This window comes from Eublepharis macularius, chromosome 8, assembly GCF_028583425.1.
Source record: "Eublepharis macularius isolate TG4126 chromosome 8, MPM_Emac_v1.0, whole genome shotgun sequence".
Taxonomy (NCBI): Eukaryota; Metazoa; Chordata; class Lepidosauria; order Squamata; family Eublepharidae; genus Eublepharis; species Eublepharis macularius.
Window position 1 is genome coordinate 32,641,573 of NC_072797.1, and position 1,144,920 is coordinate 33,786,492.

General features: G+C 42.9%; 3 protein-coding genes across 15 annotated transcripts; all 3 read right to left on the reverse strand.

Moving 5' to 3' along the window:
- Nucleotides 1-74,164: 74,164 nt before the first annotated feature.
- PDE4D (phosphodiesterase 4D) lies at nucleotides 74,165-815,482 on the reverse strand. Of its 9 annotated transcripts, none has more exons than XM_054986992.1 (16): nucleotides 815,379-815,475; nucleotides 700,096-700,331; nucleotides 226,755-226,946; nucleotides 220,087-220,123; nucleotides 218,603-218,676; nucleotides 217,104-217,153; nucleotides 146,311-146,423; nucleotides 95,888-95,981; nucleotides 90,740-90,912; nucleotides 90,271-90,369; nucleotides 90,012-90,176; nucleotides 88,697-88,796; nucleotides 81,122-81,276; nucleotides 80,516-80,638; nucleotides 79,839-80,021; nucleotides 74,165-79,467 (listed from the first exon to the last, which is right to left on the reverse strand). In XM_054986992.1, exons 1-16 carry the CDS (start codon nucleotides 815,418-815,420, stop codon nucleotides 79,039-79,041), a joined length of 2,265 nt encoding a protein of 754 aa, XP_054842967.1. In that variant the 5' UTR covers nucleotides 815,421-815,475; the 3' UTR covers nucleotides 74,165-79,038. The 9 variants fall into 9 exon arrangements, with proteins under 9 accessions (XP_054842967.1, XP_054842969.1, XP_054842968.1 ...); XM_054986994.1 differs by lacking the exon at nucleotides 815,379-815,475 and adding an exon at nucleotides 791,167-791,330; XM_054986993.1 differs by lacking the exons at nucleotides 700,096-700,331; nucleotides 815,379-815,475 and adding an exon at nucleotides 555,460-555,778.
- Nucleotides 815,483-981,160: 165,678 nt separating this feature from the next.
- Nucleotides 981,161-1,044,514, reverse strand: DEPDC1B (DEP domain containing 1B). The gene is made up of 11 exons (XM_054986788.1): nucleotides 1,044,441-1,044,514; nucleotides 1,030,003-1,030,268; nucleotides 1,015,393-1,015,528; nucleotides 1,015,021-1,015,148; nucleotides 1,013,934-1,014,064; nucleotides 1,010,417-1,010,464; nucleotides 1,007,167-1,007,307; nucleotides 993,087-993,253; nucleotides 988,276-988,452; nucleotides 986,207-986,392; nucleotides 981,161-983,414 (listed from the first exon to the last, which is right to left on the reverse strand). The coding sequence occupies exons 1-11, from the start codon at nucleotides 1,044,486-1,044,488 to the stop codon at nucleotides 983,253-983,255; spliced, it is 1,590 nt and encodes a 529-aa protein (XP_054842763.1). The 5' UTR covers nucleotides 1,044,489-1,044,514; the 3' UTR covers nucleotides 981,161-983,252.
- Nucleotides 1,044,515-1,047,171: 2,657 nt separating this feature from the next.
- On the reverse strand, nucleotides 1,047,172-1,117,281 carry ELOVL7 (ELOVL fatty acid elongase 7). 5 transcript variants are annotated; one of them, XM_054986724.1, is made up of 9 exons: nucleotides 1,117,173-1,117,281; nucleotides 1,067,919-1,068,015; nucleotides 1,063,849-1,063,912; nucleotides 1,060,243-1,060,433; nucleotides 1,058,480-1,058,560; nucleotides 1,057,924-1,057,980; nucleotides 1,056,860-1,056,965; nucleotides 1,051,950-1,052,086; nucleotides 1,047,172-1,047,912 (listed from the first exon to the last, which is right to left on the reverse strand). In XM_054986724.1, the coding sequence occupies exons 2-9, from the start codon at nucleotides 1,067,937-1,067,939 to the stop codon at nucleotides 1,047,703-1,047,705; spliced, it is 867 nt and encodes a 288-aa protein (XP_054842699.1). In that variant the 5' UTR covers nucleotides 1,067,940-1,068,015; nucleotides 1,117,173-1,117,281; the 3' UTR covers nucleotides 1,047,172-1,047,702. The 5 variants fall into 5 exon arrangements, with proteins under 5 accessions (XP_054842699.1, XP_054842700.1, XP_054842702.1 ...); XM_054986722.1 differs by lacking the exon at nucleotides 1,047,172-1,047,912 and adding an exon at nucleotides 1,050,358-1,050,439; XM_054986725.1 differs by lacking the exon at nucleotides 1,063,849-1,063,912.
- Between the last annotated feature and the right edge of the window lie 27,639 nt (nucleotides 1,117,282-1,144,920).

Sequence of the window (1,144,920 nt, forward strand, 5' to 3'; positions counted from 1 at the left end):
GCCATTGTTCAGCAGGCACTCTGCAGAAAGAAAGAGAGGACTGAAGGAAGAAATGGATGTTCTAGGGCACTAGTTAGAATGCCATTAAGGACACACATTACCTTAAAGAATTAATTTGGGTGCCTTTCGCTGTAGCCCCACCCCCCAGAACGAAGCTCAGGATTTAACCACGAACAATCATCAGGGGCACCATCCTTCAGAGGTGTTAGGTAAACTCTGAAGGCCTGCCATTAGATACATTCTGAGTTAAAGATAGTAGCGATCAAGCCACGTATTCTGAGAGCATCAATTACTATTTTCTTTTTAGGCCTCACAATAATTATCCTGTTGTTTCCCACAAGAATAAAAAGAGAACAACAGTGCATTCCTCTTTTGGGGATACAAAAAGGGATTTGTGCTTCTGGTATGCACACTTCCTCAAATACATGCCAATTTAGTTGAGGGTAGAACCAGTGAATGTTTAGAACCAGTCAACTGGTTCCGATGAACAACAGAGTAGATGGAGCAGGCGTCCCACCTCCCCTCCCCTGGTCACGTCCCTGCTAAGGCAAGGGAGGCAAAAAGTTTTTCTTTTTGCGGATGGCATTAAGGGTCTGTCAATATATTATGCACAAATGCGCATATTAAAGCCTGATTGTTTTTTTAAAAGGAAAAAGAAGCTTCTAAGGATGTGATTAAGAGAGGATAAGCAGCCAGGAGGGAAGCCAGCCTTAACCCTCTCCCTGCCAATTTTTTTTCCGACTCCAAATCCCCCTTAGTGCCCCCCACAAGGTTTCTGTGTATTTATTTGCCAGGGCGATATAACAAACAAGGCAGAAGGTTCTCAACCTTTCCTGCAGCCTAGAAGGCTTCATTTTCCTACATGCAGAGAGGGGTTTTTTTTGTTAAATTAAAACATCCAGTCCTTTTCTACACTTCCTACATGAAGTGGTTCAGTTCAAAACAAGCTGTACCATCTGATCTTTCTGGTTATATGAACTGGCCCAGAGTTCCTAGATCTTCCCCTTCTTTTTCATAATAATCCAGTCCTCACTGAGGCAGATGACCCTTCTCTGGGCTCTGCCACTCCAAAATACAGGGGTTGGGGGGGGGCTCAGATTATTGACTGCTCCACCATGCAAGAAAAATCTCTTCCCAGACAATTAGATGTCTGGGAAATGTATTTTAGCTTAGTCTTTTGCCAGGCATTCTAATTTTCTACATGTCTGGAAAGTTTGCTATGGAGGTGATTCAGTAATACATCCCGAAGTGGTGTCTCAGATTCAAGTTGATCACCTCAGTGAGGATGAAGGTAAATGTGACCTTGGTAAACCGTACCAATGCAGCTCCCATGCCATTGAATCCAAGGGAGCTGTTCAAGTTGTTTCTCTGACTTGATTGTAAAAATGTCCTTCTCCCCAAGTAAACCACATCATAAACATCTGCATAATAAAAAATGGGAGAATTAGTATTAGTCTTGCCATGTGCTTAGCAAATGACAGCTTGTAAAGTGTAGCAGGACTATAGCGGAAACCCAATGCAGAAGTTCAATCATACATGCACAGGGGAATGGGATCTTGCCTACTGCCAGTGTATTCAACATGAGATCTCCACAGAGCCCTGTCTGTGTATAAATGTGCACACACAGGCTATTGTGCACCACAGAGACCAATGCAAAAAGCAGGGTTATTGAGTGTATGTCTAGAACATACATGCACTACATGTACACACACAGGACTCCATGCAAGCCTGCCATTGAACACATGGCTGCAATTCTGCTTCCCTGTAGATATGTTCCATTGATGTACAATCAAATATCTGCACAGGGCTAATGCTGGGGATGGGGTGAACCTTTTCCGTTATATTTGTTTATGTTCCTGTATCAGTTTTGTGATTTTTTTTCTCCCCGGACTTAAAGAATAGAAAACTGTTTTGAAAACTTTAGGGATTTAGTGTGCTATTTTAAAAGAATCAATATAATTCTCAACATGGGTCCATCTGTGGATACTTAAATCCAGAGACTGGAGCCATGAACAGACAAGCAAGATCTTTCTATGGCCTGAGAAAAACCTCAGGTTTGCAGAAAAATGTGAAATAAAAAAAATACGTAGGGGGATTAACTGCCCCCCATGATAAAAGGAGCACCTGCAACTTTAAGAAATGGATGCCCTCTGTGGTTATTGCTAGGCAATTACAACAGTTTGGTGAACCTTCAAACCTTAGTTTCTGTTAGAATAAGGCAGAGAGAGGGGGCAGGGCCCTTCCTAGGGCTATTTTGGCCTCTGTGGGAGGGTTAGGCTCTGGGAGCCCCAGATTCAAATCGCTACTCTGTCACAGAAAATTGCTGGGTGACTTTGGACCAGTCACACACAGCCGAACCTACCTCACAGGTAAGGTTGCCAGGACCCCATCTCCCGGTGGGAGGGGGGCCTCGGCACTTACCTGCAGATTACTCCCAGCACTGTCTAGGAAGTGACATCATCATGCCAGCAGCGGGCATGCTCCTGTGCTTTGTGCGGAGCAGGCCCACTGATGGCATAGTGACGTCATTTCAGGAAGTGACATCATCGCATCGCCCCTGACGTACTGCATGCTGCATGCTTGTGAACAAAGGTGGAGAAAGTGAAGATATGGGGGGCTGCCAGAATGAGGGACAGATGAAATAGTGTGGGTATGGGTAGGGGGACCCAGGGGGGAGTAAGGCTCCTCCTACAAGTCCTTGCAGATTTTCCAGTTGCAACTGGATCTGGCTCAGCCAGGACTGTGCAACTTGGCCAGAGTTTTCACAGGGAGAGGCTGCCAGGGGAAGAGAAGGAAAGCTGAAGGCAAGGGGGCAAATAAAGGTAAGTTAGCTGGTAGGAAGGAGAGAAGGAAGTAGGAAAAGGGAAGAGGCTATGAGGGCTGAGAGAAAGAGGAAGAGAAAAGGGTGGTTGAGGAGAAGTGAAAAGCTCCCTTTTAAAGTTTTTAAACTTTACTTTGTCTACCTTTTGGTGATTTTTTTTAAGGAGAAGGAGTCATTTTTCTTTATTTATTTGAAGTAATTGGTGCAACAGAATGCAGCCAAAAATATCTCATTTCCTTTATTCATATTTTACTAGTTATTTCTTTCAGCGGCCTTTACTGTTCACTTCTCTAGGCAAAATCCAGAGAAAGGTAGACCTGTTTCCAATTAGTGGAATGAAAGTTTTGATTTGTGCTTTTAGTGCCACTGAACCAGCTTGCTCGAAATCATATTCTCAATCTTTTAAAGTTTTAAAAGTTCAGAGAATGGGAAAATATATTGGACAGAACAGTACCTATCAATTGTTCTGGTATACTTGACTGTCCCTTGCCCCACATACGCACAGCGAGCTAAAAACAAGGAAAAAGTGGGGGGGACAACAACATTTCATATTAATGGCAGGTGAAATTTTGATAAAAATGTAATTGAGGATGCCCTTACTTCCTTGCGTGGGTCAAGCACTTTGCTTGATGCTTAAGCAAAACATTGTTCACGAGTTTCTGCATATTACTGTGTGGAACACAGAGGCATGAGTTGAATTTTACAATGTCCACAAGCACGTACACCAGTGGACCATATCACAGTGGTCTTGTTTTATTGGTGAAGTGGCAAATTTGTGTCTTGATTGAGTCAGTTATTAGGTACTTGCAAAGTAAGGAAGGTGAGGCAAGGAGCGATTCCCCTGGGTATGTTTCCAGCATGAGAAACCCTCCTGCGTACCATTACGTGCGTACTGTGCCGTACTTTAAAATGACAGTCTTGTCGCCAGCTAGTCAGGCCACTACAGTTAGAACAGCTGTCTGGAAGCCTGATACAGAAGTGCTACTGGTTCCTGCTAGCTAACGCTCATGACAGCACTGATTTTGAGCTATACAGGGCCGTTTCCAGACGGCTTACCGGTCCCCGGAACGTCGCGCCACATTGCGGGGAAAACGCGAAATATTGCGTTTTCTCGTGCGAGTTTTGCGCGAGAAAACGTGATATTTCACGTTTTCCCCGCAATGTGGCGCGACGTTCCAGGGACCGGTAAGCCGTCGTGCGACATCGCGCAAAACTCGTGCGAGAAAACGTGATATTTCACGTTTTCTCCGCAACGTGGCGCGACGTTCTGGGGACTGGTAAGCCGTCTGGAAACGGCCCAGGTTTTTCCACTACCCATACTGGCACCATGCTGTGGCCCTAACATCATTGCTCAGTTTGGAAATACGGGACTCATCAGGAGCCAAGCCAACTACTCAGAGCAAAGTGCTAGGAGCTCCTGATCTTTTGAGCCTGCCAAGAAAGCTCTCAGTATGCTTGAGGCTGCTTGACCAGATTAAGGGACTCTCTGAACTTTGTCTTGAGAGCTGAGGCAGATCCATTTTACCCAATGTGGCAAATCCCACTTTGCAGCTTCTGTGCCCTCAGCTTTACAACCTAGACAACACATCATCCAGCTTTATTTTTAAAATGGAGTCGGGGGGAATAGGGTCATATGCCCTCTTGAATCAATGTTGCCCCTCCCTGTTATGTGTGCACTGGGCACTTCACTGCCTGTGAACTAGAATAAAGCCTCAGTATCCTACAGGGAGAAACTACCTGAACAGCTAGATCAACGTGGCCTTTCCAGAGTACGAGTCTGAAAGATTAGGCCTTCTCTCCAACCAGGCTCAGCTCTGTTATGTCCAGCTGTCCTGCCTGCACCTTGTTTTAACAATGGAGTGCTATTTAATGGTGCACCATGTTGACTGAGGTTTGATTCTAACGTGCAGAATGGTCAGAATGTTGTGATTTCTTGGAGACTACCAGTGGTGCGAGATTTACATCCACTGACAACAGGTTTTGTTAGCTGCAGCAAATTATTAGAGCTAGCTTTACATTGGCATGTTTTGTGATGGCACTGTGCAAACAAAGGTCTTGTTGAATAGGGAAACTTTTCCCATAAAACACGCATTTTTACATGGATCAAACCTTGCAATGACTGTGTCAGGATTTGCATATCCCACTAAAACCCATCCTAGACAAATACTAAAATCTACAGTAATTCTGGACTGCCCTACAGTGATCAGTGCTTAATTATTATTATTATTTATCATATTTATATCCCACCCTCCCCGCAAGTGGGCTCAGGGTGGAATGGGCAGTGGAAGAACTCCTGCAGTAATAAGTAATAAGCAGTACTTTTGCCTTGATGGAGAGAAGCCAATGGCACTTTGTGCATCTCTTCAAACCTCTGCAGTTGTGGAGTCTGAAGGAATTAAAGTTCATCTTATGGAATGTGTTTCCCCTAGATGTAGATTTAGCTGTTTTTATGTTAAGAGGTCCAGAAATAGTTGGCTGTCAGGTAGCTTTGAGGCAGTAAAAATACAGACTCTCCTATTTAATAGCTACCAAATGGTCTTCAACATAAAGTTTCCAGAAAGGGGATCAATTTCCTTTAGCCTAACTCCTTTGGGAATCAGTAGAGTACAGGTGGATTCATGGCATAAATGAACTGGTGTCCATCATTCCTAGTTCCCACGCCCCCAACAGTTTTATTTATTTCTATCAGACAACACAGAACTTCATTTTGCCAGTTTTCTGCTTGAATTCAATACACAAGTCAACATAAATGTTAATATTAAACATTTTCTCCCATAAGTCAAATGGATTTTTGTTCTATCTCTGTTAAAGCAGCTGTATTTTTATCAGCTTAATATTCACTAGACCAAAAATCTCTTGCACTTCCCACATTGACACGCTCTATATACTTGATTAGCTAAGACAAAATTTACTCTTCTCCCTCACATCACCTTCTCCTTTGTGAAATTTGCCAAGAAATTTACCTTGTCACTAACAAAGTGCCTGAAATAATTTTTAAAAACGTCAAACTCATACTTAAAATGGCAGCAAGAACAGATGATAGTCTGCTTGGGCACAGCCACCTGGCATCATAGTGGAGAGAACACATCCTAACCCTCCAGCAATTTTATATACCTACCTAAAATGTGAAACAGAAGCTAGGACTTGCTCAAACTTATTGTGATAAAGCAACAGAAAAGGGTAATCCTGACATGTACCTGCATACTTGTGTTAAATGGAAACTGTGCCGTAATGCCCGTTCAATATATTGTTGGTAATGTCAGCTGTGTCGTGGTTCGGTTGGACTGTCAGAACGTGTAAACTATTCAATAGTGTTTGTGAAACTGAAGTGTCTTAAATGTTGCATGAAAATGTTATAAAAATAGATTTGTTTTCTATTTTTGAACACCTCGAACCCCGAGGGATCATGGGCCAATAAGTGCAATATTTAACGACTTACTCAGTGTATATAATCTTGTATGAAAGAGAGAATTGTCGTGAATGTGTGAGATGCTGCTACTGCTGCTAGCTGAAGACTGTGTGGCTTATTTAAAAGGTTTCTAGTTGCTGTTAAATGTCTGATAGTCCCATTTATACCGTATAAATGCTTTTAACAGTATAGTGCAAGAGTGACCTCTTCCTGAATCTGTTAAATTATTTTCCCTGTTATGAGATAATGATAAATGATGTCCATATGTTCGTTTGCAAGTGCATGTCAATTTTACTTCTAGAACCAAGTCTTTAAAAAAAAACCAAAAGATTGTGCTATAAATAAAAACAGTGAAGAAACTTATTTTCAGTCAAAAGATCTTAGATGTTTCTTAGTCAATTTGTGCACATTTGACAGGCATTATCTGTAAAAAAAAAAATAGCAACATATAGATTGCGCGGAAATCTCATTTCCCCAGATGCATTGTTAGTTATGTACTCTGCCAGTTTTTAGAATAATAAAATGTCTCTGCTACTTGTTTCTGTGTTCTAGGATATAGCTGAGGTGGCTCAAACTTTAAGACTAAACAGAATTCTCACAGTAAAGAGTTTGCTTGGCAGTGTGATTTGATTTGAAAGCAGGGGGTAAAAGTGTGGGGGGGATGGGATCTTCAACTTAGGAGAGTATAATCAACGTTTTTGTAGGTAAAATTATTCTTTCTAGCAGAAGAAGGCCTATTCCAAATTATTTCAAAGGGCTATTTCTCAAGAAATGTTCGTGTTTATCACTATATGCACTACAGAATCACGATCATGTTTGGCTTTCTGGAGCCGGTGTATGATTCCAGATACATACCTCCCCTTGAAACACACTGGAAAGATGTCTGCCACAGGTAAAGCAAAACGGCATGGTAATAGACTTATGAAGTTGAATGGCCGCTTCCCTGTAATTTGAGGACTGGTTTATATGTTGCAGTTCAGAAAACACAGCTTGCATTGTATTATTATTTTTAATCATTTCTATGCACATCTAGGGCACCAAGTACTCATCTCAATCATTCTCAGAACACATTAACATAACTAAATTACAAAAGGGTAATCAGGGCTGAGAGAGAACATCCTAGCCAAGAGCATCCTTTGAGTATGTGGCAGAGATGGGATTTGAAGGCTGGTCCAAGCCCTATTAGCCATGCTAGCTACAGGGAAAGGTTTTATAGTGATGCTGACACTTCACATAGGAAGTGCTAGATTGTTTCATAGGGAAGAAGAAACGACTTTAAACTGATCAAATCAGTTGAACGCTCCATGTGTTAAAATACGGATTGTCTCAAGCAGCAATTAAAGTCTTTCCTTTGCTGCTCTTAGGGTTGGGGGTTCTGGTACTTACCCCCTTTTGTGTGTGTATGTGCTTCAGGCCCCAGCATGATGATGTCACTTCCATGACATCTTCACTGGAGACCAAGAGGCCTGGTGGGTTGGTTGGCCAGCCACCCTCAGGAGCATGCCACACAGCAGTCTGGGCAGAGTGGGCCACCCGCTCCCGGGATGCGCAGCAGGACGGGCAGGCAAGTGAGCCAGCCGCTCCCCAGGTGAACGGCAAGCCAGCCCACTCACTTTCCCAGGAGCACCCCAGGTGCGCACGCAGCTGTCTGGTATTTCAACTATGAGCTAAGTTACAAGTGACGAATTACACAAGGAGGGGCACGTGAAGGGAGTTGCAATGGTAGCCAGGAAGCTGAGTTTTAAAAGAGATTGGAAGGCTTTGTCAATTTCCCCTCTCTACTGAGCCAGGGAGATCTGCTCAGAGGGTTTGTTTATTTCCTCTTTGCCTCCTAGAGGGGAGGTGAAACTGACAGAGGCAAAGAGGAAAGTAACAAACCCTCTGAGCAGTGTCCTAGTGTAAGTAGTCTCTTTACATGATGCTACTTACACTAGGACACTCAAGTGAAGGGAGATGCAATGTTTACCAGAAGCCAAGTTCTAAAAGACAGATCAGAAGGCTTTGTCAATTTCCCTCTCAACAGAGCAGGCAAAGAAGGTAGCTTCTTGGAGGGTTTGTTTATTTCCTCTCCGCCTTCCAGAAAGGGAGGTGAAACTGACAGAGCCTTCAGGGAGGCAAAGAGGAAATAAACAAACCCCCTGAGGAGTGATCTTTGCAGCTCTGTAAAGAGGGGAAATTGACAGAGCCTTCCGATCTGTCTTTGAAAACTCAGCTTCTGGGATAAAATTGCAGCTCCCTTCACTTGAGTGTCCTCGCGTCAGAGGTCTCATGTAGAGAGAGATTATGTTTTGGGTTCATTCTTAAATAAATAGCCCTAGTGCAATGCCATCGCTTCCAGGTCACCCCAGAAGTGACATTATCAGCCAAGGACACAGGTGTGTTTGCACCCATTTCTCAAGCCAACTGGCCAATGATTAACTAGAACATCATTATATTGATATACCATTATAACCATTATAAGGAATTCCCAGCTTTCATTTTAAAAAAGTGTCTAACAGACCCCTCCCTTGTGGAGATGTAAGAAAAAGGCATATCTTTGCAAGGGAAAGAGCTAGGGACTTACTCTTTTTTAATGAATGCCAGGGATTCACAGAGCCTGCTAAACTTGTAATTACAACAGAATGTTGATATAACAATATTCAAGTGCCATTTTTTTTTAGTTGCATAAGACCTGTTGGCCCAGGGGAAGAGAGGTGGCCACCTCCAAGGTATTGGGGAAGGAACATTCTGAGGAAACCTCCCTGTGGAAGCTGCTGTGGTTAATCTTCAGCTGCATTAGCAACAAGGAAACCTTAAAATCCCATATCTGTGCAGAAGACACCAAAGAATGGAAGGATAAAGTCAGCTTTTCTCATGCTGTTTTCATCTCCTTTATCAAATGCACTACCACCTGGGGGTGGGGGGGAACCCTTCACTAAACGTGGAAGAGAGAGCCCTGCCGCATCATATTGCAACCACCAGAGTGAACAAAAGAATGAGCTAGAGTCTTTTAATAGCTAAACAACATGCGCAGTGTTTTGTGTGTGCATTTCATTAATGTTACATTAATTACTAATAATACTTTCATGAGTCCCCTTTTTGATGAGACATTTCGCGGACTCCTTGGACTAAACCTGTTAGCTTTCCTTTCCTTTCCATACCTGGCCAGAGGCACGCTTTCATGTTACGCCAACTAAATGTCTTGCCAACTGCAGAGCTCAGAAGGCACTTCACCAAGACTGCGCATTCTGACCATAACTGTGGCTGTGCACCTAGACTAATAGAGACCATACACCACCTCATCTTATCCTGTGGCTGATGGATGCCACTCAGAGACCTCTGGATTATGCCTATCCTAAGTAAATATCAGCTGCCTGTTGAATCTTGTGTGATTTATTTTTGTCAGCAAATGGAAATAATGTGTTCTGTTGCCATATTTCTAGCGCTTGTGATTTATTTAAGCCATTGTAGAGATGGGTTTTAATTCACCATCACTACATTCCTTAAGATTGCACTGCATTTTTTTTGTTTTAATGCTTATAGTTCTATATTTTAATTTTGTAATTATATCATTTTGTTCAATACCTTTAGTTAGAGACGCTTAATAGGCAAGGCAAGGCAAGGAAAGGAAAGGCAAGGAAAGGAACTTTTAGTCAGGCTACCTAAACACTGATGCACCGATCCAGCTAAAGTAATGATGACTGAGGTTGCAATCCTTACAGAACACCATGCATAGGATTGCACTGTACATTACAGTCTAACTGAGAGCCAAAACACACGTTAAGAAATACCTAGGTTCAGCACGTGTTCTCTTACCTCAAGGTTTGCCGGGATCTGTAGGCGTCCTGGAAGCTTAAAGTAGGCGTCATGGAAGCTTAAAGATCTGTAGGCGTCCTGGAAGCTTAAAGTCCTGGAAGCTTAAAGGATCTGTAGGTGTCCTGGAAGCTTAAAGGCGTCCTGGAAGCTTAAAGCTTAAAATACAGGCGCCTGTATTTCCCTTCCCCTTTTTGCTGCTCTGTAAATGCTAAACTTTAAGCTTCCAGGACGCCTACAGATCCCGGAAAACCTTGAGGTAAGAGAACACGTGCTGAACCTTGGTATTTCTTAACGTGTGTTTTGGCTCCAAGTGAACAAATTACATATAACTACCAAAACACACCTACACACACCTCATAACTACAAGTAGAGCAGCACATAATATCTAAGTTCACTGAACACATGTAATTTTTCCAGTTGCCACTCACCAACCTATAAACTGAACTGTTTGCCAGAGACATTGTTGGAACTCAAACTCTTACCCTGTAGCCTAGTGACTGTGCTTTTATAAATATTAGTTTTAAAATGCTGCTGGGTAATAAATGTTGTGATTCTTCATTATGTCTACAGGAGCCCTTAGTTGAGCATCAAGTACCAGTATTATCCATGTGCAGGTTTTTAATTCTATGCAGATGTAAACCCTACATGTAAACTGTTGGACATTCTAGTTTAAGCTAGTTCTGTGTAACAAGTGAACCTCCTCCACTTTGTCTTATTTCATTACATCTGTTTAAAAAATCCAATAAACATTTAAGAGGCTATATTCATGAAATCCTGATGTGTCAAGGTGATTTTCTACTACTTCTTAAAGTGAATGAACACAGTACAAAATCAACACTCTTTATCAAAATAACTTCTGAGGAAAAGAGGATAGTTTAGGTAGGTAGCCTCATTGGTCTGCAGTGGAGCAGGGTTTGAGTTTACTGGCACCTTAGAGACCAACAAGATTTTTAGTGTGTAAGCTTTTGAGAGTCAAAGCTCCCTTCTTCAGACACCAATGAGGTATGAGGAAAAGAGTAAACATTTGCTTTATGTAGGAGAGCAGGGAAATGTGTTACAAACAACCTGGGCCTTTTTCAAAATACTAGGAAGCTTGAGTCAAGTCCCCCCCCCCCCACTTCATATCACCCAGTTCACTATTGCCCTACCCCTTGTCCCCATTACAGTGTCTGTTTTCCTCACTTACCACCCAACAAATGCAAAAGAGGCTCCCTCTGTAACATATTAAGCAATTGAAACAAGGCCAAAAAATGTATCCATGTGTCATGTTTCTCACATATTATTACTTACAAAACACATTTCTGCAACAATATAAAAATCAAAAGTTCAACATAGTCCTAAAAATCTAGATTCTTAACAACCAAGGATGTCCACAGAAATAATTTTAGAGGGGGTCAAAGACACTTGAAGATTACTCATGCTAGCAGAGTTGCCAACCTCTAGGTGGGTTCTGGAGATCTCCCAGAATTACAACAAGATCCGTTCCCCTAGAGAAAATGGCCGCTTCGGAGGGTAGACTCTATGGCATTATACCCCAATGAGGTTCTTCCCTTTCCCACCCACCCCCAGGTTTCACCCTCAGATCTCCAGGAATTTACTAACCCAGAGCTGCTACTTGCTAACTAGTTAGAAGTGTGGATGTGTCTGGGTACATTAAATAAAATCGGTAAATTTGAGATGGGGAAAACACCTCTTGTAGACACATATGTTAACAACCTTCTCTAAACAATGCACCCTCACAAATAGCTCAAATATCTAACTTGGAGGGCTGGACTGGTTGTGTAGTCAAGCCTCCAGAGTCTTCTGAAGAGCAGCAAGGGCCTCCGGAGAGGGCTGAAGAGCGGCAAGGGCCATCGGAAGGGGCCAAAGAACACTGAGGCGCGCTCCAGAGTGGGCCAAAGAATGTCAGAGGCCTCCGAGTGTTGGAGAATGTTGATGACTCAGGGAGTTGCTGAATCTGAACCAGTCGAAGCAAGATTGTGAGGAATTTAGCATATTAGGCTGGGAGCATTGAGAACTAAATTGAATTTTAGTGGTTATAGTGAACCATCGGGCTGTTATGGATTTTTATACCACAAATTAAACTTTTTATAGCCTGGTTTTAATTATAGGAATCAAATTATATGTATATCTGGGGACAGGATTAGGTTATTGATTTTTGGAAGGTGGCTGTTAATCAATTGTTGATAGCATTGATTAGCTTTAACTCTTATGAAATTTTATTGCCTCCAGTATTAAATGATTGCTGACTATGCCAATAAGTCAGTTTAGTTGTGGCCCTAATTAATAGAGAATATCGAGAGATCTTTTCCTGAAATAAATGGGGGGGGGGGAAGAGTCTTCCTGCAAATTGGAATTTATCAAATTAAATGGTAATTGTCAGGATTGGGAGATTGGAATGAATAGGTGGGGGCGGGGTTATTAATCAAGAATGAGTTAAATTGGACCATGGAAAATGAATTAAACCCTGATTTTATAAGATGTTATTACATGAGGTGGAATTCACTCTATAAGAAGTTCATCAGATTGGAGTTGATGTTACCTTCTGCTGCTAGGAGGCTATTGCGATGTAGGGAGGGCAACTGGGATAGGGCCAGGGATCCCAGTCCTCTGGGGACGGGGAAGATATGGCGATGGGACTCGGTCAATGTGGAGAATGCCATAGAGATATGGAGAGGCTCAGTGCCCTTCCAACCTACGTCCCATCCCAAGACATGCAGGTGGTGGAGCTAAGAAGTTAAATCTCCCTCCAACACTGATGTTGTGCAATGCCAGATCCATAAACAATAAGACCGGCACTCTGCATGATATTTTTGCAGCAGCTAGTATGAACCTGGTATGCATGACCGAGACCTGGGTGAGGGATGGTTAGACAGTCGCCTTAGGTGAGCTGACCCCCGCCCCCTTGGGATACTCGGTCCTTCATCAGTCTCAAACGGGGTGTCAGGGGGGAGGGGTGGCAATCCTTATCCAAGAGGCTTTCTCCTTCAGACCGCTTCCCATCCTGGAGATCTCTGACATTGATTGTGTGGGACTGGTGTGGAGTGCCGAGGAGAGTTTGGCTGTTTGTCTGGTGTACCGATTGCCCAGCGCACCGGCAGACACCCTGCCACATCTACTGGAGGTGGTGGTGGGGTGTGCCTTGGAGTACCCCAGGCTGATAGTACCGGGGAACTTCAACGTCCATGCTGATGATGCCACCTCTGTACAGGCTGTGGCCCTGGTGTTGGCCATGGCAACACTGGGACTTTCCCAGTTTGTATCGGCCCCCACACATAAAGCAGACCACACACTAGACTTGATCTTTGGGATGGGATTGAATGTGGTTCTGGACAAAGTAGAGTCAATGCCATGGTCAGACCATGAGGTTCAGGAGGCTCGGTTGGATATGCCCCCGCCCCTGCAAGGGCAGCGAGCAAATTTATGCTCGCCTGCAGAGACTTATGGATCCAATTGGTTTCAGATGCTCCACGGCGGTTCATTGGATGAGCTGGTGGGGGACAGGCAGGGCCGACTCTCCGAGGCCATCAATGAAATCATTCCCTGTTATCCTCTTCGTTCCCATAATCACCCCTTGGTATACAGAGGAACTACGGTAACAAAAGCGGAAACTAAGATGACTTGAGCGCATGTGGCGGCGATCTCATGATGAGGAAACAAGAACATCTCTTAGGCTGCTTATGAAATCCTATAAGATGGCAGTGAAGGCTGCGAAGAAGGAATTTTATGCAGCTTCCATTGCATCAGCTAGCTCATGCCCAGCTAAACTGTTCAATGTGGTACGTTCACTTGTGTCCCTTTCAGGTGGAGACCATCAAAATTTGAATTCGATCATAAGCTGTGAGGCTTTTGCAAGCTTTTTTGCTGATAAAATCCTGTCTCTCCGCCATGAGTACCGGCCACAGTTGATACGGTATGTGAACTAGAGGCCCGTTGCCCATCGTGGGGGGCAATATTTGATCACTTCATCCCTCTTTTCAGGGAAGAGGTGGACAGGACTCTGCAGGAAGTGAGGCCTACCACATGTCTCCTGGACTCATGTCCGTCATGGCTGGTGAAAGCCAGTGTTGATGGATTAGAGGATTCCCTGGAGGCCATTGTCAATTTCTCCCTCAGTTGTGGGGTTTTTCCCAGAGCACTAAAGGAGGCAGTGTTGAGGCCCGTTTTAAAGAAACCATCATTAGATCCCACCGACCCGCTCAGTTACCGCCCAGTCTCAAACTTCCTGTTTCTGGGAAAGGTGATTGAGTGGACGGCAGAAAAACAACTGCAGAATTTCCTGAAGGAGACCTCGGCCCTAGATCCCTTCCAGTCTGGCTTTTGGCCAGGACATGTGGTAGAGACATTGCTGGTTGCCCTCACGGACAGTCTTCACAGACATCTGGATTGAGGTGGCTTGGCACTGCTGATTTTTTATTAGATCTGTCAGCAGTGTTTGATACGGTCAATTATGATCTTTTGACCCACCACCTCGCCGATGTGGGGATTCAATGGACAGCACTACAGTGGCTAGTCTCTTTTCTTCATGGTCGGGGACAGAGGGTGGCTCTGGGGGAGAAGGTATTGTCCCGCCGGCCGCTAATATGTGGTATGCCACAGGGGGTGATATTTTCCCCATTATTGTTTAACATCTGTATGCGCCCCCTCACCCAGTTGGTGCAAAGTTTCAGGCTTGGGTGTCACCAATATGCGGATGCCACCCAGCTATATCTGTTGATGAACAGCCAGCCTGGATCGGAGCATGCTTTTGAAGCCATGGCTGGATGGTTGAGGCAGTCGGCTGAAGTTAAACCCTGCAAAGACGGAGATCCTGTACTTGAGTCGCGGAAACATGGATCTGGGACCCTGGCTCCCTGCACTCAGTGGAGCGGTGCTCACACCGGCTCCAAGAGTTAAGAGTCTGGTGGTGATCTTGGATTCCTCCTTGACAATGGAGGCCCAGATCTCTGTGGTTGCCAGGTCTTCTTTTTTCCACCTCTGACAGAGCAAGCAACTCACCCCTTATCTTTCGTCCCACAACTGGACTACAGTGGTCCAGGCAATGGTCACCTCTAGGTTAGACTACTGTAATGCACTCTACGCAGGGCTTCTTCTGAACCTGATCCGGTGGTTACAGCTGGTGCACTATGCGGCTGCATGGGTCATCACAGGAATACTGATGCGTGAGCATATAACGCCGGTATTGCATCAGCTGCACTAGTAACTGGTGGAGTACCGAGTCAGGTTCAAGGTTTTGGTCTTAACTTATAAAGCCCTATGCAGACTGGGACTGGTGTATTTGCGGGACTGCCTCTCCCCATATGAACCCCAGAGGACTCTCCGTCCTAGTGATAAACATCTGCTAAGGGTCCCTGGCCCCAGCGAGGCCTGCCTGGCATCGACCATGGCCAGGGCCTTTTCAGTCCTGGCCCCAGCCTGGTGGAACACTCTTTCTAACGAGACCAGGGCCTGGAAGGATTTGTTATCCTTCTGCCGGGCCTGCAAGATGGAGCTGTTCTGCCAGGGGTATGGGTGGTGCTAGGCGGAGCCCCCTGACCGGTAGATTACAGAATATGCCCTCCCTACTAGCAACTACCTCAGTCGAGTACACAGTCCCCACTATGACGCTCTGGAGATGGGTGCAGGTCGGTCGGTCGGTTGCTGTGTCGCTACAAATATGTATATATCAGTAATTTTGATTGTGTAATTTGGATTTTTTTGGTGGTTTTAATATTTAATTGTTTTAATTGTACATGGTTGTAATCTGTTCTGATCCTGCTGGTGTAGGGAGGGTGGAATATAAATCAAATAAATAAATAAAATAAAGTAAATAAATTGCTCAGGTTGTGGGGAGGACTCAAATTACTTGTTAGCATGCCAAAGTCTATCTGTATACAAGATTCTTAGGACTGTATTGTGCTTCCTCTTTCATACTAGTAGGTGCAGCTAAGTGTGGGCACACATGCTGTGGAGGAATAAGTTTACACAGAGCCTGTTTTGCCTTTAGTCATGAAAAAGTAGTTCTTTATTGCAAGGAACTACACTTTGGATAGGAAAGAGTAGAGATAACATTCTACACTAACTGTCTAAGTTAGGATGCCAAGAGGTGCAGGAAGTGCATCCTGCTCTCATGGCTGCAAGATGGAGAAAAGGAATGAGGAAGAGAAAGTGAAGACGGAGGGAAGAAAGTCCCTAAGAGTATCAGTTTGCACTTCAAAGGGATAGCCCCAGGATAATAGAAAGGAAGGGTGAGCAGACCCTTAGCCTCTCTATCTTGCTGACTCTTTCATTGTCCCCTTCTGAAACCTGAGACTGAGAAACAAGGAGACAGCCTAAAGTCCTCCACTTACACAACATATTTTAGTTAAGTGCAGCCAAAGCTATCATATACAAATCCTGGAAATCTAAAGTCTCTCTCAATTCAAACATGGTTCAATAAAATGTGGCAATATTTCACAATGGAAAAGATCACAGATCGTATCTCAACTGCTGAAAACTAAAACTTCCAGTCCAACTTTTACGAGAGATGGTGGCCCTTTTTAGAATTTACCAAACACCATTATGAATGTTTGAAGTCGGTTCCAAAAGCTCTAAAAATTATAGCAATTTATTAAGTTGAATAATGTAACCTATTCTTTTTCTTTTAGATGACCGTATACCTACCATTGTTAAAGTTATTATTTAAATTGTTTATGACTATATATTAATACTGTCCAGAGTAGTTGTTTTGTTATATTATTGTTATATTGTTATGAAAACCTTTTAAAGTAATTTTTTTTAAATGTATGTTTGTATGTAATAAGGGCAATATGATACGAGGATATATTTTTTTCCTCTGATCTTACTCTTTAAGTTCTCTACCATCACTAACAGAGGCAGGGAGACACATTCTACTGTTGAGACAGAGGGTAAAGTGAACGACATCATGGAAGGGGAACATGAAACGGTACTGGCTTTTCAGTAGCAGCCCCATGTTCTTTATTACATGCTGTTTCTAGCAGTCTATCAGTCAAGAGTTACCACCAATTCAACATTATAATGGATTCAGTTCCTTTTCGCTGAATCCAAGCTAGACTTTATTGTGGCTAAAAAAATTAATTTCTCACTATGACTCTGAAATTTGAACCCTTATGACTGTGTTTAAGAAAAGCGTCACCATTCAGCTGTTGGCGGGAGCGGATGCTATTCTGAAGTGTCCATTTTCTGGTACTTTAACCCCATGAACTCCCATGGCAGAGGAATTGCAGAGCATGTCCTCACCTATCATTTCAACTAGAAGATGCCACTACTAACTCTGCAAGGATCAGAAACCACATGGGCCGCTGACTGTCATATGAGCAACTCATTCATAGAGTAGAATCACAGGCTTGGAAGCGTCCTCTAGGGTCATCTAGTCCAACCCCCTGCACAATGCAGGAAATTCACAACTACCTCCCCCCCACACACACACACACACACTGCCAGTGAACCCTGCTCCATGCCCAGAAGATTGCAGAAAACCTCCAGGATCTCTGGACAAACTGGCCTGGAGAAAGTTGCTTCTTGACACCAAAGTGGTGATCGGTATTACACTGGGCATGTAAAGAGAGGCCAAAAGACCTAAGCACTGATGTAACCCTTCCTTCACTCCCTCTCATGATCTGCCTAGGTTCATTTCTCATGTACAGGTCAAGTTTCTGCCAGACTGCTTGACCACCTGCCTTCAGGTCAATAGCTACAACTTCTTGTATCTTCGGAATTTTACTGAAAAGCCTTTCCCCCAAAAAGATATAGGCTTTCACTCAAATCTAGCTAAGAGCAGAACCACAAGTGACAAAAGGCACAGATTGGACACTTGTCTGCTTCCCTCAAGTTTTGATGGGAAATGTAGGCTTCCTGGTCTCGCAGCTTCGCTCTCCGACTGCTGTCCAATGGACTTTTCAACTGTCATTTGTCCAACATTCCGCCAAGCTGCCTACATTTCCCATCAAAACTTGAGGGAAGCAGACAAGTGTCCAATCTGTGCCTTTTGTCACTTGTGGTTCTGCTAAGCATACATGAGTAGAAAGATCCAGAGGAGTTAACCGTGTTAGTCTGTAGTAGCAAAATGGCAAAGAGTCCAGTAGCACCTTTAAAACTAGCCAACTTTACTGGAGCATAAGCTTTCGAGAACCACAGTTCTCTTCATCAGATGCAGTTCTCAAAAGCTCATGCTACATGAGTAGAAAGAGGAGCTTTTGCACATATACCCTCACTGGACAAGGACCTGTTTAGATAGATGCTACATATGCAGCTCCTAGTTTGATTCAGCAGGTGGGGCTGAGGACAGCCCTGGTGGGGGGAAATCAATAGCACCAAGCAGGTGGCTGTGTTTACTCCCTGCCTCCTCCACCTTCCCTCTGCAATGAGCAGCTCATTGAACAATGGCCATTAAATGAAGCAGACTAGGTTGCATTTTTCCAAAGATACAGAAAAATATTTGGCAGCCGTTGTCTGCCTTTAGTACCTTCTGACAGTACACTATTATTCACAATTATTTTTCACAATTCCAAATACTGCAGCCCTGAGCCAGTTGGTCTTTTCTTTCAACACCTGAGGTCAGGGTTTGTATATACAGCTTTGTATATTATCCTTTTTCGGTACTGTGTGTAGAGCAAAAAAAAATGCAGCATTGCATAATATTCCATGCAATCATAAAACAATAGCTGCACTAGGATTAAAAAAGAGAGTGACTAATTTTGGAAAACATCTGGTTTATCTCAGACGTGGAATTTTCGTTGAGGTCGTTTTAAAAAAAAACTCCATTAGGCCATATGAAAGTATTCATTTCTATGCAGTACAAAACAAAACGACAGCCCTGTTTTCAAAGTGAACAAAGGGTGAGTTCCACAAATGCAATATATAAGTAACCAAATACAATGTGAATGTACATGTAACTCACAAGCAACTAAAAAAAAAACATGCTCCAGTTTATGGAAAGGATACTAACCAACTCAGTTGTGATAGTAATTTTTGGCTTGTCAAGGGGGATACAACTTGCCTTCTTTGAGCGAAACCTTGATGGATTGTGTAAAGCACACAGTAATTCCAGTCTCTGCAATATCAGATCCTCAATACAACAAGACCTGAAATTTCTTCTTTCCTTAAGAGTTCTAGACATGACCACTCCTTTGGGCGTTTGGGCATCCCCGGGAGGAGGCACACTCCCATGCCGCAGGAGTGGGCCGTGACGGCAGCAGTAAGAATGGGCCATGGTGGTGGCAGCAAGAGTTGGCCATAGCAGACCACTCTTGCCACTGCCGTGGCCCACTCTTGCCACCACTGCCACTGCCACCCACTCTCGCCACCTGCTCTCGCCGCCTGCTCTTGCCGCTACGGCCCCTTTGTGCCAAACGAGAGCGGGCTGCAGCAATGGTGGTGAGAGTAGGCCACAGTCACAGTGAGAGCAGCCCATGCCAGTGAGGACAAGGGCCCCCTTTGACCTTCATCACGCGAGCCAGGAACACGTGCATGCTGTGCGCATGAAGAAAGAAGCCGGGGTAAGTGCCATCCTGCAATCCCCACCCCCCAGAGAGTCCAGGGACCTGGAAATCTCCCATTGAGAGACTCCAGGTCCCTGGCAGCCCTAGTTAACTGGCATGCCTGAGACCTGTAGCCCTCTCTACTCAGCCCAGAGGCAGTGAGGGTGAGCAGAACTGCCAAGCTGATGGTGGCTATTCCTGGGACCTGCTGGCCAGCAGATGCGGCAGTGAGTAGGTTGCAGCAAAGCAAGCTGTTCACCTGGGCAGGTGGTGGTGATGCCCTGTAATCATAGCTCACTTTACCACTGGCAGCCCCCCTTAGCCATGGATTCTGTTTAGCAAAGCTTTCACTGTAATGGTTTTTTAGAAATTGGCAGCAGATAACCTGCAATGAAGTGGTTAGCAAAATTATTTGGTACTATAAGGAGCTGTACAAACTGGGAGCATGCCCGGCACGAACATTCAAATACTAGTGACAGTACCCAAACATGAAGGAGGGTATGTTTTACTGGACAGGGAAGGATGGTAGCTTGGGCTTCAAGTCCATTACCAGGGCCGTTTCCAGATGGCTTACCTGAAGCCGCTCCATGCCACAATGTTGTGGATCGTGCCGGGGAAAACGCAAAATATCGCGTTTTCTCGCGCGAGTTTTGCATGACGTCGCACAAAACTCACGCGAGAAAACGAGATATTTCACGTTTTCCCCGGCACGATCCACAACATTGCGGCATGGAGCGGCTTCAGGTAAGCCATCTGGAAACGGCCCAGGGCTTTTTTTCTGAGAAAAGAGGTGGTGGAACTCAGTGGGTTGCCCTCAGCGAAAATGGTCATGGAGGGTAATCTCAACTCCCCTCTGTCTGGAGATCAGGGGGCGGGGCCACCAGCCCATGTGACCATTTTCAAGAGGTTCCGGAACTCTGTTCCACCGCATTCCAGCTGAAAAAAGCCCTGACCATGGTATAGTCTATTTATGTCATTTCAGAAACAAAATAACTGTCATGAAATTGTATGGATAGAATGGGAAGAAAGGGCAGATTTATGAGCGACCCAGAGAAACAATGCTTGGGTCCTGGCCAGAGGAGACTACACAATACACCACCCCTCACAACACAGGCCTCGAGTGGGGGCAGTAATACTTCTCTGCAACACCAATTTCTCTGCCTTCTCCTGCAATGCAGGAGGATATACTTCCTGTCCATATACAACCTTGGCAAAATGGCAGTGCTTCTGAATGAAGGAAAAAAGACCTCATTTCAGTTTTCCAGGAGATAATAGGTGGTCAAAAGAGGCAGTTTGGAGCCTCCACTGTTAATAGACAGCTGTGCAAAAATTGTATTTATTTTTTGTGCATGCCTTGGTTTGAGGCAAGTTCTCTTATGCTTCTAATAGAGCCTTTTGTCAAGACTGAAGCGGCTGAATTAATATTTTTGTCACGCAATTGCTATTTTTACATTACTGCTTTTTTATTGGGCAGTTCATGCTCTTTAACTCCCCAAATCAATACTAGGCACCCTTTCCAAATACAGTAACTTTTTCTAATTTTCCTGAAAAATCTATTTTGCTTTCAGGTGGTTTGCTTGAGGGAAAGGCATTCTTCTTTCCCCCTCCCCACCATAGTAGCAGAAGAAGCAGGTAATTTCCAGGCAGCCTGTTCAATGTCTGCATTAGATAGCCCTCTAAAGTATGCATGTGGTAAGTGCAGTTTCTTTCAATGTGGCATCGTATTTTGCCCAAGTACAAAGGCCAGAGTTGGTGCCCATGTCGCTATAATCCTGCAACCACTTCCACCAAGTTCAGTGGGTCTGACCAAGCTAAAAGATTTTTTTCCAGAGGTATATTTGTTGATGCCAAAATATGGCACTAGCTCCTATAGGAGATGTTTGCACCGTAATGTGTTCCATTTCAACTGTCCAGAGCAAAATAAAAGATGGCAACCGAGGACTGCCTTAAACAGCTGCTGCCCTGTTTATCATAGGGTTGCCAGTCTCCAGGTGATGGCTAGAGAGCTCCTGGGATTACAACTGATCTCCATTTCCAGAATAAAATGGCTGCTTCAGAGGGTGGACTCTATGGCATTATACCCTGCTGAGGTCTCTGCCCTCCTCAAACCTCACCCTCTCCATACTCCACCCCTCCCATACCACAGTCTCCAGGAATTTCCCAATCTGGAGTTGGCAATCCTGTGAAAGAACAACTGCTTTCAGACAGCCTGGTATGTTGTTACTGAGAGTGAGGGAGACCAACAAAACAACTTCATGCCATGGTTTCGATTCTATACCACGGCAGTAGAAGGTATGGCAGAAGAGGATTCCCCTTACCCCAGCAGCCACCTGTTCCAAAATCTCACATGTCTGTGGCAGCACAGCTGGAGAGCATGGATCCAATTCAATCTGGTTTCCAGCCTGGTTTTGGAACAATTGTTTGGATGGCTCCATGTTGTAATGTTTCCATTCCTTCCTTGTGGGTAGGTTTCAAAAGATGATGTTAGTGGGCTGTTTCTCTACCACAAATCTATTGGCTTGTAAAGTTCTATAGGTGTCATGTCTTAGCCCCATCCATGCCAATACTAATGCTGGTTCATGCTGTACCTTAATATCCTATTACCAGTGCCATAAATGTTTCTTCTGTTCAATTCTTTCACAGAATGATTGCAGGTGTTTATCTAACAAACTGTAGAAACTTTCAGTCCTCATGACCTTGCATACTACTTACTTCTGTTCATTGCTATGTCTTGCTTTCCAGGGACTCAGCTTGATAGTACAAATATGCAAGATGTTCTCACACAAAGTGCCCGCCAAAATCATGTTTATTGTTGGGAGGGGGACAGAGCAAACGTATGTGTTAAGAGGAAGGGTTTTTCCTCAACTTCCCATTCCTGTCAATTTCTTGCTCTTACTGCTTAGATGCTTACCTTGCTTCTGAGTAATCCTATGGACATATATATGGAAATGATTTGATTTCTGAATAAAACCATTTAACCAAGAGCCTGGACTTCCTGTTGCAATGGTACAGGGATCTGTCTGCCATATCCTGTCATCCATAGCCTGACAATAGGTTCCATCTTGCCTCCTGTACTGATGTAACATCTGTTTGGATCATCTAGAGATTTGGGCTTTGCTCTCATCAATATGCAGATGACATCCAGCTCTCAGTTCCAACTAATCCTGAGGACGCGGAGGAAGCTCGGATCCAGTATTCAGTGATGGAGCAGGTGGTTAGGAAAAATATTCTTGGTCTTGGTGACCAACATGAAGGTACTGGCTACTGTATCTTGGTCATACGCCTCTACAACTTGAGGTGGGGGAGGAGAGTGCTTCTGGGGTTTTTTTCATTATATTTTATTCAATTTTTTCAATTTTTTCCATTCAACCTTTATAACAATAACAAAGAATAACAAGAAAGTTCACTTAACATCATGAGAAAATTTTCAAGATTAGCAGTAACAAGTGAAGAACCACAAATTTTATACTAACAACAAACAATAACAAGCAAACAAACAAACCGACAAACTTCCTATCTCTAATTCCTAGTTACATTCTCTGTTTGGCCTTCAAATAAAATTGTCTGAGATAAATTTGTAAACTTGTAGGCTTCTGGATTCGTTACTGTTTCGAGGAGGTGAGACACGTTTGAATGAATGATGACTAGACAATAGCCTTGCCAAAGGTGAGCTCACTGCACCAGCTGCATCCCTTCTTAGATCAGAGGGCCACAGCTGCTTAGTGAGAATCAGACTAGACTACTATAAAGCACTTGTGGGGTTTCCTTTGAAGAGCATCTGAAAACAGCTGTTCATGCAGAACGTGACTGCTGAAATATGAATCGGGGCCAACTACCAGTGGTTTCTTCCTCCTATTTTATCTACACTGGTTGCCCATTCAAAATAAAGGGTTGACTTTTAAAATCCCAAACTGTCTGGAGCCACAGTATCTTAAGGATCACTTTCTCTTCTACCTGGGGATCTCCTTATGCCCATATCCTCCATATGCCCCCACTGTACAGTAGGTGATCACTAGAAGAGAAGGAGGGAATGCCATGTCTGCCATCCTGACTCTGAGGACATGGTAGGATAAAAATGTAGGGGACTTCTTGGTAACATGCCACTGTTGTGGAATGAACTTGCACGGTGGTTTGCAAGGCCACCTACGTGCTTGCCTACTTTGATGGCTGTTGAAAATTACCCTTCTGAAAACAGCCTTTCAAGACTGGGAAGCCGGACCGGATTTTCTGGTTTAGAGCAGCTGATCGTCCCCGTTTATGGTTTTTGTGGGACAATGGATGCTGGGATTGATAGCATGTCTGTATTTTGCACTGGCTGTTGCTGTTTTCTATTAATTGTATTGTACTCATTGTTCTTTAATGGTTTGTCCTAAGCCATTCTAGGGAACCTACACAGGATAGGTGGAATAGATACATAAACGGTGATGCTGGGGCTTTTTTCTCATTTGGCATTATACAGAATTGAAAATCACGGATACAGCAGTCACTCAAACAGAATGCACAAACCCCATGCACAGTGCCATCCCAAGAGACATTTAATCTGGCATCTCTCCTGCCAATTATCCTGTGCCCAGAAGACTTCACTCCATTGCCCCCCTCCCTCTTCCAGATGAGCTGTATGGAGGGGCGGGGTGAGGGACTCTTGCTTGTGGCCCTAATTAGCCTCCACTGAGAAAGGGAAAGAAAATCCATTCTGTTCTGCTCCATTTTTGCTACAGGCTCAGCTGATCGCCAGCTTCTCTTTCTGGTACTTGACCCAGAGGCGCTTGGAGAGCATGACACAGGGTTGCCTAGCAACTGCAACCTCGCTTTGTCATTCCCAGGAGCTGGTAAAATAGATGGACTTGCCTTGGGCACATCTTCTCCTTCCCAAGAGTATGTGGTTGAGCTGGAGACTGCTGGAGGGGAATGGTGAAGGCAGCATGATTGCCTCGCTCCCCCACCCCTCCGCCCAATCATGCAATATAGAAACTGGCAGCTGACTTCTAATTTCAGAGATGGAGAAGCTCAGAAGCACTTCCCAACTTCTTTCTCCAGTGGAGTTCGAACAGAGAGCCGGAGCTCTGACGAGAGCTCTTAGAGAGAGTTGTCCCAAACTGATGTCAGAATCGGCTTTCCTGTCTCTTCCTGTGTTTTAGTATCAACACATTGGTGGGGGGGACACTTTATTCTTAGGCAGTATGATGTTCTTCATAGGCCAGTTGCCCAGCACACTCTCGATGGTGCTGTTATAATGACCTCTCTTCTGAGCCAAGCAGGAGCTGAAGAGCTGGCTGTGTCTAAAGCCCTTTCGTGCATTTGGTGTGTTGACTTCGGGTCTCTTGACACGTGTGCTAAACACAAGTTTGATTGAAAACCCAACTCAACTTCCTTTTAATGTGTGACATAAAGCATGTCTTTAAAACAGTGGGGGGCACAAATCGGCCCCCTGTGTGTTCACAGAGATAGGAAGAGTATCGTCAAGCCTCCAGGTAGTGGCTGGAGATCTCCTGGAATTACAACTGGTCTCCAGGCCACAGAGATCAGTTCACCTGGAGAAAATGGCCGCTTTAGGGGGTGGACTCTATGGAATTATGCCAAGGTCTTATGCCAAGGTCTTATGCCAAGGTCTTTTTCCTCCCCAAACCGCACTTTCTCCAGGTTTCTCCAGGTTTCCCCCCCCCCCAGATCTCCAGGAATTTCTCAACTTGGAGCTGGCAACCCTATGTTTGTCTTACTGTCAGTTTCACATCTCTGCCCAAGCACAATTAGCCAATTTCCCCCAATCAAACTTATATTTAGCACACACATATAAAGTTCATTAGTTCTTTTCCTGCATGTTCTAAATCCATGCTGCTGCCAGAACAATATGGGCAACAGTCAGCCATTTTATCTTTGGGAATGAAATCTTCCTCATAGATGAGCTAAGTAAATATAAATCTAAAGATTTAATCTTCATATTGAGAAATTGCTCTTGCATAGGGAACGTGGCCATTTTTGCCAAATATATGGGAAATAAAATAAGCAGCTGGGCAGTTGTATTTCTTAAAGTGAACACCAGAGAGAGCATTTGAGTAATACTTAAGTGCCTATGCTTCAGAAACTAGGAATAGCCTGGCTTGATCATACTTAGCATCTGTCCAGCACAGAATTCTGTTTTCCTCAGTGGCAAGCCAGGTATTTCTTGGAAACTCACAAGCAGGACCTGAAGGTCTCTCCCACCCTTTGAGTATCCAGTGCTTGATCGCTAAGCACTGAGAATTTAATGGAGAATTTGGGGCTGCCATAAGTCAGAAATGATAGCTGATTGATGTGCCAGTAATTGTCTTAAAGAGGCTACCTGCAAACCTTTGTCTTCAGCAGGCTGAAATCAAATTCCAGTATTTCTGGAGTATCTGCTGTTGTCCTAGCAGAGTGGAGAATGGGGTGCTTTGCTCTCCTGTGTTTAATAGCTACTGGACTGACTACACAGTTAGCTCTCCCTCTCTCTCTTCAAATTCCTAGTCTAATGTGCAAGAAGATATCACTGGAAGTAATATTTTCTGGATTCCAGTGGCTTATTCCTGGAATGCCTTTCCTCCAAGTCCAAGAAAAATCCAAGATGGAGTCTCTCCTGGAAAGAAATGCTTTACCAAAGCAAACAGCCAACTCTGGTCCCCCATAATGGCCATTTTGCAGAAATGCCTGCATCAAAGACTGCAAGTGAAATGTAATGCGTATATGTAATGCTTACTTTCTTATCAACTCTGAATTTATTTTATTGCTTTAACACAGTACAGTTTTGTAGGCTAAGTAATACTTATATATGGCATATTTATGACCTTTTCATCTTCTGCCAGCAAAATTGCAAATATACCAAATATTGGAAAGGGGCACTTGGCAAAACACAGCCTCCTATGTTGCTTTAGCATATGTATCAATTTTTGCCATCTGTGTGGGGAAGGGGAGGAGTTTAAAATAGAAAACAAAATTTTATAGTAAAACAAAATGTATTATTGGATAGAAACAAGCTCATACAGTCACAATAGGACTAGCAGGATATTTATATATGAAGTTAAACTTTATAACATGAAAAACCATTGAACTCTTCTATAGTGTATTATCATAGTACATATTAAAGTTTAATTGTGGGTCAAAATTATTCAGATTTAACAATAAACATTTTGTTGGAAATATGCTGATTATGTCCACAGCATGCATAGGAATTGCTTTATCTAATGCTGTAGGCTGTATGACTGACTACACATTTTGACTGAGTAAAACTGGTTTTGTGTTTTTCTGGCATTCCCTCACTGATTTTCATTGATCCTCATTTCTGTTCATGTGTTTGTTTTGTATATTTCTATATGTTCTGACCTGGATGGCCCAGGTGAACCTGATCTTGTCAGATCTCAGAAGCTAGGCAAGGTTGGCCTTGGTGAGTAATTGGATGGGAGACCTCCAATGTAGACCAGCGTTGGAGAGGCAGGCAATGGCAAACCACCTTTGTTAGTCTCTTGCCATGAAAACTCCACCAGTGGTCACCATAAGTCATCTATGACTTGAGGACACTCTTCACATATATCTATATATGTTTTTAAATTTAATTTTAAAAATTGCTTGTATTACATACTTTCCAGTCCTCTGGTGAGCCTGTTTTAGTAGCAACTTGCATATTTTTAGAAGATCCTCACTTTTACATCTGAGTTCTTTAAGAACACTCAGGTGTGTATCATCCAGACCTGAGTACTTGTTATATTTAATTTGTTTCCTGGCCTTATAACTTCACCTCTCATGACCTGCGTTTGATTTTCTTCTTCACTCACCCTTCTGAAAAAGAGCAGTTTGGACCTGAGTATATGTCCAACATCTTCTGCAGTAAAAACCAATGAAAATAATTAATTCGGCTTCACTTACGTTCCTTATGTTCATTTTAACAATGCTCTTATTTTAATAACTTTTAATTGCCTAAAAGCCATCTGTATCTATGGCTGGTTTCTTGCTGCTTATTTAAAGAAATACCTACTGTGCATTAATGCTTTTAGTACCGTGCTCTTCACATTCTCATTTTGCTTGTCTTTATGTCAACTTACACCTTGCTAGAGCCCCTGAGTCTTGTTCCCCTTAGGCAAGGCTTTAACTTTTTAAAGGAAGCCTTTTTGCCTTTTGTGGCTCCCTTGGCTCTGTTTATTAGCCATATCAGCATCCATTTAGACTCATAGGCTTATAGGGTTGGAAGATACCTCTAGGGTCATCTAGTCCTACCCCCTGCACAGTGCAAGAAATTTACAACTACCCCCTCATACACCCCCAGTGACCCTGCTCCATGTCCAGAAGATGGCAAAACACCATCAGGATCCCTAGCCAAACTGGCCTGGGAAATATTGCTATCTGACCCCAAGGTGGCGATCAGCATTACCCTGGGCATGTAAGAAAGGGCTATGAGAACTAAGCGCTGATGCCACCCTTCCTGCCCTCCCTCTCATGTTCTGTCCAGGTTCACAGAATCAGCATTGCTGTCAGATGGCCATCTAATCTCTGCTTAAAGAAGGCGAGCCCACTACCTCCCAAGGAAACCTGTTCCACTGAGGGACCGCTCTATCAGGAAGTTCTTCCTAATGTTTAGCCAAAAACTCTTTTGATTTAATTTCAACCCGCTGGTTCTGGTCTGACCTTCTGGGGCAACAGAAAACAACTCCACAGCTCTTCAAGTATATCACCTCTCAGTAATTTCCTCTCCAGGCTAAACATAATAAGCTCCTTCAACCTTTCTCCATAAGATTTGATCTCCTCTTAATTCTGATGTCCCTTTTTCTAATTGGTAATATGCATGCTACCTTAGCTGCAATTATGGTGTTCTTTTAAATGCCTTTCAAGCATCCTAAGGAGATTTAACCCTCTTTACTCTCCCGTTCAGCTTCCTTTTGACTAATCCCCTCATTTACAGTTTTCCCTTTAGAAAGCAAGCATGACCGTGTTGGACTTCCTGCGCAACTTTCCAATTAGCACCAATGGTCATTATTTTCCAGCAGTTCAAGAACCTTTATATCCCACACTGCCTCCTAGGCAGTACTCAAGATTAAGTCTCGTATTTCTCTTTCCTCCATTTTGTCCCAGTTATCCCAAGGCACAGCAACTTAGGGCAGCTAAAACAATCTGTCTCAAACTGGCCATTTATTTACCCTGGTAATTTGAGGGTAATTGAAATCACTTATTACTAAATCGCTGGCTTCCTCCCAGGTTTCCATCACAAGCCCATCCTTAGAGTTTTCATTGGGTGCATGTGGATGGTAATAGTATTTCTCCACTATTGTTATTTTTTTAACCCGATATTTCACCCATAACCATTCTGTGGAGCTTATTCCTCTTAGATGTTCTAGTTTATTGGATTCTATGTCTTTGACATACAGAGTAAAACTGTTCCCAATATATACTTGAGACATACAGACACATCCCAAAGGCTATTCAATCAGACACCAAACAGATGAGTTCATCCTTCATCTTCTTGTCTTATAACTAGAAGTTTGACACAATCAAACTTTCTGTGTGAAGTTGGTTTTCAGACCATTCTGTCATTATGATTCTTGGAGAGCAGCTGTGTTTCTCTAGGTCTGCCCATAATCTGATCACCTGGGCATGAGTCAGTGAAATGGGTCAGCCACATGTCATATTGGAAGCTCGGCTGAATTACATGTGGCCCTACATTGTCCAGACAATCTGTGAAGTCGGAAACCTCTACACGAAAAAGAAGGAAGCGCATACTGGTTGAGTGATTCCTATTCCAATTTTCTCAGAAGTGTTGGAAAAATGAAACAATGAGTGAATTTGATAGGATTGCTACTCCCCCCCCCCTCCCTCACTGACACACACAAAAGAATGTTTTCTTCTCCCATAATATATAACTTGTGCTTCTGTAGGCTGAGAGTCGACATGTTCAGTATGCTGAGTGTAGCATTGCGAGATAACCTATATGTGAGAATAAGACAAAGCAGATCACTACCCCCTAGCAGGGCTTCCACTCTGTTCCACTGGAAGTCAATGGGATGTAAATTGTTTGCTTTGCAACTCGGAGCAAACTCCAACTTCCTCTGCCCCTTTGCCACAGTCAGTTGATTCTCCAATCTTCCCACCAACATTCCTGTCCATTTTCACTTTTTCCAGCCACGGAATATATGTGCTGTCAATCAGACACCGAGTGGTGCAAGTGACTTATTGACATGGGTGTCTGTGGGAACAACACCTCCAACCTTATGTGAGCTTGTGATCCGTTCAGTGGGAGGGCGGATTATCCAACAAGGTTGCTGATCCTCGTCCTAACCTTGGGAACAGCTCATCAAGGGAAGTGGTAGATATTACAGATTTCTCTGCATATTCAGAGCCAAGTGGTACTGATAGTTGCACATTTAAGGCAACTAAAGGGAGGCACGAATGAGTCTTTCCTGAACTGGAGCAGTCACTAGAATCTTTGGGTGGGGTGGGGCAGCAAAGGTGTGAGCGCTGCAGGGCAGAGAACCTGCATTAACAGTCAGGGTCAAGCTAGACGTACAGGTTTTTAAAGGTTCTCTGCAGCCACACAGCAGCCAGGAACAGCTGCTAAAAAATAAAGGAGAGCCCAAACGGCTTAGGAATGCCACAGCAGAGGAAGGAAGTGCTCCTTCCGACCAAGGTGTTTCAGAACACTCTGCATGGAGCTGCAAAAATAGAGATTCCTCCCCACTCACTATTTTGGAAAACAGCTTGAGGGGGGAGCCCTTCCTCCCCCAACAATGGTGTTCTGATGCTGTCTCGCTTTTATTTTTTAACAGCCATTCCCCACAGCTGCTGTGTGGCTGCTGAGAACCCAAACTAAGTTTGGGAAACCCAGATTCAACTCCTTAAAAACCTGCATGTCTAGCTTGACCCTTAGAAAGGAGTCCAGGCTTCCAAGGAGACACCCATAAGAAAGAGGAATTCCCAGGCCTGGAAATTACACATTCTGCAAGATTCCAGGGATGGTGCCTGCCACATTTGAGGACTCTGAACTCTTCTTCTGAAAACAATTAATTTGCAAAACACCCATACGAATGCAACTGCTGTGGACATTACTCTTAAATTTTACAAGTATCTTTAAGGTAATGTGTTTGGAAAATGTTGATGTGATGTTTCATCCCTGATACTCATCTGTGTTCGTGGAAGGCTGCAGTTTGTTTTTGTTCCTCAAGAACTGAGGGACAAATTGATAGATGGTTTTGATGAGGTCAAGTGTTTTTATCCCTAATTATGTGGCCACTTCTTCAGGTTTCCTCTAGGATGCCAGACGGTGCCCAAGTGAGTTTGGAAGGTGGATGACGCAGGATGCAAATATTTTTTGGCTTCTTTGGGTTTATTTTAACATCTTTGTTAATGAACATCTGTAGTGCAAAAACGTAGCTGGGGGTTTTCTGAGGAAGGCACAAATTTAGCCTTCATGAATTGTACTAAGATTTGTCAGGAATAGATTTACCCTTTCACCAAAGATGAGACATGACAGTTGAATGATACGGCAGCTAACTAGGGATGCTTCTGAAATTCATTTCCAAATTTGTTCCTGGATTTTGAAGTTGTAATTTACTTGGACTTGATTCTGTAATGTCACTAGGAATCCTCCACCTCTTATTTTTGCATTTTGTGCCCAGTACTGAACATACTCATTCTGTTACAGCATCCACTTGCTTTGTGATTTTCCCCTTCTCTACATTACTGAGGTCCATTGATAAAACACTACAAGAGCAATGTTCTGTATATAACTGGGACCTAAAGGGGTTTGCCCCCTTATTTCCACTCCTCTATTCTATCCCTACAACCATATTGAGAGATGGGTTAGGCGGAGAGATCGTGCCAGACCCAAGGTCACCTGAAGAGCTGTCCCAGGTTCTGGTTCAACACTCTGCCAAACAAGTTCCAAATGCTCAGTTCTGCCCTCCTCGTCTACTTAGATTGTTGAGGTTTTCATACAGTTAATGATCTGTGGGAAAGCAGAAAAGAGAACTCCAAGGGAAAGAATATTGGGTTTGGGAAGAGGATACTTGAGAATCTGAGAACCAGATCTACGATTTGAATTTTTGTAAGCACAAATGCTTTTTAAAAAAAGTGTTTTTCTTGGGTAATCCTAGTGGGCTGTTTGCAAGAAGAGAGAGAGCAGTGCCTAATCCTGCAATAGGACTAGGGTTCCCATTCCCCTGGTGGGAATGGCAATTCAAGTTACCCCCCCCCCATCAGTACTGAATCTCAGTAAATATCTTTTAACACATATATGGTGATCTTGACATTGCAAGGTTTGGGAGGGGGTCCATTTCTGGTGATTTCATACATTGATGTGAGTCATGATCTTTCCTTGATGTCATTTCCCCTTCCTCTTCTGTTCTGATTCTGAACAATACTCCAGCTTATCTTTGACCTCTCTTTTGCCATCCAAACTCTTCCTAATTGTTCAGCTGAAAGTTATTTACTAGCTCAGTGCTACGATTATCTTGCTGAGTTAGCCCCTTATCTGCTGTATCTATTCAGTTCTCTTTCTTAAGGCCTTGGATTTCCTTTTCTAGATGTATCTTTCACCCATATGCCATTTTTCTTATTTTTTTAAAAAAATAACCACACAATTATTTTTTGTATAAAGATATAAAACGTCTTTCCAAAAGTAACAAGGTGTATACCTTTATTGTTCAATCTACACTGAGATACCGAAACTGGTATACTGTAGTGACCGAGCTATGAATCAACACACACACGCAAGCACACCAATTCGAATCCTGCCTCTGCCTTGCATTTTCATGATCTTAGGCAAACTCCTCTCTCAGTCTCTTCTTTCAACAGTAACACTGAATACCTCACAGGATTATTGTCAGGATTACAAGAGAATATATGTCAACTGTTCCAAACACTTGGGCCATAAAAATGCTAGTTCTCATTTTTTTTAACCTTCATTGATTCATTTATTGAAAAGAAAAGCCGCTCTCCCATTCATCTTACAGTTGCCCAAAACATTCCCCCCAGTTACCTAAAATGAAATACGCTCTATAATAATATATTGTCGAAGGCCACACATTGACAATGAGAGAATTCTGTCTTTCGGTGCTACACCTCTGAAGATGCCAGCCACAGCTGCTAGCGAAACGTCAGGAACTACAATGCAAAGACCACGGCCATACAGCCCGGAAAATCTACAACCAATCTATAATAATAATAACAACATTTGATTTATATACTGCCCTTCAGAACAACTTAATGCCCACTCAGAGAGGTTTACAAAGTATGTTATCATTATCCCCACAAGAAAACACCCTGTGAGGTGGGTGGGACTGAGAGAGTTCCTGGAAGCTGTGACTGACCCAAGGTCACCCAGTTGGCTTCAAGTGGAAGAGTGGGGGATCAAACCCCGTTCTCCAGATTAGAGTCCCACGCTCTTAACCACTACACCAAACTGGCTCTGGGCTTTATTCTATTAAATGTAACTCTCAGCAGATGGAACATCGGGTGACTTCCAGCCAGTTGTGTTGATGAGGGGAGGGGAGAAATTGGGAAGCACCTACTAAGTGAATAACATCTTCTTGAGTTTGTTCTCCCTGCACACTGGTACTTGAGGCCTAACCCAGAGACTGGAGCCCTTGGGTACAACCTGAAGGACAAGAGCCAATGTGCTGATAGCCTGAGGGCCACCATAGCCTTGAGCTGGGCAGGAAATGAGCTAGCAGAGACAGAAGATCTGTTTGACACTCACAACAAGCCTTCTCCTCCTGTCCCGTTTGTTTCTTTTGTTTTTTCCCCTCGATGTCATTATTACCCACTTTGGGTAAAAATAACTCAGTGGCACCAAAGAGCTATTCCTTAACAAAAATAGCATGTAGTTTTGTTCCCAAAAGCAGCACTCCCATGAAAATCAAGCTATTGCTCCTGGGGTTCTCTTCATCATCGAAATCCTATTTTTGTAGGCGACCTTGTACTATGTCTGCAGGAGTACGCTGTGTGTCCATTAAAGCAAACCATAGTGAGGCCCTGAGTCTGATCCCAGCAGGACATGAATAACTGAGCCAGCAACAGCATCAGCTAAAATAAATCCTTTCCTTGCTTCGGTATCGGAAGAATGTTTGCTGTGGGCCGTGGCTTACAACTATCATGCATCAATGTAGGATGGGCTTATTTTATATCTTGCATGGGACATTATCCCTTATTGACTGCACAACGTATAAGTGTATACATACATCCATTGTGAATATTGTGTGTATAAATAGAAATGTCATGCTTTTCCCGTTTTGTGGGGAAATTTTTTTAAAAAAATAATCTAGCATTGGCCAAGAAGTACCACCAGATGTCTCCCTGAAAAGCTATTCTGGAACATCTAGCAGTTTTTCCTCTTGACGTCAGAATTTATTTTGTCCCTTTTAAATCCTTCCTCCGCATATAAAAATGTATGATATACATACAGCTGAATACTCATTGTGGCTTAAATTCAAAAATCTTATTTTGAAACATACACATTGCAGAATATTTGTTTTTATGCCTTTCCCTTTGTTCCAAGGTTAGTAGGACAAAAGAATAAAAAAAAGTGCAGTGGGGGAAAAAAACCAACTGTAGTCAGTTATCCGCCCTTACATGTTTCGCCTGCACTTCTTCAGGAGGATCTATCAGCATATGAATAAAAACAAGAATAAATATATTGTCATTGAAATGATTTAAAGAAATAATAAAAGCACACATGGAGCATGTGTAAAGTGCAATCAGAAGCCCTGCAACTCCCACGACTGGAGGACCTGCCACCACAGTGGATCTGCCACCACAGTTGGGCAGGCTGAGCAGCAGTGGCCAATGTGGTGCAGTTGGAGGGTGCAAGTGAGCTGAGGAAGAGCCGCCGCCACCTTGATGAAGCTGGGAAGCTGTGGGTGGGCTGGGGGGAGCTACCACAACTGCAGCACAAAGCTGGACGGTTGTGGGTGGGCTGGGGGGGAACCACACCCACCATGGCAAAGCAGGGGGTTGCAGGCAGGTTTGGAAGTATGAGCAGGCTGGGGGGAGCCAACCACCATGAAAAAGGCAGGGGTGGGTTGAGGAGTAGGAAAAGTGGGCACGGGAGGTGGAATCCCCCTGTAATTCTCGCAGGTTCCCACTTGGAATCAATAATGGCTCCACAATGTCAACAACAGAGTATTATAAAAAAGGTAAAGGTGCAAGCACTGAGTCATTACTGACCCATGGGGGGACGTCACATCACGATGTTTTCTTGGCAGACTTTTGTTACGGGGTGGTTTGCCATTGCCTTCCCCAGTCATCTATACTACCCCCAGGAAACTGAGTACTCATTTTACCAACCTCAGAAGGATGAAAGGCTGAGTTAACCTTGAGCCAGCTACCTGAACCTGGCTTCCGCCAGGATCGAACAGAGTATTATATCTCCCAGAAAATATAGTGACATTTTAAGGAGACATTTAAAAACATTAAGACAGAAAATATAATGTTCATAATTAAAGAATCAGTTAGTAAAAATATGAATAAGAACATAAAGCATAATTCATAATGATTGGAAACAGCCTTTAAAAACAAGATTACAGTAAAAAGAGAGGGAAACAGCTAATGTTATTGGTACAGCCACTTAGAATTGAATGGTGTGTTATAAATAAATCAACACAATTACAAGTGCTCAGGAAAGAAAAGCGCAATCGTCTCCAAAATTCAGGGCATGAAGAAAAATTAACAGAGAGATCTAGAAACAGTGGATGCCCCTGAATGCCCCTCACTAGAAATTCCTCTCTGAATGCTCCTCAGTAAAAAGCTGCTGCTATGAACTGCAGGACACTCAGGAACAGGGTGGGATGCAGCCCAGGGGGTTGCACAAAAAAAAAGGAAAACTTGCCAGGCTATCTCCCCTTCCCACAAACACATACCTCTCTTGAGAGCAAGAGCCAGGCCCAATTGCACCTTAAGGACCAATTAGTTTTCCAAGATATGAGCTTTTGAGAGTTAAAATTCCTATGGTCAGATTGACTACAGACCGACATGGCTACTATTGTATACTGAACCTGGAGCTCAGAATGATTTCAGCCCTGAGTGATTTCAGCCAAAACAATGCTCTTTATTGCAAGCCAGAACAGACAGACAACAGCAGACACCAGGGCTTTTTTTCTGGGAAAAATGGTGGTAGAACTCAGTGGGTTGTCCTCAGAGAAAATGGTCACATGGCTGGTGGCCCCGCCCCCTGATCTCCAGACAGAGGGGAGTTTAGATTGCCCTCCGCACCGCTGAGTGGCGCGGAGGGGCAATCTAAACTCCCCTGTGTCTGGAGATCAGGGGGCGGGGCCACCAGCTATGTGACCATTTTCAAGAGGTTCCAGAACTCCGTTCCCCCACGTTCCCCCTGAAAAAAAGCCCTGGCAGACACTACTCACTACTCAGACTGAACAGAAGCCCTCAATATATACATAGAAACCCTTCCCCAAGAATAGCCAACAACCAATAAGAACGTGTACTTTAGAACACTATCATTTGCATGAACTATATACAATGTAGTGTGCAGGCAGGCCCATGATTGGTCTTTATTTGAGAGGACCGATTGGCTGCTGCCCCCGGAAAGTAACCAATGAAGATGCATATGAATGTACCCAATGAGGATTAAGTGCAGGCAATGTAACCAATGAGAATGAAGTGCGTTAGGAACCTTGACATGTTATGGAGCTCAGTGAATTACAGTAAATACATTCCATATAGCAATTACCTTAAAGGGCTTGTTTGGCCTAACTCAGCCCAATACACAACAGCTACCCACCTGAAAATACCTCTCTTGAGCAATCTCTTCTGAGAACAGACGATACATGTGCCATAGAGAGTGATTTTCTGTCAATGTCCCTTTCCCATTTCTGGTGCATCCCCACACACATTGTGTTCTTTCCTCAAGGATTCCCTGACAATTGCGAGCAGTTCAGGAGGGTGTGGGAAGCTGCAGGGACAAGAGAGACGGAGCCGTTCTGTAAAGACGTTCTCTTCACAGTTCATTGGGTTCAACCCACTGTTTGATTTTAATTATTAAATACTACATTGGAAAGCAGAACCACTCTTCCTAATGGTTATAGCCCTTTATTATCCTTACCCAGCAGGGCTCCGTGCCTTTCTCCATATTACTCAGCTATGCCTCCCTTGAACTTAACAGCCAGAAGAAAGACATTTTATGTCAGTACAAGAGAAATGCATCAGCGATTCCTGTTTCTCAGCCTGCATTCACAGTATGGGAGCTGGAGTTGATTCTTATGTGGTGCTTGATGTATTTTATACAGTGGGGATTAAAGTTTTGCACAGCTGAACTTATGAGGTGAATTTTCTTAACAGTAAACATCTGTTTACTGTTTACTGGGGCCTCACAAGCAGCTTGTTCGTGAACAGCAGATTGGGCTGTTCGTGGCTTTTTTTTTGTTCGTATTGCTGTTTGTACCCATCTCTAGTCTTCACCACTATGTTGCCTTACATATTATCTGTTGCTTTAAATATGTACTCCTATGTACTACCTGTGCTTTACGTTGCCTAATGTTAATCCTAGAAGTGATTATGTTCTGTTCCAGTATTTCTTCTACTTTGCATTGGATTCTTGCTAACGCTATGTCTTTTTAAACTTGTATCTATTCACCCTATGGCATTGTTTATGGAAATATCCTTGACACGGTATGTAAATGTACTTGATACTGTATGGAAATGTACTTGACACTGATTGTACTAAGCTCATACTGTTTAATCCGTATTGAGTCTCAATGAGAAAGGCGGACTATAAATGACATACATACATACATACATACATACATACATACATACATACATACATACATACATACATACATACATACATACATACATACATACATAATTTATTTTATAACAGCCACAGTTGCTGTGTGGCTGCTGAGAACCCAAGTTGGGATCTGAGGAACCCAGACACAACTGTTGTAAAACCTACACATCTAGTTTGACCCTTAGTCATAGACAGTTTTATGTGTTCTTGCTTTCCACCGACATTTCAGATCTGCTTAGTTCATCAGCAACTATCTCATCGTCAAAGGCTTTCATGGCCGGAGAACAATGGTTGTTGTGGATTTTCCGGGCTGTATCGCCGTGGTCTTGGCATTGTAGTTCCTGACATTTTGCCAGCAGCTGTGACTGGCATCTTCAGAGGTGTAGCACCGAAAGACAGAGATCTCTCAGTGTCAAACACTGAGAGATGCCAGTCACAGCTGACTGACGAAACGTCAGTGTCAAACACTGAGAGATGCCAGTCACAGCTGACTGACGAAACGTTAGGAACTACAATGCCAAGACCACAGCAATACAGCCCGGAAAATCCACAACAACCAATTATCCCATCACATCTACTTCCCCCTTTTTTTCTTCTGAGTCTGGTAGTTATCATCTTCTTTGCACCTTTTCTGCCATTTCAAGGCAACTTCATGTTGTCAGGGTTGAAGTGTATGTATGTAACCAAAGAGACTCCATATTAATTCTTTCAGTATTCTAAGTGCTTTGTTCCCAGGTGCCAAGATGTTCCCAGCAGCTATCTCACGGAAGAGGATTGTTTTGGCTATCGCTTCTCCAGCCTTGGGAAACTTTCGCTTTCTCAGCTTCAAAGGGATTGTTTTGAGAACTATGGGGGGAGGTTGGGCCTGCTGGGTTCTGTTACTTTGTAACTCATGCTTTGCCTGTCATTCGTAACAATACACGTGTACCAGCCTGGATATTGTATCTAGGCCCGTGGACTATAATGAATTCTTTCTTCAGTAAACTTTTGAAAACAACGGGCTTTTGTCTGATTGCAGAAGGTAGTCTGGAGTAAGGACATTATCTAGCCACAGTTCTGACACATGTTTCCACTTCTCCTTGTCCTTCTCCCACTCTGAGTGGGCCTTACAAAAAATGAAAACGGCCACCTGGCATCTTCCCTGGAACTGCCACTTCATACCTTCCTATGTTTACACTTTTCAGTGACGTATGGGGGAGGACCCAGCAGAGCCCTAGCAGAGAGCTGCAGACTGAGGCTCACCCAGATTAGCTACGGAGTAAGAGGCGAGTGCTCTGACCTGCAAGAGCAAGCTTTCTATATGTACAATCAAGTGGGTGTAGCAGGAATATCCTCCTTGAATTGCATAATTTAGGATGTTTATCATTAATAAGAGGGTCAGGAGCCATTCTATCGTGTTCCCATATAGCTAAAAGTAATTTCAGAATGAGCACTTCAGTTGAAGAGGCCGAAAAGGAAAAAGTCAGGCAGGTTGCTGGATAGTGGGTGGATCCTACCCCTCCACTGGGCAACATTTGAAGCCTTTCTCCAGCCTTAGGAGCCTTCCTCCAACTTAAGTTAAATTACTTTAAGTTAAGTTGGAGGACATCCTGGCTTGGATCGCCCAGGTAAGCCCGATCTTGTCAGATCTCAGGAGGAGCTACGCAGGGTTGGCCTTGGTTAGTAATTGGATGGGAGACCTCCAGCAAAGACCAGGGTTGCAGAGAGAGGCAAAGGCAACCATCTCTGAAAACCCCACTAGGGGTTTCCATAAGTCAGCTATGACTTGACGGCACTCTCCACCACCACCTAGTTGGTGGACAGTTCATTGGAGGATATCTGGAGGAACCACCCAGATAACTCCTCTGTATTGAAGCTGGTGGAAACATATTTCCAAACTTCTTGATAACTCTGGTTTGATTGTTTAGTGGTTCCTCGGCCACATTGTGGCTTCTTTACGCTCAGGACAAAACTGCAATCTTTCTTCCTGGCCATCTTGATAGAATTTGGTAGAAATGTTGTTGTTAAAATTGATGCTTGGTTTTGCACCCGTTGCATATAAATGGCATCAAAAATGGTATGAGAGAAACAAAAACAGGACATTTGCCAAAGGAAATAGATGTGACCAGAAGAGGTCCTCTTGACCATGCTCAAAAATTAAAAGAACATATGAACATAAAAGAACTGTAACTTCACATTGTTCAAGAAGATCTCATGAAGAATACAGGAAAGGAGAACACAAGGGAAAGATAACTATTAGAAAAATCTATTTCAGGTGTTAACTGTATGTTTGAAATGAGACAAGTTAGGACTGATTAAGGGAGTGCTAATCCCTGCACACACGCACACATGCACACACACACACGGTTTTGCATGAGCATCATTTGAATGAGTCATTTGGGGATTTCTTCCTGCTTAAAGTTGCCACAGGCTAAACTGATTGATTAAGCATTTAAACTGGAATGAGGGCATGCGTGAACTAATGTGCTCATGAACAATAATGACGGTAAAAGGTTGACTGTACAGTCCTAAGAACACTTTCCTGGGAGTAAGCTCCACTCAATAAATCTGAGTAGGATTTTGAGTAGACCTCCTTAGGATTGCTCTCTAGTGTATTCCTGAGAAGAACATGCAGAACTTGGAACTATGGCAAACACATTTGATGCTTTGGTAAGAAGAATTTCCAGCATTTTCCTCTTAGATCCTTGCCTGTGAAAGAAAGATGGTGAGGGGATATTTTCAGGGGAACATTTGCAAGAGTAGAACATTCATCCATGAAACCGTTGTGGTGTGTGGTGCTTTTTCCCTCACGAAGCATGCCTGCATTCTTTTCTGTTCTTCTTTTCATATGAAGATATTTTGATTTTCTTCTGGTATTTGAGGAATTCGTAGAGATCTCTTGTCGCTTTATTCACTTTTAAATTTTATTTTGTAGTTTTGCTTGAATGTGTTTTTAAATTGTTGTAAATTGCCTTGTGAACAGAACTTGACTGTCAAGCGATCTAAATATGCAGTTAAATTAATACACATCATTGCACACAGTCCTCTTCCTGTTTTTTATTTCCCTGGTTTTTCCCCAGTTGGCTTCAAGACCTGAAGTAAACCTTACTAGAGATGTTGCCGGGAAGAGATGAGGCAGAGGAACCTTTAGCATTTCCCCTTAAATATTGATTTTTCCCTTTCAACTCCCCCTCCCCCATTACTATTAACTAGCAGGTATTTTGAGAATGTGCTATTATGAACTTTGAATTCTCAACTGGCTCTGTCCCCTGGGTAGGACCTGGAGATCTCCTGGAATTACAACTGATCTCCAAACTACAGAGATCAGTTCCCCTAGAGAAAAAGACTGCTTTTTGAGGTTGGACTCAATGGCGTTATACCCAGCTGAGGTCCCTCCCCTTCCCAAACGTCATCCTCCCCAGGGTCCATCCCCAAAACTCCAGGAATTTTCCCACCTGGAGTTGGCAACCCTATGTGGAGGAGCTACAGCATATTATTATTTATTATTATTTATTAAATCTATAGTCCCCCCTCCCCGTGGATGGGCTCAGGGCGGATTACAACATACAGATAAAAACACATTGATAAAATGGTACATTAAATAATGATAAAAGCCAGATTTAACAGCATAAAAACAAACTCTGCGCTATGTTCTGTCTCTGCACTATGTCCCAGGTTCACTTCACTCTTCCCTGCCAACCACAAGGGAAGAGAGGGGTGGGGAAGATGTGAGTTGGTGCGAGATTAGCCACCATTCCTACATGAGGCAGATGACTCAATATAGCCCCCCACTAATAGGAGACAGGCAGGGAGGCCAAACGGTGGATCTGAGTACTGGCCTCAACCAAATGCCTGGTGGAACATCTCTGTCTTACAGGCCTGCCGGAAGAACACAATGTCTTGGCGGGACTGAGTATCATCCGACAGAGAGTTCCATCAGGTCGGGGCCAGGACTGAAAACGCCCTGGCCCTGGTTGAGGCCAGTCGAGCCTCCCTAGGGCCAGGGACCACCAGTAGATGTGACAAAAGATATGACAAAAGAATGGTGATGTTTGCTGTAGACATCATCTCCACAGGTTATTTGCTAGGAAATGACGCCATCGAAGCACCAATCTTCTTTTCTTATTCAGTCGGGGCTGAGAGGAAGAGGGTGGTATATGTCTCTATAAGTTAAGAAGCAGCAGCAGCAGCACAGAAACAAGATGGAGAGAGTGAGGGTCAAGTTAGAAGTGACGAATTACAGTTGAATGGCAAGTGAACAGACTCACATGTATTCCTCCCTGTTCACTTGCGCTCCACTTGCACTCCACTCAGTCACTACAGGGAGGAATACACGTGAGTCTGTTCACTTGCCATTCAAGTGTAATTTGTCACTTCTAGCTTGGCTCTTAGTTGGCTGAAGCTCCATGAAGTGCAGGGCCTCATTCTCTCACATGGATCTGATGGGGCATAGCAGATTTGCTGACCTGTAGGAATGCCTCTTTGCCTTCACAATGCCATAAGTCTCCAGTCCTCTCATCTCCAGAGGGAATCAAACCAGGGAGGCACTACCTCTGTAACCTCATTGCTCGGAAGCTAGGTGCACATAACTAGGGTTGTCATCTGCAACCCTAAACCTTTAAAAAAGGGGGGGGCTGAATGGGTTATTATTTACCTCCATGCCATGAAAAGCTTCAACTGCTTTCCACACATTAAGTCTCTACTGAAGGAACAGGATGTTTTTCTCCAATTCTGTTGGCAACTTTATGGCTTACTTTTAATGACTTAAAAAAATACTGTGATGTGGTTTTAATTGTAAGCCATCTTGAACAGGACTCTAAAGAAGCAGCATAGAAATATCCTAAATAATAAATACATAGCATCGTCTTTGCCAAGGTAACATATAAGTTCTGTGCTCACAGTACTGTACTTGGTTGCTTCTCCAGTCTGTCTGTTGATCCATGCGTGTAATGTATTGAAGTTTGGAAAAGAAGGTATAAGCAGCAATATTTGAGTCACCAGTGTATTGGGGACCGTCCATGTTTAATCGTGCCCAGGAAGAAGTATGTAATATACGAAACGGGAATTGTATAAATATGCACGCATAATCCCGTCTTGGACTGGAGTCACCCAGCATCCACATCAGGACTCTCCATTTACAACCTTGCATGCTGCTAAACTTCCATTATATACAGTTTATGGACATTGATCTCCAAAAACCTTCTTCATAATGATTTGGACAAAATATAAGTAATTTTTATCATATTTATTGCACGTTGGGACAGAGAAATCAGATTGTATTTATTGTATATTTATCAATTTGTATATTTATATAATTGCACTTTGCACCTTTGCACTGAATATAAAGAATTGATAATTTAATATTCCCGGAATTGTCTGTTACAAATTAAGACTTTAGCAGGGCCGGCGCCACCATTGAGGCGGTGAGGCGGGCGCTGCGGGGCTGGAGGGGGCACCGGAGGGGGTGCTGGGGGTGCAGGCGCATGCCACAGAGCTGGTGTGCCTGGCTCGCAGCTGCTGCTCCAGCCGGCCAACCCCGCACTGCTGCCACCACATGCCCCCTGCTGGGCACAGCAGCCACAGGCCAGGCACGGCAGGTGGCCGGGACAGCATGCGGAGCACGGGCAGCCTCCTCGCGCCGCCCCAGCCACCCACTGGCCAATGGGCCCAGCTTTGCTACATGGTGACATCATCATGTGATGATGTCATCACGCAGTCTGGGGGCATGCGCGTGTGCTGCATGCACGCACACAGGAGGATGGCCACAGGTTTCAGAAACCCTGATGCCGGCGGTGGACTTTAGCTATATCTAAGTTTTGACTTTCCCAAAATTTCAAATTTTGTGTGAACTTCCACTGCAGATTAGTTTCAGTAACTTTGCATCAGATGCCATGGAAGGATTTGTGTCCCAGAGAGAGAGGCTGTTTTTCTGCACCTCAGGAGCCTCACGTCTTAAGCAAAGCCTACAACGCCTGGAAATTGTAGGCATTGGCACCACCCAGCTGTGAGCCAGCTCAGCAGTGGGAAGGGAGCCTTGAAGAAGGGACAATGGTTCCCTGAGCAACAGCCAGCTGCTGTCTCACTGTAAAGGGAAGGGCCTGAGGCAAGAGAGCGCTTCATTGAAAGAAAAAAGGCATACCCATAGATCTCCAGGTTGGGAGCCAGTAGGGATGACCGGGCTGGGAAGCAGGGTAAAGCCATATTAACCCTGCTTGTTTGTGCCAGAGGCAGATAAATCCTCAGCGGGATGGTACTTTCTTTTATTCCCCCTTGTTGCATTGCAGCCTCTTAACTGGTGGATTTGTCTTCCGAGAAGCTCTATAGCACTAAGTGGTCAGCCCCTTGCCTGGGGTTGCTAGCTCCAGATTGAGAAATTCCAGGAGATTTGAAGGGGGAGGGTGCTTGGAGGAAGCAGGGTTTGGGGAGGGGAGGGACTTCAGCAAGATGTAATTCCATAGTGTCTACCTTCCAAAGCAGCTGTTTTCACCAGGGGGATTAATCTACGTAACCTGGAGATAAGTTGTAATTCCGGGAGATCTCCAGCAACCACCTGGAGGCTGGCAACCCTACCCTCTCCATGTTTTCCAGTGCGGCATCCATGCTTTAGCTGCCTGAGCAGAAAGCACAGAATACTGAGCTCATTTGGGGGTCAATTCCTGTGACAGTCTAATGCGCTTTGGGATCCGGGGAGAAGGGGCAGGCTTGATGAGAGGCCTTGTCTGAAAGGCGCTGGCCAAATGCTCATACCAAACTCCAACCTTTGTGGAAGTACCCAAAGGAATAGTCAGCAGATGGTATCAGTAAGGGAGAGGCATGTGAGAAGCAGAAATGTCAGGTACAGAGGAGGATGTGAAAGTTTGCAGACACACCAAGGCTGAAGTGTTAAAAAAACAGAAAGCTACAGCAGACAGTACCTTTTCAGTGCCATTCACATTTCCATTTCTCAGAACCTGACCACACTAGATACTACTTGAGGAGATTATACTACAGACAGACAGGCAATCAAACACCGGTTGAGAAACTATGATTGAGAGACTGGAGAACATGGTTCTCTTGGGACTATCAAGATAGAGCTGTTGTTTCTAGTACAGGTACCATTTCGGCAATAGTGAGATGGTATTTGGGAAATTGTCGGGCGACAATATTTCTTCTGAAACTCTGCACCTCACTGAGGTGAGGGTGCTTTGACTAGGGCCAAGTCTGGGACTATGTCACATCTAACTCTCAGTTACTGCAGATAAACTCTGCCAGGCCTGAAAAACAGCCCAGGGAGAATAATGTCAACGAAGAGATTGCCAAGGAAGAATCAAAAGCTGATGGGCATGCACACCGCCTAAAATGAAGCCTGTATTGGGAAAAAAACATTTTGAGAGAGAGTAAAAGAATTCGGATAAGAGGTTTTTTAAAATATCTTCAGATAGTTTACAACTTTTTTTACAAGAAGGTGATCTGGAATTTGGGAGATTGTTACAAGGCTGATAGAGCTAGAATGCAGAGAAAGGGTGGAATAAGATAAGATCCAGAGAAAGCTGAAGCTCAGTTTTTGAGCATCAGGAATCATTGCTATGGTGGACATGCTCCTGATAGTAACACATGACTTGCCTTGTTCAGGGGTCTCTTACTGTCAGGCTATCAAAGGAGCTGATAGTAGGAATGCCTTGTTGGGTTTAAAGGAGACTTTTGCTGCCCTTGCTGAATAAAATGGAATTTATTTCTAAGTAGACATGTTTATTGGGTTGCCAATGCTGGTCTGGGAAATTCCTGGAGACTTGGGGGTGGGTAATGCCTGTGGAGAGGGGAATTTGAGAAAGGATTTCACCTAGAATTTATGGTATACCATAGAATCTCCTCTGTGAAACTGCAGTTTTCTCCAGAGGAACTAGTCTCTGGAGCTGTAATTCCAGGAGGACTCCAAGCCCCACCAGGAGGCTGGCAACCCTACCTGTCTAGGATTATTCTCTTGGAGTGCTAAACCCATGTATTGCCAAGTACGCACAAGGCTACAACTCAGGCACAGCAACTCAGGCACAGGTTGCCATTCCCCTGGTGAGGGAGGGGGATTTTCCACTCCCACCCTCCGCCCCCCTCCTTCACCTCTCATCTGGCCAGTGAGGGGACAGGTGAGGGAACAGGCATCCTGGGAGCGCGCCTGGGGTTGCATGACCACACTCCCAGGACATCATTGCGCAGCCCAGGAGTGCTCCCGAGCTTCGCATAGGGCCAATTTAGCCCCAAATGGGCTGAACAAGGATCATTTGGGGGACAAGTTAGCCTAGAGCATTGTGCATGCATGCTCCTAGGCCTGCACAATGATGTCATCTCCCAAAAGAAAACACAAGAGGCGAGTGCTGTGTCCCCCCTCCCACCAGGAGGGTAAGGGGACTGGGCAACCCTAAGTATCTGAGGTTCCAGTTTGATTACTTTTTAAAGATTTGGGATCCTGCCAGCCTAATTCTGGTTCCTTACTATGTACCACCAGGACAGCTGGCCTAAAGAAGGCGCTGAAGGAATATCACACCAGCTACCCACCACGAGGCTGTTCATTGGACGCCATGTCCCTAGGGTTGCCAGGTCCCTTTAGTCCCCTGGTGCAAGACTGGGATCCTGGCACTTATCCAGCCCCAGCTTTCAAGTCTTCAGTCACGTGTGCATGCTGCATGTGCACGCGTGCTCCTGGTGTACGTGATGATGTCACTTCTGGGAAGTGATGTCATCACGTGGGTCAAAGGGCGGCCCAGGAGTGCTCCTGCACTCGCCAAAGGGCTGAATTGCCCCCGTGTGGGCCCAATTCAGCCCGAAACTAGCCTGTTGCAGGGCGCTGGAGCACGCCGCACCGCCAGGGGGTGCCTCGGGGGCATGCCCCCCCCACTGGCCAGGTAAGTGGGGGTGGGGGGAGGAGGTGGAAGCAGGGGATCCCCTGCCCCTGGCGGGGGAATGGCAAGCCTACATGTCCCTGCTGATGCACTAGGCTCTAAACTGATGCTTAAGCTTGCCCAGCTGGAGAACTTCTCTTCAGTCAGGAGAATCAAGGCACTGCTTGATTACTTTCCCATGTACATGCTTGCCTGCACTCAGCCACATTGACTTTGTTTTATGACATGTGTCTGCCTTTCTCAAAAAGATTCAAGGTAAAGCACAATTAAAATATTTAAAACCAATAAAATAATTTTTAAAAGCACTCCAATTACCAAACGTTCATTCTAAAAAGTTCTATTTTACAAAGTCTACAGAAGGACAGCGGCATGGAGGCTTCATCTGGTAAGTTGTTCCACCAGGTAGGAGCCAAAACTGAAATGGCCTGAGCATGTAACCCCATCCTTGCTTCACATTACTGACTGCACATGGCTTTGACCCTCTGCCTACCTTCTGATGCCACTTCCATTGTGCCAGTCTACCACCATGACGGTCTGTCATCAACAGCCATCTTTTCAGAGTCCTGAAGGTTGGCTCTCTCAGCTACCTGATCTGACAGTCTGCTACATGGTACTCTCTAGGAAATCATACGACATGTGCCTGTCATCTTATCAAGAACATATAAGTTTTTCCTACTTTTCAATCTTAAAAGAATCACAGAGTCTTAAAGTGTTAGGATTAAATTTTCTACTTAATGCTGCTGTTGAAGCCCTTCATTTAAAAAAAAGCTCATGAAACGCCGACATGATTTGTACTGTTTTATTTTTAATATAGTTATTTTTTGTCTGTTTTTTTTTTTAAAGAACTGAAGAAACAACACAAAACATAATTATATCCTAGAAGATGTTGGCTTGATAAACAAAGAGGATTTAGAATTCAAAGGAAAGCTTTTAAAAAAAGAGAAATGATAATATGTATAAATAGAGGTGTGGAACAGAAGCCGCTGGGAGTTATTTAGTGCTATATGGGGAGCGATGAGCTCATTCAGGAAATAAGGGGCTCGATCCCAGGCTCATGAATCACTTGTTGTCCTGGCCCTTATCCCAATATTTATTTTGTGTATTTATTTATTTGCTTCATTTATACCCCACCTTTCTCATCAATGGGAGCCCAAAGTGGCTTACATTGTTATCCCCTCCTCCATTTCCCCAATATGCCTTTCTATGGCCCTCCCTGCTTTACCCCACGTACGTACCCTGCACAGACCGACTGTTCTTTTCACTGCCACCAAAAGTCTTATCTGCACGGAGGTTGGGCCGCTGGCTCAATCACAGAGCACCCGCTTGGGTTATAGAAGCTCTTTTCCCTTGCCTCGGGCTCAGAATCTTCTTCCTCTCCTGGCCTGGTCTCTTATGACAAGGTCCATCCAGGTACCCGAAAGGCACATCAGTGGTGCACCGGTGTTGGGAGGAGCTGTCCAGCAAACGTCTTGCCTCAGTGCTTCCCACAGCAAGGCTTCCCCTCCCTTTTAATACCCAGCCAATCTCAAGTTAGCATTTACAGCTTGTTACTGTTTGGTACTTGCTGTCTCTGTTCAGTAAAGGGCATTCAACTCAACACAAGATGACAGTGTATTTTACTGCATGCGGTAAAGCAGGGGGCAGGTGTGGATGCTTTTTAAGGGACTTTTCTGGGGTTGTGGGTTTCAATAGTGAGTGCTCTAAATATGCATACAAGCAGCATTGGCTTGTTCCGCTGTTTCGTCACCAGGATGGCAATTTTCCTTTCTGGAGTAGGGAGGGCAAGGGCTAGTGATGAGTCTAAGACTGCCCCTAAAAACATCACTTTCTGGTGGGGAACCAGAGATGACTTTTCCACACTGACCCTCAGGCCCAGCTGGTATAGGACTGCAAGAACCAGAGCCACGCTTGAAAATTGCCATTTTGACTGTGTTGATTTGAAGTTTGTATGGTGCTCAGCTTAAATATGTTGGTGACTATTGTTGCCTTGTGAATTTTCTGGATAGGGCGACATCTCGCCCCTGAAGAGGTCCTGGTGACGAAACAGCGAAACAAGCCGGTGCTGCTTGTAGGGCGTTGTGGCTCTTCCATCATTATATGGACTTTACTTTGTTACTAATTTATATACTATACATTGTACTTACCTGGTGAAAAGTGCTCTTGATATAGCACCTGGTTGTACTTACCTGCATTACATTATTGCTTTGACTTTTGTTCATTACTTTGATTATATGTGACTTCATTATATTTATACTTTATATATTTATTGGTTCTTTGACTTTGCTTGTACCCTTCTCTTGTGTATTCACCCATAGATTTACATATGTTTGAATGGGTTCCTCTTTTGTTTCTGCCTAAATATGCATACAACATGCTTCTGCATACAGGCAGAAGCATGTTGGGGCATAAATATAAGACCCGGGGCATATGCATTATCCACAGCATCTTGTATGCCTTAAGGCAGACACTTTGGAGGGAGCTGGTTAAGTGTGTCTGGGATGGGGAGAGGTTGCACTAAATTAGCAGCAGAAGTTTATTTTCATGAGGTTTCAAGAGCCTGGCAGGTTCCTCAGCTAGCCTTAAATGGGGGCTGGGAATAGGACTGCCAAACTTCAGGGGGTGGCTGGAGAGATCCTGAAATTAGAACCAACCTCCAGGCCACAGAGATCAGTTCCCTTGGAGGAAATGGCAGCTTTGGGGAGTACAGTCAATGGCATTATATCCTGCTGAGGTCCCTCCCCTCCCCAAACCTCACCCTCTCCAGGCTCCACTCCCCCCAATCTCTGAGAATTTCTCAGCTTGGACCTGGCAACTCTAAATTGTTACCGGAAGGAGTCTCCTTGCAATAAATAATTTGTGGGGGAATTAGCTAGCAAGGAGGATGGCTATGCAAGAGGCCAGTAACTGCATGGATCAATCACCAGCTTTAACTGAGTCCCCTCCCAAAATAACAAATGAGGCTGGTTCTTAATATCAAGCAACAACTTTTATTGAAGGACAGGGATTCATGCACATACACACAAAGTTACTTGGGGGGAAATAATGACACACACACACACGCACACACAGAGTCATAGGAAGCTTAGCCAGAAATTGGGAATAGAGAGAGGGAGCAAGTATATCTACCTATCCTGAAGAGTAGTCCAGTCCACGGTGAAGAGAGAGAGAGAGAAGCTTCAAACGTCCAGTGTCCTCTGCCAAAAGAGCAAGAGGCTCAGAGCAAACCTCAAGGGAACAACGCTTATGAATCCGGAAGCGTGAACAATTTGAACGGGGCCAGAGCTCTACCTTTATAGGTAAAATGTGCCCTGAGGTGGGAGAGCCCACCTAGCCATTAGAACAAAGGCTCCAACAGGTTCCTGGGTTAGACAAAAGGCTTGAGTGCTGGGGTGTGTAAAAGCAAATGCAAAACGTGTTCTAGAGCTGCACAAAAGGGATCGTTAGTTAATTCCAGGTTGATGGATTTTAGGTGGGGACTGTACTTTTCCAGAAACATCTGTATATACTTATGAATGTCATTTGATTAGCTCCTCAATCAAGGAAAGGAGATCTCATCATGGAAGGAGGGAAAGGAATGTGCTAAGTGGGGATGACTCTGCGAGGCCTTTGTTGCACTGATGCAGAGGAGTTAGCCGTGTTAGTCTGTAGTAGCAAAATCAAAAAGAGTCCAGTAGCACCTTTAAGACTAACCAACTTTATTGTAGCATAAGTTTCAAGAATCACAGTTCTCTTCGTCAGACGCATGGAGGGCAAGAAGAAACTGGTCAGATATATAGGTGGAGAGGGGAGGGAGGAGTAGATGCAAACAGTTGCTTCTGATATGGAGATCAGTTTGCTTCTGTTAAGGAAGTCAGTTACTTCTGATAATGAGATAACCATTCATAGTCTCTATTCAATCCCAGCCTGACTGAGTCAGATTTACATATGAATTCCAATTCAGCAGCTTCCCATTGGATGTTGTTTTTGAAAAATTTCTGTTGAACTACAGCGACCTTTAAGTCCTTGATGGAATATCCTGGTAGATTGAAGTGTTCTCCCACTTGAGAACTTTTTTTTCTTTTTTAATATGCCAACATTATTTTATCTGTAGTCTTGTTATCTTTATAGCCTATGGCTAAAATAAGCAAATGGGATGATGAGAACAACTTAATGGCAAGTGATTAAGGAAATGATCACATTTACATCACACAATTTTCAATAACAACTTACATTTACAATCTTAATGACCACATGGCATAGTCACTGATATTTCTGCTTTATTACTTTTTGCTAATGAATTAATGGACTGATACCCATGACTGATCAATGAAGCATCAGGTAGTGACTTGTGTGTCTGAATGAGGCATCTTGGACCAAACCCCTTAGGAAGAATTTCCACCTTTCTTTGCATCATCTCAAACGCAAAGCTTTTCAGTGCAGTTGGTTCACAGTGATGTGTAGTACAAACCTACGAGAACCACCCTCATTATTCTGTAGTGTTTGGTCGTATTACTTAAGTAGGGAATGTATATGCATGTGTTAGTATTATTTTTCATGGTGACATACTGAAGCATTTATCCATCTTCTTATTTTGCAAATGAGATAATCATTCATTGGACTATTGTATGTGCCTCACTTCCCCAAGCAATCACAATTTCCAAGGGTTTGGATTTCTTTGTGTAAGAGAGCATTAGAGATATATAGCATTTTTGTAATACTTGCCTTCTTTTCAAATTCACAAGCAAAGGCTAGTCAAGGCAAATTCACCCTTATATATTCTATAACAACAACAACATTAACAACATTTGATTTATATATCACCTTTCAGGACAATTTAATGCCCATTCAGAGCAGTTTACAAAATGTGTTATTATCCTCCTCACGACAATCACCCTGTGAGGTGGGTGGGGCTGAGAGCGCTCCAAAGAGCTGTGACTGACCCAAGGTCACCCAGCTGGCTTCAAGTGGAGGAGTGGGGAATCAAACCCAATTCTCTAGATTAGAGTCCTGCAGCTTTTAACCACTACACCAAACTGGCTCTCTACTAGAGATGGGCACGAACCAGAAAAAATCTGAACCATGTGGTTTGTGGTTCGTCAAATTTCACGAACCATGAACTTTCATGAACCTGCCCCTGGTTCACGAACCAGTTCATTTGGTTCATGAAAACGTCACATCCGGGTCAGAAAATCATCACTTCCAGGTCAACAGAAGGTCTGCAAGTAGTCCATCTCCTGTTGCCTAGGAAACTGATTGATTGGCACCAGGCTGCCTGCAGTGACGAACCAAAAACTGAACCAAATGAACTAGCCTAAAAGTTTGTGGCGGATCATCAGAAATGGGATCTGATGAACCATGGTTCACAAACCACGAACCAGCCTGGTTCGTGCTTAATTTTGGTTCGTATTTCGGTTTGTGCCCATCTGTACTCTCTACTGGTAATTCTCAGCACCTGGTGGTGATGGTCTGCAGAAAATCAATGTGATAAGGTTTCCCCCCCACCCATACCAGTCTTCTGTTTCAAACTACAGCCTTGATATAATCACAGAGTGACATGTAGTAGGAGCAGTTGTAGTTAACTAACATTTAGTAAAAGGCAATAACTGTAATAAGACGTGTCATGCTGAGACCTGCTGACTTCCTCTGAAAATCTGATTCATAAAGTCTAAACTTAGTAGAAATCTCGTCCCTATTTGTGCAGACATGAATACATGAAGCTACCTTATACTGAGTCAGATCCTTGGTCTATCATAGTATTGTCTGCTCTGACTGGCAGCATTTCTCCAGGTTCTCAGGTAGAGATCTTTCACATCACCTGCTACATGATCCTTTTAACCGCAAGTGCTGGGAGTTGCATCTGGGGCCTTCTGCATGTAAAGCATATGCTCTACCACTGAGCCATAGGCCTGCCTGACAACTTACCTTTCCTGACTGATCAGGCCATTGCCTGTTCCCAGAAGGACCTGTTTGGGGGCTTACGGGGCTTTTTGTCTAAATGCATTCGTTCTCCTAGCTCTATCTGCTTCCACTCTGTTGTTTTTCAAGAGTCCCAATTGTTCCAGTCCCTCCCCCCTTGACTTCCCTTTCTCTCACCTCTGGATTCACATTATCTCATTTTAATGTGACACACTTGTTAAAACTTTCATTTAAAACAGGCACTTATGATTCACCTGGTACTCAGCAAAGCATTTCCTTCTGCACATAAAAAGGTCCCAACGAAACCCTTGAAATAATTTCCAAAGCTTCTGCCCTTTTTGCAAGAATATTGGAATTGCAGGGGATTCTTAGAGCCCAAAAGTGTGAGTTAGACGTACAGCTGCCATCCTCCAGGTGGGGCCTGCAGTTCTCCCAGAATCACAACTGATCTCCGGACTCCAGGGATCTGTTCCCCTGGGGAAATGGCAGCTTTCAAGGGTCCATTTTGTACAATCCATGCACCTAATGCCTTACTACACTGCCAAAGAGTCTCTTTAAAAAGGCTGTTGGGTTTTGTAGCAAGGAGGGAAAGACATCGTACAAAATAAGCAAACAAAGATACTGTTAACAATGTAGATAATTTAGCAGGGTGATCATGTTGATCTGCAGTAGAGCAGTAGGATTTGATCCCAGTGGCACCTTAGAGACCAACAAATTTTCCAGGGTATAAGCTTTCAAGAGTCAGGAGAAGGGAGCGCTGACTCTCAAATGCTCATACTCTGAAAATCTTGTTGGTCTCTAAGATGGCACTGGATTCAAACCCTGCTGTTAACAATGTAGAAAGAGTACATACCAAGGCAGTTTCCACACATCCTTAAAGGGACGACTCACTCACCGAATGCGGCGACTTTCCCCCTTGACTCCAGATGTCTCTGTTTTCAAAACAGTTGCAGGTTGTTTGGCTGCCGTTTTTTCTGCACCTTTTCTGGGACTGGACTTTCCCTGGTCTTTTCTTTTGGCATTGGCTGATGAAGCACTTCTTCTGTCTTCTTGAGCATGTGAATAGTTAAAGCACTCTGAAGAATTATCCAGTCCTTCTTGGAAACTCTCAGCATGCAATTGCATATGTGCAGAGCAAAAAAATATTTGAAAGGGAGGTGGGTGATGATGACGAAACTGCCCCACCTCCCCTCCCAAACCGCAAGGTAAGCATTTTGGGGAGTGTGTGTGGAGGCTGCATTTTTGGAGCAACTCAACAAAGCACACACAAAAAGCAGGCAAAGGGCGTAAACAACAGGCTGTGGGGAAATGGTCATATACTAAGTCGTCATGTACTAAGTCAGACCATTGGTCCATCATTGTCTACACAGAGTGGCAGTAGTGCTCCAGGATCTCAGGCAGAGGTCTTTCATATCACCTGCCATCTAATCCTTTTAACTGGAGATGCTGGGAATTGAACCTGGGACTTTCCATATGCCAACCACTGAGCCATAACCCCTTCTCAAAGCAAAAGCTACAAGATTTTGTTCTGACAAAGAATTTGTGGTCATGACAACAACAGCAGATTTTTATCAAGTGAAATCAGCAGTCTTCCAAACAATCCCAGATTTTTAAAAAAAGACTGGGGGCTGCCACTGTTTGCAATCCAAACCAACTCTGTCCCTTGATGTAGCAAAAAAAGAAAAGGCACAACAAAAACATTTCATATTGTTTTCATATTTTGAGACAAGTTCTGTAAAAAAAACCCTTATCCTGGCAGTGAATTCATATAATTGCTACTAATTCAAAATTCCTGGTAATTTACTCTTGCCTCCCTGAACGTAAGTGGACCTGAGCTCACTGAAAAACAAAAATCGTACAATGCCACGAGTCTCCTCTGCCTTCCTTTAGAGTCTGAAGAAGCTGCTCGTCGTTTGGAGGCAAAGGCAGCGTGTGCATCCACGAAGCCATGATGGCTACAGGAAGCACCCATGTTCAGAAGCAGTATACCTTCAAATACCACTTGCTGGACTTGGGTTGCCAGGGCCCCTGGGGTCCAAACCAGGAGGTGGGGGGGGTGTCTTGGGGGGTGCACTTGGGTGCTACTCACCATCCCTGATTTTAAGGAAAATACCTCCATGGTGTGTGTGTGTGTGGGGTGGGCCCCTTCATTGTCATGCCAGGAATGATGTCACTCCCAGCACAACAACAAAGGCTGTGGAGCAGGCAGGAATGCCCTCCAGAGCTCCCAGGCTCCTTTCCCGCACCTTTTCCTCCCCACCAGCCAGATAAGAGGCAGCAGAGGGAAGAGTAGGGCTGCCAGCCTCCAGATAGAGGCTGGAGATCTCCCAGAATTACAACTGGTCTCCAGGCCACAGAGATCAGTTCGCCTGGAGAAAATGGCTACTTGGGGGGGGGGTGGACTCTATGGAATTATGCCATGCCAAGGTCCTTTCCCTACTCAAACCCCACTTTCTCCAGGTTTCTCCAGGTTTCACCCCCAGATCTCCAGGAATTTCCCAACTTGGAGCTGGCAACCCTAGGGAAGAAGCTGGGAGGCAGAGAGTCCCCGTTCCCACTGGGGAACGCGGAACCCTATGCTGGACACTAAGAGCAGAGGAGGACTATTGTATTTGTGCCTTGCCTCTAGGTTTTCTTGGGGATTCCTGGTGGGCCCCTATAGAACTGGATTGCTGGCTGGAGGCACCTTTGTCTGGTCTAGCCGGGCTATTCTTGGGCAATTCTGTAGATGTGCTTGTAAGAGAGGAAGAGCAGTAGCAGTTCCCAGAACTTCTCTGCAAAGGAGAAGTCAGATGTTCTTTCCCACCCCAACTTCTGGCGGTGTAATCCTGTGTTTCTTTGCCAGGAGCGGTAATTGTTTCTGAGCTCAGTAGCACTTCTAAGCACGGTGTAATGGTTTGTGTTGAGCTTAGATGAAGGAAGACGGGGTTCCACTCCCTCCTTGTACTAAGTAACCTTTAGCTTTGTCTGCCTCACAGGGTTGATATGTAAGGCTAAATCTGGGTAGCCCTGTTGTCCTCCTGGGCCAGGCTCCTCAGGTAGGACATAACCTGGAGCAGAGCAACCCCAGTTTATGTTCTGGGCAGCTTCCCATGTCGTACTTCATTGATAAGAACATCTCTGGTTTTCCAAGGCTCGGAGAGTCTCTCTACACAAGATGTCTTACACAAGTAGTGTGTAATGTTGGGTGAAAGCCCCAGTTTAGCTGTAACCATGGCTAAGTCTATGCGGATGAACTGTTTTAACAGTGTGTGAGGAATTAACTAACAGACAGCACATTCTCAAAGCTGATGCCTGACAATTCTCTTTCCAGAGTGTCTTCCAGCGCTCCCACCTTTTGTGATTGTTTAAATAGATATATATGATTTAATCTCACTATGATTTTGAAACTGATTTTACTGTTGGGTAAGCCACTCCTCTTAGCCCCAGCTCTGCAGCTGTATTGTGGGAATAACAACATTGATTTTGTTCACCGCTTTGAGTGGGCATTAATCTGTCCAGAAGAACGGTATACAAATGAACTGTTGTTGTTGCCGTCATTATATTATTATTTTGACAAGACTGGTATTTTTTCTTATTTATGTTACCTGCTGTGAGCCCCTCCGTGGAAAGGGGTGAAGAATAGAAACCTTCACAAAAATAACATGCCATTAACACCTCTGGCAATAACATCTATAGAGGACACACCCTCTTCAGTGTAGTGCACACCCCCTCTAAAGTAACTTCATGTCATTGTCACATGATAGAACTAGTCCAAGGTTGCTCCAGAAGAAATGATAGGTCAATTGCAGCTGTAAGCTGTGGCTAGCGTTGCCAGGTCCAGGCTGGAAAATTCCTGGAGATTTGGGGGTGGGGACTGGAGAGGGTGGGGTTTGGGGAGGGGAGGAGCCTCAGGATGGTATAATGCCATAGAGTCCATCCTCTAAAGCAGCTATTTTCTCCAGGTGAACTAATCTCTGTCATCTGGAGATCAGTTGTAATTCCAGGAGATCTCCAGCCACCACCTGGAGGCTGGCAGCCCTAGCTGTGGCTTCTCCCACATGTCATTCATTAGTTCCAAACTGGCTCATAATGGTGGAAAGTTTTGTGCTGCTCAAGGAAGTATGAGGGGGAAAAATCTCCCTTCTTACATATCAGGGCCAGCTGAGTAATTCAACGAGGACAACAGCTCATAGCGGTTGATGACTCTGTTGAGCCAGTTTGGTGTAGTGGTTAAGAGTGGCAGGATTCTAATCTGGAGAACCAGGTTCGATTCCCCACTCCTCCGCTTGAAGTCAGCTGGGTGACCTTGAGTCAGTCACAGCTCTCTTGGAGCTCTCTCACCCCCACCCAACTCACAGGGTGATTGTTGTGAGGATAATAATAACACACTTTGTAAACCGCGCTGAGTGTGGCATTCAGTTGTCCTGAAGAGCGGTATATAAATCAAAAGTTATTATTATCGTTATTGACTTTTCGGGGGTCTCCTTTGTATCGAAATGCACATCATTTCTCATGCACATCATGCATTTATCAAGTTTCTCTGTTGGGCCAGAGCAGAATTGAATGCAGCCTAAGTAATCTGGCCTGCCAAAACTAGAGTTGCCAACCTCCAGGTGGGGCCTGGGTATCCCCTGAAATTGCAATAAATCTCCAGCCTACAGAGATCAATTCTTCAAAGAAAATAGCTGCCTTGGAAGGTGGTTTCTGTGGCATTATACCCCGCTGAGTTCCATTCCTTCCCCAAATCCCACCCTCCCCAGGTTCCACCCTCAAATTTCCAGGAATTTCCCAGCCCAGAGATGTGACTCTATCAAAAGCATGCAAAGGGCGACTGGCATGGCCCAGCTACCAGGGAAGCTCAGGTATCTTGGATCCCTCCCCCAGTCCTCACCATAAAATAAAACAATACCTTTTAAGCCCCAGATTGTTTGGAAACCATCCTTTCACCTTGAGGATTATGATCTACATTTTTTAGCTTTGCCAATTAAAATTTAAGAAAGAAGGGAAGAACTTTTTCCCCCCTGTCTTCCCCAAGACCTAATCTCCCATTCATGAATCCGAAAGCAGGGTAGACTGTGAAGTTCTAAAAACATTCTTTGCCTTCCTTTGTCACCAAAGACAATGAGAAAAGATTGCACCATTTCCCCCCGGGGGATTAATTATTAATGAAGCCCTGAGTACTATTCAGCTGGAAAAGGACACAAAGGGGCTGTAGATGATTCACTGCCAGGCTTGCGCACCCAACTCCGACAGGCTGTTAATGCCTTCAAATTGATTTCTATATTTACAATAGCCCACAATTTAAACCAAGTTATTTGTTTTTAGCAGGCACAAGGCAGTAGCCTCTGCTTCGAGGGATTTAAATGTAATGATTGCGTGTGGAATGCCTAGTGAGAATTCGAAGGGCAATCATAACAGGCCCATCTGGCCAGGACACACATGGCAACATGGTTTACCATATGGGTTCCCCATCAGGTCTGGATCGATTTCAGTTTCCCTTTTCTTCCTTCAATCAGCTCAGTAGCTAACTTGCTTCCTACCAGAAGGCCAGCAATGGGTAACACATTAAAAGCAAGATATATTTTAAACAAAACACACAAGTAAAAATAAAACACTCAATTTAAGTTCTCTGTTTTCTCTGTGTTCTTGAATTCACCAAAAAAAATGTTGTGGGTATTTCCAGAAAGTATATTATACAAGTTCAATAGACTTCTAGGGGAATAGAGTTCTATGATTATGGGGCAACAGATGAGAAGAAACTCACAATTATTCAACACACGGGGCCCACTAAAGAGAGGACTCTCTGCTTTTTTTTAATAGTACTGAGGAAAGAAAGCCCCCTTGGAGGTATTCTTCGCTCCAAGAAAATATATCTTTCAATGGAAATGCATGAGTTAATGCAATTAACATAGGACTACAAAAATAGAATACCACATCTAAGTGTATTTAGAATTTGTTCACCTACATTTTGATATTTGGAATTTTGGTAGGCCCAACTTGTCCTACAGGAATGAGAAAAGCTGCTTTTGTTGCAATTCTTCTATGTAATAAAGATATAGGAGTCTTTTCTTTAGGTGCATAATAGTCAAGATTATTACTAAGATCTCCCATCAAAGCCTAATGTTTTTATTTATTAAAGTGGGGGCGGGACTGTACTCATACCCATTTACTTGAGAGTAAGACTGGTAAGATTAAGGGCAAATCCAGAAGTTATGGTGTCCACAGTTTGAACCCATGGATGTCATTTTTGGTCCTAAGAGTGCTACTAGATTAAACATGGGAGATGTGTGATGGGATTTCCCAATGTAATTTTGTAAGGCTTAAAAGCAGTGATGGAGGTAGAGTCTAATTCATAATCTTTGTGGTAGTGTTCTCCACCCCACACACCTACTGGCAATCAGCACCTGGAAGAAATGCAAGCTTCCAGACCTGCTGTGGAAGGGGGGACATGTGCCTGTAGTCCATCTGGAGGAAATTATGATTGGGAATCCTACCAGAAGCTGTCCTGCGGGGAAGCTGTGCAGTGACCCAGCCACATTTGCAGAGCTGGCAAAGATCCAGTAACAGAAGCGGAAAAATTGACTGAGCAGAACTCTCCGGCTTTAAGGCCACCTGAGACAAGATACTGAAAGCCAGTAATTTAATAGAACGTCTTGCAGGCGGCAAAAACAGCTTCCTAATATCTTTGAAAATGCAGTAATCACTCCTGGCATTTGTGTACCAACACATGCACCTGCTGTTGTTATCCTTTATCAAAGTGACCCTTTCAAAGTCAGGCTTGTAATCTAGATTTTATTTTGAAAGGGTGAGATGGAGGGATTTGTGCACTGGCAGTTATTTATTCAAAGAATCTGGTCAAAATAAAGTATATCGACCAGAAATCTAGAAAAGGGAAAAGAAACAAGCCATCTGAGTTCATATTGCCCTGTGACATATTCTTGGTTCTGCCTTAGATGGTAATGGTACATGCAATTTCTGTGTTAAATGTCTTTTTGTGCTGCATCTGCAGCGTTGAAAATGCCCTGTAAAATGCAGGATCGACCCTGTTTGACAGGGGGCTGATTGCAATGTTTGACGTGCTTGTCGGGCAAAGTGTTTCTGACTGTTTTGTGATCACGAAGCTCTTTAGACACCGTTGGATATTAAAGGCTATTGATTGACTCTGAAGAACATGTGAACTGCCTATGCTGGATCAGACCAGAGTCCAAGAGTCCAGCAGATGCCTCTAGGAAGGTCTCCAGCAGGCAATAAACATTTTTGATTGTTTCTTCCACGGATTAACTAGCTCTGAGCATTGAGGTTCCATTAACTAAAGTGGCTAGCAGCATTTGTCGGAATTATCATTCTTAAATTTGTCTCATTTCAAAAATTTTCAAATTAGATGCTAAATCTTGAATTTTTACAATCAGATTCAAAATGGCTGATGAAAATGTTTCATTAACAATTTTAACTGTAAGCCGATATTGATAACAATACCAGTTATCAATGACAACAACTGCTCTTACATACCATTCTTCTAGACAGATTACTGCCCCACTCAGAGCAGTGAACAAAGTCTGTGTTGTTGCCGGCATGGGGACAGGGATCCCAGTCCTCTGGGGACGTGGGAGGTATGACGGTGGGAGCTGGTCTCAGTGAAGAAGGGCACGGAGATATGGAATGGCTCAGCGCCCTTCTAACCTGCATCCTACCCTGAGAAACGCTGGTGGTGGAGCTAGGAAAAAGAACCTTCCTTCGACACTGATGTTGTGCAATGCCAAGTCCATAAACAATAAGACCACAATGCTGCAAGATCTCTTTGTGGTGAGTGATGTAGACCTGGTATGTGTGACCAAAACCTGGAAGAGGGAGGGTGAAACAGTTGCCCTGGGAGAACTGACTCCCCCCCACAGGATATTCGGTCCTCCACCAGTCCCGAATAGGAGGTGGGGGGAGGGGTGGCAATCCTTGCCCGAGAGTCTCTCTCTTTCAGGCCGCTCCCCACCCCTGAGATCTCTGGCACTGAATGTGTAGGCCTGGTGTGGGGTGCCGAGGAGAGTTTGGCTATCTGTCTGGTGTACCAACCGCCTAGCACACCAGCAGATACCCTGTCGCGCTTGCTAGAGGCGACATCGGGGTGGGCCTTGAAGTACTTCAGACTGATGGTGCTGGGGGATGATGTCTCCATGTCGATGATGCCTCCTCTGTGCAGGCGGTGGACCTGGTGTCTTCCATGGCAGCACTGGGACTCTTCCAATTTATGTAGACCCCTACACCTCAAGCAGGCCACACGCTAGATTTGATCTTTGGGATGGGGTTAAATGTAGATCTGGAAGTGGTAGAACCGGTGCCATGGTCAGACCACTCAGTCCTGAAGGCTCGGCTGGGGATACCACCACCCCCTCGCAAGGGCGGTGAGCTGATTTATGCTCGCCTGCGGACACTTATGGACCCGATTGGGTTCCAGAATGCTTTGCGGGATCCAATGCTCCACGGTGGTTTGTTAGATGAGCTGGTGGAGGACTGGCAGTGCTGGCTCTCTGAAGCCATTGACAAAATCGCCCCCCCCCATCGCCCTCTTTGCCCCCATGCAAAACAGGCTCCCTGGTATACAGAGGAGCTCTGACAGAAGAAGTGGGAGCTAGATGGCTTGAGCAAGTGTGGTGACGATCTTGGGACAAAGAGGCAAGATCATCTTATAGGACGTTTATGAAAGCCTATGAGGTGGCAGTGAAGGCTGTAAAGAAAATTTTATGCAGCCTCCATCGTGTCAGATAGTTCATGCCCGGCAAAATTGTTTAATGTGGTTCGGTCATTGGTCTCCTTGCCAGAGGGAGGCTGTCAAATTTTGAATTAGGATATTAGCTGTGAGGCTTTTGGGAGCTTTTTTATTGATAAAATCTTGTCTCTCTGCTGCGACTTGCCAGCCACAGTTGATTCAGTGAATAAGCTAGAGACCCCTTGGCCATCTTCGGGGACGATATTTGATCATTTTAGCCCACTCTTTGGGGAGGAGACTTACAGGACCCTGCGATCAGTTAGGCCCACCAGATGTCCCTTGGACCCATGCCCATCGTGGCTGCTAAAGGCCAGTGCCAACAGGCTGCGGTCCCTGCTGGAGGCCACTGTTAACCTATCCTTAGGCTCCGGGGTTTTTCCTGGGTCATTAAAGGAAGCCGTGGTGAGACCTCTCTTGAAGAAACCATCGCTGGACCCCACTGACCTGGTCAATTACTGCCCGGTTTCAAACCTCCCATTTCTGGGAAAGGTGATTGAGCAGGCGGTGGTGGAACAGCTTCAGGGCTTCCTGAAGGATGTCTTGGCCCTAGACCCCTTCCAGTCCGGGTTCCATCCAGGACATGGGACGGAGACATTGCTGGTCGCCCTCACAGACGATCTTCATAGACATCTGGATTGAGGCGGCTCGGCGCTGCTGATATTATTGGATCTGTCAGCAGTGTTCGATACAGTCAATTACAATCTTCTGACTTACCGCCTCGCCGATGTGGGGATACGAGGGACTGCCTTACAGTGGCTTGTCTCTTTTCTCCACGGTCAGGGACAGAGGGTGGTGCTTGGGGAGAAATTGTCATCCCACCACCCTTTGGTGTGTGGGGTCCCACAGGAAGCAATACTCTCCCCATTATTGTTTAACATCTATATGCGCCCCCTTGCCCAGTTGGTGTGAAGTTTCGGACTTGGGTGTCATCAATATGCAGATGACACCCAGTTGTATCTGATGATGGACGGCCAGCCTGGCTCAGCCCCAGATGTCCTGGAACATGCTTTTGTAGCCGTGACTTCTTGGTTGAAGCAGAATTGGCTGAAACTGAACCCAACAAAGACAGAGGTCCTGTACTTGAGCCATGGGGGATTAGGTTCGGGACTCCGGCTCCCGGCCCTCAATGGGACACCATTAGTGCCAGTTCTGAGGGTTAAGAGCCTGGTGGTGATCTTGGATGCCTCCCTGAAGATGGAGGCACAGGTCACAGTGGTTGTCAGGTCCTCTTTTTTCCATCTGGGGCAGACCAGGCAACTTGTCCCTTACCTGTCAACCTGTGACTTAACTACAGTGATCCAAGCAATGGTTATCTCTAGGCTAGATTACTGTAACTTGCTCAACATGGGGCTGCCCTTGAGCCTGACCCGGAGATTACAGCTGGCACAAAATGCAGCGGTGCGTGTTATTACGAGAGTGCCAAATAAGGCACATATAACACCGTTCTTACGCGAGCTGCATTGGTTGGCAGTGGAGTACCGGATCAGATTCAAGGTTCTGGTATTGACCTATAAGGCCCTGTGCATACTGCGATCAGCGTATCTAGGGGACCGTTTCTCCCCATATATTCCCCAGAGGACACTCCAATAAGGGGACAAACAGATGTTAGTGGTCCCTGGCCCCAAGGAGGCCTACCTAGCCTCGACTACAGCCAGGGCCTTTTCAGTCCTGGCTCCCATGTGGTGGAACGCATTGTCTGCTGAAATCAGGGCCTGGCAGGACCTACTATCTTTTCGCCCAGCCTGCAAGACAAAGTTGTTCCGCCAGGCATACGGCTGAGGCTGGGCCTCCGCCGGCCTGGAAAAAAGGGGTGTATAAATCTTAACCCTCCCTGTGAAGGCTGTCCACCATCCTGTTTTAAATGTGTTGTTTTTAATTAACATGAATTTTTAATTGTATTTTTAATATGTTGTTATCTGCCCTGAGCCTGCTCGCGGGGAGGGCGAAATACAAATTTGAAATAAATAAAATAAATACATAAATTATTCCCACAATGCAGCTGGGGAGCTGGGGCTGAGAGGAGGGGCTTACCCAAGGCCACCTGCAGAGTTCATGGCAATAGGGGAGTCAAAACTGCAGAGTGCTGATTGGCAACCCAACCCAACCCAATACACTGTGTGGGATGTCAAATTCAAGTAACCAGATCTCTCCATGTTTTCCAGCTAGCTTCCCTATGAATTCCCTGCTATAGAAACTTTCTATACATGTATTTAGCTAGGCTGTCAATGAAAAGATGGTTCTGGAGGTTGTTAATCCACAGGGTCGCCATAAATTGGAAGCAACTTAACGGCACATCACACATACTTTTAGTGCTTAAAGGAGTGTATGCAACCATATGAAAAAGGACTGTTAAAACTAATTAATACTGTTACATGCAGCTCACTTTCTACAAGCAGTGAGACGTGCAAGGTTGGCCTTTACCCAGGTACTGTTCTAACAGTACATTTCCCAGCTCATGTGAATGATAAACAAGGCAGGGAGAAAATACTTTAAAGCATGAGTCATGCCAGAATAGGTCAGATCTGACAACCGTTTCCAATCAAGGGCTGTGTATGTCCCAGAAACAGAACTGAGAAATCCACCATTATAGAATCTCAGATTTTACTCCCTCCGCCTCCTGCCACATAAAATGTACTGCACAGTCTGAGAGTTTAAGTTTCCAGGCTGGATCTCCCATCGTTTATTTTAACATTAAAAAGGAGCTGCATTGGAGATCAATTTGAATCAGATGGGTCAACTTTTAAACAGGTCAAGTACCTCCCCCCCACCCCCCATGCTACACCAGGGCTAATTCAAACCAGGAAATCAGCAGTGGATGGAAAGAGTTAAAGACTCCTCCTCACCAGAGTCATGGCCCTGATCCAAGACATTTCCCCCAGCAGCTGCTTTTTAATGTAAAAAGAAAACAGGTTTGTGAACAAGGATGCCCCATGGTGTGTGCAGTTTGGTTCTGAGAGGTATGCCCCAGGATTCCTCACACTACTGCAGAGATTATGATTCTCTCATGTGCACAGATCATCCAAGAGATGTACTCCCTCCCCAGTTTTCTGCCATATTACATGCTGCTCCACATGACAGCTTACATTTCTTATGCAGTTGAGCTGGTCCTTCTTGCCATTTCCCTCTATTTTACTATATAATTGAGTAAGTGTATTTCAAACAACTCACTTTATACCCTGGTGCACCACCAGAGGGTGCTGCCATGGAGGGAAGTCTAGGCAAGGCACCATGTCCCTCCAGAAAATGTGCCATGGTGGGAAGCTCAGGCCGGGAGCAGGATGGGAGCAGGTGGCAATGCCCACCTCTGGCCTTCACCCAGCTGATATTAGGAGTGGAGCAGGTGGCAATGCCCACCCCCTGCCTTCACCCAGCTGGTATTAGGAGCGGAACGGGTGGCAATGCCTACCCCCACCTTAACACAGCTGGTATTAGGAGCGGAGCCGGTGGCAGTGCCCACCCCTTGTCTTAACCCAGTTGGTATTAGGAGCAGAGCAGGTGGCAATGCTCTATCGCCACCTTAATTCAGCTGGTATTAGAAGCGGAGAAGGTGGCAATGCCCACCCACAACCATTAATCCAGTTGGTATTAGGAGTGGAGCAGGTGGCAATGCCCACCCCCCTTTCAACCAGTTGGGATCAGGAGCGGAGCAGAAGGCAATGCCCTCGCCCTGCCTTAACCCAGCTGGTATTAGGAGCGGAGCAGGTGGAATTTCCTCTCCCACCTTAACATAGATGTTATTAGGAGCAGAGCAGGTGGCAATGCCATCCTCGACCTTAACCCAGCTGGTATTAGAAGCAGAGCACTTGGCAATGCCCACCTCCCTTCACTCAACTGGGATCAGAAGCAGAGCAGGTGGCTTTGCCTACCCACTGCCTTAACCCAGTAGGTATTAGGAGCAGAGTAGGTGGCAATGCCCACCCCCCACCTTAACCCAGCTGAGATCAGGAGCAAAGTAGGTGACAATACCCACCCCTATTCACCCAGCTGGGATCAGGAGCAGAACAAATTGCAATGCCCACCCTCCTTTACCCGACTGGGATCAGGAATGGAGCAGGTGGCAATACCCTCCCCGCCTTAACCCAGCTGGTATTAGGAGTGGAGCAGGTGGCAATGCCCTCTCCTGCCTTAACCTGGGAAGTATTAGTGGTGGAACCGGTGGCAATGCCCATCCCCCGCCATCACCCATTTGGGATCAGGAGTGGAGCAGGTGGCAATGCCCACCTCGCAACTTCACTTGGCTGGGATAAGGTGCAGAGCATGAGGCAATGCCCTTCTTCCCTTCACCCAGCTGGGCTAAGGAGCAAAGCAGGTGGCAATGCCCGCCCTCTTCAACCTACCAGATTAAGCCACTAAGCATGCAGCAATGCCTATCCTGTCTTCACTCTGCCAGAGTCAGGAGCCAAGCATGCAGCAATGCCTGCCCCCCCTTCAACCTGCTGGAATCAGGAGCAGAGCAGGTGGCAATGTCCACACCCCCTTCACCCAGCTGGGTTCAGGAGCAGAGCAGATAGTAAAGCCCGCTGCCCATCTTCACCTGTCAGGATCAGGCACGGAGCAGGAGGCAATGCCTGTTCCTCCCTTCACCCAGCGGAGAGCAGGTGGCAATGCCCACCCCCCTTCACCCAGTTGGGATGAGGCTCAGAGTAGGCAGCAATGCCTGCTCCCCTTCACCCAGCCATATTCAGGTGCAGAACAGGAGGCAATGCCCCCCCCCCTTTACTTGGCATGTATCAGGCATGGAGCAGGTAGCAAAGCCTATCACCCCTTCACAATGTCGAGATCAGGCAGTGCAGGCATGGAGCAGATGACAATGCACACACCCCTCCTTCACCAGCTGGAATCAGTGATGGAGGAGGAGTGAATGCCTGCCCACCCGCCCTCCCCTTTCTAGAGCCTGTTGTATTTTTTTCCTACAACAGGCTTTGTTGCTAGTGTGCTATAATTATGCAGTGTAATATAGTGGTTAGAGTGTCAGACTAGCTTCTGGGAAACCCAGGTTCGATTCCCTGCTCTGCCATGGAAGCTCACTGGGTGACCTTGGGCCAGTCACACGCTCTCAGCCTAATCTACCTCACAGGGTTGTTGTGGGGATAAAATAGAGGAGAGGAAAATGGGTGTTAGCTTCTTTGGGCCCCCATTGGGGTATAAATGACATAAATAGATAAATGCATCCTCCCCTTCCAAAGTAATCCAGCATGCCAGTTGCCCTCTTCACAGACAGGGATTGTCGAGGGCAGTTGATGGGCAGATTAAAAAGGGGAGAGGAATAAGGAGGTTGAAGCCCCTAAAAGCTTACAGTGAAGGGGTAGTTGGGTGGGGTAGGTTCCCAAACTATGCAAATCTAAATTAGTTACAAGAGCTTTTTTATGCAGATAGGAGGTCTGCACTGTGCTCAATGGTTCAGAGAGATGCTTTGGAACAGGGATAGGGAGGGACTGCAGACTATACTTCTGTGTACTAACTGTTGTTATAACCTATTGAGCTGTTTACTGGAAGTTCCAGCCATCCACTTTGAGTCTCACTGAGAAAGGTGGACTATAAATAACACAAAAAAGTAACGTTTGAGGCAGCCCTGGCTATTGCTAAGTTTGTAGCTGTGGCTCAGTAGTACAGCATCTGCTTGGCAAGCAGAAGGTTCCAGGTTCAGTCCCTGCCATCGCCAGTTAAAAGGATCGGGAAGTAGGTGATGGAGAAGATCTTTGCCTGAGACCCTGGAGTGCAGCTTTCAGTCTGAGTAGACAACACTGCCCTTGATGGACCAAGGTAACAATTCAGTGCAAGGCAGCTTCGTGCGTTCATGTGATTTTTCCAAAAGCCAGGAAGGCTGGCACCTTCTTAAACAGAGAACACACAATGTTCAATATAACATTATCCAACATGCCTGTGCAATTTATCATGTACCTGTAAAATAATAATTGGTGTCTATAAGGTTTACTGTCATTTCAAGGAGCTTCAAAGCAGTGCCGTTTTCCTCAAATCCTTCCTGAAATCCTACTGTTATCTCTTCTAGTGCATATGTGCAAATAATATCACACCAATAGCAAACCAGTTCTTCCATACCAGGCATAGTATATTGACTGAATTCTAAAGGTGTTGCTACCCTCACATTTTCTATTAGATTTGTAATGGCCAAGCACAGTACTGAGAGACGGTCGTTCTGTTCAGCTTTTATGGAGCTGGGACGGTTACCTTTAACTCTGCCAGTGGGGTAATTGCTTCCCTGCTATTATTAGCTCTCTTTCAGTTTCATGTTTATGTATGAATTAAAAGACATTCACAAAAGCCCCAACTCTTTCATTAGCAGAATGTTTGGAAGTAGAGGTTAGCAGTGATTCACTGGTTCCCTGCGCCTTTTCTGTCTCATCAGCGCGGCCTGAGGGTCTGGTATCTTCTTTTGCAAGAAAGGAAAAAAATGGCTCAGTCCATACCACCTCCCTCTTTTTAGGATGGTCCAAGCCGACTGTTGTAATCTGGCTCCCCTGACAAAGTAATGTATGCCAGTCATGCAATGAGCACCCTATTCAGTTCCCTACAGCTACAGAGCCTAAGCAAAGCTTCCTTTCAGTTATTGTCTCAGAAACGGGGACATCTGTGAAGCTCCCTGAAGTTTGGGGTGGGGGTGGGAGCAGAGAAGCTACATCTGCCTTTAGGCAGGTTATGCATGATGTACCAGGCAAATTAGATTTTTGGTTTATGCCAATAAAGGTAGACTAAATCAATGAAATACATATACCTCTTGACCCAACAAATCCTGCTCACTAGAATAGCCTGTGAGATGATAATTTCAAGGCAACAGGATATCGTGAATTAAAAGCAGCCCTGGCAAATAAGGCCAGGGCCTTCTCCAGTGATGGTGGTGGTGGTGTGTGTGTGTGTGTGTGTGTGTGTGTGTGAGTGTGTGTGTGTGTGTGAGTGTGAGAGAGAGAGAGAGAGAGAGAGACTCTTCCAAGTCAGCCTGGCTCTGAGAGCGTCCTGGCATTTAAGGATGATACAGGTTGGAGCCTTATAGGACAGAGGTTGCTTGTGAATATCTCCAAAAAGGGACTTGCAGGGTGAAGATAAACCTATCACAGCATCCAGCAACCTGGGAAAGGGGGTGAGTAGAAAAGATTTTGTTGGCATCAGATGAGCTCCTGGAGACTGGATAGCTGTGTGGTAAGAGTTCTTATATGACTACATTGGATGTATTGCAGCAATAGGAAGAATCTGGGAGACCCAGGTTCGAATCTCTGGTCTCCCGTGGAAGCTTGCTGGGTAACATTGGGCCAGTCACTTTCTCAGGGTTGTTGTGAGGATAAAATGGAGAAGAGGACAATGTTGTAAACCATTTTAGGTCCCCATTGGGGAGAAAAGAGGAGTACAAGTCACTAAATAAACAAAGGTTAAAAAGATGAATGTAGAATGTAACAGCCCCATAGTCAGCTCTGGCAGATCTTCAAAGAAATGTCAGTGATTGTATAAAATTCAACCAGCAGAGTAGAAAAGGGGTGTTGGTGGTGGAAATCCTTCTGATCATTCATAAGTTTATTCACAATCCATACGGCATCGGAAGCCATCCTGCACTTTCATTCAGAAAATATCCATGAATGCATAACTATTCCTTCACAAACCCAAGTGCATGTTTTAATCCTTTATAAAAACACAACTGAAGTCTTCCTAACACACCGAGATGTGCGTCATTCACTTTTAATGGGCAGGCGTGGTTGTTTGGAAAGCAAGCAAGAAACAGGATTCCTGGGCCCATTCAGTCTGAGCATCCGATTGTCTGCTTTCAGAAACGGCTGAATGATGCTTCATTCATACACAGCAAAGGCATGTGGATAAAGTACGCTTTTGTCGACTCTTATTTAGCAGAGGATGAAGCCAGCTAATGTGATGTTGATGCAGAATGACACAGAGTTAGTGGCGCAGCACATCACAACAAGATGCTCAAATCTGCACTGATTTCTTGTTTTTGTGTTCAATGGCTTCTGAGTCCCTTCTGATGTGGTGGTGGGGGGGGGAGCAGTTAGAATAAACAGGGTAACAGTACGAAAGAGAGGATGGAAGTAGCACGTACCTGCCGAGGGGTAGTGCTAATTTGGCAAATGTCCCTTGCTTGGTGCTAGCACATGCGGAAGTAATAGGAAATGCATGGTGTTTGAGCTTTGCCTTAAAATAGTTCTGTTCATGGTAAATAAAGACCTTTGAGCCCTCTGATTAGAAAACACATTGGTATTTCTCAATGAACCTTTTCCTCCTGGCTTGACTTTTTGAATGAGAAACAAACAAAAATTAACCCTTAAACTACATAGGCCTTAGTGAATTATCAAAAGCATTAACTGCTTCTCTTGACAATAATAAAAAACAAAAAAGAGTTTTATCCACATGCTGAAAGGAAGAAGGGCTGTAGTCTAGTAAAATGTCTTAGGGCTTAGCCAAACAATGAAAGCAATATAGGCACATCTTCTGCATGGAAGTAGGAATTACCTCCAGGTGACCTGATGAAAAAGTTTACAAATCATTTTTGCCACTTCTTTTCTTTCCCACTTTACCTTTCAGAGCGTAACCCAAGTTCTTGACAATGAATGTTAGAAGAAACAGTTTCTTTTTCCTGCAAAAATTGCACAGTAGGAAACCATATTGCTTGGAATTTTTTTCGATAGGCTTCCACTCCACTTTCCCTCAGCATTGTGGTGCATTTGTGCACTGCCCAGGGTTTCCCACTTTATGCTGATCTTTTTCAAATCTACTTTGCTGTGAAGTTTTGGGAAAGATCATAGTACAGCCTTAACAGCCTTAACTGTGCGGGTGTAAAAGTTCAGATTTTCCCATCCATGTCAGCCATTTCTCTGACTGTCCCTCTGGTGGTCATTCCTTGCCCCCCGGGGGAGCTTTATAAAAACCATTGTATTGATGGTTATAACAATGCATGTGTTAGGTTCTCTAAATACCCAGCATTCATTTTTTAAAAATAGTATGTCTCTAGACCTGTTAGTTGTGAGATATAATGGGAAAGGCAGATCTCCACAACAAAAGAGCTAGAGATTTACCTTTTTAAAAAACGAATTCTGGGAATGATACACATAGGCTGATTCCGCACACGTTGGATAATGCACTTTCAATGCACTTTATCAATCATTTGAGGCGGATTTTTTGTTCCACACACAAAAAAATCCATTCCAAATGATCTATAAAGAGGATTGGAAGTGCATTATCCAACGTGTGCGGAATCACTCACAGTATTATAACATTATATTGATACGATATTCAACTGATTTTTTTCAAAAATAAAATTGTCTCAGTTACCCAGAAAAGGAGGGATAGCCATTGCCAGGGACGGAGGATAGGGAAACCTGTTATGTGTCATATCAGCAGCTGTAACAGCAGTGTAGAAATAACAACAACAAACAGCATTTGATTTATATACTGCTCTTCAGGACAACTTAACACTCACTCAGAGTGGTTTACAAAGTATGTTATTATTATCCCCACAACAAAACACCCTGTGAGATGGGTGGGGCTGAGAGAGCTCGGAGAAGCTGTGACTGACCCAATGTCACCCACACAAGCCTGGCCCATGTGAAAACTACCATGGTCTAGTGTACATATTTGTCGGCCAGTACTTACCTTTTTTCTGTTGTATAATATGCAAGGTTTCTTTAAAGTATATCTTGCTTGTTTCGAGGACTGTGATCCTGTAAATTCCTGGCTCCTGATATATATTGTATTAACAGCACTAAATATTTAAATATTTGACCCTATAATACATTGCAGATTTCACTTGTAAGGAGCTATTGTTCAGTTCTTATGACCCTTGTGAGTATACCTTTGGTTTAGTGTGGTCAAAGTGTGCTCCTATGCTGCTTTATGAGCCTTGAAGACCTGGGCATTCAGTTTCAAAAGCAAGAGTGTAGCAATGGACAGCGCGTGGTGGAGCCCCTGAGGGGATTGCCTCAGTGGGCAGCTGCTGTAGGCTTTTGCTGGCTACTGCTGTTGCACTAGATGTATTACTGTAATCCTGAAACCATGGCAGCCTAGTAGGGAGTCCCACGTATGTTCCCTTGCAGAGCCTCTTCTTCATCACTGGAGGGGTCACAGGTCCAGTTCTGATTGCCCTAAAGGCAAGTGGCATACAGGGCAGATAGTAGCAGCAATTATAGTAGTTAGGTCCAGTAGTTAGGTCTAGCCTAAACTGCAAAAGGCACACAGCTGCCTACCAAAAAGGGGACAGAGACAGAGAGGGGAATATCTGTGTACAGGTCACTAGGAAATGTATGGATGCAATCAACAAAAGGTAACATTTGCCATTTCCATTGGTCTTTCTGGACTATAGTTCCCTTGTGAAATCTGCACAAATCTGCACAAATACTGACCCATTCCACATCAGTTAATTTAGCCAGTTCATTCCCCAAACTGCATTCATTTGCAACCCCTCACACCCTATTTTGTGCCATTAGTCCTAGGTCCTGGGCAGCAGACGCAAAAGTATCTTTGTCTACAAGCAGATTGAATTTCTCTGCTCGTACCTTATCTAGCTCCTGAGGCTGTAGCTCAAGTTTTGCATTGGCCTCCCTGGTAAGGGTTATGCAGCCCTTTGGGGCAATCTAAAGGCCCCAATCTAAAGGCATGCCTCTTTTTTATAACCTCGTAAATTTTTACTCTCACACTGTGCCTGGAAGACATCGCGCAGTGTCTTCAGGGGTTGGGGCATCTGAATGAGCCCAACTCCCATGGGTTTTGGCCTTTCTTGATCACCCACTTCTCTAATTTGTCCAAGCTAGGGCTTTGTTTGAACATTCTCCCAGCTTTATTGAAGAGGGTTTTATGCAGGGTAGAAAATTTGCTCTTGGCCAAGGACAGGAGGGGTCTGACTGGTGGTCAATGGAGTTTCATCAGATTGGAGGATGGTGTCCAGTGGGGTGCTGCAGGGCTCGGTTTGGGGCCCGGTACTTTTCAATATTTTTATCAATGATCTGGATGAAGGGGTAAATGGGCTACTCATAAAATTTGCTGATGATAACAAATTGGGAGGAGCAGCAAACACCCAAGAAGATAAGAGTTAAAATTCAACAAGACCTGAATACTCTGGAGAAGTGGGCGGTTGTGAACAGGATGCAATTCAGCATAGATAAGTGCTCAGTATTACATCTGAGTCACAAAAATGTGAATCAAAAATACAGGATGGGGGATACAATTTTGGGTAGTAGTGTATGCAAAAGAGATCTTGGGGTAAGAGTGGACTGTAAACTAAATATGAGCAGTCAGTGTGATGCGGTGGCAAAAAAGGCAAACTCAGTCTTGGGTTGTATCAAAAGGGCCATTGCATCGAAATCGCAGGAGGTCATAGTCCCTCATAGTCAGGCCACACCTGGAGTATTGTGTGCAGTTCTGGAGGCCTCATTTCAAAAAGGATGTGGACAAAATTGAGAGGGTGCAGAAGAGAGCGATGAGGATCATCAGGGGTCTGGAGACTGAGCCCTACGAGGAAAGGTCTTGGGAATGTTTAGTTTGGAAAAGGGGGGACATGATTGCTCTCTTTAAATATCTGAAAGGCTGTCATTTGGAGTAGGGTAAGGAGCTGTTCCAGTTGGCAGCAGAGGATAGGACCCGAAGCACTGGGCTTAAATTACATGCAGAAAGGTACCAGCTGGATATTAGGGGGGGAATTTCACTGTCAGAGTAGTTCAAAGGTGGAACCAGCTGCCTAGGGAGGTGGTGAGCTCCCCTTCACTGGCAGTTTTCAGGAAGAGGCTGGATGAATATTTGTCAGGGATGCTTTAGGCTCATCACGCATTGGGCAGGGGGTTGGACTAAAAGGTCTGTATGGCCCCTTCCAACTCTGTGATTCTGTGACTGCTAACATAACAATGGTTTGCAAGCATGTAGGAGGTGCAGGATTCCCCATAGTTTTCATTGCTTTCCTTTTTGCATGTTTGTAGGGGTTGGATTATTGTATAGGGAGAAGAACAGCACCTGAACCAGCTGATCAGATAAACAAAGAGGGGGCCAAGGAGAAATTCTGAGAATAGCGACCCCTCCAGGATTCCAGTGATGCATTGATTTAGTATGTGCAAAGACGAAAAAAAATTAAAAGGCTGGCACTGTGACACCACCAATGACGCCATTGATGACGACAGCACGAGCATTGTTCAATGCTGATTTGAGTACAGAGCAGAATAAATAAAGCAACACCAACCCTCATTACATGGGAGAGATGCAGAGGGAACGTGGTCAAGCCGATTACATTGGTTTCAGCTTGACTTCTTGAAAAAGGAGTCCAACATCTGGAGGGTTGAACAGGCTACTGTAAAACTTTCTATGGAAATGCAACTGAGTAGGACTATCGCATAGCAGCATTTAAGGAACTAATCATGGGCAGAACACTGGTGGTGAATTCTGAAAAATGTTGTTACTTATACTTTACTTATAAAGTTACATCCTAAACAGGGATTGACTGCATTTTTGGCAGGCTAATTGCTTCATTTTTTTTTCTTGTAGAGAAGCAAACCTTGGACCTACAAAATGCCAATTTGAAGTCTGCATAACAACTGGGTAGTGGGTCCTTCCCCCTGGGAACCGTCTTCAAAGGAATTGGGCTACAGAGCAACCTCTGCATGCTACACAGGACTGCTATCTAGTCATACTGGAACTTGCAGTTGTCTTGGTTGTGCATCTCACAACAGATGGTTCTCTGGAGCGGCACTAGCAGCACTAACTGTGGGCAGTGGGCAAGTGGTCACTCATGGTAAGTTTCAGAGAATCCCCAGGGTTCCTGGGGGCATGGCTTGAAGACAGCCATAGAGGAAAGCCAGGAAAGCCATGTACAAAATACATGTTCTCATCAAGCAGCAAGAATGAACTTGTGGGCTATCTGCACATTGTGAAATAGAAACATGTACACTGAACATGATCTCATGTAACTGGTATCTTGGGATTTTATGTATCATAAAATGGACCATATAAAATAATGCTATATGATCACCAGTGAGCCTGTAATGTGTCAACTTATTAATTAATGTCTTATGTGTTATTATAGTGCAGAATTAAAATCAATTGAGCTGGCTATACCAGGCACAAACCGCTCCATTGCCCATATCCTTACTATAATAAGTTTTTTAACTGGACTAAGTATGGAATCTCTGGACTAACTGGACTCTCCTTTAAGTATGTTCTGAAAGTGTATGAGAACGGGGAATCAGCCCCGGGCAGAATCAGCCCTATTAAGAGCTGGAGTCAGAGACTTTCTAGGAACCCCATGCACACCATCCTGATTTCTATAAAAGAAGGAAGATGTGATATAAAAGGGAATTCCTAAAATAAGGAAGATGGCATTTTACAACTTTCTGCTTCAAATGAGTTAATCACAAAATAGCCTTTTAGACACAAGCACTAAACTCAAATGTTTGTTTTCTTGCACCAAACTTAAAAAAACAGACCAAAATCCCTTATTACAGAGAAGCAATTGTAGTGTAAGATAAATTTATTTGAAAAAAGATGGTCAAGTACAGTATCTAGGCAGAATCAACCCATGCTTTTCCATTGCATATAAAAATTTCATATGAAGGTATTGACGTACAGTACTATCCCATAGGCTGAAAGAGAGGCTAAGAAACTGCTGAATTATTTGCAATGTTCACACAATTGCCACTCTAAAGACATACCCAAAGGAAACAAAACCAAACTGAAAACAACAAAAAATATTGTTCAGTAATTCTGTTGTTATAGTGTCCCTTTTATACTGTTTAAAACAAAAGCAATAATATTCCTTTGGGCCAGGGCTGCTATAATCTACAGTTTGTGTCAAAAAAGGAGGCTCTGTTTTTCCTTGAAAAAGAATCTCTCCTTTCAGTGAACAGTCACGTGGCTACAAGGGCTGGGCAGGAGTGGAACGGTGGCGAGGTATCCGCCACTACAAAACTACGTGATTGAGAACAGCAGCAAGACGCAATTTAGGACACTGCGATTTAGCAAAAAGAAGAAAAAGAAAAAAAAAGAATGTTAGTGTTCCAAGATCTAATGGATTATGGTCGTTCTCTATACCTACGCTACATACACATCCATAGACACATTTGTACAGAAGCAAGCTTTTAGCTGCTTAAACCACTAATTAGTTCTGCAGAAGAAAAAGGTTTGAAGCAGATGTCTGCCACAGAGAATAAGGGAAATCTAACAACTGCAGTATTAAGCATAACGGACACAAAAAGTTTACAGCATGAAATGAATGTGAATTCACTTGCTGGAGTACAAGTTCCCCGTGAATTAATTATACTCACCTTTGTTAGATTAAATAGTGATTGGGTTTGTTTGACAAAAGGAGAAGAATGGATAGTGATCCTTTGGGAGACATTTTGAAAGAAGAAAGCGCTCCTCTTCAGGCAGGGGATGCTGATGCCCAAGGAAGAATGTAAGAGTTTGAACTGAAAAAGGGTGTGTGGGTAAAAGCCCACTGGAATGGGCGGGGGGGGAGGGGTGTCCTAGACTGGGGCCAGCACCCACCCAAGTCCCTCTAAAGAACTGAAAAGGATGGTGGAGATATGCCCAGCCCATGTTCCACGATGACCTCTCTTTCAAATGCAGCAAAACAGAAGAAAATATCATTTAAAGTTAAGGCACAGCCCTGGGACCAAAGACCTGCAGCTTTTAATTTTTATATCTATTTTTTAATATTTTTTCTCAACTCTTCCATAAACAAGCTCTAAAGTGATATAGGATATATTACAGGAGGGGGGAATGTACAAGGGGACTGATGTATACACAATATTAATTCTCTCACCAAGAGTTTCCAAATATAGCAACACCACCCCAGCAGGGATGATGTTATAATAAGAACTTATAATTTACAATTAACATTACAATATATACATTACAATAAATACATGGTTGTAAACAGAGACAAACAAGACTTATTACAAGTAAGGTCATTTGGTGAGAAAAATATGCATGGCACAAATAAAAATAAATAAATGCATTTTAAAAGAAATGTCAAAAGCTTTCCGTAAAGTTCATTTCATTCAAGTTTTTTTAAAAAAACTTTTGAATGCAATTTGTTCTACCTATATTGTCTGATCACAATTTTTAAAAATGACATAAAACCAGAAATAAGAAGGAAACAAACACAGCATAACTGAGTACAGTAACTTGCAAGCTAAAGTGTACTGTTAGACGCAAATTCAGGTTCCACTCTCTCCTCCCCACCCCCCTCAATACAGTACCCAATTCATTGCATTTATCTTATGGCAAAAAAAAAAACCCCACACAGAAAACATGTAAAGTCACTTTTCGACAGTATTGTTGCTGTTTTTTTTTTTTTAAAGCAGTGTGCGATGCTAAAGCACACTTTGGCAAAATAAAAACAAAAGATTGTACAGTGCATTCGATCCCTGGCTCTATAACTTATTGTGTTTTCTACTCCTTGATTGTCCATGTGTATGGGTGTATTTTACACAATATGGTTGTATTTTCTTTACTTTTCTGTTTTTATTATGAGAGTTTAACCTTATGAGGTGGTAAAGCATACTTAACCCGATCCACCTGTCTTTAAAATTCAAGCACAGTGGGAAATCCCATTATATCAAGGGGGCCCACATGTTTAAAGTTAGTGCATGGGGCCAGAGCTCCATAAGGTCTTGTTGGTTCAAGCCAGCGTGCGCTCCACTTCATAGGATTAAGCCTTTAGTGCAGATAAAATACCCTTCCAGATCCATACTGATTTTTTTGGAATTGATATTGCTTTTTTTCATTAAGATTCTAGGCACTCTTGGGGACTGAACAATGTTAAAATAGCAAAGGGAGGACATGAGCCTATGAGGATAGTAACACAGTGAAATTCTTTCATTCACTTCTCCAGCTAGTCTTTCCCCCCAAATAAAAGTCATTAAATGGTAGAGCACATTAAAATGCATGTTACAAAAAAAAAAACCCAAACGATCAGTCAGTGCTTTCATTAGAAAGCAGATTACTTAGCAAGTCCATAACATTTCCTGATTCAGTGAAACTGAATTCTATCCCTGCTTCATTCTCTTAAAACATCAATTTGGCCTCACCATTCAACACCAGTGTGATAGCGCTGGTTCACACTGTCAACACTTGTATATGCAGAAGAGGTGTTCTGTACATATGTAGGCCACTGCTCAATGTTTGTGTACATGGGCAAGCAAATGCTCCATGCTGACAGAGCTGCAGATCCACTGAGATGTATGAGCATAATCATGCACATGGCAGTGCAAGCTGTACATTGTAACCACAGCACAGATGGGGTGAGGATACCCCCATGTCTCTCAACATGGATATGGACCTGCATCTGAGGCCTGTACCAGTATGCTGCTCCACCTACTAGTTGCATAATAATACAAAACCCAATGCGCACAGGTGCACTCAGATCTAACTATATCAATGGCTTTACTTGCAGCTAACTGTCTCTTGGATTCAGGCCTATGCCTTCCTTGGCATACATATCTTTGGATCTGTCAGTTTTTTTGGGCAATGCACTTCTCACCCTCTGCATATCTGTTGATTGCTCCTAGACACACAACAAAAATTAACCTTTTTTTTTTGTTTCCCAAAATGACTGATCGTATCTTTCCCATAACACTATGGCTGATGCTAGTAAGTTAAAACACACACACATACACTAAAGATGTTGTGATAATCATGGTCAAAAACCATGATTTAAAATAACATCTTTTATGTAACGTTTGCTGGTCAAATTTAAGGTGACAAAATGGGGGTGGGGTGGGGAGAGACAGACGCATCAGTAATCCTACATATCCCTGTTCTAACCGTTTGTATAAGTATAGCCTATAGTGTTGTGTAGAACAAACCTATAAAAGATCTGATTTGCTAGCTCAGCAAGTCTTTGAAACTGACCATTAACAATGTCTCATACACAGCTAGAAATGGCCTCAAGGGAACGGGAATAATTTCATTACCAATAGATTTGCATTTATAGCAAGACAAGACTCACATTCATACTGGCCACAGTCTTGCAAATTCTGATTCTAATTTGTAACAGTTCCCCAACTCTTCATTATGAAGAGTTGTGAACCAAGGTTAGTCTTTGGGAACTGCTTCAAGATCCTATCTACTGTCATAATGTTATTGTCATCACCTTCCAGAATGTGGATTCTATTGCATCTACTGTAAGGAACCGAGCGCTAAATCCCCAGGGCTTCAGCCACCCACTAAGGGGATGAAACCCAAATTTGGGAAAGCTGCTATTGAGTGGTTGGCTTGATTTCAGACAGCATATTTTTGGTTGAGCAGAGAAAGCCCACAGCAGTAAAGGCAGGCCTGCAGGTCTAAGCCACCCCTGGTGGACAAAGAACTCATTTGCAGATTTTGTATTGCTGCTCTTGGAAAATTACAATTTAAAAAAGCCAGAAAATAATGCCAACAAAGTGAAAGGGAGCTTCTGCAATTTAGATAGGAAAAAAGAACATGAAAAAGAATGATTTATGGATGTTGTCATTGGTCTAGACAGCAATGGGTTATTCTAGAAGAGGTGAAAGATTTGCTATGAAAGATCTAAGTGCAAACAAATACAAAACTCGATTAATCCAGTGTAGCACATATTTGTACTGAAAACTTGCAAGTTACTCTTTGGGAAGGGAAAAAAAGAATCAGTGGCAGATGAAGTTCTGAGGGTGCTGCATTCTTTTTAAATATAATACCTCAATACATTTAATAATAAAAGTAAACTCTACAAAAAGATTTCCGTTTTACATATTTTACAAAATGCAGGCTTCAGTGCAACCCACTGAGCTACACTTTTTCAGTCATGTGTCAGGAAGACTTGAAATTAGAAAAGTATGCCATTTCCACAGCTGGATCTTCCTACTGGTAACAGATTCGTGTTGTGTCCCATTATCTGAGTGCATTTATTTTCCACTAGAAACCTTGGTTCACTCGCTGGCTGCTTTCTTCCAATTCTGGTGACGAATGCTCCTAATTGCCTCTCTCGTGAAATTAAAAGCAAACACAAAAAGAAAACCAAACACTAGCCTTTACTCTTCATAAAAACAGCTCGGAGTAGCCACTCTCTCTAATTGTATCTGCCAAGTTGAACTCTTATTAAAACTGTTCTTTGCAGGTGTGTTTTCCTTTGCTCTCTGATGCCATGGAGATGAACAATTCTGGTTACAATATTCCTGAGTGCCAAACTGAGTCATCAAGGTCAGTTTTTGATCAACAAACATCTCTGGCAGATGACAGTGAGGCGTGACCATGGTTGTGCCGTGTGACATGCACTTTGGAAACCATTTTCTATTTTTTAAAAGAGAGAGAAGAGAGGAGGACAGACAAAGAGAGCTACAGAGCTGCTGCACTGTTACGTATCGGGAGAACGTTCTTCTAGCACACAAGGTTCTGTCTGGTTTTCCTCCTCCTCCTCCTCCTCCTCCTCCTCCACTTCCTCCCCAACTTGTTCGTCCAATGGAATTTCTGTGGATTCTGAGTCTTGGGTGCAAAGTGTTTTAGAGTCACTACAGCTGGTATCTTCTTCCACTTGACTGCCACTGTCTTTTTCCGTGTCCGATTCACCATCTTCCTCCAGTGTTAGTTCAAACTGGAATTTGTCAGTTTGGCCCTGCCTACCCTCCTCTTGGTCATCTGGGGCAGGAGAAGGACTCTGAGGGATTGTGCTCTGGTACCATTCACGATTGTCCTCCAAAGTGTCTAAGATGTCCTGGGCATCTGGATGAACAAGGTCTGCCCAGGTCTCCCAGAGAGGATGAACAATGTAGTCTATAAACCCCACCTGTTGGAATGCAATACAAGAGTAAAGTATTATCCTAGAGATAGAAGGAATTAACATTATCAATTTGTCTAATGAAATTAAGTAATTCGAAAAAAAATGTAACAGAGCCATCATAATCAACCATCCTTTCTACTTAACTTTATGCAAGAGAAGATCATTGTAATGGAACCCAATGATTCCCAATGCTTATTTATGTATAATTTAACAGCATGATTTCTCAATTTTTTTTTAGTTCCTTTCTTTAAATTATTAGTTTTGAAAATGGGAACATAACATGGAACTAAAACTAACCCTAAAGGGTTGCTCTATGAGCAAGGAAGGAAGTAAACAAGTAAAATGATCTCATTCCTCTCTTATACTAAATAAATTACCTGTGATTTTTCTACAGATGCATTGTGCTTATCACACATGGGGCTTATCTCCATGCCCCTCTCTCTTTCTCGATCTCCCTGGCGAAAGAACTCTTCCATTATTCTATCTGTCCATTGGCGATAGAGCTGGAGCGGCTTTGTTGGATTGCTTAGGTCAGCACAGTGTACCATGTTTTGTAGCACCTAAAATAGACAATACATATGTATTTTTCTCCTGTAGAGAACCACTGGTGTTATTCCACTAGAGACAAAGCTTTTTTTCCATTTGCACATTCAGCAGGTGTGAAAACAGAATCTCGAAAATACATGTAGTGCAAGGTTTATTCTGAACAGCAAAGAGATGATGTGCGGTGTTATTTTTCACACTGACATGAATAGCGTCCCCATTATCTCACATCTGTAGCTTCTGCCTTTATTAAAAGACCAAAAATGTAGCAGTGCAAGACTGATAAGTTTCAAAGAAATGTGGAAGTTAGGCCCATAGCAAAATTAATCCAGGTAACATCAAACTGACTGAGCTTCAGTGAAGTCCTTTTTATGTAAGACACAGTGAGACAAAAAATGCTACTCAGATGAGACCGTGATCAATCGTGAGAAATATGTACAGCCTAGACATGCAAGCTACTGGAAGAACCATGACAAGAACAACAGAGGGAGTTAAGTTTGCAGCATCTTACCTGGATCCTGTCTGAATAGTTATCAAGAAGCAGAACTCCAGAGCTAGTTACTTTCTTCGTTTCAACCATCGTTTTTAGGTCAGCTAATAGATTCATATGCTTAGACATATCTGTTGCCAGCACCTTGAAGGAGGGGAGAAAGCAATGGGGGAGGGTCACTAATGCTGCCAGCATTCCCAGTTTGCCATATGATGATGGGATGTTAGGACTGGGTGCAGCCAGAAGCAGTCGTTATACTAAAATGTCTTTAATCTACAGAGATGCCCATTGTACTTGGTCTTCAAGTGTGCCATACAACCTAAGAAGCTCGTAATGGACAGCCCAAGTTATGGATACTGTACCAGCTCCTGAGAGCAGTTTTTCAGACTCGGCTGCAAAGGGAGTGCATGTCCTCACAAACTGTTCTAAGATCAAGCTGCCAGGAACCTGCAGCCACCTCATTAAAAGAGAGTGAAGTGCAATGCTGCTTAAACAGCACCCTCTGTTGCATTCTAGTTTGCCTTTTAAATACTACCCTAGAATTTTTAAAGCTACAGTTTGTATTGCAAACTTGGGCTGCATGGAGTTCAGAAATATTTATTTACGTAGCTTTAAATAGCAACTCACAATGTCGATAACCATTTTCCTCAAAGATTGCCTCTGCTTTTTTGTCAAATTCTGGAAAATATCACAGTTCTCCTCCTGCAGTAACTTGAAGCCCACCGCTAAATGATGGTTTTCCAGAACTGAAGAATCGTTGTACATCAGGGCAAGTTCAGAGTCTGAAAGACAGTTACCAAACAGAACATTAAGGAAACCTGTGGCCCTTCCCCCGCAAGTTATTTCCAACTCATCACATTTGTCAGGTATCCAAAAAGCAAAAATTTATAGTCCCAGCTTTTAGAACAACACAGCGGCTTCTCTCAAGCAATAAAGGATGCCGTCTCCTGAGGCATGACAGCTGGTATGTGTCAAATGCCAAGACAACAAGAACAAAACAGGATTGGGTTTATACTGCATAGAACAATTTACTAATAAACCTTCCCTCTGCTACAACTGTCTGCTCTTTTCTCCAGGAAAAAGGCTTCCAAGAGCAAGAGGGACAAAAATTAAAGATCATCACTGTTAAATGATCTGCAGGCAAAGCTATCTCTGAACACTGCAAGTAAATCTGCAAACACAGAACAAAACCTTTCCCAAGCATACTTTCTTGTCAGGTGGGAGCAAAGGTTCCCAACTCTCCACTTTTGGCGGTGACAGAGCCAGGAACATAGATCTGTTCCTTTACCTTTTGAGGGTCTAGCAACGGAAGTATAATTCTTTGTTAACTAGTTAACTGCTGGTAGTTCCTTCCCTTGAGTTTCTCCCTTCCTCTGGCTTGTGATCTGTTCCCCCCCCCCCATACAGTTCCTCCAACTTACTGTTCATTGAAAACAGGGCATTTAATGCAAGAGCGTACTTATGTACCCTCCCAAGGGGCGTTATCTTACAGAGCTAGTCCCAAAGTACACACTCAGCTTACCTCTGCTCAGTACTATCAAGTACTGCAGACAGAAGTTCCTTGCTACACATGTGAAATCTCTATAAAGAGAAGCACATGTTGCTATCAGTCTATATATGACCAAGAAATCTGTACATCATCTTGCAGTAACCTTGGTAGGAAACACAAGACAGTTGCCCAATGAGGTGACTGACTGCAGTTAGGCAAACACACAGCTAAATTTAATTCCTCCAAATCTTCCTGGATGCTTTTGGATTCAAGACCAATAATAGGTCTTTTTTTAATGAGAAATGTTACAGTTTGCATGTAATGGTACTTGTCATTCACTGACTTTAATTTCTGTTTATTACAGTTCTCATATCCTAGAGCTCAATCTGCTCTACTGGCTGTTACTGTGTTATATCTTATTCTTTCAGTTCACCCATAAAAACCCCTGTGGCTCAAAAAGCTCTGCAGGCAGAAGTTCTTGTATGTAGATTTCAGGGGCCTTGTTGTGTATTCTCTTGCAGTCTCACTCCCCTGCACTAAATACGAGAGCTAAGAATTCCTTTTGATCTTTTCCTCACAAGGCATACGGGGAGACATAGTACGGGGAGGAGAACGGCCATGTTTGCCAATAAAATAACTGCATTGGATAGGTTTTTGGCATCCAAACAAACAACTTTTTTTTTAAAGAAACCTCCTACACTGAATGACTAATTCACAAAAAGCTCTTTGAATTCTACATTTTAAGAATTATTCTAGATGATGGGAACATGAGAGATTTTTATACTTCTAGTCATTATCTAGTTGTCGTGATGTGGCAAGATGCCTATCACATTTAGGGAAGAGGATGGAAGATGACTTTTGCACCAATTAAATGAGCTGTACATGCTGCTTTATAAAAAGAAGCTTCCCAAGGCAGGTAACAGCTTCTTTGCAAAATACACACAATTCAGTTTATCAGAAAACTGAGTCAAGACAGAACTTCTCTGCTGGTACTTTAAGCCTCCTCTCAAACATGCTCTGCTTTTTATATCTCCACCCAGTTGAGCACTGACCATCTGTTCTGAGTGAATCCAATGAAGAGAACTGAGAGCAGCTGCATGCAAAGCCCAGTTGAGTCTGGGTGAAGAAATTCTACGTTTTCAGCAGGAATCACTTCCGATTCTCCAGCCTCATTCACTAGCAGCACGGAAGGGGGTAAAACAAGAAAGCTGGACTCATGGGGTCAGTTAAGAGGTGAGCTCTGACCAATCGCATGGAATGTTTCTTATCAACACCGCCCCCCCCCTCGGCCAAGTACCCTTGGGACCCACTTTTTGAGAGTCTAGCCTTCAGGACAACCAATTCGGGATCCAGCTGTTGTATCTGCCTATTGAAAAATGAGCTCCTGTTTTGTAATGGAAAACTGCAGGGAACTGCCTTGTACTGTCCAAATCGAAATTTTACTTTTGTTCAAGTAAACATTTCTAAAAACTAACCTGAGCAAGGCCCAACTCCTCATCACCACTAGCCCCTGCTCATTTGCATCTAACTGTCACTAAATGCAAAGCCCAGTTCGGTCCTTGCTGACATACCCATCATTCTAAGTAGCAGCTCCTGCAAGAATAATACCATGTAACGTTGCCATGGGAGCACAGATGTTCGTGTTTCTCATCCTAAGCATCTATCTGACCAGTCAGCAGATTTACTGCAAGATGCACAACTTCTACATTTACCATCACTGCAAGAGAAAGTAATTCTCACCCTCATTTACTTTCACTTTCAATAGCCCAGTTCTACCATATATGCTTCAACGGCAGCTGTACAAACAGTGACCTAGTGTGCTACCTTCGCTGACTGATCATCAGCTTTTACTGCAGCGTTACCCATTTGTCATACATCATATTGACAATGTCCCTTGGGGTGCTCAAACCCCAGTGGAAAGTGGGATTGACTCAGATTTTGTCACCAACCAACCCTCAGCCCTGTATACAGCTATTTAGGGGCAGAACTACAATTATGTTGGCAATCATGTTTCATAAACATGTTTGCACCAAGGTAGCTTGAATACGAGTTTGCGAGTGACATTTGCTGGGGATAATCAACGGGAGGTATGTGCACCCATTTAAACCTTCCCCTGCAAGGTTCTCTCCTACAGGGCTTATTTCCAAATTGGAGAATTGGGAAGAGGGTTAGAAATGGGTAAAAACCACCAGTGGGGTAGAACCAGCCAGTGAGGAAAGGGTTATATAACCCTCTACTTGCCAGGTGTCCCCTGTAAATTACTGTTGCCCATAAATTTTCATTGCAAAGCAAATGCAAGATTGGGAGTTACATGTTTGCCTGTGTGGTTACAGAATGCTTTTCAGCTCTAGGCAGATGTGTATTTGCATGGAAACCAAATCAACAACATCTGCATTAAGATTTAGAACAAAATTTGGGAGACAGCTGCATCCATCTGCTATTCTCAGCCAGACCAGATTTGAACTAGTCACTGAAAACACAAGGCTTTTTATTTACCAGTTTCTTTGAATTCATCAACCTACGATTAAAAAACAAACAATTCCCCAGATGAGAACAAAAAGTATTTCCAAGATTTGCAAGACCTAAGTTAGCTAAATTGTCCTGGCATTTTGTACAATATGTGCTCTCACCGTTGTATCATAAAGCAATGATACTGTTAAGTGTTACGAAGAAGAGGCTGGTTACATCAACCTCATTTTTAACAATTTAGCATATTTCGTGACAATCCACGTTCAGCTTTTGTCCCTGTGGGGGTTGCAGAGGTGCATTTGATATCAACACAGCACGGAAAACTCTGACATTCCCACCCCTCCTCCTCCTTCCAGATGAATCATCAAATTACATTTCACTAGAAGGTAGCCCAAGGCTATTAAAGTACAAAAAATAGATTCAGATAAGGGTCGGGCTGAGCTGAATCAAGCAGCTATGGAGGGGAAAAAAGAGTCTCAAATATGGAATTTCTTCTTTAAACCAGTTCATTGTACTGAGTCCTGGCACTGTACTTACAGTTCAAAAGAACAGGGTGTATATTCATGTTCACCAGACTCCATGAGCCTGCTTGCGGGGAGGGTGGAATATAAATACGATAAAATAAAAATAAAAAATAAAAAAAATGAATAGTCCTGGTTTTCACTGTGGTGGTAAGTTTGGAAATGGGCTATACCATTTCAGACTACAAGTGGAGACTCCCATGACAGTGCTTGGCAGCAATTAAAATACGTATTGGGAGCCAGTTTAGTGTAATGGTTAAGAGCAGCAAGACTCTAATCTGGAGAGCCGGGTTTGATTCCCCACTCCTCCACTTGAAGCCAGCTGGGTGACCTTGGGCTAGTCACAGTTCTCTATAGCTCTCTCAGCCCCACCCACCTCACAGGGTGTTTTGTTGTGGGGATAATAATGACATTCTTTGTAAAATCAAAAAGAGTCCAGTAGCACCTTTAAGACTAACCAATTTTATTGTAGCATAAGCTTTCGAGAATCAAGTTCTCTTCGTCAGATGCATGGTACAGAAACTGGTCAAATATAGAAGAGGAGGGGGGAGGAGGGGAGGAGAGAGAAGATGCAGTTAGGGGGGGAGAGGGAGGATGCAACCAAAACATTCCTTTGCTAGTAAATGTAAACATCTCCTTTTGGTGTGGGGATCAGTTGGCAAAGAGAACTGTGGTCCCCGAAAGCCAACGGGGACCACAGTTCTCTTTGTCAGATGCATCTGACGGGAAGCACTGTGGTTATCGAAGGCTTATACTGCATTGGAATTGGATGGTCTAGCTGTTTTGCTGCTACAAACTAACATGGCAAGCTCCTTTGAAGCCAACTGATCCCCACACCAAAAGGAGATGTTTACATTTACTAGCAAAGGAATGTTTTGGTTGCATCCTCCCTCTCCCCCCCTAACTGCATCTTCTCTCTCCTCCCCTCCTCCCCCCTCTTCTTCTATATTTGACCAGTTTCTGTACCATGCATCTGACGAAGAGAACTTGATTCTCGAAAGCTTATGCTACAATAAAATTGGTTAGTCTTAAAGGTGCTACTGGACTCTTTTTGATTTTGCTACCACAGACTAACACGGCTAACTCCTCTGCATTCTTTGTAAACTGCTCTGAGTGTGGCATTAAGTTGTCCTGAAGGGTATTATATAAATCAAATGTTTTTGTTGTTGTTACTATTGTTGTTGTTATTATTATTATATAGCAGGTAAGCTTTGCATCATGGTCATCTTGCTTACACCGTCCTCTTCTTACACCCTTTCATCTCTTAGTTAAGTTTTCCATCTAATCCATTCCTTTTCAAGAAACACCTGCCATCCTCTACAAATGGTGGATTATTTGACCCCAAATCTTACAGAGTTCTACATGAATGGAGACAATTTCTCTGAAATGGAAACAGAGCCTGCAGTATTTTTCACAATGTGCTACCTTAGAACAGCATTTGTCCAACTGAGGACTGGGGATCCTGCAGGTCTATGAGTCCTTTATAGAGACAACGAGTGAGCCCCACTCACATTTATTTGGCTAATAGAAAAATAGAGCCCTCTCAGTTTCGTAGGAATGGGGGCAGAGGATTGTCTGTTCAGGCTCATGAACAGAACTGGCTTCACCTTCTTTTGAAGAGTATGAGCTTGAACAGCCACCGAGCCTCCAGATCACCTCAGAGCCAGAAAACATAGTGATTGGACGAAAGCATCGAGCAGTTCCAATTTAGAGACTGTAAATGGCTGGGTGTCACCAAGAAGGGGCAGTCCTAAGACAGATTGTGGGTACTTCAGGTATGGAGTTGAACTGGTTTTGTTTTCCAATGCAGAGGACTTCAGCACAAAAGAAAAAAAAAGAGGTGCAGGCCACTCACTCTGCATCCACAGAGAACAACTAATGGAGGTTTTCAACTGAATACTGGGAGCACAGGATGTGTGTAATGCCGGTCTGTTTCTATGTCCTTGACAAATTGTCCCCAATGCTCTTTCCCACCTCTGTTCAGCTGGCTTCTGGCTAGAAGTTAGTAACCAGTAAAGAAGAGTCTTGTAGTCTCCAGATAATCTGGTGCATTTCAAGGCCAAAAAAATGTCACAGATTAACACTGGAGACAAGAAGAAACTTCCTTACTGGTTAATAACTGAATTAACATATCCAGCACCCTTTAGACTGATTAGAACTTGAGTCAGGGCCTTTTGAGCGATGGACCTACAGAATCAGCTACCATCTGAGGTCTGACCTTGCGAGCCATTTACAGAAAATACTAACATTTAACTTAAGCAGTGTACCAGATGAGGTTCTTCTCACTGTATTGTTCAGAGGAAATTAAGAATGGAGGCCTTGCCTATACAGGCCATGTGCAGCTTGTCATGCACTTTGAAAGGGAGTTGTCTAGCACATGATGTGTGTTTGTGTGGAAGAGCTTTGGGAGTCTCTGAAATATTTCAAATCAAAATGGGTACCTGCCCACCCCGGGTTGCTAAATGTTAAGAGCTGCCCTCGACTTATGTAATAAGCAAACATGACACTACAAGCTTAGCTAGATTTAGGGGCAAATCTGCTCTTCTCATAGTTCATATAGGTGAGAACAACAAAAGGAAATGGAAAGAGTCATCATCAGACCAGGATCACACTGTTCCTTTTTTCTATTTTGTGCTTCAACTAGCACAGCCATTATTAGGAAAGGGCAGAGGGGTGAACAGGATACTGAAACACAGGAAAGGCTTCCCAGCACATTTATGCACAGTGCGGCCTAGAGCTCATAACATGTGTGGAAGTGAGTTTAAGGATTTGGAGCAACTGGAGCTGAACAAGAAACTCGTTCCTTCCACTTCTTTTGGCCCCATCTTTCCAAGGACACAGGACTGGAGAAATGCCGGCTCCCCAGACTTAACTGGGGGGCCCAGTTGCTGGTTGCACAGAGGGAGGGGAGTGGGGAAGGCTTGGCGGCCGCCACATTGCAGGGCAGCAAAGGGCTTCCTGCAGCTTCGTTGGGGGCTGCCCAAGGCACCCAGATTCAAAATGGGAAGCGAGGGGTGGGGAGAGGCCTAAGGACCTGGGAGGCGTTCTCTCCTCATAGGTTGCCCCTTGTAAAGGGAGGTGGGCCCCTGCCCCTCGATGCCTACCTCGTGGCTGGCATCCCACCCAGCTCTCCCTTTCGTCACAATTTTGGAAGGAGCAGGCAGTTTTGGGCATTGGGTACCAATCTGTTTGGGAGGAAACAGGGCCTGTGGGCTCAGTTTCCCTATTTGGGGATCCCCTTAAGAGGTCTGGCAGGTGCATGCCCAGCTTGGGGGCTGTCAGATCCACCTCACTCCCAGGGGGCAGGGGATCCACACATGGCTGTACACCCATGTGGTATCTCTCTAATTGTCATCCCATGGTTTCTCCCCCTCAGCAGGGGTCTGGGGGTGTGTGGCAGTCGTCGGCTGGCAGACGGGTCAGCCGATGTTTGGCTCAGTGCCCTATGCAGCGCCAATCCTCCGTGAGCTGTAAATCATTACAGTTATGACCCCGTTTCACGCCATCATGGCTGTCTGGTGTATTTTGTCGCCTTGCCTCCTAGCTCCCCTCCCCACTTTGGCGCTGGACTGGAACACCCTTGCTGTATAACTCTGCAGGCCAGAAGTTGACTCAAATCACATAAAAGGAACAAAGAAACAAGTGTCTGTTTCCTGCATGCACTGGTTTCAAAATGCTACATAAAAAGGCTGTCAAGGGTTACCAAAAATAAATTGCACTTACTTGTGTTGATAAGAAATTGGTTTGAAACCCCAGGATGATCAACATCATGTATTGCACTGGCAAAAATGGCAGCCAGAATCTCTAGGTCTGTGAAAACCGCCTGGGGAAGGAAGGATGAATGACATTACTAAACAACAAAAAAAGATTTTTTTTTAAAGTTACGAGAGCAGTTATATTCCTTTTTGAGATCTGAAATGTAGAAGCCCCAAAACACATTAATACAGAGTTTGCTTACAGTCACCCATTTTTACAAGAACCAATTTAAATCCAAGCTTATAAAACATTTTGCATAATGACTTGCCAGATATTTGAAGTTTTCTCAGTTTCTGTCCCTCAAATCCAATAATTCCGTTTTTAAAGTGTCCAAATTACTGAGAAGCCAGCGTTGCAGAAATTTTGAAACCACAGTACCAAAATTTAAGTCGCAAAATAAATATATGTCTCCACACCTACAATTAGCTGTTTTGAAAATTTTGGTCTAACTGGAGCTAAATTCTAAACATTTGCATTAGAAATGTATGTTTGCAGTACTAGAAAATGTCACACTGCTTTGGAATACTAGCAATACACCTCATCCAAAGAATTTATTTCCTAGTATAGCTGCTTTTCTGTTTGTTCTTTGAGCCTAAATGATGTATGTATTAATGGGTTTACATTACAACACCATATGGCATTAACTGATCTTTTACTAAGCAGCTGCTGCCCTCTCTAAGTAAAGAAGACAAGTCCCACTTAATTTAACTTCTTCTAAATGTACAGTCAGGTACTTAACTGTGCCATTCTACGCAGCGTTACTCAAATTTAACCCCTTCCATTTCAATGAGCATAGACTAGAACTGCATTGTGAATTCAGCTATTCTTGTCTTATTACCCTTTCTGTGGATGGGAGGCCTTTATTTTGCTTTTGTTTAAGGATCAACCATGTTTAAAGCTAAGTTTAAGCAGGTGCTCATAAAACCTGGCTCACTGAATCCAAGACTAAGCCAATGCTGAATGCACACTTATGGCTTACACAAGACCTGATTATCAGATGCCTGATTTAGAGACAAGCAAGCATACACAACGGGGTTATGCACAGAGAATGTTTTTGGCTGTACTACAATTTAAAAAGAGAAGATACATCCTGCAAACAACCAGTATACGATAGAGAATTGTGCCAAAGGTAGCAGGCCTACTGTAACACATGCACAACATCACAGGAGCATTTCAGAACAGTAATCCAAGCACAAATGCTTAAGAGCCTGTAAGCACAACATTTCATGCTTGTCTGCTATAAGTCTGTGCTTCTGTGTCCCTAGCTGCCATGTGGATTTACCTCCAAAGCTGGGGTTGACAACAGCACATGTGTGGACTGTACAACATCTGCAGCATGTATGTTGTTATGATACGCCACATCTGCATGGTAATGATCCTCCAGTGTCATCAAGTATGTTATTAACATGTCTGGTGGAATTTTGAATGTTTTTAACAAGTCCCGTTCCTGCAGTTAAGAAGAGGAAAGAAAGCTGCTGTTACAGTATATGGAAGAGTTGCGAGGAAAAGCGTAATGGAAAGCTACCTCCTGTTGCACTTACCTGAAAAATGGTGTACATGATGACTGTCAAAGGTCGGTTCCCAGATAATTCAGCTACTTTGAACACCTGAAGGCCCCATTTATTTACATCTTCAAGTTCCTAATAAGGAATCAAACATCAGTAAATGGAATCAGAGGAGAACGGCTCAGTGTATTTTGTATGAATTGGATGAAATGCTTTGCTGCCATTATCATCAATAATAACAGAGACAAATGAGAAGCCTCTAGAGATGCTGCATTCTTTTACTTTTTGTATAAGCTCCAAGCACCGGGGGGGGGGGGGGGTCAAAAGGGAAAAGCTCTAATCAAGCTTTTCTTTCATGAATGAGCATATAATCTAATCAGCTGTTCAAATCCAGCTGGTGCAAAGTTGACTGCACACAACCTGAGTGTCCTTTGCACACTCTTTTTATTTCATTTCTTCACTCATATGGCTCCATAGGCTAGTCAGACACTAGCATTTCTCTTACCTTGGCAAGAATATCTTCTTGGTCAGTTTTAACTCCAAATTTGGGGATGCTGGAATTTGTTAAACTGGAGCTGTGCATGAGCTTTTTCACTCCACTGATTTGAGACATAGGCCGTTTCTTCTTTTCTTTCTCTTTCTGTGTTGGGGATGGGATTTCCACTTCATGCTGTTTGTCTTTAAAAGGAGGAAAAGAAAATCTGTTTATATACAAGAGCTGCCTTGCAAAACAAAACAAATGCCAAATACAACCACGGCCTTTTCAGTTTTGTAAACTGTCAATCTATGAAGTATAGATTTCAGGGGAGCAACAAACAAACAAACGAACAAGAGCCAGCGTAGCTGACTGGATAAAGTGTGAAAATACAAAGCTGGCATGTACCAAAATCAGATCATTGATTCGGTTAAGCTGATATTGCTCTATTTTGTTTGGCAGCAGCTCTCCAGGGCCTTGGGTAGAAAAGGGGCTTTCCTACTTTCAGAGATTCTTTAATTGGAGATTCCAGGGACCTGTGTTACAGGGATTGCAGGCTCCTTCTTTACGTAAGGTCCTGCTTGGAAAAGTCTTCCAATCCAAGCACAGCCACAGATTGACCATGGCCTTACATCTACCTTTCTCATTCTCTCTCATTTTCATTTTGCCATCTGGAAAACAAGAACAGAACTCCTCTCGGGCTAGCAAGATGTGCAAGATGGGCTCTTCATACTTTGAAGAGACATGTGTTGGATTAACCAAGGATTCGCTTGGCTAGTACTCCTCTCATGTTCTAAGAGATCAGACTAGTGTGCTTTTTTTTACACTCTTCCCCTCATTATCACTGGAAGGCAATAATTAGACTGGGGAATCCCATGTTTGTTTATATACAGGATCACCAGGACGGGATGATACACAATGATGGTTGAAATGCAGTGAGAGAAACCAGAGGGCGGCCGAGAGGAAATAAATGAGCCTTGGGCCCTTCCTGGTGTTGCCATACGTAGAAGCGACAGAGCAAAGTAACGTCTAGGATCCTGGTGGAGGAAGATGACTTGGGATCTTTTATTTCATTGACTTGTGGATGAAAATCTGCCATATAATATAATCAAGATTTCCTTTATGAATTTTACATGGATAAATAATGGGGAAATCAATTGAAACTACTGCTGTAAGGGATGCAGTGAAGTATGTTCCTGAGTCCTTCAAAGATGCAAAAGGAAGCGATTTAAGGACTGAAAAAAAAAAGTATTCCCTGTCCGCAAATATTAACAAAACCAGGTATTCTGATGCAAGTCCAGAACATTCGGTAAGACTACGCATTTACCTGCTCCATTTATCCACTGTCTGGAGTGAAAAAGAACGGAACTGTAACAACACCATAGCGATATTTTGCTTGCTTGGTTTCCAGTATTTTTTAAAAAACCTTTCAGAAGGGGCCAGTACTTACTAGACACAGCAGTGAATTCTGAATAGATCACTGCAAACAAGTGAAAATGTCACTGTTTCAGCCTGAGGCAATTGGCATCTTTCCTACCCCCTTCCCTCCATTCACCAATCAAATAGAACTAAGAAAAAGGAAGAGCATTTGGCCGGCTGCAAACCAATAAAAGCTGAAGAATAATGACTCGTGTGCATGACTTGATGTTTATGGCTTCAGTCATATGCACCAAGTTTAGAACCATCAAAGGTGAGGATTATAAACCAAGCTGGCAGATGAAGCCAAGCAAAAGGAAGTGTGTGTCCAGAAGACTTGAAATATGCCAGGGAATTCCATGGGATTCCCTAAGGTTTTGTTCAAAGTGAACAGCTAACTCCATCAATACAGATTACATTTCTGCAAGCTGAACATTATTCCACCCAACCCTTTACACAAATATTATTGCTTTAGAGAGGATTATACATCCATTTCCTGGATCCTATGGAAACTCTTCCCCAGAAGAAACAAACTATCACACTGAAAATTGGTGGGAAATGAACGAAATATGACCTCAAACAATCAGGCTTCATCTGTGAGGAAATAACCAGCAACTTCTAAAGAATATATTGGTAAGCGGAGAAAAGGGGCAATTTCATGAGGCTCCAGGAGTCAGGTGCAAGCCGTTGGGGAAGGGAGGACATGGTTATGGTCCTTCCACACAACTGTACCATCTCAGAATGCACATCAGAGACTGCTTATTTGAGGATACCTTCAGGTCGAGACCTCCTGGAAGGGAGGGAAATAGTTGCTGGTGGACGGGGGAGGCCAAGACATGGGTTCTTGAAGGATGCTTACTTCCAAACACACCTGCCTGTAAACTGAGGTCATCTTTGGGGGCCCTTTTACCTTTCTGGTGGATAGATCCAAGGGATGGGGCCTTCTGGGTTGTAGCACTCGGAAGGTGAAATCCTAAGACTGGAGCAACTCTGCTTAGGATTTCACTGTGATTCTGAAATGGCCAGGATCCATTTTCTTTGAGGCTGTTAAGCGTTTTCCATATAAATACACGGTGTCAAGGTCTTTCAATGTTTATACTGAAACAGTTTTGTTAACTGATTTTGCAGTGGTTTTGGTTTTATCGTGATCTGCCTTTATACTGCAGTGCTACAGGTATTTAATATGTTTTTCCTCTGCTATATTGTTAACAGGTCACGTAGTACTGGTGTTTTGCTTCTGAAAAAGATTGTTTAATTTTTTATTTATTTAATGGATGTATTGTTTATGGTGGTGGTGTTCACTGTCTCAAGAATCAGTTGACTAATTGTAGAAAACAAATGTCTTCAATTTAAAAAGACATTTTGATGTGTTTAAATAAGTTGCTCTTTCATTTGCACGAGAGGCTAGAGTCTTACAAGACCATTTGGTTTAGATTTTCACCCATTTATGAGCTTTTAAGTCCTATTAAAACCACTTGGTTCTACAATGGATCTATGTTATTGGACACCAGGATGCAACCCTACTCATTTTGCTTACAGAGAAGGACTGATTATAGGATGAGAAAGCAGATGTGTTTTCGTCTCTCTTTTTTCCTCACATGGAAACACTGATAGAGAAGTCTCAGTTTCTCCAGTGAGTGGGAGCGAAAAGATTCTTCTAAGTAGGTCATCTCCGCAGGCAATTCTATTCCAGCTTTTTTTCAAAGTTTCTGAAACTAGAGTGATAACTTCCCTGCCAGGGTTCATAAAAGTCAGTTTCCCAATGAATAAGCAAATAAATAGAGGGTTGGGATTCAGAGGGATTAATTTCAGGTGGATCTATAACTAGGAAACAAGATTTTGCTTTGAGACTATAGCATCAACAGAGCGAGCTGTGTTCCAGCAAGTTTTTATACAGAAAATTATTATAGCCTAGCATCTCTCTGGCTACAATTAATAACTAATTAGTACCCTGAATTAGCTGACCAACTACTACAGTCCAGTTCTATGAGCACTGGCTCGAGACTCCAATTTGTACAATTTCTAAGCGTGTTGCCCTGCACAAAATGACCATGTACCCCTGTTTATTCTTCAGTGGCACAGTGATGCTCCACTGGCAGGGAAGCACCCAAGTCATCCACAAGAGGGTCCTCAAACAAATAAAACTTGCGTGTGTGTGTGCACATTTGTGTGATGCAAGCTGTGCTGTGTGTGCTGGATGGCCGCACTGCATTTGTCAAGTGCAGTATACCCTTGACTGAAGAACGGTACAATCCTTCTATCTGGGATGGTCGTCCTCTTCCACCGAGCGTGCAGCTTCGGCGAGGGAGGAAGGGGATACCCGCCTAGCCAGCCAGATCAGCCGAATCAACCCTGGCGATCAATGGAGTGACAGATGTCGCAGCCAGATCGCTCTCACATCCGTCAAGTGCAGTATGCTGAACTAACTATAGTGGCACAAATTGCCCTACATATTACTGCTTAACAATTTCTGCAATATCTATGCATGATATACACCAGCCTATGCCTCTTTCTCAAGCCAGCCACCCACCCACACAACGCTTCAGAGGACTGTTCCAAGATTATATTTAGATTTGTTAATGCTATGTCAGATTTTTCCAAGTTTCTCCTTATAATATATTTTTGGGCTGATGGTATTTTCCAAATAGCAACTTATTCAATCCATTGTGTTTATCAGTCTTTGTGTCAGCACCAAAGAAATGACAACGGGCAAACATGGTGTGCCAGAAGATTTAGACTGCAATCCAAAGAAGCTACATGCTGGCTTGGGGCAGAATTAGGTGCTCAGCCAAAGATTTGCTTGAAGCAGACACATTCCACCATTGCAAGGGACAAGTCACTTCGAAAACTGAACAGGAGCTTGTCTTTTTGAAAGAAGCAACTGCAGCAAAGTGTATATCAACCAAAACTACCAAGTTTCAGAAGCAGGTGTGGTTCTACTGTTTGGGCTGTCACTGTGATGTTCTTGGCAGTATACCTACATTAACCTAGGAACTATTAATTGAGCAGCTCTGTAGTTCTTTAATTTATTCAAACTGCTTTTAGCTTGCCTTTCTCCTGCTGAAGACTTAAGGAGGGGTTACAATGATCAAACTAGGCACTCGGAATAATAATAAACTACAGAATAATACAATGATCAGACTAGGCACTGGGGGAAATAATAAGCTACAAAAACTCGTCTGATCCAGCAGGGCTCTTATGTTCTTATTCTTCATGGTTACCCCCTCCCCTTTCTCTTCACAATGTCTCTGTGAGGTAGTTTAGGTTGAGTAAGTGACAGGCCCAAGGTCACTTAGGGAGCTTCATGGCAGAGAACAGTATCATTCCTAATCTAACACTCTAATCATTACTGTACTGACATGTATTAAAGACTGGTACACATTTGGCCCTCCAGTTCAGAAGAAACCAGTTTCTATGTGAACCATGATAGTGTGTTAATTGTTGAATCACCCCAAATACTAGTGTGTACCCACACAAGACAGTAATGCAGTAAAAAGCAGTGATAACTGGGGGGAGTGGGTGGTCCAACGGAGCTTTCTGAAAAGACCACATTCAATGTAAAGTAAAAACCATGTTGGAAAACAAAAGGTGACTGTTCCATTTTAATGAATGATGATTTTTATGTATATGCACAAAATACTTATTATACAACACACAAAGATATGTACTGCTAGAACCTTTCCATCAGCATGTTGATGGTGGGTGGTGGAAAACACATGGAAAAAGCACTAACAGTACCAGTCTCCAAAGCCATCTGCTTACCCAAAAACGTGTTGGATATATATTCAGAGACCTGATTGCCCGATCGGCTCATTTCAGATAAGTGGGTTAGCTCCCGATTGAGCATTCTTTTAAACTGCAAAGGAAAAGCAAAAATAGGACATGTCAGTGACCAAGAAACATGTATCTTGGGCATGAGAAAGTTCAAGATTCTTTTTATAGACATTTAATCCCAAAAACCATTTTGACTCAATAGAATAATAAAAGGTGTAATCCCATTTCCAGGGGAAAATCTCAAAATAGGCATAATCAAATATATTGTGTTACACAACATGATATAAATGGATCTTGAAAAGTAATTGTGGCCCAGAGGCCAATTTAACTACTTTCGTTCTTAAGATGCATATTTAGGGGGGGAAACTGACTCCCATTTAATTTATTACACACACACATCCCACTTTTGTTTCTTTTTTCAAATGATGTATAATAGATTGCAGCAAGCCGTCATCACATCTGAAAATGTTCAGTTCTCTTGAACAATTTTCAGCATCATTGTAGGTAGGAGTAAAGAAAGGTCAAAAGCGCTTCCTCACTCCCTGAAAGTACATCTCTCCCTCTAGACCAGGGTACCCAATTTACAAAAATTTGATTCTGTTGCCATGGGACCCTGAATGCTACAGTTTTGTTTATGGATATATCTTTCTTAATGCATCTCTAGAACAGCAACAACACATTTTTAATAGGCCTCTGAAATCAGAGATGAGTGGGCCTTTTTTATTATCAAGTGACAAGCACTGCGGGTTGGATATAAATAGGCAATTTCCACCAAATCCCCCTTCCCACTGCAGACCTCCTTCATGTCATTCTTCAGGGTCCCCTATCCCCCTAGGAGCAGCATTTCTTGGAGATGACTGGTCTGTAGTGGGATGGGGAAGGCAGGAAGTTTCTATTTTGCGACTGGATCCAATTCTGTGCTTCCTAATAATACGAATAAGTACGCTGTTGTGCTTACTTAACTTGTACCTAATACTTTATTATATCACCCTATGTGCTTCTTTTGTGGCTGAATACCAGATTTCTTGCCCTGGCAAGAATTTTCGTGAGAACATGCATTTATTTGAAAATAATTGTCTTTTGAGACTGAGATTTATAATAGTTTGTGTGGCAACAACAGCCTTTGTTGCAAGGGGGAAACCTCTTTGCTACAAGCCCTAGCTAATGCAAATATAGCGTTCACTTTGAAAGCTGCAGGTTACGAGATCTTCAACATGGGGTGTACCAAGGGTCCAGTGACCGTTCCACCCAAGGGCGTCCCTTCTGCAATCTCTTCTGGTCAGAAGCAGCGGCATCAATGGCTGCTTCTGGTTTGGCACAGGGGGGTGAGGACAATTCCTAAAAGGTCAGCAAAGGAAATAGGGGGCCTTGCTGAGTTCCACAAGACATGTCAAAAGAGAACAGGACTAGGCTCTAAGTGAAAAGCATTTAATATTGTAGTTTCTACATGGACAGACATGCTAAGCAGGTGGTAGAAAAGTGTACATTTTAAAGTGATGATTTATCAGACTTTTCTTATAGAACGAGCCAGTCAGCCACCATGCTTCATGGAAATAATCTCTTCACACAACTTGCTTTCCATCTTATTGAGAGACCTCTGATATAGCAACACAAAACAGCATCTCTCTATTGTGTATTTTCTAACTCAATCCTTTAAATAGCTTTTGCAGTTATAATGTAAAACCTGCACTGACCACAGTACTCCAATGCCATTCCAAATGTCCCTCCTACACTTCTTCTTCTGTCCTAACAACATCAACAACATATAAGAACTAAGAACAACCAGCCACACACACAATCTAGGGAAACTCAAAGGCAGTTTAAGTCTCACATATGAAAACAGACTGATAAACATTGTGCATAGTTCTAAGATTCTTTTTATGTTTAAAAATTTTCCAGACTCTTTTCTTTGCACAATGCAGCCACTGAGGCTACAGTTTAAAGCAGAAGACCCATGTGGGGAAAAGAATGTAAAATACGTGCCAATTCCCACTTCAGCTCATATCTGCTATTTCCAGGGTCTTTCACTTTGCTTCCTTTATGTCTTGCATCTGCTTTCAATGGCAACAGATCCTTTGGACAGGGAATTAAATCTACTTTGGACACAGAGCGAAGTCTTCTGAAGAAGGGAGCTTTGACTCTTGAAAACTTACACGCTAAAAAATCTTGTTGATGCCCTGGATTCAAATCCTGCTGTTTGACTTGTTTTAGCTGCTGCAGTTGTTCAGTAAATATCACATCCACACATATTTATGTGTACAGATATATGTAAGTCTTGCCTTAACTGCATCCCCCAAATGTTGATGAACTAGGAGCCCAAACTTCTTCAGCAGTGAAGGCGAGCACACATGCACAGAGGTAGTTTGGGAACGGCAAGGAAAGACAACCTTTCACCTCCTTCAAGCCCCCAAACTGAGTTCGTGCATGTGCACTCTCCACTGTTTGGGGAACAGTGGCACTATCTCTGTGGCAAAGCGGTAGGCAGACACACACCCCTGGGGGGAGGAGCAGAGGAAGGAGGTAATTGTGTTGGCTGAAGAATGAAGCAACACTCAGGTCCCTCGTATATAAAGGAGCCACAAACCCCTTCCTTTGTGTGTGGCTTCAGGGTTGAAGAGAGGCCATCTTCTCCCTTGTAAGGGGTAATCAAAGGAAAACGGAGTCATCTACTTAGCAACTTTTTATCCTGCCCTTCCTCCAAGAAGCTCATGGCAGCAAAGATCGTTCTCCTCTCCTCCATTTTATCTCGATAAGAACCTTGTGAGGTAGGCTGGGCTAACAGAGAGTGACTGGCCCAAGGCCACCCAGTGAGCTTCATGGCAGAGTGGGGATTTGGACGTAGGTCTTCAAGATCCTAGACTCACACTCTAACCACTATCCCATACTGGCTCATCCTGCAAATGTCACAAGTTTCCTACATTTTCTTAATATATCTCTTAATCGCTTTCATGTAACACATACTTTATGCTAATCGACTTCTTTGAACTTTACCCCCAAACCAGAGTAACTGCTCTATGGTGTCCTTCTTCAGGAAATACTCAGCATAGCAAGATCCTTAATTCCCATGCTGGGCCTTGGCTTAGAAGGCACTGGAGAGAGACATCCTTGCTCGCTAGTGCCAGTGACTCATCTCCGGGGGCTAGGAGGCAGGCAGACAGACAGACAGACAGACAGCTGCTGCTGAGATTCTATTGGGTCAAAGGGAGAGGCGAGACACCTCTATGACCTCATGCCTGCCATCAAGTTGTCAAGACCTGCTGATCTCAAGTCTAACAGAGGATTCTCGGTGGCCTTCTCAGAAAGGGGCAAGTAGAAGACACAGTAGGACCAGGATTAGGTTTGCCAACCTCTAAGTGGGGTGTAAAGATCTTCCAGAATCACAACTGATCTCCAGACGACAGAGATCAGTTCATGTGGAGAAAGTGGCGGCTTTTGAAGGGTGGACTTTACAGATACCACTGAGGCCCCTCACCAAAGTCTGCCCTCCCCAGGCTCCACTCCCAAATCACCAGAAATCTGTTGCTCTCAGAGCAGAACCACAAGTGACAAAAGGCACAGATTGGACACTTGTTAGCTTCCCTCAAGTTTTGATGGGAAATGTAGGCATCCTGGTCTCGCAGCTTCGCTCTCTGACTGCTGTCCAATGGACTTTTCAACTGTCACTTGTCCAACATTCTGCCAAGCTGCCTACATTTCCCATCAAAACTTGAGGGAAGCTGACAAGTGTCCAATCTGTGCCTTTTGTCACTTGTGGTTCTGCTCTCAGTCTTTCTGCATTCCTACCATCCTTCTACCATTTCATCTGTACTTCCACAATCTGGAGAAGGAAAAGCAAGGAGAAAGAGTGTGTGCCATATGCTTGGCTCCAGTGAACTGCAATATGCAAAGATAAGATGAGGTAATTTTCTGCCTTATCTAAAAGAGGGCAGAAGCTGCAGCCTGGAGAGAGCTGCCTGAGCCAAAACCCCTTGCCTTGAGGTAGGGCTGCCGTTTCCCCAGTGGGGGTGGGGGATCCCCCACTCCCAGCCTCCTCCCCCTGCCACCACTCACCAGGCTGTTGGCGGGAAAGGCGTGGGAATGGGCCTCCCAGGACATGCTCCTGGTGCAGCATGACAACATCACTCCCAAAAGTGACATCATCACAAGGCCCCAGGAGAGCTCCCGGGCTTCGCACCAGGCTGATCTGGCCCATTTACCCTTGCCCACTGGGAGGGTAAGGGAACCTGGCAACCCTACCTCTAGGGCTCGGTGAGGTAACAATATACACACACAAGGATAATTTATGTTTCTTTATCAAGGAAGACATCAATGTTTGTGATTCCCATTTACTTCCTCTCCATAATCTGCAGTGCAGCAGTTGTGCCCTCGCTGGGGCATCTGTTTGCACACATATGTAGAGATGTCACATACTACCAGTAACAATAAGGTGCCTTAGAAGATAATCTGATCTAAGTTAATTTTCCTTGGGAAAAGTACATTGAAAGGGGGGAGGGGGTTGATTTCTAGAATAAGAGGAATATTTGTAGTTGTCTTAGACTGAGTCAGCCTATCAGCTCATTACTGTCTACTCTGACTGCCAGTGGCTCTCCAAGGTCCCAGGCAAGGCAAGGTCTTTCCCAGCACCTGCTCCCTCAGTTTATTGTAACTGGAAGTTCCAAGAACTGAATCTGGGGCTGTTTGCATGCAGGGTAGCCGAAGCTGCTCTCCAAAGTGCTTTTGTAACAGTCTGCACCCCAGAAAACAATGAACGATAAAAAAAAAATCTTATCAGAAACAGAATTTCAGCCTTGACAATATAAATATCTCAGCTGCAAGTCTGGTGGAAATCAGCCCATTAATTACAAATTCAGACTGGGATTTTATGCCTTTTCCTTCTAATAATGATCCAGTGAAGTGTGTGCGTGAGCGCATGTTTGTAGGTTCTCCAATACTCACAAACTGTGCACAGAGGATAACAACGCAGAAATGTTAATAGCGTCTAGAAATGACTCTTTAGCTCTTGAGGAATACCCTCTCACTCCTTGACATTATTGAAGGCATCTAGTATCATGTCTCTTCAGACCAGGCCTGATAAAATTCAATTAGCAACAACACAACTCCTCCACTGAAGACAGTTGGTACTGTGGAAACGCTGGACCACCTGTGTGGTGATGTGGGGGGGAAGAACTGCCCACAGCAGTCACCATTCACCTAACAAGTTTTGTAAGATATAGTTTTTTTTCAAGGAGGGGAGTCTTGGTAGCATACATGGGCAATCTCTTTTCAGTTTCTTGCCCAAGGGCACTCAATCAGTACCATAACACCATTCAGTTGCTTGTCCCAGGCCTCTCAATCAACACCATAACACCATTTGGCAAAGTATAGACTTAATATTCTGATTCAGCAAGAGTCATGCAAAAGGAGGGGGTGTTTTAACACATTAATGACTTTTCTCTGTGTGGTGCCTCCATTTAACCTCAGCAAAGCAGGGATACAAACCCAGTCTTCTCTAGTCCATTCCAGCCACTATATTGCATAGTCTCCTCATACATGTACCATTCAAACGGTGCCATCTTTTGGTATATATAGAGCATAAAAGCAGTGCATGTTTCCCTACTGCTATCTGAATGAGGGTCTCACTTTAGAGCATCCCTCCGCCTGTAAAAACTACATGCAAAAGAACAATTCATGTACGGAAAGCTGATTTTGCACACAAAGTTCCCATGCTCAGTCAGGCTATTAGTCGGTACCTGATCAGATGATGTCAGGTTAGCATTTTGAATGAAAATGCGTTCCTCAAAATGTTAAGCAAAAAATCTGGCCCCATGATAAAAGAATATAAGCGCACCCCAAGCTGGGTTATTCATTTTTTGGGGGGGTCAAATCATAAATGAAATCAAGCTAACTGGATTATGATAAAATTAGTTTGTGTATAATTGAGGGAAATGCCTATGAAAATACTGAAAGAGTCTGCTTTAATAAGGAATATTCTGGTGACCTAAATAAAATATGATTTCCAACCTTAAATTCTAAAATAAACACTGTTATCCATGTAGTGCCAATGTCACAAGACTGTAACAAATTTAAGGTTAAATCCACATAATGGAAGATAAAAATCAGACTATTCAGTTGAGAAGGAACAACAAAGAACTAAGTACATGATTTTGAATTAGCAAGGCAAAGTAACACAGATGATTTAAATGAATTAAATATAACTAAGAAACAAATGAGGAAAAATTGCATGATTCTCCATTACTATTGTAAGCTTCGAAGCACCTGTAAATGATACAACTGGTGCACAGTTTTATACAGAAAAAGATAAGCCATTCTGATTTTCTATAATAGCAGCCCTATAATTTAAGGCTGATTCTCAGCATCTGTTTTACATTATCAGTCACACGACTGAGGGGAAAAGACCATTTTCAGTCTGAGAAGACATTAATCAATACAAACTGTGGGTCACACACAGAAAACTAGAAAATATTATTAAAGCACATCCTTGATAACTGAGATTTTTATATCATCATGAAGCAGTATGATTTCACTATACAGCCATTATACTTTTGCTTAGTTAGCCAAGCACATCTCAGAATGTGACACAAATATCCCAGACTTGGTTTGCTCCAAATATCTGTTTCTCCCTGAAGGATACATTGGTGGTGAACTTCCTTTAGAAATCCCCTTCATTATAAACACATTTATATAGGATTGAATGAGCCCCAAACCAGAGGGCATCTCTTTCCTCTAACCATCTACATATTACAAGCTATATCAAAACAGGTTCAGTTCACAAAACAGCACATCTGTTCAAACTATCACCCTTTTCTGAAATTATCTCCACAATTATATTTCTTCAAAATGTACTCTTTCATACAAATAAACCCCCAATGGTTAAAAAGGTAAAAGCATTCCTACCTTTATGTAGCCCCAAGACACTGAAAGTAGATAATTTGCTTCGGGCATTTTTGATTTCTTAAGTGTTTCCAATTTAAACAGAAATGTTCAGTCCTCTGCAGCTCTTGAGGTACAGACAAAAAAACTGCTGGATTTTCTTAATCAGCCCCTTGTCCCTCAGTTAGTTAGTTCTGTTGATCTATAGGTTCCCTGCAATTGGTACACAACAGAACACTAACTGGCATTCCAGTTGTGGGATCTTCTGGTTATATAAGAGTGATTTGCAAAATTCCAGAATGCTATAAAATTCAAGGACCAGTTTGGAAAGACATATTGCAGAAGCTGAAGAGAAATCTGAAGAGCGGCAAGAGATCTGCATATTTCCTGAACACCAGGATTTAATGAATTATGTATGCCAAGATGCTCAGCTGCTGGAAAAGACTTGTTCTATCAACAGCCTACCAAATAAGGATCTGCGGGGAAGCTACAACCAGTGCAAAGTAACCCCTCCCATGAACCTCAGATAAAAGCCAATCATGTTCTAGCCAAAAATATATAAAAGCAGAAGATAAAGCTGTGACATGTGTGCTATTTTCTGATTGGTCGGCGTGGATGAATCTCTTGGGAATGGGGTAGTTCTTTTCTTTTGAGTTACATGGCATTTAATAATGGCTCCCCTGCAGCATTACTTCTATTGCAGGTGTGATTAATTAGCTTAACTTTTTGTGTGTGTCAATAACGTTTACTTGCTAATGTAAGACACTCACGGAAACCATTCAAGGAGGCAGAAGTGGCTGTTTTTCTCAGGATCAATGGCTTAATGCCTATTTTTAAGGCATATTTTTGACCCCTTGTAAGATTTTTTTGGCAAACCTTCAAATGCAGCATCAACAACCTTTCATTCAAGCAGCATCCATACGAAAGTCACCTATACATCATCTCTGGTCAACGTGATAGTTCAAAGAACAGCATACAATAGGTCACAGAAATTAGTTAAGCTTGAGAGCGTATGGGGGCTGATCTGCACTATTTCAGACCAGGTGTGTACATTTTGTGTAGCGATATGAACAAAGGAACTGAAAAGGTGGCTGTGCAGCTTTCCCTCTTTGAGCCATAATGAACAGAACACTTTAATGGAGGCAAAATGGTGTTACTTTGGTTAGGATTGTATTGATAGTCTCTTTCAGCAAAAACAAATTGCCTTGCAGATTTTTGGTGGCACAGGCTTTACAGGAACTAGAGCCCACTTTAGTAGGATACATTATTGGCAAGATCATCAATTTATGATATATTTATTACAAACCTTCCAGCTATATAAAGACAAAATGCCATATTAAATTGTGAAATATCTAATAAATATGCATTGAAATATAAGACTTAAAAAAAAAAATCTCCAACTGGTCCATCTCGTTCTCTGCTCACTCTAAGGGGCAGCTGCTCTCTAGAGTCCTAGGCAGAGGAGAGGTCTTTCCCAACATCAGTCACTTGAGATCTTTTAACTGGAGATATCAGTGACTGGAGATTCTGCAAACAAAACAGGTATCCTACCGCTGAGCAATGGTCCTTCCCCAAGTCTATAGTCGAGCTAAAATCTGAATCAGGAATTTCCAGATGTGCCCATAACCACTACATAATGCACTCTGCTTTTTAAAGTGGGCTGGTGAAAAAGATCTTGTGATTTCAATTAGAGTTAGTGTATGGTAATGCAATGGTAATCAACATTTCCGGACCCACCTTTAACACCCAGGCAGCAGCAGGTGAACCTCGGAGTTTTAACCACATGTCATTAAGTCATGTGGCATCAGTTGTAAGACAAGTAAAGGAGGAGGCAGAGTTATCACCTTACTCAGAGAGGCTTCTGCACTGTAAGCTCAGATGGAGAGCTGGAAGACCAACTTCTGGGGAGTGAGTGGCCAAGCCAGGAAAAGGGAGAGAAGGCAAAAAAGAGGGTTTTTTTGTGGAAAGGAAGCAGGTCCCTGAACCTTCCTACCCTTACTGGACTAGGACCAGCATACCTATGGGACCACCTCTCACCATATGTCCCCTGGAGAGCCCTTTGCTCGGCAGATCAGCATCTGCTGGGGGTCCCTGGCACCAGGGAGGTTAGTCTTGCCTCGACCACGGCCAGGGTCTTTTTGGTCCTGGCACCAACCTGGTGGAACCCTCTGTCTGTTGAAACTTGGACCTGGCAGAATTTACTAACTTTCCACCGGGGCCTGCAAGATGGAGATGTTCTACCAGGTATACAGTGGAGGAAACGAGCGATCCCCTCCCCCAATGAGCCTCCTGCTGGGGGGCGGAATATGATCCCCCCTGGTCTGCTGTACATCAGGCAGCTTGCCACCCCCATGGGATTATGGGGTTTTGTACATAGAGGGACTGTGCAATAAGAATGCCACAATGTTTTTACTGAAGTGTTTTAATTATTATGCTGCCTGTTTTATAAGTCCATTGTGATCCACTCTGAGCCTGGTTTTCAGGGAGAGTGGAATACAAATGTAATAAAATAAATAAAATAAAGAGGCATCCTCTCCTCTGCTGACTGACCTTGCCTTGATATCCTGTCGCTCCTCTAGACCTTCATACAAAGACAGGCAGGAGACATGGTGCCCTTGCTGTCTACCATGAAGGCTTGCAGCAGGCCCTTTCAAAATGCAACATAATATGGCAACTGTCTAGGGGTTCATGACCCAGCTGAGAATCCCATGCTGAAGCACACTGGTGCAGTGATTACAGTATCAGGCTATGACCAGTGAAGGGTGAGTTCTAATCCCCACTGTCATGAAGCTTACTAGGGCCAGTATCTCAGCCTGACCTATCGCACAGGGATATTGTAAGGTTAAAATGAAGGGTGGGGGAGGTAGGACCAGGTACGTTGCTTCTAACTCCTTGGTTAGGGGGAAGGATAAAAAGTGAATAGTATTCAAAGCAACAAGGTCATTTGAAGGGTGGAATAAATCACTGAATTGCAGACTGCTATGACAAATTTCACCGTCTATATTAACCAATAAAACAGGAAAGCTTTCTGTTAATATAATGGGGGAATGCCTCCAAGCCAAATAACTGGGCCATGCTGTTCAACCTACTACTCGTTGATTTGTTCTGAAATAATGGGAACCATTTGGGGAATACTGTTCTTATACCTCCGTTCATTTCTAAGGGGCATAAACAGGAGTATGTAAGATGCAGTGAACTAAGTGCATGATGCATAGTAGCAACACTCAGTGGACTGCCCCTGATGACTGACAGCATTCACAGAGATTGCAGACTGAAGGCTCTCCATTTCACTGAATGTCAATGGATATCTCTCTCTCACACACAATCAGAATTTCTGCCAAGAAATTATGTAGGGATTAAGTATTCTGCATGCAGATATTAAATATCTAGCCTCCAGTTGGTGGTAACAGTAATAAGAATAATCAGAACAAAATTAGCCACATTACCACCAGGCCTGTTTACCTGTCGCATTGAAAGATTCTTGTTCTGCATGTGTGCAGCTGTTTCTGTACATGTCTGAATGTGCAATCATTTACATTTTCTACCTGGGGATCAATATGGTACAGAATCCACAGTCTATACTGCAAGTATAGATAAATGAAAGTTGATAAATTGACTCAATTTGACTCACGTTTGGAGTATGCATTCTGAAGATTGCCCTGCATGTCATATTAGTGGGATTCTAGCCATCTAGCTTTCTGATCATCCCTATACCTAGAGCTGGCAACCTCCAGGTAGGATGTGGAGCTCTTCTGGAATTACTGCTAATTTCCAGACTTTGGAGATCAGTTCCCTTGGAGAAAATGGCTTCTTTAGAGGGAGGACTCAATGGCATTATACCCCACTAATGTCCCTTCCCTTCCCTCCCCAAACCCTGCCCTCCATAGACTGCAATCCCAAATCTCTAGAAATTTTCCATCCTGGAGTTGAGAACCCTACCTATACTGGAATAAAATTGGCCTCAACCCTCTTCTTTCAACCATACTGCACCATCCAAACAATGTCAAGCAGCTGCAGCTTTGTGTATCCTTTTCTCAACATGTTGGCCTGCTAATGTGTACCACTAACCATCCCCATTCCTCCAAAGATCATAGCCTTGAAATATATCAGTGATTTATCCTTTACTGGGGTGGATCCAGCAGAGGATTTCTGTGTATGAAAGGACGGACATTTTTTGCCAATTCCCCCATCCGTTTGCAGTTCTCTGGCTCCCCTCTCATGCTGGTTCCTTGTGGGGATGGTATTTGGAGCTGTAGCTGGCAGATAGCAGCAAGAATCTCATGCTCTGCTGATAAGAAACTCTTACATTAACAGAAACTGCAGCTGAACCCAAGCTACCATTTCTCACAAGACGTAGCATAAACAAACTTATATCCTTTATATTCTACTCACTGCTAGATAGCCAGTGGTTTATAAAGGACACCTTATGCAAAACATGCGTAACTACCTCTCTTGTGAAACTGATTTCTGGAACAGATGGGCTGGCTCTTTAAGTATCCTGAAAGATACTGATAGCATACAAAGTTGAAGGTAAAAACCACCCTAACCTGAACTTTGTTACAGCAGCTATAAATGAATAAAGACCTCCCTCTTCTGTAGACCAGTCTCATGATGACAGAAACTGACATCACCACCACCATCATCCCTTGCATATGTTTTAACTTGGGCCACTCCTCCACGTATGTCTCCTGTGGTCCACTTTCATTTGGGCTTTTGACTAGTCAAAAAAGTTTTGGGCAACTGACAGGTTGAAGATTGTCAATCCCTTTTAAAACATTAACTGAAATCACTACAACCAAAAGAGATACTTTAATCATCCACAGGACTGATATTCACTCTAATTACAAAAAAATCAAATTAGTTCCTTGCGAGTGTGAAATAATGCCATTAAGGTTTTTTTTAAATGCAAGTTTACAACTTTTTGTATGTTAGGTAGGATTTAAATGACTGTAAACAATTCACTGAAAGACTTGGGTTATCCTGGAATGTCAAGGTAACAGCAGCACTTTTTAAACAACGAAATATAAAACAGAAATAAACCAAAGCTACAGGCAGGGTGTAGTCTCTGATTCGTGCAGCCGGCACTGCAGAATGATGGACGGTGAGACAGCACCCCCCCTCCCACTTAGCAGACCCCTGCAGTTACAGCAGGAATCCAACAGAAGTTTTCATGTGCTGCTGCGTTTGCCACTGACCGTGCAGGACTACCGTGATTTGGTTTTAGTAGAGAGATGAACAAGCTATAATTCTGAGTGGTCCCTGGTCTTTTTTTTTTAAAGTTTTTAAATGATTTTATTTAAAAGAAATAATTAATTCTTCTGGTCTTCATTCATAACACAGCCAACAATTAACCATAAACTTCAGTCAGATGCAGCTCCTAGACTAGTGAACCTGATTTACACATATATGCAAACAAGTTCTTGTCACATATTTTTCTTGGTGTTTTAGGTGCACACTTAAAATACATTTCTGCAACTGATGAAGCAGCTCCTACACCCACTGAAAACAATTCTAAGAACAAGTGTTTCCAAAAACAATCTGCAACTTACAAGCAATCTAAAGAACACAAAATATAAATTTATATTAAGGCTTGTCATTAACCGGGACCCTGGTGGCCACCGCAGACACCTTCCCCAGGCAACCTACAAATTGTACACAGGGTGACTCAGAGATCTCTTGATTTGCAGCATGTCCTAAAGCAAGCATGAACACAGCCACTAAAAAAAACCGAACAGTGAACATGGTGGGTTCAGCACTAGCTGAACTTTCTCCACTATTGAGCTGTCAGTATGTTCCATGCCAGAATCCTGCTACAAAGTCTTTTCTGCAAGGAGCTCTGACGTTTCTATCTTTCTCATGTATACTCACGACCCAGTACATTAAAGGTCAAAGTCAATGAGATACTGGGAGATCCATGAATGGAACTTCTGAACGTTTATATTGCTAAATATCACTGTGTACACACACACACACCCCTGATTCAGATTGAGCCCATGTCTGAGAGGGAGGTTTAACCTTTACCCCTGAAGTGCTTTCCTGACCTTAAACTGCGTCTAGAGGTGACGTATGCCCAATGGGGAGACTTACTGTACCCGGGCTGACAGCAAATAATCCCAAGATTCCATTTATACAGTAAAAACCTACACTGATTATAAATTAGAGAGCCCAGTAAGCAATTTAGCTCAACTCTACCAAATCAACAATCCGTGTAGACTTGAAAAAAGGACCCAAGGACTGTTCCAGAGTGTAAATTGTAACTATGAATGTGATCTGCATGTTTGTTATCTCGGTGGATGGTTTGGCAAATATGTTGCACTCTTATGGTGTCAAGTTATACATGTATGAATGTCCAGGTATGAAGCTTTAGCTCATTTATTGAATATGAAAGTTCCATGTTACAAACACTTTTTAGATCAGGCTGTAACCTATTCTGGAGATTGCTGAAAGCCAGTCAAACAAGGGACTGCTGGTGAACCATCTACTTACCTATGAACCTATCTGGCCACTCCAGTTATCTTTGGAGGCTCTGCTTTGAGTGCCACTGCCACCTGAGGCTAGATGGGTGGCAATCCAAGGAAGAGCCTTCTCAGTCATGCCAATGGAACTTTAGAACTCTCTCTCTGAGGAGATTCATCTGTCTCCTTCTATTGCTGTTTTCCGCTAGTAGAGGAAGACTTTTTTGTTTGGTTTGGTATTCCCCCACAAACTGTTATTGATCCTCATGTTGCTGTTGTTATGTGTGTTTATATGTTTTTTGAGTTGTTTAAATATTTTATATGCAATTTTTAAATTCTGTTTTAATATCTTGATGTTCTAATATTGAAATTTTTCAATCTTTTGATGTTCACTGCTTCAGGAATTCTATTTGGGTGAAAGAGTAGCATAGAACTGTTTTAAACAAACAAACAAACAAACTAGACTTGCGGTGCAATCCTAAGAAGAGTTAAGTCTAAGGGCTTAAACTGGAGTAAGGACAGCACTGTTTGTGAAACAGAAGTAGTAATAATAACAGCAATGAGTGCTTTTCTCAGTTTATCAAAGCACTGCATATATTTATCCATAATCTTTACTATTACCATGGAAGACAGACCAATATCCCAATACTACAGACAGTCAGATTTTGGTGACAATCTGGAAACATTCTGGTTCACAACTCATTCTCTTAACCACTTAGCTACAGTAACTCTTGTAGCCTATAGTACCAATATCAAGCAGTTTAATATTTCCTGTAAAATGTTGCAAAAGTCGTTAATTTTGTGATAATTTCATGATGACTGCGGCCCCACAAAAAGTGGTTTCGCAACACACAAAACGGCCCACTTCATGATGAAATTTGCTTTGTATTCTGATTCGTGCCCATGTCTAGCACAGACCAGCAACTCACACTTTTTGTCAAGATTCAGAAGCAAAATAGTAAGTAAAAGTGAGGCACTGCTAGCTGGTCTTGTGGTTTTGCTTCAGAGACTTTTTGAGGCATGTGGTTTTCAAGCTATGTCCTAGGGGACTCTGAGGCTTCTTGGAAACTTACGTAGCAGGGATGCCTCAATAAAAAGAAGTTTAATGGAAGACAAGCTTCCCAGAAAAGCCAGTTGCCCATCATTAGTAGATCTTCCTCTGAAACACACTCCTGCAAAGGCATGTAAGGATGCACTCCCAATGCACAATGATACTGATGCCCACAGGGCGGGCCAACATGCTGAACAAAGTGTCTGTACATGATGTAACCCACCCACCCTTAAAATTCTTTGCAAAAGGGCATCCCGCAGACAGCTCATTATGAAAATCATTCCCCAAGGGTAGAAAATGCAGAGCCACAGCTTGAGGACAACCTGCATTTATATTCGCCAGTGTTGCTTTGCTGCACCAGGGTTTTTCAGGTTTCATCATCAGAGTGATTAAAGAGATGCTAATTATGTTTTACAGCCCCATACAGGAATTTAGAATGTGGTGTTGTATACTGAATGTTACATCCATTCCATTTGCACTTACTGCCCTCTAGTGATAATAATCACATAATCTCAACAACTGTTTAAAAGACTATCACTTTTATCACATACTAAAAATTTTGGCTGTTTTTTGAAGCCATCACACGTTCATGTGTTACAGAGGCCACACAAGAGTCTACTTGAAAGGCTTAATAATTAAAATTTAATCACTGGGCGCAGTAGCTTTTATTTATAAAAATTTATTTTACATTTTTGGTAATCTGTAGAAACCCAGATTTTTCTATATACTTCACCACATGAAATCCCTTCCCTTCACTACATGGATTTAACATATTTGCTCAAAAGTACTTCTAATGCACAGAATGCAAGCGCAGCATAAAGTATGGCAAAAAGGTTTCAAATGAAACAAAGCCGAAGGGTGCCACAAGGGGGCCACACCTCACAGCACTACGCCTGCCTTCTGCTAATGGAATCAACTTCGTAAATTACGTGGATGATTACTAAACCATTTCTAGGCACTGGGCCTCTCAACAGGAGGCAGTTGTCAAATAGTAATGGTAGAAACTTTTAAAGAAGGTAATGATAAAAAAACAACTCTGTATTTCTGGTTACAAAAAGAAAGGTCCCAAGCAGTGATTCGAGCTGCATGTTTTATTCTGTTATCTAGCACATCCTATTGTCAGGATAAGTTTACTGCCTATAAATTTCCCACTAGCAAATTTCAAAATTTTTTCAATGAGGTTAGCTTCCAACAAAGATCTTGCGGGCAGTTAGTTTCAACACGGTGTTAATATAATGTTGACTGTAGTTTAATAACTGGTGAATCAAACAGTTGACTGGGCTCCCACTGGGGAGAAAGGCAGAGTATAAATTAAGTAAGCAAGTAAGTAAGTAAAATTATCTGGGGATAGCAGATGGGAATGTGTCATTCCTATTCAGAAGTCCCTTCACCGGCTGCCGATTGCAATTCCTATCAAGGTGTTGGTGCTCAACCTTTAAAACCTTACATGACATGGGGCCAACATACTTGAAGGAGAGCCTCTCCTTGCATGTCTGCATATGGCAGTTCCGATACTCCCAGCATAGTCTGTTATCAGTACCCTTATTGTCCAAGCCAGGTTCTGCCATGGTCCAGGCTCAGGCTTTGCCAATGGTTGTCCCATGCCTCCGGAACAGTCTGCTGGAAGAGGTTTTTTGGGGAGAGGGGGGGTGAAGCGAGTCCCTACCCTCCTGGCTTTCCAGTAAGTCTCCAAAAAGAAGCTATTCCAGAGAATGTCTGGAGCAGCTTGAGCTTGGGCAAAGAAAGAATACCCCCTTCTGGCTGAGGCATCTGTTGTTTTTAATACTGGTTTTAACATGCTATTTTAATGTTTGTTGATTTGTCAATTTGTTTTTAAATTGCGGTTACCATTACTTGCTTTGCATCCTGGGATGTTGCAATGAATGATGAGTATATAACTATTTTAAATAAAATAATAAATAAATAAATGGATGCACATGAGGAATAAAGGGTGAACCTGGCACTCTGCCCTAATTATCCCAGAGATTGTCAATCCCTTCTGTCTGCAGAATTCTCCAGTGGATCCAAACCATTATGTAGAAAATATAAACAGATGTTATTTTCTCCCTAAAGGAAAGACATTCAAATCCACCCTCTTTCAGAGCTGCTTGCTGTATTTTATAAAAGTTACTTTTATCAATGAATGGATGCGTCATTTCTCTTAGGGAAGGACACTGCTGGACAAAACAAAGTCAAGAAAGCAATGCAAGCCCATACTTTTATCAGAGGAAGTAAAAGGAACATAAGCAAAGTTGAAAGATAGGATAAGGTCAGCAAGTTAAAAACACAGGAAACCAGAAATGCAAGGAGCAACTTCCTCCGGGTGAGTGCATTTAGGGTCAAGAGTCTAGCTGATGGCATTTGTCCTGGAGCTGAATGTCAAAACATGTGAACAGAAACAGATGATGAAGCAGCATAGGTGGAATTAGTGACACTAGACCTTGAAGGGAGAACACCAACCACCTCAGAGGCAATTTATAAAATATGCAGACAGACAAGACAGTGATATTACTCCAAAGGTAAAGGCAGGGAGGAGTTGCAAAGTAAACACCAAAGTGCAGTTCTGTGGCCAACATTTAAGAGAGGGGGGGAAATACACATCTCTAAACAGAAGAAACATGTTCAGGCCAACAACCAACCCCACCTCCAATCAAGTCAAGAGTAGGAATGGGAAATCTTCTTTCTCCCTTGCTCTGGGCAGCAAGGAAACTACCTGAATCACAGATCTGCAGGCATTGCAGCTCAACAAAAAGTAGCACCTCAGATACCATTAGGACCCAATCATGCTAAATTTCAGGGTGAAAGACTGAAGCATGGGCAACCAATAAGTTTTTCTTTTTGGTAAACTGCACCACATATTCCTAATATCTGAGTTAGCAAAGAGCTGTTGCACTACCAAATTCCACCCCCCCCTCAAATACATATACACTTCCCTCCATTTCTGTTTTCAAAATAACCTCTAATGTACACTGCAGAACTGTCTGCAATGTTTTCACTGCATTCACCAGAATGCAGATCTTTAAATGAAGGTTCATAATTTTAACACACTAGAACCAAACAAAATTGTCTGAGAACAAAATCCTTCTTTATCAATGGAACATGAACTTCCAGTGAGAGCTTTTTTAAAAGGAAAATAAAATAAAATTAAGTCATTTAAATTGAGCTACCTCCACTTTCAGGGATATGTTCAATAAGTCAAGACCAACTAGCGCAGCAACCACAAATGCTTGTTGTGATGAAATATCTACCTCAGAGCTTACCAGGTATAAATTGTTTTCACTGATGTTGGGAGTTGCCATTAGTAACTTCGAAAATCTAGGGTTTAACATTTTAAATAAATAAAATGATATTTTGGTTTCGATCTGCATTAATCAGTTTCACTATTTTTCTTGACAAGAACAAGTGTGTTGCCTACTCTGGAATATATTTCACTGGTTCTTAAGACTACACTTTCAATACCTGTTAGCGCATTAAATTAATACTGCAAACTGCAGTAAAAGTATCAAAGCAAAAACCAGCAGAAAAAATGTACTCTGATCTGTCCTCTTCGTATTTGGAAGGCAATTACTATAGTTATAGACCTGGTTTGCTCTATGGATGTCTCTTTCCTTGGCTAACTCAAACCAATTTTATTAAACGACCTTTCAGTACATTGCTGAAGCAGTGAATCCCACTGGTTAGTCATTTGCCAAAACAAAAACTTTTCGCATCAATACATCTCTGTCTGTTTCTGTTTCAATTGCCCCACACCTAAATTCAATCTGCACCAAAGAAAGAAAGAAAGAAAGAAAGAAAGAAAGAAAGAAAGAAAGAAAGAAAGAAAGAAAGAAAGAAAGAAAGAAAGAAAGAAAGAAAGAAAGAAAGAAAGAAAGAAAGAAAGAACAAACCAATTTGCCTTCATAGCACTGTTTCCAATAAAAGGCTGTTTTGCTCTACCCTAGAGCTCTAGCACTTTTCAAATTTTGTATTATATAACAAAGTAGACAATGATACTGAACAAAATTTCTTCCAAAAAGCAAGCAAGCAATACAGCTGTGATCACACAAGACCAATAGACCATCAGCATTCATACTTCAGCTACAATCCTATACATGTCTACATGGGAGCAAGTCCTGCTGAATTAAATGGTCTGCACTGATTCAGCAGGCCTTCCAGCATTTATTACCTTTTTATCCCATCCTGCTTCCAAGAAACAGTGCTGTCCTCCCCTCCTCTACCTCATCCTCACAACAAGATGAAGTAAGTAAGCTGAAAGTGTGTGACTCATCTACCGTGTTCCAGTGAAGATCACGGCAGCATGCAGAACTGAGCCTAGGCCTCCCCAGACCAACATGTTAACCACTACACCACACTGGCTTTCAAATGTTTAGGCTAGGTATGAATGGTTAAGAAGAACAAATGGCACAGCTCTAGTCTAGATCTGGCTTTTTAAAAATGACTTTGGCTGAATCCACACGTCCCAGCATAGCGCTAAACTGTCGGAATGACAGCATCTTCCTGGCACAATTTCTGACATCATCGTGTATGTGACATCAGAAATCGCGCCAGGAATAGGCTATCGTTCATGGTCTTTTGAGTGTTATTAAGTAAGATAAGATATAATGTAAATCTTTACCATTAAGTTTAAAATGACAACTAAGAGATAGCATTAGTAACAAGAAATGGGGGGGTTGAAGTGCTGTTGGAAGTCAATAGAGGAAAGGGGGAGGGGAGGGGGTGGGGACCATATATTATATATATAGGGGATAATTAGTAAGTAAGATGTAATAACAATATGTATGTTATATTAACCATCCAATAAAAACTTTTTTTTTTTAAAAAAAAAGGAATACGCTATCGTTCCAGCAGTTTAGCGCTATGCTGGGACATGTGGATTCAGCCTTTGTTTTTAGGTTGTCTTCTAACAGCTTTGTTTTTAATGCGTGATGTTTTAAGGGCTCTGCATTCTGTTAGCTCAAAGCCACCTTAGAGGTCTCTGGAGAGATCTCTGGAAAGGCAGCATATATATTTTTTAAAATACATAAATAAATATTTAAAGCCCAATGCTCTGGAACCAGAGTATCTGAAAGACCCGCCTACACCCAGAACCAACTTATCTGTCAACACTGGAGAGAGACTCTGCTCCGTATGGGGTAAGGTTGATGGTAACTAAACTCAAGTCCTTTGAGGTGATGCCTTAACTCTCTCCATGGTAGGTCTTCTGGTACTGTTACACTTAGTTGCATCATGTCAGTTAAAAACTTTTTAAAAAATTTGCCCAGGCTTTTTTTCTGAGTCCCCCCCACCCTCTTTTTTGCACTCATATTCTGTTTTGTGTTGTTTTTATCTGTTGCTTTTATTAATGTTTACAATTTGCAAGCTATATACTCATACTATTTAATAATAGAATATTTTAATCTATTATGAGCTGCTTCAAACCTTTTATATAGAGCGCAACCAAACAGAATTTTTAATACATACGTTTCCTAATTCTTACCTTTTCATTGTGACTCCACTGACATGGTATAATTTTCCTAATTCTAAAGCATTATGATATTGCTAACTATTACGTATGGGATCAGTCTAAATGAAGAGAATGGAAATGATTCTCATGAAAGAAAGCAAAACTTACTTCAGGCAAGCCGGTGAAATGGGTATTTGCAAGTGGGAATTAGAGGATGTAGACAACGGAGAAGTTGAGCAACTATACTGCATATAAAAATATATTTAACTTTTTAAAAATAGGTTCTTAAGAAATAAATGTATCTAATTGTTTTTGTTAAAAATACAATATGACATATATTTAATTATTCAAAAGATGTACAGATTTGAAACTGTAAAACAACTTGCACCGTTACTCTAAGAAAAGTTTTGACAATATTGTTGGGGGGAATAGAAATCTGAAGCACGGTACATACTATTTTTCTGCTGAGGAAGAAGTAGAGGTGAGAAAAAGAAGCCACAGGAAGGAAAAAGAAGCAAATAAAAGTACTGGAAAGGGATATGTCAGAATTTAGTGTTGCTAGAGATCCTTTTCCAGAAAGTGCAAGACTGTGGAATATGGCAACCAAAAACGTAGCTGCAACACAATGGATGAACAGCTAGGGGTAAGCCAAACTTTTGCAAATTTGCATTTTCAATAGGAAGAATTTTTCACTGAAGGCAGGAAAAGGAAATGATGCAAATATAATTGGGGTTCCCCCCAATTAAAATCTTGGCTCACAAGGAGTAGCGAGTGCAGTAAGCTACAAAGGGCTGCTTAAGGATTGTGCAGTTCCTGGATTAACCCACAACAGACAAATTCTGGGAAGTTCCTGAACCTGGGAACAAGGCAGCTATGCAGTCCTTGAGCCAAGACCAAAAGCTCCTCACACAACTGAACAGAAGGTTCGATAGGTTGCCTTTACACATCCTATGAACCCCCTTCCAGAACAGCCCACTTTCTGCCCCAGCCCTGTGAACAGTGTACTTTGTATCTGGGACTTGGGAATAACATGGCAAAAATTGAATGCATATTTATTTATTTACACCCTACCTTTCTCCCTAATGTATACCTTATATAATTTTCCTCTCCCCTATTTAATCCTCATATCACACTTGTGAGGTAGGTTAGAGTGTATGACTGGCCCATGGCCGCCCAGCAAGCTTGCAGGGCAGAGTGGTGATTTGAACCTGGGTCTGACAAATTCTAGTCCAGCACTCTAGTCGGTAAACCAGGTTGGTTCTCATAGTTTCAACTCAGCCATGTTAAATACAGTTCTCCTGCGCAAAGATGAACTTGCCATTCAGCATTTATCCAAGATATAGGAGCAGAAGAATATGCATGTCTTCCAGTCTCGGTTCTTTACACTTAGCCTGTGTTTCTGAATACTGATTTTGAAAAGAATTTTGCTTTTAGTTGTTGCAAACAGAGGGTGCCCAGTAGAGATGGGCACGAACCTGAACCAAAAAGCCCCACGAACCAGCCCGGTTCATGGGTTGCAAACCCGTGCTTTGTGGAAGCTCCTTTCCACGAACTTCCACAGAACTGGTCCACTGGTTCGTTTGGTTCATATTAAAGTGCAATGCCCCTTTCCCTGCCGCTGCAAAGTGGCAGGGAAAGGGGCAGTTTAAATGGCCATTTCCCCACAGAAATGGCCATTTAAACTTTTCCTGCTGCTTGCAAGCGGCAGGGCCCTTTAAACGGCCCAAACCCCACAAATCCCAGCTCCACACCCCACCCCAGCCTGCACACACCCCAGCCCCCCAGCCCAGCCCCCCACTTACTTTGGCTCTGCTGCTTGGGTGGTGGAGGCTACAGCCCAGCAGCAGAGGCTCCGGCCTTCTCTGCCGCCCTGCGGGCCCGCAGCCTCCTCCCCCTCCTCCAGCGAGGGGTGAGAATGGCTGCTGCAGCAGCCATATGAGGGGAGGGAAGGCCATTTTTGGCCTCCGCCGCTGCTCTGCAGGCACGCATGACAGTGGAGGCCAAAAATGGCCTTCCCGCCTCTTGCGGGAGGAGGCCACAGGCCCACAGGGTGGCCGAGAACGCTGGAGTTGCGAGACAAGGTAAGTGAGGGGCTGGGGTTTGTGGGCTTTGGGCTGTTTAAAGGGTCCTTTCCTGCAGCTTGCAAGTGGCAGGTCCCTTTAAACTATCAGCTGGCAGGAAGCAGGGGGGATCCCCTCCGCTGCCTGCTAGCTGATAGTTTAAAGGGACCTGCCGCTTGTAAGCGGCAGGAAAGGGCCCTTTAAACTATCAAATGCCCTTTTCCCTGCTGCTGCTAAGCGGCCGGAAAGGGGCATTTAAACCCCATGAACCACAAACTGGTTTGCGAACTTGCCCCAGTTCATGCGAGTTCCTGGTTCCTGGAAACCCCACGAACCACATGGTTTGGTTTTTTTGTGGTTCATGCCCATGTCCTAGTGCCCAGTGCAGTTTCAATAGTAATTTTTTTTTTTTGTAAAATTTTTTATTGGGTTAGAACATTAATATTTTTACATTACATTGCATTCAATTATCCCCTAATTTTTCATTTCTAACCCCCTCCCTTTCCCCCCCTTTTGTTGACTTCCAACAGCTTTCCCACCCTCTGTCCCTTTTCCCTTACTTCTATTAATTTCCTCTATCTAAAACAAATATATATTCTCCATTATATTAAGCAGTACATCTTTAACTCTTTTACTTACTAAACATCCAAACTATACTTCTTTAGATAAACAATTTATCCCATTTTCCAGTTTTGAATATTTCTGTATGTCATAAACCATAAAAATTTCCCACATTTAAATCAAACAATTTGATTTGTTCTCTCTATATTAATCATTTCTTCTTTTTATAGTATTTCTATATAACTCATCACATAATCAGTCATTTTAACTCTTCTATACATTCAGTTTGGTGCATATAAGTCTTATCAAGTAAAAAAAAATATTGTTAATTACTCAATCCTCATGTTTAAACCGTTAATTATTCTCTATCAATATTCTATCAATTAACCTTTACATATCTATATATATCTCAATCAATTAATTAATCTAACTGCTTATAAATTCACATTTCTCTTCCTCCCCCGGTAAAGTCACCCCTCTCTTTTATACTTTTATTGTACTTCAGTAGTTCTCAAACTGCCACAGTTTTCCTCCCACCTCCCACTTCTTCTCCAGATATTGTTTCAGCTTCTCCCAGTCTGTGTTAAACTGCCCTGAGTCCAGATCTCTCAGTTTTCTTGTCATCTTGTCCATTTCAGCCATATACAGCAATTTGTAGATCCAATCTTCAATAGTTGGCACTTCTTGTACTTTCCATTTCTGCGCATACAAAAGTCTAGCTGCTGCAGTCATATAAAATATCAACGTCCTATGGTGGGCTGGGATTCCCTCCATTCCCAAGTTTAGCAGCAGGAGTTCTGGGTTCTTATTTATTTGAAACTGTAAAATTTCACTCATTTCTCTTATTATTTCCCCCCAGAACTGCCTAGCTACCTCACACGACCACCACATATGATAGAGGGAGCCCTCATGCTTTCTACATTTCCAGCATTTATTAGAAGTATTCAAGTTTCCTAGCGCAATCTTCTTTGGTGTCATGTATCAACGATAAATCATTTTGAAAATGTTCTCTTTAATATTAATACATGTCGTTGTCTTCATTGTAGTTTTCCACAAGTATTCCCATGCCTCCATTGTTATTTCTTTATTAAAATTTATAGCCCATTTCACCATTTGTGTTTTAACTGTCTCATCCTCGGTATACCATTTCAACAGTACTTGGTATACCTTGGATATTCTTTTCTTGTCCTCTTTAAAAAGGGTCTGCTCTAGTTCCGAATTCTCTGTTCGTATACCTCCCTTTACAGAGTCCGAGTTATACAAATCTCTGATCTGTCTATACTGGAACCAATCGTAGTTCGGTGATAGTTCCTCTTGCGTCTTTATTCTAAGTTTAGACACTTCAGTTTTAGTTATTTCTTTGTACGTTAAACATTGTTGTTCATTATCAACAGCTCTCGGATCTATCACCTCGTATGGAACCACCCACAAAGGGGTTCCTTCTTGTAAATAAATTCTGTACTTCTTCCAGATTGTATATAAACTTCTCCTTACAAAATGATGCAGGAACATCGAGTTGACCTTTACTTTGTCATGCCATAGGTATGCGTGCCATCCAAAAATTTTTTTATATCCCTCTAGGGCTAATAGTTTCTTATTCTTTAATGTCATCCACTCTTTTAACCAAACTAGGCAGATTGCATCATGGTAAAGTCTCAGGTTGGGCAGTTGCATTCCGCCTCTTTCCTTTGCATCTTGTAGAACTTTTACTTTCACTCGAGGCTTCTTGCCTGCCCAAACAAAATCTGATATTTTCCTCTGCCATTTTTCAAATTGTTTAGAGTCTCTGATGATTGGTATTGTCTGTAGCAAAAACATTACTCTTGGTAACACATTCATCTTAACTGCTGCAATCCTGCCCAACCATGACAAATTCAGTCTATTCCATTTGATCAAGTCTCTCTCTATCTGAGTCCATAATTTTTCATAATTATTCTTGAACAAATCTATATTTTTTGCAGTCAGCTCAACTCCCAAATATTTCACCTTACTAGTTACTTCACAGTCCGTTGTTTCCATTAACAATTGTTGTTTCTGCTTAGTCATGTTTTTACATAATATCTTTGACTTCTTTTTGTTAATGAAGAAACCTGCCAAGTCACCAAACTCCTTGATCTTGTCTATCACTTTTGGCATGTTCTCCAATGGATCTTCTACAATTAACATTATGTCATCTGCAAATGCTCTAACCTTGTATGAATAGTCCTTTATTTTTATTCCTCGTATTTCCTCGTCTTGTCGTATTTGTATCATCAGAATCTCCAATACTAAAATGAACAACAATGGAGATAACGGGCAACCTTGTCTTGTTCCTTTACTAATCGTCAATTTCTTGGTCAGTTCATCATTCACTACAATTGCTGCAGTCTGGTCTCTATAAATTTCTTTAATTGCTCTGATGAATCTTTCTCCCAATTGTAGCTTTTCCATAGTGGCAAACAAAAAATCCCAGTTTAAATTGTCAAACGCTTTTTCAGCGTCTACAAAGAAGAAACCAACCTCTTTGTCACAACGCTTATCATAATATTCAATAGCATTGATCACTGTCCTTAAATTGTCTCTTATTTGTCTGTCTGGCAAAAAGCCTGCTTGTTCCTCCTCTATGACTTCCGAGAGCCACCCCTTCAGTCTCTCCGCCAATATCTTCGTAAAAATTTTATAATCATTGTTAAGTAATGATATAGGTCTGTAATTTTTCATGTTAGTCAAATCTTGGCCCTCTTTTGGGATCAATGATATATTCGCTTCGCTCCAAGTGTCTGGAATTCTTTGATCCCTAAAAACTCCATTCATCACCTCTTTTAGGAATGGTGCCAGTTCGTTGGCCATTGTCTTATAAAATTTAGCCGTAAGTCCATCTGGCCCTGGCGCCTTTCCTAAATTTGCAGATTGTATTGCCTTACTTATTTCCTCATCAGTTACTTCACTATTCAACTTATTTCTCCAAGCTTCCGAGATCTCTGGAAGTTTGGTTTTCTCCAAATATGATGCTATTGATTCTTTGGTTACTTCTTTTTTATTATACAGCTTAGCATAAAATTTATAAAAGGCTCTACTAATGGTAGTCTGCTCCAGGTACGTTTTATTTTCTTCACAGATTTTATTTATTATTTTCTTTTCCCTTTTCTTCTTCAATTGCCATGCCAAATATTTCCCAGGTTTATTAGCACCCTCAAAAGCTTTTTGATTCAGTCTTTTAAGGTTCCACTCCAATTCTTTATTACTCATTGCTGTTAACTGTTCTTGAAGAATTTTAATTTCCTGATGTATTTTCTTTTTCCCTGGTCTCTTTTTTAACTGTATTTCTTTGGCCTTTATTTTCTCCTCAATCTCTTGTCTTTTCTCCTCTTTCTTTTTCCTTGCTCTGCCATTTAAGTCCATTAGTATGCCCCTTACAACCGCCTTGTACGCGTCCCAAACTTTACTGGTTGGTACTTCTTTATTCACGTTATATTGTATAAAAAACTTTGTCTCTCTTCTCAATATTTCCATATTTTCACTTTCCTGTAGCAAGTCCTCATTTATTCTCCAGGCTTTCCTTTTTCTCCTTTTTCCAAATTTCCACATAATTGGATTGTGATCTGAGCCTACCATCGGCATTATTTCTACCTCCTTAGTCCATAACGCTAAGTCCTTTGAGGCCCAGATCATATCAATTCTTGATAATGTAAGATGCCTTGCAGAATAAAAAGTAAACTGTTTGGTTTTAGGATATTCTCTCCTCCATACATCTTCGAGAGTCTCTTGTTGAATCAACTCAAAAAAAAGCTTTGGCAATAGTCCTCTTTTCTTTTGTGCTGTTGTAGTCTTTTTATCTAGTTCCAAATCTGTCACTCCATTAAAATCTCCAGCAAGAATTATCTGGTCATATACAAGATCGTCTAAATGCTTCCTTAAATCCTCAAAGAAGCTTTCCTTTGCACCGTTAGGTGCATAAAGTCCGACTACCAACACTCTCTTTAAATTCCAATTACATTCCACCGCTACAAATCTAGCTTCCACATCTCTCATAACAAATTTTGGCTGCAGCTCCTCTTTTATGTACAACACCACTCCTCTTTTTTTCTTGTTAGAGGCCGCTACAAATTCTTTGCCCAATTTTCCAGATTTTAAATATTTTACATCCTGTTTTCTAATATGGGTCTCCTGCAAACAAACAATATCACATTTTTGTTTTAGTAGCCAATGAAAAATATTTTTCCTCTTATTCGGTGAGTTTAGTCCATTTACATTCCAAGATAATACATTACACACCATATTCATGGTTTTGTTGGTAAGTCTTTTTCATTGTCCTTGATAAATCTCTCCATCTCCCGCTCAGATCTGATGCGTTTTTTTGCCCCTCCAAACTCAAAGGACACTCCTTCCGGTAACTCCCATCTGTATCTGATATTCATGTCCTTCAAAGTTTGAATTAGCACTCTATATTTTTTCCTGTCCAGTAACACTGATCTGGGCAGTTCCTTCATTATGATAATCGTCTTGCCATCAATCTCCAATGGATCTTGAAATTGTTTTGTCACAATCCTCTCTTTCATGTTTCTAGTTGTAAACTGCACAATCACATCCCTTGGTAGTTTCCTCTGGGTTGCAATTCTCGAGTTCACACGGTACGCCACATCTAGGATAGCCACAATTTCCTCCTCCTCCTTCCCCAGGTAATCAGCCAACACCTCAGTCATCTGTTCTTGCGCTGACTTCCCTTCCACTTCTGGCAGACCACGAAAACGAAGCTGCTTCTCCATGTGTTTAGTTTCTGCAACTGACATCCTCCCCTTCACCAGTCTCATCTCTGTTTGTTGCGTTTCTATTAAATTCTCCATCGCGTCTTCTACTGTTTTAACTCTCTGCTGCGTTCCTTGTAATTCACTACTAATCGTTTCCACGCCTTTTTTCACTTCTGACAGCTCCGACTTTACTGTCTGTGTAACTTCTTTGACCTCTTTAATAAGCTCCAATTTCGTGTCCTTAAGTTCTTTCATCATGTCTATAAGCTTTTTGTCCAAATTTTCTATTGCCGATTGCCACTCTTTTTTCGACATCGTGGGGCTTGCTTTAGCTCGCTCCCACGAATCTGCTCTCTTCCTTAGCTCCGTGGCGTATGTTTAAACGTTTTCCTTTTTTTCAAATGTCCCAATCTTTGCCAAAATTAATTTTTTGTATCCAAAATGTCGGGCGTCTTTTCTCTATGGTTTCTCTATGTTATTGTAATCCAAGATGGCCTACTTCCTCTTCCGCTGAAGCCGCGACCCTTCCCTTTTCAAAAATGGCGATTCCCTACTTCCTGTCCGTCGGCAAGGGCCGCTTCCCTCCAGCCACTCTATTGTTGTTACGCACTTCCTGTCTCCCGTCTTCCCACAGCAGGTCTCGCGATGGTGTCTTTTTCCCACAGCTCCAAAACCACAGGTATTCAAAACAATAGTCCGATTTTTGCAATAACTTCTTTAAATTTAGTCTCTTTTAAAATACAACTCCTGCCGAGTCTTCACCTCCTTTTCACTAGTCTGTTGCAGTTTAAAAATCTACTTTCTTTCCTCTCTGTTTTTATCAATCTGTCCCGTTTCAAGAGATAGCGATCTTTACCTTCTCTTCAACTTTCTCGGGTTGTAATCGCTGTTTCGATCTTAAATTCTCCTCTCGACTTCCCTCCCCGATCGAAGCTTGGGTATGTAGGTCTTATGCCAGCCGAATTGGCCCCAGAACTGCCGCAGAGATTATAGCCGACCCGTCGCAAGGTGGGACCTCAAGGATTGGGGGGGAGACTCCTTGAGTAGAGCCCCCCCTCATCCGAGATCTAGCTCACCCTAGGGTCTTGAGCGTTCTTTGCCTGCTCCCCGCCTGAGAGCAGTCGGCCGCGGGTTATTTTCACCCCTCCGGCCGGTTAAAACGGCAGTCCGGTCAGCTCCGCAAATGGAGCTGCGTTAGACCTCCATGAATCCCAAACCGGAAGTCTGCAGTTTCAATAGTAATAATGGGATGAAGCCTAATAGCAAAACCAAGGTTACAGGATTTTGCATGGATTGGTTCTTATATGTAGCACATGACCAAGATGCAAACCCCATCTCCCACAGGGAAGACAGTATGCACTTTTTCCTTTCTCTCCTACCTGTTTTTAATACTTGTCATTTTAAGAAAGCAGGAAGTGAGGTTTCAGGGATCTGATGTACAGAAGAGACAAAAGGTCACAAAGCCCTGAACTAGATGCTTTGGGCATAATCCAGCAGGATTCTTATGCAAGCCTCATTCCAACCAATCATAGTGGCACAAGAGCTCCATTCAACTCAACAAGATCACACAACAACAACATTCGATTTATATACCGCCCTTCAGGACAACGCTCACTCAGAGCAGTTTACAAAGTATTTTATTATTATCCCCACAACAAAAAACACCCTGTGAGTTGGGTGGGGCCAAGAGAGCTCTGAGAGAGCTGTGACTAGCCCCAGGTCACCCAGCTGGCTTCAAGTGGAGGAGTGGGGAATCAAACCCGGTTCTCCAGGTTAGAGTCCTGCCCTCTTAACAACTACACCAAACTGACTTTCCAGACATTTTACGGAACTCCAGACATCTTACTGAATTAGGTTCTTTATAACCAATTGGACAGCAAAAAGTTACTTCCACACTGGAGCATGAAAACAGCAGCAGCAAGTGGAACAACATTCACACAATCCCTGTCCCGTTTCTTACTGTCACCATCACACCCCTCACCCATTGCTGATGTGACAACCATTGTTCTGTGCCCCACTGACACCTGGCAATACCCCTTTCCCCTCTCCAGCTTAACCATGGTTTTAAACTACATCATAGTTCAGCTAAGAAACTTTTTAAAAAGTCCTTTAAAAGTTGAATGGGGGGGGGGAGTGCAGACTTGAACTTTTCCATTCTGAAGGTGGAGTTTAGTTTTGAGCCCCGCCCCCCGCTACACTCTGTGGGCAGAGCATCTTCAGTTGCTTGTTTGGACTGGATCTGGTTGAAAGGGAGAGCCCCATGAAGCCCACAAGTCCTAGGGAAGTTCCCTATAAATGGGGGCAGGCATGCTGCCACTGGGGGGCAACCACATGCAGCCAATGTCAACAGCCTTTTGGCAGTAATTGTTAAAATGATACAAGAATGAATGCTAAAAAATAATCTGGGGTCTTCTGAGCAGGAATACTAACATGAGATCTGAACAGAGCCCATGGTTATAACGGGCCATAAATGAAACAGTGAAATACAAAGCTATAATTTTTTTTTATCCCAATGCTAAATGTTTCTTTACAGAGGGGAATTTAAAACCAAGTTTGCAATCTACAGGATTCCCATTCAACCACCCTGCTCACCCCTCTATTTTTAAAGGAGTATTCCTCGTGAATTCTTTGTGTGTCACTTTTTTTTAGCCTCCACTTCATGGAGTGCTAGGTAACGCAGCTAACACCAAAACAAACAAACTGTAGGGCCCCAACACGTACATGCCAGAGCAGGAGCATATAAATCACCCTGACTAGATATCAGGATTTCAAAGGCACATTGCAAGCTGTTTCACATAGACTTGTTGATTCAAGCTCCAGTTGCTATTAAAGCGTGACTATCAGCTCTCTTTCCGAAAAGGGTAACTGGATGATATTACTGTTCCTTCAAAGAACAAATTCAATGCTCAGTTAGCCATTCTGTTTTATATGCTGAATATATACTTGATTTGATCTTTTAAGTGCATCTGCTAAATATTTACTTAACATAAACATTTTTAAGTCTTGCAATATAGCTTTTCCAGTCTGGTGTAACATCTATGAATACACAGAGTGTCCCAAATGCAACTCCTTTATTTTTTATATGGAAAAGAAAATACGAGCTCCATTTCTACATGCCTCTCCCCATAAATCTTCTGGATTTATTAGCAAACCAGGTTTTAAAAAATTAAGGCACAAAAGAAAACTAAACTACAAGGTTTTTGGATATATTTCTTTCTTGTTGCTAATATGCGGTTTGTGCAATTTACCCCTCTATACTAAATAATCAAGTCTTTGTGCCAGGAAGCTGGTGATGTTGGAAAGAATGGAACTCATAACCCTCATTGCTTACACAGCTGTTCATTCATATTGGGCAGACCTGGATACACTGCTACAGGCCTCCCTTGATGACAACTACTTGAATGCTGACGTGCAGGGCTACTTTGGGAACTCATGTCCAAGACTGATGCAAGCAGCCCAAAGAATGTATCAGGGAGCCAGGTGACTGAAATGGCCCCCTTTCAGGGAACAGGGTAAGGGTTTGAAAGACATTTTTGTTTCCTATCAGTGAGAGCTCACATTCACTGGTGGGCCATTTAATAGCCACTCAAAGTATATTTAACACATGGATCTCTACTTACGTGGGCTGGACCCAGCATGGTGTCGTGGTTAGAATGTCAGACTAAGATCTAGAGACCCAGATTCCACTCTGCCATGAAAGCTTACTGGGTGACCTTATGCCAGTCACATAAACTCAGTCTGCCTACCTCACAGGGTTGTTGTGAGGATAAAATGGCAAAAAGGAGTATGCTGTAAGCCACTTGGGTTCCCACAGGGGTATAAATGAAATAAATAAATACTTGCTAGCCTGTTGCAAGGAATTGTGTTATTTCAACTTAGGTGATATTTTTATTCATGATGTACCCTTAAAATTTAGCCATTAGACTACCGCCATTCATAAAATATGAAAAAATGACTATATGGTAAATAAGAAAAACCCATAATTTCACAACCACCAGTACATGCTTAGTACTAACATAACTAACAAATACAGTGAAAACTACTATTTAGTACTTATACTTCACATGTATATTGCAACTATCTCCCTATCCAAATCACCACAGGTTGCAGTAGAGATCTTGGGTTGCTGCTTGACGGCTGTGGTCAAATAACTGAAAGCAAACAAATTAAAACTGAACCCAGATAAGACAGAAGTGGTGCTGGTTGGGAAGGTAGAGAACTTGAAGGCCATTATACTCCCCATTTTCGATGGAGTTCGTCTGACCTTTGTAGACTCAGTTAAGAGCCTAGGGGTTATACGGGATCCAGAGCTATTGCTAGAAAAGCAAGTTAAGGCAGCTGCAAAAAATGCTTTCCATGAAATCTGTCTAGCCTGGGAGATGGCCTCCTACCTTGACATGGCCTAACTGGCCACCTGGATCCAATCCATGGTAACATCAAGACTTGACTACTGTAATGAACTGTACATAGGTTTCCCCTCTAAATTAACTTGGAGACTCCAGTTCATGCAGAATGCTGCAGCTCAGCTATTATTGGGAGCAAGGAGAAACATCAATATTCCCCCCCTTCTGCAGACATTCCATTGCTTACCCATCAGTTACTGAGCTCAATTCAAGGTATTGGCTATCACATACAAAGCTCTCTGAGGTTTTGGTCCATCATATCTATAGGAGCACTTCCCTTTCTTATGTTCTACCACAGCAGCTTTGCTCATCTAAACAGGGCCTTCTGCAGGTGCCAACTTGCACATGGACAAAATCAACAGCTGCCTGTACATGACAATTCTCTGTGGTGTCCTGAAGAGGAAAGCTCCCACCCTCCTGGCTTTCTGCAAACCATGCAAGACTGAATTGTTCAAGAGGCCTTTTCACTCAGGTAGGAGGGCTGCAATATACAGAAGTCGTTGCAAAAAGATGCATTAGTAAAGGGACAAGGAGTCACTACAGACTATTGTATTCTTGGTTTTATCTGGTTTTAAATTAATATGTTTATGTTATACATATTGTGCTCCGCTCTGAGCCTGTTGAGGGGAGTAGATTACAAATGCAATCAATCAATCAAAATATACTACTATTGCTGTACATAAGTATGATCTAGCTCCTATATTGTTTAGTATGTCAGTCTTAGAGTTGTTTATGCTCCGTTTCAGCATTTCTTTAACTCTGTACTGGATTTCTGCTGATTTTAAATCTTTGCAAATTTGCTTGTATATACTGTATTACATGTTTATTGTAACGTCTCTGAAACTGACAGTACTGACTCACACTAGAGTCTCAGTGAGAAAGGCGGATTATAAATAACGTAATAAATAAATAATCTGTATGTTTACAAAATGTTCCACACATATCAACTGAGTAATTAATACAAGAACTCTATAATGTATGCCAGCACTAGGCTACTATTGCAAACTTGGGAGGAGAAGGCTAAGAGAGGCAAGTATACAAGGCCATCTAACAAGTACAGTATCGTAACAGAACAGAAAATGGCAGAGTATCACTAGAGTTCCTAACTAGAAGAGCTCCATAACATCACTGACCTATAGCACTGAGAAGCTGCAATCTGCCCCACTGAGGGCTCCATATATACTGATGGGGTACATGTAGGCTTACTAGGTGCCCACTCTTGTCCGCGCTTCATTTGGGGCTGATCTGGGCCCCAAATGGGCCAAATAAGCTCCGTGTGGAGCGCGGGAGTGCTTGTACGGCTGGCACAGAGGGTTCACTTCTGGAAATGACATCATCGTGATGGCTCTGAGCTGCGTGCGTGCAAATGAAGACCTCGTGGTCTGCACAAGGTAAATGCCAGGTACTTCACCCACCCGACGAGAGGTGAGGGGTACATGACAACCCTAGGCACATGGAGGCTTCCCTAGTGGGAAAATAGCATCCCTGAGCAAATAATGTCAACCATACATCTGGAGCTCATTCTCCAATGTTCACATGGTCATAAATCTGACTGCTAATATGGCAACATCTAGAAAAAGCATGAAAACAGATGAATTTCCCAGGACATACTGCTGATGATCAGAAAGTAGCCATTCTTCAATAATAATACAAAATTCAAGACCACAGGATGAAATTTCTGAACTAGAAATTATCAACAAGATTTATTTTATACATTTAGCTCTTAACTAGGTCCATCGAATTCTCCCCCAATAAAGATGGGACATTAACTCAGCAAAGCTAGAAAGATTCTGGCCTCCATTATTTCTATTGCTTTGAATAGTCATTGTACTTATATCACGGATATTTTCCAGCTTTGCACAGAAGTGTCACAGATCTATTGTTCCTTTTGCATTTCCAAACTGATAATAATGCTTCATGAATCTGCCCACATAGAATCTCATCCATTAAAGCACTGTCACAATTATTGATACTTTCTGAAGTGTTGTCATATTCTCTTGTTGTTCTTAATCCTAAACCTGCTGTGCTTCAAGTATACTAAATTCAACACCAATATACTTAAAGCTGGCCTAGGCATCTTAAAAAATCTAGCTGTCCTATATTCCTGTATCGAAGAATGATTTAAACATAATATAAAACAGAAATTAATCTAAGATGCTAGAAAGTCACACATGACAACTAATTTATATATTCTTTTTAAACCGCTGAAATTACCAGCAATAAAATACCAACCAGCACCCAGATGGCACAATCTTAAAACAGGCTTATTCAGAAACCCCAACGTTCAGCAAGTCCTACATCTCCTAGTAAATATGCAAAAATCTGAAGCTTTAATGAAAAAGATACTGCTTGTAAGTGGTTCAGCATTTTCTAGCTAGAAAACTAATATTAAATGAGGATAACAATTACAGCCAGCGGTTTTTGTTGTTTCCTTTTTCTTCCACTTTTGTGCTCCAATATATGTTCCCCGCCAACTGCTTCTCCCACAAATGTGAATTTGGAACCTTATGACCAGAGACTGTGGCCCTTCTCTCTTCTAAACTGCCCTTCTCCCCTAGTTGTTTGTTTAAAAAAAGCACCGTGGCTTAGTTACATGCATCTGGGTGTGAGCCAGTTAAGCCCTAAGACTGTAAGCCAGAGGAAAATAAAATGATCCCATTCCGTGAGGTAACCTCTTGGCCCAAAAACCTCATCTCTCTTTTCTGTACTACATCCACTTCCTCCTTTGGATTTTTCTTATGAAAAAACTCATAGTCTTCAACTGCTGTGATTCACAGCTGGGGGGGGGATGGGTGGAATTGCCTTGCGTTTTTGTCAAGCTCACCATAGCTCATAGGGATACTGAAACCAGCTTGATAAAAATGTAAAAGGAGCAGATGAACATTCAATCCAAACCCATTTTAATGACTAAGAAAAGGGTCCTCATTGGCAAGAACCAAGTCATAATTGAATCCAAACAATGAGTCATATTAAAATGAGTCAGAAGGGGGAATCAAACATAACCAAAGGTTCAACTGGTTTCCTTCACTGGAAGAACTTTGCATAATGCATGATAAAAGCATGGAACCGAAGAGATATTTGATGAAGCAAATATAATACAGTTTAACAAACAGCAGCACTTTTGTCTACAGCAAATTCCTGTAATATGTCGAGAGAAGAGAACATATTGATAACAACAACTTATGCATACATTATAGGCAAAAGATAAAAGCAACCATTATAGGTGTTAACATCTTATGGATTTACCAAATATAAAATAGGCATTGGCTTTCAAAAATTAGACTGCACTTAACTGAATGTCAGGTGGCAAGATCTATAAAACTCTCTCTCTCTCGCAGTAAAATCTCAAACTTGAACTGAAAATAAACCACAATAAGCCACAGAAATGGACAGGCATTTCATGAAATGTTATTCTTTTCATAGATCTATTGATGATTGTTTGGACCACTTCCAGAGCAGATCAACACTTGAAGATTAGGACAAATCAAGACCAGAGTGCTTCTTCCTTTTCCATCTCCTCAACTGGAAGACTATGGCAATAAAGAGAAAGACAAACCTAGTGCAAGTATCTATTGTGCATTTCAAATGCAAGGGATACAGTTTGGACCTGTACTCCAAGCTAGCATCCTTCCTCAATATCCAGGCAGACCACTAAAGAAAGGTGGAAGGGACCCCCAGAATTTTGTGGGAAGGAGGGATGCTTTCTACTTTTCCAAGTGCTATGCTTTGGTGGGGGAAATGAAGACCATGCAGATATATTATCAGAGACAACATAAATCCAAAAAATTTGAACAGCTAACTCTCAACTGCTAGTAAATTGCAAATCTCACCATCACACATGCAACTGCCATGAGCGTTTTCCTGTGCAGATGGCTCTTGTGCCAGTGTCTTGGGAAGTGACTGGATCACATAACTTCCAAACATGTCCCTTCCCCATCTGTGACATTTTGAATTCCCTACCTATTAGACTGTTTTTAATTCTGTGCTTAAGCAACCCAGAGTTCAACCACACACCTACAACATTTTATGAAATCAGCTCTGGTATCTTGCAGCAAGGTTACTTCTGGCTGCAAGGCGGTTCCTCTTCCTCTCATTTTCCAAGGATCTCAATAGATTATGATAACATTGGCACAGTGCTAACTGACAGTAGCATAATTCCCACAAGAAAAGGACTTTAATCTTTAAAGCCCCTAAGAGGGGCAAGAGCAATCCTTCCCTACTTCCCTTCAAATCATGATTCCCCTTTCTCGCGCATCTCTCCTCTGCAGACATGTCTCAGCTCCAAAGTCGTATAGGGCAGGAGTCCCAATCTTAGAGCATTTCTCCTAATTTCTCCTCTAGATGGGAATTTCCATTCTTACCCAGTTTGCCGCCATCTAAAACCTTGCTGCAGGCCACTCTGCTTTTGCAATACTCTTCTGAGCCCTTCAGGTTTTGTTCCAATTTAAATAAAAATGTTGGAGGCATGAAGTTGCTCTTGAAACTCTCATTGTGAAGTGATACGATTCCTGGATCTACAAGGGAACATTCCATCAACTCTACACTAGCAAGGTGTAGCAAAGTCCTTGCCATTCAGAAGGGCTCAAACAGCAATGGAACAGTGAGGAATACAGCCTACTCTTAATTGTAAATGTTCCGACAGGCACATGACACACCCACAAATGCAAATGGTGGATTTATTCAGCCGACATTTTTTAAAAAAACAAAAACAAAATTGGGGAAGTTGATGAAAAACACTGTTCTGTTGGAATAGTGAAGAAATAAAACCTGACAGAAGCATAAATAGAAAACTATGGGTAGGCAAACGTAGGGTAAAGGGTGCATTTTTAAAAAACCCTTACTGTTCTTTTTGAAAAGAAGTAACCCTTGTGGCAGAGATTAGAGGTAGTGACAGAGGTGAGCAGAAAGCAAAAGCCGTTCAATATGGTTCTGAGGAGTTGACAGTAGAAACCCGACTTTTGCCTATCCCACTGATGTATAGTTTGATTCTCCTAGCATCCTTTAAATGGTTCAGGACTTGAGTATTCAATAAAATATTTCCCTCTCACTCACAGGTGTATACACACATACCTAGAGTTGCTTTACTACAATTTAGTATTGTAGCCAGTTTCTTTCCTCTTCCCTTAAAAAAAATCCTCTAGAAGTTCAAACAAACAGGCTAGATGCAGCTTTCTACCACTACCTGGTAGCCAACATACACATGGAAATTTTATTATACCATCTCTCTTATTAACTCATTTTTGTAAGATTGGTAAATAGGAATATCTGAAAACAGCTGCAATTACGCAGACAAGGAAGCAGGAGGGAAAGGGGGAAAATATTACGTAGTTTTCTTCATCATCTTGTCTCAGAATTACTCAGTTCTGGGGACAGTTCTCTTAAACATTCCCCACTCTCTGTACTTGGAATACTTTCCAATGTAGTAAATTTCAATGAAAAGATGAGATATCGTCAACAAGGATTTGCTAAAGCCAGTCACACAAATTTCCAGCACTTGCATCCGTAAGGATCATTTTACAGGTTGCAATAGCATATTCATACCATCAAGCTTCCAAAGTGCTCCGATAAGCAGCCATTTAAATCCTAGCCTCTGACACCATACCAAAAACTACTGCAGATATCCTCTTTCTCCAAGCTAAAGAATGTATTTACTAATTTAACTGGCTTGGGGGGAGGGGTGGAGAAAACAACAGGTCATTCATCAAACATTAAATGAAATCTTACCTGGATCCAAAATTCAGGAGCACAAAACTTTGGCCATACTTCATAACGTAAGGAACTCACAGTCATCTTACTCATAAAAATTTATATCCTCTCAGATTTAATGACTAAGCATCCAAAGGAATAGACTCTGAGTAGTCAGGTAAATATTTCTTAGGAGTAAGCGCACTATCATTCTCCAACAAAACTTTCTATTGCATTTGTAGGGGAAAAGAAAATCAATTCCAATAAACCACTTCAATGTCCCAAAAGTTTGTATTAAAAAATGCTGTCTCCTGCAAACAGCGTCTCTCTCACAAAACATCTGATGTGCACACAGAGAGAGCTTTTGAATCCTGTCAGATACTTTCTGGCTTCTTGTAGAGAGCTATACTAGGCTGCATATACTCCAAAATGGCAACCTCATCTCTCCTTGTTGCTATGGACACGCCATACGTCAGACTTGCACTTTTTTCCCTCAGACCTGTTTGTTTATGACAGGCCTAGGTGCTTCCTATTATGGTGCCTGCATCAGCACAGCATGCCATTTGCCAGTAATGAGAGCCCGCGGCAGCCGCTGAGGTGATCAGCATGCAGCAGAGGACGGAGATGCTGAGGAATCTGAGCATGCTCTCTGCAACTCTGCATAGAACGGCAATTTCAAGAATGGTTAAGCAGCATACAAATCACCGAGCCCGATCTGGCCTGTCATTTCCGATGGGGAAAGTTTGCATACAGGCAAATTGTAAAGAAAAATCAAATCCTGGAAGATGACTTAAAAAAAAAAAAACAGCAACAAAAGGCAACCAACTAGTCTTCGAACAAGAATTTTCTGCCTGGAAGGCTGTTGTGGAAGACTGCATTGACGACAGCAAAGAAGTCCCCTAAGCCCTCAGGATATGCTTTACAATATCATTGTTCATTCTCTAGTGGCTCTCGCTTTGGAACTGTAGAAATATATTGCCTTTTCGCTGGCTGCAGAAGCTAGTCTGTTTTGCTTGTCCTGTTGGCTTGATGGGAGGGAGGCTGCCCTTAGGGACAAGGGAGACAGAACCCAGAAGGAAGACATGACAACTTTCAGACTCCCTATCTGCCAACTCTGACAGGCCAACTAACACAACATCCACTTAGTCAAGTCACCTTGCCAAATGACCTCACTTGCTCAGATGAGACAAAGCTTAGCTCATGCTTGTATATCTGAGCCCGTTCACTATAAATCTAGAGATAACATATAATGGCCTTTCCAGTTTCCAGACAGCTCCAGCTATGTAAATCCTTAGCAGAAGCAGAGGCTATTACATCACTGACCATGTCGAAATCCATGAGAATGCCCAATGCTTGCAATTCTTGAGCAACTACAGAATCAGCAGACATCTACCGATCTGTCAGCAGCATCTGATAAAGGAACGATTAGAACAGCACACAGTTCAGAATAAGAGCCTTCTTTTTCACATTGATTTTTTTTATTATTTAAGAGCTTGATTTGTGCTTTTAACCAAAAGTAAGACAAATCAGTCTGCTAACTAAACAACTGAAAGTTTCTGTTATCATTTTAGTCTACTCTGCATTATTTCTGAAGTTCACATAGAGGAAATTTTAGGCTCTGTGGCCAAGCACCCAAATTAAAGCAAATTAGGGTTTCTGGGTGTAACCTCTTGGCATGCAAAAACAGAATCTCTTATTTTTCTTTTTACACAGGGAGAAAATATTTTAGCTCAGGAACCAGGATATCAGAACCTCCTGCTGCTCTACAGAAAGGGCCTGCTTCTCCTCCTCCCTTCCATAAGTGAGTTGTCAACTCACTTTGCCCTTGATGTTTGCAGCTGAACGCAGAAGAGATTCCTCCCCGCAACGGCAATGAAGAAAACCGCTCAAAGAAACATTTTTCCTAATATACGTCTAGTGGACAACAACACACTGTGAGTGGGGTGCTCTTGGAGCAATCTCACAATATTCTGTAAAAAGTGTCTAACCTACCCTTACTCCAACTGGCCCCATCTTGGTTAACACCCCTCCCACCTTCTGACCTGGATATAGAGACTGATGGATCTTCATACTGCTTGTATCTGATGAAGTGAGCTTTGACTTTCAAACACTTATATCTTGGACGTTGTTGAGCTCTAAGGTGCTACTGGACTCAAATTTTGTTCTACTACTACAAACTACCATGGCTATCCCCCTGAAACTAACCCTAACATGTACAACTGAGAGTTCTAGGTACAGAATGTATGGTGAAATCTCCCGGTATAAAGCGCTTGCTTAGAACTGGTGGAAAGCAAAGAGGCAGGCACAGAGTAAACTTTACTGATGGTCCTTTAGTAGAAGGAAGGGACAAGATTTAATTTGAGCCAGGATTTGCTAAGGCTTTGCTGTATCTACATGCTGGCTTTATTTATTCTTTATTCTAACAACCATCAAAAATACAAAACTAGTGTATCTGTGCCATGTCACAGGTATGACTACACAGTTAAATAGTATATACTAGGAGCATGAGTGCCAGGAAGGATATATGAGGCCGATACAACTTGGCTGAGGAAGAAGGGAAAAGTAAGGCAGGGACTGGCAGAAGAGTGGAGGTGGGAGAAATGGGTAATCGCAGATATCCAGATACAGTAGGATTTGGAAAGTTCAGGCCCGGGAAGTCGTTTTTTCTTTCTTTCTTTCTTTCTTTCGTTCTTTTGGGTGTGCCACAGAAAATACCAGTGGAATACCCATCAGTTTGTCTTCATAGTGTGGAGTGGACATATTACTGAGCCAGACCCTCAGTGGGCTTTCAAATCATCCTCTCAGCCTGGAATGCAGGCAGTAATAATAGAAGACAATTATGCCTTAAGAACTCAAGCAGAATGCCTAGCCCTCACCACACATAACATACGACATCCAGTCCCCATGCACTAGGGAATTTGTGCAGGGGGGGGAGGGAGAGGAGTATGAGGTAAGATGCTCTGAGTCCCCCTTGGGGAGAGAGGTAGTGTAAAATGAAGTAAATAATAATAATAATAATAATAATAATAATAATAATAATAATAATAATAATAATAATAATAATAATAGAGGAAGACTTCCAGGAAGACTTGAGCCTGCACACTTTGGAAAATAAACATGATTCAGGGGTTGGAGATGACCAGAGCAGAAACACAAGCAAACAACTGCAGAGAAGCAATATGGCAGGAAGTAAAGTCAGCAAGAGATGATTACTTCTAAAGAGGATGAGAATGACCAGACTGTGTAAATGGAGAGACTGAGTAGGAAAGATTGGATACTGGTGGTGGGAAATATGAAGAAAGACAAAATGTTGCTATTACATGGAATTGAACAAAGATGATGGGTTGAAATGAAGATGACCATGAAGTTGTTTGCTTATGATAGCTGTTTTACATACCATACCAGGAAAACAAACCTACTGGTTTCTCCATATAGCACATACAATTAGAGTATATGTATTAAACTTCAATACAAGTTTCAAAACATTAAGCTGTTTATAAGTACTCACTGAAAATTCAATACATGGAATAGACCTGAAACATGGGAGATTATAGAGCCTTTCCAGCTATGCCAGAGGAGGAGTGGCAGGTGGTATGGGAAGATTAGAAGGTCTGCCTTCTCAAGGGAAAATAACATTCTCCCCAGAAGACCTACTTTGACGTTTCAACAGCATATCCTATTTGTAACATAATTAACAGTGCAATCCTGAATGGGCTTAGACTGGAGTAACTCTGCTTAGGATTTCACTGTGTCTGTTCCAGCTCACTTCTTCCATTTTGTAGGCATGGAGCAACCCGCTAACCATAATGGTATGGCTTAGCAGTAGATTATGAGGACTGGAGGTCTGAGAATTCTTTTACACCTTTTAAAGTTGCAACAGAAGTGAAAACTTCTCCAGCTGCAGCTTTCCCCATTACTAAGCTACAACGCTGGCAAAAAGCCACATCTAGTAGAGTTGCTAACAAAAACAAAGTTCATGTATATAGGGCTTTTTACATTTTAAAATAACCAACAATGCTTTCTACCTCCTGGAAAACAGCTTTATGTTCATATAACTATCCTTTTAAAACAAATCTTTGAAGCCAGGGAGTTTTCTACTCAGACCTGGCCCACCGATCACAATAGGATAGTTAATACTTGCAAACTCCAATATGACCATTAAAAAGTTAGTCTGAATTGTGTAATTGTTAATCAAATTCAGACTGAACTGGGAAAAGAAAAATCTTTCCACATTTACCTAATGAGGATGCTATTATTCCACAGAATAAGGCTGTACAAAAGAATACTTGCTAGTACAGCAGCTATAGATCTCAAAAAGAACTCAGTGGTTTGGGATTTGGAACAGGAAGGCAAAGGGGATGAGGGACATGCATCAGAGCAACTGAGTTCTGGGAGGGGTAGGATTATGCCTGTGACCTTGAATTGAAGTTTTTAATGGTCCTACAGTTCGGTATTTTGGAAATTAAAACAGAACACCATCTTAAGATCATGAGAGCACAGGGGAAAATGAGGTGTAAAGAATAAAGTGAAGGAAACTTTTAGGTGTGACTCATACCTAAAGACTACCTAAAGACTGTGAGTCTACCACTTTTCTGGTATGTACCATTTTTGATCAGCTCCCAAATGCAGAGGGACTGATTGGCAAGAAGTTGTGCATTCCACTATTTGCAGAACTTCAGGTCTCAGGTGAAGAACAGAAAGACTTCTGCTGGGAAATGGTGCTGTATTACATCAGGTGAAAACGTGCTTACCTCTACTGCACAAGACCATTTTTAAGTTCCTATGTACTGTGTCATACATTATGGGTTTTCACTTATGGGACCCTTCTGCAAGTTGCTCCCAAGGACAAAACCATTGAATCGAAAGGTTTTATATAAGTGTCTATCTGTATGTCAGGCATCCATGAGTGGATGTGTGCAACTGATCAATGGACACATGAGTAATTCCTTCCCAGGTAAGTATTTTATTTACAAGAATGTCTTGTTAGCATAAAGTAACCTGTGATACAAAGGCTTCCACTTACTTGCTGAGTCCCAATCCAACAGTCTAAAAGGTCTGCTTTGGTTCAGGGAGTCCTCTCTCTCTGAACCACCTCTGTAAACAGCTTCTTTGGCAACAATCTGTCAGAAGTGGCCATTTGGCCTTCATTTGCCAGCATCTCTTGAGAAAGTGTAAAGCTCCCCTCTGTGCACTTCTGCTTCTGCTGTAAGCTGTGCCAACAGAACTTAAATAGCGAGCAGGGATTTGCGCAAGCGAGTTGCCTTGCGCACTCTGTCCTTGCTTCTTCAAGTCCTTTCTACAGATGAGAACGATGTCTACCCATCCCACCTACACTCATCTCCATGGTTACCTGAATGGAAGTCTGTTGTGCTCCAGCACTACCTAGAGCAAGTATAGTTAAAACATGAGGCGCTCCTCCTTCCCTGGTGTAGAACAAAGACTCAAGACTCTTACATTTCATGCCGGCAGCATAAAAAGAAGGTGGTGTGTAGGTGGAGAAAGGCATTACTTAATTAATATGTTAAGTATAATCCCCTGAATGCATGTGAAGAAATATTTAGCTGCACTGCATTGTTTTATCCCTCCCTGCAAGCCATGGATATTTTATTGTCCTAAAGGCAACATCTATGCAATCACTGACCGGGCTGAAACCTCCTTTCTAATCATCCACTTATCAGGCCCTGCAAAAAATATTAACCCACATTGTTCAGATTATGTACCATACCAGAAGAAGAGACCAAGCATGATGCTATCTGCACCAAGGCTGTTTTAAAAAATCATCTGTTTAGCAAAACTGTCCAACTGGCTAAGTGAAGGAGCTAAATCATACGCCACAGAAGGTGCCAGAAATTTCTTCAGGGTCACAGCAACCTGATCGCTTTGTTAAAACTTTCCCTTCCGGGCCCAAATCTTCCAATCAAGTTAGAGCCAAATTATTAAGCAGGAGCCATTCACCAAGCACTGCTGATCCATGTATCTGAATTTAAAAAGTCAAAATGATCCCATTGCCCACTCCTTTACTCATTTGTTTTAAAGATTTCTCAAGGAGAAGAGGCAGGAAAATGACACCTTCTCTTGGATCTACTGCCAGAGTTCTACTGACCACAGTTTAGCACAAGCCTCCAATACAACATTCAGTTACTACCCAAATGACTTGAGAAAACTGGGAAGAAAACATCCCAAGATATCACATTAAGGAAGAAGACACTACTGAATCCCAACTGTATTCTGCATGGTCCTTGTACTTGGCATACTTCATGCACAAATTCTGCAAGAATCATCCAACTGGGTACCATTTTTTCCAAAGCACATGTGCCTTAAGTGCAAACTCTGGCTACGTTCCGACACCATGAAACACAGTGCTTTGCACAACATATTCTGGTTCATCTACCAGACTTGAGTAACAAATCTTAATTCTCCATACTGCCATCTCTGCAGCCAGATGGTTGCAAAGTGTAGAGATACTCAAACTGTGGTTTGTAAATTCAGATGTCACAAGGAACCACAAATATTACAAATAGTGGTTAACAATTCAACAACAAACCCTAGTTTGAAATGCTAGTTGGGTGCCAACCAACAAACTCCACACATCAAAACTATCTGGGATCTGATCAAATCAGTTTCTAAACCGCAGCTTATCGCCAGTATCTGAATATAGCCCTTGGTTCTAAAGTTACTTGGGTCCTTGAAAAGGTTCTAGATAGAATGTATAACACAGGGGATACATACTAAAAGTATTAGTTCAATAATGCATCGGGAAAACATTTTAATTGGCAAATATATCTGAAAGCAAAGTACCTATAATATCTTTGGCTTTTCCTAGAAAGTCCAAGATCCAGTTAAACCATATATTCAGCTAGCCAAGAGCAATGGCACTGCCAAGCTTTTTGTATGAGTACTGTCACATAATGAACTGCAGAAGTGTTGGGACTCTATCCACTTTCTTGATCTTAAAATGATAAACAAAGCATGTACCCATTTTGTAACTGAACTGGCATTTACGACACCAATACATTCTTTTTGCACTATTTTATTGTATGCCATTGTCAAAATGCGAAAGATTGGCAGATAAGTAAATCCTACTAAATGAGATGTGACAGTATTATCCTTCTTCTGCGATTGGAATCAGGTGGCTCTGATCTACAATTGTGACAGAACTTAACAATATCAGTAAAAATGTACTGCAGTGCTGAAGCTTATACACTAGTATGCACATGGCAGTTGCTACAGTGGGGGCTCCATGAAATGACCTCCGTGTTGTCCACAAGATAAGTAGCCACAGTAACGCATCAAGTCGCACATCACAGGAACAGAGATGGAGAGTGTGTGCACAACATTCCTCCTAACAGTGGTAGACGGCAGCATGGAAACTTTTCTTGTGTGAGGAAACTGCTCTCAGACATATCTATAAACTGTAACACAAGCAAGTTTTACAATACTGGGAAGAGGAAATCCTTCCGCCTCACTCGATATCCCCTTAATTCTAGAGCTTTTGTCTAGCACTGTCCATGTGCCTTGGTCACAGCAGTTGGTTGGTATGGCTTATAGTACATTCATATTTGTAATTTCCTCCAGGCATCCCCAGTTTGCAGTACGGGTGTGCCGCAGGGGCTAGACAACCCTACTTTTTCTGATAGGAAGGGTGCGAATGGAGAAGAGGGCACCTGAACCTCCCTGATATGACTGGCATGCCTCCATTAAAACTCTGTCTATGGTGCAGAAACTGTCCATAACCTGAAACCTCATCTCTGCGCATGCATGTATAGGAGGGGAGGGCTATGAATCAGCTGCCTAGGGAGGTGGTGAGCTCCCCTTCACTGACAGTTTTCAAGAAGAGGCTGGATGACTATTTGTCAGAGATGCTTTAGGCTGATCCTGCACTGGGCAGGGGGTTGGACTAGATGGTCTGTATGGCCCCTTCCAACTCTATGATTCTATGTTACTTCTTTTCTCCCCTTTTTAGCTAGAAGGTATGCCTGTCCTTTATAGCTCCATTATAGTTTTCTTGTTTCCCTGTTACCAAGATGCAAAAAGGAGCAGCAGGAGCTAAAATCTGAAAGGGAACATCAAAGATCAAGTCCCAGAAAGTAGCCACATCCTCATAGCTGCTCCTCCTCTGGTTCCAGCCATGGCTGCAGCTGATGATAGCCAGGGAGAGAGATGTGGCCTTCCCCTTTCCTTTCTTTGCTGGTTTAACAATCATCCTTTGCGGCAAAGCATCAACACCAATTGCTGCACACAAACCCTCACCACCCCCTGCATTTTACGCCCCCATCTCTCCTCCACAAACAGAGTTTCATTCCTCAAAGCCAATGGTGTAACTTTCCAGTTAAACTCCTTGGTAATTATCCTAAAACAACAACCACAAAAGGGGTCTGGGTAGGTGGGGTGAATGTCAATATTAGCATCATTAGTTATTGTTACGGTCCTTACACCAGACATACAAAAGAAATACATATTTAAGAAATTTCACATATTGAATAAAAGGATACTCTTAACCTGAGTATCGCCATATAGAGACTGGCTACTTGATAAGTGATCTTTGCATCTTGGTCAGATAAAAGAAACTCAAGTATAACTTTTTCGGAGAGATCCAGGTTTTTTCTGAACAACGGGGTAATAAACTCGCTGCATGCCACCTTACAGTGTGGGCATGAAGAAAACGCATGTTCCATGGTCTCAGCCTCCCTTGACTGGCAAGCACAAAGCCTTTCAGTAAGGGGAATATTCTTATATACTTGCCTTCAAGTACAGCAGAAGGAAGGGCAGAGCATCTAGCTAAAGTGAAGGCCCTTCTAAACCCTTTTATTTCCAAAGATGTTAAATAGCTTGCCGGATCCGCAGAGTATTAGTATAGTAGTAGAACCTTTAGTATTTCAATAGCGACCTTCACAAGGACCAATAAAACAAGGGAAAAATCAACCAGAAGCTATTAAGTATTTTATGCTGGACTGACCTTTTTGTGAAAAAGCTGGATTTGGAAGTGAGCCTATAAAAGGATTAATTTGCAAGAGATGCTTTTTGCACTTCTGTTTTAATTATTTCTTCAGACTTCAAAAGTATTGCTTATCATATTGCTTATCATTCTGTATGCTGTCAAAAATACTATGGTCTTGTTGGATCTTGTTACTGTTCAAGTATGTCAAATCAAGTATACCCAATATGGCTTGCTCAGATATATTAATTACTAAAAAAATCTTGAGCCAAGGCACAAGGAAACTTCTATTCTGTCTTTCCTGCAATAAATATCATGTCTTGTTTTCAAACCAAACTGCAGTTCTCTAAGTGTGCATGTACTGGTGTACAATGTGTGTGTGCACACATGCTGCTCATATACCCAGTGTGTGTTATTCTTTTGCCAGTACCATTCCCTGGGATTCTGTTTGGGTATTTTGCATGCAAACTGTAAAACATGTGAGAACTCTCTCCAAGGGCATTATTATGCAAACCATATGGAATAACAGGACCCAGGAAAAAAGAAAAATAGAGGAAGACGCAGCAAGAAGCGGGATCCTACGCACACTTTGATAGTCATAAATGGCTTGGCAAGTTGGGAAGTCTAATATTCTTTATGAACAGGTGGCAGTAGATCACTGCCCCCTCCAACTGTGCAGACTTCCTTCCGCTAATTTTGCCAGTGTGTGTGTGGGAGGGTGGGGGGTGCAATTTAAGCCCCAGGAACTAGCCAAGTACTCATTCCTTCCTAACTGGTGTAACAGTAGCTTGCATTAAAAATCAGCCTAAAGTGTAGTTATGAAAAATGTTCTCTGAAAATTTGGTATTTGTCCTCAAAATATCCACTGATTTCAAAATCTAAATCATATTCATGTGGTTTTGTTTACAAGACAAATGCACTCATGTATTTTTGAAGCATGAAGCTTCGTCAGGCACACGCACGTATCTGTCCATGAACTGAAACACACAGGGGGAATAAGCTTTGCATAGCTTTTAGTGCAATCCTAAGAAGAGTTACTCCAGTCTAAGGCCACTGAAGTCAATGGGCTTAGACTGGAGTAACTCTACTTAGGATTACATTGTTTATCTCATATCAAGACATAAAACCTACTTTGGGTTATTCTGAATGACAGGCATCGTCATACCTCAAAGATACTATAGAAAGAGACCCTGGGCCAACTCATTTCTACAACAGGGAAAAAGGTTTATGCAAGGAGATTCCTTTTAATAGATACCACAGTCTTATGTTCAGAGGTGAAAAATCCCAGATATCTGGTGTCCAGGCGCCCAGAAATTAGGCTTGTGCAAGACAAATGGGTCTGAAATTTGAATCTGTGCAATGCCAAGCCCTAGCATTAGATGCTGCTTCTTCAATGAAACCTTTGGCTGGATCAGAAAATTGGAAGATTGAATTTGAAAATGAAATCCTGCCCTCAAGTCATGACTTACAGTGACCCCTGCTGGGGTTTTCTTGGCAAGAGACTAACAGAGGTAGTCATTGCCACTGCCAATGGCAGGGTTTGCCATTGCCTGCCTCTGCAACCCTTGTCTTCACTGGAGGTCTCCTGTCCAATTACCAAGCCTGGCTCTGGCTAGATTATGAGATCTGATGAGATCTGGCTCTCCTGGGCTACATTATATTTAATTATTATCAAATACTTTTAAACAATCATATTCCTATGTGATGGGCAAAATAAAGCCAACCGTTGTGAGGATGCAGTATAAAATTTTCAGTGCTGATGTAAGGAATGGCATCATTCAAGATGACCTTCAGAGTGGCTATGGCAACTCAGCTCATTGCACGTTTCATAGGGGAAACCTTGGCTGTATGTTCCCCTTTCTGAAGCACAATGAAGAGCAGCATCCTGGGTGAAAGCCCAGCTTTCCCCCCTAGTATCATTAAAGACTCTTTTAAACATTGAATACCTCCATAATACAAAACATGCAAATGTTTTCATATATATAAAACACCTCTTTAGCTTACTAACTAGCAATTGCACATCCTGTCTAGGCAATCTATACAGATCTTTTTTTTTAAATTCAGGTAAATGAACTGTTAAAACAATATTTAAAATATGCATTGACATATTTAATATGTAACAAAATGTTTTACTAAAAACTACAGCAATCCTAAAAATACCATATTCTTAATATTGCTAAATTCAACCAATTGCAGTTATCAGTAAGATAAAATATGCAATCTAATAAGTAATTAATTAAATAAACATATTAGAAAAACTGATTTGTAACTTGCAAATGAGGCTGCTTATTCCTGCAAATAAGAATGCACAATCACCTTCCTGACTAAACTACATTAACAGCCAATTCACATATTTCATTATTTCTATTCACTTGTAAGATTTTTTAAACTTAAACATATAAAATGATTCCATCTGTTGCATGGAATCCTAACTGGACGCAGCTTCCTATTGAGCTTACACAGTTTGTGAAACAGTCCTTTTGAGTGTGCTTAATTTAATGTTCAGTGCTACAGAAACAGAAGAACATATCACCATGAACAGTATAGTTTCTTACATTCACTTCCTCACAGTGGAAGCACGCACACAACCAAATAACTCCAAGTTTCCTGATCCTGTGTGTCTTTTCTAGGAAGCAAGTCCCATTGAGTTCAATAGATTTACTCCCAGGATCTCAGGGTAGCCTTAAGGAAGCACACGGGAAAACTCATAGTGCCAATTATTTGTGCGGACGCTCAGAAAGAAGGCTTTTAGCAGTCGGAGGTATGTCTCTTTCTGTTGCTAACTAAAGGTGAACAAAAGGATAGTAAAAGTAGGAATACGTTCCCCTTATGTAAAGCATTGAAGTGCATAAAATTTTACTAGATTAATTTTTAAAGCCTTAAAAAGACTGTGTGTTATGTGTCAGTTTTCTTAGTGAAAATATGATGAAACCTGTTTGCTCAAACCTAATTCCATTTTCTCCAAAGTAGGAATCAATGACATCAATCAGACTTGCTTCCAGGTGAATATGCTCATTGTTGTTTTTGAAAGCATGAAGTCTAGCAACTCCTGTTCTGTTAGACCTTTGCATAGGTAGCACTTGTACATGACGTATACAAGTGAGTTTCTCAATCTGTTTCCGCAGTACACAAGGCCTTTCTTGCTTTTCTCCAACGTATGCAACAGGCCATAACCACATCTGGTACTATCTTGAGCTGTTGACATTTTCGGGGGGGGGGGGATAAGTCACCTTATCTAAATGATGAAGGAAATGAGTTTTTCTTATCCTGCAGCATTCCGATAATTGACTACTCATAAGGTTTAATGGCATACACAGCTCTGCACCTCATGCTATTGATTTCCTTGGATACCCTCCGGGACAGATCCAACTTTCCTCTCTTCTCCATTTATAATGGCAACTCCACAATGGGCAAAAGCGATAAACTGTCTTCCTCTTGCATCCAAGTTGCTTTTCAAAGCTGCCATCTGATTCAACCATGGCTATCATTTGATAGACACAATGTTTACATTACTGCAAAGCCCAATCTCATCAGATCTTGGAGGCTAGGCAGGGTCAGCCTTGTTTAGTAATTGGATGGGAGACCTCCTAAGAAAACCAGGGTTGGTTGCTATGCAGGGGCAGGCAATAGCAAACCACCTGTTAGTTTTTCGCCTTGAAAACCCCAGCAGGGATTGCTGTACGTCAACAATGAAGTGACAGCGCTTTTCACTATCACCAAGTTTTGCAGCCCTCATATGAACATTTCTCTGGGAGCAAGTCTTCGTTTCAGCAGAAGGCTTTAGAGCGAACAAGCGTTAGGTTCAGGCAGATATATACATTTCTAGAATGCAAGAATTCAACTCAATCTGATCCTAAGCGTCTTTACTGGGAAGCCAGTCCCAGCCAGATCCATGCAGTTACCCGCCCCCCCCCCCCCACCAAATCACAGGGCCAACCCTACGGTGCTCTGCAGCTGGGTCAGACGTTTCTAAACAAGAGGACCTGCAAAGAGGTCCCCTACACCCTCGCGCCACAACGCATGCACATTTTTGTCTGCAAATCATCACTGCTGTGAACAAAACTTCTGGCTCTCGACAGCCAAGTTTCACTCTGTCTGGCTAAACCGCAGCCCAGTCTCGCAGTCCTGTGGCACAAGGGCTGAGCAGCAGCCAAGTCTGGCTGAGGAGAACAGAGTCAAGGCAAAGCAAGAAGCGCGCAAGGGGGGGATCGGGGCTCCTACCTTGTTCGAGGCCATTTCGCTGACGGAGTGCCTGGTCTGCAAGGTTTCCAGTTGGTCCAGGCACCAGTCCAGCTCCTCCAGGGTCTCGCTGGCCAGTTTTTGGTAGGCCTCCTCTGCGAAGAGATAGGGAAAGGAGTACTCAGTTCGCAAGCGTTTCACGGGGCTACCAGCGAGCTCCAGCGGGTCCATCCTGCCATACCCCGCCAAGGAGGGATGATGCCCGGTGCCCACACATGAGTGCTGCTCCTTCATATTGCTAAAGCCAGGCAAGGGGGAGGAAGGCGGGCTTGGGTCTCCGGCGGAACACGAGTCGCCTCCAGCCTCTCGGTAGCCAGTCCGGGCCAAGGCAACTTTTGGAGGGGAGCAAGCGAGGAGGGAAGGGAGAGAGCCGCGGCGCCTTTGGGAGTCCGTCCCTCCGTTCGTAGCGCGCCCAGGGCTGGCCGGCGGCAGGCGCAAGAAGCCGCGTCTCCTCGGCTGAGCGGGGCTGCGTCTATCTGGGCAACGGGCAGCGAAGCGCTCGCCTTCCCTCGGGCTTCAGGCGAGCGGCGGCAGCGGCGGCGGCGGCACCTCCTCCTCCTCCTCCCTCCCCTCCGAGCCCAATGAATCAGAGCGGCAGCCGTGTGTGCGGCCGCCGCGTTTCCTGTTTGCTCAAGTTTGTGCAGCAGAAGCCGCGCAAGCAAGTACGAGGCGGCAGCTGCTGCGAGGGGAAGCCTGCCTTGCCCTCCCGCCTTCCTTCCTCCCTTTCCCACAGAGGAATCCGCGCTCCCCAGCCTCCCCGCGCCGCTCCGCTTTTTGTGCCCGTTTTGTTTTCATTTATTGTTTCAGAGTCTCCAGCGGGGGAGAGACCAGCGGCTCGGCGCTTCTGTCTTTGAACAGGCGCCGCCAGAGTTGCTGTGCTGTTACAGCGGGAGGGTTGTGTGGAGGGAAGAAAAGGCGGGCGGGGGGGGGGGAGAGAAACAAAACGCGGGACGGCGGGCTCTCGCTCCCCACCCCCTTGGAGGGGGAACCACCCTCAGCGCCTTTTGCAAAAGCTGCGGCCACCTGCGCGGGCAGCAGGAAGTCACGCTTGACGCGGCCAAGAAACCCCCTTTCCTCACGCCAGCGTTTTATATAAGAAAGGGCTGCGCGTGGGGTGCTGTGGAGAGCCTGGAGGAGGAGAAGCATTAAGGCCTCTTAATATAATAACAACAGTTCGTTGGAGTCCACTGGCACCTTAGAGACCAACAAGTCTTTCAGGGTACAAGCTTTCAAGAGCAAAATTCGGGTCCAGTAGCGCCTTAAAGATCAACTAAATTTCCAGGGTATGAGATTCCAGAGTCAGAGCTCCCTTCCTCAGAATGAATCTGAAGGAGCTCTGACTCTGGAAGTCTCATACCCTGGAAATCTAGTTGGTCTTTAAGGCGCTACTGGGCTGGAATCTTGCTCTTCTTCTACAGACTAACACGGTTACCTACCTGAAGCTTTAAAGAGTGAACACTTCTTGTTCATTTGTATAATGGTCTTCTGGATAAATTAGTGCCCACTCAGAGCCCTGAACAAAGTCACTGTCATTATCCTCACAATACAGCTGGGGAGCTGGGGCTGAGAGAAGGCCACCTGGCAAGTTCATGGTGGCAAGATTTGAACCAGTGAACTGCTGCATCACAGCCTAACTACTTAACCACTACACTACACCAGCTATCTCTTAATCTTGGAAGGGGCTTGGTGAGTGTCAGTCCAGGCAAAGCAGGGTTTGAGCTAAACTTGTGTGCTCTTGGCCTCCAGAGGGCATTCAGAGGGCTACACACACACCCCTGAGCACACCAAGGTAGAGAGAAAAAGTGACTATTCTGGGCGCTCTCAGCCTACAAAAAGCCAGTTGTGGGCATCTGCCACTATGCACAGGCTTCATGATTTGGCATTTTGCTGCCAACTAGCATTTACAGCAGTGTGTTAGAGCCCAGACATAGTAAGCAGATGCTTACTATGTCTTCTTACTGTCATTATTAAAGGTTGACAGTTGAGAGGTATACTGTCTAGTTTATAAAGTTTCAGAAATGTCTGCTCTTCATGGCTCTGCCATGAGACATTTACAAATGAAGGGTAATAATATCTTAGAGTGTCTCAAGCACTGATCTGTCCTTCTACCTGCTTACCCCTCCACAAACCATAAACTGTGAAGCTTTTCTTCAGTTATCAGATCACAGTATGTTGATTTCTTAAGTGTTCCGTGCTCCAATTACTAATAATGTAAATCACACCTTAAATATGTAAAATATTTGACAATCTTTGAGTACAATCTAGCCAATGTTAAGCACTTTGAAAGGCCCCACTGACTTTAAAGTATGCCATTAAATCTCCCCCCTGAAATCAATATGGTTGACTTCTGCTTAACTTTGGCTGGATTGTTCCTATAATCTCTTTTGGCCTGTGTACAATCCTGGGAGGGAGGGTATATTATTCTCACATTTTAGAGAGGGAACTGAGGTCATCCAACAGTTGAGGTGAGGTTAGGCCTAGGTTTCTCAGCACTGTATCACATTATCCACTCAGACCACACCAGCAGTGAAATCGTAAGCAAAATTACTCTAGTCTATGACCACTGAAATCAATGGGTTTAGACTGGAGTAAATCTCTTTAGGATTTTACTGTAACTCTGATAGCAGCTTATTTCCCTATTTTCTTTAGGTAACTCACATAAATTCTAGCAATTACAGCTAATATTTGCACAGTCAATTTTAATGCAATGTATATATAAGTTAGTCTAGCAAAAATTCAGTAGGAAAGGCATTTTCAAATATTTCAGTATATTTACTTTAAACCAAATCCCCAGTGGAAGGTGTGTGTGTTAGGTATGTATTACAGAGCTTCTTTTGGAAGAAGTGGAAATTATCTTGCAGAGATTTACCTCAGTCCCACCCCCACCCCCTTCCAAAAAGAGTTTGTCTATTGGCAATTAAAGGAGAGAAACCTGAAGGATAGGAGAAAATCTTAGCCAGGCTTCACAAAGGCTGAGCCTCTAAGCTTATTTTGAATGCCAAAGATCAGCCCTGGAAAATGATAACTGAAAATTCCTCAGTAGTTTTCCTCTCACTACTAAGTAACCAAAGTTAAAGCTCAGGCATTAGGGGGATACGAGCCGGGATCCTCAAACGGGCAACTGAATTTAGGCAACTTTCATTTTTAGTAATTCACCATCACTAGCGAAGAAATATAATAGCAACTAACACTCGAAATATGACAGCAGTCTAAACTCCCTCCTCCTACCAAGATTATTTTTTAAAAACAAAGTGTTGACTAAGGATGGGGCTGCTACAGATATACTTTCGCCTTAGGGACTCCAAAACAATAGAAGTTGACCGCAGCAGTCCATTGATGATAGAACTTGTAGAATTTAGAGAACTGCAAGATTAAAATATTGGGAAATAGGTGTATGTTTTCTTCTCCACTTCGCGCAGGGGAATGAAAGGCAGTAGAAACAAAGTAATGGAAGAAAATGAGAATTCCTCAGTACTTTAAAACAGGCTTTCTAAATTTTCCTAGATGACATTTAATACAATCACCAAAACATTAGGCCACATTTAAGGAATGTTCAGCACTGGCTAACTGCCGCTGCATATTAATGTACATTTTGCTGCGTTTTACACATGCTTCAGTAACACAATCCATACATAAATAACCAAGGGAATGCCTCAGTACATACAAACAATAAATGCTTGTCCACATCACAAGGGTCTGCCAAATGGTGCAGAATTTTTCTCCTGTGGAACAACTCAGAGTGTGAACTTCTAGAAATGCATTAATAGAATAACCCAGTGTGAGTTGCTAGGCTCTGCCTGTTTCATTATGTCTCCAGCATCATTTTGCTACAGTGTTAACAAAACTACAAGGCACTCACCTGTCCAGGATATGAAAAGTACCCTTGATATACAGATTCTAGTTGAGGCATGGGCAAATCTTTTGGACTGATGGCGTGCTTTGTGTACTTTTGAGGGCACTGGACACCGGGCCTTGTTTACAGCACTGGATACCTATGGGCCGGATGTGGCCCCCAAGTTGTTTGCCCACCTGTGCTCTAGCCAGTGCAAAAAATGTCCAGTGCCTTTTATAAAGGGGACTTTCCTAAGTTTTTATGAATCAAAAAGGGAACCTGTGATATTTGCAACTGAATGCATGTCACAGATCACTAGCTGCCAATTTCACTCTGAATAATATGTAAGAAAGCTGTAGATGAAAAAGAGAAGTTACTTATTTAGATGCAAATTCCACCAAATTCAATAGGACTGAGGCCACTTCACAAGGTATGAGGCACCCTTTGCCGTAGCTGCAGTAGCAAGGGGTGTCTTGCATATGTGAATGAGCCATCCGTAGATTGAACACTAATTGCATTTCATATCATGCCACATCATCTCAAACAAAATTTTGTTCTGGTGGAGTCAGTTCACACATACAAGTGTGAGTCATGAGATAATGAACTTTGTATCAGTTAGAGGAATAAGAAGCTGCAGGGCTTTTGCTTTCTGTTCCTTGCCAGAAGGATTCTTGCTGCGATAGTCCTTCCGGTTGTCACTGCGAGGCTGCTTAACGAAAGTCTGACATTTGTTATTTACCTAATTGCTGTGTCTGCAAGCTACCTCCAGAGCTTAGAGCTTAAAAAGTAGAATGGTGAGATGTAAATGCCCTAAATACAATCAAAAATATTTTTAAAAACCCTTTGCTCTAACTGCACAGGGATTTTAAAAAGGGCTGCAGGATACTACCTCCATCTCATCAAGAACACCAGGGAGGGAAGATCTGACTGGCTCCAACCGAAATGCTAGTTATATTCTGATGCAGTCAGATTGATCTCTTTCCTCTGCCTTTTCCCTCATTCCTCTTCCCTGGTGCATCTTTTTTGTTTGTAACGGCTCATTTCGAGGGGGAACGCGCAGGAACGCAGTTCCAGCAGTTCCCCAAAGAGGTCACATGTCAAGTGGCCCTGCCCACCTGACTCTCGGCCACTTTGGGCCCGTTTCAGCCTGGATTGGGGCTGAAACGGCCTGGAATGGGCCTCTGACAGGTGGTGGATCACTCTCCCACTCAGCAGCGGCCCGATCCTGACCATTTTGGGCCCCTTTTTGGCCATTTTCAGCCCCCTTTTGCCATTTTGGGCCCAATTTCAGCCCTGAATGGCCAGGATTGGGTTCAAAACAGCCAGGATAGGTGATGTCAGGGGATGTAGCATATCCAAATCAGTTATGCTAATAACACACTTCCGGTGATGGCAAGGGGTGTGGCATATGCTAATGAGTTATGCTAATGAGTTCCTCCAGCTCTTTTTCTACGAAATGACCCCTGCTTTGTAAGCGGGGGGGGGGGCGCTATGGCTGCAACTCTAAGGAGATTTTCCCAGGACTTACTTCCTAGAAGACTTATTTAGGATTATTCCCTGTGTCTCTTGACCAATTACAGACACTTTGGGAGACAATTGTGTGAAAAGCAAAATATAAATACATTATTGGCCCTTAGGCTATCAAGAAAATGGTTTCGGGATTAAAGTGGCCATGGTATTTATCCTCGGAGCAGAGATTTTTCAAGGTCAAAATTAGATTGCGAAATTCAGACTTCTTCCTCACAAGCATCCATCCATTTTGGCTGGGCGAAACTTTTTAGATTAGTACAATAAAATGAAAAGGTTAAATGTCCATGACAGTCAGTGATAGTGAAGTGTATCTATTGAAAACCTGTATGGACACAAGAAGCTGCCTTCCATGTAATCTCAAGAAGCAACTGGGTCCCCTTCCCCACCAACACTTGTGATCCTTTTAACTAGAAATGTGGGGAACTGAACCTACGACTTTTCTGCATGCAAAGCAGGTGCTCTGTTACTGAATTATGCCCCTATATCCCACTTCCTCAATGATATTAAAATGAATGACTGAAACACTTTTAGCTTCGTATAAAAAGACTTCCTAAGGGAGCATAAGAACATTCTAAGGCTCTCAGAGTGATTCAGTTATCATTACTGTGCTCATGCTAAAGTGGTACAGATAGATTGTTCTGTAGCTCATTACACGGGTAGGTGTTGTAAAAGGTAGGTAACTGTGAGGCCTTAAGACTGTTCATCAGGATTAATCACCTAGTTTACATTAAGAATTTGGTGATGAATCTAATCTCAGTTACTTCAATGGGAACTAAGTTGGATTCTGGAACATACGTACCACTGCCAACACAACAAAAGAACTCTGGGTACTGATATGCTAATGTACCAGACTTGGGCTTCATCCGGACATCACAACAATATGCAATTAAATTCCAATTGTGCTCAACTGTAGCTTGTTGCTGCGCTCATGCATACACCTCACTCCTACCTTTCCCAGGAGCAAAATTAAGCCATTACACTACTAAGAAAGTGGCCAAAGTGGCAATTCCTATCTTTTGCTGCAAGCCCCTCGGCACATACAGTGCCAGCAAGAAATGTCACTTTAACTCCAGCAGCACCGTCTTCTCTTTGTGTATGGAGATTGATGCAGAAATTTTTAGTATGATTTATTTATTTATTTATTTATTTATTTATTTATTTATTTATTTATTTATTTATTTATTATATTTTTAACCCGCCCTCCCTACAAGCGGGCTCAGGAAGAGGTATAACATTGATTAACATACAACATAAAAACAATAAACACAGCATAAAAACAGCAATCAATAAAACCATTCCAAGACAGGCAGTCCTGCCTGTCAGCATACAAAAAGGGGAGGTAGTAGCGGACAGACAGATTACGGTACCCCTTTTCGAGTGTCCTCAGACAGAGAGTTCCACCAGGTTGGGGCCAGGAAAAGGCCCTGGCCCTGGTAGAGGCCAGCCGAGCCTCCCTAGGGCCAGGGACCACTAGTAGATGTTTTCCGGTTGAACGAAGCACTCTTTGGGGTACATACGGGGAGAGGCGGTCCCTTAGGTATGCTGGTCCCAGTCCGTTTAGAATGATGAAGCTCAATTTCTCCATGACATATGAATGCAAGTGTCCTCAAAAACATTTTAAAAACCACATTCTCAAGTTCACAGAGCAGATTGAAAATAAGGGCTACTTTTGCACAGGTTAACCGTTTCTAAAACTCTACACTGAAACTGTGGGGGCTCCAGAAGAAATTTAACTCTTGCACTGGACCATTTTCACAATCTGAATCCCTCCCATTCCACTTTGCTATTCAGCTGGAGGGGAAAATTCTCCCCTCTGTTGGTCAAATATCACCTAGTGTGTGTGTGACTTGGACTGTGAAAACAAGCTCAGAGAAAGAAATCCCCTTGCTCTCCATACTATAGACCCAGGTGGCTGCAATTAAAAGTGTTTTTTTAAGAAATGGAAAATGCATTCACAGACCTCCCAATGGCTGCTTCCGCACACATTGGATAATGCACTTTCAATGTTCTTTAGTGATCATTTGGAACTGGATTTTCGTGTGTGAAACAAAAGATCCACTTCCAAAGGATCGCTAAAGTGCATTGAAAGTGCATTATCCAACGTGTGTGGAAGTGGCCAAAGTCATGTCTAATTCAGCCCTGAGATCTCCTACTTTCTACTCCATCATTCAGTTTCTGCTGGCAGAGAATGGAGAAGATCAAACATTATTTATCAAAATGATTAAATTGTCAATAGTATTTGCCTATTTTTGAAAGCTTGACTTTGAAGATTTGGGGTAAAGTAACAATGAGCATGGCAGTATACTTCAATCTTATTGGGGTAAATTTAGAGCCAACCAGAAAGCTTAGGCTTACACAGGCTCCAGTGTCTTTTATAAGTTAATCATCAAGCACATTGGATCATGGCACAAGGGTTTGGAGAGGGGCTGGAGCTCAGCAGGGCACAAGGTGAGGGAAATTTAAGTCTTCCCTTCAGTGCTGTTTTCCCCACTTGAAGGCTCTGTTGGGAAACCTGCTTGTTCTGATGGGATAAATGCACATTTCCCCAAAGGCTTCCTGGAGCCAATTTAGATTAGGATCATGGGTTTTAAACCCGCCACCCAAAGTCCTGATCAAGAATAAATCTGGGAATTCAGAGAACATGATTATGTGTTTCATTTTAACATCATAACAAAATAATGATATTCAGGTGCTGATTTTTTTAAAAAAAAACTGAAAATGCTCTGGTGGCACACGTGTGTGTGGCTCTTCCCGGAGACTGGGGCAAGGAAAATACAGAAAAACCTGCCACGTGGAAGCCCTGTTGCTACTACACTGTATCAACAGCAGCAGCAGCAATGGGAAACTGCACAAGCTTGCTGCTGTCTGGAAAACACCCTCGATCTGAGGCTCTCTTGAGCTGCTACCACTCAGAGCAGATAGTGCTGACCTTGATATACTAATGGTCTGATTTGGTATAGGACACTATCATTTGTATAAAGCTCCATCATTCAACATGTTTAACCCTGTCTGCCCAGCCTTTGCTCCAATTTAAATCCCTCCCCCATAAGCTACAATTGGTTCCAAGGTGGGTGGTGGTGGGGAGACAATTACAATACTTAATCACTCATCTCCCACATCGTGTCTACTTTGACCCTCAAATATAGTGTCTAAACTAGAGATGGGCACGATCCAAAAAAAATTGCTGATCCAGCTGATCGTGGATCGGCGCTGGTGACGATCCCAACTAAACGATCCACACCGATCATCTCCCGTTCCCCATCTGTGGATCGTGGATTGTGGAGGCCAAAGGCGGGCGTGCTGCTATTCCTAGCTATGTGGGAAGGTGGGTGTTGGCGGTGGCCACCGGGCCCAGTGGGCACGGGGAGACGGCGACGAGCCACCTCCCCTCAGGAGGCAGGGGGTCTGGCCGCTTGCCAGCGGCACCCCCCATGTGCCCGCCTGCCAGGCCAAAAAGGAGCGTGCTGGCGAGAAAAGAACGGTGGGTGATGCCGGCGGCATCTGTGTTTGTGTTTGGCCGTCTGTGTTTGGCCATCAGAGCTGCCTATCAGGGTTTGCAGGGATGAGATTGGAGTTCCCATGGCTACAGAACACCCCCTTCCCCCTCCCTCCCCTGGATGTCTTCTCCCAACTGGTGACTGCTTTGCTGCTCCGTGGTTGGAAGGAAGCCCTGCTGATCAAGGAAAGCTAGCTTCCATTCGGGTTTCCAGGGCGACAGAAGGAGGGGAAACACAGCTCAGGCATTCCCCTGGCTCCGTTGCCAGGGGAATAGATTACTGGTGCCTGAGTGTCTGGCTTCCCGATCCGAGCCCAATCGCCCCGATCCAGGCCCCTCCCGATCGCTGGATCATTGGCCGTGGCCGATCACGATCCGCTGAGTCACGATCGCGCGATCGTCATTATTGTGGGGTTTTTTGGATCGTAATGCGGATCGTGCCCATCTCTAGTCTAAACATTTTAAAATTTAAGCATTAAATCTCTCTGCAACATATTTTAATCAGATGTTAATTCCTGAAAAACTTATGACATTTTCTGGATGTCTTGCAATTAGATTTCCATTTAATAATTCTTCACTGAAATGCTTTCTGTTATGAAAATTATTTTTGTCCCAATCTTTCACTTTCAGGCAATGGCTGAACTGCATTGTGACAATTGCAGACAGCCTGCAATTCAGTAGCCAACGAGGGTGGCTCTCCTCCAGTCAATACGAGCAAATGCTGAGTGGCAAGGAAGAAGTTAAGATTCAAGAACTGGCTTTTATTTTATTTATTTTTATTTATCTATTTCAAATTTGTATTCTGCCCTCCCTGCGAGCGGGCTCAGCTAGGATTGTTAAAGATGAGAGTTGAATGAACTGGTTAGTTGAAAAGCAGAGAGAAATAGAGAAATCAATTTTTTTATTGTTCCCCTATACTATCAGGGTAACTAGCATTACAAACCTCTGCAGAGATTGCACTATATGACTTTTCCTTGTGGGTTATTTGCCCAAGTTTCATTGCTGTTAGGAAGTGAGGGTTTTTTCCCTCCTTCTGTATAGCATTGTGGTGCATCTACATAGATGCATCCCCAGGGTTTCCTTAACTTTTCTCTGATCTTTCCCAAACCTGCCTTCCTGCAAAGTTAAGGAAAAGACAACAACAAAACCTAGATTGCTGCCGTGTAGATGGGTAAGTTCAGGTTTTCATTGAATCTCTGGATTTCCCTAGCAGCTATTTTCCCTGTCCATTCCCACAGTAACAATTTCTTTCTCCTGCATCTTAGAGTTGGGGCAGGGGGCAGCTTTTGTTTCTTTTAATCAGCAATTGAATATTGTTATATTGTTATGATATAACAACCTGTGTATCAGATTCTCTGGATTTCTAGCTTGAATTTTTAAAAAGGCTCTCACCTAGGGTTGCCAACTCCAGGTTGGGAAATTCCTGGAAATTTGGGGGTAGAGCCTGGGAAGGCTGGGATTTGGGGAGGGGCTGGAGCTCAGCAGGGTATACTGCTACAGATTCCACCCTCCAAAGCTGCCCTTTCTTCCAGGGGAACTGATCTCTGTAGTCTAGAGATAAGTTGTCATCCTGGGAGATCTCCAGGCCCCACCTGGAAGTTGGTGACTCTGTTCTAATCCCTTACGTTGTGGAGCTATAAGAGGAACACATGAAGCTGCCTTTTAGTGAATCAGACCATGGGTCCTTCAAGGTCAGTACTATCTACTCAGATTGACAGCAGCTCCCCAGGGTCTCAGGCAGAGGGTTTTCATATCACCTACAACCTGTTTCTGTTACCTGGAGATGCTGGGGATTGAACCTGGGACTTTCTGCATGCGAAGCAGATGCTGTGCCGCTGAGCCATGGCCCTTTCCCCAAAGGAAATGCATATCCCTGCAATACGAGTTATGAGGGCTGCAGCAGCGGTTTCTCCAACCAGCAGGGCCGGCGTGCCCATGGAGGCCAGGTAGGCGGTGGCCTCGGGCGCGAGGGAACTGGAGGGGTGCCGGAGGGGGTGTGGGGGGGCTGAGGTGCGTGCAGCAAAGCTGGCATGACTGGGCTGCAGCTACTGCTGTAGCCAGCCAGCCCTGTGCTGCCGCCGCCACCGCTGCTGCACACCCCAGCTGGGCGCAGCCTCCGTGCGCCACCCCAGCAGCGGCTCGGGGCTTCTGCACCTGGCTGGGGCACATGGCGGTGGCGGCATGGGGCTGTCTTGCGCACTCCTCCGCTCCCACACGCCCCAGCCGGGCACAGAAGCCGCCGCCACCCGCCGCCGCACTCCCCAGCCGGGCGCGGCTCCATGCGCCGCCCCAGCAGCGGCTCGGGGCTTCTGCACCTGGCTGGGGCACATGGCGGCGGCGGCATGGGGCTGGCTTGTGCGCTCCTCCGCTCCCACATGCCTCGGCCGGGCGCAGAAGCCGCGAGCCGCTGCTGGGGCGGCGAGCAGAACAGCCTCCGTGCGTCACCCCAGAAGTGGCTCGGGGCTTCTGCGCCCAGCTGGGGTGCGTGGCAGCGGCATGCAGTCAGAGGTGGGACATGCTGCCCTCCCGATGTAGGTTGTCATCAGGCGGATGGCCACCCTGCCCCACAGGCCCTGAGACTTAGAAAAATGGGGATGCACTGAGTGTGCTGTATTATGATGTTTTCATATAATTGTAACTGCTACCACTGTTTTTATTTTTATGTTTAGTGTCATGTTGTGCTCCGTTCTAAACCCGCTTGTGGGGAGAGCAGACAAAAAGTCTAATAAATAATGATGATGATGATGATGATAAGGAAAAAGAGGCTTACTTTTTAAAAACAAAAGCCAGGAATTCAGAGAACCTGATACACAGATTGTTCTATCATGTCAATTTAAAAGAAACCTGGAAAACTCCAAGTAGCGGGGGGGGGGGGGGGGTGTTGGTGCCAGCTGCTGCCCGGGGTACTGCAAAGAAATACCAAAGAAACCCCATTGCTACTGCAATGTATTGGCAGCTGCAGCAGTAACAGGGAAGCTACATAACCTTCTTCAATTGTGGAAAACACCTGTGAATATATAAGCTTGAAGCAAAGTGTGTTTATTTGTAAAATGTCTGCCTGTAAAGTGGTTTTTTATGGCCCTTGGCACATACAATTTAAAAGTGAAAACATAAGAACATAAAATCATAAGCCCTTCTGGATCAGACCAGTCTAGAATCCTGTCTCACACAATGGCCAACCAGTTACTCCAGAGGGTGAACAACAAGGCACAGAGGCCAAGGGCTTCCCCTGATGTTATCTCGTGGCACTGGTATTCAGAGGTTTACTGCCTCTGAATGTGGAGGTCCCCTTTAGTTACCATGGCTAGTAGCCTCTGATAGACCAATTTTCCATTAATCTGTTGAATCTCCTTTCAAAGCCGTTTATGCCTATGAACATCACTATATCATCTCGCAGCGGATTCCAAATTGTAATCACATTGTATAAATCATTATAACTCTATGTTGCCCCTATTTGTGTTATATTAAATCAAATCATTATTCTTAATTTAAAAAAGAAAAAAAATTGTCTTTGTCCAGTTTTTCTCATACCTCAGTGATTGGCCACAAGCTCAACAGGGGTTATAGTTAAGCCAGAATTCTATCCCTGAACATTATTCCTGCTGGGATATCTGATGCAATGGGGAAGGTGAAGTTTATCAAAGGGACTTGCCCCAGGAAACATCAAGTGTATGTTGGCAGGAAAACACGAATAGGGAAAAGGTGAGGGAGAGGTGAAAAATAGAACAACAAAAACCTTAGCCTACCCTTCCTGCCTGACTGTTCTCACTTGCAAATGTTCAGCTCCTCCTCTACACAAACATGGTTGCCACCAAACATGTCCTTTTTCTGTCCTTTGACAGCAACAGGAAATTGTTAAAAAGACTAGAACTTTCAGTTATATGTTATCCACTTTAACATGACTTTTAATCATATCGTAAAACAAAATCAAGGCCTCGCTGTACCTATTTTGGACCTATAAAAGTAACTGCAGTTTGATTATCCTGAGGTTAATGCTTTGAGCGCCCTCTCGTATTGAAGAAAACTATTCTGGACAGCAACTGAGTAAAATGAATAAGGCTGTAGTTGATAGCTGTGGAATTTAAGGGAGTCTTCATTGTGTTATGTTATGTTATTTTTTTAAGAAGTTCTCTAACTTTGTAATCCAGTTTTATTACTTTGTATGTTGTATGTAATAAAATGTTTTGTTGCATTGTCTTTATTAGGGTGCTGTTCTCTAATTTTATTGAGTCTATGTATTGTACTGTCCTTTCTGTATTGTTGTTAGCTGTAATTAGAGATGGGCATTAACAGCAATAACAACAAACAAAAAGCCACGAACAGCCCAATCCGCTGTTCGTAAGCAAGCTGTTCATGAGGCTGTGTTCCTGGCGAACATGTGTTCATTCCAAGCCCTCTTCATGGCGTTCGTCAGCCGTTCATAAAGCCAGACAGTCTGGCGCCTTTCAATCAATTCCCCTGGCAACATAGGCATGGACTGCCTGAACTCTGTATGAACTCCTGGCTTTCCTTCTGGCTTGTAACCCTTCAAAGTAGCTTCCGGCAGACAGTCCATTTTTTCCACTGTGAAAAGAAAATGACAGGAAAGGGAGGGACCCATGGATCATGGCTTTCCCGGGGTTCAATCTCTCTGAAACTTGGGGGGTCTTAAGAGGACAGTGAGAACTATGTCCCCTGCAAATTTGGTGGATACTGGACATTGGGAAGGTCAGTTTGTAACCCCTCAAAGTAGCTTCCAGCAGACAGTCCAGTTTTTTCCATTGTAAACAGAAAATGACATGAAAGGGGGAGACCCATGGACTCTCCATTCCCCAGCTCAAGTTCAGCTAAGTCCCAAGGGGGCTGTTCTGGCTGTCACAAACCTCCAACTACGAACATGTTCGTGAACATGTCATGACCGTCAATGTTCATGAATCCCTGTTCGTGGATGGCAATGAACAATGAACATCGTGTTCGGGTTTTTTTCCTGTTCGTGCCCATCTCTAGTTGTAATCCACTTGAGTTTCGGCAAGAAAGGCATATTATAAACAAAATGTGGAGTATATGATTAACTCTCAAACACCCTTAAAAATTACACATAAATCCATTGGGGTTATTTTTTTTACCCTAAGACAAATTCCATTGTATTGAGGTGGAAAAGGTCCCACCACAAATATTTTGGTGGCCAAAATAACAGTGTTTGACAATACCAAAGCATGCTGAGTTTAAAAATACACTTTCACGTCAGACAGATTTTTTTTCTTTTGAGTATATATGCCCTTCCCCTTTGGCATATGAAATAACTCACTAGTTCTACTTTTTTATAAAACTATAATTTTTATTTTCATTTTAAACAAACAAAATGTATGTTTTGAACCTAAGATTATAGAAAACTAAAACAAACAGTTCTAAATTTTAAAGAAAACCATATAATAGTAGTGATAACTGACATTGTTTGTATATGAGGTTATTTTTTTACTCCCAAAACATATCCATATCTTCTGTAGTGAGAGAGACAGAAGCTCTTTGGCTGTTCCAACCTACTAAAAAAGTCAGTGAATTGTCAGTTTTTGAAAAGCCAAATACATTACATGGCTGGAGTAAAAAAACTGTGACATCAATATCATTAGATTTCTGGGGTTGTATTTCTACCACAAGTGCTTTTTTGTTTACAGAAATGAAACTGTAAGTGATAAGAAACACTGCAGGACACAATGCTCTAAGAGGAAAAGGTTCTAAAAGCCACTTTTCTTTGCATTCTCCCACAAAACAAAACAAAAACTAGAGTGCCATATCTACTACCTCTTAAGTTGTTAGACGGTTAAGGCAGGTCAAATGGCAATTGTTTTCAAAAGATGGAAACAAGTCCAAATGAAGTGTGGGGTTTATCATGAGGTGTGGTTAAGAAAATCTGTGCCATGTGAACTCCTGCTGTGGACTAGACTAGCAGAACTGGAGGGCTGAAAAATCACTGAGCCTATTGGAAATCTCCCCTGATATGAGGTACTTTTATAGGTAGGGTGAATATTGCAACTATAATGTTTAAATAGGCCAGCAAGCTGGAGATGTTTTGGAGTCTGCAAGAACACAACAGGAAAACACCATTTGCACTTTGATTTGCAAAGGCTCTGGAGGGACAGCCAGTGATTCTGTTATTTGTGCTGATGAGTCAATTGGATGAAGGATTCCATTCTGGAGGCAACAGAAATATATGCCACTACTTTGCTATCTTCCTTTCTAGCCGTCATAGAGCTGGCCCTCATTTCTATTGGCTACGGTTTCCATCTTGCTTTACCAAAACGTAGAGAATAAACTATGGTTATTATGGTACTAAAAAGAAGAAGACGAAGACTTCAGACTCTGTTCCTTACTCTCTGGTTTTGAGTGTAGACTTTAAGGGTAGATTTATACTACAAAGAAAGGCATTATAAATTTTGAACGATCATGGCTTCTCCCAAAGAATCTTGGGAACTGTAGCTTGGTGAGGATACAGAGAAGTCTTTGTTAGTCATCCCAATTCTTTCCCCTCTTCCCCTTCCCTCAAAAGAATCACAGAAGGAATGGCTCTTAATGCCAGGTTTATCTAATATAGATGAATTCATGGGAACAGAAAAGGCAGCGAGAGGCTTCTCCAAAGGGACATGGCGCAGCCACAAGCTGTTCTGCAATGTTAGCCATGTGCACTGGATCCCAGGATGCTAAAAAAAAAAAAAAATCCCATACTTTCCAGATGAGGAGGAGATGAAGGGGATCCAGTGATACTTGGCAGGTGAGAAAGGAAATGAAAAGGAATAGGCGTGGAAGAGGGGATTGTGTCTTTGCCAGGGCTTGATTTTAGATAACCTGATGGCCCATTAGAATTCACAGTTATGACAATAGGTCACAGATTACTAATGATGAACAGTCTGCTGTTCTGTTCTGCAGATATTGGGGGGGGGGCTTCTTTCAACATCCTCACCCTTGTTCCATACAACCTCATCTTAGTCCAGACAGTGCTATCTTCTGTGGACCACAAGCAGACTGATTTTGGCATATGACAACTCCCTTGACACATCACCTTAAGTTCTGACCTCAGTGGAGCCTGTCAAAACAGCCTTCTCTTGTTCAAGAAGAAAATGTAATTGCCTCAGGGGCAGCAGACTGCTGAAGACTGCTCCCTTATGCAATATGCACCACACTCCCTGGGACTGTTATTTTATGCAGCTGAAGGCCAAAGTTTTTACACAGATGGATATGGGACAAAACGTGGGTTTTGTGAGAAGCTATGGAGACAGACCTATGAATTGCAAGGTTAAAGGAATTCCGTCTCTCCTCTTCCTGCCCCAGATCACAATAATCCAATTATTGCACTGGGTGAGCTTTGCTTTGGATGTGGAAAAGAACTTCAGTGCCAGTGCTAACACTTCATGTAACACTCATGAGATATGTAGCAACTTGCATAGTGTGTATGGGCAGTGACACTGAAAACAAAAATCTGCTCAACACACAAAGGATGGTGTGTTGTATCATATAGTCCTGTTTATTGTTCTATAATTTTGTAGAGCAATTTGGAAGGAAGGGGCAGAGGAAATCAGGTATTGACTCATCAGGGTGTTCTCGGGAAAGCCTGATAGTTGGATGCTGTCATTGGTATTTATATATTGTATTGTATTGTATTGTATATTTAGCCCACCCTACCTGCAAGCAGGCTCAAGGCCAGTTACAATCAAAACAAACAATACATAATAAATATCATAAAATAGTATATAAAAACACAATTAAAATCTCAACATGGCATCTAATTTGCATAAAGTGCAGCAACTGTAACCAGAACCTTATAGTTCTCCTTCCAGCCTGTACTACCAGAGAATCACCATGACAAGACCAGGGAGGCTGAAAGAAAAATGAGGGACTGCTGCCTTGGCCATTAAGCCTGGCATAACAGCTCTGTTTTACAGGCCCTACGGAACTATAACAACTCCTGCAGGGCCTAAATTTCAACCAGAAGAGCGTTCCATCAGGCCGGCATCAGAACTAAAAAGGCTCTGGCTCTGGTTGAGAACAGGTGGATATCCTTTGGCCTGGGGACCACCAGCAGATGATGGTCAGAAGAAAGTAAGCCCCTTTGAGGGATATAAAGGAGGAGCCTGTCCCAGAGATATGCTGGTCCCAGTCCGTTTAGGGCTTTGAATGTCATAACAAGAATCTTGAACTTGATCCAGAACTCAACCGGCAACCAGTGCAGCTGGTGCAGCACCTGATGAACATGTGCCCTATATATGGGATCCTCATAAGAGCCTGTGCTGCTGCATTCTGGACCAGTTGCAATTTCTGGGTCAGTTGCTCTGCGTAGAGTAAGTAGAGTCGAGTCTGGAGGTGACCATTGCATGGATCACTGTGGCTAGATTGTGGGGGAGAGAGAGGGGACAAGCTGCCTGTTCTAACGAAAATGGAAAAACACCAATCTGATGCAACCTGGTTCTCCATTGGAAATGATGCATCCAAGGTCACACTCAGACTCCTTACCACCGGTGCAAGTGCCAGTAGTGCACTGTCAAAAGCCGGGAGCCGGATCTGCCCATCCATCCACCCACAGCCCAGGAATAGAACCTCTTTCTTCACTGGATTAGTTTCAATTGATTCTGCTTCAACCAAACAGCCACGGCCTCCAAACTCTTGGCCAACACATCTGGAGTGGTAGCTGTCCATCTGCCCAACATCAGATACAGCTTGGGGTCATAGGCATATTGATGGCAACTGAGCCTAAAGATCTGGACTATCTGGGTGAAGGGGTGCATACAGATGATAAACAACATAGGAGAAAGGATCGCCCCTGCGGGAACCCACATACCAAGGGGTAGCAGGGTGACAGTTGTTCACCTACCACCACCCTCTGTCCCCAATCATGGAGAAATGACAGCAGCCATTGCAAGGCAGTCCCAATGCTGCTGTTAAGTCTAATAATAACAGCAGCGTCAATCTGCCTCGGTCCAGATGTTGTCGGAGATCATCCATAAGGGCGACCAGTGCTGTCCGGTGGAAGCCAGACTGAAATGGATCCAGGATAACCTGGAGCTTCTCAGCAACCGCTTTCTCAATTACCTGGCCCAGGAATGGAAAGTTCAAAGCTGGGCAGTAATTGGCCAGATCCACAGGATCAAGAGATGGTTTCTTCAAGAGGGGATATACCACTGCCTCCTTCAAAGCCCCTGGAAAAATCCCAGAACTTAGGGACAGATTGATGATCTTTGTCAAGGGAGCCTGTATCCTATCACCGCTGGCTTTCACCAGCCATGATGGTCACAGGTCCAGAAGGCAAGTGGTAGACTTCACAGCTAACAGGATCCCATCCACTTCTTCATGAGGGGACCAAATGAATTGGTCTAATATCAGACCTGAAAATGACCAAGGAGCCTCCAGTTCACATACCGTATCAAGTGTAGCTGGCAGGTCCTCCAAAACAGCTTCTCAAAGCCTCACAGCTAAAGGCCAAATTAATATTTTTATGGGCTCCTTGAGGTGGAGATACCAAAGAACCAATTACTTTAAATAACTGAACCAGGCAGGAGCTTGCAGATGCTATGGAGGTCACATAGAATTATTTCTTCATGGCTTTCATAGCCATCTCATAGGCCTTCCTAAATGTTCTATAAGATGTTCTTGCCTCTTCGTTATGAATCCATCGCCATCTCCACTCAAGCCGTCTCAACTCGTTTCAGCCATTATAGCTCCTTGGTATACCAAGGGGCTAGTCTGGCATGGGGGCGGAGAGGACAACGGGGAGCAATCACATTGATGGCTTCAGAAAGACGGACATTCCAGTCTTCTACCAGCACATCTAGCAAATTGCCAGAGTGCAATGGATCCTGCAGAGCCATCTGAAAACTTATTAGATCCATCAGCCTCCACGGGCATGCATAAATCAGCTCGCTACCTATGTGGGGGGTGGGTGGGCTGGGACACCCAGATGAGCCTTCACGGCATAGTGGTCTGACCACAGCATCGCTTCAACATTATCCAGATCCACACCAAGCCCCATCCCAAAAACCAAGTCGAATGTGTGGCCTGCTTGAGGAGTGGGAGATGACACAATCTGAGAGAGTCCTAGCACTGCCATGGATGACACTAGGTCCACAGCCTGTAAGGAGGTGGCATCTTTGGCATGTACACGGAAATCCCCCAAGACTATCAGCCTAGGGTGCTCCACAGCCCAGCCAGCCACCGCCTCCAACAGACTCGACAGGATATTTGCTGATGCACTAGGCGGTCAGTCCACCAACGCTATAGCCAAACTCTCTTCAGCCCCCCATGCCAGGCCAACACAGTCAATGCCAGCAATCTTTGGTGTGGGGAGTGCCTTGAAGGAAAAAGCCTCTTAAATGAGCATTGCCACTCATCTCCCCCGACCACTTGTTTGAGACTGATGAAGAACAGAGAACCCTGGGGGAGCCAACTTGTTCAGGGCAACCATCTTGCCCTCCTTCACCCAGGTCCCGGTCACGAATACCAGGTCTACCTTTTGTGCTGCAAAATAATCTTGCAGAGTTAATTTTTGTTATTATTGATGGACCTAGCATTACACAACAATGGTGCCGGAGAGTGGCATTTCAACGTATCTCAGGATAGGGCGAAGGTTGGAAGGGAGCCGAGGAGAACCATATCTCCACGTCCTCCTTATATAACATCGAGTCCCATCACTATACCTCTCTCTCCCCTCAATTACTGGGATCCCAGATCCCATACTGGCCCCCATTAGACCACTCACTCTCCGTAACCTACTTCACAAACATATAAATAGACAATCCCTGGAACTCATTAACTACTAGACCCTCCTCCCCAACAACCCCGAAAACTTATAACCTATAATCTATCAAAGATCAGTTAATTCCCAGAGTTAAACTAAGCATAAAGTCCACTTCTCAACACTCAGGGAACAAGCAGTATAGCCAACCCAATTAATAAAAGCAGCATTAGCTATCAAGCTATGAACTGTATAGGCCTAATGTCACTCACAGTGCCATCCAAAGGAGAATTATACCCTTTGCAGTCCCTTGAAGTCAATGGGCTTGGGATGACACTTAGAAAATTTGTACTCCACCTTTCTACTACAAAATGGCTCTTCAATCAGCTTATCAATTTTTAAAAGGTTTGCAAAATTAAAAACACATACAATAAATTAAAAACTATAATAATATGAAATATATTTAAAAGACTGCAGTGTAACAAGTAAAAATAGTAATAGTTATCAGCGGATAGAACATTAGTCTTAGAGTTCCTTCCTTTCCTAAGAGGTAAATGGCCTTTACCTAAATGGCCACAGAGTGATAAAATGGTTGGCTTGAACCATGTGGCTGTTGTGGTCACACTGTCGGATGGACCCAAATACTATCAGAGAGCGCGGGGGGGGGGCGGGGGGCGGGGGGCGGGGAGAGTTGGAGAGGAGGGGAATGTGTCTTGGAAGGACTCCACTAATCTATTACTCAGGCATTTCATCTGAGCTGACAGAGTGCATCTTTCTGAGTCAAACTGTTGGTTTTAATACATTTCCTTGTTGTTTTGCTTCAGGAAATCACCCTTGAGGCTAAGAAACCTGTGAGATGGCACTGCAAATTTCAGTCCACAACCACCCAGTAAACTACGGAGAAAGGGCCAGTTGGGAATGGTTTTGTTGGCATCACAGGTAGGCCTCTGACACACATTATAAAACAAAACCACAACAGAAACGAACATGCTATTTTATGAATCAGAAATAAAACTTGAGCAATCCTGTCTTGGCCTCCTTGGAAATAAAATTTTGGTTCTTTCACAATAGTAGCCTGTAGTAGTAGTAATACTTCTCTGAATAAGCATCCCCCTGCTGGATTTCTTTTTTGTTTCTAAGAAAAAGACAAATAAGCATGGTAAGATAGGAAGCTGTAGTTCTCACATGCCGCCTTCTGAAGAAAGACTTGTGCCGTCATCTTTCACAGGCCCTTGGGAGTCATAAATTACTTACCTTTGCTCAACCTTTGAATCTTCCTGGATCAATCAGAGCTTTCAGCTAAATGTCACACAAGGGCATTGCTTTAGTCAAGAGTTCTGGCTTGCTCACAACTAGGATTGCCCACTATTTCCAGAAAAATCAAACTGCTGGGGAAAATGACTACATTAAGGCTCCTCATGGGGATATTATGGGAACTACAGAAAACATAATATAAAGGGAGCAAAAATCATGAGTTACAGACATCTAAAATGAAGTACTCAGTTTCCATAAACAACTGGAACTATGGCTCAAGCATTCGAGAGCAAGCATACAGAAACCACCCCACTTCCTCATCCATTAGTCCTATATTGTTGAGAGCCAGGGTAATACAGTTTTTTCAGTGCCTGCAAGCAGGAGGACCTGGGTTCAAAGCCCTACCATGCCATGAAGCTTACTGGGACCAGATATGGTCTCTTACTGAGATCTAATTATAACTTACAAAGATTTCATGTCTCCTACATGTCTGCCCTTATCCTGTCAACTAGATGTGTTCTGGGAGTTCCCAGCTTGGAAATTATTTCCAGGCAAGCACAAACCCAATTCAGATTGGGATGATGGTGCACAGGGGAAAAGGGATAACCTGCCCCCCAGCTTTTCATAGCCTGAAATGGCCCTAGGGAGCCATTATTTGCCTTGTTAGGGACGTAGCTCCCCAAGGACAATCCTGATTGGTAAAATGGCATGGGGGAGAAGACTTAAAGGTGCTCTATATACGTGCCATGGGTAACAGTTTGCTTAGTTGATACCACACTGTAATGATTTGTTGTTTGTTTTAAAATCTTTTACCTTTTGACCCTTAGTGCAGCTACTACTTATATTACCTTAAATTTACACCTGAGGAGGGCCCTGGTCCTAAAAAATACTCTTTATATTTCCACTCAAACAGAGCTTAGATTTTCTCTATTTTACCCAGGCTTATACCTTATACCCAGTTTTCTGGAGGTAAAGTGTAGATGACTGGGCAAGGCAATGGCAAACCACCACGTAAAAAGTCTGCCAAGAAAACGTCGTGATGCGACGTCCCCCATGGGTCAGTAATGACTCAGCGCTTGCACAAAGGACTACCTTTACCTTTTTTATACCTTGAGAACACCTTCCCTTTTTTGTATATTGCTGCCTCTCCAAAAGGTTTTTGTTCTAGATCTTTTCTGCTTAACTGGTACTACCAGAAGCCTTTGCTATAGATGGTAGTTTGACAAAATGATCAGCATATGAAAGTGGCTGTGACGTAAAGAAGGATATTTTTTTCTTAAACAAAAGTAGAATCTATTTATAAAAATATAAATGTGATGGTTGCAGAGTTTTGATAAGCATATTGGTTTCTGACTAGTCCTTAAGCTTAGCTATTTCAAATATAATTATATCTTCTTAAAGGTATTTTCAGACTCAGTCACACAGAGTTGTTTTCCACACAGGTCTTCACTAACAGAATAAACTCCAAACAGACATAGATTTTCTCAGGCCTTTCCACACACCTTGTCTGAACAAGATAAATCAATCTCTCACTCAGGTATATATAAACTCTCTCTCTCAGGAACACACATAGTTTTCCTGACTTAGGCAGAATTTCTCAGTACATCACACAGAAACCCTTTTATACTGCCAAGGTAGAACTGGGGATGTGTTTTTGGCAGTGAGTTGGTAGTAAGTGGAGACTCTCATTCAGCCAAGTGAACAGGGTTATGTCTTATGAAGAAGAATAATTCCTGCCCAGTATCTAGAAAGGGGGTTTCAGCTTTAAGGAGGATCCTCGGTCTGTTGTAAAGAGAAAAACTGTGTTGAACTAACATCAGGACACCTAAGTTATAAAGGGCAGTCTGAGGAGAAACTGTTGCTTTAACCTTAGTATGAAACTACAAACCTCTCACTCTTACGGACTGTAAACATTGAAGCTAAGCTACAAGCAACTATGTGCCTATTACTTTTAAAGTATTCTGTTCTACCTACAAAATTTACCTCAGCATTTCATTCCCTGCCTACCTGTATTCCATCCCTACTTGTTCAATAAAGTTGCTGTTTCTTTTGTGAGTTACTCAGTCTCCAGTACCATTTCATATAAAGAAGAAATGGACTCCTGCTTTCCCCCCTAGTTTCTGGGCTGGACTAAAAAGCCTAAAATATAACCACTTATCAGGGTGATACAAAAGAAACATTACAACTTTGATGCACCTGACGAAGAGAACTGTTGTTCTCAAAAGCTTATGCTGCAGTAAAGTTGGTTAGTCTTAAAGGTGCTACTGGACTCTTTTCTATACTACAACTTTAAAATCACTAACAGAGGCACACTACTTGAGGCTGCTCAGCCAAAGCAGGCAAACTTAGATTTTGGTGCGAAAATCTGCCTCAGTGTGGAAGTGAAGGGGTCCATCATACCTACATTTAAACTTACAGCAACAGCTTAAAAAACCCAACATTAATGAATAGAAATAAAATACTAACTCAAACTTAATTATATGCAAAACATTTCACATGGTCTCATTCCAAGTTAGATCTGTACACACCAGGGAATTAAAGGTCACTGTAAAGGTTACTGACCCCTGTAACACAGCCCCTGTGGACTTGCAACAGACATATTCTGGCAGTTCCCCACTCAGAACTTAATTCTCAGGTGCACACAGGTGCTTGATTCAAAGCAAGATCAGTGCAACCACAACACATGAGAAGGCGATTCAGCCTTCCTTTCTGCACCATTTTCCTGACCCAAGAAAAGTCCTGGGGAGCTGCTAATTGCTCACTGGTGATAGCGCTCTCTCTCTCTCTCTCTCTATATATATATACAGAGAGAGAGAGAGAGAGCTAGCTAGCTAGCTTATATATAAGTTTTCTCAAGGGGACAAATAATGGCTCCCTGATATAATATGCATAATGTGAACTGGCACTATGTTCTGAGCATAAGGTTGCCAACTTCCAGGTGATAGCTAGAGGTCTCCTGGAATTACAACTGATCTCCAGGCCATAGTTTCCTTGGAGAAAATGGCTCTTTGAAAGGTGGGCTACATGGAATTATACCCTGCAGAGTTGCCTCCCCTCCCCAAATCCTAGCTTATCCAGGTTTCACCCCCCAAATCTCCAGGAATTTCCCAATCTGGAGCTGGCAACCCTATCTGAGCATGGAAATCCAAGAGTATGTCTGGTAGATAGCACCAGGGCAGATACCTGGGGGATACCATATGAGTACTTTGCAAGGTGTGACTAGGCCAAACCTACAGGATTGCTGCAAGTATAAAAGAGAGGAAAAGAGAACTATGTATGCTGTCCAAGCTCCTTGGAAGAAGTGCAGGACAAAAATGAGATAGAGGAGGAAATATGATTGGGAACTGGTTGAAGGTACACAATAGTTTGTAAAAGTACTTTGTATATGCTCAAAGGCACTTCCTTAACATTACTTCTTTTGTTCTGTTGTTGAGTCCCAAGATAGAAAACTGTTGGGGGGGAGGTGTACTTGGGGAAAATAGTCTTCTTTGAAAAAATGTTTTACAAATAGGAAAAAATGGTCCCTCAGCACTGAAAAGAAGCAAGTAGTATAAAGTTAAACTGTAATCTGATTCCACGTTTGCCTGAGAGTTAATTTCCAAGTAAACAGACGTAAGATTTGGCTGTGAAGGTTTAAGATTAAGACAGGGAAAGAGCAGAACAGAAAAGATGGTAGAAATGCAAGTTGTTATTTATTATTAGGAGAATAAGCCCTCAAAATCTCAAGAGGAGCTTTTTTCTTACAGCTCCCGTTGAGTGTAAAGTTTGCTCAGTGACGGCCAATATTCTTTTGCCAAGCAGCATTCTTCTGGATCCTGAAAAGCAGCATAAGAGGTACGAAAGAACCAGACTAAGCCTAATGTTCATGTGGGATACATGACAGAAAAACAATCTGTAACTCAACCAGATCTAGTTACCATAAACTACCATCTAAAGCACACCAGGCAGCCAAAAGAAGATCACAAGCTATCCACGCTGTTATTTCAAGAAACACAAGAAATTAATTTGGCCATATCTCTTAAGCTGTTCAAAGTTCTTCTCAGAATCAAAGCTAGGAGTAGCCATAGAATTTATGTCACCTGGTGGAACAAGACAGATTTCATTTGTAGAGGGGATTGTAGAGCCCCCAGTCTGTTTTCCACAGTCCTACAAGCTATACGGGGGGAAGTAGAGGATGGAGAAGCAAACAAGGTAGTGAATCTTCACAAGACGGGTATGTGGTCATATTCCACAAGAACTACTTAAGTGTCTCTGATTCATGTTGTTAGTGTGTATGTGAAAGACAGAAATGCAGTTTTAAATGCACTTGAGTCAGATTTTTACACTGATTGTGCAAGGAGGTGGATTTAGAGACACATCTCAAACTTTCTGCACTGTTCCACTTGAGGAGAATTTTACAGTCCTTCATCCAACATTTAAATTTTTTTTTAAAAAAATCAATATTTTGGATGTGCTTTTTTTCACCCTTTAACTTCTCTTTGTTCACTGTGTCAAGGGATTTTATATAGACATATAATTTGTATGACCTGCCGACTTTTTAGAAATTAGTGACTTAAGCTTGTTTGTAAACTATCCTGTTATTGTAAACGATTTTTCTAATGAGTTTGTTTGTAAGAAGGTATAAAAGTGGGTGCCTGCATTGTGAGGTATGCATTCGGCTAGATTTTTTTGAAGTGCGTCAGTTTGAGTTTTTCTCCAATAAATTTTTATTTTGCCAATATTTCTGCCTTGGTTTGACTGAGGTCCAGAGTCCTGATTGGGGTCTCCCTCTATCAGGACACTGGTGAGAATCCCCTCACACATTGTTAATAGGTATGTTCTTGCCCCCTGTTCCTGCTCCTTTTAGAAGATTGTGGCCACTTCATTCACCGCCTCCCAGTGAAACGGAAAAGGTTGGGGAAAGGGTAGGAAAGTATTGTCAATTTCACTGGCTAGTATATTCTTCTTCAAAGAAGATGCATAGGGCAAATTTTTTAAAAAGAAAGGTATTTGTTAAACTGACAAGACATTCTCTTACTTCCTCGGATTTGCCAGATATCAGAGAGGGATCGCTGTTTAAAAGACTTTCAGTTGACCTTATCAGTTTCATCAGAGGAGAAGGGGAAAGGTTGAAGGAAATTGTTGGTACAATTGGCAGGGCTTTCCTGGACACCATCAGTTTCAGCAGAAAGGAAGACAGTGAGGAAAATAGGAGTAGGTGGATGTGCCAGTAATGTAGAAAGTGAAGGGGTTTACATAGTTTTTCACCAGCCATATCCTGATGGGATTGCATTTGTATCTAGTACCAAGGCAGTATGGGCCAGTAGACCCGTACTGGAAAAAACGGTGCAGTGTGCGTGACGTCAATCTGGAAAGGCATAATTCATGAACGACAGTAATACACACCAACTGAAGTGGGGATTCCCAAGTGATTACTGAACTGTGTATCACCACAAAGACCTCCTAAACCAAGAGGTTTTGAATCCCAGCTCTACATGCAAAGGGAGAGAAGAAGATGGAGGCAGCACATGAGAATAAAGTTCTTCTCCATCATGAACAAACTCCTGTTTATTTGTGACATGTGCACAGAGTTTGAGACTTCAACAATCTGGCTATATATACTTCTCATAGAGGCCTTGGTCTAGGCTTGGGCAACAGATAGCACCCACTTTCCTTAGTATATCTGCTTCCTTATATGCCCACACTCTACTCTGCCTTATTCCACTGCCTTATTCCACCATTCATATGAAGCTACCTTATACTGTGTCAGATCATTTGTTGGTCTATCTCTGTATCATCCACTCTGATTGCTAATGGTGGTACTGCCAAACCCAGCTTGGGAAATTCCTGGCATTTGGGGAGTGGAGCCTGAGGAGGGTGGAGATTGAGGAGGGAGGGCCAGCAGGTACATGATGCCACGGAGTCCAACCTCCAAAGCTGTCATTTCCTCCGGGCAAACTGATCTTTGTTTTCTGGAAATTAGCTGTAACTCCAGAACTCTAGGCCCTGGAGTGGCACACCACAACTTCAGGCAGAGGTCTTGCTAGCTGAGATTATTTGAACTTGGGACCTTCTGCATGCAAACCATGTGCTCTGTCCTTCAACTACTGTACGGGCTCCCAAAATGAGCTATGTCTGTACAGCTTCTGAAGAAGGAAGCTCTGACTCTTGAAAGTTCATACTCTGAAAATCTTGTCGTATCTCTAAGGAGCCACTGGACTCAAATCTTGCTGTTCAGCTTCCAGTAATCTTGGACGACTCCTCAACTAGTGAAAGATCTCTCGACTATCATGTGACTTTTGAACCTTCTGGCAAAGTGCTCTTTTAGGTCCCTAGTGATGCCAACACTGGCCAACAATTCTCTTACACTCCAGATTTGTGTGGCTGACTATGACCAGTGTTGATAACCGGAGGATATCACAGTTATGAAGTCAGGCTTCCTGGAGCTCATGCATCTAAGAGTTAAACTGCTGTACTTATTTAGAAGAGCCACAAGAAACAAAGCAAGGTCACTGAAAGTTGATTTAAATGGACTCCTGTTTGACGGCAGTTAAATATATTGCTCTATTTGATCAATTGTTAAATACAGGCTCACACCCTCTTTGCAGTTTGAGATCATTTTTTTCCCACATAACACAAAATAAAACTTTAGTATATGATATCCTTTACCCTAATATATCGAGACACCATGAATTCATGGAAACGTTCTGTGCAACCCATATAAGAAATAATCCTAGACAATTTATTTCCTGTATAATATTTTTAACCTTTGCTAAAGGTAAATACAATTGTTTGAGGGTCTGTGTGCTTAAGAGCTTTTCTCTCTCATTTTTGTGTGTGCCAAAAATTAAACTATAGTAACTTTATACATTATATGTAAGGTCAGGAAATAGTACATTTTATGTAGGCCAAGTAGTAAAATACATGAAAATTGCTAGAGGTGTTTTGAGTCTTTACTACTGCATGTTTTCGCGGTGGTGATTAAACTGGTTAAGCTGTAGTCTCTTTCATGTTAAAACATCCTTATATCTGAAACTGTTAAGACATCCTTATATCTGAAACTGTGCCTATTGTTTATTGGCATTGTGTAGTAATTATGCCCAGTACAGACAGAAACTGTCCTCTACTACCCATTGACATGAGCAGATCCTTGGTGGTTTCAAACAACTCTGAAAATTTGTATTTAGAAATGCACCTTCAGACTCTGAGAACGAGAATCTGCTTATTTTGACAGGGATATTTACTTAGTGAAATAATAATAAAATAGCACGAGTGGTGAAGATAAAATAGCTGCATTTTCTTACTGGGTAGTGTTGAAATCAGCTAGTGATTATAAAGTAAGCACTCTTGACCCAAAGAGGCAATTCCATCACTCCTTTATCGCAAGTAGACTTTTGCACACAATGCACAAGAGAGTTCTATGAGCTGCTATCAGATTTCAATTGGGCTTGCACCAAAGCAGTGCTTGATAGTTCATGCCCTTTGCACCCTGTGGGAATAAAGAGAACATGGAAACTTCAGTTGGGCATGGGGCAAATGAAGTTATTTGGTTTATATGATTAGAAACGCTAGAAATGTTTTAATGCTGAAGCATATGACACTGTAGAGGATAAGCAGCGGGTTACAGAAAGAAAATACATAGTATTAAGTGTTATAATGTTTACAATGGGATGTTGTCAAGATAAACCTGTTCATGTTACTATTGCATAGAGGACAAAAAAGAAGGCTGTTACATACCATTTGCAGGGTTTATCCTCTCACATTAATGGCAGAACTATACATTAAAAGCAGGCCTGTAGCCAGGATGGCGAGGGAACGTAAAAGTACACTAGGAGGCTAGTATTGCCAGACCCCATCATCCAAAACACTACGTCTCACTGGGCAGGACCTGATGATGTCAAGGATGGGGACCAGCTGGAAACCCTAACAGAGGGGGAGGGGAAGTCAGCACAGGGACACCATATTTGGTGACAGCCCTTCTTTCTCATAGCATACAGTTCTGCTCTGATACAAGCCTTGTGTCCAAAGCAGTGTAGCTAGGCCATCACATATTTTCAAATTTTAAATTACAGCTTATCTGCGATTACTTTCACAACTTGAACATTACTGCAGTCCTGAAATTGTTTACTTTGAAATCAGTCACCATTTGAAATCAGTAGGACTTATTTCAAATGAAAAATGCATAGAACAGGGGTGTCAATGTCCTTGTTTTGTTTCACCATCCACTTCTTATTTTATTTTATTTTTGCCAGATATATTTGCTAAATGCTAAACAGCAGATGCTCAAAGCAAACATGTCCCAGGGCCTTTTCAAGCGAGGGCCGAGTATGTCACAATGGTTTCCTTCAACAGCCATCTGCTTTCTCATCACTACTGGCAGCAACAGATTAGCAATGATTCAACTTTGGTGAAATATCTTGTCTGATATCATTTCAAACCATTCTCTATCTGGCATTCCCATGTGGCGGTAGCCTTGGCTACAAACAGAAAAACATTTATTTTATCTCAATTTCCACCTTCCAGTAATATGGAAAAAAACCCTCTCTGTGTAGGATATTACGTAATATGACTCAAATGCTTATGTTTTCTTGCCTCTCCTTTTCCAAATATATATATATATATCTAAAGTGGGCTTTCCAAAAGAGAAAAGGTGGACAGAGTTCATATTATCAGCCTTCCTTGGACTGCTTTCTCCGGGTCCTCTCCAAGGACTGTCTGCTCTAATTTTGTGCAAAAAGAAGCTTCAAAACCGAGAATTTTGGAAGCAGCCAAGTAATCTCTCTTGTGCTGATTTTGGAATAGGTCAGCATTTCTTAAACCTTGGTCCAGGCACCCTTCAGGGGCATGCATGAAGACACTCCAAGAGATCTGCAAGTCCTTTCTAAGAACAGGGAATGAGCTCTTCTCATTCCATCCAGCTAATGTGAAAATGATGCTATTATGATCAGAATGGGGCTTCTTCCAAGGACTTTGGTTCCTCCAGTATGCCACTACCATCCAAAGTGAGACAGCCTTGACCCTTCACCAGCTGTTTGGGAAGCCAGTGGCCTCTGTGCATGTGCAGAGTTCTAGCAAGTGGCTGAGCAAAAGGCTCGTAGGTGGAGCTTGGACATAGCTAGACTTAACCAAAGAAAGATCTTTATTGTACTACACTCCAATTTATAAAACCCCTCCCACCCTCTGCGGGGATTATAAGGACCCCTTCCCTTTTCTACTCTTCATTATCTGACAAAGGAAGCTCATACCCGGGAAAACTAGTTAGTCTTTAAGGTGCTACTGGATCCAAATCTCACTACTGTGCTAGTAAACTATAAAATACATAGAGCACAGAATATCTGCAGAAGGTGTAGTGCACAAGGCTACAGCTAACAAGAGAAAGAAAGAAAAAGAAATCCAAAAGTCTAATATCTAACTGTCCCTTTAGAGTTACCAGATAGCACCAGAAGCATCCCCTGCCAAGGTGGGTATCTGCCCAGCCCTTGGGAAGGAGAAGGCATGCCCGCCCTTAGGATTCTCCATTCTCCATCCCGCTGAACCACAGACACAACAGGCTGCAGAGACTTTTTGTACCCTCCTTTCCCAAGAGGATGGGAAAGAGTTCACTCCTTTAAAACCAGTCTCTCCCAAATTCCATGGTGAGCTGACCCCTTGTCACATTGCTCAAGCCTCTGGTTTTATGATAGTACAAAAAGGCTAGAACCACATTCCTTGACCCATCCCAGGATGTCTATAAGAACAAATTGTGTTTATTGCCCTGTCCTCTCTGCTTTACCAGGGCTGGATTTGAAAAGGTGAATCACAGGCCAGTTTGATATAAAAGGTCTACAGATCGGTGCCCTCATCATGACAGCTGTTCTGTCAGTTTTCCAGGAATAAGGGCAGGGATGGAGTCAGCTTCCAGATCTGCCTGTTCCTCACAGTCACCTAACTTCAGATAATCTCAGAGCGCTAACCAAAAAACACATGCTGATTGGTTACTGAGAACTAATAGTGCAGCCCTAACTAGGAACTTTAATTAAGGGACATCAAGAACAGAGTCTTAATGAAGGCATTACTTCCAGTATAAAACTGAACTGCCTGTCACTCTTATTTTCCAGTGCAAAGGATTTCAGTGTGCGCATGCACACATATGCACACATATATAATGGTCTATTTCTACTTTATGAGCACTATGAAAGGTTTCCCAGGCCTTTTTCTACTCTTGTTCAGCAGGTCTCTACTTAGAAGTTATTAATCAACTTCTTGCTCTTTCCATTGCAAAAAAAAATTTCACAGTGGGTGTCCTCAGGTTGCTAACATCTGAGAACTGCTTGACTAGGACAATGATAGCCATTGGGTGGGTGGGAACAAAGGGTGGGGCTCTATCTAAGAAGGAGGAGATAGGAAGCTTATGATGCCTGTAACTAGGGTTGCCAGGTCCTCTCACCCTCTGGGTGGGAGGCGGGAGACCTGAGATTCACTACTGAAGATGTCTTCATGTGTGTGCACAGTGCAATGATGTCACTTCCTGGAAGTGACATCATTATGCAGGGCCTCGTGCTGCCCCCAGGGGCGCTCCAGAAGCCTTCAGGGAGTCTTCCTGCTGCGGAGGGTGAGAGTGCTCCCAGGGTGGTGCGATGGGCCCTAGAGTGCTCCTGTGCTTTACAGTGGGCCAATTTAATCCCCAAACGGGCCTGATTCAGCCTACTGCGGAGCACAGGAGCACTGCCGGGAGGCTCCTGGAGAGGTCCTGTGCTTCACAGTGGGCCAATTTAGGCCCAAAATGTGCCTGATTTGGCCTGTTTAGGGCCCAAATCAGCCCACTGCAGACCGCGGGAGCACACTGCACCACCCGGGAGTGCACCCTGGGAGGTGCGTTCCCCAGTTTTTTCCCCTGGCAGCCAGGTAAGTGGGGGCAGGGGTGGAGAGTGGGAGCAGGGCATCCCTCAACACTAGGGTTGCCAGGTCCAGACTGGGAAATTCCTGGAGATTTGGGGGGTAGAGCCTGGAGAGGGCAGGGTTTGAGGAGAGGAGGGGCCTCAGTGGGGTATAATGCCATAGAGTTCACCCTTCAGAGCAGCCATTTTCTCCAGGGGAAACTGGTCTCTGTTGCCTGGAGATCAGTTGTAATTCCGGAAGATCTCCAGCTACCACCTTGATGCTGGCAACTCTACCCAACGCCCAGCAGGGGACTGGCAACCCTACCTGTAATATCCCCCAGCAATTAATAGCAACTTCTCCCCAATTCTGCAGCATTTTATAGCCTTTTAAAAGTGTTTTACTTAATCTACTTTAGAGGGCAAATGAAGCAGACCAGGAAGGTTATCACTGAGTCCTCATATAGGGACCTGGATATTGCAGTACTAGCAATACACAAGCACTAGTCCAAATACAGCATGAAGAATAAAATCTGAGTTTAAAAAAAATCTGGAAAGGCCCACACATGACACCCCCAACATGTTTTTGATTTTATTGTCAAAGTGGACTATTTCTAAATACCATTTGATGGGCTTCACTCATATTTGTGGCCTGGGAATGGTACTCTGAATGACAGACGACACATTTAATGAAGCAAACCAGTCTGTTGGATAAAAAATAAAAATGGTGAATTAAAATCCATTGGGAAATGTGTTGATGTATCAAGGACTTGCACTTCAGCCTGATGGAGCTCAGAGACTGTTTACCGGCAGACAATTCCAGGACTGCTTATAGTTCTCATTAAAAGGGTCCCTTTGTGCTATGTTTTTCCCGAATACATATTGTGACAGGGGATCATTGTTTACAAGCCCCCTTATGTTCCCCAAACAGTCTCATTTGACTAAAATTGACTGCCGAAAAGGACAGGTCAGTCAAGCTATAAGATCTCCTAGAGGCTTGAAGAAACCACTCACACCCCTCATGTCAGGGCCAACAGCAGTTTTGGAAGATAGACGTCACAGAGAAGAGAAGAGCTTCCCACATATAGCCCTAACCTGCACTCCAAGCAAAATGCTGAATTGGGTGTGAGCAATCAGCTTAGCGGGCCAAAACAACTACAGCCTATACAGAAGGGCCAGAGGGAACGCCTGAGGCAAAGGATAATTCCACAGGAAGGAAGGGAAGAGAGGCAGACAACAAGATGGAAAATGCAGCTAGCATAATTATCAGAAAAGGAGAGACAGTCAAGAGAAAAGAGTGATTTGCTCAACTGAAGGAAAGCCATTCAAGTTCTGGAACTGTACTGCGCAGCAACCATGTTCTCCATCATCTCAGGATGACACGCCTCCTCTGTCAGTAGCCAGAGTTTGCCAGTGTAAGGGCCATACTCAGTGCCTGGAAGAGTTACGCCTCTAACTGTAATGTCCGAATCCAAACCACATGTGCCACCCCATTATACCATTCTGCATCTCCTTACTGCCCTTGCTTGACATCATTAGATGGCAGGAGGCGGGGCAGAGAAAGACACGAGGTGCAATAAGTGCATTGCTTGGGTTAGAGGTTATGAAGAGAGGGGAACAGAGTGGTGGTAGCTCTTGATCTCTGTTATGTCCACTTTGGCCCTCAGATACCAACAACTGGAACTATGGTTCTGTGGGTCCATTCACTGTACCCGTAACTTTTTAAAGAGAGTGGCTCAACTGCTCTACTAACTTCTTCTTTGCTTGGGCAGGGTGTGTGTTAAACTATGCAGCTTAACAGGATCTCTGAAGGAAACAGAGTATATCCTATGCCTGTAAAGAAGCTGGAAATGTGTTATGTCTGGTTGCAACAAACAGTTCTGGTAAGTCCATTAAAATTCTATTCTAACTTCTCTACAATCTGTATTTGAAGATTAGGACATAATGGGACGCAGTCACAGGGGTGTGTTTTATACATGTGTCTATTCCCGTGACAGACACATGGATGCTGAGCCTCAAACGTTTATAGTACAATCCTAAACAGAGTTACACCCTTCTAAATCCATTCAAGTCAATTCATTTAGACTCTGCAGTGGACTGCACTGCTAATTTTGAGACACGTGCACATTCCTAATGCACACTTTGTTTACATCAAGAGTGAACTTCCTTTTGCGTAATATAAATAGTGGTTTCCTAGTAATATTCATTGCTTAATCTCTAAACCCTTTCATTAATCCTGTTGTGTTGGTGGTAGTTTCTTTTCCTTCGTCTATTTAACAACAAAAAAGTAACAGAATTACTAGGAGGCTATATCAGGGGATTTGCTAATGGCAGTGAACAGACTCATTTTAACTTTCTCCTTGTTCGAATAACTGCAAGCCAAGACTATTGGCCTTTCTAGCACTGCGTTCAGCCTGCTTTATAAACACACACAAAGCAAACCAACAGGAAACTCAGTGTGCCACTGCAGGCAAGTAAAATGCTTTGAACTAGAGGCAATGTGCACACCCAAATTACATACTGTGATGTTCACAATATTTGAGCTGTTCCACAATGCAGAAGCCAATTATTCTTGGCAACAACTCCGGGCATGCTTTCCAACTCGCCATCACTCACATGTGGAACTGTGCCACATCAAACGAACCAAGTCATAAATTCCATAAATCCCTTGCAGATGAAAGTCAAGTATGTGGGGGGAAAAGGGCTTGTGGTGCACATAACATTTAGAACAAACAAGCTGTCATTCATCTGCTCAGAGGTGTTATCGCTGCAACAGGAAAGAGTGATGGCTAAACAACCAGACTCGGACTGACTGCTGACCATACCCAACAAAGAATGTTGAATATGGATTTGGATAAGCAGCAGACCAGACCATTGCAAAGAAATAACATGGCAACAGGAAATATAATTTACACAGAAAGAGGCTATACATAATTTCTCAGGTTTTGGGGGCATTTCAAGCTGGAACTTTATTGTTTGAGGTTTACTGCCAGGAATACTGGCATCCAAAAGGGTAGTTGGGTCTGTGGACAGAAACTTCCTTCCTATAACCCATCCTAAACACCTAAAAAGTGCCATGCAGGCATCAAAATGCAGGCTAAATGTAATACCTAGGGTTGTCAAGAGGCCTAGAGAAAAATGTCATGTCTCTATAAGAGATGCTTAATACGTGGAAGTGGGCAGCTGAACCTTTTCATGGCATGGGGGTAAATAACATCCCATTAAGCCTCTGTTAAAGGGGTGGGAATTTTGTTTTTTCCTCTGGGGAACTGGGAGGCCTAGTCATGCCCCATATATACAACTGCTCTGGATGTCTTTCAACAGTTATCAATAGCAAGGGAGTATATGGGATATTACATTAACCTCATGAAGCCCAGCCATTAGAAGATAAAACCAGTTCTCCTGAAAGAGCTGGGTGTTTGGGTGGGGACACATTCTGTGAGTACTGCTTCTGCACTAAGGCCACTTTGGCACGTAAGTCAGGGTGCTGGTTATGACTAGAGATGGGCACGAACCAGAAAAAAACAAACCCTGCAGTTCGTGGTTCGTCACGTTTCACGAACCACAAACTTTCACAAACCTGCCCCAGTTCATGAACCAGTTTGTTTTTGGTTCGTGAAAACGTCACTTCCAGGCCAGCAAATCACCACTCCCGGGTCAGCAGAAGGTCACTTCTGGGCCAGCAAATCACGACTTCTGGGTCAGCAGAAGGTTACTTACAGGTCAGCAGAAGGTCTGCAGAAAGCACAACCCCCGTTGTCTAGAAAACTGATTGACTGGCACCAGGCTGTCTGCAGTGACAAACCAAAAACCAAACCAAATGAACCACCCTAAAGTTTGTGGCAGTTCATCAGAAATGGGCTCTGATGAACCACTGGTTCGCGAACCACGAACCAGCCTGGTTCGTGATGAACTTTAGTCCATATTTCAGTTTGTGTCCATCTCTAGTTATGACCTAGGAGAGAGAACTCTTTCCAGCTCAGAGGTATACTCAGGAGAATCACTCCTCTTCAATAACACAGCACAGTTACTTAGACTTTGATGATAATAAGTCTTAAAATGGGGTATTTAGAGTGATGAAAGCACTTCATATATATTGCGTCAGTGATCTTTATAATGCAAAATAATTTCCGTTGATTCACTTCCTGTCTTGGCCCTTCAATTGGCCATATAAACTTCCTGGTTCAGGCCAGTCCAGTCTGAGGCATTCTTGCCACAACCTGAATTCCACTGCACCAGGACACCTGGACTGTTCCAGCTGCTTAATCCTGTTTGACTCTGCCACTATGGCTTCCACTTCATATCTGTCCTTGAATACTGCCTTCTGCTCAGTTTCCTCAGTCATTGCTTGTTCTTTTTGCTCTGTCCCACCAATCCAGACTCAGACTTACAAATGAGTTTAAGACTCACCACAGTCCTAAGAGAACAACGTTTAGAATGTAGAAGAAGGTTTCCCATTTTAATCCTGTTTTACACTGTTGCTCAGCTAAAAGTTACTGTTCACCTTCAAAAGAACTTCAAGGGGAGAATCTAAGGCAAAAGAGTTGAGTTAGGATTCATCAAAAGATTCAAAGCTTTCTCTCCCCTAGGCTTGAACAAAGACTTGGGTTTTCTCACTCAGGATAGGAGCTGATAGCTTAGCATGACCCACCCTTTCCAGATGTTAATTAGTTCTGCTTATGATGTTTCATACTGTACCTTCCTTGATCAGATGTGATTTTATGTTACTCCTACTCTGACCAACAGTTAGGATTGGTCTTCATCAACTCTGAATACAGTGGTTTCTCTTTGATTGGTTATTACTTCAAAGTGCCCTCTCTCTGAAACATGTCTTCTCTCCTACCCTCCTTTACCAGTGTTGTAGGACCAGGCAATTATATCCCTCTCTGCAAAGATAAACAGATAAAGAGTGCATGCAAATGATCATTTTTTAATCACACATTCTACTGCACAAGTGATGAGTGGACTCCAAAGTAGCTAAAAGTATTTATACTTTGCCCGTAAAATGTGACTCGTGTTACTGAGAAAAGCAACACTAGAAAATTTCTTGGGATTTGTGTTCATTTCCTGTAATTCTGTGGGAGAATTCCACATAATATGTCTAACAAAAACAGCGAAGCTTCACAGTTTCCTGATAATGATGTCTTCTGCATCAGCCTCTTTAAGAAGCAAGTTAAAATGAATTCTACACAATGACTAATCTGCACCATTTGTTGACAAGAGACATCAGACATGCAAGGCAAAAACTATTGAGATGCCTCCCAGTACAAGTTCCACAGAAAGCAATAAGAGTTGTTCAAAAGCACATCTCTGCTAATCCATCAGATCTTGTTATAAAACCTTTTTTTAGACAATACTCTCAATTCATATTTGCATGCATTTTAGCTGGATAAGAACACATCATGGTCATGAAAATAGCATTACACTATCGAGCTTGTGTTCAAGAGTCACAAACTCAGATCTGAATGCAGTGGGGTTAAGAGGTTATTGATATACATCTTTCCAAGTAACTGGAAAATAGGCAAGTGATTCTAGGTTAGGTTACAGGCATGATCCGTGCCTGCCAAAATGTATGTATAACATGCCCATCTTAATTTAATTTATTAGATTTCTTCCCCACCTTCCTCACAACTGGGCTCAGGGCAGGTCACACCATTAATAATATTACAATAATATTAAAATAACAGTACCCAATAATAACAGTAAAATAAGCAAATCAGTATAATAGTTAAAAACCACACATCCAAGAGGTGGAGTTTTGATGTTGACAGTCAACAAGGATAGGGGTTGTCTGACAGATTACAAAAATATCTGAACTAAACAGGTGGACCAAAGGCCACAGCAGACTAATGTCCAACAGGGATTGAAATTAAAAGTGACAATATAGTGGTGTCCTTACATATAAGGACAGTACTATGTATCAATCTCAAAAAGTATACTGAGAAGCTGGAAAATGTGTGGACAAGGACAGCCATAATTATCACAGGGTTAGAGTGCTTTCCCTGTGAGGAAATGCTGAAGCATTTGGAGCTTTTCAGTTAAGGAAAAGGTGGCTGAGGGGCAATGTGACAGAAGAAGTCTACAAAATTATGCACGGTGTAAAGAAAGTGAACAGAGAGATCCTTTTCTCCATCCTCTCCATAATACTAGAATCTTTAGTCATCCCATCACATTGATCGACAGTAGATTCAGCACAGACAAAAGAAATACTATTCCCCACCTTGTGGTTGACTAATGGAACTCACTGGCACAAGATGTGGTGATGGCCACTGGCTTAGATAGATTTAAAGGGGAGTTGACAAATGTATCGAGCCATGATAGTTGAATGGGACCTCTGAGTTCAGAAGCAGATTGTCAGATGCTGGAGGGCAGTCTGCAGAAGGCTTATAGGCAGTCGTCCTCCTTGAGGGTTTCCCTATGGCATCTGATTGGCCACTGTCAGAAGCAGGATTGTGAACTGGATGGACCATTGGTCTAATCCAGCAAGGCGGTGCTTATGTTCTCACATCTGTCTCATCTGTATCTGTCCACCTTCTCTTTTTAAACTGCTCTGCTCTCATGGGTGGCAGAGGTACCCTCCGAAAGCTGCAAGGCAAGGGAAGTTAATAACCTAGGTATGGGCAATTTAGACCTTTTCACCTGGAAAACATCTCTTCCCCAAATGCCCTTTGGGTCAAATTATATAAGGGCATGCAATTGATTTAGAGAGCCATCATTAAATAGCCACTACACCAATCACAGCCCTCATCATAGACCTGTCTGCATTCCAGTAACCAAGGTGTAAACTCTACTGTGCTAAACAGGCTTAGAAGCAAAGATTAAAGAACCAACACTACTCAGCTACAGTCCATTCTTGTGGCCAAATTTCAATATACGTCACTATCTTCTGGTGGATAGCATGCTAATACAGCAATATTTGCCTTGCTCCAATGATAACAGTGTTGCCAAGTATGCTGTGCCATATTAAAAAAATAAATGGAATCCAGGGGCAGATTTGTGATTTCACACATGGAAAAACCATTCTAATCCAGATTTGAGGAGAAGGCATAGTAAAAGCTTTGATAGCCTGCACTTACAAAGAATGGGAGTTAATCAAAAGGGCTGGATATTCAGGCTTACTGTTGAGGAGACTTTGGTGATGAAGCATCACCCCAGAAAGTCATGGCAACAGCCCCCACACCTGGTGGGATCCTTCCCCTTCCTCCCAAGCCATAGAGCTGCCCTGCACAGAAGGCAGTGGAGAGGGGCAGCTTCCCAGGAACCCCAAAGCAAAGCTGGCTACTGACAGTTCAAGGCAAACTGAAGAGAAAGAGGCTCTCAAAGAGGATGGAGATGATGTTAATTGGCAAAGCCCAGAGATGGCTGGAGGGATCAAGATGGCTGGCTGGAGAGGCAGGAGCAGGGCATGTGTGCACCTCAAGACCTGGGGCTGTGGGGGCTGAGGATCAAGAGCTGGCCATCTGAGTGATGCTAGTTAACCAAGTGTTCTAGATATTCAACTTCTGGATAACAACGCTTTTTGCTGCTCTTACAAGATCCTAGTAGGGTCCCTGCCATGGATCGGGTGGTTTCATTAATACTGCCAGTCTCATTCCTGCAAAGAACTGATGTACCAACATGGCATGATGATACAATTGTGTGCCACCACCAAAGGGTACCTGTGTACACTTCTTGAAAATCAGGACACTGGACTTTATGGTAAATGTCATTTTTAAGTGTCAACAGGCAACCAAGTTTACACGTCTTTTATAAAGGAAGTGCACTTTTTTTGCTGTAAAAGTGTAAGAAGAAATATCATTTAATATAAAACCAAGTAAATTTTAAAAAACCCTTTAATTCCATATGAAACATAAAACCCGTGGTATGAACACTATCCAGGATACTAACATCTTATAAACAACTGTTTCACATCATATAATAACTGCTGTTCTATCTTTCCTTACTGAATCCCATAACAATTCCAGGCATATCCCGTTTATTGTTACAGGAAGATGATCTGAATGTACAAATGCTTCTGGGGTTTGCTTTTGTTTAAAACCCATTATATACTAGCTGGCACCTTTTCCTTCATTTAAAAGCTTAAATGTTCCAGTTTTCAATGAGATTTACAATAGGAATTCTGCCATGAAACTCTGCAATGTTTTAAAACTGACTACCAATTTTTAGTATATTGAAGACATAACCAGTTTTAGTCCCAGCACAGCTCAGTATGTATGGTACTAAAGCAATATTCTGAATGTCAACTATAGAACAACGCCTAGGCAAACAGAGCAGAGATGGAGTAGAAACTTGCTGTTTTTCTTTCATATTTCTCTTTGTGTCTGAGCTGCCAGTTCTGCAATTTTGTTTTAGCTATAGTATCTAATTGCAGGACCAGTTACTTCCGTGTCGTGCCGGAATGATGTAATTCCCAGCATGATGTGGAAGGGTTCCGGAGCGCGCAGGAGCATGCTGCGGGGTTTCTAGGCCAGTTTTCAGACCTCCCCCCCTGCCGCCTGCCAGCCAGGTGAGAGGTGGCAGGGGGCAAAGGCTGGGAGTGGGGGATCCCCCACCCCACAGCGAGACTGATAAACCTATTTTGGTCCTACGTTGAAGGTAGGTTTCAGAGTGTGGGGATAGGGGACTGCTGCTCTGGCCCTTGGCCTCTGGCCAACTGGGTTCTGCAATGTTCTATGTTTTCCCTCATGCTTTTCAACAGATATGTAAAGCTGCTGGGAAAGGTCATCCAAAGATATGGGCTGAGTTACCACTAATATATGGTTGACACAGCTCTATCTCATGCTTCCAGCAGATCCCACAGACACTGTAGAAACCATGCATGCCTGGAGGCAGTTTTGAGATTTGTCTGGCTCCCTCTATCATTGTCTTCCACTGGCGGTTGAAGACTTTGGGGGGATTTTTTTGGTGTACCTCCAATAATTATTGGTCCTCACTGGCTGTGTTCTGTTTGTATGCCTATATGTTGTTATTGAATTGTTTATTTTATACATACTTTATTTTAAATTCTGCTTTAAAGTTTTAAATGTTTTAATGTCGCTGCCTTGGGGACCCTATCTGGGCAGAAAAGCAGCATAGAAATGTTTACAATAAAATAAAATGTTTAGTGCTAGTTTTTCAGGATCTCTGCAATTCATAGTGGAACAGACAATTCTGTAAAACAAGAACTGCTTCCTCCACTGAACATGTGCAAACCTGCATACACAAAAAGAACATCTCTGTAAAAAAAAAGTTTGACTTTTACCTCCTCCTCTGCAGTAAGAGGGCATGCAATAAAAGAACCAACAACTGTCCCATTGTTAAGATACAAAAGGAGTATGTTTATGAGACATCACTCAAAAATGAGTTAGGGCTTAGGAAGGATGATATTGAGCACGTACTGCATGGCAAAAGGATTCTGTTTAATTGAGATACCAGGCGACAAGGAAAAGGAAGCAATGCTGAGAAAAGGAGAAAGTGGGTAGATGGGGCAGAGACGAGGGTATGAGTTCAGGATGACACAACAGAGGAACCCAACTAAACAGGAAGTGACACAGACAGAAGAGTGATGAAGCCAAACAGCAACAACTTCGGGAAATGTGGACTTGAAACAATATGAATGGAGGAGGAGACCTCATTTCTGCAATGGAACAAACTTCCAGTGAAACTTTTGTCTACATTTTGGGAACATGCTTTTTTAAAAATCTAATTTATATCTCAATCTTTCCCCATGAAGTTCTGGATGATATATATTGAATTATTCCATTTTATTCTCATAATAACTCTGTGTGAGACTTGTTTGGCAGAGACAGAAAGGAAGAGAAATACTGGTGGAAGGCTTCCTTGTTCATGTAGCATTCATGTTCAATATGGTTGCCAACCTCCAGCTAGGGCCTGGAGATATCCTGAAATTAAAACTTATCTCCAGCAACAGAAGTCCCTACCCCTGTTGAAAATTGCTGCTCTGGAGGGTAAACTGTCCTGTTGACGTCCCTTTCCATAATCTACTTCCAAATCTCCAGGAATTTCCCAACTCAGAGTTGGTCCAAGCAGTTATACCTCCCTTCTGGGCTCCATCTTAAAAAAAAAAACTTTCATTTATACCCAGTGGAGACTAAAAGTAGCTTACATAGTTCTCCTCTCCTTAATTTTCTCTTCACAACAAACTTGTGAGATAGGTTTGGTTGATAGTGTAGCCCAATGTCACCCAGCATGCTTCCATGGCAAAGCGAAGATTAGAACCTGGTTCTCCAGGACCCTAGTCCAAAATTCTAACCACCACATCACACTGACTTGTCCTACTCTTCCACCAAACAGCTCAAAATGGCATTCATGGTTCTCCTCTCTTTTATTCTCACATCAACCCTTTGAAGTAGTTGAGAGAGAATGACTAGCCCCAGGACAACCAGTGAGCTTCACAGCAAAATGAGGCGGTAATGAGGTTGAAGGCTGCTGAGGTTGTAGATTATTCCCCTTCAAACAGCAGGTGAACAATTATATTTATACTAGCAACAAAGCCCATTGTGGAAAAAATACAACAGGCTCTAGAAAGGGGAAGGCGGGTAGGCAGGCATTCCCTCCTCCTCTGTCACTGATCTCGGTTGGATGAAGGCAGGGGGTGGGTGGGCATGGCCACATCCTCTGCACCTGATCCCAGCAGGCTGAACGGTGGGGGCGGACACTGCCTTCTGCTCCGCGCCTGATCCAGGCTGGGTGAAGGGAGAAGGCATTGCCACCTGCTCCACACCTGATCCCAGCTAGGTGAAGGGGGTGGGTGGGCATTGCTATCTGTTCCACTCCTGATCCCACTTGGGTGATGGCAGGGTGTGGGCATTGCCACCTGCTCCGCTCCTGATCCCAGCTTGGTGAAGATGAGGGGGGTCGGGCATTGCAACCTACTCTGATCCTGATTCCAGCTGGGGGAAGACAAGGGGTGGGCATTGCCATCTGCTTCGCTCCTGATGCCAGCTGGTTTAAGGTGGAGGTGGGCGGGCATTGCCACCTGCTCCATTCCTGATCCCAGCTGGGTGAAGGTGCGGGGCAGGCATTGCTGCCTGCTCCGAGCCTGATCCCAGCCTGGGTTTCGCACTGTGGTGCGCTCTCTGGAGTTCTGGCTTGCCTCATCTGGGCTTCCTTCTACAGCAGCACCCTCTGATGGGGCACCAGGGGTAGGAAGTGAGTTGTCTTGAATACGCTTTGCCTTTTATATAATAGGATTAGCATTTTCCAACCAGGACATAGTCAGGCGTTACATGAGAAACCATGGTGTTTTGAAACATCACAAAAAATATCCCCCAAAATATCATGGTTATTAAGGTTATATAACCTGATTTATATAACTTATATACTAATAATGAAGTGGCCTTGATATGATGATACTTAAATCTGGAGATTAGAACAATGAATGGACAAGACAGATGTTCTTCGACACCTGAAAAATGCCTCAGGTTTGCAAAAAAAATTAAAATCTAAAAAAAAAAATACATGGGAGGGACTCCAAAATGATAAAAGGAGCTTCTGTAGTTTTAACCAGATGCCCTCAGTAGTAGTTGCTAGGCAACCATAACAGTTCATCCAGTATTCCAAGCTTGGTTGCTATCAGTAAAAGCCGGGGGGAGGGTTCAGGGCCCTTTTCAGGGTTGTTTTGGCCTTTGAGGGAGGACTCATTGGGGGCAGGCCCAGAAGCAACCACTTCATAAACAGATGACTTACCCTGACATGGCTGTTTGCTACTGTTCAATAGCAGCCCCCCACCCCCACCCCCAAATGGTGGGTGAGAAGGAGACAAGGAAGCAGAAAAAAGCGAGAGGCTACAGGGAGCAAGGAAGAGAAAGAGGACATGGTGGGTGGGGAGGAGGAAAAATGAGATACTCCCCACAAGTCCTTGTGGATCCCCACTTGTGTATGTATAATTGGGAGTCCCTGCCATTAACTTTTTCTGTCCTGTAAATGTTTTCATGGGGAGGAGTTCCTTAGAATTTGAAAAAAATAATTTAGGGGTTCCTCCATCGAAGAGAGATTGGAAAACACTGGTATACAGTATATGTGGGAGGTAGGGGGTGGAAAGTGCCCTCAAATCATTGCTGACTTATGGTGACCCCCCCCCCCCCTTGCTGAGGTTTTCTAGGTAAGAGACTAACAGAGGTGGTTTGCCATTGTGATATATAGATATAAACATTCTCTTACTTTAGAAATTCCCTGTAAGTAGTAAACTAGCACATGCAAATGAATATACTAGAACCTTTTTCTATCTTTTTTAATTTTCAAGGAATTTATATACGGCGAAGCATTAAAAATGTGACTCCCCTCACCTGCAATGCCCATTCTGCCACCTCAGATTTCTACCTCTTCGTGTGATGCATATGCACATGAGGTCCTTGTGAGACCCTCTGCCCACCACACTTTACTGGCTCTCAAAATAAAGTGGATAAAATAGATGAAAAGTTCTTACAGAACTCTAAACCTTTCATACTGTATTGTGCTATTTTGTTTTTAAAAAGGCATTATCTATTTTTTGTGTCTGAGCGAGCTCTAACTGTATATTCACGCCAGGAAACTTGAGTCTAGAATTTGGAATTTTTAAAAAAAACAAAACAAAAAGAAAACCTGCAACCCACAGATTGGTTACTTGTAAAGATGTTAATTCCTTGTGTTCATAATCAAGGTATCTGTGTAGCATAAATGAGACAAATTTTCCTCTGCTTTTTCAATTAACACTCACATAAGAAGCTGTGATTCTAGCATTCGTGTGCTATTGTGGGGTGGAGTAGCCTATGCAGAGTGCCAGTCCAGCCTTCGAACCTAGGGAGCACCATCTCCTGACACGGTTTGTTTTACTCCCATTGACCCAGAATATGAAAGATGCATCAGCACTCTGTGTTTGTATGTCAAGTGTGTGACACGATATTTGCAGACTGTATCACCTGCCTGTCTGTGGGTTTCACCCTCTTCTGCCATTCAGCTATAGAAGGGCTTCACATCATTGAGATCACTATAGCCCGCTTATGCAGCCTGTAAGCCTGTATTCCTGTGGTCTGGGGGGGGGGGGCAGTGATTTGTGACTGTCCTTCAGCACGCCCTTCAGGAAGTTGTGGAAACAGGCACCACAGCTCCTGTTTTCATGGCACAGGGCCAGTAGGACTTGTGGTCTCTTTTCTAACTGGGCATTGTGTTCCCCCTCTCCCTGCAGTTGTGTTTGCCCGCTCAGTGTGATGTCTTTGTGTGTCTGGCGGATAGACCGCATCGATGTTGTTTTGGAACTCTATTTCTAACCTTCCTTTTGATCCAGAAAAATCCCTGGAGCGATTTCCACAGAATGATCAAATACAATTAAACCGGGGATACTTCTATCACCTCCAACCCACCAACTCTGGGCAGAGGATGCAACCAAGGGAGGAAGATCCTCTAGCTTGCTGCAGAAGCTAAAATCTGTCTAGGCTGATTCCCTCTCCCTCTTTCTGCAGGTACTTAACCTGAGCAGGACCAGAAGCAGGAGCCCCTGAGCATGAGGGGCAGGGCCCTTTGGCTCCCAGGCGGCTGGGACCTGCGGAAGTCAATCTGCCAAATTGGGACCAGCCCAGATCTGGGTGGGTTTGTTTTTTTTTACAATCTAGAACTATTTTTAAGCTGTTTTGAGTCCCTTCGGGGAGAAAAAACAGCCCTCAAATACTTAAATAAAAAGAAATTCTCAGTGGTGGTAAATTACCCCTGCCCTGGTTGTTCCCAGCCCCTTCTATCCCACTTATTTCCACTAACAGGTAGTAGCAACTGAATGGCCGTCCACCTCTTTGCCAGCCCACACACTGCAAATCTTTTCAGCTGGAGAGGTTTTGCCTCAGCAAAGGAGGATTCCTCTATGGCTTCCTTTCTTTCTGGGATCCCAAAGGAGTATTTCAAGGGCACCGGAACGGATCAGTTTACAGACGCTGTTGCGGCACCTTGGGAACCAACAGGCCACTGCTGTTGCTCACAGGTCCCAAATCCCAGGCATTCATTTTCATTCCACAGCAAACAAACAAACAAACGAGGTTCCTTGGAAAACACCCTCAAATCTTCCGCAATAGTGCCTGGAGCCCTTGTTACTGACACTCAAGCACACACACAAGGTGGCCGGTTTTGGAAAGCTTTCAGTAAGTACAGGCTTGCTTTTCAACCTTTCCTGATCCAACCCAGAAAATTTACGTCTCGGGGCGATCTGAAACGGGTTTTGTTCCCCGGCCAAAGGGCTCTGACCAACCGCCCGCATAGGTGGCAGAGCTTGTTTTCCTAGAAAACAATGAAGTCTCAGAAAAATCCAGGGTGGGTTTGTTTTTTGCTCTTTTGGCTTGGGTGCATTTCAAGCGCCTTCACGGCTCCCCTGCAGCTGTCACCGCCTCCCCCCCCCCCCCCCCCGATTTACAGGCAATGCAAAAGCAGCCGAAGAGCTCGGCCAGAGCCGCAGCCTGCTCGGCTCCCCCGCCCGCGAACAGCGGCTTTTAATTTTCAAGAGCGCTGCGACGGGCTCGGTGCGGTTTCGCGAGCGGGGCTGCCCTCCTCCCTGCTGATGACTCTGCTGACGTCAATAGGCATTCTTATCATGCTTCGTGCGACATCAGAAACCAACCCTCGGAGGCTACTCTTGTGCACGGCGCTTCGGCTGCGCGGAATCTCTGGCCTGGAGTCGGCTAGCGGGGACGGGATTTCTCCACAAGGGCTCGGCGGTAGCAGGCGAAGAGAGCACGCGACTGTCAAGGAAGCGCTCGTTTTAAAAAGGGTTGCCGATTGCAGCTACCCCCCCCTTTTTCTGGTTACAAGTAGTGTCCAAACGATTGTAATTAGAAATCCTACCCTAGGGTTGCTTAAGCCTGGCTAAAAATGAAAAAGGAGTTAGCGACTGACAACACCGATCCCCCCCCTTCTCTTCTCCCTTCTAATTAACTATATATAATTTCCCCCAACAGGTATTGTGTCTAATTCGGGATCTCGGTTATCAAGCGGGCCTACCTGGCTGGCACATTTTCCCTTGCCTTTCTTGAAAACAGGATCTGACTACTTTGCTAGAGAGTGTTGCATTTTGAAGTTCTGCAATCTGAATGTTTTGGGGATCTGAAACAATACACGCCACCAGGAACACAACTGACAATAGGAGGATTTGAGTCTAGTGGCAGCACAGAGACCAACAAGATTTTCAGGGTAAGCGCTTTCAAGAATCAGAGCTCCCTTCTTCAGATACTTTAACTCTCAAAAGCTCATCGCCTGTAGATCTTGTTGGGCTTTAAGATGCCCTTGGACTCAGATCCCGCTGTTCCACTGCAGATGAACACTGTTGCTACCTATCAGACACTTGGCTGCATCCTGGGGGTGGGGGTGGGGTGGAAATATGAAAAAAAACCCTCCAAATTACTTTACCAATTATTCTAGCAGACTCCTTCAAAGTGGAAGGACCACAACAATGCCTGTTTAACCCAGAACCTAAGAAAGTGATTCTGTGCAGAGTTTTGCCGTTAAAATCAACAGGTTAGACTGGAGTAACTGCAAAAGCCTGCCCTGCTAGTTCTTCAAGTGTCAGCAGAAATGACATTGCTACCGTAAGGTCAGTTTAGGCTTCCAGGGTGTCACTGCTTGGAATCTGGACATGTGCAAGAACATGCCTAAATGAAGGTGTGATTTTGTCAGGGAATCACCCTCCCTCTGTGACGCTCACTGGCACTCACATGCCCGTCTCCCAGCTGGCTTGAACTGTCAGGGCTGGCTTGAACTGCTTTTACAGCGCAGTCAAGGCACCTTCCTTTTCAAGTGTCCCAAATGACTGGGCCTGGGTTAATTCTCACATGCAGTTAATATGGCTGGATTTTATGGCAGTCAAGCTCTGCTCTCTTCTCCACTGGTATATGTTATATTATCTCTTCCTTGCGGATTTTCTTTTTAAGTATTAACAATTAAAAGTACTTTTAAGTCACTGGGCAAATAGGAGTTCTGTTGGTCTTTTAAAGTATGCAGCTTATTTTAATCATGTGGTTAACAAAAGACATATGACATATACGATTGCATACTACTTATACAACTATATGGGAATCTTAACCACGGCATGCTTTTATTGCATGGTAGTTTAATAATGGATACCAACAGAAACCTATACACCCATCTAACCTTGAACATCCTTTGAACACAGGCATTAGGCCGTGTAGCAAACTGTACCAATAATCCTCAGCCTGCGGCGGGGGGGGGGGGGGGAGAAAGTAATTTGCCCAGGTTGCAGATTTTAAAATAGGGCAATTTGCTTTGGAATGATGGAAGGTTGCCTTTGGACAGATATGCAGTGCTTTAGATTTAAGACCAGGGATTCACTCTGCTTGGTATGGAAAACCCTTTGATGAGATTAGGATTGGGGTCTAAAAGATCACCTTCTCATTGCTTTTCAGTAGAACAGAGAGGGACTGCTTTTAGGAAATTCCTTGCACAGTACTCGAGTTTTGTGAATATCACCTTAGCACAGCTGGTTGCTGAGGGGAAAAAAAACAGCAGTGCAAAAGATATATTGCAGCAGTTAGAGTGGTCAGGGTCATTTATATACATAGATGGAGATATGACGTAGACTGCAGTGTCTATCAGCACAGAAAACAAAGAATGAAATCCCTCAGCTATGAAAGGGAGGTAACAAACAATGCAATCCTAAACAAAGTTATGCCCTCTTAAGTCTATTGACTGTAATGGACTTAGCAGGATGCAAGTCTGTATAGGATTGTACTGGAAGAGACAAGAATGTGAAAAAACAGAACTGAAGGCTGAACAGATCCGGAAAGGTGAGTTTTCATAGGACTCGCTACACGTACACGCAAAATACATTCGTTTTCATTATATGTGTTCTCTTTCATATCTTCCAGACAGGCCCTTCGCAAATGTGCTTGATTTTCCTGTGTGAATTTTAAAGCTTTCTTTTCCTGATGATTGTTTTAATTTTATTATTTTTAGAATTATGTTTTTATACTTTCTTTTAAATTGTTGTTATCTGCCTTGGGTTCCAGTTACCTGGGAGAAAAGAAGGCTTATATATATATCTATATATTTAATAAGCAATCCTTTTGGCAAAGTAAGAGATATGCATAAATAAATATTCATAAACAGAGGGGGGGCATGATCTAACATGATGGGAGCTTGCAAGTGTCAGTCATTTCAATCGCATTTAAATGTGTATAACTGAACACTAGATTGTGAACAGTGTGTAAACATATGCATACACACATTTTAGTGCTATTTACAAAACAATTGCAAAAGTGATTTGGAACAATGCAAGAGCCAACAAAAAGAGGAAATATTCCTCTTGCTTCTAGTAGTATTTCTTTGAGTTGGATATAGGCAACCGGCAGGTATGCTCATATTTCTGCTGCTTGTGGTTATCTTCAGATATTTGGCCACCCAAACACAATCAAATGCTATTCTCCCATGTACAGTTGTTCTTGCCTTCCCCTGGTTATCTGTTCCTGATATCAGCCACCGATTTGCCTCCCTGCAACTTATATGGCAAATGTGTCCTTTATGAAGTCTTCATACTGACTCTGGGTCCAAAGAGAAAATACTGTGCTGCTTGCCCCGTGCATCGCAGGCTCCTACAGCTTCTGTTTGCCTCAGCCACGTTGCGCAGACTGACAAGGTTTATTCTTTCAGCCTCCATTTCACTATCTGAATCCAGCTCCCCCGCTCAGCTGTCTCATTTAAAAGGAGAAAAGGCCCTTCAAAAGCAAGCATTTTGTCTCCCTTAAAAACTCCAAATAGCAAAACAGAACAGAGGCTGAAGGATTAAACTACCTTCCTCATCCCTTCCCCCTCTAGACTCCAAGTCAAATTGAAGTTGCACAAGCCTGCAATTTGCAATTTGTGGATGGATGAGACCCACGAGGAGCTTTATCTCATCTGTTCAAGCCCATGGGCCCACTGACTTACCTACCCGGACAACAGGCAAAGTATGTGCTTGAACAATGAGCCACAACCCCTCACTTCAGTTGTTGCAAATATATTATCTATGCCCTTTTCCCATATGGTTAGTTTATAAAATATTACGTACTAAAGCAGATAATTCAATAAAACTGTTTTACCGTTTTTTGGGGAACTGGCTGGCAGCTGCTTGAATACGGTTGCCCTGCTTTGGCCCCATATGTAACTTCTGATGGTTTAGTCCTATTGTGCTTTGAGGGTAAGAGGAGAGTCAAAGGGAGTAAAAGTGAGGGCCAGTGCATAATTCTGATGTGATGTGGAAAGGACATGGAGAAGTCACCATATGCAATTCTTCTTTTTCTGTTTTTTCCCCTCATGGTTGACTAAAATTGGGAATACTCAGGCGATACTATGTTGCTCGCTGCATCAAACCAGTTGTGGGAACTGGCTGTCAGATTCAGGACAAAGCAACTTTCTGTTATCATATAAAGCTTATTGAGATGTTTTATAGTATGGTAGAAAGCCAAAGTTGAATACTATTAGAAAAACATGCCAAGAATGCAACAGGGTTATATGCTCTTACAGTAGCTGAATAATATTTAACACATCCATTAATACACACCTTGGGCATAATTGTCATGAATTATTGTTTAGAATCCTAAAACCCACTCTCAAGCCTAAAATGTTAGCTTGATGGTAATTTCCATTCTCAGTGATGCTGCTGTCCTAGTGCTGTTATGCTTTCCCCTTTGCTGTAGTGATGTGCAATCACTCCTCTGCTTGGATCACAGCGTGATCACAAATTGCAAGCAGCATACTCAAACAATAAAAGTAGTTCACTTTTGAGTAAGCGCCTGGAAGTGTTCTCATTTGTGTTGCACAGAGTAAATCCTCACTGCTTTCCTGCAGTTTCAGTGGTATATTGATATAACAATATTCTAGTGCCAATGTAAAAAAAAAAACCCTGGTGGTCCTGAGGGAGGGAATGCCTGCAGTAGGGTTGCCAGCCTACTGCCCCTGCCCCCCCCCCACTGCTCAGCTGGCCGGTAGGGGAAGAAATGGTAGGCAACTGGTATGTGGGGGGGGGGGCTTCCTGGCTGCAGGGTGCACTTGACAGTGACATGACATTGTCAGTGATGTGTTGACAGAACTTCCTGTATGCCTGGAAGTGATGTCATCTCATCACCAGGTGAAGCCCGGGTATTTGGGCAAAAACCATAGAGTTTTTGCCCAAATACTAGAGCAGTTCTGGCAGTCACTTCCAGAAGTGACTGTCTGTGTGTCACTGGTGACATCATTATGTCAGGTGGGGACCTGTCAACACTAGACTGCTACAGGGACAAGGTCAGGGAAAATGGCTGCCATGTGGGACGAAAATCCAAATTTATCCAGCTACACAGCAGCCATCTAGGCTTTACTGCGATCTTTCATATTTTCTTCAAAACTTCAGAGCAAAGCAGGTTTGAGAAAGATCAGAGAAAAACCAGGGAAACCCCACAGGTGCACAAAGGTACCACAATGTTGTGGGAAAGGTGGGGGAACCCCACCCCACTCCCACTTCGCCAAAGCATTGAACTCAGGGCAGATAACCCATGTGGAAGATCTACTGTCTCTCAGCCTAACTTTGCAAGGATAAAATGGGATAAGCCACTCACAGTTCCTTGGGAGAAGGACAGAAATAAATGGAATGAATAGCATTCTGAACATCATCACGTTAATGAAAGCAATTGTGTGGACTTTATGGTAACAAATGGTCCATTAGAACTATAGGGGGATTCAGATCACATTTGGTTCTTTTACTTGTACAGTTCATGTTGGACAGTTTGTTCAGAAAGCTGGTCGACTCCTTCAGTGACATTCTGCTATTGCCTAACATCTGCAATTAGAAGTTCACAAAACAGGGGAAAGAAGAAGAACAAAAACAAATTATAGTAGGCTGTCACTATTTGACTGAACACATCAAATGTTTGCAAAATGATGCTCCATCTGGAAAATCTTGGTTTTGCTGACTCATTATTGGAGGCATCTCATTATTCCATGGAGCTGGACTGAAGGGGACCAAAGATGTTTGCTGATGACTGAAATCTAAGTAGAGTCACTCCAGTTTAAGACCATTGATTTCAATGGGCCTAGACAGGAGTAATTCTGCTTAGAATTTCACTATAAATCAGACAAAAACTCCAAAAGCAGTTAGTTAAGCACAAGCCCACTAACTGAGCTGAACTTTCCCCTCTTTCTTGTCCCTTCCTTGTTCAGTGTGAAAAAAGCAAGGATGATAGACCCTTTTCATAAATTTAAGACAAGTCATTATCTACTTCCTGGCAGCAAATCTAAATGGGCAAGCATAACTGGAAGATATCAGTACCAATCCAGGTCAAGGTAGGCACAGGTCAAAGCGTCACTATGTTTCCAAGAACAGAGGTATGAATGATGCTACAGGAATGTTCAATAAATCTTGGGCACAAGCACACACACAATAAACATTTAGAGATATTAGTATCATCAAGGAGAGTGTAAGCTCCAGAAGCATATATCCTGAAAAAAGACTCCAGGTCAGCTTAGGATATCCGCTAAGAAGCCTCAAGAAAGGTCATATAAAATAGACTGGCAGGGCACATCTAAGCAGAGTTGCACCCTTCTAAGTTCCTTAAAGGCAGTGCATGGGCTTAGGATTGCACTGACAGTATCAAGGCAAACATGCCCTTAGAAGGGGAGTGGGGATGAAATAGTAATTCTGTACTTTTAGCATCTTTCTAGAAGAAGCAGCAAATATAGGAGGTTTACTGAGTCCTTTGAGAGCAGGCAGACATGGCTGGAGGCTGCATTTGGTGGAGTGACTCATAGGCTGTGCACACCTGAACCCAAACTCCCAATACTACTCTAATGACACAGCCTTGGTACTTACGGAATACCTCAGGAGACATGCCAAGTCAGACACATCTCGCCAGGTATGGAGGGTGGCTCACTAGAGACTCCATAAATCTCCTGTCTTCCTACCTGCCCAGAACCGTAAAAAATGATCAGGGGGAAAAGGACAGTCAAACACCTGGTAGACCACATGATGTGACTGGTGGGCTGTGTTGGTCACGTTGGATCACTAAAGCTGCGCTAGTTTAGCTAAACTCTCTCGTCACCAAGACCAGAAGATCGCCAGAGGGACTCAGCATAGAATTCTGCAACAGCAGAAGCAGGGGCGCAGTTAAAAGTAACAAAAAGTTCCTGTCCAAAGTTCAGTCAAAGGTATCTCAACCCCCTTTCCAGAAGTAAAAGCCTAAAGTAGTTGGCCAACTCCTCCTATAACTACTTACTAACTTGTGGTAAATTACCACTTGATAAATGATCACCGTGGAATGGGGGCACAAGATTTCTGCTGAACTACTGAAAATCAATTCTGAACAAAACTCTTCTCAGCTCTGTGGTGAATTTGAACAGCAGAGTGCATTTAAGAGGTTGCATGACATAGCTGCATCAGTGAAATAAAAGTATTGTGGCTGAACAGCCTTGAGGTGCTCCTTCTAGTGTTCTGCAGCCAATCAGCTCTAGGCTGCAGTCTCATGACATGTTTCAATCTCTGCAGGGTCGGGTCAGGTCAGGTCAGGATGGTAGAGCTCTGGCAGACACTGGAGATAATGCAAGAAAGTAGGATGAAAGTTCTGAGAAAGGCCTGGGGGAGCACAACTCTTATGTTATTCACTGAAGAGGGTTCATTGCTAGCCAGTGTACTTTTCACTTTGATAGTTTTAGATGGATAGCTGTGTTGCTCTGCAGAAGAACCACAGGATTTGAGTCCAGTGGCATCTCAGAGACCAACAAGGTTTTCAGAGTGTTCACTTTCGAGAGTCTGAGCTCCCTTCTTCAGACATGTATCTGAAGATTCTTACACCCTGAACATCTTGTTGGTCTCTAAGGTGCCACTAGACTCAAATCCTGCTGTTTCATTTTGATAAATACTCAGTTTAGGTAGGTAACGGAATCACTTTTTTCACTTGCACTTTCAAATTCCTGAAGAAAAATCTCAGTGCTGCCTATTTTTCTAACAGAGCCTTCTAAGTAAGATGTGTTTTAAATCCCTGTCACCTCAAAACTGCTCCAACAATAAAGCTCAGCTGTCTTCAGCTGCAGAACTTAAAACTACAACAGAGACAGTGGTGTTTTGCTGCAGCATTCATATGTTTAGCAGGGAAGGCTCATATTCTTTTAAAAAGCATTTGTATTGCACAATTTCCTATGCACATATATGGTGATGGTGGAGAGTGCTGTCAAGTCATTGCTGGCTTATGGCGACCCCTGCTGGGGTTTTCAAGGCAAGAGACTAACAGAGGTGGTTTGCCAATGCCTGCCTCTACAATCCTGGTTTCCTTTGGAGGTCTCCCATCCAATTACCAAACAAGGCTGATCCTGTTTAGCTTCCAAGATCTAACAACAGCAAGCTTGCCAAGGAGCAGCCGTTCCTGCCCTTGGGCCCTCAGGAACTTTTGATGTAGCCATGAAGAAGGGTTTGCTCCATCGATTTGTTTGGGATATGATGGTGACAAGACTGAGGCTACGACCTCCATGCATATTTTGTGAGCTCACCTGCAGCCACGGGTCAATACCAATTTAACCGCTGTTGTATGACATCTCAGCCTCTCATAATTGAAAGTATATATGTCAGTCACTAGGTGGGTTCGCATACATAATTTAGGAGATGTGTTGTTTGCCATTTTTTATTCCCCCCGCTCTCCCAGATTTCTGTGCAAAAAAGAGAATTCCTCACTACTTTAAAGTGATGGTGCTTATAGTTTGCTCCCCAAATGGCTGTAGGCCCCCACTTTGATAAGTTACCATTTATTAAGTCTTAACATTTATTTGTATTCTCTCTATAAGCCTGCTCCGGCCTTGTGAGGGATCCACACATTGTTAGAAACTGAGGCACTGTGATCATTCACTTCTGGTATTTTCCTGTCCTACGCTGATCCTTCCTTGTTGAGAGAAAGTACTGGTTTGTCTTTTCTGGCTGTCGTGGAAAATCCCTTCTCCTTGAATCTTAACATGAGAGAAACCATAAAAGAGAGGCAATATCCCGTTCACATAGTTTAACAGTCTTCGGATTGGGAAAGCAATCTAGCATTGGCAGCTAGCATCATCTCACTATTCAAAAGCTACAGACTGTACTTATATCTGCTATTTGCTTACAGGACACAGCTACAGAATATACATCTTGTAACACATAATTTTCACAATAGTTTTTAATGTGGTGGATCTTTCATTTAGTTAGCACAAGAATATTTCTTCTGATTACACCCTACGCAAAGCGATTTATGATGACTTGCTGTGTCAAGGGACACATTTCAAATGTATGATATCATCTCCCATTTAAGCTACATTTGGAAGAAATGTTAACCATCTGAAAATGATAATGCAAGTACCATTGTGACTACATTATTTTTTTAAAAAATGATCTTTGCTAAATATCTGTGTGGAAATTAAGTGAAATTCTAGGGTTTCCTATTACGTATTTTGAAATATTAAGCCCAGATGATACCCTGAAAACCAGATTTCTTCCTTTTATTTAATCCTCTGTTTCTGGTACAGTTCCTTAAAAGCGCCACAGGAGTTTTGAAGTGAAGGAACTATTAACAGTTAATGATACTAATGATTATTTCTTCCATGCAAGCGCAAATCCAAATCAATTGTGGCGGAGAAAAGAGTACTCTGGAAAAGAGAAACATAAATGCTATTGCAGCCACTGAACATTAACATCTGGAATCTTTTACCCATCAAAGTGAAAGGCCGGAATATTACGCACAGTTCTACCATCAAAAGCCCTGCTTAGTAATTCGAGAGATACAATTCAGAGTCTGGCCAATGGGGGACAACCCACTCTGCTGTGTCCTCATACAACCTTGTCTCTGAATCTCCACAGTACAGAAGCGAAAAGTCATGACATATTTCTCTCACATACATATACACATTCTACACACACACACCAAAATCACCCTGATTTCCTTTTCTTCATTCCCTTTCACTGGGTTCAGCAATCTTTCTTTAAAAGTATTTCCACAGCTTCCCAGATCTGCTGCTGGATTCTTTCCCAGTTGGATCACTCTTCTCATGTGTCAGACCTTTCCACGCCCCATGAATAATGTTTGGTCAGGCTGGGTAACTTGGTTATGTCAAACTGTTTTCAGGAGATTTTCCTCATCATTTATTTTGGCACACACATTACTTGTTGGACTACTCTCCCTCCACACACACACCCCACCCCCAGGCCTGTCATCTGTGCAGTTCCTCAGATGAAAAAAGTATTCAGTAGCTCTTACTGCAAAGTTATCAGGTCACCAGTAAAAGACTTTCTAGAATGGGAATTTTAATAAGCTTTCCTAATCCAGAAGTCCTGCTAGCAGGTCACTTGGGAGCTGTTTCTTAAATATGCTAATAAATAAGTTCTCCACTCAGCAATAAAAATCAAACGGATGTTATCTTACAGAATTTGTTCCTAATGTTAACTGTAACAATCTACCCCCTCCTAGTTCTGAGCCAGAGAAGAAAACTTATTTCCTGTCTTTCACACATTTTATTTCTTAACAGATGAACCAAGAAGTAAATCTCAGTAGTATGAAATGTTAGGAATGTACCTATAGGATAGGCTCTTTTTACATTTTCGAATGTCCTGACCTTTTTTGTTTCAGCCCTTCTCACAGGCATTTCCAATTTGCTGTTTCTGATAGACCATTTCAATGGCATTTTAACACCATTTATATGTTACATGCCATTTATTTGTGGAAATCCAAAAATAATGTTGAGAAGGGCATTAATTTTAAGGGGGGAAATCTTTGAGGTGAGGAAATGAGAATGAGACAAAAATAAAGATTCACAGGTTCAATTTGTAAACAACCACAATGGGATTTTTTTTCCTGATCATAATGGTGAGACTGAAATTGGTAGCATCACTGCAAAATACTACACTGAAAATAATTATGTATTCCTATTTAACAAACTTTGTACGTGGAGAGAGAGAGATTGCTTGACAGATTACTCTGGGATACTAAAAAAGCACTCCAGGACTTGATTTTGTAAAGATGTACACAATCTGGTCACTAAGAATTTTAACTGCTGTAGCTATGACGGTGTGCGAAAAGCTGATCCGCACTGACTGGTGCATGTGGTGTCGTCAGCATTCACTTGACTGCCTTGGCGCATGGCTAGAAGGCATCATGTGCTAACTAAAAATTGTGACTGCTACGCACAGAAAAGGTCATGAGCATCTGCCCTCATTCCCTTCCCATAATTTCAAGGAACTTCAGCTGCTCCTCTCTGGAAACACATTTCATAATGGTAGGCTTTCCCTTCAGGCCTTAGGATCTGTAGGCTGCAGCCAACCTTAGTCCATATGAATACAGGATAGGGACAGATGTCTTGTCTGTCTGTCGTATGAGTTGAACTTTCATGAGAATAATATACTTTTAAAGGAGAAAAAAAATTCCCTTCTTTTAAAAATGATCCACATATGTCTGACATCATCTTAGAAAAGGCATTTCCTTTTCTTTCCCATGCCAGAAGGGTTGTGCTTGACATTTTCATACATTTTTATATTACATTTTAAAAAAAAATCTGCTGTCTATTGGGGGCATCTTTTAAGTTGATTAAAATATCATAATCAAGTAACTAACTATCATGCAGCATGTGTGTATGTGTGTAGAAGGATGCTCTAGGAATTTCCCAAATCTCTATTGTTTTTACCATAGGTATTTAGGCAATCCCTTGAGAGTTCCCAGAGATTTCAGCTGCTACAGAATGCCACAGCTCAAGTATTACCAAGAGCTAGGCACAGCATGCATATTACTCCCATTCCTCAGTCACTCCATTGGATGTCCATCAGTTACCATGCTCAATTCAAGGTCTTGGCTATCACATACAAAGCCTTTCATGGCCTTGGCCCCTCATATCTGCAGGACTGCCTCTCTCCCTACGTTCTGTCACAGCAGCTTCACTTATCAGAACAGGACCTTCTGCAGGTGGCATCCTGCATGTAGGCAAAATCAACAGCTGTCCATACACACTGCAGCTCAGTAGAAGGGTCTCTAAATGGGGTGCAGAAGGTACCAGGTTCAACCTCCGGCATGTCCAGTTAAAAAGACCAAGTAGGAGGTGATGTGAAAGACCTGAGATCCTGGAGAGCCACTGCCAGTCTTAGTAGACAATTCTGACCTTAGAATCATAGAATCATAGGGTTGACCCACCAGGGTCATCTAGTCCAACTCCCAACCTTGATGCATCAATGGTCTGACTCAGTATAAGGCAACTTCATGTGTGTTCATGCATATAATGTTCCCACCCAATGGAACAGCCTACTTGAAGAGATCAGGAAAGCTCCTACTGTCTTGAATTTCCACAAACTGCAAAATTGAGTTATTCAGTAGGGCTTTTTACTCAGAGAATAGGGCTGTAAGAAATGGCTCAAAGAGATGCTCTGAGAAGGGACAGGGACTGTAGACTATACTACTGGGTACTATCTGTCAGTAGTGATATGCTCCTACTGAGAGTTTTCCCATCATTTAATATGTCATGTAAAATTACTTATGTTTTCTTGCAGCAATGTTACATCCCTGTATTCAGATTCATGCTTGCTTTCAAATTTCTGCAATCCATTCCCTGTTGTATTGTTTACCGAATGTCCCAGCCATTGATCATATTGACTTACAGCATGTAAACTGCCTTGAGTCTCAGAGATAAAGGCAAGCTATAAACAAATAAACAAACAAGCAAACAAACACTCCCACCACTGGAAAACTCTGCCTTTTCTGAAATGTTGGAAGGAGAGGTTTGTATCTGACAACATGAGGTAAATGCACGTATGAAAAGTAAGGCTGACCCAAAATTTCTCGCCCAATTTTATTCCCCCCCCATACAGCCTGAAGGCAATACAGCCTAAAGTGAGTGCAACACCCACTTTAGGTGATTCTTTTTTAAATTGGGCTGTGAAAGGGAACTAAATGCCTAGTCAACTAGTTAATGGTAATTGCGCTTTCTAGCTATGCCAGACATCACTGCTTTCTTTCTGTTCTTAAACCAAAATTCCTTTAGTGGGTGCAGGAAGCACTGCCCTCATGGCCCCTCTTCTGGTTTTGGCTTGTTGTCAAATCTATCATCATAAGGCTGAAACAGATTGGGAGCAACACTTCCTGCCTTTATTTTCAGAGGAGTTAGCCGTGTTAGTCTGTAGTAGCAAAATCAAAAAGAGTCCAGTAGCACCTTTAAGACTAACCAATTTTATTTTATTGTAGCATAAGCTTTCGAGAATCAAGTTCTCTTCATCAGATGCCTGATCCGAACTGGTCAAATAAATTTTGATTTTGCCTTTATTTTGTTTAGTTTCATACACTACCATGCAATGAGAGAGATTTAGCTATGGTGACCATGTCTGAAACCAGGGCAAGGGTAGTGCTCTCAGCCCTCACTCTGGCATTTTTCTTTAAAAGAATGGGGGGGGGGGGAATGGCATTTTGCAGTGGCAGGTGAGCATAGGGGCTTTCACCAACAAAAGGTATAAAAGGCTAGATAAGCAGGCAGCTATTTTGTGAAACCTGTGAAACACTTCCTGTTTTGAGTCAAAAGCATTTGGCTCCAAACTTTCCTTTTACTAATGGTGTAGTAGTTAAGAGTGCAGGTCTCTAATCTGGAGAGCTGGGTTTGATTCTCCACTCATCTGCTTGAAGCCAGCTGGGTGACCTTGGGTCAGTCACAGCTTCTAGGAGCTCTCTCAGCCCCACCCACCTCATAGGGTGTTTGTTGTGGGGATAATAATGACACACTTTGTAAACTGCTCTGAGTGGGCATTAAGTTGTCCTGAAGGGTGGTATATAAATCGAATGTTATTATTATTTATTATTATAACAACTTTCGATTTATATACCACCCTTCGAGACAACTTAATGCCCACTCAGAGCGGTTAACAAAGTATGTTATATTATTATATTATTATCCCCACAACAATCACCCTGTGATGTGGGTGGGGCTGAGAGCTCCAGAGAGCTGTGGCTGACCCAAGGTCACCCAGCTGGCTTCAAGTGGAGGAGTGGGGAATCAAACCTGGTTCTCCAGATTAGAGTCCTGCCACTCTGGCTCATAAAATGTCTCTAAAAAATGAGAGAGACTTCTTCTGTGTGTATTGTCCTACTCTGCCCTACCTGAGGTAGATGAATGTAGAAATAAAACACATACTATGTGCTCCAAGGTTGTCCCAGGATGCCAAAACGCAATATAATTTCTCAAATGTGTCCCAACTTCAAGACTCCCATTTCCTCTTATTATTGTCTCTGTAGCTTAAAAACTGGTTCTCAGAATCACAGAATTAGTTGAGATGTAATGCCCAAAGTGTGCTTTGCTACTATACGAATGAGACTTGTAATTTTAGGCTCATTCACACAGCACCTTCTCCTACCCTCTTTCCTTCCCACTCATGTAGTGAGAAAATTAGTCATTTCATAGTAACTATAGTAGACACCACTCAGAATGGTGAACAAGGGCAGTGCTATTATTATCCCCACAATACAGCTGGGGAATGGGGCTGAGAGGAATTTTACCCAAGGCCACCTACTAAGCTCATGGCAGTAGCAGAGTGCTGATTTGCAAACCAACCATTTAAGCTCTTCTGGATTTGCAGCAAAGCCTAGCTGGCCATTACATCTGAGCATACAAACTATGATTTGCATTGGTCCACGCAAATCAGGATTGCAAACTGAAGGAAAAAATATAGTTGACAATCTTGGTTGACGGGGTAAATGTAAATTATATTTTGCCGGTTACAAATGAAACAGTAAAACAGGGCTTCCTGCAAATGTGGAAATTGTTAATTAGCTGGTGACGTGTACGCAGAGGAGCAATTGCATGAGCTAGGAGTTACAATAGCCCAAGACTGAGGCTTGCTCCAAGCTATAGTTTGGCATTACATCTGAACCAAGTCACAGTTTTTACTGGGTGGCGGTGGATGGGTTTTCTGAATCGGCCTTCAATTTCATCCAGTTCTCTTTGTTGCTGATGTACTGTTATTAAAAGTTGAACATTCTGCTTGCTTACAACAAAGCTAACTTGACTATAAGTCAGAATAATGCAGTGAAACAGAGAAACCAAAAGAAGACTCTTCTGATCCAACAGATGAAAATACGTATTTTCTTCTGTGCCGAGGGAGGGTTGCAGGAGAAACTGAGTCTGCCATTCTGTTCCTCCTTCTCTCCTTCCAAGCACATGATTAATGCCATTCCAGCTCCAGGACCGGCGCTCCATGGAGAAGTGCATCACAACGCTCGGCTGTTAGGGACTGCAAAATCCCCCCCTCCACATTGGCTCCAGGCAAATAAATGGTTTCTTGTCTCCAGTGAAGAAAAGAAAGCATAACAGCCAATGTGTGCTTGCATCTGAAAGCAGCAGGGACTCTCCTAAATCTCAGTTATTATTTAATGGCACTCTCTGTTGTGGTTTGTTCACAAACTGAGGGAAGCTCACAGGCATTTTCCAAAGCTGGTTTCATTTTCTGTATTTAAGCAGCAACACCACTGACAGATATTACTTTGCTTAAAATTATCTGCAGCCTCTAAATGTTTTTCAGTTTTTGTTCTGTTGTTTTCCCCCCTTCAACTCTGACTTATATCCCACCAAGTTTACCTTAGGACTAAAATGAGAGGCAGAAAATCATCTTTTGCTCTTTGCTGCCCCCTCATGTGTCTGAGCATGTACTTTAGGTGTCATCCTTTGCAACCACCTTATTTATTACTACTTCCCTGGCAGATAACATTAAATCCACATCAATGCATGTGATGCATGTGTTAACATGATCACTAAGGATGCCAACAAAACTTTCCATGACTGGAAATACCATCTTTAACTGTTCACAATGTTCACATTCAATACAAAATGCTATCATTAGTGTCCTTTCATAGCCCAGCATACTTATTTCCTACAGTCAAAATGAGCGGATTCCAGTTTCTCTCTTTAATCAGAGGAGAGGTAAAAAAATCTGGTGATAAGTTATTATTTATGTAGCGCCATCTCTGTACGTGGCACTTTATTGAGTAGGGATGTAGGAATGCATATTATTTTCATTTAAGTCCATAGTTAGAAAGACCATTTTCATCCAAACTATTTTATTTTGTAAATTTCTCATTTTTGCCCTGCTTACACCATTTATATACCAGTGATTCAAAACCAATCCACATTTACCTTTGCAGATGGCTTGGAAGCTTCAGCTAGTGCACAATGCTGAGACTCAAGCAAGCTGCAGGAATATTATTTGCGCCCAGTTCAGTGACATCAAAAATCCCTACAGAATTTTGGGACAACGTATTATAAAAACATTTCCTCCCCCAGATCTGTAGGTGAGGCCATGCTTCATAATCCTATATTTATAGGAGAACTATGGAGGGACAGAATCGCCTGTTCTCTACACTGGTGCCCACTCTGTGGAGTACTTAGTCAAAAGAAACACATCTAGCTACTTCTGTGGTGATTTTTCAGCACTTAGTGAAAATGTGGCTTTTTCAGAAAGCAGATTAGACAGACTAATGGCTGCTGTGGCTGGTTTTTTTTCAGCTTTGACTAATATGGGCATATTCAGGCAGTGTTTTTAGTTAAGTGGCATATTGTTTTGACACTGGTTTAAAACTGTGGCTTTAACACATTGTGATTTCATTTATTTCTTTTTTAGATTATGTTGTGTGTTCCCTTATGTTAATTATGTTGTGATATCTCAATAGCAGATAATTTGACATGAGTTATTGGACTTGCTGTGGGATGAGATAAACAGAATGACATATATTTTGCATGTTATGAAAACTGCTGAAGCCATCCTTTTTAATGATTATTGTGCTTTGGTATGGTATTAAGAAAAATACAAATGAAACTTAAGCCAGCCAAAATCTAAAGACTTTTTGCAACTACAATAAAAATATCTGGCATGATCCAGTCATCGTTAAGCACTTCGTAATCCCATTTGTTTGATGGAAGTATTAAATCACTGCTTAAATCTCTCCCTTGAATTCAATGAGGCTTACAAGCATTTAATATTGGCTGGATCATGCACAATGTTTATTATTTACCAAACGTTTTATTTAATAAGCATGCTTCAGTGCACCTAACTATGACTCGCTGTAAGGGGAAATACCTTTTCTGGCTGCAGAACAAAGAGAAAGTGGCAAGATTTCAAAGAAGATATACAATAAGCACAAGATGTTTGTGGCTGTATGGAAACATGCCATTCCTACTCCCAACTCATTTGACGTTGCACAGCAAGGGAAGAGAGAAGTGCAGGACAATCAGACATTTTAAGCATACATTGGGACGGGGGAGGGGGGGCTTCAAAGAACCAGGAAAAGTGGATGCTGAAACTCCTTCTTATACTTGTACCATGATTTTTGCTAGAGGAGTTTTCTATCTTAGCTCCCAAAAGATGTTAAATAAACTCGAAGATTGTCTAGAGTTCTTCAATAACATCTACAATGGCACTCCAAAAGGATTCCTACCTCATGCACACTTGAAGTCTACCCTAGGATCTACCCCGATGCAGTGTTTTTGATGGATGCAATCACAGCTCCTAGCCAGGATACCAGAAGACTCAAAATTCACCTGAGGCCTGCCACCAGATTAGTGGGCCAGAGATCATTCTGGGATAGGGTTGCCAACCTGCAGGTGGGGACTGGGGCTCTCCTGGAATTACACTCAATCTCCAAACTAGAGACATTAGTTCCACTGGAGAACGGATCTCTCTAGCTTCAGAGGAATGGAATCATATCCTAGCTAAGATCCCTCCCCCCAAGTTTAGTCTGGTCAGTCAAATTTCCATCCTGCCATGGATGTTTGCTGGGTAACCTTGGGCCAGTCATACACTCTAATCTACCTCACAGGGATGCTGTGAGGATTACATAGAGGAGAGGAGAATTATGTGAGCTACTTTGGGTTCCCACTGGAAAGAATGCTGTGGTATAAATAAAATAAAAATTAAAAATTGCATAAACTTAGGCCTGAATGTCAAGGTACACTGGCAACTGTTAATTTTGAGCATGGCCCTATAGTGACTTATAATGTGAATAAATGAAGGTACTTTATATTGAGTCAGACCACTGGTCTATCGAAGTCAATGTTGTCTGGTAGTAAGGAGGCCATTCACATCACCTATTACCTAATCCTTTTTATACTGGAGATGTTTGGGATTGAACCGTGGATCCTCTGCATGCAAAACAGGTGCTCTATCACTGAGCCACAGATGTCCCAATAGGGCTAAAGGCAGCAGGCACCTAAATAGGGAGGGGAGAGAGCTCCCACAGCTTTACTGGCAGGTCTCACTGATCATTAGTAGAGTTTGGGGCAGTACCATGCAGGCACACAACTGTTGAATGTGAAGTAGCCAGCGCAGACTGATGGTGTCATCAGCTCATGCTCATGGAGAGTGCCAGCTTCATGGTCACTACAGAACTGTGTGTCTACATGTTGCTGCTCAAGCTACACCTGTCGTCCCTACTGCTGAGTGATGTTCACCAGAAAAGGCATTGGTCCTCTCCTCTTTGGCAGTTCCTCAACAACGGCAGCAATAAACTCTGCCTCGGTGCTGGGGTTGGCCCTGATGTGACCTATTCAGAAGACCTTCAACTCCAAATGCACAAGTGTTGCAAAAGGCACAATGCCCAGCGTCACTTGCAATGCACCTCCTCATAAAACAAATCACTGTGGAAAGGATTCTCTGAAGTATGAATATGCTTAAAAAAATAATGTCCTAAAGAGGACTAACGCTGCTGCTTATGACAGTTAATACTTGCAATGAAAAGTCACGTATTATCCAGGGATCTTGGTTTTTAAGAGTAATGAAAGGAAATAGCCGCAGGCAATGCAAGGTAAATTTAGAGGCAGGAAATTCAGAAACGAATTGAGGAACCAGATTCCTTGGAGTGCTTCACTGAGGGAGGGAACTGGAGCTTCTTCATCTACGGGTATCTTCTGCGCTTGGCAGGTGGTTCACTTAATTCTCATTTGGATTCACATGAATGGAAATCCCACCCACACAGCTGTCAAATTTTTTTCTCAAAAGGATAGAGAGCAAGAAACAAGGAACTTTCTAGAAGCCACAGAGATTGAGACAGCACTTCAAACACTTCTGGGAAGAATTTCTGAGGCAGAAAACTGGCGCCAAATTTCTAAATTCGTGTAAAAAAGAGGGAGTGAGGGAGAAGCTTCTATTATTCTTTCCCCCCTTGGCCTAATGCCTTTGTATAACAAGCATCACCACAATTACCAGGGTTTTCATGACCTGGGGGAGAGATTTGTGCCACGGAGTCTGTTGTTATGGTAACCCTTATAACATCAAATGCAGCATTATGACTAGGGATGGGCAGGCCAGTTCAGGCAAAGTACCATCTAGTCAAAGCTCTGGTGCTTCTTAAGTCTTTCAGTTGGTTCAGTGTTCTTCAGCTAATGGAGTCAAACCATTCAGGTGGCAAGCATGTCTATTTATTTGAAGGGTCGGCCTCACAAAATCAGCTGGGATTTCTAATGAAAGAAAAGCAGCAAGTCATGAAGGCTCCCATCCTGTTTCCAGAGGAAGGTTTCTGCTCAGATTTGGGTACCAGGCTTAAGATATGGTTCTGTTTCAATTAATAAATGAATGACTTAAACTAATGACAAACATCTAAACTGGTGCAAGAGAAAGGGGTGTGGGAGACACCTCTATTATCCTTTCCCTTCTTGACGTATTTCTGTAATGTGCATTGCTAAAAATAATAGGGCTTTATGTGCCTTTAATATAGGTATTTCAAATTGTCTTACAGTGCCCCACTCCAGGTTAAATATAGGGTTGGATCCAGAGGAAATTGTCCACAGATGAAACGGGGGGCAGTTTTTTTCCCCCAATTCCTGCCTCTCACTGCAGACTTCCAAGTTCCAACTCTGATTTCATGGTGTTCCTGGGGGTCCTCTGTCACCAAGAATCAGCATTTCATGGAGCATTTTGGGCTCTGGTGGGAGAGAGAGGAGGGGAGGAAGTCTCATTCATCTGATGGAAATCCCATATATCAGCTAGGAATGCCAGACCCAGCAGAGCAACCAGTAGGAGGTGGGGGGCAAGGTCATGAGGGGGGCAGCTGTCAGCAATGCTGTGATATCCCTTCTAGGAAACCCCAGAATTGATGTCATGTCTCTCTAGGAATTGCTGGAAACTCTATGGTAAAACCAATGTGTTTTCTGCACTTCCTAGAAAAGACAGATGACACTTCTCTAGGAATCATCAAGCACTCTTTGGTTGTACCACAGAGTTTCTGGCAATTCCTGGAGAGGCATGATGTCATTTTCTTAAATTTTTGAGTTCCATTCAGCATGCAGGATCTCAGTCTTTGTAGCTTGTGTGGGGCAGTTCAGCTCTGTTGGGAGAAGTGTACTTTGCATATTCTCAGAGGTCCTGCCCTTGCCTTTTGGAGACAAAGAGATATATGTGGGGGAGGTAGTTGCACCACCTCTATCCAAGCCAGGACCCAGCAGCAAGGGGTGGGTTTGGTCTGGCTCCAACTGGATATCAATGCTAACTTCAGATCTCCCCCTCTCTTTCCTTGTATGCCTTTCTAGTTCAGATGCCTAAAGGCACTGCCTATCTCTATTTATGCGTGTCTATTTATTTAGTGTATTTTAATCCCAGCCTTCTTCCAAAATGCTCAAGAGTGGTATGTATTGTTCTATTCTTCCCCCATTTATTCCCACAACAACTTGAGGTGGTTTGAACTGAGAAAGTGTTAATTTTTATGACAAGTGGGGATTTGAGTTGGTTCCCCTGGTCTAGAACTATAACCACTACACCACACCTCTGAGCCTCTTTGCCTGAAATTTGGGGTACAACAACAACCACAACAACATTCAATTTATATACCACACTTCAATACAACTCAACACCTACTCAGAGTGGTTTACAAAGTCTGTTATTATCCTCATGACAATCAACCTGTGAGGTGGGTGGGGCTGAGAGAGCTCTGAGAGAGCTGTGACTGACTCAAGGTCACCCAGCTGGCTTCAAGCAGAGGAGTGTAGAACCAAACCTGGTTCTCCCGATTAAAGTCCTCCCACTCTTAACTAGAGATGGGCATGATCCCAAAAAAATTAACGATCCAGCTGATCATGGATCAGCGCCGGCGACGATCCCAAATTAACGATCCACACCGATCATCTCCCGTTCCCGAGCCGTGGATTGTAGAGGCCGAAGCAAGGCACGCTGCTATTCCCAGCTATGTGGGAAGGTGGGTGGTGGCGGCAGCAGCCAGGCCTGGCGAGCACGGGGAGGCGGCGACGAGCCACCTCCCCTCAGGTCCCATTCATTAACACAGGAAGTCTGTGTTTGGCCGTCAGAGCTGCCTATCAGAGTTTGCAGGGATGAGATTGGAGTGCCCATGGCTACAGAACACCCCCTTCCCCCTCCCTTCCCTGGGTGTCTTCTCCCAACTTGTGACTGCTTTGCTGCTCCGTGGTTGGAAGGAAGCCCTGCTGATCAAGGAAAGCTGGGCTTCCATTCGGGTTTCCAGGGCGACAGAAGAAGGGCAAACAGAGCTCAGGCTTTCCCCTGGCTCCGTTGCCAGGAGAATAGATTGCTGGCGCCTGAGAGTCTGGATCCCCGATCCGAGCCCGAACGCAACGATCCAGGCCTCTCCCGATCGCTGGATCATTGGCCGTGGACGATCACGATCCACCGGGTCGCAATCGCCATTATCATGGTTTTTTTTTTATCATAATGCGGATCGTGCCCATCTCTACTCTTAACCACTACACCAAACTGTGTGGCTATAATATAGAAAAAAATAAATGGAGTATGTCTTTTATCAAAAATAAAAAGGTTAATTTGTGCGAAGTTGGACTACTGTTCAGATTTTGATCACCTTCTCTGAGTTTCCAAGGCTAAATATCTGTGTGGGAAACAGAGGCATCTTGATCCTAGTGCATGAGGGGCTGCACATGAGCCTTAGCTCATTTCTTAGCTATTCTGCTATTTCTGCAGGGCTGCAGATGTGCCCGCAGATTTCCCAGGCTTCCTGGCTTTCATTTCAAACTGGGACACCGCTGACTGGGCCTGTGTGTTAGGGTTGCCAGCTCCAGATGGAAAATTCCTGGAGACTTTGGTGTTGGAGCATCCAAACTTAAGTACCTACTAGAAAAAAGGGACAGAAGTTCAGCTTTGATCTCCAGCTGACAGAAGTACTCCCAACCCACTTCCCTTCCCCTGCTAACTCTACTAATCCAATCGGTTAAATGATGTAGCTGTACAGGACTGTGTGCCTTTCCCTCACGATTACATAACAGCAGCCTGCCCACCTCCCAGGGGGCAGGGAATCTGGGGTGAAGAGATTAACAAGAACATGGTGTTGGAGCCTGGAGAGGGCAGGATTTGAGGAGGGGAGGGACCTCAGCCATATAATGACATAGTGTTCACCCTCCAAAGTAACCATTGTCTCCTGGGGAACTGATTTCTGTGGTCTGGAACGAAGTGATAATTCCAGGAGATCTCCTGGAGGTTGGCAACTCTGGTGTGTGTGTGTGTGTGTGTGCGCGCGCGCGCGCGCGCGCGCAGGGAGATTGTTTGATCTACAAAAACAGAGAAGAGATGTGGCCTAAAAGGTCTCTTTTCTTTGTTAAAATCTTTTGCTCTTGCTGCCAGATGAGGGTCACACCGTATTTAACTGGACAGAGTTTCAGGTGGGTAGTTGTGTTGGTCTGTAGCAGATAGGGTTGCCAGCCTCCAGGTAGTGCCTGGAGATCTCCCGGAATTACAACTGGTCTCCAGGCCACAGACATCAGTTCACCTGGAGAAAATGGCTATTTTGGGGTGTGTGTGTGTGGATTATATGGAATTATGCCACGCCAAGGTCTTTTCCCTCCCCAAACCCCACTTTCTCCATGTTTCTCCATGTTTCCCCCTCCAGGTCTCCAGGAATTTCCCAACTTGAAGCTGGCAACCCTAGTAGCAGAAGAGCAAGATTTGGATCCACTTGCACCTTAAAGACCAACTAGATTTCCTGACGAAGGGACTTCTGACCCTCTAAAGCTCATACCCTGGAAATCTAGTTGGTCTTTAAGGAGCTTTTGGACCCAAATCTTGGATTTACTTGGTAGCAAAAAACAAAAAAAATACCCTTGCATATGTACAGTAATTGTAAGGTGTTTTTGTAAGGGTTCAAGCAACAAATGGATGTATCTAATAGCCATATCGGAAGGCATCATTTCTCTCATTTGAGAACCTGAAAATTGAAAGTAAATTTTTTGCTTGGTTTTTGACGGTTGCCTTCCACTGCTCCCCCATCCTTTTTGTTGCATGGTTAACATCAATACTTTAAATGAGAAGCTAGTCTTATTGAGGCAGGATGTGTGCGCCTTTGTGGTGGGGGTTGGAGGACAGGCCTGGGTGGGAAGACTACAAATAATGCAAGGTGGGGAATTTAAATTTGAATTCTTAAAGGAGGAAGTAGCCTGGAAGTGACATCACAATAGGCCAGTACTTGAGCTTTGTCCTAAAAGAGACATTACAGGATATAACATCAGAAAGTTACATCCTTGGTGAGCTCTGCCCTCTGGGTATTGAGCCAAAATCTGAGTTGGGCCTAGCAACCCTCCTTTGTATACTGACATATTTATACCAGCATTTTCCTTACATTACCTAAAACAGTAACCACAGACAGGAATTAGGTATCTTTCAAAGTTAATCACAATCATAAACCTGAGGTAGATCAAGAGGGGTAGCCATGTTAGTCTGTCTGCAGCAGTAGAAAGGAGCAGGACACCAGTAGCACCTATAAGCCTAACAACATTTATTGTAGGGTATTAGCCTTTGTAGGGTATTGTAGGGGATAAGCTAATACCCTACAATAAATATTGTTAGCCTTATAGCTGCTACTGGTCTCTTGCTCTTTTCTATAACCCTGAGGGTTCTTGTGCTGAGAGTACCAAGACATTTGCAGCACTGGTTTAGTAGCTGTGGCACACTTGCATTTTCAAGCCACTGAAACTGCCAGCTAATTTTATATGTTCACAAGTGGGAAAAGTCTACTTTACCCCATTGCTCCCATACTGCATGCAATTTGAAAAGGAGCAAGTTAGTCTACGAAAATATTTGCATAAACACAAAAGGCAAACTTGGGAGTGAAGGGGATGGTTTTCCACAACGGCAACCAGAATCAAACACTATATGGTTTCAAATGCAGTTCATACTTAATTATTCAAGAGGAGATAATCATGTCCAAGACAACCGGAACTGCAGTAAGACAAACAGCCCAGCCCCCCATGACTCTTTTCTGCTAGCAAAAGCTTGTGGAGTGACAGGGAGGGAATGATGAAGCCTCTTATGCCGCCACCATGCATGTGCTCAGGAGCCAATTCCTCCCAAACGCTATTTTTAAGGTGAGTGCCAGGTCGTATGTTAAACGCAAGTTTAATGTATCATCTAATCAGAGGTAATGCCTTTGAAAAGTAGATGCTAGAAAGGAGAAGGACGATTACGACAGTCATTTTGGGGTTGTGATTTCAGTCCACACCTTCCCCGAAGCATGCAGCTAAGTAAGCTGCTGTGCAAATGCCTCCCAATCCGTGGCATCCTATTAAAAGTACTTCAGTCAGTAGGACCAGTGGCACCTGCTGCCAGTTAGGGGATGGAGTGCCGTGGAAGTGCTCTCATGATCATAGCAGCATTGTTAGAAAGAGAAAGGTAGCTGATGCACGCATTGCCCAGTTCCGTGATTTTGCTACAGCTGAGGAATCAGCAGGGCATGATGACATAGAAAAGTTGTACATGAGGCCCAGTGTCTATATGGTATCCCGCCAATCGTTATAACCTAAAGATGAGGGCTACACTCAAGCAGGCAATCTGTATGCACAGCTGGAACTTTTATTTTAGTTTTCATGGACAAAGTTCCAGCTTCTAGTCAGGCCAGTTAATATGAAAACAGAAGTGTAGCTGTTGTACAAAAAATAAGAAAACTACATGGATACAGTTCACTTGCGCCACAGACACTGGTAGTTAAGGCGTGCTATTGTATATCTTGGGCATCATGGGAATGGAAATGTCAGGTGCTAAAAGAAGATTTTATGCACCTTTTAAAATGCAGAAATGTATTCACATATATAAAAATAATTTTATAAATCAATAATACGTTTTCCAGAATTTGGTGGATTTTACTGCTATGACTGTGAACAAGAAAATTCTTAACCAAAAATAAGGTCTCACCCAAGAGGTATAGTTAGATTAATCTGTCTTACCTGTTATGGTTGCTTTGTTGATGGATGGTTGGTTACACATGGGTGACCGTCTGATAGAAACAGAAAGAATGTAAGTCATTCACACGAATCTGTCTTATTATTGCATTCTTAGAAACTCGCTCATTGGGAAAAAATATTAATTATTTGGGGGGTAAACAAGAGAATTACTGGGCAATCCAAAGCAAAGTTATGTCCTTTAAGTCCGCTGAAGACAATGGGCTTAGAAGGGTGTAACTCTGCTCAGGATGGCACTCTTAGGGAGCATGCCTTGCTAAAACGAAAAGTCTACCTAGTCTAGCAAGCAAGGCAAGATGTATCCAAGTAATCTGGTATACTGACTCTGGATGTACGAAATCCAGGTTCCCCTTCCCACTTAGCCACGAAGCTACTGAGCAGCCGTGGATAAGCCACAGTCTCTCATATTAAACTATGACTGTAACCTTAAACATGTTTACCCAAGATTAAAGGTCACCGAACTCAATTGGATTTACTGTTGAGTAGACCTGTTTAAGATTAGTCCCTACATCACAGAGACCTTGTCATGATGAATGAGATAACCCCATGAAGTCAGTGGAGGAAGGAAGGATGAAATGTAATAAATAATTTTGTTTAAAAAAATGCACTTTAAAGAGTGATTCTTTCAAAGAGGGAGAAGTTCATATGAAGGGGAATCACCCAGTAAAGTATCAAAAGATTGGCCTGGATACAAGTACATTGGAAACTATAATAAACTCTGCTCAATACCTAAATGTGGTCATCTGAATGGGTATCTGGAAAAGGCAAAAATAACATACTATGTTAAATATGTGGCCACATCTGTAGGGCAGGCACTGCACATTTCCCTACCCTCAACTAGCAGAAAGCAATGAAAAGGTGGAAAAACATACCATCATGGTGTCTGGGCATAGCTATATTGTCCTAGCCATTATGGTGGGGAAGAAGGGGAAATAAAACACGTCACTTTCCGCAATGTTTCCAGCACTAGCTGTGTGCATAATGCGACTCATGATTTTGGCTGGAGCAGGAAAAAAAAATAGTGGAACAAAGTTCACTTGAACATAGGAAGCTGCCTTATACCAATTTGGATAGCTGGTCCATCCGGATCAGTAATTTGGACTCTGACTGGCAGCAGCTGATCATTGTCTTAGGCACAGAAAGGTTGTTTTCAACATTTGCTGCTTGAAATACTTTAACTGGAGAGGCCAAGAAATGAACCTGGGACTTGCTATATGGCCACTGAGGCACAGATCTTCCCTAAAGGTTCATGTGAACTGGGCTGTCCATGCAGTAAGTGAGCAGTCATCTCTGTGAATGTGGCAGCCTTTCTCAGATGCTGCAAGCGTAGAAATGGCTGCCAACTCACCGCCTGCAGAACCTGTATCACGGTAATCTATTCCTGTTATGCTGTTTATATGCATACACAATCACATAGTGGGATTATGCAGTGTGAAGGGGCCTTAACTCCAAAGGTTTGGAAGGAGAAAAAGCACAATACTCACTTGCTGGGTGCTCGATCCTGGAGGTTGGTTAATGCAGCAAAATTATTCCGTACAGTACGTAAGCTGGCCAGCACCTGTAGGGAACAAGTGTGAAGCTTCATTCTCAGTTTCTTCAGGTGTACTCACAATTTCTCTCCATTGGACGGAAAGTAGAAGACTTTCTAAATAAGCTAATAAACTTCCCAAGATTGTTTTGGTGTTTGATGCCTTTGACCATCATTCCACAATGAAGCTTTTGTAACACAAGGCAATAGTTTTGTCGCTTTCTTTCTTACTAAAGAAACCATTATTTGTTTTAAAGCAGCCTCGTTCAAAGAGGAGGAAGACTTCCCACAGAACCCTCTTTGTCTGTCAAAAACGACTGAGCTTGGGAAAGAATGGGCCATTGCCATCCAGTGCCATTTGCATCAGAATTGTTACAGAAATGAAACATCAGCACAATAAGAACCTTTCACATTCAACATCCAATCCACACAAAGCGATCTTTGAATAAATTCATGTGATCTCATTTTCTGTTTATTTATTTAGACCATTTGTGCTCCACCTTTCTGCTCAAAGAATGTCCTAGGCGTCTTACAACAAACTAGTTAACATGTAATGAGCTTTTTAAAAAGCCTATTAAAATAAAGATTTCTTTAAAAAGAAAATATGTAATTAAGTAGTAAAAGCTCCAAAGCAGTGGATTAAAATTATTTATACTCACCTTTAAAAGCAGCACAAAGTAAAATAAACAGAACCACTGTCATGTTTAGGAGCTATGTATTCTTTGCATAACATGGATACATTCAAGTAGATATGCTGAAATAATCTTGTAGTTCAAATCTGAAGCAACTACAGCCTTCTAAGGCCACTCTTCTACGGCCGAATGATATCTCACAGTGCCCTGTGCACAGCTTAACCAAACCAACCAACCAGATTAAATTGGCAAAGTCAACTTTGACATACATAGTGAGGGTCCTAGTTTCAAATCTCCATTTGAGAGATTCGTTCGTTCGTTCGTTCGTTCATTCATTCGTTCGTTCATTGTGTGCCTTTCTCACTGAGATCCAGGGCGGTTTACAGAGTGAAAGTGAAATAAATATAATCAGCAGCTAGGATATTCACTGAGAAAGTACAATAATGAACAGTAGTTAGGATATTCAGTGAACAGATATAATAGGGTACAGTTACAGGAAATTTAATGTACCATTCAAGCTGATCATGCTTCAAAAGTGAGACAGCATGATAGTTTGAAGTTCAAAGGGAAAAAAAGGTCAACATTTGTCAGTGATGGAGCTCTTTGGACCCTAGCCAATGGATGCAGAATGTATCTCTAAGCAACAGAGGTAACAGCAGAGACTGTTCCATTTCAGAATGTCTATTTTACTTGGAATATACACAAAATAATGGAAAGAACTGCAGTGCCCCTCCCAAATATGTAGTTTGGCACTACCTGAAAGTGCAGACTGATATTTTCATATGGCTACATAGCACATTGTGCATACCTGAGCAAATGGTGTCACAATCAAGTCATCTCCATGTCTGAAAAATAAAACAAACAGCTGTATTAGATGTGATGGATAGCTTTCCCCACTGCTGAAGCAACAACAAACACCCAAAACACAAAATTAGTTCTCAAAATTTAAACTCTCCAAATGATTTTCATTAACGGCAACAATTAGTTTCTCACCCTGTATTTGTTCCAACTGTGCTAGACAAGGGCTAAGGTAAGGTATACAAGAGCGTTGGTCTAATCACCTATAGATGGGCAAGGATGCAGAAGATCTACTCTGCTTACGTTGAGTGGCACACAGCGATACATAAGGCAAGTGAGCAAAGATTCAGTCATTGGAGTCAAGCTTTGTCAACTTTTAAATCCAGGGGAATTCCTTAGTCTTAGAATTAGCCAGGTAGGCAGTACCTACAATTATATATTTTTTAATTAGAGAGGCCAGTCCACTTAAACATTGAAAAAGATGGTCATTAAACATTACTAACGGATAATCTTTTGTAAGAATTGGACAAGCTAGTAACTGTAGATGACAAGGAAGTGTTTCAGAAGCTAATAAAAAAACTCAGTAAAACTTTTCAACTGACTCAGACATCCCCAGCGTTACCAAGTGTGTGCTGTTGCTGCAGCGACCAAACCCACATCACCCTTTGACGTCGGAGGAAAGTGCCAGGCTGATGTGTCTTAATGACTGAAGGGAAAGAGCGAGAAGATCACCATCGCTACCACGAGAAAAACATCTTTGGTTGAGCCCAAAGTATTTCTCACTCTCTCAGAAACAAAAATTTCAAAGTCATGCAGAAGTTAACACATGTAGACCCGGGTAATGTGTGATATTTTGCACAAAGTTACCAGAACCACTGACTAATCTGAGGAAGGAAAGAACTGAAGAGATGATATAACGCCGAAAGTCAGTCATGTTTAATTGAAATTTTCACAAGCAGTGAAAGTAAACAGCCAGTGGAACCTTTCTAACACATTCTCACAAAAGGTGGCCATCCATAATTGAAAACAATTCCTTCCAAAATATGCCTTGGGAGAATGCCAAGTAAAGAGCAAGGTTGTGGCCCTGTGCCGAGTTGGTCCCTTTGAAGGAACCAGGTTTAAATGTACTCAAGTGGTTGCAAGATTGCAGCCAGTATTTCCACCTTAGAGGGAGAAAACCTTCATAGACAAATATAATTTAAATTGATGTATTGTCGAAGGCTTTCACGGCCGGAGAACGATGGCTGTTGTGGGTTTTCCGGGCTGTATTGCCGTGGTCTTGGCATTGTAGTTCCTGACGTTTTGCCAGCAGCTGTGGCTGGCACAGCTGCTGGCGAAACGTCAGGAACTACAATGCCAAGACCACGGCAATACAGCCCGGAAAACCCACAACAGCCATAATTTAAATTGTGTTAATCTAGAAGGAAAGGCTGTACTTACTTAGATAGCTCTGAAGTCAACACAAGGTTTGTACATTCCCAAATAAGAGGTTACAAACCAAAATTTTGAAAGAAGGAACTGGGTGACATCTAGCATAAGGCTTGGGGTTGCATCGATGTTATTTCTGTTGCCAGCCCTGCAAGCCTCAGTAGACAAGCACCAAAAGATTCACAACCATGGGAGTGACTAAAGGAAAGGAACTCCAGTTATGTTAAAAGAACAAGGCAGACATTTAAAGAGTTTGTTCTATTTTAATGAGCTCTTTTTAATGCATCAACATCCTCTCCATTTTACAGACTGGGACCTGAGAGCCACATAATGGGTTTATGGCCAAGGAGGGAATGTGAACTGACATTATACAAATAAAACTCTCTTGTTGTCCACATGGGCTGTTTTCTAAAGATGTGCTGAGGTAAGAAAGAGAATTTCTCAAGATTCAGCTTTAAGCTGAGCTACAGGTAATGTCAGACTTCAGTAAGAAAGCAAAAAAAATAGGTGAGATACGCTGGATTAAAAAAAAAAGTCTTCTACTTGGTTAGACCCATCAAAATAAAATAAAAAACTTTAAATCAAGAATAGAAATGGATGGATCGACCTACTTCCCTTTGTATTAAGCAAGTATACAAATGTTTACAGGATTTGGTCTAACATTATAAATCTACGCATCTTGCTGGAGGAAATGTTGGCAGCAAGAAGAAATGCAACATTTTAATTGTCATAAGAAACTTGCGTCAAAATTGTTTATTAAGACATGGCAGATCAGCTCAGAGCTATTAGCATAGATTTTAATTTATTTTAATTTATTCTTGGACTAGTTAAGAACATCTCAGGAAGTCCCCTCGGCTTCCATAACACAAAGTGAAATTGCCCCAACAATGGTCTGGAAACAAATTGGAATTCTAGGGCAGGATTCCTAACGGAGACCCACCAAAAGAACACATAACCCTATTACCAAGTGAAGTCTTTTGGCCGCCAACCAATACCCAAAGGGTCTATTATGGTACTAAATGCCTTGGGATCTGGGGAGCTGAAGGACCTTTTCCTTCCATATGTCCTAACTTATGCCTGTAGATCTTCTACTGGCATTGTGCACAGTTGGGAGGGATCAGGAGAAAGCATTTTTTTAGGGATTGCACCCAGATTGGGGAAGGCTTTTAGTTGACATATGCATTTGTCTTCATCTCTCTTCACCTTCAAGATCTCTCCTTAAAAGGTTTGAATGTGCTTTGAATGGAAAGTAGATGAGGAATCCATTAAATAATAATAATAATAAAAACATTTATCTAGCTGCTGTTGGTGCATCAGAAAACTTTCTGTTGCACTGCCGCTCAAAATTAAACCAACCAATAATAGGGAGATGTGGAGCTCTTTAGGAGGAGGTGTCAGTGCCTGCATCTTCTGTCTTGGCCATTGCCTTGAAGCTCAGGGTGGGAGTTATATGCAGAGTGTCTGAACAAGCTTTTGAGACAGAGATATCTGAGTGATGCTGCACCCTTGCATTCTGGTTTGATCTGGGAAATTCAGGTGCCCATTGGCCCCACTCTAGGAAAGAAGAGGAAAGGAAGGAAGGAAGGAAGGAAGGAAGGAAGGAAGGAAGGAAGGAAGGAAGGAAGGAAGGAAGGAAAAAGTGGTCCAAAAGTGCTGTCAACTTGGTAGAATAAGGGCACTGCCATACTATGCCTCTGCCAGCTACCCCATGTACCTTTTGTCCTTTTCCCCCTAGGGACATGTGCAAATGGAACAAGCACCACACTTACAATGTTTGTTGGGGATTTTTCCCTGTCTTGCATTGATGTCCTTCTCTATGTAAGTCAACCTGGCAAAAAAGTGTCAAAGAACTTTTCCCTTTATGTTTTAATGAGAAGGCATATTGTTTTACTGGGGAAGTACTATCTATTTACAACTGTTAAGCATCCTACTTACTCCCTTTTCCAAGCAGTCACAGATGAAGCTTTCAGAATACTGGACAATAAAATGTCATGCATGTATAAACCAGGCACAGCAGATATACATTTCTAAACATAAAGGAGGCCTTTAAGGCTGGAAGTGAACATCCAACCCCATACTTCCAACCTCACTGCATCATTGTTAACAGAAAACCAAGTGAACCAGTGTTTTCCTCACTAATGTATCTATGAATGCCATCCTTTCTAATAATTACAGACCTGGAAACAGACACACTGAATTATGTGCTATTTGATGCTAAGTAGACATGGACACGAACCGGGGGGAAAACGAACCACATGGTTCGTTCAGTTTCACGGAACACGAACCACAAACTTTGCTGAACTTGAGCCAGTTTGCGAACCAGTTTGCGGTTCGAGGTAGCCCAGAAAGGGCCACTTCATGCTCACAGCCAAACTAAACAACACGAATTACACGAGGTCATGCAAGTGTCTAGAATCATGTCTGTTCCTTCCTGCCCGTGTCCATTTTACTCCTGATGAATACGTGTTCTGTAGCCCCAGTCCGTGCACGTGTTGGGTAACTGGTGTAGTAATGGCTGCGAGTGTCCATAGTCATAATCAGCAAGTTGCCATTGCAAAGCATCAATTTTGAGCAGCTTCTGCTTCCCTCTCCTCTCTTTCTGCCCTTGGATCTGGCTTACACTCAAACTGTTTTTCTTTTAATTTGGATAGGGATGGCATTTTGCAAGCAAAATCCATCAAATTTGCAGGGGAGCTAGTCCTCACTGTCCTCTAAAGACCCCCCGAGTTTCAGAGAGATTGAACCCCAGGAAAGGCACGATCCATGGGCCCCCCCTTCCTGTCATTTTCTCTTCACGGTAGTAAAAACTGGAGTGTCTGCTGGCAGCTATTTTGAGGGGCGACAAACTGACCTTCCCAATGTCCAATACCCACCAAATTTGCAGGGGAGTTACTCCTCACTGTCCTCTAAAGACCCTCCAAGTTTCAGCAGTAAAAACTGGAGTGTCTGCTGGCAGCTACTTTGAGGGGCTGGCCCTTTTCCTGGCTGGATGGGCCAGAAAGGGAGCTCTCTAGTTGGCAGGGACAGCTGCCAATCAAGCATGGAGGCCTCAGATTGGGGGCAACCAAAAGACTGCCACCGTTGCCTGGGCAATGGACTGAATGGCGCCAAAGTATCTGGCTTCCCGAACCAGCAACGGAACGGTAGGAAAAAGTCATTTGTTTCGTAAAAACGCGGCCCCACGGAATGTGTGTTTCTTTGACTAAGAACCAGCCGTTCCGTCCGGAATTTTGTTCCATGGTTCATTTTGTGCCTATCTCTAATGCTAAGATTTAGAAAGAGAGAGGAAAGGTTTATTTGCTATTAATTAGCTGATTGATAGGTTTTTAAGCCCTTTTTTTGGTGATCGGGAATCTCTTGGAGTGCTGCAAATGGAAAAGTAGCTCAATACGAGCTACTTTTGGACTGGCAATGCTCCTCCTCTGGACTGGCAGTGTTTGCCATCCTCATCACATGTGAACAACAAAAACGCGACCAACTAACTCCAAAATAATAATGATAAGAAACAGTGAGTCAAGCAATTAAATTTATACAAATACTGTAAAGTAATTGTTGAACATATTGTTGAGGTGCTCTTAACAAAAGCCCTAGCGTAAACCTAAAGTTCCCCAAAAGGAAAAAGGACTCTCGAAGAGCAAAGTGGACTGTAAGGAGCCCCAGCAAAGTCAATTACAACACAATTAGTGCATTCATATGTTTTTGTACATAAATATGTGCAAAGGTATAACATCCAAGAAGGTCAGTTCAGCAGTACATTCAAACCGTGAAATTAACAAACATAGTCAAAATGTAACCGCAACGGGTTCGCTAGCATTAGACCATCCCGTATCGGATTCTCCTTCTTCCAAGCAGTTACAGAAGGATAAGAAGCAATTTTAGCATACACAAGTAAAGTTCATTCAAACGGCTCGCTCCCAGGCGCCTGGGAGCGAGCCGTTTGAATGAACTTTACTTGTGTATGCTAAAATTGCTTCTTACCCTTCTGTAACTGCTTGGAAGAAGGAGAATCCGATACGGGATGGTCTAATGCTAGCGAACCCGTTGTGGTTACATTTTGACTATGTTTGTTAATTTCACGGTTTGAATGTACTGCTGAACTGACCTTCTTGGATGTTATACCTTTGCACATATTTATGTACAAAAACATATGAATGCACTAATTGTGTTGTAATTGACTTTGCTGGGGCTCCTTACAGTCCACTTTGCTCTTCGAGAGTCCTTTTTCCTTTTGGGGAACTTTAGGTTTACGCTAGGGCTTTTGTTAAGAGCACCTCAACAATATGTTCAACAATTACTTTACAGTATTTGTATAAATTTAATTGCTTGACTCACTGTTTCTTATCATTATTATTTTGGAGTTAGTTGGTCGCGTTTTTGTTGTTCACTTAGTATTGCGTGACTCTCTCTTTTGGATTTTGGTTTTGATCCTCATCACATGTGGCAAACACTGGAAAGGGAGAGCTGCAGCTTGAGCCAGACAGGTGGATGCAGCTGCAGGCAAGCAGGGGAGGAAGAGGGCAGGGCAGAAGTCAGCCCACTGTTGCTGTTCCCCCTTAGATCAGCAGAGTGGAGTACAAATGGTTGGTCTGAGTGGGGAGGACAATGGGAGGCAATCAGAGCACTAGGTTGGAAGGGAGCAAGATGGGGGGGAATGCAAGGGGGCAGGTGAGTGGGCAGGAAGAGACAGTAGCAATGGAAGCAGCCAGATGGGAAGAACAAGAGCCCCTGCTGCCATGTCAGTCACTCCAGCAGGAAGCAGCAATACAAGTGCATGGGTGGCTGGCCAGCCAGCGAGCAGCTGGGCAAAGCAGTAGGATGGGTTTGTTGGTAGACAAGGCAGTAGACAGAACCCAGGAGGAGGCAGTGGTGGGGAGAAGGGGAAGCAATAGAAATGATGGGAGGAGAAAGAAAGTGTATGGATGGCAGGATGAGCAAGATAAGGCAGTGCAAGGAGAGGAAGAATGGATAGGATTCCCCCACCCCTCCCCATAAGTCTTGTGGGTCCCAGCTTGACAATCTAACTCTGAACATGGCAAAATCTGTGGATACTGAAATCCAGAGGCGTGGCAATCTGAGCACAGAAGTTGTTGTTGACTATGTTGAAAATGCTGAGTTTTCTTTAATGTCTTGGATGCCTCATCTGGAAATATGATGGAGGCTGGCTCCAGTCATAAATCTTTCACAGTCTTACTACAATCATGGTCTGTGTTATAACGGGATATATGTTTGGACACTGAATTTGTTACTTACATATCACTGGCAATGGAGGAGTTCCTGGACATGGACTTTGGAGAGAGGTCATAATCACTGTCTGACCGGTAGAGAAAGGATTCTCTACGTTGACTGTGAACAAAGTTAGCCTGGAGAATCAGCCCTGAGCCTGGGCTTGTCATGGGATCCAAGGGACTCCGTCCCGATGAGGTGCCATTGTCTACATCAAAACTGGAAGAAAGAAGACAAATTCAGTGCTTCATTCCCAAAAGATTTAAGGGCAACAAATGGAGCTATTATCAAACTAATCTTTTACTAGTTAAGATATGTTTATGATGGGGAAATCTACAGATGGTAATCAAATTAATGGTGAGTGCAATTTAATATATATTAGAAAAACTGACATCAACACAATAACAAGATACAATGGAGGAGATAGGGGAAGACACATGATAAGAATAATTTCCTTCTATTCAATTCTTAAGTTGGAAAAAAAAGTTTATATAAGCTCATTGATATGTCATGTGAAATTATCTGTAACCTGCAATGTTTATCTACCATCACACTTCCAACAGACAAAAGGGCTCACAACAGCTTGGAAACTAAGCCCCATTTTCACAATCTATTGCTGATGGGGGAAACCAATGTTAGGATTACAGCTCTTCAGACTTCAGTTCCTCATGCACATCTATTTTTACACTCAGAAAAATCAAGACATCAGGAAGAAAGCTAGATTAAATCCTTCTCCTGTTTTCTCTATGCTCAGAATTATTTTACACAGATAAGAACCTGTCATCAGCAATCTGAAATGATACAGTTCAAACATGGGGTTACAACGCCCTCTGCTGCTTGCGAGAACTAGAGCCAAACTTGATAAGAAGTTAGAGATCTGTAATGAGATCACCTATCTACTCAGACTTGTAAAAACAGCAGAGGAATCTGGACTGGTAGATTAACCTTTTTTTCTGCCCTTTTCCTGATTTAAATCGTACATGCACACACAGAGAAATGTTATTTTCCCTCTTAAGGAAACATAAACTCCCCCATATATTGTCTACTTTGACCTATAGAGTTAGTGGTTCAGATATAGACTCTTATGCCCTTTAATCTTGTGCCCCTGAGTTCAAAAACCGGAGGGCGAGGAAGAAAATCAAGATAGAAACATCACTGGGAACATCTACAGTCAGCAGAGTAAAACACGTCTTGCGCCACAGATTTTACCTGATTTCCTCCCCCCCCCCCCCGTGTTTCTACCGCTTGTTGCTAGCTTGGCAGGGCTTTCTTGATCTTTTGTAAGCAGCATCCCACCCAAGCCCAGCCCTTGAAAGTCTCCTTGCCCAAGCTATTTCTATTCTCTTTGAGACAGAGTGTTCATATTCTTTCTGGTGCTTCGCAAATTGCAAAACTACTGCATGGCTCACCTGTGTACAAGAAAGTGTGATTGCTTTATTTTATTTTGAATGTTGTGAAATGTTCCCCTCTTCCTGTTAGTGCTAATTTTAGCCTGTCTGTTAATTCTGTATTCTCCCTATAAATGCATTAGTATTAATGCCTTGCACACTACAGTATGATTTGCAATAGACACGAGCACTCCATTCTTGCATGCTACTGGTACTGAGAGAATCCATGACAATAATCAATTTAACTGACTCAGTGTAAGTCAGTCAGTACAATGCTCACATGCAAAGTGATTTCCACTAAACGCTATTATTACAATGTCTGTTTTCCACCGAGCACTCACACTGACTGGGTTGGATCCAGACTAAATTTTCCATCAATAGGAGGGAAGTTTCCCCACTGATCAGCCTACTGATCTCAATGAAAGAATAGGGGACCCTGAGGAATAGCATGAAAAGAACCTACTGTAGGAAGGAGTTAACAGCAGAAACTGCTGATCTAACCCACTTTCTGTACAATGAAAGTCTCCTCTGCCATGATGCCCATCTTTGGGTGCAAAATGCCTCTGTTCCCCGATAATTCTACTTGCTTCCATAGTTGCCAAATGCAAGCCTCTGATCTTATTGTGTAACTCTGACGGTCTTCTGGTAGTATCTTCTGTCTGCTTTGAAAGCGCAAATTTTAATGGCCTGCAAAACCAGGATGTTTTCTCCTATCTGAGTGAAATTCAACAAGATTCCTTGAATGAAGGACATGGTCTTTGAAAATTTCATCCACATTGGATGGAAAAGCAACAGGAAACGAAAAAGAATAACTGATAACCAAGTGAAACCAAGAAGGAATAAAAGCAAAAATGTAACAAAGTGAAAACAAAAACAAACTGCACACTCCCATTTACAATTCATTTTCATATGTCTTGAAATTTTTCAGTTAAGGGCCAACCAATGCAGAAAGATATCTGTGTGGGTGGGTGTTTCTAATACAACCACATATGTGATGTTGCTCTGCATGGAAAGTTCTTATCCTTGTCTTCATGGTAGTGCGACCACATGATTTATCATCAACCCACATAGGAAACCACTTGGTATAAGTGATTTCCCATGGCTTGCACCACCAAGACAACCTCACCTCCCAGTAGGGTTGCCAGCTCCAAGTTGGGAAATTCCTGGAGATCTGGGGGGTGAAACCTGGAGAAACCTGGAGAAAGTGGGGTTTGGGGAGGGAAAGGACCTTGGCATGGCATAATTCCATAGAGTCCACCCCCAAAAGTAGCCATTTTCTCCAGGTGATCTGATCTCTGTGGCCTGGAGACCAGTTGTAATTCCAGGAGATCTCCTGCCACTACCTGGAGGCTGGCAACCCTACCTCCCAGGGCAGGCAGCAAGGAACAAAGATACAAACATTCATAATGGCTGGTCCACAGTTACTGGGATTTTGACAAATAATAATTGTTTAGGGTTGGAATGGATGTCAGGTGTTAAACTCTATGGTCCCAATGGACAGAGCAGATATGGATCAAGCCATATCTATCCATATCTGTGTCTTCCTTCCCTACACCTGCTAAACAATGACATAGAACAAAAATATATTTACAATTTAATAATAATAACAACAACATTCGATTTATATACCGCCCTTCAGGATTTAAAGTGATTTAAAATCACTTTAAAAATCAGACTAGTTTCCAAAGAAAGTCAAACGAACTCTATTTATGGAATAGATACCTCTTTTCTCTCTCCATTTTCTGAAGTCCACCCTGCTCCTCAGGGTTAGGGAACACTCAGAAACAGTATGAGATGCAGGGGGGGGGGGCTGCATCTTGGATGGGATGTTGATGCTAATCATATTTCCCATCATATTGTTAAAAATTATGTAGCTCCTTATACCTTGTTTTTCACCCCAACAGAGGAGAAGGAAGCTTAAAACATCATTCTTCTGTCCTCCATTTTCTTTTCACAGTGGCAGTCCTCTGAAGTACACTAGACTAAAACTGTGTGATTGGTCAGCATCACCCAGAGAGCTTCCATGGGAAATCAGGGATATTGTCAGTCCCTGGCTTTAACATAATGGCTTTAGCATAATGGCAACAGTAATCAACAACAATTGTCAGCAACACAATCATGGCATGTATGTAGACAGACAGACATGACAGACATGGTCCTGGGTCTCCCAGATCCTAGCCCATGTCAGGATGTCTCCTGTTACACTTTGCAAGGCCTGGTTGGTTCTGTGTAACTCTGTAAGGATTGCTTGATTCTAGGTAGCTCTGATGCTAGAAGTTCTCTGCTTGGAATGTAGCAGCCTGCTGTTATCTCTTTCTCAGCCTGCAGTTTATCTTTCATTTGGGAGGCTGGGAAGCTCTCACATCCTCTCTGCTGTGTTTTGCTGTCCATCTATTAAACTTAGCTAACTGTTTCTGAAGGGGGGTGGGAACTTTGGGGTTGGGCTTATAATCCTATATAAATTATGTGCTTGTAGAAAAGCACCATTCCTGGCAAAGAATGTAACAGTGAATGAACGAGTAGCTTATCATGCAGTTCCTGGACTCATGCAGTGAAGTTTCTGAGAGTTACCTGACAGAGCCTTATTGTCCAGCGCTCTTACCCACTATATCATGTTGGCTCCCAGAGCTTGAGTAGATTAAAAAATACAAATAATAACAGCATTTGAAATGCTGGGCGAAAGATACACATCATAATTTCATCACGTGGCCACCAGAGGTGCCATTTTTTCTATGCTGAGTCCCAAATGTTCAGCTTATAGTGAGACATCCAAGTACAGCCACCATTATGAGCAGGTTTCACACAAATCAAACTTGGATTTTGCCATGGCATCATGAAGGCTCAGGCAGTGACATGTATATATTACTGTGCCAAAAGCCAAATCCTGAATGTAGTTATGCACAGGCAATGCCAGCTTTCTATAATACTAATGCGACTCAGAACCTATGAGGGCCTGTAACAAGGAACAAAATGTTCCCTTAATTAGAAACTTCCATCAAAGAATACTTTTAAAACAACAACAACAACATTTGATTTATATACTGCACTTCAGAACAACTTAATGCCATACTCAGAGCAGTTTACAAAGTGTGTTATTATTATCCTCACGACAATCACCCTGTGAGGTGGGTGGGGCTGAGAGAGCTCTGAGAAGCTGCGACTGGCCCAAGGTCACCCAGCTGGCTTCAAGTGGAGGAGTGGAGAATCAAACACAGTTCTCCAGATTAGAGTCCTGCTGCTCTTAACCATTACACCAAAAATATTGCACTGTATGGTTATTTAATCTATTAACTTAATGGGAAACACAGTGTTTTTAAATTATTTTATTCATATTTGATAGTTTCATTGAGCTAACAATACTGTGTTTATTCTATGGATTTGTGACACATTTTCGGTTCATGCGTTAAAGTAAGAATTATGAATATTATCATATGATCACTCTAACAGTAAACAGGCTGGCCGCCATATGGATGAGGCAGGGTCTATAGTTACGCACTCAGTGGGCCCAATGTATGTAGAAATGTATAGTTAACACCACCCAACCCATCTTCACAAGGATTATATCACATGTGCTGTGCACATGGCAAAACCAGCAGAGCATCAGTATAAGAGGGGAAAGGGGGGTGGGGGTGAAGAAGATTTTAAGGGTTGAGGTAGGGATTCCCACCCCTTCCAAGTCCTCAAGAGCCTATTATTATATCATGAAATAAATGGGCAGGCTCCTATGTTGATAAAAACCACAAAACCAGGCCACCCACTCTATGTAGGGAGTCTCCAGCTGCTTGGAGGACTGCTCACGTAATCAGAAAAAAACTTGATTTCATTAATACCAAAAGTCAAAGAAAGAAAACCTAAAAACTTGGCCTGATTAGGATGAAAAATGTTCCAGAAAGGAGGAACTGTTGAGAAGTGATGTGTATCAGGAGAACGGGGAGACTGGGAAGGAGCCAAGGAAGAGAAATCAACCTGCTCAAGTTCCAGAGAGTTTACAGGATTCTAGAGGAGGAGAATTAGGGAGCAGGGTGGGATTTCTCTATTGTTCACCCCGCTGCTGTTCCTCATGTGTCCCCAGCTTGTTATTATAATTGTTGTCAATTGCAGTTATGGTATTATAGATGGCTAAAATATAATTAGAGAAGAAAGGGGTTATTTGATCAGTTTGCAGAACATCTTTGAGAGGAATCTTTTTTTCAGCTCTGCCAGCATTTGACGATCAGATTTTGAAAAAGAGACAGTGATATATTTTGTGTAATCTGCCTTTGTATAATCCGCCTTGTGTAATCCGCCTTGGAAATATAAATATAAAGATCAAAAGACCACCCACCCTCATCAAAATCCAAACTACCTTTGTTTTCTTTTAAATTAAACACATTTTTTAAAAAAATCAGCAAAAATTGAAAACGGGTTTGCCTGGAATGTGTTTTTAGCAACACAATCAACACATCTGATAAGATCTGATAAGTATTTAGGAGTGTTTATTTCAATACAACAGTGTAGCCACTAGATGGGGATCCAAAACTGGTAACAAGGAACTGGCATTTCAGCATTTGAATTTAATATCAATGCAGAACCTAGTCTCATACCTACCTCACATAGATATTTCATAAGGAAAATGCTGAACTGTGAGATATACATACAAAAGTGAAAAAGTTGAGATTCGAGGAAGATGTCGAAAGCTGACCAGAGATTAATTATCATTTCTACAGAAGTTTTCAATCTGTTTGAATATGCTGTAAAATTTTTGATCTCATTTTAACAGAGCAAGGAATAAGGTATTAAGATATTCATAATATATGAGGCAGCTGTAATTTATATGTAATAGCATAAACTAAGTAGAATAACGCAAACAAATTAAGTCAAGTATATCTTCAAAAGGCTTAAGTGGCACATAATCAATTTGGTCTGTACAAGTTTATACTTTTTAAAAGGGGTTTTTTAAAGTGATGGAAGAAAGGAGAAAGCTGAGCTTAGTTCTTCCTGCTATCTTACCCTAATCAATTAGGGCTTCAAGAACAGGCTTGCTCTGTGTGACAGATTGCACTTAACAGCAGGTTTCTGAAGTGCTGCACAGTCAGAGAGTTGAGAAGGGAAGGGTTAAATATTCACTGGAATGGAGAGCTTGAGTGACAGGCTGCTCCCTCTTCTCTGATTGGTCAGTTAGAACCAGTCTGCAGTCAGTTGGTTTCTGACAGTATTTGGAATCAAGAAAAGTCAGACAGGTTCAACTTTAAAGTGAAGGGAGAAGACTCCTTTGCCTTAACTGTAGCATTAATGTCCTGAGGAAGAATTCTACCTAAGAATTCAGAGTCTAAGCATCACCATAAGCTGAAGTACACTTTACACAAACACCAAAGAACTGGGAGTGTGTTTTGGTGAGAGGGATTGAGTAGTGGGTTGAGATTGCCTTCTTCTAAGGAGAAGAAGATTAATTCCTGCCCAGTTTCGAAGGAGGTTTGGCTCTGAGGAGGACCCTGGGTCTATTGTGAAGAGAAAATAGTTTTAGACTACTCAGAAGATAGAAATACCTTCTAGTATCAAGAAGGGGGTGAGTTAGGTGCACAAAGAAAGTGACTATCTCAAGGAAACTCAAACTGTCATAGGAAACTTCCTGAAGAAACATTGTTGCTGTACCTAAATTACTACATAAAACATTTCTCACTGTTAAGAGCCAAGAATATATAAAAATAAGCTTCAAGGATACTATTTTGCCTGTTACACAAAGTGTATTTTGTAATACCAACAAGATTTTACCTCTAGCATTTCTATCAAGAAGACAAAAGTAAATGACTACTGAGGAATTATATAATTTTAAAGCTGACAATGAGGAAATTGAAATTGTTCAAGATTTTCTATTTCTTGGCTCAATCATCAACCAAAAGGGAGATTGCAATGAAGAAATGAGAAAAAGACTTGAAACTTGGAAGAGCAGCTGTAAGGGAGCTAGATAAGATCCTTAAAGATAAAGATGTCTCCCTGGAAACCAAGATCAAGATAATCTAAACTATGGTATTCTCTATTGCCATGTATGGATGTGAAAGTTGGTCAGTAAAGGAAGCTGACAGGAAGAAAATTGATTCATTTGAAATGTGGTGCTGGAGGAAAGTTTTGTGGATACCATGGACAGCAAAAAAAACAAATAAGGGGGTACTAGATCAAATCAAGCTTGAATTCTTTCTAGAAGCTAAAATGACAAAACTGAGGCTATTGTACTTTGGTCACATCATGAGAAGACAAGATTCTCTGGAAAAGTCAATAATACTAGGAAAAGAGGGAGGCAGGAGGAAGAGGGAGACCTAAAACAAGATGGCTTGACTCAATAAAATGAGCTATTTATTACGGTTTTCAGGATCTGAGCAAGGCTTTTAATGATAGGGCATTTTGGAAGTCTTTCATTCATAGGATCGCCATAGGTCGGAAGCAACTTGATGGCACATAACAACCATTTCCATTGCCTGAGTACACTTACTCAATCCCTGCCTGTTAAATAAAGCTGGTATTTCTTTTTGAATGTTATACACTCTCTAGTGCCATTTCCAACAAAAAGGAAGAGGGCTCCTGCTTTTCCCCAACAAACTCCTGGGCTGCGCTAAAAAGCCAAACATAAGAACATAAGAACATAAGCAAAGCCATGTTGGATCAGGCCAGCGGCCCATCCAGTCCAACATTCTGTCACACACAGTGGCTAGAAATCCAGTGCCATCTAAAGGACTGTCAGTGAGGCCAGGACACCAGATGCCCTCCCACTGCCTTCCTTCCAGCACCAAGACAACAGAGCACCACCTCCCCACAAAGAGAATACCATCTATCTCCTGTGGCTAATAGCCACTGATGGACCTCTGCTCCATATATTTGTCCAGTCCCCTCTTGAAGCTGGCAATGCTTGTAGCTGCCACCACCTCCTGTGGCAACGAATTCCATGTGTTTATCACCCTTTGTGTAAAGTAGTATTTTCTTCTATCTGTTCTAACCCGACTGCTCAATAATTTCATAGAGTGCCCACGAGTTCTTGTATTGTGAGAAAGGGAGAAAAACACATCTTTCTCTACCTTCTCTAACCCGTGCATTATCTTGTAAACCTCTATCATGTCTCCCCTCAGTCGTCTTTTCTCCAGGCTAAAGAGCCCCAAGCGCCTCAATCTTTCCTCATAGGGAAAGTGTTCCAACCCTTTAATCATTTTAGTTGCTCTTCTCTGTACTTTTTCCAGTGCTATGATATCTTTTTTAAGGTGTGGCGACCAGAACTGTACACAGTACTCCAAATGAGGCCTCACCATCGATTTATACAGAGGCATTATGATACCGGCTGATTTGTTTTCAATCCCTTTCCTAATAACCCCTAGCATAGCATTAGCTTTTTTTATGGCAGTCGCACACTGTGCTGACGTTTTTAGTGAGTTATCTATCATGACTCCAAGATCTCTCTCTTGGTCAGTCTCCGCCAGTTCAGACCCCATCAACTTGTATTTATATTTTGGATTTTTGGTTCCAATGTGCATTACTTTGCACTTGGCTACATTGAACCTCATTTGCCACATGGATGCCCACTCTTCTAGCCTCGACAGATCCCTTTGGAGTGCCTCACAATCCTCTCTGGCTTTCACCACCCTGAACAATTTCGTGTCATCTGCAAATTTAGCCACTTCACTGCTTAATCCCAATTCCAAATCATTAATAAACAAGTTAAAAAGCATTGGACCCAATACCGACCCCTGTGGCACCCCACTGCTCACCACCCTCCACTGTGAGAAGTGCCCGTTTATACTCACTCTCTGTTTCCTATTAATTAGCCAGTTTTCGATCCACAAGAGGACTTGGCCCTTTATCCCATAGCTACTGAGCTTACTTAGGAGCCTTTGATGAGGAACTTTGTCAAAAGCTTTCTGGAAGTCAAGATAAACAATATCTATCGGGTCTCCCTTGTCCACTTGTTTGTTCACTCCCTCAAAGAACTCTAACAGATTGGTGAGACAAGATCTTCCCTTACAGAACCCATGCTGAGTTTTCCTCATCAGCTTTTGGTCGTCAATGTGCCCACTAATTTTATTTTTGATAATAGTTTCCACCAACTTACCCGGTATTGACGTCAGGCTGACTGGCCTGTAATTTCCCGGATCTCCCCTGGAACCTTTTTTAAAGATGGGGACAACATTAGCTACCTTCCAGTCCTCAGGAACAGATGCAGAGTTTAATGACAGATTACATATTTTTGTGAGGAGATCTACAAGTTCACACTTGAGTTCTTTCAGAACTCTTGGATGTATGCCATCTGGGCCCGGTGATTTATCAGTTTTTAAATTATCTAGCAGTCGCATAACCTCCTCTCTCGTCACCTCAATGTGACTCAGGTCTTTCAAAACCCCTCCCAAAGTCAGTGCTTCCGGAGTGGGCATGCACTTCTTATCTTCCACAGTGAAGACAGAAGCAAAGAACGCATTCAGCTTCTCGGCCATTTCCCTATCACCCTTTAGTAATCCTTTTACGCCTTGGTCATCCAAGGGCCCCACTGCCTCCCTAGCTGGTTTCCTACTTCTAATATATTTAAAGAATTGTTTATTGTTTTTCTTTATGTTCTTTGCAATATGCTCCTCATATTCCCTTTTTGCCTGTCTGATCACAGACTTGCACTTTTTTTGCCACAGCTTATGCTCCTTTTTATCAACCTCACTCCGACTAGTTTTCCACTGCCTAAAAGAATCCTTTTTACCTTTTACAGCTTCTATTACATTGCTTGTTAACCATGCTGGCCTTTTCCTAAACCTATTTGTGCCTTTCCTAACCAGCGGTATATATTTAATTTGAGCTTCCAGGATTGTAGTTTTAAATAGACTCCAAGATTCCCCAAGTGTTTTGACCTTTTTTACTTTCCCTTTCAGTTTCTTCTTCACGTACCCCCTCATCTCAGAAAAGTTACCCCTTTTGAAGTTAAACATGGCTGTGTTGGTCTTATTTGGCAATTTCCTATTTATACATATGTTGTACTCAATAACATTATGGTCACTGTTCCCAAGTGGTGCAATCACATTTACATCTCTCACCAGGTCTTCAGCATTACTGAGGACCAAATCCAGGATCACCTCTGGATCTGCATGTCAGGGTGGGACAAACAGACTTTGGCTTCTCAGTCAAAGCAGGGAAACTGAATTTTGGTGGGAAAATCTGCCTCACAGTGGGGAGAGTGAAGGGGGATTCCCTAAACTGGAAAAGCAGAGAATTACTAATATAGCATTTATCTAATGAAACATGGGGAACTGTTTGAAAACATCTAGTACAAACCTACGGTTCCTGTAAAACTTTTTCCTTATAGCAGCAGCAACAACATAATACACATTGTCTGGCTACGCATGCACCTGCCACCTTGTGATAGCAAGAAGCCTGTTCTTGATTACAACATAATGGGTTGGATCCAACCAACACATAAATGGAACAAGTTCACAGAATGGATCACTTGCCCTACAATCACCCTGCTCCCACCCAAAATCTGACCCTGGTTGGAGGACTCTTCCGAACAGGGGGGAATACAAGGCCAAGAGCTGCACAGTCACTAGGAAATTAACTTGTCCCTTCAGGTCTTCCAGAAATGGAGTAAAGGAAAGATTCTCTCTGTGATTCTTCCTTCTAGCTCCAGTCCCTCCTTCCACCAGTGCAACTCTCTCTATACACAAAGACCTCCCAAATCGCCACAGTAACTTGCCAAGGAAGGCCAGAAGCTGCAGTGGGAAGGGAGAGGGGTCAGTTGCATGAACTTGCTGCATTCATAGTTCACTGGATTCAATTCTGTATAATTTTAAATTCTTATGAACAAACGCTGTTAAACATGAACGCTGGCACATTTCCTCTTAGGTCCCCAACCAGAGTTATGCTTATATTCTCTCAGTATTTAATTGCGGGAAAGAAGTATCTCAGTATTTAATTGGGGGAAGAGATCCAGAGGAGTTAGCCATGTTAGTCTGTAGTAGCAAAACAGTAAAGAGACCAGTAGCACCTTTAAGACTAACCAACCTTATTGTAGCATATGCTTTTGAGAGCCACAGCTCTCTTCGTCAGATGGGGGAAACAAGTGTTAATCACTTCACAGTTATTTCAGACTAGCTCTAACAATTATTTTATAAAAGCCTGCATACAGGGATCCCATTCCCTTGGTGGGGGTGGGGGATCTCCCACTCCCAGCCTCTATCCACCCCACCCACCTGGCCAGCAGGGGGAAAGGTACAAGGAATGGTCCCAGGAGCCCTGCAGAGGGCTCCTGTGTGCTGCAGAGCACTTCCTTATCGAAATGGGAATGATGTCATTCCCAGCATGACAAGGAAGTACTTGGGAGTGCCTGGGAGATCCTGGGCCCATTCCCTCACAAAGTACCACCCTGAGTCTGTGATTGTTGAACCACTTTTTATTGGTTGATAATAGTTTTTTTATATGCGTTCAAGGCAATTAAAACAGTTCGAATTCAGATCCAATTCACTAAAAAAAATCTCTCTCAACTGGCTTCTGTTTCAGTTTTAATCTCTGTCTCCACAGTTCTTTTCAGGCATTACATTTTGGGCATTCCTATCTTTTGTACTAGGAGAGCTCATTTACCATTTTGTGCAAAAGGGACAATGTGTACATTTTGCAACTCCAATACAGAATAGTTAAGAATCAGGGTTTCAGGTAACACATACTGTGGCTCTAATATACATGCACTGACCATTTCATGCAACATGGCAATCGTGCATACAGGAGGATTTCATGTATCTCACTCACCCAACTCCTGACATGGGACCGCCAGAAAAGGGCTCATGTAACTAAAGATAGCAAGGATGGAGGGTTGTGTAATCATCCTTACAAATGACTGCTTTGGAATCTTTTCTTTTTTCCGTGCATGCCTTTCCAGCTAAACATTGTAATAAGGAAGTGAACTGACAGAGGTTTTTTTTTCTTTTCAAATTAGCAAGCATTTTATTTTTAAAAGTTTTATGGATTTGTTCTTTTCATGAACATGCTTGTGGCAAATTTGTGTTGACTTGTGGGTTCAAGAACAGCATAAACTTAAGAAAAATTGAAACATTTTTTATGGTTTAAAATTAACATTTAATAATGCATTGTATTATTTTTCCAAATATATTTGATTTGCTATGCATGCAGAAGATCTTTAGGATAATTGTTCAGATAGCTCAGCTGCAACCATTCAGTTAAAATACTTCCATTTGTTTCCATCAAAAATTACTTTCTAAAAAAAATTAATTAAAGGGCTACAATTTGCACGTGCAACTTATTTCTTATTGCTAATAATGCTGTCAGCTACAAAGCACAAAATGCCAAAAACGTAGATAAGTTATAAACCAAAGAAAAGTCTCCTCGCCAAAGCGTATTTACTACAAGCATTCAATAACTTAATTTGCTGAGCTACATTTTAGTAGCAAAGGCTGCAATATTTCAAGAGCTAGTCCCCAATGAATTGCAGATTAGATAAAACAAAGTTTAGAGCTGCAGTTATCTTGTCTTTGGTCCATATCTTGCCAAAATAAATGGCAAATAAATGGCCACGGAGCACTGTAGATGCTGAATTATGATTTCATATTCCTTTTTTTAAAAATACCCTGAGAGAATGTTGGCACAATACCTCCAAAAAACAATCTTTTAATGTAACCCATAGTTCTGTAAGGAGAATTAGATGGTACAATTAACAGAACTCTATTTGGCCAAGATTAAAAAATGCATCTGCAAAAGCAAAAGGCCCTGATAAACATGAAATTTTGACCAGGATTCTGAATGTTTAGTAACACAAACCAAGGGAGCAGTATTTTCTGTCACTAGTAAAAAAAAATAGCGCCTGGAAAATGAAATTCTCCTTATGATTGCTGTGTTCTTCTAACTTGGAAACAGGCATAACGGTACCTGTTTCTGAATGCAGTCCTACAGCTGAAAACAGGATACACTTTCCAAATATGACATGGTAATAAAAATGAAAATAGGATATCAGCAATGTTTGTCCTAATGCAGTGGTTTTCCCATACTTAATTACGAAACCACCACATCTTCTGTGTGGGTGGAGACAAATGTTTCCATTCCTACAACATCAATTCTCAAGCTTAACACTTCACCCATATTTATACTCAGCTTTAATTTGTATCAGGTATTATTAAAAACTAGAATACAGAAGAACAAGACTTGCTGAAGCAGAATCAGCACAGCTTCTGCCATGGAAAGTCTATGGATTCTTTCAGAATGTCAGCAAAATGGAGGCCAGAATCCAAAGAACTGCATGACTTATTATGTATATCTAAGAAGACTTTGGACTCTTCAAAACTGTGTAGTGTTTGATTTTTTAAACTAAGATGAGTTTCCAAAGCAGTCTGTAATCTGACACATCAACTCTGCTGTCAAGAGAGTAACAGTCAAAAATACCATTGAGAATCTGCAATTATCAGAAGTACCTGTCTTCAGGCATTCCATTCAGATTCAGCAATGGAGGGAAGGGGTCACACCCAGCCTGGATTGCAACTGATTTACATTTACATGGTCCTCACTCCCTGAACCCTCTCCTCCCTCCTATCACCACTTATATATCTCTGGTCAGTTTCTTTATACCCTCCATACAGTTGACGAAGAGAGCTGTGATTCTTGAAAGATTATGCTACAATAAAGTTCATTAGTCTTAAAGGTGCTACTGGACTCTTTACTACTTTGCAACAACAGACTAACATGGCTAACTCCTCTGGATTCAATTATCAAAAACTTTTTCATGAAGTCTCTCATCAAGGAAAACGTTGTGCTAATTAACCACACCACGTATAAGATGGTAACAAATTCTAGCGCAGTTCTTAGAATAATCTGTTCTAACAAAAAGTCTTCCACTACCTTAAAATCATGAATTAAATGTGGCAAAATCCTGGACCTACATTATCAGATGCAAGTGGACATTATTTCTTACATACTTTCTACTGGTGTTTCTTGACTTTACCTTATATTCTATAACTTGTCTAGCATGATTATTCTGAAATCTGTGTAAGAAGGTCCAGCCTTTAAAGTTTTCTTTTGTAAGATGCAGGCTCACCATCCCTCTGCCCCCACTTGCCACCCCCTAAAACCACTCGCCTGGCTGGCAGTGGGGGAAGGCATGGGGGTGCAGAGAAGCACATGCACACATTCCTGTGCAGCCCCATTCTGTCAGTGATGGAGGAATTGCAACGTGTGCTGAAGCGCAGCTCGGTGAAAACTGTGGCTTTGGAGGCAGTTTTCACCCAGCTCAGCTTCAGAGCTCACAGCAATTCCCCTCCACCACACTAATTTCCCAACACAACGGAGGAATCCCAGTGCTGAAGTGGAGCTGAGTGAAAACATTTCAAGGAAAATGACATTGTTTTCTGGAGCAACTGGGGAACACAGAACTGCTCGTACTGTACGCACACACAGGAGGTGAGAACCCCACTGTCTCCTGCTTGGACTCCTGGCAACCATAATAACAGTCCTATGAATACCCTTTGTCCACATCCTTGGGTGAGTACACCTTTGTTCAATGTGGGACCTCAAACCTTGAATACTGATCTGAGGCATTTACTCAAAGCTTTTCACAAGGTCTTAGTCCTTTACTACCACAGTTGGAGATGCTATAAACTGTATTTACCATTTTGAGGCAGCAACAATTATTTGTAACTCAGCTGCTTAGTGTTCTAACCAAGACTACCAGATCACTTTCTACCTCTGCCGCTTCCACCTGACCTGTTTCGGATGAAGGGCACAGTGCTTTTCATTCTTCCCTAACTGTATGACCTCACAGTTTGTACTACTGAACTTAATTCTCTTGCAGGAATTCATATAATTATCTATCATGTACATGAGCTGTTTATTCTTGATAGGGACAGTTCTCTGCCCAAGCCACCCAAGCAGCTATTTGGGGTGGCACAGTATAGGGCACTGTCACAGCAGCGGGGCTTGGCTCACTTCTGGCTGGCAGATGCGCAGGAAGCAATGGCACCCACAGCTGCTGTCAACCTACCAGACCCATGTTTCCACTAACTAGCTCTAAGCTAGCCCCTACAGTATGTCAGTACCTTGCTCATTGTGGGAACAGAAGAAAGTACTTCGGTAGCATGGGATGGTTTATGGATCCTTCTTTAATGATGGCCATTTTCTAAGAGTTATGAATCACTATTATTATTATTTGTTGAACAACTGCTGATTTCACAAATGTTATTAAAAAACAAAACATTTACGTTCCAACCACAATACTTGATGAAGTCTGGATCAAAGCTCCAGCATTTTGAGAACAAAAAATCTCAGCTCCATTATATGGTACTGTGAGAGATTCAGCTTCAGATGCTGAGATTTCCAGTCAGTGAGCTATGATTGACATGTTTCCTCCCCCCCCCCCCGCCCAATAGGGCTAGCCTGAAATGGCAGTTGGGGATGGAATGTTGGGGAAGCTGTCAATTGGAGCGGGAGAGAAAACAAGGGAGTGGAAGGGAGCTGGAGCCTGGCTTTTGACCAGAGAGGGTCAGCCAGAGAATCCTCTGTGTGAGGAAGAAATGTTTGTGAAGCTCTGTTAGTCCTAGGACTAAAGTGGGGGAAACCAGCACTAACTTAGGCTTAGACTGATTAGACTTGAGAGATCTGGGAATTATAGAGGGCTAAGAAAGTGGGTAGAAAGGATTCTCCCCTTCAGTGCCAGGAACAGGGTTATAGCTCATAACTATAACGCCTGCCCAGTATCTAGGAAGGGTTTGTCTCAGTGGAGCACCTTAAGTCTGGAGAGGAGGGAAAGTCGTGCTGTGTCTGTGCTTTAAAAGGGAAACATTTGTGAAGCAGTGTCAACCTCTGAACGAAGCCAGCAACCTAGTGTTATTCCAAGAGCCTCACACCAGTGAAGTTCCTATACAAAAACCTTTCTGTTTCTTCAGTTCAAACACCTGCCTACCTGCCTTTTGATTTTAACCTTCTGTAAATAAACCTTCTGTTACATTTTGAACCTCCCCAAGCCTTGTGTGCCAGTTTCTGCTAAAGGGAAGTGCAAACCCCTGATCTGTTCCCTACTAAGACTTGGCTGGGTAACCATTTTTAATATTTCTTAAGGGTGGGACAAGAAGGAAAGTTGAAGCTTAACATCAACCATGCTACGAGAGGCTTCCCAGCCCAGTATACAGCTTCACAGGCTTAAAGAGGAGAAGTTTTACCTCAGGGTAGGGAAAGGTCAGCCTAAGCCTGAGTTGGACATGGGTTTGTGGCAGGTGCCGATAAAATAACCAATCACATTTAATTTTAAAAAATCTTGAATTTGTTCTGATTCAATGGAATCTAGGTTTCTTTGTCTCCGGTTTCATTTCACATTGCTGATGCTCAAGCAAAAGGCAAGGAACGGGACATCTCCAAGTAGCTTTAATGACAAAAGGCAAAAAGTGAAAAGGCTGAAGTGGCACAACACATTTATGTTATGCAATCAAAAGGAATGAAGGTAGAGACTGCTCTGTCTTCATGCAGTTGCACAACTGACAAGAATGGTCAGAACACATGCAGCCATGTAGCCTTTTCTTGGGAAAGTTAATTAAGGCAGTGCTTCAAATGGAAAAGGATTATTCATTTATACTTTTTTCTTAAATCTGTACATTCATTGAATGTTGATTAACAAATTAGATCAGGACTCTTTTTTAAAACAATATTGAACTTAAAATACTATGTTCCAATATGACGTTTGTACATGTGAAGGGGGAAAAAACAGGACTGAATGTTCCTGTGCTAGATTCACTTTGGTTTGATCAACAACAAAGATAAAGAACATTATGTTTAAAACAGAAGTAGACTTTCTTCTGACCAAGAACTGCCCTTAAATGCATACAAACAACCCAAGAGTGATGCAAAAGTAACAATCTCTGTTTTTGTTCACCAAAGGTTTTGATGAGACCAGCCTTGACAAAGGATAACTGTAATTTAACATTTAATATAAGTGAATTAAGAGCTGTTTTTGATATCTGGAAACAAATGAGAAAATAAGCTTTGAAGATTTCGTGGACATAGAAGGAACCAAAACTATCTCTAAGAAAAAGAGTGTTTCTGGACACACTGCAGAACTCCATGTGCCCCCTGCAGTCTGTGAATAGCATAAAGAAAGGCAAAGATGAACATCTCTTCTTGCAACTATGGATGCCACAAATTTTGCAGTGGATATGTTTGATGTTAAATTTACTATGTTCAGCTGTGACAATCAGTCATAAGCCAATCACCTGCCTGTTCAGGCCAGAATCAAACAACTTGAAAGCCTGCTAAACAGGTTTGAACTGGTTTTTTCAAAACTGCACATGTGCGAAAATGTTGCCAAACCAAACAAATTGGTAGCCATTAGTCACTACGGATTGCTTTAACAGGATTTTTAAAAAAACAGCAAGACAGCATTTAGTTTATTGCTGATTTCATATCATTTCTGACTGATGTGTGTCTTGAAACAATTTCTTGCTAAGAGCAGCAATGGCAACGGCATAGCAAGGAAAGGAGAAGTAAAACTCAATCAGGTTATGTGAGAACATACACATGAAAAGCTGATCAAGCTATCCTACACTGTTAGGAAGGAATATGGTGAAGAAAATTTCCAAACAGCCATGAAGTTTAAAGAAGAAAAGTTGGTTTTATACCCCGCCCTTCACTACCCGAAGGAGTCTTGGAGCAGCTTACAATCCCTTCCTCTGGGGAGCTGGGGCTGAGAGGAGTGGCTTACCCAAGACCACCGACTGAGCTCATGGCAGTCGTGGGATTTGAACCAGCGGAGTGCTGATTTGCAGCCTAACCACAACCATACACAGTCATCTTTGGGGCTAGTGATTTCTGAGCAAAACACTTTAAACCGCATTTCCAAGTTTCCAGCCTTCAGTGCTGCTAGTTCACCCCCTCCCCCCCGCATCTACAGACACAAGTCTTGTGCCAGCAGCAGAGTGCGCTGAAATTCAGCTTAAGCAGCCGGATGATTGGGAGCCTTGCGCCAGCAAATAAGCTGATTATTTTTCATTCCCAGTCAACATGAAGGCAGAGGCAAGGTCATGACCTGTGGTGCTGTGAGTTGACGCAGGTTGACATTAGTGAGGCAGTGCAACCAAAAAAGCATTACAAGGTAGAGCAAGCGCCGAAGACAGGACTAAGATGAGACAGCAACAGGTATGACAGGCAGCTGCTCGACCAACCCCCATCTTTGTACCAGCATCCAACCTGGACAGTTGCTGGAGCCCACGGATGATAGAATGGCCCACAGTGGCTGTCTACACTCGAACCTCAATATTCCCTTTGGAGGATAATAATAATAAGTGAGGAAATCAACTTGCACAACCATCTATGAGAGACTGTACTCCAGACTGTGGATGCAACGTCAGTTAGGACTCACCAACAGCTAGGTCTGTTAGCACAAACCCACCTGACAGACAGTCGGGGGTTATGATTTATTGTGTTCATATCCTACCTTCCTTCCATGGATCACAAAATGGCTCCCATAGATTTACTAGATCATCTCTCCTTCAAGACACTGACCAGAACCTTGCTTAGCTTCATCACATCCCTTTGGACTATACCCTCTTATAACAGGATTTTAGCTGCCCCCTCCTCTTACATATATCTATCAGATTTGCCGCATACAGGATGCCAGTATAGCTGCGTCATCTTGAGCCGCTGTGTGCGCTGTTGCAACTACACTTAATCTTTAAGATTAAATATATTTAGGATTAAGGTGCCTGCCAGTCTAATCTGGGACTGTTATCCATTATAACCAGATGCATGTCCTATCTTGCAAATTGAGCCCGTGCTGTCCAGAGCGACAAGACTTTTTGTCAGCTATTGTATGTTGTCATGGTGATATTTTACAAGTAACTTCTTTTGGATGTTGTCTGTCGGGTAATAAATTTGAGGGTAATCATTTTCTGCTATGTACTGAAGGTTGTATATGCTTTGAGGATGACTGTTCTTTTCTTTTTTGCTCTATCTGCAAAAGGCAATAAAATTGACTGATTTAATGAGTGCTGGGCTAAAGCTAGCTGTCAAACTCCTGCTCAACTGTGACTTAATTGGGTGGTCTTGGACAAGTTACACTGTCACAACTTCAGTTCCTCATAGCAAAAAATAAAATAAGGACTGTGAGACACGTTGCAGGAGTGCTGGGAAAATAAACAAGGAAAAAAATTAACTTAACAATACGCTTAACATATTGAAGGTGCTACATAAACATTAATAATAATTTGCAAATATACAGGAATTGGTTTCCTTGACAGCAACAACATTGAAAGTGATGTCTGTTGCAGCTACCATCACGGCTCAGTGGTAGAGCACCTACACAGGAGACTGGGGTCATGGGGTGAGGTGGAGAGGGGATAATCCTTTGCACCTCTGCACAGTTTTATCTGTTGAAACTGCCCCCCCATTGTTAGCCTTAAAAAGAAAAGAAAAATAATGAGTCCCATCCCTTTTCTCACTTCCAGGGTAATAGTGTATGGGGAAGGGGATTGGTTTTGATACATAAAATTCTGTGTGGTTTCTATTCACTTTTTTAAAGGCAGGGAAGATCGGACCAGTGTCTTTTCCTAATTAGACCCTGACGGCACAGATGGGATGAGAATGCAGGGTCGCTGGAGTTCAGTTCCACTCCCACAAACTTGAACCAGCATCACAGTGAGGGAGAGGGGGATTTGAAGATGCAGCCAGAATACAAGCTGTGTTTCTCAATATATAATTATAAACATAAGGTCGTGGGGCATTTCCATTGGTCACAGTGAACTTTCGATATGTTCTGCTGATTCAAGATTCATCATCGCTTGACTTCTGGCAGCCAGAATCTGCCTGCTCAGAGCTGCTGCCCATTCAGTCCTGGCTGGTCAAACCTGTTGGACATGTTATTAGCCTTATATAAGCACCTTTTTATTGGTGTCTTTTGTAATACTCGGCTTCTGGTCCAGTGCACTCTCTTTTCCTACATATACAACAGAAGTCTCCTATGGCAAGGATTTGGTAGAGTCTTGGTATACAGAGTCCCCCATCCTGCTGGATCCCTCAGGTTCTGCAGAGTCAGAGGAGAAAGGATGGCTGCCTCAGGTTGTTATCGCACCTTCTGCTGCAGATTCCCATTCTCCCATAAAAGCATGCTTTCCACCGAATTCTGCCTAAATCAAAATTCAATATCTAGAAGTGTAATGATCAGTTCCAGTTGGGGCAGTGCTGGCTTGGAACTGATCCACTTGGGTTTTTTTGTTTCATGAGTTTCCAACCCTTGCACACACACTGGCCACGCATGCACAAATGCACATTTTTCTTTTCAAGGCCGCAAGGCTCCAGGGGAGCTGTTTTTGCATGCAACTGCACCAAAATTGCACGGAAAACACAGCCTCTTAACCATCAACAAACTGAGTTTGAGAGCGTGTAACAATGGCCTTCTCTGTTTATGGACCCCGATGAATGGGGAAGGCAGACATCAAAGCAAGTGTTGGGCAGCTGCACACGCATGCACACTCTGTTTTCACATTGTCCTCAAACCCGTCAATCCAATGAGTTTCTCCTCAAGCACATAAAAACTAATGGACCTCAAAGAAGGAGAGTGTTGCTGCTGGCTAGGTGCACACCAAGGCAAGAAACAAGTGGCACCAACACAGCACAGAAGCAGGAGAGCGCTCCATTGCTAACCAGTCCAGCATACCACGGCAAAAAATTTTTAAAAAAACATTCCTGCTGTAGTGACGAAGCCAATAAATTTTATCTTTGAGTCCTGTTGTTATGCCATGTTTCCCTGTGCCTTCTAATTTCATTTCCACAATGAAGGACCATTCAGGCAAATCCCCTCCCTAATCTACTGCAGGAGCCTGGGCTGGGACTCCTGGCCGCCAACCTACCCTTGCACTGTGCATGAAAGAGCACGGAAAGGGAGGGAGAGGGTCTTTCTTCATGGGAAGGAAAGTAGAGGGATTGCGGCCCTCCCCCCCCCCCCTATTTTTTACTAGTAAAAGTGGGAGACTGGACAAGTTGCTGGCTGCCAGTCTCCTTTTCTGACTAAAACTGTTAACCCAGAGTTGAATTAAAAGGAAAAAAAGAGAAAATGGGATCACAGGAGGAGCTGAATGAGAGTCCCGTTGCTATGCCCGAAAACAAAAAATCTGACCAGATCAGTCCTTCCATGTGGAATCCTGCTCTGGAAAGACTTGGTGTGTGTGTGTGTGTGTGTGTGTTTGTGTGAGAGTGTGGAACGCATGCCTGCTGCTACCCCCATATCACCACCACCACTCCCCCCATCATTTAATGCTGGGTTAACAGTTTTAATCAGAAAAGCTCCAGAAGCTAGAAGGCTTCTGAGCAAGATGAAATTCCTCCTGGTTCTCCTTAATCCACTCTCTTCTTCATCACAGTGAGTGGCCCTGGCACCATGGCATCTAAGTGAAGGACAGCAGCAGCAGGCCACTGGACGGGCATGAAACAGCTCCACATGACTGGGACCTCCTGGCTCTCCTTTAATAATTGCCTTTTCTTTCCAATTTTCACCCTAATCTGCAAAATATGAGCTTTTGTGGTAGCCGGGGGCTCAGAGACTGCAGAAGACCCCTCCCTCTTCAAACCCAAGTGTGCCCACCTATGTGGATGTCGCCAGGCTGGACTTTCCTTGAATTGTGAGTAAAAGCATACAGAAAGGGGTGGCGATGGTAATGGCAATGCTGGTGTGATGGCACTATGCTGTCTGCTGCTCCCCTCCGCTGTGCAAAGCAAGATTTTGATCCCTATGAGCCACTCAGGGAGAAGTACCAAAACAAAACATACATACTTTTGGGTGGAGGGGAATAGTTACAGCCTCATTTCCTGGATTTGGTTCAGCGTTCTGGAAGCTGCTTTAATGAACCGAACCAGCAAGTTCTGTGTGTATTTTCAGCTCATTTTTTCATTATGCCCATCCCTAGTGATCAGTGTCCAAAAATTCAACAGAAGCATGATGAGAAAAGTTGAGGCCCATTAAGAGTTAAGACCAATGAAATTTCTTAAAGGGGCTCACTCATCCCTTTGAAGATGGGAGTTTCCTTCTGTGAGAGATGCAATGGAGAAGCAACGAGAACAAGAAGGGCAAGACCTACTGGAATTTTTCCTGTGAGACTGGATCTGAACAGCATCAAATTTCTAAGTTTTACTGCCATCATCATGTAACCATCCTTGCCAGTGATGAATGCACAGAGAAAGAGAAGACATTCTATCTGAAGTCTATTGGCTCAGCTGTACTCCACTCAGAACTCTTACAGATAATCCACCTTAATACATAAACACCAGCCTGAATCGCATACTCCTCTGCACAGTACAGAAAGATATTTTGGGAGAATGTCACTGTGATGCAGGCACTATGTCATACCAGCGTAACTCTTTATACAATTGAAGGAACAGGGAAACAACCACATTTCTGAGCAACAACCAGTAACACCTAACCATTGCCATTGCTGGCCATCTGATGGCATCTTTTGTCTCGTAGGATCAGAGTCCATAGAACCCTAGCAAGAAATGTAGACAACGTTGCTGTATAACTCCCTACAAGAGGTGGGTAAGTGCTGGCCCTATGATTATACTATCCCCTCCATCAGTGAATCTTGGTGCGAGCATTCCAAGGGAGAGAGGGAAGCATGAGAACTGAAAGACCACCTTGGGGATATCACTCTCAGTTCTGGTTTCAGGTAGGCAGCCATGTTGGTCTGCAGTAGAACAGCCGGATTTGAGTCCAGGGGTATTTGAAGAAAGGAGCTTTGACTCTCGAAAGCTTATACCATGAAAATCTCATTGGTCTCTAAGGAGCCACTGGACTCAAATCCTGCTGTTCTCTTGAATCTGTCACTCAAACCATGTACAAAATGCTTGAACTCACATACTGATTCTTATTACTGCAAAACATTTCTTATCCATGTTCTTGTGTCTCTATTTTGACTCTTTCCAAGAAGCCCTCAGTGGAGAAACACTCTTTTCTTTGGAGACACATCCCAATATTTCAAGGTTTGGGGCTTGCAAAAATCCCACAGTCTTAAAAGTTTTTCTTTCTGTTAGCAAAGATAGATAGGAAGGGCAAAGTTGATTGCTCCCAAGTATCACCTATCTGGTCAACTGCTCTGTCTAGTACCCAACCATTAACACATTATAAATGCAAATTGTTCTCCCAGGGAAGGACAATGAAATGACCAACTTACACCTTAGTTGGAATCTGACATGGAAGTTGTACCCTTTCTTTGAGTTCCTTGCTCAATCTGCTGCTGGGCAGAGTATGCATGTGGACCTTTTCCTTTTAATGCATTCTTTTCTATTTTAAATGCTGATAGTTGTTCTCCATACTACATAAAACCACACCATTTGAATATGCTATTCATTACAAGCACCAGGGGAAAGGAGGTGGTTGGTTGCTAGATTATTAATTCCTTAACCAGTGACTGGGTAGGGGAAGACGCAGCACTGGTGGAGCCTTTAATCGCAACTCAGAAGGTAAGCTGGCCCTCTTAGTAGACAATTCCAACATTGACCAGCTGATGGCAGTGCACCAAAGAAGCGTGAGGTAACCCCTTCAAGAGATGGGCAAGCTGGGAAAGTGGTGTGCTGCCAGGCAGAGACTCGGGACAATAACAACAACAACAACAACATTTGATTTATATACTGCCCTTCAGGACAACTTAATGCCCACTCAGAGCGGTTTACAAAGTATGCTACTATTATCCCCACAACAAAACACCCTGTGAGGTGGGTGGGGCTGAGAGAGCTCCAGAGAACTGTGACTAACCCAAAGTCACCCAGCTGGCTTCAAGTGGAGGAGTGGGGAATTAAATTCGGCTCTCCAGATTAGAGTCCTGCACTCTTAACCACTACACCAAACTGGCTCACAACCTCTGGTTCCTAGACTCCTTGGAGGGCTAAAATGGAATGGGTCCACAGGTCATCAGGGCCATTCTGCCACACCTGCCAATATCATTGCCAACCATCTGCTGAGCCCACAACATGATCTGCAGCTTAGTAACCAGGATGCATACATATGCACAAAAATGTTATCTTCAAAGCTGTTGTTTCATCATTAAACAAACTTGCACATATTTCATTGATCAATTAATTTAACAATTAAATTTGTTAACTGGATTATAGCCATAGTTAAATCCCATAAAGAGAAGGTGTCTGCAGCCATATAGCTTTTCATTCCCATGCTGCAAATGCATGAGTGGGGTGGATGAAAGGAAAAACAAAATTATTTTTTAATTCAAATCTCTGTAAAATCTCATGCATATTGAACAGGAGAGCAGAACACCTGGGATCCTGGATGGTAAAGGGCAAAAAAAGTTTCACCTGCCTTCATTAGAACCCTCTTCAGTAAAAGTTCCATTGAAGTTCCATTGATAACAATCTTTAATTAATTATATCAAAAACCACCGAAAGCACAAAAAGGTAGAAATAGGCAAACCTCAAATTCGGCTCACTTTATTAACATTTTTGTTTGAATTATTATGAGACACTGTAACAGGACTGGTTTGGAATTGTTATTGTAGTACAGTGCCTTTTACATTGATTTCAAAGGGAAGTGCACTCCAACTGTAACTGATTTGCCCCCAAGTAACAGGGGCAAAGGAGCTCACCAAAGGGCGCATTGCTTCCAAATTCTAGGTAAATGGGAGAAGAGATCCCATCTCACTTGATGTCTGGGCAGGCAGAAAAAATGCTTCAAATAGACAGCTGCCCAGCATTGCAAAGTAAGGCAGAAAGGGGAGAAGCAGAATTTGCCTCCCTTCAGCAGAACAGTCCACTTTTGCAATTTGAAAAACAGAGCCATTCCTCCCTGGCCTTACATGGGACTAGGATGACTCACGCATAACTGGTTTTCCTGGGTCATTGGCTTTTTTGGCTTTTTTCATGCATTGTGAAGAGTAGAAACTTTAGCTTCTACTGTACAAAGCAGGCGACCTGCCTATGGGGGGGGGGGGAAATAGAAAAATTACATTGGATCTCCAGCTCTTTCACTGCTCTCCCACAGTGGCATGGCAGCCCTTCTACTTTAAAGATGATGCAAGCAAAGACTTTGCCTCTTTACTAAAAGTGGCAGATGACATGCTTGGGGGAGAGAAAATTGAACAAGGTCGAAACAACTGCTTCTATCCTACTTTAACTTGAGCCACTAGGTACAAGCAAAGCATTTGCTCACCTCATAATGGGGCTAACACCCAATACCTGGAATGGCTATTTTGGGGAGCAGTACCGCAAGTATAGAATGAGATTCCTCCCCAAACCAATGAGCCAACAACACAACTGGGAAACATTTTGCACACAAGTGCCCATCAAGGATGAAGATGTGGAGTGCGAATATCGGCTAAGTGTTCTGGTTGGACTGCCAGTCAGACACATGGGTGGAATAAACATATTGTAAATAAATAACAAATCTGCTGAGTCACTCTTTCCCACTAGGGTTCAGCAAGAGTCTCGTAATACCTATAAGTATCTGAAGAAGTGACTCATGAAAGCTCATACCCTGCCATAAATTTTGTTAGTCTAATAGATGCTACTGTACTCTTGCTCTTTTCTACTGCTACAGACAGACTAACACGGCTACCCATCTTGATCTATCTCCACTAGGGCTCCCAACTCTGGATTGGGCAATTCCTGGAGATTTGGGGGTGGAGCATGGGGAGGGTGGGGCTCGGGTTGGGGAAGGAGCTCAGCAGGCTAATGCCATAGAGTTCACTCCCCAAAGCTGCCATTTCCTCCAGGGGAACTGATCTCTGTAGTCTAGAGATCAGTTGTAAATCCGGGAGATTTCCAGGACCCATCTGGAGATTGGCCACCCTATTTCTCACTGACGCCTCTCCACTACCCCTTACTACACCAGGCAATGAATATATAAAAGACACCATGAAAAAATGGAAACCGAAAGCAGAGCACAGGAGCCGTTATTACAGTGCCTGAAAAATGACCAGATCTGCCTTAGTTCAGATCTAAGTCAGAGGAAATTTCATTCAGATTCGTTATCCTTGTAAAGTTAAAATCTTTGAATTGTGTTTGAATTGGATTTTGTTTAGTTGTGTTCTGTACACATCTTTACTAAAAAAGGATTGGTGTGGTACAAAATTCCGGCCAATCACCCTAAGCACAGTTATAGGTCAACTTGTCTCAGTACCACACCCACATGATTAGCTACTAACATGGATCTAGGAAGTTGACAGGATGTAGCTATGATTAGATCGGCAATGTAGCAATCCAGTCAACACAATCTTGCCCTAAAATGGAAGGATCCACGACACTGAAACGATGTCTTCACCAACATTCTGGCAAGTATTTTCCTATAAACATTTGTGCAATATCACTGGAGACAAATAAAGACGCCAAGAAATGTCTTAACATATTTAAGGACTCAGACCATCAAAATCTTCATCAATAAGTAAGATAAATAAAAAAACTTTACAAAAATAAACAAGCAACTTTCTTGGACAATGATGCCCCAATGTTCTAAGTGTTCATGCATGACTTTAATTACTGGATATAGATAGAATGCTGCAGGGCTTTTTTCTGGGAAAAGAGGTGGTAGAACTCAGTGGGTTGCCCTCGGAGAAAATGGTCACATGACTGGTGTCCCCGCCCCCTGATCTCCAGACAGAGGGGAGTTTAGATTGCCCTCTGCGCCGCTGGAGTGGAGCGGAGGGCAATCTAAGCTTCCCTCTGTCTGGAGACCAGGGGGCGGGGCCACCAGCCATGTGACCATTTTCAAGAGGTTCCGGAACTCCGTTCCACCACGTTCCAGCTGAAAAAAACCCTTGGAATGCTGTAAAATGTTAAGAGGCTCCTGATGAACTACAACAATCTGACATAAACAAAAATATCAGTTTTAAAAGTTGGGAGGAGTAAAGGAAAGGGGAGAACCACTGTCACCAATTAACCACTCAACCCAGTTGAGACCCAATCCCAGTTATCAATTGTCAACATCCTGGAAGCGGCAGACCTTTTGTCTCAGGGTTGCCAGCTCTGATGTAGGAAAACAGCAGCAGCAATAGCTGTAGTAGCAGGAACCTTGGGAAGAGGACTAGAAATTCAGGCCTGGAAGAGAGGCATCACCCTGAGATCATCAGTTTATATTTATTTATTTAGATATCTATACACTGCTTTCCCTCCCCAATGGGGCCAGAAAGCGGCTTGCAACTTTGTTCACCCCTCCTCCATGCCCCTATGCAAGAGGCATATCTTCCATTTCCTGCTTTCTCCTACATGTGGGGTTCAGTATGATATATCCAAGATCCTCAGTGAAGGCTATGGAACATCCTCTCTCACAGACACCAGGAATGGGATATCCCCCTCCCCACTATAAACCTGGACCGTGTAGCTTTGCACTCAGTATACATAAGGGCTGGATCCTCCCCTTGTTGTTGCCATATATGTGGCCAAGAAACAGATCATCTCCAAAGGAAATTGATTTAGATTAATAATTCAGCAGTCACATCGATCTTGTCTTTGCATGGAGTAAATATTCACGACTGAATAATATAAATTTAGAAACTACCACCACTGACTTATTAAATGCCGTCACCTTGGAACTCACAGATAATCAGATAAAGTTCTAAATGGTTTTTCATTTCTAGGTTTCACAAACTGCCAGTTCAATGAGGAGTGTTCTTTTGCATGTCCTATAATGCTTATTTTAAACATCACTGAACATGCTCATCAGTAAAAGCATGCCTGAGTATAATGTAGAGAGGCAGGGAGGAGCCACTCAGTCACACAAGGGAGGGATCCCTTAAGGGCCTTATTTCCATTTACTGTCAGGAAAGAATGTATTTCTTCCTCCTTTCCTTCACTGAGTGACCTTCTTAGGTCATATTTTATCCCACTTCATTTTTGGAATTTCAAAAATGAACACATGAACAAAAGAGAAGCGATTAACACAGGCTTCTACTTTTGAAAAATATACAATGCAAAATTACCATACTGAACTGTTAAAGTCAGGGACACAGTAAGAGCCGTTGGTTACTTTTTCCCTTTTGTCAAAGATAGATAGGAAGACAGAATATAAACAAGGAGTCAAACCAAAGCTGATCTGAACCTTAATATTTTTGAGCTAAAACAGAAATCTAAAACAAATTTAGCACAATATTGGCCACAAACAGAAAGAATCACAACTACGTAAAACTCATGTCTGGGAGGATTTTGACTTTTTTTCCCCTCTCGGTTTATGTACTCTGTCATTTTAGAGGACTAGGAAGTATCAATTCTGCTACTATGGTATAACACACTTTAATTAAACAGCACCAATTAAAATGTGTTACACTTTGACTATTAAAAGTTGTTTTTTAAATTTTATATATATAATCTAATTTGTTACAACCGTCAGTCATAAGCCCTCATTGTGTGTATGTGTGCATTAATACACACACTGAGGGCTTATGCACAACAAATTAGATCATTAAGTTGAGCCACCCCATCAGCTGGAAATGATACAGAGATAGGAAGAACCCATTTCTGAACTTTCTGGTCCTGATCCAGAACTAAGTCCGTTACAGCTAAACCAACTCCTGAACTCCTAGCACTAATAAAACTAACCAACGAAACAAAAATTAATTAGAATATCCAAATAAATAGATACAGGATTTCAGAACTACCCCAGCTTTGAACACCAGAGTAGACAGCTATTTTAGACAGTTACAGCTGCTGCAACCCTTTTGACTTTTTAATGTTCATATTTAATTCAGAAGGTCATTGTCTGTAAAATACCACTGCTCCATCTCACAAATAATTCAGAAAGTGACAGACGTACCAGTGTCAAGTTCAATAAAATCTATGGACACATAAGAGACTAGGTGCAGGAAGCTGAGAGTGAAGTACTTTTCAAGATTGTGTAGGCATCATTCTGGCCTTTATGGCCACACGTTGTTTATGTTCTGAGCCTATATAAAAGGTGTCATTCAACAAAAAGAGATCATAAAATTCCAGTATTACTTAACATTTAAAACAATACAAAAGAAAAAGCCATCATGGGACAAAACAAGGCAGCCACTTTAGGTTATTATTGGCAGAAAGAGTTCTGTTCTATGGGGCACAATCTCCTGGGAAGTTCTCTTGCACGAGCCCTGCTGAAGTGCATAATAGCACCGTGTATCATATCAGAAAGGGCGGTGTACTCTACAAATCAGCCACAGGACTGAGTGCTATAAACTGTAACACAGCCATGAAATTTAATTTAATTTAGATAGTTATACTCTGCTTGTTCACCCCAATGGGATTCCGAAGTGGCTTATAATGACAGCATTCTAACATCCTCCATTTTATCTTCACATCAGACTCCCTGTGAGGTAGGGCAAGATATGTGACTGGACCAAGTATGCATCCCTGGAAGAGTGGGAATTCCAACCTGGGTCTACTAGTCCCTAGTCCAACACTCTACTTCGCCATACCAGGGCTGTCAACAGTCCTGTCCCATCAACACAGGTATGATGTATGGAAATAGGCAGTTGAAACTAGAGGTGGGCATGAACAGCAATACAAACAAAAAAAAGCCACAAACAGTCCAATCTGCTGTTCGTGAACAAGCTGTTCGTGAGGCCCTATTCTAAATGAACAGGTGGTCATTGCGAGCCTCGTTCGTTGCTGTTCGTCTTGCTGTTCATCAAGCCAGACAGTCTGGCACCTGCAATCAATCCCCTTGGCAACTTAGGCAGAGATTGTCTGAACTCTGTCTGAACTCCTGCTGATGCCCTGGAAACCCCAATTTAAGCCCAATTTAGCTTGATAGGCAGGTCTTCCTTTCAAGTGTGGAGCTCCAAATTTGTCACAAGGGAACAAAGATCAGGGGGGAGGGGGCTCCCAGCTCTGGTTTTGGAGAGGGAGAGACAGCTGCTATTGGCATTTTGATAAAGAGAGTGCATTGGAGCTTGAATTTTCTTTGTGTGTGGTGGGATAGGGATCTACCCCTTCAAATTCCAGGGCTGCTGCCAGGCTCTGGGCCAAGCTATTATTTATTATTGGTATCTTTCCTGCTGCCTGCTCAGGTAAGGTTTCTGGGAGTGGTGCAGTAGGGATATACCCCTTCAAGTTCCAGGGCTGCTGCCAGGCTCTGGAGCCAAGCTATTATTTATTACTGGTACCTTTCCTGCTGCCTGCTCAGGTCAGGTTTCTGGGAGTGGTGCAGTAGGGATCTTGACTTGGATGATGGCTGGAGGAGAGCCTGCTGGCCCCCATGAACAGCCAACCACGAACATGTTCGTGAACAGGGCCATGTTCATGGTTGTTCGTGAGTCCCTGTTTGTGGATGGCAACGAACAACAAACATCATGTTCATTTTTTTTTTCTGTTCGTGCCCATCTCTAGTTGAAACTTTTCCTGACATGGAGGCTAACAAGCAGTTGGCACCCCTTTCAAATGTTTAAAGTATAAAACATCTACTGAACATGCAGTAAATGGTCAAATAGGGTAACTACCTATTTTATGTATAACTTTTCTGCAATTATCGATTTACACAGTTATGTTCCTACCCTTCTTTGTCCAGACAACACATTAGTACTTTCACTGAATGCACTGCGTTTGTACAAACTATCTATTCTCTTTAAACATTTAGCCATATAATGAAACAGATGGTCAACTAGACATTCTTCAGACAAAACCAAAAGGCAGAGAGAAATGACATTATTAGTAAGGGGGAAAGCCAAAAAAGGGTATTTACATACCCTTTGAACCCACAGCCACATACAATCCCAATATCAAATTTAGGACCAAATTAGACAATGTAGTAATTTTTAGTGTGTGTGGGAGGGACCAACTTGGTTCAGGGTCATGGCATGGGGAGATAAGAGGGTTTACTTGCTCCTTGCAAGTGTCATTTTCCTGACCTTATACAATATAGTAGAACACCTATTTGCCCTGTTCAAGGTTATGGGGAAACTTTCACACTGCTGTATGTTACTTCTATGATCTAAGCAATGAGGTGTTGGGGAGGGAGGAAACTGAAGCATTTGAAATTGGGGACATGGCACAAGACAGAAGCACTGAACCCTCACCCATACAATGGGCCCAATTTGAATTAGGGGGCAGAGTACAGATGCACGTTTGAGAGATCCAGTCGTAGATTAGCCAGCATCTTATCTAGTTTGACCCTTTATTTCAGATTTTGGAATGTGTTTGTGTGTGCATTTGCATGCCACGTGTGTGCTGAGGGTATATACTATTAGTACTTCATGAATAAAATAATTTTTCTCACTTTAGTCTATTTAGAAACCAGCCATACATAAACTGACTCTTTTTGCCTACCCCATTTCATTGTCTGGCACTGTATTCAAGAGTTCCAGCTTAATCTTCAGTAAAATCACAACATGCTAGGCTTGTGAGATCAGATTTCCCTTTTGCAAACTGATCATGCAAATGCTAGATCTACTCAAGTATGATATGGTCAACTAAAGCATTTTTAGTTGATTGACTGCTGTTGGCAATTTTCAGTCACTCACTGCCTTTTAAAAAAACTGGCATAGCCCTGATTTGGCAACTTGTTTTCCTAGAGAGTCACATTAATAAGGTAGTATTAGGTTAATACTACAGGGGTGCCACAGGGGTGCTAACCAAAACCTGTTTTCTGGAAGGCTAGATAACATCATGCAGGAAGACAGGTTTGGCCCAGGAGCCACCAGTCTCTGACACTGAACATGAAGTAAGATTGCTACTTCTCTTTTAACTTGTAAGCAGTGGAGATTGGCTCTTTAATATTACTGGTGAGCTGCTACCCCAGAAGGCTACTGGCAGCTAGAGGCAAGTTGGGCTGAATCTCATCAATGCTGGCAGATCTCCAGAGGCTGCTTGGCTCAGACCTGGCCACTGGTGGTGACAACAGGCTTATGTTTGGTTTGGACCCAGCCAGCAGCAGCATGGGGAGGAGATAATGGGCAAACATATGCCCATTGCTGTCCTCACCGCAGTGGCTAGGGGTCCAAGTCTAGCAGCCCTATGGGGCTGCCAGCACTGCTTGGGTCACTTTGGTCAGCTTGCTTTCAGGTTGTTTTAACGTCCCAATCTGCTCCTGTTTTTCAGAATAGTCTTCCAAATATGGTTGGTCCGTAAGTAACGTTCCTTCTAATGGGGCTTGAGACCTGTAGAATGTATATCTCACCCATCATCTCAGCCATTTATTACTCAATGTGCAGTTACAACATAGCGATTTCTAGAAAATCAAACCCACAATGAATCTGTGTTAGGGCCGTCTGCCAGCCAGCTTGGAAGGAAAACTGTGAGGAGATTCGGTCACTCCACGATGAGAGAAAGGCCGTGGGCAAAACGAGGCAAACAGCAAGTTGAAGAACAAGGGATAATCTGGGCAAAGTCAAGTCACTAAAGTCCATGACATTTACAGGGGATGTCTGAGAAATGCTAGGTATCATAACTGCGTATTCAAGAAAATCTGATTTTACCAGTGATTGGAAATTTTGCCAGTTAACTGGGAGAGGGGGGAGACACACAGCAAAACAAACCAGGCCATTTCAGATAATTCCAAATCTTGAATAAAGGCAGGAATAATATAAACCAGGAAGGACAGTAAATATTTCAGATATCGGCTAAAAGTTCAACAATGATCTAAAATAAAAGAGAACAAGCACATGAAATAAAACAAGAACTGCATGTGCAATGAAGAGCTCCAAATGGAGCAAAGCACCACAAGCTGTAATGACACAGACTGTTTCAACCAGCCGTGTTGTGATATGAATACTATTCTAGGCTCCAATAATAAGGGTATTTATTTCCAAGAGTCTGGAAGTAGAAGTTTCACATAGGATTGTAAATGTCACTTTGGAGGTCATCCAAATCAGTTCAAAACTCTGCAGATTTGGTCTTGGATCTAAAGCTGCTCATGAAGCAAGTACTTACTAGATGTGCACTGCGAAGCCAAAATCAAAGTTCAGCAGAATTTTTGCTTTGAAGTCGAATCTGAAATGATGCCTCGTCTAAGTAGGGTTTTTCCCCCAAAAAGTAAACTGGTTAGTCTGTTATGGTATGTAATACAAAGCAGAGAACTATTTGTGCTAATAAGTAAATTAATCCCATACTTGCTGAGAGTCACCTCAGAAATTACATCTGTGTTTGTTGGATGGAGGGGATGGATCCCAGCAGCATCCTCTAGCATGATTCTCTGGCAGCAACAGAAGGGAGAGAGGAAGATCATCCTCATCAGAAATGATCATGAGGATGCAGCAGGAGGAGGTGATGTCTCAGTCGGTCATGTGAACGCATGGGGTTGTTGCCTGAGCACCATGCTGACATCAGAACCCTCTGCCCGCATACGAGGTGCTAGCCAATTAACAACCAACATTCACAGTGATGACTGAGACATTCCTTGCCTCTAAGGATGCCCTCCCAGCTGTTTCTGGTAAGGACTTCCCCCCACTGGTTATCCATTGAGAATCACCAGCAATTCCTGCCAGTGAACCATCTACCTGGCTATCTCTTACGTGTCCTGTGAGAAGCATCAGACGACCGACTTACCGAGCAGACTGTTTGCTGCCATGGGTGTGGAAGTGGGACAGAGCATGGCAGCCACCATGTTTTGACTCGCCCAGCATCCCCCCCCCCCCGGGCGAGCCAGCAGCCAATCAGTTCGTATCCCGGTTGCCCTATCAGAGGCGGCCGCGGACGAACAGCAGCGGGGTGAGGCTTGCCGCCAGACCTCAGGGAGGCAATTTTCCCTCTGGTCCAGTGGTTTGGTATTTAAGTAGCAGCCGCCCCATGCCTTCACACTCTGCTCCTGGCTGTGAAGTCCCACCCTCTTCTCCCTTATTTTGTTGTGTTTGTTTGCTTTCTTCATCACAACTTTATCTGGCGGTTGGCCATTGGATCGGATCTCTTTTGGGGAAGCCAGGGCCTGTGTGCCCAGGTTCCCCATTAAGGGGATTCCCGTAAGGAATCTCGGGAGTGAGTGATAGAGAAGCATGCCCAGGTCAGGGGCAGCCAGGGCATACCCACTCCCAGGTGGCAGGGGAATCATGCAGGGGTGTACACCCACATGATCTCCCCCTTTAATGCCATTCCTTGGTTCCCCCCTCAGTGGTGGTCTGAGGGGGAGGGGTCATTGGCTGGCAGGCAGGTCAGTTGATGTTTTGGGATCCAATCCACACGCATCGCCAATGCTCCTGACATGCTGTTTTCAATAAAGTTGTGGCCAATTTTCACTCCAGCCAAGCGTGTGGGTCTGAGTTTGACGCCTTGCCTCCTCCTTCTTCCTCACCCTCAGCAATAGGCTGCAATCATCTAGCCATTGAAGTGTGTGTATGTTGGAGGGGGAACAGTATGGATAAATAATGAGGGAGGAATTGTTGACAGTGGAAACTAGCCATGGAAAGGGAGAAAGGAACAGCTAGGAAGTAGTTTACCAGGAGCAATATGCACAGTTAACTAGTGCCCACCTAATTCTTCATTTCTTCTGACTTGCTGATCATGGTGTGTTGAGCTCTATCATGTAAAGGAGCACCCAACTCATCAGTTTTTCTTTCGAGAAGGACCTCCCCAACTGATTTCAACTATTTCCTTCTATCTGGGTGGCCTCCCCAAACCCTACAACTACATGCCAGTAATCTTATATTCCGGTATTACCTCTTTCACCCCAAACTTCCACTCTTCATCCATTCTTCCAACTTCAACTACTTGTCCAATAATTCTGCTTGGATGTCTCATAGTTGCCTCAAGATTGAAATTTTTATCTTTCTTATCATACCCTCCTCTCCTTTTACATTCTCCATATCTATTGACAATGACCTACTATCCAGATCAGGCAAAAAGTCTTGCCTTTGTTTTTAATGCTTCTCATTATTTTGCCCCCATATTCAATCTGCTTCTAAAATGATGTTGCTTCTCCCTTTACACTACTGCAAAAATATGGCTCTTTCACTACAACAGAGCCACTTGATTTGCATTCTGACAATTTCTTTGCTTGTCTGCACCTTCTTTCTCACTCCTTTAAATCTTTTGTTATCCCTCCCCTTTTCATACCCTGACCTGGATAGCCCGGATGAGCCTGATTTCGTCAGATCTCAGAAGCTAAGCAGGGTTGGCCTGGGTTAGTAATTGGATGGGAGACCTCCAACAAAGACCGGGGTTGCAGAGACAGGCAATGGCAAACCACCTCTGTTGGTCTCTTGCCATAAGAACCCCCATAAGTCAACTCTGACTTGAGAGCTCCACCCCCCACCCCTACCCCTTTGCATGAAACCTTTGGCACAACTCCTTAGTTCCCCTGCCCTATGGAAATTAAGCCTAAACACACAGACCTCACCTCCATGGTCCTCTCTTTAAATTGCTGCCTACCTACAGATTATAAATGCATCAGGTAAGGGCCTGTCTTTCTTGTTTTCTGTAAAGTGCCATGCATATTGATGGTGCCATATGATGATGATGATGATGACAATGACATTGACATCTCAAGCAAAGTAAGTTTGCAGTTCAATACCAGTTATTAAATGTGAAATGTATAATACAGTTCTCCAATGTTTGCATATGTATTAGTACAAGTCATTCTTTCAGATTCTAACTTACTTCGTCATTCTTTATCGTATGTTATACCCTGAATACCATTTTATTTAATTAATTTATTTATTATATAACAAAAGCAGCGTATAGTATCATTCTCCCCTCCTCCATTTTATCCCCCAACAACTACCATGTGACTGTCCTAAAGTCATCTAGTGAGCTTCCGCGGCAGAATGGGGATTCAAATTTTGATCTCCCTGATCCTAGTCCAACACTGTAACTACTATGCCATGTTGGCTATTACTCCTCTTTGCAAGATGAAGAACAGAGACTGATAAACTTACCCAAGGCCACCTGAGAGTCCTGCACAGACAGGACTTGAACAGAAATGTCTCTGATCCAAGCTCCACTCTTCATCACCCCTAACCAGTTAGAAGAAGTATTAATAAATAGCTATAGTTACTTCTGCTTTTAGGTATGGCAGGTATTATAAAATCCTAAAAATAATATGGAAAAAATCAGATGCCATTGCAAATTGTCTCCCAAAGGAAACCTGGAAACAATTACTCATTGACACCCTCAAGTTATAACAGAAAACACTGTTCCTCTGCTGGCAAGAAACAAAGATGCGGGGTCATTTTTACATTGTAAGAGTAATCTTGGCAGATACATCAGTCATAGGTAAAGCAAATTCCTTTTGAGTCAGCAAGGGCTTATTAAAACAACCATCTCCAAACATTTAGGACACAGTCCAGCCAATTCTACTGATTTCAATAAGAGACTTAAGTATGTGCTTAACATCCCTTCCATTAAAATCAATTGGATTTAAAGGTGTTACACTCTAGTTACATCTTATCCGACCTTTGGGACTTACTAGAATGACACCAGGATGAATACAATGATGAAGGTATCAGAAATTATCTTTCCCACTATACTGGCAGCTGATGTGGTACCCTGATCAGCCCAAGGGTGGTTTTCTTTAAAACTTTTTTGCCATTAGTCTACTGCCTGGTGTACTTTCATACTTGCCACTTCCTTCACAAATGGGGCACTTTCAGATGACAGTCAATGGGATCTAAGAGCTGCTGTGCCCAGTCAACAGCACCCCCCAGAAGTATCTGAGCAGTAGATGGGTACTCTAATGCTTGAATTCTCCCTCTCCCCATCCTGAGAAAACCCCGTACTTAGAAGATTGGCTTGATTCAGAGAAGATTCTCATCAAACCTTCTGCTGGACATGTTGTTATTGAAGAAGCAGGAAGCAGTTTTTTGGTTAACACATGACGGCATTCAAGCAAGTGATTTTCCCATCTGCAATCTAAAGTTGTGTGGCCCAGCAGACACATCCTATTGTGATGCTGATCATGCATTTTGCATCTCAGTGCACATTACACAGGCTTTCCCAAATGGCCTTATTAATTTAATTACATTTATATGCAGCAATTATTCCATCAGAGAAATCAAGGAGCCATACATTGCATTCCCTGGAGATCTACCATCCAGGCACTGACTAGACTCATACCTACTTCAGCAAAGTGGCTGGATTACAGGTCTTCTAGCTGCAGCCATAATCATATGGGGTTGGATCCAGCTATCTTTTTTGCTTACTCTTCCCCGTTTCACTTCCTTCTTACAAATCTTCTCCCATTTGGCTTTTGTCCATGCATGTCCCATGACCCCCAGTATAGCCATTTGCGATAGCCAAAGGGGAGGGGAGGTCTTCTCCCCTTCTCATCAATGAAAAAGCTGGTCGTATCCAACCAGTATTTCCAAGGCAACTACTGTGAGATGAAAGTGTGGATTATTTAATCCCAAATTCTGCAGAAATAGGTCACCAGGGTGCGCAACCTCAATGCTGTGAACTGATAAATGGATGGAGGAAGGAAGAAAAGTGGTGGTAGAAAGTGTATCAAGTCGTAGCTGAATTATTGGCGACTCCCCTGCTGGAGTTTTCAAGGCAAGAGACTAACAGAGGTGGTTTATCATTGCCTGCCTCTGCATAGCGACCCTGGTCTTCCTTGGAGGTCTCCCATCCAATTACAAATCAAGGCTCTCCCTGCTTAGCTTCCAATACCCAATGAAATAGGGCTTACCTGAACTATTTCAGTAAGGGCAAGGAAGAATAGAACAGGACAGAAAATGGGCTGCCACACTGGGAATTCCACATTGGCTACATACACAAGAAAGGGGAGTCATTGTGGTGTACTGGTTAGAATACTGGACTAGGACTTGAGAGACCCAAGCTTGAATCTCTCACTCAGTCATGAATAGAGATGGGCATGATCCCAAAAAAATTGCCGATCCAGCTGATCGTGGATCGGCGCCGGTGACGATCCCAACTAAACGATCCACACTGATCATCTCCCGTTCCCGATCCGTGAATCGTGGATCATGGAGGCCAAAGCGGGGCATGCTGCTATTCCCAGCTATGTGGGAAGGTGGGTGTTGGTGGTGACCACCAGGCCCGGCGGGCATGGGGAAATGGCGATGAGCCGCCTCCCATCAGGGGGCAGGGGGTCTGGCCGCTTGCCAGCGGCACCCCCCATGTGCCTGCCCGCCAGGCCAAAAAGGAGCGCGCTGGCAAGAAAAGAATGGTGGGTGATGCCGGCGGCATCTGTGTTTGTGTTTGGCCATCTGTGTTTGGCCATCAGAGCTGCCTATCAGGGTTTGCAGGGATGAGATTGGAGTGCCCATGGCTACAGAACACCCCCTTCCCCCTCCCTCCTCTGGGTGTCTTCTCCCAACTGGTAACTGCTTTGCTGCTCCGTGGTTGGAAGGAAGCCCTGCTGATCAAGGAAAGCTAGCTTCCATTCGGGTTTCCAGGACGACAGAAGGAGGGGAAACACAGCTCAGGCATTCCCCTGGCTCCGTTGCCAGGGGAATAGATTACTGGCGCCTGAGTGTCTGGCTTCCCGATCCAAGCACGATCCAGCCCCGATCCAGCCCCCCTCCCGATCGCTGGATCATTAGCCATGGCCGATCACGATCCGCTGAGTCACGATTGCGTGATCGCCATTATCGTGGGGTTTTTTAGATCGTAATGCGGATCATGCCCATCTCTAGTCATGAAGGTCACCTTAGACCAGCCACTCTTTCCCTCTCTTGGCCAAACCTACTTCACACAGTTGGTGTGAGAGAAGAGGAGGATCGTGTACTCTGCTCCAAGCTTCTTGGAAGGGGGGGGACAAAAATATAACAGACAGATAGGATTAAGACTCAAAGATAATGTCAGTGCTTATTTGAGGAGCAATTTACTGGAATATTATGAAAAAGATAGCCTTGCCTACTTTCTCACAAAGGAAGCAGGAAAACGCCTGCATTACATTGTACATAACTTGCCTCTTACAAGAAAGAATCAGACCAGACAGCAGATAACAATTGTTTACCCCAAATGACAACTGCTACACTTACTACTACTACTCAATGCCAGAAAAAAAATGAACCAGACCCTCTAGCAGATGCACTTAAAATTTTTCTCTAATACAGCTGCAAGCTTATCAGTTATTACTATTAAACTGTGCAAACTAGTAAAACAATGAACTGTGGAAGGCTGCTAATGAAAAAAGAGACAGCTTTGCTGTTTACATAATGCTAAGTGAAAAGAGGGGAAAGGGAAGGCGGTGGGGGGAGGTTGTTTTCTTTTTGGAACAGACAGTAACTCGAAGATACAGAGCACTGGTCTCTGCAACAGAGTGAAAGTATCTGTGACGTCAGTAGGGGGTTTTGCCTGAATGAGGTCTGACGACCGCAGTGTTTGGTCTGTGGTTCTCTAAGAGTTGCCCCTTTGTGCGTTTACACTGAAGAGCTGGCAACAGTTTACTATGAGGTTGCCAGCCGTACCATATCGTGCGCCTGACGTAATTCAGCTCCAAATCCAAATGCTTCTTTGCGATGTCATGCCAGAAGCATGACACTCATATACGAAAAGATGAGTGACTTAGCTTGATCTTCAATTAATTTTTACTTCTAGTGACGTTACTGTAGCCTTCGTGACTACTTTATGATGCCTCCCAGGGATAAACAGAGAGACCCATGAGAGAAAGATTGGCAGTTTAATATACAGATTTTTTTCCCAATGCAAGTACAGTGAGTAAAAAAACCCATTTTGTATATGCAATTTTATCAAAATTGTAGCAAAAAGTAGAATAAATCATATAGCTTAAAAATGTCTCTGAAAGGTTTCTATCATTGTGCCTCTGGAATATGCATCTACAAATGGTTTAAGTAAACATAATAGAAAGGCAGAGCATCTAGAAATAAATTAAGATCCGTGTAAATAGCAGAGAAGTTGCCCTTCATGACTAGAAGCTCTAAATTTCAACAATTGTTTAGGAAGAGTAAAGAATAACTTGTTGCTTCTAGAATGGGCCTCTTTCATGAAAAAAGAAGAAAAATACACTGTTCCCCCTCCCCTTTACCATTTTTAATGGAAAATTCACGAAACAGAAAATGTCTATATATTACACTACCACGGCCTGATTTCTCTTCATAACATCTGTCATAATTTAAGTCTATTAAATGCAAGAAAGGTTGTTAAAAAAAGAAATAGCCATTGGACACCACTACCATCTGTGTCCCTACAAAATGACAAGCTTGAAAGTTTTTCATGGAGCATCAAATGATCTTATGTAGCTCAAGAAAACTAAACAGTAATCCATCCCACCCCCACCCCCCAGCAGTAATAGGTACAGAAGGAAGAAAAGTGACAGGCTAACGCTTGAAACTCAAAATCTTTGGGATTAGCATGCAAAATTTATTAACATGCAGTAAAAATCAAAGCATTTGTGGAATGAGAGATTCTGGGCAGGGAGGAACACATTACCAAGCTGTTTCTGCTGTTCTTAAAGAGCTGGTAGATCGGGATCTTGGCTTCATAATAATACTCATCTTGCAAGTACAATCCCAAGTATTTTTAGCAGGGAAAGTTCAGTTGTCTTTATACAAGTCCCACACCACATATTCCATTTGGGAAAGAGGCTTGTTATAAAAATCCAGTCTTTGTCCACAGCATACTCCTTGCCACAACCCAGGATCTGCCAGATAAATCCTAAAACCACTGGAGCTCTTTTTGCTCACTCCTTGCTGCATTTACGCCAGCACTGTTTGGAAGTGACAGTGCTGTTCTCTTCTGCCTTGCATTGCCGGGGGGGAGGAACCGTATTTTGAATCTATTCTTCATCTAGGTCACATGGGAACCAAGGCAGCTGAAAGAGCCTCTTGATCGTTTTTTCTCTCTCGCAATCCTATAATAACAGGTTTAAAGGTCAGCCACATTCTAAAACGGTTGATGGGGCAGTAAACGGAAAATGTGAAGGTGAGGCAATGAAGCACCAGTAAGTATCCAGGGAAGCTTCATTTTCAGATGAGCAAAGATAAATGAGAGAGAATAGGGCTTAGTCTGTGCCCTTGTGTTTCAAAGCAAGCATGAAAATGTAGCTCTGCACTTTTTTCTAAACGTCTGCTCTCTCTCCCGCTCTCTCTGCCTCACCACTGCCAAAGAAAGAACAGAACGAAATCCATGTAATACCTTTTACGAGGACCAACCAAACGGACAGCAAAACATTGTGCAAACTTTTGATAGCAAAATGTTGTGCAAACCAGAATTCTTCACCAGGATGAACATTACAAAATTTTAAAAGATAGAGGGATGGGAAGCACATTTTTCACATCACGATGTTGTGTTTGGATTTTGCATGGTTCTGTGTGGCTGTTTACAACTTTTTTATACTTAAAGGAAGAACAGCCGTTCAATCACACCAAGTCCCAAAGCACTGCTAGAAACCTAAATGACATCTATCTGAAAACATTTGGACACCACAGGGGAGTCTCAGTATGAGAATATAGACAATTACTTCATTTACTTATTTAGTTCATTTACATCCTGCCCTCCTTCCAAAGGGCTCAAGGCAGGTAGCTGAAAAAGCCTGACCCTACAGGCCAAGCTAGATGTGACAGCTACCATGGATTTATCCTCATGGCTGCTGAGACCATTTTCACACCATGATGTTATGTGGATAAACTCATGGCAGCTGTCATGACTAACTTTATACAATGACTTCACAGCAGAACAAGGATTTGAACCCGCGTCTCTCAAATCCTAATCGAACACTCCAACTGCTACACCACGTGTCTCTCTCACACACATGCACAGAAACACAAGAGACAGACTTAGTGTTTCACATACAGAGACAGAGTTAACAGATCATATAGTATGGATAAGTTTTGTATTACCAGCTGCACAATCCTGAGTACATTTATTTGGACGTGGGACCTTTTGAGTTCAGTCTAAGTCATGTTTCCTACATGGGAGGAGCTGTACATACAATACTCTGTTCAAGAAGGCCAGGGCCTGTCCCTTTTGAACAGTCTGTCCAGCCAACCAATGATTTATCATTTTAAAAGAGCTCCCCACCTAATTATATGCCTTTTAAAATTCTTGGATTTCAGCTTATAAAAAGCACGAACTGTAAATGTTTGTGGCTATATAAATAGGGGGGAGGTGTATCTATGTAAGTGCAAGAGACAGCTTTTAAAATGTATTTTTGTGAATCTGTTTTGGAATTCCCTTTGAAAATTAAGACAACATTAACAAGTGATGACATGCAGAAGATCGGCTTCTTCACATGATGGCTCAGAACCAGCAGATGACGTGGGGCGAATGATTGCGTAACTATTTGGGCAACAACTGCTTTGAGAATCAAATCCAATGCATGTGACTCTATGGCAGGATAACCTTTTCCACAATACACTAACATCTGAAACAAAATTTCAACAATGAGGTTTTTATCCATACCTGGATGGATGCCTGTTAATCTCTGTGGGCATCAACCAGAAGTTGCTTATTGTTATTTTAAGAGTTCCAAAACATGTACTGTGGTCTGTACATACTATTCTTTGACAGGAATGATCCTGTCTGGCCTGCAGGCTTATGCCAATCATTTGTATGCAAATTGTTCTGTAACAGCAGAAAGAATTTTAATGAGGCATCGGGCAACTCATGCCCTTATTTGCGCTTTCAAGCCTTCATTTTCGTTTAGTGACAGATGCAATTAAAAAGGGTTACCAATAGGGCAAGACCAGAAATGGTATATTAAACATGGGGTTGCCAAGAAGTCCTGTAAATATCTGGATCTAAGTGCCAAACAAAATGATTCTTAGCATACAGGTAGACATCGATTTTAACTGAAAGGCAGCTTTGGGAGGATGCAAATTTGACTGGAGTAGCTTAATTTATTTATTGTTGTTTACTTCATTTATACCACACTTTTCTCTTCAGTGGGAACCACAACAACCCTCTGAGGTAGGTTAGACTATCCAGAAGTCATTCAGCAAGCTTACATACCAGAATAGGGAATAGAACCTAGGTCTCCACAATCCTAGTCCAACACTCTAACCACTATACAATGTTAATTCTTTCTCCTAGGATGTACTGCTGGTTATTGAGTTAAATACAGCCTGTTAGAAACTGATTGTTCCAACTTTAACAAATATCTTACTAAAGTTATTAAAGGATTTACTTCTTGTTGTATAAAAAGTATGTATTTTTTTCTCCATAACCCAATTCCCATCCTAGGGATTTCCCTCTATTTGGTAATAAAATTACAAATGGTCTGATCCAAAGTTGTGGGAAATTTGGATGAGAGGCGGCCCCACAGGCTTCTTTCCCACAACTCCTTTAAACTTAAGGGGGATGGCCCTTTGCAATACAAGGAAACGGGGGAAGGGTGAATTCCTTTAAAAATGCTTTTCCCAAGTCAATCCTCCCCCCACATCTTATAAAGTTTCCCCTCCATGGGCTTTCCCAATTTTTGTTAAATCAGATCTCTATGCTAAGGGTTCCCAACCTCTAGGTGGGGCCTGGAGATATCCTGGAATTACAACTGATCTCCAGACAACATAAATCAATACTCCTGGAGAAAACCGCTGCTTAGAAAGGTGGACTCTACAAAATCACATCCATGCTGAGCATCGTCCCCAGGCTCCACCCCCAAATCACCAGCAATTTCCCAAACCAAGTTGGCAGTCCTAATCTATGCTTATGTATATACATAGTATAAACTGGCCATAGTTCAATGAATGAATAAAGGTGATCAGTGCATAGGCACATCACTGATTCTATAGCTGTAGGATCTCTATGACAGTAATCGAAGAAAAAAATTATTTGCTATTTCTAAAAACCACTGCATTCTATAAAGCAAGCACATTGTATATACTGTACAGCTTATTTACGATTTAGTTATTTATATTTGTATCCTGCCCTTTTTCAGTACAGTACACATTATTTTGCCCTCCATTTTTCCTTACAACAACCCTGTGAGGCAGGTTAGGCTCAGAGAGAGAGAGAGAGAGAGAGAGAGAGAGAGAGAGAGAGAGAGGTTGGCCTAATGTCATCCGAAGCAAACTACTCAAACTACTCCAGCACGCTCAACTACAGCACACTAGTTCAATAGTTGGAAGGATCTTGACTTATGTGACACTTTATGACGACTTTACTAAAAGCGTCTTTGTGCAATTCTTCTTAATCTCAATAATTAATATAAACAAGCATGTTAATTATACCAATAATCTTTATAACACCCCTACAAGGTGGTACAATACTGTATCTCCACACAGAGATGGGAGTTTGAGGTTGAGAAACTAGAACTGAGAAAGGTTTTTATGGCCCTCTATTCCTTCCCCCCACAATCTCATCCACACCCATCATCACAGCTTTCTTCCTCCTTCCCAACTGCAGTGGTGGTAGAGGAAGAGGGGATTGTTCATCTTATAATCCTTTTAATTCCGCAGGTGTTGGGGGGTTGCCTAGAAATTATAAGAAAACATCATTGTAACCTTACAGAGGTCATTTGGGAAGGAGGAAGCAGGGCATGCTTTTCTTACACCTGCTTCCTCCACTGCCTCCAGGTACACCTCCCTCCAGGAAATGAGAGACGGTCCCAAGGACTTGAGTTGGTGTGAAACCAATACCAGGCTGTGGGCATTAGCAGGTGTCCCACCAAGCTGCTCACTGACTCTGGCCCAGGGGCTTGCATAAGGTCACCACAGCAGAGGTAAGACTTGAACCAAATATTTCCTTCATTCATAGGTTATGCCCTTAGGCATACTGCTACAATAGCACTAGGCAGTTATTTCAGAAGATCTCTGTGGATGGGTCTTGCCTTAGTACATGATCAGGACCTCAGCGACATCAGTAAGAGCTGCACAGGGTTGTCAAACTCCAAGTGGGGCCTGGAGATTCATGAAATTACAACTGATCTCCAGACTACAGAGATCAGTTCTCCTGGAGAAAACAGCTGCTGTGGAGGACGGATTGTATGGTGTTATGCCGCACTGAAGTCCCTCCCCTCCCCAAACCCCACCCTCCTCAGGCTCCACCTCCATAGCTCCAGATTTCCCAATCCAAGAGTTGGCAGCCCTAAATCTTAGGTGTATAAATTCTCTTTTAAATTTTTTATTCACAAATAATCATATTTACAATTACAAAGAAAAAGAAAAATGTACAAGAAGGACCAGTATACCACTGGGTGAGGTCTCAAATATCTAAACATCTAAGTCCTCTTGAGGAGGGAGAATGGAGAGAGATAAACCCTATCTAGGTCTAAAGTGCAATTTTGGAACACTTGTGTTTGTGTTGAAAAAATAAATTTAAACAATTTACCCAAAGAATTTAGAAAGCTGCCATGTTAACTCTGGATAACGAGCTGTTCTGTGTTATTTACAGTGGTGCCAGTACTGACCTTTCACAGCAGAGCCACAATTTTTCAAGGCCTGTTCACTTCCCACCCCTCTTCTACAGTGCTCTGCAGCATCTTCCACTGGAGCTGGTGAAAGCTATTTTTAAACAAATTTAAAACAATTTCAAAGATTAAGACAGTTCTTTGGACACTTACTTGATAAACCTGGTTTGTTTCAGAAAACTTTCCAAAATTCATAGTGTTTAAAATAAACATGGAAAATGACAGACTGTATTAAAAACAGGGTTTGCCTAGAAAAAGCAGCTCAGTTTTCCCGCTGGTGTTACATCCCTGTTTTGACACTGGGCGTAATCATCGCTATAAGGAGGCCTGGAGCCTGAGAGGGACATCACTCTTTCCAACAAACTCTCTATTTTTTTTCCTCCTCAAGGCCATGGAACTTACTAGTAACTGTTTGTTCCATACAGTAACCTAGCATACACAATGTCATTTTAGCAGCTTTGGGGTAGGAAAAAAACACTCAGGTGGCTATTTAAAAAAGAGAGAGTGAGCGATTAGGAAAAAGTAAATGGCTAATTTTCAGATGATTTGCCAGAAGTTTAAGAGGAATTCTTTAATCAATCATTGCTCAGAAATATCTGGGGCTCTGAAATCAGGATTTTTTTTTTTTTAAATGCAAAGATACAGGTCAAAGGGTACAACTTCAAAATCTGGTCAATGAATTGGTCAGGTTATCAATTAAAATATTGGATGGATTAAACAGGCCCTGGTAGTAATTAGATGGGAGACCGTCAATAAAGACCAGGACTGCAGAGGCAGGCAATGGCAAACCACCTCTGTTAGTCTCTTGCTATGAAAACCCCACCAGGGGTTGCCATGTCAACTATGACTTGAGGGCAGGATTTAATTTTTTAAACATTGTAATTAAAATAATATTTTGAATCAAGTGCTCATAAAAATCTTAAATGGCAGGCACTACCTTAATAGAAGAAGTGTTTCCCTTTCTGAAAACAAAAATGGTGCCAGTACTCATATACAAGGTAGTGCTGATTTCCACCAACACCGCCACCCCCCGCCCATCCCCGGACTTGGGAGAGCCCTGAAAAAAGGTGCCAGTACTCAGTACCAGTGAATACCGTCACCAAAAAAAGCTCCGCTCATTCATAATGGAATGTGTCTTCTGACCCTACTGCCAGCTGTGAGTAAGGATCCCATTCCCCCAGTGGGGGACGGGATTCTCTCATTCTCAGTCTCTGTCCCCTATCCCCTCTCACCTGGCTGACGGGGGGCGGGGAGGCATAGGGAATAGGCCTGGGAGGCAAAAAACCTCCAGGGCAAGTGTGCAGCAGTTGTGTTCCTGGTGGAGTGTGACAATGTCACTTCCTCAAGTGATGTCGTTGTGCCAGTGGCGGGCATGCTCCTGCACTTCACAGGGGCCAATTTTGCCCCCCAACGGGCTGAATTGGCCCATACAACGTGTAGGAGTACGCCTGCTGCTGGTGTGATGACATTACTTCTGGAAGAGAAGAGAAACTTCCTGGTAAGTGCCACCCCTCCCCCCCGAGGGTATAGGGACCTGGTAACCCTAACTGTGAGGTATGTGTATAACATTTTTTAAAAAAAGAAAAGAAAATCAGCTATTTTCTTCAGTGTTACTGTTTTAATCATACAAGTTTTAATAATTAAAACACTTATGATCAATACTTTTTAAAAAAACTGAAGGCCAGCCACACAGTTTCATATTTATCAGGTAAATAAAAGTTGAACCAAGCAATGCTACTGCAGCACTGCCCCCAGTCTAGGATGCTAGGAAACGGCTGCTGACCAAAAAGCCACCTTGGATGAGTGAGCTGATGCGAAGATGCTGGTGACTGAGGACAGTGAAGCCCCAGAGCATCCAAGATTACCAAACAGTGATGTGCAGAAGTAGCTTCCTAACCATACAGCTTTGTACTGAAGTTGTGGCACTACATGTTAATGCTTCCCATGTCTGGCTTTAAAAAAAAATCTGCACGAGGATCATACTTTTCTTTCTGGCTCTGAATCACTTTTGACCTTGTTGTTCAGGAGGAGTCACAACAATCAGCAAAGCAGATTAACTGTTTCATATTATTATTCTGTCAGCCATGAAGGGCTCTTTTCAAATTAGTTTTTCTAATTAGAATAGTAATTTGAGTAAAGACATTGTGTTTTTTTGTTTTTTTAAAAAATCCATATTCTTAAAAGTTCCCATGCACAGAAATGCATGCATACACTATTACACCAATTCACAATTCAATGGGAAGAGATCACGCTATTTCATTTCCATTGAAATGAAGGTTGATGAAGGTGTTTAATACGGGTATTAGCAGTTCTGCTCTTAGGATACCAGGTGCTGGTGGAATGCAGCTCAGTCCCTTGGTATTTGTGATGAGGTGTCTTGTGGGGCTCCGTTTCATCTCCTAGGCTGATGAACATCTACATGAAACCATTGGAAATGCTGTCTAAAAATTTAAAGCACCCTCACTGTACAATGAGGATGTTGTCAGAACATGGATATCTGTGACTAATGGACTAATAGTATTTTCAACTGATTCAGTTGAGGTGACCAATATTCTAAAAGATGTTTGGAAGAAAAGGAAGGCTGAGTAATTAGAACTAAGCCAACCAAGGCTGAGCTGCTTTGGAGTTTGTAGCACCATCTGAGATTTAATTACACTGTGCAATCCACCTTGAGTCTCAGTGAAAAAGGTGGACAATAAATAATATGAATAAATAAATCAATATACAAAATAGGTGGGTAAACTCCTCAAAAAGCAGATCTGCAGGGTAGGAGTGTTGTTAGATTGATGTCTGTAGACAGATGTTCAGGTTTCTTCTTTATGAGGCTAATAATATAGTGTCACTTCTTGGAAGGCAATGATAAGACTAAGCACACTAAAGATTGTGAAAGGCCATTTTCATCCATGGCTCATAGCACCTTAAACCAGTTTGGGTTGGCTGACTGGCTATAGTACCTCCTGGAAACACAAGATCGACCGAGCAATCGTAAACAGATTTACACCCTTCTAAGTCCTGTTGTTCTATTAGTCACAGATATCCATGTTTTGACGACATCCAGACTGGACTGTTGCAATTCACAGTATGCAGAGTTGATACCTTAAAAATTAGGTTATGAGATGGCATAAAAATGCTATAAATCAGCATATTAAATAAACTGTGCTCTGCCTCAGCTTATGGTCCCACTCGGTTTGTGCCTATCTATGCCAATTTGGTTGTAATCTTTTACTCCTTACTTTTTATATACCACCTTTCAGGTCATGACAGTAAAAACAAATACAATGGTAACACTTGATAGAATTTTTTTTTAAGGTAAAATATTTATAGAATGACGAATGGGCCACAAGATATATTTTTTAAAAGGAGGAGATATAGCTGCAAGCAGAGAGGCTGTAACTAAAATATTTGTAAACTTCCACACACTTGTGAAAGAGTAATTTCATTGACAAGATAATTGCTTCAGTGATTATTAAACTGAAACTGCATCTGGGACACTGAGATACTAGTCACTACCAACAGGCTGTTTATCAGTTCTCCATCTTTACAAGGCTAATAGTAGGGTGTCATTTCTCAGAAGGTGATGATGAGAACAAACACATTAAAGACTGTAAAAGGATGTCAGTAACAAGTGCTATGTAACGGATTAAGTAGATGACATTTGGTAGGATTGTCACTTTATTACAGAAATTTTTGGCAATTAACTGTACTTGTTTCAGTCAATTAACTGATTAAATCTCATTAAAATAGTAATACGGGGGAAAATCACTTTGTTTTTAGATAATGGCTACATATGTCACATCGAAAGCTTTTCACTGCATTAGCAGCAAACCCCTAAACAACGTTTAAGACTTGAAACACAGGAGACTTTCCCTCAGCATATACAAATAGAGGATAAGTAAGTATCCACCAGGACTACTGACTACTTAAATCTGCTGGGAGTCTGGCTGGCTGGCTGGATCCGAGAGACATTTAATGCCTCCTAGAGAGAGGGAGAGGTCATTCCAGCCTCGAAACAGGCTGTGGTGAATCCACTTCTAAAGAAGCCTAACTGGAACCAGGACATCTCAGTAACTATCAACAAGAATCAGACATTCCATTCTTGAGCAAGGTGATTGAATGGATGGTGGCAGTTTCAAACTTTCCTGGATGAAGCAGCTTGTTTGGATAATTTGCCTTGGTCACCCTGGTAGATGACCTGTGCCAGGAGATGAACTGAGGGAGTGCAACTCTGTTGATTCTCCAGTACTTCTCAGTAAGTTTTGATACTGTTGAATATGGTATCCTTCTGGACTGCCTTTCTAGGCTGAGACTGCAATGTAACATTTTGTAGTGGTTCTGGTTGTATGTAGAGGATTGGTTTCAGAAGGTGTTACTCGAGGACTGCTGTTTTTGAGGACTCAAGGACTGCTGTTCAGCCCTTTGGCCTTTGGGGTCCTGCAAAGCTCCATCTTGCCCTCTATGTTCTTTAACATCTACATGAAACTATGGGGTGAGATTATCCAGAAACATCAGTTGGGTTGTCACCAGTATGCATATGACACTCAGCTCTGTCTACACTGCCAGCTAATCCCAGAGAGGCTGTTGAAACCCTGAAGTGGTACCCAGAGGCAGCTTTGGGGTGTATAAGGGCTAATATACTGAAGGTTAATCTTGACAAGATAGAAAAGCTACTGGTGAGTAGAAGGTATGACCTAGGATGTAAGTTCTTCTGGATGGGGTTGCACTCCTTTAAAAGGAACAGGTCTGTAGTCTGAAGATGCTCTTGGACCCAGGTTTACTGCTGGACAAGGAAGTGGCAACTGTGGCCAGAAGTAATAATAACTGTGCTTATATACAGCTCTTCTAGACATATTAGTACCTCACCCAGAGCAGTGAACAAGTTAGTGTTATTATTATCCCCACATTACAGCTGGGGAGCTGGCGCTGAGAGGAGTGGCTTACCCAATTATTGAGCTCATGGCAGTAGTGGGATTTGAACCAGTAAAGTGCTGATTCGCACCACTTAACAACTGTGCTACAGCAGCTTTACTACCTTTGACTGTTTAGTGAACTGCAGCGTTCCTGAGCAGAAAAAAATCTGGCCACTGTGGTGCATGCCCTGGTTACATCTAGATTAGTTTACTGCACGTGCTCTACATGGGGTTGAAAAGTATTCAGAAGCTTCAATTGGTGCAGAATGCCGTATCTAGGATGTTGACTGGAGTGGGTCACAGGGATCATATCACTCCAGCCTTTGCCTATTTATACTGGTTCCCAACCTGTTTCCAGGCACAATTGAAAGGGCTGGTGTTGTCCTTTAAAGCCCATACCTGAATGATTGCCTATTCCTTATGAACCTATCCAACCATTGTGGTGATTTTCCAAGGCTGTGCTATGGGAGTGCTGGGTTGCAACAGGAAGAGGGCTTTCTCATTGCGGCACCAAAACTGTGTAACACTCTTCCAAGGAAGACTTCTGTAGCCATCTTCTGCCAGCAAGTTTCATTTGGTAGTCCCTCATTTCTGCGCAATGTTTTAATTGTTTTTTTAAATGTTTTTGTACACATATTTTAGATCTGGTTCGTTTTATGTTTTTGTTGATTTTAATGAGTTTTTAAGATGTGATTTTATTACGTTTCAATTTACAAGCCAAAGTTAAGCAAAAGGTATCCCTTCAAAAACCTGTGAAAATGTGTGTGACCGCACAAAGGGAAACAAAAACCACCCACAAAGCAATGATAAATGTATGAAAAATTTACTGGCCGCCTTGGTGGCCCTTATGAGGGCAGAAAGACAAGGTATAATTTTTGTTGTTGTTGTCTTTTTCTCTGCACCTCATAAATAAAATTATTGTATGAGGTAAAGAGAAAAGTAAAAGAAGGCAGAGATGAGGGGTTTTTTGGTTTCATATATGAGAAAGAGTGTGGTGCAGTAGTTAGGGTGCCAGCGACAGCTATCACAATCTGTGTTAAAATCCCCTCTTTGTCATGAAGCTCACAGGGTGACCTTGGGCTGGTTATGCAATCTCAGCCTAAGATATTTCACAGGATAGTTTTGAGGATCAAATGAACAAGGGAAAAAACTTCCAGGCCAGCCTCAGCTCCAAAGAGCACTAATCAGCCTAATGTGTTGTCTATTTTGCACAAAAGCTGGTGCATTTGTTGCCAGAAAAATAAATCCTGGTATGCAGCTAAGATCCTTCTTTCATCCTCTAGCATTCTTTTCATTATTCCAAGCAAACTAGGAACTTTCATCACTTGAATGGCCTGAGGGGCATCCAAAAAAGACCAGACAATCCAAAGTACAAAATGAAAAAAATGTACAGTGGAACACAAAGACTGAAGAGCAAATGAGCAAATGTATGGTCTACTGCACTGACAGAAAACAGTTATCAAGACATGATAATTCAGCTGTTATGTTTTATTTTTAATTTTTACCATACTGATAGAGGACCCGCTCACTGCATGTTACATGAAACACAGGGCAGCCACCTAAAAGGGACAGGCCTGAGTTTTCCCTCTGTGTTCCATGTAACAGAACATTGCATAACCCATATTACAAACTGTGACAATGGATTTAATTGTTTATTAGTTGATGTTTGGTAAATTGTGACGACCTATAGACAATAAACTCTTTTGATTGATTGAATAACCCATATTCTGATGTTGTGACGCTGCATATGTGTACACTGTGGCAGTCAATGGAGAAGAGGCAGAGGAACTTTTAGCATAAAAATATCAAGACATAAAGTGCATTGTACACTGGTCAGTCTAGATATAGGGCTGCCAGTTTTGCTTATTTTTCTGAATACCACCCTGTAATAATTTTTGCTTATCTTTTATCTACCTTGTAATGGTTTGCTTATTTTTAAACCTTGTATCTTTGGTTTTGGTCTTTAATTTCAGCTCCTCCTTACTTTACCTTAAACTAATACCTCAGGAGGGTCTGTATCTGTAGGTATATAAGCTTGATGGTTGCAGAGTATTTATAAGTATATTGTTTTCAAAATAGCTCTTTAGCTTGGTGGTTTAAACAGTTAGTTATCTTTTCTGAAGGTCACACAAAGTATTTTTCCACAGAGGTCTTCCCTAACTCCACACAGACTTAGATTCACTCAGGCTTTTCCACACAGCTTGTCTGATTTAGTTAGGTCTAGGGGCGTGCACTGGGGAAATATTCGGTTTCCCCGCTTCGGGTTTACCCAAGCAGGAAAAAGATTCAGAATAACCCCAAACCCAAAGCGGCAAGCAGCAAGCCGCTTTGGATCCGGGTTATCGGAATCGCTTCAGTATGCTTCACAATTATTCGGAGCATACCAAAGTGAGGCCCCTACTCCCTGAGCCCCCCTTCCCCCAACCCCATTTATCTTTCCTGAAGGCAGGAGACGGCTCCTCCGCCACCCCCACCACTTCCTCTGCCTCCGCAGTGGTCAGCTGGGCGGCGGGGAAGGCTGGAGCAGGCGCCTCCGCCACCGCAGAAGCCAGCAGGGTGGCGGGGAAGGCTGGAACTGGCACCTCTGCCTCCTGCGGCACCATTTCCACCTCCACAGTGGCCAGCTGGGCGGTGGGGAAGGCCAGAGCAGGTGCCTCTGCCGCTGCAGCGGCCAGTTGGACAGCAGCACCTCCACCACCCGCGCCACCGCCACCAGGATGTCCCAGGTAAGTGGGGTGATGGTGGGAGGGAACCCTTTAAAAAGGCCTCGAAGCTTCCCAAATTGCTTCGGGAAGCTTTGATTCGGCATTTCCAAATCGGGGCCATCTACTGGCCCCGATTTGGAAATACTGAATCTTTGTGAATCAGGCCCAATTTGGGTCCCCCCCCCCAAACCGGGAACCTGAAGCACATACCCCTAGTTAGGTCAATCTCACTCAGATATACATAAACTTTCTCTTTCAGATGCACACACAGTTTACCTGACATGGAAAAAGTAATCACTCTCTCAGATATACATTGATTGCCCTAGGTGTGCACACAGTCTGCCTGTCTTAGATAGAATAAGTTCTCTAAATACCACACAGATACAGACTCTCACAGAAAAAATACAGTTTCATTAAACTTGGCAGAATAAATTTCTCCCAGAACACACAGATACTCTCAGACTGCACACAGTTCACCTGTTTAGACCAGAATCACACAAACAGTTCAGGTTCCACACAGATGGCCTGACTGAATTAGAATAAAAACCCCTTTAGGCTTCTACACCATTTGCCTGCTTTCCCCAGAATGAGTATTTTCTCTCAGCACACTTTCTCAAAACTCCACTTCACTCCGCCCTTTAGGATACTGCTGCTATCTAATCAGATTTCAGACATCTAACCCCCATCCTTTTCTCAGAGGCCTGCATTTTAACTGGTTAAAACTTTTAAAATCCCACATTAGCTAGCAGAAATAAAATCTAATCTATTCAGATGCAAAACATTACACTCTTGTTGCGTTTAATGTGTAGTTAACAAAACATCCTTATATAAAGCTCAAGCTCTTCACTTGGTAACCACTGTCTACAATCTCAGTCTCTGACTGCTGGGTCAGGACCCATAAACAGATAGGGCTGCCAGGCCTCCTCCCAGCAACCCTCGTGGCCTGTTCCTACTCAGAGCAGCAGCAAGAGAAAAAAAAGTTGTATGTACTGAGATATCACTTCCAGGAAAATCCATAAGTAACATACAATAGATGTAGGAATTACCAGAAACTGTATGACAAAACCATAAAACTCTATGATAAAACTCTATAGTTTTTCATAGAGTTTCTGGCGATTCCTAGGTTTTTCCCAGAAGTGATGTCACGGTGCACATGATTCCATGATCCCCCATGTCCCTGCCCCCAAAGCTCCTGGTGGTTTTATTTATACTTAACCTTTCTCCCCACTTGTGGTTTACATAATTCACCATTTTATCCTCACAACAACTCTGTGAGGTAGGTTAGGCTGAAAGTGTCTTACCTGCCCAAGGTCACCCACCAAGCTTTTACAGCAGAGTGGGATTCCATCCTGAGTCTCTCAGATCCTGATTCGACACTGTAACCACTACACAACGCCGGCTCTCACCACAGCCTGGCAAACGTATAAATAGATTATAGCTTGACCTAAGAGGATTGCACCAGAGAGGCCACCACCACTTTTACAGGAAAGAGACAATAACTTTGATGGAATGGGATAATATAAAAAAGAGGGGGGGGGGAGGAAAATGGATACCGTTCAAACTACATCTGGGTTCAATACTGCAAACTGGGATTAAAAATGGACCTGGAACAGTTGAAGACTGCTGCCCTATATAAACTTCTCTTTCTTTTCCTTTAAAGTGAGTTCTTCCAGATTTCCTGGTGTTGTTTTCAGCTTTCCTTCATGCTTTACTTTCCCCTTTTTTTGTAAACAGAAGGCAAGTCACCAAGTTTCTTATCCTCCACATTGTTTTAGTTTAAACAAAAATAAACCTTCTCATTAAAAATTCTACAAATCAATGACACAAACTAACAGGCAAGCCTTACCACTTGCACTGGAAAGTTTCTTTCCTCAGTTATTTCTTTCCTCTGATAAAGATCTCTACCAATGTATAACCATTATTGTACCTTCTCCAAAATATGACCTAGATCCTACAGCAGTATTCCATGCCACTTTGCTGTCAAAAGAGCACGTACACACATGTAGATTCCTAATGGAGAACCTGTTACCGTTTTAGACATTTTCCACTTACGTTTTTATCTACTACAATGAGAAACAGTTGCTAAAGGACCCGTGAGAATGAAAATCACTTCCTAGTTTTAATGGTGGGGAGGGATGAGTAATTTAAAAGTTTAATAATGTTTTCAAGAAATAAAATGCAATGGGAATTAATTATACATGCGTTCTATTTTCTTGTTACTGCTGAGACAATGAAAGCAAAGATTAAGGAATAAGGATTATGGGGAACCAGTATTTTAATGTGGGGGGTGGAAACAGTTTTCCAAACATGTTGAAATATTGGAAACCAAGAGTGCTTTTTAAAAAGAAATTAAACTGAAGGCACATTTCATTCAAGATACTTCTGTATATTCTTAGAAATGTTCCAAGAGGTCCCATTTTCTAGCTGGAACTATTTGCAAACAGGGCAAATGGATAGGTATATTCATTCCTAATTTAAAACATGTTTTAAAATCTTACATATATTCAAGGGGTGCTTCAGAAGTTTGTTATCTGTTAGTTAGTCTAATATATTACAATATTATAGACTCAAAGCATGTTGTCCTTGAAGATTCATCTAAAATGAACACAGTTAGAATAACAATGTGCTGTAATGTAGTTAAGAGCAGAGGTGTACAATTCGGGTTTCGGATTCGGAATAAATACCCGAATTGGACCCGCTTTGTAAAGATTCAGGATTTCCAAATCGGGCCCAGCATGCTAGCCCCAATTCAGAAATGCTGAATCAAAGCTTCCCGAAGTAATTCAGGTTGCTTTGGGAAGCTTCAGGGCATTTTCAAACCCCGCGGCTGGCTCCAGCTGACCAGCAGAGGAGGATTCCCCCCCACCTGCCAGCTGAAACGTGGGCAGGGCTCTTTCTGTGCCACTTGCAAGCACAGAATACTTCACCTATTCACCTGAAGTATAGAAATAAAATGTGACAGATAATTCAAACGTATGTGATTCATAGCACTGTGGCTCCTGAATAATGTACTGAGCTGGTAACCTGCCATAATGGAGCCAGTTCAGTGGGCATTTGTTGTGGCCTGCTAGTAGGGTAGCCAATTCTGGGCTGGAAAATTCCTGGAAGTTTGGAAGGTGGAGCCTCAACGGACAGGGTTTAGGGAGGGACCTTATTGGGGTACAATGCCCTAGAGTACACACTCCAAAGCAGGTATTTTGTCATGGGCCAGTCAGGGCACACCAGTGTTGAGGGCTTTGAGAGAGAAGAGGACCCCTCAGGAGAAGAAGAGCCCCGGGTAGCTAACACTGAACCAGGCACTAGCAAGCATGCTGACAAGCTGCAGGCTCGTCAGGACCAACAGCCAGCAGCTGAGGCAAAGCCAGCAACACCCTCCAGCCCTGAGGCAACAGATGAATTCCAGATGGTCGTTCTTAGTCCTCTAGCATCACCCACACCCTTGGAGTGCCAGAGACTAAGGCAAAGAGCAAGCCTGCAGGGGCAGCAGCAAAGTGCACGCCTCTTGGCCAGATGCCAACTGCTTGCTGATAGTGATGAGGAATAGCCCCAGGATTGCTCCTAAGCAGCTGGCTGCAAGTCCAGCCCTCTGATGCCTGGCTATAAAACCTAGCCAAGAGAGACCATCAAGCGTGGAAGCAACAAGTTGTCACCTCCTGACTCCTGCATTGGCGCCTCCTTTGTTTCTGTGATCTTCGGACTGTGCCTTGATTCTGCCTTTGTCTATCCCTTGAACTTGTTGGTAACTGACCTTTGGACCTCTTGACTTTTTCAAACTGACCCCTGGACCAGGCTACCACTGGCTTTTGGACTCTGTGCTCTTGATCTAGGACTGGACCTTGACTATGCTGCTGGAACTAGCCTCTTGCCTGAGCCCTCCACGCTTTGGGAACATGGCCTGTACCACCTGGCCTGGCACTCAGCACATTTCCTCCAGGGGAACTGATCCCTGTTGCCTGGAGATCAGTTGTTATTCTGGGAGATCTCCAGTACCCACCTGGAAGTTGGCAACCCTACCTGCTCACTGCATCACAGCCCCTTGTTTTCACAAGACCTGCCAAGTAGCAATAATACAGGATATGTATCATCTGGGAGATGATTTTACGTAAGAGTCTTACATGTTACCAGACTTTGTGACAACTCTGATCTGATTAAAAACTTCAAGTTTCTTTTTTTAATGTTTTCCCAATACTTGTGATCCTAGTAAAATAACTAATACAAATATTAACATTAAAATGTGTGTCAAGTGTGTAAAAACTGTGCAAAAGTGGTACAAATGTAAAATAAACAAGTGAAAACTGAAAATAGGCAGGACAAAAATGGTCTTTACTAGACATGGGCACGATCCAAAAATAAATCCCGATTAAGCTGATCATGGATCTGGGCTGCCGCCGAACGCAGGTTCCCAATTCTAACCGATCAAGTCTCGTTTCTGGTCTGAAATCGGGAATCGGGGAGGCCAGTGCCCAGGGCAACTGTAGTCAGGCTGTTGCACGTGCGCACGCTCCTGAGTCGCCCCTGCCCACGCTGCAAGCTGGCTGTCCCGGTGCGCTGCTGAGCTGGCAGCAGCGCGAGTGGCTCGGAGGCTGCCTGCGCTGTTCACCTGCCCCGCAAGACAAGGGGCGGTCAGCTTGCCCACGCGCCCGTTGTCCTGGGGAAAGACGAACGGCGCAGGTGGCCTCTCAGCCTCCCGCGCTGCCTTTTGCCTTTCCCCAGGACACGGGGCGGCTGGCTTGCCCATGCGCCCGTTGTCCTGGGGAAAGGCGAATGGCACGGGTGGCCTCCCAGCCTCCCGCGCTGCCTTTTGCCTTTCCCCAGGACAAGGGGCAGCTGGCTTGCCCACACGCCCCTTGTCATGGGGAAAAGCGAACGGTGTGGGCGGCCTCCCAGCCTCCCGCGCTGCCTTTTGCTTTTCCTTTGTGCCCACCCCCTTCCCCCTCCCTCCCCTGGGTTGCTGCTCCGTGTTTGGAAGGAAGCCTGCTAATCAAGGAAAGCTGGGCTTCCATTCGTGTTTCGTGGGCGACAGAAGGAGGGCAAACACAGCTCATTTCCCTGACTCCGTTGCCCCGGGAATAAATTACTAGAGCCAGAGTGTCTGCTATTCCAAACAGAAACTGGCCCATCCGATCAAGTCCCGAACAAGCAAACTCCTGACTGCTGGATCGGTTGCCATGGACAGAACCGATTAGCTGAGTCACAATGGCGAAAACGTCAAAATTGGGGGGGGGGGGTGAAATTGTAATTCAGATTGGGCCCATCTCTAGTCTTTACCTGCATAAAAACATCATTCTGATGTGCAACTTAGTAAAATAATTTATATTCTGCTGGTATGTTTGTGGAATATGGGAGAAAAGAGCACAGAAGAGAACTAATGAATATGATTGCGGGGGGGGGGGGTGTCACATGACACTGTAACATTTCCAGCTGAAAAACAGAAGCAACGTCACTGCATTGTGCAACACTCTAGGAATCCTACCAATCCCTATGGCTGACAGCAGCTCTGCAAAACGGAGTCTTTCTCTGCAAAGTATGGGACCTCAAGGAGGAAAAATGCATTCAAACATCACCTCTTTTCTGCTAACATAGGAACTCATTTAACAGGGAACAGCCTCCCTTTTGTATATGAATAAGTAGCTAAACATGTTCTAATTATTTACAAAAGGCCCCTGAAAAAAAAATCCATGTCAAAGATGGAAGATATGGCAATGCTTTGTAAACCTTATTTGCTGCAAGAAAATTGTAACTGTCTGGGACTCGTATATATACCCAGGAAAAGCAGTAAGTATAAATAATTCAAACGTTTATCTAAAACAAAGTCATATAGTCAAAGAAACACAAAGGTTTTGAATGCCAAGAGGTGCATTTCTGAACCTTCTGAGGGCCAAGCTACACATGACAAATGACACTTGAATGGCAAGTGTATTTCTCCCTGTTCACTTGCCCTCCACTCAATCCACTTGCCGTTCAAGTGTCATTTGTCATGTGTAGCTTGGCCCTGAGTTAGGGTTTCCAAACTCCAGGTGGCAGCTGGAGATCTCCCGGAATTACAACTGATCTCCAGGCCACAGAGATCTGTTCCCCTGGAGAAAATGGCTGCTCTGGAGGGTGGACTCTAGGGCATCATACCCCACTGAGGTCCCTTCTACTCAAATCCTGCCCCCCCCCCAATTTTTCAGCAATTTCCCAACCTGGAGTTAGCAATCGAAGTTGTAATTAAATACTACAGAAATCAGTAAGATCAATACTACAGTCCAATGAGCCTTTAAATTGTTCTGGGATTGCAACCAAGAGCTCCAGATTCTAGTTTCTTATTAAAATGTATTTAATTAAAATCTAGAGGGTCATTTTAGTCCATTAGGGGGATGGGGGTACTAAGTGGTAGGGTGCACGTGACAAAATAAATGAATTGCAACTTTCATGCAGATGAATCCTGTGCCTATTTATTCAGAATCTGGTCCCACTGTGATCTAGCAAAGAAAAAATGTGGAGTAATGGTTAGACTATCCAACTCGAATCTGCAAGATTTCTACTTTGCTATGAAATCCTTGGGTGACCTTCAGCCAGTCACTCTATCTCAGCTTACCTCACAGGGTTGTTTGTTGTGAGGATAAAACTGGTATGTGTGTGTGGGGGGGGGGATCCTGTGTTCCTTAGAGAAATGGTGGGCCAAATATGGATATGGGTGCTTAATCCCCTTTGATATCAGCTCTGTGCTGGACTGAAGGCAACTGAGGTCAGCAAGACTTCCTCTCAAGAAAATGTACATAGGATTGCCAGCATGAAAGTAAGATACTCTGATGTAATTCTTTTGGAGTTTTTTTGTACAGAGTCAGCAAATGTAGAATAGTAATATTTGGGGTGACAGCTGTCTCCATCGCTTGTCCTTATTTAAACCTTTGTTTTGCTGTTTTACAGCTCAGATACCCTAAGTGAAATGCACAAAGAATTTTTAAGCAACACCAATCTCACTTTAAGGCCTCTGTGTTTACAGACAGGACTAAGATAGATGACTCAAACAGGGTCTGGCCTGAGGTACCCCCCTAACATGCCTGGGGACTGACAGTGTGGCTTGAGTGTGAAGTTAGAACTTTTCTTGGGGCTTTTCGTGATGCGTAGGTCTTTCTTGTGAATGACAGGCCCATCTCATCTCCTGGATCAACCCTCCACCTTTCCCATTTTTGCATTTGCTTATTAATTGCAAGATTGCTGTAAAACTCACAGATTAGTTCACTCTTAGTTGATCCAAATAAAGGTATAATCTTTTTTTTCCTAAAAGGAACAAAAAGGCTACCTGTTTGGGGTTTTTTTTGGCTAGGAGCACCAAAATCCATTTTTTAAAAAGCATTCTTTTTATTCTCTGGTGAATTAAAAATAGAGACTACAATGAAGACAGATATTTAAGAGTGTATTAATGTGTAGAGATGGGCATGGAACAAAAAAAATGAACCAGGAGGTTCGTGGGTTTCATAAGCCATGAACCACAAAACTGGACCAGTCACGAACCATTCGTGAGTCGTGGGTCATGGGGTTTAAACGCCCCTTTCCAGCCTTAACAGCAGCAGAAGAAGGGGCATTTAACAGTTTAAAGGGCCCTTTCCTGCCTTGCAAGCGGCAGGTCCCTTTAAACTGCCCAAACTCTAGCCCCCCCTACCCCCACCTCCCAGCCCCACATTTACCTTCCCCTGCGGTGCGGCATCTCTCCTCTCCTCCCAGGAGAGGTAGGAATGTCATTTTTGGCCTCCCGGCCTCTCAAATGGCCACCGGGAGGCCGTTTTTGGCCTCTTCTGCTACCTTACAGACCCCCAGGGCAGCGGAAGAGGCCGAAAACGGCCTTCCTGCCCCTCTCGGGAGAAGAGGAAGGACGCCGCGCCGCAGGGGAAGGTAAATGTGGGGCTGGGGCTGGGGGGGTAGGGGGGCTGGAGTTTGGGCAGTTTAAAGGGCCCTGCCACCAGCAGGTCCCTTTAAACTATCAGATGGCAGGCGGTGAAGGGGGGATCCCCCCTGCCGCCTGCCAGCTGATAGTTTAAAGGGACCTGCCCTTGCAAGTCCCTTAAAGGGGCAGTTTAAATGGCCATTTCCCTGGGGAAATGGCCATTTAAACTGCCTCTGTAAATATGACCCAACGAACCAGTACACAGTTTGTGGAAGTTCTGTGAAAAGGAGCTTCCATGAACCCTGGTTCACGAACCCCGAACTGGCCTGATTCGTGGGTTTTTTGGGGTTGTATTTAGGTTCGTGCCCATCTCTATTAATGTGTTGCCTTAGGAAAAGAAAAGTCACTGGAGGTTGCACAACAACATAGCTTGGGGAGGAAACTGAGATATTTCATTTCTTCCATTTGGAGATTTCTAAAGGATTATTGTATGGTTTGCATAATTTACTAGAATCGGTGGGTTTCCAGTCCTCCAGCTTGTCAGGATGTTCACAATTCAACAGAAATGCAATTAATGTGATTTGACATAGACCTTTTTCTGCAACAGACTGTCAGGTATGCAAGCCTTTGAGTTGCCAGCACACAGCTGAACTGCCAGTCCTAATTACTCCATAACATTTACTTCTAACTTCACTGAATTAGGATGGTCTGTTTTTGCAGGTTTATATATAAGTAGACAGGCGAATTATTATGCCAAACCACTGACAATAACCCCTGGAGGTAGAGAGAAACATTGACATTGTTGCAAGTGATTCCTTGCTTTTGCAGGAATCTAGTAGAGCAATGAAAACGATTTGTAAAAGTTTGACAAATATTGGTATGACTATAAATATGCAAATAGAGAGAGAAATGAGAACATGAGAAGTGTGGCAAAAGATCCTTGTCCAGGCTTATCAACTTTAAAAAAAGAACACGGTCAGGGAGCTCCAAATCTGATTGGAGCATTTCATCAATCTAACACTAATGCTACCAAGCCGTGGGGGAAAAAACCCAAAACATAGCATCTCTACCTCCACCCCCACTCCTTTGTGGGACTGTCAGAAGATTTAGAGCAATTTAACTGGGAGGCGCTAGTGTGTAGTGAATTGGTTAACTCACCCTTCACCCCCGCACCCCCCACCATTACAACAATCAAATAAGGAGTTTCCACCTCAACTTGGGGGATTTTGGATATGAATCCACTCACAGATCTCCCCCATTACATAGGATTTGGCTCTCTGGGTTTAAATTTTAACAAGAGTTTTTCAAGAATGAGCCTTTGGGGAGGAATCATCAAGGTCCGGGGATGAACCTGTAGTGTAAAAATTGGCTGCATGCTTACTGTGCACGTATGGTAGAAGCTCTGATTGTCAAATATAAATTACCATCTCCCTAGTTTTGCTTTTTTAAAATATTCAAAATAATAAAAAGCAAATAACATTACAGTTATATTTTCACACTGGTTACTGTCGATGGTTTAAGAATGGAAGATTTAAATTACTTACCGAGAACCTTCCTTTCTCGGTGGTCCAGGAGTGGGGCAGTCAAGATGCTGGGTAGCTCCTCCTCCTTCTTACGCAGGGTCGGACGAACAAAGTTGTGATCCTAGGGTGAGGGGCTCCCAGGCTCTTCAGTTCCTTTCCAAGCCCTCACAGTTCCCCAACAAATCAGACCAGGCTCTCATCACCTGAATAATACAACTATAATACTAACAAGATAAACTTTATTCATCGTTATGTAACACATGAACACCTCAACGATCAAAGTAACATAACTGGCCCACTTAGTTCTGTTCTCTCAACTGCTCATCCCTTCCCCTTTCATAACTGGGTGGGTTACGACTGCCCCACTCCTGGACCACCGAGAAAGGAAGCTTCTCATTAAGTAATTTAAATCTTCCATTCTCCTGTGGTCCTGGAGTGGGGCAGTCAAGATGCTGAGATATATTCCTAGCAGTGAACCATAAGGCGGGTGACTAAGCTTCCAGGACGTGCTGAAGCACCCTTCTGCCAAAGGCGGCATCCGCAGAAGCAATTTGATCTATTCTATAATGTTTGGTAAAGGTGCGTACTGACCTCCAAGTTGCTGCCCTACAAATCTTCTCCAAGGATGGGAAGGACCTATAAGCGGCCGAGGTGGCCGTTCCTCTCAGACAGTGGGCAGTAATCCCCTTTGAAGGGGTTACTTTCCTAGCCTTGTATGCTAAACCTATACACTCCCTGAACCACCTGCTGATGGTCGAAGAGGTCACCTTGCTCCCCACTGCACTCTGCTTGAATGAAACGAACAGATTTTCTACCTTACGAAACTGCTTGGTTCTATCAATATAGAAACTCAGGGCCCGCCTTGCGTCCAATTTATGCCATTCTTTCTCCTTCTCATGCTTAGGGTTGGTACAGAAGGATGGCAAGACTATATCCTCCCCCCTATGAAAGGCCAAGTTTACTTTGGGAATAAAGGAGGGATCCGTTCTAAGAACCACTTTATCCTGATGGAAAGTACACAGTTCCCTATTCACTGAAAGGGCTCCTAATTCTGACACCCTTCTCACCGAAGTCAGGCCCACCAGAAACACTGTTTTAAGAGTCAGTTCCTTAAGGGAACAAGTAGCCATGGGCTCAAACGGTTCTTTTGTGAGCGCGTTTAGTACTAAGTTTAGGTTCCAAGTCGGGAAACGATGCACTTGGGGCGGGTTAAGCAAGGCAGTCCCCCTCAAAAAGCGTTTCACATGAGGATGCCTAGTAAGAGAGATCCCTCTCTTGGATCCCCTGATGGCTGAGATGGCCGCCACTTGTCTCCTCAGCGTGCTTGTACTGAGTCCCTTGTCCAGTCCGTCCTGTAGGAATAGAAGAATCTGTTTTATGGATGCCAACATAGGATTCAGTCCCTGTCTCTCGCACCATTCATGAAACACCTGCCACGTCCTGTTGTAGCTGTGATTAGTGGAACCTTTCCTTGAAGCTAGCATGGTGCAAATCACCTTTTCAGAGTAACCTAAGGCCTCAAGCTGGCCACGCTCAACTTCCAGGCTGTTAGCTTTAGCGCCTTGGGGTCCGGGTGTAGGATCTCCCCCTGAGTTATGAGATCCTCCCTGCAAGGAAGAGTCCACGGTTCTGCGCATGCCGGTCTCTTCAGTTCCTGAAACCAAGGCCTCCGTGGCCAGTAAGGGGCGACTAGTATGACCTCCGCCCCCTGATCCACTATCTTCTGGATTACCCTGTGAAGGATCTTCGTTGGAGGAAAGGCATAGAGAAGGCCCCGAGGCCAATCCTGGGACAGCGCATCCACTGCCATGGCCCCCGGGTCTCTGTATCTTGACATGAATCGTGCCACTTGGTTGTTTTGGGCCGAGGCAAAAAGGTCCTCTTGCATATCTGTGTGAAGACCCTCTCGTTCAACTTCCATTCCGACTGGTCTACTCTGTTCCTGCTCAACCAGTCCGCTAGGACATTGAGTTGCCCCGCTACGTGGCTTGCTTTTATGGACCTTAGATTTTCTTCCGCCCACCGAAAGATCTTGTCTGCCTCTTTGCTCAGGGTCCTGGACCTGCTGCCTCCTTGCCTGTTTATATAGGCCTTCGCCGTCATATTGTTGGTGAGGACCATCACATGCTTCCTTTTCAGACTGTCCATAAACTCCAGGAGCCTGTTCCGTATTGCTCTGAGCTCCAGGAGGTTTATGCTGGCCTCTGCCTCTTCGGGAAGCCACTCCCCTTGTGCTATCTGCCCCTCCATGTGGGCACCCCAACCCTTCAGACTCGCGTCTGTTGTGAGAGTCACTCTCTTGGGTTCCCTGAGGAGAGAACCCTCTGCGAACCTGCCTGGTTCCATCCACCAGGACAGATCCTGTAACAGTGCGAGAGGAACTTCCACCTTCTTGTACCACCTGTGAGTGATGATTCTTTGAAAGGGTTGCAAAAATCTCTGTAGAGGCCGAGTACGGAATCTGGCCCACTGCAGGACATCCTGGCACGACACCATCATTCCTTGTAATTTGGCCAGTTGCATAACCTCCATCACTTTCCTTGTCTGAACTGTTCCTAACATAGTCAGGATCTTCTGTTGTCTCTCTGGAGATATGAACATTTTGCCCACCATTGTGTCTATTATTACCCCCAGGTGAGAGATTCTCTGTGTCGGGGTAAGTATGCTCTTCTGGCAATTGATGATGAAGCCGTGACTCTCCAGATAGTTCGTGGTGGTCTCCACCGCCCTCTGAGCTGACGCCCAGGATGGCGCCTTTATCAAGATGTCGTCGAGGTAGGGTGACAGGGCGATCCCCTGCACCCTGAGGAAGGCCACTAAGATCACCAGAACTTTTGTAAATACCCTTGGGGAGGATTTCAGACCAAAGGGGAGAGCCCTGTATTGGTAATGCTCCCCGTTGTAGGCAAAACATAGAAATTTCCTGTGTGAAGCTCTGACAGGGATATGCAGATAGGCCTCGGACAGATCTATGGAGGCCAAGAAGTCCCCTTGCTGTAAGGCCCCTGCAGTGGACTTCAGGGTCTCCATCTTGAACCTCCTGGATCTTATGTGAAGGTTCAACCATTTCAAGCCCAGAATGGCCCGTATGTCTCCGTTTTTCTTTGGAACCATAAAAAGGACCGAGTACACTCCCTGCTTTTGAAGATGTGCAGGCACCGGTTCTATCGCCTTGATCTGAAGGAGGTGCCTGATAGCTTCCACCATTTTCAGGTGCTTCGTCTGAGATGGATTCCTGAGAACTTGGAGAAAACGCCTTCATGGCACCCTCTCGAACTCCAAGGAATAACCCTTGGATACTAGTTCCAGTACCTAGTTGTCTGAAATCGTTTTCCTCCACTGAGGTGAAAAGTCCTGGAGACGGCCTCCGACCTGTCCAAGCGTTCGCTTCGCCGGATAGTCATGCTTGTCCGCCCTTTTTCTGCCCTTTGTTTTGGGTGGATGACTTTCTGAAGCTGAAGGATCTGCCATCTGACCTGGGCTTAGGTTGCCACCTGCCCTTGAATGGTCTGTCATTAGTTTGTCTGGCGGGTCTTTTATAGTCACGAAAGGAATGTTTCCCTTTGAACTTGGAGTCCCTTTTCTTAGATGGCAGGACCTTCTTTTTCTCAGCATCCTCCGCCAAGAATCTATCCAGGTCTTCCCCAAAGAGTTTGGTGCCTGAAAAGGGAATCGCTGCCACCTTACTATGGGCTGGTGGATCCACATCCCAATTCCTGAGCCACGTGTTCCGTCGCACCGCCACATTAAAACCCATGGCCCTAGAGGACATCTGAAAGGAGTCCAGTGTGGCATCTGCAGAGAAGGCCGCCGCCAACGCTATTTTCTTTGCTTCATTTCTGATTTCCTTCGGTACCTCTTTACCCGCAGATGCCAGGTCTGATGCCCACGTATAGGCCGCTCTTGCAAATAAGGGCCCCATTGCTGAGGATTTAAGAGATGCTGCAGATGCATCAAAATTCCTGCACAGCGCTTGCTCAATCTTTTTATCTGAAGGGTCCTTAGGCATACCCTCAGCATCCATAGGTAGTACCAAAGACGTTGCCAAGCTGGAGATGGGATCATCTACTGTAGGGAGTTTGATCTTCTTGGAGTCGTTAGCTGACAAAGAGTAGTACTTGTGAAAAACTGATTGATAGAGCTTAGGTTTTGCCGGGTTATCCCACTCTGTTTTCAGAACATCATGGAAAATAGCTGGTAGCAGCATCCCTATGTGCTTCGGACCCCCTTTAGGCAGTGCTCTTTCCAAGCCTTGGGGGTATGTGGGTTCCACTTCTGTACCTCCTGTAGCAGAAGGAGAAATTTCTAAGGTTCTCAGCACCTTTGCAAGCAGTTTAGAAAACATTTCTGGAGGAAAAAGCCTGGTTTGGGACTGGTTTATCTCCATGACTTCCTCCTCAGACAATTCTCCTTCTTCAGCATCAGAGGATTGCTGAGACACTTCAGAGCCCCAGGGGGACTCATCAGAGACATTGGAAATGTCCTCCACCAGAGGGTCTGTCCTCCTCTTTTTTGGTTTGATCTGTGTAGCAAGATTTGCAGGCGTTTTCCCTTTCGAGGTGCTAGGCCGTTGCTGACTTTGTCTCTGAGGGACTAATTGTGCCTAAAGATCTTTGACTGCTGCTGAGTCCAGTCCTTCCTTGATTTCTGTGCTTAGCCATGCTAGAATATTGGCTTTCGCATCTGGCCCTGCCAAATCCAGATCACTACTCCCCAGGTTTTCCCCTTGATTGGAGTATGTAGGCCTTGAGGCAATCGAAGCCTCTAAATTGCTAGACATTGTATTAGCCTCCCTTGCCTCTAATATGCTGGCTTCTGAAGTCATTCCCGCCAAAATCTTCCCGCCTAAAAGTAAAAGTAAGCAGGAACTGTTTTAAATTGAAAGGTTTTTCCCTTTTTTTTAATCAGACTTCTCCTACAAACAGCACAACTAAGGACCCAGTAACAGGGAAACCTGTCCCATCAGAGAGACTATGGACTCCACTTTGCCAAGAGGGTAGTTCAGTCCAAGACTGATCAGAACCCAGCCGCAACGTTCGGGACTATCTCTGGCTTTACCAGCACTTTTCAACCCTCCCGATCTGTTTACCCGCGGCTCCCCCCCCCCTGCTTTTTCGCCCCATTGGAGGCTTTAAGCAGGCGAAAGCCTTCACTCAGAGTTTGGTGAGTGGCTTCTGCCGCTTGGGAGATGTTTGCTTTCCTCCCTGATTGCGGCAGCGGCGGCGTTCTTCTTCCGCTCTCCTGTGCCTCAGCAGACACCGGGTCCTAGCTGGCTAGGATCGTCGGCTCCGCGGCTCATTCCCCGCAGCTCCTGCTGCAATTCCAATGTTGGAAGAGGAGGAGAGGAGAGGAAGGAGGAACAAGTCCTTCCTATATCCCCACGAGCCCGCACCTTTCTTTATGTATGTTCCAAAGGATCGCTGCTCTTGAAGAGCAAAGAAAGATACGTCCCCTGCTGAGCAGGGCCGGAAAAAACTGAAGAGCCTGGGAGCCCCTCCCCCTAGGATCGCAACTTTGTTCGTCCGAACCTGTGTAAGAAGGAGGAGGAGCTACCCAGCATCTTGACTGCCCCACTCCAGGACCACAGGAGAATTAGAAATTTTGCAAAGCAGTATAGGAGCCAGGAGTAGAACACTGTGTCTGCCACAGCTGAGAAAAAGCAGTGTACTCCTGCACATAACAGAATAGCTAGAAAGGTTGGTCCAGAGGAATCTAGACCAGGTGTCACCAACCTCATACGCATGGGCACCAAGGTGCTCACCTACACCTTTCCTGGTGCCCACAAAGTATTTTTAAAAAGTCGGCTGGACCAGGTGGAGCTCCTGCCCTGCAGGACTTCTGGTTAGCAATTGGAGATCTGATCGGCTGTGCAGATTAAAATAACATTGTCTCAGCAGCTGCAGCTACCACCACAGTATATAATTTAAAAGTGCCCCTCTTCTTCCCTGCTCTTGGTCTTTCTGTGTATGCATTTATGCATGGCTACCACTCCTGTGGTGGCCATTTGGTGGTTGCTGTCACCTCCTGTGGCAGCCATTTTGTGGTTGCACCTGTATCAGAATTCCAAAGGTGGCCAAAGGCTTTAAAAGGTTGGGGACCCCGATCTAGACAAAGAAGGAAGAGATAAGTCTATTATCCTGTGTAGAATCTACTGAGGGAGCCAAAAGAAAGTTATAGAAGGACCAGCTGCATGGCCAAATAACTTTCCCGTTCTTTTACCACACAATGTCTTTGAGTCTCTCTACATGAGACACCTCAGTGCATGTTCATCAAGTGTAGAGAGACACAATGTTAGCTGGGAAGCATAGTTTAAAAAGACAGAGCCAGTGATCGCTCCTCAGAGGGTTTGTTAGTTTCATCTTCATTCCCCCTTACGCTCTGTCAATTTCACTTTTCCATTCTAAAACTGTGTGGGATTGCAACCAGAGTGCAGTGAGGAATGGAAGCTGGGCTTGGACCTGGAGAGGTTATAATGAGCTGAAGTTTCCCTTGTGGCATTTCACAGCCCTTCACACAGCTCCAGTGTATAAAAAAGCCTTTGCCCTGCTGTGTCTTCTTAAACTACCCTTGCTGGCTAACATTGCATCTACCGATACGTAGAGAGATTCTTTGGCAGCCTACCTCTGGTTGAAGGCACCTCTAGACCTGTGAGGCAGGTCCTTCTCTAGGAACAGAACAAAAGCATCTGACCCACACATTTAATCAACAGCTATTACCACACTATCAAGCATGAAATTACATCTTCTTGCTTAGTATTCAGTGCATGCTCTACAGGGTCCTGAAAATAATAGGGGTTTTTGTTTCTTTTCCCTAAGAATATTTTCTAGATTTAAAAAAGGAAGAGTCCTGTACCCTTTTCAGAGCAAGAAAGAGGTATATTTATTCTTCAAAACTTTCTTTCCCTCCTTCAAACCTCCTCTCTTCTTACACCATGGGCAACAGCTAGTGTATATAATCAGCATTCCGAATCAAATGGCAAAGTTTTCCCTGGATTGCAGTGTGGTGGTTTGGGCTCAGTTTTGGTTTGTTTGTTTGTTTACACATTTGAAGTTTTGCCTAGATCTTGCAGACATTAAGCACAAGAGTGTCCAAAGTTATGCTCGTCTTCTCTCTACACAAGGTTCTGTTATAGACTGCAGGTGGGCAGAATGTATAAATTTTATTGGTTTTACTTCTTGTATCTTATTTATGATTGTGACCCGCCCTGAGCCTGCTTGAGGGGAGGGCGGGCTAAAAATCCAATAAAAATAAATAAATAAATAAATAAATGCTCCCTCATGGAAATCCCTTCATACATAGAAATCCAAGATATCAGCTCAAAGGGGTCTGTTCAACCTTCTCGTAGACATGCTATGCTTCTATATAGAGGGTTTTCTTTTTCTTAACATGAGTCAACTCCTCACCTGCAACCTGAAGAATTAAAAAGGTTATACTGTGTGATTAAGTAGCCTCACAGAATACCTTCCTCAGAATTACTGAGACAAGAATGATGAGCATCTCCAAAGGAGGCAGATGCCACCAAAATAACGGTAGCACAGGTTTATTTCAGATGCTAAATCTCCATTTCTATGAAAAAGGGCAACGTATAAAACCAGTATGTTAAGTAATCTTGACAGGGAAAATGATGTTTCCCACAACTGGTATGTGTGTTATTTATGCCTAGGGAATTGGTTCAGACCTTATTCTATCCTCAGCACTTTGCCAAAAACAAAACAAGTCTTACTGCAGCAATGAGGAATATTGCTTGAGTGAGACCCTGAGAACATGACCCTAGACAGGGTATAAAGCCAGATGGAGAGGGCAGCCAACAGCAGTGAGCCAGAAAGAAGGCCTGAATTCATACTTATAACCAAGCAACATCCTACATAAAGAGCTGAAATGGAAAAGGTGCAACAGGTATGTCTTCTGGAGTGCTTCCATAAAGTTTTAAAATCTCAGAAAAGAATGCTGAGCTTTCTGTGCTGAGGTGACACCACCAGTAACCCCCAAGAGGCACTACTACAGGCCTCTACTCTAAAAATTATGCACCACCTGGCACTACTACAGGTGGTGGCTGGAGATCTCCTGTACAGTGGCGTAGCGTGGGGGGGGGACAGAGGGGCAGTCACCTGGGGTGCATAATTTTTAGGAGGTGCCACGCTCAGGAGAGCCTGTGCTGCACTGGTGGGAGGCTGCCCATGGCACCCTGGCCGCCTGCAGCGCTGACGGGGTGGCCGGCTTGCTGGGCACTGAGCTAGCCATCCTGCAGTGGATGCTGAACCAGGAGCACGCTGACCTGTTGGCAGTGGTACAGGCAGCTGCTGTGGAGGGCTGCCAGGTAAGGGGCAAGGAGGCAAGTGGCCCAAATGGCAGGAGCGCTGCTGGGGGGTGGGGCATAATTATTAGGGGGTGAGGCGCCGTGCCAAGGAGAGCCTGCGCTGCATCTGCAGGAGGCCGCCCATGGCTCCCTGGCCACCTGCCACACCAATGAGGTGGCCGGCTCACTGGGTGCTGAGCTGGCTGTCCTGCAGCGGCTGCTGGCCAAGGAGCACACCAAGCTGCTGGCGGTGAGGATGGCTGCTGCAAAGAGCTGCCAGGTAAGGGGCAGGGAAGTGAGCAGCCCGAATCATGGGAGCGCTCCTGGGGAGACGGCTACGCCCTACACGATGATATCACTTCCCAGAAGTGGTATCATTGTGCAGTCCCGGGAGCGTGCAAACTTCATGCAGATACGTTTGGTGCCTGGGGTGCCACCTCCTGCCAGGAGTTGCCCTGGGTGCTGGCAACCCATGCTATGCCCCTGCTCCCAGAATTACAACTGATCTCCAAGTGACAAAGATCTGTTTCCTTGGAAAAAATGTCTGCTTTAGAGGGTGCACTGTGTGGCATTATACTCCATTTAGACCCCTTCCCTCCCCCAACCTTGTTCTCTCTAGGCTCCACCCACCCAAATCTCCAGGAATTTCCCAACCTGGACCTGGCAACCCTATTAGTCATATTTAAATAATAAACATGTTTGAAAGTATGTGGTATATGTCTATGGTACACTCAGGAACCATCATTCTCTAAATACTAGGATTGCCAGCCTCCAGATGGTAGTTGGAGATCTCCCTGAATTACAACTGATCTCCAGGCCACAGAGGTCAGTTCCCCGGGAGAAAATGGCTGCTCTGAAGATTGAACAGGCAGGGGGAGGGGGCAGGGTCCTTTCCAGGGCTGTTTGGGCCTTTGAGGCAAGACTCACTGGGACCAGGTCTAGAAGCAACCACCACATGACCTGATGCCACCTGACTTGCCTGATTCTCCCAGGCCTGTTTGCTTGCTACTGTTCAACAGCAGCCCCCTCTAAAGCCAGTATAATGTAGTGGTTAAAGTTTCAGAGTAGAATGTGGAAGACCTCTAGGTTCGACTCACCAGTTGGCTATGAAAGCTCACTGGGTAACTTTGATCCAGTTACATACTCGCAGCCTAACCTACCTCTCAGGGTTGTTGTGAGGATAATATGGAGGCAAGGAGAGTGATGTAAGCTGTTTTGAGCCCCCACTGTGGAGAAAGGCAGTATATAAAGGAAGTTAGGAAAATATAGATGAAGATGGGGGACAGATAAAAGCTAAGCCATTTAATAAGTTTGAAGGAGAGAAAGACCTAAGACAAGGGAAGCATATGGGGGCTGCCAGGAGGAGGGAAAGAAGAGATTGTTTGGGAAAGGGCATAGAGGGGAAAGTGAAGTACCTCATGGAAGTACTTGCAGGTTCTCCACTGGGCCAGAGGGGAGAGGCTGCCTGGGGTGGGAGGAAAGGTGAAGATGGGGGGCAGACAAAGGCGGTGCGAAGGAGACAAGGAATCAGAAAAAGGGGAAAGGCTGTGGGGGACAGGAAGGGTAAGAGGACATGGTGGGGGAGGGAAAAATTAGATGCGCCCTCCTCGCAAGGCCTTGCAGCTCCCCCACTTGTCATTCTCTAATGTTGTAGATTGACTTACACAAAAAATCTTCATACTACACATTCCGAGCAAGTAAAACCTGATATTAAAAACACATTTCACTTATCCCAGAAGAAAAAAAATAGTTTCCCCCCATACTCCAAATTTACTGTTGGAAAAATTGGAAAAAAAATAGCCTGGAGATATTTTTTGTTTTCTTTTTTTCCTTGCTTCTCTCGCCCTAGATCTTCAAGTCTCATTCCTGATTCAGCATAGAATAAGGGAGAACAAACAGGGGTGTGGTAGACCCCTTCCTGCCTCTGAAGCTGTCCTCACAGCTGTGGTACCAGGACTCCCAGAGCATGAAGCATTCAGCTGCATACTTTGCCCAACAAAGAGAAAGCATGTAAGAACATAAGAACATAAGCAAAGCCATGTTGGATCAGGCCAGTGGCCCATCCAGTCCAACATTCTGTCACACACAGTGGCTAGAAATCCAGTGCCATCTAAAGGACTGTCAGTGAGGCCAGGACACCAGATGCCCTCCCACTGCCTTCCTTCCAGCACCAAGACAACAGAGCACCACCTCCCCACAAAGAGAATACCATCTATCTCCTGTGGCTAATAGCCACTGATGGACCTCTGCTCCATATATTTGTCCAGTCCCCTCTTGAAGCTGGCAATGCTTGTAGCTGCCACCACCTCCTGTGGCAACGAATTCCATGTGTTTATCACCCTTTGTGTAAAGTAGTATTTTCTTCTATCTGTTCTAACCCGACTGCTCAATAATTTCATAGAGTGCCCACGAGTTCTTGTATTGTGAGAAAGGGAGAAAAACACATCTTTCTCTATCTTCTCTAACCCGTGCATTATCTTGTAAACCTCTATCATGTCTCCCCTCAGTCGTCTTTTCTCCAGGCTAAAGAGCCCCAAGCGCCTCAATCTTTCCTCATAGGGAAAGTGTTCCAACCCTTTAATCATTTTAGTTGCCCTTCTCTGTACTTTTTCCAGTGCTATGATATCTTTTTTAAGGTGTGGCGACCAGAACTGTACACAGTACTCCAAATGAGGCCTCACCATCGATTTATACAGAGGCATTATGATACCGGCTGATTTGTTTTCAATCCCTTTCCTAATAACCCCTAGCATAGCATTAGCTTTTTTTATGGCAGTCGCACACTGTGCTGACGTTTTTAGTGAGTTATCTATCTATCATGACTCCAAGATCTCTCTCTTGGTCAGTCTCCGCCAGTTCAGACCCCATCAACTTGTATTTATATTTTGGATTTTTGGTTCCAATGTGCATTACTTTGCACTTGGCTACATTGAACCTCATTTGCCACATGGATGCCCACTCTTCTAGCCTCGACAGATCCCTTTGGAGTGCCTCACAATCCTTTCTGGCTTTCACCACCCTGAACAATTTCGTGTCATCTGCAAATTTAGCCACTTCACTGCTTAATCCCAATTCCAAATCATTAATAAACAAGTTAAAAAGCATTGGACCCAATACCGACCCCTGTGGCACCCCACTGCTCACCACCCTCCACTGTGAGAAGTGCCCGTTTATACTCACTCTCTGTTTCCTATTAATTAGCCAGTTTTCGATCCACAAGAGGACTTGGCCCTTTATCCCATAGCTACTGAGCTTACTTAGGAGCCTTTGATGAGGAACTTTGTCAAAAGCTTTCTGGAAGTCAAGATAAACAATATCTATCGGGTCTCCCTTGTCCACTTGTTTGTTCACTCCCTCAAAGAACTCTAACAGATTGGTGAGACAAGATCTTCCCTTACAGAACCCATGCTGAGTTTTCCTCATCAGCTTTTGGTCATCAATGTGCCCACTAATTTTATTTTTGATAATAGTTTCCACCAACTTACCCGGTATTGACGTCAGGCTGACTGGCCTGTAATTTCCCGGATCTCCCCTGGAACCTTTTTTAAAGATGGGGACAACATTAGCTACCTTCCAGTCCTCAGGAACAGATGCAGAGTTTAATGACAGATTACATATTTTTGTGAGGAGATCTACAAGTTCACACTTGAGTTCTTTCAGAACTCTTGGATGTATGCCATCTGGGCCCGGTGATTTATCAGTTTTTAAATTATCTAGCAGTCGCATAACCTCCTCTCTCGTCACCTCAATGTGACTCAGGTCTTTCAAAACCCCTCCCAAAGTCAGTGCTTCCGGAGTGGGCATGCACTTCTTATCTTCCACAGTGAAGACAGAAGCAAAGAACGCATTCAGCTTCTCGGCCATTTCCCTATCACCCTTTAGTAATCCTTTTACGCCTTGGTCATCCAAGGGCCCCACTGCCTCCCTAGCTGGTTTCCTACTTCTAATATATTTAAAGAATTGTTTATTGTTTTTCTTTATGTTCTTTGCAATATGCTCCTCATATTCCTTTTTTGCCTGTCTGATCACAGACTTGCACTTTTTTTGCCACAGCTTATGCTCCTTTTTATCAACCTCACTCCGACTAGTTTTCCACTGCCTAAAAGAATCCTTTTTACCTTTTACAGCTTCTATTACATTGCTTGTTAACCATGCTGGCCTTTTCCTAAACCTATTTGTGCCTTTCCTAACCAGCGGTATATATTTAATTTGAGCTTCCAGGATTGTAGTTTTAAATAGTCTCCAAGATTCCCCAAGTGTTTTGACCTTTTTTACTTTCCCTTTCAGTTTCTTCTTCACGTACCCCCTCATCTCAGAAAAGTTACCCCTTTTGAAGTTAAACATGGCTGTGTTGGTCTTATTTGGCAATTTCCTATTTATACATATGTTGTACTCAATAACATTATGGTCACTGTTCCCAAGTGGTGCAATCACATTTACATCTCTCACCAGGTCTTCAGCATTACTGAGGACCAAATCCAGGATCACCTCTCCCCTAGTAGGTTCTGTAACCATCTGTTCCATAGCACAGTCATTGAGACAGTCTAGAAACTCACTTTCTCTCCCCCGATTCGAACACCCATTGGCCCAGTCAATGTGTGGGTAGTTAAAATCACCCATTACAACACAGTTTTTTTGTTTAGCAGCCATCTTTAATCCTGTCATCATTTTATAATCCTCCTCTATTTTCTGATCTGGAGGGCGATAACAAACTCCCACAGTTAAGTTTCCATTTGGGCCCGTAATTTCAACCCATAGCATTTCCAGAAGCGAATCTAATTCAGTTACCTTCTCAATCTTACTGGAATGTATACCTTCTCTGACATATAGAGCCACCCCACCACCACCCCTTCCCTCCCTATCCTTCCGATATAATTTATATCCAGGAATCACCGTGTCCCACTGATTTTCCTCATCCCACCAAGTTTCTGATATGCCCACAATGTCTATGGATTCGCCCAACACTAAACATTCCAGCTCCCCAATTTTACCTCGGACACTTCTAGCATTTGTATATAAACACCTGTAACTTCCCCGGCACACTTTGCCTCGAGACGTAGTTAGGTCATCTGCACTGTTTGTCTCCATCTCAGTTGACAACTCTAATCTATCTCCCTGTAGAAGTGTTATACCTAGCCCTTCATCTCTCTGAGATGAACCATCCTGAACCAGAGACACTTTATCTCTTGTCGGCTTTCCCCTAGCATTTAGTTTAAAAACTGCTCTGCCACCTTTTTGATTTTAAGTGCCAGCAGCTGGGTTCCTTCTCGGGACAAGTGGAGACCGTCTCTCTTGTACAGCTCCCGCTTGTCCCAAAAAGAATCCCAGTGCCTAACAAACTTGAACCCTTCCTCCCTACACCATCGTCTCATCCACGCATTGAGACTCCTGATCTGCGTTTGTCTCTCTGGCCCTGCGCGTGGAACAGGTAGCACTTCTGAGAAGGCTACCTTGGAGGTCCTGGCCTTGAGTCTCCTGCCTAACAGCCTAAATTTTTGTTCCAAGACCTCACGACTGCATTTCCCAACATCGTTGGTTCCAACATGGACCACGACCGCTGACTCTTCCCCAGCACTATCTACCAGCCTATCTATAACACGCGTAATGTCCGCTACCTTCGCACCAGGCAGGCAAGTCACCATATGGTCAGAACGCGGTTGTGCCACCCAGCTATCTACTTGTCTAAGGATCGAATCACCAACTACCAAGAGCCTCCCTCCCGCCCCACCCAGGGATGGTTCCTTGATGCGAAAGGAAACCTGCTCACCAACTGAAGAAGAGGTCCCTTCTGAGGGCATGTTCCCCTTATCCTCAGTACGGTGCCCTGATTCCACAAGATCCTCATTCTCCTTGACAACAAGAACGCTGCCATTTTTAGAGTGGGACACATCTATCCTGTCCCTGAGAATCTTGTCCTCGTGCCTATCTAACTGTCTCCGCTTCTCCAGGTCAGCCACCTTGGCCTCAAGGGTACGTACTCGTTCCCTGAGAACCAGGAGCTCCTTGCAGCGAGCACACATCCAGGACTTCTGACCAGAAGGCAGATAGTCATACATGTGACACTCAGTGCAATACACTGGAAAGCCCCCAACCCCCTGCTGGCATTCTGACTTCATTATTCTGTTTTAGGAACAACACACTAAGAGGAAAGAAAACGGCTATGATCCCCCGGCTAAGAGCCACAGGCCAAGAGCCCTTTAGCTCTCGCTCTTCGGCTCGCGCCAAAGGCTCGCGCCCTTGCCCAGCAGTTGCCTTTTCAATGCAAAAGGTCACTTCCTGCTAAGCACAGGAGGTGAGCACAAAGGGGGTGTGTGGCTTGAATTCCAGCAACCCCCAGCAGCCTTACAAACACACTCACCCTCAAACACAATCAAGCCCAAACACACTTAGCCTCAAAACTACACTCAAATCAACACAAAACTACACACAAAAAGCCCCAAAGCTAGAGAGGACCACCCTTAGCTTCTCAGCTTAACCCACCACAGCCAAGAAAGGCAAAAAGCCCTTACCTCCTCTAGCAGCTGCAGACCATGTGCTCCTGAGCCCAGGTGACTCTGCTCTGCCCTGCCCCTGCCCAGCAGTTGCCTTTTCAATGCAAATGTCTCTTACATTTTGTTAGGGCAAACCTGTTATCAATTTTTGTTTTGCTTGAAGAATGTTTGGAGAGGGAGCAATAGATCAGTGGTAGAACACATGCTTTGCATATACATGTATAAGATCCAAAGTTCAGTTCCCAGCATCTTCAGCAAAAAAGGATCTGTGGTGGCAAAGCTAGAAAATCACCTGGCTAAGAGCACAGGAAGATACAGCCAGCAGTAAATAATACTTGGCTAGATGGACCAAAGTGTAGACTCAGTATAAAACAACCCCATATGGAAACAAATATTGCTACTTCATTTCTTTCCCACAAATACCTACTTTTAGCTGATGCCTGCATTTGTTCTGGAGCATGCCAGCTGCAGAATTAACAGCTCCATGATAGAATGGAACTTGATACCATGCAGCTAAGACCCCAATAAGGGAAACCCCAGAAATTACTGCATTTTTATTTCTGAATTTGGTCTATCCAGAGTCTTGGAATAAAACTTGTAGCAAATTAATAACAGGATCCATGGATCAGGAAAAGGCAGCAGCCCACTGTACCAAAAGGTCTCAAACTCTGACCTCCTAGACTCAATCCTAGTCCAGGAACACGCAAATCCTCACATTCCCGGGGAGGGAATGCACATTTTATTCACACAACACTGCAATCATGTGTAAAGGAGAAGGGCTCAGAAAACTGAACACACATGTGAAGAGGGTAAAAACCCTGCCCTTTCTTCATTTCACCTTGCTGAACTCCATTGCTTTAACCATTTTTCTTCTAGCCTTTTAAAAATATATATTTATATGAGTTCTATCTTAATTTTCAACTGTAAGGTCCTCTAAGCAGCTTATATTGTAAAATAAAACCTGAAGTCCCATGTATTTTCCAGCCATCCAATTCCCAAAATATTCTCTCTCCTTGGAGTGGCAGTTGCTGGGTAGTAAACATTTTAGCCACTGCCTCTCAGGACAAGAGATCTTGTAATTCCTGAGAGTCAAGGGTAGGAACCCCCTGCTAGTCTGCCAGCAATAACGAGCCTTTGGTCAGCCCTCTAGGGCACATGCTTGGCCACTGTGAGAAACGGATGCGGGACTAGAGAGGGAACCCTGGTCAGATCCATCAGGACTCTTCTTATGTTCTTAGTTTCTTCCAAACGGCAGTTGCTGAATGATGCACATTGTTGAGATAAAATGCTTCAAACAATGGAATGTAGCAAGGGGAGATAGTTCAGTTTACTTCACTGTCACAATTAAAATAAATTAGACTCCTCACTGCCCCATTTTCTCAAGAAAGGGCAGACACAATGATCTCCTCCTCACATAAACTAGATGTCCTCTAAGCTTACTTCCAGTGCTCAGCCTTCAACAGGTGGTGCTGGTGCCTCCCCTTCTAACGCATCTGCTTAGCTCACTTGCTTCATCAGCAACCAGCCTTTCCAGTGAAACTTGAACCTCTTCTTTCTGGCAGTTCACACAGCATTAGGTACCTGGCAGCTTTATTGGATGGATGTGTTTTGAAACAGGACTCCAATAATAGCATGCTCCATTTGGCTAATATAGCAGAGTAAGTAAATGTACCATCTGTGTTATATTAAATAATGCACCAGCACGTCAACAATTAGCAATATTTTGCTGTAGTTTGATTTGACATATGTAGGTAATAAGCCCACTGAGCCCAGTTCCCCCCCCCCCCAAAATGTTCCGAATGATGCTGAATATGCTTTTTAAAGAAAGGCCTGATTCTCCCAGACTAATAAGCTTTGCTGTGATCAGCAATGGGAAGTCATCAGAGCCATACCAGTCCTTTCACTCCTCCTGTTGGCAAAGTCATGAGTGAACACATGGGTTAGGTGATTTCCTAGCAAGGAAGTCTACAAATTTTTCAGGAGAAGGAAAAGTTGAAGTCCCAAGCCCAGACCTGACGGAAGAATGTGAAGTGGAGAGAGAAAATCTAATCCAGAACAGTACATGTTAGCCCAGACTCCAGGAGGAAAGCGTTACATCTAGCCTCATGTCAAAGTTCACCGATAATCAGCTTGCACATTCCTTCCAGTATCTGGAAGAAGAATTTCCCTGAAATAAGAAATTCAGTTCTTCTACAAACTTTCCACTGCACAATGTATTGTCAAAGGCTTTCATGGCCGGAGAACGATGGTTGTTGTGGGTTTTCCGGGCATCAGACGTGTAGCACCAAAAGACAGAGATCTCTCAGTGTCCAACTGAGGTGCTACACCTCTGAAGATGCCAGCCACAGCTGCTGGTGAAACGTCAGGAACTACAATGCCAAGACCACGGCAATACAGCCCGGAAAACCCACAACAACCATTTTCCACTGCACATTTAAGTAAGCTGAAAGAATCTAACCATTGCACTGTAATTCACAGAAACCACTCTAAGAGTTTCTCTAGATGCACAGCTTTTTAAAGAGCTGGGTCTGGGTTCTCCAAACTCAACTTGGGTTTCCTCAGCCATTGAAAAAGCAAATGGCTGTTAAACAATAAAGGAGAGCCCAGACAGCCTCAGAATGCCTCCACGGTGGGAGGGGGCTCCCTCCCCCTCAAGCCTTTCCCCTTGTCAAAATAGCATGGGGGGGGGGGGAGTTCTCTCCCTGTTTTTACTGCTCCATGTGAACAGAATACTCCACATGGAGCAGAAAAACAGGGGGGAAAATCTCCCTCCCATGCTATTTTGATATGGGGAAATGGCTTGAGGGGTGAGGGAGGAGACCCTTATCTCCCGAGGCATTCTATGGCTGTTTGGGCTCTCCTTTATTTTTTATCAGCTATTCCCCAAAGCTGCTGTGTAGCTGCAGGGAACTCAAGTTGAGTCTGGGAGCCCAGATCCAACCCTTTAAAAAAAGGGCACACCTAAAGAGACCCTTTGTTTCCTTGATCCAATGTTCAAATTCAGATGTGCGAACTCATGTTTGCACGGAGCTCCAGAAAGCATGCAATTTCCCCACATGGAACAGCTTCCTTATTTGCATTTCTTTGTGTGAACAGATTCTCTTCCTCCATGGAAATAAATAAGGACTGCAACATACATGCAAGATCTGGATATGCAACTCTGTGTATGCATCCATTCTGTATTTCACTCAGACGACATAATACCAAATCTTACAAAAAACTTCACTGACTCCCAAGTGATTTCTAAATGCAATTAAAAGAACTTCTTTCTAACAGTTAAAGTCATGAATGCTCTAGATACTGAATGGACTGTCTTCTCCCGTCCTCTTTATAGGCTGGATTTCATTTATACTCACTGTCTGAAATACAGTGGATGGCTATTTGCAACTGGGCCTTTTCTGTAATGACCCCAACAAAGTAGAGTTCTTGAAGGTAGTCCACATCACTTCTTTCTGATGCCCATACTACATATAGGGCAGGGAAAGGATGAAGATGAAAGATATTGACTTAACAAAAGCCACCCAGGTTGCATTCAAACATCACGTGACTGCTCAATCAAGGGAAAAGATATGTGGACAGTCTATTGTGAGGCTCCCACCCGTGCCTCCAAACTCTGACCTCCATTTTCAGGCTGAGAATTGCAGCTAACCACTAACTCCAGTCACGCATGACATATGAATCCAGGTGTGTAGGTTAATTGTATTTCCCTCCCCTAAGTCTGGATTAATATTTAACCATGATTCTTGGCATGAGGAAGGAACAACGAAGTGAATTTGCAAATCTGAAAATAAGCCAGTTTTGTACACATTTTCCGTTAACTCCAGCTAAATCTCACAGTTCCCAGATGATTTAATATTTACAGCTGGAACTGCCTCTTATCCACTATGCTACACCACTTCTGAGTCTTATAACTGTAGAATATCTGAGTGTCCTGATTTACTTGACATTTTGAATATGGACACTCAAGTTTACATGTATTTGTTCCACTAATCAACTGAGAATGGTACACACACATTTAAGTAGATGTTTTCCTTAGGGAAATGCATAGGGACCTGGTCCTTTCTTTACAACCCATACTGAGCAAGGGAACAATTTAAACATACATGCACCAGCTCCAAGGGAGGCAGATCTAAGGACAGCCTCGCTTGTTTGATTTCCTCCTCTTTTAAATGCCACGGCTTAGAACTGATTTTAGACCTAGATTATATACTGGCTATTAAATTTGAATCTAAGGACCATTATTTTCTTCTTACCTCCTTATGAAATCACAGTCTTGGTTGTCAGACAATCAGATCCTAATGCCCTCTCGGATTGGTTTTAAAAGATGAGCCTCTACCACAGACCACTGTGCAGTACTTGCCCATTTGGCCGGAAAATACACTAAACCATCAGGAGGTAAATTACATGTGGCTTTCATCAACCTAAGAAGGGCTTTTGATTGTATCCCCTGCGCTAGATTGTGGGGGAAATTATCAAGGATCCCTATGGATCTCCAGCTTCTTTGGCTAATTGGCAAAGTGTATCAAAACAATACAACACAAGTGAGATGTGAAAATAATGGCCCGCTGACTAAAGAGATCAAAATAAATAGAGGTGTTCATCAAGACTGCCTTTTGGTCCCTTACCCTTTTAACCTCTCTCTATATGACATTGATAATAATTTCTGGTGAAATCTTCCACACACTTCACCTGTCCTAAAGACCCATCTCAAATGTGTGCTATGCTGATGATGCTGTGCTCATATCTCAGTCTTGTATTGGGCTAAGACATTTATTGAATGCTTTTGCTCTCTGTTTTTCCCAGGAGTTCTTAAACATAAATTATTAAAAGACAAAAGTTGTTGCCTTCTGTAAAGGGGTGCCATCTTGGTCTCTGAATGACCTTTCAATTGCTCAGGTGAACATCTTCCATTACTTGGGAGTCCTTTTTTCCTTAATGTTATATTACTTCTACTACGAAGCTAGCATTTGTCAGCCCTTTTGAGATTTTTTTTTTTTTAACTTTGGGAGGTAACTATGTGCCAGCTGCCATTTGTGCCTTTCAGATGAAGGTAGTTCCTATATTACCCTATGGTGAGCCATTGTCCAAAGCTAAAGTCAGCGACAAGTTTGACTGTTGTTTTATTTCCTGCTTACGTTCATTGTCAAATGTCCCTATGTGTATTTCTGGCCCAGCTATCCATTTAGAATTTGCTAAAGCTTGGATAGCAACTTTCCTTTTTAGATTGAAAATTCTTTATTCTGAGGAGGAATACTATCTGAATCTTCTAGCTAAGGATGGCTTCTGAAGTCCATGGCTAAATTTAGTTGATGATAGGCTTCACAGAATGGACTTTTCCTTCAAGCTCTTCAACCAAACAGAATATTCCACTGCACATAAGCTGATTAAATCTAGCATGCTACACTTCGATAAATAGAGTACTGGTTGTAGAGCCAGAAGGGTATGTACCCCATACTATTTGGGTCTTCCAACCCCAAAATCTTTACCTGCCTACTGCAAGTTTTAACAGTTCCCAAATATAGAATACTATTCTCTGAGGCAAGACTAAATGTCCTGCTTTTAAGGGAACTAGCAGGTAGGTTCCTAGAAGTGCCTTTCTCTGAGCGGCTTTGTGATTGTAAATCCAGAGATGTAAATATCATCTAGCATTTTTTATTGATTGCAGGAAATATAATTTAGCATGTAACAAACAGATTACAATTTATATCCAAAAACTGAGTTATGTTGCAAAACAAGAGGTTGTAACCAAAGTACTAGCAGATATTGACTGAAACATGACTCTTGCAGTTGCAAAATTTTTATCTATGGCATTTAATGGCATTGTTTCCTGATGTAAAAATTTTGTATTCTTGTGTTCTCACATTGTCTGTATATTTATATATTGCTATATTCTTTTCCAATATGCTTATGACCTGTTGGTCTACAAGTATAAATAAAAGAACTGAACTAAACAGAACATACATGCACCAGTCTTGTATTTTTTGAGTATACATCCCAAAGTACAAATTGTAACATGAGAATTGCCCCTGAGTTGCATTACTAGAATTGTTATAGTATATTTATTTTTGTGTGAACTTGAACTTTACCTACAAAGGTAATGAGTTAAGAAACTCACAAGTAATATTAAAGAAAATATGCAAATTTGGATATATATAAACATTTCTATGATTTTTGCAAATTACTAACATTAAATTAAAAAAAATAAGTATTAACCAAGCAACAGAGCAATTGCCTTAGTATACAAGTTGCATTTGTGCAGCTTCTAGAAACTGTTACTGTATTTTGGCACGGTACATGCTGAACTCATGTCACCATGTTTATCTGATGTACTGAGTGTCCGATTTGATATTCATTCTATTTATAGTTTTAGGACTCTTAGGATTTCTTAAGCATCATTACAATGCAGATCATAAACAGCACCTTCATGCTTAAAAACAAAATCCTTGAAGGTGGAAGGAAAACTATTAAAATCACAATCACTTTTCTCTAAAGCAGAAAGAGGGAAGGGAAACAGTAGCCAGGCACCCTTCCATTCTGCATGGGCCTGGGCTCTCCAGCTGAGAGCCCCTTTGTCCAGGAATCAACAAGCAACAAGGTTGCCATCAGGAAAACAGCAGCCAAGCATTCTTCCATCATGTCTGAATTTGGGCTGTGGCTCAGTAGTACAGTATCTGCTTTGTCATGCATAAGGTTCCAGGTTCAATCCCTGGGATCTCCAGTTAAAGGGACCAGGAGAGCAGGAGACGTGGAAGGCCTCTGCCTGAGCCCTGGAGAGCCGCTGCCAGTCTGAGTAGACAATACTAACTTGGAAAGACCAAGACCCTTGTTGAGCATAAAGTAGCCTCATGTGTGCAGCTCTAGCCAAGGACCTCAGCCACCCAGCTACTAACTGCCATTACTAACGTCACTTGAGGAAGTGTAAGCTGCACTCAAGACAGCTTACGTAGGATTCCAAGCAGGCCTCCCATCCAGGCACTGACCAAACCCAGAGCTTCAGCAAGGGTGATACATCATGTGCCTCCTAACCACAATTCTTTAATGGAACAGAATCCAGTGAGAAATGCTTAATGGTTCCTGCTTGAGAGTCTTGATCCTCCAGCAGTCAGAAACCAAAGTTGCAACTCCCTCCCCCAATGAAACAACTTAATATTTCTTTTGTTTTTCACCTTTTGCTTCCTGATAAGAGAGATAAGAGGGACTGCACACAAATTACCTAAGACTCATAAAAGCCGATCGAACTGTGCTCCCCCAATCTGACCTCCAGTTTGACAATCAGGGCTTCAGGACCAATTAGCGGCACTCAGGAAATCCTTAAATGATTGGACTCCATTTATTCCATTTTGACAAACTTACCAAACATCTGCCTGAGGATGTTAGCTGTTGGCAGCTCTTTAGAAGCACATGACACATGCCTCTTGGCCCCTCCAAAATATTCTGGAGGGAAACCAAAGATGGAAAATAACAAAAAAGAGCACTTTAAACAAACTTGAAAGCAAGCAAGCAAGCATATCATATCATATCAGGTTTATTCGGTATATAACCAGCACAAGTCAGCACAACCAAGCAATCAAGTCATTCTCTTGCAGTACTTAGGAAAGTGGGAATGCCTCACAAAGCTTCAAGTCTTAAGGACAGATCTTACATGCTTGTTTTCAGCTCAGACGTGTGTGTATTTACTCAGAAGCAGGTTCCTCCAAGTTACGGGGGATTTACACCCACTGGTAAGAGTGCACAGAAGAACTGAGAGTTACAGCACAGTGCTGTACATTTTTACAAGGCTGTTGGAAAGAGTAAGCTTTTTAAAAAACCCTTGCTTCCTAAATATAATATATTGCATGAAAGATGTGTTTAAACAACAGAAACTTCACTCCTAACAATGTATGGAGCTGGATTCAAAGGTGCCATTCCATTCTTGAAGGAAAACTGACAACATGAGTCTTCTGCTGACAGAAAGACTCTTTCCACTTACTTACTTATTTACCAAATGTATACCGTGCCCTTATGCCCTCATCAGAGCCACTAGGCAGTTAACAGATTAAAACCATACATAATAAAAACACGTCTTCAAAACCATTAAAATCAAACAAAAATCATCTTTAAAACAATGAAAACCAAAGCCAAAACACACATACAAAACTATAAAAACAGGAATTAAAACATAGGGCAGGAAAGAGAGATCACTGAGGGACACTAGAAACAAAAAAAGCTATCTTCCACTGGAGAAAGAGCAACAAAATGGGACAAACAAGTCCCTCTGGGGAGCGAATTCCAGCTTTTTGGTGCCACGATTGAGAAAGCCCTATCCTATGTTGCCACCACCTAATCTCAGAGGGCAACGGCACCTGAAGCAGGGCCTTGACAGATGAGTGTAGTTGTCAGGTATGTTAGTAAGGAAGTAGGGGGCTTTTCAGGAATGCTGGTCCCAAGTCATATAGGACTTCAGATGTCAACACCAATGACTTGAATTTTGCCTGGAAACAGATTTGGAACCAATACAGACGGGCCAAGTTGAAAGACAGTGTCCCTGACACCTACTCCAGTCAACATCCTGAGAGTAGCATTCTGCATCAACTGATATTTCTGAACATTGTTCAAGGCCAGCCCCATACAGAGTGCATGCAGTAATCTAATCTAGATGAAATCAGGGCATGCACCACAGGGGTCGGATCTTTTCTGCCCAGGAAAGGCCACAGTTGGCTATCTGCTCGAAGCTGGCAAAGGACACTCCTGGTCACAGCTACTACCTACTCATCCAGCAGTAACCCTGGGTCCAAGGGTACCCCCCAAATATTTACTTGTTCCTTCAGGGGGACTTGAAGCTCCTTCTGTCACCAGAAGGGCACTTTTGAATCCAACTACTTGGAATCAAAAATGATTTGAGGAATTAGGAATGTAATGCATTATTTCCTCCAACAAAGAGCTAAAATACAAAACCCAATGCTTTTGTGAATAGGAAGGTGGGGGGGGGGAATTTTCCTTTGGCACTGGGGCAGGTGTCTTCAGAAAGAAGGGGATTTTGCTAGAATAACCCCCCCCCTCACTCTTGCCTGAGCTGAACAATGTTCATTGATAAATACAGCAGATGTTCCCAATATTTACAGAATTATTTCCATCAATTCAGAATATTCAGAGTCTCCAATCTGATCATTTATTCTTGTTCCTTGCTGTCTGTTTTCATTTTCTCAGGCAATGGGAAGCAGGAAGATCAGTTATGGAGTGAGTTCCTCAGCAGGTATGTGCCAGACAAGGAATTTACACAAATAGAATAATTCTTCTGCCAAAACAAGAGTTATCTCAATTGGAATTTCTGTGTACAATGTTTCCTTTTTCAACTTAGGAAGACTTTCTGATTTTACAAGCATGGCTCTTGTGTTTGCTTTCTCATTCTTTGTGGCTATGAAAGATGTGCTGGGTCCAAGGTTTTGCTTGCAAATGGTACATAAGGGCAGGGGGAGGACAGAGGCAGAGGCTCAGACTCAGGCTATGTCCCTCCTCAACCATCATAACAAGTATGAGAAAGAGGCATTGCATGCACATGTTGGAAGGCAGACAGGGCTGCAGAGTTGCAGGTGTGAGGTAGAGGCAGAGAGCTGTACTTCAGGCAACCTGATAGACATCTTGCCTGCCCTACAGACAGTAGGGAAGAAGGAGGCAGAAAGTGAAGTTTTCCCCTGCAATAATAATAAAGTAGTAATAACATTTGATTTATATAATGTCCTTCAAGACAAGTTAATGCCCACTCAGAACAGTTTATAAAATATGTCATTATTATCCTCAGGGCTTTTTTCCAGCAGGAACGCGGTGGAACGGAGTTCCGGAACCTCTTGAAAATGGTCATATGGCTGGTGGCCCCCACCCCCTGATCTCCAGACAGAGGGGAGTTTAGATTGCCCTCCGCACCACTGAGCAGCATGGAGGGCAATCTAAACTCCCCTCTGTCTGGAGATCAGGGGATGGGGCCACCGGCCATGTGACCATTTTCTCCGAGGGCAACCCACTGAGTTCAGCCACCTCTTTTCCCAGAAAAAAAGCCCTGATTATCCTCACAACAATCACCCTGTGAGGTGGGTGAGGCTGAGAGAGTTCCGGAAGACCTGTGACTGACCCAAGGTCACCCAGCTGGAGGAGCGGGGAATCAAACCTGGTTGTCCAGATTAGAGTCCTGTCACTCTTAACCACCACACCAAACTGACTCTCACACACTTAGGAAATCTGAGATCATTGATGAAAAAGATCATATCTTTCCTCTATGTGAGACAGAAATGCCAGCTTAGAATCTGAGACCTGTTAGACGCCTTTATCGTATTTAAAAACGTTGCATCCTTGGAGGAAGTAATATACAAGCTTGCCCATTCACATGTAAAGCAGAGTGTGTCTGTGTCATAAAAAGTGGAGTGCATCAGTGAAGGGAACCAGTCCTACTCAATCCCATCTTACTTCACCACAATCTGCTGCCTCAAACATATTTTCTTCCTGGCAAGGGTTAAATATAGAAAGGACAGCTGGTCTGGGAGAAAAATGCTGAAAGAAATGAAGTACAGAGAGAAAATGCAAAAGAGAGGGCTCACTTTGTTTAATTGTTATAAAGGAAGGGAAAGACACCCCACCCACCTCTTCATGCTCCCAGGAGAGGAAAGAAATGCCCACTCACTTACAATTTTCACCTTTACTGTGCCCACATCATCTGCAAGGGATAATTGTGGTTGCTTATTGAACAGGAATGTTTTCTCCTCTCTGCCTAAAATTTCAGAGGGAGGTGATCCCTCAATGAGACATATAATCCCCAAGAACATTATCCCTATCAGAGATGGGGATGAGAAAATTACAGCCAGATTGAGTTCCTAATATGAATAGTTGTAATTGTGACATTAAATCATTTGACTGATATTTTAAAAAACAATTGATGACTCAAATTCCATTGTAATGCATTTTTTCACACCCAAGAGAACAACTGCATGGGTCAAAAGAAGTTCCAAAGACAATCTCCTTAACTGATTAAGATCTGTTAAAAGAAAAATGAAACATCAGATATTTCGTGTGAAGGGGTAGATAATGATAAAAATAAAGTATTGCAACGGAAAAGATGTAATAGGCCTGCTCTGTTCATTCAGAATTGTACAAATGCCTGCTAATCTGCTCTAAAACTAACCATTTTGTTGGTCTTGCCACATCCTAATGAAGCTAGTTAATTACGTCCATTATTTAACTATCTTAGATTTATTTACCCATTTGATGGACCGTATCAGTGCTTCAACTGCAGCATTTTTGCAGCCTTCAATAAACTGGAAGTCATTTCTTCACATTTCATAAAAATACAGCCTTTTATACAACTCAACAAAACTATGAATGGAATTTCCAGTATCTCAAAGTCTCTGTCTAAGGCTTCAGAATCACCCCATGAACTTCCCCAATCCATTTTTTTAAAAAAGTGATCTAAACAGGGATCATCATTTCCACTTGTCATTTGTTTTCAACAGTGGGATCCCCCAAAAGTCTGTACTGGAACCCATGCTATCCTATAAATGTTATGTGGTAGCATTTTCTTTCAGGTACACCCTTCATAAAAATATAGTCTGCCAGCTCCTTCTAAGAGCTGATATGCAATAAAGGATAATTAGTAAATGGAGTGGGATTATGGAAAAGGACAGATTTTATTATTAATTCAATTTCCCCCCTCTCATTCTTCAAGGCATCAGTGGACAGAGGTAAAGGATCTGTTCTAAACTACTGAATTTTTCTAGTTTGAAAACTAAAATTAGCTAGGATCACAGCTTTTGTTCTAAGTTAAAATCATCTGGGGCCACATGGTTCGAAGTCTGGCAATGACTTATGTCTCTCCTCCAATCTGCAACTTCACACAAAATAAAGGACACTGTGACTAAAAAAGTTACAGATGGTCAAACCCTCCAGAAAATTAAATATAGAAAGAATAAGCAACACAGGACCATCACTCCTAGTATCACTTGTTCACAAGTTTCCACATTTATGCTCTTCCACTTACTCTTGCATCTACGTCCTAGTAACAGAATATCCTGGACCAAACACCGGAAAGTAGAGCGGATCCTAAAACCTGGAAGCTACTACTGTGCCGTGATCATTTTTAGAAGATTATGGACATGGACACTGACATCAGATATCTCAGTGACGTGGGGAGGACAGTCTATTGACGAAGGCAACCGACTTAAGTTACAGTGAAACAAAGTCCAGCAACATCTTATAGTAGCTTTTTAGCGATAACCTAAAAGTGTGAATGAAATCAAAGTACTGAATTTGCAATACGCAACATTAGACCACAGTTCCTATTTCAGCATCTCATTTTGTGAATCTGAACGACAATTAAAGGTGAATAATAAGGTGATTTACCCCAAGAAACTACACTTCTGGTATTTAAAAATGCATAACCTAAAAGACTTAATAGAATTGACAGAATTACTGAACCTCCAGGGATAAAACTGTTCTTACAAGGTGAAGGCAGATTGGAGGCTGAACTACCCAGAAAAAAAAAAAGGAATTGGATTGACTGCTCATAGGATACCTCTCACCTCTTTCTGTAATTTTTTAATAGAAAACCTCTTAAAGTTTGCATTAGGATTGCCCACTCCTGGTTAAGAAATCCCTGGATATTTAGGGGTGTAGCCTGGGCAGGGTGGGCTTAAGGAGAGGAGGGACCTCATCAGGGTATAATGGAATACAGTCCAACCTCCAAAGCAGCCACTTTCTCCAGGAGCACGGATCTCTGTAGTCTGGAGTTCAGCTGTAATTCCAGGTGAGCTCCAGGCCCCATCTGGAGGTTGGCAACCCTAGTTTGAATTAATGTATATACTCTGACCTTGGTCCAGAGATCCTAGCATTTGGCAACAAGCATAATATTGCATGCTAGGGTTTCCTATTCTTACAATAATCGGCACAGCAGGCCTTGTGGAGAGTGGGGAAACGGACTCTTTCCTCAATCCCTCATACTCCCCAAACAAATTATCCATGATTCCAGAGCTGAAAACAACTATGAATTTATTGGCGTATGTGTCACTCCAGTCTAGCAAGAACAAAAGTCAGTTATTTGTTGTTGTTGCTTTTCTTTAAATCACACAACACCCTTTTGCATGTATAGGGTCCAGTCTGGAAGGGTACCGCTGTATAAAAGCAATTTCCAAGCAAAATGTTATTCTCGCTAAACTGGGGTACTTTTCAGCATCAGCACAAACTGGCCTACAATCAGAATACAAATCCTTTTCATGAAAAGGAAACACTTGTGCAACAGTGACAAATACACCGTCCTTCGTTTTAGGCACAGGTTTGCATTTGCTAGTGGTCTCTTGTGTAGATTATCTATCATGCCTATGTACAAGTATTAAATGAAACAGGTATAAAAGAACAGTAAAATCTTAAAATGTGAATGAGATTTAGAAATGGATGAGGGCACTGACATTGTCAGCAAGTTTGGCAATAAATTATTATTCATTAAATATGTCATCCACTTTTCCCCAATGGGAGAAATGTCGGGAACGCAGTCTGTTTTGTTTCCCTTGTAGAATTTTTTAAAGTGCTATTTTCTCATAACTTTTACCCTACCATAAGGATATTTACAAAGAAGTATCAAACATTTATGTAGTGTTGCTCCAGTCTAAGCCCACTGATTTCAATGGGTTTTGACTTCTATTCCATAATACAAGTTCTTGCACTGAATTTCCAAATTCAGCCACTTCATGGTCATTTCCATTTCAAAATGCTACTTCATTTTCTTCTGTTTAAAATGTAAGAACATATTTTATGTTCTTACACCAAACTAAGCTGTCAAAGTTCATGTTAAGCTGCTTATTTAGAAAGCTAACATTAGAAAAGAATGCTTAAAAAACCTGTATTCTTACGAGAGTAACTATACTTGAATGAGATATTCCCCTCTTCCCGCCCCCTACATACCACAAACTTTACACAGAAACTACAGATCAACTGGACTGTCGACATCCACTCACAGTAGGAACAGCTCATGTACCTGAATGACTTCAAAAAGCGAAAACTCTTCTTGTTTCTTGGGGATGAACGAGGAACGTCCCAAACAAAGGCCATTTAACAGGGCAATTCCAAACTAGAATGGAAACAACACTCGCTTCTGCAGAGAGGCACTGCAACGGCACTGGAGGTGCCTTGCTCTATTCATAAAAGCACTCGTAGCTCTCTTGGGGAATGTCCTTTTGACAACGCTGTGAACTGGCAGTGCCGAGCCTAACCGAAAGCACAAGACAGGAAGGATAACCAGGATTTCCTGCAGCATGACACTTGCCCTGGGTAAGAACACTGGCAGCAAGCAGGGTCTTATCTCATTATTGAAGGGAGAAACTACTCGAGCGGTAAAACTGTTTATAAATATAGCACTGATTAAAAGAGAGCAATGGTATGTGCTGCTGGAAATTGCCCAGAGCAGAGGAGCAAGGTGTTGAAGTAGGAGCAGCTTGCTTCATCTTTGCTTTCAAACACCTGGCTTACACGTATTTTCTTTAATAAAATAGAGGTAGGCTAAAATCAAACAAAAGGAAGGGAGGCCCACATTTAGTATCCAGTTAGCACTGCATGGTAACATGAAAATATTAGTTCTTTAAAAGACATTTCGAAGAGCTAGATTACATGCAGTCACCAGCCAGAAACCGTTCATGCAGGTGGTACCAATTGGTCTACCCGAACATCCTATCCTTGCATGTGACATATGATGCAGGCGGCTGGTGTTATCCATGATTTTCTTCTGCCCAAAAGGGATTCATTTGGGGCTTTCTGCCCATAATCAAAGCTCTGTTTTTTTCAGTGATGTGTGGCAGAGGTACATACAAGTGTGCTCTCACTGGGTTCATGCACACTTTCTAATTAATATGTTCCCCATTCACAAACATGTTCATTCTGCTGTCATAACATGCATAATGGGGTAATTAGGGTATATATGATGAAGCATGATATAGGCCTGATGTGTCATTTATAAAAAGGATTTCCTGCTGGTATTTGTGTGAACAGCTTTGCAGAGTTCATTTCTCTATCCACCTGAGTTTTGCTTCTCTCCTCCAGAGGCATTTATTTATATAACTAAGCAGGGTGTCCCCCCCCCCGCCCTGCCCCCACTAGGGCATAATTGTTTGTGAGGCATCAGCCACTCCAGGAGAGACAGTATCAGACGGGTAGATTATTTTCAGACTTTTTGGCAGCTTTTCCGTCCAGAAGGCTTTGTGCCTTTCTCCTGTTACAGTGAATGACTTTGACAACTCAGCTTACTGCAAAACTAGACACAAGGAAGACTCTCACTTTGCAGGTGGTTGGTCTCTGGTATGCTTAAATGCTACTTTTTATAAGATCTACTGTATGCTTTCAAAGGTATTCAAGATGGGAAGCAGATGTGGTGCTATCTATAAACACCACTGTTCAAAGTATGGCACAATAGTAAATAGTGGGGATGTGGAAGGATGGAGTAACATAAAAATCTGATTTTTAAAATTTTAAAAGCAGCCATAAGGTATAAATGAGCAAAACATAATTAGAACCTAGCTTTTTAAAAAACTTATAAAAATTAGCAACCGTGCTTGGCACAGGTACAGGCTAATAAGCTTCCAATCTCCATATTGGATTATGATCTCAATTACCACTTGAAGCACTCAAAGTCACAGCAGTAATCCAGGTTAAGAAGGACACAGTCTTGGCTATAGCACAGCATGCCCCAACTTTTCCAAACTCAATCTTATAGCAAGCTAGAAATCACAGGGTATTTTATACATACAACTGCACAGAGAAAGTTGTGGCAGGATATGCCATTCATTCACATGATGATTAACTGTTAAATACATTGGCCTGTATCCTACCACTCCACTTAGCGGCATTTGAAGTTTTCTTCCAGCCTAAGTAGCTCTTCCTCCAGCTTAAGTGGCTCTTCTTCCGACAGAAGAGCCACTTAAATTGGAGGAAGACTCCTAACTTCCTCTAGCCTAAGATAAAGGGTTTTTCAGCACGCTCGACTTATTCCTGATTTTCTTAGCAGTCTATCCACAAGCACTGGAATCAGTTTGGATACGCTTCTGCATGTCTGCCCTCCTTCTGCATTTTAACAGTTGTGGAGTCAGTTTATTTTCTTCCTCACATCTGTAAATAATCAGGATTTTCAAGCAAGGGCAGTGTTGTCAACAGTGCCATTGACGGTGGCATCACCGCACCCAACTTCTTTTTTATTTTTAACACATTCTTAAGCCCCCTCCCCCATGCTCCACAGGTTTTGCAATGATTTTTTAAAAAACCCACCAGTTTCATATTATAATGACCTAATGTTGTAATAATAGATGCAGCAGGTTCTCTGAATTCCCACCTTTCATTTTTTAATAAGTAAGTATCTAGTCCCTTCCATTGAAGATATGTGCCTTTTCTCTTATATTTCCACAACAGATGGGGCTAGAGACTTACTTTTTAAAAATGAAAGCTGAGAATTCAGAGAACCTGCTGCATCTATTATTACATTACATTGCGATATTGTTATTAAATTAACAATAAAAAAGATTGAAAGCAAAACCAGGAAGGGGGAGGAAGAGAGGAATGGTTTAACTGTAACAAATTAACCATCATAAATAAATGGGTTGGAGGTGGGTAGGAGTGGGTGGAACAAAAGAAAACCTGAAAGAAAGAGACATTCCACACACAGAACAAATGCAACTCAGAACAAGCTTTTAAAAAAGATCAGGGTAAGAGTGGTCTCAAAAGAACTGTGGGGGGGGGGGACAGAAAACAAAACAAAAATAAAGCCTTCAGCCGCTATCATCAGAAGGTCTACGTGGAGGTAAATCTCAGAGAAACCAATGGGGCTTCTAAGCAAGCTTGCTTAAGCCTGACACATCAGACTAAACTATATATTTAAACCATTTCAAAGAAGTGTGAAAGTTAGGTTGCTGGGCCCAGCCCAGAAGTTACACCACTCCTCTCTAGAACACAATAAAAACTCTGTGGTTTTACTCTAGTCTCCAGCAATTACTAGAGAGGTGTGATGACACTTCTGGGTTTTCCTGGAAGTGATGTCATACTGTTGCTGCTGGGGTTTTTTTTCTCCCACCAGCCACTGGAGTGTCAGAAGGCAGGTGGGCAACCCTACTGAGAATACATGAGGCCTGTGTAAATCCTTTAGGAATTTATTTCCTAGAGTTTATGTTCTGTAGTCTTATTCCGTGTTTAGTCATAAATTAATCTCATTGAGTGCAGTCTCAAATAAACGTGCACAGAGTTACAGACTTGGTTTGGGAATTACAAAACACTGCTACACATATGCATGTTGCCGTCTGTGAAAAATATATGCAGATTATCAAATTGCTCATGTTTGGAGAAATAGCTGTGTATATATAGAAGCAAATTTTTTCCGTATGAGGTAAAGCTTTGTTAATGGCAAAAAGTGACTAAAACCCCTGGAATTTATTTAAAATAAAAAGTTTAGAAATACATGTACATTTTAAAAAGCTGTATATTTTGTGCTTATGAATAGGATTCTGGCCTCAGAACAATTGATCTTGTTCAATTCAGCTGCATTACCAAATATTACTACAATCAACCTTAAATTTATATTAGTCTATGCTTCTGGAACTCTAGCCAAAGACGTGTTATATAGTGGTTAGAGCACTGGTACTCATGGAGAGCCAGATACGCAATTACCATCAACCAAAAGAGCCACATGACTATGGCATGCCCTATGCGCCACCCCACCAAGCATACATATGTAATAATACAATATTAAACATATAAATATAACCTTTTAAGTCACCAGAATACCTCTGAGCACGTAAGGTTGCCTCTTGCCTTATCATGGTTTCACTATGGTTTTACCATAGAGTTTCTGTTGATTCCTAGAAGAGTGTAAAGTCACTTCTGGGTTTTCCACATAATTTACATAACACTGTAATGCCTACAGTGCCCCCCCCTATCTCTACCCCTCTGGTTTTCATCTGGATGCCAGTCACTGGCTAGAAACCCTATTTCAGATGGTTTGTTAAGACTCCCCCCCTCTTCCTTTTAGGCTGAACTGATAATGGCTTATGTATTGGATTCATGGCAACGTAGGTTTAGTTTCACTGCTGGACTTACATTATCTTCCTGCTTTATCTTTTTGCTTTTATGGTTATTTTATTATTTTTACTGTAAACTTCTATGGGTCTATTTGACCGAAACACAAGATAAAAATATTTCAAACAAAAAAAACAAGAACCATTTTCCTTCTAGTTAAGGCAATGTTCCTAAGCACTCTTACTGAGATGTAAATTTTATGGGTATTAATCAGGTTTCCCATCATGAAAACGGCTTTTGGGACAAAGGCCGTTTTCACACTGTCTATAAATAGCGCGAGACTCACGGAAGGCTGTAGGTTTCCTCGCGATTTTTAACACCATCCGACTACAAAACGCCATAAATCACCGTTTGTGGCGTTTTGTAAACAGATGGCATCAAAAATTGTGCGAGAAAGCTGGCAGCCTTCCGTGAGTCTCTCGCTATTTATAGACGATGTGAAAATGGCCAAAGTGTAGTGGATGCATAGTTCTCATATTGCAAGACTAAAAACTGAATGTTGGCTGAATTAAGAAAAAATTGGACTAAACGAGACTGTTATATATTCATGTGGTTTCTAACTGGGCCTCAGCCCGGAAAAGTTCTGAAGACATTTCAGATTCATAGCCTGGTTCACAAAAGCACTGGCAGACCCACTGCTGTACACAGATATTACCTTTGTCTAGATAATGAAAGACTTGCCTGAATCAGAGGGGCCCAGTCTACTCTCAAGAGATATTGAGATTTTTGCCTGACACAGTAAAAAGCACACTGACAATCAGGATGCCATATATTGATTGAAAGTCTAATCCTTAATGGAGTTACTCCAGTCTACACCCATGGTTTTCAATGGAGTACCCTCTAGAAAATGTGAGAAATAGCATGTTCCTGTTATCTCTGCACTCTGCTAATATCTCCTCAACCGCTGCCTTCGGCTGTGTCCTTTTCAGCTAAGGAACATGTTCATGTGATGCTGCCTTATATTAGGTTAGACCCGCAATCCACTTACTTTAATATTGTCTACTCTGATTGGCAGTGGCTGTCCAGAGTCACAGGCAGAGAAAGGCTTTTCCCAACACCTGTTGCCTAAGATAATTTTAGTGGGAGATACCAAGGACTGAATCTGGGTCCTTCACTGTACAAAGCAACCATTCTACCACTGAGCCACAGCCCCCACAATAATGCTTATCATGTGAATGCACTTTGAAGTGTTCCAGGCACACATACAGTATCTTGGGGCAATCCTTTCAACTACTTTATAAGGTGGAGGTGGAGAGTACTGTAAAGTCATAAGATTTTCAGGGCAAGAGATATACAGAGGTCGTTTGCCATGGCCTATCTCTGCGTAGCAATCCTTGACCTTCTTTGGAGGTCTCCCATCCATTTTCTAACCCAGCCGAGTCTGCTCAGCTTCTGAGATCTGAGGAGATCAGGCTTAACTGGGCTATAGGTTAGTATTTTTCACCCAATGCAAATAAGAGTGTGTGGAAGAGAGAGACAAAGAATGATTTGAGGTGAGATTCAAACTGAGAATTTCCTGATTTGCAGCTCTGTCTCTTAACTGCTACGCTGCAGAAGCTCTTGATCTTGTTCCAAGGACAAGAGGCATCTCAGAAATCACAGAGAAAGCCTAATTTTAGATGAAACTGAAGAGTTTCTGCAAAAGATTAGCAGACACCTTGACAGGGCTCAGGATCAAATGTTCAAAGCAGTCTTGACCCCAGAAGGAAAGTTATAGTACAACAAACATGTTCAATTGCTTTTTGGAGACTTCAAACACAAATTCAGCATTCTCTAGAAGAAGAAATATGGCATTCAAAGTATTACTCCTATTCCTTCACAGAAGACAGGCAGTTTGGCCTGTAAGAAGTGCCCCGAGTTTTCATTCCATGACATGTAACAAATATAAACCATGGAATACATATCCATAATTCTCAACCCATGGGTTCTATACACTGAGGAAACAAACTCTCGTACTTTGGCCTCTCTCAGCATTCTTGCCAGGCCAACTGCGGCACAAGCATTCACTTGCCTTCTAGGATTTCTGAGCTGCTGCATCAGAACCATCCACTGAAGCACTCTTCCCCACCACAGGATGTAGTACTGACATCTACTCCAATATGAGGATACTCTGGATGTTTCAATCAGCAATGAGAAATCTTAATGTCTCATGTATGTTTCATTTGGGTACATAGTCACAGTGTTCTCAGCCTCTCTCTTTCTTTAGCATGGCTTTGCTTAGTCAGTACACAAAAATATAAGAAATGAAGATTATTTGTTGGAAGCCATTATTTTGAAAAACTATAAAGTAAGTTAGAGGTAAGTATAATATTAGTTAGATTGCATCTCTACGCTGATTATATAAGTATGAAGTATTGATACCCATACACAAGATTTTTTTTTTTTGCTTTAACAGACTAATTCAGCCTTAGCTGCTTTTCTAGAATTTATTCACAAAGAAACGTGGTGTCTCTGGACTGAAGCATATGCTTCCATGCCCTCTAGTGTTCAAAAATGGGAAAAAAAATTGGTCCAAACATTCTCATTGCAGGAGGAAACTGATTCTAAACAAACAGCTCAAGGTCTCAGAGAGCTGATCAATTTCTAAGCTTCATTTATAAAAACTCCCTAATGAGTAGTAAAGAGTAGAGATGGGCATGAACCAAAATATGAACCAAAATTAAGCACGAACTAGGCCAGTTCGTGGTTCACGAACCAGCAGTTTGTCAGATTCCATTTCTGACGAACTGCCATGAACTTTAGGCTGGTTCGTTTGGTTCGTTTTTTGGTTCGTCACTGCAGACAGCCTGGTGCCAATCAATCAGTTTCTTAGGCAACAGGAGATGGACTTCCTGCAGACCTTCTGCTGACCTGGAAGTGATCTTCTGCTGACCCAAAAGAGTCCAGTAGCACCTGCTGACCCAGAAGTGATGATTTTCTGACCTGGATGTGACGTTTTCACAAACCAAATGAACTGGTTTGCGAACCAGGGGCAGGTTCGTGAAAGTTTGTGGTTCGTGAAATTTGATGAACCATGAACCACATGGTTCGGGTTTTTTACAGTTCGTGCTCATCTCTAGTAAAGAGACATAGAGACTAGGGGTGCAAACCTATGCATACTTATTTGCTAGGGAAATTGCCTCAGTATTCAATGGGAAAAGTCTGAGAAAATGCACACAAGATCATAATGGCAAAACTCCAGCTACCTCTACCACAAAGGCACCCTCTGGCTAGCCACTTTATATTGGCTTCATCCATCCATTTTGCATTATGAGAATAATAATACTGGCTCACCTTATAGATGTGTTGTAAAGTTTACTGAGACAATGTGAATGAAGTTGTTCAAACCATTCTAAAGCACTAGTGAAATGCTTATCATTTTTCCAACCTTTTTTTTTCCAAATGTCACAATACCATACCCGACCTTGTTACAAAATCCAGCCTCACCCATATCTTTCTCCCCACTACCTTCATGCATAATACATGGGAGACAAGAAAATCATGGTAAATCTTTTAATACTTGCATTCACTCTGTTCATATTTTAAAAGATGTTTCACGAAAAACAAAATCATTAAAAGACTAAACTTTGATGAGCTGATGGAAACTTTCTGTAATATTAGAATGCTTTGCTCTATAAATCCTATGCTCTTGTTTAAATTGTTAATAAAATAGCTCAATAGAATTTGCATTATAAAAATTGTTTGTTAAACCATTTGAGCAGTCAGTGGCTTAAATATAAAGCCTTCCAAGTTCAGGTTGAAGGTTCTAGATCTGAATGACACAACAGCTGAGAAATACTATCTGTTATTTGCAAATGAGAAGCAAATTTCACCACCACACCTGAGAAAATGGTCTAACCTTCTGTTTACGACTTTTTAAAAAATGGATTTTTATTGTTTCTTACATTACTTTCAGAAGTCTAGCTCCTGACAATGACATGCTAGGAATAATTTTCCAATAACTGATATGTTATATGCAGATGGGCAAAATATCTTCCAAAACGTCTACGCTGCTATAGGTACTACTACATATCTAATTATATATAGCTAGTTAGGGTTACTAATAGCCCTTATTTCTATGATCATGTACATGGGGGCTAGATTAATTTGTGCTAGTTCAGTTATTTAAATCTCTTTAACTTATATACAACCTGAGTTGAGCCCATAATGCCACTGCCCCCAACTTGTTTGCAAGCCAAAAGCTGGGCACAGTGATTTGGCTATGCCACCCACATATTCCATGGTAGAAACAACATACTAAACTATGCTGCACCCACTTTTTCAGGGGAATTTTGGTGCGCTGTTAAAATGCCAAGGTGAAATGGGAAGATATTCCCAATCAAAGCTTGCCCTTATTATTTCCCTAATGAATGCAAAAGCAATTTCATGTTATCTTCATGTTAGCTTATCCATGCAGTAACTACATGATGACATTCCACTTGCTCACTTATATTGTCCACTAGCTCATCCTAAGAACATATGAAAAGCCTGGAACATAAAGATCAACATAAGAAAAACCCTGCTGGATGAGATCATTTATCTAGTCTGGCAATGGGTTTCCTACAGAATTCCCCCAGCAGGGCTCCGAGGCCAGCAACTGGAATCAGAAGCATGCAGCCTCTGAACGTGGGAGTCACATTTAGCCACTGATGGACTTAATCTCCTCTAATTTAATTTAATTTTTTAGATTTCTTGCCCACCCTCCCTGCGAGCGGGCTCAGGGTGGGTTACAACATTATATATTGGTGCAGTAAATTAAAACAACAATACACAATAACATATAAAATATACAATTTCATAATTCCAATACAAAAGTTAAAACCACAGTTTAAGATGCAGCATGTGATAGTTCACCATAATACATCCCACACACCGGCATCATGGAGGTAGGGCAGGCATGCCATCAGAATGTAAAACAAGCGGACCAAAGATCGCAGCAGAGAGAGGCTGACCAGGCAGTTCGCCCACACCTCAACCACCACCGTAGGCCTGGTGGAACACCTTCGATTTACAGGCCCGGTGGAGCTGTAAGAAGCCTCACAGGGTTCTAGTCTCAATGGAGAGAGAGTTCCACCAGGCTGGAGCCAGGGCCAAAAAGGCCCTGACCCTGGTCAAGGCTAGACGAATGTCCTTGGGGCCAGGGATCCCCAGATGATGTTTGTCGCCAGAATGAAGTGCCCTCTGTGGAATATATGGTGAGGGGCAGCCCCACAGATATGTTCGTCTCAGTCCATTAAGGGCTTTAAACGTCATAGTCAGTACCTTAAACCTGACCCGGAACTTGACTGGGAGCTAATGCAGCTGACACAAAATCCCTATTAAATCCCTATTTGTCAAAATCCCTATGGCATAGAGTTTCCATACTGGCAATGATCTCCAAAAACATTTAGCATTGGTGTGGAAACACTCAACATAACTAGTTAACTGAATGGTACAGAGGGGGAGCGGAAATGTGATGGAGAACAGAAGCTACTATATAGAAAAGATAACTTAGATCCCATGCCAAAGTTAAGTCAATGTAATCAGTAATTGTTCCTTAATACTTGTTCAGTAATGCACATTTATCATTGCATAATATATTAATACATACCAGTATCTTATTATGTAGTTAAGACTTGCAGAAGAAAAAAGTCAAACAGCAAAAGGTATAAAAATACCGTCCTACCTGCCATGTTCAAAATGAAATAAATATTCTTCAACTTACCTGCAAAGAAAAAGAAGTATGTCAAAATTATTGGATGAATACATTTACCAACAAGGAAGTCCTTCTACAATGTAAAATTATTCTAAATATGTAAATAATAAAATATATAACTGTAAACATTGCTGACAAGGTTTAGTCAGCATATTATGAAACTAGAGGTGATTGGATAATGGTGCAACTTAATTACTGTGTGCATCAAAATTAATTTTTCTCTAAATTACCGAATCAGCTTCAGTTAAATCCATGAACAATTAATTCTTCTTGTATATCTTACATGCTGAAATGAATGTATAACCACAGCCCAGTGTTACTTGTTTAGCTATCTAGAAAATTCATATACTGCTTTTCCATTAAAAATTGCCGTTAGAAATATGCTTCCTGCACCACATAATGGTACAACATATACTCTTCTAAATCCACTTACTTCAATGGACAAAGACTAGAGAATGGTGTAACTCTTTTTAGGACTGTGCTGATAGAATGTTCAATGGAAATTAACCTTCATAAACCCGGAGAATAGAAACCATATCTTATAGCGTTTCCTGATGACTGAAAAGTCCTGTGTTTTATAATCCCCATGACTGTAATATAGCACAGTTTAATATGTTTGTTTTATGATCCCTCCAAAGCATTCAGTGTGACACAAATGGCCACTCCTCCCCACATTTTATCTTTGCAAGGGGTTGAGGAGGGGTTGAGAGAAAATGATTGGTGTAAAGTCATCCAGCAAGCTTCCCAGAAGAAGAGGATTTGAATTCAGGTCTCCCATACTCTAATCTGACACCTTAACAACTATACTTCAGGGGCTGTCAATCTTACCAGCTAAACCTGTTTCTTACGCCAGGCTCTAGATATAGCTTGTAAATAAACTGACTCTTAGAACCTTATAACTAATGCAAGTATGGGCCTTTCCTCAAGGGCTAAAAAGAATTTTGTATCTTCATTTTCTTCTGTATTTTGAATTCCAAGTGATCTGATTTCCTAAAAATAAACATATCTGTATTAATTATCTCAATTTTGTTTATAGTATTTGTGCCTACAAACAAGGGTTGCCATTCCCCAGTGGGGGAGGGGATCCCCTGCTCCCAGCCTCTGCCCACTGCCACCACTCACCTAGCTGGTGGGGGGAAGATGTGGGGGAGCAGCCCTCCTGGAGCACACTTAGGGTTCCCAGGTGCCTGCCAGTCCCGGGGATTTGCCCCCTCGTCCACCAATTGCCCAGCGAGCAAGCTCCTAGAGCTTGCCGGCCACAGGTAGGAATCTCAGGAGCGCACGCACCAGCATGGCGGAGTCACTTCCAGAAGTGATGTCATCGTGCTGCCCACGGGAGCATTCCCATGCTTTGTTTGGGACCGATTTGAACCCCCAGTGGGCCAAATTGACCCTGTGCGAGCGTGGGAGTGCTCATGTGGCCAGCGTGGTGACATCGCTTCTGGAAGTAATGTCATCACACTGGCTCTGGGGGAGTGCACGCATGTGCCAGGCACAAGGTAGGTGCCAGGAACTCCACCCTCCCAACGGGAGGTATGGGGTACCTGGCAACCCTAGTGCTCCTACCATGATCACATCACTATCAGGAGTGGCTGGCTTCAAGTGGAGGAGTGGGGAATCAAACCTGGTTTTCCAGATTAGAGTCCCACATTCTTAACCACTACACCAACCTGGGTCCTATCTCTGTGTTGTGCTATACACTTATAAACCAATAAAAGAATGCCAAATGATCTCCTAGGACAAACTAAGGCACTTCCTAGGGGGCTAAAAAGAGAGAAGGAAGGCCCTGAAGAGTAATAGCCTGTAATTTACCATCATTTATGTAGATCTTATCAGGGAAACCTCTGAAGGTACAAGGCCCAAAGACTGATAAAAACCTCTGCTTGGCACTGGGTTTCCTACAGCACTCATGTAAGCTTTGCTTGTGCAAGTAGTTGATGCTGGCTAACTCAGCTCATTTATGCATCACTATGAGTGTGAAGAATCAAACAGGTTCAGGGACATTTGTAACAGCCATGACTCTAGAACACAGGTTATATCTTTGTAAAACAAGCCTTAGTGTAAGAAACCTTATCTACTTGTAATTGAAACTATAGCACTAATGCTATAGCACTTTTTAGTCCCCTAGGCATTTGGAAATGTTTTAATTTGTCTTAGGAGATGATTAGGCTCCGTTAAATATTGCTTGTAGCTAACTGGGTATTTGCAGTTTTCTAATATATACCACTGGTTTTAGGAAAACTCATTATGAGAATGTAAACTGTAAATAAATGTACTTTTTATATGCTTGTCCCAGGACCAACTTACCCACTTATCCAAAAAGCGACATGGATTCTTACTGGTTAAGAAGGAAATTAGGGACCATGGGGGTTGCTGTTAATGATTTACTACCTCTTACTTATATGGTCTGACCTGAAGGGGAGTTCTTCTGAACTTGAAAGCTTGTGCACAGTTATGTGTCGCTAGGTTGGTCCTAATATCAGGCATTGCATGGACTGGGTTCTTGGCTTTTTTGCTTTTACTTTTAGATTGACATGGTTGAAATCAACTTAGCCACTAGATGTCTCAATCTCTCTCTTGTGTATGTCTCAATACAAAATATGGATGAAAATTCATTGTAACTATGCAAGCCCCTATTTTTCTTTCATTTAACAAACCTGCATAACTTGGGGATTTACCTGGCCAAACATAGTCTGCAATCAGTAGGCCTTATACTACATTTCAAGGTTATTTTATGAATTATTATTATTATATACTAGGTGCTAACATCTAATATTCTGCTAAATCAAAGGATTCTATAAAATGAACGCTGATTATAGTATCAGGTGGGTAGTTGTGTGGGCCTGCAATAGAACAGCAAGATTCAAGTCCAATAAGATTGTCAGGGGTATAAGCTTTTGAGAGTCTGACAAAGGAAGCTTCGACTCTCAAAAGCTTATACCCTGAAAATCTTGTTGGTCTTTAAGGTGCTTCTGGACTCGACTTTTCCTATTCAGGTTATAGTAACAATACAATAAAATATTCCAAACGAGATTGACAATTAAAAGAGCAGGTTTAACATACTGCACCTGAAGAAATTCAAGCAATGAGAACAGTACTGATACATGTATGTGTAAAGTGCTACCAAGTCACAACCAACTAATGGAGGCCCCAGCAAGGGGCTTTCAAGGCAAGTGAGAAGCAGAGGTGGATTGCCATTCCCTTCCTCTGCAGAGTCTTCCTTGGGGGGTCTCTCATCAACGTACCAACCCTGCTTAGCTTCTGAGATCTGACGATATCAGGCTATACCATGCCACCTTCCCTGACACTGATACATACAACCCCAATTTAGAATTCAGCTGCAAAAAAACTCTTCCAAAACAGAAAGATCATTACAGATATTCTGAAGATAAAAGACAGCTGCCGTAGCTGTTTAGGAAATGTGTTCAAAGTATCACTCTCGAAAAAGCATCTCGCCCAGCTAGAAAATAAGGGCACCTATATTAAATGTCCTGCACAAATTTTAAAGGAGAATGTAGAATCTGAAACTGGCCCTTGAAAAGCCTTTTCTGTTTTTCAGCTCCATTCACAGCCATAGGTGCTACTCCTGGGTCACAGCAGCAGCTGCTCTGCACCGTATTTTTTCCTCCAATGTCTCCTCTGTACGATCCCAGCCAATAACAGATCATGTAGCAGGTGTGATGACCTCACTGAGCTACAGTGGAAACAGTGCTTCCTGGACTCAGACGCGTGCTGTTTCTTTTCTAAATGAGCAAAGAAAGCCATGCTGGCTATTAACAAAGAAGAGAAAAGAAGTTCATTGTAGGAATGGCCCCCTCACTCTCTTGTTTGCTTTCTACTGTTTGTCTCTGAATGTGTTATTCAATGGAAGCAGAGATGTGGAAGTAGTATAGGAATAGCCCTCTCCCTCTTGGCTGTGCCTCTCTCGTCATTTTTTCATTGTATGTGAACACTTTCACACTTCTTCCACAGTGACTACTGAAAAGGGCTAACTTTTCACTTGTTTGTGAAACTTATACTCTCTCTCTCACACACACACACACACACACACAAACAGAGAGAGAGAGAGAGAGAGATTCAGATCAAGCCTAGAGGGCACCCCAGCAGGATGGAAGAAATCACCACCACCACCATCATCTTCATCATCTTAGGGAATGGGGGGCATACGTGAACAGGCACTCCCTTCAGAGTCTTTAGATCTCAAGTATTAAGGGCTGCAGTCACAACTAGCATTTTGATCTACTCGGCTACCCTTTTTGAAAGGACCCATTTATTTTATTGTCTTCGAAGTTCAGATTAGAAGCCTAGCAGCCGAATTTTTCATATTGCAGTGATCTAACCTCAAATATAGCATTGTGATATTTTATTGATTTTATATTTATCCTGCCCTTCCTCAAGAGGCCCGAGGTTGCATACATGGTCCCCTTGTTAATTTTATCCTCACAACAGCCTTGTTAGGTTAGGCTGAGAGAGAGAGTGACCTGCGCACAGTTTCCTAATGAGCTCCGTGGCAGAGTGGGGACCTGAACCCAGTTAATGCCAGTTGTAGTCCAGTACTCCAGCCATTAGGGCTCATGTAGTACTACTGCCCTGCAACACAAATGCTGCTGCAACAGAGGCTGTGAGAGGCTGGACCACAAAGCAGCTCCTAAATATGAAGCAGCATTATCTTTTGATGCACATAAAATAAAAACAGAATAAACAGAACATAATTTTGAAACGTGATATGAGTTTGCATCTGAGATTATGACATCATACCTGACTTACCATCATGCACATACATATAAAGTTGCATAACTTGCATGGCAGTGTTCTCAGCCCACAAATACATTAATGATTAACTCTTGTGAAAGGAACACTATGGAAAGGCATTGACTGATATGCTACAGCAGATGACTCCAATACAAAGAAAGGATCAAACAGCAACATTAAAATTGTGGTGAGCACCTATTATTTATAGAAAAGGAGTTTTAAAAACTCATTAGGTCCATAAATAAGGATATGACAGATGCCTGCAATCCTGATAGGTTGTTTTTGCCATCACAGTGGGTTCTTTTAACTGTCAACACTAGTCTATCTTTACTTATTTATTTATATATTTATATCCTGCTTTTCTCTGCAATGGGAACCAAAAGTGGTTTACAACTCAACATTATATTGGGAATAATATCATTCCCAGTGCAACAACAAAGGCTCTTCTGGAGCACGCATATGCTTCAAACATGCACATGGTAAGAACCCCTGAGCGCATCCCGCCCCCTAAGACACCTCCAGTTCCCTGGTTTGGGCCCTGGGGAACCTGACAACCCTAACCCCGATCCATGGCAGGCCAGCTGAAAACATCATTTTTAAAAAGAATAGTCAGAGAATCATTTTTAAAAATAGACCAACATAGTAGACAAAATCCAGAAACCTAAAATCATGTGTAACATGACACTTTTAAACAAAGGAACGAGATCTGAGTCCAGTAGCACCTTAAAGACTAACAAGATTTTCAGGGTATAAACGCTTGAGATTCACAGCCCCCTTTGTCAGATCTGGTGCTACTGGACTCAATCAAATCTTGCTCTTCTATTGTAGACCAACATGACTACCAACTTTTTAAGCAAAGCAAAATGTTTTACACACTAGCCTTATTTTCAGTTATTTCTGTGTTCCAAAGATTGGCTCTTGATGCATTCTTACCCACTACTTCAATAATTATGTTATTGAATAATTATTGCACCACACACACACACACACACACACACAAGAAGTGGGCCACAGATTTTCCCTAATTACCTTTAATGTACTGTTTTATATTGCTCAATCTTTAATATTCTGATTAACTGGTAGTGGGTTGGATTCAGTGGAAGAGTTCTGAGAAGTTGGTGGAGTGGCTCTTTCCTGGCTTTCCCCAAGCAACCCCAAACTCCTCCCTGAGGATTGAGAAACAAGCAAAATCTGCAACAGAATGAGGCATGGCAGTAGGGTTCCCCACCTCCAGTTGGTGGTTGGAGATCTCCCAGAACTACAAGGCCACAGAGATGAGTTTCCTGGGAGAAAATGGCTGCTTTGAAGGGTTCACTCTATGGCATTGTGCCCTGCTGATAGGGCTGCCAGTCCCCCTCTGGGGGGGGGTGGATCCCCCACCCCCATCCTCCCCATGCCCCTGCTTACCTGGCCAGTGTGTGGGGGGGGGGGAAGGCGGGAGAATACACCTCCTGAGCGCTGCCACGTGGCATGGTGCAGTGTGCTCCTGCGTGCCACAGCAACCCTCCCTGCGGAGCACAGCGGTGCTTTTAGGGTGGGCACGTGGCCTGCATGATGATGTTACTTCCCAGAAGAGACATCACTGCGCAGGCCAGGAGTGCGCGCACACTGCATGCACAAGAGAATGAAGCACAAGGTAAGTGCCAAGCCTCAAACCTCCCGCCCCAGGGGATAGGGGGACCTGGCAACTCTCCTATACCTCTGCCCTCTCCAGGCTCCACCACCAAATCTCCAGGAATGTCACAACCTGGAACTGACAACCCTATGCTGCAGTGACAAGTGCGAATCTGCTAAAATGGATTATTTTTCTTCCATCTGAGGCTTGGGTCAGTAGAAAAGGGGGAAAGACGATTTTACTTTATTTCCCTCGTTTCTGCAATGCCGTGTCTTGTGGGCCATTTTGGTGGCAAGGCTTTCCTAATTAGGGTTGCCTTTTGCTCACTAGGGGCAAGAGACTTCCTGCTGGCTGGAGGGGAAAAATAAAGTGAATAGTAGCCAGTGACATGAACCTGGAAGTGACAGCATGCCTGTTTAGGAATCGCTCGAAAATAAGAGCCGAATCGTTGGAAAGTAAAGAGTTTTCAGTGATTCCTAAATAGGTATGGCATCACTTCTGAGTTTTCCCTGGAAGTGCCGTAACAGTATAGTATTGCACCAATCCCACCTTCCCATGTCCCCACTTCCCCCGTCTCCAGCAAGCCGCTGGCAATGCTACTTTAAATTCTCACAGGACAAATGGCAGGGTCCTTGAGGAAGGTGGGAAGACCCACTTTGACAACTGCTTCTGGGGACTCTTCTACTGAATCCAACCCACTAAGTTAAAAAAAAATCATAACCATTACCTTCTTGTTCTCTGTTTGACAAATTATGTGTTATATGATACCATATGATTATTTTTCACAATAGTTATTTTTAAAGAAAAGATATATGGGAGGTGTGAGTGGAGGAATGGGAAGAAAGGCTTTTTTTCTTGCCAGTTCACTCAAAAACGGCACTTCGTTTTTCATGTTTCGCTAATGCCATGATCCTCCCAATACACACAGTGTATGAGAACAGGGAAATGTGCATTTTTCCACGTGCATTCAGTTTCAGTATATGCAAACAAGCACCCTCAAAATCCAGTGTTTCATATATCCAAACTGAAGCAAGAAAATACATGCATTGCCATATTCACGCAAAATGGCAAACACGCATAACAGAAAGATTATAAGTTATGTTATACATTGTTGTGCCAAATTCAAACTAGAACTCATTTTAAATAAAAACTATGCTCCATTCTCCAAATAGCTGCCTTATTTGAGCTTGTCTCTTAATATTCATTTACTAGAGCATATGGATTGCATAAATATGAAAACATAAATCCAAAACAGAGAGGAAACACTGCTGAAAGACAGTGCAATTAAACATATCTTAAACAATGTGGAAACCATCCAGTAGGAGCATATCTACATCAACAAACAGTACCCAGTTGTATAGTATACAGTCCCTGTCCCTTTACCAAAGTATCCCATTTTTTACATCACAGTTCTATTATCTGAGTAAAAAAGCTCTCCTGAATAACTCATTTCTGCATAGTTTGCAAGAAGCCAGGAGACTTACACTGACAACAACATTCTATCAGTTTCTCTGAGTTCCCAGATTTCATTTTATAAAAAGTCAATGTCTAACCTCTTTCACTTGAGAGGGTATAATGGAAAAGGCATATCTCCGCAAATGAAAAACTTCAGACTTATATTTTTGAATGAAAGTATGACATTCAGAGAAGCTTATTGATAAATTGCTATAATATTATAATGCTATAATGATATGTAAGTTGGCAATTTTAAAAAACTTTTTGGTGGTGGAGGGGAAAGCCATTGTGGGGAACTCAGGCAGAGAGCTGGGTGAGCTGGACTTTCCTACTTACTGGTGCCACCCTTGCTAAACTGTGATTTTGCCAAAAACATCACAGCAAAGCAGATTTAAGAAAGACCTCAGGAAAGATGCAAAAAAAGCTGGGAAGTACCCAGAAGTCTCATGATGCTGCGTGGGAAGTGGGGAAAACCCCACTTCCCAACAGCAGCCAAGCTTGGGCAAAGAAATGTTTGCTTCCCAATAGGGTCACTTCTGACCCCAGCATCAGCCAGAACACCAGATGGCTGGCGAGAGACTTTGACAGACGCTGTCCCTGCCCCAGCATAACCACCCAACAACCAAGAAATGAGGCAGAACCACTTTGCATCTGATCCCACCCTGAGACAGTTACATGCGGTGCTCCCTGGCAGTGTGCTGGAAGGGTACTTTCTCTGGCTCCTATCTTTGCATTTTAGAATTCTTTGGGTTTAATCTGTTGTAAACTACCTTGGAGATTATATGATGGAAAAGCAAATACGTCACTGAAATAAATCAATAAAATAAATCCTAGCCTGGTCCTGATAGCCTCCCTCATTCACAACTGACAAAAATCCACCAAGCAGCTCAAATCCAGCTACAGTGAAGCATAATTGAAAAAGACTGGTTTAAAGCCTTGCTGCATCTCCATAAAAATACTAGACGAGCAGGAATACTGTCGTCCCAGCATCTGACATTCCACCAATTGCCTGTTGTTGCAGGCAACTATCCCAGTGTAAATGTTTAGGCCAGGCCGGCCAGCAGCGAACATTAGGAATCAGGTAGAAAGGCACTTCAAATAAACAATACTAACAGTTTTAAATAAGGAATTGGATATTGTACAATTATTGTTCTTAACAAGTTTTATGCTAATGATAGTGATTTCGTACATCCTAGCTACTGATTATATTCACTTGCAGTATGCAATCTGCCTTGGATCTCAGTGAGAAAGGCAGACTATAAATAAAAAACAATAACTTCATTTATATACCATCTTTTGCCTCTCCTCTATTTTATCCTCACAATAGCCCTGTGAGGCTGGTTAGGTGGAGAGGGTGTGATTTGCCCAAGGTCAACCAGTGACTGAGTTTTCAAGGAAGAGTAGAGATCTGAACCTGTGTCTTCCAGATCCTAACCCAATGCTCTAACCACTACACAATGCTGGCTTTCTCTCTGTAGCACTATCCTGGTGCTTTAGAGAGTGCAAGAAGATGAATTCCTGTGCAAAAATCTATACTTTGACTTAAGGAAGACAGCAAAGGACAGAGAGGGAGCTAGAAGTGGGGATAAACAGGGGAAGATGTGTTCACTTCAATTATACACATTTAGGTCTACTTTCAGTAAGCATTGGGGGGAGGGGCAGGAGACGGGCCACCTTCACTTTATGGAGTTACTGGTCTAGATACATGGAAAAGTCTGTTGTCAGGACTGTCACCACCACCAGAGGCTAGAAGTTAAAAATGTTATCCATAAAAGATTAGAAGCATCTAGCAAGACTGGAAGAACCTGATGCATTTCTACCTCTTCTTCTTTATAGCTCTATGCCTGGCCAAAATCTCAAAGGGACGTTGTAAGACAACAGCAGGTTGGATCCTATGAATAGCAAGCCTTCTCACCTTCCTCCACCCAGCAGCCTCATCACTGATGCAAAAGGCTCCACTGTTAGGAGGAATGGGAGATTTTGGACAGCTCCCCATCCTCACAGCAGTCCTAGTTCCCAAAGACATTTTGTCCACTAAGCTCCCCATGTTCCAATATCAGCAGTATGTGTGTCGTACTGTGTGATCTGCCTTGAGCCTCAGTGAGAAAGGTGGACTATAAGTGATTCCGCACATGTTGGATAATGCACTTCCAATCCTCTTTATAGATCATTTGGAACCGATTTTTTTGTGTGCAGAACAAAAAATCCACCTCAAACGATTGATAAAGTGCATTGAAAGTGCATTATCCAACGTGTGCGGAATCAGACTATGAATGAATGAATGAATGAATGAATGAATGAATGAATGAGGAAGGTGGGAAATATCCCCATCTACGAGTGCCTTCCACTCATAGTTCACAGGATCCAATTCTTTCCCTAATACCACTGAGCATCTTTAATATATGAATACTAACATCCAGAGCCGCCAATCCAGGTTTCTATCCATATACATATGAGTATCCAAAATATGACAAATTAAAATTGCCAGACTTTCAAGCCCAGTTTAATTTTATGTTTAATCTGAGGTCACATATGTTTCTTTCATACTTTCCTGCAGGTATGCAAACAACGTTACATTCATAATTCACTATTACCAAGCAAAGAATATGCCCCAAAACATCATTCTCAGGCTTGAATTTCCTGGCTTTTGTTGATTTGTCTCATAACTGTAATGTAGTTTAAATACAGGAGGTTTTGTATTTAATAGTGGCAATGTAATAAGCACACAACTGCTTATCTCGTGCCTAACATCTGTTGCTCTGTGGCTGGTTCTTAATATTTACTTTTTGCAAGACATTTGTTGGCTAAGACTTAAGATCCAATAACCTTTGCTAATGGCTATTTGTCTTAGATTCTATTGAGAATTAATGAGATGTTAAGGAAATATACAATCCCATTCTATGCTTATGATCCATGTATCTTGTAATTTATCAAGGCCCTGGTCGATTGCACATAGTCAAGGGTGAGACTAGAGAAAAACTGCAGGTTTCTTTCTAGTAATACATTAACGCTGCTGCTGCAATTCATACTTGAAGGCTAGGTGAATTTAGAATGCTGTGAATATTTGGAGACCAGGCTTGGGATTAGAAAACAAGTTAAAAATCTGGTACAAATGAGGAACAATTGCCTCCCCCCCCCCTCTTTCTTTGAATACCCATCTCCAGGACTCTCACTTCCAACAGTGAGACCCTTTTCTTACTGAAGATGAGTTATATATCTTTTCTAAAACAACCCTAAATGGTCTCATGCACAGAGAGCTCCACAAAGGCAACATGGTGAGTGCAGATATTTTGGTTTAGGCAAAGCTGATATTATCAATACCCAGAGGATCAACAAAAAGTAGAAAGCAATTCAAAAAATGAGATTTGTTAACAAACAAGGAAATGCAGCATGTTTTAAGCCAAAAGGAGAGCAGCTAAAAAACTCTTTCGTGGAAGCAGCTATAAGGACACCTTTAGAATCTTTTTTAAAACAAACATCCTTTGAGGGAGCTTAAGACCTTCCTATGGTTTATTTTGTTAGCAAATTCTGCATTACTGATCATTTCTTTTCACCTTGTGCTGTATTGTTAGTACAATTCATTCTGTTTTGGATGCTAGAGAACATTTGGGATGATAAGAGTATGAAGTTTCAAGTTATTAGAATTTACTTAGGTTTTTGTTTTTTGGTTTTTTGGCAAGATTGCTAGAAGCCTACTTACTACAGGAACCTTTCAGGTATTAATACCCTCATATGTGTATTTTTTCAATGACAACAGCATGATAATTTATATAAATAAGGAAGGTGGTACCTTTGCTGTGGAGCAACAGGCATGCCACTAATTGCTACCCAATATAGATAAAGAGTAAATTCCTCAAGTGACATGAAATAGTCATAAAATTGAATGAGTGGGTGTTGCTTAGTTCTCCACAAACAACAGTCAGTATATGTTTGAGAAAATCAAGCAGACATATTAAAAACAGGAATAAGCATAGCAAACAATGAACTGAGGAAAGCATCACATTTAATTATCTTGTAGTTCTTGAAATATGTAATATTCCTACAACCGAGGGCTACTTTGAGGGAGGTGTGAAAGCTATGTCATACAATCATGAAAAACACACACACTTTGAGGTGCAAAAATACTTGTAGAGGAGAAAGCACTTAGTGACATATCCTTAAAAAATTCACCCTAGGGACAAATGTTCCTAGTGTTGAGCATAAAGATTAGCAATAAAGAGAATAAAGCCTGCTTCTGAAAGAACAATGTTACCATGTCCATGTGGACAAATGTTCAAGCACAGGCCAACTGGTACATATCTGCATCTGTCCTCCTGCCTCATCCTTTTCCTCTTCCTCCCATAGGACTTCCTAGATGGGTGGCAGTGGCAACTGTTGCTGCGGAGCCAGGCTTGTAATGCTGGTGGAAGAAACCTAGCCAGTTTACTACATGCACTAGGGAAGGGGAGAGGAGAAAAGGAAGAAGAGACGGAGGAAGAAGAGGCGGAGGAGGGAATGGGATCTTTCCACTGAACTCTCTAAATCAGACTGCACTTGTGGCCATGGAGTTCTTATCCCCGTACACACATTACAGCAAACACATGTACAATATAAGTATAGAGTATGCATGATTTTACTTGACATACATGTTTATTCTTATGTTATTTCCAAGGCACATATGGCATGGTACTGTGTTTTTAAATGATGTGATCCGTCCTGAGCCTGCTTGCAGGGAGGGCAGAAGAGAAATCCAATAAAATAAATACACGAAGCACGCAATTTGTATGGTTTGGAAAAAAACCCAAAATCCAAAGTGGCATGCCGCTTCGGATTCAGGTTTCTAAGTCGCTTCAGTATGCTCTGTAAAGATTTGGAGCATACTGAAGTGATGGGGAGGGGGGAGGGGGAGGCCCACCCTTAAACTCCCACCCCCACCCCACTTACCTGGTCAGGCTCCAGCCACCAATGACATGCTGGCCAGCTGGCTGGCGGAGAAGGCCTCCCCTGCCACTGTTGCGCAGCCACGGCCAGCATGGCTGGCCAGCAGAGACGGCCTTCCCTGCCACCGTTGCCACACAGTCGCGGCCAGTGCGGCTGGCCAGCAGAGAGGGCCTTCCCTGCTGCAAACGCTGTGCCACTACCACCGGCGCAGCTGACTGGCAGAGAGGGCCGCCACTGCCACCAGAGGCCAGCAGTGAGGCGGGAGGGCCTCCTCCTCTAGCCAGGGCCAGGTAAGTGGGGGTGGGGAGGTAAGGGTGGGGAATGGAAAAGTTTAAAGGGCCCCGCCGTTTGCGAAAGCATGCTGGCCCCGATCGGGGATACCAAAGCTTTTCGAATCGGGCTCGATTTGGGTATTTTACCCGAATCAGATACCTGAAGCGCACACCCCTACTCCTAAGCATAAATATTCAGAGGCTAACTTTTACTGAAATCCTCTGTTATAGTGTGTAGGAGAGGGAGTAATTTCTCTTGCATTTTCTATATATTTTATTTATTTAAAACATTTATATGCCACCTTTCCACTCAAATTGGGTCCCCAAGCTGGTGAACACCAGATATTAAAACATTTAAAACATTAAAATAAGGTTTAATATGTACATATAAACACAATGGAAACACATAAAGAAACAAGCACAAGACATACAAATTAGGGAGGAGGGCCACTAATAGTTTATGGGGAGTATGCCAAACAGAAAAAAAAATCTTTGCTGCTGGGTAAAAATACCCAACACTATGAGAGTGAAGACTGCAATAACAGAATTTAACTTCGTCCTCCGGGAGATCTGTGACCAGTGCATAAATTTTTGGTTTCCTTTCAGATGAGTTTTAGCAAAATCCCTATGCCTCTCATGTTATTTTCAGATAGTATTATATGTGTGTGTTCAAATATCTCTTTGGTCTCAGGGTAGGAAAGTTTAAGCCTTTGTGAGAAAGGGAGATTATAAATGAAGTAATAAATACATAAATAAAGCAATAAAGGCAGTAACATTTGCATGTTAATTTGGAGGGAATTTATTTGCGTCATGTTTAATGCCCGAGTTGGTTAGGTTCTTGTTTGCTTGGAATCGCTAACAGCATCCTCGTATAAATTTCCTTGTATTGTGTGGAGAATAATTTAAAGATGTGCTTAGCAGCTAGATGAATTATCTGGTAAGTAAATAAACTTTTCCCAAGTTTATTTTGATATTATTTATAATGGATGCACATGCTTCTATGCTTGTGGATGCTTTGCACTAAATTCACTTGTGATGTAACCTTCTGGTCACCATATCTCAGAAAGGATATTGCAGAGCTGGAAAACGTACAGAAGAGGGTAACCAATATGATCAAGGTGTTGGAGCACCTTTCCATGATATCTGAATAGGGGCTCTAGAGATTACACAGAGAGGGATCCTGAACCATGTCTAGTTCAAAATTTCAGTAACAGTAATGTGCCTAGTCACCCACATTTAAGCATCGTTTGAGTTTGACTGAAGGCTTTTGAAGCCAGGAAGCTTTCACGCATGCATGAGGAATGGAGTGTGTATGCCTGGCAAACATTATCCATGTTCACAGTTGCCCCTTCATACCTTTCTTGTTTCTCCTCTGTTTCTTGTTTTTCCACTCAAATAATAAGTAGTTCTGTATTATACAATCCTATAGAACATCACCTTGGCTTGGAAAGAATGAGAGTATCACAGGAGATCGGGTATAGGAGAGAGACTACTTCTCCTGATATAGGTAAAGGTAAAGGTCATCCCCTGTGCAAGCACCGAGTTATTACTGACCCATGGGGGAATGTCACATCCTGATGTTTTCTTGGCAGACTTTTTACGGGGTGGTTTGCCATTGCCTTCCCCAGTCATCTACACTTTACCCCCAGGAAACTGGGTACTCATACACTTAAATCTGCTCAACAATCTTTTGTTAGTTGCTGTGTACCTGGTATCAACAAGACTGATCTTTCTCTGTGGCATCTCTCCAACTGCAGAACAGCTCCCTGAGGATTTCTTACCCATCCCAACCCTTCTGGTTTCCAGAAGGCACTCTGACGATACTTTTCTTGACTTCTGCAACTTTTCTGAGTTGCAAACCTGGGTTCTCTATGATTAATACAGAGATTATGTTGCAGTTTTAATCTTTTTGACTGGACTGGACAATCACAATTATCATGTAGTTTTGTCTTCTCCCATATCATCTTAACATTTTATCTTTTCTTTTTAAAAACAACCGTTTTCTTTTTTAAACTTTTCTTTTTTTCTTTTTAAAAATGGCAGGGTTTTGATACTGTGAAAATGGGAAATGATGGGTGATATATTTATATTCTCCTTACAGCAGAACTCAGAGAATTCAAAGGCAGCAATAACTAACTTCTCTTTTCTCAATGACACTATCATTTATAGCAAAAGAGTTCCCAGGCCACATATTAAGTGGTTGAATGTGCAATAAAAAAAAATCTCAATGCTATTTGCTCTTTAAACCAAAAGAAACAAACCCATTGTTCTTCTAAACGTTGGCAACTAAAGAAAATGATTGCTTTAAACACAAAGTACAGTAAGAAATGATAGTATAAGAAATGCTAAACGGGCAATAGATTTTTTTCCTTCATTGGTTCTAAGGTAACAGAGGAACAGAGTACATAAGACTGAGATTAGTTTCTATTGACAAAATGCATGCAAGTTTTTAATTTTTTTTAAAAAAAATGGTTGAAGCAACTGTTGCTACTTTATATAACCTAATCTAAGGCTCATGAAGTGAGCTCACAGCTCCTAAAGCCTGTGCTAACTAGCACTCTTTAGGACAGGGCAAGGTTCTACAACATGGAAACCATTGGCACCATGCCACCCACAGACACTTCCCAAGTGCCCTCTATATGCTTCATGAAAAGAAGCAGATCCATTCTGAAGGCAGAACCAGTGACTGGCTGCCTTCATACAAATAAAGGGGCTTTTCACTTGGATCTTCCCCACCACTCACTGGGTAAGAATCCAGCATCCTGCAAACAGGAACCCATAAATCAGCTGTGAGGCAGAGGGTGCTAGAACCAGAACACTAGAGCACCATTTTCTCCCCTTAGTTGTCTTTTCTTTGTGAGCATTTTATTGTCCCTTTCCCCCATTGGCCATTTTCTTCTCTGTGCAACGACTGTCAAAGTCCCGCCTATCCTCCAGGGCTCTGAACCAGTCCTTGTCATTTTGGCCTCATGCAGATCCAAGTGCTTGTCAGCCAGTCAGAGCCCATGGAACTCCACTGGATGGGAGGGGGTGAGCCAACCTCCGTTTAAGAAGGAGAAGAAACTTTTTCCTTCAGACAAGATACAGCAGCTCTGGATAAGAGCATCAGCTTAGACAGGATTTTTATTTGGCTTTTAGGAGGATTTTGGGTAGGATTAGGGAAGAAAGCTTATTTTAGGTGATAAATAAGCACCCTGATAAAAGTCAGAAGTACCAAATCTACTTAAGCAGTTTCTGTGAGCCAGAGAATGTGAGGAGAAAGGGTAAACCTGCATCTTTGAGATAACCTGTCTGGAGAAAAAGGAGTTAAATCTCCTCTCAGTTTTTGTATATGTTAACGGCGGTTCAGTTTCAAAGTGTTAACTTCCGTTAGGAAAACATAAACTTTGAGGAGTGAAGCTGAGAGCCAGTTGCACATTCTGTACTGAAGTATTCCATACAAAACCTTTATCTTGTTACATGCCTTAATTTATGTAAATAAATCTTTGCTGTTCATCACCATCTGTGTCTTGTCTGTCCAGTCAAAATAGCTGTGAAAAGAGAATTTATTTTTAGCTCACAATTAAGTATATTATTCTAGCAAGTTCCCAAATGAAGGCCCGTTAGGGAATAGGGAGCACAAAGCTTACATGCTATTAATCAGTTACTTAAAACTTGTGTCCCCCTTTTTTACTGATTGTAGGCAGCTGTGGTTTAATCAAATAAAAGGAGAGATCAGAGTGTGGGAGTGGACAACCGTAAGTCCAGAGGGTAGACCTCAGAAGTCTCTCTCTCTCTCCCACCCTTCTGTAGCCACCACATCCTCCCTTGGACTTCTGGGAATGTGTGTTTATACTTCCCATCCCCCTTCCTTTTGTGTGTAGATGCATGCTGTCTCCTCTAGCAGCCTTTTTGTAGTGTCAACCACCACCCTGGCTCACAATTCCAAAGGTATCCACAGGCTTGAAAAGGTTGGGGACCACTGGACTAAGGTATTTCGTCTTAATGTTAGACACAAGCTGTGTGGAGTTGTCCAGCTCTGCCCTCTCTACCATGCAGAACATGATATAGAAGCAACAGCTATAGGAGAAGACATGGGCTGAGTCGCTAAGCTCAATTCACACGTTACCTGCCACTGCATATCTGCTGTCACTTCCTCACTAGGTAGATTTCACCAGCATGGTACCTAACCACATAACCTGCCCTAGACCACATAGCCTGCCCTAGGGTAAGATCATGAGATCTTACCCTAGACATGTGACAGCTGTCATTCTACGAAAGCAAGGTGTGGCCCTCATCCCACGAGAGGTGGGCAGGAGGCACTGTTGCAACTAGAAGCCAGCAGTGGGAGGGTTATTAGTGATTCTGGAGCCCAACCCTGGACCTTTGCCCAGAGCCACAGAATCACTAAAGACAACCCTTGTTGGAAAGACCCACATGATTACCCCCAACTCTTGTGGCTGGATCACATAGACATTACTTCCACTGCTTGGTATATGTTCATAGATAAGCTCCTCCCATGTGGCTATAGGGCCTCCATGTGAGTAGAAGCAGTGCCTTTACTCAGAGCAAACACAGAGGTAGTGGCAACGACATAAGTTCTCAGTGGCATGATAAAAAGATGTTGGTCAGGACATTTGTTTATGTTGCTTGTGAAATATAATGAACTATGCAATGTAATGAAAATCTAGAAATTATTATAACGGGTCATTGGCCAAAATTCTCTACTCTAGTAGCAGTCTTATCTCTTTCTAGTGCTTTCCAGGCAAAACCTTTCCACCTTCCTTCATTCAGGCCATAATCCTAAGGACATGATCTTGGAATGAATCTCCATTGAACAACACAAGACTTGGTTCTTCTGAGTAGAATTGCTTAGGATTATTATTGTATTTAGTAAAGCATTTGTAAGCTGCCTTTCCTCTTGGCACCAGACAGCTTACTGGTAATAATTAAAAAATTACAGATTATAACCAGATAAAATAAAATCCCTAAATACCTACCTCCCAAAGATGTCTGCTGTTCATATCTTATCAAAAGTCCTGGCCAATAAACAAGACTTGCAGTGCCTCCTGGAGATCTCCCAAAAAGGGCACTTCCCTCACATCATCAGGGAGTCCATTCCATGGCAGGTGGGCATGAGAGGAAAGGCCCAGGCTCTGGTCAATACCAAGCAGGCCACCATAAGTGGAGGAACAGCCAGCAAGTAGCAGCCCAAAGACTGTAGTTGGTGCACAGGAACATGTGCACCAACTGAGAGCCAGTTTGGTGTAGTAGTTAAGAGTGCTGGACTCTAATCTGGAGAGCCAGGTGTTTGATTCCCCACTCCTCCACTTGAAGCCAGCTGGGTGACCTTGGGCTAGTCACAGCTCTCTGGAGCTCTCTCAGCCCCACCCACCTCACAGCATGTTTTGTTATGGGGATAATAATAGCACTCTGAGTGGGCATTAAGTTGTCCTGAAGGGCGGTATGTAAATCGAATGTTGTTGTTATTATTATTATTATATGGGAAGAGATGATCCTTCAGATATGTGGATCCCTGGCTGTGAAGGGCTTTAAAGGGCATAACCAGCACCTTGAACTGAATTTGGAAACAAACTGGCAGCTAATGTAGCTATTTCAGAGTGAGCAAGATATGTCCCCATCATGATTGGGCTGCTGCATTCTGGACCAGCTGCAGTTTCCAGGTTGTTTTCAAGAGTAGCCCAACATAGAGCACATTACAGTAATCATAGCGAAAGATTACAAAAACATGGATCAGTTCAGTCAGATTGGTTGAGTCTAAGAAAGGAGAGTGCTGGCTAGTCATATGCAGCTCTTGGCCCCTGTGCCAACCTGCTTATAAAACAGCAAGGTTGGGTCCATGAGCACCCCCAAGCTGTTACCTGCTCTGCAAAAGCCACGCCATCCATCACACTTCCTGTCAAGCATTACTGCTTTTTTGTCTGGACTCAACTTCAGCTTGTTCTGCCTTAAGTCACCTGACCACAGCCTAAAAGTACCAGTTCAGAACCAAGACAGATGCATCTAGAGGCTTGGATAATGAAATATATAGCTGGGTATCATCTGCATATTGATGGCAACCAAGCCCAAAGCTCCAGATGATCTTCTTCAGTGGTCTCCTATATATATTAAAGAGCATGCGTGAGAGAAAAGAAGCCTGTGGTACTCCACAGGAGAAATTCCACCTCTCCTCTGCTCCTCTGATGGAAACTCTTTGCGTCCAATCAGATAGAAAAGACTCAAACCTCCAAACCTTTAACACCAACCCCATATTCAAACCGATGGATAAAAATGTAGTGGTCAGCTGTGCCAAAGACCACTGATAGATCTGACAGTATCTGCAGGAATGACCGTTTCCTGTCCAACTTTAAATGAAGATCATTCATCAGTGCATCTAACGCCATCTTGGTTCCAAACACAGGCCTGAAACCAGGGCAGACACGTCATTCAGGAATCTCCAGAATTGTTCCACCACCTCACACTCTCTCATTTTCCCCAGAAAAGGTAAATGGGAAAGTGGCGTATAACTGACCACCTCAACCCTAGCCATGAAGAATTTTTAAGCAAAGGTATAAAAGCTTCCTCCTTCAAAGGTCTAGAGAGAGACTCTTCAGTCAACAAGGCATTCATGATTTTCACCAACGACTCCAATGCCCTTTACTCAGCATGATTTTAAAAGCCAGGAAGATCAAGAACGCAAGTGACGGTTCGTACACTCCCAAGGACCCTGTCAACATCAATAGGAAAGATCTAGCTAAATCTATCCATAACAGTAAGAAGGTACTTCCGATACCTCAGCTACTGGATTTACTCTCATCTTGGCATCCTTAGGGATGTAACAAGAAGCAGGCAAGTTTACCTCTGCTTTTGGTGATCTAGCAGGGAGCTGGGTAACCGAAACAGGTTGTTTGTGCCCAAACAAGGCAGAATCACACTCCTCTCCCCATCAGTTTCCAATCAACAGTATTGATGCTTTTTAGAGTCTACATTTTTCAAAATTTTATTTCTCAGAACATGATGTACTCTTGCACCAACCTCATCCTAGTGGAGGCCTGAAGGATGCTGGTACCCATTGATTATTTCTTTCTATTTTTAGAAGCACTAAGGCACAGCTAATAACTGCACCATAGTTTGTGTCCCAGCTCCCTCTGCTCAATTATTGCTGTTAATTCATTTCCATAGATACCATCCTAACAAGACAATGAGCAGACTGATGGTATAAAACAACCCTAACTGTAGCTAAGGCCTTTTCTCTGAAGGCCTGATGTCACTTAGCAAATGCTTCCTAATTACAAAAAATTAAATGCTACAAATTTAAAGAATTGCCATGCCACCTCTATTTGAAATCCAGCTGTGCGCAAACATCATCCCAAGCATGCCATGGAACTGTCCGCCATTTGCCTAGGTGTGCAGACAACACCTCAACCACTAACCCACCATCTTTCAAGATTGGTGCTTGTGCATGTTTCAACAGTAAGGGGAGGAAGATGGAGCTACAGGTGATGCTCAGAGTAACCATGTGCATCCCGTAGGTTCTAGTCATTAGTAGAGCAATCACAGTTTCATTGAGTTAATGGTGTTGTCATTTGAAAGAAACATACTGCTTTCAAGGTGGAATACCTAACAGAATATGTCCTAAAAACTTCAAATGGTACGATTAAAGTGCTTTAAGCAAGAACTGGAACTAACTTATTTATTTTATTTTATTTACTTCATTTATATCCCAGCGTTCACCCCAATGGGGACCCAAAGTGGCTTACATCATTATCCTCACCACATGTTATGAGCTAGGTTAGGCTGAGAGTAACTGGCCCAAAGTCACCCAGCAAGCTTGCATGGCAGAGCAGGGATTTGAACCTGTGTCTCCCACATCCTCTACACCTGCATTACTATTGCTGTTAAGTATGATAAACTACAGACTTTACTACTATTGTTGCAAGTATGATCCTACTGGGTAGTTTCTATGTTGTTCAATGCATTAGTCTTAGAATTGCTTATGCTCCATTACAGCATTTCTTCAACTCTGATTTGGATTTTTGCTGATTTTAAATCTTTGCAAATTTGCATGCATATAAACTAGTACATGTTTATTGAAATGGCTCTAAAACTGACTGTACTGACTCACACCGTGTAATCCACCTTTAGTCTCAGTGAGAAAGGCAGACTATAAATAAAGTAAGTAAATAAATAAAACCACCACATGGGCCCACTAAAAATCTTGCTGATGCTTACTTCAGCCCAGAGAGTTGCTTACTACTTTTCTCCCCAGAACCCATATAACTGCTTCCCTGTTAGTAAGAACTTCTATTTAATGACCATTCAAAAAGTGGGAAATACTTTTAAAGCAAAAACGGGTTCTTTGCAATATAGTGACTTAGCAAAGTGGAACCCAAGCCCAAAGTCTTTTCACCTACACATCAACGGAACTCAGATTAGATTTCATCACACTATGAGCCAAGCTACAAGAGACGAATTACTCGAAGAAGACACACGCGAAGGGAGTCGCAATGGTAGCCGGAAAGCTGAGTTTCAAAAGAGATTGGAAGGCTTTGTTAATTTCTACAGAGCCAGGGAGATGCTGCTCAGAGGGTTTGTTAATTTCCTCTTTGCCTCCCAAAGGCTCTGTCAGTTTCACTTCCCCTTTTAAGAAGCAAAGAAGAAATAAACAAACCTTCTGAGCAATCTCCCTGGCTCTGTAGAGAGGGGAAATTGACAAAGCCTTCCGATCTCTTTTAAAACTCAGCTTCCTGGCTACCATTGCAACTCCCTTCACATGCTACTCCTCGTGTAATTCATCTATTGTAGCTTAGCTCTATATTCCCAGATATTGAGCATGTGCGGCAGAGCATTGGTTGCTGTTTTTTTGAAGGCCAGAGAGGCTGGTACTCACGGAAGAATGTCATAGGGGTACCAAGCCACAAAATGGCCACCAGGTGAACACACCATCTCCACAGTCTTCAAGGAAGATTGCTGTGGTTCTGATTCAGATTTATTACTCTTGCCATTTTCCCTCAACTGTGGCTACCACTCATTCCTGCTGCCTTCTTATCATCCCAACTGCCATTTTCTTAATGCTAATAAGAATGCATTCAGGCCCCTTCTTTCATCTCAGACATTGCCCCTCCCTTTTGCTATCTTAAGTGATATTTTTGAAGCGCTCCCCCAAACCCCTGATTATGTACACATTCCCCCCCCAATCTAAATAAAAGGGCATACTCATACCCTAGAGTCTGCCGTAGCTATTACTCAGGAAAAAGATCTTGAGGTCACAGTGGATTGTTCACAAAGATTGTCGACTCAGTGTGCCACAGGAGTGAAAAGGTAACTTTCTGAAATCATTAGTAAACAAACTGAAAACTGAAGCGGCCAGAACTACATAAAGCCCTTAATCTAAATTGATGGTGCAGCCACATTCGTAATACTGTCTGTGTACCGTTCTGATTGCCTATCTCAAAGATAATGTCCGTAACAGAATGGTCACACACAAAAAAAGAACAACCATTATGATCAAGGAGTTGGCTCATCTACCCTATGAGCAAAATACATTTGGGGATTTTTAGCTTAGAAAAGGAATGGGGCATCTAAGGTTGTGGAATGATAGGGCTTTATTAAATTATCAATGGTATGAAGAGAATGAATCGAAAGAGTTTTTTCTCCCTTTTACATAAATTCTAGAATTCAGGGTCTGGCATCCTACCACTTTCCTCAACAGAGTTTGAAGATTTCCTCCAGCCTAAAGAGCTTTCCTCCAACCTAAGTGGCTCATCTTCTGATGGAAAGAGACACTTCTGAAGGAAAGAGGCTGGAGGAAGGATTTACTCTTCTCTGAGCAGCAAACCAGTCACTGCACTATTGCATGTTTTTACACTTTACAAAATTGTATGAGCACAAAGGTATCCACACCACTTTTCTGAGACCCACATGTAGCAATGAGGACTAATGGTTACACAAAACATGGAGGATAAACAGTTCAATCCTAAGAAATAGTAAAGAGTCCAGTAGCACCTTTAAGACTAACCAACTTTATTGTAGCATCAGCTTTCAAGAACCACAGCTCTCTTCATCAGATGCATGACAAAGAGAGCTGCATCTGATGAAAAGAGCTGTGGTTCTCGAAAGCTGATGCTACAATAAAGTTGGTTAGTCTTAAACGTGCTACTGGACTCTTTACTATTTTGCAATTACAGACTAACACGGCTAACTCCTCTGGATCTAATCCTAAAGAAGTTACTCCATTCTTAACCCATTGATTTCAATTGGCTTAGACTGGAGTAGCTCTTCTTAGGATTGCAATGAAAGTCTATCAAAGGCTCTTATTTATCAAAGCTTAATGGAATATTCAAGTTTGGAGACAGTATACTTCTGAATGCCAAATATTCTAAATATACAATATGGGAAGGCTGTTGTCTTTATGCCATGTTCTCAAACTTAGCACCTGGATAGCCAGTGCTGGAAATGGGCATCGGATTAGCCAATCCCTTGATCTGATGTAGCAGCCTCTTTTGATACACACACACGCACACACACACACTGCACAACCCATTAACAAAATCTCTTACAGAGACATATTTTAAAAGTTGCTTTTTCACCTACATCTGGCTCTTGTGAAAGATTCTGCATGTCCCAAAATGAGAGGTGTTGAGTAGGGAAACATATCTGGCACAAACTTTAAAGAAAGAAAGTCCACTAACCCTCCCCACACAAAATAAAATGAACTAAGTAATGATGGCTAGAGGAAGTATGCATGTCCTCTAGACAACTTATAGTGTACAATTTACTACATTGGGAAATGAAATATTACTGGTTACAATGGGGATGTGGTGACAGAAGTGCAGGTTTCTAAGCCCTCTTTATTACATAAAGAAACCTGGTGTCACCAACAGTTTATCTTTTTAACGATCAGACTATATAATATGCAGTCTGAAACACAGATTCTTTATTTTGAAAAGGGAAATTTAAACATTTGTAAGCTTTGTCATTGCACATTTAAAAACATTTAAAAACATGTTCTACATTTAAAAGCCATGATCCCTTCAGCAAAAAAAAAAAAAAGTAAATATAGAATTATATAGCTACAAGTAAAAAGAAAGTAAACAAGATTTCAAACTCCTGAGAAGAATTAAAGTATCTCAAGCTATTGATTTGTGCCCTGGCCTGGATAGCCCAAACAAGCCTGATTTCATCAGATCTCGGAAGCTAAGCAGGGTCAGCCTTGGTGAGTAATTGGATGGAAGACCTCCAACGAAGACCAGGGTTTCAGAGGCAGCCAATGGCAAAACACCTTGGCTAGTCACTTGCCAGGAAAACCCCACCAGGAGTCACAAGTCAGCTATGACTTCATGGCCCTCTCTACCACCACTGGTTTGCAGATTTGAGATTTTATGACGGAGAGGATGTTGGCAGGGGAAAGAAGAAAAATCGTACAAATGTAAAATGCAGCTTTGGCAATGCGGAGCTCATAAAGCAAGCCTCTATAGGGGGGCATCACACCTGCAGCAGCACAGGTACCAAAGAAATGCTATTATAAGAATCTCTGGCAGTTCAGACAGCAAAACTTCTGACACTGGAATATTCTAAATAATGTTGACCCCTGGCCTTTCACTATAAAATATAATGGGGTGTTGTTTGCAAACTTGTACCTCATCATTATGATTGGCTACATGATATATTACTAAACCTAGCTTAATTATATGCTAAAGACCAAAGAGCTGTTTTTAGGGAGCGCAACAAGGCATGCTCAAAAAGATATTTGTCTTTATCCCTCTTTTGAACACTAGACAAAAATCACCATTTGCTTTGGAAAGTCAGTTTAAAAAATGGTTAGATGAGAAATACAAATACAGAACCCCATAGAAAGCCTGAACTAACTAAAGAGTTCTTTGGATTCCAGCCATGGCCTTTTTACTTTAAAAACAACAACTTTATCACATAAAGAAACCTGGTGTCACCAGCAGTTTATCTTTTTCACAATCACTCCCAGGTATACTGGGAGAGAACAATGTCCAGGCATTATTCTTGGCTTCACTCCTTCCCCTAGTTACAGATTCCTTAGCTACTGATGCATAAAGGCAGGGCTGTACCCCTTTGCTTTTTTTTAAACAGAGGTAATTAAAGCAACTACGCCTTTCCTGGCTTTACTTTGAACAGAGTTACAATTATGTGCTGAAAGGTGACTATTTTGCAATCACATCACATATTTAACAAAAGTAACATTTCCAATACAGCACAAAGCAAAAGTAGGATCCATAAACAAGGCAGGTACAACCCCCTCCCGTCCTACCTATGGCGTTAAAAGCCATAAAGCAGTCAACTAAGATGGCAGGAATGTGGAGGAAAAATTGTTTGCTGACCCCTTACCAAAAATGCAAAACAATGAACAAAAACAAATTACCGTCTCCTTTGCTGCTTAATATCAATAGGCTTGTTAATAGCATAGGGTGATCCATGAATGAAGGCACTTCGAAATCTAGCCACCTTCTCCAAAGTCAGGTGCTCACAGCTGGACGGCAAACTCATTTTATCCAGGTGCAAGCTGTTAATAGCAAAAAGGACACATTCCTAGGAACGCTGGAAACAAACAGCTGGGAGAGGGAGGGATGAATTGTGCTCAAATGTGCAGCTCAGGTACAGCTTTTTGCAGGGTCCCGGTCTCCTCAGCTGGTACATTCACCCGGATGGACTGGCAGCTGCTTACATCCATTTGAAGTCAGACTTGCAATCAGAGAGGGATGGAACAGATAAAATGGAAAGCTTCCAGCCTCACAGAAGCCGATTCCCACTCCCTGACTCTGACAGGCATCGAGCACAGCTTGATCAGCTGCAAATTCGGTCTCTAAAACGAACTCCCTGCGATTACTGTGCAGCAATAGGTGGCTGAGATGGACTATTTATACTCAGATGACGCTCTCCCCTGGTGAAAGAGAAATTACTTATTCAAACTCATTGGTGCCTTTTCTAACAAATCCCCCCAAATGTGTTTTGCAAACTCAGCATGGGCAACACATACCTGAAAATTATGGGGGGGGGGGATCTTTAATAATAAATATGAGGTCTGTTTTAACTATTGCTATGAAAGCAAGTACATATTAATTGTTTGCATGCATCACCTATTTGCATATAATATGTGAGGGGCTGGATAACTTTTATTCATCACATTCTTGAATGAAAAATGGTTGGAGAGCCAGGATCAGTTGTGTCATCGAGCAACAGGTTTCTACAATGTACCCGTGTCAAAAATAAGCTCACATGATACAGGGGAGAAATGTAAGATCAGTCCAATAACACCTTAAAGACCAGATAGGTTTCCAACATATGAGCTTTTAAGAGTCAAAGCTCCCTATCTGACAAAGAAAGTTTTGACTCTCGAAAGCTCATACCTTGGAAATCTAGTTGGCCTTTAAGGTGTTATTGGATGAGGCTCTTGCTCTTCAACTGCAGACCAAGACAGCTACTCACCTGGAACTATCTTCAGGGTAGAAATTGTACATCTAAGCTTACATGTAAATATAAATATACTTAAGCAGAGAGAGAATTACATATACTTTCCCCATATGTTTATGCCTGTGTATCTGACACTACTGTGGCAAAATTTTGTAAGATCTTACTCATTTTGTCATCAAGCTAAGTGCTACAACTATAGAAAAACTCTAGTTCATGCAATAACTAGTGAGAGGGGAAGCTCGAAAGCATAAGAAGCCTCAAAGTTACTGTGCTAGTGGCTTGAACTATAACCATATTCACCTATATGAAACCTCCTTTCCACCCTTTTCAGTCTTGAGCAAGCAGATAGCAATGAAAGTGAGAATTATTAGCTGTGGGAGCCAGTTTGATGTAGTGGTTAAGAACGCGGGACTCTAATCTGGAGAACTGGGTTTGATTCCCCACTCCTCCACTTGAAGCCAGCTGGGTGACCTCTGGAGCGCTCTCAGCCCCACCCACCTCACAGGGTGATTATTGTTGTGGAGATAATAATTGGCATACTTTGTAAACGGCTCTGAGTGGGCATTAAGTTGTCCTGAAGGGTGGTATATAAATCAAATATTATTATTATGTTATAAATAGCTGCTACATTTACTTTAGTTTTCCATTTTTATTTATGTACTTAAAAGATCTCTATGCCAACCCTCCTGAGAACCTGCTCGAGGCAGCTTACAAAGTAGAACATGATAAAATATAAAAGCATAAAAATAATTAAAAATCAGGAAAATTATTTAAAATCCAGTATTAAAAACTCAAGCTAGCCCCATCTCATCAGATCTCAGAAGCAAAGCAGGGCTGGCCTTGATTAGTAATTGGATGGGAAGCCGCCAAGGAAGTCCAGGGTCACTACACAGATGCAAGTAATGGCAAACCATGTTTGGATGTCTCCTGCCTTGAAAACCCCTTGCTGGGGTCACTATAAGTCAGCTGTGAGTTGACGGCAATTTTCATCTCCATTCAAAACCCACCCAAAGCATTAGAAAAAGTACAGTTAGCATCTTAAAAATTAATCTCATAAAACAGTTCTCAGACAGCTTACAAAGACAGCTCCGACTATTTTAAGAGATCAAGCCCCTATTTAAAAGCCTGGGTAAAAATAAACAGTTTGGCTTAGCAGCACCTAAAACAGATGAGTTAGGTATGAAGTGACCCTAAGAAGGCCATTCCACAGGAGGGTAGGGTTTCCAGCAGTCTGGAATGGGCAATTGAAGTTCACAATATGCAGATAAATTAATAACAGTACCTGGAATCAAAATGCCATTAAGACTCTATTAAAGGGACAGGTCATTTTTTTTTCTCTAGGCTGTTGGCATACCTACAATGGGCCACCACTAAATAGGCCCTGTCTCTGGTTCTGACCCATGTAATCTCTGCAGATGGGGTCACAGATTATGAAGGCTCTGAAATGGAATGTGGGACACAGTAATGGAGGAAGCAACCCTTGGCCCCAAGCATTACAGATAAGAACCAATGCTCTGAATCTCTTATGTGTCAGCACATCACAAACAATGGCTGTCTGAGCTCTGAAATGAGCAGCTACTGCAGATCTTTCAGCACTGGGGTGATATGTTCCCTCTGTTCAACCCCTGGCAACAGCCTGATTGCTGCATGGGGCCTTCGTTCACAGGCTCCTTGTGAACTAGGGCAAAGCCAAATCTATAACCTTTCTCAAAGCAAAGCATTTTGCTTTTATTTGGCAGTAAGACCTAGATGACTGCAAACATTCATAAAACCTGATCTTCCTAGACTTACTTTCAACAGGACTGGGGAAAGGGTGGAGCGACTCGAAAGTCAGGAAAAGCAACTTGGAAGTTCTCTCTTCTGAACTTTTGACAGCCCCATGTTCAATAAAGAAGGTATGCAGATTGACTGCATTCCACCAGCCCATATTTACCACAAAGACCTTTGTACAGATAAACTGAACCTTCTATAGTTCTGAAAATAGCCATGGATGTCTTTTTTTTTTTAGAACATGCCAACTAAAACAGTCAATTTAGAATTTATAGGTAACAAGGAACTGGGGAGAGAAGGAGGGAGAGGGAGAGAGAGGCTACGCTATATTTCTTGAGGTAATGAAAACACAGCTCTCAGCTCATGGCTTGGAGCTCTCATCAAAATACAGTCCTACAACACGGTTAGCTTGCAAAGAAGATTCAGTCCGTGGCCATGGTTGGGGGTGGGGCCACTCATAAGCCCTAAAGAGCAAGACATTGTCAGCTTGAGATTTCACCTTGGAGTTGCTAAGGGTCATGTGAGGATCTGATCTCAAGCAATTAAATTTCTGGCTCCTAGAGGACCTGCCTGATTTTTACACAGGATCAGGGAGAAGCAAGGTGGTTCAGGGCAAGCTAGGATCAAGCTCTGAAGCATCCAGGAGCAGGGTAACTACCATGGTGGTGGAACCCTGACTGCCCACCACCACTGCCAACTTCTGCATTCCCTGGAGCTGACTGCTGCTGTCCGTTGTCCTGAAGCCACCTGACCCCTGCACCCAGTGTCATTGGAGCAAACTGGGAAGCAAAAATGGTCCTGGGAAGGGCTTTGCCACCTCCCAGCACATCAATAGCCCCTCTTGGCAAAGGATGAGAGAAAGGCTTCCGTGGGACTTGGGCCACCCACTTGCAGTGTTAGTGGTTCATCAAGTGCTTAAGCCTAGTCTGAACAGCTCCAGCGATGGGTTTTGCTGTAATTTGTTAGACAGAAGCCTAGATCATTAGGACCAGGGAGCACATGCAAGACGGACAACTTGCAGTAGCTTGAAAGGGTCGTCCGCTAAGAGTAGTGGGTGGCTTTTCTTCTGCTGGGATAGAGCCATTTTTACAGTTATTTAAGTCCTGCTTGGCCATGGCATAGTGCAGACCAAGATGAATTGTGGTGGAACCAGTAGAGCTTATTGGAAAAGTAAGGAGGGGATGTCTTATCTGCGTCTGTCTTAAGGCTGGAGGGGGCATGTTTTTATTCTGAATGATTTTATTCAGGCCGTTTCCACATGCTGTTAAAGCAACGGGCTACTTACTGAATGCTGGCAGTTTTTTTCACAGATTCCAGATGCCTCCGATTTCAAAGTGGAAGCAAGCAGTTTCGCTTTTGTTTGTTCAGCATCTTTTGTGAGAACGGGATTTCCCACTCTTTCCTGTGCCAGGTAAAGGACGCTGAACAAACGAAAGCCAAACTGCCTGCTTCCACTTTGAAATTGGAGGCGTCTGGAATCTGTGAAAAAAAACTCCAGCATTCAGTAAGCAGCCCGTCGCTTTCACAGCATGTGAAAACGGCCTCAAAGATGTTAAGTACTGTTATTAAGCTACAGAAATGACTCTGTTTCATGAAAGCTGAATAAAGCAGACTTTCAAGAACTCCAAGGCTCCTGCTTTTTTTTTTGTTCAGGTTCTATGCAGGCTTAATTGGTAGAAGTCCCAGTGATTGCAATGGGGCCTACTTCTCAGTAAACATGCACAGATAAAGGGGTGGGGGAGCTGTTCTTAAGCAGCGTGAGGAGGAGGCTTGTTCCTGTCTCCTTTGGGGTCTGTCTGTGGCTTTGCAGGTTTAGGCAGTGGGACAGGGTTACTACTCAATATAAACAGTGGTTTCTTTTTTTTACCCCTCTTTTGTTGAGCTATAGTCCTTTTTATCTAGTCTTTCATTAGCCTGATGCTAATGACTGGACCAAAGTTAATGTGGAAATATGAACCTTAGTCTCCCCAGCTGAAGGCTAATGCTCTAGTCACAAAGTCTGCTTACTCTCTAGCATTTTACAATAGGAGCAGGATTGTAGCAGCCATTCCACGGGATGTAGCTCAAGGGTGTCCTCTGTCTACTGTTTTCTTCAATTCTGCAATAGCCTATTTTTTTAAAGAACTTAGTAAGTGTGTGTTCTGTCAGAGAAAGATTTGCTAGATAAACAAAATTGACCTATTAGAGGTTAAGAATAAACCTAGTAATATGAAAATGGCACACTGTGTAATACCTTGAGGCTGGTGCCAAAATAAATAGAAGTGTTGCAGCACAATACCGGCAAGTGTTTAGTCTAGTACAAGCAAGGGACCTGCATGCACTTGGAAGTCTCATCCCCCTCCCCCAATGTCCTCTTTTCTTTCCCTGAAAGCTTCCATAATTGCTCCTAGGATTGCCAACACAAAGTTGGCAACTGGTAGGAGACTCACTTGTGGACGGGTCCTCAATAGCAACATAATAATGTCACTGCTAGTATGATGGTATCACTTCTGGCACAACCCATTCTGGTTTAACCATAGAGTCTGGCGGTGTTGCCGGTGACTTCTGGTTGCATCACAAGTCATATCATCGTATCAGGATGACACCCCTCTCCCATTTTTCTCTTGCTACCCAGTTGAGTGGCAGTGGAAGAGTCACTGGGGGACAAGCGAATGCTAGCTTTTCTCCTTTCCCTGCTTCCTTCTCTCCTCCCCACCCAACAGCCAACCTACCTTTATCTGCCTCCCTGTCTTCAGCTTTTTTTTCTTTCCTCCACTGGCAGCCTCTACCTGGAAACAGTATGGTCCAGTTGCATAGTGCCGGCCTCAGTTGGGGTCCAGCTGCACAATGGTGGCTTCCAGGCTGGACCCAGTTATGCAATGGGGAACCTGCAAGGACTTGGGGGGGGGGCATCTCATTTTCCCCTGTATGTTCTGCCCCACACTATTTCTTCTCTTCCTCCTGGCAACCTCCATATCTTCACCTTTCCTCAATTCTTTCTCTCCCTCTTAACCACCAACCAACCTACTTTTTGTCTGTCCCTCATCTTTAGCTTTATTTATGATTTTCTTCCTTTATACAACACCTTTCTCCACAATGGGAAAACAAAGCAGATTACAACATTCTCCACTTCTACTATTTATCCTCACAACAATTATGTGAGGTAAACTGGACGGGTCCAAGGTCATCCAGTAAGCTTCCATGGTAAAGCAGTGATTCAAACTTGCGTGTCCCAAATCCTAGTCTGAAACTCTAACTACTACACAACACTGCCTTTCTTGGAATGGCTACTGCTGAACACTAGCATGCCGCTTGGACTGCCGCTTGGTCATAACTCTACGCCAACAGGTGCGGGTAACCTGTTGAACCCCATTCGTGATGGGGATCGGAGATTGCAATTATTCCTCATGAACGAGGAATTCCCAGTAAGTGCGGGACTGAGTGAGTTATGTATGGTAGCAAGTTGCATGGTGATTGAGGGGGGGGGGCTGGTCTCTATGAGTCCTCTCCTAGAAAGGGCCCTGCCTTTTACTGACAGAAACCAAGGCTTTAAGGCTGGCAATACTGTTGTGGTTGCCTATCAATCGTTACTGATGGCATTCATTTCTTAAAGCTACAGGCTCTGCTTCTATTATTTTGGAGAATTTTACACACACACACACACACTTTTTTTTTAAGATTTCAGATTTTTCAGACTACCTGGGGCCTTGTCAAGATTTGTAGTATGATCAGGGCTTGTCTGTTCACGGCTCCAGGCTCTGGATGTAACTATCTCCGAGAGGGGACTAAGCAGACCAGAGGGTAAGGGCCAAGGCAGGGGGAATAGGGACCCAGCAGCAGCCCAAACAGAGCCCTTACCAGCCAAGGAGGAGAAGCAGCCACTACAGCCCAGAGCCACACCCCGGCTAGAGGACAGCAGCCTGGCTCAGGAGTTGCTAGGAGCCAAGCCCCTCCAGGTGGAACTGCCACAGACATTCTGGGGGAGGAGATGGGTAGCCCTGCCCAGCATCAATGGGCAGGCAGCCCAGAAGCTGGCCAGGGCAATTCCTCGCGAGCAAGGCCAGGGAAGCTCAGCAGCGCAGAGGCTTACTGGTGCAGCTCCTCGTGAGCAAGGCCAAGGAAATCTCAACTGGGTTTGCATTTAACCCCACCCTGCCAGAAAGGCAAGGAAGCCTAGAAGGGATTAGTGATGGGAGGGAAACACCTGAGGGGAGGCACAGCTGGGTCAAGTCAGGAGAGGGAACAAGCCTGGAAGGAGGGTGGGGGTGGAGAAAGGAAACCCTATAAAGGGTGGCTAGGAAGAGCTCTGAGGTGGTGGGTTTGAGTAGGAGTGATGGAGTGGAGTTGGAGCAGAGCGAAGGCAAGGAGACTGCAGAGACCAAAGAGGGTGAGTGGCACAGGTTGAGCGGGCCAGCTAGTGGATTGAGAGGGAGTATACCACCCCTCCTTCCACAGAGCAGGGTCCCGCAGAATCCCTGGTCCCCCTTTGACGTCAGGAGCAGACTGCCCAGCGCCCCGCCCAGTGGTGGCTGCTGCAAGCCCTGACAATCTTGAGATTTAGCCGTGTTTAAATTTAGATATACGGATAAGCCCTTGTGGGTTATAGCTACTTTGTGTGATGCATGTAGTGAGTCTTCACTAGACAGATATAAATGTGGCTATAAAGTGGTGTGTGTGTGTTTAAAAGCAGGGTCCAAAATCTATGAAATACAGTAAATAGAGGGTGCAATTTAATTTATTTATGCTCAAGATAACAGCAGAGACTGTTCACACTGGAAGCAATAGATGATAATGCAATCTTGCTAGTTATTCTAAGATGGTTAATACACATAATGACAGAGGACCTTGTTAAGTCCTTGGGAGATGGTATCAAACTTCTTGAACTCTTAATTTAGCAGTTTGGAGCTGGAGTTGCCCTTTGAGGTTCTTTCACAGTAGAATGGTGATTTTTAGATCAGCATTCTCAGTTAATTGGTTTGTGATTTAGGGGTATAGCTATTAGATTAGATGCATTTCCCTTCCAATTTAAGATATCTAACTTTCTGCACCCACCCCTTCCAGATCTTGGGCTGCCCACTCACACCAGCAGTGACTCACGCCCACCCAGAATATTGCAAGGCTGCCCCGTGCTTGGCACCAGGGTAGTCCTAGAGGAGCAGTGATTCTGGGGCCCCACCCTAGACTTTAGCCCAGGGTCCCTGAATTACTAAGATAGTGTCTTGAAGGAGCAACTCAGATTTGAAAAGCCAGACGCAGGTAACATAGTCCAAGACAAGCAGGAGGCTGGATATTCAAAAGAGAGCAGTACGGGGTAAACTTAACCAAGCAAATGGTTTTCACAAAGCTGATTTTCTCATAATGATGGCAAGGACTTCATAGGCAAGGGCTAGTCGACAAGGATTAATTTTTGGAATGGGTTGACCGAGTGCCCAGTCTGTGGGCCCGAGGAGTTAAAATGCCAATTCCAGCAAACTGATAATGGCAATAGATAATAAGAATTCCCTGGAAGTAGTTGTGGAAGACAGAATATATGACGGGGGCTTCACAAGCAAAACAAGGGGAGTGTCCTTGCCTGAAACAACGGGAAGGAATAGAAGCCAAGCGTTCGTCCCAGCTGTCCAGGATCTCTATCCAAATGATCTCAAAACAACTTTTAAAAGGGGGTGAGGGGGAGAGAATGAAATCGGCTAGCCTTTAAATTAGAGAAGCTAGTTACAGTGGCAAAAGAAAATCATTTGGATCTGAAGCTAGTGAAAAAAGGAAATGAAAATCAGTCTCAGATTTAATTTAAGATAGAAAAAAAATCAACAGCTTATTTTCATTCTAAGCATTCTTTCTCCTCTGTATCTATATCTGTGCTTTTCACATTATTCCCCAAAGGATATATAAATGGTAAATGCTTCATGTTTTTTTCCTCCAAGTACAGAATTCCAGGCTAGTTCAAAGGGTGATGCAAATACTCTAATCATCTCTACCCAAAGTGGACAAACTGAGATTCACTAATGCTTAGCAATGTCAATAAGGGATGGGTATCCGATCAGGCTCGTGCACTGATGTTCCTATTTAGTTAGCAAGGAACTGTTAAGCCTAATAGCAATAGGATATGGGGCTGTTTGTGATGGAAAATCTGAACAGAGATTGTAAGCTCAGGTCTTCCTAACAGACTGTGATGAGGCAAACCTCGCAAGCACCCATTTCGGCTCCGCGGGAATGAGGAAGTCACTCTGACAACCCAGGGGCTCTTGCCTCTAGACCCTTTCTTCCTCAACTCGCCCATTTCTCTCTCATGGTAACACTACCATCAGCAAATCAATTATAAGAGGGTTGAATTAGCCCACGGGCTTGCACATAGGCTTCTTTCAGGTCACTTAAAGACTGGAGCACTGATTGGGGGGGGGGGGCGCGTGTGTGTTTGTGCATGTGTGCGTGAGTGCGTCTGTGCACGCGCATTTGTGTCCTCTTCTGCTTCTGGAAAATGTAGCCCAAATAGGGCTAAACGGGGTTCAAAGAGATCAGACTGAGCACATTTAAAATGAAAAGAGGCTAATCAATCAATGTAAAGCACAGACTGCATGTGCAAATAAAATGAACCTAGCAAAAGACTTAGAATCATAGAATCATAGAGTTGGAAGGGGCCATACAGACCATCTAGTCCAACCCCCTGCCCAGTGCAGGATCAGCCTAAAGCATCTCTGACAAGTATTCATCCAGCCTCTTCTTGAAAACTGCCAGTGAGGGGGAGCTCACCACCTCCCTAGGCAGCTGATTCCACTTTTGAACTATGACGGTGAAAAAGTTTTTCCTAATATCCAGTCGGTACCTTTGTGCATGTAGTTTTAGCCCATTGCTTCGCGTCCTACCCTCTGGTGTTAATAAGAGAGAGACACTTCAAACCCTCAAGTTAAATTTATTACTTGGGTTTCAGTGTTTGGGAATCACCCCCGGGTTTCTCAGGACCATGTGCTTATGGGTGCTCACTTGAGCTAAGATGGATTCCTTCCACCTCCTGAACGGGAGTAAAATAGCCTCTTCTACAACAAGCTGTAAAAATTTATTCTGTGTCTTTACCTACCACCCACCATCAGCATTAAGGTTCCCAGGTGCCCGCCAGTGGTAGGCAAACTCCCAGAGGTTTGCCCTGTTGCTCACTGATCAGAAGGAGGCAGCAAGCCCCCCAGAGGTTGCCCACCACCAGCAGGCACCCTAGGAACACATGCAGAGTGCGTGCTCCCAGGGAGAGTCCCCATGTCACTCCCAGAAGTGACATTGCGCCAGCCACAGGAGTGCTCCCAGGCTTCATGTGGGGCTGATTTTGAGGCCAATTCCAGAAGTGATGTCATCACACAAGTGCCGGAGCAAAGATGGAGCACATGAAGGGCATGAGCTAAGTGCCAGGCCCCCCCCCCACACACACACACACTTAGTGTAGTGGTTAAGAGTGGCAAGACTCTAATCTGAAGAATCGAGTTTGATTCCCCACTCCTCCGCTTGAAGCCAGCTGGGTGACCTTGGGCCAGGCACAGCTCTCTCAGGGCTCTCTCAGCCCCACCCACCTCACAGGACGATTATTGTGAGGATAATAGTAACAAACTTTGTAAACTGCTCTGAGTGTGGCATTAAGTTGTCCTTTAGGGTGGTATATAAATCAAATGTTCAGTCAGTCAAGCAAGCCTTTATTGGCATATATAAAATATAAAATTTTAAATACAGAGACTCCATACAAAATGAGATTAAAATACAGAAAGGAGCAGGGCAACAGTGCAGCAAAACCAGTACAGAATATTACTTGTCAGTAAATCGAATGTTGTTTTTGTTGTTATCATTATAGGGACCTGGCAGCCCTAGCCAGCCCACTCCCCTTCTCTTCCTGTCTGCCCAAAGTGTCCTCACTTGCCTTGGCCCCTGGGCTTTACGACTGAGGTGTGACTCATGCTGGCCGGTGCCATCTGCACTTTTACCCCACTGAATGGCTCTGCCCTACAGAACTGACACAGACTCACTTGCTTCTTTCCCACTTTACTCCTGCTGACCAGGAGATCTCCTTACAGTCCTTGACTCTGTACAGAGTGCAAACACAAGAATGATCTTTTGGGACAATTCGGCAAATTTTGGCACTAATCCTGGGGTGGAAGACATTTCACTATGCAGACCGTCACCATTTGGGCCAAAATGAGTCAACTGTCTGTCAAATGGGGATAATGGCCAAGGATTTCATGTTGGGATCGTTTTATGAATATCCTCAAATATTTGCATTACTTGTAAGGCTGCATCAAACTGATTATGGCCACTTGCTTATGGTCACAAGCTGTCTTGACTCTGGAGCCTGTTCAACTCTGGAGCCTCTGACCATCATCTCTGAAAATTCTTGAAGAACAGGTGAGGTGCCAGAAGACTGGAGTTGGGCAAATATTATCCCCACCGTCAGGGCGGGGGGAGGTTCCACATAACTACTGACTTGAAAGCTTGGCGTCCACACTTGGAAAGGTTTAGAACAAATCATTTGTCAGTCCTTGAGCATTTATAAAAGAAGGCTGTGATTATTAAGAGCCTGCATGGGCTCCTAAGAACAAGTCACATCAGACTGACATTATATTCCGTTTTGATAAGAGTTACTAATTTGGAGGATCAAGGGAATGCTGTGGACAGTTTATCTTTATTTCAGTAAGTCATCTGATAAAGTTTCACATGATATTCTTGTTGACAAGTTGATAAAATGTGGTTTGGATGCTACTCCTGTTAGGTGGATTTGTAACTGGCTGACAGAGTGTACCCAAGGAGTGCTTGTAAATGGTTCCTCATCCTATTGGAGAGGCGTGACAAGTGGAGCGCCTCAGGGATCTGGCCTAGGCCCTGTGCTGTTCAACATCTTTACAAATGACTTGGATGAAGAAACAGAGGGGATGCTCATTACATTCGCACACGATACTAAATTGGAAGAGGTAGCAAATATAGTAGAAGACAGAATCGAGATTCAGGATGATCTTGACAGGCTGGAAAACTGGGCTAAAAATAACAAAATGAATTTCAACAGAGATCTATGTAAAGTTCTGTATTTAGATAGCAAATGTGATTTTGGTCTGTAACAAAAGAAGTACAGTGTCTGCAGTCATGTGAAGTGAGGGTATCACTTTGCTCTGCTCTGGTTAGACCCCATTTGGAGTATTGGGCACTGCAGTTTAAGAAGGATACTGAGATGTTGGAACATGTTCAAAGAAGGTGAGCGGTCTGGAGACCAAGTTCTATGGGAAAGGTTGAATGAGCTGGATAAGTTTAGGCTGGAGAGAAGTTGACTGAGAGGTGATATGATAACCATCAAATGCTTGAAGGGCTGTCATAAAGAAGATGGAGTGGTGCTTCCTGTTGCCTAAGAGGGTGAGACAAGAACCAATGAGTTCAAATTAAACCAAAAGAGGTTTTGGTTAAACATTAGGAAGAACTTCCTGATAGAGTAGTTGCTCAGTGCTCGGTGCAACAGGCTTTCTCGGGAGAAGGAGTAGACTCTCCTTCTCTGGATTTTTTAAAGCAGATACTAGACAGCCATCCGTCAACAATGCCAATTCTATGACTCAGGTGGATCAGGAGGGGGACCAGTGCTTAGCTCTCACGGCCTCTTCTTATGTGCCCAGGGTATGCCAATTGGCACTTTGAGGTCAGGAAGGAATTTTCTTCCAAGCCAAAATGGCCAGGGATCCTGGAGGTTTTTTGCTTTCCTCTGGACATTGAGCAGGGGTCACTGGGGGAGTGCAAGATAGCTGTGAATTTGTGACTCGAGATTATTGTTGCCACTAAACAATATATGTTCTTCTTTGACCATGGCAAGTCCAGGTAATAAATAGGTGATCTTTATCCCAGAACAATCCTGTACTTCCATCAACTGGTTTCTAGATGCCTTCAGGTTTAAATACAATTGGTTGAAAAATAATGGATGTTGATGGTGCTTTAGCATAATGAAAGGCAAAAACCTGGGGGGGGGGTGGCTGATGAGGTGCACTCGCTGCACACCTAGAAGACCTGCCTTGGATGTGCTCTTTCCTCAGAGAAAGGCACAGCATGCCTGATTGTGCCAACTCAGGCATCAGCAGGGTCATGCCAAGCACTTACAGGGTATGTTCAGCACACTCCTTAACAGAACCAAGTGTCAAGTTAGTCCTGCTTAGTTCCTTGTAACAGCCACTTTAGCCATTCAACCATGACTAATGGAATAATAGATCAACAGCATTCTTCATCAAGATAAGGCAACTATTGTACTACAAAAAGAAATATACTGGGTTGAATCCTTCCACGAATGGTTCTGTTTTCCTCCAGCAGAAAGAGAGGTCCATTTAAACAAGCCTCCCTGAGCCACAGAAAACTTAATTAGCTGAAGAGCAAGACAGTATTTCTAGGGTATGAGCTTTTGGAGTCAAAGCTCTCTTCATCATATGCCTACATCAAGAAGAGAGCTTTGACTCTCAAAAGCTCATGCCCTGGAAATCCTGGCTGGTCTTTAAGGTGCTACTGGACTTGAGTCTTGCTCTTCTACTGCAAACTAACATAGCTCCTTGCCTGAAACTATCATTAACTAATAAGTTCTATAGGATCCTATCCACTATGGTTAATCACAAGAAACATGATGAGAGAATCTCGCTCTCTTCCTCCCCCCCGTCTGGAGTCTATGTTTTTAGTATTTTAATGCCATTGATTCCTGATTTCTCAAGATAAAAATATTTTGATTGTCTAGAATGCATCTTTGATTCTTATTTAAAATGTTAAAAACACAGTTAATCATTTTATTTACAAATGTTTATAAGCACCCCTTTCTTCCAACAACTGGGACCCAAGGTGGGTAACCAAATCGAAACAGACGATATCAATTAGCAAGCAACATTCTCCAGCATGTTAAAAATTTCTAAAGACCTCGTAAAGAGTTCTGTCTTATAGCCCCTCTGGAAGGCTGAGAGTGTGGAAGCCATCCTCACCGACTAAAGGAGGATGTTCCATAAAACAAGAGCTAGTTACCCAGAGAGCCCACAAACCGGCAGCAGACTGAGTATACCTTAGTGGGAGGAGGCAAATTCAACAAGTTTTGATGCACAAAATGAAGATGCCACATGAGCTCATACTGGGAGAGTCAGTCTTTCAGATATGTGGGTCCCAGTTCATGAAGGGCTTTAAAGGGGAGCATCAGCACCTTAAATTGGACTCAGAAACATATAACAGGCACTCAATGAAGAGAAGGCAAAATGGAAGCATTATGCTCCCAACGGTGCGTCCTTGACAGCAGTCACATTCTCTTCCCATCACAGTTTATGAGTATATGTTATCTGCCACAGCTACCAGCCTTGTACAAGACAGATGCCTCAGACAAAAAGTTAAAATCTATTTGGAAGTCCATGTTCAACCCCACTGCTGCTACTATGTATAAGGTTAGACATTAAAATACATGCATAGAGCCATATTGCTGCAGCTCCATAGCAGAACAATCATGTTTATTAATCTTCCTAGGTGAATATCATGTGTGAATATCAACTGTTGTTGCTATGTTTAGAATGTCTAGATGATAGCACAAATGTTGCTCACTGAATAGGCAAAATAAAGACATTTTAGAAATGTTAGGTCAGCTCCTATTGTTAATGTGTATTAGTTTTGCAGCACATGGTGTATCGAGTGATGAAAATTAAATTTGCATTCTGTATTGAGACTGGCTGTCTCATTTTTAAGAACACATGCTGTCCTTTTTTATGCAATATCAACTTCCATGGATTTACTTCCTAATTTAGAAGAATATGGATATGGATTGAAACAAAATATGTATGCATTATTTGCCTGGGCTGTGTTCAGAATTAACAATTTACGGGTAGAAAGCCTTCTCTCCTATTACTAATCCTCCCTCCCTGACCTTGTTACCAGGAAGATTAGGAGAGAAGAATTTCTATCTTTAAATTGGTAATTTTTAATACAATCCAGGGGAGTAATATCAAACCTGTGAAAAAATCGGGACTTTCCAGGAAAGTATCAGAGAGAACAAGGTCATAAGCAGGTCAAGCCCCATTTTATTCAACGGGGTTTATTCCCACGGAAGTGTCTGTAACATTGCAGCCTAAATCTGCGAAAAATATTGCGGCCTTGTAAAAATGTTTTAATTTACAGAGAACATACAGGGGGGAAACTTATATGCAAAGAATATCTACAGTGCTTGTCATAGGTTGAGCAGTTGCCATAAAATGCTCTATTTTAAATGTTAATGGTTTAACCAGACAGTGTATTTTGGGTCTGGTCTTGCATAACATCCCAGACGTTAGCAAAATCCACCAGCAAGGTTGCTGCAGTTGCTACATTGTAGAGAAGTGAGGGGAGAGGTCTGAACTTGTATTCTACATAATATACCCTATGCACCTGAGATCCATCTTTTTGTCCTTACAGGTTATAAAGACTATTTGGCTGCTTCCACACCAGAAAATTTTCAATTTCCTCCACTATCAACAGCAACCAGAACTGCAACCATAATTCCACAGGGCATTCAATACTCAATCTAATTCTCAACATGGCCCCACATGTGGATCAATAGACATGTAGATTGGGGCCATGTAAAGAGAATGATTATTCTGTGAACTTGAGGGACCCTCCAGGTTTGCAAAAAAATACAAAAACTATTTAAAAGTGGTGGTCACCTCTCCCGCCCCCAACAGAGGAATGTTGTCTTTGTTTGTATAGACAGAGCTTCTCTTATGGCCTGGTGGCATCCACTCTTTTTGCCACATAGAATCATAGAGTTGGAAGGGACCTCCAGGGTCATCTAGTCCAACCTCCTGCACAAGTAGGGTTGCCTGTTCCCTGCTGGGGGTGGGGGATTCCCCACTCCCATCCTCCACCCCTGCCTCTGCTTAACTGGTTGGTGTGTGTGTGTGGGGGGGTGCGCTCCAGGGTGCGTTTCTGGGGCAGTGGGAAACAACTCCACACCATCCTCTATATAACAGCCCTTCAACTACTTGAAGATGGTTATCATATTCAGAGATATGGGGGGCTACCATGAGCTACATAGGAGAGGGAGGGCAGGCACTGCAGCTGCCTCCTGTTGTTCATCTCTGCAGAGCAGCATAGAGAAGGAGAAACAGGTGGACAGAGAGGCAAGGAGTGGATGGGGGAAACAACAAGTGGGCAGGCAGAGTGAGGGAGGAAGAGGGCAAAAGAGACTCTTCCTGACTATGAGTTTGCCTGTGGAGGGGAAGGGAGGAATGGGAGCCCAAGTTGCTACCACTGTTTCAGCCAGGCTTATGGAAGCAGTGGAGGTGAGAGCAAGCAAGCAAGGGGGGGGGGGGGAGATGGGATTTCTCCACAAGTCTTGCAGGTCCCAATTTTTATTCTCCATGAAAACTCAGCAATGGTCATACTTATTGGCAAGATCCCACTATATGCTTACTCAGAAGTAAGTCCTATTCAACAAAGTTTCAATTTCTTGCTGCAATTTATTTTACAGTCTGATTAGTTACTTCCGGTTGACTCATGGTGGCACAGAATCCTTGAACCAATTCTTGTTTCAGTGAGATTATTAAATATTGCTTTTTTCTTTGCAAACTGCTTATTTTTATTATAATTTCACAATAAAGAAATCACACTTTGTAAAAATGTGATTAAAATGGGCTGCAACTGAAAAACAATATTCAAGTTTTCCCTCCACCACCAATGAACAAGAATTAAAGGATTTTTTTTTTAAAGGAAAGCTACTTGCTACTCTGTGAGAGCACAAATTACTTAACTTATAAGTAGGAACACAAAGGAACAACATTCACAGCTCAACAGCACTTAGACTGTCCACACTAGACAGGATAGGATTGCAACTGAACATTTTTAAATGGTCAACAAACCATGTCTGAAAAAGGTCTGGAAGACAAAAACAACAACAACAAAATAATGGAATGTAACAAGACAGTAATGATGTCTGGCTTCTCCATTAAAAGTAAGTGAATTAATGATCTCAAGCCTAAATGTCTAAAGTGGTGGCTGGAACCAGCAGGCCCACTTTCCTCTTCCCTCACCAGTACTGCTGTGCTCCAGAAGGACAACACAACTGTGGTCCCCGGAGTCCAACAGCAGCCACCAAGAGAACACAACCCACTTTGACAACTCCAAGAAGCCACCAGGAGTCAGAGCAAGAAACTTCAAAAGCAAGGTGGACTCCAGGTGAGAAACTGGGAGCCGGGGGATACAACACCTCCAGACGGCTGTCCTCACAGGAATCATAACTCTTGCAGGCCAAGGAGCCAGAGGAAGAAACATGTCAAAACTGCTCAGGGCTATCTAAAATTCAGCAGCAGGAAGCCAAGGATGATAGAGGAAACGCACACCTGAATGAGGAGGACAAAGAGCAGCCTAGAGGGAGGAAGAGGACAGGGCAAGGGTGAGACCACCTCCCCTGCCTGCTTGAGGCCTTAAAGGGGGCATTGGTCTTGGGGTCCACTCACAGAACCCGCCCCCCCCCCCCCCCGTGGAAATTTACTAAGCCAAGTTATATCTTTCTAAGTCTATTCAGGTAAATGGGTTTCGAAGTATGTAACTCTGGTTAGGATAGCATTGTTGAATACATAATCATGCTGGCAACTTTTCTTTGTGATGATTTCGATCTTATATTCTAACCCTTGATTCTATCTGTACAGGGCAGCACAATACACTCATCAACATTACGTATTCCAATCGTGATTGCATGTTCACCAGGTTCCTAACAGCCCTGTGATATCCATGTTTTCATCCTGTATTGATATTTTTTGTGCCTCCATTTAATTACCAAGACATCTGCAATTAGCATAAAAGTGCTTCCTTCTACATTTACCGGAAGTCCCCAACGTACTGACTTGGATGGCATCTTGTAACCTCCTCCGTTGTTACATGCTCTGTTCCATCTATCCGAAAGTAACATTCTTACCCCAAGACAATTGTTTTTGTAAGATTTAAGAATACATTTGAATAAAGGAGAGATGACTGCATGCACTGAACCAACTGATGCTTGTCCGTCAGTAATTTATTGTCCATTGAAATCAGTGATAAAAGAGGGTGATTATTACCTAGTACTTGCCTAATATTATACAAACATTTGTGTGTTATCTGGCCATGTAAATATTTGGGAACACATGAAGAGAGATCAAAAGATTCTTTTGTCATTTTAAGCACAGAAACAATCAGTCTGATCCATAGAACAAATGATCTGGGATTTGCACTTACATTTTCAAACAGCACTAGTTTACATAACAGTAAAAGCACTTCATTTGTGTCTGCAAAGAAGATGCCATCTACAGGCAGACACCTTATCCTGTGTTAAGACCAGCAGTCCATGCAACTGGGTCTCGTGAACATTGGTAGTCACCCTCTACAATCACAAGCTATGTTAAGATAGTCTTTAAACTGGGGGAAACAGTGACTGAACATTGGTCGGTCTGCATGCAACACATGTGTCCTATAATCTCCTGTTTTGGTACACACACAAATAATCCTTTAAAATGTTACATTATTATGAAAAGCACATAATTCATAAAAACTAGTATACAACAAACACCATGTAATGATAACATTAATACAAGTACATTATGGATTCACACCTGAGCAGAGTTTAGGCTGAAAGTCTTAAGTGGGTATGAGCTGTGTGGGTAATGCTGCACAACTGTGAAACAGGGAAGGGGGCAATTTCAAGCAAGCGAGGGTCAGGTGGGAAAGAGGTCCCTCTCGCCTTCTTCCATCGCCTGTGTTCTTGCTTTTGCCCTTGAAACCAACTTCCTCGACTGTATTTCTCAAACTAGTTCTAAAACAGGGCCAGGAAAACTACAGCTAGCGGTGAAGACTGCAGGGGCAGAAATGATGATGAGGGAAGCTTTAGCATCCTTCCCCTGCACATTTCTCCTCAGCTTTAAATTGCTTCCATGTTTGACAGCTGTGTAGAAAATGCATATTCTTGTACATTCATCTAAAAGACAAGAAATATTTTGTGCTCATGTATAACTAAACTCATCGCTAGGATTGCCAGGCTATGCCTGACAACTGACAGGAGCTTGAGAGGTGGGGACCTGGCATTGTGTATGCCATGACGTCACTTCTGGGAAAAACTGGAAATGAAGTCATGTCACTCTAAGAATCACTGAAAACTCTAAGGTAAAATCACAGAGTTTCCTGCAATTCCTAGAGTTACATGACATCCTTTCTTCCCCAGAGGTAACATCATGCTGTATGCGATACTGACTTTTTCTTCTCAGAGCAGCAGCAACAAGGGTTGTCAGTGGAAGTAGTAACCCTTTTAAAAAAAATTATTGGATGGGTCAGTATACACAAATCATAATATTAAATATCAATATCCATCACATTATGTCACTCCCACCCATTCCCCCCCTTTTCAGTTGACTTCCAACAGTTTTCCATTCCCTTCATCTACATTAGATCACTATCTCCTATAATATTAATTTCTACATTATAATATATAGTATAACATATCTATATCTACCATGTTTAAAATAAGTCTCTAATATTACTTTCAAGACTATAATATAAAATATACTATATCATTCTTACTTATACACTATCCATATTTTCACCTCTAACTAATATAGAGTAAAGATCTATTCTCCCCTCTTAACAATTATCCAAAGACCCCATTTTGCCTTTCATGTCCCACTTTTTTTCCACATAATTCTTAAGTTTCTCCCAACTCCTAACATATTCCACAGTATCTTGTTCATTCAACTTCCTTGTTAGCTTGTCCATTTCTGCCATATTTAGTAATTTCAGAATCCAATCTTCCACTGATGGTATCTCTTGAGTCTTCCACAACTGTGCATAAGACATCCTAGCCACAGTAATCATATAAAACACCATTGTTCTGTCCATTCTATCAAATTCTTCTAGGTTCATACTTAATAACAACAATTCTGAGTTCTTAATCACATTTTTCTGTAAAATATCTGACATAACCTCTACAATTTCCCCCCAGAATTGTTTAGCTTTTTCACAAGTCCACCGCATATGATAAAAAGAACCTTCATGTTTCTTACACTTCCAACACTTATCTGACATTTGACTATTACCATTTGCTAACTTTTTTGGCGTTAAATACCATCTATACATCATTTTATACACATTTTCACTTATAGTGGTACATGTTGAAATTTTTATAGTATTTTTCCACAACCTTTCCCAAGCTTCCATCAGTATATCTTTATTACAATTTATTGCCCATTTCACCATCTGTACTTTAACTATCTCATCTTCTGTAAACCATTTTAACAGAATCTTATATACTTTAGATATCATCTTTTTCCCCTCTTGAAGTAAACATTCTTCTAGTTCCGAGTTTTTAGTCCTAAATCCTACCTTTCTACGATCTGTATCATATATCTTTTATTTGTCTATATTGAAACCAACCATACTGAAACGGCAGTTCTTCATTGGTTTTAAGTATATATTTATCACAATCTACTCTTAAGATTTCTTTATATGTCCTCCACTCCACTCCATCATATTCCACCTTTGGGTTTACAACTTCTGCAGGTATAATCCACATTGGGAGTCTCTTCATCTAAATATCTCTTATATTTTTTCCAAACCGCAAATAAACTCCGTCTCACAAAATGATGTAAAAACATAGTAACCCTAATCATGGTTCAGTGCAAATCACATAATCATAAAACGGATACACAGGCAGCAGGACATACGCCGTGCCGTGCCAGTGAAGACACGCCCCATGAATTTACAAGTTTTAAAAAATGTTACAGTAAACTTCTATCTGGTTTTCCTTTTAAGCAGCTAAAAAATTTATAATCTGTGCCTGTTTTATGTCTGTGGAAGTTTCGAAATGGTACCTGGGCGGGGTAACTACACAAAATCTTGAGAAAGCAGAAATAACCTGTTTCAAGCAGGTTGTTAGGATGAGTTGAAATGAATTACTCTGTGCTGCCTTCAGTTTGCCCTGATGCTCTCATCCATTCCCCTCTAAGTAGTATAGCTTTTATCTTTCAAAATCATAGCACTGAAGGAAGAGTTTAACTCTTTCCCCCAATCAATCTTCCAGGTTTAAATCCCCCCTATGGATTTGGATTTTGTCCATCAGAAGAAAAAATGTAGGTACTAGTTAGGGATGACAATTTCTGGGGAGGGCAGAGTTTGTGGAACCTCAGAAGGGTATAATGTCACAGGGTCCACCCTCCTCCAGTTGTGCCCTTAGCCACTCAAATATGCTGTTGGACTAAGAACATTTTTGCTGCTTTTGATCACAGATTGTGGTTCAGCTTCTAATGATTCCTTTTGTTCCCCGTAGAAGTGAATGAGATTCAGATCTGTATGGCTTTTTCTCCTCCCATAAATGAGCCAACTCTCAGCTGCATCACTAGCACATAATATGAACTTGCTTCTGCATATGAGCATGTTGCAGCCAGATGAATTATTCTGTGAAGCATGTTTTTAAAGAAAGATACAATGAATTTGTAATCTTTGTCACTACAAAATGCTGTCTTGGAGGGGAGGAAGCATTACATTGCCCTCTATTGGCCAGTCCCTTGCATCACACACGTAACTGTGGCATTCCTTTCTCACCTCTGACAAAAACACAGTAATTTCAAAAACAGTCTTGATTTGTTGGATGGAAAAATCTGAATAATAATCTCTCCTCTCAAATATTCATTTCCCACACACTCCTTCCCTTGAAACTACCCAGCTTGTTTTAACAAGTGCCAGTCAGTACAAAGTTCTCAGAAGACAAGATGAGTGCCTAGATCATACCCCCAGATTCTCCCTAGCCTCTGTACACAACAAAGAGAGAAAGTGGGGGCAATGTGCTCTGAGAGCCTCCAGTGGACTGATTCATATAGTCTAAAGTTACCAAACATAACAAGGTCCTGCCTATCCCAGCTTTTACCTTTGGCCTATAGCTAGGGCGATTTAAAACACATCACCACTCCTATTTAATGGTGGGCCCTGTGGGAATACGCAATGCCTGGTATACAAGGAAGAAGCAGCAGCTCCTGAAGGGGGCAGCATGTGGAAAGCTAATCCAATAGTCCCTCTCCTAAGTGTCATGTCTCTGTGTGCCAAGAGACCCCACATCCAGTTTGGGTTGGGTTCTCTAATTTGAAGATACCCATTGGATGTCCAAGATTAATTTGTTTTAAAGAGGGGGCCATAGTGAGTTGGGGAAGCCTCTGAGCACTCTACTATTCCCAATGATGTCAGACCGGGTCTAGGGAATGCTTTAGGCCCACATCACTCTCAGTGATTCCTTAGATCCCCATCACTCCAGTGAGGACAGGGTCATGTGCCTGCATTGCACTATTTACAGAAGTTAAATAGGCTAGTGGAAAGAGCCATGAATGATGCTGAACATAAGAACATAAGAACATAAGCAAAGCCATGTTGGATCAGGCCAGTGGCCCATCCAGTCCAACATTCTGTCACACACAGTGGCTAGAAATCCAGTGCCATCTAAAGGACTGTCAGTGAGGCCAGGACACCAGAAGCCCTCCCACTGCCTTCCTTCCAGCACCAAGACAGAGCACCACCTCCCCACAAAGAGAATACCATCTATCTCCTGTGGCTAATAGCCACTGATGGACCTCTGCTCCATATATTTGTCCAGTCCCCTCTTGAAGCTGGCAATGCTTGTAGCTGCCACCACCTCCTGTGGCAACGAATTCCATGTGTTTATCACCCTTTGTGTAAAGTAGTATTTTCTTCTATCTGTTCTAACCCGACTGCTCAATAATTTCATAGAGTGCCCACGAGTTCTTGTATTGTGAGAAAGGGAGAAAAACACATCTTTCTCTACCTTCTCTAACCCGTGCATTATCTTGTAAACCTCTATCATGTCTCCCCTCAGTCGTCTTTTCTCCAGGCTAAAGAGCCCCAAGCGCCTCAATCTTTCCTCATAGGGAAAGTGTTCCAACCCTTTAATCATTTTAGTTGCCCTTCTCTGTACTTTTTCCAGTGCTATGATATCTTTTTTAAGGTGTGGCGACCAGAACTGTACACAGTACTCCAAATGAGGCCTCACCATCGATTTATACAGAGGCATTATGATACCGGCTGATTTGTACTCCAAATGAGGCCTCACCATCGATTTATACAGAGGCATTATGATACCGGCTGATTTGTTTTCAATCCCTTTCCTAATAACCCCTAGCATAGCATTAGCTTTTTTTATGGCAGTTGCACACTGTGCTGACGTTTTTAGTGAGTTATCTATCAGGACTCCAAGATCTCTCTCTTGGTCAGTCTCCGCCAGTTCAGACCCCATCAACTTGTATTTATATTTTGGATTTTTGGTTCCAATGTGCATTACTTTGCACTTGGCTACATTGAACCTCATTTGCCACATGGATGCCCACTCTTCTAGCCTCGACAGATCCCTTTGGAGTGCCCCACAATCCTCTCTGGCTTTCACCACCCTGAACAATTTCGTGTCATCTGCAAATTTAGCCACTTCACTGCTTAATCCCAATTCCAAATCATTAATAAACAAGTTAGCAGAGCACCATTATGGTAACTATTCTTTACAAGATGCTCAAGCACCTTGAACGTGCTACATATGAATGATGGTATCTGAGCCTTCCATAGACCCTACACCATTCCTGGAATGGATGAGGCCCTATTTATTGGCTCTGTATTTCTCTTAGGTAGTACGAAGCAGAGACATGGCAGGGAAGGCAGGTTCCATCCTTTCTAGGAAAATTTATGGAGCGCTTTAAGGGCTTATTTCAACCGCATTTTGGAGCTCACTGCCCTCACCCAGACTCTGAAATGAGCCAATCAATACCTCTCCAATAGGATAGCCAGTCCAGACTAGATTTCCCCCATCACTCTATATTTTATAGTAGTAGAACAGTATGAGCAAGAGAGAGCAGCACAGCGCAACTATTTTTGGTGGGTCACTTCAAAACATCTTGTCCCAGGCTTAGATTTAGTTTGGATTTAACATAAAGCCATGATTATGGCTGTTATGGTTGTCCAAGTGTGAGCTACTCCATTAACTATGATTATTCAGGGACTGTCAAACCAGGATTTAACACCTTTGGTTTGGTTTACTCAGCTATAGTTTTGCATGCTATATGAATGTAGACATCCCATCTTGGTCCCTGACAGCAGTCTCAATCAGTTGCCAACGACAGTGAGAACAATGAAACCAGCATTTCTTGACAAAACTAGGATTACAGGGCCAAACTCCCAAGTTATGCAAATAACTCCCCATTTTAACTTGGGAAAATGGCATAGTGGAGGAATTATGGTCCTGAGCTGACTCAAGCTCCCCTGGGTTTTAAAAATGATGTTCCATGCAGCTGTTGTGTGGCAGAAGGGAAAGAGAGTTTGGTGTAGTGAACCTGTACCAGAGTCACTATAAATGCATCATATAGTTGGACTGATCGCCTGTGAGCTGAATCCTTGTTTCACAAACTAATCATAATTTTAATACAGTAAACCATGATTTTGTGTTACATCGGACTTGAACTTCAGCCTCTCTTGTGTTTGTCTAAAAGTTCATTCTGTGCCAGAAGAGCGGCCTGCATTTAACATCCCCTTTCTTTTCCCTCTGCAGAGCAGTTCCTCCCAGTTCTTGTCATGAGCCTCATTTGCTCTGTTTTGATCAGCATCAAGCAGCTTCTTCAATTTTGCTCAGCAGGCACCCAGTTCTTAGTCACGTAACTTGCCAGTCAAGTTTTATAATGAGCCAAAAAACAAAAGAGACTGCCTGTGAAATGTACATCGACAGACATCAATATTTGTGTGCACGCATACAGCGATATATTAGGGCTTTTGCATTACTTTGAGATGGGGTCTGGACTGCCTGTGACTATCCCATGACAGAGAACTCTGGACTAAGGGAAACTTCTACTCAGTGGCAGGGGAAAAGACACAGTCAATGCAATGAATTATTAGGAAAGTAACACAGCCAAGCTAAGACTACGTATGACAGCCAATGTGGTGTAGTGGCTAGAAAGACAGTCTAGGATCTGGGACATCCAGGCTCGATTCCTTGCTCTGCCATGGAAGCTTGTTGGGCGGCCATGGGCCAGTCACATGCTCTCAGCCTAACAGGGTCGTTGAGAGGGGGAAAATGGAGGCGAGGAGAATGACGTCAGCTGCTTTGGGTCCCCATTGAGGAGAAAGGCAGGATATAAATGAAGTTAAATAAAAATAAATAAAATAAAATGTGGTCATACTTGTAACATTGTGTAAAAGGATATCACGGACTTAAAAAAATGTTACCTCAAAGAGCAACTAGAATGATCAAAGAGTAGGAGAATTTTCCCTATGAGAAAACTGAGAAACATGAAACAAGTTTTTTTTTGTTTGTTAATTATGAATGATATGATGAAAGCAGATAGAGAGAAATCTACCCGATACTGATTCTAACATTTTCTAAATGTGTCAAGAGTGTGCGACTTCCCTGACAGTTTAACAGCCAGCTATTCTATCTGAAAGCTGCTACGGAGACTGGAATGGCTCAGTGGAGTCCTGCCACTTCTCAGAGGAGCTAGGAGGGCAGGGGGGTCTCTAAATATTTAACAACCTGACAGGTCATCTGAGATAGTGAAAGGGTAGCAACGTTAACCAATGTTAAGGGTCCAACAAGCCTCACCAATGCCTTAAATAAAAAGCGCTCGCTCTAAAACACTTCACAGAAACTCCCAAACACAACAAACAATGTGGTTTCACTGCAAAGAAGTCAGCGTGGAAAAAAGGTATCCTGGTGTCTGAATGTTCACAAACCACTTGAAATAGAACAAAAGATTTAGGACTAAGATTTTTCTGACACCTCTGAGGCCAGCGGCTCCTTCACCATGCAATATGCTTTGCCTGAAATCTTTTTGTCTCCCTTCTTCCTATCAAGGGAATGTCTCTGTCATTACTTGTCTTCTTGCAGAGAACTTAACAATGCCTGAGGGAAGTCAACAGGCACCCAATAATACCCCACAAATAAAAAACCTGACAAAAATAGGACCCACTTTCTCTTATCAGTCTTCAAAAACAAGCGAAGAACATCTCGAATTTGTTTTAAAGTCCTTACCCCATCAGGCACTGCTGCTTTCTCTTCAAAAGCTTTTGTACTGTTTGCAAAGTTTCAGGCACTTAATGTATTTTCTGTCAGCTTAAAGTAAGAAGAATGAAGTACTTACCTATAAAAAAAAGAGAAAAAATAATAAATTTAATACTAGGGTTTAGCAGCATCATTTAAATTCCTGATTCTTTAAAGCATGTTTATTTATTCATCTTATCCCATTATTACCCAGGCTTTCTTCCAAGAAGTTCAGAGTTAAAAGATCAAAAACAACTTACTTTCAAAACTGGATCTGTAACAGATTCTAGTAAGGTAATCATGTTAGTCTGTAGCCACAAAAACAACAAAAAATCTTGTTTACAGCCCAGATTTAATGTGGCCATTATGTCAGATGTCTGAAACAATCCTCAGCTGCCCAGTTTTGTGCGTGTGTACACGCGCATGTGTGCGTGCACACGTGCTTTATACCCCACTTATCAACCAGATTGGCTTGCAAAGAGACTTACAAATTAAAGTCTTAGAAATCATTGTTCCCATTGAATCCAATTGTAGAACTTTATCTGAGAGATGAAGTAGTAGAGTTATGCTATTGGAGTAGCAGGAGCTTTGGGAAAGCAGAGACTCAGGAAACGTTTTTTTACCATAGAGATTAAGGAAATTCCTAGAGCATTGTGTGACACTGTAAAATCACTTCTAGGTAACTGACCTAGAATGTTTCAGCAACATGAAGCAGTGGTTTTCCCCTCCATTTTCCCGATGCTGCTCCATCAAACAGCAGCGGGAACTCAGGGGCCAGGAGGATGTCCACTATAGAAGGCAAACTGGATGGTCTCTGGATAATTATTAAGATGTATAGAGAATAAGTAAAAGCTTTACCTTTTATAATAGGGACAAGTATTTGAACAGAGATAATAATAAGAAATAAAGGGGTTATAATGCTGTTGGGAGTCAAAAAGGGAAAAGGGGGAGGGGGAAGGGAGGGGGGCATATATACTGATTTAAAGGGTAAATGTAGTTGTATTATGTATTATGGGAATGTATGTTAACCCATTCAATAAAAATTGATTTAAAAAAAGAAGAAGAAGAAGGCAAACTGGCAAGGCTAAACTGGAGAGAACCCTTGCCAATGTGGAGAGGTGCATCCTTCAGTGGCTGATGTCTTAGAAATGGGGAACAGATGGTTAAAGAATGGTGCCTTTGCCTACATTTCACCATCAGAGTGCATAGTTCTAGTCCTCTCCCTGATTCTGCAGCTGACTCAGCTGCTACAGCTATTACTACTATTCTTTTTACTCTCCTGTTACATTTTGCCATATAAAGTTTATATTTTGTTTCTGCAGGTTAATGTGGAGATTTTGAATATTTGTTACTGTGGTTAAAAAACGCATGCCTCAGCAAGAGAGAGGGGGTCTGGGTGGGTGAGTGAAGCGTGCTGTGACTGCAGGGCAACTCTATCCTAGGGGGCGGAGTGAACTGCAGTTTTAGTCAGAATGCTGAGGGAAAGTGTTCACTCTGTCTAGTTCAGTGAGTCTGTGTGGGTGAGAGGAGATAATTATTCTGTGAATAAAGTGCTGAGGGAAGAAGCCTCCATGTGTTTGACACTGTGGATGAACTTAGCCTAAGTGGCGACTGGCGCAATATTAGTCTTTGTGAATGGGTCTGTGAATAAACATTTAAGGATCTATACTTATTCTGAAACCACCAAGTTTAGGAGCCATTCTGAAACCAAAATGCTTATAAATTCTATCTCCGGTTTAGCAAAATGCCTAGCACAAAGGATCCCTTTTTACCTCATAGCCATCCCCATGTACTGACAATTCTGTCATACTACTATCTATAACTAAACCTTACTATACAATAAGTCAACCTGAGAAAAACTAAGAGAACACTAAGGAAATCTTGGGGGCATCAATGAATAGGTCACACAAAAGAGGGCAAATTGCCACATCTCCTATAGCCTAGATGTTGACATGAGTAGCGTCTTCATCTAGAACAAGCTATTGACTTGTAGCCCTGGCTTTCTCCTCCCTGACAGTATAAAGGAGGCTTTGGGAGATGAAGATTACTAAAGTCCCCTCTGCTAGTTTCTCATTGACATAGAACATGCACACATATTATGTATGTATGTATACACAGACACAAGCATAAGTGCAGAGAAAAAAGTAAATGGTAGGGCCAAAAGACCATGAACCTCAAGAGATATCAATAGGTCTGTGATATTTCTGTGCAAATGTATACAAGATAAGAAGTGATTGCTCACAACAGCAATGGGAGGAAAAACCATGCTATGGTAATTTAAAACCTGTAGCGGGTGAGAAGGCCATAGTTCTGATGAAGACCTAATTGAATATAATCAAATTTGCTTATAAATTCTAGCTTGGTATTTTCCAGAGATATCATGATTTTCAGGTCAGCATAACTCTTATGCTTATGCTGAGATCAACACCAGACAACATGACTTTCCATAATGTCATTCATGCAGAGTATGACATTATTCTCAGCTTCAGAAATATTTCTTAGTTCATCTATACATATAAAAGAGAAAGCGTGTTCAAGATGACTCATTTTGATTCCACTGTGCAGGTGTGCTCTTGCATGCCCCTAGCAAGAATAAGAGGTGAGTCATGGCAACAGGGCTTGCCAAGGAGGCTGGAGCAGGAGCGCGCCCCACTGCCTTCTCCCCTCCCCCCCATGCTCGCCACGCCTCCAGCCAAATGGGGCCGAACCGGGCAGCTGGAGGGAGCAGGAGTGTGCTGCATTGTCTGCTCCCCTCTCCCCCAACCCGCTGCGTGCCCCGTGCCTGACAGCCTTCTCCTGCCTGTCTTCTCCTCTGCATTTCACCCCTGCACCTGCCAGTCTGAACGGGCCAAATCAGACAGCAGACAGCTGCACGAGCGCACCAGGCAGCTTGCTTCTCCTCCTTCCCTGGCAGCACTCCCCCAGCTCCAGGGTGCTCTCACAGGAGCACTCCAAGGCACCTGCCCCCCATTGGGGCATGGGGGCAATGCCAAGCCTGGCAGCCCTGTCCGTCCCCCACTCCGACTGGGGAACCGCAGAGGTGGCAATGCCTGGCCCGCCTGTCCTACCCTTTCTAGAGCCTGTTGTATTGTTTCACCACAATGGGCTTCGTTACTAGTAATGAAAATACATTTCATTATGTTACATTAGGGTAATACTTGATGAATCTGACAAAGTGGGGACTACAGAATATACCTTTAGACTATTCTTTGGGAAAACTGTCTGAAGCCTACAGTACAAGTTTGTTTACTTTTGTTTGTTTACATGACACAGTTATTCACAAGAGGAAGGTTTGATATGTTCATTCAAAACACAGCAAATTTCCTTTCATCTCTGCCTTATAGAGGCATCTAGTTAACTCTAAGTTAGAATCTAGTATATGAAATCTGCTACATATTCATCATTACATAGGCACATAATCTGATGTTTTTAATGAGTGATTCATAATTAAAACAGAGAGAATACATAGCAATATGATGATATGTGCTATCTGAGCCATCTTAGAAAGCAGGGTAGATTAAAGTTAATTTTCCCATGGATATTCATATAAGCAAAAGCTTGAAGAAATCAAACAATCCTACATTGACTTAATTATATAAACTTCTCAAGTCAACAGGGCCCATTTGTACAGAACTGTGCGAAGGTCTGGGAGAAAAGGGATGCAGACAGAAGGAGGATAACTAAAAGCATACAGTACTCTGCTTTTATATTTCTATGTCACCTTTTCCCTCCAGCTGGGGGATTACCAACCAATATCAGAAAGTATTATTTTAAAATATCAGATGTAGAGCAAAAGGTGGGTGCAGAATGCAGAGTAAGTAACCCAAGAAGCTTAGAAGGCATCCTTAAAGCCCACTCCTATTTTGTCTGGAAGTAACATCATGTCCATCACCTTCTTTGCTATGCTGCCCAAACAAGAAAAATGGTGCCAGATTTGAATGATGACCCTGTATTTCTGAAGAGCTTCAGCATAACTAAGTAACCTTTAATTCTCTTTATAACTTTTGCACAGAATAAGGCCTAGTAAGGAAAAGGAATACACAGTATCATCCCCATCCATTTGTCCAATTCCCGTACAGTAAATGCCATGGCTGACATTGCCAAGTTTTATCCAGTCTCATAATATGTTTTACCTCCAGTCACATTGTTTTCCTGAGCCTTGCAGACTAGCTCTGAAGTTATTCAAGCTTTCCTCCGAACAGCTGTACAGTTACACAAAAGCTCCCAAATGCAAAACCCAGGAACGCAGCAACAAGAATAGTAAACTCTACTAGACAGGCCTTAAAGACTTGCATACTTTCAGCCCTTGCATTGGGATGAATACACTGGGGTGAGCGTGCTGTATGGGCAGCTCACCTCACATCTCTTGGGGTCCCCTTATGGAATCTGGGGCAAAGCCAAAGGGTACATGCCCAGGCAGGGCCATTGCAGGCTTCATCCTGGGTGGCAGGAGCCATCTGGTGACATCAGATGGTTATATGTCACCTGCCCATCCCATGGTGCCCAGCAGCTGTGCTGAGGAAGGAAACAGCTAATCTAAAACTAAACTGCCCTTTTCTAAGCAAATAGCAGCATGGCTAGCATTTGTTTCTCTACCACCAATATTCCAAGTTTATGTATCCTTCCTAAGCAAAGATATGAACATCATTCATTCCCCACTCTGGCTCTCTTTTGCTTCCTAGCAGTGCAATCCTATGAAGAGGTACTCTGATCTAAGCCCACTGAACTCAATTGCCTTAGACTGGAATAACTCTGCATAGGACTCCATTGCGTACTGCATATTGTGAGAACTCAGATTCTCTAGAAATTTTCACAATATGCAAGTGTGCTTTTCTGTCTTGATGATGGCAGGAAACACAACTGTTTTTAAGAAAGATGAAGGCACTATAATTTATGCCAGGGTGTACAATTTAATTCTTTTGCCTACCATAATTCCTGATGGAAAAGATTTTGCTGTGGTTTGAAGCTCTACAAACCTCATCAGATTCTGTATTCTACCAGAGATGATAGTATAAAAAATGTGCACACCGCAGACAACAATGTCACCTTCAACATGCTAAAAAGAACCCTATTATCTGCCTCGCATTACTGATAACATTCCTTCTAGGAGAGGCGTCCACCAGGGATGTTTGCTGGCTCCTTTACTGTCCAATCTTTGTATAAACTGTTTTTCAGATAGATTACCAGTTAATAGATGTCTATCCCCTAAAATTCATAATAAAAACCTGTTTATGCTAATGTATAGTGACAATATACTTCCTATTTCCCCAATGCAACTGGGATTATATAGGCAACAGCCTATAAGGAATATGCTGAGTTTAAAATAAATTATAAGAAAACCAAAAATATAGTTCTGGCTGGCTAAGTCGTTTAACAGCATATTGACTTCAATTGACTTAAAATGGTATAATTCTGGTTAGGATTGCATTTAGGGTTGCTGGTCCCCCAATGGGGGCAGAGGATCTCCCACTCCCAGCCTCTGTTCCACATCACCACTCACATGGCCAGCATGGAGGGAGGCACGGGAAAAGGCCTCCTGGCGTACGCTCCCGGCATGGCAGGATGATGTCATTTCCAGGAGTGACATCATTGTGCAGGTTGCCGGAGTGCTCCTGCGCTTTACACCGGGCCAATTTGATATTAAGTATCAGCCTGGCACAACACAAAGGAGCACTCCTGCAGCCTGTACAATGACATCACTCCCAGAAGTGACATCATTGCGCTGCGCCGGACTTTCAAGAGGTGAGTGCCGGCTCTTCACCCCTGCCACTTGGAAGGTAAGGGAACCTTGCAACCCTAATTGCAATCCTAAACAGGTCTGCTCAGGATCTTTCTCAGGTCTGTTCACTGGGGCTTGCTAAATGCTCTTTGGATGGCACTGCAAGTCTCTCAACAGTATTTGAAGGGCAATGTGTTAGAACAAGCTAAATCTTGGAAGAATGTGGGTCTTCATTTTTCAGCTATCAGAGATTCGAAAAATCAGTACTAACAGATCCAGATGTCTGCAGCAAATACTTCCACAGCAATTCTTTGATTCTAAGAGAACAAATTAATTTTTGCCAGCTTTGAAAGTTTTTGAAGTTTAAAGTGTGGCACTAATTTGTTATGGTACACTAGAGTGGAGCCTTTTCCACCGTCATATAGGAAAAGAATACAAAATCAGTTTTTGAAGACTCTTTTAACAGTACCTATGTCTAAGCGAGCAATCATTAGAGATGGGCATGAACAGAAAAAAAAAATGAACATGATGTTCGTTGTTCGTTGCCATCCACAAACAGGGACTCACAAACAACCACGAACATGGCCCTGTTCATGAACACGTTCGTGGTTGGCTGTTTGTGGGGGCCAGAAGGCTCTCCTCCAGCCATCATCCAAGTCAAGATCCCTACTGCACCACTCCCAGAAACCTGACCTGAGCAGGCACCAGGAAAGGTACCAATAATAAATAACAGCTTGGCCCAGAGCCTGGCAGCAGCCCTGGAACTTGAAGGGGTAGATCCCTATCCCACCACACACAATGAAAATTCAAGCTCCAATGCACTCTATCAAAATGCCAACAGCAGCTGTCTCTCTCCCTCTCCACCGTCTGCAAAGTCAGAGCTGGGAGCCTCCCTCCCCCCTGGTCTTTGCTCCCTTGTAACAAGTTTGGAGCTTCACACTTGAAAGTAAGACCTGCCTATCAAGCTAAATTGGGCTTAGATTGGGGTTTCCAGGGCAACAGCAGGAGTTCAGACAATCCCTGCCTAAGTTGCCAACGGAATTGATTGCAGGTGCCAGACTGTCTGGCTTGATGAACAGCAAGACGAACAGCAATGAACAAGGCTTACAACGACTACCTGTTCGTTTAGAATGGGGCCTCATGAACAGCTTGTTCGTGAACAGCAGATTGGGCTGTTTGTGGCTTTTTTTTGTTCATATTGCTGTTCGTGCCCATCTCTAATTATGATTTTTATGGAAACTGGCATAACTTCAGTTAAATATAAAATAACTAGCTTGATACCTGTGCTTTGTTACAGTATTTAACTACTTTAAATCCAGTTATAATACTTATGGGTATGTAACATTTTTTGGTTTGTGTGTATGTGGGTTGGGTTTTTTCGAGTTGGCAACCCTAGTGAACTTTCAGAGGAAGACTGGGAGGTGCATTTTACTTCAGGACACATTCCATGACTCCCAATAGCAACTGCAGACTATTTAGAGGGGAGGGGTGAGGAGTGGAATATTGTGAGCCCCCATCAGCCTGCATATGCAAATGACCTTGAAAGGCTGGCCCAATCAGCTAAGAGTGGTCGAGCTGGCAGTGGGTGGGGGTGCAAGCAGGCAGCAGCCTGCCAGCCTCACAGAGAAGTGCTATCCCTTTGGGAAAACACATTTCACCCCCCTTTTACCCCTTTAGGGGGTGAATTCCTTAAAATTTTTTCTTAGTGGGTATTTACATCATGAAAGGAATGTTCTCCCCATGAATGTTCTCCTCATGTTTCTAGGTCCAGGGGTATGGGCTGGGGCGTTGATGAGTCAGTCAGGACACTTGTTTATATATATAAGGACATTTGGGGAGAACGTTTCTTTCATGATGTAGAGGCTCATTAAGAAGAGATTTTAAGAAATTCGCCCCCTAAGGGAGTAAAAAGGGGTAAAATGTGTTTTCTCATAGGGATACAGCTTCCCTGTGTGGCTGGCAGGATGCTCCCCCCACCAACTGCCACTCTTCCCTGAGGTCATTTGCATATGCGGCCTAATTGGTCATCTCCCCAATATTCTAAAGAGTATACAGTTGCTATTGGGAGTCAATGAATGTGTCCTGAGGTAAAAATACACCTCCCAGTCTTCCTCTCTAGGATTGCCAATCTCTCTATGGGACATGGCTTTCCTGTGAGGCTAGCAGGATCCTGCCTGCTTGCACCTTCCCCCTCCCTGATGGGTCAGCTGTGGAACTCTGTATTCTGAGGTAAAAATCAGGTAAAGGAAACTGCAGGCAGTTGAAGAAAGACAGTACAAGACTCCTGAAAAGGGATTTTATATAAAAGTCAGTATGGCTTTGAACACTATGATTCTCCAGCAGAAAGTGTGCAACTTAGGGGAGTTAGAAGATTTGGCTCATTATATGTTGTTTTCTAAACAGTATGAAACACAGAAGGGAAGTTGGTATTAACAACTAAAGTTACCTCAGGATAAATCTTTTAGTTTCTTCCAGAACGTATATATTAAAAGACAGATACAATATGGTTGGTACCCTCCAGCTGGTGGCTGGAGATCTCCTTCAATTACAATGGATCTCCAGGCCATAGAGATCAGTTCCCCTGGAGAAAATGGCTGTTTTGGAAGGTGGACTCTATGGCACTATGCCCTGCTGGGGTCCCTTGCCGCCCCCAACTCTGTCCTCCCCAAGCTCCACTCCCCAAACTCCCAAGAATTACCCAACCTGGAGCTGGCAATCCTAGGATACAATTATCTTAATAAAGCAGTTATTCTAGTTGCTCTTGCAGGGTACAAGGCTATGCAACCTATAATTTTATTTTGTACATATGGTCAATTTATTTAACAGAGTTATTCTTTTTATGTGTGATTGATAATGTGCAGAGTTTGTTTTGTTATGACAAATTCTGGAAACTGCAAAGGCCCTGGTGGCTAGTCAATAAAAACTTCTATTGATCCATTGTTTGTTTTTGGCCTTAATCTTCTTGTTCAGCTCCCCAAACTGTCTGCTCTGGATAGGCTCTTCTGTTCTTGGCTCCCTTTTAAAACTGTGATTGGCAACCACACTTACATAATAAAATGAGTTTACAACCAGGGCATCAAGGGAGCTTTCACAGCTGCCAGCTCTTCAGTCGCACCCATTAAATATTTAAGGATCCATCTTTCTTTGTGTTTTTTTTTAATTTACATTTTAAATGTGCCTCTTTCTACATTGTTGCTGCAACATTCATAAAGCAGATCTACATGCACTTGCTTCACAAGCTCTTGTATAGTTGCAGGCTAGAGAGTGTTGGATTTTATCACTGCTGCTTCCAGAAGCCTCTTCCATAAAACAGACATCCAAGAGACAATCAGTGGTTTACTGCCACCTGCTGTGAGCTAGGAATGCCTGCTTGGGCTCAAATGTGCAGCTCCTTTTGAAGGAAGGAGAGCTCAGAGGTGCTTTGGGTGGTGGGGTTTTTTTTGCTTAGTTTTGCCCCCTAGATGCTCTTGTAAATCTACTGCCTCGATTGGCATGGAGCAATGGGACATTCTGCACAGTTAACATAATTAAATAATGAGACTTACATAGAAAATTAAGAGTCCAGTAGCACATATAAGACTAACAAAATTTGTGGTAGAAGTGAGCTGTGACTCTCGAAAGCTCATACCCTACCACAAATTTTGTTAGTCTTATAGGGGCTACTGGACTCTTGCTCTTTTCTACTGCTACAAACAGACAAACACAACTACCCATCTTGATCTATCTTCACTGACAATTAAGTTAAATAGGCTTAGTCTTTTTAAAATCTTATAGGCTCCAAGAGGCTTACATTGTACTCCTCTCCTCCTTTTATCCTCGCAGTAGAGTTGCCAGGTTCCCTTATCTTCCTGGTGGGAGGAGGGGACTCGGCACTTACCTCACGGATGTCCTCACATGCGTGGAAAGCATGGGAACACTCCCGGTGCAGCACGATGATGTCACTTCCGGGAGTGACATCATTGCGCAGGCCCTGAAAGTGCTCCCAGGTTTCGTGCTGGGTCAATTTGGGCCCCCAAAGAGGCTGAATCAGTCCAGTACAAGGCCTGGGAGTGCTTCTGGGGCCTGTGAGATGACATCACTTCTGGCATTGACATCGTCGCACCTCGCTGGGAACATGTCCTGGGAGGCCCATTCCCATGTTCCCACCCCCCGTTGGCCAGCTGAGTGGTGGTGGGGGAGGAAGCTGGGAGCAGAGTGGGCCATGGCAGAGTGGGGATTCAAACCTGGGTCTCTGAGATCCTAGTCTGACATTCCAAACATCTGTAGTAGAGCTACACTTAATAAGCAATGCGAAAGATGATTTTGCCATGAGACTTGCTTTGGATACCTACTAATAATCAGAATATCCACCACCAGTAACTTCTTCCTTGCCTAACATCTGAGCAAGGGACCGTGTAATAAGAGGAGTTGGCACACTCTCCACTGCAGCCTTTTAGCTAAATATGATATGTATGTTTTACATACTCCCTGCTTCCCCAAGCAATTAGCAGTGCCATTCTGAGCCTTCTAAGTTCACTGAAGTTAATGATCTCAGAAGGATTTAAGTCTGCTTAAGATGGCATTGTAAGAATTCCAGGGGCGGTGGTTTTCAGTCTCATTTCCTTTGGATGAGTGAGCATGGGAGACCAAAGGTATTTTTGCAATAATTAATTTATTTACAAATAGACAGTGTAGAGCTTATTTAACTTGTAAAATTAACTTCTGCAGCAAGATGCAGTGACAAGCACTAGTACAGGAGTTTTTAAAAGGGGATTAGACAAATTCTTGGAAGATAGGTCCATCATTGGTGATTATTAGCCACAATGGCTAAATGAAGCCTTTGCCTCTGAATATCAGTTGCTGTGGAGTGACAAAAGGGAGAATCTTTGGCTGATCTATTACTTGTGGCCCTTCTGAGACACATGATAGCACCTTTTTTACTCCAAGACTCCCCCTCCCCACAACAGTCATTTCCCCTACAGCTCTCCTCAATGGCCCTACGTAGACAGGGTGCCAGGAGAATCCATTTTATATTATGATCAGTGCTGCATGCAATTAAATAATCTCCTGATGAGACAGCCAGGTTTTCGTCATGGGAAATTCCATGGAAAAGTTATCACACATGGCAATCAATGCTTATGGTTTTGTTTTCCCTCACATCCAAGGCAAAATAAACAGCCATTGTTTCAATGGGTACAATGAATACCCCAATAAAAAGTATCCATTACAATACAGTTCTGCCCAGGGGTCATTTTGTAGAAAAAGAGCTGGAGGAACTCATTAGCATAAGTCATTAGCATATGCCACACCTCTTGCCATCACCAGAAGTGTGTCATTAGTATAACTGATTTGCATATGCCACACCCCCTGACATCACCTATTCTGGCTGTTTTGGACCCAATCCTGGCCATTCAGGGCTGAAATTGGGCCCAAAATGGCAAAAAGGGGCTAAAAACGGCTGAAAAGGAGCCCCAAATGGTCAGGATTGGGTCGCTGATGAGCAGGAGAGTGATCCACCACCTGTCAGAGGCCTGATCCGGGCTGAAACGGGCCCAAAAAGGCCGAGAGTCAGGGGGGGGCACCTGACATGTGACCTCTTTGGGGAACTGCTGGAACTGCATCCATGTGCGTTCCCCCTCAAAATGAGCCCTGGTTCTGCCTGGTAACTTAATCAAGCCATTTACCACAACCAGAAAAGGCCACAATTTTTTACTATATATGGATTCAATGTCAGCTGGTGTTTTAGGCTTGTTCCTTCACCACCAAGACTCAAGATAGGACAGTTCAAGGCCACTTTAAGGATCAAGGGTTTAGGTCCAGTCACACACCAATATTTACCCTCTACCACTATGAAAGGAATAAGTATGCTCCATACCATTCTGGAACTCGAAGACAGGAATCAAGCTCTTTTTCCCTTTCTCCTCTAACCTCACCCTGAACATCTCCTCTGCCTTTCCTTTCTCTCCCCAACTTTCCTCACCCTAAGCTGAGTTCCCCACACACCCCATTCTGGCAACCCCCTCCCCTGAACCCTACTGAGGGTAGCCTCAAACCACTACCCCATCTCTCCTTCCTTCACCCACAGTATTGCCTCCTCCCTCTCCCATCCTTCCTACCCTGCTTTTCTCTCTTAGAAACACCATACATGCATACCTCATAAATAGGCTTCATTTAGAATAGTTGTGGGCGGATACATATCATTTAATGGGATATATAATTGCTTGCTGATTGCATATTATCCTATTTTGTGTGATTTGCATTCCCTGCTCTTTGGCTTTAGATATATTTCTCAGTCTTGGAGTATTTTATTGTATCACTTTGCAAGCTGCTTTCTTTTTCTCTCACTCTTCTATTTATGTTCAATAAAGATCAAATCTGCCATCTCTCTCCCCCGTGCCTTCATATTCCCAACAGAAGTATCACCCCCAATTCGCTGTAAATGCCACAACAACCTCCCCAAAAGAGAATGGTAGTGACATGGTAAGGGGCAACATACCTCCACAACCAAGACAAAAATGTCTGCAAAATTAAATATTTGAAGAATTGTTCAGATGAAAAATTCTTATTCTAAGTAATTGTGCATCATCACATATTGGAAAACTGAGATTATTATTTGGCTTCTATGGGACACACAGACCATTTGTATTACAATTGGAGGTTTGGGAGAATTTACAGGGGAAACTCGAGGAGGAAATGGACTTAGAGGAACCCCGTCTTTTAAGTCCAATTCCCGCTCCCTTGGGCTTCCTTTTTCAGCACAGCGGCAGTTCTTCACCAGAAAATAGATCCTTATCTGTGAAGAGGGAGATATTGGGCAGCAAACTGGACATGTATCCTCTGACACCAATTCCTTCTCCTGCACTGATCCCGGGGCTTTTGCCTGCACATGAGATCCTGATGCCAGCTTTAGAAGGAATCAAACAGATCTGACCATTATTCATGGCAGTTTGGGGAGGGGTTATTCTAACCCCTCCTATTTTTCTACAAGGGTAGAAATTTCACTGTAGGTAGAAATCCTCACCAACAGAATCACTCCTTTCCAGCATGTAAACTGCAAAAATTATATATATTTTAAAGAAAAGCAGCACTGGCATAAGATAACAACAATGGGAATAAGAAGCATACTTGTAGTGCCTAGCTGGCATTAGCCAAAAGATTTTTAAACAGAGCTAAAACTCATAGGGTTAAATCTAACAGTGTCATTCTGCTGATTAGCCTTTTCCTATTAGATCAACATTATCAGTGAAATCCTAAGCAGAGTTACTCCAATGGGCTTAGACTGGAGTAAGTCGGCTTAGGATTTCACTGTTAGTCATTTAGTAGAATGGAGTCATGGGATCCTGACCCTAACCACAAACCAGCCTTTTTTCATTACTTTCAACCAACCAACCAACTAATCAATCAATCTTTATTAAAATGGTCCTAGACCAGCATAAAACATAACAGCAGTCATAAAATTCAGGAGTTCAAAAGTAAAAGACTATTATAATACATGAAACTAAAAAATACCATGTCAGCATTTCATCAGTTATATTTATACTTTCCTTAACTGACAAATTTTATAGGCTGCCGAGAAAAACTTCATACTGTATGCTGTAACCACTGAGTTTTCACCCATTAATAACATTTTAGTATAAACTAATTCCAAACCACCAGAGTACCCTGTAATTATAGGGAAGATACAATTGTCGTGGATTTCTTGGTAAAGGGGGCGATGTAATAAAACATGTTCTATAGATTCAATCTCCCCTGTACCACAAGGACATAGCCTGTCTTCCATCCAAATCTTTTTGTAAAGCCCCTCTAAAATTGCTGAGGGGAGGGCTTGATTTCTTGTCAATGAAAATGCCCTGCTATGCCTGCATCTTTCCAGTTGAAATAAACAGGCAGCCCGGGAAACTACATATCTAGAGCTATCTGCAGATAAGAAGGTGGGTGACTTTTCTAAGACCATCTGACACTCATTCATTACTTTTAAAAACAGTCCTTTGTAGAATAACCTTATCATACCATAGCACAGACATGGTTAATTCCAGGGGGCAGGGGTTTACATCTAATATACCTTCTATAAGCAAACTATACAATTTATAAACCATGCTAAACCATGTGCATTATTTTTACTCTGGTCAATGGGATTATGAGGTAAGGCATCTAATTGTCAAAATACATGTGATTTATTACAGCAGGGATCCCTAATCTTTTGGGACCTGTAGGCATTTTTGTAATTCTGATACAGGGTGGTGGGCACAACTACAACATAGCAGCAGTAAGAGGTGAAGCCAACCACAAAATGGCTGCCACAGGAGGTGCAGCTAGTTCCAGAATGTCAGGGGGTAAGGTTCTGTGTAACTCTACTAGTAACTCTTCAACATTTCAGGCAGAAGCTCTGTTTAATGGCACCTTTTGAAATGAACATATTATTTTTTAAAAAATTGCATATACACAGCTTATCTTCACTCATGCAGTGAGGATTTTGTGCTGTGGTATAAACTGGTGGGAAAGCTTTTTTTTTTTTTAATCTTCACGGTCAAACGTGCCTTCAATGGCCAATCAGAAGCCCTGCTGCACTAACGCCCCACCAGGGCCCACCCACTTTCTAAAACACTTGGTGGGTGCCAGGAAATGTATCAGTTGGTGCCATGGCACCCACAAATGCAACATTGGGGAGAGCCAAATATTCATGTACACAGTATTATTATCACCATAGCACCAATGAATATGGTACTTCACGGGAAAATAAGACAGGCCCTTGACACAAGATGTTTATTGTCTAAATTGTAAGTTAACATTTATGCCACTCATATACTTTCAACCAGTTGCAGTATTGCAGGATGGCGCCAGATACATTACATAGCAGATAAAAGAGATGGGAGCATATGCAGACCCGAAAAGGCTAGCATGAGACAGAAGTAGTTGCAAATTAAGGAAGACTGAGCTACTAACTGAAACACACAAAAAGAGAGAGTGCATTATGAAGAAGTTTAGCAGAAGAAAAATCAGATGTTCCTAAGGAATATTACTGTGGTAAAATTACTTTTATGTATATGGCCACGCAGAATTAAATTTATAGTCAGGTTATTGTTGTTTTTTCCCTTTCAGCACAAATAAGTATATTAGCGAGACTCTGAAATCAACATCATTTGCTCATAAGTTCCAATTTTTTACAAGGTATTAAGGAACCTCTTGAAAGAGAGATTAATTGTAGCCTAGGAAATTGCTTGTAGTCTGGAAACTACTTGAAACGTTGGCTTTGTAAGGGTATTATACAATACTCTTCTTTATCCTCTCTCTGCAGCTCTGGAGCCAGAACCAGCACTGAAAATAGTCAGGCTATTTCTTTTATAAAAAATAAAATGTGTTTTGTGAACAATTATTTTTTTACTCTTTTGCTGGCTCCCTCTCCAGCCCACATGGTAATGCTTAATCATTTGCATCAAGCGCTGTCAAATGTTTCTATACAACCTAGACTAGAATTCTAAGGGCTTTCACAACCCGTAACACATGGGAAAATCCTGAGAGAGAACTTCAGGCAGGGATAGTGACTAAATTTGAAATCTTATCAAACCTAGACAGATTCAATCACTACTAATCAGGGCTTTTTTTCTGGGAAAAGAGGTGGTAGAACTCAGTGGGTTGCCGTCTTGAATATGGTCACATGTGACCATTTTCAAGAGGTTCCGGAACTCCGTTCCACCACATTCCTGCTGAAAAAAAGCCCTGCTACTAATCAAATTCTGATGACAGTTGTCTTTGCAAGGCCCGGCAGTTTAAGGAAAATACCCAATTTGCATGTCTCTGTTTTAATTTTTTTTTTAAAAAAATTATTTGAAAAGAAAAAATAAATTAAGCCGCATTTTTCTTTCTATTGTGTATATGGAAAATACCAATTGTGACTAAGATAGCAACCATACAAACTGGATGAAATCATCTACTCCACTATCATTTGTCCTATATCTATTTTCCCAGCATCAAAGACTCTAAAACATGCGGAGGAGCTAATATTGCTTTCAGGGGCTTCATTCCGAAATGCAGAGGGCTGCTAGATCAGCCTGCCAAAGCCATCAGCTTTGTCTCAGTCTCTTCCTGCTAGCCATCTTGACCTAAGGCGCTTAAAAAGCCACACATTGGTGAACATTCCAACAAAGCTTGGGGAGGCGGCTTAGCGCCTGGTAGAGTTGCTTTTCACACTTCCTGCACACCCATCAAGAACTTTTGCATCTGCCCCTGGGAACACTAAGAAGAAAGTGTGGCTCTTTCAAGGTTTGGCTCAACACACACAGCTTAATAAGCATCCAAAAGCTAAGCATTGTAATAGAAACTGCACAGATATAATGGCACAGCTGAGACAGACATAAGGGTAAAGCACGCTTTCCCATTATGTGAATGAGCCTGGGGGATTCTCGGCTCATGTACTCACTCTCACAGGCTGCCAGCTAGTTACTCATCTCTTCTTTTGCGACCATGGTACGTTTAAACCAACTCTCTATGGTTTGTGCTTTTCTTGCAATCCAGAATTGCAAACCAAGCTCAGACCACTGCTAAACAATCTTTAACACAGCATGGGTTTGTGCACACAAAGCTAGGCAAACAGGAAAAGAGAATTTGATAAAATACAGTGTAAGTAAGATGAAATGTTTCTGATTCTTGTGTGATGGCCACTTCGTTTTCTGAAACACGAAGAAACTTTTGCTCTTCATTGCAAGAATATGCCCTTTCTAATTGAATTTCCATACTGCCTAATTTATTGAAATGCTTTTACTATCTAATGGTCATCTCACAGCTTATTCAATGAAATACTGTATGGGATCCAGACTACCTCAAGTAACATGGAGCTTTCAGAAAGGATCTTTTCTGCCTTACTTTTCTTTCTGTACCATCTCCTGAAAAGACACTTCTCCATACTTTTAAAAAGTATTTTAATCTTATTTACTCTTTGGTCTTTATACTGCCACCCCTAGTTATCTTAAAGCCAACCATAATCACAGCCATCACTAGCAATGAATCCCACAATTTAATATTCATTGAGTAGAAAAGTATTTCATTTTGTCAGTTCTAAACCTACTGACCATCCATTTTGTTCTCCTCTGAGGTAAAATGACTCCTCCTGCCTGTTCAACTCCACTGATGGAACAGGAAAATGGGAGACAATGTGTCAATGTAGCCATTTTTGTGTTCTGTCACTTTTCATTCACACCAGTCTCCCAACCCTTGGCAATTACCTTTTGAAGCTTCACAGACAGCAGCTGGGGGAAGAGGGAAAAAGAAAAACCCTCTTCCACTAGCGTTGAATGCTGGTTCTGCACAGATTTCATCTTATTGTGTATGGAATTACATAAATTATTGAAGAAATAGTGTGACTGCAAACAGACCCATATGGTCTTGCCTCTGGCTTCAGTCTTCTATGAAAGACTTCATGTTGTAAATATGACTAGTATTTAACATATATTTAGCCACACTTTGCTATGGGGGGAGTTGGATTTTGAGTATAAGGTATGTAGCTTTGTTAGACTTTAGCAATGCATTGTAATGTTTTGATGGAGGGTAAGATGTAAACAACACATCTCCAAGCAACCACATCTATCTCAGGCTACCTGATTTGTAGGATTGGACCTGCACGCAGGGTGAAAACACAATGGGACACCATCAGAAAACACCACTGCAAAGTATTAGCTGCTGATGACTGCCTTGAAAGCCATTCTATTCCAAATGGCTGAACTTGTTATCATAATACTATCAAACACGGTTTCCTGAAGAATTATGTTCTCAAAAAAACAGATCATCTCAAGGTTATTAATTGAATCCCACAACTCAGAAAATCCCAAATCTTTAAAAAGAATAAAACAGAGACGACTTTTTCATGTTGCTTTAACTCTGGGCTTGCCCTCATATTAACCAATTAAAAGTATAGATGCAGTCATTGTTAGAAGAACAAGCATGAGGAAATTGGCTTCAGAGTCGCCTCAGGCATTTTGAGAGCTCTGACGTCAATTTATATCAAATGTTGATAACATGGGCTGTCAGCTGCTTGATTCTCTGGAGCTCTGGGAGGATTCTCTCTTTTACAACTAGCTCTAACCTAAATACCAGAAGAATACATTTAAAACACTGACAACAAGAGATATTATTATCCTAAAATGGAAGATTTTGACTCACCGTGAAGCTTCCTTTCTTGGTGGTCCAGGAGTGGGGCAGTCATAACTAGTGGGTAGCTCCTCCTCCAACTCTTTCGCAGGGGCCGGACAAAAAACTTGCGATCCTTGGGGGAGGGGCTTCCAGGAGTCCTCAGTTCCTTTTCAAGCCCTCGCCGGTGTCACCAGGATTCTGCAACAGTCTGTCATTTCCTGCTACACAGAACTAAAATAACAACTGATCAACGTGATCCAACCAACTAAAAAGCCCCCTAAGCACAGGGAGGCTGTAACTATGGTAAAACCCCCATTTCTATACTTTAGCTAAGCGCCTGATATTTGAACTCCCATTCCATCCCCTTTATGTTATTTTTACTGTTATAATTATCAGGGTGGGTACTGACTGCCCCACTCCTGGACCACCAAGAAAGGAAGCTTCACGGTGAGTCAAAATCTTCCATTCTCTAGTGGTCCGGAGTGGGGCAGTCATAACTAGTGGGATATATGCTTAGCAGTGTTCCCGCAGGGTGGGTATTCTACTGTTCCAAAACCCTCTGTAACACCCTCCTGCCAAATGCTGCCTCCGCAGAGGCCCACTGATCTATTCTATAGTGTTTGGTGAATGTATGCACTGACCTCCAGGTTGCCGCTTTGCATATTTTTTCTAAGGAGGGGAAAGACCTATAAGCTGCCGAGGTAGCCGCCCCTCTAAGGGAGTGGGCTTTGATCCCCTCCGGAGGTGGAAGGTTCCTGGATTTGTATGCCAACTCAATACATTCCCTGATCCATCTGCTTAATGTAGACAGGGAAACCTTCTTACCCATAGAGCCACCTTTGAAGGAGACAAACATGCTCTCCACCTCCCGAAAGGAGCTAGTTCTGTCTAAATAGAAACTCAGTGCCCTTCTGACATCTAACATGTGCCACTCCCTTTCCTTATGATGTTTGGGATTGGCACAGAAGGAGGGCAGGACTATGTCTTCCCCCCTATGAAAAGATGTGTTAACCTTCGGGATGAAGGCTGGATCTGTCCGTAAGACTACCCTGTCCTGATGAAAAACACACAGCTCCCTGTTTACTGAGAGTGCCCCTAACTCAGAAACCCTCCTAGCCGAAGTCAGACCTACTAGGAAGATAGTTTTAAGGGACAGGATTTTCAGAGAGCAGGTAGCCATTGGTTCAAAGGGCTCCCTTGTGAGTGCCTTTAACACCACATTAAGGTTCCACGTCGGGAAGCGGTGAACCTGGGGCGGGTTTAGCAGCATAGTCCCCCTCAGGAATCTCTTCACATGAGGATGTGAGGTGAGGGAGGTACCAGACTTGGAGCCTCTAATGGCCGATATTGCCGCCACTTGTCGCTTGAGAGTACTAGTACTCAGTCCCTTTTCCAGACCGTCCTGAAGAAAGAGGAGGATCTGTTTCACATGCGCCGAGGTGGGATCATGGCCTCTACGGTCACACCAGATTGCGAACGATTTCCATGTCTTGTAGTAACTTCTGTTCGTAGACCCCTTCCGTGATGCCAACATAGTGGTAATCACCTTCTCAGAGTAGCCTAACTTCTTGAGTTGTCCATGTTCAACCGCCAGGCCGTCAGCCTCAACGATGCTGGATCCGGGTGCCGGATTTCTCCTTGGGACAACAGGTCCTCTCTGAGCGGCAGAGTCCACCGTTCCGACTGGGACAATCTCATGATGTCCTGAAACCACGGTCTCCTTGGCCAGAATGGTGTGATCAGAATGACATTCGACCTCTGTTCCAGGATTTTCTGCAGTACCTTGGGTATGAGCTTTATCGGAGGGAAGGCGTATAGGAGTGCTCGTGGCCACTCCTGGCTCAGTGCATCTGTTCCTTTCGCCTCCTGTTCTTTGAACCTCGAAAAGAATTGTGGTATCCTTCTGTTGGCTAGCGTGGCGAACAGATCCATTTCCGGAGCACCAAACCTGTGGCATATCATGGAGAACACCTGTTTGTTCAATGTCCATTCCGCCTGGTCTACAGTGTTTCGGCTCAGCCAGTCTGCCACTGAGTTCTCCTGACCCGCTATGTGGCTTGCCTTTAGCGACTTGATGTTTCTTTCCGCCCAGATGAATATCTCGTTCGCCACTGTCATCAGGTGTTTGGATCTCGTGCCTCCTTGCCTGTTTATGTAGGCTTTCGCTGTCATGTTGTCGGTGTTCACCAAGACATCTTCGTCCTTTAGGTCCGCTGTGAACTCTAGTAGTCCGTTTCTTATTGCCTTGAGTTCCAGGAGGTTTATGCTGGCTTCCCTTTCTTCGTGGAGCCACACCCCTTGTGCCATCCTGTCCTTGGTGTGCGCTCCCCACCCTTTCAGGCTGGCATCCGTCGTCATCACTGTTCTGTTTGTTTCCCTGAGCGGGGAGCCCTCCGTGAACCTGGCTGGTACCAGCCACCAGTCCAGTTCCCTGGATAATGCTTGGGGAACCTCCACAATCCTGTGCCACCGTTGGGCTATGGCCGTCTGATGGGGGCGTAGGAACCTCTGTAGGGGTCTGGTATGAAACCTGGCCCACTGAATGGTATCTTGGCAAGACACCATCATGCCCTGAAGCTTGGCCAGGTGCATAACCTCCACTCTTCGTTTTGTCTGTATCTCCCTTACTAGGGAGAGAATTTTCACCCGTCTCTCCGGGGATACGTAGGTTTTGCCCACAACCGTGTCTACTACCATCCCCAGATGTACGATTCTCTGAGCTGGTATAAGGATGCTTTTCTGACGATTTATGATGAAACCATGACTCTCTAGACAGTTGATCGTCGTTGTTACTGCTGTCTCCGCGGATTGGAGGGATGGTGCTTTTATTAGGATGTCGTCGAGGTACGGCGACAGGGCTACTCCTTGGGTTCTGAGGAAGGCCACCAAGGTAATCAGTACTTTGGTAAACACCCTCGGAGACGATTTCAGGCCGAAGGGAAGGGCTGTGTACTGGTAGTGCCTCCCATCGTAAGCAAAGCGCAGGAATTTCCTGTGGTCTTGCCGAATAGGAATGTGTAAATAGGCCTCGGAGAGATCTATCGATGCAAGGAAGTCCCCATGTTGGATGGCCGCCATGGTAGACTTCATTGTTTCCATTTTGAATTTTCTGGACCTTATGTGCAGATTCAGCCACTTGAGGTCCAGAATGGCCCTGACTTCTCCATTCTTCTTGGGCACGGTGAAGAATACTGAGTACACGCCCTGTTTCCTGTACTGTTTTGGCACTGGCTCTATCGCCTTGATCTGCAAAAGGTGGTTGATGGCCGCTTTTATGTCCTTGTGTTTCGTCTGTGATCGGTTTCGGAACACCTGGATAAAGCGTCTGCGAGGTGTCTTCTCCAATTCCAGGGAGTAGCCCATGGATACTATTTCCAGTACCCATCGATCTGACACTGTCCTTTTCCATTGTGACGCGAAGGTCTGAAGGCGTCCCCCGACTTGCCCCGTCTTCCCAGGGTACAAGTAGTCATGCCTGGTTATTTTTCTTCTGACCCTTTGGCTGGAAGGAAGACTTCCTGAAGGTAGAGGATCTGTTGTCTGATCTGTGTCTCGGTTGCCACCGGTTTTTGAATGGTCTGTCCGATTGTTGTCTGGCAGGTCTTTTGAGATCCCGAAAGGATTGCTTCCATTTATACTTGGGGTCTTTCTTCTTTGAAGGTAGAACCTTCTTCTTTTCTGCATTCTCTACTAGGTACTTGTCTAGGGCGTCACCAAACAGTTTTTCCCCTGAATATGGAATCGCTGCCACCTTGCTGCGTGCTGGAGGGTCCACATCCCAATTCCTTAACCATGTGTTCCTCCTCGCCGCGACATTGAAACCCATGGCCCTGGAGGACATTTGGAAGGAGTCCAGGGTGGCGTCTGCTGCGAAGGCTGCTGCCAGTGCTATCTTCTTTACTTCGTTCTTTATCTCTTTCGGTACTTCCCTGCCAGCTGCTGCCAAGTCGGAGGCCCAGGTGTAGGCTGCTCTCGCGAACAGAGACCCAGTGGCCGAGGATCTAAGAGATGCCGCTGATGCCTCAAAGTCCCTGCGCAGGGCCTGCTCAATTTTCTTATCAGAAGGGTCCTTTGGCATACCTTCTGCGTCCATGGGGAGTACCGAGGTAGTTGCTAGACTGGTCACTGGATCATCTACCATGGGGAGCTTGATTTTCCTTGCATCATCTGGACCTAGGGCGTAAAACTTATGAAAGATAGACTGGTAAAGTTTTGGCTTTGCAGGGTTATCCCATTCCGTCCTCAGAACATCATGGAAGATCGCAGGTAGAGGCACTCCAGTAGATTTGGGCCCCATCTTTGGGAGCGCTCTCTCTAGGCCTTGTGGATAGGGAGTTTCTGTCTCTGATTTACCTGCCGCTGGTGTTGATATTTCTAAGGTCCTTAGTACCTTTGCCAGTAATTTGGAGTACATATCAGGTGGAAATAGTCTGGGTTGTATTTTATCCATATCCACCTCTTCCTCCTCTGACAACTCCCCTTCCTCACTCCCTGATGATTGAGTTGATAACTCTGAACTGCCCTGGGATTCTTCTGACTCACTGGACAATTCTTCTAACCACTCGCTGGGCTTTCTCTTTTTTGCTTTAGTTTTAACGGAAGTTAGGAGTTTTCTCTTCCCCTTAGAGGTGCTAGACTCTTTTCTGTCTCTTTTCTGGCTAGCTGTACGGCCTTTAAGGTCCTTAACAGCATTATCAATTCCTTTTTTGATTTCAGCTTGCAGCCAGGCCAAGATGTTTGCTTTAGCCTCAGGGCCTGCAAGGTCAGGGTCACTGCTTCCTGACGGCCCCCCTTGGACAGTGTGAAGCTGTGTTAGTCTTTCTGGGGAGTCCATGGTATTGGAGTCTGACTCCATCTGCTTTTCTCTGTTACTGGCCTGGGACGCCATTCCCGCCAAAAACTTTCCTCCTAAAGTGAAAGTAAGCGTGGGCGGGAATTAGAAGGAGAGAAACGGCTGCATTTCCCCCCCCCCCCCACCATACCCCTCTGGGGTATTCCGGGGTTTCTTGCTATCATTCAGATTTGCCAAGCCATCAGCGGGTCTACCCGTTCTGATAGAGAGGGAACCCTGTAGCTTTGAAGTTACTCCGTTTCCCTCCATTTCGCTCACAACCACCCAGGCTCTATCAGAGGCCCTCCTGGTTCAGCCGATTCCCCCTTCCCCCCCCCCCCCGCCGTTTTCGGAGGCTCGAGAAACCTCTCCGCGGGGTTTTACTCACAGTCCGTGCGTTTGGCGCGCTTTAGAGGCCTCCGCTGTCCCGGAGCTCTCGGCTTCCTATGGAACGTGCACGCGCGCGCGCGCGCACGCAGCGTCGATCCCCGTCGTTTCGTTCCAGCCTCAGCAGGGGCCGGGTCCTAGCTATCTAGGATCGTCGGCCCCCGCGCTCGCTTTTGCGACTCTCTTGCCGCTGCCGCCTGTTCCGGCGGTGGGGGGGGGAGGGAGGGGGGGTGGAGGACCAAGCCTTCCTTTCCCCAGCGAGCCCGCGCCTGTTCTGATTCCTTCTCAGTCTTGTAGGATCGCAGCTCTTCAGAGCTCGAAAAATCCGTGTCCGCCTGCTGAGCAGGGCCGGAAAAAACTGAGGACTCCTGGAAGCCCCTCCCCCAAGGATCGCAAGTTTTTTGTCCGGCCCCTGCGAAAGAGTTGGAGGAGGAGCTACCCACTAGTTATGACTGCCCCACTCCGGACCACTAGAGAAATCATCTGTCTTGCACAATCAAATTCTTTCACATTAGCTTACTTTTGACTGTCTCATATACTAGTAGCAATGGAAAAACTGACATATCAGTTGAGATTTTCCAGAGGTGAAGGGAAGTCATAAAACTTTATAGTGAAAATTTTTTCAAAAATAAAAATGGAAAGCATGCGGTTTGCAGACACCAAATAAATGTTTTTAAATTCTCAAAAGGAATTTTAAGCCCTATTAATGTTAGGTTATTTTGATTATATTATTCTTCATTTACACAAACCAACAGACATTTGTATATTTCTCTGTTGTATATCTCTGTGTTACCAGATGTATTACGGTGTTAATTTGTTCGTTTTCAATAATAATAATAATAATAATAATAATAATAATAATAATAATAATAATTTATTTTGTGTGTGTGAGAGAGAGAGAGAGAGGGAGGGAGGGAGAGAGATAGGAAACCATTCATAAGAATGTCATTGTACTTGAAGAAGGAGGGGCACAGTAGTTGTGCATCCTTTGTGAGATTTGTTTCATGTTGTCAGAACACCGTTTGGTTTAACAAATGATGAGACAGATGCCACCCCTGACTGTCTCACAGCAACTGTTGCCAAGGAAACCAGATTGTCCTGTTCTTTTCCTTGGCCCTCCTGATTTTCTTTTCACTGTCTCAGCATCCCTTTCCAGCTTTTTTTGGGGGGGGTGTTTCTATGGTTGCTGACAGATGGGGGGAAATGGATGCCTTCAATGTGTGCTAAATACCACAGCATTCCAATAATATGGCAAATTATGGTAACTTCTTGTCACTGTTTTGAAGCTTGTAAACCATCATTTCCTTCTCCTTCCTCATTAAGAATGTGTTCTGGCACGAATAAGGCCCACTGAAACCTCAATGAGCAAGAATGGATTGCTGATAAGTACGGAGAGATCATTAACGTTCTCAGCACACAGATTATTGATTACATCTAAATGGAAACAAAGGACCGTTAAAAAAATTTTTTAAAGGACATTTGTACAACTATCATCAACGTGATGCAGCATTTCTTTAAAACAAGGACAGATGTTTGGATTTTCATATGCAACAGAAACATCTCCTAGAAAGAAACATTAGTGGAGAAGCACTGTTTTTTCAGTGGGCTAAGATTCAGATACACAAGTCCCTGCAAAAGCATATAAACCTGCACATCACCTATGGTCATCTTATAAGGTCCTGCTCCTACTGTCTTACCATTTGAGGTTAAGCAGGGCCTCATTGGTAGGGTGTTCTCCTGAGACACCTGTGTGGCTCTAAACTGGGTTACTTTTGAGTTAAGACTTTTAAAATCTCCTGTGCATTTGGCTGTATTTAGTATTTCTAGGCTGCAAATCTAAGCACCTTTACTAGGGAGTAAGTCACACTGGACTCAATGCTTTGGATAGTACTGCTACAACTAGCAATCCTTTTTTCTTTTTAAGTGCTCCTCTGCTTGTTCATTAATGTAGTGCTTGTTTCATTAATGTAGTGTTTTTGTGCTACTTGTTCTATTTGTTGTTTGATGTTTTGTTCTTTTGTAAGGATATAAATATCTTAAATAACTAAATGAGACAGACTGTTGCTGAATGTATAATTTGCAGAAAACTGAACTGGCCCCAGTCACATCAGCCTTTATTAGATTACTGTAACATGTTCTGTGTGGGGTATTCCTTGAAGATAGTTTGGAAACTTCAGTTGGTATTAAAAAATATAGCAAATCACATCCCAACCATAACCCGCCAATGCAAGCCTATAAAGCCCTCTATTTCTCCATTTGCGCTGGCTCCAAATTTGTTTCCAGGCCCAAAACAAGATTCCCTAAATGATTTACGTTCACAACATGTAATGGATTGCCTTCTCCTATGGCAATCTGCCTGAGCATTAAGAGTTTGTGAAAGATTTGTAGGGATTAACAGGACAGCCTTCTTTGCTGTCATCCCCAAGCTATGCAACTAGCTACCTAAGAAAGCAAGGTTGAGATCATCTTTACAGGGCATCTAGAGAAAGGTTAAATTATTTTTTATCACAAGAAACTTTTAAATCTGTGTGGTGACCATAATGTCTTTTATTGTAGTGCATACATGTAATTTTATTATACTGTTTTAGTGCTATTAAGTTGTTTTAAATGTTATATTTCTTTTGTAAGAAGCTTCGGGTACCTTAAAGAGGGTCAAAAGCTGGCAGTAAAATTAATCAGCTGCCCTGACTCTATCAGTTTGTATCTATGAGCTGCCATACTAGTGAACAGATAATTACATTAGGGTCCAACAAATGTGGTATCAATGCAGTATCTAAGCCTGAGACACCAAGACATTATAACACAGAAGACATTGTATTGACACCACCAAGTTAACAAATGTTGAACTGGTGAATGGCCGCCATTACCAAATGCAGCACAGCCACAATGCTATACTACAAAGAAATGGTTATCAGAGGCTTTATTTATTTTATTTACTTCATTAATGCCCCACCTTTCTGGGGACCCAAAGTGGCTTACATCATTCTCCTCGCCTCCATTTTATCCTCACAACAGCCTTGTGAGGTAGGTTAAGCTGAGGCTGTATGATTGGCCTAGGCTCACCCAGCAAGCTTCCATGGCAGAGTTGGAATTCTTCCAGATCCTCGTCTGACACTCTAACTGCTATACTATGCTGGCTTTCCAGGGAACCAAAGCACAGAGGATGCTAAACTGAGGTTGAGTTTAAACTGAGTCAGGGCCCCGCAATAGGTTTTTAAAGCGAATCACTGACATAGTGCCCTGCAAATAGAATTTTTTAAAGCGAATCAAAATGCATTGCAAGTTGACAATCCCCTATTTTTAAAGCATTCTTTAAAAACAGAGTTTGAATACAAAATGATTACAGGAAATGCCACATTGCAGCTTAATATCTCAGCAAATAGACTGCAGGATGATGAGTCAATGCCTGGAGGAACAGGGACAAACCACTGCTGGCTGAAGAATCATCTATTTCTAGACACGGGGGTCAGCTTAGGAATTGCAAGCAGATGGAATACAGGATGTTTCAGCTGTTTGTGTATCACTGGGAGTTGAAAATAGATAGATAGGTATATTCAGAGTTGTGTGAGAACAGGATATATCATAGAAGACATCTTGCAACAATATGAAATATGAATCCAAAGAGCAGTGGTAATACTCATCTTTGAAGAGCAGCCAATTTGTGATTATAAAAATATTTGATCAGTGGGTAGAGCTAAGACTGAGTCAGTGTGTAGGCCAGCTTGGGTTAAGAAGGATGGGACTTAAATGGAGGTACAGATGGGTCAAGGGAGGATTCTAGAGAAGATTTTTGGGTGAATCAGGGAGAAGAGCCAGGTTGATCTACCCCAGCCGTCTAACAAATACTTGGTTTGATTTCAACCAAATACTTGACCTAAGGCAAAAATATCAAATGGATAAATAGCTGGTAGGCAATCTGTTTTTGCTTCATATTAGACTGGAGAAGACTGGGACAGGCAAAAAAGGCAAACTGTGGCAGAAAATCAACAGTGCATTCATGATAACAGCACTCAACCATTTTGCAAGAGCTGAATTATTATCTATTCAGCCTTCACAAATACTCTAAACAAGACTGTCAAGAGCCTTAAACCTCAGTCAAGATTCCTTCTTCCCTCACCCATACTACTCAGACCCAAACATCATATGAAAGCAAATCACATGCCTTGCCTAACCCAGAATCTAGAGTAGTATAAATTCAAATTCCAGTCAGAAAGTAGCCAAAAACAGCTTCTTTGATATACTTGTTTTGCTTTCCTTATACATTCTGCAATCAGTTCTGTGTTCTTTCATTAAAATGTTTAGGGTGCACATTTGATCTGCAAGTAAAAGGAACCGCCACAGACTGCCTGAATGAAAATTCACACCCCACCTCCATCACCACAAACATACCTTGTGCCATTTTTGCACTCTGTTACATTTCTAATAATCGCACTGGTTTCCTTACTGTCTCTAGTCTCAGCAAACAGCACCTTGACAAAATTTGTCATGCAAAAGACAATTCTCCAATACTACTTTCTACAAATGACTATCCTCAGACCCCCCTCAGGAATACCGAAAAGAACTAAACAGGACTACAAAGGAATTACCTACACATATACAAGAACTAATCTATATGAACACACCACAGGAACCTTGACCAGGGATTTTCTATCTTCTGCCCAAAATACACAAGACCAACAACCCAGGATGTCCTGTTGTCGCTGGTATAGGAACCATGACTGGACACATGAACTCATTTCTCAGACCCTATGCCATCAGTGTCTCCCAGTTATTTACATGGCACCACACACTTTCTAAGAAAAATACCATCTATTAACAATCTTCCAGATAACACTATTTTGGCCTCCATGGATGCTGAATAGACATCAACATCCCCCACAAAGATGGACTATAAGCTATTAAGAACACCATCTCTGACAACACTGCTGACCTTAATAACTGTGCTTATATACCACTCTTCTAGACAGATAAATACCTCACCCAGAGCAGTGAACAACTTAGTGTTATTATTATCCCCACAGTACAGCTGGGGAGCTGGGGCTAAACGGAATGGCTTACCCAAGGCCACCTGCTGAGCTCATGGCAGTAGTGAGATTTGAACCAATAGAGTGCTGATTCACAGCCAAACCACTTAACCACTGTGCTACAGCACCTTCCTACTAAGCTGTGCTAGTTTTGTCCTCACCTGCAACTTCTTCAGATTTGGCAATGATTTATTCCTTCAGGTCAATGGCACAACCATGGCCACCCTCATCGCACCACAATATGCCAACATTTTCATTGCTGACACGGAGCAGCGCTTCCTCAGCTCCCAATTGATAACACCCCTCTTGTACTTAAGATGCATTGATTTTTTTTTAATCATCTGGACACAAGAGAAAGACACTTTAACCAGGCCTTCAGAAACGTCTACCCCACCCTCACCCTCACCATGAATCAATCCACACAGGAAGCACATTTTCTAGACACCACTGTACAAATGCATGATGGAAGCATAAAAACCACCTTATACCAAAAACCTATTGATTGCCAAACGTACCTCCAGTAACCATCCTAAATACATCAACAATCCACTATCTATAGTCAAGCTCTATGCTACAGTCGCATCTGCTCCAGTCCCTCAGGGCCAAGCTACACATGACGAATGACACTTGAACGGCAAGTGGATTGAGTGGAGGGCAAGTGAACAGGGAGAAATACACTTGCTGTTCAAGTGTCATTCGTCATGTGTAGCTTGGCCCTCAGACAGAGATTCTCACCTGCGGGATCTACAACAAAGATTTCTGGAATTATAATACCTACTGAATGTAGTCAGTTTGGTGTAGTGGTTAAGAGTGACAGGACTCTAATCCCCACTCCTCCACTTGAAGCCAGCTGGGTGACCTTGGGTCAATCACAGCTCTCCAGAGCTCTCTCAGCTCCACCCACCTCACAGGATGATTGTCGTGGGGATAATAATGACATACTTTGTAAAGCGTTCTGAGTGGGTGTTAAGTTGTCCTGAAAGGCGGTATATAAATCGAATGTTGTTGTTGTTGTAAAAAAAAAAAAAGATCAATAAGGCTGAGGGATAACCTGCTACAAGATAAGCCCAAACTAAACAACAGAACTCTGCTGGTAGCCACATACAGTTCCCAGTTCAAACCAGTTAAACACATCATTAGTGATCTGGGCTATGATACTCCTCTCTCACAGGCATTGAGAGGCAAACCTTTTCTTGCCCACAGAGAGACCCCCCCAGCCTTAAACAACTCCTCACCCACTACAACACACTTCCCAATATGTACACAGACTCTGGAACCAGGGCTTCCAGCAAACCAAGATGCCAACTCTGTCCTCATATTTTCTCTAACAACACCATCATTGGACCTAACAACACCAGTCATACCATCTCAGGTTTGTTCACTTGTTCATCCAAGACATTGAATTTTACTGGCGCTACAGATGCTAATTTTCTGCACTTAGCACCCCTGCTCTATCAAGCTAATGACAGTATATATGATACCTAACTTTTACTTGCTGCAAACAAGAGGAATACCTTGGGTACAGAACAGCATGATTCCCAGCAACTTCTTGTCACATCACAATTATTACCAAGCCCCAAACCTCATATTGCACTTTCTTCATGGATGGGGCTTGCTTCTAAAAGCAGCGCTGGTTGGTACCCATTGGCTGCTTCCACACACATTGGATAATGCACTTTCAATGCTCTTTAATGATCATATGGAACTGAGTTTTCATGTGTGAAACACAAAATCCACTTCTAAAGGATTGCTAAAGTGCATTGAAAGTGCATTATTCAACGTGTGTGGAAATGGCCATAGTTGACATTCCGAAGCTACTCCAGTTTCTAGGTGCCTCAGGCTTTCCAGTGCTGATGCTGTCTTAGAAAATATGCATCATTTTGGCATCGGATTGTCCCTAGAGGCCATTTGACTGTTAAAAGGCAGGGCAGCAGGACTGTTCTGACCTACTTGGAAGTTTGTCTGTTGGTGTAGGGAGATGCATGTTCAAATTCCTATTTTTGGTGACCTTGGGCCAGCCTAATTTATCTCTTAGGTTTGTTATAAGAATAAAACTGCAGGTTGGGAACCCATGTATGTTACTCTGAGTTACTTGATGGAAGGGTGGGATTATTATTGTTGTTGATGATGATGTAATTTGACAAACACAAGTGTGGTAACTTACACACTTTTTAAAAAAAACTTACATATAATACTACATTTCATCTGTATTACAAAATCTGAAATGGGGAAACAGACTGTAGTAAAAAGGGAGAAAATGCAAAATGTAAAAAACAGTAGGAGTCTCAGGGCCAAAAACTGCACATGACTTTTTTTTAATGAGTTGGGTCTAGTTTCCCTGGGAGTCCGACTGTCAAACTCGTCAAAAAACATAACATATAGTTTGGCCCTCCACTCAAGTTAAACAAAGAACCTTATTCATTTATTTTTTTTCTAGTTCTGAAAGTGACACAGACATTAAACACTGTAACTGAAAAATACGTTGTACTGATTAACCAACAAGTAGGTTCTACTGTAATTATGTCTATCCCACTTTAAAAATGATGAACAGAATTTGGAAAGTTACAGTCAGGTATTTAAGTCAGGAATATCTTTCCTTGGCAAATATAAATACAGTATTCTCATGTCGCCAGACCGAGCCTTAGTAGCAAAACTTTATTGAAGTCAGTGGGTCAAGTAACACAACAGCTCAAATGAAGAACTGGCCAAGCGTCACCTACCCAGCATTTTACAAGCAAATAGGGAAAACTCCCATCACAAGGGGCTGGAGACTGCATGAACTAAGCACCTCTACGCCTGTATGCAGCTACAAGAATCTGTGACTCTCTGCATTCCTTTATGAGAACAGGAACCAGGGCACACTTCTGGTATTGCTTATGATGTGCACTCAGGTGTCCCACCCCTCCATCCATAAAAAGGACAACCAAATGCAGCTTGTAAGTATAATTATTAAATTTCAGTGACAGGCCACTCCTAACATGCAACAAATAGCAGAAGTATTATATCTTTCTGTTTGCTTCAGTTCATTCAGCTATTAATGTAGATATATTCAACAGCAATCCAATGGTATCACTACAAGTTTCGGTGCCATCCTCCAGGTGGGGTTTGGTGCTCTCCCAGAATTATAACTGATCTCCAGACAACACAGAACAGTTTCCCTACAGAAACTGTTTTGCAGAGTGTACCATATGGTATTATACCTCTCTGAGGTCCCTCTTCCACCCTCCCCAAATCTTCAGATTGTCCCAATCTGAAGTTGGTAATCATGCTACTAGTGAAAAGCTCAAGAATTTTCCAATGGTTTTAACTATTCCACATTTTGTCAATTGCTTTCTTTACAGTGAAATCCTTTTTCACTGAAATCAATGGGCTTAGACTGGAGTAACTCTCGTTTAGGATTTCATTGTTAGTCTCACAGCATTCGAGAGGCATCCTGTGGATCTCCATTATTACCTGTGTTTATTCATGTACATCAATACTCCCAGAAAAAGTTTTTATACATCTCTAGTGGTGATAGATTGGGTAATACGGAGCATTCATTTGCAAGCCCACATTTGCTAATGCTTATCATTAATCACAGTGGTGATGCAAGGGCAATACCTTGCTTCCTATTGTTTTCATTTTTGCTGAGCATACTGCACTTCAGGAATGTTGGCACTATCACACAGGGGAATTTTTTTTTGCAAATCTGTCAGATTTAAGGATGATTAAACTTCATCATCACCATACAGTAGCCAAATTCCAACCAGAGCAGATATTTCTCTTTGTCTACCCTTTTTTCCTTTTTGGAACTCAACAGATTCCATCTCTGGGTATGCAAAATAGTATTTTACTGTCGAATCTATTGCTTTTTCATATGTCTTCTGCAGACATAGACCAAGATACAATGAGCCACTGTAGGTGTGTCTACAATGTATGTGCTCATACCTATCGGGATTTTTAAAAACTTCTCTTTTTCTCTTTTGGCCCTTATGCCGTATCACTAATTGCTTTTGAAACTTTACTTCGTTCCAAAGAAGGTATGCCTTGTGGATGGATGGTTGCTGTTTAGTGTTCTACCTAACAGCCCCTTGAGTATGCAGGATTAATTGGACAGTGCTTTGAATCCCAGCCACTATACCCACAGGAACAAGTAGAAAGCATATCCCAACTTCTGCCTGCCAGGACACAACTTCATTCAAAACAAGTGCAGCGTTCTTCTGAAAGTTGCACATTTGACACAACCAAAGAAAACAGCTGGAAAAAAATACATCTTTAAACATAGGCATCATTTCGAATTTTTGTTGCCATGCTACTGCTTCTCAACGCTGTTCTTCTGTACCACACTGTTCTCTGTATGTGCCCAAAGAGAAGTAAAAGGCCACTGAAACGGCTCTGTGAGCCAGTGCTCAATAGCTGAGCAAAAAGCAGTACTTTGCTGTAATATGGGGAATGAAATAACAGCCTTTCCAGTGAAGAGAACAGTTTTGACTAGCAGTGAAATCCTATGTGAAGTTACTCCAGGCTTAGCCCATTGATTTCAATGAGCATAGACTAGACTAGACTAGAATAGACTAGAATATAATGTACTCTGAACTGAAGCTACTTTATTCAGCTTGTGAGTACCGGCAAGCTCTTCCCAATTTTTTACAATCCTCCATGATCAATGGGAACACATTCTGCCTTGTTTTCCCTTTTTTCCCTCTGCCTCCATTGCCCTCACATTTAATTCAATTGGCTATGACAACCCTTGTGAGCTTGTTTATATATCCATAACATCAATCAATCACATACAGTGTTGTGATGACAATGGCAAAAAATCACATGGGCTATATACTGATAGCACATTCAAATGCAAGAACACTGATGGACTGAAAACAATATGCCTTCATTTTGCAAAGGGCCTCTGTCTCAAGGGAGACACTGCCTTAATCCACGAAAGATTCAGCAACTGAGCTTATCAACAAACAGAAGGAAATACAGAAAAGAAAGGACAATGTAACAGCAATAAAAGCAGTTCTTCCTATCCTGCAGCTGCCTACTTATCTTCGTAATACCAGCAGCAAAATCCGTACTGCTTGGTGTTTTGATTCTCTTTCGTATTTTGTATTCTCTATAATGCTAAGAAATGGGAGGGAAGACAGCATGTTATAGCCTGATCTTGTCAGATCTCGGAAGCTAAGCAGGGTTAGTACTTGGATGGGAGACCCCCAAGGAAGACTCTGCAGAGGAAGGCAATGGCAAACCACCTCTACTTCTTACTTGTCTTGAAAGCCCCTTGCTGGGGCTGCCATAATTTGGTTGCAACTTGTCAACACATATATACACTGAGAAAGACATTCCAAGGAAGAGAGGGCACAGTCAGGGATTGCCCCTTTCCATACTAATCTGACTTAGCCAAAATGGATCAAGAATCCATGCAATAGTTCATATAACATGTTCAGGCAGACCAAACTGAGGTCCTGGACTGCTCAACTGGCATGTAGGTCTACTAGCTTTGGGTCCCTGAAGTCAGTGACTTGGAGGTGGATCCCAAAGCCTGAAGTGCAGTAAATAGAAGGAATCATTCACTTGGCCAACCAAAAGCACAATACCAGACTATGATGTTTTGCATATAAAGAAGTTTGAGTATTTTATTTCTGTGGCTAATGTGGTTTTTTAAACAATTGTTTACTGCGAGTTTAAATGTTGACCTGTGAAGGAAGGGGGTTGGATGAGTAAGTGGAGTGTGATCTGGCTGGACAGTAGCTGTATCCTAGGGGACAGAATGAACTGCAGTCTTTAACCAGTGCTTAGGGAAAGGTTTTCAGTCAACCTTTGTATGTCTTAGGTAAATGTAAAGGTAGTCCCCTGTGCAAGCACCGAATCATTACTGACCCACGGGAGGACATCGCATCATGACATTTTCTTGGCAGACTTTTTACGGAGTGGTTTGCCATTGCCTTCCTCAGTCATCTACACTTAACCCCAGGAAACTGGGTAGTCATTTTATCGACCTCAGAAGGATGGAAGGCTGAGTCAACCTTGAGCTGGCTATCTCAACCCAGCTTCCGCCAGGATCGAACTCAGGTTGTGAGCAGAGCTTGGACTGCAGTACTGCAGCTTACCACTCTGCACCACGGGGCTCTTCCACTCTGTGCCACGAGCTCTTAGAGAGGTTATTCTAGTTAAGTCAGGCAACCTGTGTGGCGTCTCACAGACTCTTCTGTGATTCTGAAAGTATTTATTCGGCCAAATTCAATGAAACTATGTGTTCCTGAGAGAGTGTGCGTTTCTCTCTAAATCAGGCAAGCTGTGTGGAAGCCTAAATCTGTCTACATCAGGCAAATTGTACGTGCACCTGGGGCAATCAGTGTATATTTGAGATAGAAATTATTCTATCTAGGTCAGGCAAGCTATGTGGAAAGGCCTGAATAAATCTATGTCTGTGTGGACGAGTGTTTGTTCTATTAATTAATATCTGTGTGGAAAATTAATTTGTGTGACCGGGCTTGTGAATATATAACTGTTTTTGAAATCACCAAACTTAAGACTATTTTAAAACTGATACTTTTATCAAAGCTCTGCAAGAATCACACTTATGTACTTACAAATAAATTCTACTTTTGCTTAAGAAAAAGGATGCTTCCCCCCCTCACAACCACCCTCATCTGTTGACTGTTCTATCAAAGTACTATAACAAGCCTTCCTATATTACAAGATAAACCAAGGAGTTCTAAGGTGAAAGCTTTTGATGGCAGCAAAAACCTTTTGAGGAAGTCAGGGAAGCACAATATATGCCGCACAAACACAAAAGGGAAGGTGTTCTCGAGGTAAAAGGTTGGGTAAAGTAGAGAATACCTATTCTCTGTGTGAGTGGAATTAAAAAGTGTATTGGCTGTGACCAAGAGTCCTCCTGAGGTATAAGTTTAAAGTAATGTAAGAAGGAGCTGAATTCAAGGTCCAAAGCCAACAGTTTCACAAAAGGTTTAAGGTTAAAACAAATAGCAAATCATTACAGGGTGGTTCAAAACATAAGCAAATAGTTACACCGACATACACAAAGTCTGTCTGCTAGTGGAAAGGGCTAATGTTGCACGCCCCCTGTTCCCTGTTGGCGCGCTGGGGCCAGAGCATACACTGTCCCTGGTGGCTCACTAGGACCATAACTACGTATGTGCCAGAAGACTGAAATATGACCACACATCAGTCTTCCTGAATGGCTGCCAATCTGTTAAAAAACCCAATACAAGAACTGTCTTCCTGTTTCACACGGGCTTAATAAACAACAGCAGAAGGGCTGAAAAGTGCTTTCTGGCATTTGTGAATTCAGACTAAGGTCACAGCCTAGTTTCTTTAAAGTAGCAAACTGAAATACACATGCATAGCTCTCACATTCATGGGCCATGCTGTTATCTACAGATAGCTTAGTGACTATTTCATCTTCTCACTTTTTTTTATAACAACAAATACTGGGAAACGTTGATTGAAATTATGGTGAGCAGGGGAGGGGCATTCAGTTGTGAATGCCCCTGTCTGGTCAAGTATGGGTTGTGCCCTCCCCATTGGTAACATCCTCCATCAGTTGAATACCCCCTAATGCTCTGGTGCTGACTAAAAGGTATGCATGTGTATAGTTATTTTATTGTGCCGCTGTGTGTGTTTTATTTTTATTTTTAATTTTTGGACATTCTATAATTTATAGTTTTAAACAGTATGAATCATCTGATGTAAGTTTAAATTTGTGTGCAAATTGTGATCCACCCAGAGCCTGCTGGCGTGGGGAGGGCGGAATATAAATCTAATAAATTAAATTAAAATTAATATTCACAAACTGATAGGTTCTGGCTTTACCCCAGAGAACCAATATGTACGCATGCCTCTTGCAGATAACACATACCTGGGTAACTTTGGGATATTTGGAGACAGAATGAAGAGACTGCAAGGATCTTATGAAAATCTGAACAGTCCTCCTTTCCACAAAAGAAAAGGACAGAATACGTATCCTTTTCATCAGGTAACGTCATGCCAGGCAATAGGTAACGTCATCAGGTAACGTCATGCCAGGCAATAGGACCTAACATCTCTAACTCATGACAATAGCCATCTCATTTACAATGTCTGCATTTATACATAAAACATCTTATACACCATACCTTGTGGGCTGAAAGGCTTTGCCACTGCATCTAAGCAGTATATGAAGCATCTGAATTTATAGCATATTGTATATCTGCGCAACAAAACAAAATCAAGCCTATTGATTTTGTTTTTCCATCATCCACAGGGCAGAATGTATTTCATTTTATTTTAAAAAACCCAAATTTCATCTATAATTCACCATTTGCTGAAGGGACTCCATAGTGTCACTACAGCTATGTCCTGAAGTGAAAATAAACATGGAATGGAAACAACCTTCTTGTCAGGAAATACTTGTTTTGAAAAGTAAGGCGGGTTTAATTTCCATTCTATTCCAGCCTTTGCCAATTGCACTGGCAGCAAAGTCTCATTCTAAAACAGTTAATAAGAGAACACACACACACCCCACAATGAACAGACGTCACCTTCCTGCGTCATCGCAAAGCTCACTGATTAGGCAGCAGGCCTTCTCAGCCTTTTGTTTACACACACAGACGCCAAAATATCCCAATACGATTGATGAAAGGCAGCCCGCTAAGCTTCAAGATGAGATACTGGAGTGTCCTCTTATGTAACGGACTACATATGGTTGCTACAGGGAAACTTTTTAAAAAAGGTATAAGAAAAATAAACCCATAAGTATCCTTCTAACATCAGCACAAACCACTTTTGACAACAGGAGAGATGAAAACCAGACTTAAAGAGTACTGCTCATGCGCAGTACAAACATTATCATTTCTCGGCAGAGAGCTGCAGAATTTATTACCAATACAGCAGCCCATTGGGCAGGCCAGAATTATTATTATTTTACTGACACAGAACTGAGTCTAAATGATAGCGGCTTGTTCAAGGTCCCAAAATGGATCTCCAAGATCAAAAGCAACTTGTGTGCTGAGCCACACTGGCACACACCTCCGCCGCTGGTCCACTAACCAGACCTATCCATCTGTCATATTTTTATCATGCCTGTCCTCCAAGGCACTCAAGGTAGCACACACGGTTCTCTCCTTCTCCCATTTTATCCTTGCAACATACACTGTTGTGGGATATGCTAGGCTGAGAGAAAGTGATTGGCCCAGAGTCACTTAGGGAACTTCATGGCTGAGTGGAGAGTTGAAGCCGGGTCTCCACAAACCTACTCCAACAGTCTGACCAATGCCCCATGTTGGTTCTTCTAACGTTGGTCCAAACGTTAGAAGACATCTACAGTTATTTTATTAATTTGGGCACTGATTCCATTACGTAAAATTGCCTAGTCAATTTTTAAACGAGAGAGGAAACCATCTGGAAATAGCAGCTTCTTGAAAAGATTAAGCACTGTGCCTACAGACTTATTTGTTTAGATGGGTGGAATATCAAAGCAGAATCTGAGCTAATATTTATACCCCCATAAGAGCTGCTGGTCACTTTCCAGAACACAACAGACATATACAAACTTCCTCACCCAGCAAAGGAAATCCAAATCTTGAAACAGACTGCTGCACCATGTGTAATTTTAATGCTTTCATCTGGTTGTGCTTCCTACATCAATGTTCACTCAGTTTCTACTGAATGGGTTGTGTGAAGTCTGGCATGTTCATGGCACATACCTGTCTAATGATACTAGGTGTTCTAGAACTTGTCCAGGGCCAATGAGACATTATATACGCATCATAAGGTCTTTGGGTTTCCAGCATAAAACCATAGAGAGCTGGGGCCTCCACATGACCAGAAGATTCCATGGATGCACCAATCATTCGATTTAGCCTCTTAAAAAAATAGGAGAGATCATGTGGGTAGGATGTCTGTGCAATTGAAGATGGGCCTCAACTCATACAAATGGCAACCTGCATCAGTGGCAGGAGAGATCCAAGAGAGATCCAAACTCCTCTTCTATGAACTCACTATTTCAGCACCATCTCCTAACAAATGAGCCTGGGCCTTCGATGCAACAGTAAAGTTGCCATCCTCAAACAAGAAAAAGTTCTACTAAGGCAAACAAGCATGGGGGGGGGATCACAGAAACTGCTCTTAAATTCTATCACCATAGTTTAAAATACATGTGTTCAAACATGTGTTGAGTTATAACAGCAGAGGTGAATGAAATAGCTGCCAAATGATTGTCTAGGAAAACATTTATTTTGTGGAAAGAGAATTGGTTGGAAAATAGAGGGAAGGAAGCTGCTCCAGGCGTGGAAGGACACAGGAAAAAGACACAAACGCAAGGAAACAATAGAAAATGTTTTCCAAACTGAGTGACATTTAAACTGAATGAGAACTTGAAGATAATTTTTTCATCAATAGCTGTTCAAAAGCTAATGAAATTATATTCCATGCGATATGAAGCAAAAGATAAAATATAGCGAACAGTATACATTGACCCACAAAGAGGGAATTTAATGGTGACATTTTTTAAAATTTATTTAAAAGAAGTAATGACTAGAAGTTCAAGGTCAGCACTGTGGCCCATTTCTGGATGCAGCCCAAAGAAGGAAGAAACATAAAACTGGGCTGAGCTTAACCTGGGCAGCCTGCAGCCCAGGTTGGAAAAACCCTGGCCCAGCCTGACCTAGGGTTCACTTTGCGTTATTTCCTCCTGGTAGCATGGTTTTTCTACTACATTATGACTTTTTTTAAAAAAGGATGTAAAGATCCTTAGGAGGAGGTGCAGGTGCCCATACCTACTAACTTGGCTATCCCCAATAACAGAAAGCTTTGCTGTTCAGTGAGGAATTTGGATGCATAGTGAGGGAAGAAGCACAGAGACAGTGACACTACAGTAACATACCTGACTTTATTTCCAGTCTGATTGGAGGAAATGTATTAACCTCTGTCTGGTCTGCCTGCTGGGTGGAGCTGGCCCTCCGACTAGCAGCAAAAAAGAAAAAGAAAAAAGTGCCTCTTTCCAGCCATGATAGACGATTCATGCGTTAAACTAGGTAGCGCAAGGGCACTGCCATGCACAAATGATTCCTCACCTATGCAAAGCAATTCATAGTCAGGAATCAGTTTGCAGACTCCATCTTCCCACCTCTTGTCTTCACTGCCTCCTTATGATTTCCAGGCTCAGACTGTGAAGGCCTAAATGCTTAGTACGCTGTTCTGGGTAGCGTTGCCAACTCTCAATTGAAACCAGAGATGCCATAGCTAAAATAGTTTAAGGACTGGCACGGTATTTTTTTTCTTAAAGATCCTTTTGCCACAATGTTTGATTTCCTTTTCTGTTGCTTCTTATAATGCTGTCTTTCCATCCAGGAGGACAGACTGGCAGTTCTTCCTGGAATCTTAGCCCACTTTTTGCTTCGGGCATTGGATTACATGCTACCAGCTAACACAGCTGGCAATGTCACTCCCCCCTCTCTTTTTCTCCAATTTCCACCCCCCCAGCCTCCGAAGACTGAAATATTGGCCTTTCCTTCTGTTAGTTGCTTGTGGTTTCATGATCTCTCATCACCTAATTCAGTGCACAGAGTTTGGGAAATTTTCTCACTGGGACTCTTGTCGCTCAGAAGTTTTTCTTCCAGTGGGGTTTCACGTTCTTTTGATGACTTTTCTCTCTCTGAACTGTGTGTTTTTAGCTGTTTTAGACCATACTACTGCTTTGTAATTTACAAAGCCTGTATCTACCAATTTTTTGATTTACATTAAACATTAAAAAGAAAGAAACAACCCTGGAGATTTTGGGGGGGGGGATACTTGGGGAGGGAATCCAGTACAGATGCAATGCCACACTTCGAAGCTGCCAAGCAAACTGATTTCTGTATTGAGGAGGTCAGTTTCAACTCTGGGAGAACTCCAGGCCCCATAAGGAGGATGGTACGCCTAGTTCTGGGGTCCATCCCTGGATCCTGCCATTCTCCTGACCTGCAATGACCCCAGGGAGCCAGTATTTTGCCCACTGGGGAAACTTACATATAGTTTATCACAGCACGTACATTTCCCCAATGGGGCAAATGCCAACTCCCCAGGGTCATTTCAGGACAGGAAAATGGAATGGAGGGGGCGATAAGTCCTCTCTCAGTGTGCACCACGGTCCTGAACCAAACTGGTGCCATCTTATGTTTCAGCCAGCAACACCCAGTGCATGTGTTTTTGAAGGACCCAGGGAACACCTGGAAATGGACCTGGGAACAATGTGTCAGAGGTGCAGCACCAAAAGAAAGAGATCTCTCAGTGTCACAGATCTCTGTCTTTTGGTGCTACACCTCTGAAGATGCCAGCCACAGCTGCTGGCGAAACGTCAGGAACTACAATGCCAAGACCACGGCAATACAGCCTGGAAAACCCACAACAACCATCGTTCTCCGGCCGTGAAAGCCTTCGACAATACAATGTGTTATGTAGTTAGGTCCAGGTTAAGAAAACCACTTCACTGGTAACAACTAAATAGAAAGTAATTCATAGGGTATTACTTTGGCCACTACACTTCATTGGGATTACCCCAGGGACTTGATGTGCCAACTCCCTCAGTTCCCTGGTCTATGATAATCCAGTTTCTAAAGAATATTTGCCATTGTACTCCCTTTCACATCCCCCACATTTGTTGGGTCATGAATTAAGTTGTCCTTCTGGCCCATCTTATCCTTGAATCTTCCTTTCTTCAACTTTATACTTCAGCCATCCATGGTTTTCCTCAAGTCCCTGCTACTTTTCCTTCCTCGGGCAACTTTATCCTCCTCTCTTCAACCATTCTGGCTAGTTCCAAAAAAGAGAAAACAATGAACCATATGCGGAACCTCAAAGCATTCCTTGAAACGCCCCATGTAAGACCATCAGCAGGCAGTAGGGTTGCCAGATCTGGGCTGGGAAATTCCTGGAGATCTGGAGTAGAGCCTGGGAAGGGCAGAGTTTGGGGAGGAGAAGGACCTCAGATGGGTATAATGCCACGTAGTGCACCTCCAAAGCAGCCATTTTCTGTCTGGAGATCAACAGTAATTCAGGGAGACCTCCAGGCCTCACCTGGAGGCTGGCAACCCTAGCCTACAGCCCTCTGTGATTGCACATTATCTTAGCTACAGCTTAGGCTTTTGCATCTCTGTTTTATTCTTGGCTTCCTTCCAGCCCTCTCATAGTTTGGCAACGGCTTGTATAAGGTTTAGATTAACTCAACGTCAAGGAAAACAAGGCTTGCAAAGCTGGAAGAAAGCCTTTGCAGAGTTTGAAAGTGACATAGTAAAGGGGTTAGAAGGGAGGGGGTTCGAAAATGTCCACCTGCCTCACCCTGAATTTGCTTTGGTGACAACATTCTTCCTGGCATATGCTCAAAGAGCATTATTAGCACAAGTTGCTGAGAGAGGCACAGGAAATTGCTTTTCTTACGCCTACCCTGCCTGACTAGCCGCTTACAGCGTGCTTTATGTAGGCGTGCGCAGGATACCAATAACGTTTGCAGCAAAAAGCTATTAGGAGAATTTAAAAACCATAAATATTTCAACATCAACAGCAAGATAGTTTTGCAAATAAAAAAAAATAGGAGAGGTGATTCTCCAATGTATGAGTTCTTGATGATGATTTTCATATGCATATGTAAAAAAGTCAGCCTTTCAATCAAGAGAATGCTAGCTAGGCACAGATGCTGGTGAGTATGTAGTCCTGACTGCCATGACATACTGTCCAGAATGGGCAGCTACTGCAAAAGGGCTGATCCAAACTGTGCTAATTTAAAATGCACATAGGTGAATGTTGCTTTGAAAGTGCTCCCAGTCCCAAATCATCCTGCAAGGAGAATTCTAATACTTCAAGGAAAAGTAATCCTACCCTCTTATCTTCTTTCTGGGCTTTTACATTCAGGTTTCTCAAGTATGTGATCTAAAGAGTTTTCTTGACTGCCCCTCTTCCCATTCTCTTTGGTCTTCTGAGACACTGTCCTACCCAAATATCTCTGTCATCATTCTTCTTGGGTCTCATGGCCCACAAAATTCTGTTTGACTTCTTTCCATCTCCCTGTGTGAACTCATTCATTTTAATGACCTGTTTTTTCTCCAAGCCTGCCATGGAGCATAAATGAACTTTTATTATTCCATCAATGCTTTTCTAACATTCTTAGACATAATGTTGATTGTTCTGTTTCTGAGGAACTCAGCCTCAGTTTGGGCCTACTTCATACATACTGCAACTGTGTAGGACCTGTTTTTCCATGATCACAAGAAACTATGGTATGTATGTGAATCCTGCAACCATATGAATGGGGGGGAAATCATTGTTTTCCTGCCTGATATGATGACAGTGACATATGAAAGATCCAATTATCCTTTCTGCTCACAGAATTGTGACATACCTAAACTGTGTGGGATTGCATCATTGGGAAGCTGCTACCACACAACTGCAGATGGCCCTTTCTTCTGTAGTTGCTGGTAAAACCCTTGTCTGCACTTTGCTTACATCCTTTCTTCTGTAGTTGCTGGTAAAACCCTTGTCTGCACTTTGCTTACATCCCATCTTGACATCAGTAACTTTTTCCATGAGGGCTTTCCTTCCTATCATATCTTCTCAAATTCATCTTTCTTTCCCATTGCTACAATCACCTCTACAGAAGAGGACTTCAATGTTTCCCACCCTGGGACCCAATTTATCACCCAAGTGGCAAGCTTGGGAACCAGTGTGATGCAAGTATGTGACAGAAAGTTATCATGTGACATCAATTATATAACAGGAAGAAAAAGAGCCTGAGTTAAAATGGGGGTCTCCATGCTATAAGCGTGTGCAAAACATTGGAGGACTGATTTGTGCAGGCAGCTGGGCCAAGATGTGCTGGATGAGTAGAAGAGAGAAAAAGCAAGGAGGGCTTTTGTGTGTGGGAGGAGGGGTCTCTGAACCTGCCTTTGCCCAAAAGGAATCCTTTCTACTGCTCTCCTCCTTCTCATTGCTCTCCCCAGTGTGCATGCAGCAGGCAGGGTTCTGACACGCTTGCTCTCTATGTATGCAAACTAGCTACAGGTCCTTCCAAAGAGCAGCAAAAAACCTGCATCTCTAAAGCAGCTTACAAACCCAGCAGGTGTGGCTCTGCAACCTGCCTGAAGGTCACAATCCATGGACTAAAGAACCCATTTCTAGAGCGTTCCGAACTAATTTGGGGGGACTGACTGGTTCTAAATCTGTGAGGTTATCTCTTACTTTAAAAATCTAACAGCAGGGGGAGCTATATGACAAGCTGGCCTCCTAGTACAATAAAGACGGGGAGAAACAGCTGACAGACAAGGAAGGACAAAGGGAACACAGAAAACTAATTGGAAACAATGTGGAAGTTTATTGGAAACAATAAAAAAGCTTATAAATGAGCTCAAAATGCAACCAAGGTGAGAGTGGGGAGTCTGACTCCATGTGAATATAGACATCAATAACAGCCAAGATAATGAAAGTCGACCTAAAGCCAGAACGAGCAAGAACTTGTGACGGTTTTGTCAAAGACAATATTGCAGAGAAGACACAACAGAGAAGCTTTTGAACATGAATGAGAAACATGAATCTCACAAATTCTGAAGTTAAAGATCTAGGGCACATCATAGTACTTGCCCCCCCCCCTCAAATGCCTTTGGGGTAAATCATAAATCATTAAACACCTCGGTACTAAGGGATGCAGAACCGAATAGATACTGTATATTTTTGCGACCTTCACCCCGGTCCCCAGTAGACAGTTGTAGTCATGGGGAATTTCTGAATTTAGGTTAAAAAAAAACCTACTGGATTCTTCAGATAAGAAAAATCCAGAAGAGCCAACAGACAAGGAGGTATGAGTCTGTTATTCTGGTCACTTAGCATCCAGTTGATTGAGCTCCCCCTATCTAGTAGACAGGGACTAGGGTTCATTCACATAGGGAAATCCACACAAAAGGACCAGCCACAGATATAACACGGCGTTCAGCAAACCTGTGGGAACACTCAGGTTCACGCAGAAGGTCTTCTGGATTACAGATAAGCACTCCTGGAATATAGGCAGAGTGCCTTTACTTCCTCCCTGAACAACGGCAGTTTCCTACCACCTTCACACTTAGAACTTGGGAGTAGATTGCCTCTGAGCACACGGTCTGTAATAGTTCTCAGCATAAGGACCTTCCCTAAAGCAAGCTACTCAGGATTTTCTCTCCCTACATCAACTTCCCTGGTTCCAGCAGTCCAATTATCAAAACTAAGGACCTTGTTTTTAAAGGACTTTCCAGGAAAGTGGGAAAAGGGAACTTTTTAATGTTTTGCTTGCATTGAAAATTAAGGGAACTGGTAGTGGGGAGATTTCCTTTCTCAGCTTCTCCTGCCTGTCATCCTTTGCCCCTGTAAACTTCAGTTTCAACTACCTTTCCCCACAATTGCAGCGGGTTGCAGGAAAGCAGGCAGAACTAGCTACTGGGTTTTGCATTTAGCACTGAAGCTTGGGGAGGAAAGTGCAGCGGGGGGGGGGAATATGAGCAGCTGTGTTTCAAATAATACGTTTTATACCGCTGTCTTTGCTTGCCTTAGTGCAAACTTAGTTATGTGATCCATGTTTGTAGTTCTTGGCATATAAATAATTCAGATGTGGACATACAATACTGGCAGACAGTTCCTTTGTGTGTCGTACACCCTGGGCTTCAACTCTGGCCACGATAGGCATGCATGATACATATAAACAAAAAGAAATGGAGCTGCTTCTTTAAAATCAGGGTGATGAGCAGGTGAGATTCTGCCCAGAACAGTGTTGTGAAAATGGTGGTCATTCATAGTTGGATGACAAGTTCCTTTCATATAGGGTGGTGTTCTTCCCTGCTTGTGCCTTAAAGGAAAACGTAATAAAAGTAGCCCTCAAATTCTACAGTCACCTCCTTTCCCTGGAAATATTCCCTGCACAAGCAAGGCTGCTAGATTAATGCCTCTGCCCATGCAACACAGATGGAAGAAAGCTTTATAAGCACGGTTAAGAGAAATTCCCTTAGGTCCTCTTTACCCAGTTTCTCCCTGAACTCCAACAATCCTTTTCCTTTTTTTAGGAATTTGGAGTCAGTTTTTATTAATTCCTTTTTTATCAAAGAGATATTGGAAGAGAGGACAGACAAAACATCAGAATTTCACTCGGTAGGTTTCCCAAGCCTTCCTATCTTCCTGGGATGTATAATAAAAACAATTGCAAGGGTGGAAGTTACAAAAGGGCACCTTGATTTCTCTTCAAAGAGAAATGAAAGAGAAATCCTGGTCTTAAAAGAGAAAAAAAGAGAATAAGAGGTATCAATGGCTGTATCTAAAAAAGTGTATTACTGGAAAAGAAATTCCCTACCCCATAACAACCCTACATTTTAGCCAGCCAGCTTGCAGACTCCATGTACTGCAATCGCAAGGAGTGCTGGCCTGTAATAACGCTGCTGCCGCCATCAGCAAATGTGTCCGTGCAACTCAACAGACACTAATAAATCATCTTGTGGTTTTTTTTTTTACAAAAATCTCCCCTAAAGGTCAGAAGGAGTTGCAGAACTAACATAACAGTTGTTGCCTGCTTAACTTTCACATGCACACGCCCACAATCTACAGACTAGTCTTAGTCCTTAACCTCCCCTCCTTTTTGAAAAGGGCATGTCATAAGGGGAGGGAACCATTCTGTACTGAAGAGGACATATTGCATCTACTTAGTAAAAGCTTGGAAAGCAAGGCACTGCTCAGTCCTAGGCATCAGATGTATCACAGGTGGCCAAACTTGCTTAATGTAAGAGCCACACAGAATAAACATCAGATGTTTGAGAGCCGCAAGATATGATGCATTGAAATGACTTCAGATGAAGGGGGAGGGGTTGGGGCAGTGTCCTGAAAGTGACATCACAAGAAGGGGTGAGGTTTTGCTGCAGTATGCTGAAAGTGACATCATTGAAAGAGGTGGAACTTGGGAAGAGCCATCGCCTGACCTTTGACTTGGAAGTGACATCACAAAAGTGATGTCACATCCTTGCGAGGCTTCACCCCCAAAGGCCCCAGGTATTTTCTGAGTCAGACCTAGCAACCCCAACATTTTTATTGAAAATATGAAAGACATGGAAAGAAAGAAGGAAGGAAGGAAAAAAGGAAAAAGGAGGGAAAGACATGGAAAGAAAGAAGGGAAGGGAAGGAGGGAAAGACATGGAAAGAAAGAAGGAAAGGGAGGGAAATAAACTAAACTAAAATAAAATGTATGGCCACGGCGATTCTCAGAGACCTGCAGCAGCCACACAATATGTATAGAAGAGCCATATGTGGCTCCCAAGCCGCAGTTTGGCCACTCCTGAGATATATCCTAGAGGATCAGCATCTGTTGCATCAGGAGGAAGCCTATGTCTGGCAAAATACCACTCCTCTCCCCCACTGAAGACTATACAAAAGACTCCCACCCCAGGATGTCCCACAGTGATACTGAAGAAATTCTGACAACCAAAGACTAATAATGACACAGCCAGACAAAGAAGGAGTCCTGTACTGATGGTAGCTGGGGTTAGGCAATACGGGGATACAAAACACTAGTTGCGACACAGGGTACAAGACCAAAAAAGCATGTTGCCATTGAACACTTCATTTTAGCAATGGTATGGAACTGAGAATGGGCACAATCTCTGCCTGGAATGGTTGTCTTCTGCTTTAGATGAAAATGGAGTCAGGAACCAAATAGGAGCAGATGTGACTGAGAAAAATCAAAGATGGGAGTACAGATCAGATGAAGTCAAGATGGTTCAGGAGCGTCTCAGTGGCAGAGTACACATTTTATATATAGAAAATCTCAAATTCGATCCCTGACACCTCCACTTAAAAGAATCTCAGCCAGCAAACCTAGAAGAGACTTTGGGGAGCCACTGACAGTTAATAGCAGAAAATACTAGTTCAGGTGGACAAATGATCTGAGTCCATTGTAGAACTGTAAAAGCCAAAATAACCAATGTTTACGGCTTCTCAGTTGGTGTGTGTGGGGGGGGGAGGTGACTAAGTGGGGACACAACACTTATAAGATTTTGCATAAGGTGGAGAACATGGATAAATGGTAACAGTCGAGTTCATCAACTAACTGAATGAGGAATGGTTTAAAACAATGTTAATATAAACAGCAACTACAATCATAGTTGTAGAGCCAGTGTGGTGTAGTGGTTAGAGTGCTGGACTAGGACTTGGAAGACCCAGGTTCAAACTCCTGCCCTGTCATAGAAGCTCACTGGGTCACCTTGGGCCAGTCACACACACTGAGCCTAAGCTCCCTCACAGAGCTGTTGTAGAGATAAAATGAAGGAGAGCAGAAGCCACCTTATATACTTCTTATAAATGAAGTAATTTTCCCCAAAAAATCTTTATAGCAATCTCTTATGTCATGCTATAGGACAAACTAAGGTCATGTGATCTTAGAGCATTTCTACAAACTACCAATTCCTTAACACTATTAAAAATATGCAAATGTATCACATTGTAACTTCTATCACTACAAATAACTCCTCACACTCTCCAAAAATATTAAAGCAACTTGCTTTCCCCAGGTCCACCCCCAGATCATATCAAATGATGTGGTCTGATTCAGATTGGGGCAGCTGTGCAAGAGGAAAAGTAGCTTCAGCTTCCTCCTCGTGCAGCTCTCCTGATCTGATATGGGCCCAGGTTGCTGCTATTTGTCCTGTTGGGGAAACAATGTATAAGGATGGGCTATATGTTGTATTTACCTAACAGGACAAAGTGTGGCTCCCCAGGCCATTTCAGGTCAGGAAAATGGTGTGGGGGGAGATTTTAGCCCTCTGTCCTGACCATCCTAATCCAATTTAGGCCTGCCCTGCACATGCCTGTGAAGCCCAAAATTCCCAGATCAGGTCTGTTAACCCTGCACAAAGATGGACCCATGAAAAGTTGCCCCCAACTGAACACCAACTGATGGGCAATTGATTCAGGACCAACAAAAATACTTGTTCACAAAGCGTGAACTCATGGAATTTGCTGCATCAAGACTCAAGAGGCACACTCCAATTCATTCCATGTTTACTGCTGTTAACTGCCCTAAGGCAATTACTAGAGACTAGATCCATTCAGTCTGCAGAAGAATGAACGCCACCTTCTTCAAACAGTCATGGCTGCAGTCAATGCCACATGGGGCAGCCCGTCAGTATTTTCACTGCTGTAAGATTAGATCTTACTGGAGAATCAGCACATTTACAGGATGCAGCCAAAAATACAGAAATAAGGCTCCTGCTTATCCAGCTCCTGCCATCTACTTAAAGAACATGTACTCAGAGAACAATCTGTAGCTCTCTTTCATCTTATCCAGGATTTTTCTCTGTAGTGACATTCTGTAAATAAGGAAGCACAATCTCATTTCAGAACAACAACAAAAAATAGACAGATATTAACTATTTAAGACCTCTATATATCACCAGTTGGCATCTGTGCACTGTTTAACATTAAACTCTTTGAAAAGATCTCATACTATTTGAAAATCATGAATACTGACAGCTGGGATTGGGTGGCTATTTTCTCCTACAGAGGATGGAATTGCAAATGTTCCCAGCAGCAATCAGTCTTTAAAAGAAGGGGTGGCAGCTTGCTTGAAGACGTTTCTAATCAACTAGTTCTAATAAAAATAATGTTCCTGATTTGAAAGCAGACTAGTCCTGCTAATTGCATTTTTGCTGCAATCCTCCAGTCATTTGCTTCCAAAACAGTCTCATTTACTTTGGATGGACTACTTCAAAGGAAGCAATTTCAGCATCTTTAGGATTGCTGCCCAGTATCTAAAATCTGTGACAGGGTGTCTGCCTGCAACCCACACTGTGTAATGGGGTGAAGAATCCTTTGGTAGTGATGGTCTGGGTAGAAGGAAAAGCGACTTGCAAAAGAGAGAAGAGCAGGGCATGAGATGGCAGAAAACCAGGGGAAACGTTGGTGTTGGATCATGGAGCATTTTAGAAGAAGAGGGCAGAAGGAGAAGAACTAAAAGGGAAAGGGTAATTAAAAATGGCTAAACAGGAGTAAAGATGGTCCAGAACTTGCACACAGATAACCGGCCATAAAGTGAGTTACACCCAGGGCTTTTTTTCTGGGAAAAGAGGGGGTGGAACTCAGTGGGTTGCCCTCAGAGAAAATGGTCATATGGCTGGTGGCCCCGCTCCCTGATCTCCAGACAGAGGGGAGTTTAGATTGCCCTCCGCATCATGGCGCGGAGGGCAATCCAAACTCCCCTCTGTCTGGAGATCAGGGGGTGGGGCCACCAGCTATGTGACCATTTTCAAGAGGTTCCGAAACTCCGTTCCACTGTGTTCCAGCTGAAAAAAAGCCCTGGTTACACCCATTATAAGCATAAGGTTCTGGCATGTCTGTGTCACATCATGGTTTGTAACACATTTCTGACATAGTAGTCAAAAGGCCCCTTCCTAAGTATTTGTTTGCCAGTGGGGCACATCTTAAAATAGGGTTGTGTGTAATTGGTAAATAAAAGGGGATGCGATGTGAAAATTTACTCCTGAAAAACACCTGATCTTGATGGGTTGTGTTCCTAGGTCTCAAAGTTTGATGGAAATGTTTTTTTTAAAAGAGTGGCAGAGCCTGTGGATGGCATTTTCAGCTCCCAGAGAAGAGCTTATGTCTTTCTGTGTTCCTCCTACACCCATAGAAATTCCTAATCCCCTGGTTTTAGGGGAGGGGGAAACAAACAAAATATGTTCCTGATTCAGAGAGGAGATGAAGGACTATTAACTGGTCCAACTGTGCTAACTGCCACAATCTTCAATTCATTTACTTCTGAAGCAGTTCTTTGCTTCTCTGCTCTTCCCCAGTGCCTGCCAATAACTAGCCAGTCCATTCTCTTTCTTCTGCTAGTCTACCACTGCACTGGTTTAAGAAAAGAAGATAATTCAGCTTTTAAGATAGCATCACAAATAGGAAAACACACATAAGTAAAAGGAAGCAGGCAGTTAAAACTGGAGGCCTTAAGGGTAGTTTGATAAGCAAGCCAACATGAAGTGAGTTCAGCCAAAATAAAACGTAAATCTGGAATAATGTACGATCATTAAAAATATTATTATTACCATTTATTATTATAGTGGCGCCAATAAAGAGACTCACGTAGCATATAAATAACTCTGTGGTGCAAAGTTCCTGACAGTCCTTATTTCATGAAGCTTCTCAACACCCGAGTGATGCAAATGATTATCAGTCCTTTGACAGATGGGGGACTGACTCTAAGGGCTGCTCATACACACTGTGATGCTGCCAACTTTCCTACACGCAAATGTCTTTGGGCTTCTGCTGGCCAGTATTCAAATGCAAACTGAAGTAGCATGCGAACTGGAAGTAAACATGCAGAGAGGGTAAAAAAAAAGACCAAAAGAGAAAATTATGAATTGCATTGTTTAACATCTGGTTATCTTTAGAAAGAGTGAGCTGGCTCAGTTCTGACATCACACAAAATCGTGGTTCAGAACTAGATTATTAACCAAGGCTAGTTTTAACCATGATTTTGTGTGATGTATGAACAGAGACATCTTGGCTTAATCCAGACTTGTTCCCTAGTGCAGTGGGTCTCTAGGGAGGGGGTAGCATGTCCTTAATGAAATCCACATGCTCCACCCTCAGATTCCACCTTGAAATACAGCTAGTAAAGCTTTATCTTGTGTCTCCCACAGCCTTCTCAAAACAGGAGGAGCTGTGGCTTAGGGTGAAGCATTAACTTTGCATGCGGAAGGTCCCAGGCTCAATCCCCAGCATCTCCAGTTAGAATGATAAAGAGGAGGGGGATGTGAAAGATCTCTGCTCCAGATCTTGGAGAGCAGCTGCTAGTCAGAGCAGACAGCTGATAGACCGGTGGTCGGCCTCGGCATAAGGCAGCCTCGTGTGTTCAAGAAAGCTATCACAAAAGATCAGGGAGCTGAGCCCCGAGCACTGAGAACTGGCATGTCCTCCTCTGCTTTACAGTGTTTGTTTGCACTTAGGTGTCTAGGTGCAAAAAACAAACAGAAATGGATCCTTCCCCTCCTCATCAACTAGAGGATCAGTTTCTATGCAACGTATCTGGCCCTATTACAAAATAAATGTTTAATAAGGAAACAGTGGCCTATAATCCTAAACACACTTCACTTGGGAATAAGTCCTGCTTGAATCAATGGGACCTGCTTCCAAGCAAATGTATTTAGGACTCTAGCCAATATTTGTAACAATAAACTGAAGCATCTCTTGTTTACTGTCTGTCACTAACTTATCGACGGCCTGCATCTCTCCTGTGATTTACAGTGTCGGAGTTGCCCATTCTGTTCTCAGATGGGCTCTAGAAACTATAGCTAATATCAATAGAAGCTGTAAGCACTATTATGACCCAAATAAAATGTTAGTGAATCACAAGGAGGTATTCTGCTATCTATTTAAACATAGAATTATAGAGATCCAATCAAATTACTCAGTTCAAATCATGGGTACCAGGACAAAACTGCAGTGAATCACTTATTCATTCAAGAAAGCAGGGTTAAGATTTCTTCCACTTTTCAGTGAAAACTAATTTTGCTATAGTTAGTATATTAGTTAACCATTCTCAGCATCACAGCTCACCCTTGCAGACTTGTAATAGGTTCATATAGTACACTTTACCCTATAATTTAGTGTTTCCTTTGGGTCCTTCCTTATTTCAGTACTTTATAGAAGAACAGCATTCTCTAGCAAGCATCAAGCATGCTCAATAAGGTGTCAGATCCCATTAAGGAAACACATTTTTACTCCCCTGTTCCATGCATGCTTCTATTAGCATGATTCAGATGGGAGAACTACATGCTACACTGACAAATACCAAAACCAGCATTTGCTAACATACTACACAGGGTATTTGGAAGGTGAGAACTAGCAGGCAGGACTCAGGAGGGGTATGTAAGCTCACCCTTTCCCACAATCACATCCCCTCCCCCTCAATTAAGCTTATTTTGGCTCTCTGGCTCCAAATGGGAAGGAAAACTGATTAAGAATAGCCTGAGAACATTTGGAGAGGAAAATTGGTGGGCAGGGGATGGGTTCGGTAACTCCTTCCTATTCTTCAGCTTCCCCAAGATTAGCTTTGCAAGGCAAATACAGACAATAATCTATGCCTGGCAACTTGTAATTTGGCCCCCAGACTAAAACACAGAGCAAACCAATACATTCTTGATTCTAAAACTATGTATCTGTGTATCTCCTGGAGATATTAAATTATAGCCATCAATTTAAATCCTCGTATTTTTTTTGCTAAAATCACCCACTTTCTCCACTTTCAACTTTTTCAAGTAATCAGCAAGTGACCGATATCTAGAGGTGAAGTTGTACCAGTTCTTTGAGTTTCAGTAATGACTGAAAAGATAATGAAAGGGAAGCATAAAAGGTTAAATGGATGATTTGGTTTCTCCCACCATTCATACTCTCATAATAGTAGTTTAGTGAGGCTTTTTGCAGCTAAGGACATTTTCAGATGGGAGGGTTTTTCAAGCAGCAGGCACACGGGATTTAGCACACCTGTCACTTTCAAGTCAAATACTCTTCCCAAGTCAGATGTAGAGGTGAAATTCTTTTCAAAAGTCAGCTGCTTGAAACCTATCACTCCAGTGCTGTGTCAATCACATTGGCTTGTTTTTGGTATTCGCTTCTATGCCCAGTGCAAAGTACTGTTTATTATCTTCTCTTCACAGCTTCAGGACCTCATACTCAATTGAACCACATCTCCAACTACACTCCCACAACATGTGCTTATATACCGACCTTTTGGACAGATTAGTACCACACTCAAGAGCAGTGAACAAAGTCAGTGTTCTTATTATCCCCACAATACAGCTGGGGAGCTGGGGCTGAGAGGAGTGGTTAATCCAAGGCCACCTACTGAGCTCATAGCAGTAGAGGGAGTTGAACCAGCAGAGTGCAGATTTGCAAACCAACCAGTTAACCACTATACTACAGCAGCTCTCCACATGCCAGTTACGTTCCTCAGACAACCTTCTCCTTGTGGAGCCCTCCATTAGGATTATCTGTCTCTGTGGTAGGTCCAGCCCTCTGAAATGAGGTTGCTGTGTGCCCACTGGAGGCAGGAGATCTCTGGTCCTCAGCAGGCCTTGCCTGCCAGCACTCCAATGGAAGAAAGAAAAAAATGAAAAATGGCCACCAGTGACAGCATGAGATCACTTCCAGGAAAGCCCAGAAGTAAGGGCAGCACTCTCTAGGAATCATCCTAGAGAGAACTGTGACATCAGCTGACACTCTGGAACTTCCCCCAAACTCTATAGTATTCTGTGTCATGTAACATCATGTCTGCCCCATCACCCCCCCCAAGCTCCTGGAGGTGCCAGACGATGGCTTGGCAACCCTGGGACAGCTGTTCTTCCTAGATGGCAATATTTTGTAGGTGGCACCATCCAAAATGGTGGATCTTGTTCAAAAACTCAAACCTGTTATTATTTAACTGTTGTTGTACTAGCCTAGAGAACGAGTATTCAAACCGCAAACTAATGTGTGGATAAGTCTTCAATAGAAATAAGGAGTCCAGCTCCCTACAATCCTGAAAAAAGCCTTTTTGGGCCACACCCCTCTGCTACCACCACTTCTTTGAAATTTTTGTGAAGTTTTCAAAATTCTGTTTAGACTTTCATGTGTAGGCTAAATTTCAGTAGCTGATACTGGGGCAAGAGGGCGGGTTTCTAATGTTAAGACTGATGAGCCCTTACCTTTTGACTGATTGTTATGTATTTAAAAGCTTGGTTCTATATTTTTATTTTCTAAGTGAGGTAACCTACTTTCTGCTGTACGAATAGAAAAGGTAGTAGTCAGATAAATACGCCAACATTATGAAATCTCTAAAACATTTTTTTTAAAGAAGAGAAATCTTAATAATCATACTTAGTATCTGTACAGCACTTTTAAGAATTTAAAGTGCTTCTCATACATTATCTTGCTCTAAGCCTTGCAACAGGTCAGTATTATCACCCTAATGTTGCACGTAGAAGACTGAAGGCCAATTCATATAGTACAAAGTCCTTGTACCCCCAGGTGAGGTCTGGTAGTTGACTGCTAGGAACTTAATTTCCAAGAGTAGCTGAACTCAGTTCACATTAGGACCATGATTCACCGGAAGAAGAGCTCAAACCTAACCCCTGCATGATTTACCTGACCTGAAACAGCCCCCAAAGCCACTATCTCCCTAGTTGGGGAAACTTATGCTTTGCCCATGACTATATTACATTTTCATCAATAGCAAACAGCCATTCCCAGAGCCATTTCAGGCCAGGAAAATATTAAGGGAGGGGAAGGCTTCGTCTAGGAGTCTCATCCTATGCATGTGATCAATGTCAACAGTGGATCCATGCTGCCCAACCTGTGAGGCATTGGTTGATTATGTTCTCTATAGCAATGTGTTTCATTTCTTTCAAATGGCTAGTGTGAGAGGACAAAGGTGCATGGACATCATCATTTGGACTCCTCCCCCCCCATCTTCCCTCCTTTCCACTAATTGCTTCTGGGTTGTGCAAGAGATTTGCACCATAATCCTATTCCACATCTACTGGCAGTGATTTTCCATACAACTGTGCAGACACAACATTTTGGATCTGCTTGCAGTGCTGGAATAATGCGTCATATCATTTCTTTGGATTGCACTCTCATCCCAGGAATCAAATAGTTCTGGCCCATGCCAGAAGTTCATTAGAAAGGAGGGTAAGAGTTCAAGAGTAAGGAATCGAGGGGAACTTGAGTCCTAATTATCAGAATTCTCTGTTTATCTTGGAGTAGACAGTTCTGCATTAATTTCTACATTTTTTGGCTCTCTGTTCCTGGTAAGTCTGCGTTCTTCTGTATAGCTCAGAATGACTGTTCATCCTTTTGTCAATTACACCCTTGCCAACATTATGGTATATAGTAAAAGGGCTTGGGCAGTAGATTGTGGAGAGAAAAACATTTTACATGACATTTCACTTGTGTTTTCACTGAAATCTGCTGAAAGGCCCATTTTCCACAGCACAAATATGAGCTACAGGGGACATGATCAAAAGCTTGACTGCTGGCACCAGCAAACACAAACCCTATTAGCTATTGATCCTTTTAACATTATTATGCTATTCCTGTAAATGCCAAGATCCTGTTTTTTGAAAAATTATTTTCTTACTCAGCATTTTAGATAGTGCAATCCACTTACTTGCCTTGATCTGAATAGCCCAGGCTAGCCCAATCTCATCGATATCTCCAAAGCTAAGCAGAGTCAGCACTGGTAAGTATTTGGATGGGAGACCACCAAGAAGTCTAGGGTTGCTATGCAGAGGCAGGCAATGGCAAACTACCTCTGGACATCTCCTGCCTTCCCTGTGGGGCTCACCATAACTTGATAGCAAAAACCCACTTACTTAGACAATGTTTTTAATTCCAATGATCTTTTAACAGATTGGGCCGATAATTTTATCTATTTTGTAATTTACATGATGTTCAGGCATTTTACAATGTAATATTTGGATGATACTCTCTCTTGCCTTCTTCCTACGCAGAGGAAGACAATAAGATCCTACCCTTCCATCTTTGACATTCCGGGATGTCTATAGACTAAAATTGCATGATAATATTTGGGGGGTGGGGGTGGGGGGGTGGTTAGAGAAGGAGAAAATGACTGTGTAGTTTAGGCTTATACATTCTGAATGGTATCCCTATATATCTTTGACAAATAAACTGATGTCTGGATGTCCAGGGATGTTGGAGAGGGGGAAAGTATGCCAAATGGACAAAGGGGGAAGGTGCAATCTCCATTACTATACATACTGAGAAGGTACTGGAGAGTATTGTCCATGTTGGGCCAATTCTATTACCTTTAAAATACATACAGGAGCAGCTCTCTAAGGACCAATTTACATATTATCAAGTCACTGCAGCCACCAGATATGTTTGTATCAGACATGAACTGGGAGCTCTCCACTGGAAACATCAGTCCCATGTACACGAGAGCGGTCTGATTAAGAACTGGACTACAGCAAGTGGGAAGAGGCACTGATCCTTCCCCACCATGCCATTTTTCTGACCTGAAATGGCCTCAATGAGGTGTTGTTTGCAACAGTGCTGCTTCCCTATAGGGTAGACATGTTCAGTTTCCTCAACTGGGCAAACAGCAACTCCCTGGTCATTTCCGGTCAGAAAAATGGCACCAGCGAGGGAACTTGAGATAATTGTCTGATAGAAAGTCCTCATGGAGGCACTGAGGACTGATTAACATGTGGATTGAACCTAACACTGATTATAGGACTGTATTGGTATTCCGGCGGGGGGGGGGGGGGAGGATACAAATAGGCCAAAAAACATAACTAGTATGACAGAGCACCGCTCACTAGCAAACTGTGCTTCTGAGTATACCTGTCTGTACAGTACGCGCAAGCTTGAAAAGCCTCTCCATCCCCCCCCCCCCAAGATTAAAAATGAAAGCGATCTAATCAGAGACCTCAGGGTCTGTTCTGATGAATTTACAGCCTGCGGGAAGAGGAGCAGGAACACACTCAGTTGCTGTACTTATCTGCAGGTGCCTGTTCCATTGGACATCTATTTGTTTATTTATTTAATTACATTTATCGTCCACTCTCCCCACATAGGGCTTATGCACAAAAAACAGGGGAGGGACTGTGGCTCAGTGCTCATGCTTCATAAGGAGAACAGGCATCTCCGGCTAAAGGACCTTATGTAGAAATGACTTTCTCTTCTTGAGACACCCTAGAGAATTGCAATCAGAGGCGACAATATTTGACTAGATGGACCAATGGTTTGACTGACACAGCTGCTTAGTTCATGGAAGCGCACAACATTCAAGATGAGTGTGCTCAAATCACACAGTCAGTTCTCAGATGTTATATGGGATATTAATCACATGCTTTGGATTTTCCATATGTACTTGCTATGCATGGAATGAGTCACCCAGTGAACAGGGGACGGGCATGAAGTCCGGACTGGGAAGCATAAGCTTGTTCCCTTGTTATTGTAGCCAGTAAGATCATCAGAACTATGGGTATGTTTGTAGACTTTAAAAAATGAAAATGGATTTATTTGTAGAGTAAGGCAAACAAGTACCTCCAAAGTTAAGTAAGATCCGCCCCCCTCTCTCCGCCCCACCACCACCACTTATTTGAGATACTAACTCCAAAATATAATTGCCTGCCATCTCAAAATATTTTTTTCTTGGTAGTGAAATCGCAAATTCCTTTCCCCCTATTTTTGAAGGACTGTTTCCAAAAAATTATCCAACAAAGTTTCCAGAGCATGCTTTTTAAAAGCATATCCATATTGTAAGCTATACATTGCTATACAGTGCATGTAAATTTGCTTCTGAGACTAAAGTCATGCATAAAACTTTTTTTAAAAAAAACACCAGGTAACTTTTAAAACAAACACGTAGTTGCTAGTCAATTTTTCTCAACTGCAAACACACAGACATCTTGTAACTCTCAGGATATACACCACCAGCTCTCCCACCCATTGTACCTATCCTCCATTTGAAAGGGAACAAATCTGTTGCTGTTACTAAACACCCAACTCAAATGCATCTCTGAAATCACCAGGCTCACACTAGTCACAGCCACAAGTTCCCTTTCCAGCTCATTTCCTTGATGAAGGAACATGGAAGAACTGGCTACCAATTTAGCTGGGGAGCTTTCAGAATGAACAAATGAGCTTGACGGCACCTGAAGGGTCCCTCCCCATAAAGGAAGCTTGCCACAGGACCTATTAATGCAGGCATGTGGGAACACAGAACTGGGGAAGGCTGAGAACAGGAGGAATATAGAATCTCAACACACACCTCTGTATCTACCAGGAATTGCAGTTCTCTGCTTGTCTAATCCATAGCAATCATACTAGATGGAAGTGATTTATGTTCTATCTTTCACTCGCTCCATATAATAGCAATATGAAAATAAATCAGACCTTGAGTGAATCCCTGAATATGAGCAAGCTTCTAAGAGATTAATATTCAGTGACACATTTTTAATTAGTGCCAGTTAAGGCGTTCATCATCTTGTGATATGCCACACACTTCTCATATATTCAAGACAATGAAATGAGCGAAATGAACTGGTTCCCAAAATTGTGAATTTCAGTCTAATATTGATATGGCAACCTTTGTTCTAGGCAAAATCCACCCATCAATCTCCATCCTTCACCCACCGAATGCTACTTTGATATACTTTCCCCCCTCTTTTAGATAACATTAATGCCAGCAGTGAACTTCCCACTCTTCATCTAAATCTAGAAAACAACTGGTTGCAAACACTTTGTTCTGTCATGGCACAAAATAACTTTCTGTAGGTGGGGGAAAGGAGAATCAATTACAACGACTCCCTGAGGCCCCCATGGGCTTAATGCTATGTCCTGTGACACTATGTTAATGAATCCATTAGTAGAGACTCTGAGCTTGAAGATGAACCACAGTCAAAACCATCAGGAAATTACATATTATCTTTAGACATGGATATCCCACTAAATCCTAAAGATATCATATGATATCTGGTTAATTACTGCTCTTAACAGCTGTGTATTAAATAATATTTCAAATTCCCTACTCATATTGCTAGGCTCCCAACCTACCCACATGAACATAGACTGAGGGCAAATAGTCTCTCTCTCTCTCTCTCTCTCTCTCTCTCTCTCTCACACACACACACACACACACACACACACACTGACCCACTTCAACCTAGATCCCAGACCGAGTGAGATCCAGATCGGTACAGAACTGATCCAGAAGATGACCCTTATAGGTTTGGGGACTTTATGTGCAGCAATCACAAGAGCTCCAGGATTTAGAGATCAAAGGTATGTGGCCATCTTCAGGCCAAGGAGGTGGCCTTCCAGCTTTGTATTACTACTTACCCCAGAGACAGAGACAGAATAAATGGCAGGAGGCTGCTGCAGACCACTTTGCCCGGGACACTGCATGCTTGCATTGCATTGAGGAAGATTGGAACTATACAATCGATTGGTTATATTTATATCCTGCTTTTCGGACATCCATCAATATACAGAGAGAGGCCTTGGCCTGGGTCTTACAATGTAAAAAACATGATAATAAGAGAAGAAGAATGAAGGGAAAGGGTAGGAGAGCACAGAGGGCCCTTGGCACCACTGAGGCAACACTAACAGCAAAGTCCATGCCACGTGGCTATTGCTTCTCATTTCAGAACCCTAACAGGTACCCCATCTCCAGAGGCTCAATCTGAAGGGGCAACTACATGCTGACAGGTGAGCAGAGGTGAGAATCCAGCTACCTTGCCTTCCCTGTTCCTTTTGCACAAGCTTGGATGCTGCCCTGACAATGCTGGCTCCCACAACTGAGGCCAGTGATGTGTGTGCATGGGGGTGACCAAGCCAGGCCTGCCAGGCACCTGTGCCCCATGTCGTGCAATGGGGCATACTCTCAGGGAAGTGTACCTGGGAGTGCTGCCTATGGCAGGAGGGCCAGGGATGCTGGCAGCTCTGCACTGGGCTATTAGCACCAGACACACTTTAGTACAGTAGGTGCACAAGCTGCAATAGTGAAACTAATGGTAGAAATGCTGTGAGTTTATCGTTATACTGTAGAACTAAAGCAGTCAGAACTTGTAATGCCTTCCCTTATGCTATATTTATACTAACAAACCTATTTCATACCTAATTTGCAAAAAAATATGACTCAGAAAGATCTACTGAAGCAGAAAGAAAAACCATTATCCTCTACAACCCTTCCCATGCACTAATCTCCTTTCATAATTGTCATTTTTGCCAGATAGGAACTCTGTAACTGGCATTCCTGCAAAAAAACACCAACATTTAGGAGAGTGACGGATTACAAACCCTTCAAAATTTGGCATTGATACGCCCATTTCCTCATGCAACACTAACAAGCTTAGAATCAAGCGTGTCCAAAACTAATAAGAACCATACAAAGACAAGTATTGAAGCAACTGTAACTTCTTCTGCAGTCTTGGTTTGTATGCAGACACATTTGATAATTTCAACATAAATAGTATTAGCAGGCATTCACAGTTCCATAGCGGGGAAGGGACAAGAGGATATCTATGCTCTGCATTCTCCAACATGCAAACAAATACCACTTTGACAGAAAATATTTTAAATAAACTGGCATGACTTTGGGAGTGATGTGAGCTGATCTCCAGCACTTTTTGAAGCTGAAAAGAGCTGACATGGGGGCCCCAATTTGGATCCAGGCTGGTATGGGGCAGCTTAACCCTTTTCCCTTGTGCTATTTTTATGCACTCAATCAATGCTCCTGCCTCTCATGTGGTAAATAGCAACTGCAGGGAATCAATAGATGTTGGGGAAATGGTGTAGTTGGGAAAGGGTCAAACACCACTTGTCCTTCATTGTGGCTGTGATTCTAATCATCCCTTGTCCCTTACCCGGCTATTATTTCCACACTGGGGGGGGGGGAGGAGTCTATTCACAGCCCTCCTCCTGGCATAACATTTGGTGGTGGAAAGTGCCCCCAAGTCATAGCTGGCTTATGGAAACCCCTGGTGGGGTTTTCACGGCAAAAGACTAACAGTCGTGATCTGCCATTGCCTGCCTCTGCAACCTTGGCCTTCGTTGGAAGTCTCCCATCCAATTACTAACCAAGGCCGACCCTGCTTAGCTTCTGAGATCTGACAAGATCAAGGTCACCTGGGCTATCCAATCAGGACAACATTACATCTAGCTGAGTCTATATAGATACCTCATATATACACAGATGTATACATACACACACACACACACATATATATGATTCTTGGGCCTCCCTTGCTAACTGACTCACAGACACATTAAGGATGTTAGGGTACTGCATGAGTTAGAGCTCTGGAATCTGATGCACATACGCCCCATTCTAAACACTGGGAAATTTCCTCATTTCTCCTTCAAAATGAGGTTCATCAAATGATCAATTATTCCCATCATCATGCCAGAATGCTGACATTTGGTACCCAGCACCCAACTCTGGAAAAGCGTAATTTAGAAATCAAATGCTCAACACTCAGAATCTGGTGTTGACTCCATAACAAAGGGCAGCAACAGTAGCATGGAGCAAGATGGAACACTGGGGACTGCACACTGACCCACACGCTCTGGAAAAAAAGAATGGGCAGTTTATCAGGAAGAGCCAGTAAGTAACATGTTATCTATGATAGAGCATACACGTTCCATTCACTGATACAGAATATAAATTGATAGAAATGTGTTGTCTTTAGAACTTCGTATGAAAGCAAAATAACCCCAGTGAAAACTAATGCGGTTTCCCTAGAAAAAATACAAAAGACAAAGGCGAGGCAAAACAGATGAGCAGAATGAAGCAGAAATTAAAATATAAAAGGCATGCTGGAGACAAGAATTCCATGCTCCTCAATGTTCATTCTTCTTTCCATCACTTTTGGGATTCCTGGATCTATCAGAAAGGGACATGTCTTCTATTACTCTTCCTAATTGATGATTTGCATATGCTGCTATCCCTTTCTTTTGGCACTCTACATGATCAAGCTTTGGGTCCTAAGCCTCATATCTGTACAGATGCAGTTCTCCTATTTTCTGTGATGTTTAAGACACAGCAGCATTTCGTTTTGCCATAGCATTTTTCATTCAGCCTCTAGATTTAAAATGCAAAGAGCAGCTTACAGACGATAAAATCTTACCAATGGTGTTACTGCAGGTAATTTATGAGGTATGACTCATCAGTGAAAAAGGATATTTATCCTTTTCTGCTTGCAGATGAAAGTGAGCGCTGAAAACATGAAATCAGAAACAAAACCTAAAACAGATAGTAGCCTCCTTGTGAAGCTTGCCCCAGATCCACTTTCTCTTTGTTCTGTCCTTTCGTCAGCTTCAGGCCTCCAGTTTCTTTTTGGTCCACGTTTCACTCTGCTCATCTTCTTTGGCTATCCTCACCATAGGAATATTGAAGGACTAGCAGATCCCCACGAAGAAGCTTTATTGTGAAACACATAGGGAATTTTTTACCTGAACAATAAAATATCCTTCTTTATTTTGCACCAGAGGTTTTTTTGCCTGTTTTCTTATCTCCGTGAGTGGTGTGACTGTTTTATTTTCTCCCTGCTTTTTCACAGCCATCTTTCTTTCTAGTATGTCCTTCCCTCAATCCCTGTCTTCTCTGCCTTTCATTCTCTCAGCTACATCTCCCATTCCCTGTTTTTCTGCCACTAGCTTACATTGCACTCTTTCTCCTTGCTGCCGGTTCTTTTGGTTCCTTGATCCCTGGTGCCTTTTTCTATCTAGTTTCAGAACCTGAACATACAGCTTTCTCTGGTAAGAGGTTTTCCTAACCAAACTAGCATTTCACTTTCCCCATGTTTGTTTGTCACATCATATTGCTTACATTTTTCTGATCTGCAATACTTGTGAATATTCCATAGCATCACTTCAACTCAGCAAATGGTTTCCAAACACCCTGCCCACCACCACCACCACCACCACCACCACCACCAAGTCCCTCTGCACATTTAATGCTCAAATACTGGTGCAGAGTTATAGACCTACAGAAAAAAGGTACAAAGCTTAACACAGTTAATTTGCCAAACTATACACATTTAAAACCAGGCTTAAGGTTCAAGTAATCAAAGCAGCAACATTGCCTTGAACAATGTTGCCTTGTACTGCAAACTGCTGTAGCACAGTGATTAGGTGGCTGGATTGTGGCACTCTGCTGATTCAAATCCCACTACTGCCACGAACTCAGCAGGTGGCCTGGGGAAAGCAACTCCTCTCAGCTCCAGCTTCCCAGCTGTACTGTGGGGATAATAATATTGACTTTGCTCACTGCTCTGAGTAGGGCACTAGTCTGCCTAGAAGAGTGGTCTATTGTTGTTGTTGTTGTTGTTAAAACAATAAGATATACAAAATAGACACATATTTTTCTTCATTCTGGGTGGCTCATTTTCATCTGCTTGTGCATGTACATAAGCCTTTCTCTCAATCAAAAAAATCAGCCAGACTTTCAATAGCTCAAGTGGGGATGCTTGATTCCCCACCAGCTTGGCTCACATCCAGCTCACCAGTCACATTCAGGAACCTGATCATTTGCTGAATTGTTTGGATGTGTCCATTCACATGACTATATCATCTGTCTGCCACCTCCAAATGTTAAAAGGCACATTTTAAAACCTATTTAAGAATTTTCACTTGTGACTTACTGCTTAGATGTCTCTGTGTGCCTTACATGCCCACCCATGAACCTGTCTAATCTTATGAACACTTCACAAATAGCTGCCATTGCCTGTACAAATTCAAAAAGCAGGCAATGTATCAAATGTTGGTCATTGAAAGGATGCATCCAACTAGACAAGAGCAAAAACAGTAAAAAGTACGATTCAGTGCTTGACAAGTAGATTACTTTAATGGCTCCGAGGAATACATGCCTATTCTATAGCACTTGAGAAGGTTTATTTTGTGTACTGTGCAAGTGCAAAAACGGCTGCAATCTTCTACATATTTGTTAGTTATTACCAAGGCACAAGTTTATGCTGAACCAGAAGTGGCTGCTGCACAAGCACAAAGCTGCTTGGCACAGGGCATGAGATATCTAGATGATCCAATTAGGAGCTTGCCTTTGGACTGAATCAATACATTTTTTATAATCAAGGTAAATTTGCATGGTGGTTGGATTTGTGCCATAATTCTAAGCGTGTCAGTGCACAAGCACTACACAATTTTAACACATCACCTATGAGCTCCAGACATGCTCTTACTATCACTTTTGCATGTGAAGACCACATATGTTTCAATGCCCTCTTTAAGAGCACGATTCTCGGTTAAAATGCCGGAGTAGGCTACTATCTCATTAACTTCTATCTTTTGGGAGGAAATAGCGATCTTGATTTTATATCAAATCTATGTATATAATCTTATTCCTTTCTTATTCTGTCATGCAAGATCCCCTCTAATTTCCCCACATTTGAAGTAAGCATGAAAAAGTACCTGCATGTGGAGACATGTTCTCTCATTCAATGTAACAAAATTTCTCTCTACCAGGAACAGCTGTGGTACACTAAATTCAGGTGACAATTTCCTCCCTTATTTACTACATTTATATCCTACTTTTAACCAGAACAAAGCAGCTTACAGTACCTTTCAAAAGACATTATCTATATCATCCTTCTCCCCCCTAAGTGAATGCTTTAGCCCATAGGTCAGCAGGGACATAATGAGCACTAGTGCCAAAAATATTTGTGAATGTACCACTCAGTTTTTGAATGACATTTTTAAATTCCATATTTGTGTTTTAGACAGTATTCCTAAGATGGTCTACTCAGAATCCCACTCAGGTCTACTCAGGAGAGTTTACTTTCAGGAAAGTTTTTTTTAGGATTGCACTGCCAGACTTGGTTGTTTTGACCAGCATCAAGACATAAGCTGTCAGGTATCAAAAACTAAACACCACTGCATGTCATTTATTTACTGCTATAAAATATTAAAAACCATTACAAGTTAACAATAACATAAAGTCACACATCAACTAAGAAATACACATTATTAAATATTATTTATTTACCCCGTGAGCTAAGCAGCTTTCCTCCAAGGCTGCTACTCCGTGGAAAAAATTAAAACCTGAACTATGTCAAGACACTGAAAAGAGTTAAAAATTCATCCTGCTTGAAAGAAGAGGGTGAACAGTTATTCAAACTTCCCACAGCATCACATGATGTATCCACAATGTTTCTGGGCACAGTGTGATATCAAGTCTTATGAACCATAGGGCCCCAAGATTTCTCAAAATGTGGGATGGTAAAAACTGAGCAAAAATATAAGATAAGCATCTTACCATGTAATCTTATGCCATGCTTATTCAGAAGTAAATCCCACTGAGTTCAGTAAGATTTATTTCTTACTAAGTGGGCTTCAGATTTCTGTCTAATAAAATGGAAGATGCAGGATGTGTATGGAAAAAGGGAGTCCAGCTAGCTATCTGAAGACTCTCAGAAACTCATGGCTTAAGAAGAGATAGTGGGCATCTAGGCCTGGAATTCTGAATGCACGTGCCACAGATTTAACTCAGAGAGCTCTTAGCATGACCTGGAGAATCCCTTGTTATTGGAAAAATCTCCACAAGAATAGTGTGTTACTGCAATACCTTCTAATTAAATCGGAATCATGAGCACTTGGCTAAAGTTTAACGTTTCAAAAACTTCCAAACAAAAGTTTTTTGAGCTTATGTGATTAGGTAGTGCAAAACACTGGCTACTAAGACATACTGTAAGCACAATGATTAATTGTTACTGTTTTATTTTAGCATTATGATTGTTGCGATTAAATTGTAAACTACTGAGCATATGGAAAAGTGCCTTATAAATGTTTTGAACACATCTGTATATAACACACACTTTCCGCCAAGTACAAAAGTCACCATCTTCCATATTGTTGTTTTCACACAGAAACTAAGCAAGCCACAGACAGTCTTGTATTTTTGTCTGTTGACTCACCCCATGATCTGCCTCTCCAAAGTCAAGCATGTTTTCAAGATTTGACCTCTGGCTAAGAAGTCATCACTTCCCCCCAGCAACAGTACAAGGATGAAGACAGAGAAAGATATACACTCAGCTGCTATGAAGCTAAATACTGACTGTGGCAATGCTTTCTTAAGAGATGATATTGTATTATAAATCAAATCCCTGACCTATCCAATGACATGTTTTCAGGTGGTTGTCTGAAAGACACTTCTACCTCTGTTATATGACATGGAAGAGTTATTCCCAGTCAGACTGAGGAGAACTAGGCCAGACAGACTCTTGTTCTGACTCAGGCCTGGTCTAGACTTGCAGAAGAATGAGGTGGTAATGAGACGAAAGAGTGGTGAGGTGGCACTGTTGCACCACAGGGTGGAATTACATTTTGCAAAGTTCCCCTACATTAATAATTCCCTATAATTTGAAAACTATTAAAGCTTATGAAGGGCCAGCCTGGAACCTTTCATATGGATGTGCTCAGTTTTTACATTCAATGAATTATTTCACGGAAGAGCATTAAGAATATGAATTACTCCCCACCTTCAGCCCATATATCCCCTCAGAATTCTATCACCTCATTTTGTTGCATCCGTAGGCCAGGCCTCATAAAAGCTCCTTAGATGCTTCCTAAGTAGAACATCTTTACACTGCCTTCTGAGTGTATACCACAGCTTAGCCCTTGCCACCAACACCTTCAGTGTCTCCTATCTACTCATTAACAAGTCCTCAAGGGAAAAGAGTGTTTTGATATTCTTAGCAACAGCTGCTCACACTTTTTTTCCTCATGACAACCGTCCTAAACAAACAGTTGTACTACAATAATAGAGACATGAAAACGTAATGTTTATACCAGATAACTTCTACAGTGGTGCTTTTGGTGCATTCACAAACTCTATGTGCTGAAGAAGCAAAGGATTTGATCTTTGGGTAATAACAAAATTATCTAACGCATTAATTTAAGGAAGACTATAAGAAACCATGTAGTCATATGTTCTCTGAAAAACAGCTCAACTACTGAAGATGCCGGAAGCTCCCTGAGTGATGCTCCTAGTCTTTTTTTTAAAAAGGCAGGAACATGAGAGCACCATTCCAATCAGGGCCACCACACGAGAGGAGGAAGGGTTTAAACCTGACATGGCCCCAGTCAACTTTAGTTGCTTATTTGGCCAACGTATTATTTGTCCAGCTTTTCTAGATGCTTTTGGAAAGGCTACACTATATGCTTAGTGCAAGTTCATAAGAAATCTGTATTGATGATAAACTTCAAGGAGAAGGGGAGAGCACAGAAGTGGAGAGGTTTAATTACTTTAAACCATTTGACTGAAGCAGTAGAGTTGGGGGAACGGGGCAGAAACTGGTGCAAGACAAAAGCTATCTCTTACAGGCTACAGAAGAAGAAAAAATAAAAATCTTTAATTGCTTAGATACTAACTTTTTGGGGTGAGGGCCAAGATGTATTGCATGATGTACTCAGGCTTATAGTCATAATGATGTTTCCTTACCACTTGGCTAATTTCCTTGAAACGTCAACTTTTGACCTACCTTTGCTTGGGCTTCTTGGGTCCCTGGATTCTAGACATTCTACCTGCTCATGCAACCTTTTTGTGCATTCTAACTGCTCATGCAATAGCATCAGTGTTGATTAAAGTCCTAACGTCAAGCCAGCCATCCTACTGTGAGAAAGAAGTACCATACCACCGCCTCTTCTTTGACACAGTTGGCTAGACATCAGCCAATATCAAAAGGTGCTTGTGAAACAAGCAACTCAAGAAATTTCATAAAGGGGAGCTAAGCAAGCTTCATGGTACAGGGACTTTGAAACTGTAATTTCTTTCCCAAACATTCACCTTAGGGTTGCCATCCTCTACATGGGGCATGGAGAGCTCCCAGAAGGAAAACCGATTTCCAGACAACATACATCAGTTCCAGAGGAGAAAATGGCTGCTTTAGAGGGTGAACTCATTGGCATTATACCCTGCTGAGGTTCCTCCCCTCACCAATCCCTGTCCTTCCCATGGCTCCGCCCTCAAATCTCCAGGAATTTACCAACCCGGAGTTGGCAACTCTAGTTCACCTTCCCAGAGTTTGTAGAAAAATATGCTAAGGTATACCAGTTCTGTTCTCTACTTAATACAAATTGAGACTGATTTGTCTAAAAAGTAACTCTCAATGAGGTGAGATCTAACCAAAGGACCTATTTGTTTTCTAAACCACTGTGCTACGGCTGTTAATATTCTTATGAAATGCTGTAAGCTCATGAACCATCATCAGTTGCCACACAGATAACTGGTCTGAGAGGATTTAGAGATGTTCTTCTGATCTTTTAAAGACCACTCCCCCTTTTTGGGAGGAAGAAACCACATTGTTGTCATTCCTCTGATCTCCTGTCATCATTCCTACCAGTATAATGGTTTTAAGGAACTATTCATATAGCAATACAGCTTACAGTGTTAGATGAAACTGACTTGGTCAGCTCCTTATTTGTCTGTTCCAAATCCTGTGGCTTCCACAAGGGTTCTCCAGGTCTTTGTGACTCTTTCAGAAAGTTACATAAAAGGCCAAGGTCAATAAAGGCATGAGCAGTACAGTAATGTGGCGACAGGTGCCTAACAGATGCTAATTCTGATGATCTCTGTAGGACTAGAAAGAAGAAACAAAAGTCCATCACATGGACACCTGGCAACCATCTGAAGAGCACATGCAGAAGAGAGATGCAGCTGCCTCTAAATCCCAGAGGAAGAAGCAGAATTGGCAGGAGAAGCAAATTAAATAAATGAGGGCATTAATACATAACAGTTTTATATTGCAGACTATGTGTTGGATCCAATGACTCCTTTCCACAAAGTGAGGTTATATTCCTTTGACTAAAGGGAATGCCTTTTGTTGGTCAAAGAATCTTCCCTTAGTGGAAAGGAATCCAATGCTATTGGATGAGTTTGAAAGATGGGATGAGTTGTGGGATGAGTTTGAAAGAAGACGTTAATACAAGGGTTCTGAGCAAATTATAGCAAATATCTATTGCAACATTAACCATACTTGAAGTAATACATATAAACATATGAAGCTGCTTTATACCGAGCCAGACCACTAGCCTATGATGGTCAGTATCACCTACTCTGAATGGCAGCAGCATCCAGTGTCTCAAGTCAAGGTCTTTCACAATCAATTTCTACTTAATTTTTTAAACTAGAGATACTGGGGATTGAACCTATGACCTTTGGCACACAAAGTAAACCCTCTGCCACCAAGCCACAGCCTCCACTAAGTAGAGGAGCCACAGCCTCCTCTAAAGTATCCTATGCAAACAAAATCGGTATAATATTTATGTATAGCTGCAACATGAGAAATATAACATAATGATTATGCCACGCAGAGCACAAATTAGCTGTTTGCATTCCCTAATACGAAAAGGGGAAAATGTTTAGCCATTCGTGTGTCATACAATCCCAATAAATTTGCTTGATGAAACAGAAGAGAAAAAACCCCAAGAGACACTAATGCAAGTTTCCTCAATTCATGGATTGTAACCTAACACTCACTCATATCATAAATAGCTGCTTCTTACTTGCAGAAGAGGATAATGAAGGTTAATAGGCAGACATAAAGTCTGGCCCTCCTCTACTGAGCTAGGAAAACAAAACCTGGCATACTTATAGTTCATCAATTAATGATGGTAATAATATATAGTATATTCACAAGTATCAACTTTGTTGTAAGCCTTACCATACCCTAGTAGGGTAGATCAGTGTTATTACCTTCGTGTTGTAGATGGGGAGGGACATGGAAAGAGGTAGGGTTTTTTAATTAAGTGAAGGCAACGCCCACCTCCTCAAATCTCAGAACAGTGGGGATGCAGGTATAGGGCAGCCCTATTTGTTGAAGTCAGTGGGGAAGCCCCATAAATACAGGAGCTTCAAATGAACATCAGAATTCAAAACTGTCAGGCATGAGAGGAACTACTGAATGAGGGCAGCCCAAAAGAAGAGGAAATAAACACATAACAAGAACCAACAAGTACTTAAAAGTCTGCCCCCTGCCTTACTGTCCAGCCTGCCAGTCAAGGTCCTTCTCTGAAGCCCTGCTCTCTGCACTCCTGTCTGGCGGTGGCCACAGTTGGGTCTTTTTGGGCTGTGGTGTCTTGCTTTGGAATGCCCCCCCCCTTGAGGCTCACCTGGCACCTACGCCTGAGACAGAGCTGGACTGATGCCCAAGAGTTTAAGGCCTCACATTACGAAGGGCCTGGAAACATTTTTTTTATTTCAGTTTTAGAATAATAGGCCACAGCATGTCTTAAAGTCTCTGCCTTTAAATGGTAGCCAAAATATTTCTTTTGAACCACGTTGTACCAAAAGACGATGTCATTTTTAGTAGTTTTCACAGGACCAGGGTTGTTATGCAGAGGTGGGCACTAGGCAGTAGCTAATTACCTCTGTTAGTCTCTTGCCTTGAAAATCCCAGCAGTCACCATAAACTGACAATGACTTGATGGCACTTCCCACAGTTGCTAGGCTAACCACGACAGGGGAAAGTGAGTCCCTGCAGGCTTCTCACTCTGCAATTGGGTCAGCCAAGTGAACGGCACCATACAACTCCACCAGAATTTTCCTGGAGAGAGGCTACCAGGGGGAGGGAAGACTGTTTTTTTTTAGCCTTGTGATTATATGGCTTGTTGTAATGTTTATAACTGTACGTGTGTTTTGATGATTTTATTGATTTTTTTAAACTTTATAAGTGGCCTTGAGTCGTTCTCTGGAGAGGCAAAATATAATTATTTCTAAGTAAAATTTGTAAATAAAACCTTGATGTTTACAGGGGCTCTGGTATGATTACTTCTTGACAAGAAGCAGAGAGGTATTATTTTGCTTTCAACAGAGGAAACAACTAATATGTGCTATTAGAAACATGATACATTCCCTTCTATGAGTCTTCAAATTAATTACATCAGTGTTCATTTACTTGCTATTGCTTGTCAAATTTACATCAACATCCAAAACTAAGCAGCAAAATGTGGAGTGTAATATTATCTAGTAATGTCAACATAATCTGCAAAAATAGAAAGACACTTTAAAAAAAAGCTTCAAGATAAATATACAGGTGATTATTAAATCTATCAGTCATGGTCCTAACCCTCCCTATCTAATATATCTAATTCTCAACATGGCCCCATCAGTAAATACATAAATCCAGAGACTGGGGCCACAGAAAGACAGACCTTTCTACAAACCTGAACAAAATCTGCAATCTTTAAAAATAAGCTTTTTACAAAAATTTAAAACCCAAAGTAACAGAGGGACAGCCTGTAGCTTTAAGAAACAAATCCCCTCAGTAGCAGTTGCTAGGCTACCCACAACAGGGGAAACTGAGTCCCTGCAGGCTTCTCACTATACAACTGGGTCAGCCAAGTGAACGGCACCATACAACTCCGCCAGAATTTTCCTGGAGAGAGGCTACCAGGGGGAGGGAAGAAGGGAAAGCTGAAGACAGGAGAAAATAAAGGTAAGAAGAAAAAGAAGCAGGGAAATCTGAAAATATGCCAGGAGGTTGGAAAGAGGGAATAGTGTGGGGAGGGGACACAGGGAACATTGTGGTGCCTGCTACAAATCCTTTTAGGTTCCCCACCATCCAACCAGGACAGGCAACTGCCACTGTGCAACTGGGCCATAGTTTTCTGAGGCAGAAGCTGCCAAGGGAAGGAAGGAGGAAAAACTGAGGAAAGATAAAAGTAAGCTAGTAAGTGGGAAGCAGAGAAGGAAGCAGGCAATAATAATAATAATAATAATAATATTTGATTTATATATCGCCATTCAGGACAACTTAATGCCCACTCAGAGCAGTTTACAAAGTATGCCATTATCATCCGCACATCAAAACACCCTGTGAGGTGGGTGGGGCTGAGAGAGCTGTGACTAGCCCAAGGTCACCCAGCTGGCTTCAAGTGGAGGAGTGAGGAATCAAACCTGGCTCTCCAGATTAGAGTCCCACGCCCTTAACCACTACACCAAACTGGTGAAGGGTAGAGGCTACGGGGACTGCCAGGGAAATGAAAAAAGAAAAGGTGGGGGAGGGTTAATGACATGCCCCCTGCAAGTCTTTGTGGGTCCCCTGCTTGTGTTACTCTATTGCTTGGAATAAACTTGGGAAATTGCACAGAAATACATTACTAGGACAAGATACGCATTTTTGCTATTCAGTGGTATTTATGGAAAATGGAATATTACATACAAAATTTTCCAGCTTGTTGTCTTTGAAGTGGAAAGGACAATGATGTCCTTCCCCAATGATAGATGATGACTCAAACCTGTCATGGAATTAAGCCTAGTAGCATAATCAAAGTCTCTTTTGGCATCAAGAGAGGCTCTTGAACAATAAATATCAGTGTCAGTAATGCAAATTATAAAGACAACAGCATGGCTGATCTCAACATGTGAGCAACAGAAATGTAAAGATTGTGCACTCGATCCATCTTGAGCCATCAGTGTTCTCAGGGTACTTAGCCCAAAAGAATAACAACACAAGCATTGCAAATCTCTCTCTTCCCCCCTCCCAAAGCCCCACACTCAAAAATCAAAGACAATCCTCTCCACTCTCTTTAGCGCTTCGATGAAGGACTCTATCACTGTTATGACAGATGTGCACCAGAGCTCCGCCACAGCATTTTATTCCTTTACTCCTTTATATAATCCCTGCCCAAAAGCATTTCCTCCTCTTATTAAAGGCAAACTCCATGTTATACCAGAGGGGTATGTAAAATAGCTCCAAGAACTCTTCTCTTTTTAAAAGTGGGTAATTTGCACCACAGAAGAAATAGGAGGAAAATGCCAGTCACTCCCATCATAGCTCCTAACCCCTACCCCACCCACACTGCACTGCTTTTTACCCCAGCCAGTGTTTTGGACCCATATTTAATCCACAAACATAGGTATGGAGCCCTATAGGAGGGTAAAAATATTCCCTTCCATTCAATACAATCTCCAGCATTATTTTGCAACAGGCAAGGGCAGCCAGGGCATTATTAGTCATGGTTGCAGCATACACCCCTTAATCGGCTGTATGGAAGATCTAGGGGGTGAGAGTGTCCGACTACAAAACTCTACAGTCAGCCATGGAGCTCACTGGGAGATCTTTGGGCAGCCACTCTCTCTTAACCCAACCTTCCTCACAGGTTCGGTGTGAAAATAAAATGGACAAGAGAATAAATTCCTGGGAAGAAGGTTGGGATTCAAAATGAGATAGAATATTATTTATGGAGAAGCTTAAGATCTATTCTCACCCTCACCTCTCAATGTCTAATGCAGTACCTACTGTGCCCAATGACTTCTAGCAGAAAGATAAAATAGAGAAGAGAAGAATGACATAAGCTGATTTGGGTCCCCACTGGAAAGAACAGGAGAGTATAAAGAAAGTGAATAAATAAATGTGAAGCTTGACACTACGTGCAAGACCACGTGGAAGACGTTTTCTTCTTGCATGCTATTGTGTTTATTTATTTATTTAAAACATTAATTAACTGTCTTTCAACCTTGTAGGAACTGAAGGCAATTTACAATATAAATAAAAATGATCATAAATGAATAAAAACAAAGTTTAAAAACACAGTTTAGGACTGCCAATAAACATAGAAACAACAAATAAAACATCTCCAGCTGCTTCCTGAAGATCAGCAGTGAGGAGGCCAGGTGCACCTTCCTGCTGTTCCATAGTCATGGGGCTGCCACCAAAAAGGCCCTTTCCTCTGTACCCATTAGGTGAGCTTCTTTAGCTGATGTGACACTCAGGAGGGCCTCTCACTATGATCTTAGTTCCTGAGCAGGAACATATGAGAGAAGACAGTCCTTCAGATACTATGGTCCCAAGCCATGTAAGCCTTTAAAGGCCAAAACCAACACCTTGAATTGTGCTCAGGAGTGGATTGGTAGCCAGTGTAATTGCTGCAGTATCAGAGTCACATGCTTCCAGTAGCTGGCCCCAACCAGCACTCCAGTTGTGCTAGTTGTAGCTTCCAAACACTCTTCAAGGACAGCCCTAAGCAGAGGGCATTGCAGTAGACCAGCCTATATGTAACTAAGACACAGATCACTGTGGATCAACCTAACTGAGCCAGGGATAGGCGCAGCTGGCCCACCAGCTGAAGCTGGGCAAAAGCACTCTGAACCACTGCAGCCATCTGGTTTTCTAAGGTGACTGCTGCATTGAGCAACACTTCCAAGCAGTGAACTAGGGTTGCCAGGTACCCTTGTCCTCCCAGTGGGAAGTCTGTCACTCATGGACACCCCTGGAAGTGCTCCCGTGCTTCATGGGGGCCCAAATCAGGCCAGATTTGGGCCAAATTGGGCAGCTGTGAGGCGTGGGAGCGCTCCTGCACTCCATAGCAGCCTGGATTGGGCCTGAATCAGCTCCCATGCTCTGCTGCAACCCATTCCAGGCTGATCTGGGCCCAATTCGGACCCGATCCAGGCCCGCACCAGGCCTCCGTGAGTGTGCTGCACTGTCTGGGAGCATGCCCCCAGGAAGCCCGTGCCTCCCCTGTCAGCCAGGTAAGTGGGGGGTGGGGAATCCCCCACCCCCAGCAGGGGAATGGCAACTCTACAGTGAGCCCAGCTTTTCAAGAGAAGTACAGGAGAAGAACCCAGAAATACAGAAGAACTCAGTTTTCAAGAGAAGACAGGAGAGATCACAAGTTCTTGGTCTGTCTTTCTACTAACCCAGAGAACCTCTGTCTTGCCAGGATTCAGCAATGAGAGGTAGTACTCTCTAACTTGGCATCCATTGCTGCAAGCCAGCAAGTGCTGGGGCTTTTGGAGATGATTGTGAAAAGAGAACCTTCGCCAGAGGCAGAGGTGGACTGGCCGCTTAACTTAAGTGCCCAGTGCACCAATGCCTGAGAGGGCCACTGTCAGCCAGGAAGGAGCAGATCTAAGCCTCAGCTGATCCACCAGTGCTGCAGGAGTCAATTGGCCCATGTGCTTCAGCAGGAGCCACACCTGGTGTCAGTTCAACAGCTGCCTCCTCCCCCTCCACTGCCGCTGGACATAAATGGGTAAGGCAATGCCTATCACCAGTGCTGCTGACTGGGTCTGAAGTGAGTGGCCCCTGCAGTGTTGGCCTGCAGCTCCACAGGGGCTGCTCCACCTGGCTTGTTCCTGGGCCACTGAAACTTGCCATCTGTCCCTAACCAGATATTCACGCAGACAGGTAAAATTTGCTGGGCTGTCCCCATTTAAAGCAAAATGGAAACGAGGAAATGGAAATTTCTGAGGAGTCACGAGGTAGAGGAGAAATGGGAATGAGTAGAAATAGGTAAGACAGCCTGACTACAACTTTACAGTGGATGGTGCAAAGCCCCCAAGATCGAAGAGGAAAGACAATGGAAAAGTTGGAATGAAAAGGTTACAAACAGCCATTCCTACCAACACTGGACACCATGGTCATGTATTTATTGTGCAATCACAAATTTGTCATTCACTTTCAACCCAAGATCTATTACCTAGTGTGGGATTTTGTGTAGAATTCAACTAATTATTTCTGATTTACATCAGGGTCCTGGAAAAGTCTGTGTTAACAGTGGGTATTTTTTATTTTATTTTATTCAATTTATATTCTGCTCTCCCCGCAACCAGGCTCAGAGCGGATCACAGGTGGTAATAAATACAATAAAAACAAATTACATAATTTACATCACCCAAACATTAAAACATATCTGTGGGGCAGGGTGGCCAGCTACCAGATGACAACCATCTGGGGGCAACACTCCCATCCCCTGGTAGGAGGTCAGTTTTTCGGCCTGCCCACCTCAACTCAGTGGAAAGATAGTAAATCCGGCTGGGCCTGGGTTCCTGGGCTGTCAGTTGAAACATCTGATCGTACCTTAAAGGGACTTCTCCAAGTAAAGAGGGACAGTCCAAAAAAATAGGCAGCTTTCATAGCAAAACAGAAACAAGCTGGACACTGAACTATCTTAGTACTTAAAGAAATCGGATATTTTGGTAAAAACTGACTGATTTCAGCAGAGATGACAGAACAGCACAGATCCTACAATGATAAACTGATGCATACCTAACCTCAACACGGGACTAAGAACTATAACGCTGTGGCTGCAGAAATCGGACCTGAAGTTTGAATATCTACCAAGATATGTTCCTCTCTCCCACAATAATTGTCTGAGGGTTAAAATATACATTTGTCATCAGACAATAGGGATGAGTCACACAACAATACAAGCCTCCAATTTGTACTCTCCAAATCCTTGGCTGAGATTGTAATATATTAAGTCATGTTTGGTGACACTGCTTTCTCTCTGGGAGATGGAGAATTCCATTCTTAAAGGAAAAATTGTAACTTGCCACACACAAAAAAACCCAACTTTTTTCTTACGCCCATGTTGTTAGTTGGAAGGAGATTTAATACACAGATTTGTGAGACTCCACAGTTGTTTCCTGGTGCAGTTTATAATTCTGGTCTTTTATCTTTAACACTGTGTAGAAAGACCTCCTGTTAATTACTCCCTGGAAACAATCTGATATACTTTAAATTTATGTTCTGCATTCAGCAAGAACATCAAAAGAAAATGTCCTTTTGTATTCAGCCTCTGGCCCTGCAACCTACTAAAGGAAACTCCTGTAGACATATTGAGGACAGGCCAAACCTCTGGCGAGGCAGTAAAGCACTCCCAAGTTTCTCTTAATGTTTCGATATTTTCAAAGTCCACACGTAAACTCTTCATGAGATAATCCTTAAGTAAGAACTGCAAGACAACCAGAGCTGGCTTCTGTTAGAGACTTAAGAAGAAAAGAGCTATCACGTTTAAGAAAATGGGACTTGAACTTCCAAGTAGAGAGGGACCTAGGGAGAGGGACCTAGGGATCCGCCGGCAGCGCCCGTTCCCCCATCCCAGGGATGGCGTAAGATGGACACTCGGTTCACCTTTCTCACTGAGATTCAAGGCAGATTTCCCAGTGTAAATCAATAGGCTCAACAGCTGGGACATCCAGTAAACAATGCAATAGGGTTTGCAAAATTTGCAGAAACTTGAGAACAAGCAGAAATTCAATATAGATCTGAAGCAATGCTGAAACAAAGCATAAGCAATTAAACATGACATAACATAATTAAACAGCACAGAAACTACCGAGTAGGAACATTCTTACAGCAACAGACAATACGCAGTAGTATATAGTCCCGTCCTCTTTCCCAGTGCATTTCTTTGAACCCTTTCTTTAACAGTACAGCTCTCCTACCCACGTAACAAAGTCCTCCTGTATAATTCAGTTTTGCATAGTTTGCAGAAAGCCAAGAAAGTGGGAGCCCTCCTAACCTCATCAGGCAAGCCATTCCACAAGGTCGGGCCCATGACAGAGAAAACACATGTATGGGCCATTGCTGATTTTGCCCCTTTGCAGAGTGGCACATGCAGAAGGCTCTGTTCAGATAAGGGAAGCTGCATGACGGAGCAAAGGGAGAGAGGCGGTCCTGCAAGTATGAGGGAGCAACGGCATGAGGATTTTGTATGTGATAGGCCAATACCCTGAATTGAGCCCAGTAATGTACGGGTAGCCAAACGGAGTGATTGCAGAGTGAGAGTAATATGCACGCTCTGCCTAGCTCCTAATAATAACCAAGACACAGCATTCTGCACCAACTAGAGTCTCTGTGTTAACTTTGAGGGGAGACCTACGTAAAGTGCATTACAGTAGTCTAGCCTACACATCCCAAACTACCCTTGGGGCTGTGTCTATGACAGAAATGAAACGGAATAGTCATCTTGCAAGTTCCACCCAAACCCAGCTGGCATTTCCAATCAGAACCAGAATCTTAAAAGTGGATTGCTTCCTGGGGCATTCTTTTCCTTTAGGTCCCCAAGAAGGTCAAGTTTGTAAGAATGTCACTATTGCCAAGTTAAAGGAGGAAAACATACAAAACATGATACTAAAGCTGGTATTGAGTATTCCAAATATTTTTAACTCAAGGGTCTTTTCATAGATCCAGAGGATCATGTAACGATCTGGGGGGCAACACTCCCAAATGGCTGGCTTAAGCTATTTGATCGCTTAATTCTACATGTCCTATTTCAAGGGTCTTGTTTATTACTAACCCGTAAGTTACTGTTCGAATACATGAAAGCCCCAGAGACAACTCATGCCACAAACCATCACCAGGACCAAATCCAGTGCCAACAGCTGTTGCTGCTACACTGCTTAAGCTCCAAAAAGCTTCAGCTGAGGATCTACATTTCTCTGTTGAGACAGAGGCACGATCCTCTGCCATACTTTTGAGAAGCACTGCCCATCTTTAGGATAGTCTTTTGGTAGCACAAGTTGCTGTTTCCACTGCAGCAGCTTAAGCTGATCTTTCAAGACCAGGATGTTAGATAACTAGTGGACCAGACATATACCTGTTCCCCTAACAACTACCAGCCTAAGGCCAGATACGTGCTACTTCTGATTTGACTATATACATTGCCTATTGTGCATTGCTGGTTCTTTCTTTAATATTTTTCTGGGTTTTGGTATACATCCTGCCTGCCCGCCCCCTAGTTTATCAATAGAACTTCTGCAGCCAGTTAGGTAGGCGATCAGGAGGAACTAATCACACATATCAATTCTTCCTATACAAAACTCTGTCCCTGTGTTATGATTTTGTTGGTTTTAGCAACAGCTCACCTAGCAAAATCACAAGGCCTTGTTCTACCTCCACCCCTGACCCCATCTGCATGCACAACTTGGCCAGACCATCTTAAAATGTCCCTTACCATTCAACCTGAAAGTGATGGTCATATTCTCTCTCCTAATTGTTAGTCAAGTTATGGACTGATGGTATGGCTCTTTGACCCTCATGTTTAAAAAGGGGTTGCCAATCTTGTATCCCACACAAACACAATGATCTATCTCCTTTGCAGGGCTTTTTTTCAGCGGGAACACGGTGGAATGGAGTTCTAGAACGTCTTGAAAATGGTCACGGCTGGTGGCCCCGCCCCCTGATCTCCAGACAGAGGGAAGTTTAGATTGCCCTCCGCGCCACCCAGTGATGTGACCATTTTCGCCAAGAGTGATTTAAACTTTTAAAAACTCCCTTGTTCCAGCTGACCCGAAGTGACATCATTGGTCCTGGGAGTATGTGCGCACTTTGCGCATGCACATGTGGTACCAGGGGCACCACCTCCCACCAAGAGTTGCCCCCTGTGCTGGCAACCCACTAAGTTCCACCACCTCTTTCCTCAGAAAAAAAAGCCCTGCTCCTTTGTAAAGTTCTAAAACCTTCTCACCCTTCAAGACTTGTTATGAAATGGAGTTCAGCCATCTGACACATGTCCAAACATGCCCAAACTCTATTCCTTTGCTACTGTACCTACAGTTGCCCAGCATACGCACCTAAGATGGTCACAAAAGCATTCAAGTTAAAATCTGACTTCTGATAAACCACAACTGATCTGTGGTAAACAAGAGGCTGCAACTGGGACACATGTGCAGAAAAGCACAGGGTATGTACACTGTTACAGAGGAGAGGGGATTTGGACTGGTGCTTGCTTTGTCATTTAACTTTGTCATACTAAAAAAGTCTATACCTCTATTCTATAAAACTGTTACCCATATAGGAGTGTTTTTACTGTGGTCACCCTACACACAGGAGGCAGTCAGAGATTCTAGGTGTTGATGTTGATTCATTTCATAAAACGATGAAGCAAGTAAACAGAAGAATTGGACCCCAAGTATTTTTCCTATCCTCTATGCAATTCCCTCACACACCCTTGCATTCTTCCTTTAAAATACAGTAGCAATAAGTGGCAAAGGCCTTTCAACTCTCATGTCTTGGATATATGTTTCTTAATTATAGGATTCCTCCCCTGGGCTGACTCGTTGTTGACTCATGTTTTGTCCAATCCACCATCCATTGTAAATTACCCTCATATCGTTTCCCTTTAGTGCAGATATACCCTCCTCATTTTGGGTTTTATTCATTTGTCTTCTCCTGCTATGTGCTGCAATTATCATTTATCATTGCTGAGCTTTACGATGCTTATATATTTTGTCTCTATGTCATGTAGGGGAGATTTCTGAGGCACTAAAAGGTCATTTCCAATACAGAATCACAGAGTTGGAAGGGGCCATACAGACCTTCTAGTCCAACCCCCTGCCCAATGCAGGATGAGCCTAAAGCATCCCTGACCAATATTCATCCAGCCTGTTCTTGAAAACTGCCAGTGAAGGGTGGCTCACCACCTCCCTAGGCAGCAGGTTCTACCTTTGAACTACTCTGACAGTGAAAAAAGTTTTTCCTAATATCCAGCTGGTGTTGCTTCGGGTCCTACCCTCTGCTGCCAACTGGAACAGCTCCCTGCCCTCCTCCAAATGACAGCCTTTCAGATATTTAAAGAGAGTAATCATGTCCCCCCTCAATCTCCTCTTCTCCAAACTAAACATTCCCAAGGCCCTCGGCCTTTCCTCGTAGGGCTCAGTCTCCAGAACCCTGATCATCCTCATCGCTCTCTTCTGCACCCTCTCGATACCTGCTACCAAAATCCTCTAACTGGAGATGAAAGGGATTTAACCTGGGACATTCTACATGCAAAGAGCAATCCAATCCAGTATCAGTTGAACACCTCCATGATTTGGCAAACCAATGGCATCTCCATATCGTCTAGGTTGTTTCAATATCCATCCCACTGCGTATATCCCATGAGTCTGTACATCCTAACATTTGGTCAGGCCCAGGCATAGACTGTTGGGAGCTGTACTTAGACCCAATCCTGGAGACCACATGTTCTCCAACCCTAAGCCTCCAGCACTGGCTGCTGGAGCTAAAACTCCAGTAGACAAAAGACAAAACTCAAGAAAGGAAGGGCTGGTTCTAGCATTTATACCAGCCTTGGTCAATCCAACTGTATGGCCTGTTTGCCATCTGTATTCCTTGAGTGCCTCAAAAGGGCACCAAGACCTCAGCCACATTACTAGGCTACATCTACGGTTATTAGCCTCCTGGCGGTACCTAGAATTCTTCTGGGATTACAACAGATCTCCAGACAACAGAGATCGATTTCCCTGGAGAAAATTACAGAGGGAAGAATCTATGGAATCACACCCCTGCTGAGCTCCCTTCCTTCCCCAAACTCTACCCTCCCTAGGCTCTGCTCCCATATCTCCAGGAATTTCCCTACCTGAAATTGGCAACCCTAGCTACATCTCAGATTTCAGGCTATGGAGTTGGTGGTTCAAGCCTTAGAGCTCATGACACACTAATTCAATACTGTAGGTAGATTTTTCTTAAAACACTGTTTTCCTTAAAAGATGCATGAGGCATGTGGAACATTTTAATTTCTTGCTCTGCTGGAAGAGCAACTGCACTAAACACTTTCAGCCTGACTTCTGTTTTAAAAACTGGAGAAAGAGTCGTACTTGTTTGCTGAAAGGTAGAACATATAATTAAACGGTATGCTTATCTTTATTTGACTTGGCATTATAAGTCAGCATGTGTAATGGAAAAGAAAAGTGCATAATGAAATCTACTAGATAAGAATTTTTTAAGATGTTGTTTGGTATATAAAATAAACTAAATATTTTTTCACATCTTCATATACATTCCAGTTGTAGGGAATTTACGACAGTGAAACCAGTTGCAACTAGACACTGTTCCTTCTTGGCACAGTGCACCTTTATGGCCTCTTTACGCACTACTTCTTGTTTCCTCAACTGAGTTCTTACTAAAACCACTTTGTTCTTCTGCTCTTTATTTACAAAATACCGTTGATGTCCTCTTGAGGCATTTTCACACCTAGCACTGTTTTGAGGGAGAACTGGTGGCTCACCTGCTTCACATGCAGAAGGTCTCAGGTTCAATCCCCGGCATCTCCAGTTAAAAGGATTATGTAGCAGCGTGAAAGACCTCAACCTGACACCCTGGAGAGCTGCTGCCCGTCAGAGCAGACAATAATGACCTTGACAGGCCAACCGTCTGACTCAGTTGAAGGCAGTGTCAGGTGGTCTTTTACACCTTTTGCATTAGGTGTTCATTTTTGAGAAATAGATCCAGATGAGTTAGCTGTGTTAGTCTGTAGTTGCAAAATAGTAAAAAGTCCAGTAGCACCTTTGAGACTAATCAACTTTATTGAGGCATATGCTTTCGAGAACCACAGCTCTCTTCATCAGATGTGTTTGATGAAGACAGCTGTGGTTCTCAAAAGCTTATGCCTCAATAAAGTTGGTTAGTCTTAAAGGTGCTACTGGACTTTTACTACTCTTGAGAAAGATGGTGTCACATGACTTAAAGTAGAAAAGAGACATTTCAAAACTATTCCAACCAATGTTTCAAATTGGGCTGTGGACAGCTATGCTAGGGGCCAGCCCTGCAGTATGTGTTCTCTGTCCAGATTCTCTGTAGGCCAGAGGTAAAATCTAAAGCATACATTTCAACATTTCCCAAATGAAAACAGAGATGTTTGGACATTGGTCAAATCCACTTCATGTCCACGTGCTTCACCTGTGTCAAGCTGCATCTGCTGCCCCTCCCAGACCTGCATAAGTTACATGTGATTAACAACCCCACAAACACACCTGGAACTCCACAGGGAAGAAAGAAGAAGCCACCAAGGCAGGCTTGCAAGGGGACATGAAAGGTGGGGAAAGGTTTAAGCACAGGTTCCCTGCCACTCCTTCTCTGTTGCAAATTACTTGCTTCTGGTGCTGTTTTGCATTACGACAACAATGTGCCGTATTTGAATAGTTTACATCTCTTCTTTCTACAAATTCAGCAGATATCAGACAGCCTCCTGACATGTTGCCTAGGACAGCTGTTGTGTCTCCAGGTTTTGTTACTTATGTGGCTAGTGATGACTTTGATATTCATTTGCCAGTTGCCTCAGATAATTAGTTCAGTCTCTGATACTTTAGTTCTAGAGACCTAAGGGAAGAAGTCTGAAACCTGATGAACTTCTGTGTATGTTTGAAACACTCGGATGCTGATCGGGAAGAGAAGGCCAAGTGGATTTCATCACGATTACAGTACTTTTTTTTGGTAGAAAATCTTGCTATATCAATATTAGAACTAGGTTACAAAATCATCCCCAGGTTCACATGCTAATGCAAATGGCATGCAGGTACAGAAGAAGAACAGTGTTTTATCCAGTACCTGTACCCAAAAATAAGGAAGATAAACAATGTTAGCGCTTGTTACAGTACAGTGGGCAGGAAGTTCTGTTCTGCTGGTCAAATATGGGCAGAAGGCCAGAATCTTTGCATTTATGCCTGGTCTGGCTAATTCAGAGGCCTTGGGCCACTTGCCAATTAAAAGGCTGATGTTTCTGTGCCTGAAGAGGGCTTTAGGAACAGTCCTAGTTGGCTCTGTAGGCCAGGTCCTCAGGGCTAATTCACATGACCGACTGAGGAGGGTCTTTATTTTCAGTCCATCCAAGTGAGGACAATGTGCACGCTGCATACAATACTTGCCATAGGCATTCTTGCATATACAGATAACAATAAATACTCCGCCCTTTCCCAGCTCTGCCCTGCAGCTCCTTTTATTTTAATGGCACACAGAGATGGCAATAGGAAGAAGGAGAAACGTTGGTCCTTCTGGAATCAGTGGCCTGAAGCAGCTGCTTTGTATTCTTCCACAGTCAGGCCAGCTGTGGTCACTCAGCTCCCTGCAGGAATGCTGGTGATTTGTGTTCCTGTCAGGCCAGCCGTCACAAAGCCTCTGCCTGGGGTCTTTGTCCCAGACTAGGTCAAAGGGGTGGGGAGGGGGAGTGGCCTGGCCTTCTGCATGAAGCATTAATGTCTAATAAGAGAACAACAATTGCAAACGTCATCCTGGAGGGTCCCGTATGTAGCTGAAAGCCCCATGTAAACACACATCCCATTTCAAAGATCCATTAATCTTCAAATTTTATCATCACAAGCAGAAGGTTACACGGAATATTGATGAAGGGGTGGGGGAGGGGGAGATAGGTCTCAAATAGGAATGCCTGGTCTGGCATAAGAATGAAGGAGGAAGTGTTCAGAGAAGAAGAAAGGTAATTCTGGATTTGGGTTTTGGGAATTGTATGTCAGGATTCAACCCAATGCCACTTCCCCCAAAATGCCTTCAATGTGTTGCTTTTGAGCAGATCAAGCACACTTCAAGGCCAGAAGCATCCGTTCATAAAGCTTTTAACCAAGTGCTACATTAATTGGGGCATATGAAAAGCCTTCTCTTGCTCCATTATAATCTCCGTAATGGATGTGTTAAAGCAAGCCAGAGCCATCTCTCTGCACCAATTTCAAAATATATAACATGGAACGTTGCCATCCATGACAGTGCATAGGTATGCCAAAATTCACTTACAGATTTTTTTTCTTTTAAAAAGGAATGACTAGGATTTTTAGAGACATGCCTTCAGAAACGCCTGTTAAGAATAAGCTAATTTGCTCCATTTTCTAGAGCGCACTGTTTTGACAACCATACAAAGCAAAGCAGTTTATTATATAACAAAACAAGAGGGCTATATTAACATTCGTTGCCAGGATTGTATATAATGCACATGCATTTCAAAGCAAGTAATGCCCTGTATACCCAGTGGCATTGCAGACAAAAGAAAAGGCTCCTTTGCTGTATAGGTCTTAGGGAAAGAGTCATTCTTATGCTGGTGCAGATCCCAGCACAAGGGGGTGGGGCAGAAGGAAGGGGGAGGGAAGGAGGACAGCCAACGACCAGGAAAAATGGCTCTTCTGAACAAATACCTCTGAGCTGAAATGGAAATAGCCTGGGAAAATACTGAACTTCACAATAAACTTGGAAGAGCTAAAAGAAAAGAGTTAGGCAACAGGGTGGAAAATTGTATTTTCATGGGCTTCTTTTTTTTAATGACATTTTTTTAATAATATAGTTTCCCTGTCAGGTTCTTCTTTTGTGTCTTCTTGTAACACTTGCATGACGATCCCAGTGTGGGATTTCTATGTTAAGCATGAGTTTTGCCTCATTATCACTTGGTGCTACACCCTCAGTCACCTCACAATTGTCACAGTGCACTGCAAACAAGAATGAGTACCTCTTCCAACCTGAAGTTACTCACCATATCCACGAATGCCTCCTGAATGGAAAATTATTCACATGCATCATGTCCACAGTTCTTTCAAGCCTCAGTCTTTCCCTTGTCTGAAAGCTTTATCTGTTCTGGTATTCATAGAAACATCCCACAACAACTGCAGCATCAGACAGCATCAAGGGCTATTGCACAAAAAGTATTGTATTCCACATCTGTGAGAATCTCCAGGCGCCCCGGACAGAATTTCCAGAAGGTTTTCGAGCGATGCGTCCATCCATTCATGCAACTTGAGCACTTGTTTGTTTTCACTCACCCAACTAATCAGCTATGTCAAACAACTTCTCCGAAAAAGAAGGCAACAGTTCCCCCTCTGAGAAAGCCCCCCCTGTAAAAATTAAAGCATCTTCTTCTGCAGCATTGTAGAGACTAGGAAAAGCTTAGTCAAAGAAGAGTTTCTGCTCAGCTGTGCTAGATCAGTTTTGAAGAGGAAATGCAAAACTTGCAGTGGTTTTGCCATGCTGTCCTTTAGAAACAAGTATTGCTTTTTTTTCCTTCTCAAACACATATTCATCAGTGGTGGCCTTTGTGCAGTTTCCTTTTCTAGAAAGAAAGAAGGGACCAAGCAGGGAGGTTAATCCAATACGAACCAAGCAAACTTTTCCTCCTTCGGATTCACTCCATCATGGAAGAGATCCGTAAGGAAAGATGCTTTTTGCTGCTGCTGCTGCTGCTGCTGCCAACCGGACCACCTCGAATTGCCATCGCGAGGGGCTGCCATGATCCCGCTCACCGCCGCGGTCCGACCCCCATAACAAAGCCGCCTTCTTCCTTAACGCAGTGCCCAATGCTGCCAAGCGCAGCACTCACCGGAGACGAGGTCCCGTTCCAACCGCCGCGGGGGGCTTACTTCTGAGCAGCCGCGTCGAGGGTCGCGCGGGCAGCCCTCGGCTCCGTCGCGGCAGAGCTCAGTTTCGCAAAAGTGGAGGCGGCATCAGGCACGCAAGCCATGCGGCTGCCCTCCCTGGCTGGCCCCGAAGCAAGCCGGGGGCTTTCGGAGTCCGACGTCATCGAAGGATCCCTTTCCCCGAAGTCTCGCCTTTCTTTCGCGGCGTCCCCAACCACCGCCGGCTCCGTCCCAACCGCCGGCTCCTGCGCCCCTGCGCCCGGCGAGGTCCCTGGGAAGTTTCTGCCGCCCGACGCCAATGCCGAGGGGCGGCTCTTGCAGGGGGGCAGACCCGCCAGCGCCCCCTCGGCCGCCTTCGTCGCCCTCTTCCCGCAGGCTCGGGCCACTTGCCGGGCGGCGAGGCGGCGGCGGCGCTCCGATTCTGCAGCAGAGATTCGCTCCGGGCTGCCGCGGAGGCTGCCCGAAAGAGGCTGTGCTCGCGTCAAGGGGGCCCCTCGAGGTGGGTTCTCCGGCTCGGGCTTTTCCAGCGGCCAGGCGGAGCGGCCGGCGGCGGCTCAAGGGAGGCGCCTTCGAAGGCGCGTCGAGCTGAACCCTGCGGCTACCTGAAGCGCGCCCCCGCGAAGATGCAGAATCGCGCCGCGGAATTTCTCGCCCGCCGGGCGGAGGTGCGCGCTCGACGCGCCGTCGACACAGTGCCGGAGGCGCCTTTGCAAAGGACGCTCAGAGGCGGCGGCAGGAAATCCTGTACCGGGAAAGTCGCCCGCAGCAATCTCAAGCCCATAAACTGCAGCCAGATAAGAGGCTTCGCGGAGGCGTGCCTCAGATAAGAGAGCGGCTCTGCAGCGCTCGCCCGGCCAGGCTTCCGATTTCCTCCAGGACGGCCCTCCGGCCGCGCGGTCCGGCGCTGCCTTCCGCAACCCCTCGAAAGAGCCCCAGCGCTGTTGTCATTCGGGAACGAGAATCAGATAGTAAACTATTCGGAGGCTAATAGGATCTAGCGGGATCAAACTCGCCTTTGTCGGGAGCTGGAGAACAAAGCAGCTGCTTCCCACTCGCGGCTTGTCCCCCCCCCCCCCGCAACCCCTCCCCCGCTACCCGGCTGTCGATCCAGCAATTGATGCATCTCGAAGGTAGAAGGGGGTGTGGCAAGGTGTTGATTTCATGCAAGTCACACTGCTCAAAGTTCCTTTCTCCCCCCCCATACGTCACAGGGCAAACAGTATGCACGACTGATAATTTATGAGCATTGGGAAACAGAATAAAAGATCTTTATGTTTATTCTCCAAGACAGCGCACCAACATTGCTCAAGCACATTGCTTCACTGCTTCTGCTGAAAAAGATGCCTGAACATTAAAAAATACTCTTTTTTCAAAAAATTGAGATGTCTGCAATGGGCTGGCAAAAGCCACCCCTGGAAACACAAAAACTGCAGAACTGAAAAGCCTTCAATATACCCCTGTCCCATTTGCTTTCTGCATTATCTCCCCACACTGTTCGGAAAGCCTGTGCGTCATCTTGCTGTAGAGTGCCTTGCACGCCATGGATGCAACACAAATCATTTTTTTAAAAAAAATTGAAATGCTGAGATTGCCAAAAAGCAGCTGTGAGCTAGGAGCTGTACAGCAAAGGAACTGTTTGCCCAGTGTGGTAGTCTAGTCCAGATCAGGGCAACAAATCCTAAACAGAGTTACACCCTTCTGAGACCCTGGACTTTGAAGGAGGTAACTCTGGTTAGGACTGCCCTGGGAGTTCTGTAGCCAGCAAGAATCCTAGTTGTTCAGACCACTGGGCAAGGCTGCCTGGAACTATTATAAAGATCTGAAAGTTACCACCTGCGCAACTGGTTCAAGGAAGTACTCTGGCTATTAAGGAGACTTTCTTGGCTGGCCATCTTATAATTTCCTTTTTAGTCCCCTAAATCTACAACTGACCTCATTCAGGATAGCAGTTCAAGATCTCCTACAGGCTCAAATGTGAAGAAAGTCTCAGGGAGAATGAAGTACAGAAAGGCAAAGGGAGCCATGGGAGGAGCAGGAGTGTCTTACGCTTTTGCTTGGGGGGTACTTTGGATCCAGTGCATTAAGTTCAAGCTCTTGGTCCACAACTGCCTGCTCAGACTGCAGTGAACATCTCTCCTCCACCCCACTTCCCAGCTCTCTCTCCCCGTTATGCAAAAGGCACAATGTCTCCAAACTCTCCCTTCAAAAGATCACCAAAGCATGTTTGTGTAACCTGGCAGTCCTGGAAACGTTACTAGAAACTCTCCCGCGTGGTGTTGACCCGTCAAGGTCAAATCAATAAAGAAATACAGATACCATACCCACTTCTAAAGCGATATTTTAAAAAAAATTGCTCCAGAAGGATCAGTTCTCCATGCAAAATAAATCACAAAATACATCTGAAGTGAAATTGAAAAGAATGATCATTTGTGACAACATGGGAAAGATAGGAAATAGCTTGAGATCATAGTAATGCTGTACGGTTTGGCGTTTATTAGTCAATTATGCATATTTCCATAAACTGCAGTTATGACGTTCATACCATCTGAGGTCATGTCTGTATTTCCTCAGAGATCAGATTCTTTTAGAGATCAGACAGAAATCAGATTCAGGTTGTGCTTCCTTCGCACTTCTCACATAGCTACAGTGGCATGGGAGACACTTTTATACAGGGTGGCCATGTGGCCAAGTGGCCAACCATCTGGGAAGCCCCTGCAATGAACTCCACCCCCTTGGTTGTATAATTCACACACAGCAATATGGAACTGCAGCTTCTATGCTGATGCAGCTATAGGCCCGGGGGGGGGGGGGGGCTGGCTGGCTGATGGCAGTGCCATGGTTAACACTCAGCATGAAACCGATCCATCATTCCACCTTAAGCTGATACCACATTCTTTCATCAGCTAAATAAAGCAACCAACTGTAATGCATTAAATAAGATACTAAATTAAGGGAGCAATCCTAAACTGGTCTACTTGAAAGTAAGTCCCATTTTGCTGCCAGGAAAGTTTTCTTAGACCTGCAGCATAAATAAACGAAAAAATCCTTTCTTCAGTCTAAGCTACAGTGGTGACCGAGGCTGAGCCTGGTTCTTGTGCATCTGCTTGGGCTCTGGCACTGTCTACTGCACAGTTTTTAAAAAATTATTGCATCTACATAGGCACCACTTCAAATAGCAGGTACAATTAAATAATCCCTTCAGTTAAAATGCTAGCATGTTAGGAAGAAGGAAAGAAAAAGAAAGAAAGAAAGAAAGAAAGAAAGAAAGAAAGAAAGAAAGAAAGAAAGAAAGAAAGAAAGAAAGAAAGAAAGAAAGAAAGGCTTTTTGTTTGTTTTTGCATGCAGGAGCGTTCAATCTTATGACCCCCACCCCACCCACCGCCAGCAGAGTTTTCACCTGTGATCTAAAATGGTCGAACTCAGATACTAGTTAGACTCTGCAGTGAGAAGAGGGTTGTCAGCTTTAGGTTGAGAAATTCCTAGAGAGTCTGGAGGGCCTGGGGGGACTGGGGGGATGGGGAAGGTTAGGACCTCCGTGGCGTCCACCTTCGAGAGCAGCCCTTTTCTCCAAGGGAACTGATCTCTGTAGTCTGGAAATGAATTGTTGTTGTAATTGAATTGTTACTGTAATTCCAGGAGATCTCTGGGTCCCACCTAGAGGTTGGCAACCCTAAGAGAGAACTAAAAAAAACCAAACTGTAGGTTATGCAAGAAATCTATGGCTGTGACTTCCCACATTTTTAAAAATTTAATTAGCAGCCCCATGTTGCTGCTTTGAAAATCAGAGATTTCAGTTGATCCTCCAAAGTTTCAATTTTTGTCATGGGTAAAGGGAGTGGAAAGACAGATACCACCGCTGCAGCTCCACCCCCACTGCCCCAGGAGCTAATGGCAGAATTTAAATCATGGAAGGGGAGAGAGAAGGAAAGGGTTGCCTCTCCCGGTTCTTCCATATTCTTCAAAACAGCCTAAGGGATTGCTACTCATCTTTTTGACATCTAATTTGTGCAGAAGTCTCTGAGCTCATGTCACATATTTGAGTGGGGAGCTGCTGTGATACAGTGGCTGAGATAAAAAGCAGGTCCACAGTTCAAATCTTGCTGTGCCATGAAGTTAACAAGTTGTTCTTCTCAACCTCTCCCCCCCCTGCCCCCACATATGGGGTTAATGATACCAGTTTGCAATACAGGGCTGTTATAAAGATTGCTACAAGATAATGTGAGTGAAGTGCTTTTAACACCGAAAGCACTATATAGAAGCAAAACATTATTAAGTAATAAAACCAAGAAGGATAGCCTGAGGTAGCACCCGATCCCCAGTTAAAGTGGATACCATGCATTTTTCCCCATTATACTCCCTCTTTACCATGTAGGCAAATAAGTAGAGGAGACAAAATCTCAGGACTCTTGCTGCAATCTGTTTTATAATGCAAATGTAAGGCTGACATTGATCAAAACTTTCATTCAGGTAACAAATCTCTCTCTTCTGCCTCCTTTTTTACATTACCAAGGACCAGCCATTCACATACATAGCAAAAGAGAACCTTAAAGACATTTTCAGCCTCACATTTCATCTGGAAGCGTTCTTCATCCTTTGAGATTTGGGGCAGATTTTTATGGAAGGATACAAAAATGGAGTTTCAAACACATACTTAACGAAATGGGAAAGAATGTTTTGATGGTTGTAATCTGGGGTATGGCATTTCTCAACCTGTACAAAAGCATAATGTACTGATTTGAAGACACACTGAAATCAAAGACAAAAAGCTTTTCATTTGCCAAATCCATTTGCTTTTCATCTTCAAAGTTAGGTGTCTGCCTCAGCAGTACAACAGCAGTGTCTGCCTCTTCTCTCACACACAAAAGCAACGTGGTACAGTCTCTGAAGTGAAGAGGGAAAATAAAGGAAAAGTTATTTATACATCCTTTTTCATTCACCAGCAGCAGGAACAATATTACTGACATCACCTGAAATAAAAAAGGTCTCCAGAATAGGAACTGCTGGGACAAGAGAAAGAGACTGAAAGAGAAATGAGTGCCCTTAAGGCTTATCCACATTTTTGACATAGCGAACCAATTGCAGGATCCTTTACTTTACTAGCCCTTTTCAAGTGCTGGGGTGGGGGGGACGGTGGGGGAGGGATGAATGTGAATGCGGAGGGGGAAGGATTGCTGAACAAGTTCTGATCCAAACTGTGTTCCTTTGCCGGGATGCTTTGGAGAGCCTGCACCCAAGATGGGAGCAGGGCTCCCAAACATGCATAGACTAGACGCAGGTTTTCCAAAGAACACACCGGGGTCAGTGGCAGAGCTTGTCCCCGAGATTCCCAATGCTCAAAATCCTTGCCTTAGAACATTTGTAGGAGGTTAACAAATTGCCAAATTATGAGCCAAGTCACAGTTCAATGTGTCTTTTAAAAGTCATCTGAACAAATATACGCTGAGGTCACAGTTAAAAACTCTGAAGTAATTCTCTGCTTGCTTGGGACTGTTCCTAGTGTGGGACGGCGGAGCTTGATTTCTTCATTGGTGTGCTTGCAGCATAACTTGCAAACAGAGCAGACATGCAGACACTCTAGATGCAGAATCAGGGACCTTGCTTGCTTGTGTCAGAGTTCTTGATTGCATGTACAGTTGTGTTTACCAATTATGCTAAATGTGCCTAGGGAGTGAGGCTGGGGCCCAGTGACACAATCTTTCTCTTCCTCCAGCACTTACTCGCTTCCCTAATGCAATTTCTTAACAATACTCATGTGGACAAGCAAAGTTGCATTAACTCCATCATGTCAACAATTATTTCAGACGGGTCTTATGAACGAAACCCTTCCCTGGATGCCATTAAATCCAGCTTGCTCTAGACGCACAACACACAAAGAGAACAGATGTTCTGGCAGAAAGGAAACATTATGCAGCCAAAACACATTTACAAACTCTGCCCACTGCCTTCTGCTGCAAAGTGGTGTCAAGAAGATGCAATTTGCAGGGGAGAAACCACAGGTGGGAGGAGGGAGAGTTCCCCGGCAACCCACCCAGCTGTCCCCCCCCCCACACATACACATTTCCAAAATGGGGAGACTGTAAAGGAGAGGAAGAAAGCAGCTGGGGGGGGTGAGGTTTGCAAAGCAGAAGCAGAAGACAGAGCCTCTCCTCCCGCATGGTTTTGGTGGGATCAGGAAAAGAGAAAGGTCTGGCATCCTTATCCAATAAGCCTAGTGTTCTACAAAACCTGGCAACACTGGAAATCAAAGGTAGATCACTAGTTCATGTGATGGGACCACCAGGCTTTAAAGCATATCTTTATATATTGTGGAACATAGCTTTAATTTTAGACATGATGCAGGTAAGGTCCAGGGCCCGCCTGTGTTAACAGATTTCAGTTCTTATTTCCCATCTCTGTGGGTTCCTGATTCAGATTTTGACTGTAGTGCGAGTGGAGAAGGGGCTTCGGTCTTCTTTCTTATGCCATTTTTCCAATTTGAAATGGCTGTGAGGGACAGTATTTGGCCCACTGGGGAAACCCACAGGCAAGTGGAAGAGGGCAGGGGAGTGGAAGAGGGAAGCCCCTTCACAAGCAATCTGAATCAGGCACCATACATGGTAACTCATGTCTGTTATACAGGACACTGGGTGGAGACCTTTGCAATGTGTACAATTTAAGCTAGTAAAAATACTCCCCAGGAAAACTCTAGCAAGGAAAAAAAGCACTAGCATGCCTGTCATTCACTGCCCCTGGTGTGGGTGGCTGGGGCTGAACAGCAATGAAAGGACTACCACGTTTATTTGTGTATCGCATCCATATCCCTTTTCCTCCTTCTCCAAGGACCTCTTGGTAACTTACAGTGGGATATCTCCATGCATCTCCACAACAGCCCTGTGAGGTAGGTTTGGTGGGAGACAGTAATTTGCACCCAAGGTTACCTAACATCTATCACAAATAAACAGGGATTTGAACCTATGTCTTCACAGCCAAAGTCCATGCCAGCTCTCCCACCTACTTCCTGAAACATAAAACACACCAGGCTGAAAACAGCATAAGTTGAGTCAATGCCAGTAACATTGCTACAAAATGTTTTTTTTTCGTTACATCTTACTTGGAAGGCTATTCCTCAGCCTTCCTGAATAGTTTATTCATTTGATGAGCTACTCTTATAGTCAGAAAGCTTCACCCCATATAGTTATTTATGTTATTTAATTTTCCCCTCATATTTGTTTATATTTATTTATACCTTCCTTTTTCCCCAATAGGAGCCCAAAGCAGTTTGCAACACTGTTCTCCCCTCCCTCTTCTGTTTTAACTTCACAACATCTCTGTGAGGTAGGTTAGATTGACAGAGAGTTACTGCCCAAGGTCACCCAGCAAGCTTCCATGACAGTCAGGATTTGAACCTGGTTCTCCCAGATCCTAGTCCAACAGTCGAACCACTACACCACTCTGGCTCCTATCGCTTTCCTTTATAAAGCAATTGCTTCTTGACTTGTTCTTGGTGAATATGCAAAAAGAGTTTCACCCTTTGCTTTCTTAGGAAATTTTGAGTAACAGAATATTATCAGCTTATCTGCTCTGGAGCATACTGGAGAATTTCAGAAGAAAATCAGTTTGTGTTTTATAGATTACAGCAAAGTCTTCCACTGTGTGGATCATGATAAACTATGGATGGTGTTAAAAGAGAGTTCACAACATCTCATTGTTTTGCTGTGCAACCTGAACTCCAGAGAAGAGGTTATGGTTAGGACAGAATATGGGGAAACAGAGAGGTTTCCAATTGGCAAAAGTGTCAGACAAGGATATTTATTATCTCCCTATCTGGTCAACTTATATACAGGACACATCATAAGGAAAGCTGGATTAGATTTAGATGACTGTGTGGACAGAAAATTGGTGGAATGAACATTAACAATCTGATATATGCAGATGATATACCATATTACAGGCAGAAAACAGTGAAGACTTGAAACGACTACTGATGAAGGTTAAGGGAGAAAGTGCCAAAGCAGGATTACAGCTGAATGTCATGAAGACAAAAGTAATGACTACAGAGGAATTACACAATTTTAAAGTTGACAATGGAGAATTTGAAATTGTTAAATATTTTCTACACCTTGGCTCAATCATCAACCAAATGGGAGACTGCAGCCAAGAAATCAGAAGAAGATGGAGACTTGAAAGAACAGCTGTTAGGGAACTAGAAAAGGTCCTTAAAGATAAGAATGTCTCTCTGGGGACCAAAATCAAGATAATTTATACTATGGCATTCCCCATCACTACATATGTACATGAAAGTTGGAAAATGAAGAAATCTAACAGAAAGAAAATTGATTCATTTGATATGTGATGTCGGAGAAGATACCATGGTTGGCAAAAAGACGTATAAGTGGGTTCTAGATCAAATAAAGCCTGAATTCTCCCTTGAAGCAAAAATGACAAAATAAAGGCTATAGTACTTTGGTCACATCATGAGAAGACAAGACTCACAAGAAAAGCCAATAATGCTAGGGAAAGTTGAAGGCAGTAAAAAAAAGAGGAAGACCCAACATGAAATGGACTGACTCAATAAAGGAAGGATGGTTGCCAATTCTAATTTGGGAAATTCCTGGAGATTTGGCGATGCATCCCGAGGAGGGCAGACCTTGGGAAAGGAAGAGAACTCGGCAAGGATGAAATGCAATAGAGTCTACCCTCAAAGCTGCCATTTCCTCCAGAGGAAGCCATCACTATAGTCTGGAGATCAGATGTAATTATGGGAGAGCTCCAGGTTCCACCTGGAGGCTGACAACCCTAAAAAGAAGCCATGGCCTTCAGGCTGAAAAAGGCTGTCAGTGATAGGACATTTTGGAAGGCACTCATTCATATGGTCACCATAAGTTAGAAGCTACTTGACAGCACATAACACACACACACGCATACCCTTCATTTTAATCTTGACCCCCCCCCCCAACCTAATCATATAAAATCTCTTCAGATTTTTGTCCTATCACTCACCTTATAGATATCTTTCTAGATCACCCTCTATTTCTCCTAGATCTTCTCCCATATGAACCTGCTCTTCTGTCTCTTTGGAGGCCTTGATTGGGTGCTCCTACGATTGAGGCCAGATGGGTGGCAACACAAGAAAAGACCCTTCTCAGTCATGGTGCCAAAACTTTGGAACTCCCTCCTCAGGGAGATTGTGTCTTCTTCTGTCATTGCTTTTCACCACCAGGTGAAGACTTTTTGTTTAACTGGGCATACCTCCAGTAAACCCTTACTGTCTGGCTGTGTTGTGTTTGTGTATCTGTATTTTTTAACTGTATTATTAAATACAGTTAAATGTGGTTTTAATGTTTAAAGCCTTGATGTTTGCTGCGATGGGGACCCTATTTGGGGGGAAAGGTGGCATAGAAATGTTGTAAATTAAATATAATCTACGTAGATCCCCTCTTAATCCTTTACCTCTTTGTCAATGTACAGCAGCGCTCTAACTGAAACCGAGTACTCCAAATGAGACCTCAGAAGTGCCACAACAAGAAGAGCAGGCTTTTTGTTAGTCTTCCATGCCACAGCAACACATTTGTTGACTTGTATTCATGTATATGATTCCTCACTCCAACCAGCATAATCTCTCAGGGTACTCCCAGATGGAAGATGTTTTTGGCTGACTCAAGTTTTCTCCATTACTACTAGCCCTGGGGAGATAATGTGGATCCTGGCACTGATTCAACAGCAAACCAAGGGAGTAGCAGGGCCAGCACACATGGCGCAGCACAAACAAGCAACTATGCTCAGGTGGTGGAAGTCAGTTCTTCAAGGCTGTAGGTTCATCTTTTTCTCCCACCTAGGTAGCGTTTCCTGTCAGCATGATTTACTACTAAACCAGAAGTATAGGAAAGATTGCAACTGTGTATAGAGGAGTTTTTTTTCCCCTTCAAGTGTAATATATTGTACAAATTCAATTCAGCATGCTGTGCCCCAAGCCTAAAGCAAGAGAGGGGATTTAAAAAATGGCCCACCTCAAGAGCAGCAGCTCAGCTGCAGAGAGGGCAGCTGGTCAGAAGACGCAGGTCTCCCCAACTGGGCCACCAGCATCCATGCAGGCAGGGTACACAGGAAGCACAACGGCAATTTCAGGTAACTAGCAGCCACCCTGCTATGCTATGCTGTGTGGAACTACCAGCCGAACACCCGTTGTGCTTATTGCCATGCAAGATAAAGGAGCAGCCCTAGCAGATGAAGCAGACACAAGTATGTGGCAGGCCAGGTCACCAGGGAGCAGCGGGAAGACCTCTCACGAGCAGCATCAAGGAATTGGTTGGGAAGCTGTAGTGAAAAGCAGAGGAGCAAAAGGGGAAGGTGAGGAAAAGGCCAATTGGCAAGAGGACTGGGCTGGCAAGAAGCCTGGAAAGAGAGCAACAGGGCAGAGCTCAGAGGCCTGACAATTTCTAGGGGCAAGGGTGAACACGTTCTTGGTCTTGTGAAAGAGGCAGCCTTTGGCTGCACCACCGGGAGCCGTGCAGGGGAAATCCCATTGGGGCCTAACCCAATGGACAAAGGGGGCAACTGAGAGCCAAGCTACAAGTGACGCCTTACACAGGTTGGACACTTGTCAGCTTCCCTCAAGTTTTGATGGGAAATGCAGGCATCCTGGTTTTACAGCTTGGCTCTCCATTATAGCTGCAAGACCAGGATGCCTCCATTTCCCATCAAAACTTGAGGGAAGCTGACAAGTGTCCAACCTGTGTCAGGCGTCACTTGTAGCTTGGCTCTGAGAGAATCTAGAAGAGATCCTCAACCAGAGCTGAGCTAGAGACCAGGTCTGGGTATAGTGAAGAGCAGGAACAATCATTTCCAAAGCAATGAGCATTGTTTCTGGGCTCCCTAACAATTTCTCCCTACAACTTCTTCCATTAGAGTAAAGGTATATTTATAGCAGCTGAGCCTGGTCTATTGTGACTGGAGCAGGAGGAGGTCTAGGGAATCCCAAAACATGCCATGGCCTCAATACTTTTTTGGGTCCCCTGTCTTTGTCTACGGTTGCCCAGGAGCTTGTTTAATTGTCAGATTTATTGTGGCTGTCCTATATTTTTATTCTTCTGCCTCACCTTGAGTACTATGACAGAAAAGGGGTACTCAAAACATCTTATAAAGAAATAAAATATGAAGAAAAGTTTAGTTATGAAGGAAGCATAAAACAGGCAAAGCAGAACTGGAAGAATTAAAATAACATGCTAGCTAAACATAACGGTGAAACCTAGAAACAAACAGTTCCAAGTTTTTTTACTCTAGTATTTTTAATAGAATGAAGTCATATCCACGGCTGCATTCCAATCCACCCTCCTTTCTCTCTCAGTGGAAAATGTTCAAGCAGATGCAGTTTACATTAAATCTTGCAGAAGGGATGTCAAATGCTTGCCTGCTTTGAGTGAACAGAAGATACTGGGATGTATCCAACCACACAATTCCTCCAATGGACCAGTGTTTCCATTTGCAGAAGAGCAGCAATACACACTGCAGACCTCCACTTTGCCACCCGGGTTGTTCCTGAAGGCCTGCTGACCCCCAGGATCGAAATCCAGCGGATGGCAACAAGAGTGAGAAGCGAGAAAGCTCCACTCCTTGGGATCTGGGGCTGGTTGGAGACGCAGCGTATTTCCATGCAAGTTAGGGCCGCTGCTTGATACAGCAAAACAGGAATCATATAAAACCACAAGGCTGCTGCAGAGGGGGGAAAGTTGGCCTGCATACATGTGGTGTTAATGAATGTTTAAGAAATGTCACAGAACTCTATTTAAATCAACAAAACCGTATCAAAATACAATGTTTAGTCCCAAAGCAAACTTTGTATAATTTTAAAATACAAATGTAGCCATTTGCTAACCTGTAAGCCAGTGTGGTGCAGTGGTTAGAGTATCGGACTAGGACCTGGAAGACCCAGCTTTGAACCCCCCCCCCACCCTACCATAGAAGCTCACTGGGTGACCTTTGGGCAGTCACACTCTCAGCCTAATCTACTTCACAGGGTTGTTGTGAGGATATAACAGAGGAGAGGAGAATAGTATCAGCCTCTTTGGTTCCCCATGGGGGAGAAAGGTGGAGTGTAAACGAAGTAAATAAATACAAAGACTGCTTATATGCTCGCTTTCTCTCCAAGGCAGCTAAAACTCCAATTACTTTTTGCTGAGCTCTAGTATAACAGTAGTAACAAAATTGACTGCATGTGGCCAAAAGCCCTATATAATTTTAAGTTATTTTAAAAATATGACTTTAGCTCAAATTTTCATAGCAACCAATGTAACAATGAAGCTATGCACATAGGGTTCCCAGCCTCAGACTAGGGAATTCTTGGAGATCTGGGAGCGGAGCCTGGAGAGGGGAGGGAGCTCGCAGGGATGCGATGCCATAGAGTCTGCCCTCTGAAGCAGCCCTTTTCTCCAGGTGAGCTGATCCCTGCGGTCTGGAGATCAGCTGTAATTCTGGGAGAACTTCAGAAGCCACCTTGAGGTCGGCAACCCTTCATGTGAGTGACATGTGGGTCTAGATCAGATAGGAAAAAAATATTTTCTCAGCCGCTGGACCTTAGTCAAGGCTGGATTTCTTTAAAGAGGATGCAACTTTCAATTAATGAAGGAGGATTTGGTTTTCTTGATCTTAGTTTATATCATCAGGCATATTTGTTAATTTCTTCAAATTACTGGGAATCATTCCTCTCAATTGGATTATCCATCTTGGGCTCTCTTGAAGGCTTTTTGTTCAGAATCACTTTTTAAATGGAATGCATGAGGGTTGTCTTATGTTAAAAGGGACCCTGTTCCTCCCGCAATTCTGCAATTAAGGAAGTGGCGGGGTGGGGGGTGGGGGTGGGGGTGGAGAGTGCCCTCAAGTCATAGATGACTTGAGCTGGTTGGTGTCATTTATCTGTATATACAAATTAGATATCAGTCTTATCATTAGTTATGTCAAATTCCAAATATCATTTTGGGAGAAATAAACCATTTACAGAGAAAATGAATAATTCTTTCAATAAACTTTTATGTACTTTAAAACTATTTGCCTCTTATGAAACCTGATGGTCAATGGAAATAGACCCTCTGTGCCCTTGCAGTCACTAAAAGATTTATACTACAGCACTGGAAAGACAAAAGCCGACTTCCCAGAATTCATTAGATGGAGGACCTTATAAACTTATCTACATTTGAACATATCTCATATAGACAAATGTGTATGGACTTATTTTTATATTTGAAGACAGTTTATAGAAGCCTATGTATACATTTGCTGCCATTGATTTTGTTGCTGCTATTGTTTTCTTGCTTGCTTGCTTGCTTGCTTGCTTTCGCTTTGCTTTGCACAAATAAATATATATATTTTTAAAGGCTGGCTATGATTGCTGCAGGAAATTAAGATCTAGGATCACTATGTTTTGTCCTCCCCTCTTTATCAGGGTAACAGGTTTTTGTGCATATCAACAGTCTCTGAAGTATTAGCAAGCAAATGACTGCCATTACGATGGAAATTGGCCTTGTACACAGCAAGGAGCTTGTAGGTACATTGTACCTTTTTGCAGGGTTCCTGTCAGTGTATTCAACTACATTAAGAAAAAGTGCTTTTAAGTTTTCTTGGAGAGGGTGGCAATTACAACCGATTACCCCTCTCATTGCAGCCTGTGCTGTTTCTGAGGTTCCACTGACCCTGCCATAGAACAAAATGTCAAAGGTCTCTGTGGGCTGCAGCGGGAAGAAGGGATTGGATGGGATCCTCCACCCCCGCTGGGGGACTGATAATGCTAACAGTAGGGGAACTGACAAACTTGGTGGGGGACCCATTTTACAAGTTTGTCCTGGGCCGGAAAATATAATGCTTGGGCCCTGCAGACAGACATGCCATGCTGGTGGATTTCCCAAGAGTTTCTGGATGAGCACAGCTGATAATGGGGTGCTGGATTTATGGGTCCCTTGATATGAAAGTTCTCTCTTGTATTCTCATACAGCCAGCCACACAGTGGAATGACTTCAGTTTGTACACAACCTTATCATTTAGACGAATCTTAATATAATATGGATGGCCAGGCCTACTGAATTATCTTGTGGCATATGCTTGTCAAATGTCATGACCTGTCACAAGATAAATGGGTGTCTTTCCATTTATGACACTCCTCAACACATGCTCCATGGGGACCCTGTTCCTCAGAGACTGTGCCTGTCTCCAGCATGCTTCCTTCCTACATCTGCTTTAACCTCCTAATGTTTTCTGGATACCCCCTACTCAACATTTTCTCCTCCTCCAGCAGTTTTCCAGTTTATTTTCCTTAGGGGCTCTGCTCATCCTGTTCTAACCCTTCTATAATAAGCTCACACACTTCCAGAAGAGCATCCTCATCCCATACCAACTTCCTTCCTTCAAAGAATTTCAGCTAGTCTATTTTTCAATCAAGCCAAATAGAAGAACATTATTATTTATTTTAACAATGCTGCCAATGCACATTAAAACTGTTTCAGCTAGTTCTTCTTCACCATCACAAAGCAAACCTATGGATGAAAAGGAAAATTGTGCTGCATTGTCATCTAGTAGAAATTACCTGAAATATACTTCCTAATTGTGCATAAGCAGCTGTATTTTCTTAACTCATTCTGAATCTGTAGGCATCTCTTTTCTTCCAATCCAGCCCAGCTGGTGGATTTCATTTCTGTTCTGTTCAGTCAATATGGAAAGTGTCCTTTGTTGCTGCCTGTGTAGATAAGCCAAGGATTTTTATTCTTGTGCAACAAAATTGAGGAGCACAAAGAATAGTCACCTTCTGAAGCAAAAGAGATCTGGGACGAATCTGTACCTGAATAGGAGACCTCCCAGGATTTCCATTGTGCACCACTTTGAATTCAATGAAAGACAAGATATGAAATGAAAAGTTAATTTTGGACTGCTGGAGTGGGGAATGTTGGCATGAGACTCACTGGAGTTAGGCCTGCTTTCAAATATACAGATATCGCCAAGACATTTGCCTTGGACTTAGATCCAGGGAAATTTTGCAAATTCCCTAGTTCAGAACAAGAATATGTACATCATTTTCTAAAATATTGGACAAATACATCAGTCCCTATGCAAAAGTATAAACGGAGATAAATCTGACATTAAAAATTACCGCACTTAAAAACCAGTGGGAAAACATTTTAATTTTTCAAGATATTCCGTTGCTGACCTAAGAGTTGTAGTTCTTAAGCAGAGAAACTTCCAGGAAAGATTACAATGAGAGATTGCAGAAAATGAGTCTGTTCAAAAATTCAGAACAATGGACTCTGCCCAAGGCTGAATAGGGACATAGGATCCTTCTCTCACTACAGATGCTAATTTTCTGTATTTTCATATTGTACTCCCATTGATCTCAATAGAATTTACTTGAGTAAACATACTTAGGATTGGGCTGCACTTTTTGGTGCTGGTGCAGGACAAAATATTTACAGTGTATAAAGTGGTTCATTGCACCTATCAACTTACACATTGTGGTGATATAGTGGATTTTCCTTTCTTGCTATTTCAAAATAGAGACTGACTTCAGGAGCAATTCCAAGAGAGAGATTAATAGCCTCTCATGTCCTATTTTTCCTTATTATTATAATAAAAAACATAGTCCATACACTCAGTAATGCTTGACAGTAGTTGGTACAATGACTAGTTAATGAGACAGACATTGTACCAGCCAGTGGATACTGTGCCTGCTGCCTGTAAGAGGTTCTTGTATTGTAGACTAAGGGTTTTTTCCCCCAATGTGTGTGTGTGTGTGTGTGTGTGTGTGTGTGTGCATGCGTATGTGCACACGTGACTTTTGCGTGATGTCAGGAGAAGAGTTACATTTCTGGCTAAGCCACCCAAGTGACTGCTTGGAGCAGCACACCACAGGAGCATAGGTTTCTCCTGGCGATCAGCAGTGTGGGAATGGAGTGGCATGGCCTCCTGGACTGTGGTGCCACCAGTCAGGTCTTAGCCAAGACCCTTCAGCATTGCCGCAAGGGCTCAGTCGGACCCATCTGACAGCTGTGCCGGGGGAGGGGGGGTAATGGATATAGCTTGCTCAGAATGACAAAAATACCTTGAAGCAGTCCTTTTCCAGGAGAGGGTGGGTAAAAAGATAACAGGAAGATTTACAGCAAAATCAGCAAGATCTGTTCTTGAATAAATGCCAAAGCCGATGGTATGGTAGTGTGTTACACATAACTGACAACAGTTTTTTTTTAAACCTCCATTAAAATCAGGTATAGGATCATTGTTAAGGAATAATATTATCTAAAACACGGAAGCGGGCAAGTGTCCATCCTCTACTTTCCTAAATGGTATCCTGATGGGGGGCAGGGGGGGGCAAGACAGCTTAATTATCAAGGCCAGCAAGAATAAAACTGACCTATCCTACAGATCCTGTAATTTAAGTGCCATAGTTATTAATGATTATTATTTAGTCAGCATAAATATCTACCACTCAGTCAAATATATCTCCAGCAGATGACCAGTACCTATACTTTGTATTTTTAAACACACAAACTGACTTTGGGTATTTTTATTCTACTCTTTTCTTCTTTTCATTTTGAATGAATTTCAAACCAAATTAATATTTCATGTCATTCAGTTCTGCATGATATATTTATACTTGTAATAAAAGAAACACAGCCAGACCAATTTATTTCTGCATAACAAGGTATCAGTAAGCGCTTCAGCACAGCATTGTGTTATCTTTGCTGCAGATGAAAATTGAAATAAGCAAATCCTTTTCCAAAAGCAATTAATTAAAACCATGATTGCCGTCATTGATGCGAAATCAAAGAATTCCAGAGGCACGTGTAGAACCATTACGTCTTCCTGGGATCTCCAGGTGCTGATTGCACCGAACAACTGGAGCTGCATTCACATCAACAGAGCTGACTTGTATTACATTTGCTGCTATGAATTATTATATACCAAAAAAGACAAACATCCCCATATGGAAAAGTAAACCCATTCAACCACTATTTATATCAGGTGTAAAAACACCAAATCAAGATGCCGTAATATATAAACACAAAATATGCCTGTATGTGGCATACAATGGAACTGTAAGGATAGATACAACTCTCCTCCAATTACAGATTAAATTGAATTATTATATAGCAAGCAATTTTCTTCTGCAGGCCAGAGTCCAAAATATTACAGTGTACACAAAGGTCTTGTTTATTTATTTAGAAAAGAATTAGGCCACTTTCCCAGTTAAAGTCTGCAACACTGATTATAATTAAATCGGAATTTAAAAAAGATAAAAACACTAGGTGAAGCTGCAAAAAGCAAGTGAAACAATCAAGATAACATAAAATCAAAGTAAGACCATCATAAATTAGGCTGCTTCCACATAACCAGAATTTTCAGTTTCTTTCATCTGAGCTGGAAATGCAGAGGAGTGCACACATTATTAGCAACAGAGCTTCCATTCGAGAGATTTCTTTACCCTTCCCTCTGTCAGCCCACTGGTTACCATTTCCCTGCGCTTTGGCAGACACTAGAGGCGGACTGGCAGGGAAGTGGTGTTGATGTGGCCAGGGATTTTGAAAACATGCACCTTCCCATCCAGATAGCATGGTTACGCTCTTCTCAAAAAGACTGGAGCACAGAAGGGTTGGAAAGAACATACTGAGGACAGGGAAAAGACAATCAGAGCATGATTAGAGCATGGCGGTTTGTGGATGCTTCTTTAAAAAAGTGCTCCAGTTTGGAGGTCAAAGCAAAAAAAAACCCCATGTGGAAGCCACCATGCAAAACATAGGACCACTGATAGTAGAGATTGAATCCAAAAAAGGGTCTAAATAGGCCCCGATCAGTGAGCATGCCTCATGAGCAGAGTGTTGCGTAATTGGGGTACTGCTACTGAAAAGGCCTTCTCCTCAGTCACTACCCACAAGATCTCAAAGGGGGGGAGGGGGTGCGGAAGAGGAATCTCCAATGCAGGTTTCAAAGACCTGGTGTATTTGTATGAGAGAAGGTGATACACCCATTGGGATTTTTTTTCTTTGAACAGCTTCACATCCATAACAATCATTTAAAGGTGGCTTGTCATTCAGCAGAGCAGAATGGCTGACAAGAACCAGAAATCTGAAGCCCTCTCTGGCACTCAGCACTAGTTGCAATGTTCTTGGGCACCTGGCAATAGCAATTATAAGTACAAAAATGTATTCATCCACTCATTTCCTTCTGCGAATTCCCTCATATAACCCCATAGGTTATGCCTTAGCGGAGTATGTAGGAAGGGAAGTAGACAGGTATACTGATGACAACTTGCGTTAGCACTGTGGGAATTTGGTTTCAGGAATCACAAAGGCAAAAATCCATCTTTACAAGCCCTTCACTTAACAAAATTCAGGGCCATCATCCACTCAAGCAAGTTTAAAGTGGCAGCTGTTGAACTAAACAGGTCACTGCTTCGATTGCATTTCTCAAAGCGTAGTGCAAACATAACAAGTAACCATGGCTTGCTGCCATAACCCTGGTTACCACCCTGGTTACCACCACCACCCATATACACTGAAAGCATAGCTTTGCTAGCTGTGCTGAACACTGCATCAACAAAACTACTCTCTTTACATGACGAGAGGCTGGAGAGTTGAGATCCTGACTTATCGTACAATACAGTAGTTTATACAGAAGCACCTCTTCTTGAGAAGAATGTAGATTAAAGATGTTTAGACAGCAGCCTGTGCTTGTTTTATTTATCCCATTTTATTCTGATTTCCCTCAAAGTAGCTCAAAGCAGCATATATAGCTGTCTCTCCCATTTTATTCAGGAGTTGTTGGTTAGGTTGAAAAACAATGATTCACCCACAGCCATCTAGTGAGCTTCATGGCTTAGCAGGGATTTGAACCCGAGTGTTGTGGGCCAGTCAGGGCACAGCAGTGTTGAGGGCACCTCGAGAGAAGAGGATTCCTCCAGAGAAGAGGAGCCCTGGGTAGCTAGTTCTGAACCAGGAACCAGAAAGAAATCTGAGAGCTGCAGTCTTGTCAGACCAACAGCCAGCAGCTGAGGCAAAGCCACCCTCCAGCCCTGAGGCAAGAGGTGAATCCCAGTTGGTCGTTCTTAGCCCTCCAGCATCACCCACACCCTTGGAGCACTGGAGATGAAGGCAAAGAGCAAGCCTTGTAGGAGTGGCAGCAAAGCATACGCCTCCCGGCCCAACACCAGCTGCTTACTCAGGATCCCTCCCGAGCAGCTGGCTGCAAGCCCAGCCCTCGGATACCTAGCTATAAAACTCAGCCAAGGAAGACCATGAAGCACGGAAGCAACAAGTTGCCACCTCTCTGACTCTTGTATTGGATCCTGCCTTGTTTCCTGTGACTCCTTGGACCAGCCCAGGGCTGTATTATTCATAAAGCTGACTAGGCTGAAGCCTAGGGGCCCCGCAGGGACTAGGGACCTATCCATTTCTTTTGCTGAGGCACACCTCCACATAAATTACAACTGATTCTCTTATATAACCTCTATTAACAAGATAATCAACTGTTTCCTTATTGAAGTTAAACAAATTGTCTCTTATATTAAAGCAATTATCCATAAATTATATATTTTTAATAAAAAATAAAAATTTTATTCACTTCAAAATATTACAGTATTGAACAATTGCACCCCCAAAATGTGCTTTCCTGAAGAATTCTACTCGCACAATAAAAATATTTTAAAAATTGTGAATAGAATTCTTCAGGAGACCCTCAAAATGGATATAGGGCTATGTACTGCAGTCTAGTACCTACCGTACCAGGGTCAGGCTGTCAGCTATAGTGGGGTGAAAGATTGAAGTGCTGGAGGGGGCTCGAAATACCTGAAAGCCTAGGGCCCGGCCATGGGATAATATGGCCCTGGACCGGCCTTGACTCTGCCTTTGCCTAGCCCTGGAACTTGCCTACGGATGACTCTCAGAACTTCTGACCTTGCATTTTGGACTGCCCCTTGGAGCAGGCTACCACTGGCTTTTTGGACTCTGTACTTTTGACCTAGGACTGGACTTTGACTATGCTGCTGGAACTAGCCTTCCTGCCTGCCCCTCCACACTCTGGCAACACGGCCTGTTCCAGCCTGGCCTGGAATCCAACACCAAGTCTGCCCAGTCCTAGTCTGACACTCTAACCACTACACCACATTGATTTCAGTGTAATTCTCAGTTACAATAAGCAAAATTACTTCAAATCATGGTTTCACATCTTGGTTTACAAACACTTCTTAACTATGGTTTAGTCCAGGAGTACACACAACACCTACCAAGACTGCAGCATAAGCCAGGAATTGCCTAAATCACGTTTATGAATTTTGCTTGGCACAAAGGACCAGTTCCACCTGAGGGACTCAAGCAAACTCTTGAGGTGCTGGTTGCATTGCTGGGACTCAATTGGCTTCCAGTTTGGGTGGCCAAGTACAGCCTTCGCCTCTCTCTTTGCCCTTTTGTTGGCTGGCACACCACCTTCCTAATAGGTGGCTACTATGGGTTGTTGGCACTAGGAATCAGATATAGCACTTAACAACGGTTAAGGAAAACAAGTCAAGTGTTATGCCTGAACCAAGTCCCTTTCGTAACAGCACCAAACAATGAGATACTCATGGTTTTGGTTTCAAAGAAACAGAAGATTTACAAAGGTCAAACAGCCCCACCTCTTGCCAATTAATCTTTTTTTTACTACATTTACTCATGATTTATTCAGAATAGTTTTAAATTAGCTGAAATTCTTCCTTGGGGAGTTAGCCCACAGTCTTATGCATGTTGTTAATATATAATCTTATAGTTGTAACAAATAGGCCTTTAATATAGTTAGAGTGATTCATATTGATGAGGGTATTTTGCCCAGCTTACAAAACAACTTCTACTGGTTCTTACCAACTCACCAATAAAAATGCTTATGAAAGTTAAAAGGCAAACAAAGTTTATCTGAAAATATTTTACCAAGCATTATAGTCTGGGGTCAGTTCTCAGAAGCCATTGTTTGCTCTGTCCCAAACAACACATTAAGCGTTTCCCCTGGCTTACAGCATACCACACTGTTGTGTATGTTATTCATACAGAATATACATTTTAAAGGGAGACATGAAGGAACTGCAGGTAGAAAATCACAGCTATCATATGTCTGGTCTTAGAACTAGAAGTGTGTAACATTTCTGGATGTGGGGAAGATAAAAAGGGGACTAAACTAGAAGGCAAATTTTAGAGTAGGACAAAGTAACAATTTTTTCCCAGGGATCAGTTGTAGGGTCTATTATATATATCCTTTTTACTCCTAAGCATTTACTGATGGCGTTATGGATACTACAGATGAAGGGGCAGGAAGTTATACAGGAAGGTCTGCATGTTCTCATCAACTGACTCAAAAAAGAAATTAAATACAATAGGACAATGTATAAGGATGAATCAGAACAGGAGACATACAACAAACATCTTGGGTACCAGCAAGTAAAAGATTTGGGAACACTGGTCAATTGCCAGATTATTTTAAACCAGCAATGGAATATGGTGGCAGAAAATGCTAATATGATTTTTTTTTTTTTAATTTGGTAGGGTGATCCTTGTTCATTAAGAGGTTTCATCTGGAACGTTGTGTCCAGTTTGGGCCATCTATGTTCTAGAGGTATGAATTCAAATGAACAGAGGAGGCAAAAACAGTATGGATCGCTGCAAGAGTGAAAAACCTATTTTATGCGTAGGGGTCAAAAGAGAATGGCCCATTTTGCTTTGGGAACAGGAAAGCATAGAAGCTAGTACATTCTACCAATTCTAATTTTGGAACACTCAGAAGGTTGAATGGACTAATGGCTATCAATTGAGCCATGATGACATTTGGTCAGGATGGTGCAAGGTGATCTTAGAATATAGATATATAGATGGTTCTTATAGCAATAGGATGGTTTTGACAAAATTTATGTTTCTTTTCAATCCTATCAAATTTATAATCTATTATCATGCGCTCTCTCCCTCCCTCCCTCCCTCCCTCCCTCCCTCTCTCTTCTGCAGTTATGTGGCTTAGATAGGAGCAATGACGCAAGAGAAGGACTATAAAATGCATGAACATTAATGTTTAATAGAAACTGGCTGCCTAACTCACCATTTGCACTTACGTATTAATTATTTATGTAGAAACCCGCATGCAAGGTATCATTTCCCCTCCTACAATGCAAACCCATTGTCTTTGGCTACTACAGAACTGAAGCGTTTTTCTTAAAATCATTGTGGCTTGCTTGAGGTCAGACAAACTCTCAACAGTAGGGCCAATTTTTTTCCCCTTCTTTATTTTTTTCACAATGAAATTTAAGTACTTGAAATCTTACTATAGGTAAAGGGCAGCAGCAATTGAGTCACCTTTAGAGAAACCAGACTTGCAAATTATTATGTGCTGCAAATACGTACAGCTTTCAGACATCCTACTTGGCTGGGCTTGTGGTAAGTTATACTGTGATGACTTTTCTTGGAATCCTAAAATGGCGCAAGATTGTCTGAAATCATGGGCTGCAAATCTTGTGCATGATGCTTAAAATACTGAGGGTTGGGGCAGAAATTAGATTAGGTAGCTAAAAATGGTTGTTGTGGATTTTCCGGGCTGTATAGCCGTGGTCTTGGCATTGTAGTTCCTGACATTTCGCCAGCAGCTTTGACTGGCATCTTCAGAGGTGTAGCACTAAAAAGCTGCACCTTCAGAGGTGCAGCTGCTGGTGAAACGTCAGGAACTACAATGCCAAGACCACGGCTATACAGCCCAGAAAATCCACAACAACCATCGTTCTCCGGCCGTGAAAGCCTTCGACAATGCATAGGTAGCTAAAAAGGTTGCATGAGCAAATTTCCACAATGTATAAATGGGAAAAGCAAAATAAAAATGCACTTCAACAATCACAAAAAAATATTCAGCAGTAAGCAACACAATAAAAATAGCAAGACTTGGGTCCAGTGGCAGCTTAAAGGCCATCTAGATAGAAATCTGGTTGGTTTTTGAGGTACTACGAGACCCAAATCTAGCTCTTCTACTACAGACGAACACAGCAACCCACTTGAAACAATAAAAATAGTTTCTCCAGTGCTAAATAGCCAGTAAACCAATGTTTGCAATAAATATATGGATCCAGCAATAGGATGAGAAATTGGAGTCAGGCTGTAACGCATTAGCTGTCTAGATCAACAGCCCCTATTTCCTAACAGGATGTTGGATCCCCACAAATTCATTTTAGTAGCAGTGGTGATTTTGTCTGGCACAGGGAGTCATCCTCTGCCTTGAGGCTCTTCTGCTAAGCCTTTTGCATCATGGGAAGACTTTTTGCAGAGGCTAAAAGGCACCACTGCCGATGAGAGTTTTAAGGTGGTTAAATGGGAAGAAAAATAGACAAAAGAGTTTAGCTTTGAAGTTACATATGAAATAGTGGAGACGTGTAACTGGCGTTTCTCTTGTCACTTAGGGTGGTTCTGGACATGCACCTACCAGACCTATGATATTTTTTTCCTCTATGAATGTTAGCATGGGACTTATTTATTTATTATTACTTATTATTTCAATTTATAAACCACCCATCCTCAGGGGCTCTGTGTGGTGAACATCAGTTAAAATCAATAAAAACAAAAAACAAAAATTTTAAAATCAACATACAATAAACAATAATAAATTAACCAAATACATTAAGGTGCAATGGTGGGGAGAACCCCCCACCCCAAAGGTGGGAGGCTGACATGGCAACGCCCCCTTCAACCTCCAAACGCTTGGCGGAACAGCTCTGTCTTACAGGCCCAGTGGAATGATAATATGTCCTGCTGGGCCCGGGTCTCCATTGACAGAGTGTTCCACCAGGCTGGGGCCAGGACTGAAAAGGCTCCGGCCCTGGTTGAAGCAACAGCATGCATTCTCTGCATACCTCAATAATTAAGTATGCATGGGCAAACACCCTCTTTCCAGGCAATCTTGTTCTTGACCGAATGACATTGCCCCCAAATATGTGTTGTTGAGGGGAAATCACAGTTTACCTGCCATAACCTCTGCAGCCAGGGCTGCTGGTGGTAGCTAGTGCTTCCAGCACTAGCTACAAGTACTGTACACTCTTTCATATGACAATGTACAAGAATAAAAACAGTCAACTGATCAGAAAAGTGAATTTAGTTTCCTTTTGTCTTGTTAAATGTTGTTCTTTATTGAGGGGGCTTTGGGGGGGGACTTGCAAGAAGGAACAGCCTCCTATTTACTGTGCTTTAAAATAAATGACTTCCAGATATTAGCAGGGAGATCCAGGTTCAAATCTATTTTCTACTATGAACTCACTGGCTGACCTTGGGACCTCTCAGCCAAACCTTACCCACAGAGCTGCTATGAAGATATGGAAGGAAAAGCTCATCTAGAATGCCTTAATCTTTATAGAAGATAGACGGGATTTAAAAAAAAATCTAATAAAGAGTAGGCAGAAGGAGCAATTTCGGGATATTTGGGAGAGTGGGCACCTAAGATAAAAAGAGTGCATGCACAAAAAGCACATCTTCAGTAGACAAGAGGCGCAGGCATAGAGAACGATGAGAGCAAAATCCCTGTCTAAGCGATTTCAGGTTCCTGAGAAATTAAACAGAAGTACAGTTGACTAATATGTTTTCTACACACTCTTTGCAGCAACTGAATAATGAGCTGATTGTTAAATCCTTAATGAGATTTATTAAATGAATGTGAGTCAAATATTCACAACCTACACACCATTAGTGCTTTCCCTTTTAATCTAAGGCAGCCCAACCAGATGTGAACATTTGACATCACACTCAGAAACCATTACTAAAGGTCAGGTTTGCATGATGGACTTTTTATAGCAAGCATCTTAAAGACAAAAGAAGAACATTCTGCTTCCCATATCACTGAAGTGTTGATGAAAACATTTGGTCAGGAATTGACTTTGTAGTAACAGAACATTCTCACCTCCACAGATCTTTATATCTGAATGTCTGTTTTTAGGTCAGAATACAAATAAATGACACAGCTATTTCTTCATGCCTAAGTCAGCTTCACTCTTGTGTTTCTCAGACTGGAAACTGAGGGGGTTTCCAAAATCAGATGGTCACGCAGCATTTTCATTCATAGAGGGGACAGGAAATGCATAAAGACTGGAGTGTACCTCTAGTTGTTCTTTGGACTCCAGTCATTGTTCACTTGTGCCATTTCCAAACATGTCCCTGTAATCAAAAGGGCTAGAAGCTTAGTTCAGAAAAAAAGAAACAAAGGGATTTTCAAAATTCCCAGCAATGATTTAGAGATTGCGTGGGTGACAGAGACCGGGTGGTTTGGGCTTCATGTTGTAACAGTTTGTCCCACCAGATCTTGTAGCAGTGATATGGGAGGGGCCTTATTAAGAGTCCCATCACTGACAACTGGTATGCAAAAATTTGAGACCACTTTATTTCAGAAAAATTATACAATCAAGTGTATCAGGTAGAGCACTTCCCAAGAACTACAAACATTATGGAGAAATGGTTTCCACTTTTTGAGTACCTTGAAAATAATAGTACCCTACCAGGTTTGAATTCTTTCATGTGTATGCAAATATATGTTATCTTCTCTCTCTAAATAAATACTGTATTACTGTGTTAAGGTTATTTATGATAGATATCATATAGTACATCCTCTATGTAATCTATAACCAACTAATTATAACCTCTTGCAATTCAATGTGCTATACACTGTTTCATTGCTGTTAGTATTTTATTGTTTGTTTCATTGTTTCATTGTTGTTTATATTCAGTATTTTACGACCTCTAGTGTTTATTGTATGTTTGTATTTTGTATAGTTTCAGTAATAAAAAAATTTAATTTAAAAAAAAGAGTCCCATCATTAAACAGGTCTTCTTGTCATTCACGGAGACAAAGGAGAGCCGTTCCTGCATCCTGCCATTCTACTCAGCAAAGTCCAACACCTTCCTCCAGCCCAAGGGGCCTTCTCCAATTTCAATGGATCTTCCATCTGAAGGACAAATTATACGTTATATTTTTTGACAAGTTGAGTCCTCATGAGCCCAACTGAAGCCATCTTTGGAGCTGCGCATGCAAAGAATATTCTACCTGCAGCTCCAAAGATGGGCAAATTACTTTCCTCCCTCCACAGAACCCAGACCCAACTGTTCAAAAATGTAATGTGTAGTTTGGCCCTGAGAAGGACACCATTTAAATTGGAGAAAGTTTCATTAGGCTAGAGGAAGCCTTCAAACTTTGCTTCATGGAGTGGTAAGATTCAAGTCACTGGTCAATGCTATACAACACAATCTCCATTGAGGTGGACTGTAAGAAGCAGCGCAAGATCTTCCAGAGGCTTTGAAAAGGTTTCAGGAAGAAACCTTCTGCTTTGATTTCTGAGATTTGTGTTTTGTTTGGGCTTTACTAACTGCTGCAATTTAATGGTTGTTGATATCGTTTAAATTACTGAGGTAGATTCTTGCAGGAATCCCCACTGAGTTCCATAGAGGAAGAAAGGTGATGTATGAACACATTAATAAACATTCCATATCTCTGCCAGCTCAAGACAGCTCACAACACTCATTTAAAGTCACCCCCCCCCCATGTATAAAAATAAAATTGCAGCGTATTTCATCCAGTAGCTCTTATTAGCTGGGAATATAATGCTCTGTTACTAGCTAATCCTATGCACACTTAACTGAAAGTGGGACTGATTTCTGTGTAAACATACATTTGGATTGGGAAGCACAGATACATTCAAACCCACAGGTGGAGTTTTCAAAAACCACCCAGTCTTCTGTGACTTTGTTCCATAGACTGCAGAAACTGCATCAATAAAAGTCCCACCCTTTGCCAATTACAGCTCCTTTATACCTGAGAAAGACATACAACTTAAAGGGTTGAGGAAATGTTTCCCAAAGAACAACTGGGTTTCCCCAATGGGCCAAATAGCATCTGCCTGGGATCATTTCAGGCTGGGAAAGGTGCAAGGCTGAAGGTTAAAGCCCCTTCTCTGTGTGTGTCATGGTCCCAATCTGAACTGAGAAATGCATGTGTGGGAATGGAGGAGTACTTGCAACTCATGTCTGACTGTTACCCAGACCTAACTTGTGTATTTTGTAATGTATAATTCGCCTGTGACAGAGCAATCCTGTCAGGTTATACCTTTCTGAGCCTACTGACTTCAATTGTCTTGGAAGGGTGTAACACTGTTTAGGATAGCAGCATAATATATTCAGAGCAGGGGACCTCACTGGACACCTTAATAGTCCATGGGGCTGCCTTTAAGATAGGCAGCCTCTGAGGTATGTAGGTAAGGTAAAGGTAAGTCCCCTGTGCAAGCACCAAGTCATTACTGATCCATAGGGGACGTTGCATCATGACTTTTTCTTGGCAGACTTTTGTTACGAGGTGGTTTGCCACTACCTTCCCCAGTCATCTACACTTTACCCCCAGGAAACTGGGTATGCATTTTACCGACCTCAGAAGGATGGAAGGCTGACTCAACCTTGAGCTGGCTACCTGAACCCGGCTTCTGCCATGATCAAACTCAGGTCATGAGCAGAGCTTGGGCTGCAGTACTGCAGCTTACCACTCTGCACCACAAGGCTCCTGATGAATGTAAGATCCAAGTTATGAAGGTTCTTCAAGGCCCTAAAGTATCTGCTGGCCAGTATCAAGAGACGCATACAGGAAAGACTAGGAAATACTGGAGGAGACATGCTTCTGTTGTTGTTCTTCTCACCCAATTCATGAACCCATTAAATCAGTAGGAAAAGAAAGCTTGAAAGCCAGAAACCTCAAACGAGATTATGTCCATTTGAAAGCAAGAGTTGATGGGAAAGCTGCTCATGGGGTCTGGTGCTCACCTATAACAATGCTCAATGCCGTTAGCATTCTCAACAGCAGCAATGACGTCATGAAGTTGACGCTTGGCAAAATCCCAGGGATAAGCCGTCTTGGCTGACCTAGGGTTTACCTTTCAAGGCTAATCCTCTGAAGCAGTCAGTCTGTGCTGGGCTTAAACATGGCACCATCATTTCTTCAAACAATAGCTGACATTGTTGCTCATATTTTTCAAGGGGTCTGGTAGAATCTACACCTCTGTGGATAATCTTCCCACATGTCCTAAAGTAATGGAGAAATTACCCAACCAGGCTGTTTGCTCCAGGCCAGATGCTTTGTATAGGGAATCAAATCCTATACTTTTAAGACTATATAGGGGGAAATGAATCATTATCATCCAGGCGGCAGCATAACTCCCTGCCACCAAACACACACTCTTAGATTCCCCTGGACTAGTTATGAATGTATCCAGATCCAGAAGGTCTTTGCATGGTAGATAACTAGATGCTGGCCTGGACTGTGTGGCTTCTCAAGCATCGGCACTTCTGGGTGTTTCCTGCCTACCCGTCAGTCTCTTTGCCTGCCTGCCTTCCATTCCTATATAGGACTCCTTAAAGGTCTGCCACTACATTTCCTTCTGAGGTCTGCTGGGATGTGTACAGCATTGCTAGCAGGGCTCTGTACCCCTCAGGATTCTGAGGGGTGAGTTTTTCCCCCTCCAGTTACCTGCAGATAAATTACTTGTCCATGCCACTTCATCTGTTCTGATGTCTGAAATTTAAATGCATCATTGAGTATCACATAATAGAAACACTATAAATAGCTTTTATATATTACATAGGTTGATCTGTGACAAATAGTTCAATCAGCTTTCAAAACTCTCCTCAAGGAGGAATTTTACTGCCATAATCATTTCAAATCATGTCATTTTAAAATTTCTGCTGCTCCTTTCTTTGCTTGTACTTGGCAATCTGTGCTGGGCTTGCTTATATAGTACACCCAGAAAACATGCTTTGGCCCCTATCCAGGGTTCTTGTGTGCAGGAACATAGCCTAAGCATATGCTGCTATTATATGCAAATGTTTCTTTCTCCCTACACATAAACAATGACAATAGTACTGGCGCTGTCCCCTCTGACAGTGCTGATCAATTATTTGGGGGGATGGAATCCAGACACCCCTCATCCTCCCTATGGGCATTCATTGCTGTCACAGAGGGTAATACTGGAGGATTGGGGGTCAGATCCCAGCAGCTCACACCCACCTGCAAAGATCTCTGCGGCAGAGCTGTATTGTTTGGTAACTTCCACCTTTCAGTCTTCACCTAACATGAAGACTAACCCATCAACAAATGAAACTCCTACTGTTCTTTAATTTGACACAAAAATGGTAACTTGTTCACAATATTCATTACATAAACAGACTATCAAAAGGAGATTTTGGTAATTCTAAGAAATTCAGGAAAATCCTTCCTTATGCAGAGATTTGCCGCAGCATGTCAGCAAGGAAGGGAAACGTTAAGGATTACATATTTCTGCAGGTCAATAGTGCAATGCTGGGGTTGAACAGAGTTCAAAGTACTTTGGTACCATGTAACAGTTCTCTGTTGAACGTTAGCTATGCAATCTCACATATCAGTTATTAGAAGCTGAAAGCCTAAGCATACTTGTGAGAAAACAAATCGATTTTTCCCACACACGTCAATGCACATAGGCCCCATATGTGGTGTGGCAGCAAGATCAAAGGTTTCAGCTCTGCAGCAGTTCATTGGACATCACATGTAAGTGATTCCTACTCATCTACAGTTCAATTATTATCAGCTCAATAATCTGTGATGTCAATACTCTTTCTCTCCAGTGTCTCCCTTTGACAAATGATCCATCTACTTCTCCAGCCCTGTTCTGCCAACATTACAGGAATGAAACCAAATCTTCAAATGGCACTTGTTCAATAAACATTTCATAGGAAGACCCATAAAAGAGCTTTAGATGACAGAACAAAGGACAACCATGATAGCCAACAGGCATCACTGATACGTTCAGACTCAGAAGTCCTTGGTTCAAGCCCAGAATTCCCAAGACCTAGCAAGCTTCCACAGACCATGTGCTCATTCCTCAGAGGCCTTGTAGTCATGTAATCCTCTTATGTTTATTGCAATTTTTTTCAACCAGTTCCATATTTTCTTCACTTTGTAAAGATTTTCATTCCTTGAGCATGCTCTCCAGAAATGCCCAATGCAGCCAGAAACAGCCATTTGAGTAAGGGAGAAAGAAGTTCTTTGTGTGGGAAGGCATGAAAACACATCAGAACTGATTGCTATTGATTAGCCATTCCTCCCACAAGCAGGAGTTGGGTGTGTGTGCAACATCTGTCGACTCCTTTAAAACTGTTGGACAAACAACCTCCCTAGTACATTTCCTGTGAAGCATGCATAGAGCAGAGAGTGCCATCTCCACAAGAGAGTGTCTCCCAGGGATGGATGTGGAGGTTCTGACCCAGTGGATTTTCAGGATCATTTGAGCTTATCTAAGTGACATACTACAGGAAAGTTCTAGCCAGCTTCTGCTATGCTTCTGCTTTGCTGCCTGTAAATCAGAGATGTTCTGCTGGGCCTTCAGGTGAGTGCCAGCCGGTGTCCTCCTTCTTCCACCTAAGACCACCACTTCTTCTGGGGCTGCCCTCGGCCATCTGCTATGCCCGCATATGGACTCCCAATATTTATTTAAATAGCCTGCTCCTGGACTATTTTAATGGTTTTTTAAAAATTATTATTGATTTTATGTTTTTGTGATTTTAATGTATTTTTTAATGTTGTTAGCCGCCCTGAACCTATCTGTGGAGAGGGCGGGGTATAAATCAAAATCAAATAAATAGATAAATAAATAATGCTTCTGTTTTCTTTCTTTGGACTGTTCTGTTCTCTCGTCTGCATGTTCCTCCTCTTATCCACCCCCCACCCTGCCCTTTCCTTCTGTTTCCCTGGATTTCCTCTTTTGTCCCAATAAAATTTTGCTCCCCAGAGCTAAGAGTCTGTAATGCCTTCTTTCCTCTCACTACGTTTGCATAAATTAGTTAACCTCAACCTGCCATCTAGGGATTGAGGAAGAAAGCACCACCATACGGGCTCCCTATCCTCTCTCTTCAGAACTGGGGATGTGAAGATAAGATGCTGGCATGCTACCAGGCGGAGGTGTTTCTTTTTTTCTTTTGGCTGCTTCTGCTGCAGGAGCAGCCAGGAGGACAGTGTGAAGGAGCCATTTCTCCCTCTGTCCATCATTCCTCTAATTATAGATCTTCTCAAGGGAACAGGGCTTTACAACATTAATCACTGAAACTGCCAGGCATGATCAAGCCTCCATATTGACCAGTCCTGATGGTATAAATATTAGCCTCTCACCACTGTTTGACCAACAGAGCAGAACTTGCAGCTTGTGAGTGACCTGCCAGGCTCTTTATGCTTGCTCAAGATGCTGACCTTATTCTCTAAGTCTAGACTTGGATACAGCCACCCACAACCAAGGCCTGACCCTGACAGGTGGAAATAAGGAACACCCATTACATTCTATATATCTGGGATAGTTGATAACTTTGTGTTAAACTCAGCACTTTTGCCCAGAATCCTGGCCCTCTCAACAAGTGGCACCCTGGTAAATGGAGTCCCTTTCCCAGAAAGGTCTGCCTGGCCACCTGGCCATACTTTGTAGGAGGGACTTTTTCCTACTTAGAACAGCTAATCCTGGGCATTGTAAGGCAGCTCCTTGCTACTGCGTTGTTTTATACCATGCTAATTTGGTTTTATGGTTCAGTTTTACTGTTTAAATGAAGGTTAAGTTGCTTTATTGTAAGTTGTTTTGGTTGGCAAAACAGGATGTAAATACAGTTAAGTTTTAAAAAAATGCATAAAGCTTTCCTCATTTTCCTTTATAGGAGGCAGCTCTAAGACTGACAAGCATAAAGGGAGGACTTTCAAGAGAAATATCTGGACAGGTGTGAATTTCACACAGGAACATTTTCAAAGCAAAAAGTCTTTTTGTCTAAAAATGCAGTGGTACTGTCCCATGAGAAGATTTTACCGCCTGAGATACTGAACATTTGGAACAGGCTCTTAAGGTAGTTATGCAAAGCTCATTAACAGTTTATCCAATCATTGAAATGGTGCACTTTAGTTACAATTTTTTTTCCACCACAGAACAGAACTCAATGCAAATAGGCAGGAACGCTTAATGAAAGGAATAGTTAATCATTGGGCTCATTGGGAACAGAACCTGTTGCCTTTATTACATGGCAGATCTATTCCCAGCCACCACACTTAACTTCTCATGGAACTGCTATAATTTATGTTAATAGGAGGTTTCCTTTGTTTAACCTCACTCTTGGATATGCCTATTAGGCTAGCTAAGCGAGAAACAGAAATCTTACATGGCAGATTACCAGCTCTTGCCAGCTACAATTTTGGGAACATTAAAAAGTTAGCAACAGTTAATAACCCCCAATAGGATCATCTATCACGAGGTGGAATGCTGGATCTTAGAACCAAGAACTGAAAGTTCCAAGCCCAGTTTTGAAAGGCTGTGGCATGCACTGTTTTTTGGCAGGCTCCACTTTAATCCAGTTAGTTTACATAGAGGGTTTATATAAAACATGGGCATAAAATCTGGCAACCTAGGAATCTAGGTTTCGTTTGTTTTAAATGAAAACTTTCCATGCATTTAAGGAATACACAAGAGCTTGTTTGACATTGTGTCAGTGTTGGACAAGGACTGGGAAGACCCTGTTTTCAGCCCCGCCTCTGCTGTGATGCTTGGGCAGTCACTCCCTCAGAGATCCAAGCTACAAGTGACACCTTACACAGGTTGGACACTTGTCAGCTTCCCTCAAGTTTTGATGGGAAATGTAGGCATCCTGGTTTTTCAGCTTGGCTCTCCATTACAGCTGCAAGACCAGGATGCCTACATTTCCCATCAAAACTTAAGGGAAGCTGACAAGTGTCCAACCTGTGTCAGGCGTCATTTGTAGCTTGGCTCTGAGTCTCTTACTTACATCACAGGGTTGTGTTGCAAGGATAAAATTAGCCCCCTGAGTTCTCCTTTAATATGAACTAGTGAAGAGTTCTTCCTTGATTTTCACTTCTACCTACCCAGCTGGGGTGAGTGAATTCTCTTTTAACGTTCCCTGGGTCAGTACCCAGGGAAGTGCTGCTCAAGCAGCATCCAAAGTGCCAGAATGGGATATGCCTAGAGTAGCATTTGCTCCAAGCACCGCAGAGAATTGGGCGGTGGGCGGGGGGGGGGTATCACCTAGATCCAATGCAGCTGTTCTTACAATCTTTTGACAAGGGTAAAACTAGGCATGACTAAGAATGTAAGGATCTCCTGCAATTTTTAATTTGTTTTTGCTTTGCAGACCAGGCAGGAAATTATTAACCTTTTCCTCCCAGGACCTTCCCTAAATTTAAATTACCCTAAACTGCAATTAGCATTACCTGCTCCCCTTCCCCACCCCCCACCCCCGCTAACTGCAGCTTAGTTTGAGGGTCAATTTAAATCAGTGAAAAAGGCTAAGAAGAATGGGCTAAATAAACCCCCTTCCATTCCCTTTTGCCAACAGCTATGCAGAATTCCTCATTACCATAAAAAAAAACCTGCAGAAGTTCCTGATCACAGATCTCCACCTCAATCCTGACTCTTCTACAGATTCATGTAATGATTACTAATCTAGCAGGGCAATCATCAACAGAGCTACACCCTTTTAAGCCAAGGGTATAACTCTGCTTAGGATTGCACAATATGTGAACCATTTTGAACACTTTAAGGTAAGGATATTTCCCTCTCTCCTATTTAGCCTGCTTCTCCAGACTTGACTGAAACATTCAATATTCTTTGGATACATTATGCTTCCAAGATTTGACAAGGAAATGGAGATGGAGAACTATTACTTATTGTAAGATAGATATAATTAATTTGGTAAAATTCACACCCAAGACCGGATTCATAGCTAATCATATTCTATTAAATAACATCACACTAAGCTCATTGGAGAGTGTCTTTTTTGCCTGGGTTTGACTGCTGGCCCCGGCCTCTGCTGCATGAAACTTAAATTGAATTTGGCTTCTCCTCGCTCTTCCCTTTGGCTCTTAGCCAAAGGGGGTCTGGCCTGTGGGCCCTGTCAGAAGCTGAGTATTTCTTACATCTTATAGGTGTTAGGCTCCCCCCCCCCTTCTGCCAACCTTTCACTAGTTGTCTTTTAAGGCAATTTGACAGGGGAATTATCAGGGAAGTACCATAAAACCTGAACTACCTCTGAAATGGATTGCAGCAGTATGGCTGGTGAGAGAGCTGAAGCAGTGACATGTACAGTCTGTGGCATGTTTGTATTCTTACCTGAGGGTAACAGCAACTACACTTGCAGCGAATGTAAGATGTACTTTAGGAGAAGATACAGGGACTTGAGGCACGCTTGTCCACATTCAGTTTAATAAGGGAAGGTAAAGAGTACATGGATAGAAAACATGAAGCACTTTTCAGAGGGCAACATGAGAAAGAAGGAAAAGTATCTCAGGATTTAGAGGAGCACCCAATACAAGAGGCAGGCACATGGAACAAAGTAACCCACAGGAGCAGAATAATCAGGAGACATTCTGAGCCTCTGATGCTAAGCAATCAGTTCCAGGATCTCCCCATAGATGCTGATTCTAGATCACTGGATCAAGAGCAACTCCCCCAGACTCCTCGAACCTTGAAAGAAGTTTCTCAGGCCCCTGTGGATGAGAAGACTCAAGTTTCCGTTCCTCAATATAGGAGAAGGCATGTGCTGGTAATTGGGGACTCCCTACTGAGAAGGGTAGAGGGTAAAGTGTGCTGACCAGAGGTCTATGCTCTACCAGGTACATCCAGGATGTGACAGAAAGGGTAGGAAGACTTATCAAACCCACAGATTATTATCACTTCCTCCTGATACATGTGGGAACAAATGATATTGCCTGGCACAGTCCAGAACACATTAAAAGAGACTATGAGGATCTGGGTAAAAAGGTTAAGGACCTGGAAGCACAGGTGTTTTCGTCAGTTCTTCCTGTCATAGGCCGTGGTTTAGGAAGGGAAAGAAGAATGTTGCAAATAAATGACTAGCTACGTAGATAGTGTCATCAGGAGCGGTTTGGTTTTTTGGACCATGGCTTACACTTTCAAGATGAAGCTCTTCTATCAAGAGACGGTTTACACCTCACAAAGATGGAAAAAATGTGTTTGGTAAGAGCCTTGCAAACCTGATAAGGAGGGCTTTAAACTAAATCCTATGGGGGGGGAAGACAAAAATTCAAAGCCTATAAACGGAGAAGGGAACACTGGAGACCTGCAGAGAGTGGAACATATGCTAGGAAACATTAACTCGCAGGTAAGCACAGAAACAAAAACTTCAGGGCATATAACTCATGGCTTCCGATGTCTCTACACTAATGCACAGAGTATGGGAAACAAGCAGGAGGAACTTGAAGTCCTGATACAGGAAGGGGACTATGACATAATAGGCATTACTGAAACATGGTGGAATGACACAATTGGAATACTAGGATTGAGGGATACAACTTGTTCAAAAGAGAAAGACAAGTAAGGAAGGGGGGAGGAGAAGCATTATATGTAAAAGATATAAATACTTGTGAGGAAATACATATATCTGAGCATGGAAATTCAGTTGAGAGTTTCTGGATAAAAATAAAAAGAATAAGAAATAATAGTGAGACTATGGTGGGGGTATGCTATAGACCACCAAGCCAAGCAGAAGACTTGGATGAGAAACTCCTAGAACAAATTACAAAGTTCACGAAGAGACGGGACACAGTAGTCATGGGAGATTTCAATTACCCGGATATCTGTTTCAAGTCTAACTCTGCTAAAAATGAAAGGTCAAATAAATTCCTGACTTGTCTTGCTGACGACTTCATTTTTCAGAAAGTAGAGAGGGAAACAAGGAGTTTTTCTATCTTGGACTTGATACTCACCAACAGGGAAGAACTGGTTGACGAGGTGAAAGTAGTGGGCAACCTGGAGAGCAATGTCCATATAATTTTGGAATTTACAGTCTTGAGGAAGGGAAAAGCTGTACGTAGTCAGACATATAGGTTGGACTTCATGAAAGCAAATTTTAACAAACTGAAAGCTATGCTGAGTAGAATTACATGGTCAGAAATACTTAAGGAGAAGGGGGTTCAAGAAGGGTGGGAGTTTCTTAAAAACGAAATATTGAAAGCACAATCACAAACAATTTCTATGAGAAGAAAAAATGGGAGGAGCTTAAAGAAGCCACAGTGGCTTCATAAACAGCTTTCTAATGAATTGATAAATAAAAAAGACTCATTTAGGAAATGGAAGGAGGACCTTATAACCAAAGATGAATAGAAACAAATAACCAATGCTTGTAGGGAAAGTGTTAGAAAAGCTAAAGCTCAGTATGAGCTTAAGCTAGCAAGAGATGCTAAAAACCATTTTAAAAGGTTCTTTGCTTATATTCAAAGTAAGAAAAAGAGAAAGGACATGATAGGCCCATTGCAGGAACAGGGAAGTGAAATTGTAACAGGCGATGAAGAGAGGGCAGAACTGCTCAATTCCTACTTCTCCTGTCACAAGATGGGGGATCAGCATAGAGGTAGTGCGTAAACACCTAGTTTCTTTACCCACTCCTGGGTAAGGTAATTGAGAGGGCGGTAGCGGAACAGCTGCAGGTATACCTGGATGATGTCTCTATCCTGGATCCATTTCAGTCTGGCTTCAGGCCTGGCCATGGTACAGAGATGGCTCTGGTTGTCCTCACAGATGATCTGCGGCGACACCTGGACCGGGGTGGGTTGGCACTGCTGATACTTTTAGATCTTACAGCAGCATTCGACACTGTCGATCATAATCTTCTGACCTACCGCCTTGCCGATGTGGGGATTCGTGGAACAGGCCTGCAATGGCTGAATTCCTTCGCAATCAGGGACAGAGGGTGGCACTTGGGGAACAGATGTCCGCTCACCCTTCTTTGGTTTGCGGCAACCCTCAGGGGCAATTCTTTCTCCGATGCTATTTAACATCTATATGCGCCCCCTTGCCCGGTTAGTCCACAGCTTTGGGCTGGGTTGTCACCAGTATGTGGATGACACTCAGCTCTATCTGATCTATCAGTCTGATCTCGCTCTGGATTCCTTGGCAAAGGGTCTTGAGGCTGTGATGGTATGGTTACATCAGAGTCACCTGAAATTGAATCGCCCTGAAGACGGAGGTTCTGTGTCTGGGTCGTGGGGTGATCAAGCTGGGGATCCACTCCCAGACCTTGACGGGGTACAATTGAAACCTTCGCCGACGGTGAGGAGCCTGGGTGTGACCCTGGATGCCACACTTTCAATTGAGGCCCAGGTCATGACCGTTGCCAGGTCTGTTTTTTTTCATCCTCGACAGGCCAGGCAACTGGCGCCCTGTCTTTCGCCCCGGGACCTGGCCACAGTAACCCATGCAACGGTCACCTCCAGGCTAGACTACTGCAACTAAGGGCCAAGCTACAAGTGACGAATGACACTTGAATGGCAAGTGGATTGAGTGGAGGGCAAGTGAACAGGGATAAATACACTTGCCGTTCAAGTGTCATTCGTCACTTGTAGCTTGGTCCTCAGTCTACACTGGGCTGCCCTTGGGCCTGACACGGAAGTTACAGCTGGTCCAGAATGCAGCGGCATGCATCCTTACCGGAATGCCAATCCGAGCGCACATTCATCCTGTGCTGTGCCAGCTGCACTGGCTCCCTGTGGAGTTCCAGATCCGGTTCAAGGTGTTAACCTTGGTGTTTAAAGCCCTTCACAGACTGGGACCTGCACACATGCGGGACCGCCTCTTCCATTACGTCCTCTGCAGGGTGTTGTGCTATGCAGACAAGCAACTCCTGGTGGTTCCCAGCCTTAAGAACATTCATCTGGCCTCAGCCAGGGCCAGGACTTTTTCTGCTCTGGCCCCGGCCTGGTGGAACGCTCTTCAGCTGGAGATCTGGGTCCTGCAGGACCTGCTACAGTTCTGCAGGGCCTGTAAAATGGAGATGTTCTGCCAGGCCTCGCAGATGTAATTTCTGAGCCTCTGTCCATTATTTTTGAGAATTCTTGGAGATCAGGCGAGAAGCCAGAAGATTGGAGGCAGGCAAATGTTGTTCCTATCTTCAAGAAGGCGAAAAAGGAGGATCCGGGTAACTATTGACCTGTCAGCTTGATATTTATACCTGGAAAACTCTTAGAACAAATCATCAAACAGTCAGTCCTTGAGCATTTAGAAAGGATGGCTGTGATTACTAAGAGCCAGGATGTCAAACTAACCTTAGCTCTTATTTTGAGAAAGTTACTACCTTGCCGGATCAGAGGAATGCTGTAGACATAGTTTATCTCGATTTCAGTAAGGCTTTTGATAAGGTTCCACATAATATCCTTGTTGACAAGTTGGTAAAATGTGGTTTGGATCCTATTATTATTAGGTGGATCTGTAACTGGTTGAGAGATCACACCCAAAGAGTGCTAGTTAATGGTTCCTCATCATCTTGAAGAAGAGTGACAAGTGGAATTCCTCCGGGATCAGTCCTGGGACCTGTTCTGTTCAACATTTTTATAAATGTTTTGGATGAAGTAATAGAGGGAAGTCTTCTTAAATTTGCAGATGATACTAAATTGGGAGGGGTAGCAAATATGGTTGAAGACAGAGTAAGGATACAGGATGATCTTGCCAGGCTGGAAAACTGGGCTAAAACAAATAAAATGAATTTTAACAGAGATAAATGCAAAATTCTGCATGTAGGAAGGAAAAATCAAAAGCATACTTATAGAATGGGGGAGACTTGTCTTGGAAGTAGTATGTGCAAAAGGGATCTAGGGGTCCTAGTAGACCATACACTGAACATGAGTCAGCAGTGTGATGTGGTAGCTAAAAAGGCAAATGCAGTTTTGAGCTGTATCAACAGAAGCATAGTGTCCAGATCACGAGAAGTGATGATATCGCTCTACTCTGCTCTGGTTAGACCTCACCTAGAGTGCTGTGTTCAGCTTTGGGTACTACAACTAAAGAAGGATATAGACAAGCTGGAACGTGTCCAGAGGAGGGCAACAAAGATGGTGAGGGGTCTGGAGACCAAGTCCTATGAGGAAAGCTTGAAGGAGCTTGGAATGTTTAGCCTGGAGAAGAGACGACTGAGATGTGACATCTTCAAGTACTTGAAGGGCTATCATATAGAGGATGGTGCAGAGTTGTTTTCTGCTGCCCCAGAAGGTCATACCAGAACCAAAGGCTTGAAATTAAATCAAAAGAGCTTTCGGCTAAACATTAGGAAGAACTCCCTGACAGTTAAACTGGTCCCTCAGTGGAACAGGCTTCCTTGGGAGGTGGTGGGCTCTCCTTCTTTAGAGGTTTGTAGGCAGAGGCTAGATGGCCATCTGACAGCAATGCTGATTCTGTGAACCTGGTCAGATCATGAGGGGGAGGGCAGAATGGGTTACATAAGTACTAGGTTCTTGTGGCCTTCTTACATGCCCAGGATAATGCCAATCACCACTTTGGGGTCAGGTAACAATTTTCCACAAGTCACTTTGGCTAGGGATCCTGGAGGTGTTTTGCCATCTTCTGGGCATAGAGCAGGGTTCACTGGGGCAGTCAGAGGTGGGGGTAGTTGTGAATTTCCTGCATTGTGCCAGTGGTTGGATTAGATGATCCTAGAAGTCCCTTCCAACCCTATGATTCTATGATGCTAAGTAAAACAAGTAGATACAACAGAACGGCAAATGGAGTATAACCAGCTACTAAGTGAATCCTATCTGCAGTTTGAGACACATTCAAATATATAACTATTATATTTATTAAACCTTAAGCTATTCAATTATTTTACTTGCATTGTACAACATAAATTGTCTTCCATATGAGCAATTACTAAATATACCATATCTAAGGATATCTTTCTGCACCCCAGATGATCAAGTATATGAAGAAATTCTTAACGTTTATAGCTTATGTTAATCTGTTATCATAGCAACAAAGAAAACCTATCAGTCTGATAACTTGTTCAGCAATAAACACAACTTCAGAGGAGATAACTAGTTAATGGTGCAATTCTAGTTAAAATCTGCTGTACAACAGGACACAGAAGTCCAGATATGGTTAAGAGATCAGGAGGAAAGAGGGAGGGCTGGACAGCACATTCCTCCTTTCCATCCTCTTTGTGGCACTAAAAAGCAACAGCTGTGGCCAGTTGGTGAGGGCCACCCTATCACAACAAAGGAAGTCTAAGTCACTGCATGGAAGGGGAGGGGAAAGAATGGGAAGGAAGAAGATGATTGGATCCATCCCTCTCCCTTTCTTTCATTCAGTATCCTGGACTCTGCCTCTCTCCTGAGGCAATAAGCAGTGCAAGCTACACAAAGAGTAGCACTTCATTGTGTTCCAGTTGTGAGAATGCACACCCCCCACCGGTCTTGGGACTCTGAGGCTCGGTATGTTGCTGAGCACCAAGTATGGCAGAAGGAAGTACCCTCAACCTACCAGTGTTTAATTATAATGAAACAAAAACGGAAACAAAAATCACAATTACCTATTCCCCCACCCCTCCACAACACATGGGCCTTGGTTTTCAAATCAGTAAGGATGACGCACGAACAGCCTCAACTGATTCACTACGTTTAAAATTTTAATTCACAGCCATCCAGGCACAGCCACCTTGCTGTAAAGCCAAACAAGGTCCCCTAGACTTCCACTTTAATTTATTAATAGATAACAGGTTCCATCCACAGTAAAAGCCGGCGTGAATTCAAGCGCACTCAAGCATCGTACTGTGATGCTTCCACTGGCTGACCTGTTCTGACAGCTTCTACCTTAGGCTGCCTGGGAAGGGATTCATCGTTGCTCTAATTTTATTTTAGTCAATTTATTTACTTAAAAAATATTTTCACTCCACCTTTCGAACACTAAAATCAAATTGCCTCACAAAAATGCAACCCACACAGAAAACAAGGTTTGGTTCCTCAGTGCTTCAAAATTACTCCAGCCCACAGATGCAGACCAAGTGACTAAATCCTTGTTTAATATGCTCTTTTTTCTATTGCCAAGAAGACCACTCTCATTTTTTGAAAAACACAATGATGCCTTAACAGGTTCATGAAGGAGAACCCCAACAGTGACTGAATGGAATCTCCACCTTCAGAGGCACTAAACCTCTGAATACCAGCACTAGCCAGCAGGGAAGGACTTGACCTCTATTTTGTTGATCCTCCAACACAAACGGTTGGTCACTCTATGAAAAAGGATCCTGCAGAGCTCTTCATAGCTTCTTATGAGCTCACAATAGATCTTCTACAGTTGAAACAAGAAATGTAAGGGAGATTCTCACACATCCAATTGTTGCCTGGATCCCCCCCAGAACCTGGACAGGAAATATATATATATATATATATATATATATATATGGACTGTGCATGACTTGGTACTGAGACCAATATTAAAAAGGGAACTCCATGGGACTGGCAAGGCAACCCCTTAGTCAGTATCCACAAGCAACTATCCCTCCAATCACTCTGGAGCAGCTACTGTGCACCCAGATCAATGTGCCTGCTGCCAAGATGCCAGCCACTGCTGAGATCCCTACAGGAACCAGGTCCAGTAGTGAGAAAGAGAGAGGCCATGTTCCAGAAGCAGTTTAAAAGGACAATTATTTTCCTGTGGAAGCCATGACATGCCGGCACTCTTGTCACGAACTGTTTTCCAGATGTGCCCCTTTATATGTAGATGCCAGAAAGAAAGACCATGAAGCAAGGCGCCTCTGGATCTCTGGTAATCCTACATCAAGATAATCGTTTCCACCCATCAAGCCTGGGACTATCATAAAAATCAATCACTCCCCATCCGCTCTTCCTCTCTGTCCTTTCATCCCTCTTGAAGTGTCGCCTTGGACCATCATAAAACCCAATCATTTCCCATCTGCCTTTCCTCCCTACCCTTTTGTCCCTCTTGAGGAGTCACAAAAGCAAACATTACGTTTCAAATTGTCCACCCTGGATCTCTTATGTTCCACTAAAGTGGCACATGAATTACTTTTGTTGGATTTCCTGAGAACCATTAACAGGGCATGAAACCCACCCCGGGTCTTGCCCCAGGATAGAAATTAGCTATTTAAGGCGACCCTTTCTGGTCACAGGGAGAGATGCTCGGACCCCTCGAGACCTCACTCCTTCTCCGCCCCACCTTGTGTAGTGCAGGCACTCCAGTAGGCACGCTGCTCTTCGCTGCTGAATCTCTGCTTCTCAATGGACAGGTGTGTATGGCCCACCGACGATCTTCCTGCTAATGCAACCGTCTCTATATTTTCCCCACCTTTATTTCCTAGCCTTGTAGTGAATGTGTGTATGATTCCTGGACTCTGTATGCTCAAAAGTTATTAAGTAAAAGCCTCAATTCGTTGATGTATTTGTCTCTTCCCTTAGTGTGCGTGCTCCAGAAACTCTGACCCTGGTATACACAGGTCATGATCCCATAATGTATGCTCATTGCCTATTAATTCCCCATCTTGTTTGGTGGAAGCTTGCTTGGTGGCCTTGAGCCAACCACACAGCTTAACCTGCCTCACAGGGTGGTTGTGAGGGCAAAATTGAGAGAATAACGTAAGCCATTTTGGATCCTCACTATAGAGAAAGGTGAATGTGTAAGTAAGTAAATAAGTTTTGTTCATGAGAATTTCCTGACCCACTCCAGGAACAGAATTTTGAAGGGGAAGGCAGGGAAATCCCACTCCACCAGTTTCATGCAGCTCACAGTCTCTTGGATACAAACAGGTTCCTATTTATCATTGTGTTATGAGCATTGTTGTTCAGCTACCTCGGGAGTTCATTGAACTGAAAGAACAAGATAGAAACATTTTAAAGAATGAGCAAGTGACTGACTGAATGGGAAGGTCATCCAGTACTTCTAGAAAACACAGAAGCTTTAGTTTTGGCAAGTAGCCATAGAAGCTTATGAGAGCTCAGCCCTGGAAGGTACAAAGCATGCCTTTTTCATCACCACCTCACCCCATGCCTCACTAGCTCACTATATACAGCATAATACACTTATACATACATTGCTACAGGATTGAGGGGGAGATGTTTTCCAAATGTGAAGGCAGATGAGTTTCAAACAGCAGCAAGAGAGTAACCAGCAATGATCCTTCTAAAGGTACCTTTGCCTACATGATTCCTAAAAACAGTAAGATATGATAATAAGGATCCAATTATGTCATGGAAGACATTGTATCTCATTATATCCATAGCAAGGCTCAGTTGTCCTCATTCCTCAAATACTTCGTGAAGATAATGAAACTCCCCCTTTCTTCATCATTAACTAAAGTCATCCTCCACAATCACATCTCCTTTGTAAACTGACAGATTACTAAGACTATATTCTAAGCATTGAATTGCTGTATGGCTTCACCTAGGAGACGTCTCTTTATATAAAGCTTATCCCCAAATGTCCAGTCTTAAGTGATCCAGCAGGGCTTTCCCTATGTTCTTACTCAGCTGGCCTTGGGTGACTGGTTTGCTGAAGAGATCATGCATGGAATTTCATGGTATTAGATTCATAGTACAATCAAGTATTATGAGTTGGACAAATTTGTATACTTAACCAGATAAGTATGAGCTTTTAGCAACATCACGGATATGAATGAGGATGCTTTGAATAAAATAAGCACCTAAAGCAACAGAGACGCACCAGAGGGTGTGTGCTGTGATTTAATTAACTAATTAAAAAACTTTAGTCAAGGCGAGTAAGGTATGAAACCCAATGGCATGAGGACATTGGAGCTTATTATCAGAGCACTCAAGAGCATCTTCATGGACTGAAAATTTGCTCATAGAAGGAGGCATAACGGCTGCCATATCTTGAAAAAAAAATCATTTTGAAATGTACAAGGTTAAACAATTTAGATTTGTTAAATGCTTGTCAGTTTTAAACGAACAGAATTAGCCTTTGACTGAATGGCTAGATGGGTTACTAATATGAATCCCTGTATAGAAAAGAGTGTATACAAGGCTTAATTGCAAAATTAATCCAAAAGTTTCAGTTAGAAAAGAATCTGTCTTTTGCTTTATGAACTCATGGTGGAGCTAGATTCCATGTCATGCTGACACTGACTAAATTAGTCCTTGAGAAAGTTTCTGCCTGAAAATCTGTCGTGCAAAAAGTTTATTTCTAACAGATATGGATTCAAAATTGTTTGGCAGGTTTCATTCTGTTCCACAAGGTAAGTACAAGTTGTTGTTTTAAAAATTAGATTCTCTTCAGCTCTATTAAACCAGTAGGGCTAAACAGATAGAATGTCAATGACTGTGTATATCATTGCTACCTCTTATATATTACAAAAAAAAAAGCAAGATCTGGGCCCAATAGCATCTTAAAGACCAACTAGATTTCCAAGGTGTGACGTTTTGAGTGTCAAACTACCTTCATCAGATGCCATCTGATGAAGGGAGCTTTGACACTCAAAACTTCATACCTTGGAAATCTAGTTAGTCTTTAAGGTGCTATTGGGCCCAGATCTTGCTCTTCAACTGCAGACCAACACAGCTACCCACCTGAAACAAAGCTATTTCAAGAACGTTCCCAATTTAGTATTGATTAGTGTTAGTATTTAGTAACTCACACAAAAGGAGAAATTCACTAAAAGTGCAAAAAGCAACTTTAATTTACTACGTTACACTGACAGCATATCCAATTATGTTCTGGATAACATCATATGTTATTACCTTATGTCTCAAAATGGTCTTTTTCATATGGGAAATAATGCATCAATTTCTCTCCAGAGTTCTACACATACAGTCAAAATACCCCAATTCAGTCTCCAAATTGCTTTCCATTTTGCATTCCGCACAGAGAAAGACTCTATCTGCCGCAGAATCAATCTGTCCAAGGCTTTTTTGCAGGTTTCCTCCCTGTGTACATACCTCAATTTTTTTCCCAGCAAAGCCAAACCAGGCTTTTCTGAAGTTCAGAATGCTTTCTTTGGTGTCAGCCTTGGCTCTGGCCTTTATTCCTCTGCATCCTAACTGGTTGAACAGCAAGCAACCTAGTTCCCACCCCCAATTTTAAAAAAAATTAAATAGCAACTTGCAACGTTGGTGCCTTAAAGAAACCCTTGCAACGGGGGCGGGGGATGCTGCAATACAGCTAACACAAAAACTCTGTAGAGAGCCCTGAATCTGGCTCATTTTAAAGTTTTCACCTGCGCTTCCTGTACTTTGGGGGAGTTTTTAGGGAGTTTTTACTTTCCTGAGAATGAGCACCTGTGAACAGACCTGAGTAGGATTCTGAGCATATCTGTTTAAGATTGTATCGCAAAAGTATTGCAACAGACCCAACTGTCCAGGAAAAAAATGCCCTGTCCCTTTAATAAAGGTTCAATGTGTAGAAATGAACAGCTGAAGGTTTTCATTGCATGAAACGAACACAGCCAGATAATTGCTTGCAGATCAAACTGATATTAAACAGTTAGCTAGAGCGACTCGTTAAAAAGCTGGCAACCCAAAATCTCTGTTCAGCTTCTGTTTGAAAACTTCCAAAGGAGGAACTTCTACAGAGTCCTGGCAGCTTCTTCCAGTGATGGAACTCTTATATAAAATACACCAAATGTTATCTTACAAGTGCAGACATTGCAGAACCACCATACTTCACAGGTAGTGAATACTAGAAACGAGGCTTCATTTAGGAACTGCCATGCCAAGACCACGGCGATACAGCCCGGAAAATCCACAACCATCGATGCTTCGTTTAGTCCACTGAAAACAGTCTTGCTTGCCTCTCTTGTGACACTTGTCAACTTATGCTTGATTGTTCCTAAATACTTCCTGACAAATGAAGTCATCCTTAATGGGTTTTCCCCAAGGTGCACAGCTTTATATCTCACCAGGAAGAATCCAACCACACTGTGACACTGAGAGATCTCTGTCTTTTGGTGCTACACCTCTGAAGATGCCAGCCACAGCTGCTGGCGAAACGTCAGGAACTACAATGCCAAGACCACGGCTATACAGCTCGGAAAACCCACAACAACCATCGTTCTCCGGCCGTGAAAGCCTTCGACAATACATTTAATTAGCAATGTCGTTGCAAAAAAGTATTTTCTTCGCAAAAGTCTGAGGAAGCTCTTTGCTACATCCTCCCCAAGCACTTTAGAGATGGGAGGAGAAGCAAGGCCACGTAGCATTCACACCCCACCCCCATCATACTGACATCCCACAGGGCTAAGCTTCAGACCAGTTCCAGAGATACAGCCTCTCTCAGGCCCCACATTACATAAACCTAAAAATATCAGACCGAGATCAATCTTACAGTTTTGTGGCTTCACACAAAACTTCACGTCTGCTTCTAAAATCACATGGCCAGTCTTTTCCGGATTGCAAGTCAACGTTTTAAATATTTACAGCTTTCCTTCCTGTGCTTTTGATCCTTTGTTGCTGCTCAGCTGGAACTTCAACAGCTTCAGGATAAGAGAAAAGCACCAGCGGAAAATATACAACTCATGTCCAACACATGGTTTCTTTAAGTTTCAGTTATGTGAAAATAGTGAGCACAAAGTCAAACAGTCCATTTTCCAGTTTAAAAGTTTGTTATGAGTGTTAAAGTGAATTAGAGTCCGTAGCCCAACACAGTTTATGACACTGGCAAAGAAGCAAGCTGCTAAAATGCTAACGTCACACAGTGGCATGGTGTATACATTAGGTTTCAGAAGCAGGGCTTTTTTTTCAGGGGGAATGCGGGGGAATGGAGTTCCGGAACCTCTTGAAAATGGTCACATGGCTGGTGGCCCCGCCCCCTGATCACCAGACAGAGATTGTCAGTGGCACGGAGGGCATCTAAACTCCCCTCTGTCTGGAGATCAGGGGGCGGGGCCACCAGCCATGTGACCATTTTCTCCGAGGACAACCCACTGAGTTCCACCACCTCTTTTCCCAGAAAAAAAGTCCTGCAGAAGAGCATTCTTTAAAGACAAAATGATTAATTCCGATTGTTCCTCAATATATTCATATCAGTGTTTCTCTTGCTGCGTTGAAGAAAAATGTCCCTAACAACAAACAGGAATAAAAAAAAATATGTATCTTAACTTGCCGCTTCCTAATTTAACTCTCATAAGGCAAATCATACAGGCAAAGTCTTCATAAGTGTCCAGCCATGTCCCAGCCACCAGTACCCATTAGGCTCTGAGGCAGTGTAGATTTGAGTATTACTCCAACAATTCCTCCTTAGCACTCCCTCTGTACATAATGTATCACATAATGAACTGCTGTCCTATGCTACACTACGAATGTCAGAAAAGAAAAAGAAAGTGGTCTCAAAACAACATCCTCAAACCAAAAAGAGAGTGCAAGGAGCCCCACTGGTCCATGACATTTGCCTTTAGATTTCCAAACAGTAATATATTTTTTTCAGTTTTTAATCCTTTGTGTCTTCTAAAAGAAGCATAATCAGGCATTCATTTGCGACATCAAAGCTGTGGGAAGCAAATGACTTATATAACTGAACAGGAGACTTAAACTCACATGTTCTCACCAGTATCACCTATGCATTTTTCTGGGTGAATTAGTTCCCCATAAGCCATCTACTTCCATCTATAGTTAAAATGCCTAACGCAACCAGAAATATCGCTTTTACTAAGGAAATGGTTATCAAAGGGGGGGGGGCAGGTTATGGAAACAAGGCCATAAAGATGGGCTATGGCTGGCTAGCAAGAACAGATTTATTTATGGAGCTTCCTATATGGGGCTTCCTTTGAAGATAGTTTGGCAACTTCAACTGGTACAAAATGCAAGGGCCAGAATGTTAATAGGGGCTGATGAGCTGACTTCCAGTTTGTTTTCAGGTCCAATTCCAAGCACTGGTCTTGACTTCCGTAGTATTTAATTGCTTAGACCCAAAGTACCTGAAGGAATAACTTGACCCATAACTTGACTGTCCAGGTACTGAACTAATCTCAGAGGGAAGGACAACTAGCTGGGTGGACCTGCAGTTTCATAGGTACATAGAGCAGAACTCAGTTGCTGTCCTTAAAGTGTGCAACTATTTCCCCCAGGAAGTACAACCGGCATCATCAATGCAAACCTTCCAATGCCTTTTGGGAATATTGTTTCTGAAGATGTTTAATGGTATCAGTCTTACTTTGAAGGCCATAAAATGCTTGGGACTGGGGTATTTAAAGGACCATGGCTGATTTTAATATTAATCATCAGTTTTTTTAAGTGACTGCATTGTATTGTTGTACTTTGAAGCACCACTGAGTAAATCTCTACACAGCAGTATATAACACTTTGAGAATGAATGAATGAATGAATGAATGAATGAATGAATGAATATCAGAAAGGCAGCCTACACATTGGGCTCAGCAGAAAGGTTTTCTAGAAATTTACAAAACAAACAAATAATAACTATGATACAATATATCTTTTTAGATGTGGTCAGAGACTTGACTTGCCCCCTCCCAACAACCCAATCACTTGGTTTCTCTTGCATTTTTATCTTACCCTTCCTCTAAGGAGCTCAAAATAGCATTTAAGCCACACAACTACCCTTTGAAATAGGTTAAAATTGTGCAATTGTGTCTCTCCAAAACCACCTACTTAGTTTTTTGGCTGAGGGGAGAGCTGAACATGAGAATGTAGCATACATGGCTAGCATGATTTACCTCATACAAATCAGTTAAATTATAATGGCTATAGGTTGCTGTTATTGTCTAAATATAATACTTTACAGTGGCTCATGATGCAGAGAGGAAAGATGACCTCTAGTGATCAGACAGGAAACCACAGCGATGCCTTTGTGAAGGTTTTCATCTTGAAAACATTTCAGACTGGTTCATACACAGCCCCATTGTGAAGGATGAAAGGACAATGAAGCTTGAAGCTTGCGTATCTTCCCCACACTGTGTATAGGACACTGAATGGAAACTGGGCAGGTACACATACGATTCACTCCCCGTGAAAAAGCGATAGTCGCTTGACCATTTTCTCTGGGGTTTCCTTTCCACTGCTGGACCCATTTACCTCTCCTGATGCATTTGGGTTATAAGGCACCTGTAAAGAACAAAATGGGTGGCTCTTCGTTATGTTTCATCCCTGAGGGTGCGGCAAGAGCCCAAAAGCAAGAGCCAGGATAATTTCTGTGCCTGTTTCTATTTTATTAAGGTGCTGTATTTGTAGAAAAATTGGTAACGAGATAAGAGGGCAGATCATTTGTTTTTTACTAGTCAGCACATCTGAGGTTTCCTTGAATATGGTGTATTGTTGGTTGTTGTGGATTTTCCAGGCTGTATAGCCGTGGTCTTGGCATTGTAGTTCCTGACATTTCGCCAGCAGCTGTGGCTGGCATCTTCAGAGGTGTGGCACCAAAAGACAGAGATCTCTCAGTGTCACAGATCTCTGTCTTTTGGTGCTACACCTCTGAAGATGCCAGCCACAGCTGCTGGCGAAACGTCAGGAACTACAATGCCAAGACCACGGCTATACAGCCCGGAAAATCCACAACCATTGTTCTCCGGCCGTGAAAGCCTTCGACAATGGTGTATTGTGCTTAGCAGGTTAAGGCCGTCGTCACACGGGCTTTTTTTTAGCGCTAAAATGGCGCTATTTCCCGGCAAACACCCACCTTATTCCAACACTGATGCGATTTCCTCATTGCTGTTTTTTGCTTGATAGTTGCGATATTTTGCGCCTCAGTGTGAATGCCTCACATCGATGTATTTCGCCTCGCAACGTCCTATGCCCTCCCTTCAATCCCAGAATCCATTTCTTCCTGCGACTCCCCTTTTTTTAATTTTATTATGTCCTTATAATGCCATAACGACATAACACAATGAAAACTTTCTGCTGAAGTAAAAATGACTCAATTGCCATGGCAGAGTCTTCAGCAATGGGGATCACGTCAGACAGGGAGTTTTCTGCGGGCAAAGGGCTATTTATATGATTTCAAAGTTGGGAAAACAAAAGGGTCGTAATGTTTATATGCTGTTAATCCGTTATAGCGGAATTAAACGCCAGAATAATAAAAAAAAAAGGGGGGGGAGGAGCTGCTTCTGCGCGGTTAGAGAGAACAGAACAGAGTGCTTCAGTGTGGACAGCTGGTGGCGTGAAGAGCCGTTAGGTGACCCAAAGAAACGTTACTGTGCCGATAACAGGTAGGACGCTATATGCTGTAAATTTAACGGAAGAGATGCCCGTGTGACGACAGCCAATATATACATTGAAACATGGCTTTTTCCTGAAGATGTTTTATTTTGATTCATTTAGAGAGAGTGAAAAGTTTAATGGTTCAGAACGTTAAACACAAGTTGAGAAACTGTTTCATTTAACAATTCAGTAACTGCTGCCTTCAAATTTGAATTTCAGCCTAAGCATCTCACTAGAAGCTTGACACATTAGAATGGGCTTATGATTTTTCCTTCTCCAAAGAAAGGCCTTTCTAATTCCATCCTCAATGTGAGGAATTTTAAGATAGGTCCCTGATTTCATAACTCCATCTTTCTCTCTCTCTTTCTACCCAGCCCTATCTAGCAACTTAACTGTCTGCTTCCACCATCTACCACCCCAGCTTTCCTGATTGGCTGGTTTACTGCTGAGTATTGATTGGTTGGTAAGAGGCTCCCCCAGAGGCTGGACATGGTTTTGATTGCCACACCCTCCACTGATGGTGCGGCCTGGCCGCCATCCACAACACAAATCTTCTGGGAGGGAAGCCATTTCTGAAACAAAGCTCTCAAAGCAGGCGATTCTAACCATGGCAGCATTTGAAAAAGGAGGATACATGTAGGCGTTACAATCTCATTCAAACACAGTTTTCTGTATCCCAAAGAAGAGCATATGTCTGAATAAACAATAAGGAGTCATTATCCAATACACTTCAGATTGGCTGTGGCTCAGCGGCAGAGTCTCCGGGCCAAACTACAAGTGATTGTAGCTATGGGTTCATTCTGTGGCTGCCAATGCCATTTTAAAAACGGTTGTTGTTCTTTAAAAATTGCTGTAGGGCTCCAATCCAGATTGCATGGTGGGGCAGCCCAAGGAACGATTGTCTTCACTCCTTCTTGAGCACTGTTTTGGCTCCTAAAAGGCATCAGGAACTTGGAGGGGGGGCAAGAGCTTCTGGTGCCATCATGCACACAATCTGGATTGGGGTCCTGTAGCAATTCTTAAACACAACTGCTTTTAAAATGGTATTGGTGGTCACAAGATGGACCCATACCTACTATTAGAGCCAGTTTGGTGTACTCGTTAAGAGAGCGGGACTCTAATCTGGAGAGCCAGGTTTGATTCCTCACTCCTCCACTTGAAGCCAGCTGGGTGACCTTGGGTCAGTCACAGCTTCTAGGAGCTCTCTCAGCCCCACCCACCTCACAGGGTGTTTTGTTGTGGGGATAATAATAACACACTTTGTAAACCGCTCTGAGTGGGTGTTAACTCATCCTGAAGAGCAGTATATAAATCGAATGTTGTTGTTGCTGTTGTTGTTGTTGTTGTTGTTACTGGTAATTTGGCCCTCTGCTTTGCATGCCAAATGTTCCAAATTCAGTTCCTGGTATCTCCCAATAAAAGGAGTGGAAAGGTTGGGGTAAACCTTTCTCTGACTGATGACCTGGAGATCCGCTGCTAGCAGACAACACTAGCAGACAACTTTCTGACTCAGTATAATGCAGCTTCATGTATGTTCAAATACATTAGAACAGGGATCCCCAGTCTTGTTGAGCTTTGGAATTTTGAGAACAGGGAATGGGTGACCCAGAAAATAGCTGCCACCAGACACTAAAGCCAAGCACAAAATGCTGGGAGATTGCTAAGCAAGCATCTTCCTATGACGGAAGCTGGTTTTTATGAACAGACACAACAATGCCTTGTAGGATCTTCTGATGCACCTCTACTACCAAAAAGCCAAAACCAGCTCTTTGCTTTGAAGGCAAGATGTGCTGTTGAAGAAGGAAATGGGTACCAAAAAACCCACTGGCAGGCACCACACTGAAAATCACTTCATTTGAAATGGTATCATGATAACGGCGGGTTTGTGTCAGTCCAAGGCAGCTTGCAAGAAGTCTAAGTTACAAAAAGAACCAGGAATATTAAAACTGCTTTTTAAAAAAATGAAGTTACTAATTATATCTTAATCTAATACATATAATTAGAGACCAGCTTATCCAGTACTGCCAATTTCAGTCCTTTTTGATCTCTGGGTATTCAAAAGCATAATGTTTCATCATTCAGCTAAATAGCAATCACGCAGATGGTTTTCAAAAAGTCTTGATTACACAAAAGAGGTTTCAAGCTCTTTTGATAATAGCACATACAAAGACAAAAAGAAAAAGCTTTCTAGTCCAACCTCCTGCAAGCAAGAAACAAAACTGTCTCAAAATGAAAAGCACTGCCATTAAATTACTGCCATAAAATGTAATGCAGGAATCCTGTGACCTGAGCCTCACAGATACCTTCTCTGGCAGAGATTCTGAAATTACATTGAATTGGGAGTATTTCCACTGATAACTGGGAACAGGAAATCCCAGCATGTTTGAGGCTTTGGGTCAAATACTTGAATTAGCACTTTCAAGCAGGAATATTCATCAGATTGTGGGACTGCATTAAACAAATGGGCAGTTTGAACCAGTAGGGCACATTTTTCTCATTACAGACGAGTTATTCTTGAACAGGAATCATTAGTTGAACCTGGACAACACACAACACAATTAAATCACAGGAGGATTTCCCCTGCTCTTTCAGTAGAATGTTGTGTGGAAAGGGGATTCTAATCCATACTAATGGATTCCACACACATTGGATAATGCACTTCCAATCCTCTTTATAGATCATTTGGAACGGATTTTTTCATGTGCGGAACAAAAAATCCACCTCAAACGATTGAAAGTGCATTATCCAACGTGTGCAGATGTGTCAGTAGCACAGCCTGTCTGTTAGAAAAAAAAAGACGGATATAAAATAATATATTGGATAGTGATTGCTGAGACGTGCTGGGCTGGAAGAGGGTGCTTCCCCTCCATGCCTGTATTTCCTACCCTAGACAAGAGTCACTTTTCTCATGGCAGAGCTGCCCTCAGAGCATGGCGGCAGCGTTCAGCATCCTCTCCAGCCCACACCCCTCCCCACTCCCTATGAAATCAGATTTCTGCTTTATATATGTTTGGCAGCAACTCATGGGGCACTTGTGTCTACTTTAAACATCTCTCAGTATTAGTGCATTGGCTACATATGACAAAAAATGAAGATTCTCGGTAAGATGGGTTGCCGAAGGGTCTAAGCCTGTACCTACAATCCCAAAACCACCATATGTCCAAGATCCAAAGTAATAGACCTCCCCTCTGCCACCATCTATCCCAGAAATTCACCTATTAAGACTTGGTTCACAAACACAGAGAGCTGAAACAGCAGAAACTTCAGGTGACAGAATGGACTACACCACTTCAGACTGCAAGTGGAAGATTACGTTTTTGGAATGTTCTATGTTAAATATTCCTTGCAAGTAGAAAACCAGCATATCAAGCAAGAAGAGGTTGAACCTTTCTCTGGGCTGCACTAATTTTCTCTTTTCATGTAGCTCTTTATGCAAAGCAACATTCAAAGCTGGAATCCACCTCCTGCAGTCTCAAGTGGTGCGGCCCATTCTGCCACCTCAACCCCTACTAATTCTCCTGCGTGTGTGAACCAGGCTTCAGACTTTCCATCCTCCACAACAGCCATTATTTATTCCCCATCCCCTAAGTCCCAGGAAACTCATCTTTCCTGGGGGTATTACCACTACAACCCTCTTCTTCTCTTCCCATCTCAATCTTCGTCTCCCAAGCAGAATCACTCATGACATATAGGTGGCTATTTCTTTTAAATTCTAGACATAATGGACTTCATTTGACCTGCTCATGTTCAAGAGCCACTTTTTAGCCATCCCCACCGTATCGTTTTAATTGCAGGTTAAATATGTCAAAATGGCACCACTGTCCAATAGCAAGATCTGTTCACCTCAAAACACTTACCCCAAGACATACGGTTCATATTGGTACTTACCTGTAAAAGAAACAAACAAAAATATATAAATATAAATGACCAGGTCATGCTACTAAACTATACATTGTGCTGTTTACAATCAGACAAGTGCTTGGATACAGCAATGCACAAGTGGAAATACAAAAGGATTTCACGCAATTTGGCATGAGCAGCATCTTGTGCAACACCTAGCTCTTTCCTCACGGTATATTACAGTGCCTAGAAATTGGCTGCACAATGTCTTGCACAAGCAGAAATGCAATTGGGATAAAATAAGTCTGATTGAGTGCCAGCAGCTACAAAAGTCTTTTTCTTGCATTTCTGTTTGTGCAAGAGCTCTAGCACAGGCAGAAATTTTGTGCTGGTTCTAACTCAAAGATATCCCAAGAGAATCAGAAGGCAAGGGCAACACATCATCAGGTGACATGTCAGTATATACATTAAAAACATGCTCTGTGTATCTGATTTAGAATGGAAGGAGCAGCACATCAGTTCACAGGATTGTCCAGGTCATCCAGTGATGAACATGGCCAAATGTTTGCTTTGCTCACATCTAAGCCCTTCAATATATAGTTTAACGATTTTGGAGTTAATATGGTCAAGCTGTGTCATACAAAATGTAAAGGACAAAACTCTGATGAAGAGGTCTGATGAAGCAGCTATCAAGCACAGAATCTTCATTAGGCATTTTAAAAAGGGGGAAAAAGGAATCACTGCTATCTGAAATCCATTTAGTTGGTGATTCACAGTGAAATCCTTAGACTGGAGTAACTCTGCTTAAGATTTCACTGTTAGTCTCATTGATTTCAATGGAAATTTGTATCCAAGTAAATTTGCTTAGGAATTTAATCAGTCTTTAAGCATCTTGATTAGAACATAATATATGTAAGGTTTTCAAAAATGTAAAGATAGTTCACGATCCAGAGAAAGTGAGTTATATCTAAGACCAGTTATCATCAATAACTAATTGATTTTATCAACCGGTAGGTTCAAATGACTTTCTCTGGACAGGGAGGGCTTGAGAAAATATACTCTATAGATGCCAAACCAAGTATACTCTATAGAGACTAAATATATGCTGTGCACATATTTACTATGATAAACATTTAAGAGCTCATTGGCCAGGATCAAAACAATCCTGTGCACAAACTGAAAGAATTTTCATATGTATGTTGTAGAGGTGGAGCGATGCTAATTCCCTCCATGGCTGCATCTCTCTCTGCCCTGCATCACACACAGTGTTTCCTGAGCAAGTTTTTAGGGAGCATGGCAGGCTGCAGTGGGAACAATGGGGAAAGCCTAGAAACCATCTACTGCAGCGGCTGTCGTAACAATGAAATCCATCTAGTGAACAAGAAAGTACTTTTTTTGTTTACCCCAGTTCTGAAATCTATCATTGTCAGAGGGCATCCTCCATTTTGCTAACCTCTGCAGAAAAAATATTCTAAGCTAAAATGGCCCAAAGCCACCGTCCCTCCTTCTCATTCACTTACCCTCTTTCATATCTACCCAATATTCCTTTTGAGATGGGGGCTTTCTGGACTATATACAACAACCTAAGTACGCAACAGATCTATATTGTGATATTAAGACCTCCTCCAACTACGGTGTTCCAGGCCCAATTCTGAGCAAACAGTGACTTTTTATTACTCAGGCAAGTTGCTTTCTTATTTTTTTTCTTAAAAAAAAAATTGGAATAAAATTCTATAAGTATAGAAAAGATCGTACAAAATAGGAAAATGTCCAGAAACTATCTTGCCCAATGGTTGTTGTGGGTTTTCCGGGCTGTATTGCCGTGGTCTTGGCATTGTAGTTCCTGACGTTTCGCCAGCAGCTGTGGCTGGCTTCTTCAGAGGTGTAGCACCAAAAGACAGAGATCTCTCAGTGTCACCAAAAGACAGAGATCTCTCAGTGACACTGAGAGATCTCTGTCTTTTGGTGCTACACCTCTGAAGATGCCAGCCACAGCTGCTGGCGAAACGTCAGGAACTACAATGCCAAGACCACAGCAATACAGCCCAGAAAACCCACAACAACCATCGTTCTCCGTCCGTGAAAGCCTTCGACAATATATCTTGCCCAAGTTATGGAACGATAATGGCATTTCAAAACTGAGAAAAGATCTTTTTTCTTTACTGTTGTCAGCAGCTAAGACTGCATTAGGTCAAAATTAGAAGACAGACAAGATCCCCACTGTCAAACAGTGGCTGCTGAAGGTATGAGACCTGTTGGTAACAGAGAAAATAACTGAACAGATAACAGCCATGAATAATCCCAATTATCACTCTTCATATATAGAAAAATGGTCCCTGTTTCTTGAATATCCAACTGTGCTACAACTGACAACTCTGTACCAAAAAAAACCATAAAAATTTTCTTTTATATTAGCCAGTTTGGTGCAGTGGTTATGAGCGTGGGACTCTAATCTGGAGAGCCGGGTTTGATTCCCCACTCCTCCACTTGAAGCCAGCTGGGTGACCTTGGGCTAGTCTAGGGTTGCCAGCCTCAAGGTAGTGGCTGGAGATCTCCCGGAATTACAATTGGTCTCCAGGCCACAGAGATCAGTTGCCCTGTAGAAAATGGCTACTTTGGGGGGTGGACTCTATGGAATTATGCCATGTCAAGATCATTTCCCTCCCTAAACCCCACTTTCTCCAGGTTTCTCCAGATTTCACCCCCAGATCTCCAGGAATTTCCCAACTTGGAGCTGGCAACCCTAGGCTAGTCACAGTTCTCTGGAGCTCTCTCAGCCTCACCTACCTCACAGGGTATTTTGTTGTGGGGGGGAGATAATGATAACATACTTTGTAAACCGCTCGGAGTAGGCATTAAGTTGTCCTGAAGGGCAACAATTGAATGTTGTTGTTGTTGTTATTGTTATTAATTGTATATGGTATAAAAATCTGTATATCAGGTTGTTTAGCTCAATATCTTAAATCACTCGTTTGGTGTTACAAGGTTTACATTTTGTTAATGTTGAAAAAAATATAAAATAAAAATATTTATTTTAAAAAGTTCTGCTTGCACAATGTGGGAGGGTCCCCCAATTCTACCACTTGCCCCTACTGCAAAGGTAATTCCATGGTGGGAAGAGGTGAGTGAGAAAACCCTATTGTATATGCAGGTTTGGATATAAGTCTGGATGAGAAACATTTTTGGGGAACAGAAACAAAGGAACAATGACCCTTAGGGTACGCTTCTGGCTCATAATTACTGGAGATACCCCTGCACCTCATTCCTGGAAGAGTGTTTTCTCAGCTCCCAAGGGAACACAGTCTTTGAAGACTGCTTGGACAAAGTCTGGTTCTGGGATGATGACATTCACTGATGCACATTTTATTTCTAGATTCGTTATTTTTCATATTAAAATTTCTGTCACTAACAAGAAGGCTATGAGATGGCCTTGCTAAAGAAGCGATAACCATTCCAAACATTTCTATATATCATGCAATCTATACATCAATCTGCTATCTTTTAATCCTTTTTACTACACTTCTGTTGATTTCTATAGAAGAAATGTAAAATTAAGGTCAGGTTTCATATTTGATATTGCATAACAAATATACAACATTCATCATTTCCTTAAAGAAAAGATATATGCCATCAAATACTTTTAGTTAAGGCATATTTCAAACAAATAAAGAGTAGCCACTGGAAATCTCCAGTCACTTCCAGTAATATTTAAGTTCCTGAAAATCTTAAATGTCTTCCAGTTGATAAGCCATGCTTTCAACTGATTAATTAAAAACTTTGCTATCATTATTTGTGACATAAATCAAATGTGAACTGGAGATGAAAGACCTTCCAATAGCAACTACAAATGTATTTCTGTTAGTAGACTATAATTTTGGTCTCATATTTTAACAGAGTAAATAAAAAGGGGGAGAAAAGAATGTAGGATTAATGACCTTATGTCCCAAACTAGTTCTCATTGTCATCCTCATTTAATGTTCAATGTATTAGTCATACACAGAACAAGCTATAATTTTGTATACACAAGATCAGTGATCAGACAGAAAGCAGAAGCCACAGACTGGTTAATACAGTGGTCTTTAACCTTTAACCCATTATCACTCACAAGTATGCAGCTTGACCACTGAATGCTCAATAACCCACATGTTAAAAAAATTAGGATCTAAACACAGCACTCTTGACAAGTTAATATTTATTTATATAGGTATATTCATGATATATGTGAGTGATACAGAAATCTTAAGCATATAGCCAATGGCCAGTCAACCAGCTCCCTAATGTTACATCTGATTCCTATTTGATGTGAGCCAGTCTTTGAAGGGCCTGGAGGAGAAATCTAGGACATAAAATTGTTCTCCTCTGGTTACCAGAAGCCATTGCAAGTAGGGAGATTGGCTTGCCTAAAATCTTAAAATCCCAAGGCCCCTTTACTTCCCCCCAAAAAATTCTGAATGCCCCCCCAAGATTTGGAGACTACTTGCTATGGGGCCACATGGCCCTGGTTAAGAAACAATGGATTAATATAATATAATGTTATAAACTTAGCTGCTTATGAAACACAGGAGACTGATCTTTATTTTATTATTTATTCACTTCATTTATTCATTTCATTAACCTCATTTATTCATCCCCCCAAGGGGGATCAAAAGCAGTGGAAAATTTTCTCCTTTCTTCCCTTTTATTCTCACAACAACCCTGTGAGGTATGTTCGGCTGAGAGTATACAACTGGCCCAAGGCCCTTGCTCCATGCACACACATCCTGAAACAGAGAATGGAGCATGAGTTTTTCACACTCCTTTAAAACCCTGTGTGGGTTAAAAGCTAAAGGGAGCATGAAAGGGTTATGCAAGGCTCTGTTAGGCTCACCTTGAATTTTGAGATTGCTTCAGAGGACCGCTCAGGTGATGCTCCATTCACAGAAGAAGCAAGCGAGCCAAGCATCACTGGTTGATGGCTAGATTGTGAGCCTCAGTAGATACCCTAACATGACGACCCTTGATGCTAATCCAGTAGGCAGAAAGCATTTGATACTCATCCTCCAAGAGCAGAAGACCAGATTTCTGGCTAGTTTAGAGGCTTTAATGTACCTGTCAATCAGGAATTTTTTCTATTCCTGAGAAAGTCTTTGTGGTCTGAGCACACAGAGTCCCATGGCCGGGACGCTTGGCTGGGTCCTAAAACACAGCCTTGGGGCATGAACTTTTTAGAGTCCCTGACTCTTAGTACTTAGAACGTGATCAAAGTGAAATGAAGACCTCACATCACAGACTGTTTTATTTATGTATAACTGCTAAGGGCACTTCATGAGAATAATTTATTTTTCTTGAAGCATGAAGATTATCATAGCTCATTCCTCTAAAGAATTAAGGGCGTTACTATACTATGGATTTAAAAATGAGTTTACAATCATTTCTTTATCCCAGATTTATATAAGCATCACTAAAAGAGAATTGTCAGTACTATCAAGATTCTTGATAACTAAACTGGTATAAAACTGATAGAAGTTTGTACTGTAGATAACTTGTTAAGGAGGGCTCATGATGACTTTGGTACTCTCTGCAAAAAGTATCCATGATTTTCCAAGCCACGGTGCTTCTTGGGACAACTTCCTATTAAAATGTTAAAGGCCAACTTTTCTCTGAGAGAAACAACATCAAACATATTCTTGAGAGAGCCGGAGAGAGAGAAATCTAAAAATGAATTTGACAGCAAATTACATTAATATGCAATATTAATCTTTCTTTATCAGACAGAGTTATGGAATGATCACATTAAAATCTTGCTTGGAAAAGCACAAGAGCAAGGACAAAGTCAACCTAGATGTGAGTGAATCGATACTGCAAACAGAAGCCATTACTTCACGTAATTGATTTACATGGCATCTGACTGTGACGTCACTCTTTCAGAGAAATCACTTGCAAGTAAGCAGACGCAGAACAGCAGCCTAGCGAGGATAATGTTTTCCCCAGCCAGAGTACACAAACCTCTTGCCAATTTGAAATGCCAACAAGTATTTAACTGAGAAACAAAATTCCTAATTGATTTTATTATTTCTACTGGTCATATCACTTTCACCAAAAATCTTTCTATAGTTCATCTCTTTAGAACAGTTTGCTAATAAAACGTAAATAAATATGATTTAAGCTCTTTAACATAGTTCACACTCTGCAAATCTATGGTTCCACAAAGTTTACTGTGTCTCAAATGAGTTCCTGTAAGCAGGGCACTCCACTAAAGATTGTTAGTTAGGGTTCATTAAATCTGTACCTCAACTTGGCTTATTAACCACAGTAAGATTTTTAATTATGGCTTTGTGCAATGCGCATACACAAACAGCCAGGCTTAAAACGGGTTTATTCCTAGCTTGTTTCTTAGCGATGCCCTCTCAGTGAAATCAGCCTTTGCTGTGGAAAACTGGGATTTGAATAATTAACAGTGAATCAAATCCTGTTCTTACTCATTAAACATAGTTAAAATAAGGGTAGTTTTGCATGAGGTTTCCACAGAGCTTTTGTGCTAGACAGACTCTCATATGAAATGACTTTGCACTGAATAAAGAGAGAGTGAAAATATACAATGCTCCGTATGTAAGAAGCCAGCGCCACCATTCTGAACAGATCAACCTTAAGCAGGGCTTGCAAAAATTGAGGAAACATTCGAGCACAGCAAACCTCAGAGAGACATTTAGCCAGGGAATGTTTTCACTTGTTAATCCTGCACCCTGAATTGCTAACTATATTTTAAAAATATAGACAACACTTCCAATTTAGATAACGTTTTAATAGCCGAGGAAACATACTGTTCAACCACTTCTTATGATGTACTATGAATATTTAGATTTTCTCAACAGGCATGAGAAAATATGCACACACACACACACACACACACACACACATCCTCTTTGCTTTTTCCTGTTGTCATTAAATATATAAGTCCTTTTAAAATTGCTGGAATAAGGACTTTAGTCTTTCCGTACAGCTGTACTTCACTGAGCTATATAGATAATATGAAATGTCCACACACATACACACCCCACTTCTTCAGAAAGCGTTTTGTATTGAGAACAGATAATTTTAGGCATACTCTGGACAGCTGCTACTGAAGCACATGTGAAAACAACGTCTTAGTCTTGCTGTTGCCATGAACAACCATATTGTTTATTTGGCTGTTGAAATGGAAAAATGCTTGCAGGCGAAGTGTTGAATTGCTACAAGCAGCTGATCTCACAATGGTCTGGGCACAGCTAAAGTTCATAGGAATAAAAGAATAAAGAGGCACAAAGGGTGCCTGGAAGCTTGCTAGTGATACTCAGAAAAAAATCCATATTCTGTTTGTATTTTATCTAATTTATGACCAAATACTCCATACTAACTGATATTAACACAGGTGGACTTTCCTCATCTCAATTCTGAATAGAATCAACTTTCTAGAAAAGTGCTTATCTTTTTCAGGGAGCTTTCACTCAGCTTATAATGTTGGCCTATGAGCATTGTTTTCAGTTGTCCCAGATGTACTCAAAGCTGGTTGTTATGCCTCTGTTCTAGTATTATGAGCTGAAAAAAATTGTATTGGAAAGCAGCTTTGGCAAAATCACTGGCTGCTATGTAAAGGCCTTTTCATCAGTCTTTCTTAGCCTTCTCTATGCAAAAGAATCAATGGACATGAATCTGACATTAGAAATAACAAAACTCAAAAACCAGCAGGAGAACATTTTCATCTTCCAGGACATTCCATTGCTGACCGAAATGTGGCTGTCCTCAAAGAGAGAAACTTCAAAGGAAGATTATAATGTGAGATTGCTGAAATGGAGTTCATTCACAAATTCAGAACAGTGGATTCCAATCTAACACAGATATTGATTTCTTCTCTAATCAAGCTGCATTGTACCTTTACATCCTGATGCTCTCCCTTGTAACGTTCTACCCACCTTTGACTGGGATATAAAGGCTCAGGGATCTCCATTCCTACTCGTCCCTAAAGAAGGAAGCTCTGACTCCCAAAAGCTTACACTCTGAAAATCATGTTGGTCTCTAAATTGCCACTAGACTCAAATCCTATCAGTCTTTTCAAGCTCACTGAAATGCATTTCAAGTATTTACCAAAAACATTTGACCTAATCTGAGAAACAAGTGTCAAATTTTCAGAATAAATATAGTAAGTACTAGAGCCTGCCCTGAGCCTGCGAAAGCGGGGAGGGCGGAATATAAATATAATAAATTAAATTAAATTAAAATTAAATTAGATAAAACTTGGAAATCCTGCTACGCGTTTTATATAGCAACAGGCTAGAGAAACGCCTCAAGCTCTGTAAAATGTGTTGGGTGCAAGCCAGAGAAAGTAGGGCATTTTTTAGTCCCACTTGGGCATCATCTATTTCAGGAACAGTGCTGAAACATTCTTATGGATCAAAATGCAAAAAATGAAGCTTTGAATCCATCAGGTAAAGCCATTGTTGAATAAAAGCCGTGTGGCTGGACCCAGCAATGTTCTTCCTCTCATAGAAGGAATCTTTCCATGAGCAGAAGATTCCATTTATTTATTTGTTTGATTATGCATCTATACCCTGCCTTTCCATAAAATCTCTGCCTCCCCTCCATAAAAGAAGTCTGCACACCTCCTTAAAAGCCCTGGCAAGTAAGCATGCCTTGCAGCACCTCCAGAATATCTGCAAGTAGGGGGCTCTCCTTATCTCCTTAGGCAACCCATTCCACAGAGCAGGAGCCACAACAGAAAAAGGCCAGGCTCTGGTTGATGCCAGATGGATCACCTTAAGTGGTGGGACAAACAAGTGGCTGCCGGAGGATCATAGTTGGTGCACAGGGACATATGGAAGGAGAAGGTCCTTTAAATATATGGGTCCCGGGTCATGAAGGGCTTTAAAGGTCATGATCAGCACCTTAAATCGAATTTGGAAACAAACTGGCAGCCACTGTAGCTGTTTCATAATCAGGCTGCCATATTCTGGACCAGCTGTTGTTTCCAGGATCTCTTCAGAGGCATCCCCATGTGAGCACATTGCAGTAATCCAGCTGTGTGGTTACAGAAGCATAGATCAGCATGGCCAGATCAGATTGCTGAGTCTAGGTAGAAAGAGAGTTGGCTTAATAGATTCTGTTTATGAAAGGAAGGTCAGTTTCCATGAATGGAAGGTGATCTTCTGTTACTGAAGTGGTACCTGTGGATACAGACGCACAGTTTTGACTTAACATACTTTATCCTAAGACATAAAAGACAAACCGTGTTGCCGACAACTCACTTATCCCCACGCAGGGGCAGTATGCAAGATAAGAAGTGATTTGGGGGCAAAACACCCCGCTGCCTCCTCCCTAGGGTGGCTGCGGGAAGGCCTGGCACTGTGGTGTCAGGCCTTCCCACTGCCGCAGGGCTTCTGAGGAGCCCGCCACCACCACTGCAGAGAACTCCACTGCTGCAGCACCCAAGAAGCCTGCTGCCACTGTGGGAAGGCTCTGCATGGCTGTGAGGCCCTCCCAAGGTCCCACAGCAGCTGGGGGGGCAGGGCTCCGCGCCACCTCGATAGAGCCTTGGGAGGGCCATGCACAAACCAAGTGGCAGCTGAGTGGCTGGAGGAGGAGGGAGCCCCCGATCCACCCCTCGACTGATGCCATGGGGGGAGGCGTGGGGGGAGCGTTGCTAGGGCCCGTCGTATTTTCCCAAACATCAGGCCTTATTGCTAGTATAAATATAAGAATATAAAAATTAAAAATGCATTTCTAATAGAATTACATCTACTAGCTCCCAAATTTTGATTCGTTATAGGTAAAGGTTAAAATATTATAAGGATAAAAGTAAGACAAAGCACCAAAAATCCACATTGTATTACATATACCGTTACATATTTCAGTAAATATATTTCCTGTACCATTTATACAGCATTATTTCAGCAAAACGGCTGTTGAGCAAACTAAATTGAAATCATATTTTAATACCCAACAAATTAATCATGTATAATTCTTTCTTTCTTTCTTTCTTTCTTTCTTTCTTTCTTTCTTTCTTTCTTTCTTTCTTTTTCTTTCTTTCTTTCTTTCTACCTATCAGGAATTCAAGGGGGGTTGCAATATAAATAAAATAACAGTCATACAATTAATAAAACCAAGTTTTAAAACACAGTTTAGGACTGCCAATAAACATAAAAACAAAATTAAATTAAAAAGCGGTCCCAAATAAAAATGTCTTCAATAATTAATGCCTTTCATCCTGTCCTGGAAAATTACTCTATTTCTAAATGTAGAAAACAACTCATGCTATTCACAAGATGTTTCTTCTCAGATGGACAGTGTGGGGATTTAAAGACCTTCGTCTAAGAAAAGAGACAAGATGAATTCAATGTGAGACTTGAGAGAGCACAATAGAAAAGAAAGAGTACAATAGAAGAAGACCTTAAAAGTGTTGTTGTCCATTGAAAAGTGGAAGAAATTGGGTAAAATAGTGAGCTAAAGCCAGCAGTGCAAATACTGAGTACGAAATACATTACTACCTATAACAAAGAGATTTTGACACCTTTACACAGCAGCAACCCATTTGGCAGTACAAACTCTGGCTTAATATCAGCAATTCAGTGAGAACAATCTGTAGTTATTTGATACGTTCGTGTTGGATAAAAGCCTCTTGTGTGTATTTACTCCTTCCACCTGTGGCTATGAGGTAAGAGCGAGTGGGAAGCAGCAAGATTTAGCCTAGGTTGATGGCAGCAGCCAGCTTAAGAAGAAGAAGGATGTTTCTTCATGTAGCCCCTCCTCACCTGGCATACATTTCCAATCCTTACCCCTCTCAGCATAGAAATGTTTTGCAGACAATTTGATGTCTGAAGCAGAAAATCCAGAAGGTAAAAAACATTATAAGCAATGAAATGATTGACCAGTTGCTATCCCAGGATCTGCCCTCTCCTCCAGTTTAAAGAGACGGCCTCATGTCAGAGATGGGCAGATAGGTTTGCCTTCCTGGGTGAAGGGGTGGCAGTGGGAGTTTAGTGGATTCCAGGGTGGGCCCTGCCCATCCCCAACAACAACCCCTCTAAAAGGTAGTTCTGTGCACCAGGCTATTTCTTCATCCAGCCAAAAGGTGAACTGCTGTGTTTCGCACAAACTGCAGTTTCCAGGTTACTTTCACGAGCACCCACATATACAGTGCATTACAGTAGCCTATTCTAAAGGTGGAAACACTTGTGAGTCAGTGCTGCAATGCTGCTGACAGAATCCGAGAAGGAAAGAAGTTTCCAAATCAGATGTTAAAAAGTAGAAGGAATACCCCAGCAGCATCCCAAAACGTTTTCTTTGATCTGACAAAGATAAATTGACCCCACGTGGTCTTTCTTCTCAAAAGGAACTGCCTTCTCAACTAGCGGACCCTCCATCTTGTATGAATCCAGTTTTAGTTTGTTCTTCATCAGTCTTTCAAACCTAACTGTAGACAGAGACAGTAGCATCCAGAGGTTTAGAGAGTTTCATCTCACTCCTCTGAAGTTCTGCCACAAATTAAAACAAGCACTCTATTTATTTCATGTTTAAAACCAAGGATGGAACAAGACTAAAAATCAAGATGAATTATTTTGGAAGCCTGGCTTTTGGGTTCCATTTGTTTCCCACTTTAAAAAAAAATTGCTATAATAATTTTTACTTACAATAAGGTAGGTGGCTGATAGGTATTACAGTCATTTATTTTTGTTATATGTTCCAAATCCAGCGTGTTGCAGGAAGCTGTGACATTTTACCTCCCCGCAGGCCTTCTCTGCTGAATGACCACTTTCTTAGTGCTACCACAGACACAGCTGTGCAACTGGAGCAGCTATGGGCAGATATTCCATACAGCAAAATACCATAAAAACGAAGCTTTCTTTGATAATACATTTTTATGCAATTATCGAAGCAAAAATTACAAAAAGAAAAATATCAAAGTCCAACCCTGGGGCTAACTCCACTTACATAATATCTAATTATACACTCACAGTTGACTCTGGTAGCCCTGAAGTACTTAGCAACCGCAGTGTGTCGCTCAGGTTGCTTCTGACTTACCACACATTTTAACAACATGAAAGTCAACAGAATACAAGAAAGGAGAAAATGTATATATTTCTGAACTCTCTCCCTAGCTCTGCCCCTCAAAAAGAAGAAACAAAGAATTTTGGAATGGTTGACTGAGCCCAGCTTGAACGTTCTTTTTTCAGCCATTTCCTTTCCAATTAATGGCAAAAAAAGAAATATGACATTTTCCACGGGCATATTTGATTTCCAGGTTTAATTATACATTCTAACCTGTCTCCCATGCCAGGCACGCTGACGTAAGCAGCTCCTTTCCCTTTCCGATTTGCTTACACCGACCATGTTAGGATCCAATTAACACCTTTCTTCTCAAAGAGCCTATTTAACACATGAATAGGTGACTCTAATGAAAAGTATGCTGTATGTTGATGAAATTTTAAATTATTCTAGATATAGTAGCTTAAAAGAAGCACACTTTAACCACTTCATCCGCCTATGAAATTTAATTGAGTGCGTATCTAAAGATTAATTTGGCTGCAGTAAAATTACACCATGTTCCGGTATTTTGCTACAGACAAAACCCTCCCGCCCCCAAGAGATTAAAAAGGCCACAATAATGTAAAAATTAAGCAAGTGCAAAGAAGGGGGGGTCACTCCTGTACCACAGTGATGGAAGAAAAGAGCTAATTACATTTCTCTAGCTATTAAAAGTAAAAATAGTTATGCTCCAAATGTCAGCAGGGTTTGCTCTAGAGGTAAAAGGCTTAACAATGACTGAATACTTTCTGAAAACAGAAGGGGGAACCGGCAGAAATATCACCCCCTCCCCCAGCTAGCTCCATTCAGACAAGATTGCGCAAGAGGAAGTTAGCAATTTGTGAAACATTTCATTTACGTGTTATGGCTGCGCACCCCTGACTTGACTGATTCAAACAGTTGTCAGCAATGAGGGAACTTATTTTTCTAGTGTATGGGGCCTGCTTCGGATCAAGACAATGGCATGGGGGGAAAGGGGTCCCAGCTCCCCTTCTTGTCCTATTCCTGACGCCAAACAGCCTGTAGGGTGCTGCTGCACATGCACATAAATGCTTTTCGGAGGCTGCAAAAAGAAAAAAACTCCCTTTTCCTTCACAGTTCACAGAATCCAACCCACTCCACAAGTTATCTATGATCAGCTAGTCTAAAGATGCTTGCCATGTATATTTTTCTCTTTAAATTCCTTGACCATCTGCCCAGAGGAGTTAGCCATGTTAGTCTGTAGTTGCAAAATAGTAAAGAGTCCAGTAGCACCTTTAAGACTAACCAACTCAGGGCTTTTTTTCTGGAGAAAGAGGTGGTGGAACTCAGTGGGTTGCCCTCAGAGAAAATGGTCACATGGGTGGTGGCCCCGCCCCCTGATCTCCAGACAGAAGGGAGTTTAGATTGCCCTCCGCGCTGCTGAGCGGTGCAGAGGGCAATCTAAGCTTCCCTCTGTCTGGAGATCAGGGGGCGGGGCCACCTGCCATGTGACCATTTTCAAGAGGTTTGGAAACTCCGTTCCCCCACGTTCCCCCTGAAAAAAAGCCCTGAACCAACTTATTTGTAGCATAAGCTTTCGAGAACCACTGCTCTCTTCGTCAGATGCATCTTTACTATTTCACCACTTGTAATTCACATTTTCTACCAGAAACATGAAAACGTGTAAATCTCAAATGATAACCATGTTAACATCCAACTCTGCATGGGTCTATGAGTCACTCTACTCAGCATGCTAAATAATTTGGTATTACACTTATCAAAAACCCTATTCATGAGAAGTCAATTATTCTTTGACTGTTCAAGAAAAAAGATTGCTATTAAAAGTGAAGAACATGCATTAAACTTTCAAGAGCTGGGCGTTGAACTACTAATGGGCTCTTCTGAAATAAGACTCTGTACTAACCAGAATATTTAAAACTTGAGCAAACAAAAAGATTATATTCCACAGCCCTGTGTGGCAGAGTTTATTATATATTGCATGTGCACAATGAACTGCAAGGGGAAACTTTTGCTTGTTGGTTCCATCAGAACTCCAAGCCTGCTTCTGTTCTTCAGACACAGCAAAGGAGAGTCATTATGGGGGAGTGGACAGAGAGGGCTATCCTATGCAGGTTGACTCAGCAGAAAGCCTCGTTTCATTCAATTGGGATTGAGCCTGGGGCCTTCTGCAGGCTCTGTCACTGATCCCCAGGAGAGCTGCATACTGGATGGAGTGCTGAACATGGGCTGAAGGAACCTGGGATCAAATCCACAGTCAAGACTAGAGTAGATGGTAACTGTAAAGTTATGTTGAAGGGCCAATCTCTGTGTGATACTGGGTATTTGTGATCATGTTCCCTGAGATATATTTTAGCTGAAGGAAGGGGTCAGGGGCTAAGGCTGTGGTGCTGAAAAAGGGGTCTTTGTCCTTGCATTATTTCCCCAGTCAAATGTACCCCTCAGACTCCTTTAAGTTCCAAAAAGGACATATAAAACACGGGTCTCTCCACCTCTCCTCCGCCACCCCAAATGTGGCTTAAGAAGCCTAGGGAAGCATTTTCCATTGAACAAATGGTGCACATGGAAGAAAAGAAGTAATGTATACAAAACCTGCTTCTCCAGAGCCTTGTCTTGATACATATCGACCTCACAAACCTGCTTTTTGTGTATTATAACTGATTTCCCAGCATGTTGAGGAGATGCTTATAAAGTACAGCATAAGCAATTGGGAATGGGATATGAGTCATCCCACTGCCCAACATTTGCTAGTCCAGCCCTCAGCCATGGTTAACTGATGAACTTTGGCCAGGTCACTGCCCTTTGGCCTATTCTGCATAATAGGATAAAATGGGATAAACTCTTGTATATGACCTTTAAGGGAAGCTGGGACAAAAGTAATGATAATTTGTCCAATCTGTACGGTCATCTCTCATATATAGAGTAGTTCTATATGGCAAGGGCATAATTTTAACTGGGCCTTTTCATATCCATGTTGGGATCTTCCTAGGTACTCACACTGGGGGATGTTACAGTACGTTAGCCACCATGTTAATCTGCTGTCGTAGCCAAATTTATGAAGGGCACTGGCACTTAGAAGACAGATTTATTATGCTATAAGTTTTTGGGAGGCCATTTTTTTATTTTTTCCAGACATACACTGGATACAGCGAGTAGTGTGTAAGCTACAATATCTAAGTCGACATGAGAATTTCCACTGTCGCCTGGCTCTCAGATAGTTCCAGCCAAATAGAATGGCTTGAAGCATGATACGGAACTTCAATCCTTCGGCACAATCTCTGTCCACCACATTCTGATGCCTTTCAAATATGGGTTGTGCTCTCTTCCAGCTAATCACTTAAATAATAGCTGGCAGCACATGCTGTTTTAATTCTGTAATTGTCTCATTTTTCAAAGAACTCTTGAACACATTCTGTTACACTATATAACCACCCTGTGTGCTAATTATATTCCTGAGGAAAACCTGCTAGAGAAGGCCCACAGCAGCAGACAGGCCTTGCTACCCAATCGGGTAAGTATATGAAGCTGCTTTATACTGAGTCATACTGGGGAGAATGGCCCTTCACCCCACAGTTTTCTCTCAAACTTCACTGTATGTGGCCTACCTTGAAGGGTTGTCATCAGAAAACAATGTCCATCTCTCAGGGCTAGTAAGACACTGGGAACAAATTAGCAGCCTGTAAACTGGCACCCAGTTAAGGGCCCACCCAATGGCTTTCTTGTGTTGTTTTCATCTCTGGACTCAAGCCTGCTAGCAAGAGCGACTCCCTTGGATTCCATTTTGACCACATTTAGCCACACAATGGGAACAAGCTCAAACCTCAAACTCAAGGTAAGAGAACTCCTTTGAGGGCTTATGCCTGTAAGGTTAACTGCCTGTTCCTTTAATTACATCAATTAGAGACAAGCCCGGCCAGGGCAAGATGGATTGTGGTCTGCCATTTTACTTTCCATCTTTTGCTCAGTCCTGCTGCCTATAAGTAACCTGGAGTGTGTGCATGATTCTTTTATTAAACCTTTATCATTTGAACACTAGAAGTCTGATTTCTGTATCCTGCCAATACCACGTCCTACTCTTAACCATGTTACCAAAGACGAAGTAAGAAGAGGCACCAAGCTGACTCCTTTATACCTGAGGGTGCGAAAAGGTGCCTGCTCATTTCCTTGGGAGTTTGGCAAAGCGAAGAGGTGGACAGAGTAAGGAGGCAGAGCCAGGCCGAGGCTCCAAAGGCTCAGATAGCTGAGGCCCCACTAACACAGCCAGTTACACTCTACAAAGTGAGTGAGTGGTGACAGTGACGGAAGAAAAGGTTGATCTGGGAGTACAGGGAAGTAGGTGTATCACCAAGTGGTGATTTGGTGCAGCCAGGAAGCTTCCAAACTCCTGACAAGGAAAGAGCCTGGTGCCTGGAACGGACCAGGGTGATCCCTCCACCCATACCATTGGTCCATCTAACGCAGCCCTGTCAATTCTGGTTAACACTGATTCACTAGGGCCTTGGGCAGGGTAAGGCCTTGCCCAGCTCCAGTTCTTTTACTGGCAGATGTCAGAGATTGAACTTGAGACATTTTGCCGGCAAAGGGTGTTCTCTGAGTGGTGGTTGCTCCTGAATACCACCTAATTACCTTGTCCTTTACAAGGTGGAGAATGGGAAAATTACTTATCTGCACATCAAGAGATAAAGAAGCAAAATGAGACTCACAAGCAGAAGGATCTTTTGCATCCAAAAGGTTAGTCACTTTATTCCTAGCAAGGCAGACTTTCTATGCAATGGCAAAACTGTATTTGTGAAAACAAATACCAGCATAAGCAACCACCAACAGCAGGGCGAGATAATCCTTTTAGCACATGCTCCTTTGAACAAACTCCTCCTTTCCCTTCAATTTTTCAACTTACCATCCACATCATCATGTTTTTGTTAGTAATACCTCTCGCCCCAGTAACAAGATACTTCAGTGTAACTAGTACTTATGAGGAAGTTTATTGTCCATGACATATGTAAGAATTTGAATGAAAAATATTTGCTCAGCTGTGAAAACAAGAATTTACCTAGTACAAATAAACCAATACCATTATCAGGGCAGGGACTATTTACATAGAACTTGCTAGAACTGTGCTCCAGTCCAATGGATTCTCAAGTAATATCATTGCATAAATAATAAATCATAGCTGCAATAATTTATTTGCATTCTGCTATGGGCATAGCAGAATACGCAGGTGCTGACTAAAGTGCTTACAAGTCCAGGAACAAACTGGGAAGCTAAAATGGTCCAGGAGAAATTAAGCTGAGCAGCTCGTGTGGGGCTAGAAGCACCACAGCACAGCAGGCACCTTTCAGCTCAGACCAGGCCAGCAGAACCAACAACGTGTCTCTGGTGATGGTGGTGACAAACGGTGCCACAGCACCAATTACTGCTGTCACTGAAGAGTGACTGACTGCCAGTGGCCCTCCACGGCAGCACCCACCTGGAACCTTTCTTGTAAGATAAATGCCCCCCCCCCCACTGAAGGTGGCTCTAAATATGCTGAGCTCCAGAATGGGTTTAAGAGATATTTTCTTTTTCTCCCCAATGCAATAGGTGGAGCTGCTTTTTCAAGGGGATCAGCACATGAGGAGGGGAAAGAGGGCTCCTTAATTTTTTCTATCGCTGTCATTTCTTGCTGAAACACGCCCCATTAAGTAGCTTTTAGTCCACTGCAGGGGAAGTATGGATACCTGCTCCTGCCCTGCTGGGGAAAACATGGGATGTATATTCTTTTCACAGTAGGGTTAAAAGCCACTCGACACAGTAACATTTCTCAGCTGAAAATGGTAGGTGAGGAAAGAGTGAAAGAGCCTCTCTCCTCCCTTATCGTCACTGCGATATTCTTCCCTTCAAAGCAGCCTCAGCATCTGCATTTGAAAATGAAAGAACCTGGAACAATCACAGGGCTAAACATAGTATGTATGTCCATATTATGTTGACCAAACTATCAGGTTACTCATTGAACCCATTGGCTGGGTTTGCCACTAGGTTTTTATTTCTGAACAAGTAACATACAGCCCTATTATACACTGTCATGGTTATACAGCACTATTCTCATACATGACAGGGCAAGATGCCAAAAAAGTGCCCCTGCCCCAACAGATTTACAATCGGAATTATATCATTGGGTACTAGACAGCAAACAGAAAAGATATCAATAAGTGTTTTCTTTAAGGTTAGTGACAACAATTTAAGAAGTAAAGAGTCCTGTAGCACCTTTAAGACTAACCAACTTTATTGTGGCATAAGCTTTCAAGAACCACAGTTCTCTTTGTAAGAGCTGTTCTTTGTAAGAGTGGTTCTCAAAAGCTTATGCTACAATAAAGTTAGTCTTAAAGGTGCTACTGGACTCGTTACTATTACTACTGGACTCGTTACTTAAGGGTGCTACTGAACTCGTTACTAACACGGCTAACTCCTCTGGATCTGTGACAATTCAAGAAGTTGATTCAAAAGTAAAAGATTAACTCTTACCACAGTATTCCAGCAAGGGATTTCTCTCACAAGAAGCACTACAAAACAGAAGCCCTGTGGCACCTGGAAGTCTAACAACATTTATTCCAGTATGAGCTTTTGTGAGTCAGAGCTACCTCTCTGGGTTTAGAAAGAGCCACAGAAATGGAAGAACATGCCTGAATTAGCGAAACTGCTCATGTTACAATTTTAGAAGTATTTTCAGAAGAGATAGCAAGTTTTTTGCCTGTATTATTGTTATTTGTGCATGTGAACAAACTATTCTTAATTTGAACTGAAGTCCCTATAAAGTCATCTATCTCATTTAAAAGCTACATACAGATGTAGCCTTACAAATATGCATTTTCCGTTTTCTACATGTGCGCAGAGACCTGGCAGCGGCAGAGGGCAGAACAGTCCACTTCACGGCAGACCTGTGGAGCAGCTACCATCACGGGTACCTGACCATCACCGCCCACTGGTGGCAACCGCAGGAACTCCGCCCCCCCAGGACAAGATCTGGCCGCCAGAAAAAGTCCTCCAAACTGAGCCCGGGCTACAGGGCGGTTCTCCTTCAGGCCCGGGGGATGGATGAGGTCCACACCGGCAAGAACATCGCCACCACTGTCAAGGCGGCTCTGAGGGAGTGGACGTCCGGGGTGGAAGGGTTTGTTCGTGGCTACATGGTCACGGACGCAGGAGCCAACATGTTGGCAGCCCTGAGAGAGGCATCCCTCCCGGGCCTGGTGTGCATGGCTCACAAGCTGCACCTTGTCATGCGGGACGTGCTCGGGCTGGGAAGCAAGCTGAGGGACAGCTGGGACAAGGGAACCTTGTCACTTCTCCCGCAGCATCTCCACGCTTCCCACTTCTCCTGCAGCATCAACTCGTCCTGAGAGCTCTTCCACAGGCAGGGGGAGGGAGGGGACCCTGAGCACCAGCTCTTCCAGGACCTGCCCACGCGCTGGAACTCCACCTACGACATGATCTGTCGTCTGGTGGAACAAAGGCGCGTGGTACAAGACATCCTGTCGTCCTCGGATGTGCTGAGTAGAGGAGAGGAGTTGGGCCTCAGCGCCATGGACTGGAGAGCCCTTCACCAGATGTCCCACATCCTCAAGCCCTTCAAGGATGCCACGGAGCTCCTGTGCTCCTACCAGGCCAGCCTGGGTCAGGTCCTCCCCCTGATCCATGCCCTTGACCAGTTTCTGGACAAGGAGCTCCAGCAAGGGCAACAGGTGCTGCTCCCCAGGGTCCGGGAATTTGTCTGCAGGATCAAGGCCTGCATCGCCAAACGCCTGCACCCTCTCCGCCACGAGGCCCCCTACCAACTTGCCTCCCTCCGTGACCCCCACATCAAGGGCAACATCGCCTCGCAGGCGGGGCAGCTGCAGCAATGGAAGAAGGAGCTCCGCAGAGCGGTGCTCCGTTTCCAGAGACAGAGGGCAGGAGGGAAGGAACCGGGCAGCGGCGAGGGGCAGGCAGTGGAGGAGGAGGAGGGTGAGGGCGAGGGGCAGGCAGTGGGAAGACAGCCAGGCCAGGGAACAGCCACCCTGATGGACACCTTCGATCTGTGGGCCTCGGCGGTGGGTGGAGTGGTTGGCCACAGCACGGCGGGCGGGTCCCTCCCAGTGGAGGACTCGGCGGGGGCCATGGTGCACGAGTACCTTTCGGAGCCCACCGAGCCCCCCCCCCATGCCAACCCGTTGGGAGTACTGGGCAAGGAAATCAGACCGCTGGCCGGACCTGTCCATCGTCGCCACCAACATCCTTTCCTGCCCTCTCACCAGCATGCAGAGCGAGCGGGTGTTCTCCCACATGAGAGACCTCCTCTGTCCCTGCCACGCACGTCTCGTCCCAGACCTGGTGGACATGTTGACGTTCATCAAGGTGAACCTCAACCTACCGGGCCACCCTCCCATCGACCTGGACCTCCCCGGGCTCGCCTCTGACTCTGAGCCACCCTAGGCTTGTGGTACTATGAGACACTGTTGCTGTTTTAGGACAGCAACAATGATACCTCGGTAGTCTTCAGGTTTCTCTTTCTTCTTCCTGTTTTGGGGTCATGTGACTGGAAAAAACAGCAATTTAAAATCTGATATAAGAGTATCTCACGCAGTGTTTCCTTTGCCAATTGTCAAAGTAACCCGTTTCCAGGTATTATTTCCTAGACATACATTTGCATAAGCCTTCTGCTCAGTATTCCTTCTGCATTCATCACTGGCTGATTTCTGATCATAGTGGCCAGCTCGAGCCTGCCTCGGTTCTCGAGAGGGCTTCCGTGGATGTTGTGCTGACCCTTTGTTCTCCTCTCCAAGACTAGTTCCCGTTCCGTCCTCTCTCTCTCTCTCTGGATCTGCACAGATGGCTCCAACGTGGTCCCCCAAGCCGCAACCACTCATGTCCTTCCCTACCTGTCCTTTCTGCGAAGGATGGTTGGTGCAATGCTGCCCGCTGATGCGGCTGCTGGCAACGAGGAGCAGCCGTGCGGCTGCTGCTGGTGTGTGTACGGCAGGGAATCCTCCCCCTTCACATGGTTCCCCTGCTGCCCCCTCTGGACATGGGCCATTTGGGAGAGGGCTAGCCAGTCCGTGGAGCTGATGCTGAGCTCTTCGCCCTCCTGCAAAATGGGCATAGAGGACATGATATCCTGCATCACATTTCTTTGCTCCAACAGACAAGCTATCATTACTTCGGTGGAGTTCCAATAGGTGGGCATGTCTTCGAAAAGCTGGTGCTCAGGATGCTCCTCCTCCCCCTGCCTCTCATGTTTCTGGCAGGAAGAATGAATGCTGAAGAGAAAGTAGGCAGCCAGACGCTGACAGCGGTCCAACAAGGCATGCATTTCCGATTGTTCCCTGGTCCCAGGTGGCCTTGATGATCCTAACCAGCATTCCTCATGACCAGGTGCAGCTTGTGCACCAAGCAGACAATACCCTGAAGGGGTGCATCATTAAGGGTTGTAGGGGACCTTCCCCCAGCCCCCCCCCCATGATGACACATTGTGTGCCAATCACATCCCTTTTCCGGCCAGGCAGGAAGGTGGGTGCTGCCGGCGAACGTCACAGACTCTGGTTCTCAGTAGGAGCCTCAGCTGAGGACACACAGATGCTTGGGGACCTTCCTCCTCCCTCTGCCCCCCTCTTGATGACACGTCATGTCCCAACAATCCTTTTGGGTGAGGCAGGAAGGTGGGTGCTGTTGGCCATGACGATGGTTCTTGGTGGGACCCCGGCTAAGGAAAGGAGAACACTCAGGATCTGTGGGACTTCCCCCCACCTCCCCCTCTCCCAGGTGACACGTAGTGTCCCTCGTATCCTCCTCATGATGACATGTCCCGTCCCTTCCATCCTTCTCTGGCGAGGCAGGAACGTGAGTGAGGTCAGCTGCTGTCGTGTGCCGCATAAAGAGGATCCCTTAGCTGGGGACACTTAGCATCTGTGGGACTTCATGGTCCTCCCCCTCCTCCTGACAACACATCCAGTACCTCCCTGTATCCTCCCAACGGTGACACGCCCTGCCCCTTTCTGGCGAGGCAGGAAGGTGGGTGAGGTCAGCTGCCGCCATAAGCATGCTAAGTTGGAAGTTGGCACTTCAGGTGCAGTCCCCCGATAGTGGGGGGAATCAGGCCACCCACCAGGCAAATGTCAACTCCCCCCCCCCCGTGACAGTACCGGCACACTCCCGTGGGGACAGACACCCCCCCCCCCGCCCCCTGAGGGGAGGCAGCTCGCCGCCGCCTCCACGGGCCTGCCGGACCCGGTGGCCGCCATCCTCCTCACCCACCATTCCTTTAGCGCTGGAAACCGTGGGGCGCCCTCCCGCGTTGGCCTTCCCGATTCCCGATTCTGTATCGGAAACGGGACTTGATCGGTGAGGTTCGGGTACCTGGGTTCGGCGCCGCCGCGGAATCACGATCAGCTAAATCGGGATTAATTTTTGGATCATGCCCATGTCTACTCACGAACACCTATTTTAACAGAAAACAATCACATGAGCAAGAGGACTCCTTTCCATTTTACCTTGCTGCACACTCTGTTGCTTCCAGGTACTTTTCTGCACTTGAAAAAGTTCCTCTCCACCCTTAATTCTGATAGGGTCCATCCTCCCTGCTAGGGACACTGCAGGCCAGTACAATTTTCTTACATGTGAGAAGAGCACAAAGAGATGCGCTGCATCCCTCAATAGTCCTTGCAAGGTACAAACCCTCCCTTACACACACCCTCCCATCTTCATGAAGGTGTTTTGATAGTGAGGTTGTAGTATCTATTTATTAAAAAGTGTTGCAAGTTTGTGATTTCTAGAATCTTTATTATCAAACTATATCCTTCTTATACGTTTATTTTCATTTCTTCTGAACTATGTTTATCATACAACAGAAACAAAAGTCTAGAATCTTACAGAAAACCACAGATTAGTACGTAGTACTGGTGCTCAGATAAACAGTCTAGATCACCCAAAAGATTAACTTTGCACCTTAATCTCAAACATAATAGGCATGGCCTACAATACAAAGAAAGTACAAATCAGTGAGATGCTGGGCATGGGAACAAGATCCATCAGCTAAGTGAACGGCGTTAATAATGTACCTGCCAGTTTCACACCAAACCAGGCTAATTTCCCATCTTTGGCAATGGTCAGGCTGGCATGACTAAGGAAAGATACCATCCTGGCCTTTGCAAGTTAAGTCACTAAAATAACTTAAACATCCAGAATACTGCTTAACTCACAGTGCATCCTAACTAGAGCTCACTGACTTCAACCGACTTAGAAGGGTATAATGCAGTTTAGGACTGCATGATCAAAGATCTAGACATAACAAATATAACATCCTATGAAACTCTGAATGTGGGATACAAATACTAACAAAATAGGTAACAGAAATAAAATAAAGCTAGAAAAACATCAAAAAGGGCACCTAACATTGCACACCTAAGCAGAGCTACACTAACTTCAATGGACTTTGAAGGGTCAATGTAACTCTGGTTAGAATTGCACTGAAAAGGGAAAAAAGAATATTTCCTACAAAGAAAGGGTAAAGAGTCTGGGCTCCTTAGTGTTGGGGAAAAGTGGGTTAAAATAGCTTAAATTCAGAGTTGCAATGGATCTTGATTTAAGAAAACATTTACTCTATAGGAAAAAGGTACACGGGAGTCCTACAAAACAAAGAACTCTATTTCCTACATCTTGACTCTACAAATGTAGACAGCAAAAGAAAATGGAAAATCTGCTTCTTCTTGACCCAAAGAGAAGAAGTCACCTGACCTATTAACCAACAGTAGTTTCTCAGTTTCCTGAGCTGTCAGATAGATAAGGAGGTTTTCTTCCAAGTCAATACAAACATTAACCCCATAACGACTGAATGTCAGACCTTGCAACCTATATTCCAACACGTGGGTAGCATAATAGAGGTTTATAAAATCATAAAATGCATCGATAAAGAGAAATTTGTGTCACCTGATGCTTGAACACTCATACTGATATGGGTCCAAAACTGGCAAAAGGGAGTACCTCTTAGAATAATAGAATCACAGAGTTGAAAGGGGCCTTAAATACCATTTAGTCCAACCCCTTACCCAATGCAAGAACAGCCTAAAACATCCCCAACAAAATGTATGTCAGCAGTAGCACCAAAAGAAGAATGATGACATTGTTTTACCAAAAGACTCCAACAGTGAAATCCTAAGCAGTTACTCCAGTCTAAGCCCATTGACTTCAACCTAAGCCTATTATTGTTGTTGTTGTTGTTGTTGTTAATGTCATTTATAGTCCGCCTTTCTCACTCAAGGAGGATTACACAGTGTGAGCGTAGCACAGTCAGTATCAAGGACATTTTCATAAACGATGTAATGGATAAATAAAACAAATTTACAAATACATTACAGAGCTGAGGAAATGCTGAAACAAAACAAGCAATTTTAGGACTGATATTAGACAACACAAAGCACAGGGAGTTCATAGGAGCACCTATTTAAAGCAACAGATAGCACATAAAGCAACAGTGGTGAAGTCCAAGGCCTCTAACTCATTAACGATGCACTTGACCCCCCCCCCGGCGCGCACACACACAATACAGCCCTCCTATATGAATAAAAAGCCTTTTGGAATAATTTTGAATGATTTCAGTGGACTTAGACTGGAGTATCTCTATTTAGGATTTCACTGAAAGTTCTTTAAATATAGATCTGTGGCCAAATGGACTGTCTTCCACCATTTTGTATTTGGTTCTTGTTGTGTTTACAATTGGCTGCCACTGAAAAAAATGTTTTTGATTAGTTTCAAGCAGGAAGTATATAAGGACGGCCAAGAAAATAGAAAACAGTTTCTTGAGGATTTGGAGAAATAAAATATAATACAGCAGTTCTTGAGAATGAATATGAGGGATGCTCTGACTGGTTGGTCAAGATTTGGGAGGGAGCAGGAGCTGTAAACTGAAGAAGAACCAGAAGCCAAGAAAGAAGGAGAAAGAGCTGGAAGAAGGATCCCAGAGCACCATAAAAGAGAACTTTGCTGGACAACTTCACATCTGCAAAAAGGGCAAGGAAACAAGCTGAGCCAAAAGACATTGTTTTGTCTTATAAATCTGCCAGAATAAGGAAGAGTTTAGCAGGTCATATTTTCCCTAGTTTTTTTCTTACCTAGAATACTCTTAGCGTTTTTACATATGCCGCAAAAAAATGTTTTTTTTTCATGTATGTGAAAAAATGCTTTTTAAAAACCTTTCATTAAAAACTTGGCTTTGTTCTTTTAAGTACCATGTAGTGCAATCTTAAAAATGCTTTCATGGGAGTAAGCCCCAATCAAATAAACCTGAATAGGATTCTGAGTATACTTGCTACTACTCTCTGTGTCTCTGACGCTTGTTTTCCACCATATGAATATAACAGCCCCATCTTATATACTAATAGCCAAGTGGTCTCAATCTGTGGATACTTAAACCTGCAGATTGGGGCCACTTGGGAACACATGTTTCTGCAAAGGTGGGAGACTCCCCCCCCCCAGGGTTACAGAAAAATATAAAAACATACAAACACAAAAATGGGGGGTGGGTGGGTGTTTTAAATTCCCTAAACACTTACTTGCGGTCCTCAGGCCCTTGAAGGAACCCAGTGACTGCCGGGTGCTCCAAATGACCCAGCCAAAGTAAAGCACGGCTAGGTCAAAAGGGGTACGCCACCGTTGGAGGAGCAGCGGTTCACCACGCAGCATGACTGCAAGCTCTGCCAGGTTCAAGTGCCATGCCTGCAAGCCCAGCCTAGCTGCCTTAGATGCCACAGCTATAAACCATCCCAAACCCAGGTGACATGGGCATGCACAGGGGAACAAGGGAGGAGCAAAGGGAAAGGGTCTGAGGGAGGGAGGGAGGAAAGAGCTTTGGAATGGGGGGAAACAACAGCCAAGGATTTTTTTGGATGGGAGGAAGGAATACAAAAAGACCTGTGGGAAGTGGGGAGGGCTCAGAGGGGAATATGGAAGGAGATGAAGAAAACAGGAAGGATCCTTGGGAAGGGAAGACATGGAAGGCTCTTTAAGGGGAGGGGGACCAGGGAAAAGAATCCTTGGGAAGGGGTAGGTGAAAGAAACAGAGAAAGACCTCTGAGAAGGGGCAAAGAAACTGAAGGATTTGGGGGAAGGGGGTAGGAACAGGGAAGGGTCTTTTGCAGAAGGAAAACAGAGGCAGGGTGAATCCCTCCTCCCTGCATAAGCGCACACACACAACACCAGACCAGTGTGGCTCCACCCCAACACAATCCACAACATTTGTTGTGCTCCCCCATCTAATAGCTAACTGAGTCCTTTAAGAAACCTACCTATAAGAAGAGGTTGTTGGATAAAAGCAGCTGAGAGAAAAAGTCTTCCACCTGGTAGCAGCAATAAAGGCCATTGGAAGGGAAGAGCAGATGCAAAGACCTTGCCCCACATCCTTCCTCATAATAACAAAATCAAATCTTCGTATTTTGAGCTTCCAGAGACTTCGAGCTTGTTTGTGTTGGTAAGAGATAATCCTACTGAGAACCAGTGTGGTGTAGTGGTTAAAGCACTGGACTAGGATCTGGGAGACTAAGTTTTAAATTCCTACTCTGCCATGGAAGCTTACTGGATGACCTTGGCCCAGTCACATACTAACCTACCTCACAGGATTGCTGTGAGGTTAAAATGGAGGGGAGGAGAACAATGTAAGCCACTGTGGGTCCCCACTGGGGAGTAAAGCAGGGTATAAATGAAGTAAATACACAGAGCACTGGACCAACCACATTAGCATGGCTATCCTTATGTTGCATGGTTTGGCACTTCTTTAAACTTGATTTTGGTGTAGTGGTTAAGAGTGCGGGACTCTAATCTGGAGAGCCGGGTTTGATTCCCCACTCCTCCACTTGAAGCCAGCTGGGTGACCTTGGGTCAGTCACAGCTCTCTCAGAGCTCTCTCAGCCCCACCCACCTCACAGGGTGTTTTGTTGTGGGGATAATAATGACATACTTTGTAAACCACTCTGAGTGGGCATTAAGTTGTCCTGAAGGGCGGTATATAAATTGAATGTTGTTGTTGTTGCTATTATTGATAAGGCTAAGAAGCTGTTTAGTCCAAAGAAAGGGAAAAAAATTGCTGGAGAAGAGGGCTGCACCAAGGACAGAACGAAGGACAAAGAACAGTGGATTGTCTGAAAAATGAGTCTATCTGAAAAACTGTTGCTATGGGAATTACCTGATACTATTATACAGGTATCCCTAAACATGTGAGGGCAATATATCTTAATAAAAAAAACCTCCTCTGACTACTGCACCATCTATTTTTTCTTTGCAAAAAAAAAAAACTAATATATTTTGCAGTCAAATGCACCCAGATTTGAAAGTTGTGCTAAGTCTGGCAAAAGTTTATTTTAAAACATTCAGTTTGATAACAGTTGGGTGGATAAAGCTGTCCCACAGACACTTGAACACTACAAAGATGAAGAACATACTGTTTTAGCCTCCTTGCAAGATACAAGAGCCCATTTGGTTAAATTATCTAAGCCTTGAGCAATAATGTCCTTTGTGGGCATTGGCCCAGTTGCTTCAATGAAAGGACAGGGATCCTTTGCAACCTCCTCCCCTCTCCCCCCACATACTTATCCTTCTTAGTAACGCACATGGATCCAAGAGGCAGTAGTCTATTTCCCGTCCATCCCACCTCTGTCCACTGAACAAAGAGGGGCATGGAAGTGGACATCGGACCTTTAAGTGCGCTTCCTTCACCCTGCCCCAACATTGCACGCCAAGGGCTGCCCTGTTGCGTTGGCTGGATCTCCCTTTCCACAGGCTGCTGAAAATTCTGCTCCTTTCCCCTCATTTCTGTGAGGGAGAATGTCCAGAACAGCCTTACTTTTTTTAAAAAAACCCACATTATTTCTTTTCAAAAGCTCAAAAGAGCACACACAGTAACGTGCCTTGAAAGATCTTTTTACAGATTCCTTTTTCCTTTCCTTTCTTCCAAATGTCACCATTATGTAAATGTGTGATGAAACTAAAATAAACCATGGAAACTGGACACCCCAGGGGAAAAGTTTATAATTTTTTCTTGGATTATTATGACATGCCATCACATGCATCTTACCTTTAATGTTAACATTGTGTATTGATTTAGTGTAATCGCTTTATGCAATGTTGATTTTTTTAAAGCCACCTTGAACATATAAATGAAAATCCAGGCTATACATTTGAGACAGAGAATGCCTTCTTGGTGGTGGCACCAAAATTATGGAATTTCCTCCCCAGGGAGATCCATATGTCCCCCCCCTCACCGCAAACATTATCTTCTGCAAGCAGGTAAAGAATTACCCGTTTCATCTGGTGTTTCCTCAGTGACCCTTCTTCCTGAGTATGTTTTAATTGTGCATGTGGGCCGTATAACTTTTGTTTTTAATTGTTTTATACTTTGTATTTTCAGAGCTTGTTTTAATGTTTTTGATGATTCATATCACTGGGGTCCCTAAACTGGGTGAAAAGGCAGTATAAAATGTTTTAAATAACAACAACAACAACAACACAGTGGCTGTTCTAAATGGCATTCTGCAGAGCCACCTATCAAATGAAACCAATTTTAAAAACTGTAATCATTTCATGGTTTATATACTTCTTAAGCGCCATCAGAGAATCTGACACGGTAGAAACATATCCCCCAATCCTGCTGTCAAAAATGGAATCATGATCTCAATTTAGACAAGAGGAGTGACAAATAGGGGAGAGACAAAGGTCACAATATCTGCAAGCTAACAAAAACTATTAAGCACATTATAAAGCAATCCTAAGCAAGTCTACTGGGGATCCCACTCAAATCTATTCAATGGAGCTTACTCCCAGGAAAATGTTCCTGGGATGGCCCTGTGAGATTAGCAACCATGGAGTCCGCTCTGTTGGGGGAGAAATATCATAAGGGTCATTTCCAGTTCGTTTAATGAAGTCTGCTGATAAATTACAGCATATTTCAAGGCAACAGAATGTTAAATTATTAAATAAAGTGTGTTTAGTTTATGGATACAGAAATATCTTGCTCCATCAGCCAACTTGTTTCCCTCATATGTGACTGTCAGGAAGTGGCATTATTATTATTGAAGCATTATTTATACAAGTACTATTATTGCAAGAAAGCATTGTATAGTGGTTAGAGTGTTGGACTAGGATCTGGGAGACCCAGGTTCAAATCCCCAGTCTGCCATGGAAGCTTGCCGGGTGGCCCTGGGCCAATAACACACTCTCAGCTTAACCTACCTCACAAGGCTGTTGTGAGGATAAAATGCAGGTGAGGAGAATGATGTAAGCCACTTTGGGCATAAATGAAGTAAATAAAATAAATAAAGCCTCAGATAATGTTCTTTGTTGTACAGCATTATGGCTGCAATGGTGGTTATTCACCAATTAAACATTTGTTGACTCTGTGGCCACAATACAATATCTTGTATGTTATAACGTCTCGATGCCACAGGCTTAGTGTTGGGGGGGTGGAAATTATAAAGAGATAGAAGTAAGGTAGCAGAGTTTGATAATAGCGCAGTGGAAATAAGTAGACAGACTTCTGTGGTTCTAGTCCTATAAAAAAATTCTTTACTAGATTCGGTTTCGTTTTCTCAGCCATGCCGGACGCTCCTCTCGGCTGGTCCGGGAGGAAACGACCGGGCACCCTGACCGGGCGGCTGATCCGCAAGGATTAGCCCCCAGGACTCCCAGGGAGGGAGCCAGGGTCCGGGACGCGGCGGGAAGAACTCCCCGAAATCAATGCGGGGGGGGGAATTGCCCGTTTGTCCCTATGGAGGCCGGCAGACGTGCGCGGCGCCTCGAGTGCCGCCGGGCAACGAAAAACGGCAAATAAAAGAAACAGGCGGAAGCCCGTAAACAAGCGAATCCCTTCTGTTCTACAAGCGTTTGTGAAGGAGAGGTTGATCTGAAGAAGACTCGTTCTTCCCCTTCGTTGAGTTCCAGAATTTTGTTGGCGCCCCCCCCCCCCAAATGGCAGCAAAGAAGCAAAGTCCCGCTCTCGGTAAGTCAATCTCGGCTACCTTGAAGGGGGAGTCGCTCGAAGAGTTGGTGCGCAGGGCGGTGGTGGAAGCCATAAAACCCTTTGTTGACAAGCTGAACGAAACTGATCAAAGGGTGGGCTTAATTGAAAGCGAAGTGAAAACCATTAAGGCAGCAGCGGGGGGGGCAGAAAAGTCTGCTCTGGAAAGTGCGTCACTTGTGAAGGCTACAAAAAAGGAGCTGAAGCTGGTTGAGAACCAGCTGATCGGGCTACAGATGGAACGAACACAGACAATTTTGCGTCTCCAAAACGTGAAAGAGGAGGAAAAAGAGGATCTGTGGGAGGTGGTCTCGGAACTATTGGCGATACCCGCGAGGACGACTAAAGAAGAGGTTAAAAGCGCCATTTTGGAGGTCCGTCGGGCTTCTTCAAAATATGCAACAAAGCGACAGTTGCCTCGTGAGATCATTATTGACTTTTCATCTAAAAAGATTCGGGACACCATCCTATATAACTCATACAATGCGGATTTGGACTTTATGGGTTTGAAAGTCAAGATTTTGAAGGACGTTCCATTTCTAGTCCGGAAACGGCGTTTTAAATATAAAAAGTTTGCAGCTCTTCTGAGGGACCATGGAATAAAGTACAAATGGTTATTCCCGGAAGGAATATGGTTCAGATATAAAGATCAGGCCTATAAGATATTATCAGAAGATCAACTAAAGGATTTTGAGAATAAAAACCCAGAACTCTGCTGCACCGAGAACGAAGAAAAGGAGGAGCCGGAGGGGGGGGGAGGAGGAGGAGAGTACCGCAACAGCGGTTGCACAGAGAGAACTGCGTCCGGGACCTAGAAGGGGGAGGAAAGTTTAATCAGAATTTGAAATGTTTATTCTCTGTATGATTAACCACTCCATCATTATCCTATGGAGCTATTTTTGTATTATGACAGTATGAACGGAAACATTGAAGTGTAGTGTTTAGTGTTTGTAGTTCATTCCCCCCCCTTTTTTTTCTCTTTTTCTACCCCCCTTTGTCCCTTCCCTCTCCCCTTTCCTTGTGATAGTCTTGTGTAGTGCTGTGTAGTGTTTTGTAGTTATGAAAAATAAAAAAAATTATAAAAAAAAAATTCTTTACTATATAACAGTATAAAAAGGATACATTTGGTAGGAAAAATAATAACAGCTAACTGACTACATCTTGATGGATAGACTAGGAACTTGAGAGAGAGAAACTTAAGAGACTGAGCAAAGACATACTGGACTGAGAAGGGACTGAAAAGTGAGGTGAACAAAGAGCAATAAAACCTTAGTAAATGTTGCTAGCTAATTGCTCCCCAATAAACTGGCTCATCTAATAGACAATCCTGGATTCCCTCATTAAGACGAAGACTCTCTATGGCAGGAACTTTTTCTTGAAGTGGTCCTATGCTAACTAGCTATCTGACTAAACAAAGAGAATAACAATTTAACTCTTTCATGACTGAACATAGGATGCTTGCAAAAATCCCAACGCTTAGATAATGAACTGATATCATAACTGTTGGACCCTAATGTAATTATCTATTTACTGGTGTGGCACCTCATAGATCAGAGCTGACTAATTCAGGGCAGGAGTTGAAACTTGGGAGAATGGTTTTAGTTCAGGATACGAATTTCTCCAGTTCACAATGCTTGGCCCCATTCCACATGAAGCACTATTCCCCCCAAAGCTGTTCTCTAGGTTGGATAATGATTTAGGCCACAGGAGGACTCCCCAGTTCCAGTCAAACTTCTTCCTTTTCCTTCTGGCAATGGTAGTTGAAATGGAGACCAGGGCAGCTGAGAGAGAGGATTGAAAGATCAGCCCCCTGCCTCTGGGACATTAGCATCCCAAAATCAAAAAGAGTCCAGTAGCACCTTTAAGACTAACCAATTTTATTGTAGCATAAGCTTTCGAGAATCACAGTGCTCTCTGGATCTATTAGCATCCCAGACTCCAAAGACCCCATGAGACGTAGTTTTTCCACGGCATCTGAGTCTATTCATTTCGATGGAGGCAGCAGCTCCTCACAGAGGACTCTGGCCAAGATGATAAAGTCAAAAAAGTCTCAAAGAGCATTCAGAAAGGAGATAATAAAAGGCCACATAGCATTCATTATCAAAATTAATGAAAATTGATGGCAGTGAATTCATTCAACTACAGAAGAAAGATCTTGGAAGATACTGTTGACATTGTGCTTAATCTTCTTCAGCTTTCAGAAAGAGTTATTAGGGCAGGGATTGAAATCAATACACATAATGTTACATAATGCACGTACATAAATCAATGAGGAGCTGGTATTTTAAGTATGGAGTGCAGTCCCGATTGCCCTGTCTCATAAAGACTATTCTACAGCTTAGACAAAGTTCAGTTATCAAGAACTGCCTCTGCTTTCCACCCAGTGAGCTTCCGCAGATAGAAAAGAGCTGTGGGGGGCAGGCTCTTGCTCTCTTTTTCTTCATGTTTGCCCAGGAGATGCGTGGAACAGTCAGTAAGAAAAAGAGCCTGCCCCCTCCCTGCTTTTTCCTATCTGTAAAAGCCGCTGGTTGGAAAGCAAGGACAGATGAAACCTTTCCTGCCTCTACAGGCACACAGGGCAGCCCGTTCCCCTCCCCCCTAACCTTTTTGAAGGTGAGTGTGGTCACACGTTAAACTCGAGTTGAGTTGGGGTTTTCCCCACTCACATGAGTTTAGTGCATGTGTAACCAGACAGCAAGACGCATGTGCAGTTACAAACTTCCTCTAGCATCTGTGTTTGGCCCCAGCAATGAACAGGATTTTATCACTGGCCTGGTCCCAAATGAAAGTTTTTCAGATACAACAAATGTGATAAACAATGTGACAACTTAAAGTGGTAGGACACAGGATGTTGGAAAAATAACTTGGTTCATTACAAAGTTCATATTTGTTCAAAGCCAAGACGATCAATACTATCAACTTGGTGCTTACTTACATGTCTGTGGGGTGTGTTGTATTTGTGGGGAGGCTCAGGCTGAACATAGCCTCTGTACTGGGAGTTAAATGCTCAGTTTAATTTACTATATATACTTGGAAGCTCCCCCTCAAAAACATTGGTTGTGAGGCAGTTTCTAAAATATGCAACATAAATTAAATCAAGCTTATCGATATATGCTGAATGCTATGTATGACAGTAGACACCCAACTCGCCACAGACACTCAGATGGTTGTGTAAATAGGCCCACACTTACCAGGCAGGGGCACAATTCATTTATTTATTTACTAGTTTACTTCATTTGTAACTCACCTTTCTCACTGAGACTCGAGGCAGATCAAAAAAGATTTTTTTAAAAACATCCATCAAACAGTATTAGAGAAGAACCACAAGTGACAAAAGGCACAGATTGGACACTTGTCAGCTTCCCTCAAGTTTTGATGGGAAATGTAGGCAGCTTGGCGGAATGTTGGACAAGTGACAGTTGAAAAGTCCATTGGACAGCAGTCGGAGAGTGAAGCTGCGAGACCAGGATGCCTACATTTCCCATCAAAACTGGAGGGAAGCTGACAAGTGTCCAATCTGTGCCTTTTGTCACTTGTGGTTCTGCTCTAAGTCTGCATCTATGGCTGTCAGTTGGGGTTGGAGCACCTTTCCTATGAGGAAAGGCTAAAGTGTCTGGGGGGGTTCACTTCAGAAAAAAAGATGACGAAGGAGAAACATGACACTGGTTTATGAAATTACGTGTGGAGTGGAGAAAGTGGAAAGAGAGGAGTTGTCTCCTTGTCCCATAATACTAGCACTCCGAGGCATGCGATGGTCAATAGATTCAAAACAGCCAAAGATTCTTCAGCCAATCAGCAATTAAATTCTGGAATTCACTGCGAGTGGCTGTGAGGCTGTGTGAACAGAGAGATGGCTTTCAAACAGGAATCAGACAGATTGCAGAGGACAGGTCCATCAGTGGCTACTAGTCATGGTGACCAAAGGGAACCTCCACAGTCAGTGGCAGTAAACTTCAGAATACCAGTGCCAAGAGGCAACACAGGGGAGGCTTTGGCTTCTACGACCTCCAGGGCAACTGGTGGGAATCTGTGTGAAACAAGAAGTTGGACTAGACAGACCGCTGGTCTGGCCCAGTAGGTCTCTTCTTATGTTCTTATGACTCTGTCGTACAATTCTCATTCATTTCCGCAGCGCTTGTGCCAGTAGTGTGATCTGAGGCAGATGGCCCCATCCCATCTTTATGAAACACAAAAAGATGCAACAAAGAATTGCCATACATAGCCTGAGCCTCATCAGCAACGTATTCAACATTTTTCAGAATTGGCTTCAATTCATTCAGCAATAAAAGTGCCTCAGAAACAGGATGTTACTGTTTAAAAAGAAGCAATTCCACTTTAATCTTCTTATGTCCCTAAATAGTCTCTCTGTATAGGGCCCTTATTTTTGCACACCACGTCCAAGTAATTGTTGCGTTGAGCTGTACAGCTGTCAATGTATTTTGAGGGGGGGGGGAAATAATCACAGAAGACAATCTCAGAATTCAGAGCACACGCACTCCAAATGAGAGGAGCAGGATGGAGGATCTCTAGTCAGGACAAATCATTCAGCCACCAGAAATACATCTGCAGTAACCACGACTTTTCAAGGCAGAAAAAAAAAATCCTGAATCTCATTTCATCTGTTCCAATACATTCATATACTCTTAATACTGAACACCAAATATTCAGGACAATGATGTAAATTCTTCTCCTGTGCAAAGACAGTAGCATCACTTTGCCTAACACTGAATAGATGATTCCATTTCAAACAGGAAGACGTTGGAAACCGGACCACCAAGAGGTTTCTTTTTTCCTGTGGGGATTCCTCATTTTACAAAGAAGACCCACCCACCCCCACCAAGAATGGCATGATGAAGGTTGCGATGCTTGAAGTACGGAATAATAATGATAGCTGCCTATCAGTTAAGGAAGGAAAAACAGAGGAAGGGGAAGAGAAATTTGTCTGCTCAAACCCTTAACAGTTTACAATATAGTAAGTGATTCATTTGTGTTCCAGGATGTGTGAAACAATAAGAGCATTGCTGAATCCTAATTCTACCTCCCCCAAACACCTTGATCATTCCAAGAAGCTATCAGGACAAAAAGCTCAGAGTCTTGGCAAGGGGGCGATTTAGGATCAGAGGAAGCCTGTAATCTCCAGGAGGGATATTGGCCACAACATCTTATAGAATCCTGGAATGGGTAAGAGAGTGAAATTAGGGGCGGGAAACTCATTCTGATTCACCAACCTTCACTTCTCCTATTCAAAATCTCCTGTGCCACATGGGGAGGAAAGACACAAAAATACCCTTCCCTCCTACGCGGGATCACTGCATCTGAGCCGAATGAACATCTTCCTGTTCACTTAGCCCCAGATGTCAGCAATCAGGCCAAATGCTGTATATGACTAGCCCACAGACCAGCCTGCATATGACCAGCTTTTAGAGATTCAGGATTATGCGGCCAGGGGCGTGGCCAGCACGCTCATTTCTGCCACATTCTAGGCATTCTGATTTGTCCTTGTATGCGTTGTGTTCCAGGTTCCATATAGTGCATATATCACACACATACATATTCTACCTGCAGACAAGCATGCAAGAGGTTCATTAAATTCTAACACTTTCCAGAGACGCCAGAACGATATGGCCTCCGTGACTGTTTAATATATATTGTTTAAAGTTTTACACCACCACCACCACCCTTAAATCAAAGCTGGGACTTACAAACAATAGGCTATTGATTTATTAAAACGTAAGTATATATTTTCCTTGTGCTTTTCCCTTGCAGCACACGCTGGCTCACAATTCCAAATTTTAAAACCTACAGAGTAAATTAAAATCCCAAGTAACCCCTCTTCCCCCCCCCCAAATGCCTTTAGCCTATACCCTGTTAAAAGCCTTAGCAAGTAAAAGGGCCTTGCAGTGCCTCCCAAAAACAGCTAAAGATGGTGCCTCTTCACCATCTTGGGGAGTCTGTTTTGGCAGTCTAGGAACTACTGCAGAAAAAAAGTCTGGGTTCTGGTAAATGCCAAGTGGGCTACCTTAAGTGGGGGAACAACCAATACAGGCAATCGATGGCACACAGGAACATACATGGAGAGATCCAGAGGAGTTAGCCGTGTTAGTCTGTAGTAGCAAAATAGTAAAGAGTCCAGAAACACCTTTAAGATTAACCAATTTTAGCATAAGCTTTCGAGAGACAGAGAGCTGTGGCTCTCGAAAGCTTATGCTACAATAAAGTTGATTAGTCTTAAAGGTGCTACTGGACTCTTTACTATTATACATGGAGAGATGGTCCTTTAAGATATGCCTAAATAAAATTGCAGTACTCAGCCTCCCTTGGACCGCTGGCCAGTGGCAGATGCCATTTATCTCCAGTCCATGGGCAAAAGGCATTCTTCCAGAGACTGCTAAAGCCCAGTAATGTTAATGAGCAGAAAAAGAATGTACGTTGTATTGAGAGCCTTTTTAAGCTGACAAGCAAGTGATAAATACATAAATATATACTCAGTGACACGCACACTAGGATATGTCCATTCATCTTGAGCAAATTGAAAAGAATGGGATCAACATGAATGCAAAACCTGCTCTCTGCCCAAAATACATGATTTCTCTCCCCTTTCCATTACACCACCATTCTCAGTACCATATTGCTATTTTTGTGCAAGGAAAAATGTTTGAATAAAAGTCAGCCAAATTTTTTAAAACAGCAGAGCATGTCAAACAGATGTTGAAACCATCATAACAAAAGCCAATGGACTAACCCTCAGAAGTATACCTAAGCAACAGATTTTACTGGAAAATATACAAACATACAAAACATTGCAGAATACACACACACACATGTGTATGTATAAATATACACATGCAGACACACTTTTCATATAGAAATATCACTGCTTTTTTACAAAGATTCGATACAGGGAAGGAGGACACCTCTACATCATTCTAACTTTAGCAGTCACTCACATATATGTTTTCTTTTCATAAAAATGACTAGAAATAAGAGGAAGGGAAAGAAAATGACCTTTCAAATAAATCAGAAAGTAAATGAAGTTTGGCAGCTGACTTCCTCTTTTTGTTATCTGGAACAGAATTTATTTTGATCCAGTTAAAAAGAGAAATGGCTTGAAAGAAACTGGATCCCTTCATTAATGTTTACTGCTTCTCTTAAAGTCCTCGTTTTTTAAAAAATTTGGCCTGAAAATAACATTTTTAAAAAGCTATGCAAAGCTAAAAAATAGGTTGATGAGAAAGGACGGCATTCTTACCAGGTATGTGCCACAGTGAACCGCCGCTGTTTCGGTATGTTGCTGTTCAAAAGCATTCTGCGCAAAAGTCTTGGAGAATTTCTAGGAGAAATGACCGGGGAGAGTTTCGGAGAGACAGAAGACGACTTCCTGGACGTCCTGAGCTTTTCATGCTGCAACAGGTTCTCCCTCAGTGTCTTCACAAGATCCTCATTGAGCCACGGATTCTGACAATTTGGATTATCCACCTCAGGTACAGTCAAGGTGTCTGGGCTTGCTGTTTGCTGAGCCATGTTTCCAAAGCAACTTGTATCAGGGAAGTCTGTGTAACGCAGTGTGATATTTGCTTTTGCAAGCTTTAAAATATATAGATATAGATATATAGTTCTTTTGCTTATTCAGTCCTGAAGAACTGTGCAGAGCTTTGATTCCGATGCAGCCTGTTCTGTTTTCCACATGGTTTCCCCTCCCCTCAGAGTGTATAGATAATGAAGAGCTACGAGGAAAAAAACCCACATACAAACTCCTTCACTCAGTCTGTTAGGCATTGCCACTCCTCTTGTAGCCAAAGACCATCCACGCCTCAGGCTATATTTGCAAGTGAGTGTGGAAGGAAGGAACAGTGTGCGGCACAGCGCTTCGGTGCTCGAGCAATAAGGCTGCCTGTCAAAGTATTGGAACTAATGCACTGCAGCTGCCAGAGTGACTCCCGATTATGTACACACAAAGTGCTGGGAGGAGGTCTCAACCGTCGGTCTGTTCATTTCGTTTGGCTATTCTTCTCCTCTGATTATTTCTCTGACTGAAGGGAGGGAATGGAAACGTTGGACATGCAGTTCCTTTTTTTTTTTTTTTTGGTGCCAGTTTGTTTGTTTCTCCATTTCCCTCCAACCTCTGCTCTGTCATACATTATTTGGTCAGCAAGTTATAGCTTGTTGGGGAAACGTAAAAACCAATCACTGGCCCAGCAACATTTTTTTTCTTTTCACCAACTTGCCACACCAGGATAATTTATCTCACTGACTGAAAGAAAACTTATTTTCTCCTCAAGTTTACTAAGAAACCAAAGGTAATTTTGCTCCGAGGCAAACGGCCGCCTAAAAGGCAGAATTTTGGTACAGACAAACCTCACTGAAATGCAGTCCCTCACAAAATAGGTGTGTGTGTGGGGGGGGGGGGTGCTACACAAATGTAGGTCAGAATTTCCACCTCAGGCATCAAAATATCTTGGGCTGGTCCCATGAGCAATACAAAACAAATCAGTATATCTAATTGCTGCTGCACACAAACCGACTTAAAAGCCATGATGCTGAGTACAGTCATCTAATTAGATCATGCTAATTCCCAAGCCAGTAGCTTCCTGTAAGCATTAACTATTTCTTAAATGTTACAATTATTGTTTTAAAATTGCCTCAAAGTAATTAAGTTAATGTAAGCACCATGACTCCTGCTCTTTGAGATTATTAGATCTCATTTTGAACAAGGCATTCATGGCTGCTTTGAACAATTACATGCAGCTGCATTTTTCTTGCAGACTAATTTATTGTCTTTCAAATAGCCCAAATGAATTTTTTGTTTTCCAGAACTGCACCCAATGCTGCTTAGCTGCAAAGGAAAATAAAAAGCCTTTATAAACATCGTGAATTTTCTCAGAGTCGACACAATCGGCAGAAAGGCAACATTTACTGTGTAAACTGGCACGTGAATTTCATATTTAAATCAATGAAGACTCTTATGTACCATTATTATTTATTATTATTAACACATGCAGCAGCAACAGTGGCAATGGTATTCACATTGACCTGCTGTTTGTTGGTCAAAACAAGATTATTACTGGCCAAAACTGATCCAAAGATAAAATCCACCATCCTACTCATAGGGACATGTGGAGTTTTTCTATGCACAGATTCTACCTGTGGGTCCAGCAATTGTCCTCTGTCTACTAGTTTTTGGGTGCTTAATAAAAGGTATTATATGGCCATCCGACAGTAATGCTTATTCTGTGAACCTAGACAGATCATGAGAGGGAGAGCAGGAAGGGTTACATCAGTGCTTAGTTCTCGTGGCCCCTTCTTACATGCCCAGGGTAAAGCTACTCACCACGGGGTCAGGTAGCAGTTTTCCCCAAGCCAGTTTGGTTAGGGATCCTGATGGTGTTTTGCCATCTTCTGGGCATGGAATAAGGGTCACTGAGTGTGTGGGGGGGAGGTCATTGTGAATTTCCTGTATTGTGCAGGGGGTTGGACTAGATGACCCTAGAGATCCCTTCCAACTCTGTGATTCTATGATATGGCTTTATTCGGGATGCATTTGTTTTTGGACAAAAGTGGCTACCTTCAATCTCTGTCTACTTCCATACTTGCAAATATGTATACTGTTTAAGGCTGAAGCCTCTCTACATTCAGGTCATTGCTTTAATACCAGACGCAAATGAAACTGGGAAGTTGTTTAAGTCAGTGGAAATAATGGATAGCAAAATCACAAGATCTACCACCACAAGTCACTGCCATCTAGCATAAAAGAACACAAATTTACTGCTGCAGCCTAGTATTGAATCTGCATGATGTAAGCAGGAAACAGCCTTATACCAAGTTAGGCCATTGGTTCCTCTAGCTCAGTGTTGAATACCTGACTGACAGAGGCTCTCCAGGGTTTCGGAAGAAGAAAGGCCTTTCCTGACATGTCCTACCTGTAAGTCTTAAATAACAGATTGAAATTGGGGTCTTCTGTGGGTAAAGCATGTGCTCTACAACCGAGCAACGGTTATTTGCCAGACTAGCAACCAGCAACTTTTATGCAATTTGTGGGGTCCTAAGGGCATATTTAAAAACATGCCAGCATAATAGCGGGGTATTGGTAGCACTGCAAGTTTGCTTCAAGCTTAGCAATAATCATATACTAGAAGGCTTCTGCACTGAAACCTATTTCCACATCTCGGTTAGAAAAATTCTTCATCATTTATTAGCCATTAGAAACAAACTGAAGAAGAAAGAATAGGTATATTCTTCGTATTTATTAAAAACTATCCCTAATGGCTTTTGTTTAAAAATCTGATGTGGTCATTTAAAGTGTTTGTATTTCATTATTAACTTTTGCAGGTGCTGCTGGATTTTGGGGACTGCATTCGTTGGCTTTTCAGAGTCTAGCCCCATTCATCACTATTAATCTAGCATCTGAAATCAGAGTAACTGAAGAATCCCATTCCTCACAAAAGGCTTACCTGCACATATTTGTGCGAATGCCGAACATTTTCCTAATGCACAACAAAACTCTCAAACCAAATTCACTTGGACGGTCATGAAACGAACAGGTTTGTACTTGACAAACGGTTTAAGCTATGTCCACCCTAAGAGGAAGTGAAGGTTTAACTTGAATTTCAAGTAGTTCTACCATTGCACAATAAGCACACAGCAATTTAAACAAAGAATGTTTACCTTAGGCTCTGAAAAAAATCCTTGCAATGTGATTTGCGTAGGCAACTTTCTTATCCTGCTGCTGGATACCCTGGCCAAACATGCCATGCAATTAAAATATTATTCATTCATTGCTTTGCGTAGTTTTTTTTTAAATTGCATAAAGAGAAAGGTGCAAATTACTGCCGTCTTACTAAAAAGCCAAAAAGGGCTCAAGAAGTCATCACAAGCAGCTCTGTTCAGTTGCCATAACAGTTGCTACACCCACAGTTGCCACAACCACAGTTGTGTTATCATAGTATATAGTTTTACACCATCCACTTCAATTCCAATAGCTTAGTTCACAGTTCATAAGAGCATTTTCAGTGTCAGTTTCTCTGTGTGAACTGCATATGAAGGAGCATGCGCAGAAAGTTCTATGGGAAATGCAAGTGCACAGAATATAAATTTGCAGCATTCTCTAGAGTTACAGAGACACCACTAGATGTGGCTTCAGTTTAGAAAAACTGCTGCACAGTTATCTAAATATTGCCAGTTTGCGTACTACTACACGTGGTTCTCCAGTCCTCTCTCTTAGCTTCACAACAATCCTGCAAGATAGGTTGGGCTAGGACAATGTGAACTTGCCTTGGTCACCCAATCAGTTTCATGGTGAGGAACACTGGAACCCAGAACTCCCCAGTCTGACATTCTTACCTTAGACCACACTGGTTACATCAATATAGCCATGTGCTTGAAAACTAGCATGATTTTGGCATCTATGAGCTAGTCCTTAAAGTCCATTAAGGGTCCTTTCACATTTTGATCAAACACCAAGTAGATAAATGTTATGACATATGAAGAAAGCCATTCTGATGTCATGGTTAGACTGCTGGACTAGGCCTTGCAAGACCTGGGTTTAAATCTCTACTCAGTTATGAAATTCATCAGGTGACCTTGGGCTGTCACTTTCTTTCAGCCGTACCTACTTCAACGAATTGTTATAAGGATAATATGGAGGGGAGACAATGCATGCCACTACTGGGGGAAAGGTAGGGTTTAAATGCTGATGAAACAAAGCATAATTAAACATGACATCTTCAATGAAACGGAAGCTACTCAGTAGGAGCATATCTTAACTACATCAACAGACAGTACCCAGTAGAATAGCCTATACTCCCTGTCCCTTACCAAAGTATCTCTCTGAACCATTTCTTACAGCATAGTTCTATTATCCGAGTAAAAAAGCCCTCCTGAATAATCCAGATTTGAGAGCCAGTTTGGTGCAGTGATTAAGAGTGCCAGGACTCTAATTTGGAGAACCAGGGCCGAATCCACATGTCCTTTTTGTTTCCGCGCCTTTTTCGCAACCGCAGCGCTGTTCAAGCAGATACTCACACTCTTTCCCATTCCCCGCCATCACCGCGCCACAACTGAGCCTCCTTTCTGTACCACGTGATAATGGCGGAAATCTGTTTTTGCTCGGCCCTTTTTTTTTAAAAAAAAGGGCTTTCATAGCGCATTTGCACAATAAAGAAAGGTTGGTATACCGCAAAACCTACTTTAGTGAGCAGCGGTTTGCACGGGAAAAGAAACAGATGATGGTCCCTTATCTTACCATCAGTTACTTTCCACTCTCAGCTTTGAATGGAACCTGGTTCCCCCCTATAAATACTCTGGCTTTTCCCTGGCTCTGCCTACATAAGAGTCGGAATATCGGTATAGCGCAAAATTAATTTTTTTTTTTTTTAAAAAAGGGAAGTGACGTGCGCCGTCAACGCTGGTGACGGAGGAGGGAACTGCCCACTATAACACTTTACTCAGTGGCGTGTGGAGAACTGATTGCGCCACGAAGACGCACTGGGAGGGTGAATGTGATGAGGCACAGCATGGTAGCAGAATGAACCCAACTGCCATGACTGCGCAAGATAAGCGGATGGTGAGTGCATGTGGATTTGGCCCAGGTATGATTCCCCACTCCTCCACTTGAAGCCAGCTGGGTGACCTTGAGTCAGTCACAGCTCTCTTAGATCTCTCTCAGCCCCATCCTTTGTAACTTCCTTTGAAAACCACCCTGAGTGGGCGTTAAGTTGTCCTGAAGTTATAAAAATCAAATGTTGTTGTTTGCATAATCTGCAGAAAACCAAGAGAGCAGCAGCGTTCCTGACCTCCTCAGGCAAACTATTCCGTAAGGAATACCACAGAGAAAGTGTGTTGCACAGGCAGTTGTTGATTTTGCTCAACTACAGAGTGGTATCTGCAGAGAGCCCTGTTCAGATGAGCAAAGTGGTCGTGGTGGAACAGAGAGGGAAAGGCTCCCCTCTTACGAGGAGCCACGGTTGTCCCGCAACATCATCCCCCTTCCAGGGGTGTCTAGGAGTTAATTCTGAACAAAGGACGGATGTATCTTTCCTCTAGTGCCCAGGCATCAAAATGTACACCCTTGGAACACCAAGGCACCATGCACTGTGCACCCTGCCCTTCCACAGCCAAAATACACTTTGCATTGTTGGAATTATTCTTTAGGACAATTATGTTTTTCTACTACAAAAGCACACACACCATCGTGGCTTTGATACCAATGGAGGGATACCTATTGCAGAGTAAATGAATATAGTATACAGGAGGCAAAGTACATCTTCCACAATGAATAACAGGGATAACAGAAATCTTTCAAGCCTGTTCTGTGAAATATTGGGTGGCATGAAAAAAAGTCACTTCTTGACTTGGGAGCTGTGAAGCAAAGGACCTCAGAACTAGAGCCCCGTGATTTCAAGCCTCCGTCCTAATCTTGCTGAAAACCTGGCAACCAAGAGTGGAACAGCTCCCTCATCCCAGAGGTTCCATAGAGGAGTTTCCACTTTATATCTTGTATCCCACTTTACCCTCTGGCCACACCAAAAGCCTTGGATGCACCTGTAAATTAGCAGAATACTTGGCAGAAGAGACACCTAATGTTCTTGTAGGTCAGCTGCACACCTGGCCACATCACAATATAATTTAAATGCATTAAAAGAAAGATTCCATGCACACACATTAACTGGCACAGAGTGATGCCGTAGGATATTGATGCATCATAAATTTGGTTTGATTTCAGTTCCATGAAATCCACGCTCTGATCAGGGGATAAACAACTACTGGTGGTCCCTGGCCCCAGGGAGGCCCACTTGGCCTCAACCAGAGCCAGGGCCTTTTCGGTCCTGGCTCCAACCTGGTGGAACTCTGTCTAGTGAGACCAGAGCCCGGCAGGATTTACTATCCTTCCACTGGGCCTGTAAGACAAAGATGTTTCCGCCAGGCGTATGGTTGGGGCTAGGCTAACCTTCCACTGGCCTGAATAGAGGAGGAGAAGGGAAGATCGGATCCCTCCCTATCAGAGGCATCCATCATCTTGTTTTTTAAGTGGCAGGTTTTCAGTGGCAGACTGATTGCCTCTGGCTAGCTGATTGCTGCTATCTGTATATTTTAAATTGATATTCTATTGCTGTGCTCTTGTTGATTTTAAACTGTTTTAAGGTGTAAGTTTTATTATAAATGTTTTTATTGATGTAATCCGCCCTGAGCCTGATTGTGAGAGGAGGGTGGAATAAAAGTCTAAAGTAATTAAATACATACGTACATACGTACATACATACATACATACATACGTACGTACGTACATACGTACATACATACATACATACATACATACATACATACATACATACATAAGGTAAAGGTACTCCCCTGTGCAAGCACCGAGTCATTACTGACCCATGGGTGGACGTCGCATCACAACGTTTTCTTGGCAGACTTTTTACGGGGTGGTTTGCCATTGCCTTCCCAGTCATCTACACTTTACCCCCAGGAAACTGGGTACTCATTTTACCGACCTCGGAAGGATGGAAGGCTGAGTCAACCTTGAGCCGTCTACCTGAACCCAGCTTCCGCCAGGATTGAACTCAGGTCATGAGCAGAGGTTGGGCTGCAGTACTGCTGCTTACCACTCTGCACCACGGGGCTCTTAGTCAAAGCTGTACGTACATACATACATACATACATACATACATACATACATACATACATACATACATACATACAGCTTTAATCTGCAGGTTCTTCCTTTATCTTTTGCTAGGTGCAGCTGCTAGACTTCCCTGAGGTCTAGAAAAAGAAAATCACTGTATTTCTAAAGGCAATTCATTTCACCAGCATGCATCATACCAAAATATTCAACTGCTGGTGTTCATAGCGATTGATTAGATACACTCCAGCATTTGCAAAGCTGGATCAGAGAAACCAAGTCTCCTCCCCAATATGCTAACTTTGCAAATGCTGAGAGGTTTTTATAGGGCTGAGCACATTCAGATATGCAACCCCCACTAGCTCTTCTGGTGAGTAATCAGGCCACAGGCATTCCTCTCTAGCCATGAGCATTCTGATTAGAAATTTAAAGCTAGCATGTCATGGGTGCACCGTTCCCTTCAGCTCAAGCCGCACTTGACACCGTTTTCTCCAGCTTTTGATATTGCAGCCCAGAACTGAAAACATTTTTGATGACATTACTGATAGATCAGAGATAAGAAACAGTAAGCAATATAGCCACTACCCCATGCCTATCATACAAAATATTATAAGTGCACATTGGCAAAACACCAGCGCAGGAGGCAACTTCAGGGGATTTGCAAACCGCTGAATATCAGTGCAGGAGGCAACTTCAGCTAAGCCCTGTTGTTGGTCTTCCACAGTTAACTGGTTGGCCACTGTGTGAGGCGGGAGGCTGGACTAGATGGATCCAGCAGGGCTCTTCTTGTATTCTTAAGTTCAGATTTTCCCACAATCAGGACACTGTTTCAAAGGTTATTTTTATATCAAACAAACAAACAAACCAGATGTACAAAATTATAAACTGTGTACTGAGACCAGAAAAATAAATTCAGTACTCTGAGTATGAAAAGCAGCACGAACTTTCAACAAAGCATAAATACAGTGAAAAAGAACCTGTTTGCGTCCAACTGCTCATCGATGCTTTATTATTTATTTCTTTATTTTTAAACTACACCGTATCTTTTTATGTTTGCCTAACAATTTAGAATAGGAACACACACACACTCCCCAAGCGAAACATGCCAACGTGATAGTGCAGAGGCATTAGATCGCATGTAGTATTACTGTCTCTTATACTTGTGTGATCCTGTGAGTAGGCTTCCCAACAGCCCACCAATGGTGGGCAATCTCCTAGTGGTTTGCAAACTCCCCAGTGATGGCAACCCAGGACAATATGCACCAGGTGCACTCCCAGTGAGATGCAACGACTTCACTTCCTGAAATGAGGTCATCGCGCCAGCTGTGAGCATACTCCCATGCTTCATGCCTGTGGCCAGCATGAAGACATCAGTTCCTGAAAGTGACATCATCACGCAAGCCTGGGAGCATGCATGAGGAAAAATCTCCCTGGAGGACCAAGGTATGTGTCAGGTTCCTTCCCCCGCTCCCCCAGTGGCCATTGCCCTCAGCGGCCATTGCTAGGCAACCACAACAGCATTCAGGCCTTGGTTTCTGACAGAAAAAGGCAAGGGGAGGAAGAGGGCCCTTTCCATGGCTCTTTTGGCCCTTTAGGGAAGACTCATTGAGACCTGGCCCAGCAGCAACCACCAGGTGACTTTAAGCCACAAGACTTGCCTGACTCACCCAAGCCTGGCTCTTACTACTGGTCAACCACCACCACCCCTCCAAAAAGCAAGTGTAGTGTAGTACTTAGTTTCAGAGCAGGGTGTGGGAGAACCCGGTTCAAATCGCCAGTCTGCTGTGGAAGCTCAATGAGTGACTTTGATCCAGTCACACATCTGCAGGCTAACCTGCCTATTATGGTTGTTGTGAGGATAATATGGAGGCAAGGAGCATGCTGTAAGCTGCTTTAGGCCCCCACTGTGGGGAAATGGTTCTGAAGGTGGCTTCCAACATTAAACTGAACCCATCACTAATAATCATAGTGTTGCTAATACTTTGGAAGGATGCCTCATTGGAAAAAGGAAGGAGATTTGTAAAGCATACCAAAGGCCAGCTCAACCAGGGCAAGAATAATTTCACTAACCAAGCAGTACGTTTTACTGTTCTGATTAGTTTCTGAAATCCCCTCATTATGACTCCATTGAGAACATGGAACTGTGCTGCTTACCCTACCGATCCCTGACATCACAGAAGTTCAACCAATCATTGCCAAAGGCTTCATATGCATTAGAAGCAGACTTCAGTGTGTTACTAGAATTCACTGATTTCATCCATTATATATAACTCATGTATTCTTTCGATCCATCCAATTTCAGAACTCTACAACTCCCCAAGTCTGAGAAGTATGAACAACACAGCTGTACAACATCTGCGTCTGCAACAGCTCCAAGAAATGTACATGTCTAACTATCAAATGTGAAAGTATATTGCTGACAAGTTGTACTTGACCCTTTAGTTTTGATACCTATATGAAGAAGGGCCCCATCAGCCTGTGCATCCTTCTCTTACCTTCTCACAAGCTCTCCCATCACCTGCAGTCATCGCTGCCCACACTGCCTCCATGCCCTTTCCCCAATGGATGCAGCTAGGAGTGTCACTGCCATGGCCACCAGGACTGCTGGTGCTTTGTGCACCACCCACATGCCCTTCTCGAGCAGTGTTAGGCAGCATAGGCAACTGGGAGCAGAGGTGACAAAGCACTCACAAGCAAGGCAATGGAAGGGTAGTAGTGTAGGCATCAGAGGAGATGTGTGAGTAGGGAGCCAGCAGCAGTGCGCCCCACCAGAAGCTATGGGCCCTAGCAACTGCCCCACCTCCTCATGTGCTGACACAGGCCTTGCTACTTATGTTAAGCAAATTAATTCAATTTTGTTGTGTGTGAGTGAAAAAAAAACATTGCTGACAGACATCTCTTACATGCCAAATAAAACAAAAAAAACCCATCTCCTCATTCCCAAACGTGATATGATTCACCGCTTAACTTCAAATGAACAAATATAGAGCAACCATAGAAATAAAGTATTTTCCCATACAGTGGAAAAGAAGCCAGCAGCTACCTGACTTTCTCAAGGTAGTTTTATGCCACAAAATAGATAACTCCACGTAGAAATCTATGGAACGCACGGTAGCATAGTTTCCGGATGGAAAGTCTTAATTGACTCAGTGGTCAAAGAAAAGTTAAGGCTGTCGTGGGAGGGTCCTGTGCACATCTCCGTCACTTTTGAAATGGAAAAAAGAAAAGATTTTCAAGGATGGGAGAAGAGTCCCATGGAAGTGGAGGTGATTGGCTCTGAAAATACGGCTTTACAAATGAAGAATGAAAATAGGCAAAAGCCAACGGTGCAAATGAAGAAGATTATTTATTATCCAACTAAAAATTGCTTATGCATTTTACTGCACAGCTTCTTCAGAGAATCTGCACATTTTTTCTTACAGCACAAACAGACTCACATATTCCCCTGATGAAGATTTGTAGTGAAACATGTACGCAATTTTTATTTGGATGATAAATACTCTTCTTCATTTGTGCCACTGCCTTTTGCCCATTTTCATTCTTCTGTGATTGGCGCAACCATCCTGTTTTCTTCTTTCTTTAAAAAGTGAACGCAATGTAGTGACAGAATTTAGAGACATTCCCTCTAGTGTTAAGGAACTGGTAATTTGTGGACTTGCCCTATGATCACATGGACTTAGTTTGTTAGCAAGCCTCAGAGCAAGATTGCTGTACAAGATGTTTTAGTTGCTGTTTATATTAAAGCTGGCTTTCAGCCATTCCTCATTCCATTAGGTTTTTTTTCTTTTCTGTGAATCCAGAAATATTATGGGCAATGCTGCTGAAATCTCAGAAACCAGAGGAGTGGCTGAATAAAACTGTTAGTAACTTGGGGGGGGGGGCACGTATTTAAAGCTCATCATCCACAGGGAGTAACTGATCACCTGGCCAGTGGAGAACAGCCAGACATAAGTCTGAGATGTAGATCCAACACAGTTTCAGCTTCAGACTGCTGGTGGGGGTGGTGAGCATTTCAGTTTGGGATCGCAGCAGTCAGGGATCCTTGGCACCTTACCTCCTGCACCACTGGATGTGTGTTTCTGCCACAAGACTTGAGCTGTGTTTCCCAGGACTCCAACACAAGCCTGGCACAACACTCAATCCGCTGACTCCTCAAGGGCCAGTCCTGTGCCACTAGGCTCATCTTGGCAAGACCTGAAGCTGAGGACTGCAGGTGGAGCAACTGGTCTTGCTGTAAGAGAAGCCTGCCAGGCATGCCACAAGGCTGCCAGCTTGACCTTATGCCGCCCACATCTGGCTCTTCAGGTTTCTCCTTCTGGAACTTGACCCTACCCCGGACTCTAATGTCTTTGGGCCACGAGCGTGCTGTGGATGAACATGGAAACCTGATCAGTGGCAGGCTACCCCACCAAGTATCTCAGCTTTAGCATTTATTTGACATTTGCTTATCTCAAATCTTATCCATCCCACATCACATCAGTTCTTCTCAGTTTCATCCCACAGTCAAAGATAAACAAAAATGCAAGTGCCTTTGATTTTGAGGCAATAATTATTACAACAGCATCAAGGAAAAACGGGAAATTCCATTTTTTTGGTCACTGTTTTGTCACTTTCCTTTTGCCTCATGGCAAGGTGTTTTTGCAATCCTCCCTCTCGTGAATAATTAGATGTTATCCACATACAAAGAATCACAGGGGAAACTTAACGTTTCACAGAACAAATCTTGATCCAAGATGAATGGGGAATATAATCAACTGAAGTTCTACCACAAAATAGAATGGGACGATTCACTAAGTTTATGTGATTCAGGATAACAGGTATCTGATCCATAACAAGAAGGGTCTAAAACAGAAAGGGAGTATAACCAAAGTGATCAAGATACTTGATCTGCATCAGTTATTACCAAAGGGGCTAACTACATAAAAAGTACTTTGGTAGATTGCAACTTTGGAAAAACAGCAAAAATGGCAGGGGGGAGGTACGACTCCATTGGGAATAGGGCTTGGATCCAAACATGCTCTTCTGCTGGAATAATAGCACTTATGATTAGGGATGCCGTGAACTTTGCAGCGAACATGCTTGAGAGATGAACATACCACGTCTGACAACGACAATCACCGTACTGGTTGAATATACAAAAGCCAAACCAGTGAACTGGTCCAGGCTGTACAAACAGTCAAATTGTTTGATGAAAAATTAGCTAACTAGTTGGTGTTACTTACAACAGCTTAACAGCACTTCTGTTGGTGGAGGAGGGGAGGGGAGCTGACTATTGACAATTCCAACATCCCGTTGCAGAAACTCCTTAATTCTCACTATTTATGGAGAAGAGAGGTCCTTTGAGCGCAGGCGCGGGATTTTGGAGGGCTGCAGCAGGAGCTTAACTCTGCATGTGGTGCTTTACCCGTTCCCTACATGCCATCTGTCCTCTCCTACTCCATGATTTTCAAGCTGCCTGGGGAAGTTGCTTTTCTTTAAAAATAATGGGTGATGGCTTCAACAACTCACGTGCATAGCTCTTAAGGCCCAGAGAGTTCAGGATTTTTTAAAAATATGTTTTTTATTATTTTTCCACACATACATATACAGACATGAGACAGTTATCATTTTGCTTGTCGTTATCTGTTGTCTATTTCTTTACTCTTATATTCCATCTTGTTACATCTTTAATTGTGAGTTCTATTATGTCATTATACAGTTAGTCTTAGTATTATATTTATGTTTAAGCACTGTAATTATTTGTCATCCATTTGTAGAAGGGATCCATGGTACAGAGAAGTCTGCTTTCATTTGCCCTTTCATTAACAATGTTAATTTGTCCATTTCCGCCATCTCCATTACTTTTGTTATTAATTTTTCTTGCGGAGGGATTCTTTGTTGTTTCCAATGGGTTGCTAATAAGATTCTAGCCGCTGTTACTATATGGATTACCAAGTGTTCTTGCTCTCTCTTTATATCTGGCATACAGTTTAATAGAAAAATTTCTAGTTTCAAAGGAATTGATATCCGTAAGATATTTTGTAATAACCTATGTACCATTATCCAGTATCTACGCACTTCTTTGCAGGACCACCACATGTGGAAAAAAGTCCCTATACCTTCTTTACATTTCCAACACTTATTTGACATATTTTTAAACATTTTAGCCAGTCTATCTGGCGTTATATACCATCTATGGAACATCTTATATAAATTCTCTTTACACGCAGCAGATTCAGGATTTAGGGAGTCACAGGAAAGGAGGAAAATTTTACAAGGATGACACCAGCAGAAGGAGCTAGTACAGCATGAAAAACCAGGCCTCTGCTGAAATCTTGTGGTTTTCAGCTTTCATATACAAAAGTGCATGTTTAGTGGGGTTGAGCTCTTCACTGGGTCAATATGGGTCATTTAAAAATCCGATTCCCTTCCCCACTTAACTTAGTACTCTTTTTTCCATCCCACTTACAGTGCACACTTGCACCCTTAGCATGGTATGACTCTGCAGAGGGTTGTATTGCTTACTAGGTATCACTGGGAGTCCAGGAACTGGCAGATAGGAGGGATGTAATGCCATCCTTCCCTCAGCTGATGTTGCAAGCAGGTCTCTGGACGTTATATCATAAGCAGCAACGATTGGTCTGGGAAAGAAACAGGAGAAAAGAGGCACAGCAACCTCAACACTGCTTAACTACATGTATGCTTCTGGTATCCTGCTTATAGTGACGACACAGGCAACATTTAATGAACCATTCATAGGACACCTTTAAATGTATGGAAACCAGGACGCCAAAGGATAAGGTAATTTCATATAACAGAATTAGTACAATGGATAAGTGTGGGAGAAAAATGTGTCAGTGCTATTAAATTTATTTGATTACGTTATTCCTAGCCCACCGTTCTCACCAAGACTCAAGGCAGATAATAGAATAAAAATAATGTACTGATAAAGCATAAGACGTCCAATGATCAATGCAACTGTACAGAATTAGAAGGCAATGAGAACAACAAACTGCCTAAGGCAAGCTACACTATACACATTGCTGTAAGTAGAATTACAAGGGCAGAAGAAAATGCAGGAAGACAGGATAATACCTAGACTAATCACTGCAGGACACTGCAATCCTATTCCATTATAAAGGCGCCTCCCGGCCTGTTCTATTCTGCTTCACTTCTAATCCTTCCATAAAAATCCTCTTCTGAACATTACTGCTTTGCATATTCTGTGGCATGTCAGAACAGCAAATGCAAATCTAGAAATTTTACGCACAGATAGATGCACTCAAAATGCAAAACTGTCCTAGCCCTCATGTCACGAAGCCAGCTGCAATCAGGCTCAAAAATCCAACAATTCGCAAATGTTGAAGTCAACGGCGAGGATTTAAGGAAATGCAAGCTAGAGCCCTCCCTCTAGTGGTCAACCAGGAAAATGAAACTTTTAATCGAGTCAGTTTTGCGTTCCCTTCAGGCATCCTGTGAATGTGAAGAGAAATTATTTCAGAGGTGCACATACTCTTCCTCAAAGCACCAGGATGACAGCACAAGCACTGCATTCTATTCAGACAGCAAATGTAAAACCAACATAAAGACACTAAATGACATGGCAATGGGAATAAAATATGAGACAGGCTGCACGGAACGAACCCCTGAAGGGTCTCCCTGAATTAGGAACTCAAGCTGCATATACAATGACCACTGTTGTCCAAAGAACCATTGAGCTGCTTCTGGGGCGCCCAAAGGATGCTCTGAACATATGTTTCTTGAACCATCACCACCTCCTCCATACTTAGGGGACAAAAGTAGCTTGCGATATGCCTGCAAGTCTGATATTCAAAGTTAAAATCTTTAAAAACTAGCGCGGTGAGGCTTAACCAGTTAGTAAGAGCAATCCATTCCAATGCATTTATTTCTACGGCATTTTCGTCCTGCCCTTCCTTCATGCAGTTCAGCTGATATCATTCTCCCCTCTTCCACTGCATCCTTAAAACAACCCTTGGGAGGTCAGTTAGGCTGAGAATGACTGGCCTGAAGTCATCCAGAGAGTTTCATGGGTGAACAGGCCTGGAATCTGGCCTCCTCAATTTCAGTCACCCCTTAAGGATCATTCTAGCTCTTCACTGCAATGAACAAACCTAGTTTCTGAGGTTAACTCTGAACATCCAATGTCCCCGTCATACCACCTCATGAGATATCATTTTCCCTGCAACACAGACAGTAGGTAGTTCTGTTCAACTAGAAGAAATGGCCTGTGCAAAAGTTGCCATCATTTTTAATAACGTATATGTGAAACCTGCAGGTGGCAAGTGCTCGATTGAGAAAGGTGGGAGAAGAATGCCTCTTCTGAGATGAAGTCTGGGGCAACATCTGTATCATCTTTTTAAAAAACTATGCTTTTTTTTCTTTAGAACTATTCATTATCTCATTTCTTGGCAAAGGCCCAAATCTGTGGTTTCAAGCCTCAAATCTGCACTTTTGAATGAATTATGTTTGGAGCTTAGGACACCCCCTGGTGACTGCAGGTGCCCTTTTGATACCGTGGCTATTGCTTTATTTCTCGCTTGCTATCTAAGTTTAATTCAACTTTATACTCATTGAAAGGACAGGAAAAAATGGCACCAGGCAAGCAGCCACGTAGCTGCTGAGAAGCAGAAAGAAAGAGGCAGGGGGTTAATATTTGCAACTGTGTTGAATGGAGGAGTCCCCCCACCCAAGCAACACCTGCAGTACAACCTTTGCTTTGGAACCCAAGCCCCCTTCATTCCCAGGTGTACATTAAAAGGCACCAGAAAGGTCTGGCTGAGAAGGTCTGAAAGGTTTGCCGGGCAAACTGAAAATTTCTGTGTGTCAGATCAGAGAGGATTCAGCAGGAGATTAACGTCACCATTTTTCGTTTCCAGAAAGCTCTCTAAGTTGGCTTACTTTGGCAGCAGCCCGGCATTTGGCCAAGCAGAATTGTGTGTTGTAGGTGTTTCTGGAGAAGAGCAAGAAATGACAGCACCTCACAGTTTCCCTCCTTTTGATCTTCTGTGGGCCAAATGTGTTCTTTTATCCTGAGTCTCAACAAAAGGGAAAACAAGACCCAGGGCTTTTTTCCCAAGAGGAACGCAGTGGAATGGAGTTCTGGCACCTCTCGAGTCCGGTGGCCCCACCCCCCACTCTCCAGACAGAGATCAGTTCCCCGGAGGAAATGGCTGTTTTGTAAGGGGGGGGGCATGAGTTTCTCCCTCATTTCCCTCTTCAGAGTTCCACCACCTCTTTTCCCAGAAAGAAAGCCCTGACAAGACCTATGAGGAAAGGCTGAAAGAACGGGGTAGGTCTCACCTCAAGATGAGAAAACAGAGGGCAAATGTGATTGTTCTCTTCAAATGTCTAAGGGGCTGTCTTATGGAAGAGGGAAAGACTGAGAGGGCAGGATTAGATCTAGGCTGCTTCCACATATCAGGGATTCCCCATATTGCTTTCATCACCACTACAACTACAGAGGCATGCACACTGGCAACAGATGTTCCACACGTTTCCTACACATTTCCCTCTCCTTTTTGACTTTTCCCTTCCACAAAGCAACTCCGGCTCTCAGGGTCATCATGGCCATCACAGCTGCCATGGTGCCTCCACTAATGGAATGGGCAACTCAGCATGTCTTGGACATTGAGGGGCGCTGCCTGTTTCTCTGTGTGTTTTACTGTCTTGATAAGTAAGCTGCTTCTCTTTTGTAATGGGGTAACTCCTCCGGACTCTTCCCCTCTCTGTTTCCTTTGGGAAATTCTCCTTCCTTGCCTCATGGCCTTCCAAAGGGGAAGGATGTATCTTTCAGAGCGGCTGCCATGAAGGCCTCATCTACACACTCACATCCAGCTTCGAAGCCAAACAAAGTGGCTGTGGTAATCGGGAAAGTAATTATTTAGACTCTGGCTCTTTCTTTCTACTCCAAGATACTGCTGGAAATGGAATCTACCTCAATAAACTGTAAGTTCTATCTTTTGTACAATTTGATTGCCTGAAGATTAATCACTGCACATTGGAGAAAATACTTCTGACTGGGTATCTCTGCTACTCAACAGAACGTAACACTTTCTAATATCCACTCTCCCTTACTATTCTTTACTTCACACAAACACTATCCTGCTATAACGGTTCCATTATTTTCATGATAGATAAGTAGCACTTAATCCTTATAGTGCTATAGCTATTGTGCTTTAACTATTTAATGCCAATTATTTTAAATTTCAATAGAACTCTCATAGAATTATAGCAACTGATCACTATAGCAAGTACAGTTTAAAAAAGGAAATGTCAAGAACTGTTCCAGTGGCACAGAAGGGGAAAATGTGCACCATTCTTCCCATTCTGTGTTAATGTGCATGGCCTCCATTCTTTCCAAAAAGATTGGAGTAAAGCAGACTTTTCCAAGAAAGAATTGAGGAAGTAGGACGATTTCAGCACAACCTTGTCTGGAAGCTCCAAAACAAGGACTACAATTTGGAAGCCAGGGCAGAGAAAAACCTCCATGTGGAAGCAGCCCTAATGGCCTTAATTTACAGGAGGGTAGATTATAAACATTAGGAGAAACTTCCTAAAGGAAGAGCAGTCCAACAACTGAACCAGTTACCAGATCTCCCTTGCTGGAGGTTTTCAAGGAGTAGTTGGACAACCATTTATTGGGAATGCTCCAGCTTTCCTGCATGAATCAAGAGATCAGACTAGATTATAAATAATGCCTCTTCCAGTTCTAGAACTCTATAATGTCAGCAATCAAGTTAATACCAAACTAATTCTAGACAGCCAATGTAGTGATCATGAAATACATATAATATGATCCCTGTGGCCAGCCGCTGACAACATGACAACATGTATTTTGCACATTTTGTTTAGTTTCCAAACCATCTTCAAGGACAGCCGCATATAAAGTGCATTAGAACAGAATGCCAGTTAGGCAAAACTTCAGAGCCTAATAAGATGAGAATTCTTTTATCAACATGGGAGAACGGTCTTTTGTTCAGAAAGTTAGTGGCTCGAATTCAACAAGGCAGTGGGACATCACTGAATGGGTCTCCCATGGTTGGATTTGTTTTTAATAGCAAACACCTGTCATGGCATGGTTTGCCCGTACATTTCCCTGTAAGTGGAGCAAATGGTAGCTCTTGGGAATAAGGCTGGGAACACTGAGGGAGAGAAAGGATTAACTCTGCACCATGGTCCTTATTTGTGGCTGCTATTTACCAGGGGAAAGCAGGTCATGGATTTCCAAACATTTCATAATGTTAAGTCCTTAATCTTTCTCCCGTCATACAACATGATTTGGGGAGAATTTCCTCTTCCATCCCAAGGGAGAAGTCTGCCCAGAGAACTTTGATCTGGTGCTCCACAACTATAACTGGATATTGTCCAGAATTAAAAGTAGTGGTAAAATAAAATATGCCAAGCAGAAATATAATCCTTAGCCAAATAACAACCTTTTAAAACTTCACACTTCACTGATTTTGTCTTTATGCCTCTGGCAAATAGATTATATTTTAAAATGCAAACATAAATCTCATCCCATTCAGCGAATGCAAAAGGTTTAAGCATATTTACCATGTATTATGTTGCCACCTCCCAAACTGCATTTTTGAAAAACCCAGGATTTACTCATAATAACGACAAATGTTAAGACATGTTACAACTGGTATTCGAACTGGGATTTCTCTCTGTAGCTGGAAATCAGCCATCACTGTGTATATGTTTTAGGGTAGTTAAACAAAACAGCTGTGAAGCACATTAATGTGTTACTTGGCTTTCTTCCAATCAAACAGCCTAAAAGTCCTTCTCTTCTGAAATGCTATGAGATACGAAATAGGAGATTCTGGTGGAAAGCTCAGGAAACTATTTGTGCAACGTCATCATGACCTGATGTATTTGGGCAGCTGCCATACTGAGAGCTAAGGAACTTAAGGATCAGCTTAATCTCTGAATACCAGCGCCAGGAGGCAACACCAGAGCAAGACCTTGGTTTCTGGGCCCTGTTGCTGGCCCTGCAGAATAAATGGTTGGCAAATTAGTTTTTTTGTTATCTGATACTGATTCTTTTGTCACTAGCAGAGTATCCCTGTTTGCCTTAGCTGCAAAAAAGATTAGGTCCAAGATTGTTTCCTCAGAAACCTAACTTTTCTCACAACTGTCTGGTATTTATTAAGGTCCCATTTTAATTGTATTCTATTTTTATTATTTTAATAACTGTATTTTATGCCTGTAAGATAGATTTCTATTTTTTCCGTTTTTAACTTTGTATTGTGACGGCCTTTGGCCATATACAATTAAACCCTCTTACATAATTTGGTTGGCCACTGTTTGAGACAGGATGCTGGACTAAATAGACCACTGGTCTAATCCAGCAGGGCTCTCCTTATGTTCTTATATCCTTATATAACAATGAACATACACCTTCTTAGTGTATGGGATAAAACTGTAATAGATATGAGGGGTGCCCGTTCCAAAATTCCCAAGCTGAAAATATACACAAAACCCACAGTTTTGGGTCATCATTACCACAATTTTCCAGAACAGTTATACAGATCTCGGATTTTCAGACATTAAGATCCCACCCCCACCCCCACCCCAAAAAACCATGGAGTTTTTCACGTTGTGGTGCTTAGCAGCAGCAGGTGTCACGTTAGCCCTAAAGAGCTAAGAGTCTGCCCGACTCCCTTTTCCTCCATTCCCTACTTTGTGGGGGTGGGGCCAATTTTCCCTCCCAGTCCACAGTTCAGCAAATAGAATACGCTGGGGGCATTTTGTTCAAAGGCTCGTAGAATTCGACCCTTTGAACTAATTTGCTTGAAAGTTGTTATTTTGGTTAAAATTTTGGTGTCATTTGGTTAAAAACTAGCCATTCCACCCCCTCCCCAAGTCCCTCATGAAGACTAATGGCACAGCTGCAGCTCTGGCTGGTTCCTTCTCTTCTCCTCCCTCCTTTGTGAGGGGTGGGTCCCTTTTCCAGGGCTGGTCCCCCCCCTCCCCCGGTGCAGTTCTACATAGGATGGCTGGGGTCATCTTGTTCAGGGACCTGTAGAATTGGACTCCTTGGACCAATTCACTGTCTTTAGTGGACAGGCAGCACTAGGTCCCCTGCAATTTTTGTGTTATTTGGTTGAAAAACCACAGCCACTATCCCACAAAGTCCCCTCACAGGAAAAAATAGAACCCAAATAATTCTGGAATCCTGGAAAAAATTGGACCTGAATCCTGAAACAGTTCTAGGGGACCTGAATACCACTGAATACGAGTACTTATGCCCCTCCCAAAATTCAAATCTGAAAAATACTTTTTTTTTAGGTGCACACTCCCAATGGATATGGTTTTCTTCCACACTGCATAAGGAACCAGAGCAGAATCTCTGCCTGGAAGGAGGCGGGGGTGGGCACAAAGAAAGAACACACTCATATTCATTTTTAATTTATTCAGGCTTTCTCACATCTACTTTCTTTAAGAAACAATGTACTTCCTTTTTCTCAATGTACCAATGGCACAAAAACATAGTTCCCAAGACCACTCTACACTTCTTTTGTGCATCTGCAAAAAAAAGTGTCCACCTGCCGATTAGAATACACCCCACACTGAAGCCCATCATCTGTTCACTCCCAAATTAGGCTTTAAATCTCCTGGCGATATAAACTTACTTGAGACCACAGCACAAATGAGACCTGACGGGGCAGACACACTTGTTTATCTATGTGTCAGTTCTCTTCATGTGTCCATAGCAGGGGAGGGCCATGTGCAGTCTTCTTATAAGATCGTTGCTTATATGAATCTCTCTACGTGAGACATCTGACATGTGAAGAACACATGTCGGGAGATGCAATGTTAGCCACGAAGGGTAGTTTAAAAAGACAGAGCTGGCAGCAGGGCAAAGGCTGTGAAATGCCAGAAGGGAAACTTCAGCCCATTATAACTTCTCCAGGTCCAAGCCTGATTCTGGAAGGCAGCTCCAGTCCATTTCCATTCCTCGCTGCCCTCTGCTTGCAATTCCACACAGTTTTAGACTAGAGAGATGAAATTAACAAACCCTCTGCGGAGCGATCTCCAGTGGCTCTGTTTTTTTTAAACTACGCTTCCCAGCTAACATTGTGTCTCCCTACACAAACATGTGCCAAGGCCTCTCATGTAGAGAGACTCTATGTTGCATTCTGATGTTTTTTCCTCATGAGTGGTATTGTGTTACTCCCTCCTCTATTCTGCTAATCATGATCTGTTGCACTTCCTCTTTGTTGGGAAATCTTAATGGACCCAAAGACTGTTAGTTCCTGCCAGAAGGACAAGCACATCTGCAATTGCCCAGCTCAGCTGCTACTTTTTCCTGTTCTGCCACTTTTCTTTTCATGAGTTCCAACCCAAAAACTGATGGCCACCCTAGTAAGAGAATGTATTTGCAGAACGTTTTGTCTAGGGATCAAAATCTCACAAACAGAAATCATGCTAGGCAAAAAAAAGAGGAGAGGAGAGGAACTTACAGAGTGTGAAATCAGTGCATGTCATATACCCCATCCCAGAGGGGATCCCATAAGATACAGGTGGAGAACTTCAGCTATCTCAATGTTATCAATAAGCACACATGAGAGAGTATTTACGTAAACAGCTATGTGAAACTGAGGACATTCTCAGAACAGAATGGATATGCACAGAGACCCCTATGCGCATACATACACTGCATTAGATATGAACAGAGCAACCATGTGAGGAACATATAGGGCTGCCCTGTCACATGTAGTCGGGCTGTGTGTTCTCCAGGTTAGCATCTGGGTCACTACATAAGGCCACAGTACCCTTCTCTAAATCCAAATCAGTGTCTGGGTCCCTGGATAAGGGCAGGACCAGAAGAAAAAGGCCTTTGTTCTCCACCACATGGATTTGTAGGCAACTGTTACATTGCTTTATAAGCGTAAGATTATTTAACATGAATAAAGATACTACATTCTTCTGTTTCTGTCAAGAGACCAGCAACTGGATAGAAACAATGAAAAGGGAACAGCGGTCAGGAAACTGGCAGTGAATCTGTTTCACAACTGAGGAAAATGCCTAAGGCCAGACGTGACTCACACTGCAAAGGCAGTAGCCGTGTTCTGATTTCTATTAGAGGCCAAATCAAGAATGTGGGACTTCCTTTCCTAGCAACAATTCAAGGACGGGGTAAACTAGACGATATCACATCCCCGCGTCCACCAAGGAATGCAGTGCCATTTTAAAGCCTTGATTTTTATTTTGCAAAATGCCATGAGAACACATTCCTATTGGGGATCCTGATGCGGGGGGAGCTCTTGAAAATGGAGTGGGGGGAGAGAGGAACCCCTCATCCCCTCCACGCTGCAGTCCCCGGGAGGATTTTCTTTGAAAAGAAAAAAAAATCAAGGCTGTAAAATGGCACTGTGCTCCTGTAGCAGACCCGGAGACATGCTGTCGTCTAGTTTGGACCCCAAAGTAAATACTGAATAGGATTTTTTTATGCCAGTTCAGACTGAGGAGGAATCAATCAATATATTTTCCAAATTAAACTGATATAAGAAAAAATGCTCTCGTGAAAGCACCAATTCCTCTATAGGTGACAATACTTACCAAAATTAAACACATATAGTAGATATTTATGACCAAAGAAACAGCAAAAAATGTGGCCTGAGCTTGGAAAAACCTTCACAGTTTTTTTTAAAGGAGGGAGAACGAGAAATTCCTAAAAGCTTTTCAGTGATTGCTCTATTATTTTTAAGAACTTTATTTGGATATAAAGTGTTTTGAGAGGTTCCTCCATTAATTGCAATTGAGAGCACTCCATGGCAGTAGAAAAGGAAGTTGCCCTTTGAAAGCATTTATAAGACTATGGTAAAGGTATCAAAGCAGCATTTAAAAGCCTTCCAAAAGCATCTCTGGCACAGCTCAATTGCACCTTTGTTTTATCTCTCACCAGCCTATGAAAGGGCAATAGGGAAGGCTCAGGTATTTGCTGCTGAGTGAGCAGTTCTCACTGAATCCCAGTGAGTGCAGAAAAGCACTGCTGAATTTTAGCATGCAAGAAGTGTGGGGTGGGCATAGTAACTGAAAGTGCAATCCTAAACAAAGTTGCAGACTTCTTTGAAATCAGTGGGTTCAGAATTATGTATACTTAATTAGGATTTCTGTGAGTCAGCACAGGTGGCTTCCAATACTATAAACTCCCACAAAATAAAATCATCAACATATACAGTAAATCCATTGTATAGACAGAACCCTCAGGCTCACATTCTCCCACCCCTTCCTCCCTTTGTGCATGGAAATCTAGTAAAACAATTCCAGATTGATGGCAAACTCTGGGGAAGGATTGTCGCCTTTTTGGAGGCATGGATTGTTGAGGGCAGCTGAAGGGTAGATAAAGGAGGAGGGAGCTGGAACAGGAGAGGAGAATAAGGAAATTGGCCTGTTGAAGCCCCTAAAAGCTTACAGTACCCTGAAGGGGTAGTTGGGAGGGGTAGGTTCCCAAACTATGCAAAACTGAATTAGTTACGAGAGCTTTCAGGTAAGGGGTCTGCACTGTACTGAAATGGTTCAGAGAAATGCTTTGGAACAGGGATAGGGACTGCAGACTATACTACTATATACTAACTATTGCTGTAATCTACTGAGTTGTTTATTGAATGTTCCAGCCACATTTTGTATTTATTTACACTATGTAATCCACCTTAAGAAAGGTAGACTATAAATAACACAAATACATACATACATACATACATACATACATACATACATACATACATACATACATAGGAAAAAGTAGCATTTGAGCCACCCCTGACTGTTGCAAAGCTTGTAGCTGCAGCTCAGTAAAAGAACAGAAGGTTCCAGGTTCAAGCCCCAGCATCGCCAGCTAAAAGGATCAGGAAGTAGGTGAAGTGCCTGAGACTCTGGAGACCAACTGTGAGACCAAATACAGGGAGCCAGTTTGGTGTAGTGGTTAAGAGCGGTAGGACTCTAATCTGGAGAACCAGGTTGGATTCCTCACTCCTCCGCTTGAAGTCAGCTGGGTGACCTTGGGTCAGTCACAGCTCTGCCAGAGCTCTCTCAGCCCCACCCAACTCACAGAGTGATTGTTGTGGGGATAATAATAACATACTTTGTAAACCGCTCTGAGTGGGCTTTGTCCTGAAGGGCTGTATATAAATCAAATGTTGTTGTGGTTGTTATTAAAGAAACTGAGGTTTCCTGAATGCTTGCGGTGCAGTCATAACTAAGCAGACTTCTTCTCTTCTAAGTCCACTGAAGGGTGCAACTGTGCTTAGGATTACACTGTTAGCAATTATTATTGTTATTATTAATGCTAACTTTCACAGACAAACGGTCTGACTCAATATTTGACAACTTCAAATATTTGAAGTTGTCATTATTTCTGAACCACTAGTTATAGTTTGTACTTTTTCCTATAACCTTCCAATGGAAGAAGCTCTTCTGCCATGGGAAGAGCACCATCTTTCAGGGGAAGCTCCTTAGACTATAGTAAGGTTTCAAACTTTGCTGAGCAGAGCACTAGGATACAAGTCTCTGATTCCAATTCAAGGATTTTTAGGGAAGAGCATAAACCATACTTATGCTTGGAGGTAGCAACAAGTTACGGTTTTCCATGAATCTGCAAGTCCTTCATTAATGGGTTGCATGTCAGCGGAGGAGGAAGGGAGAGTATGTTATTCCTCCAGGTTCGTTTCCATAGTGACAAGCTATGGTTTGTCATTACATCCACATGATGCCATGGAATATGATACTCAATTCCATTTTATCAAATTCTATCACACTTCCCAAGATGTCATGCCTGCTGTTCAGGCTACAGCCTCTTTATAACTATACAGGAACATCAGGTCAACAGAAATGTGAGCAGACAGGCATAACCAAGTACAGTGGTAGGAGCAGACATGGCCTTATGGCATAGGATCAATTGAACCCTGAGACTCTGCACCCCCATGCTGGAGAAACCCCCCCCCCAATAAAAGGAATGAATCCACGTTGAAGCTAAATGAGCAGCTTGAAGGCAGGGTGAACCATCAGGGGGCCCTGGGAGGATCCAAGGTGGCAACAAACTCATAACCAGGAAACAAGTTAAAAGATTAGGACCTAAAAGCGCACTCCAGACAGGCATTTTTATATAGTGTATTTATGGGGAAAATGGAAGGCAGTTGAAAAAGAGGAAGACCTAAAACGAGATGGCTTGACTCAATAAAAGAAGCCACATTCTCCAGTTCACAAGATCTGAGCAAGTCTGTTAATTATAGGATATTCTGGATTTCTTTCATTCACAGGACCACACACACATTTATGATCTATATAAAAACAACAACAACAACAACATTTGATTTATATACTGCCCTTCAGGACAACTTAACACCTACTCAGAGCAGTTTACAAAGGATGTTATATTATCCCCACAACAATAATCACCCTGTGAGGTGGGTGGGGCTGAGAGATCTCCTAGAAGCTGTGACTGACCCAAGGTCTCCCAGCTGGCTTCAATAGGAGGAGTGGGGAATCAAACCCAGTTCTCCAAATTACAGCCCCGCTGCTGTTAACCACTACACCAAAATGGCACCTTAAAGACCAACAAACAAGGTGGCAGCTTAAAGACCAACGGGGAGTTTCCAGGGCACACGTTTGCAGGGAGCATGACTCAAAACTTGGTGATCTACTGCAGACCAACATGGATACCCACTTGAAACTATTTTTATGATCTATATGCATATGATATACGATATACAGATCAGAGGTATACATTCCATGTGGTCCTTGTGCATGATGGCCAAAAGCCAATTCCTAAAATAAAGCTAGATTTGATTCTTATTAGCTTTATGCCACTTTTTGGGTATGGGGATATTTAGGATTTGGGATTTCAGCCACTAGGTGGGGTGAGCAATATTCTGCTGAATGTCAGAAAGCATTGTAAATTTGCATCAATGGCAAAACTTACTGCATTGATTAGAGAAAAGGACATTGGTTAACTTCTTGACTGAATGGAAACCGTTAATAGACTTTTTGCATGAAATGGGTAACAAGGATTTGATGACATCTGCATTTATGGATCAAGAAACACGAATAATAGAAAAAAGAGGGGTTTTGTGACTAACCTGGAACAAGTGTGACTCTAGAAATGATATGTACTCGTTGCGGAGAAAATCGGAACTCAACCTGTAGTGTAATCTAGGGTTTTGTTGTTGTTGTTTTCTTTTCCCTTTCCCTTTTAATTATATAGATATATGTATTGTTAGTGTGTCATGTTTAGAATTGTGTTTTATCTTATTCTCTATGTTTATTATTTATTATGTTATGGTATATAGTTTAAATAAAGAAAAATTAAAAGAAAGCATTGTAAATGAGGAGAAAGGAATGCCGTCCTTAAAAGTTCTGAATGACCTATGATATTTGTAAATTGCCTCTGCTGTGTTATTTATAAATAGGGCACTTGCTTTTTTTTACAAATAAGCAACACTCCTTGATTATATGTAACATGGCTACATGTATACATCCATGTATCAACACACATATATGCACATTTACAGCTTTTATTTTGGCTGCTTTTGTTAGTAACGTTATTATTCAAATTTTTATTAATGCAATTATTGCTAATATCACAATGATGACTACTGGCAAACACCGCTGCAATCACGTCTTCCATTACTCAAGGATTTAAGGAGTGGAAAAGATTAGATATTTTGTGATATTACAGCAATTTCTCCTAACTAACAGCAGAGGGGGCTCATTTCTTAAAAATGGCACAAAAATGAGCCTGCTGCTTGGATTCTTTGGTACAAGTTCTACACACTACACTGAACAAAAATCTTGTTGGGCAGATCAAATCTACACTCCATTTAACATGTGTTTACGTGCACAGCTGCCACCTGCATGCATATGCTACTACTCAAATTGATTAGACAGATGGAAAACTAAATGTTGCTAAGCTAAATCATAACTCTAATTGTATCCTACAATGATCACATCACAAGGTAACCGTGAGATACTCACAGAAGAACCCCAGATAAAATTTCTTCTGTGAGAGTCCTCATATTAAGAAAAAAGCACACAAGATTCTTGATTGGAACACGAATGCTGCTACTCCCACATCCCGAACACTACATTACCTAGTTCCCTGGGGATCCCAAACAACTATCCCCCAGAAATGTGTCCCTCTGGTCCCTAACTCCCCTTCAGTAGTCCTACCGATAGAAAAGCATACAAGCTTAATCATAATTCCAAGTTAGAAATCACTTTCTGGAGCCAATGTAACAAAATTCCCAATGATGTTCCTACTTTAGACCTCTCCACCCATTCCTTTGCCATAGGACAGCTTATATGCAATCAGCACAGATCAGAGATGGGCAAACTATATTCAGGGCTTTTTTTCAGCTGGAATGCGGTGGAACGGAGTTCCGGAACCTCTTGAAAATGGTCACATGGCTGGTGGCCCCGTCCCCTGATCTCCAGACAGGGGGGAGTTTCGATTGCCCTCCGTGTCGCAGAGCAGCACGGAGGGCAATCTAAACTCTCCTCTGTCTGGAGATCAGGGGGCGGGGCCACCAGCCATATGACCATTTTCTCCGAGGGCAACCCACTGAGTTCTACCACCTCTTTTCCCAGAAAAAAGCCCTGACTATATTCAAAGGCAAACTATATTCAAACTGAGTCCACACAGATTCTCAACTGTGCAAAAAAAAAAAAGCTGACCATGCATGCCTGATTTCTGCCGCCGCCGTTTCCCCTGCCCATCTGCTGTTTACCGCATTATTTAAGTATGTCAAGCATCTATATTTTGCCCAGTACATCGAAGATGACACTGACCGAGGTTTTCTTAGCCACTGAAAGCCTTAGTCAATTTCATCTTGAATGCACTGGTGAACACTTCTAGCTTATAGCTTTGGAGGAACACAGAAAGGTAAGCACTTTTGGGATACAGAGAAGGGAAGGGAAAGGTCCTGGATATGAAGAGAAAAGGACGTGGGGGGATGCTACCAGCTGTGCAGGCTCAAAAGCAGAACCGTAACAACCTGACTTAGCTACTTTTAAGGGAGATGCCCAGGAGCATAGTAATCATAGTAATTCACTTTGAATCATAGGAAGTTGCCAGAGTAAACATGGCAAGCCATTTTGAACCACATAGGAAGGCAGGGTATAACCAAGCCAGCCAGCCTGCCAAATGCTCTCACGATGCTTGCAGTACTACTCTCTAACAAATCTCTGAAGCAATCAAGAAAAGCTCGACTCAACCCAAAGCGCAAGTTTCAATCAAAGAAAACATGAATGCACAAACATTTTTGCAACGTTCTCAGCATCCCTGGTTGTGGTGCAGTTGGGTCAACCCACACGCGGGTTTTGGTGGAGCAGACTGTGCAACTTGTATGACACCATATAATGTGGCTCTCCATCCATGTAGCAGTTCTTGCCTCTAATCTAATTCTTACATGTAAGTTGACAGTATGGTATTGAAGGTAACAGTTAGTTTAGATTACATTTTTTTCATTTTCTGTCTACATCGGCAGGGAGCAAAGGGAGAGCTGCAGGATAAGCAAGGGCCAGAGTAAGTCTGAGCAAGTATCTCTAGACCAGGGGTCTCCAACCTTGATGAGCCTGTGAGCATATTTGGAGCTCTGACACAGTATGGTGAGTGCAGCAACAAAATGACTGCTGTAAAATGGCTGCCTCAGAAGGTGGAGCCAGCCAAAAAATTGCTGCTACACCCTACTTTCAGTCACACAGTGCAGATCTTTATGCTATGGAAGCAGCTTCTACAAAAGCAATGTTTTTGAAAATCTGCACGGCCAATCAAATCGCCCATGGCCAATCAGAAGCCATGCTTGGCAAAAGCCCCATCTGGCCCCACTCACTTTCTAAAAACACTTAGTGGCCACCAGGAAAAGTATCCGCAGGTGCCGTGGTGCCCATGAGCACCACGTTGGGGACCCCTGCTCCAGATTCAGCCTGTGGTAACAACAGTGACTATTAGTGCAATCCTAAGCAGAGTTACTCTAGTCTAAGCCCATTGATTTTGATGGGCGTAGACTGGAGCAACTCTGCTTAGAATTGCACTGTAAATTATGGATAGGATACTGACAAAAGTCTTTTCACCTCCACTTCTCTGCTGTCCAATTTAGGTTGTTGTGAGTAGAGCAAGGACTGAACTGAAAAATATGTCTCTAGGCACCCAGCTTGTACTCTCTCCCAGGGCTTTTTTTCTGGAAAAAGAGGTGGTGGAACTCAGTGGGTTGCCCATGGAGAAAATGGTCACATGGCTGGTGGCCCCGCCCCCCTGATCTCCAGACAGGGGAGTTTAGATCGCTCTCCGCGCCGGCACAGAGAGAAATCTAAACTCCCCTCTGTCTGGAGATCAGGGGGCGGGGCCACCAGCCATGTGACCATTTTCAAGAGGTTCCGGAACTCCGTTCCACCGCATTCCAGCTGAAAAAAAGCCCTGCTCTCTCCAAAGGGAGCTTCCGCTTTGCATTTAGAAGGTCCCAAATTCAAGCCTGGTATCTTTTGCCAGTAAAACAAATGTCTCCAGTAGACAGCTTGGGAATGGTCATGGCCTGAGGTTTTGGAAAGCTGTTGCCATTCTGAGTAGCCAGTTCTAGGCCCCAAAGCCTGGCCCAGTGTAAGGTACATAAGTGAAAAAGAAGTCTGTTTCTTTAAAATGGGATGAGGGAGGGGGCTCATGCCACAATGATTGGGTCTGTTTCTTCATAACATAATGATCTTTTAAACAGAAATTACACTCCTTGATGTGGTTTTAATGACTTGTACATGAACGTGTTTTTAAAAATGAAGCATGTCTACGACATCAGCAGCATCAGATCTGCCCTGTTAAGCACTGAGAGATAATTAAGGGAAATCTTTCTGTGGAAAGGTCACATCAATTTTCCGAATGCACTACATCCCCCACCCCCCGCCCCGCCAGAGCTTTATAGTTAACAAAGCAGCTGGCAGGGTAACTAAATCTTCTCCCCACCATATTTGTTTTTTTTGGGTTCCTACCATCTTTTGAGGAGTCTGTAGTTAGCATCCCCTGAAAAGCTGCCTTATGCTGCTTCAGTTCCAGGCAGGTAGCCGTATTGGTCTATAGTAAGAGCAAGATTCGGGTCCAGTAGCATGTTAATGACCAGAGCTCATACCCTGGAAATCCAGTTGGTCTTTAAGGTGCTACTGGACCTAAATTTTGCTCTTCTACTGATTCAGACACTGGCCTATCCAGGTCAGTCTTGTCCCCTCTGACAGGCAGCCCTCTCCAGAGCCCCAGACAGAGGTCTTTTGCATCCCCCACTGCTTGATCCTTTTCCACTGGAGATGCTGGGAACTGAATCTGGGACCTTCAGCAGGCAAAGCAGATGCTCTACCACTAAACCACAGTGATGCTGAATCTTGGGGCTTTTCTTAAAACGAGAATAGCCTTGTTTACAAGCTTTCCTTGTAAAAGAACACAAGTTCCCAGGAAGTGTATTTGTGGCTGCAGGATAGTTCAAGTAAGGCAATCCAAATAAGGGGGGGGAGGGACCCTGAATGTATAGGTCTACTGGACTGTGAGTCGGCATGGGAAGGAAGGGGTTAAGTGGCATAGCTCAGAAGGGAGGGAAGGAGTGATTGGGTTCTTCAGCTAATGGGGCCCTGAAATCACAGGTACACGGCAAGAGAAGAACAAGTGTGTCATTTTGTACTTTGAGGAATGAGAGAGATTTCAATGGAAAGCAAGATTCACAGCAGCTGTCAAAGCTCTGCTACTTCTATGCTCTAAATTTCAAAGAAGAAAAAAACGCCCAAACAAGCGTATTGTAAGAACATTTGTTGTGGCTACTTGTAATTTCACATATACGATCGTCGTCCTCATTAAGTACCCTCAGCATTTAAAGAGCATGCTCTGAATCAGCACATGGTGTCACTGCTTATAGGGGTCTGGTGTCAACCATTCATTGCAATGCATGATATCCATCCTTCCCCCCCCCCCCATTTTGTTCTCACTGCAGAGCACTTCATTGAAGCCAACTGCCTTCAGTGCAGCTGCTATTGACTTCTTGGGGAAATCCCTTAGGATAAGACCTTGCTAGGGCTTAAAGCCACATCATTTTGCGATTGGACTAAACCAATAGAGAGGGTTTGGAGCTTTGGAGCGGTCCAGAACTGGATGTTTCAGTGGTTTCTCAGACTTCATTTCTCTGAAATCCAACCCCCCTTTCTGAGGCTACTCTAGCTTGCGCCCCCCCTACTCAAGGCCATAACTTGAGGCAGTGGGTGTGTAGACTAGAATACTCATTTACCCTACTGAAAATGTGAAAGCACCACAACAGGAGATGCCCTGAGTCACCCAGGCTGATGATTTATTTCAAAGAAATGACAGTAGGAGTGTGACTTTGCTCATTCTTCTTCTCTCAGTAGCTTTTGATACCATCAACAATAGCGCCTTTCTGGAATGCCTCTCTCAATTAGGCACTGGGGACACACTGTAAATGATTTTATCAGCAAAATGAACTGCAAAAGCATCACAATGGGCCTGTATGTTTTCCAGGCCTGTATTTTCAGGAGCCTGGAACGAGCCCTTTCACAAAAGCTCCACTGGATGGCACGGGGTGCACTGGGGTCAGACAAGTGAGCTTGTTTCACATCCATCACTACCACAGAATAGGCACAAAAATGTACTCTCACCTCTGTTCGGTCACACTCATTTTGAGTTTTCCTTCACTTGCATTCCAGTTATCTGCCCACCACTTCTTTGATCCAAACTCCTCAGTAAACCAAGGAGCGTTCCAGGTTCTGCATGAGAGAAGAAGATTCTCCACAGCAACCGTGTCCACAGCCTGGTCCTCTCCTTATTCCACACACCAAACAAGGCTGCTACAGGAGCAACAGCCTTGCAGACCAAAAAATCCCTAAGAGATGTCAGGAAACTCTCTGGGTCTGTCAGCCTCCTGGGTGTTCAATTCTAACTAGTTTCCCACACTTGAAGAGGTTCTGAGTTTCCATGAGTATATACTTCATTATGTAATGGTTGGCCCATGACAACACCATGTGGAAAATCCCTCCAATTGCCAAGCCATGCGTTTTGTCCCCAGTGAAAACCAAATCAAGTGTTAAGTAATGGTATGCACAGAGGCTAAAATGTTCTGGAACAGCCCCATGGTTGACAGGGTGGCCATAAAGTTCTGATCTGCCCTCATCAGGGGGACACACTCTCAAAAGAGTGAGGTTCACCGTTCATGGATTCCCAGGCTGGCTATAGCCCTGAGCAACCTTTTTCAGCTTTGTCTGATTCATCACCTTTGCCCTACAAGTGGAAGAAAAGAACCTCAACACTGCTAGGAGTTGGTGACCTCTAGATTAGATTTTTATAATGCCGTCTGTGTGCAGCTGCCCTTAAACGTGACTCAAAAAAGTCCACTAGTACAGAACGCTGCAACCACGCTTTTGCTTGAGGTGAGCAGGCAGGAATACACTGATACAGAAGCAACTGCAATGGTTTCACATTTGTTTCCAGCCCAGGTTTATGGTGCTGGCTTTGGCTGTTAAAGCCCTAAACAGCCTGGGCCCAATCTACCTCAAAGAACATCTTCTCCCATGCACAACCCCATCCATGTACTGAGATCATCTGAGGAGGTCGTATTTGAGGTGCCATTTTAAAGGAGGTCTCTGAGAAGCAAGGCTTTCGCTATTTCTTTGCCCCAAGAGATTCACCGAGATCCTGGGAGGAAGGGTAGGATAAAAATTCAATTAATAAATAAGCTGTGGTAATGAAGAAAGGGATGCAGTCTCACACACACACCAAGTCCAATGCGGATCAATGAGGGTTCTCTGTACATGGAGTTTATCTGCACTACCTACCCCCTTTTAAAAGCTGCCTTGTTGTGAAATCATCAGAACAGAACAATGCAACATTCTGTTCAAAACATTTCAAGAGGAAACTGTCATTCTCTTTCCCTTTACAGATGACTGTAAATCCTCTTTACATGATGGATCACTACATGACCTGAAATTCATCAGGGTAACTAAATGAAAGCAGTAGAAAAAAGCAAGAGTCCAGTAGCACCTATAAGACTGACAAAATTTATTGTAGGGCATGAGCTTTTGTGAGACACAGCTCATTTCTTCAGAGAGAGCTAAATAAAAACAGTTATTAGCAAAATAGTTATTATTAGCAAAATAGATCCAGAGGAGTTAGTCTGTAGCTGCAAAATAGTAAAAAGTTCAGTAGCATCTGACCAAGAGAGCTGTGGTTCTCAAAAGCTTATGCCTCAATAAAGTTGGTTAGTCTTAAAGGTGCTATTGGACTTTTTGCTATTAGCAAAACAGTTATTATTAGCAAAAGGGTTACATTAGCCTCTATCAGCATCTGCAATCCAGTTGCTGTTTCTTCACTCCAAACCTTGGAAGTAATCTCAGACCCAGACTTTCAAGTGGGAGGACAATCAGTGTTGAACGGTGCACTTTGAAACCATAATATCTGGCAAATCTACTGGGGGTAGGTGGGAAATGTTGCCACTCTGAAGCAAGCTGTGCAAGATGCAATAAAGTTGGGCAACTGGAACTTGAAATAAGACCCATACAAGGAAGTTTCAGACACACAAGTAGGATGTTCCCGAACACAGCAGGAGAGATTTCCATTCTCCTCCTCCTCCCACTCCAAATTTGCCTTGATGAAAAACAATAACCAAGCTGTTTTACAGGGCAGCTGCAGCCAGGAACCAGCTAGCACAATCAGCAAGACAGACCTGGGAGCTAGGAGGTCCCTGCGTAAATCACAGACCTGGCTCAGATGTCACGTACAAACTTCTGTGTGCACAGGACGGGGAACACAGCTGGCTTGCCAGGCCTGCATGCTTTCCCTCTTCCCTTCATGCGCACAGCATGGTTTGGGATGCCTTCAATCAAAAGTCCAGCTTGCAGAAAAAGAAAACTATTCCAAAACACAATAAAACAGAATTGTTAAAATGAGAAACCCCCCATTTAAAAACCCATTTAGTTAGAGACAGAAGGAGCAGAGCAGTCGTAGGATAAAAACTATTACAAGAAGCCCGTCTTTCTATAGCGCAACAATTAGATCTTAGATGCTTAATAAAAAATGTTGTTATATAATTAGGGATGCAGGAAACTTCACCCCCAATGCCTACCTTGTGCTAAATCTGACCGCTAATGTGATTGCCTGGCTCACAATTCAGAGCCAATTACATTTTCAATCATCTGGGCAATGGGGGCATTCAGCAGGGAGGCTGGCCAGGTAGGTGCTGCTGACGTGTTCACAGTCTACTGTTGTGCTGGGATCGTCTTTGTGCTTCAGCCGTTGGTGGCATTCATCATGCCAGTGCATGCTCAGATTGGGTTGAATTACAGTTTCTAGGCAGTAATGTAATTTTTTAAAAAAGACCACCTCAGAGGGAGGCAAGGAGCCAAAATAGTTATTGCCGGAACACTTGAAAGACAAGCCCTCTACACACACCCCCACCCCCAATCACCTCTTTAAGAAATCGAGATGTTTCTTCCCCTTGGGTACGTTGGGTGATCAAGTGGGGTGGAGACAGCCGTGGCAAACTACTCGCAGTATGAATGAACGAGAAGAGGCAAGGCTAGTTCAGAGAGACAAGCCACACAGCTCCCATCCTTCCAGGCAGACTTGAAACACCCTTTTAAAAATAAACTGCAAAGAGCACAGAACTTCAGAGGAAGCAAACTAAGATATCAGTTAAAGGGAATATTAAGAGAACTGAAAATAATATTAGGCTTTTCTTGAGTCTTCCAGCATTTTCCACCAGCACGCTTTCTGACGATTTTGCCACAGCTTTGCAACACAGTTTTGGAAGAGACACGCTGTTTTTCAGATAGTAGCCAGTTACTGTTTCATATCAATGACTCAGTACGGTATACTAGAACGCAAGACAAATAGGTAAAAATGTTCATTCTATGAATGAACCTTGGTTCTTCCGCTTGTTAAAAATAAACACTTTCTAATAAAAGGACATAAAATAACCATACCACAGGACAAATTAGTTATGATCAGGTGAATCAGCTCTGTTCATAACACCGAGTTAGACCCAAAACAGGAACAAAATTCATCAATCAACACCTTGCCAAAGAAAATCCCGTAAAGCACGAACCAGTGTGTAACCCTGCTTAGGACTGCATGGTGGCCGATTCCACACTACCTTAGCTCCCGCTTTTCTTGTGCAATGATTGCTCCATCTGTTATTGCGCGTTCTTCACTTGTTTGTCCACATCACCCTTTGAATAGCGCTTCTCCTGCGCAATCCGTTGATCACATCCCCTTTCAAAAAGACGGGTAAAGGGGCGGGAAAAACCCGAACAGCCCCGCGGTTTTTTTTTTTTAAAGGACAAATTAATGCTATATCGACGAGTAAGCATCCTGGTTCAATGGTATAACAACACCATTAATATAATATATTTTAAAAAATCACCCGAGACACGATGAGCGCTCGGAACATCACAGCCTGCATGCTGGTTGAAATCATCCAGGAATGGGTGAGCGGTCACGATCACCTACAGCAGCATCCCACAGCAGAGCTTCATTTTGTCTTTGGAAAATTAACATCTGTGCCTAACTCGTCGGCACAGTCCGTGTCGGGGCGTAACATGAGCCATGATTTCAGTATCATGTGGATGCCCCCCCCCCAAATATATAAATTGAATTAACATATGAAATTGTTCCTCTGATATTTGAGGTCTGCCCGCCTTTTTAAAATGAGATTAATATGATGAGATGTCACCATATCAACACGGTACTCTTATTTTTTTAAAAAAGGGGTGGGGACAAAGGCGGAGAATTACTCCTTAATTGGGAGGCGGGTCAAGAGAGGCTCGGAATTCAACGGAGGGCACTTATTCGTCAAAAGATAACCCGCGGTGAAAGTGCAATGGGCTGTGGCGACGCCATGCCGAATTAATGACAGCTTCAGAGACGATGTGTGTGAACAGATGAAGGAATTGCGCTGCGGAAGCGAAAAACTGCTCCAAGAACGACGGTAGTGTGGATTCGGCCGGTTACTTGTTCAGTGCACAAGTGCCAGAGTTTCACTGAGAGACACCTTGGCTGTTTCCAGATGGCTTACCTTCTGCCTCTCCATGCCGCAACGTCGCGGCTCGTCCTGGGACAAACGCGAAATATCACGCGAGTTTTGTGCGACGTTGCGCAAAACTCGTGCGAGAAAACGCGATATTTCGCGTTTTCCCTGGCACGAGCCACGATGTTGCGGCATGGAGCGGCAGAAGGTAAGCCATCTGGAAACGGCCCTTGTGTTACTTTAAAAGATGATGCAGGATAAACAGAAAGATCCTAGAAATTCCAGGGGCAAAGGAAACACATTTTAAGTGAAGAACATTTAATCAAATGAAAATATGCCTAGAAGGAAGCTGTGGACAGTTTTGATATGTATTTGCAGTTTAATACATTCCTGAGTTTTTAATTAGCCATGATCTAACTGAAGAAAACTTGCTGAGAATTTCCCTATTTATAAAAACAAATTTGTTTGGCCTTCCAGTGGGCAAGATTTACAGCGAAGATCAGAGAACCTTTAGATCATCTGACTCACTCCAAGCTTTTCAGAGACTGACAGCATTTTGAGCCAAGCACATTGTGGCGCTGAGTGGCCAGAGTCCAGATGGTCTCGCTTCCTTAGAATTTTGTTCTGTATAGATCATAAAAGCCAAAAAAAGACAAGAGCAGAAAATTGCACATTTCTCAAAGATATTGGGGGGGGGTGGAGTTTCAGAATGAAGAAAGAAAAATTGTACCTTCTTAATACAAATGTTCACTTAGCAACTTTTTAACAAAAAAGGGTTTGCTAAATAATTGACCCACAATTAATGATATGGTTAAAAAGCACAACCCCGACAGCCTGAGGAAGATCATGACCAATTACTTCCAGACTTATCAGCAAATTCAGCACAAGAGGGATTTTTTTCATCCCTGATGAAAGAGTTGAAATAAGACAGCATGTTCACTTGGAGGAGTCTCTCAGGCTGCAGTCAGATGTCGTGACAAGCTGCAATTAAACTCCAATCAGGCACAAACACAGACTGATGTGGTGTTCGTGTTTGCCCCTCACTCCTGCCAGTTTCTCCCTCCCCTTGTGAGTGCAGCTTGCGACAAAACCCCCGGTTTGATCAAACCCCAATTCATTGTGACATCTGAATGAAGGCACATACGTGAAGTGAGGCTTGTTTACTGCAAACAAACTGGAGCTTAAACGAAAACACAGAATCCCAGTTTGCGATGAATCAACACACTCCAGTTCCCCAAGATGCCTGTATGGAGATGTCATGGTGAACTGGAGCTTGATCCAGCGAGAACATTTTTGCATCAAGCTCCACACACTTTTCCCCGGCCACCCAAGGAGCCTTCCCTGAGACTCTCTTAGAGCTTGTTTGCACCAGATTCTTTGCACAATCAGTCTCAGCTGCCCAGGAGTGCTTGGAAGAAAAGGGCACTCTATGAAAACAGGTGCCCGAGGAAAGCCAGTGCTGCTCACATCATCCACTGGGCTTGTTGGTAGTCATGTCTTTCCCTTCATTTTCTGTGATTCAGAGCAATTATTCTGCTCTTGGCTATCATTATATAGAGTATCACAGAATCTGTAGTCAGACCGAATATTACACATTTTAAAAGAATGTGCTGTGCCTCTCTTAAAAGAATCTCGCTCAATAGGGCCACCAGCGCATATTAGCACTCCTAATGTTTCAAAGAGTAGATGCTGAAGGAGTCTCATTTGCATGCTAAGAATCAACAGTGGCCCTTGTTAATTAAAGAGAACTAATCCTTGGCAATCAAAACAGGCTCATATTCATATTCAGCCTGACTAATTCATTCCAAATAATGATATCGCTCTTTTCCCTTTACAAAGTGGGAATTTTAAAAAGGAAGTGTGAGTGACAATTTGAGACTCCGAACTATACACAGAACGAGGCTCACTGCCAACTGTGGCAGCCACCGCCCCCCCCCCTGCAGCCCTTACGCCTTTCTTTACTGCTCTCTGTGCCTGGTGACAAGTGACAAGAAGTAGCTACTGCTTGTTTACTTTCCCTCTGTTGATTGGGTCCTGGAGGAGAGCTGGGAATGCGTGGGCAGCAACTGAACCACGTGCCCATGCTGGGAGGACCAACATGTGGCTGTCTTGTCCACAATAAAAATAAAGAGATTTAATGGTACGGTACCAAACTGGTGCATGCTTCCTTTGGGGTGACAGAGAAACTCGACAGGAAAAAATGGTTTTGTGATTCAGTCTTTAGGCATGTCGCTGCATTCAGTCAAGTTAAGCGTTAATGGTTTTTTCCCGGAATACATCCTTTGCAGGTAGACAGGTTGTTAGAGTTGTTCCCCCATAAAGAAACAACCTTGTATAGAGAAAACTGGGGTTCAGCTTAACCTTCTTTATCCAATTAGTACATTTTTTATCCCACCCTTCTTCTCCTCGTGGTGGTATACATAGTACTTCCCTCACTGTTCCATTTTATTTTCACAACAACCATGCAGAGTAGGTTAGGCTGAGAGAGAATGACTAGGTCAAGCAACCAGCAAGTTTCAGGGCATAGTAGAGATTGAATTTAGGTCTCCCAAATCCTAGTCTAACACTGTAAACGCTACATCACACTGGATCTCTTCTCCCTGATACATTATTTTCCTTTCCCCTGATATGCTATTTTTCCACATGCAGGGAGAGGTTTTTTTCCTTGAAGGAAAAATAGAAACACGCAACACCCACTTGAAGCTGGACAGTCTAGAAAAAGTGTTATCTCTTGGTTCTGCCAAATGGAGAAATTGCCCTTTCGAGTCAACGAAGCTGCATATTGTTGGTTAACATCCTTTGGTGCAGAAAGCTTGGGTTAAAAACTTGGGTAAAGTATCTATAACCAGTTGGTGATCCTTATTTAGCTAAAGTGTCAGGGTAGTGATTTTTCTTTTCAGAGGAAGTATAAAATACACGGAGTGAACATACCTGAGATGAGGACTACGCAGCCTGAGCCTACCCTTGGACTGCCTTAACCTAGGCAGATCATGAGAGGGAGGGCAGGAAGGGTTACATCAGTGCTTAGTTTTCGTGGCCCCTTCTTACATGCCTTGGGGTCAGGTAGCAATTTTCCCCAGGCCAATTTGGCTAGGGATCCTGACGGTGTTTTGACATCTTCTGAGCATGGAGCAGGGGTCACTGGAGGTGTGGGGGTGGGGGAAGGTAGTTGTGAATTTCCTGCATTGTGCAGAGGGTTGGACTAGATGTCCCTGGAGAGCCCTTCCAACCCTATGATTTTATGATTCTATGATTCTGTCTATCTAAGTGCTCTAAATGTGTCTTTCTAGCCCAGTCTCATCAGATCTCGGAAGCTAAGCAGGGTCAGTATTTGGATGGGAGACTACCAAAGAAGGCCAGGGTTACTATTCAGAGGTGGGCAATGGAAAACCATCTCTGAAGTCTCTTGCCTTGAAAACTCCATGAGAGGTCACCGTAAGTCAGCTGCAATCTGATGGCACATATACACACTTTTCCTCTGAACTGTTTTCCAGGCAGACTGTCCCTTTTTGGACCCTTCTTCTGCAAAGCATGAGTGGGGGTGAGGGGAAGGACAGACACACTGCCCAGCTTAGCTAACTTTTCCTCAGAACTTAGAAATAAAAACTAGTAACATCAGAACCTGCCCACAGTCACAGGACGACACAGCTGGAAGGAACACAAAGTAGCAGATTACGCAGGGAGAAAACAATGAAAGCTAAGGCAGAAGAAATCAGGGGAGGAAAAGTGAGCTGCTTCCATTACCCCCTCATTCTTTTCTGTATCTTTTTCCAGAAAGCATTACCATAAATCAGGTGTGTGGAACTAGGTCACTCGGGTATAGCTAGAAAAGGCTGTTCATCAAAAGTTTTGTCTACTTTCTGTAAAGATCTTTGGGGGGGGTACACTTTCCTGACACCTGAATTTGAACCATAATCTTGCCTTTTCCCCGTAGAAAAAGTGTTGAGATTACTCACAAAGAACAAAACTGATTCATATGTAAGAACACATGTACATTCTTCAGCTGGGGATGCGCATTACAGATGACTATTGATACGTAACTCATGAGGAGCCACATCAGTGCAGTGCAGTTTTGCAAACATTGTTACCTCCTTGAAACAAACTATTTGTTTGGCAGCCCGCCCACTGCTTTGTGGAAGGGTGAGACTCTGTGCAAGGCACCGGATGGTCAGGGTAGGTAGGAATACACCCCTGGCTGCTGCAACAACTGGGCCGAAAATCCCTTGCACTGTGGATGTGCATCCCACTGAAAGCAATGCAGGGCAGTGACAACATGTCTATATATGAATGCAGATGTCATTCATCTGCTCTGCATTGCTTTCAATGGAATCCCTATCTATCAAAGTTTTAAGCCTGCCCTTCCTCCAAGAAGCAGTGTGCTTATCCTTACAATAACCCTGGAGACAGACTGAGGGCCAAGCTACAAGTGACGAATGACACTTGCCTGGCAAGTGAACAGACTCACATGTATTCCTCCCTGTTCACTTGAGCTCCAGTTGATCACGTGAGTCTGTTCACTTGCTGTTCAAGTGCCATTCGTCACTTGTAGCTTGGCCCTGAGAATGTGGGACCAGAATCACCTGATGAGTCTCAGAGCTGCGTAGAGATTTCTTCCCAGACCTCCACAATGCAAGTCCACATTCTGAGCACCACACTGTAACCTTGTCACATTTGCATATGCATCCTCAAATGGGTGGGAGTGTTGATAAGGACAAATCCTGCCCCACCACCCGAACCAACAATGTATCAGGGGAACCAGGGCCGGTGCTACCATTGAGGTGGTGAGGCAGGCACTGCGGGTGCTGGGGCACCGGAGGGGGTACTGGGGGCAGAGGCGTATGCCACGGAGCTGGCGTGGCTGGCCCGCAGCTGCTGCAGCCAGCCATCCCCACGCCGCTGCCGCCATCACACGCCCTCAGCCAGGCGCAGCAGCTGCGGGCCAGGCACGGCAGGCAGACGGGGCAGCGTGCAAAGTGTGGGCAGCCTCCACACGCCACCCCAGCCACCCGCCAGCCAACGGGCCCGGCTTTGCTGCGTGATGACATTATCATGCAGTCTGGGGCACGCGCACTGCGCGCACGCACACATGGAGTGGCCTCAGGCACTAGAAACCCTGGCACCGGCAGTGAGGGGGACAGTGGTTGTGAACAAGCAAAAGCAAACATGGAGAAAAGTAGAAGGGAAGATTTTCTTTAAAAAAAATTGTGTCTGAGATTCTAAAATTCAACCATTTTCAAAAATAGAAACACACATTGAGATCATAGCACATTCTGGTGACACATACGATGCTGCATTACTCATCTATAAACTACAATATGACTAACATACAACTACTCCCCCTTTTGTGTAGAAGTTGGTTCTAAAAGTAAAATGGCATGAATTTGACTATACCGTAATGTAAAAGAGGAACAGAAGAACAAAAGGCATCAGATCACCAAACTGCAGAAAACACTAAGGACTAGAAGTATTATGAAGCTATATCAGGAAGACCTTGAACAATTTGGAAGCAGATTAGTATCTAGAATACCAGAGTCTGGTGAAGAGCCATAAAATGTTGGACGGTTTTACACAACAACCAAAACTACTCCCATTACATTGTAAGGAGCAAATCTTCAATGCTATTTTTAAAAAACAAAAACCAGGAGAGCTCAATACATGATGAAAGTTAGCCATCAATTTTCCACAGATGCTATAAATGTTTACACCTGTGCTTTTAATCATAGGATGTGTTGGAGAACTTTCATTCACAGGGTCTCAACAAGTCAGAAGCACCTTGAAGGCACATAACCTGCAGTACTATACACAGTGAGATCTTCTTCCAGGTCACAGGAAAGACAATGTGTGTACAGTGTACACAAAGTGATGGTATAGCTCTACTCTGCTCTGGTTAGACCTCACCTAGATTACTGTGTTCAGTTTGGGGCTCCACAATTTAAGAAGTGTATAGACAAGCTGGAATGAGTCCAGAGGAGAGCAACGAAAATGGTGAGGGGTCTGGAGACCAAGTCCTATAAGGAAAGGCTGAAGGAGTTGGTATGTTTAGCCTGGAGAAGAGATGACTGAGAGGAGATACGATAACCATCTTCAAGTACTTAAGGGCTGTCATATAGAGAATGGCACAGAGTTGTTTTCCGCTGCTCCAGAAGGTTGGACCAGAACCCCCTGGTTGGAATTAAATCAAAAGAATTTTTGGCTAAACATTACAAAGAACTCCCTGACACAGCGGTCCCTCAGTGGAACAGGCTTCCTCGGGAGGTGGTGGGCGCTCCTTCTTTGGAGGTTTTTAAGCAGAGGCTAGATGGCTATCTACAGCAATGCTGATTCTGTGAACCTGGGCAGATCATGAGAGGGAGGGTAGGAAGGGTTACATCAGTAGTTCTCGTGGCCACTTCTTATACGCCCAGGGTAATGCCAATTGCCACTCTGGGGACAGGAAACAATTTTCCCCAGGCCAGTTTACTTAGGGATCCTGGAGGTGTTTTGCCATCTTCTGGACATGGAGCAGAGATCACTGAGGTTGTGGGGGCAAGGTAATTGTGAATTGCTTGCATTGTGAATTGCGAATTTCTTGCATTGTCCAGGGGGTTGGACTAGATGACCCTGGAGGTACCTTCCAACCCTATGATTCTATGATTCTTTGAATGTGTGGCAACACACAACAGAGTATTTTTTTGTGGCCAGTGACAAAGGCTTCCAATCTTGGTGTTCAGAAACCATGGTGTTGACTGGTAGTCACTTGGGCAGGGGAAAACGCCGCTGCAACAATGGAGGCTTCTAAAGAAGCACTGCTTCCTCAGCAAGGGAAAGCCATGGGGGAGGCTGGGCAGCATTAGGGCTACATTGGAAGAAGAGCCACACCTCTTGTGAGGGAAGCGACTCTCACTAGAGGCCAGAGAACCCTATGCAGCCTGCTGAAAGCAGTGCACGCTTTTCGAGTGGGCTGGCTGAAGAAGGCATTTGACTGCCCACTCAGGGTGCCAGTATGGAAGGGGAATTAATGGAAGGAGCTGAAGTTGGGTGCTGTAAAGCACCTCCCTTTTAAGCTGAAGCTACATGGCAATTCAGGATGGAACCTGAACACCCAGCCAGGCCTTGAAGGAGAAGCCCTGTTAGCCTCGGGCACCGCGCACACACACACAGACCTTGACAGTACCTTTGTTGGGTTCAATGTGCACGGTGAAACAGAATTATGGCTGAACATAACAGGGTACTTTGGCATGGCTGGGAGGATTATGGCATTTGCCAAATTGGCCGGTTTTAGGGATCATTTCAAATTTTTCATCCCTGTTCATTTGACTTGAAAATCCATGTCCCCATTTTACTTCTTCTGCTTCCATTTTCTTTATTGAATTATCCCATCAGTTCTTTATTTTGGTGCTATTTCCTGTTTCTTCACACATAGTAAATTCTATGCATGTTTACTCAGATGTAATTTTATTCAATGATGCTTACTCCCAGGCAAGTCATCTCAAGATAGTAGCCAGAGAATTTTTCATGTAAAATGTATGCATCGCTCAACATCATGTGTGACTCAATAAAATACCAATATAATTATATGTCAACCGTACATATAAATTATGTAAACTGTATGTATCCAAATGAATCTACAGAACCAACACCACAACATAGAGATCCAAACGATACATATAATTATGTAAATAGTTATAAAAGAAACAAAAACCAGGAACATTTTGCTTATGCAGCCCTAGTCCATTTCATTTTTATAATTTTGAGATTTTTTTAAATTGTATATTTTAATGTCATTAGCTGGACTCAGGTGGTCAAAGCAGCTGGGTATAAAAGTGTTAATGGAATAAATAAATGATTCTGCCCTTCTTCCTTGCACACTATCGCTATACAAAGCATTCAATCACATACAATGTATTAGCGTTACTGTATTTCAAAGAGAAAAGAACTATTATTAGCATTCAAAGATATACTTTAAAAGACAAAAAATAAGAACCGAAAGAGGTGTTCAAGTGTGTTCCGGCTGTGCTCAGTAGCTTTGTTTTGCACCTTCCCCCCCCCCCTTATTTCCTTTTTACAGCAGAGTGGCCAAATGCCCCCCCACTCTAGAATTCACCAAATAATTCTCTGTTCATGACTGGGAACCCGCGGCAAACTCACCGTTGGCAGAAAGGGGTGAGCAGGGGATGGGCCACCAAGCCCCACACACAGAGCGCTTCAGTGCTTACAGACACTAATGGATGCGCAAATCCAGCCAGCAGGAGATACTCTTAGATTTGCTGGTGGCAGGGGTTACTACCCAGTTTGTTTTGGATGGCCTCTGGGTGGGAGAAAGGGAAAGGGTCGATGACACAGAGCAGAGACACAAGATGGCGGGGGTGTTTTCTGGCCTCCTGGGACTTGTGGGTCCATTCAACCTATGTGAGAAGCAGAAGTAGCTTGCCATTGCGTTCCTCTGCAGAGCTTTCCTTTAGTAGTCCCCCATCGTTAGCTTCTGAGATCTGATGAGATTGGGCTATACCATGCTGCCTTCCCTCCCTCATTCCCTCAGTTTGAAATTAATACACAAAATACAGGTTTGTCCCATCCCACAGATATTCAATAGTGTGGATGTTTAAAAGTATGCTTTGAATGACTCATGAAGTCAGTGAATAAAGAAAGCAGATTAGGGTTACCAGTCCCCCAGTGAGAATGGGGGATCCCCCGCTCCCACCCTCCGTCCCCCACCACCACTCACCTGGCCGCAGGGGAAGGCACGGGAATGGGCCTCCTGGGCACACACCCAGGGCAACGCAATAATGTCATTTCCTGGAAGTTACATCAATGTGCTGCCATAAGAAAACTCTTGTGCTTCACAGTGGGGTTATTTGAGCCCAAAATGGGCTGCTGCGAAACATGCATGCGCTCCTGCACCTGCACAATGACGTCCTCCAAAAGTGATGTCACAGGAAGTGACATGATCATATGTGCACGAGGGACACAGAGAATGTGAATAACGGGTAACCACTCTCCTGCCATGAAGGTAAGGGGACCTGGCAACCCTAAAGCAGATACCCAGCGTGCTTCTAGGCCCAGTTTTTACCCTTCTAAGACTGATCATCCCAGTCTGATCTTTCATTTTTGGCCATGTCCTTAAAGCAATGGATATGGAGATATATGAAATATAGCATATATATAGTACCTTTCCTTTGCCCCATACATTTAAAATTGAAGTGCAGGGAAGATGGCAAGGTTCCCATGCGAGTATGAGCCTTGGCTATCCTTCCCTTAGAAATTAGACACAGTCTTTCCAGCCACAGGATTCTGATACGCCCCCAAACTGGGGTGATGGCTACTGGCTGAGATTGTGTTCAAAAAAACAATCAGCTAATTTGCGGGAAACCAGTTTATTAATGGTTATTAACCACAAAAGCTAAGGGAATCACTAGATCCAAAGGCAGTATAACTCTGGGTGCCATTTACTGGGGGTGATGAAACAGCAGCCATTGACTCCTGGGCTTCCTGAAAGTACATGGCTTGCCTTTACACGGCAAGATGTTGGATGGAGTAGAATCCACAGGTCTCGTCTGATGTTCTGATTTTCTACAGTGGAAGAGAAGAACTTGTGGTGATACTCATCTTTCACACTAAATTTTATGCCGATGAAATGCAATCCTAAAGCAGTTCCTGACTTTAATATGTCTAAAAAGGCAAAACTTTTCTTAGGCCCGCACTGTGACTGTACCTGTTTGCTTTCTTCACTAACTTCATGTTTAGTAACTCAATAGCATACTTTTTGGCTCATTCATACTGCTGAGGCTAGACTTTGCATATTGATTTCAACCTACCATCCACAATTTTGGCTGCAGTTCTCTGGTATTCTTTTCTTACATTGAATTGACTCTTTTATTTAGGAAACCAACAGTCTGCCTTTAAGAAGTATGTGTTTTAAACACCAGGTATGAGGTAATTGCTTTCTATTAACAATGACATTCACCAGAATTGTTAAGCTTTTAAATTGTTTTTGTTCATCTTGTCACAGAAAGGGAAGGGGGGGAACAAGCCTGTTTTCATTTCGAATCCCTGCAGTCTCCGTGATCCTTGAAAACATCCACTTCACTGACGCATATTAAAACTTCTACTGTTAGTCAAGCAGTAAAAGCAGAGGTAATAAAGATGCTAATTTAATAAACTAACAAAAGAGTAGATTTCACACAATGTGGTGAAACGCATCCCTGTGGGGAGACCTCCTAGCCAATATGCATAGGAAGATTTCCCCCGATTTCCACAGAATGTCAAAACATAGTGCTCGTCTTTTCATAATTATATGATTCCATCTGCTCAAAACATGGGGACCTACCTCAAGCCCATGTGTTTTAATCCTTCATTTCCATTAAGGATGGAAAAATAAATCCTGTTGCATTTTTGGTGAAGAAAGTGACCAGCCAAGAGCAAAATTAACAAAACAAACAGGGCATGACCAATACTGAATGGGGAAATGGAGGATTTTGCACTTTTAAAACAAAATTCAAAGAAATTGTTGAATATACAGTTGAGTCGAAAGGAGAGTTCTGACAGGTGATCTCTGGGGCTTGGCCCATCATATGGGGTTCTCCTCCTGTGAAAGTTAATGATTTTTCTTAGTGATAAACAAAAGGTGGGATTAATTGATGGGCCTTTTCTGCCTGAACATCCCTAAAGCCGTTAGCTTAAAAAATTGGAAAGAACCAGTGAGAAGGTAAACTACCTAGCAGTGGAAGCGCAGTTTAAGAAAAAAGCAGAGAGCTCAAATGACATCCCCCCTCCCCCTCCAAACAAATCCTCCCAGCATATTTCGGAATATTTTCTGACTATGCAAACAGTAAGCAAATAATTGATTATCCAGCCTCTGTGTTTGACATTTGCAGTAGCAGTTAGTATCTGACATGCGCCAGTGGTCACTCAGAATACTATCTGATGTGCAGCATTTGATAGTATTTGACAGTTGAAGCAACAGCCTCATGTAGCGGGAAGGGGAAATTAATGAAGAGGTTCAAATGAACATGAGGGGAGGGTGTGGCTTGAGAGGACGGATGGGAAATGTTCGAGGAGCCAAAAGAAAGCTTTTGAAAGTTGCAAATGCACGGGCGCCACTGATTATCAGTGCTACAATCCGAAAGTGTCCTGTACAGACTGGTGGATATTTAGAATGAAATATATTCACTGAAATGGGGGGGGGGGGAATCCTGATGAAAAATCCAATCCCATTTCAAAAGGTGATGTTAAATTTGGAGTCTGAAATCTTAACAACTGATTTTTGAAATCAAATTTTAACATCACAGACTGGACTGCAGGATTTCAAACAATGTGCACAATTTAATTTCGCTCTAGAGAACAGAGGAGAAAGGTTAGGAACATCTTTATACCAGCTGAATAGGATCTGGGCTGAGATTCTGTTCCTCCCCTGCTTGCAAGTATTTGGCCTGGGTGCAGCCAAAGGTTTGAACTGCAGGACAAGAGCCAAAGGACTATCACCCCCTCAATGTTATCCTCTTGCTTAGAGCCTGTGGCCCTGAGCACACCAGCCCTGTAGATGCAGGACCACCCCAGGACTTGAGGTGTTATTGTCTTTTCCTTGGACTGTCTAAATTATATTTTCCTGTCTCTTTGTAAGTCACTTTGGGTCCCCAGGGGGGAGAACTGTGGGATCAAAATTCTGAGGAAATAAATGTAAACAGCAGCCTTGAAAAAATACAGAATGATGGAGAAAACAAAGCTAAGTCATCCTACGCAGGTCTTACTGACTCAGGTCTGTTCAACGGGGCTTGCAAAATGATCTGAGTATTGCACTGTTACACTTCTAGGTGTGGGGACAGTCCGCATGTGTGGTTCTTTCCTGAAAGGGACACATTATATTTCCCAGCTTTGAGACCCTTGCCTTTGTCATATTAATAGCAAGATTTAAGAAAAACTCACACAAGTAACCGTCATAACACTCCATTCCTACTGCTGGGAAAAAACAGCGCGTGTTGCCAGTTTTAAAGGAGGAAGAATAGACAACAGTTTCTCCAAACTATTTGTACACATGATCTCCCATCCCAAACAAATCACAAAATCATCTGCAGAAGTATTCAGGACTAGAGATTCATGATTTGGCACAGTTATCTTTTTTTACTGCTTTGGGTCAAATATGGTAGGGTATTTTCCCGCCTCATGCAGTGGTGTTCCACTAAGCTATAACTCCTATTGGGGGAAACTGTGGCAAAGAAATGTCTTCAAATAAACCATAACAGTAAGTTCTTTGAGGATTTAGGTTGGAGGCTGAGGAAAAAGGCAATAGTGGTTTGTATCCTACCTTTCTCTCAGCAAAGTCTGAAGTCTTCCCTCCAGCCTAGAGAACCTCCCTCCAACAGAAATGAGTCTTCTATTCAGAGGAAGTCCCCTCAGGCTGGAGTAAAACATCAAAGTTTGCTGAAGGAAGACTTCAGTGGTAGGATATCAACAGTGTGCTTGCTTGGTGTACCAGCAACGTAAGATCTTCTTCTGGATCTAAAGACAACAGGTAAAAAATTAACCAAACAAGCCAAATATAAATATTTTCCCAATTGGTTAATACTAGAAAATTATGTTCATTGAATGAAGAAGTATGACTGAACTCTCGGCTACAGAAAGATGTCTTTCCCTCATTATAAAAGTTGCTGGGGAAGTGATTAGACATGAGCAAACCTTATTTCATCCCCCTCCCTCCATATTTTTTGTTAATTGTTTCATTTTCCATTTTTTACTGGTGGCTTTGTAGATCTGTATAGTATATACAGACTCTACATTTTGTATACAATTTTATCTATAATGTACTTTTTATATATCATGTACATATACATGAAAAATATAGTCTGTTTTGTGTATGGCACCAAGGTAGTATTTGCACTGTATTGTATTGATTTTAAATATGAGTTTTAAATCATTGTTGATTATTTTAATGTTTCCTTGTTGTTAGCTGCCCTGAGCCCATTCGTAGGGAGAGCAGGGTACAAATATGATAGATAGATAGATAGATAGATAGATAGATAGATAGATAGATAGATAGATAGATAGATAGATAGATAGATAGATAGATAGATAGATAGATAGATAGATAGATAGATAGATAGATAGATAGATAGATAGATAGATAGATAGATAGATAGATAGATAGATAGATAGATAGATAGATAGTGATGCACAAATAGTATTAAAAAGGTACACCTTTTGGGGAGGAAACTTGCCTTAGAATTATATAGTGGCTTGTAATGTACAGTGCCACTTGGAAATTTTATGCTGGGCTGGTGAGGCAGCAGCCCATTGCCTAGGTATATATGTGTGCATCCATGCATACATCTGCACAATTCTTTCATGAAGATGATTGGACAGCTAGACCACAGACCAAGCTCGGTGTCCGTTTTTTAAAGCACATTACCATTTTGAAGCCTCAAGTCAATGTCAGCTATCAGGAAGGAAAAGCAACTTCTCATCAAGTCAGGAAGGAAGGGGTTAATCACACTCTGAGCATATCCCTGCTGTGGCTGTCTAGTCATATGAAAGCTAGATGCACAGGTGCAACAGTGAGACAACAGCTCAAAATATGTATCCTCACAAAGTACAAATACAGACAGAGTTGCAGGGTAAAGTTGTCCAATTCACGATAAAAAAATGAATTATTACAAGCAACGAAAATTCATATTCAAGTCCATTATGTGCAAACTCTGTCAACATCACTAGAGGAAACACAGTGATAACATATGCACAACTCTGATTCATACTATTATTTTGGCACGGTTGTTTCGATTCAAAATGATCACATACCATCAGGAACAACAGGCCTACATCAATAAACAGTTTTCAAATCAGCCTTTCCTGCAATATTTTTTTAAATGCCTATTCCTTAAATATGCCTTTGTTGGTGGCCTATTAAACAAACAGAAAGCAGGCGTGTAGTTAGTGCTTTACTCTTATTAAATCTGTCTACATCATAGCCCTATGTGATATGACTGCAGGCTAAGAATTATAATTGGGAAAAAGGGAATTGTGTTGATACCCGTTGCTGGGTCTGTAGACCGTGAGTGACAGTCTTGACTTTAATGCTCAGCTTGCTTTATCACTGCTGCTAACAGTGTAATCCTAAGCACAGTTTCACACTTCTAAGCCCACTGACTTCAATGGACTTAGACAGGAGGAAGTTTGCTTATGACTGTACTGTAAGCTATCTGGAAATCTGTTTCTTTAATAACAACAACATTCAATTTATATACAGCCCTTCAGGACAACTTAACACCCACTCAGAGCAGTTTACAAAGTATCAAATTATCCTCACGGCAATCACCCTGTGAAGTGGGTGGGGCTGAGAGAGCTACGGAAGACCAGTGACTGACCCAAGATCACCCAGCTGGCTTCAAGCGGAGGTGTGGGGAATCAAACCCAGTTCTCTAGATTAGAGTCCTGCCGCTCTTAACCATTACACCAAACTGGGTAGAATATAGGTAGCTAGTCCCCTGCCCAAACCGCAAACTATTTATTTTTTATTTTTCTTTACAAATATTACAAACTTGAGTTTCCTGTTATGTTAAGGGAATCAACAGAAAGTACAATATATACCAGTTAATAAATGGTGTATAGAGTGTACGACAGTTACTTTGAAGGATATAATTGATGATTCATACTGAAGAACGAGCTTTGGTACAGCTCGTGTGTCTTGTTTGGAAAGATTGCAACTATGAACTTTAATTGTCACATAATCCATAACTCTGTACACTATTGTTTGACAGTTAATCAATAATTTTAATGCAAAACCCTCCTCGATTTTGACTGTGGAGTTGCTTGCTTTGGGTGTATTCGTGATCTTAATAAAAAAATGATTCTCTAACAGTTTGTTGCGGTACATGACAATTCTCCCAAGAGAGGCTGAAATATGCCTTGACAAATTAAATCATTTTTACTGCCTTCATCACTCAATGCCTCTTGCTACGATCTGTGCAATGCTGATTTCCATGTCTCTAGCAGTAAATGGACAGTAACATTATTCTGACAGAGGGGACACGTAACTATTTCTTAATGTAGTCTGACCCATAGCCTGTAGGTGTTGGGGGATCCCAAATTCATCACTGTTGTCCACAGAGCACAGTTCCATCTGCAATTCCTGATTGGACAATAGAAAGATCAGGGAATTGGGAAGCAATATCTGCAGGCTATCTTTCAGTTGATGCATGCCCATTGTTCCGGGAGCTGGTTGAGAAAATAGATACATCTCATTGAGTGTTAGCTTGTATTCAGATATCACAAACAAAACAGAGTTTAACCAACTTTATTGTAGCATAAGATGCATCTGATGAAGAGAACAGTGGTTCTCGAAAATGTATGCTACAATAAAGTTGGTTAGTCTTAAAGGTTCTACTGGACTCGTTACAATTTTGCAACTACAGTCTACAGACTAACACAGCTAACTCCTCTGGAAAACTGAGTTTGTTTCTAATGATGAGCTTGAACCTGGTTTATTCTTAGGTGCAAGCTGCTTCCCTTGCATATATAGAAAAGAGTCTAGTAGCACCTTTAAGACTAACCAACTTTACTGTAGCATAAGCTTTCAAGAATCACAGTTCTCTTCTTCAGATGCATGGAGGGTAAGAAGAAACTGGTCAGATATATAGGTGGAGAGGGGAGGGGGGAGTAGATGCAACCAGTAGCTTCTGATAATAGGATCAGTTTGCTTCTGATAATGAAGTTACTTCTGTTAATGAGATAACCATTCATAGTCTCTATTCAATCCAAGCCTGACTGAATCAATTTACATATGAATTCCAATTCAGCAGTTTCCCGTTGGATTCTGTTTTTGAAAGGTTTCCGTTGAACTACAGTGACCTTTAAGTCCTTGATGGAATGCCCTGATAGACTGAAGTGTTCTCCCACTGGTTTCTGGATCTGGTCATTTTTAATGTCAGATTTGTGTCCAATTATTCTTTTGCACAGAGATTGGCTGTTTTTTCCAATGTACAGAGCAGATGGTCATTATTGACACATGAGGGCATATATCATGTTGGAGGATGAGCAGCTGTAAGAGCCAGAGACAGTGTAGTTGACACCATTGGGTCCTGTAATTGTATTTCCTGGGTAGATATGAGGGCGGAGCTGGCCTCTGGGTTTGTTGCAGGGCCTGGTACCTGTGTTGGTGACTCTGCTAGCCAATTCATGGTTGTTAGTGAGAAGTCGTTTAAGGTTGGGGGGCTGTCTGTAGGCAAGGAGAGGTCTTCCACCCAGGGATTGTGAGAGAGAGGCATTGTTTTCGAGGATGGGTTATAGATCACTGATGATACGTTGGATGGGTTTGAGCTGGGAACTATAGGTGACAACCAGTGGTGTTCTGTTGTTAGTTCCTTTAGATTTGTCCTGGAGTAGCTGTTTCTGGGAACCTAGTCTGGCCCTGTCGATTTGTTTCCTCACTTCATTAGGTGGATACTGTAGCCCCCAAAATGCTTGTTATAAATCTCTTAAATGGGAGTCCCAATCAAGAGCATTGGAGCAGATACAATTGTAACGTAAGGCTTGGCTGTAGACAATCAACTGAGTGGTATGTTTAGGGTGGTAGCTGGAGGCATGTAAATATGAGTATCGGTCAGTGGGTTTCCGGTATAAAGTGGTATTTATCTGTCCATTATGTAGCTGTACATATGGAGCTGTGATTGAGGACTTTCTGGACTAGGAAGTCTTCAGTCTAAACCTAGTGCATTATGATGGACAAACATGAACTTGTCAACACATTGGAGTTTGTACCTTTCCCAATAACTGACAGTGCAGATTCATACGCTTCTAAGACTCGGAACAGAAGCAACTCAACATGCCTGGACCCTTGGTGTGCGTTTTTTCCTTTGTATTAGAACCAAACTGTAAATGTGAGATGTCTCTCTTTGAGTCTGAAGCTTCTATCTGACTCCTCTTTCTGTGACTTTTGTTCTCTCTCTCCTTCTGGTCTTGCAAGTAAGCAAGATGCTTATGTAGAGCTCTTTTGTGCTGCAGTTTTTAATGAATTGGGAGGACTCAGCACAATCCTCAGGAGCATGGGAGCATGAGTGCACACTTCTCCCTCCCCCAGTGCCTCCCCTCCTATTGGCCAGGTGAACAGGGCTGGGGGTGGCAGGTGGGGGCAGGGAAACCTAGAATGTGAATTCATTCCAATAAAAGCAAGTTTTATTTGTTGCAATATACTGGTTTAGGATTACACTGTAAGTATCTGACAAAGGGAGCTTTGACTCTCGAAAGCTCATATTATGGAAATCTAGTTGGTCTTTAAAGTGCTACTGTGTCCAAATCTTGCTCTTCTACAGACCAAAACAGCTATCCACCTGAAAATATTAGTAACAAGTAGTCTCTGGAGAAGCTGCATGCAACTTCTCTAAATAAATTATAAACTAGAGAGGAGGGGCATGTTAACATGTTGGCCAGCTTCTTAAAATCTGGGGTCTTAGCCCATGGCTCACAGCTTGTGGCCCTAATGAATCAGCACAGTAGATCTCAGTCCATACTAGGAGCTGAACTGTGCATCCTTTTTGGACTTTGTTTGCCCAAATTATACTTGTGTATCTTTGTAAGATGATCTGAATCCCCAGTGGGGAGAAAAGCAGAACAGCAGAATTTATTTATGTTTTAATGCAGGTTACCCAAAAAGTAACAATTTTTTTTTTTAACATTTTTGTGGAGTTCACTGCCAGCAATGCCATGACGGCCATGAACATGGACAGTTTTAAAAAGCAATCAGTGAGATTCGTGGAGAATGGGTCCATCAATGGTTACAAGCCATGATGACAAAAGGGAAGCTCCATATACAGGAGCAGCAAACTGCTGAAACGTAGTGCTAGGAGGCAAAATCAGAAGAAGACCTCAGCCTCTGTCCCTTGCTTGCTGGCCCTTCTGGGCATCTGGTCAACCACGGTGTGAAACAGGATGCTGGACTACATGGACAACTGGTCTGATCCTGCAGAGCATCTCTAATGTTCTAATGCTGAAAGCTGAAAATGCACAAGCCCAAGAATAAAACAGGTCAGTGGTCGCCATGAACAAGATCCGGTTTATGGCATCTGAATGCAGGCTAAAAGGTGCCTCTAATTTCAATTCAGAAAAGAACAGTTTGACAAACACTACCCTGACGTCTCAATTCTTACCGACCACACACCACAGTGAATTTTCCTATCATTTCTTCCTCCCATAGGGGATATATTGGAATGATTGACTGAAGACAGTTGACAGCACTATGTTCTTCTACTCCATTTTTATTTTAGCTTTTGTGTTTGTGCTTTTTAAGTATTTTAAGTTGTTGTGAACTACCTTGGAAGATGAAAAGCATACAAACCAACTAAATAACAGGAACAATAATAATAATATAGCCACAAAAAATAGTTCTCTGAAGGATTCCCTAGGAATTGTGTTTCCCATATTTTCATATAGTGAGGGGCTTTTTAATCAGCATGCATTAAAAAATTATTACCTTGACCCGAGCGATCTACACAACTCAACAGAAAACATTTGATTTTCCTTTTTATTTATCATGCTGGAGTATCGTATTCAGATCCAATAGGGGGGGGAAATCCTGGCTTGCCAAATAATAATAATGACAGTGATGAAGCCATTATTTCCAACGTTTTTTACAAATTTGAAAATGCATGTTCCTATCTTGAATAAGAGATCTTTTAAACAACAAGTCCCTTTTCTAATTAAGTGGAAGAAAAGGCAGACATCCTGTCCTATTTCATAATAGCTTAAGTAATGAAAAGGATAATCTCTTGTTGGGTGTCCAAGTATGAGATGCCTCTGGATTGTTTCATATACATTCTTCAGAAATTCCACACCATTACTGCTCCTTGGTCATCTTGCTAAGAAAAATAACATAATGTAGTCAAAGGAATCTCTGTCTGGTTTTTCAAAATGCTAATGTCATTACAGGCAAAGCCTAATGCAGAATCTAGAGCTTATTTTCTACTTTTACCCTTACTGTGTACGGGCACAATTAATGGGCTTGTTCTCCTGGGCTACCAACCTGAAATGAATGGGATGTGGTCAGCATTCATCTTGCAAACCTTCCATCTATTTAAAGGGCACTTGTGTGGGCATGAAATCTATTCAATGTCTAATGGAGGTTTGAAATTCGAATATCTGTTTTTCTCTGTTAATTTTATGTTTCGTATTTGCGCCAGATCAGTTGAAATAAGCCATTTCCCTATTTGTTATTTTTCAAAGCCTGACATAAATTTGTACTGCAAACAGTAAACAAGAGAATGGCATTATATTAAATGAATTTCCACAAGAGTTACCAGAATTCCTTGGTATAATACTTGTACAAGTTTCTAGCCTCCCAGGCAATGGATGCAACCAACAAAGGGGAAATGTTATAGAAAAACCCTGAAGATATCTGTCATGCCTCAGGTGGGGTGAGCCACCTTATGCTGCCACCACTCTGGGATTTAGGGTCCCTTGGGAAGGCCCAGAGTACCCTCCCAACCCTTCTGACCTCCATAGCTTGACCAATAAACAGGCATGAGGACCCAGCAGAGTAACAACAAACAAAAGAGTTTATTTACAAGGAAGTCAGTTAATATCAAACAAACAAACAAACAAACAAACAAACAAACAAACAAACAAGGTGCCTTAGCAACAACAGATGGTTGAAAGTAAAATAAACAAAAGGCCCTAACGTGACTGAACTCACTGTCCCTCTGTCTGCCAGGCCTATCTTCTCATCCTACCTGGATGAGGGCCTCTCCCCCTAGCAGAAACCTCCTCTGGCCTGCTCCCTGGGAGAAAGAACCAGGCTTTTTTTCCTCCCAGACTTATATAGTACCAGCCCTCTGTGTTCTGATTGGCCAAAAGGGGTGGCAAAACGGCCCAAGGGCTTCTGGGAATTGTAGGCAAGCCTACTCCCACTGCTAACAGGCTTCTGAGGCCTTGCTAGGCCTTCCTGGCACAGCCAGATCATGACAATATCCCAGCAAGCTTCTGAAATCACAACATGACCCTAAATACACAGTGCAATCCTAACAGAGTGACACCCTTCAAGTCCATTAAAGTCTCTTTAGAATTCCACTGCTATACTGATTTCAATGACATGCAGAAAAGTGAAAGAGGGATGCAACCTTGCACTGAATCGTGAGAAAAATGATTTACGAAAAGAATAAGAGTCTGCTGCTAAGCCAAAAGAGCTGATCTAAAGATCTCCCTTCAGCTATGTAGATTGGCACTGAATCCTGTGGGATGCAAACACACTGAAAAGCATCACTCACTATCGATACAAATGAAGGGGAGAAATAAAGGGCTGCTCCTTTTTGGAGATGAGAACCCCACAAATTCCAAAGATATCCGTAGCAGCTGAGACTAAAACTGGCCACACAATATGGTCTAATCCCTCATGATAAAATATGGCTTGAATGAGAATCAAACGCCTCAAATGCTTTAAGCAGTTTTCAGAGAAAGAGTACACAGCCAAAGGAGGACATTTTTCTCTGCTTCTGGAAAATGGTAAAAGCTGAAATTTCCTTTCAACATACTTTCAATTTATTCCAATTTTCCAATATACTAGCATGTGTGATGGAAATCTCATTAAAGAAACTAGAAGTAGATTTATGGTTTCCTCTTGTGATTCACTTAGCGCATTTACATCAAAGTCATCATTTAGTGGGAATGATGAATGATGCTCAAGCCTTGGGCAGGATCTTAAGCAACAAAACACAAGTATAAAATTCACCAAGGGAATTATTTACACTGCAGCAATGGACAAGAGGTTTCTCAACACACAGTCCAATTATGGCAAATAGTATTTTATTGGATGAACCAACATGGCACTTGAGATGTACACTACAAGCCAGAGAAAGTTAAGTCTGCTTTACTCCCACTGAAATCAATACTGCGATTTAAGCATCTGTCCCTTAGGGTTGATGCAAGAATTATTTTTTTAAGTCCTCCACACACTACAGCATTACCAGATTGTGGTGGCAATGCCAAGAGCACTTTCCCCGGAGTAAGGCCTGCTGAATAACATGAGAGATTTACTTTTGAATATACATGGTTAAGCTTGTTCCCTGTTTCTACATGGAGAGATGTTCCCACTTGAGAAAATAAAATGTCACCATTTTTGAGAAATGGTAGCTCTTCATGATTCCCGTTTGCACCGTTCTGCATACTGGCAGCAAATGAAAAGGAGCTCTGCACGTAACTCAGTTCACCTAAAAGCCATGTGGGAACTGGCCATAACTGTTCTCTTTGACATGAACCCTTTCCATTTTCCCATAGGAAGGCTGGGCTCCACAAACTTTTCAAAGCTCTCATGCTAAGGCCGTAATCTCCAGTAAAGCAATTGGTCTGTCTGTATATTTCTGATATTTGTACAAAGGGAATGACAGTCCTGTGTGTGCAAAAACATACCATATGCTGCCAGGCATGGGCAAATAGACAGATCCAAAGATCTACCTTATATATTAATTGGACAGCAATGCATACTACAGTGAACAGTTAAGCAACCATTATCAACAGCTCTATGCTCCAGAAGGACCATTAGAGTTATCAGCACTTGTACTCATATGGATATGAATATATATTCCCAGCCCTTGATACAAATGCACATATATTTCCACAGATGTTGCAGATATTGCTACCAGAGATTTTCCCATGCACAGTAACAACTTGTGATATGCCTCCTGATGTAGGAGTCTCTCTGGACCGGGATACTGCAGGAGTGCTTAACGACATCAAAAGATAACACATAAATTGTTCCTGTGTGCAGATTCATATGCCATTTACAAAGAAAGCCCACCACACATTTCTACACTCTTTCCAGCTCTTTCATGCACTACTCTGAATTCCAACAAGTTGTTTTGGATGACTCAGGTCAGGCCTGATTCAGATAGAGGCATGCACTTAACAAGCCCTGAGCATCTAGTTACCTTTGCTGTATCAAATCATTTAACACCACAAATAACATCTTAGGTTCATTACCGGGTATTGTACACAATGAATACAATTATGGAGACTGCTTCCTTTTAAAGCCATTATTATTACAAAATGATTATTCAGTATTCTTAATATCAACTCAATAAACAGAAAATTATATCATTCATTATATCTACATAGATCATTAAAGGAGAGCAATTACATGAGTCCAAAGAACTATCTTATCCAAAGATATGAAAGTCACAGGCAAGGAGCCCCTTCTTAGCCTGTCATATTTACAGGATTTCACAATCTTCTCTAACCAATAGCTGTCTATCCACCTTCAAAGACTCAAATTCTTGGCTAACTTATTATCTTATAACTTCATACACCAAACAATGTTATCCATATTTGAAACATCTTCTTGAAACATATATAACAATAGTTACGTTATAACATATAACAATAGTTAGTTCATTCTTGCTATTTTTTGTGTTAACAATGTAGAATTAAGGTTTCTCATACATCTGAATATCTTTTGGCTCTCCACCAGTACATCTATAATATTGCCAGCTTCTATGAAGTTAGATATTCCTGCCATTCTCAGATAATCCCTGCACCTGGGCCTTAGTACATTTTATGCATTAGTATGAGTTAGATGACTTTTCTAATCTACACATACCAATACAGCTAGTAACTCAATTGTTTTATGCCCCTCTCCAAGGTTGTTTTATTCTAGGCCTCTAGGTTCTTTGTGGCCTGTCTAGTTATGGGGCTGGGCTAGCCCTGTTTCTGTGCAAAGGTCTCAATTAGAGATGGACATGAACCTAAATACAGACCAAAAAAACCCACGAACCAGCCCGGTTTGGGGTTCGCGAACCAGGGTTCATGGAAGCTCGTTTCCACAAACTTTCATGAACTGGACTACTGGTTTGTTTAATTCATATTAAAGGGCCAGTTTAAATGGCCATTTCCCCGGGGGGAAATGAACATTTAAACTTTTCCTGCCACTTGCAAGCGGCAGGGCCCTTTAAACTATCAGCTGGCAGGCGGCAGGTGGGGATCCCCCCCTCGCCGCCTGCCAGCTGATAGTTTAAAGGGACCTGCCGCTTGCAAGTGGCAGGGCCCTTTAAACGACCCAACCCCCTGCCCCAACCCCCAGCCCCCAGCCCCAGCCCCCTACTTACCTTCCATCTGATGCTGGGGTGGTAGAGGCCTCCTCTGCTGCCCTGCAGGCCCGCGGGGCAGTGAAGGAGGCGAAAATGGGGAATAGATGAGTTTAAACCATTGGTACTCACTCTGCAGCTTGTGGAGAACCACATCCACACGTGTGTGTGTGTGTGTTATGTGCTGTCAAGTCGCCTCCAACCTATGGTAACCCTATGAAGGAAAGACCTCCAAAACATCATTAACAGACTTGCTCAGATCCTGCAAACTGGAGGACGTGGCTTCTTTTATTGAGTCAAGCCATCTCGTTTTAGGTCTTCCTCTTTTCCTACTGCCTTCCACTTTTCCTATCATTATTGACTTTTCCAGAGAATCTTGTGTTCTCATGATGTGACCAAAGTATGATAGTCTTAGTCTTGTCATTTTAGCTTCTACGAAGAATTCAGGCTTGATTTGATCTAGTAGCCAGTTAGTTGTCTTTTTGGCTGTCCATGGTATCTGCAAAACTCTACTCCAGCACTACATCTCAAATGAATACATTTTCTTCTTGACAGCTTTCTTCACTGTCCAGCTTTCACATCCATACATAGTAATGGGGAATACCATAGTTTGAATTGTCTTCATCTTGGTTAAAGATCTTCTCTAGCCTCCTCAAAGCTGCTCTTCCAATCTTAATCTTCTTCTGATTTCTTCATTGCAGTCTCCCTTTTGGTTGATGATTGAGCCAAGGAATAGAAAATCATGAACAATTTCAATTTCCTCATTATCAACTTTAAAATTGTGTAATTCCTCAGTAGTCATTACTTGTGTCTTCTTGATGTTCAGCTGTAATCCTGCTTTGGCACTTTGACCTTTAACCTTCATCAGTAGCCGTTTCAAGTGTTCACTATTTTCTGCCAGTAACATGGTGTCATCTGCATATCTCAAATCGTTAATGTTCCTTCCACCAATTTTCACTCCACCTTCTAGACCTAATCCATCTTTCCTTATGATATGCTCTGCATAGAGGTTGAACAGAGAGGGAGATAATATGCATCCTTGTCTGACACCTTTGCCAACTGAAAACCATTCTGTTTCCCCATATTCTTTCCTGACAGTAGCCTCTTGTCCAGAGTTCAGTTTATAATAGATTTCTTTGTTTCTTACTGCCAACCAAAAGAGCCATACTTGCTTACATTCCTGGTGTGAATCCTGCACTTCAGGGAGGCTTGCAGCTTATTTTTTTCTTCTAGCGGCAGCTGTTTCAAGGTGGGAACCCCCTACCAATCATAAATTCCTTCAAGCAAAGGCATTTCCTACTATCGTGAAATATGAGACATATGCCATATTGGGGAACAGTGCTCAGAAGAACCATAGGTGGTATGTCAAAGGTGGCTTCAGAGCTGCTGAGTATCACTGGTATAAACCATATATGCAGACCAGCAGTTTACATTAATTACTGAACATACAGCATTGCAGTGGACAACACAAGGACCAGACTTCAAAGATGGAACTTTCAGGAAAAAGGAATGTAGTTAGCGATGCACTGACAAGGAAGGATAAGGAGCTGGTAAATATGGAAAAGAGAACAGTGCAGGGTATCTATTGTTTTTTCTGTGTGCTTGCTAAACTTTACACGAGAGTGACTTTATGCAGTTCTTATGAGGGGGTATGTGATGAAAGTATACACTTTATATAAACTTATAAGATTAATATTATAAAGAGAGGCAGCTGAAGGTGCCAAATGTACCAGTAAACCAAAGTTTCTCCCAAAGATCATAAGATCCAGCTATATAGGTTCTGAAACATTCCTCCAGGGAATTTCTTGGAAGGCACTGGCTGATGTGGATACTATGAGACTATGGATGAATTGGAGCAGCATGTGACTTTGTCATGGATATAGTTAGAACAATAGAGGTATAGTTTCTGGATATGACCAAGAAAGTCATTTGAGACTAGACATGGGCACGAACCAGAAAAAAAACGAACCATGGGGTTCGTGGTTGGTGGGGTTTCCACAAACCACGAACTGGCATGGAACTGGCCCAGTTACAAATCAGGTTGTGGTTCGTGGGGTTTAAATGCCCCTTTCCGTCAAGGAAAGGGGCATTTAATCATTTAAAGGGCCCTTTCCTGCCCCTTGAAAGGGGCAGGACCTTTTAAACTATCAGCTGACAGGCTGGGGAATCCCCCCCGCCACCTGCCAGCGGATAGTTTAAAGGGACCTGCTGCTTGCAAGGCAGGGCCCTTTAAACGGCCAAAACCCGAGCCCTCACCCCTAGCACCCACCCCCACCCCCAGCCCCTCACTCCCCCCCAAGCCCCAGCCCCCCACTTACCTTCCTTCTGATGCTGGGGTGGTGGAGGCCTCCTTCGCTGCCCTGCAGGCCCATGCAGCAGAGAAGGCCAAAAACGGCCTTTCAACCCCTCACATAGCAGTCGTGGCTGCTATTTGAGGGGCAGGAGGGCCTTTTTCCTCCTCCTCTGCTGCCTTGCGTACACGTGGAAGGAACATTAACCATCTGAGATATGCAGATGACACCATGTTACTGGCAGAAAATAGTGAACACTTGAAACGGCTACTGATGAAGGTTAAAGGTCAAAGTGCCAAAGCAGGATTACAGTCTCAGCCTAGGCTGAGTGAGAGCAGCTCTTCCAAATTAGCCTAGTAATTTAAATTTCAAGCAGGGCTTTGAACCTGAGTCTCCCAGATCCTAGGTTGCAGCTCTAGCCACTGCACTACACTGCCTAAAAGAATTGTGCTCAGATCCAGACCATGTTGTTCAGCAATTGTTAAGTGTCACTCAGTACAGTGAGAGGAATTTAGGCACAGGCAAAGCAACTAGGCTGGGTCCATGGTATTTCCAAATAAATGCTTCACTTAGCATTACTTCCAGCTTCAAAAAACAAGGGAGAGATGGGGAAGGAGAAAATGACTTGTGCAAACAGGATACTTCTAATCTACTTTTCTAGTCTAGAACATGTACCAGCTCTTTTCACAGCAGTATGCTTGTAAAACGAACTGTTTACATTGCTTTGTAGAAATATAATGCACAGTATCCTTGTTTTTCTTTTGTCATCTCTTCTTTGGAAATTTAAGCTTCTCTTTCAGATAATAACAGGCTTGCATATCATGTGGCCACCAACCTGAACACATATTATGGCTTGTAAGGGAATCCATAGGTTTCATTTCTGTGTATAGCCTGTTTGAGACAATAAAATGCAGTGGTCAGGTTCTGTGACTGCATTTAGTTTTTGTGTAATGGTTTAGAGCGGCAGGATTCTAATCGGGAGAACTGGGTTTGATTCCCCACTCCTCTGTCTGAAGCCAGCTGAGTGACCTTGGGTCAGTCACAGCTTCTTGTAGCTCTCTCAGCTGCACCCACCTCACAGGGTGATTGTCATGAGGATAATAACAACATACTTTGTAAACTGCTCTGAGTGGGCATTAAGTTGTCCTGAAGGGCGGAATATAAATCGAATGTTATTATTATTAATGTTATTATTGGTGGACTGCAGCACTGGGCTGTCTGCTGTCACAGAAATGAAGTGATGAGAATGGCTGTTAGTGGGATCGCTTTGGCTTATGTGTCTCAGTGATTTAAATGTTTATTTCATTTATACCCCAGCTGCTATAATATAATGCTTAAGTGGTTGGGCTACAAATCAACACTATACTGGTTCGAATCCCATTACTGCCAGGAACTCAGCAGGTAGCCTTGATTAAGCCACTCCTCTCAGCCCCAGCTCCCCAGCTGTATTGTGGGGATAAGAATAACACTGACTTTGTTCACCACTGAGTGGGGCACAAATCTGTCTAGAAGAGCAGGATATAAGTGCAATTATTATTATTTTCTCCCAACAGGGTTTATCCTCACACAACAACCCTGTGAGGTAGGATAAAATCACAGAGTTGGGTGGGAATAAAGGAGGTATGGGAGGGCCCCATTGTTGACTTTTGCCCAGAGCCTCAGAATCACTAAGGCTGTACCTGTTCAAGATCACGGAAAACAATACAACTATATGTGACAGCAAATGAAATCATATCATTTATAAGTGCCCGCAATAAAACAGGAGAGTTTCTTAAATTAAATGGAAACACTAATGGTTGGATCCAGCCAGTTTTTTCACTCAGTCTTGACCACTTCTGCTCCTTACTAAAATCCTTGTCCCTGGCAGCTTCTGTAATTCTGCTCCTGAGGGAGTTAAACAGAAGTGGTGTATGGTTTTTATTTTTACATTTAGAAAAATGCCATGTTTCTGATGCATGCTTTCTGGGGGAAGACAACATTAGCAGTTTTGTCAGTGTGGGGTTTTGTTTGTTTGCACATGTGTTACAATGGCCTGTGTCCTGTGGTGCAGAGTGGTAAGCTGCAGTACTGCAGCTCAAGCTCTGCTCACGACCTGAGTTCGATCCCGGTGGAAGCCGGGTTCAGGTAGCCAGGTCAAGGTTAACTCAGCCTTCCATCCTTCCGAGACCGGTAAAATGAGTATCCAGTTTAAAAAGTCTGCCAAGATAACATCCTGATGTGACCTCCCCGCATGGGTCAGTAATGACTCGGTGCTTGCACAGGGGACTACCTTTACCTTTACAATGTAACATTTGGATCCTGCTCTTTTTACGATTTTAACTATTTTAATGTCGAAGTTTTAAATATTAGAATTCCTGCAGTTCCCAGAGAACTATAAACATTGCTGTTCAACCAGTCAGGATGCAGAGGGATAAAGGAGTTGGTGAAAGGCAAGGCCAGGGCTCACACCAGGGAAAACATCTTGTACTTCAAAAAAGCCGCCTTTTAACTTCACTTGAGGTATATGCTCAGGGAGGAGGCTGCAGAAAACCTGCGGGAAAACGAATTCTGCAGCAGATGCAGCCTTTCACTCTGCAGAACTCAAAAGAGCATGAGAAGCAATTTGAAGACTGAACTGAGGTGTTTTGATTGTGCGTGCAGAACTCAAGAGGATACATCGAAGCTGTATGGAGCAAGAACTGACAAAAAATACAGAAAAACTCACAGGAAAAACTCACAGTAATATGTACACATACACATGAAGCTGCCTTATAATGAATCAGACTACTGGTTTATCAAGGTCAGTATTGTCTACTTTGACTAGCAGTGGCTCTCCAGAGTGACAACAGAGATCTTTCGCAACACCTATAACCTCTTCCTTCTAAATGGAAATGCTGGGATTGAAACTGGGATCATCTGCAGGCAAAGCCAGTGCTCCACTACGGATTCACAGCCTCCAAGCCCAACATGTACAACTTTGTATTTTGTCTTTTCTGCATCTGCTCATAAATATTAAGCGCATGACATCATCCAGTCTTCCTAACACAACATGAATTCCATCCCAGGCTGCTTTGAGTTTGTTTTTACAGACTGAAACAGCATCACTCTTGGCTCAGACTCCCATAACACAGGTTGTTCTGTCATACCGAATATGACATGTTGTACTTGTGACCCTGTATGGAGAGAAGGAAGCCCACACATTCTAGGGGATGGTTCTCATTCGAAGCATGATTGACTCCATTCCCCGAATGAGTAGTACAATCATCAGAACCACACGGAATAACCACATGCAGTGAGGAGGGGGAAGGAGGTGAAATGGCCTTTCCTGCTCCCCAATGAAAGAATGAGAAATGAGAGATTTCAGCCCCTTTTCACTCCTTACTGCAGCCCAGAGATCTTTGTGGCTATGGGTCTCATTACATAATATATGAAATGTAAGTCAGGTTTGGGGTTTCCCCAACACGACTCGCATTTCACGTTTGACCTGGACCCTCCTCCAACTTAGTTGAGGGGAGACAAATTGGTTGCAGAGTGCTGTGTAGTGGCAGGTGGAGCTTCAGCCTTCCATCCTGCATCATTTTCAACAGTGAAACATGATGGCAGAGGGCTATGGATCTGCCCAGGACATGTGGGCAGACCTGTAGAACCAGCAGCAAAACAAACAGCCCTCGGCACTATTTTTTTTCTGTTGAATGCAGTGCAGGATGGAAGACTGAAACTCCTCCTGCTGCCACACCATCCTCCACAGCTCTTCCCCCTTGCCAAAATATTCTGAAGGTGAGTCCAGGTCAGACATGAAATGTGAGTCAGGTTGTGGAAACCCCCAACCCAACTCACATTTCAGATCTCATGTAGGGAGACTCTATTATTCCACAAGAGTTCCATGATTCTAAGAATCAACATTCCCAGGGTAAGCAAGGGCTACAGAAGAGACAGAAAAGCAGGGAATTCTGCAGTCCTAGCACAAGCACCCCCAATCCTTGTGCCAGAGTGTTGCTGGATTCCAACTGAGTAGGTAGACCAGTTTCAGGTAAGTAGCTGTGTTGGTCTTCAGAAGCACAGCAGGATCTGAGTCCTGTGTTACCTTAGAGACCAGCCAAAAACAAAAAAAGGGAGGTCTCTGGAAACCAGACAATGAAAAGGGGGACCACAGTTCTAAGAGACCTGACAAATACTAAAGCTAATAATAAAATAATTTATAAATTATTTTAAAATTTTAAATTGTTGTGGATCTTTATAAAATGCAGGTGCAGTAAGTGCAATCCTATTATATATCCAATTACCATAAACTATGTATGTCAAGGAAATTGACACCCCAAGGAATTAAATATCTAGATCAACTAATGCTCCAAAATAAGGTAAGTATCACAATTCATTTCAATCAAGTTGGTTTTTCATTGTAATCCTTTTCCTTTTTTTGCAGGCAGACAACCGTTGTGAAGGACAGAAGTTTCATCCAACGAGAAGCAGTGATCCAGGAGAGTTGGCAACAGGTGCACTAGCAACTAAAACATCCCTTTTCACAAAGCTTCTTCATAAGCCAAATTCAAACAGCCTAAGGAGTATAAAAATACTTACAGGACTAAAAGTAATAAATATGCAATAAATATCATAAATATGAACATAGTCTTATCCATTCCTAGAACTGATTATGTTTTGCTTCAGTATCTCTACTATGTCTTGGATCCTTGCTAATGCTATGTCTTTAAACTTGTATATGTTTACCTTACGTATTGTAGTGAAATGTACTTACTTGACACTGATTGTATTAACCTCATACTGCGTAATCCGCCTTGAGTCTCAGAGAGAAAGGCGGACTATAAATGACACAAATAACTAACTAACTAACTAACTAAATAAATAAATAAATAAAATGCTTGCATCTCCATATACAATAAATCCTTTACATGCAGCGTGTAAGCTTTTGCAAGTCTTCGGGTGTCTAATTACAAGGCAGTTACATATATTTATATGACTAACCTTCTTTGTTTCTTCAGTGGAATATTCACCTTCATCTTGGGCAGATCCATTTGCCATTGGCTGCCCTAGTAAGCATATTCAGAATATCAACCAAGCTGTGTAAAATTGAAGATGCTATAGATTTCTCTTCCTTTCTAGTTGAACTTGAAAAATTCAGGTTCCCATTTTGCTTCTCCCTTGTTCAACCCAAATCCACAAATCTTTATTTTTGTGCTATTTTGGGGCTCTTTGTGCCAACTTATCTCCATTAAAAATGTGTTTCAAAAAATTATTTTACATAACTGGTATAAAAGAAACAAAACATGGGAATACCAGCAGCAAAAACAGAACAAGGCGGGGGGATGAAAATAAAAAAATAAAAAATGAAAAGGCACATTTGTTCATCCTTATGTCCAATTATCTTGAATTCACAATGAGAAATGTACATTCATAGGTGCACTTCTACAAGTCAAGTCTTGTTCCCAAAAGTGGGAAGATATTGTGTATTCTGCTTGTATTTGCTCAATGTTTTGAATAATAAAATGCAGTTTAGGCAGCTGCAACATTTATCCATTTTCATATTTACTTCTGAGCAAAACATGGATATGCTCAAATGCTCTCTAATTCTTATCTTAATGATCACCGACTTGCAAACATTCTCACATAAGAATCTCACATTTCTCATATTATGATTTTGATTAAGGAAATAACATGCTGGAAGCCCTCTCATAACTGAAAACTGCCATATAGCTCATATATTTTTAAATCTTACCTCCTAAAAAAGATACTGCTGTTAATAGTCCATATAATATACATTGCATGGAGATTAGATTGTACTGTTTGTACAGTTGACTCAATAAATATACATTAGATGCTACAGTGTAATCCTCTCAGCCATAATTAATATAACTATTGTGCTAACTTTTCTTCCAGGTAATGACATGACTTTAAAATAATATTTCCATTTTTAGCTACTTCATTTATACCCCCACCTTTCTCTCCAGTGGGGATTAAAAGCAACTTCCATTGGTTCTCTTCTTCCCAACTTTAACCTTACAGCAACCCTGCAAGAATAGTTATGCTGAGAATGTGACTGTCCCAAGGGCACCCGGCAAGCTTCCACGGCAGAACAGAGATTCAAACTTGGGTCTCCCAATCTTATTCCGACACTCTTAACCACCCACACACTGCTCTGAGTGATAAATAATATCACCTGACTGTGGACTCCTACCGTAAGTTCTAAGTTTGTTTTTAAAGTTTACTTCTTGTTCAAGTTTAAAAATCCCTTTTTATTCATTTATAATCAAATTTAAATGTTATGAAATAAAGATCTTGTTAAAAAAATAAGCAAATCGCTTTTAAGTTCTATTGATGTAAGGCCAAACTAGACAAGACAGTGGAGATCTGCAATTGGATCTTCTGTCTCTTTACATTTCTATAAAATAGCAGCAGTGGCATGATTTGATTTGAATCAGCTGGCGGATTTAACCCTTTCCATCATACCCTTTTGTGAATTCTCCCCTTGCAAAATAGTAGTAAACATGCAAGGGGGAAGGGTCAACCCCCCCTCCTCACATAGAGCTGCCATCCTAATCCACCCTAGACACTCTGCTATTTATCGAATTTAAAGAGACCAGGACATCTAATCATGGGTCTCCAGTGCTTCATTTAGTTTGGTCCTTAAATGAAAGATTTTAAGGACAAGCCTAACATACTCACACTGGAAAAATGGGCCATCGAATGCATAATCTTTTGCTAAGACATTGTTTACCAACCTTTTGTCCATGGAGGAACCCCTAAATTAATTTTTCAAATTTCATGACTCTCCCATACATTCATGCTTCCTCCACAAACAGTTGTGAACCAAGTTCTGTTTTCAATTAATGCTAAACAGGAGCAGTTTCACTAATACACACCCAGGCCAGGAAAAGTTGATGGCAGGGAGCGCACTTCAATAACTGCTAAAGTATTTCAAAACTGTTATTTATTTATTCCTTGATTTCTTGCAGAACCCCTGACAATGTCCTGTGGAACCCTGGTTGGGAAACACTGGGCTAGGAAAAACTTAGATGGCCAGAGAAAGGGCTATTCTGTGTGAGTACCGGAACACTTCCTTCTGTACAGTGAATACAATGCACTGCCTTTTGAAAATCAGGGGGCCCTTTGAAGTAGCATCTGATGCAACATAGGAAGTTAAAAGTCCTTGGAAGGTCCAATAAAATAAGGACTGCTAACCTCCAGGTGGAACCTGAGATCTCCCAGAATTACAACTGATATCCAGAAAACAGAGATCAGTTCCCCTGGAGAAAGTGGCTACTTTGGAGGATGGACTCAGTGACTGTATACCCAGACGAGGTCCTTCACCACCCACCCTCATCCTCCCCAACGCTGCACCCCCGAATCTCCAGGAACATGCCAACCCAGAACTGGCAATCTAATACAAGTAGACCTGCACTGGCGTAGGCACACACACACAAACTCTGAATCTGAGCAGGGGCTCTGTACACATTATAAAGTTCCCATGTTTGTTGAACGAAGACATGAGGACTCTGAGGCAGACATTCAGTTGGAGTTTAGCATCTCCCAGACGCACATGTGCCTTTTTCTCCTTGGGACCTCAAGGAAGAAGCAGTGGAAAGGTCATTTTCTCCTGGTTAAAATACCTCATGGAACTGCTGTTGGTTCCATTGCAAAACTTCATGTGTAGCCACATAAGTAATTTTTGCAAACAGACCCACTAACCTGGATAGCTGCAACTTCTGGCTGCACAGCTTGGTTAGGAGGAGCAAAGGGCGCTCCGAGTCTGGGAGACACAAAATTCCCATTGAACATCTGCTTCAAAGTCCTTGCAACGTCGTTCAACAAACATGAGGTTTTCACAGCACGCAAAGAGGCGCCTGGCCAGTCCTTGAGCACCATCAGGATGTTTTATTGCTACAGAGAAATTTGCATTGCAGATGTTTCCTCCAATAACCCTTTTGTGGACTGCAGCCGTTTCTTAATATTTTTCTGTAGGCAACAATTCAGAAGAGCAACAATGTGATCATTAAAGTAATGTAGTTAGTATGAAATATCTTCCTTCTATTAACAACATTAATTGTCATAACCTTGTAGTTAAATGATGCATAATATTTATTCAGAATGTTAAACACAACCGAAGTATTACAATGCTGAAGCAGTCATTTGAAGCAAAATTTAAATTAAAAGTAAGGGAGGGTAAATGTTGTGAAATAGTTACAAGGGTAGTTTGAATTTTTATAGACTTACTATGGACAACTGAGTCAATATAATGTAGTCCAACCAACTGGTGCATGTCCAAAAGCAACAACAGGCTACTTACCTGGCACATGCCACTCATCCCAGTACATGAACAGCCACAACATTTAAACAATAAAACAGCTGCAGGACAAACAATGGGATTTGATACTGGTGTTCATCCAACCAAACTGAGGCTTAAGGCCACTTAAGTTTCTTAAGGAGGGGTGGCTTCTGCTCATCCTCCACTCCCACCTCAGAACCCCATTTTGATCCCATCTGCTGTGCTTGAGGGTCCACGAATCCCACACAATAAACCATATTTTTGCCACAAGATGGGGGAAATGGTGGAAATCACCACTCCCTGCAACAGAAACTTAAAGAGCCTTTTGGATACAAGCCAATATAATTATTTTGGAAGCCATTTTACCAGTGGGGTGGCCTCCTCTCAAAAATTGGTGTGTGGGACGAATGACTTCATGTGAGGGCACACACATAACAGCTATGAATTATGCAACCACAATAGCCCACACAAGAGGGACAATGATCATAAACACTTTGGTAATTGTATGTCTAGTCCCATTAATGAAATTATATATTCTTATAAATTAATCCTCTATAGAAGTGTGGCGTTAAAAGACTACCCATGCCCTATATACTCCTGGAAGAAATATGTGAAGCTCCTTTATAGTGAATCACACTGTTGGTTCATCAAGCACAGTATTGCCCATTCAAGTCAAGTTTATTATTACAGTCTGTGACCAGTACATATAAAACCATTTGCAATATTGCCCCCTCTATCTTGCTGTTCAGGCAGAATAAGGTCTCCACCAATTCCTTCTGTCTGAGATGCTTTCAGTGGACACATCAGGAATTGAACCTGGGTCCTTCTGTTTGCAATGCATGCGCTATCATGGTCCCTCATACAGAAGATATACCTTCCCCCCACATACACATACACCCCTCAGGCAGAGGCTGTATCAGGATTTGAAGAAGCAATAGAAATCCTGAAAGAAAATCTATTTATTAAAATATTTATACCCTGCTTTTTTCCCTGATGGGGACCCAAAATGGCATGCTCTTGTTTTCTTCATTTTATTCTCACAACACTATGAGGTTGATAAGGCAAAGAGTGACTGGTCCAAGGTCATGCAGCCAGCTTCCATGGCAGGGTGGGGATTCAAACCTGGGTCTTGCAGATCCTTGTCCAGCACCCTAACCGCTATACTGTTATGTGCCACCAAGTTGCTTCTGACTTATGGCAACCAGATGGCCGGCCTGACTCTGCCCTAGATGTCCTGGAATGTGCCTTCGAAGCTGTGACTGGATGGTTCAAGCAGAGTCGGCTGAGATTGAATCCCATGAAGACGGAGGTCCTGCATGTGGGTCTAGGGTCCATGGGTGCGGGACTCCGGCTCCCTGCTCTTGATGGAGCGCTGCTTACGCCAGTGTCAGGAGCCTGGGGGTGGTCCTGGATGCTTCCCTGTCTATGGAGGCACAGGTCGCAGCGGTTGTTCGATCCTCATTTTTCTACCTAAGACAGGCTCGGCAACTTGTCTCTTCCTTGTCGACCCATGACCTTACGACAGTGATCCAGGCAACAGTCACCTCCAGATTAGATTACTGTAACTCGCTCTACGCAGGGCTTCCCTTGGGCTTGATCCAGAAACTGCAGCTGGTTCAGAATGCAGCTGCACAAGTGGTTGCCGGAGCTCCAGTCATGGCACATATAACACCCATCCTCCATCAATTGCACTGGTTACCAGTTGAGTACCGGGTCCGATTCAAGGTTTTGGTGTTGACCTATAAAGCCCTATGTGGACTAGGTCCAGCATACCTTCAGGACCGCCTCTCCCCATATGTTCCCTGGAGGTCGCTTTGATCAGCTAATAAGCAGTTGCTGATGGTTCCTGACCCCAGGGAGGTCCATCTGGCCTCTACCAGAGCCAGGGCCTTTTCAGTCCTGGCTCCGACCTGGTGGAACTCTCTGTCTGAGGAGACTAGGGCCCGGTGGGATTTGTTATCTTTCCGCCGGGCCTGCAAGATGGAGACGTTCCGCCAGGCATTTGGTAGGGGCTAGGCTGTCCTCTCGCCAGCCATACCACTGAAGACCATCCACCACCCATGCAGGAGCTCATAAGTGTGACGCAGGGCTTGATGTAAGAGCTAAGCCCTACGCCTAAAATACTGAATTTTAATATTTATACTCGCCATTTGAGAAATGTTATTGAATGTGGAATAATGTTTTAAATGTTTATTTATAATATTTTTATTGTTTTAAACTGTATGTTATAAATTGTATGTTGTTACACCGCCCTGAGCCCGTCCGACGGGGAGGGTGGTCTAGAAATGTAATAAATAAATAAAATAAATATGATTGAAAGGCCTCCAAAACATCCTATCATTAAAAGCCTTGCTGAGATCTTGCAAACTGAAGGTTGTGGCTTCCTTTATTGAGTCAATCCATCTCATATTGGGTCTTCTTCTTGTCTTACTGCCTTCTTATCCTAGCACTGTCTTTTCTCCTCATGATGTGACCGAAGTATGATAGTCTCCATTTGGTGAGACAAATGTCAGACATGAGTTCATTCAGATTGATTTTCCTTCTGAGGTTAAGAAAGAAGGTACACTGCGGTCAGATTTGAATGAGTTGTGTTCTGAATCTCTAGTGGGAGGTACTGTCAGTGTGAAGCAACCCATATCAGTCATCCATTTCTGAGAATGTTAATGTGGTATAGAGAGGGAGATTTGCAGCCTGTCCCCTTTCAGCCAGCTGATGGCCTGAAAGGACTGGAAGGGTGGAGTGATTTAACTAGGGATGGAACAGACACCCACCTGCAAACCCAGGCTGAAGAACCAGCACCCCAGAAGAAACCCCTAGGCCAGGTACGTCCAAGGACTAATGCTGTAGGGAGAAGCTGGTTGGCTGTAGCTACTGCTACTGTTAAAGACAACATTCCCCTACATCTTCAGAGGTGTAGAAAAGCTGGAGAGGGGGCTGGCCCTAGCCAAGGAGGTGGGCCCAGGAGTTGCACAAGACTTCACGGGTGGTGGTCTGGAGGCGGTTGGAGTGGTCAGAGTAAAGAGAAGGGAAAGAAAACAGACCAGTGAGTGTGGAGTTGCCGACCAACTGTTGTTTGCAAAGTTTGTGGGAGCCATCATGGACCAGTAACCTTCCCCAAGCCTGCTGCACACACCCCTTCTACATATGGCATGAAACCCGGTTGCCCCACTTACAGCTCAAATTAGTCAGTAACGCTGCAAAATAGTGTAACTGCAGGGCGGGTTGCCTCAAATATTAGATTACAACTCAGGTGATGACTGTCTGACTGTAAGAAGCGCTTCAAAAAACAAACAATACATGTAAGATTTGATGTGATGGATTTGTATAATAATTTTACCAAACTAATATGATCTGTATAGAGACTGGCCCCTTCTCTGAAGCCCTTGAGCTGTGCTAATTGAAACTGATGCTGTAAGATTAAGATTAAAATCAAGTAGGAAAGGAATCAGGGCCACAGAGGAGGAAAGGCATTGCTTCTAGATGGTAGTAGCTGAAAGTGTGAGGTCAAAAGCAAAATCAAGAACACTTGCAGTAGATCATTGCTGGGTAAACACTCTGAGGGAGTAGGAAAGGGTAAAGCTAGAGAGCAAGTTAGGCAAGCAGATACCTAACTAAGTAATGGACAGGTTGTCTATCAAAGCTGATTTGATATAACTGCAGTTTTCTCTTCCGACCAATAATCTTGCTGGCACGGAGAGCGTAATGATAGAATCCGGCTGTCAGCACTGCTGGTCTGAGACCTGTGTATTTACGTGGTACAACATTCTCCTCTGTGTAAGTAACAATAGATTTTGGGTTGCAAACATAAGGCAATAAAAAGACCATTTGGGATATTTATGACTAGCTTCTCCCCTAAGACCAAGAACATTAAAAAGGCAACAGACCCTGGAGACGCAGTCTAGAAACCTGTCTGAAATTTTCAGAAGCAATTCTGCTTTCTTGTATGAATCTATCAGAAAACTAGACAAAGGCTGTACGCTTGTGGGGCATCAACTCCATTGAGCTCAATGGGATTTACTTCTCAATAAACATGCACAGCATCAGGATGTGCAGTGATCTAGTCCAAAAACAAGAAGAATCTCTGTTGGCACAGTAGATCATCGCACTGTCCTCCACACTGCTACCAGCACGGAATATATACAAGCAAAGGGATGTATGCTGACCTGATCTGTGTATGCCACCCTCATGCCCTGAGAATTTCAGCAAGCGGTATAAAATTGAAGTTATCCGCCAAAGAAAATTGTTCTATACCTCGTTTGAAGTGGCACAGCTTGCTTTTGTTCACCAAACGCAAGACTGTGGACAAAGAGGAAAGGGGTTACAAAAGATAGGTAATCTGATCCAACATAATTGGCTGGCAGGGGACAAGCAAGCATTTACCAGATGAGATTTTGGAGTTTTCTGTCTTCCTGTTATATATGTTGCTCTGTGCTGCTAACAGCTTAGAGTTGCCAGCCTCCAGGTGATGACTGGAGATCTCCCAGAATTACAACTGATCTCCAGGCCACAGAGATCAGTTCCCTTGCAGAAAATGGCTGCTTTGGAGGGTGGACTCCACAGCATAGTATGCTGCTGAGGCCCCTCCCCTCACAAATGCCACACTCCCCAGGCTCCACCCCCCAAATCTCCAGGAATTTCCCAACCTGGAGCTGGCATCCCTATCTAGCTTCTGGGGTCCCATTCTTCTGTTAGTCTCACCTCCCTGCTCCTCTTACCCAGCCTTGAGCACTAGAAACCCTACACCAGCCACCAAGAGGATTGCAGCCACAGGGAAAGTTAAAGTAACCTTGGCTACCTGTACGGCTACCTGTACATTAATCCGGCTGTTTGACTCTTAAGGATTAAATATGGTAATTCCTTACACTGAATGACATACTCATAGAAAAATGGTGGGAAAGGCTGGACAGAGGAACATTGTTTGCAGGGTAGAGCTGAGTACTTAAGCGAGGACTAAGCTTGTAACACCCAAGTGTTCTCGCTTAAATAAACAGCATATTTAAACATCAAAGGGGCCTGAGCAATTTCACACATTCCACATTGTGACAGATTCCCAAATCTGCCAGGACTGAAAATCAAGAATTTCTTTTTATACAATCCAATAAATAGTACAGGCATAGCTTTAGCTCTTTAACAGTGCAATCCTAAATAGAGTCACATCCTTCTAAGTCCATTGAACTCCACAGGCTTAAATGGTTGTAACTCTGCTTAGAGGGCTGTTCTGCCAATCACAATAAATAAAGTTCAACATAGTGCAATAGATATATTTCATGACATCTTCAAACAGCTGACTGGTCTGTACATAAGCAAAGCTCTGTTCATTGCTGGTTCTATCCAAGAATAATTTGCAAACAGCTGTGCTATATTGCACTGAAAGCACATATCAAAGCAAGAGCCAGTCAGAGGACATGCAAACTACTCCAAACTCCCAACGACCTGGCAAGGTATGATGTATGAAGTTTCTCTTCATAATAGGTGTAAAAAAGTTTGATCTACTAGTTCAAAATAGAGTTCGGCTCAGATTTATTGTTATAACCATTCCTCCCCACCCCCGGCCCCATCCTAGTCAGCTCTAACCAACAGAATACACTTCAGCTATTGGCATTCTACCTTATTTGGTTTCATAATGACTTTTCAAATGCCAGGAATAATTTTGCAGTTAAGAGATCTTAATTACAAATAGTCCCTAGGAAGTGAGTGACGCAAGCTGCATTTCAGAACACAAGATACGTAATAAATTTTCAACACACGCATGATTTGCATTTTGCTTCTTATAATTAAAGGGGATTAATTAGTTCTCAGCTTCGAACACCTTCATGTTTCAGTTGCTATCTTTTGTAAATGTTTTTGTACCAAAGTGAACTTCCTGCAAAAAAAAAAAAATGGAGGAAATTTTCATTCCAGAGGACTTCTTCTGAAATGGCTTATACTAATGGGTATTTCACCCATTACATAACAACAAGCTCAATTTACTTACAACAGAAAGAACATCCAGTCCTGAGTTCTTGACAAATATGAACCTGTATGCTACAAGGGGCTTTCCTAAAAATGTACATTCCTAAACAAATGTGTGAATTGGCCTTAAATGGCTTTCCAATAAGAGTATATAATATGCAATGAATGCTGGGAAAATTCTTACAGATCACAATATTCCTTCAATGTTATATATTTATCACTTCTGAAAATTACAAAGTCAACTTGGATGTTGCGGTTTACTGACTTAGCAGCATACCTGAAACACGTATTGACGGTAGTTACTCATTTAAAAAAATGAATCAGGGCAGTCCTCTGAGAAATTGTCTGAAAATATCTTGCTAAAGATAAATTATTCTATGAAAGGATGGAAAAGCTAACAAAAAGCAAAGCATAGAAAGCACTCTGGCAAGTAAGATTAAAATCTCAGTGTCTGACTTATTTAAGAAAGACTCCGCTTAAAGAAAAGTTGTGCATTGTTTTTAAAATTCTCGAACACAGTTATAAAATTCACTTTTGAAAGATTCATTCCCTAAATATCAGCGTAAAGTATCTTGTAATATAACACTGAAGCCCTCTTACTGGAGAGGAAGACAATACAACCCTGCTACCCAGGTAGTTTTATTCAATAGGGCCTGCAACCCTATTAGCAAAAGAGATTGATTACTGAAGTAATGAGAAGTAAAATGATACAGCCATAGCACTGTTTTTAAACCCATCTTTTTCATTAATTAAACAATTAATATCAGCTGAGAACACCGAGCATGTAAAGAGTCAATACATTTTATTCGTTAAACCAACGTGTCTAAGTTTCACAATGCATATTTCTTTGTTCCTAGACGTTCAATACAATATAAAATATTCCAATCCAAATGATTCATTCTGCCTGATCCTATACATTTACTTGGATGTCAATGCCAATGAGTCCAGCAGGACTTACTCTAAAGCAAATGTACTGTTTTTAAGTCTCACATTGTAGCTGCCTTTTTGCAGCTGCCGTTCTTAAGACTTGCAGTGTAGCCCCAGACAAGCATATGACTACACCAGGACAGAGAATTACTATTTGGGGAAAAAATGAAAGCTGCATAAGATAATGATAGTTTAAACTAATATCTGTATCCAAAATGGGGCCTGAATTATTCCTTTTTCATCTCCAAAATGGTTTACGAGGCCATGTGGGGGGAAAAACACACACACAAGCAGTACACAATAGCTTGCGTCTGTTCTGTGCTTCACTCTTTACCGGAGGGGCACAATGACACGATCACGGACAAGGTCATACGCCGTAGTCACAGCACACAGTTTTAACTTTGAAGGCTGGCAGTTGTTTGCAATATACAGAATGCTTTACAACCATGTAAAGGCCAAGTATAAATAAATCTGTGGTGCTAGCAAATGAAAAATTCATCGCCCTCCCCAACGCACAAATGTTCCACCACTTCCTAATGCACACACCCTTGCAAATGGCATGGTCCTGCTTCCTGCAAACAAAATCAGAGTCATAAGCAGAGCTATTAGGGCCTGCCGCTAGCAACTCCCCGATGATTGCAAAAGGAAGTTCTCCTTGCAGTGATGTCACTCTGTGATCCAGCAGCCACTCTGTGGCAGGCAGGCTGCAACAAAACCGATCGCTCATTTAATAGGGAACAACAGAACCATCAGCAGTGCTTTCCTCCTTCCAGCTTAAATGCCTGCTTTTTCCTAATCAGCTAATTGCCTCTGTTTTCCAGCCAGCTAATGCCACCGAGTTAACTCGCATTAATGGGCTGCTGTATCTGGAGAGTGCAGAGTTTGGCCCTCTTTGAGCTTTCAAATCCCCTGCATTGGCTGTAATAAAGAAAAGCCGATTAACATTGAAATGTTATACAGATGAGGCTGGGGGGAGAGACGAGAGAGGAGGGAAGATGGAGAAGGAGAGAAGGATCCCTTGCTGCTAGACTGGAGGTGATGTGCCAGCCCATTCGAAACACCCACAGCTGAGCATTACTACACAATTGCGCTTGCAAACTCTCTCCATCAGCCACGTGCTGCCTTGTGACAAAAAGACACTCTTTCCACTTGTGTGGAAAGGAATTTGTCTCCTGTCTCCCTTTAACCTGGGCCTATACCTCCCCTCCCCCAGGAGGGACCAGGTGGGAATTGAGAAGTAATGCCCAGATCGACATTGTTTCAGTCCAGCTCTCCGCTTGGTCTCTCCCTTCTGGCGCCTGATGGCCAACACTTCCCTCTGATAAACCCGTTCGGCTCCCGACACTTTCTGCCCCCGTTCAGCCCCGGCCCGCTTCGCGGCGCGCCCTCCCGTCTCCCCCCAGGCCACGTCCAAAGGGCCTCCCTCACCTGCGGGCGCGGAGGGGAGGGAGGGGGCTGGAATGAGACGCCCCCCCCCTCGCCGCCGGCCGCCCAGCCCGCGCCCCGCCGCCTACCGTCTGTAGCCTTGGAAGGACGAGGGCCAGGACATCCGCGATTTCTTCAAGCCGGGCCGGTGGCCGGTCTCCAGGGCGAAGGAGGCGCGGTCCATGGCTCGGCAGTAGAGGTAGCGCTCGGTGTCCGAGTAGCCGCGGGGCCTCAGGCGCCCGCGGGAGGCCGGCGAGAGCGGGGCGGGCGGCGGCGGTAGCGGCGGCGGCGGCGGGGGGCACTGGGGCGCCTGCGGCTGGTGCACGAGGAAGTGGTGCTGCTGGCGGAGCTGGTAGCGGCAGTGGTGCTCGTGGCGCCAGAGGTGCTTGGGCGCCGGCAGGCTGCCCGCCGCGCCCTCGCCCGCGCCCGCGCCCGCGCCCGGCAGGCTCTCCTGCGCCTCCATGCCGGAGCCGGGCTGGACGAGCGGCCGCTCGGGCGCGCTCCTGCCTTTGCAGCCGCCGCCTGCCTGCCTGCCTGCCTTCGCGGAGCCCGGCACGCTCTGCCACCACCGCCGCTGCTGAAAAGTTGGACAGCTCCCTGGCGGCGCCTCCCGGACGGGCGCCCCCTGGCCGCTCCACCCCTGGCAAGCCAAGCCCAGCTCGGCAGGAGGGAAGCCCCGGCGGCGACCTCAGGGGAGCGGGCCGGCCCCTCGCCGCTCTCCGCCTCTGCCCCGGCGAGCTGCTCCGCCGGCCCTCAGGCGACTGGCGTGGAGCGGCTGGCTGGCCGGGGCTTTTAGGCGCAGCCTCCTCCCGCCTTCCCTCTCTCCGCCCCCCGAAGGGGCTGCGGGTTGCAAAGTTGCCCGGAGTAGACGGCGCCACGACGCTCAATCCGGAGACGGCGGGGGCAGCGAAAGAGAAAGTGGCCGCTTTGTAGCTCCTCCTTTTTCGCTCCCTTTCCCCCTTCCTCTGTTTCGGCTTTGGCGCCCGAGCAGAAGAAGGGGCTCCTCCGCACAGAGGTTCCAAGCGCGCTGCTCCCCCTTCCAAGCCTTCTCCTCGGTGATTAAGGGCTCCTTCCTCTCTTTCCTCCCTTCTTTTGTCGCCCAGTAAGCCTGGCTGTGAATCAACCTCGGAAGGTTTAATTATAGCGATTCTGCCCCTGCTGTTAAGAATGACGGTCGGGGCAAGCTTTTTCCATTATAAAGCGCTGCCTTCTGTCTATGAATGCTTGAAGGAAATAACTCGGAGCTAATTTTCAGTATTAAAAAAAACATACAACCAAACCAATTATATGTTAAACAATAAGATGCTGCTACCCTTAAATAAAACTAATTTATAAAGTTAATTAGAGTTGTCATTGGGAGAGTGGGGAGACTTCCTTCCCCAGCTGTGTTTCAGGCCCTTCAGTTATTGAGAGCAGCAGCCCCTTAAAAACCAACTAGACTTTCAAGGTATAAGCCTTCCAGAGTCAAAGAGCTTTCTCTCTCAGGCTCATACCCTGGAATTCTCATTGGTCTTTACCGTGCTATTGGACCCCAATCTCGCTCTTCTCTACAAACCCAACACCTGAAACAGTTACTGAAAGGTAAGCCCCATAAAAGCATTTAAAATCCATGGGTTTATTGGTTTTGTTGATCCCCCCCCCCTTCAGTCTTTGGCAATTTCAGTATATTCAAGGTTTTTGGGTTTTTTTAAAAAAAAAACTTCCTCTTTGCCCTTTCCCAACCAAATCCTCAGCTGGTGCTCCTGCTTCGAAATGGTTCAGACCTTCTACAGAACAGAACATTCACACAATGACTGCATGCAGATGACTCAAGGCAAATAGACACTGGGGGAGTTATTTAAGACGGAGAGCCCTGCTTCTGTATTCTGCATATGGCTGATCTAGCAGGGGTGAGCCATGCAAGGGAACTGGCTTCTGGACATGGATCATTACAGTAGAGCAGCAGGATTTGAGTCCAGTGGCACCTGTGAGACAAGCAAGATTTTCAGAGTGTAAGCTTTTGAGTGTCAGAGCGCCCTTCTTCAGACTCAAGTAGGAATGGAGATCCCAGAGGCTTTATATCCCAGCCAAAGGTGGGTGAGGTGTTACAAGGGAGGGCATCAGGATGTAAAGGTACAAAGCAGCTTCATTAGAGCAGAAATTAGCATCTGCATTGAGATGAGAATCCTCTGTTTGGGGGTGGGGGGGTGTCTATAGTTCTGAATTTGTGAATGAACTCCATTTCAGCAACCTCACATTGCAATCTCCCCTTGAAGTTTCTCTGTTTGAGAACAGCCACTTTTAGTTCTGCAATGGAATGTCCTGGAAGATTAGAATGTTCTCCCACTGGTTGTTGAGTGTTGTGCTTTTCAATGTCAGATTTATGTCCATTTATTCTTTTGCATAGGGGCTGACCAGTTTGTCCAATGTAGAGAGCAGAAGGGCATTGCGGACACTTGACAGCATATGTAACACTGGAAGATGAACAAGAGAACAAACCTGAGATGGTATAACAGGGGTTGTTAGGTCCAGTGATCTTGCTGTCAGAGTAAATACGGGGATAGTTGGCATCTCCGTTTATTGCGGGCTCTGATCCCAGAGTCTGTGTCCGTTTTGGGAAATACATTATTATGAGTGAAAAGTTTTTTAAGTTTGGGGGCTGCCTGTGGGCAAGAAAAGGTTTGTTTCCCAAGGCTCAAGGATATTCATTCCTACTAATGTCTGAGGAAGGGAGCTCTGACTCTCGAAAGCTTACACTCTGAAAATCTTGTTGGTCTCTAATGGGCCACTGGACTCAAATCCTACTGTTCTACTGAAGCCCAACACAGCTGCCCAACTAAAACTATCATTACAGTAGGGGTCTGTGCACCCATCCAAAGTTACAATCCCCAAGATCTTGTCGTTGGGTTTTCATACATGATGATCTATGGTGGAGCATGTCTTATGTGTGCCACTATTAAACAAAAGGTCAATGCTGTCAGTTTTGGCAGAACTGAATTGGGGTGGGAATAGAAGAACCGGCTCCCCCTTCCTCCGGCAGGTTTCAGCATTGCTTCCTGCTGAGCAGGGAAATGAAGGAGATGTGCTTTTTCCACCATGAGAAGGTTACTATTGTTTCTGCAAAGCTATGTGAACCTAAGAATTAAGCCTGGGATACAGCCCAGGGTAATTGCTCTTCCTTTGCTCATTTGAGAAATACTGAAGGGCCAAGCCTAGATTCAACATCACATTTTTTAAAAACTGAATTTTCATTCAAAATTTGAGAAAATTCTTGGCACCCTCCTGGGGGAGATCTAGGATGAGGCCCTAACATGGGCAGAGGTGCCTTTTAGATAAGGTTTTCACTGCCTCACAATTTGAAAAACAAGAGGAGCCAATGTGTGTTTCCCAGGGGGTTATACGTAGGATTAAGGCTGCAATATTCTAAATCACTCAGCATAGAAGATACGTGCTATAAATAATAGATAATTCATAAATGGTTTGAATAGGAAATGTATTGCGTGATTTAATCGGGGGGATAATGCCTACCTACCCTATAGGTCAAAGGAGATCATGTTATAATTGTTTCATACTCTTCCCATCACATCAAAGCCAAATGAGCCATATAAGTAATTCCAAGGACCTCTGCAAACTCCGAAAGAGACGTCGGTCTTCCTTCCCCTTCCTGGAACAACAGAGCCTTTCCCCCAAATGGCTTCTGAAACCTCCTGCAAGTGTGGGGGAGACACTTACTGCTGACGCAAGTTCCTAAGCCCTGCTGGGAAATAGCACTACTCATACTATTCTCTGGGCAGTTGCCTTTGGCCACATTCGTGCACTCTCTTCCCACATCACTCAAATAACATAGGAATGAGGGACCAAATAGGAAGGGCAAGGTAATGGAGAAAAATACTGCCCCCCTCCCTGAATGGGCCTAGGAAAATCATTGCAATAGAAGAGTCACTAAACTAGCAAGCCTAGAGTTTCAATTTCATTCCAACCTAAGAAGAGCCCTGCTGGATTAGATGTGTGGTCCATTTAGCCCAATATCCTGTTTCACTCAGTGAGCAACCAACTGCCATGGAGGACAAGCAAATAGGACACAGAGGCCAAGGCCTCCCCCGATGACGTCTCCTACTGGAATTCAGAGGTTTACTGCCTCTGTATATGAAGGTTCCCTTAGTTGCCATGTCTAGTAGCCACTGATGCATCGCTCCTCCATGAATCTGTCTAACTCCCTTTTATAGCCACTTTAAGGCCATGAATATTTAAAATATATTCACTGGACTTTTAAACATTAAATTAAACATATTCTTGAATCAGATCAACTAAGACCTAGTGCATATTTTATCAAGTCATATAGTTGATACGGCTGTATTCCCATGTTATCCTGCCCTTCCCAAATGGCTTGTTCCATTCTGTGAGACTAGAGTAAGAATGCAAGATTGGGGTCCAGAAGCACCTTAAAGACTAACTAGATTTCCAGGGTACAAGCTTTCGAGACTCAATGCTCCCTTCCTTGAAGAAGCTCTAACTCTCAAAAGCTCATACCATGGAAATCTAGTTGGTCTTTATTACTGGACCCCATTCTTGCTCTTCTTCTACAGATCAACACAGCTACCCACCTGAAACTAGAGTAGGAATGCAGCCAGAGGAAAGTGGCAGCTATATTGGTCTCCATAAGACCTGAACTGGGCCTACTGTTCAGTTTCTTTATAGAGCAGAAGTTCTCTGAAGACCACTGAATATTCATTGACAACTTCAGGCATGCTATCTGTGACTCTGTGGAAGATAACCATTCAGATTTCGTGCCTCATCTGACCTGCAGCAACAGCAGCTTCCTACTGCTGATAATGGAAAATGGAATTCAGTAGACAATCGCTACATAAATCAGATGAAAACATGAATTAGTAAGAGTAAAGGAGGACCTTTATATCACTTGAAGGCTGCTTGAAAATAAAAGAGGCACCTGGAAACCACATATCATAGCAAGAGAAAATAGTCTTACTGACATTCACCAGTACTGCAAAATAAATTTAAATAAACCAAAGGATTTCATCCTATGAAGCCTGGATCTTCCCACACTTTCCATTTCCCCTGAGCCCCATCATTGGCTGATGACCGGAGAATCTTGTAAACAGAAGGGATCATGGCATGGGGAGGAGAGTAAGTGGGATGGAGAAACTGAATGAAATCACTTCCCTCTGGCACAAATAAAAAGCCCGTATGATCAAATTAAAAATTCTTTTAAATTTCAAAAGAATGCCATGATTAGACCAGGGGTGCCCTATCTTTTCAGCCTGCAAACACCTTCAGAATTCTGACAAAGGGTGGTGGACATAACCCCAAAGTAGCTGCCAAGGAAGGCAGAGCCAAGCACAGAATGGCTGCCATGAGAGACAAAGCCAACCACAAACTATCAGGGAGCAAGCTATGCATGACTCCGACAGAAAGTCTTCAACATTTCAGACTGCAGCTCTGTTTACCAGGATGCCTTTTAAAATTAATGTAGTATTTAAAAACGTTTTCATGAGAACACACAATATAAGTATACATATTGAGCTAGCTAAGGAACCCTCATCGGGCAGTATCTGTCTTCTTTTCACACTTATGTAAAAGGAAAAGGGAAGAAATGCTTCTTTACCTGGTTATTCCCTTTACATGAGCCCTTCACTCATTAACCCATACTGTAATGTGACTTGGAATAACAACAGTTGGTGCGGAAGAACTGATGAGAGCTCCTTACCCGTGTATACAGTAAGAGAGAGATTCTGGGCAGATTTTGATAGGAACATAAATGATTTTGGAAAAGTAAACAAATTTTGCTATGGTGCTATACTTCCACATGAATTATAAAACAGAAGTCCAGTAGCACCTTTAAGACTAACCAATTTTACTGTAGCATAAGCTTTCAAGAATCACAGTTCTTTTCATCAGATGCATGGGTAAGAGGGTAAGAAGAAACTGGTCAGATATATAGGTGGAGAGGAGAGGGGGGAGTAGATGCAATCAGTAGCTTTTGATAATGGCATCAGTTTGCTTCTGATAATGAAATCAGTTACTTCTGATTTCATATGTAAATTTGACTCAGTCAGGCTTGGATTGAATAGGGACTATGAATGGTTATCTCATTATCAGAAGTAACTGATTTCATCTACTCCCCCCTCCCTTCTCCACCTATATATCCGACCAGTTTCTTCTTACCCTCCATGCATCTGACAAAGAGAACTGTGATTCTCGAAAGCTTATGCTACAGTAAAGTTGGTTAGTCTTAAAGGTGCTACTGGACTCTTTTCTATTTTGCTACTACAGACTAGCACGGCTAACTCCTCTGGATCTATGAATTATAAAGATACATTAAAACTGAGAAGATATGATGACTTCAACAGAAGTTCCAGTAAGGCACATTAAGAATTTCAGCTGTGCAGCCCACTCGTGTTTAGTCAGAATTGAGTCCCACCATGTTTTTAGAACATCACTCTGCCATTTATGCAGCTGAAGTACTTTACATAAAGCCACTGTTAGCATTATGCCACAAACATAAAAAACTCAAAAAGCCCCACCTGGCCTTGCTCACTTTCTAAATACCCTTGGCAGGCAGCAGGAAAAGTGCCATGGTACATTAAGGTGTCACATTGGGGATCTCTGGGTAAGATTAACAATTTGTCAATTTCAGCATGTTGCTTGTATTCCCATAGTAAAATGTTCACCTTGTATCGAATTTTAATAAAAAATAACTCACGCATGTATTTGAAAGTATGGTTCATTCTAGACATAATGGCAGTCCTCCAGTTTGCCCATGATAAACACCCAGGAAGGTTGTGATTTTCACGAAAAGGTGATTGATACTTGAACTTAGTTTGCTTGTGGCATCTGTTTTATCAATCAAACACCTCACTTGATTGCCTTGACGATTTGCTTGAAAACAGTGGTTTTGAGTACAGTGGTGGCACTCAGCACAGCACAGGCAGCCATTGCTGAGGTGCCCTGACTTTTGCTGCCAACTTGCTCAGATCATTATGTGCAGGTCTAGGCACTAAGATCAACTACACTAAGAGTGTATTTGCTGCGGTTGTTTGTGGCATTCATCAGCTGATTGTGTTTATCGTGTATGCTCAGAATGCACTGGATTCAACAACACTTCCCAGGTGGCATATGAATCCAGGTGAACACAAATACACTCAACTTTAGGAGCCAGGCAGGGAGACAAAATGGGCAAAGCTGAACTGCCAGAGACAAGCTGTGCAGATTAACCCACCTCTACTAGGAGGATTTAGACAAGCAAGGAGGATTTAGACAAGCAAGGAAACCAGAATTTCTGTAAAACGAGGCATTTGTTTCCCTCTACTAAATGTGTTGGAGTTGGACAAATGAGGGGAGGAGGGGGGCAGCCATAGCTAAGTACTTACAGTCCAGACCTGATGGACATTAGTTAGTCAAGCAAAATGGACAAGAGAGAGAAGCCACAAGCTTCCGACTCCAGTCGGATTGTCAATCCATTTAAAAAATGTTTGGGAAAAAGTAACACTTTTTAAATTCTGTGTTGCTGTGTGCAATTTGCTTTGCAACAGAGGGATGATTCAGTATCCCTGTAAAAGGCAGCATTAAAAAATAGGGGGTTTAAGAGTAAATAGCAGCTGTGTAGCCCCCTCCTTCAGACTGGTGCCATTTTGAGGAGGGAAAGAGGTCTGGTCTCTATGCCACTTTCCTGAACTAAATCATACCCCCTCAAGCTTTCTGTCATACATAGCAAAATCAAAAAGAGTCCAGTAGCACCTTTAAGCCTAACCAATTTTATTGTAGCATAAGCTTTCGAGAATCAAGTTCTCTTCGTCAGATGCATGGTACAGAAACTGGTCAAATATAGAAGAGGAGGGGGGAGGAGGGGAAGAGAGAGATGCACTTAGGTTTCATCCTCCCTCTCCCCCCCTAACTGCATCTTCTCTCTCCTCCCCCCTCCCCCCTCCTCTTCTATATTTGACCAGTTTCTGTACCATGCATCTGACGAAGAGAACTTGATTCTCGAAAGCTTATGCTACAATAAAATTGGTTAGTCTTAAAGGTGTTACTGGACTCTTTTTGATTTTGCTACTACAGACTATCACGGCTAACTCCTCAGGATCTATGTCATACATAGGACAGCTTTAGGGCAACTGAGATTAGGAAAACAGCATAAGGAAAGGGGTTAAGTTCTTCCCAATATTTTTTCAATACTTTTCAATATTTTTATCAATGATCTGGATGAAGGAGTGGAAGGGCTGCTCATTAAATTTGCTGATGATACCAAATTGGGAGCGGTAGCAAACACCCAAGAAGATAGAATTAAAATTCAACAAGACCTGAATACTCTGGAGAAGAGGGCAGCTGTGAATAGGATGCAATTCAACAAAGACAAGTGCACAGTATTACATCTGGGCCACAAAAATGAGAAGCACAAATACTGGATGGGGGATACATTTCTGGGCAGTAGTATATGTGAAAGGGATCTTGGGGTAAGAGTGGACTGTAAACTGAATATGAGCAGTCAGTGTGATGCAGTGACAAAAAAGGCTAATTCAATCCTGGGTTGTATCAAAGGGGCCATAGCATCGAAATCGCAGGAGGTCATAGCCCCTCTCTATACTGCCTTGGTCAGGCCACACCTGGAGTATTGTGTGCAGTTCTGGAAGCCTCACTTCAAAAAGGATGTGGACAAAATCGAGAGGGTGCAGAGGAGAGCGACAAGAATGATCAGGGGTCTGGAGACTGAGCCCTACGAGGAAAGGCTGAGGGCCTTGGGAATGTTTAGTTTGGAGAAGAGGAGGTTGAGGGGGGACATGATTGCTCTCTTTAAGTATTTGAAAGGCTGTCATTTGGAGGAGGGCAGGGAGCTGTTCCAGTTGGCAGCAGAGGGTAGGACCCGAAACAATGGGCTTAAATTACATGCACAAAGGTACCGGCTGGATATTAGGAAGGACTTTTTCACAGTCAGAGTAGTTCAGAAGTGGAATCAGCTGCCTAGGGAGGTGATGAGCTCCCCTTCACTGACAGTTTTCAAGAAGAGGCTGGATGAATATTTGTCAGAGATGCTTTAGGCTGATCCTGCACTGGGCAGGGGGTTGGACTAGATGGTCTGTATGGCCCTTTCCAATTCTATGATTCTATTATTCTCCCCATGTTACAGCTCTATTCCAAATCGGGGACCTCCTTGGCTGCCATTTATTCTTTTTTTTAAAACTCAGAATATCCATTCATACCTAATTTGATACTAATCCCACTGAGTTCTTACTGGTATGCATAGGGTTTCGGCTTCATTCGCTTTACATCAAGTCAACCACTCAGTTTAGCAATAAAATCAGGTCTCATAGGCATAAATATATAGATGGACCCTGGTGGGATTTTGACTTTTTCTTTTTACTTCGAATGGTATATTACAAACTGCTTCTGAAAGTCCTCTCGAGTGGTTTGTCATGCAATTTGAGAAACACATGACGAAAGCACCCTTAGATGCACAGAACTAGTTCTTTAGTTCTTTGAGTCCTAGTCATATTGGCATTTCAGGGTGAATTTAATTGGACAGGTTGATATTTTGCAAGCTTCTCTATGAAAACAGAAGCAAGGACTTTTTGTTGCAAGGGACACTGTACACTAAGAAGATGTAGTATTAATATTGTGATGAGACATTCAGCAATCCAGCTACTTTTGGATTGCTTTCAGCAAAAACCCTAAGATATGTGCTGATGACTCTCTGTACATGGTTCTGTGTACTATTGCCAATATACCACAATCAGGTGTGTCAGCCATATAACAGATTGTCAAACATACATTCTTTATGGACAAAGAAATTTCATTTCAGGAGCACTGCAGGATTGCACTCTCAGGCATATACTGAAATAGATTTGACACAGTGGATAGTAAAGAAATAGGCATTTTGGGACTTTGGCAGACTTCAGAGGGTCAGAAGTCTGCAGCACCAGCAAAACAATTACCAAGACTGTCAATCTATGTATCACTGGGTAGACTGTGCTTCTTTGAGCTTCACCAAATGTGAATTCACTATCCTTTGCACACACAATTGTACGACTGCAAAGGGCACCCTTAGCTGGATGAAAGAAAAAACAACAATTCATTTGTATACTGCTAGACATATTAGTGCCCACTCAAAGCAATGAACAAAGTCAGTGTTATTATTATTCCTACATACACCTGGGGAGCTGGGTTGAGAGGAGTGGCTTACCCAAGGCCACCAGCTGAGCTCATGGCAGTAGTGAGATTTGAATCTGTGAAATACTGTGTTGCAGTGCCATTACTTAACTGCTACGCTACACCAGCTCTCTCTCTTACAGAACCGATTATTTTGGATGCAATTTGATTTCCCTCAAACATGGTTTCTGCAAAAGCTACTAGCCTAAGTAAGTAAGTAATTGGCCAACATATAAAACAGCCTCCCTGGGCCATGGGTTTTAACAATTGGGGTGCAATGTGTATGAAAGTACACGAGTCAGGGATGTTTCTTTTTTTAAAAAGCTGGTACTTAAACATCAGAATGGCCAAGGACACATTTTCTGTATAAATCAATTACTGTCATGTCTGAGCCCCATCCATGGCAAACCAAGAAAAAAAGGGGGGGGAGGAGCTTCCTTCACGGAACTACTCAAAGGGGAAGGAAAAGGAAGTGTGCCACACAGTAAGGGGATAACTGAATTCTCTAAGGAAACTGTAAATTTAATAATTCGACAAGTGAGTTATACCCTATGTAGTAAATATCCACTAAAAGTGCTAAATCCAAATAAAGTGAGAGAGTACAGTCCCAGAGATTATATAATCAAAGTTCAGACGGCTGTATGTTGACCACGACGTCGCGTACTCACAAGGGGAAGCACCCGTAGCAGCGGCAACGAGCAGTACCGGTCCAATCCCAATTTGCTCGTTTCAGAGGTACTCTTTCGTCAGGCCCACATTCTACAGGTACAATATCAATTTTTGTAAGCACGTGCATATCATACAATTCATGAACAATTACAAGCATATTAAAAACAACTACTTACAATTTACACTTCCAACATCTGATACAAAATACAACACCGTCGGGGTGGCTTTTCACAAACAGCAAAGTCATTCAGCATCATGGTAAGGGTGGGGCTCATTGGAGTTATTTTTAACAGCACCAAGGCGGTTCCTAATTGGCAAATCTTAAAGTGGCCGTGGATCAATAAATTCAAAAACACAGACCTTTAATGTAGACCTACCTATAATTAAGAGAGGTGTATTTACAAGTAATTATATTGCACTTATCCCATTCAATAAATAAATAAAATACATCATTAGGAAAATACAACATTAGAAAAATTCAACTCTAAAAAATTAAAACATTACATTTCTGAAAATATATATCTATAGAAAATATATATACCTCTATTTACTTAAAACCAATACACCTCTATTTAGGATCGTGCTGAGAAAGCTAATGGGCTCTAGCATAAGGAAAGGGGGTTGATTATACATCTGGGAAATCTATGTATGCTCAGAGGAAAACAGAAAGATCCACATCATTATTTAAACCCTGTGGAACAATGGTTTTTAGTCTGAATATCCAACGTATTTCCGCTTGTAGCAAAAACCGGTTATTGTAGCCCGGGTTGTTTACCACCTCCAACACTGAGTATTTGAAAGTCCTATTATCGCCATGCACCCCCCAAAGATGTTTTTTTTTTTAAATTTTATTGGATTAGAAATATTTTAATATCCATTACAATCAATTTCCTTTAAATATTCCAATTCTAACCCCCTCCCTTTCCCCCCCTTTTGTTGACTTCCAACAGTTTTCCAACCCCTTATCTATTTTCCCCTACTCATTTCAAACTTATTGTACCTATTAAACATATACTTTCACTCTCTTCTAAGCTTATCTATTATATCACAGTGCTATCTCTATTTCTCTTCCCATTTAACTTAACAACTAAATAATACATTTCTGGCATATATTCTTCAATAATCATTTTAGTAGCCTATACTCTATCTTACTAATTCTGGTCTCGTCTATATGGGACAAACAATTTGTCCCTCGTTATACATAACTTTAAGTACATTATAAACATTGCATGCATTCAATATAAGTCAATCAATTTAACCCATACTCCATATATTACTCTTTGCTTACTTCTATATATCTTATCTTCGTACTGTTTTAATTATCTAATTTCTCCATTATGCAACTCTGTCAGAAATAATCAGTCACTTTAACCCATATACACATTCAGCATAAGTCAATCAATTTGACCCATATTCTGTATGCTACTGTATATTTTGCACCCCCCAAAGATGTTGATAGAGGTGCATATCCTCGTTATGAGTTCTGACTCGAGACATGTGTTCCTGTATTCTCAGGCGAACAGGACGGGTGGTACAGCCAATGTATATTAAAGGGCAATCACATTGGAGAAGGTACACCACATTATTACTGCTACATGTAGAGAAAGATTGTGAGACTAGTGGTCGATTTAAAGAGGGGCATCTGATGGCACTCAGACCTGCACAAATCGCACATACACTGCAGTGCCCGCATTGAAAATGCCCCTGTGGCAGGTTCAATCTCTTTTCAGTCGATTTAAAGTCAGAGTGAACTAGTAGGTCTTTAAGATTTTTTGTGCGACAGTAGCCAACCCTCAATGGGGTTTCGCACCCGGGTATGTCTAAGAGGATGTGCCAGTTTTTTCTAATGACGCTCACAATTTGCCCAGACAGAGGGGAGAAATCTACCGCCCACGTGATTCCCTTAAAAGCTGCATCGTGTTGCCTATAGTCTAATAATTTGGAGCGGGCAGTGGTCTCTGCTCGTTTCCGTGCACGTGAAAGAGTCCACTCCGGGTAACCACGTGCCTTAAAGGCCCTGGTCATTCTGTCTGCCTCCTTATAATAGTCATACCTAAGTGATGCATTCCTCCTTATGCGGAGAAACTGACCTACCGGAATATTCTTTTTAAGAGTAGGGCGGTGATGAGATGTATATTGTAAATAAGCCACCCTATCGGTAGGTTTACGAAAAGGTCTCACACCGAGGGAGGTTGTGGAGCATTTAAAGAAAACCACATCCAGAAAATCAATACTAGACAAACTGCCCTTAAATGTAAACTGTATATTGTGGTCAATGCTATTAAGCCAGTTTACAAAGTCATGTACTATCTCGGAGCTGTGCAGTATACAAAAAATGTCGTCAATGTACCTCCTGAAGACTACTAGCTGTTGAAAAAAAGGGTTTGTATTTGGATCAAATACAAACTTTTCCTCCAGTGAAGCCAGATATAGGATGGCGATGCTGGGGGCTGCTGGGCACCCCATCGCAACCCCCTTTACTTGAAAGAAAAATTGGCTCTCAAATCTGAAGTAATTTTTCTCCATGATCAAGTTCAGGAGGTCAAGAAGGAAACTGGTAGGAGGGAGACACTGCTGTCTTAAATTAAGAAAATGTTTGATGACTGTTCTAGCCTCCTGGTGGGGGATTGAGGTGTAAAGAGATTGGACATCCAGAGTAAGGAGGTAAGCCCCCTGAGGGATGTCCATATCTTCTACAAGTCTGATAAACTCCGTAGTATCTTTAATAAAGGATTTTACCCCCACAACAAATGGTTGGAGCAAATGGTCAAGATAGATTGCCAGCCCCATCCATGCCAATACTCCTGCTAATACTGACCTGCTGGTCTGAACCAATGTTTCATGCTGTAACTCTATGTCATATTGCCGATGCCATAACTCTTTCTTTCACAGACTTCTAGCAGGTGCTCTATCTAACCGACTGTAGGAACTTTCGGTGCTTCTGACCTTGTAGGCAGCTCACTCCCATGCATTGCTATGTCTTGACTTTGATCTTTTGCTTTCTCCGTGACTCTACTTGATAATACAAATATGTGAGATGTTCTCACACAAGTTTGCGCCAAAACTCCTATTTACTATTGGGAGGGGGGAAGGAGCAAATGTGTGTGCTAAGAGGAAGGATTTTCCCACATATCACTATTCCTGTCAATTTCTTGCTCTTACTGCTCAGACGCTTACCTTGCTTCTAAGTAACCCTATGGACATACCTGTGAAAATGATTTGATTTCTGAATAAAAACCATTTAACCAAGAGCCTGGATTTCTTGTTGCAATAGTACAGGGATCTATCTGCCATAGCCTGTCATCCATAGCCTGACAATTACAGCTTGTAATCATCGTACGTACTTAGATGGATACAGGAAAATTTCAAGATGTAATGAGTCTGCCTGCATTTTGAAAAACTCTCCTATTCTTTAGTTTTATCAATAAGAGTCCAGCTGAGAATACCCAACTTTAAACAGTCGATCACAATAATGTGTTAGACAAAACTAATGGAATCAACCTGAACTATTTATAAAACTCTCCACAGAAAGTAGCTGGAAGGAAAAGAAATGCATGAGGCCTTAAAATAGACTTGAGTCAGTTAGTCCCACCAACACCTTGTAGAATTATTTTCACGCTGTTTTCTTAGAAAGAGCCTGGTGGACTAAAGCTGCAGTCCTAAACAGAGTTATATCATTCTAAGGTCATTTAAATCAAAGGGATTAGAAACATGTAACTGTGTTTAGGAGCGCACTGCAACTCCCTTAGGAAAGGAAATCAATCAATTTTAACAAATTCAATTCCTTCCTAGGAGCTGTATTGAGATGATAAACTCCTCACATTAATATCTGTGCCATTATTGCATAGTTTAACTGAAATGTTCCTTCTGACTATATTCAGCCAGGAAATGCCCATATCAAAATGCATACATGCATTCCAAATGAGGCATTTTCTAACCTGATCTAGAGCTGCCTTGAGATTAGAAGGTAGTAGGCATTTCATAAAGACCATTTTTGAGAAATTCACAGGACATATACCGGGAATGATAGTCTTTTTTTAAAAATAGATATTTGTATTTTGAATCACACAGAATCACAGAATTAGAAGGGGTCATACAGACCTTCTAGTCCAACCCCCTGCCCAATGCAGGATGAGCTTAAAGCATCTCTGACAAATATTCATCCAGCCTCTTCTTGAAAACTGCCAGTGTAGGGGAGCTCACCACCTCCCTAGGCAGCTGATTCTACCTTTGAACTACTCTGACCATGAAAAAGTTTTTCCTAATATCCAGCCAGTACCTTTCTGCATGTAATTTAAGCCCGTTGCTTCAGGTCCTATCCTCTGCTGCCAAATGGAACAGCTCCTTGCCCTCCTCCAAATGACAGCCTTTCAAATATTTAAAAAGAGGAATCATGTCTCCCCTCAATCTCCTCGTCTCCAAACTAAACATTCCAAAGGCCCTCAGACTTTCGTCATAGGGCTCAGGGCCAAGCTACACATGACAAATGACACTTGAACGGCAAGTGGATTGAGTGGAGGGCAAGTGAACAGGGAGAAATACACTGGCTGTTCAAGTGTCATTCGTCATGTGTAGCTTGGCCCTCAGTCTCCAGACCCTTGATCATTCTCGTCGCTCTCCTCTGCACCCTCTCGATTTTGGCCACATCCTTTTTGAAGTGAGGCCTCCAGAACTGCACACAATACTCCAGGTGTAGCCTGACCAAGGCAGTATAGAGAGGGACCATGACCTCCTGTGATTTCGATGCAATGATCCTTTTGATACAACCCAAGACTGAGTTTGCCTTTTTTGCCACCGCATCACACTGACTGCTCATCTTTAGTTTACAGTCCATTTTACTCCAAGATCTCTGTTTAACATAGAGGAGAAAGGTCAGGTGAAATTAGGGCTGAAAACTTCTGAGGTAACCCAGGCCATTTCCACACACGTTGAATAATGCACTTTCAATGCACTTTCGCAATCCTTTAGAAGTGGATTTTTTGTTCCACACATGGAAAATCAGTTTCAAATGTTCACTAAAGAGTATTGAAAGTGGATTATCCAACGTGTGTGGAAGCAGCCCCAGTATAGATAATCTGAGGTAAAATCAGTACAGGCACAGACTTTAGGTCTAATGTTTCAGACTGAGAGTTTCTTAAACTCTTCACAGTTACTTAAATCTTTATGTTGAGATGCTTTTGTTCCAGTGTTTTCCCAACCCCCCTTTGTACACTTTCTTTGAGTATTCTTTTACTCTCTTTGCTTTACATAAGGCTGGCACCCTCTTTCCAGTACCCAAACCCCTTCTCTTGAAACACCAGTACTTGTCTTGAGTTTGTAACTGTCCATTAAGGTCTCCAAAGACATCTTTTAAAAAAAATACCTACCTCCTCTCCACCATGCTGCATTGCAAGCAGTTTTAAGAGCCAGAAAGAACCGAAGAATGCTTCAGAGCCAGAAAAAGAATAAAAGAACAGAAAAGTAATTTACTGAATGTCTTCTACTGGTTTGTTTAATTTGAGCTTTCTGCCAGCCTACACAATTTATGACCCACTAAAATGAACACAGCCATGTAAGGTGGCCAACTAGGCCTCAGTTATTCTCCTATTTGGGTATCTGCCTAGGATACATGCACTATACAGATTTTTCTTTTTAAAAAATGTATGAATATGTCTGTTGCGGTTTTATGTTTTCATGTGTTATCTCATTCCTTTGCCAATATTTCCAGCTATCTTCTGATATGAATTTTTATACCATTTATATCTTATTTGGAGGGCTTTTTTCTGGGAAAAGAGTTGGTGGAACTCAGTGGGTTGCCCTTGGAGAAAATGGTCACATGGCTGGTGGCCCCGCCCCCTGATCTCCAGACAGAGGGGAGTTTCGATTGCCCTCCGCGCCGCTCGGTGGCGCAGAGGGCAATCTAAACTCCCCTCTGTCTGGAGATCAGGGGGCGGAGCCACCAGCCATATGACCATTTTCAAGAGGTTCCAGAACTTTGTTCCACCACGTTGCCATTGAAAAAAAGCCCTGCTTATTTGCATTTATATGCAACTGATGCAAAAACAATGATGAAAAAATTGCATATATTTAATGGAAAAGCTGTACACAAGAAAATAAAAAAGGCATGAAAGTAGAGGGGTGCAGTTCCAATTTACGCAAAGTGAAAGCAAAAAAGGACGGGGGTGTTTTTGGTGGGGCTGTTAAATTCAGGGGCATCTCTAAAAATTAGAAGTCTAATCTTGAAATGTATCTCACGCACAGGAAGGGGCCATGGCCCTGTGATAAGAGCATCTGCGCTGCATGCAGAAAGGCATGCAGTGCCAGGTTCAAACCCTGTTCTCTCCAGTTAAAAGCATCACGTGGTGGGTGAAAGGCCTCTGCTTGAGACCCTGGAGAGCTGCTGCCAGTCAGAGTCGACAAGACTGACCTTGACTGTGAGACTCAATATAAAGCAGCTTCATGTGTGATACCAGTACAATGCCTGTATTATGTTCTGAACATAAATTACATACCTCGCCTATCATTTTGAATCACTAGCACGAAGCAAATGTGAAGATGTAATAGCTGTGTATTTGCATATAAGACAATAGATGGATTCTACATATGCTGCAAATCGTTTACCAAGAAGGGGCAGGCATGTGTTTGTGTAAGCAAAATGAAGGTCAAACAGCGTGAAAACCTGGTCACTGGGGGGAAAAAAACCCCTAGCTGTTGTCAGAAAACACACAAGTGATTTGTTTCTCCCAAAATGTTTTTGAACTTCACACTCTCTTGTGGGTCATAAAAATAGCTGAGGGGAAGGGGAGTCTAACTTCCCTTGATGAATAATTAGAGTCCCAGATGGCTGTCCTTCTTAATTGTAGTCAGGATGTAAAATTGTCTTGGATTAATTTACACTTTCAAAGCTGTCTTTGCAAGGCAATAGACAAAAATCATGAAAAGCTGAGATCCTGTTGACATTTCTAATTTTAGTAGAGCTATCTATTACCCCACCCTCATCTCCATACGCTCTACCTGATGCTTTAAGAGAAAGCTTGAGCCTGTCTAGGGGGAATAATTCAGTTCTGCTAGGAGGAGTTTATTATACTATGATTCCCAATGCTATATTTTGCCAGATTCCTTGCAGCAACAGATTTCCCTGGTGTGACTCTTGGAGTAAAACATGGATGCTGAATAAAGAATGCTCATCTTGATTCAGACCTAAACTGATTTTAATAGTATATGAAACTAGGGTTTCCAGAGATCTAAGTTATAGTACTTCCATTAGCAGCATAGTTCCCTGTCCATTATACCAACCCAAACTCCAGTCATTACCAAGAGCATTCAAATTCTGCCCAAGTCCCTTTTAAGCCACAGAATTCAAAACAACAATCTAGCCCCATGCCTATGTGTACTCTCTCATAAACTGAATGAGACTTCTTGAGAGTAATTGTGGTAAACATGGCAGTGTATAGGTTACTTGTTACACAGAGTATCTATGATCTGATCTCCCCTCTTTTTTTCAAGATTAAAAAGCAACAGCAGAGATTGGGTGGAACAAATTAGACTGAGGCCTTGGTGCGGGGGTGGGGGCATTAACACTCCATGCCGTTTCGTTGTTAGAAACCACTATCCTACCAAAGATGCTATTTCTCCACCATGGCTAACAGCAGATCTGGAACAAGAGTGTGATTTCTAGCACCTCATTTCTAATTCTGTGGCCAGTCTAACAAAAAAAAAGTCAAGAAATCCAGTTATGGATCTCAAGCACAATATGACGTTTGGCCTTGAATCAAGGTACTCCAATTTGGATGGCTTCATCATTTATTTTGAGGTTAGAAGAGAAAGGTTTTGTGGGATTTGGAGAATCTCCAGTGGAGACTATTTTAAATCAAGGAAAGAGATATTCCCATGGTGCCATACCAACTAATTTTCCAGTGAAAAATGTAACAACTGACAATATAAGCTTAATATATACATGTGTATATACACACATAAAATAGTCATGTGTAATGTTAGCATCTATGTACTTTTTTTTTTTTTTTGTACTTAATGTTCACATATGTTTTGTCAGGCTATGGATGACAGGCTATGGCAGATAGATCCTTGTACCATCACAGCAAGAATCCAGGCTCTTGGTTAGAAGGTTTTATTCAAGGATCAGATCATTTCCACAGATATATCCACAGAATTACTCAGAAGCAAGGTAAGCAACTAAGCAGTAAGAACAGGTTGACAGGAATGTCAACATGTGGGAAAACCCTTCCTCTTAACGCACACATTTACTCCTCCCCCCTCCCATCAGTAAAACAGGACTTTTGGCGTGAACCCATCCTGAGCACGTCTCACATATTTGTACTATCAAGTCGAGACACTGAGAAAGCAAGAGATCAAAGTTGAGACATAGCAGAGCATGGGAGTGAGCCGTATACAAGGTCAGAAGCACTGAACGTTTCTACAGTCTGTTAGATAAGGCACCTGCAGCTTCAATAAGCCTGTGAAAGGAAACAGTTATGGCATTGGCAATATGACATCAAGTTATAGCATGAAACATTGGTTCAGAAACAACAGGTCAGCATGAAGTACTGGCATGGATGAGGCACAGACATAACAATAAGTATATGCAGCTGTTATTGAAAGGGCAGTGATTTGAACAATGAAGGGGCGTCATCGCGCAGGCGCCGGAGCACATGCAGGCTTCATAGCATGTGAAGTGCAGGAGCGCTCTTGGGGCAGTGTGATGATGTCACTCCTGGGAGTAACATCATCCCACCACCTCAGGAGTGTGCCCAAGAGGCCTGTTCTCCTGCCTTTCCCCCCTGCTCGCTAAGTGAGTGATGGAAGGAGGTGGAGGGTGAGAGTGGGGGACCCCCCCTCCCCACTAGGGGACCTGAGTTCCCTAACAGGGTATCAATGACATCAATGAAATCCTTCCTTTCCATTTCTGTGAAATGTTTTTTTGTTCCTCTGCTCAGAACATTACAGTCAAAAGTTTTAGACAACCCTAAATGCATTTGCTCTGGTTCTAAATGGAGACCTCATAATTACTGCTCTTTCTTATAATAGAATGCATGTGCTAATGCTTTAGAAATTTACTCAAAATGCTCATTAAAACTTATTACAGTATTATGCACTAATGGTCTACGCTGTTCCTGCTACTTACTTGTATTTACTTACTTGTTCCTGCTACTTACTTGTTCCTGCTACTTACTACTTACTTACTTACTTACTTGTACATGATACTCTACAATGTTTGTATGCACCCTGCAATATCTTCCTGGAAATGTTCTTTTAAAAACTCACATAATCTTCCATTTGAAAAGCAATTTAGAGAAAAAAAATTAGAGATAAAAATATACTGTGATTAAAGGAAATAAAAAGAACCTTAAAATATTTGTCATCATTTATAGTACACAATGAAAGCCTAATCAAGGCCTCCACCAATAGTACTTTGCATCAGTTAAATGGCTGCCTTAATTTTTTTCTGCACAGAAATCTACATGACTTGAGTTGATCAGCTGTCTGCTTACTGCACTCAGGAGCAGATGGTAAGGAACAGCCTAGCAAATAAATTGAATCATCAAGAACCCTAGAGTTTGGCCTGTTTACCAAGTGTAAGCCTTGTGATTTACCATAAAAAGCAATCTTGTTAGCAATAGGGCTGCCAGGTCCCCCAGTGGGGGGTAGATCCCCGCTCCCAGCCTCTGTCCCCCACCGCCATTCACCTAGCCAGTGGGGGAAATGGTCCAGGGAACAGGCCCAGGAGGGAAAAAAACTCTTGGGCCAGTGCACAATGGGCAAACTTCTGCCGGGTGCAATGATGTCACTTCCTTAAGTGATGACATCATGCCCAGCACCAGGCATGCCCCCATGCTTCACAGGACCCAAATTTGCCCTTGTGAAATGCGGGACTGTGCCTGCAGTCGGGCACAAGGACGTCACTCTGGAAGTGACATCTTCATGCCTGCCAGCGTGCTTTGTGTACGCAACCTGACACCCTCTGATAAGTGTCAGGTCTCCCCCTCACCCCTGTCAAGAGGATAAGGGAACCTGGCAACTACTATATGACATGTACCAAGCTGGTTTGTTTTATAAGGGTGTGGTGTGAGTACAAGGGTGGTGGTGGTGGAGTGCCCTCAAGTCAGAGTTGACTTACGGCGACCCCTGGTGGGGTTTCATGGCAAGAGCCTATCAAAGGTTGTTTGCCATTGCCTGCCTTTGCAACCCTGGTCTTTGCTGGAGGTCTCCCATCCAATTACTAACCAAGGCTGACCATGCTTAGTTTCTGAGATCTGACGAGATCAAGCTCACCTGGGCTAACCAGGTCAGGGCAACTTCTAGGGTAAGAAGTAGGTAAAGATATTAGCAAAAGCAGTTATGGCAAGTGTGCTGGTGAACTAAGAACAGCCTGTCTATTTATTCTCAAATATATATCTGGCCAAACAGCCAAAATACTGCTTGTGTGGCAGCTACAGATACATCACTCCAAGCCAACACTAGAATTAAAAGGAAAGTCACATTGCAACCATATCTTTATCTTACCCTTCCTGCAAGGAACTCACACAGTATAAATGCTGCTCCCCCCTCCTCCATTTTATCCCTGCAACACCCTGTGAAGTTGCCAAATGAGGTTCATAGCTGAGTGGAAACTTTCCCCACCTCAGTCCAACGTTGTAACCACACTGGTTCTCAACCAATTCTGTATAGCAAAAACCACTTCATTAACCCAAAAGCAGCAACGGAATAATTAAATAGCTGTTGCTGAAATTTTCTTAAAATGGTAAAAATGACCGCTATTCAGCAGTGAAGGGAAATTAGAAACCGAGAAGCGTATTGGTGCACTATAACATGTCATTCTGAAACTGAACTGGCTGGTTAAATTAACATTAGAAGGTAAGGTTATTTATGGATATAAATCTGTAATTAAACATTTATATTTTATTCTCTCTTGCTTCTTCAATAAATAAATAAATGAATGGCTGTCCATTCATTTGTTCACTTCATTTATATGGCTGTTCACTTCATTTATATGCATTCATTTACTTCACGTATACCCCGTCCTCACTAATGGGCACCCAAAGCAGCTTACATCATTCTCCTCTTCACCATTTTATCCTCACAACCTCCCAATGAGCTAAGTTAGGCTGTGGCTGGTCCAAGGTCCCCAGCAAGCTTCCATAGCAGAGTGGAGATTTGAACCTGGGCCTCCCAGATCCCTGTGCGATACTCTTAACCAGTACACTATGCTGGCAATAGTTTTCCTTTTTTTTTTTATAGATTTTTATTTTTTTTAATTACTAAACTCAAAAAACTACAAAAGGGAAAAAGGGAAAACAAGGGGAAAGGGCAGGAACAACATATAAAAAACACACACTACAACTACAACTACAAGTCTTGTATTCCCTTCATAATACAGTTATTTAAAATTAAACTTTCTAATATGCCATTAGATTGGTAGACCTTATAAAATACAAACTCCAGTCAGGATCAGGTCTTCTTCCCCACCCACCCCCTGCGTCTCGGTCGCAGCTCTCTCTGAACAGCTATAGTAGCTGCGCTCACTGCCCCCGCTGGCAACAGTTTTCCTAGACACTATTGCAATCTAAATGTTATCCCAGACTGTAGGTGAACTGTCAACTTGCAATCCATTTCCTTCTACCTCATTCTGAGAAGTAGGTGAACCCACCCTGGCTCTGAGCCTTATAGCTGTTGCCTCTTTTCATTCCAGCCACCCCAAAATGTGCTCCACCCTTTCAGTCAGTAAGAGCTGCGTGGATGAACTTGCCAGGCTCCAAGCGCTTCTGGTCCTCTTGAGACAAGTTGCACTGAGAAGCTAGTCTAGGAATTATCACCCTCCAAGGGATGCTTCACAGAATGCTCAGCAGGATGTTATAATCGTTCTATCTCATAATTGGATGCCAGTTATGATCTGATTTCAAAACACTGGCACAACCCCAAGCATACCAGGCATTTTCTAACCATGTTAATCCAGATGAGGCAAAACATTTTCCACTGCTGACTTGGTTCAAATCAGGCAAAAAATTAAATCCTCTTCAGTCCCTCAAATGTTTCTTGGTTAGTCCTGTATGGGAGAGTGGGTGAGGGCTGTGCTGAATAGCAAGTACATAGGGGAGACGGTTCTGATCTTAAATCAGTGTTTTTAACCTTTTTTCTATGAAGGAAACCCTAAATCAATTGTTCAAAGCCTAAGTAACTCGTACCTACGAAAATGTTTACAAGCCAGAACAAGTTAATGTCAGAGAGTGCAATTCAATTACTGGTACATTTATCTGTAAAGAGGTGTGTGTGTGAGAGAGAGAGACAGAAGAGAGCTTACATAGCAAGAAAAAAAGTGAAACTTCCCCCCTGTCTTTTTTGTATTATCTATTTTTAATATCAAACCAAAATAAAGTTCACATTCAAAGTCAATGTAACATTTACTTTCAGTGTGATATTTGGGCTCATTTATTTTTTTGCACAAATGTGGGATTCCTAGCCAATTTGTCACAGAACCCCTGGAGTCCAGTGGAACCCTGGTTGGGGAACGCTGTCTTAAATACCAGGATCTTACCTGCTACAGATTGGCAGGGTCACTCAAATTTCATTTCCTTTACTCTCCCATTCCTGATTCCACAGTGCTGCCTCTCTCCTGCCTGTGACGCAAGGAGAAGGAACTACGAGCAGGATTAGCAAATGTAAAAATGCACATTTAAATACACAAAAACACCTAAAATAAAGCAGCAGTTTAAGTATTTTCCTGAAACTCCACAGCAAGTTGATTAGATGGTTCTTCTAGGGAACCACAGAGAACACCTTGCACTTCATCACCATCCATCTTGCCTTAGACTATAGTGATTACATGGAAAGGGGCCTCCTCTGAACATTTCAGTTCCTGAGAGGGACAAGGCATTCTTTCAGGGACTCTTCTTAAACAATCGTATTTGAGGCTTTAAAGGTCAAAACCTGCACTCTGAATTAGACCCAGAAACAAAATGGAATACCACAGATTGGATGTAATCCTGTTAATAATCGGTCTACCATGTAAGAAGTAAAATTTCAAAATGGTTTTCTTGGCAGTTCCATTTTCCCAAAATGAATCGGGGGGGGGGGGGGGCAAATTGCGTGAAACAAATAAAAACTAGGGTTATATTGAGGAAGTTTAGATTAAGGAATGGAATCAAGAGAGGGAAAGAATAACGTAAGAAGCACTGCATAAAAGGAAGAGTATGAGGTGGAATATTAACAGATCTCAAGAAGCTTGCATTGACTTTAAAATGTGAAGTTACAAAAGGTTTTGCCTCAATTTCAGTGACCATCAAAAAAGTTAACTGGACTTAAAAAAAAAAGTTAACTGGATAAAGCATTATGTTTTTTCCATGACTCAGCTCTAATTACCACAGTCAAAACTGTATGTCTGTGTATGTATTGTGTGCACGTGCATGTGCACAACATGTGTGTGTATAAAAAATTTCATTGAATGTCTTATCACTCTTCAACTACGATAAAAAAAAACAGAATCATTTTTTACTACCTTGATTTATTAACTGTTCAAAGAAAAGAAGAATGGATTAAATAAAATATGGATAGTACCTCTTTTTCCTCCTCATTAGAGGTGGGCACAAACAGCAATACAAACAACAAAAAAGTCACGAACAGCCCGATCAGCTGTTCATGAGCAAGCTGTTCGTGAGGCCCCATTCCCGCCGAACATGTGTTCGTTCCTGGTGTTCATCAGCCGTTCCTCAAGCCAGACAGTCTGGTGCCTTTCAATCAATTCCCTTGGCAACAGTAGGCACAGACTTTCTGAACTCTGCCTGAACTCCTGTTGCCCTGGAAACCCCAATCTTAGCCCAGGGGCACTTCACCCCCAACTCAGGAAAAACCCTGATAAGGGCTGATTGCAGCTTGCCGGGGCTTAAATTTCCCTCTCCCTGCTGCTGCACAGCGCATGAAGAGGGACATTTAAATCCCCCACTCAGCTGCGTGTCAGGGAAACCCTTGACAAGCAGCTGAGTGCAGCCTGCCGGGGGGAAATGCCCTTCTCCCTGCTTCTGTGCAGAGAGGGGCACTTCACCCCCAACTCAGCCGCTTGTCAGGGGTTTCCTGACAAAGTCTCCCCCCCTCCCTCCAGCCGGCTGGAAGGAGGGAGACTTTGAAAGGAAGGAGGTTCTCCAGCCATTTGCAAATGGCATGGGGAACCTTCTTCCCTTCAGAGTCTCCCCTCTCTCCCTCCAGGCGGCTGGAAGGAGGGAGACTTTGAAGGGAAGGAGGTTCCCCACGCCGTTTGCAAATGGCGTGGGGAACCTTCTTCCCTTTTGAGTCTCCCCTCCCTCCCTCCAGCCGGCTGGAAGGAGGGAGACTTGGAAGGGAAGGAGGTTCCCCACGCCGTTTGCAAATGGCGTGGGGAACCTTCTTCCCTTTTGAGTCTCCCCTCCCTCCCTCCAGCCGGCTGGAAGGAGGGAGACTTGGAAGGGAAGGAGGTTCCCCACACCGTTTGCAAATGGCGTGGGGAACTTTCTTCCCTTCCAAGTCTCCCCCACGAACAGCCAGCTACGAACATGTTCCTGAACAGGGTCATGTTTGTGGTTGTTCGTGATTCCCTGTTCATGGATGGCAATGAACAATGAACATCATGTTTGTTTGTTTTTCCTGTTCATGCCCACCTCTACTCCTGACCGGTTTCTGTAGCGTAAGTACAGATTTGTTTACATTTTTGACCTACCCAAGTTCTCTAGTTTGGAATATATGACATTACATTAAGACAGCAATAATTAAAATTATGTAATCAAATACACTATTTTAAACATTACCCCTCCAACCTAACAGATTAACTAATCATAAGGTTGCCAACATCCAGGTGGGGGCATAAGTTCTGTCAGAATTATAACTACAGAGATCAGTTCCCCTAGAGAAAACTGCAGCTTCAGTGAACAAACTCTATGCCATGTCATAGATTATAGGTAAAAGCCCTCCTCAAATTCCCACTTCTACAGGTTCTAGCCTCAAATCTCCAAGAATTTCCTAGGCTGGAGTTAGCAACTTGCTAACCAATACCACCGAATTTAGAGTTCATCGCTCTATACCACCATGAATTATCGCAGTTCTTGCTTGTCTATACCCTGTTTCTGAATTCTGTCAGATCCACATTCATCATGGACAGAACCTGGAGAATTGGAAAGAGCAAAAAAGAAATCTCACCCATGTTAGAGACACTAGCTTTGTGGAATAACAGCGAGAGGTCAAAACAACCCATAAGCCCCAACTAATGTCTGAGCAACTATCTGCTGTCAGTCACTGATATTTGTGAGGTTGGACTGGATTTGGACTTAGTGCATGCAACCACTCCACTTTCCACCAGGCTTATGGGGACTGAGGCAGGCGAATCATCCAAACAGCCCCTGCTAGTGGGAGGATGTGTCTTCCAACCTCTATTTATTAAATCTCAGCCATTCTGCCCCGTAGATCTTAAGGATGTCAGATGTAGGGTGCAAGGTGGGCTATCTTAATATGTTTTATTGCTGTATTTATATGACTGCTACCAGAGTTTTAATTGTTTTATTATATATATTCACATGTGGTTAATCTGCTCTGAGCCTGTGTGCAGAGAGTGGACTCCAACTTAAATAAATAAATAATATAATCTTAGGGCGCTTGGCAACATACTTACCCCAAGAGTCAGCTACGTTTTTCTGTGTTTTTGAGCCTGAAAGTTGATGATTGGTTCTTCTGTTAAAAGGGCTTTAAGTAAAGGTAAGTCCCCTGTGCAAGCACTGAGTCATTACTGACCCGTGGGGGGACATCGCATCCCAACATTTTCTTGGCAGACTTTTGTTACAGGGTGGTTTGCCATTGCCTTCCCCAGTCATCTACACTTTACCCCGGAAACTGGGTACTCATTTTACTGACCTCGGAAAGATGGAAGGCTGAGTCAACCTTGGGCCAGCTACCTGAACCCGCCTTCTGCCAGGATTGAACTCAGTTTGTGAGCAGAGCTTGGACTGCAGAACTGCAGCTTACCACTCTGTACCACGGGGCTCTTCCCTTCTTTAAAAGGGCTTTAGAACTTCTTTTTACAGCTCTTTCGTAGAAAATGCAGTTTTGCTAAGAAAGCGAGCACTATGAATCAATATGCACACTCAGTTCTATGTAAAAATGAGCCCTACATCCTCTTGGCCAAAACAGAAATGTCATCAACATTTGTGTCTCTTGTACATAGACGAGGAGCTTTATTCCCTCTGTATCTTCCTTGTTGCTACCCTATCTGTTATAAAAGAGAGGCAAGTTGAGGAAGATGAGATTTGTGGAAGAGAAAAGAGATAGAAGCAGACAGTGGGGAAAGCAGGTAGATTTCCCTGCATGCAAGTATATGTGTACATGCATTGAAAAGGAGTCCAAAGGGGAGGTTTCCCTTTGTCTGTCCTATCCTTTCACTGCATGTATGAGTGCACACTTGAAAATAGAGGGGGAAGACAACACAACTCCCTCCCTCTGACCCATCTCATTTACCATCTATATTTTGCATGCAAATGCATAGCATGTACAGTACCACAAGGTATGCCTTATGGTATATATCAACACATTCTAGAGCATACATGTGCACACTGGGTATGTGCATGTAGTTTGTTGTGGGTACAGGGGGTGCAATTCCATCTCTCCCTCCTCCAACACCAAATATTGTACATGTGTACCAGCATTTTACAACCCTTTTGCCAAAATCTTACAGATTTTAATAGCAATTCAACATTTTGCATATAATACAAATTTTCCTCAAGAATTCACTTTTTTATCTCTTGCACCAAAAACATGACACATGCTTCCAAAAAAAAAGATCTGAAGAATTCCAAAAACAGTAAAGCAAGATATTGGGGTGACTAAGAGATGCTGAATAGAAGACACTGAGGTGACAGGACAGGTGGCTGAAGAAGGACAATGGCATTCCACTAAAAGCCCTCTGGGGACCCAGACAACGCTTTCCGCACCACACGCTAGGAAAAAGGAAATGTGTGATGACTGTCTAAAGACCACAGAAAATGTCTTGTGCTCAAACTCCAAACTAAACCGATGAAACGTAAGCACATTTAAGCCAATTATTCTCTTATCCTTTAATATATTAAAGCACTTAAAATATTTTACTAAGCACTACACCATTTGTCAAGCTTCAGTATTTCAGCTAGTTTGCAAGCACCTTCAATCCTTGATTCATTTCACACTGAAAAAGTCTTGTTCTTTGTTCAGACTCTGTTATCTCGGGACACTGAGTAAAACCGTCTCGTAAATCCTGTTCATTGGAAAACCCTTACTCAGAGACTCATTCATCTGCTTTTTCCTTATAGTACACTGAATGAAAGGAAACAATGCTTCACAGTAATGAAAAATGTGCTAATAGTAGCTCCTTTTTAATTAAATCATGTCTGACATGCCTTCTTTCACTGAAATACTGAAAAGCCACTGGAATGCCTCCGGGGTGGGGTGGGGTTGGACCTACCATTGACAGAACCTTCTAACACATCCCAGGTAATGGGGTAGATGAGGGCCAATTGAAGCTCAGTCCAGAGAAGATGGAGGTGCCATTGGTCAAGGACATCATTGTTCAACTCAGTCTCTCCTGGAGGGGGGGATGCTCTTTCCCTGAAGTGACAGTTTTTATAGTTTGGAAGTGCTGTTGGATCCTGGCCTATGATTGGAGGCCCAGATCCACAACTAATTAGCTTTGGCTGGCTGTTTTCCATGGAAAAGCAAGAGCTGGCCATGGAGATCCACAGGATTGCCAACCACCAGGCCGTGCCTGGACATCACCCCGAGTTACAGCTGATCTCCTGATGATATAGGTTAGTTCCCCTGCAGAAGATGGCTGCTTTGGAGGGCGGACTCTATGGCATTATATCCCACTGAGGTACCACTCCAGGCGCCACACTCCACATCCCCCAGAATTTCCCAGGCTGGAGTTGGCAACCCTAATTCTCAGGCTGGTGTCAGAGGTCAGCATGGTTGGGCAGCTGCAAGAAGGCTGGGGTCTCCAGGCTCCAGGGATGCCAGTGCCGACTCATGCTTTGTTGTTCCCCCCCGGACATCCTTCTCAATTGGGGCAATATTCCATTTCTGGCTGGAAGGGAAATCCAGAGGGAAGGAGCAAAGCATAGCTCTTGTCAAGCCCCCAAACTGGACTTTCCCAAGTTTAACAAGAACTGGTTCAGAACTGATCCATCAAAGAGCATGGCTATAGTGGATGTCCTCTTAATCAATGCATTTTTACCTGCTTGATTCCAATCAGGTGCTGGGATGTCCATCTGTTATCAGAAATTATCCTTCTAGATGGTAGGCATGCTTGAAAATAGACTTGTTGACATATTGTACAAACAGACTCTGACCTTTTGTCCGCAGAAGCAAACAACGTGGGATTGCTGGGTGAGAAAAACCCCTAGCAGAGAACAAAAATTGAAAACTTTAAATAAACCCGTGGAGGGTTACAAAAAGGAGAGACAAGAAATGTCAAGAACCCACTGCTGTGTACGACAAACTGTGCCCAAATGGGTAATCTGTGGCTACAGATACACTAACTTAATTTGGCTGTGCTTAGATTGAATATGTGAAAGAACAGAGATTGCATGGTGCCTAAGGGCAATGAGTGTAGCTTAATAAGGCTAATCATTCTGTTTAAGGAAGACGCCTACAGATGGTTTAGCGGTGCCTTTTGTTCCCTTTCTTCATTCAGTGGAGGAAGGCTGTAAGATTTTGGGGCTTTCACTAAGAGAGGGCAATTGCTTCATCCTATCCATTTCTGCCTGGTTTTAATTGTGTCAGGTACGCAGTGTGCTGCTGTTGGAGTCTTCTTTTAACAGCAGGAGGAAGGAGGGGACTGAGAAAAAAATCTTGTCTCAGAATGAAGGGACAACATGGTGAGCTGTGCTATTCCCCAAGTACTGATGTTACTTCTAAAATGTAAGTCCAGAAAGGTTATTGCATCTGTTTTGAAAATGTGTATGCCGGCTCTCCATAGACTTGCTTGAGGTAGAAACCAAATTAAAAAAAAAAAAAACCTACCACTATGAAAATTGCCAATATTGAAACAAACCACAAAAGCTACGGTAGGCAGCCTAAATGGATATCTAAAATAATAACAAACTTCAGTTTAGATGCAAACCACAAAATAGATATAAAGATGGAAGACGCCAACTAATATCCTGAGTAAAAAGAAATGTTTTGGCATGGGACCCAAAGGACGGGAAAGTTAGTGGCAGGAAAGGCCGAAGGGGCAGAACTTTCAAAAGACAAGGTGCCACTACTGAAAAAGCCGTGTCTTTGGATGCCACTCACCTCAAACCTTCAGGCACAGAGCAAGGCGAGGAAGAGAATCTTAACTGGCAAGCTAGACAAAATGGCATATGATAGTCCTTCAGATGCCCTGGCCATTTAGGATTTAAAGGCAAGAACCAACAGGCAGCCAGTGCAGATCTTTCATCACTGAGCAATATGATTCCTGTATCCAGACCCTGGCTGCTGCATTTTGGACCCACTGAAGCTTCCAAACAGTTTTCAAAGGCAGCCTCACATAAAGCATATAACAGCCATCTAACCTGGATGTAATCAGAACATGGATCACGGAGGTTGCCAGCTCTGGATTGGGAAATTCCTGGAGATCTGAGGGCACATTTTGAAGGGAGTGGAGTTTGGAGAGGGGAGAGACCTCAGCATGGTATAATGCTACAGCCCACCCTTCAAAGCAGCAATTTTCTCCAGGGGAACTGACCTCCCTTACCTGGAGATCAGTTGTAATTTGAGATGTCGAGGCTCCACCTTGTGGCTGGCAACCCTATGAGTCACCACACTCAGCTCTGGTTTTTCATGGAACATTCATAGCTGATGTACCAGCCAAAGCTAGTAGTAAGTCATGGACCTGGAAGTTGGCAACCCTACTTCTTGCAGGATTCCCATCTATACTTCTCTTCACTTCCATCTATACTCCCTTCCTTTGAAGTCCTGTCTCTCACCTTATAAACTTGACTTTATATCCTGCCTTTCCTCATGGCTTAAGGCCGCTTATAAATCACAATTAAAAGCATAATTTAAAACCAACAAAATAAAACCCCAAATTACCCTTTTCCCCATATACCTGCAAAGTGTACCCCACTAATAGCTCTGGCAAATAAACTGGCCTTGCAACACTCCTTAAAAATGTCTAAAGGCAGCACTTCCCTCACCTCTTCAGAGACACCTTTCCACAAGACAGAGTCTGCAATGGGAGAGGCACAGGCTCTGGTTGATGCCCGGTGGGCACCTTAAAGGGGGGGGAGCCAATAGGTGGCAGCCGGAAGACGGTATCTGAAGCAGAGGGATACATACCAGCCAATCTCTGACTATCATATGGGCTGAGCATGCCCAGTGCAGTCCTTGATTCTGTAACAAACACAGTGGCGCTCCCTGCTCTCTATAGATTTAAACATACCTGGGAATTTTATCTCCCTGCTTAACCTTTCTGGTTCTTTGTTGCAAAACATGCTTAGCAACCTAATGCATGTTTACCATCAGGCCATGAGAGAACATCATCTAGAAATGAAGACTGGAACCTGCCCAGTAGTGGTATGTGACTCAAACACATACTTTACAGTATTTCAAACATTAGCAGCGGCATCTTAAGCACACTTACACCCTTCTAAGTCCATTTAACTCAAAGGGCTTAAAAGGGCATAACTCTGTTTAAGATGGCACTAGAGGTGACCCAACAGAAGCCCCACTTGGTTTGTTCCACACACACACATTCTACATTTCACTTCTAAAGTTTTGATATGAGCTTTTATTATTACTGTTGTTACAGTCCTTCCATTTATCCTCCACCACATATCTCATACCATTTGTGAAATATTCATATTCAATCATCACCTCGCATGTACAGCTCTTCATTATTTTCCTACACACTTAAACTGGATATAGTCAAGAGAGAACTAATATATCAAGGTGAAAAACAAAGTCCCAGCTAGTAGCGGGAGAGCTACTGAAGGTAAGTAAAATGGTTTGCGTTGCCACAGCAGTCATGGACTTGGGCTCTGCGGGAACTTCTTGTACTGCGAGAGTGTCTGCTGAGAACAGATGGAGCACAGAATGAATTTTGAAATTCATGCAAAAAGAGCCAGCAATGGAAACAATGATAAAAAACAGTAAAGGCAGTCATTTGGGAGGTAGCTGCACCCCACAATCTGTGGAAACCAAGACTGTGATGGAGTTCCTTCTCATTCTAATTCTTCTTATTCATATAATACCACCACTATAAATACTTCTTTATGAATTGCCCCAATAAGCCTACAATCTACACTTTGACCTTGGAGAAGTTTGTAAAGGGGAGGAGGGAGAAGGTTAAAACAGGAAACAAAGGATGGTTGGGTGAGTGAGCTGACAGTCTTATATGATTATGAAATCTCTGCTATTTTATAGTAACTGGTGCTTGTGAGGGCATAGTGAATCATCTGATATTTTGCCATTTTAAATGCACTTTTAAAAAGTTTGTAAGATTCCAAACCGCCCTGACATTTATGGAAAGGTGAGAAATATTTTGAAATAAATAAAATACATGAGAACAAATGTAATTACTAAGGCTTCAAGTTTTGTTTTAGAACCGGGTGAAGAAAACAAAGGGATTAAGAAAGTGACAAAGAGATTAAACAATAACATTTAGGATATGAAAAGGCTCTATGGGGTTAATCCTATCTCTGGAGGTGCTGATCAATGCCCAGGATAGTGTACACTCACCTACACACCTTCCTCACTGTTCAGGTCTAGCTATAAAAGGACAGAGATGCATGAGTAATCCAGAGCTATTTTCTCTGTGGGTACCTTTCTGATGTGTACTTTCTCTGTTGGCTCTCCATGGCTGAGCTGGTTTGGGAGAGAGGGCAAAACCGTTGTTGGTGGACTGCTCGGCCTCTTGCCAAGAGAACAGAGCAAATGACCTTTGGGCCCATTCAATGCTATTACTCTCCCCCCCACACCAGAAAAAAACCAGAGAAAGAAATGCAGATCCGTTAAAATTCTACTGAAATGGTCAAAGTAAATCAGAATAATTATAACCTGATGATGATGTTATTTTTGGCAATGATCTTCTGATCTGAAAAGCCACATAATTATCTCTGCACATCCAGTAGAGATTTGGAATCGTATTTCTTGAACAGCAGCCCTCCAACACAGCATGGCAAACCACGTTTGAAATTTATAATAGTTTTGAAAACAGTCTGTAGTTTGAAATGGAGTTAGCTATTCTGGGAAAGAAGTCAAATATATATCAAGATACAAAGAAGCATTTGGGTGTGCCTGTGCCTAAAGCAGGTTTCTGGATTATGGCCGAGGTGAGACATATTCTTCCATAACGAAGCACACTTCATAGTGTGGCACAGGATCAGCCAGAGCGGGCAAACAAACATTTAGCTGTAATATTGTTTTTTTTTTTTTGAAAATTTTTTTATTGGGTTAGAATCCATTATTTTCACATTTACATTCAATTTTCCCCAATTTTTTCATCTCTAACCCCCTCCCTTTCCCCCCCTTTTTGTTGACTTCCAACAGCTTTCCAACCCTTTGTCCCCTTTCCCTTACTTTTATTAGCTTCCTCTATCTAAAACATATATATATTCTCCGTTATTCTAAGCAGTACATCCTTAACTATTTTTAACATTGTATGCCCAAACTGTAAGTCTTTGTTTCCATCTTAGATAAACAATTTATCCCATTTTTCAATTTCAAATATTTCTATATATCATAAACCATATAGATCATACATTCGTTTATATCAAACAATTTGATTTATTCTCTATATATTACTCATTCTATCTTTTTATAATAATTCTATATATCTCTCCTCACGTAGTCAATCAATTTGACCCATCTATATCTTCAGACATTCAGTTTGGTACAAAACTTACCAGAAAGAAAGAAAATATTGTTAGTTAATCAATCCTTATATTTAGTCCTTATAATTAATTATTTTCTCTATATTCTGTTTGTTAACCTATATATATCTATATATAAATCAATCTATTAATCTGACTGCTTATTAATTCGCATTTATCTCTTCTCCCCCTGGTAAAGTCTCCCCCCTCTACTTCAATGTTTCAGTAGTTCTCAAACTGCCACAGTTTTCCTCCCACCTCCCATTTCTTCTCCAAATATTGTTTCAGCCTCTCCCAATCTGTGTTGAACTGCCCTGAGTCCAGATCTCTCAGTTTTCTTGTCATCTTATCCATTTCAGCCATATACAGCAATTTGTAAATCCAGTCTTCAATAGTTGGCACTTCTTGTATTTTCCATTTTTGCGCATACAAAAGTCTAGCTGCTGCTGTCATATAAAATATCAACGTCCTGTATTGGGCTGGAATTCCCTCCATTCCCAAGTTCAGTAGCAGGAGTTCTGGGTTCTTATTAATTTGAAATTGTAAAATTTCACTCATTTCTCTTATTATTTCCCCCCAGTACTGCCTGGCTACCTCACACGACCACCACATATGATAGAGGGAGCCCTCATGCTTCTTACATTTCCAGCATTTATTAGAAGTATTCAAATTCCCTAGCGCAATCTTCTTTGGTGTCATGTACCAACGATAGATCATTTTGTAAATGTTCTCTTTAATATTAGTACATGTCGTTGTCTTCATTGTAGTTTTCCACAAGTATTCCCATGCCTCCATTGTTATTTCTTTATTAAAGTTTATAGCCCATTTCACCATTTGTGTTTTAACTATCTCATCCTCGGTATACCACTTCAACAGTACTTGGTATACCTTGGATATTCTTTTCTTATCTTCTTTAAGAAGGGTCTGCTCTAGTTCCGAATTCTCTATTCGTATACCTCCCTTTACAAAGTCCGAATTATATAAGTCTCTGATCTGTCTATACTGGAACCAGTCATAGTTAGGTGATAGTTCCTCTTGTGTCTTTATTCTGAGTTTGGATGCTTCAGTTTTGGTTATTTCTTTGTACGTTAAACATTGTTGTTCATTATCCACAGCTCTCGGGTCTATCACCTCGTATGGAACCACCCACAAAGGAGTTCCTTCTTGTAAATAAATTCTGTACTTTTTCCAGATTATATATAGACTTCTCCGAACAAAGTGATGCAGGAACATCGAGTTGACCTTTACTTTGTCATGCCATAAATATGCGTGCCATCCAAATATTGTTTATGGTGAATGGCTTAAGTAAAGGGGGTAATATGTGAGGAGAATCTAAACCTGTAGAAATTTTTCCATCAATTGAGATTATTATTGGAGACCCCTCCTTAAATTCCCCCTGTCATCAGAAGTGAGATTATGGAGAAAAATCCTTTCATGTGATTTACTCAGGGGATGCGTGAGTATATGAAGCTTCCCTATACTATTTTATTTATTTATTTCATTATATTTCTATTCCGACCTCCCCATAACGGGCTCAGGGTGGATTACATCAATTAAAACACACAACCAAGAATTCACAAATTCATACAAAACATTATTAAAATTACAATTCACATATAAATAGTTTTAAAAGATATCACGAGGGTGGTAACCACAGTATAACTCAACTTATCTTCACTCAATACAACAAACTTCTAAAGATGGAATGGTGGTAACATCTAGTGGAGGGGAGTTTAGCACTAATTGAGGCCAGGCCTGGACTCAACCATACGCCTAGCGGAACATCTCTGTTTTACAGGCCTGGTGGAAGGACAACAAATCCTACTGGGCTCTGGTTTCAAGAGACAGAGAGTTCCACCAGGCCGGAGCCAGGACTATTTAATCTGGTGCACAGTGGCTCTCCAAAGTAGACATGGGCACGAACCAAAAAAAATTAACGATCCAGAGGATCACGGTTCGGTGCAGACCACGATCCCGAATTCCTGAACAGCAACGAACATCTCCCGTTCCCGAACCGAACTGTGGCTTGTGGAGGCGAAAGCGGAGGGACGCCCCGCTGTTCCCTTCCCAGCGATACAGGAATGGTGGGTGATGCCGGCGGCCGCCAGACCTGGCAGGCACGGGGAGGAGGCGGGGGTCTCGCCGCTCGCTGGCGGCACCCCCCATGTGCCCGCCCGCCATGCCAAAGTGGAGCGCCTTGGTATTCCCACTGAGGGTAGGAACGTGGTTGAGGCTGGCGGCAGCCGAGCCTGGTGGGCTTCCATTGGGGTTTCCAGGGAGACAGAAGGAGGGCAAACAGAGCTCAGGCATTCCCCTGGCTCTATTGCCAGGGGAATAGATTGCTGGCGCCTGAGTGTCTGGATTCCCAAACTGAGCCCGACTGCTGGATCGTTGGACGTGGACGATCACAATCCGCCGGGTCACGATTGCGCAATCGCCATTTTTGTGGGTTTTTGACGTTCATAATGCGGTTCGTGCCTATCTCTACTCCAAAGTCACTTACATCCCTTGATTCTTTTAGCTGGATCCGAGCCCAACTGCTGGATCGTTGGCCGTGGACGATCACAATCTGCTGGGTCATGATTGCGCGATCGCCATTTTTGTGGGGTTTTGACGTTCGTAATGCGGTTCGTGCCCATCTCTACTCTGAAGTCACTTACATCCCTTGATTCTTTTAGCTGGAATTGATGGAAACTGAACCTGGGACCTTCTGCAAATAAAACATGCTCTCTACCACAGAGCCACAGCATTTCCCACTGAGCTGGCACCTACTCCATCATCATTTAGGTGGCAGGCTGAATCTCTCCTATTTGTCGAAACAGTTGGTCACTAAACTCCCCATCACCAAGAGCAACATAGGATTTCTGGATTCTGACTTGTAACAGAATCTTATGTTTACATCATGAGCTACAGCTTTAAATGTAATTGTTGTGATTATGATTTTGGTTCATAATTGATATTATTTAATTTTTTATTGGGAACTGCCCTGGATGCCTGTTGGGCAGACAGGCAACATACCAGGTGTTTTTAAAAAAATAAAAATATTTTATATTTTTATTCTGCTATTCTCTGAAGACTTCAAGGAGGTACACATGGTTCTCCCATGGGGCCCATTCAGAGCTCATGGTGCCCACTCAGAGTCAGTGTTATCATCCTCACAATGCAGCTAAGGAGCTGGGGCTGAGAGGAGTGGCTCGCCCACGGTCACCTGATGCATTCAGGGCACCAGTAATATTCAAGCCAGTGAAGGGCTGGACCGCAACCTAACTACTTAACTACTATGCTACACCAACAGAAAAATATGCAGGTGTCTCAATTTAATAGCCCTACCCCCGAAATCAGAAATGCATTTTATTTTATTCCAACCAAAACAAAAGTAATATATGTATGATAATAAAAAATACAGTGCCCATTAAATAGGTATATCTGCAGGGTGTCATCCTCTTATGCCCTGACTAGTCAACTAGATCACCCCATGTTGCTGGGCAATATGGAATTAAAAAATGATCACTTCAGTTATGCCTTTGTCTTTATCTCTACCCTTGGCCTCCTGGATTTACAGCTGTCTCTTGAAACCTGGAAACTTTTACCCTAAAAACTATGTTAGTTTGACAAACAACTGTGTTGTATATGTTTAGGAATTAGGTTACCTAACTCTTTGCTATTTTACCTTGTATTTCTGCTCCCTCTCTAAAATTAGTATTTTATTTACCCTCTTAAAAATGTAATATATTTGACATTTATGTTGTATTTGTGGTTTTAATCTGAAAATAATGCCTAGGCCAGTTTGGTCCTCTGCTACCTTTTGTAACTTTTCAGCTGGGCCTCAGCGTTATGTGACGCCCAGGTAAGATATGGTAAGACTTGGAGCTTCATTCTCCAGCTTCTGGCTAGGACTTGGCAGGGGATTTGGTGGCACCTACTGAATTTGGAGATGGGCGGTCCTTTGCAGAAACAACAACAACAACAACAACCCTGACTTGTGAACGCTTTGAATCCTTGACAAAAGGGACCAAGGAAGATGAGGCATGTTTTTCTTAGACAGAGTCACTCTGGTCACACAGAGTATATTACAGTCATTAAATTGCAGTTTTAAAAAATGTAAAGCAGCTTAAAGTCACATTTTAAACAAGTTAACTGAGAATTAAGTCCTACTACTGAGTACAGAGGTAATCATACATACCAAGAAGTAAGTATTCCTAAATTAACTAAAATGAATTACACTATTCTAAGCCCATTGATTGTACTGCAAGGCTTCAATTCTAAGCACTCGCGCCAGGGATTATGTTTGGAATTGCACTTTGATTTAGGAATTGTCACCCAAGAGTCAGGTACACCAGGCCAAACTTCATATTGCATGCCAATATGTGTAATGTAATTTGCAGTAGAGAAGCAATTGGAGGGGAGAAAAGGGGCACTTAATCCCCTTTGCACAGGATTCCAAATACAAAAAGCTGCAATTGCAGTGCCGGGGTCAGTAGCAGTGGAAAAGAAGTGGAGAAGGGTTAAGCAACTCCTCTTTGTAGCATTTCCACTGCAGAGCAGCACAGAGTGAGTCATAGCATGTAAGTGTGGAGGGGATGTTTTTTGCAGCGGCAAACACAGGGCAGGGACAAAGAAGGATTTTACATTTCGGTGAAGTTTCCCTGGAGGTTCACAGCCAGACAAATTCTTTCCCACCACCAAGCCACGCAAATATTTGAAGAGCAATCTGATAATAGATATGTATGACTTGACGAGAGGCGTCAATAGGGTCTCTTCTTTCAGCAGAAAGAAGGGAATGACTCAGCCAGCAATTTACAGCCAGGTGCAAGGGGGCCTACTGTGGCTAAGCAATAGCAAAGCTATTAATTTTTTTTAAAAAAATAAGCAATGGAATATGAGATAAGAGTCCTTTTGTTCTGATGAATTATTTCAGTTTTGTATATTGGGCAAGTCACTAAAATTAATGGAATGCAACCAAAGTGAAGGCACAATCTATCACCTGCTGGTAAAAAAACACACAAAAAACACTGTCACTCATATCAACAGAAGAAACTTGGCCAAGGTAAAGAACTCTGCAGCAATTGCTGAAGAGCTGTGCATGAGTCTGGAATGAAAGGGACATATGCCGCCCTTTAGAACTGTATTTCTGCCCCATTCCTGTGCTGTTAAAAATCCCCATTTGGTGAATACTTGGTATCTTCTGCTTTGTACAGATAATGAACTCAAAGATCCTCTCCTTGCCCTGATAATCTTTAATAGGGAAGATAAAACATTCCTCCCTACACAACGAGGGTTATATTCTGAAAAAGAGTCAGAGATTTGACATGCCAGAAGGGAAGGGAGATTTTATTCCTATTTAGCAACATTAAATATGAGTCAAGAAAAATGAACACCTGATGATGAAACTTTCTTGCTTTATTTTCTTTGACTGACATATTCTTTATGTATTTCTTTTTAAAAAACTGTTACAGAGAAACACACCAGCATAAGAGCTCTGGAGAGAGAAAGAAAAGGTATATAAACAGGATTTGTTCTGTCTTATGAAAGAAAATAGACTGTACCATTTAGCTGCTAAAACAAAAAAATATATAGAGCTGTCAATTAAAAATACATAATACATAATTAGTAAAGAGAAATACATGGGAATCATGTCAGTTTCCATTCAGAATTTGGCCCTTTTCACACTGCTTACCTTGATGCGGAACATCGTGCTAAAAACGCAGAAGATCGTGTTTTCTCGCACGAGATTTGCACGACATCACGCAAATCTTGCGTGAGAAAACACAATCTTCCATGTTTTTAGCACGATGTTCCGCATCAAGGTAAGCAGTGTGAAAAGGGCCTTTGATTTATCCTCCGTCATAATCACACTTTTATTCTGCCTTTCCTCTACAGAGCTCAAAACGCTATATACAGGGACTTTGTTCTGGGAAAAGAGGTGGTGGAACTCAGTGGTGGAACTCAAGACAGCACAATGACGTCACTTTGGGTCAGCTGGAACAAGGGAGGAGTTTTTTAAAGTTTAAATTGCCCTTGGCGAAAATGTTCACATGGCCGGTGGCCCCGCCCCCTGATCTCCAGACAGAGGGGAGTTTAGCTTGCCCTCCACGCCACAGTGGTGCGGAGGGCAATCTAAACTCCCCTCTGTCTGGAGATCAGGGGGCGGGGCCACTGGCCATGTGAACATTTTTAAGAGGTTCCAGAACTCCGTTCCACTGCGTTCCCACTGAAAAAAAGCCCTGGCTATACATAATACACACACACAGGGCTGGCGCCACTGTTGAGGCAATGAAGTGGGGGCCGCGGGGGCTGCGGGGCCGGAGGGGGCACCAGAGGGGGTGCCGGGGTGGAGGCGCGTGTCCCGCGCCATCGCCAGCCAGCCCCGCGCTGCCTCCACCACCCGCCCCCAGGCAGGCGCAGCAGCCACAGGCCAGGGACGACAGGCGGCCAGGGCGGCGTGCAGCACACAGGTGGCCTCTTCGCTCTGCCACAGCCACCTGCCGGTGGCACTGCGTGATGACATCATCACGTGATGACGTCATCATGGAGTCCGGGGTGCATGCGCGCAGGATGTGTGCGCGAGGCTGGCCTCCAGCGCCAGAAACCCTGGCGCCAGGGCTGCACACACATGTTTTATTCTCACAAGATTGTGAATAGAGGTTAAGCTGAGAGAATGCTACTGGCCCAGTAAGCTTCATAGCTAAGTTGGGATGTAAGCCCAGGCCTCTATGGTCAAAGGACCAGACTACACAACCCTCATGGTCCATAGGTGTTATAACTGAGAATTCTCTCTCCACAAGTCTTGCCCCGCTAAGACTTGTGATGCTGTTTTATTTTGTGGGACCAAAATCATGGAACTCTCCCCCCCCGTATATTCATCCACCCCCCCCCCTCCCTCACTGTCATCCACCAACAGGTGAAGACTTCTTTGTTTCACTTACATTCTCTCAATGATCCCTCCTTCCTGCCCTATGTTTTAAGTGATGGGTCTGTATTTTTATACATGTATTTTAACTTTGGTTTTTATTACATGTTTTTATAACCTTCTGTTTTTAATTGTTAGACACCCAGATGCCTCTGATTAGGCAAATAGGCAAAATATACATTTTGGAAATAAATAAATAAATATAACTGTCATTAGATGGTCCCATACTGTGCCTAATCATTAGGCTTACCAGGTACCTGTCAGTGACAAGGAAATTCTCAGCAATTTGCTTCTCTGCCTGGCAATCGCTGGTGATCGGTGGGAGGAGGCAGGCAAGCCACCTAGAGGTGGCACACTAATGGCAGGTACCCCACTTAAACTTCTATGGTAAATGTACTGGCTAAGTGCTGTAATAAAGTAATCTGAAATCTGATGGCAGGTTCCCAGAGCAAATGGCACTGCACTTGCGCTCCTGTGCCCCGTGGAATGACATCACTTCTGGTCACACCAGAGACAACAGTGTTATGCGAAGGCCAGTCCTTTAAGAATCGGCCCCAAAGGGAAGGAAGTGATGTCTTTGCACAGGGTGTGAGAGCATGTGTAAACTTTGTGTGCACATGGGAACAAACTAGTGAAAATATCTGTGCGTTCCGCTTCCCCACCCCCGCTCAACACTCAACAAACAGTTGCCAGGAGTTCCAATCATGTCTACACAGGTGGACATTTCTTAGTTTTTAAAGTGCACTGCTAAGTTATGCAAATGGACTCCAAGAAGAAAAGCAGAGGGAAAGGGACCTCTTAAACCTTACATATACAGGCCACAACCACTCAAGGGCTGAGTTAAATACACTTAGAGTTATGAAATGGGCCTGAATACATCTAAAGTCTGGATTGCAGCCACAATCTTTTTCAACATTTGTACTTAGATGAATTACAACCCAGCCTGGTTTGTCTCTCACTCCTTGCAGCTCTTACGCAAAAGACGGCTCCGGTATTGCAACTGCTATAAACAACATCATCATGCCTTCAGCACGGGTATCCATTCTGCTGCTCTGTTCCTTTGCCACAACAGCTGATGATATGGTCTAGACCTACAGTCTCAGGACAGGAAGCAAAAGGCCAGTAGCAGCCATGCTTCCTGTCAGAGCCTATAGCCTTAAAGATACCAGGCAGGCAGGAGGCGGGCAGACAAACACCTAGTATGAGGAGAGTAATTTAGTCATTTCTTCAGATTGAAGATCCAGGGTGAAGCTGAGCTTGGAGAGACTTACGTATGTTGGAAAGGTTCATGGAGGCCTATCATTAGCTGCCACATCCAAATGGGAACAGTGGGTTTAGGCAGAATGTTTCTGATTGTCTTATGCTGGACACCGTTAGCAGATAAGAGCTTTGGAGAAGTCCTCCCCATGCACTGGCCAGGACAGCTGAGAGGTGACGGGACAGAGTCAAGAGGGCAGTGGCTTACATATTGGTTTATTCTGTGTAATCCGCCTTGAGTCTAATCGAGAAAGGCAGACTATAAGTAACAAATGTTGTCTGTGGACCCTGCTTTGAGTCCTTCTTGGGCACCTAACTGGCCCTTGTCAGAAATAGGATGCTGATCTGGTAAAACATTGATATGATGCAGCATGGCTTTTCTGATCATGATAATTTTAATTGCCTACTGAATAATAATGAAGACATTTTGGCCTTTGAGGGATGACTCATTGGGGCTAGCCCAGAAGCAACCAACTGGGCAACTTTATACCATTTAACTTGCATGACTCACCCAGGTCTGGCTGCCTGCTACTGTTCAACAGCAGAACCTCCCCACAAGTCTGTGTAGTGGTTAGAGTCTCAGAGTAGGATCTGGGAGACCCAGGTTCAAACCACCAGTTTGCTGTGGAAGCTCACCGGGTGTCTTTGATTTAGTCACATACTCTCACCCTGTTGTTGTGAGGATAATGTGGAGACAAGGAGAATGATATAAGCTGTTCTGGGACCCATTGTGGGAAAAGGCAGTATATCAATGAAGTAAATTAAGAAATACAGGTGAAGATGGTGGGGGACAGATAAATGATAAGTTGTTTAGTGGGTTTGAAAGACAGGAGGACATAGGGCAAGTGAGCATATGGAGGCTTCCAGGAGGATGGAAAGAGGAAATATTGTGGGGGAGGGGATACAGGGGCAAGTGAAATACCCCCTGCAAGTCCTTGCAGGTGCCCTATTAAACAAATGGGCCCAGCACAGCTGGAACCACTCAACTGGGGCATAGGGGAGAGGCTGCTGGGCAGGAGGTAAAGACAGGAGGTGGGTGGGAAGGAAAGAAGGAAGCAGGAAAGGGGGAAAGGCTATAGGGGGCTGGGAAGGGAAAGAAGACATAGTGGTGAGAGGAAAATGAAATGCCTTCCACAAGTTCTTGCAGGTTCCCACTTGTTATTACTCTAAAATTGAAAACGAAATCCACAAGACAAAACATCCAGTTATCATGAAGTGCCAATATCTTGGGTGCAAGTTAAGAAACTGCATATTGCAAATAAATAGTCTTTCTACCTGAATGCCACATGAATATTAATTGGTTGAAACACAACTTAGACTGGTTTTGAACAACAGTGACTGAACTTTAGAAGGAATCTTGGATGCTTAGAAACTGTTCCCGTATAAAACCCATAGCGTTTAATAACAAGCAATTTTCTTTCTAGCATCGGTACCAATAATAATCTAAGAGCAGAACCACAAGTGACAAAAGGCACAGATTGGACACCTGTCAGCTTCCCTCAAGTTTTGATGGGAAATGTAGGCAGCTTGGCAGAATGTTGGACAAGTGACAGTTGAAAAGTCCATTGGACAGCAGTCAGAGAGCCAAGCTGCGAGACCAGGATGCCTACATTTCCCATCAAAACTTGAGGGAAGCTGACAACTGTCCAATCTGTGCCTTTTGTCACTTGTGGTTCTGCTCTAAGAATCAGGTAACTTAGAGCAGAACCACAAGTGACAAAAGGCACAGATTGGACACTTGTCAGCTTCCCTCAAGTTTTGATGGGAAATGTAGGCATCCTGGTCTCACAGCTTGGCTCTCTGACTGCTGTCCAATGGACTTTTCAACTGTCACTTGTCCAACATTCCGCCAAACTGCCTACATTTCCCATCAAAACTTGAGGGAAGCTGACAAGTGTCCAATCTGTGCCTTTTGTCACTTGTGGTTCTGCTCTTACTTCTCCCTTTTGTGAGAACAATCCATTCTTTCTTTCTCTTCTTGTCATTTAACCAATTTCTAATCCATGAGAGAATCTGTCCTCTTATTCCATGACTGCTAGATTACTCAGGAAGCTTTAGTGATGGAGTTTGTTAAAAGCTTTTTAGAAGTCAATGTCTTTAAGATCTCTCTTGTACACAGGTTTGTTAATCCTTGTTAATCCTCTCAAAAATCTCCAAAAGAGCAGTGAGATAGGACTTCCCTTTACAGAAGCCACACTGATTCTTCTTCATTATAGCTTGTTCCTCTATGTGCTTAATAATTTTTATATTTAATAACAGTTTCCACTCAGTCTGGACATTAGACTACTTGGTCTGTATTTTCTTGGATTTCCTCTGGATCCAATTTTTTTAATGCTATCCTCTGAAAGTAACCAGTTCAATATTTTTGTTAAGAACCCTCAACAATTTTGCTTTTGAGTTCCTCAAGAACTCTCAGGTATACACCATTTAGAACGACCAGTTTGTTAATCTTCTGACGAGTCAATTACCAATAGAATTGAATCTCGTCATCTCTATTTGAGTTATTTCAACAGCCTTGAAAACAGCGGCTTTAGAATGGGTGATGGTCCTACATTTTCCACAGTAAAAACTTACACAAGGAATTCACTCAATTACTTAGCAACTGTCTGGAGTCTGAGGCTCAGCCCCCAGACTTACCAGGAAGAGGGGGTGGGAGACAGTTGGGGGACAACTACCCAGCCACCCCAATGGACACCCTGGGCCAGCACGGACCAACAACAGAAGGGGGGGAAGAGGCACCACAGCCACCGGAGGGTGGAGCAGCTTCGAAGCCCCAGAGGGTCAGAAGGAGCAGGTGGAAGCCAGCTAGCCCCACCCTCCAGTGGGAGGCTAAGAGTCCTGACAGGGGGAGTAAGGACAGCCAGGAGGGGATCAGGGCAGAGGGAGAAAGCACAAGAGGTAGGGACAGCCAGCCATCAGCCAGCCAGACAGCAACCTTACTGGCAGGGCAGCAGAAGCAGCACAGGGCCATGCCCCAATCTGCAAACGGAGGAAAGGAATAATAGGGACCAGCTAAGGCTGCTGGAAGCTCCGAACAGAGAAGGCTTGACAGCCAGCCAGGAGAGCACAGCTGTAGCTGCCCAGGGGCTTGAAGCTCAGAGCAGAGGAGGCTTGGCAGCCAGCCAAGAGAGCACAGTTGTAGCTGCCCAAAGCAGCCAAACTAGCTACCTCAGGTACAGCTGCTTGAGGCAGCCAAGGCCAATGCTAGAGGGCAAAAGAGGGGTGTGGCTGGCAGATGAGGCCAGGAATGAGGGAGAGAATATAAGGTAAGTCCACCCACAGGGCGGAGTGAGTTGTTGTGTAGGAGTGTGGTGGAGAGGGAGAGGGAGAGGGAGAGCGAGAGAGAGCGAGAGAGAGAGCGAGCAGCGGAGAGGAGGTGGAGGAAAGAAGATGAAGAGGAGGAGGAGTAAGACCGACAGCTGGGTGGGGACAGCTGCCATGGATGGCAGCTGGGACAATGTCAGGTTGAAGAGACCTGCAAGTGGACTGAGAGGGTGTGAGGGTGAGGTATACCCCCCTCCTTCCACAGAGTGGGATCTAGCATGTTCCCTGAAGGTCCTTTAAGGTGGAAGTCAGGCAGGCCGGCATCTCAGAGGGTGGCACCTATGGCAGAACATGACAGCAACAACCAACTTCCTTTAGCAACCATTGTAACCCTATGCCATTCTGAAATCAAAATGAGCTGGACTTTGGGGGCAACTTCTGTTCGTTGTCAATGCTGAACATAATAGCACTGTGATCACTGTAGATGAACTGGTGCAACAACACTTAAGTCTCATAACAGGTTCTGAGCACCACTCAGGATTATGTCCCAGTCATCTCCCCTCTAATCAAAATCAATTGTTCCAAGGAACACTCATTTATGTTGTACAGAAATTTCTCCTCTGAACATGCAGCATCTTGTTCTGAAAACACATATACTCAGGCAATATGAAGGTAGTTGAAAGCACCCTTTCTTACACAATATAGTTTCCTGAGTGCCTTCCTTAATTTGTTCTCCATTTCAAAATCACCCGTATTGTTTTTAGCAGACAGATAATAGTATATCCCTAATATTATGTTACAGTTGGGTGTTGATGTGTCTAGCCATTGTAATTCTGTAGGTGAGTCTATTAAGCTTTCTAGTTTATTGGATTCTATATTATCTCTGACCTACAAAGCCACCATCCCACACTTCTATATGTCCTTCTCTTTGTTTCCCGTATTATTATATCAACACTGTGCTTATATACCGCCCTTCTGAACAGATTAGTGCCACACTCAGAGCAGTAAAAAAAAAAAGTGTTATTATTATCCTTCCAACAGCTGAGGAGTTGGAGCTGAGAGCTTACCCAAGGATACCTGCAGAGCTCATGGCAGTACTGGGAACTGAACTAGCAGAATGCTGATATGCAACTCAGTCACTTAACTACTATGCAGAAATAGTATGGCTTAGCCAGGGACAGTCATATTCCATTGTCCCTGTCCTATTATGTTTCTGAAATGTCCACTATACGTATGTTCTCATTTTATACCAGGCACTGTAGCTCTCCCATCTTAGCTCAGAGGCTTCTGGCATATGCATATGTGATATATGTTTCCTTCTCTACAGCCTCGCTACAAGTGACATCTTACACGCGAATGGCACTTGATCATTTTCGCAAGTCTTTCTGGGTACTGAAGTCCCTCTCCCACACCCCTTTTCCTTCTGTTCCTTCCCCTCTCTGTTAGAATGGCTGCCTGAAGAGACAGAGAAAGCCTACGACAGCAGCTTTTGCAAATCGTCTTGCTGGGGGGTGGGGGATGCTCTGGAGAAAGCTGACATGTCGGTGAAGTCCTTCCCTCTCTTTTAGAACTGTTAGAATCACTGCCTTAAAAGTCAGAGAAAGCCTGCTTTTGCAAATCGTTTCTCCAGTCACAAGCCTGCTCTCAATGATCTTTGGGGGCGGGCAGCTGCAACTTTCTCAGCTTTCTCTAGAGCATCCCCTCCTTCCCGAGCAAGACAATTAGCAAAGTTGCAGCTGCCCGCCCCCAAAGATAATTGAAAGCAGGCTTGTGACTGGAGAAACGATTTGCAAAAGCAACGACCCAGATTTGATTCTGCATTCTACCATGGAAGCTTGCTGGGTGACTTTGGGCCAGTCACAAACTCTCAGCCTAACCTACCCCCACAGGATTTGTTGTGAGGAAACAATGGAAGAGTGGAGAGTGATGTATGAGGCTTTGGGTCCCTACTGAAGAGCAAAGGGGAGTATAAATGAAGCAAAATAAATAAATATAAAATAAAATCTGAAGCCAAATTTTAAGGAAAGCAGGAGGGGAAACCTATAGCAACAGGGAGCCTCTTTGCTGTCACTTCAAGGACCACATTGAATAAATGGAGGCAGTAAAAAAGGTGAGATAGAGTGGGTGTAATCTCATGAAACTTTTCCTTCCCCTCCCCACCCATTTTGAACCCACAACAAATTCTAAAACGAACATTTAATTCAGATCTAGCTAGCAATAATCAGAATAGGAACAGCGATAAACTTATTCATGGTCGTAAGAATGAACAAGTAGGTTTCAGGAGAAAATTTTCAGGAAAAGTACTTTGAAGGTACCATTCCTTCACATCAAGTCTCTAAATATATTCACAGCAGACTAAAATCAGATGTAGAACTTGTACAGAACATTCTACCTACTGTTTGTTGCTCAAGGCTAACAAATGACGTGAATGCCAAATTATGTTACAAAGAAGCTTTTTAAAATGTTAAATTTGCAAAGGAGTGTCTGTTTGATGCATGCACCTTTCTTCTAATAATCTTAATTGCAGAGAAAATGTCACTTCCTAGGATAACAAGTTCTAGGTAAAATATATAATTCACAACTGTGACATAGAAGGAAAGCCTGTAATAAAAACTCCTTAAAATTCTTGTCCAGACATGTTATAGATAACTCAATAATCAGTCTCATTTTATAGACTTGTAGAGATGGGCAAAACTCTAAAGAGAAAGAAAATTGATCAACATCTTGGTGTATTGTGTTGCTTGTCACCAATGAGGTTGCAGGCACAAGCCAATAGTCATCTGCAACAATTTTAAACAGATCGTGCACAAGCCTTTTCACTGAGATGAAAACATGATCTGCCACCCAGCCCACTTCCTCCTCCTTTTTAGCCAGCCTGCCCAGTAAAGGTGGGTTTTTTGTTTCGCATTAAGTATATAATAAAGGAGCAAGCTATACCACTTCCTTGGTTCCTGAGAGCCCTGTGAAATGAAAGGATCAGGATCATTATCCCATCTTCTATATGTCACAGGGGAGAAAGAGGAGGAAGACACAGCCATCATGCTTTCGTTCAGGAGTGCTCCAGGAAGTAAAGCAACCGTACAGCTAAAACCGTACAGTAAAGCAATCCTCTTCTACAGGGTGACGGAATTATGCACCAGATATGGGGGTTTTCCATATAGGGGGTTTTCACTGGTTCTGATGTTACCCAAATGGGGGGTCTCCTTGCGAGCTGGGGGAATTAGTATTCAAGGAGAGGCAGCGAAAGGGGGTAATGAACAAGATCTCCACCTGTGCATACAGGAATTGTTCCTCTAGAGAACTCTTTTAATAAACAAGCGGATGCTCAATCAAAAAAGTTTTTATTTATAAAATAATAAAGATTGATTGCACACATCACACAGTAAACACCAACATAGCTAACTAGAAAAACAGGGAGGAAAAGTGGAGAGAGTTGAAGGGTTTGGGTGATAGTTACCAATTCAGAAGGTAAGAGGGTGTCCGTGAGAGAGTAGTGTTGAGTGACCAGCACTTCGCAGCAGGAAAATGAGAGGCTCAGATGGGGGGTCTGAGGGTGGGGGCTGGATCCGAAGACATGTACACAATTATAGCAGAAAGATAGCCCAATTATACTATGGAACGTACCCTAGGACAGGATTGCGTCTTCTGCCCAAAACAATAACTTAATGGCCATCTCTGTGGTGAATACTATAGAAAAGAGGATACTACTTCCTCCAAAAAACAACGCAAACACCCAAAAGTAAGTGTGCCAAACCAGTATCACTTCTCAGTCAAATCTGTATTTGCTTAATCACATTGGATACGCCGCACAAAGAATTTAAAATACCTCTTGGTGCATTCTGATCTTAAAGCACCACGAGGCGGAACGAACCTACCGCAGGGACATTTCCCCTGTGGCCATTGCAGTATTTGTGCGCTTAGTGTGGATCTTAAAACCATTAAATGTCCATCCCTGGATCGCCCATTGCAATCCAGAGGGTTCTCCGCCTGTAGTACTACTAATGTAGTGTACCTCCTACAATGCAATTGTTCTTTATTATATGTTGGCTGCACCACCCGCCCGGTCCGTCAGCACATCCAAGAACATGTCTCCCGTATTAAAACTCACAGCGAGGAGACTCCGCTTTACCAACATCTCTGGAATATGTATGGTAGTGACAGTACTTTCAGATTTACAGTATTAGAGGTGGTGCATGGACCGGGTCATAATAATTGATTCCTTCAGCAAACTGAGACCAGATGGATCTTCAGACTTAGAACCTTGATCCCCCATGGCCTGAATAATGATATCGAATATTCGGCCTTTTTATAACTTGTCTCTCCAAGTTGATTTACGTCTGACTCCAAGCATTTTTGTAAATTACCTCTCCAAGTTGAATCATGTTCCTCCCTTCCTGCCCCACCCCCTGCCCTAGCAATAAATTGCCCAGATTTAATTATTTTTGTATATGGTTTTATTTATCATGTACTTCATAATAAAACATTTTTAAAACATCATGTTTATAATTAATTATTTAAAATTAAATTATATAAATATTTATAGCATTAAAATTTAATCCTCTGCCCCTTTTTATGAGCAGTTTTAATTAATTTCAGAATCAGGAACATATTAATTAAGATATTTCATTGTAGAGAGTATACCAACTTTTTAAAAAAAAACCCTGATTGAGAATTTTCCGAGATCCGCCCATTGGACTTGTATAAAGCAGCTTAGAGGCGTTCCAACTCCACCTCAGACTTACGACTGAAATTGATGCAGACAAACAGCTATCTTGTGTCCACTGCCATTTGACGTGCTGGAATTGTAACAGTGAGTAAGCTGCCATGGGAATTTTGTATTGCAATTTTTGTTTTTTATCTTCTTATGACCAGTATTGTAGAATTTGTAGAATTGGTGGCCTGATGAAGGACTTGTTCTGAAACGAGTGAAGCATGATTGGGCCGGCATAGCTCGTTGCCACCCTCCTGCCTCGGTGCCCCGTGTCAACCTTTCTACCAGCCTTGCTCTTTTCCCCTCGGCATCGCAGTTGCATGGCGTCGTGGTCAAGAAGTAACGACTCACCAGCTGAATTACCAGCAGCTCAGAATCTTTATATATCTCTTGGTTTTTTGTGGACTTTATATTTAGACTTTTCTACATGTCTCTCTGCGCATAAGAATTGATTTAAGGGTCACTGCCCTACTAAATACTTATTGTAATTGTGTATAATGTTTTGATTATTGAACTGATTAAGCAAATACGGATTTGACTGAGAATTGACACTGGTTTGGCACACTTCCTTTTGGGTGTTTGCATCTCTGTGGTGAAACAAAGAACTGGGAAGGTTTTGATTAAGCTTTCCTGGGCAAAACTAAAGTTATCAATAATGATGATCCGCAATGGCTGGATGTGAGCAGCTATCAGAGCCCTGAATAGCTCAGAATGAGAAAACAGATAAGGGGAAGATCAGAAGGGTGTGGAGGTGATTAATCCAGGAATTCCTGGAAGACCCTATAGTCTTAGGATCTCAGCACATCTCCAGGGGTGTGGGGCTGAAAACTAGTCTCGCCTGGTGACTCACATGCCAGTAATTTTCCAGCTCCCAGCCAGAATCTGGCAGTGATTTCCTGCCTTGCTAGGCAGCATTTCTGCGTTTAAAACACATGAAGAGAGGGGCTTATGATATTGTCATATTCCTTAGTTTCTTATTAATGTGAGGGAAGGACTGACTGCTAACACTGGCCTCATACAGCTTCAGTTTAGTCACTGATTTCTGCACAAACTATTTTTGCCTTTAGTTTTCGCTTTTTTCCCCTTGATTCTTTTGAGACCACTTTTACCCCTATCTTTTTCTGGAAGCTGATTTTTAGGGGCATGCACTTAAAAAATAACAGGTATTTTCCAGCTTTAGATATCTGGAATACCATATATACTCAGTATTCCCAGCATTCGGGTCCAAAAACACCAGTGTCATATTCGTATTCAAGTTTTATTCAACACAGAGGGAGGATTTGAACTTAGTCTAACATTCTTTTTTTTTTTTTGAAAAAATTTTATTAGGTGAGAATATTAATATATACAACTTTCAAATAACATCTCAATATCATTTTCCCCCACCCTTTCCCTCCCCCCTTAGTCCAACATTCTAAAGACTATACCACCTTAGGCCATTTTTGAATAGTTTCAATCATTCCTTACAGACAGGACTCAGAGGACTGCTTTTGGAGATAGTTGTTGGTTAATCTTTATGTAAAGCCTTTGGGAGAGATCACTCCTGGTTTTAGAGTTAGGTGTCATCAATATGCTGATGCGACCCAGCTCTATATCTCTATATTCAAAGTGTCCGGAGATGCTGTAGGGGTTCTGAGCCAGGGCCTGGCTGCTATGGTTTAAAGAACATGTTTAAACTGAATAGTGCTGCAAAATCAGGGCTTTTTTTCAGGGGGAACGCGGGGGAACGGAGATCTGGAACCTCTTGAAAATGGTCACATGGCTGGTGGCCCCGCCCCCTGATCTCCAGACAGAGGGGAGTTGAGATTGCCCTCTGCGCCGCTGAGCAGCACGGAGGGCAATCTCAGCTCCCCTCTGTCTGGAGATCAGGGGGAGGGGCCACCAGCCATGTGACCATTTTCTCCAAGGGCAACCCACTGAGTTCCACCACCTCTTTTCCCAGAAAAAAAGCCCTGTGCAAAATAATATAAGTCCGAGTGCCTTTTGTAGAATGTTTGAAACAGTGCTATTACGGGCATTGGTATAAAGGAAATAGAGATGTGAAAAATGGAATTCTGCAGGAAGGACCCTTTCCAAGTAGGTAATAAGGTTCTAATTTTAATTGCTTGTGAATTTTTAGGCAGCTTGCTTTTTCTGCCCCCTCTATACTGCCTTGTTTACTGGATGTATTATATGGTCTCCATTTCATCATTCTCTACTTGTGAAATCCAGCTTGTGCTTCTATTTAACTGTTCTTTAATTTGTATAATCCAGTTTTATTACATTATTCACTGTAAATGTAATACTGTCAATATTGCATTGTCTTTTATATCTCTGTAATCCTTGAGTCTCAGCAAGAAAGAGAGAAGACAAATGAAGTAAATAAATAAATTCCAACCACCCTAATCTGCTGACTGCTTGTACTTTCCCCCAAGCATGGAAAATGGGGTTCAGGGAGCTATTTGGGTTTGGGGAAACATCTGGGGGAGCTAACTTCCTCTCTTCTATGCTGTGTGAATGCGACTTATTTTTAAAATGCTAGAAATCTACTTACAGATCCTTCAGCATTTTGTCTGTTTTGATCCTTAGACTACAGTGGCACAAAGGTCTGACCTTTGCAAATTTGAGTATTCCAGGGCTGCCTTATTAAGAAGAAAAATCTGCTGGATAAGACGAGGGAGTGACCCATCTAGTCCAGCATCTGGTCTCACAAGTTGGCCAACCAGTTACTCTGGAGGGCCAACATCTGGGCATAGAAGATGAGGCCTTCCTCAATGTTTTGCCTCCTGACGCTGGTATTCAGAGATTTACTGCTTCTGAAAGTAAAGGTTTCCTTTAGTCACCACATGTGGTAGCCACCAATACACCTAACCTCCATGAATCTGTCTAATTCCCTTTTAAAGCTATCTATGCCTGCGGCTATCACTATCGCAATGTAGGAATATAGATAACATCATCACAACTGTTTTCTCATGACCAGGCTGAACAGTCTAGAAGGCATTTTCTTTCTTTGGGTTGGATCCCATAGAAAGGTGTGTGGATTTTCATGGGTTTCCTCCTGCTGTAGACTCCCCTCTCATACAGTTCATGGGGGTCCTCTGTCCCACAAGAGTAACATTTTGGGGATCTTTTGGGGCTGCAAGGAGAGGAGGCAAGGGTTCCCATTATGCTGAGAGTAGATCCTTTCTATCAGCAGAGATTTATTGCAGGAGCCAAACCTCTGTGTGCTAGCTACAGAGGAACACTACTTGATGTCTAGCTATGGGTTACAATAATTAGCTTTGGAAACATTTGCCCACCATGGAGATCTTCCAGGCAGCTTTGAAATACGTTTGAACAGAATTGCAGGGATGGATGGCTTTCGTACGTTGGACCTCCACCCGAGAACAAACCAATCAGTTATTTCACTGTATGCTTGATGCCTAGACTGGAGGCTGTGCCAGACAGTCAATAATATCCTCTGGTGTCAGCTCTGTGGAACAGAGAACAGGCTCCCCATAGAAGCATCTGCTCTGTGAAACAATCCAAGAGAAGAGCACATGATACTGAGGGCAAGCATCAAGGCTTCTCCTGCTCCCGCCTTCAACATGGACAACTAAGAATCACGTGGATAGCATGAGGAGAGAAGAGACTCAATGAAATTTGTCCCTGTCTTTGCTGCACATTTGATATTTGCTATTGGGCAAATTTACTAGTGATAACGTTCCTCCTCTCTTCTCCTCCCTCTACCCCAGTACCAAAATGAAGGTTCACATTTGTGTCACTTTAACTAATGGAATGATGAAGATGTGGGAAGTGGCTCACGTGCCGCTGGCAGAGTCATTATTAACAAAGAAATGGCATCCAAACATTCTAGGTCATCACCGTATTGCTCTGTTCTTTCTCCCAAACTGTTAGGTGAGTCATTGTATACAGCTGCTGCCAAAACAAAATAGCCCAAATCCACACAAAGCTGCTAGAGACAGATGAGGCTTGCAATCCCAGGAAAGGCCCCCGGGGTCTGAAAATAAATCAAAATGGCAACTCTTCCTGAGCCTTAACTTTTAACACTACATTTTTCCTGGTTCCCACTTATTCTCAGTGCAGATGCTGCCCTGCTGAGCTGCAAAGAAACCAGTCTAGAGAACAGCTCACTTGCTCTCCAGATTCATTTTCAGTGCATGCCACTCTGTTAGGGTCCAAACACTTTCTGAATTTCTGCATTTCTATTGCTGTCAGAAATGCTTATGAGCACACAACAAACAGCAACACTCAGGGCATGATAAACAAAAGTACCCAACAGGGCAAAATAAATTTACTATATCTTAAATTTTGCCATGAAAAGCACACATCACTATGATTGTACCTCTTATATCAGACCAAAAGGTTCTTCATCCAATATTCTAATAGTAGCCTACCAGATGCCTTCAGGAGGTACAGGGTCAGGCTGTGAAGCTAATAATTGGCTCATGTGCCACTGATAGAGTCATTATTAACAAGAAATGGCACTGAAACACCCTAGGGTATCACCATATTACTCTGTTCTTTCATCCTTACTATTAGATGTCACCCCAACACCTGTTAGGTGTTTGCTTTCATTGTTTGCACCTACCATGCAGTGGTCAGAGATAGACTGACTCTGAATATGGAGGAGCCACCCAGTTGCTATGGTGATTGCTACACTTATCTCCATTTATTTACTTAACCTCACCTGGAGAAGAGGCAATTGAGAGCTGATACGATAGCCCTCTTCAAATATTTGAAGAGCTGTCACATAGAGGATAGAAAGGAGTCGTTTTCTGTTGCCCAGTGGGTTGGACTAGAAACAATGGGTTAAAATTAAAGCAAAACAGTTTTAAGATAAACATTAGGAAGAACTTCCTGACATTTAGAGCAGTTCCTCAGTGGAACAGGCTTCCTTGAGAGCTTGTGGGCTCTCCTTCCTTGGAGGTATTTAACAAGAGGCTAGATGGTCACCTGACAGCTATGATGATTCAGTGACTCAATATGAATATATGCAGATCGGGAGAAGGAGAACATGAAGGGATGAGCTGGTGCAAGGCTCTTGTGGTCCCTTCTTATGTGCCCAAGGTATGCCAATCACCATTTTGGGGTCAGGAAGGAATTTTCCTCCAGACCAGGTTGGCTGGGGCTCCTGGGGGGGGGGGGTTGCCTTCCTTTGGGCACAGAGCAGGAATCACTGGGGAAGGTGAGGGGTGGGCAGAGAGAGCTGTGAATTTCCTGCACTGTGCAGGGGGTTGGACTAGATGACCCTTGATGTTTCTATGTTTATTTACCCAAGCCTTTTCAAAAGCCTGGTCCATGCATGCAGCAGAATGAGATAGTAATTAGGTGGCAGAATATTGAGGGTGAAACCACACGAGACAAAATACACTTGAATCACACTCAAATAAACTCGAATTACAAAATACACTCGAATTACCTATGTAACTTGAGTGTATTTTGTCTCGTGTGGTGAGACCCTGAGGCAGTAGAATTGACTTTACCACTACAGATGGCAAGTAGAACATTACCTTTGTTTATTTATTTGTTTATTTATTTATTAAAATATTTAGGCCATCTTTCCTCTGGCTTCTCAAAGCTGTTCTACATTAGTAATTCCTTGAAAATGACTAAGTAGCACAGCACATGCAAGGGTACACCAGAACTTTTCTTACTGGTGTGTTTTTTAAAAAAAAAATAAGGAACAGGGAGTTTTTACACAGGAGTGTTAGAAATGTTATATCTGCTCCTGTAGTATGAAGTGGTCCAGCCCATTCTACAACATGTCACCACATCCTGTGGCAGTGAATTCCACAGCCTAATTATGCATTGTGTGCAACAGCCATTCATCAGTTCTGAACCTGCTGCTCATCAGTTTTATTGGAGACCCGGATCTGCGAATTGGGTTCTTTGGTAAGCTTAACATCCATGCGGGCTAAGGTCTTTTGGTGTAGAGTATGTCTGCAGCTTATGGCTTTAGAGCCAAATGTGAAACAAATATGGTTCTTTTTAAAAAAGAACATTGTCTTTAAATTTAAGTACATTTGGAGGGTAGGTAATATGCAAGAATAACCAATATGATATGCAGAGATTATTACGGGACTAAGAGATGCTTTACAGAAAAGGAAATGACAATCCAAATGGGAACTATGCGCAGATTTACAAGAGTGCATTAAAACAACCACTCAGAGCACTCCTGTGAATATTTATTACTTACTGGGAGACCACGTGCGTGCTACTCCCTAATAAAGGGCTTGCAACAACCAGTGTTTGGGCTGTAGAAACTGTATAGATTCAATAATCAGTATGTCAATTATCGGTAATTTTAAACTGTATATTCTGTTATGCAAATGGCTTTCTTATACTGGTTCTTTGCTGAGTTCTTGCTCTGAATTTTGATGCAGTTTGGTTTTTTTAATTTTAAAAGGTTGCAGCCTTTTAAAAGGTTCCCAGCCTCACCGTGATTCCACACCACACTTTTTCATCCTTCTCCAAAAACGAATCAAACTAGTTTTCAACACCCCCCCCCCTTACCTGTTAAAGTTGTACTTATTTGTTTTTCATTATTTCAAACAAACAATTTGACATGCGGTTTACTTGTACCCAGTCAGTAATGTCTGAAGGACACAATGCTGGAATTAGCAATAGGAAATTACAAAAGCAAGCACAGTGTGATGCAAAAGAGACTTTTGTGCAGCAGTCTAAAATATTTTTTTAACCCTGCTGAATTTGTTATTTGCTTGTACATTACCAAAATGTTTATTTCATTCATTTGCTGTAGTGGGAAGAGTATTAAAATCTTCAGTAAAATATTTAGCATGCATCTTACAGATGATTAAAAAACTAGAATTATAATTTACTTATTTAATTAGACAATTATTTCAAAACAGATTTCCAGCTGTTTATGATTGGCCTCATTTTTCCAGTGCATCTTCTTGGTAAAACACTGCTTGGATGTCAGCAACTGACAGTGATTTGGGTATGCTTCTTAAATTTTGACAATGTTGTTCTTAAGAACCCTCCTGCATCCCTCTCTAGAGAAGAGAAGCAGTGGGAGAAGTGGATGCATTTTGACTTGAAACAGAATGCCAATGCTCTGCTTTCTTCCCCCATATAACCTCTTGTCCCAATAGTGCATTGAACTACTCAGTAATAAGCACAGTCAGAGCCATTATGGGATGCTCAATGACCCACCAGCTCTGCTCATTCAATGGGCTGTTCTACTGCCTATTTCTAGAGCCACTACTTGCATGTAGTATGGTACAATGCATACTCTTCTCAGCCCCCCCAAGACCTACCATCACCACTCAACAGTCCCTTCCACATTCCCTCAACACCTCCACTCTACAGCAGCTCCCACCTCCAGTGCAGATCCACCACTATTATTCACCCTTAGGCAACTGCCTAAGGCCAACCATGGCAAGGCAACTGAGGCTATGTCAGATAGGCTGTCAGCATATCTGCCATGCTTCGTGCATCATATGCATTTTGGACATATGTATTACTTCAGAGGAGTTAGCCGTGTTAGTCTGTAGTAGCAAAAATAGAAAAGAGTCCAGTAGCACCTTTAAAACGAACTAACTTTACTGTAGCAGATCTGAAGAAGAGAACTGTGATTCTCGTAAACTTATGCTACAGTGAAGTTGGTTAGTCTTAAAGGTGCTACTGGACTCTTTTCTATTTTTGTATTACTTCAGTACCTCTGGTTGTGTGCAGAGTAGAGCCAAAGTTGTGTAAACATGCTGATAACTGCTTATCTTCCAGGCAAGGTGTTTGGGTTAAAAGTTCCTGCCGGACCCTGAAAAGGTGACCTTGGAGTACTTACTACAGAGACTGAACTGAGCTCATCTTCCCCCCTCCCTTCTTCCCAGGTGATGCACATCAAAACTACTAACTACCTCTTCTTCCTACTGGAAGGGGGAGGAGACATTGACCTATAACTGATCTGACTTTCCCTCCTTTAGGCATTCCAGTCAATTCCCTTGTTACAGTATCTTGAAACTGGTATTTACTCTAAATAAACATTTGTAACTCATACACTGGAGTGATGCAGTAAAGTGTTTGGGAGAAGTAACTGGCAAGACCTGACAGGCTGAACCTCTGGGTCGTTATGATAATCGAGCACAGCATTCTCACCTGCTGAACCTGCCCATCACAAGTTGACATCTCGAAATTAAATATTCTCTTCTAATCAGGATTGATTTACTAAACACAAGAACCCTGTTTCCATACCCCATGCAGGACAGACTATTGCAGACTAAGTTAATGCAACAAAAAGCAGGTGGAGAAGATCTTGCAGCCACGTGCAGTTGGTGTGATAATAATAATTACTGTGCTTATATGCTGCTCTTCTAGACAAATTAGTACCCCATTCAGAGTGGTGAACAAAGTCAGTGTTGTTGTTATCCGCATAATACAGCTGGGGAGCTGGGGCTGAAAGGAGTGGCTTTCCCAAAGCCACCTACTGACCTCATGTCAGTTGTGGGACTGGAACCTGCAGAATGCTGATTTGTAGCCCAATAACTTAACCACTATGCTACAGGCATTGCCTCTTTTTGTGAAAACAGGAATGCCCCCCTGACTGTGAAATGTTAGAAGATCGGTGATTATTGGGGATAAACAAATGTTCCCAATTTTGTTTCCTTTTTAAAACCACTACATTTAATAGTCAAGGGCTGGCTCTCATGTGGTTCGTGAAATCCATACAATGAGGCTGGCCACAGCGTTGTGACCACAGTGCATGGCCAAGCACCTGCCTGGATTTTGTAACAGGGTCAACCAGGAGTAGGAGTTATAGGAGAACACAGCAATGGTCACCATTGCTGGGGTGGCAATGGGGATGGGAAGAGAGGGAAGCAAGAAGGAGGAAAATCAGATTTCCTTCCCCTGCAAGTCCTCGTGGGATCCCCCTCTTGTTGATGGTTTCTGACTTCTGCTTTTCACTGTTGGTTTTATAGATTTGTATGCATTGTGTACATACATCATATAATCTAACCATACATCATATAATCGCATTGAAAACTGCATGCATTTTGCAAGGCATAACTGGAGTGAGGAGGACACAAGATGGTACAAAAATAATCATGAATTCATTAACCCAAGTTCAAAGTAAAACAAAAAAGGAACTTTGGGGTTGAAACAGCAGCAATGAGAAACAGCAGGACTCTTTCCACACACTTCTGCAGCTAGAGAGAGACAAAGGAGGCTCAGCCCTTCCTCCTCCTTCCCACCTAATCTGGAAGGTACAAGCAAATAGGAGCGGACAGCTAAGGCGCATCCGTTGCTGGTGGTCATAAAGGGTCATGTGTTCAAGACAGAGTCCTTTACTGATGCCTTGGGGGGAAGCAGAAGGAGTCAGCTCAGCTGGCAGAGAGCCCATGCTCAAATTCAAAACACACTCCCTTTTAAATAAATAGTTGCCAGCCAGGTAACATACTCATGATTCAATACAAGAGTGCATCATGAGCTATATGCCTATTTTAAAACACAAACTAATACAGTATCCCTCCTTCTGTTCTCCAAGAAGTCGATAGTTTGAGGCAGCCTTCAGAGAGTCAATTACTTGCCTGGAGAGATCCTTGGAGACTTCTGTCTTTGGAATCATCTGCTTATTTACAAATGCTAGCATTAGGACAAAATAACAGGCTCACAGGAAGAAGCACGGGCACTCCCCAAACCCAACCAAGCTAGCTTCCAGAAAATCAAACTGTGATCCCAGTCTGTCTCAGCAACTAAGACCCAAACCAGTCTGATGTTTTCATTCATCCTGCCCTGTCATAGCAAATGGCTGCATTCCATATAACTGGCAATCAAAGTTGATTGAAGGGATTTTGCTTGAGTAAAATTGCCCAGTTAATCACCCAACTGCTGCCTCTCATTTAGAAGCTCTCCCCTAGTTTCAACAGTAGTTTGAATTTGTCTTGCTACTTCTGCAAAAAATGGTTGTCTGAACTCTTAAGAAGTGATTTAATTTTAATGTTTAAAAACTCTTTTACAAAAATCTGGTGTGTTGTGCTCAGGCATGAGAAAAATCTGTGTCATATGCTGGTTACCTTGTTTGAATCTGAAATCCTTCACGCAAGTGCCACAGTTTAGCTGCAGGTTTGATATCTAGTATATTCTGATAAACTATAACTGCCTTGGAAACCTTAGGTGAACTGAAAAAAGTCAGAAATGATTGAGAGTATTTTTACTTTTGGAAATAAATGCTATTCATAAGTCTTTCTGCTGTTTTTCCCCCCAAGGTACATTCTGCCTTTGGGAAATTATTCGCTGTAGAATTGTCTACAATAAAGTTAACACATTTCGGCAAGTCAGTCTGCTTTCATGTGCTGAATTACCAGTGGAAACAATGCTAAAATGAAAAGATCCTGCCACTTCTCAGCTGGGAGGGTGCCGAAAATGCCCCCTCCTCTTTGAAACTGCATAGGGCAGTAATTACATCTCTACTTCCTCCTGTATTAGAGAGCCACCATGGGAGCATTTGTGACATCAGCAGCCATTACACCACTCCCCACCCTCTTCCCAGACCTATTTGCATGCCTAGCAATCACATCTCGCATTAGAAAAGGAGCAAGGACTGCCATATTAAATAAATCTGGAAGCAAGAAAACAGAAATGTGGTAGAAATGGGGGGGGGGGGGAAATACAAGAAAACTGATTGGGCCAGTTTCCAGAATGGAGTTAATGCGAGCATCTCACCCTGCAAGACCAAACTGTCAAATTAGAATAAAAAACAAGGCAGAAGGGAGGGTGTTACCCATTGGACAGATAATTGTTAAAAGTCCTTGTTTCACCTTGGGAGAAACCACCAAACTGATTCCTCTCCATGTTTAATGTATCATGCAGTTAGTAAAATCCATAAAAGGCTTTGCAACAAATCATATTATCTTCCAAGCCAGTGGGGTTCAAGTATTTCAGGGAGCCCTTTAATTTCTTAGAAGCCTATTAAGATTTCTTCAATGAGAAGTTCAATAAAGTCAGAAAGGCTTGTTTGATGATGACTGCCTGCCTGCCACTAGAGATTTTCACTGGCACTAATACAAGAGACTATGATGGGCACCAACACATCTTGTTTGCCATGCTGCCACATTGTTTGCCATGCTGGTGTATTCAGTTCTTCCTCCTTTCCTTGTACAGCGCAGGTCACTGAAAGCTTCCCAATTTGGGAAACCTTCAAACTGCAATTTGCCATGACATCTAAATTAATAATAACAACAACAATAACATTCGATTTGTCCCTTCAAGACAACTTAACACCCACTCACAGTGGTTTACAAAGTATGTTATTATTATCCGCACAACAATCACACTGTGAGGTGGGTGGAACAAAGAGAGCTCCAGAGAGCTGTGTCTGACCAAAGGTCACCCAGATGGCTTCAAGCAGAAGAGTGGGGAATCAAACACAGTTCTCCAGATTAGAGTCCCACACTCTCTACACCACTACACCAAACTGGCTCTCTAAATTCAGGCACTTGGACAAACTGGAGATCATTTCCTCCTAAACTGTGTTGTGGCTCCTGCCAGGGACAGACTGGAGGCAGAGATGGCACTAGAAGAGGGCCACACCCTCTCCCAGCACCATGGAGGGGCTGCACAACCAACTGAAAAGTAAGGAGGTGCTACTGTGCTCCTCTTCACTTGCAGCACCATGCAGCAAAGTTGAGAGCTACCATCACGAACATGTCACACCTTTACATGGTGAAGCTGGGCACCACTGTTCCTATGTCTTCATCACTGGTCATATCAGGTACAGGCTGGTACAAGGTGATTCCATAGCAGATGCCGAGGGGTTCCTTGACCAAAATTAGTGAAGAAAGGATTCCCCGGGGGAAGACATTTTGACAACTGTGCACTAAAGGAAATGTGAATTGATGCCATGCAGCTTCCTCTGCAGTACTGCGCATGTGAGAATGAGAGTGCTTCATGCTCTAGTTCTGTTTCTAATTCACGAAGATATTTAACTGCACTGCTGCAGAGGCTTTTGAGAGGAGTTCAACAGTGATTCACTCGTGTATCCATAAACTTGGAAAACACATGACTCAAAATGTAAGGTAGGTCTATAACATGATGATATCACCAATCACACACAGTACATTAAACATAAATGTCAGCATGCCTACAAGGGCAAATGAAACCATCACTAATCCCACAACAAGTGGGTGATTCAGTAAAGCATTTCAATATATGCTTAATTTTAATCACCTGACATTTTTCTACTTATGACAAGATTATGCCTGTTTCAATCCAAGTAAAAACCTTTATTGCGAGAGAGCCCTCATTTAAATATGGTTCCAAACATGTAAGTAATGATTGAAAGCCCAGCTTAAATATGAAACTAGCGACATGAAACACAGCGCAGGTAATAACAATATGTCTAAACAACACTAGAAAACAGTTTCTTGTGGGATAGGGTTCTATTCTTGTCACACATGACTTGGGGACTGCTGGATTTTTACGTTGTGTGGGACTCCCAAGAGGAATTTCTTAGAAGCTGCATCGAGGGGAAAAAAGGAATTGGATAGATATTGGCAAGCTTAAGCCACAGATAATGAAAGTATCGTGCCAAAATGTCTATGATGAATGTGGACTGGTGATGACATTCTATTCTTATATACATATAGGTCCAAAGTTAAAAATGCATATAACAGAAGGAATCAAATCTTATTGAAAGAGATCACAAGAGCAGAACTTATCCACAGATCTAGCATTTAATTTTCTACAGTAAAGAAATGTTAAAGATTTCCAAAGAAACTATCATGGCAGTAATTGATCATATTGGTGTGTGTGTTTTGTAAAAGAGGATAGCATCATTACCCAATAGCTTACATTCCAGATTCATTTTTTTCACCTATCACATTTACTCCACAATAAATTAAAACCAAATTAAATAATCATGATGACTGAGTACTCAAGCTTATTAGGTGGAACAATAGCATTCTTTTTAATGTCAGGAAGAGAAATGTGACGATGTCTCCCACATATCAGCTCCCCACTAAGTAACAGCAACACACACCATCATATCCACTAACACAACACGCCCTTTTTAGCTACTTCGAGAAAGGTTTCAATTTTCAGCTCTATTCTGCATTTCCTCCTCTCTGTGTAATGCAAGTACTAACACATTCACCAGGGATCCTTCCCACTCACCCACCCAGCCCCGATATATGACAGTGCTAAATTGATCAGTTCCACAACGCAACTTATAGGTGATCCATGAAACAAAGTCTCTTGGAAGACTTTCTAATTTTAAGCAACTCATCAATTTAAGGAACTACTGTTATTATGGATAAGTGTACTATGCTATGCTTCCTTCTCCCACTGCCAACACCTATGCAAGCTGTCAAGTCTGAAAGTTAAGATCCTCTTATCAAACCTTGCCCTCTTTGGCCCTGCCTACACATGTGAAGGGATTCATAAGCATAGACAGAGCTTTTTCAGTGGTGGCATCTCACCTCTTGAATACCTTCCTCGAGCCTCTCCTGGTGCTTACTGTCTCTCCTTTAGGCACAAGACCAAAATATTTGTTTTTACTCAGGCATTTCACTGAGGGGTTCTGTTTCTTTTATGATCTGCCTCTAGCCTGAGGACTATTTATCACTATAATTTTAAGCTGCTGAATATTGTTTTTATGTTATTTTTATGCCTTGCCATTTTTATGCTGTTGTTTTTAAGACTTGTTTTTGTGCTTCAGGTTTATGATTTTATTATACTTAATTTACTCGTAAACTGCATTGAGCATGCCTTTGGAGAAGTAGCATATACATTTTCTAAACAAATAAATTAAAAGACTATGCCGGATCTGGAAACCTGGATGCTACATGTTTCTGTAGCTCTGCAATAGCCAGCAAAACACCTGTGCCTCATCAGAGTTCCTGGCCAAGTTTATATCCAAGTATGTTAAGAATGGGCTGCCATGGATGTGCAATTTCCAGACAGTTCCAGACAAACACATCAGCATCTGCTTGGCCGTACATTTTTCCAGCTCTCAGTTATATCCTTGCTTTGCAGGAATTTGACAGACTGCAGTGATGCTAGTACAAGGTTGGCTCCCTTCAGCCTACCATGGGTCTCTTCCTGAATTAATTCCTTTCTTGAAGCGATGCTAGGCAATCAAAAATGACTTAGGTTTGGCTACAGTATCAAGAGTCAACACACCTTCCAAGAGGTGGCTCAAAAAAGACAGGGAATATAGATGCTGCTCCAATGTGACAAATGCTCAGCTTTCCTCTCCTCCTAGCATTACCCCAGTGGTATTAATTTTTAGCCTTGGGAAGTTTCTAATGAAAAGGAAGAGCAGCAGAAAGTTTGTCTATCATCATATGACCAAATCTGATTGCCTGGATTGGGGAGAGGAGTTGACTTTGGATTGTGAAGCTTTTGCTAAGGTTTCTTTGAACTGCATAGGTAAAACATAGTAAGAATGCAGACATGGGCACGAACCACGAAAAAACCACGAAATGGCCATTTAATCTGTGGGTGGGGCTTAGCTAGCCAGCCAGGAACTCCTGGCTGGGCAGCCAAGACCCGCTGTTTAAATGATCAGCTGCTTGTTGGGGATCTCCCCGACAAGCAGCTGATCCACGGGTTTAAATGCCCCTTTCCCTGCCACTTTGCAGCGGCAGGAAAAGGGGCATTGCTCTTTAAAATGAACCAAACGAACCAGTAGACCAGTTTGTGGAAGTCTGTGGAAATGAGCTTCCACGAACCACAGGTTCGCAAACTACGAACCGGGCTGGTTTGTGGGTTTTTTGGTTCGTATTCTGGTTCGTGCCCATCTCTATGCAGAATATCCCCTTAATTGACTATGTAATCAACCTGCACTTGTTGCAATTTTTCTTCTGCTACTCTAGACTATATACTAGTCCAGGGATGGGCAAATTGCGGCCCGCAATTGAATAAAACTACCACTATTTTATTTAATTTATATTTATTGATTTTTATGATACAATTTATACCTTTTCTGAAATGCAAAGTTAACGAATGAATGCAATCATTTTAAAAGGCGCAGCCCTCCACTAACCTCCGCTCCCACAAAGTGGCCCCCGAGCCAAAACAATTGCCCACCCCTGTACTAGTCCTTTGACACTATATATTACTGTGTCTTCCCTCAATATAGTATCTTTCCTGGCTGCTACAAAAGCATACCACTCTCTTAGCTTTACTAACTGTGCATTCTTTTACAGTTGACTTTTTAAAATATGTTCATGGATATTTTGAATGCTACAAGCAGAAGAGCCAAGAGACACAGTTACTTTATAAACTGTAGAACAGCACCTATCTTACAGCAATTTTGGTTTGTGTTCACTTCCTTGTTGATATGTATATGGGTGTCTGTCCTCTCTGCATGATTTGATTCTTGCAACCACTTTGTTTCACAGCAGAATGCCAGGAATTCTTTGTATATGATAAGGATGTGGGGGTATGTCCCATGCATCTTAAATCTAGTCAAACTATAATAATATTGGGAGGAACTCCAACAAAATTTCAGTGGAAATTCTGGCATTTCACAGTGGCTAATAGCTAAGAGGAACTTCATATGAATCTTGACAAAAACTTTTCTCACCATCTATGGCCCCATGCAAAATATGTCCTGCAATTAGAAAGCTATTATGTCAGAGTGAAAGATGCTAGTCCTAGCCTTCTTTCTGACTTGATGGCCTTCTGCAGCTACACATCTTTCAATATGGCACTGTCATCATGCTATAGCAATCATCTGCTATTGGATTTCCCTGTTTGGGTAAGACAATTCAGTAGCAATTGATCACTAGAGCACTTTGAGAACACAATATTCCGTAATGTGTGAATAGAGTTGGATGAGCATTCATAACTGTGATCTCCTAGCTGCATTTTAAAGAGTCAGTATCTCAGGAGGATCTTTCTGTATATGCAGGGGCGGCGCCACCATTGATGCGGTGAGGCGGGGGCCGCAGGAGCCACGGGGCCGGAAGGGGCGCCAGAGGGGGTGCTGAGGGCAGAGGTGCACACCCCATGCCACCGCCAGCCAGCCCCATGCCACCACCGGCCAGCCCCAAGCTGACGCCGCCTGCCTGCCCCCAGGCAGGTGCAGCAGCCACAGGCCAGGGACAGCAGGCGGCCGGGGTGGCATGCAGCGCACGGGCGGCCTCCTCGCTCCACCCCAGCCACCCACCAGCGGCACTGCGTGATGACATCATCACATGATGACATCATCATGCAGTCCAGCGCGCACACGCGAGGCTGGCCTCCAGCGCCAGAAACCCCGGCACCGGGGCTGTGTATATGGTAATTGTTTCTCAGGAACTCTATGCTATGCAGTAAAATCCAGGAGCCAATGGCTCAAGAACTACTCTTGTCATGTCTTCTTTTTCAGGGTATGCAGATACTCCTTGAGCTAACGGCTAAACAGTCCAGTGTTCATCCTTTTAAAAACAACTCTACGTCTCTTACCTATGCTGTCTGCAGTGCCTATCAAAATTACTTCAGAAAACCAACGTCTACTTTAAAAATATTCTTACACCTTCTGTTAGAATGACCCTAATTTACTTCACGAATAACAGTTAAACGTCTTCATCACAAACATCCAGGACACTGGCTACCAAAATTCATGTTTCCCAGCTGTTAGAGAGATGCAAGAGTAAGGTTCCCAATCAATGTTTACCTGACAGATTCTGCAGCTGTGATTGCAATTAGCGGAAGTGTCCTCAGAGGAAGACTGGTAGGACGTGCCATGGTCTCTGCATCACCCTTTCTATCCCAGTCTGCTTGCTCCAGCTGTCTGAATGCTAAAGGGGGAAGCTGAAGAGTACGACAGGAAAGTCTTCGAACACGGTACTGTTCCAATCCTTGGAGAGCCCCTTCCTCTTCATTATGGGGGAACAGAGTTTCTTCAGATACCTTAAACAACAAAAATATGGATCTTTTGTCATGAATTGTTATTGAGTTTGTTGACAAAATGTTATAAGGAGGGGGCAACTAAAAGCCCAGTTCTATTCATGCACTTCAGTAGCCCTGGCTAGAACGAGAGGATTCTGAGCCAGGCCAGTATAAAAACCTGCCTATCAGTTAAAGGAGGTGGAAAGGACCTGACTAAATTTGTCCCTATTACAGCCCTGTAAGTACCCTTTGCAAAGCACCTCTAGGCTACAGGAAATATATGGACCAGCCACCATTGCCCATAAGCCCATATGGGTTAATTATTTATTTTTTAGTTAATAAATAGATTTTTCCTTTGCCAATCCGTAAAAATCTCTGACCATCAGAGAATACGGCACTAAGTCACAAGGCAGCTTCATGTGTTCAAGCTAGATAGGTCTGTGGCATGAGGGATATTCAACCAACAAAGTTCATTCAGATATGCAGCACTGGTATATGTATGGGCTCTTGGAAACTAACATTGCACCAAGGTCCAGGAACTCCTGCAACAACCCATGGTCTGTGACCATTATCATCTGCATTTAGACATGCAGACCTATCTGTCATGCCTCCACAAATTCTAGGTTAATACATTATTATTACACTGGTACATGGCTCTGCCTTTGATAAAGCTTCTGCTGGAGCAGAATGTCATGCATTATCTTTCCCAAGAGAGAACTGAAAGCCCGAGATTTATCATTCACTTTCTATAGACTGTTCAGCATCAAATTTCCAACACAGTTAATGGTCATCGACAGACTTTCTTGGAGGAAATCCTGTCCCCAAGACGAGCTACTGTCTCATCTTTGCTACCAACAAACATCAACACGCACAATATAACGTTGAGTTTCAATGGGAGGTATATATGTCATTTCTGCTATAAGCAGAACAATTTTTACCAGGTTCATTATTTTCTGTTTTATCTTACCTTAATTAAAATAAAAAGTTTAATAGAAAAACCTTTTAAAACATATCAGCACAAATAACAGGTTACACAATTCCATTTGCACCAGAAATTCTATTCTTTGACGATTGGTTGAACATTTCAATTTCCCAGATCAGACATGGTTTTATCAATATTTTATTAGTAGCAGCTAAAAACATTATGGCATTAAATTGGAAGTAACCCCCCACCCCACCAAATATAGATAATTGGTTCTCAAAAGTCTGTGAGTATTTTATTTTAGATGAAATAAATGATAGAGTATTTCAATCCGAACAATATCCGAACACAATTAGCTTTTTTGAAAAATGGTTTCCTTTCATAAAATATATTACAAATCTCAATATTCAGCCTTCTGTAAATTTACATCTAACAATTTTAAATATGTAAATCCTTAATTCTCCTTAACACTTCTTTAGCATATAATAGACTAGCTTGATGCCCGTGCTTCACTACAGTATTTAACTACTTTAAATCCAATTATAATATTTATGGGTATGTAACATTTTCTGATGGCGGGGGTTGAGTTCGTTTTGGTAGTATAATTGCATGGTACCCGAGCTTCACAAAACTGATGAAGTGAATTTCTAAATGTAACATTTATTGAAGAGATTTGTAAAAGGAAAAGATTGTAGTGCAATAAATAAAGTGAAAAATACATACAACCTTTTTTTCCTACTGAAGGACCTCTTTGTAGACCTCATTGGTGGTTTTCCCCTCAGGATCAATAGGCTGCTGGGTGAGCTCACTCTGGAGCAGGCCATGTAGAACTGCCCATGTGAGAAGCAGTCTTCCCTCCAGTCAATTCCTGCCACCTTCAGTATCTGCCCCTGGGACTTGTTGATCGTCATAGCAAAGCAGACCTTGAAGAGGAACTGCAGTCTCTTGAACTTGAAGAGGTTATCTGATGGTATGAATGGTATGTGTGGTATGAACACCGACTTCCCACCCCACCCCGAGCACAGGTGGTGAATAATGTGGCCTCAATTATGTTCCTGTGGAAAGCTTTCACTCGTAGTCTGGTGCCATTGCAGAGTTTGGGTGGGCTGAGGTTCTGGAGCAGTAACACTGGAGCCCCCACTTTGAGCAGAAGCTTTTGGGCTGGGAAGCCAGGAGGGTTGAGAATGTTGAGGAACTCCACAGGGTAGTGGACCGCATCATCCATTTGCACCACTGAGTCTACAGATCTGTAACTCCATTTCTGCCCCTTCAAGGGAGTTGTGTTTCATTAATGATGGCAGCCTTGTCATTCTTAGAGGTCAGAATGGCATGCTTGCACAGCCCATCCATAGACTTCTCTGTGATAGTGACAATATCAGGATATATTGTGGCTGTTAGATCTGCTAGGGTCATCACTACTGTGCCTAGACCTGCAGAGATGGTCACTTTTCCCTTTGACTTGGGACTTGCTGATACTTGGCCACTGATGCTCAGTGCACTGCAGGAGTACGATGTGCATATTTCTTTGCCGCATCTCTAAGTTGCTTCCTCCTTTTAGCATCGATATATCTTGCACAACATCTGCCAGGCAGCTTCTTGGGGGCTGTAAGAGATGATAGCTGCAAGAGGTGTGAGGTCGAGTTGGACTGAGGGAGGAGTGGAGTGGTGGGAACTTTGGCAGGTTCATGTGAGAGGTTCCCATCAAAATGGCCCCTAGAAAGGTCGTGTACCATCTCCCCATGAACATTTAAAAACTCAGTTGCCATACGGACTTTTATATAAAATCCCTTTTCAGGAGTCTTGTACTGTCTTTCTTCAACTGTCTGCAGTTTCCTTTATCTGATTTTCACCTCAGAACACAGAGTTCCACAGCTGACCCATCAGGGAGGGGGAGGGTGAGAGCAGGCAGGAGCCTGCTAGCCACACAGGAAAGCCAGGCCCCACAGGGAGATTGGCAACCCCAAAAGGGAAGACTGGGAGGTGTATTTTTACCTCAGGACACATTCATTGACTCGCAATAGCAACTGTATACTCTTTAGAATGTTGGGGGGGGTGACCAATCAGACCGCATATGCAAATGACCTCAGGGAAGAGTGGCAGTTAGCGGGGGTGGGGGAAGAGCACCCTGCCAGCCACACAGGGAAGCTGTATCCCTATGGGAAAACACATTTTACCCCTTTTACCCCCTTAGGGGGCAAATTTCTTAAAATCCCTTCTTAGTGAGCCTCTACATCACGAAAGGAATGTTCTCCCAAAATTTCATGTTTCTAGGTGCAGCGGTTTGGGTTGGGCATTGATGAGTCAGTCAGGACACTTGTCTTTAGATAGATAGATAGATAGATAGATAGATAGATAGATAGATAGATAGATAGATAGATAGATAGATAGATAGATAGATAGATAGATAGATAGATAGATAGATAGATAGATAGATAGATAGATAGATAGATAGATAGATAGATAGATAGATAGAACAATTATTAGTTTATAATCATTATTTAAATTGTTGGTCTGTTGTTTAAAACACTCTAGACTAAATTAGGTTATGATTGTATTGTTATGTAATTTGTATTTGTTAATAACGTTTAAATAAAAGTTAAAAACATATAAGCACTTTATTGTTGTTCAGACAAGGGAAGATTTGGAATTATGTTAGGATTCCTGTTTATATAATCTAAATCTCGGTCTTTGGAACAATTTGAAAAATTGTTTAATTCTTTTGCTACACAAATCTCTCCTCTTATCAACAGGCTTGTTCGTTTTGAAGCATGTATAACCAGTCTGCTCCCATTTTTCTGATACTAAAAGCAGGCAAGGTGGAAGGGAATAATTAAGCCCCTCCTGCCATCACTCCACACTGAGATGATTTGCCCCACCTCCGGTTTTCAAGGTGTGTCCTGAGTTACACATTAAATACAAGTTGAGTTGGGGGAAACCACAATCCAGTTTATGTTGAATATATTGTCTAATCAGACTCTATTTTCCCTTCTGTTGTCCATAGTGTGGTAATAAAACATTTGGAGAGGGTTTAAGGAAACAGAGGTAGGAGAAATAAATCTGACTGACTCAAATATAAACTGCTTTTGAGGTAGATTTGCTATGTAGAAGATTTAAAAAAACAAGATAAGGTCTTCAGCCAACCTGTAACTTGGTTCTGCAATGGGAATTCTTGGGACCTTAAATTCCAGGGTTCACAGTAACAAGACCTGCTTCCTAACCAGTATATTAAAATTGTATTTGTAAGATATAAGCCTCTTGAATTGAGTTAAACACTTCAAGGTCTTTAAAAATAATCCCAGACTTTCAAGAACCATTGGTCTATTGTTGGAGGTGTTTGTTTATCATCTCAAAAGTATAGGACCATTTTATCATGAAAAAAATAGCAGACAATCTACAACAATCCAATATATATCCTAAAATAACAATATTCTATAACAAATGGTCAGCTTTTTTTGAGTATGTCACTAAAAATGAAGTACAAACTCCAAACCAGCTATACCAAATAATTCTCAACTCATAAAACCAAACAAATGTGAAGGTATCACAATGTTAAAATCAATAAAATTAAAATTTAGTAAAATAAAAAACAATAGTAAACATCATCAGTGTTAGAAAATTGGGTTCTATCTATATAGTTAATATAGTAAAGTTTGTTGTGATGTTCTTTTTCCTATGTATCTTTATAACTACTGTATGTGAATAATCTTCTCAATAAAACGTTTAAAAATAATCTCAGACAATCCAAATTCTATATTCATGACTAATACCTAGTCCAGCCTTAAGGAAATATGAAAATAATTGGAATTGTAGTTATATAACTGCACAGTAAATGGAAGATGTGAATTGCTATAAATATGCCATGGAAAATCCTATTTATAAGGCCATTCAAAGAGATGTTCATAGCCTTCTGTTGCATTTTTAGTACACTTCACCAAAGTTAATGTAAGCAGTATTATTTGTACCCTAGAAGAACATGGCAAAACAAAGCCTAAAACATTGTTTGGACTGGGGGGGGGGGGGTTATTGAGCAGCAGTCAAACAACAAAATGTGCTAAGGAAATCCCTTTTTAAATTATCAAATAATCTCCCCAACCATCCTTTAACAACCAACAGAATGAGATAAATGTAATGAGCCATCCACAACACTACACAACAGCCCCAGAGATTCATCTGGCCGCAATCTCCATGGCTTCCTTGTATGCTATTTATTTTAGCAGCAATCTGATCAGTAAATGGATTGTTCAATGCCCAGTGACCAATACTGGTGGCATACTTTTCCTTCTCAGCCAGTAATTGAAATTTGAGCCTTGCCACAGAGGCACAGAATTTATTCAAGAGCTGTGTCAAAACAATACAAAACCAACAAAGTATTCTGTCTGAAACCAGTGTTGTCCCATGATTTCAATGGGATGATACAACTCCTCAGGTATAAGAACTCCCAACAGGGCCAGATAAGATAACTCTACAGAAAAACAGGGAATTTCCAAGCGAGCTAGCTTGCCCTGTAAGGTCAAGAAGAGACCAAAATTCTGGGAAGGAACACCGATGACTGTATTGGGGGTCTTTTTGTGTGTGTGTTCAGTTCTATCAGACTACATTCCAAGACTCTTCAATGCAGTCATAAGCAGAGATATGTCCTTCTAAAACCACTGACTCCAATGGATTAGAATGCAATTCACTGTGAAACCAGAGAACAGCACGGGGCGTGGACCTTTCTGACACCACAGAAAGAGTCGGTGCCAACAAGTCTATTTATAAGAGGGGAGCTGGTTTCACAGAGGATCTCTCTGAAGGAAACAAAAGAAAAGAGAATAGGAAAACTGGTGAAATCTTTACAAAGACTTAGCAAGTCAGCCTTGAATTGCCCTAAAATTCATTAGAAGACATCAGTTTAATTAATTCATATTTCATTGTAATGTTAGCACTCTTTTCACCATCCCCATCAGCACTGCAAGAGGAGGGGTCTTCTTCAAGCCCTGCACCAGCCCCTCTGTCGGCCCCAGCCGCCTTCCATGGTGGAAAAGCAGCATCCCCCAGCCTTGCAGCTGACTCACCAGCTTCCTACAGCAGCATGGACAGCCCAGCCTCCCAGCCAGGCCCACAAGAGTGTTTTGGCAACCAGGGCAGGCTCAGGCTCAGGCTCAGGCTCTGGACTACAGGGGGAGCCAGGTGTGTGTGTGGGGGGGGGCTTCAGGAGCAGCAGGAACAAGCCAGGCAAGGGCTTAACAAACGCCCTGCCCTAGACTGCAGAGGCTAACCTGCCCTCCCCCTGGATAGGCTGGTAGAAGGGCTAATCAGGGAGTCTGGGCGGGGATTGAGAGGAAAGCCAGGGAGGTGGGAGGAGGAATCCCTTAAAAGCAGGTTCTGGGGATTGGGGGAGAGGGTTAAAGGAAGAGACCGTTGGAGTGTGCTGCTGTTCCTAGGGCAGGAGAAGGAACAAAGTAGTCTAACTCTCTTCCCCGCCCATCTGAGGCCCAGGGACAATTGCCTTTGGCATCTGAACCCCCTCACACCAGTCTTCCACTGATACACTTAATGCTGTCTACCAGTTCCCATCTCATGGGCTAATTGGTTGGTTTAATGCCATATGGGCTGCCACCTAGAGTCTATGTTTAATGAATTTTATACTTTCTTTGTAATGTGATTTTATTATGATTCTATCATGATTACACAATATATAATGTTATCCACTCTGACCCTGCCTGCAGGGAGAGTAGACTATAAATTTAATAATAAAATAAAATAATCTGACTGGCCAGCCAGGGGCATTGGTGAGGGAAGAGCCTCACAGTTAGATACTGGGTATGCTTATAAAACAAAAGGTAATCTGGAGCAATCATAGACACTTCCACAGTTCCTAGAGGGAAATGAAATAAAATGATGAACTTCCAGGTTGTGGGTCACTCGTGAGTTCGGGTTAAAGCTGATGATGAGGGTGCTTGTGCTTTCCACTATCCCAACTACCCAGGGCCATCGCCCTCATTGAGGCCAGGTAGGTGGTTGCCTCAGGGAGCAGGGTGCCGGAGGGGGCACTGGAGGAGGTGCTGGGGGCAGGAGGACGCACCACGGAGCTGCAGTCTCTCACCCCTACCACCCCATGCTGCTGCCACTGCCAGCACACGGCCCTGACCGGGTGCAGAAGCCATGGACAGATGTCTGGGGCTGCGCAGGGCAACCGAGCAGGAGAGCTGGGAGGCCACCTGCGCACTGTCCCAGCCGCCTGCAGCAGCAATTGGGCCAGCTTGTGCGCACGCCCGTGATGATGTCACACATGATGTCATCACACAGGCTGGTGTGTGTGCATGTGTGCGTGCGCGTGCACGCACGCCTGGCCAGCCAGCTGGCCGTGGGCACCAGAAACCCTGGTGCCGCTGGGCAACCACCAACCCTAGCTTTAAAGATTTAGATCAGATACTTTGGACAGCTGTAAGAGACAATTATAAGGCATATAGCTTCAGGTAGCTGTAGAAAGTGAAGACACACACAAGTACCATGCCTAAAGCCACAGCCTTTGTTCCATTAATTCCATGTTAATATTATGTGTAATATCAGGAAGTACTTCCTTCTATTTTGCCCTGAACCAGCCACCAATCAATGTTACTAGATGACCTCCAGGGCTCTAGCATTTTGAGAAAGAAATACTCTCTCTCTCCATATGCTTCAAAATATTAGGAACCTCTAACATGTCATTCCACTATCAACTGTTTAACTGCGATTTTTGGAAAGTGGCCTGGTGTTTCTTTGTAGGAAGATGATTCACTGTGTGATCTCTTTAGAGCCAGTCTCAGTTGCTGAAATTTATTCTGGAGAAAAGGTGGCCATGCAACTACAGGGGAAGAGCAAAAGGGAAAGAAAGGAGTTTTTAGCACTCTCCATTCATACCATTTTTCTGTTTAAAATCATTGTTCCTTAACCCCTTTTTTGACATGCCAGGAGAAAGTTAGAGGTACGTGCCATAAACAGTCAATTTTAGCTTCACTTGTGTGAAGCTAAAATTGTGTATTGTATTTGATCCTTTAATTTTCATTCCCAGTCTGCCCATGTGTTTTATAACCCCATTCTGAGGCTAGAACTGAAAGCCTTTCCCCACAGCTTGTCCTAGTTCAATGCTAAAGCTGCTAGAAAAGCATTTTTCTCTTGTTAGACCATCCCACCTAGATGCGAATGGGCAGTCATTTCTGTCAGTCAAGCCATTACTCATTTTATTCACAGGCGTTTGATTTGAATTACCTTCCTGTGCATTGTTCTTTGTAATTGGCTGTCTTAATTCTTTCTCTCATTGGCTGAAAAGACGTGTTTACCAGCCAATCCAAAATGTAAGGTTTCAGTACAACTATAAGACTCTATTTCTAGTTAGAGAGAGAAACTGGTTGGAAGAAGACGTTAGTGAATTGCTACTTATAATTGATGTGCTTGGTGTTCTCCAAAGAAACAGCCACCACTGCTGACTTCTTGCTTCTCCTCCAAGTGGAGAAGGCACATGCTTTAGACCCTCTAAGGAACAATCTAAGAAAGAAAGAATTACCTGTATGTAAGCTTTGAAGCTTGCCTTGGAGACTTCTTTAGCACTAGATAGTGTGGAAATGTTTATATCTTTTCTCTATTTTTATGCTTTCTGCTTTTTTTGCTTTCTGCCTTTTAAAGTCTTGTGTAAATTTTTGATTTGCCTTTGATAATAAGTACCTGTTACATCTTGAATATAAACTTGTGTCTTTACCATCTGCTTTCCTGTACCTGTTCTTGGTTACATCTATAGGAAGATTATGATGTGTTGTAGGTCATCAAAAGAGCTAGCAAAAGTGTTCCAGATAATTGAAATTCAAGATGGTGGCAGCACACGGCTTTTTGAGTGCTTAAGCTAGCTGGGAATGCAAGAACCTTCTTCTGAAAAGTGCTGGTATTCCCCAAAAAACTGGACCATCCATCAAAGTATCACTCGTATCTTTTTTCTTGGGCAAAAAAGCATATTTGGGAAGGCAGTTTCTTAAAGCAGAAAAACAGAATGATAATAGGTTAAGGCATACACCGGTTCTGCTTTTGTCCGCAGCTTCTATGGCTGCATTTTGTTAACAAAAAATGGTTGAGGGCAAACTACATGCAACTGTGTATCTCCATTTCTTTGGCTCTTTGTTGCCTTTTTCTGAGCCTTCTTCCACTTTGATGCAGGTCAACCAACACGGTACATGGCAGAGAATGCTACAGATTTATACACATAGTGATTTACTCTTAATTCTTCCGTTGTTGTTTCCCAACAATGAATTTGTCTTTTTCTCAGTGGCAACAGGGCATGCCATGTGGGTGGGTTGGAAACCTTGTAAGAGAGATTAACATGCCATTTCCACATCACCCAGTGTGCTTCCCACAAACTGACACCCCACACCTAGCTTTATGCACTCTAGCCCACCCACGGCTCCCAACCTGTACTCGGCCCCATCAATCTTGCTGTCAGCCCCACCGAGCATAACAGAACTTAGTGCATTCTTAGTTCAAGTCCTTGGGATTCATGCTAGAAAAGTAATGGATTTGAATCACAATAGTTTGGAGGGCAACAAAATCACACTTCATCAGTTTGAATGACACAGCTGGTGTTGCCTGCAAACCAATTCACAGAAGTTAACAGGCGAGAAGTCGTGTTTGCTTACATAAACTTCCCACTGTGCATTCCTTTCTTCTTTTCGCACTACTGTCATGCTCCATGAAATTTAATCTTACCCTAGCATTAAAAAAGGATAGGATGGTAATTCATTAACTATAAAGAGAATCATTTCCCAGTACAAATCATTCCTTCCAGTTAACCAGATAAACTGACACCTGTTTGTTTTAACTATATTGTGCAAATATACAATTTTCAGCTTCACTACTCGGGCCAAGACAATCACTTGCACGCTCATGACCTCAGCTGAGGTGTGCATGGGCCTCACCTGACACGCGTGGGGAAGGGAAGGGCTGTGGTTGAGCACATGCTTTGTCTGCAGACAGTCCTGGGATCAGGAGGACCTGGAATCTCCCTTAGAAGGGCTTCAGGAAGTGCATGGAAAGACTTTTCTGTGCCTGAGATGCTGGAGAGCTACTACTGGTCCAAACAGGCAAGAAAAAACTATATGAACCGACTCTGTATAAGGCAGCGTCATGTATTCATACGGAAGCAGATGAACAATTGAATGAAAAGTGACAATTATATTTTCCAAGCGGTGGATCACAAGGTTTCCCCAACCTTAAGTCTGGGGACTGACTCTTTTAGGATTTCGAGAACAGTTTGTGGGCACCATCATAAAACAATGGATGCAAGGGGTGCAGCCAATCACAAAATGGCTGCTATGTGGGCTGCAGCCACTCACAAAAAAACAACAACAGTGTGGTGTAGTAGCTAGAGTGTCGGACGAGGATCTGGGATGCCAAAGTTCAAATCCCCTCTCTGCCGTGGAAGCTTGCTGGGTGATTTTGGGCCAGTTACATACTCTCAGCCTAACTTACCTCGCAGGGTTGTTGTAGGAATTAAATAGAGAAGAAGAGAACGATGTAAGCCACTGTGGGTCCCCACTGGGGAGAAAGGCGAGGTATAGATGGAGTAAGTTAAAAAAAAAATGTTGGGAGTTTCCTCCTATGATGGAGACAATTGTTTCGAAATTGTTTTGAATTTGAAGATGCAAATGTGATGCCTGCTGGGCTCTTTGGAAGCACGTCCTACTTCAATGAGGTGTAGAAAGACAGGGCTGTTTTTTTACTTAGGGGAAGTGGGAACCAGGAAACACAGCTCTGGGCAGTGTGCTCATAGTGCCTATAAGTACCATATGGGAGATCGCTGGGCTAGCCTTGTCTTATTTTTATTTATTTTATTTAACAACATTTATATCCCGCCTTTCTGCCCTCACAAGGGCCACCAAAGTGGCTAACAAATTAAAACATACATACTAAAATCACATTATAAAACCATTTAAATCAACAAAAAATACAACATTAAAAGAGTTAGAGCTTTAAAAACATACAAAGACAAATATAATAATTAAAATATTTAAAACAGTTAAAACACGGGGCATGAAGGAGGAATTACTGAGGGTTCACCAAATGAAACAAAAGTCTTCACCCACTGGCAAAAGATAGCAACAGAAGGGGACAGACTAATCTCCTTGGGAAGAGAGTTCCAGAGGTTTAGTGACACAATGAGAAGGCCCTCTCCCAGGATGCCGCCTGTCTAATATCAGAAAGTGACATCACCTGAAGCAGGGCCTCCAAAATGACCACAGTAGTTGGGTAGGTTTATAAGTGAATAGCTGGTCCTTCAGATCTGTTGGTCTCAAACCATATAGGGCTTTAAAGGTCAATACCAGCACCTTGAATTGTGTCCAGAAAAAACTGAGAACTAGTGTAAATGGGCAAAGACTGGAGTGATATGGTCCCTCTGACACACTCCAGTCAATGCCCTGGCTGCAGCATCCCATGGAAGCACCAGTTAAAGTTCCTGAACGCTTTTCAAGGACAGCCCCACATAAAATGTATTGCAGTAATCTAATCTGGATGGCATGCACCACAGTGGCCAGATGTTTCCTGCCCAGGAAAGGTCACAGCTGGCTAACTAGACAAAGCTGGTAAAAGACACTCCTGGCCACAGCTGACATGTGCTTATTCAGCAGTAGGCCTAGATCCAACAGCACCCCTTAACTACAAACCTGTTCCTTCAATGACAGTGCAATCCCCTCCAGAATGGGTGACACCTTTAATCTAGGGTCAGACTCTGCGCTCACCAGTAGCTGTTCCATCTTGTCAGGATTATGCTTCAGTTTATTAGCATGCATCAACTTCAAAACTTCCTCCAGGCACCAGTTATGGGTTTCCACAGCCTCCCTGGGATCAGCTGGAAGTGCGAGACAGAGCTGAGTGTCATGCACATATTGGTGATAATCCAGCCCAAATCTCCTAACGACCTCTACCAGCAGTTTCATGTAGAGCCTAGGGGTTAATATGGAACCTGCGAGACCCCAAAGGCCAAGAGGATGAGGAACAGTCCCCCAGCATCACCTTATCAAATCTACCCTCCAAATAGTTGTTGAGATCTCCTGGGTCCAAGGTAGGCTTTGTGGTAGACACGGGCAGCTAGAACAATAAACAAACAGGACCCTGTAGGAATCTGTTTATGCTCTTCCCTGCCTGAAAGGAGAGCCTGGGAAAAGGATGAGAAGAAATCTAGTGTCTGATCATCTCCCTTCACTCAAGAGTGAAGTTTCGCTACTGAAATAGCTGCCCCAGCTAGTCCACTGTCCCTCGCCTGCAATATTCTATAGGAACTTCAGTGGTAGGAGATGAGATGAAACCCAAAAGTTCTTTCTGACTCCCTACATGTCTTGCTTTTGAAGTGGAGGCATCATAATGGGTAATGCTTAGTCTAAGGACTAGATTTCCTAACAGCCCCAGCCTGCAGACTGAAACATGGAAAACAGCTGTTCTTCCTGAGGGAAAGAAAGAGAACAGCAGGGCAGGGGGGTGGGGGGGACACAGAGGCTGAGAAATAGCTGCATCTTAGGAGCAGGTTGGCAAGGCACCTGTGGGACCCTGAGAGCCGGAGTGGAAGCTCTCTATTAGCAGCCTGAAACACCAAAGGTAGCTGTGAGACTGTTAAACAAACTGATAATGTTAGAAAGAAAAGGCCTGCTAGACTGCTGAACCAGTGCAACTCTACTGCTAAACTGGTAGAATCCCCTCTGCGCCACTCTCACTATATGACTGGTGTTTTCACGGTTTGGTTTTAGGCAGACACGTTCAGATTCTCCCAGGCTTTCAATGATTTTTTATTATTATTATTATTATAGTGTGTGGTCAGTTCTCCTGCTTGGTTGTTGTGGATTCTGCTTCTTTGCTTCACTGCTAAATCTCTGCTGACTTTAAATTTGTGCTTAGTTTTTGCTTGGTTGGGGAAGTTGCTTTCAATCTTATTTTTTAAATTTTTTTAAAAATGTAATTAATTGTTTTTAATTTTGAGGTTTACTCCTGGTTTTATTTATTGTTACTTAATTTTTCTTCCATACTCCACTTTTAACTGCCTTATTATTCTGAATGAATAAAAGCAGCATTTCCTAACCTGTGCCTTCCAATCCGTCATTGGGTGCCAAAGCCTGTCAAAGTGGGTCCCAGACTTTTGTAGTTTTATTGATTTGTACATGCCCTGTTTTTTTGTTTTGTTTTAAGTAAATTTGGACTTGTGGGTCACCATGCCAGAAATAGTCGGAACCGTTGAATTAAAGCACACAGACTACAGAATCCTGGGCAAATACTTGAATTTTTACATTTTAGACTAATTCATAAGCTGCCACCCTTTAGAAAGCTGCAGACTTCCTTGTTTACCCTGCTCCTATTCTTTGTGATCCCTGGGTCAATGTGATTACTTGAATTCACCAATGTTCGCATAGGGGTTGCTTCCATCCCTGCCTCCTACCCAGGTTGCAAAAGCAGGTTCATGACTGATCTTCTCATTACAACATGCTGCTGCCAGTCAGATTTTAAAAGAATTTACTATCAGGATTTGCGAAGGAGATACTGCCAGACTTTCCCACTCTATCTTAGGGGGATGTGCTCAGAGGGACATGTCCTGGGAATAGAAGGCAAACATGGGTGGCCATTTGGATAACATCTTGGTGAATGTTCTAGTGCTCTCTGCTCAGACAGTGACTTCTTTTGAAGTTTTTGGGTCAGCATGAATGTCTCATGAGTCCCGACACTTACACAAAGCCCTGCCTGTCTCAGAGCCATCAGGTCTGTGCTGAAGAAGAGGACTTAATGCCTGATTCTGCTGCTGAGGCTAAGACCTCCTGTATCTCAAGGGAGGAATATTAATTTGGTCTGTGCTCCTCACACTTCTGTAAGCCTCCAGAGAAACACCTGGAGGGCAACCAACCAACAATGCCCCCACGTATATCATCAGACTAAGGATTTTCCACTTATTGTTCTTGCTGCCTGTTAGCTGAGGAGCAAGGCGTTAATGCTCAGTGGGTGTGCTACACTATTTGGAGGTTCAGTTAGGTTAATTGCAGAAGAAAAGATTGCCTTGTCTTGGAGCTCTCTCAAATTATTCAGAACTCATTCTTGCACAACAACTGGAAATGATACCCACTGCTGAATGACTCCAAGTTAGTTCTACTAAAGCTGCTTTCAGTGGAACATCAGTCAAAACAGTCTAGTGTTTGTCCAATAATCTGGGTCTGCTATGCGCTGAGAATCAAAGCAATATAGCTTCTGTACAAAAGCCAAAACTTTAGTGCCTCTCAAGTCTATTAAGGCATTTTTTGTTAAACAATGTGATAAAAATGGAGCAGCAAGAAGGAAAAACAATAAATGAAGTTTCTAATACAGACTAATTCACACACATTACAAAGTCCATGTAGTAAATACATGGTTGCTATGAGGACTTTGATAAGACATGCACTTAGAACTAGAGATGGGCACGAACCTGAATACGACCCCAAAAAACCCACAAACCAACCCAGTTCATGGTTCGTGAACCAGTGGTTCGTGGAAGATCCTTTCCACGAACTTCCATGAAGTGTTTACTGGTTTGTTTGCGTCGTATAGGTTTTGGAGAGGGGCAGTTTAAATGGCCATTTCCCCGAGGAAATGGTCATTTAAACTTTTCCTGCCAGTTGCAAGCAGGTCCCTTTAAACTATCAGCTGGCAGGTGGCAAGGGGGGATTCCCCCTCGCCGCCTGCCCGCTGATAGTTTAAAGGGACCTGCTGCTTGCAAGCACCAGGGCCTTTTAAACGGCCCACAAGCCCCAGCCCCATACTTACCTTGCTTCGTGCTCCTGCGGGCCCACAGCCTCCTCCACCTCCTCCTGCAAGGGGCGGCAAGGCCGTTTTCGGCCTCCTCCGCCACTGTGCAGGCCCGCAGAGTGATGGAGGAGGCCGAAAATGGCCTTGCTGCCCCTCAAATGGCTGCCACACAGCCATCTGAGGGGAGGCAAGGCTGTTTTAAGCCTCCTCCATCCCTCTGTGGGCCCACAGAGCAGCAGAGGAGGCCCGCAGAGGCCCGCCCATGTCTACTTAGAACTCACTGCTGGGACCTTCATTCCCAAGTGCATGGGGCCCAGTCAAGCTTGGGACCATAGCACAGCAGGAGAAAAGGTTTAAGTCTTCTCCTCCACCATTTTCCCAACCTGAAATGGAGGGTTTGCTTTTTGGCCTGTTGGGCCAAAAGTAGCCATTATCAGTCATGTAACTTTCTACAACAAGCAAATAGCAGCACTCGGTGGGCGGTGGGGGTGGGATTTCATAGTGGTAAAATGGCACAGAGAGAAGTGTAAGCCCAGTCTCCTCGAATGCTAGTGTGGCAATCTAAACAAGGTCCAGAGTCAGAACTCCCTTTTACCCTGAAAATCTTGTTGATCTCTAAGATGCCACTGGACTCAAATCCTGCAGTTCTACGGCAGACCAACATGGCTACCTACCTACCTACCTAAAACTATTCCCAGCAAGGAGCTCTCAAAAAATATCTGGTGAAGCTCCATGTGGGGGACACACAGACTTTGTAATGTTTGAATCAGCCCCAAAGTGTTGGTTTATTTAACAGTAATTAGTACTGGCTGTGACAGCTATACATTCAGGACTGCAACAGTGTAAAGGGTCAAAAATCACATAACTTTAGGCTAATGCAGAGTTACAAGCAGAATTATCTGAAAAACACCCAAAGTATTTATATCCAGAAAACATATTTCTCAATTTAAATGCTGATAGCAGAAAGGGCAAACAAAATAGGAAGAAATAATGAAACTAAGAAACACGCAAATGAAGAAACCAAACTTGAATGCAAATGCATTCATCTCTTGACCATAGTCCAATAAATATGACCTCTCCAGAGAAGATGTGAACCACAACTCCTAAAAAATAATCCAAGCTTCAGCAGACTTACTGATAAATGGCAGTTGAGAAATAAAATCATGCAACAATGAAATGCAAAGCACACTTCTGTGCAAAGTGTAACTTAAAGGATTCTGTACTTTTAGAAAACACAGCTGGGGAAATTAGTGGGACGGAGCATCACAGGGCCCATTAACTAAACCCTTGATAGACAGATGTAATGCTGGTTGGGAAGGGGGAGATCTTGAAGAACATTGTCCGCCCTATGGGGTTCAACTGACTCTTGCTGACTCACTTAAGAGCCTTGGAGTTACACTGCCTTCCAACATTACTGCTGGAGAAGAAGGTAAATGCAGCTGCAAAAAACACTCTTCCAACTTGAGACCAGCCCAGAAGACAGCCCCCACCTTGAAATGGCCACCTGGATCTACACCACAGTACCATTGAGACTAGACTACTGTAACGCACTCTAGGTAGGTCTCCCTTCGAAGTCAGTTAGAAGACTCCAGTTGGTGTTGAATGTCACAGCTCACCTCGACATAGCATGCATATTATTCTCGATGTATTGTCGAAGGCTTTCACGGCCGGAGAACGATGGTTGTTGTGGGTTTTCCGGGCTGTATTGCCGTGGTCTTGGCATTGTAGTTCCTGACGTTTCGCCAGCAGCTGTGGCTGGCATCTTCAGAGGTATAGCACCAAAAGACAGAGATCTCTCAGTGTCACAGTGTGGAAAAGATGTTGGCAGGTCATTTATATCTACTCAGGAGGGGTGGGGTTGAGCTGAGTCATCCTGTACAGCCACAGCTGCTGGCGAAACGTCAGGAACTACAATGCCAAGACCACAGCAATACAGCCCGGAAAACCCACAACAACCATCATATTATTCTCATTTTGCAGTACTCCATTGGCTGCCCATCAGTTACTCAATTCAACACACAATATACAAAGCCCTTCATGGTCTTGTCCCCTCACATCTGCAGAACCACCTCTCTCCTTGTTCTTTGCCACGGCAACTTCACACATCTGAGCAGGGCCAACTGCTGGTGTCAGCTTGCAAATGGGCAAAACCAACAACTGCCTGTGTATGTGCACTCTCTGTTGTGGCCCCCTCCTTAAGGAATGGCCTGCCCTTGGGAGCCAAAACAGGAGGCAGGAGCTGGGAGGAGCAGGGCCTGTTTGGAGGCAATTTCTTAGTTAACTGCACTTCAGAGTGACCTGTAGCTCCCACATCATGCCAGGAAATTCCAAAGCAAAAGGGGAGTGTGCATGCACGTGTGTGTCATCCACCCCCCCCCAGTGCCTTCTCCCTGCCAGCCTGGTAAGCGGACCGGGGGGGGCACTGGGGGGAACGGGGTAGCGGCAGCCCTAAATGAGGAAGGCTTTCTCATGGCTTTCTACGAACTATGCAACACTGAATTATTCAGTAGGGCTCTTTATACAGAAAATAGGGTTGTAATGTAAAGGATGTTGGGGGTAAATGATTAGGGAACATGGACTGTGCTACTGTGTATAGCTTGCACTATCTGTTGCTGTAAGAAGGCACCTGCTATGTAATTTTTGCATGGTTTAATTCGTGAAGTTAATATTTATGCTTTTGCTTCACCTCTGTTTCAGATTTCTACTTGGTTAAATGCCATTGCATTGCTTATTGGATGTCCCATCCTGTTGACTGCATTCACTTATGCTGTGCAGTCTACTTTGAGTCCCATTGAGAAAGCGTTGCCAGTAAGAGCTGTTCATATCAGGAACTCCACTTTTTTTGCAGCAATTGTTTATCTTGTCTTATTTTGCTGGCAGAAAAGATGCATCGCCTCTGGTTTATTTTTAAAAGCCTCAGTGGGTTGAAGACCACTGTGATTTCCCTTTTCTCATGGAGTTTCTCATTTGCAGTAGTTTATTCACTTGAGAATAAATGACATATCTGACACTTCCCCATAATAATTCATTTCTGATGGTTCATTTGCACATGCAACTGATTTAGGGATGTTGATGGTCAATGAATGTACATTTGTGAATCAGCACATGAGTTTGCTGCTTGGAACACTGCCACGTGGGTGCAGCTGTGAGTAGCATACCATTTAGACAAAGCAAATCCCTAAGCACTTTACATGTACGACACAGTCCCTCACCATCACTGCTGTATTGTGTTGGCATGGTCAAAGTTGCTGCAGGGCCTCTTTTACACAAATGGCTTGCCACTTAGAGCAGTACCCACAGGGTTGCATTTTAAGCAGCAGCCACTGAGTTGATGGCATGTATTAATCAGGCCCCAGTGACTGCTTCTCAAAAGCACCTGTATTTTCTTCAGGGTCATTTCCTTAAATCACACAGTACATTAACTGGCTAAGCAGTCATGCATTCTTAACTGCAATGAGAGTAAACAACCCTTCTCCACACTTTCACGTACACAATACTGTTTCTCAAACAAGAAAGTATGTAGAAACAATTCTAGATATTTCAGTACTTCCAGGAAGTAGGATGACTTCATTTTTCAGACCACTGAAAGCAGCAGTATAAAATCATACATTTTGAATAAATATAACAATAAAAAACTGATATAGTACGTAAGATATAGAAAGATGTTCTCTAAGATGCAAAATATACAAAATTCAGACAATCCTTAGGAACAGAAAGCGGACCACGGAAACAGATTTGGGCCCCAGTCTGTATGGCTTTTGTCCACTGCTCTGCTAATCTCTCAGGACCCTGCAAACAGGAATAGAATAGATTTTCAAAGATCTTGGCAAATTGATTAATATTGTGCATTTTAAAACAAACTCATTTTTCGTCTCCTCTGAAATCAGTTAACAAATAAATTGCAACACCCTGATGGATGGGTAAAATACACCAAGAAGCAGGGGTCATTTCATAGAAAAAGAACTGCAGGAACTCATTAGCATAACTCATTAACATATGCCACACCCCTTGACCGGGCCAAAATGGCCAGGATTCAGCTGCTGCCAGATGGGGGAGTGTTCCCCCACCTGGAAGTGGCCCAATCAGGGCCATTTTGCCCACAGTCCAGGCCAAAACAGGCCCAAAATGGCTGTGTTGGGCACATTTTGGCCTTGATCAGGCTCAAAATGGCCCAGATTGGGTTGATGCCAGGCAAAGGAGGGGTCTCCCACCAGGCACCGACCCAATCCTGGCAGTTTTGGTCTTGACCCTGGCCGAAAAGGGCCCCAAAGTTCCGGAAATGGCCGTTTGGGCCCCGTTTGGGCCCGGATCACAGCCGAAACAGACTGGACCAGATCAGTGCTGGGCAGGGGAGGGTTCCCCCACCTGAGACTGACCAGATCCCGGCAGTTCTGGCCCTGATCACAGCAGAAAATAGCCCAAATGGCCGAAAGATCAGGGCTGAAAAGGACAGAATCTGGTCAGAGCCAAGCAGGGGAACCCTCCCCTGCCCAGCACTGACCCAGTCCATGCCCCTTTGGCCCCAATCCGAGGCTGAAACAGGCCCAAAATGGCCAAAAATGGGCCCAGAACTGGGGCCAAAACGGCCAGGACCATGTCCATGCTGGGTGTAGGAAGCTTTCCCCACCTGGCAATGACCCGATCTGGGCCGTTTCAGCCCCGATCTAGGCTGTTTTGGCCCCAATCCAGGCCGAAACTGCCCCAAATGGCAGACAATGGCAATTTCGGGCCTGTTTCGGCCCAGATCTGGGACCGGGTCGGTGCTGGGTGGGGGAGGCTTCCCTCACCTGGCACCGACCCAATTCAGGCTGTGTCGGAGACCTGCGCCAGCTGGAGGTAGAGAGCCCTCCTCCTCCTCCTCTGAGGGGCTGGAAGAGCCAGCGGGAGACTAACCCGCAGCCCCTGAAGCACCAGATGGCGACCAGCAACCCGGCCCCTCAGTGCAGGATAGTGGCGGTGAGGGGGCGTGCAGAGAGGAGAGGGGCAGTGGAGGTGAGGGGGCACGCAATCGAGGCCTAAATGGCCCAAAACTTTTTAAAGTCAGATGGGCGGGGCCACTTGACTTCAACCATCAGTCTGGAATGAACAAGCCCTGAAATATTTAAACCACTTTCACAGAGATGAATTATTTCCAAATATAGGGGTTCTTCAGAGGTCTACCAGAAAGTCTTCTTGAAAGACTGCTTACTTGCCCCTGGCAACAGGCAGATACAGGAGAGCATTAGGCATGTTCTAGGTTGCACTCTCAGTTTATCTGACGTATTGGATTGGTCAACATGTAAGTGGTCAAACGTACCCTCACAGTATTAATAAGGCTTATGAATATGGAAATATCATAAGCCCCTTTCCTCATGTGCTTTTAAGTCAAAGCAAGCTGCTTGGCTAATATGGACAACTACTGGAATGTGAGCATGAGGTCAGACCAGCTTCAGCCCCCACTTTGGAGTTGTGCAGAACTGAATAACAAAAGGGTCTCCAGTCAGGGCCGGCACGCCCATTGAGGCCAGGTAGGCGGTGGCCTCAGGCGCGGGGTGCTGGAGGGAGTACCGGAGGAGGCGCGGGGGGTGGGAGTGCGCGCCACAGAGCTGCAGCCTCCTATCCCTCCCGCCCCACGCCACCTCCACTGCCAGCACATGCCCCCGGCCGGGTGCAGCCCCCACAGGCAGGCATCTGCGGCGGCACAGGCAACCGAGCGGGAGAGCTTGGAGGCCACCCGCGCACCATAACAGCTGCCCGCCGCAGCAATCAGGCTGGTGGTGGCATGCGCGCTCTCGTGATGACGTCACTTGTGACATCACCACGCTGGCTGGCTTGCGCGTGCACGGGGGGGCGCCCGGCCGGCCGTAAGCGCCAAAAACCCTTGCACCGCCCCTGTCTTCAGTAGTTCTTGAGTTAATCTTGTCATGCACCCTCTCGATCTTTCCTTATCCAATTTCCCCACCTGCGTCACTCAGGGAATGATAAGCCTCACCCATCCAGCCAGCAGAAGTCATCAATCTTTTCTACACCTTTAGTTCCTCTCAGAAAGTCATAATCTAGCCCTCCGAGTCCTATTTTTCCATTCTGGAAACAGTCATCAAGCTATTGTCTTTGGGAGCAAGATGTCAGTTTTCCCCTCAGGATACGTTTTGCTCTATAATTAGGCTGTCCTGCCATGAGCTCAGTGTGACTTGGGACTGCCTACCCATGCATCCTCAAACTGCATGTCTGAGCCCCCCCTCTCCCCTTCCATAAGACACTGGCCGTCCATGCTGCTCCTCTATGCAACTTTCTTCACTCTCAAACCTCTCCTGAAACTGGTAAATACAACCCAACCCTTGACATTCTATTCCCCTTTTCCTCACTGTTTCTCTGGTTAGCTCTCTCTGTGTGCTGTGTGTGTATTTTATGCCATTATCTTTGTTATTTTACAAATTTTTAAACAAATTTGGTTGAACCTCTGCCTATTTGTTTAAAGAGTTATTTAGAGGAAAGGATACTCATATACATAGGTGCAAAAGATCCTAAGTTACCCCTCCTTTCACAGGCCTCTCCTTGTTACTAATTCCCCCCAACTCGCAAAGAAACCTCACTTGGGTAACAAACAGAGGAGGCCAGTAGTCTCCATGACATAAATGCATGCACCACAACATACCACAAGATTTACTGCAAAACACTGGGTTTCTCTGGCAGTCAGGCAAGGCTTTATTGGTAAATGGGTCTGGTGGAAAAACTGCCTAATGGCAGAAATTTTGGAAGCAACTGATGTAGACTAGGAGTCCTCAACGTGATGCTCATGGGCACCATTACACTCACCAACACCTTTCCTGATACCCGCCAAATGTTTTTAGAAAATGGGTGGGGCCTAGGGATTCCAGTTGCCTGCTGGAGGTGGGCAATCTCCTGACAGTTTACTTTCTTGCCTACCAGTCGTTCCCAGAGGGCACAATGATATCACTTCCTGAAGTGGCGTCGTCGTGCTAGCCCTGAAAGTGCTCCTGTGCTTTGTTGGGGCCAGAATTAGCACTGCACAAGTGGGCCAGAATTAGCACTGCACAAGGTTTGGGAGCAAATCTGGGGCTGGTTTGACAGCATCATTTCCTGGAAGTGACGTCATCAGTAAAGTGCAGGAGCATGTGTGCACTTTATGCATGCAAAGATAACCCTACACAAGACACAAAGTAAGTGCCAGCTCCCTCCTCCCCACCCCGCCAGGAGGGTATAGGGACCTAGCAACTCTAGTAGGGCCATGTAGGGCTTTTGCCAAGCATGGCGTCTGAGTGGTCATTGGAGATTTGATTGGTTATGTGTAACTTCTCTTTACATGGGTTCTATGGGGCTTAGAAAGCAACTTTCACAAAATTTTAAGAAACAACTTTTTTTTTCTTTTAAACTTTTTAACAATTAATAAAGTACAACTTTAACAAAAAAATTAACTTTTAAGTACAACCATACAAAAAAACCCTCCAAATCAACAATGTCCTTGAAAAGGCATCTAAGAAGTGATGATGTGTCCTCTCTCATCCATTTGAAGCAGCTGTACCCCAGGCTTCAGGCTTCTGGTTGGGAATTATAGCCCTTATTCAAGGTGATAAGAGCTTATAATTTATTAAGCTCCCCTGCAAACAGCCTCCTCCTCAGCAGCCTGCCTCTAGCTTCTGACTCCACCCCACTGGGCTAAACCAATTAACCTCACAGGGGTTACATATGCACACAAGGATCTTCTTGTGTGACCAAATAAAAGTAATGGCAGCCATTTTGTGACTGGCTCCACCTCTGCAGCAGCCATTTTATGCCAGCCATTTTGTAGCTGTGGCTACCAGACTGCAGCCCCTTCTGCACTGGGGACATAACTCCTCACTATTCCTGAAGTCAAGCTGAAAGGCATGGAATCGGCTTGTATGTGGCCATTCACACCTCTCATATTTGGCCCATGTGACCCCCCCCCCTTTGGGGGGGTCATATTTGGGCAGCTTCATTCTGGCTGGTTTTCAGGTTGAGAACTGAGGAGGCATGGACGATGACAATCTGCCTCCCCTCAACAAGGAGGCAGCTTTTAAAAAGTGTTCTATTCTCAACAGGCGTGGATGCAAATGGGGATGAAATTGATTGGCCTCCTCTACTTTGTTAGGAGGTGAAATTGATGGTCAGTCAGTTTTAGTTATAGCACCTCTCTGCCAAGGGAACTTCCTTCTCCATGATTTCAAACCAGTGATTTATCGATCCTGCGCTGGACTTTAAAAAAATTAAAGAGGAAAGTGGTGAAGAATGGAAATGATGGGAGGGGAAGTGGTTGGCTAGATGAGAGTAGCCAATCAGTATGTTTGGTATTCATAGAGGATTAGATTTAAATATATGATTCCACCAGCAGAAAGGCGCTTATATTGGCAGAGCAGGGGGGGGCGGTATTAACTTTCTGATTCTCTCTCCCACTATAGATTCCAGCCATCACCCTTATGCTTTTATGAAGGTCTCTTACTCCCAGGAACAAAATTTTAGATGTTCAATGAGATGCAGTAGAATGAGGGAAGTGGGAAAGTCCTATTCTACTAGCATCACTCCTTTTGCAGTAATCTGGACCCAATCCACAGAATTTGAATGTGTAATTAGAGCTGCCAACCTCTAGGTGGGGTCTGGAATTCTCCCAGAATTACCACTGATCTCCAGGCTACCGTTCCCCTGGAGAAAATGGTAGTTCCATAGGGCAGAACTTATGGTATCCCATACCCATTGAACTCCCCCCTTCCGAAACGCCATCCACCCCAGTCACCATCCCCACATCTCCAAGAATTTCCCAAGCTAGAGCTAGCATCCCTACATGATTTTACTTTATTTTCTCTGGTTGCTGTTTTATCAACACACAATACTGCTGAATCAAATCAAGGTCTTTTATCAAAGTAATCTTTTCATAAGTACTTAATAAACTATGCAGTTCTTCCTTTAAACACTCACGTGCGTGCACACACATACACACACACAATTTTTATTCTTCTCACTGTCATCCTTTATAGCAACAGGCCTCTGCAGGATGGTAACCATAGTCAATAAGCTTTCTATGGTACGTGAACTTTACACTCAGAAGATTCATGCTGCCGATACTCTGAAATTATAAATTGAAATCCATCACCTGCATTGCTTTTTTTGATATGCAGTGGCATATCAAAGGCATCTTCAATTACGAGAAACTCAGGCCTACAGAAGATGCAATTTCTAAAGGTACTCCAGTTGAATTTGCTCTTGGACACAGCTTTTACTTTTATCCATGATACAGAAGTTTAGAAGTTGGCTTGGTTTTGCTAATTCTGGACTTGGGCCAATTGACTCCCTCCCCAATTTAGTTTAATTAAGTCTACTGCATTGCATATGGATTTAATCAGTGTGATTAAAGAGACGTTTCCCTCTTTCTGCCCACTTATATGCTGTCAGAGCCATTCTTTGGTGCAAGCAAAAACGTATACCACAAAAATCAATATTAGTGCCTATCCCAAGGCATGTAAATCGTACAGTAAAATTTTTGTTAATCAGCATCAATTGAGAATGGAGTTCGCCAGTTAACTAAATATGTTGGTTAACAAATGTTTAATCTGGCAGCAAGAGGGCAGCACCATCAAGCAGGCAAGCAGCCATCCCTGGGACCTGGCTGACTGTTCAACGCTGCTGTCCTCTTGCCACCACCCCAACCCAAGTTAGAGCCTCATTACACAAAGTCAGGTTTGGTTTGAGGGAAAACATGAGGTGGGTTGTGGGTTGTGTAACGTGTAAAGAAGCCATTACTCAGCCTACCTGAGACACTCAGCCCCCGTCAGCCCAACCCAGAAGCAGTGAGAGGATGGCAGTGCTGAGCAGGCAGCATGCAAATGTCTTGGATGGGACCCTGAGGCCAAGGTATGTCAGTTAACTGAGCTGTCCATATCACTAGAAGCCAGTTAACAACATATTTACCGTGCGTTTAATTTAGTTCAGTTTATTCAGCTTAACAGCCTATAGGCCATACCCTATAACAAAGTTTAAGAATTAAAAATAATAGTTAAAGAAAAGGTTGCCACATCCACAATGCAGCTTTTGCAAAGGCTACTCAGTAAAGTCTTAAGGAGTCAGGAGTTCAAATGCTTCAGTAGCCATTTTTAAGGGATCTGTCTCTGGCTAGTTCATGCTTTGGATAGCGAAAAAGGTATGGGACAGCGAGTCAACTTCAGTCAAAGGGCAATCACAGAAACGCTGGTCCGAGGGTATCTTGAGGAAGCAGCCTTTCATCTGGGCTGTCGGCAATGTGTTGCAACGTGCAATCATATATGACCGCCTCAGTTTTGGAACTACCAGCATATTAAGGTAATGAGGCGGGTCAAACTGGGGTAGAATATTTAATTCCCACATCGAGCAGGGAGCATTTTCAAGCAGTGTCCTTTTGAAGGGAATCCCAGTCCTGCTTAAGCAGCTTCTGTATATGTAGTTCTCATCTTTTCCCTGTTAAAGCTCTTGGTTCTAATTTGTTTATTTCTGTATCCATAGTTTTGTTCCACCTTAACCAACGATGCTCTTGAGCTGCTGATTTAGTGAAGACTAGAAAATCTTTGGAGTTTTGCAGTTTGTATTTAAAGTTGACTATAGCTTTCCAGATCAATGTTGAGATTTTTGGAAGGCCCAATTTGAGCCATACGACTATGGAATCTATACATGGCGGCAGAGCAAGTATTTTCTGGAAGAAGGTTAACTGGAGCTTGTCAAGTTGTTCTATTGGGCCCAGGAACCAGATAGAGGAACCATATAGAATGTGTGGTATCGCAAGAGCCTTGTATGCCTTCAAAAGTGCTGGTGCCTATTGAGCTCCTTGGATAAAGAAGAATTTCCTTAAGGCTAATAGAGCTAAGCCGATATTCTATTTAAGATGTTGAATGTGCTTAGACCAAGATAATTCCTATATATCTGAATTTGTTGACATGTTGTACTTCATATGCACCAATTTTCCATTTCTTGTTTAATTGTTTTGTTGACTTTGAGAACACCCAAAATCCATGATTTTGGATTTATCTTCATTTATCTCCCAAGAGTTCACTGTTACACAATAAATGCTTTTATAGCTCACTTTAGGCCAATCTTGGTTCTGGAGCAAGGAGGGCACTGGGGTCTTGCCCAAGCATGGTGCATGGATGGAGATGCCTTGCACATGTGGAATAAAGTCATTCAAATATAGATTGAATAGATGAGATGCAAGAACACAGCCCTAGCGTATACCTCTTTGGATAGATATTTGGCTTGATATAGATCCTAATTTGTTTAGTTTAACATGTAATATATTTTCGGAGTAGAGGTTCATGATCAGCTTTAACAGTCTCTTGGGTAGACATGCAGCATGGTGACACTGAGAGATCTCTGTCTTTTGGTGCTACACCTCTGAAGATGCCAGCCACAGCTGCTGGCGAAACGTCAGGAACTACAATGCCAAGTCCACGGCAATACAGCCCGGAAAACCCACAACAACCATCGTTCTCCGGCCGTGAAAGCCTTCGACAATACATGCAGCATTAAATTTGTTCCATAGTCTTGCATGGGACATGGAATTGAAGACAGCCTGAAGGCAGTTAATAAATGCTGCGTACAGGGGTTTGTTGTATCTTTGCACACCAGGCCCCAACGAATTCCTCAAACCTCTCTTTTCTCTCTTTAAAAAAAACACCCCTAATTTTAAGTAAGTACCAAAAAAAAAGAGAGATTATCTTCATTTTATAATCTTCCTTTCTTGCTGAGACTCGACACAGTTCACAGTTCATAAAAATCTAAGAACATACAACAACCAATTATATAATGCATTTTCATTAAATAGTTTCCAAAAGGGACCAATAGTTTGAAGCAACAAGGTGAGTGAACAGTCTGCATATATTTTACAAATATCCAGTAACTAGGGCTGAGTTGAAATGAGAGAGGGAAATTTTGCAAAAAGCTACATTAGTGTTGAAAAAGTAGGCACCAGTTTTCAGCTGCAGAGAGGAGTTTGCTATGAAAAGCTGTGAAAACATTTGATTGTTAAAATAATCCCTGGTTATCTAGAAACATTCATGTGACCATTTTTGGAAACATTGCCTTCATTCCAAATGATATTCATTCGCCATATAACTTGAACACACAGAACACCAGTCTTCGTACAGTTTACTGGTTTCCAGTTTGTTTACAGGTCCAGTTCAAACTACTAGTGTTGACCTCTTGAAGGACTACCTTCACCCCCCCCACACACACACCTTATATTCCAGCTTGGTGCAGTAGATACTGTGTCAGATTAGGTTCTGAGAGACCCAGGTTCAAATCCTCACTCTGCCATGGAAGCTTGCTGGGGGATCTTGGGCCAATCATACACTCTCAGCCTAACCTACCTCACAGGGTTGTTGTGAGGATAAAACAGAGAAAGGAGCTACCAGGTGCCCATAGGGGGTAAAATGGAGTGTTTTGATGGTACATTCAAAGAAAACAGAAGCCTAGCTTCATCGACTCAGTCTTTATTGAAAGCAACTCCAGAACTAACCGGCTACAACTATAATTCCTCCCTTAGCTCTCTGACCAGAAGCTACATTTCCAGTTCCTTAGTGACTAGATGCAGTCTTTGTTGCAGCACCCATTGTTGGTAAGGGTAACAATCTATTCTAATATGGGGTATAAATGAAGTAAATAAATCTGGAAAGTCTCTGATCCATGTTCTCCCAACATTAGAGGTAGTTATATAATGCAAGACTTTCTTGGTGGCGGCACAAAACCAAAGGAATTCTGTTCGACGGAAGACTCACTTCTAGTTGTTAGAATACTGTTAAATCATTTATGTTTTGGAGGGCTTGTAGTTTACTATATAGATCACTATACTTTAATATATTAGTGTGCTTTAATATTGCCAAGCTGCTTTCTTTCTGTTTTGGGGTAGAGTTTTATTCTAGTTTGATCATTTCTTTCTGGTCTTTTAAGGTTAATTTTTGATATTTTTATGTGTTTTACATTATTTAAAAATTGTTCTTGTAAGCTGCTTTATGGGTCTATTTGACTACACAGCCTTCATAAAAGTCAGTTAATTGATAAAATAATAAACGCAAGGAGTTAGAATGAATGAACTCTAAAACACAAAGTTAAATCTAGGCTACAGAGCTGAAATAGTGCATTATGTAAGGTGAATTTTCATGTAACTAATAATTCAACGCCAACCTAGCTGGCCAATATCTGAGAGATAAAAAGTAAATTGTGCCTCCAATGAAAAATACATGACTGATAATGCAATTATGGTTTTTCATTAAAACAATCCTTCAAATCTCAAATAAATATTCTACACACAAATCAAGGAGAACAGCATAATTGGCTCAACATGACCTTTATATTTGTCAGTCCAGACAAATTCCTAAAATAAATTGAAACCAAGGGAATGATCCATCACATTCAGCACATGGTAACAGAACTTTGCAAATGGAAGAAGAACCCTTTACATCCTCCTCCTGCACTGGCCATACACAACGTGAGTCACAAGGGAGCGTTCCCGCTAATTTTTTTCAACAGGAGTAGAGTTGCCAATTCTGCACTGGAAAATTCCTGGAGATTTGGAGGTGGTGCCTGTGAAGGGGGTAATATGGGGAGGGATTTCGCCTAGAATCAGTGGTATACCTAGGATTGCCAACCTCCAGCTGGGAACCAAACACAAGAGGCTACCCCCAGTGATAACAATCCCAATACACAAAATATACAGGGGGAAAGAAAGTTAATCACGTTAAAATATTATATGTGCAATAGAAAAGAAAAAATACAATTAAAGAAGGAGTATTTGAGGATCACTATTGAATATACTTACCTGTGACTGTCGGGTCCATTTGGTCAGTAAGGGACAGTTCTTGACAAATTGGTTCCATCCCTGAATACAGAGAGTCCATTCAGGAGGAGGTTATTTGTCAATACCTTCAGCGTCTAGGTGAAACTGACACGGAACTTTGAGACTTTATCTTGGAGGATGCTGTAGACTGAGCTGTTCGTTTTCTGTATAAGGTGTACTGAGCACTAATTTCAATTGCATTTATTTATTTTTGTTGATGTCAAAATACTTGTATAAAAAGATTTTGTATTTGTACATATAATATTTTCATGTGATTGACTTTCTTTCCCCCTGCATATTTTGTGTATTCGAACCTCCAGCTGGGGCCTGGGGATCTTCTAGAATTAAAACTGATCTCTAGATAACAGAGATCAGTTCCCCTGAAGAAAATGGCTGCTTTACAGGGTGGACTTGAGGTCCCTCCCACCCCTAAAGCCAGCCCTCCCCAGGTTCCAACCCAAAATCTCCAGGAATTTCCCAATTTAGAGTTGGCAACCCTAAGTATACCATAGAGTGGTCAACCCTAGAAATACCACAGAGCCACCTGCCATTTTCTTTACGGGAACTGACAGGAAATCAGCTGTAATTCCAGGCTCCACCTGAAGATTGGCATCCTGAATGGAATATGTCTCTCGTACATATATGCAATAGCCTCACTATTTTTCAAAGCTGTACATGCAAAGATACTTGAGCTCTAAGCTATTCATGTTCCTCTGATGGGCAGAAATTCTGTTAACCAACAATAGCAGTGTTATAGTAGCCATTACATTTGGCTCTTGCGAAGTCATTTCCACTGTTTGTTGCAGATAATACAAGAGGCCACGTCATGCCTTGTTAGCATCTTCATTGCATAAAATATAGTTTGGGTGGAAGGAGTTACAGACCAAGAAAGATTTTTTAAAACATAAAATGGCTTCAGAGGTTGCATTCTAAACTCTGAATATAAAAGCTTTACAAATAATGGGAAAGAACTTCCACCATCTATCAATTCACAAATATTTAAGCACAATTCTTAACTGACTTTACAGCAGTGTATTTCGGGCTAGCATTGACTGAAATCTCCAAGATGTAAGGAACTCAAAGATGAATGCAAGGCAAGACAGATAAGTAAGGATCAAATTGATGAAGGATTTAAAAATATTTACTCCAGGAAGCAAAATTTTTCTTGATTGATTTACTGTCAATTATACATTTTCCTTATATCTAGATTTATTTATTTTTTTACATTCAATGACATTCTAGGTTCAAAAGCCAAATTATGTGCTGGGTTTACTTCACATTCATTTTGAGGTTCTCTCAGTTTTCTTTAATAGTCTTTTAAAAAACTGAAAAGCTCTAGCTGTTCAACTGCCTTTAGATCATGCTCAATTTTATGTACTTTGATCATGTCCATTTAATTAGTCTTGTTAACAAGATAAACCATGCTGAGTCTTCTATGATTACAGTCATGCCTCTGAAGAGCCTTGCAACAAACTTCCTCTGATTCTTTAATAGCTTTTATTATAAGATGAGACAAGTGTTCAAAAGTATCTCAGATGTTTGCAGCCCCCAAATGTATATAACTAGCATAACAGAGTCCAAACTGGGTTAGCCAAAAGAAGGTGCAAAAACTGTCTATGTTCGGTTTTTTAAAACAGCTTGTGCTAAATTCCTGCATGGTGAAACGGGCAGGCTTCCACACTTCTATCACTCCACAGAATGTATAAAATAGAATTATTCAGGACAGCACTTTTATAAAGGGGAGAAGGACTGCAGTTTTAATGACTATGAAAATCGTAGGCAGTTTCATTACATTTTAAGCTATGTATCATATTATTTTATTACATTATTTTAAAATTTGGAATCTCTCTTGAGTCTCAGTGGGAAAGTTGGGCTACAAATGAAGCAAACTAAGAAATAAACCACAAGGAGGAAGTAAAACAACCCTTTGTGACCTGGGATTCATATCTGTAAAGGGCCATTTCTCTTGGCCTGAGCCCATGCACAAGCTACACCACTCTCAGTAGCTGTTACTTAAGATACTATAGGACTCTCAACTCACTCTCATTTAATAGCCCTGACTCTCTAAAATACTTTTCTGGGTGAAGTGTGAAGGCACATTCTTTGCCAGCTTTTAGGAAACATTGTGAAACAGTCTATTTCAGAGGGCTTTCTGTTGAACTGGTATTCAACAGTTGATGAATTCATGTTGAATTGTTAATGGGCCGCTCCTATTTTTGGTTATTTCTCGCTTGTTTGGCAAACAGTTGACTGTGGTACTGTTTTGGGCTATTATTTGTATTGATTTTTACATGCTTTTGAAATGTGATTGTCTATATTTATGAAAGTCATATTGGGATCCTATTTTTAGTGGAATGGAAATATTTTCAAATAAATATCTGTGCCATTTGCCTGATTTCTTCATTCGTTCTAGAAGTGGAAGGGTCCAGAATACAGGGCAAATGACTAACGCAGGCGTGCAAGTAGACGGGGTAGAAATAGTTGCCTTCCTATGTGTGATGGCAGGCAGATGATTTCTCTAGATTCCATTTCCCACCACACAGAAAGCTGTTATCAAGAGTATAATGAGCCGTAAGACTCGGATATTTTATATTATGTTAAGCATTTGCTACCCTATTTTGTTGTACCTGTCTTAAGAACTGAATAAAATCAGGCACTCAGAAATTCTAGGAACCAGCACCTCTTCCTGGCTCACCTAAATGCAAAATGGTTTTCTCTGATTCTCCTGCCAGGTTATTGCACCAGGGCAGAAGTACAACAGTCTAGTTTACAGCACCTTCCATGATCTTTTTTTGCAATCCTTTCCCTTTGTAGAAGAGGAGCCAGTCGTCTTCCTCACTCCTCACTGCTTCAGGAGTTCCCCTTTAGTCGTTTCCTATTAGCCTCCTTTACACACCTCAAAATTTAACAACTGGCTAATACATCATCTGAGAATAAGTAGCCCTGTGATTCCCACAAAGTACCAATGCCTATCATATTCAACCTTGCCTTTTCCCAGCTCGTATTGGGGTTAGCTAATTAAAACTGTCTTGTCTTACTAACCACACTGAAGCAAAGGGGGAACAAGGACAGAAACATCCACCCCTATTCATCAGTTGAACAACAGGAAATCTTCATTCAAATATTCATAGCAGACAGAGCCAAATTTATACAAGCTAAGGAAGCAACCCTAAGCAGGCGTACTTCTGTAAGTCCTTTTATATTTAAAAGGGCTTAGTCCCAGGAATCTGTTCTCAGGTTTGCAGCCTAAGTAATCTGTGGATTAGGGTCTCCGATTATAAAGTACCTCCAAATACACACTCTCACAAACACTACTAAATTTCAGCATTTTGGGTAATGTCATGGTGCCTCTTAGAGTTGCTAACCTCCAGGTAGGTAAGAAAAATCACAGTACCCAAAGTACAAATTTCAGTGCTCTGACGTTATATAATGAACATCACTTCATATGAACGTATAGCTACAAGTAAAGAAACAGTAATATACATAAATCAATAGCAGGCAAGCTGCTCCTTAAAGTTTTGTAAGTCCAACAGGTGTGATTCTCCACTTATGTAAATATAGTAAGTGGGAGCCAAAAAGTCCATAAAGGCAAACTTGTAAGTCCCACAGTAGCTATTGTAAGTTCCACAGTAGGTAATGCTCTTGTGTCTTCCTTGCAACAGGTATGCTGTCCCAAAGGTGATATAGACAAGTGAAAGAGTCTTCGCCCAACAACCTGGGCCGGCTGTTGCCAGTTGTTACGTATGTGGCACCTCTTCAGGGGCGGCCAACACCACCACCTGTGGTTATCTGCAAAGTATACAAACCCTGCAGAATTACATGGGCCCTTTTCACACTGCTTACCTGCTGCTGGAACGTCTTGCATCTTCTTGCAAGAGTTTTGTGCGACATCGTGCAAAACTCTCGCGAGAAGATGATATCTTCCGCATTTTTTGCGCGATATTTCGCGACATTCCGGCAGCAGGTAAATAGTGTGAAAAGGGCCATGGTATCAAAAATAAAATAAAACATTCTTTCAAAAAAGTTTTCATGAATTATTCTCTCACCCACCAGTTTTAAACAGTCAAAAATGCAATTCACAGTCAACAGTGTACTCAGCACGAAGGCAAAAGGCGGTGGCTAAGCACCGATTAGCCCAATTTGCCCAGCTTATAAAGCCCTCACATCAAGGCTCTTAAAGGTACAGTAACACCAAAAACACAACGTAATGTGAAACTCAATATACAGACAGTTCAACACTAGCCTCCAAGGACTAACATACAGAACTCTCGTATGGATTATGCATTCAATGAAAACAAGACAAGTTGATCTCATTATTTAGACCATTCAGTGAACGTAAACGGTGTATCCAATAACACTCCTTTTGTAATAAAGTTTTCTGTAGCAAGCAGGGAGGGAGAGATATTCCTGAAAATAAAACCATAACCTTGAAACTGTCTGCTCTATGGTTGGAATGTGAGAAATGTTCAACTAACAGGGCTTCCTGAATGTTATTCCTGATGCGTGATATGATATTTGTCACCCAGGATACTGACCACTGATGAGATTCGGATTTTGAATTCTGGGTTAAGCTTTGTCCCAACTCCTGTGTATGATTCTTTTCAGACCTGTGTTGATGTGTTCAAATTTATATGTTTGATTAAATTAAAGGAATTCTTCGCTGACAAGACTGAGTTACCCAGAACTGCATGTAGACTTAAGCAACCTTCCAATTTTGTAAATCCACAGATAGAGACCTTTGAAAAACAGGTTTTACTTACCATAACTGTTGTTCATCTAGGTCTTCCGTGCAGGCACACATGGGACTGCGCACGCGCAGGCCTGCCGATACCGGAGATTTTAATAGCTAAACACCACCAGGGGGCGCTCCCGCCTCTCAGCGCGCATGCGCGGCCGCTTTCCCGCCGAAACGGACCTTAAGAGGCGGAGCGCCCCTCACATACCCTCAGTTCCTCTTTCGCCGCCCCCTGCAAAGTAAGTACCAAGAGAGTTAGCGGGGAAGGAGGGAGGGCATGTGTGCCTGCACGGAAGACCTAGATGAACAACAGTTATGGTAAGTAAAACCTGTTTTTCATCTACGGTCTTCCTGTGCAGTCCCACATGGGAAGATTCCAAAGCTAAATACCTGGGTGGAGGTGACGCCAAAGCATCACTCAAAGATGGAGCGCAGAACTGCTGTGCCCACCGCTGTCTCCTTTCTATCTAGGATGTCCAGCGCATAATGCTTCACAAAGGTATCCGCCGAGGCCCACGTCGCCGCCCTGCAGATGTCCTGGAGTGGAACACCTCTGAAGAGAGCCGCTGACGACGCCTGGGACCTGGTGGAGTGGGCATGCACTTGCAAAGGACAAGGTAAGTTAGCAGCAGAATAACAGGTCAGTATAGCCTGGACCACCCATCTAGAGATAGTCTGAGCCGAAGCCCGGTTACCCTTCTTCGGTCCAGCAAAACAAATAAACAAATTAGAGTCAATCCTAAATGGTTTTACCCTATCTAAATAAAATAAAATGGCCCTGCGAACATCCAAAGAATGAAGGGCCGCCTCTGCCTCAGAAGCCGGAGTCGGAAAGAAAACCGGCAGAACCAATTCCTGAGATAAATGAAAACGGGATACTACTTTAGGTAAAAACTCAACCTTTGTACGAAGAACGACCTTCTCAGGGTGAAATTTCAAATAAGGGGGCTCGCAAGATAACGCTGCTAGCTCCCCAACCCTCCTGGCTGAAGTAGCCGCAACCAAAAAGGCCACTTTCATGGACAAAAAACGAAGTGGACAGGAAGCCAAGGGTTCAAACGGCTTAGACATCAAACGAGTCAGAACCAGGGGCAACGACCACTGAGGGACCAAAGCCCGCACAGGGGGAAACAAATTATTCAATCCCCTCAAAAATAATTTGGCAGAATAGTGGGAAAAAACAGACTTTCTATCCACTGGAGGGTGAAAAGCAGAGATGGCTGCCAGATAAACCTTGACTGAGGAGTTGGCCAAACCCTCCTGTTTTACCTCCCACAAAAAGTCCAAAATCTCAGAAAGGGTGGACTCAAAAGGATCCAAACCCCTGCGACTACACCACACAGAAAATTTGTCCCACTTAAGGGCATAAGACTGCCTGGTAGACAAACGTCTAGCATTTAAGAGAACATTAGTCACAGCCTCGGAGAAGGCAGCCCCGGCCTGATCAACCACGCTGTGAGTTTGAGTCTCCTGATGTCGTGGTGAAGAACCCCCCCGCAGGTCAGGAGATCGGGAACCACCGGGAGACGGATCGATTGAGTCTGTAGACTCAGAAGGGAGTGAAACCATGGTTGCCTCGGCCAATACGGGGTCACCAGGATGACGGACGCTCTGTCCCTCTGGATCTTGCTGAGGACCCGTGCCAGAAGCGGGAACGGAGGGAAGGCATAACACAGGGGACCTGACCAACTTAACTGAAACGCGTCCCCACTTGATTCTGGGCCTACTCCTCCTCTGGAACAATAAGCTAGGACCTTGCGATTTTCCACAGTCGCAAACAGGTCCAACTCCGGAGTCCCCCATTCCGAGAAGATAGGGGCGAGATACTCGTCCTGGAGGGACCACTCGTAGTTTTCCCTGTGGAGCCTGCTCAGGTGGTCCGCCATGGAATTCTGCACCCCCGGGATGTGAACTGCATGCAGCCAGACAGCATGATCTATGGCCCACTTCCAGAGTCTCATCGCCTCTGTGCAGAGAGCCACAGACGCCGTGCCACCTTGCTTGTTGATGTAAAACATCGCCGTCGTGTTGTCGGTCAGGACCTGAACGGACTTGTTCCGCACGACATCTGTAAAGGAGATCAATGCATATAAAATTGCCCGTAACTCAAGAACATTAATATGTTCCTCACGTTCAGATTCAGACCATAACCCATGGGCATAAAGGCCAGCACAGTGAGCCCCCCAACCGAAAAGGGAAGCATCGGAAGTAACTGACAGATGAGTTTGGTGAAAACCAAACTCCATCCCTTTAAATAAATTAGCATCATCCAGCCACCACTCCAGGGAGGACAGCACCCCCCTAGGGACGGAAAGTCTCCTATTTTGAGAATCACGGGCCGGTGAGAATACTGAATTGAACCACAATTGGAAGGGTCGCATAAATAACCTGGCCAGCGGAACCACAGCCGTAGTAGAAGCCATGCAACCCAAAAGGGTCTGGATAAAGCGAACAGATTGGAAACGACACCTCTGAAGGGTCGAAATAAGCCTCTTAATTTTTGCAGCACGCTCTGAAGGCAAGAAGCCTGCATCCCGAACACCATCCAAAACCACTCCAATAAATTGGATGGAGCGCACCAGGGTCAACTTGGACTTCTTCTGATTAACAAAAAGACCCAGGCGTAAACATAAATTTAAGGTGAGATACACCTGATTGGACACAGAGTCAGCAGAATCACCAACCAAGAGCCAGTCATCCAGATAAGGAAAGATCTGGCAGCCCTGGAGGCGTAAATGAGCCACCACTACTGCCACACACTTGGTGAACACCCTAGGTGCAGTGGCCAACCCAAAGGGTAAAACATTGTATTGAAAGACACGTTGCCCATAGACAAAACGTAAAAACTTCCTGTGTTCAGGGAAAATTGAAATATGAAAATACGCATCCTTCAGATCCAGGACTGCAAACCACGACTGTTGGGGCAACAAGGTCAAAACCATCTGTAAAGTAACCATTTTGAATTTACGAACTCGTATAAATTTATTCAAACCCCTAAGATCCAGGATAGGCCGAAGCCCACCATCCTTCTTCTCCACTAAAAACAGGTTGGAATAGAACCCCAAACCAGCTGAAGCAACCGGAATCTCCTCTATAGCCCCTTTCTGCAATAGGGCTGAGAGCTCTCCCAGGATCTCTGAACGAGGGGGGTCAGAAGAAAACACAGGGAGACGTAGGTAAGGTAAACCAAGAAATTCAACTTTATAACCAAACTGGATAATAGACAAAACCCAAACATCGGAACAAATTGAACACCAGGCATCCAAAAAAGCATTAAGCCTGTCCCCAAATGTGGGGTCAGGTCCCTGTGATTGTCAGAATTGCTTATGCAATTGGTCCTGGTCCTTGGCCTGATGCTGTTGGGAACCAGGCTTGGGACGTTGGCCCTGCCTTCGTCTGGGAAAGGCAGATTGTGGGCTCTGGTAGCTCCTGCGCTGCTGGTAAGCATACCCTTGATAGGGCTGATAGCGGTGTTGTCTGCCATGTTGTCTGCCACGCTGGAAGGAGCGATAGTATGGGCGAGAAGGCTGCTGCGACGGCTGGTGTAGAACCCCATACGAGCGGGCTGTCAAACGGTCAGTCCTCTTCTTAGAGAGGAACTCGTCAGTTTTCTCTGAAAACAGAGTGGTGCCCTCGAACGGCAGGTCCTCAACCCTGTTCCTTGTCTCAACTGGCAGGGCGGTCGTGCGAAGCCATGCGTACCTGCGCAGTACCACCGAGGAGAGAAGTGATCGAGACGCAGTGTCAGCCATACTTCTCCCAACATTAATTTGGTGTCTGGATAGACGAACAGCCTCCTCCTGAATGACCCGAAGCAGAGTGCGCTGATCTTCGGGAAGCTTAGGAAGAAAAGACGCCACCTTCTTCCATAAAAACAGCTGATAAGCCGCCATCATTGCGGCATAATTCGCCACTTTGATGCCAAACGTAGCCGAAGTATACAACTTCCTACCCAAGGCATCGATCTTTCTACTATCCTTGTCAGTTGGAGCCGATAGCGAGCCCTGGCGAGGCCGAGCTTGCATCTCCTCGGTGACAAGTGAGGATGGAGGAGGGTGAACGGCCAGGAACGGATGAGCATCGTCCTTGGTTCTGTACAAGCTCTCCACTTTTCGATTAGTGGCGGTAGCAGACGCAGGTCGAGACTGCAGCTTCTTCCATAGATCAGCAAACCCCTCAATAAGGGGAAAGGCAATCGAGGGAGTAGAACCCGAATAGATATGTTGCAATATCTTATCAGTAAATTTAGATTCAGTGGAAGTCACTTCAAGGTCCAGGGCTTTCGCCATTCTTTGGAGCAACTCGTTGTAGGCCCGAAAATCATCAGTGGGCGAGGCCTCATCAGATGGCCCAATCTCCTTTTCAGGTGACTCCGACAGAGGAGAAACACTGTAACGGGCCCGGGGTCGTGGAGAGACCCGATCCGACGGGAGGCGGGACGGGTCATAGCCAACATCGGAACCGACTCGAAATGAGGGAGACAACGAAGCACCTCTATAATGCCGGTCCGAGTAGTATGAACTCTCCCTACTAAAGTAACGAGGGACAGGATCATCTCGACGTCGACTCTCCCTGGATCGGCTCCGATAGGACCGTGGGGTCCGACAGCTAGAGCGACGGGCAGACCGACTCCGTCGACTCCGAGCCGACTGAATAGAGTCCGATTCGTACGAGGCCGATCGAGCCCGACTGGAAGGGGTAAGAGGCTTCTCGAGGAGAATGACATCGTCCTCCTGAGCCACCCGGTCCGGAGGAGTCTTGGACTGCGGACGATCACTCGCCTCTGCCTGCTGCTCCACTTGGACGGGAGCGGAGTCGACCGGAACCGACGGGGAAGAGGTGAGTAAGCCTTCCAACACTGCCTTATCATGCTTACTGGAATGCTTATGCTTCTTCTTTTTCTTTTCAGGAACGGCCTTCGATCTCACAGAAGGATCCGAAGTCATCGGAACCGTAGAGGTGGTCTGAGTTGGCGGAGTCGACCTCGGAACCGACGGAGTCGAACTTCTATGGGCGCCACGAGCAGGTGAAGCCGAGACAGCCGACGAGATCGAAGGAGGTCGACTTGCTAGATGTCTCGGAACCGAAGCGGTCGGTTCCGACAAACTCCGACCCGAAGGGATCCTCTCGGACCTCGACTCCGAGCGACTCGGAGACGGCTGAGAACGAGGAGTCTTGGAACCCGAAGGTACAGGAGGACGAGAGGACGCAGACGGAGCAGACGAAGACTTCGGTGGAGGGTCCTCGACCGACATCGCACGCTGCCAGAGAAAGGCATGCAAACGATCCGTCCGTTCCGCCCTGGCCTTTGAGGTAAACGCGCGGCAATGCTTGCACGCCTGAGTGTTGTGAGTTTCCCCAAGGCAATATAAACAAATGGAATGGCCATCCGACCTTGTCATCTTACGATTGCAGGTCTCGCAACGCTTAAACAAGGCCTTCTCAGACATCGCGAACGAAGAAAGCTGTAAACCTCAACGATCGGCGGCGAAAGAGAAACTGAGGGTATGTGAGGGGCGCTCCGCCTCTTAAGGTCCGTTTCGGCGGGAAAGCGGCCGCGCATGCGCGCTGAGAGGCGGGAGCGCCCCCTGGTGGTGTTTAGCTATTAAAATCTCCGGTATCGGCAGGCCTGCGCGTGCGCAGTCCCATGTGGGACTGCACAGGAAGACCGTAGATGAACAACTGATATGGGGGAGATTGACAAAATGGAACAAAAACGGAGTTGTCGGTGATCCAATATGTCGAGGGAGGACAGATCAATATTGAACTTGTTGCAGCAAGACCAGAATATAATAATAAAGCCCGCGGACAAGGGTGGGGGGATTGTTGTGCTGGATAGAACCACCTATGTTAATGAAGTAGAAAAGTTATTATCGGACAGATCTAGTTATGTGCCTATCACCAAGGACCCCACTTCACACATAGAGACTTTGATTAAGGTGGTCTTGGATAAAGCTGCACTAAATGGAGAAATTGATAAGCTCACCCACAAGGCTTTAATCAACTCCACACCAAGAATCCCTATTTTCGATATACTTCCCAAGATTCACAAGAATTTATTTCCACCACCAGGACGTCCCATTGTTTCTGGGAGCAATTCCGTTTTGGAACCACTAGCCATATATTTAGACCAATTCCTCCAGCCTGCAGTGAGCAAGACACCTTCATATATTAAAGACACAGGTGATTTTATTAAAAATATAGAGGAAAAATATAGAGGCTTAAAGTGGAAGAAGACTCTGAATTGGTATCCCTGGACGTATCGTCCCTCTATACATCTGTCCCACAGGATGAGGCCCGTTTGGTCATTGAAAGGGTATTAAGAGCCAGACCTAAGCAGGAACCATCTGTTGAATTTCTACTGCAGTTATTTGATCTCATAGTAGAGGAAAATTATTTTCGCTTTCAGGATCAGTTTTATTTCCAAACCAGTGGTGTTACCATGGGATGTGCCACTGCCCCTAGCATGGCAAATTTGTTTATAGCTCACTTGGAGGAAGAATTTATCCGTAATAGTGCCACTAATCCTTACTTTGGTTCTTTTATTTATTACTGCCATTTTATTGATGATGTATTTTTGGTACTTCGGGGGGAGGAGTGTTTGGAACAGCTAGGCAGGTGGATTAATTACATTCATGAAAATATTAAATTTACTTGGTCTTGGAATAAGACCCATTTAAGTTTTCTTGACGTGGTGGTCTTTAATACTGATGGGCATTCTTTAGCTGTGAGATCGTTTCGCAAAACAACAGATCGTAATTTGTACCTTAATTATTTCTCACACCACCCTAGGGCACTTAAACAGAATATCCCCTACAGCCAGTTATTACGTGTGAAACGGAACTCCTCACGCAAGGAAGACTTTGAGCGAGATTCAAAAAGTATTGCACAGGCTTTTTACAATAGGGGATATCCACCGGATATTCTTCATAGGGCTGCAGATCGTGCCTCCTTGATACTCAGAGAGAGATTATTCATGAATCAGAAGAGGGATCAGGGTGGCTTCCTTCGTTGGTCTCTAGACTTCACTCCCTTATTCCATAACATTAGGAACATAGTACTTAGACATTAGTTTATCATTAAGGACATCAAGGGTTGTGACGGGCCACCTTGAATTTTTTACCAACACACTAAAAATTTAAAGGATATGTTGGTGCATTCGGATCTGAAGACAAGGAGGGAGGAGACCAGGGTACCAGTAGGTCTTTTTAAGTGTGGATGCTGTCGTCTTTGCTCATTGATCACATCTGGGAACAATACTACCATTCCGGGTACTGAGATTAATGTCAGGCTGAGGGACTTGATTACCTGTCAGTCCTCGGGTGTGGTGTATTTAATTATGTGTGAATGCAATTTGTTTTACGTAGGCAGCACAATTCGACCCCTCAAAGTGCATTTGCTGGAGCACACATCACGCATCAGGAATAACATTCAGGAAGCCCAGTTAGTTGAACATTTCTCACATTCCAACCATAGAGCAGACAGTTTCAAGGTTATGGTTTTATTTTCAGGAATATCTCTCCCTCCCTGCTTGCTACAGAAAACTTTATTACAAAAGGAGTGTTATTGGATACACCGTTTATGTTCACTGAAACCTAATGGTCTAAATAATGAGATCAACTTGTCTTGTTTTCTTTGAATGTATAATCCATACGAGAGTTCTGTATGTTAGTCCTTGGAGGCTAGTGTTGAACTGTCTGTATATTGAGTTTCACATTACGTTGTGTTTTTGGTGTTACTGTACCTTTAAGAGCCTTGATGTGGGGGCTTTATAAGCTGGGCAAATTGGGCTAATCGGTGCTTAGCCACCACCTTTTGCCTTCGTGCTGAGTACATTGTTGACTGTGAATTGCATTTTTGACTGTTTAAAACTGGTGAGTGAGAACAATTCATAAAAACTTTTTTGAATGACTGTTTTATTTTATTTTTGATACCATGTAACTCTGCAGGGTTTGTATACTTTGCAGATAACCACAGGTGGTGTTGTTGGCCGCCCCTGAAGAGGTGCCACATACGTAACAACTGGCAACAGCCGGCCCAGTTACTTGTCTATATCACCTTTGGGACAGCATACCTGTTGCAAGGAAGACACAAGAGCATTACCTACTGTGGAACTTACAATATCTACTGTGGGACTTACAAGTTTGCCTTTATGGACTTTTTGGCTCCCACTTACTATATTTACATAAGTGGAGAATCGCACCTGTTGGACTTATAAAACTTTAAGGAGCGGCTTGCCTGCTATTGATTTATGTATATTACTGTTTCTTTACTTGTAGCTATACGTTCATATGAAGTGACGTTCATTATATAACATCAGAGCATTGAAATCTGTACTTTGGGTACTGTGATTTTCTTACCGTCCACTTGCGGTCAGTCCACTTTCTGATTTATTAGTTTACGTGGAGGTACCTCTTTGTTTTGAGTATTGGAACCTCCAGGTAGGGGCTGGAGATCTCCTGGAATTACAACTGATCTCCAGACAACAGAGATCAGTTCCCCTGAAGAAAATGGCTGCTTTGGAGGGTGGGCTCTATGCAGGGCTTTTTTTCTGGGAAAAGAGGTGGTGGATCTCTCTATTATCACATGTGCACGCATAAAGCAAGCAAGCACACCACCATAAACACACAACATCACTTCCAGGAAGTGACATCACTTCCAGAAATGACCTCGCTTCCCAGAAGCAAGGTCATCACGCAGGGCGCAGTCATCCTCCGGAGCGCTCCCTCGATGCGAGCCTCCCTGCCCCTTACCTGACACTGCAATGTTCCCTCTAAGCGGTACAGTGTTGTGAGACAGAAATCTACTTTGTGAGCAGCAAATTGCAAGTTAGGTCACACCTTTTCCAAAACTAGAATCCATTTGATTAAAAGACTTTTGAATTAGAGTGTCTGAGGCATTGGTATTGGGTGCCATCAATATTCTGATGACACGCACTTATGCATGTGGTTCTCGAAAGCTTATGCCTCAATGAAGTTGGTTAGTCTTAAAGGTGCTACTGGACTCTTTACTATTTTGCAACTACAGACTAACACGGGAAAGAAAGAAGGAAGCAAGGAAAGGAGAGAGGGAGGAAGGGAAAGGCTGGGGAAGGAGGTGGACCTGAAGAAGCTCCACCCAGGGATACACGGGTCTTTGGGTGCCGGAGACAGGGCCACCAGTCATGTGATATTTTTTCAGAGGTGCCAGATCTCAGATCCTAGGAGATCCTGCTGAAAAAAAGCCCTGGCTCTATGGCATTATACCCCACTGAAATCCCTCCTCTTCCCAAACCTTGCCCTCTACAGCTCCACCCAAAATCTCTAGGTACAGGCAGGAGTTGGCAACCCTACTGAAACTTGACATAGTGTAGACTGAGTTTCAGAATGACTTACTTCAACCCCGCTTGCACAGGCTTTAAGCTGTTCAGTATTCACAATGGGAGCAGTTTATTTAATCCAGTCAAAGACGTGGCTTATTTAACAATGTTCCCACAAGAAACCTAGCCTATTTCTTAGGTAGTAAGATTTTATACTGGTACCAATTTTAACTTTGGGTTTGTTTTCAGACAACTAATTTTGCAAATGAATACTGAGGTGGTCACCTTGCTGGTAGAGAATTATTCATCTTTGATGTATGAATATCCTAATCCGTCCAAACTACCATGAAAATGTCAGATAAAAGAATCCATGTGCTATAACAGCAGCACATTGCTATACATTCTATTCTTTCTTTTACATTTTAAAGCCCATACGGGCAGTATTCTGCCATAAATTGACAAAGGAAATTCATACTTTGAACCATCACTTCAATGAGTTAACAACCATTATTTTGAGTGTTTGTGTTAGCAGCAAGAACACAGAAATGTACCAAACACTGTAAAAGAAAGATGTGTGGGCTCCAGTAATAATACCAGCATTAGCTAGTTTGCAATGCCTTTGTAGAACTGTGCTGGCCTGCTGTCTGAACACAAATATATATTAAATTCCCATGGTGGTGGCAAAGAAATTATACAAAGAAATTATATTTTAACAAGTATGTTAAAATGATATTTATGGTGGTGTTTCTCAGCTGGGGACACAGTCTACATCAGAGATAACTAAGTACAAGCAACTGTATACACCTTATTGGTGATCAGCCTATGAACAGTCAAGGATCGAGGATCCAATTTTTTAAATAAAAGCCATCGAAAGGATAACATGAGCCAAGTTTAGGGATCCTATTCAACTGGATCCCTGCACCTCTCCACCACCACTACCCCACTCACCTGGCTGATAGGGGGGGAAAGGCCCAGGAACAGACCTGGGCAGCATGACATCACTCCCAGAAGTGACGCCATTGGACCACGCCGTAAGCCCTCCCATGCTTTGCAGCGGGCCAATTTTGGTCCCAAATGCACTGGTTTAGGGCCCAAATCAGCTTGCTGCAAAGCACGCACATGTCATCTCGCAGGCGCAGGGGCATGTGTGTGCTTTCCAGGTGCACAAAGAGTACTATGGGAGCAAAGAAAAGTAAGCACTGGGTGCCCCTTCCTGCTGGGAGGGTAAGGGGACCTGGCAACCCTAGCCAAGTTATAGGTGGCCTCTGTTGCATATTTCTACTTTTACTTGCAGGTCTTTGGTCCAATTCAAACTAGGGATGCCACCCTGGTCGATGTGGGGGAAGGAGGGGGGGCGTCTGAGAGCCACTGGAGCACATGGCAAAATGGCACATGGACACTCTCCAGTGGTCTCAGTGACACACTTCTGGTTGAAAATTGGAAGCTACAGGGTCTCAGCAGGGCCAAATTAGCCCCAACCATAGTTAAAATACTGTTTGGGGCCAATTTTGGCCCCACTGAAATTCTGTAGTCTCCAGTTTTCAACTGAAAGTGTAACAATTAAGCCTCCGGAGAACACAAGCAAGGAAGAAGAACTGCCCCCCCCCACCTGCCTAGTGACCACCCCATCTGCCACTTTGATGGTAAGAGGGGCTAGCAACCCTACCTCAAACGGAACCACAGCTGCTAAAAGTGTTTGACATTCAGGTAAACCTCAGAAAAAAACAGTCCTCAATACCTTCAGGTCGGTAACCATGTTTCTCTGTAGTAGTAGCACAAAGTTCAAATCCAGCACCACCTTAAAGATCAAGATTTTCCAGAGTATGAGCCTTCATGAGTCAAAGCTCATTTCATCAGATATTTTAATTCTCAATACTGGCACCTCTTGTTAAAGTTGGGATTAAGTAGCTCTATTTTTAATTGTTGTAATGTTTGCTACCTTGAGGACACTGAAATATTTCTAACTGAAATGCTTCTCTTAGTCTATTGCCCCTACGTTTCTGTGAACATTCTTTTGATATGCAGATGACTCCAATGAGCAGCCAATGTTTAGTCAATGCTTGTACATTGGGAGACTGATAACAGCACACAGCAGTAGTCTACAGGCCTGTAGACTGTGAAACTGTGTGACATCATGGTCTTCTATATAAAAAGCAATCTGAACATGGAAAATGAGATGCCAGTTGTAATCTAACTTGTTCCTTGCTCATTTTTTATGACCTGGTCATTTGTCAATTGGGGATTCAAAATCCATTCTTTCCTCACCATGTGAAATGGTACGGTCTAGGAACAGATTTACTATTGCATCAGACATTTGTATTCTAGGCTGTTCGGATTCCAGCCCCAAATGGAGACAATTACAGCAGCAGCAGCTGCTGCTGCCGCTTCATGAACTACATCTTTGCATGTTTGAGCGATCTTTAAGGATCCCGTCAATACCGGCCAGATCTGAATCACCAGCTAAAGCAAAACACCAATATGTGTAACAGATATTAGAGACCATGTCTTCAGATGTATTCATGTACTCTGTTTCAGACTGGGAGGATCACCCAATCCAATTTGCAGCAATGTGCGTAATAAGTATGTGTGGCCCATCTGAGAGTGCACAGGAGGAAAGAGCTGCTATGGGAATCTCCCCGCACACCTTCCTTTTAATGCACATAAGGATGGATCTGGAAGGGTACCGTTTTTTAAGAGGGATCCCCCCCCAAAAAACACACGATCTTCTCTTAGATTAGAACAAAAACAATATCAAGCAAGCAACCAATGAATCGGTTTACCAAGGAATATGAAGAGTTGCGACTATAATGTTTTCCCTTCAACAAGGAAATATGCAAAAAGATAAAACACATTGGAATTTTGGGAATGCATACGCTGTACTAGGCAGCAAAGGCATGGACAGAAGTGCAGAGTCCTGAGCTGATGGCAAATGATGTTTTGATGCTACGTAAATAAGCCTTACATGAATGAGTATGAAATATTTTCAATCTCCCTTCCCCTCATGCGTGGTGATGTAATCAGTTATTTCTCTGTTGGCTGCAAACCAGTTTGCCTTTACTTCTAAAGTGGCAAACAATGATTGCCACAGTCCCTGTGAGCCCGGATTCTGCAGGTGGCTTGAGAATGATTTGCAGGAAAAACACAGACCTCAGAGGCTGTGCTCTACCACTGAGTAGAGCAGATGGTATCAAGTTCAGCCCCCTTCATCTCCATTTAAAAGGCTCAGGTAGGAGGTCCTATGAAAAACCTTTAAGAGCCACTGCCAGTCAGAGTAAACAGTACTGACCTGGTCTGACAGATAACGAAGGAGAACTCAGTGCACAGAACAGAGAGGACCAGAAATAAAAGCAGCAATCAAATGTATATGGGGGGGGGGGGATGATCCTACTAGGCCTCTCAGTCAGTGTACCCGTTTCCTGCTTCCCCTGGTTTTCTATTGCAGAGACAAAGTTGTTTGGCTTTCTTATTCTAGCAAGGTGTCTTTTGTCATTCCAGTATCTAACTCTAATATGATTCCATCATGTCACCTTCTACAATTCAAAATGAAATAGTGCGCTCTGCACCAAGCAGATCGCCTAAGTACACTTTCAGTCCCCACAATCCAAGCAGGCAGCACTCATCCCTCCTTCATTGGTTTATGCAATTGCTCATGTTTGTCATTCCATGAGTCATGCAGTGAGCAGAAATCACAGATATTTGTCACAGAGCAGACAGATTTTGCTATGAGATACAGCAAATGGTGCCAGCTCAAATTTCGAAAAATAAGGGGCACCTTGGAGGTGCAAGGAACTTTCATTGTTTTGCATTTAAGTACCCATTGCATTCTGCATTACCTATTCTAATTTATGCAATCATCAAAATCAAGAGGCCACAGTTGGTCTGGATGTAGGGAACTACAACTTTAGATGTAGGGAAAGCCATGATGAATCTGTCCCCCTTACATGATACTTTGTAATGTGTATGGAGGGGATTTTAGTCTATGAATTCAAACACGCACTCCCTCCAAACTCACAGTTGGTTTTCTTCCTACTGTCCAGGGAAAAGTTACCACTTGATGATTGTACAGTTTGTCCTATAACATTCTGGAGTAAGGGAAACTATAAAGGCCATCAGTTGAAACAATGTGCATTGCTAAGTACAGGTGGAAAGCAAATCAGCCTGTGCCTAGCACATTTAAGAGACTGAAAGAGTAGGGAAGGTATTTCAAGCATCTGGAGCACTACACAAGGGAAGCTCACAGACTGACTGTGGGCTGTGTTGCTTCCAAGGGCTAGGCTGGGGGTGAGGCGAAGGTCAGCTATGGAAGAGGAGGAGCCCACCAGGAAATCGTCTTCTGTAGACAGATGTGTGGTCGGTGCCATTCCAGCCAGCAATGGCAGGAGCAGGATGCTTTTCCGCCCACCCTCCCTCGGTTCTGGGGGCAGCGAAGGGGGCCAGTCACAACTTTAGGTGGTTAGCGGTTTTGAGGCATTGGGCTGGATCCAAGGGAGTGAGAAGGGCATAATGGGTGACTCACCCCTGCAGTCTAAGGGTTGGCATGGGCCGTCCAGCAGCTGTTGGGTGGCGGAACATCACTTGCCATCAAGCAATTGCCAGCAGGAGTGCTGGGGGAAAACATCGAACAGCAAAGAGCTATTCAAGGATCCGCTGCCCTATGCCTTGCCAATGCTCCAAGGGCTGCAACCAATAAAGTTGTGAGTGACCATTACAACCAAACGAGATGTGTCTGTGTATCATTTGACAGGGCCCCAGCTGGCACACAGCCCATAGGATGCAACTACTAAAGCTCAATAAATGTGCTAATATATTAACTTTCCAGTTTATTTAATACATATCTCTGCAACTAAACAGCAGTTTGTCACCAACAATAGAAAAATAGTTATTGTAGATTTTCCAGCCAGTATGGCTATGGTCTTGGCATTGTAGTTCCTGATGTTTTGCCAGCAGCTGTGACTGGCATCTTCAGAGATGTAGCACTAAAAGACAGAAATCTCTCAGTGTCAATGTGTGGAGATGATAGCAGGCAATTAAGATCTACTCAGGAAGGTGGGTTTAGGCTGAGTCATCCTGTAAGTTTCCCAGGTTGTGGCATGCTAATGGGGGGAAACTTCACTATATCCTGAGGAGGTTTTTTTGCATACGGATTGGTTAAAATGCTTTTCTTCACACATTGACACTGAGAGAATTCTGTCTTTCGGTGTTATACCTCTGAAGATGCCAGTCACAGCTGCTGGCAAAACGTCAGGAACTACAATGCCAAGACCACGGCAATACAGCCCGGAAAATCTACAACAACTAACATTCTCCGGCCATGAAAGCCTTCAACAATATAATAGAAAAATAGCTTCATAAACGCAAAATCCGCCATCCAGTGTATAAGCTGCATCGGAACAAAAGTGTACAAAAAAACAATTATTCATCTCTTGCAATCAAGACAGATAAGGAGAATCTCACATGAGAAAGTACTGAAAGGCTGAAAGCCACATCACATCTACTCCTGATTTTAATTCACTAAGCAACAGGGTTTTTTTGTTTTGCTTTTTTCCAGCTGTTGATTTCTCAGCCTTGAAACTACACCACTCAGTTCAGTTGCTGGGTCCTGACACTAGCTGAGACTCTCTGGATACAGAACAATGTGGAACACTGAGACGTTGAAATTCAGAAAGTAGTGGATATATATTGTTTAAACATGACATACATATATTTCAAACCAAAAGCTTTCTAAGATGCAAAAACGTATGGAAAAGCATTCAAAAATCCATGCATCCTCAGGTGTGCAGGCACATTTCTGGCACTCCAGGACTACCCAATTCATTTCAGTGGAGGGATTCAGACGTTCCTTTGATGTCTCTATTGAAATTAATAAGACAGCCTTGTTTGACTCAGAATCAGTTTGTTTCTGGGCCCCTTTCAAAGTGGTGGTTCTCCCTTTAAAGGCTAACCTTGAGATCCAAACTGTACATTATGTTTTCCTTGCATGCTTCATGGGTCCACCAGAAAGCCTTTCATTCAGAACTCAACTCCCAGGCATGCACAGGCCCAATCAAAACCTCAGCATGTGGAAAGATGGTCTTAAGCCTTCTCTTTCTGTCTTTCCAACCTGAAAGGGTCCTCGAGGCTGTTGTTTGCCCCAATGGAGAACTTACATGTATTGAAGGGCAACATAGTGTAAATGATAGTGCAAATATTTCCCTAATAGTGCAAATAAACAGCTCCCTAGGGCCATTTCAGGTAGGAAAATGGTAGGGAAGGAGGCTGAAGTGTGCTGTTCTCCTAAATGGGGCCCCAGTACACCTAGGTATCGAGTCCCCCGAGTGCAAAACACTCAGTGCAAGTTTGATATTTACTGCAGACCCTGGGGAGAATGTTAAGAAAATGTAACATATACCAAGGCCCAGATGAACTTTCTGTGCGCCTCCCTTCTAAATGTGGTGAGTAGCTATGACACAGGGCATTTCTGCTGTAGCATCTCACCTTTTGAACTCAATCCCTGAACTTTTTTTATAAAGACATTAAAAAAAAAGAAAAAGTAACACATACATACAAGAAAAAAGTGAGCGCATCAAAAGCAGGAGAGTCCTGGCGGGTGAGGAGGTATAGCAGCAGCCAGATAGTCAGTCAGATGATGGTTAAAATGGATCCATTTTCTTACAGGTGTTTGTGAAGCTTGTCTTCCTTTGTAGTGGTTGTTAATGTTAAGATTAGGTGAACTTTGCATTTCCAGCATATGCAGCATCTGAATTTAAGAATCCTTTCATTTATTTTTAGCTTAGCAAATGTGTTATTCTGAAGAGGTTATAAAAGGGCAAACAGAGAACCCAAAAGGCAGAGGTGTTTGCTAACAACAACAAAAAAAGGGATGCATAGAAAATTCCATAAGCAAAACTGCTAATTCCCTAAATCCAAGAAAAAGTAGTTTTGGATAAAATATAAACCCTTGTTTATACATTATTTTAATAGTTTCAATGCTTTACAGCCTCCTTCTTGCAGCCCATCACATCACTACTGTTATTCCCATAGTTCAGAAGGTAAAATGCGGGTGACTGCAATTTGCTAAGGGCTACACAGGGCCTTAATGGGACATTTCCGAAGTTCGAGCCCAGCATTATGCCTCCTTGGGCTTTCCAGCTTCTGAGATCAGGCTTAGGCGTATCCTGGCACATGTGCTGAACTGTGGCATGCCAGACATGCAGGGTCACTGCTATACTGGGGGGCGGGGGGGGGGAGTTGAGGTGAGCCCCTGAGGTGCCTCCAACAGTACTGGGGCTCCTCTTGCTCCCAATGTGTTTGGCAAAGTACAACCTTGCCCTCTCCCTCTTTAGTTTGCTGGGATGCAACATCTTCATAAAAATGGCTGCCTACTCCTGCCATGAACTTCCCTTTACATCAAAACTGGCAATATGAAAGACAGGAGCCAGTTTCCACTTTCGAAATTTAAAAATGTGTATCGATCTAAATATGTATCTGAAGAAGTGAACTGTGGCTCATGAAAGCTCATAACCTACCACAAACTTTCTTGAGCTATCTAAAAATTCTTGGACTAGGTCTATCCTACCCAGTGCCTCCTTTCCTTTTTCATTCTTTCTCCAAACTTCTGCCACCATTACTATAGCCACCAAGCTCAAGACCAACATATCTACTACCAGGGCTTTTTTTCTGGGAAGAGAGGTGGTGGAACTCAGTGGGTTGCCCTTGGAGAAAATGGTCACATGGCTGGTGGCCCCGCCCCCTGATCTCCAGACAGAGGGGAGCTTAGATGGCCCTCTGTCTGGAGATCAGAGGGCGGGGCCACCAGCCAAGTGACCGTTTTCAAGAGGTTCCGGAACTCCGTTCCACCGCGTTCCTGCTGAAAAAAAGCCCTGTCTACTACAATTTTTCATCCAAAGAGCTCAATATTTCCCTTGAGTACATAGTTTCCCCTGTGAGATCAATTAGGCAGAGGGAGAAGGAATGGCCCACTCCAGGCTGAGTGGGGATCTAAACCCAGGCCGCAGTAGTCCCAGTCTATCCATCACACTGATTCAGGAGCACACTGGCTCTCACATCGATAAAATATGAACACGAAAAAAATGGATTAATTAAATAAAATTCAGCAGAGGTAAGTCAAAAAAGACCTCAACCTTTATCTCAGTTTTTAATAAAAACAATAATATTGAAAGGCCAATGAGGAATGAGTGCATAGCAATACCACATCCGAGGCTGAGGCATGTAATATAGAAAAGTGAAGAGGTCTGTATAAATTCCATTTGAGAATACTGAAGCAACGGTGGCATGCACATAAGAAACTGCAAGCCAGCAAGCATTTTAATGACTTTGAGAATGGTACCTGGTGACTACAGAATAGCAGATGATCCTTCTGTATTTGAGAAAGGATATAAAAGATACTTGGGAAACTTCTGTCCAGAATGGAATGCATTGTTTTATAGCAAATTTTGGAAATAAGACTATCTTAAAACTCAAAAGCAAATGGGGAATGGGACGAAAAATAGTATTAATTTACCCAACACATTATTCCAAGCTGTTTTCAGACTTTGACAGATGATGAACAAATTTTTTCCCCCAAATGCAGAAGGGAAAAACATTTCATATGGTTTGAACGGTTTCAGTAAAACAGTAAAAATGGCTGTCCTAACCCAATGTTGTAAAGTAGAAAGCCACATGACTTAGCAACAGATTGACTATTTGTGACAAAAGAAAGAGGAGTATCATGGATGGAGCAAACACTTTGTGCTTGTCCTACTGGCAATGTTATTAATGAATATGGAGGATATACATGGAGAAGAGGGCATGAGAAGATGAGAAATGCAGTCTTATACTGAATTTGAAATGGTGATGAGACATCGAAGCAGAAATATCAAACAGGCACCTAGAAATGCGTGACTGGATGGAGAAAATTCATGAGCTGAAAGGCAGAGTTGGATGTCATCGCCATGTACATGGTAGTGAAGTTCACGCAATTTAGAGACAGGCTGTAGAGACAGAATGGGAAACTGCCAACCACAGTTCCCTGGGGGCCCCAACAGACAAAGCAAAGGAGGATCTTCCCCCTTGGAAAGAGTTGAATGAGCAATAGGGTAGAAAGAGAACAATAGGGTAGAAAGAGAACAATTGTCAACAGTCATGGAAACCTAGATGGGAAGAAAATCAAACAAGAGAGAATGATGGATCGTATCAAAGGCAACAGAGAGATCAAAGAGGATGAGGGCAGAGAAAAACCTTTGGATTTGGCAGTTATTTAATGAGGGTAGTTTCGAACAGCACTGAGGGCTGAAATCAGACTACAGGGGTGGCGCTGGAGACAGCAAGATTAAACTCTAGAAGGCAAACTGGTAGTACCTGAAGATGAAAGATGAGTCTAAGGGTGGCCTTTTGCGAGAGGAAGGAGAAGCAGCACATTTGAACACAATCAGGCAAAGGCAGTGGAGAATGAAAGACTGATTATGTAGTGGAGAGTATTGATTGGTGTCAAGAAGAGGAGTCAAGAGGAAACAGGATCAAAAGGCACATGGCTGGGTGAGACACCAAGGCAGTAATCAAGTGGGATTCTGCATATTAATTTAGAACCCCTGACAAAGCAGCAAACAACACTTTTTTCCACTGCACCATCATTTTTTATTTCTCCACTTTGATTCTGTATGGCTGTCCCTGGGAGACACACACCAACCACAGGAAGACCTAAATTACTCACTTCGTATAACGTAACACAAAAGGAAAGTGCTGGGACCCTGAGGAATGTCCTGTGGGGGATCTACAGCAGGAAGGCAGAATCAGCAGAAATTGCCAATTGAGTCTGGATCCGACCTGAAGAATGCATGTACAGAAACAAGGTAAAGCAAGCCTTCCTGAATATTCTAACGGGAGTGCCCCAAATGGCTTATCTTTATTTATAAAAATGTAAGCTCCATCTTGTGTTGTCAACATGAAAGTCAAGTAGATTTCTCTGCAAACAGTTCCTACTAGTTCCTACATAGAAGGATAATTTCACATGGTAGACGCCTCACTTAAAAAAAAACCCCTCACTGTGTTCACACATCTACGATTACTGAGACTTTAAATATTATCACCAGGTTACTGGTACTTCAGTGCTCTTGGTCTATTACTTGAAAATAAAATTTATTTTTTCTGTAAGTGCCTGCAGTTTTCTCTGCCTACCCTTCCTTTGATTAAAGCAATCATTTTTTTATTTTTTATTTTCATCTTATATCATGCAATTGTCACTTGCTTACCTGTTAATTCTAGCATACCTTTAATGGCAGCCTAAATACATTCACAACTATGGCCTCCTTCAGACCCTTAATTAAGATTAAGTTAGAAAAATAAAATCTAATATTTGAGTACGGAGTGAGAAATACAACTCCCACCCTTCCACATCTCTAGAAAAGACTTTATTATCAGAAACGGGCAGGACTTCTGTGTTCTGAGCATGTTCTAAATGATCTGCTATATAAACGTATTGTGAAAAGACACGTTAAGTGTATTGGGAGTTGATTGTGACATTAGAGCTGTTTGTAGTCGCCTGTGCATTGGTCTTGCATGTGCACTTCATACTAAAGGGAAAACATGGGATATAATTCTCACTCCAAGGTGTACGAAGGTATACGTTAGGGGACACAAGTACAGCAAGAAGAGCAGTCTATTGTCATAACATTTGCTTCTTTAGAAAAACCAAGGTCATCTTTTATGTTTTAGTAATAGTGCTTGAAAGCCAGGTTTCAGACATAGACATGTGCACTCAATTAACTAGCACAGATTTCCCCCCCCCCAATTGTCACAGCATGTAGCATTTTGCTATTATCGCTATTATCTGATAACCTAACCCAGAGGCTGGCATTTTGTAAGGAAAGCTTTAGATGAACTTCAGTAGCTGACGCTGGATTTCATTAATCAATCAAAACAGCACGCTTTCAGCTTGAAACAAAACAACAGTATCAATTGTATTAAAAACACATCCTATGCACATTAGATTAGATCAGGCCTGCAAACTTGTGGCTCTATGGTGAACAAATCCCACCAACAATGTTCAGCAGCAGGTAAACGACAGTGTGGTCCTAAATATAGTTACATCCTTCTAAGCCCACCGACTTCAACTGAGGGTGTAAGTCTGTTCAGGATTGCACTGTAAATGTCTGGTTGCCACCTGCCTGGGATGGCAGTATCAAAATATATTTAGCACCTGGTAAGTCACTATATATGGTGGTAAGTGGATTGGATTTGGCTTAATGGGTCATTCACAAAACGAGTAGGTCCAAATTAGGCCATCATAGAGATAACACTACCAGATTCTTGTGACAAAGTATCAGGAAGCAGAGAGTCCCCAAATGGAGGTCCCTGGCACATTACAATCCCATTTCCCCTTCTCCCTATGAGTTCTACACTGAGCAAGTGCACCCAGGTACTTGCCAGATAGCTCATGGCAGAACCAACATGAGGAGAACTGCTGTCCTGTTTTCTCTTAAATTAGGGCTCCTTGTCTAGTACAAAATCACCCAAAAAACACTCAACAGCAAGAGGGACCCAGTCCAAGGAGACTCAAAAATTAATCTACAAATAGCCGAACTTACAATACAATATTCTATTATAAAGTGCAGGTGCTATAAATGCAAAATAGATAATACATATACACAATTATTATAGTTAGCTTCTTTCTGTCACTAGGGTAAACACCCCTGAAAAATAGCTAATAGATACAACCAATGCACCAATATAAGTGTCATGTCTGAGCCCCATCCATGACAATGCTAATACTGAACCAATGTTTCATACTGTAACTTAATGTCATATTGCCAATGCTATAACTGTTTCTTTCACAGGCTGCTTGCAGGTGCTTATCTAACAGACTGTAGAAACTTTCAGTATTCATGATCTTGTGTACTACTCACTCCCGTGTATTGCTATGTCTTGCTTTCTCAGTGACTCAACTTGATAGTACAGCTATGCAAGATGTTCTCAGGGCAAATTCACGCCAAATATCCTGTTTACTGTTGGGAGGGGGGAAGGAGCAAACATGTGTGTTAAAGGAAGGTTTTTACCAAGAATTACTATTCCTGTCAATCTTGCTCTTATTGCTTAGATGCTTACCTTGCTTCTGAGTAATCCTATGGACATATATATGGAAATGATTTGATTTCTGAATAAAACCATTTAACCAAGAGCCTGGACTTCTTGTTGCAATGGTACAGGGATCTGTCTGCCATATCCTGCCATCCATAGTATAACAGATAAGTACATAAAGTAGATATATAAGGTAAGTTCACACAATACAGTCCTTTTGTTTATCCGATACAATCTATTTGCTTATTTCTTTTGCAGGCAATTAACCATCGTGAAGAAGTATCATCTGACGGGAAGCAGTGATCTGGGAGAGTTAGCAACGGGTACACTAGCAACTAAAACATCCCGTTTCGCAAAACTTCTTCACAAGCCATATTCAGATTGCATATCCATACATAACAGTCTATTCAAATTCATTGGTAATCTTTCCGGTACAGTTCTACTGAAAGAACTTCTTTGCATGGCTGAAATAATGTAAAAGTGTATAAGGATAACAAGGCAACATCATATTCTGTTTCCTTTCAGGTTTTATATTGATTGTCATTCACTGGCTGGTGGTAATAATGTACATATGAATCTTTAAAAGGAAATTTCAAGCTGTTTAGAGTTAGACAAAAAGAGATTTTAATGAGACCAGAAATATGCTAGATGATGTTGAAACACTCAGACACTAATGACTCAGGCAATTTTAAGGTTTCCATGGAAAAATATGGAATTGGTTGCTTTTATGGTATTTAATTACAAGCTTCTGGGCCATTAGCTCATAAACATCTCTATAATTCTTCCGCCTGTACCTACCAAAGCCTTTCCTCCACAAAACATCCTCAAATGTTTAAACAACAAACAATAGTCTAAGAGCACATGCAAAGGGGCAACTACTGAAGTTTAAGGGAATCTTGCCCTGACTGAAATGAAAACAATATAAATTGAATAAATAAAATAAATAAAGTTGTAAATGGTAAGTCCATTGCCATAAGCTGCTTGGACAAAAAGATGATGTTACCACCTATTTCTCCTGCTGTGAATGGTCAGTGTGATTATCTTGTACACATTTGACCTTTCCACACATTGTTGCTCCTGCATTTCATTGCCTTTTGACGTTGCTATTTACAGTGTTTTCACTAATTCCATTTATATGTACCTGCCAAATGAGGACACAATCCATACATTTTAGCGCCATATTAAATCTGTTTGGGATGCATATCTTGGGCATGCTGGGCTTGGACCAGGGGTGCCTGTTATAGTCAGAACGAAGCCAAAGATGCTTCTTGCCTGGTAGGCTATGTGGTTTATTGATGGCTATAAGGAATGCCAATACTCTAGGAAATCTATCAGTACTTCCCCTTTAACCCTGGAAATTGATGGGATTACAGTTTCAGGCTCCCTTTAATGTATTCATTGGTGAAGGATATAGTCACTGTTGGAACTACACTGCAGGATACTGAGAAGCCTATTCTTTCTATAAGCTGTATGTATGACCCACATAGAACCAAAAAAATATTAGAGTATAAAATGAAAACAAAATGATACATTCACTAGAACTGATGAATGATTAAAATAGGAAATACTCGCTTCTTTTTGACGTAAACGTAGTAGGGCCAAGTCACACATTATGAAGTCCTTGTGGCCTCCACATGGACTTTGTGTTGCAAATGCACAGGGCACATGGTTCCCAGCCACACATCGCCTGATCTGGATCGAGACAACTTCATCACTGCTCCCCCCTCCCATTCCTGGCCACACCACTTTAAGGTAACTTGAGCCTGACAATCACTAGAGCTTGGCCATGTTGAACAGGTATTCTAGCCAAGATCTAAAAAAACAGTCACTCCTTTCGTATGCCTAAGAAAGGCTTCAATTTGTTGTTCTTGAATGGCAGCTCTCAGCCCTGTAGAAAACTACTTTTGAAACTGAGATGTGGTACAGGAGTCAGCTGGTTAAAGTAAAAAATTTCTATCTCTTCCATCAGCCTAAGCAAGTCTTTAGTTCCCAGCTTCTGTAAATGTAACACTACTTGCAACTACAGAGTAAACCTATTTTGGTAATTAATAACAGAGGAAGCAAAATCTAATACCTAAAGTGCTCTTCATTTTCAGTACTTCTGATTTCTCTTACAATAGGATAAGATAATAGGATAGGACAATGTATTACTGTATAATACCTCTTCAGAAGTTGGCTACTTTATCTATTATCTTCTGTGTTTGAATTGCAGTCTCAAAGAATGGAGCCGATAGATAAAAGTATCTTATCTTAGCAAGTCAAAGACTGCCCATGGAGTTCTAAAATAAAAATCAGATATGCGGTGCATTTGACAAAACAACCACACACTCTATTCATAACTCTTCCAATTGTTTTTATCTTTCTTCTGAACCTTCAAATCTCAAAGGGGATTTCATTCACCTTTAAATTCAATAATATAAAATCAAAAGGTATAGAAGATTAAAAGAAGTCAATAAGAACCTCCTGTAATACCAGCAATTACGTCTGATCAATGTTAAATGGCCATTTGCCATATTTATAAATGTGCACAAAATGTATTTGCTGCCTTTTGGGTAACCAACAAGGATAAAATTCAAATAAAGAGTTAAGGTTAAAAGACCTCTTGTTCCAAAATTAGGGAGGTAATCATGATTCCACTGCGTGCTTTTTTCCAGCATTTCAGTGATGAGACGATAGACATGCTTGTATGGAAAAGATGGGTCACTGCCCAAGAAGTCCCCATCACTGCCAATATTACATATAGTATAAGGCTCTATACCCCAGCAGTGGAAGTGTATAAAATAGCCAGCTATACATGCCTATCTGGTCACTTCTTGTTCAAGAGTATTTACTTTCTTTCTAGTATGTTACAGACAAGATGGACCTGTCCCCATACAGAAACTGAACTGCTAGAATAGCGGTGGCAGGCAACAGCCAGCATGGTATAGTCAGCGGTTAAAGTGTCAGACTATGATCTGGGAGACTTGGATATGAATTCCCATACTGACATGGAAGCTTGCTGGGAAACCCTGGGCCAGGTGTGCAGTCTTAGCCTAACCTACCACAGGGTTGTTGAGAGGATAAAACAGAAAAAAGGGGGGGGGGAATGTAAGCCAATTTGGGTCCCCACTGGGGAGAAAGGTGGGAAATAAAAGAGCCTCGCACTCTGAACTCTGACGACAACAGCTCCAGCAAGTCACACGCTGGTGGAGAGTGCCATCAAGTCATAGCTGACTTATAGCAACCCCAACTGGGGTTTTCAAGGTATGAGATTAACAGAGGTAGTTGGCCATTGCCTGCCTCTTCATAGTGACCGGGATCTTCCTTGGTGGTCTCCCATCCAATTACTAATGCCAACCCTGCTTTGTTTCCAAGATCTGATGAGATGGGGCTTGCCTGGGCTATCTAGGTCAGGGCCAAGTCATATTAGCAACGTTTTAATATTAAGTCTCCTTGAAGCAAAAAAGGGACAAAACAGAGATACTGATTTTCCTGGGTCAGGAACCAGAAAATCGGGAGTCTCCCTAAAGAAAAGAGGCAGCTGAGTAGCTCACTGCCATTGACAGGTTCAAGCTTACTTCCAAAGAGGATGGCTTTTCTCTTTTTACTGGAATAGTTGGTAATTGAAAAGTAGCACAAGATCTATAAAACCACAAACCAAAAAAGGCAAGAAAACTGGAAAGGATAGGAAGATGGGATTAGTAGAGGCTTTATTCCCCATGGTGTGGTCATTCATTCTCCTCTTCTCTCTTGAGCAAGAGTTTTGCAGGTTTCTAAATTATTACAGAGATAGGCAAAACTTGCTTGACATGTAAAGATCACACAAGAAGAGCTGAAACGCTTTTTTTTAAAAACAAGTGTATTTGTCATGGTACCATTCATCATACTGTAAGAATATAAGAGTGGCCATGCTGGATCAGACCAATGGTTCATCTAGCCTAGTATTCTGTTTTCAACACTGGCACCGGGAAGCCCACAGGTAGGCCCATGGAAAACAGCCCTCAGCTCCTGACTGCTGTCCAGTGTCTGATAGTCAGAAAGTGTTCTACCCCTGGAACCGAATGCCCCCATTTGGCTTTCTCTAGAATGCTGGCTACCCCAATAACTATCTCAACAATTATCTCTCATGCCAGATATGAGAGAAAATGCATCAAAAGAACATATATCAAAAGGAAAGAAGTGATAAGCATAACACAGGTTTGCAAGATAAATAATCAAAGCTAGTGACATTTCCTCTTTCAAATCCAATCCTAGGGTAAAACGATAAGCAATCCAGGATGGTCGCTCTCCAAAGATATGAAGATGGGACTGGAAGAGGCCTTATTCCCATTTTAACACTTCCTCAATGCATATTCTAGCACCGCTTTTTTTCTATAGGTTAGCTACATTATCCTATCGTCGCCTAAAATTCTCAGAACATACCAATAGGGTCTCAGATCCATAGCTGTACCAATCAGGATCCAGCTTCAAACCCAGTAATGTCAATGATTCCTCCATATCCAAATCCAGGATCAGTTCCCATATTAGGTCAATAAATGTTCTTCCCTGTTGACACCAACATAAATTCAGGTGCATAAAGAAGACTCCATTTATAGCTGCCTCCCATCCAAAACCATCTTCCAATCACCATGTATACAAATTATCACACCCTTCCTCTACAAGTTCGAGTATAATTTCTTTTCTCCCATTCTGTTTTCCACCTCAAATTTAATTTTTCATATTCTTCTTCCCAGTTTCCTGCTATTAATTCACCTATTTCCCATTACAGGCCAGCTCATCCTATCACACCCAGACCTTCCCCACTGTATCTTGATTAAGATCCCCTTATCCTAAGCTCTATTAGTGTTTTCCCCACTGTATCTTCAGGTCCCAATTTGGGAAACCAGTCATCTACATTACATCAGATAACATAGTTCCAAGAATTGTGGGAAGATCTTTCTGGATCATGACTGGGTTATCATAACATACAAGGTGGAGATCAAATCCAATGACAGTATGAGGAAGATCTACAATATGCTCCAGCCTTACCATGACAGGAACAAACTCGTAATGAATATGTGTAAGGAACAGACTGAGTGTATGTTGGGTTAAAAACTAAACCAAAGAAATGCTAGGGAGGAATGAAACAAGTCAAATATTTTGGTCATATGGAAGGTACTGGAATCATCCAAAGGTAGAGGTAATTGTGAACTAGCTGATAACTAAAACCAAGCACCAGGTAAGACAATTCTTAGGAATGGCAGGCTATTATCAAAGGTTTGTAGAAGGCTATAGTAGCATAGGTGCTCTCAGGGGTCATTTCGTAGAAAAAGAGCTGGAGGAACTCATTAGCATAACTCATTAGCATATCTCATTAGCATATGCCACACCCCCAGACATCACCTATTCTGGCTGTTTTGGACCCAATCCTGGCCATTTATGGCCAAAATTGGGCCCAAAATGGTAAAAAGGGGCTGAAAGTGGCCAAAAAGGGGCCAAAATGGTCAGGATCAGGCTGCTGCTGAGCAGGAGAGTAATCCACCACCCATCAGAGGCCCGATCCGGGCCGTTTCGGCCCCAATCCAGGCTGAAACGGGCCCAAAATGGCCAAGAGTCAGGTGGGCAGGGCCACCTGACATGTGACTTCTTTGGGGAACTGCCGGAACTGTGTTCCTGTGCGTTTCCCCTCGAAATGAGTCCTGGGTGCTCTTCTAACTGAACTGGCAAAAAAAACTATGCCCGATCACATAAACTGGAGGGATAAAGGTCATGAGGTCTCCCATCATTTAAAAACTCTGACATCTTCAGAGCCAGTGTCAATTACCTCTGACTTTGAAAAACCTTTCACTGTAACTACGACCACTTCTAATACTGGCCTTGGAGCAGTTCTGAGAAGGGGCCAGAGAGACAATTGCATCCAATTTTGTTCCTAAACCAGAAGCTAATTGATGGGGGGGGGGGGAACCCTATCCATCACAGAGTGTTTGGCAATAGTGTAGGTCTTAAATAAATTGAAACTATATCTGTGGGGAAGAGAATTTACCTTCCACATTGACCACTCCCCTCTATGTTACTTAAGCACAAAGGGAACAATGGAAAACTATTGAGGTGGAGTCTAATACTCCAAGATTTTGATTTTAACATAGTGCATCTGAAAGGACATGAAAATGTGTTGCAGATGCACTATCTAGACCTTGCAAAATTCAGGTCTCTAAAAAAGAGAAAATGCACAGAACTGTACCAATTAAACTGTCACCTATGTAAACTGGAGAACATCTGTAACGTAATAATAGTTGTTATGGGACTGTAGACTATTCTACTGGGTATGGTCTCTTAGTGTAGAAACACTTTTACTGGGTATTTTCCACATTGTTTAATGTGTCATGTCAAATTACTCGTATTTTGTCTCTGCAGTGTTTCATCTCTATATTCAGAATTAAGCTTTTTTTCAAATTTCTGCAATATGTAGTCTATTATATAGTTTATTGAATGCCCCAGTCATTGATCATATTGATTTACACTGTCATCTGCCTTCAATCTCAGTGAGAAAGGTGGACTATACATAACATAAATAAAAATATAAAGGTTTTAATATTCAGTGGATTGTATATGATTGTAAAATAAACTAGTTTTTGTTTACATTGCTCAGATGAGACCTGCATAAATTTCACCCAAGCAATGTCCTACGGTTTCAATCCCAATCAGGAGTTCCAAACAGGGCACTCCCAGACAACATGTGTTTAACATGTATTTAACATGTGAGAATCAGCCTCAGTTATGCTTTGCTGCCTTCCCCAAATAGGTAGGCTATATGAATCTGCCTCTTTCAATCTCTCACACTTGTATGTGGAAGAGAAAGGTCATGCACATCCGCCATAACGTAAATTTGCAATAGTTTTGGATGAGAGTCATCTATGCATGCTTAGGCCCATGAGAGCTACATTGAGAGTTTTCAGAAGAGTGTTGTGGCATCTGGATAGTTTCTCTTTTCAGTTATCAACTTTTACCTTCAGGAAAATAAAGGCTAAAATCCAAAATTGATTTTTTTAAAAAGCAAGTCCCATCGAAATCCATCAAATGGTTCTCCAAATATTCATGGATTGTTTCAGGCTGCTATTAAGTATCATGAAATCAATGGACTTGAGAGATGTGTAGCCCTAATTAATTGCAGGGGGATGATATAGCTCTCCAGTGGACTGCTGGCAGGTAAGTATAATGGGGGCCACTGAATAATTGGCTACAATCCCAATGTTAACAATACATTTTTTTTATTATTCACAAGCCTCCACAAGTACTGGAGTTCCAAGATTAGAGTTAGAACCATAGCAGGTACACCCACACTCTTCTATCCAGCAACCTGATGACAATGATATTCAGTTCATATTGCTGCCCTTCATATCATATTTCACTGTAAGATTGATTCAGAGCGGAAATGTCTGGAATTTTGTTTATTAACTGCTTTGGACTTGCTGACTCTACAGACAAATATATTTTTTTAAACTCTGCAGAAAGTCCTTGAAATGAATGCTTTTGGAAGAACAGTATACTGCACACATCAGCAATATCACAAGATTAATGGCAAAGGTGGATGAGAAAGGCAAGTTTTCTATCATTTGCATTATTCTAATAATGAATAAACTAATAGCATTCCAACAAATATCAAAAGCAATCAAGTGAAATGCTGAATGAGTGACAGGAAAAATAGACGCTTCATTATTTGATTGCCTATGATTGGGAATTAGTGTCAAGGACACACCTCTGTGCTTGATCAGAAATTATCCGTAGTTTTGCCACCATCCCTACAGAGCAATCAGGAGCATGTTTCTGCCTAAATATTGGCAGGGATGTTTTTACACCTATCCCTCTAAGAGAAGTGGAGGCACCAGACATGGCGAGGGAGGGGGAGAGCTGCCTCATGCAGTACAGCCAATGAGGAGGACTGAGGACGGGAGGCTATTTGAAGCTGTTCCCTCCATATATGCTACAGACGTTCCTACAATTCCTTCTCTAGGCCAACAATGTGGAATTCATCATTTGCTTTGGGGGCAGGGCCAAACAAGCATTTTTGGCGACACTGTCAGTTCTGGTTGGGATCTTGGATTGACCTATCTATTTTGTTCCATGTCCTCTCACTGACCCTCCTTTCTGTGTATGGATTTTAAACTTGTAATTGTTGTTTTTAATTGTTTTAATACTGTGTATTTTAAAAGCTTGTTTTAATGTTTTTTATTGTTTGCTGGTTGGCGGAAAAGGTGGAATAGAAATTCTTTAAATAAATAAATGGGCTTTTTAAAAAAAAACCTGCTTCATATATGATGTTGCTGGGTTGGGTTATACAAACTGGCTTGGTTCTGATGGGTTGTTGAGGTCTTAATTGGAGTTGCCAGAATTTGTGCGGGTTAATTGCTTGTTGTTTAATTAGACTGGCAAGTACCCCGAGTCACTCAAGGATAGGGGGAGGCACTCATCAATGCACCATCCCAGAGGGCTTGGAGGGATTAATCCTCCTGAGCTGTGCATAACTCCTGCACAACATGGTGTTGGGGGATGGAGTTCACGGTCAACATCTCTGTACAATTTTGGTGCAGGAGAGAAAAAGCAAAGATATGGCCTGTACCCTGTTGTGCTTGGAGCCCGGATGAGTTGTCCAAATACTGGCAAACCCAACGGAGCAGACTACTAGGGGCCCTGCACAGTGGGAGTTTTGTATAATTATTTAGATGGTAATGAATAAACTCTAGCTTAACCCACACATTTTGTTTGGTGTCTTAATTTCAAGGTATGGGTGCAAACATTCTAAAAGCATTTCTTCTCAGTGGGATGTTCACAAAATGGGTACATCCAGGGCTTTTTTTCAGAGGGAACGCGGGGGAACGGAGTTCTGGAACCTCTTGAAAATGGTCACATGGCTGGTGGCCCCACCCCCTGATCTCCAGACAAAGGGGGGTTTAGATTGCCCTCCGTGCCACTGAGCGGCGCGGAGGGCAATCTCAACTCCCCTCTGTCTGGAGATCAGGGGGCGGGGCCACCAGCCATGTGACCATTTTCCCTGAGGGCAACCCACTGAGTTCCACCACCTCTTTTCCCAGAAAAAAAGCCCTGTGTACATCCATACAAAAACACGACCTACTCACTCAGAGCAGCCAAAGCTGAGTCTGTGCAGCTCTTCCTGAAGCAAAGCATATGCTCCAGTGGAGCTGACAAGTGCCCATGTGCAGACCCAAATCAGACATGTCTACACAAATATGGGGAAAATAACCCAGTGGCACTCCAGCCAAACCATTCATCAGACGGTAGAACTGCTTCTGGATTAGACCGTCTGGATCTGTAAATGGAAAACTACACAATTTCTCCCACAAACAAAAAAAAAAATCTTGCACTCAGAAAACCAGCATGTCTCTGGCATCTACGTTTATGTGTATGTACATTTAAATATGAGAAATATGAGATATCCAATATCTAACTCTTCCTCCAACTTACACACACAGCTACACTCTAATGGTATAATCCAGGGTAACAGTTTTACACGTGATGAGCTATTTATCTAGAAGCCTCTTAGTTCCTCCCCACTGCCACCTTTAGAACATCAGCAACCCTTTGATGTTTAATCAACACGACCGATGCTTACTGATGTCTAAGTGGCAGCAGTTCCCACTGAATGCATAAGTCTCCTTTTCAAATGGCATGGTAGTATCTCCTGTGTGTTTGGGTGCATATGCCAGATCCTTGGGACAGAATCCAAAGACATGAGAGAGATCTATCTGGCAGATTAGGGTAGCCAAGAAGGCTGCTGAAGCAAAACATCTGAGCACTCGAAGAAAATGGTTCTACCCCTTCCTGGCAGATAGGAGCATCCCAGCACATCATATTGTTAGTTTCTCAAGTGGCAAATTCCAGCAAGAAGTCTTATTTGTATTCTTGGCATCATGCAACGGTTGTTTAGTGCCAAGGATAATGTAACTCATCTCTCATTCATCACTTGACTGCAGCCTTTACAACTTCAGCAATCAGTTATAATCTAACAATCCTTCTTGCCTACAGTTAAAAACCTTGACACTTTCCTTCTATTACTGTTGGTAAATTCCTCTGAAGACCTGCTCTGCCTGATGGTTGCTGCCACTGCACCTGCTCTCCAGAGTAGTTTTATGTATGCATGTTCATCACTTAAATGCAGTGTGGTGTAAAGCAGCTGTTCTAGACAGAATGCTACAGAGAGAGGTTTTGAAGTACCAGCTCATAGTCATGTTTTTCAATGCAGTCAGTTGACAAAATCCAACTGCCAGTATATAGGAAGTGTATAGGAATCGAGAGCTGCTTACATAAGCAGCCTACCCACTGGAGCAATACAATGCCAGGAAAGGATCATGGTGGGACTCACAACAACACTTTTACAACGGTTGAGAACAGTGTATGCAAGTATGCTATTTGCAGAAGGAATTATTTGTGAAGATGAACCTGCTGAATGCCAAGAGTGCGTGAACTGGTTCTAATTCTTACCCAATAACTTGTCACTGGACTTCTGTTTTGTTATTTCTGTGGCATTTTAAAATAAAAATAATACCTGAATGAAAAAAAACATTATTCTACAAATAAAGCATCATTTGAGAAAACATTTATCAATGTTTTATCTATTTTCCCAGAAAGGGCTGGATACCCTCCCTTTCATATAGTCCTTTCAGAAATTGTTTTAGGGTGACAAAGAAGTAGATAGACAGGTTGTTACATAGAAATATCTTAAAGGGCCACATAGAATCTGTTATTAGAGCCAACAAAAATAACATTGTGTGAACTTTCAAGTTCTCCGACCAAAACTGTTCAAAAGTCTGGATGTTAAAAAACCTCTCACTGCAACTTGTGTGAGATGCTTTGTTGATTTTAATGGGCACAGGGTGTGGCTAGCCGATACCAAGTTGTGCCCTCAGTATGCAGTGGAAAGAGCAAAAATGGGTATCATCCAGTTGACAATACAACAGTACCTCTCAGATCTCACTTCACAGGATCAAACTACATGAAGAAGGGAGCTACACATTGTAAGTCATACTAAGATGCCATCAAACATGACATCCTCATCTTAAGTTTACTCTGAGCTTAATGTCATTATGTAGGTTGTGAGAAAATGCAGCATCAAATGCATAAAATAAAAACAAAATAATCTTTCTCATGATGGGCACATTGGCAGCATTTCACACGATTTCTGAACCTCCACAAGTCAGGATGTCATTTAACTACTGGAGCAGGAGCTCTCCCACCCCCCGTTGTCTAATGCCACTCCAGCAGCTGGTGAGAGAGAGAAAAAATTAAAATGATATCAGCACAACAGCATTATATCACTTCTGGAGGAAACCTGGAAATGGAATCACTCCCCTTTAGGAATCACGAGAAACTCTATGACTTTTTGCACAGAGTTTCTGGTGATTCCTAGAGTAGAGACACATTACTTCCTGGTTTCCTCTAGAAGTCATAATGCCATCGTGTCAACTGCGCCCCCACCTAGACTCCCACTGGTATCCACAGGCATTAGCTAGTGATATGGATAGGGAGACATTGCATAATAATGACAAGGCACAATTTATCTTGCAATACATTGGTTATGGAGGTTGGGCTTTGACGTGAGGCTGCTATTTTCTCTGGCAGCCCCCATATTCCTTGTAATGTGCAGTTTGGCCAAACAGATATGATCTATTAGCAGATTCTCCTATGCAAACTCCATTTCTCAGTCATTTCACTGAGTCTAGCAAAGGAGAAATTTCCTGCATATTTACCTGCATGCCTGCATATTTACTTCATCTTTACTTGGTATTTTCAGTACCAGGCATAAATTCTGCAAGGTTTCTCCCACTACTGGATATTTTTTACAGTTCTCCATTTTAGTGATTGAGAGTTTTGTTGCCTTTGCTTTAACTGACATTTAGTAGCAGCATTGTGCTACTAAACCATTTTTGTTCTGAGAACTTCCCTCCAAAGAGCTTAAGCTCAGCATCCATCTCCTCTGCCTCTTTATTGCTGCAGCATTAAATATATATATTCTTTTTCATTTCTGGCAATATTACAAAGTTATAGCCTGACCCTTGCAAGTAAGAGAGACATTCTTTACCAGGAGGACAGAAATTCCTACAAGGAACTAATTTCTGTAAAGAATATTGTATGTGAATCCTATCTTCAGTGCACAATGTGAAAAATCTGTGCATTTCATGAAACAAACATCAGTATTCAGGCAAATATATCAGGTACAACAAATTCATTAAATTTCACATGTGGCCGTAAGTCCAATTTATTTTAATGGAATATGCTTCTACATAGTAATTGGAGTTCTGGTTTCATTTATTTAAGCAGAAAGCATGTGCTGCTGGCAATTCACTTTGGGCTTTTCCACAGCACTAGTCAATGCTCAAACTGCATGTTCACCTTTACCTGATGCTTCCATGAGTCCCTTTCAAAGGCAATAAATGTGATGTTCATCTGTACTGAACAGAGGGTTGGGTTGCCAGGACAAGAGAGGGATAGCTGCCCATACTTTTTTCTTTAAGAATCTGGCTAGATAAATAGTCTAGCAAAGGAGAGGAGAAAAGTATAGATGTATCAAATGATTTGTTTAAAAATTCAACAAAACTTTCACAGAATGGATTGCTAGAGAAAGTGGGGGGAGGAGAGCAAAATGGTGTGGGCTTGAGGAAGAGCTGCATTACTAAAAATTGCAGTGTTCAGGAGTTGATGACATTTGTGCAACCATGTTACACACAACAATCACCACAAAACATTAACCTGAATGGGGTAGGTTACATTTTCTCAGGCACAAAACACTGTATGTTGAATACTGGCAATGCCCAGTGCCACTGGTATCTGCATGGAATCCCCAGCCCTTCCAGTGGGGGCAGGGGATCCCCCACCCCCACCCCTCCACCTCACCTGGCTAATAGGGGGAGGCATGGGAACGGGCCCAGAACCCCCTGGAGCATGCTCCCACTCTCCGGAACACTTCCGTATCGCACTCGGAATGATGTCACTCCTGGCATGACATGGAAGCGTGGGGTCGCATTAGAGGCCAATTTGATAAAAATGGGCCCTAAACACTAGATTGGGGGTCAACTTTTACCAAATCAGCTCTTGGCATGATCTGTCATTTCTGCATCTCAGGGGAAAGGTGTCATTCCCAGCATGATGCAGAAATGTTCCAGAGCACACACAGAAGGTAGGTGCTCTTGTCATCTCTTCCCACAACCCTCATCCCCTCATTTGAGTCCTGGGAGACATGGCAACTCTATACCTGCACCACTCATTCCACCTTTGTAGCAGCAGGCAGCCAGGCCCAGCGCCACTCACCCCACACTTGCAGCAGCCTTGGAACCTGGGACAACCCTAGGGCCTCCCACGGAAGGCAGCAGGCACAGCCCAGGAACAGCCTAGCCTGTAGGAAGCCTCCAGCAGCTTCAGCCTGGAAGGAGCAAGCCCCAAGACAGGCAAGACAGGGGTGGGGCCTGCATGCTCCAATGTGGGAGTGGGTGGGCAAACCAGCCGTGGATGAGCTGGGAGGAGCCAGGAGGGCTAAAAGGCTAACACAGCCCTTCCAGCTGATAGGATGAGGAAAGGGCCATTCAGGGAGGCCAGGGCAGGATTGGAAGGAGGCCCGGGGACAGGACAAGGAATCCCCTGTATAAGTGAGTACGCTGATGATCATGTGTGGTTAGCAGTCAGCTCTGAAGAGGCTGACTTCTTCAGTTACAGGAAGGAACAAGACTCTGCAACCCCCTTCCCTGTCTGGGCTGAGGCCTGAAGACACCTACCAACAGCAGCTAGTAGGATGGGAGGGCCAGTTGGGGACAGAAGTGAGGGAGGAGCCTCACAGATGAACTGCAATATCCCTAAAACAGAGAGCAAAGATGTGCAAGCCCATGTGTATTAAATGACTGTGAACTTATTTTGCAAAAAAGCCATTCTTGGTGAAGGACCCTCGATGCAGACAGATGCTACTGTTGCTCCTGTTTAAAAACAGCCAGTGCAGTATACAAAGAAACAGAAACTGGCACTGAGTTCTGTGACTAAGGGCCAAGCTACAAGTGATGAATGGCACTTGAACAGCAAGTGAACAGACTCACGTGTATTCCTCCCTGTTCACTTGAGCTCCACTTGATCACGTAGTGTAAAAAACTGGCCCTAGAAAAGTGGGGTGCGTGTGTGGTGTTGGTGTTGATGTGGTTCAGGACCATGGCACTGGAGGGATTAACTCTTCACCCCGTGCCATGTTCCTCATTGGCAAGAATCCCACAGGCTGCTTCAACTCCTGTTAGGCAAAAAAACGAAAGATACCTACCAAGAAAAAAAGTACCTATCAAGGTTTAAAGCAGCCCAAGAGGGCATTTCTGATTGAAGAAATGCCAAAGAAAAGGAGAGATGATTCAGCTTCCTTAGTGCCAGAGCTATTCATCCATATTAAACCCTCACATGGCTAGTTCCTTCAGGGCAAATAATATATCTGCATAATATATTCCAAAATAAAAAAGACAGCATCGTGCCTAATTTAGTCCTTAGATCAAGGAAGAAATAGGCTTGTAATTAACAGACCACAACCCAAACAAACATTTTTATTATTTCTGCCCATTTTATTTTTTAAACTATTCCACTATCATTTAGATTCAGATATACAGAAAGAGTAACTTAGGGCAGAAAGGGAATTTGTCATGAGGAGTAAAATAAATCTCCAGTACTTGATCTGGTTTACTATAAACAAATAAAAGTTGCAACATTGACACATATGAAATGAAGCATTTAAATCACACTAGACAGACAGACCCGTTGCTGAAGGAAAGCAACAAACAGGCTCACAGGCAGCAGCACAACTTGGGTAGAAATGGACATTATTACACACAAATGATTTTAGAAGTACTTTTTAATGTCCAAAGTTCAGTCCTTTTTTAAAAAATACAAATAAGCAGCTTATTAATCTTTCAGACACTGCCTTCTTCATGACTGGTAGAGCTGAGCAAAGCAATTGATGTGCTTGTCAGAACTGCATCATGAAAACGTACAATCCGACATCTATTGTGGTATTCACCAAAGAGATTTTTTTTCCATTTGTAAATTAAAGTCCAGCATTTGCATAACGCATGTTAAAAACAACTCAGTGTTATTACAGGCAGAGGTAGCTAAAGGTTGCAGGCCTTCTATATTTTCATGTGTAAACTATGAACAAAGTAGAAAAGTTGTACTTTTTAAAAAGGTTATTCACTTACTTACTTGATAGCTGTGCAAGCCCCTGCAGAAAGACTTCCTGGGACTATCTGTAGAATACTCAACATCAGCGTTTACAAAGAAGAATTTTTAGCAAATTCATGTCATCTCTAGCAAGTGCTTTCTCTCATCTCACCATATATTGTCTTCTGTGACTGCCCTCAATCTCCCACTGGCAGAACCAATTCCATTCTCCCCAAAGTCAAGCAATGTTTCACATTTATTCGGCTTTCCTTACTGCACTCATTACGTCTTTCTTCCCATACATTCCATTCCTGTACTAGGGTTCCCAGGTCCTCTTACCCTCTTGGTGGGAGGGGGAGACCTGGCACTCACTTTATTTTCTCGCTTCTCACTGGGCTGATTCGGGCCCCAAAAGGGCCCCATTTGGGGCCCAAATTAGTCTTGTGTGAAGCGCTCCTGGAGTGATGCAATGATGTCACTCCTGGAAGTAATTGGAACATTGAAAACAATGGCTGTTTCCATACATGTTGAATAATGCACTTTCAATGCACTTTAGTTATCCTTTAGAAGTGGATTTTGTGTTTCACACACGAAAACCTAGTTCCAAATGATCATTAAAGAGCATTGAAAGTGCATTATCCAACATGTGTGGAAGGAACCAATTAGAGTAATCCTGTGATTAGCAAGACATTTCAATATAGCATCCTCAGATACTCTGGAAGAGGGCAGAAATAGGGAGAAACAGCTGTCATTAGGACTTTCTCAAGCTAAGGCTAGGGTTCCCAAGTTCCCCAATCCGGGCAGGATATCCTCCGATCCCAACCCCTGCCCCCCGGCCACCTCTTACCTGGTAGGTGGGGGAGGAATGGAGCGGGAACAGGAATGAGAGCTCCAGAGTGCACTTGTGCCTTCGTTGTCGTGCTGGGAAACACACCATTCCTGGCACGACAAGAAAGGAAAGCCCCCTGCACAAGGGTATTTTTGCTTAACATTGGTCAATGCATGCATGACCCCACCCCCACAACCTCCAGTTTGAGCCCCAGGAGACTTGGCAACACTAGCTAAGGAACAGGCCATGTGATCTAGTTGAAGAAAGTAATATTGCTTCAAGCATGTGATTGGGGCAGACCAAAATGAAAACTAAAACCTGGTAAGTTTATTTTGTTTCTCTCTTATTTAAATTATAGCCAGATTAACGTAAAATATTTATATTTCATCTGAACTCCCCTAATTTCCTAATACAAGTATCTTTAATTCCAATTTTGAAGAATCCAAATCAAGTTTTTAAAATGAGATAAGAAATGTATTTGGGTTGTTGTTTTTTATGGCACATCCCTGGCAGTTCTGCACTGAACAACTGGATCAGTGGAGAATGTTCTGTTACGCAGACTGATGGTAAAAACAAGAATCTTTGGAATGCGGCCATGGAATTTTTACTCTATTGCTTTACAAGAGGAAGAAGAAAGCAAGAAAGAACATTAATTCCCTCAGTAACCTTCTTGGCTTCAGGTATTAATGCTGCTGTTTGAAAGCGGTACTGAGGAAAATCCTAGAGATTTTAGACCTGATCAACCATGAAGAAACTGCTATATCACAAGTCTGGTTACTTTACTTAATTGGTAGATTAAGAAGAACCCATAATTTTTTTTAATTTACTGCAAATATATATCAAAGTATCTAGGTATACTTCCTAAGTAATATGCATGCTTATTTATTTTATTTTATATATTTACATAAATATAGCCTGCCTTTCCCACTGAGACTCAAGGTGGATTGCACAGCATAAGTCAATGTGATAAATAACTGGGACATTCAATAAGCAATACAATTAGGTAGGATAACATAAATCTGAAAATCAGAAATCTGACACGGAGCCGGAAAAAATGCTGAAACAAAGCATGAGCAGATTGATACAGTATATTAAACAATGCAGAATATCCAGTAGGAGCGTACTTGTAGCAATATACAGTAAATAGTAATACACTACAGATAGTACACAGTAGTATACTTATCCCTTTGCCAACACAACTCTCTGAACCATTTCCTTACAGCACAGTCCTGTTAACTGTGTAAGAAGGCCTTCCTGAATAATTTGGTTTCACACAGTTTACAGAAAGCCTTAAATTCTGTTCCTGTATTTTTATATATAATCAAGATGGGTAGCCATGTTAGTCTGCCTGTAGCAGGAGAAAAGAGCAAGAGTCCAGTAACACCTATAAGACTAACAAAATTTGTGGTAGGGTATAAGCTTTCGTGAGCCACAGCTCACTTCTTCAGGTATATATAATGTTACTTCTATTGAGAAATTTCTGGTTGTGTAGCATCCTATATTACAGATTAGACTACATTTCCATATTTGGATAGGAATTCTAACCTAACTTCAACTGGAAACTCTGTGAAGAGGCTCTTCAACATGTTATAATTTGTCTAGAGATCTCAATCTTCCTCTCTTGAAACTTTACACCAGATTAAACAGAATAAAAACATACAAAATCAAAACACATCATAAAAACCATTAAAATCAAACAAAGAAACATCATTAAAACCAAGATAAAATATACATGCAATGCAATAAAACACATATGCATAAAACAACAATTAAAAATGGGGCAGGAAGGAGGGGTCACTGAGGAAATGCCAGACAAAACAAAAGTGTTTACCCACTGGTGGAATATAGCAGCAGAAGGGGACAGGCAAGTCTCTCTGGGAAGAGATTTCCAGAGTTTCTGTGCTGTTACCAAGAAGGCCTTCTCCCAAGTTGCCACCCACCTAATCTCAGAAGGCAAGGGATCCTGAAGGAGGGCCTTGGAAGATGACTGTAATAGTCAGGTAGATTCTTAAGGAACTAGGGGCTCCTTGACGCATGCTAGTCCCAAGCCATATATGGCTTTAAAGGCTGACACGAGCACCTTGAAAAATGTTCCCAATCTGTTTGGAGCAGGGCTTTTTTCTGGGAAAAGAAGTGGTGGAACTCACTGGGTACCATATGCGCACGGACCTTGCAATGACATCACTTCTGGGAAATGACATCACGCAGGCTGTGGCCGCCCCAGGAGCGCTCCAGTGCTCCACAGGGGGGGCAATTTGGACCCAAATCAGCCTGGAATGTGCTGCTGCTGAGGGGGAGAACACTTCCCTGTCCAACAGCAGCCTGATTCTGGCTGTTTTGGGCTCAAATCAGCCTGCAACAGGCCTCTGCCACACAGGGGAACCCTTCCCTGTGTGGTAACAGCCCAATCCTGGCTATTTTGGGCCCAAATACCCACCAGTTACATGGGTATTTTTAAGAGGTGCCAGAATGCCGTGGAACATGACAAAAAGCCCTGATTTGGAGTACATGGCCCAAGACTAGAGTGATATGGTCCCTAAGACACACTCCAGTCAATATTCTGACTGCAGTATTGTCAAAACACTTTTCAAGGGCAGCTTGATGTAAGAGCATTGCAGGGATGTAATCTAAATGTAACCCAGGCATGCACCACACTGGCCAGATCTTGCCTGCTGAAGAAAGACTGCAGTTGGCTAACTAGTGAAAGCTAGTAAAAGGCACCCCTGGCCACAACTACCACCTGCTTTTGCAGCAGCAATCCTAGATCCAAGAGTTCTCCCAAATGTGGTGAGCATGCAAATCCTAAGCAGTCCTAAGATTATTTTTTATCTCATTGATATTAAATCAAATTGTTTAAACCATAGAGCTGTTGACTTCATCATGATGAAGACCTCACAACACTGTACTCCAAGTACATGAACAAGTACCATGCACAGACAGGCAAGGGGATGGCAGGCAGTGGACTAATAATTCATGAATACCTCCCTCTGCAAACTGCTGCCCACACTGGGGGAAGACAGAAGATCTGGAAGTCCATCACAATGGCAGAGTGATCTCTCTGGCATTATCCAACACCATGGTCCAGGAGGATCCTGGACTGTAATACAAATCCCCCAATTTGCACTGTCCACAGTTTCTTCCTATGATTGATTGGTTTATCTGCTTGAAGCAGGGATCAAAAAACTGGTTCCAGATCTCCAGAGATTGCATGTATGAGTAACGCCAGATTTGTACATGGGGAAGGCAAACTACTTTCTCCAAAGTAACATGTCTGTAACTCTTGGGTTTAAGTATCTGTTACAATGCAGCATACAGTACATGTATAACGTGAGACTGTATTGCTTTCAAGCATTTACCTGGTTTGCAACATAGCGCAATCTATGCACAATTAATGTGAGAAATAACAAAGCCTATAAACCATAACATTTTTTCAGATACGGTATCTTTCCAATAAAACAATCTTATAAAAAAGAACAATGCAAATAATCCATTCAAGATAATTGAAACATTTGTTTGAAGTGAGGGAACAGGCTTGAAATGGTGATTACTTTAGCAAGGATTGATCTTCTGTAAAACATGATAGAAGAGGACTTTGTAATTGATTAAGTACAGTGCCTTGCTACTTCAAGTATACTTTTTTCACCTTCCTTCAAGGATATCAGTTAGTCACAGGTTCATCAAAATCCCCTGTGAAATAGTACACATTAATGTATGGAAGCTATTTTTGCATTAGTCATAACTCTAACCTTCCCTCCATGCTAGTTCACACTTTTCCTTTACTTACACTGATCAAGCTATGGGTAGAAGGGGCTTTGTCACTGACCCAAATTTGTACCTATAGAAGGATTTTTGCCTACTACTATCAGAAGCAAGTTACTTACACTGGGGATACTACAACACAAAGCTGTAGCAATCCATTAGAAGGAGGCTAATCCTCACACAAGCAAAACACTTTCTGAAGTTATTAGCCAAGTCAGTAGCCAAGACAGACAAGATGCTGGAAGTGCCATGACAGTATCTTCCCAGCAGATCTGAAGATTAGTTATAGCTATACATGGGCCTGATTTGGATCACAGCAACTCTGGGAGGAGAGAGGAAATTTAACTATTTCAACTCATATTGTTTTGCTTGTATCCACCATTCAGTTCTAGAAAGTTAAACTCTTTGTAAGAGAGGGTGTTGATTTCCACTAATATCCTATTCCCACTGTAGACCCAGGGCCGGCACGCCCATGGAGGCCAGGTAGACGGTGGCCTCGGGCGCGTGGGCATTGGAGGGGCGCCGGAGGGGGTGTTGGGGGCGGAGGCACAGGTGCGCGCAGCGAAGCTGGCATGACTGGGCTGCAGCTACTGCTGCAGCCAGCCAGCCAGCTCCGCGCTACCATCGCCACCGCGGCCACACACCCCAGCCGGGTGCAGCCTCCGGGTGCCGCCCCAGCAGCGGCTCGCGGCTTGTGTGCCCAGCTGGGGTGCGTGGCGGTGGCGGCACGGAGCTGGCTGGCTGGCTGCAGCAGCAGCTGCAGCCGACCACGGCAGCTCCGCTGTGTGCTCCTCCACCCCAGCCGGTCGCAGAAGCCGTGAGCTGTTGCTGGGGTGGTGCACGGAGCAGCCCCCATGCGCCGCCCCAGCAGTGGCTCGCAGCTTCTGCGCTCGGCTGGGGCATGTGGCAGTGGCGGCACGGGTCTGGCTGGCTGGCTGCAGCTGCTGCTGCAGCCAACCACGCCAGCTCCGCTGCGCGCTTCTCTGCCCCAGCCAGGCGCAGAAGCCATGAGCTGTTGCAGGGGCGGCGTACAGAGCAGCCTCCGTGCGCCGCCCCAGCAGCAGCTTGAAGCTTCTGTGCTCGGGGCTCCGCGAGCTGCCCAGCCCCCCCGTGGCACGTGATGACATCTGCGATGATGTCATCACGCAGTCCACGGCATGTGCGCGTGTGCGCAGAGCGCGCATGCACGCGTGCCGCCTCGGGCACCAGAACTTCTAGCACCGGCCCTGTGTAGACCCCCATTTTGCCATTTATGCTGATCATGAAGGTCCAGTGAGCCAAGAAGCAAAGTTTCAAGAGACTCAGTGGACTAGAGAGGGAAGCAGGAAAGGCCTGCGATGCAAGTTCTGTGAATCACTGGATAAACGCTGTTGTTGTAGCTGTTTATTTACTTCTAGTATTTATATGCCCACCTTTCTCCTGAGCATCTCAGGACTCAAGGCTGGTAATAATGAATATAGAAACATTTCAACAAAACAAACATGAATAAAATAGACATAAAACATCAAAAACCAGTCTAAAAATATTATGCCCCCACCAGCAGGGTATTCCCCTTAGCTGAGACTCAGATCGTCCCCAAAACTGCCACAAGAACTCTGTTCTGCAACCTCAACAGAAATCTAAGAGGATTCGAGGCTTCCTGGTGACCCTGAGGCAAGGGCAGACACTGAAAGGACTCGAGACCAAAATGTTTCCAAAACTGCCTTAGACAAGGAGGGTACTGACAGTAGACCTTGCTGGGAATGATAAATAAATCATTATGTAGGCCCCAGAAACCTAATTAAAGGATTCTATGTTTGGGCCGTTAGCAGAGTCTATCGTGTGTCATAGGAAGCGTGATTATAGGTGGTTGTGAGCATGCTCTGCTGGCTGGTGTGTGTGCAGTAATGAAAATAATAAAAGTATACATTTGGTTTACATTTAGAAAAGAAATAAGAGTTCTTTATTGCAGGAACTCCATACTCTGATAGGAAAGGTGTATGGACATGGATAGCAGGACAAGGCCTGCATCCATGCTCCCAAGATGGAGGGAGGAGAGATGTTGCCTGGAACAAAGCCAGGAGGAGAAGGAGTGAGAGGGAGGAAGTCAGGAGGAAGAAACCCTGAGAATAGCAATTTGCATATTAGAGTACAGTCAAAGCAGTAAACAATTAAACAGAGTGCCCTGACCTCTCTATCTTTCTAACTCTTTGGTTTGTCCCCCTCTGAAACCTGAGAAGAGGGACAGCGCTGGATCTTCCTTTTTCAACAGTGAAGAACAAAGTTGCCACATGGGAACACTGAGGGGGAGGCGATCTTTCCCATAAGTAGGACTCGGGTCATTAAGGGCTAGGGTTGTCAGCACTGGGTTGGGAAATGCCTGGAGATTTGGAGGTGGAGCTTGGCGAGTGGACTCAGTTACCACAGAGTCCACCCTCCAAAGCAGCCAGGGGAACTAGGGATCAGTTGTAATTCTGGTGGATCTCCATGTTCCACCTGAAGATTGGCAACCCTATGAAGGGCTACCCATCTTTTTGTTTTCTTTTAAAGGGTTAACAAAAGCACAGAGGTCTAGTTTTGATTAGTGAAACTAATCAAGGGCTGAACGTATTTTCTTTTCTCTTGATTTTCCAGATTTCTGTTTTTGTCTAGTCCCCTTGGTACATACACTCCAGCGGAGAATATACCAGTATCATTGTCAGCATTTCTGTAATACTAGCAGTAATTAGTATACCAGCATAGGGACACCAGGTATTTTCTACATTTGTTATACAGTTACCATTTCCACACATTTCCCCCCCCCCCCCCAAATACCTTTAAAACATATTATTAACTATACAGGAAAGGGAGAAACTTTTTCTGCATAGATTAAAATATTAATATATGTTGCAGGGTTTAGATAATATTCATGGTATGCATTTCTCCATTTCCTCCTCTTGTTCTTTTCCTATTATATGCAAATATATGTCACTGTGTATAATTTGGTAATACTTGAAGTTTTACAACTGTGTTTTGATTTTTTTCTCTTTAATTCAGCAAGCTGAGAGTGGTGATTTCTATACTTGCCCAATTTCTGTTTTAAAAAGCCATCAAGGAAGACATGAACAGAGCAGGGAAATGAGCTTCTGAAGTTTTAATGGAAAGTGCATTCATGTGAAGTCTATAGGATATAAGACTGGTTTAAGAATTTAATCTACCAATGCATTTCATGATAGAAAGGTATTTAGATCTACAACTTGCCTGTAAAGTTGGGTTAAGACTAGAGATGGGCACGAACCAAAATATGAACAAAAATTCATGACGAACTAGGCTGGTTCGTGGTTGACGCACGAACCAGTGGTTCGTCAGATCCCATTTCTGACAAACCACCACGAACTTTAGGCTGGTTCGTTTGGTTTGTTTTTTGGTTCGTTACTGCAGACAGCCTGGTGCCGATCAATCAGTTTCCTAGGCAACAGAGGATGGACTTCCTGCAGACCTTCTGCTGGCCCGGAACTGACCTTCTGCTGACCAGGAAGTGACAATTTTCTGACCTGGATGTGACGTTTTCCCAAACTAAATGAACCGGTTCGCGGGGGCAGGTTCATGAAAGTTCGTGGTTCGTGAAATTTGAGGAACCACGAACCACATGGTTCAGTTTTTTTCCGGTTCGTGCCCATCTCTAGTTAAGACCTCACCAAAATCCCTTTAGAATATCTGTCTTCACCAGTCTTTAGGATATCAAGAGGAAAAGGGCCAAATTCGCTGGTAGTTTGAGTGCTTGTGGGCCACTGGCAAAAACATTCTGTCTTGCATACCCGCTTCACCAGTCTCATCTCATGTATCCCTGACCTACAAAGCATAGGAGCTGATCCTAAATTGTGGGCAGATTTATACGGCTGAAGGTCTTCTCTTAGAGACCCTGATTCCATTCCTTGGCCCCCTAAACTGCTTGAGCAGCATGGATTCCACGAGGAGCCATAACTCATTTATGAATCCTCTTTTACCATTTGTAGAAACTCATGAAACTATTGTCATTCTGCAATACGATACTCAAAATGAGATTTTTAAAAAGATGTGTTGCCAGATATCAGGTATTATTTATTTGCTCTGTTACATTTCTGGCATGGACTATAAATAAAATGCATAAAATAAATAAATATTGCAGGGGGGAGCATGGCATGAATAAAGAGAAGTGAGTCATATTAAGGACAGTGTTGTAAAGCTTAGGCATTTCTTACCAAAGACAGTTTGCTTGCAAATTGCATCAGAGGAGAAGCAAATACATGCACAAAGGATTAGCAGATTGGAATTACCACAAGCTGTCTCATCCATTTTTCCTCCACCCACAAGCTGCCTATATGTTTTCTAAACAAATCATGACTTTACCCATAGTAGGATCAATGACAGTCCCTACAGTTACACAGAAAAAATCTGTATCTCTTTGCAGTAATTCTCATCATGGAAAATTTAGAATAAATATTTTGAATATGATATGATGTACACATAACAGTCAACTGTGCAAAGGTGACATAAAGATCCAGTTCACAAGCTCCACACATGCTACTTCCCTGAGCCTCATCCTGCCACTCTGGTAAAGCATTTCTCTTCCTTCTAGTACTGTTTGTTTATATAACAAAGAGCCTCTTGCATTCTCCTAAACCTAATACTTCTTGCTCCTGTTTCAAACATACACTGCAAGACCTATCCCTTGAACCTTCCAACTTTGTTATCTATATATCTCTCCATCCCCATCCCATCTACCTTCCCAGAATGACTTCATAAAATAAATCACACACCAGCTAAAAACTATCCATCAATCAAGTGCTTTCGTCTGGTTGTTACACATTGTAGGCATCAATCCATGTTCTGTTACTTCTTTACATTGTTTCTATCCTGCCTTTCTCCCCAATGGGGACCCAGACTGGGGTCGAATCCACATTCACCCATTACCCGCATGTTTATCGGATATCTTCCGTTTGCCTCCAATCCGTGATTTTTTCCTCTTTGTTCACATTCCTGCTTCCAATCCGTCTTTCTCGCGCGTCCCTCCGGTCACACGGCCGCTCGAAAACCGCTTTTTTGGGCGGGACCTTTTTTTCCCACCCATTTTTTAAAAATTTTTTGAGTGCACTTTTCCATTATTTTGATCTTTCCTTATAAAGAAACATCGTTGAAGATAATGTTGTCTCTCTTTCCCCCACTGACAGCACTGATGGCTCTCTCCCGTTTCTTTTTTGGAAATTTGGAAGCATTTGGGAAGCTTTTGTGGGCATTTCCTATGCAGGACAGTTCAGTGCCTGAATTTTACTGAAGTTTCACTTCCTTGGAGTCTCATTATTTCGATATTTCATAATTTCGATATTACAGTAATATAAAATAAAAAAAATAAAAAACAGTTAAAAAGGAAGTTTCGCGAGTCCGTTCTGAGGGTGGATTCACCCCAAAATGATTTTTCAAACTACTAGATTTGATTCAGAAACAGCATAATCAATAAATCCAATGCTATGAAGTCAAAAACAGTCTTTTGCAGACTACGGAGCACTTGCAAGTTGAATCAGCCAATAGGAACTCTCAGAACGGCCAGAGAGACAGGAAGGGGGGTGGTTTTTTAAAAAAACCACGTAAATTGTGCATTGGCCCATTCACGGCCACCGTGAAACTCCCGTTGAAAACCTGTGACCACATATTCGGGAGAAATGCGAATGAAATGCGTCTGTTTAATGAGGTAATGTGACCGGCACTCGGGATTGCGTGGGGAATGCGGGGAACATGCGACTTAGAATGAGTAATGTGGATTTGACCTGGCTTACATGATTCTCCTCCATTTTATCCTCATGACAACCCTGTGAGGTAGGGCAGGCTGAGAAAGTGTGACTGGCCCAAGGTCACCCAGTGAGCTTCCATGCCAGAGAGGATATTCGAATCTGCGTCTCTCAGATCTTAGTCTAACACTTTAACAACTACACCACACTGGCTCCTTGCTGATGATGATGAAGAGCCAACCCCTGCAAAGATTCCTGTTCTGTTGAGAGGATTAGTCTCATCATTTAGGGGATGCTGGCCCTTCTTCTTGGCAACACACTCCTCGGTACAAAAACAAAAGGCATGTAGTATCTTTTAGCAGGACTAGCCAAATCAATACTAAACAGTGTGCAAGCTTTCAAGATCTCCAGAATCCTTCACCAGGCTTAATGTTAAAACAAAATAAAAGAAGGGAGGATAACTAGTGGTGGTACCCTCTTAGACGACAGCAGAAATAATAACAACAAGAATTCTTATGATGAGATAGAAAAAAGCTTGTATACTGCTGGCAGTAAGAATCAAGACAAGAGATGATAGGATAACAATTATCAGTTCAAGCCATTCTATCGAACACCGTAAAATCAGATAATACATTTGTCTCTGAGAAATCTGTATTATTTGGGACCGTTTAATACTTAAATACCACTAAACAGGTATTGTTCTTGGCTATATCAAAATAAGAGGCACAAGAGAATCTAAATAATTTGTATTCCATCACAATTTTGGGGATGATATGTTTTGCATGTAATGTATTTAATTTGAGGGTTGGGTTTCATTTCTGCTTGCTAATGTGAGTTTTTTCAAAAAAATTACTGTGAGTTTAAATGTAGGCCTCTGAAGAAAGGAGGGAGGCTAGACGGGTGAATGAAGTGTGATCTGATTGGATCTAGTGGTTGGGCGGGGGGGAGGAGGGAACTGCAGTTTTTAGCCACCGCTGAGGGAAAGTGTTCATTCTAGTTAAGTCAGGCAAACTGTGTGGAGCCTGAGAGAGGGTCCGTATCGTGTGTTTCTGAAAGAAAGTTAGCCAGCCAGGAGATCCTGATTAAGTCAATCTCTAGATGTCTCAGAGAAAGGATTTTAACAGTGTAATCCTAAGAATAGTTACTCCAGTTTAAGCCCATTGAAAGCAATGGGTCTAGATTGGAGTAACTATTCTTAGGATTGCGCTATAAATCAGGCAAACTGAGGGCCTAATTCTGTCTAAGTCAGGCAGTAGGGTTGCCAGGTCCCCCACCGGCCAGGTGAGTGGTGGCAAGAGGTGGAGGCTGGGAGTGGGGAATCCTCCGCCCCACCAGGAGACTGGCAACCCTATCAGGCATATTGTCTGTTCGACTGGGTCAGTCTGTGTATATCTTAGAGAGAGATTATCTTATCTAGGTCAGGCAATCTGTGTGAAAAGGCCTGAATGAACCTATGTCTGTGTGGATGACAAGAGAGTTTAGTCTGCTAGTGAAGATCTATGTGGAACTGTGTGACTGAGTCTGTGAATATACCTTTAAGGAGAGATAATTATTTGTGAAACCACCAAGCTTAAGAACTATTCTGAAATCAATATGCTTATCACACTCTGCAGGCATCGTGCTTATGTACCAATAAATAAATTCTATTTTTAAAGGGGGGGAAATCCCCTCTTTACCTCTCATACACTGACCATTCTGTTGAACTACCATCTCTAACAAGCCTTCCTATGAGTCTCTCTACACAAGACATCTTACACGAGAACGCTCAGGTGATTTACTCTTTGTGTTGTCTTAAATTCAAGTGTAATCTGTCTCCCTAGTGGTGTACAATACATGTATCCTGATTTCAAGTGTTATGTTTGTGGGTGTTAGCTTCCACGAGTGTATACTATTGGAACCACTAAGTTGTGAGGCAAGAGCATTGATTCCTTTATGTTTTCGCCTCTTTCTCCCCTAGCATTTCCTTATTTTGCTGTCAGCACTCTAAGTTTGCTATTTCTTACTCCTCAGAGTTAATGAAGTTAGTATAAAAGCATTCTTTGCAAAACATGATGTGTTGCAGAAGAGAAAGTTCCACCTGGTGTCCGTTTGCTGTTAAATCTCGGGCCAACTGAGCATGTACAAATACACATAGCATCATGGGATGCAAGCTCCCCCGCCCCGCCCCCTGGTGGAGGAATAGACTCCCAACTCGTGTACATCAGAGAAATGTATGGCTGTTACAAGCGAGTGGCCCACAACGGGAGAACACATGCAAGATCTTTCACTCAAGCTTTCTAGGGTAAGATATCTTGTGTAGAGAGATGGTATGTTACCGGTTAAACTGAGGAAGACTAAGGCAAAAGCCTCTGGTGGCAGCAAAAACCTTTTTAGGGAGAAAGGGAGGCAGCAATGAAAAGGTCACACAAACACAAAAGGGAAGGTGTTGTTAAGGTAAAAGCCTGGAGAAAGTAGAGAACACCTGAAGCTCTGTGTGAGTGGAAATAGAAAGAGTGATGGTTGTAACCTGAGCCCTCCTGAGGTATAAGATTAAGGTAAACTAAAGAGGAGCTCGTTTAAAAGTTCAAAGGAAAAGGTTTTTAAAAGGTTTAAAAACAAACAGCAAATCATTACAGATGGGTTTTCAGAAGACCTTTAGACAAACATACCTATCACTCTATAAACGAGTTCCCTACTCTTTCAAAATTATTACCTTTAAAAAAAAATCAAATCCTTGGATGAGAAGAGCATTCAGAGGTAAAAAGAACACAGAAAGTTCTAGCCACAGTGAGGATCCCTTCCTCCTTTTTAAACCAGTGGAAAAACTGGTTGGATCTATCCCTTTATAATTCAACTAAGATTTGTGGAGATAAACTACAATAAAATAATTTCTTCAAATACTAGGCACTTCAGTAACATTTCTAGGTCCCATGGTGATCTGGTGCCTGGGATTTGTCATGCTCTGGCATAGCATAAATTCCAACCACACTTACATTAGTTATTTCTGAAACATTTCTCAAAATAACATTAGTTATTTCTCAAACAAAGTTGGGCCAAGGCTGTCCTATATTTGTGAAGAAATTGATCTAAATGTCATATTTGTTTTTCAATAAGAAAATGACTGTAAGGTCTATGCTGATATCCCTAGAGCCACCTTGCCTGTCACTTAAAACATGCAGTTGCTCATCTCAAGAGAGCAACTATTCATTATTTCTGACTGAAATTCTGATAGCTTAACAGCATTCTAAAAGTTAACCTTGAAGCTTTAAAAAAATCACCAACTTATTATTTCCCCCAAGCTATTCAAAAGATGAATGACTGTTAAAGTCTCTGCATGTCAAACAGATACTTTATTTAAGCCAAACAAAGAAAAATTCAGTGGTTTTTAAAACCATAGTCGCTTGTGTCATTTTGCCTAATTAATAACTAAAGCTATAATCCAAGATGACAAATGAAGCCAAAGATATATATAGTCCCCGAATGAAAACAAAGTATTTTTAAAAACCTTACCTCGATTAGCCACAGCCACTTTTGAAACTTTAGTGCCTACCTAATTTGATGCTAAAGCTCCCTTGAAAACCTTGCATGCAACATTCACACTGGGAATGCCCTTGTATACTTTTTGCTCCAATAGATTCATTAAAAGAAAATATATCACAAAGTGTAGTTCTGCTCTGAAAGTGACTGTTAAAAATGTCACTATAGGGTTCCACTTTTATCGTTTGTCAATTATTTCTATATCTATTTAATTTATAACTGTATGCCTCCCCTCCACACACAAGCACTCACTGCACTCCAGCAGTGCACTTAATGTGTCTGAGGTTTACTATGCAAGATATTGAGTTTCCCACTAACTTAGAAGTTGCAACATGCAGTGAATTTGCTCACTGTAAAAGAAGTCCTTAGTATTTACTCCACATAGCATTTTTTCCTGTTCAAAGTCACCAGCCAGGACTGCCTGGACTGTCTAATTGCCTCAAAGAACTTAATGAGCTGGAGCCATCCATGGCGTTTGGGTACAAAGTATTATCAGCTGATGACGAGGGAATTGCCTCTCCCACTTACTTCCCTGTTGAGTGCTTCTGTGGATGGAAGACTATGAGTGGAAGGGCACCAATGGATCCTACCCACTATCTAGATTTTCTTTTACAGTAGAAATAAAATTCCAATGAAATCAAATTTGGCAGAATCTCACATTCTGCCATCAGAGTGTCCAAAATGAAATTTTGAATAGGTACTTCATGATTGACTTTTTAATGGGAAATTGGACTCAGAATTTGATATTCAAATGTTTTCAATTCATCAATGTCTCTTGATTTTTTTTATTCCTTAGTGGTCAGTGATGAATATCACACAAGACAACAACTACCAAATCCAATGTAAGATGTTTTCGATTCCCATTGGAGAAAAAGATGGGGAGTATATGTGAAGTAAACAAAATGAAATAAAATATCATTGCATGCCTGCTGCTAAACATAATGAAATACTACACAATCTTAGCCAAAAGTGGTAAGACAATGAAATATTAAACAAACTGTGCTGTCAGCTGTTACAATCTAAAGTATTATTTTGAAATCGAGTATCAACCATTCAAATCAGTACAATAAAGTAATGAAATTGATGGGGGGGATGCTGCAGTGGTTGAGCTACAAATCAGTGCTCTGCTGGCTTGACTCCCACTACTGCCATGAGCAGGTGGCCTTGGGTAAGCCACTCCCCTCAGCTCCAGCTCCCCAGCTGCGTTGTGGGGATACTGGCTTTGTTCACTGCTCTGAGGGGGGCACTAATCTGTCTAGAAGAGGAGTATATAAGCAGAGTTCTTCTTGTTATATAGCTCTGTGCTGCCTTCCCATGGTCTTAGGCAGAGGTCTTTCCAACCACAGCAACTTGTAATCCAAGTGAAGTTGCCAGGAAGGACTGAAGTGGGGACCTACAGCATACAAAGCATGTCCTCTAACACTGAATGATGGGCCCTCCATTAGGAAGCACAGTTCCAAAGATTCATGTGGCAATTAAGCAGCAATGACGTTCATTTCAAACTGCTTAGTTTTCATATCCTTTGTGCACTTATTGTCTAATGTCTATCACTGACACTTAAATGGAAATCTATTGAACAAAATGTTTGTTGACTGAAATGCATCCTATTCTAGTCTGTACTGGGAAAAGATTACAGACTTTCAATGTAGTTTGGTTTATAGGGTAGAACGACACACAGTGAATAATAAGAACTACAGGCAAAAGCTATCATCTAATGATAGGCAGATCTTTTATTTAAAATTAAGGAGAAAGCATCTGAAGCTCTGCAAAGACATTAACAAGCAGCTTCTTTCCTTCACTTTCTCCAGTTTACTCCCCCACCCCACCCCCATCCTATAGATGTCTCCGGACAGCTGCTGTTAAGGCCCTTTTACAGAGGCTAATATCAAAAATATAGCTGGTGCCAGACCATCTTTGCAAATCTATGCCGTATAATTGTTTAGAACAACCAGCAAAAGAGGAATCCTGCATAATTCAGAGTGACAGACACACACAAAAAAGGAGAAGGATGTAAAAGCAATAGAACACTTTAAATGTTCCGTTTTATTTTCATATTCATGGGATTTAAAATGCTCTTCTGTCTTATTAGATTTTTATCCCATCTCGGCAGTCAAGTTAAGTAATTTTAGATTCAAGATTTAATAGCGTTACGGGCCATGGTCTTTAGATTCAGGGCTGCTGAAAGCTACCACGTGTCCTAGACAAGGATTTCTTCTCCCCTCCTCTGATCCAGTTTGATTCAATCCCATACCATCTACCATTTCACAGAGTAAAAATAGGCACGTCCGTGTGTAGACTGTCCAGTTTAACGAGCATTACTACCTACATCCCCCCCTACCTTCTTAGTAAAGACACACTACATTATTAACATGCATAGGGTTGCCAACTTCAGTTTGGGAAATTCCTGGGAATTTGCAGGAGCCTGAGGGGGCGGGGTTTGGGGAGGCAAGGGAGCTCAGCAGGGATGTGATGTCATAGGATCTGCCCTCTAAACATGCCATTTTCTCTAGGGGATCTGATCTCTTGTAATCTGGAGATCAGTTGTTATTCCAGGAGATCTTCAAGCCCCACTTGGAGGCTGGCAACCCTGAACACACAGCAGAATTCAGTAATTTGCCCCAGTCTGCAGTGAAAAAAAAATCATGGTATACTATATGCTTACTTGACGTATCTTTTGCTTTAATTAACAGTTTTCTGAGATGTTACACCAGGCTTAGTTGCGGTCTTATGCATATGTACGCAAGACTAAGCCCTACTGAACTCACTGAGGCGCAGTCCTGAGTAAATATGCACAGGATTGAGGAGTTTTGTATCCAAAATAGTAGTTCAGTATTTTGGGGTAGAATTTTCTTTATTTAAACTATAAACTATAAACCATAACATAATAAATATAAACAATAAACATAGAGAATAAGGAAAAAAGTGTGTGTAATTTTTTTTTAAAAAACCCTAAATTACACTACAGATTGAGTTCCGATTTTCTCCACAACAAACATTTCTAGAGTCTCACTTATTCTACGTTAATCATAAAAGCCCTCTTTTTTCTATTGTTCATGTTTCTTAATCCAGATATCATCAAATCCTTGTTATCCATTTCATGTAAAAAGTTTATAAATGGTTTCTATTCAGTCAAGAAGTTAACTAATGTCCTTTCTCTAATCAATGAAGTAAGTTTTTTGCCATTGACGCAAACTCCAAAGTTTTTATCCACCATTCCTCCACTGTAGGCAATGTAGGCATTTTCCACTTTTGTGCATAAAGTACTCTTGCTGCCATTATAAAGTATAAAAACAAAGTTCCAAAGCTTTTTTCCAACTGGCTGTCCAGTATTCCCAACAGAAAAGTCTCTGGTTTCAACTGAATTTTAATCTTTAAAATCTTCTGAATCGATGATTGTATCTGCAACCAAAAACTCTTTGCTTTCTTACATGTTCACCACATATGAAAAAATGTCCCTTCTTGTTTAGCACATTTCCAACATACATTTGAAGCACCCTTATACATTCTAGCCAACTTTTCAGGAGTCATATACCAAGAATACATAATTTTGTAAAAAAATTCTTTAATACATATTTTCCCATTGCTCCATTAATATGTCATGTCCACAATTTTTTACCCATTTAATCATACATGCTTTTACTTGCTCTTCTTCCATCTCAAACCTCAACAAAAGTTTATATATTTTAGAAATAACATGTATATCATTTGTACAAAGGGCAATTTCAAATTCAGTTGTAGATTGCTCAAAGTAATAATGACTTCTTGTCTCATTTGAATCTCTCCAAAATTTGCATATATGAAAACCACTGGCAAGCATGCCCTTCTGCTGCTAAGTTCTCTCTTGATTTAATTTTAACTTGGCCTTGAGAGAATTCCAATAAGTCCTGATAAGTTAACCAGTTCGGTGGACTCACCATTTCCCTTCTAAAATGAGCTTCTTGCGATGACAACCAGAGAGGTATTTTCAAACAAAACCTAGGTTTGTATTTATTCCATACTCTCAGAATGGCACGCCTTACATAGTGATTATTAAACTCTGCATTGGCCTTAACTTTGTCATACCATAGATACCCATACCACCCAAATTTTAAATCGTGCCCTTCAAGGTCCAATAGTCTTCTATTTTTTAACAGTATCCATTCCTTCATCCAAACCAGACAGCGGCAAAATATAATCTCAAATAGCAGTTCAGTATCCACTAATGGAATGCATTGTGTATTCTTGTGTGCCAGCATGGGAAACGTAGTTTATTTCTTGGAATACTGTATGAGCAGCTCCAAAATGAGGTAAGAAACACACACATACAAGGCTGATTTGGACAGAAAAGCAGTGTGCAAGGGAGGCAGAAGCTCCTCCTTCCCCCATGCTGCAATCCTAAGCCAAAGTGGGCCTCGGTGGGACACTAAAAAGGAGTTTCTAAGAGTGGCCATGTGACTGTAAGGGGAAAAGCATCTTGTTCCGAAAAGTTTGGCCCTGATTCATTCTAGCATGGGGACTGAAGTCACATGGAAGCAACAATCTTGATCTAGATAAGTTTGGCCGATGACCACATTCATGCTGAATTTCTCAGCTTCTGATCTCCCCTCCCCTCCCTGTGTGGTCCTGATCTGAATATGAGTCAACACTGCTTGCAATCTGCCTTTTACAAATGAATGGAAATCAGCAGTCTTCATCATTCTTTTTTGGGTGTTACTTGGAAATAAATCATAGTACAGACAGTGGGAAGTAAATACCGTAAGGATAAGTTTTGCTTTGTTTCAGTGCTCTTGCGCTGATTTCATTCATTTGATTGGATAATTAATTGCACAGGACAATTCATTGTATATCATGCAAGCATAGACTTCAGGTTAGATATCGGCTCAGCAAAAGTTACAGACAAGACATATCCTTTTGCTTTTGTAAACACCCTTCTTCTCTTTCCCCTTCCACTGCTTTATTAGTATTAAGAGACTGTGTTTACAATAATTACAATGAAAAACCAAAACTGAACAAAATCCCCCCAAGGTTTCTTTTTGTGTTTCATATGTCAGGTACCAAGAAAAATCCTTCTGACACTGTCATTTTGTGTGGTTTCTTGGCCTTGAACTTGCTAACAAAGAAAATGCCTCTTCAGTCAAACAAGCTGCAAATAAACATGAATTCTGAGAACTGAATCTAACTTGCAATAAAGATTATGCTTGGAATGCTTTTTTAAAATGCTGTATCGCTGATGCAAATAGTTTATAGTTGAAAATACTCCAGTGGTAAGCTTGCCCACTTAAAAATTACCTTTCTTTTCCCCTGCAGGCAGTGGCATCATGAATATCTCCCCTGCCAGTGACTGATGATCAGCAGGGAATAGCAGAGCATGTCTAAGAGTGTCAAGGCCAAACTAGATGTGACAATTTTCTTGCAGCTGCCACAAGGATGAAGACGCCATTTTAAAGTAATATCAAAATGCTGTGATGGCCCTGTCCTGATCAGGTCTGCAGCTTAGTGGGATGAAGTGCTCTTGTTGCTCCCTTGTGCACCTTATCAACTGCTGAGACTGCCACATTCCCCCCCCCCCCCGGCTTTTCTGGCACTTGATGAGGCACAGAGGGGGAGACGAGCATTGTGCTTTGTGTCATTTTAAAATGACTTAAAATGGCAGTGACATCCCCCTGGCAGCCACAAAGATGCTGTTGCATCTATTTTGGCGCTCCCACCATGGTCAGGGAGACCCAGATTAAAATCCCTACTTTGCTAAGAAGCCCACTAAATGAACTTGGGCCAGTCACTCTTTCTCAACTTGAGATACCTTGAGATGTTGTGAGAATAAAACAGGGGAGGAGAGAACCATGCCTGCCACCATGAGCAACTGGAATGTAGGACAGAAGAAAAATGTAATACATCTGCACTGAGAAGTGGAACAGAGGGAAGCAAGTTGCTTCATAGCTCACTGCAGGGCAGAATTACCCATACTGGTGGATGCAGGAGTAAAAGACCTGAAGGGGATTGCCCTCCTTTGCTTGCAACAGCTCCATTGACACAGTAGAAGTGATTTGCCTATGCAAGAAGCCTGATTCTACAATTTCTCTACAAATCTGTAAGGGAGAGGGGACAATTCACAACACTAAAAAGACCAAGTAAAAATGCCACACTCTGAACCCAGTATGACTCTACAGCAACAACAGACTAAAAGAACCAACAGTAATGAACAGACAGTGAAATAAAGTAAATGCGTCCTAAGAACCAACGTTACATATCACAGAGCAAAATTTTACTTTGTTTTGATTTAAACAGACTTTTCAATTTGTACAAATATCTTAATAAGGCTTTATTAACCCTTGGCAAAAATACAAAATCAACGAAGTAAGTATAACAATGAATTAGGAAGCTACATTCTTATGAAGAAATGCCTTATATTCTAGCAACAAAGAGGACAGGGCAGATGGGCCATTAAGGCCACTGGGGAGAAGTCCCAGTGGGCCAATGACGGGGGGCCACCCTGTGCCTGGGCCAGCCTGGCCCCAAATGAGGGGCTAGTTCAAGCCAGCAGCCCCTTGCCCTGCAAAGCATGGGGAATGAGGTGTCTAGCCCAGCCTCACCCTGCCTAGCACAGAGAAGACTTGCCTCACCTGGAACAGCAAGGGAAACACCCAGCCCAGCCTCACCCACCTTCTGCCCAGCCTCTACCCAGCCTCCTCTGTCCCACTGTCATACTGTTCCAGGCACCTCAAATGATCAAATATGAAACTTGCCCATGGTGGGTTCTTGGATGCTAGAATATAAAGTAACTACAGAAAATTAACTAACATTAATGACGGCACAAGTCCTCCTGATGTGCTTCACTATGGACCAATATGGTCATTCACATTATGTCACCACAAGTTTAAGATAAGACGGAAGGATTGCCTGAGTATTCCCTACATAAAGGGAAGGAAAGAAGTAATACGCTCACAATGGACATTATTGTGGCTCTTAGTGCTGCAACCACAGCTGCTCTCCTAGTAGTAGCTAGAATCCTGAGTTTACTGGAATTGGAACTGCAATCTGAGGTTGGTATCAGCCATTGCCAATGGTAGAGGAGTGGGAGCCTTCTTGCCCACATTGTTGTCTGATAGCACTGCAGGTACATCAACAGCTCACAACGGTTGCAGGAGCAGCTGGAGGAACACTGCTGGGGGCCACAAGTTCCTTTTTGTAATGAAAGAAGAAAAGGTAGCTTTCAGGGCCCTTCAAAGAAGAGGAAGCACTCCTTATGTTTCAAAGGGAGACTTTGCAAAGCCAACTCCACACAGGGAACTGAATGATTTGCTTTAGAAATAAGAGGCGCATGCTACTTACCATTCTTCATTGGTTTGTTTTTTCACATCGGTGTCTGTGGATTAAAGGTCTTTTCCCCCAGCAAGTTTTTAACTTCAACTTCTACAAGGGCAGATCTATATGGGAATTTCTCCTGCTATGAACTTGGCAGTGAGGGCAGAGGAAATTTTGCCCTGCCAGCTCAAGAGCTGCCCGTTGCTCAATTGCAGACAAAACATCCCATTGAAGTGCACGCAGGGCACATTGTGACCCATGACGTCTTAGTTCTCAAATATTTATCTATCAATGCCTATCAACAAATGTACGGTGAACTTTGCTCTTCTAGAATGAGGCCCAATACAGTAATAGAGAAAGAATACTGGCTACCTCCATGTAAATTCATGTCAATATCCAGATGAATGCTGACAAACGTTGTACTTCTGTTTGGTGAACCATAGCACCTTTTAATGGTAAAGTGGCAACAAGACTGTCTTAGGTGTCTGTCTACCTTCTTCTTAAGTACTGTTTCCACGACCAAAGTCATAAACAGCGAGCCATCATCTTCTAAAAGGGAAACTTAAGAGTTTACTACCAGAGTTACAGCGTGATTTTACTATAGCCACCAAAAATTTAGCCACACACAAATTTACTTGTTTATCTTCATCTCTTAATAGCCCATAATATTTAGCTTCAAGAGAAATAAAATCCTGCTTAAACAGAGGAAGAATAAGTTTACTTCTCCAATCTAAAAATTCAGAACACTCCAAAAGAATATGATCTATAGTATCCATTTGGTTAGTACCACATCCAGAGAGTATGGAAGGCCACAAAACCTTCCCAAGAATAAATACCCTTCTACAACTCTGGGAGAGCTAACTCAAATAATTTGGCATTTTTATTGAAAGAGGGATACTAACTGAAAGAGAGGATCATGCTCTGCAAGCTCTAACCAACATGCTAGTACTTCAAATGTATTTAGATGAACTTACTACTACTAATAGTTTCTATCATATCAAGGGTGATGTCCAAACAAGAAAATTTGCATTTCAAATATTTACCCCAATTACTCATACAATGATCCAACATTACTAATCCAAGAAGATTTGATTCTAAAGTTTGATTTCAAAATCCTAGTTCTAGTTTTTAAGTTAAATGCTCTCCACCACATCTTTGCTTCATAAGACATCTACCCGATCTCTGCTCTCAAAGCTATTCCTGACACATCTCAGAGTTCCCAAGATAAGGAACCTTAATAATGTTCTATCAATATTATCTGTTACCACTCTGATCCTACCACTACAGAATACAGCAGTTGCCCAGAAAACTGCTTTAGGAACATATTGTCTTGAAGAGTAACAGAAACTTGAAATAGTCTCCTCAGTACTTATGGCTGATTTTACAACAGAATTCAAATGTACTTTCTAAGAAAGATTTGCTTGAAATATAACTCCTAGATACTTAAATTGCTCTACTTGCTCCATAGACTGTCCTATTATTGTCCGCTTATACTTCCTCATCCATTGCTTTTTGCTAAAAAGAACATTTGACTTAGAAAAGTTAATAGATACTCTTTAGAGCAATACTCTGAGAAGGAGCTTATAAGTTTACACAAGCCTACTACAGATCTTGAAGATTTAACACAAGCTAGATAAGGCAAATGGAATTCATCTCTGGAAACAGACAATTTCTTCAAGTTGTCAACAGACAATTTCTTCAATTGTCAACAGACAATTTCTTCAAGTTGTCCCATAATCTCTGCCTAGGTACTATGTCAAAGGCATCTCTGAGGTCCATAAAGGACACAGTCAAAACAGCATCCTTTGAGTTGGTATATTTATCTATGATAAACTGTAGAGTATGCCCATGATCAACTACACTAACTCCTCTACAGAATCCACTTGCTTTTGTCCCAAGATAGCTTCATCCTGTATCCATGATAATAATTTCTTGTAAAGCAGAGAAGCATATAACTTGCCCACCACTAACAATAGACTTATAGTTACATTAATTTGTTGGGTCAGATTTTTTGTAACTAGGAAAAATAGTGTTGCGCTTACCTGTAACTGTTGTTCATCTATGTCTTCTGTGCAGGTACACATGGGACTGCGCATGCACAGGCCTGCCAATTTCAGAGATTTTTATAGCTCTGAACCACTAGGGGGCGCTCTCACCTCTCAACACGCATGCATGGCTGCTTTTCCCACTGAAAATGGCTCTTAAGAGGTGAGGCGCCCTCCGACGTACCCTCAGTCCTCTTTCGCCACCGAGCCCTAAGGTAAGTACCAAAGACATTAGCGGGGAAGGAGGGAGGGTATGTGTGCCTGCATGGAAGACCTAGATGAACAACTGTTACAGGTAAGTGCAACACTGTTTTTCATCTACGGTCTTCCTGTGCAGTCCTACCTGGGAGATTACAAAGCTTAATTACCTGGATGGAGGTATTGATTAGTTGTCACAGGAAAATTGATTGCAGAACTGCTGTGCCCACTGCCGTCTCCTTTCTGTCTAGGACATCAAGGACATAGTGCTTAACAAACGTGTCAGCTGACACCCACATCGCCACCTTGCAGATATCCTGGATCAGAACCCCTCTCAGGACAGCTGCCGATGACACCTGAGACCTGGTGGAATGAGCATTAACTTCCAACGGACAAGGTAAGTTCGCAGTTCTATAACACAACAAAATAGTTTGAACAATCCAACGAGCCAAGGTTTGGGGACTAGACTTCTTACCCTCCGTTGGAGCACACAAATAGGTGAGAATCTACTCTAATAGGCTTTAAACAATCTAAGTAAAAGAGAATTGCCCTACGTACATCTAAAGAATGAAGGGTCTTTTCAGCCTCTGAATTCTGGTTACGGAAAAACACTGGTAAGGATAGTTCCTGGAACATCCTCGTCCTTTTAGGGAAGAGCGCGATGACCATGAGCCATGGTACAGTGACCTGGAACACCCCAATGGAGTAGGGGGCTTCTCTACTAGAATCACATCTTCCTCCAACCCGCTCTTAGAACGAGGGGAACTGCGGGGTGGTGAATGATCGCCCGACCCTCAATGCCTCTTATAACGGGGCTTGGATCCGATGTCCCCTTGAGGCTCAGTAGCAGTTTAGGAGGAGATCACACTTTCTATGATCGCCTTCTCGTGCTTTGAAGAGTGATGTCTTTTCTTCTTTTTCTCCAGATTCGAAGGTGGATCCGATACCATCATCAGTTCTGAGGCCTTTGGAACCAAGGAAGATTCATTCTGCTGGTTTCAAGGGGACCTTCAGTCCAAAGACATGAGCAACATGGAAGGCGTTCTGCTCCAAGGAGTTTTGGAACCTGAAGCCTTCAATCCGGAATCGTCCCGTCGGGACCAGGGTGAACGGTCTGGGACAATAGTCAGTGCCAAATGTGTCCTGCTCCAAGGAGTCCTCGACTCCAAGGGAGTCAGATCTGAGGTAGGTATCGCCGGCAGCGAACAGCTGCGGGTCATTAGGGCGATTGGATCCGATGATGGGCACGACTCCGTATGGGCTGGGGACAGACGGGAGCGTGGTGTCTTTGCTGCCGAAGGCCCAGATTGGGTAGAGTCAAAGAACTCGACGCAGCAGAGGTCTTTGTCCCTGATGGTGGGTCAGTCGCAGCCATGGCCTGTTGCCATAATGAGGCCTACAATCTCACCACTTGTTCTGCTCTGGCCTTCGGGGTGAAGGTACAGCAGTGTTTGCATGCCTGTGTGTTGTGGGTCTCCCCCAAGCAATACAGGCAGTTCGAATGACCATCAGATCTTGTCATTTTCCTATCACAGGAGACGCACCTCTTAAACAGGGCCTTCTCCGACATCTTCACCAACGCTGAACAATGAACCTCAAACAGTGAATGAAATAGAACCTCCAGTATCGGAAGCAAAAGAGGAACTGAGGGTACGTCGGGGGCGCCCTGCCTCTTAAGAGCCGTTTCCTGCATTGTGCAGGGGGTTGGACTAGATGACCCTGGAGGTCCCTTCCAACTGTATGATTCTATGATCTAGAAATTGGACTGTGCTCCTTATAATCAATCACATGGAAATATGCTATTAAGATGTGGTTAAAAATATTCTTACTAGACCCTGCGAGTCAACTAGTACACCTAATGAGGCAAGACTTATTTTTATCATCAAGTACAAATGCCTTTTTTGATAAACTGTGTGAACTGGGATTTTCGTTAGATGATAACCTGTTTAATTACTATTCAGATTATTCATTGAAAACTTTAACAGAAGTAATTTTGTCACACGACTGATCTGGGTTAATTACTGATTCATACAGGACATGTTCTTCTTTGTATTATGGTTATATTCCTGCAACTTTCTTTATAGTTGCTAATTATTTGGTTACCATAAAAAAACCCAAACACAGACACTTAATTCTTTTGGCAAGATATAATTCACTCCCAACAGCTGAATATACAGGAAGGCTTAAAGGTATTCCCTGGATTGAAAGAAATAGTTCTTGTACGTCTGGAGCAATAGAGACCATCTTACACATGCTGTTATATTGTCCTTTGTTTCTTGAAGGTAGGCGTGATGTATTGGGACTTCTTGTTAACTCTGATGTTCAGTGCTCTAATAATTATATTATTTTGAAACTGTTGTTTTCAAATGATGTGGGTTGGCTGTAAGCTCTTGCTAGATTTCTTGCATATGTTTTTAAATTATCTTAGTATTTATTGTTTTATTGATTTCTTCTGTTTCTGTTGTATCCAGGGCTCATTTCGAGGGGGAACGCACAGGAACGCAGTTCCAGTAGTTCCCAAAAGAGGTCACATGACAAGTGGCCCCACCCACCTGACCCTCAGCCATTTTGGGCCCGTTTCAGCCTGGATTGGGGCCGAAATGGCCTGGATCGGGCCTCTGACGGGTGGTGGATCACTCTCCTACTCATCAGCAGCCTGATCCTGATCATTTGGGGGCCCCTTTTCCGCCATTTTGGGCCCAATTTCGGCCCCTGAATGGCCAGGATTGGGTCCAAAACAGCCAGAATAGGTGATGTCAGGGGGTGTGGCACATGCAAATCAGTTATACTAATGACACACGTTCGGCGATGGCAAGAGGTGTGGCATATGCTAATGAGCTATGCTAATGAGTTCCTCCAGCTCTTTTTCTCCGAAATGACCCCTGGTTGTATCTATAATCCCACCAACCCATGGTTGAAGGAATTGAAAATGAAATAAAGTGAAAAGTATGCCTGCTAGTAAACAGTGTAAAATAGATGAGTTTTTAAAGAATATCTTTCCAAAAACAATCTCTATAGTTAATGATATTCCTGCGCCCACTAGTGCTAATGATTTCTTGGCGTATTTTCATCAGGATTCTTAACTGAGTGGGAAGATTTGGATGAGATTTTGAAAGAGAATGCCACTCAAAATAAGAGATTTGAGGATTTAGCCATGCTAGCATCCCAAACTCTTCTAATTTCAGAAACCTTACAAAAATTATTTGAAAAGATTAATTTACTCATAGAATACTAGGACATTTTAAAATCTAATTTGAATGGATAGGGATGTCCTGCTTCTGAGATTAAAAGATCTGCCAAACAAGTCTCTCCAATTTTACATAAGATGTCTGCAAATAGTTTGAAGGAGGAGAATGAGGAGAAGGAAGGCAAAAGGGGGGATGGGGTTTATAAGAAAAATAATGGTACTTTCATCATTGACTTTGGAACATAACAACATTATTTTGAATATTTTTCCATATCAAGGCTGTATGATTAATTGATCACTGAATTCTGCAGCTAAAACACATCTCTCTTTTCCGCTGCATGGGGAATGGGGGAAATAAAATGGGAACCAAGAGATTAGGATGTTTCTGGTTAAGTATTCTGTAGTTCGCCACTATCAGGGAGTAGTCCATGGATGGGCTGTGCAAGCTTGCCATTCTGACCCCCAAGAATGACAAGGCTGCCATAATTAATGAAACACAACTTAACTCCCTCGAAGGGGCAGAAATGGAGTACAGGTCTGTGGACTCAGTGGTGCAAACGGATGATGTGGTCCACTACCCTGTGGAGTTCCTCAACATGCTCAACCCTCCTGGCTTCCCAGCCCACAAGCTTCTGCTAGGAGTGGGGGCTCCAGTGATACTGGTCCAGAACCGCAGCCCACCCAAGCTCTGCAATGGCACCAGACTACGAGTGAAAGCCCTCTACAGGAACATCATTGAGGCCACATTGTTCATCAGCAGTGCTCAGGGGGAGTCAGTATTCATACCATGCATACCATTAGATAACCTTTTTGAGTTCAAGAGACTGCAGTTCCCCCTCAAGGTCTGCTTTGCTATGATGATTAACAAGTCCCAGGGGCAGATACTGAAGATGGCAGGAATTGACTTGAGGGAAGAGTGCTTCTCACATGGGCAGTTCTATGAGGCTTGCTCCAGAGTGAGCTCACCCAGCAGCCTGTTGATCCTGAGTGGAAAATCACCAATGAGGTCTACAAAGAGGTCCTTCAGTAGAAAAAAAAAGGTTGCATGTATTTTTCACTTTATTTATTGCACTACAATCTTTTCCTTTTCAAAATCTCGTCAATAAATGTTACATTTAGAAATTCACTTCATCAGTTTTAGGTATCAACATGCTTCGCTTTATTCAAACACTTTTGTGAAGCTCGGGTACTATGCTATTATACTACAAAACCAACTCAACCCGCCCCCACCCCCCAACCAAAAAATGTTAACATACCCATAAATATTATAACTGGATTTAAAGTCGTTAAATACTGTAGCGAAGCACGGGCATCAAGCTAGTTATGTATATGCTGGACCAATTATAATGGCTGAGATCATTCATAAGCAGTTCTATTGACTGTTGATAGAAGATCTACACAAAAGAAATACTATTGTAGAATGTGCATATCTAGCCAACCAACCTCATTATTTCATTAAGACTCTTCGCTGAAATGCTAATGATTATTTTGCTAATTGACTTGATTAACTAGTTTTATTACTTAACTGTCAGTTGTATTCATCTTCTGTACTAGAAAAAAACCCATATACTTCAACATCTGGGAATTTCAGTATATCGAAGCTCAGTTATAATGACAGCTGGGTGCACGTGGGTTGGGGAAGGTCTGCTTGGCAGCAAGCCAGCTGCAGCCAAGTTTCTTGTGGGCTAAGTCTGTCTTCTACTCCCTGCAAGTATATAAAGCTTAAGTGGGGCTGGAGGGACAAGCTGAGGAGCTCTCGGCCCTTTGGCTTTTAACCTGTGGTTCACAGACTTTGCCTTGGACTGATTTGGTTGCTGGTTCATCCAAGACATATTGTCTGGTTTGTTTATGTTGTGTGTTTGTTGTTGTTAAGTTGCTTCCAGGAGCAAAAGCAGGATACAAATACTTAAATAAATAAATACCATAGCTTACCTGGGTGCCTTGCAAACTACTCATTTGGTGGGTAATTTCATACATTAGAGAAATATCCCACATTTTTGCTTCCCACTGAGCTTCAGATGGAACAACATCTTGCTTCCACAGGCTACCAAATACGATACATGCCAGAGTCAGCATAGAAACAAAATTAGTTGCTTGTACAAACAGGATTCCTTTTCATCTATAAACTAAACAAAGAGGGTGGAATTCTTCTCGTTGAAATCTTGTAATATCTTTGGTTTCTTTGGTAAAATTTCAGGCCAGAATTGCTGTATTCAGCTGCATTACACAGAATCTACATGTGTAAATAAAAGCCTTCCTGCTGACATTCTGCCCAAAATATTCACAGATGTGGTAGAGTTGCTGTGCAGCTGTGATATTGACAGAATTCTTCAGCCCCTAACAAAGACGTCTTAAACAGAGTTACAATCTTCTAAGGTCACTGATTTCAACAGCCTATGAAGGGAGAAATTCTGCTTAAGATACCCTGTAAGATACATAGATCTGGGCAGAACGGCCTCCTTTTATGCCCGTGTCTTTTTTAAAATACAGACAATGTATGCTACTTTTAGGGCATTGGTTTTACTTACAAGTAGCCTCAAGCAGGATTCTGGAGAGGCGGCATATAAATACCGTAAATAAATAAGTGATTTCTTTCAAATGTCTGAATAATGAAAGGAAGTTGGTAAATAAATGAACTGCAAAGCTTACTAGATTAAGCCAAAATCACAATCATAGGTGAGAGCTGAAAAAAAGCAATAGGGAAAGACCAGCTCACTTATGATTTTGATTTTGGCTTAATCTAGTAAGCTTTGCAGTTGCACCCGGACAGTATACTGATGGCTTCCTCTCCTCAGCGTAAGGTGAGGTAAGGCTTACACTGAGAGGAAGCCATCACTATACTGTCCAAGTCTTTGGACTGGTTATGGGAAAGAGGAAGCTCTGAAACTAGGGATCCCAGGTCTCTTGTGGGGGCAGGGGATCCCCTGCTCCCACCCTCCGCCCCTGCCCCCACTCACCTGGCAAGTGGGGGGGGGAGGAAGGGGAACAGGCCTTCCAGGCACACTCCCATGACAGTACAACAACAACACTCCCGGGAGTGACGTCTTCACGCAGGGGCTGGGAAGGCTCCTACAATTCATCATGGACCAATTTGGGGCCCATATCAGCCCACTGTGAAGCGTGACAGCGTTCCCATCCCCTGTGCAGTGACACCACTTCTCAGAAGTGACATCATTGCGCTACCCTGGGAGCACACACAAAGACAGCTAGAAAGATGAGTGTCAGGTGAGTAAGGGGACCTGCCAGGAGAGTAAGGGGACCTGGCAACCCTATCTGGAACAGTTTCCAAAAACAGAGCAGGATCAGACTGATTCCCCAACTCTGGCCTGAGTAAACAGCTAATCATGAGTAGCAAAGACCTGCAGACTGAAGGCAAGCCATATCACACTGCAGAAAAATGGTGAGAAAAAGCCAAGCGCATCAAGTAGAAGGTAGTCTTATTAACAAGATGGAGATCCTGGAAACCGGCTTGTTAATAAATCTTTCTAACAGCATTCTCTTCTCATCATTTTAACAGACAGAAATTTTTCAGAATGTTGTTACACCCTCTCAAGTATGAACATTGGGGGTATTGTGAGATCAAGAGCTAAGCCTACTCTCGCAAGCTGTTCTCCATGCTCCCTTTGCCTGGCTTTCACAAAATGCAAACCAACCTAGGAAAACGTGGATGTATCTTAAGACCGCTGTAATAAGACGAGGCTGCTAATATAGGTCCAGCTCAAAATTCTATGAAATTACGTAGATACAACAGAGAAAAACATTAGTATTTTATTCTCCCCACCCCGTCTAAATAGATACAGTGTGGCTGCTCTTCAAAGGTCCATATAAGTTTCCACTTTCAGAGCAGTTATACCCCTCACAAACTATGGTCTGTCACCCTACAGGCTGTTCCTTAAATCTGAGGTACTGATATGAGTGTCCTCCAATGCGGTACAAGGAACTGTGGTGGGAGGAATAAATTTAGGGAAGTTCTGGGACATGCACCAAAGTGCTCCAAGTGTGTGTAGAGTTCTTTGGAACCAGGCCTGCACACATGCACACATGCACTGACATGAACGCATTTGCACACACACACACACACACACTTTCTGCCATTTATACATGAGTGTATAAAGAACACATTGATTAATACATGTGGTTAACCAGTCAATGCATAAACTGCAGTTCTGGTGCCATAATGGTTAAGAGAACTGCACTCACTTAATGGGAGCACATTAACATCTCTCTTTCAGTTAGGTGGTATTTTACTCTGTTTTGTTATTTGTGTACATACATGAAAATCTAACCCAACGGACAGGAAAGAAACATCAGCATTAGTTCTTTGGAAGTCTGTGTTTTAAGCCATGTTTTTAAATGAAGTAGTTGTGCACTTAAAACTCTCAGTACGGAAACTGAATATGTTCTCCTTTTTAAAGTTACTCTGTAAAATAAAAATAATCACCAGACTATTTTTCAGCTGCAGGATACAGATCGTCTACCTACAATCTGAGTTACCAATAATTTTCAGAAATGCCTGACATTTCCCACTGGTCCCCAGGAAACTCATCCTTAATGCTAGTAGCTGCTGTAAGAAATACCGACTGTAAGAAATATATGCACACAGCAGGTTCTGAACTGGTGAAGAAGGACAGGCAAGCTGGAACTCTGATTTTAGAAGCTAAATCACTACAATTAAGAGCACAGATACAGAGAACTAGGCATTTAAATTTTCAAGGCTGATATTAATTGCACCAAACTGGTACATAATTGAATTAAAGTTGTCATGTTTCATTTGAATGCAGCTTTCTAATAGAGGAGCAGAAGATGGTTTCTGAATAGACAGTTATTTAGCATTCTGCATTCATGAGGGACATTCACTTCTCACAGGGTACACAAAAGTCTGGGGAGTTCAGTGCTAGAATGCATGTTCTGCATGTACAAGGCGGCAGACTCAGCCCCTGGAATCTCCATTAAAAGAATTGCAGGCCTGGGAAACACTTGAAAGCTGTTGTTAGTCAAAGAATGGGCTAAGTGGACCACTAGTTTTAATCCAGTATGGCAGCTTCATGCATTAATAAAGGGCATAACATTCCGAAACAACTGAGGCCTTGGTTGCATCTGCATAACGCTGAATATTGTGCTACAGAATTCATTCACAACAGGACTTCTCTTCATTGATAGCCCAATCCAGTTGCGAACCATTGCTACAGCGCAAGATCCACTGATGCGTGGATGCATACATGCAACAGATTGGGGTGGTAGAATGAATCAAACCAATTCATACCTACGTTGGGAATCACACTTTTCAATGTTTTCTTATATAAAAATCTTCTATTAAGTTTAAAAAAACATCTAGCACAACAAGTAGCAGTCTGGAAATAAACTTATCTCCAGGTTTCTTAATTTTCTTTTGCATGGTATCATCTACATGCAGGACCATTCAAAAATGGCACCTCCAAAAATGGCACCATGAAGCAGCATGGAAAGGGGCATTTAAACCTCCAATCAGCTGTTTGTTGGAGATCTCCCCGACAAGCAGCTGATCCAAGCCAGTGGGGGGAATGTCCCTTTCCCTGCTGCTGCAAAGCAGCACAAAAAGGAGCATTTAACTCCCCCCCCCGATCAGCTGTTTGTCAGGGATCTCCCTGACAAGCAGCTGATCCAAGCCAGTGGGGGGAATGCCCCTTTCCCTGCTGCTGTGAAGCAGCACAGAAAGGGACATTTAAACCCCAATCAGCTGCTTGTCGGGGATCTCTCTGACAAGCAGCTGATCCAAGCTGGTGGGGGGTGAAATGCCCTTTTACCTGCTGCTGCAAAGCAGCACAGAAAGGGGCATTTAAACCCCCCGATCAATTTCCTTGACTCAAACAAACCAGTAGCAGTTTATAAGACTTAGAACAAAATCTTAACTCATAAGTAAACTCCACTGAAATCAGCAAGGCTTAATCTCAAGTAACCACCTACAGGATTAAGCTGTGCATATAATATAGATTAGTTGGGAAAGTCATGTATTAGTAATAGTAAATTCAAGATACTTAGTTAATTTTGAAAATTAACCAGCAGTTATCAACATACGACATCTCTACAACTACTATATCCTTTTACAATTTTTTAATCTCATATCACTCACTGGTAAGTTTAGCAAGGCAGATTTGTAAATGTTTAAAACAACCCTTGTGACACAATTATTTCACCAGTAGAGGCAGGCATGAACCGAAATACAAACCAAAGTTCATCATGAACCAAGCCAGTTTGTGGTTCGTGAACCGGTGGTTCATGGGAGCTCATTTCTCATGAACTGTGACAAATATAACCTGGTTCGTTTGGTTCACATATCAGTTTGTCACTGCAGACACCCTGGTGCCAATCAATCAGTTTCCTAGGCAATGAGGGGGATGGGCTCTCTGCAGACCTTCTGCTGACCCAGAAGTGATGTTTTCATGAACTGAACGAACTGGTTCATGAACTAGGGCAAGTTCACGAACGTTCATGGTTCATGAAACACGACAAACCATGAACCACATGGTTCGGAATTTTCCTGGTTTGTGCCCATCTTTATTCACCAGTAAAACTCTAGAACCACCCAATGTCTATAGGTAATAAGCTATTCCAATTTCTTTGATTTACTAGTAAAATATCAATATACAGTGATTTTTGAGATTTACCAGAAAATTCTGACATTTTCCAGCACCCTTCAGGTTAAGAAGAAGTGGCACAAACCAATCTCATTCCATTATTTCTTGCATGGTATCCTATGGGCTGTTGTTCATTCAAACATACAACTGCCATTTTCAATGGCAAAGAAGAAGGGTGGGTAGTAGGGCAAAGATTCCAGGGTTTGGCTTTCTCACCAGAAATATGATTTTCCTGCACCTTTATTTTATAGTGATACATTAATAATACAGAAACACAATTCATGTGATGTGAGCAAATACAGACAGGTATGCAAAAGAACAGACGCAGAACTACAGCCCACCTTGTTTCTCAAAGGACAACCTGATGCCCCAGAAGGCCTACAAGAAGCACGTGGAGGTCAAATCCTCCTCTTGCTTCTGCCCTCCAACAATTAGGAGTCAGAAGTACCCTGCCTCTACACTTGGAGCTTCCTTTTAGCGACCATGGCTAACAGCCATTGATAGACCTGTTCATCATATGTTCATCTAATTCCATGTAAACTAGGGGCCACAGTTACTTCCTATGGCAGTGAGTTACACAAGTTAATGATGTGTCCTTCCCTTTGACATAGGCTTGTTTCAGTGGAGAAAAGAGGACTGAGAGGTAAGCTGCTTCAAAAGATCAGTCTGTTGCTTCTGCTGGTTTGTTTAAAATCTTGAATGCTTACAGCAACAGAAATTGTTCCAATTAAAGATGTCAATCTCCCCCTCCAGTTTTGATTTCTTAAGGGACCAACTTGGCAGCCACACTCAGCAATTTTTCATCCTCTAGAGAAAAACCTTTTTACTCCCTTTTGTTAGGCAGTAGTTACTGTTTTTCCCTCTCATTTCTCACAAGCATATTTGGGTGGGTGAGTGGGAAGACAAATCCATTAAAGACTTGCACTTCTTGTAGCTGGGAAATCCTCCTCCTCCTCCTCCACTTCCCAGTTATAAAACACTTCCTTATTTTCACCCACCTTGCCACAGACTGCTTTCCCTATGCAATGTCTGGATCTCAGCATGCTTTGTGTAATGTTGAAATAGCCACCAGCTGGCAGATCAATGATATGAAACGTTCTGCCATAGAACAAGAAGAGTTGGACATTAAATAATAATATTTGCAAAGCTCACACAGCGAAGAAAAATCAGATCAGCATTTTGTAGCTTGTGTTGACTTTTTAAAATGCTTACAGAGAAAGCTCAAAAGTGTCTTTCCTGTGCCGAGAATATGCTTTGGTTAAAAACGTAGCTTTATTTCTGTGATTCCTCTCCCAGCATTCCAAGTATATTTGTAGCTCTAACGGCATCTAAATAAACAGACCTGTATCCCCACTAGGGATATAGAGTTTTATAAAACCCAATATTTTTTCACAATTGGGTATTGGGAAGGCCATAAATATCAGTATACCCAATATTTGGGTCATCCCGTACCAGTTTTGTTATTTGGATTCTTTTTTTTTTCAGAATTCCAAAATTATCTGGATTCATTATTCCCTATGGGAGAATCTTTCTGGGGGGGTGGAGGGGATGTTTTTCAAGCAAATTACAAAAAAACTGCAGAGAACTGAGGGTTCTCTGTCCATTAAAGATCCCCTAAGTTGCAAAAAATATTGGGTCAAGGGATCCAATTCTACAGGCCCTGAGCAAGGTGCCTGCAGCAACTCTCTATTGTTTCTTATGGGGGGGATCTAATGCTTTTTCCAGGGCAAAGATGCCCTAGTCAAACACACAAGATATAATCTGTGTCCCCATCATACTTTACTAGATCTAATAAGGTTCTGGGAGAAGCGAAGCATCATTTTAAGTTTTAGAATGATTCTGGTTACAGATTAAGAGCATAATCTTGGGTGTAGTTCTTTTGCTGCAAAAAAACACATCCAAAGACATGCTGCCCTAAGCAGAGCTACACCCTTCTAAAACCACTAACTTAGTTTCACTGTTTAGGTGACTATATCAAATTGGTAATTGTTTTTAATGGGTTAATACAGTCCTTTGCTAACTTCAACATTCAGTACATGATTTATGGAGGATGCAAGTTACTATGCTTAGGGAAATTACTGTTCTCTTAAGGAATGAATAAGAAAATGTAAAGGTAAAATGAACAAAATGCAGGAAAGAAGGCCCATTGGTCAATCACTTCTCAAAATGTATACACTTGGAAAATTATTTTCATTTTTTGTAATCTTTTTTTTAATCTTCAACATGAATCCTACTGGTTATTCACATTAGAAACAGTGACACCTAAAGGTTTATAAATGAAAAACATGGAGTTTACTTGTTTGTAATTTCAGGTTTCCTTTTATGTTATATCCACAAACTTTTATGTATGAGATTTCAAGTCGGATATAGCTGATTTGACTCAAGCAAATTAAAGTTTTTAATGGAGACTCTTGTATGAGATTTTTTTTTCTTACTATACAGTAGTAGTTATTTTGCTCAATCATATATATAGTTCAAACCAGACATTACATTTTTAACAAGTTAGGCCAGACCTAAATTCCCCACAGTCAGACAACTGTGGTGAACGAACTGCCTAAGTGTCACTGCCACAGGTACCCAGTTCAGATCAGGACTACATAATGGTGGGAGGGTTTCAGTCCCCCTCCCCTCAATTTTCTTGACCTAGTATTATTTACCCTTGGGGAGGATATTCCATGTGCAGTATTAAGTTTTCATAGCTTTTAGAGAAAATAATTAAGCATTAATATTACTCCCATTCAGCAGTCACTGGCTGGCTACCCATCAGCTACTGGGCTCCCTTCAAGATTTCGACTCTCTCATACAAAGCCCCTCATGGTCTCAAGCCCTCATACCTGCAGGACCACCTCCCTCCACCATGGCAGCTTTGCTCATCTAAGCATGGCTTTCTGCAGGTGATACCCTGCAAAGGGGCAAAATCAATGACTGCCCATATACACACATTCAATGTTGCAGCCCTCACCTTATGGAACAGCTTGGCCCCCACTTTGCTGGTTTTTCGGGAAGTCTTTTTTTACACAGATATACTATAAGGAAATGGTCTAGAAAGTTACTTTGGTAAAGGGACAGGGACTGTAGACTATACTACTGTGCACTGTCTGTTGCTGTAAGTATGCTCCTACTGTGTAACTTCTGCATCATTTAACATGCCTCATTTAAATATCTTATACTTGGTTTTTGCCTCTTTTTTCAGATTTCTGCCTGTTTTCAGATATCTCAACACTCAGGAGGCTTGTTGACTCTGAAAGATGTCATTATGCAATATCATTGTTCAAGCTCTTCAATGTCCGTTCAGCTGACGTTCAAATTTTGAAGTCAGAGTTTGAAATCGAAGTTCTATTAAAGTTCAACTTTACCTATCAGTCTGTAGTTGAAATCCAGGTTTTCTATTTTACAAATTGTGCAAGGTTTTTTTTTAATCTAGCTTGATCTTTTTCTTTATTATTGATCGGATTTTATGCATATTTTTGTACATTGCTTTACCTTTACACATACAAATGCCTACACTTATTTACTGTATTCAGTTGGTTGAATCCAAAATGATCCATATTAATCCTGCTCTCCTGCTTTCTCCTCCCCTAGCAGTCCCCTCTGACTTTAGGAGCCAAGCTACAAGTGATACCTTACACAGGTTGGACACTTGTCAGCTTACCTCAAGTTTTGATGGGAAATGTAGGCATCCTGGTTTTACAGCTTGGCTCTCCATTACAGCTGCAAGACCAGGATGCCTACATTTCCCATCAAAACTTGAGGGAAGCTGACAAGTGTCCAACCTGTGTCAGGCGTCACTTGTAGCTTGGCTCTAGGAAAGATGATTCCAAGTGTCACGGGATCCACATGAAATAATAGCCATGTGGGCTGCTGTGCAGGAGCAAGGCAAGACAAGGGGTAAAGTTGCCCACTCATCCATCAGTGCAATTCTGCAGATGGAAGAGGCAAAAGGAGAGATTTTCCCCCTTCCTCCTCCTCACTCAGCCCAGTGGCCCACATGAAAACATCATACCCTGGCAAGTACCACTTACTGTCCTGAAAAGAATTTAAAAGGGAAAACACCACCCACAGGTGGAAGATTTCAGTCTAGACCTTGTAACAGCCAACTCTCTACTCTTTTGAACCATGAATTTTTGATAACTACATCTCCCCTCCTCCCTCAAGGAAAACAGACATTTAATATTCATGCCTAATATTTGCAAAGAAGATTTTTAACAATTGTCTATGAAAATAAAAAGCATTAAACTCTGCATGCATTCATCCTTATTATTACAGCTCACTTAATATGCATTATCACGTTATGTTCTAAAGCCCCTGCTAAAGGAATGTGGCATATAGGATGTATGACGCAAGAACAACCAGAGAATTGGCTAGAAGATCAAAAAGAATTTTTTTTATCCATCCAACAATGATATTTTATTGCTTCCAGTGTTCCAAAACAACAGTGAATCTGCCCAGAAAATTTTCTTTTTTTCCTTTTGTCAGTAATCATACTGAATCCCATCTACGTGTTCAGTTCAATGCCATCATGTTTTTACAGCACAATTCTATACAGTGTTAGTGATGCCTAAATCCACTGAAATGAATCGGCTTAGGTGTGCCAGCCCTGCATATCTGAGCGAGCGGTAAATACTATTCTCTTTGCAATCTATTTTTACTTTATTCTTCCAAATAAATGCAAAGTGTATGTGTCAACTATGCAAGTAGACTGTGCAAATCTAAACTATGCACCAGCCTACCTGTTTTATTCTATCTACTACATATAGTTGCGTGTAAATTAAGTAAATCAGTCGTTTGGATCCTAGAGAACCAAATAGCCATTGGTGATCGGGGCCACTTGGAAACACGGCAGAGGCTTCTGCAACCCGTGACAACCCCTAAGGGTTGCATAAAATACAAAAAGTAAAAAATGATGCATTGGGGGTTCAAAACAACACCCATCATCTGCAGAGGCAAAAAAAAAAGGTTGCCAGGAAGAAGGAAAGAGGAAATAACGGGGAAGGGGGAGACGAGATGTCCCCTGCAAGTCTCCTAATGATCTCTCTCTAAACCCAGCTCTGGTAGGCCATTCCAAAATGGCACACACACACACATACAAAGGGTGCAAGCTCTGATAAAGGAAAAATGTGCAATTCTAGGTGGAGGGATGGTGAGAAGAAGCCGGGCTGACTGGTGCATGGATTCCTATGCCCTCATCGTAAAAACCCTTTGAAGGGTTTTCACCATAAGAACCAGAACTTTGAACTGAGTTCAGAAACAAACAGGCAGCCAATGGTTTTGCTTTTTAAAAAGTATAACATCTTCAAGATGACTCGCCCCTGATAACAGGCAGGCAAACACATTTTCCCCCAAATGAGCTTCCAAATTGTAAAACATGATACAGTTGCCCAACTGCGAGGTTACCTCTCAAGATGGCCAGATGGGCGGAGTCTAACGGAGGAAAAGTTGATGAACCAGATATAATTGTTAGAAGGCGCTTCTAGCAACAGCGCCAACCTGTTTCTCAAGTAACAGAACTAGCAACATGACAAAAGACGGACATAGTTACTCCTCTGGAATTTGTCATTATGAACGACAGCTAATGTAGCAGCATAACATGGAAATCCAGCAAGTTGCTCAGATACAGAATATTCCTATTCACTTAGGCAACCAGTTCACGCATCTAAGAAAATGGGGTCTAATGCGCAAAAGCTTAGGCCACAGCCAGTTTTTGAGCCTTTGAAGTCTTACAAGATTCTCTGTTGCTTTCGCTGGAGGCAGGCAGAACACAGCAACCCCTCTGGAATTAATCCGAGTTCAAGATCCCACTCCATCCTCTCTTTCCCATGCCAGCATAAGCACACAGGGCAAAAACCAGCCTCTTGGTTCCTTCCTGACATTTGCTGCTGCCGTTGCCATCTGCTCCACAGTGCCGAGACTGATTGTTCTATATTTTTGAGGAAGAACTCCTTTCTTGTACGCCCTCAGTTTTTCACACCAGTTGGTTCCTCCTGAAGAGCTTTCTGTAGGAATATGCTCACTGGCATCCAGAGCAGAAGACCCCAGACATATCCAAGCATTTGCTTTCTGGGGCTGACAACTTTCTGGAGCACTTGGTCACAAGTCCGATAGTTTGATCCGTCCATCCTTCCTTCCTTCACTTACATAGATTTCAAGCTCTCACAGGAATATTAATCCCAGTACTACTACCACAATCTCAACTGCATTGTAAAGTGCAGGAAGGTTGAAACATGATTGTACGTCTCCTTTTGAAACACCAATGGTGCCAAATCAGAGCAGTGAACAACAGTGACCTTTCCTGAAAAAGGAAGTGTTGGCAGGGTGCCTTTTGGAAACATTTCGGAGCGCATTAAAGGCTCTCCTTCATGATGAAAATATTCACCCTAAACATTCAGTTCAGCCTACAATATGTGTGTGTGTTTGCCTTTGAAATTCTCTTTTAGATAATTTGGTCATTTCTGTGCTAATTTGTACACACAGTTTCCTTACACATGAATAACTGTAGCTCATTTGCTCCCATGTTGCATGCCCACAATCACGTGGAGAAATCGTCGTGTCAACTGGGTACTCAGCCAGTAATTGGTGACAGCTGGTACCCACTGTGGGTGGTGGGGCAGAGGGCAGAGTAATCAATGTTAGTAGAGCCAATGCAGCCAACTAATGCCGGTTTTGTCCCTTGTCTCCCTGGCAGTGATAACAGAAAACATATAAGCAGTGACTGATCTTTGCGCAGGTATCAGCCGAATACATCTTCTTTTACTATTGTGTTTTCAACAACAGAAGGAATACGCAGTACAGGGCAGAAATCCTGCCAGATGCAAGGTCCCCCCACCCCAAAAAAAACCTACTGAACAAACTAACCAATAGAGTAAGGTTTATGAGACAAAGAAAGCTATGAGCACCTTAATTTGAGGACTATTTGTATGTAATTGACACAAAAATAAATGTTTGCAGTCACATAAAATGAAAAGAAGGAAAAGAAATTGGCAGAAAAATAAAGATTCACGGGTTTGATTCACACAAGAGAAATATTTAATGGGAATTTTTGAGTTGAAACACTGGGGCTGTGGGGAGACAGCAGCATGAGACCGTGGGAAGGAGAGGAGACAGCAGCCAAGCAGCCCTTTGTGGCGTCTGGATCCAGCTCCTGAAAAACACCCTTCCAGCTCCACCTACCACAGTGTGTTGCTGACAGCCAGCATAGGGTAGCATTTAGAGCATCAGACTAGGATCTGGGAGACCCAGGTTCAAACCCCAGTTCTGCAGTGGAAGCTCACTGGGTATCTGTGGGCCAGTCACACAGGCTAACCTACCTCACAGAGTTGTTGTGAGGATAATATTGAAGAGGGGAAAATGTTGTAAGTCACTTTGGTTCCCCACTGGGGATAAAAGGAGGGTATAAATGAAGTAAATAAATCAGACAATGAGTCATGTGACTCATCAGCCACCTTACAGGGTGATTGTTGTGAGGATAATAATAACATACTTTGTAAACCACTCTGAATGGGCATTGTTCTGAAGGGGGTATATAAATGGAAAGTTGTTGTTTTAATTCATATTGGTATTGGATTTTATCTGCTTTGAGCATCAATTTTTGGCTGAAAGAAAGAATAAAACCTCAACTTGTCAAATAAAGGACAATATTCCACACAACAAGCTGTTTATGTACATCATTTGCTCTGCATAGCCAGTTAATTTCACGTTGCATCATCACTGGAAGCCACCCACTCTGTGTTGGGATTTGAACTCACACCTGGCAAGGTACATTTGCAGACACACACTCCTCCCAGCATCTTTTCTGCATATTCCAGCAGCATGAAAAAGCAGAAGTAACGCTCTAAAGGGCCTTTCATGGCTGCCTTTGTGTGAAAGAATCAAAGCAATAGGAGAGACAGAACAGATAAGAGCAGGTTGTCTTTCATGTGAATAGCCCTCACTATCTGATACAGACAGAACATGCACCTGCAGGGATCTCTTATGTAGGGAATAATGCATGTGCTGTGACATTGTGTGAAGTCCATGAAATCAGAGATGGGCTGCAGATGAAGCTGAAATCCTAGAATCACTGCAGTAAAGATCATGAATATGAAACATACAAAAAATTAATAATGTTCTCCTCTTACCAAGGAAATAATCTTCACCTTAATCTCCTTTAATTAATTTGAGGCATTAATTTGCTTTGCATTTACAGGTCCTGTTTCCACAATACAATCATTGTTATTATAGTGACAGTTGAAAGTGGATGTTAACTCACTGCAAACAGATTAAGAGTTTAGGATTTTCTGTGGCCTGCATCTAAAAAATTTTTAAAAAAAGGATAATCTCTTTAGTAGACCCCATGAGGTGTAATTCAATATTTTGCCAAATGCTAGCCTGATGAAATCATTTTTCCCCACCTACAATATTTAAGTAATTCAAGTTAACAATAGGCTACTAATGAGCTTTGCATCACTTTGTTTTTCAAAGCTCTAGATTTTATCAATTATTTAACCACCAGCAAGGACAAATTCAGAAACAAAAATCATTGACGTTTGGCAGGGGGTTTTTTTGCTATTTTTTAAAGGGTGCCAGTATACGTATATAGGGTCATGTCATGAACCCCTCTAACACAGGCAATGACTTCGAGTCACTCTAAATGTTCTTCTTTCATGAGTTCTGAATGGAGCCAACTCGTGCTCATGCCAACACACACAGCAGCTCTGGGGAATGGCTTGCATAAAAACAGGGCCATTTCCACATGGCTTACCTGAAGCCGCACCATACTGCAACATTGCAGATCGTGCCGGGGAAAACGCGAAATATTGCATTTTCTCGTGCGAGTTTTGTGCGACGTCGCGCAAAACTCGTGCAAGAAAACGCGATATTTCGCGTTTTCCCCGGCACGATCCGCAACGTTGCGGCATGGCACAGCTTCAGGTAAGCCATGTGGAAACGGCCCAGGAGAGCCCAAAATGAGCTTGGAAAGCTGCCACCAGAGGAAGGAGAGCTCCTGTCTTTCTCCTAAGCTTTCCCCCCCAATGCAAAAATAATGAGGGGTAGGACAGTTTTCCCATTTCCACTACCTCACATGCACAAAATACCTCCATGTGGAGCAGATGAAACAAGAAACTCTCCCCCCCCCCCACACACACACACTCTTTTTGCATAGGGAAAAAAGCTTTGGGGAAAGGCAAGAGCTCTCCCTCCCCTTCAGCATTCGGGCTCTCCTTTCTTTCTGCAAGCCGTTCGCCAAAGCTGCTGTGTATCTGTGGAAGCCTGGGTTGGCTCCATGGAGAACTCGTGAAGGAAGTAAGGCTTAGAGTGACCTTCGGACTCGGAGTGCTCAGATGAAGAGTCTGCTGAGCCAAGGCCAGGGGACCAGAGGGGTCAGAGAGGGCCTGGCACTGGAGGGGCACCTGCCAACCACGCTCCAGTAGTGCCTGAGGCCACCCTGCCAGGGAGACCTTGCCACCAGCCTCAAAGATAACCACTAGGACACAAACCTGGGCCTGCAATTCCTCAGGACCCAGTGCCCCTCTGCAAGAACAGTGTCAGCAAGACCCAGGCTAAGACAGAACAAAGGAAGTGAAGTGACAGACCGGCAGCACGCGATCAGTGCCTGGACCCAGCACAGGGCTTTGAGAGTGCTGCTGCTTTGCAGGATCCTGGCCAGGGCACAGCTTAGTCTCAGGAGCTCAGACAGATTACCTCTCAGCCTAATTAGACTGAGGCCTGAGAAGGCTGCATTGCTAGGTAAACCGATACACTATGTACAAGCCCTGTGTGCCAGCATCTTGCCTCCAGCTCTAGTGGAGCCTCCCAAGTCTAACCAGTCAAGCCTGAGGCCTTACTTCAGAGGAAACTAGACCAAGCCTGCATGCAGAGCACTGGACAGTTTGCACTGATTTTCACCAACTCCTGCCTAAGGACTTGGGAGAGCACCCACACAAGGTGTCAGTAATCTGTACCAATGAGTACTGCCACAAAGAAAGTCAAGATAGTTGATATCTGTAATGAATGAGAAATCACCAGTCTTTCGTCAGAGGAGTCCTAATTTAACAAATCTGGTCAAGCCAGAGGAGTCCCAATCCTAATTTAACAAATTCAGGCTGGAGAGTTCTTTTAAAAGAACAACTCAGAGTTGCCACCTTGTTTTTTTAGCAAGGCTCTTAGGCCTCGAGACATTTTAGAGACAAATTCCCTCACCCCAGGCAAATAAAGCTTCACCCATCAAGTTTCTGTCCTGCAACTGTTAAAGAGGCATGGGAACCCTGGCTGGGTCGAAATGAAGGTGTCACCTTTAAATCTTCTAATAAATGCTATGTCCCCTAGGCTGCATAGAAGACACTGAAAAACCCCGTGGTGGCCCCTGAAAGACACCTATGTCCTCCTCCATCTTGTCCGTTGGAGCTGCAGCTCAAGCACAACCAGATCAGACTCCTTCCCTCACCCTAGTTACTCCAACCTTCCCTTGCACCCTCCGTGGCTCAATTCAGCGTGACCTCGCCATGCCTCCTGTCCAGCTGTACTCAACAGGGGTTTGATGAGGCAGCTGATTGGCAACAGGACAGTAAGTTGTGACCCCCCCCCCCTGCTAGGCAGACTTCTCCCAGCATCAATCACTCCACAGTCCCACCCATAATTACAGTGAAAGAATTTGGAAGAAAACCTAAAGGGATGTTCCAGCATGTTTTTGGCAGAAGTGCAGGTGGCTCCAGCCTGGCTCAGGAAGCCAAGCAGGCAGGGGATGCCCCTGCTTGCAGGTGGCCTCTCTTAGCAACCCACAGAGGTGAATGGCCTGTCACCCTTATGGAGACCAGTGCTTTTTTTTTTATGTGCCAGTACCCCAGCACAGACAGCCCAACCCCTGCTGGCCAAAAGAGGTTCTGGTACAGTACACCTGGTCTGTGCCAGCAGGAAAAAAGCCCTGCTTAATACTGATAAACACTTACTTTGTTAATGATTTAATGTTCCTGTTATGGTCTTGCTCATTTTCTTTGTTTTTAGCGTGCATACACAATAGAAGTATCGTATTTTGAGAGATATGGGTAAATGGAAGATCTGACCCAGGACTTAAGGTGTGGCCTGTACTGGATGGGGTAGCACTGCCCTTGAAGGAATAGATTCCTAGTTTGGGGTGCTCTTGGACCCATGGCCTATTGCTGGATAAGCAGGTGGCCACCGTGGCCAGGAGTGCTTTTTACCACCTTTAACTGGTTAGACAGCTGCAGCCTTTCCTGGGCAGATAAGATCTGGCCACTGTGGCACGTGCCCTGGTTACATCGAGTTTAGATTACTGCAATGTGCTTTATGTAGGACTAACCTTGAAAAGTGTTCAGAAGGTTTAGCTGTTGCATCCAGGATGTTAACTGGAGTCAGTCATAGGGACCATATCACTCTCGTTTGGGCACATCTACACTGGCTCCCAATTTGTTTCCAGGCTTAATTCAAGAGACTGAAGTTGACTTTTAAAGCCCAATACGGCTTGGGACCAGCATACCTGAAGGGCCACTTACTCCCTTGCAAACCTACTAGACCACTATGGTCCTCTCCGGTGCTCTGGCCTTCTGAGGTTAGGTGGGTGACAACCTGGGCCATGGCACCAAAACTCTGGGACTTCCTGCCTAGACATACTCTTCTGTTACCATATTCCGCCAGCAGATGAAAACTTCCATTTTCTCTGGTATTCTCTCAGTGATACCTCCTTTCTATCCTATGTTTTAATTGTTGTTATTATGTAAGTCCATTTTATGGTATTGCATGTATATTTTAGCTTGGTTTTGTTTTAATTATGTCTTTTTGATTCTTTTTAATGGTTTTTAAAAATTTTAATATATATACTTTTAAACTTTTGCCCGACTTGGCATCCCCAATCAGGCAGAAAGACAAGATATAAATGTTGTAAATGAATAAATAAAACCTCCTACATGATTCAATATAGACAAACAAAAACCCCATGAATTCAGCACCATTAAATTACTCATTTTTTCTAAAGATTATTACAAAATTAGAGAAAAACGTGTGAGAGAAAACACAAGAGAAAAAAAGCGCTATCACACTGACATTATGAGCAAAATCAGATAGGAAATGATGTGATTTTCACAAGTATTTCCACTTTGGCTTAAACATATTCAAGTACCCATGGAAATATATGAAACAGGCAAGGAAACCCTTGATTATTTCTTTACAATCAGTTAAAAAAATTTAAAGAAATCAGTTACTTACACTTTTGCTCCTGGCATACAAACTATTTGTGTTCTTGTTCATGATGCTGCAGTCCCTGGTTTTATATTGATTTTAAATACAGATGATCCAGCTCTTGCCCATTCAAATACCTGCTGGCCAATGGAAAGAAAAATAATCTGCTGTTATTTCACACAACTGAATATGGCACTGCACTAGCTGGGCAATCAAGATCACTTAGTGATTAACAATCCACAGAGCCTTAAAATGATATCGCAAAGGACAGCTGAACAAGTCCCCCTGAACAGCGTAGGTCTGGGATTGCTCCCACAAGTCCCACACCCTACACAAAGGTTCTTCATTGTCAACACCCCCCCACCCCTGTGCAAAAACAGGGCCTTTGGTGAGTTCCATTAGTCTGATCCAAAGACCCTTCAAACCAGGCATCTTAATTATTTTATTTATTTATTTAAAATGTATGTGCTGTTTTTCCTTATGATTCAAGGTGCCTTCCAACACAATTAAAACATTACTGGTCGTTTCCACACACATTGAATAATGCACTTTCAATGCACTTTAGTTATCCTTTAGAAGTAGATTTTTTGTTCCACACATGGAAAATCAGTTATAAATGTTCACTAAAGTGTTTTGAAAGTGGATTATCCAACGTGTGTGGAAACAGCCACTGTTTAAAACCGATAGAATAAAACCCTTTTAGATAATGTGGGTCCTAGCCTGTTAAGGATCGGAAGCAAACTAGTGGCCAAGGTAGCTGTTTTAAGAGGAGCAAGAGATGCTCCCATCAGCTAACCTCTCAGACAATAATTGGGCTGCTATGTTCTAAACCAGCTGCAGTTTCCAGTTGTCTTCAAGGGCAGTCTTGACATAGAGCATATTACAGTAATCCAGCCACAATGCTACAAAGCATAGATCCACTTTTTAAAAGTACACAGCAATCAAGAAAGACAGATTATTCTGTGCATTGCTGAATTATTTACTTAAACTTTATGTCATTTCCAAATGTTAATTTTAAACCGCAGACCTTCTGGAACTGGCGGAGAGAGAACTATTTGATTCAGATTGCTCAACACGTTTTGCCTGACTCATCCATTGACCAACACAGGATAAATATTTGCTTTCTTTAATCTCAGTTGGTGATGCTGTTTACAGACTTTTCATTATTACAGCACATCAGAAATGAGCTAAAAAAGAAGTCCTAGGTGAAATCAAACACATAACGGGTTATGAGATTCCCCTCTTACCAGAGCTCCTTCTTTTAGATCAATGGGACAAATACCAGGTCCCCTTTCCCCCCTGATAAGAAAAGATCTTATTGCCACTCTATTAGTAGCTGCAAAAAGTGCAATAGCTACACTTTGGAAATCAAAATCCATCCCCTCAATCGATAATTGGTATAACAAAATTTGGGATCATTTTATTTCTGAGAAATTATATGACAAAATCTATCAAGTAGAACACTTCCCGCAAACTACGCATTTTATTGAGAAATGGTTCCCATTCTTTGATTATATTGAAAATAACAGTTCCTTACCTGGATTTAAAGCCTTTAATATGTATATAAAAATGTAAGCTGGGAATCTGAGTCATCGTATTAGATACTGTATTCATACTTTTTCTGAAAAATGTACTTAGAGAACCAGACATAACTTCTCGTACTTTAGAAAGTTACAAACTGTGTTACTGTTATATCTCGTTATGTATGGTTTATTGTTTTATATTGTTATCTTATTGTAATTTTGTGAGTTATAAGGTTTTAATAAAAAAAAATTTAAAAAGGCAACCAGCTGCCAGAATTCTTCAAATTAAAAAAAGAAGAAATGAGCTAAAAAAGAAATGGGGAAGAAACTCCAGCATTCCACGCTGATAAGAATAGTAAGAGTGAAACAGTTGGTCATATGGCTACACACAGAGAAGTCAGCCACACATCTGCCTAACACCGTTGTGGACTCTAGCAAATGAAAGGGCTAAAACATACTGTTATAATTTCCACAGTTGCTTAACAACTGGTGCTCAGGACTAACCCCAGGAATGAATCCACAACAGAGGGCCAAGCTACAAGTGACGAATGACACTTGAACGGCAAGTGTATTTCTCCCTGTTCACTTGCCCTCCACTCAATCCACTTGCCGTTCAAGTGTCATTCGTCACTTGTAGCTTGGCCCTGAGTTAAAGTAAGTAAAACTTGAGTTTGGGCCACAGATAAACTGGCACCATTGCTGAGACCTAATTAACTAGAAGTTACCCAACATTGTATGGCAATTTGGATCTTTTTCACTAAGAATATATATCCACAACTGTTGCCAAGTAGGCCCCCTCCCCTGCTTTAAAGCCTGCTATGAATTGTGTTAAGAGTTTCCTGCGTCACTGTTTTACTGCTGCACCATAGACTGCTTTGCACGTGTGTGCTCTGATACACGTGTCAGTTTCCTGCCTGCGTGTCAACCACCCTGCTGCTGCTATAGACTGTGTAGTTCACTGACTCCATGTTTGGCTAACTGCACAAAGGACTCTCTTTCTGGGCAGCCCTGCCCTGACCTGTATCTGGACTTCCTAGTGTGTGTTTGGACTCTGTTACAAGTGTGCCCCGTGCCTGCATTGCCATCTGCCACGGACCGTGCCTGTTTCCTGCTTTGGACTGTGTTTTAAAGTGTTGTTCCCCCTGCCTCCATGGAAGCCTGCCTCATATGGGCCCAAGCCGCTGCTAGCAGCCGGGCGCCTGCCGGGGAAACCTCCAGCGAGCCTGGCTAGGCGCTCCCTGGTCAGTTCCCGCCTGGAGCCTCCCGCGGGTAGGTTGCCGAGCTTGCCCTCGCTACCGGGCAGCCTGCTATCCAGCCCCAGCTATGCCCAGCCGGCATCCATGTTCTCAGGCAGCCAGAAGACCCTGGGAAGAAGACTGCTTTGAGAAGCCATTTCGGCGAAGCGGGCACACCACGTCCGCAGCGAGAGCCCCTCGCCCCGCTCTGCATATCTTAGGAGCCGCCCCGGAGAAGGAACTAAGTGCCGACCATCCCAAGCACTTAGAGAATGCATCTCAAAGGAACCTCCGCATTCCAGAAGCTGATGACATCAGGACAAGCCCTGTCCGCTGGAACATCCTTTCAGCCCACTTGGATTGCCCCCTCCCTCTTTTGTCCCCTCTTCCTGAGGTGTCACTTATCACAATCTGATTACCAAAGTGGCCCATCCAAGCCATTCAGTAGCCCATTAGACCCTTTGTTTTAATCTGTGAGAACCACCAAGTACAGCACCAGCCCCAGGGTACGTTTTGGGGTATTTAAGCTGGTCTCTCAGACCGCATGGTGCTTAGGCCATTCCTATCCAGACTTCCTTGCTGTCCGTCTGTGGTCCCAGTGCTGGCATTGGGCCACCTCGCTGTTGCGTCTCTGCTTCGCTTCAGGATAAGTGAGTATTCCCCCTATCATCGTTGGGAACCAGCTAATGCGAACGTCTCTGTATTTCCTACTCTGTATTTCTTAGACCTTGTATGTTCTTTGTATGATTGTGCAAGCTAGGCTTACGCTACACTCAATACACGTGTTTGGACCTTACTCCTTGTCTGCCTCTTTTTCACTAGAGTGTCTAGAATCAGGACCTCCGTAAACATAGGTTAAGATCCGCGCTTAATATTAATAGTTACAGACTGCTACAGCTAATTCCCCATTACAATAAAGAGCAGTTCTGTTAACAGTTTACTGGTGGAGAAAATGCGGGCATAACCCAGTTCGTGTGAATACACGTGAGTCGACACGCGTGTCTTCAGCGAACTGACTTAGAGGAAAATTTTCCAGACCTCAGTGTAAAGAGCGCAATTTAGCTCAGGGAATTAAAAGTGTGAGTGTGTGTGGCTCTAGCGAGCATTTCTATCTTGTGGGTTGGCTTTTCCCCATTTCCTCCTTCAGCCAGCTTTGGACTACTTGCCTTTTGTGGTGCACCGCGAGGCCCTCCAGCCGTTATAACCGGTGTACTGTGGGTGAGGACCTCTGAACTGGTGAAGTTCCTGGCCACTTTCCGGGCCGCCTAAACGCGTCTATGTGGGTGGGATCCCAGAAGTAGGCTCTATAGATATATATATCCTGAAGCAGCACATATAAAACTCTTTTCCGCCCTCCCCCGTCTCTCCTAAGTCCGTCCAAACCCCGTTCCTGCCAGCACTTAGGCTTCAATCCCCGCTCCGGAGGAAACGGGAAGGGATCGATAGTCCGTTCGTTCAGTCAGTTTAGCTTTGGGAATCTAAAGCCAGGTTCCTGAAGCCCCGCGGCAGCCGGCCGCACCGTGCTTAAGAGTTTTAAGGTAGACTCTTGGGCGCCTTTCCGCTTGCGAGTTTTATGTCAGACTCGTGGGCGCACCTCGCTTGGGAGTCAGTGGGACTCTTGGGCACACTTTTGCTTGGGAGTTGTTAGAACTCTTGAGCGCTTTTCTGCTTGGGAGTACCGTGGTTTTACTCCTGAGCAATTTTGCTTGGGGACTTGCAGAGGCAGTCCTTGAGCGCATTTAGTCTTTTGGTCGAGGCTTGGAGACAGTTTAACCGTTTGTCTCTGAGCGTGAGGCCTGGGGACACTTTGAGTATAGTTCTTGGGCAGAGAGCTTGAGAGCATTTTGGCTTCTGAGCAGAGGCTTGGGAGACCCCTTAGTTGCAGTTTCCGGGCAGAGGCTTGGGAACCCTTTTTGGTTTTCTGAGCACATAGGCTTGGGAGACCCCTGAGCTTTGGGTTTCCGAGTATAGGCTTGGGAGACCCCTGAGCTTTAGCTTCTAGGCAGAGGCTTGGAAGCACTGAGCGTTTTTGTTCTTGGGCTTAGAGAGCTTGAGAGCACCCTCCGAGCCAGTAAACGTTTCCTGGTCCCGTGGCTTGTAGGCAAGCTTGAAACGGGAATAGGAATTTTCCTTCTCCCCCGGTGGAGAAGAGCCGAGTGTAGAACCCTTAAAAATCCCCTTGAAGTAGAACCTTAAAACCCCCTGGTAAAAACCCTTGAGGACCTGAGGGAAGGATAAACCTCCCAAAAGGAACATAGAGAGGAAGAAGTTGTTAAAACCCTTGAGCAGCTTTAATCGCCCCACCCCTGGTGTCGCTGATCTACTCTTTAACCTCCCCCGAGATCAGCCTTAAACTAAAAAGTAAAAATGTACCGGGCAAACCCCACCGTGCCCCGCCTGGAGAAGTGGCTAGTCAAGAAGGGAGATTGCCCTTGGGAAGCCGGTTCCTTCAAGGGACCTGACCCGCTCCAGATAGTCAGAAGTGCCTTCCAAGATTTTTGTGAGAAAGAGAAACCCAAGTCGAGCAAAAAAGACAGATACGGAGCTTGGGCACTTTTCACTGCCTTACAGGACAGCGTGTCCCTGATAAATAAATTACAGATAGCGCAGGAAGATAGTGAGCAGGAGATAGAGAGGCTCAGAACAGCCCAGGACAGAGAAAGGAAGGAGCTAGAGGAGAAAGCCAAACGAGAACAGGACGCCCTGCATCTAGAAATCCAGAGTCTCAGGGCCAAACTAGTCGAACAGGAGAGAGACCATGAAGAGAAAGCAGTCGAGTGGCGCGCCGAACGCGTCAATTTCATATTAGAAAAGCAAGGATTAACTACCGCCCTCCAGGACGCCCAGCACAAGGCTGAAGCGGCCACCGCTCGTGCCGATATGGCTAAGCACGCATTAACGGAGGGACAAGAAGAGATTACTAAGCTCACCCATGCTGCCCGGTTCATGGCGGACCACAACCAGTCTAAAACCGCAGCCGCGGACCATTCAGCTTGTAAGAGGGAGCTAGAGGCCCTAAAGCGACACTTGGGGATGCAACAGGCCGTAATTTCCGCCGTGCACCCCTCAGCCCTCTTGGCCCTCCCAGAAGATAGTAAGGATAGCTGGGCATCTCAATTGCCCCAACCCGAGGAAGCCCCACAGCCCCTCCATCCAATAGCTACTAAGGAAATTGTATCCATGGACGAGGATGGCAGGAAGACAGACCGGGTCGTTAAAGAAACCCGCAATTGGAGGCCCGATGAGCTCCAAGCCATAGCAGACCGTATGGGACCCCTAAACCGAGACACGGCCATCCAGTGGTTCACCCATGTGACCACCTCCCAGCCCTCCGCTAGTGGTTCCGATGTGGCCCAGCTGGCCCGCCAATGCGCTGCCCCTGAAATAGTCTCGGCCCTGAATGCCTATATCTCTAACCGAAGGTTAGCCACCCACAGTCAGTACGGAGCAATTAAAGAAATTTGTGCATTCCTGTGGCCCACCAAGAGTTTGAAAGCCCTGTACATCGCAGAGTCTCAAAAACCCGGAGAGGACCCAGAGGCATATTTAGCCAGAAAGCAGCTTCTTGCTGAGCTAGCAGATGAAGTAGATTTAGATGCAAGCGATGTACCCGACTTTGACGAGTTAGAATTCAGGAGAGCAGTCTTAGATGGACTCAATAGTACCACCCGCCTAGCCCTGGCAGGAGTAGAGCCCGGGAGCATCTCATGGGGAGACCTGGAGTCTCGCATCAGGAGCATTGCTGGCCTGTTGCGAGAAACCGGCGCCATCCGCCATGTGAAGTCCCCGGCCTCCCATAGGAAAGAGAGTGAGCCCATCAACACAGTCACGTATGCCAACCATGGTCCCCACTCCCAATATCGGCCCCAAGGGCATAGCTCGTACTCAGAGCCTAGAGGTGGCATCTTGCGTGGGAGAAGCGGTAGCTTCACTCGGGGCCGCAGCCAAAGGGACTCTCATCCAGGAGTAACCTTTGCGCCCACCCCCAGTCACTACCCTTCCTCCCCACAGGGACCCTCTGAGCCCTGGAGACCTGCGCTGCCCTCGGCGCCCCCGCCCCCTCGGGCACCGCACACATACAATCACCAGGTCTACCCTCCCCCAAGTCAGGCTGACCCCTGGAGACCGCAGCCAAAGGACCATGAGGAGCCCTCTGACCTAGGAGAGCCGCCACCAGCTGGGAACCCCTTTTTCCAATAGGGATGCCCGGGGGTCACACATTACTCTCCCCACTTAACTGCCCGTGGGAGAAAACCAAAGGTTGAGGCTAGCCTTCGACCTCCGGGAACTAAAAATAGCTGGAAACTTAAAAGAGAGAAGGAAAGATTCCAAAGGGTGATTCGCACCCAGAACCCAGCACCAACTCTGCCAGACACCTCTGAAAGAAACCTGGCAGAGCTGCAAAATAAAATTCAGGAGCTCATAAGTGTAAATAGAGAACAGAATTTAAAAATAAATGATCTTAATAAAGAGAATGAGGAATTAAAAGAAAAATTAAATGCTTGCACAATAGAGAAAGAGCAGCTCCACAATAAATTCCGTAACATGCAGACTTTGCTGGAGAGCCAGAATAATGAAACCGCCACTTTAAAAACCCTGATGCAAAATCTCCTGGAATCCCAGAGACTCACTGAGGCCAGATTAAAGACTTTAGAGGAACAATCAGTGATTGAATCAGCACCCCGCCCCGCCAAAGGCAGTGAAACAGGTAGTCAGTCACCTTTGCCTCCAATTTCTGCCTCAGCCCCCATGCCCAAGAAGCCAGAATTCACTTTAGCCTCTGAGCATGTGCAGAGTTTAAAAGTCATTCCCCAAGAAATTGTCTTGGCTCCCATAGACTGCCCCCAGCCAAGCTATACACAGCCCACCGTGACTGTGCCCTCTTGCAATGATCCTGAAGAACAGGTAAACAAAAGTAAAAATGCAGTTCCTTCAAAAGAATTAAATTGCTTTGAGAATCCAGTGCTTGCAACTACACACCAAATAGCTTTCTCTCAGCCTTCCCTGACTAACACCCCTGAAGAAAACCTCATGTTGGGCCTGTGTGGTTTAATAGTGCTTGAGCTAATTCAAAGACATTTGTGTATCTGTTTGCACGTTTTAAAAGGCTCAAGCCCAAAACTTAATGAAAAGGTAGAGCCTCCAGCAGTAAGTGCAGTCAGGAATGTAATAATGCAAGTGAGCAAACTCCAGAAAGAATCCCAGTTGCTAGCAGCATCTGAAACAGACTGTTCCCACTCAGCGTTGCACCCCCACCCCTCATTGAAATGGAAAAACTGGCCAGACCAGGATTCTGACCTCCTCCCAGTTCTTCCTTTTGTCCTCTCCCAGGCTGAAGCAAGCCCAAATAAATGTAATCACTGGTTCCCTGTCAGAATTTGGAAGGGATTGGAACCAGGAGTGGAAAAGCCACCTTAAGGAGACTTGAGTTCAAGTCCCCGCAGCCCCCGTCCCTTTTTGTTGTGCAGTCTTAACTTTATGTGTGTGTGAACCTGAAGCCCAATTCCCTTTTGAAATTAGATGTAAAAAGCCAACTTGGCTTCATATAATCATTTAGTGTTTTTGTTATTTCTTGTCAGTTCTATTCTTTAACTTTCTTAGGCGGGCCCCATAGTTGGGACCCTTGGGGGGAACATGGCAACCGGGGCCAAGTGGGACCACCACCGAAAGTGATTCTTAATTGGATTTTAAGCCGCATGTTCGGAAAAAAATTACACAGGCAAAAGAGAGTTGCTGTGTGGAAGTGGTTGGAGAGGCTTTAGCCCAAAGGTGATTTCCAATACTGTAGATGCACCAATAAAGGTGATCTCTGTATTTGAAAACGTTTCACCCGCCGTGCTGGTGAAGATCCCGCATCTACGTAGATTCGGGGTCTCACCTGCCAGACCCACGCTTTCGCATGATGGTCGGCTTTGGCTTTGAGGGCCGTGCCTCCCCTGGAAAAGGATCCCCAAATAGCCCAACATCCCTCTTTTACTAATGTTCATATTCGTCATGGTGAGTTGCTATACGGCGCCACCATCTAGTACGCTTTAGTGCAAAGGTAAAAGACCCGCCAGTATTTTGTAAATATGTGCCCTCTGGAATATGTTATTGGGGTGCGTTCGCCACGCACAAGGGGCAGCGTACCTCATTTACATAGCCAGGATCCCCCGCGCCAAGATGACCCCCGAATAACCCAGACCCAGTGGCGCCGGCAGATCTCGGCCGCCTCCGCCGCTTTTCGATAAACGCCGCCGAGCACCTTCGGCTCCATTTCGGCCCTTTCCGCCAGCAGCCGCCCGCCCCACGTAATCTTTTCCCTTGCCCGTACCGTATAAGGGAAAAGAAGGGGGGGAGACATATTGAAGTTATAATGAAGCCCTGCCAGGCCTTCCAAGTGAGGGCAACCCGAAAGTACCCCATACCCGTATGCCTCTTGCTCCGTGTATTTTTCTTTCGGCTCAGTGCATTTTTCTTTTGCTCAGTGTATTTTTCCTTTTTGCCCGGTGTATCGTTTTTCTCTTAAACCAGAAAATGGGGCCTCCCGAGGGAGTCCCCCCCAAAAATTGGTAGTCCTGCAAACATATGACGAAAGCCCATTTTTGAAAAATTAAAACAAGGGCCCCCGTCTGCAGCAACCCTTATAGCTAATGTAAGCCGCTCTCTAGTTTTTTTCTCGCTTTAAAACGGCAAGGCCAGGCCGAGCCGGACCGACAGCTCTCAGCCCGCAAAATAAAAATAGCCCGCCACCGAGCAAGGGGCACCTGAAGGCCACATAGCCTAGGCACCCAGGGACCCCTGGGGCGAGTTTGCATAATCCCGCCTAACGTTCAGCCAACCCTCGCTCGACGCAAAGACGTTCCCCCTTGGAATATACATGCTTTAGAAAGAAACCTTCGCACAGGAGTCCCCCAGAGCAACAAGCTGGAAGGCTCGCTTAGTGCTCCGGGACTTCTCGTTCGAACCCCGCTTAACATACAGTGCTGGCAGAAATACGCCCTCCTTTTCCCCACTTCACTTCATTTATTTTTGCTGCAATAAACTCAGGGAACCTGTACTTATATCCGCAGGTCTCCCCAGGATATTTTCACTACAGAAAGGAAAGGAAGGCCAGGAGATGAGGCACCTGGCTACCCTGTGTTTGCTCGTGCTGGCAGGCACCCTAATAGAGGGACGTCCGTCCAAATTAATGCCCTACCCCCACTGGAGATGTATAAATACCCTGGCAGGAAATGAAATGATGGTCTGCAAAGTTGTGCAGCAGAGCAATATGACCACCCCCACGGATCGCACTAACTTCCGCAGTTGTGAAGAGCAGTGGATCCGGCCCCCAGAGCTTGTTATTTTATGTGTGGGAGTAAAAACTCTGTCCCAAGAATTAGTATGCTACTCGCCTACTGACACAGTGTCACCACTTGCTCCAATTCCATGTATGTTTCTTCCCCGTATAAGGCCAGCCCCCACCGCAGTCCCGGTGGTAGACAAATATACCACCCCTGCCAACTTCGAGACCTCGCCATTTGTCACTGAGGCTCTCGGACCATACTGTGAAGTTATTTTAGTGTCGGCCGCAGTATGGAAGGCAGGAGACCCCTTTAGAATGACCATCCTACTAGGCACCACTACCACTGAGTCTGCATCAGTCATTATCACGCCCCCTTCAGGCGCAGCTCTCTCCTTCGCTATAGAGCGCTGGGAGAACCTGACCTGGATTGTAAAAGAGGAAGATCTAGCCAAACACGGCCCACCCGATTGGATACTGGTTCAGCAGACGCCCGAATGCCAAACCAAGCCCCTAGTAGAGAAATTTCACCGGCTTGGGCTGCTCTTTGTAAATTTGACTCATGAACCAGGCAATTATTCCCTGCTGATCCGGACCCAGGAGACCCACACCATCCAAATTGACCCTTTGATTGTTAGCAATGAACAATTAAGCCAAGGCGGCACGCATATAGTGGGCTCCCATGTTTTGAAAACTGACATTCGAGAGAGAGTTCTAGTCCGCCCGCAAATGTCTTTAAAAGAGATCCGCATAGACCTAGCTGAACTAAATATAACCCAGAGGCTGCCGCAGTGTGCTCCCTATCTGGAGGCCGGTAGCAAGGGTTGGAATGCATGGCTACAACTGTGGATCGATCCCTCTCCCTCTCTCTCGCGTGCCAGACGAAGCATTGCCGACTGGACTGCTCCTGCAGCCGGAGGCTTAGCAATCATGGATTCGGTCAATATTGAGACTCTCGCTAATAAGTTTGCCCATGTCACGACTAGCATCTCCGACTTAGGTAAACCGGTGGTGCAGTCCCTAAATTCCATTTCAAATGGGCAACACGAGATCAGCTCCATTTTAGTTAACTGGGAGAGTCAAATTGAAAGAGATTTTTCTCTGCTGCTCAAAGGGACACAGTCTTTGGAACGCAACATGTCAATAGCCATGGCATGTATGCAAGCCCAACAATTAAACCAGGCTGTGGCCATGGGGCTAATTCGGCAAGCCACGGACGGGCACTTGCCCCTGGAAATTAAAAGATTGATTACGCCCAAATTGTCACCCATTGAGCTGGAGCTTGAATCCTGGTGGTCTCTCGTAAATTCCTCATTCTCACCGACCACCCAGGAACTTAAATTATTTTTATTAACGGCCAGTGCGCACGAGTCATTCCATGTGTATCCAGTCGTGCCTCTGGGACTCCAAGTCAGCGACACCGAAGTCCTCTACGCCCGCCACCCCGACCATTGGGCCCGCTTCACCCCGACCGGATGGCAGCTCGTCAGCCTCCAAGGGTGCCAGCATCGAGACCAGACCGGCTTCATTTGCCAAGACCAAGCCTTTGCACCTCACCACCCCTGTGTAGCCCCGCAAGTCGACGCCCTCAACGAATGCCCTTTCGAGGTCGTCCGGGAGAACAGCTCCGCTGTGGTCTACATTGGGAAAGGATGTGCCTGCGTGCGAACGGCCTGCGACTTTGTGATCCTGAACTCGTTCCAGCTCAAGCCCGTGATCCCGGGAGTCAATCGCTGCTTTTGCAACCTGTCTTCGGTGGCAGCCTGCGACTTCACCTACACGGTACCGGTCTGGACCCAAGAAGAGATCCTGGTGGCACCCTCCATCTATCGTTATGTGAAGCCTGTCGCCCTTGGCATCGGTCTGGAATTAATCCACGAGCTCTTGGCCCACCCGCAGCTCCACCGCACCCTCCAGAGCATCCAGAGGGACGGGGACACCACTGCTTTGGTTGTGTCCCACAACGGAAAGGAGATTTTGGATCTTGTCCAGCGCATTAAGACCACCGGCGAGCACTCGTGGTGGGAAACCCTCTTTGGTTGGAGCCCCACTGCCACTGGAATTTACAATTTGGCGTTGCACCCAATCATCGTTATTCTGGCCTTCCAAGTTTTGTTATGTGCCTCACTACTTTATTTGGGCTGTTGGAGCCGCCGACAGCTCCAGCAACTCCAGCTGTCTTACCGTTTGGATCATTACAACCCCGACCTCCTCCTGCCCTAATGGTTATTCTTGGCGCCCTCCTTTAACCCTTGTTTGTTTTATTGCTTGTGCTGGTATGAACTATGCTTGTATTTTATTATGTGTATGGATCCTGAACCAGCCCCATGGACGCTTTGCTGCCGGACACCGCTCCGAGGCCCTCTTGTGGACTAGGGGGGGACCTATTACTCTGCCTCCCAGCCCACGGCCCGTCTCCAAACGACCGCCAGCAGCGCCACCTCCATGAGGACTAGAACTGTGTGCCTGAAGCCCTTCTCGCCGCTCACCGACCCTGCTCTGCGGATTGACGCAGACAACAAGGGGGGGTGGAAGTGTGTTTTGGAACACATGGACTAAGTTTGCTTGTTCTTGTAAATATGCAACCCAGTCCAGCAGCTGTACTGCGGACTGAGCCGTCTGTGATCTTTGTTGCTCTATTGTTTTATGAATTTCTTCCCAGTGCTTTCATGAATTTTACTCCCATGAATTTAGCCCCGAACTAGTCCCTCCCTCCAGCTACTGCAAGTGCGCCCATGAACTTTATCCCGATGAATTTGATTTTAACCTTTTGAATTGCCTTCTTAACCCAACTCCCTCCGCCGAGGCAGTTCTAGTCTATGAATTTGATTTTAATCCAGCCATATTGATTTGGTTTTTAATCGCAGAGTTTATTTTTCTGTCCCCCATGAGCCCTTCCGCCGCTTACCCCCCATGAATTATTTCCCCGCACTTGCTTTTACTATTGCTGCTATCATCTATGAAATCGGTTTTAACTTCCTGAATTATCATTTTAAACCCTATGTATCTATGTCTTTATGATTCTAACCATTTATGAATTAGCCTACCCTCAATGAATTATGCCATGCTTGCACATTTCACTTTACCCTGTATGAATTATCCCTGCTTTTAATCCTACGTGTTTATGATTTTAATTATCTATGAATTGATCCATGTATATTAATTGCCCCTGGTTTTTAGTACTTTTAACCCACCATGAATTCCGTATGAATTACCTCCCGCCATGAATTGATCCATGTACCCAAACATGAATTGTTGTTGTTTTTATGCATGAATTGATCATTGCTGCCTATTACTATGAATTACTATTGCTATGAATTATTACTATTTATTCTGACAATTGCACTTAGCACACCCCCTGGTGTGAACCCAGAGACCTGCAGCCCATTGGCTGATCTAAATTTGCACTTATTCGGATTAGGTGGTTCTCCAAACTAAATTTTTGAGTGACGCCTCCCCCTCCTTCCCTTCCCACTCCTTCTTCGCTCGAAGCTCGACCACCGGACATTGCCGACCACCTCGCCTTTGAAGTCAAGTTCGGAGACCCGCGTGCCTGACGTCCCGGGGTCTCCGAGGGGGGGAATTGTTGCCAAGTAGGCCCCCTCCCCTGCTTTAAAGCCTGCTATGAATTGTGTTAGAGTTTCCTGCGTCACTGTTTTACTGCTGCACCATAGACTGCTTTGCACGTGTGTGCTCTGATACACGTGTCAGTTTCCTGCCTGCGTGTCAACCACCCTGCTGCTGCTATAGACTGTGTAGTTCACTGACTCCATGTTTGGCTAACTGCACAAAGGACTCTCTTTCTGGGCAGCCCTGCCCTGACCTGTATCTGGACTTCCTAGTGTGTGTTTGGACTCTGTTACAAGTGTGCCCCGTGCCTGCATTGCCATCTGCCACGGACCGTGCCTGTTTCCTGCTTTGGACTGTGTTTTAAAGTGTTGTTCCCCCTGCCTCCATGGAAGCCTGCCTCATATGGGCCCAAGCCGCTGCTAGCAGCCGGGCGCCTGCCGGGGAAACCTCCAGCGAGCCTGGCTAGGCGCTCCCTGGTCAGTTCCCGCCTGGAGCCTCCCGCGGGTAGGTTGCCGAGCTTGCCCTCGCTACCGGGCAGCCTGCTATCCAGCCCCAGCTATGCCCAGCCGGCATCCATGTTCTCAGGCAGCCAGAAGACCCTGGGAAGAAGACTGCTTTGAGAAGCCATTTCGGCGAAGCGGGCACACCACGTCCGCAGCGAGAGCCCCTCGCCCCACTCTGCATATCTTAGGAGCCGCCCCGGAGAAGGAACTAAGTGCCGACCATCCCAAGCACTTAGAGAATGCATCTCAAAGGAACCTCCGCATTCCAGAAGCTGATGACATCAGGACAAGCCCTGTCCGCTGGAACATCCTTTCAGCCCACTTGGATTTCCCCCTCCCTCTTTTGTCCCCTCTTCCTGAGGTGTCACTTATCACAATCTGATTACCAAAGTGGCCCATCCAAGCCATTCAGTAGCCCATTAGACCCTTTGTTTTAATCTGTGAGAACCACCAAGTACAGCACCAGCCCCAGGGTACGTTTTGGGGTATTTAAGCTGGTCTCTCAGACCGCATGGTGCTTAGGCCATTCCTATCCAGACTTCCTTGCTGTCCGTCTGTGGTCCCAGTGCTGGCATTGGGCCACCTCGCTGTTGCGTCTCTGCTTCGCTTCAGGATAAGTGAGTATTCCCCCTATCATCGTTGGGAACCAGCTAATGCGAACGTCTCTGTATTTCCTACTCTGTATTTCTTAGACCTTGTATGTTCTTTGTATGATTGTGCAAGCTAGGCTTACGCTACACTCAATACACGTGTTTGGACCTTACTCCTTGTCTGCCTCTTTTTCACTAGAGTGTCTGGAATCAGGACCTCCGTAAACATAGGTTAAGATCCGCGCTTAATATTAATAGTTACAGACTGCTACAGCTAATTCCCCATTACAATAAAGAGCAGTTCTGGTAACACAACTGTATCAGGAGGCAGACAAAGTCCAATAGGTGTGTTTGCACCTACAATTAAAATACTCTCCATACTGAAAGTATCCAAGAGTCAGGACACAATAAGGCAGACAAGATTGTGACTGTACGTTTGCATTTCTGGGGCAGAATGTTGGCAGAGAAAGGTGTGTGGTTTAGAGGATCCCAAACATATAAGAACACTGATAAGGGTTTGGCATAAAGATCATGTTCACAATTATTCATCCTCTGGCTTCTGTACAGTTTCTAAATCAGAACTGCCTACAGCGTAGGAGGAAGATCCTGGAAAGGTTCTGAATACTTTATGCACTAGGAATGTTCATTTGGAAAACAACTAATTAACATCCAACCTGAATCACACTCATTCTTCAGGCTGATTGGAGGGATCAGAACTGCAGTATAATGGAACAGTTCAGGTGGCATTTTTATAACAGACAGGAATTTTGTCTGTTGCAATGTTTGTTGTATGCATCACCTTCCTTGTACTGTCTTCTACTCTGGTAACCGAGTTTCTGCATTATTGTATGTTATAATGCCTTATACAGTTTTTATTGCCTTAGACAGTGTTTTGTTTGCAGTTTTCCAATTTTGTAATATTAGTCCTACTGCATTGTTTATTAGAGGTATTTGCTGTTTGTTTCATTTGATTTTTATATTTTTTTAATCTACTTTATGTCTCAGTGAGAAAAGCAGACTATATATGAAGCAAATAAACAATCCAACTGCAATCATTTCTGACATTCAATAACAACAGGAAATGTTTGTATCATTACTCTGGTGCCTCAGTGTCTGGTTCTGGTTTTAGCTCTCTGAGCAGTGGGAAGGACAATGAGTGGAGAAAAAGACATTGGTCATGTTTGTGATCAACAGGGGTGTTATCCAACCAGAAAAGGTTGTCAATGTTCCCACCAAACAAGATTATCTATACTGGCTCTTTTGTGCCTAATGTTTTCACTACTTGCCAATCTGCACAGAGGCTTTATAATCTATAGAAGTATAGATCCTGTTTTCATTCAGAATACAACCGGAGCTCCCACACTTCCCCCCCTTGAGTTGGAGCAAAAAAATCCCACTCTCTCTGCTCCAGTTCAAAGGAGAACTGAAGGGTGACTGCAGATGGAGATTCTGTGTGGATGCTCTTCCTGCAACCATTCTGGAGGAGTACAAACATTTCCTGTTGTTATTGAATGTGCTTTAGGTTGATCCTGCACTGGGCAGGGGGTTGGACTAGATAGTCTGTATGGCCCCTTCCAACTCTATGATTCTATGAGTAGAATTAAACTCTGACTTCAGAATGCTAAAGCTAAGTTCAACATTCCCACCTTTTTAAAGCCCTTTAAGAGACTCCCTCCTCTCAGGTGAGCAGCAGTTGCTAGGCCACATGCGGATAAAATCACCTGTGTGTTGTTGCCAAGGTGATGGAAGGGCAGGTACCACAAACAGCAAGTGGCATGAGGATGGGGCAAGCAGTGAAGGGGTTGCTTTTCATGCCTCCCTGTGGAAATGAACAAACAGAAATTCCACTGCTTTTCTCAAACAGCCTCTGCCATCTATCTGCAGCCTACAATCAGGACCTTGTGCTGCTGGTTGGGTCTTGCAGATGGATGTGGGCCATCCTCAGCCCCCACAGCTCCTCCTTTGCATTGAGCCCTATTGAACTGCATTTATGTTTGATCCGGAAGCCCTGGAAAGGCCATGAGTCGTTCTCAAAATGAGCACGACATCATGTGGGTGTTACTTTTAACTGTGGGTCTTCTTGCCATCCATGAAGGGTAAAAACCCTGTGTAGAAGCACCCCAACCTGGAAGAAAATTCAACTGAATTCATTTAGACTTTCTTCCGGGTTGCTCCATTCAAGCGACAACGGGGCACCTTGTGCTGACGATTCCTTTCTCTGCCAGCCTCTGTGCTGCATCCTATTCCCATAATTACCCTGACTTTCAGGAAAAGCTTTGCAAAAGGCTACAAGTTTATAGTAACTGCAATGGGAGGGGGGAATTGGCAATGATCTTGCCAATAAACTCTGCTCCATTTACAATTGTTCGATCCAAGCCAGAGAGGACATGTTTTATATGCCCCCGTTTACTAATAGAAATCTTATAGGTATGCTAACCGTCTTCCAAATTGTCAATATAACTACATTTGATTTGCTAGCAGACACATATAAGAAATGCTCTTTATATTATTATTTGAGACATTTCTTATGGGCACACAATTATGACAGAAAATCATCATGTACGTATGGGCATTCTCGGGGGGGCTCCCACATTATGGAACAGCCTGCCTGAGGCTATTAGGAAGGCCCCCACACACACTCCTATCATTTTGCAAAATATGCAAAACAGAATGGTTCCGAACGGCTTTCTGGTAGAGGAGTAGAGCTGTGATGTAACACAGATCAGCTCAGAATGTGACCTCTACTAGAGGAAATGTGTTTTTCTTCCCGCTCTTCAGTCCCAGACCCTCTGCATTATGTTGTTTTACAAGGAATCTTTGTGGCTAGACTCAAATGTTATTACCCTGTTTTGAAATCCACTTCCTGTTTGGCTGAATAGTTTTATTTTACTATGAATCCCTTCTGTTAGATTCAAATCATTTGAATGTTACCACATTTTGTAATCAGCTTATTGACTGACTGAATAATTCCATCATACTTGTAATCCACCTTGAGTCCCAGACAGAAAAGCGGGCTATAAATGAAAACAAAACAAAGAACCTCTGATCAGTCTGTTGTTAGAAGAAATGATGGGGAGCATTATAAAGTTTTTTTTTCCTAGATGGGTAGCTGTGTTAGCCTGTCTGTAGCAGTAGAAAAGAGCAAGAGTCCAGTAGCACCTATAAGACTAACAAAGTTTATGGTAGGGGCCATTTTCACACTGCTTACCGGCCACGGAACATCGCACCAAGCTCCTGGAACAACAGCATCTTCCTGGCGCAATTTCATGTGAGAATCGTTCTCGCACAAAATTGCACCAGGAAGATGCTGGGTGATTCCACACACGTTGGATAATGCGCTTCCAATCCTCTTTATAGATCATTTGGAACTGATTTTTTTGTGTGCGGAACAAAAAATCCACCTCAAACGATTGATAAAGTGCATTGAAAGTGCATTATCCAACGTGTGGAATCAGCCGCTGTCATTCTAGGAGCTTGGTGCGATGTTCCGTGGCCGGTAAGCAGTGTGAAAAGGGCCAGGGTATGAGCTTTCATGAGTCACAGCTCACTTCTTCAGAATATTTTTTTCTGTAATGAGAGTCAGCACCAAAGCATCCCATGCTGCTGGGGCTGCTTCTCAATCTCTTGTAAACCTGACCTTTCCGCATCCCCACCTTTCAGGGATGCAAAACCTAACCCAGGCACTGTAGAGGCTGCTTAAATCATAGAGGGGTGAGTGTGTACTATAATGCCTGACTAACAGCCTGGCCCTGCACAATGCTGAACAAACGATAGCCCCAAGCTAGCAATGGGCAAGTAGCTAGCCATTCTTAGCAATCCCCCCAAACCCTGGCACCCCCTACTTCAGACTTTCACAATCGTTAAGGGATTGTGCATTAGTAAACTTCAAGGCCTTACCCGAGATGTCCCATCATGAATGAGCCAACAATTCAAAATGGTATAGAGCAATAGCATCAAAAAAGCTAGCCTCAGATACTAATCTACACAATTCTCAGTATTACTTAGAAACATACGCATAATTTCAGATAAAAAAGGGCATCTTCAGTCTTGACCCTAGGGTTCCCAGTCCCCCAGCCACTGCCCCCTGCCACCTCTTACCTGGTCAGTCGGGGGAGGAAGATGCAGGGAACAGATTTGGCACACTCAGGACGCTTTGTTGTTGTGCCAAGAATTGTCATTCCTGGTGCAACAATGAAGGCTCCAAAGCATGTGCTCGCTTTGCATGTGCACATGGTGAATACCCCCTCCCCAGACATACCCCACCAAGATACCCCCCCATTCTCCAGTTTGGACTCCAGGGGGCCTGACAACTCTACCTGACTACCAAGCTGCTTCCTAGGCCACCGATCTCACAATTTTCTAATCATAAAATTTATTTTCTCATGTCAGGGCTTGTCGCTGCCGCCACTGGGTGGGGCCCCAGCTGGGCCAGCCCTGACATCAGAGGGGCACCAGGGATGCTGCAGGACCCTGCTCTGTGGAAGGAGGGGCAGTATACATCACCCTGGCTCCCTCTCAATCCACTCGCTGGCCTGCTCAACCTGGTCTGCTTACCCTCTGCGTCCTCCATCATCTCCTCCTCCCAGAACTCATCTCCACTCTCACTCTGCTCTCACTCCACACCATCTCTCCTTACTCACACCCACCACTTCAGAGCTCTTCCCAGCCACCTTATATAGGGTTTCCTTTCCCTGCCACGCCCTCCTTCTAGGCTTGTTCCCTCTCCTGACTTGGCCCAGCTGTGCCTTCCCGCAGGTGTTTCCCTCCTACCACTAATCCCTTCTTGGCTTCCTTGCCTTACTGGCAGGGTGGGGTTGAATACGAGCCATCCCCAGCTGAGGTCTCCTTGGACTTGCTCATGAGGAGCTGCCCCAGTAGGCCTTTGAACTGCTGAGCTAGCCTGGCCTTGCTCATGAGGAATTGCCCTGGCCAGCTTCTGGGCTGCCTGCTCCTTGATGCTGGGCGGGGCTACCCATCTCCTCTCCCAGAATGCCTATGGCAGCTCCACCTGGAGGGGTTTGGCTCCTAGCAACTCCTGAGCCAGGCTACTGTCCTCTTGCTGGGATGTGGCTCTGGGCTGTAGTGGCTGCTTCTCCTCCTTGGCTGGTAAGGGCTCTGTTTGGGCTGTTGCTGGGTCCCTATTCCCCTTGCCTTGGCCCTTTTCCTCTAGCCTGTTTAGCCCCCTCTCTTCCCCCTGGAGGGTGGGACTAGCTGGCCTCTCCCTGCTCCCCCCAGCCTTCTGAGGCTTTGGCCTTTCGCCCCTTCCCCCTGGAGTAGGCAGGTTCTGGCTCTGTTTGCCAGTCAGAATGGTTGAACTGCTGTCTCCCGGCTGCCCCCCGCCGCTGCCTGCCAGCAAGTCCAGGGGCTGGGCTGCTGACCCCGGACATCTCATCTACAAGATCCATTGCTTTACACTGAAAAAAAGAAACATGGTTTATTCATTTATATATGGTATTTAGTGTCCACCTTTCTCATTGAGACTCAAGGCTGATTACACAGTGTGGTTGCCAAGTAAGTCCTGAAGGGGCCCCTAACTGAGTAGAAAATGACTTATTGGGGACTCTGAGATGGTTCTTGGTGGACCTGGTCCCTCACCCCATTTATGGTACTTCAAATGTTAATAATGTAATACTTTTCTGATTTATAAAGCTCCTACTCTCCCTGGTTTCAGAAAACTATGAAATTAGAAGTATTCAGGAGGGCTTTCTACCCAGTTTACAGGACTGTATCGTTAGAAATAGCTCAGAAAGATGCCTTGGTAGGGACGGGGAGTAAACACTACACTATTGGGTACTGTCTGCTGATATAGGTATGCTAAACATGCCATGGAAATGCTTTGTTTCAGATAGATTTCATCTCTGTGCTCAGCTTAACGCTTATTTAAAAATTTTCTGTTACCATTCCCAATTGTTTGTTTCCCTGAATGTCCTAATTGTTGTTTATTATCAATAAACGTTTGAACAATAAATGTTCTAATTGTTGATTATATTGTATTTTCATTTGCACAGTGTAATTCGCCTTGGACGTCAGTGAGAAAAGCATGATGATGATGGTGGTGATAATGATGACGATGTAATGACTACAATGCTGACCTGTGAGACTTGCAAAGCAGGAATCCCATCCCCCCGCTTGCCTTGCTGGGCCCTCACTGGCCCCATTCTTTAGATCTATCAATCCATGTGTGGGTCAAGTTCATCATTAAATATTAGGGATTTCATTCCCCTGGTAGGTGTGGAGGAACTCCTGCTCCCAGCCTCTGCACCCTGCCACGGCTTATTTATTTATTTGTTAAAGGATTGTGCATTAGTAACCTTCAAGGCCTTGTCTGAGGTGTCCCATCATGAACAAGCCAACAATTCAAAATGGTACAGAGCAGTAGCACCAAAGAGGCAATCCTAAAATACTCATCTACACCAGATCTCAGTATTACTCAGAAACATAGGCATCATTTGGGGGGGAGGTGTGGGGAATGGGCCCAGGAAGCAAGAAACATTCTAGGAAAGTGTGTAGCAGGCACACTCCCAGTGGGTGCGACGATGTCACTTCCTTAAGTGACATCATTGTGCCCAGCAGCAGACATGCTCCTGTGTTTCACAGGGGTCAATTTTGGCCCCAACAGGCTGAACTGGACCTGTGCAAAGAATGGGAGCAAGCTTGCTGCTAGTACAATGATGTCACTTCTCAGAAGTGACATCATCATGTCGACACCAGGAGTGTATGCACATGAGAATATAGGGACCTGGCAACCCTATTAGATATAGAATATAATACTTTCCTGATCCTTTTTCTTTAGCTGAGAGATTTAACTTTACCACTGTTATTTATTTACTTGCTTTCCTCCTCAATGGAAACTCAAAGCAGCTTACAAGCTCCTTTCCCCCTGCTCCATTTTATCGTAAGGTAGGTTATGGAAAGGGACTGGGCCCACAGCCGCCCAGTGAGCTTTCATGACTGCATGGGGATTTGAACTTGTCTCTCCCTTATCCTGATCTGACACTCTAATTACTCCACCACACTTACCCTCCTTAAAAGCATGTTAAATCTGAACCGCATCACCCAAACAAGCCAAACTCCTACTTGTATTTGCATAAATGAATGTGACTTTTTGCCCTTGGAAGCCCATCAGAAATACTGTCATGGCCCAGTCTGAGAGTGAGGTCTCCTTTGGAGGAGAGGAGCCTCGTGTAGCCAGCCAGGACTCCTCAGGAGAAGAGGAGCCCTGTGTAGCCAGCCCTAGCCCTGATTCAGCAGAAGCCAGCAATCAGGAGCAACAGCTGCTGGCTGATCAGAGCTTGCAGCCAGCAGCTGAGACACCAGCACCCTCTAGCTCCAACACCACAGGGGAAGCTCAGCCAGGGACTTCTACAGGTGCAGCGCAGCCAAGAGCCTCCACCCCCCCAGGTTCACCCACGCCTAAGGAACGCCGCAGGCAGCGCCAGAGACTGGAACTGCAGTGCTCACCTCTTGAGCCAACGCCAGCTGCTGGAGAGTGACGATGAGTAGCGTCAGGATGGAGCCCCAGCAGCTGGCTGAAAACCACACTTGGCTATAAGAGCCAGTCTGGAGGAACTGCCCGGGGTGGAAGCAACGTGTCTACTGCCTGCAACCACTCTGTGTTCCGTGAACCTTGCCCGTGCCTGCTTTTGGACCTGACACTACCGGTAAATGACCTTGGATTGTACCTGACCTTGCTCTTGGACTCTGGACTCACTCCTGGCGTTATCTCGTGCTCTGACCACCGGTTTGACCTGGCTTTTGCTCTTGGAACTCCCCTCAGACTCTGGCATTAAGGTTTGGACTTGAACCACCCTGCTTGGATGGCCTAGCCCATGACAAACACTTATACACCATGACCAGGCCCATTTTTTTTGTTTGGTATCAATTAGTTGTCAAATAAAGTTTTCCCTAACAGAAAAAGATAAAAGCTTTGCCCCATTCCCTGCCTAAATTGTCTTCTGTCTGGTCTCTCGTCATAAAAGGCAACCAATTTCATGCTTAATTTCTGAAGCATGCAAACAGCTGGTTTCCTTCATGACCATTTTCAATTGTTACCTCTGATTTTTTTAAAGACAAACTTCCATTGCCTACTGAGAGAGGCATAATTTAGTTGCATAATGTACACTTTTATTTTCTAAAAAACTCCCACATCTTTGGTATAGAAATGTTGTTGCCTTTATAGTCTTAGAGCTAGGATTAACAATTTGACCTTGACTATCATCAGAATGTGACAAGAATATAAAGCAGGAAATTTCTCTGGAGCAAACACTTTAAAGAACATGCTTAGAATAGAATATTTTCTAGCTGTGTGCCTTGTTGTCTGTGTGTGGGGGGTGGGGGCGGTATCCCTTGCCTAACAAGGTTGGGATATTTTCTTTTCCCTTGAAGTGGCTTTTAGATTTCAGAAGACAAAAATATACCAAAACATGACAATCAAAATTATAGTGTTTAGCAGGCTTTCTTCTTTTTCTCCCCTTCTTGCTTTGTTGATTTGCATAAGTATTTCTTCACTAAAATGCATATGACTACCGCATAAATGTATAGCACTTAGTTAATTTATTTTCCCCATCAAAGTGCTTTATAACATATTCCATTATCTTCAAAACAGGGATGTCACATGACTCTCATCCGTGGAAGCTCCCTCCAAAAGCAAAAGTATCCAGCTGGCTACATGGGACAAAATCCCCCATGTGGAAGCATCCTAGCAGTCTTATATATAGTCTACAATTTTGTCAACAGAAGCTAGACTGATGGTTGAATTAGGGGTGCCAGACCCCCGGTGGAGGTGGGGGATCCCCCACCCTTGCCTCCCCCACCCTTCCCCCACTTACCTGGCCAGTGGGGGGGTGCACCCTCTGTGCGCGCTCTCCTGTGGAGCTGTGTACTCCCGCAGATCGGGGCCATCCCGCACACCACAGCACCTCAAAATGGGCCTGATCCGCACCAAACTGGCCACAGATCGGGCCCGTTTTGGGACGCTGCAGTGTGCGGCCCAAAATGGGCCCGATCTGGGCCAAAACAGGGCTGTTTTGAGGTGCTGCAGAGCGCAGGAGCGCTCCCGCCATCCGCAGCGCCTCAAAACGGGCCCAATTCACAGGCACGTTTTGGGCCACTGTAGAGTGCAGGTGCGTTCCTGCACTCCACAGCAGCCCCCAATGCGAGCCCGTGTAGCGTGGGCGCGCTCGGTGGGGGTGATGCTGCATGATGACATAACTTCCCGGAAGTGACGTGATCGCGCTTTGCGGGAGCGCAAACCCCCCCCCCCTCGGAACAGAGGTAAGAGCCAGGCCCCAACCCCCTGCTGGGAGATTGAGGGAGCCTGGCAACCCTAGGCTGGATGAATTTTCATAATTCGATGGACACAAAGTGTTAGTTTTTCAGGTTTCCCCAGGTGCTGAAAAGAACTTTAAGGGGATAGGAATGCTTTGTCAACCATTACCTATTGGGCTGAACCTGGTTTTGCATGTAAAAGAGCAAAGCAATAGCAAAATTGCAAAATTTGAAAAGAATTTAAACAATAGGCAAGGTATTGCAGCTGTTATTGTTCAAATTATGAGTGTTTAGATTTTTGTTATCCATAGCAAAATACCCAAATTATTCGTGCTTGTTCTAAGTTAGCTTTTAGTTCTGCAGAGCAATTCCACAAGCTGAACAAGGAACAAAAAAATGGGTAGAAGGAAAGAAGATGGAAAAGTTGCTGGTCAAGAACATGGTAGAAAGCTTGCGCCATGATGAACTCTTGAATCAAGTTTATGATGCTTGAATCAGGTTTATAATGCTTCGTATCATTTTAACAGCAACATCTTTTCATCTTCTCTCTGCCCCCCCCTTAACATTTATGCCAAGGAAGAGTTCTGCAGAATTCATTATTCTTGGCCTTCCAGCTGGTCCCAATAAATTAGGTATTATGCTATCTTTTCCTCTAAGCTACAGTTGAGAGACTGCAGGTGGCTTATGGTTGAATGGGAATACAAACTTGGGTCCCAATGCTTTTCATTTGCATTGGCTAAAGAAGACAGACCATTCTGACCCTTAAGAGCAGGGGCGGCGCAAGGGTTTACCACGCTCGCGGCCGGGCGGGCGCCCCCACGCGCCCACAAGCGCAAGCGCGCACCGGCCTGCGTGATGATGTCACACATGACGTCATCACAGGAGCGCACGCACCGCCGCCGGCCCAATTGCTGCGGCGGGCGGCCTCTGAGCTCTCCCGCTAGGTTGCCTGCGCTGCCGCAGATGCCTGCCCATGGTGGCTGCGCCTGGCCGGGGGCTTGTGCTGGCAGCGGCAGTGGCGCGGGGTGGGAGGGATAGGAGGCTGGTGCTTTGTGGCGCGCGCTCCCACCAGCCGCGCCTCCTCTGGTGCTCCCACCAGCACCCCGCGCCTGCGGCTACCGCCTACCTAGCCTCAATAGGCCCACCGGCCCTGCTTAAGAGTGATGTAACTTCTGGGTTTCTTAAGAGTGAGGTATGTCAAATTCCACAACAGCTACAAGAAAGAAAGGAAAAACTAGGAGGCACCAGTGCAAAGATTAAATTTGGGTTCTTCTGATTGCCTACACGCAGTCTATTACTGTCTGTTCTAAAAGTATTAAAGGAATCCTGATGTCAAAGACACCCCAGAAGGACAGGGACTTGAGTGGGAAAAGAGTAGCCATACAGGCAGAAGAATCACCAACCCGGCATAATAGTGGACATGGCTACAGCTGAACACTTCTACAGTTAATGGTTTTTAACATTTATTTTTGTGTTATATGTGCCAGCTGCACTTTAACCATTCCAACCAGAGGCTTCGAATTGCCGGACTACAGAACTGCCTAGAGAGATCCAATGTTCTAAACCAAGGCCTCAAGAACTATTGCAAGCCTCAGGACCTACTGAGCTCCCAGTACATCTAACAAAATGCCCTAATTCCTCTTGAGCAAGTGGCTCAATCCCAAGGCCTGGTGTATCAGAGAACTTGGATTACAAGTAAACCCATTTAAGCCAACTGAAATCTTTTAAAGGTTTTTTTCGTCAGAAAGATGCACTATGCACACCTTTGTCTTTAAAACCCTATCTTCCCTGCTTGCTTTTCGCTTTAGAAGAATAAGTGCTTATCAGCAACTACCTTTGAGATTTAACATTAGAAAGAAAAATACCAGTAGTTGCATTACAATTTACAGCTAATGCTAGCATCTGCATCAGTGACTAACTTTGCAAGATGTCCCCTTTACAAACAAATGAAACCTGGCGCAAAGGACGCTGCTCTGCTAATAAGTTGTGCCTCATTTACACTAGCAGAATGGCTGCTTCAGAAGATGACGATACTTATGGTTCCAGGCTCCAAGGAATAACTCCATAATAAAACAAATAAAATGAGACAACCACATTCTGGAAATAAGCATTGGTCAGAAGGCACTGCCTGATACGTTTAGTGTTCGCAACAAAGATGTTCCAGTCAAATTAGAGTATGTTTCACAAGCCATCATTTTAGAGGACATTGCCTCCCTTAAGAAATATATCGTGTGTTTCGGTTCAGTTCTGACTGTGGAGCAGCGCCACAGGCAGGCACCGTCCTTGGCCATCAGCAGCAGGTGGCAGCATTTTCCTAAATGGCAACCAACCAATCAGATCCCAAGGGGAGAGACTGTGACACTGTGGCTTTGGCTTGAGTGAAACGTAACACCATGTTGATGGCACAGCATCCCTCCCGCCCCCAAACATTTCTCTGCCAGTCTCTATCACATTTTGGGTGTGACATAAAGCAATATTATGACCCAGTGTCAAGTCAAGATAGATCAAGGGCCAAATGCAAAGGATTGTGGTAATCTGGTCTGCATGGTCTACTCCGGTCAAGAATACTGTAACTTTCAAAGAACAATAGGTGCTCAGAACCAGAAGGCATCAAGGGCCAGTCACAGTTCCAACAGGTCTCTCCGCTCTGACAGCTGGTCCGCTGTGACAAGAAATCTGATGCTGAGATAAAGGTCTTTATTGGGAGCATTTTGATCTTAATCTTGAAGCCTGGGAAGAGCTATACAATGCTTATTCCAGGCTTTTTGGTTCCAGAGTTCAAAGATCAGAGCTGAGGGCGGAACTCAGTGAGATCCACCTTCATCAACTCTGACAGGGGGAATCCTCATGAGCATCGAAACTAAAGATCCACCCCTCATTGTGGGAACACAACTACGAAGTGCAGGGAAATATGGCATCAACAGGAAACAGTAGGCTGCAACGGTAATTTATTGGTACTATCATAAAGGAAGAACTTTTAAAAATTTTGCTGGCAATGGAGCACTCTTCTGCTTGGGCACTGGCACACCTCCACTTTGCCAGCTAGTTTCCCACCATTGTATATGACTGCCAACACTCACTTTCTTTGGGGTCCATTGTGTGTGTGTGTGTGTTTGTGCTTGAGGAGAAATATGTTGGATCAATGGTTTTTTTGACTAGGAGGAGGGACTACTGGTTCGTAACAAATTTGCGGGTTTTGATTAAGCATGAATAAAGCCTCATTCCCCCAATCTCCCTTGAAAAGAACAGTGTGAATGTGCATGTAAACAACCCTTGAAAAGAACAGTGTGCATGTGCATGTAAACACCAAACCCTGTTGTAGTGTGTGTGCTGAAACTTGGTGGGTTGATGATTTGGAGGGAGAACTGTGTTCCATGCAATTTTGGTGCCATTAAGAGCAAAACAGCTGCTCCAGTGCCTTGTTTCCTCAACTCCTCCCCTTGAAAAGAACTGTGTGTGTGTGTGTGTGTGTGTGTGTGTAACCAACACCTGCCTTGTGTGAGCTCAACAGATAATAAAAAAAAAAACCAAACCTGTTTCAATCCAAGCCAGCACCAGACCACCTGGAACAAACCAATAACAGACCAAAGTTCGTTTTGAGGCCACGGATCCAAAACTGAAAACGGAATTTCCTCATTGCATACCTCTACTACTAATGCACTGAGGGTTCTGGTAAAAAGTCCTGCCACCTGCTTACAACTATTCATGCTCCTCTCAGGGAGTGATTTATGGACAAACAGATCAGATCAGATACAATTTAGTTTTCTGGAAAAATCATAACAGATTCCATGATTTAATATAAAAATACAGGATGTCAAGATACACAATACACAAAGTTTGTAAGTGATGTTATATCACTTTGCACTGGGGAACGGAACATATCTCAGATTGTTTAGAACCCTGTGTGCAGAAAAGCCTATATTAGCTGTAAATATATTTAGACAAAGGAATACGTTACCCAAGGTGGTATCATTAGTAACTTTTACATACCTGTAAACTCTACAGAACAGAAGGATACATTATACAGTTGAACCTACTTTGCTGGGAACAGAAAGTTCAACTATCCCTTTACACTCTGTACTTTCACATGCATCCTAAAGAAATATGTTCAGTTCTCAGCAAATCTCAAGTTAGGAATCTCAGAGTAACCATAATAAATAATGGAAGTAGATGCACAAAATATAAAAGGATCCTATTATCTATTTTTGCCATAATTGCACACAGGTGAGAGTGAATGTTGCTACCATGATTAAGAATGACACTTTCACAAAATTTATTTTAAGAAATGCAATCGTACACCACAGGCTTAATCATTTTATCATTTTAATAATATGATTTAAGATGCTGCATTTAGATGAAATATAGGAGGTTAATAGGTAGATGATTACTACTGGTTGCTAAAATCCTAATTGCAAAAAAAAAGAGGGCAATAACAGTAAAATAAGATATGAAATTAATAGGTAAATTAAGAGCCATAATTAGGTCTAGGCTGGGGATTGGTACTGCTATATATTAATATTATGGGGAAAATATATACTCACTATTAAAGGACAGGAAAATGTACGTTCGCAGCATTGCTATAAAAGCTGCAACCAGTCAATATGTCACATTAGGGCAAGAATAAGCTTATGTATCAGCTATAATGCAGACATTTTAAATTTTGTATTGAAGATGATAACTCAGGCTGGGTAGTATATTTTGCTTTTATATGTCTTTGAACTTGTTGTACAGGCTACATTTTGAATACATTTGCATGGTTCTTGATATATTTGTAAACCTTCCTTTTTAAAAATAACTCTTAAAATACACTTTGTATTTAAATGATGTATTTAGAAGTAAACCCTCCTCATCCAGTTGGCCAATCAAACCACAATAAAAGAAAACAAGTAAAGCCAGGGCTGTCATCACACGGGCTTCTATTTAGCGCGAAAATGGCGCAATTTCCAAGCAAACACCCACCTTATTCCAACACTGATGCGATTTTCTCTCTTCTGCTTTGTGCTTGATAGTCGCGATATTTTGCGCCTCAGTGTGAATGCCTCACATCGATGTTTTTTGCCTCGCCATGCCATAGGCCCACCCTTTTTTTCTCTCCTCAATCCCAGAATCCATTTCTCCCGCGACTCCTTTTTTTTGTAATAATGTCCTTATATCGCTATAACGACATCACACAATGAAAATTTTCCGCTGAAGAAAACAAGTAAAAATGACTGAATTGCCATTAGAGAAATTTTTATTTTAACCCAAAATCACACCTCGCTAAAAATGGCCGCGTTCAGTCATTTTCTGGTGTTTTTTTTTTAATTACGATGTTATAGTGATATAATGCCTTTATTTTTTTTTGTGCGGGAAAATTTTAAACTCTGCAAACGTTCTATCCGACTTCCGCTCTCAGTTTTGCGTTACCGAGAGGATCTTAGGCGCAGAAGACTGCAGCCTCATCCAGCTGACAACTTCAGTCGTGCACACGGATTTCATATTATTCAGGAAACAGCAGTAGATTAGGAAGCTAGTGTTATTCCGTTATAGCGGAATTAAACGTCAAAAAAATTTTTTTAAAGGGGGGGGAGGAGCTGCTTCTGAGAGAATGGAACAGAGCGCTTAGGTGTGGACAGCTGGGAGCGCGAAGAAACGCGAGGTGACCCAAAGAAGCGTTACTGTGCCGATATGCTATATGCTGTAAATTTAACGGGACAGATGCCTGTGTGACGACGGCCCCGGATGGGCAACAACGAGCTCACTGTGGCTTTCTTGCTCAGAATGGTCCCACCCATGCTTAATCGGACTGTTGAGAAGTCAAGGGTGCGTAGATCAGGTCTGCTTTGACTGTACAGCTAAAAGCTTTGGATGTAGTGACTTTCGCAGAGCAACAGGGAGTTTGTTCTCTAAAGCTTTCCAGCCCCAGTTTTGATGGCTCAGTCCCAACGCTCTCCCCCCTACACCGCTTTTTGTCTATAGAACTACTGATTTCATGTACGTTGAGTTTTCCATTCCAGTGCCTTCTTCTCCAATTAAAAGCTTTGCAAAGAAAAAGAAAAAGCAAGCACTTTTTCTCTCTTCATACGGTTAGTCTATTGATTGCTGCAATGCCTATATAATCGATTTGGATTGGGTTTGGTAAAGGACGTGGCAGGCTGATATGAAAACACATAATATGCAATAGGTTTTGACATAACTGAGAAGCTCCTGAATAAGACTGGCATTTTATGGAAAGAAACCCGCTTTTTAATATATAATTGGAGAAACATGTTTTCCCACCCATCCCATGGGCATGTAGACTAGGGGGCAGGGAAACGTTGCAGTTAGGGGAAAGAGGAGGGAATACCCCGCCCCCAAAGTTACATCAAGTCTCTTCACCCACACCTCCTTTACATTTGTATACATCACAAGCTACCAATGCACCTGTCAGGGCCGGGCTTGGGTTGTTGTTGGACATATACCAAGACCTTCCAGTTTAGGATCTTTGAGCTTAGCAGCTTGGACTAGAAACTGCAGCCTGAAATGCAATGAACAAAAGACCAATTCTGCTCTGAATGGGTAAAGGAAATTGCCAATATGTATAGCAGGACTGATCGATCCAGAGGCTTGATACTGTTGGCCAGTTTCAGAAGTGGTTGTGGCACATCTATATTCCCTTCTGTACCTGGGCTATACATTCTTTAAGCCAGTTCAGTAGGCTAGAGCATGGAACTTCTAAAAGTTGTACTGGGCAAGATCCAGTGCGGTGCAGTGGTCAGAGTTTTGGATCAAGACATGGTAGACCAGGGTGGAAATCTTCACACTGTCCTGAAGCTTGCTGGATGACCTGGTGCCTGTCAGTCTCAGTATAAAGGTGTAGATCCAGAGGAGTTAGCCGTGTTAGTCTGTAGTAGCAAAATAGTAAAGAGTCCAGCAGCACCTTTAAGACTAACCAACTTTAATGTAGCATAAGTTTTTAGAGCCACAGCTCTCTTCATCAGATGCATCTGACGAAGAGACCTGTGGCTCTCAAAAGCTTATGCTACAATAACGTTGGTTAGTCTTAAAGGTGCTACTGGACTCTTTAGTATAAAGCTGTCTATCTGGGTTGTTGGGAAGATAAAAATGGGAACAGAGAACCACCCAGAAAGGAGGACAGGATGAAATATATGTAAGATATATAGATATTTTCATTGTGACAAAGAAATAAATAGTGGGAGAATTTGATGAAATCCATAGCCCATGTGTTTTATGGGATCCAGGGCCTGGATCTCACAATCCATCAGCAAGAGGCACTGGTGGCTGCATCTCTTTCCTACTCCCCGCATTCCTTTCTGACCCCAGGAAAGTTTATTCCCAGGGTCAAGAGGCTGCTGTGGAAGTGGATGAAACCGGCTTTTGTGCCTCTTCCATCAACACAGATTTGAGGGAAATATCTGTGATCCTTTACCTGTGGGATTCAACTAATGTTGTTATGGGGAGTGGAATTTCTTCTTCCAAAATTCACTTTTTCACTTATAGCCATTGATTGCACTTTGTCGCTTTCAAAAGAGGAACTTCTCTTTGATTTCTCTTTGTAGTTTTTAGTGACACTTTTATGCACCCTTTTGTAACTTCAGGCCTTGAGGCATTTTTGTGATGTTCACACCACAGATTGATGCTCTAGCAGGACTGGAAGATTGGGGAAGATGTTACCCTGCCTCTGGGCATCTGTGGAATTAATTTCTAAAATTCTGCAGAACCTACCTTCCTTTCTTTCTTGGGATCAAAACAGAACTGACTTGAAACAGACTCCGAATTTTAAAAAAAAAATCCCCCCAAAAAGGGAAAGGAGGACTGTTGAACTTGAGGGGGGAATTGGGTAAAGAAGATGTAAGAGAATTCCTCTAATCATCGTTACATCCAACCCCATGAGAAAAAAAGAGGGACCGAGAGCTCTCTAGTGGCTGTTCTGGGAATTTAGCAGGATGAGTCATGTGTGCTGCTGATCCTGCTTCCATCGCAGATCTTCACGGGACCATTAAGTTTTATGGGATGAAATAAAGTCTCTGAAGTCTGTGGAATCTTCAAGGCAACTAAACCTTCCCTCATTCCACAAAATGGGAGCCTCTCAAGACAAGGAAGAAGATTTCCCCCCCTAATACAAGATATTCCTGAAGGTACCTCTTTACTTTGTTTGCGTGCAAGTAAATGCAAGTGATTTGCACCCTTGGGTAAAAATGAAGCACTGCACTTGGGGACTGGTTGCACTGAGGGTGAAAACATGGCCTCTGCATCTCTCACTGCATGCTCAGGTGCTTGCTGGCACTGTAAGGATGATACTGCTTCTCTCTCTCTCTCTCTCTCTCTCTCTCTCTCTCTCTCTCTCACACACACACACACACACACACACACACACACACAAACACACTTGCTTCCATGCAATAGCTATTTTGCTACATGCTTTCCTGTGAGTGCCCATGAAGACCATACAGTCCAGCTTTCTTTTACAACAATATGTCAACATTAGTGTGTGTGTGTGTGTGTGTGTGTGTAAAGTGCCATCAAGTCACAGCCAACTTAGGGTGACCTCATAGGGTTTTCAAGACAAGAGACAGAGGTGGTTTGCCATTGCCTGCCTCTGCATAGCAATCCTGGACTTCCTTCGTGGTCTGCCATCCAAGTACTAACCTGCATAGCTTCCAAGATCTGACAATATTGGGCTAGCTGAGGTCATCCAGGTCAAGACTGGCATTGGATTACATGGCACAATTGGTGCTGAATAGTGAGATCTTTGACTTTTCTTAAAGCATGTTAACTTACAACAGCAGCAAGATTCAGCACCTGTCACACAAAACATCACGTGGGGGGGGGGTAAATTTTGTACAACTACATTTAAATTTTTCCCCTGTTGAATAATGTTTAGTATAATTCAGCCAGAGTTAAATACTTTCAATCAGAGTGTAAAAGCATGTTTGGAAGGCCAAAGCTAGTTGTAGCTTGGGAGATCCCATCTGGGTACCTGTGGGATCTGGCACATCTTCCTCAGGTTAGTAAACTGTATGACTTACTGCAACAAAGGGGAGGGGGGAGGAACAGACTGCACGCCCAGGCATGCTGTTTGTACTAAAAACCAATTCCACATTTACATAATTTTTAGTTCAGATTATCCCTATTTTGCACTAGTGGTTTGATAAAATTAGCAAGAAACTTAATTTCATGCTGTTTTACTGCATACGTTATTGGAATCTAGGGAGTCTGTAATGAGAAACATCTCCTCTTCGGAGCTCTTGGTATGAGCATCAAGGTAATGATGTTTCAAAATGGGGGTGGGGAAGAAAGAGAGCAAAACTGCTCTCCTGAAAAATAATTTGCAACTTCTCTGTCTCTTAAATCTTACTCCCTCCTGAAAACAAAGTCTATTTCCCTTATTTAAAGGAGAGAAAATCTCTCTCTTGGTCCCAAAGCTAAACACACTTCAGTAAATGTGACAGACAGCTAGACAGATAATTGCCTTTCCAATGAAACTAGTACTCAAGGCAACACAGAACAACAATGAGGGTGGGGAAGGAATCACGGGTAAGCATTGGAGACATCAGACACGCTGCAAGCAAAGTTAAGCCCTTCTATGCCCCCTTGGCTTTGATTTGAAAGAATTAGTCCCAAACTAAATGTGATCCTGGAGGATTTCTGTAGGTTTTTAAAACAGCTAAAAGTAGTGGTGGTGGGGTCAGAATTCAGACTGGCATTGTTACAGTGGTGAAGGGTGCATAACAGTTCCTGTGTGATGCAACTCGCCTGGTTTTCTGTTGTTCTGTGAGTGAATAACAGCCAACAACAACATTCGATCTATATACCTCCCTTCAGGACAACTTAACGCTCACTCAGAGCGGTTTACAAAGTATGTCATTATTATCCCCAAAACAAACACCCTGTGAGGTGGGTGGGGCTGAGAGAGCTCCAGAGAGCTGTGACTAGCCCAAGGTCACCCAGCTGGCTTCAAGTGGAGGAGTGGGGAATCAAACCCAGCTCTCCAGATTAGAGTCCTGCACTCTTAACCACTACACCAAACTGGAGAAATGTCCTCTACCACAAGATCCACCCCAATATGTCCACCACTAGGACTACCTTCTGTTCATGGAGCCCAGCAATAAACTCATAGCTGGCAAAAAGGAAGAGTCTGGGGGATGATCCATCAAGCCCTAAGTTCATGATACTTTAGTACTTATAGATGCTAATGGCTCAAACCAGGAGAAAGCTCTGGGAGGCTCGGGAGGCAATGCTCACAACGAGCACAGCAATTGTGCGGAAATTCCCTTCAAATGCAGAGGTATGCTACTCTTCATGGGGGGAGGAGCATAGGGAAGCAGCCAAAAATTACCAGACGGGAAGAGAGATGCTTGCAAGGAAATATACATTACTGGGGTGACTATTGCCATAGCATTCTGTGTGTCTTTTTTATTTCCAAGCTGGTGGTACAAATTCACCGTCTCTCCCTGCATCTTAGAATGGAACTAAATGAGACACAGGGAGCTATGAGACCGAACACTCCTAGCATTCTAAAATGGCAATAGAAGATGCTCTTTTTTCCTTTGTAGGCTATCATCAGCACAGGGGAGGTCAGTTAAATTTGTGAAACCATGCAGGGGATTCTGTGAAATCTCTACCCTCCCCAATCTGCTAAACCCAATATGATTTGCAAGCCCCACATGGGTTCCGTTAGCATTTTTATAACACTGAAGGGGGAGTCAAAGCATAGATCTCCCAGAGTCTCCTCTGTTTTAATTCTATCCCTGGATTAAGTAAGAAAGTCATCTGAAAAGCAAACATTCAACAGTATGCCCTCCCCATGCCAGAAATGGCTTTTTGGGCCCTGATATTGCTCGATGCAACTACTTGATGCAACTGCTCAATGCCACTGTATCAGAATCCAGTTGACAACATCGCCTACTAAAGAGTAACGGCCCACTGATCGAGCCTTATACCTTAAGTCTCTGGTTCATTGGGTTCTCTTTCGTATTGTGGGAAGCAGCTAAAAAAAATAGCTTCCTCATTTAAAAAATAATATTTCAATGGAATTATGATGAAGAAGGTGCTCTGCAACAATAAAATATCAGGCTTGGGTATAGAATAACTCAGTTCAGGTGGGTGCCTTACAAAGCAGACCTCGTCCCTGCCCTTATGAGAAAGACAGCAAGCACCACGGCTGGTGAAGCAAACTGGTTCATTACAGTTCTATGATCTGTCCAGAGCTGTAAGAAAGAACTCAATATAGACAGCAATGTATTTCCACCCGTGAAACTGTGGCACATGTTGACAGGCTGCTACTCAGTCACGGTCATCCGCAGCTTAATAAGGTTGTCTCAGACAGCTTCTGCTAATTTGAGGGACAAGGTCTATCGCAGAAGATGAAGCAGAGCACAGCAAGGTAGAGAACAGCAAGTATGAGTCTTCCTTAAAACAGAGTCTATCCTTTTATAGGGGTTTCAAGCCTATGACATGATCTACTCTGGCCCATTCTGTTCAAGAGGCGTCTTTGTTGGTATAACTGATAATCTGAAGATCCATCACATTCTCCCAGCCTGATGGGAGCTACTCATCTATGAGCAGCTCCTGTTCAGGCAGTACAACTGGAATAACATTGAAACGTATTTTAATTTTTTTTTTACTTATGCCTCGCCTTTCTCCCCAATGGAGTCCCAAAATGGCTTACATCAATCTTCTACGGCCTGACAATGTATGTGGGCCCCAACGGCACAGGTCATTCCAGTGGAATTGGCAGCCTCAGGAGGACTGTGCCATGTGATCAGGCCCTGTCCATATAGTCGTTTCAGTGACCTCCCAGCTGCCAATGAACAAGCAGTTTCTATGCATGGGAGAATATCTAACATGCATGTCTGCAGTTCTTTTTTGAGGACAGAATCTGCTAGCCCATAGACTACATTTCTACAGGCTATACCTCAGGTTCAAGCCCGGATCTTGGGGGGGGCAGGGGGGTTGCCTGCCCCCGGCGCCATCAAAGAGGGGGCAGCAAAGAGGCGGATCCGAGTTTGCCTCCCCAGCAAATAGCCGCTCGTGCCCAGCTCTCCCACTTGGTTTTTTTTCTGCCTCAGCTCTCAAGAGCAAAGCACGCCAAATGGTGGGACAGCCAGCAGAAGGCATATATGTGTGGAGGGGGAGGGGAGGACTCCACTGCCGCCGCCCCCAGGCCCCGGCAGCCGGTAGGCGCCTCTGTTTGCACCATCAAAGAGAGGGCGGCCCTGCGCACCAGCAAGGAGGGGGATCTGCGTTTGCCTCTCTTCCCAGCAAATAGGCGCTTGTGCCTGGCTCACTCGCTTCCCCCCACCCCACCCCCCGTCTCTGCGTCTGCGCGCTGCTGCCTGGGATGAGAAGAGCTTGAAGTGCCACCACGCCAAAAGGTGGGACGGCGCAGAGTGCACGTGCGCATGGAGGGGGAAGGGGAGGGCTCCTCCATCACCCCAGCAGTAAGCAAGCTGTGTATTTGTTTGCTGTATTTGCTCTGAGATAAACACAGAGGGAGATGATCAAACCAAGGCAGGACGGTAGGGGCATGGGATGCTAGTATACTTTAAACTTTTAAATTTCATTATTCCACATAGCACATATGCTAAGTTGTTAAATCAATAAAATAAGACGTGGTTTGACAGGAAAGTAAGTTAAGTATTGCATCCATTATCAATTTTCCCCAAAATTTTCCAGTTCATTTTTCTGTAGGGAAAAAAAGGAGGGACCTTTTTCCTATGGCGTCAAAATGTGCGGACATTTTACACCTCTAGTAAGAACAGTCCTTAGCATCCAGCCTTATGGGTATGGTTGCCAGCTTCCAGGCTGGAGATCTCCCAGAATTAGATCTGATCTCCAGCCAAAACAGATTCCACATAGCCAGGGGTCATTTCCTAGAAAAAGAACTGCAGGAACTCATTAGCATAACTCATTAGCATATGCCACACCCCCTGACATCATCAGAAGTGTGTCAGAAGGCAACATCCACCCCTCAAGCCCCTTCCCGCAAAAGTCTCCAGGCATTTCCTTAAAGCAGAATGAACTCAAAGCAGCTTATCCTCCTCTGGAGAGCCAGCCCTGCTTGCACCCACTCACTCACTCTCTCAAGTCACAAATGAAAATAAAGCAGCATGAATTCCAAGCAACTTGTGTTCCATTGGAGCTCAGCACCACCCAGCATTCATTTTCTCCCCCCCCCCCCCGCCCAGTCAGAAATGAAAGCAAAAGAGCACAGCAGAATTAATCCAAGCACCTTGCCTTCCTTTGGAGCCCAGCACCACTCCTTCATTATCTCTCCCTCCCCCCTCCCCAGTCAGAAATGAAAGCAAAAATGCACAGCAGAATTAATCCAAGCACCTTGTCTTTCTTTGGAGCCCAGGCCAGCACCACTCTGCTTGCACTAGGAGGGAAAGGAATCACATGGGCGGGGCCAAAACCCATGTGACCTCTTTTTAGACCTTCCGGAATGCCGTTCCTGTGTGTCCGGCTCCAAATGAGCCCTGCACATAGCACGCTTCTATATGCTAATACATTTTCAGTTGTAAAATCAATAAAATAAGTGGTTTGACAGGAAAGTAAGTTAAGTATTGCATATGTATCAATTTCCCCCAAAATTTCCCAGTTGCAAGCAATGAGGCCTGTACATTTTCAACAGAAGAATGATTCAAGCATGAGATTAACACGGTTTTTGACAGAATACTAACAGAATTGCATACAAGACTTGAAAACACTAAAAGACTAAACACAGATTTTTCTTTTCTTGGTGGTGAAAAATTGATGAAAATGAGTAGCTCAGACTTAATGGTGGCTGCAGAACATTTGGCAAAAAAATATTGAGAGGACTTAAATATTGACAAATTTGAAATGTGAACTTGAAAAATTCAGAGATCAAACTCATAATTTTTCTAAAAATATAGAACAAATGAGCTGCCTAGATCTATTATCAGTGATTTATACAAATGATTTACAGGATGCATTTCCTAATTTTTGTATAGCGTTAAGAACGTATGCCACTCTACCAACAACATTAGCATCCTGTGAGAGAAGTTTTAGCAAAATGAAGCTTATATAAACCTCTCTCAGGTCAGCAATGTATCAGGAACGTTTATCAAGCCTGGCTATATTGTCTATTGAAAGTGATGCGCCAATACTATAAATTATGATGATGCAGTGAGAAGTTTTGCAGGAAAAAAGCCAGAAAAGTTCACTTTTAGTTGAAGTTAAGTAGTTATCTGCATTTTCTCCTAAGGACACGATGCCCTAGCAAGAGAGTTTACTTTTCATATATCTCTACTTTGCATCTGCAGTGTCAGAAACTTTTGGGTGTCAGAAACTTGCCTTGGCTAACCAATAAATGTTATTTTTCTAGAATAAAGAATTTGAATCAATTTTCTTTATTTGGGTAGTGGGCTTCCATTGTTGGAGTTTAAATTTCCCCCGTCATTGTGAATTCCGTACATTTGTCTTACTGGAATATTGACAGCTTGAGCTTGCAATAGCTCTTGTTTTAGGAGAGACCACCCTTCGCTTGCTCCTCTCCTTTCCAGTATTTTTTGCCATTGAATGACTCTCGTCATGCCTCTGAGTTCCTTAAACTCTGTCTTCCTAATATCTAACATGCATGTCTGCCTATGAACTCCCTTAGCTCCCTACAACAAAAGGAATTCTAGGAGGAATGATTAGCTAATGATGGATAAGATAATGTAAAGTTGTTATTATTAACAATTCATAGACGTCAATACAATTTATTCTGTTTAAGAGTTGTTTATTATCTATCTATATTAAAAACATTGATCATATATGTATATATAAAGAAAAAATATAAGGGGTGCCATTTTTCACTTTCGCCCCCCCCCCCCTCAAAAAATATGTAGATCCGGCCCTGCTCAGGTTCTGGACCTGCTATGGATACAACCAAAGATATACAAAAAGTAGCAACCTTGTCAAACTCTCATTCGTTGTCCTGAGTCTCGTTTTTTTCTGCTAACAATTATTTGGATATTTATTACAGTGGGCTCCCACAAACAAATGTAAGAGAAATGAATGCATCTCTATCACAAAAACTTCCCAACCAGGATTCCATAAGTTCCCAGGAGTTTAAACAGGCTACTTTGCCCCTGCCCTCTTTTCCTCTTAACTGTCTCTTGGTTGTTCTCCTGGGGCAAGCTCAGGTCATGGGAGGAGGGGAGTCTTTTTGTTTAATTTGGATTTTTTTAAAAAAATCAAAAGTGAAGGGACAAAGTGAAGGGAAGGCTGCACTGACAAGTACTAGGCTGCGGGGGATGGGAATAACATTCCCTGGTGAGGAGGTTGCAGCTGGCAGGGTCAATATGAGCCTGTCTTTGCAAGGGGAAGCCAACAAGGAAGGAGGTCTGCTGACTGCCACCCATCCACTTATGGACCATCTGTGAAGCATTATGTCTCTTTCAAACTGCACTGCTTTTTTCTGGCACCTGAAGTGGCCACCACCCCTTCTCCTGGGACACTAGAGCTTTTGCAATTATTTTTTTAAAGAAAATGGCACTTTAATATTGCTATTTTATCAATGTGCCATTGTAATTATGGGTTTAGCAGGTTCTCTGAATTCCCAGTGTTCATTTAAAAAAAATGTCTCTAGCCTCTTTCTTCAGAGTTATAAAGAAAACAGCATATCTTCACAAGGAAAGGGGCTAGAGAAATACTTTTTTAAAATGAAAGCTGCTGAGAACCTGCTAAAGCGATCATTTTTTTGTGTGCATACTGTGTGCATACTTTTGATCTTTTTTTAAAAGATCAAAAACTGCTAAGCAGAGAACCTGCTAAAGCGATCTTTTTTTGTGTGCATGCTTATATTGGTATACTGAAATAAGAGTTGAATTTTTTAAAGATCAAAAACAAAACCACTCCTTTTCAAGGTGGGATGGGAGAGGGAGTGATCTGACAATGATGACAGACAGTTCGGTCATCAAAAAGTGGGTTGGGGGTGGATGGGACAAAGAAAACTGAAAGAGACATGATGCAGGAGGGGGAAATGGTGACTCAAAATCAGTTTCTAGAAAAAGATTTGGGTAAAAGTGGTCTCGAAAAAGCCCTAAGGACAAAAACTGAAGCAAAAACTGAAGGCATAGAAATCCATGCGGAAATCAGGGGATAAACTGAAGCAATATGCAGCCAGAACCAATGGGAAAACCCTAGGCCAGTATCAGTCTTTAGTATTAGATAGTGTAATGATTTTAAATATGTGTGTGTGTCTTTAAATGCTTGCTGTGGTACAGATGAAGAGTGGGGTTGAAAGAGAGGGATGAGTGAGTGATATAATTGGTTGATGACTGAGAGTCATCCGTCTTAATTTTTGATTGTGTATTGGATTTGGGAGTGTGTTGGACCGGGAGTTATTACTTAAGATATATGCCCATGAAGAAGTGCCTTTTTGCCACGAAACGGGATTTGAAACATCAGTGCACATATTGGACCGTCGGCAATAATGGTTTCATTGTGCATGGATTATGACTTTTAAATTATTTATGAACTTTCCTGGAAATTTGTTTCCAACTGGAACTCCACCTCCCCTTCCTGGGATCTCCCATTGTGGAATATATATATGGACACTGACGGATTGTGATTGATATATTTATTGCTTTTTGTACACTGTTTACAACACTTTTGCTATTTGCACTTAAATGCACTTTAATAGAATAGAAATACATATTGTTGTATTCCCGGCTTTGTTTCTGTTCATTGTACACAGACAGCTGAGTCATACTACCATTTTATCTGTGTGGTGAACACTCTTCTTCCATGCTATTTTAGAACTGACCCTTAGGAACATATGAAGCAGATATGGTCTTTCACAGACTGATATGTACAATACAACCTCTTAGGCTCTGAACTAGGGTTGCCAATCTCCAGGTGGGGTATGGGGTTCTGGGGTTCTCCCAGAATTACAATTGACCTCCAGACTAGACATGGGCATGAATCGAAATATGAAGCAAATTTCATCACGAAACGGGACATTTTGTGTATTGCAAAACAGTGCTTTGTGGATCGCGGTTATCACAAAATTATCATGAAATTCATGACTTTAGCTTCATGAACAATTCATAATTGCAGACAGGCTGGCGCCGATCCATAGATTCCCTAGGCAACAATGGACCCAGACCTTTTGTTACCATTGGAAACCCACTTACCTTTGATTGGCAGCTCTCCTAGCCATCTGGAGAGCCTCCATTCTGCCCTATACAGTCAGGAGCTGGGGGGAGGGGGTGTCAATCCCCTAGGCAACCAAGGAGGTAGACCTTCTGTAGCCATGGGCACACCAATCTCACCCCTCCAAACCCTGTTAGGCAGGTCTGTCAGCCAACCACAGACCTCCTGTTCCGCTCTATGTCAGCATTTTTTATAAAAGGTACCTCTCTCTGCCTCGTGTTTTAGTCCCAGTAGACAGAGGGAAAGGGAGGAGGACCTGCTGCTAGGATTGGAGTGGGAGAGTGTGTGGAAGGATTTGGGATTGTGCTTTTGGCTGCTGCTGCTGCTGCTTTAAAGAGACTGAAAGAAGCCTCTTATTTCCAGATCTTGGCCTTGCTGTGGGAAGGTGTATTTTTTTAAAATGTGCAGCTTGTTTGGTTGCTAAAAAGTCTAAGGTAAAAGGTAGTGGGGGGGTTGTCAATTTTTTGTTGATGCAGATGTTGCTAGGTATTTTTGGAGGAGTGAGAGTTAACCTCTGATCCATCCGTTCCCCCCCCCCCCCCCGGCAACTTTCTGTATTTTTGTGCAAACACGGAATTTGTCCCTTGTTTGCAGAAAGATGCTCCCTTCCCTGTGGACAGTTTGATCCCTATGATAGGGCTACTCATCACTCCCAGATAAATGATTCTATTATATTTTGATTTCCAGACAAAATTGGTTTCTGTTAGTAGCTTGAAACAATTAAAACTCATTATATAAAGCTGGCCGACGAAACTGTACATAAATTAGAATGAATGTTTTGTCTTCAGGAGTATAAGCTAGAAGGCACACACACGAATGGGGGGAAAGGGTAGAAGAGGGAGATCAAAGAAGTGAAGTGTTAATGGCATTTATGTCCAGTTGGGCCCTACTGATCTCCTCTTGCAGGTGTACTTCCAGAGAGCATAGCTGAGCAGCTCTCTCTAGGCCCTTTGCCCTTCTGGTCAGTGATGGAACAAGACTGATCTTTCCCTTGCTACTTGCACTGTCTGGGTGATACCGCCTTGAGCAACAACCATTTATCAGTATAACATTTGGACTGAAGATTTTGGATTATGTGACATTAGCATTTTACATCCCATGCAATCCATTTTGTAATCTAAAGTAAATGTCACAATTCGTTTGACTGATGGGAAAATGCATTTAAATTTTCTGCATGGTTCGGGCAGGATTCTGAACGCAGATAATTGAAAGTTTCAGCCCTTTTGTGAGAAAAGGGATACCATGGCAATGATGCTCTATTGGAAGAATGTCTACACAGTAGAATAAAAATGGCTTATTTAGTTAGTTTGTACATTAAAATGTTATGGAAGTTCTAACAGTTCAGCAACGCTTGATTTGCTGGGCATGCAGGCTTTTACTTTATGGTAGCAAGCTATAATATTGTCATTTCAGTTTCTGCTCCTAAACTGGAATTTTTAAAGGTGTTTAGAATGACAGATCCGGTAAGCATGACCCTAAAAAGGACTGAGATAGCGCAGAAGATGTGTAAGGGTGTCCTTATGAAAAGAGAGGTCAAAGACCTCTTGCCAGAAGACTTCACTATTATTCATTTTATTTTTAAATTCCAGCTCTTTTTTCTTTGTAAATGTGCTGATAGTCTTCAGGAGGCTGCTTATTGTTTTTCTCCCCTGTAAACTCAATGACTTTTAGATGTGTGCGTGGTTTTTTTTAAAAAAAAAACTGGCTCTGAGCAGGTCATGAAGCATAAGAATAAAAATGAGCACAATTCTTTCAAGCTTTAAGGGTTCTTGTGGATGTATGTACAGCTGCCTCAGCTTCCAAAGATCTCCTGTGATTTTGTGACCATATCACTGGGCCTTAAGAAGACTCCTTAAAGAGTGTTTCCAAGATTAGTCTGTGCAAATAATAGTGGCACGAAACATGAATTTTGTGATTACTGTTAATTATATGCAATAATGTTCCTTACATTAAAGCCACAGCCTCCAAGGTAATCATGTATAAATAACTACCGTACTTCATTTTGCCTTTTATATGGTGTTTTTAGACCATTTTGGGGAGAAACATGACTTTGAATGGATTTATAATTGCATATCAAGTCACAGCTAATAGATTCTACTTCATCTGGAATATATCGCCTCATGTTCATAAAGAAGGTGGCATTTTGTTTTCTTTACCCTTCCAAGAAGAAATTGAACAATATTTGAAGAGGGCAGATAACAGTGCAGTATGAAACAGAGTTACAGCCTTCTAAGTCCATTGAAGTCAGTGGGCTTAAATGAAGATAGGATGGGACTTTAAGAGGCCAGGCCACTTCTGAAGTGCTTGTGTATATGTCTAATTAAATGGTAAACAAGTACTTAGCAGTCAGCCTAGAATTTTCAGGAAAAATTACAGTTGTGTTGGGACCGGATTCAGTTTGGTGGCACAAGGGGGAAGCAGGGGGGATTTTAACCCTTCCATGTGGTTTTGTTAATTAAAACCAAACTCCTCTCCACTGTTATTACTTTTTATAAAAGGAAAAAGATAGGTATACATAATTTGTCAGTCTTTTTTCTTCAAAGCTGTATAATAAAGTAGAATGGATTTGTGTGCTTCAAAATTGTGACAATTAAAGGTTCAACTCTATTTTCCCATCTCTACATGGTTCTCTTAATCAGATTGGGTCCCTGAACAGCTGAATAAGCTTTAAACATTTCTGGCAAGATCCAGTAATAGATCTCCTAGTGTTTTGTCTGTTGTGAGGTAGGGTTACCAACTCCAGGCTGGGAAATTCTGGAAAATGTTGGGGCCAGAACTTGGAGAGGGTGAGTTTGGAGGGACAGTAATGTGATGCCAGAGTCTGCTTTTAGAAGTTGTCATTTTTTCCATGGAAACTGATCTTTGTAGTCTAGAGTAGACATGGGTGCAAAAAGGAGAAAAAACGAGAGTTTCATTGTGATCTATGAATCACAAATCACGAAATTCCATGAAATTGACACGTTTGCCAAAATGATTCATTAGTTTCATGATTCGTCAGAACCCGAGGCATTTCAATGGCCCCCTTCATACCCAGAGATGCCAAAATCACAGGGAGACTTCAGCAGGCTCTCCTCCACCCACCCTCCTTGGTTGCCAAGGGGATTGACCCCCAGCTCCTGGCTATATAGGGCAGAATGAAAGCTGGGGTGGGATGGAGGAAAAATAGAGATAGCCCAGGGTGGGCATCTGCTAAACAGGCAGTTGTGAAAGGGGGAAGGGGAGGGGAGAAAACCCACCAACCACACATTTATTGATCATCTGAAAAGGATTTCCAAACAAATCAAGAACACCAGTACCTGAGATGCTAGATATTTCTGGGAATTCCACTTGGTTGGGATGGATGGACAGATGGAAAGTAGAAAGCCACTTTTCAATTGATCTGTTTCATAGCTTGTCATTTAGAAATTTCACATACAATTAACTAAACTTAAAAACAGATAAAGCATTTTTTAAGGAGAGGATGATGCCTAGCACATGATCACAGCTGGACCTTAAACTGAGCAATGATAGTCAAGCTTTGTTATTTAAGGAATTTTAACCAGAACAAGCCATCCTGATCAGTCATTAGGATTGCACAAGCAGTTCCATATTAGTTCAGTTTTTATGCTAACAACCTGGGTAATTTTAATTAAATAACTAATCTCCCTGAGGAAGGAGTTTTAAATTTTTGGCACCACTACCAAGAAGGCTGTTTCTTGGGTTGCCACTCAGATGGTGGCGGCATCTTAGGCAGGACATCTCAAAATGACCAGAATGGTCATGTCGATACATACAGGAGTAGACGGTCCTCCAGGCATGCTGGCCCCAAGCTGCATATGGCTTTAAAGGTCAATATCAGCACCCTGAAATGGGCCTGGAAGCAAATTGGAATCCAGTATAATGATATTGTCTCTGTGATCCATTCTTGCCAGTGTTCTTGCTGCAGCATTCTGTACCAACTATAGCTTCTGCATAGTCTTCAGGGTCAGCCCCTCATACATCACACTGCAGACCTCTCCCATTGGCTTCAAGTAGATGTTAAAGGGCATGGGGGACAAGACGGAACCTTGGGCCAAAGGCTGAGGGCCAAACAGTAGACACCCAGTACCACTTTCTGAAACTTACCTTGAAACCACCACAAAACAGTGCCTCCCCGTCCCAAACCCAAAAGGCAGTGCATAAGGATATCATGATCACTGGTATTAAAAACCAGCAAGAGGTCAAAGAATAAGTAGGGTCTTGTTCCCCCATCCATCTCCCATTGCAAGGAATCCCCCAAGGTGACCAAAGCCATTTCAGTCCCATGACCAGGCCTGAAACCAGCCTAGAATGAAGCAAACAATCCCTTCACAGGTTTATCATTCTCCCAGTTAGGGCAGAGGGTTTCCCTTTGCCAGAAGGCACTTCCTGCCACCGCTCAGATGGCTGGCAGGGCGGGGGGAGAAATGGAGGAAAATGGGGGGAAACATCAGCAGCATCCCAACATGCTGACATCATTCCCTGTAGTAATGAAGAAGTAAGGTCAGCACATTGTCAGGGGAAGCCAGGGGTGTCACTTCTGGGTGCATGGGAGTGATGTCAGCGCATCGCCAGTAACATGATAACATCACTGGCGAGCTCCCTGTGACATAGTAAGTTCCTCCCCATCTCCCACCAGTTGCCTGGCAACCATACAGCTTTATTTAGAAATCCCTGAAGTTGCCCAGCCAGTACTTGTTCAATCACCTTGCTAAAGAGTGGTACATTTGAGACAGGGCAGTAGTTGTTCAACTCTCCTGAGCCCAGAGTCAATGTCTTAGGAACAGATGCATCACTGCTTGCTTCAAGGAGGGCCAACCACCCTCCATCTCTCTTGGAGACATTTAATGTCCCTAGGACCCAATCAGCCAGCCCTCACCAGAAGATTTAAGCAGCCAGGAGGCACTAGGGTCATACAAGCACGTGATAGGACCTCAAACTTACAAGAATCCTGTCTAGATCATTAGACTGAACAAACTGAAAGGTCCCACAAAACTGGACAAATCGGCACCTTGGGACCATCCAATCCTGTAGAATCCAAGTTGGAACAGTTGCAAGAGATTTTAGCTGCAAAGAGTTGAGCCAAACAATTGCAGCAGGCTGTAGAGCAGTCCACCTCCTCCCATAGGCCAGAATCCAAGAGGCCTCTTACCACCCAGAACAGTTCCACAGATCTACACTATGCGGATGCAATGGTGGTGGAGAAATATTGTTTCTTCACCGCCATCACCATCATGCAATAGACTTCAAAATGAGTTCTAGCCTGTGCTTTGTCAGATTCAGCACAAGTCTTTCTCCATTGCCAATCTAGCCCTTTCCTTTGTCTTTTCATCATCCGCAGCATCACAGCAAACGAAGGGGTTGCCCGGGGTCTCTTAGGCCCAAGAGAGGATGCTTAGGAGCAATCATGTCCATTGCCTGGGTGATTTCGTCATTCTAAAGGTCAACCAGGGCATCAGTAGGAGGGCCACTGCCAACCATACCAGCAGGAAAATCCCCCAATGCCATCTGAAAACCAGTCAGATCCATTAGGCTACCGGGGGGGGGTCATCTTAATTGATCCCCCACCCTTGTGGATTCTTGGTATGCCTGCAAGTGTAAACCACACAGTAATATCGAGTAATGTCGCCCATCTTTTGCAAAAAAACCTTGCATACTTTAATTCACGTTCACGTTTCAAGAAAGCATGCATCAGATAGAGGGCATGCCAAATTAAGAACATTTCTTCGAATGTGTGATACAGTAACCGACTATGTCTACACTGTGCCATAAAGCTCACAGGATTATCTAGGACAGCACTGACTCTGATTCTAACCCTTTTTCACAAGGTTGTTATAAAAGTATGAAAGCTATGTACATCACCCTGAACTCTTTGGAAGAAGACTGAGATAAAAATCTAATAAATAAAGATGTAGTCGATAGAAGAACCACTTAATAAAAAGTCTCTGATAAAATGGTTTTTTGATGCTTTCCCCCTTTCTTTCCTAAAAAGAAAGGCAGAGAAGGAAGAAAATTCTCTTGCACTGACCTGAATGTTTCAATTAAGCTGAACACACTGCAGTTTGAAATCCATATGCAATGCCTAATTATTCATCTGTTGGGAGAGATGAGTGGTGCTTACAAGCAGTCACTTCAGATTACCAGAAAACAGAGATGGAGAACCTTTACAAGTCCAGGCTTAAATTGATGGGCAAGTCAACACTCCAAAGACAGGAGACTGTGCTTGAGCATGAAGCAGGCCTAGTTAACCACAGTGCAGAGTCACTTTTTAATACTCCAGATCAGTCATCATAATGTTGCCTTATCCTCTCAAAGCATGCATGGTTATTACACCAATACTGAGCTATGGGAAGACCAAGGACTCTGGTATGAAGTGGATGCTGCAACAGGGGAACTTGCGTTCAAGCGATCAGCAGAATACATAATGCAGGTGCATGTAACATAATGGGAAGTCTTCCTGTATAGTCCACACCAGAGGTTTAATTCCACTTCAAACCTTTTTAGATGTACATAGAACAGGGGTGGCTTAGGAAGCAAAAGTGGCACCCGAAAAGGGCCCCAGCCCCCCTGTTTGTCCTGGCCCATCCCCCAAGAGAAGGGGAAGGGAGAAGCAGGCTGCCTGCCTACAGCGAGTTACAGCCATCCTCTTGAGGCAGAGGTGGCATGCTCACCAGGCCATCAGCCCACTGGAACTTTTCCTGGTGGCTTTATTGGCTGAGCCACCTAGATCTAGAATGCATGTGTAGGACTAAATTGCCAACTCTGGGTTGGGAAATTCCTGCAGATTTGACGGTGGAGCCTGGGGAGGGCGGAATGTGTGAGGGGGGAGCTCAGCAAGGATATGAGTCCATCCTCCTAAAGTTGCCATTTTACTTCGGGGCATTTTTCTCCAGATGATCTCCACACCCCAGCTGGAGTTGGCAACCCAACTAATGCGTGCAAGAGAATGAGACAAGTGCGTGATTGCAAAAATAGGCATGGCACTCATTAAGTAGCGAAGAATGACTGCAGCCTCCTGTTCAGCATATATTGAGTACTGAGCCCAGGCTCCCTTCTGCATAACCTGAAAAATGGCCCTTGGTTCCAAGAAATCATCTTCCGAGCCTGCTTTTGTACTTGTCTGTCAGGCAACCTGAGGACATGTTTTTAAAAGTTTGGTGCTGAATGTAAGTGCACAGTTTTTGAAAATGACACACTTCGGCAAGGGGAAAAAATCAATAGCCCTTGCTTTACTGCCATTCAAGTACCATTCAGTGAAAGGAGATATTCTCTAGTTTTCAAAACATAAAGACCCTCAATCATTTTAAATAGCTGGAAGTAGGATGCTAAGTTTTACAAAGAGAGCAGAGAAACAAAATCAAACAGCTTACATCTCCCCCGTTGCAATTACATGCTATGAAATGTTCCAGCCGCTGCACATCCGTCCCTTTGATGTATGTCAAATTCTTAGGTGCAGCATACACTTATTCCAAAATTTCTGAATCCTTTCTGACCCCCTACAAAGTTCCTTTACATTCTATTTATTGCCTCTGTTCCTTGAACTTCTCGTTCTTGCTAGTTTAACAAAAATTTCTCAATTCTTTCATCCCAGCAAAACGAACCTATGATTTCTTATTTTCTGTCTCCTCCTGCCAGATGTTTCCTTCCAAAATGTTTAACATTACCTGCAAGTCAGTAAATCAGTAATTAAAATACATACATATGCATCAATGATGTCCACTGGGCATTTTGGATAAAAACCATAAAACAGGCACCCACAATACAAACGAATCCATCAATCACAAAAACCCCACACGCCCCTAAGGGCTGGGAGCAAGAGAAGCCACTGCAGTGCATTAGCACTCCTTTTATTGTGCTGCCTCAAGCAGTGGGTAGCTTGGCTGGCCCTGATAGGAAGAATGGCCTTTTAGGATCAGTAATATATGTTAAGGGTGCCGAAGACAGGGATAAAGTCAACCGCATAGTTGAAGGCAGCAGGAAAAAGAGGAAAAACCCAACATGAGATGGATTGACACAATAAAGCAAGCCATAGCCTTCAGTCTGCAAGACCTGAGCAAGGCTGTAATGATAGGACATTTTTGGAGGTCATTAATTCATAAGGTCACCGTAGGTTAGAAATGACTTGATAGCACATAACACACACATATGCATTATCCAGACAGTGAAACATGCCCCTTGGCGGCCTACAGAGCATTAATATGGAAGCCTCCAACGTAAGACTTAGTCACTGGCCAAAGTGGTTTTGGAAAAGATTATAAAATATCCATAGACGATAATGGAGAACAGACGTATCTACAACCACCTTGGTAAGAATTTTGAATACATGACATTGGGGGATGCACAGCAGGGGGTGCTTGCTATCTAAGAGTGTTGTAAGCTTCCCAGAGCATATAGCTGGCCTATACAGGACACGAAATATTAGACTAGGTGGATTTTTGGTTTGTTTCGGCAGGAATCGTTTTGTTAATATTTCATGACTATATAAACTGATTGAAATAAGGGGCCCGTGAAGTAGAAGCAATTCACTTTTAAACAGCTGCACACTGCAGCTCTTTATCCTTCCTCTGATTTCTGCTAAATTCTGTTCCAGTGTCTACTGTCAGTTACAGGAGAACTAGCATGGAAAAAAATATTTGATAGCAACAGTGAAATGAACTGTTTCCATTGCACTCCCATAAGCAATGTTTTTTTTTCCATTGCATGGCTAGGGGACTGGCTTCCCTCAACTTTTTTTAATTGAAATGACCTGGCGTGAATATAATGAGAAGCATAAGCCTTGGGGAGGACTCCCATCAAAAAAGTTGAGCGTTAACAATGTAGAAAATTCAGAGGAGCTCCCATGGTGAAGTACAGAGCTTTGATGAGGCATTAAAGCCTTTACCTCTAGTGTTCAGCAAGAGAAATTGGAAGGATTTGTCTTCCCTTGAAGAGCAGAGATTCCACCCGTGCCTATTCAACCAACAACCAGACAACAGATTCTCATCAGTAGAGCTGCCAGATCTCCAACGGGAGATGATGAACATTTAAAAACTCCATTGAACCCCAGAATATGCAGCAATTACTCCTCTTGCTTTAGCCTTCCCTTTTTCCTTCCCTTTGTCCAGCTGTTTCTCTTGCTAGCTGCAGTAAGCAGCTTTTTAGTTTTTCCTCCAGCCTCAGTCCCAATGAAGAGGTTATGATTTTATTATTATTATTTATTACAATCATCCACTAAGACATATGTCTACAATCATCTAAGTCTTACCTAAAGCATGAATACAATCACCTAAATTATACAAAGGAAACATAAAAGGTGAACTACTATCGTTTAACTCATATAGTCATCAATCAAATCATATATCTATATAGCTTATAAATGTTCTTAATTTTTTGCTTCTATTTAAATATCTTTATTCTATTTTTTCCATCTATCTTAATATCCAATAATAATTTTATTGAAAACATATATTGCCAATCTCTTCTTTTCCCCCTTATAACACTTTCAGTTTAAATTTAAATTTATTCTTAATTATTTTAAATTTTCAATTATATAATCAAAAATACTTTCCATTTTTCTTGAAATTCTGAGATCAGCCTATTGAGTATATAAGATGTTCGTTTTGCCATAGCCGCATATTCGTATAGTTTATTCCTCCATTCCTTCAGATCTAGACATCTTTCCGCCTTCCATTTTGCTGTAAAAATTACTCTTGCTGCCCTGAACATAGACTTAAATGATGCAACAAATAGGTAATGTTGACTGAGTGGTGGGACAAGTAGGAGAGGAGGGAGGTCATGGATGCTTGCTCTCTCAGCCCAACAGAGCTTACAAAGATGTCCGGGGTTGAGCACCCCAAGCACCCCGAACTTGCCACAGCCCCCTTACCGGAAAGCTGGTGGAATGCCAGCAGCAGGCACAGGAGACCCCAGGGAGGGGGTGCAGCTCCAGACAGCAGCAAGGGAAGGGAAAAGGGAGCCAGAGAGAGAGACCAGCTAGGGGCATACCACCCAACCCCACCCCAAAGGTCAAGAGGTACCCGCACTTGCCCAAGGTGCCAATGAGGGGATAGAGGTACTGGAAGACCCTGCACAAGCCCCAGGGGGAACCAGCCACCCCAGCCACCTAAGGGAGCCGACTGAACTCCAGGAGACCAGCACAGCACCTTGTGAGCAAAGACAGAGGAGGCCACGGTGCATCACCTGGAAGGGCCCTGCCAGCCCTGTCCTGCAGGAAAGAATGAGGGAGAAGGGAAGAGGGAAAGGAGGCACGCCTGAGGGAAGCCCCAGCTGGGATACATTCAGCCCCACCCAGGAAGAGGAGAGAGGAATACAAGGAGAAGCTAGTGAAAGGGAAGAAACACCTGAGGGCGGACACAGCTGGGCAGCATCAGGAGAGGGAAGGAGCCTGGGAGGAAGGGCAGGGGAAGGTGGAGAAAACCCTATAAATGCTGCCTTAGGAGAGAGGTCATGGTGGGTTGGGAAGGAGGGGTGATGGAGTGGGAGTTGTTGGAAGCAAAGGAGTAGGAGTATGCAAAGAGGAAAAGGAAGGTGGGTGAAGGAGGAGAAGGAGGGAGGAGAAGGCTGGGTCAGGTTGAGTGGGCCAGCGAGTGGACTGAGAGGGAGTCAGGATGATGTAGACTGCCCCTCCTGCCACAGAGCAAGGTCCTGCAGTATCCCTGATGACCCCCCCAGAGTCACAGTCAGGCACCCCGGCGCCCAACACAGCAGCGCCTGGGACGAGTCCTGACAAAAGACACAAACACAACATACAGCTAGGTGCCCAAAACCCTAGCTGTCAACCAAAGCCCAAAGATTTGCAAAGGCTATGCTCCTAAGAACACTTTTCTAGGAGTAAAGCCCAACTGAATAAAATGGGACTACACAGACACAGGATTGTTTCCAAAGTAGCAGATCACTCATCTTAAGGTGAACCTTAAAGCTCTCAGTTTGTACCTTTTCCTGTTTTCTTCCATTTGAAGTGTGACTTTCAGTTTGATTGACAGTGTGTATGTGGGGAGAGTCCCCCCCTACAGCCACTGTTACTACAGCCTGGGTTACCCAGCACCAAAGACAGAAGAGCAATACTTCAAATGGATGCCAAACTTGTGCTTTACTTCTGCTGAGCCCAGTTAACGGCAATCCAGCTGGCCTTTCGTTTGTATAACTCCTCCCTTGGCTGTGACTATGATGGAAGGTTCACAACTGGCACATACTTTTTAAACGAGTAAAATTATAGCCTTCATTGGTAGAGATCATGAAGGAAGGATTGGGACAGAGCTTAACAGCATTGAGAAGCTGACTCTCCCAGAGGAATATTACAGGGCAAGAGAGCAAGACACCCGGGCCAATGTTATTTTCCCATGCTGAAGATTTACTCAGGGAGGCAGATTTGGTGAAAACCCTCTGCCTGCAGACATGCCTTTCCACTAGGGTTGCCAGCCTCCCGGTAGTGGCTGGAGATCTCCCGGAATTACAACTGGTCTCCAGGCCACAGAGATCAGTTCACCTGGAGAAAATGGCTACATTTGGGGGCGGACTCTATGGAATTATGCCATGCCTAGGTCCTTTCTTTCCCTAAACCCCACTTTCTCCAGATTTCTCCAGGTTTCACCCCCCAGATCTCCAGGAATTTCCCAACTTGGAGCTGGCAACCCTACTTTCCACCAGGAGAAGACAAGGTTTGGATTCAATCAACCTGTCTGTCAATTCAGATATTACACCAAAGCACATTGGGAGCAACAGAAAAGAGCAAAAGTCCAGTAGCACCTATAAGACTAACAAAATTTGTGGTAGGGTATGAGTTTCCATGAGGCATAGCTCACTTCTAGTCTTATAGGTGCTACTGGACTCTTGCTCTTTTCTCCTGCTACAGACAGACCAACACAGCTACCCATCTTGATCTTTCATTGGGTGCAGTTCTTTCTAGGATTGCCAACTTGGGTCTGGGAAATGCCTGGAGGTTTGGGGGTGCATGTTGGGGAGGGCACGGTTTAAGGAGTTCAGCAGGGATGCAAGGCCATAAAGTCTGCCCTCTGAAGCTGCTCTTCGTTCTAGGGGAACTGATCTCTGTGGTCTAGAAATCAGTTGTAATTCTCGTAGATCTCCAGGCCCCACCTTGAGGTTGGTAACCCTAGTTCCTTCCTGAGCCATAATTTGTCGTGATTGATTTATTTTATTTAAAAAAATTTTTATCCTACTTTTCCATTAAAATACACCTCCAACAAGGCTTTACAACCATTGAAACAAAATATATCAATGCAACATCAATGTATACATTTTTTTCAAAAGTAAAACAAGCAACAGCATATAAAGCTGTTATGACTGAACTGAACCACTGGCAGTACATTTCCAAAATGTTTGGAATTGTTTGAAGAAGAATGTTGTTAAAATAATTTAGTGAGATTACAACAGTAGCAGTGGGAAGATACCAATAAGGAGACGTGTACAATTCAGTTTAAATATACATTTTTTATTTTAAAATGTCGGTGATGCATGTGGAAAGGAAAGAAATGTAATTTACAAGAAATCGGAAGGATTTTTAAAATGCACCAGCCAAGCTGAAGAAAGACATTTTGCTTCGGTTCAGACAGCACACAGCTGAAATAGGAACATCATCTGTCAGAAAAAGATTAGAGACTCCTTCATCTGCACAGTGCTATATCCACCAAAGCTCTGACTCATCATGCATTCTGTTCTCTTAGTATCCAGTTTTTGCTGTGAGCTACCTGCATTTCCCCCCTCCCTTTTTAAAAAAAATGGAGGTCAAATCCACATTCACCCATTACCCGCATGTTTATCGGATATCTTCCGTTTGCCTCCAATCTGCGATTTTTTCCTCTTCGTTCACGTTCCTGCTTCCAATCCGTCTTTCTTGCGCATCCCTCCAGTCACACGATCGCTCGAAAACCACTTTTTGGGGTGGGACCTTTTTTCCCCGCCCATTTTTAAAAAAATTTTTTGAGCGCACTTTTCCGTTATTTCGATCTTGCCTTATAAAGAAACATCATTGAAGATAAGGATGCCTCTCTTTCCCCCACTGACAGCACTGATGGCTCTCTCCCGTTTCTTTTTTGGAAATTTGGAAGCATGTGGGAAGCTTTTGTGGGCATTTCCTATGCAGGACAGTTCAGTGCCTGAATTTTACTGAAGTTTCACTTCCTTGGAGTGTCATTATTTCGATATTTCGTAATTTCGATATTACAGTAATATAAAATTAAAAAAATAAAAAACAGTTAAAAAGGAAGTTTCGCGAGTCCATTCTGAGGATGGATTCACCCCAAAATGATTTTTCAAACGACCAGATTTGATTCAGAAACAGCATAATCAATAAATCCAATGCTATGAAGTCAAAAACAGTCTTTTGCAGACTACGGAGCACTTGCAAGTTGAATCAGCCAATAGGAACTCTCGGAACGGCCGGAGAGATAGGAAAGGGGGTGGTTTTTAAAAAAACCACGTAAATTGCACATTGGCCCGTTCACGGCCACCGTGAAACTCCCGTTGAAAACCTGTGACCACATATTCGGGAGAAATGCAAATGAAATGCATCTGTTTAATGAGGTCATGTGACCGGCACTCGGGACTGCGTGGGGAATGCGGGGAACATGCGACTTAGAATGAGTAATGTGGATTTGGCCGGAGACCCCCCAAGTAACATATTCCAGTTAAAACATACAGTTTCCTCACAAAGCATGCACGTCTGCCAATCAGGATGCAAATTTTATTATAGCAGGATTTGAGTTCAGTGGCTCCTTAGCGACCAACAAGATTTTCAGGGTATAAGCTTTCAAGAGTCAGAGCTCCCTTCTTCAGACACCTGAGGATAGCTTTAGTATATCTTTTTATCTTACTTTTAAGCTGAAAGTTGGGGCAAATGTTCCCTCAGGACCTTCAACATCAGCTGAGAAAATGCACTCAGCTATATCTTCTTTAGGTTAAAAGCATGCACATATGGAACTAAAGAGGTTGTCCTGTGGCTTCAAGTGTCACCAGTGAAGGAGCAAGCCACAGTCCAGGCTAGGTCTGGGTTAGCAGCAATCATATGTGACCTATAATTATATATAATAAGAATAACAGATTATAATATATAAATGGAAGATCTATGAGGATTTACAGGGGGCATCTCATTTCCTCCTCCCCAATTATTTTCCTCTTTCCCTTCTCTGAAAGCCCCTAGAGACTCTCAACTTTTCCTACTTCCATCTCTCCTTCCCACCCAACAACCAACCTATGTTTCTCTGCCTCCCTGAGCTCATGGCAGTAGTGGGATTCAAACCAGCAGAGTGCTGATTTGTAACCCAGCCACTTAACCACTATGCTATGTGGCTAAATTAATCTATTCAATCCTCATTGGAATATATAAACCTAGAACCCAGTGATGGAAAATTTTAACCCACTACAGTTTATATACCTCTGTTCTTTTTTGATAGGAAAAATATTCATCTTTGTTTAAATAACAATATCACGTGAATATAATGTGAGGGGAAAATTACAGAAACGAATAAAATGTCTAGCAGATCTCTTTAAGACCAACTTTGTAATTCTATGAATCTAGAAAACGAACAAATGTCACGAAAGATATAGTGACCACTTGCCAATTCTGATACATCAGCAAAGGAAAACGTACATAATTTCATATAAAATTCTATATGCATTGATTGTGTCTGGCTCAAACGCACAAGGGAAACTCTGCAAGATGCCAAAAGTAATTTTTTTAAAAATCTCATTGAGTACCTTATCGGCTGCCTGCCGCATTCACAGTAGTAAATAATTAGATTCAACAGATTTCACGGTATTAGTCTAACGAGTTGTTGTAATCCCATCAAAAACATACAGCTCCAGTTAGCTCATTTAATCTGAAAACATGAAACTACGTTTTGGGGTGAAGGAGCAGATATTGAAGATTGGGAGTGGGGGAGAAGCTGCTGCAAGTGAAAGTGTAACTTGCCCAGTACGGATAAGCCCACTGCTCAGTCCCACACTACTGAACACAGGGCCAAATACTGTCCCACATGGCACAGCAGCATCCTTCTACTGAGTCCAGGATCTCCCTATCAAAGATAAAACCCCTAATTGTCTCTGCACAGAACTGCAGCATACTTTCTCCCACCACCCTTGTCTTGGGTGTCCCCCCATGCTGCCAATTTCACCACCTGTTATTTCTGATCAGATTCCTCCAAAACTCCAGGATCTTATCCTGTCTCCATGACTGCAACTTTTCCTTTATAGGTTCAAATCTCCCAGCCAAACAAGTCACCAAATTTTCCATTCAAAATCCACTCTCTCCTTTGACCATCTCTTGCTTCCCATCGTTTCCATATGATATGACAGATTTTCTCCAGGCCAGAAATCCTGGAGTTTTTTTGCCATCTTCTGGGCATGGAGGAGAGGGGTCACCGGGGTGTGTGTGGGGGGGAGGTAGTTGTGAATTTCCTGCATTGTGCAGGGAGTTGGACTAGATGACCCTGGAGATCCCTTCCAACTCTATGATTCTATATTATTCTTCCATTTAAGATTGTGGATCATTATACTCTTTAGTCCTGCCATGACTACTTTCTCTCCTCTTATTACTCAAAACACTTGACCCTAGGTATGACTGGAGGAGGGCTCTGGCTATTGTTTTCAATACACTACTAAGTGTACATGTTTAATTATGTCATGGTATTACCTGCTGCTTGGTATTGCGGAATAGGAATAGCTAGCCACTGGGGGCAGGGGGCTCAAAGGGATTGGTTTACCCCTTTGACCAGAGGTTATGCGATTTTTTTAATCTTTTCACAGTCTGGAATGCTGGAAGAATTACTCTGTAAACTGGGTCAGTTGCTTTACTTAATATAATTAAATTAGTCACAGTGCAGTGAGAGTCGTTGCAGGCCAAGGAGGAAAACACAGGCAAATATCCTAAGGTGCCACTTAGAGCCAAACTACAAGTGACGTCTTACACAGGTTGGACACTAGTCGGCTTCCCTCAAGTTTTGATGGGAAATGTAGGCATCCTGGTCTTGCAGCTGTAATGGAGAGCCAAGCTATAAAACTAGGGCGCCTACATTTCCCATCAAAACTTGAGGGAAGCTGACAAGTGTCCAACCCGTGTAAGGCGTCACTTGTAGTTTGGCTCTTAGAAGATGAAGGGGTTACATCTTTGGCCAGGCTTTCCAAGCTACTTAAATCAGGAGAACAGTGATAGGGCCTTTTTGGACTATCCAAAATGCCCACCTATTCCGCATCATCACAGGTGATGGTGATTCAGCCATGCCTCCCTCAAACATCCTTTCAAGGTGAGGACTACGTATGAAGACCCAAGCACTGTACGTGTGACTGTTCATGGGCTCAAAGATAGTAGCCCTCTACACATGTCCCCTCTGTGTGTTGACTGAATGCACGGAGAGGGAGAGCAGGAATGAGCTCATTGGCCCAGCTCCGTGAGATGGCTACCTCATGTGCCCAGCACCTACGCGTGGTGCCAGTGTCCCTGTGTGCTCTCCCACCATGACTGGGGATACTGCTTTCCAAATGTTACCAATTACAGGGTGGTGTGCACATACATATAGATACTGCCTCTGCATGTCGGCATGCGCTCATAATCCAGCAATCATGCGAAGGCAGGGTCAGCACACTCATGCCCACTTCCCCTCTCTGTGTGTTCAAAAATACTTAGATTAAGAATGCATACTTTTTAAAAAATTGCAGAGATTACAAATTTAAAAGCTCAGTTGAGTAACGGATGTGTGTTCTCTTCATTAAGATTCCCTGTGTGATGCTGTTTCTCTTTGTCTTTTGAACTATGGTTCAGCATCCCCAAAGCAGAAGATTCCTCTGCTCTCCCTTCCTTGGTGCGTGTCACATTGAATAGGAGTCAAGTTACTTTTCCTATTTAACCCAAGATCCTCTTGAGACATGACTTGAAATGGAACAGATATTTATTGTAATTCCAAAACTTTCCCTTCAACTGTCACAACGTGGGTAAAATCTTCAACATATGGAAATCTTCACGAACTGATATCTTTTGCCACAATGGATGTACACATTCAATTATTTACATACACACCCTTTTTTGCTGCTTCCTGGACAACACCTTAGATGAAATTATCTGCAGCTGCTGATTGTGATCAGGACATTCTACCCTTAAGTTCATTTAAAAGTGGCTCACAACCACACACATAATTATGAAATAAGGAGGAATGCAACAAAATAAAAGAGCCTTTCTTTGGTTTCCACAACAACCATCTCATCAAGGAATACAGTCACAAGGTTCTTCCGAAGAACTCTACAAGTTTTAGGGTGTCTTAGTCCATACACTGTTTAAAGATGCAATAGTAACCACTCATCCATTTTCTCTTTTCTTTGGAAATGTATTTTTCTACCAAGTTTTCAGCCACTCATGAAGACACCAGAAGAACTGATTGCTCCAACAGATGAAGATACAAACAATGCAAAATGTATAGACTTATGGGTGACCTCAGCAGGCATTTCCTGCATTTCAATTAAATGTTAACTTCAAAATAAAATTATTCTTCAGACAGTGAATCAGATTTAGCCTGTGAAAACTGTGGCTTAGTCTATCCTATATAACAAAGTGAATGGTAATATGTTTTAATTTCAGGATTTTCTCCTGTGTTGTCCATAATTGGAAGGGAACTGGCTGTTCAGCAGACTATCAGGGCTTAGGGGAGATAGCAGCGTTGCCTATGTAGAAAAATACTTACAGAACATTTTCTTAAGAGAAAAACCACCTGAATTTCACCATGACCTGCAAATGAATCCATTTTACAGCTGATACCTATACATTATAAAAGGGGTCTAATGTGCATGACTATCCAAATATGGGAATGGATGCAACGCAGCAACGTGCAGCAACAGAGGAGTTATTTGCGCAAACAGTAAGAACAAGTCCCATTGTATATGGGCCGGGCCTGTTTAGTAGCAAATTACCATATTTACTCAAAAGGAAGATGACCTTGTAACTTGTGTGCAAGATGACCGCCCGTTTTTCTTAATGCCAAAGTTGGGGTAGGGGGAACCCTGGGTAAATGTATTATAAAGTGGAATGAACATTCCTTAATGATCTCTGCTTACTCTTCTCCTATTTTATCTCCTTTGCTATACCCCGTGACCTCTAGAGGCTTTGTATTCTAACTGAATTACGGGTCTTCAGGATACAATATAATGGTAATTTTGTTCTTAAGAACTACATTTCCCAACAATTTGTGATTGTCTGTGACATAAGAAAGTTGCCTTTTTTCCTGAGAGGGACAGTCAAGGAAAAGTCAAGGAAAGCAAAGAAAGGAGGTCCTAGAGAGCACTGCAGTCCAGGAACACGTCTGTGAGAGGCTGGCAGGCATCAGCAGGAACTGCCGAAGTTGGAGTGAGCAAATTCTGTTATCAGATTGAAACCAAAAGGTACAGATTTGATTAAAAGCTGTTGTGCTAGGAAAGCCATAGGAAGAAGGACCGAGAACCCAAGCAATAATCCTGCAACTTCACTGGAAGTCTCAAAAAGCCCAGCTAAAGAGTTACCCTTAAACTCAGTTACAATTTCCCACCCTTTACCAAGATGAAACCTCCTGCTTTACCTACCCCATTAAAAAGGGTTTGTTACTGCAGCAAGCCACGCAATAGCCCACTAGGGATATTCTAGAAGTTGCTAGCCCTGAATGACCTCAAATCCAATCTGCTCCAGCATGCTGCTAACTTACATTCACATCACAGCAGTGCTCTTGCAGAAAGAAGGGACTTCTGGCATGAGGGTCACAGACGCGATTCCCATGCTTGCACTCTGCATCTGTGCTGAATTGAGTGCTATGACGAAAAGGAAACCAACAACAACATTTAGTGGGCTCTTAATATAATAAATTCATATAATAAATTCAACATGCAGCCATACAACATACAGACAGAATCTCCTGGTCTGGGCCTCTATCCAGTCAACATTTTTAAATAATGTCTGATGCCATTCCTGCACAAAGAAAGCTGATGAGGCTCTACCAAAATGTGACAACAAGTGGACAACAAGTAACCGCTCATGTAGATGCGGTTAAAAATTCAGGCAGAAGATAAGTGGGAAACGTTAGGAAACAAAGGGCTGGCTGGGCTATAGTAGTGGTGGGGAGAATGCATAATTTGGCAAGTTCTCATCCACATTCTCTTCCTCTCTGCTGACTGTTATTCCTTACCATTTGGTAGGGGACTATTCTAGCATAATATATTACTCTAGTATAATAGGTTATTTTGTTACACTCTGGAGTAATATGATAATGTGCCCCTGGGGATGGGCGGTATATAAATTGAATAAATAAATAAAATAAAAATAAATTATGTGCTGTCAAGTCACCTCCAAACTATGGCAACCTTATGAATGAAAGACCTCTAAAAAGTCCTATCATTAACAGACTTGCTCAGGTCTTGCAAACTGAAGGCCGTGGCTTCTTTTATTCAGTTAAGGTATCTCATTTTAGGTCTTCCTCTTTTCCTAGCATTATTATCTTTTCCAATTAGTCTTGTATACTTATGATGTGACCAGGGCCGTCGTCACACGGGCTTTTATTCCGTTAAATATGCAGCATATAGCGTTACAATCGCTGTCGTTACTAGGGGTGTGCAAGCCAAAAATTTTCGGCTATAGCCGAAAGTAGAAAGCCGAAAGAAGATTCTCTATCGTTAAAGCCGAAAGCCGAAACAAGAATCTCTTTCGGCTTTCGGCTTTCGGGATTCTTTCGGCATTATTTCGGCATTCTTTCGGCTTTTTTCTATGGGAAAATGCCTCCGTCTTCCAGGGCGCCTGGAGGAGGCATTTACCCACCGAATAAGCCCAAAATTGGTGGTGACCTTCCTCTAACCCTTCTCTAACAACCACCCAAGTTTCAGACAGATAGAACTTTGGGGGGCCACGTTATGGCCCCCCAAAGCAGGTCCCCCCATCCTCCCATAAGAAAGCGAAGGAGCAACATATTGTTAGCATGCTGCTGCTCATCTTTCTTCATTATTTCCTATGGGGAAAAAATGAAGAGGCAGGCTTCCTTTGCCAGGGGTGGCATTTTGCATGCAAAATGCCCCCTTACCCTCAGGGGCCCTTCTCCCACCCCTCCTCCCACCCCCCACCAAGGCTCAGCCTGCTCCCACTTGGGGGGGCCATTTCATGGCCTCCCCAAGTAGGTGCTCTAATCTCTACCACTGACAGCTGGGGGAGGCTTGTGTTGCCAGGGGTGGCATTTTGCATGCAAAATGCCCCCCAACCCTCTGGGGCCCTTCTCCCACCCCTCCTCCCACCCCCCACCAAGGCTCAGCCTGCTCCCACTTGGGGGGGGCCATTTCATGGCCTCCCCAAGTAGGTGCTCTGCTCTCATCTCTACCACTGACAGCTGGGGGAGGCTTGTGTTGCCAGGGGTGGCATTTTGCATGCAAAATGCCCCCCAGCCCTCTGGGGCCCTTCTCCCACCCTTCCTCCCACCCCCCACCAAGGCTCAGACTGCTCCCACTTGGGGGGGCCATTTCATGGCCTCCCCAAGTAGGTCCTCTCAGCCCCTAAAGTCCACCCCTTACAGCCCCACACAAACCCAATTCCCCCCAGCTGCCACACACAGACCCAAATCCCCACATTAGCCCCTCACAGACCCAAATCCACCCCCACCTGCCCCACACCCATAACCCCAGGAACAGGCTGGCAAAGGCCAGCCCTCTCCCTTTGTTCCCTATGCTGGGAACTTCTAAACTCTCTTTCCCTGGGCAATTCTGCACAGCCCAGGGGTGCCACAATGGTGGGCACACTTCTGAGTGCCAGCTGGTCCCTGTGAAAGAGCACCTGAACCACAGACACCCTCCCTCAAATTCCCCCACCACCTACAGAGATGTCTGGCCAGCCAGCCCCATTGTTCCCTATGATGGGAACCAACTGCACAACAAAGAATAAAACAAGAACAACACAAAATAAAGTTTTAATTTTTTTTTCTCCCTTCCAAAGTACAAGTAGGCAAAGCATTATGACACATTACACCAGCAGTCCCCCACACAGAAAAATAACACAACTCACTTAACATCAGAGAATCACAAAACACGATTCCTGTCAAAAACACTTTATTTCTTGAACAGCTTTAGGTTACACAGCAGGGGGGAACAGCAAAGGGCATGGCAGCACTATCTTACACAAAAATAACACAACTCACTTAACATCAGAGAATCACAAAAGCACAATTCCTGTCAAAAACACTTTATTTCTTGAACAGCTTTAGGCTACACAGCAGGGGGGGGAACACCAAAGGGCATGGAAGCAGTATCTTACACAAAAATAACACAACTCACTTCACATTAAAGAATCACCCCAAAAAATTGCTGTCAAAAGCACTTTATTTCTGTAACTGCTTTAGGTTACACAGTAGGAAGGCACCACAGAGCAGGAAAGCAGTGTACTACACAAAAATAACACAACTCACTTCACATCAGAGAATCACACAAACACAATTGCTGTCAAAAACGGTGAAGTGGGTTGTATTATTTTTTGTAGTACATTGCTATCATGCCCTGTTGTGCCCTCCTACTGTGTAACCTAAAGCTGTTCAAGAAATAAAGTGTTTTTGACAGGAATTGTGCTTTGTGATTCTCTGATGTTAAGTGAGTTGTGTTATTTTTGTGTAAGATAGTGCTGCCATGCCCTTTGCTGTTCCCCCCTGCTGTGTAACGTAAAACTGTTCAAGAAATAAAGTGTTTTTGACAGGAATCATGCTTTGTGATTCTCTGATGTTAAGTGAGTTGTGTTATTTTTCTGTGTGGGGGACTGCTGGTGTAATGTGTCATAATGCTTTGCCTACTTGTACTTTGGAAGGGAGAAAAAAAATTAAAACTTTATTTTGTGTTGTTCTTGTTTTATTCTTTGTTGTGCAGTTGGTTCCCATCATAGGGAACAATGGGGCTGGCTGGCCAGCCATCTCTGTAGGTGGTGGGGGAATTTGAGGGAGGGTGTCTGTGGTTCAGGTGCTCTTTCACAGGGACCAGCTGGCACTTAGAAGTGTGCCCACCATTGTGGCACCCCTGGGCTGTGCAGAATTGCCCAGGGAAAGAGAGTTTAGAAGTTCCCAGCATAGGGAACAAAGGGAGAGGGCTGGCCTTTGCCAGCCTGTTCCTGGGGTTATGGGTGTGGGGCAGGTGGGGGTGGATTTGGGTCTGTGAGGGGCTAATGTGGGAATTTGGGTCTGTGTGTGGCAGCTGGGGGGGAATTGGGTTTGTGTGGGGCTGTAAGGGGTGGACTTTAGGGGCTGAGAGGACCTACTTGGGGAGGCCATGAAATGGCCCCCCCAAGTGGGAGCAGTCTGAGCCTGGGTGGGGGGTGGGGGGAAGGGTGGGAGAAGGGCCCCTGAGGGCTGGGGGGCATTTTGCATGCAAAATGCCACCCCTGGCAACACAAGCCTCCCCCAGCTGTCAGTGGTAGAGATTAGAGCACCTACTTGGGGAGGCCATGAAATGCCCCCCCCAAGTGGGAGCAGGCTGAGCCTTGGTGGGGGGTGGGAGGAGGGGTGGGAGAAGGGCCCCTGAGGGTGAGGGGGCATTTTGCATGCAAAATGCCACCCCTGGCAAAGGAAGCCTGCCTCTTCATTTTTTCCCCATAGGAAATAATGAAGAAAGATGAGCAGCAGCATGCTAACAATATGCTGCTCCTTCGCTTTCTTATGGGAGGATGGGGGGACCTGCTTTGGGGGGCCATAACATGGCCCCCCAAAGTCCAATCTGTCTGAAACTTGGGTGGTTGTTAGAGAAGGGTTAGAGGAAGGTCTCCACCAATTTTGGGCTTATTCGGTGGGAAAATGCCTCCCCCAGACGTCCGGGAAGACGGAGGCATTTTCCCATTGAAAAGCCGAAAGAAAGCCGAAAGAATCCCGAAACGTTTCGGCTTTTTTCTTTCGGCTACCCGAAACGTTTCGGCATTCCCCGAAACGTTTCGGCATTCCCCGAAAGAAGCCGAAACACTTTTGTTTCGGCATTCTTTCGGCATTCTGAATGCCGAAACGCACATCCCTAGTCGTTACATGACGCATTTTTCCGTCAGATTTCGTCCCCCTTGCGCTTCCAGCTGTTCACACCGTGGCGCTCTGTGCCGGCATATCGAGCCGGCACAGATAAAACTCCTCCTTTTTTTTTTTAATTTTTTTCCGTTTTATTGCGTTATAACGAAATAACAATGATAAACCGTGATGATAGCCCAACCTCTAACGAGCTTGATAGGCGGGCCAAGTTTTCCCGCTCATTGACCAGCCACATCATTGGATGAAAATGTTTATCTGGCAAATTTTGACTTCCATAAAGATCCCATCGTCCGGAGAAAAATCCCTGTCTGACGTGATCCCCATCGCAAAGACTCAACCATGGCTCCTCAGAGACAGCTTGTTCTTCTTGTGGGGCAGCTGGTTTCTTTCATGGTGCAGAGTACACTGACACTATGCCTCGGACATCTGAGATCCCTCCGTCGGAGGAGAACTTTTTGTTGGATTGAGACGTCAACCTAGCATTGCTTTGTGCCCCGAAAACATATCTTTATTTCACCACGTCGCAATAGCGACATAAGGTCAATTTTTTTAAAAAAAAAAAACCGCTGTGGGGGAGCGCGAAATGCTGCGCGTGGCGAGATAACCCGTTATGAGGCGGTATGAATCGCTGCTGGGTGATCGCACGGATACTGGTTATGGCGCGAAAAATGAGTGAGAAATGGAAATCAGACACTCGCAACAATGACGGAATAAGTTGGGTTTTTGCAGGGAAAGAGCGCCATTTTAGCGCTAAATAAAAGCCCGTGTGACGACGGCCCAAAGTACAATAGCCTCAGTTTTGTCATTTTAGCTTCTAGGGGAAATTGAGGCTTGATGTGATCTAGAACACATTTATCTTTTTGGCTGCAATACTCTCCTCCAGCACCACATTTCAAATGAATCAATTTTCTTCCTTTCTTCACTTTCACATCGAAAGAAAGTATGGATCATCTCTTCTGGCTAATCTTTCGTGCTTTTCTTTGATTAATGTGTGTTTGAGGTTTGTAGCAGTTTTAGTGGACAACAAGTATTTCTAGCTTTTTATATAATATGCTATATATAGCACAGCAGCTTTGATAACATGATCTCTTATTTCCCTTAGTAGATAACAGAACGTACACACACAAAGCTTTGAACTGGGTAGAGGAGTGGGTAAGAGGGAAAGAAAGAGATGTGATCCGCGAGGGTCGCAGTTCGGCTCAGAGCTGCCAAGCACTCATTAGCAGCTTAGACAAACTACTCCCTCCGCCATCAGCACCCCTGTCTTTAACATGGAAATAATAATGATGACTGTGGCAAGATTACAAGATAATAGGCTGGAAATTCTGGCAAAGGAGGAGTCTTTGCTCCAGAATAATACTCCTTATACTGGGGCAAGACTCCACACTTAGCAGAAGAGATTTATGAGATCCAACCCATTGTACGTGATGCGCTTTGAAAAGTGGAAGCACAATGTAAGTTATTACATCGGAAATGTCTACTTCAAAAGCTGCCACAAGAAACAAGGCCCAACCATGTCATTTCAGACACACTTCTGCTCCCCTCCAACCCACATCAAGAGTGTCACCAGTTATCATATGCAAACCAAATGAAAGTTTGCATAGGGAGTAGTATATTTTCACATCTCCAGGAAGAATTACATAGCAGAAGGTGGGGGATAAGGACTTTGTTACTTAGAAGTTGAAAAGGAAGCTCATTATTCCTAGATTTTTTTAAATAATGTTGCTCTGGTCATAAATGCATAAATGTTTAGAAATTGGGGGGCACTTTTAATAGGAATTTTATCTCAAGTCACAGATGTTACACTATTATAATGTATTCTCCTTTCAGCCATGACGAGGAACAATTTGAGATTGACAGATCTGGAGACTATTAATTTTTTCTACCTCTTTGGAAAAATAATGGTTTTTTTCATGACGAAAAAGATTGCTGCATATAGCTCTTTATTGTCATTCTTCTCCATTCATGGAAGTATTAAAAAGTTTGGACAAGTTACTTCACAACGTTAAGAAGGGATCCCCATACAAAGACAGAAGCTATCTGGGAAAAGAAACTTGATTAAAAACAGGGCTGTTCAAAATGTCATATTGCCAGGTGATTAACTAGACAATTCTGAACTCTCCTCTAAATCCATTGAAGAGAGTTGGGTTAAAACTGTGTGACTCTATTTAGGATACTGTAATTCTCAGGACCACCAGCCCTATTTGACAGCTAAATAGATACAGTGGGAGAGTTTTGTGTACAGCAACTTTCCCTTATAGCACTATCACTGATATTATGCTAGTAGCAATAGCATACAGGGAGGAGAAGGGGCAGCCTCAAATTTTCCTGAGGGTCAATAGGCTAAAATACAATAGGCTTCTGGCCTAGTCAATTTTACATGTAAGGGCCTGGCTAGAGGAAAAGTGTGTCGTTGACTCCTTTAGACCACATGTACACCGAAAAAGAGAATTGCTTACTATAGTCCAAGACAATGCACAAAGGAAAAATGCACAAAATCCAAAGGAAAAAGTATCATTTTAAAAAAGAAACTATTCTTGAAGGAACAGAAATTGCTGCAGGAAAATGAACAGGATTAAATGAGCATATGCTATAATGTTAGATGCGGGTGTAAGGGGGAGGAACTATGCGCATTTGGCTCTGGCTGTGTTTCTTGGGGTAGTTTCAACTGTATCAGGATAAAGCATGATAGACTGGAAATCTAGCTTGATTATCAATTATGGCAAGACAGAGAGGTGACTTGACCTGGCAGTGCTAAGAGGTCATAGAGCATGTTCTTAAAATGCAGCAGCAGGAGGCACAGCCCAGGATGCCAGGTGCAAGTCTTCCATTTTCTGCCTGCAGTAGTGGTACTGGAAAGTGCCATCAAGTCTCAGCCAACTTATGGTAACTCCATAGGGTTTTCAAGGTAAGAGACTTCAGAGGTGGTTTGCCATTGCCTGCCTCTGCAAAGCAACCCTAGACTTCCTTGGTGGTTTCCCACTAAAGCACTCACCAGGGCTGACCCTGCTTAGCTTCTGAGAGCTGACGAGATCTGGCTAGCCATCCAGGTCAGGGCACTGACAGTAGAGAAGATCCATTTGTTTCTGTTTGCCACCATACCCACTAGACTGGGGAGATCCACAGCCAGGGCTTTTTATGTGGTGATACTCAATGGCACTAAGTACCGGCACCTTTTGGGGGGGACTCTCCCAAGTCCTGAGCGGGGGGGGGCAATTGGTGGAAATCAGTGCAACCTTATATATGAGTGCTGGCCCCATTTTTTTAAAAAAGCACTGCTCACAGCCAATCCTAACTCAGCAGACTTCTGCTGTTTACTATTCAGGTCTGCTGCTCTCAGGACTCTCATATTTACAGCACTGTCAATTAATAGGAAAACGTTTTGGCATATAAACCATGTTGCTTTCGCATGAAGAATTTGCATCAAGATTGAATCTCCATGCTCCCTCCTTTTTTTAATGGCCTTGTGCAAGTCACAGAGTCATTTGTCAGCTACTGTGACAACTCCTTTGAAATATCACAAGCCATCTGGTGAGTGCTTTTTAGCTCCAGTCAGTCCAGGCGGGGGAAGTCAGATTAAGCCATAGAAAAAGGAAAGCAAAAGGAAGAGACCTATTGACTATCCTGCTGCTCAGCTCCAGGGAGCCAAGCTGTCCTGTAATCCAATTAACAACCTGTTGTGGTAAAAGCAAAAAGCAGCTGTAGTCAGGTGGGACCAAGGAGAGAAAACAAAAAAGACTTCGGCTGAAGCCAGACATCAAACATACATGATTTCCCATCTCCCTGGAAAAGAAAGTCTGCTTCACTTTAATTGTTAGGGTGAAAAATAGTTTCCAGATGATTGCTATTTTGAGATGTCTGCATATTCAAATACGCAAGACTTGTCAATCGATCCTTTCAATGATCATCCTTTGAGAAAGAATTTTCTGTGACACAGAAGCTGAGTACGGAGACAGGCCGTAACTCAGTAGCAGAGCATTTGCTTTGCCTGCATAAGGTCTCAAACTCAATCCTGGGCTGGCATTTCTGTTAAAAAAAATCAGGTGGCAGGTGACATGAAAGGCACTGAAGAGCGACTACCAGTCAGAGTAGGCAATACTAACCTGGATAGACCAAAGCAGGTTCCTATGTTCATTCAGCGCACTGGATTGCGTTAAATGTAGAAAAACAGTATTACACATGAGTGTAGCATCAGTAGTACATGGAAGTACTCTTGCCGTGCCAAGTTTACAGCATTCATCACTATATCAAGCCCCACCCCCCACCCCGCCTTTTATTTTTTCTTGCTTGGAACAGCAAAGATTGGTGAATTTCCTAAATCAAACTGTAAACCAAGGCATGAATTCTTTCTGCTTCCATGCTTGCTCCTACACACTGCATCCAAACACCACCCTGAACCTCAAAGCTGGCTCTCACTGGTAATAGTCAAATCAAGAAATGTGGACACCAGCATCAATTCCTGCTAAGGAACGGCATATCCCATGCTAAGTGTTAGTGAATCTTGGGGTAGCCCCCTCATTTCCAATTAAAACTCATTGATCTGGATTGCTCAGAGTGTGTGAGGAAGTCCTTCTTGCACCGTGTGTTCTGCATTTGCGTTCCTGCAATTATTATTATAACATTATGACATGGAGGCCATGAGAAAGGAATAGCGCGTCTACTTCCACTATATACAGAAGGTTAAGAATTGTTTCTATCCAGAGATACTCAGCCCCGGTATTCTCTCCCAGTTATGTTATGAAATTAATGGTGCCATCTAGGAATGTTTTTCTTACTGTATTCCTTTTAAATGCTGTCTATGACCTGTCAATCCACAGGTCATATCCAATCCACCTGTCAATCCAATCTGAAGATTATGTATGTCGACTTGATTGTTTGTAAGAACTGTCTGTTTTCTTATAGAACTGTATGAGATCTTATAAACTGTATACATTTTTTTCTATGTCAATTGGAAGGTATAAAATACAGGTGCTGATGCTTTCCTGTATGCATTCTGTTACCTAATTGATCAGGCTTATTGCTAAATAAATCTTTTACTTATATGATCACCAAGGCCTTTAGTTGTTTTTCAGACTAGAAGTGAAGTGGGGAAATCTAAAATTGGCTAAGAGTGTTGGTTTATTTCCCCCTTTACTAACCTGCATGGTTGTCTACTACACAGGCCCATCTATCTTGCTAAGCTGAGACAATCACATCTGGAGCAGAGCTGAATTTACAAGGAGCACCATTTCCAGCTTCCTTTGTGCAAACACCGTTTACTGTGGAACTTGGAGTTTTGATTAGGATTCCCTCCCCGCGCTATCCTGGCTGGCCCCAGTCTGCAGTGAAGAAGAAAGGTTCCTGGTGCCTCATCAAGTGAAGCAGTCCCTTACAGCCAGGGTCTGGGTTCTGAAACAGAAGTGTAATCTGAATGGATAAGTCACCACCAATCAAGTGCCACGGGTACAACTTGCATCTGTCAACTCCTCTTACATACTTTCCCATGGAATGAGTTCAAATGTTCAGGCGATTTGTCTGCCATCAAGATGAGTTCCAAGTAATTAGAGAAAAGCATCAAATACTTTACCCAAAGGCAAGCTTCAGAATTGAATGTAGGTGCCTTTGGTCCAAGACAAACGCTCTATGCACTGTGTCAAATTTGTAATAGGAACTCCATGTGCATTGAGTTTGGCTACTGAGGTTCATGCAAACTGAGGGCAACTACGTGGTACCCACACATCCACATGGACAAGAGACAGCAGCATAAACGACATTCTGTCACAACTAGCTGAGCTTTGCCAACTATATAAGTAAACATAGAAAAAACATTTCCTTGGCACATTTTCAACTACTGAAGCACTACATCCCTTTCATTTCAGTGTGCTAACCAGAACTGTGGATTCACCAAGCATTGCGTCCCTGGACACAAGTGATGCTTTAAGAGATACATAAAGGAGTACAGGTTGATAAAGCATTGCTCCATTCCACCATATCGCCCACAGATTAAATCCGTAAATTTGTTCAAACTGGCAATAAATATTTTCATCATGTTACTTCTTTGTGTTGACATGAAGGTTAAGGAAGGATGCAAACTTTTTTTTAAAAAGTGAGGAGCCAATGAGATCTCCAAGAATTAGAGTAGAAGAAAGGAGATAAAGATCAGAGAGCCTGAAACTGGGCATCCAGTGCTATTATTAGCATTTAAAGAGAAAGATATGTGTCCTTTGAATATTTTGTGTGTGTGTGTGTGAGGCTAGCTTTATCAAAGGCCAGCATTATGATGTTTAATAATAATAGCTGCTGTGATATACTGCTCCTCTTCTAGTCAGATTAGTACCCCACTCAGAGCGGCTGACAGAGTCAGAGCTATTGCCCAGTCAAGACTTGTACAGCATGTAAAGAAGAATTTTTAAATGTGTATTAGCCTTATGCTGACTTTGAGAAAAACAGTTTTTCCCATTCACTGATTTTTGTCATACCTCGCATAGCCCAAGAGGGCTGTCCACTTGTGATCTAGGCAAATAGTTTAAACTACCCATCAATTTGTTGATAAATATTGCTTCCACACCATGACCATTCTCTGTGCTATTCTCGTTGTTGCTGAGAATGCAGAGGCATTCATCCCCATGGCATTTTACTCCACAGCCACCTTTTCCCTGCACCACCAGAGGTGCTGAATCACATTACAATATTATTGTGTCGTGATACATTCATTCTTCTGAATTCTCAACTTTCATTTTATTAAAAAGATAAACTTTTAGCTCTTTTTGTTGTGGAGGTAAATGGATTGCTATAAGGAAAAGGACTAGAAAGTTCCTTCAAAAAGAACAAAGATAAGGGATTCAGAGGGACTAGCAGATCACGGCAATAGATTGTTATAGCATTGTAACAATCTTGCGTTTGCTGATTCTTTTTTAAAAACCCTCCAATTGTGCAGGAGGAATTAACAGTCAAGGCAGGCTGTGGCGAGGAAAGTTGTGCCAATGTGGGCAGAACCTTCAAAAATCAGCATCTTCCCATCCACGCAGCAGGCACGTGTGCTTTGACTGTCATCTTTACATAAAGATGGTTTCAAACCAGATTTAGGAACGTTCACTGGAAGAACCTGGAAAGCAGATAATTAGGGGATGACTTTGTGTGGATGCTAAAAAAAACAACCCCAAATACTCCAGTTCTTGGCTAAACTTAGAGAGTGCTCTCTATGTGGGCACCAACTCAGATTGTAATGGAATAGCACTCCTAAGTAGCGGAAAGATTTTACCTGCTGTATTTCTTTTTTCGCTATTAGCCAGCGGTTGCGTTTCCAAGATTTAGAGAAAACCAAATTTTTTGTCTTGTCAAAATTAATGGAAAGAAAGTTCCGAGAGCAATATGCATTAAACTCGGATAAGAGACGAATAAGGCCAGTTCTTGTAAAGGAAAGGATAACCGCATCATCTGCATAAAGCAGAACTGGCACTGCAGTCGTATTTAATTTAGGGGGGTGGCCATTAATCCTACCCAAACAAGAAGGCAAGTCAGAGATAAAAAGGTTAAAAAGGGAGGGGGCAAGAACACACCCTTGCTTAACTCCTTTAGAGACAGGTATCTCCTTAGTGAGAGACCCTTTCCCATCAAATCTTACTTGGCAAAAATTGGACGTATGTAATTTCCAAATCAAAAATAAAAGGTGCTTATCAATCCCCAGTTCGAGAAGTTTATCCCATAATAAAGATCTATTAACAGAGTCAAAGGCTTTACGTAGGTCAACAAAGGCTGCATAGAGTTTACTGTGCAGGTGGCAAGAGTACTTTTCAGCTAAAAAAGCTAGAGTGGAGCAATGGTCTAACGTGGATTGATTCGCTATGAAGCCGATTTGTTCACGTCCTGGGAGATTACAATCTGCCATCCATTTGGACAGTTTGATGAGAAGATGTTTGGCGTATAGCTTCCCTAATACGGAGAGTAAACTGATCGGTCTGTAGTTGTCAATATTATTGGGATCCCCTTTTTTAAAAAAGGGGACTACAACCGCACTCAGCCAAGAATTAGGGAGAACACCATACCGATCAATCAAAGTAAACAGGTGTGCAAGAGCTCGCGACCACCAGTCAATGTTATCTTTCAATATCTCCGCTGGGAGCCCATCCAAACCAGGGGCCTTATTAGGTTTGAGGGATCCAATGAGATCGACAATTTCATCTTGGGAAACTGGGGACCAACTGGGGATATCAGAAGGGATTAATCCAGAATTATTCAAGTCTAAGGCAGAGGACTCATTAAAAAGATCGTTATAATAAGAATACCATCTGGCCGAAGGAATAGTGCTAATGGGGGCAACACCAGTTGAGAAATTAAGTTTACCGGCCAATAGCCAAAATGCTCGATTATCATTAGATCGGACAGCTTCGAAAAGTTTAGCCCATTTTTCCAGTTTGGATGCCAAACTAGAGCAAAACCTCTATGTGGAAGCATCTGAAGTCAGCCATTTTTAAAAGTTCAAACGGATTACTCTGTGTGAGTGATTTACAGTAAGTTTAATCAAAAACCAGATACAGATTTCAGGATCCAAGGAGGGCACGCCTCAACGAGATCTCATTGGATATTCCCTCCAAAAGCTAACTTAAAGGGTTAAATAATTTTAAAGGGAATTCATTCATTCACAGTGGCTTACATGATCACTCTAAAATATCCAGAGTGGGGGGTGGGGGGGGAGGTTGGCAAGAAAGGCAGAGTGCCACTGAGTGCCTCTGATTTCAAAACTCTTTTCTTTACAAATGTACTTTTCTTATCCATGGTCCTCTAGCTCTTTTAAACAAGTAGTCCTTGGTTGTGACATATATTATTCATAAACAGCCCTTCCTTTAGACATGGCAAAGCATCAATTTCTACCAGATGAATAAAGCACAAGGTCACATTAAGTGGCTGGCACATATCACTCAGCAACAATAGGCAATGCCTGTAAAAATCAGAAGGGACACTTGACATTGTATATTTCCCATCAAAAGAGAGACTGTTTTTTAAAAATCTGTATATACCACACACTCTGCAAAGCTGGGGAATGTCAGTCAAAAATAAAGACCATGATTTAGAGAATTTCTTTAACATTGCCTCCCAAAGTTGTTATGCATCAAAAGCAAGCAACCAAGAAAAAACTGCTCACCTAGTTCAACTCATAAAATGAAATATTATCTGTATTCATTACACTGTCATTTGTTTTCATTACTCTATTAATTTCAAAAAAGAGGATTAGATCACTCTAAAACACTTTAATTGGTTGACTCAGCTCTAATTAACGTACTGCAGGCTGTTTTCATGGATTTTCTACCTCTTTTTTATGAAGTATTCACAGTTGTTGTATCTCTTGGTTGACTGACAGGTAATTTGGGCATTCTAGATTATTTGGAACATGAGGAAAAGAAGATAAAAATGGACCTTCCTGCTCCAGGTTAACCCTGTGCAATATTGTCAGCAAGGGAAATTAATAGAGCACATTTTGCAATCTAGCATTATCAGTTTCTCTGAAAGAGGTCAGATTCAGCAGATAATAATTGCCAGCATGAAAACCTAACACCTCCACTGGTGCTATCTTAAGAAATGAGAGATTTCGTTTACTTTAAGCTTCCCACTGTATTGGCGTCTATTGCTTTTCATCACTCATCTACTGTAAGTGTTTATGGCAAACAGCAAGTGAGGATTTTCAACACACTTGGAGGGCCATTTCAGGCAACAGTGAAGTGATAGGCCAAACAACTTTACAGTAATTCCCCTAGCCAAACTTTTTGTATCATTCCCCAACCAGAGCCTTGTTTTACCAGCAGAAAAGTTTTCTGTGCACAGGCCAGAAATAAGTAAGAGAACATCCTTCAGTCAATTCGGAAAACAGCAAGCATGAACCATCTCTCAAATATGTGAAACCATTAGGCCAGATCTGCCTCAAGGTTCCATTAAGAGAAACTGACCATTAACATTTAACAGGACAAAAGGAAACACTATTTAAAGACAATTACAAAATACTATGGAGAAGAATTCAAAAAGACTTAGAAAGATGGTCCAAGTTAAAATTGTCTTGGATAGGAAGCATTTCTGCAATCAAAATGAACATTTTACCGAAAATTAACTTTTTATTTCAACTGTTACCAATCAGTATAAAAGATAAGACAATGAAAGGCTGGCAGTTATGAAAAATAAAAAAATTTATTAAAAAAAAAAAAGAAAGGCTGGCAGAGACGCAAATCAATTCATTTGGAATGGCAAAAAAACAAGAGTAAGATTGAAGGTACTGGATCCAGAGGAATTAGCTGTGTTAGCCTGTAGTTGCAAAACAGCAAAGAGTCCAGTAGCACCTTTAAGACTAACCAACTTTATTGTAGCATAAGCTTTCGAGAATCAAGTTCTCTTCGTCAGATGTGAAGAGAACCAGACCAGCCAGTCTGGTTTGGATTACAGATTGGATCAAAAATCCTAAAGACGGATTAATACAATTAGAAACAGCTGACTTGTAAGGCTACATAATAACCTTTGGGTGAAGAGAAGAGCAAGAACACAGCATAAGAGTCATGTGATAAGAGATAGCCTGTTTCAAATCTGGGATTTGGTTAGAATGAGGATAAATCCTCCGATATCACAATACTCTTACCAATTGATGCCTTTTGTGACAAGAATCAGAGAAAAGATAATGATTTTATAACTTATCAAGATACGATAAACTCTCAAAAAAGATAAAATCACGGCAAGTAATTAGTGACGAAGGAAAGAAAATACAATGGGTGATATACCTTCAGGCAGTCTCCAGATTAAAGGAAGCTCTCAAGGATTACAGAGGTCAACTGAGGGATCTTACTGATTTTGAGAAGATAATCATGCAGAAAAAGGATCATATTCTGGGCCAAATTTACAAACTTCTACTTCAATATGATACAGAAACAGAACAAGTTAAAATTTGTATGCTAAAATGGATGCAAAATTTTGGAGAAGAAATAATATTGCAACAGTAGGAAAATTTATGGACCAAGGGCATAACATTTATGGCAAGCCAAACACACAGAAAATTGGTACAAGATGTTTTTAGATGGTACATTACACCAAAAGATATTGAAAAAATGGATAAGAAATTTGCAGGGCTTTTTTTCTGGGAAAAGAGGTGGTGGAACTCAGAGGATTGCCCTCGGAGAAAATGGTCACATGGCTGGTGGCCCCGCCCCCTGATCTCCAGACAGAGGGGAGTTTAGATTGCCCTCCACGCCACTCAGCAGCATGGAGGGCAATCTAAACTCCCCTCTGTCTGGAGATCAGGGGGTGGGGCCACCAGCCATGTGACCATTTTCAAGAGGTTCCAGAACTCCATTCCACCGCGTTCCCCCTGAAAAAAAGCCCTGGAAATATGTAGGGTCATGCTGGAAGTGTAAGAAAGCAGATGGTTCTTTTTTTTATATGTGGTGGACATGTAAAAGAAGTAAAAAGAAATTGGATAGATATACATGCTGAGATTCAGAAGATTTTAAGAACTAATTTTGCCATGAAACCTCAGACTATGTTTTTGGGAATAATACCAGGTAATATTAAGAGAAAACTACATGAACTATTTAGATATTTGCTGACAGCGGCAAGAGTGATAATGGCAAGTAAATGGAATAAAGGAGAATGCCCAACCAGGGAAATTAGGAAGGACAAAATGTCAGAATATGTGGTGATGGCAAAACTGATGAATTACATAAATAGAAGGCCAATCAAAGAATTTGAAGAGAAATGGGGAAATATTTCACTTATAATGGATAAAATTTATAAGAAGTCTTGGTCCTGTAAATCTGAAAATGATTGTATATTGATATATTTTATAATTTTATTGTAAGATAATTAGTTATATAAAGATAATTTGTAGAATAGACTGTATAATATAGAAATATTGGCAAAAAGTCAACATTGTTATTGCTAAGTAAAGGATAGGTAAAAGGTAATGATAAACAGAAGGGAAATAAGGATTTTTTTCATTTTTTAAGATGAGTAGAAATAGGTCAGTCTCTTTTATAGTACTTTATATTAATCCATAAGAGAATCTGATACTTTATCGCATGGCTACTAAACTTGCTCAGGAGTCTTTGGTGAGGAACCTTGTCAAGAGCCTTTTGAAATTCCAGGTATTAATATCTACGGGATAACCCTTATCCATATGCTTGTTCTTGGATTGAGAAATGCTAATTCTGAGCCATCAGCCATTTGACCTCCAGAAGACACTACCCCTGTGCACCTACCACCTCCACCCACCATAAAATAAATATAAGAAAATCACAGATAAGTGGAAAGAGCAACACTGGTGTAAGAAACCTTACTTCATTCCTTCTTTTCCCAAAAGTAGTTTCCACATGGCCTTGGTTATATTTACAGAGTAGCCAATTCTTCAGTAACTTCAATCTTACTCATTGTTATTGATCCAGAGGAGTTAGCCGTGTTAGTCTGTAGTAGCAAAGCAAAGAGTCCAGTAGCACCTTTAAGACTAACCAATTTTATTGTAGCATAAGCTTTCGAGAATCAAGTTCTCTTCGTCAGATGCCATCTGACGAAGAGAACTGGCATCTGACGAAGAGAACTATTGTTATTGTAACTATTGTTATTGTTACTGTACTATTGTTATTGTAACTAACATATTTTCCTTACACATTTATTTTATGTACTTATATATTTTACAACATTTATGCCCTGCCTGTTTCCTCAACGGGGACCAAAAGCACTTTACCTCATTCTCCTCTCCTCCATTTTATCCTCACAACAACCCTGTGAAGCAGATTAGGATGAAAGGGTGTGATTTACTCAAACTTCCATGGCAGAGCAGGGATTCAAACCTGGGCCTCCTTGATCTAGTTTGTCACTCTAACCACCACTCCACACGGGCTTGAACGAGACACATTATCAGCCTTCAGCCATCTGGCACAAACAGACATTTCTTTCAAGATATAGAAGCTTTCCTTCTTGCACTTCCTGTGAAACAAGCTTCCAAAACAACAGTTTCATCATGTACATTTAAAGTCGACAGAATCAGGCAAGCATATCACATAGGTGGATGTGCTTTCTTTGACAAGCTCTCTTTTCAAGAAAAAAAATAACTAAATTGCTTTTAATACATAAACATAGAATATATGAATGTATAATATGTTTCCCTTGTAGGTACTCCTTACTCATTCTCATTAAAAAGCTAGCAGAAACTCATTATGGCCAAGTAATTAAGTAGTAATTCATAATGGTCAGACTCTAAAAACATGCCATTGATTCTTTGCATATGTATTAGATGTCTGAGAGCTCTTCTCCTTCTCTCAACCAAAAGCATGTTAAACTAAATAAAGAAGAGCACTACAATTTTAAGCATCTTTGTAGCCTTATATCTTAATCCAACTGTACAACTTATGCACAAGTAAAACCCCAGTCCCAAAGGTGCATGACTACCAAGAGAAGAAAGCACAAGAATTTGGAACAGAATGTGAATTTTCATACCTTTTCTTTATTTACAAAAATTGTAACCCACCTTTAAGGGCTGTCAAAGGTACTAAAACAAGCGTTGTGAAAAATACATCATAAAAACAATTACAATCAAAACTAAAATACGTATTTTAGAACTCAGATAAGCAGTAATTGAAAATACGGCAGGAAGCGGGAGAGGGGGGAGGATCACTGAGTAAACAGTGGAGGAAATCCTTAAAAAATTTTCATCTACTGGCAGATGGTCTGGTGACAAAACAGAAACAGAGTTCTGAAATCTCAACAGACCACTGTATGCAGCACACATTCACGTGGTCACCTACAGACTAACTGCATGAGAAAGTACCAAGTTATACATAGGGCTAGAGATATGGAGAACTTTGGGGTGAAGATGTCTAAAAGAGCTTGTGGCTGCTCAGTAGCTGTGATGGTTTTTTTAAAAAATTATTTATTTATTTATTTATATCATTTATAGTCCGCCTTTCTCACTGAGACTCAAGGCGGATTACATAGTGTGAGATTAGTACAATCAGTAGCAAGGACAAAGCCAGGCATTTCCATACAGTGTTAAAAACATTTCCATAAACAATGTCACTGGGTAAATGAATACAAGTTTACAAAGTTTACAAATGAATACAAGTTTACAGGTTCTTTAATACAGGGAATGCAGCTAGTTAAATTTGGCAGTGGGTGGGGAGAAAATGTTGCCTAAAGCTGACCTCTGGCTCTTTTGCTATCCACCCACCAACTTCTCCCATAAGAGTTTATAAAGCAACACCTTAGCCTCCGCCTAAAAAGTGCAGCCCTTGAGAATGAAATATGTCACACAAACACAAGAAAAACATCACAAAAACAGTATGCCAGTGCAATAATTAACAGAAATGGAAGTTCTGGGCACAGATGCACCAGTCAAGACAATTCAGTTTGGCAACAAGAACAGATAATTACTTTGGTAGGACAAAGTCCTTATCAGGCACATATCTGCTGAGTTATCTCTCTCCCCATTCTGCCCATTCCTACTGCCCAGGGAACTGTAACCAATGAGACACCAGAATAACTCAAGATTTAACTGCTTCCAAATGACAGAAATGATTCTGTGCAGATCCAGCAAATTTATAATATCTAGAAATAGAAACTGCTTAGTAAGACATTCATTAGTAAATTTGTGATCGCACAACCCCATCATTGGGGTTCAATGTTTCAGACCACATGTGATTATTCCCCATGATGACTTTTACTCCATGTTCTTAAAAGTCATATAAAACATTGCTATAACTATTATGCTTATGGTAGACTACTATTTTGCAATCCATATCTTGAATTTATCCAAAATAGGCTTTTGAAACTTTTTCTGAATTTCCCCCCTGTATAACTCAAATCTTTCTCTCACACATACCCCACGAAATCACAGAATGGCACCTCTGCTGAAAACATCCATACATTAATATACTTGGTCCCATCATATGTTGTAGCTTTTCAATATGCCTCTTTTAGATCCTTCCATCAGTTTGGGAGATGGCTGCATTTGCTGTCAGTCTTTATCAGAAAACCTGTTATCAGAAGAAGCCTGTGAATGCAAGGAGATGGACAGCAATTTCTTCCACGGCTTATGAAAGAAACTGTGACTGCATTTAACAAGGAATTACAAAAGGCAAGGCAAGATTCCTCTACAACAGGAAAGAAATTGTCTTGTCCAAATAGATCTGAATTGCCAACAACTGGACACACAGCTTGTGAAGAAATATAAGACTCATTCTGACCTCGAACATGCCTATGACATATTAACTCTTAACCATCTTGATTTCCTCCAAGGCATTATAATGAATTTGGCTTACAAGTAAATATATTTCAGATTGAAACACTGAAACCTACACTGTGTAAACTTATGGTGGACAGAGAAATGGCATAAATTTAGGGTGTGTGGACAGAACACATGAATAAATGCTAAGTCCAGCTTTATATAAAGGGATAACTGAATAAAAGAATAAACAAAGGCCAAAAAATGATTATGTTGCTGTAGACAACTGAATGTACAGAAGCCACCAGGGCAAAAAGGATTGAAATTAAACATGCATATAGATTGGTTTATGTGAATTCAAGAGAGTGGCTGTGACTCATTGCTTTGCATACAGAAGGTCCCTGGAATATCATGTTAAAAGTAGTGGGAAAGTAGCGTTGCCAGCCTCCAGGTAGTGGCTGGAGATCTCCCGGAATTACAACTGGTCTCCAGGCCACAGAGATCAGTTCACCTGGAGAAAATGGCTACTTTTGGGAGTGGATTCTATGGAACTATGCCACGCTATGGTCCTTTCCCTCCCCAAATCCCACTTTCTCCAGGTTTCTCCAGGTTTCACCTCCCAGATCTCCAGGAATTTCCCAACTTGGAGCTGGCAACCCTATGGGAAAGAGACCTGTAGACAATACAGGGTTGGAGGCACCAACGGACTGACTCAGTGTAAGTCAGCTTCATGTGTTTTTAAAACACTAACTGTGGGAAGTAGAGAAAGTAGGAAGGAGAATGGCAGCCCCTCCTTTCTTCCCCCTAATTATCCATATAAATCACACATAACAGCCAACACAGTGCAGAAGATTCACTTTTGGAGAAGCCAGCTTTTGGGATAAAGATACATGACTGTTTCTATTTAGAAGTCTCCTCTATTAAAAAAACAATTTTCTCTCTCTCTTGTACCACTGCCACCGAACGCAGACACAGAATGAACAAGAGTATTGCCAGATTTCTCTTCCAACACCGCCTAATCAGCTTTCCAGCCCAGCTTTAATGAAATGCCTTGGAAGGTATGAAGTGTGCTTTGTTCATTTTCTCGTAATCCACAATACTAAAAACTATCTAACAACATAAATAGCTGGAGCTGCAAGACTCTGCAAACCACGAAGAGGCCACCCAAAGCTCAAAAGCTTTAACACGGAGATGAAACAACAAAGGTCAATTTGGAAGCTCACCCTGATGCAGAGAATTGAATGGATTGCCACCTTCCCCCTTTGCAGCATGGCAGTACAATAAACCAAATGCAAAACACAACAGGACCTTACCTTGTTCACAGGTGACCAACACAGCCTGTGCAACTCAAGAGAATTCACTCTGGAATGAAGGAACCATTTTCAGCAGCAGCATGCCTTGCAATATTTGTAAGGCACTTGGAAGAGAACTGCGCAGCCACCGTACTGCGTGATGAATGTATTTTATTTTGCATGAGTATTTCAGCTACTTGATGCAAGAAGAAGCAGGACGAAATAAGGCAAGTATGGTGAAAGGATTAGACTTGGCACCAGTTAGATGAGGCACCAGTTAGGTCCCACTTTGTGGCAGTGATGACAGTAAAACACAAGTGCTTCATTATCACCGCTATATCCTTTCACAGTCATCCAATGGAGTCATTCCAAGTAGAAACTGGCTTGATTCATTCAGGGCCCCCATCCAATGAGGCAGATGGTTCAATAACCCACTGGGACATGTTTGCTAGACGCATTTTAAGCCAACTTCCTGAATGGAGCAACTCAACAGAAGACATTTGTCATTGGCTTACCCCCCCACACAGCCAACTCTTGTGCCCCCCAAATGTCATAATGAGGGTCCCCATGAAGCTGCCTTATGGTGTCAATAAACTCAGTATTGTCTGCTCTGACTGGCAGCTGATATTCAGGTCTCAGCTAGAGGTTTTCCCACTGCCTACCACATGATCCTTGTAACTGGAGATGCTGTGTGTTGAAGTTGGAACCGTCTGCATGCCAAGCAGATGTTCTCCCACTGAGCCATGGTTCTTCTCATGGGGACTCTCCAGAACAGAGTGCCAGAACAGAGGAAGGGGACTTGGCAGAAAATTTCCTCATTTCCTCTTCTGCAAACAGCACAGTATTGAATGAACAGAACATAAGAGGAGCCATGCTGGACCAGATAAGTCGTCCATCTAGTCCAGCATCCTGTCTTACACAATGGACAGTTATCCTGGAAGACCTACAGTAGGGCATCGAGGCCTCCTGACACGAATATTTAGAGGCTGCCTTCAGACACAAATATTTAGAGGTTTACTGCATTTGAACATGGAGGCTCTCTTTTTATAGAAGAGGGAGGAGATTCCTGCCATTTCCACCCCTCCCACTGCTTGGCATCCTGTCCATACCTCCAATCCTCAGCAGAGGAATGGAGGGAACAGAGGAGGCAGCTGGGGTGAGAGGAATGCCAATGAAGAATTGTTTCAGTCAATTTGCTATGTTCATGTAGCTTTGAACCCAGTCTAACACCTCTTCCTGAGATAGAAAAGAGTCCAGAAGCACCATTAAGACTAAGCAACTTCACTGTTGGTTACTGTGGTTCTCGAAAGCTTATGCTACAGTAAAGCTGGTTAGTCTTCAAGGTGCTACTGGACTCTTTTCTATTTTGCTACTACAGACTAACACAGCCAACTCCTCTGGATCTCTTCCTGAGATGTCATCATTCTTGTTTGGCTGAATTTCCGTGCTTGCAGTCCCAAGATGAGGAGTTTGTGTGTGTGTGGTTCAAAGAAGCTCCCAGGCTCAAGAGCCAACCTTTTCTTTCTGAGAGGAACTGAATGGGAGATGTCGAGCCAAGCACGTAAGTCGATTGCCAGTTTCAAATCCCCACTGCACTGTGGAAGCTCATCAGGTGACCTTGGGTCAGTTACACATTCTCAGCCTAACCTATAAAACTTGCATGCCGATCTACAGACACGAAGTCTATCTGTAAAGGAGGATGTGAGAGAGCACAGCCATCAGATATGTTTCTATGGGGAAATTGGATGTTTATGTACTTCCCAATTTTTAAAAAAGGGAGCGAGGAAAATGGCTCACAAGAAATAGGAAAAGGCTAGAAAGAAAGGGAAAGAGGAAATAGTATGTGTGGGAGGGGGGAAATGAGATGCTCTCCAGAAGTCCTTGCAGGTCCACCACAATGTCTTTACTATTATTCTCTTATAATTTTATTACCAGATGTTTCAATATTTTCACTTATATGATTTTATATCTTGTAACTGCAGAAAACCTCGACTGAGAAGTCTCTGAACATCTTTAGAGAAATAAATATTTCATAAGATTAACACTACAGGCATATTATCCAGTACATATCAAAACATTGAAAGACAGACAAATTAGAGAATCAGTCTTTTATTACTAAATGGAATAAAATTTTAAACAACATTGTATTAGATAATGAATGTAAATCTATCTTTGTTTCCCATCCCGCAAATGAAAATTGTGCAAACTGAAAAGGGAACTTTTATAAAAGTCTTGTAAATGTGGCACTGAATACCACATAAATTAGATGAAATTGTGTGACAGATAAAATGCGTGAATGTTGGAAATATGGGAAGAAACCTGCAGACTAACTCCACATGTCCAACTATTTTCATATTTTGGACCAGACTCCTAATTGTAACGGAAGGTATGACAGATTTTATCAGTACCTAAAACCCCTAAAACAGTGCTGCTAGGATTTATTCAAAATGTTAGCTCCAATCTGAAACCTCCAGTGATTGCCAATTTGATAGCAGCCAGAAACTGGCATGTTCCTAAAAATCTTTCAATTAAAGAATGGATTTAAAAAGGTCTGGCAAACTGTGAAAATGGCTAAACAGACTGAATACATATGTCTAAAAGTTGTTTGTTATTGGGAACTCTGTAAACAATGTAAATCTACACTTGATTTGCTGGTTGATATTTATAATTATATATCTCTTTTTAAAAACTTGTCACATTAGATGTTTAAATCTTGCTATTAATTAATGTAATTTGTAAAAACAATGGTTTTTAAAAAATGTCTATGTCACTGCCTCTCTCCCTATGTTCCACCACTGCAGCTTCATTTGTCTGCAACTGCCACCCTCTAAATGGGCAAAATCAACAGCTGCCTCAACACCCGTATTCTCTGGAGAAGCCCCCACCTTATGGAATGCCGTCCTGAAGAGGTCCGGCCAGCTTGCATTCTCTTAGCTTTCTGCAAACTGTGTAAAGTCGAATTATTCAAGAGGATTTTGTTACACAGGTGGGAGGGTTGTGCTGTAAGGAAATGGTTGAGAGAGATGGCAGGGACCGTAGGCTGTACTACAGTCTGTTGCTGTACGTATGCTCCTATTGAATAGATCCATGCTATTTAATATATCATATCAATCTACTTATGTTTTATTTCAGCATTTTTTTGAGCTCTGTATTGGATTTCTACTTGTTTGCAAATTCTGCTCATCCTTACCCTGTTGTATTATCTATTGAATGTTCCAGCCAATGTTTGTATTGATTTATACTACGTAATCTGCCTCGATTCTCAGTGGGACAGGTGGACTACGCATAATGTAAATAAATATAATTTTTAAAAGTGAACAGATGAAGGGCTACCAAGAGCTGCCACGGATACTCACACAAAAGATCCCTTGGAGACCCTTCACATTCAGAAGAACATAGACAAGAGGCTTGATTAACAAGTCTATGACTCCCCTTCAGTGGTATCTGCTCTCAGAGCCCCCTTGAAAGTGGCATACTTAATTACCCCCTCTCATAGGAAAATTCACTGGGAGACAGCAGGAATGTGTATCTGTTTATTCTCCTGGCCCTCTAAATTGCTTTCAGTACTGCTGTAGCACAGTGGTTAAGTGGTTTGGCTGCAAATCAGCACTCCACTGGTTTGAATCCTACTCCTGCCATGAGCTCAGTAGGTGGCCTTGGGTAAGCCACTGCTCAGCCTTAGCTCCCCAGCTGTATTGTGGGGATAATAATAACACTAATTTGTTCACCCCTCTGGGTGGGGCACTAAACTGTTTAGAAGAGCGGTATATAAGCACATTTGTTGTTGTTATTCCTGACCGTTTGGGAAATGGAGAACCATGTATGTAGGGTGGAATAAAAATGCACTTGATAGGATAGATAATTTGTCTGTCTTTCTGATTATGCTGCAGGGTTGGGAAAGACTTCACAATGCATCTGCTCCTTTACCTATTGGCTTGGAGGTCCTAGGGGACTCCTCTTTGGCCCTACAAGAGCTTTCCTGAAGGATACCACAGGGTTCTATTCCAACCCTCTCCCCCACTTTTTTTTAGTATCTACATGAACCCTCCGAAGGAGGCAGACAGATTTAGAGAGCAGTTCATCAGTATGCTGAGTGTCTTTTCCTCTCTCCTTTTCAAATCCCAGTGAGGCAGCAATGAATCATTGCCTGGAATTGGTAATGGGCTTGATGATGGCCAGTAAGTTAACACCAAGTTCTAAATAAGACAGAGGAGATTTTTGTAGATGGATAGTTCAGTTGGCGCAGAGCATACATTCGACGGGGTTGCAGTCCCTCTAAAGGAGCACGTCTCTGCAGCTAGGGAGATGGTTTACCTCCCAGAATCTCAATGGTGGCATTCTGCTTAACAGGCTGTGCTGGGAGTTTGGAAAATTCAGCTGGTATAAAAGGCAATGATAAGCATGTTAAGTTGTGCAGGCTCCCAGGAATTATATCACATGCTGGTAAGCTTTTTATTTCCAGGCCCAATATAAAGTGTTGGATGTATTGTCGAAGGCTTTCACGGCCAGAGAACGATGGTTGTTGTGGGTTTTCCGGGCTGTATTGCCGTGGTCTTGGCATTGTAGTTCCTGACGTTTCGCCAGCAGCTGTGGCTGGCATCTTCAGAGGTGTAGCACCAAAAGACAGAGATCTCTCAGTGTCACAGTGTGGAAAAGGTGTTGGCAGGTCATTTATATCTACTCAGGAGGGGTGGGGTTGAGCTGAGTCATCCTGTAAGAGTTTCCCAGGGTGTGGAATGCTAATGGCAGGAGGCTTCACTGTATCCTGAGGAGGTTCTTTTGCATATGGATTGGTGCTTGATGTGCTAATCTTCTTCGCAGGGCTATTGTCGAGTATAGAGTGTTTTGTTAGCCTGGTGTTTTTCAGAACTGGAAACCATGCTCTGTTCATTCTTAAGGTTAAGCGTAGCATCCAGACAAGAATAAAAGAACATGAAAGACACTGCAGACTTGGACAACCTGAAAAATCAGCAGTGGCTGAACATAGCCTAACTCAAACAGGGCACAGTATCTTATTCCAGGTCACCAAAATACTGGACAACACTTCCAACTACTTTGTCAGACTGCACAGGGAAGCCATTGAAATTCACAAGCATAAGCAAAACTTCAACAGGAAAGAAGAAACCTTAAGAATGAACAGAGCATGGTTTCCAGTTCTGAAAAACACCAGGCTAACAAAACACTCTACACCCGACAATAGCCCTGCAGAGAAGATTAGCACATCAAGCACCAATCCATATGCAAAAGAACCTCCTCAGGATACAGTGAAGACTCCCGCCATTAGCATTCCACACACTGGGAAACTCTTACAGGATGACTCAGCTCAGCCCCACCCCTCCTGAGTAGATATAAATGACCTGCCAACACCTTTTCCACACTGTGACACTGAGAGATCTCTGTCTTTTGGTGCTACACCTCTGAAGATGCCAGCCACAGCTGCTGACGAAACGTCAGGAACTACAATGCCAAGACCACGGCAATACAGCCTGGAAAACCTACAACAACCATAAAGTGTTGGGTTTTGAACTTTGAGGAATGCATGGCTTAGATCCCACGGGAGTGCCTCTTTCCATAGATTTCCTGTGTGCTGATTTTAGAAGACTGTCTTGCAACGAAAGCAAACTGAAGCCCATTTTGAAGACTAATAGCATCTATTCCAGCATGAAATCTCTTGAGTCAGAGCTCACTTCTTCAGATGCACAGCATCTGAAAGCTGTTTAGTTTAATTGGGTTTTTAGCTAAAGTTTGTCTTGTATTCTTTGTTCTCATTAGCTTACACTATTGTATGGAAAACTGCTCAAACAGCCTTGTGCAGGTGGCATATAATTTAACAAATCAATAAAGTTTTTCCTGGGCTTCGAGATATGGAGAGGAAAAGAATCATATCTCATGTAAAGAAAATGCTCCTGCACATATTCTCAAAAAGCACCTCAAGAAGGTAGGATCCACTCCAGTCTTCTCTAAGTTGTGTTTTTTTTTTTAAGGGCGGGGGGGGGGGGAGGTATACACAAGGAGATCCTTTTCATTCAAATGCGATTTTGTTCCTTACCTGTGATGCAAATGTTGTTTATCGTCCACCGTGCACTAGAGCCCCCACTTTTTCTACAGTACCTCCTCCCTGAGGTGAGTGAGACCCCATCTTTAGAAGTTTTTAGGAGAACTGACCAGGCCATTTTATTTGCTAGGGTTTTAATAGGATGTAATCTGAAGGCATTTTCTTAGAAAAAGGGGTAAACTGGGATTTCATTGTACTTTGTATGTTTTTAAACTTAGCACTGTAAGCCACCCCCTGACTCGCAAGGGAGAGGCATACTGAAAAATATTTTAATTTTATCAGCTGCAACTGAATCACCTCCTTTCTTAGACATAGCTGATCTGGGCACAACGATCCATGTTTTTATAACGTTATGGCTGGATTACTGTAACATGCTGTGCATTGGGCTGCCCTTGAAGACAACTGGAAGCTACAGATGATCCAGCCTGATTAGTTTCAGGGGCAGCCAATGGAGAAAAAACTTGTCTATTTTGAAACATTTACACTCACCGACTGTGTTTGAGTTCAATTCAAGGTGCAGGTTATGACCTTTAAAGCCCATCACAGCCTGCAGGCCCAAATACCTTCTCCTCCTGTGAGCCAACTATGGTCTTCAGGCTGCCACCTGCTGGCTGTTGCCCCCATTACAGTGACCCAACCCAACTAGCGCTGACCACAGCCCGGGCCTTTTCCATTACAGCCCTGGCTCTATGGAATAGTATCCCTGAAGAGGTGAGGGAGGATCCTTTGTAGGACATCTACAAGAGGTCCTGCAAGGCTGGCTTGCTTGCCAGGGCTTTAGATAAGTTATGAAGAGCAGATACTATTTAAGGAGGAGAGGGAACTACTGCGGAGGTTATTTTATCTAGTTTCCATCTGTGATGTTTTAATTATTACCTGTAAGTCATCTTGAGCCAAGCAGAAATGCAGGGACAAATATTTTAATAAATATATAGAGAAATATTAAAAATCTCCTCTTGAGATCCAATATTTATCTCTTAAGAGAAATGCTCATCAGTCATTGATGATGCTTTGGATCCTATGCCTTCTCTCCCCTTTACCACTCTCTCCCTATGGCAGAGGTGGCCCTCCACTGCAGTTCTCTAGGACTTGAGACTTTGGGGCTCAATGGCAGTCCATACACAGAAGTGCCTAACAGGAGCAATGTGCTCCACAGCAAAGGACTGCCTGCTCAACAACAGGGTGCTACTTGAGCAGAAACAAGGCTTAAGATCCAAGCCAATACATGTATCGTACATTTTTATTCCCCTCCTTCCCCTGATTAATTCAAGGTGGTATACACAGTGTGTGGGAGGGAAGGTTATCTCATTCCTATTGCATCAGAACCACCTTGCAAGGAAGTTAAGGCAGTGAAGGGAGCAAGATCATCTGGTGCGGTTCATTGGGTTCAGTATCATCTAGCCTGACTGGCAACTGATTTCAGGGATCTCAGACAGAAGAAAATTTCTAAGTGAACGTAGGTCTTTGGCATGTAAAACTTGTGCTCTCCTAACTGAGCTACAACCCTTCAATGCCTAACACTCTATATAGTGGAAATCAGTCTGCAACTTTTTAAGAACTTTAAGAGAGGTGGTATTGTCTCCATCATATACACTCTCTGAAGAAGGTGTGAATGAAATGAATTTCAAATCAATTTCCCAGAAAACATTCAGGGCCGGCGCCACCGTTGAGGCCATGAGGCGGGGCTGCGGGCGGCACGGGGCTGGAGAGGGCACCGGAGGGGGCCCCGGGGGTGGAGGTGTGTGTCCCGCAGCACCGCCGGCCAGCCCTGTGCTGCCGCCCTCCCCCAGGCGGCCACAGCAGACACAGGCCAGGAAGGACAGGCAGCCAGGGTGGTGTGCAGCGCGCGGGAGGCCTCCTCGCTCCACCCCAGCCATCCGCCGGTAGCACTGCGTGATGATGTCATCACGTAGTCCGGGGCCCGTGCACACGCTCTGGCCTCCAGAAACCCTGGCGCCGGGGCTGAATACATTATATCAGGTTCCATTATATGTCAGCACAGTATGCTTCTATTACTTCCATTCATTTTACAACCTTTCTCTTTAGGTATTAAGCATAAACTTCTGAAGATGCCTTGGGGAGCTAATATTTCTTCCAACAATCTTTAGCTACGTTCTCAACTTTCCCAAGAGTCGTGTTGAAAGCTCTGAAGTATTGTATAGTTCTTCAGTTACAGATGCCCCCTCCGCTCACCCTGCAGTTCCTCAGCACTACACCTTTGAATTTAATAATCTCCTTCATTGTAGGTATTCAAATGTTACCACAAAATGTTTGACAAGGGTTTGCATTATGAAAAGTTTGCATTTTTGCTTCGTGGTCTATGACCTGCAGAAGGACTTACCCCCTCACTCTCACATTCAGTTGGCTAATAAATCCTTTGTTCACTGTATTTTAAAATGCAACTCTGAGCATTTATACAGCTATGAAAATTATGATCTCTATGGTTCAGTATTTCTTAAGAAAGTGCTCCAGGTATAAATTTATACCTTAATGCCAATCTTGAATAAGAATTAAAAGGATTTACCAAAAATTATTCTAAGCTAATATGAAACTGCATACTTTGGAAGAAAAATATGATTTTGGGTACATTGTTCCACAGTCCACAAAATGCCAAAAGCTCCCTCTTCAGGGCAAAATAGTGCTTACAGTTTTAAGTTTCAGCTTACTATAAAAAACATCTCAGTAATTCCAGGGCCAAAATAAGGACAGACAGCAAAAAACCACTTCTTTAGGAAGGACAGAATGGAAGAGGGGAAAGCTGCCTCACAGCAAGAATTGGTGTGAGGAAAACCTGGCAGACGGAGGTTTTCACAGCAACTGTTGGCCTACACAGACCACTACTAGGCACTAGGGTTGCCAGCCTCCAGTTAATGGCTGGAGATCTCCCAGAATTACAACTTATCTCCAGGCCATATAGATCAGTTCCCCTGGAGAAAATGGCTTCTTTGGAGGGTGGACTTTATGGCACTGTATGCTGCTGAGGTCCCTCCCCCCACAAATGCCACTCTCCCTAGGCTCCACCCCTAAAATCTCCAGGAATTTCCTAACCTTGAGCTGACATCCCTACTAGGCACCCAGGCCTACAACATGTGTGTCAAAATGGAGCAGAAAAACAACACAGGAGAAACAGAGATCATCTCAAAGGTCAGAAGCAGTAGAAAAGAGCAAGAGTCCAGTAGCACCTATAAGACTAAAAAAAATAGTGGTAGGGTATGAGCTTTCGTGTGTCACAGATCACTTCTTCAGATACAGAAGCAGATGGGGTTCATAGAAGCCTGGCAAGGAATACAGGCTCCAGTATTTCATTAAAAAGATAAGTACATCTTGCTAGTCATCTGATGACTTAAAACTATTCAAAGGCTGCCCACTCCCCTCTGAAAGTTTGCATAGAAGGGGACATCCCTTATGAATCTTTCGGATGTTACCTGCCTGTTTTCCAGGCAGTGTTTTGTTCTCTATGAGGCGTACCCCTGAGATATCAGAATAGGTTGAGCAGTCCCAAACAAAATTCATAGGCATGCAGAGCCTTGCTCAGTGGAAACCTTCCCCCAGGAGCTGAGAACAGCCATTTCCCCAAATGCAAGGGCATACTCGGAAGAAAAAAGACATCCCCTCTGCCCCACCCTCAGCCCCTCAAAGGAGGGGACGGAGGGAGAGAGGAAAAGCCAGCCTGCCTGGCCGGCTGGCCCCACACTTGACTGGGCCAGGCACCACCTGGTGGCCATAACTGCCAATCTAAATCCCTTTTGAATGGATCCAAAGACCTGTCATTGCCACAGGAATTTCATTAAGAAGTAACGGTGATGCAGGAGGGAGTGGAAATTAACAATTGGATCTGCTATAAACTGATGTCTCTGAAAATGGTTATATTGTGTTCCTTATGCTATAAATTGAGCTGGGGACTTTTTTTTAAGTTGAACGGTACTGTATAAAGTAACCGACCACCTACATTTCCGTGTCTCTCCCATCAAAAGGCCCGCTCCATGATTTTGCATTAGTATCAACCTTGGAAGAATAAACACTCTTTTCAAACGGCAGTTTGATCACAATTTATCAGCAGCACTTTCAATCTCAAAAATAAGTACTTGCAACTGATCTAAATTGCATTGCAAATGTTTTATACCTGAATGATCTCTTTCACTGCTTTCCTGAGATTGTAATCCTCTGCAGTTCACCAAACCCACCTGACAGATGCTTTCAATGGCTGACTCAATCTTCCGTGGAGGGGAGTGGATAAAGCTGCATGACTTGTCCCTTTTGCCTGTCTTATTCCCAAACCTGAGCACGTTCAAGTGTTCTAAATTGGACTGCAAACGCTTTGCACTTTGCATGGTTGCCTGAGAACTATAGGTTGATCCAGTAAATTATGAGCAGGCACTTTCATGCTGCCACCTGTTATGGTGCAATAGCACTACATGTGCTTCAAATAAAGTGATTTTAAAATAATGCATTCCTTGCCCATGATGCCCCTGGAGTGTCCAAAACCCCAGCAAGCCAGTGAATTGTACGCATGCACCAACAGCTGCTGTCCAGCCAGCTGCCCTGCAAACACAAAACCATTCTCAATACTGCTTGCTTTCAATTGGGAACATATCATCAAGGCAATCAACAGGGGGCACTCAGCTTGATGGAAAATGGCCACTATGTGCAAGGAAGTTCCATTTGTGAATATGTTCTTTGCAGTAACATAATCACTGCTAGTTTCCACTAGTTCTGAGATGTTTACATCAAAGAGGTTCAGACTGGTTAAACAATAGCTCTACCCTGTGGCTGCAGAGATAATGGCAGGCAGACCCTTATTTGTGGAAACAGCTGAAACTGGAAACTGCCACCTCTCCAGAGTCCTGCTTGAGTTCCTTATGTGCTGTAGGACAAAGTATTTAAAGCCACAGATACAAACAGCTATTAGTAGGAAGAAGCACTTCTGCACAACTGCCTAACAGCAGCAACAACAGATCTCTCTGGAGAGAATGGAAGAGCAAAGGATCACAGCTTTGTTACTCTGCTTGAACTATAAATTCTTCAAGGAAAGACAAGATGATGTGAGTGCTGTTTATAATAAGCAGATGACACTCAGCTTTATCTCACACTTCCAGCAGATCCAAGGCAGGGCATGGAAACTGTGAAGAGGTGCCCGGAGTGGACGCAGCTTTGGAATGGATGAGGAATGGATAACAAACTGAAACTTAATCCCAACAAAACTGGGGGTGGTGTCTGACCAGGAACTGGGATATCTCTTCTGTATGGGGCTACACTCCTCCTAAAGGAGCAGGTTTGTAGCTTGAGGTGCTCCTGAACCCAGGCCTCCTATTGGATAAACAGGTGGCACTGGTAGCCAGGGGTGCCTTTCACCAGCTTTGGCCCTTTTGAGAGGGAAAGATTCTGTCACTGTGGTGCATGCCCTGGCAACAGCTAGATTAGATTACTGCAATGTGTTCTATGCTGGGCAGCTTTTGAAGCCACAGTTGGTACAGAATGCTGCAGCAAGAACACTGACTGGAGCTGGTCATAGGGGCCATATCCCTCCAGTTTTGTTCCATCTACAGTGGCTCCCAATTTGTTTCTGGGCCCAATTCAAGGTCTTGGCATTGACCTTTAAAGCCCTATATGGTTTGGGGCCAGCACACCTTAAGCACTGCCTATTCTCTTGGAAGACCCTGCTTCAGATAGCCTTGCAATCCGAGGCTAGACTGGGGGCAACCTAAAAAGGGGCCTTCTTGGTCATGGTGCCAAAAGCTCTGGCACTCATTTGTCAGGAAGATTCATCTGCCTCCCTCCACTGTTGTCATCTATCAGTGGAGTTTTGTTGTTTTTGGTATTACGACTGTATGTTTTTTTATTGAAGTATTGTATATTTAATTTATTTTGAATGTTGAAATGTGTTTAATGTTTGATGTCCACCACCTTAGGGACCCTACTTGGGTGGGAAGGCAGTATAGAAATATTTTAAATTTAAAAAATAAACAAATAGATCAGAATAAAAGAATAAATGGGTATAAATCCAATATCAGAAATGGAAATGGGAGAATACCCAGTTTGCCAGGACACTGTCAGTGCAATTCTAAGAAGAGCTACACTCTTCTAAGTCCATGGAAGTTTATGGGCTTAGAAGAGTGTAACTTTGTTTAGGACTTTACTGAAAGTCATTATCCTTCAAAAAGAAAACAGAACCTCCAAGAGAGATTCTAGCAAGCAACTTCAGTATTAGGATTCATCAGGAAAGTTGACATTCTCTCATGAGGCCTCAATGAAACCACTGGAATCCTGTCCAACTACAGTATTATATTAGCTTGGCCCATTGAGGCAGAGTAGCAAGTGTTAATACTAATTAATGCTGTTATAAATAGTTACTGTTCTTTTCTTACACGCAACTGAGAGTTGCATAAAAAATGTCACAGAAGACACGTTACGTTTTATTGCTTTTTGACCTCATTGTTTACAATTTATTTTCTCTCTCTGATGTATATATCTGCTTACCAAAGATAATCTCTCATGCATGTAATGAAATGAGCTCTCAACTACAAAGGATTTGCCACAATAAATTTGTTGTTAAGAGGTTATGTGAGACTTCCTTAGGTTGCATCTCATGGAACTTTTCCACTTAGGGCAGAACTTTCTTCTGGCACCAGAATCCTTGTGCCAGCAGCAGAACAATGACAGACTGCCCACTTAATAATAATAATAATAACATTTGATTTATAATACCGCCCTTCAGGACAACTTAATGCCCACTCAGAGCGGTTTACAAAGTGTTATTATTACCCCACAACAATCACCCTGTGAGGTGGGTGGGGCTAAGAGAGCTCAAGAGAACTGTGACTCGCCCAAGGTCACCCAGCTGGCTTTGTGGAGGAGTGGGGAATCAAACCCGGCTCTCCAGATTAGAGTCCCGTGCTCTTAACCACTACACCAAACTGGCTCTCACAAAGACAAACTTACAAAGACATTTCCCAATCGGCTACTGCCCTAGAGGGCCACTGGAGACCAGGAGCAAGCATAACCAAGTTCCAGTAATGTTGCCAGAGCCTCAGAGGCCACTCCACTCTGATCTTCACTGGCAAAGGGAACTGGTGTCAGTGAATTGGCTTGCTCCAGGCCACTTTCACTTCCCAGTCCCCATTAGCAGAAAACTTGGGTGGGATACAACCCTTTCTGCATGAATTAAGCTGTGGGTGTTATTTTGGTGAAAAGTAGTTTGTGCATTTTCAAACTCTAGATAGCACATTTTCCTTGAGATACATTTCAGTCTTGCAAAGGAGAATTTTTCTCTGGTCAGTCTTCTATAAATAGACAACCTCAAAAGGGATCTTGTGGGACCAACTCTAATAATGTTCACAGCAGGGCATCATTCTGGTTTAAAGAACAGACCACACTCATACTCTTCTTCTCCAGCAGAATAAAGGACCTGAAGCACATCCAGGGCTTATTAAAATGTAGCAACTCTGTTGGGGGAAATATGTCTGATGATCCCGCAGTATGAATAGCTGCACCCTACAAAGTGGTGTGCCTCACAGCGGCATCTGTCCAAATATGCAATCGTGTTTATCTATGCTACACATTATCTCCAATACTGTTGTGACAGATTCCTACTACATGTCTGGAATAAAGATTTTAACAACATAGAAAGCATTTCTGAAGTATTCCTTAGTGGCTGAAACATATAGTGCAAGTGATTTTTAGAATACATGTAAACGTATGTATGCATGCATGAGTGTGTGTGTGTATAATATGCACATATTCTCTTTCTCTCTCTTCACCCCACGTTTCTTCTCCTGCTGTAACCCAATGTACCCCCTAGCACCCCACAGTGTTAACCCCCCTACTCACCCCCTACCGAACAAGGATGGGAATTATGTAGGGGTCTACAGTAGGGTAACCAACCTCCAGTTAAAGCCTGGAGATCTCCCATAATTACAACTGATCTCCATACTAAAGAGATCAGTTTCCCTGGAGGAAATAGCAGCTTTGGAGGGTAGATTCTGTAGTATACCATCACATCTCTATTGAGTTCTCTCCCTTCCCCAAACTCTACCCTCCCCAAGCACTGCCCTCAAATCTCCAGGAAATTCACAAACCAAAGGTGGCAAAATTGAGAATTGCCAAAAAATTCTCACACTCACGCACACACAAACACACTCCGCTGCCAAGAAAACAGCTTGGACACAACCCAGCACAGTTCAGTAAATTTTATTTTTATGTTACTTCTCCTATTGTTTCATCTAAACCCTCGTCCTTGAAGACAGAAAATATTAAAAGCTTAAAGATTCTGCGAACAGGCTTTGTCAGTGGTTATGGCATCGACTCCTAAGAAACAAAGTTGTATCTGACCCATTTTTTGGCCAAAGCCTGTGAAAAGTTTAAAGGCAAGTGGTCCTTTTGACCAACTGATGCTATAAAAAGCTGGCTCAGAAAGAGACACTGGTGTAAAAGCATAAAATACAGATCACTTACCCTGTCGTCTCTCATGCATACCCACTGCTTGGAAACTCTTTGTTTCAAAATGCAAACACTTCCACAAACTTACAGGCGCTGAGAAAAGCGTCAACATAATAGCGATCCAAGTATGGCATGCAGCATAAGCAGGCAGGTATCCAAACCTCCAACACAAAGTCACATCTTATCTTTGGATTAGAATCATGTAAACAGTATCCAGTTCAACAGGATTCATAGGAAAGCCAGAACTCGTTTGCCATTAGGAATGGGCAAACTTCCTAGAGCCCATGGATTTGTGACCCTTGAAAAAGCCCTAACACAAAATAAAACAACTGACCTTATGAAAAGAGGCAAGCGTTCAAACACTTTACTATATCACTATCTTCACATTTAGCTGCAATCCTAAACATATTGTTCTTAGCACCAATTACAAATAAGCACCAATCACAAATTAACACCGTCAGTTACAGGACAAAGTCACCACAAGGAAAATTCCCCCCATAATAGTCCTTTAGAATGCTAGTGAGCATTTTATCTGGTCCCCCCAGTGCTAAGAGAGCTTTGGGCCTAAAAGTCACAACACAGAAACTTGCCTAAAATAAGCCAAGGAAGTCCATGTTGGCCAAATGAAATAGGAGAGAGCTGGGGCTGAGAAAACAGTAAGTCAGCACCTTGATTTTTGTAAAGGAAAGGGTTTTTTTTCTTTTAAAAAAATCCTTCAGGCTTAAAAAACTAGCAGGAATACTTCTGAGGGGAAAACCAAACATTTTGCTATATGGACACAGTTGTCAGTTGCCTTTAGGTGCAGTTCCGTCTTTTATTATGTTTGTTTGGGCCTCTCATTTGTTAATCAAATCCCATAGGACTTTAAACAGGAATGAAAACTGTGGTCATGATTACAACAACCAGCACGTGTTACCAGCATTACAAAGAAGCTTACACAATGCAAATTGTGAAACAAATTATCCCTCTCGTCTTTCCAACTCATATTTGACTACACAGCAAGGTTGAAGGTAAATTAATCGCTTATGCGGAGCAGCCATATCCCTTTTAAAAGGCCAATAATCTGGCTCTGGGTTCCAGAAATGAAGGTGACGGTCGCTTAGAAGTTATGGAACTTTACCATGAATGGTGGAGTTTGCCTCAAATGAGACTTGCACCAGTAGAAGAGCCTCTCTTAGAGGAGGAAAAAATCACCAATAGGAGAAATAATGAGAGGTTTGGAGTGGGGTAGCTGGAGACTGTGGTGTTTGAGTGGATGTGATATCACTTCTGGATGACACTCTAGTTCTCTTCTCCTAGTATCTGATCTTTATAATAGATATTTGCAGAGGCAGGCAACAGCAAACCACCTCTGTTAGTCTCTTGCCATGAAAACCCTGCCAGGTTTGTCATAAGTTAGCTGAGTTGAGGGCACTCTCCACCACCACCATAGACACTATGGGAAATTCCTAGAGCGTCACTATGTGGAGGCCATTTTGCTTCTGCACCTGAATTCCTTGGAGGTGGGAAATTGGGGCTGAGGGCAGGTAATTCCCCTTCCTAGGTATATATATGCAAGGCCCATAAACCTTCTACAATGGGGCAAATTGCCCATTTATTGGGAAAATTTTCAGTAGCTCTCTGCTCTAAATCCCTACCTCCTTCTACGGTGGGACTGGCAAGAAGGAGAACAGCAATGCCTGGGTTCACCCCATTGGTCCAGGCATGATGCAGTCAGCAAGGAGTACAATGGAAGCACCACCATTTTCTCTTCAGCTTTGTCTGCAGCCCTCCATCAGGTGAGAAGGTAGGGGATGGCAGCATGAGGGGGCGAGGGAGTGGGATGTGGCATGACGCTTTTCCAGGGACAGTTTGACCACCCAGCCTGACCCTGCTTTCACTACCAACGTAACTGAGCAATGTCGTGTTAAGATGTTTTTTTTTTATTGTACTGATGTCTTTGTTTACATAACCATACATAGTCACTTTCATTACATTAACATAATCCTACCTCAATACAACCTTTTCCCCTTTACATTACCCTCCCCCCCTTCCCGTGAACAACCAATTGGAAAAAAAAAACTCATAAGCACACCCTTTGGATTTTGTCAAATGTATCTTTGTTGGCCCCCCTTCCCTTACCCAACTTATACCCAACTTATACCCAAGCCATTTCTTCCTTATCTCCAATATATTATCCTCCCATGTCTTTTCCTGTTTTAATATAGACAGAATGTCTGATTGAATCATTTGATATAGATACAAGTTCCATCTACCCATAGTCCACTTTGCCGCATCCTTCCATCCAAAAGCTATGACTGCATGTGCAGCAATAATCATTGTTTTAAACAACTCCTGTTTAGACTTATCTACTTTATTATTCCCCTAAACTCCCATAAACAATACCTTCGCTGTCAATTCTAATTTAACTTTACATAAATCCTCCACCTTTTCCAGGACCATTTGCCGAAATTCAGTTACTTTGGGACATTCCCACCAAAGATGAACATAATATCCCTTTATCCTCTTACAATGCCAACATGTCGTGTTAAGATGTAACCCATAGAACTGCTAAAAGCAGCACTTCCCTTGGTGTCTTCCCCTAATATAAGGGGCTCTTTCACTGAACCAGTGGAAGTCCTCTTGTGCCAGGGAATGTACCGTAGGGAGCATGCCATTATTAGCAGAACAGATACATAGGATCCAATCCATTGTCCCTCATCTTGGTCCAAAAAACATAACTCATGAACACTCAGATGAAGAATGCAGATAATTTTATATGCAGATAAAAAGAGAATATGGTTTGCCAGGAATAAAAGGTAAACAGCTCTCTTAAAATGTGCATAGACGACATCAATGTGTGATACATTCAACTATACTCAACTTTAGAAATATGTCATACGGACAGCTAGCTAAGAGGTAGATCCTGGTGGTGGCTCATTGATATCACACTTTGAGAACATTACCTCTGACGGTCCTACAGTTGTACCTACATCACATGCACATAGGCAAGGAATAGGCACGGCTGAGCTGAAACTGTGCTATGGCTTGTGGACTTGGAAAGGAAGCACATTTGACCTCCCCTTCCCTTGGGAAAAGGGTCAAGAGAAAACAGTTGGAGTACACAAAATCAGCAAGATTGCAGAAAGCTAAGCAGGTCTGGATCTGCTCCGTGCTTTGATGAGAGATCTCCTGGAAATCCCACAGAAGGCACCTTGAGTCCAGGAAACACAACAGATAAGACGCAGACACAATTAATTCAAAGATGAAAACGTGGGCTGCATAGCTGCAGTTTTTCTTGTAGATTCCTTCTCCAGTCCTTTCATCTACCCCTTCCTTCAATTATCTTGAAATGAGCAGAACTCCAACTGTGCTGCATATAAGAAGCAGGTGGAAAGGCTGTGGAAGGATCAGGCAGGATCCTAGAAGCTGTGGCTGATTTGCTTCCTGCCTTATTGGGGATTTTTAAAGACAAATGTGATCTTCTGGGTTCCAAACTGGAAAGCATAATAGCAAATTTCCACAAACATAAAAATTGTTTCCCAACATGCACCCTGTAATCAAGGCAAGAGGAATTCTCTGATTAGCCGAGATGTGAAAAGTGATATCTCCAGGCTATTATAATGTAGCAGATTATGCAACCTGTGTTTGTTTGAGAAACAAAACGGTGCCAGATCACAGACATATGGCAAAACAAGGAGACATGAACACTAAACACCGCAAGTCAAGGGTTGATGTCCCTACAGGGCCAATTTATGTTGAATATGAAACAACAGAACAGCATCTCCGAAATTTATTCAGATTTCAAAAAATTAGGTGGTAGACTTAATATGTATGCCGTATCTTTCTCCTGGGGACAAACATGTGTTGATTCTCCCTAATGAAAGGACATATGACATGGATAGTGTAGCTGACTATGTATATAAATCAATTAAAAACTAACTAATTTCATTTGTATTTCCAGTTTCTTCTGGACGTTAATCCTCAGTCTCATTTGCATTGTTGGTTTTGTAAACACACAACAAGACCATTATGGTTAAATCTCTAGGACCATTAGCTTAGACCACTGCAAAAGGCGATAGGCCAGGCCAGGCCAGGCCAGGCGGCTCTTTTTTATGGGCCCTCAGACACATGGCTGTTGCATGGCATTCCATAATCCCCACCCACCCAATTTTAGCCCATGGGTGTCAAAAAATCTTATGATCCTACTGAGTAGTTTCTATATTGTTTAATATGTCAGTCATAGAATTGCTTGTGCTCTGTTTCAGCATTTCTTCAGCTCTGGGTGGGATTTCTACTGGTTTTAAAATCTTTGCAAATTCGTATCTATAGACTCATTACACGTTTTATTGAAATTTGATATTGACTGTTCTGACTCACAGTATGTAATCCGCCTTGAGTCTCAGTGAGAAAGGCAGACCATAAAATAATGTAAACAAACAAATAAACAAAAAGTCTTGCTGCACTTGCAGGGACCTCTAAATGCTTCCTTCACAACTTTCAGGCACGTCTCCCATTGGGAAGGGATATTGATCCAATGCCTTCAGTCAGAGGTGGATCCCCCTGCCAAACTGTGGGCCTTGGTAGGTGCCCAAAATATCAGCTACTTTAGTTGATACTTGGGTAAAGCAAGCCTAGGAACAACAGCTTCACTTACTGCTTTCCTTCTTTTACAGACTCTCAGAGCCAAATAAAGAAAGTCATCCTGCATGGTGAGAAATTTAATCCTTCTGACTTAAGCAAAAGTCTGCAACACAGAATACCTGAAATTGTCTTATATTGAATCAGACTATGGGTCAATCAAAGTCAGTATGCTCAACTCTGATATAGTCTCTCCAGGGTCTCAGGTAGAGATTTTCATGTCACCTGCTACTAGGGTTGTCAGTTCCCTTCTGGCAAACAGTGGGAGTTTTGGTAGGGTGATGGTAGTGCAGGTACTTACCCTTTTTCTTTTTGCATGACATCACCTCTGGTTGCAGGACAATGCTGGGCTGATTCTTAAGAATTGGTCCTCACATCATGCCACTGCTTCTGGTGTAACTGGAAGCAACATCCTTGCACAGGGCACGGGAGAGCACACTCAGCCTACCTGCTACCTGATCCTTTTAACTGGAGTCACTGGAGAATGGACCTGGGACCTTCTGCACACAAAGCAGATGCTGCATCACTGAACCACCACCACCCTCCCTAAGTTTACACGACTTACTGGATTGTGGCATACGACAAGCTACTTTCAGTGCAAGCTCACCATGTTCCCAGTTGTAAAAAGAAATCCTCACACAGCTGCAAGTGAGGGGCTTTCATTTATTTTCATTATTGATTCCAATTTTCAGCGGATACGGCCAGCTGAAGTTAGAATCAAGAGATAATAGTGGAGAGCCAGTTGTGTGAAATGAAAAGGAAGCACATCAAATTAAGTCCACATTCAAAATAAGTGGATTGCCATGTGCCCTTTTTGCTTCTTGGTATTACTCTTTAGTTGTCCTGCAAGAAACTAATAGCCCCATGTATTAAATGGATGTATTAGTAGTAATAAATACATACCACACGTTACACTTGCTCCTGGAGCTCTTGTAAATGTATAGAAGTCGGGGGGGGGGGAGTTATAGAGAAATTTTATTTTAAAAGAAAAGATGTAACAGTAGAAAGTGCATAAAACCTTATACAAGCACTACGTTTGAAATTAAATTAAACTAATAATAAGACAGTCAGAATATAACAACACAACTAATTGTGTAACAGCTCTCCTTCCCTCTCCTTGGTTACTTATACCCAAACTGTAATATCAACCATTTTAGTTAATCATTTCCCTGTGTTTTATCTTTTTATCTTGTATCGAGTTACCTTACTTAATGTTAATTTTAGCCTAAATAGTCAAAGAAGTCCTTCCATTTTCCCCAAAATTCAGCCATTGGTCTATTATATACATAAGTAGTTAATTTGGCCATTGATGCATATTCATATATCTTATCTATCCACTCTGACACATCAGGGCACATATCTGTTTTCCATTTCGCTGCATATAGCTCTCTTGCTGCTGTCACCATGTAACGAAAGAGGTCTCCCTGTTCGTTTATAACATTATTTGGTAGAATGTTTAAAAGCATGTTTTTTTGGATTTAGCTCAAACTTGCGCTTGAAAATCTTCTGCATCTCTTCATGTATCTTTATCCAATATTTTCGCGATTTCTTACATGTCCACCACATATGATAAAATGTTGCAACCATGCATTGATATTTCCAACACTGTCCGCTATAATCCTTACTGATTCTCACAATGTCTTTGGGAGTATTGTACCATCTAAAAAATATTTTGTACCAGTTCTCTCTTAGTAACTGGCAGTTTGTGAATTGAATATCCTTAGTCCATAGATCTTCCCATAGGTTCATCGGAATAGTTTCTCTGAAGTTTTTCATCCATTTTATCATGCAGGTTTTCACTTGTTCCATTTCTGTGTGGTGTTGCAATAAAATTTTGTAAATTTTCCCTAATAGATGCTTCAAATCTCCAGATATTAATAGTTCAAATTCTGTTTTTTCTCTTCGCCTATAGCCTTATTTATTTATTTATTTATTTATTTATTATATTAATTTTTAGTCCTCCCTCCCCACCAGGTGGGCTCAGTTTGTTCTTTAAGAGTTTGTTCTTTGAAACTTGATACTGTTTGATGATACATCAGCCATGGAATATTTTTGCCTTGAGCTTGAATTTCTTGCCAAGTTTTTACATTTCCTTTCTTATCAGTCATTGATTTGTAGCTGAGCTGATCAATTCTATTTCTAGTGGCATTGTCATAATGGGCATTTATTGGCGACATCAATGGGGAGATCAGTGGGCTTGGTCTTTTTCTGCATTGAAACCATGTTTTAAGTAGTCCATCTCTTTAAGTAGTCCTCTTTAAGTAGTCCATCTCTTTAAGTAGTCTCTCTCTTAGTATATGAGTCCTGTCCTGTTTTTGTATAGATTTCAATAATTTCTTAATGTATAGAAGTGTTGTTACTCTTTGGGTATCTTCCCATCCCATACAGTTCCATGAAAGAGCATAAACCTCATTATCAAAGCAGCGACAAAATGACACTTGCAAACCATTCTGAGCTGGGTTGCGGCAGGGTAAGGAGAGAAGGTGTTTAATAATTGCAGGATATTTATTTGGTTTAATGATACCAGCAATACGTCTGCAACAGGTCAGGCTTACTGGCTACTAGGATACAGGAACAGGCTGTTTCCACGTCTTCTCCCCCTCCCAAAAAATAGCGCAAAACTTATGGAACAATGCGCCTTCATGGTGCGATTTCCTGACATGACTTTGCTTTGTGGTGTGATGACGTCAGAAAACGCGCCACGAAGCAGAGTCATGATGGAAAATTGCGCCATGAAGGCACGTCGTTCTGTAAATTGTGCACCATTTTTCGGGAAGGAAAACGGCCAATATTTTTCAGGTCTGAATTTGCTGTTTCATACACCTGTAGTTCTTTCTTTCATTTGCCCTTTCCATTGCCAGACTGGTTGCTTTCTTTTCTTGTGCTCCAGTGCGTAGCAGCTCAAGATCAGAAAAAGACACTGAGTCATAGCTGAGACAAAGCTCATCGGCCAACATCCCACCTCATCCATCCCAATGCTGCCCGTACTAAGCTCCATGGTCTTTGGTGCTGATTACCTGGACGCAGAAAAGAAGCATAGGAACAAAGTTTTTCAAAAACTGTCAAAACCAGCTTCTTGTTATGTTTTATGAGACATGTCTGATGATGGTATACACAACCCTTTTACTCTAACAACTGCAATATCTATAAAATACCTGTAGACAAGGAAGTCTACAATAGAATGGTTGTCAAACTTAATTCTGATGCATGCCCTGGCCAAATATGGATCAGAACTAAGTAGGGAGAGATGCTTAAGCCTTCTCCCCACTCTTCATCCCATCTTCCCAACCTGAAATGGCTCTTTTTGGCCCACTAGGAAAATGTACATGTAACATAAGTTTCCCCAGTGGGGTAAACAGCAACTCCCCAAAGACATTCCAGGTCAGGAAAATGGCACAAGAAATCCCTCTCCAAGCATGCTGAGGTCATGCACACCTGGAAATTAAGTTCTGAGCTTGGAACTCCCAATGTTTGTCTGATTAAAAGGATCCAGACAAACAAACACAAAGGTTTTAATAACATAAGAATGAGCTCTCAGGCACTATTGACAATCAAAGGCAATATTTATTTACATTATTTATAGTCTGCCTTTCCCACTGAGATTCAAGGTGGATTACATCGTGTGAGTCAGTACAGTCAATTCCAAAGACATTTCAATAAACAAAGTAATGAGATATATTAACACAAATTTACAAAGGTTTTAAATCCAGCAGAAGTCTAAGACAGAGTTGAAGAAATACTGAAACAGAGTATAAGCAAACACATATTCCTAGTGCATTCTAGGAAGTCAGTTTATCATGTATGTAATTCAGATCTCTTTTACCAACAACTTCTGCAACAAATATTGTAATATTGATAAACTATTTGACTTTTCAGTTTAGGTTATATGGTAGCTTGGTCGATTTGCTATGATCTTACAGTACAAACAGCTCTTCTGAGTTTTCACGCAGCTAAAACCTCCGGGAAATCATGCAAAACTCACGGCATGACAGTGTCTTCATAGTGCAATTTCCCGTTTAATGGTATGATTTCTGATGTCATCACACCATTAAACGCGAAATCGCGCTATGAAGACGCCATCCCGCAGCAAGTTTTGCGCAAATTCCCGGAGGAATTAACAGCCATGTGAAAACAGCCATTCTAAAATATTCTGCAATTAATCCTTGAAAAGTCAGTAAAAAAAACAGCAACTCAGCTAAACATATGTGCTGAAATCACTAGGACATGAACAGAGCTGAGATCAAGATAATCCTCTAAAGGGAAATATTTGTTAAATAAATAAGGTAAGAGTATGAATTAAAGAGGTCCACAGTGTTTCATCTTCAAAGCACACACTGGTTTTCTTGCAAAATAACTCGTCCTACTTAACAAGAAAGCCTTCCTTCAGTGAACAGGCTGCGGACGCAACCAGCTATGATGCCATAAGCCGGCATTCAACAGGAGAGCATATCCTTGACAGGTTCATTATAGGCAGGGCTTTTTTTCCAGGAAAAGAGGTAGTGGAACTCAGTGGGTTGCCCTTGGAGAAAATGGTCACATGGTTGGTGGCCCTGCCCCCTGATCGCCAGACAGGGGAGTTTAGATTGCCCTCCGTGCCGCTGAGTGGCGCGGAGGGCAATCTAAACTCCCCTCTGTCTGGAAATCAGGGGGCGGGGCCACCAGTCATGTGACCATTTTCAAGAGGTTCCGGAACTCCGTTCCACTGTGTTCCTGCTGAAAAAAAGCCCTGATTATAGGCACCTTCAAGGTAGCAAACCTTTCAGAGGTTCAACATGAATAGAACAGAATTAGGCACAGAATAACAAACAAGATCACAGTGTGAAATTCTGCTGCTGACTTACACACATTTAATGAACATATAGAACATAAGCATGCAGAGTCCTCCCTAAAGAGCAACCCAAATCTGCAGTGTCTCTGTGCACATATTTCAATGAATACCTATAAACTGGAGGCAGAGCCTGCTGCCACCATCCCATCCCCATCCATTCTGCTCATATATGGCTAGCGATCGAATCAGCAACTCAAATTGACAGACACATGTATAGTCGGAGACCATAACCTAAGATTTCTAACTATTTATTGAGTAAAAGGTATAGAGAGCCAGGTGTGGCAAGTGGTTAGAGTGTCAGACTAGAATGTGGGAGACCCAGGTTCAAATCCCCAATCTGCCATGAAAGCTTGTTGTATGCATGACCTTGGGCTGGTCATACACTTTCAGCCTGACCTACTCCACAGGGTTATGAGGATAAAATGAAGGAGAGGAGAAAGATATAAGCCATTCTGGGTCTCCAATGGGGAAAGAAGCAGAGCATAAATGAAGTAATTAAAATAATAAAAAATTATATACCACTTTTCCTCTACAGCTTAATAAAATGGCAGATTTACTTAAATACGTTCAAATGTCTGTAGCCCTCAATTTTTATTCCACTCTTCCCTGAAGGAGCTCAGTTCTTCCCTCCTCCATTTTATCCTCACAACAACCCTGCATAGTCAGGTTGGCTCAGAATGAGTGAATATCCTAAAGTCACCCAGTGAGCTTTTACAGCTCCTACAGCATAGTCCACTCTGACCACTGCACAACACTGCCTTTCTGTACATAACATACACGTTACTTGCCCCCTTCCTAGCGCACAGGCTTTTCATATTGTTAACAAAATAAAACTTGAGGTTGTAAGTTACATCCCAGTTCTAATGACTAGAAACTCACACATTATTTGAAATGAAGAACATCCTGTGCCATATCAAAAAGGAAGTAAAATCCTTCCTGTCGTTTATCAGAGCTGAAAACCAAACTCTGACGTCAGTTCTGTTGTTTCCAGACTGACTAAACCTTTAATGGCTTTGACTTGAGATAAATGGAAGCACCACAGAAATAAATCCAGGACCTAATCTGAGAACAATCTGGCAATATTCCGCTCATGTTATGAACAGAAACTTCAGTCTAATACTCCCTCAGCCAACACTATTGCTGGCCGAAATGGAGGAGCCCTCCCTTCCTTGCATCCTTATGGAAGAACTCTTCATCAGTGTGTGAGAAAAAGCAGAGCTTGGAATCACCTCAGACCCTTCTGCACAACCCAGGAAGAAAGGAGCTAAAGCTTTAATCAGAGATAAATATAAATACTTCTCCCCTTTTATTCTGCATGGAACAATGAAGAGGAGTCAACTCAGAGTATCCCCATATTTCCTGTGACAGGGCTTGCCAGAGGCTCCATGGAGTATTTAGGATGGACCCATTACCAAATATCTTGGGGCATCCTGAATAATTACAAACTACTTGGCAATCTTTGTTGTGCACTTGAGGTCATCAGATGGGGTCCAGTTCTAAGATCCAACACTCTCTGATATTAGGACTCAGCAGAAATCACCCATTCAGACTTGTGTACATTTTTTTCTCCATTCATGGAGCTTGCTTGGTTCTTTTGTCAGTTCACCATCTAGAAGCTAAGCTAGAAAACACAAAAAGGCAAACTCCATGCTAGGAATTATTAGAAAAAGTGACTGGAAATAACACAGCCAATATTGTAATGCCCTTGTACAGGGCTTTTTTTCAGGGAAAAGAGGGGGTGGAACTCAGTGGGTTGCCCTCAGAGAAAATGGTCACATGGCCGGTGGCCCCGCCCCCTGATCTCCAGACAGAGGGGAGTTTAGATTGACCTCTGTGCCGCTCAGCGGCACAGAGGTCAATCTAAACTCCCCTCTGTCTGGAGATCAGGGGGCGGGGCCACCGGCCATGTGACCAATTTCAAGAGGTTCCAGAACTCCGTTCCCCCGCGTTCCCCCTGAAAAAAAGCCTGCCCTTGTATAAAAGCTATGGAACAGCCTTATTTGTAATACAGTGCATGCAGTCTGGTTGCTGAATCTTGAAAAGGATACTGCAGAGCTGGAAGAGTACGAAGGAGAGCAACCAAGATGATCAGGTGATGGAGCACCTTTCTTACGAGTAAAAGCTGAAGAATCTGGGATTTTTCATTCTAGAAAATAGACAACTAATGGGAGACATGACAGAAATTTATAAAATTATACATGGGTGGAAAAAGAGACTAGAGAGCTTTTTCTCCTCCCATAATACTAGACCTCAGGAGTACCCAAGTAAATAATTGGAAAATTGGTTCAGGACAGAGAAAAGGAAACACTCTGTTACTCGATGAGTAATTAAATTGCTGAATTCAGTGCTAGCGATGATGGCCACAAACATAGAAAGCTTTAAAAGAGAGTTCGACAAATTCACTGGAGGAGAGGTCCATCAATGGCTGCGAGCCTCAGTGACCAAAGGGAGCCTCCATCTATAGAGGCAACAAATCTTTGAATACCTGTGCTGGAGGTATGGTTGCTAACCTCCAAGCGGGGCTTGAATTACAACTGATCTCCAGACTACAGAGATCTGTTCCCCTAGAGAAAATGGCTGCTTTAGAGGATGAATTCTATGGTATTATACCCTGCTGAAGTCCCTCCCCAAACATGCCCTCCCCAGGCTCCCCCACCCCCCACATCTCCAGGAATTTCCCAACCCGGAACTGGCAGCCCTAGCTAGGAGAAAGCAGCAGGATATGTTCTTTTGGAGACATTTGGTCTTCCCATGCTGCAGTGCGTACTGTTCTGATAGTCTTTTGATCATCGGTGGTGATTTTTCAAGAGGTGCAAAGAGCTGAAGTAAAATGCCTGGGGAGGGGGAGGAAATCCCTTCTGCAAATGCATTTCATTTGTGCAATTGCTGGATCCAACCCATGTTCCTAACATGCTGCAAAATTTTATGCTGTGTCTCCTAATTGTACCATTTGCAAAAAGGACATGATGAAGTTGTTTATACCACCAAATATGATATATGTTGTTTAAGTTCCATTTGGCATGCTTTCCATTCAGGAGTCCATAAATTAAAAATATTCATTCTCAGAAAGAAGTCAGATATGCCAGCACTCAGCAGAAGCGAAACAAGCATGCACGCACGCACACACAAACACCCCTATGAAATTTTATCTCCATTGTAAACTCTGAAGCTGGAAAAAGCTGGGTCACCAACAGGCAAATATAAACTATTCAAACACACGAGAGATTACGCATGGGAATGAAGGGAAGAATTGGGAAGTCTATGCTTGCAAGGAGCAGCTGCCTGCTCAAAGTAAGTAAAGGAGTGTAAGAGCGCCACACGAAGCAGAGTTACATGATCCAGCTGAACCCATTTGACTTCACTGTGCTTAGAAGGATGTAAATCTGCTTAAGGCGGCACTGCAAATCTAGGAACAAAGCCAGCTTCCCCTTCAGTGGATGTGGTTAAGAACCGGCCGGAGGGTTATCAAAAGGTAACAAAACATGAGACTCAAGGAAGGTTTATTGTATTGAGCCATAGGCCATTACAAGTCACAAACAACAAACAAAACAGAAACACAAGCTCAAAAGGTAACAAAACATGCTGAAACTGCAAAAGGGCTGATGCTGGAACTGCATTATTCTTCTACTGCATTCCAAACAAAGTGGAAATTCGGGGTCAAACTAGACGTGCATGTTTTGTAAAGAGTTGGTTCTGGATTTCCCCCGACTCAGGTTCCCTGCAACCAGGGCTTTTTTTCTGGGAAAAGAGGAGGTGGAACTCAGTGGTGGAACTCAGGACCGCACTTTGGGTTAGCTGGAACAAGGGGGGGGGGTTTAAAGTTTAAATTGCCCTCGGTGAAAATGCTGTAGCGGCATGGAGGGCAATCTCAACTCCCCTCTGTCTGGAGATCATGGGGTGGGGCCACTGGCCATGTGACCATTTTCAAGAGGTGCCGGAACTCCATTCCACTGCGTTCCCACTGAAAAAAAGCCCTGCCTGCAACCATGCAGCAGCTGTGGGGAACAGCTGCTAAAAAATAAAAGAGAGCCCAAATGACCACAGCAAGGGGAGGAAGAGCTCCTGCCTCCCTCTCAAGCTGTTTTCCAAAACAGTGAGTGGGGGTTATTTCTGTTTTTGGTGCTCCACATGGAGTATTCTGTACACATGGAACAGTAAAAACAGGGAAATACCCGCCTGCTGTGCTATTTTGAAAAAAAACTGCATGTCTAATTTGATCCTAAGCAGCCTCAACAACTGTTCCCCACTCTCTGCTGAAGTGGGCCTCTGGAAGGATACAATGGTATCAACACACAGCAAGAGGGTCACAAGTTATTTGTCAGAGAGTTTATATTTCTAGGAAGATCTGTACGACTGCTCTAACAAATCAAACATTAAAATGAGTGCACAAATTCATACCTCATGGGGTCCCTTACAGTAAAGGGCACACCATTGCGCATAAGACATGGTTGTGCAAACACACACACACTCTCATCACTATACTAATCTTTTAAGAACTGCCTACTTTGAAAAAGTATGAGATGCAGATATTACGAATAGAAAGATAATAGAAAGTTTTCGTTTTTTAAAAAAACCACTCTATTGTAGTTCTCCGTCATCTGCTGTTTAGGCTGCAGGTTGGCCCCTCTGCTCTCAGGTGATAAGTTCTATGCTAACAGTCACTGTACAAAGTGCTATACAATCCATTAGCCCTTGCTCACAAAACCCAGAAGTAGATTATCAATGATCTGTTTTCACAGACAGAGAGGACAGAGACTGACAGTCACTTGCCCTGCCCAGGTGCACTGAAGAAGACGAAGAGCTCCTTTCTCTGACCTGGTTCCTTGGGATGCAGGCTCATTTCAGATCTGGGGGGCTCTCAGTAAGATGTTGTCCAGGCACAGCGCTGACCCAGAAAGAAAGCAGGCCAGGCACTGGCAATCCTGCTCCTACTCACCACTGTTTTGCCTCACCTGCTCACGTGAACTAGCAGTTGCTACTACTAGGAGCAGTAACCGCCACTTGCTCACCTGCGCTGTCTTTCTGTTGGAAACTGCTCCCCCTAGTAGTCAGAACTAGGAAAGCAAGTAGATAGTGGCCTGCATTCTGATTATCTAACGGGAGAGAAAGAGAAGCCTGTACTGACAGAGTGCGCATGCTACGGGAAGAAAGAGAGGCAGAAGACCCAACCCATCCAGAAGGACCTAGCACCATGTTGGTCACCATCACTGCTGCACGTGGGGGTACCCTCCCAAGGCCATAAGGCCTCAGCCAGTGCCCAGTAGTGTCTACCCCAATCTTCCCTCTGAGGGTCTTTCTGGACACACAACCAAAATATGGCCCAACAAGCTCTTAGCACTGAGTCCTCCTTAATGACAAGACTGTAGCATCTCATCTGTACATGATGAGGAAGATGATCTTGTCAGGAGAGGGGTTGGAATAGACAGGTTACTCTCCTCTCCAGCCCAGGAGAGAGAAACTGCAAGTTCTGCAGTTAAAGTAAAGCTTAATCGCAGGATTGTGCTCTAGGGTGAAGGGAAGAGGTCGCCATGTTGGTAGTTTATCACTTCAGAAGAAAGACCAAACTAGGAGCATGTACTAGAACCATGAAGCACTCTGGAGGGGTGGAGGACTCTCCGTAAATTATTAATTTTTAAAAAGGCTCTCAAAACAGTACATACATGGGTGCAGATTAGAGATAGGCACAAACCGAAATACAAACCAAAGTTCAGCACAAACTGGGCCAGTTTGTGGTTCGTGAACCAGTGGTTCATCAGCACCCATTTCTAACGAACCGCCACAAACTTTAGGCCAGTTTGTTTGGTTCGTTTTTCAGTTCATCACTACAGACAACCTGGCGCCAACCAATCAGTTTCCTAGGCAATGGGGGATGGGCTTTCTGCAGGCCTTCTGCTGACCCAAAAGTGACATTTTAATGAATCAAACAAACCGGTTCACGAACTAGGGTAGATTTGTGAAAGTTTGGGGTTCGTGGTTCATGAAATGCAATGAACCACGAACTGCATGGTTCATTTTTTTTCCTGGTTCATGCCCATCTCTAGTGCAGATGTGTGATGCTCATTACTAATTATATATAAAAATATTCTCTCCTTCCCACCTACCAGCCAACCTACCTTACATCTCCCTCTCCCCCCCCACCAACATCTCCAGCTTCCCCTCCTTCCCTCCTCCTGGCTCCTTCTACTCGGCAAAACTACACCCCAGCTGCACGGTTACAGCTGCTGAGCCAGGCCCAGTTGCAGATGAGGAACCTACAGGGACTTGTGGGAAATGCCTCATTTTCACCTGTATATCCTTCATTCCCACTATTTCCTCTTCTCCTGGATATCCTCACCTTTCCCTGCTTCCTCCTCTTCTTCCTACCCACAAACAAAATTACTTTTTGTCTGCCACACACCTTCAGCTTTACTTGTTCGTTATTTACTTCATTCACACCCCTCTCTCTCCACAATGGGAACCCAAAATAGCTTATATCATTCACGTCTCTGGAATTTTATCCACACAACCACAGGTAAGTTAGGCTGAGAATGTGTAATTAGCCCAAGTTCATCCAGTGAACTTCCACAGCAGAGTGACGATTCAAACTTGGATCTTCCAAATCCTGTTCTGAAACTCTAACCACTACACCTCTCTGACTTTGATGGGGTGGTTGATATTGAACACTTGTAAGTGGCTGAGCCTGAGTAAGTTATGGTAGCAAGCCACCTCGCAATTGCTGGTAGGCCCAGCCCCAATGAGTCCTCCCTCGAAGACCAAAACAGTTCTAGAAAGGGTTGTTCCCCCTCTCCTTGCCTTTTACTGACAGAAACTAAAGCTAGAAAGCTTTGTGATGCTGTTGTGGTTGCCTAGCAATGGCCACTGGGGACCTCATTTCTTAAAACTACAGGTGCTGCTTAGGGTTGCCAACGCCAGGTTGGGAAATTCCTGAAGATTTGGGGGTGGAACTTGGGGATGGTGTGTTTTAGGGTTACCAACCTGCAGGTGTTGGCTGGAGATCTCCCAGAATCACATAGATCAGTTCACCTGGAGAAAATGGCTGAATGGAGGGTGGGCTGTATGGCATTATACCTTGTTGAGGTCTCTCCCCTCTCCAAACCCTTACATCTCCAAGCTCCACCCTCAAAATCTCCAGGAATTTTCCAGCCCAGAGTTGACAATACTAGTAAGGTTTAGGGAGGGGAAGGACTTCAACATGGTATAATGCAATAGCGTCCACCCTCCAAAGAGGCCATTTTGTTCAGGAGAATTGCTCTGTAGTCTGAGGATCGTTTGCAATTCTGAGAGATCTCCAGGCCCCACTAGGAGGCTGGCAACACTAGTGCTGCTTCTCTTATTTGGGTGGTTAACACACACAGCCTCACCAGGCATCTTTCAGATTTTTCTGCAAACTTGGGACATTTTTCAGGTTGTTAGAAATATCTGTCTTGTCTTTTCATAGTTTCAATTTCTGAATTTAAGTATTCAGATATCTGGCCATGCTGAGAATTAGATATATTGATTATGCTGAAGATGTGCTAAAAACAATAATATTCCCTCCTCCTCTCTGCTCACACAATGCACTATGATGGTTTGAGTACAAGGGGACTGTGAAATCTCTGCAAATGAGCGCATCAAGTTGTCTCACGTATAGATCATTTTCAACAAGGACAGAACCAAGTGCAACTCTTGTGCAATAATTCTGAGCATACAGAAGGGCCCTAAGTCAACTGACAATCAGACGTGAAATGCACAAACACATCCTGGTGTTCCTTGTTGTAGGGAGGATAGATCCTGTTTCATTCTTTTGAATAAACATTTACATATGTAAAGTTGTGGGCTTCAGCCAAGAGAAAAAGATTCTTTTGGATAGAAATGTATACTTGGAGAATACAAATGAACATTGAAGTGGTTATTTTCATACTTTGAGAACAGAAAAAGGACTTCTAAAACAACACTACAAAATAGATTGCTGAACTTTTATTTGATCATTCTTGCTTTCGATAATGCTGAAAGCATTACATGATAAAATAATCCAAGTGTTCATATATCGCACTTCTGTAAGGTGTTCAAAACACTTCATACTCGTTAACTTGGCACTCTTTAAGACAGTCTTTATGGTTTGGTGCGCTCTTAAGACTAATCCCAACTGGATCATAATCCTCCCATGGCAATGAAGTCACAGAGAACTCTCTCTCACCCGGCTCATCATTATCCTGACGCAAGAGACATTCAGAACTAGTTTGCCTGGCCTTCCTCCACATAGCAACCCTGGACTCCTTGAAGAGCTCCCATCCAGGCACTAATCAGGACCATCTCTGCTTAGCTTCCAAAATCTGGCAAGGTTGGGCCAGCCTGGGTAGCATTGCCAGCTCCTGGTTGGGAAATTCCTGGAGATTTGGTGGGGGGACGGGACCTGGAGAGGGTTTGGTCTGCAGTCACTGTCTTTTGCTAGATACTCAAAAGTTTTAGAACGCACCCACACACACTACTTATGTCTTTCTCAATGCAGAACTTACTCTGCCTTGTGCAGAGAAATTTGACAGTACAAAACCTCAAACAGAGTGCTGTACGTTGAGCAAACATTTAAGGAGAAAAAATTCATTGACAGCATAGATTGCAGATAACAGGTGTTTGCCTATGGTGGAGCAATGGTTGTTAAGTGTTTTGTAGCAATACTTTTGTTAAGATGACTGCATGTTGCTGAGTTGAAGAGATGGGGAAAACGCAGAAAACATTCATTTGTCAACAGACAGCATATACACTGCTGATGGAAATGACCTTTAAAAGCCTACACTCCATCAATACACTTAATTAAATGAAACTATATCCAACAGGAGAAGGATTCTCTTTTCTTGTTTGCTCTACACTTTTCTGGCTCAGAACAAGATTTTTCTTCCAAGCTCATTTGCAGGCTCCATTGTTTATTTTATATACATCACTCTCTTTGCATACTTTGGGACTTGTGATGGATCTGTGAACAGAGTAACAGTCAAGATTTGGCCAGTGTTTTCAATAACCTGCACACAACACCCTAGGCTGTTCCTGCAGCGAGAAGTCTTCCTCCCAAATCAACAGCAAGTACATTTTCATTTTGTAACCTGTAGTCAGTACCATTTTGGTGTGAGCCTAGGTGAATACAATCATGCCTATTGACAAACTATAAAGTCAGCAATTTCATGCTACAGTCTCTCTTGGACTGTCCTTTCTTGAAGAATGAAGACTTCTAGAACAATAACATCTCCCCCTGGGAGACTATTTCTCACAGATTTCTGAATGTTGCCAGTTTTCATGACAAATTTGTCTCCACTTATAATTTTACATAGATATAGCTGTTTGTCTTGCACAAATTGGAGAAGGGGTATTGTTGACAGATGATTGCATATAGCATATGAGACCCTTATGTATATCTGATAGTAAATGCATGAATGAATATCTATTACAGTCAAAAGACCAGCACAATATATCTGATAGCATGTAAACATGTATTGCTTGTAGGGCTGCCTAGCCCCCACTCCCATTTCCCGCCAATGCCCAGAACAGGGTGGAAGGGAAAAAATACAAAAAATGTATTGGGTTGATGGCATGATGTCACTTCCAGGGAAAAGCCAGAAGGGACATCAGGGTCTCTAGGTCTTAACACAGAGTTTCCAGCAAGTGTGATGTCACTTCTGGTTTCTTCATAGAAGTGATGTCACGCCCTCACTGCTGGTGCCCCCCCATGTCCCACCCATCCCCGGGTCTCGTGCTGGTTGCTTGGCAACTATAGTTGCTTGACAGAGCTGACATCTGGGCTTGTTGCAGGAGTGGGCTGGGAGGCCAAAGCAGCTCTGGAAAAGGGCCATGCCCCCTCACCTGATGGAGAGCTGCAAAGTCAACTGTGCTCCTCACTGGCTGCACCATTCCCAAGCTAGACGCCATTGTGCCTGTGCTCTCCTTGCTGGACAAGCTGGGCTCCATCATGCCCATGCAGGGTGAAGTCAGGTGCCGCAGTTCTCCATTTAGTTGGGGGCATGGCAGCAGCCTACCAAGATTTTTTCCAGATAAGGAAAAAGGTCAATCTGCTTCTGGCTTCTTGCAGGCCTAATGCCTTGGTTAAGATCACACTTGGCCCCAGTGAGTAACTGTTTCCAGTTGTTAATAAGCACTGTTGAAAGGCAGAGCAGGAGCCAATGAGAGAAGTGCTCCGAACCAGCTAATAGGAACTGTGTACTGGGAAACACTGCTAAGATTTGGCCTTTGGTTTTGACAGCTGAAAGGGTGAGAGGGAGTGGAGAGCTGGGACTCCCAATGTTCCCTCTAAGCTGTGCAGTGTTCTGAGCTAAAAATCTACTTTGGGAGCCAAAACAACAACTTCCATTAAAGTTTTGAGCACGCCTCCTTTAAAAAAAATATTTCAGTCTACAAACAAACTACAAACTACTCTAATGTGTATTGTTTCTTGCTTAAAAGCAACAATTCAAGCAGTCATTCATACATGGATTCTAAATATCAAACTAAATTACTCTTCAGGTAAAGTTATTAATACTTTTCCTTCCCAACTGTTTAATATACAAATATAAATATGTCTGAGAACATGTGCATAGTCTGCATCCCATCCTGGGCACATGTTAGCCTTCTCTATTCCAACAAGACTGCAGCAGGTAGATGGAGAGATTTACAGTATAATCCTGTACAAAGTTACTCCAGTCTAAGCCCATTGATTTCTATCCTCTGTAGAATCCAAAACCAAAACCCATGTAATACATTTTGATTACAATCAAAACAAATTAATAATAAAAGCCAGTTGTCCAAGACCATCTAGTCTCATTAGGTGAAAGGACCACAAAAAATCAGAGTATACTTCTGTATAAAAATGGGTATGTTCATGCTGATTGCAAAGGGGTAGGTGTGTTAGTCCATTGCTGCAAAATAAAGCAGACACCCAGTGGCACCTTAAAGATTAGCACAGTTTTTTCAAGATGAGCTTTTGTGAGTCAGCGCTGACTTCTTCAGATATGTACGGAAATCAACCTGAGAATCATTCTTACATTTTCTTTTTCCCACATAATAAATCTGCACTTGAAAGACTCATGACAGAATTCATCCTTGATCTTAATCCCCACCTCACCCAACCTTCCCCATAAGAAGGATTCTAAGTTTGATTTCTGCATCTGAAGAAGTGAGCAGTGATGCACAAAAGCTCATACTGAAATAAAAGTCTTTAAGGCACCACTGGACTTCTGTTTTACATTCTTGGCTTTCTTGTGGTTCAGGTACAAATCTGACTGTGGATTTCTCAGCTCAGGCAGTTAGCCATTACCCTGTACAAACACCTGTAAATCTGACACCACTCAATATTTGGGACAATTGTGCTTTAGACAATTACAAAATACATAAGCTGTCCAAATGCAGTATCTCTCTCATAGACTTCCATTCTTCTCCATGTCACAAAGAAAATGTGGCTCATCTACCCCTTTCATTTTAGACAGAAGCTCAGAAATGGCAAACCTGGCACCTTAGTAACTTTGTGCATGTAACTTCAATAGCCTGAAGTCCATTTGCCAATTTTCTGGGGCAAATAAACAGGATCTGTACAGTGTTGCAGCTCAGAGGGATAGGACGTGCAAACACAGAATTGCAAGCATTGATTTTTCTTTAGAATATTTATATACCACCTGTACAGAGAGCTGCTTGAGGTGGCTCACAACAGAAAATAACAATTTTTAAGAAGTCAGGATGATAGAAGGAAACATTTCCAGAATGCTTTGATCTATTATCATTAGGATACTCTAAAACTGGGCCCGTCAGCAGGTTGCAAGCCAGTTAACATAAACAAGATCAAAACCTAAACCTGTGGAATTGGCCAGCAACCCCTGGTTTTGGACAAAGTCAAAGAGGAGACAGTGGCACCAAAAAAAGTTTCAGTTTGACAGCCATCTTGGTCTGCAGTAGAACAGCATGATTGGAGTCCAGTAGCACCTTAGAGACCAACAAGATTTTCAGGGCATAAGCTTTTGAGAATCGAAGTGCCCTTTTTCTTTGTATCTGAAAAAGAGAGCTTTGACTCGGGAAAGCTCATATCCTGAAAATCTTGTTGATCTCAAAGGTGCCACTGGACTCAAACCCTGCAAAACCTTTAAGGGTTCCTGTTTAATTCTGCACCTACAGACTCCCCTGTGAACAAGGAAGCCTTCCCTTGGCTTCTGCTGCAGGAAAGAAGGCAAGTCAGGCACAGCTGCCCTTGGAGGCTCACTTTAGCTTCAGATCCAGATTTGGAATGTGGGTGAAGAAGAGCTGTGAGCCTGCAAAGAAGGCGGTGGCTTAAAAAAAGAAAAGGAGAGAGCCAAGCTGCAGCCAGCCCCAAAGCAGCTGTGCTAAAATAAACCCCCAACAGTGCAAATCCTAAGCAGAGTTACTCCAGTCTACATTCATTGATTTCATTTTAGATGGAGATGCTCAGCTTGCAGAGAAGGGCAGCCAGATCTGATTCCTGGCTGAGTCTGCATTTCAGGCTGGAAGAGGCCTCGAAAAGGAAGCCTCGTCAACAGCAAAGAACCAACTTCCTTCAGAACCGCAATAGTTTTCTCCTCATCTCGCCGTCGGCAGGCAAGATGAGCACCTGGACCAGCCCTCTGCCCTCCTTCGCCAGCCAGGAAGGAAGGAGAGAAGCAGGACAAGACTTCATCCAGATTGGTCCCGCCTGCTGGCACCAGCTGAGTGGAGGGCGGGGCCGCCTGAGAGTTAGTACCTGTGAGCTACACCTGAGAATCTGTGAGCAATTGCTCATGTGCTCACATTAGCAGGAACACTGGCTGGGAGAGGGGTACATTTTAACTGGAGAGGAGATTAAAGACAGCTTAAGGGAACTGTCCTGGAACTGAGATAATTACTGAATTATAGCTGGTTGATGTAGATTAATTGCAAAGTTTTGACCAGAGTATAAAAATCCCCTCTGAGAAAGGGATTTCCCCGCCTTGGGCACACATTGTTTAAAACTTGACACCCTACATCTCATCTCTTTGCTGTCAGTTAAGATTTACCACCATTTATCAGGGAGAGGGGTCCATTTAAGAAACTTTTTAAAAAGTAAAGCATCTTATCCCAGTCAGTGTCCCTCATCCCTCAGTTATTGATCCAGGCTTGGCAAGTTTATACCTGAGCCTTGTTTCTATCCTCTTTTTCATTGTTGTTGGGAACTCCAATGTAGAGAGGTAGGCAAGAACCTGTGCTGGAAAATCCTTTGGGGGTGGCGCGTCTAGCCCTAGGAAACAAACATTAAAGGATGCTGTCCTTTAATACGGAGGACTGGTGGCATTCAGAAATATCCTGGTCCAATCCATAAATCTTTATCCATACCACTGCACCCCACGGGCACTCTGGCTGCTTTTCGTGGAGCAACCTGTAAACATTTAATACTCTGTGTGCGCTTTTTGGGGAGTAACTCAGAGACAATGACTTCGGAACAATTGTGTAGGCTCACTCTCCAGACCAGTCCACCCCCCCAAGCAGATACTTGGTGCCCTAGAATTTGGTGGGGATGCTTACATGTCACTGAGGTTTGCCTGGTTCCCCGCTTTAATGGTGTTGGAGGAGGCAATGACTGTGGCTTGCGTCCAATACCACCTCCCAGAGCCATCATGGGAGAACGCAGTGCATGTGCTATACGGTCTGTCATCATCTCCTAGACCCACACTGCTGGTTAGAACAGCTTCCATCGAAAGACAATGATATTTGAAAGACTGGAATAGTTACATGCCTTCCATCTGCTAGATAACGGCACTCATTTAGGGTCCTTTTGACTTTCTAGTGCACCTCTAAAATTATTTTACAGTTTCAAAAAAGTAAAGTTCACTTTGTTATTTTGCTGCTCTCAGACTTAAAAATAAGGCTAGGGAATGGCTTGATAGAAACTGCCCTTTTATATCTTTTTAAACAGATATACAGTTCTTATCACATTACTGCTTTTTGCAAGGGGGAGTAATTTGGAAAGCACGAGATATCTTTCATTAAAATAAAATCATTTACTTTCAGACACTAGTAGGAGCCTAAAGAAGCAGGAAACAGAGACAGTGCTACCAACTGCTGATGCCAGTGTTTGGAAATAGGAGGAACAAAGAACTCCCTTGGCCATGTCATAAATGTCAATCACAGATGTGACTTCCCTCACTGACTATAGCAAAGGTTAAGTAAAGTAGAAAGGGCCCTTTCCATCGAGTAAAACAAGCAGAGAACTGTCTTCATATTTTGCCTCCTACGTTCTAGACATTGGCTCTTTAAAATGAAAACTGGGATTCTGGGTCAGCTATTGGGACAAAATGGCTATCTAGTGGCATGGCCAGATTCCAGGTAACATCCAGTCAACCAGGCAATATCATACCCCCACGTCAAAAAGTAAGCCATTACTCTGGATCATGGCAAATGCATTTAAGATCAGGTGCCCTGGAGATCATTTTAGCTGTACTTGCCTGATTGTAGCAGTCAAAGAATCTAAGAAGCTCTGACAGACATCATCTTCATTGGCAGACTGAGTTGCCAACATCCAGGTGGTGCCTGGAGTTCTCCCAGAACTACAGCTGACCTCCAAACTCTGGTGAACAGTTCCCCTGGAGAAACTGGCAGCTTGGGAGGGTGGACTCTACAGCGTCACGAACCTGCCGAGCTCTTTCTCCTCCCCAATCCCTGCCCTCTTCAGGCTTTGCCCCCAAATCTGTAATAATTTCCCAAATTGGAGTTGGCAACTGTGGTGGCAGAACAATAAATATTTAGTAGCATACGAGCACCATCACACACAATGGAGTCTCTGGCTCTTTCTCAACAGATAACGGTGCCAAAAACATGCCCAACCCCCAGTAGCACAACAGATTGCATCCTTTATGTAACATTTCGCTTGTAATTCTTTGAAATTCTCCTGATATTGATCTGAGACCCTAATACCTTAAGCCTGAAATTAGAGTTCCCTATTGCTCTGAAAAGTCTGCATAAATCCTGTAAAAATGTTCCTACTAATCCAGATTTAAAGAGGCCAAAATTCATTTTTTTTTCCTCTGAAGACCTCTAGTGTAAGTGAAAACATATTTTCAGAAACCTTTCAAGGAAAGGCCTCATTTTTCCTCATTAAAACAACACTGTCTCACAGACGAACTCCTGCCAGGTTTAGTTTTTTTACATACATACACAAAACATAAAAAGCAATTTATTGCTGTCTGTGAATGTCTGGTAAGCACATCAGTTTCTCCTGGAAATTCAAGGGATGAAACTTAATTAAATAAAAGGGTAGTCCATGATTCTGCATATGGGGTGCTAATACAGTTCATCGGATCCAAATCCAATAGTAAGTTTATTGCAAATGGTTGTTTAATTGCAGACCTGAGAATTCCAGTCAATGTATTTTTTACTGTCTTATGATGGCTATATAACAGCAGTAAACACATTTGACGGCTCAGAATTGTCTTTGTATCTGACACAACTGCTTTTCCGCTTTAGTACTGACCCTCCTCCTGTCCTTTTAACAACAGCTGGACAAAAAGAAATTAAGCAAGTGACACTTTTTCTTACATACCTGCTTAATTTCTGTTTGACAGTCAGCAATTAAATGCACAACTAGCAAAAACAGATGGCAACTCCCCCCCACCCCCCGCACCTTATTAGACTAGAGAGGCATCAGAGGTTTTGATTGTAGAGGTCTTCTTAAAAGATCCTTCAGGAACCATTCTTTGAGGTTTTAAAACATCTCTTTAATTATTAGCAGAGAGAGGTGCAAAGAAGAGAATTTTGTAACTGGGTCCCTTCTTCAAATTACTCCTTTTCTTTTGGGATGGAATCCTGGGAATTTTGGAATGAACTAGGATTCCCACAACCAACACTATTGCAGGGCATTTAAAAATTGGGAGCTTTACATTTACTGCTATATTCTATTGTTCTTAATGTATTTAGGAAGTCATCATTAGTCCCAAGATTTCAGTTATTATGTATAGTAATTTGTGTCCTACAAGTTATTCAATTAACAAATTACAAACATTTTCCCTGCCTGGAACCCCTATTTCTTACCAAAGAGCGTCAACCATGGTGCAATTAGCTATTATTAGTACCAACAAAAAACTGTAAGCAATACATTACTGCCTTTTGCCGTAATTAGACCCCCCCCCCCAGAAAATGTGACTGAAGATATATAACAGAAGATATTATAAGTCTACAAAAATAGGCCACTGCTACAGATTTCATAAAACGTCTGGCAGAAACTACACCAAGTTTCCATTTTATTAACTTATTTCAGTGTTCAGGGACAGGCTAGTGCTTATGCACTGGTATTAACAACCATCCTGTGCTCCGGTCTGGGACATCAGAGGCCAAGCCATCTGTTAAAATGACGTGCAGATGTTCAAGGCTCAGTCTGAGCTGAGTTTACAGTTTTTTCAGGGTGGAAAAAGATGAAAGGATTAAAGTTCCCAAGCATTTTTGTTTTGCTTATCTGTTTACAGATGGTTCATATACAAAATTTTGAGATTTCATCAGGTAAAACCAACTCCATCTGAGCCAAAGCTTATTGCATTATTCCGGGTGTGCAGCTAGGCTTGCAATCCCAAACACCACACTGTTCAACACAGAACCATTACCTTTGCAAGTACTTTTCTTGCAATGTGCTTGCTCACCATTCTTGCTATGCCATGCCCAGGAGTGTGGGCAGGGGGAGACTAGTGAACACATTACACCCATGTATTAAATTCACGTTCTGCTTCTCCACAAAAATGTTCAAAGCAGCAAAATTCAAAAGCATAAATGAATTAAATTCGTTTCGAACAAAATTATGACCTTGCCTGAGACCTCAGTACGTTGTCAGAGGCATTGCTTTGGGTATCCCCAGTATCAGGAGTGTGGTAGTCTAGTCACCAAGGAGAGTGCCTTTTTCCTGCAGCATACCCACTTCTGGAATATTCTGTTTGCTGCGTCTGCGTGCAGCCTGAGTGCGTTTAAACACTTCTGAGAGAAATATTGAGTCAGGGCAAGAGAGGCAAGCTGTGTGCAGCCTGAGAGTGTCTGTGAAGAACTGCGAGAAATATAACCTGTGTGGAAATCTGAACTCTGTGTGTCTGAGAGGAACCCATCCATTCTATCTAAAGAAAGCAAACTGTGTGTGCACCTGAGAGAAAGTCTTATGTGTGTTTGAGTGAGAAATTGATATATGAAGCAGGCAAATTATGTTTGCAGCCTGAGAAAGTTTTTGAAGATCTGAGTGACTGCCTAAGTAAAGTAACTTTAAGAACAGATAACACTCTTTGAAACCATCAAATATAATAATATAATATAAAACTAATACGCTTCTTATAAAAATAAACGTTCATTTTGTTTTTTGTTTATCCCAGAGTATCTGTTATTCCCGTATCCCACTCCTATCCTCAGGGCCACACAGTACCACACTGCCCACAGCTGTGTCTGATTATCTTAGTTTCAGGAGCCAAGCTAAGAACTTCTGGTTCATTTAACCATTTTGTTAGTTTTGGGTTGGGGTATTTTCATTATTTGACTTCATTTATACCCCCTCTTTCTCCCCAGTGGGGATTCAAAGAAGCTTACATTGTTCTCCTCTCCTCCATTTTATCCTAACCACAACCCTGTGAGATAGGTTGAGAGTGTGCAACTGGCTGAAGGTCACCCAGCAAGCTGTAGTGGTACATTAGTGATTCGAACCTGGGTGTCCCAGATTCTAGCCTAACACTCAAACCACTACACCATGGACACCAGCTCTCAGGCTTTAAAGTATCTTGAAGCACCGTGAAAAGTGTTTTACTGTATTTGTTTAGCACATTTTTACCATGCCTTTCCTACAAGGAACTTGGAGTGGTGCACATCATTTGCCCCTCCTCCATTTTATCCTCACAACAACTCTATGAGGTAGGTTGGGCTGAGACCTCCCGCCCCCCAAGCTTCATGGAAAAGTTGGGATTTGAGCCTGGCTTTCCCAGATGCTATACTACATCCAAACCACTATACCGTACTGTATGCAGTTTCAGAAATGATTTTATGCCTTATCAATTTTTTGTTTTGAGGGTGTTATTTTAAGATGCCTCAGAAATGTATGGTAAAACTAGGGTATAGTTTGTAAATAAATAGAATGGCTTTTCCTCTACTGCTTAAAATTGCTGAGTCAACTTGTTGCAGGAGGGAAGTCAAAAAGGAGGCATTTCTTTAAATAACAGCCCACTTGATAATGATCTTCCTTAGATGGTAGGGTTGCCATGTCTCCTGCCTCCCACCAGCTATCTGTAATTCCCACCATTGCTCCTTTGGACTGTAAGAGAAAAAAATAAATAAATCACCACAGACACGACAACATGACATCACTTCTGGGGAAAACCCAAAAGCGACATCACAACACTCTAGGAATCTATGGTTGTACCATAGAGTGTCTGGTGATTCCTAGAGCAGTGTGAGGTCACTTTCTAATCATGCGTGATTAGGGTTGCCAACTTCTAGGTGGGGGTCTGGAGCTCTCCTGGAATTACCGCTAATCTCTTGATTACAGAGATCAGTTCCTCAGGAGAAAATGGCTTTTTTGAAGGGTGGACTCCATGGCATTATATCCTGCTGAGGTCCCCCTCCTCTCCTCAAACCACACCTTCCCCAGGTTCCACCCCCAAATCTCAGGAATTTCCCAATGCAAAGCTGACAATTCTACTTGTTCTCTTTTCAGTTCTATATTTCGTTCTTCAAGGAAGAGTTGGTCATTCATGGGTGAAAAGCTGGGCAAGAAATAGAAGATTCTCTGTCAGCTCCAAACTAGATGTGACAGCACCTCCCAGGTCCTCCTGACTAGACTCACATCACTGTGGGATGAGGTGCTCTTATCCCCCCCCCCAAACTTTGCTGTTAAGGAGTGGGACTTGGTGACATTTTAAAATCACCCTCATTAGACTTCAAAATGGCCGCAGTGTTCCCAGGTCAAATGAGGATGCTGCTGTGTCTGGTTGGCCCTCATTTCAGACATTATGCAAACTATGCCTTATGTTAACTATGATTAGTTTGTGAATTTGGCTTATGAGCTTTCAAGTGCGGGTTCATTTTGAGCACTGCTGGTTTCTCTGAATACATTCTTTCTCCCATCACACACACACACACACGCCAAAACTCAGCTGGTATCCTAGTCTGCCCTGGGGCAAAGGAATAGGGTCGTATGCTTTAGCACAATGTTCTTACCCTATATAATGCAAATTTTAATTAAGAGTAACTGTGGTTAATAAAACAACTTAAAACCATGGTTTCAGATCCTGTCAGCATCTTAACTACCAATTAGTTGATGGAGCAGCCTGCTTTCAGACAACCAGACTTAACATAGTTCAAATAAAATAAGGTTTTGCATAGCAACTGAATCTAGCCTACGTGTTCCTTACTTTTGGATCCATCTTGGTCAATGTGACAAATACAGATACATTTGTATTGTATAGAAATATTAAGCTGTATTCTTTTTAAAAATTTGTTCAAAGCTTACAGTCAAAATAGCTGCATTCGAAATGTCAACTTTCAAAACCCTGCTGCTATTCCCCCGTCCCCAGAATATATTTTGAAACAGTTTATCTGTGCTTTTCTATCAAAGACATCTGCCAGTAACTGTAGCAACTTGGCTAATTTTCATAACATTCCAAATGGATCACTTTTGTTGTTGGGTTCTTGTGTCATGTAAGGCATGTTTTAATTAATGCAGAGTTAATGCCGAGCCTCCAAATTAGATAAAGGAGTCATAAAGCCACGTTGTGTAAGCAGGGGATAAGATTTTCTGCTGTATGACATCATGGTAGAGGACAGGATTGGACTAACTGGCTTGACAGAGACCTAGTGGGAAAGTAGTGATAGTGATCACACTGCTTGACCACAACTTGTCCCACTGTACATGGTTTATCCTTGAAATACATAGGGAAGATTACCTCTGCATATATATAACACACATTTCCCACATCAACCAGTAATTTTACCATCTCCGCATGCCTACAGTAGCTAAAAGAGCCTGCATGACATACTGATTACAGGAGGATTCGAGTCCAGTGGCACCTTTAAGACCAACAAGATTTTCAGGGTATAAGAATTTGAGAGTCAAAGCTCCCATTGCCAGATAGTGATTATAGTGCCCTACCAGGACCTGGGAGAACCAAGTTCAAATGAAGCCATGGAAGCTCATCAGGTGATCTTGGACCCGTCATATTCTCTCAGCTTACTGCACAGAGTTGGTGTTGTCAGGATAAAATGGAGACGGGGGAAACAATGTGATGTCCCCGTTGAACTGACCAGTTCAAAGGGCTTTTTTAAAAACTGAAATATTTATTACAGCCAACATGAAAGATTCAGAGCTGTGCTAGCAAAAGAAGGCACAAGGAACAAGCATAAAAGGAATTTTGCCAGCACTGTGTCATAAAATATGACAAAACATTCTCTTCATATAATAAATTGTTTACATCAAAGCAGTGGAAAATAGTCGGCTATACTCCTTGCACGGCTGAGATTGTCCAAATAAAAGATACTTCCATGAAGAAAGAGAATTAGAACAACAACAAAAATCTAACCTGACAATTCTGAAAAACAACACAATTGGCCTGGATAAATAACACACAAGGGTAAAAGTAGATTTAAGCAAAAGAAAGTGCTAGTCTAGGTTAATTGTCATGATGATTAAGCTCTATAAATTTAAGAGTGAGATCAAATGTAAATTCACAGTCTTAAAAAATACATATACCTTGGTTTATATTTTAACTGAAATGCTTTTGTGCAGGTCTTTCCTTCCTTCTCCAACACAATTGCAGCAATAATTGAAAAGCACAGCGAAGGACATACAGATATTACACAGCATAGTGTAGGCTGATAAAATTGAAGAACCTCTGACCTTCTGGCATCTGCAGCTTAAGCCTATGGTAGCACGGCAGCTTCAGAGCTCTTTCTCTTGAGAGATCCACCTGATAACAAGCCCTGACAATTTTAGATGGAGGATAAATTCACTGTTGCTTGACGACATTTTCAGAATTTCTGGCTGGCAGAGGATATACCTGCTCATTGTAATCTATGGTGTTTATGGTTCTGTTCATTTTGCTTCTTTTTTATAAGCCGTTTCTTGAATCTCTGCTGTTATTAATTTGATGTTTGAGCAGGTTGTAATAAAGAAGTAATCAAACCTTTTTTTTGAAAAAATGAGGATTAATGTTAGAAAAGCAGCAAGTAAGGCAGATATTGTATATGACTTTCTCCTTGATGAAGATCCAAATGCCACAATGGAAAACCCATTAGAGGGTCTGATGCCTTTACAGGTCATATTTTTACTGCTGAATGGCTGGTGCAGTGAACCAAAGGATGACCCAAAGCACTGCTTGCAAGGTTACTATCGCCCTTTGTGAAAACGCTCACAGGAAATTGCCTTATAGTGAACCAGACATTTGCGCTAACAAGGTTAGTATTGCCTACTTAGACTGGTCATGGCCCTGTGGGTTCTCAGGTGTCTTTACATCACCTACTGCCTGATATTTTTTTAAAACTGGAGACACCAGACATCAAACCTGCAACCATTTTTCTCCAAGCAGCTGCTCTAGGGCAGAGTCCACGTCTAGTTTTCTGTGCATTTATCCAATACCAGGGAGATGAAGGACTTCACAATGGCAGTTTCCCACGTGTAACGCAATCCTAATCATTTATACTTAGAAGCCAGTGACATTTTGTACACTGGGATTTACTTGCCGTTGCTCTCTTATTCTGTCAAGAGCCCTGTGCTTTTGCAAGCTGTACTGATAAGACTACAGGTAGAGCTGTTCATATTGAGGACAGGCCCACGAGAGGCGCAACTGTCTGTTAAGCAATGGTGCAGGAATGCAGCTGAAACAAGAGAGCTAGTAGTAACCCCTGACTTACTCTGTATTAAATAAGCTAAGGACTGCAGTGTTAATATAAACCAGACATGGAATATAATCTGGATGTCTGCACTGGTGTAGTGTCTGGTGATCTGAGCATCTGGTTGCCCGCTCAGCTCCATACAGCAGCAGAAACATTTGGGTGGTAAAGACTGGTAAAATGACATTGTGCAATGGTACAAAATCATGTTTGGCTAGAACCTGGAAGTTACATCCTTGCGATGCTCTAGATTTCTAGGCTGGAATAATTCCTAGAGCGTTGAGTGATCCTATCGTCACCCCATTTTTGCTCCCACTGATGTATGGGGCAGCGTGGGGCCAGAGTTTGGGAGCTGGAGGTTGCCTGTCATGACATGCAACTGGCTCTCCTAGGCACACTGTGAACAGACTGGTCCCCTACAGGGCCGGATCTACGGTTGCCAGCACCCAGGGCGCTGCGTGATGATGTCACTCCCGTGACATCATCACGATGGGGCGCCCCGCCCCCGCAGCAAGCCAGCTGCCCCGGCGTGCCGCGGAGCTGGCGACAGTGGCTTGGAGGCTGCCCGCGCCGTTCACCCACGCGCCCCTTGTCCTGGGGAAAGGCGAACGGCGCGGGCAGCCTCTAAGCCACCCGCGCTGCCTTTTGCCTTTCCCCAGGAAAAGGGGCACACGGCAAGCCAGCTGCCCCTTGTCCTGGGGAAAGGTAAAAGGCAGCGCAGGTGGCTGGGAGGCCGCCCGCGCCACTCGCCTTTCCCCAAGCGTGCTCCCGGGGCTGGCAGCACGCTCCTGGGGCTGGCAACTGTGCCCGGCGCCCCCTCTTTGGCAGCGCCAGGGGCAGACTACCCCCCCTGCCTGCCCCCGTCGATCCGGCCCTGGTCCCCTATAAAGTTTGGTCAGTGGGTAACAGGCCTTCTACAAGCAATGGTAGAGATCAACCCGGAAAGTCATGGATTCTACAACTTTCTGGCTCCATGTTGAACTATGACACTGAAAGTAATAACAACAACAACAGCAACATTCAGTTTACATACTACCCTTCAGGACAACTTAATGCCACATTCAGAGTGGTTTACAAAGTGTGTTATTCTTATCCTCACGACAATCACCCTGTGAGGTTGGTGGGTCTGGGAGAGCTCTGAGAAGCTGTGACTGACCCAAGGACACCCAAGCTGGCTCCAAGCAGAGGAGTGTGGAATTAAACTCCGTTCTCTAGGCATGGAGTAAGGGTCACTGTGTGTGTGGGGGGGGGAGGTATTTGGGAATTTCCTGCATTTTGCAGGGGGTTGTACTAGATGACCCTAGAGTTACCTTCCAACTCTGTGGATCTATGGTTCTGTGATTCTATGATTCTCCAATTCTGTCACTCTTAACCACCACACCAAACTGGCTCTCTAATCCACAGTAATTCTGTGGATAACCTGGTTGACTTGCAGAAGTCTTTGAGGCTCCTCTTCTGTATTTCAGCACAAACTTGAACCTCAGTGCAGAGCCCAGTAAGTTGCGCTCCAAGCCTAACCTGACCTTACCCAGCATATCGCTCCCAAAACACCATATAGTGCATATTGGTCTAAAACACTGTAGCTTATTTATACCCTTTAGCGGTAGTGTCACCAAATTCCTCATTATGGTACAGAATATGGAAAGCCAATATTTTCAGAGAGGAAGACAGAAACTGCTGTCCCTCTATCTGTCCTGAGAAACTCAACATAAAAACAACAAAACTCTCTTGTCCGGAAAGAGCAAGAGGATGTCAAACTGACTTGTTTTTCCAGCCCTAGGAAGTATTACGTGTCAGGTGAAGAGTCTGAACTATTAATAGGAAAAATTCAGTCACTAATGGAAATGGACTGCATGTTTTGCCAAACTTGCCACAATATATTGTTGGTATGCAAAATGTTTAGCACATTATTGTTATTCATAATAAAGGGAGAAGATGTGTGCTTGTTTATTTAGGAAATGTATATGCTCTCTCTCCAGAATCCTGCTTTTGATGGCTTACAAAGTAAAAACAATCCTATAAAATCATATATTATCAATATAAAAACAAAATAAGCCAGAGATATAAAAAACAGCATACAACCATTGAACACATCCATAAAACACATTAGATCAGAAGTAGACCATAAAATAGCTACAAAGATTTGGGGGAAAAAACTTAGTTATTGCTTGGCGGGTGGGGTGGGGTTTGTCTCATAATAGATCTTCATATGAAGAAGCTGCGGTATCATTATTTTAAATAAGCGCATCTTGGTCCTCCCTGCCGACATAAAGCAAATATCCTGAGAACACTGGTGATTCAGGACCACAACTACAACAAGAGAATTCCCAGTGGCCATATGCACACATAAAGAGGTTGCACAGGTTTCTGTGGCAGTATGAACAGCACAAAAGTTACTTTCTGCTCTTTGCAACTGGCTAGCTGTAGCTGCCCACAAAAAGCTTCAATATGGATACGTAGGCCACAGCTGTGGGAGTGTAACATGCAAAAATAGATTTTAGTTATCTGTGGCCAGGAACTCTTGCAATATAAGCTTTCCTAAACAGCCTCTCTGTCTTGAAACACATTTTTCTGCCAGAAAGATGCCACTGTAATGAATAAATCACATTACCAATTTATCATTAGGGTGACCCTTGTTCTAAACACACTTATGAAGGGGAAAAAAACATTTGGTATTATCTATTTCTTTCCATCTTAACTGTTATCAAGAGGCACTTAAGTCTGAAAAGAAACGCCGTGCTTCATTTACATAAGCTTCCCCCCCCCAGGATCTCTACAGCTGGCAGCCCTGCCCTGCAGGGACACTAAATTCCAAAACTGCAGCGCTCAACAGTATGGGATGCGGGGAGGAGATTATGCCAAGTGTAAGTGATTGCGCCCATTTCTCCATACAGTGGAAAATTCCGGGACACCTTTACGAGGAGAGTAGAAAAGAGTCCAGTAGCACCTTTAAGACTAACCAACTTTACTGTAGCATAAACTGGTCAGTTTCTTCTTACCCTCCATGCATCTGATGAAGAGAACTGTGATTCTCTCTTTTTTTTAATTTTTATTGGATTAGAAATATTTTAATATCCATTACAATCAATTTCCTTTAAATATTCCAATTCTAACCCCCTCCCTTTCCCCCCCTTTTGATGACTTCCAACAGTTTTCCAACCCCTTATCTATTTTCCCCTACTCATTTCAAACTTATTTCACCTATTAAACATATACTTTCACTCTCTTCTAAGCTTATCTATTATATCACAGTGCTATCTCTGTTTCCCTTCCCATTTGACTTAACAACTAAATAATACATTTCTGGCATATATTCTTCAATAATCATTTTAGTAGCCTGTACTCTATCTTACTCATTCTGGTCTCGTCTATATGGGACAAACAATTTGTCCCTCGTTATACATAGCTTTAAGTACATTATAAACATTGCATACCTTCAATATAAGTCAATCAGTTTAACTTCATACTGTTTTAATTATCTAATTTCTCCATTATGCAACTCTATCAGAAATAGTCAGTCACTTTAACCCATATATACACATTCAGCATAAGACAATCAATTTGACCCATATTCTGTATGCTACTGTATATTTTCCCCTCCTTTCTTATATTCATTCATTTTAATTATATAAATTCTCCATTATACCATTATCGGCCAGCGATGAAATTAATTAGTTTCTGTCCTTATAGATCTTATAATAACACCACTATTACTTAATACTATATATAGTAGTCAAATAGAATAATTGCTTAGAAATTTTCAATTAACTCTCCCCCCCCCGGTATAGTCACTTCTCTCTTCTTTTGTTGTATTTCAGTAATTTTCAAACTGCCACAGTTCTCCTCCCACCTCCCATTTTTTCACCAAGTACTGTTTCAACTTCTCCCAATCCGTGTTAAACTGTCCTGGATCAAGGTCTCTCAATTTTCTTGTCATTTTATCCATCTCCGCCATGTACAGCAATTTGTAAATCCAGTCCTCAATAGTTGGCACTTCTTGTACTTTCCACTTTTGCGCGTACAAAAGTCTGGCCGCTGCTGTCATGTAAAATAACAATGTCCTGTATTGTGCTGGAATATCCTCCATTCCCAAGTTCAGTAGCAGGAGTTCTGGGTTCTTATTAACTTGAAATTGTAAAATCTCACTTATTACTCTTATTATTTCCCCCCAGTACTGCCTAGCTACCTCACAAGTCCACCACATGTGATACAAAGATCCCTCATGCTTTTTACATTTCCAGCATTTGTTAGACGTATTCAAATTCCCTAGCGCAATTTTCTTTGGTGTCAAATACCAACGATAAATCATTTTATAGACATTCTCTTTAATATTGGTGCATGTCGTGATCTTCAACGTATTTTTCCACAAGTATTCCCACGCCTCCATTGTTATTTCTTTATTAAAGTTTATAGCCCACTTCACCATTTGCACGTTAACTGTCTCATCTACAGTGTACCATTTTAGCAACACCTTGTAGACCTTAGAGATTTCCTTTTTGTTTTCTTGTAAAATTACTTCCTCTAATTCCGAGTTCTCCATTCTTATCCCTCCCTTTGCACAGTCCGAGTTGTAAAGATCTCTAATCTGTCTATATTGAAACCAGTCATAATTTGAAGACAACTCTTCTTGCGTCTTTATTCTTAATTTAGAAAGGTCTGTTCGTGTTATTTCCTTGTATGTTAAACATTGTTGTTCATTGTCAACAGTTCTCGGGTCTATTACTTCATAAGGAACCACCCAAGAGGGAGTTCCTTCCTGTAGGTAATTTCTATACTTCTTCCAAATTGTGAAGAGGCTTCTACGGATGTAATGGTGCAAAAACATAGAGTCTGCTTTTACTTTTTCATACCACAGATATGCATGCCATCCAAATATTTTTTTATATCCCTCTAAGGCCAGTAATTTGCGATTTTTCAAAGTCATCCAATCTTTCAACCACACCAAGCAGATTGCATCATGGTAAAGTCTTAGGTTGGGCAGTTGCATTCCACCTCTCTCTCTTGCGTCCTGTAATACTTTCATTTTCACCCGAGGCTTCCTGCCTGCCCAAACAAAATCCGATATTTTCCTCTGCCATTTTTCAAACTGCTTAGAATCCCGAATGATTGGTATTGTCTGTAACAAAAACATCACTATGGTTGTTGGGGGTTTTCCGGGCTGTCTTGCCGTGGTCTTGGCATTGTAGTTCCTGACGTTTCGCCAGCAGCTGTGGCTGGCATCTTCAGAGGTGTAGCACCAAAAGACAGAGATCTCTCAGTGTCACAGTGTGGAAAAGATGTAGGTCATTTGTATCTACTCAGGAGGGGTGGGGTTGAGCTGAGTCATTCTGTAAGAGTTTCCCAGGGTGTGGAATGCTAATGGCGGGAGGCTTCACTGTATCCTGAGGCGGTTCTTTTGCATATGGATTGGTGCTTGATGTGCTAATCTTCTCTGCAGGGCTATTGTCGGGTGTGGAGTGTTTTGTTGGCCTGGTGTTTTTCAGAACTGGAGCCCATGCTCTGTTCATTCTTAAGGTTTCTTCTTTCCTGTTGAAGTTTTGCTTATGCTTGTGAATTTCAATGGCTTCCCTGTGCAGTCTGACAAAGTAGTTGGAAGTGTTGTCCAGTATTTTGGTGTCCTGGAATAAGATACTGTGCCCTGTTTGAGTTAGGCTGTGTTCAGCCACTGCTGATTTTTCAGGCTGTCCAAGTCTGCAGTGTCTTTCATGTTCTTTTATTCTTGTCTGGATGCTACGCTTTGTGGTCCCGATGTAAACTTGTCCACAGCTGCAGGGTATACGGTATACTCCTGCAGAGGTGAGGGGATCTCTGCTGTCTTTTGCTGATCGTAGCATCTGTTGTATTTTTCGGGTGGGTCTGAATACTGCTTGAAGGTTATGCTTTTTCATAAGCTTTCCCATCTGATCAGTAATTCCTTTGATATATGGCAAAAACACTTTTCCTGTGGGAGACTGTTTTTCTTTGGTTGTTTGATTCATCCTGGGTTTGATTGCTCTTCGGATTTCATTTCTGGAGTAGCCATTTGCCTGAAGTGCGTGGTTTAGATGATTAATTTCCTCATTGAGAAAGCGCGGCTCACATATCCGTCTTGCACGATCCACTAATGTTTTCATTATGCCTCTTTTCTGTCGGGGGTGGTGATTGGAGTTTTTGTGTAAGTACCGATCAGTGTGAGTTGGTTTCCTGTAGACCTTGTGACCTAACTGAAAGTTTGCTTCAGTTTGCACCAATCCATATGCAAAAGAACCGCCTCAGGATACAGTGAAGCCTCCCGCCATTAGCATTCCACACCCTGGGAAACTCTTACAGAATGACTCAGCTCAACCCCACCCCTCCTGAGTAGATACAAATGACCTACATCTTTTCCACACTGTGACACTGAGAGATCTCTGTCTTTTGGTGCTACACCTCTGAAGATGCCAGCCACAGCTGCTGGCGAAACGTCAGGAACTACAATGCCAAGACCACGGCAAGACAGCCCGGAAAACCCCCAACAACCATCGTTCTCCGGCCGTGAAAGCCTTCGACAATACATCAAAAACATCACTCTTGGCAACACATTCATCTTGACTACTGCAATTCTTCCCAACCATGACAAATTCAATCTATTCCATTTAATCAAATCTTTCTGTATTTGAGTCCACAATTTCTCATAGTTATTCTTGAATAGGTCTATATTTTTTGCAGTCAGTTCAATTCCCAAGTATTTCACCTTACTTGTTACTTCACAATCTGTTATTTCCGTTAATAACTGTTGTTTTTGTTTAGTCATATTTTTGCATAGTATCTTAGACTTCTTTTTATTTACATAAAAACCTGCCAAATCTCCAAATTCTTTGATTTTTTCTATTACCTTTGGCATATTCTCAATCGGATCTTCCACAATTAACATTATATCATCTGCAAATGCTCTGACCTTATAGGAAAAGTCTTTTATTTTTATTCCATGGATCGCATTATCTTCTCGAATCTGTATCATCAAAATTTCCAAAACTAAAATGAACAACAATGGAGACAACGGGCAACCTTGTCTTGTACCTTTGCCAATAGTCAAATTGAAAAATTGAGAACTGTGATTCTCAAAAGCTTATACTACAGTAAAGTTGGTTAGTCTTAAAGGTGCTACTGGACTCTTTTTTATTTTGCTACTACAGACTAATACACCTAACTCCTCTGGATTTATGAGGAGAGTTTTCTTTTGAATGAGACTGTACTGGAGACACATGGCATTTGTAATATTCGGGCTATTCACAAAGCCATATAACGAAGCAGGTACTATGGAAGTGCAGAAGAGGTACTTAAACCCTTAGGAAGGTATGGCTCATAAGTGTGTGAAAATAGTACAACATATGGACACACATAACCATGCGCCCTTTACGTTAAGAGATACCCATGCATTTGGTGTGCTCCTATCACATGCAAGGTATTGAAAGGGCGGGTGAAAGGTCAGGAGTTCTGAGTTGTTGGGACTGTGCAAAGCCAACGAAGGGAACTTTTAATAATAATAAGCAACCGAGTACATCGCGTCCTTAATGGCGGGGAACATTTGAGAACATTTGAGAATTCATAAATTATATTCAAACACAGAAGTACTGAAAAAGCTTCCCAAGCAGCCAGTTGCAAACCATAAAACACAAAGCCGCAGGACTGTGTGTTTGTTTTTAATAGCATTTTGTCCTCTCTATTTGTCTTCAATCTTTCTTAGTACAGAAAGAGTAATATACTAACACTACATTGCCAATGGAATACTCTTCCGTTGTTGTTTTTTTTTAAACCTTTAACTTGAAAAAAAAATCTTTAACAAAAAAAACTACCAGGAAGTTTTCCTGCATGCTTCAGGCTCTCTTGAAAAAAAAAAAACGCATGGGCCTTTCTTGAGCTAGCAGGGTGACTGCCACTTTCAGAGTTTCTTGGAGCACAACTATTTGAGAGCTGTGTGCATCAGGTGGCTGCTGCCTGTGCCATTACAGAGGGTTAGCAACCCACCTGGACCTCACCATCAAGAGCTGAATTCTACCAGTCACCTTTCATGAAAGGGCTGCTTTGAAATCCCCTAATTGCCTTTTCTGAAGACAAAATCCAGAGAAGATTTTAGCTGGATGTCTTCACACTTTAGAGAGCCCCGTGGCACAGAGTGGCAAGCGGCAGTATTGCAGCCCAAGCTCTGCTCACGACCTGAGCGCGATCTGGGCGGAAGCCGTGTTCAGGTAGCCAGCTCAAGGTTGACTCAGCCTTCCATCCTTCCGAGGTCGGTAAAATGAGTATCTAGTTTCCTGGGGGTAAAGTGTAGATGACTGGGGAAGGCAATGGCAAACCACCCTGTAAAAAGTCTGCCAAGAAAACGTCGTGATGCGATGTCCCCCCATGGGTCAGTAATGACTCGGTGCTTGCACAAGGGACTACCTTTACCCTTCACACTTTGTAAAGATAGTTTCAGATGGGTAGCTGTGCTGGCTTGTAGAAGAGCAAGACTTGGGTCCAGTAGCACCGTAAAGACCAACTAGATTTCCAGGGCATGAGCTTTCGAGAGTCAAAGCTCCCTTCATCAGCTACATGTATCTCACAAAGGGAGTTTTGACTCTTGAAAGCTCATGCCCTAGAAATCTAGTTAGTCTTTAAGGTGCTACTGGCCCTGAATCTCACTTTCCATGTTATAGAGCCCATAGGTTCAGTCTGGAGTCCCAGCCCTGTGTCCTGATTAACAGTCAGACAAAAGATGCAGATGCTCCTTCATTTCTGTGTGTGTGGTGCCTAATTTGAATTATGACTGAGGTGTGCATGAAGGAACTTTAGCCTCTCCACCATGCTATTTTCTTGACTTGAAATAGTCCTGGAGGTCCTAACTGGCCCATTAGGGGAACCAAGTGACTGGGAAAACAGAGCAGAGGGAGAGGCTGAAGTTGTGGCCTGAACTGGGCACCATGCATGAGGGACTGAAGAGAACTCACATCCAACTGTTACATAGGACCCATGGTGGGGAGGGGGCGACACTGTGTCCAGACAGTGGCCTGGTCCAGACCATTGTCTAGACAGCAACAGTCTTCACACAGAAGGGGGAATGGGTACCTGACTCTCCCTTCTACGTGTGAACGCAAAGATCCGAAACACGCACTCTTCTCCCCTTGTTTCTTTTTAGAAGGAAGGATGATGTGAAGTGGCCACATTCAAATGGCACACCCAAGGCACATGGTGCAGTGCAGGTGTGGCAAAGGAGAGGGGCACACGCTTTCTCCTCCCTCATGAGAAATGTTATTCAAGAGTGTGTTTGAAGAAGGCCTCTCATTTGCATCTTGGCAGTTTCAGTTCCAGTGCAAGTCTTGGGCCAACCTGTGCAGCATCCAGCCTTTGAAGAAGGAAGAAAAAGACCTAGGAGGAGAGGGGGAGACAGGAGCATAGCTGCCTCCATCCACTATGAACGGAGGGGTTATTGCATTATAGAAGGGGAGCTGCAGGATTCTCTCCACAAAGCTAAAATGCAGCGGTGACGCACTTTGACCCCGTCATCCAGATAAGCCCCCAAAGTAACTTTTTAACAGTCTCTGCTTGGCTGATTCACTGTAGTGTTAATGGCATATTTTGATAGCATCTATGCGCACTGTTTGCTTCACTGCTATTTCAAACTATCTTATGGCAGTATTATAAGCAGAGCATTATAAATTGTTACATTCGTTATCTGGTAGGAATGCAGAATATTTTGTATGTGCTGTAACTTGCCTAATAAAAATTAGATTCTGTGTGCGGCTCTCCCCCTCCCCTTTGCCTGGGATCTTAGGTCAGCTTTCAGCGTGAATGCCGCTTTAGAAGCGTAGAACTGAATGTAACTTCTTGAGAAGGAAAACCGTTATCATACTGGGGATTTTGATCTTTTTTAAAGTATTCATAACGCTCAGAACAAGCCTTGCTGGGTAAAGAGAAAACAAAAACAATTTCTAAGATGTTGCCATTTGTCGTGGCAAAAAACAAAACCTGCAGCTGTAATTCCCTAGGTACAGTCAATTCATCGGGTAACTTGAAGACTCAGCTGATTCAAAGCTGTATTTTCTGTCTGACAGATTCCCAATGGGGACAGCAAGAGGACAACTCTGATCTCGGTTAAAAGAAAATATGTACTATTGTAATACAGAAGGGTTTTAAAAAAAAATTCTAGAAAGCATTGCCAGTAGCTTTTTCTCTTGCAACATAAAATCCTCTGAGAACTCAATGCATTGCACTCTGTGCGAGAGTTAGTAACAGCCAACTGTCTTTGTCACAAGGACAGCAGAACACACAACTGGCTGCTTTGGATTGTAACACTGAACCAGATTCCCACTGCAACATTTTAAACCTCAGCTGTAATGGATGCTGGCAACCTTAAAAAATGAATCAAAGGATCCCTTGGACAAATCCCTGTAATTCAACCGCAAACAGATTGCATTTACTACTTCCACCAAGCCCTACAACTGTTAAGAATGGGTTCCTAGCCACAGGTTTACAATTCCACACCAGTTCCTTTTGGCAGATTTCACTGAAAAGCTTTACAGCCAGCTCTATGAATATTTACTCGAAAGTAGGTCCCTCTATGTTGAGTGGGACTTAATCCCAAGAAAGCTCTCAGAAGATTCTAGCCAAAATTCTGAAGTGCTGTGGGCAGATCTCAAGAAGCATTTCTGTGAAACAGAAGTCGAGTAGCAAAGGGAGACTTTTAAAGATTGGTATATTGGAAAGATAGGCGCACCCACCTCCCTACAGAAAACTTGCCTACCACAAACGCATCGTGAAGCGCAAGAGTCCAGCAGCACCTGTAAGACTAACGAAATTTGTGGTCGGGTGTGAGTCACAGCTCACTTCTGCTATCTGAAGAAACAGCTGTGAGCGACCCCCGAAAGCTCGTAAGCTACCATAAATTTTGTTTGTCTTACAGGTGCAACTGGACTTCTGCTCCTTTCCACTGCTACAGAGAGACCAACACGGCTGTCCAGCTTGACGCAAATGCATGGTGTGCTTTTGAACTGACGCTGCATCCGCGCAAATTGCCTCGCCACCACAGCAGTGCCATACCTTGTATAGCAAGACAGCCGGCGCAAGCAGGATCGAGCGCAGCTCATGGCAGCAACGGGTTCATCCCAGGCACAGCGGTAGCGGACTGCAGCTCAGCGGCCAGGGAACTCGCGCGGGCGGCGAGGGGCAAAGTTAACCCAGCCGGGCGTCCCTACGAGTGCTGCGGCATCCCCGCGCGCGGACAGGCGCTCCGCCGGCAAAGTGGCTCACTGGCGGGGCTGGAAAGGTCGGCGCTGCTCGCGGAGTCTCGCCGCGGAGGCAACGGGCGGCTCTTGGCAGCAGGAAGTCCCAGCGCGGCGTCGCGCGCGGGCGCCCAGTCAGGCACGGGCAGGCCCCGGGATTCCGGCTGCGAGGCTCGTGCTCGTGCTCGCTAATGAGCGCTCCTTTATGAAAGCGAGCCCGGCTCAGCAGCCAGCCAATCAGCCGGCCGCGCCAGAACAAGTCCGACTGGCTCCCGGGAGCAACGCCGCGCCGCCGAACTATGGCAAGGGAAGGAGGGGGCGCGCGGAGGCCGCGGTGCTGGCGGGCCCTGGGCGGGGGGCTTCGCGCGCTCGGGGTTTATTTGAACGAAGGCACGGCTTGGACCGACCAAAGAGTGCGGGCCTAAGAATGCGGTCCTGGGAGTCATTCCCATGGAGTACACTTGAGTAGTTTTTTGAGTAGACCTGCTTGGGATGGCACCGAAAATCATCAGTGAAGTCGATGCTCCGCGTTTGATTTGCATTATGTGCAGGCCCCGATCGTAACACAGAACTGCGCCCCCCAAGATTTAGTTCTCTGGGCCCCAGGCCCTTATTCAGGAGCAATGGTCACTGGAGACATCCAGCTGCTTCCTGGCTGGCAGAAAGGAAGAAAAGTAGCAATAATAATAGCAGTAACTGTGGTGAAGAAAGTTTTGTGTTGCTGTTGTTATTATTAATAATCGCGTAATACAGCTGAGGTGAGAGGAGTGGCTTACCCAAGGCCTCTTGCGGAGTTCGTGGCAGCGGTGAGATTGGATCCGTTTTTATCCTGCCCTTTCTCCAGGAGGCTCAGGTAGGCATAATGGTGCTCTTCTCATCCCTTTTATCCTCACAGTAACCCTGCAGATTAGGCTGAGAGGCGAAGGTCAACTTAATAGCTCCCCAGGGATTTGTTCATCAGGTCACCATGAACTGGAAACAACTCGACAGCACGTCAAACACAGAGAGAGGGATTTGAACCGGGATCTCCCTTGCCCTATTCCAGTACCGCAGTTGGCTTTCAAAAAGGAGTCAGCCCGCTATAAGAATTGTGGATTTCTCCATAAAATTCAAGACCAGCACATAAATCTATTAACATCCCCATCAGTGCAGTCTTTCCAAACGGTACCAAATCAGGAGTATCAACACGGCCACAGATCGCTTAGAATCACCATGCCCTTTCAAGTCCCGGTGGACAACAGCCTTGTTTGCTTCCTATGAAACCTACAAGACAGCCTGTCCAACTGCCTTGCTAAGCTCCCATGATGTGGTTTTGGAAATACATCTTGATGTTTGCAAACAAAGATATAACAAATCAGCCCCCACCTCACCTACCCACTCAACAAGCAACCTGTAGGGGAGGAAGAAGCATTGTCCCTTGACTGCTTCTGGAAGCCTCTCCTGAGCCCCTGGGGACTTATGAGTTAAGAACTTGAGAACCAGGACATGGATAGATGGCAGATAAAGCTTAAGCAGGTATTAATCCCATCAGAGCTGTTGTGACAAACCCCATGTTCAACCATCTTGAAGATGGTTGATGCTAGGTAAAGAAAGAAAAAGCGGAGTGCAAATGCAACAAATAAATCTTTTATTGTGTGTCTTACAAGGACTTTTACATGGTATAATCTAGCTTTTATCTTTTCACTGCTTGAGTCACCATATAATCTCTATGATTACAGACTGTTCGCTTTATTTAAATGGTTGGATCCAGACTAATGTTTCCCCAGGTGCAAGGACTTCTGCCCACAGAGCATATTTATTTATTTATTTATTTATTTATTTATTTAATTTATTTATTCTCCACCCTCCCCACACCAGCAGGCTCAGGGCAGATCACAACAAAGCTTAAAAACACATTTCACAGTTCAGGCCACTGAGACCATTAAAAAACATAAATTACTTACATACCATATCTATATAAAATTTAAAAGTACTCCACTTCCAACTGTGCTTTCCCCCCTGTCTGTCTTGGTGTCTGGAGCAGGGTTGGTTGCCTCCCCGTGGCTAGGAGCTGCATACAACCAATAGGATAAATGGCTGTGGTTTAAAATACCATGTAAAATACCATCAATATAGAAACAAAAACATAACAGCACATAATCTGGACGACCACCTTTTCGCCATCTCCAAAGCGTTTTTACCAGGAAGATGTGTGGGAGATGGAAGGTGTCACTGGAAGGGAGGGCATATACTTTATCCCCCCCCCCCGGCACCACCTAGCATCAACCATATGCCTGCTGGAACAGCTCCTCTTACAGGCCCAGCGAAATGCTAACAAATCTCTCTGGGCCCTAGTCTCATAAGACAGAGCGTTCCACCAGGCTGGGGCCAGGACTGAAAAAGCTCTGGCCCTGGTCGATGCTAAGCAGGCCTCTCTAGGGCCAGGGATCTTTAATACCAGTGCAGTAGTAGAAGCCATCAGTCCCAATAAAACCTATATGGACTGCAAACTAGAACCTTATAGATTGGAAACACTGGACCAGAGGACAAGCAGGTAAGTCTGTCTGGAAATAAGTACACTCTGTTAGGCACTGAGTCCAGCACTGCTCTTATAAACCTTATAGTGCATTTAGGCACCAGCTTCGATTTCTTCCTTTTGCCTATCAGCTCTAGGGAATCACATGTATTCAGAACAATGTCTCTGTGTTCTTCCAATTCCTCTGATGAACTAGCAGTAATTAACCAGTCATCAAGGTAAGGGTAAACAGAACATCCTAGTCATTTAAGATGTGCAACAACCACAGCTGCACATTTTGTAAATACTCAAGGTGCCGTGGCCAGGCCTAATGGGAGTACTAAGTATTGGAAAACTTCACCTTTGAACACAAACCTCAGGTATTTCCTATGTTTTTGATGTATTGAGATGTGGAAATACACATTTTGCAGGTCTAGGACCGCAAACGAAGCATTGGGTGAAATCATGTTTATAACCCACGGGAGTGTCACCATCCTAAATTCTGAGACCTTCAGATGGGCATTTAAACCCCTAAGGTCTAAGGCTGCTTTCCTCCATCCTGAATCATGAAAAGAAACCAAAGGGTGTCTCCAACTCAGGCACTTTTTGAAGAGCTCCTTTCTGTAACAAAGTGTGAATCTCCTCTTGTAACTCAGGTAGAGTATTGTTACGGGCCCGTGATGGTAAAGAAGTAGGAGGCAAGGAATAGAATTCTAACCTGCAACCTATTTTAATTATTGACAAAAAAACAACAATCAGATGTAATGTTCTGCCATGCTTGGACAAACTTAGCCAGTCTGTCCTCAAATAATGGTGAAGCCAGCGGTATCTATACTTCTAGTCAGAACTGGCACTTCTGATTGTGCCCTTGTTCTTTATTAGCCTTGGTGCAAAGCTTTGGGATACCCAGGTTGCTTCCTCCTTGACTGGTTTTGGCCTATGTATGGCCCCGTACAGGGATACTGTGGATGATATAGTTGGAACCAATAAGAACAGAAATCCCACCTCTGGTGGTAATATTGCCTTCCTGAATGTCAGACTTCCAGCTACTGCAGATAAGACCCCATAGAATCTAGCTGTTTGTCTATCTTCTTTTTAGAAAGATATTCATTGGTCTTGTCAGCATATCTTCAGTTTTTGCCCACATCTCAGGAAGCAAAGCCGTCGACCAAAGCCATGTGTAGCGCTACAGCAATGTTGAGGCCTCTCGCTGAATCGTCCAGGACATGTCTGCTGGCACTGATTTACTGCTTGGATAACTCTAGAGCTTCATCATAAATAAGCATAGATTTCTTCTGGCAGGTTCTCCATAAAGGCAGCCATCTTTTGCCATTCAAAAATTGGTATCCGCTCATTATAGCAAGATAATTTGCCATCTTGATAGTAAGGGCAGATCCCGAGTAAAGCTTCCTGCCTACTGCATCGAGTTTTCTTCCTTCTTTATCTGCAAGTATTGCCTGATTGTGTGTGGATTTAAGCTCTTCTGCAATCATAGAGGAAGCTGGAGGGCGAGTGAACAGGTAAGGGCATTTATCCAGTTTAACTTTATACAGAGCCTCCACCTTCCTGGTGGTTGCTGGAGTTGAGGCAGATTTCTGGAACAAACTGTCCATAATATCCACAAGGCCTTTGATCATAGGGAAAGCCACTGTGTCCAGTGTGTCAAAGTAGATGTATTTCAGGATGCTATCCCTTGGCTTCTGCTGCACTGTCAAGACATCAATATTCAGAGACTTAGCCAAATGGAGCATCTGATCAGAGTACAGCTTAAAATCGATATTGGGGGAGCTCCGTTCAGAATCCCTCATGGTTTCCTCTGGTGACGGATCTGAGGTGCCTGTCAGGTTCCGTTCTGACTCTTCCACCTCCTGTTCCAACCCCGATTCCAATCTCTGTGAAATGATAGTATGCGACAGAGTGTACCAAGTTGGTTTCAAACAGTGAGGAGGCTTCATCGGAACCATCCATTCCAAGTCTGACGATGCATACAGGAAAGGTGGGTACATGTCCCAGTCATAGGGATATCCAGCTGTTGGGTAAGGGGGACACCACGGTGGGTGATGGTAAGTCTGCCCTGCTTGGTCCACAGGCAGGTAGCCCTGACGTTGGGAGCCCACCTCCATCCTGATGTCTTTCCCAGGTGAAGGGGACCACGAGCTCGATCTCCACCAAGGAGCGAGTGGTGCCTCCCCCAATGGTTCAGGTGCAGAATCCGAGACTGATTTGGCATGGTTCTGGGACTTGCGTCGCAGCTTCTCTAAATGTTTGGCTTTCTCTTTGCTTTTCTTTGATGGTGGATCTGAAGAAACTCCCTCCGGTCTCATCAACGTCAGGAATCCAGATACACCTTCCATGGCTCCATGGGAACTCTTCTCAATCAAGGCAACGCTCACTGTAAAACAGACTGACATGGAAGTCTCTTGAGACCGTGACCATTTTTGCTGCCGTCCTTAAGGCTGAACAGTCGGGTCCGATAGGATTTCTGATCTTGGGGCCAACATCGATACCAATTCCCATGCTGATTCTGAAATGGCTTGAGCTATATGCTCTACCAGGGCAGATACCTTCACTGCCAGGCTACTGGTGCTTGACATGGCCTTCTTCCACAGCATTGCTTTCAAGTGGGAGGCACGATCCCGTCTCGCCTTGGGGGTGAAAAGCTGGCAATTCTTGCATCTCTCCATGATATGATCTTCTCCTAGACACTCTAGGCATAGTGAATGTCCATCTGTTTTGGTCTTTTTAGTGCCACACTGTGCACACTTTTAAAAAAAAGTGATTTGTCTGCCATTGCAACTCCTCAGGGATCGAGGCAAGCCATTAGTGGGTGTAAAGGCAAAATGCGGCTTACCACTCTCATGATCTCTGCAATGCTCTTCTTCAAACAATAAACAACGGGGGGGGGGGGGGGAGGTTTACAAAAATACCTAAAACTATCTCGAAACTACAACTACTAACCACAATCTAACAAACAAACAACGACTTACAACTACTAAGTAAACTGAGCCGATAGGGGCTGAGAGAGCTGTTGAGAGATCTGCTTCCCACGGCAGCAAGATGTGAGATATTAGTCTATATTAACACAAACTGGGGAAGATGGAGGCGACCTCCCTAATCACATGACCGTTTCGGCTGGAAGAACCAGCTCGGAGCGGTTGCAGGGGAGGTTGCCCCCCTTAATAGCCTTAAGCTAAGAAAAGTCCTGTTCTGAGCGGCTGGCCTGCACAAGCGCAGTCCCAATGTGGGACTGCACCAAAGACTGTAGATGAACAACCAACAAATGCCACTGGGCAGAGTGCAATTGCTGCACAGACTCACACTGGGAGAGACAGTCTTTTAAATACGTGGGGTCCAGGTTGTGAAGAATTAAAAGTAAGCACCGACACTTTGAATTGGATCTAGAAATATATAGTCAACCAAACACTGGAGGACAACATTTTGCTGTAGCTAGCCCCTGATAAATAGGCGGCTGCATTCTGCAACAGCAGTTTGTGTTAATATAGACTAATATCTCACAAACCTTTGGGTATGGAAGATGTTTTCCTAGAAGAGGTTGGGACAACAGGCTCCAGGTCTACACATCCCAATAATTTCTTATCTACTCAGTGTGTATGTGTGGACCTCTCTCTTGCCAGGATTAAGCTTTACCTTATTATCCTTCAGACACTTGACATGGCATATAGGCACTGACCAAGAACAGAGACTGCTGCTCCTAGTGGCTTATTTAGTGAAATATAGAGCTCTGGACAATCTCACTTACATGTATACCTGCTGCATATTAAAAAGCACTTGCAAAAGGTCACAACCCTGTGCAACACTACAGGATACATCTGATACCATTGATTTAGAGTCACTAATGTTATCTTTGCATCTGTCTACACAGAAATTTCTGAAACCTTTTTAATACCCTCTCTGGTCTGAAGACATCTGAATTATGTACGGTGGTCTACTGTGCCAATGCAGTAAAAGTTCGTATAGGACAATAAGTGATACATTTCCTCAGTCCATCTATGAATACAGATCATCTACTGGAGCAACTAATATAGTTGCCATCCCAAAACCAGACTTGAAGTCAAACCAAAATGGATCAAAGGCAAAGGTTGAACTATTGCCGCCTTCAAAGGCTTTGGCACATTCCTCAAAGAGAGAGAATAATGTTCAACAATGAAACTTGATTTATCATAGAAGGTCTTAACCAAGTGGGGTAGGTGGTTGGCTTCATAGCCAACAGGATCCTGTCAACATCAATCAGGGAAACCAACCCAGAGCTATTCATACAAAAAATGAACCAGGCAGTGCATTAGACACTTCTGCAAGTGTTGCATCTAAACTGGTGATAATGTCATGGCAGGTCTGGCAGACCAGGTCAGCAAATAAATGTCCAAAATTGTCACTGCTTATAGCCAAGTTATTCCCATTTTGGGAAGCTGTCCTAGAGCTCATCAAATTCTAAATTATCCTGAATAACGGGTTGTATCAAACTCAACCAACATAACTGTAAGAGAAAAGAAAGCCGCTTTTACCCCTATCACCAGCACCTCATAAGCTGTCAAATGGATGCTACGGAATGTTCTGTCAGATTCAGAATAAGATTTCTGCCACCAACATTCCAATTGTCTTCTAACCCTTCTAATTTCCCCAGAGCAATCCTATCAATTGCCTTTGAGAGCCTAGTATTCCAGCTCCCAGCCACTGTCACAGTTCTCAAATATTCCAAGGGTATCGTGAAAACCAATTGGATCCATGAATCTCCAGGGCCGAACTTTCCTAACTGGCTGCCTGCCCATGCAGGATGAAAGAGCCACAGCCAACCATACCTTTATCAATTTTTATTTTTATTTAAAATATTTCAGAGCCACCTTTCCATCCAAATAGCATCCGCAAGGTGGCATTCAATCCATTAATGACCAAGGTTTGAAACCAAGCCTCCTTACTAGATCACTAGCTATCTGCCTGCTGCAAAGTAAATCATCAATCAATCATGAGTTGAATCCATAACAACCCAGGGTAATGAAGTCCTAAGCCTGACCTGACAAGGCAGCCTCAACTTTGATAAGGAAGTCTGCAAGGACGATTATTCTAGGGCTCTCCAACACCAAGCCGGAGATCAACTGCACATGCTTAGCCAGGCCACCTACTGATAAGCTAAGCAGATGCAACACCAGCAGGAAATGCAGACCATCTCTGGTGCTCAACAGAAGAGACATATAGTCAAGACTGGCATCTCCATGCATCATGAAAGCCCTTGCTTTGTATATTTTACTGCTGTCAGATGGAATAACAATCCATGTAGCTATTGTTAGCATAACTTCCAGAAAATATAAAAACTGCAGCTTCCTGGTTTGCATTGAAACTTTATATTTTCGCTTTGAAAACAGAGGCTCCTCCAAGTATTTTGAGACCACCTACTGGTTGAAATCCCTTCCTTCAGGTGGGCAATAATTGAGAAAGGTCAGAACTAAATACCTGCTGGTATCAGGTAGATCAGACCAGAAGTCCATCTAGTCCAGCACTTTGTTTCCCCACAGTGGCCAAGTTCAACCACACATCTCAGGAAAGTTAATAAACAGTACATGAAGGCAATAGCCTTCCCTGGTTCCTGCCCTTCCTACTTGTGAACACTGAGTTGTCACTGAGCCATTGCAGTCCCTGGAATCTGTTCCTCTCTTTTTTACACCCATCTAAGCTAGTGGCCATCACCATGTCCTGTGGCAGCAAATTCCAAATGTTCATTATGCATTGTCTGATCTGAATCTACTTCACTGAATAATCTCAAATTCTAGTATTCTGGAATGGGGAGAAAAAGTTCCATCTATGCACCTTTCCTACACCATGCATCATTTTTATAAACATTTATCACATCCCACCACTAGTCACTATCTGAAACTGAGAAGCTCCAATTTCTAACCTTTCTTCATAGGCAAGGAGCTCCAACCCCTTAATAATTTTTTTTGCCCCTTTTTTGCACCCTTCCCTGCTCTGAGATATCCTTTTTGGAACTATCTGCCAGTTTACAAGGATTCTTTTGGAGTTCTTTGTATCCTGTTCCCACTTAACACACAGCCCTGATCCAATTATTTATTTATTTATTTAAAACATTTGTTAGCTGCCTTTCTACCATATGACACTCAAAGTAGCTGACAGCAGACATAAAAATACATAAAAACTTCAATTTAAAACCACTATGTAAAATTATCAATATATAGTAAAATTAACTGAATGTAGTTCTAAATAAAACTGCAATTCCTTCACCACCACCAAGCAGGCTTTGCCTTCGGGGGGAAGAAACTAATTTTAACCTGATCATGGATCTCCTGAATCAAGCATAGTTTGACCTCAAGTCTTTTTTGTTTAAGAGGTATTTGAGGGTATCCAGTGTTTGCTTTCATAGAAGCTAGATAATAATAATAACAACAACAACAAAACAACAACATTCAATTATAGAAGCTGGATAATAATAATAATAATTTTGTATGCCACCCTTCAGGACAACTTAACACCCACTCAGCGCGGTTTACAAAGTATATTATTATTATCCCCACAATAATCACCCTGTGGGGTGGATGGGGCTGAGAAACTTCTAGAAGAGCTGTGACTGACTTGAGGTCACCCAGCTGGCTTCAAGTGGAGGAGTGGGGAATCAAACCCAGTTCTCCAGATTAGAGTCTTGCCGCTCTTAACCACTACACCAAACTGCTTATCACGTCTATTTTTTTAATGTTATGGTTTCATTTAGTTACTGCATGTTCTGAATAGTCCACTAGCTGCTCCGAACTGTATAAGATAGGACAGTTTTTTAAAAAAATAATATAGTGATAATGTAGTACTTTAAAAGACTTGAAGTTCATTTATCTATACTGTTAACTGTTCTCTCAAAATGTGAGGTGAGCTAAAGAGAATCCTCAGCACACATTCTCAGGGGGTCTCAGAGAGAAAAACCATGACAGTGAAGATGTATTGTCGAAGGCTTTCACGGCCGGAGAACGATGGTTGTTGTGGGTTTTCCGGGCTGTATTGCCGTGGTCTTGGCATTGTAGTTCCTGACGTTTCGCCAGCAGCTGTGGCTGGCATCTTCAGAGGTGTAGCACCAAAAGACAGAGATCTCTCAGTGTCACAGTGTGGAAAAGATGTTGGCAGGTCATTTATATCTACCCAGGAGGGGTGGGGTTGAGCTGAGTCATCCTGTAAGAGTTTCCCAGGGTGTGGAATGCTAATGGTGGGAGGCTTCACTGTATCCTGAGGAGGTTCTTTTGCATATGGATTGGTGCTTTATGTGCTAATCTTCTCTGCAGGGCTATTGTCGGGTATAGAGTGTTTTGTTAGCCTGGTGTTTTTCAGAACTGGAAACCATGCTCTGTTCATTCTTAAGGTTTCTTCTTTCCTGTTGAAGTTTTGCTTATGCTTGTGAATTTCTATGGCTTCCCTGTGCAGTCTGACAAAGTAGTTGGAAGTGTTGTCCAGTATTTTGGTGTCCTGGAATAAGATACTGTGCCCTGTTTGAGTTAGGCTATGTTCAGCCACTGCTGATTTTTCCGGTTGTCCAAGTCTGCAGTGTCTTTCATGTTCTTTTATTCTTGTCTGGATGCTACGCTTTGTGGTCCCGATGTAAACTTGTCCACAGCTGCAAGGTATACGGTATACTCCTGCAGAGGTGAGGGGGTCTCTACTGTCTTTTGCTGATCGTAGCATCTGTTGTATTGTTCGGGTGGGTCTGAATACCGCTTGAAGGTTATGCTTTTTCATAAGCTTTCCCATCTGATCAGTAATTCCTTTGATATATGGCAAAAACACTTTTCCTGTAGGAGACTGTTTTTCCTTGGTTGTTTGATTCATCCTGGGTTTGATTGCTCTTCGGATTTCATTTCTGGAGTAGCCATTTGCCTGAAGTGCGTGGTTTAGATGATTAATTTCCTCATTGAGAAAGTGCGGCTCACATATCCGTCTTGCACGATCCACTAATGTTTTCATTATGCCTCTTTTCTGTCGGGGGTGGTGATTGGAGTTTTTGTGTAAGTACCGATCAGTGTGAGTTGGTTTCCTGCAGACCTTGTGACCTAACTGAAAGTTTGCTTTGCGGATGACCAAGGTATCCAGGAATGGGAGTTTTCCCTCAATTTCTTTCTCCATTGTGAATTGTATGTTCAGGTGGATGTTGTTAAGATGATTCAAAAACCCCATCAATTCTTCCTCCCCATGGCCTCCCCATGACAGTGAAGCTAGTATAAAACTAGGGTAAAATATAGTGGCTATATTCCTTCTGTATAGTATGCTATTTGCTTAGAGCAAATAACAAAAACATTAAAATCCTCATCAAAAGAATAAAATTCCATCATATTACCATACCATTTGAAATTTCCCACCTATTGTTAACTCAATCCCAGTATGGTCCCTTCCTCAGAAGAATTCCATCCTCTGTTTCTATCTTCAAAGGCATTAAATGTATTTCTCTATGCAGATAATGCCAACCTTATGTCCCACGCTCAGGTTGGACTGAGAAAACTTCTAAGCTGTTTTTCAAAATACTGCAAAGATGAAGAACTCAAGATCAATTATTCAAAATCAAAGGTTATGATCTTCTCCAAAGCCAAGAAAATTACCCCCTCAGTCTGTAGAACTGATTAAAACAAGTGTCCATATTTCCATACCTGGGGGTGGTCTTAGCAATCTAAGCAATCTAAGCAATCTAACTAGCAATCTCATTTTAAATTTGTAACAAACAAAATTAAACCTTTGGTATCAGCGACTGAACACTTCTTTTTTTTCCCAAGGGAGGCAAATACATCCTAAGAGGTCTCCATATATTTAATATGAAAATCATTCCACAACTTCTTTATGGAGTTTCTGCATGGATTCTCCAAGTAAACGAGATTATTATTACTATCTATTATTTAGATTATCCACTTTGCTGTTTCCTGCAACACATCACAGGAACTCCAAAATGTATAGCTGGGATAGCTTTAAGATTAGAACTGGGTCAGAGTTCTATTGAAGCCAAAGCATGGCTGCATGCTTTCAAACTCAGGCTAAAGATCTTCTCCACAAAAATGGACGGTCTGCTTACGAGCCAAATCAAGACCAATACCACTCCCGTTGGGTGAAAAAAAATAGATAAGAAATTATTTAGCCTCAGGTTAGTAAAGGATGATATAGTGAGACTTGGGAAGAGTGTGTCATTTTCAATCATCAAGAAACAAATAAAAGATCTAGATTACTCTAGCTCAGTTATACGCTCTCAGAGAGTATGCTCAACTAAGTTCTTTAGAGGAAAACAACGGGCAACCCTGATGTGGAATTGGAGGAAAGCAACAAGACCAGGGAACCACAATGATATACAAAATTATTGTTAATCAATCAAAGTGCAAAACGTGCAAAAGTGCCTATGTGAATAAATACAACAATGATTACAATACAATCATATAATACAAAAATACAGAGTCCATCAATGTATATCACATGCAATTCAAAATAGATATTCAAAGTCCGTAGAACTCATTCAACATCTTTAAAGTGCAACATGCCAACAGTAAGCCCCTAAAGTATGTTAAACCTAAAATATTCAACATGCCTTAGGAAAATGGTTGCTACTGTATCAGTCCCTCTTTGGTGGCAAACAGTACTGGGTTCACCAATTATGTCTATCATGCTACCAAAGATAAACAGTCCCAGATATTCTTTGGGCATCTCTTCACTAATGAAACAAAGCCAATTACAAGCATGATTACAGAGGGAAAGAATTCTCATTAGCACAGTCTCCTAACTCAGTGTCATACTCATAACTGATATTAATTTACCAGCATAATGCATTTGAAAGTATGACCAGTTACAAGTATCATCTGGAGGCATTCACTTCAGCAACAACAAGAAAGCCCACCGTTCCCCCACTGTGGAAATGCACAAGTCTCTGACAAGATATCACCAGCCCACTTTCCCTCCTGCTTTATGCCTGGGGGGCGGGGGGCGTGGATTTCTTCCTTTCAATCAATATCTCTGCTAAAGTGTTTGGTGTTCATGCTGCAAAGGCCAGTCATTGCTAGTGTATCTACCAGACAGAACATAATTATGAAAAAGTACAATGACAATAATATGCGGTGAACAGAACAAAAGGTAAAACATTGAAAATGCAAATACTTAAAATATACACAACATATAGTCTGATACAGGTACACAAGCATTCGAAGAAGTCCATCAACATAGATGTCCTGAGTAAACCCAAAATAAGACCAAATACAAGAATCTATTTTGGATTATCCTTCTTTGCCTCAAGCACCAGAGACAGATGAGTGAAGTGGGATACTTGAAGTGAGAAGCAGAGAAGGAAACAGGCAGTGGTACTTAGAAACTTTCTACAGTCCTCAGGATGTGTTGTGTTGCATAGATAGAGACATGAACAGGAAGTTATGCAAAAAAAAGACTTCCTTCAGAATATAGGAGATGGCAGAGCAACAGTCTATCTATTCTACTTGGACCCAGAAGGTATACAGATTCAAGGGAGGGAACAAGGCAAATTTCCAGAGGCATGTTGGTGGTAGGGAGTGTTGAACCCAAGTTTCAGTGCTATTCTTCATTGCCTGTTATATTTTTATCCTACCATTCCTCCATGGAATTCAAGCTCAATTCCAAGGATCTCTCCTCCTACATTTTGTCCTTTGTTCACCCTGTGAAATAGGTTAGACTGGCCCAAATTGAGCTTCACAGCATATTAGCAATTTGTAGCCAGGTCTCCCCAGACCAGTTCAACTCCTTAACTGCTGCACGGCATGTAGGTTTGCCAGACATGGCTTAACAACCGGTGGGAGACTGGGGGGAGGATGAGACCAGGCTAGTGGTGACATTTGGGGGTGGGGAAGAGAATGGTGTCTGTCCTCTAAAACCACAGAGTTTCCAGTGATTCCTAGAGAAGACTGACCTCATACTGTCGGCCTGATGGCCTTTTTTTGTATTTTTTTCCTCCCACTGCCACTTAGAAAGATGGTGGCAAGTGGGATCTGGGGTGGGGGAACTTCCGCTTCCAGTTGTGAGCTCGGCACTGGCAGCACTAACTGCACTGGATTTCCCTACCCAATTTCTGCTTGCATAAAAAAATTTATGACAGTGTCTGGTCAGATGATTTCCCACCGTAGCATACATATTTTGCATGCACATTTAACCCCAGGTATATCTTCCATTACAAATATAGATAGTTGGACTGGGAAAGATCTCTGTCTACAACACTGAGAGGTACGCGCCCAGTTTGAGTGGACAGTACTGAGCGAGCCGTGCTGACACCAAAATGAGCCTGATAAAAGACAGTTTCATATGTTCAGTGTTATTTTATTGTGGCTTTTGCGGGTGACAATTGATTCCATCAGATGTTAATCTCTGTTTGTTTTGTTGTGGGATACCTTAAAAGTGTTGAAAAGGTGGATATCTCAGGTTGATATAACAAGAAGGTAGAAAGTTTACACAAGTCGCTGAAAGGCAAATTGCAAGCAAATAAACCCATAATTGGAAAGGCAGACATCAAGCACACAGAGAGCAGACAAGACCCAGTTTCATGTGTGAATCTGCTAAGACCCATTGATTGTTCTCCTCAGTGGATAATGGACACAATCCATACTGGGAAATGTTTCCCAAATGATCAGTTCTCCATTAGCGTATCTGGAGGCGAACGTTCAACATCCCAGAACATGAAGCAGAAAAATGCTGCTGGTAAATGACAGTAAAAGAGGTTTCGACTGGGAAAAGGTCTGCCATTGAAGATGGCCCCAATCAGTAAAATAATTTATTCTAATAGCCTGATAAAATATCAACCATTGCCATTTCAAAGCTTCAATATCACACATGCTAACTTGGGAGCAGGACTGAATTCTGAGTAAGCTTCTTAGGAAATATGAAGCTGCCTTATAACAAACCAAACCATCGGTCCCTCTCAGGACTGCCTGGAATTGGCTTTCCAGATCACAGACCTTAAACTGAAATGGCAAGGATTGAACCTGGGACTTTATGAATGCAAAGCCTGTGCTCTACCACTGGCCCACAGCTCAGTACTGGGTTGCAAAAATCACAAAGATCTGAATTTTATGATCAAGAGCTTCTAAACCTACATAAAGTTCTTCTTTAAAAATCATATACAAGACTTGTTCTTTCCAGTATGTTTGTAAATCTGCAAAAGACGGTCGCAGACCTACTGGAGATTTGCTCCCTTCTCAGTTCAAAGTGACTCCAATTCTTCCTAGCAAGGCTGGGCAGACTTCCTTTCCAAAAATTTCATGACCTTCCTCAAGCTTCTGACTCAGCCTACAGTGAATCCACTGAACAGGCCACTCCTTTTGCAACCTTTCATAAGGCAACAATCCACCTCTTTTTGCTTCCCACAGTCCAACCCTTGGAAATGTGCAAGGGTCTGTTTACACAAAGCATGCAGCCGCTTGATACTGCTGTCACTAGCCCTGCCTCTCATTTTGCAAAGCTTTTGGTTTTGTAAAAACCTGCACATCTCCTAAAGTACAGGACTGGTTCCAGGCATCGGGGAGCCTCAATTCTTCCTGGGTCCCATACTGATTCCCAGCCAACAAGTCAGTGGTGGTTGTTCGCCAGTGCCCAGAGAGGTGGACAGATGAGGATCCAGCCACTGGAAGAAGGGAGCAGCAGAGCCCGCCAATGCCCACCCTGGACAAGAAGGTGCATTGGAAGCTGGCAGCAGAAGGAGCAGGCAAGCTGTTCCAGCAGGCACCCTTCCAAAGCCAAAGAAGAGGCCCAGATCATGCCAGCTGTTATCAGCCAGAGTGCATCTCTGCCATGTCTCAGTTGCCGTTGTTCCCAGCTACCAGCTGCCCCATAGCTACACACCACTCAGAAGGGGGGGGGTGGCCTCCAGCATTTGATCTGGCACAGTGTTTGATCTGATATTGATGGCATCTGGAGAGGGCCCAAAAGGACAGTGGTGACTCTTTCCAGGGGCAGGCAGAAGCAACTTGTTGAAGGTCAATTATTCACCTTACCGGGGGAGACATGTCAACAGCGGGGCCTCTCAGGGGCCCCAGGGAATGACCTGAGGATGCCAATTCTTTAATCCAACCTTCCTGAACAACACAGGGGGCATTGTGATGGCACCATTATCAGACAGAGAGCTCCACTCTCAGCTAGGAAGTCTATCAGAGGATTTCTTTGTGAAGGAGAATGTACATGCACACACCACTCAGTTCCTTGAAGGTAACATGAGATATACTCCCCCTGCTCCCTTATATATGGGCAAAACATTTTTACTAGTGGAGGAATGGAGCTGCTGTGAATATCTTGCAGGAAACAAAATCCTTTTTTTTTCTAAACTTTGAAAGGCCTTTATTTGTCTTCTCAGTGTCATGTTGATCCAAACTGTATTAATTTACTAGGTACTTCTTATGTTGACAGTGTCACTCTGAAAACAGTCAAGCTTGAAATGAATATAAGAAAGGGAATTTACTGACGCAGAAGCAGCTGGGTAAACCAGTTGTGTCGATGTCGGTCGGCATGGTTTGCCAAATACAACAACCTTCCCCAACAGAAGTTATTTAAGAAGTGGGGCATTTGAGATGGTGCGTCAGAAAAGGGGGGATCTAGGCAAACAAGCAAGGAGTAGAAGAATTGATCTCTGCACGTTCCCATCTCCCCAAGTCTGCACTGCCCCTGCCCTAACCCATTTTCTGAACCCCAGAATATACACTGGGTCACTGATGCGGAGTTGTGCTTTTGCTCTTCTTCTTTCCCATAGGGAAAAAAGAGTCACAGGCAAACTGACAACCATGCCACATACACGCATGGCAAAATCTATGGCACCCTTTTTTCCCCCAAACATATGAACATGCATTTACTGAGTATACTTATAAAATGAATTTTAACATGAATATGGTCTGCAGAAATAAGTCTGGTTTACAATTTCTGATTGCTGATGATAAATACAGATAATTAAAAAGCAGATAAAATTACAACAAACCCAGTTAGAAACCAACATTCAGGGTTTTTTTTTAAAGAACGCAGCAGAAATTTGTTTATGACAAAATCAGACATACATACATTTTACGCTGGTTGAATGAAACATTGTGCTTCCCCCACTTTCTTTAAATATTTCTGGCTGCCTTGGGCAAATGCTGGTGTTTCCCCACCTGATCTCTCCCTAGTACTGCAAAAAGAAAGCCGGACGTGTTGGATTCCAAGTTTAATGGAGAAAAAAGTAAACAAAATTCCCCATAGTTAATTTTCTTGAAGGTGGCAAGGTTTTATACAATACAGAGACACAATGAAAGCTTTCAAAATTTCTAAATTATCCTTATAATTTAAAATAGAATTAACCCGTATATAGTATATGGCACCCTTAACAAACAGAAAGCGCCTGAAGCTAAAAGTTACCTAAGATACTGGGAGATCAGAGATTTTTTTTTTATTGATAAAAAGCCATTTCAGAAGCCTCCGTTCAGCTCACAGAGTAAGGGAGAGGTAAATCTTCCCCCTGCAGTATTTCCTTGACCTCAAATGGCTCTTTGTCCCACTGGAATAAAACCACAGTATGTTTTTCTTAGTGAGGCCAATAGCAGTTCTAGAGGACTACCTAAGAGCAGAGAAGAGCACATTCCCAGTACCGCAGTACAACTCTGAATCAGTGGCCCCTACGGCTGCTCTCTACCCAAACTAGGAGATTTTACAGCCCATCCTAAGCACAGTTATACTTTTCAAACTCATTTGGACGGGATGAATGCAACTCTGCTTAGGACTGCACCGTTAGTCGTGGATCATCTTGTCCAGTCTGGCCTCGCCATTCCTCCGTAGCACAAAAAAAGTGCTAGGTCGAAACCTCGTAACAAAACGAGACAGCGATTTTTGAAAAATGAATCTCTGCCTCTGTTTAAGTTTAACACAGTGTTTGATTGCATTTATTCATATAATGCCATATTTTATGACTATTAACCAGTCATCTTTGCATAACCATCATAATATTAAGGCAAGCTATACAGAGAAGAATAGATGTCTGACAAGATAATTGCTTACCTGTTTTTCCCCTCCTGTAGAAAACTTCCTTCGGGGTTAGAATGCGATTAAGGAATGAAAGCTTTTTGCTGCTTATGTTTGAACTACAGTTAGAATCACTGTTTGGGAGGCTCACATGAGACGGTGTCGTCATAATTAAGAGGAAAGGACTCAGGTGTCTTCTCCTGCTGACAACAAATCAAGGGCTACGGCCTGGAAGAGAAGGAAAAAAGAAGCGGAATTGGAGCTAGATTTTAAGGTGGATTTATTGAAATCGGCTTATTATTACCGTGTTTGGATGCATCCGACCTTCTGAGGAAGAGGAAAGCCTAAGAAACCAATCTGGCCAGTGTTATCCACTTGGAAACCCCCATTACTTTCCAAGGAAGAAACACTCCGCCTGATCCGAAACATCAGACTTCCAAGTAAATCTGGCTCTACTTGGTGCTGCTGACTTTCAGGTGCATTTAGGCGCAGCCTTAAGCATGTGGCTAACTCTCCCAATGGAAGGGCAGAAGATGGAGTCTCAAGATGCTTAGCTTTGGTCAAGTTGTGACTGCAGGTTTGTAATTCTGTAGTTGTGTTATATTGCTGGGGGTGGTGGATATTTTTGTGGTCAGCGTTTTTAAATATTCAAACGTGCAAAGTTTTATCACTAGGAAAAGCAGGTTCTGGTGGGGCAGTGAAGCTAGTTCCCACTGGGGCAATTCTCCATGCTCTTCCAGTACTAGCTGCATGCAGAATTACAGCTGAAGATCCGTATGCTGGTGTGCATTATGCCCGTTAAATACTTCATTTCCTGGATGTGCTCATGCTTCTGTCCTGATTATGACTTTGGTTCTTCGACATCAGTGGAAGATAGGCCTTTGTGACCTATTAATTTTTCCAGTGTGAACCACCACACCATTATCCCCCCCCCACCTTATTCATGCTGTAAGCAGGAAATCCAGAAGTTGTACATGACTTTCCCCCTTTCCCCATGAAGTTGTCCCAAAGTTTCAGCTAATTCTGCCTAGACAGTCCAAGCACTCACTCACTCTGGATTTGAGTATAGTAGCACTTTAGAGGCACAAGATTTTCAGAGTATAAGCTTTCAAGAATCAAAGCTCTCTTCTTCAGATACAAGGCTATCTACCTGAAACTATCCTCACACTCTCTGCTAAATCTTAACTCTGATTTTTTTAAAGGGAAAGGTGAGTGCAGCATTCCTTCAAGGCTGCAGGACAGGAAGTTGCAGTGGACAGAAAGGGTCAACTAGAATAATATTGCAAAGACCATCTTCCTCACAAATATTGTGCTTCTATCCCACATAGAGTTGCCAATTTTGGTTTATTAAATTCCTGGAGATTTGGAAGAGGAGCCTGGGGAGAGGAGGCTTTGGGGTGGGGAGAGACCTCAGCAGAATGTAAACCTATAGGGTCCACCCTTCTGAGGAGCCATTTTCTCCTGAGGAGCTGATCTAGAGATCCATTGTGATTCCAGGAGGTCTCTTGGGCTCTCCTGGGGATTGGCAGCCCTAGACACACAGCAACAGAAAACAATAACCAAATGCTGGCTTCTGGAAAACATTAGGAGTGTAAATGGGGAAAGAGCTGTGGGCTGTTAATGCTGTCTTCTGGAACCACCTTGGAAACTGCATGTGTGATTGATGTTAATTGTACTGCAATGGACTGGTGTGGAACTGCTCTTTATCTGTTGTAGCAACAACAAAACAGAGTCTTGTGGCACCTTAAAGACGAACAGATTTATTGAAGTTTATGTTTGAAGTGAAGTAAAAATGTGTTTTGGTTTAGGGAAAGCAAAACACTAACGTTCTTAAAGGGCCAGGACTCCTTCCTCAGTCCTGACAGGGAAACTTTTTGATCTCCGTTTGTTATTGATCATCCTTTAGTCAAAACAACAAGCTGCAGGCCAAACTCCTGTGGGCATGCTGGAACTTCTGCTCCAACAGTTACATGCACATACCCTTTGAGCATTGCCTTTTTTTACTAAAAGCCGCTTTCGAGAGCTGGGACACTCCCTTACTACAGCTGTGAGGAGAATTGCCCCTTGGTACACTCACAGAAACGCTTGGCTAGGCGCACAGGTTTCTCTTGAATCCCAGCCAGGTTCTGTATCCATTGACAGTGTTGCCGATGAACGGAATATCCTTTTTTCCTTTTAAAATGTTATGTTAACCTGGGAGAAAAAAGAAGAAAAAATTCTAACCAGCTGACCTTTCAGTGTTTTTGTTTAATTAGAATAATCCTAGACCAGGAACAAGATTAGCTCTTACATAATATTTTGTTTCCATAACACATACGATTGAGCTCAGTGGCTTTTCTTTTGTTCTTAAAATATGCAGAATAAAATGAGCACATTGTCCAATGAATTGTTCTGAGATGGAAACTACAACTTTCCAGTTATGGATGTTCCTTTCCCATATGCCAAAGCCCAAGACATATAAATGTAAAAGAAAGATTCTTTGTTGTAATCCAGAAAATGTCATGCTTGTATTCTGTTAAAGTCAGTAGGGGTTAAGTGTGGATGGTAGCCTTTCTGTAGTAGAGATCATAGTTAGAGATGGGCACGATCCACATTACGATAGAAAAAAACCCTCGATAATGGTGATCGCACGATCGTGACCCAGCAGATCGTTATCGTCCACGGCCAACGATCCAGCAATCGGGAGGGGCCTGGATCAGGGCGATCAGGCTCAGATCGGGGATCCAGACACTCAGGCGCCAGCAATCTATTCCCCTGGCAACGGAGCCAAGGGAATGCCTGAGCTCTGTTTGCCCTCCTTCTGTCGCCCTGGAAACCTCAATGGAAGCCCAGCTTTCCTTGATCAGCAGGGCTTCCTTCCAATCACGGAGCAGCAAAGCAGTCACCAGTTGGGAGAAGACACTCAAGGGAGGGAGGGGGAAGGGGATGTTCTGTAGCCATGGGCACTCCAATCTCATCCCTGCAAACCCTGATAGGCAGCTCTGACGGCCAAACATAGACAGCCAAACACAAACACAGATGTCGCCGGCATCACCCACTGTTCCTGTATTGCTAGGAACAGTGGGGCGCCCCTCCGCTTTTGCCTCCACGATCCATGGATCGGGAATGGGAGATGCTTGGTGCGGGTCGTTAAATCGGGATTGTCGCCAGCGCCGATCCACGATCAGCTTGATCATTAATTTTTTTGGGATCGTGCCTATGTCTAATCATAGTATTAAAAAGGCAGGACTTGCTGCAGTTATTATTCCTCTGGAGGGGACTGCGACTCCGATACAGCCAAAATAGCTTGTCTTGTGGCACATTAAAGATTAACACACTTATTGTGGTGTAAGTTCTTACTCACATGAGGTTTTTTTATCAGATGCATGAAGCACATCAGATTCATGCATCGGGCAGAGAGATTTATGGTCAAACCTACAAACAGCAGAACTGGGGCGGGTTGGAGTAGGGGATTACTACAAAGAGAAGTCTGAAATCCCAATTTCTCTCAGTGTAGGTGTGTTATATTACATTGCATGCTAAAGACTGAAACAAAATCCAGTTAAAAGTACAAATGACCAACTCCAAGAGCACGTGCGTGTGCATTTCTAAGTATACTTACAGCTGGTGTTCAAAGTAGGATGAACCTAAATAGTGTACATAAACCTGAAAGAACGGACAACTGTAAGGCTGCCAACTTCTTGAAGAAGAAAAATGCCCTTTTAATAGAGACTTAATTAAATGTCATTTACCAGGTGATGTTATTTACCTCCATGTCATGAAAAGCTTCACCTGCCCATTTCCATACATTAAGCCTCTATTAAAGGGACAGGCAACCTTGGAACTATGAGTTAATTATCCCTAGTTTCTGTTGAGTCCAAGATTGAGAGTAACAAATCTGTATCTGAATTTCAACTCAGCGGTTTCTTGCTCTCATTTCCCTGGGAGAACCAATTCTGCTGAAACCCTTTAAATCTATTATTGGATGTTTGGGGAAATGGAAATACTCCTCTCCCCTGGTTTCTGAGGTATTCCTTATTTAATGTCTTATTTAGCAGAGGGGTAGAGTTTGCTCATGATAATGTATACCCCATTAAAGGTTGTATGAGCCTTAATGGCCTGGTTAATGTTTTGGGGTCCTGTGATTAGGTCGCTTGAGTAGACGGGGGAAAGAGCGGACACTGCAATTAGACACCACAAGGCTAGTGCCGAATTTCAATTTCCATTGGATGGCCTATTGGATATAAATACAGAAATGGTGCTTTTTATTCTACAACAACAAAAAACAATCTGTGCACTTGTAAACTAGCTCTCAGAGAGGCATTCTCAGTATCTGCCCTTCCCTTGCACATAGAGATCCCATCTACTAAATTCAAGGCTGAACATTTTCCAGTATTATGTAAAGCCTCCTTGCTTGGACTACTTTTTGGCAGATAAGTAATTTGAATTCAGTGCAGGCAATGTATAGTTGCAATCCAGCTAGTTAGCAAAGATTCTTTAGGCAGAATCTGCTTTGTCTGGCAAAGGTTCCAGCTTCAGTCTCTGGCAGTTAAAAGGACCGTGTAGTAGATGATGTGACTCAAGTCCTTGGAGAGGAGCAGCTGCCCATCACAGTGGACAATACTGACCTTGATAGACCAGGAGTCTGAATCAATATAAGGCAGTTTCAGGTGTTGCCGTGCAGCTATAGCTTCTTTACTCTCTGCTTCTCCTTGCTGTGGGAAGAACAATCCTGCTTTGGTCCAGCAGGGCAGCGGCAGCAGCTACACCCCTCCCCCCCCCGCCGGCCTTCATGGCTGGAGGTTCTCTGGTTTGCACATGGCAACCCTGAACATTGTCATCCTTATAGTACATCTCAAATGTCACCCTTCAGAATTGAACTTGCCTCCTGCTGTATTTGTCTGACCAATTTCTGCTCAAAATGATGCAGAGAGAGAGAATTCCGTACACAGAAATGAGCTAGGAGCTGCTGGTCCTCGCAGTTGTTATCAGTAATGATGCTGATGTAAGTACTTGTTTTAAAAAAAAACTTATTTTAATGAGCTGGATTGGGTGAGGAAAGAACATTAAGGTCGAGGCCACATCCGCTAATAAGACAAGCAAAAGAAATATTTGTGCAGTCACATCAGTACAAAATCTAACACTAGTCACCTTTTCTGGTGCTGAATGTTAGACAGCCTTTCTAGAACTGATTAAGCTAAAGCTACTGTGCCAGCCAGGAATGAAGCCACTATTTTGTCCTAAGCATCATTCTCTACTGAGACAAAGGGCAAAGGGACAACACCTTTGGTTTTTGAACAGAAACAAAATTATAACAATGCTGTGCCTAAATATGTACAATTATGCAATGCAGCACTTAGGAGGGAAACCCACTAAAGTAATTGGAGCTTATTTCTGAGCAAACCAGCATAGGAATAAGCTGGACTTTATGCAGAAAAGGAGAGAGAAATGTTTTTGAGAGCATTTCAAATGCCTCACAGCTCGAATGGGTGATATTTCCATTCGTCATTATTATAACGGCATTCTACAAGCAGCTGTTCTGCTACCATGCAATCATATGCAAACAGAGAGTATCACGATTAAGAGCTTATCAAAGGAAAAACAACAATCGTGAAAGCTTACTGTCTAAATCATTGCCACTTAACCTTCAACAAAACAATTAAAACAAAAGTGTGTCTGTTTTATGGGTACAAGTCATATGTCCAAAATACACATCTGTGAAAATGCACTCTAAGTCAACCTCCAAATCAAAATGCAACTCGTTTTACAACGAATCCCGCTGTAACAACAAAATGCTAGTGCTTGACATACAATAAATGTATTTTATAAATACAATTCATAAATATATCAATAAATAATTCACTATGGCACTAGTCCATACACTGTTACAGTCCCCAAACCCTTTGTAAACAGAAGCAGTATTTTTGCAATAAATATACAGCATTAAAAAGGAACCTTAATCAGCATGAAAATGGCATAAAATTATTTATTTTCTATTTTAATCTTTATAAAATTTTAAAGTTCTATAAGCTGCTCAGGGCACAAAAAGCTAAGCGATGCAGCTAGGCAGCTTCTATGCCATTCCATGCGCATTGTGTGGTTCCTTCCTCCTTGGGCCTGTGGACTGTCCCAAGGCTGACCTCTGCTGGCAATTCTTTTTGTTGCTTCATGTTTTATCATACATCAGATCCCCATAAACTAAAGCAAAAACAATACATATCTGAACTCACCAAAGATAATGGTGGTTTAAAAGCATGCAGCTCCACCATGCAGCTCCACGGGTCCTCCTGGTTATTCTGGAACAGGAAGGCTGGTGTTACATGCAAAGTTATCAAACAAGAGACTTGCTGGCTGGTAGCTATTCCAGATTTTAATTAATGAGTTGAACCATGTGATGGCTCCTCCTTACACCGTTTTCTTTATGCATCAGCACTGTAACCAACCAACCGATGGCACTTTGTAATAGATCATGGTGACATTTAGCACCAGATCTCCAAAGATGCCAGTGCAGCACTAAGAACACCTGGAGATTAAAAAACAGGGTAGTAGCGCTAAAAAGGAACAGCAATTTTTCCACCATATGAGGTGCTTCTAGAATAGGGATGATGTCAAATTTGTCATCCCTGGTCTTTTAACCCCCAAATCCTGTTTCTGTTTCACTGCCCCTTATGTAGTCTTCATTTTTGTACCATTTTCTTCACATTGAAATTGTTCCTGTAAATCCTATTCAATTTTCATGTCAACATTTTGCAGCTATCAATGGCACACCCTTTATGTTGCATATAAAACATACATACACAAATGATCTACCAAACACAGAACCATTAACAAAAAATTAATGAATATAAAAAGAAACAAAAATGGGCAAAGGTTGTTCATCTGTGTGGGAGAAAAGAAAGCAGCCCTGATTTCCTATTGCTGGTTCAAGAGGTGCCAGAAGGAGGATGTGAACTACAAGGAGCTCCTTTTTCTCACATGTAATCTGTACAATCATAGCTAGAACATTCCCTCAGTTGCTGAGCAATGAGGCAGAGTTGACAGTTTTCTTTTAAGACACTGGTGTGTTAGCAGTCGAACCTGCCCTCACGTTAATAAGGACGTTCATGAATATGGCTGTATCATAAGGCTTTCTCCTCATGTGTTTTAAAAAAACAGAAACGCTGCCTGGCAGGGCAGGAGATAGCTGCCAACTCCCGGTGGGAGTTGTAAAATTACTGGCATGTGACTCACAAGGCAAGACTAGCTTTCAGCTCCACACCCCCGAGATGTGCAAAGATGCTAAGACAATAGGGTCTTCAAGGAGTTCTGAATTAATCACCTCCACGCCCTGCTGATCTTCCCTTATCCACTCTCCAGTTCTGAGCTATTCAGGGACTTGATAAGCAATACCTGTCCCATCAACCATCTTTTGACCTTTAGTGATACCCAGGAAGGTTTAATCAAACCTTTCTAGCTGTATAGTTTCACCCCAGCGACAGCCATTAAGTTCTTGTTTCTGGACAAAAGATGCATGAAAGGCGCAATCATGCCCAAGGGTACGTTTCACAGTATAATTGGGCTACCCTCTGCCATTGTTGTGTGTGTGTTATTTGGATCCAACACCCGCCATCAGACCCATGCCTGAGCTTCTCACTTTCTGTCACGAAGTGCTGGTCGCTCAAAGCTATTCTCTCATGGATGGCCCTTCTCTTCTGGAATGGTAACTATTACTCAACCCTGCACTTCTCTCCACTTTTCCTACCTCTTCTTTTAGTTAGCTGTATGCTTTATCAGTGCTGTATGCTTTATCTGCAATTGCTCTTTATTATTTTATAAATAAAAACTCTTTTGGTTGAACATCCGCTTGTTTATTAAAGAGTTCTCTAGAGGAACCGTCCCCATATACACAGCTGGAGATTAATACTCAGTTATTCCTTCTTGCTGCCTCTTCTTGCACGCTAATTCCCAACTCACAAGGAGACCCCCTTTGGGGAACAGGTGGTGCCATCTGAAACAGACTTCCAATGGCCTTACATGTGCAAGGTTGATTATTTTACTGTTTCGTTGGACTGGGCCTAGCGGTAGATGGGGGAAGGTGAGGAGCAAGAGGTATTGGTGGGTATGGGAAGTGTGTGCCTTGCTTAAAAACAAAAGTCAGTATTTTAAGCTTTTCTCTATATAGACTACAAAATTAGATTATGCACCTTTCAGGGTAGGTAGCTTAAAGAGGAGGGCTGTTGAACAGACATTTAGGTTATAATGACACCATATTCTCCTAGTGTTGCAAGTTGCAACTGGGCATCGCAGTTCAGCTTTCTACTTAAAAACTTGCTTCCTCCAGAATCCAGATCACATTAACGTCCAAGTCCTTAAAAAAAGTCAGCCATCCAAGAGTCTCCAAAAAGATATTATTTTACCAAGCAATACTGCAAAAGAACACGGTGAAATCTTTAAATATATGATGACAGCAGCAAGAGTAGTATATGTATCAAAATGGAAGGCAGAACTTTGTCCAGACACGACTGAATGGATGAATAAATTGCATGATCCATGCAACGGTCACCTCCAGGCTAGATTACTGTAACTTACTCTACGCTGGGCTACCCCTGGGCCTGATCCGGAAACTACAACTGGTCCAGAATGCGGCGGCACGGGTCCTGACTGGTATACCTTACCAGTCACACATCACACCTGTCCTGCGCCAGCTGCACTGGCTTCCAGTTGAATTCCGAATCAGGTTCAAAGTGTTGGTTCTTACCTTTAAAGCCCTGAGCGGGTTGGGACCGGCATATCTTCGGGACCGCCTCTCCCTGTACGTTCCCCGGAGATCGCCTCAATCAGCGAATAAATATTTACTTGTGGTCCCCAGCCCTAAGGAAGCCCGCCTCGCTTCAACCAGGGCCAGGGCCTTTTCAGTCCTGGCCCCAGCCTGGTGGAACGCTCTGTCAAGGGAAACCCGGGCCCAGCGGGACATATTATTGTTCCGCCGGGCCTGTAAGACAGAGCTGTTCCGCCAGGCATTCCGTGATTGAAGGGGGCGGTGCCATGTCGGCCTCCCACCTTTGGAGTGGGGGAGAGTTCTCCCCACCACTGCACTTTGTTAATTTGTTTTATTGTTTGTATATTGATTTTAGTTCTTGTTTTTATCGATTTTAACTGTTCACCGCCCAGAGCCCCTGGGGATGGGCAGTATATAAATTGAAATATGAATAAATAAATGTTTGCATGACAATGACTAAATTAACTTCTATTATGCCTAATAGACCAATTTCAGAATTTCAGGGAAAATGGAAAGTTTTTTTTTTATTATGTGGCTGAAAGAGAAGGATTTTTTTTAATATGCTGAATATACAATGGTGAGTATAATATATTTTAAGATAAGTGAAGGGATGGAGAGGAGAAATGTTATGTAGTTTTAATAATCTGCTATACATTGTTTTTGATATGTTTACTCTTTAATGTTTTTGTTATATTATCATATAGTTTTAATACTTTGTAATGTATTTTGTTTTGATATTATGTTTACTGTCTAAGGTTACTTTTTGTCATATAGTCTGCTTTTGATATTCTTTCTACAGTTCAATGTTATTTTCTGTTTTAATAAAATAATTTTTAAAAAACAAAATGCATATCGACATTATTTCCTTCAAAAAAGGGTTAGTTCCACATGGCATAAATCCGACGTGTGTGTATACAGAACTGTTGAAAGATGCAAATCTCTGACTGACAAGAGAACATTGTCAGGAATAAACACTGGCAAGGCCTCTCCCTGACTCTTCAAGAACAGGGATTTCATTCTTTCTTAATAAAAAATGAGATGAAAATAATATATAAAACTTCTGCTGTCCTGGTAAGAAAATATAACCTTAATCCTTAAAGGGGCTGTTGAAAAAGTCATACTGATTTGTTTTCCTGGACAATTCTTCAGCAACAGGAAATTTTAATCTCGTATTGTATTCTTTAAATGGCATTTACTAATTTCCTTTTTTTATTCTTGGGTACTAGGATACATGACTGTAACACCACTCATGGAAGGGAACTTCTCAACCTTTCCCCTCCTACTACAGCCTCTCATGCATTCTGAATTCCCAGGAACAGCAATGAAGGTAAAGTGAGGGAGGGGGATATCAACAAATATCACCTTTTCTTGAGAGCTAAAATGCCTTCCATCTACAAAAAACAGAATTAGAAACTGAGCTTATTTTAAAGGCAGTAGATCAGTTTGGGTGAGGAGGCAGGGAGGAGGAGAAGTTAGCAACCTTGCATACCAATATCCACCAGTAGAGGCTGAATAAGCCCCTTGTTCTTTGTAGTAAGTAATGCCTACTTAAACATCTTGTGGCAGCTTTCTAGAAGTGTTCATTTGTGGACCTAATGCTTTCGACAGTGAAGCAATTTGGGATTGGCAGTCAGAAAACTGTAACAGTCTGACACCAAGACAGCAGCTTGGAGGCACAAAGCCCTAGAAACGGCTCAACAAATTGCTTTGCAAAACTGTCAGGTGACCAACTGGTTTCCTATTAAACTTCTACAAAATTTTCACTCTACAGTAAGAAACAAAAGGACTACTTGTCTGTCTTGCCTCCTCCTCCATGCCCCAAGTTGAAAGTTAGTTGCACTGAGTTGAACGGGACTTATTTCCTAAGGTGTATACCCTAGGTGCCATACAAAGCAACTGCTGTTAACACCATATTCTTGATTTTAATTAACCGACCATCTACACACAGAGTAAAAGATATCCAACTGGGTGTTCTCCCTTGCTGGGAAGTGTTATTCAGTGCTCACATGCTGGTTAAGATAAAAACAGCTGTAAAACAAAGGCCTTAAAACCATGAACAATTTAATGTTCAACATGTTCTACAAGATCAGGAGCCCTGGCTAAATTCAGAATATTCATTTACAGTACAATCCCTTATATGCAGTAATCCCGTTACATGAGTCTCTTGTGCCTTGTTTCTTACATCAAGATTTCATCCTAAATCCAAGGGCAGAAAAGACAGCACTAATGCTAAGTTTCAAACTTTACAGGGGTCCAAATCCATTCTTCTTTCCAGCTTCTTGCAACTCTCCATTATTCTGTTATTTTGGATTTCATCTTATTTTTCAAGGAGTCTCAACAACTGGTTGAAAGTCAAATGGATGGAGTGTGTGAGCCTTTGCCTAGAAGCAAGTCTCACTGAAACCGATGGTCTTTAGGCAAGAGGAGGCTGAGAGTGACCATCCATGGATAAGGGCTTTGACCATTATGCTATGCAAGTGTGAGCCCCAACCCTGGAACAATAATATGTCATACTTAATAAAGGGCAGCTTTGCTGTTGCCAAACAGCCATTCTGCAATGGGAAAGATTATTTGCCACTTTACAAAGTTCTGCTAATGAGACGTTCAATTATCAGTTGGGAGTCTAGGTGGCCTTCAGAATATTTTAAAGAAAAAAATCTTTGTTTGGTGGGGCGTGCTCTTCTAAAGTATGTGTGTGTAGGGGTAACAGCATCTCTTTTATCTGACGGAAGGTCTGACTTCTAAAAGCTCATACCCTTGAAATCTAGCTGACCTTTAAGGTGCTACTGGACCTGAATCTTACATCTCTTTCAATCAGTAATGTCAAGGGAACTAATGACTGCATTTACAAACACCATATAGCAGTGGGAGTGGGGAAGAAGAGAGGAACATTTAATGAGCATTAGTACAGTCTAGTTTGATGGACTGTCTGCAGCCAAGGCATAAACTGTAAAATAAAAAAGGAAGTTGGGCAATAGCTTAAGGACGGACAAAATAAAATGCTTCTTTACTCTACAAGTGATTAAATTGTGGTATTCAGGTATTCACTGCCAGTGAAGGTACTGATGGCCATGAGCACAGACGCTTAGACAGATCCATGGAGAATAGGTCCATCAATGGCTACTAGCTATGGCGAGTAAAGGGAACCTCCAAATTCAGAGGCAGTAACCCTCTGAAACTCAGGGCTAGGAGACAATATCAAGGAAGGCCATTGACCTCCAGGCCCTAGTTGTTGGTCCTACACAACTGGTTGCCTATTGTGTGAAGCAAAATGCTGCACCAATTCAACCCACGGGTCTAATTCACCAAGGCTCTTCTTAATTTTCTCAAGACAGCCAGTGTCATTTCAAGTATGCAGCCATTTCTTCATTCACTCAAAAGTAATATTGGTACAGTTCCTACAATATGGGAAGCAATACACATCTTTTCACGAGACAACAAATCATTACAAAAGCACTCTGGGAAAGAGTCCAAACTTTTGACAAAACAGCACATATATATACATATACAAATGGGAACCATGAGCTGCCTGTATTAAGGAACTAGTAAATAAAAGTAACAAAAATATTGCAATTGATTGTGCCACTTCCTGCTCACCAACATAGAAGAGAGAATGGGGTTCAGTATACTTCCCCCAAGTGTCACAGTAGCCAACATGCTGTAATACTTTTCCACAGCTGACACAGCAATTCATAAGATCACATGCTGCAAGTCTGAAGGCTTGTGCTTTGAAGCTCATTTCTAAAACTGAGCATTCCATCTCAGCCGTGCAATGAAGAATATAGGCTTTTTTGCCCATTAGTGAAGTCAGTAGTACAAAGTTTAACTGACTACCTGATGTACAGCTAGCCATGAAGAACAAGATCCAGTGTTTCAGGTTCATTCAAGTACATACAATATTTTTACAGTATTTTTCAACAGTGTCTACTTGTTTTCCATTTTAAGACTAAGTTTTACAAATCCTAAATTACATCTAACATAGTAATTGCTGATAGCCAACTTTTACTTCTTTTTTTAGAAAGGCATAAGAGATTTACAAAACAAATACTGATAATGGCTCAGCACAGCAGTTTCCTGTCCCAGCGTTTTTCCCTTTCAACCACATTTACAGTAGATTTTCAGTAGATTTTCAGTATTTCCAGCTCTTCCAGATGCATAAAACTGATCCATTACTGAGTCATTAATTCAAGTCCTACATCCGAAAGCTTCTTGTTCTTTGAAATGGCTGGAAGGGCTTTTTAAACGCCCACACCAACAGCATTGGTTTCCGTTTACTTTTTTCTGGAAACAGAACTGCCTCACTTTCAGGGGTAGGAAATCGCTCCTTGTATACATCAGGATAGGATTTCTGAAACTACAAAGGAATACACAAGTATTAGTAAGTTAAAGCACTAAGTTTTTAGTCTTGGTCTACAAGAAAAAATGTGTTTATAATTCCATTTATCTTGCCAAATTACTTCCACAAAACTGCAATTGTATTTTAGAAGTATTTAAGTTCTTATTTCTGTGTCCCTAGTATAATATAATAATGTTTGCCATGCCAACCTGATATTAAAAAACAAACAAACAAAGAATGTGATAACCTTACTGTACCATTCCAAAGGAATTCCACCAAACTGCAATCAATTAAAAATCATCTGGCCCTCAACCATCAAAAGATTACACTGAACCAAGTTTAAAAACCATTTCTAACTCTTGCAATACAAGAAAAAGATGCAACATCTGTGACTCTCCACACTTTGCTTTAGGGCTTCATACACTTTTATATTCTACAAGGGCCCTGTGAGAATGATAAATATTAATAGCCAGAAATCCCGTAAATATTTATCAAGGAATAATATTTCATTTTTTAAAGGAAAAGTCTAACAACCATGTGCCCAAACATTTGTTGGGGTTGGGGGAGTTAATATCTGCCATCAAAAGCCTATAGTGCTATTACCACTACCAGCATACTGGTTTATTTCCAAGCTGGGAGAGAAAGGTACCACTGACAAACACAGTTCCCTAAACAAAACGACCTGATTTCTATTCATTTAGAGCCTGTTTTTAATGGGATTCAAGGCAATGTACATTGGGGTTCCTAGCTACATTTGCTGCCTATTGGGAAGTAGGACATCTTCCATACAGGCAATGGAGTGGATACTACCTCATCCTACCACTCCACTGGGCAAAAGTTTCAACCTTTCCTCCAACTGAAGTGGCTCTTCATCTAACACCTTGGGTGACCTTGGGCTAGTCACAGCTCTCTCGAGCTCTCTCAGCCCCACCCACCTCACAGGGTGTTTTGTTGTGGGGATAATAACAGCATGCATTATAAACTGCTCTGAGTGGGTGTTAAGTCATCCTGAAGGGCAGTATATAGATCAAATATCATCAACATCATTATTAACAGAAGAGCTTTGGTGGAAGAGTCTCTGGAGTAAGGATGGATTCACTCCACTGACTAGGCTCTTAGTTTCAACAGGTTGTTGCATCATGAGGAACTCGGGGACCATGATTTTTAGACAGCTCAGCTAGCATCCCTCCACCTCACAAAGCCATGTCAGGCAAATCTGAGAATTTGCACCCAACTCACTCTCATTGTCCAAGGGAACTATTAAAAGCTTGAAAGGGTTATAAATAAAAAAGAAATTCTGCCTAAGAGCAAGGTTATCTGTAGTATAGACATGACGTTCTACAGTTTTCAAAAGAAAAAGAATCCTGCTAGACTACCTGCAGTTCCCTGCTGCAATGAGTGTGTCCTCTCCTGGGCAAAATTTAGATGCATCTTAAGAAAGCAAGGCAACCATGGAGCTAGAACAGCCTTATATCGAACACCTCACACTTCCAACATCAACTAGCTGCAGGAAAAAGCTCACATATTTTAGCTCTTCCACAGCTCCAACCCAGACGCTCACTCAGTGGCCCAGGAGCCACATGCAGCTCTTTGACATGCCACCTGTGGCTCTTCTGAGCACTGTTTCTCAATGTGGCACCTGCCCTAAGTTTCAGGAAAGTAGGGCTTGTGGTTGGCAGTTGGTTCCCACTTTAAAAGCTGCTACCAGAGGGACTGGAGGGTAAGTTTGGAGCCTCCCCAACCTCTGGGCCCCATGTCAAGGATGGACGTTAAGAACCTCTCGTCTCCAACACCTCCTCCTGTTAAGAAGCTCTTCTTGTCTCCAGCACCTCCTCTGCAGCCTCTCATCCCAGCACTTGTGCAACTAATGGGAGAAGAGTAAACTGTCCGTATAGAAAAGATAGCAAAACCACCATCACTATGGTGGCAGTCATCTGGGAAAACACCAAGCTGGCCACAGTGGAGAGGTGGTTGTTTTACTTCCTTTTATCCATGACTAGCTTGGGTAATCTCATTCTCTTCCCTTAGCTGCTGTGCCTCATGCTGAGGAGAGAGCAAGAGGGCAGAGAGGGGATCTCTTCTGTCATTCCAAATACACAAGGTCTGGCTAAGACTTAACAGTAGTGAGGAAAGACATGCACAAAGGTACTCTGACAATTAAAAAGATCATAGCTATGAATATTGCCACAATGTATGCAGCAAGTTTATCCTTCCATCCCAAGGCTGAAAATATTTGGAAATGTATGAGTCCCATAATAATCTCTGATAAGTCTACAGGATCAAGTGGTGTGTAAAGTGCTGTCAAATCACAATTGACTTATGACAACACCAGCAAGGGACTTTCAAAGCAAGTGAGAAGCAGAGGTGGTTTGCAGTTGCCTTCTTCTGCAGAGCCTTCCTGGTGGTATCCCATCCAAGTACCGACCCTGTTAAGCTTCTGAGATCATATGAAACTGGGCTATAAATCATGATGCCTTCCCTCCCACAGGATCAGTAGCTGCAAAGATACTCAAGTGTAGATTTAAAGAAGCAAGAGGGAATAGGAAAAAAGAAATAAAACCAGATGCTTATTGTCCACCCAGCTTTTCTTTCTCACATAGAGGAATTCACTTGGTAGTCCTCAGCTCTCTACCTGCAAAAAAGAATACTGACCCAGTTACCTTACAGGGCTGTTATGACAACTTCCAGAAGATAACATATGAAAAGACCTTGAACACTTAAAACACTATGTAAATGCTAAGCATCAATCCTTTACAAATTGTATAGACAGAAGTGAAAATTTTTAAAGGAAGTTTGAGGATTTCTTTTACTCGTTTCAACTTTTTCTTCTTCTCTTTGATGGACATTTCTGTATTCATTGCAATTTCTTCCAGCAAACTTGCGAGTGGCTCTTGACAGCCATTTGTTCTTTGGTATTCAAATTCATCAGTGCTGATTTGATGACAAAATGATGGAGCCGGCACAGAGGCATCAGTATCTGCTCCCGGATATTTGATCTAGGCGAAAAGACAAGCAGCTCACATTTTGCATTCCAGCAAAATTTTATACATAAATTTCCTTGTAGATAATAAACATTCTATACTGAGAACAAGAGCCAAAAGCCCTTCTTCAGGTATCACCACTAGATGGAAGCAGTTCCATCAATAGAGACAGGACATTTTTTTGGTAGCTCCCAGCCTCTTGCTATATTCCAATATACTAGTTGTACCTTTTCAGCAGTGCTTTGAAATAATTTCAGATTGCAGGAGCTTTGAATGGTAGGCTGCAAAGAGCTCAACTTGTTTTAGATATTACTTCTTGTTTTGCAATAGGTTAATGCTGCATTTTAAGGGTGTTTTCTTTTATTTATTATTTATTTATTTTATAGTCCACCTTTCTCACTGAGACCCAAAGTGGATTAAATGGTGCAAGTTAACATAATCAACGGCTAGAACATTCAATTAACAAATACAATAGGGTATGAGTTGCAGAAATCTGAAAACAAGCATAAAACCTAACACAGAAATGAACATTTTCTGAAACAAAGCGCAAGTAACTAAGCATGACATCACTAATGCCATGGAAACTTCCCCATAGCAGCATATCTACATCAGCAGACAGTACTCAGTAGAATAGCCTACAGTCCATGTCCCTTACCAAGGTATCTCTCTGATCCATTTCTTACAGCACAGCCCTATTACCTGAGTAAAAAAGCCCTCTTGAATAGTTGAATAATTGTCATCATTATAAGTCTCTGGAGACAGTGCTGCTATGCCCCTCCAACTCCACCCCAGGAGACTCACCAGCCCGGCAGGGGCCAGAAGCTTTGGCTGGCTGCAGGCTGCTGCCCAAACCCCGAGCAACCACAGTTTAGGCATAGGTCCAGATTAGGAGCATGGCAACAGAATATACCATGCCCCTTCATCATGACCCAGCAGGAAGCACTGGAGCCACACCACTGGGCATCATTGCCGATGCCGTGGCTGTACAAATAACTGGAGGGAAGCCGCCCGAGAAAGAGAGAAACCGTGGCTGTTTCCTACATGGCAACAGGGGTCAGCAGTGAAGCAAATGAGTGGCCAGGAGGCAGCCAGTTGCCAGACAGAGAAGCTGTGGCTGCCTTCTCTAAAGCGATGGAAGCTGGCAGAGGAACAAACTCACTTAGCTGTGCTCTTGGGGTGCAGGGACAGGGCTGCCAGGGAAAAGGTCCAGGGATGCTCAGCCTAATAGGCTGCACCTGGGGGCTGGGACAAGCTGCCCAGCCTCCTGTCTCCCACAGCTGGGGCTTACAGGCCCAGTTAGAGGGTTGGGTACTGCAGTGGGCCGGGGGAGAAGTGCCCTATTTAAGGAGGCAAGGGAGGAAAAGGTGGGCCAGATGACTCCTGGGAACTTGAGGAATGACTGCCCTGGGGCACTTGGGGGCTGGATGAAGTAACCTTCCTCCTCTGCAACTTTTCTGAAGCCTGGGGAAACCTCCCCCACCCTGGTGGCCAGGAGGGCTGAGGAACGTCAGGATGGCGTGGAGTGGGAGGAGCCTCACAATAATCCACTTTGAGGACATTATCAAATAATGGGATGTACATTTAGAAACAATAAATTAGATAATTTACACAAGAAAGATATTGCAGTGGAATTTACCCTCATCCTGATTCCCAAATCCATAAAAAATATCTTTTCACGGATTTTTTTATGCATAAGAATGAGTTGGAGGAAGTGTTTCCGTAACTAAAAATTGTAAAAAGAGATCTACAACTGCTTCCTGGGCCCTACGATTTTCAGGAGAAATTTTGTAGACATCTGGTAGGCCCAAAGAAACTTTCCCAAAAGAAAGGCGAAATGACTGTCCACTCAGTGCAGCGATAATGAGCCTTGTTGGGAAGTAGAAAATTTACAGCCCTACCTGGACCCTTCGAAGATGTGCGACATGTTCCTCTATTGCAGCTTTCAGGGCACAAGGAGTATTTAAGATTTCCTGATAATTGTCCATTAAGAATGACACTAGTTTAGCAGCCAGTAGTTCATCCAAGTCCACTTCATCGTTGGAACAAAGAATAGAACGAGAAAAAGTTTGAACCATCTGAAGCAGAGAAAAGGGAAAAAATAGTTATTGTATTTTATCCCACCGTTCAGACAAAATTGGCTCCCAAAGTGGCTCAAAGGGATCAAAACACCCGAGGTGCAGCCCTATACAATTAGTCCACTGACTTTATGAAAGTTACTCTACGTAGGATTGTGCTGTATGTGTGGTAATTCAGTAAAAGTGTTTCTTGGGGAGGACATTCTCTGCCAGCTGCTTCTTGCCTCTTTCTGATGCCCTGTCAGAAGCAGCTGGAAGTAAGAGTGAGAAGGCTCTCAAGTAGAGCCTGATCCAGGCATATAAGACAGGAGTGTTGGACTTCTTCTGGTTCTCCATCTGATTACTATACTTCCTTGTTTGTGTGCTACCGCTGTTCATTTTGGTAGACTGGTAATGCATGAAACAAGGTTATTTATTTTCATTTTATTTATTTATTAGAATTTTATTTTTTTATTTATTTTTTTTCTTTTTTTCTTTTTTTCTTTTTTTAATTACTAGTACTACAAAAGGGAAAAAATAGGGACAGGGGAAGAAAAAACACATAACAACACAAACACTACATCTACAAGTAATGCATTCCCTTCATACTGCAATTATTTAACATTAGAACTTTGTAAAATGCTGTTAGATTGGTAGATCTTATAAAATACAAACTACAATCAGGATTAGGTCTTCTTTCCCCCTCTGGGTCTCGGTCGCAATTCTCTCTGAACAGCTACAGTCCACTGTGCTCGTTCCCTCCTCCCCTCCCCCTTCAGGCTCACAGTCCTCTTCTTGCTGGAAATCTTGATGTTTACACACAAAGTCCCTTAGCTGATCTTCTGATGTTATCTTGTAAGGTTGATCTTTGTAGCTAAACCAAATACCTTCCGGAAAAAACCATTTGTACTTTATTTCACGTTTCCTCAGAAGAGCTGCAAACCTTTTATATTTAAATCTTCTTTTTCGAGCTAAAAATGGAACGTCCTTCAATATCTTAACCTTATTGCCCAGAAAGTCCAAGTCCGCATTGTATGAATTATATAGGATGGTGTCCCGGATCTTCTTAGATGAAAAGTCTGTAATAATCTCGCACGGCAGCTGACGCTTCATTGCATATTTTGAAGAAGCCCGACGGACTTCCAAAATGGCGCTTTTTAACTCTTCTTTAGTTGCCTTCGCGGGGATCGCCAAAAGTTCCGACACCAAATCCTTTAAATTCCCATTTTCCTCCTCCTTCACATTCTGGAGCCACAATATTGTCTGCACACGGTCCACTTGCAACCCGATCAGTTGGTTCTCCAACAGCTTTAAGTCTTTATTTGTTGCCCTCATGAGTGCTGCGTTTTCCCGAGCAGACTCCCCCCCCCCCGGCTGCTTCCTTAATGGTTTTCACTTCACTCTCAATTAAGCCAACCCTTTGATCAGTTTCATTTAACTTGTCAACAAAGGGCTTTATTGCTTCGACGACCGACCGCTTTACTAGCTCCTCCAGAGACTCTCCTTTCCCCTGCAAAGCAGCCGAGATAGATTTGCCCATAGCGGGGCTCTGCTTTTTCGTCGCCATCTTAGGGGGGGGAATCCGCCAGCCAAGTTTCAAAACTCAGTGAGGGGGAAGAAATCTGAGCCTTCTTAGCTTCAAATCCCACCAATCCTTCGCATACGCTTGTAGTAACAGAAGGGATTCGCTACTTACAGGTTTTCACCTTAGATCTGCTTTTTGCCATTCTCCATGGCCCGGCAGCACACAAAGTGCTGCGCAAGTCTGCCATCCTCCATGGGAGCAAACGGGCAATTTACCCCCCCCATCGATTTCGGGGGGGGGGTTCTTCCCGTCGCGCTCCGGACCCTGACCCTCACTGGGAGTCTTGGGGGCTAACCTTTGCAGGTCAGCCGCCCGATCAGGCTGCTCGGGCGCTTCCTCTCGGACCTGCGGAGAGGAGCGTCCGACATGGCCGAGAAAATGAAACCGAATCGATTTATTAGAATTTTATGTTGCCACTAGAGATGGGCATGAACAGGGGGAAAAATGAACACGATGTTCATTGTTCATTGCCATCCAAGAACAGGGATTCACGAACATTGACGGACATGACATGTTCATGAACATGTTCATAGTTGGAGGTTTGTGGGAGCCAGAACGGCCCCCTTGGGACTTAGCTGAACTTGAGCCGGGGAAAGGAGAGTCCATGGCTCTCCCCCTTTCATGTCATTTTCTTTTCACAGTGGCAAAAACTGGACTGTCTGCTGGAAGGTATTTTGAGGAGTTACAAACTGACCTTCCCAATGTCCCATACCCACCAAATTTGCAGGTGACATAGTCCTCACTGTCCTCTGAAGACCCCCCAAGTTTCAGAGAGATTGCACCCAGGGAAAGCAATGATCCATGGGTCCCTCCCTTTCCTATCATTCTCTTTTCAGTGTCAAAAACTGGACTGTCTGCTGGAAGCTACTTTGAGGTTACAAGCCAGAAGGAAAGCCAGAAGTTCAGACAGAGAGTTCAGACAGTCCATGCCTATGTTGCCAGGGGAATTGATTGAAAGGCACCAGACTATCTGGCTTTACAAACGGCTGACAAACGCCACAAAGAGGGCTTGGAACGAACACATGTTCGCCGGGAACGGGGCCTCATGAACAGCTCGCATGCAAACATATCTCCACTAAACATGAGGCATGAAGTGAAAAATTGAAATGCCTCTGTGACATGATGCATATCCAAAAGCAGCAATACTTCTTGATCAGGTAATACTGTTTCAATTATTCTCCCACACAGTGACACATGACATTTAAAAAGTGGTTCATGAAAAGCCAAGCTAACATAGTGATCTTCAATACAATGAAGTTTTAAGACTTATTACAAAAAGGTTACTTGAAACTTGGATGCTCAAAAGCATTGTATTCCTACTTGAAGTTACATCATTCTAACCGAGTGAAGTTGATGGGGGTCTAAACAGTAACAATGGGAGAGAAATTTTCTGAGAAAGAAAAGTATTTATAAACCATTCTGCTGGTTATGTGATGGGGCTGTCAAAGACGAAACAACACAACAGATCTTTATTTAAAAGTAGTAAAGAAGGCGAATGAGAAAAAACATATTACAGTAAGCACTTTTCTAAATTATAAGGCTGGAAGGCTAATTTGGACAATGCTGATACCACTGAAAACCTGTTTTCAGAATGGTCAACAAATGCCCTTTTATCAAGTTAATAAGACTTCTAGCTGAAGCTTCCAGCTTGCCATCTGAAGAACTGATGCAGTATCTTTTAAGCGTCCTAAACCAAGAGATGTGAAGCAGTCACAGTTTCTCCTCTCCTGTGCCAAAAATCCTTTCATTTACACCCATACCCTACACTCTACCCACTAATGATCAGGACTCTAGGTGTGCATGGCAGAAATGATGATGAGGGGGAGAAAAAAGACAGGAGGGAGACTTTTGAGGCATCTGCACTCTGGATTTATGGCTGTCCGAATCCCACACTCTGGCTTCTGCTTTTATTTGTTGAAACCCGCCCCCAACCCCACCCCATTCAGCTGCCCACAAACAGTAAAGAGGGGAGACACAAGCTTTATCCAACTGGATGTTAGCATGTAAATTTTGTGTTCCCTAAAGCGTTCTCATTTATGACCCCACAAGAATAATATGCTATATAATTGTAAGGCAAGTATAACTTCTTTCACAAATCTAATTTGACTTGGGATGTGAGATACAGATGGAACTGAACAAACATTTATTTACAGAAAATAAGGTGTAACACACTAAAGATTGAATGGAGAATAAGCAGTATGGAATGTACCACTGGCTCTCAACTGCATTCCCCAAGAGGTTATGCATTTTCCCAACAGTGAGTTAACACATTTGCCTTGGTTAACCAAACCCAAAAACTGAGGGGAGATTTGATTCCTTTTTCTCCAGACAGGGCTCTTCTGCATTTAAGATTCAATTCTAACCTTTTTACTTCATCTTACAAGCTTACGCTCAGGTTCAGGTTGCTCTTTTACCTCACAGAGATCCTCCTGATCATAGAACCTACTGTATACTCAGAAAATTAGATTTGATGAGCCCTTCACAAGATGCTTGTTTACTTCACTAAACAAGTTTCCTTCCCTAACCTGACACCAAATCCTAACTAAAAAATAAAAAAATAAAAAGCCTGACCAAGCTGATGACCTTATCCAGGATTGCAATTTCTCTGCCCGAGTGAAAAAAATATCTCTTCCCTCCTTAAGCTGAGGCTGGCTCATCCCCTCACATCCAGTGAAGTTCCAGGGGCTCTGACTGGCTGGCAACCACTTAGATTTGAATAAGGCCTAAATCACCGGTTTGGTTCAGAGGCCTGGAGGGACTTCGGGAATGGCTGCCACATGTGTCATGCAGAGAGGGAGAAAGAGACAGATGAAGGTGAGAAAATGAGAGAACCTGTATCTGTCAAATTGCTTCTACTTTATTGCAGAATTTAAAAAGTATAGTGCCTTGACATCACCACTAAAACCTTTAATTCAGATTTCGCAGATGTGTGCATATGCAGTAGGGGCAGGGGGAAAGGCAGGAAATCTTTTGAATGGTTTCCAGCTAGCAAAAATTGTCACCAAAGCAGTTCCAAAATGTCTTCACAAGCCAGATTAAGTTTTTCTGGTCTAGACAGGCATATACATACCAGTGTTCTTGTCCCAACTGTATCACAGAGAGGTGGCAGATCTTTATTTTTACTAATCCTGGCCATCATAGTTATCAGGAGCTGCACTTTTCGACGATTTTCAGGTGGCAGAAGAAGGCAGCAAACCTGCAATGCTTCAACGGCTAGGGTCTCTTTCTGGAGTAGACCTGAGTCAAAATAAAATTTCAAAATATTGACATTTTCATTGTTAGGCACATCTCTGTATACAGAAAAGCATTTAATGTTACCGTCTTTGTGGTTAATAGTTAACCTAAGATCTCAAACTCAAAAACTGTAATTGAAAGGAAAACATGTTACAAAAGGGGCAAGGAAGACATTTTTATTAACTGAACTTTTAAAAATTGATCAGTTAACCTGATCAGCTCCATTTTGGTCTACAGGCCAAATGTTAGAAATCTGTTTACTGATATGTAAATATGCAATTTCCTTGTCTCTCACTGGACAGAAGAAGCTTCCATTTCCTTCTCTTCTGTGTTACACTAACTGCACAGTGCTGAAAATGTTTGCAGTATCTCCTTCCTGCCAAAAAAGGTATAAAACAGACTCATTAATTATGCCTCAGCAGGATTCACTCACTGCATCTGAAGAAAGTTCTAGTCCATGAAAGCTCATACTGGAATAGTTTTGTTAGGTGTTATTATGAGACTTTTGGTTTTGCTTCATATACACTAAGTTCAGCCCTTGTTTATGCATTGGCTGTTGGCTCATCTTCCATTCACTCTCTCTTATTAGTGAAAGAACTTTTTTACCCTACCCAAGGGAAGAAGATATTTTGTTTTCAGTAGCTCTTGGACAAGTGAGTTGGGTATGAATTAGCTTTTATTAAGATTACCCATGCATGAATTTACTTATTTGTAGGATGATTTTTGTTCTGAGGGCTCATGCAGCAAAATCCATTTTGAAAATGATCTAAACAAAGGATTGGAAAGAAAGAAGAATCTGAGGGTCCTTATCTGGCTAGACAAACTAATCAGACCGTGAAAGAAAATACTTGTGGTCTTCCATTTGCTATTTTGTTTTGGGTTTTTTTTCTTTTTAGTTTTTTACTTTTTACCTCTAAATGCCACGCGAGTTGTAGTTTTATTTTACAATAAATGTTTTTAATTTTTTAAAATTAGAATACCATGCCTGTGGGATCTTTCACAATCTACATCTTGATTTGGTCATGTTACCAGGCTTGCTCCACAGATAGTATTGGAGTCCTGCGGCTTTTGGAGACATGAATGTCCTACTTTGTACAGCTTTAACTTTGGTTGGGTCAGGCTCAGGTAAAAACAGCTCCTCTCATCATACTCAAAGAACTTCTCACATCCCCAGGAACCAAAATTTATAAAGCGCTACTCAGCTTTAGCTTCCAGTCACCAACAGAATCCTATGCATGCTTCCTGATCTCTCGCAGGAAGATTAGACCTATAATTCTCTTTCACTGCTACAGAAGACCTGAAGGACCAAATAGAGCCTACAGTCCTGCACATACATTCTCCATACTCCAATGATACCCACAGGTTCCATGCTCAGGTACTCTGATGGAAGATTGCAGCATAAAGATTTTGTAGTGTTCACAAAGTAATACTGTTAAGTAAATAGAATAAATCACAACTTTTGACAGCTTGAAGCACTATCTTAAGCAGAATCATACCCTTCTGAGCCCATGACTTCACTGGACTTAGAAGAGTAACTCTGCTTAGGATTGCATTGTTCCTTCCTCTCTGAATCTGCATTTCCAATAGGGTCTTGAGATGATCCTGCCTCTTCTCTTTCATACATACAAAAAATGTTACTGTGGGTGTTGGTGTGGATTATTCAAGGATAATTCAACCAGAGTTCACCCTAGTAATCATCTCCACATGATCCAAGCGTTAGGACCAATCCAACAGTAGAAAACTGTAACCATGTATTCATTTAATTGTATCCCACAAAGAGACTGTGGACAGTATACATGGGATTTTACAGTCTTATTCTCACCAAAGCCCATGAAGTTCATATATTTTGAACTGCCCCTGCCATGATGCAATTGAGAAACCCCTTTTGTATGTGGAACCTCTCCACATGCATTAGACCCACTGGATGTGGGTCACAAAGTGTCTACCAAGAAAAATCCTTATGCTGAACTTCAGGCAACTTCATACTCATTCAAGAAGATCCAAGTATCCTCAAAGTAGCTTTCTTCCAACTTAAATATCTTTACCTGAATGCAAGGGCCACTTAAACTGGAGAAAGCCTTCTCAGACTGGAGGCAGTCTACAAATGTCAGCCGAAAAGAAAGGTGGGGTATAAATATTATAATTCATAAATATATAAATAGGGGTGGTGGAGAGTACCGTCAAGACATAGCTGGCTTATGGCAACCCCCTGGTTGGGTTTTCAAGGCAAGAGACTAACAGAGGTGGTTTACCATTGCCTGCTTCTGGCAACTTTGGTGTTTGCTGGAGGTCTCCCATCCAATTACTAACCAAGGCCAACCCTGCTTAGCTTCCAAGATCTGGCTTGCTTGGGCTATTTGCTTAATGGAGTGGTAGGATAAACTGTTTAGGAACAGCTGTTGATCTCCTGACAGTTTTAAAAAAATCAGGAGCCAGCTTTGTGCTCACATATTCTATTTCCCACACCTTCCTTGGTAGTCTTATTAAACATTTAAAATGTTTGCAGCCTGCCTTTTAGCCTAACAGGCTAGACATAATGGCTAACAGTAAAATATAAATTGATGTTTCCAAACAGAGTCTATGAAAGCATAAAATCAATGGATGCAATAGAATTCAAACAGTAGTAGTAGATACCTAATGCAAAAGAAAGGAAGAAAAGGAAAAGAACTATCAGCTGTTATACCATGTTTACTAAAAATATGCACCTGCATTGGCTATGGTAACTGTTAGCCAGGATTTGCAAACCAGCTCAAACCTGTGTATCAACCAGGGTTAGTGCTAGGCCACACAGACTAGTTAATAATTGCTAAAATGGACCTTTGGACACTTACCGTGAAGGGTCCTTCTCCTCTGAGGAAAGGAGGACATCTTGGGTGATTCCCACCATCCAGTCAGGGAGGCAGGAACTAACTTTCTTCCTCTTCCTGTCTAGCCTGTGGGACTACTCTCTCTTCAGTTCAGGTGACTCCACAAAGCAGTAACATTCAATTTATCATTCAGCAACTGTCAATACTGAGAGAAAAAACACCTGTTGCATTAACATGCACTGTAAATAAAGCATAACCTGGAGGAGGTAGAAGAATGAGGCAGCAGGGTAGAGAAGGACGGAGACCCGGGGAGGGCAAGATGTCCTCCTTTCCTCAGAGGAGAAGGACCCTTCACAGTAAGTGTCCAAAGGTCCGTTCTCCCTCTGAGGTGGAGGACATCTTGGGTGCTCCCAAAGCAGTTTCCAGTTTCTGAGTGGGATGTGGTCTTTGTCCACAATCATGCACTGCAGTACTTTTCTACTACAGTCAGTGTCCGCTGAATCATATAGATTTGATTTGTAGCATCTTAATAAGGTCAAGACTGACAACCTTGCAGCCTTCTTCTACAGAAGTGTTCCTGTGTAATGCTGCACTAGTAGTAGCATCCCTCAAAGAGTGAGCTGGTATTCCACAAGGAACCTCTACGAAGAGAGTTTTTAGGAGTTTCGATAGTGTATGTTTTGCTATTGGCACCTATCACTGCTGAAGACAGTTTCTTCCCCAAATTGAGGGGAGATATATTTAAGAACAGTAAGACTGACTTTCTAATTTGCACTATTCGGAGCAGATAGGCCTTGAGCCTCCTTCTGACATCTAGGTTGTGTCAGAGCCAGTGTTCCCGCTAATGTGAGCACGTGAGCAATTGCTCACAGATTCTGACTCCTCTGCTCACAGCTTCTCAGATGTAGCTCACAGATACTAACCCTCAGGCGGCCCCGCCCTCCCAGTCAGCCAGCATCTGCAGGTGGGCCCTATAGGGATGGAGCCTCATCCCACTTCTCTCCTCCCTTCCCGGCTGTGGCTGGTTTGTCCCCCAGGGTGGTGCCAGAGAGCACCTCCAGCCACTGCTGGCTCTCTAGCTGGGGAACAGAGCAGAGCTGAGTGATCGGGTCTGGCTTGACCCATGCAGCCTGAAATTGCTAGGATCCCCTCAGCCCCAGACAGCGGAGGAGAGGAGGTAGCGCCTCAGACACCACCATGGTGAAAGCGTCATTTAACTTGACCTTGGTGCAGAAGGAGGCTGAAGAAGTACGCACTGACTCACAAAAGCTCATCTTGAAATAAACATGCTAGTCTTTAAGGTGCCATTGCGTGTCTGCTTTATTTTGCAGCAACAGACTAATACAACTACCCCTTTGTAATCAGCATGGACATATCCATTTTTATACAGAAGTATACTCTGATTTTTGTGGCCGTTTCGCCTAATGGCTTTTATTTGTTTCGGCTCACAAAGTAGATTCTTAGCTCACAACACTGCAAAGCTTAGAGGGAACGTTGGTCAGAGCCTCTCCCTAGTCAATTTAGGGTACAGGTAGAAATATGGTAACCTTTTGCAAACTAAGCAGTTTGGAATACGCTTTTGGAAGACAGTATGAGGCATCACCTTACCATTGGGATAGAGTTCAGGTCTGACTAAATCTTCTGGCAGATGCGAACATAATAAGGAAGATAGTCTTCATTCTCAGCCTTCTCAGGGGAATATCCTTGACCGGTTCAAATGGATGTTTGGTCAGGGCTGTGTAAAATGTCTACTGAGTGAGGGCTTCCCACTCAGAGTTGTAAATTCTGAGCATAAACTGTTTTCTGAATGCTAGGAGAGTGTTGGCCACCTCTCAGGACTATCCCCATCTTAGGAAGGTGTTCCTTTCTATTTCCACACTGTTAAGCAGAGTAAGTCTAAATGAAAAGGCCAAATCGGTCCCTGCTGTAACTTGACCGGCGAGGTCAGTAGGATGAAAGGTGGAAATATCACCATCTGTTGGAGGGTGGAAAGGCATGGTCTGTTACTGGTAAGGGTAGTAATACATAGAGGAGGCCTAATGGCCATTGCAATGTCAGGGCATCTGCTTGTGGGTAGAACAAATCTTGTCATGTACCACGGTAGTTGATGGCTGTGTTGAGGGACACACAGGTCCATGAAGTGTTGTGAAGTGCAATGTTATGAGATGTTTCTTAAGGGACTATACCCCTCTTGTCCCCTCAGCCAGTCTGCCTGGGCAGTGGATATGCCTTTGATGTGTACTGTTCTGATCGAAGCTAGGTGACCATCCTCCCAGGTAAGTATCCTTGCTGCCACCTTGTGTCACTTCGAGGTCTTGAATCCCCCTTGCTTGTTTATATATGTTTTGTCTGCAACCTTGTCCATACAGATCTGGAACAGGGCCAGACAAATTGCTCACCTTTCTAAGTAATTGATAGGAAGACAAGCCTAACCTGATTCTTACACCTGTAAATGTGTTGTTCTTGAGGGGTCATGAAACTTTTGCTTTGCATTGGGTTGATGACCTTGGCTTAGATGGGTTTTAATCTGAAGTGGTATCTGAATGGGAAGATCTGTCTTCTCCATGATCTGTTGTTAATGAGATCTAAGAAAGGTCTGAAGTGGTCTTGCCTATAGACGACCCCAAAGGTATTGCATTGTAGGTGGCCACTAGCAAACCCATGTTTCAGTAGTGTTGTGAGAAGTGATTTTGCACTCTGATGACAGTCTCAATCAGCAGTTTGGTCTTCATGACCTTTTCTTTGGTGAAGGATAGAAAAAACCCTTTTGGTGACTGTGATCTAACCCAGGTGTTCAGGCTTGTAGGAACTGAATGGTGAATTGAGTGTTGTGGTGAGATTTTCTCTTGAACCGATCAGGAGATCATCTGGGTACAAGTGAACATGAGTACCCCGTCTCTGAAACGTATGATGGGGTTGATCATTTTTTTTTAAAAAACATAAAATCTTAGGTATTGTTGATGGGCTGTCAGAAATGGCACATGGAGGTATGTTTCTGTGAGATCTGTAGATGTCATGTATTCTTCTGATTGATTGGTCACTGCAACTGAGTGCAGAGTCTCCATTTAGAAGTGATACAATTTGATAAACTTGTTCAAAAAACTTGAAGTCTAATAACACCCTCCAGTCCCTATTATTTTTAGGGACTGAGAAGAAGATTGAGTAGACCTCTTTCTGGTGGGCAGCTTTCAAATTGTATGGAATAGCCTTGTGAGACTATTTGTAAGGCCTGCCTGCTTGTCAACCTAGGCTTGATGATAAAGAGTAGTTGGCCTCTCACAGGGACAGCTAGCAAGTCCTGTCTTAAGAGATCTGGGTATTAAGGTTGGATCTCTTTCCACATGTGAAGAACTGTCTGTTTGATCTTAGGAAAAGGTAAGCATTATCCCCACAATACAGCTGGAGAGCTGGGACTGAGAGGACTGGTTTACCCAAGGCCATGTGGCAAGTTCATGGCAGTAGTGAGATTTGAACCTGCAGAGTGCTGCATCACTGTTCAGTTACTTAACCACTATACTACAAGTGGGGTCTTGAAAAGACCCCCCTTAATAAAGGGCTGCCTAGATTAACCCCAGGATGGCTGTTTGGAATCTTGTCTGGACCTTAGTAGTGTGTGTTGTGAATAAAAGGCTAAGGGCCAATGGATCGCCTCTCAGATGGTTTGAGTGTTTTTGGCAACACATTCTTCTGTCCTAGGTCTCAATCTAGATCTTTCCCAGGGCATCCCCAAATAGCTTGCCTCTCTGAAAGAGGTATGCCAGGACGATATTTTTAGAGTGTGAATCTGCTGGCCATGCTCTTAGTCAAGCGTGCTGGCTTGTTACTGCTGTCAAGACCATAATCCTGGAAGAAAAAGGTAAATATATCCAGGATGACGTCTGTCTTGAAGGTTACATTTCTGTCTGTCTTGAAGGTTACATTTCTGTTTGCCCCTTCAATGGGAGCAGCTACTGTTGTACAGGAGGAGTTGGATCAGTTTCCAGATCCATACTCCTGACACTCTTGAGGCAATTGAGACAATAGCTGTAGCCTTAATAGCCATGGTCACGGCCTCATGAGCACTTGTTAGCATGGCCTTTCTCCTCTTGTCTAAGTGGTCTCTGACTGATCCTAACCCATCTTCTGACCGGAGCCCAGATGACTGAAGTGTAGCCACTGGAGTTTCCATCGCAGGTATCTGCAACAACTCATAGCAAAGAAAGGTAGTGAGTACAGTTTGTTTAGTTTTGGGACCAAGTTTGGGGATTATTAATTGGTTTATGGTTTAGAGCACTCAGCCTTGAACCTTCTCCCCAAATATTCTGGAAATGGGAGGACCTTTTCTGAGGAACCTTCACTAGGAACAGACTCTCGTTTCCCTGGGTTGGATTTAGTATTCCCAGACTACTCCCCCGAGGGTAATTTCTACAGCTCTAAGGCTGAGAATGTCTTAGGTAGTAAATACTGGTAGACCTCAGATTCAGACAGCTAGGCTGACTATTCTGGTAGGGATATTTTCTCCTCTCCCACATCTGAAGGAATTCATCCTTCTCCCTGTCATTACGAACTCTATCTGAGGGCGATCCCCCTGCTCCGTGGGGATCCCTGACTGATAAACATTACAAACTGCCTTATTCTGACTCAGACCATCGGTCAGTGTTATCTCCTCAGACTGGCAGCAGGTCACCAGGGTCTCAGTAAGAGGTTTTTCTCCTCATCTACCTAATCTTTTAAACTGGAGTTAATGGGAAACAAACCTGGATCCTTTGCATAAAAAGCAGAAGCTCTTCTACAGAGCTACAGCCTTACTCATGGAGGGAGGAGGAGGCAGATACCACACCACTATTTCCTCCTTCCTGGTTAGTCTTAAGAGTTAAAAGGTTCGAAGACACTGGCAAATTTGCGCCCTTTATACATTACCCATCTGACAGGGAAAGGCAGGGCTAGATCCTGTTGTAAAAGCAGGGCTAAATCCAAAGGGGAAAGGCCTGCTGTAAAAATCTCCAGCCAGGAGATTGGCATGGGCACATTCACATGGTGCCAGGGCTGAGGAGATTTCTGGAATCTTTATAGGGCAAAGGTGCTTCTGACTGGTAAAGTAACAGGATTTCCTCCCTCACAGTCAGTCTAATTGCTGACAGGAATTCTGAAGGTATAACACCCTCGGGGGAACACTTACATGGCCCTCCTGGGCTTGTTGGCTGGAGCTCTTTTTTTTTTTTTTGGCCTGTCTTCAGACTCTGCTGCTTGTGCATCGGGGAGCCAGGCCGCCCTCGAGGGCTTGTTGGCGCCAACAAGGTCTGTTCCCACGGCCGGCAGAATGACTCCATGGGAACAGCCAGAGACTGCCTGGATTATGTTTCAGCCGTGTCTCTCCTGCCAGGAGATTGGCAAGCGCATCGCGTTGTTTCCCGCCAAAATTGAGCTCAGCCAGGTGGCGCTGTTCTCAGCTGGCTGGCTGAGGCACGTTGTTTTAACAAGCTCCCTCTGTGGAAGATGGGGCTGTTGAGAGGCCTGCGTCTCTTCCAAGGCCATTTCCTCGCTGGGGAACCCATACAGCCTAAGAGGCATGCTGGTGCCGGCTGGGCCTGTTGCCGCAGCCGGAAGGACGGCTCTGTGGGAACAGCCCATATTCTCCTCCATGGAGCTTTCCTCAGAGCCCGATGACTCCCTAGAAACCATATCGTCCTCTTCTTTTCTTTCTTTGGCAAGAGGAGTAAAAGAAGAGAAAATGGGAGGAGAGTAAGGTAATGAAGTAAGTAAGGAGTAAGGTAAAGAATGGTTTGAGGAAGAAGAAAGATAAATAAGAGATAGAGAGAAAAAAGGCAGCAGAGCTAGTCTGCTGCAGAACTGCTCTTCCTGGAGGCAGGAACAGAACTGAAGAGAGGGTGGTCCCACAGGCTAGACAGGAAGAGGAAGAAAGTTAGTTCCTGCCTCCCTGATTGGATGGTGGGAATCACCCAAGATGTCCTCCGCCTCAGAGGGAGAACAGGAAGGCATTTTGTGCCTGAGAAGAGAGCACTTGACTGTGTAACCCACTCCCAATCTCTTAAATGCAGTTAAAAGATCAGCATGATTGTGTCTGTTCCTGGCTAAAGTCCTGGTATACTAACAGTCTATACAAGCTTAATATTTACAGCAGAATTATTCTGGCAAAGAAAAAATGATAAGCACTTGTCAAATCATTATTTTGTTCTATCAATAGAATATAGTAGAGGTATTTTTTATGATTAAAGCAAAAAGTTTCAGGATGTAGCATAAGTACATGAAATGTTCCATTCTACAAATATCATTTAGCTTTATAGTCAGGCTGTTTTCTAGCAGGCTTTATGCTTTATACTCAAAAAACCTAAATCAACTGCCTAAAGAGAAAAATTAATTTCAGCCCTAATGAGCTGTCAGCAATCCAGTGAATGAACCATAAAAGCACTTGCTATATCTAATACGTGCATCTTTTAAAATTATATGCAAGTTTTACACCTCATTCTTCATATTACTTGTTTTTATTGTACCACATAAAAGTTCTAATAGATGAAAAGTGAAATCTGAATTATAATTAAATTATATATGAAACAAAATCCGACATCAATCAGGCGCCAACATAATAATGTTAGAAAGGATGTACGTTCTGTTACCACATTTAAGAAATGACTGATCTTTTGCTCTAACAGCCGAGTGGTTAAGAAAACAAGAGCCCTGCTGGATGAAACCAAAGGTCCTTCTAGTGAAGCATCCTGTTTCCCACAGTACCCCATTAAACAGGGAAAGCAATGAGGCAACCGTGGACACTCATGCCACCCACACTCAGTAAATTGTATTCAGAGGTTTATTGTCTCTGAACACAGACATTTCAGTACAATCATGCACTGCATGAAGAGCTTCTTTCTGTCTGTCCTCCTGAATCTCCTGCCTGTCAACTTCACCGAACGTCCTCAAGTTCAAGTATTATGGCAGACAGCAAAAACTTCCCTATATTCGCTTTTGTCACTCCATGAATAAATGTATAGATCTGCATTGTGTATTTCCTAAATTTCCTTTTCTTCTAAGCCGAAAACTATTCAGCCTTCTATGACAACCCCCCTTCCCCCTTTTGTGTCTTAATTAACTTAAAGGGCACTAGAGGCGTTTTTAAATTCAAAAATAACTAAATATTTAACATAGAGGGAAAAGGTCAGGTGAAATCAGGGATTGAAAATTTCTGAGGTGACTCAATACAGATAACTCTGAGGTAAAATCAGTACATACACAGACTTAAGGTTTAATGTTTCAGACTAATGAGAGTTTCTTAAGCTCTTCATAGTTATTTACATCATTATGTTAAGAGGCATTAGTTCCAGTGTTTTCCAAAACACTCTGGTATACTTTCTTTAAGTATTCTCTTACTCTTTTAGTTTCCAGAAGGCTGATACCCTCTTTCCAGGACCCAACCCCCTTCTCTTGAGACACTAGTATTCATCTTGAGTTTCTAATTGACTCTTAAGGTATCCAAAGGCTGTTGCTAACCACACCAGACCAGGGATCTCTCCACAGCTAACTCCCTTTTTGACTTAGTGGGGAAATTCTCCTCTCACTGGAAGATCTATCACTTTTCTTTGGTCTGAATGGGAGCCTTCACCTACTTCCCAATCTTCCTTCCCAACTTTCCCCCAGTTCTCCCATCTGTGTTAAACTGCTCTCAGTCAGGGCTGAATCTCGAAACTGTCAGGACTTGACTCCTCTCAGCGAGGGCTGAAATCAGACTCCCCCTCTCCAGTCTCTCTGTTCTGCCCCCACCTTCATTGCTATCCTGGCCCTATGTATCTGGGGTGGGTGGCCGGGAGAAAGCCTCTCTGTAGCAGGTTGCCCTGCATCATATCCAGCTGACCCAATAATAGCACAGAGCCACCTCTGACCCTAGCAGCTGTTCTTCATCACAGATGGAATAATTTAATACCTGGGGAAAATCTTAAGAATAAGATACCTCTTAAAAGCATTCAAATTTAGGAATAGAGAATGGACTTAGAGCAAAACTGGTTGTCTTTAGCAGATCCACAACAGCTCTCTATTTAAGAAAGAGAGAGACAGGCAGACAGACAAAGCTGCTGCAAAGTACCTCAGTTTGGGGTAAGATTGTAGCACGAGGGGGGTTAACCCTTTCTCCTGAGCAATTTTTCCAACCTCAGTTAGGCTCTTAGAGCTGCTATTTGCCATATGACAAAAAACACAATCACCTTACAGCGAACCCTAATGTTTCCCTTAATTGGGAAAACAACAATGGCGAGGGGGGGATGTGTTATTGGGGTTCATTGGAGATGGGCAGACACATTTGTGCTAGCCATGTTCCTGTGCATATAGAGCCTACATTCATACTGCGGAAGCCAAAATATAAAAAAGAAACATTTCTTCCACCATATCTCACTCCTTGCTAAAAGACCCACTGGCTTAGGTTGAGCACCTGACTTGGGATGACTGATTTATTTAAAACATTTGTATGCCACCTTTCTACCCAAATAGAGTCCTCCAAGGAAGCAAACACTAAAAACTTTAAAACAACATTTTAAACAATATAAATTCAAAAACATTTGAAATGGTATAGAATAAATCAATAAACACACACACAGACTCAACACAGAGAAGAGATTCAAGAGCAAGCACAGGTAGGGCTGTCCTATTCACTGCTTGACAATGGATGAGACAAATGTGCTGGTTGGACAACTGTTTGATAAACATCTTGCGATAGGGCAGAAACTAGGCTGGAATGAGAGAACTGGCAAGTCCAAGGCAGCCGGACACACACTGGTCTATTAAGCTGGTGGGGGTGTTGGAGGTACAACAGATGATTGGCACTATACTGGGAATAGGGTCTTTCCTGGCCTCTTCCCCTGTTGGATGACTGGTGGGCAAGTCAGTGACAGCAGACAAGTTGATGACTATGACAACCCCTGCCCCACTCTCCCCACTGTGAGGCAGATTTTCCTGCCAAAATTCAGTTTCTCTGCTTTGACTGAGCGGCCCTAAGTAGCGTGTTAATATTTGTGGTTTTGAAAGTCTGTTTGTCCCACCTTGACAGACAGATATAATTTTGTTTTTAGCCCAGCCCAGGAACTTCATGGGGAAAAGCAGGAGCCTTCTTCCTTTTTGCTGGAAATGGCACTGGAAACTGTATAACATTCCAAAAAGAAATAACTTTATTTAACAGTTAGGGACTGAGTAAGTGTAGTCAGGAGATGGAAATGTTGTTGGTATTACAGAATACACTTCTTGTAACAGGCAAAATAGTAGCCTTGAAGCTTACTTTCATATATTCTTGGTTCTTAACAGTGAGAGGTGTTTTACTTAGTAATTTAGTAACAGTAACAATGTTTCTTCAGAAAGTTTCCTATGACAGTTCAGGTTTCCTGGAATTAGTCTAAAACCATTTTCCCTTCACAATAGATCTGGGGTCCTCCTCAGAGCCAAACCCCTTAGAAACTGGGCAGGAATTAATCTTCTCAGAAGATATAACCCTTCGTCTTTTGGCTTGAAAGGGAGTCTCAATTCACTACCCAATCACTGTCGCCAAAACACACACCCAATTCTCTGGTGTCTGTATAACGTGTACTTCAGCTTATGCTGATATTTAGACTTTGAACTCTTAGATAGAATTTTTCCTCAGGACAGTGATAATACAGTTTAGGCAAAAGAGTCCATTCTCCTCACTCTAAAGGGGAACCTGTCTGACCTTTCCTGTCAGGCTCACTCCCACTTAAAAATCCTGTCAGAAAACAACAGACCGCCTTCAGACTGGTTCTAATTGACCAGTCAGAAAAGAGAGAGAAGCCTGTCACTCAAGCACTCCATTCTAGGGAATAGTTAACCCTTTCCCCCTCAGCTCTCTGATTTTGCTGCAATTCAGGAAACCTGCGGTTAAGTGCAGTCCATCACAGTGACACACATACAAATAACCAATGGAAATTTTCTGACAAAGTAATGAGACTTCTGTGCAAACTTTAACAGAACACATGATCTGGATGTAGCAAAAACAAGAAAATTATTGAGGGGAATATTAACCCAAGCAAGCAGTCATGATCACATGAAGCAAAATAGCACCAAAAGATTAACGCTTCTGCGGACAGGTGACTAGAGAGTGGAAAGTCTTCAAAGGAGGTTTCTAAACATTGAAGTAGCTACTATAGAACCTCAGAACTGCACAAACCAGAAGTGTTTAGAATCAATCAGAGGAACACTTGCCAAGGCCAGAGGCAGAGACCAACAGTCAGCATATTCAATCCTGATCCAAGGGAAAAAGAAAACATGAAAAAACATGAATTCTGCCATGAACACAGTAGAAGAACCAAAGCTAAGGGCAGACAGCAAATCCAAATAGACAAAGCAGAACTTAGTGCATAATTTAGGGCAAGTTTCTGGCTCTTATTACAGGACTTAAAATTGAACAGAAGTACAAAAAAAATTCCTTTTTCCCAGGCTTGGGAAAAATCCGGTCAATCTCAGTAGGAAGGCTCCTGTTTGGCAGGTGTGGTTCTTGACCCATGGGAACTTCTCCAAATAAGAAAGGGAGAGAAAGCCTTGGAGCAGGGAGAAGGCAAGTCACAGACAGTTTAGTTACCTAACCAAAATATGGAATGCTCATAGTACTTCTCAACTATCTAGTCTCTAGTCACACAAAAAAAATCCTTTTAAGCTAGAAGTGCTGATGAAACCAAAGTACTGTGTTAAAGAATCTTTGTCAAGATGTATTTTGACTGAGAACTCCTAAATTACTAGTCCAAAAGTCTTATTGCTTAAGTGGGTCCATATCACTTTGGGCTGCCTGATAGAATCAAACTGGATGTACCCCACTGCACTGTTTGGACCCTGTTTAGCTGGCAGATATGAGCTAGTCACAGCCGAAGACAAAGAAGGGAAAGAGGAAGACCAACAAAAATGGAGGCTTGCTAGCAACAGACTGAACTTAAGTTCAGCAGAATTGGAAGAAAGGAACATGGTGCATGGGAAAGGGTTATATTACCCCCACGCTGCAGTCCACTCCTGACCTGAATTCAGGTCCTCTTGTAGTTATTCATTCTTTTTTTTAAAAAAATGCAGGCAATCCATACTGCAGTGGATTAGAATGCACCACACCGGCCCATATTCTGTAAAGTGATGACTTACCTAACACGCTGACAAAGACATCAAAAAAATGGAAAGTAAGAAGAGGCTCTTTCATGTGGTCATAGTAATCAGCTATAGTCCTGAAGACATCTCTTTCAAATCCCAGGTAAGTAGGTTGCTTCAGGTCTGGACACCTGGGCCCTAACAAGAAAGAGTGAAAGAGAGAGCGTGTGTTATATAAGTCCGCTTTTTTCTCAGAGAACCAGTTAAAAACCATTTAGATCATAGAAAGTTCAAGGCATCAAACTATTAAAACATCCAGCTGAAACTCTTATAAATAACATCCACCAGCAGCTCTTAAAAACTAACAGACTATAGTGTCAGTCAAGAGATTCTGAAAGCTCTCTCAGAAAGTTCTTTTTTAACAACCCTTACAAATTGCAGAAGAGATGGAGCGAGCCTTCCTAATTTCTTCTGGAAAGCTATTTCTCATGACTGGAAACACTGCAGAGAAAGCAAGTGAGTGGGCAGCAGTATTTCACATACTCATAGGGTTTGGAATAAATAACTAATAGGTGCTGCAGTGCTGAATGAAGTTGCTGCATGTGCTCATATTGTAAAACACAGTCCAATTGCTGATTGTAACTAAAACATTTATCATAGCTGATGGCTTATCACAACACAGAAGTTTCCCCAATGGCCTATTTTCTGTGCACATTCTGCATCAGTATGCTTGTACAAGTGAATACCTGGACATCTGAATCAACTCTGGAAGATTACAGAATAATCCAAAACATTGCAGTAAAACAGTGTGCAATATGGAAGCCAAGTTCCAGCAGTATAGGGTAGACCTATTAGGCCTATTATACAACCGTTGAACAAAAATATACCAACATAAGCGGCAATTTATTTGAGCTCCTTCTGTCTCTTGCTTTCTCTGTTTGTTAATTCTCAAGCACCCCTGACTTTGGAAGCAAAAAACTGAAAATAATGATTCCTCATTTAACAGCATGGGATGTGGCAAATTACCTCCAAATATAGCAGCAATAAGAACCTAATGGACCTAAACCAGAAGAACAGAAGATGGAGTCAGCAAACAGTGGGCCATCTCCACTAAGATGGTTATGCAATCTTTATCTCTGCCCCATGTTCAAGACCCAGGAGAAAGTCAAAGCAGCAGAAGTGACTTCTCCTGAGCCAGCAGGCTGAACTATCCTATCAAACTCCCTTTCTTCCAAAGATTTAAACAAGATCTTGATTGGGTATCATATTAGCACTCTTCAAATAATAGATGAGGAAGAGAATCCCAAGGGAAAACTATTACCTTTTCCCATGAACACTCAGGCTTGAAGAAAAATCTTTTACATTATCTAATGGCACAAATTCTCTAGGAAATTTAGTCTATACAAGTGGGGACCTGCTAGGACTTGGAGGGAAGCAACTCATTTTCCTCTCCCCCACTATTTCCTCTTTCCCTTCCCAGAAAGCCTCAATAGCCTCTCCCCTTTCTCTGCCTCTTTCTCTCCTTCCCACCCACCTGCCAGCCAGCCTACCTTTATCTTCCCCCATTTTTAGCTCTCCTTCTTCCTTTCCCCAGCTGCCTCTCCTTGGGAAAACTCAGTGTGGGTGTAGGTGCTGGGCCTGGCTGGCCCCAGTTGGACAGTTCTGGCCGACAGCCCAGTTGCAGAGTGAGAAACCTTTAAGGATTTGTAGGGGACACCTCATTTTCCTCTGTATTCCCCTCCCTACACAATTTCTTCTTTTATTTCTCCTGGCAACTGCCTTCTTCCCTATCTTTTATCTGCCCTTCCAATCTTCAGCTGTATTTATTTACTTCATTTGCTTGTGCCTTTCTTCACAATGGAGACCTAAAGCAGTTTGCATCATTATTCTCTCCTCTATTTTATCCTACCCTGTGAGGTAGATCAAGCCGAAAAAATGTGACTGGCCCAGGGTCACCCAGCAAGCTTTCATGGCAGAGTGGAGATTCAAACCTAGGTCTCCCACATCCTAGTACAAAAATCTAACCACTACACCACACTGGCTTTTGTGACATAGCTGCTATTGAATAGTACTAGCAGCTGGGCCTGGGTGAATCAGACAAGTCACATGGTGGCTAGTTGTTCAGTGGTTGCAGCTGGGTCTGACCCTAATGAGTCCTCCCTTAAAAGGCCCAAAAGGCCCAGGAAAGGGCTCTTTCCCTGCCTTTTCATGACAAAAATTAAGGCTTGAAGACTTGCAATACTGTCATGGTCACCTTGCAATGGTCACTAAGGGTGTTACTTTCTTAAAGCTACAGACACTGTTTCTATTACTTTAAGAGGGGTTAACTCCCCAGTGGGTTTTTTTTTTAAGATTTCAGATTTTTCTGCAAACCTGGGGCTTTTGTCAGGTTTGTAGAAATACCTGTCTTGTCTGTCCATTTCTCCAGTCTCTGGATTTGAGTATTCACAGATGAAACCATGTGGAGAATTGATGATCCTCTCGTGACCCCCCTCAGACCGGCTCAGAGAGTCCTCCAGGGACAAGCTGGAGGAGCCCAGGCTAGTGGTTGAAGAGACTCAGAGGGTCCAGGGAAGGCCCAGGGCTGCCCCATGACAATGTACCATCTGCACCGGAAGCCAGAGCCATGCAGAGGAAACCAGTTCACCAGGCACAAGTGCTCTGTTCCAAGCATCCCCTAGCTCCAAGTCTCTGCTCAAGCCACCAAGTTTCCAGCCCATGTCCTAAGCCTTAGCAGCCCAGGATGAGGGCCCGACTTCAGAGGAATCCCCAACTGGGCCTGAATGCAGGAAAGATCCTTCCTACAGTAACACCAGAAGTTCAGCATCCCCTGGGAAGAGACCATGCATCACTAGTGCTTGAGTTTCCAGAAACGTAGGCAATGCTGACAGAAGCCATAGGGTTGGCTCTTCCGGTGTAACCTCAAGCTTCCAGTGATATTGGGGTGAATCCAACCACTCTCCAAGTCGCCTTCCTTCAGCCTAAGGAGTCTTCCTCTAACTTAAGTGGCTCTTCTTCCAAGAGGAGGCCTGGGATTCCTCCACTTAATCTGGAGGAAGACTTTAAACGTGAACCAAAAGGAAAGGTGGGGCATAAATATTTTTTTAAATAAACAAATTTTGCTCAGAGGAGTGGTAGGATGGGGGTAGGATCTATCACACTGAGAGGAGCGGGAAAGAACTAAACTGCAGCAGCTGTACAACTGCAACACCAAAAGAAGACTCATGTTAGATGACAGATTTGATCGTTCTTTATATGGGAAGGGAAAAATTATTTCTCGCCTCACTGTAATGTAACCAATACTTACAATTTGCCAGGCATTTCATTGCCGACAGCACCCAGTGAGGAAGCTCCTCTGCATTTAATAAGGATAAAAAATTAATTTTAAAAAATGTATTAGCACAGACTGCGCAAAGCAGAGCAAGCTGCAGACATAGGGAATACTTAACACCATGCCAACAATAACATTAAGCTAATTGCCAGCTTGCGTCCCTCGGATAATACGTTTATTTAAAGGAGTAACACTTTAAAACACTTTCAAAGGAGTAACACCTTCAATTTGTAACTGTTTCTGTTAGAGATAGTTTAAACATGGACTTGATTCAAACCAAACAGCCAAAGCACAGTTTTGCAATTCATTCCCGTATTTCAGACTTCTTCCTCATGCAGCCCCTGACTTCCACATTCACAGCTAGCTCCAGGGGTCTAGGGTATGTTTTGGCATACGGTGTAGCAGCTTCACTAAATCTAAGCAGATCCAGGTCTGGTTGATATCTGGATGGGAAAACATCTTGGAACTCTTTGTAAGCCCGCCCCTTTCTTCCATGATGGAAGAGAGGTGGGTCATTGCTATGGCCATCTTCTGAGGCCTCGTATCAGGTGCTCCTCTCCTTCTGAGGTGAGGCAGCTGGCAGCCTGAGAGAGGGCCTTCTTGGTCATGGCACCAAAATTATGGAACGTCCTCGCAAGGGAGATTTATTTGTATGTCCTCCTTGTCTTTAGCTAGTAGATGAAGACTTTTGTTTCATCAACCCACAAGGCCTTCCTGTCCTATGTTTTTACTGCTGGGTCTGTGTTTTTACATATGTATTTTACTTTTAATATTAAATTGGTTTTATGATTGTTTTCTAATGTTTTCCTTTTAATTGTTAGCCGCCTCAGTGGCTCTGATTGGATGGAAAGGTGGAATATACATTTTAAAATTAAATAATAAACATAATAAATAGTATGTCCTGTTCACATTATTATTATTGTTATTTATACTCAACTTTTCTCACTGAGACTCAAGACAGATTACACTAGGTAAGTCCATTATGATCAGCAGCTTGGGTATCTAATGAACAATTAGGGTTCCCATCCCCCCGCTCGGGGTGGGGGATCTCCTGATCCCACCCTCCCTCCCCCGCGCCCGTTTACTTGGCCAGCGGGGGGGGGGGTGCTCCCTGGGGCGCCCTCTCCCCGGGTGGCGCGGCATGGCCCTGGGTGCGGGGCGCGCTCCTGCGCCACGAGAGCAGGCGGTGGCAGAGAGAAAGCAGGCGGCGGTTGCAAGAGCACTCCGCTCTCACTGCTGCTGCCGCCACCCGCTTTCTCGCCACAGCCAGCACCAGCAGAGTCAAGGGGTGCAGTGGCGGCGGCAGCAAGAGAGCGAGCTGCGGTGGCCACGGCCTGCTGTCTCGCCGCCACCACTGCCACACCCCTTGTCCCTGCCAGCTCGGGCAGCACAGGTGCAGCGGCAGCAAGAGAACAATCTGCGGTGGCCACAGCCTGCTCTCTCTCTCGCCGCCGCCGCACCCCTTGTCCCTGCCAGCGCGGGCAGCACAGGGGCAGCAATGGCCATGGCGCGCGCAAGAGCTCTCTTGCTGCCGCCGCTGCCTGTGTGCTGCCCACGCCAGCAGGTACAAGGGGCGCGGCGGCGGCGGCGAGAGAGACAGAGAGCTGACCGCACTCTCTGCCCTTCCTCCCTGCGTGATGACGGCAAAAGTGACGTCATCACGCACAACAGGAGCGTGCATGCGCGCTTTGCGCGCGTGGGCACAACAAGGACAGCCCCCAATGAGGTAGGAGCCGGCATCCCAGTCTCCCGCTGGGAGACTTGAGGGACCTGGCAACCCTATGAACAATGCAACAGGGTTTGGACATCAAAAATCTGACAACAGGCAGCAGTTTGAAAACAGAACTAAACATTAAGCATAAGCATATTTAAACATGACATGTTAAACAATACAGAAATAACTTACATATTAGGAGCCTACTTACAGCAACAGAATATAACATCAAACTATGGTTTACTGGGGAACCTGGTAGAACTCTGTCTGTTGAGACCAGGGCCCAGCGAGAATTGTTATCATTCCGCTGGGTCTGTAAGACAGACAGTGATTCCACACACGTTGGATAATGCACTTCCAATCCTCTTTATAGATAATTTGGAACGGATTTTTTTGTGTACGGAACAAAAAATCCACCTCAAATGATTGATAAAGTGCATTGAAAGTGCATTATCCAATGTGTGCGGAATCAGCCTGTTCCGCCAGGCATTTGGTTCTGGCTGAGACGTGGGGTGAGCCATCTAGCTGGTCTCCTGCTAGATGGGGACCTCCTCACCTGGTTTCTGCTGGCTCACTTTAAATAGCTTGCCATCTCCCACCCCACAGGAATGTGCTCATATGGGTTGGACAGTATGAATTGCGGTACTGAAGATGTTATTTACTGGAACTGGGATTTGAATGTATTTTATCTTATTAATGAGGTTTTATATTTTTATACATGTTGTTATCTCTTCTAAGCCCGCTTGTAGGGAGAACAGATTATAAATTTAATAAACTAAAATAATAAATAAAATACTAAGAAAAAAGTATAAAAGGAGAGGGTAGAAGGAGAGCGATACTGTAGCATGTTTCCAACCACAATTCAGTAAGAATGAAATATATCCATAGAAACTTAGTACCAGCAACACTTAAAGAAACAGAATACTAAAAGAAAGGGGCATTTATCCCTCATAGTTGAAAGGTGGCCTGTGAATAGCTGTTCTATACTAGAATTTCTTGGTTTCTTTTTAATGCAGTTTTAAGCTCTCCTTAAAAACTGTGAGTCAAGATACTAACTTTGAAACTCGATCCTTTACACTTGAAATAATTAAGAAAAGCTCACAAAAAACAAAACCTGATTCATGCAAGTAAATCTTTATAGCAACCTCTTCATTTCCCCTGCTGACAGGATATACCATTGGTTATTGGGAAGTTACTAATATGCCAAAAACATGTCACTGGAAAATGCAATTCACCTAAAGGCTTTCTGCATCCCCATTCCTAGTGATCCTTGTTGTTCGAAATTCCTTTCCTGAGTGCTCATATGAAGTGAATTTACAGGTGCCCTATTCCCTCCAGTCCTTCCAGAAAATGCCTGTTTTCCGTAAAGAAGCTGGCTTAATAATGTTATCCTCAATAAAATGAAACCTAAGTATGCCCAACTACATTAGTGTATATTTATTCCTTTTTATGCTTTGCCTGTCATTCATGCCTTGCAGGGTCAACACTCAGATTTTAATTTGCTTGGGGCGGGAGCTGCCTTTTAAAAAAAAATTATTTAACTTATATACCGCCTCTCCACCATATTTATTACTTGAGGTGGTTTACAGCTATGAACTGCCATGTACTTAAATAGCTCTATTTAAATACTATATTTTCAAAATGTCTTTTGACAGTAAACAATAATTTAATCCCTCTCTAATACTTTAGATGGCTTCTACCACAGAAATTCATCTTTACCAAATTATCAGAAAAGTCAGCACAACATCTGGAAACACAAGAACAGATGGCTCCTCTTACTTGATTTGTCTTCTAAAATGACAACCCCCTGCTTGTTGATATGATACACATTCTGCATTATATGCTTTGGGTTCACAAGTTTGGTGTTGAGCACGTCTTCCAAGGAATCCAAGCCTAAAATTTTTTGCAAGCTGTGTTAAAAAAAAAAATACAAGGAAACTTGCATATTACAATAACTACTTTACATTATCGTTGCCAAAGGGACTTAGAAATGATTGCATGGTTCGCATCAACAGCATAAAGCCTCATTGACACATCACTAATCAAAACAGCAACAGATTTGGAAAAAAAAAACCACAATTCCCCCCCAGCTTTTGCTTCTTCCATCAGGCACCAAAATCCCCCCCATCCTCCAGAGCCACTACTGTGGACAAAAAGATCCTCATGGACTACATGCCACTTATATGGGGGAACCACAGTGAAGAGGAATTGGACAAAATTGTCCCCAGCTCCTTCTAATGACTAAGGATTACCTGAGCGGAGCAAACTTTCCATTGGCATTCAAGAGGGAGTAGTAATTTTACCATTTCATCCTCCTCACTACAGAACTTCTGGCATCTTGTCCATATGGCTTCCTGAATTCCCCAGCATTAGCTTTTCTGGGGCCCTGAGAAAGACCTACCACCATGAGTGCCTTCCACTCACAATTCATAAGATCCAAGCCAGTAGTTCATCTTTAAAACAAAACAAACAAAACCTTGCTGGGTGCCATCAGACAACAAGCAATACTCATTTTTCTGTAGCTTTGCTTTCAGGTTTGGGTTGCTTTTGTTTTCTTCAAAAGCTAAAGGCTTCAGCTGACAAGCAAGAGAGAATCCACATTCTAGTTACATTCTCAAAACATGTAAATTGGAGAACGGCAACCATTCCTAACTAGAGGAATAACAAATTCCTTCTGAGGGCAACCAGTAGGGGGTGTTGTTCTATGTAACATTTTTAAGACAACTGAAATTGCCAATCAGGGAGTGAAATCAATAAGCAATTCCATTTACAGATTCTGGATTTACTTAACATTCGACCGCTATTTTTTTTTGTTAAAGCACTGCCTAATGCTTATTGTATGACTTTAGTTTGAAAAGAAACTTACTGTGATAGTGTCATGGACTTCCATATCTCTTCTACATTTGCCTCTGTTAATTGCTGGCGGTGTACAAGTCTACATGTTTGTACTTCTCCAATTGCTATACTGTGACGTTTGAACCACATTTCAGAGTTCTATAGCAGGAGAAAAGAGGTTTCTTCGTTTGTGATACTTTCATTTAATGGAGACACTGTTTCTACAGCAATGGCAACTGGACCTCGGTTCAAGCAAACTTAGTCACAATTATATTTCATTGAAATGAATGCTTTAAGTTCTGTTTAATCAGGGAATTGTTGGTTCCAAAGAACACTGTGTTGAAAATAACATTCTTGCATTATTTGGAGTTCCACCAATATATTGATTTTACGTAAATCTTACCAACACAATTGGCTTCATTGGTATATGTTGTTGGAAAGCATCTTTTTCCATATCATCCCAGTGTGGAAATTTAACAATTTCCTTGCGGAATGGAGATTGCTTTGGATATGATTTCAGAGGTGAGAAAGGAGGAAATCTACAATAAAAGGGTATTGTCAAATTATTATGAAATCTACTTTGTAGAAACAATACATCTATACTTGGTTATTAAAATCCAGTTGGTTTGATAAATACACCACACACACATATCTCATTGATCATGCTAATCTCAAACAAAATGTTGATCCCTGGCTGGAATAGGAAAAGGTGTTGTTGATTAATTACAATGGATTTTTCCTAGATGTATGCAATGGGTCAAACAATACAGATATATATCAATGATAAATGAGCAAATAGTCCACATAACTTTGACAGCCTTTTATGCTCTGACCTTGAATTGAGTTTGAGTATAACCCTGTTACGACCCTTTCTTTCTCTTGGGTAGATTTTGCCTTTAATCTTTCTCTTACACCCTCTGGGTAGATTGCTGCCACCAGGAATATTATATTCCAAGATATTTTATTTAAATTTTCCCTTCAGTAACGTGCCCAAGCATCAGGCTCCTTCGTGGTACTATCTGGCCCTGAGGATAGGAATGGGATATAGGAATTACAGATACTCTGGGATATAAAAAAACAAAATAAACTTTTATTTTTATAAGAAGAGTATTGGTTTCATATTATTTCTTAAACTCTCACTCAAATACACGTAGATTTTCTCTCTCAGGCGCACACAAAGTTTGCCTGCTTCAAATAGAATGAATATATAGTCTCACAAACACACCCAGTTCAGGCTCCCACACAGGTTGCCTTTCTCTCAAAAATACATGGACACTCTCAGGCCACACACAGCTTGCCTCTCTTACCCTGACTCAATATTTCTCTCAGAACTGCTTAAACATACTCAGGCTGCTCACAGCTTGCGTGCTAAAACCAGACTCAGTATTTTTCTCAGAAATGCTTAAACAGGCAAAGGCTGAACAGTGACACTGAGAGATCTCTGTCTTTCGGTGCTACACCACTGAAGATGCCAGCCACAGCTGCTGACGAAACGTCAGGAACTACAATGCCAAGACCACGGCAATACAGCCCGGAAAACCCACAACAGCCATCGTTCTCCGGCCGTGAAAGCCTTCGACAATACAACTATACAATCATTTTGAAAATAAATGAAAAATGAATTAGAATGAATGCATCATTAATTGCTATTTAAATAAACTTCCAAAATGTACAGAGAAATCTACAGACATTTGACAAAATGTCAAAAAACAATACTTTTAAAAAATAATTGATTTTAAATGATTAAAAAGAAACTCAGTTTGAACAATAATGCAATAGTCCAGCAGGGGGTGCTCCAAACACATTCACTTTTTAAAAATAAAATGTTGCAAAGAGAACACAATTTGAGTTTGCTTTTGCCACCAGCAAGTACACTGTAAGAAATTAATTCAACATAACAATAATATAAAGTATTTAAGAAATGTTGTAAAAGCTGCCTAATTAAAATCAATCTATTAAACAGTTAATAGCAAGTAAGTTTATTAGTGCTGAGTAGAAATGGGCATGAAACGAACCATGCAACAAAATTCTGTATGGAATGGCTGGTTCGTTTGCACCGAAACACGCATTCTGTGGGAACACGTGTTTACAGAACAAATGCATTTTTCCAGCCGTTCTGTGGCCAGTTTGGAGTTTCACAGACCCCGCACAAGTTTCAGCGCATTGGCTGAACCCAGCGCCGAATCTGTGAAACTGACAGCCCCTGCACAGGAGAAAGGGGCTGTCAGTTTCACAGACCTGGTTTCTTCTAGGGTGTAATATCTATGTGTGACAACCCATCCACCCCCAGGACTGAAACCAATGTTGTACAAACATGTTTCTAAGCCATCTTGAAAGTCCCTAAGGAGTAAAAAGTGTTATATAAACAAACAGTGCAAATTATACCTGCCAGCCTTTCCTGCCTGCCCATGTCAATAACCTTACCACATTGTTATTACTTTTAAAAAATATATTACTTAATCAGAGCTGGCAAGTTTCCATTTTTTTTCTTTGCTTGCATTATGTCAATAAACACTATATTCTGAAACCGAAAACTTTGTTCTACTGCCAAGACCCAAGAGATGGTGTCAGATTAGGAGCACTTCAGCATATGCTACTGGTGGTACACTCAGCAGGAGTCCAACCCTGTTTTATTTTAAAGGATTTCCCACCTTTACACCATTAAGGTATGCAAGGTGGCTTACAAACCTATTTGAACAAACAAGCTACTTGTCTGTGTGAACGAAGCCACATCTAATCTTCTTCGCCATGACACTGTGTTGTGTGAACTGTAAACAATATATGCTCAAAGTGTGCCATGAAAGGGTGTCGCAACTTAATGTGCCTCTTTGAGTCAGCCCTGAAGGGCTCTATCAACTCTGATCTTAATGCTGCACACAATGGACTACAGTGCCCAGAATGGGCCTCCTCAGTTCCTCTAGCATGTTTTTCACCTATCACTGTCCAGAAGGACCAGTCAGTTCGAGCCATAACTTCATCAGTTCCACCTCCGTGCCAGTCAGAGCCTCCTACAAAAAAGGCTAAGCTCAGGTCAAAGCATGCTGATAACACATGGACTTCTAAGTCACATTAGAGGAAAAATACCCTCTTCTTCAGCTCCAACTACTTTGGTTGCATTAAGACCGCCCAGGGTTCTGAGTACATCATCCCCAACCCCCAGAAGGTGTTTCGGTTTGGTTTCATCTCTTTCAAAGGGTGAGATTCCAGAATTCCTAGAACTGTCTATAGCCATTTCTCCCTTGCCATCACCAATGTGGCCTGTGCAAAGACAAAAGGGTTCTTCGGGTTTATCTGAAAATGATAACTGCTTGGAACTGGCTCCTCATCCTCGACACCATCAGTTCCATTATTCTCCGTATGGCTCCCCGTACTATTACTACGCTTTCAGGTTTGAAGGTTCGCTGGGCATGTACCCACCCCTTCATTACTTCTTCCATGACCAAGACCCTTATGTTTCCGTTCACCTGGAATCAAGAGGCAACACTAAACCTTCATTGATTCTGCCTGTGGTTCCAGAAGACAATGCTGCTTCAGAACCAATGTCAAACCACATTACATAGTCTGATGTGACTCCAATGTCAACGCAGAGTATTCTGCTGTGTTCCTAAGTGAGAATCTCCGCTTGTACACTTAGCAGTTAGTCCAGATGGTGAGATCTCTGGATACTGAGGTAATCTGCTCTGCTCTGAGCTCTCTGGATCCGGTCTTCAAGGTTCTGCACTCAGAAGCAGCTGGACCAGTGGTTTTTCCAATAATGCAAGTCATGCTTGACATGACCAAAGAAGTGTGGTCCAGACTGGCCTCTACTCCAGTGACATCAAAAAAGCTGGATAATATATATAAAACCAAGCAAGAAGGGTCAGGTTTCCTGTTTACTCATTCTCCTGTCAATTCGATTGTTACCAAGACCCTCCCAGGCAAGTATCTCCAAAAAAGCACGGACCATTTGGCTCTGATCGATAAAGAGGGCAGGAAACTAGACATACTGGGTAGAAAGGTTTATGCTTCCACAGTCTTAACCTTTAGAGTTGGTAATTCTGAGGCCATTATGGCCCACTATTGGCTTTTCTTATGGGAAAGGATAGGCCCATACGTGACCCTAATCCCTGACGATAAGCAAAGACTTACAAAAATTTTGGAAGGAGAAGCTTTAAGGCTCTCCAAACAACAAATGAATACCACCAGACATATTGGAGATTGCTCTTTGAGAGCTATGGCCTCCAGAATTGTAATTCATAGGCATGCATGGCTCAGAACCACAGTGCTAGTCCCTCACCATAGGATGAGGGTAGAAGACCTTCCCTTTGAAGATACAGACCTATTTTCATCCACCATGTATGAGACACTCAAAAAGATTAAGGATGATAAGGTGGCTGCCACGTCATTGGGTATCACTAATTTCTGCTCAAATCCTTTTAGACAGAGATTTCCACCAAGGCCATATGCGCCTTGCAATAGTAAATATAATCAGTTCCAACCCCAAATGATACACATGTTGTCCAGAGGCTCTTAACAGTCTTCTTACTTTGCCTCTGTCCAACCATGAAGGAGGTACTTCAGAACCAAATTGAAGGATGCTTCCTGATCCCCAAAGGATCAGTCTGGATCCAATAAACAAGGCTTCTGACACCACACCTACTTGTGCCATGTCAGTAAACCACTCACTTCCTCTACAGGCTTAGGAGTTGATTACGCAAGAAGCTTGGGTGTCCATAGTCAACCAAGGCTACTGCCTGGTGTTCAAAGCACTCCACCAACATTCCCCCTCTATCCAAACCTCCACCTTCTCCCACCTTACTTTAAGAGGAAGTGCTGTCATTGCTGAAGAAACAGGCTATAGAACCAGTTCTATCCATTTGTACTGACGGGATGTTTTCCGGATATTTTATTGTGGACAAAAATCAAGAGGTTCCCACCCCATTTTAGACCTCCATTCCCTGAACGAGTGTATAATTTTCAAAAAGTTTTGAATGTTGTCGTTAAAAAATGTTTTTACCCCTGTACCCCTTACTCAAGTTTCAGTTTTATAACAACAACAACAACAACAACAACAACAACAACAACATTCGATTTATATACCGCCCTTCAGGACAACTTAATGCCCACTCAGAGCGGTTTACAAAGTATGTTATTATTATCCCCTGTTAAAAACTCAAGTTTACTGTTGATTTAAAAGACACATGTTTTCATGTTCCAATAAATGTTCACTACAGAAAGTTCCTTCACTTTCAATGTGGCTCCAAGAACTACCAGTACAAAGTTCTTACATTCAGCCTCTCCTCTGCTCCTTGTATTTTTACAAAAGTCATGGCAGTAGTAGTAAGCCATTTCAAGGTAAACAGGTGTACCCTTTCCCCCTATCTTGACAACTTGTTTCTGGTGGGCCATTCCAGAGAATCTCTGTCCAAGGACACGTGTCTGGTCCTTACTGTCCTCCATCAGCTGGACTTGAGCATGAATGTGGAGAACTCACTCATGGTTCCCTGGCAAAAGGTGATATTTGCAGGCGCACTCTTAGACTTCCCTAGCCCTTGCCTTCCTTACCTCAGAAAGGACAGGGAAATTTCTCCTCACTATGAACAAGGTCCTTTCATATAGGCAACAAAGTGCAAAACAAATTAAAAGATTGTTAGATTTTATGGCCTCTCTGACAGCTCCGTTCGCCAGGCTAAGGCTTTGTCCCCTGCAGAACTAGTTCATCAGAGTGTTCCACACACACCAACAGAACCTGTTCAAGTAGTTCTCTATCCCAAGGTTCCTTTACAGGTCCCTGAAGTGGTGGAACAACTTCTAGATGTGGATCCCCTTCGGCTCTTCTGCAGATCACATCTTGATCTACACAGAAGTCTCTCTGTTGGGATGGGCGGGGCTTGTTCTGGGACCACCGAGGTGAACGGAACACGCTGCCCTCAAGAATCATCTATGCATATCTACCTTCTCCAGCTCAGGGCAATAAGGTATGCTCTGAAGGCTCTGGTTTGCCTAGTGGAAGGCAAGAATGTTCAGATATACAAGGACAATACGACTGCCATGCAAGACAAGGAGGCACAGCTTTCCTGGGTCTCTCCCGGGAATCCTCACTGTTATGGGAATGGGCTATCCAGCATCAAGTCACTCTCTTTGCCATACACATAATCAGGAGTCATTTTGTAGAAAAAGAGCTGCAGGAACTAATTAGCATAAATAATTAGCATATGCCACGCCCCTTGATCGGGCCAAAATGGCCAGGATTTGGCTGCTGCCGAAAGGGGAGTGTTCTCCCACCTGGCAGTGGCCTGATCAGGGCCATTTTGGCCCAATCCAGGCCGAAACGGGCTCCAAATGGCCATTTCCGGCACGTTTTGGCCTGGATCAGGCCCCAAACGGCCCAGATTGGGTCAGTGCCAGGCAGGGGAAGGGTCCCCCGCCAGGCAATGACCCAATCCTGGTGATTTTAGCCCTGACCCTGTCTGAAAGGGGCCCCAAATGGCCAAAAATGGAAGCTAGGAAACCATCATCATGAAATCATACCTAGCTAAATGGAAAAGATTTTCTCTTTGGGATGCAGGCAACAAATTGAACCCGGTCTCAGCCTGTGTTTGCAATGTGGGCATATCATACCATAGATTTGTTTGCCACAGACCTCAACAGGAAATGTGCTTGATATTGCTCATTCACAGGAAAGGGCACAGCCTCTCTCGGGGATGCCTTTTAGATCCCATGGTCGGGCACCCTCCTGTATGCATTCCTCCTTCTTCCTCTTATGACACTGACACTCAGCAAGATGATGAGGGAAGGTTCCTTGACAACTGTCGTAGCCCCTCACTGCCACTCTATCCCAAATGGCACAGGGCAGAATCTACCTTTTTCTCCAAATACCATATCTGCTACAGGATGATGGGGTTCTCCATCATGACTTGGACACTCCGAAACTGACAAACTTGCTTATATTCCCCATGGACTCAATTTCTCCTTCCCAGTCCAGAAGGTTGTGCTGGAAGCTAGAAAACCATCCACCAGAAAATATTACCTATCCAAATGGAAAATATTTTCACTTTGGGTCATAGGCAACAACTTAAACCTGGTCTTGGCCCCTTTACCATCTGTTTTACATTATCTGGTCCAGCTAAAGGATCAAATTTTGGCTAATACAGTCATTTCAGCCTACCATGATGATATAAACAGGAAATCTCTCTTTGCTCAATCACAATGCAAGTCCTTCCTCAGAGGTTTAGCAAACCTACAACCTTCAACATCCAGACTGATTCCACAGTGGAGTCTCTCCTTGGTTCTTACTTCACTCATGCATAAACATTTTGAGCCCCTGGCTACCTACTCCCTTAAGGTTCTGACAGCTAACACAGCCTTTCTGGTGGCTATAACCTCAGCTAAGAGGGTGAATGAATCGCAAGCTAGAAGCTGCCTTGACCTTCCAACCAGGGCTGACTTCTTCCTTTCTTAATGTTGTAAGGCAGGGCCAAGATTAGGCATCTGATGAGGCTTGTTCACATAGACAAGTAGTTTGTTCACATTTACTGGGAAGCCACTTTGAATCCCTTAATGGTATAAAGGTGCGAAATCCTTTAAAATAAAACAGGGTTTGACTCCTGCTGAGTGTGCCATCAGTAGCATACCCTAAGGTGTTCCTAATCCAACACCATCTCTTAGGACTTACCAGTAGAACAAGGTTTGCTACCCAGAATATAGTCTTTCATGACATAATAATGCAAGCAAAGAAAAAGACTGAAGCGTGTCTGTTATGATTAAACATATATCTTTAAAAAGTAATAACAACGTGGTAAAGTTATTGACACTGGCAGGCAGGAAAGGCTGGCAGGTCTAATTTGCATTGTTTGTTTATTTAACACCCTTGTTCATTATAGATTTTCAAGATGGCTTAGAAACATGTTTGTACAACATTGGTTTCAGTCCTGGGGGTGGGTGGGTTTTCACACGTAGATATTTCATCCTAGAAGAAACCAGCAGACTTTACCAACTACACCTGAGCCAACCCCTTTTAGCATCACTTTGGCAGCAGGACAAAGAGAATGCTTTTCCCAGAGACATCCACTCCCAGCTCTGGTTTGGGAGTGAGACACATAACAGAGTTTGAGACTGTGGACAGGGTTGTTCCTGCCATGAAGTAAAAAAACAGAACCTTTGGGAAGAAAGAACTTTTTTGCTTATACTGCAGTAAGTAAAGTTAAGAGACAATGGATATGTAAGTGGCTTACCTCAAGAAGAAAATAACTGTGGGAGAACTCTCAGAAAAGAAATTATTCATCCATTTCTTTTCCTATTGTCTGCATCTTTGTTATCTGCAGTCAGTTTCAGTGGTCAATGCCAAAAAACACCACGTTTCCAACAGATATCCTGAGTAACCAACAAGTCATGCTATGTTCGCTGTCTAGCATGTGCAAGGTTCTGTTTTCTGTGAATTTCATCTAGAAACAAAACTGTTGTTCATTGGGTGGTCTTCTGTGCAGGCACACATGGCAATCTGCACATGTTCTCAAGACAACCACACATGTTCTAAAGCTCCTAGAATCACAAGACTCTCACCCAACCTTTTTGCACACTTTTTCCCCTGGTGCATCTTCAGATGCACAAGGAAGAGAAGGAGAGTTCATGGTGGGGATGGAGGCTGTGTGCCTGCCCAGAAGACCACTCAATAAACAAAATAAATGCAACCTTGTTTTCATTATCGTGGCTTCTGTGAAATCCGACATGGGAGATTAGCAAGGTGACTTACCATGGCAAAGGGCATAAAGCTCTTCAGTTGAAAAGACTCTTCAAGACTGCTGCACAGGCAACATCAATGGCATAATGCGTAATTATTATTATTATAAATTATATTTATATCCTGCCCTCCCCACAAGCGGGCTCAGGGTGGGTTACAACAGAAGACAAAATATACAAGATAAAATCACAATAAATTAACACAGCTTTCTAATAAAACACCTGCTCACTGTATAAAAACCATATAACATCTGACGGAGGTGGAAGTGTGGCTTAACCATGTGTGGTCGCTCATATATGGGGGGTAGATGGTCAATACTCCCTACAGACATAGAGGAGACCGGGAGAGGCTCATTTGGTGGAAACCCTGATGGCCTCAACCATACGCCTGGCAGAACATCTCTGTCTTACAGGCCTGCCTGAAGGAGACAAGATCTTGGCGGGCCCAGGTGTCCTCAGACAGAGAGTTCCACCAGATCGGGGTGAGGACCAAAAAGGCCCTGGCCCTGGTTGAGGCCAATCGAGCCTCCCTGGGGCCAGGGACCACCAGTAGGTGCTTACTGGCTGATCTCAGCACCCTCCGGGGAAGAGACGGTCCCTCAGGTATGCTGGTCCCAGTCCGTTTAGGGCTTTATAGGTTAATACCAAAACCTTGAACCTGATCTGGAACTCCATGGGAAGGCAGTGTAGCTGCTGCAGAACTGGAGTCAGATGTGTTCTGAAAGGCACACCCATCAAGACACGGGCAGCAGCATTCTGGACCCGCTGTAATTTCCGGGTCAGACTCAATGGAAGCCCTGTGTAGAGCGAGTTACAGTAATCCAATTACTGGACGGTGCCTTTGTGGAGTGTTCTCAAATGTGCACTGGACATGGCTGATTGTATTGTTCATAATATGTGGCATGAGACAATAGTGTGGCCTGTTGCTCCGTGTCAACCTTACAATCGACTCTGCTCCCCTCTGGCGGCATCACAGTTGCACGGCTTCGTGGTCAAGAATCTACCAGCTGACTTATAGACTTGTATGGAACTTGTATGGACTGATATGACTGAACTTTATTTATGAACATCTCTCTGTCTATAGGAACTGTTAATAGTTGTGACTTTAATATTGGGAAGTGATTTCATTGAACTTACAATTCACTTACCCTTCTTGCTGATGTTATTGCCACAAAAAGGCTGTTTTTGCTGACAGAAGTTTAAGCGAGCAAGTAACTCAGGGTTTGATGGGCTTATGTATAATAAAGGTAAGCACCAAGGAGAGGCTCCATTGTGGGATGGGCGTTGAGGCAGAACGGTAAGTTAACTACATCTCTAAGGAAGGACTTGCATTCTGACAGGGTGAAAAGAGATTTCCCATTTATAGAGTTGTGACAGAAGGAAATGGCCGCCGGATGGACCTTAATAGAAGTGTTAGCATGTTGTTTAATGTAAGTCCTAGAAATGATTATGTTGTTTCAGCAATTCTTCACCCCCATATTGGATCCTTGCTAATCCTGTATTTTTGTTATCTTGTATTCATTGGCATTGTTCTTGACACTGTATGGAAATGCTTGCCCTTGTCCTTGCCACTGATTGTACTAATCTCACACTATGTAATTCGCCTTGAGTCTCAGTGAGAAAGGCGAAATATATAAATGACATAAATAAATAATAAATACATTAGCTAAACCTTGGTCTTTTAGCTCAACTAAAGTAAAATGGAAGGTAAGGAATAAGTGGTGGGATTTAAGCTGTCGGTTTGGGCCCAAAGAGAAAACCTCTTCCATTTAGCTAGGTAGGACTTCCTGGTTGAAGGCTTCCTGGCTTCCAAAAGGATCTTTTAGACTAGAGAGGAAAAGGTCCCACGGGTGTGAGTTTCAGAGTATTCAGTTTGTGATGGAGAGCTGCATCATGCAGAAGAAGGTCTGGAACTGGGGCAACTGGCAGGTTCTGCCCTGAGCAATTTGAGAAAGAGTGGTGAACCAGGTTTGCCTTGGTCAGTATGGAGTTATTATAATTGTTGAGGGTTAGAGTCATAAGAGGTAGGGGGGAGGCATAAAGAAGGGTGCTGGACCAAGGAATCTGGAAGGCGCCCCTGAGGGCAGATTTCCATTTTCCTGCTTTTGAACAGTATAGTGTACATTTCTTGTTGAGTTGTGTGGCAAAAAGGTCTATGGAAGGTGTGCCCCATGTGGCAAAAATCAGGCTAAGGAACCTCATATAAATGGACCATTTGTAATTCTGGGTTTTGGAACGACTCAAGGCATCTGCCAAAACATTGTCCCTGCCTGCTATGTGTATGGCTGAGAGACTGACTTGATGTTGGATATCCCATTCTGGTATGAGGGAGGACCCCCAGCAGAGGGGTAGGGAGGCTGTGCCCCCACCACCACCTATTTAAGCAATGAATGGCAATGGTATTGTCAATGCTTGTTGGCACATTTTTGCCTTGTACAAGGCATCTACAGGTCCTTAGGGCATACCTTAAAGCTGTGAGCTCAAGAAGGTTGATGTGTAGTAATGATTTCTGGGGAGACTATTCACTTTTCACCTTGAGTGGTTTCACAACAAGCCCTCCAACCTGACAGGAAAACATCTGTCTTGATGGAAATCTGAATCAGGAAGGAGCCAAATGGCGTGCCCACAAGTAGATTCTATTTGTCACCCTATCGTGTCGGAGATCTGTGGATAGACCATGAAATGGAGAACCACTTGTACAGGTCTGGAGGTGAGGATGGAGCACCTCTGATGGTCCAGTTTTGGAGGAAGCCAAGTCTCAGCTTGGCAAAAAGAACTATCAGAGTCAGGGAGGCCATAAAACCTAACAGTCTTTGTATTTGTTTTGTGGTTTGGAGCCTGCATGGCAGTACTTTGTTCAGAATAAAAAGAAGCTTTGCTATTCTGTCTTGAGTGGGAAAAGCAAGGCCTTATGACAAATCAGGGACTGTTCTCACAAAAGTTATCCTTTGTTGGAGAACAAGGGAAGACTTTTCCAAATTGACCTTGAGACTCAATCAGTTCAGCTTGCTTAGAATGAGAGATATATGCTGGAACACTGACTCCCTGGATTGGCTCACTATCAACCAGTCATCAAGACAGGGGAAAGCCATACAACCTTTTTTCTTTAAGATGACTTACTACTGCTGGGACTACTACATGCTGTGAAAATACAAGGGGCAGAGGAAAGCCTGAAGAGGAGAACCATATATTGGTATTTTTTCGAGCCACATTGGAAACTAAGAAACTTTCTGAACTGAGTGTTTACTGAAATGTGAAAATAGGCATCTCTTAAATCTACAGTAAGCATGATCCTTTAACAGGGTAAAACATCTCTTAAAGGCGATATTCAAAACCTTTCTGAAATTATGAACCTGTTTAAAGAGCAGTGATCTAAAATGGGACATAAGCCCTTTTAATAAAATAATGAAGGGAAATGCCGTTTGTGCAGGAAGATGGAATTTGTTCTATGGCTCCTTTTGAGCAGAGGGGGAGGAGGGGGATTGCACAGGGGCGGGGTGTTTGGAGGGGTTGTCTTGAATTCCAGACAATAGCCTTGGCTGGTGACAGACAAAACCCATGACCCCTGAGTGATGCATTCCCAGGCCTCCAGAGGGAGAGAAAGAATGCCTGAGAGAGGAAAAGGAGGGACAGCATCAAAAGCTTTGTTTGCTAAGAACAGATTAGATTTTGGGAGACCGAGAGCCATCTCTGGCTACGACCTAAAATACCTCCTGCAAGGTTGAGAGGAAGTAGAAGAGAGAGGTTGTTGAGGTGCTCTGGAAGAAGCATGCAGTGGTTGAGAACTAAATCTATGGTATCTATTGTAAGAGGGATATGGACAAGGAGGGTAACCTCTTTCTGAAAGGGTTAGGATAAAGAGGCGTAATGCCCAGTGACCAAGCTGTCACCTACTCATTCTTTTTCTTTTTCAGTGCTTCATCCATGATGAAAAAAAAAACATGTTAGAACCTTCCAAAGGGAAGTCTTCTTCCCTCATCCTGTGGTGAGGGACTAGTGCTGTGGTTCTAAGCCATGAGCGTCTAGGAATTACTATAGCAGAGGCTATTGCTCTAGAAGTGCAATCTGCAATGTGCCTGGCAGTGTTAATCTGTTGCTTAGAGACCCTTAGTGCTTCTCCTAGGAGAATCTTAGCAATCCTCTATTTGACATCAGGCATAAGGTTAAATACAGGCCTAACTTTTACCAAAGCTGATAGTGGCATCTCTCGCATAATAGGAAACCCCGCAGGACCCATTGCCTCCAAATGAAGGTCTTTAAAGACTGGACCTGAATGTGTAGGAGCAGAACAATTGACTTTAATGTCTAAGGATCTCGCTACCCTTACAAGCTGTTCAGTATACAAGCAAAAGTCTTTGCTCAGCAATACAGCAGCGTCCTCTATGATGAACTCTGACAGTGATCGTTCCAACACCCAATCAGAACCAACATCTGAGTCATCATCAGAATGCTTGGAGAGATTCAACCCCCATTTTCTTGGGAGCCAAGGTTGGAAACATTGATGATTGGGACCTGTGTCTTGGTTCTAAGCACAGAGGCACATAAGAATTGTCGTAGGGTAAAAATAATGAGGGGGAGGGTACATATCCAGAGAACTCTCATAGTGATAGGTGTAATAATGGAGATAAGGGAATCCAAAAAGAGAATACTTGGTCTGACTGTGTCTATGATGGTGTGCCAATTCCAAATAGGTATTAGTTTCAGAAGGAACCAAGTAGTCTTTATGGCTTCCCCAGGGGAGAATGGGAGATGGAAGCAGAGGAGAAATGGCCACAGATTTCTCTATGACCTCAGAAATCTCACCTTTGGAAAGAGATGTTAGTGAGGGAGAATGTTGTCTCAGAGTCAGAGATGGGTTTCTCTGATCTTTGGCTGGACTCAAAGGGCCCGTGGAGGCTGGAACAGAAGATGAAGGTCTCTTCTTCCCATGCAACTTTGACAAAGTAGGTTTTTCAATGTGCTTAGCTTTTAATTTCCCCTTCTTAGTAGGCAGTTCTTACTGACATCAAGGTGGAACCCATGAAGATGCAAATGGAACTGACTGGTCTCTAGAACCAGACTCGGGTACGGTAGCTGTTGGTGGAACTGAAAAAACCCATTCAGAGTGTTGTGGTCCCTTGTCAGTGGCTGATGGATCCAATGGAGTGGAACCTTTAAGGGCCAATTCCCCAAATGCCACTTTTAGCCGTGATGACCTTTCATGGCATGCTTTTGGCGTGAACTGCTTACAGACCACACATCTCAAAAGTGTCATGGTCTTTGCCTAAGCAGGAAAGGTATTTATCACGGCCATCAGATTGGGCCATCCCACAGCAGGAATACTTTTTGAAGAGAGCCTTCAAAGCCACAGAGTCGAAAGCTGCAGTCCACCTTCAGGAGAGAATCCAAGGAGCAGGGAGAGAGACATCCTTCTTCAGCAGCAGCAAAAGAAGAATGGAGGAAGGGAGCAACTCACCCACCCTTTTATAGCCGTGCCAGGGAAAAAAGCAAGCAAAAAGGTTGGGTAAGCATCTCACACTTCCAGCAGCTTTATAATGTCCATAGCCATGTGCAGATCCCCATGTGAGATTGCACAGAAGCCATGACAATGAACAGACATATAGTGTCTTTTCTATGAAGTCTTCTGGAAGTACGACTAAAGTAAAAAACAGTTTGGAACAGAAGACAAAATAGAATTAAAACGTAAAATCATCCACTCACCAAAGGCTGAAATGAACAAACATCCTCAACAATGCTGTCCCCTAAGTAGTGGTGTGGTGGAAAGTGCTGTCAAGTTGACTTATGATGACCCTTGCTGGTGCTTTCAAGGCAAGAGACTAACAGTTTGCCATTGCCTGCCTCTGCAACCCTAGTCTTCTTTGGAGGTCTTCCATCCAATTACTAACCAAGGCTGGCCCTGCTCAGCTTCCAAGATCCAATGAGATTGTGCTTGCCTGGGCTACCCAGGTCAGGGCTCCCCTAAGTAGTGCATTAAGAAAATTATTACTGCATATTGAGAAGACTAACTGAAGATAGAAGGTATAGGATATTACCTGGCACTAGGAAACAAAGGTTTCAGTCTGCTAGCACTGGAGCCTTCCTTCACTGCCTTCAGAGATGCAAAAGATGTCTTAATTTTTAGATTCAACCAGTAGAGTTCACAGTAACAACTTTTGAGTTATATTGCCATTTATCAGAATATCAATTTACATCTGTAGCAGCTATAGGAACATATGAACAGCAATTTAGAAAATAGAATATAGCTAGCTCTTTACATACATTTAAAGCCAAGCAATCCCACTGTTCAGTTATTTACCTGTACAAATGACTGTTGTCTTCAAAATCCTCCTTGCCCCATCTTCCTTTGATGTCTTCAATAACATGATTCTTCAGGAACTTTTTAAGAAGCTGAACCGTTTGAGTACGCGTTACTTCTGGGCTAAAATTCTGATTGTGCCTTAGCAGTCCGTGTAACCAGTCTACTGCCTCTGATGCTGTGAAGCAGTGCTCGTAGCTTTTGAAATGACTGCGATGCTTCCGCAATGGCATTCCATCTCGAAAGAGTTCAATAGTTTCATTCCACTGAGAGGAGAAAACAGGTAATCACAAAAGCCTGGGTAAACAATTTTTCTTAAAGTTGGGATCAGAAGCTGATCAATAATAAACAACCATTTCCATAACTGACACAATAATTTACTAAATTCACGTGTGCCTCTTCCTAATAAAAGACTTCCAACAATCAGTGTTTGGGTTTCAGAAACTTTAAGGATTATTAACCAACATGCCAATTATCAAGAATGATAAATTATATATTTTCAGTTATGCAAATAGACATTCTTATACTGGATTTCTCTTAGTCTCTTGCTCTGAATTTTTTTCACATAGTTTAGCCCTTTAACTATAATAGGTTAGAAACTCCAGGCTTAAGCCAAGCAAAAGGTGTACAGACCTATGTTCCCAAAAGTTTAAATTATTGTATGATCAAAGAGAGTGAAGCTCACAGTCAAGTCACAGCCATATCTTAATACATCTCTTGTTTTTTCTCTATAGCTTCAGTTAAAGTTTATGCCTCTGAACATGAACATTAGCTATCACGGCTAATAGCAATTTGAACACCTATTGTCTATACTTTGTCTGCTCATTTCTGAAAGCTGTATATGGACCAGTTCATACAATACACACTGCCACCTAGAGTCCACTTTTAGAGCAGATGTGACTTTAAAAAATGAATGAAATAAAGAACACATTACAAGTGCCAATTAGCTGTCCTAGATCAATTAACTCACTCCCACCTCATGCTTTGGAGAGTTCACCTGTTCAGCTGCGAGTCACCAAATGGTGAGTAGTGATGAGAAGTCAGCTTATATATAAATACATGTATGCACCAGCCATATACTAGTGGCTATCACCACATAGGAAAGCAAATACTTCATCACAGCCTTAAGGACCACAAAATTCCACAGCAGGTGATTCTAGGTCGTGACATTTGATCTGTCACGAGGTTCATATTCTGGTGATTGAGGGGGAACGACAAGCGTCCCTTAACCTGTTGTTGAACCTGAGCACCATGATTCTTCTGGGGGAACCTATCAAATCTGCAGAGAGAGACATATCATTCCTAATTTTTATTGATGGGCATACTGATCAATGAGCTGGGGTGAAGGAAAGGGTAGTAAACCCACAAAAATAGATAACTTATTGCTAGACAAATGAAATGTATTAATTGTGATCCAAACCAAAAGAGCCAATGAATCCGCTGACACAGGTTTGCCGACTGGTTCCTTTAGCTGTATCTTTAATAGCTTGATGAGTGAACAATTATCAGTTGAAGTTATTCACCTTTTTGCCATGAAAAGTTTCAGCTGCCCGTATCTACTCATTAATCCTCTATTAAGGGGCAGGATATTTTTTTCTCAACCTTGCTGGCATCCTTAACTAAACAAACAAAGGAAAAAGGGCTCTGGAGCTGTTCATTGTGCCTTCAGATATGGTGAACTGTTGTAATATCCTATATTTACACCATCGGTCCAGCCTGCTGAGTAATATGTATCTTTCCACACCAACAACTATTAGTCAATCGGATCTAGAAGAAAGAGTTCATCAACTCTGTAGCAAAATCAAAAAGAGTCCAGTAGCACCTTTAAGACTAACCAATTTTATTGTAGCATAAGCTTTCGAGAATCCTCCTCCCCTTCTCCTCCCTCCTCTTCTATATTTGACCAGTCTCTATATCATGCATCTGACGAAGAGAACTTGATTCTCGAAAGCTTATGCTACAATAAAATTGGTTAGTGTTAAAGGTGCTAGTGGACTCTTTTTGATTTTGCTACCACAGACTAACACGGCTAACTCCTCTGCATCGACTCTGTAGCTTTTTGTACAAGCTTGCAGTTTTTGGAAGCCTCTGGAATGAGTTCTGTCTTTTGTGTCTATTGGCTAACTGGGGCCAGTCTACTACTCCAAACAGCATCACATTATTTTAGGCAACATCAAGTAAAATCTGGAAAATGTTAGCTCAGCATAAGAAAAATAAGAAAATTATTTTTTATTAGATGCCAATTTTTACAGATACCGATGTCTAGTCTAAAACTCTTGCCAGAAGACTCTTGCGGTTGTCTCACTTGATTGACTATCTTGGTGACTGGAGTGGTGGGTCGTTTGGGCTTAATTGTGGTTTTCTTTTTCTGAAAGCTTCCTTCCAATGTCTAGATATTTTACCAACCATTTCCCTAATACTCAATAACAATTGTTTCCTTAAAGGAGAGATCTAACATTGCGATATAGTGCATTTCCCCAAAAGAACTAGTCTTGTTCTCTATAATTCAACTATTGTGCATAGAACATAGGACCACCTCTCGACTTCCGGTTTGGGATCCATGGAGGTCTAACGCAGCTCTAAGTGCTGAGCTGACCGGGCTGCCGTTTTAACGGCTGGCGGGGCAAAATAAGCTCGCGGCCAACTGTTCTCAGGCGGAGAACAGGCATAGAACGCTTAAGAACCTCAGGGCGCGTCAATCTTGGGCGAGGGGGGGTCATGCGCAATGGACTCTCTCCTGTCCCTTGAGGTCCCACCCGAAGACAGGTCGGCTAAAATCTCTGCGGCAGTCCTGGAGCCAATGCGGTTGGCATAAGACCTACATGCCCAAGCTTCAATAGGGGCAAGAAGAGCTGATGGGAATTTGAGATTGAAACAGCGATTACAACCCGCGAAAAGTGCTGGAGAAGGTAAAGATCACTATCTCTTGAAACGGGACAGATTACTTAAAGCTATGAAGCATTAAAGTAGACTTTTAAACTGCAACAGATTGATTATAAGGAGGGGAGGATCCGGCAAGAACTATATTTGAAAAAGGACTAAGTTAAACGGAGTTATTAAAGAAATTGGACTATTGTTTTACATACCTGTGGTCACAAGGAGATATCAGGCTGTGAGAAAGCTTTACCATCACGAGAACTGCTGTGGGAAGTCGGGAAACAGGAAGTACGTAACAGTGATATAGTTGCTGGAGAGAGCGGCCCTTGCCGGATGACAGGAAGAAGGGAATCACCATCTTTGAAAGGGGAAGAGCTGCGGCTTCAGCGGAAGAGGAAGTAAGCCATATTGGATTACAAAAACCATAGAGGAACCATAGAGAAAAGGCGCCCGACATTTTGGACTCTTTAAACGACTTTTTTGCAAAAAGACCGGGACATTCAAAATAAAAGGACACTAAGCCAAGCGCCACGGAGTTAAGGAAGCGAGCGGACTCGTGGGAGCGAGGTAAAGCAAGCCCCACAATGTCGAAAAAAGAGTGGCAAATGGCTATAGAGAACTTGGATAAAAAACTTTCAGAAGCGATTAAAGAACTCAAGGATATGAAACCTGAGCTGGTGAAAGAGGTTAAAGAGACAGTAAAGAATGAACTGGCAGAAGTGAAGAAGGGAATGGAAACAATACAAAATGACCTGCAGGCGACACAGCAAAGAGTCAACGTAGTGGAAAATGCGGTGGAGAACCTTGCAGACACGCAATGAACAGAGATGAGGGTGATGAGGGGAAGAATGGCAGTTGCGGAGAGCAAGCATATGGAGAAGCAGCTGAGGTTTCGCGTCTTGCCGGAGGTAGAAGGAAAGACGGCCCAAGAACAGATTACCGAGGTGTTAGTTGAATACCTGGGAAAGGAGGAGGAGGAAACTGTGGCTATCCTAGATGTGGTGTATCGAATAAATTTAAGATTTGCAACCCAGAGGAAATTACCAAGAGACGTGATTGTGCAATTTACGACTAGAAATATAAGAGAAATTATTGTGAGTAAACAATTTCAAGAACCATTGGAGGTTGATGGCAAGACGGTTATTATTATGAAGGAGTTACCCAGATCGGTGTTGCTAGACCGGAAAAAATACAAAGCCTTAGTCCAGATTCTGAAGGACATGAAAATAAGGTACAGATGGGAATTACCGGAAGGAATGCCCTTTGAATTTGGAGGAGTGAAAAAGCGCATCAGATCTGAACTAGAAATGGAAAAGTTTTTGAGGGACAATGAAAAGGACTTACCAACAACAAGGTTATGAATATGGAGTGTAAAGTTTTATCTTGGAATGTAAATGGACTCAATTCACCGAATAAGAGAAAAAGTATTTTCCACTGGCTATTAAAACAAAAATGTGGTATTGTGTGTTTGCAAGAGACTCATATTAGAAAGCAGGATGTAAAATATCTTAAACTGAACAAATTGGGCAATGACTTTGTAGCGGCCTCAAAAAAGAAAAAAAGGGGAGTGGTATTGTATATAAAAGAGGAGCTACAGCCAAAATTAGTGATGAGAGATGTGGAAGCCAGATTTTTAGCAGTGGAATGTACATGGAATTTAAAGAGAGTGTTGGTGATTGGAATTTATGCACCTAACGGAGCAAAAGAAAGCTTCTTTGAGGATTTGAGGAAGCAATTAGATGAACTTTCTTACGACCAGATAATTCTTGCAGGAGACTTCAATGGAGTTACAAATTTGGAACAGGACAAAAAATCAGCAACTGTACAAAAGAAAAGAGGATTACTACCAAAGACTTTTTTTGCATTAATGCAACAGGAAACTTTGGAAGATGTATGGAGAAGACAGAATCCCAAAGGCAGACAATATACGTTTTAATCTGCGAGACACTCTACGTTATCATGAATTGATATGATCTGGGCCTCAAAAGACTTAGCGCTCTGGACTAAGGATGTAGAAATAATGCCCATGGTAGGCTCAGATCATAATCCAATTATGTGGAAGTTTGGAAAAAGAACTAAAAGGAAAGGATGGAGAATAAATGAGGACTTGTTACAAGAGGGAGAAAATATGGAGATGTTGAGAAGGGAAACTAAGTTCTTCATACAACATAACATGAATAGAGAAGTACCAACCAATAAGGTATGGGATACCTATAAGGCAGTAATTAGAGGTATACTAATGGACTTAAATAGAAGAGACAGGAAAAAAAGAGAGGAGAAGAGACAGGAGATTATGGAGAAAATAAAAGCCAAAGAAATACAACTAAAGAAAAGACCAGGGAAAAAGAAAATATACCAGGATATTAAAATCCTTCAAGAGCAGTTGACGGCAATGAATAATAAAGAACTGTAATGGAATCTTAAGAGAATGAACCAAAAGTCGTTTGAAGGTGCAAATAAACCTGGGAAATATTTGGCGTGGCAATTGAAGAAGAGAAAGGAGAAGAAGACAATAAATAAAATATGTGAGGATAATAAAATATATCTGGAACAGACGGTTATTAGTAGAGCCTTTTACAAATTTTATGCTAAACTGTACAACAAAAAAGAAGTGAATAAAGACTCAATAGCGACGTATTTGAGGAAAATGAAGCTCCCAGTAATTTCGGAAGGATGGAGAGATAAACTGAATAGTGAAGTAACGGAGGAAGAGATAAGGAAGGCAATACAGTCAACAAATCTGGGAAAGGCGCCAGGACCTGATGGACTTACAGCCAAATTTTACAAGGTAATGGTCAATGAACTGGTGCCATTCCTAAAAGAAGTCATCAATGGTGTTTTGAGGGATCAAAGGATTCCAGATACTTGGAGTGAAGCTAACATATCATTGATCCCCAAAGAAGGACAAGATTTGACTAATGTTAAAAATTACAGACCTATTTCGTTACTCAATAATGACTATAAAATTTTTGCGAAGATATTGGTGGAAAGAGTAAAGGGATGGTTATCCGAAGTTATTGAGGAGGAACAAGCTGGTTTTTTACCAAACAGACAAATCAAAGACAATTTAAGGACAGTTATAAATGCCATTGAATACTATGATAAGCGTTGTGACAAGGAGGTTGGTTTCTTCTTTGTGGACGCTGAAAAAGCATTTGATAATTTGAACTGGGATTTTATGTTTGCCACTATGGAACAGCTACAAATGGGGGAAAGATTTATAAGAGCAGTGAAAGAAATCTACAGAGACCAGAGTGCAGCAATTGTGGTGAATGACGAGGTGACTAAGAAACTGACTATAGGTAAAGGTACAAGACAAGGTTGCCCGTTGTCTCCACTGTTGTTTATTTTGGTCTTGGAAATATTGATGATACAGATTCGAGAAGATAATGCAATCCGTGGAATAAAAATAAAAGACTTTTCCTACAAGGTCAGAGCATTTGCGGATGACATAATGTTAATTGTGGAAGATGCAATTGAGAACATGCCAAAGGTAATAGAGAAAATTAAGGAATTTGGAGATCTGGCAGGATTCTATGTAAACAAAAAGAAGTCAAAGATATTATGTAAAAATATGACCAAACAAAAACAACAGTTACTAACGGAAATAACAGATTGTGAAGTAACAAGTAAGGTGAAATATTTGGGAATTGAACTGACTGCAAAGAATATAGATCTATTCAAGAATAATTATGAGAAACTGTGGACTCAGATAGAGCAAGATTTGATTAAATGGAATAGATTGAATTTGTCATGGTTGGGAAGAATTGCAGTAGTTAAGATGAACGTGCTGCCAAGAGTGATGTTTTTGCTACAAACAATACCAATTATTCGGGACTCTAAGCAGTTTGAAAAATGGCAGAGGAAAATATCGGACTTTGTTTGGGCAGACAAGAAGCCTTGAGTGAAAATGAAAGTATTACAGGACGCAAAAGAGAGAGGTGGAATGCAACTGCCCAATCTAAGACTTTACTACGATGCAATCTGTTTGGTGTGGTTGAAAGACTGGATGACGCTGAAAAACCGCAAATTACTGGCCTTAGAGGGATATAAAAAAATATTTGGATGGCATGCATACCTGTGGTATGACAAAGTAAAAGCAGACTCTATGTTTTTACACCATTACATTCGGAGAAGACTCTTCACAATTTGGAAGAAGTATAGAGATTACCTACAGGAAGGAATTCCCTCCTGGGTGGTTCCTTATGAAGTAATAGATCCGAGAACTGTCGATAATGAACAACAGTGTTTAACGTACAAGGAGATAACACGAATAGAATTTTCTAAACTAAGAATAAAGACACAAGATGAGTTGTCTCCAAGTTACGATTGGTTTCAATATAGACAGATTAGAGATCTTTATAACTCGGACTGTGTGAAAGGAGGGGTAAGAATGGAGAATTCGGAATTAGAGGAGGTAATTCTACAAGAGGATAAAAAGGAAATCTCTAAGACTTATAAAGTGTTGTTAAAATGGTACACAGAAGATGAAACAGTTAAAGTGCAAATGGTGAAGTGGGCTATAAACTTTAATAAAGAAATAACAATGGAGGCGTGGGAATACTTGTGGAAAAATACATTGAAGATCACGACATGCACTAATATTAAAGAGAACGTCTACAAAATGATTTATTGTTGGTATTTGACACCAAAGAAAATTGCGTTAGGGAATTTAAACATGTCTAATAAATGCTGGAAATGTAAAAAGCATGAAGGATCTTTGTATCACATGTGGTGGACCTGTGAGGTAGCTAGGCAGTACTGGGGGGAAATAATAAGAGTGATAAGTGAGATTTTACAATTTCAAGTTAATAAGAACCCAGAACTCCTGCTACTGAACTTGGGAATGGAGGATATTCCAGCACAATACAGGACATTGTTATTTTACATGACAGCAGCGGCTAGACTTTTGTATGCGCAAAAGTGGAAAGTACAAGAAGTGCCAACTATCGAGGACTGGATTTATAAATTGCTGTACATGGCGGAAATGGACAAAATGACAAGGAAACCAAGAGACCTTGATCCAGGACAGTTCAACATGGATTGGGAAAAGTTGAAGCAATATTTGGTGAAAAAATGGGAGGTGGGAGGAGAACTGTGGCAGTTTGAAAATTACTGAAATACAACAAAAGAAGAGGGAAGTGACTTTACCGAGGGGAGGAGAGTTAAATGAGAAATTCTAAGCAAATATTTTATTTGACTACTATATATAGTATTAAGTAATAGAGGTGTTATTATAAGAATTATAAGGATAGAAACTAACTAATTTTATTCCTGGCAGATAATTGTATAATGGAGAAATTATATAACTAAAATAGAATGAATATAAGACAGAAGGAAGTAAAGAGCAACATATAGAGTACAAGTTAAATTGATTGACTTATAGTGAATGTATGCAATGCTTATAGAAGTACTTAAAGTTATGTAGAATAAGGGACAAATTGTTTATCCCATATTGATGAGACAAGAATGAATAAGATAGAATATAGAGTACAAAAATTAGACAAATGATTGTTATTATTAAAGAATATATGCCAGGAATGTAATATTTAGTTGATAAGTTAAGTGGGAAAGGGAATAGAGATAGCACTGTGTTATAATAGAGAAGCTTAGAAGAGAGTGAAAGTATATGTTTAATAGAATAAAATAAGTTTGAAATGAGTAGGGGGAAAAAACGGACAAGGGGTTGGAAAACTGTTAGAAGTCAACAAAAGGGGGGGAAAGGGAGGGGGTTAGAACTGGAATATTTAAAGGAAATTGATTGTAATGGATATTATAGTGATTTCTAATCCAATAAAAAATTTTTTTTAAAAAAAGAACATAGGACCACCTCTCACTATGTTTCACGGAGGGCCCTTTGTTCAGCAGACCAACATCTGCTGGTAGTTCCCAGTCCCAGGGAGATCCATCTTGCCTCGGCCAGGGTCTTTTTGGCCCTGGCACCAACTTTGTGGAACTCTCTGTCTGTCGAAACACAAACACAGCAAGACTTACTATCTTTTTGCTGGGCCTGTATGACAGAGATGTTCCACCAGGTGTATGGTGGGTGAGGTGGGAGGGCCCCCCTACTTTAACTGGCCTCCTCTCAGGAAGGGGACATTGTCCTCCTGGTCTGCATAAAACCTACCAGTTCACCACCCACCCAACGGTGCAATGTGAATGCTACTGGGTTTTATTAATTGGAACTGTTTTATTATGCTATCTTGTTTTTATACCCTGTTGGAATCAGCTCTGAGCCTGCCTTGCAGAGAGAGCGGAATATAAATCTAATAAATAACAACAACATTCCACTAAAATTCCCCAATTCAGCTAATGAAATTGCAGTTGAAGTTGGCTATTGATTGCTTGAAGTCTTTCACATCTATAACCAACTTCCTTATTATATTCAAAAAATCAGGATTCAGAATATAGACATTTCCATGTTCAAAAAATCTAAAGTGGGAGATACAGAAGGCATTAAAATTGCAGATTCTTATTGCATCTGTTTAGATGAGGGAGCTTCTTTTTGGTACATGGCTGAGTATCTGGACTATCAGCAATGTTTAGTTTGGATGGAAGGCTATACTTGTGCTTTTCTACTAGGTTTCTGCTCTATTTATGTTTGTATCAGCTACACAGAACTATCCTTACTGCCTATACCTATTCAGTTTACTATATCATCTGGCCAACACCATATTCAAGTGGAATATTCACACAGTATTTTTATACAATTTGATTCAGTGACACCAGAACTGCCAAAAAATATATACAATTTCACAGAACTGTCATGTGTACACTACACACACTGTTCACTGTTCACAATTCAGATGGTTTATTCAAACTTTGAGAGCCCCGTGGCACAGAGAGGTAAGCGGCAGTACTGCAGCCCAAGCTGTCCTCACGACCTGAGTTCGATCCTGGCAGAAGCCAGGTTCAGTTAGCCTGCTCAAGGTTGACTCAGCCTTCCATCCTTCCGAGGTCACGTCGTGATGTGACGTCCCCCATGGGTCAGTAATGACTTGGTGCTTGCACAGGGGACTACCTTTACCTTTATTCAGACTTTATTTTCAAACTTTTACATGTCCATACTAGAGGCAGGAGAACAGGTAAAGAAATCTCAACTCTGATTTATTTATTTATTTAATACATGTATACCACAAGAGGCGTTCAAAGCAGATTACAACACAGAACAACAAAAACAATATAAATTGACATAACCAGTAAAATTAAAGAAAAAAAAGCTTCCAATTATATAACACTGAGGTCCATGAACCCTTTAAAAATGTTCCTTTCCAGAGCACAATTCCTTGCTCCAGCAGTTAATATGTCATTTAAAAGTGGTCTCTGAGTTATTGGTAAAGGGGAAGAAAAAAAGCAGCAGCTAGAGGCGGGGAGAGAACAAAATTTTGTGGGAGAGCACTAGTGTATAAATCCCATTTTAAATTTAAGATCTGCAATGCATATAGCAGAAATAGCACAGAATCCTGGTAGAGTTGATTGTTGTTCTGGTTTCCTCAGCACAGAATTTTAGAAGTCTGAATGCATGACTAAGGAATTAAAAGGCATGGATAAAAATAGTAAATGACCACCATTATATATTAACAGAAATCTTACTATATGTTAACAAAACCTGTGATTCTTCACTCGCTACATCAGTTAACTAGCTTTGCAGTTTAGTGACTACTCTGAGTATTTCTTCCTGAATAAAGTTGACTCTTACATAATTACATTTCCCTTTGTACTTACTCTTTTGTCATCGCTCAACCCTAATGTTTCTGTCCAGCTCCCCCATAAAACAAACACAAAGTGAAGATGCACATGTAAGCCCCACATGGGGGAAGTGCTGTCAGGTTCATGAAAGCTTATGCTAGGAACTGAATTTTATTAAAGGCTTCACAAAGCTCCTAGTTTTGTCTGCTGGTTAGAACAGATCCTGGGCTGGCCAGTCAAACTCGTTACAGGGAATTTTCTTCTGCCTCTTTGCTTTGAGCCCTGGACCTAGTCAGCGATAGTAACAGGAGCACATCACTGAATATGTGCAGAGCAGGGGCAGACTGGCAGGCAGATATGGCCATGCTTTTCTCACCACCATGCCCAGTCCACCTGACGAAGGGCTCAAGACCATCAGTTCTCCTTGCTGGCTGCACCTTGCTGGAGTCAGCAAGGCAGAAGCAGACACTGCTATGCTGCTCCACTTCAAACACACCATGCTTCAGCCTAGCACAGGCAGAGCCAGGCACTGCTGGGCTTGTGCTCTTCCTCACCAGGGTGGGCATGGTGGACTTGGAACAGCGGAGTATCGGCAGCACTATGATCCTCCCCGGTGGCTGCTCTGCTTCACCACTGTGCTCCTATTCATCAGCTGCACCATGCCTGGGTCAGCACAGGGCAAAGCTGGGTGTGGCTATACCCATGCTCCTCCTGTCTGGCCTGGGTGCAGTGGGGCTGAGGAATCTGAGCAGCAATCACTGCTGATAAGGGGAAAAACCAAGAGCCGTTGTTCCAACGCTCCTTCTTGCAGGCTGAAGTCACACATCATTGTGTCCAAGCTCCTCGTCACCAGGCACACTGCACCTGCACCAGCATAGGGCAAAGCTGCACACCACTGTGCACGTCTCTCTTGACATGGTGGGGACTACGAAGAGGATGGTTGCAGCTAACATAGAGCTAAGGCAGGCAGCGCTGTGCCTATGCTCCTTTTCCTTGGCCAGGGGTCCTCAATTCTTCTGTGCCTATAGGCACCTTTTGGAATTCTGATAGGAGGTGGTGGGCACAATTGCAAAATGGCTGCCACAAGGGGTGAAGCCACTATTTTGCTGGGATTGTGCTTTATATGTGCTGATGTTACCCTTTTTAGATAATTTTAAAATATATATTGTTTAAAAATATTTTCTTGTGTGTGCGCATGCATACAAGGGTGCACACACCCCTAGCTAAGAAACTTTCATCTGGCAGTATCAGTCTTCATTGTACAGGCATCTAACACATTTAGGCAAAAGGAAATTATGCTGCCTCTTCTTGACATGCCTTCTCTCACAAGTCCAGACATTTTTATCTTGCACTATTATTCTAAGGAGATGGCTAGAGCTCCAGCTTACATTCAGCAGCAAAGCCCCTGGTGCTATAGCGGCTACAAATGCTGAGGCAATAAGTCCCACAAGGCTCTAGTCTGACCTGACTGTGCCCACTTCCTGAAAAGGCTGGGCAAGTGCTGTTGCTAACTGTCAGGTGGTGGCTGGAAATCTCATGGAATTACAATTGATCTCCAGGCAACAGAGATCAGTTCCCCTGGAGAAAACGGCTGGCCTCGGCAGGTGAGCTCTATGGCACTGTAGCCTATTGAGGTCCCTTCCCGAACCTGCCCTCCCCTCAAAATATCTGAGAATTTCCCAACCTGGAGCTGGCAACCCTACAGAAGCGTAACATGTAGGGGGCAGAGGGGTGGCTGCTGCGGCACAAAATTTTGAGGGGGTACCTGGTTCATGGCCTCCGCCTGGAGCATCCCTTTGCCGCTGCCGGGCGCTCCGGTGATGCCACAGGCAGGGAGGCGAGTGGGGAAGTGGGCTGCCTCCTCACTTGCCTTTTCAACCCTTCGCCGGCACTGCCGGGCGCCCTGGCAGCGTGGCAGGTGGGGAAGTGGGGACGCAAGTGGGGAGGCAGGCTGCCTCCTCACTTGCCTTCTCGCCCCTTCGCCAGCACTGCCGGGCACCCCAGCGGCATGGCAGGTGGGGAAGCGGGGGGGGAGTAGGGAAGCAGGTTGCCTCCTTGCGTGCCTTCTCGCCCCTTCGCCGGCATTGCTGGGCGCCCAGGTGGCATTGCAGGTGGGGAAGCGGGGAAGCAAGTGGGGAGGCGGGCTGCCTTCTTGCCCCTTCGCCGGCACTGCCGGGTGCCTTGGCAGCATGGCAGGCGGGGAAGCGGGGAGACAAGCGGGCTGCCTCCTCGCTTGCCTTCTTGCCCCTTCGCTGGCACTGCCTGGCGCCCTGGCAGCATGGCAGGTGGGGAAGCGGGGGGGGGGGGAGCGAGCTGCCTCCTTGCTTGCCTTCTTGCCCCTTCGCTGGTGCTGCCAGGCACCCCGGCGGCACGGCAGGTGGGGAAGGAGGGAGGCAAGCAGGGAAGCCTCCTCGCTTGCCTTCTTGCCCCTTCGCTGGCACTGCTGTGCGCCCAGCAGCGTGGGAGGCGGGGAAGTGGGGAGGCAAGCAGGGAGGTGGGCTGCCCCTTCGCCGGCGCTGCCAGGTGCCCCAGCAGCGTGGCAAGTGGGGAAGCAGGGAGACAAGCGGCGAAGCCTCCTTGCTTGCCTTCTTGCCCCTTCGCTAGTGCTGCCAGGCACCCCGGCGGCACGGCAGGTGGGGAAGGAGGGAGGCAAGCAGGGAAGCCTCCTCGCTTGCCTTCTTGCCCCTTCGCTGGCACTGCTGTGCGCCCAGCAGCATGGCAGGTGGGGAAGTGGGGAGACAAGTGGGGAAGCGGGCTACCTCCTCGCCCCTTCGCCGGCACTGCTGGGCGCTCCTCGCTTGCCTTCTCGCCCCTTCACTGGCACTGCTGTGTGCCCAGCAGCGTGGGAGGCGGGGAAGTGGGGAGGCAAGTGGGGAGGTGGGCTGCCCCTTCACCGGCGCTGCCAGGTGCCCCAGCAGCATGGCAAGTGGGGAAGCAGGGAGGCAAGTGGGGAAGCCTCCTTGCTTGCCTTCTTGCCCCTTCGCCAGCGGCACGGCATGTGGGGAAGGAGGGAGGCAAGCAGGGCTGCCTCCTTGCATGCCTTCTCGCCCCTTCGCTGGCACTGCTGTGCGCCTGGCAGCATGGCAGGTGGGGAAGTGGGGAGACAAGCGGGGAAGCGGGCTACCTCCTCGCCCCTTCGCCGGCACTGCTGGGCGCTCCTCGCTTGCCTTCTCGCCCCTTCGCTGGCACTGCTGTGTGCCCAGCAGCGTGGGAGGCGGGGAAGTGGGGAGGCAAGCGGGGAGGTGGGCTGCCCCTTCGCCGGAGCTGCCAGGTGCCCCAGCAGCGTGGCAAGTGGGGAAGCAGGGAGGCAAGTGGGGAAGCCTCCTCGCTTGCCTTCTTGCCCCTTCGCCGGCGGCACGGCATGTGGGGAAGGAGGGAGGCAAGCAGGGAAGCCTCCTCGCTTGCCTTCTTGCCCCTTCGCCGGCGGCACGGCATGTGGGGAAGGAGGGAGGCAAGCAGGGAAGCCTCCTCGCTTGCCTTCTTGCCCCTTCGCTGGCACTGCTGGGCGCCCCAACAGTGCGGCAACCACCTCCTACCCCGGGAGGCGGTAGACCAGGCTATGCTGCCGCAACCCTCTGCTGGTCTGTGCTAGACGCAGCACGGGACTGACTCCTAGCTTCACTCTACGCCCAGAGCACCACCTCACAGGCTCCACTCGGTGGGTGGACCTAGAGGCGATTTTCCCCGGTTAAGTAAACGGCCAGTCTGCCCTGGTGCAGCGGTGTGTCTTGCTCTCTCCCTTCCCCGGAAAGAAGGGCCTCTCACCCTAAAAATGCCACTCTCGGGTAAACAGCAGAGAGACAGAAATATGCAGCCTACTAAATAGGGGATAGGTTTTATAAGAGCCTTAACCTTTGGCTCCAGTCACTCACCAGCCGCGTCGCTCGGTAAGGCCCAGGCCCTACTAGTCGAGGCTCCATCGGCAGGCCGCCACGACCACGCTGGGACTCCCTCAACAGCCCGTTTCCACGGAGACAGGCGAGAGGCACAAACTTCCCAGGCGAGAAATTTGAATCAACAGCCGCCTTGTTCTGATTGGGCCGAATCATGGTCACGGGGTATCTCAGGAAACATTCAATTGGTGACTTTGATATCGCCCCTTTTTTCTTTCCAGGGGCGTTTAAACATGTCGCGCGAATCCAGGGACTAAAGGTCTGCTGACAGACGCTGCCTCAGGCCTCTGGATCGAGCGCCTAGACCGCCACAGCAAAGGTTTTGCGGAACACCACAAACTGGGTGACTGGAGAGTGACTTTTTGGGGATTTCTTGGGAACGTTTGAGTTCACAGGAAACAAGTGCTGGCTCTGGGCTTGGCTTTTTCTTAGCTACATTAGTAGATAAGTTTGCTGGGAATGCAAGGCATGCCCCCCCCCACCCCACATATTGGGGATGCAACATTGTGGTGTTTAAAATGCCATTTTAATTCAGAGGCACCCCTAGGGAGTTTCTTTTCGGCAGCTCATGAGACTAGCGGCTTGTAGGAAATACTTTATAGTTTATCTAACAAGGGGAGCTGTGACTGTGGAAAGCCTATAGCTTGAACATATGGTTGGTCTCTACTGCCACTGGACTCAAATCCAGCTTGTAGAAGAGTCTGTGAAGAGAGGGTTATGCCCTTTTTCTGTGTAAGCCTGTACTTTAAAAAAAAAAACAGTGCTGTTTTGTTTTATGGGGCTTTAAGTCTACAGAGAGGTGCAAAAGTTTGCAGCCTGTAATGCAGTTTAATTAGCTCTAGGAGGGGGTAGGCAGAGACACTGAAATATGCAGCCGACTGAATAGGAGATAGGTTTTATAAGAACCTTAATCAAACTTTATTCCAGCATGAGCTTTCATAAATACAGCCACTTCATCAGACACCATAAAAGGAGGCACAAGAGAAGGCAGAAGAAATAGTCACCACCTCTTCCCCCTCCACCACCAAGCCTTGGCTTGAGGGAGATACCTATTCATATGTTAAAACTCTCAAAATTGTCTGTAATAAATTAACAGGGGTGGGGAAAGTGTTTCTCTGTACTAAATTGGCAAAACTTTAATACAGTATCCCTGTTCTGATGACAACAGTAATCTGTCGCTTTCGTATTCCCAAGTATCAAACAAACAGAGAATCCACTCAACAATGAGTTGTAACAAACAGTGGAGACCACGAGTGGGTGGCAGAAACAAATCAAATATGTTTACAACAATATAGTGTTCTTTACACAAATGTCTTTAGCAATAAATGAATAAAGATGAGTGCATATATCACTTATAATTTGCATAATACAGTGAACCTCAAAGGAAATCAAAAGTCCGTGCATAAGAGAGCCTTGCACCAAATGGAGAGCAAAGAACGACTTGCACCAGTCAAAGCCAACACGCCCGACACCAGCACTGGTATGTTCCGCTGTTTCGTCTTCCTGACCTCTTCAGGGGCGTAATGACTCCAATAATCTGCAAATAACGAATCAAAAAGCAGACATACCACGTACAAACTCTCCCACAAATCAAGGAATAGGTGTATATGCTTACCAAATGAAGGAAAATTCACAGTACAGCACCCAAAACAGTTTACAAACACAGCTCAAGGCTAGTCAACCCAGTCAATTCGGCTTGTTGCAGCAACCATACAATCAAGGAGGTTAATTTAAATACTGGTTACCTCCCATGCAATCTAGAGATATTTAACTGGTTTTAAAAATACAGGCATCCATAACATATGAACACACAAAGACACACAAAGCACAGGTATGCAATGGTAATGAAGTACATATATGAGTAAAAAACATCATAAGTAACATGATAAATCCAAGTCACTATTCAACAAGTTTCAAAGTATTAAGCTTAAAAATCCATTGAGTCTCTAGACGATGTAAGATGGTAGTTAGAGAATGATGCGGAACATCCCTCGCCTGAAACAAAACGGAGTACTGAAAGTCATCCTCCTTGCGGCCACTGGCCAAAAAATGTTCTACTAAGGGGGCCTCTATAACATTATTGTAGATACGAGACATGTGCTCCAATAACCTGGTCTTCAAAAAGATTATTGGAGTCATTACGCCCCTGAAGAGGTCAGGAAGACGAAACAGCGGAACATACCGGTGCTGGTGTCGGGCGTGTCGGCTTTGACTGGTGCAAGTCATTCTTTGCTCTCCATTTGGTGCAAGGCTCTCTTATGCATGGACTTTTGATTTCCTTTGAGGTTCATTGTATTACGCAAATTATAAGTGATATATGCACTCATCTTTATTCATTTATTGCTAAAGACATTTGTGTAAAGAACACTATTTATATCGTTGTAAACATATTTGATTTGTTTCTGCCACCCACTCGTGTGGTCTCCACTGTTTGTTACAAAGCTTTTGTATTCCCAGCACTCAATTCCTGCTGTTCAAACTGTTTAGTATATTGCTATTTTTATCCTGTTGTAATCCTAACATAGATTACAAAACAACCATACTTCAAACAGTATGCTTAAATTCAGAGCCTGACGTTTTCCTGAGGTTTCTAGTTTCAACAAGAGATATGTTGCTACCAGTTCATGTTTAAAAACCACCACCATCTCCTCCCCCTCCCCCTCCCCCTATACGGTAAGACATCTTCCTATTACACAAGAACTTTGCAGTCTTAAGAATCATGGACTTTAATATGGTACAGTTTGTACAAAATACATTAATGTTTACAGGCAATGTATTAACAATGACATTTATGGTCCATACATGTTCATTCATTAAATTTTATTTCATTTCAGTTAAAAGCAGCCTATAGTCTTAGCAACATGAGGTGCCAGTTAAAACCAATGTATCTTGTCAGTGCTCAAAGTACTACCATATACTTGTCAGATACACTTCATTTCTATAATAAATACGTATGAACGTTCTTCCAATAAACGGTCATTAAGTACTCATTTCTTTGATACATAGGAAATATTTCTAGGATGTGCAAAGTTGCTAAAAACCACAGGCCAGTAGTGTTTTCAAATCAGTAGGCTTTCCCTCCCTCCCACATCAACATTAAATCCCAAATAATTTATAGTAAAAATACAAGGCTTTTTTGTTTCTGAAAAACATGTACAAAACATACAGGGTGCTGCGCACCTAAGCATCTTGATTGTCAAGTAGTACAAGTCAGAAAAACTCAGGTCTGTGGCAGAGTGCTTCATTCAGCTTTGTTTTTGCTAATACCATTTTTTATACTCTTTGGGGGTCTCTTGCCTTTAGTATAAGCATGATACCAGAAGTGTAGAAACAGGATTAAGAACACTAATCCATATAGCCCGATGATGAACATAAAGATAGGATATTGATATGGGCAATTATCCATGAAGTAGATTTGTCCTATATGGCAGGTAACCATAATGAACTGGATCTAGAACAGAAGAATGAAAAATCATTAGTTAAAGATTTGTTTTAGTCAGATTTAAGACAGAAGTGAAACAAGACAGAATGTGAGTGGTAACGGATTCCCACAGAAAATCAGATTGCAGGACAGTTCTACAAAACTAACAAACTTTTCTTGATAATCAACAGCCTAGCTTAACCTGAGCTCCTCGGAACTTGGCAGCTAAGCAGGGTCTGTCATGGTTAGGACCTGGCTGGGAGACCATCAAAGAAAACGTGGGTTGCTCCACAGAGGAAGACAGTGACAAAAAACTAACAAGATTTTAAAACTTGTGGAGACACAATTAGGAACAAGTTTCAGGTAGGTAACCATGTTGGTCTGCAGTAGAACAGGATCTGAGCCACTGGACTCAAATCCAACTAGGAACAAATCACTGGGGAAAGTGAAACACATTGTTAAGTATCAGAAGCATTTTTAAGAACAAGTCAGATTCAAGTGTGTCCCACCCCACCCCATTTCAGCAGTTATTAGACTTCCACAATATGGTTATTGAATTCTGGAGTTAAGGCTGCCTCAAGCCCTAGCAAGCTCTGGCCCAGAAAACATCTCCACATAGGCACTGGTGAGAACTCCTGCACCTGGGTTTCTTGTGTGTCCAGATACTAGGAAGGAACAAGCAGTGAGCTGCAATTTCCCTGCATGTACATTCTAGTGTACACACCCACTATAATCTTACACACCTCTTATAATCTTATATCACCATCAAGCAGGTTAAGTGTAGAGACCACACATCTAATTAGAAAAACCTAACACAATGTCTCCCTCTGATTTGCCTTGCACTGAGTCACATAATTAGACCATGAGTGCTAGTGCAGTATAGAGGTCCATGTTGTTACAGTGGTCCATGCTGGTACAGTGGTCAGAGAATCAGACCAGATTTGGGAGACCCGGGTTTGAATCTCTAGTCTGCCACTGTATGACCTTAGGCAAGTTACTCTCAGTTGAACCTACCTCATGTAGTGGAAGTGAAAATAAAAAGAAAGATGGAAGAACAATGTAAGGCAGTTTGGATCCCCCTTTGGTGAGAAAGCAGGATATAAATACAAATACTCTTATCCAGTATTGTCTGTCAATGTGGCAATGGGTCTCCCAACAGAAGTCTTTTCCAATCCTGCTACACAAAAGCCTCTTCAGCAAACAGTTCCTGGAACTCTAAACTTGGAACCTTATCCATGGAACTTTATCCACGGTTGTAATCCGCCCTGAGCCTGCTGGTGTGGGAAGGGTGGAATATAAATCGAATATAAATAAATAAATAATATATTCTTTACTACTGTGATCTATCCCTTGGGTCAATTTGAATAAAGCAGGTCATGGTAGAATTTTCATTCCTTCCAACAAGCAAACTGGGAACGGTCACCACAAACTGTGTAAACAGCATGTAAGGAACAGAAGTGCCAATTTATATGCTGCCTCATGCCGAAAACCCCCTCAGGGATATACCCCAAGACAAATGCAGACTGGGAAGAGTCAATCATTCAGAGCATATGCCTTGCATATATATGGTTCCAGCAGAAGTCTCTAGATAAAGAACCTTTGGTTGGTCTGTTTACCTGTCATGGCCAGTAGCCATTGATAAATCTTAAAATAATGAAGTTGCAGTTGCCTGGAGCCACTGCTGTACATAACAGATCAGGTTGCCTTATATTGATTAGGTCAAGACCATTGGCCTGGTACTGTTTAATTGGAGGGCAGAATCTCCAAAGTTTCAGGCAGATACCATTCCTGTTCCTGCCACCCAAGGACATTTTTTTACCTGGAAATACCAGGCTTTAAACCTGCATTCAAAATATGGCTAACTGGTGAATTACAGCTTCTCTTTCCAGCTACATGCGGTACTGTTCCAAAAGAATTTTGACATTGAACTTGTGGGGGTTTAGAGCTATTTTATAGTTTTAGGTTAAAACCTCTAGAACGATGTTGGACTACAGTTTTTAGTCAGAGCCACTTCTGATTGACTCAAATTGTATGTTTTATTAATGGGAACTTCAGTACTCATGTATTGTTGTTTCTTCTTATATTTTAATTTATGGATCACAGTTGTTGGCTTTGTTGTTAATTCACTAAGTTATCTTAAGTGGGCCACGATCCCTACGCTCCCATGCTACCCTCTACATAAAATTATTGCAATGCACTCTACAAGTCCCTCCACCCCCTGGGCCGCCATTTTTGACCCTGGGAAAAAAATGGAAATGGGAGTGTGTGTGACATATACACAGTAATTTGTTTTTATCAAACTTCATTTACTGATTTACTGATTGAACAACGCAAAATGCATCATTTATAACTTAGCATATAAAATTGGACTATTGGGCATATTTATGTAATTTAAAAGTATAAGTATCTTTGTTTTCTATAAGAAAAATTGCAAGTATACCCAATACCTGTGAAAGAGCTGCAAACTGCTGCACCCTATGCTACCATAGCACATGTATCTTTAATTTTTGCCATCTGAGAGGTAGGAAAACTAAACGTTGAAGGTAGAAAACAAATTCTGTAGTAAACAAATGAAAGTATATTATTTGGACAGAAACTCTTGAGTCACAATATGTAGGACTGCCAGCATGTTTGGATATTAACTATGAAAACACTGAACTCTTTAATAATCATTAAACATATTGCATATTAACTGTTGCCGACATTAAACAAGCAATCTTGAAAATATTGTATGTCTACAGTGTTCCCAATTTTTCCATTAGAAAAACAAAGAAAGTCCTTAGACTTCCATGCTGCGCCTTTGGAATGAGTGGAATGCTTTTTCAGACAAGGGTTTTCTCACTTGAAAAGAGAAAATATTTCATAGGTTTTTTTCCAGAGCTTCTAAAAATTCCCAACTTTTCTGTTGGAAAAAACAGAAAAATTCTTAAAACTTACTCATGCTACAGGGGTTACTTTTCCTTGTGTATGCATTTTTTCTGTTGGAAAATCTCAAAGAAAGGAAGGCCTTAGATTTTTTTTAAATTACTTCCCCCGCCCCCCGGGGTCTCACTTCTAGGCATAGATACTATAAATATTTCCTCATTCTGAAAAACCTATATGGGCTTTGTGAATGTTTCTGGGCCAAGTTTAAGCTGTTGGGTTTCAAGACCTTAGAAATTTCAGAACATGGATATTCGGAATAGTATCTTCTCCTGTGTGACACACCCCTCCCCATTCTGAAATCAACTGGCAAGGCCCTGAGCCAGGCTTATATATGCTGCACTGCCTTTCATCTTGGGGAGATTTACCTTGTCCTTTCTGTCTAGTAATTTAAAAAGAACTGAAAAATATTTAAATTCAGAGTGGTATTTTTAGGTCCTGATTTTCAAATGCTACTTCATTTTTATATTTTTGGTTTAATTTTTTTTATTGCTTATGCTCCTTTTAATTGTTCCTAATTTGTAAGCCACTTTCAAATTGTCAAAAGACTATAGATTTTGGTCAGTTTCTTAAATATCTGTATGTGTAACACTGGGATAACTCCAGCCTGTCTTATAGGGTTGTGAGCAGGTTTTGAAGAGTCCTGTATAATTTTAAGGATTTGTGTCCAGTGGCACCTGAGAGACCAAACAGATTTTCAGTGTGTAAGCTTTCAAGAGTCAGAACTCCCTTTTGTTTTTTCATTCATGACATCTATTTTAATTAACGAGATGGAATCTTTCTGGAAGTGCCAGGCTAAATGTAGAAGTCAAACGGCAGGCTATGTATTCAGCTAGTGTCTTAAGATCTTGTACAGCATGCAAACAAAGTATACACAACCCCAACAGAGATTAATCCAACAGTGATTTCTGTCAGCAGAAAGTGGCTTTCTTGGCTCCCCTGTCTCACTCTGCACCCTGAAATGTTGCTCCTGGTGGGACAAAGGATCCTAAGGAATAGCATGAGGGCAAGTTGGAGGGCTGTGCAGTAGAAAAGGAGGAATCTGCAAATATTGGGGGGCCCCTTCCATTTGTAGATCCAAGCCACATGTAGACAATACTTGGGAAAATTAATACAATCTATAAATGTTTTTGAAAGTTACTCACAAGTTGTATAGATGTCATATGCTTTTTCCACCACAAGTACTTATGAAAAGATGGTCCCAGTGAACTGAGGGCATAGTAGGTGTACATGATGACATGCACAATGGCGTTTATCATACCATGGAATGTTCCTAAGCCACCTGTGAGGAGCAAAGACAGGGTCTGTATCAGCTGTGGACCTATCAAATATATTATCATGCAGACAGATACCAAAGAAAAAATGAGTTCACCCCAGGAATTTAAAGATCACTTGGTATGGTACAGGAGTAGTGCAGTTGCTGTCAAATGCACCTGCCTTTGTAGTGGAAGCTCGACAATACATGCATTGAGTTCACCATATAGATCAGTTCTATTGCTTTTAAAATCGTCATGCCAACTCTGCATTTTCCTGGGAACTAGTGGAAGATAAAGTTTTCACATGGACAGCATCCATTCACCTTGTTAGATCTGGTAAGCTAAGCAGGGTTGGTCTTGGAGTACTTGGATGGGAGACCTCCAATGAAGACCAGGGTTGTTATGCAGAGGAAGACAATGGCAACCACCTCTGAACATCTCTTGCCTTGAAAACCCCAGCAGAGGTTGCCATAAATCAGCTATAACTTGATGGTACTTTCCACCAACACAAGAATGTATTCATTTATGAAGCCTTCCTAAATGAATGCATTGTATGTATGTATTACAATGTGAGATTCAGCATAAATAGTAAATATATAGCAGTGCCTGGAGCCGATTAACCAACACCTATGGGTGGGAAGATTTCCAAAGTGTATATGCTGTTGTAAAAAATTAACAGATAGGTAAAAAAGTAGTCAGCAATAAGGCTACCTGGAATTCTGTTCCAAGCTCACTGGCCATAGTTATAAATGTGTACTTGCAACTGATCAGCATAGTAATATCTTCAAGACATAATAAATGTCAAAATAAATTTTTCAGGTCTTCCCTCTCCCCCTTATGATAATGCTCTTTTAAAATTGTTTTCTTTAGGCATGAACACCTGGCCTTGTTTATGCAGCTTTTTAACATATGGACTTGGAATAGATCCAAGATGGAACTCATTTTCATACATCTATTTCCAGCCAGTTTACATTTTTGTCAACATGGTTTCAAGCATTTCTCAATGCTGTTTTTAAGTGAAAGCTTTATAATGCCTGTTCTTCTATTTAGGAGAACTAGCACAATTAATCAATATGACATGCCTGGATATCCTCATGTATCCATAGATTTATATATTTATATAAAAGCAGAGAAGTAGTAACTAGATGAAGACACAACAAGAAAACAACCTGGTTCTAGAGAAAGTATGAAATAACTAAGTAGTTTGTACATTTATTTCAGGATTCTGGTTATTTTTAAACAAAAGACAGTTCTGCAAGTAAAATAATACAACATGAAAAAAATCATTGAAAACTGACTTAATTCATTGCAGCTGGAACTGTGTAAGTATAAATATTTACCCCATGCTTGGTCACAAGCCGCTCTTAGATACAGAACTAGGTAACTAACAGTGCACTCCTAAGTAGAGTTACACCAGTCTAAGCCAACTGAAATCAATAGGGTTAGACTAGAGTAACTCTGCTTAGGATTGCACTGTAAGACCTGTCTTGATAATTTACTAGCATCAGGTTAACCAAGTGGATTTCATTGTTGAGGCTGATATGGCCCGTCATTTTATGCAGCAACTGTTTGTGCAGAATAACTCCTAAACCACTACTCTTGTGAATCACAGTTCTGGTTATAAACAATTGTGTAAATAAATTTGGAACATCGAGTCTTAAAGATCCATTTTAGCTGAAAGATATAATTTAGTTTTCGTACATTGAAAAGCAGATCTCATGCACCCACACTGCAATGAAAGATATCCCTGCCTCTCTCAATATGCCCTGAAACCTGAATTAAGTCACCTTCCAGCACTATAAAAATCCTGCCAAAAAAGCCAATAAAGCAATCTCCAGCAAGCCAAAACTTGAGCCCCACAAGCCATCGTTGACCAACAATTCCTGACAGACTGGTACTTGATTGAAACTACTATTCAAGCAGGGAAACTACTCAGCTTTGGGGGTTCAGTAATTAGTTTTCAAGTTCCAACTATGGCTATGAAAAGAAGTCCCCATCCAAGTCTTTTACAGAAAAATGTAAAACTTGGACAACATGAGTTTGTGCTAACTGCCCTCACATTTGGAGACAAATATCTACTCCCCGGAAGGGGAAATAAATAGGAGGAAGCCCTCTAGACTTTCTTGACATCATTAACAGGCCATACAAAAAAATCCCCCTTTTTTGAGCCATCAACTACTGCAGCATTTGTTTTCATGGACAAATTTCCCAAAGAAGAAAGTGGAAGCAAAGCACTTTCCAATGCTTTTAAGCAAATACTTGCATAAGAACCTGTTTACACAGTGGTATAATATATAGAATGTATAGCGGTTATATTCTCCATGATAAAGTGCACTTTTGCATGCAGCCTATTATCTTTAGTTTCTCCCATGGCCATGTTAATTTTTAAGCATTACTTGCACTGAAGTAAAGGAAGCAAATGAGTTGAACTAAAGGGAAGATGACTCATTCCTGCAAAACAGGCCCCAGCCACCCCCCTGCCCCAAAGTGAACAATTGTGATAATAAAACACTTGAACAGAAGCAAGTTTTAGCTTTCTGGCTCATATTGGCAGTTGCCATATTTTCCTTTCTAGTTGACTAACTATGTAGATCAGGAATGTTTTGTAATGTTTCTGCATCTTTAAGCAGTGGAAAGTACATAAAGCTTCTGAAGAGTTAATTAATACACTGCCATTCTGGATCTTTCCAAATCCATTAGACATAACAGTGGTCACTCATCACAATAATTTGTTTCAACAGAACTAAATCATAAATAGCATTATATGAATAAATGGTAAAAGCTGTCACTTGAAGAGTTTTATATGTCAATGGAGACAGGACGAGTGAACTTAAGTTTGATAATGTATTTTATTAATTTTGGTATCTTGTATGTATCTGTATTCTGGTTATTTTAATACATGAAATTTTAGGGTGGAATGCATCAAGGAAGCAGGGCAGAAGGCAAATGGTAAACGGGCTGAAACAAGTGCTTTGAAGGATAACAGAGAAGACTTGGGAAGTTTAATTCGTGGAAAAGCAATCCCATCTCAGGAATCAGAGGCAATGCCATAGCTTTTAATGTCAGAACAAAAACAACACAGTTCACACATACTTGGTGATAAGTGCAAACGCATACTTGAAAGGTGAGAAATATTCTGACATTGGACCTAGTGATGGTTGATATAGGTGCTGAGTGTGAGACCACATACAAAAAGAGGTCTCACACAAGGTTTTTTCCATGCTGAAGTTTTGCTCTGTGTCCGTCCCCCACCCACTCCACATCAAAAATCTGCAGCTTTGGGGGAGGGGCTGAGGGATTGCTTCAATACAACAAGATCATACAGCTATCCATGTTCCAGGCTTCCTCTAGCTTCACCTCGTAACCTCCTACTTTGCTCAAAGGAGGTTTGGTCACCATGCAAATAGGAAGGGGCAGATATTCACCTTCAACTTTTGATGCCATTCCACCTTCCAGAGGCAGACTTTTTGCTAGCTTTAAAAAAATGTTAGTAATAGGTATATACTGCTATAGTGTAACAACATTATAGCAATATACTTTTTTTTGTAGCATGAAGTCACAGCTGACTTATGGCAACCCTGTAGGGTTTTCAAGGCAAGAGATGTTCAGGGGTGGCTTGCCATTACTTGCCTCTTTGTAGCAACCCTGGCCTTCCTTGGTGACCTCCCATCCAAAACTGGCCAGGGCCAACCCTGCTTTGCTTCTGAGATCTGACAAGATCAGGCTACCCGGACCATCCAGGGCAGAGCACAATATACCACCAATTAAAAATAAGCTGGCAAAATCCCCACAGGTTGCGGTGGGGGTGAGTGAGGAATAACAAGCAAACACACAGGATGATCCAGTTTGGACCTTCCATTATATCTGCAGAGACGAGAGCACAATGGGAAGTCATCCCTGTGTGGAAGCAACTATGAATATGTTGCTCAGTTATGAGTTTATCCTTAAGGCATCACAACCTCAGCCTCTCTGGGCTAAATAAATGATCCAGATAAGCTCAATGGGGAAATTCCTAATGAGCTTATTATATATCTTACCCTGTCATAATTTCCCATGCTAGTCAGTGAAAACTTTGTATGTATTTGATGTCAACTCTACTGGATCCAAAACCCTAGTCAAGGGTGGATATTGGCAATAGCTACAACCCAAAGGAATGCACACTGCAGAAAGTATTCTCTCTTTATATGCTGAAAGCAGAGAAGTGAAGGGGGGGGCAGAGAAAGTTAACAGTCTGTAATCCCCTCTCCCAAGACTTCTTAATTTGGTGAAACATGTGGGGAGCTCTCCTCTGAAATAGTTTCTGTTTTGGAATGAGTGAAATGCTTTTCAGTATATAAAATGCCAAGTATTGTGAAGATTTTTATGCAAGACAATCATTCCGGTGTATACCCTCTGTGTGTGTGTGTGTTGCCATCAAGTTGCGGTCAACTTAATGGCAACCCCATAGGGTTTTCAAAGCAAGAGACGAACAGTGGTGGTTTGCCGTTGCCTCCCTCTGCATAGTGACCCTGGACTTCCTTGGTAGTGTCCCATCCAAGTACTGTCCAGGGCTGTAGACAAGAAAGATACATTTTCAGGGATATGTTCACCTATAAAAAAAGGCTAATTTGGTCCATAATAAACATGCATTTGCTGTATCATTCTATGTTACAGTAAAGAAGGTGGTCCATATATTAAAGTTGCTTTTTATTTAATGAAAGTGAGAAATCCAGTTAAATTTTATGTATTACTTATTATTATTATGTATTATTTATGAAGTACGCTTTACTGTTAAGCCTATTATTTGAACTTTCAACTACCTGGAGCAAATTTGACTCCAAACCACCAGGTCCAAGGCATGATTGAGTGATGGAAGACATGCAGGAATGTAACTTGGCCATTTTTCTTTCGTAGGACAAAGAATACCTAAAATAATTTAAACAGATCTTAGTTCAACTTGCATTTAAAGTTAAGTGCACACACTGGAATAGACCCTATGACAGGATGCACTGAAAAAGTCGTTGCCTCCCATTTCACAAATGAATATGCAGACATGATTTATGAGCTTGGGAGGATCTATAAAAGTGCATATGAGCTACCACGTGGCCAGATATCAAATCAATTCAGTGGCACAAAAACTGAACTAATTCAAATTTAATCTCTTGGGGTTGGATCCAACCAGATTTTCTGTTGGTGAAAATGAATGAGGGATTCCCTTTCACAACAAAAAAATCTATGCTGAGAATCAGGGGCCCTGTATATACAAAAGCCATCTGAGATAAGGACTGTAATAAGGAGGGAAAGTGGGTGAGACTGAGCGAAAAACCTGGCTGGATCTAACCTCTTATACCTTCCATTTCCTTTAGAAAACCCGGAGTGGCTTGCGGGGAGGAAATGCCATTTTCCCTCCAAATTTCATTAAAGAGTTGTAAGTTTTTGCACAGTTGGCCTGTAAAGAGTAGAAGAAGAGTTCTTCTACCATTTCTCTTTCCTGCCATTCTCTCTATTACTGGGGAATTTTTCTGGAGACATGGGAGGGTTTGTCTGAAACATCACACTTATGCTCCCCACATCCCATTTCCTTGTTTCTTGGAAACTATTCATTGAAGTCTCAAAGTGGCCTGAAGACTATGCAAATATGGGCCAAGTGATCAGGGCTACCGTACTTATGGGTAATGAGTGAGTACAAACATTTTTAACTGTTGTAATGAATGAGGAAGAGGAAGTTAAGAAGTCACAAGTATGTCCCAGGCTTACTACCCAAACAAGTTTGTAACACTGGTATTTACATAACACTAATTTCTTTCTTATATTGAAGAATATACACACAGAGCACAATTTCAAACAGACTATGTTTTATTAAATTCTGAATCCACATACTTACTGTGTCTAGCAATTCGATAAACTTAGAGAAGTAATATAGCCAGCAGACACGAACCATCTGCAGAGAATAGAAATAATTCTAGTCTAATTGCAGCAGTTTTAAAACCAGAACTTTATTGCAACGAAAACCTTCATTTAAGAAATGCCAAATTTAAAGAAAGAACTTGGTAATTTAAGCTCCTTTACAATTTCTACCATTTTGTAGACTGGTAAAAAGACAGCCAGAGAAGCATCAAAAAGCAAATCTCCATGTCCAGTGAGGCTTTTTGTTCACTTTCTGAATGGACATTGTAGCTTTACCACAAGCCACTTTAAAGCTTCCACAGATTTAAAAGGCAACCTATAATGTGGGGAAAGTTATATTTTTTAGGGGGGGGGCTCTGTATATTTGTAAAATGGCTGATTGGATTAGCCTCTCCTAGGCAGTCACATTTCTTATTACAGGCATATATCCACTCATTTCTAGCTCCTTGCTGTTTAGGTGGTAAAGCTGAATGACCAAAGAAAAAAATTTCCTAGAACTTAATGGAGCACAACAATTCTGTTATATTACTCACCCTTAAAGCCATAGGTGACCTAGAGTAATCAACAATGTCACAACGATATGAATAGCCTGTGGCCCATCCAGACATGAGAAACTGCAGGAATAAAACATTTCAGTTTTCATTTTTGTTAGAATGAGCACTGTGCTTTAGTATGATGCACTGTGCAGATTCCCACCCCACCCACCTCAAGCTCTATAAGGTTGTATCCCCATAAGCTGTGGTCCAATAAGTGAAGTTCAAGGCAAGTAAAAAGGCGAAAACACATGAGGCAGAGGACAAAAATGGCGGGGGGGGGGCGGATTGAGAAAAGTAGTTTTTCTAGATGGGGTTTTATCCACACTCCTGTGATGATGGGCTAGGAAAGAGCTACAACACAAGTGACAAGAAAGAATTGCCTCCATACAAATAGGCAGGAAAACATGTTATACTAAATGTGAAATTGGCCTTATTTCCTTCAGGCTGTTTGTGCCACAAAATTATTATTACCACAAGTATGTACAGGCAGGCAGCCAATTAGATGTATTCATGGGCTAGTAAAGCTTGTCGATTTATTCACAGGACTACTTATAAACGAGGGGAGACTGCTGCCGCAAGACTAATAATATAACATTACAGAAGGTCTCTGTGAAGTAGCTTTTAAGTTTAAATTAAACCTTTTAAAAACATCCATGAAACTCTTATTAAATCGACTATATTGTAAAATGCAAGTGGAAACCATAAAATTCACCTCTGAGCACTTTCACAGACTAATCAAAACAAACAAGCCCAGCAGTACTAGCTTAATTAAAAAATTTGCAGCCTAGCTCATGTGAATTCTTTTAATAGATGTGCTGCCAATTTGGCAGATATACCTAAAGCGCCAACGAAAGGCAGAAACAGTGCGCCAACAAAAACAAAGTCTATCACTTCTGAATGGATGATTAGCATTAATGTTTTAGTAAGCAAAAACTGTAGAACGTAACTTTCAGCAATGCTGTGCAGTCATTCAATTTTGTTCTGATAGGGTATGTCCACCAAACTAATTGTGAAACTCACATGTGTCAACTACACAGGTGAATGCTTCCCTCTGAGCATCAGAAGTAGCCACAGTGGTGATGATACTTTACCCCACCCCCAGTCACACACAAGATTTTTCCCAGGAGAGACTGCTGGGAGGGGATGTGGCCTTGGTTGTTCACTCCCCAATCCACACAAAATAGGGTGAAGTGAAACAACCAAATCAGCCTTGGGGATTCTTCCTGGTTAACATGTTCATTTGACTTCAAAGTAAATGGGGTTAAGAGAGTGTTTATCCACACTATATATCACAGAGCTGCAAAATAAAAAAATGTAACAAAAAGTTGGTTATTTTATTGCTGAGACAACACTCCATTCAGTAATCCTGATAGGACTCTTGCTGCCACAGCATGAGCATGGAAGCATTTTGCCCTTCCAGCTTTCTCAAGATTGGAATGGACTCTTTTCTCCCTAAGTGGCTTGGCCCAGTGGGGAACTGTGCTTTATCATCCCCAACGGTGGAGCTGAGCTATAAGGCGCTGCAATTCAGAGAGCAGCCCTCCAATTCCAACCACTGCAAGAAAACCAACCACTGTTTTGGGGGATCTATGCACAGCATGGTGGCTTAAAGTTGAAGGTGTGGTCTCCAATTTGGAGCAATTTCAGTAAACTTGTGCATGACAAGCCTATCCATACCAGAACCCCATTACAAAAGAAAAACCAGCTCTGCCAGGCAGGTGAAATAAATAACCACCCATCTACTCCTACACAGTACTTACTTCATAAGTCATATAAATTGAAAGAGCCACTACACCAAAGTTGTAGAGAACCATAAGCTGCCTCAGGTCAAAAGGTTTCTTGTTCTCCATGAACTTTGGTCCCAAATAAGTGACAAAATATATATAGGCTGCAATAATCATGGTCTGTGGAAAAGGTGAAGCCATGAGTGGGTAGCCTTCAACTCGTGGATCTAGAAGAGAAAGGAAAAAGCTCATCTTAGTGCTTACCAATGATCAACTAAAATAGGCTGCATGTTTTAACGAGTTCTTAATTCACTAAAAGTACAGGTGCATTCATTGTTAGAGAATTTATAATCTACTTCTCTGCAATAAAGGTACAATAATAAAATCGAATCTTACTACATTTTTATGAGTAGCTGTGTTTCAGACAACTCACCCTGTTATCCTGGTGCAGGTGCAGTCTGAAAGCCTCTGCAGCCCCAGAAGGGCCCCCAGCTCCGCCCTCCCCAGTGCCCTCCCCAGCCCCAATTGGGCCAGCTGGCATGGGGCGTGCCTGGCTGGCCTGCCCTCCAACACCCAAGCCTTCCCCCCCAAGCCTTGATCTGGGACAGGGGGGTGCGAGGGGCAGTGCGGCTTGCCTGCCCTTCCCCCCCAAGCCTGGATCCACAGCACCCTGCTATTCCAGTAAGATCAACTGCTGTAACAGTGTTTCAGCACTCTGCTGGTTTGAATCCCATTTCTGCCATGAGCTCAGTAGGTGACCTTGGGGTAAGCCACTCCTCTCAGCTCCACCTCCCCAGCTGTATTTGGGGATAATAGTAACTTGTTCACTGCTCTGAGTGGGGCACTAATCTGTCTAAAGCAGCAGTATATAAACACAGTTATTATTAACTATATGTAACTGGACACTCCAAGACAACATACAGTAACATGCAATTCAATCAGAACCCATGTCAAATAAAATGTTTTTAGAAATAGGATGTTGCCACAGCACAAACCAGCTTTCCACTATCTCTTACTTCAATGGAACAGCTTATTTATTTCTTAACATTCATTTGGTGGTGTCTCAGTTTGGTGCATTTAGCTCACTTTCCTTTGGGAGGTTTTTAAATCTTGCTGTACAAGATTTCCCGTGTCCTTGTATTAGATTTGTGTCTTCTGTACACATAAATGGATTAATCCAAAGTGGAATTTGGCTGGTGCTGTACTGTATCCTCCTCAGACCACACCCTTTTAATCACTCCACGCCCTATTAAATCGAGTGAGCATTTCAGGGTTGCACAATTAATAAAATAGCAACTGAACATACTTCATGCGTCATACTGCTAACAGCATTTGTATAGCAGTGAATACAAGGTTTATTACATCGTTCTTGGGTTGTAGCTAAATGTTTTTTGCTTCTTATTTTTATTTTTTTCCACCACAGTTGCCCTCAAGGCAGGTTACAACCTCAATTTAACACAAATTAAAGTCAGTCCAAAGTAATTAACCTAAAGATACCTAGAAACAAGTAAATCAAAACAGCTTCAGTTAAAACCAGATCAGTGCTAGTGATCATTAAATGCGCTTGAGCAATCAGAAGGATTTAGCCTGCCACCTAAAATATAAACACACAAAAATGTGCTTAGTGAACATTCTGTACTAGTCACCCACCCACCTGGTTTAGGACAGGGATTAGTGGGAAAGAGCCTTGGATGAAAATTACAGGTTCATAGCAGGGGAGGGGTGTGTTTGTGCACCCTGCTTCTAGCGACTTGTACAGGTTCCTTCATCTGTGAGCACTGTGTTTCTAACAACACAAGACAAGTCAGTGGTGAAAATTTTGCTTTTGATACTTGATCTGCAAGGGCCATTCCAATTCACTATGAAGTGTTGCAGTCTGAATGATAAACATGAGTGTGTGAACTGCCCAATAACATGGTGAAAATGTTACTATGGAATATACTGTTATAGTTGCACATTTTTTAAACGGTTTTATCTGTGTTCTCAGTAACTGTTTGAACCAGGTTTCACAATTGTGCCCAATATGATCATCCCTAGACAAAAATGAGGTGGCCAGTTATCGCCCACTCTCTAATCTGCCCTTTCTGGGCAAAGTGATTGAGAAAGCGGTAGCCAAACAACAGACATTCTTGGATAACTCTAACGCTCTGGACTCTTTCCTATCAGGCTTCAGACCAGGGCAAGGGACAGAGACAGCACTAGTAGCATTAGTGGATGATCTCCATCTGAATATAGGCAAAGGCCATGCCTCCTTATTGCTCCTCCTGGATCTGTCTGCAGCCTTTGACACAGTAGACCATGCCATCTTGTTGAGGCATCTAGAAACAGAAGTGGGCACCAAAGGATGTGCCCTGGACTGGTTTATATCATTTCTCATGGAACAGACTCAAAGGGTTGCCATCGGAGATCAGCTATCTCCAGAATGGGAACTATCTTGTGGGGTTCCACAGGGCGCAATCCTATCTCCCATGTTATTCAACCTCTACGTAAAACCTTTAGGAGAACTCATTCGCAGCTATGGAGTTGGATGTCATCAATATGCAGATGACACCCAACTCTATATCTCACTATCCAGGTCCCCGCAGGATGCAGTGGAAATCTCAGATTGCTGCCTGACAGCCGTGGTGAAACAACAAATTGAAATTGAACCCAGACAAGACTGAAATGATGCTTGTTGGGAAGGCAGAGATCTTGAAAGATATTGTACTCCCCACTTTTGATGGAGTTTGTCTGACCCTTGCAGACTCAGTTAAAAGCCTAGGGGTTATACTGGATCCAGCGTAATTACTAGAAAAACAAGTTAAGGCAGCGGCAAAAAATGCTTTCTACAACCTCACTCTAGCCTGGAAGATGGCTTCTTATCTTGACACGGCTGACCTGGCCATTTGGATCCATGCTATGTTAACGTCAAGGCTTAACTATTGTAATGATCTATACATTGGCCTCCCATCTAAGTTAACTAGGAGGCTCCAATTAGTGCAAAATGCTGCAGCTCGATTGTTATCAGGAGCGAGCAGAAGCATGAACATCGCTCCCATCCTACAGTCACTCCACTGGCTACCCATCATTTACCATGCTCAGTTCAAAGTATTAGTTATTACATACAAAGTTCTTCATGGCTTTAGTCTGGCATACCTACGGGATCGCCTCCCTCCCTGTTCCTCCACAGCAGCTTTGCTCATCTGAACAGTGTCTCCTGCAGGTACCAGGCTGCACACAGGTGAAGTCAGCAGCAGCCCGTACACGAGCTTTCTCTGTGGTGGCCCCTATCCTGTGGAATAACCTGCCAGAGGAAGTCAGAAGAGCCCCCGTTCTCCTGGCTTTCTGTAAATGATGCAAAACCGAACTATTCAAAAAGGCTTTTTACTCAAATGGGAGGGCTGCATTGTAGGGATGGGATTCTCAGGTGCTTCACTAACAAGTTGGGGATCATAGACTTCATCACCATTTTTGCCTCATATATTATCTGCCGCTTTAAATATGTACTCCTATGTATAACCATCACTCCATGCTGTCTAATATTAGTCCTAGAATTGATTATGTTTTGCTTCAATATCTCTACTAAGTCTTGGATCCTTGCTAATGCTTTGTCTTTAAACTTGTATATGTTTACCTTATGGTATTGTATTGAAATGTACTTACTTGATACTGATTGTATTAACCTCATACTGTGTAATCCGCCTTGAGTCTCAGTGAGAAAGGCAGACTATAAATGACGTAAATAAACAAATAAAAAATTAATAAAAGTGCAGAACCCCAAACCTCTTTGCCTTTTGGAACAAACAAGAATGGTAGTCCCAATCATTTCTCTCCCCATCAAAATTTTCCTTATACTGCTACCTGGAGGAACTATCTTATCAACCAGAAAATGCACCTTGTTCCAAGCGGGTGTTGTTTAACACACAATAACAACAAGAACAACATTCAATTTATATATTGCCCTTCAGGATGACTTAACACCCACTCAGAGCGGTTTACAAAGTATGTCATTATTATCTCCACAACAAAACACCCTGTAGGTGGGTGGGGCTAAGAGAGCTCCTAGAAGCTGTGACTAACCCAAGGTCACCCAGCTGGCTTCAAGTGCAGGAGTGGGGAATCGAACCCAGTTCTCCAGATTAGAGTCCTGCACTCTTAACCACTACACAAAACTGGCTCCCCTTGTTGACAGTGGAGATAACAAGTGGCCAATAATAAAAAAGTTGGCTCTATCCTCCCTCATCCAGTTCTCCCCTAATAGTTAAAATATTGCCAATTGCCAATTCCACCTCTTTTCCACAATCATTGCGGTGAAGTTTCAGGAAGCTGTAGAGCATAAGCTTTTTAGCAATGAACACATTATCTTCTCTAGAGACTCAGAGACACAGCCCATATAAGAGATGACCAGCTCCCACAGGAGGAGGGCAGTAACAAATGAGAAGTTAAAAGAAAGGGCAATGTTTGGCAGCCACTTTGAACAAGGAAGGAGAAAAGGTGTTTATGCTGACTCCCCCCTCCACTACTGTGACAGTTGTTGGGAACACTCCAGCACAAAGAAGAGACAGTTTTGGTGGGAATATCAGGAACACATTCTCCTCCACCATGTTTGATTTGAATTATTTGCAGAATGTCCAGAGGCAATATATAAAGGACAAAGAAAATGTGTGTGTGTGTGTGTGTGTGTGTGTGTGTGTGTGTGTGTGAGAGAGAGAGAGAGAGAGAGAGAGAGAGAGAGAGAGAGAAAGGGTAAAAAATTTTTAGAATTGTTTACATTAATGTGGTAACAGCAGTAATGAGCATTATTAAAATAACAAAAATATAATTGAAGATACACACCAATAGTAAGGACTGGCTCTTATTTCTCCAGCAGAAGGAACCTTTCTCCAATGGAAGAAGGTTTCTTTTACTGGAGGAAAGTACTTCTGCTAGTGCAACAAAACCGTGGGGATCCAGCTCCAAGAATTATGGGGAAAAGGAAGAAGCATTCTGAGAACTAAAACAAAGAGAAGTCAACATCACAGCACTTCAAGGAGGCCCCTATCAAATGGGCTAGAAAGTGACTCTTCAAAGCCAGGAAATATGAAAGTTATTTAGGTGAGAGCGTTAGGAAAAAGAACTCTTTAAGGAAAACATTGTGGCCTTCATACCAATTATAGCACCCATTCTCTGAATAGGTCTGCCAGTTTGGTGTAGTGGTTAGGAGCGCAGGACTCTAATCTGGAGAACGGAGTTTGATTCTCCACTCCTCTGCCTGTAATATGCTCTCATCAACCAGTCTCAACGCTACACTCTGCAACATCTCTTCACAAGTGCTGAGGAGGAGGAAGTGGTTAGGTATGCATGCTAGCAGCCATTTTGGTAAGCATATAATATACCATCAATTTTTCAAGCTTAAAGTTAGTTATTGAGTATGTGATGGTATACTTCATGGTTTCCATCTGGTGAGCAGTACAAAGACTTCATGAAATTTGGCCTAGAATGAACACTCAAGTATTCTGCTTTCTTAGGATTGGTCAAAATCACATGATTCCTCTACACAGCTTGGACGTTTAAGAAGGGAACCCAGCCCTTCAAACCATTGCCATTTTCAAGCAGAAGAGCATGGCCACATATACACTCTTTCCTCCCCTTTCCCTCAAGCACTTAACAGGAAGATTTATTACATGACAATTTTCAAATTGTTTACACAAGGCGTTCATGAGGTTGACTGGACATTTACAACGGACAGGAAGCAATTTAGCAGTTTCGATTAAATGTTTTGGAAGAATGTAGTGTTGCTCCGGAGGCATTTTGTGTGAGTTTTCCTGTTCAGCCTCTACAATTTCATCCACCCTAGACTGAGCCCTACACTCTCTTCTGTTTGCCCATCCATCCATAACACCACTGCTCTATTACTCAGTGGCATGGATCATCAGGACATTCAGAACAAGGCAAAAGAAAGGGGTTTTTTCATATAATGCATCATAAATATATGGAATTTATTGTCACAAGTGGAAGCAGTGGCCACTTTAGCTTAGAAAAAAGGCAACACAGCACATATCTGACCGCTAAACTCGCCTGTGTTCAAAGGCAGTGTGCCTCTCAACACTAATTGGTAGCTAGTAACAGTGAAGGAACAAAGGCTTCCAAATTCTCGTCCTTCCAAGGATTCCATTCTGTTTATGCCTTTCCCAAAACCAAATAAATGACCTGATCTTTTCCTTTTTATAAAGCTGTATCCTACCTGCACTGAGTCCATCTAGGCCTATGCTTTATAGCTTCCCCCCCACATACCATAACAAATTTAGTTTGAAGTTTAAAAAAGCTTTATTTAAACAAAGTTTATTTATTTAAATCTGACTGCATAACTTCAGGAATATCTATGTTTAATAGAAATTCAGTAATAGTTATATTTGTAGATAGTTCTAATTTGTATAATTTTTCTTGAAATATCTTAGATTGGCATAGAACAGCCACTAAAAATTACCAAAAAAATCTCTTTTCTGCTCATGTTTAGTTATCTTATTATCAAATGCTTTACGAAATCTGAAATTCTCTAATTTATGAGCTGTTTGCATTTGTATTTCTAAATTCTCCAAAGAATATAAATTATTGATGCCTGTTTTTACTTAAATGCTTTTTTTTTTTTACAAGAGGCTCTTCTAATTTCTTGACAAGCGTACCTCTCAACCCAAATAATGGGCCAAATTTCAGAATTAACATTAAAGTGAAAAAGCAAACAAGGCTGGTTCCAACCACCTCCTGAATGTTCTCTTTTGGTAGTAACCAATATTCTAGCCCTCATTACCCAGCTGGAGATACACCCAAACTAGCCCAGGAACTAGTTACTGGCAAACAGGTTATGATTTAGAATCTCCATGGTATAACCCTTAATGCTTGAAACTTGAATTCTTTTTTAGACAACTTTAAGTAGTCTAATACTTAAGAGGGTTTGTTAAATTGCTGGAGAAGATCAAGTCAATCTGACATTCATTTTAGCATCTGCATGACTGTTGCCTGTCCCTAAAGTACTCCATAAAAGTTTGCTGCATTTGATAAGGTCAATAAATATGAACAAACATGCCAGTTATTGGCCACTTGGGTTTTCATTGTCATTTATCTTTCCTGGACAGTAATTTTTTAATGGTAGCAAATCCAGGTTTGTTTGTTTGTTTGTTTTTCAAGCTATTCTAGAGATGGCATAGATGTTACCCAACTTCATTTTCTCTACATACTTCTCTTTCATACAAGTCTTCTGTAAGAATTTCATTTTAACATTTTAACGCTATTCACTTTCAGGCCAATTGTTATGGTACATAATATGAATATCCAGAGCAATCCGTTACTCATCATATGATGTCACATCTGCCCTTCATTAGCACCTGACATTATTTTTCCTTCTCAGGAACTGCTAGTGCCTTCTCAAATGAAAAGCTAACCTTTACAGACTTTCCCCACACCTCTGCCTGATCAGACTGAATTCATCTCAGTCACACTGCAGAAATAACTAATGTGGTGTACAAGCTAGTGTGTTGGCATGGAGAAATAGATCCAAATCCCTGTCTGCCATGAAACTCATTAGGTAAGCTTGGGCCAGTCAATTGTCTCTGTGTCACAGGGTTATTGTGTGGATGAGGGGACCCTCAAGTGGCTTTCCACAGAAGAAAGGAGGGATAAAAATGTAATAACATCAGTAAACAAATACATAATTTTTTTTCAACCCAGTCTTCATGAATATTGGGGTCAAAACTCACCAGCATCTTTAATCCATTCATCGTAAAGTGATACAGCCTTTGATGTAAGGTTGCCTAAAGCCATTTTCACTAGGATAAGTTGGATTTATGATTTCTCCTGATGGAAAAAGAATGGGATAAATAGTCAGTATCTGTACAGAAAAAGGATGCGGCATTATTTTTAGTAACGTGCCCCTAGAAATATGAGAGTGTAGGAAACTACCTTTAGCATCTCATTGCATGTGTTTGATATCGTTCATACTTTAATGGAGCAATGCTGCCACATTACACTTTCACCTCCACATATACCTCAATTGGTACAATTGCAGTAACTGGGTACATGTATGCCCTGTTGACTGAAGCAGAAAGCTGCTTTTCATTGAGTGTTTTCAGGATCACAACTTTTCATTAAGTGGTTATCACCCTGATAATCAAATAGTATTTATATCACCACAAGTTCCACAGTGATAATATTACTGGAAACTTCTCTGTTTAAACTCATACACTCCATTTCCATTTCCTGCAATCTAAAGATAATAAATGCACTACATAAGCAGGAAGTTAGTTTCTAAGGCATCAAAATAAAATATACACTCAATATCTTATTTGTTCTATAAATGCTCATCCCAGTCTCCTCACCAATTCTGGCCCTAAGCCTGGTGCAAGAGTAGGCCATATATATATGAGATCAACTGTGCCTCTGCATCATGCAAGTGGCACAAAATCCTGAAAACCCCTAATTGCCGTAGAGATTCCTGGAAGGGCTAGTCAGCCCATTCAAGGAGTTCTTAGTTACTTCCCAGGAAAAGCCACACCACAGGGATAATGTCTGAATCTGTCTTTTTAGTGCCAAGAATGTGATTTGAGTACAGCTAGGCTGAACTGCTCTAGTGACATTTTCAAGTGAACAACTTTAATGTAAACAGAACTCATAGCACTGATCCTCACCCCTTCTCCCCAGTCCTCTTGTATTACCAAGTGGTGTGAATACAAAGCTCTTTTCCTCCTCCATTTTGAAACAATGGCCAACTCAAAGTATGCATTGGGCATATACATAAGCTCCTGTCATAGGCGTACATCTCTCCTAGAATGTATATAGGACACTGCTTGCTGAACAAAACACCACCTTCGTGACAACCTCCCTACATTTTGAAAGTTATCTACTAGACAGGCTTCAAGTACAGATTAAGAGAAAACTGAAAGCTCTCCAAGTCACTGAGCCAGTCACCTCAGCCAGCTTATTTCTACAGAGTTCAGTGGGACTAATCTCAATGAAGTGCAGATATATCAGCATTGCAAACCATCCTCTTAACCAAACCCATGTTCTGCTGCAATAGCTGCCAATGACTTCCCACTCAACCTTTTACCAAACAGTATTGTCAGAAAGGTTCCCAATAGCGTGCGCTGGCAACCAATAATCCATGGATTATAAACCTTCAGTGCATGGCTTCTTCCTGAAGTGCATGAGAGGTGGGAGGGGAGAGAGAGAAGAAGGGAGCGCGTGAGTGAGCATGCCCTAGAGCTAAGGCCAGGAGAGGTACACAAGAGGCTCCGGCTGTGGCTGTGCGTGGTGCCCACTTGCGGCAAGCACAGCTGGGTAGGTTGCAGCCCGGCCCAACCTTGGAGGCTGCCTCCTCCTCTGCACTGAATGACGTCAGCAGTGAGGCGGCGGCAGCTCTCTCCCTCTCTGCCTCGGCAGGCTGTGGGGCAGCTGACGACTCAAGCCATGGTGCCTAGGAAGGCCATGCAAGTCAGCAGTTCAAGCGGACTGGAACGGCGCTTTCACATGTGATACCCAGAAAGAAGCGGCCACCTGGCCTGGCACTGCCTGGGAAGGGGCGCCAGCTGGCTTCTACTTGGGGAGCCCAGCCACAGGAAGAGCTGCTGCCCTAAGGGGCAGTTCCCTTGTGCACCCCGGGGCGGCCCCAGAAGCGGCAGCCTGCACAGGCATCGGGAAGTCTCAGAGATGTTCAGCGGGGGCTGCCTTCTCCTCTTGCCCAGCCAAGGCCTCCCCTCAGTTCATGTATAAAGAAAAATAAGCATATGCTGTGCATATACTGTATGTGCATTCACTGTAACTTGGCAACAGAGCTATAGTCTTCCCATCAAGGTCCTAAGAATAGTGGGATAATTATTTGACCACATTCGTGTGATTCAGAGGCTAGTTGAAACAAAAAGCTAAATAAGGTAGGAATTTACACTTTGAATCAGCAGCATAGCATGGGTTGCGAGTGCCCAGGGCAACTCCTGGCAGGAGGTGGTGCCTATGGCACCATGCGCACGCATACTCAAGAGCCTCCGTGCAATAACATCACTTCCAGGAAGTGACAGCATTGTGCAGGGCATGCCCCCCCCCGCCACGGGCACTCCCCTGATTCGGGCCCCCTCGCCTCCCTACCCCTCCACTGCTGCCGCTCGCCACAGCCGCCACCACATGCTCAGCACACTCCTCGGCCAGCAACTGTGGAGGGCCAGCTCAGCGCCCAGCAAGACAGCTGCCCTGTCGGCGCAGCAGGCAGCCAGGGCAAGGCGGGTGGCCTCCTGGCACCCACGGACGTGGCGCAGGCTCTCCTCAGCTGCTGGTGCCCCCTAATAATTTTGTGCCAGGGAGGCCGCCTCTCTGCCCCCCCCCGCTACGCCACTGGTTTGAATTGAAAAATAAATTATGAACCTAAAGCTAGAGCTTACATTTCATTAAAGGTACAGTATTCTATAGTGGAAGGCAGCCATTAGCAGAAAGCAGTTATATGATCCAATTCATAATTCTTGTAAATACCAGATGGGCAAGGAGAGATATAGGAAGGAGAGTTATTAAAGGATTGCTGATGGCTACATCACAGATCCAGAATGCACTAAATCTTGAGAATCTTCTCTGATCAAGCTAAATTTAAGGTCTGTTACATTGTTAAGCCTTTTAAACACAAAGAAAACGTATGGTCTCATTACATACCCCAAGGCATCAGGAAAGGCAAACTATTATTTCCAATAAAATACACACATTGTAATAAATACCAACATGTTTCTAAACTAAAACACTGCCCAGTTTTTACTATGAGGACAGCAGACTTTAGCTAATGTAGGATGCAAAAATATTTGAGTTATTTTCAATATCATACAATACAGGGCCATTCAATTTGTAGAAAAGCTCTCAATATTGAAGATATGCAGTGTAATTCCTGCAACAAATGGCTACCAAAAATTTATATTGAAAACTGAAGGGTTTTTCAGCTGTTCCGATGAACTGTTTATCATACATCAGTACACAGTGACGACTCTGCTGGAGGAGATCAGTCAGAAAATCACTGCAGAAAATCACTGCAGTTAACACTGCAAGCTTGAAGACAGATAAGTTTACTCATCTAGGTATTGTTGTTGTTGTCTTTCTTGTCTAGTGGACTGCCATTCTCTCATTTTGAGAGCTGGAACTGTTCCTTTATCACTCAAGGAAGTAATAACAACTGAAATAGTAAATCAAATAACATTCCATTTCAGAGAGGAGCAGTTTATACACCATATTCCTAACATTGTAGGGAAAGGAACAGGCATGCTCTGAACAAAACAAGATACAAATATGGTATAATGATTGCTGTGCCTCTTGCAGTTGACTTCCCCTGAACATGGAGGTTCTTCGTGTGTGCATCAGGAAAGCCTGGGCTGCAGCAAAGCCACTCCAGGTGCCAGAGTGAGTGGCCCTCTTAGCAATTATGGAGTCCTGGGCAGAAGATCAGGAGGGTCCCCCAATCACTACAACCCCAATGCACTCCCCCTCTGGCGCCCAGCCTGGGGCAGGTGGGTGCCAGAGGCACAGAAGCCTCCCGGTGCCATGGAGTTTTCCCTTCTCTCAGGTTTCAGAGGTGGACAAACCAAAGAGTTAGAAAGATATGTCAGGGTCAGGCATCTGTTTACTGTTTAATGCTCTGCTATCCTTTGACGTGTAGACTTACTCTCTCGTGACATCCTTCTCTTCTTGGCTTGGTCATGCTTCTCTCCCTTCTCTCCATCCTCCACCATAGATGCAGGACTTATCCTGGCATCCATGTCCATCCTTAGACTAGACAGGTAGATAGGATCTATGTCTCTTTTTCCTATCAGTTTTGAGTTCTTATAAAAAACCTCTTATTTCTTTTCTAAATATAAAGCAAGTGTAAGTTTGTTATTTTCTCTCTCACTCTCACAGGATTTCATAGTGTTCTATATGTGATAGTGCTCTAGAATTTATTTTATTTATTAATTTTTACCCATCCTTTCTCCAAGGATATCATAGCAGTGTACATTGTGTGTCCTCTATTTAACCTTCACAACCGTCCTGTGAGGTAAGTTACGGTGGCTGTCAAAATAATGTGTATAGCTTAAAATTAGGAGCACTTTATTAAATTGCTATAGAGGTATAAAGAGATGTATTGGATATTCCTTCATATCACATATAGTGCATTAGTTACCTCTTTCAACACAATTAAAACTCTGTAGTCCATTGGAAAAAGGGCTTAGTAAAGTGTACAGTATATCCCATTGACAGAAGGGTTAATTTAATTTTACTGTGCACAGAATATATTTTAAAAACTCATGATGAGTCTGTACGTAAAAGAATTAAACTGCACACATCTAATGGGAATAATATTAATATTGATAATGTTTTCAAGTTCTGGAAAGAAGACAGAAGTTCAATTAAAACAAATTACCCAAGTAGTTTATATTTTATGGTTGTATGCTTATATGTTTTGTATGTTTGTCGACTGAAATATTTGTTTTGTATGTTTGTAGACTGAAACAAGCTGCTGTTTCAGCTCACAAAGTTCATTTTTAGCTCACAACAGCACACAGCTTAAAGGGAACATTGATCAGCATCACTTTCCGTATATGAGCTGTTAAGGCATGCTATTTAGGGGGGACAGTAAACCTGCTATGTAAGCAGCCAACATTTATGTACTGAGAGTCAGGCCAAGCATTTGGGTAAAATGTACCATGGTCAGCTCCCGTGGTAGACAGGCAGAGCAGGCACTGCCTCTTCTGGTACTCCTTAGCCTCAACCAGCATGAAAACAAATAGTTAGGAGGAACAGTTTTGCTCTCTGCCAAAGTCATTATCTGAAACTTACAATCACTTGGTTACACGATAAGGATGAAGTTAGGAGAAGAGCCTGTTCTCACCTACAGTTTCTGCATATGTTAGATTTGCACACAGAACAGCACCGCTTAGATAAAAGACACCACTGAAGAGCACACGGGGCTTTTGTGTACAAGTTTGCATTCATTTCATGGCTCTTTTGTTTCAGCTGCTTTAGTTGTAATGCAGAGTTATGGGTGCTGAGCCACAACTCTTAACTCTGCACTTTTTTAAAAAGCAAAGGGTCTTGTTAGTAATGGGTCTTGTTAGTACTCCTCAACAGCAAACATCAGCTCAAGTATAGTTAACATAATAACAACAACAACATTCAATCTATATACTGCCCTTCAGGACAACTTAATGCCCACTCAGAGTGGTTTACAAAGTATGTTGTTATTATCCCTACAACAAATCACCCTGTGATTTAAAAGGGCTGTTTTGGAGAGAATGTCATCACCGCAATGGAGGTCCTTCTGCAGGTTACTAAACAAAGTAAATTCTGTGCCCAAGTTGCACATGGAGATATTATACGAAGAAACACAGTCCAATGCTACTGCTAACCCGCTTCACTTCCTTTTCTGGAAAGTGCTGTCACACATTCTTAAGTATCCGGTATATTATCAATGTTTTCTAGGTCTGAATGGCTTTTTCAGAACCTGTAAAAAATTTGAGGAATGAGAGGAATACATTTCTATGAAGCTGACATCCTAACTGGACAGTTTATCAGTGACCATAAGTTACAATAGTTAAGTGGAATCTACACCCCTTCCTTCTTATATCTCCTCAATACTTGCCACTCAGAGGTGAAAAGTACACCTCTGAGTGGCAAATGTTGAGGACATACAAGAAGGTAGGGCTGTTGCCTTTGTGACCAGTGAGCTTCTCGGAAGCATCTAGTTGACCAACACTGGAAGCAGAACGCTAGACTAAACGGACCTCTGGGTCTCACATAGCAGAGTGCTTAGATTTTTAAGAAAAGATACACAATTCCAGTTATATTCACCGTATGAAATATTTTCTGCACGACTTTACATTTTAGAAGAGCACGGAGTCCCCAAGATGGCTGGCACTTGTAAGATACACTAAGCATTTGAAGAACTTAAAAGCATTAATACATTTAATATTAAAAGAAACAATAAGCAGCAGTAAAACACACACGAACCTTCCTCCACTTACAATCCTTAATCCTCATGAGCATCCTGTGAAGAATGTAAATTTATAGAGAAAACAACATTCCCCCTCCCAGTGCTTTAGTTCCCTCTCCCCTTATCCTTTTTCTGGCTACAGGAGTGTAGAAGTATTCTCCCTTCTAGTACAATTAACTTACCGCTGCCAGGATCCCTGGGGGGGAAATCCACACTGCAGCCTTTACTTTTTTTTTTCTTAGAGAGGCAGGCGCTGAAACCCCTTGGAGATCATATGGTGGCAAATATATTCCAGAGAGGCTCTTAAGCTATTTGATGAGAAACTCAAAAGCAAACTAGCTATTAAATGGGCAGGGAAAACTACAGATTAGCTTTCTTAAGTAATATTGTAGGAGGGCGATTAAGACCAGAGCAGAGATGTTGATTGCCCAATTTCTGAAACATTCCAATGACACTAACTCCATCATATCAGATCTCATCCTAAGTGTAACAAAATTATTGTCAAATTGTGTTGAACAGCCATGTTTAATAGCAGGTCTGTATGTACATCAAGTCTGTCTTTGGTTTGTTTCTATATATAATCCGCTCTGTTCAGTGAACAAAGTTGCAATTACACTTAATAAAAGATAAAGGTAACATTGCCTTTCTTTCTGAGCCCTTCACGCTTGAATTGGTGCTCTATACCAGGCACAGCCTCCATTTTTTACCACTTACCAAGGTGTCTTACACGGAAAACAATTAAAGAAATGCCATGGAGAAGCTGATAAGCCCAGGGGATAGTCCTGCTGCTGCATTTGTCATCGCATGAGAGAATCATCATGGTTGGACAGACAGTGCAGCACCTCCCTCTAACATGCAACACCATTTGTCTTTAAGAGTCACCTCCCTCCCCATCCCTCCTTAACCAGTAAAGCAAGAATTCCAAATTTAACCAGATTTCCAACTATATCCTGAAAATACCAATAAGGTGTTTTTCAAGTATACTTCCAGCCTTGTGAAAAAGGGACACTGCTCTTTCTCTCTCACACACACTCACACACACACACACACACACACACCATTCTTCCTGTTTCTGGGCACAGAGATTATTCATTTAGAATAAATAGCCAACATTGTTATTTCTATATGACCTAATGGTTTCTGTGCCAAACCCCAAAATAAATCAGTGGTTCTGCCATGATTTAAAGAAATCACAGTTCTTTATGCCTTGCTAGTCAATAATGCTAGGAAAAGTGGATGACAGTAGGAAAAGTGGATGACCTAAAACGAGATGGCTTGACTCAATAAAAGAAGCTGCATCCTCCAGTTTGCAGGGTCTGAGCAAGTCTGTTAATGATAGGATGGGGTTTTTTTGAGGTCTTTCATTCATAGGGTCACCATAGGTCGGAAGTGACGTGACGGCCCGTAACACACACATAGTATATTAATAAGAAGGGTAATCAATTGCTGAGGTCACAGGGAAAGAAAATGTCTCTGCATTCACAGTATCCACTCTTTCAAACACAATAAATTGAGAAGTGTCAATGTAACCATGATACTATCACAGTACCTGGCTGTTTGAACCAAAGCACACTGTACTGCTCTGATTTCCCCTGTGCATCAAAGCTACTAGGGTGTCAATATCCTTCCTTTGAGGACTTGCTCAGGATGTTACATGCCCTCAGAATCCTGTTACTCACACTTGTCACATTAAGAGGATCTTCCAATTCCCAGACCCCTATCTCCACAGAACTCATTAATCCATAATGTACTTCCTGTTTTCCCATAGCATACTCAAGCAACCCAGCTTCCAATCTCAGGCCGAATTAATCCAAGGTGCCCAACTGGCAAGGAGACATATATCAAGTGTCCGTATTGATTAGACTCATTTTCATGATGGACAGGTTGCTCTGGGTATGAAGATAATCCAAAAGAGTCTTGCTCAAAGTTCAAACTCTCCCTTACTTGGAAGCCAAGACTATTTGTCTATCTATCTGACCTGTGGGTCCTTTTGAGACTTGCCTGGTGAAGCCCGATCTGCCCCACTGAAGTTCCAGTGGAGAGCATATCTACTTCCACTTCAGGCCAGGCCGAATGATTTTTATTTTGCACTTACATTTAAACAAACTAGGAAAATCACAGCTCCTAGCCTAGCTTTTTAAACATCACTGGTGTGTGGTGGTGGAACAAAATGTCTACTGCTTATGGAGTATGCACAGGTCAACATTCCTCTGTTTGCCTAGTCTTTCTGGTCTTTGCACTGGTCTCTGTTCCCATATTCTTGTATGTAGTTTTGATCAAGCCTGGTGTTGTTCTTTGGGGAGTTCTGAGGTTTGCTTCTGTATTCTTTCAGTGTTATGTGAAGTAGAAAGTCAGACGTTGCTTGCTATTGTTCTGTATTCTTTGCATTTCTTGCTTTGAGTTTCAAATATATTGCTATTGCTTTGTTCATTTATCTTGCTACAATAAATCCTCATTTTAATCCTTAAGTGACTTGGCTTGTTAATTCCCCTTCCTGATTTGTAAGGTGTTGCTAATTTCCCATTCACTTTGGTTAGACAAAGGAAGTCTCCCTTCTCCTTTTGAAGTTGTGTCCCGTCCCCCGTCCCCCCGTAGTGAGAGAGAGCACCTGGTACAGACATGGGGCTCTTTTTCAAATTTCTACAATCCATATGTTATTGCAATTGACCACTGAATGTCCTAATGGGAAGTAGACAAACATGATGATAAACAGCTAAAGAGCAAGATAAACCAACAGCCTCTTACAGCTTGATCTACATGCTTAATTATAGAATTGGACCTACGCAATCAGATGACCAGTCGCAACCAACGAACCTCTCCCCTTTTAGGAATCTTCCAAAAGATACTTACTGTTACTTCCTCCCCGCCCCCCCCTCCTAAATCACTCAGGCCCAATTCTCCAAGTTGCATGACCTTGGGAGATAAAAGGCTAATGAGGTTCTCAGGCTAGGAGGCCAAGTGCCTCTTGTTAGCCTGAACATGCCAGTTAGTATTCATGTTAACCCTTAAGTGGACCAATGGCACAACTGCATCACACCAAGGGTCAAACTTGGGTGGCCATTCTGGTAACAGCAGCATTCTCTGGGGTAGTGAAGAATACTGTGTCTCCAGTCCAGTTGTCACAGAAACTGAACCTCACCAAACCTCAGTAAACAGGAGCTAAGCTTTGTAGGGGTAGGCAATGTTCCACCTACAGAGCTCACAGTTCTTAATGGTTCCCCAACATCCCTAAAGAGACTTTGCTGCCAACATGGATGCAGAAGCCACAATTAATATCTAGAACATGGAGATACCTTGGGCAGTAGAAACCATTACCCAGGAAGTCTTTTCCTACTGGCTAGAATGCAACTGGTTCTCGGATATACTAGGGAATGTGAGTTGATTAAACAATAGAGGCAGTGAGCAGAGAACATAAGAGGAATCCGAACAAACTGATGCTGGAATCTGTGTTGGCCTTATGCTGTGGTGCTAAGGGCAATAAAGAGGAATTACTACTGAAACTTCTGCTTTTCTGTAATGCCATTCAGCACCACAGCTGAATAGTAGAAGAATCACATCTAATCCAGCATCCTGTTTCTGACAGTAGCCAGTTAGTTGTCTTGGTCAAGGCCTCTCCTGGACATTGCCACCTAGCTCTGATATTCAGAGGTAGTTAAATGCTCCATTTTTTAGGCATCATGACCCCTGATGGACTTATTAGCCTTCTATGAGCCAACATTATTGGCTGTCTTCCCAGAGATGAAACTGTCCCTATCTGTACAGGCCTTCCAGGCTAAACAAACCAAGCAAGTTGCTGCCTTATCTACAGATCACAGAGTAATTAAAAGTCACCCACATTTGCCTGAATTGCTGTAAGGATGCTGACAGGGTGTTTCAAGAGATGCAACCACCCATTTGTCCTATCTTTGCTCATCTGTATATTCATTTCGATTTATAAACCATGCAAACAAGAGTAAAATACAGAACAATTCAGTTCAGAAAATCTTAAAAGATATTTAAAATAGTCTCAATGTATGAATAGTAAGTGCCACCCCCTACTACAATCCAGTTGGAATGTCACAAAAAATAGCCCTTTATTTAGTCTGAAAGGCCTTTAAGGACAATGTCTAGTTTCATATCTAGGAAGACAACCACTAATGGTGACTAACAATAATAATGTTGAAGAAGAATGATAATTTGGGTAACCACATTAAGAGAAAGGAGAAGACCTAGTTGCTTTGATGCTTGCACTGTGATGGTGGTGGCCCAACTCCAAACATTCTTGGGTGGCATGGATTCTCTAAAACCAATCTGGCTTCTGGCCTATTGGGCACTAAATCCACCTTGGTCACTTTGCACCAAAAGGAAAGACAGGAGTGTGACTGTTGATTCTCCTGGACGGTTCAGCGGATTTCAGTACTATCTGTCCTGGTATCTTCTGGTACCATGGTCTGGTGGTTCCAGACCTGCCCAGTGGGAAAATTCTAAAAGGTGGTATCAAATACTTTTGCTATGCTACAGGGCATTTGTGGTACCAAAGTACTTCAGATTTCTATTCTATCCCCCATGCTATTTCAGGTGCACACAAAAATTCTAAGTGTGCACCTGGATTTGGGGCAAAATCAATATCCTGATGACATCGAGTTGTATCTGTCTTTTTCATGCGATCCAAGCATGAGTCTAGATGTGCTAAACCTGGAGTTCACTGAATGAAGCCTAATAAGCTCTATCTGGTCATAGAGGTGCTCATGATAAGTGGTTTAGGTACTCAGCCTGGTCAGCTGGACTATCCACTGGACCTTTAAGAAACAATTTTACAGACTGAATGCCATTAGAACTGTGCCTTGACTATACACACCCTAGTGGAAAATAACATCTTCCATAAGCTTCCTGGTATTTTCAGTTATCCATGCCATGAACATGAACATAAGGAGAGCCTTGCTGGACCAGACTAGCGGTCCAGCAAGCCCAGCATCCTGTATCACACAGGACTCAACCTGGAGACCCAATTAACAGGTTGCCAAGGCTGATTGCCCTAATGCTGCCGTGTAGCACTGGTACCCATGGTAACACCCCGGTTGGATTACTACTATGTATTATATCTTGTGCTACCTTTTATAAACATTTAAAAATGTCACTGTTGCAGATGTTGACCAGGTTGTTAACTGGGCCCTGTCACACTGAAATGTTTTGCTAGGGCTTGAAGCTTTTAATTGTCTTTTACTCTGTTTCTAGACATATTTCCAACTGCTGTTCTTGACTTATAATGAAGAATCGCCTTTGCCATGAACCTGTGTTTGTTATCTGAGGATCCACTCTGGATATCCTTGACTTTGGAAACAAGGTGAGCACCCATCAACAAGCAACAAGACTTTATCTAGGAGTGACTTTCCCTCCTTTCCAAGATAGATTATGTACTAACAAGAAACTTAATCTCTGTGGAAGTTCAAGTCTGAGAACTCTTTGCAAGATCTACCTGATAAAACTAGAAACTGTTGCTGAGCTTAAAGTATGGATTTTTAACTGATATTTTTTTAAAAAATGCAGGAGAGTAGGGGGTTGTCCCCCCCTTCAAAAAAACCTACATTGAATCTCAGAGATTTTTTTAACTAGGTGAACTGTATTAAATAGGACCTGAAGCCTACTCACTGCTATTTTGAAATCTTTCACCTTCCTTTATCAAATTTATATTCCTACAGCAATAAACGAGATAGTCAATGATAACAGAAACAACTTTACTAAAAACAAGATTTGAGTTCAGTAACATCTTAAAGACCAACAAGATATTCCAGGGTATCAGCTTTTTGAGAGTCAAGCTCCTTTACACAGGTGTACGAAGGATGCTAATGAAAGGAAAAATTGTGTGGCAAAGAAGAAAACGTCCAGTGCTTACTATTCCCCCCTGAGTCTTCAGTAGCAAACTTAATGATCTTACTAAAACTCAAGACATACTATGGGCCAACTGAAAAAACCCCCATTTTAAACTACTACTTAAGAACAAACAGCTTCTCCCATCTGCATTCAGCACATTCCTCTGGTTTAACATAGTTAATGGTAGTCATAACTGACTTATAAAGTTTTCATGGCAAGAGACTAACAGAGATGGTTTGCCATTGCTTGCCTCCGCAACCTTGGTCTTCCTTGGAGGCCGCCCATCCAATTACTAACCCAGGCTGGCCCTGCTTAGCTTCTGAGATCTGACGAGATCAGGCTCACCTAGGCTATCCAGGTCAGGGCACAATTAATAGTAAGGGCAATCAATGCCCAATTAAAAGACATACTTGAAGAGTAAATGCTTTCATAGGAAGATAAAGACCATGAATGTTTCAAATGAGATCAGCTCACTATTGTTTTTTTTAAAAAAAATTATTTGGTGCCTTTTAATTTCTGAAAACCATTACTTCTCTGAACTGTGTAGTTGTGTATCTCATCTCTGTAGTGTTTCTGTTAAGGTTTTTTTTTTTTTTTTGTAGCCTACATCTGTACTAACAGAGGTGGCCACATAAATTCCCATGGCAGAACAACAGGGGCAGATGGGTGTGTTTAAAAGCCTTACAGACTGCCGACTAATACTCATCCACACATTTCCTTTTCCTGATCCAAAAGAGCCGCTGTTAAACAGGTATTATTATATGCTTAAATATGAAGCTAATGTAACAGACTGTAGGCATGAAGCAACAATTGCCACTTGACATCTTAGATGCATCTAACTTGATTGTTTTTGTGGCATGAATACGTGTGGGTTACAGTCAGAAACAAGAGAACTAAAGAAATATTTAGTATCTTACTCAAACAAAAGGACAGAATACCTCCATGCCACCAAGTTGTTAACAATGGCCAGTTTATCATGATAGTTTAATATCACTAAACACCTCCTTTGAAATCCTGCAACACACTCTTCTGCAAAACAAAACTGTTGGGCGTCGATTTATAAGATGCAATGTAGAATCCTAAGGCTGGAAGTCTTGTTGAGCCTGTGGCTCCTTTTGTGATGTTGAGAACACAAGAGTGGGCAAAACAACAAACTGGCTATGCTGGAAGGTGGGACCAATCATAAAATGGCTACTATGCAACGCTGGGGCCAAGAACAAATGTTGTAAGGCCAGCGTCTTCCTAAGATGGAGGAAGCTGTTTTGCCACAGGCTGTTTTGTCTGAGGCAAGGGTCACTGAAGGGATCTGGACAGCCAAGAAAGCTCACAGAGGCAAGATATCTTTCCAACACAAATATGGTTTGATTTTAAAAAAAAAAACCACAATACAAACAAAGGCAGAGGTTTCCTATGTTTTTCTCAACCACTGGGGACTACTTACAGCAACAGCCATGCTCCTAAACCTGGTTCCACATCACCTCCTGGTCTCTGGTGAAGCCCTCCTGCTACCTCTTCCTCTTTCTTTTTTATACTTTCTTCAGCTTGTTAGGCGTGGCATCCCTTAACTAGTTACAACTTGCAATCTGCAGGCTAATGCCTGCACCTGAGACTCTTAACCCTTTTATCAGGAGGACTGAATGACTAGGATGAAGCAAAGCTGTAGCTACTTATCACTACTGAACCAGTTGCCAATATGGTGGAAGCCAGAATAAGGGTCACCTGACTACACCATCCCTAATTCTCCAAGGGGAGGGGTCTGCATTGTCAGTACATCAGCCCACAAAAAGGGTGGTGCCTTCTGGGTTCTTCTGAAGCATCTCCGGATCCAATGAGAGGGAGTAGAGTCAGGATTGGTTTTTTGCTTTGGGAAAAACACGTTTTGGTGAAGAATCAAGTGGGTACTAGGAAACCCACTGATGTGTGCCATGGTATCCAGAGGTACCATGTTTGGTATCAGTGGCACAATATGAATGCTTATGTTCCTGTTCAGACAGGCCTGTGGTTACAGTAGCTGGCTACTAGGAGTTTTCTTATTCTGCTAGATTTGTCCCCATCAACTGAGAAGCCAAGGAGCAAAAACTCTTCATTCTTGTCTGTACTAACAAATGAAACCATAACAAAATAAAAAGGTAAACTACCATATTCACAACAGCATCCTTGGTTTTATCGGATATCTGAATGATCAATTTATTAGTGTGCCAGCCTTCCACAAGTATTCCTAGAACTCCTTTACCCCAAACTGGTTGGCATATCATGGGATGTTTACCAGCTCTTATACTTCTCAGAGTAATCTAGCAAAGGAATAATCCAGCAAAAGGTACAAAACCTGTGAAAAGAAAGGTCCTGGTAGGAAGGGTGACTGAGAATTAGAAACATAAGTAGATAGAGTGCGGGAAAGGAGCTGGAAGATAGGAAGAACCACTGAGGAAGTAGCAGCAGTAGACCAAAAGGCAAGGGCTTCAGGCACAGAAAGATGAAGATGATAAAGAGGTCCAGTGGTGCTGCAGCATACAGGAACTCTGAATGTTAGCATTTGCGTAGTAAGATTTTTATGTAGGGAGTTACACGTGAAGAATTTTAAAGGGGGATCCAATTTAGAAAGAAATTTGGAGAAACAGCTAAGGCAAGGGCACTGAAGATGATTTGTCCCGGTGAAGGATAGACCTGCCATGTTAATACCTGCTTAACAAGATACTTGCTATGGTGCTAAAACTCATCACTAAGCATGGGAAGATAAAGATTTCTCAGGACGTTTGAGGCATTTTCAGGTACAAATCAAAAACAGTCAGCTGGTACAATCAAAGCTTCGCACGTAAGATTTCTGCTCCACACCATGTAATCTTTACCCTGGAGTATTGTTTATTGACTGTTCATTGTATTGACGTATGTGTAATCCACACATTGTATGTGAAATCCACCCTGAGACTCAGCAAGAAATGCAGACTTATAAATAAAACAATTAAATAAATAATACTCCAATCGGCAGATTCACTTAAGAAGCTATCGTGCTGTAAAAAAATAAACACTGAGGAATTCTCAGCTACCAGACTCAATAATATCCTTACAGTTTGGAAAGGAACTATAACACCTAGTAGATAAAAGTAATAGTGTCATAGGATACATGTACCCCAACATCAAAGTATATATATAATTCTTGTTGTAAGTTGGGTGTATTATGTCCAGTCAAGTCACTTTCAATTTATGGTGACCCTTATGAAAGACCTCCAAAATGTCCTATGATTAAAAGACTTGCTCAGATCTTGCAAACTGGAGGATGCGGCTTCCTTTATTGAGTCAAGCAATCTCATTTTGGGTCTTCCTCTTTTCCTACTGCCTTCCCTTTTCCTAGTATTATTGACTTTTCCAGAGAGTCTTATCTTCTCATGATGTGACCAGGGTAAGATAGCCTCAGTTTTGTCAGTTTAGCTTCTAAGGAGATTTCAGGCTTAATTCGATCTAGAACCTACTTATATGTCTTTTTGGCCCTGGTATCCACAAAACTCTCGTCCAGCACACATTTCAAATGAATCCATTTTCTTCCTGTCAGCTTTCTTCTCTGTTCCACTTTGACATCCATACAGAGTACAGAGGAATACCATTGTTTAGATTGTCTTGATCTTGGTCCCCAGAGACCTTAAAGATCTTTTCTAGTTCCCTCATGGCTCTTCTTCCAAGTCTCAATCTTCTTCTGATTTCTGAGTTTCAGTCTCCCATTTGATTGATGAGTGAGTCAAGGAACGTGGTGGAGGAGAGTGCCCTCAAGTCATAGCTGACTTATAGCAACCCCTAGTGGAGTTTTCATGGCAAGAGACTAACAGAGGTGGTTTGCCATTGCCTGCCTCTGCAGTCCTGGTCTTTGCTGGAAGTCTCCCATCCAATTACTAACCAAGGCCAGCCCTGCTTAGCTTCTGAGATCTGATAAGATCAGGCCCACCTGGGTTATGTAGGTCAAGGCAAATCAAAGAATAGAAAATCTTTAACAATTTCAATTGTAAGTTGCAAGCTGCACTCTGAAAAATGTTGTCCAAGGCTGACTTACATTATCACTGAGAACTGTGCAGATGTTCGCATCTAAAAACTGCTAGGCAAAGAATACTAGGCTAGATGAATTTTATGCTGAGGTCTGATCCAACCCAACTTATAGGTATAAATTAAGAAACAGACTGTTGCAGTCCTAAAAGCAAACTGAAACATACCTCACGATGTTCAATTCTTAATTCATATAAATTAATCTCTGGCCATTTGAAATAGTGAAGCAAGAAAAGACATGGTAGAGAAGTACTGATCTTGGAGCAAAAGTTGATAGTGTTCAGCAGACTACGTGGCATGCAATCAAGAGCACAGAACACCACAAAGGAAAGGGACATTATTCAAAGTAGCTAACAATATCTGGTGTGTGTGACAAAAGGAAACTTCATGACAATTCAGAGGGAAGGTGCAGAAATGTTTTACTCTGTGTAACAGACAGTGATTGTTCAAGACAATTTTAAAAAAAGTACCATTCTTGAGTGGCCCACACAAGAGATACTTGCCATTCTTTATCCTACTTTATGTTCCTCACATAATAGACAATATATAAGTTTTATGTATGCACACATACTAGGAAAGAATTTACAGTACCAGTTCAGAGGGAAGGGCAGTAACCATTCAGAAGATGTCAAGTTAGCCTGAAATACATGCTTCTATCTGTAGACGAGATTTTTTAAAAGAGGCATAATAAAATTTAGCTCTCTAGTTGTGTTAATTTTTAAATTCAATCACTGTTCTATGAGCACATTCTGAACTAGAGCAAGATTCAGCAGCAGCATATCCAAATAAGACTTGCCGTGGAGATTCGAATCAAATCGAATACCTTTATTGGCATAACAGCATTAGACATGCACAGTCAGCAAGGATACCAAAAAAAACCCCATCCATTACCCCAGCACTTAAAACCATTCCTCTCCTCTTAGATGCACAACAAAGAAATTTAGCCACAGAATCAATGATTTCATGGTTTTGGGTGGATAGTAGGAGGAGAGTCTTACCACTGTCTGAATGTCCTTCATAATTTTGGAGAAGAGGTTCTAAATAAATGGCACGAATATTACAATAAAATAAGCAATATAAGAGAACATGTTCAATGCTTTCTATATCCCCCAAACCACAGGCACAAAACTTAGAGGAGCATGGAATTTTCTTAAACCTCCCATACAATACAGCAGAAGGGTGGACATTAAAATGAGCTAGCATAAATGCTCCTGTGGAGATTCACTTAGCTATTGCTTTCATTTTAAAAAACTCATGCATATTTTCTCTCATCCTTTCTCAAAGGAGTTCAGGACAGCAAACATCACTCTCCTGTCCCCATTTTAATTTAAAAACCACGTTAGTAGGTGGGTTAGGTGGAGAGTGATTGGTAGACCTAAAGTTAGCCAATGAGCTTTGTGACTGAGTGGGGGTTTGAAGATGGGTCTTCTTGGTCATTGTGATGAAGTATTAATCAAAATCACAATTAAAAGTCCAGCGGCACCTTAACACCTAAAACAAATATTCCAGCATAAGCTTTGGTAACTCAGCGCTCACTTCATGGACAGTGGAGCATAAATTCATCAGGCTGATTAATATATACAACAGAAGGGGGCATGTATCAGAGAAGCCAATTCAGAACAAAGCCCAATTCAAAAAGTAATCAGTTCACTCAAAATGGATGAGAAATACTTGGTATAGATCCCCAATAGAGATGGGCATAAACCGGGAACATTCGGAACGGCGCGATTCATGGTTTGTTGTGTTTCACAAACCATGAACTTTCATGAACTTGCCCCGGTTCGCGATCCAGTTTGTTTGGTTTGTGAAAAATCACTTCTGGGTCAGCAGAAGGTCTGCAGAGAGTCCCCTGTTTGCTAGGAAACTGATTGATCGGCACCAAGCTGTCTGCAGTGACGAACTGACATACAAACCAAATGAATCAGGCAAAAATGTGTCACGGTTAGTGAGAAATGAGCTACCATGAACCGCCGGTTCGTGAATCACGAACCAGCCCAGTTCATCATGAACTTTGGTTCATATTTCAGTTCGTGTCCACCTCTAATTCACAATACTAAGTGGCTTAGGAGCCACATACATGGCTCTTTTGAGCACTGTTCCCCCATGTGGCACTTACCACGTTTCAAGAAAACAGGCAAGGTCCTTGCCCGCTGGCACTTGAGGTTAAGTATTTCCCATCTTGAAACAGTCACTGGCAGAAGAATGGGTACACTGCAAGCTTCCCTAATGTTCAAGCCTCATGCTAGATATGAAAGTAAAGGTGGCTCCTTTGGTTGATGGCGATTGTGGAGTAAGCTGTGACGTAATTAAGATCCATCTGCTATTACAGTTTAACACAGTTACCCATCTGGTATTAGTCAAGATCAGTACCCTTGCTGTGACGAACAGTGAGATAAATGGAGATACTGACCCCTCCCCACTGTGCCAAAGTCTGCTTGCAATATGACGGTTCTGGCTCTGCAGCTAGATTTCAAGTTTTAAGTGGGAGTGTACAAATATATTTTAGTTCTTGATGACAGTCCGTAATACCATTTCCCTCCCACCTATTTCCTTTGACTAATTTCCCACTGTCACTGGTTTATCATACTATACTTGTAGCACATTGGAAAGAAAAGGTTGGAAGGTTGTGTGGGTTCAACCTATCATTATAGATTCGAGGAACAAACCTTTCATTTGGTCCCATCACGTGGATCAAAAAACCTGCATAGTAGGGCCATACACAGCCAATCTCCAGCTTCTCTCTAGAAGCAGAAAGTTTCAAGAAATTCAAGGAAAAGAAAATAATTGGGAGTGCTGGGCCTCCCCGCTGCATCAGTGGCCATTGCTTCTCTGGGCTTCTCCTTCACTGTGTTGCCAACGACTCACTGTGCCTGCGCCAGGATAAAAAGTGAATTTTCGGCAACATGACTTCACTTTTATATATTAGAGATGTTAGCAAATGAAGGCAAATACACAATGTACAAGCCTGGTCCATGTACAAGCACTGGGGTTTGTCCATGCCAGTTTGGTGTAGTGGTTAAGAGCAGCGGGACTCTAATCTGGAGAACTGGGTTTGATTCCCCCACTTGAAGCCAGCTGGGTGACCTTGGGTCAGTCACAGCTCTTTCAGAGCTCTCTCAGCCCCACCCACCTCACAGAGTGATTGTCCTAAGGATAATAACAACACACTTTGTAAACTGCTCTGTGTGGCATTAAGTTGTCCTGAAGGGTGGTATATAAACCAAACGTTATTATTAAGCTTCATATCCCACATATTACTCATCTTACATGATCGATTTGTTGCACGACAGCCCTGACAATGATAGATAAATACACTATATTTACATATGTGGGTGGAAATTTTTCCTCGCAATGTCACTGAAGAGAATATTCTCTCCCATTACACTGAGAAGCTGCTGCAGCAAAATTTCACTGTGAGACACATACTACTACTAACAATAACATTCAATTTATATACCGCCCTTCAGGACAACTTAATGCCCACTCAGAGTGGTTTACAAAGTATGTCATTATTATCCCCACAACAATAATCACCTGTGAGGTGGGTGGGGCTAAGAGCGCTCCAGAGGCCACCCAGCTGGCTTCCATTGGACAAGTGGGGAATCAAACCCAGCTGTCCAGATTAGAGTCCCGCGCTCTTAACCATTACACCAAATTGAGTCCTCTTTGCAAGGCTTTCCCATAAGAGCAGACCGGGAAGCAAAAATGGCCATGGAGCAAGACAAGTTGAGCAACCCGTGCTACAAGCCAGCACCAAAAGGCCACTGAGCTCAGTGGGGCCAACAATGGGCATCAGCTCACCCACTGGGTTATCCCTCCAAATGGAAGCAGTATCAGAGAAGATTGTTGATGAGCTGATAACAACTGCCATTGCTCATGAGGGGTCTGGGCCTAGTGGCCCCTGAGGCTCAGGCAGAGTTGCTAGGGCTTGGCCCTGCTTACTTCTAAGCCTTAGTGGCCTGAAAGTTAAATTGGCCTGTAAGAGGCCCATAAGTTAAATTGCCAGTCCACCCCTGTAATCTCCCTTACCAACAGAAAATGGCTGCCCAGTTGGAAGGGGAAAGGCTAAATGTCCTGAGTAAAATGGGCACATATTTTAAAAATCTATCCTGAATTCATTATATTGTACAGGCTGAATTCTGAATTAGGAGGGGGACTGGACTGTCTGGGGAGCACAGTAAGAAGGCAGGCAGAAGAGAACTGGGGACAGCCTGAGTCCGTGGGGCATGTTGGTATTTATCGCATTAGACATGGAGGAACCTTTAAAAAATAAGTCATTTATTAGAACAGATATTTGTTTGGTCTGATCTAGCAGGAGAAATCCATGTGCTTACGCAGCCTTCTGTGATCAATAAATGGGGTGGCTGGATGACTTCTGATGCATCCACTTGTATGGCCCTAATTATTATACCTGCAAATGTAGGATAATTAAAGCTTTTATTAGCCTAGACCTTTGTCCTATACTTACAATATGTACTGATAGTAAAATCAGCGCTCTTAATATTATGTTAGTTTTCCGCATTCCAATAATCATCAGATACTTTGTAAAAGTAGGTCATATCAGTTTCTTCCCTTGTTGCTCAATATACTTTGCTACTGACCTTTACTCCTCCAGCGTCAACATTCTCCGCTACCCCAAGGCCTCTAGTTGCTGAAGCCTATTTCTCCTTACTGCCTTCTTGCCCAGAACCACCTCCCTGAACACTTTACAGTGCCTGTCCTTCAGATCTTTCCTCAAAACCAACATGTTCTATGAAGGCTTTTTAATAACCCTCTTAGTACTTATAATCAACAAACCCAACTACAAGCTTCATGTTCACCTTGTGTCCCATCTCCCTTCCCTTTATCATCTTTCTATGTCAAAATATAGTCTCTTTAGGACAAAGAACTCTGTTTCACAAATATTTAACAATGTTTTGTATCCCACCACTTCAAACTTTGCCGAATGAAGCCTTTCTCCAATTTAAGTGGCTTTCTGGAAACAGGCCCCTTAAGCTCATGGAAGTCTTCAAACTTTAATGGACCAGACTAGTAAGACACAGGACATTATTTATACTTTTAAAATAAATGATATACAATACATTGCTTATTTTTAAACCCTTTAATGGACATAATCTCTGTTTTTAAAACTTCTAAACTACAGCCCAGCAGATTTTGTAGAAAAATGCTGGTTGTAATCAACATTATTTATTTATAGACTGCCCTTCTCATTGAGACTCAAGGCAGATTACACAGAAAGCAATAAATTAACAGGATGGGACATCCAATAAACAGGACAATAGGATTTGGACTGCAGAAATGTGAAAACAATTAAAATTTGATATAGTGCCAAAACAAAACATAGGCTCGTTAATGCAAATCTTACTTAGTAGGAGGATACTTACAGCAACAGACAGTAAACAGTAATATAAGTTTACAATCCCTATTCCTTTTCTAAAGCATCTTTCTGAACCATTTCATTATTATGCTTTTAGGGTTGCCATTCCCCCACCAGGGACGGGGGATCCCCAGATCTCACCCTTCCCCTCCTCGTGCCCACTTACCTGGCTGGCAGAGAGCGTGCTCCCTGGGGCATCCCCTCCCTGGATGGCACAGTGCACCCCTGGGCAGGGGGCGCGCTCCTGCGCTACGCAAGTGGGCGGTGGCAGTGGCAAGAGCAAGTTGCTCTTGCTGCCACTGGCTCTCACCACTGCTGCGGCCCCTGTGCGCCAAATGAGAGCGGGCTGCGGTGAGAGTGAGAAGAAGCAGCGGTGAGAGCAAGTGGCCGCGGTCACAGCGAGAGCAGGCAGTGGCGGTGGCAGCAACAAGGGCCCCCCTTTGACCCTGTGTGATGACGTTACTCATGGAAGTGATGTCATCCCGCAAACCAGGAGCACTCACACGCTGCGTGCGCACATAAAGAAAGGAAGCCAGGGTAAGTACCAGCTCCCAATTCTCTGCCAGCAGACTATAAGGACCTGGGGATCCCCTGTCGAGGGACTTCAGGTCCCTGGCAACCCTATATGCTCTCATTAAAAGGAGTTTCATTCCAATGTTCCTTTGTCTTCACTTCTCCTTTGACCTGCTCTGCCCCATCCCATATTCTTCAGAATGTTAAGAAGATCAAGAGTGTAAAATCTTTTTGAAAATTGCTTCCAGAGCTGCCCTTTAAATACAGTTCCTGGGCTTGATGGCTGCTACAGATGGACACGTGCATTTTCACAGACTGCAGTGACGGGGCATGACTGATACTGGGAAGTTTTTAGGACCAGGAATACCAACAAAATCACAAGTCCATTGACTCCACAGCGGCAGGTTGATCAGAAGATGGCAATGCTCTCTTTTCTTTCTTCTCTTCCAGGTCAATCTATCATAAGCTTAAAATTAATTTTACACCATTGCTTGTGACAGTTAAATTACTCCAGCACTACGGACTGATGAAATTAAATGTCTGCAGTCTCTGATCACTGCCAGGGTGGAAAACCTGCGTAAATGATTCAAACCTTGCAACCAGCAGCTCTGATAATTCCTCTGACAATTTGGTGTATTACAGTTAACTGCCACTCCCTTATCTGGCACTCCCTACTGTATTCCTAGAGGTGACATGTATGATTGGCACTGCCACTCATAGGTCTGATTTAGGACTAACATGGGTTCTAACCTATGTGAGGAGCCCTGGGACACAGTTGGGACTAGGATAGGTAGAGAATGGCTTAGACTGAATGCCACAGAACACAAGTCAGAGGTTCATACTAAAGTCATGGTATCAACTTACCTTGATCATTTATTTGACCTTGCATGTGCTCTGCAGTACATGAGTTTAATTTAGTCCTGGTAGGTCTTATATCAGCCTTGCCGAGACAAATTTGCTTAAATTTTCTACAGATAAAGAAACCCACATCCATACTGGCAGGGGATCATCACTGATGGCTGCACCCGGCAGTTTCTTATCACTCTCGCTTGGACAAATTAAGTTATTGGAGCCCAAAAACGTAAACAAATTCTTGGTATATTTAGGACTCTGGGTATATTAAGGAAGCCACAATACAGCTCAATTCTTTATGTACAAGGCTGCCTCAGATTCTATAAACCCAGTAACCTACCAGCCACATTTAGACTCAGTTTTAAGCTAATGCTTGTAGAGCAGCTGTAGGGAGATTTGGACATATAAAGTTGCCTTATATCAAGTTTACAGAATGGCTGGAAGTAGCGGGGAGACACCATCCCACCACTTTCCATTCTCTCATTAAGATGCCAAAGCACACTATTGCGCTTGCCTCAACTGACGTGCAGTCAAGAGTCCCAAAGATGCCTGGAAATGGATGGGACAGCACCCACACTCCTTCCCAGGGAACCTTAGGACTCTTAAGGAATTTAGTTTTGTTAGCATCACTACATGCAAATTATATGCTGCCACTGAACCATATGAGCCAAAAAAAAATATTAATGACAAAAGGAAAGAGGTAAAGACAAATCTCCATGATGACAAACAAAACAAAGTACAAAAGTACTAGTGGTTGTAACAGTAAAGACAGGCACACTGTGAAATATAGAATACCAGTTTTCATTGTGGTTTTGACTTAGCTAGATTGAGAAGCTAGCGTGGCAGCTCCCTTTTTGAAGACAAAAATTTGGATTTTCACACCCCTTTCATTTTGGGTCTGAGTACAATACAATACAAAATCTTCATTTGAATCCGGAAACTATATTAATCCAGTGTGACTCAAAGGCTTGAACACAGTCTGCTTTCTGCTGCTGAAGAATTTAAAAAAGTATTCCATACTTGAGTATTTTCATGTGTTGCTTATAAATATGATACAATATATGACAGGCTGGCACCGGTGTCACAATCGATTGTTGCCAGTTATTTACAATCTTACATTGTATTTACATTGTACATATTTGTCATTGTATTATCAGACACATAATATTATGCTCTACAATCACTTCTGTATGGTCCAAGGTTCGCTGTATCTGTGTATAGCTTTATTGTTACAACCTCTTATACTTTTGTTCTTTTATCCTTAGGACTGTGGCAGCATGCCAGCTGGTCTGACCCAGCAGCATGCTTCGGCAGTCCCAAGGATGCCTAGAATGAGGAAGAGTGTTCTACTGCTTTCAGCCGTTCCTGGGGTTCTGAGCGCCCGCTTGGTAAGACTGCACCAACAGGTGCAATTTGCATGTGGGGCAAGGGTGGCGGGATGGGAATAAGGACCCATGAGCACTTGCAGGGGAAGGCAAAATACCTTTCCTTGCCACCTCTCAGAGGAGAGCTGATTGGAAAATGTGGTGGGGTGGGGAGGTGCTTAGGAAGGAAAGCCTACCAGACATACCTTGTGATCCAAGTCCAGACTTCTCACCATCACCTGCCTGGTGGAGCCTGTGAGAAGGAGGCTGAGAGCAGGAAGTAAGTTCTGCAGGCTTCCTGCTCCAAGACTCCCCCATTCATCCCCACTTGTTCCCCATGCTGTTGCCTCGCTCCTCCTCTTGTTCTTACCCCCACTTGCTCTTAGCTCCTCCGCTGCTGCTGCCCTGCTCCTCCTCACCATGTCCTACGACTTCCCCCAACTCTCCTGCCACCACTTCCTTCCTTTTCTTTTTATTGCCCATTATCTCAGCTGAGATTTCTTGCTTGAGTCGTGATGTCTGCTTTTGCACAGACCTCACCTCTCCAGGTTGTTTGTTTTTTAAAGTTTTAAAGAAACTTTGGGGGGGGGCTGCAAACTTAATCGTTCCTCTGTTTGTAAAGACATCCCTCCCCTATCTGTTCCTTACCGTACTGTATGCATTTTTTATTCAAACTCTGATGCCAGATATGTACACAGTATAGGCAGGATTCTTTAATGCTACATAGTCTTATATAAAAAGTCATTGTATGCCACACCAAGGGACTAAAATCTTGTCTTAAATAGCTCATAGGAGCTCCTCCTCACAGTCTCTTTCAAAATGTTCAATTTTTCCATTAGAAAAATTAAAGATGTTCCCAGGGGCAGAAGGTGACCATTTCTCCCCTAAATTCTCTGCCTTTTTTCAGAGCCTTTGCATCTTTACTACCAAGTTCCACATTACCTATAAGCAGCAGCAGTTTCCTAAGGTCTCAGACAAAACAAAGGCATTTTCTAACAGCTGTTACAGGACCTTCTTTCGCTCAAGATGCCAGGAAATGACCATGTCTGCATCCAAAACATGACCACTGAGCTACAGCCCCTCTCCATTTTGGATTTCAGTTGGGCTTTAGGCCTAATTTGGGGACATATGCTGGAGAATGACTGTCACCAGGAGAAAGACAGAGAAAGGTTAACAAGCAAAGGTTGGCCATCAGGTGGCAGCGCAGAGCACTGCCAAGGCTGCAAGGATATGTTTTTAAATTTCAACTAGCTATACCCTGCTTTCCTCCCGAATAGGGATCCAAAATCAATCAATCAATCCGTCCTTTATTATCATCATAAAAATACATAGAGTGAAGCATGATATACAGACTGCATTAGGGTTACAAATAAATAAATATACCATCAGAATAGATCTTTATATCTTCTCAGAGCGCAGCTTAATAGCGCGTTGCAGAAATATAGCCACCTTCTCAGTTATATCAGGAGAGGAGTAGTCATCCAGAATGAAGTAGATCTTAGCGGGATCGAAAGTCCGACATCTTTACAACTTCCTCTTCCTTTATTTTATCCTCACAGCCACCACCCTGTGAAGTAAGCTAAGCAGAGTGTCACTGCTTCATGGACACCCAGCCAGCTTCCATGACAGCAGGGATTCAAACCTGCCCACCTCCCGATCCTCATCTGACGTTCTGACCACTGCAACATGATGTACACGAGTCTGCCCTCAAAGAGTGCTTAGATACTTCAACTAGGGAGGGACTGTGGCTCGGTGGTGAACGCAGGAGGTCACAGGGTTTATCTCCTGGTATTTATTTACTTTATCTGCATCCCACCCTCCTCCCCAATGTGACCCTGGACTTCCTCAAACGATGCAAAACTGAATTATTCAAAAGAGCTTTTTACACAGATAGGAGAGCTGGTTCGTAGGGAGATGATCTCGATGAGATGCTTCAGTAACGAGTTAGGGACTACAGACTTCACCACTATGCTGCCATATGTACTATTTATTGCTTTAAGTATGTGCTCCTATGTACTACCTGTTGCTTTAAATGTGACCTTACTTGGTAGTTCTGTGTTGCCTAATGTCAGTCCTAGAATTGATTATGCTCTGTTTCAGCATTTCTTCAACTTTGTATTGGATTTTTGCTAATGTTATGTCTTTATAAACTAGCATTTATTTATCATATGGCATTGTTTATTGAAATGTCCTTCATATTGCCTGCGCTAATCTTACTCTATGTAATCCACCTTGAGTCTCAGTGAAAAAGGAAGACTATAAATGACATAAATAAAACAAATAAAAAGTAGATTACATCATTTTCCTCTACTCCATTTTAACTTCACGACAACCCTGTGAGGTAGGTTAGGCTGAGAGAGTATGACTGGCCTATAGTCACCCAGCCAGCTTTCATGGAAGATGGGATTTGAACCTGAGCCTCCCAGATCCTAGTGCACCCACTTTGCCGTGCTGGCTTAAAAGATTACTTAGTAATTGATATCAAAGACCCAGTAGAATAGAGTTGCCAGGTCCTTTCATTCTCCTGGCGGGAGATTGGGACACTGGCACTTACCTCCCCTCCTTCCCCTGACATTCTTCTCTCTTGTGTGCTCTCCTGGCTGACATGATGACATCACTTCTGGGAAGTGACATCATCACACGGGTCAAAAGGTGGCCCAGGAGAACTCCCGCGCTCACCAAAGGGCTGAATTGCCCTCCCGTGGTGCCTGATTTGGCCCCAAATGGGCCCAATGTGGGGTGCGGGCACGTGCCGCCTGGGGGTGCACCCCAGATGTCACCCCGCCCCCGCTGGCGAGGTAAGTGAGGGCAGGGGGAGGAGGGAGGAGCAGGGGATCCCCCGCCCCAGGTGGGGGAATGGCAAGCCTACAGTAGAATCAGAATATACAAAACTAAACACAGATTTCTGTGTCCACGTGTTAAATTAAGAAGTTCACTGAACACAGTTTTAATTAATGCAGGTTGCTGAGAGACGCCTTAAAAGGTTACTTGAGTAAATTTTGGTTTGGTACGTTGGTTACTTGAGTAAATTTTAAGTTCTAGTTGTGACCTTTAAAACCCTTTTCATCTTAAGTCTGCAGAAATCCTAGCATCCAAGATCTAGAAAGTTTCTCATACGAGTGCTCCCACAATTTGCAGTATGGCAGGTGACCATAACATCTGCAGCCTTTTTGGTATTTTTGGAGACCTGCCTTTTAACGTTAGAAAAAAGATAAAAACATTTCAGTACATTTTGAGGGTTTTTTTTTTTAAGTTTTCAAACTGCAGAACTATAAGCCTGCAGCATTCCCTTTTGTTAAAGGGATTTTATTCGCCACTTTTTTTTTACTCAGAATTTTGTATAACACATTACACAGGTGTATTTCTTTATTAATAAAGGTAATAAATTCTCATTCTCTGAACCTGACTCATAGAAACATAGAATCATAGAGTTGGAAGGGATCCCCAGGGTCACCAGTTCCAACCCCCTGCACAATGCAGGAAATTCACAACTACCTCCCCTCCCCACACCCCCAGTGACCCCTAATCTATGCCCAGAAGATGGCGAAACACCATCAGGATCCCTAGCCAAACTGGCCTGGAGAAAATTGCTTCCTGATCCCAAAGTGGCAATTGGCATTACCCTGGGTGTGTAAGAAGGGGCCATGAGAACTAAGCACTGATGTAACCCTTCCTTCCCTCCCTCTAATGATCTGCCGAGGTCCACAGAATCAACATTGCTGTCAGATGGCCATCTAGCCTCTGCTTAAAAACCTCTAAAGAATGAGAGCCCACCACCTCCCGAGGAAGCCTGTTCCACTGAGGGAGCGCTTTGTCAGGGAGTTCTTCTTAATGTTTAGCCGGAAACTCTTGATTTGGTATAGACATTTTTTTTATTTCAAAAGATATAACAATAGAAAGTGCATAAAAACTTATATATATATAAGCACATTTGAAATTAAACTAATAGAAAGATACAATCAGAATTTATAATAACAAAACTTGTATAATAGCTCTCCTTCCCTCTCCTTGGTTACTTATACAAACTTTAATATCAACTGTTTTGGTTAATCATTTCCCTGTATTTTATCTTCTTATCTTTGTACTGAGTTACCTTAATTAATTAATTACCTTAATTAATCTTAATTTTGGCCTAAGTAGTCAAGGAAATCCTTCAATTTTTCCCAAAATTAAGCTATTGGACTTTTATGTACATAAATATATATGGTCAATTTATGTACATTAATAGTTAATTTGGCTATTAATGCATATTCATAGATCTTATCTATCCACTCTGACACATCAGGGCACATATCTGATTTCCATTGAAAAATAGTGGATTGAAAAAATAATGGATTGTGCTATTACTACAAAGCCAGTACATTTACTTAGGGATAAATGTATCAACACAAAATGAGAATCTTCATAAGGACAATTATCAAAAAGTCTGGACAAGAATTACCGAAGATATGCAAAGATGGGAAAAACTGGATATTCCATGGCTAGGAAGAATTTTTGCAGTTAAATTGAACATATCACCAAAATTGAATTTTTTTATTTCAAATGATCACAATTCATATAGACCAAAAGTTCCTAAATAAGTGGCAGAAAGTAATAAATGACTTCATATGGAAAGGGAAGAAACCAACGATAAGACTCAAAGTATTACAGGATGACAAAAAGCAAGGAGGATTGGCAGTACTGGATATCAAATTGTAACACCAAGTGGCGGCACTAGTTTGGTTAACAGATTGGATTACAAATCCGAGTAGCAGACACATCAAATGGGAGATAGAAGACACCAAAGAAGGCACCCACAATTATTTATGGCTTAAGAAATCATTGAAATCTTTTCAAAAACAGGACGGGGCTCATATATTAAGAGACAGACTACTTAAAATATGGTTTCAGTGTTAGATGGTACTCTACTCCCAAAGACATTGCGAGAATCAGTAAGGATTATACTGGACAGTGTTGGAAATGTCAATGCAGGGATGCAACATTTTATCATATGTGGTGGACATGTAAGAAAGCGCAAAGATACTGGATAAAGATACATGAAGAGATGCAGATTTTCAAGCTCAGATTTGAGCTAAATCCAGATTTGAGCTAAATCAGGCCCTATGCCACCAGCACACCCAGCTATTTACAGGACACCACTGACTTTCTCAGGAAAATACAATCCATTGACAACCTACCAGATGACACCATCCTAGCAACCATGGATGTGGAGACTCTTTACACCAATGTCCCACATGCAGATGGACTGCAAGCTATTAGGAATATTATCACGGACAAAACCACAGCACACCTCGCCACTGAACTTTGCCACTTTGTACTCACTCACAATTACTTTTTAGTACTATTATTATTATTTATATCCCACCCTCCCTGCAAGTGGGCTCAGGGCGGATTACAATAGGAGATAAAATATACAAGATAAAATCACAATAAATTAACACAGCTTTCTAATAAAACCTGCTCACCATATAAAAACCATGTAACATCTGATGGAGGTGGAGGTGCGGCTTAACCATAAGTGGTTGCTCATATACGGGGGGGGGGGATAGATGATCAATACCCCCTACAGACATAGAGGAGGCCGGGAGAGAGGCTCATTTGGTGGAAACCCTGATGGCCTCAACCATATGCCTGGAGGAACATCTCTGTCTTACAGGCCTGCCTGAAGGAGACAAGATCTTAGCAGGCCCAGGTCTCAGCACCCTCCAGGGAGTATATGGGAAGAAACGGTCCCTCAGGTATGCTGGTCCCAGTCCATTTAGGGCTTTATAGGTTAATACCAAAACTTTGAACCTGATCCGGAACTCCACAGGAAGCCAGTGTAGCTGCTGCAGAACTGGAGTTACCTGTGTTCTGAAAGGCACACCCATCAAGATATGGGCAGCAGCGTTCTGGACCCGCTGTAATTTCCAGGTTAGACTCAAGGGCAGCCCTGCATACAGCGAGTTACAGTAATCCAATCTGGAGATGACCGTTGCATGGATCACTGTTTCCAGATCATAGGTCGAGAGATAGGGAGCAAGCCACCTAGCCTGCCGAAGATGGAAAAAAGCAAACTGGGCAACTGCCTCGACCTGGTCCTCTATTGATAAAGAGGAGTCCAGCATCATGCCATGACTTCTGACCAGCAAAATAGGTACAAGTGGTATGCCATCGAAGGCCGGAAGCTGGATTCCCCCCCCCCCAAATCCTATGACCTAAGTACAGGACCTCCATCTTCATGGGATTTAATTTCAGTCTGCTCAAATTTGATGACAGCTTATATCTACAAGTTAATGGCACAGCCATGGGCACACGCATGGCACCACAATATGCTAACATATTCATAGCAGACTTGGAGCAATGCTTCCTCTGCACCCATCCACTGAAACCATTCCTGTACTTAAGATTCTTGGATGACATCTTCATCATTTGGACCCATGGGAAGGAAGCCCTTGAGAGATTTCATTGGGACTTCAACAACTTTCACCCTACTATCAACCTGAGCCTGGATCACTCTACATAACAAGTACACTTCCTAGACACCACTGTACAACCACGTAATGGGCAGATACCAGAAACCCACCGACCAATACTCATATCTACATGCCTCCAGCTACCACCCTAAACATACCACTCAGTCAATTGTCTACAGCCAAGCCTTATGTTACAATCGTATCTGTTCCAATGTTCTTGATCGGGATTCCCACTTAAGAGATTTACAACAAGCATTTTGGGGGCTACAGTACTCACCAAATGAAGTGAGGAAACAAATCGACAGGGCCAGACAAGTACCCAGAAACAGCCTGCTCCAGGACAAACCTAAAGGAACAAACAACAGAACACCACTGGTTGTCACCTATAGTTCCCAGCTCAAACCCATCCAACGTATCATCAGTGATCTACAACCCATCCTGGAAAACAATGCCTCTCTCTCATAAGCCCTGGATGGAAGACCTCTCCTTGCCTACAGACAGCACCCCAACCTTAAACGACTTCTCACTAACAACCATGAATTGGCTAGCAGAGTAACCAACACAGGTACCAGACCCTGCAACAGGCCCAGATGCCAACTCTGCCCTCATATCTACCCAGGAAATATGATTACAGGACTCAATGGTGTCAACTACACTGTCTCTGGCTCTTACAGCTGCTCATCCTCCAACTTGATATATGCCCTCAAGTGCCAACTATGTCCATCTGCTCTGTACACTGGACAAACCGGCCAACCTCTGCGCAAAAGAATAAATGGACACAAATCTGACATTAAAAATGACATCCAGAAACCACTTCAATCTACCAGGACATTCCATCAAGGACTTAAAGGTCACCATAGTTCAACAGAAACCTTTCAAAAACAAAATCCAATGGGAAGCTGCTGAATTGGAATTCATATGTAAATTTGACTCAGGGCCAAACTACAAGTGATGAATGACACAGGTTGGACACTTGTCAGCTTCCCTCAAGTTTTGATGGGAAATGTAGGCAGCTTGGCAGAATGCTGGACAAGTGACAGTTGAAAAATCAATTGGACAGCAGTCAGAGAGCCAAGCTGCAAGACCAGGATGCCTACATTTCCAATCAAAACTTGAGGGAAGCTGACAAGTGTCCAACCTCTGTCATTCATCACTTGTAGCTTGGCCCTCAGTCACACTTGGATTGAACAGAGACTATGAATGGTTATCTCATTATCAGAAGTAACTGATTTCATTATCAGAAACAAACTGATCCCTTATCAGAAGCCACTGATTGCATCTTCTCCCCACTTCCCTCCCCACCTATATATATATGACCAGTTTCTTCATACCCTCCATGCATCTGATGAAGAGAACTGTGATTCTCAAAAGCTTATGCTACAGTAAAGTTGGTTCGTCTTAAAGGTGCTACTGGACTCTTTTCTATTTTGCTACTACAGACTAACACGGCTAACTCCTCTGGACACTGGACAAACCGGCCAAAAATCATGCTATTAAACATCCTACCAAATAATGCCAGAAAAGAACAGGGAGCCCTTTTCCATTACATGGTGACAGCAGCAAGAGTGCTATACGCAGCCAAAAACTCTTTTGATTTAATTTCAACCCATTGGTTCTTCTCCAACCTTCTGTGGTGACAGAAAACAACTCTGTACCATCCTCTGTATGACAGCCCTTCAAGTACTTGAAGTTGGTTATCATATTACCTCTCAGTCATCTCCTCTCAAGGCTAAACATACTGAGCTCCTTCAACCGTTCCTCACAGGACTTGGTCTCCAGACCCCCACCCTCTTCACTGCCTTCCTCTGGACATGTTCCAGCTTGTCTATATCCTTATTAAATTGTGGTGCCCAAAACTGAACACAATACTCTAGGTGAGGTCTAACCAGAACAAAATAGAGCGATACCATTACTTCACAAGATCTAGACACTATATTTCTGTTGATACAGCCCAAAATTGCATTTGCCTTTTTAGCTACAATATCATAATGATGACTCATGTTCAGTGTATGGTCTACCAAGATCCCTAGATCCTTTTTGTATATACTACAGCCAAGACAAGTCTCCCCTATAATTATGCATTTGATTTCTCCTGCCTAAATGCAGAATTTTATATTGATCTCTGTTGAAATTAATTTGTTTTAGCCCAGTTTTCCAGCCTGTCAAGATCCTGTAGCCTGATTCTGTCTTCTACCATATTTGCTACCCTTCCCAATTTAGTATCATCTGCAAATGTAATAAGAATTCCCTCTATTCCTTCGTCCAAATCATTTATAAAAACGTTGGAACAAAACAGATCCCAGGACCAATCCCTGAGGCACTCCACTTGCCACTCTTCTTGCACTCTTTGGATGCGATCTGTCAACCAGTTACAGATCCACCCAACAGTAACAGGATCCAAACCACATGTTACCAACTTGTCAACAAGGATATTATGTGGAGCCTTAACAAAAGCCTTACTGAAATCAATGAAACATGGCTGTGGTTTCTAAAAGTTACACATGTATAAGGATTTGACTGTTTCCTAACAGCATTTCCTCCACAGTGCATTGAAACCCACATTTAAGACTACTGCCTCAAAAGCAATTTGTCAAGCAATACAATGAACTTGTACTGGCAAGAAACAAAAGCTCTCCTACATACGGAGAGTTCTTTAAGAGACAAAGCGTCTGTTCCTTCCCCTATGTACAAGAATGCAATTATGCATTGGAAAGAATGCATGCATGTAAAGAAACAAAAAATAAATAAAACTGGGTACTAACTTGAAACAGTGTTCACCCATAGTACCTAGATATGAGAGCCTGAGCGTACAATAAGTTTCTTTGTAATTCAGTCAGCGGCAAAAGTCATTAGGCATTACAAACAAATTCTCAGCTTTTGGGTAAAAGGAACAGCTTCAAAGTTCTATCCAGTTTTTCAAATAGTCAGCAAGTTTAGTTGTGGGGGGGAACACTTCTGTGAAATTATCTCTACCTTGCCAACAAAAGCTATAATCAATTACATCACCTAGCAACATGCAACAAGCCATAAAACTGCATGAGCAAAGGAAAGTTATTTATTCTTACCATTAATACTAGTTTGGGGTTGGGATCTAGATAATTTTCTTTATGGCAGGAACTGCTATATGTTACACTACCCATCATGTCTATTCATTCTTTTATTTTTTAAAGAGGAGTTCAAATAAGCTTGCATTTTTATCCACATTATTCCCTGCTGGAGTCCCAAAACAAATATATCTTACAGTCAACTCAAGATGAAGAGGCAGTAAAAAAAGTTTAAGAATTCACGGAACATTCTATGTGCCAAGTTAGACACATCAGTTTGGGATTTCCCTTATGATATGCCTATCTATACCTATCTAGAAAGCAGTTACAGAGGCAAGGTCAATTATGTACTCAGTTTGCGTGAACCTGAGGGCTAGACTGGCAGCCATGAATACAGCAAAAAAAAGAAAAGGAAAAAAAGAAAGTCTTTTTGCCTTTCTTGTACAAGGCACATACTGTAGTCGCAAAGTAACATGAACCTGCATTTTTTCCTGAGACAGGTGTCGGAGTGAAAGCAGTTTAGATGGAGATTTTCAGAGGGAAAATAGAATGAGGGGAAAGGTGAAGACAACATTCTTCTACTGCCAAGCAGTCTTCTGTTTGAAAATGATGGGATTCCCCAGAAAGAGGTCTGAAAAGCTAAAATATTTATGCTATGTGGCAGTGGCTTCTGTATCTGTGGGCACACACAAATGTAAGTACAGGGGGACACAGTGGTACTTCATATACTAGCAACATTTAGTAAGCAGAATTTAAGCACCTTTTCTACCAAAATCAACTTTTAGCAGCCTTTTCAAAGATCAGTTTCTGCTTAGAAGTCCTTGCATGACCCTCTCAGCCAGTTTTTCTCCTTTCCAAGGCCCCAACGTAAACTTCAGACATTATCCCAAAGTTATGGAAAAAAACCATTCATGTATTGTTTCACTAAACAGGTGGGTTGTTCAACAGAACCCCCTTGGCAGCTTCCCCAGTTACTGAAATGTACATATTTGCTAACAAAAACACACATGGGAATTCTACCCATTCTTGGTAGTTTCTATTTACCAACCAACAGGCAAAAGAATGAAGAGTGAAGCTATTGTCTCCAAGACATTATCTTAGTTAAACTAAGATACATAGCAACATTCACAACACCTTTCTGGGAAGAAGCTACTTATCTAGTTTCAACAGGCTCTACATAACCCTTCTAATTCAGGGAATATCTTACAATATAGTGACAGAGGCTGTATAATGCCAGTACTGTAATGAGGGAGTGCAGATTTGGATTAGATGCAGAGGAGTTAGCCGTGTTAGTCTGTAGTAGCAAAATCAAGAAGAGTCCAGTAGCACCTTTAAGACTAACCAACTTTATTGTAGCATAAGCTTTCGAGAATCACAGTTCTTTTCGTCAGTTCTCTTCGTCTCTTCTGCATCTGACGAAAGAGAACTGTGATTCTCGAAAGCTTATGTCAGATTTGGATTATAACCCTTCATTGTGTATGTGTGTGTTATGTGCTGTCAAGTTGTCTCCAACCTATGGCGACCCTATGAATGAAAGACGTCCAAAACGTCCTATCATTAACAGACTTGCTCAGATCCTGCAAACTGGAGGACGTGGCTTCTTTTATTGAGTCAAGCCATCTCGTTTTAGGTCTTCTTTTCCTACTGCCTTCCACTTTTCCTAGCATTATTGACTTTTCCAGAGAATCTTGTCTTCTAATGATATGACCAAAGTACAATAGCCTTAGTCTTGTCATTTTAGCTTCTAGAGAGAATTCAGGCTTGATTTGATCTAGTACCCACTTATTTGTCTTTTTGGCTGTCCATGGTATCTGCAAAACTCTTCCCCAGCACTACATTTCAAATGAATCAATTTTCTTCCTGTCAGATTTCGTCTGCCCAACTTTCACATCCATACATAGTAATGGGGAATACCATAGCTTAGATTATCTTGATCTTGGTTTCCAGAGAGACATCTAACCATCTCTTAATTGATATCAAAGAGCCACAGGGTGGAATGTGTATATTTCTTATTCAAGGAGAACTTGTAAGTTTCAGCTACGTAATACCACCAGAATTTGGCTTATACTATACTAAAATTAACAAAAAATAAGTGACTACTACAATTTTCCTTTTCTCTCACCTTTTTAAGGGACCTGCTTGTTCCATCTAGCACACAGTGAATCTGCAGCTTATGTATCATCTGAAACAGAACTTTGTCCACATGTTTTTGACTAACCTCTGTACCATAGTGTTAAACAGCAAAACTTGTATTGTGGAGACAATGTGCTTTACTCTATCAGTGGCATCTGGTATGGTGGACATCAGGGAAGTCAATAATAGGCAGAGCCAACATATTTTGGTTTTGTCCTCCTCCTCCTCCTCCTCCTCCTCCTCCTCTCCAACGATGGGTTTTTTAAAAAGGACTGCAGTACCCTTTCTTAACATTTAACTCATCTCTACAGAAATGCCAGTTTAATGCACTCTCTCCTTCCACATACTCAGTGCTGGAAAGGGATCTTGCCATGCACACACCTTTAAAAGTAAAGTTTTTCATCCTCCTCAAAACTAGGGGAAAGTCTGTAAAATGTTTTTTGCTCTCACAGTAAAAGATATGTTGCTGCTGCTGCAGCAGCAAAATTTCAACATGACACGTCTGTATGAACCTTCCTTCCCCTGAGTTACCAGGTTGCCAAATACGGCTTAGGAAATTCTTGGAGATTTGGAGAGGAAGTTCAGTAAGAATGTGATACCACAGAATCAGCCCTCCAAAGAATTAATCTATGCAGTCGACAGATCAGCAGGAATTCCAGGACTCTGGTTCCCACTTGGACGTCAGTAACCCTCTTAGTAAAAGAAAATGGCTGCCTCCTCGCTTGAAGGAGGAAGACTAAACAACCTTAGAAAAATTGGTAAATGTAGAAAAAAAACCTTAGATTCATTTTATTGTCTAGGGGTGATTCTGAAAGGGGAGGGGCATGGAAGCTTAAAAGAGACAGTTACTTAATTTGGGCCTTGGTAACCATGACATTTCACCATCTGAGAGAATTCCAGAGTGAACAAGGTTCTTTTCCCCACTCCATCTTAATATTGCCTGTACTTCCTGGGGAAGACAGTCAAACTGGTATGGTCAATGGATTCCAATGGATCCACAGAGCAGCTTCCTGCCCAGTGAACTAATGTACTGGTGTGGATAGGCCAGGTTTAAAGGGTCAGAAAAGCTCTCTGTAAAGAGGCACTTGCTTGCCAGCAGTACTAAGTTGAGACAATGCAGGAGAAGAGGGCTGTACCAAAGGGAGAGGCAGAAAAACAAAAGAACGTCTGTGCAATGGGGAAAATAATAGTTTTATTCACTTATACTTCCTCTACATATTTTGCCTATGCTTTTTTAGGGGATCTATAAGAACATAAATAAAAAGAAAAAATATATTGCCATAAAAATTAATTTAATAATAATAACTGCATTTATATACCACTCTTCTAGACAGATTAGTGCCTCACCCAGAGCAGTGAACAAGTTAGTATTATTATCTCCACAACACAGCTGGGAGCTGGGGCTGAAGGAGTGGCTTTCCCAAGGCCACCTACTTAGCTCATGGCAGTAGTGGGATTCCTGTAGGCAGTCCTGTAGATATGCCGGACTAAGGCCATGAAGAGCTTTGTATGTGATATCCAATGACTTGAATCGAACCTAGTAACTGGTAAGTGGCTAGTAGGTGATTGCAGAATGAGAGTAAGATTCATGTTCCTCTTAAGATCCCAATAATAACCCCAACTGCACCAACTGGAATTTCCAAGTTAGCTTAGAGGGGAGACCTATATACCATTCATTACAGTCATCAAGTCTTGATGTTACCATGGCATGGATCCAGTAAGCCAGATTGGCCGTGTCAAAGTAGGAGGCCATCTTCCAGGGTAGACTGAGACTGTAGAAAAAAAAATTCTAGCAATAGCACTGAATCCAGTATAACCCACAGGTTCTTTAATAACAACAACATTTGATTTATATACCGCCCTTCAGGACAACTTAATGCCCATTCAGAGAGGTTTACAAATTATGTTACTATTATCCCCACAACAAAACACCCTGTGAGGTGGGTGGGGCTGAGAGAGAGCTGTGACTGACCCAAGGTCACCCAGCTGGCTTCAAGTGGAGGAGTGGGGAATCAAACCCAGCTCTCCAGATTAGAGTCCCGTGCTCTTAACCACTACACCAAACTGTCTCTCAGTCTGCACGGGGCAGATGAACTCCATCAAAAATGGCAAGTACAATGTCCTTCAAGGTCTCTGCCTTCCCAAAGAGCATTATTTCTGAAGGATGTTGAACAGATAGCAAATGTGTTGGGAAAATTATAAACAGAAGATGGTAGACCATGTTCCACTGTTAAGAAAATATTATGGAGACTGCCCACTGGTAAGAAAGCTGCTTTGGGCATCTGAACATCCCTCTGGCCTCCTCCTCAGTTTTGCCAGGCCAGCTTTCTGGAATTCAGAGCCATGGTATTGGTGAAATTCAAGTAGTAAATTCCGCTGTCCATAAAGCTCCTCATATTATTCATTGATTTAGGAAATGAATAGACCATCTGTCCAGACTAGGGGTGTGCTCTAACCCCCCCCCCCTCCCAGCATTTTTGGATTCAGGTATCTGAAATGACATGTATTTTGTATTTCCAATATTCTGGTCCAAGAATACCAGTGTAGTATTCAGATTTGGGTTTTACTTGGAGTTCCGAATATATCTGACTATTATTCCCTATGGGGGAATATTTGTGGGGGCTGGAGGAGCTATTTTTCAAGAAAATTATACCAAAATTGCAGGGAACATAGTCCTGCTTGTCCACTAAAGAATCCACATGTTTCAAGTCAATTGATCAAGGGGTCCAATTATATGAGCCCCTGAAAGGGTGCCCCCAGCCATTCTCTATTATTCCTTGGGGGGGGCATTATCCAATGCTTTCTGCAGGGAAAAGACAGAAGCCTAAAAAAGAGCCTTTGCCAAACACAAGAGAAACCATACTGGCCAAGCCTCCCACTGTAAACATAACCAAAATAGCCCACCAAACCAATGTCAACCCAGAGAATCCCAGCAGAACCAAACTGAATCAAAGGACACTGTTATAAGCCCACCAGAACAACTGTCACTCACAATGGTCAAGTAAAATCCAGGGCCAATGCAACAGAACCAATGTCAAACCGGTAAATCCCAGCATCCAAACTAGTCAGCCAGCAGTACCAAGGCAAGCAAGCAATAGTTGCACACACACACACACACACACACAAACAGAGTAATACTACTTCCCTTCCTCCTCCTGTGGCCTGGGAAACCAGCAAAGGTGTGTGGGGGGGGGGACAAGTTACTGCAACCTTTAAAATGCAATTCCTAGATATTCCTGAATACTGCTGGATAATTTGGGAACTTAAATACTGGGTTATCCAAATCAGACAGGTGTAGCCAGATATATATCCAAATACTACCAAATAGGTATTATTCTGGTCTGTTTTTAAACCAGATATACTGAATTGCACATCTCTAGTCCTGACACCTGGTAATGGTGGCTAATAAAATAAAAGCAATTCAGCTATAAAATCATAAAATGATACAAAACATAAAGTTCATCAATATTACAATGAGAAATAAAAACTAGCAATTAAATTACCAGGGACATAAAAATCAATTAAACTCATTTTTAAAAGAGGAGAATCACCCTTAGAGGTGTGGACTTTCCAACTGCTTTGAAGTAATGAAGAAAAAAATTGAAATTTGAGGGAAATCAAGATAAATACAATACTTTTCTCATCAATTCTAAGCTTGCTTTACCACATTAAGTAAATAAACATAGGAGGAAAGATTTCACATTTGTATTATATGGCCTTCAATGCCTTCAATAATCTCTTCTCCCTGTTGCTAGCATTTTCCAGAAACAATGCAAAAACCTGCAACACCCGTTTACTATAGATAACAGTCAGGCTGCCAGGGTACACAACACAGACAATAGATCCAGAGGAGTTAGCCATGTTAGTGTGTAGTCTCATCTGATGAAGAGAACTGTGGTTCTCGAAAGCTTATGCTACTATAAAGTTGGTTAGTCTTAAAGGTGCTACTGGACTCTTTTCTATATAACACAGACAATGATTCTTTCAAAACTCTTCCAACTCTGCCTCTAATAGGCCACAGTATAAAGTGTTCTTGTGAATTTGCATACAGCGTCAAACTTTAAATCTGTTCAGTGATGTAACTCAACTACAAAACCAAATTAACCAAGTGAAACTCCCATATGTCATTTCAACAAGGCAATGTATATTAAATACCATGACCATGTGAAAAAAGCTATACAAGTTTTATTAAACATGTTCTTTACAACCTCAATTTTTTTCCTAATCAGAATCCTTTCTTGAAAGTTTAATTGGAAAATTTATTCTTGGGGTCTCAGGATCCATATGGTCTAATAGCCAGGGCAGAGGGGTTAAGAGGATGAATGAACACCTTCTTTCCTGTTGTTGCAGCAACAGTGATTTTTCCAAGTTAGTATTTAACAATACAAATGGTCACTTGGCGTCTTATAAGAATTTTGCAGAGCAGTGCTGAACAATTTCCATTTCACTTTGTTTTCCTTCTGAAGATGTGGTTGGAATTCATGTTATTGTCTTTCTGCTAAGTGGCTTTACAGTACCACTGACTAGACCTGTTTGGCTCCATCATTTGATTAGATCAATTCAAGAATATAAGTGCCTGGGAAAAAATCATGCCAAGTACAAGCATCATATTTCACAGGACAAGCTGTATACATTTTGATTCCTAACATAAGAGAGAGCAATCAAAGACTACATTTAGAAATGCATTAAGATAACCATCAACAATAGGACAGCATCCAATACAGAACTGACAGGAAAGTGAAATTTTCTCAGGCAGCCAATTCAGTACCACAGCAAAGGAGTGATGAATGGCGCTTCAAAGAACACAATTATCCATCTTTGAGAATAAATTGCGTTCCATGAAAAGTGAACTGAATCTCTTTTCCAAAGCCAGGTCCCTCAACTGGATACAAGAGAAGAGGCAAGTCCCAAATTCTGATAAATTTGGAAGAAGTTACCATAAAAGGTTGCACTGTAAAGACATTTATGATCACCAGGAAAAAGCAGATAGCACCTTTCAGGAGTGATATTCTGAAAACTATAATCTTCCTACAATATCAGATTTCAAGGAAACTCAGTATACGGAATCTTCAAACCACATGTCTAAAGCTATAAACCAAGGCAGCATGCCATACACACTTGTTGAGATTACATTTTACTTTCATGTCAACACACTTAGGACCAAACCACAAATCACTGTCATTTATTATGATCCAAAATCAGCCAACATCAAGGTGGTTTCATTAAAGCAACCTTTGAGGAGGGAGATTTTGATCCAAGGCCAACATACTGGCTCGCTCCTTTGCATTGACTAAATACTTTTGGGATCTTCCATCCGTAACCCTTGACACTCTTAACTCCTCAATTTCCCAAATCTCTCTTCATGCTATGCTGAGATTTCAACGCCATAATAGCTCTGATTTATCAGTCCAGATTAATAACCAGACTGCTGAACAAGCCTGTTTCCTGGACTGGGCATCACAAAACAGTTATAAACAAGCCAGGCCTAAGATTATTAGAACTGCTATCACTCCATCAGTTGCATATTCTCCATGGCACAAGGTTTAGTATCTCTGGGGAGGGGGTGTTTACATTCTTATTGGCCCAAGGAGCCAGTAAAATAGATTATATAGCAGTATCATCAGGAAAATTGGTCAGATCTATCTAGAAACTTGGATGAAACAGGGTTAATGTATATAGAATGTATATCCTTATAAAACAGGCAGTAAAATAACAGGTGTTACACAGTTTTGACTGCTTTCAATTGGTAGAAACAAAGGCATTAAGGGTAGGGGATACACGTAAATATCTCCCTTCCAAAAAAGCTGAGGGCAAGACATTAAAACAAGTCAAGGTACATGCTCTGCAATATTTAGAGGATTCTAAAGCATAGAGTTTACTGAACAAAATTTTGGTTGTGATTCCCTACTGCTGGGGGAAAAAAGTACCTAAGCTCTATCAACTTGAACAGCTATGTTCCAAATTCACTTTTTAATTATTTTCTTGGCTGCCAAGAACCCAAGATGGCAGCCAGGGGAGTGAACCCACAGAATTGTAATTTCTTCTCAACATCTACTCAACCTGACAGAAAGTTATCTGAACAAAATGGGGGAGGGGAGGGATACTCCAAGCAGGTTAAAATTTAGCTGAAACCAAAAACATGTCACTTGGTACCAACTACGTGCTTCAAGTGACACCAATCCTGACTCTATTCTGAGGAGGGCATTAGGGACACAATGAGGGACACCAAATATATATCTGAGAAATTTAGACTGAATTGCTTCCAAAAGACAGCACTCTTAGCACACTGCAATTCAAAGGAAATAGTTCGTTCCAAAAAAGTTTAGAAGTAATCAGGAGAATTCTAGAGCGATCTATGTACAGTCTTGGTCAAAGCAGGCAGAAGACAGATGATCTCTGGAATACTTGCAACACACAGTTGATTTCTGGAGCATGAACAGATTATTTAATTACCGGACTTAAAAGTATCTGAAAAATGGCAGCTGTGTTTGTTCTACAATGCCATATAATCAAGGAAAAACAAAAAAGGTAGCATCAACACAATTGGGCATCTTGATGGTTCCAGCCTTAGCAATACCAAGCTTTTAGCCCTTATGGCTGAAGACAGGCATTAAAGTGCATTTGCATTTATTTATATCCTACTTTTCTCCTCAGCTGGGAACTCAAAGCAGCTCTTAGAACAAGCAATATCTTCTGAAATCCCTGAAGTCAGAGGTAGCTCAACATAATTCCCACTTGGTCAGGGCGTTGGTCACCTGCTTCACTCATTAACCCTCCCCATAAAACTACAAAACGGTCATATGCACAAGTTTGCATATTTTATAATGCTGCAATGTAGCTTTTCCTGGTATGTTTTTTTTTCATGGAACAAGTACTCAAAGCCCTTGCAATCTACACAATGTTTTAATGCTGCAGTCACATAAGGCTTTTCTTTCTGAAGATGGAATATAGATATCCTGTTTCCTGGATATGTGAAGTTTTCAAGACATAGAAATTGGGGAGGGGTGGTTGAAATATATTATCTTCTTATCAAGCCTAAACTTATTTTACTGCTTAAAGAACAAAGAATGCATCAGTTATAGCTTTGTCAGAAAATCTGTATCCATGAGCCAAAGTCACTAGAGAAAAGTTAACTTTCCTGTACAGTTGCAATAAGACTTCCAAGTATAATATTATTCCTTTTCTTATAATTTTGCATACCAGTCATCTAAAGAGCCTTCTGCACTGAGTAGTACAGGAGAATTAAAGAGGTAAAAGTGTACAGCAGAGGCCTATGGTCCTCTCTGTGGAGATTGCACACTAAACATACTTTAATCTTTGTACACATAGCTGGCATCTGCTGTCAATTTCATCTTCTTGTCATGTGCCTTCAAGGCAAACACAAGTGAGCACATAACCATCTATAAAGACAGATGATTTTACTACATCCTTGTAGCAAATATATGTATGAAGTGGTCCTTGGAGCATGTTTTTATAAAATAAAAATTTAACAGTGATAAAACACACATCTCTGAGAATAAATGAGATTATCAAAACAAGGATTGACATGCACATTATAGTAACAATATGAGAGCTACACCAGAGGTAACACATAAAGCTCCACATCATATAGAAGGAGCCTACAACACCATTCCTCCCTACACCAACCTTGAAAAAGTGGCTAAAGTATAGGCTCCAGAGTAGTCCAGAACTTCATACTTTATCTTTTCAGTGTTGAAATACTGCTTCCACACCATCAAAAGAACATGAGTACCAAATTTAAGTGTGAGAAAGGAGAACTAAGTATCTAGGCAGAAGACTCACCACCACATTCATGAATGGAGGCAATTTACACCCTGAAGTGTATGATTGATCAATACACATTTAAAATCATATCCAGTTAAATAAGGTAAAATTATAATGGATTACAATTCTACATATTACAAGGGCACATCTTTGCCATGTTCTACCCAGCAATCCCTTCTGATCCCTGGGAAGTAGACTCCCAGGACTGCAGGATCCACATGGATTATTAGCCACATGGATGATTGGGCTGCAATGAGGAAACAGGAAAGGATAGAAAGGAAGATTTAATTCCCATCCCCATCACTAGAGCAAGCAGCCCAACATGTGTGACTAATAATCCACACAGGCCTTATGACTCCAGGAATCTGCTTTCCAGGGGTCAGGCACAGAAAGGAACGGGGCAAAGATCTCTCTTCCTTTTGCTGATAGTAGGTCAAACCTAATTCAACGTAAGTTTGCTGATCTTTTTAAGGCTGGAAAGGACTAGAAAGTTGGAGGCCAGCTAGGTCTCTTTTCTCCCATTCCCAAGGATCTCTCCATTCCCAAGCCACTCCTTCAAAGTTTCTGTCTATCATCTTAGTGGACCACCAATATTGGTCCACTAAGTCCAATATTTTCCATTGAAACAGGCAGTTGCTCTCCAAGGTCTCATTCTGTAATCATTTTAAATAACACCTGGGACTTCTGCATGTAATTTAACACTCATGAACTATGTACCATCCTTCAGCGTCCTTCTTTAACATATTTCAAAGGGATGCTTATGGATATCTCACTCTCCTGCAGAGGGGCAAACTGGTGATCTGCGGGTAGTCTCCCACCCAGGCATTAGCTACGCTGGTCTTAAAGGTATTTCACAACTTTTGTTTCTGGATTTTTTGATGAGCCACCCAACATAGCTGCCTCCTTTCTATTCCCTAATCCATGTTTACTCATAAGGTAAACTCTAATGTTGTCAACTGGAGTTATTTTCAGTTGCATGCATACAATTACAGCCTGGAAGATGCAACAATACCAGGTTATTTGAAACAGTTCCCTTGGGCTAGAGGATGTGTTGTTGAAACACTCACTTCCTAAACCCTCCAACTGTTTTCGCATGTACTAAAAAGCATATTTAAGTCCCTCTGACACTATATGCAATGCATGTGAATGCCTCCAATGCATGTTATAACAATAAAAGTAGACCAAGAAAGACTTATATTAGAGATCAAACAGAGCCAGATCCTTAACTATGGGCTGCCATAGCTACTGTTTAGAGGGCTCCACAGGGGCCATGATTCTTACCCACCACCTCCACCATGTCTCTTTATGAACATGTGCCTGGATGAGAAGAACAGCCTCTTCTCTAGCTCTGTACTACTTGGTTTACTCAGTCCAGATCCACTCATATTACGACCTCAAGCAGAACTTCTGTTTATCCCATCTGGCTTTCAAGTCTCTCAGTTGTTTCAGAGTTTACTACATATAATGGCCTTGCTACCTGCTTTCTGCCTGGGCAATAGTACAATCCAGAAGAATTCTGGCTTCAACATGAGCAGCCCCCATTCTTGGCAGGATGAAAAGAGTGGACCCAAACGGACATCAATCCACAAAACAGGAAAAGTCATTCTCTTTGGGCTGAAGGCCTACAACTTCTATCACAGAAAAAATCCTGAGGACCAGCTAGTTCCTGCTTCGTGAAAATCCAAAATGAGGAATGAGCGCAATGAACACTTTCCTGAACATCACTCAGACTGGAATTAATGGGATGACAGGAAGACAGCCTTAAACTTAGAATCAGAGAATCCTTGCAAATTGTATTCCATCACTGTGTAGAGACTGACACAGATTCCAATGGCTAAAGAGAGTTTGACCAACAAAAAGGAACAATTCACCACATGAATTATAGCATTGCATAGTGAATAGTGTTAAACTAGGATCCTAGGAGAGCCGGGTTTGAATCCCTACTTCCACCACTGAAGTTTGCTCAATGACCTTCACTTCCTCTCAGCCTGGCCTACCTCACAGAGTCATTGTGAGGATAAAATGAAGGAGGGGAGAACAATGTTCTGAGCTTCTCTGGGTCCCAACTGGGGAGAAAAGCAGGATATTTATGCATTTTAAAAATGAGTATCACTGCTGTCCTGCAACATTCATTCTATATCTCAGTCCCCTTTCCATGAGGGGAATAGACTGTTGTTGGGTAGGCCCAGCATTTTTGGATACCAAGTACTATTCTCACTAAAGGGAAGAAGGTTTTGACTACAGATTTGCTTGTTGCTAATAAGAACAGAAAAAAGTACTGCTTACCAGAGCACAGGCTAGCTTTCTTAAGAGACACAGGCTTTTGGTTATGTCTGAAGTGCAGAGAGGAAAAAAAACCCCAAACACCTTGCTGACTTTTCTGCAGAAATCCTCTTAAACCTGGCTCGCAATGTCTCCAGAATATGAATAATAATTGAGCATCAACAGTAGGAAAAGAACTGTGAGTGAGGAACCAAGTATCAGTGGGATGGCCTAAAACTGAATGGATTCAAGACTTGTGTATTTCATGAAGGGTGCCCCTTAATGCTTCTGTCCCCACAAACTCAAGTACCATCTCTCAGTTCAGAGAAATTACTTAACTGGAATTGGTATTATTTACAAAGTAGGCGAACCCTTGTTTTACTAAGACTATTTACCAGGTGCTAAGGAAAGAGGACAGAAAACGAATGTGTGCAGAGTTAAACATGGGCAATTTGTCAAGAGCCATGCCATCACAAGTATCTCAAGCTTTTTCACAGTTTAACCCAAATTATTCAGCATAAATATTCCATAAAGCGTGCACAACTTGGAATAGAAAGGCACTGCAGGAAATCCCTGTGAACAATGCACAACCCTGTTCTAAAAGGGACTTACAATTCAGGTTTTTTTAAATTTGCAATACACACACACACACCACTTACATCCAAGGATTGGAAACAACCTTGGGGAAAAATTAGCCATTCTTCCTTGACACAGGGCTGCCCATATTGCCAGGAAACGGTGGAAGATCTGTCCATGATAAAAGTAGGGCTGACAGGTGCTTTGCCATGGCACATTAAATCAAACCTACCACAGTGACAGTGAAAACACAGCATCTTAGAAGCTGGGATAAGGAGAAACTGTCCCATGTGGAGTTATGAACAAAGTAAGATGCTAGTTATATAAGCATAACAAGAAACTTATTACTTTTAGCACTATAGTGACACTCGAGGTTTTATCTCATTGTGCTGCTTCATCTGCAACATTTCATAGTGTCGGAGGAAACTAGAACCCTTTCTAGTCCAGACCTCTTCCTAAGCAACAAGGGAGCCCACCCTGTGCCTACTGACCAATCCAATACAAGCTACAGCATTCATTGCTGAGGAGTCCTACAAAGCAAGTCAAACAACATACTACAGCACAAGGTAACCTCCCCACCTTCCCCTCCAGCCTCCAAGAGTTGTCAAATCCATTTGCGGGGGGGGGAATACCTTCTCAGTTCCAAGTTAACAGCTGATCAGTCAAATCTTAAGCACCTACAAAATCATTTCTATTTGGTATCTCCCTAGATGAAAATCCTCACATGCAACTGAATATGAGAACAAACCCCAACATGTGAGTGAATACGAGAAAAACAACAACAACACTTGATTTATATACTGCCCTTCAGGACAACTTAATTCCACACTCAGAGCAGTTTACAAAGTGCATCATTATTATTATCCTCGTAACAATCACCCTGTGAAGTAGGTGGAGCTGAGACAGATCTCTGTCACCTGGAGCTAAGACAGCCCTGGAAAAGCTGTGACTGACCCAAAGTCACCCAACCGGCTTCATGCAGAAGAGTGGGGAATCTGGTTCTCCAGATTACAATCCCGCCGCTCTTAACCACTGCACCAAACTGTACCGGTACACTCAGAGCATATTATCAATTCTAACTCACAGTCCGTGCAAACCAGTTTTGTTATGGTCTAAAGCATGAAACATCTCTTCAGCCACTGGCCAGAGCAATGAAGTCTTCATATGTCCTCACAGCACCTCTCACAGTGAGAGGAATAGCTGCTGCTGTTCCTTCTTTACAGGTAAGAGATCTTCCCTAGTCCACACTAGATACCGACGTCTTTGGGAACTAATACATTTGATCGACTAAAATCAGAGTTTTCAAAAAAAGAAATAGGTCACTTCTTACAAAAAGAGGACAAGAAATCCCAGTGAAGGCAAGGATAGGTTCAGAAAGAGTTATGTACCATCATTTATGAGAAAGGAAGCCTTGAAAAACAGAAAAGAAAATGGCAGAGAGATATGGAGCAGTTGGCCAGACAGTATAGTGCTATTCCAGTTCTTATAATAAGGAATTTGATTCTTGCTTCTAGGCATTCATCTAGGTCCTGTGTCAGACAGTTTGTAGTCAACAATCAGTGCTTGACAAATGTTAATGAAACACTTCCAAGCTTGCCTCTCTCTTTAACTATTTGACTGGTCATGGCATATCAGTTAATACCAAACAGTAAGATATAGCCGGGCTGAGAACACAGTTTTTATCGCTCTACCTGTGCCCCCCCCCCATCACATTGCCTGGCAGCTTATGAATGAGCTGTATTCAACACCTGCCAACACAGCACTGGGTTGTACTCAAGGCCCAAGTTGAACAGTTCAGGCAGGTGAATCTCTCAAGCAGTCCTCCTTGATTGGACCCTTTCATATGCAGATGAGCCACCCATTTCGGCAGATACGATCTCCAGTCCCTTGCATAACCTCCATTCATGTCGTCCCACGGCGCGTTCGCTCATCTTTCCCACTAAGCTTGTTTTTACAGATACCAACTCATCGCGATGCATGCACCAGCCAAGAAAGAAAGGTATCAGCACCTTCCACCTGGCCTGTCGGGAACAGCCTGCCTTTTCCACCGCACCGCTTTAGGAAGATGCCTGGCCCAGAATTCGCGGACTACCCGCGCCTAAGGGTTAACGTGCAAGAAGGATTTTGGAAAAGAAGGCGCCGAAAGAGGCCGACTCCTGTCAAGCCACGAGGGTTTTACGCCGTAGGGGCATTCGGCCAGCAAAAGCCGGCCGGTTCCCTTTCTCGCCCCCACGCGGGAGAAGCATTAGGGAGGCCAGGCGAGCGGCGAAGGAGGAGCCGCTTCCGTTTTGTAGGTCAGGCTCGGGACACCCTGGCGTCCCTTCCCTGAGGCCTCGACCCGCTGCCTTGTTAATCCGATAACTCGCCAGGCGTCCGAGCCGGTGCCCGGCCAACAGCAGAAAGGGCCGCGCGGACCGCTCCCACCGCTGGCAGGTGAAGCATTTCGCTTTGCAGCGGGGCTGGGACGGGGCGCCGGACGCTCCGTGGGGAGAGGGGAGCGCGAGCCGGCCACGCGCCGCTCCAAACGCGCCGCTTTCCAGACGGGAGGGACGTGGAGGCGAACTCAGCGGGGACGGTGCTTTCCCTCGACCAACAGCCTGCCCCGGCCCCTCAGGCGCCACCCCTACCCGCTCAGGTACGCCGCGCGCCCTTCTCCGGTCCATCCTCTCAGTCGCAGCCTGCCCTGCCCGGAGGAGCGGCTTCCTCCGCTCCCAGGCATTCGCGCTTCCCAGCGCGGAAAGTTCCCGGGAAGTTGGCGCAAGTCCCGAGCCCTGCGCGCTCACTCACCTCCAGCGAGCCGGGCCCCTCCAGCTCCTTGCACGCACCAGCAGCCAGCCAGAGAGCGAGTGCGCGCGGGGAAGGGAAGCGTCTCCGGGTCTCTCTCTTGCCCCGCGTGGCGCAGCCCAGCTCTGAGCCCGCCCTCGCAGCCAGCCGCTGCCGGAACCCGCCCAGGGGATTGGCCGGAGCGAGCAATGAGTCATTGCTCACTCCTCTACTCCTCTGCCCACGTGATTCCACGGGTTCTCCTCTCGGCTCCGTCTCAGCAAGCCGAACAGGTGTTGGAACGGCGCTTTGCTGGCGCAGGCTGCGCCTAGAGAAACTTCACCGGAGGGGTTGTTTCGACATAGCTGCTGAGACGGTGGTAGAATGGCACCGCCTGGGTGGGTCGTGGGGGGCGGAGTGCTTGGCGGCGCGCTGCAGTCGCTGCTGGCTCCGGGGTTAATATTAGCACACGTTCCTTTGCTATTGTTCGGGTGGCAGCCGCAGTTTTAGAGGTGGGATTTCCAGGGCTGAGTGGTGACTTTTGTTGGTTTTGTTATGTTCGCTGTTACGCGGCTGGGTGCTTGTTGGCTGGCTTGAAAGTTTGAAACAGAAAGCTGGAGTGTCAATAAATAACTGTGTGGGCGTGAGAGAAAAGGCTTCCTGCCAGGTCGGAGAGAGACCATCGATCCATCCCGTGCAGTACGGGCTGCTCTGACTTTCAGCAGCTTTCCGGGGTGGCAGGTTGGGAAAGTGAACCTGACTGAGCCAGTTCCTGCCTGCGATTCCTGTGGGTTCTTTCCATTTATTATCATCAAAGATCAGCCAGCATCAATGGAACAGCACAGTCTACCCACAACTACCAAATATATATAAAATGTATAGCCTCGTTACACTCTAAGTAATACATGATTAATAAAAAGGTTTCAAGCATCTGCTTTCTTACTAACCAAGATACGAGATTCCTTTTCACCAAATAGGCCCTGAATTGAGCCTTAGACCTTTGACGCAAAGTTTGTGTTTCACCACAGCGTGATTAAAGTATTGGCCCAGGATCTGGAAGTCCCAGTTTTAATCCCTGCTCCACCAAGGAAGCATACTGGGTGACCTTGGGCCAGTCATCCACCCTCTCAGCCTAATTTACCTCACAGAGTGGCTGTTGTGAAGGCAAATGGAGAAGGAGAGAACGTGATAAGGAGCTTTGAATATCTATAGTACAGAAACTAGGGTACAATTACCTAACTAAACAAACTATGGTCTTTGAACTATGATTCAGAACAACTCCATGTTCCAGTCAATAATAGAAACATCGAGTTGGAAGGGGCCTTACAGACCATCTAATCCAACCTCCTGCCCAATCCAAGAACAGCCTAAAGTGTCCCGGACAAGTATTCATCCAGCTGCATCTTCAAGGCTGCCAATGAAAGGGAAGCCCCCTCATCCCTAGGCAGCTGATTCCATTGCTGAATTACTCTTAAGAAGTTTTTCCTAATGTCCAACCAGTACTTTCCCGCCTGTAGTTTAAACTAATTGTTTTGAGACCTATCCTCTGTTGCCAATAGGGTTGCCAGGTCCAGGCTGAGAAATTCCTGGAGATTTTTTGGGGTGGAGCCTGGAGAGGAAGGGGTTTGGGGATGGGAGGGGCCTCATAATGGTATAATGCCATAGAGGCCACCCTCCAAAGCAGACATTTTCTCCAGGTGAACTGATCTCTGTCACCTGGAGATCAGTTGTAATTCTGGGAGGCTAGCACCCCTAGTTGCCAACAGGAACAGCTCCCTTCCCTCTTCTAAGTGGCAACCTTTTAAATACTTAAAGAAAACAATCACATCTTCCCTCAGCCTCCTCTGATGAACATCCCCAAGTCCCTCGGTCTTTCTTGTAGGGCTTGGTCTCCAGGCCCCTAATCATCCTGGCTGCTCTCCTTTGCACCTGTTCCCATTTGCCCACATCCCTTTTGAAATGAGGCCCGCATAACTGCACGTAATACTCTAGGCGGGGCTTGATCAGTGCAGTATATAGTGGGACAAGGACATCCTGATTTGGAGGTTATGCCTTTGTTGATATACCACAAGAAGTGGGAAGTATCTAGATGACCCTGTCTTCCTCCTCTATCACATCTCATGATGTTGTTGAAGAGGAGAATAATATGCTAATACAATTGAGCTTAATACACATACATGTATGTATGTAGTATGGACTCCATGGATTGCCAAAAAGAAATATAAGTGGGTTCTAAATTGAATCCAGCCTGAATCCTTCCTAGAATCTAACATGACTAAACTGAGGCTATTGTACATTGGTCACATCATGAAAAAACAAAACTCACTATAAAAGACAATAATGCTAGGAACAGTAGAAGGTAGTAGGAAAAGAGGAAGACCTGGTATGAGATGGATTGACTCAGTAAAGGAGGCCACGGCCTTCAGTTTGCAAGGCTGTCAATGATAGGACATTTTGGAGGGCATTAATTCATAGAGTCACCATAAGTCAAAAGTGACTTTGATAGCACATAACACACAGAGGGATGGTAGACATCATGCTTCCCAAAACAACAGAAGGAAAAATATGGTTTGTGATTGTGGTCTGGAAGAGACGTCCAGTTTCACTGTGAAGGAAAGTAAATGGAGAGCGTACCCTAATCCTTTCCCTTAAAGCCTAGGTTTGCAGATATTTAAGAGTGTACTTAGTGATCTTTAGTGATAAGATCATATTTAGTGATCTGTTCCCACTTGACTTTCCCATCTGCTCCTGAATTTGTTTTGTCGTACCAGATCTCATTAAAACTTCAGTCCTAGTCCCACTTGCCTGGGAGCCAACCCCCATGACCACCATTGGACTTATTTTGGCATAAACAGGTACAGGAGTAGGTCGCACAGCTGCAATCCTGAGCATACTTATTTGGAAGTAAATTCCACTGAAACCACTATGACTGGCTTACAAGTCAACATGGTTTAGATAAATTCCAAAGGGATTGCTGAGCATTAGTTGCAGCAAAACCAAGCACAAATTTGGTGACAACTTAAGGGCTAACATTTATCGAAGTAAAGGTTTTTATGAGCTGACTTCATTAGCTACATGATGGCTAGGACAGGGCTTTAAAGAGGGGCAATCTTTTTATGTTGTTTTAAAAAAACAGTAATTTCTAATAGTAACAAAGTACCAAAGTAACCAAAAGAAAAAAGTTTCAAATGTTAACATTATAGCCACTTTCAATATTCACACAATATCCAAATGAGCACTCCAGTAGCTGATAAAGAGAATCCATGTGCATACAACATGAGACAGTTCCTGTTCATTCTAAATGCTCTTTATCTGTGCATTTGTCCATTTCCACCAAATCCAAATCTTTAAAGAACCATTCTTGAGTTGTCAAAACTGTAACTTGCTTCCAGTGGATTGTCGAAGGCTTTCACGGCCGGAGAACGATGGTTGTTGTGGGTTTTCCGGGCTGTGTTGCCATGGTCTTGGCAGTGTAGTTCCTGATGTTTCGCCAGCAGTTTTGGCTGGCATCTTCAGAGGTGTAGCACCAAAAGAAAGAGATCTCTCAGTGTCACAGTGTGGAAAAGATGTTGGCAGGTCATTTGTATCTACTCAGAAGGGGTGGGGTTGAGCTGAGTCATCCTGTAAGAGTTTCCCAGGGTGTGGAATGCTAATGGCGGGAGGCTTCACTGTATCCTGAGGAGGTTCTTTTGCATATGGATTGGTACTTGATGTGCTAATCTTCTCTGCAGGGCTATTGTCGGGTATAGAGTGTTTTGTTAGCCTGGTGTTTTTCAGAACTGGAAACCATGCTCTGTTCATTCTTAAGATTTCTTCTTTCCTGTTGAAGTTTTGCTTATGCTTGTGAATTTCAATGGCTTCCCTGTGCAGTCTGACAAAGTAGTTGGAAGTGTTGTCCAGTATTTTGGTGTCCTGGAATAAGATACTGTGCCCTGTTTGAGTTAGGCTATGTTCAGCCACTGCTGATTTTTCAGGTTGTCCAAGTCTGCAGTGTCTTTCATGTTCCTTTATTCTTGTCTGGATGCTACGCTTTGTGGTCCCGATGTAAACTTGTCCACAGCTGCAGGGTATACGGTATACTCCTGCAGAGGTGAGGGGGTCTCTACTGTCTTTTGCTGATCGTAGCATCTGTTGTATTTTTCGGGTGGGTCTGAATACCGCTTGAAGGTTATGCTTTTTCATAAGCTTTCCCATCTGATCAGTAATTCCTTTGCCATATATCAAAGGAATTACTGATCAGATGGGAAAGCTTATGAAAAAGCATAACCTTCAAGCGGTATTCAGACCCACCCGAAAAATACAACAGATGCTACGATCAGCAAAAGACAGTAGAGACCCCCTCACCTCTGCAGGAGTATACTGTATACCCTGCAGCTGTGGACAAGTTTACATCGGGACCACAAAGCGTAGCATCCAGACAAGAATAAAAGAACATGAAAGACACTGCAGACTTGGACAACCTGAAAAATCAGCAGTGGCTGAACATAGCCTAACTCAAACAGGGCTCAGTATCTTATTCCAGGACACCAAAATACTGGACAAACTTCCAACTACTTTGTCAGACTGCACAGGGAAGCCATTGAAATTCACAAGCATAAGCAAAACTTCAACAGGAAAGAAGAAACCTTAAGAATGAACAGAGCATGGTTTCCAGTTCTGAAAAACACCAGGCTAACAAAACACTCTATACTCGACAATAGCCCTGCAGAGAAGATTAGCACATCAAGCCCCAATCCATATGCAAAAGAACCTCCTCAGGATACAGTGAAGCCTCCCGCCATTAGCATTCCACACCCTGGGAAACTCTTACAGGATGACTCAGCTCAACCCCACCCCTCCTGAGTAGATACAAATGACCTGCCAACATCTTTTCCACACTGTGACACTGAGAGATCTCTGTCTTTTGGTGCTACACCTCTGAAGATGCCAGCCACAGCTGCTGGCAAAACGTCAGGAACTACAATGCCAAGACCACGGCAACACAGCCCGGAAAACCCACAACAACCATTGCTTCCAGTGCTTTGTGTAAACAATTCTGGCTACAACTAAGACACTTATAATTAATAACTTTGTAAAAGATTGATGGCTCACCTGAATATAGTTCAATAGAATAGACCGTAGATTGTTGTGATCCATCAATATCTGTAATGGCTTCAGAGAACTGCTGTATATAGGGAGAATTCCACCAAAATGGACAAAATAATTATAAAGAGCAGAGCACTTGTGTTGTTTAAAAATATTTGTAGAGTATTTTGTTGAATCTAGCCAGGGTGAGATCTCACCGAAAAAATCTTTATATTGAACTTATATTGCATAAGCCCACTTGTGGGGAGGGCAGGTTAAACACCGAATAAACTAAACTAAGGTTGCCTCCAAACCTTATCAGAAATTGTAAGAGAAAGATCTCAATCTTTGTTTATTTGCTTATTTCATTTATACCCCACCTCTCTCCTCAATGGGGACCCAAAAGGGATAATGGTTTTCTCTCTTCCATTTTATCCTCACACCACCCCAAGTGAGGTAAGTCAGGCCGAGAGTGTGTGACTGGCTCAAGGTCATCCAGCCAGCTTTCATGACAGAGTAAGAATTTGAACCCAAATCTCCCAAAGCCTAGTATGTCACAGTGGCTTTCTCAGTGGATGTTATATTTATGTAGACTTCTTATATTGTCCCTTTTCCTGGCCAGCGTCCTACCCCTCCACCTGTGATAACAGAGCTTTTAAAACTTTTGCACTGCTTGCAACATGTTTATGCCACAGTACCTATGCACTCATTCTCCATTGGACTTGCATTTCAAGACACCTTTTCTCAACACACACATCTCCCCAGCACAGTATGTCACATATGCTGGGATTGTGCAATTGAGAAATTCTGCATTTATTTATAACAACAAGCACAACTCAACCTATCTGCATGGTCAAAAAGAGAAATTGCATATGTTCAGCAGTGTATGAAGATTATATTTGGATCACGTGAACAGGTATGAAATGACTAGTATACTGAGAAGGACATAGCTATTTGCAGTTTGTAGGGTTGTTCCAAACGCACAAGCAACCCAAGTTCTTTAGGCAGTGTAGGAATGCTGATGAAGCACCCTGAAATCCAAAAAATGACTCTCCGTTACAATGTTTTAAAGGAAGTCTGAGCATGCCTCTACACTAATTTATTTATCCCATTCAGTCCTATAATTGGTCACTCATTACACTTACATCCTTCCCTTCACTCCTCTAAGAAACGTGCTCTGTCGTAGAGGATTTCATTCATTCATTCATTCATTCATTCATTCATTCATCCATTCATCATATATATAGCTCACCATATGTGCCATATCGCAAAATATTTTGGATTATGGGATAGCAAAATATGTTAGGCAAGTCTTACTCACATGAGACATCCAAGGACAGTAAAGCACAAATCTAGATATTGATGATTATCTTGTTTTATTTTTGGTTTTTATAATTGGGGGGAATGTATATTTTTTCCCCAGTGGCTGATGCTTGTATTTATTTATTTAGAAAATTTGTATATCTTCTCTCCAGATATGCATGATGCAGCTTTAATGAGCGAACAGAACAGAGAATAAAAAAAAAACATGCCCCAATAAAACATATTAATAAAGCCATCCAAGTCAGTCTTTTAGAATGCCAATAAAAGCAGCTCAAAGATATGGACTTTGGAGACAAGGAAAACTGGGCTTGCTACTCGGGAAGGCAATGGCAAACCCCCACTGCTCATCTATTATCTTGAGCACTATGGGAATGGGGGGTTGCCAGGCACTCTCTTAACTAAAAGGCTAGATAAAGAGAAATGTTTTGACCTGGCATCTAAGGAAGAGGGGGAGGCAAGCCCCAAGGGGGAGGGCATTCCAAAGCAGCAGTGCCACCACAGAAAAAGCCTCATCCGTAGCCACCACCCCGCCTTCCCTGTGCTAGCAGGGCACAGAGATGAGTAGAATCCATCACCCCCTGCTCAGTGCCACAACCCACATGCAGAGGTGCAGGAAGCATTCCTGGAGGAAGTAGCTCCCATTTCACTTGGCACTCCTTCACATGGAAAGTGGGAAGGTAAACATTCACTATTGAGCTATGTGGGACACCATGAGGGTGAGGGCACACCGCCTGTGTGAACTGGTGGGTGAGAGAATCAGTGGTTTTATCATTGAGGGATCCAAACAATGTAAACGTACCTTGAATCCCATCTCTAATCTGAAAATATTTCTTAATTCTGTTTACATGCATTCCCCCTCCTGTCATATCAGGGTGATCTATATTACATAGGATTACCTCATTTTTTTCCCATCATAACACTCCAGTGAGACAGATTACCCAGAGTATAACTGGAGATTTTAAGTTTAAGCTTCCAACATCCAAGCTCAGCACAGACAGTGGACTATGCTACTTCTTACAAGTAAGACATCAAACAACAGATTATTTTGGGTTAAGTACTTCTGCATTGATTTGACTCCCCTATGGAAATGTATTCTGCAGAAATAGGGTGACTGGGCTGAATGAAAATGGTTTGATCACTATCTTCCTTGTAGATTTCCCTCCTTTATCTCATAGAAATTTCTTATGTTAGCTATTTACTTACATACCGGCTGAACAACTACTATAGGGGAGCGGAAGCAAGCATACAGAATTTAGCAGATTCATTACAAACCTAATGCAAATTCTTCAAATACAAAATGCTGCTTCCCAGATTTCCTCCAGCTATTTTGAGTACTCCATTGCAGAAGAAGATAAGAGAGTGGCATAAAATCTGACTCTGCTCCGGGATATAATGATATCCCTCCTGCTTTTTTAGAGTGCTTTTTTACTCAGTCTCAGAACTGGCTTGTCTTGTTCCTTACAAGTTTATTGAGTGAGGGGAAACTTCCAAAAATCTGATAGCAGTTTAAAGCCAATCTTGCTAAAGGCAGATCTTTAAGGATTAAAAAACTATAAGGCAAGCTAAATGTTTTCGGATAGTGACATTCTTCAGGTGATCAACACCATTTCATAACTAGCCTTTCGTTTACCTAATTTTGAAAGCAAGAGAAATATTTGTCCTCTCAAGTACGAGATGTTTGTGTAAGGCTGTAGGTCTTGTGGAGCTCTATTAAGATCTGACCTTCTGCCCAAAATGAAGAAGTTGTTCGGGTGGAAATTCATGGCTGCTGTGCCCCATAATTTGTGTTTGCTGTCTTTACTATTTTTCTTTATTATTGCCAGGCACTTTAACTGGGCATGTCCTTTCATCAATGATGTCAGCTGGCATCAGCAAAAATTGTTTGTAATTTTGCAATGATAGTTCAAACAAAGCAGGAAAAATGGCATGAGCCAATTAGTCTAGCAACACTCTTTTTAGGTTATAGAAGAAATCCTTGAGCCAGCTATATTGTTTGCTGTGTCATAAGGCAGCCTCTGTTTGTATGACTTAAATCCTTAAGCACTCTTTGTCCCAAAGTCTGAAAATATTTGGAGAGCAATTTTGAAAACACTGAGAGTTAAACTAGATGGTATACTGTGTTGCTTGCTATGTGTGGTCAGAAGACACATGTACTGCAGACATATGACTGGGTGAATATGACTCAAATCAATACTAAAATACCCAAGGCGTAGGGAAGAAACCCCTCTTTCTACCATCTCTCACTCTTAACGCTGCTGGCTTAGGTTCTGTTCTCAGTTTTCAGAGGACAGTGAGGACTATGTCCCTTGCAAATTTGGTGGGTATTGGACATTGGGAAGGTCAGTTTTGTAACCCCTCAAAGTAGCTTCCAACAGGCAGTACAGTTTTTGCCACTGTGAAGAGAAAATGACAGCAAAGGGGGCAGCGCCAGCTCTCCCGATGCAAGAGGGGCAGAGAGAATCTCTCCATCCTGCTGGCGCTGCCCCGTGGTGCTGGCTCTGCCTGCTGACAGAGGGACAGGGAGATTCTCCTCCTCTCTCTGACAGCAGGCAGAAGTGGCCCCGTGGTGGCGCTGGCTCTGCCTGCTGTCAGAGGGACCACGGGAGTCTCTCCTCACCCCTCTGACAGTGGGAAGAAGCAGCCCCGCAGCAGTGGCGGCTCTGCCCACTGTCAGAGGGATGAGGAGATTCTCCTCGTCTCTCTGACAGCGGGCAGAAGCGGCCCCACGGCTGCACCGGCTCTGCCCGCTGTCAGAGGAATGAGGAGATTCTCCTCATTCCTCTGACAGCGGGCAGAAGCGGCCCTGTGATGGCACCAGCTCTGCCCACTGTCAGAGGGACCAGGGGAGTCTCTCCTCGTCCCTCTGATAGTGGGCAGCAGCAGCAGCAGCCCGGCGGTGCTAGGGTGGGGCAGGGGGTGGGGGGTGGGGGTTGTGGGGTGTTTAAAGGGCCCTGCCCCTTGCACATGGCAGGAAAGGGCCCTTTAAACTATCAGCTGGCAGGCGGCAAGGGGGAATCCCCCCTGCCACCTGCCAGCTGATAGTTTAAAGGGATCTTTAAAGGGCCACGAACATGAACACCAAACATGTTCGTTAAGGGGACATGTTCAGTTTTGTTTGTGGATGGCAACGAACAACTAACAGGGTGTTTGGAATTTTTTCCACATTCGTGCCCATGTCTAGTAATAACTCAGCCAAGAATTTAAGTCTCTGAAGCAGCTATTGTTAAGAAAAGAATCTGAAACCATATAAACAGGACAAGCTAAACTGATAGCGAGTTTCTTCTTTGAAGGGGCTCCTTGCCTGTGACCTTCTTATCTTTGGGTAAGATACCTTTTGTGGACTCATATAATTGCTCTCCTCAATGGTCTTTGTATTTGTTATGGATAGTATGATTTTCTGTTGATTGAGTTGTTATTAAGTATACTAAGTAGGCATGTTGTAATAATAAAAGAATAAAAAGGAAGCTGTGATGCAACAGAACCCTGGTGCATCATGAGTTAATGTAGCAGCTAAGAAACACCTCGGTTCTGCTAAATCAGTGCACATGGGTAAAAGATGTTTCAATTAACAACTCAAGGCCATTTCAGCCTGAGAATGATACAGCCTGATTTTAATGTTGGGAGGGTGACTAAAGAGCACTTAGATCAGTAATCTGGAAAGTTACCAGAAATTGGCCTCCTGATTGGTCAATGCGAGCCCGAAGCCTATAACTGCCCTAAGCTCTAACTAGGAGAATAACTGGCAGAAAGGACAGCAGTACCAATAGCAATTGGATAAGTTTTGGTGCCTCGCTTAAGTATCGCCCAGCTGCTACTCAAACTATCTGTGCAACGGAACTAAAGAACAACTCTGCTCCAGGTAACAGTTATAAGACCTAGCTCAGATAGCTTTATTGTTTTATGTTTTAAAACTGCTGAGACTTGCACTGGAATTGATTCTAATTGATCATTTAATTGACTTGTTAAATAAAGTACTTATTTTCTTAAGCTTAGTTGTTTTACTTGGGGGTATTCCCACCTTGGACCCCAGGAGAGGGTAGCTGGTGATCTTGCCAGGAGTTAAGGGGTTCCTCTGACTTCTCGGCATGGAGAGTCAGAAAGAATGTCAACAAACAAGCCCCACCCCTTTCACAGAGCTTAAGCTCTGTTGGGAGGCAAGGGAACGAAGAGAACATGCCTGGCTGGGGGGCTTGTGCTTTACAGAAGCAGAGACTTCATAATTGTATCACTTGTGCACTATCCCAGTAACGAACCAAAGATGTTATTCATGGTGTACCTCTGGCCAGGAATTAAATGATTTGATATAAGAAATCTAATTAGATACTCAGGGCTTCTTAGGGCTGCATGCCTATATCTGAATCAGGTCTGATTAGAGTCAACCAGAACAACAGCACATACACACTCGAGTCTGATGGCCAGTTTCTGGGTGAGGTAAGGACTTTTCCCTGGGACAACCTATTTTAGTATAATGAGATTTTCCATGGTCCTACTCTTCTGCTGGCAATCTGTTCTTTTGACTGGAAAGGGCCATAAACTCAGTTTAGTGGCTAGATGTATCATGTGGTGAGGAACTGGTTTCCAGACTCAAGATGGAGGGTGAGATGGTTACTCTGTGATTCATGGCACATACTCTTAGCCTATGCACAAACAGCACAGTTATGAGATATCCCTTTCAACAGAATGAAAAGAAAAGAACTAAATGTGAAAGTATTGCACTCTGTTTTACAACCATTTTTACTATGGGGCAACAGAACCCTTATCGGTTCAGAACTACAGTCAGTACAGGAGAGGTTGACAGGCACTCCTAATAAAAAGCGCTGCCCGATGGAATGCTTTTAATCATGGGTGTGTGTGAACGGGTACATGAAAAATATTACAATAACAATGGGAGATGGATTGTATGAGGATTGCATGCAATCTAAAAGTGCATGAAAAGGGATGACTGAGCAACTTCATGGTCAGGACCATGAAGACATAGTTAATTAGAATATAAACACACATGTGAACAGTACAGTCTGTGGTTCTTACCCACGCTATTTTCTTTTTCATGGCTGTGGTAATGTCCTTCCCTTCACTAAGAGTACTTACTTTTGATCTTTGAGCATTTGTGCTTGCTTGGCCTTTCCTTCTCATAAGACAGATTCCATTCTAAGACTTAAGTAAGAAATTAGTAAAGGCCAAGCAAGACTGAGGAAATAGTAAGTCATGAAACATAATTAAGCTTTGCTTTTAAGATGTTTAACGTATGCAAAGAAAATTAACTGGAACACAAATGCAAACATATACACGTACATATGTGTATATCTATCAGGAGTTAAGACTTAGTCAAGTGTCTGAACAATGCTAAGACACCAGACTAAGATGCTGTAGGAATCAATGGCCACATCAGCAGACAAGAATAGACAGCTACAATGGTGGTGGAGATGGAGAAATAGCGGCTGGGTAGCAGCAGGCGTTGTGAAAACTGACACTGGTGGAGGATCTTTCACAGACAATGGTGGTGACACTTCAGTTAATGCTGGTTAGTTCTGTGCAGAAGAAAGCAATGGTAAACTACTTCTGATCATTTCTTACCCTGAAAACCTTATGATGAGATTACCCCAAAGGAAAAAAGATATAGTGCTAGAAAAAGGGACCCTTAGAGCAGAAGACATTCAGCTGGCTACAGGGGAGGAGCAGAAGACAAATACAAATAGGGCTGTTCTTAATTACAGGACTGAATTAAAGCCAAAAGGACATCCAATTGTTGATGTGAATAGATGCCAAAGGGAAGTCTAAAGTTGTGCAAAACATATAATAGGAACATGGAATGCGAGAAGTATGAATCAAGATATGCTAAAAAATCATAAAACAAGAATGGAGTATTTAAATAATGCAATCCTAGGTGTAAGTGAACTAAAGGGGACTGGATTAAGATATTTTCAGTCAGAAAATTACTAAGTGTTTTACTCAAAACATACGATATTGCTTTTATAGTGAGGCAAAACATAGCACAAGCAATTGGGAACTATAATGCAAAGTCTGACCAAACAATATCAATCAGACTTCATGGAAGGCCTGTCAACATAACCATCATTCAAGTTTACAGATGCTGAAGAGGAAAAAATTGAAAGCTTTTATGCAAGTGTCCAGGAAGGAATTGATCATACACCTAAACAAGATGTGCTGATAATTATAAGTGATTGGAATGCAAAAGTAGGAGATAAAGCAGAATCAAGTGTTGTTGGAAAATTTGGACTCAGATTATGAAGAGCTCGCGCTCTTAAAAATGGTGGGACACAGTAGGGAAACGGTCCCCGTGTGACATGCGCATGCTCCGGTGACCGTTTCTTTTCCCGCGCAAACCACTGCTCACTACAGTTGGTTTACCAGTATACTAACCTTTCTGCACAGTGCAAAGCAAAAAAAAAGGGAGGGAGAAAATGAATTTCCACCACTATCACGTGGTTTGGAAGGAAGGCGCAATTGTGGCGTGGTGATGGCGGGGAACACGCGGAATGGGAAAGCGTGTGAGTATCTGCATGAATAGCGAACCGCTTGCGAAAAAGGCGTGGAAACAAAAAGGAAGTGTGGATTCGGCCTCCATCTGGGCCCAGCCCAATACAGTGCCCCACGCCCCTGCCTGTCATTTTCTCCACCCTGTGTAAAATACATTATCTTACTTGCTAGCTGAACCTGGAAGCCCAGGTTCGAATCCCCACTCTGCCATGAGAGCTTGCTGGATGTCTTTAGGCTAACCTAACCTAATTCACAGGATTGTGGTGAGGATAAAATGGAGGGAAGGAGAACAACGTAAGTCACTTTGGGTCCCCATTCAGAATAATATTTAGGTATAAATAAAGTAAATAAATAGACTACTGTTGTTGGCAGCAGAAGTCCAAAATGCAGAAGCCAAGCTATTAGTGTGGGGGGGGAGGGGGGGTTGGATATAGATAGTGTATCATTCCTGTGTTAAAAATTCTGACTGGCTGGTCATTTGTTTTCAGGCAGAAGTCAAAGTGTTGGTTCTTACCTCTAAGGCCATAACAGTGGTCGTTTTCACACGTGCGTGCAACCCTCCGGAAAATCGTGCAAAACTCACAGCATGAAGCATCTTCCTAATGCAATTTCCTGGCACGATCCCCTTTAATGGCGCGATGATGTCAGAAAATGTGCCATTAAGCAGCGTCGTGCCAGGAAATCTCGCTAGGTCTGCTTCTAGACTTAGGACTGTTCTTTGGATATTATTTGGAAAAATTCTGTGCCGCCTTTCTAGGAACCAGCCCAAGGTGGTTTACAAAATGAAACATAATAAAAACATAGAACATCATGAAAGTTATAAATTAAAACCCAGCCTTTAAAACCTAGCCAGAGCATAAAACAACATAACACATGGAGGCCATGTGAGACTTGGTTTATGCTGTTTTTGTGCCTGCAGTATTGTTTTATTGGCTTATTTTTATATTGACAACTTGAGAAATAGTTACAAATCCCCTAGTAACTCCAAAATATACAGATACAGTTTAAATAAACAAACCAATTAAATAAATAGAATGCAATTTAAATAAACACAAAAAGTGCACTAAATAACATCTTGAGTTACTCTTGGATCTACAAGGCTAGTCACTCGAGGCAGAGGTGAAGACCATGATCTCTTTCGCTCTTGCCCATCAGCTCATGCTTTTGGTTATTTATACTCATGCTTTAATTACTTGCAACAGGAGGGAAACATATGCATATCCTAGACAGATGTCCTCAGCTTTGTTAAACCTATGGGCTCTTAGGGAATTTCTTGTGGGCAATACAACAAAATGGCTGCCATGGGTGGTAGGGGGCCAGACCAATCACAAAATGGCTGCTGTGGGGTTTTAGGAGGACCTAGGCTAAGCAACCTAAGATAGAAACAGCTGTTTCCAAATGGGTATTCTTACAAACATGAAGATTATGCATCCTGGGCTTTTAAAAGTACTTCCTACTCCAATCTGATGGAGGAAAGCTAGGATTAGCTCTTTGCTTTAGGGAAGGAATGCTTTGGGAAAGAAGCAAGCAGGTGCCAGGAAATACATTAGTGGGTTCATAGGCACATGTTGGAGATCATTGACCTAGTTCTTCAGCATCTGGAAGACATAGTCCCTCCAGTTCCCTTCCTTGCTGAATAATAAACCTCTTACCACACACAGGCTTTAAGGATCTGCAGTGTGGAAAACAGAAGCTCGACCTGGATCTTCAGCAGCTGGCAGGCATATTTCCATAATTCATGTCCTTGCAACTATTCATTAACCAACAACAACAACACTGTTAATTAAGGCAGAATTTTCAAGATGCCTTGCTTTGTTTCAGCTGTTCCTAAATAACAACACAGGGCTTAAGGGCTGGAGGAGGAGGAGGAGGAGGATGAACAATACAAGGAGGAAAAGGGATCAGAGAAAGGTTTGTGTCTCCAAGACACCATCCATCACAAAATGTATGGTGCTATAAAATAATTTGTTTCTCATTCCACTGGTGGTTTCCTCTTCCAACAGCCTTCCATCCACATTGGTGCCCCCTCAAACTGTGCTCTTCTCCCAAAGTTTTAATCCACAACAGTGGCAGTTAATCAGTCTGTGCATCCTATAAAAAGTACAGAACAAGAGACATTATGTGGCACTATGTATCCCTTTTCCTCCATTTAACTACAATACAGGGAGTAGCGTAAAGCACAATTTATAGCATTCATAGTAATGCATAGCATTACTAGTAATTTATAGCATTCATAGTAGTATAGCATTCAAGTAAAACACATTCATTTTACTGGTCAGCTGAATCTTGTAAATTCTTCTCGATGAGTTATTAATTTGTAGAATTCACTGCTGCAGGATGGAGCGATAGGTACTAATTTAAATGGCCTTATGAGATTAGACAAATTTATGGAGGATAGGTCCACTAATGGCTATTAGTTAGGATGACTCGATGGATCTTCCAAGTTTACAGACAGTAAACTTCTGAATAGCAGTGTAGCGAGGGGACAAATAACAGAGAGAGAGATCTGGTCTGCCTGCCCTACTTGCAGAGTTTCTCGAGGCATCTGGCTGGCTTCTGGTGGGAAAGGATACTGGACTAAATAAACCATTGGGCTGATCCAGGGTGGCTCCTCTTGCATTCTATATGCCCATGCTGCAGTAATGCTCAAACCTTACAAAACATAGAGTCCATGATATACCTGGAATATACAAAATGAGAAATACTGTAATTATCAGATTTATGTGATTTTTTTTTTACACTTCAGAGGATAACACTGAGACATTAACCACAGTCCTCATAATAGAGGCCTATCTAGACCAAGCCAGCTCCTTTTGAAGATGCTGGGAGCCCTGAAGGCTAAATATTCATTTAAGGCCTTTTTCTTCTCACAACATCCTGTGTCAACACATTTTTATCTGAATTAGAAAAGCAAAACACTGTGAATTGTCCCAATTGGGGGACAAATAGATGAGTATAGAAGCGTGTTTTCCACTATTCTGCTCAGCAAAGTCTGAAGATTTCTCCACCCTTGAGCACTGTATACAATTGTCATTCTGCCAAAGTGAAAACGGGGTTGCCTTTTGCCATTAATCCCAGGACAACCACCACAAGGGTCCATTGCCAATACCAAAAAGTGTCAAGGATTCCTCCAGGAAGAGGACCCCTGAAACTGGAAGAATCGGGGCCCATGGAGGAAAGCCCTGAGACTGCATGTCAGAAGGAAGCCATACCATGGAACTGACCTGACTGGGGAATAAGGTACACCCCCAAATGGGTGCTGGACTCAAGTGTGGCCTAACCAAAGACTTAAAAGAGCAGTGATAATAAACTCCCCATATTCTTAAATGGAATAAGAGCCTTGGTTATTGGCTGGCTCCTGGTAAATGGAAATTTAATACTAAGGGAATTGAGTTTTCTTCCAGAATACAAATAAGAATGGGCAATTTTAAAACGGAGCAACAGTGGCACCTAATACCAAATAGATTATCGAAACTTCCTCTCTCAGTAAAAAGTGCTGGTTTCTATTCCTACCCATATCTGGAAAAGGGTACTTTAATTCTCAAAAGCTCATATCTTGAAAATCTTGTGGGTCTCTATGGTGTCACTTGACTCAAATCTGCTGTTCTACTGCAGACCAACAGAGCTACCCACCTAAAACTATTTTCATAGAAGGTACCATGTTCAGTCGCATGGAGTGGAAATCTCTCTGCCTTACACAAAAACTTGCACAGTACAAACTGATACTATCTTTCTGACCAAATGCAGAAGACTGACTATTATACCTAAAGATGGGTGAGTCTGTCTGTAGCAGTAGAAAAGAGCAAGAGTCCAGTCGCACCTATAAGACTAACAAAATTTGTGGTAGAGTATGAGCTTTCGCGAGTCACAGCTCATTTCTTCAGATATCAGAAGTGAGCTGTGACTCAAGAAAGCGCAAACCCTACCACAAATTTTGTTAGTCTTGTAGGTGCTACTGGACTCTTGCTCTTTTCTGCTATTATTCCTAAGGGACTGAAAATAAAAAGCCCGCTACAAATCACTTACCCAACAAACTATGGGGAAAATTTGTGTCAAGCTTTCTCCAAGAAACCTCTTAAACATCCGATCAGAATAAACTAGTTTGCCTTTTATTCTGAGCCTTGTCAGTTTGCCAACTAAAGCTTTAAGTGCTTAAACACCTGGTTAAAGGTTGCAGTACTTTTTGGTGGGGCATCTTATGAAAACATATGGAAGTAAACACCTGTGGGAAGCTGTTGTTTTTGAGAATAAAAATTGTATGTCAACGCTTGAATATGCTCATCTGCACAGCTTTCATTGATCCTGGTTGAGAGGTCTCCCTGGGAGATGTGAAACCCGACCACAAGAAGTTGCTTCTGAACACATGCAGGATGCATTTTAACTTTGTAACTACAGCTAGCTTAACAACATTTGGAATTGAGGCTTTCTAGTTAAAAGATATGCCTTGATGCCTTCTCAGCTGGTTTGAGCCAAGGGCAACCATCGACAAAGGATAGCAGGATAACTTTATCCATAGCAAAAAAAAGTATTCAGCAGGTGCATATTTTCTCAATTCATACAACATCAGTGAAGTGGCCAGCACCACCTGACAAGAGGAACCGTCATTCCATAAAAATAGTGGCATTCCAAAAGCCTTGAATGGAGTCATCCCCATTTAATACCCAGAATCTCTCTTGAGAAGATGGAACTTAGTCACAGAGACCAGTTCCCCTGGAGGAAATGGCAACTTCAGAGAGAAGACTTTATGACATCACCTCCCCGGAACTTCATCCCCAAACCTGCCCTTCCCAGGATCCACCCACAAATCTCCAGGATTTTCCAACCTACAGCTGGCAACCTAGTGGGGGTGGCTTTTTTATTGCAGGTGCTTATCAGGTCCAGTGCCCAGGAGGTGCCACAGGCTGTGAGCTGGTGAGGATGTGACCGGAGTGTTCCGGATGAAGGCATTACCAGGGTCTTGGTGAACTCAGCACAGGGACAGAGATGCCAGGCCAGATGCAAGAGCCTGAAGTTGCTGCTTCTCCTTCCTCCTGCTCTTCCTGTTCAGCCTGGCTAGGCAGGCAAGACAAGGCAGGGAGACGGGGAGCCCTGGGCTTATCCTGATGCATCTGTGCCACTGTGTCTGTGTTTGGGCAGCCTCTCTTTAGAACCTCTTATATCCATGCAGCAAAAAAGGCTACAGGGTAAATTTTTTTTAAAAAAATGGACACTGGGAATTCAAAGAAGCTAGTAGATCACGACAACAGATTGTTAGTGGCTGAGTCATCAAGCCCCAAGTACACAGTACTTTAATGCTTACGGATGCAAGTTGTTCTGGCCAAATGAGAACAGGAGATTTATCATCTTACACCTTGTTAGACTGTTGCACCTAGACGGACAGAGACTTGGAAAGCCAAAAGGCTTTCTTCCTCTTGAGGCAGGAGGACCCGAAAATTGCAGAGGGGGGTGGACTCTCAAAGGGGAGATTATAAATTCTCAAGACAGGAGAAGAAGTTGTCTTATCTTGTGGCTTGGGGTCAGAGAAGCACAGAGCATGTGTCATGAGTCAGCCAGGGAACTGCAATAGGGAAGACTCCTCAGGAGAAGAGGAGCTCCATGTAGCCAGCCCTGAGTTAATAGAAGCTGACCAGCAGGAAAATAAGCTGCAGGATTGTCAGGATTCACAACAGCTGGTGCAGAGCCACCGAGACCTTCCCGTTCTAGATCAACTGGTGAATTCAGTTGGCCATTCCCAGCCCTCCAGTATCACCTACACCCTTAGAATGCCGCAGACGGAGGCTGAGAACAGAGCTGAGGGCACAATGGGCAAGTGCATACCTCTTGGTCCGATGCTGGCTGCTTGTTGATGATGGAGACGAGTAGTTGCAGGATTCCTCCAGAGCAGTGTGGCCCTTAGGCATAAAGCTACAAAACCAACCAAGAGAGGCTGTGAGGTGTGGTTGCAATGTGTATGATAGCAGTTAAGCCACCGGCTCTGCCTTGCCTGACTTCTGGAATCCTGGCCTTGGACTGAATGATGCTGCCTTGCTGACACTCGGAGCCTGCGAGCCAATACAGTTTCCATCCACCCCACACATGTAGCAGCAGTATGGATGGTACAGCTTCACTGCTGGCTTCCTTGGCTGCTCAGAACCATGAGCTCCAGGAGGAGGTCCAGCAGCTGACCAATGCTGTGGCTGTGCTCCAGCAACAACAAGTGGCTGCTGCTGGTGCAGTCCCTGCTGCCATCTCCCCAGAAAAATGCCCAGGGAGCCTGCCAGAGAGGTTTGGAGGGAAGCATGAAGAATTCTCTGCCTTTTAGGGACAATGCCAGTTATACATCAAGATCTGAGCAAGGGATTTCTCCAATGATAAAACCAAGGTCGGCTTCATCTTGAGCCTCTTAAAGGGGAAAGCTGCCAAGTGGACGGCTCCATTGCTTCTGTCCAACTCCCTGCTTCTAAAGAATTTCTCAAACTTTGTTACTCACATGAGTACTGTGTTCACTGATCCTCAACCGCCATATTCAATGCCTACACCAGGGAAAGGGTTCAGTGACAGACTACACTACAGAGTTCCAGCTGCTGGCCGAAGACCTGAGTTGGAATGAGGCTGCCTTGATTGACCAATATCTGGAAGGGTTATCAGAAGAGGTGCTGGACAAAGTAGCTCAAGTGGAATGCCCCATGGCCCTGGCCACTCTGGTCTGATTCTATATGTGCATTGATGGGCATCTGTAGGACCAAAATCAGGCCCACAGTGGGACTTGCCCTAGAATTTTGGGTCCATGACTTTCCTCGGCCCCCCTGGTGGTCCCTGTTCCCAGCACATCTACAAAAGGAGCAGGGGAGCCCGTGCAGCTGGGGGCTGCCCATCTAAGGCTATCAAGAGAGGAAAATGTTTGTATAGTGGGCAAGTTTGTATAGTGAGGGATCAGGTCACTATGCAAGTCACTGTCTGTAGAAACAGAAACCTCAGCTGCAAGATCTAAATTTCACTCCAAGTCAGCACAGGCTACTTGGGGAGAGCTGCAGGGTCCAAAGGGCCCTCCAGTGCAGAACCCTGAAATCTCCTGGTCCCACTAAAGCTCCAGCTCCCCAATGGGCATTAGATTTTTTTGTGCTCTGGATGATTCTGGGGCATCCTGTTCATATATGGGCACCAGCTTAGCTAGCCAGCACCAGATCCCATTGCGCTGCAAAGAAACTCCCGTGCAAGTGGAAGCCATTGACAGGTGGCCTTTGCGAACAGGTCCTGTCACACAAGAAACCTGGCCTTTGGTGATGGTTGTACAGTGGGAACAGCTTTGCTTCAACATTGCCTGCATGCCTTGATTCCTTTTAGTTTAGGGAATGTCATGGTTGGAAACCCATAACCCAGTGATTGACTAGCCCGGCAGGAGATTCACAGGTCCCATGTCCCCATGAAGACCTGCCACCACTCAGTTTTCTGATATTTGGTAATATTAAGTATGCTTTGTTTAAAAGTTATTGTAATGTTCATATTCTTCAAAACTTGTAAACTATTATTGATTAGTTGTTGTGTTACAGTTGATGTTCATCGTTGATTTCTATTTGTTGTATGTTATAAAGCTTAATTAAAAAAAATTATTAAAAAAAAAAAAAGACCTGCCACCAAGCTGGGGCCCACTGCCCTTCCAACCCTGTCATGATTATCAGCAGCATATGTGGAGTTCCAGGCTGTACACCAGCTGTATGACTGCACAATCAACCTAGTACCAAGAGCACCCTTGCCTGCTGGGCAATTATACTCTCTGTCAGTGGTAGAATGGGAAGCCCTGAGGGATTTTCTAACCAAAAATTTGCAGTGGAGGTTTATCCGTCCATCTACTTCCCTGACCTCTGCCTCTGTCCCATTCATAAAGAAAAAGGGTGGAGAACTGTGGCTGTGCAATGATTATTGGGCTCTCAACAAAATTATGGTCTGAGATTGTTACCCTTTGCTCTTGATCCTGGAGCTGCTGGAGCAGTTAAAAGGGGCTGGGATCTACACCAAGCTTGATCTCCACAGGGCCTACAACCTGGTCTGCATACGTGCGGCGGGGGGGGGGGGGGATGAGTGGAAGACTGCATTCTGCACCCAGAGCCTGCGAGCCAGTACATCATGATGGACTAAGTCTTCACCTAAAGACTCCATGGGAGAAATTCCAGCTCAGAGAATTAAGGTAATATAGGATTTTTAAATGGGGCAATTTCAAGATTTATTCACCTATTCTAATTAAACATTGTTTTGGATAAGTATAGAGTTTACGGTTAGCACATTTTCTTCATATCTTTGCTCATCCTGATACTTGAACTGACTGTGTGTATTTTTTTAAAATTTTTGTTTATTAAATTTTCTTGTATTTTGAATGCCTGATCTATGTAAACACTCTACACTTATTCAGTCTCACTAGCAGAGGAGCAGTAAAGGGGAGGGGCTGCAGGTAAGCTCACCATCCCTTAAGCACAAGAGCTCAAAATTGTGAAGGTGCAAGAGATCATCCCCACATTAGCTTGCAAGAGTAAAGCAGGAAATGTAGCAATGAGGCAGAGCCTCTAGTCAGCAAAGCAGATAAAGAATGCTAGATGAGCAATTATGTCTAGAAGAAGACACTGTCAGATTTCTGGTGGTAATGATTACTACCCATAGAGAGTACTATCTACAGAGTAGCATGGGTAGAAATTATTACCTGTAGAGGAAAAAACCCACCCAGGAGTAAGGGATGAGGTGGCAGTGCTGAGCAGAGACTGGGAATGGTTGCAAGGTTTTCCCAGTCTCCAGAAATGAAGAGGGAATGGGGCTTGCAAGTCCTTTCCTTCACACAGATCGTATTTTTTTTTTGTCAAACCGAATTATCTTGTTTTGGAGGCAAGTACTTAAACCCACTGCCCTGTTGGCTATCTCAGCTCTTACTAGCAGGCTGGTAGATTCTTCCTTTTCCTCCAGAGTCTTTATTGCTCTTTTCCATTCTGATGTCAGTTCTTGTTTTAGCACTTTAAGATGGTCATTTCAGAGATAAGGAGTCTTGAGCTTGGATCTCATTTTGTATTTTGGCACCATTATTGGGCTCTACTGTTCTTCAGCTGATTTCATTCTCTGTATTGGCTGCTGAGAAAGTCCCAGGTGCATGACTTATGGCAGTCCTTTAAAGTATTTTCAGCTGGTCATTGAAAGTTAGCTGCTTTAATTACTATTTCCCATTCTGGTAAGGAGCTCCAAGACTATGAAGCCTTCTTTCCTGGGTGCAGTCACTACAACCTCTTTTTCAAATAACTGGGCAAACTGGGTCCAGAAGCAAACCCAAATTTTAAACCTAATCTGCTGCTTTAAGCAGCTATTTGGACTGGAAAGAAAATTTACAAAGAGCCTAAAGAAATACATGTTAGTCCCATTCCATCTAATATTTGCAAATGAATCCCTTTCTTGAACCTCAGCCTGTCTCTCATCAGGATTAGCAGAATTTTGTCTGGTTTCAGTTACAGCTTGTTTCCACTTGTCTACTACTTGACCACATTATGCATTTAGGACATAGTCACTTCTGGAGTATTGTTTAATGATCTTTACCTCTGGGTATCAGGATATTTATGACACCTCACTGCACAATATGGGTGATCTCATAATTATATAAGAGCATAGAGGAAGGAAAAGAACCTTAGAAAACTCCATACTTCTGGTCACAGAATGGCTTTGAGGGGAATGTAGGGGGCTTCAGCAGGAAGGAGAAGGGGAAAAGTTGGCTGATGACATTATGTCATCTCTAAAATCCTTTATATAAAGTATAGTAAAGTTCTCTGACGAAGTAAAGTTCTCTGATGAAGAGAACTGTGGTTCTCGAAAGCTTATGCTACAGTAAAGTTGGTTAGTCTTCAAGGTGCTATTGGACTCTTTTCTATTTTGCTACCACAGACTAACACAGCTAACTCCTCTGGATTTATATAAAGTATTATAGATGTTAGATAATATCCCATGTCAAGATACAAAATAAAGAGAAAATTGAGTTATTAGCAATCAGTATACCAGGTAAATGAAAACCTGATATTTATACGTGCCTCTGATAGTGAGGGACCTGATCAATATATGGGGGAAGATGTTCATAATTCATTACAAATATTAGGTCAAGGGGCTATTAAGCCTGACTGTGCATGAAACTAGCTTGTTGCCTGGCTCACATACATGCCTCCTTTCTTCCCTCTTTCTTCTTCCATGGAACTCAAAGAACAAATCCTGTTTTAAACCTAACCCTAGTTACCTGTAAGAAACAAATGCGGTTGAGCGGCTTAACATGAGCTAGCTTTCCCCCATATGCTAAAAATCTGAGGTCTAGTCTAGACATTTGGAGCTGTGGCCAGGGACATTGTTGGAGATTTGCTGAGGAGTGGCTGAGGAGGGATGTTACATCCAGGTCAAAAACCAGCTCCTTCAACTCCTCCCCTTCCTCACACCAAAATTCATTTTTAACATTTCCTACCTCATATTGTCTGAACTTAAAAAAAGAAAGAAAAACAGGACTCAGAATTGTTTTGGTTTTTTTTCTCAGAAAAACCGAGAATAATCAAGTCTGAAGACCCACAGGAAGGTGCCAGTCAATAGCAATCCTATTTGTCTCTCAATCCCTATTTGGCCTCTAGCCTTTAGTCTCTATAGAGGCAACTGCCAATCAGTTTCTCCTGGTCTCTGTGGTACAACAGTGGAGAAACTGAAGTTCTACACAACCCATCCTTTGGAGCTATTCTAAGACTGCTGTTTCTCATATTAAAATGCTGAACCTATTAAAGCATGTATTTTTATTTATGGTTACACTGCTGTTGATTACCAAGAAAAGGAAAATCAGATCAATATTAATAGGGTAACTTCTGTGACCAAAAATGAATAATCTTTATTGGCAGTCTCATATTTTCCCTGCTAGCTCCCTATATTAGCAATACAATGAATCTTTGTTAAGGAGCTGATGATCGGTGGGACACCCTGACCACCTTCACATTTACATATAAGTAAGGTGCTATCAAGTCACTGTGATGTCATAGCTGCCATTTCATTTGCTCTTTATGCTCTCAAGCATGAATGCCATTTATAACATTTGATTCCATAGCTGACACCCCTGGGGGACAGTGTTGCCCAACAATATGTGTGAGGGAGAAGGGGAAAATAAGACATGTGTGCAGTAATCCACCCCCCACTCCCCGCGGACTGGACCATGAACAACAACAATATTCAATTTATATACCACCCTTCAGGACAACTTAACACCCACTCAGAGTGGTTTACAAAGTATGCTATTATTATCCCCATAACAATCAATCTGTGAAGAGGGTGGGGCTGAGAGAGCTCCAGAGAGCTGTGACTGACCCAAAGTCACCCAGCTGGCCTCAAGTGGAGTGGGAATCAAACCCAGTTCTCCAGATTAGAGTCCTGCCACTCTTAACCACTACACCAAAATGGCTCTTGTTGATCTTCCTCCACCCATCTGTGGAGGAAGATCCACGAGGCAAAAGAGAACATGGAAGAGAAAGGGGGACAGCTAGCCTAATCCTAACCTTTGCCTGCTTCTACAAGACAGGAAAGAAGACTGTGCATCAACACAGCTGCGCACTGAAGCTTCCCCCTCATCTTGTCATCAAAGTCCATTTCACACAAGAGCACAAAGATTACTCTGGCAAATTTATATTTTTATATAAAAAATAAATGAGTTTTCATGTCATCATGCTTAAAGCGAACCACAAACACTTCTCCGATTTAAGAGATCATGGTTCATCATGCTGTCACCACTTTTGATTTAAAAACGTAATTACTCTTCCTGAGTCCTAATGAGAGGAAGAACCTCCAGCTAAGGTGCCATTCTGTTGTTTGCATATCACACTGTAATGGTAGATATCAGAAGTCACATTAAATAGCATCCCAAAAGGATACTGATGTATGCATGTTGCCTGTCTAATCCTTCTCCTCTCCCCAGATAAATCAGGATATAGATCCTGCTTTTAAAAGGTTTTTGAAGTAATGCATCCTTTCAACACCTCAATGCTATTAGATATTACAAATAAGGGACCTGAAAACACCTCACACTACACATGCTGACCTTTTGTCTCCAACAGAACAGCGAGTATCTTAAGTCAAAGCCTCTGAATGTTTTCATTTCTATGAAGTGTGGTTACATACACTCTTGCTCCAAATCAAGTAAGAGTACCCAACAGGAAAGGAGGCATGTACAAAGCGTCCATATTAATTAGCCTCATTTACATTGTACTTTAATTCTAAATATATAAAGGTAACTGTAAAAGAGGTGTCCTTTGTCCATTTCTTGTCCTTTTTAGAATCAAGTCTTCCCAGCTCCAAGGTTCCTCATGGCCTAAGTCTTTCTCTAGGTTTGTTTTTGTCAAGCTCTGGCTCTAAGTTCTTTGCCCAAGGTCTGCCAGCTTCCTCCTCCTCTGCTCTTTGGGATCAAGCTTTTCTGGTTTTCACTGCCTGAACTACCTTAAGCCCAATTGGTCTATCCTTTGCACACCCTCTGTTTTGCATCCCTTTGTACTTATTCTCCATCCTTCTCCTTTAGAAATGCTTTATCTTTTTCTGAACTTACCTGCTACTGTCTTTGTTGATTCTCCTTCTACTGCTTGTATGTGAGCAACTTTTAAACCGCCTTTAGTAGTGCTGTACGTCGAGGTACTTGTGTGTGTGATTTCTACTTTACTCTAATAGTGTCCCGTCTTCTCTCTTCATACCTGGCACCTGTGATGCAAATTTTTGTTTTCACTGTACATCATCATATTTGGATTATTACCCACAAGAATAGTAGAAGAAACCCTCCCAATTGTCATTTCTTTAGGACAGTATTACGTAGTGGGTTCAGACTCTGAAGTGATTTCAACAAGCTCTTTATTCATCAAGAACATCACTTAAACACAGGCAGCAAGCCGCAAATATATATACACAATTTCAGCCCCCAAACCACGCCCCAGCTTAATCAACACCCAATAAGAATCATATAACTAGAAGCCCTTGTTTGCATCAACTATATACATTGTAACTTAGTTACAGCATAGCGATTGGTCTCTGTTGTGCTGTTATGATTGGCTGCTGCTGGCACTAAACAACCAATGACGATGCAGACTTCAGCAGCCTTGTTTGAGATAGAAGCTCGACCAATACATAACAGACGGATCATATGGTTTTATTTTGCGCTCACATTTACCTGTAAGGGCCACACATACCCACATTGCCTGAAGAGTGGTCTATGCTCATTTGTTTAGAATAGAGTGGAAACAATCTACTCTAGCTTATGGAATGCGTGCAGGTGAACATTCCTATCTTGGCTTATTATGTTCATTGTGATTTTTTAAAATTAAACTTTGCCTTAGTAACTGTTCCTTTGATGTTGTACATTAGTTTTACTAAACCTGGTGTCAGGTCTAAGAGGTTGGGAGTGGTACATCTGCCTCGTGTATGGGAAAGTGTTCAAAGTTTGTTGTAGTGTGGATTTTGGTCATTGCTTTCATTATTATTCCTGTCTCTGTCTATCTTGAGTTAGTAAACATTTTTATACCAGATGCTCATGAGTTGTCTGAGTGGTTCTTTTGAGGTTAGTCAGATAATGTTAATTCCCTAACAGAAAGTTGTAACTTGGAAGAGCTGTGAGATCTGTCTCTCCTTTGTAAGTGGTGTTTTTGCCTACAACAATCAGGAACATCCCTTCTACTGGACCCAGTCCACAGAGGAAAAGATCCCAGTATAAAAGTTCACTTGATGATGTTGTGTTGGCTTGCACTTTGGACATGCCCAGAAGCCAGGGGACAAATGGTAGCCATTTGCTGGCTTATGGCAACCCCATAATATTTTCAATACAAGAGATGAGCAGAGGTGGTTTGCTATTGTTTGCCTCTGCATATAAGGTAGCCAGATGGATTCAACAAAAATTCTGGACACACTTGGTAAAAGTTTGTCAGCCGTGCGGGCACCACATGGCTTGGAAAGGCAGTCTGTCAAGAAGGAGGCTGAAAAAGGGGCAGGCTATGAAATGCCACTAATTTTGTGTGCCCTTAAGACAACATCAATGCTGGTAGGCAGATCCCCCACTAGACAGGTCTGGTTTAGTGATTCTGGAGCCCTAGGCAAAAAACTTGCACCTCCTTATTCCAGTCCAACTCACTGGTTTTAACTTACCTCATAGTTTTAGTATGAGAATAAAAAGGATTAGGGAAAATGTTGTAAGCCACTTTGGGTCCCCATTAGGGAGAAAACTGGGGTATAAATTGTAAAGAAATATTTATATCATTACGACACATAAGCCAAAGTGATCCTGTCTCTATCCCACCCTTGTTGCCTCTGGTGTCAGGGCAGCGGGACTCATTGACAAGGGAGGGAGGAAGCCAAGGGCCAGAATGGAAAAAACAAGATTGGTTCTAAAGGGTGAAAATGCCCTCTGAGGCAATTTTATGAACTGCTGAACAGTGACAACTACCCCCTCCCTGGCCATTTGGTCAGCCAGTAATGTTACCATGGTTGGACTAACTGTTAAAGGGCACAATAGGAATTTAAATGCTTCATCATGCCCCCTTCCCAGCACTATCTTGGACTGTGCCCCTTTTTTTTTTGCTTTTGCAGCTGCCTCAAACTGAGAGGGAGAAAACAAGAGAAGCTGTCTGTTTTTTCCCAGATGGGAGCCAGAAGAAGCAGCCAGCTTGGAGGGTGTGTGTGTGTGAGGCAGGGCAGGCAAAGCAGTTCCCCAATTGAGATGGGGAAAGGGCAAAAATTGAGCAAATTGAGCAAAAATTGAGCAAAAGTTAACTTAACCTTGCAGCACAGGGGAGAGCCTCTACATTTGGACAACAAAACTATAACCGCTCTTGGGAGAAACCACTCTTGCTTGTGTGGGGAGCTTTATCTTATCTTCCTCCCAGGTGGGGAACAATGG

Coding starts and splice junctions, on each gene's coding strand:
- PDE4D (XM_054986992.1), bottom strand. CDS start 815,420: ATGAACAAGAACACAAATAGTTTGTATGCCAGGAGCAAAAGT. Junction 90,370..90,739: donor AAGAAGATATTCTTGCCAAG/GTAAGAGAAATG, acceptor ATTCCTTATTAG/GAACTTGAAGATGTAAATAA. Junction 88,797..90,011: donor TGTCAACCCCAGCTTTGGAG/GTAAATCCACAT, acceptor TTCCTTCCCCAG/GCGGTTTTCACAGACCTAGA.
- DEPDC1B (XM_054986788.1), bottom strand. CDS start 1,044,488: ATGGAGCCTCGACTAGTAGGGCCTGGGCCTTACCGAGCGACGCGGCTG. Junction 1,030,269..1,044,440: donor CTTACCGAGCGACGCGGCTG/GTGAGTGACTGG, acceptor TTCTCCTCTCAG/TGGAATGAAACTATTGAACT. Junction 1,014,065..1,015,020: donor AAGTCCATGACACTATCACA/GTAAGTTTCTTT, acceptor TTTTTAACACAG/CTTGCAAAAAATTTTAGGCT.
- ELOVL7 (XM_054986724.1), bottom strand. CDS start 1,067,939: ATGAATGGATTAAAGATGCTG. Junction 1,063,913..1,067,918: donor TGAATGGATTAAAGATGCTG/GTGAGTTTTGAC, acceptor CGTCATTTATAG/TCTGCCTTTCTCACTGAGAC. Junction 1,047,913..1,051,949: donor ATATGACATCTATACAACTT/GTGAGTAACTTT, acceptor CTTCTGTTCTAG/ATCCAGTTCATTATGGTTAC.